Source organism: Macrosteles quadrilineatus, unplaced genomic scaffold (assembly GCF_028750875.1).
Source record: "Macrosteles quadrilineatus isolate MER2022 unplaced genomic scaffold, UCM_ALF_1.0 Scaffold_2__2_contigs__length_208266976, whole genome shotgun sequence".
Taxonomy (NCBI): Eukaryota; Metazoa; Arthropoda; class Insecta; order Hemiptera; family Cicadellidae; genus Macrosteles; species Macrosteles quadrilineatus.
Window position 1 is genome coordinate 25,861,797 of NW_026542595.1, and position 1,153,433 is coordinate 27,015,229.

General features: G+C 35.3%; 17 protein-coding genes and 1 long non-coding RNA gene across 21 annotated transcripts; 7 read left to right on the forward strand and 11 right to left on the reverse strand.

Annotated features, from left to right (window-relative positions):
• The first annotated feature begins 128,475 nt into the window (after positions 1-128,475).
• LOC128986677 (uncharacterized) lies at positions 128,476-140,874 on the forward strand. The gene is made up of 5 exons (XM_054407164.1): positions 128,476-128,675; positions 129,226-129,341; positions 131,757-131,895; positions 138,651-138,804; positions 139,676-140,874. The coding sequence occupies exons 1-5, from the start codon at positions 128,487-128,489 to the stop codon at positions 140,374-140,376; spliced, it is 1,299 nt and encodes a 432-aa protein (XP_054263139.1). The 5' UTR covers positions 128,476-128,486; the 3' UTR covers positions 140,377-140,874.
• A 100,014-nt stretch (positions 140,875-240,888) lies between these two features.
• LOC128984747 (cGMP-specific 3',5'-cyclic phosphodiesterase) lies at positions 240,889-507,015 on the reverse strand. The gene is made up of 25 exons (XM_054404093.1): positions 506,929-507,015; positions 395,387-395,436; positions 359,043-359,118; positions 313,174-313,310; positions 312,642-312,943; positions 309,945-310,180; positions 291,940-292,058; positions 286,423-286,581; positions 285,212-285,301; positions 284,229-284,372; positions 281,580-281,651; positions 281,114-281,164; positions 278,718-278,849; positions 277,454-277,594; positions 275,310-275,412; positions 274,986-275,112; positions 271,864-271,969; positions 268,285-268,428; positions 264,452-264,631; positions 263,837-263,990; positions 250,355-250,500; positions 248,928-249,011; positions 248,538-248,688; positions 247,723-247,790; positions 240,889-246,588 (listed from the first exon to the last, which is right to left on the reverse strand). Exons 4-25 carry the CDS (start codon positions 313,288-313,290, stop codon positions 246,313-246,315), a joined length of 3,102 nt encoding a protein of 1,033 aa, XP_054260068.1. The 5' UTR covers positions 313,291-313,310; positions 359,043-359,118; positions 395,387-395,436; positions 506,929-507,015; the 3' UTR covers positions 240,889-246,312.
• An 11,725-nt stretch (positions 507,016-518,740) lies between these two features.
• On the forward strand, positions 518,741-538,142 carry LOC128988044 (DNA-directed RNA polymerase III subunit RPC3). Its single transcript, XM_054409227.1, has 10 exons — positions 518,741-518,957; positions 520,355-520,479; positions 528,265-528,389; positions 528,961-529,077; positions 529,420-529,579; positions 532,078-532,289; positions 533,947-534,094; positions 535,816-536,008; positions 536,909-537,079; positions 537,910-538,142. Exons 1-10 carry the CDS (start codon positions 518,814-518,816, stop codon positions 538,069-538,071), a joined length of 1,557 nt encoding a protein of 518 aa, XP_054265202.1. The 5' UTR covers positions 518,741-518,813; the 3' UTR covers positions 538,072-538,142.
• A 2,916-nt stretch (positions 538,143-541,058) lies between these two features.
• On the forward strand, positions 541,059-542,459 carry LOC128987577 (uncharacterized). 2 transcript variants are annotated; one of them, XM_054408499.1, is made up of 2 exons: positions 541,059-541,212; positions 542,093-542,459. In XM_054408499.1, exons 1-2 carry the CDS (start codon positions 541,182-541,184, stop codon positions 542,440-542,442), a joined length of 381 nt encoding a protein of 126 aa, XP_054264474.1. In that variant the 5' UTR covers positions 541,059-541,181; the 3' UTR covers positions 542,443-542,459. The 2 variants fall into 2 exon arrangements, with proteins under 2 accessions (XP_054264474.1, XP_054264476.1); XM_054408501.1 differs by having other exon boundaries at positions 541,062-541,212; positions 541,677-542,459.
• Positions 542,460-548,881: 6,422 nt separating this feature from the next.
• LOC128986766 (muscle-specific protein 20-like) lies at positions 548,882-579,814 on the forward strand. The gene is made up of 6 exons (XM_054407281.1): positions 548,882-548,977; positions 570,509-570,590; positions 573,190-573,319; positions 576,923-577,043; positions 578,168-578,284; positions 579,491-579,814. Exons 1-6 carry the CDS (start codon positions 548,954-548,956, stop codon positions 579,563-579,565), a joined length of 549 nt encoding a protein of 182 aa, XP_054263256.1. The 5' UTR covers positions 548,882-548,953; the 3' UTR covers positions 579,566-579,814.
• LOC128986767 (myophilin) lies at positions 555,990-564,345 on the reverse strand. The gene is made up of 4 exons (XM_054407282.1): positions 564,276-564,345; positions 558,899-559,098; positions 558,177-558,297; positions 555,990-557,349 (listed from the first exon to the last, which is right to left on the reverse strand). The coding sequence occupies exons 1-4, from the start codon at positions 564,279-564,281 to the stop codon at positions 557,167-557,169; spliced, it is 510 nt and encodes a 169-aa protein (XP_054263257.1). The 5' UTR covers positions 564,282-564,345; the 3' UTR covers positions 555,990-557,166.
• A 4,104-nt stretch (positions 579,815-583,918) lies between the features above and the next one.
• On the reverse strand, positions 583,919-705,410 carry LOC128987789 (ankyrin-3-like). 2 transcript variants are annotated; one of them, XM_054408816.1, is made up of 38 exons: positions 704,961-705,407; positions 645,179-645,280; positions 637,870-638,002; positions 637,122-637,285; positions 632,119-632,274; positions 631,242-631,370; positions 630,251-630,448; positions 629,391-629,687; positions 628,522-628,866; positions 626,040-626,189; positions 625,277-625,417; positions 624,488-624,643; positions 623,845-623,943; positions 623,494-623,691; positions 622,366-622,549; positions 620,413-620,514; positions 617,002-617,136; positions 612,581-612,716; positions 609,807-609,878; positions 608,452-608,469; positions 606,852-607,076; positions 606,367-606,527; positions 605,768-605,810; positions 605,239-605,407; positions 600,309-600,513; positions 599,708-599,897; positions 598,210-598,345; positions 597,923-598,105; positions 597,218-597,362; positions 591,998-592,204; positions 591,182-591,408; positions 590,528-590,594; positions 589,564-589,656; positions 589,025-589,087; positions 588,058-588,180; positions 586,446-586,619; positions 585,135-585,189; positions 583,919-584,299 (listed from the first exon to the last, which is right to left on the reverse strand). In XM_054408816.1, exons 1-38 carry the CDS (start codon positions 705,060-705,062, stop codon positions 584,266-584,268), a joined length of 5,517 nt encoding a protein of 1,838 aa, XP_054264791.1. In that variant the 5' UTR covers positions 705,063-705,407; the 3' UTR covers positions 583,919-584,265. The 2 variants fall into 2 exon arrangements, with proteins under 2 accessions (XP_054264791.1, XP_054264790.1); XM_054408815.1 differs by lacking the exons at positions 583,919-584,299; positions 585,135-585,189; positions 586,446-586,619; ... (19 more) ...; positions 620,413-620,514; positions 622,366-622,549 and adding exons at positions 622,759-622,917; positions 627,100-627,135 and having other exon boundaries at positions 704,961-705,410.
• A 6,077-nt stretch (positions 705,411-711,487) lies between these two features.
• LOC128987455 (uncharacterized) lies at positions 711,488-719,080 on the reverse strand. Its single transcript, XM_054408302.1, has 6 exons — positions 718,976-719,080; positions 716,228-716,387; positions 714,788-714,997; positions 714,152-714,204; positions 712,378-712,525; positions 711,488-711,753 (listed from the first exon to the last, which is right to left on the reverse strand). Exons 1-6 carry the CDS (start codon positions 719,060-719,062, stop codon positions 711,614-711,616), a joined length of 798 nt encoding a protein of 265 aa, XP_054264277.1. The 5' UTR covers positions 719,063-719,080; the 3' UTR covers positions 711,488-711,613.
• Positions 719,081-722,945: 3,865 nt separating this feature from the next.
• Positions 722,946-743,050, reverse strand: LOC128986599 (40S ribosomal protein S24). Of its 2 annotated transcripts, XM_054407044.1 has the most exons (6): positions 742,943-743,050; positions 739,568-739,636; positions 730,075-730,284; positions 729,433-729,549; positions 723,777-723,827; positions 722,946-723,057 (listed from the first exon to the last, which is right to left on the reverse strand). In XM_054407044.1, the coding sequence occupies exons 1-5, from the start codon at positions 742,943-742,945 to the stop codon at positions 723,816-723,818; spliced, it is 411 nt and encodes a 136-aa protein (XP_054263019.1). In that variant the 5' UTR covers positions 742,946-743,050; the 3' UTR covers positions 722,946-723,057; positions 723,777-723,815. The 2 variants fall into 2 exon arrangements, with proteins under 2 accessions (XP_054263019.1, XP_054263020.1); XM_054407045.1 differs by lacking the exon at positions 723,777-723,827.
• Positions 743,051-751,433: 8,383 nt separating this feature from the next.
• On the forward strand, positions 751,434-776,247 carry LOC128986305 (NAD-dependent protein deacetylase sirtuin-1). Its single transcript, XM_054406600.1, has 13 exons — positions 751,434-751,582; positions 755,019-755,133; positions 755,918-756,015; positions 758,474-758,595; positions 759,038-759,160; positions 759,317-759,510; positions 759,660-759,766; positions 760,351-760,467; positions 767,742-767,897; positions 769,605-769,722; positions 772,099-772,179; positions 774,921-775,252; positions 776,023-776,247. Exons 1-13 carry the CDS (start codon positions 751,435-751,437, stop codon positions 776,163-776,165), a joined length of 1,854 nt encoding a protein of 617 aa, XP_054262575.1. The 5' UTR covers position 751,434; the 3' UTR covers positions 776,166-776,247.
• A 16,316-nt stretch (positions 776,248-792,563) lies between these two features.
• Positions 792,564-811,896, reverse strand: LOC128984013 (post-GPI attachment to proteins factor 3). The gene is made up of 9 exons (XM_054403294.1): positions 811,655-811,896; positions 809,302-809,453; positions 808,453-808,605; positions 802,761-802,885; positions 802,325-802,461; positions 797,332-797,500; positions 797,060-797,142; positions 796,759-796,963; positions 792,564-793,750 (listed from the first exon to the last, which is right to left on the reverse strand). Exons 1-9 carry the CDS (start codon positions 811,785-811,787, stop codon positions 793,699-793,701), a joined length of 1,209 nt encoding a protein of 402 aa, XP_054259269.1. The 5' UTR covers positions 811,788-811,896; the 3' UTR covers positions 792,564-793,698.
• A 4,949-nt stretch (positions 811,897-816,845) lies between these two features.
• Positions 816,846-823,796, reverse strand: LOC128986636 (uncharacterized). Its single transcript, XM_054407100.1, has 4 exons — positions 823,584-823,796; positions 819,495-819,697; positions 818,049-818,210; positions 816,846-817,500 (listed from the first exon to the last, which is right to left on the reverse strand). Exons 1-3 carry the CDS (start codon positions 823,780-823,782, stop codon positions 818,049-818,051), a joined length of 564 nt encoding a protein of 187 aa, XP_054263075.1. The 5' UTR covers positions 823,783-823,796; the 3' UTR covers positions 816,846-817,500.
• Positions 823,797-832,633: 8,837 nt separating this feature from the next.
• On the reverse strand, positions 832,634-840,568 carry LOC128986291 (uncharacterized). The gene is made up of 3 exons (XM_054406581.1): positions 840,097-840,568; positions 837,067-837,462; positions 832,634-833,652 (listed from the first exon to the last, which is right to left on the reverse strand). Exons 1-2 carry the CDS (start codon positions 840,542-840,544, stop codon positions 837,071-837,073), a joined length of 840 nt encoding a protein of 279 aa, XP_054262556.1. The 5' UTR covers positions 840,545-840,568; the 3' UTR covers positions 832,634-833,652; positions 837,067-837,070.
• A 48,261-nt stretch (positions 840,569-888,829) lies between these two features.
• On the forward strand, positions 888,830-895,113 carry LOC128984965 (uncharacterized). Its single transcript, XM_054404335.1, has 5 exons — positions 888,830-888,955; positions 890,633-890,820; positions 891,314-891,501; positions 892,903-893,104; positions 894,925-895,113. The coding sequence occupies exons 2-5, from the start codon at positions 890,637-890,639 to the stop codon at positions 895,020-895,022; spliced, it is 672 nt and encodes a 223-aa protein (XP_054260310.1). The 5' UTR covers positions 888,830-888,955; positions 890,633-890,636; the 3' UTR covers positions 895,023-895,113.
• Positions 895,114-899,295: 4,182 nt separating this feature from the next.
• Positions 899,296-917,625, forward strand: LOC128987431 (28S ribosomal protein S31, mitochondrial). Its single transcript, XM_054408271.1, has 7 exons — positions 899,296-899,490; positions 907,231-907,393; positions 907,930-908,014; positions 911,749-911,872; positions 913,231-913,365; positions 916,186-916,421; positions 917,210-917,625. Exons 1-7 carry the CDS (start codon positions 899,459-899,461, stop codon positions 917,479-917,481), a joined length of 1,047 nt encoding a protein of 348 aa, XP_054264246.1. The 5' UTR covers positions 899,296-899,458; the 3' UTR covers positions 917,482-917,625.
• A 1,653-nt stretch (positions 917,626-919,278) lies between these two features.
• LOC128987430 (TBC1 domain family member 19) lies at positions 919,279-940,910 on the reverse strand. The gene is made up of 13 exons (XM_054408269.1): positions 940,671-940,910; positions 938,281-938,469; positions 935,661-935,799; positions 934,604-934,691; positions 931,637-931,709; positions 931,434-931,554; positions 925,440-925,552; positions 924,255-924,329; positions 924,074-924,136; positions 923,786-923,948; positions 923,205-923,406; positions 922,571-922,757; positions 919,279-919,445 (listed from the first exon to the last, which is right to left on the reverse strand). Exons 1-13 carry the CDS (start codon positions 940,770-940,772, stop codon positions 919,359-919,361), a joined length of 1,602 nt encoding a protein of 533 aa, XP_054264244.1. The 5' UTR covers positions 940,773-940,910; the 3' UTR covers positions 919,279-919,358.
• Positions 940,911-943,614: 2,704 nt separating this feature from the next.
• On the reverse strand, positions 943,615-1,024,769 carry LOC128986350 (calcium-activated chloride channel regulator 1-like). Its single transcript, XM_054406679.1, has 12 exons — positions 1,024,491-1,024,769; positions 955,893-956,169; positions 955,416-955,572; positions 954,158-954,367; positions 953,562-953,670; positions 952,342-952,575; positions 949,137-949,472; positions 948,543-948,770; positions 947,979-948,134; positions 947,134-947,254; positions 946,716-946,877; positions 943,615-946,324 (listed from the first exon to the last, which is right to left on the reverse strand). Exons 1-12 carry the CDS (start codon positions 1,024,644-1,024,646, stop codon positions 944,973-944,975), a joined length of 3,498 nt encoding a protein of 1,165 aa, XP_054262654.1. The 5' UTR covers positions 1,024,647-1,024,769; the 3' UTR covers positions 943,615-944,972.
• Positions 1,024,770-1,033,598: 8,829 nt separating this feature from the next.
• Positions 1,033,599-1,035,928, reverse strand: LOC128986917 (uncharacterized). The gene is made up of 3 exons (XR_008490172.1): positions 1,035,606-1,035,928; positions 1,034,593-1,034,759; positions 1,033,599-1,033,688 (listed from the first exon to the last, which is right to left on the reverse strand). It is a non-coding gene; the product is annotated as an uncharacterized LOC128986917 (long non-coding RNA).
• Between the last annotated feature and the right edge of the window lie 117,505 nt (positions 1,035,929-1,153,433).

The following is a 1,153,433-nucleotide window of genomic DNA, read 5'->3' on the forward strand; positions in this document are numbered from 1 at the left end:
GACACCCTTTTATGCGGAGTAAAAACTTGAAAGCTTCAGCCCAACTCGAGTAATGAGTTTACGCGTGTAAAATGGGTTTTGAAAGTGGCGATGTAAAAGCATTTAGAGAGGGTCACATCGTACTAAACCGGAGTAGGCCTGCTGGTATGGATAAGCTAAAGTATGTATTGCAACTTGGATTTAGATCATGTTCAAATCTGTGTATCGCCTTAGCTGATGAATCAGAATTGAAACAGACATTAGAGCAAGGAGTTCGATTGATTTATCAATCAAATGTAGGGGAACTTGGCCAAACCTGTTGGTCGTATGTTTAGTAATCTACTCGTAGCTGTAGGTGGATCGCTATAAACCCGAGACTAAGCAGGAAAGTTACTTAAGGAAGCTTTGTATGCGATACTCATCAATGCAAATATCTCGAATAAGAACGTAGTGGACTTCTAGGGAGGGACATCTGTGGATGCTTAATGGACGACTCTCTCTGACTGGAGATGTCACCTCGCCCACTACACTCGGCGTGGACGTGGTGTTGGAATACGACATGAACCAATGTACCCGCCCAAGAAATACTTTTGAATTCCCACTGGTCAAAATCCTTATGTTGCATTCTGCACCTACCAATACCGAAGAAAATAGTCTATGTTCAATTTGAAGTTCAATGTTCAATTTCTTGCTTAATATTCACAGACAATTGTAATATACCCTACGGTACTTACTTTCAATCATTATTAGTCTTTTACATTATTAACAAGATGTTACTGTTAACATTTATTGATCAAAAAGCGATGTACCACTAAAAATAAACAAAATAGCTAGGCTTTACACGTGAGAAACAAACTACTTACGATCGTCCGTGACAGATCAGTGCACACATTGCATGTCAATTGCGAGGTAAACACATACAGAAGTCAAACAAAATCGAGAGGATTTCACTCAGAGTGATTTGCATATTTTATTACAACTCAGCAAATAAAATAGGACGATTCCGATTTGAAATAGCTGTAGAGGCAAATCCATTAGCAACAAATACACGGTACAATTAAATGTTTACAATGGAGATGGTGTTGAGCCAATGATTGGTTCATTAGAGGGATTATTCGCTGTTTAGAGACCAAACATGGTTGCCAATCGCTGCGTGTTGGGTGCCGAGCAGTCGCCGTGTTGTATCGCCCAGAAACCGGTCGGTGAGGTTGGCAACGCTAATACATGTCGATGAAACTGTAGTGTCTTGTATCTGTAATGCGATATTTCCTTACTTTACTGCTTTTGTTCTCTTGTTTATACTTTTGTTGTGGGGAGTAAAAGGATATTCAAATAACAACATGGGACTAATGCCAGTGCTGGCCTCGTAGGAGCGGCCCCGGCGCCTGACACTGATACTGTACAGGGAATTGCATAACTGTTTTTCCCCATAAAATCGTTAATGTATGTAATTTTATTTTGTTTAATAGAGGTCAAATTTGTATATTAACTTTACATGCGTTGTTGTTAATATAACTACTTTTACATTGTATTCCATCGTGAAAGTAGATAATCAAAGTAGGATACGTCGACTGGAAATAATGACAAAACATACCGTATTTAAGTAAAAAATGTATACATTTCCTTCCTTATTACATTAGAAGGTAAAAATTACTAGTTTCTAGTCAAAACCTTAACTGCCTACAGCATTATAGTGGCGTGTACTATGATCCGTGGCTACAGGAGACGGTCACCGGCTATTCCCTACTCTCCAGTATTTATACTGTACAGTGTACGGCTACAGCTACGGCATAGTGCCGGAGTCGTGGTAGACATAAGTAACGCTCGCTAAGCACAGATTTAAGGCGTTCACTGAAAGCTTTTCGGCACACGTTTCGCATTTTCCATCTTTGTCGGGGATTTGCAAAGAATGCTTCAATGCTTGTTTATATAATGTGAATCAAGCTTTTACTTCTCTATATTCGCCCCGGTGAAATGTGCTCTTATCCACCTCTTGCGTACCACAGTATTACTGCGTCTCAAGTGTGTTTATTGTTAAGATGTGAAGTAAAAGCTAACTGGGGTCACAAAGCTGTGTTGTTGTATTGTTAATAATGGATACAGACAATTCATAACTGAATGCAAATTAAAAACAATTAAGCTGATTAATGTAGAAAATATACACGTGCAATACACTAATCACGCTTCGTTTGTGTGTTATTGTAGTAGAGAGTAAAGAGTTTAATTATAAGCTATATAAACCGTACTTCTATAAAATAACTTCCTATTTACTTTATTATTAACATGAGCATTTCCCTATTGTATGGTACATGTAACCATGTAAAATAATTTCACAACATTAGGATATAGAACTGGATGTATGTACAATTCGTCATGAGAGTGATAAAAGGTATCTGTAAACTTGTAAAATAAATTTAAAGGAAAGAATATATTAAGTAAAACTGTTTAGTTTTGATCGAAATAAAACTAACTACAGTAGAAGCGTTCAGCTTGAATAATAATTTTACATTGTTTTATAGGTTTTACCACAAAAACCAATTCAAAAGAGCCAACTCGCTTGTATAGCGTATAAACACAAATGAAGTGGTGTAGTGGAATGTTAGGGCTGATGTATTGTTTCAGAGAGAATGAAAGAGACGTAAGCCAAAATTGCAGTGGGCATGTAATACATAAATATGAGCTCTACCGCTGTAGTTCTACCTCACGCGTGCCAGCCACTGTCCGTTACACATTCAGTTGGCCCATGTTGTAGTTTGTAGAGCATTGCAGTGGGCATGTAATACATAAATATGAGCTCACTACCTACCGCTGTAGTTCTACCTCACGCGTGCCGGCCACTGTCCGTTACACATTCAGTTGGCCCATGTTGTAGTTTGTAGAGCATTGCAGTGGGCATGTAATACATAAATATGAGCTCACTACCTACCGCTGTAGTTCTACCTCACGCGTGCCGGCCACTGTCAGTTACACATTCAGTTGGCCCATGTTGTAGTTTGTAGAGCATTGCAGTGGGCATGTAATACATAAATATGAGCTCACTACCTACCGCTGTAGTTCTACCTCACGCGTGCCGGCCACTGTCAGTTACACATTCAGTTGGCCCATGTTGTAGTTTGTAGAGCATTGCAGTGGGCATGTAATACATAAATATGAGCTCACTACCTACCGCTGTAGTTCTACCTCACGCGTGCCGGCCACTGTCAGTTACACATTCAGTTGGCCCATGTTGTAGTTTGTAGAGCATTGCAGTGGGCATGTAATACATAAATATGAGCTCACTACCTACCGCTGTAGTTCTACCTCACGCGTGCCGGCCACTGTCAGTTACACATTCAGTTGGCCCATGTTGTAGTTTGTAGAGCATTGCAGTGGGCATGTAATACATAAATATGAGCTCACTACCTACCGCTGTAGTTCTACCTCACGCGTGCCGGCCACTGTCCGTTACACATTCAGTTGGCCCATGTTGTAGTTTGTAGAGAATTGCAGTATGTAATACATAAATATGAGCTCACTACCTACCGCTGTAGTTCTACCTCACGCGTGCCGGCCACTGTCAGTTACACATTCAGTTGGCCCATGTTGTAGTTTGTAGAGCATTGCAGTGGGCATGCAATACATAAATATGAGCTCACTACCTACCGCTGTAGTTCTACCTCACGCGTGCCGGCCACTGTCCGTTACACATTCAGTTGGTCCATGTTATAGCCTATAAGTTAGTTATAGGACTATTTTCAAGCACCGAATCATTACATCTAAAATGATTGAAGAGTATTATGATTTTTGATTGACTTTTTATTAGCAGAAAAACATTAGGCATTTTAATTGTAATTTCAAACTGTTGTAAAAATACTATACTAAAATTTAATTTTGGCAAATACACTTATTCATATCTTTCGAGGAGATAACATTTAGGAACGAGGCGACAACTCGTTACACACTGATACAAAATTTAGGAAACAAAACGCTATCCGCCTCATCCTTTTACAAAGGTGGAACAATTTGTGAACTAGTACAAGGTAAAACCTTGTCGAGGGAGATAAAAGTTGTTTATGCTCAGGTTAATGTAATGTTAGGCAACAATGTGGTGCGATATTGAATACAGTTGAGAGTATAAACCAAAGTTTACCAACAGTCCCCCTCCCCCACCCCCGGCTTTGTTAAGGCAACTTGGCAATGAAGGTTACACCGACGGCAATACAGGCAACATTGTGCCTTCCTACCGCATTGGAAATGGAACATTGATACACTTATCAATACTTGGTTACGGGCCAATATCGATATTTTTACAATCCGTAATCAGGATTATCACAGCTTATACAGTACCACAACTTGATCACCATTATATTGTTTTCGTAGAAAACTTTGATTTTCTTAGTCCTTGATCCAAAAATATTGTAAAAATATAAAGGTAAAATAAAATAAAAACTTTTACTTTATTTTCAGTTGAACACAATTAGCCATTCTGTGATATTTATTGCTAGTGTATGCTGTGAACACGACACTTTTATATTATGCTATAGCCTTTGTAAAGGACAACACACTCAGCAAAGCCAGAAAACACCGTATCAGAGAGCACATCTCTTCGCTAAGCTCTTGAGCTTCTTTAGGGAAATAATATTTTATTCATTCCGGATTAAATGTTTATTCCGATGATGTTACCGAAGCAACAAAATATTTTCAGCGCGAATGTTCCAAAACAGAGCCGTGGAGTTTAAAACTCTTTGTCCTTTAAGCGGACAAAGTGTGGATGTAATGTATTTTCACGTTCGGGGAAGCTTTATGTTGACCGCGCCTACTAAAAGCGTCCGATCCGATGCCCGTTTTACAGCCTTTTTATTGTCCTTTTCAGCAACCTATAGATGGATATTGTACAATGGCTCTTTTGTACATGGTCCTTATACTGTAAATCATTACGTTAAAACCCAACAAAGAGGGATTTTACTTTAGGTACTTTAAACAAATTGCAGATGTATACACAGACAGTTAGTTAAATACATCTTGAAACCTACAAGGACTTCAATATAAAAAATACAGTTGAACCTCTATAAGACGAATTTCAAGGGGTACGGGAAAAATTCGTACTATAGAGGTATTCTTAATAAAGAGGGTCGTTTTATCGAGGTTTAATGCTGCTGTTATTCTTCTTATAGAGGTTTCTCCTCGCTCCAAGGTTTTTCCAAACGATGACTGAGGAAGGAGGAGGGATGGGTGGGGGTTTCATGTTGAGACAAGCTTCTGTTTGTTTTGAAAACTACGTACTATGGAGGTTAAGATTATGATAAATTCGTCTTATAGAGGTCACGTTCGTCTTGTAGAGGTTTTGTGCTAAGAATATTCGTTGTATAGAGGTTAATCAGTCCTAGCCCATGTCACAAACAAATTCGTCTTATGGAGGTTTTTAACTTAATTACTACGTTGTATAGAGGTGTTTTTAGCATTGACCTATATGAAAGTGTCAAGGGGATTAAAAAAAATTCGTCTTATCGAGGAATTCGTTTTATCGAGGTTCGTACAAACGAGGTTCAACTGTATAAAAACTTTAACATACGCCCTTAAGATAATAATGATAAGACAATAATGTAACTGCAGTATTAACATAGATGGATACAATTGACAATGAATGGCATACTTTTTATTAGATCCAGCAATGAGAATAAATACGCATAATATAAATATTGAGAATACATTCCCAAAGACTCACAAATCAATGATAAGATAATGATTTAGAATCTGTAGATAAAATACGTATTTTATATCACTAGAACCTGTTAAAAATTTACCATTTCCCGATTAGTTTCTTATCATCAAAGCTTGCTGCATTTTGTAGGCTTCATTTTACGTTACCAACCGTTCACCTAAGTGCTATAGTTTTATGTAGATGATTCTCAGAGCCTGACTCGAGTGGTGCGGAGAGAAACTAAGGGTGTCGGCAGATGTCATAACTGTACTATTTACAGCATGCTGCACAATAGCCGGGAATGACGCCATAAAGAACGTGTGATCACGTGATGTCTAAACAGGGATTGGGAGACAAAGGGTCGGGCCCCCTGGAGGCGTTTGGGGGGACAAAGCGCCCCCGGAATACGGAATTAGGAAGTGGCGAAATACACTCCCCGCTCACCCCGCTCTTCGGCTCCGATCCTTAATTCGTTTCGCTGCGAGTCTCAAGCTGTGAACCCATTTACCAAAAACCACTCCATTAAAAGGCTTTTCACATTTGAAATTGATTTCAGTAGCCGGTAGACGCCGCAATTGCCCCCATTGTCGGAGAGGTCCAATCGTCACAGTTTCTACGTGGGGGGTCAGTCGCAGGGACACTTCACACCAAACGCTGTGGTGGTGCTAGCGCCTAGCGCAGCATGCGGGAATGATGGAGAGTGGGACACTATAGTATTATTTGAGGACAGAGTCGTGAAATACATGAAGGTTCGCCTCAAACATTACCAATAATGATGCAATGTACATAATTGTATTTTTAGGATTAAATGGGGGAAATGGGTCAGAAAAAACAAACAAGGTATTATGATCATATGATAGCCAAACCCACATTGTGTAATGGATGTTGCTTTCCATGTTTGGTCTAAATTACATTAGTGAAGGAGAGTTTACAATAAATTAATTTTGTCTTCGGACACAAAACTAGGTAGGCTCAGTCCCGGACTTAATTATTGTCAGACCATAGTAATAGAACTTCCTTAAAGGGATTTTGCTATCAGTTCGTAAATATTTTGTTGTGAGAAAAGAACTGCATGCAAAGATTTCAAATTCTGCATTTGTAATAGCTGTAGAAACGTATAAAAAGCTTAAAATCTCATTATTTTTCAAGACATTTCGTTATTTTATAAAGGGAAAGCCGCCTACCATTAATCATGAGAAATATTATCTTCAACCTGCCAGTACAGGCGCGGTTGGCTTACCTTGCGAAATAACAGCTGTAGCGGCAAAGTGTTGCTTTACATTATACCACCGAACAATATAAGAAGCTTATTTACTTTTACAATCGTTAGAAATCGTAATATAATTTGCTTGGTTATTTTACGTCATAAAAATGTAGAGTTTTATATCACCGATGTTTGTTGACAAACGATATTTTAGGACAGTCTGTGATCTCTAGTACGAAGCGGAGTGATATTGGACTTTCCAACGACTGCGGTTTACTTCTCCAAATAAAGCCCTGAATGCGTTTCTGGCTCCGTAAATAAAGTTAACGTTGGAACTCCTTTTTACTTGATGAGTTATAGTTGTGTAAACATAAAATATTGACATCCTAAATATTCGGATAAACCTTTTATGTTATAGCCTAACATTTGGTATCTTCATGGACTTGGGTTGATGGTAAATGTTCATGTTGAGTGTAACAAAATTGTTAACAAATATTTTTGCTCTCAAACATGTTTGAACTAAATACATCTCGAAACAGTTTCAACGTTGACGTAATGTAGTAAGTTTGTAATTTAGTAAACTAAGACAACTAGGGCCTTTGTAAAGTTTCTTGCTCCATCAACAGTTTGAAAATAACGTCTTTTAGGTGACTAAATTAAAAATTTATAACACAGTCTACTTATATCTGTATCTTTAATATTTTTTTTTGTTAAGCGGTTAACAAACATTATTGTATTGTAACCCTAATAAGATTTACAATAATTATAATAAATTAATTATTTAACATTGTTATTTGGTTCGTCAATCATAATATACCTGATTTCTACCCTCTCATCATCTCCCCTTGTCTAGCAGGGTTATGTAAAGGGTGTTGGTGGGGGCAGGTGGGGGAGGGACGAGAGCCCCGCTCACCTGATAACACTCTCTCTTATCTGTGTCCCTGGTCTCGCGTTAAGGCAGGCGTAAACTGAAATTGCTGCCTAACTTTATTTTCCAGCTTCACTTTATTTCCTGTCGTGAACTTTTATCAGGAAAATGTGTCCTTTTATTTCAAAATTCATATAATGCAGTTCAGTGTTTACATTTTATTGATGTTGTTTGGGGGACAGCGGTTAGTTGCTGTGTTGAGAAAGAACGACTTTAATGTTATACAGTTAATTTATTTTACCTCACATAGTGCTTTACTATTGTAGCATTAAAGGTAGAGGCCTAATGATATTAATAACTGTATTTTCAAGGTTTTTGTAAGTAGAATACGTTGGAGTATAAGGTATTAAGTCAAATAAAAGTGATTCACATACACAGATGATTACACTTACAACAGCATATATACAGATAATATGATTCTAGAGACAGGAACTAGCCGACTATTGCTGTGTGGCGCGGTGGCCCAATCACCGAAATAACCCATAAATAAGTACAACAGAAGATTAAAAAGTTCTATTGCCTCTAATAATAAACACAGCACGAATATTCTTATCCCCATAAATAGTTCTGTGTCAACATTTATATCCTAATTCGATTGCACCGAAATAACAAATAGCACCATTAGAACGAGAAACCGTTCAAAAAAGTTGATTTATCGCTAGAAATATTAATACCGACAATAATCTTCCAAACAATTTTTACGGGACGATTCATTAAGTAGACTTTTAAATGAGATTCCCTATCGGGTTTTTGAATCGAGAGTGATTTATTCCCATGTAAATGAGGCTAGGCCGCTGGTTTTTGCGCTGCAGCAGACTCGAGAGATGCAGTGATGATTTGTGCAGTGGTCGGCTCATTTAAATGTGGAATTGGCGAGTGGGTATCCGGTATCAAGTATCGAGCCCCACATTAGTGAGGCCCACACACTCGCATCCATGGTTTAGTTGAGTTTCTTGTTTTATTGCCTGAAATCGTACTCCTAGGTTGCACTTGCACATTCCTCATTTCCCATTATACTAAGAACATTTATGTTTGATACATATAATTTTTTTTTTAAATACTATTTTAATCATATGTTGTGGAACATATAGCTGTGAAGATTGAATTGTAATTTATGTTTTAGTCAATTTTGGCATAGTGGGCTTTTTGGGGTTTTTTACACAAAAATCCGTTATCACATAATGTACATGTAATATAAATCCCTAATTAGGAAATTCTACAATAGTTATAGTTTGAGTACTGCACCTTCACCGCCACAGCCACGCGACAAAGGACATGTGAGGCACGCCGTGGTATGCCAGGCCCTTCGATTAGCCCCAGTATCAGTCATGGTCGCCGTAATGTCTTTATTAGCTCTCGGTACCATGACTGGCCAAGTCTTCCCCCCCCCCCAACACTCACCAACACTAGAGCAGCTATTAGAGCACATCTGTCGTCGCCGCGCCGCTCCTTGCGTTGTTAACTGTTAAATTTCCCTCAATCTCGCTGCAATGAAGGCCACTTGAGACGTACTCCTTCCCGGTACAGTCATTAAGGTAAAGTGTTCACTGAACATCTGCTAAACGAAAATCACATCGCATAAATGTTCTATCTCTCCCTAGTGCGTCAACTTTTATTTATTCGGATCGACAATAAAATGGTTGCTAAAATCCCAATAAAAAAATTAAAACATAATTTAACAGACAGCTTATACAGACCTTTTCCGATTCAGTTAACCTAATAGTTATGTAATAGTGTTCCAATGAGGTCGGGGTGTTTCTTTTGCACGATTGCCATTTTCCACAGGATCAGATCAAAAGGTGTCACAGCCGCTGGAGAATGATGACGATGGATATTGTTCGGCTGCGTTTACATTGGAGGCACGCTTGGGCAAGTAAAATGGTGGCGCACGCTTGGCCAAGCTTGCCCTTTGAAACAAAATTGTAGCAGATTACTGGAAACCGGTGGCGACTTCACCAGTGGTGGTTACAGTGCTCGCCACTAGCAAGCGCACGCTGGGACAAGCTTGCGCTTCTCAAATCACGAAACAAAAATATTTGTTTCTACAAGCAAGCGTGCCTCAGTTTGTTGTGGTTCACCGACACAGTAGCATCGGTTGTGTCTGTTGGTAAAGTGTTTATAGTTGTTCAGCATGGATACGGAGGTGTTGATTGATGCTTAGTAAAATGTTTCTGGCATCATTCTAAAATATTCATAAAACTTATCTGGCTGTTGCAGAAGATCAACAAAAATCCGGGCATACTCCCTTCCTTCTTCTTGATCCATAAAAAAATCATTCACCCATTCCCCCTTACTCGTTCAGAGTCTAATAATAAAAACTTTAAAACTCCATTCTCTAGCACAATATCCTCATCGTCTGACATGTCAATTTTGACTGTACTGTCCTGCTGAGACTAGTGGCACTTGCGCTTGGTTGCTCGTAGTATAACCACAACTTCGGGCACGGCACGCTTGCGCAAGCGTGCGCTACCATTTTACTTGCCCAAGCGTGCTTCCAATGTAAACGCAGTCAGCTCTCACGTTTGACCTGGAAAGTTCAATATGTATATAGTGAATTCTTAACCCAAAAATCTGAACACCTTCTGAACAGCATTTTCATTGCTATCCCACGTGAAATTCAGTAAAGATACAAAACAACAATGGATGAATCTTATCCAAGAATTCTCAGATTATACTTTAATCTTTGAGATAAGACTACCTTTTTTAATTTGAGGGTGCAATGATTTACTTTTTGTACTATACCAAGTCAAAGTCTTGAACCATAGATTGCCAGCTTATTTTCTTGGTATAATATCGGTTCGAAGTCATGTTCCCTCTGACGTTCATCGGTGAGAGCCACTCTGACAATTTCATGGCAATAACCGCTACGCCCTTCAATCACCTCTTAAAGAAGCCATTGACACTTATTTCTATATTTATATAAAGTATAGTACGATACAATATGGTGTGAAAACTGTCGATAATCTTGCAGCAATTTAAATTGGTATATATTGTAATATTTTCTTTCTGTTATAGGTTCGTTTGATGCAGACTTGTAACAACTAACTCGATTCGTAAGTACATTTTTCAACGATTCCCATTTAAAAATAAATTTTTAAGTTGGTTGTTGCACAAAAGAGTATTCCGTAACAAAACTTTATGATTTTAATAAACAAAGTTTCTACAGCACACTTGCAGTGTTGTGGTACATAGATGTAAGCAACTAAAGTATTGTAATCAGCCATGTTCTCTTCCTGTTTTCAACTTGTCCTCCAGTATAATATTCCCAAGGTAACCCCAAAATGGTATCCAAAAAGATCAAAGTAATACGTACAAAATATCATAACCTACTATAAATGTATCTAACTGTGATAGAGATTTAATCCTGACTGTCCTGATACAAAAAGCGCCCATAGAGTTGAATATAGCAATCGGCCTCACCGGAACTCTTCAGGAGGATGTCCATCATGGCAGCTTCGGCAACATCAAAGAGAGAAGCGTAAACGCTAATAATCTGGGAATTCGGAAAAGTGCAGGCAGGAGCGCGCCACGACCAGTGTTAGGGGGAGAGGGGGCCAGGACCAAGATAAACACTCTGGCCTATATAATTGTTTCCACACTTGGTTTATGAGCGGCGCGTCTCGTAAAATATGCCACGGGTGATATTGAAAAGGCATGTAAATAAAGGTATAATAATAGTGTTGCATGTTTTCGATTAGCCCGGTATTGACGCAAGTGGATTTGTGAGCACGCCGGACAGGTTTATACGGGATCATTATAAGCGGAGATCAGCCGCTAGTCGTAAATAAGAAAAACAGTGCTTACCACTACAGCTGTGCCTGGACCCGCGGCGCTTTGTGTGGTGTGCGGGTGGTGGAGATGTGCAGATCTGCTGATGGTATCTGTACTGTGTTGGTTATTACAACACTACTGGACTACCACTACAGCTCTGCCTGGACCCGCGGCGCTTTGTGTGGTGTGCGGGTGGTGGAGATGTGCAGATCTGCTGATGGTATCTGTACTGTGTTGGTTATTACAACACTACTGGACTACCACTACAGCTCTGCCTGGACCCGCGGCGCTTTGTGTGGTGTGCGGGTGGTGGAGATGTGCAGATCTGCTGATGGTATCTGTACTGTGTTGGTTATTACAACACTACTGGACTACCACTACAGCTCTGCCTGGACCCGCGGCGCTTTGTGTGGTGTGCGGGTGGTGGAGATGTGCAGATCTGCTGATGGTATCTGTGCTGTGTTGGTTATTACAACACTACTGGACTACCACTACAGCTCTGCCTAGACCCACGGCGCTTTGTGTGTTGGGTGCGGCTGGTGGAGATGTGCAGATCTGCTGATGGTATCTGTACTGTGTTGGTTATTACAACACTACTGGACTACCACTACAGCTCTGCCTGGACCCACGGCACGGCGCTTTGTGTGTTGAGTGTGGGTATGAAGATGTGCAGACATGCTGATGGACGTGTTTGTTATTTCAACATTACTTGATTGTTAAGTTGCAGTAGAGCTTGCTTTGAAAAGAAATGGTTGCCAATTTAATCTTAATATATTATATCGTTAGGCCTGAATATATTTATCTTGGCTAATCAACAGCTGATCGTAGGCTGTCACAAAACCCCTTAAGATCATGTCATCTCTTCGTAATAATTCCACACACTCACTCTGAATATTCAACTTTAGCGTTCGTCTTGCATTCAAAGAATTGAAATAAATTTATTGAATTTCATTACAGAACTACAACAATGGCCTACAACCACCACAAAGTTTTATATTCTCATTTTGACTCATTAAAAAAAATCTATAAATAGGCCTATTTCAAATATCATTATTTTATATTATTATATTATGCAAATTACATATAATACATGCCCTATGTCATCTCGGTATTTTTTCAGTATATGTTTTTAACAATATCAAATCAAATCAAATCAAATCAAAATCTGTTTTATTTCAAAAATTGTTTGTTTACAATAGATAGATACAAGATACGAAAAAATAGTCCCGCATAGGCCGTGCAAGACCTGTGCGCGGGACGAGTTCTATTTAAAATTTAAAATAATCAAAAAATTAAAGCTAAATTAATCAAAATATTATTTACAACTAAGCTATGAGACAGCTACAGGAACATTTAATTCTAAGTAACAAGTAGTCGAGTGAATGGAGTTGCATTTACTGATGTCTGTACGCTAAATATTGTTTGGTGTTCTTGTGTACTAATTATTGTTAGGTATTGTATACTGAGCTGATAGTATACAATAGAGACATGAGTAAATCTCTTGAGTAACGGTGGCGTCACTACGATACAGAGCCATTTACGCTGAGAACATTCCCAACTGATCCTCTGACCTGTTTGGTGCGATTGCTTCATCCAATCCGGATTAAGAAACCCAACTTTAGCACTTACATTAAATCACTTTTATTGTGTTTATTCCCATTGCCTCAGGGTTTATTCAGAATATCTTCTGTTCTCCTGAGTAAGTGACTTAAAAAACATTATTTTAGGTATGTAGTATACAGTTTACTAAATAAAAAGATCACTACTTAATTTAGGCTACAATCTCAAAATACTTTAAACTCGTAGAATATATCAAATTAGCCTATAGTAATTTTATTTGCAGAATTATTAACTAAATTTCCATAAAGAGTTTGTTTAAAGATACCCTTAGGTTGTTTGATTAAAACCAATATAATTACAGCTAGTTTTTCCTTTAATAAATCATGATTTATTTATTTATTTATTGCTCTTGAACATTTTTACATTGTGTAGCATATAATACTTATTCTAATATTTATAGTTACATAGAGGTTATTTTATAAAATTACACCCACAAATTAAATTATAAAATTTATTATAAAATTTATAAATTGTATTAATTAATTATAATTATTTTAATTATAATAATTTATTAAAATTAAGTTAAATTAGAGTTAACTTTAACTAGATAAATTAATACATTAAAGGAGGAAAACTAAAAAAACATTGTACATTTATCAAGAAAGCCATTTAATAACATTTACTGTTGATATTCTGTTGTTATTGTTTATCCATGTGAAAGATTTTAATCTGAAATAGGCCCATGTAGGCTACCATATAGAAAATAACAAGAGTTTCGATTCATAAAGGTAGTTAAATATTACCTCAATCCGAATTGATTTTAAACTTGTTAACACCACTTTATTCAAGTTTCCAGGGAGCCGATGTCAGAAAACTTGTTTTGATAGAGAAAAGTTATACGAGATGACGGAATGGTATTTAAATCAAAATTTTCCTCAAAGTTTGCTTTTATCACTCCCGTACAATTTTAACAAATCACTGTCAGTTATATTTGATGGGCGATTTTGTAATCGGTTTTTTTATAATACAGTACAGTAAAATTAAATGACTAATCGATTTAAAATTATTTAACGATTCAAAAAATTAATTATCCTACTACTGTATGAAAATGATAATTACGCCACACCTGTAAACAGTACGCAAAATAGCTCATATTCGATTTGTTCATTACCGCTCGCTAAATCACTGTATGATTTCACAAATGGCGTAAACAGTCATTGCCGCTCGAAAACTATAGATGGCTACATGAAGCTTTCGCTCCACTTTTCGTCCATACATTTCGAGAGCTACAATTACTGTTCGTGCTTTCAATACACAAATTGCTATTTCGCAACGTTTGTTGAATGTAATGTATTTACTTCCGAGTCAAATTGTTTACCAGATCGGAAGCGATCGACAATCCCCCAGCACACTCTTGGCTTTCACAGGCCACAGACCACCAAAGAAGGCTGTTCGTGTGAAAATGCTTCAACACGTAAACTATCTATAAAGTGTACCTGAGGAACATTGAAACCACAGAGTTCAATAAAAGCAGCAGTCACGACATGAATATAAACCGAGGGAATGAAGAGAGGTGTCATGAGTGATCCAGGCACATCGCTGTACTGTACTGTATATTATGATGGTAGGCCTGGGTCTGCTCTTCTAACCGCACGTACCTGTGTTTCCCACTTTTAAGGGGTTCTAAAACAATGTAAGTGAGGAACTAATTATCCTAGTTTAATTGTTAAGCCACTCACGGCCAACTTAAACACTCTCCAGGCCACCCAGGCACTCAGAATCAAAATGAAAATGGAAAAAATATTTAGCATATTTACCTCAGTTTTATGGTCCTAATAATTCTTCTTGTAAATTAACCTTATTTCCTAGTTATATATAGTATAGTGGTAATAATGTATGTAGGTAACAAAGCAACAAGTAAAAGGAGATGGCATTATAGTTAGACGTGTACAGGTTATTTTATATTTTCCATTTAAAGATCAATTTGTCTGACAAAGGAAAATGTTCCGACAAAAAAGGGTTTTAATAAGTTTTACCCAAAGAGCAAACTATTATACAGGAAATATTTTTTTGAAAGAACTAACGCGATTTTGGTTTAAAGTGATTTACTCGGCAAGGAAATTAAATTATCGTTTAAACAGTTGCAAAACTCACGTGTGCGTAAAAACGAATGAAAAATACATCTAATTATCGCAAACGTAATAAAGTAGTGAGCTTAAAGGAGGTTCTCTAATTAGGGTAACGAGCTAGCAGTGAGCTTGCAGGTCAATGGGACTGCATTGCTACGCTGTGTTGGCGCTCGTGGCAACCACAAAACTATACAACTATACAGTACTGTACAATAATACATCGTATACATACATATATCTATTGATCATACATACATCTATTGAACCAGACAAAACACTTGCTTTAACATGCTGGGATCGCAACTATACTATACCAATACTGTAGAGAGGCATAAATAGTATACATACAACAAATTGATTATACTGTACTGTACAAATAACTACTACTGTGAGTGAGCTTGCAGGTCAATTGGACTTTGGACTGCATTTCTGAGCTCTGTTGGCGCTCGTGGCAATCATACAACTATACAACACTATATACATACTATAAATACAACTATTGGTTATACAACTAACTACTATAACATGCTGGGAGTACGCTTACAGAACAACGTGACTGCATTACTACTTTGGTACAACACACTTCGAATCTATAATAAAACGTTGAGTCTTTTGACCTACAACTTGTGTCTGAACTCATCTATGTTAACTTGGAATGGTAAATTGTGATTCTAAAAATAAGTCTTCATTATACAATGGTATATAGGCCTATTCAATTACTGGTTATGGGCAAGAACAATAATTTGTCCTCTAGTTACCTGACAAAGCTGGCTTTCTTGCATTGATTATAGCACGCAAAGTAGCTAATTGCTGAACTTACGTACTTTTGCCGCACTCATTTCACTTTTCCGCACTCCAGTATTCCAACCAAACGACAAAAAAAAGTGTGCTTTTAAAAGACACGTAATACGTGTTTACTTGTACGCTTGAAAACAAGTTGGCACACTTCAAGATACTACGAATACGATCAGCTGGTGCAGCATTTCACAGCCTTTATGAGTATTGATACTACCACAGAAAACGGACTACTATAGTAGTACGTTTTCTGTGATACTACTTACGACCTAACCTGTTGTTTCGTGAAATTCTATTTTCGTTCAACGCTATGTAACCTTACCTAAAACGTGTTTTAGAATTTGCATTTCATTGCAGATAAACTATGCTTTTAAAATGTAATCGTACACTTTTAAAATTATATAAAATTCTATGCGGTCTATTAGAGTACAATGCGGGACTTGAGTCACCGGGCACGGATGTTTACCAGTAATTGAACATTTCGTCTAAAGGATCGACATAAAAGTGATTCTAAACCGGAATCTGCCATAACAAACGGGAGGGCAACAATAACTTCCAAATAAATGGACACTTAAAAGAAAGAATATGTCGCTAAATTGCGGTACGGCAAATTGGATGGGAAAAGTTGGACAAAAAGTCTATTCAAACAAACTCCCCCACGCATTAGCCCTCAGCGAAATTCATCGAGGGATGCAAAAGGTGAATTTGCGTCAGTAATACGTAAAGCAAGAAGGGACGCTAACAGCCCCCCACCAAACCTCTGTCATACTTCGGTGACTGTCCGACAGATGAACCCATGTGGCAGAATTAATCCAAACGAAATAAAACGTACAATCGATTTGGGGTTAGCTGGAGAGAAGAGAGCGGAGATGATCGGTGGAGATTGTGTCGTGTCCAGTTGCAAAGTCCAGTGGACATCACAGATGCCGCCCCTGTCGGTGAGCGTTTGTTCATCGTAGTCCACACGCCGCGTACTGCCCAGTGCCCCGCCACCGTCGCGGACCCTTGGTGTATCTATGAATCGGTTGTAGGATATGCAGTCCTAGGGTGTACTGGGCAAGTGGTCAGAGAATAGTTTAGCTGCGTTCGATAATTAGTCCCCACAACAATCAGAATCCGTCCCAGGGCGTGAGGCATCGGTACCAATCTGCACGATTCATAACATACACACTTTAATCACTGTTGGGATAACATGGTCTTTTTAAAGTTAATCGTCTTCTAATTAGAGTGAATTAAAACTCTGTTTGAGGCTAAGAGTGCGCCATATATCAATGTGTTAGGTGATTTTAATACATGACATTTTAAAATTTAGGTTTATTTGGTGAATTGAGACAAAATATTAATCTTACCAAGATTGTATCTGTACGGTATTTATTCAATTATATTCATTTGCTATGTAGTCAACTCAGTAGTTGTTACTTATTATAGCAGGTGGGGAGAACGGGAGTTTCAGTATCTGATATACGGTATGTTTGTGAAGATGACAATAATCATCGTCCGATAGAAATACTGACTATTATTAGATTATGTCATTATCCGTGGAATAACATTTAAATACATCAATTAAACAAAACATCAAATTAACAATGAACCCAAAATTATATAACTCGGCTATTCATTGTCAGTTTTATGTTGGTTTATTACAATCTGATCTAAGTTCGTAGTTTCGTCGTCAAGCAAAACCCTTCATGACACAGTTGAAAACAAATTACACTGTACTGTACCAAATAGCTTAGAAGAAGATTTGTGATCCATGTCTACTTGCTTAGCCTACATGGATAAATTAATCTATAGAGTGTACAGTTTACGAAATTGTTAATTCATAATGTTCACAATACACGTTTGTATTGCATGTGTATTCTCCAGAATACACTCCTCTGTCGCGTCGGTTCATGAATAACATTCGGTGATGGCAGACTTGGTTAGAGAATCCTCCTGATCTCATTCATGTTTATTTACGGTGTGAATCAGTGACAGGGATTGGTTTGTTTTGAGGATGTGATGGAAATGAGAGCTATTTCTCTCTCACAACACCTATGTGCTAATTAGATAACTATATGCATATATTACTAACTATAGTTAATAGATGTTTTTCAAATTACTTTTCTAATATTAAGGTCTATATTTTTTATTTTGTAATGCCTTTTTGCTTACTTGGGTTTGTTAGCGAGTCACTTGTTACTTGACAATTACTCGGTGTATTTGATTAGATACTAATATGTAAAACAATCATGTACATATATGTATTCGTCTTAATTAATTATAATTGTGAGATAAGTATTAAAGAGAATTGTAGATTTGAACAGTAAAGTTTACAGGTGGAGTATCACAAGCCACCGGGACCACCGACCGGGCACATGAAGTAAGCAATAACCGGGTAACGTTACATATTATGGGTATTGCATGGAATAAAGTATTCTATGAACATATGTTGTGGTCTCTATAAACAGCAGACTTTTTCATACGTCTATATACTTGTTCTTGGCTACAGCCATAAAGCTATAAAGCCAAACACAAATAGATGTTAGATAGGATGTTATAACTGATGATCAGACATCAATATTCTTTTACTTAAGAATTTTAAAGACGTCGGATCCTCAGTTCATTACGTTTTTGCTTGTTGCTACTGGTTAAGCTAAACTTCGAGCTATTTCTAAATTCTGTTGTTCTCAAGTTATATTTAGTAATTAGTATCATTACTAGTTGTTAATGTTAAAAATTTTTCACCCCGCGCAGGTATTTTTTCACGTTTTTAAAGATTATTTATCCGTTACCTTTTTAGTAGGAAGTCTAAAGATTTTAAAAATGGTAACAATATAGCTTAACGCAACGGGTTTTCTGGTCATTTGAATTAAACTTACCAGGGGCTAGTTGTTCAGTGCTTGAGAATTGACGAGTACACAATTTAATGAAACTAAAATACATAGGTAAAAAGGGTCGAAATACGTGTGATACATTACTTACAACCATTGACACTCTACATACATTGGCTGGGCATCCGATTGGTTATAGTGCTCGCCTTTAATTCTGAAGGTGGCTTTTTCGATTCCAAGCGAGATCATCCCAGATCCAGACACCATAATTCAAAATTCTTTTTAAAAACAGGTTGACGTTAGATAGTAACAAGACCAGGGTTCTGACCGCTCCTTTATAAAAACAAAAATGGTCAAAATCCGTTAATACTAGTTTGGAGTTATGGGCACGTAACAAATTTTGACCAAAAATATTTATAGATGACACAAGCGTTGAGTTAACAAACGACATCCTTTAATAAAAACGCTGAATAGTCACTGATGTACCAACTGTTTTCACAATAATGCTAACACTCCTTTTATTTTAAGCTTTAATATAAATTTGGACTCTCCGGTCCAAACTAAACGAATTCAATGCTAAATAAATTCCAGTGGAGGCTTATTTGCAAAACTATCTAGTGGTGAAGTGTGTAAGATTATAGTGACAAAGGATTTCCCCGGTTAGAGTAGAGTGGTAGTGTACCGCGTTGTATCGAGTATAGGGCCATATTTCTCTGAGGCCCAGCACATAAAACACGCTGATATTGTTGAGTTAACTGAGCAGGGGTGGGGTTGGGAGGGAAGTACACATTTTGACACGCTGATATTGTTGAGTTAACTGAGCAGGGGTGGGGTTGGGAGGGAAGTACACATTTTGACACGCTGATATTGTTGAGTTAACTGAGCAGGGGTGGGGTTGGGAGGGAAGTACACATAAAACACGCTGATATTGTTGAGTTAACTGAGCAGGGGCGGGGTTGGGAGGGAAGTACACATTTTGACACGCTCTGAAGGCCTACCTGCTAACAAACCTTTTGACACACATTTCCATTATGTCTTACAATGGCCTCCTCAGCTTTCTTTTCATCGATGTCAGTTCAAGTGCTAGTTTCTGTGTCTAATACACAATTACAAACAATAATCGTCGTGTAAAAAAGGTTTTGATTTGGCAAATTGAATCTCTATTATTAGTTTGAAACAAATTCCAATGTGTAAAAAACTATTAAGTGTATTATTTAGTATTATTAAGTGTGTACGATAAACATAACTCTATTGCATATTTTTAAACTTCTCAAATGTCGTCGAAGAGTTGTCATATTTATTGCATTTAATAAGAAGTTTTGACGCATAGTTCGATTACAAAATACTGTAATCTTCTAAAACATCGTCGAATATACATTTTTAAAATTATTATAAGGTGAAAACTACTTGTCCTAATAATATCTCACATCTGCAGTGTTTTACTGCTGCAATGTAAATTAATTAATACTTTTCGTACGACAGGTAAAAAATATTAAAACTATTAATTTGTGAACACACAAGTAGCCACTTCTATTTACATTTTCAATGACATCGGCAAATACGAGCGATACAAAGCTATTAACCAACAATAAAATATCCACCTGTGTGTACAGCCCGGACACTACTGGCTGTTTACACCTAGATACGTGTACTTTACTGCATTTACCTTTCATATTTTTAAGTGCTTTGGTAAACAAAAATTTACAAATATTTAGTAAATTTGATAGATGATGTAGGACCTTAACTTTTGCATTGACTATAGTATGGTATATATCAAACATCTACTTGTTGAAATGAGTTAGCGGATACGTTTGAATTTAGAAAATAAAGTTTGCAACACTGTTACATCCAGGAAAGTATTTCGGATGACAGTTGAGCAGACTACGGAGTCCTTATAGCACATTCTATACTCAGTAGACGTCCACAATTATCTGGTAAGATGATCACGTGTACAGATGACAGATGATTGACAGCAGCCATTACCACCATTAGCTCTCGTCTCTGTCGCCGAGACTGCAGTCTCCAGGCTCAAGTCTCTAGCCATGCAGTTCCGATACGCATGGCATGACAACTCGATTGCCTAGCGCGTCACCTTCCTGCATTTATACCTCTCTATTTCACACATTGTTACTTTTTACACCTGATGTTTCTTTTGAAGCCGGACAATTGTTTTCAAAGAACCGTTCCGCTTCAAGATATCGACTGTCATGCTCGACTACCGTTGACTACTGCGACAACCTGTGTTTACCGTCGCGTTTTTGAGACTTCATTTAATCGTAGCATTTTGGTAATGGTTATGATTGAAATAAAAACTTTTTAAAATATTTTAATACCTTAGGGTTACTATTTTAGTACTAAGTCAAAGGTGTAGCATATTGTTGAGATTTTATGCTGTGTTGTTTTATACTGTCCTCAAGGTACAAAACGACGAGGCTGTTTGTTAGAAGAAACACTTACTGTACAAATATTTTCAACACAAGTAAAATTATCAATCGTCGTGTGTCCGGTTATAGTTACTAGAAAAGATCGACGCGTCATTTAGCAAAGGAAGATTTTCGCACCTAGAGAACAACTATCGCGCATTGTAATCGCTATAAAGGGCGAGGGTGGTGTATTTTCGTAAAGTGAAGTGAGAGACAAAGCGGTAGAAACAATAAGCAGCGCTGCACAATGCGACTCCTCGGCCCAAAGACATTTATATTGTGCAATTAAAATCTCCAGAGTTGCCCGGCAGAAAATTAAAATGGCCAACTCTAACTCTCTCTAATAAAATATTAATGAGTTGCGTTCGGACGGGACGCGCTCCTTGGAAGCGCCTCGTTGTTCCTAACTTGCAGCGGAAGTTTCAGGACTAGCGGGATTATTATTATTTTATATGCCATTGTTATTTGCCTGAAAATAGATGTATAGGTTACAATTTTCAAATGTTAATAATTATATTTCTTTGTTACGCAATCAATATAGAATAATTTCATAAAACTATATATATAATTAGCTAAGAAGTTTGGATCTAAGCGTGGTACTCTATTCCTTAGGTTGCGACACTTTTTGCAACTAAATAAAAGACACTCAATTTTCCTACGTTTCTATTAACAACCAGCACCACTTACTGGCTTATAAATGTTTCGTAATAATTGTTATAACACTTTAGTTTTAAATATTTGTTGAGTTATTGAAGCCCTCAAATACACACCTACTATGTTTTTTTTTTATGTTTGGAAAAAAGTGGCATCTAATTCTTATAAATTGCAGCACGAATATTGTTATGAATATCTTCTAATTGATTGCATGTTTGCAGGTATGTGTTGCATGGGATCCCGAACCGTCCATGTATGTATAACTACTTTTAAATGCAATGTTTTATCTAGCCTAGGCCAGCTTTTAAAAGTTATATGAGCCCAAGGATTACAAACCAATATTCAGTTTGACATTTTTCAGCATTGTATAATATGCAACCTATTTTACGATTATGTTTATTATAATATTTGTTTAGTAAATAATTTATGAGCTTCAAATACTACTGGGCCTTTCGGTATATGTTTTGTAAACACTATTTTGACATATAATCTAATCTGAACTTAGAATAACATATGATGGAATTCTTTGTGGGATACCTAAGTTATAATACAACGATAAAAAACAGGTGTTTACAAAACAATCTACCGAATTTCGTCCTTCTTACATAGGTTTAATTATCAGTTATGTATTGTTTATTATCGACACACACAATCCTAATTTACATATTTGTTGTTTTTGTTTTATGAAAATTGCTGTTCAAAGACACAATCCCCTTTTTGCTTTGTTAATCAAACCTTTACAAATAACATAAAAAACATCCATTTTCATACTGAAAGAAGTACAATTTACAGAGCAATTGACGTTACAGAGTTATCGGTGGAGGCGGCTTCAGTCAAAGAACGATTTTCTCTGCGTATGGGTGATCTTGCTAAATGGAAGAACGTTTAATCTAAATTTCCAATGACACAGCCAAAGCGGCGGGCGACGCAGCGCACTCGATGGCATTTACACAGAGTACATGTGCACTCAGTCATTCAATTTGCAGCTTTTATACTCTGTGCTCGGACCTGCGGTTCGTGATCGTTATCATACTCCCATTACGTTTTCCTCCCTTAATAGTCGTTTCAGTTTATAAAGTAACTGCTTCGAACGAAAATTGATTCTGTTGTTTCGGCCTCTGCTATCTTTTGTTAACGCTACATTTACTTGAATTATTGGCTCCAGAGATCGGACGGTCGAGGCAATGACAATTTTGGCGAGGGGAGTGAAATAAAATACGAAAAGAATTTCGTAATTGAGTATTTCTGCAACAACGGCTGTCCATCGGTGATTTACTCGAGGGGAGGAAGGCAATATGACGTATAAAACACCAGTGGACCAAAGTTTGTTATAATTAGTGATTGTTTTTTAAACTCGTGCTTCGGATGTAATATTTAAACTAAACAGTCGTAAATATACAACAACGATGCAGTTGTTCTCGGTGCAGTTTCTAGAGAAACTATAAAAGTTTAGTGCAATCTGCCAAAGTTGTGCAGTTGTAAAGTTTATCTTGTCATTTCCTTCAGTAGATTTAAACATTCATTGTCTTCCATGGAATAAACATTCGTGTCTACCTTCCTCTCGCTGGAGGGCAATAAACTATTTATTACTTATGGAACTTTGATCGCTCGTCTGATGTTAGCTTTTAAAGTAGCTTCGCGGAAATTACTCCCTTCTGTTTCTAGCTGGTTTCGGAGACTGTTTCCGAGTCTATAACATCGTATATGTTTTAGAAGAATTGACACTTTGGACAGTTTAAGATAGGAAGCGTAATACTTAACACTCAGATAAAGTTTACTAGGAGTACGATGAAAAGTCTCATGGTTTGCCGACTTGGACTCGTTATCACCAAAATGTAAAGTCAGTTGTTTTCCACGATACTATTGACAAGTGACGCCGGGTCCAAGTGTCACGGCGTGTTTGTCCAATGATAAGCAGTCTACAGACAGACAGACACATTAGTTGACCAAACAGCCGCTCCTCTCGTCCTGTCTGTCACCTGTGTAGGCCCAGGACATTGTTATCTTGTGATAGCACGACCTAGACCCGCCTTATCACTCACCTGGAGCCTACATCCTTATCACTACTTTCCCTCCGTCACTGTCACTATCACTACCAGTCTGGACAGAGCTGTCGACGGACACTTGACATTCAGGTTAGCCACTTCAACCCTAGATGTTATCGTTAACCACTATAGTTGATGTCAAATCCATTATAAGAAGGATTGATGACAAAACTATTTATTGACAATGTTATTTTTTATATTAGATATTAGATTAGACTTTGTGTGCTTTTCCCTCTGCACACTCCATTTTTCTGCTGTAAAATGTTTTACTCCTTTCAATGTCCAAATAACCAAACGTAAGTAATTCTCTTTCTTAACAATATGTTACTTCTTTCTTATTTAGGATAACCTCCTTAATCAAGGCATGCTTGCCTGTGTAGTTGATGATTCATTTAGTCAATCAGTCGCTCCGTCTTGGAAGGAACCGGACCAGCTCTCCCGTAATTCCCTTGTTGCGGGGTTGTCGATGTGCGGCAGTTCAAAACGGATTATCCCTGTCCGGGCATTGAATATTGACGCCCGGGCATGACGTCGCTGCTCAAGCCGACTTTGTTGTCAAAGAATCAGATTAGCGTCTCCAAAACGCCTGTCTCGAATCTTAAATCTCATCTGCATTCACATCTACATTGGTAATATTTGAACGTTCTGCGGGTTTCTCTCTCATTGAAATACGGGAAATAAGCTGATTTCGTTCATCAGTTTGGATGTTATACATAGTCCAAGGATTCGTAGACGTGTATCGTACAGTATTGCATTTTAGTTTGGTATTGTTTCACGAATAAAAGTTATGTTAAATGGGTGTTAAACTCTGTTAACATACATTACGATTTCCCCCCCTGTTTCATATGTCATTGTTTCTTGCGTTGAGTTTCAAAATGAAACTATAATCTATTTATTATTTCCCATTTGTGAGTTTTATGCATCATATTGTAAATCACAGATATTTTATAATCTAATATTTTATAATCCCCCTACCCCCAAACTTAATTAATGTATAGTTTTTTTTATAAGATTTAAACAAAGGAAACCGAACATGTAAATTAGGTAATCAAAAAGTCCACTTTTTGAAGCCTTTATTCTCTGCATTCATTTGTAAAAATTACTTTCTTGTGGTTCTACCAAATTACCTCAGACAACTGAGTGTTCAATGAGTGTTTATCATTGGCGTGGTTTGAGCATACCGTCCAACAGTTGGAGTGTGACTAGAATGCACTAATTCCCACAGCGGACACGTGTGTTTGGGTTGTAATAACGCTCGTCCTCCGCAGTTAGTGCAGCCACATCCATCTCCACGACCACGACACAGGCTGTCTATTCCTGGCCGCCCCCCGCTCTGACGCGATGAGGCGATAATTAGTGACTTCGTGTCGAGGCGATATTTTACTTTGTTTTTTGAGTTCCGGCTCCGTCAATAAAAGAGCTGAAAGATTTGTTGGTAGACGTCGGATCAACGTTTAACTACTGTTTATCTTGCTGGCTGCTTTACTCGTGATTTAACACAGTTTAGTTGATCTTGGGTCGGGAGTTCATTGTTGTTTTTGGTTAGTGTATTATTTTCTTAACTAGTCCAACCCCGGACTTTTTGGTCGTAAATGTTATTTTACTTATTCTCGTGGTATTGTTTAGATATGTTAGAATCGTTTTCAATATTGTAATCGAAATGTTATGCACTATTTTCGCTGAAACACAAGAAATGTGTCAAGCGTGAGGATAAATGTTCATTTAATAAATAATAAATGTAATTAAACACATTGATGATGAACTTTGGCTTAGCTGTCAATTGAGTATTTTAAACTATGAGTATACAGGGTGATCAACTCAAGGAGGCCACCATTGGGATATCGGAAACGGTAAGAATTAGAGAAAACTTTAAATGGGGGACATTCCTTTATTTTTTGTGGCAGTTAAAAATATGATTTTAGTTTTTCAAAATTCAGCCGCCATTTTCCAAAATGGCGGCCAACTTTGAAATTTCTTATGGAACACCCTGTATTTTATCATGTTTTCGGATAGAACGTGCAATTTAAAAACTTTTTTATTCTTGACATTTTTTCGATAAACCCACTCGTTTAGGAGTTACAGCCTATGGAAAAATGACTTCCGGTGTACATTTTACATCATGTAGCTCCAAAAAAAGTAGGTTTATAGCGAAAATGCGAAGAGTAAATAAGTCAAATAAGTCTTAAAATTGCATCCACATTCCAAAAAGTCCATAAAATTCGTTAAAAATATTAATTCTATTATTTAAAAATGGTGGCCATTTTCCAAAATGGCGGCAAACTTGAAAAGTGGAAAACCGTGTATTTTATGGTCTTAATGGAATGTGGATGCAATTTTAAGACTTATTTGACTTATTTACTCTTCGCATTTTCGCTAAAACCTACTTTTTTTGGAGCTACATGATGTAAAATGTACACCGGAAGTCATTTTTCCATAGGCTGTAACTTCTAAACAAGTGGGTTTATCGAAAAAATGTCAAGAATAAAAAAGTTTTTAAATTGCACGTTAAAATTGCATCCACATTCCATTAAGACCATAAAATACACAGTTTTCCACTTTTCAAGTTTGCCGCCATTTTGGAAAATGGCCACCATTTTTAAATAATAGAATTAATATTTTTAACGAATTTTATGGACTTTTTGGAATGTGGATGCAATTTTAAGACTTATTTGACTTATTTACTCTTCGCATTTTCGCTATAAACCTACTTTTTTTGGAGCTACATGATGTAAAATGTACACCGGAAGTCATTTTTCCATAGGCTGTAACTCCTAAACGAGTGGGTTTATCGAAAAAATGTCAAGAATAAAAAGTTTTTAAATTGCACGTTCTATCCGAAAACATGATAAAATACAGGGTGTTCCATAAGAAATTTCAAAGTTGGCCGCCATTTTGGAAAATGGCGGCTGAATTTTGAAAAACTAAAATCATATTTTTAACTGCCACAAAAAATAAAGGAATGTCCCCCATTTAAAGTTTTCTCTAATTCTTACCGTTTCCGATATCCCAATGGTGGCCTCCTTGAGTTGATCACCCTGTATATTTAAAATATATGAACTGTATTGGTTGAGTACAAATTTATGCCAGGTCTGCAAATAGTTTGGATAGTACCTAACACGTTTAAAGCTAAAGATCAATACAATACACGTCGGCAGAACGTAAAACTTCGTACAATTGAGAGAATCATTACAAGAGTTATTGCACTTGCACATTCACGCTCCAATTCTCTACCACAAATGCATCCACTCTCGTCTAGACATTAACTTGTCAATGACTCTCCTGGCAAACGCGTTACCTTGTCACTCATCAGAGATTACGAGAGTTCCACTTGCTCCAGTTCTCGACCACAAATATATCAACTCTCGTCTAGACATTGACTTGTCAATAACCCTCCTGGCAAACACGTTACTTTGTCACTCATCAGAGATTACGAGAGTTCCACTTGCTCCAGTTCTCGACCACAAATATATCTACTCTCGTCTAGAACTTGTCAATAACCTTCCTGGCAAACACGTTACTTTGTCACTCATCAGAGATTACGAGAGATGCACTTGCTCCAGTTCTCGACCACAAATATATCTACTCTCGTCTAGAACTTGTCAATAACTCTCCTGGCAAACACGTTACTTTGTCACTCAACAGAGATTACGAGAGATGGACTTGCTCCAGTTCTCGACCACAAATATACTCTCGTCTAGAACTTGTCAATGACTCTCCTGGCAAACGCGTTACTCATCAGAGATTACGAGAGTTGCACTTGCTTCAGTTCTGGACCACAATTATATCTACTCTCGTCTATAACTTGTCAATAACCCTCCTGGCAAACACGTTACTTTCTTACTCATCGGAGAGTTGCACTTGCTCCAGTTCTCGACCACAAATATGTCTAATCCAGCCTGGACCCCTATTTATCGATAATTCCATCGACAGACGCGTTACTTTGTGACTCATCAGACTTCTCGAGCGGAAAAGTTTTGATTGCTCCAAGTTTGGGGTTTGCTAAACTTAACTCAGCTAATTACAGTGTTCAGACGTGTGTTCCTGATAAGTACCTAGATGAACCTTTCGTCTTCCTTTCAAACTTATATTTAGTTTTTCCTCTGTCATTGGATATTTTACAAGTTGTTTCTCCAACTTTTAATGATCCTTGAGAAGCTCTCTATGACCACTGGAGCCGAGTACATATGGACTTTATGCCTTGTAATTAAAATACTTTCTAAACTTGAGATTTCGTATTCAAGGATAAACAACTTAAGTAACTTTTAATTGGTTGGATTTTGATCAAGGCTCGTTGCACCCATCTCGGACTTACATATTTATTATTACTTTAGTATTAAATGGTTTCGATAAAAAGTAATATCAAACTTCGGTTTGTAAAATATTTGTTGAACAGTTAAAAATAACATGGTGTATTTAAAATAAATCTCATTTTTCGTATCAAACAAATCATGGTCAAAACTAAAAGATTTAATTTCGGTCATGTCTATGTTTTCCCTCAAAGCATTTATTGAACCATTTTTATTTTTAGATGACTATTGAAAACATATCCTGGGAGTACATGTCGTAGTAACCTTTATTGCAGCATTTTCAAAGCTATGTATATTCCAAGACAATCGAACATTAATTTGCATTTAAATAACATAAAGTAAATAACTTCTTGTGTCCCAGCTAGTAAATGTTAATCAGATAAAGGATAAGATTCTCTCCATACACGGACTATTGTCGACATAAACATTAGGGAAGTGCTGCGTGTCGTAGTAAGTTGTATTCATTTACATGAAGCCAAGTATTTCACGTCCGAGACAACTGTGGTTCCAGTTTTGTACCTGTTATCTGGGAACCGTAGTGTGTAGATTCAACTATGTTACCTCGCTGGAGTGTGTTTCATCTCTGTGTTTCTTGTGCAGGTAGCAGTTGTGTACCTGTTAACTAGGAAACAGTTACATGGAGCGAACTGTTACCGGTCGCCTTGCTAGAGCTTGTTTGTTCTCCAAGTCTCTTGTACAAGTAACAGTTGTGATCTGTTATTAACGAACTATGACGTGTAGAGCCAACTGTTACCGGTTGCACCGCAGAAGCGTGTTTGTTTGCCAAGTTTCTTGTGCAGGTAGCAGTTGTATCGCAATGTCAAATCCACGAGTGCAATTTAAATGGGACAAACGTTTAACCAAAATCCAACACTATTACTTGTAACAGGTGGTAGAATTTGCATTTCATAAAGGTTTTAGTTAATATAATTTTTCAAGCCGGAATTTTATCAGGTATTGGTTATTTTGTCTCTACTCTTTGATATTTCTTTCATGAAAAATTTCCATTATGTAATAATGGTAATAAGAGTTAAGCCCATCTTGATGGCTATTTAAAAAGTTTTTATAATCGTTAAGCGTTATAAACTATCTATTATTTTATCGATAATTTTAATTGAATAAATAATAGATTTTCAAACATGTGTGAATTTTGTAGGACCCTGCTCTTGTACTGAAAATGTAAACCTAGTAACTTATTGATACACAACTTTACAGCTCATACAACAGAAATGTGAATAATAATATTTTATAATATTACATTAGGCCTCTGAAGTAGCAGAGAAACGAAGATCAGGTTTACGGACGTCGCCATTAAGCAAATTAATGTGGCAGACAGTAACAATTACAACAATTAATGGACATTGACGGGAGCTCTGACCGACGCCGACGTCTGCAGCTGCAAAAATGTTGAGTCAAGAGAGGGGAAGTTACAAAATGCTATAACTAGGCTAAACTCTGTATCTATTACACTCTGTACCTGAAGTGTACTCTATGTAGTAGAGGAGTATTTAGTTGAACAAACATGCATACATGGGTAAAATCACTATTACCCTTTGTGGTCCATTACAATTAAATATTCCTCCTTTAAAGGAGTGTATTTGTAGACTACGTATTATTTGTAGCGAAACGTGTATGAATTATAATTATTGCAGATAACTTAATCATCTATATCCCCCCCCAAAGAAAAATATCGTTTTTACCTAAAAACAAATTTAAAACAAAAAACCGTATAAACTTGTAAGCTTTGAATTTTAGGTTGAGTTCTTTAAATCTTAAATCTAAAATCTTAAACGCAGCGACCTTCTCCATCGGGTTTGGGAATTATATTTACTAAGGATTCTTTAACGTTGTTCTTTTGGTCCTTATTTATACAGTTTGCTAGAAGCAATAAATTCTAGTATCTTTCAACATCATTCATGATAGCAAGAAAGTAGCCACAACCACAATATCGACGCTACGTGGTGAGGGGAAGTAGCACGTAGCTCGTACATTCGGACATCGCGTCACATGGAATTGCCTCCACTTCCGCCATTTTTACTGTTTCCGACATAGGAAGTGTGTGCTGCTATCTGCACGACATATATACACGGTATGTATGCAGTACTTGGGTACTTGGGCGGTCACTGACGGCACTACTGTGTCACAGCTTGCATTAGTTGTGGCATGACGGGGTTGGTATAGCACCTACTGCATATTTTAGGAAAGAACATCGATTGCGCTGGATTCCAAAGAAAGTTTTTTTTTTCACTCTCTGACATCAAATTTTATGCCGTCAATGGTTAAGAAAAATGGTGTTTACTGATTAGACTTTATAAAAATTATATTAAGAGTTCTTGCTTCGTTGAAATGATAAGTGGGCGGATGATCAAAGATTTCATGTTCCGGCCAAGTTGGTGAAGCCATATAAACAAAAATTCATCCGGTTCGTAAACATATAAAACTCGATTGTCTGATGTGGCGCAACACTGGTTGATGCTATTTTGATACATCATCAATCAGACACTCGCCGGTTATGCAGTTGCTGCTGTGATTACGTTTCTACCAAGTCGTTATGATCTTGAATGTCTCGGAATGCTTTAATTGAAAACTGTTTGATTTATAAATCTGTGAAATATAAATCTTTGGTTTTGGTTAACCGAAAAGGATTTGTACCTTTATTTAAGTTTAACTCGTCCTGCTTTATACAGTATTTATGTGCCAAAGCGACCTCAACAGAGATAACATCTCAACCGTTGATAGCGCCTCTTATCATCTGATCTCGGCTGACCTCCTCTCGCCACCTGCTTCTTTATTCATATTCATCAACGATGAAAGCTGCATATTCTTGCTATTTTTGTGTTTTGAATTAAGAAAAGGTTGGGATAAAACATGTATTTAAACTCGACTTTATGTTAAAAGTGTAAACAAAAAGGTATATAGCGGTGTTTGGTAGTTTTTGGTGTTTAATATTAAGAACTAATTTACAAGGATTCACCGACGTTACATATGCTTTTAATGTTATTTTTCAGTTGACTTAGTGCTACATAGTTTACTTTCTCGCCGTTTGAATACAAAATAGTCTGCCCAATCTATTCCAGATTCCAGTCAATGATGTGTTTTAGTATTCTTCCTCAGCATCCAATATAACCTATAAAACTCGCTCACAGGCTGAGAAGACAAACAATATTTCTCGAGATAAATTGTCAGTCCGCGTCGGCACGTAAAGCAGAATGTGATTGTTATAAGGCGGAAGAAGCAGCGGCAATATTCTGTCGCTGATTTCACGCCGCCCTGGCTGAGTGCTGAGCGAATATCAGCAAATCTCCAGCTTTGCCGTTCTAAACAACCTTTGGGGAACCTAATAAGTTGTAGGCCTATTACTAATAATATGACCATTTACTTAATGACAATAATTATTTCCTGTTATTACTGTCGCATTTCCCCAATTTATAAATATTCCAAACAATACATATTTGTGGCGTCCCTTCAGTTTAGTTCAAAATATCAAATTTATCACTATAGAATTTTCTATGTTATGGTAAGTTTAAGTACAAAGAAGAGTGCTTGCGAAAATCAGATGTTTCTTTGAATAAGTTTGGGTAATTTGCATAAGCTACTCTGTTAAAACTGTAGCGATTACGTTATTTACGAGTGCTCTTGTATACTTGATTCGCATTTTGCGGGATGACAAACAGGGTAATTGTTACTTCTGGTTCGACTGTGGTTGTCACGGTCGTGGTAGTCATGATCGTGGTAGTCATGATCGTGGCTGGTCGTGGAGGCAGATCGCTACCCCCCACTACCGGACTGGGCAGTGCACGGTAGCTGAGAGGGTCAGTGATGTCGAACGAAAGTTTCTCTGTTGCGGTTCCGAGCCTATTTAATGAAAAACCGCTGAACCAAAGCCAAAATGAACAAAGAGAACCCTCCTTGCAAGCCTGGTCGATAACATTCTTGTGGACTTGCTTGGAATATTCGCCGCTATTGCACTAAGTAAGTGCCCGCGGGCTTATCTCTTATTTTGCATTCAAATCTGAAGTTTGACGTTGCCACTGATATTTGTATTTTAGGAACTTTTGATACATGCAAAATTTTACTACCGATAGAATTTCATTGTTGTGGACAGCACAGAATGAAAAAGAACTGGTCAAGTCACTGAAGGAGTGCGTTGATGTCGTTTACTGATTTCTAACGATTTCAAGCCAAACTGACATAAAACACTTAGGCACTGTAAACCATAAATGTTTTATCTCACATATGATATCACATTGTCTATCCAAAAGTAAAAAAGGAATTTTGACTATATATGTGAGATGGTTTACTCTATCTAATAAATTTTATCAATTGCTTCAACTGGTTTAAACAGAAGGGAAGTCCTCAGTATCCAAAATAAATTACATTATATTATATCTGAACTAACAAATTAGAAGTTTCCCACGAATTTAACAGAATAAATTAACACTTCGTTGTGTAAGATTCTAACCAAGAAAACCCGCTAGGTATTTACGTAAATTCTAATTATTACGCTCGAATATTCGGATATGTTGAGCTTTAATAACACATGGTTTCAAATCAATGCAAGTAATTTCGCCGAAGAACCTCCACGTTTGCGTAAACATTTTCCCGGTTAACGCTAGTGAAGCTTCGGGCGATTTAAAAACAAACATTAATCAATCTAAACCCATAACAAGTTGTTAGGAGTTACACAAGATGTTCAACTTGATACGAGTCCTAAACACTTAAATAGTTTATGAAATGTGTGTTTAAATTTTGCTATTTCGGATTTAATTTTCATACAACTGGATAGTGGATATTGAGGATTTAAAATGTTAAATAATCTGTTTCCTGTTTAAGTGATAATAAACTGCTGTTAGAATATTTCTGCTGTAGTTTCAAGGTCGATGAAATGTTATGACCTCATGTCGCATTAACAGTGTTGTTTTTAAACTCTGTATCACCTTTCTGATTTAATGCTAGCCAAGTGTAAGTGGACCACCGATTGCATGAACTCTTCTTAATATTAAAAGTTAACGATACATTAATAATTTTATTTAATTTTTGTAAGCTTTTTGGAGTAAAATGTTGTAGAATAATTTCTGGACAAAAGAAGTGAATTAGGACATGCAAATTACGGATTTTAAAAGGGGAATTTTCAAGATCTACTAGCAACAATTAATTAATTTCTAAATCAATCAAACATTAATCATATTTAAAAAATCTAAAATTACAAACTGAAATCGGCTGAGTGAAAGTAGCACAGTGAGCTAAATACTCCTAATTGTTTGTATTGAAACGACGAATTCTGTCCCCTTCACCAGAATGTTGCTCTAACAAGAGTTAGGCTACATGAATTAATCAACATCTAACATTTATTAAATCTGAAATTTAATGCATTAATTACATTTGAGTGAATTCTAAAATAAATCGATATTGAAAACATAAAAAACACCGTGTTATAGGAGCGGTTAGGAGTACTTACTTGATGGATACAAAATGAAACCACTCAATAGAAGATTGTCTCCATCACTTTAATAAAAAAAAATTAATAATTCCAGGCTAGTTAACAACTAATAATTATACACAATGTATTCGTACCCATACAATTTTCTCACACGTACAACTCACACAACGTATTTGATCCTTTGTAAAATGAGAAACACTACTCATCACTGAAACATTATGCATGAATGTTATAATTTTCAGCCATTGGATATATCGAGTTAATTCTTGAACAGAGAACCAATTGTGGACTAAATTGAATTCGCTCTCAGCGTTGACATCGCAGCTGGATCGAGAGGCAAAACATTTAACAAATCCAGTTCAAACTGTCGTCCGGTCTTATTGCCATTGTCAAATGCAAAAGCAATTAATTCGGGCGTTCAAAGTTTTTACTATCGCTCCTCTGTAGTAGCGTGTCTGTAATCTTGTATTAGGATAAAATGACTTCTCAAATCCAAAGTTTAATGCATATATATGTGAAATACTTCTTTAGCAGTGCATAATTAGCATGTAAATGGTCCTAAAATAATGTCAAAAGACCAAAATATATACTTTTTTTAAGTAGAGCAATTCAGTCAAATTTCTAGACGCTGCTTTATTTTTTTACGAAGAAATTAAGTATTTTTTTATGATAGTAACTATGTATGCACTGAAATAACTATTATGTAATATTGTATCAAAACTTACGTTAAAATACAAGCGAGGATCTAAACTCAGTTGATTAAATAAACCAAATAAACAACAGTAGCAAAGCCAAAGACTACGAAATTCCACAATTAAGTAGACGAATGGGACAGGCAAACAACAATTAACAGAATGTCAGAACTTAACTAAATAACAGAGGGAATAGCCTGCTGACGCTGACAGGGAAAATACAATGGAAAACCAAACCATTTCACTGTCCCGCAATCCTCTACATTGGTGAAAATGTTACTATTGAATCATTATGTGAATTATTTAAATAGTGAACGATACAGTTGGTTTTCAATTATTGAATGCTAATATTAATATATGACAAGATTCAATTACAGAAACATTTATCCAAGGTTCTAGTAAAATTAAAATCCAGCATGTGTGGTTTCACTTATTTAAACTGTTTAGCCCCTGTAAATATATTGTGTAAAAACAGTAAAATATTTCGTGCAAGTCTTTTACCAGATTATCTTGTTTTTGATACGAAACCCTTACTGGCAAGAGTGTTTGGATTTTCTAATTGAAAGATTTTTGAAATTTTCTTGATTGTAAATAATAATAACGATTAGATTGATCTCGGTGATGTTGAATGTTGTTACTACTTGTTGTGGCCAGCATCACCAGCTATACATGATACGGCTAGAGTTCTATACTGTTGTTTGCAGTACCGCCGTGCCGCAACAGAGAGCCGAGTCCGGGTGTTATTCCCACTCCTAAATCACCGGTGTCCACAGTTGCCACAAGACATTAGCCCGTTGTACTCTGTATATGGCGCGACGGCTGGCAGTGGCAGGACTATCACAGTTAATTCGATATCGGAGCCAATAAATAACGGACGGAGATAATGACCCTTATCACATCGGTGCGGGGACATCCTCTGCTGGTCCTCACAGGTCGCCGCTGGTCACTCCGCCTACTGCCCACAGGTGTTGCAGCCCGGTTTTATTTAAATCTATTGAATTGGATTCCAACGTATCTCAAGTGTTTTTCTAGTCACGTATGCAAAAACATTGATCCACTTCTCGCTATAAGCTCGCCCTATATGTTATCGTAGTAGTGTATGTGTTTTACATCGAGATACTTCTTCGATCTCTGAAACTACCAACCACACCTCCACCTCTACTTCTAAATCCAACCCATCTCCAACCCACCTCTCACCCATCACATTTACCCCATCACTAAACGACTGTAAGATTTCTTTTTGCTCTGTAATTAACAATATTTGCATTTAACCACCCAAAATGCCATACGTAATGAACACGTTCCAATGAATACGATACATTAATTATCAAATATTTATATATAGTATTATGGACAATTGCTTGGGTTACGACTTAAGATTGAGATAAGTTAGTGCAGCTGCCGTTTCAGTATGTCGGTTCTACGGTGTTGTCGCCAATATACCCGCACTACTGCAGTATGCATGCATGTACAAAGGTGTCAGTATTTAGGAGGCTGTGGCGGAGAGAGGTTACGCCACAGGTGCACGGCTAATGAGCGAGATTCCTTGATAACGTCGACACTATCAGGTGAGATTTTATCTCTCTGTAGCGTATCATCCACTGCCTCTTACACGCTTCACTTATACGAGATGAAAAAATAATAACAATGACTAATGAAATTGACGTATATTGTATTTTAATGTTTACACGTTACTACACATAGTTGGTATCGTTATATATTACAATGCTACTAGGTAATGTGTTTAGAATTAACTGAAGTTTACATTATAATGTAATAATGTTGTTTTTTTATTCTATTTCCGTACCATTCTAATTTTTTTGTCCTTTCGTCACATAATTGAATTACACGAGAATAGCTCAACGTATATTACACTTGGTACAATTAGGTTTAATGAGATTCAACAATAATCCCCTGGGAAGCTCAGCGTTTTAAATGGATTACTTGATAGTGAAATGTTTGGCGAACTGTGTGCGAAGCTGGACTCTGGAGCAAATTTAATTTGCTCACCAACTGTTCTTTGTCCTGAAATTACCTCTGTATCGGACCCGGCGACCACTCTGCAACAATTCTATAATTGTTTCAAACCTCATCAGTCATGACTCAGTATGTCATGTCATACCTTGATGATTGACATACACGTAGGCCCACTTAGATATTATACAGAAAAACTGCTCTTTGTATTTCATAAATTAATAAGATCCATAATAGAGATATAATTTACAGTATGAAATATTCTCGGTGGAGGAAGACTGCTGACAATAGGAAAGCTATTAACTGAACAATATAAAAGCTGAATCCGACCGAGGTCATAAAACATGATTGACTGATGATTCCACTGAAATAGCCGCGAGCTGTGCTGTGACACATTAACAAGGGCAGGTTTATGTGTTTGGTCTACTGACACCACACTGCACTGCTCGTGTTGCACCACTCACCGATACTGCACATTGCAGAACATAAAACATGATTGACTGATGATTCCACTGAAATAGCCGCGAGCTGTGCTGTGACACATTAACAAGGGCAGGTTTATGTGTTTGGTCTACTGATACCACACTGCACTGCTCGTGTTGCGCCACTCACCGATACTGCACATTGCAGAACATAACACATGATTGACTGATGATTCCACTGAAATAGCCGCGAGCTTTGCTGTGACACATTAACAAGGGCAGGTTTATGTGTTTGGTCTACTGACACCACACTGCACTGCTCGTGGTGCACCACTCACCGATACTGCACATTGCAGAACATATAACATGATTGACTGATGATTCCACTGAAATAGCCGCGAGCTGTGCTGTGACACATTAACAAGGGCAGGTTTATGTGTTTGGTCTACTGGCACCACACTGCACTGCTCGTGTTGCGCCACTCACCGATACTGCACATTGCAGAACATAAAACATGATTGACTGATGATTCCACTGAAATAGCCGCGAGCTTGCTGTGACACATTAACAAGGGCAGGTTTATGTGTTTGGTCTACTGGCACCACACTGCACTGCTCGTGGTGCACCACTCACCGATACTGCACATTGCAGAACATACTGTGCATAGTTCTTGTCTAATAATTAAATTAAAAATAACTTAAAGCCCTATAACAAAATGTATACAATATCTTGATGGTAGAGGTTCACATCTCAGGAACCGCGTCGTCGATTGGCGAAGGTACAAACATTTATGGTGCGTTGAAGCAATCGATCTTTGAGACAAATCATAATTATATGAAACTAACTCTATCTCCACCAATTCAACGACACTGTCACCTTCCAAACACAAAGAATCGTGAAAATTGATTCGTAAAAAAATTATATTTTATTGAAATATATTAAATGGTTAGGTGTTTTATAGGATAATCTATCTTCACCATAAAATTAACAATTTAAAAACTATCATACCTTTATAAACATTTTTTCCTTCACTAATATAAAGTAGGTCATTGTAAACAATTATTTGACCTAATTTACCAAGTGCATTTCACATAAAGGGATCAAACACAAGATTACACCAGTTAATTGTCTAGAAGTACACTTTGAGGTATAAGAATCTCAATCTAATTAGACTCGAGATCTAATGAAGCTGTGTGTAATTGTTTGTATATCGGCGTGCAGGTCTACACAATGACAGTGAAAGTGTGAAGACTAGACAGTTTTAATTACCGCCTCTGGAGGACCAGGGGGTGGGGGAGGGAGCGTCTCGAGGGGTTGAAGGACTACTGGATCGTTAACCCCGGTCTTACATGTGCCCATTAATATACATGAGTCCAGACTTCTTACAATAGCTAGGTGTAAAAACTCTCTCCTTCAATCATCAAACATAAATGAGGCTGGACTCTTGTTGCCGACTTTCCTAAATTGCTAAAGTTTTGATTAAAATTTGTTGTTGCTCAAGAAATAACGTTTGCCGTTTTATAAATGATCTCGAATGGGCGGTTGGTTTAATTTGAGGAGCAACGGAAGTAAAATTAATATTTAAATAGATATTTTTTAATTCTCATTTATCATATTATTTTATTTGAATATTTTTTTATATTTATTTTAATCTTATCATAGTAAACGCATCGGTGTTTTTATTGAATTTACATGTACCTAGTTCATTTTTTTGCGTTCCGATGACTAAAGTCTTGAAATGAACTATGCGATTTATTTATTTTGTGGATATCTTTTATACCTTTTGGACTAGCCTAAAATGAGGGATATGCGATATGCATGTGTGTGTGCTTTTGGCTTGAATAGTATATTTTTATCACCTTTGAGAGATACAACAGAATTGAGCTTCAGAGTAACAATAATATACATGTAATCAAAACAACTGGATTGTCAAATTTGATTAACTCATTATCTATTGGGATTATTTTAATGGTTGTAAAATTTTCCCTCCGTCAATGCAGTTTAATAATTCACAAGACGTCTTGGGGCGAGGGAGCGGTTTTGGCGCTAAATAGCCCAGTTTTGGAGGGAAGCTCCCCCAGCTCTCCGCCACTGCCGAGCCTACAGCCCCAATTTGGCTTCTCTCGTTGTAGGTTTGGTGAGTGGTGAGTGCTGCTTGTTTTAAGTCACTCTTTGGCCGTGAGCACGACTTAAAATAAGAATAGGATTTCTGGTTATTTTTCTTGCATGAAACTATACTCAAATAAAGAATCGATGACAATTAAATATTGTTTAGATCTAAAGTAATTGCATATTATTATTATATTGTTATTATATTATTGTATATTATTTTCATGCCCCTAAAATTCCTTAAATACTCACGAGGTGGGTTTCGCGTTCATAAGGAACGTTTTATGTATCTTATTACTAATAGTGTTTTACGATTCATCCAATTTCGCTATCAGTAAATAATATTATTACTATAATACTGTATAATGTTTTTTATCGATTGATCGAGAATAAGCTATGCATTACTACCCTACTACACATGTTTTTTTTTTAAATTTCATGGATAAGTGAAATATAAATTAGCAAGTAAATGTCTTAACATTTATACCAGCACATATGTTGTTTATTTGTGTTCCAACAAGTTAGAATAAACATTTTTTTGTATCAATCAAAATTGTAACTTTGTAACGGTTGATATTTTATCTGTATTTTTCAATACGTTCTTAAATAAGCATTTGGTGATATCGTCATGTTTGGTGTTGGAATCGTTCCGACCCCTATATCGGTATGGATTTATTTCCTCAGTTGTTCACTCAGAAGTCTGGCAAAACGACTCCAACCCTCGCCACAAATCACTTGCAGCTCCTGGGAAGACCTCCCGCAGAACCACTAAGTGAAAGATATTGGCTCTAAAACAGTGAACAGGGCAGGAGATAGGACAACCCCGTGCGGCGGGCGAGGACCATGTGCGCCATGTCACCCTCGCTATTTGTAGAACAAACACTGACTAATTATTGGCCGCTTCTGTATCTCGCTCAGCTGTTCTCGGTTTTTGTCGCGTCATTTACAACAGCTGATAGGATCGAGTTACTGGATAAACTGTTCAGAGTCACACAAATTACTGCGTCATCATTGGTGTAAAAACAATGTAATTCCTGCTGAAAGGCGGTTGTGGGTAGTCTCAGGGGTTCAGATGACGTTGGGTAGTTAATCGTTCTGTTTTTTTATATTTCCTGTTGTTAGCATTTCCCACTTAGATTATGAGTTTTTAAAAGATCTTGGAGTATATGAGCATATTGTTTACGGGAAATGTGAATTAAAATTAGGAGTTTTATGATAAATTTGCAACATTCCCAAGTATTACATTGTATCAAACATCATCTCAATGTACAATATATTTACAATAATTTTGTAATACGAACGACGATAAATATACAGAATGTTGTCATTCACTTAGCGAAATCAAAGGTTTTAGATATCATATATCGGTTTTATAGTCTTAAAGCACCATCAAAAGTAAAAGGGTTTCCACAAATAAGGAAGCCGTCCGAGCGTGGGGAACTGAAGTTGTGTTTCTCGCTTTATACTTGACAAAGGACAGAGGCCACGAATTCTCGACATTTTTGGCGAGGTATTTGTTGCCTATAGATTCACTTCAGAAAATAACCTCCAGTAAAAACCACCAGGGTACAACAGACCTGCACGTGCTTCTCATTCTTCTTTCCGTAATATTGAATATTTTGTAAATTTTTAGCTGTGTAGCAAATACTCGGAGGTTCTTCAATTCCTCACTATTCAATCCTTCTTTATTCAGTTGTATCAACACAAGTTGAGAATGGCCCACATTGACGTAAAGCGGATAGAGGTGTCAGGCTATTGTTTACACATCTACCCAGTGCGCTATAGGTGACAATGCAGTGTAGGAATGTATCAATTAGTGATGATAATCTAACGAGTGATAAGTGGACTTTAATCCTGCCATAGATCGTACCCGTCGATGCGCAATCCCCAATTCGAGTTCCTCTCTCGTTTTTATTTCATTTCCCATCCCGATTGTTAAAAGGGCCCATTCAAACTGTTTGGGCTTTTTCAGGCTATCATTGCGTTTTCCTAAAAACATTTTACCCAGAATTATTCTCCTAATGACCACTTACTTACAAAATTGTTTAAAAGTTAACATTTTAAGTGATCACGTCTGTAAAAGGGGCTGATATTGAAGTTAATAATAGTTACTTACATAGTTCATCCATCGTTGACGAAGTTATTTTAAATCAAGGGCTGTAAATAAATTTTGCAATGGTTTTAGAAAAATAATTGTCTAAACATTGTATTCCAACGTTTACCGATTACCATTTTGGCTGAACCTTTTTGTAAAGGTTTTTGATATATGAGTGCGACTATTATTATTTATTATTTTTAACCACATTAGATTACTTAATGGTGTCTGAATAAATAAAAATATATTTTACAAACAATTTAGAGAAATACGAACTGAGCGGTCTAGATGTAAAGGGGAAGGAGAAGATCGTTAAAATGACTCGTTTCCGTTGAAGGAAAGTGGAAAGGACGAAGTAAGAGCCTTCATAAAATGTCTACTGCATACATTATACGAGAATATGCCTTCCGTGAAATAAAACTGCGAGATTGGAGCGAACAAGATGCGAGTGACTAGACGAGAGTTACTTGAGCATTCCGCACACATCTGTCGGCCGGACTAGACCGGACATGCTTTATGGCTTGTCGATGGCAAATAAAACTGAGGTGACACCTGACTTGCCTTAATGTGCCAGTTTGTATTGGACAAAGTGTGAGGAGGTTACAGACGCCCCGCCACTCCCTAAACTATGTTAGATATTAGGAGTTAACGAGGGAACAGCTACGTGTCTGTTTGTTACATTGTTATTTGTTACATCCTTGTATGTGTTTTTGAAGGAAGCATCACTTTCATTTCTGTATTATAGAATGAATGTGTGTAGGTTATACAATAGTTTTTTGATAGGTCAAAAAGGGGTTTATCAGTACCGAAGTGTGCAATTACATAGTGTTTAACAAGTTGTATTTTGTTGCAGGTAAAACTTTCTTGCTCCGTTCTTTTCATTCCGTAAGTTAGCTATTACATATTTCATGTAGTTATTACTTAGAGGTGAAATATTCAAACTGGTTGGCAGCTGCAAAAGCAGGATTCTCGTTTCTAGAGACAAGGGCTAGCGCCCCACAAATTCACATAGTCCATATATTGTCTGTGATGGTAGCTACAGAATCAGGATTCTCATTTCTAGAGACATGGGCCAGATTCCTCTGAGATATGCCCCACACAGTCACATAGTCTAATGGTAGCTACAGAACTAGGATTTGCTTTTATAGATAAATGGGCTAGAGGCAAGTGTTTGCTCTGAGCTGTGCCCTACACAGTCACATAGTCTATGGTAGACACAGAACTAGGATTTGCGTTTATAGATAAATGGGCTAGAGGCAAGTGTTTGCTCTGAGCTGTGCCCCACACAGTCACATAGTCTATGGTAGCTACAGAACTAGGATTTGCTTTTATAGATAAATGGGCTAGAGGCAAGTGTTTGCTCTGAGCTGTGCCCCACACAGTCACATAGTCTATGGTAGCTACAGAACTAGGATTTGCTTTTATAGATAAATGGGCTAGAGGCAAGTGTTTGCTCTGAGATGTGCCCCACACAGTCACATAGTCTATGGTAGACACAGAACTAGGATTTGCTTTTATAGATAAATGGGCTAGAGGCTAATGATTGATTTTTTTTTATCTTCACAGTCACATAGTCTATGGTAGCTGCAGAGCTGGACTATGGCATTTCTAGAGACCTATGCTATAGAGACCAACAGGCTAGACATTGCTCTGAGCTGTGCCCCACACAGTCACATGGTCTACACTGGCGGCGAACCTTCCATAAACATCTCAGACTTGACAACACTGTTGTTAAATCTTTGTCCAACATAAAAACAAGCCTGGCGAGATGGATTTGAGATAATAAAATCGGCGGCCGCGACGTTACCGAAGCCGATCCCACGACAGAGGTAAACGCGCCGGCCATCGTCTGCTTAGCATCGTATGTTTTATTTATAAAGACTACTGGGCTTGAGATTATAGGGTAGATGGCGGGCTAATCACACGTCAGCAAATATACTTTAATGGCTCAGGTCCGCGGCAACTAACAGCGGCCTCGTAAACATTGTTGCAGAAGATTAATGGCTGAAGTAGATGATGTAATAGTTATCTTCACGTTCAACTTTGTTTCATAATCGTTGTTTCTGTGTGGACCGAATTTACACTACTTCAACCTTTCTAGTGGAAAACGTAACAAAGCGACGTGATCTCGTAAGTTTTGTATAAAACGTTTCTCAACAACTCACGTTAAGTATGATTACCTCTACAAACAATTTGCAAGTTCAATAAAACGTCCAAACTAACGTCTTCTAAGTGTACACCTAAAACAGCATTTGCCGCCAAGGAGTGTAACACCCGTGTGATTATATATAGTTACAGGGGTGGTGGTGGTGGTCAGGTGTAGTTTGAACGGTTTGCAGCAAGGCACACAAATTATAGGCGAGCGCTACTTGTGCAGAAGTTGTTCCGGGGTAGGGTTGCCAAAGTCTGTCCACCGTGGGTAGCGGTCGCTTTACTGCGGTCAACGGGGCGGTTTCAGATTGTATTTCAAGTGCTTTGATTATACCTTTCAAGCAGGTGAAGTCGCGACCCTTTCACTAAAGCGTTTGAAAATGAAGGAAATCAATAAGCAATCGTGCAGTTAATACGGCTAAAGCGACTGTGCTTTGTTGATAATAGTCCCCAAACCATCGTTAGCTAATATAGGGCTGATTGTCCGCTTTAGTTTGCCTACTTATCACTGATTGCCTCTTTGATTCTAACTTTGTAATTAACATAGACTAATAGCAATGGTTTATTTATTCAACCCTTTCACTGTCATACACTATACAGGAGACCAATTTCTTTATTTTACGAGATCATAATACACAGTTTGTATATCGTTTGTTAGCAATGATTTGTGAAGATTTTAATCGAATTTTTGTGATAGTTTAAAGTTTTCTATTCATAGGTCCAAGAATAATAAAATATTATATTTTAACATTCCTCTATACTGACTTAAAAAGAATACAGTCGTATTAATGAATAACTTATGAGTCTTTTACTTCATCTCTATGTTCTAAAACCAAACAAAGTTGAAAATACTGTTGAAAGAACCGCTTCATAAAACAAAGCTTTGTGTCTTCTTATACGTCTATTTGAGTACGAATGTGAGCCAATGTAGTAAACCATGAAAAGAGACCGAGTTGATTTGAGGTCTTTGAAGCAGCAGAGACGTTACAAAGGCGGTCTACGATACTACTGAATGTAGTCTATGTATACAGAAGAGGCGGGTAATGTCACATCGCTCTGTGTGTCTCCTTTGTGAATTATGCAAGACTTTCCTTGACCATTTGAACGAGTTGACAGTTGAATACTGCACGTAAGTCCAGATATAAACGTGTGTATAATACTTCTAGTTCACTTACAAACGGATAAGTTTTGTATGAATAGTATTTAATCAGTACACTTACAAAATTAGCACATAAAAAATAGTCATTATCTTAATATTGTTTTTCATATTCACGAGAAAATTTTAACTGCTTTCTTGTAATCTTTTGTATTGAAATAAATATTACATCCGTACATAGGATACAGCATAGTCCAGTACCATCCTCGTCTATAGATGTGATGTAAAGACAGTGTAGTTTACAATATTCATTCATGTTTGAGATCAGTGATATAACGGTACGGGCCTATATTATTGACTGTGCCTAGTGTGACCAGCGATTGTGACATGTAGGTACTGTAGAGTGTAGAGTGTCTGTAGAGTGTAGAGTGTATAGCTGCTGTCATTGTGAGACGCACTCCCCTCACACAATCCCGGCATGAAAGGATTTCCTTCTCCAACACCTCTCATTGACACCTCGGTCACCTTGTTGGGACAACAGAACCCCGAGTGTACACCTCGTACTGCAGGTCTACACACATCACCCCGTCCACAGCTGTTCTGGTCAACCCTATACACTTACGTCGTGCTATCCAACCCGGGGGTCGGGATACGTAACAAACCTTTTCAAATGATTAAATAAATATTTTCGTTAGCCAAACTCTGGGGTCTAGTTTATTGTTGTTGCAAAAAAATGAGATACCACGCTTTGATTATTCTCATTTTAGTAGTCTCTTAGATGAGAATCAGAAAGGTATACTTTTAGTCAGATGGAATGAGTGCAAGTTGTGAGATGTCTGGTTATCATTGAAACGAAGAAATCGTTTGAATGTGCATTCGATCGTAGACTTTCTTTGAATTTAAAATATTGCCAAGTTATTGGAATTGTTCTTCCCTCCTTTTTCTACCACATGCAAATTTGTCGTTTGTCTTGTTACGTGTATTGCCATAAACGGAGCACATATGTTTGCACCTTTAGAAAACATCAATATAAAACATATAAAATATGGAAAACTTTACCACACGCGCGAAATTTATTTGTTAGTAATAAACATTTATTTGGTAAAATTATGTGTAATTGTAAAAAGGCGTTGTCCGTTGGAATGAATAAACGAATGACATTTAATATCCAGCACCTTTTTACAGAATCCTTTTTAAGTGTCCAAACTAAACATATGGACACATATTGATAATGGGAATAGTATATTAGGTGTACTATAGTAGACACATAAACAGGTCAAACACTCAGAAGCAAATCAATGTAAAAACCCGTGGTAAAACCAACAGTTGTAATAGTCAGCGGTTTTGTAATCAGTTAAATAAAACTTGTGGGGCGTTATCGAACCGCTATTTGGTGATTCTGAATATTCAGACGAATGAAAGCCTCAGCCAAAACACCAATTAGTTGATTAATTCCAACTAACGCATGTACGAATTTCATGTCTAGATTGGCGATAAACATTTTAAAATAAGTGTTTTTGATTACCTTTTAATCTATTACATTTTTGTAGTCCGGTAACTTCAACTTATGAAATATAACTCGTATTTCAGATTACATATAGATAATCGAGTAGCCCTCTAATGGTCTCGCACATCACTACAGTTGTTGACTGCGGTATTTTTCTATTTTGAAGGGTTGACGATTTATTTTGATGTTGTAGTGTTGTCCGCTCGATGGCGTAGGCTCCTCGCCAGGTCGATGTACTGGAAATGTTGACTAATGCCAGCGAGGGGTGGAACTGTAATAAGCCGCGTTTACCAGCTACAGCTACCCCTGCAGTAGTGAGGGACACACGACGTTGCTAAATGCTTTTACTCTCGAAACTAATAGACTGAGAAGTGTGAAGTGTGAAGTGCTAGTGTCGAGAGGTGTAATCGTGTTGATGGCGTGTCATTGAACTTGATGACGTGTGAAAACCCCTTACAGTGAGATTTTAAGTGTTACTAATTGCGGTTGTAGTGGACCACACATAGGCCATGTACCTAGTCGGGAACTAGTTATTTTATAATTAAAGATTAAATAACTCTGTTTCAATTATTTAAACACTTTGCTGTACTTAAAATGAATGATAGCCAATACTCCCCCAATACAGAAAAAAATAAAATTACCACAACTCAACAACTGCTTCAAGCCTAAGTCACTCTAGGCATACTTCTACTGTATAGATTTTGTACTAGATTATGGAGAACAGCCAATCTACTGTTTCATGTTGATAAAGGAAACGTGGACATTGATTTTAAAGACAAATTTAAATATGAGTTTCAACAACATAATGATGTAGAGAATATAGACTAATTTTATAAATTAGATGTTAAACGAAGATAAAACCTTTCTCTAAAAACACCTTAATTGACATGCAAGTGTGCGTAAAGTAATTAAGACAAACTACCCACGTTCTGAACTAGAAGACAAACTCTGCCAAGAACGTTTGATTTGTCGCGACTAAGAAAAATAAAATTTGTGTTGGTTTATATTTAGATATCGCATAAGATACGTGTGATTTGAGCGACTTGGGCGTGTTTACCAGAGTCAACCTTTCCACGCTTTGCACTACGGTCTGAAGAGGCCGAGCCACAATATAAACACTTCTAACCAGCAGCTCGTGGTCGTGGTCTGCTCGGCGTGTGATAGGTACTCTAGCACCAAACATCCCAGAGGAGTTTTAAACTCCTCCGAGATTTAAGTATTGGTATCCTACACTGTGTTGCATTTTATGTCTCACATTTTTTGTAGCAACGTCACAGCACACGTCCCTATGCATTATTTATTACAAATTGCAAATATACATACAAATCAATGAAAATGAAGAGTGTTATTCAGAGTATGCTTATAGATTGAAATTTTCTTACATTATCCAAGATGCCCCATTTCAAAATCGAGTGTGGAAAGTAATTTTAACAAGATGTAATCAGCGTGCCCTATGATTACTAATTAAATAGTGAATAAAAAAAAGTATACTTAACTCGTAACCTTGTTTTAAGACAACAAAGCGACATGCACGCGGGCCCAGTGCAATGTTGCTGATGAGTTGTCCACAGGCCTAGCCTAGCAATCACAGATGGACTTATCAGAGTCTCTTTGTGAGACATGATGTTAAGGTGTTCGATCCGATTGTAAAGTTTGCTGCGAGCTTTGGAGCTTTGTCGTTATTGAAATATCAATGAGCTTGCATCAACGACTGTTTCGTAAACTGAGCGGCTAGACCGCCCCCTCCCCCTCCCCCTACCAATACTTCAACAGACAACTTCTCTCGCTGACGATCTACTTTTATAAATTGTTCTGTTGGAGCGGATTAGAAACCGTCTACAAAGTTCTTTTACAGTAATTTTTATCGGTGAGTAAATAGCTTTAATTTTTTTGAAAATTCTCTACACTTTGAATTCACAATTTTTGAAGTTTTTATGTTCACTGTATTCAATAATTTCATAAAAATAAAATGCTAGATTTTAAAATGCTTTTTAGATCTATTCAGTCAATATTCATAAAGAGATATGTGTTTATATTAACGCAGTGCTATAAAAAAGAGTACAGTATAAATAATTTTCGTGTATTTAGTATCAATTATTATCCATATAATGGCTAAAGCATACGAGATACTAATGGAATGTGCACTGTAGTTGTGTTTAAATGCTTTTGTTCTATTCATCATATTATTGGTGGAAACATAAACAGTCATAACTATAACTCATGTGGGCCGCCGCGACAAGAGAAGGTAAACACAGAAATGTGTATACACAGTTAATAAAATCACAATATAAATTACCCTCGCATTTTATACATTTCAACACGAAGCGCTGGATATGACAGGGCTTCGCTGCTGTTTGCTGAATTGAATAATGCAATAGTGTATGGTTTGTTGTGACGCGTGGTAGACATTTTCATTTTAGAAACGCCTAATTATCAGCAATGTGTAGCATTTTACATGTCGATAAAGGCACTAGTTGTGTTTCTTAGATTTACATACATTTATTTTATGACAACCTAGTCGATCTGTATAGTAACATAAAATCAGTAATTTATTTAGCTACTTAAAAAAATTGCTACGGTCATACACTAACTTTGGTCCCAGTTTTTGTCATTATTTATACATAATGTAAAATTTAGGTCTATAATTTAGTTAAAATTGGCAACTCAAACGTTTTAAATCCAACAATAAGGTAAACGAGATAAACTCCTTTAAACTATTTTAATAATAGTGTTGTATACTACAGAAAGTTAATTCATGTCGAAATCGAAACATCGAGGTTTATGCATGTAAATGTATGCAGTTGGTTAGGAGTGTTTTCATGCAGATTATAGGATGTGAGCGAAAAACTAGTTGTTTCGAGATATGTATTTTGGCAACATCATCGTAGTAAAATAGTCACTTGTTAAATAATGGATCATGCTTTTTACACTTACTATTTAAAGGCTTACGTAAAACACATTCGTTGTTTATTTCTCGTGTTTTCTAAAATTTGCTTACTGATAAAGGAATATTCCATGCAAATAAGTACTGTACAAACTTCACTGGAAATACTCGAACCATGCCAGAACATACCGTTAAAACTCTCTGGCCGATTTAGTTTATAGAACCTATTGTAGTATCGACATCGTTAGATTAGATTCATTGTAACAAAACAGGTACATCAGTAAAACAACAACCTGAGCACCAGAGAATGTCTGTCTACGTATGCACACAGTGTTTCAATAGGGACCGAGTGTACAGTAGTAGGGCTGGACAATGATGAGCTCCTACAACATGGCAAGTTGTACATAACTGGGGTTGGTAGTTGGGACCCCTACACTTTGTACTACCACTTTCTGCGATACTACACTCTACTACATCACGTGACCGCTCTGCGTGCGTGAGTTGATGACGCAACACGCCACTCGGCACGCCAGTATCATCCTTCAACAACATGGCAAGTCTTTAAAAGTAAATTCAAGTGCATCGTACCAGATTTATGTTCATATCCTTACTTAAAGAATTGCACTTTGTCAATTGTACGATGTTTTATCAATTTTATATAATCTTTACCGACCGATATTACCACAGACAAGGGAAACAAATATAATTTCGTTACAAATAAAAACAAATATATTGACTTTTATGATATTACTCAACTCTCAATTTAAAAAACTCAATTCACAATGTATATTAATTCCTTTAGATCTGGGTCGTTGCGTCGCCCGTTTGTTAGTGTTAACAATTAACTCATTCAGACAGCACATTCAAAATTCAAAGTAAAGTTCTTTTTTCAAAGTGAAGTATGGAGTCTTTTAGAGAATTTTTGTCGTTTCGCACTACTCTTTCCGATAAAAACTGTTTTTATCACCCATCTTAAAAGACGACTCAAAGACGTAGAAAGCCGTATAAATGTATCTCAATACGACGGATGTAATTTAATCGGTATGCCCGGAAGAACTCATGTTTAAAATACCAAGAAATGTCAGAATTTAATATTCTCTCAGATGCAGCAAGGTGGGTGGTTGATGGTATTGCGATTACTTCTCTGTGAGGATGGTATGGGGAGTACACTGAGCTCCTGGCCTCTCGTCAAAGGACATTCAGGACAGGATTCTCTACATGGGCTTTCATATATTATCCCTCATTTAACGCAAAGATATTGCTTGCAGATTACTAGTGTCGTTATCAGGCAGATGCTAAATATAATATGGGGCAAACACGGAATTTCCCCTTGTTCAGGGAAATGTAGGTTTGTTAAGTCGTAAATGATTTGATAAACTATCGGTTTTCTCCTAAATGTACATGAAAACGAGAAGTGGCACTTGTAACGTTGTACTAATCCGTAAGTTTATTCATGTACGGCTGAAACATCTGCAAAATTGAGATAAATTTGACCCAAAGCTTTTAATTAATTGAGAAATTTGTTCTGAACATAAATAACAACCTTCGGGAAGTTCCACTTTCGCCGTATGTGTAGCACATTAATCACGCACAGGTGGTTGGGCCATAATTACGGGGGACGTTGCCGTAGTATGGGGGGGGGTCGTGATAAATGCTGGGGGGCTGAGCGTAGTTGGCCGCGGATCTGATAGATGGCGGGCAGTCGCTAATGAGATGCCCTGCATATTGTCTCGTCCATTGATACTTGCACTCTAACTAGAGCAATAGAGATCAAACTAGAGACCAGCATTCCCTCTCTATCGCTCCCCACCCCCCCTACTTTCTAATCACCCTGCTCCTCTGCCAACCACTACATTATTAACGAACGATTTACCGCTGATATATGTTCTCTTCCGTTGCTTTTCGAACGACCATTTCGGAGAAAGCGGTTTTAGCTACAGCACGTGTAAGTTTCCTTCCCAAGTTTATATCTCAATTAAAACGTTAAAAAGTATCATGATTAATCAGTACTTAATTTAATTTAATTTGTTAATTTGTTTAATTTGTTTTAATTTAACTTTTAATTTGTTAATTAGTTACACATAAAATATCATCATCCCCAAACTGTATTATGAATTTAGTTTAAAACTCTAAAGTTAATTTGAAACTGCTCAAAAACGTAAACAATGCAGTTAGGCTTCCTTTAGTAATAAGCCTATAAAGAGTATGAAATAGCTGGATAGGTACTATTCTATATAAATAAATCTAAGACTTGCAATACCTTAAAATTTCAATCAACTTTAAGGTTGTATGTTACCTGTGTCAAATGACAGATACGGAATATGTTTACACGTTATTGGCGTACTATAATAAAACAACACACTAAAAGTTAATGTTTTTCATCACAATATCGTACGTTATTTTTTCGTATAGTTGTGTCAAGTAATGTTTGTATCAAGTGTTACCCAAGTTTCTGTTTGAACGACAGGGATAGAACAGCAAACAGCAAACCAGTCAAGTGCGCTTCACTGTTCTTTGTAATATAAACACTGGGAATGGAATTATTGGAGAACTTTAGATATTACTGAGTGAAGATTGAAGAGCAGCTCCGGCATTTCAAGGCTTCTCCACTAATCTTCGCGTCTTAGGCCGACTCTTTGTGAAAACTTGTCGAATATAATTTGCAGCTCCATTTTAACTTCTCTGTCAAAGGTATCTTGATACGGCTCTTAGTGATGAGTGCTTTTAATTAACTTGGACTGTTCCAGTTGAAGATTTCTTAGATCTCTTTTAAATTTAACTGATTGTCTCGTTTGATCTTTCATCTTAGTGGGAGGATCTGTAAGTTTTATGACAATTCGTACAGTTCCAATAATTTTGTTTACGTTGATACCAACGTAAAAAAAATATTATTTTGGGGTTTCGATTTTATCATAAAAGCCAAACTGTTTCCTTTACAATATATTAAGCCGCGTTTACACCAAAGTTGACAACCAGGTTTTCGACTAGTTTCGGAAACTTGTTGCTTTTTCTACAAAATTCAGCAACTTTTTCTGTCGTCAACTAGTGGAGCAACAAGTTTTCCACTAAATTTTGGTTTCCCGCGGAGAGTCGGTAAGATCAAAGAAAGTTGACAACAAAAAGTTGAAGACTAGTTGCTACGCGCTTTGCGCAAGCAACTTGTTGAAAACTAGTGGAGAACTATTCCCCCTCCCATATTGTACACATATTGTAAATGTGTAATATTGAATTATTTTAATTATTATAATAGGGTAGATGTTAGCTATCTTTCTATTTAAATATCTTAATTATGCCTAATAACTCTGGATGTGTACAGAGCTACACACCACGCCCGTGGTCTGATTTTGATTAAAATTTGTATGTAGGTACTAATCCATAATATCTCCAGGTATTTTTGAATTTTTAGAAATTTTTATTTTTAATGGTGATTTTTCCAAAATACGGAAAATTTGATCTTGAAATGGCCGACGACATCCTTGACACACTGTACTTATTATTACGCGCCTATTCTTTGGCAACAAGTTTTCTACTAGTTGCTCTAAATTAGTGAGGAGCAACATTTAGTTGTAAACTTTTAGTTGTCAACTATTGGTTGTAAACTTTTGGTTGACAACTTTTGATTGTCAACTTTGGTGTAAACGCGGCTTTATAACGTACATTTCGCTTGACTTCGCTGTGCTCTCTGCGCTGTCCAGTGTCCCATGTATCTGCGATGTTTGCGTTTACACGTTCCAGCTGTTTTTAGCCCCGATTTACGACTTGTCGGTTGTCGGTTAGCGACGACAGCTCTTGTTTATGTCTACTAGAGCAGTCGATTGTCCACAACACGCTGTATGGTTTACGACCAGACCTGAGTGTATGCTTTGATGTTTATTTTGTTTATGCCGCGCCGCGGTCTGATATTAATGCCACGTTGTGCTCTATGGCGGCGCGCCGATACGTACCAGACTTCCTCTCAGGATTTGTTACTTCCGGTGAATCCTCGGCTTGATTAACTGCCTCTGGCTCCGGCTAAATTTGTGATGAGCTGGGATTGATTGTCCCGCCCTCCCCTGTGTAAACAAGCCTGCGGTTCGTTTGGATTGATAAATCCCACAACAGGTGTCACCGTCTGCAGCATTAACAAGGCTTTGTGGTTTAATGTAGCAGATCTTACTCTGACAGCGACTGGGCTGCTGTTCAACATAACGGAATCAGGCAAATCAGTTTTTGCGATTTGAATTTACGACTTAAAGTATTTCAATGCTATGGTCATATATTTTTACTGATAAAGACTGTCTTGCCAAAGGTTGCAAGAGCCTGCAACGTTGCTGTTGCCTTTGAGTTTAAGTTCTTTTGAATATCCTAAAAACCGAAATGTTCTAAAAGTGTGCGTATTTAAAAAGAAGAAAATTCAAAAACGCTATAGCACCATGCAACTACTGTTTCAATGTATTTCCTTTTATGTAATTGGTATTATATAGAATTATGTACTAGTACCTTTATGTAGTAATTGGTCTAATTTCAGTTACTTTAGAAAATAAGCATATATATGAGTTGGAAAATATTTTTCTGTGTTCAGATAGTTTAGATTGTTAATTAGTTCTTTTAAACACAATAAGGACTTTGCCTTAGACCATATTTGATAGTTACAGCAGATACAGCAACCCGCTCATGTTACAGATGCTAGCACATATTCTATAGTAAACGTATGATGCATCAAGGAAGGAGGTTATCGGTATTTCTTTCATGTGCGTGGCAATACTGCAGCTGGTTCAACCATACGTACCGAACGAACAGCTGAAACACATTTATTAATTTCTTTCACACACAGGTGATTAATAAAGATTTCAAAGTCGGCTTTGCGGATAAAAATTAATCAGAACGAATTGATACCTGGAGTTGTGGCCTGCGATTCATCAATGTCCGGCCGAAATTCAGTTAGGCCCAGAGTGGGGAGATGAAGAGATAACCGTGGTCCGACACAGATATATCTCAGATAGTTGTGTCAATACGGTCGTGGACGAGTTATGATGCTGTCTGAGTTATGTGAGTTTCTGGACCTGGTAATTGGCTTCTTTGTATGTCTTCCTCATCCTTACTCACACTGACACACACACACACACACTCGCGCAACAGGTTCGGCGATACAGTAGTTGATTATGCAACATTGTAACACTACGTAGAACTTGGCATACTTGTCGACTTGTGTTTTAAATGTTTAAGATTGTTCCTGTTTGACCTATTTGTTTTATTTGATAAAACACATTTCCATCTAAAGAAGAGAGATTAGTCCTATGCGTTTAAGCAACTTAAGAGTTAGTTGAATATTTATATTTCAAAACCTCTTAGGATTATTTTCAGTAGACTATTCGATTTTGTAAATGAAACTTTGTAGCAGCTTTAACCAATACATAGCACTAACCGTGTCAATGCAATACAATCACGTTCAACGTATCCCTAGCAATACAGACACATACGACGTATCGCAAGCAAAACAGTCACATTCAACGTATCCCAAGCAATAAAGTCACATTCAACGTATCCCTATCAATACAGTCACACTAAACGTATCCCTAGCAATACAGTCACATTCAACGTATCCCAAGCAATAAAGTCACATTCAACGTATCCCAAGCAATACAGTCACATTCAACGTTTCCCAAGCAATAAAGTCACATTCGACGTATACCTATCAATACAGCCACATTCAACGTATCTCAAGCAATACAGTCACATTCAACGTATCCCTAGCAATACAGTCACATTCAACGTATCCCAAGCAATAAAGTCACATTCAACGTATCCCAAGCAATACAGTCACATTCAACGTATCCCAAGCAATAAAGTCACATTCAACGTATCCCTATCAATACAGCCACATTCAACGTATCCCAAGCAATACAGTCACATTCAACGTATCCCTAGCAATACAGTCACATTCAACGTATCCCAAGCAATACAGTCACATTCAACGTATCCCAAGCAATAAAGTCACATTCAATGTATCCCTATCAATACAGTCACATTCAACGTATCCCTAGCAATACAGTAACATACAACGCATCCCAAGCAGTACGCCACTGAGAAGGGGGTTCCGTCCCTAAATGTCAGGACGAGTATTTAATCATCATCGTCGGCCGAGGTAAGGCCAAAGCAGTCGTTTTAACGCTCGGCCGGGTTTGTCTTCAGAACGACCTCTGCCTGATTGAACTTTAGTGTCCCTCCCCTCCCCGTGACTTTTCCTCTTCCTTTATGGCACCGATTGCAGAGGCTTCCTTCATTAATTAGTTCCGTTCATGTTTTCATTTCGACGAGGCAAGATCCATTTTTACGTTATTAAAGTTTGCACTCCCATCACCGCACCACCGCCATTTTATGATTACAAGTGTCAGAAATGCCAAAGCCAATAAGTTCTTTTTAATTTCCCTCGCTTTAATGTCAGGAGAACTTTTTTCAGGTTTATCATAAATATATTTTTGGCCAACGCTCGTATCTAATAAGATTACAACCTTTCCCGTGGGATCTCATGAAAGTAGAAGTGCCGACGTACGCCGTGCCGTAGCGTGTTTCGACTGTTTTCAACTTCAATAAATGGACTTAGTTTATTAAATTAACTCTTAACATACACAGTATTTCGAATATATTTTGATTTGAATCAAGGGTTTTTTGCATTTATCTTATTTAGTTAGTTTATACGTATAATCCCGATGTGTTGATATCACATTTAACTCTACACAATATAGTGTATGTTCAGGGTCCATAACTTTGTGTTTGTTTGCAGGTGAGCCAATGATCTACAGTAGTTATTCGCAGCAAACCCCGGTAATTATAACTATCCTAGTTCATATGCATACAAGTATTATTTTATATAAATATTCTGTAAAATAATGAAATTTTTAATCGCCATATGTTAATTGTTGTAACATAAAAAGCTTAGTACAGGCGTACAGGTTTTGAAAATAAATGACAATGATTCAACTGTACAGCTCGCTCTTTGCTGAACATATTATATTACGTAATGTAAGTTGTGACTGAGTGCTTTATCTCCTGTTCAAGAGTTCAAGGATGACTAACCTGGGCTACTTCTAAGCTTCTAAGCTGACGCAATGTCCTGACAAATATTGCAACACTAACAAAACAAATGAATAGATAACCATTACCGTATAGACTTATGATGTTGGTAAACATCTCAATGATTACAAAGTACAACAATCGGGATTTCAATACTACTTTATAACCATAAGACTTTGGCAATGAAAATTATTCAAATTACAAATTGAATAGGTACTGTAATTGTTTTGTTGAATCAAACACAGAATAGCACAGATATTAAGGATGAGAACTACAGTAGTATAAGAGGGAAACTACTGTTATAAAACAATTAATTTACCTCACCATGCTGCGGTGCGAGTTATTTGAGAAAATATGTATAGTTTTATAGAAATAGTTTCGCAGAGCCTCGTATCCAGCACATCTAGTGTACTGTTGACCTACACAGCTACACACAACACAGCACAGCTACATGGCTCAACCACAGCCTCGCTTGGCAGGCTTCACTCAGTGGTCAGTCATACGATACACTCGACGAACCCGACTTAACTCTTGGGCCTTGTCCGTGATGTATTGTTTTTGCGCAAACTCATCAGGCCAAAATTGTCAATATCAAACACATTAGGACACAAATCCATATTAAGTGGAATTTTCTACGTACGCCATTGCATGTTATGACTTATTAAATTAATTCTTACCATACATAATATTTCGAATATAATTTGTTTTTAATTAGATTTTCTTTTTGTTTATCTTATTTTGTTTGGGTTAATCATTAAATAACAGTTAAGCAAGTATAGCCATTGCTAATCAGGAAATTCTTGGATGACAATGATCTTACAAAGTGACTTGTACACTTAAAAATACAAAATATGTTTGTTAATAAAAATAAACATAGACACAGAGTCATATGATGCTAAATTATAAAATAAAAGTATCTTCTAGATAGTGACGATAAACATTAAATTAGGGACACTTAAAAGCATGCCAAGTCAATAAAATATATAAATACACCGTATCAATCTGCCTCGACTGCAACGTTTCAACTTGTTCCTAGTGACCGCGTGCTGCAAAAGCTATTATATCCTATACAAATGTGTTAACCAGAGTAGATAAAATATATATGTATTTCCTCGGTGCTGAGTATGATTAGTCCATAAAATAATGTGACTGAAAAGACCTAACACACGAATTGCCACTCAAATGTGGTACGAAAAGTTTACTTTTACATCCACAAAACACAATTTGTCCTCCCACATGAACTAGTAGTGCCAATTTGTCAATGGGACTTCGTGCAAGGCTGCGCCACTGTACAGGGAACCTGCACTACCCATCGGTTTGAGCCTGCACACAAGCGTTCATTTTTATTAATTTTTGTATCAACTTACCCCACTCTCCCCTACTGCCGCAGTGCAATAACAGCGTCATAGCGACCATCATCGCCGCATTCACACAGAGTGTCGTCTGCTATACGACCACGACCAGTCTCCAGATACAAGCCGCTGTCCGCTGTTGTAGTATACGACCCCTCGTACCTCCATCTCATAACGATCCACGTCATCCGGGAATGTCCGCATATTACGAGGGAACTCAGCAGTTATTGTGACATTTCTCAGTTGGCTTGCAAATCTCCCAGAGTTATCTTACTTTATGTTAATAATATCTCTCGGACCGCAGTTCTAATAAGATCCACAAACAATTACTTTGTAATAATTCGTTTATTTTGAAAATTCAATTATACCGAGATTACGCATTTTTTGAGTGCAGATATTTTTTCATCGGTTGCTACTAACAAATGGCACAGACTAAAGAAACATGAAACAGACGTTTTTCGGTCTGCAACCAAGGACAGGTCATTTCACTCTATATTACCTTGTTATTATTTAAAAAAGAATTTCACATCAAGGTAATGTAAATAGCATTATTTTCACACTATATTCAACTGCAGTGCTCAGGATGGTACAGTATATTGATCTACGAATATGTCCCTTGTCCCACAAGTATCTTCATGTATTTGCTCTGCTCTACAATATGCACTAGAGAGGTGATTAATATGTTTACTGGCAACGATCCTCCTCTCAATTACGTCGAATGACAAAAACACGTCCTATGGCTGTGGAATGGTATTTGTCAAGAGTTTATCTGATTGGGGTGGCACTGTGGCAGGCGTATTAATGTGCCACGTTTGCCAACATTGTCGACCGGCAGGTGTCAGCAATTTAAAGGAGATCTGTTACTCCGTTTATTATCTTGGCTGGAGTGCAGTTGGCAATATCTCTTTCTCTTTGCCCAGTTCATAGACAACATGAATATTTCAGTTCCACTCCCGAGCCAAAACAGCGACGCTCATTAACTTTTAAATTACAGCGTTATAACTCTCATCAAGAAGTCACCCCAGCATGTAGCATTGTCTTTATTTCATTCGTAGATCTTTTATATAGGAAATTAGTCGTCGTAATGGCAAGAGTTTGGATCTTAATCAAGTATTGTATATTGATTTTGCTATGCTTATCGGCTTATCCTAACGAATACGCTAACAAACATTTTAAGCCGGGTATCCACAGTGCGAGGCTGCTCGCTGCGAATGCCTCGTGCCATCTGCCTCAGGGTGAGCTCTTACTATTGTGCGTACGACTCCTGGATATATTCCATATATCTTTTAATAATGTTTTTCCACTTGTGTAGACTTGCAAGACCATTTACTAGGATATATACCAAGGGTATAAAATTTTCGAAGCTGGTCATACATTTCATTTATAATAATTTCTTACATTTCTGTGATTATACAAAATGTAATTGTTGTACAATCACAGTTTCTGTTAATCAAGCGAATAGTTGATTTGTTCGTATGTGTGTGTGAGGTTGTGGTTTAGGAGTGAGGAAAGTGAGGCCATAAGTCAGCCAGCTGCAAGTAGGAAGCGCTGGACGCATTAATCTCCTCGGAGAAGCACCTCTAGTTTATAGCCTCCGATCATACACGGCGTGTTACATTATTTTAATTGGTTGTCGGCCAGGTAGGTATATAATGGGGTATCGACATTGCGTCGCAAATGGGGGGGGGGGAGAATGCCGAGCACGCAAGCGACATCTATCTTCCCTTTAACATAACGTCGCGTTACTATTTTTAAATGGCGGTCTCAAACTTTGCCCCTGAATTCTTTCGGGGTCACTTGGAGACGTCTTAATTGCCTGAATAATTCGAAACCATTTAACAGTGGGTCGTCTAATGGGGATGAGCCGAGGAATGGGACGTCGTTTACCGTCTGTTGGGCTATTGATAGATATCAAACGTCACTTCGGCATCTGCTGTGGCTTACCTTCATTTATGGATTGGCCTTTGTTTAATTTACGACATGAGATTCATTTTTAGTCACTTCGTAGAAAAGTAGGTAATCTTGATGTTTTGATTAGTGATTTTCATGCATCGACTATTAACATGATTTTTAATTTATCTAGAAGTACTGTAGTAAAGAACTATTCGTAAAACACAGTATGTTAAGGTGTCATCGCCACAGTATTCGCCTAATAGAATCGGTACGCTGGTGTGTTGCACGTGTCACTTGTCACGGAGGTGTGTTGTGACACTTAGGTGCCAACATACACATCAGCGGTTCATTGTGATCCAACCTTATCTTTTCAACTGCTCTGTATCACAAGGCTACATTGTGTCACACAGTACGGGGTTTGTCACACAAGGTGTGTGGCACGTGTCACTTGTCACGGAGTGGTGTAGTGACACTCAGGTGCCAACATACACATCAGCGGTTCATTGTGATCCAACCTTATCTCGTCTAGAGCTCTGTATCACAAGGCTATGTTGTGTCACACAGTATGGGTTTGTCACACAAGGTGTGTGGCACGTGTCACTTGTCACGGAGGGGTGTAGTGACACTCAGGTGCCAACATACAGATCGATGGTTCATTAGTCGTGTGTGCTCAAAGATTTCCCCCGCCTACCTCCAATCTCTACGCTTTCCAAATTGGATTGAATCTTGTTCATTAGACTCAAGCAAAAAATTAGAGCTGAGATTTCTTTATCTTAATTATTTCTCGAGCAATTAAGACTCCCGCGTCGCGTTTCAGCCAAAAATACGCGCAAATGAACACAAATTCGCGCGCAGCATGAATTTGTTTAATCACTTCGTTTGGAGTTAATGGATTTGTAGCCTGTCGAAGAAGGGACTCTGTGAATAGAAACTGTGGAAGCAATTAAAAGATAATGGATCTAGAATACTTGGCGGAAAATAATTGTTTTGCGATCAGGTTGTAAACGTTTCAAAAGGGTTTTACAATATTTTTAATCCATCTAAACTGTTACCCTAGTATGGATTATAACTAGAAAGTGTTGTTACTTTATCGACCTTTGCAATTGATTTCTCATGTGTCGCAATTGATGACGAATGTTAATGATGATAGCCACTGGATTAGTTTAGCTCTCCGTGTTTGAATCACAAACGAAATCAGCCGATATTACCCAAAAGTTCAAAGTGAAGTACATATATTCAATTAATAGTAGGCCTATAATGAAATAAATAAATAACTTTGATACACTTACTGTATTTACGAATAAAAGAACCCCTTGTAAATATTTGTTTGTCGTTAATGTAACAAACATAACCCTTCTCAGTGAATGTAAAAGTTAGAAAACAATCGTTAAAAGCTTTTAGTCACATGTTTATACATACAACATAGTAAAATAGTAAATCTTCACATGACTATTTTAGCAACATTTTTATCCTGAAGTGACACTCGATTCGTTACTGTACTTGGTGAAAGCGTCAAATAAAAGTTTCCGTGGATTGTGACGGCCACGTGGGGGTTTTTATCGGTGATCGGAGAATGAAGGGGGTGGGTGAGGGTTGTCAGAACTTGTACTGAGTGACTGGTGATATTTGGCGCCGAGACGTAACTTTCGTGATATTTACCTGTCGCAAGTTTGCTGATATAACTTTGCCAGAGCAATAACCTTGGCACTGACAGCGACAGCCCCTTCTACTTTCCTCTTCATGCCTCCGCTGCAGACGAGCGCCTCTTATCTACCAGCAATAGTAAGTAGTTGATTGATTGGATGTTCACAACACTTCCAAGACACACTTCTTAGTCAGTTGACATAACTGAGGGTAGTAAAGAGAGCTCAGTGTTATGACATGGTCGTGAAATGAATGGGAGAGTGAAAATAAAATAAAGGTCGGTGTTGGTAAAATATAGAGGGTAAAGTGGCCGGAACCAGAGCGTATGATAAGTTTATCCCGTTCGATATTTATGACCTACTCGTTCATCCCCACAAACGCGGGGACAAAAGGAGAATTTGCACGTTTCTTCGAGGCCACAACCCGTTCTCAACACTTGTTAATACTTGGCGGGAATTTCGAGGTTCTGCCAAATAAACCCATCCAAGTCGGAAAAAATATCTGCAAATGGGGATCGGGATTTATTTAATTAATAAAGTCGATTTATAAAAGACGTCGTTAATATATCAAGTAAAGTTATTCACTCATTGGTTTTAACACAGAGTTTAGAGACTTTGTGAAAATATGATTTATATAAAAATTCAAATAATATAACTTACGTTTGTAAGGAAAGCTCTCCTGGTTTATAAGGAGGAATCTGTGATTATTTGGGACCAAGTAAATGAAGACATTCTACGAAACAAACCGGTGTTGATTTATGCAGCAGCGGCGGACACGGTGGAACGCATCGCCCGAGCAAGCACTAAATTTGACATTTTTATAACAGAGTAACGGACTTATAATTGGTGGAAATCGCTGTAAACTGAGGCAGCCGGCGGGCAGAGGACGAATATAAACCAGCAGCCCGTTTTATTGGCCTTGTTTATACGGCGTGGCGGGATTCCGTGGGCTTGTAATATACCGGGTCTTGGCTTAATAAAGAGTTTTCAGTAAATTAAGTCCTCGGTCTCGGATCCGGGTGGTGGGTGGATACCGGGGGAAGGGGCTACCGATCTTCGCTAACAACTGGAAATTAATTTCACGAATCTACATATTTAATTAGAAGAGTTAATTGATGAGGGTACACGAGTACACGAGCCAGGTAAAGAATGTATAACTTGATTAGGTGCCACGAGTCCTGATTGGAATTAAATTTCAACTAAATGGACCGTAGAAGTGTCGGCTCTGGGGTTGTAGATTACCACCCCTTGTACTGTTGCTAGCGGCGATTGTTGTGTGGTTGTCATATGACAAATCGTCCGTGGCTATTACTGCTACATTTATGTGGGTACAAGTAAATTTACTGATGGAACGAAAACTGACAGTCCACTAATGTAGGCTATATATTGTTTTTATTAAAATCATGCATTGTACTAAAGTTTAGCATGTTTTACAAGAACTTTTATTCGTTCATGATATTTCCGTATTAACATTGACTATACACCTCTAGAGAGGTGTATAGTCAATGGTATTAAGTTTCACAACACGTCTAACGTTGGTGGAGTGTGGCGTTATTATAGTGGTTGTCATACAAAACATAGTCCAGCCTTGGGTCAGACCTCAGACCGCATTGTCTAATGAGGCTTGGTCCAAATTCAATGAATATTAATCTCAAACCCTTGTTATTACCATACGCCCGCTATATAGACTGACTGGACGATTATAGCTAAGGCTGTTATGGGGTTGTGAAATTCATAAGCAAAATAATAGTTAGCTTAACAATCTAAAAGCACCTTCAAAGTGTTCAAAACTAGAAGGGTGAATGACATTTTAGGTTTTGTAAAACTCATAAAGTAATGATGACTTCAGAAGCAACACGTACGGAGAATCTGCAAAGTGATAAGCGAAATTAATAAATGACTTTAAATGACATTTTATGTTTCTTGAGAAAATTGTTTGTCGTTAACAACTTTTTATTCCCATTAAGCTCAATTCGTTGACGCAGTTCCTGCTTATCGATTCCTGACGAGAACACGGGAGCACCCCACCTTGATCCCATTCCCGATTTCCTGAGGGATTTACCTCTAAAATTATTCACACATCCTGGCCTGATGTGATTTAGAATCCCTCTGAATATAAATAGTCGATGCAGAAGGCGAATTGTGATTGACAGCTGAGTGTGCTGCTCTTCCTCGTCTTGGTAGGCCTACCCGACGTGACTTTGATATGACGTCTTGGTAGGGTAGGTAGGCTGTCTGTAGACCAATTAATCAATGGTTGGAACTTTGCTGACTCAGAAAACCATTTGTTTTGGCTACTCTCTTTTGCTTCCGCGTTTTCGATTCTATAATCAAATTGCTAATAATAATGAGGAACTGCCACATTGCTTTGTGAACTCGTTGACCAGACGGGAGGGCTGGAACTGCACTCACGGTCAGTCCCTGGTCCTAATCCAACTACGGAACTGCACTCACGGTCAGTCCCTGGTCCTAATCCAACTACGGAACTGCACTCACGGTCAGTCCCTGGTCCTAATCCAACTACGGAACTGCACTCACGGTCAGTTTTTAATTAGCCTATATCACATTGTGCAACACCATGATTGAATTGATTAAAACTTATTAAATTAGTTGAAATATATTGACAAGTTTTGATTAAATTAATCTAAACGTCAAAAAATAAACTTACTACTGACATTGTAAAAAATACACATGTGTACAGAAAATTCTTGCATAGTATTTACGATAACATGATATATATTCTTATTATAACGAAGCTTCTTTTGTAAAGGTTAGGTTAGGTTAGGTTAGGTTAGGTTAGGTTAGTTATTGTTGTATTTATTGTTGTATTTATTGGGACAGACACTAAAACGTGTATTAAATAAAGTATTGGATAAAGTAAGACAGAGGACGGAATAAACAGATGACTAAGGGGCTAGCGAAGCGTTCAGCCGTGAAAGACCGATTTTTGACCGTGAGTGCAGTTCCATATGGCTTAGGCGGGCTACCCTTCCAACCCTTGTAAATTCCTTTGACCGTGAGTGCAGTTCGTTGTCAGCCGACCAGACGCATCCATTAGTCTGTATAACCTTCTGTATCCAATAGTCAATGGTATAACTTATGAGAGATTTCCAATACATTATCATTATTGAGAAGAGTACAAACGAGACTAAGGGAGAAGCAATTGTTGTTGTAATGCTAGTAATGTAAGTCCTTTCAAAACTAATCTTCATTATTTGCCGTTTAGGCTATCTGTTTCTATTATTACATAGTTTCAATTTTCATTTACATTTTCAACAAGTTACTATTTGTACAGTAAAACAATATTTGTTATCTCTGCCTCCTGCGACATACTTCCAGCCACATATTTGCTGCTTGTATTGTACACCCTCCATTGTTTGGGTTGTATGTGTGTGAGTAACGAACCCTATAAGGCCTTCTGCAACAAGAATTGCGTAACACTGCGACTTTAATGTAAAAACAACTTTGAGCTGAAATATCCCTGGCAGGAACAATAAACTAATATAACAGAACAAAAGTTTGTTAAACCTCTTTACAAAAAGTACGTTACGGCAAAAATTATATAAAGGTGTAGAAACCGTGGAAGAATCCTTAAGTGTTGGTCTTCAGAAAGAAAAGAACCTTTAAGGCAGCAAAGTTTTAACTTTCTTACCGCGTTGGATTTACATAAATAGGCTTTCTTTCAGAGATGGGACGACAAAGTTAACTTTTCAAAAGTTATTTGCTTAACACCATCAGTTCTTATAAAACCAATGTTAAGTAGCTTTTTGGGATAGGTCATTACAAAAAAAATGTACCATAACCATTTTATACACGTATGCGACAATAATTATTTAAATAAATGACAACTAAGCAGTGATCATTCTATCGTTTTATCGTTAATTTGGATCAACATTGTTTAACCAGAAAGGCCAACAACCCTTCCCGCAGTTATTTCCAAATTTAATTACCAGTTGCAGCGGAGGCGGTCGCGATAGACTTAATATCCGATTAGTAAACGTCACCTTCATTGTGTGGCCCGGGGTCAAGCCGCATTGTTTAATGAAGCCTGGTGAGGTCCGAATTCGATGAATATTAATTTAAAAGCTAAACATTTCCATACGTCAGTCGTGTGTTGACCGTAGACCGTCAATGTTGCCACAGCCGCAGCCAGCAATTAGCAGAGTTTATTTGTGTGACACGTCGTCTTGCTTTGGTCCGGGTCAACTCTGTTTACTCGATAATTCACACATTTTCAACTTACAATATTGAATTTTTACGAATGTGTTATATACACTGTAATACTGAGGAAAAAATTTTCGTACCTGCAGGATTATTCATCCATCAAACCTTGTATTAACGTTCCTGATAAAGTTTACTTGTTTGGACTACACTATTATATAAATGCCCTTTTGTTAAAGACACGTGGATTAATTCGACTATTTTAGTAGTATAGGGTTGCCTTTCTAAGTCGAAGATAGTTAAAACGTCACAGGTGCAAGTCAAAGAAATCAACTTCAATGTCGAACAAATTAATGTAAATGTATCAAGTAAAATGTATGAGTTTTCGGAGACTAACCAACAATGAAGCAAACTAAAGAGTATAATACAATACAGTTTTGGAAGAGGCAACTGCTAATCCTAGCAAAACATATAAAGAATAAAAATACCTCCGCTGCAGCAAACCTGCAGACTAAGCGAATTGTTTACTATTGCCTGATTTGATTTTCAGTTAAAATAACATTAGGATTGACGAGGTTTACTGCTACAGGGAGGGAGAGAAATTCTTTATTAATTACAAAACAAAAATATAAAAAAAATAGTTCTAATAAACGTTCAGGTTTGTGCCAAATTTAATCAAAATTGGATGTTAATTGCTATATAAATATATGTACACATTTGAACGGATGGTTTTGTTGCCTGTATGGACATCAAAACGAAAAAGTAAATCGGTCCCGGGACCAGGTATTACCATGAGTCCTACGGTAATGGCTTATCCCCTGCATGGAAAATTCACTAAAAACAACAAAAATCTACCTTTCAAAACCTTTAAAATGCAAACCTACCTTATTTGTTGTAGGAAACAAATAAACACAACTACTGTACATTTAAAATTGGGTATGTCCTCTATGGCCAGGAACAATTTGATGACTTTAATATTGACTGATCACCTATCTGGCCATACACACTCTGTCATACCCAATACTGCTTGTCACTTGTATATCTGTTATTTTTTATATATGGGAGGGATACATATTGTGAATGTACAGTCAGTATGAACGAAGGAGCCTCTGTGGACCAGGTACAGTAGATGACTGTGTCAAACATATTGACTGATCACCTATCTGGCCATACACACTCTGTCATGATCAATCGTGTCATTCGTACTTCTTTAACCCTATTCATTTTGTGTTGGGTACCCTAACACTTGTTTTGCTAAATATTGAGTGTTAGTGGGTATTTAAATTATTTTGTCGACAACAATTAATTACAATATTTATACCCATGTCTAACTATCACAGCCTAAGTTAATGTTTATAATACAACACACATGAGATATTAAGCCCATCGTTTTGTGTACAGTCTCTGATAAAGCAACAATCATTTGCAGCCCTGCAATGTAATTAGAAGGGCCAACATACATTACCCGCCTCGCGTGTGCCGTTGATAAAACTTCCTAACCCTTGTTTAGTTGCACATTTTTTGCACACTCTTGGACCGTATATCAAAAGTATTTATGGCACGAACGTGTAGTTTGTCTTCCTTTATCCATCTGACTTTTCGTTTGTTTTCCATTTTTAATTACATTTCCGTATGTTTTGTTTGATAGTGCGTCTGTAAACACTTGAGTAATTTGTTCAGATTTTGATTAGGCCTAAATTTGACATAATTTTTTTTTACTATTAATGGATGTGGGTATTTAAAAAACTAGAGTATTAGTTTACATTAAGCTCATATTTTTCATATAGAGAAAAAGAAAAATGTTGTAGTTCGCTTGTTTATGGATATATTTTAACCAGTTTTGGCAATTTCATTTATTTCATGGCATACTATTAACATTTTATGAAAACGTGTTTTCACTTCTTCTTACCCAATCGCAACCCCCCTAAGTACTTAATAAATATAATGTTAAATGGCAATAAATATGGAAAAGTTTGAGTTAAAATCGAATCACATGATTACAGTTCGCTTAGTCTGCAGGTAAGCTGAGGCGGAGGTATTTTGATTGTAAAATGTTTGTCTTTAAAGAATTTGTTGACGAAAATTTGATTGAAAAGTGTGATGGCAAAGTTTTTATAAACAAATTTTAAAAGGAAAAGTACCAAAAATGTATGTACTGAGATGAAGTAACGTTTCTGATCAGTGCTTAGAAACGTAAGTACAGTAAGTGTGCTTGTAACAGTAAGTACGTATGAGTTTATATCGCATTGTCTTATGATGTACTATACGCAAACCCATCCAACAATCACCAACAATCACTGGTGACGATTCACATCAGAACGTCGACACGGGACGATCCAATTAAGCGGGTCGGCCAACCTTCTGGTTTTCTCCAAATGTCTCGCCTGTCATTTCCAGTTTTCTGAGGCCGCCGACATTTCCGCTATTACTTTCTCCTTCATTTTTTATCAGTCCAGAGAACTAGGGCCACTTATCATCTGTTTTTCTGTGTCCACAAAAGATTTCACTTTCAGGAACGATGTGTTACACTTGTTCTGTTATTCTGGTCCTAAGGAATGGAATTTGACTTCTTAGTTTGCAGTTTTTACTCTCAGCGCTCAAAAGTATGCAGAACGGGACGCTGGAAGGTCACATGTTGTTACTCTAGACCATCGAAGTATATAAAACAACCTCTAGACACACTGTATATGACGACACAGTTCGCAGATTTTACCCTCAACAGTATGCAGAACGGCAATCTCAAATAATCAAAGCTCATAGGCCACATGTTGTTACATGCTGTATGACGTCACAGTTCGTAGTTTTTCCCTTAACAGTATGCTGAACGGGAATCTCGGAGACCACATGTTGTTACATACTGTACACTATGACGTCACAGTTCGTAGTTTTTACCCTCAACAGTATGCAGAACGGTAATCTCGGAGGCGACATGTTGTTACATACTGTATGATGTCACAGTTCGTATTTTTTACCCTCAACAGTATGCAGAACGGAACCGCAGCGCGCCGGATCATTAGCGACGACAATCGGCTGCAAATCCTCGTCGGGAAATTAATAGTGGCACCTGAGAGTGATGGTGGCATTGAATTAAGACGATAATTAAACTGGATGACTCGGCCGCGGTCGGGGCTATTAGAGCTGCGGCTGGTGAATAAATCGCGGTAGACCCGGGCCTCCGCCACTACCGGGACTGGACGTTACATCACACGTATTGGTCTGGAAACATACACAATTCACGTGGTATTCTAAAACTGAATGTTAATCTAATGTGTAAAAATGTGCTGCCAATACATTTCTTAAGAGCGTAATTAGGTCAAGGGCGTTACATACGATTCCGGATGGTTTGTACATTAGATTGCATTACTCTGAATGAAGCTCGGCCACTAAATCTCAATGGGTATTGCTAATGAATACCTCTGTGATCTGAAATGTAATTCAAATACGAGTGTGAGCTGTAAGGGGTCTCCAAGTCGTTATCAGCGCTGAAAGCTGTCGTGCGTTATGAACAACGAGGCGATGTTATCAGCGGTGGCCGGGGAAGCCGTTTAAATCGCGAGTTGAATCCGTTCCAGCTGGGGGAGGCTTTATTAAAGAAAGATAACGCTCGGCGGATATTTCAATTAATTGCGGGGTTGGCGCTATCGCAGCCCCGGAACAATCGGCACATTGTACAAACTGAAATTAGATTATATCGTGACCACCCTCCCCGCCTCGCCCCGAAAAAGAGCAGCCGTATGCACGAAGGGTTGTGGATTTTAATTGGTGAACAGCTCACATTGTCGGCAATATGCAAAACTCTGCATTACGCATAATGAGTGTGGCAGACTGTGTCACTGACTCACAGTGGCCAGTATGACTCGTCAGTCCTCACACACCCTCCAGAGCACTCCAGCTGCCAAGGGTCATAGGTCACATCTGACGACCACAATTGCCCACTGACTGTAGTTGTGCGGTAATCGATGTAAGTAAAGTAGGTATCGATGATAACAAGAGTATATTAATTACAACATATTGGACGGATGTGTCGAGCTCAATCAAAATTGTCAAGTACAAACATTGCATAGGGTGTTATTATCGTCCAATAGTTCAAATCAAAGTTGAAATCATTCAATGGAATATTTCAGCAATAACTAAGAGAAGGCCGGGTCATGCTATTATATACTTTAGATATTAGATTTCAAAAAGCATTTGGAGATGTCACGTGGTGGGGTGATGGATTATTTGGTTGTCATCAGGGGTGGGGAGTGCGGAAGGATATTAAAAGTGTATTAGGAGGAAATTAAAATCAATATTACGTTTTTGGTTGCGGTCTCTTTGAAAGAATATATCTTCAAATCCCCTGAGCCAAAGTAAGATGGTCTATGTAGGCAACACGTAATATTTCTACTGCCGCGTGCTACAATAAAAAAATACTATTAATCGTTTTCCTTCCCTTCATTAAACATTTGTTTCATAATTATTGATTTACTCTGCATATTTAGTGAAAATAAATTGTTGACATATTCACCAAAAGGGAACATTTCTTATATTGTATGAAGAAGCAGTACTGAACGATAATAGCAACAAAACTAAGACGATTTTTTCTATCATTACAAAAAAATAATAATAAAAAAAATGATACACGGGTTAAAGTAAGTCACATAGTGCTTTTAGTAAAAGCACGTGAAATTGCTGTTCAAATCTCTATGACGTCTATGACTACTTCAATATCTATGTACACGAATTCTGATGTGACCACCTGAGCGGTGAACGCCAGAGACTGCATAATATTAGCCATAAAACATGGTGAAAGCAGGCTTTTATTTAAATGGCACAAGCGGTAGCTGGTTAGGAACGCTATAATGGCTCAATCAGCAGGGTATTGTAACGCAATCAAAGACATGCGACATGGTCAACTTTCACCGACACATAACAAGGGTCGGTGTCGTGCGAGAGGCGATAAGTCTTATCAAGTGTCAATAGAGGTTAGCTACAGCGAGCAGGCTGAGGTACGTAGCCGACACGCTAATGTAACCGACACGCAGCACTACACAGCACACTACAGCAGCTAATGGGTGTCTTACATGGTACACTACGTCATCAATGACTAGTAGTGTCAATAGAGGTTAGCTACAGCGAGCAGGCTGAGGTACGTAGCCGACACGCTAATGTAACCGACACGCAGCACTACACAGCACACTACAGGAGCTAATGGGTGTCTTACATGGTACACTACGTCATCAATGACTAGTAGTGTCAATAGAGGTTAGCTACAGCGAGCAGGCTGAGGTACGTAGCCGACACGCTAATGTAACCGACACGCAGCTCTACACAGCACACTACAGGAGCTAATGGGTGTCTTACATGGTACACTACGTCATCAATGACTAGTAGTGTCAATAGAGGTTAGCTACAGCGAGCAGGCTGAGGTACGTAGCCGACACGCTAATGTAACCGACACGCAGCTCTACACAGCACACTACAGGAGCTAATGGGTGTCTTACATGGTACACTTCGTCATCAATGACTAGTAGTGTCAATAGAGGTTAGCTACAGCGAGCAGGCTGAGGTACGTAGCCGACACGCTAATGTAACCGACACGCAGCTCTACACAGCACACTACAGAAGCTAATGGGTGTCTTACGTGGTACACTACGTCATCAATGACTAGTAGTGTCAATAGAGGTTAGCTACAGCGAGCAGGCTGAGGTACGTAGCCGACACGCTAATGTAACCGACACGCAGCTCTACACAGCACACTACAGGAGCTAATGGGTGTCTTACATGGTACACTACGTCATCAATGACTAGTAGTGTCAATAGAGGTTAGCTACAGCGAGCAGGCTGAGGTACGTAGCCGACACGCTAATGTAACCGACACGCAGCTCTACACAGCACACTACAGCAGCTAATGGGTGTCTTACATGGTACACTACGTCATCAATGACTAGTAGTGTCAATAGAGGTTAGCTACAGCGAGCAGGCTGAGGTACGTAGCCGACACGCTAATGTAACCGACAGGCAGCTCTACACAGCACACTACAGGAGCTAATGGGTGTCTTACATGGTACACTACGTCATCAATGACTAGTAGTGTCAATAGAGGTTAGCTACAGCGAGCAGGCTGAGGTACGTAGCCGACACGCTAATGTAACCGACACGCAGCTCTACACAGCACACTACAGAAGCTAATGGGTGTCTTACGTGGTACACTACGTCATCAATGACTAGTAGTGTCAATAGAGGTTAGCTACAGCGAGCAGGCTGAGGTGCGTAGCCGACACGCTAATGTAACCAACACGCAGCACTACACAACACACTACAGCAGCTAATGGGTGTCTTACATGGTATACTACGTCATCAATGACTAGTAGTGTCAATAGAGGTTAGCTACAGCGAGCAGGCTGAGGTACGTAGCCGACACGCTAATGTAACCGACACGCAGCACTACACAGCACACTACAGGAGCTAATGGGTGTCTTACATGGTACACTACGTCATCAATGACTAGTAGTGTCAATAGAGGTTAGCTACAGCGAGCAGGCTGAGGTACGTAGCCGACACGCTAATGTAACCGACACGCAGCACTACACAGCACACTACAGCAGCTAATGGGTGTCTTACATGGTACACTACGTCATCAATGACTAGTAGTGTCAATAGAGGTTAGCTACAGCGAGCAGGCTGAGGTACGTAGCCGACACGCTAATGTAACCGACACGCAGCACTACACAGCACACTACAGCAGCTAATGGGTGTCTTACATGGTACACTACGTCATCAATGACTAGTAGTGTCAATAGAGGTTAGCTACAGCGAGCAGGCTGAGGTACGTAGCCGACACGCTAATGTAACCGACACGCAGCACTACACAACACACTACAGCAGCTAATGGCTGTCTTACATGGTACACTACGTCATCAATGACTAGTAGTGTCAATAGAGGTTAGCTACAGTGAGCAGGCTGAGGTACGTAGCCGACACGCAGCACTACACAGCACACTACAGGAGCTAATGGGTGTATTTCATGGTACACTACGTCATCAATGACTAGTAGTGTCAATAGAGGTTAGCTACAGCGAGCAGGCTGAGGTACGTAGCCGACACGCTAATGTAACCAACACGCAGCACTACACAGCACACTACAGGAGCTAATGGGTGTCTTACTTGGTACACTACGTCATCAATGACTAGTAGTGTCAATAGAGGTTAGCTACAGCGAGCAGGCTGAGGTACGTAGCCGACACGCTAATGTAACCGACACGCAGCACTACACAGCACACTACATCAGCTAATGGGTGTCTTACATGGTACACTACGTCATAACTAGAAGTGTCTTTATCTTGTGTAGTATATCTTTATTCAGTTTGAATAATTTTTCACCGTTTGATGTACTTATAACAATTTTCTAGAGTGCCTTGTTGTATCGGATAGGTTTTATCTATATTAGTTACTAGTCACGTTATGTTGTCTTAACAGGAGCATTTTATGTTTCAGGTGCTGTAACGTGATGAACTCTTAATATCCGTAAGTAGGCCTTGCGATACGCAACTATTACATTACAGGCATTGTTAGTCTAACTGTAAGCCTAAGAATTTATCATAATCGCTGATCGCACGTTAGTACAAGGCATTTAAAAACTACCTTTTGAGAATTGAGCCATCTCAATAAAAACGTTCGTGCTAACTTACTTCCCGAGTTGAAGTTTTTATTCAATTTAAAAGTTGTTGATGGATGGAGAGATATCAAACAGGAATCAACAAGTGGCCTCGTATTTCTGAAAGTTTGGACAGCGCTCCTCCATTTGTTCAATTCGAACACTGATAAGAAATCACTTACGTTGTTATCGTGCAAGATGTGGGGGAGCGCTGGACTCGAGGACATCATCGGATCAGTTCTTTAACATCGGTCAAATTCAGTATGTTGGATTTACAATGTAGCACTCCATACAACTGACGTGGTTTTTGATTCATGTGCATATCGAACGAGGACCATCTTCGACCTGTCAGTCTCCTGCCTAGTTTGGTTGACAATTTTCAGTCTCGTGTAGCTTTCTCATTCCCAAGCTGCAAAGTGTTTTACTTTTTCAGTTATTCTTTATGCCTTGACATTTAGCATCACGAATATTCCACGAAGGAAATGAACTAACATGAAGGAGAAGGGAATTAATGATGACACAAAATCTTTAATAAATATTCTCAGCAAAAATAACCTCAAAATAAACAATGAGTACATAACATAAGGTTTTCACTTTGACTAACGTATGTGGACATAATGATTTTGATACATTTTATGTTATAAAACATTTATGGAATTTAACAAATAAAATCCAAAAGTGCTATCTGATTGTATAAAGAAAGAATGGTTTATGATTTAGTTGAACAGTCACGTCACTCTAGTAGCTCAGTGTCAGAGTATATCTAGCAATATCCTGACATCGATCACTTTATCTCATTACATTTAACTTTTGAAAATCCTTTATCTTAACTTTGAACATCAAACTTGTACTGATCCTTCTCTTAAACTTTGACGAGTCTCATATTGACTAAAATGAAATTCTATATCTTTTATGCGTGTCAGTTTTCTAATGTCAATTTCAAACTATACAATACAATATTAGATAGCTTAAAGAACTCCCCTTATATTACAATCATAGACGCTATCTACATTTTACTGTTCTTAAACGTGTGTGTTTTTTTTTAATATATGCCCTATTTAATGTTTGACATAGTATCATAATTAGTCATTGTGTGTTGGCTGATTGATTGATATTGACAGTCCAAAGGGGTTCTAGACCTTGCCTTAATGCTCAGTGGAGCAATTCATTTCAGAACAATGTAAATAATGTACATACTTTAATACGAGATAATGTGATGATTAATTTGTGTAAAATTTTACAAATTATTAATTACATCCCTCACTTTATGATATACAATATTATACACGGTTTAGTACTAAAACCGCACGTTTGTCACGAGTTGATGATTGAATCGATTTTTATAATATTTAAATTGACTACGTAAAGTGCTTGCTTACAACAAATTCAATTTGCCAGCTCAGTGATCTGTCTTCTATCTGCGAATCGTCGATGAGGTCGAGTTCACCAGGAGTTTAGAGATGATTGCGCTATATCCCTCAATATATCCGCTTCCATATGTAATACTCTATTAAGGGGCGAGATTGTGAGGCTGTCAGCACTTGCCGCGATTTAATTTCCGATATTTCATTTCAACAGATATAAAATTCAATTCGCGTTAGTCTGACGTGAGGAGAGTGTATACAGGACCAGTCTAGCGAAGGAAAGGGCGGGGGTGTAAGGCAGTTCACAGGATTATCACGGATTGTGGCGGCTTATCGCTCAGCTGATAATTAAACATTGCATTGCACTCTGATTACAGCACGCGCGACACTAGCGACACTAGCGGCGCAATTTGACAGTGTAAACCTCCCTCTGTACACTGAGGGAATTGTTACCTCCATGTAGACGATCAAAATCCGTCAAATATAGTTTACCGTTTTAAACATACTGTTAGAAAATTGAGATAAATAGAAACGTAATTCTCTTAGTTCTCAGTGCTATTTAACGGTCCATCAACGAATCACTCATTAAAATTATTCATTAATAATAATTTTGATACCATTAATACCACTAGTCCAGGCGCTAAACGGGTTGAGTATGCACTGAAAGTCTGACAAAATTTGACTTTTGATTATTGTTGGGGACATCTAGTAGATGAAAAAAATCGATGATGTCGCATTTCTAGGGTGGTCACAACTTGGGGGGGAGGGGGGGAAGTTGCGCGGGTCATCGGTTTACGTTTCCGCGTCTAACTCACAAACGGTTAATGATAGAAAGGTGAATTAAGCGTCTATCAACGCCTAAATATATTGTCTTTTAAAAAGGTTATTACAACTTTTCTTCTATCTCTTATACTTTAGGCGCTAATCAACATTTATTGCAAAAAATAAAATTTAAAAATACTTTAAAATGAAATATCGGAAATATTGCGCTTGTTTAGGGCATGTTACAAACTATTTATGGTTAGAAAAACTAACAAGTAGTACAACAACACCAAGTTTAAAGAAATCCGTGCAAAAACAACAGAGCTACGTTGATTTCAGTAAGAGTAAACGTGGAAAATTCGTAGTACTGTAGTACCGAGGCGCGCATGGACGGTACGTAGCCCACAGTCAATGTAGATTATATTAACGTTACGTAGCTCATCAGTATACAGACTGTAGTGGATACATATGAATGAATATCGTGCATTTGCTGCTGTACGCCAGAGCCTCATTTTATTATACAGGGTGTCCCACCTAAAGTGAACCAATAGATAACTTTTTTATTATGAGATATAGAGTTAAATTCTTATGGGACACTACCCTTTATTTTAAGATGTTTTTTTAGTGGTTTCGAATTTTAAAAATATGTTCGCCATTTTCCAATATGGCTGACAACTTTGTTAGTCCTATGGAATACCCTGTATTTTATGATTGTTTTAGAATGTAAACACACAATTTTTAAACCTTTTTATTCTTGACATTTTTCTCTAAAGCTACTTGTTTAGGATGGTACATCGAAAAAGAAATGGTTTGTGAGTACATCCTGCATCCTGTAGCTCATACACGAGTAAGTTTAAGAGCGAAAATACAAAGAATAAACAAGTTTTATAATCACATCTACATTAAAAAAAAACAAAATAAATTGTTCCAATATCAAAGTAAGCTAGCATTTTTGAAAATGGTGGCCATTTTTAAAACAACAAAATCAGTATTTTTTAACGTATTTTATATATTTTTTTTGAACGAGGACTTATATGTGACTTATTTATTCTTTGCACTCTCTCTCTCAACTTACTCGTTTATGCGCTACAGGATGCCGAATGTACACCACAAGCCTTTCTTTTAGATATAACACGCTGTAACTCCTAAAAGAAGGGTAGGTTTAGAAAAAAAATGTCACGAATAAAAAAATTGCTTTAAAATTCTAAAAGAATACTTAAATACAGCGTATTCCATAAGAAATAACAAAGTTGTTGGCCATATTGGAAAATGGTGGATATATATTTTTTATTCGTAACCATCCCTAAAAACATTTTTACAAATAAAAGGGGTCGTCTAATAAAAAGTTAACTCTATATGGAAAATAAAATTTATGTATGTTCACTATGTAATCTCAACCAGGATGAAACGTGTATCCTTTTATAGCAGAATGTCCAATTTAAAAAAAGATACGTCAATTTTGGTCTAAAAAGTTATATTTTAATAAATATGAGTTTTTTTGAATTTTTAAATGGCAAAAATTGGTGGGCACTTGGAAATTATCTTAAAGAGGCGTGGAGTAAAGGGTGGGAATTGATAATGGAGTATAATTATTAAATTTAAGAATTAAGATATCAATTCAAAAATTGGAAAAATCTATGTAATTTAAAAAATATAAAATATTGTTTGTTAAGTATTTATCAAAGTAAGTTATAAAAGTAACAGGTTTGTTTTATGAATTATTAACTGTTTGTAGGAAAAATTCAGATTCTCAGTAGGCTACATTTAAATTTTATTATTCATTCAATTGATATCTGATCTATTAGTATGTAGTGCTATTTGTGTATGTTCAGTAGTGGAAATCAGTTTATTTTATGAATAATTGTATGTGATTCATGGCATTTTTTTAAACTGTTTTAAAATATTTTAAAATCAGTGTGTCTAACACAAAACAGACGGTCTTTGACCATTGTTCTTTGCATTTAAATAAAAACATTGTATTGATATTTTATTACAACGAACACATTTTCTTCTTCTTCTTCTTCTTCTTCAGAAATCTATAATAATTCTTTTTAAATCTTTTTAAATATTTATTCATCTAATAATTCTTTTTGCAGATTATCGTAATGCAAAATGATTAATAAAATATTGCATTATTATCCTTACCCGTTTTAAAGTTATAGCTTAATTGCTAAGAGGCTGTAAATTTATCTAAAAAGGGGGGTTAGAGGAAAGCACAAGGGGGAGGAGTGTTGACTTTCGGGAAAATGATAATCTCAACATGGTCTAAAAGCATAGAAAAATTCAGCTTTCCCATAGTTACTTACAACATCAAACCTATATTGACTGTGGGCTACGTGTACCATCCTAAACAAGTAGCTTTAGAGAAAAATGTCAAGAATAAAAAGGTTTAAAAATTGTGTGTTTACATTCTAAAACAATCATAAAATACAGGGTATTCCATAGGACTAACAAAGTTGTCAGCCATATTGGAAAATGGCGAACATATTTTTAAAATTCGAAACCACTAAAAAAACATCTTAAAATAAAGGGTATTGTCCCATAAGAATTTAACTCTATATCTCATAATAAAAAAGTTATCTATTGGTTCACTTTAGGTGAGACACCCTGTATAATAAAATGAGGCTCTGGCGTACAGCAGCAAATGCACGATATTCATTCATATGTATCCACTACAGTCTGTATACTGATGAGCTACGTAACGTTAATATAATCTACATTGACTGTGGGCTACGTACCGTCCATGCGCGCCTCGGTACTACAGTACTACGAATTTTCCACGTTTACTCTTACTGAAATCAACGTAGCTCTGTTGTTTTTGCACGGATTTCTTTAAACTTGGTGTTGTTGTACTACTTGTTAGTTTTTCTAACCATAAATAGTTTGTAACATGCCCTAAACAAGCGTAATATTTCCGATATTTCATTTTAAAGTATTTTAAAAATTTTCTTTTGCAATAAATGTTTATTAGCGCCTAAAGTATAAGAGATAGAAGAAAAGTTGTAATAACCTTTTTAAAAGACAATATATTTAGGCGTTGATAGACGCTTAATTCATCTTTCTATCATTAACAGTTTGTGAGTTAGACGCGGAAACGTAAACCGATGACCCACGCAACTTCCCCCCCTCCCCCCCGAGTTGTGACCACCCTAGAAATGCGACATCATCGATTTTTTTCATCTACTAGATGTCCCCAACAATAATCAAAAGTCAAATTTTGTCAGACTTTCAGTGCATACTCAACCCGTTTAGCGCCTGGACTACACGGGTTAACCTCAATTAATACCGTTTTACAAGAGTGCACGTTTCAAACGCAACTGATCATTTAACCTGAATTGCTGGAGAATGGAATACATATCATGCATTAATATACATGTAAATATTACACAAACACACACTGTTGAGTGAGAATGTCGTATTCGCCTAGGCACTTAAAATACCAACAATGTGGCGAATACAAGTTTTGTGGCTTGTTTATTTACAGTATGACGAGTGTTACGAGCAAGTGGGTGAGCAGGATGCTGAGGAGAGGTGGGCACCCCGTGGCGCGCGACAAATGACCAGTGAACTTCGACCTCGACCTAGGAAACTGCCCAAGCTGACATTGTAATATCTAGAGAAACATCAAATATAATACCCATAATGACGATCAAAATAATGAGTTTGCTATGTAATATACAGATTTATTAGGGCGTGGATATTGGCATATTGGTGACTAGTAAGTTAACTCAACCGGTGCATGGCCCATTATTTGATTCTGGACTAGAAAGTGTATTTACGTAGCCGAATTTGAACTCGAAATAGTTTAACATTAGTATCATGGCTTTTATCCTACATTATTGTCTCAAGATTAATGTGTGATTAAAAGACAAACTATAAAAAACTTCTATAAATATTTTTTTCTTTTAATAAAAAAATATTTATTCTATAGCCAAGGTTTAATGTTAATTAATACAAACCCATCACATTGCCAAATATAGAGCGCAGCGTCTAAAATGTTTAGTATCCACAATGTAGGAATGAATGTAGTTTACAAAAGAAAAAAATCAACTTCCCTACATAAAGTAAAAGCCAGTTGTTCTGACTGGTTTCATATCGAAAGTAAACAAACATTTGTTCAGCAAATGAACTGCACACTTGCTGGTCGTGATTGGTTCGGTCAAAGCTGTGGTTAACCTAATTACTTGTTCGATTTTCCAAAAGAGTTGTTTGAAAATCTCTAATTTTGTTTAACATTTAGTTCACTTAAGAAGCAATTGTTAAATGTAAGATATTATCTCATATCAAAGTTCTGTGTGATTAAATATTTTCTGGTTTATCTTTAGCCTGCACCTTTGTTCAAACCCATTTCGACTACATTATGTACCGTCAAAATAAGCACAAACACAAGTAACAACGTCGCATCTCAGATGTGTAGATCCAGATACTAGTTATTTTATACGTAATAAACCTCCACACATTTATAAACCTCATAAATAAAACCTCCTGGACTTAATAGATGCTATAAATAACACTTAAATAATGAGGTCGATCTGACACACATATGCAGGGTGTCACGGTAGACAGGATTAAAGGATTGTTAGATCATGACTAGACGAGTAGAGCGCAGCACTGTACCTCAGCTACAGTATACTCCATGCATCATTTACATTGTAATAAAGTGCAATAGGAGTGCAGCGGTGCCGTACCGTCACATGGCTAGTGGCCGCACGGCACACAACCGGTTACTGATGGGCCACCTCATACACAATGCAACATACACGATACATTACAGTACAGTGCAGTAGAGTGCAGCGGTGCCGTACCGTCACACGGCTAGTGGCCGCACGGCACACAACCGGTTAATGATGGGCCACCTCATACACAATGCAACATACACGATACATTACAGTACAGTGCAATAGAGTGCAGCGGTGCCGTACCGTCACACGGCTAGTGGCCGCACGGCACACAACCGGTTAATGACGGGACACCTCATACGCAATGCATCATACATGTTACATTACAGTACAGTGCAGTAGAGTGCAGCGGGTGCCGTACCGTCACACGGCTAGTGGCCGCACGGCACACAACCGGTTAATGACGGGACACCTCATACGCAATGCATCATACATGTTACATTACAGTACAGTGCAGTAGAGTGCAGCGGTGCCGTACCGTCACACGGCTAGTGGCCGCACGGCACACAACCGGTTACTGATGGGCCACCTCATACACAATGCAACATACACGATACATTACAGTACAGTGCAATAGAGTGCAGCGGTGCCGTACCGTCACACGGCTAGTGGCCGCACGGCACACAACCGGTTAATGACGGGCCACCTCATACACAATGCAACATGCACGTTACATTACAGTACAGTGCAGTAGAGTGCAGCGGGTGCCGTACCGTCACACGGCTAGTGGCCGCACGGCACACAACCGGTTACTGATGGGCCACCTCATACACAATGCATCATACATGTTACATTACAGTACAGTGCAGTAGAGTGCAGCGGTGCCGTACCGTCACACGGCTAGTGGCCGCACGGCACACAACCGGTTAATGACGGGGCACCTCATACGCAATGCATCATACATGTTACATTACAGTACAGTGCAGTAGAGTGCAGCGGTGCCGTACCGTCACACGGCTAGTGGCCGCACGGCACACAACCGGTTAATGACGGGGCACCTCCACCTCGCGATCCGTACGTATGTTAATTAACATATCACAAACACGTGTTATTATCTACTTAGCCGCGTCACACGTTTATCGGACACAAAAAGTTAATGACTGGCTGCGATGGCCGACCAATTATAGGTTATAAACAAAGGCAGTGTCCAGCTACGGGCGGGGCCTCGCTCCTCCCGCCACGCCGCGCCACGCTGACACGCTGTCCGGCGTCTGTTGTTTACGGCCGCGGGTTTTAATTGAGACATGAACTAGAATTGAATCGACCCGCTCGTATTTTAATAAAAACTACAATAGGTAGTTCGCTCTGTCGAAAGTGTTCCTCGTTAATTGAAAACGACTTTATCCGACGTAAGATTAATACAGACGATTATCTCGATTGAATTACATCCCGCGCCCGCTAGTTTATTTTGGGCACAATTTACTGTCGTGTGAAAGAGAGGGTCCTGGTCTGAGGCAAAACGACCCTTTCTCATCATTCACTTTGTTACGGCTTCCGCCCGGTTAATTACCTAAACTCGATTACACACTTATAAAACCAGTCGTGTTCTAAACTTAGAATGCTGTGTTAATCTTAAAATACGAACATTTCACTCTCAGACTAAGTTTGTTTAAAATTCGAATTCAAATAGGGGAAAATTATATAATTTTTATGAATCATTCGAAAAAAAATGCAATCGATATTGATTACATTGATTGATTGGTTAAGGTTCTAACAGTCTACTGTTATCGTTTAAAATACATTTCATTACTGGAACGCATAAATGTTCGAATGCCCACTGGCATCCTTTACCTGTAGATCATCTTCTGACCGTCCAACCTAAACTATGGGATTTAAATATATTATCCATTAGCTCGCCTGTGAGTGGGTTATTTATGACTTCTTGATCTCGATCTGGTATTTTACAGAGTTGTATCCCCGCGGAACAAAACAAATTGAACGATATAACACAATATTCATTCTGGATTTTCCACGCTCACCCACGCCCCTATTCTCTTGCTGTTTGGGGCGTCTTCTTGTTAAGTGCCTCGTATATTCTCCCTTTTCCTCCTGTTCGAGGTTATAAGTTAGGATCTCGGATGTCGGCGTTTTATACTTCCTCTCTGAATAGAGTAATCATAAATCCTCCCTTTTAGACAAAGGAGCGGACTTTTACATGTAAGATTGTATATGATAATACAAGTAGAAGTACAAGTATGAAGTTCTACTTCATGGATGCAAGTTCTTCAGTAGTTCTTAAACTATGATAAATGTGATGATATATGTATTTAAACTCAGAAGCTATGCCTAATTACAAACATTGAAATAGTGTTTTGTTTAAATTTAAATGTATTCTTGTTCCAATAATTGCAATACATCAACGATAATTAATATTAAATGTATTTTATTTCGCTATTATTTATAGCACATTAGTTATGGTTCAAAAAACACATTATAAACCTAGTCGGCAAAGAGTTGTAAGAACGCTCGGATATTTGATCATTGAAATAGTGTTTTGTTTAAATTTAAATGTATTCTTGTTCCAATAATTGCAATACATCAACGATAATTAATATTAAATGTATTTTATTTCGTTATTATTTATAGCACATTAGTTATGGTTCAAAAAACACATTATAAACCTAGTCGGCAAAGAGTTGTAAGAACGCTCGGATATTTGATCATGTCTTACAATATACGCGTCGACACTCTTCAAATAAAGGAGATTTAATTCTTTGTACCTTGCAAATTGTTCGTCCCCGTTTGATGTCTCCGTCGCCGTAGTAGGTTCTTGTGGCTTGTTGTAGGATATTTCAATAATGGTGTTGACAGTTTTCTGCACCTTTGAGCCTTTTGCTTCTTTTATTTAATCTTCACGTTCGTCTTCAGTCATTGACACGTGATACAGACCACTCATAATGCGTTGTGATAATCATTGTGTAATCATTCAATACCCTATTACCAAAAGGACTTTTTGGTGTTTTAAATGTACATTATTTTATAAGTTCCTCAACATGTGTGAAGTCAAAACTTCCCTTTATTTTAATTTATTTATAAATTGGATACAGTCTTAGGTATAGGTTTTGTTAGTTTATCTTTTTTATGTAATGAAACTAATGAACGCCTTCTACGTGAACTATGTAAATAAAAAATCGAAATAACTGTTTTTAGGACTGGTTCACCGCAGAAAAGCAATAAATAATTCGAATTATTGATGTAAATATAGACATTGAAATGAATTAATAGTTTTTCCTTAACAATCGGACTCATTTTCTTGCAGTTCACAACCAACCCATCGCTTCTGCAGTGTAGATGTGAACCATACTGTATATAGATGTCTGACAGCCTGCACAATCCATTGCACATCTCAGCCTAGATCTGCGTTACGCCGCTCGTATCTATTTGTCTAGAAGCTCGCTCAATCGAGTGTCATAGTCATGAACGATGATAAACTTCATTCTCCTGCAGTCTGCTTTATACATTGCCACTACAGTCTATATCTGGTTTAGAAAACAACGTACAGTATATATTTTTTCAGTAGGTATACATAACCCATTTACAATGCAGCCTAGATCCAGCTACAGCCGTACCTCATTGTCTTGCGGCTTATCCGTGGAATATAATTATTAATCCCTACTGAACTACACTACATAACCCCGTCCACTCCGTTAAGCTGTTTGTTCGCGCCTAACCTCAAATCCGCCGCGGCTCACTTAGCCCATTCACTGGGTGTTACAATTTCATAACCAACTTTGATAAACGGGCTCCGCTTATCGCAACCTATGAAAATCGTTTTAAACCGCGGGGCCGCCCCGGTTTTATATTTGCCCACGAGGGGTAACTGTATATAGGTTATTGTGTTTTTTGACGGCCGCGGCGCAGCACACTTTGTTATACCATTAATCGGCTCTGACGCCTATTGTCCTTTCAAATTATTTATTGGCTTTGAAATATGTCTTGAGGGAAGGGAGGGAGCCAACTGTTGCAAGGGCTGAGGGCAGGTCATGTGCTTCACTGTCGCTAGACTGGCTACAGTATACGGTAGCTAAACTATTGTGAACCTAGTGTAACCATCGACTACATAAAACAACTGTAAAACCCTTATGACTTAACAACAAGAGTTTAATGTCTTATACAAATATATATAATATAAAACTGTAGTTGACAATAAATCTATATGGTTTTAGAATATAATTGGTGTCATCAATGCACGTAATCGTCAAAAATGTGAGAATAGTTCAACCATAGCAATTTGGTAAATCGAGTAACCACCAATACCATTAATAGCATCCCTTTCTCCCTTTACAACTAAGTAAGTACAACTATTCACTACAATAACTTATATTTAATGGTACAGCCAGAAGGAAGTGTTTTAATCTAAAATACAAAATTGTCTTCCAAAATCAATGTGGAGCCTAACTATATTGATGAGCGTTTGCACACAATCTGCCAAACTATTATTGTGTTAAGTCAATTATTTACAATATAAAATTTGCCACAGCTTCCAAAAGCAAAATGTGGTCATAGAATACGATAACTCAAAGTATATGCTATACTTGGCTGGTTAGTAGGATTGGTTGTCCAACAATAAAAAACTTTGCAAACAACCCGAGCTCGCAGGACTGCAGACCTTTCAACAATAAGCTCCAAAGAAGCCGTTATCTAAAATAATACTTGACTCTAATCTTTACTGTCCGATGATTGAATAAAGAACAGTGATAGGCCGGGTTGGCAACCATGGCTGGCACAGCCGATTATCACTGCAGGCTTGCCAACCTCGCACGTCTTTATTACTAGATCGTTATCTACGAGAAATATTAGTCATGTGCCTTCCCCGCTTCCCACTTTCCCTTGCTATCTCGCCCCGTAACTAATCCAGTCGCACGATACTGAGGTGTTCTGATCAGGCGTTGCGTTGCTTAGCTATAAAGGGTAGGCCACACGTATCTTATTATAATGGTGGGTACAGTATATAACATCTCAATTCTCTTCTACCGAAAGAGAGACTTATTTTATCGGAGACGAAGGGAATTATTATCTGTGGCTGGTTGGTCGACGATCGCGTCTTATCTCTCCACCGCAATGTAGCTTGGAGCGTATTTATTCCCAGGTTTACTACATCAGATTCCATATAGGAGGTAGATCAACTAAAGCCCCCCATACACTATCGAACATGCCACCCGACCTGACAACCTGACCTGACGACGGACCCATCATCCAACCTGACTTATGTCGGGTGTTTCCCACACACTATCGAGCATGTTACCCAACAAGTCAGGTGAAATATTAGTTCTGAGATGGATTTTGAGAATTAGCTGTTTCAGGGGGATTTTTAGCGATGATTTTAGGGATTTTTAGAGCCTATGGATCTAGGCTCTTAAATTTTCAATTTTATTTTTAACGAACTTTAAATCACACTCTGGATACAGTTCCTTGCACTTTTCCGTCAGGATATCGTGCCCCTATGTGCATGTTTGTTGCAATAGAGTTTACTCCCACAACGCCTTCTGGTCTCTGTAGAGTTCAATACATTCTGACCAGAACTGTTTATTATCATTAAATGACATTATGGAAAAATGGGACTGTTATCATGCACAACTCGCTAAATACAAGTCAACTGGAAACTGTGGCTATTCGGGCGAGCATGTCAGGCGGACAGCTCGAGTCGGGTGGTGCTACCGGACCGAGCATCCGACCTGACATATCCGTCGAGCATGTCGGGTCGGAACCCACACACTGTCCAATATGTTCGACAAGACGTTGGATCCCGACATGTCCGTCCAACATGTTGGATAGTGTATGGGGGGCTTAACAGTTAGGGATCGGAAATAAATATAAAACAATTTCTATTAAACACCATTAATGGTCGTGCGCTATTTATTTTAATATGATTGTACATACATTAGTGTTATTAGTTTTTAATACAAACTAAAAAATTAGACAGGTAATTTATAGATCCGAGTAAAAAAACTTTTACTTTACTATTTTTTTTATAATTCATAATACTCTGACCCCTGGATTAATACTTTTTAACAAAATATTTAAATCTCAATATTGATAGGGTAACGAGTTAAATGCACACGTTGTGGTTTCTGTGTCAATTAAGTTCAGTGTCAGTGTCAGCAGAGGAATGCTGGAGAAGACGTTAGACGCTGCGGGAGGGGTGGAGGGGGGGGGAGTTGTAATTGTTATGTAAATGTCACAACCCTTAAACCAGTTAAATAAAATTAAGCCCTTCGTGAAACACTAAATATGATAGTCGCGTTTAAACCCGGGGACTAAGTAAACCGTCTCAACTGGATTCCCGCAAATAATTCATTTATGTAAATGGTTGAGAATCATGTTTTATCCTGAGGTAATCCCAGTGCTGCTGCCACCGCGCATGTCTTCTGTCTTCTCTCATATTTAACTGAGTTTATCACCATTGTTTTTTTTATTTAACTCATTTTTTGCCCAAGTTTAAAGAAAACTGTACCCGTTATTCATACGTTTTTAAGGAGTTGTAAGCATACATATAGAAATTATCAGTGATATTCGTCACGTCTGAAGCGATTCGCCAATACTTATGCTGAATTGCGTATGATAACCATAAGTCACAATTTTTAATTTTTTTAGAAGTACATCTTAAAGTCGTGCAGATTTTATTTAGTAATCGGATAAAGCAATCCATTAGTCCTGAGATGGCGTCAAAGAGAGGAAAGCTTGTTTGCGCCAAGTAACGACGTTATTAAACATCGATCCTGCGACTGGACTTGTACAAACAACGGCTGTTCTATATTCAAATTACTTTCCGAACATTTATAAACCTCAAAAGTACACCTTCATGAATATTCCGCCGCGAGAGTGATTATAGGTTGGAAATTGTTAAGGATATTCGATCATGATCTTAATTCTTTACCGAGTGGTTATTTCCTCCTACATCTTATCATTTCAATTAAGCTTGAGTTTAAGCACGGGTTGTTCTCATAGGCAAGCGCAGTATACCGACACTGACTCAGGTACTATTGTGTGGTATTCGACTGCTGTTTGATGTGTGATGTTCATTGTTGAAAGTTGATACTGGTTAAAGCTGAATGAATCATCTGAATCATAATAACGCCTGGTCGACCGGAGCCACTGAAAATATAGTCAAGAATAATTCTACGTAGTTTAACCCTGACTACTAAACGAACAACGACTTTATTTAGCCAGCGTTCTTCAGGTAGAAAAGTGCTGTTTAACATTAAAACGATTTTCAAATACATGTAAGATAAAGCAAACTTGATATAGATTCGTAAATACTCTATAAACAACACTTGTATGACTTAATAAACAATGCTCAATCTATTTAAAATAGTTTCCTATACTTAACGGTCAGCTGGGTGGCATCGTCCACTTAACAGATTATTGTTGTCTACGTTGATTGTGCCACATTAGTACCAGACCCAGCCACAGGTAGTGTAGTGTCGCCAGGGACTTCATTACACTCATTATACGTCGGTCTATTGTAATTCATGCAAATGGTATTGTAATTAACCGCACAATTAAAAGTTCAACAGGAAATCTCGCTTAATTTATTCATCGGTTATTTTTTTAAATGCACGTTCGACAGTATAGCCTCTTTTGTTGTAGCGAGCTGTTTGATTTCCATATACATTTTACGTCCCTCATAGTCTGCGTGTGTGTGTGTATGGATGTGTTTGTGTGCGTGTGACGGTGTTGACGTGTATTCGCAGTTAATTAGATGTGGTTTAATGTAGCGAGCGTGCTGTGTTATTCCCATGGAGCTTTTGTTAGTGTAATAACTCTATAACCCTATGCTCTCATTGTGTATGAACTTTTATCTTTTGTAATGTCTCTCATTTCATTTGCTATTAATGAATGGAACTCAGATTAGAAAAATATTGTCGAGTAGCTTCTATCTACTCTTACACATAACGTGTGTCACAACAAGCCAAAGTATTCTATGAAATCCCATTTATCACTTACACCTTGTATTTTCATTTCACAATGTTAGCAAATTAAAAGTAGAAAAGTGTGTTTTGCTAGTTTAAACGTCAAATTGATACAAGAAACAGTATATGTCAGTGAGCAAACTTAGACTTATTGACGTGGTCCGAATTAAATTCTTTATTCGGCAAGTTCAATTGACCAGTGAACGTTGCACCTTGAGTTTCCATTTCCAAGGTCCCCAACAGCTGATCGCCCGCAGCTCTACGTCTACGTGATAGTGGAGTATAGCGGTAGCCGCCATGCCGCGCCGCCATTGTTGATCAAGGAGCTTTTCACACATTTCAAGATGGACGCCGGCCTCACGTCGGGTATTGTTTTGAGCTAGTGAGCCTCTCATTGCCCCCTCCCCCCCTCGTCCTTGTGTCGATATCATCACACATCGCACATCGCACGTAGCTCTTCCGGTGGCCATCTTTATCTCTCCATTATCGTATCGTCTCACGCGATGGGTTCGTGCTGACTTTACCTATTTTGGCCGAATCATTAATGCGCCCGTTTTCATAATTTGACTCGGCGTTTCGCAAATTGGCTTTGTTATTATTATTCTTGAGTGGTTGTAATGTTGGCATCAATGCTAATGTTGCTCTCACGCACACACCACGGCTGGGTGGCTTCGTGTTTCCTGTACAGAAGCTAGAGTGCTGACAGCTCTGGCTGCGAGGACATTCTTCTCTTACTGTACTATTGCTACGCAGTCCTTGTAGAGGCGTTACCTCATAGTTACCCTACATATTGACAGAGTAGTCAGCAGTTTCGGCAGCTAGCAACGATCACAACGCATGACCCACATGAATAGCAAGTAATACGTAAATACCTTAAACGTGTAAGGGTTGAACTGTTCATCATGTTCAATCATGTAAAGTTGTCCTTCAGCAATGGGATTGTTTTACGTAGGCCTATTTGTTATAGTAGTACTTATCAATACTGTACCACAACCGATGGCTATACTTTTGGTGTAGTATAGCCAATTTAGTATAATCAATGTCAAATTATTATATCATTATTGACAACATCAATAACAACCAATCCTGGACTTATGTAGTACCACTATTAACTTTTCCTACAGTTACCTAACAATGTACACGTTCTCTCACTGATTTGAGAAAGCAAAGTGGCCAATTCGCTCATCAGTGAGACAATGTTAACATTGTCTCACTCTAATTACTTTGTCTCACTCCAGATTTGCAACGTGAAGGCACGAAATAGTGAGCGCGTACCATGCAGGCAACGTCGTGTGCGCGCGAAATACGTTGGCAGCACTGGCTGTAAATCAGCTGGTCAGCTGTTGTACTGTTGTATTTGTCACTTCATGTTAAATGTTATATTAAAAGTTAACTTCTGTGTAAAAATAGGTTATGTTTCTTCATGTTTCTTCACAAATGTTTTTGTTTTATGGTAACTGTAGGAAAAGTATAATGTGCAACTCGAGTTCAAAGTACAATTGCCTCACTCGAGAAACCATTCCTCACTCGCCTACGGCTCGTGAGTAAAGATTTCTCTCGAGTGAGTCAATTGCTAACTTTTCTCACTAGTTGCACAAATAACTATTTTACAACCACTTTGAAATAATTAAATAAAAAAGTAATGTGTTAACTAATGTTAAATAGTTAACAAATGAACTAAGTAATGAAAGCAGTACTCTGTTGTATTCCCGACATAAAGAGTGATGAAACATATCGATGGAAGTCAGAGCAATCAGCTGGCACGATAAACCTACAGTGGGATGGATCAGCTGAATTATTATTGGGAATTTTACAACAAGATGAATATCCCGATACGAACGGCAGACGATCGCTCGTTGCTGGCTTTTATTAAACTACCATTTGATTAAATGTTGTGTCAGGGCTGATGATTAATATCTGCTATTGAGGGACTCATCTTATCATCGAGTATTGGTTTATTAACTTTGCTGCGCCGTCGTTGGTTTATTTGATTTTGTTAACGCGATGTAAGTAGTTGGCATTTAATTAGATGTATTTGTTCTTTTTCATAATTTCTTTTGCTTACCTAAGCTTTGCTGTACTTAGTATAGTGTCACGGCTAGTTTTGGGTGACCGGGCGCGTAATTGTGATCGTGTTTAATAATAAAAATACTTTGGTAAGAAAAACAAATTTTAATCATTATTGAAATAATTATTGTCTACGTTAATAAATTGAGTAACAAAATTAGTAATACAAAGAGTAATAAAATTAGTTATAAAATGGATAGTAAAATTATTACAGGCTCCTTTCACTAAGTAAGCAAATAAAATGTATTTAAAAAGCTACAATAATTATAATTCATCTTGATACGTTCTAATAACAAAACAGGAATTTAATAATAACTATTTTTATTTCATAAAATGACAAATGAAATGAATTATGATAAGAAATTATTAGGATTAATACCAATCAATCACTGACTTAAAATTTTTCTCTGGACAATCAACATTTTTAAAGTATGAATATTAATAAAGTAGTCGTCTTACCAAAAAACTGGCGACAGGCGAAGTGTCCCCTGAGACAATCTGGGGCCAAGTGAGTTCCTGTCGGTCAACTGAAACCTCAGTCTCTCCAAGGTACAGTTGCTGAGTCTACGGGTTCAATGGCTCGATCGATTGAGTAGGTAACATGTCATACTAAATGCCAATGTTCTGCACTGGTATAAGAATTGTGAAATCCATTTACCAAATATTTTACTTTTGAATTATAATCCCGAGATTTAGAAAATAGTTTTGGTGACCGACTACCCGTCACAATAGCGTTGTTCACACATATGTCGTTAATACATGCAGTATACAAGTATACAAGGTATACAAGTGCAGTATGCAGTATACAATTGGTTAGAGCAGATTTACTCACGAATTTTTTAATATACGCCATTAAAACAAAACAAGGTTTTTTGGATTTTAATATGATGGGATAGCTAGTAACTTATACAGTAGCTGAACAAAATTAAGTTTAGATCTGTATACAAAATTCAATTCCTATTCACTTTGGCTACCGCGATCACTTAATAGCGAGTGAACAAATTAAATTTATGATGTAAATATCGTAAAGACGCAATTATCTGCCGAGACACGTTGTTTGATTGTCAATCAGATAAATGTATCTCAGCCGGTGTCGCCGATCTCTCCGTTTCATTACCTCGCTCTGGAGGGAGGTGCAATGAGACGGAACTGCTCGGTGTTCAACCGCTGCTTTTTCACCGTCTGAGCACAGCTGGCGTCCCTAGGGGTAAATCTTGCGACTAAACAAATTTCCTGACACCAAACGGAACAAATCCCACCTCTGTTGACTTACACTAGCAGCCTGTCTACGTCACCTCCATGTCTTCAGATCATGCATTGTAAGAGATACTTGTCGATAAAATTGGAGGGTTATATTACCCAAATGTGTCAATGTCATTATAATTATATTAACTCAATATTAATCGATTAGAATAAGTTATTTTAATGGAGTTGGGGTGTTATAATGGAGTTTGCAAATTTTAGATATTGCTTCTTTAGAAAATTGGAGCCAAATATTTATTTTCAATTGACGTTAGTCTAACAACAAGCCCAAAACATAAATGTGTAACAACTAATTAAACTAAAATCGTAATAGCTGTATTAAACGCCGTATTTTCTGCAGCTTACGTCCCTATTTTAAGTATACATATTAAATTTTTGTCTTACTTCCCAATTCCCCTGAGAAGTTCCCAGCTCCAGACGACTACAATGGGCAGGTGATATCGTTGTAACCCATTTTTACAAAGAGATGCGAACGTTTCAACGGCCGTCGTGTCGCTTTGATGCAAATTAAGTCAGAGGACCTTTGTGAAGTAAATATCAAAGAAAGACACGATAATTCAATTCTGGAAAGAAATTCTAAGAGACAACGTAACATTAAAGAATTTAATTGAATTAAAAGAGGGACTTGGCAAATAGAATTGAGAGCCTATTATTATCATAGCAGGAAATCTCCCGACTGCGCGCCCTCCGGGATTATGTTATTCTATTTTACATTTGTTGCGAGGGAAAATCCATTTAGTACGTCGTCTCGTAGAATATTGTACAGCTTCGTTCTGTTTTTTAGGGTTGTTTTTTTTTCAAGGTTTGATTATTATATTCCGAGTTTGTCGTCATTTTACTCCAGCTTTATGAACTAGAATTTTTATATCAACTCGAAAACTGTTACATAAATTAGGAGTTTAATCTCAAAGATTATTTTTGGTACATAAATGTGATGGTTTACTATCAAAGTGTACAATGTACAAATCTTTGATCTAATTTATGGACAAGTTTGTTGTCAAAAGACAGGCTTTCAAAACCATAGAATGGTACAATTCTTTATAAGAGTTCAATAACTAAAAGTAGGTCAGCATTTGCATCAAACCTATATACAAACCAAGAGTGTATAATCATTGAATATTACCTCTTCCTACGTCACTGACATTATGTACGTTTACGTCACCACTACATTAGACCCAAGCACAGTCGGTCCACCATGTTTAGTAGGAGGTGTGGATCCTGAAGTAGGCGGAAGTGTTAGTAGAACTTCCAGCGGCGACCTTTACACCACATAATCACAATAATGACCCACGATGGCCCGTACTTTTCCAAATTCCATCTCAGCGATTCGTAACAGAGCTAGGCGGCGTCCACCTTGCTATGTAGTCCTGCCTTGCTATGGTCTGACCAACCACGGTCGAGAGGTCGCCTGCTGACAGATGTTCATGTTATATTGACTGACCTTGCAATTATACACTTGGTTTATACACAGAGTTACAGCTATTCGTATCGTATTCATACAACACTCGAAGGCCGGGGCCACACTTGTAATTTTCAACCAGCGAGACTGTTTTTTCCGTTTTCACGTGCGACGCACGTGAAACAGTTTGCCCGTGGCCACACTCGTCTTACGAGATAGGTTTTTCGGGCAAACCAGCGAGACTGATAGAGCATGCCACACTGGCAATAAAAATCGTCCGTGTCCGTGATACGCACTCCCCCCCTCCACGCTCACTGCACAGTGAATCATTTGTTGGTGCGCGGAGATGGATGTTAGACGAAGGAAAAAGTTGGCGGTGTTATAATATTATTTGTATAAAAAAAAAACAAGACGAGAAGGTTAAACGAAGACATTGGTTACACCCCATAGTTGAAAAGAGACCACTTCATGGTGCGTTTTATAAGTTGTTTATTGATTTAAGACAGGACGATGACAAGTTGTTTTAGTTATTTTCGCATGTCAATAGCGTCGTTTGATGAATTGCTAGTGAAGATCAAGAGCAACATCCAAGGCAATGATACAAGATTAAGAAACTGCATCAGTCCACAAGAAATGTTGGCAGTGACGATAAGATGAGTGACAAAAAGCTGATAGCATAGCTAACTATTACGCATTTATCTTTTAAAATTTGACCAACCAAACCCTTGATATTAGCCCCTACGACTTTATTTTAGTTTTAGGGTATGGATTAAGAAGAGTGCCTGATTTGATATTTTCCAAGGTTTATGTATTTCAAAGTGAATACAGTAATTAGCGGAAATAACGAAATTCCTACGAACGTTATCGCCCAGAATCACAGAAAACATACTACTCAGTAATATGTTTTCTGTGCCCAGAATGTCGGCCATGTACTTCCGGTTTCCGTTCTCATAACATCAGCGATACTTAAAACTACACTGATGTAAACGTTGTTTTAGACATTTACTTTATAGAGCAAATTGTATTGATATTCTGTAAAGGAAATTAATAAATCTGTGTCCACGTCGGCAGGAGTAGACATAGTAATTAATTATACAAATTATACACCTTTAATAAGAAAACAAAAACACTTAAACAAACTTGAAAACTAAATAACTGGAGACGAGTACAACCAATTGGTACAACATATCTCGACGATCGGTCGAAAACTCAGAACGAAACTGATGAATGGGGGAAGGACACTAGGGTTGTGATGCCAATTAGACAAAATGTTACCAACACTATCAACTTTAATTTCCTCAATGGGGAATTCTAAATCCCAGACAAAACTCATCATTTTTAGTTTCTATGTCTAATAAAAATGGTTTTTAACTACGTTTTGAAGACAATAGTAATAATAATTGATTAAAAATAATGTAATATAATTATATTAGGTTTTATGCTCACAATAACAAATGTGTGATAAAATGAACAGACTGATAATTACTTTCCAGGTAGCAAAACACTAAAAATGTGTTATCTCACAAAAAATTTAATACATTATAATCAAAGTAATATAAGTTTTAATTCTTTAAAATGCTGCCAAATCAAACAATATCACATTGATAAAACAATAATAGCACTTTCTGTATATAGTTTAACGCAATAATATTAAAAACAACTCTACACCAAAGGTTAAAACTAAAACGTCCGTGGAAAAAATTCAGCGAGATAGGATGAGTGTGTTCACTCCCATAAGCCGCAATGCCCCGCGACTAGTTTTACGTGCAACGCCCGTGGACTGTTAGTAGAGAATACACGTGCAATTCCGTTTGTCAGTCTCGCTGACAAAACCAGCGAGACTGACAAACGCGTTCACGGACGTTTTTACTCTAGTGTGGCCTGCCCCATATACCGTAATGTATCTCTCAAACCCACGGGTAACGCCCGTGGAAAAAATTCAGCGAGATAAGATGAGTGTGGCCCCGGCCTAAATAAGTAGGAAAATGTGTTTGCTTCAGTACAACAATAGTACAATAGTAAAGCGATACTTTTTTGAATTGACTTTTGTATAGTTTGTCCTACCAATATAGCTTAGTTTGTCAAATGTATAGTATATGTATACTGTATATCAGTTTTAACAACAATGTAGGGAAACTATATACATATATATAGCCATTGGTATAGCCTATACCTTAAATTATAATAGTTTGTATAGTTTTTTACATTATACTATTAATTATAAAATACATCGAATAATTTCCCAAAAACACCAGTATATAAAACCGATTGTTTTTAAGACAACAGATCAATACATCACCTTGTACAGAACGTTTATTGCACGTTGATAATATTCCAGACAGGAAAGTTTTCCATCCCCTACCTTTAAAGTTAATTTAATTTCGAGCCCGCGGTGTCGGAGCGCAGATGGCGCATGTTTCAAAATTTGACGTGACGTGGTTGACTGATGTTTGGTCGTAAACCGAAGTGGGGCAGCGCTTCTCCCCCAGCGCAATATCTGGGACCTAGAGCGCCACCGGGACACAGCGCTTCTCCCCCAGCGCAATATCTGGGACCTAGAGCGCTACCGGGACACAGCGCTTCTCCCCTAACGCAATATCTGGGACCTAGAACGCCACCGGGACACAGCGCTTCTCCTCCAGCGCAATATCTGGGACCTAGAGCGCTACCGGGACACAGCGCTTCTCCCCTAACGCAATATCTGGGACCTAGAGCGCCACCGGGACACAGTGCTTCTCCCCTAGCGCAATATCCGTGACCTAGAGCGCCACCGGGGCACAGTGCTTCTCCCCCAGCGCAATATCCGTGACCTAGAGCGCCACCGGGACACAGTGCTTCTCCCCCAGCGCAATATCTGGGACCTAGAGCGCCACCGGGACACAGTGCTTTTCCCCCAACGCAATATCCGTGACCTAGAGCGCCACCGGGACACAGTGCTTCTCCCCCAGCGCAATATCTGGGACCTAGAGCGCCACCGGGACACAGTGCTTCTCCCCCAGCGCAATATCCGTGACCTAGAGCGCCACCGGGACACAGTGCTTCTCCCCCAGCGCAATATCTGGGACCTAGAGCGCCACCGGGACACAGTGCTTCTCCCCCAGCGCAATATCCGTGACCTAGAGCGCCACCGGGACACAGTGCTTCTCCCCCAGCGCAATATCTGGGACCTAGAGCGCCACCGGGACACAGTGCTTCTCCCCCAGCGCAATATCTGGGACCTAGAGCGCCACCGGGACACAGTGCTTCTCCCCCAGCGCAATATCTGGGACCTAGAGCGCCACCGGGACACAGTGCTTCTCCCCCAGCGCAATATCCGTGACCTAGAGCGCCACCGGGACACAGTGCTACTCCCCCAGCGCAATATCTGGGACCTAGAGCGCCACCGGGACACAGTGCTTCTCCCCCAGCGCAATATCCGTGACCTAGAGCGCCACCGGGACACAGCGCTTCTCCCCCAGCGCAATATCTGGGACCTAGAGCGCCACCGGGACACAGCGCTTCTCCCCCAGCGCAATATCTGGGACCTAGAGCGCCACCGGGACACAGCGCTTCTCCCCCACTGCAATATCTGGGACCTAGAGCGCCACCGGGACACAGCGCGCTTCTCCTCCAGCGCAATATTTGATACCTAGAGCACCACCGGGACACAGGGTAGCTTATAACGGTTACTTAAGATATAGTTGTTAGTTGGTTTCATTTGGGTACTCTCGTATTAATACCGACCACACCGATAAATCGACTTCCAAATAAAATTTTAGTTAAAAAAACTAAATCTCCCAACCTAGCTTAACCTAACCTCAAATCAAATCAAATCAAATCAAAATCTCTTTATTCCTGAATTAAATTACATGTTTGTTAAAAATTGTGTGTACAGGAAAAATAATTCCCAAGTAGACTATCCGTCTGTGTTTGGGAATGAGTTGCTAATACAGCTATACACAGGTCCATAAACATTCAGGAGACCTAACCTAAAACATAGTCTACCCTTAGGTTAGGTAGGTTAAATTAGTTGTGGTCGGTATAATACGTAAGTACCTTCATTTGTTATAGTGAATTTCAAAGCCGCTATAGGCCATTTACAAAAAGTATACAGATTTACTTTTATATTTAGTTTGATTTCAATACCACATCTTAAGTATAAATCATTGTGAAAACATTGTAAAAAAGTAAATATTGTATGAAAGAAAAATAATGTTTGTTGCTCGGGAGTAACACATTGAAGTAACTTCAAAGCAAACAGTATAATCTGTCCTATATAACCAGTTCATATAAAGGACCTCTGTCGCAGGCCAATTCAAATTCAAGCGACGTTGGTATAATATACGAGCCGTCCCACAGTATCTTGGCTGGATCTCTACTTAGTAATCAGTCCTTTTATCTTCATCGGGATAATCAATGGTATTCAATCATTCAAGTGGCGTTCTATTCGCTTTTTTCGTCGCCGTGTAGTGTGTGGTGTGTGGTGTGTGGTGAGTCAGTGAGCCAGCTGTGTGACTGTGTGACTGTGTGTAATGCTGCCAGATGCCCAGATGCCCCGGGCCCTGGAGCCCCCATTGGCTGATGGTGGCCCAGATAGCATGACGAGTCACCGGGCATGACATTACGTCGTCTGCTGTTACTGGTCGAAAATCTAATTGGATCTGATCAAGTCAACTGCACATACCCAAAACGAACGCCATAGGATCCAGTACCTGGCTTGATTTGATCAAAACTTTCTCGATTTTGTCTTAGTCAATTTAATGAGGATATTGCATGCATTTTAAATATACAAATGTATATTTTCTTGTTACAATGTAGATTTGTCAACCACTGTGGAATTAATGCGTGCATCATTATTATAGCAAGTGGTAACATCTCGAAACACACTCGTTACTTCCTATACATTCAGGTGTTCAGTAAAATTATATTGTATAGAAATAATTAATTATCAGCGATATACATCTTGTAGCGTAGTCGTGACGTCACTGTCGGGTGTGTATGAGCCACGGTCTCGGTACAGATGCGTGTAGCCGAGCCCGGCGCGGTGTCCTTGTTCACTCTACTATCGAGTAAATAATATCTACTTTACGAGCCTATGTGCAGACTGGTTCCGTCCACTTATCTGTCTTATTTATTGTATGTATTTCTACTTTATGCGTCTGGGAACTATTAATCTATTTATATATAGTGGAATCGTTGAGGAGCATAAACTTATTTTTTCAATGGATCTATCTGATATTCCTCGGTCACGTTCTCCATGTCTATGTTCGTATCTGCGAGTCACGAGGTTTAATTATTCAGGAATAAGGAGAATAACTGCAATGACAGTTCTATACAGATTGAATTGAATAAATTGTCTTTGCCTCATGTGACACTTCTCTTTCCCAAGCTAGTAATCGAAACACAACAAACATTCGTTATTATTACTGTAGTTGAATTATTTTGTTCTCCGTAACACCAATGGTTATAAGGTAATCTCAATTCAACGAGACTGATAAAAACAAAACTAGCGCAAAGCAACCGAGACCGTGCATGTATTTAGACAAAGTTTCCACGACGAGTCGCAACAGTTTAATTTGACTGCAGTCGTAGAAGTGCGGAAACGTATTTATGTATCGATTCCGTTTATTGTTATTCGCAAAGTTAGGTTAGTAGCGGGCGCGCGGGCGGCGATGGAAAGGGTATTCAAATGAGGCGGTCAAAGAATGCCATTCGATACGAGCCGAACCGCACTTCAAGTTAATTAGCCAGATAAAGGGAACAACTCGCGGAGTAAGTTCTCTTAGACGAATGTTTTAATTAAACCGGACTGGGCTCCGATATCTCGAGTTATGGCAAAAACGGAGACTATTAGCATGCGGATAATTGAACGGTGCTGTGTAGCTGTCGGGTCACCCGCTCTACCACAGCCGCCGTTACATCACATTTTGATAATTTGACGGCTCCAGTCGTGTGACAAATTGCCTTTTACGGCAAAGTGTCCTTTATCGCCAATCCTGGCCGTGAATGGCCGATGATTGTAATTTATTTGCACTCCCCGATTTGCTCGATGCGGTCCTTTCAAACTTGCGGCTTTGACCATAAAAACTGTATAGCCTTTTGTAGTTTTCAAACTAAATGTCTATTGTAAATTCAAACGTATCTTACGAAAAGAAGCGTGAGATATTTCATTGCTACAATCTCATGACGAACTCAACACATGTAAATCAACCTTTTTTAGATGTCGCCTAATATATTGTTATTCATCGTTTTTGTTTCTAACATTTGATCGTGTCTAACGATCCCTAACAATTCGGCAACATACGAACACAAAGCATCTCACTGTATTACCACATCACACCTATATGTGTTGCTAAACATAATTTAGAAATCGCAAAAATAAAATCACGAGGGCGCTTTGTTCTGAGCAAAGCATGCCCTGGCTAATTCCCCCATATATTTATTTCGGTTAAGACTTAATAAATTTGTTATGACAATTTTCCGAAAATGCTAGAGTGAAGCGAGCCGAGCAGGAACTGGTAACATTGTGATGTTGACCACTTTTAGCTATTTGTCACCCCCGTTGTGTACACCTTCCCTACTATCCTATCCTCATGATATACTTACGACATTATCTCTCCCCTCCCATTTTTCTTAAGGAGGGATGGCCTTTCGATTTTACCGATCGTAAATCTGTCTCTTTGTTTTCTCAAAGTTTTGTTATTTTACACTACTTGTGGTTACGATTATCTGATTTTTTTAATGCAAAACTTCTTTTTATACACACTTTGTTGGTTATATAGTTTTCAAAAAGTAGATTCGTAAGATTACATTTTAAATCCAACTGTTTTATACATCAAACCTCATTGCTCACTCGTGTTTTTAAATTTGCATGGTTTTCTGTGTGCGATCACATCAATTTAACTCTCCAATTAATTTGTTTTTGTATTTAATTTAATGCCAGGACGCAATTTTTTACTGGCCCCTTTTCATTTTCTTACAAATGCCTTTTTATAAAATTGTTAACGTTGTGGTGATAACAACCCCCTGCGGTATAACACATAATTCTATTAATGTATGTAACTGAAACATAATAGGCGTTATGATTATTGTTATATTTTGAAATTTTACGCCAAAACCGATTGAGGCCCGAGATTAGCTACCGGTAGTTGAAAACCTTTTTTATCTTATACCTAGTAAATTAGTAATTGAAATAGCGATTTATACCGCGTAGTTACATCGCCATTCTATCGGTTACAAAGCTCAGTTCGAAGTCAGCATGTTAAAGTTAAGTGTTCGCTAAGAAGTTACAACAGATCTGGCCACAAACCCTGAGCTGATCCGACAAGAAGCGCTGCCGTCCCCACGAGGTATGAAGATCCCATTTGCAGGATAAACCTACACAAAAAGCATCCGACTTCACCTGTAACTGTGCCAAGTCATTATCGTCGGATCCTATTTGGAGAGACCAAATCCCCCGGGATCCATCCGCTGATCGGGATTTCCAGCCCAGCTTACCCACAACCTATCAATTACATCCCTGAGACGAGGCGGGCGATATTTCTGCGGATTGTACAAATTCACTAAAGTAAGCGTATAATTTGTTATCCCAAATTTGTAGATTGGGGTTGATCTTGTCTTTATTACATGTTCGTAATATCCTATATAAATGGTTTTCGAATTACGTTTATTGGTCTCTGCGTGTACTTTATACAGTATAACTTTTATACAGTACGGAATACCCTCACAACTATATGTCACTTTCAAATAAATATTTAAACACCGAAAACTGGGATCCGCTAAGAGCCAAATGTACTTGTTAAACTTTAATACTCTAATTATAAATTAAGTAAGATAAATGCATAGGTTGGATTTGTACATAGGCCTAATATAAAATCTTGTACCACTTCCCTCAGTAGATTGGCTGAGACTCGGCAGTAAAGCTATGAATACAGACAGTTTATGAAGCTAGTAGCTGGTAGCTGTAATATATAAATCTGTTAACAGTTAGTTATCTGAGTTATAATATAACTCAGAGTTAGATCTGTCGATTAGTTAATTCTATCATCAGTAGACTGTAAGCTGTGTTGAGCCAGTACAAGCAGCCAGACAGAGTATTCCTTAGTGACAGGACCGTCCGCCGCCGCCATACATAAGTAATGTCACCAGGTGGCAGACTACAGGTAAAAATGTAGTAAACCTTTTACAATGCATTCAACATGCCAACATGTCCGCTGTGACCGCCATAGTTGCTGACTCAGCTGTTGGATTCAAAAATGGCAGTAACATGACTATTATGGGAACCAATCCAAGGTAACGTATATTGGGAAACAATCCTTTTCGCACCCTTAAATAGCAATTCCTGTGTTAAGGTATTTACATTGTGAAGCGGTAAATATTTTGATGTCCATTTAGTAAAAATTTACTTGGGGTAATGCGATTCAAACTTTGTTAATTATAATGGAATATGAATATTAAATAACATTAAATTGGATGAACATGGACCATTTGAGGGGTCTATGATTACCCCCAAAGGTATCACAATGTTTTTCTACCCGTCGACGCGAGACGGTTTCGGTCGGTCGGCCAGAGTGATAGGATGGGTGATGCGGAAACATGGAGTATTGTTCACAAGAAATACACCATGAACGGTTTTTATCGACACGATCTGTGATTGGGCGACCGACGACACGGCTATTACACGCCCCGATAACACGGCAAAATGTCGATTCTGTTGATCATGCGACACGTACAGCATCATTTTCTGAGAGATTGAGTCGAGGAGGGAGGGACAATTGCTCGTCTCGGCCGCGCCGTGAGAAATGGGAGACACTCATACTCGCACCTCCAGTTTTTGTCAAGAACAATGACTTTTCCACCGCCGCCGCCTACACTTTTCTTCGTTTAACACTTATTTCCCATTTTCTCTAGGGGGAGATGTGTCACATGTCTTTTGTAGCGAAATGTTGAAATATAATATTTTCCGTCAGTTTCCTGACGTACCGGTAATGTACTGTTTGTCTTTATTCTTATACGAAATACTATTAACGTTTATCGTCTATCGTGTATTGTAATATGTCACTATTGTTTGTTAACTTACAATGTTTTATGTTTCAGGTAAAGCTGGAATCGAGATAAAAAGCCTTTACGAATTATGTAAGTTGAAGATATTAGTACCATAGAGACTCCATGTTTTGTAATATATTTTGTATTGCTGTATAGATATCATACAAAGTATCTATGAAAAGTCGTCTACGGTGTTATCTTATCGCCTAAGCCTATATTGGTCTGCACTTTATTCGTAGAGGTGCCTGCTCAATAAAATAAAATTATAAGGCAAACTATTTAGTAAATGCTTTGTTGGTAATGACTCCACTTAAATTTATTTCATATAAACTTCACTGGTTGCAGTTCTTACTGTAATAAACTAGCTTAGTTTTCATTGTTCAGTTAACTATTTGAAACGCATATAAGTAGTATGTTTGTTGTAGCTAAAGGAAGCAATTTCTCTAGTAACTTCCATTATTGCTTTGTACACGAGACAACAATATTCCCCTTGTAGGTGACCAGCTCGGCAACGACGCCTTGGCGAGCAACAAGACAACAAACGCTCCTCTCGCTTACGTTTGTTCTGATAACGTTGTTTAATTTCACCAGTTTTATTGTCGCTCTCCTGCTTATCTGGCGCTCGAGGAGAATAAACTTCGCTCGCTGCTATCTAATAAAATGTCTTGTCTTATCTATCTCCTTTCTCGAGGAACACATTTCGTTGTAACGAAGAATGTTGAATTTGTCAACAAACTGATGTTTTATGCTCAATCATTATCCCTCATAATACTTTGCAGACGTGCGAAATGACGATGAAGTGCTTAAAGGATAGCTCAATATATATTTTAAACACAATTAGTATGGACAATTGAACGTATAGATTTGTAGGCCTCCCGTGAATTGCATCTCTTTGACGTTTCATTACCCAACTAACTATATTTTATCCCTTTAAAAAATGATATACCCAATAACCAGGCAAAAGCTGGAAAGCCTACAGTAGTTGATGGCATCGAGCGATATTGGGAGCTTTTATATTGTAGAACCGCAATAATTTGAAAATAACTGGAAGCAAGATATAGAGTAGAGGGTGAACTATGGATCGTGCGGCGTGCGGCGTGCAGCGTGCGCCCTCTGCAATATTTATTTTTTACCTCGTCTTGGGGGATGGTGTTGGGTTACCTCCAAATCGCATTAGATGTCGTCCCAGGCGGCTTGGGTGGTCCACGGCGCGTGTGCGTGTGTCGGTACGTGTGTGTGTTTGTACGAGTATATCGATGCTGCGCCAGTACAAATGACAGAGATCCATCATTGCGTATATTCCAGTCCAGGCACGATCGCACTCCCCGGCCATGACATTGTATTTAATAACAACGCCAGCTCGGTAGCTCGCCCACTGGGCATTGCTTCATTCCTAATTCAGACGGTACAAATATTTTGTCCCTTCCATTCTTGTGACGCGACTCCTGGGACGTCTCCTCGCCTCGCACATCCTTAGCCCTTCCTTATCTCGTCGCATTTCCCGTCGACTTTCTCAAACCTATTTAGAACAAACTTATTAAAATACTGTACCACCATCGATAAAACTCATTAAATTGGTAGTTTCAGGTAAGGTGTTTTGAAACCAATTTAGGCAAAGGATAAATGCATCTTAATAGTTTAAACAAATATTATTTGTATATTACACTAAGAACATAATGTACTAAGAATTGAGAGATTGTACAATTTAGCTTTATTATTATTTGGTCATACAAGTATGCCAACTACCCAACCAAACTTATCTAACTAGTCAACGTTCTCAATGCACGCGGTGCGGTCTTCTATTTCATACTCTTTGTCGTAGACATGACACTAATTACACCGCCTCAGGATTGATCCTTGGCCAGAACTAATGATTAAGAGTTAGTTTTGAGAGTTAGCAGCTATTCATTACCACTAACGAAGGAGCGGCGGTGTGAGAATCAACTGTCCTCTCCGCTATTATACCATACTCTATAGGTAACGAACTCTTCCAAGACTTGACGATGATATCGCTTTATCACCACTCCACCACTGCTTGTTATCGTGCCGTAAACTTGTGTCACAATACAAGCCGATAAGCATCGATAAAATCACGCTTTATAGGACATCACCCAGACCCGACTAAAAATTTATACCAGCCCCAGGAAAATGCTAGTAACCTTTATTGGTGTCACCAGCCTTAAAATAATCCCCACTCAAAATAATGTATATACATTGGACAGTCCATAATCCTAATGCAGCTAATTTTCAATTGTTCTTATAAAGTATCGTGGATATTTGGTTTTTTTATTGTATTTAAGGAAAACAAATCTTTGTCTGTTATATAAAAAAAAAACACTTTTTTTGTGAAAAAACCAAGCCTTACAGGCCTGTAAATATTACTATGTTCCACCTCGTAGATTTTAAATATTTTACGTAGGCTTTATTGCATTCTACCATTCCTTTAGCTTCAATCAAGTTCGTACTAGGCGTTCCTACGATCATAGAATAAATAAACAGCAGTGCTATGATACAGTGCCTGCAGAAATGACAATGCAAAATGAATACTGTACATACATTGCGTCGTTTCCTGCAGGGATTTTATTGAAGACGATCGGTATACAGTACTTTAATTTAATATAAATATTCTAGACAAATAATTGAAGCAGAATTTGTGGCCATTAACAAAAATACAGTCCGCTGGAAAAGTAGTCGCTAATCCTTGTGCTTACTTACTTTGCTATGTCACGCAAGTAAATGAATTCACATTAGTTTTTGTAACTGATGTGTCGCAACACATCAATACACATCTCACATCAAATTATTTTACAATGTGAAGTTACATTATAACTTAATATTAAGAATTCTACAGGAAATAGTTTTTAACGAGCTAATTATTAGTTTTCAACATAATTTTTCGTACCATCAATTTAAAGTAGGGACATTCCATTTAAATAATTAACAATGTGACTTTCCCAGGATGTTTGACGGTGACATTGGTCAAGTTGTTTGTTTGTTTGCGGTGGACGAGCGTGGTCTGCGTAGGTGAGCGACTGAGCGCTACCGAGGAGGTGGCTGAGTCCAGTAACGAGACTGTGGGAGTATGAAGGGGACAATGAGGGTATATATCTCTCTGACAATGGCCAGATACTATCGACACTTGTCTCTAATTGCCACACCTAACTCCTAAATCTCCCGATCACATTAGACAGTGAAATGTCGCTGCCTACCGCGCGCCGCCGGCTCAGTCGCCTCAGTCGCCTCCAGCCAGCCGCGGGTGTTGGTAGATATCGATACTTGTAACCACTTTCAGATCTGATTAAAGATATTGAAACTTTTCCGTATAATGTTTAACAGATTAGGATTGATACCTTTCAGTATCATTCATATTAAAAGATAATGCACATTTCAGATCATTACACACCAGATATAAACATTGATAATTACAGTATCTTTCAGATCAGATAATAAATGATGATATCTATCGGTTTCGTTTTGGTTTAAGATGATCAAGATATTTCTCTTTAAATTTCTTTGAGTTGATATTTTAAAAATTATAACCTTGTTGTATCTGTCATGCCAAATTATCAAGAATGATCCTTTCGGTAAATGTTACATCATTATGACCAAGATTAGTACATCTACCACTTGTTTTTTTTACATCAGCTAATGACGATTAATACATATCAATATCATCCAAATCAAAATATAAATATATTGCCAAACACCAAATTTAAATTAAATGTTGATAACCTTCAAATCGTATCCATCAGATGATGAAGGTCTTAGAAGTTTTATTGCTTTTTGAATATAGGCCTACAGGGTGAAATAAAGTCCCGAGACGGTTAAATATTTGAAAAACTAATAAAGAAAGAGCTTCAAAACTTGTTGTCAAACTTGTTCAAACACAGTTACTAGGCATTAAAATCATTTTAACACATTATTAAGTGATACCCTACATCCTAAGGGGGACGGCCTGCTAGGAGTCAAAAGAATATCTTAAATTTAAGCATAGGTTGGTATAAACATCAATTTAAAGGTCTTTTATAGTAAAATGCACTGCCGCAAACCCGAACTCAAACGGACAACCGAGTTACAGTTATATATAAATCCTTGTATTATACACCGCAAACTCCTCTAACTATTACATAGGAATAAAATTTAACCTAGGACTACCTAAGAAATAATTTTAATATTACAAATAATTAAAATGTATTTGATATCTACTGTATAAAGCTAAGAAGGATTTGAACGTTTGAGAAAACCGCAATCCTCACACCTATCAACCGCAAATGTTTGTACACAATGTCTTTACTATGATTTTACAACATGAGACAACAAGTTACGCACAAATGAGAGTTGTGTACAATGGTAACAATGCGCTTTGTGGCGAGGGAAACTTTGGAAGTGTAGAGTAGAGAGCCCGACCCCGGGGATTGTTTACGTTGATGGTGTATCCACTACCACTACCCAACTGTCATGAGGAATGCTCTACGCTGAACGCGCCACTATACTGTACTGTGACGAGGGAAATTTTGGAAGTGTAGAGTGGAGAGCCCGACCCCGGGGATTGTTTACGTTGATGGTGTAGTCACTACCACTACCCAACTGTCATGAGGAATGCTCTACGCTGAACGCACCACTATACTGTACTGTGACGAGGGAAACTTTGGAAGTGTAGAGTAGAGAGCCCGACCCCGGGGATTGTTTACGTTGATGGTGTACCCACTACCACTACCCAACTGTCATGAGGAATGCTCTACGCTGAACGCACCACTATACTGTACTGTGACGAGGGAAACTTTGGAAGTGTAGAGTAGAGAGCCCGACCCCGGGGATTGTTTACGTTGATGGTGTACCCACTACCACTACCCAACTGTCATGAGGAATGCTCTACGCTGAACGCACCACTATACTGTACTGTGACGAGGGAAACTTTGGAAGTGTAGAGTAGAGAGCCCGACCCCGGGGATTGTTTACGTTGATGGTGTATCCACTACCACTACCCAACTGTCATGAGGAATGCTCTACGCTGAACGCGCCACTATACTGTACTGTGACGAGGGAAATTTTGGAAGTGTAGAGTAGAGAGCCCGACCCCGGGGATTGTTTACGTTGATGGTGTATCCACTACCACTACCCAACTGTCATGAGGAATGCTCTACGCTGAACGCACCACTATACTGTACTGTGACGAGGGAAACTTTGGAAGTGTAGAGTAGAGAGCCCGACCCCGGGGATTGTTTACGTTGATGGTGTACCCACTACCACTACCCAACTGTCATGAGGAATGCTCTACGCTGAACGCACCACTATACTGTACTGTGACGAGGGAAACTTTGGAAGTGTAGAGTAGAGAGCCCGACCCCGGGGATTGTTTACGTTGATGGTGTACCCACTACCACTACCCAACTGTCATGAGGAATGCTCTACGCTGAACGCACCACTATACTGTACTGTGACGAGGGAAACTTTGGAAGTGTAGAGTAGAGAGCCCGACCCCGGGGATTGTTTACGTTGATGGTGTACCCACTACCACTACCCAACTGTCATGAGGGATGCTCTACGCTGAACGCACCACTATACTGTACTGTGACGAGGGAAACTTTGGAAGTGTAGAGTAGAGAGCCCGACCCCGGGGATTGTTTACGTTGATGGTGTACCCACTACCACTACCCAACTGTCATGAGGAATGCTCTACGCTGAACGCACCACTATACTGTACTGTGACGAGGGAAACTTTGGAAGTGTAGAGTAGAGAGCCCGACCCCGGGGATTGTTTACGTTGATGGTGTACCCACTACCACTACCCAACTGTCATGAGGAATGCTCTACGCTGAACGCACCACTATACTGTACTGTGACGAGGGAAACTTTGGAAGTGTAGAGTAGAGAGCCCGACCCCGGGGATTGTTTACGTTGATGGTGTATCCACTACCACTACCCAACTGTCATGAGGAATGCTCTACGCTGAACGCGCCACTATACTGTACTGTGACGAGGGAAACTTTGGAAGTGTAGAGTGGAGAGCCCGACGCCGGGGATTGTTTACGTTGATGGTGTATCCACTACCACTACCCAACTGTCATGAGGAATGCTCTACGCTGAACGCGCCACTATACTGTACTGTGACGAGGGAAACTTTGGAAGTGTAGAGTAGAGAGCCCGACGCCGGGGATTGTTTACGTTGATGGTGTATCCACTACCACTACCCAACTGTCATGAGGAATGCTCTACGCTGAACGCGCCACTATACTGTACTGTGACGAGGGAAACTTTGGAAGTGTAGAGTAGAGAGCCCGACGCCGGGGATTGTTTACGTTGATGGTGTATCCACTACCACTACCCAACTGTCATGAGGAATGCTCTACGCTGAACGCGCCACTATACTGTACTGTGACGAGGGAAACTTTGGAAGTGTAGAGTAGAGAGCCCGACGCCGGGGATTGTTTACGTTGATGGTGTATCCACTACCACTACCCAACTGTCATGAGGGATGCTCTACGCTGAACGCGCCACTATACTGTACTGTGACGAGGGAAACTTTGGAAGTGTAGAGTGGAGAGCCCGACCCCGGGGATTGTTTACGTTGATGGTGTACCCACTACCACTACCCAACTGTCATGAGGAATGCTCTACGCTGAACGCACCACTATACTGTACTGTGACGAGGGAAACTTTGGAAGTGTAGAGTGGAGAGCCCGACCCCGTTGATTGTTTACGTTGATGGTGTACCCACTACCACTACCCAACTGTCATGAGGAATGCTCTACGCTGAACGCACCACTATACTGTACTGTGACGAGGGAAACTTTGGAAGTGTAGAGTGGAGAGCCCGACGCCGGGGATTGTTTACGTTGATGGTGTATCCACTACCACTACCCAACTGTCATGAGGAATGCTCTACGCTGAACGCGCCACTATACTGAACTGTCTTGTGATCATCAATCTCTATCACTACAACGCGGTTAATCGTCAATTTAACTATGAAAGCATTTAGAGAATTACTATTTGGTTTCGCCTCATCAAAGGAATATGGGACTAAGGGATACTAAGTTGAACTGAAAATCTCTTCAAACCCAGCATACAATTTAAGACTACTTTGATTAACGTATATCTTTTGCCCTATTTGAGGGTGAACATTTTCTACACCTTAGTAGAGTTTTGACAAAGGTAACAACGATTAAAGGAGGAAATTTAAGTTTCTAATTGAACCGATCTCGTCAAAAACGAGAGAATCGCCGTATTCAACATTATAAACTTAACACATTTAATCTACGAGTGTCTTTAACCATTAAAATTGGGGGATTGTAGCATAATGTACTCAAATTGATCAGTTTTGTTGGATCTGAAACCTATAAATTTACCTTTTGTTCTAGAGGGGATTCAATAAGCAGGTAATGTGAGTCAAATATGTGACGGTGCGGGTTACATCTAAACTCTTGAATAAACTCAACCACCTTCTCTATCCCACACCGCCATACCCTGGCAGCTATCAGGCTACGACGAACCTTCAAAACTGGAAGAACTGTATGAAATAATGTCGTTTATTGTATAATAATTGCTGAAACGTTATCTCATTTTGCTTGGTATGCATCCAAAAGAAATTATACATATGAACATTATAGGCTACTTCAACTTATATGTCACATATACTATCGTTTTTTAATACATAGTAGCCCATGACCCCATCTCATACAAAACGTTTACCATTGGATATCATGGGATTTAAAATACTGTACATTGTATATTATTATTACGTAACACTTTGTCCTTTTATTTTCGTCGTACAATACCAAAATACCAAATTAATAACTTTGACTAAATCTACAGGCTCAATTCTAAATTGTACTACAAGTATTTTGATTTTTTTTATTAGGAAATCATACTACAATCATTTATTAGGACAAAAGTTTTATTGCGAACCCTGGCGAGTTAATGTCATGTTTCAGCTAATATCCGTGATGTAAACATTTAAATTCAGCTGATTATGTTGGTTATAATTCACAGGCCCAATCGGCTTGTTTGGTCAGACTAAGCCCTGTAAACGACACGGGCCACCAATAATGCCGTTTTATTGGAACACCACATGTAGGATTGTAATCAACTGAGTTACATCAAACGTCAGCCTGCTAATTTTACTTTAAGAGATTGGCAGTTTAAAATTATACTTCGGAAATGTTTAGTGCTATAAATTGTCTTCATACATTCTCACTTTTAAAAGATTTTTTGTTAAAAAATATCCATTAGGCTTATTAAATGAATTAACAGCACAGAGGTACAGTAAAGGAACGGCGGCGCGGTGCGGCGTGCAGTTAAGAATGAGAGAGTGAGAGAGAGTGAGAGGGGGAGGGAGATTGATGGACCTCACGTCAGAATGGCTAATTATCGCACAATGTCTCATGACGAGCGTCTCAGCTCCAGCCGTCACAAATTGCTAGGATTGTGTACGGAATAACCGGCTCTCTCCCAAGAACTTCCCAAGCAAACCGTTTTATAGAAATAATCAAAGGCGAGGACGACTTGAAACAGCTCGGCTTGCGCTCGGATTTTACAGGAATTACTTTACCTCGGATATATTCCCCCCGCAAGCTATTCGCTGAGACAATTTTGTCATTGCTTTTACGGTTATTTTTATTGCATATTTTTATTTTGCCAATCTGTAGTCTATTTTAACACACGAATGTAGTTAATACTCTGGATCTCTTAAAAGGTGATGTTTATTTTGAAAAGCCTTTATAATATTACCAATTGACTGAATTTTGTATTTTTAGCTTTAAATAAATATGTTTTCAAATGTCAAGCGTATTTCAAACCATAGCACAATAAAAAATTTAAAAAAATAAGAGGGTCGTGAAGTGAGCTAAACCGTCAAAAGCTTGTCACGGTTTTTGTGTTTGTTGTTGTCATCCACTTAATGTTTGCAGTTATAATTTTTTCAATGAATAGTCTTTGCTTTCAGATTAAATTGTTATTTTTAGCACATGATTTGAATCTTCCACATCAACTTCCACATATAAATTTAGTGTATGATGTATACCGTAGATCTAGTATCCTTATTTAAAAATGGGATTTGAGCTGTTACTCTTAGCTGATTGATATTTAGACTGACATCGAGTTAATTGCTACCTTTATTTATACTATGGAGGTAATGCAATTAAGAAAATCTTGAAAAGCAAAAACCGTGCGAGCGCCACTGCGGCATTCGCGCGCTACACGTCGTCCTGCCTCGCATACCGCGTCCCGCGTCGCCACCAATAAATAGACGCCACCGTCACATATATAACCAGGCCGGGACAAAGACAAATGTATTCGGAATGTGTTAGCGGTATGATTCAGTTAGTCCGATGGCCATTGTGTGCGACAGGTGGAGACCCGGGGAATGCCGCTGGCCGCTCGCTCTTCGACGACACTAATTAATTTCGATGCGAGGAAGCGGCGCAACCTTTGTGCCTCCGATCTCGTAACCGGAGACGTAGGTGTAACTCTACCGTAGTTTATGGGCCCGGCGAGGCGTGTTGTCTAATGATCGGAATTACCCTAGATCGGCGACCGTCTACTTGGCCGCGGGCGGATATTAATAAGCCGGTATAACGGTGCGAGAATAGTAACAGTAACAACGTGTCACCGGAGCGCATTATAAATGGCGCCGGTTGTGACAACTCGATAATCCGCCGTAGAGAAGTGAAATACTAGAGCGACGTCTAACGAGGTATCGTGTCGGCGAGACAAATCGTCACCCCGAGCTGAGCGTACTTCAAACATATTAGCGAGGCTTGACACCAGACAGTTTATTAGGTGTTGCGACTCAATCAGTGTTAGAAATACGACTCGGCTGGTGCTGCAAAGGGAACCATAATAATGGAGTTGCCTCGGGTCGTCAGCTCGTCATCAATAATGAGAACAGAACTGCACATAAATCTTACAGGATCAATTTGGGGGTTTGTTAATTATTGTTAATTTAACAGACAATAGTCTTAATATTAGGTATAATGCAGATTTGAGTATGCTGAAGATACAAAATAAATGTAAACCGGAGATTTTATTGTGACAATCAGCCAAAATTATAGCAGGGATGTAAACGTTAGCAGCAGTGTGTGCCGTGTGCCGCGGGGTGGGTTGACCCAGACCTACTGTACTGTACTATCAGGATGGATGAGCCACTGTCAGCTTCCTAATGCAGTCACGACGGAAGCCTTCATTCCACTAATGAATTATGCAGAGAGGGTTATTTAGTAGCTCACAGTAGTGTTAGTTCCACTCCTCAAGAAACTTGCCCTTCTCTTGTACCGATGACAAAGAACACATTTATCAGTAATTGTCGTTGTGTGTCTACCAGTAGGAATGCCACTGATGTTTACAGTTATATATCCTTCATTTTTCCCATTCAATTAGTTGGATGTCTTTATGTCTCATATTTAAGTAGATTACTTAAGTTGAACATTATAATATATTAAAATAAATAAGTAACATTTCACATCTCTGATTTAATATCTTAATTCTTCAGTACCCTCCTGTCATTTTAAACAATCAGAGCGATTTAATATATTGTACAGGTACAAACGATTTTCTTGATTCATGTAGTAATTTAGTTACTTGAGGTTTTGCTTGGGTTTCCTGAAGCTATTAGGGTAGGTGAGGCACACAAAGTGTGTGAACTAGGTGGGGTAGTTAGGGAGAGTTACTTGTTGCACAGTGTTAAGTTTCGACAATGAGTGTCAGTTGGCTTCCGTAAACCCGGTTTCCTGTGCACCCCCGCAAGTGCTTCCCGCTCCTCGCCCAATCACGGCCAACTATACAATAGCGTCACAGTGCTCATGTTTATGTTCATGTTCATGTTCATGCTCATGTTTTATGTTCATGTTCCGCCCTCGCTAGTTGACAAGCTCGTGGGTTTCCCGGGTGTGTCGGATCGTCGCCCACCGACCACAATGCATCAGACTTATCCAGCAGACAGTCTGCAATCTAAATGAGAAGGATTGTTAAAAAACAATTTTTTATTTAGAAAATTTCTTATTGCAAGTATGAACATTATGCATTGGAATAAATCCTTGTGAAACAGTCGTTTTTAATTATCCTTAGAACGATATTAATTATAGGCCGTTTGATTGTTAACAAATTTAAAATATATATATACACAAAATCATATAAACGTTGACAGGACTCATGTAGATAATCTAACGCAAATGCATACCTGAGTGATCAAGAGAAGTGAAAGCAAAGTCTTGACAAATCGAGTTACACGTCGAGGTGACGAAGCGAGTCTGTCTGTATAGTGTTCTAATTGGCGAACCCAGAAGCTCGTGTGATGAAATGATGTTAACTCGTTTCCGTCTTTATACGTTACCGAGTTATTCATCTTTGCAGAGAGCGTTATCCAGATGACTGATCCGATAAATGCCGACTTGTGTCTTCACCGCGCCACGACAGTAACAGTATTTACATAAATAATGCCACCGACACTAGACTACAGATTTAATCTTGGAGACATCTTAAGTCACTTCAACGTCACTTTAGTCTAGCTATAGATTCAACAGGTAATACAAAGTAACGTAATCAGTTCTGCTTCTCCCAGACCCCCTTGTCTACTTCCCCCATCCAATTCCGTCATCAGGGAAACTTTTACGTGCAAAGTTGTCGACGTTCCTTCCGCATTTGTTTACTTTCGCTCAGATTTGCGCAATAATTTACAGTTTAGAATGAAGTTTACCCTCGGATAAGCTGTTATACCTCCTTCCCCGGTGTAATATTTTCCGGTGATAAATGTCTGTATTGCACAGCTTTATATAATTTTATTTGAGCATAACGAAATAGTGATTGTCTAATCAGTTATGTAAACACTATTTTGAATGTACACTGCTGTTCATCGCTTTACGATCTTAATCCCTTTCTAGATATACTAGGCATACTGTACGTGTAACGAGGTATGTCTTTGCTGGGTGCAGTATCGATATATCCTTTACTCTACTACTACCGTAATACCCAGGACTAGGTCTAGGACCATGACCACGACCACGACCACGACCACGACCACGGAGGGCGAGTGACGCGGTCGCACCACAGTCAGGGTCGTGCTCAATTGAATTTACGAAGTGGTAGCGAACGCAGACAGAACTTCGCCAAGCCCAGGGCCATAATTAACCTAGGTGGGACGCTAACAGGTATCTACTTACACCGATTCATTAGAAAAATGTCGGGCTATTAGACTGAGGGGGACGTCACGCTTTCGCTGTACCTCGGCTATCGTCGTCACGAACCGAGGGGGCGTCTCTGCCGAGGACAAGGTCGAAGGTAGTGCAATATATTTACCTGGGAATGTGATAAAGATTTGGGCCGATATCGTCCGCGACGAAAGGTGTCACTGTAGAAGTTCATGAGCCGCCTCGGAGGCCATTCTAACTCTTGTAAGAAATTTGACAACAGGCATCTATGTTGTGAGGAAGATATGGGAATTTTTGGCCTCGGCAGGTGCCATCAGATTGTATCCCGGAATGTTGATTAAAAATCGGTCTCGGTCTCAAAAATCGTAGGCGGCGTTTGTTGGTCCGAGATATTTATTTCATCGGTCACGTTGGTTTTTCAGAACCACATTCTTGAATTTAGACCATAGAATTTTTCACCATTTTAAAGTCGTACAATGATGTTATATATTCTTCTTATAGTATTTGCTTGCTAGATATACGTTTACTCGCCGATTGGTATTACGGTTGGCATCATATGCGATACTGACAACTACGCATTGCCCCCTGCTAGATAGTGCAGTATCACAGTAGTTGTACCTATTGATGTTGGTTATTCCTATCACGGATGTATGCCTACTGCAAGGACACAGCTCCACGTCATAAACCCGTGCACATGTCACTATATTATAGCGTCAGCCACGCCGCTCCTTATAGGCTACCACGCTGTTGCCAAATTATTCACTCTTGTCATTCTCCTAAATTGAATTTGACGAAGAGATAGACCCGTTATGACATTATTACAGGGTGTAAAGCAACGCGTACGCTCATTTGGCCGTTTAACTCATAGGCCTACTATTACATGACCTTCCGTCAACCCTCGACTGTCGTAGTTACGTTTTTCTTATGTTTTGACTTATAGTAACTCATTTGCTAAAAAAATTATGTTACTTTCTGATTGGAAGTTCGTACCTTTGTATTAACTTCTGACAAATTAAAAAAAGTCAAATAACGGAATGGTGTGTCAAATGGAAGTTTTAGTTCTAGATATAGAAAATCTAAGTATATGTTACGTCTTTAGTTCGACAACCCTTGATAAACTCTTACATGTTTAGTAGGATTAATAATTATCTCCGATGTAACGTCGAAGAAATCAAGGACGAAAATCACATCCGGGCCTGGAGCGGGGCGACAATGTCGGGCCGGTATTTAGCAGGCAGAGCAGGTAATGAGGGACATTAATTGAGAGCGATACGACGGCTTATCGTGGGGATCAATACCCGCCAGAGACGTGGCATTGTGCGTACACGGTGGTAGCGGGGGGGGGGGGGGTATGTAAATGTCGGGGAGGACCCGGGGGGCAACTGATTGAGGATCGGGACCACCTAATAGTCTACCGTATCACCACATAGCGCATAGCTCCACAACACATAATAGCGCACTGTGGAAACGCCGGGTCCAATTTGCTTAAGTGCTTTTCAGCGCGAGTTATTATTGCTGAAGTATTTTTATATCGCTCTCCGAGTAAACATTGTGCAACAGTACACTTGTGTATCAACATATTGCCTCCCCTTCAGCCGCTGGTATTCCCAATACGAGGATAAACTCATTCGTTTGGTAGAACAGAACGAGCGACTGATCCTATTGGAGTGGTCTTGTGCTGAAGTATAATCAAACCGTCGCAATTAATTACTGTTAAAACATCAAAAGCTGTGAACGTAAGTGCAGTACTGTAGCAGGAGCGCAAACACGGAGGACATTGACATCTGCGCCCCAATCCCAACTGGCCGTAATGAATGTTTAATCAAAGGTTATGCAAATGTCGGCCGGGTTTGATATCTAGTCTGGTGTTTGTACAGTGGTAATCTCAGACCCCCGGGAGTCCAGTCCCAGTACTGAACTGACCTGGGCCAGTCTTTGTTGTCGTCTTGATTGGACACTTGTTCGATACCGACAGAACTCTTTACCCAAACTTGTCTTAATTACTTAGGACTTTGCAATCAAAGTCCTTGAATAAATGAACCATTTGTACCGGTGGTATTGATTTTGGATCGGTAAAATTTTCAATTTGGTCTCTTGTAGTATCCTATAATTAAATTACTATTATAATAATCTTCTGTAAACGTTGTTGTGTGATGATATGACTAAAATTTTAGGATGTACAGTTTTGTAAGAAGAGAATAAAACAGGTTTTTATTTATAGTTACTCGTTAGAATATAGAATCTATTATAGAACCTTAAATTAGGGAATATTTATTATTTTTAACGGCATATTCCCTCAAGTTAGGTTCATCTCATATTAAAATATCGTTTCATGTACATATATTATTGATCCTGGAGGGCCAGTAGGTCATTAATGTATCCAAATCGGACCAATAGGTCTATGTTCTACATCATGAAACTTATATTAAATGACTCTGACGAAATAAAGCAGCCGATCTTATAGTCAAGCTAAGCAGGTTATCTGACCCTTCAACACACAATTTTCATTCATATTCAGATTCAATTACGTGAACGAAGTGCAACACTACCAGTAAAGTTTACACTGATTATTTGAGTAATTTCTTTTTACCAGCAGTTGTGGATTTGTGGAAATGTTTACTGACGTTATTTTACTAATCAGCTTGGGTTGGAATCAGCTTGGGTTGGTAATTTTAGCGAGCTCTGTTTTTAATACACATTGTTATTCGGCTTCCACTCAACAGGAAGCGGAAGCGTTCCATTTATTGAGTTGTCAGTTTATGTGGCGGTTAAAAATTAATATGAAAATCCAGTGATATAAATAGGTGTATTAAAGCCTGTAATGAGGATTAGCTGTGGCTGACAGCGGCACCGTAACCTCGCGGCTGTCTACCTCTCTCAACAAATGCGGCTCTGGCTTGTTTTGTAATTGACATATTCCTAATCTATAACATACACGTTTCTCCAATTTTCTCTAGTAAAGTTCTGAAATTTCGTTATGAAATTTGATGATTAGATACCACGAATTGTGGTTACTTCTTTCAACAATACAATGCAAAATTTGACTCTACTATATTGCTTCAAATCCTTGAACTATGGACTAACACGACTCTCCGTCAATTAATTAATCCCTGTCCGCCGTTGTATTAGTCCGACATCTGGTCCTCTACTCTCCACACTGCAGCCGTCAGTTCTAATCTCTCAATCCTCCACAGGTAGTCCGATAAAGATGTTTCCTGGAAGGCTCCCGACCGATAGCGAATTAACAGCTCGAAATTACTGCCTTCACAGACTCGACCTTCTTTGTGTGTAGTCAATTAGTTTAGCACCTGTCGACCCGCAGCCCCAAAAACAGTGCTCTATGTCCCTCCACCCTTCGAGCCGAGGGTAAAAAACTGACAGGGTGGACTGCTTTGTTTCGCCCAGTGGGTGGGGGATGAAGATCAGTTGTGCCAGGAGCCGGGGAAGAACAGCATGTAGCAGACTGGGATATTGCACTTCCACAGGTATGCAGCTAGGCCGGTACTGCGGGTAAGCGCGTATGTATTTCATGTGTTTGGTGTTTGATCTTTAGAATTTAGTGCGAGAAGAAAGGTCCGACTAAAACTAACAAATGTATAAAGTCTACGAGTGTTCGTTGTGTGCACGCGACATGCAACAAATTTGTTGGTACAGTCGTTTTAAACCTGTATTGGCCCACGGTCATCGTACAATAACAAGCTAGGAGTAAAGTAGTACTGTAAACATGCGTGTGAAATGGCAATGGAAACTCGTGTAGAGTACCGGTAATGTATTACTGCATTTACAACAATGTTATGTAGACTAACGACAGCTGCAACGCTTCAATACGTAGTAAACACGAGAGAGGAAGTAGTAAACGTGATTCCATCAACCGAGCAATTACAGTTTACTTTCTCGGGAATGAAGTTTACAGTCACATTAGGAGCTAATCAAGGATACGACGTGAACATTCCTGGCAAATCCCAATTTTGTATTGTTTAGTCGTCTCGCAACGTCGTTTATTTGCGCATTTAGCGCTCGTTAACAGTCCAACAGTTAACAGTCGAGCGGGAACAGTTTGAATGTGCTCAGTTTACCGCTCATAACCGACTGTTTAAGGCCACTTATCCAATCGTCGCTGCGGAGGTTAACGTAACAATAAAAACCGAGTTAAATTTAACGATTGCGAGCCATCAAGGGTCGATCAGTTGTATCAATCAACGGCTACAACTGTACACATTTGTATCGTCATCGCGTTGCAAAATCCGCCAGCTTCATACCTACAGTCCAAAACTTACTTGCAAGCCCCCTACTACAGTTTGAGCAGTACTTAATGAATATGATTTATTCTCGTCGCACGTACCGCTGTGAGGATCAGCAATCCACGCACACGACATGGTCCCTTTACCCACCTAAATTTAAACAATACCCACCTAAATTTAAACAATGGTACGTTACCATGAGCATTTATAATGTGCAATACAACTTTTAGCATGGGTTTGTATGATATAGGCCTACCAACAATCGGACGCCACCTAATAGTTAGGTAGCAGTGATATCAATCAGTTGACAAGAAACGGGAGCATTGATTAAGTTCCCTCTTAGCGAACAAGTGCAATTTACTCGTGTAGGCCTAAGTAACCATAAGTTTCTTAAACATGCATTGATTCCCAACATTGTTTTGCCACACAAATTCCCAACAACAATTTGTATTGTATTAACCAGCCCAGAGCTGCTGTTAGCTGTAGGTGGTACGCTGCTCAGTTGAGGTAAGTGAACGGAAGCACCGTTGCCATTATCACCGCCACAGGATCTGTGAGTAACACAGCGCCAGGCCGATAAGTTACTGCCGCTATCTGCAGGTATATATCGCGCGATAAGGCAGTTGAAATGTAACCGCGCTGGCTCGTTTGTTACCCGCCAAAATAAAGTACAATCGCCCAACGTACTGGGGGCGGCTCATGGGTCTGTATGTTTGTGGCTTACGTCTACCGAGAGTAGAAGCACAACCTAATTCGTCTAATGCAATTGATTAGTCCTTCGTTTGTTTGATTTGTATTCTACGAAATACGCTGCTAGTTATGGTTGAACCAACAGCACTATCCTTCACAAAGTTGTTTCAAACGTGCATCTGCTACAAATTAAATGTCTGTCTAGAGAAGCAAAGTAAATATGTTAGGATCCAGAGGTGAAGCGTCGTGTTCAGTCCGTCACAAATTTAAATACGTGTCAAGCGTGTTAATGTCGCGACGTCTTGTTCATGTGTTTCTCTTGACGTGTTCATATATCGTGGAGTTTCCGATACACGTGTTACAGTAATGATTATATGAATTTGTAAAGTAAGTTGAGTTCAATAAAAGTTACATTCGTCTGATCAAGTTAAATCGTCAAGAAGCAGTTCTTAGCGGTAGTGAATGCGGATCATTTTCTAGGATCTGCAGACGCAAGTTTTGCCGCTAAGACTTATCCTTGCGAATCAAAATTTAAAACTGTTTTATTTACCAGAGTAACCAGTTTTTTTTCACAAGGTCACAAAATATTGACAGGGTTTGGACCTTCAATCCACTGGCAGACAACACAAAACACGTGAAATCAGTTAATACGTTTTTAAAGATTTAGTCAATAAATACGAACATTTTAACAAATACAATTAAACAGCCGCAAACAACGTGGACCCTCGCACGTAGGCCACAGTGTTTTGTTGGTATCAGTATCAGGTGATACGTTGTGCGCCAAACGTCGAACCTATACTCACAAATTCATGAGCCGGGCCAGGTAACCGCCGCGCCGTTCCCGCGATTCTACTTTATTTGGTTGGGAAACATACGATGCCAGAGGGGTTACATTTCAGTCTCCTTATCGCACAATAAATACTTGCCAGATAAAGGAGGGCCACAATACGTTATCGGCTCGCCGGTTTTGCCTTCCGCAGATCCCCAGATAGCTCTACGTTGGGGGAACTCTGGCTCGGTATGTCTGCCATACCGTAGAGTATGTGTGGCATATGTCAACATTAAAGACGCTTTCTAGCTGACAAATTAATTATAGTATGCTTCTATAAGGAAAAATGTAAACTGTGAATCACGTTTAAAGGCAAAATAACTTTATAAGCAACCAACCTGCAGGTACAGTCTAAGATAGCTCGTTTAAAGTAATCGAAGCAGGCGTAAAAATTGAAGTAAAATATGGCTAACTTTGTATAGTAGTAAGCAATTTAAATTTATGGTGATTTTTTCGTTGATGTGTATGGCCTTTGACTATTAATACAACAACTTCTGTATCCAATAGTCAATGGTATGGCATACAACCTTATGTCGTTATACCTTATACCAGCGATCATAGAAATAAAATTTTGATTCTGTGTCCGCTGTCTTATACTGAAACACATATTTCGTAAACACAAATAAAATCATTCGTAAACTCGTATTAGTGTTCTGGTAAATGCTCATTTTAAATTAAGTACTCACCTTCCTGGGGTGGCTTAATTCACTCTTTACAAGAGTAAGTCATATGAAATAATTTAATAACAGTATGATACTATTTCAATGTTAATTGAGTTATAGAAACTAAATACACGTAGTTTAGCTTCATCTTCTCCAGACAAAAAACATTAACTTTTTTATATGATGAAGATACATTTTTAACATTAATGTTTTACACAACCGCACGTCACTCAATCCAAAGCATATACCCTAATAAAATAAATTGAATTCATGTTCCTGTTTACATTTAGACTATATCATTAATAGTACTGAGTTAAAGGCATATTTGTCATACATGAGGGTCCGTCTTGCGACTGGGGGTTGCTCTAATATACAAGATGGTAATTTAATTAAAACTCCGCAATAGCAGTAGCGGAGTAAGTTATGATTTATCACCGTGGCGGCTGACGTGTCTGTCGCACAGTCCATATACTCGGCATGACTTAATCCCACGGGCCATCAGACGTCAGATGGGGGCTCCGCCATACCTCCACCTCCATCTGGTGGTGTAATAAAGTGGAGTCAAGGTTGGTCGCCTCGCACCCTACCTTCTACACACGCCCTTGCGCACATACACACAAACACCGTTACCGTTACTAGACGTAGCCTGTATACGACATTTCAAATTACTAAATTGAATTAACTAAAATAAATTAAATTGTTTCATTTGGCTGGGAATAGGTTGAAGTTATTTGTTTACTTAGTTGTTTTAGACCATGTTATAAATGAATAAGATTTAATTTTGAATTCAAAATTCATTAGGGTATTTTGATGTAAACGTACAATTTGGTATATTTATCGATAAGTATAAAATACGTTTTTGTAGAAGTTATAATTAAAACATGCGTATTAATGACCTTAATTTCATGGTCACATTTTTTATATTCTTTAGTTTAGATACGTTCAATATTGCAATTGATGGTTTTCTTTCTAATGGAGTCGTGCGAAGTGTAAAAAAGGAAAATTTTAGCAAATCTTTATTACAGCTTACCTGGTCACGGTATTTTAACCACCTCTTTAAAGACTATTTATATTCGAATTTTTTATTTAAATTTGTAGGTCTTTTACTGTGTCTATGTTTAAATAATATAAACCGATATAACCTCGTTATAATGTAAGCCTACTACATATACGGTATTAACTCTGTAGGTGAGTTGAATGCTGTAACTCAATCGCCTGGACACCGAGTCCACGACAGTCAATGTTAAACACCAGTTGTTTCATTTAAACAGGGCTGTCTCGTCCAGCGAGCAATAATTTACTTCGGAATTTTATTCAGACAGTTAGCACGGACTTACAACCCCATAAAAACACAAATGAGCAGTAAACCTCTCTAATTACAATGGGGCGTAAATTAAAAAGATACACAATCCGTCGCGATACGATCCCTATTAATTGTTTAGAAGCCGAATCGAGCCTCGTTATCCGATCGTAATCGAATACATCGAGGACTTCCAAGTCCTTAACAGAGCGTCATCGCGATAGCATTAATTACGGCGAGGAAGAATTCCCGACAATTATTAACACGATAAATCCTAGTCCTCGGCGACGACATGACGTCCCTTGATATATCGGCCCATTAGGATGCGGACGAGCGTCGCGAGCGCGACAAAAATCGCCCGCTACATGCGATAAATCGCGGCCTGCTGTAATTAACCAATAAAACCGCGAGAGTATCGGGAGTGAGTGACTTATGCGGTGACCTGTGACCCGCACTATTAGGCTGCGGCTCGGGCGGCGATCCTAATTTATATGGGAGGCTCACCAAGAGGCTGCCCCCAGAAGCGATCTGGCAGTGAGTAAAATATACTGTTTACCTCACGACTGCACCTCTGCCCACAGTGCTGCGATAAGCGAAACAGTCGTTGGCTTTACTGTTAAATGTTTAAAGTATACTTTCCACTTAACTATTATTTATTAAGTGTCATCTACAGTTATTAGTCTTTCGTATAATTTATTCGATTGTAGGTTTACTGGAGTGTAATTTGTACGTGGATGACGGTATTTAACATTGTGATTTGAATGACTACTCCTCATTACGTCAACCATGTGGGCATTCGCATGAACAGGAAATTTAGTGCAGTATGGTATTCTGAATGTAGAAAGTGAGAGCAAACACAGCCGCTAGACCTGTGCATTTGCCATTTCAGACATCTATCTCATATGCATGTACATAACAGTAAGCCACACATCGCAAGGTACACATACAAGTGTGATCCCTCACGCACTAATGTCCACGGACTTACATCGTCAGATATATTAAAACTAAGTAGGCCTAACACATATACAAAAATAAATTAGCTTACAAAATATACTTGCTTTATCACAATCATTAGCTTATATTCAGAAAGAAATTATTGTCACAGATTTGAAGTATTTAAATTTTAAGTTAAAACTTACCTTGTGAATAAATTATACTAGTGATAAACATACTATTCTAAATCAATCCAAATTACAGTCAAATTAAGCAATCAAATGAAGTCCCAAATAATTAACATACACAAACTGGAAGTTTGCAAACGAGAAGGCACAAAATATGCAAAATGGAAGGGAGCTTCCCACAGAGTAATTTTGGTGAAAACACGAAATTGCCTAATAATGAATGCAACGTTTTGTGCAAAAATGCGAGTTTAATAAAGTGAAGAGAGGCGGTGCGGCGACAATAACGCGACAAATAAATATTCATAAAAAACTGCGATCGCATAAATTCCCGGTTTTCAGAGGGTAAATATATGCGAGGCAGGACGGGCAATAAAATAGTGAGTACTTTAACAAGCCCAACCCACTACAGGTCGATAAATCGAACTGCCTCATTGGTTAACATTAATTGATGCTGGCTGCAATCACTTACCACATCACTCCTCGACAAACAGCCTTCTCGCAACCACTCGTCCTCACTGTCGTAGTGTACAGGTCTACATGTACTGTGCTCATCTCATAGTTAGGTATGCGATTGATGCTAGCTGCAATCACTTACCGCATCACTCCTCGACAAATAGCCTTCCTTCTCACAACCACTCGTCCTCACTGTCGTAGTGTACAGGTCTACACGTACTGTGCTAATCTCATAGTGAGGTATGCGATTGATGCTGGCTGCAATCACTTACCACATCACTCCTCGACAAATAGCCTTCTCACAACCACTCGTCCTCACTGTCGTAGTGTACAGGTCTACATGTACTGTGCTCATCTCATAGTGAGGTATGCGATTGATGCTGGCTGCAATCACTTACCGCATCACTCCTCGACAAATAGCCTTCTCACAACCACTCGTCCTCACTGTCGTAGTGTACAGGTCTACACGTACTGTGCTCATCTCATAGTGAGGTATGCGATTGATGCTGGCTGCAATCACTTACCGCATCACTCCTCGACAAATAGCCTTCCTTCTCACAACCACTCGTCCTCACTGTCGTAGTGTACAGGTCTACATGTACTGTGCTCATCTCATAGTTAGGTATGCGATTGATGCTAGCTGCAATCACTTACCGCATCACTCCTCGACAAATAGCCTTCCTTCTCACAACCACTCGTCCTCACTGTCGTAGTGTACAGGTCTACACGTACTGTGCTAATCTCATAGTGAGGTATGCGATTGATGCTGGCTGCAATCACTTACCACATCACTCCTCGACAAACAGCCTTCTCGCAACCACTCGTCCTCACTGTCGTAGTGTACAGGTCTACATGTACTGTGCTCATCTCATAGTTAGGTATGCGATTGATGCTAGCTGCAATCACTTACCGCATCACTCCTCGACAAATAGCCTTCCTTCTCACAACCACTCGTCCTCACTGTCGTAGTGTACAGGTCTACACGTACTGTGCTAATCTCATAGTGAGGTATGCGATTGATGCTGGCTGCAATCACTTACCACATCACTCCTCGACAAATAGCCTTCTCACAACCACTCGTCCTCACTGTCGTAGTGTACAGGTCTACATGTACTGTGCTCATCTCATAGTGAGGTATGCGATTGATGCTGGCTGCAATCACTTACCGCATCACTCCTCGACAAATAGCCTTCTCACAACCACTCGTCCTCACTGTCGTAGTGTACAGGTCTACACGTACTGTGCTCATCTCATAGTGAGGTATGCGATTGATGCTGGCTGCAATCACTTACCGCATCACTCCTCGACAAATAGCCTTCCTTCTCACAACCACTCGTCCTCACTGTCGTAGTGTACAGGTCTACATGTACTGTGCTCATCTCATAGTTAGGTATGCGATTGATGCTAGCTGCAATCACTTACCGCATCACTCCTCGACAAATAGCCTTCCTTCTCACAACCACTCGTCCTCACTGTCGTAGTGTACAGGTCTACACGTACTGTGCTAATCTCATAGTGAGGTATGCGATTGATGCTGGCTGCAATCACTTACCACATCACTCCTCGACAAACAGCCTTCTCGCAACCACTCGTCCTCACTGTCGTAGTGTACAGGTCTACATGTACTGTGCTCATCTCATAGTTAGGTATGCGATTGATGCTAGCTGCAATCACTTACCGCATCACTCCTCGACAAATAGCCTTCCTTCTCACAACCACTCGTCCTCACTGTCGTAGTGTACAGGTCTACACGTACTGTGCTAATCTCATAGTGAGGTATGCGATTGATGCTGGCTGCAATCACTTACCACATCACTCCTCGACAAATAGCCTTCTCACAACCACTCGTCCTCACTGTCGTAGTGTACAGGTCTACATGTACTGTGCTCATCTCATAGTGAGGTATGCGATTGATGCTGGCTGCAATCACTTACCGCATCACTCCTCGACAAATAGCCTTCTCACAACCACTCGTCCTCACTGTCGTAGTGTACAGGTCTACACGTACTGTGCTCATCTCATAGTGAGGTATGCGATTGATGCTGGCTGCAATCACTTACCGCATCACTCCTCGACAAATAGCCTTCTCACAACCACTCGTTCTCACTGTCGTAGTGTACAGGTCTACAAGTACTGTGCTCATCTCATAGTGAGGTATGCGATTGATGCTGGCTGCAATCACTTACCGACCGCATCACTCCTCGACAAATAGCCTTCTCACAACCACTCGTCCTCACTGTCGTAGTGTACAGGTCTACACGTACTGTGCTCATCTCATAGTGAGGTATGCGATTGATGCTGGCTGCAATCACTTACCGCATCACTCCTCGACAAATAGCCTTCTCACAACCACTCGTTCTCACTGTCGTAGTGTACAGGTCTACAAGTACTGTGCTCATCTCATAGTGAGGTATGCGATTGATGCTGGCTGCAATCACTTACCGCATCACTCCTCGACAAATAGCCTTCTCACAACCACTCGTCCTCACTGTCGTAGTGTACAGGTCTACACGTACTGTGCTCATCTCATAGTGAGGTATGCGATTGATGCTGGCTGCAATCACTTACCGCATCACTCCTCGACAAATAGCCTTCTCACAACCACTCGTTCTCACTGTCGTAGTGTACAGGTCTACAAGTACTGTGCTCATCTCATAGTGAGGTATGCGATTGATGCTGGCTGCAATCACTTACCGACCGCATCACTCCTCGACAAATAGCCTTCTCACAACCACTCGTTCTCACTGTCGTAGTGTACAGGTCTACAAGTACTGTGCTCATCTCATAGTGAGGTATGCGATTGATGCTGGCTGCAATCACTTACCGACCGCATCACTCCTCGACAAATAGCCTTCTCACAACCACTCGTCCTCACTGTCGTAGTGTACAGGTCTACATGTACTGTGCTCATCTCACAGTGAGGTATGCGATTGATGCTTGCTGCAATCACTTACCGACCGCATCACTCCTCGACAAATAGCCTTCTCACAACCACTCGTTCTCACTGTCGTAGTGTACAGGTCTACAAGTACTGTGCTCATCGCATAGTGAGGTATGCGATTGATGCTGGCTGCAATCACTTACCGACCGCATCACTCCTCGACAAATAGCCTTCTCACAACCACTCGTCCTCACTGTCGTAGTGTACAGGTCTACACGTACTGTGCTCATCTCATAGTATGGTATGCGATTGATGCTGGCTGCAATCACTTACCGCATTACTCTTAGATAAATATCTTTCTTACTACCCGGATGGGGGAGCGAGCTGGTCTAGTGGTTAAGCTTGCGAGACTTCAGTACAAATCACCAATGGATTTTATCTACGTGATAATGCCGCAACCCCTAGATCTAGCCTGAAGTAATGTGAAAAACAATCCTGATCTTCTGCCTAGCGTAGGACAAAAAAAAATACACAAAAACTACATGGCATTTATTTAATTTATGATTCCATATTTGGTTTTCCTCTTATCAATATGTATACATATAATTTTATTATTCTTTGCGAACACGTTTTCATCATGTAAATTACGGTTTAGATCAATTCTATTATTTTTCTATAATTAAATTCTTAACTAGTACTAGACATTCCATCTCCATGTCAAATTTGTGGCCAGTTTTTTTAAACAAAATTGTTGTAGTTGATGTGAGCCACCGACAGATTGTGCTGATCTAAATTGCTTATTTCTGTCAAAAACACAACCTTTTTTACCATTCAAACTAATTGATAGACTTATTGTGATCTATAGCAGTTATTATGAACCATGAACTTGGCCAGCAACAAAACATTAGGTGGAAAATAGTTTTAGTCACTAGCGCATTCTGTGACTGGCTCACACAACTACGTTATTTTTTAACAATAAATTGGCTACAGCTGGTCCATATAGATGGGATGTCTACTTCAGTATCCAATAATAATGCTACTACGTAGTTCGATTAATTGTCAGCTCCGGTGAACGCTTCTTGTTCTACGCAGTCACTTGTTACAACTTGGCGTCACTTACGAATGCAACACGCGTGAAACTACTCCGTCTCCCGGACAAACACGTTAATAGGATCCTATGTATTTTAGCCGTATTGAAAGGAATATTCAGTAGGCCGAGAGTAAAAACGTCTATTTCGTCTTGAATAATGTATTTCTCTCCAGCTGAGACACTCACTCATTTCTGACCCGTGAATAATAAGGCTCGACTAAAACTTTATTTAAATAATGTGCCGTGGTGGTACGGGTCTAAATTGGTTTCAAGTGCTGGGCGTTATTAAGAATACATGATATGTGTTTGGTAAACACGGATAACCCCAGTTGATTACAATCGCCTAACGGTCTAGAGATTTAGTGACTACGATATGTTAAAGAAAGAATGTTTGTTTTGTTTTTACTTCAGGTGGGGTCCGTACCCTTATGGGTTTCGTTATTTTGTGATAAATTTGAATAGTGTATCTGAATTCCCATATTGCTACAAAGTGAACGGTTGTCTACTCACATTTCAAATCAATCTTCTTTTATCAAATCCCCCATTTAGGGAATAAGCTATTTTGTATACCAACGGGGTTTATATTTGTATGAAGTTGTACACAAATTTAAGTTCATAAAATCGGTCTTTCAGTGGACCAATCGAGCTAAACAGCTTTTCACATAAAACAATGAAGTCGGGGAAGGTAAAATTAAATCACAAGCATAAAAAATCTGATTCAGTCTTTTTGTAAAATGAAAACAAACACGTAAACAGAACAAGCGTTTTACCTTTTATTTCGCGTTTCGTCGTGCTAATTATGTCAGCAAACAAAACAAAAGTGAGGGACAAAAGGTTAAAGGATGAAAGTGCGCCAGACACAATGAGTGCATTACAGTTCTCACCGACAGTTCATCAACATGGACGCTACATTACCATTAGAGCCTTGGAGGCCGGATAACTTAAGTTTGGGCTCTTCAAAGAAATTGTTTAATAATTTTAAAACAGTTAAATATGCTCTGTATAAATTCCACATAAATTATTATTTAATTGAGGGAATCAAGTGGCAACCGTGTTTGATTTAATTAGTGAGAATTAGGAAACGGCGATGTGAAAGACTATTGGGGTGACGTTGTATTAATAAATCTGACCCAAACATTATGTATCCAATGTTCTTAAGCAGAGTTCCCGCGAAAGATATAGATGTGAATAGTAATTATTCGCTTCCTGCGGTGTTTAATAGGTCAATAAACTCCAAACATAATTAGTTCGGCTTCATTACTACCGGACCACTTAATTGCTTCATTTGTGTCTGAGCGAACAATTAAATTTTATACTACGATAAATAGTCCAAATGAAGCGGTTGTAGGCTGGTCCTGCGTCGTGAACCGCTCACTAGTCACTAGTCAGTCACTACCGCGCGGTCTCATCGTCCTCGTAAATCCGCCACAGTTCTCCCACCTCAATTGGACCTTTCCATAAATTTGTGTTAATTAGAAGGTAGGACGCCCCAGTGTGGTCCTACTTACTAACCTAAGTAGATAATTAGGCTATAAACTGACTGTGGTGCGCGCCATTCTACTGTAGAGCCGCGTAGAAGCTCACCTCCGTGCGTCGCGTCGTCGTTCCGCTGGTTAACCTTGCAAATTGGATGTAAGTTACCGGCTTCGTTTATAACCCTTACTTCCTCCCCCCTCCATCTTCAGAGCCCATTTTAATAATTATCCTCCATTATATGTCATTTATGATGCATTAAATTAGAAAAATGAACGGCGTCTGGCTGTGAGGAATGTGTTATTGGCACTGGTGGTAGTACCCTCCGAGTTGGTTTTGAGTACGTAAATAGTCGCGGGGGCAACATTACTGTCGTTTGTGGAGCGTTAAACTGCAAAACGTGCTGCACCTGCATTTCAATTCGCATTGACTTACCCTGTACTGAGCTAGGACCGACTTATCTCATCGATATCAAGAGTGTTCGATGTTACAAGGGTAGATTGCACGAGGTAGTGAAGTACAAGTGTCCTGGTCCTCCTTTATCTGGGTTACACTTGTGTCCATTTTACGTGTTGTATGTGTTACAGGAGGTGTCTGGGATGGGAGCAGACACTGACTCCTCGCTGTCCCCTCTCTGGGACATGGACAGCGCCGACTACGAGTGTGATTGTCCTGGTCCTCCTCCACCTGTGTTACACTTGTGTCTAACGTGGTGTATGTGTTACAGGAGGTGTCTGGGATGGGAGCAGACACTGACTCCTCGCTGTCCCCTCTCTGGGACATGGACAGCGCCGACTACGAGTGTGATTGTCCTGGTCCTCCTCCACCTGTGTTCCACTTGCCACCGCCGCCGAGGCCGCCTTTCCTCCACGAGGTCGCAGATTGTACCGAGACTCCTATGGAGATCGAGACCTGCGACGCAATGACTGTAAGTATCGCCCAAACCACTGAAAATCGCCCAAAATTCTTCTAATCATCACTTTTACGTAATTTCAACGTTTCGGGTACATAAAAACAACGACATTGATTGGTATTATACACATTAAAATAATAAAACAAAACCGAATAAACGGCTGAAGAGGGCGAAGTCCTAAAACAGCCTCAGTCCAGTAGGGTTTCAACTCACTGGATTGGAACGTTACGAAGTTCAGATCAACAGAATTAATATACTGTAAATTGGTTTTGATACACTGCACTTTTAAAACAGTCTAATACTACTCAATAAATAGAGAACACCTCCGTTTTGTTCAATCTACTATGATTTCATTCACTATGACCAATCTTTGACTAGTATCCAATAGTTAGTGCTGTATTACAAAATTGCAAAATAAAATGTAATTTTTACCATCGCCACAGCTGGAATTGGTAATGAATTGTGAAATTTCCTTTAGGTTTTTCTTAAAGAAATGTCTATCACATTTGAGTATTTAGGATGTGTGTTATTGCATTGTACAGCAGGCATATGTTGTATGTTGTAGGTGATAGACGCTAACGAGTACCACAGCAGCCCTGCCATGCCGCCCCTTGTTGTTATAGTGATATGTGCGCTCCTCATCATTTCCTTGCTGCTCGTAGCCACCGCTCTAGTCTGGAAGTAAGTATTCTAAATCAGCACATTACAGTATTATAATTACAATTAGTGATTAGTAGAGCTAGCAGGGTTATGCGGTCAGTCTTGATTGTGTCATATCTCCCAACAATTACTCCTGGATTGTAACATAATAGTCGCTCCGTTATACAGTAGTTCTCAAACTTGGGATGGAGATGAAGATAAATTAGCCGTGGATATAAAAATTGAATGATAATAAAATTCTAAATACAGTAAAATCAATATTGCAAAACGCATTCCTTAAAGAAATACTGTCATTTCTCACAACTTGGGAACTATTAGTCCTCAGTGGTCGAGTAGATGATGATAATCATGGAGATTGCACAAGATACATAAACGTACTGTACTCGTTACTGCATTAAGTAACTGATGGTACTTTGTTAAACAACCTAAAAGCTAAATATTGTGCATGTACCTCTGATACGTACACATAAATAAAACAATTGCCTACTTGTTTTAAAATGTATTTTGCATTACTTACTTATATTTAAAATATAAAACTTATTTATATTTAAGACAAATCAATCTCAATACAACCTGTTCACAAACTCTTTCCCTTGATTTTACTTTCGACAGGTAAGTCAGCTAATGTATCCGTCATGATGGATGGTTTTGTCCTTCGAGGATACAAAATCCTGGAAATATTTTGCGTGATAAATTGTCTCGAGTTTATTTTCACGAGATATACATACACATTTATAATGTCATACAACTCAGATGTTAATGGTATGGTTAATAATTTGACATAATGAACCCGTTTGTGCTTCCTCTTAATCACAACCGGTAATACGGTAATTGCGAATGAACAACAATCTACCGGTAATTAACAGCTAAATAAATTGAAATGTATTCCTCATTTAACTTTTCTGATCCCTACAAAGTACTCTGGGTCGGAAATTGGAGCGGCAATAATCGAAGCTCAGATAACATTCCGCCCATGTGCTGTTTGGAGCCTTTGATTCGCGTCGTGTAAACATCACCACTCAGTGGATGGGAGAGGCGAACATTTTCAATAAAAGCGAAAGAGAAATTAATTGATGCCCATTAGTTTGCAAAAGGGCATTTTGTCAGAACACCGGTCAAAGTCAAAAGCCAACCACTTTAGTCGGCGAAGATAAATAACAGCAAAACTAAAACTCCCTCTTACGTGTTTACAGCGGAATTACAAATCTAATCGAGATTTTAAAGGACGAGTCATAAGTAAACACTAATTAGAATCGAGTACGTGTTACGAATTTGAAAATCTATCAGTGAGAAATATTGAACTGTTTATGTTTAAAGGGTATTTGTATACTGAGAAAGTCTTTCTTATTCAGGATATCCGTACGAGATAATTAACTCCACCTTACAGACTCTTACAAACCTCTTATTGTTTGACTAAACCTGAAATGAAATGGAGTTGATATAGTGTTTAACTGGATTTAAATCCTAACAATTATTACAGTTATATTTTAACTTTGTGTTTTTAATCAACTGAACATTTCTTTATATCGCCATTCAATCGTGATTTGAAATGCTACTTCCTAACATAGTCATCCCCAACTGTTTTGCTCTTGTAGTTATTCTGTAGAATGATAAGAACCGCGAGTGTTGTTGTGTGCCGAGGCGGCTAACACCTTCACACATGGGGAGGGCTCCTGACTATGTTAATAACCACTTCAAAAACACGTTACATATGCAAACGCGCATTACCATATAACGCAGAAAGTTATCCCGTACTTACCCCGATAATTCTATCAGCCATTTACATTATTCATCCAGTAATTGTTCCTAATAGTTTCATATGGAAATAGCGACAGTTGACGTTTGCCTTAGCGGATAGACTCTGCATTAACGATATTTCAGTTCAACTCTCAAACTTTCAAAGCAGAGAGTTTACTTTAACTGATTGTGGAGCGCGGTAATCGGCTCGTCTTAAACCCACATTCCGTTTGGTTTTGGTTTACAGTTGGATAGTATAGGCTACCATAGAAGTGGTAATATGTCGTGTTTATAAGTTTATGATACTATAGCGTATACTACGTATGGTCGCGTAAAAGAAAAATAACTCCGTCACCTACAAAACATTTCGAAAACGAGGAAATAGTGGGATTATCTTTTGCATCGTACTAACAAAAATGCACAGTTGACCTATAACAACCTATAACATCATTTACAAATGTAAAGCTATTGAAATTAGGGCTTGTAAAAAAATGTGATAATTTATTCTTTAAAGTATTATTATTAATGTTGGATGCAGCCTTTACAATACACATACGTGTGTATTGGTGGCAATCTGACCAAATGACAAATCAGGTAATAAGATTTCATTATTGTTGCACACGGCAGCTATGCTGTTCTTAATCTAACTATTGTCTTTAAGTTGAGTTCACGGTTTTATTGATCCATCTGACATTTCAGGCACAAAAAGAAGATGCAGAACTTGTTGCCGTGCAAGAGTTCGCCACAGAACCGCTGTGACGTCACTCATGGTAATGGTGTCATATATGAGGATCTGACCAACATCAGGCCTCGCAATCTGCCTCAGCCCTCCATGGAGGTAACCATCAGCCGATTACTACTGTAGATACATATAGAGTGAGATAGGCTAAGCAAACGTATGTGACGTCACTCATGGTAATGGTGTCATATATGAGGATCTGACCAACATCAGGCCTCGCAATCTGCCTCAGCCCTCCATGGAGGTAACCATCAGCAGATTACTACTGTAGATACATATAGAGTGAGATAGGCTAAGCAAACGTATGTGACGTCACTCATGGTAATGGTGTCATATATGAGGATCTGACCAACATCAGGCCTCGCAATCTGCCTCAGCCTTCCATGGAGGTAACCATCAGCCGATTACTACTGTAGATACATATAGAGTGAGATAGGCTAAGCAAACGTATGTGACGTCACTCATGGTAATGGTGTCATATATGAGGATCTGACCAACATCAGGCCTCGCAATCTGCCTCAGCCTTCCATGGAGGTAACCATCAGCCGATTACTACTGTAGATACATATAGAGTGAGATAGGCTAAGCAAACGTATGTGACGTCACTCATGGTAATGGCGTCATATATGAGGATCTGACCAACATCAGGCCTCGCAATCTGCCTCAGCCCTCCATGGAGGTAACCATCAGCCGATTACTACTGTAGATACATATAGAGTGGGATAGGCTAAGCAAACGTATGTGACGTCACTCATGGTAATGGCGTCATATATGAGGATCTGACCAACATCAGGCCTCGCAATCTGCCTCAGCCCTCCATGGAGGTAACCATCAGCCGATTACTACTGTAGATACATATAGAGTGGGATAGGCTAAGCAAACGTATGTGACGTCACTCATGGTAATGGCGTCATATATGAGGATCTGACCAACATCAGGCCTCGCAATCTGCCTCAGCCTTCCATGGAGGTAACCATCAGCCGATTACTACTGTAGATACATATAGAGTGAGATAGGCTAAGCAAACGTATGTGACGTCACTCATGGTAATGGCGTCATCTATGAGGATCTGACCAACATCAGGCCTCGCAATCTGCCTCAGCCCTCCATGGAGGTAACCATCAGCAGATTACTACTGTAGATACATATAGAGTGAGATAGGCTAAGCAAACATATTTCACATTGATTCATCCCATTAACTTTTGGGTATTGAAGTAGACCTCCAATTTATATGATGTCACAAATTTTGTACTTTATAAGAATATAGTTTAATGAACCACTCATAGAGTATTGTCGAAATACTATTTCCTTTTTTTATTTTGCTGAGGTAGATATGTGCTACAGTTGCAATCTTCCGTGGTTCAATTTAACTACTTAATGGACAACTTTAACAATGGGATTAAGTGTCTAGTTACAATTCAGATATTAATGTCAGTCATCCACGTTTGACAAATGTATTTATGCTTTCTTTACATAATACAATATATTTGTGTAGTGTATACTTGCCTGTACTTTAAACATGTTAAGGATTAGTAGTTTACGCAACGATTGCGTTAAGTGAGTCTTTACGACACGAGTAGAAAATTTAAGGCACGAGCCTTGGCGAGTGCCTTAAAAACTTCTACGAGTGTCGTAAAGACTATTAACGCGAGTTGCGTACACTACTTTACCTACGACCGTTTTTTAATTACTATCAATCTGGATTTAATTACTAACAATCACTACTGATAACTTTTTAGAGAGGTTATGTTTTCGTGTATTGTCATTGCCACTGAAAGTGATGCAACGACTTGTTGTATAATCAGCTGATTTCCTGTAATTACGTGTTTGTTAAACTTCGTTAAATATTACATTGCTAGCAGCATTCTTACCATAAATTATATTGTATCAGGTACAATTCGGCAAATATTTCATTTATTTTTGGACTTCCACCATTTTAATTAAGAATACGCGAGTATCAACATGAACAACTCGGATCAACAATTAAATTGGTCAACTGATCAGCTGATCAGCTGATTAGTTGACGTTCGAAGCATTACAATTTTAATTCTTTTCTTTCAATACTTGAACCTCATTGGTCCATTACCTGTGTGGATATGAGAAAACTATGCGGATATGAAATGAAACTATACGGATATGAAATAGTGCGTGGAACAAGCAACATATTACCTAGTAATCTTTCACTTCCGGAGACCAGCACCATACTTTGGGAATCGACTAAATACATGTAAAAGAGTGAAAATCAGCCGGGAGGCAAGCTTTAAAATAATTAGATCACGGGCAATGACGTCATCAAAATGGCCGCTCAGCCAATAACAATAATGTCGCATATCTCGGGAACCACTTAACCGATTTTGACGTATGACATCTTATTTGATAGGTCTAATCATTATCTATAAAAAAGGTTATTACACCTATAGCGGTTAAACCAACGGTTTCTTTGTATTTTAGAAAATATTTATTTTTTACGCCCCACAAAATGGGGGTTTGCATTTATCATTCGGAAAAATTAAAATGATCAAAATTTACTTTCCACCGTTAAATCCAGCTTTAAAAGATGGACAATTTAGTATCTTGAATCATCAGTCTATGTATATTGGTTACCGAGATATTGAAAGTAGTAAACACAGAACACTCTGTCCCCCATGTTATCCTTATGGGAAAAATAACATTCTATATCTCAGTTATTTTTTAACGTATCTTAATACAACTTGGTATGTGGTTTCACCTAGTTAAGCTACTTAATAATGACTATAAAATATTTATATTTTACATTTACATGGCAGCAAACCTACATACTCATTTCCCATGTTATTCGTATCGCGAATTTGTATGCATGATTATTTATGAACGTATCTTAATACAACTTGGTATGTGGTTTCACCTAGTTGAGCTACTTGATAATGACTATAAAATATTTATATTTTACATATACATGGCAGCAAACCTACATACTCATTTCCCATGTTATTCGTATCGTGAATTTTTATGCATGATTATTTATGAACATATGTTGACAAAACTTGACGTTGAGCTTAATTTTAATTAATTATCTAAGCATTTGAAACTCACTGAGTATGCAGGTCTACTGCAACGGGGGTTTTATAAATATTAGTAATTTTATTTTGGGAAATATTTTTTTCCTGGGTTGGTCAGACTGATAACCGACAAGAGATCTGATGGCAATTTGTCACAATTGTTGAATAAGAAACGTGATAAAATCCTTAATAACGTGTTGTTTATGTTTCTTTTGAGTTTACATTTTTCTAGTAATTTTTATATAGGGTTTGACGTCTGTTGTGCTTCCTAAAACATAGTTATTGATCGTTTAGATTTTTAAAGTGATTACCTGAAGAATATAATATTCATAGTAATTTTATTTTTGGGGCAACATTTTTTGGGCTTTTCAAAACATAGTTTTGGATTGTTTTTTTGTGGCCACCATACCTGAAGAATAGTATGCATTTCAGGCTTTGGACAGTGGATTCCTCACTTAAACATATTATTACATATCATTAGGCTGTTTATTTAATCTTTGTATTTAACTGAAGAATAGTATGCGAAATACGGCTTGGCGTGTCTGTTATTTCCCTTTAAAAAATTAAAAAAAAAATATGATATATTTATTGTATATAAAACGTGAAGTCGTTTTTGTTAACACTACTCCTCCCTTATTTGTGGGCCAATTTCAACGTTTGAGGTGTCAAAAGATCCGTCTCAATTTCCAAGAAAAAAACCACGCCTTGGTATTATATGCTTGGATGAGAATCTCCCCCAGACAAATTCCGAAAATAATTCAGACGGGGGCACGAACTATTTCAAGACAAGATTAAGTTGCTCTCAATTTGATATAAAATCCACCTACAAAATACTAAAAACTTGCATACTCAGGAAATTTCAAATACTTCGATAATTAATTAAAATTACGCTTAACGTCAAGTTTTGACAGCATATGTTGTATTGAAGTGTTTAAGAAGGCTAAGGTTGGGTAATGTAATATGGGCTAAAACACCAAAGCACCGAGGAATGGTGCTCAGTGACTCGAGGGAAAAGTACTGAGGGAAAGTTATTAGGGAAAAGTGCCCAGGACTTTCGGCCGGGGGCGGATACTGGGTACTTACCCCCACTCTCCAAGCATCTTACGAGTTACGACCCTATAAGGAGCATTCTTGGGGGATTTCGACATGTTGGGCCTCCGGGCCCGACCCCGTCGGTAGGCGCCACTGGTGGGGTATGCACTAGAAGCGTGTTGAGCCCCGGCACCCCCGCACTAGAGGCGTGCTGAGCCCGGCACACCCCAGTACTAGAGGCGTGCTGAGCCCGGTACACCCTGAACTAGAGGCGTCTTGCGCCCCGGCATCCGTTTTATTTCAGTTTAAGTCCCCGGTGGCCAAAAAAACTGTCTCCCGGGACCATGGATCCGTCTGGAGGGGGATGAAGAGGCCCAACTCCACTATTTAAGAAGAGAAAGAGTTGTCTGGGAGAGACGGCAGTCTGCATCTGCCAACGGAACGGGCAACACCGACGGTAGCTGCTGCGTTTGGGATAGTAATCCGCTCAGCATTTTCCGAGACAGTGCCAGTTGGAGGACTGCAGGAGCCGTGTCGATAACACATCTGTGAGCCGCTACGACGGGACAGCGTCAGGAAGGAGAACCAACGTGGGGAACCCAGGACAGCAAAACGGGACAGAGGGGTCTCGAGCCGATCGACCAAGACGTCAAGGGACCGCCTAATAGATTGCCCCGGTCTGTGGGGTTTCGAAGTAGAAGTCATTTGTCAATATTTTTTTAATCAGTTCTGAGAGTAATAAATGTATCATAATTCCTACAAGTGTTCAGTCAATCTGAGTCCTGAAAACTCCCGAAAAGGTCTAAAGCTGTAAAGTAAGGAAAAGCTAAGAAAGTACAGTACAATGTTCATAAATAATCATGCATAAATATTCGCCATCTGAATAATATGGGAAATGAGTATGTAGGTTTGCTGCCATGTAAATTTAAAATATAAATATTTTATAGTCACTATCAAGTAGCTCAACTAGGTGAAACCACATACCAAGTTGTATTAAGATACGTTAAAAAATAACTGAGATATAGAATGTTATTTTTCCCATAAGGATAACATGGGGGACAGAGTGTTCTGTGTTTACTACTTTCAATATCTCGGTAACCAATATACATAGAGTGATGATTCAAAATACTAAATTGTTCATCTTTTAAAGCTGGATTCAACGGTGGAAAGTAAATTTAGATTATTTTAATTTTTCCAAATAATAAATCTAAAAACCCATTTTGTGGGGTGTAAAAAATTTATATTTTCTAAAATACAAAGAAACCGTTGGTTTAACCGCTAAAAGTGTAATAAAATTTTTTATAGAAATGATTAGACCTTTCAAATAAGATGTCATACATCAAAATCGGTTAAGTGGTTCCCGAGATATGCGACATTATTATTATTGGCTGAGCGGCCATTTTGATGACGTCACTGCCCGTGACCTAATTATTTTAAAGCTTGCCTCCCGGCTGATTTTCACTCTTTTACATGTATTTAGTCGATTCCCAAAGTTTGGTGCTGGTCTCCGGAAGTGAAAGATTTTTACACTTGTTCCACGCACTAAAAGTAAACAGCTGTAAAGTGAAACTTTTCAATTCTACGAACTGGACTGAAATGGCTACTTTAAAAAACGGTCGTAGGTAAAATTTATTTTCATACAAAATCATGAGTTATATTAACCATTGTAAAGGTTATGAGATATTAGCTTTAACTAAAACTCTCTATTTTAAAGTTTATGAACTAAGTATATTTGAGGCTTTCACAAATATTAATCAGTATTTTTTTTTACTAAAAATATAGTTTAAGGTGATCCTATAATGTTGCAGTTAGAATGGAATAGAAACGTGACAAAGTGTTTAATTAAAGCATTAAAGTCAAACAATATTAATAAAATAGATTTAGCAACGGTTTCAGGAGTTCTTTTGAAGACGATTAGTTAGGATAAATTATTGCATCAAGTATTGACACTTTGTTGATTTCCCTGTTGTACCAGTTAAAATAATTGAACTGGGAATATACAACAGAACAACTGGACGTTCATCATTGGAACAACAAATAGCAAAGCCCCGGCAATACAACGGGATTAGGATTACTAGGGTTATGTTGGAATATATATAATGCCGCTATTAGTGTTGAGATCCACTCTTTTAATGTTCCTAATTAAATTCTGAATCACCATGAATTTGTATAAACAGTAATAATCATTGTTTGTTCAATGTTTTGCAACATTAATCTTTAATCAAGCTGTATATTGTTGGACTCAAAGGACTCGTTGTATGCTACCCTGACTTTTTTATCCATTAATTCGTTATTCCTTGAATAAGACCAATTAATTTTTAACTCTTAAAAACTATAAAAATCAACTTCAATCTTGTAATTTAACACAAACAAAAATGTTTGTCTTACTAATTAATGTCAGAATGTTTATACAGCTACAGAAACAATTAGGGTTCATACAAGTGAGTCTAAACACCATTTTGAAAAAGCCCCCATCGGCGATTTTTCTCTGGTAAAAAAGTAGAATACATAGTGTGTATACAGTTTTACTTTTGGGAAATTACAACAAAATAAACACATACAGTATATAGTTAGCATTTCTGATACCATAGGTACAACTAGTTATTTTGAATATCCAAAACTCATTAAATCAAATAGTTTAAAAGTAAACCTTGTAATCATTTTAACTGTAAAAACAATTATTTTATGTTTATCATATAATATGAAAATGTATTCTCATTTTGTTTTTACGGTGGCATTTTGACAACAACCAGAAGTTTTACAGGATGTTATGTTGTGTTCCAGATGCTAGATGTCAAGTCCAGGGGCAACTTTGCCAACCACTGTGCATACCCTGTGATAAACCACTCTCACTCCCCTGTGTTCATCTGTCCCCCACGGCCAGACCAGTACACCTCACAGGATCTCTACAACCCTGTCTACGAAGAGCTTTCAAATGGTATGTACCAGTACCTATCTCAGACATGGTCATGGCCATACAAACAATGGACATTTGAATATTTACTTGAGAATTATTTTTTGTTACTTGGATGTTTCCATCCTTCCTAATTCTTTGCTTATTGACAGTATAAAATATTTAATATATTTTATTTTAGAAGGTTCAATTGGTCTGTGTTAAATATTTAATACACAATTTTGAGCAACAAACTTCCTACATGACAAGATACAAATTGAAAATCGTAACCTCTCAGATATGTTTTTAGTATAAAATTGTTCAGTAGGTACATACAGAGGAAAAGAATCTCAAGTGTTTGATTGGAGTTACATTACAAGTTTACCAGACAAAACGGTTCATCTGAATAATTTACCCTAAATTGTTCCCAATTAGAAGTGTAATTAATTAGAGACAAGGAGGAGAACATCGTGTTGAAGTTACATTGGCTAAACTTAGTGTGGCAACCACAAGTGTAATATACAACATCAGCCAGACACCGTTGTTGGTCAGTTAAACATTTATACTGCTCCGTGTGGGGATCAGTGCTCATTTCAGGTCCACGTGTGATTGCTCTCTTTATTAGCAACTGTTATTGTTTGCCATTACAAAACAATAGAATATGTAGACGTGTGAAATTTTAAAATTACAGCGAGTTTTCACTAATGCTACTCGTTAAAGAGTTTCTTATTGTGATATGTACACGGTTCAGTTGCTAAACTTTTTCATATAAAAAATAAATTATTCTTTCAAATCAAAAAAGTTAAGTGTTTAAGAAGCTAAATGATTTTTTAGATGGATATTAAACCATAGATATTTTCATTTTCTGCTGTAAAAATATGAACACATCTAATCTTCACAATAATGTGTTTGACAGGTTCAGGAGAGAGAGGGGAGTCTGAAGGAGACAGTGAGGGAGGTCCCCGTAGTGAGGACGAGTTTGCGGAGGATGAGCTGAGTGTCGGAGAAGGTGGTGGACGTCGCGGCGGACCTGTGTCCCCGACCAGCTCTCTACAAGGGTCCACCGGCAACGATCTGTGTCGCGACATAGACTCATCAGACGCTGACGACCGCAGTCGCTTTCTGTGTAGTAGAAACCTAAGTTTACCTCCGGGACATAGAAATAGAGTGCCTAGGTCTCATAGAGGTCAGAGCGGACACAGACCTAGGAGTTTGGACAGGAGACGGGGTGGCGGAAACTGGCGAAATAAAGGACCGGAGTGCGGTGAATTTCACGAAGGACTTTTACTGGACGCTCTGTTGCAGTTTTATCCAAATGTAGTGGGGGTGAACCAGGGGGGTATAAACCAGCCTCAACCGCACGATCCCCACAGACTGCCTTACATCCTTCCCGTCCCTAACCCAGGCCCGACTCACGTCAACCCGTACGAGAGTGTTCCTGTGCTAAGCCACCTCCACCAGCACCATCCCATGACGACGTTCCGGCCCAACAAGCCTACGAGTCACGACTCAGACTCCGGGTACAGCAACAACACTTCGGGTGGAGGGCAGGGCAGCACCCGCGGGCGCAAGGACCACAGACTGTCAACACACGCCTCAGACCTCGTACTCTCATAGTACACGACACACCCCAACATCCATCAACAGTTCTTCCTTCCATGCGATATAAGACTGCGATCTTTAGAAACTGTAGAAATATTCTCAAAAATATCATTTTTACCAATTTCTTAGAGTGTTTATTCAAATTATTGTATTGAATTTTATCTTGGTTATTGTTCTTCTTAATTATTGTTATATATTTTACACTTTACATTTAAAAAGCGCTACAAATAATAAAATATGTATTTAAAAGAATGATTCTCATTGTGAACAGGTATCTTTCCAAAGCAAATCTACTAAACTGTATTAGGTACTATCATATTGAGTGTGTAACATTTTAATTTGTGTATAGTGTACAGTTAAATGAATGTAAGTATATTTTTGTATAGTAGATTTGTTACTGAAGAAAAAACCTTTCTTTAAATTTTTATTTTATCACAGTTTAGTAGATTTGAAACTTAAGACAGTAGCCTACTGAATAAAAAATTATATTTTTTAGAACTCTACATTTAAGAGGCACAATTAACTGTACAACTCAATTTTTTTTTTAACTTAAAAGGCTTTAAGCTTAAGACTACTTTAAAAAATCAAATTGATTTTAAGTAGGCCTATTTTATCTTTTTAGCATAAAATGTTTCATGCCAGATGACATTCAAATTAATTAAGGTAAAAGCCTTCATAGTAAAATTTAAATTATGTTATACTTTTCAGTCCATCAACATCGAACTAACATAAGAACGTATTAGTCTTTAATGTGCAAGTCATCTGATTAATTTAAAAAAATGGACATTAGGAATACACATCATTATGAATTAAATATTTGATTGATAAAAGAAAAGTAATATTGGGGTCACACTACAACAGCACTAAGAGTGTGTGTAATTTTATAGCAGATGTTAAGTAATTCTAAATAGATTGTTGCTATTAATGTATTTTGGGAGGGTTTGTGTCAGGTACTTATACAATAAACTTCATGCTTTAAAGACAGTTTTTAGCTGTAGAGTATGATTTAAAAAGTCCCTAATGATTTCTTATATTCATTTTTTTAATGTTATTTTTATTTTATATTTTGATTATAAAAATCAAGTCTTGGGGGAAATTACACTTTTGAAATTATTTTGGTATTTAACTGTTCAGATAATAATTACTACAAAATTAAAACATAAATAAATTTTTTATTGAATAAGTGATCACTTTTAAACTTTACTTATCTAATAGGCTAGTATAGATAGATAGGCCTAAATCATTATTTTGATCATCCCATCTTTTGTTTTCATGTAGGCCTACATATTTAGAAGAATGTTTAGTTTTTATGAGAAGTTAATCTGGAAGAAATCTTCTAAACTTTAATAGATTCAGCAAATACAATGTTTGAAACTTTGAATTTTTAAACCTTAGTTTTGGTTTTAGTTGAGTTATAAAACTTGTTCAATTGTTATCAGTCCATTTAGTAATGACTAAACATTTTATAATATAGGTATAGTGCATGTAAGGAGGAATTGTAGGTGTTTAGTGTGATATTGTACATAGGGCCAGTGCAAGGGACTTGTAAATAAATCATCTAGTTTCATCTGGATCTAGAACTTTAGAGCTCGATAGTTTAGTGACTTCTCTTAAATATTCTCTTTCTATCTCTTCTCTTTCTCACACCTCCTCACCTATACATACACACAAGTTTTCGTACGAAAAAAAAACTTAGCATTAAGGTCGTTGAAATAGAAATGTATCAGAAACAGATTAGGTACAAAACTATTTTAGAACTGAAATAGGTTGTGTAACGGAGTCCTCATGGTGGGTTATGTAGTGTTAAATGAATATTTTTTTAACTTATAACTTGTTTGACCTGTACTTAGTTGTACCACTTGTGCATAACTAGTTCCCAGAGTAATTTCTACATACTGAAACCAGAATATTTTCTAGTGAGACGTATTTAAGCTAATAACAGGAAAGATTTTTATTGTTCAAGCTTGCAATTTATTCTTTTTAACTGACTTTAACAATAATCATGCATTACAATAAATTGTTGGACAAAGGAAAAATGAAGCCGGATAAAATTATATTGAGCAAATATTTTAACATGTTGATTTTATGAACAGCATATCCTCAAATGTTGATCTCGGTGAGGTATACTGTAATTTAAAAGTGCAGGTTTAGCTTTTTCATCAAGTATTTTGACTGTTTATTGTTTTTAAAGAAATATTTATTACATGCATTGTAGAAGAGGATAACATTCTCAAAGAAACACAATGTTTGTAGGATTATTTATTTACATTGTTTTACCAGTAAGCTTTAAATTTGATAAAATACTTATGGTAGTACATTATATAAATTAATTATAAAAAGAAAAGAAAATCTATGTTAAATCCATGCATTATATGTTACAGGAAGATATGTTTAAAGAAATAACCTGTTATCCTTTATATTGAATATTTTTTTTTAACCCCTTTTGTCCTTTGTATTGCCGATAATAAGGTAATCACTGTTTACCATATGTGATGCAATTATAGTATAAATAGCAGCCTTGTTTTGTAAATATTATTTAATGTAAAGTTTATTTATTTGTATATTTGTATTTTTTTGATAGGGGCTCTTGATAAATTGAAGCTGGTGCTCATAGTTAAGCTACATAGATGCACAACCCACTCATCTCAATTATATAGTATAAGCAGTTTGTATGCATATAGATTGTATATATAGCTCTCTATTTGTACATAGTATGAATATTGCAAAGATTTTGTGCTAGTCCTTTTGTTGTCAGTGTATATTTTCATGAAAAATTTTTATGATTTGTGGAAATGTGTTTTCTAGATAAATTATTCCAACACCATAATCAATAAAAACAATTTCTTATTGAACCTTGCTTATAATTTTTAAACCATGATCCCATCCATATTTTATATGAAGAAGTTTATTAATAATTTCAAGACATCATAGACATTGCCATATACAATATAGTAACCTGAATAGTGAGAAATATTGAAAAAATCATAGTTTTTTGTTAAGGTCTAATAGCGTTTATAGTATTTATAGTAAGATGGAAAGTCAGTCCAAAAATACAACTGTAACATAATAACTTATAAAGTTTGAAGTATTATCTATCAAAGTATTCAAAAATAGCAACCTCTTCGTGGGATGATTACAGTACCTACCTCCACCTTTACCAAGACCATCAGAGGCGTTGTTAATAGGTTGCATCTAATACTATAAGATCTTTTTAAAAATAAAAACTTTCATTGATTGAAAAAACTTTGAATTTTGTACTATGGCGGTGGAAGAATCTGCCGTACGATGACTATCATTTTGCATTGAATGATTCTTGTAGCCTGTAGTATGGCTTGTCTTTTAGCGTCTTCTTTACAGGGCCATTCTTATCAGGAAATTGCCCAGTACTTATTACTTATCGAGGAAGAATGATTTAATTGAAAACACTGGTAGGTCAATACTGTTATTTAGGAAGAAGCATTTCACAGATTTGCTGATACATCGACAATATGATGTCATTTTCGACTGCATGTGACAGTCGGCTTGAGGCGGTTGATCCCCAGGGTGTATCAGTATTGAGAAAGTTCTATTATGCAGAACAGAACAAGCTATCAGATAGATGGTGATCTGTATGTAGTGTGTTGGATAGATAATATCTGCTTGCCATATGGATTGATTACTGCCTCGAATCATTGATTAGATAGATGATTAAAGATCAATTCCTTCACATCTTGTATTAATAATGTAGTCTAACATTAACAAAATATATAGTATTTATAGTGTATTAGTGTTATAATTGAAGGTTATTAACTTGATGCCCAAGACTTTCCTTTTTAAATTAGTTGCTGTAGAAGATTCATCAGTTATAAATTTAAAAAAAGTGAAATTGTTCTGCGAAGCGATAATAGATCCTACATACAAATACATTTATATCACATATTTTGTAATACATTGCAGCAAATACTTAAAAATACACTCAACCTTTAGAATAAAAATAATTGTAATAAATTTCATTTTTGTAAGACCTAAGTTTTTTTTTTTTTTTTTTTTTTTTTTTTGCGTGATGTACTTATAGTCTACTGATACTATACAATATTCACTTAACATATTAAAAGGTATCAGCAATCTGACATATACTTTCTCCCATTAGCTTGTCCACAACCCTAACTAATCGTGATTAAAGCGGTGTTAGTAACTTCCCCATAATATTTTATGGGGGAAATCTCTAAAGTTGCAGGAACTGTTAAACCATAATTTTTACATCAATTGGGGTTTCACCATCTTGTTTGGAGGAAAAGGGCCAAACGTACTCAATTTAATCAACATCGGTCAAGCCATTTTTTGAATCAGATTCCGTTACTTTATGGGTTTCTATGATAAAATTGCATAAACTGCAAACACTTTTTGTAGCCTAATTTTAATTTAATGATGGTTGTAATATTTCTTTTAAAGTTACAATGCTATGTCATACTAAATTTTAACAAAAATCATTCGAGCCGTTATTCCTTTGATTTATGTCAAAATAACTATTAAAATAAAAACTTTTAACAATAAAAAAGGCTGGAGATATTACAGATTTTCATACCAAATTTGATCAAAATCAGACCACAGGTGTGATCCGTAGCTCTGCACACAACTATTACACACTCATCACTTCGAAAACCACTGTTTTAGGTTCAGAGGAACCCTAAACTGATATCTCTACCCAGAACTGAAACTCAAATCTAGACGAAAACAATAATTTCTACATACACATGTTACATGTTATGTACCATGTACCATGTTATGTACTATGTTTATGTTACATGGGGAGAAAGTAATAATGCATCTATTACATCTTTAGCACGATATCAATTTTATTCATTAACATGGTTTAAGTAGCCACAAGGGACTAAGATAGGGAAACGCTAGTTTTCGTTGGTTCCAACCACAAGTACTTAGTGAGACTTTATAACTAAATAAGTTATGTTATATTTCAATGTGTAAAGGCTTAATCCTTTTGTCAATGTGTTAATGAACTTCGTAATTACAATAATGAAACAGTCACATAATTTTCCCGGAAGGGTCTACTCATTAATTAAGACTATTCTTTACCCAGATTGAACGCCCTGGGGTGAATTGTAATCACTAAGGACTCTGTGATTATAAGGGGCGCAATATAAGCATGTAGTGACGTATTCAATAACAGCTGATATCTTGGAAGGGTGGGACAATAGAAGGACACCCGCGCAATCCACAGCTCATTCCCGCGCTTTTGTCCTCCCAATAGAAATATTATCACAACAAAAGTAGTGTGGTACCGTTTAGCTGTACAATGACATTTGCCGCCGACAGATTGGGGCTTTGTGCGGCCACCACTTTTATTGGACCACGTTAAACACATTTTGCGCGTGTATATTCATTTACTGGTGGAGCGTTCAGGAACTAACACACTAGCATACGGCAGTAAATGTCAACTTTAAATTTAAACTACCGACTATTAGTCAAATATTACTAACTAAATTCTTACATTATCTGATTCGGTTAATTTAATACCAAAATAAGCGATTTTTATTTAATTTATGTACCGGTAGGGTAAATTTTTTTCTCTGTTTTAGAAACAAAGTGAGTGACAATAAAAAAAATAATTTTTCCTACAGTTACCTAACAATGTACATGTTCTCTCACTGATTTGAGAAAGCAAAGTGTTCAATTCGCTCATCAGTGAGACAATGTTAACATTGTCTCACTCTAATTACTTTGTCTCACTCCAGATTTGCAACGTGAAGGCACGAAATAGTGAGCGCGAAACATGCAGGCAACGTCGTATGCGCGCGAGATACGTTGGCAGCACTGGCTGTAAATCAGCTGGTCAGCTGTTGTACTGTTGTATTTGTCACTTCACATTAAATGTTATATTAAAAGTTCACTTCTGTGTAAAAATAGGTTATGTTTCTTCACAAATTTATTTGTTTTATGGTAACTGTAGGAAAAGTATAATGTGCAACTCGAGTTCAAAGTACAATTGCCTCACTCGAGAAACCATTCCGTGAGTAAGGATTTCTCTCGAGTGAGTCAATTGCTCACTTTTCTCACTAGTTGCACAAATAACTATTTCCTTATTGTTGGTAAATTTATGGCTAAAAATAGGCCAGTAAAAATTACTTTTCTAAACTTTTTTAATAGATTGACTTTAAGTGCGGGCACATTTAATAAAGTAGCATAAAGTATATGCAACGGAGATAAATGTGGTATGTTAATATAGTTTATAAATTCTCTAAGTTTTATTTCATTGGATATTGGGACTGCTGCACATCAGAATTAATTTTAGATCTATGCTCTTTATGTATTCCTATCCCACAGGAAAAAAATAGTCGAAGTTAAGACAAATTTATTCCATACAATATGTAACGTGGTATTATGATCTGTTTTCATCCCAGTTACTCTTTAAAGGAAATTAAAGATAATAATTATTTCACCTACGACTGCTTTTTAAACTAGCCTTTTCAATTTAGTTCTTAAAATTGAAAAGATTCATTTAACAGAATTGTTTTGTTACTTTACATTGCAAAGTTTACTCCTCCTGAAAGGGCTCAAGCGATGCCCATGAAATTCAGCACAGTCATAGTAATAAACTATAGGAAGGTATAAATGTAAAATGATACTAAAGGGCTTTTCTCTAGGCGAATTTAAACTTTTAGAAAATTAACATGGGCCTTGTGGGTTTATTAATCGCCATGTCATTATTTACAAGATGACAATAAAAAGGTAAACAAAAGAGTCTTAATATAATGTGAGTCAACGTATAGCCTTACCTAAACTGGCACATTACAAATATAGATCAAAAGGGAAGAACAATCGGAATAATATCGTTGAGCGTAATTTAATACAAAATGATTAACTAGTTACGGTATGCGTGCTTAGGCCAATGACTTAAAATATTCCAAAATAGCCATTCAATTTATGTTAACCAAATAAATTACTGACTTTGAATACTGCAAGTAGACATTTCATGTACGTAAACCAGACGTACCATTGACTTTGGATACTGCAAATAAGCATTTCGTTTATACAAACCGAATACACAATAATTAACTTAAGATACTGCAAGTAGACATCGCAATGACGTGAATTAGAAGTACCACTGGCTTTAGATAGTGCAAATAGGCATTGCATTTATGTGATCCAAATGAACCATTGATTTTGGATACCACAAATAGACATTCCGTGTAAGAGAAACAGACGTACCATTGGCTTTGGAAACTGCAAAAAGGCATTCTATTTATTTATGTGATCCAAATATAACATTGACATTGGATACTGTAAGTAGTTAACTAATTATGAGAACCATTGTCTTTGGATACTGCAAGTAGGCATTCTATTTATGTGAACATTTATACTATTGACTTTGGAGTAAGGAAACATTTCATTTACCTGAACTAGATTTAGCACTGACTTATGATACTGCAGGTATACATCCCATTTACCTTAATCAGGTGTAGCATTGACTTTGGAAGAGTATTGGATTAATAAGCTAGCTCCGCTCAAAATTGCAAGCAGATAACTGCATTGTACATCTAGTTTAAATACCTATTGGTTTCATGGTTCGTATTTCAGACAAGACTTTCCGTTTGGAGATTGATTTCATTTGATTGAAACGTGTGATGTTTGACATTAGTTCGATATTGCACCAGTTTCATGTCCACCGTCGCCATCACTAGAGGAATTGAATTTTATCTGTTTCAAATTTTCAGAGGGAAAATTTAAAATAAAGTTTTAAATTTTTAGTAGTGAATTGTGTTGTTATTATATCGAATTCTATTATATCAAAATTATAACTGAAAGATAATTTAATTATTAATATTGGCAATAATGTTTAAAAACTAATCAGAAAACACTTAAACCATTTATACAACAATGAACTACTTGAACACATGTGTGACTGTCAAATAAATCAAATTTAAGACGAAAAAAAATTAAGATTCAGAAGACAGCCAATATTAAAAAAACTTGTTATATTCATTAATAAAAATTGAAATTACAAATTAATCAAGACAAAAAATGGATATATAAAATTCTAATCAAATTATTCCAAGACGATAACCACATGGACTGTAAGTGATTTCTTTCAATTTTTTAGAGGATTATCAGTACAGTAACTATCTATAATAGTTCAGTCAACTTGACATTTTCATGTAAAGTAAATTCATTCAGTAAAAGGTACAGTCCACTTCTTAAAAAACTGTTTTATCCTTATTATATATATATTATATATATATATATATATCTAATTTCTAAATCGCCATACAAAGTTTTACATTACAATAATAGCAAATGAAAAAAATTCTATTCCTATAGAATTGTTCTACATGTTCAAAGGTCTCATTGTTACCAGATCAAATATTAAATATGCAATATAAATTGAAGGTAAGGATGATTGGTTGACAGTATTAGCTTAGTAGAAACCCAAATCCTTTACTATGGTCCGAGAGACATGCCTAACTAAATTAGTGAGTGACATTGAAGCAGATTTTATATATAATATATATTCGTATAAAATGCTGACGTCTATCATTCTCTTTGGCACAATGTGCATGGAACCCTTTTATATTTTATACTTCTAAGGAGGAAAACAGCCCAATTATTTTAGAGCGTAACATTGAACATAAAACTTCGCTGAAACCCAGTTAATTGTACGCTTGGGTTGGTGCAATGAAGGGCCGAGGGTGTAAATCGGACAAATTCCCGAATGGTAATAATTAACTTAGCCATATCACAAGCGATATCCGTGTCGTAACAAGACCTCAAGGTATCAGCCCACAAATCTCGCACTACAACTGCCGGGTCGACATTCCTTAGATATCGCTCTGATGTAGCAACAGGTCAACAAGGAACCGCGCGGCGCTTATGACGCAACGTTGACGCCGATGGTGGAAGTGTGCGTTCAGCTATGTAAACAACAATTACTACAGTGGCGCAGGCGCATTTGTCAGAGTCGTGACTGAGGGCGCAGCGCAGGCGCGCAGTGGAGCGGGAAATAATGTCTCAATCTGACGAGACTTTCACTCTACAGTCTACAGCGAGCGGCGCGGCGGGGAAAGCGCGCCAATGATGGACGCGACGGCGGCGCTACGTGCACTTAGCTGCGTCACTGGTTAGATTTTTGTAATTGGTGCAATCCTTACAACATTCCGCTTGTTTATTTTGCAATACTATATGCTGTTTAGGTGTTTTGGCTCTAAGCAGTTTAGAGAGAATAGCAGTGACTGAGGAGGATGCAGGAGGGGAAGGTGGAGGGGAATGGTTGGTGCGGCTAAACTATTTAGGTATATACCTGTGAGTAAGTTACTTTTTGATTTGGATGGAATACAATTTTGACAGTAGGCCTAATGTTCTATCGTGCTTCAGCCACACAATTTCAAAGCTTTATACGGCCTCGCACCAACGACCGCCATCCTCTTTCCCGTGGCGTCGGGAACGGTCTAATGAGGAGTTTAACACTGAGATAATTGGAAATTGTGTAAAAATTCAAAATCGTCGAAGACCAATCAGCACTGTGTGAGAGTGAGAAGAATAAATAACAAGCCTCAGCCCGCATACCATTATAAATAATTAGACTGCAAGATGGTGGCAAAACTGGCTCTGGCAAAAGGTGGTAATGAGTAAATATAAACTGAATCTTAAACTTGTTGTATTACAAAGATGGATCAGAATAATTGATTACAAATACTGATATAAGTGAGTCACAGTAGGGTTTTATAAAAACGCAATACAAACACTCGATAGCCAAATTGTAGCATTTCTAATAAAACTGGAATTCTTAAAACTTATCTAGGACGTGTTATCCTAGGACGTGGAATCAAGATACTGAGTGGCAATAAAGTAGTGCACTCAACGTTCCAACAATTATTATTGTTTTCTAGCGACAGCCGTTCATGGTCATAATTCCCCATTTATTATACGAATAGGATTAGATTATTTACGTCAATATTACAGTATGATGCGGCACCCAATAATACAATCATTAAAACACGCTGCAGTTCAGATTTGACCTAGTGGACCATTGATTCAAGAAATTAATTAATTAAGTAATCGATTAATTGATTAAAAATTGAATTCGATACATCTATATACCATCCTTTGGAAATCTCGTACATCAGTGGAGGATACCGCAACATCAGTTTACTTATTGTACAAAGCGTCCAGAATCGTTTGATTTGTTTTCTTCAAACAACCGACAAAAAGACTCGCAAGAATAATGAAGCGAGGCGAGGTAGAGAAAAGGCTGAATAAGCGAAGCAACAAGAATATTTCTGTGACATGTGTTATTCATATACACTAATGGCAACAATCAGAAAGTGGCTTCCGAACTGAATAAAACATGTCTTTGTCTAACTTATGTTGCTGAATTCATGTTGAGGCATTTTAATTGAATTCTTCAGCTCATCAGGAATCGACTCCACCGTCTCACCTTTCACGCAGAATTCTCAGAATGCTCGATTATTAAGTTGATTCAGGTATCCCTATCAAGTTAATAGCACTTTTAAAGTTTCAACACAATCATTTAGCGTCATAACACACAAAAGCTGAGTTTTCAATACTTTATCATTATTATCCTTTTGGTAAGTCAAATCAATTCTCGTTGGATGTTAATGTTTACATAATTTATTGCAATCGTAAATATTCAGTATATTTAACAAATATAACTATAAAAAAATATGATAACTAAAATAAAATTAAGTCTGAACTCAAAATTACTTAGTAGGAACACACCTTTTAACAACCTATCGTGGTTAAAGACAATCCTCTAATTAAGAAGTTTAATACATCTCTGAATTTGTGTTTGAAACGGAAACTCAATGAAATATTTAAATAGTAAGTAACTAATGATAAAGTAACAACAACTAGTTAAAGTAACAATAAGTTTTTTTTATCGTGATACCTTTTGCAATATAACATAGCATAAATAAATAATATTATGTCCGTCCTTTTTCCCTAGGGCCATTAACTTGTGTGCAGTTTTATGCTATACAGATCGTCAAAACTAATTAAACAGGGTTAAGAATCGACAATTACGCGTTTACAATGTTAAACACCACAGAGGATGAATGCGTCCATACCTGTGTTGTAGCTTACCAGTTAGGGAAACACAATTCATCGCTGTAATGCATGAACGACACAGACACAGGTACTAAAGTTGAATTACTGAGCGTTGATTATCATAGCCATAGGAGGAGCAAACGACCGGCCATGCAGTTAGTCCCCACATTTTCTCTTAGTCCGTCGTTTTTCACAGGAATATATTTATCACCTCACTGCCGCCAACTTATTTGCTTCTGATTGTATTTTATCACCTAAAATAATTGCACGTCCTCACATCTCCATAGCTCGTATAACGCCTGTGGTTTTTATAAATGGCAACTTTGTAAATAACTTTCATGTGGCCAAAATTAGCGGTGTGTGATTCTAAAAAGAATAGTGTTATGTGTGAAATGAAATTAATCTAGGCATCATATTTCCAAGCATACTGATGCGCATAAGTTATTATTTTTTCATGATAATTTGTAATAACATAAACATGGCGAAACTTACTCATGAGTACACGAAATATAATTATAAACTAATTTCCCACCGAAAATATAATTCCTACCGTGCTTTACTTGAGGTATCTTTACGAGGGTTATTATAGACCCAAGTAATGAGGTCTAATAGCAGAGGTGGCATTTACTTCCAACATGGCGGCCCAAACTAAGCCAATCGTCTGCACCTGACTCATTATAGGGCGTAACTGGTAATGAGGTGGCCTGCAACAAGATGCGAACATTCAACGTCAGCAGGTCGCCATATTTAAATGTTTTCCTCATTAATTTGATACAACACAATATCGCATATATGTCAAAGTATAAACAGTAGGTTTTAGTGTCAATAACTTGTATGAACTCTAACGAGTGGTCACATGACAAAATGATCACACCATGATTTGTGTAAAATATGATATAGAATATGGTAAAACCCATTACTTAATTTCCACCATAATCCTTACACATATTCGATGAAAAAATGTAAACAACTATACTTCATGAATCAAACTACTGTAATAACGTTATTGGATTTTAAGTATTGCACCGTTTCTTCTTAAACACCTTTTAAAGTAAAAAAAATGCAAGATTACTTGTTTGCTTAGCCAAGTTTCCTACAAATCTAAATGTTAACAATTCATCAAACTAGCGCTTGTAACTTGGCAAATTAATTAAAATTGTGAATGAACTTTCCTCATAATCCACACGACCTATGGGAGTCCAATACTCGGTGATGTTCATGTTTTTATAAACAAACAAGTGCTTGTTTTATCGTTGGCTTTAGTTTATTAGACAATCTTAAGCTGAGGTAATAGTTAGGGACGTGATTAATATTAAATAAATAAATATAGATAGTATACATCTATAGTTTCATAATGTGATCAGTTGAATATACATTAATTAATTCAAAATAATGAAATAATTATTATTGGTTTGTAATGAAGCTATAGAATTAATCATTGAAGGGATTATTTTGCATCATCAAATATTATCACCAATTACGTAATTCTTTTTGTAGTTAACATTAATTGATTGACTATTGTATATTGAAGTTGTGTCTATAGTCAAAGATTAAATAAAGCCCTTTGTAATATACCCCTGCCGCAGAAAACCAGCCGACTAAATAATAAATTTAAAACTTTATTTATAGGCTAGTAGAGTAGTTTATGTTTAGCAACGCTAAAAAAGTAACAATAACAGCATATAAATTTCTACAATGACCATACAAAAGATTAATATTCATGGTTTGCAACTATAGCCTAAATAAATATATTGAATAGAAGCATAAACTCTTCAATCAACTAAGTTAATTCATAACTGAATTTCCATCTGCGTGAATTTATTTTCAATTAAACCTATTTAAATTACATTAGGTTAACAGAGTACCCAGGTTTGCTGCTACAGGGAAACTAATAAAGTGTGTTTTTAGAAACAATATCAATAGCTTAGTATAAAATTAATAGATTTTCCAAGTTTGATCAAAATATATCAGTAAACAAGCAAACTATAACATTTTACAATATTATCCATATTAATAACATGGACATTTTAAATTAATAAAAAAATATTGAATATTGGACTGTACTGACAAAATGTACCAGGGTGAACTGTAAGTACTGACAAAATGTACACGGGTTTAGGATCCGACCTCTCCATTATAAATTTAAAATCGTTTGCGCTACTGACTTTTCAAAGAAACGAATGAAAGAATCTAAAACATCTGCACTTATAAAAAATAATTTGAAAATATGCAAAACACATACCTACAAATCAAAAAGTACAGCATACAATACGTCGGATATATTTTTGGTTCAAAATTATAAAAAAGCGATTCCGACATTACATTTGAAATACGAACATCGTATAACTAACATCATGTTAAACCATGACGATTTTAACTGCTTAGTGTTAATCTAATGTATTGTCCTTTTTACTTAGATTAGTCGCAAAGTGAAGCGTCGAATATCCCTAGGGTATTTAAAGGATATTGCGCATTAAATTGATGATAAGAGGGCAATATTGTAATGTTACGGTTGCAAAAACGCATTATATACACCTGACTTAACTTAAGCCATTAAACGCAGTCTACTTCCAAGCTTTGAGTGCTATTAGCGATGAGCTCAAACCCTCTCATATACGATTTGAGCAATATTCAAATTAATCCCTTATCTTCAACTTCATGGCATACGGTTTTATTTATATTTCCTTCTTATGTAAATTAATTATGCTACAAATTAATATCCTTAAGTGGTGTTCTTCTCAGAACTTGTTAATTTAAGATCAAATTCACTTTAGTTATAATGAAAAGAAACCTTTACTATTCCTTGAGTACACACTAAACTTCTATGACTTCTTTTATACCTAAATTTAATTTTAAAATTTTCGTTTTCAATTTTTTTTTATTAATACATCAGTGTTATTACGAACATAAATTGTAATAATACGTTATCGTAATTTTTATAGTAAATTTAGTAACGTCATACCACTGTTTTAAATCGCTAGTCAATGGTGGATCCTTTGAAGAGTTTTATTTTATTTTTGTCCACTTTTGTGTCTTTAGTTCCAACGAACATTTAAGTATTTAGCTTGCCTGAAAATTAAGAGTTTTTATCAAAATTTATCCCCCTCTATTTATTTGTCTAATAAATTTGAAAAGCTATCTTTGAAGTAGATAGAAAGTTATCCTTACTGATTATACTGGTTTCCAAGCAAATTCTTTTACTTATTTAATGGATTATAATACTGAAAGTTATCACAACAGTTTCTATATATCCTCATACAGTTCGAAAGCTAATCTTGTTTCAACAGATCTAACGTGTAAAATATAAATTACTTGCTTATTTGTATATATTGCTTAGTACATATTTATTTTACAATAAAGGTTTATAGAGCATTTCTTACCATACCGAAGCCAGCCCAACATACAGTATAGTATTATTTGTTTTTCTGTAATTTATATTGACAAGTCTAGCATTGTACGATCACAACATTTTGTTATTATAAAGTTATATATTATTTTTTACAAAAGAAATTCCAAAGCTTTTCTTATACACAATATTACACGTTACATTACAGTATATTCAGTTGCAGTTGAACCTGCATGTGCAGGCATTGACGAAACTTTCTTGTACTGTATTCAATATTGTATTAAGGCTACTAAAATATGAACAAATACTTTTAATTATATATTGGTCAATATAATCTGTTACGGTTTATTATTGTGTGTAACCTTTTATTTTACTTCTCGATCACCAATCTAAGCTAGGCTATTCTCCCACAGTATAAACTATACAAATAACCTAATGAGTTGATTCACACGGAGATTTATACAGAGGAAACAAGCCGTTTACGCAACGACAGACAACAATCTAATTTTACTTTTATAGATGCGCGTCACGATGGCTTCTTTAATTGTCAATAAGTTAGTTTCATCCGGCCTCGGCCAATCACAGCCAAGCCACTCGTTAGTTCACTTCATTACGTTCGTTTCTGGTGTTTGAACGTCGTATCATGGCGTGGCGCTGTCAGCTGAGCTTTGGATCGATCATATAAAACCAACGAACGATCAACGATCTATACATGGTATGGTAAATTATCATTTTGGAATACGGTATAGTGCGTACATTTTTGTAGGGTTCAACTAAGGTCACTAATGGAACAAAATTGACAAGGGAAAAATTAATATTTAAAGTTGAGACTAGGAAAAGCTTCCATAGCTTCAACAAATATTTAATTGAAAATGCAAATACAAAATAATTATTTTTGAATAATTTTAAAATGTCCTTTTACCACAGTTTGCATTTACATAATTTCGTAATGTCAGATGAACAATTTTATAGGACAAAAATAAGAAGATAAAGACGTCAAGAGAAAAACGAGTTTTGCCGCGGGATGAGGAATGTCAATTAAATATCAAGAGACGGTGAAAAGTTATTTATGTCTGTTTTAATAAAATAAAATATTGCCATTACTGTTTTATTATTTTTACTAATGCGTGAAATTAGGACAATACGAAACATATTTAACTCAATGTAATTATACGCTCATTTTTGAGTGTTTAAATCGTTGTTGAAATAAATAATACGATTTCTTAAATTAATAAAGTTTCGGTATCCTCGTGTTGGGCTATTGTTGGAGTGATGAGTATTTTAGCTGTAAGGCATGTGTATCAGAGCATCAATAGTAAAATGTTGCTTACAATGATTACATACCTAAACAGACGAATAGCCGACACTGCATAGGCAAACTATGCCAAAGTATCAGCCATTTATAATTAAAAAGTGTTCAATTAGAATTAATTAATCAAGTTTGAGCAGAAATTTGTAATTCATATCAGAGAGCTCCACAACTCCTCTTACCAATTAATTAATGAGGTATATCAGTGCAAGGGAGAGGGAAACTGTGATACTTTAAACCTCTTCTGGATCCAAACTAAGCCAATCGCCGAGTAGCGACGGCGACGCTGCACCTTTGAGGCTCCTTAATAACTCCATGGAGCGCTTCCAATGGGAAATAACAGCTCGATACGTTTAATTATTGTAAAGCGTCACATTGATTGTATATTAGAGTTAAGATCAAAATATTTTCAGTGGTTCATGTTTAGGAACAAATTAAATTCTTGTTCGTCTGTTAGTTACTGTTGGTGTTGAACCGAATCCTATGGCTCCGAATATGAAATAAACCTTCTCTGTTAGTTACTAAACTCACTAATTAACTGAGTGGTGGTTATTATTTTACATCATTACACTGCATTATTTAATTTGATCATATAACCAAAATTGTAAAAGATAACATTTATAACATCATTTTACTACATTTTAAATAGCGATTTGAAACGCCTATTTTAAAATCGCATGGCAATGGTTAAAAGAACTGTGACTGACAACTATAGATAACGATAAATATTTTCTCTCTTTTCAATAAAAATAAAAAACAACTCTCACAGTCACTATTTTTTCATAAAAAAGAACATAGTTGCGTGAGCCAGTCACTAATCACAGAATGTGATGGTGTCTAAAATCCTATTTTCTACCTTATGTTTTGTTGCTGACAAAGTTTGACTCAATAAAAAGTTTGTGTATTCGACAGAAATTAGTAATTTAGATAAACACAATCTGTTTGTGTCTCACATAAACTTTGACGATTTTGTTTAAATAACCTGGCAACTGCTTTAACATGGGGATGGAATCCTTACCAAGGTCTTATAATATTATGTAATAATAAAACAAATTGTATAATTACGTTTATAAATGCCTTGTAATGTAAACCTACACAAAGTTAGTACTCAATTGACCCTTTTGAGCACTAAGGGGGATTTTGCGGTTCTTTTACAATTGTGGCTTTTCAATTTACATAGCTTAAGACATAATATTTAACTCATGAGGGAATAATCTATACATATCTTATATTTATAAAGCGTAAAGTGAGAGCATTGTATTGAGAATGACAATATACAACATTGTTAAAGTATTAATAAAGTATTGAAACCAATTATAAAAATAAGCTTCATACCTAGTTATAGACAGTTTAATATCAAATTTAACTTTATAAAACATTCAGAGGGGGTTTTGATCGGTTGCTGACGTGAGGAGGTTATCCTGATAGAAAGTTGACCCGCGCCGGCAACACACCAAACAAGTTTTCCCGAGTTGAAGAATGTCAATTAAGGGTTTCAGGATGACGAAACAAAGTTGACAATGAGTTTTTCTTTTTATTATTAAATTCCTCAAATCTCTCGGCAGTAGGACCTTTCGTGCTCTTTCGGTTCTCCCAATAATTCTGATTGTTTATAAATGCATGTCCGTACAGATGAACTGACTAGTAAGAATATATTATCATTGCTTTGGTATAAAAATAACTGAAGATAGACTACAGATATATTACGATTTATTGGGATCATATGCGTAGTTTGGTTATGAAAAAATATTAATTCTAAATTACTCATTCAGGCTCGACTATATCAGGACGACTATGAGCTCGACTAAGTTTCAGGGGATTTTGATACCTAAACCCATCTAAGTAATTGAGAATAATAATTAATTAGGTCCATGTTCTCCTTATTGCTTCAATCCCTCAAATCGTCTAAATTCACTCATTGCTCTTCAAAACTATTACCACACACAAACATTATTACATTATTTACTAGTTTCACAATGAAAATTTCTATATTATTGTTTTCCTAACATATAGGCTACATTAAGTGAATAACTGATAGCGACTGAGCCTACGTACATGCTTCCAGCTCTTGTATGATTATTTCCCAAATCTTCATAAAGAGGAACCTCAATAACAAGACCCTCGATAAAAATTGTCACGTCCAAATCCCTTTCAATTTATTTGACCTTTAATCCTATGTTATTGCAAACCTTGATAAGAAGTCAACCTTGATAACAAGTCCTATTTAACTATAAGAGTCTTGTTAATGATGTTCTACTGCATCTTTCTGCTTTCTGTGAAACCTAAAATTCTTTGGCATTTAATTCTAAGCCTTTATGTATTAATTTTGTGCTATAGTATGTAAGATTGTTTGTTTAAATGGAGGTGTATGTTAATGTTTTTATTGTATACATATTTTAAATAAAATTCATTTTGACTAGATTCGACTGAATATGTAATGTTTAAACCATGATATAAAAGAATGACAATATCTCTCAGTTTGAAACATTTAAGCCAATTAGTGTAAGATCATTAATTATTTGTTGGATTTTTAGTCCAGGATCTGAAGGGGGTTGAGCATGCATGAAAAGGGTGACGCAATTTTATTTCTGATTGTTGTTATAGGCACTATAGTGATCACGAAAACGCATGTCGTCGCCCCCCAGCGTGGTCGACAACCCGGTGGGGAGGGGGGCAAGATGGCGGGGGGCGCCGTTTACTAAAACGCCTATAAATCGAGAACTATTCTAGGTAGAACATTGCAATAAACGTCAATTTACTCAAAAAATTATGATCTTTAAAAATGCTAAAGTAGTGAAATTCGTATCTTTGATGGGTTTTTAGTTATTTTATATTGAAGCTAAAAATCAATATGGGGTTATGGGGTTAAAATAGGTTTTTCCCATTTTTGACCCTAATAACCAAACAAATTGCAATTTATTTCTTAACCCATTTTGTAGAGCTTAAAAAAAGAAATAATTTAGTATAGCAAAGGGCTGTTGTATGCCTAACGGTTATGGATATAGTTAAAAAAAAAAACTTAAATTCAAAATGCCCATGTTATTCTTACGGAGAATCAAAAAAACGGTTGTAGTTTGCTTATATATGGATATATTATAATCAAATTTGGCAATTTTGTTTATTTCATACAAAGCTATCAACATTTCAATATAAAACTCACCTCAATACCTTCCCTGTAGCAGCAAACCTAGGTACTCATTATAATTCATTAAAAAAAATAAATCTAGGAAATAAAGCTGACAGTTTTTAGGGAATATTTGAGTATAATATAATATTGAGTCTGCAGGTTTACTGCGGCAGGGGTACTTTTTAAAGCAACCGAAATTACAAGTACCAAAAGACACCTTTTAAGGATAAACATAGCTTTTATGTTTGTAGATCTATGAATAAAAAAAATTGATGAAAAATCAGGAAGAAATTATAGGAAAAACTGTTCTTTACTTAGGTTATTTTTACTTTACAATTAAATTTAAATATAAATGCTGGGACATTTCATAATAGTATCATGAGATATCAAAGTGTTGTATGTTATATTATTTCACATACCGTACCTTTAGTTTGACAATATGGGCTTCAATTTTGATAACAGTGACCGAAACTACAAAAGGAGTTTGAATGTTGTATAAAATAATTTCCTTTAGAATAACGAACAAAATATACTTTATATAAAAAAATTCTTTTTATTTTAACAAACTATATTTACAAGTATTGTAATGGTTATACACGTCATACAATTAAAAATATTGTAGATTAAAAATACTTCTTAACGGTACATTTGTCATCCTTGTAGATCATCTGGTACCAGAGGTGTGTTTTTATTAAATAAAATTTGTTTCTTGTTATTTCAGATATTTTTAAAACTTATGAAGCCAAATAAATCAATATACCATAAACAACAGCTCGTCCCTTTTTCATATCCGGAAAAAAAGCAGTCATCATAAAATCAACCGTAAAACAATAGAAATACAATTTTGTTGACACTAGCGCCCAGTGTCGCCAACATGAACTAGTTATGAACAAAGCTTTAGAATTAACAATGAGATGAGAAGTCTACTTGTGTTCGTTAGTCTATGATATTATTCACAATAAATTTCCATAACACTAAACCCTAATTATCCCTGTATTTACAATTTCGTGCGTACAACATAACATAACACAATGTTGTTTGAATTGAACAATCTATTTCATAACAAATACTTAACATAATAATATGGGGATAGTATTTTCGTTTCATCGAGGATTTAGTTTTATGTCTAAAAGTTCAAATTATATTTACTACATTTTTCATGAAAAACGTTTGGAAAAAATGTGTATTGAGTAAAAAAAAGATGAATTTACAATGAAAATATGTTCACAAATATGAATCATTTTCTTTAAGAGTTTGAGAAAAACTACTATATTCCACATAAACACTTATTTTAGGCCAATAAATAAGTAGTACCTGAATGCTGGGTGTATTGGTCAGCACACAAAATATCAAACGTATTTTACTAAAGAGGAACTAATCCCACCTTGCTCGTGTAAAAACTGCAAAAAAAGTCTTGTATATGCTTTGTAAACCATTCATATTGCTGCAGTTATTGCACTTGTAAGGACAATTGCAAAAACCCACTAACTAAAATGTATTCTGAAGAAGAAGAATAAGTGTAGTTAAATATATTGTGTAATGAACGAGAGAAAAAACTCAAGTTACAAACATACAACTTCATTAAAAAATGTCTTAATGGGAAATTATGTATTAAGACGTGTATCACTATTACAATAGGTACTTGTAAATATAGTTTGTTAAAATAAAAAGAATTTTTTTATATAAAGTATATTTTGTTCGTTATTCTAAAGGAAATTATTTTATACAACATTCAAACTCCTTTTGTAGTTTCGGTCACTGTTATCAACATTGCAGCCCATATTGTCAAACTAAAGGTACGGTATGTGAAATAATATAACCTAAAACACTTTGATATCTCATGATACTATTATGAAATGTCCCAGCATTTATATTTAAATTTAATTGTAAAGTAAAAATAACCTAATAGTCCAGGCGCTAAACGGGTTGAGTATGCACTGAAAGTCTGACAAACTTTGACTTTTGATTATTGTTGGGGACATCTAGTAGATGAAAAAAATCGATGATGTCGCATTCCTAGGGTGGTCACAACTCGGGGGGGGAGGGGGGGAAGTTGCGCGGGTCATCGGTTTACGTTTCCGCGTCTAACTCACAAATGGTTAATGATAGAAAGGTGAATTAAGCGTCTATCTACGCCTAAATATGTTGTCTTTTAAAAAGTTTATTACAACCTTTCTTCTATCTCTTATACTTTAGGCGCTAATCAACATTTATTGCAAAAAATAAAATTTAAAAATACTTAAAAATGAAATATCGGAAATATTGCGCTTGTTTAGGGCATGTTACAAACTATTTATGGTTAGAAAAACTAACAAGTAGTACAACAACACCAAGTTTAAAGAAATCCGTGCAAAAACAACAGAGCTACGTTGATTTCAGTAAGAGTAAACGTGGAAAATTCGTAGTAGTACCGAGGCGCGCATGAACGGTACGTAGCCCACAGTCGATATACAGACTGTCCCAAAAGTCCCGGACCGGTTTAATATTTTCTAAACGACAACAGATAAATCAATAAGATTTGGTACATCAACACCACACCTAAAAATCTACTTTTTTAAGGAAATATTAATTTTCCATCACATCATGGGGACGTCCCGCAAGGAGTCAGAAGGAAATCTTAAATAGAAGCATAGGTTGACATGTACATCAAATTAAAGGTCTTTACTAGCAGAATATAATGCCGCAAATCTGAACTCAAACGGACAACCAAGTCAAGAATGATAGTGGTTCAAAGATTCATCTAATTTGCATTTGGGGGCACAGCCCTAGGAATCGGAAAAAATTGTTAACGTAAGCATATGTCGATATGCACATCAAATTAAAGGTCTTCACTAGTAGATTACAATGCCGTAAATTCAAGCTTAAAAGAACGCCTGAGTAAAAAATGGCAGTCGTTCAAAGATTCAAAATGGCGGATTCAAGAAATCTTTGAACGGCTGCCATTTTTTACTCAGGCGTTCTTTTGAGCTTAAATTTACGGCATTGTAATCTACTAGTAAAGGTCTTTAATTTGATGTGCATATCAACCTATGCTTCTATTTAAGATTTCCTTCTGACTCCTTGCGGGACGTCCCCATGATATGACAGAAAATTTATAGTTCCTTAAAAAAGTAGATTTTTAAGTGTGGTGTTGATGTGCAAAATCTTATTGATTGATCTGTTGTCGTTTAGAAAATATTTAACCGGTCCGGGACTTTTGGGACAGTCTGTAGGTTTGATGTTGTAAGTAACTATGGGAAAGCTGAATTTTTCTATGCTATTAGACCATGTTGAGATGAGCATTTTCCCAAAAGTCCCCACTCCTACCCCTTTGTGCTTTCCTCTACCCCGGGCCCTTTTAGATAAATTTACAGTCTCTTAGAAATTAAGCTATAACTTTAAAACGGGTAAGGATAATAACGCAATCTTTTATTAATCATTTTGCGTTACGATATTCTGCAACAAGTGTTTACCATGGTATCCTAAATATTCATAGTTAAAAAATATCATAAACATAAAAAAATATTTTTTACGGATTAATTTATGAAACTTTTCTTTGTAGATTTTTTACACGAGGTCGCACAACAAAATGTTTGATACAAAATTTGGGGTGCATAGTTTACATTTGAAAATGATACATAGTTATTAACAGTTTGTTTGCATACAGTAGCTATAGATAGTACAGTATATTGATTTTACAGGATTCAGGCTTTTTTGTGCACCGCAACAATGAAAAATAAACGGTATCAGCATTCTGACACATACTTTCTCCCATAAGTTTGTCAAAAACCTTTATCATATGTATGTGGTGAGAGTAAATATACGCAAATGGGATTTGTACAATTTTGTTAAGAATTTAAAGGACTATAACATGCTAAATTTTTATCAAAATCGTTCGGGCCATTTTTGGGAAAATCCGATTTTTCTGTTATTTTATGGGGGTTTTATGGGAAAATGACATAATTTACAATAACCGTAATTTTTACAGAAATGGGATTTGTACCATTTTGTTCAGAATATAAAGGACTATAACATACTAAATGTTTATCAAAATCGTTCGGGCCATTTTTGGGAAAATCATATGTTTCCGATATTTTATGGGGTTTTATGGGAAAATCCCCATTAAAAATAAAAATTTCTAAAAAATAAAAAAAACTATAAAACTATAAGGACTATAACATACTATGTTAAATCAAAACCGGATTTTTTTCTAAAATCCTATTTTTCGTTAATTTATGGGGTTTTTATGGGAAAATAACATATTTGACTATAACTTTTGAACCGTAATTTTTACAGATATGGGATTTGTACCATTTTATTCAGAATTTAAAGGGCTACAACATACTAAATTTTTATCAAAATCGTTCGGGCCATTTTCGAGAAAATCCGATTTTTCCGGTTTTTTATGGGTTTTTATGGGAAAATTCCCATTAAAAATAAAAATTTCAAAAAAATGAAAAAAACGCCTGGAGATACCATGGATTAGAACCTACATACCAAATTTCATCGAAATCGGACTACAGGTGTGGTCTCTAGCTCTGTACACATCCAGACACACAGACACACACACACACACACACACACACACACACACACACACACAGACATCACTTCGAAAACCACTTTTTTGGGTCCAGGGGGACCCAAAACGAATATATCCACTCAAAACTCAAACTCGAAAATTTTGACGAAAACAATACTTTCTCCATATACTATGGTATAGGGGGAGAAAGTAAAAATTACGTATATTATGGTTTTTGTATTTGAATTTGCCGCTTTATATAGATTATCTTAACGTTATGTAGCTCATTCAGTACATATACAGACTGTAGTGGATACATATGAATGAATATCGTGCATTTGCTGCTGTACGCCAGAGCCTCATTTTATTATACAGGGTGTCTCACCAAAAGTGAACCAATAGATAACTTTTTTATTATGAGATATAGAGTTGGGACACTACCCTTTATTTTAAGATGTTTTTTTTTTAGTGGTTTCGAATTTTAAAAATATGTTCGCCAATTTCCAATATGGCTGACAACTTTGTTAGTCTTATGGAATACCCTGTATTTTATGATTATTTTAGAATGTAAACGCACAACTTTTAAACCTTTTTATTCTTGACATTTTTCTCTAAAGCTACTTGTTTAGGAGTTACATCGAAAAAGAAATGGTTTGTGAGTACATCCTGCATCCTCACAGCTCATAAACGTAAGTTTAAGAGCGGAAATACAAAGAATAAACAAGTTTTCAAATCACATCTACATTAAAAAAAACCATAAAATAAATTGTTCCAATATCAAAGTAAGCTAGCATTTTTGAAAATGGTGGTCATTTTTAAAACAACAAAATCAGTATTTTTTAACGTATTTTATATATTTTTTTTTGAACGAGGACTTATATGTGACTTATTTATTCTTTGCACTTTCTCTCTCAACTTACTCGTTTATGAGCTACAGGATGCCGAATGTACACCACAAGCCTTTCTTTTAGATATAACACGCTGTAACTCCTAAATGGGGTAGGTTTAGAGAAAAAATCTCACGAATAAGAAAAGAGCTTTTAAATTGTAAAAGAATACTAAAATACAGCGTATTCCATAAGAAATAACAAAGTTGTTGGCCATATTGGAAAATTGTGGATATATATTTTTTTATTCGTAACCATCCCTTAAAACATTTTTTACAATTAAAAGGGGTCGTCTAATAAAAAGTTAACTCTATATGGAAAATAAAATTGGTGTATGTTCACTATGTAACCGGGATGAAACGTGTACCCTTTTATAGCAGAATCTCCAATTTAAAAAAAGATACGTCAATTTTGGTCTAACAAGTTATATTTAAATGAATATGAGTTTTTTTGAATATTTAAATGACAAAGATTGGCGGGCACTTGAAAATTTTCTTAAAGAGGCGTGGAGTAAAGGGTGGGAATTGATAATGGAGTAATTATTAAATTTAAGAATTGAGATATCGATACAAAAATTGGAAAAATCTATGTAATTTAAAAAATTTATAAAATATTGTTTGTTAAGTATCTATCAAAGTAAATTATAAAAGTAACAGGTTTGTTTTATGAATTATTACCTGTTTGTAGAAAAAATTCAGATTCTCAGTAGGCTACATTTAACTTTTATTATTCATTCAATTGTTATCTGATCTTTATTAGTATGTAGTGCTATTTGTGTATGTTCTGTAGTGGAAATCAGTTTATTTTGTGAATAATTGTATGTGATTCATGGTATTTTTTTAAACGGTTTTAAAATATTTTAAAATCAGTGTGTCTAACACAAAACAGACGGTCTTTGACCATTGTTCTTTGCATTTAAATAAAAAACACTGTATTGATATTTTATTACAATGAACACATTTTCTTCTTCTTCATCATCTATCTTCTTCATCATTTATTCATCTAATAATTCTTTTTGTAGATTATCGTAACGCAAAATGATTAATAAAATATTGCATTATTATCCTTACCCGTTTTAAAGTTATAGCTTAATTGCTAAGAGGCTGTAAATTTATCTAAAAAGGGGGGTTAGAGGAAAGCACAAGGGGGGAGGAGTGTTGACTTTCGGGAAAATGATAATCGCAACATGGTCTAACAGCATAGAAAAATTCAGCTTTCCCATAGTTACTTACAACATCAAACCTATATCGACTGTGGGCTACGTACCGTCCATGCGCGCCTCTGTACTACTACGAATTTTCTACGTTTACTCTTACTGAAATCAACGTAGCTCTGTTGTTTTTGCACGGATTTCTTTAAACTTGGTGTTGTTGTACTACTTGTTAGTTTTCTAACCATAAATAGTTTGTAACATGCCCTAAACAAGCGCAATATTTCCGATATTTCATTTTTAAGTATTTTTAAATTTTATTTTTTGCAATAAATGTTGATTAGCGCCTAAAGTATAAGAGATAGAAGAAAGGTTGTAATAACCTTTTTAAAAGACAATATATTTAGGCGTAGATAGACGCTTAATTCACCTTTCTATCATTAACCGTTTGTGAGTTAGACGCGGAAACGTAAACCGATGACCCGCGCAACTTCCCCCCCTCCCCCCCGAGTTGTGACCACCCTAGAAATGCGACATCATCGATTTTTTTCATCTACTAGATGTCCCCAACAATAATCAAAAGTCAAATTTTGTCAGACTTTCAGTGCATACTCAACCCGTTTAGCGCCTGGACTATAAGTAAAGAACAGTTTTTCCTACAATTTCTTCCTGATTTTTCATCAACTTTTTTACTTTCTCCCCCTATACCATAGTATATGGAGAAAGTATTGTTTTCGTCAAAATTTTCGAGTTTGAGTTTTGAGTGGATATATTCGTTTTGGGTCCCCCTGGACCTAAAAAAGTGGTTTTCGAAGTGATGTCTGTGTGTGTGTGTGTGTGTGTGTGTGTGTGTGTGTCTGTGTGTCTGGATGTGTACAGAGCTAGAGACCACACCTGTGGTCCGATTTCGATGAAATTTGGTGTGTAGGTTCTAATCCATGGTATCTCCAGGCGTTTTTTTCATTTTTTTGAAATTTTGATTTTTAATGGGAATTTTCCCATAAAAACCCATAAAAAACCGGAAAAAACAGATTTTCTCGAAAACGGCCCGAACGATTTTGATAAAAATTTAGTATGTTGTAGCCCTTTAAATTCTGAATAAAATGGTACCAACCCCATATCTGTAAAAATTACGGTTCAAAAGTTATGGTCAAATATGTTATTTTCCCATAAAAACCCCATAAAATAACAAAAAATAGGATTTTAGAAAAACATCCGGTTTTGATTTAACATAGTATGTTATACTCCTTACAGTTTTGATAGTTTTATTTTTAATTTTTTGAAAATTTTTATTTTTAATGGGGATTTTCCCATAAAACCCCCATAAAATAACGAAAAAATATGATTTTCCCAAAAATGGCCCGAACGATTTTGAAAAAAATTTAGTATGTTATAGTCCTTTATATTCTGAACAAAATGGTACAAATCACATTTCTGTAAAAATTACGGTTCAAAAGTTATTGTAAATTATGTCATTTTACCATAAAACCCCCTTAAAATAACAGAAAAATCGGATTACCTCAAAAATGGCCCGAACGATTTTGAAAAAAAAATTAGCATGTTATAATCCTTTAAATTCTGAACAAAATTTTACAAATCTCATTTGCGTATACAGTTATTTACTCTCACCACTTACACATGATAAAGGTTTTTGACAATTTCATGATGTTTCATAAGTTTTTGACAAACTTATGGGAGAAAGTATGTGTCAGAATGCTGATACCGTTTATTTATTCATAGATCTACAAACATAAAAGCTATGTTTATCCTTAAAAGGTGTCTCTTGGTACTTGTAATTTCGGTTGCTTTAAAAAGTACCCCTGCCGCAGTAAACCTGCAGACTCAATATTATATTATCTATATCTATATACTTATTTAATACGCAAGCAGATTTTTTGTGACAATTACTCCTCCGAAACTACTTTAACCGATTGTCATGTTTTTGGTGTCATTGGAAAGAGCGTAACGTGAAGTTGTGCAGGAAACTTTCTTTTTAGGGAATTAATGAGACAGTGAGGCCCTGGAGCCCTTTTAAGTTTCGTATTTCTCCATAAGATTAACATTGGAAACAAAAATGGTTATGAAACTCCAGCTGTCATAAATCAAAAGTGAGAAGAATAGCATCTATATATTAATTTGAAACTGTTTTTCTTTGTCATAGCTATTTTGAGAGAACGGCTGGGTGTAGAAACTCGGTAGAGGTGTCTAAAGAAAGGTCTTGGTCTGTAGATGAGCCATCAAAAGAGAAACATGGTGAATTCCCTTGGGGCTCTGCCCCAGTGGCCTTTAAATTCCTATCCCATGTTATTCTTATGGAGGAAAACGGGGTTTTTGTCATAGCTAATTTGAGAGAACGGCTGGGCGTAGAAACTTTGTAGGGGTATCTAAAGAAAGGTCTTGGTCTGTAGATGAGCCATCAAAAGAGAAACATGGTGAATTCCCTTGGGGCTCTGCCCCAGAAGCCTTTAAAGTTGCCTCTTCAGATTTGTTTACATTACGACCATATGCATAATTCTACATTACTTTTTAATGAAACAGCTGTTAATATTTAAATTGTGATTTATTGAATTTGTCAAAATGAAGTACAGTAGCCTATTTGCAATGGGTTTTTCTGATTTTAAATTGGATTTTCTTCTGCATCGATTCATGTTTTGCAATATAATGTTCTATTACCAAATCAGTGGAAAATCCTAATATGACAGTAACTCTTAAAATTATTCCTTTTGGAGTTAACTTATATTTATTGTATGGGTTGGTTTCTGCCTTTTTTACCACTTCTTGGTGATTGTACGTAGGTGATATTCGTTGGCATATTGCATCTGTAGACGAAACTTGGGTTGGTGTAATTATTACAATGGAAAAGAGCGAGAAATCCTGGCCAATTTGATATAGGCTAAAAATAAAACTGAATTAACACTGTTCTACATTTCTTGAGCAATCATCAAAATAATCAATTTGCAAACAATGGAAACATAGAAAAAGTCATAGAACACAACCAAGAAGAAGAAATAGAAATAATTTTTTTTTCATTTATAATCGTTGTCATAGACAACCTAATGCGGCTATGAGAAAGGAAAATTTTTAGAAAACATTAAAAAACAAGATAAGCTTTTTGAAAAAAGATAAGATATTTACAAAAGATATTGATTATATCTAACTGTTGTGTAGATCGTGAGTATTTCCATAATCTTTGAGTCGCCTGTAATGCTTCGCAATTGCTCGAATTCGAGCAACAGGTACACTAGTATTATGTTAATTGTAAACAGTCAATAAGTTTGTTAATTTAACAGTTTGCTACAAATATTTGCTGACTTGGTTGATATTCGTTTTAAAATAACGCCTGTAATACTTAGCAATTGCTCGAATTCGAGCAACAGGGACACTAGTACTCAAATATTCCCTAAAAACTGTCAGCTTTATTTCCTAGCTTTATTTTTTTTTATGAATTATAATGAGTACCTAGGTTTGCTGCTACAGGGAAGGTATTGAGGTGAGTTTTATATTGAAATGTTGATAGCTTTGTATGAAATAAACAAAATTGCCAAATTTGATTATAATATATCCATATATAAGCAAACTACAACCGTTTTTTTGATTCTCCGTAAGAATAACATGGGCATTTTGAATTTAAGTTTTTTTAACTATATCCATAACCGTTAGGCATACAACAGCCCTTTGCTATACTAAATTATTTCTTTTTTTAAGCTCTACAAAATGGGTTAAGAAATAAATTGCAATTTGTTTGGTTATTAGGGTCAAAAATGGGAAAAACCTATTTTAACCCCATAACCCCATATTGATTTTTAGCTTCAATATAAAATAACTAAAAACCCATCAAAGATACGAATTTCACTACTTTAGCATTTTTAAAGATCATATTTTTTTGAGTAAATTGACGTTTATTGCAATGTTCTACCTAGAATAGTTCTCGAGTTATAGGCGTTTTAGTAAACGGCACCCCCCGCCATCTTGCCCCCCTCCCCCCCGGGTTGTCGAACACGCTGGGGGGCGACGACATGCGTTTTCGTGATCACTATAGTGCCTATAACAACAATCAGAAATAAAATTGCGTCACCCTTTTCATGCATGCTCAACCCCCTTCAGATCCTGGACTATTTTAGGTGTACTGATACATATCTTGGGGAGTGACCTGGTCCTAGGGGTCTCGGGTTCAAATCCCGGGAACGGTAATCATTAATGGTGTTCGTAATTCATGCGATAATACCGCGACCCTCTATAGCCTGATCTGTAAACTCTGGAAATCCGTAAAAAGGTTCCGGGCAAGAGTCTACATCCTTGAATGAGTTGGAAGTGATTATAAAAACTGACAAATGTCAATTTTTAGAGAAAGTAAGCACGTTGGAGCTAGTAACCATACTAAATGCTGCAAGTCCTGGTACTGAACACTCGCCAAGAATATATCACGCCATCATATTTCACTTACCCACTTGTACCGCCCTCTGTAAGACAAACTTTGCCCGTAACAGACGACCTTCTGCTCAACTTCAACAGTTGCTGTAATCTACGACTTTCAATTATGTATTCAATTCGTTTGTACCTGGATTAGCACGTAAAAGTTTATCCTTGTACGGATTTATAAATCGTCAAAAACAGTTGATCGTTAAAAATATATAATAGTTACACGGTCTTATAAAATAAAAAAATCATTGATAATATTTTAATTTTCTATACTTTGTAAATTAATTGACATATTTGATTTTAGTAAAAAAATGTATACTCAGTCCAACTAAGTCAGCATCTCGTGGTATTTTCTATTTTGAGATCTCATTCATGTAAACTACATTGATTATTGTTTCAAAAATAATTGTATCGGCTTTCCTTACCAATCATTAGATGAATTGCGATTTAGTTAGGAATGTAATTGCAAGATAGCATTAGCATGATTTTACTTGTTTAACTGATGATTTGGAAAGAGTAATTTTGCAAATGCGATGGCAGAGGTGATGAGGCAACTAAGCCGATGTGCCGCGGCGGCACCTGACTCATTGAACCCCTAACTGTTCATGAGTTGTTTCATTAGCGCAGGAAGTTCCTGATTTTGTTACATGATTCTCTCATTCTCATTTGACCTGTCTGTGCGATATAATGAAACTGCAATCTTATTCTAATATAGAGTTTTACTGTATAATTATATTATTTTATAGAAGGCTTAAGAAGTAATTTAAAAATAATACGTTTCCAATTATTGTCTCTTATAATATAGATTCAGCTCTAAAAGAAGGATGCACAATGTTGTTTTAGTAAATGTTTTAATTTACATTTTTTCAATACCCTTGTACAATAATTCTCATTAGAACATCACCAGTGCTGTGCTTTAATCACACATTTTAGGGGGTTATTAAAAGATTTACAGCAATCTCGGGAGGAATTTGAAATAAATACGGGTTTCAATATCAATATCAATATCAATTATTTAAGATGGGGACGCCACTATGTTCGTATTTTAACCCAAATGTGAGTGAAGGATGTATGTAGGATGAGTGGCGCGATCTTGTAGTCTTGTTAGTGACTAAGGCCGACATGTTCCTTAGACACAGCTGTTAATTAATAGCCCATCCAGCTAATGGCAACTAAGGGACCTACAGTTTATAGTTGAATCCGAACCACATTTTTCCTTGTAATTTACGAATTGGTCTAATTATTTGGATAGTACTGCGGATAGTCGTAGTACTCACTAGTGCGGACGTTAATCCACATCAGGGAGCATCGCATCCACAGTGCATCCCTATAAATATATAGGGTTTAACATCTATATAATTTTTAATAATAAAATAACATATTTTACTTGTGATACAAATATAGAATACAAGCTCAAAGGAGTTGATCAATCAACAGGTTGAGACGAAGTGTTGCACTGATCATGTTGCAATTAACGATGCAGCACTTGTCAAGTTTTGCATCTCATTACCAAAATAGAAACTATAACGAGTCTGTACCTAATGAGGACACGAGTCTTATACTGTATAATATAATGCCATGTTAATAACAACCTTCTTTGTATACAAACAAGGAAATATCTCAGATATTGTTGCAAAGGTCGTTATCTACTTTACTGAGAACAAATATTAGCGCGAATATCAAGAATAATAGTTTTTAGTGTGAGTTTTGTCGTAATTCTTTTTGACATTTTTTAGTGTTGAGCTGAAGTTTTGACGAAACTTTCCAAGAACTTCGGCCAAAATATACTTTGCTTCACATATCAGAAATTATGAACCAGCAAAGTGCTGTATTTCTTGCGGACCAAATATATTTATTTAAATTAATTACTGTAATTTTGATACTGTAAATACTGAAAAAGTACTGCAATATAAATTATTCGTCAATGTTTATGGTTTTAGATATTTCTGCCAAAGTTTAGTTTGTATTAATACTTTAATACTTTCTTATTAAATGGCGACCATACAAAGTAGGTATTTTAAGCCAAGTATGAATGGAGATGAGTGTAGGATGAGTGGCGCGATCTTGTAGTCTTGTTAGTGACTAAGGCCGACATTCCTTAGACACAGCTGTTAATTAATAGTCCATACAGCTAATGGCAACTAAGGGACCTACAGTTTATAGTGGAATCCGAACCACATTTTTGCCTTGGTATATACGAATTGGTCTAATTATCACTGCGGATAGTCGTAGTACTCACTCGTGCGGACGTTAATCCACACCAGGGAGTATCGCATCCACAGTGCATGCCTATAAATATCCACAATATTGTAGTGCGTATGCTATGTCTTTTTAATGCTCATTATTCTATTACATTTTTAAAACATACATGTTTTAATTAACAGTTAAAATCATACTAGATTGGAAATGTTCTAACATAATCTGTAGATAAGTCTATGAAGACCCGTTTGTATCACACTTTTAAAATAGTTTGTTTAGTTAATATATCACCCTACCAATTAAAAACCAAGTAGCTTAAAGATCAAAGAAATTGTAGTAAATGCTGTTAAAGTTAAATATTTAAAATTTAATCAAGTACGCCATTCCACCAATAACTCTTTTAAGTTGTCGTCTGATTAAGGGGAAGTTTAAAACAGAGAGTCACTTGATTTAAATCAAACGAAAGTGGTTTTGCGTTGACAGGAGGCTAATACAAAAACAAACATGGGCTGGTCCCGCCATGTGCGTTGGGTTTAATTAAAATGTGAGTCTTTCCATTTCAACTCGAGTTTCAGTCGTAATGAAAGGCGAGAAGGGTTGGTCGACAAGTGGTTTAACGGAATATTCTCTCAGTCAAGGTGTTCAAATTAATTTGTGTAACAGATAAATATTTTAAATTTGGTAAACAAATTTAGTAAAAAATCAAAATAAATCCTAGATATGGTGTAATCACTGTAGGTTACACCAGTAGTCAAATGTAAAAGCAATAAACAAGTAAAAGCGAGTGTTATATCAATGCATTGCAAAAAAAACACGAACATTTTACAGTGGTAAATAAATATAGCTAGTAACAATGAATAACAACCAACGCTAACAGATTAATTATTAGAAAATCATTCAATTGCCTTCTCATATTATTTAGCTACAAAATACATTTGTGAACCGCTGTCAATTTACACCCGTAATGACGAATATAGATTTGTTGTTAAATAAGTGAGAAATTCAAGTCACCCATGCTTAATATAGAAATGTTATTACTGCCGTAATTCAATATAGAAACCCTCTCAGAAAGCACGTGGACTTAATCGTCCGAATCGCCAAGTTATTTCTCGGTTATTTATCGACTATCTCACGTTATTGGTTTCAAGAGACAATCATTTTTCAACCCCGCGCCAGGTGAATACTGTGCACTCAACAATGGTAGTACAGAGTTGTACACCTCTCTCAGTGTTGACATTGATTGAAACTGAATGAACATTCCATCAAGTGTTACAAACTCTAAACCCATCACATATATTTCAACAGTGATGTTTTTTTCGGATTTACGAAAAAGAGATTATTGGAAATAATTCATACGAGGAATTTCAATGTGAAGCGGCTTTGCCAAGTTGTTCAATAGCTATGGCAAAATTGTTCTTTTAACTAAACAAATTTTAAATAATGAAATGTATAACTAAGTTTAAAAATTCAACAAGGCCAATATATAATAATTTATTATTTTTTTTTTATTCACTAAATTAATTATTAGTTATATAAATTTGAAATAATTTATTATATTTCACTTTAGCAGGTTTCTTTCACGTAATACCATGAAATGGCCATACTTAACGAGGTAAACTTTTCTGTTTTGCATCTTGACATACGAAAAGTAAAATTGTTCGATGGATGAAGTAATCTGGATTATTAGTTTGGGCTAGAACTGTTTGGTTTGAGCTTTCTAATTGTAAAAATTATAAAAACGATATTTTTAATGGAAGAAATTTAGAAATTTAGAGTGTTGTAATTTACACTATTTTTACACATTATTCATATTCAATTCTACCAAAATAATTTTACACGTCGGTTTTTTTATAATTTTTTATTTCTTAACTTATTTAAGAATACAGCTCTATCTTTAAAATAAAATAAAAGGTAAAATTCCCGCGTGGAACACTTTGAGCTATTGTCCAATTACAAAATAACAATTAAAACTCCGGAAACTGCAAAATTTAAACTGAGAGGATTTTGAAATAATTGTGTCCCGAAGGCCCGCGTATCCGCGTTGTTTAAAATATAAAATAACTTGACGAGAGTGTGTCGCTACAAGGGTAGCATCGACCTGGGGCGCGTCAATAATGTCCTGGGCTAGACGCTCGACCACCAGTCACTGCGACGCACCTTTTATGGCTTGATTGGAACTTGTCGACATCTTTGGTAATTTAATGTTACGACAACTCATGAAACGCAATAAAATGCTGCTTCTGCCCCTCGCTTTACAACCCTTCAGGAAATTGACACCCGCACCCTGGTGGTGGGTATGTGTAAAAACAACCCTTTCACCACCAATATCCTGTCCCCACGCACATGTGTTTTAATGTGTAAAAACTATTTTAAGGTGCATTCTCATGGCAATAAAATGTCTACAACTTTTTTTACTTACCTTCGTATAAAAACCACAAGTTGACTGACCTTTTAGAATTATTTTGAAGGAATAAAAATCAATTGTTTGCATTGTTTTACGGTCTGTTTTGTCTTTTATTATTGACATATATATACACATTTCAAACATATTTCAAAGGCAATCAATGTTTTATGAACTTGCTTTACCCAAGTAATGATATGTTGATATGAACACTACATCGTTACATTAGATACGTCAAATGTATCTTGTAGCATCGAGTCAGATTTGAAATGCAAACTCAACAAGTCAACTGTACAAAACATATAATATATTAGTACTAAACACCACTACATGTTATTGCTTATCTTCCCTGAAAAACGACTAAAAGAAAATACTGAAATACAAATTTAAATTCGATAATGGCTAATGCAGTAATTAAATAATAAATAAAGGCATAATATTAAACAAATTATATTTATGATAGAGTTAAAATACTTAAAGATTTGACCTAACATGTCAAGGCCACCCGAAAATGTCGGCCTAATCGAAGGGATATATCTGTCGTAAAAATGATTTTAAACTTAAAACCACACACAGCCAATTCTAGCAGGTATTGTAAAATTCATATAAATTAATTTTCATTTAGATATACATGTATGACGTTAAGTTTATTTACGTTATGCCACGACGAAATGCAGATCTACAACCCCAATGAGGCTTTACTAGTTAACTTTTTAATTCATAATGCTCGATTCAAGCTATGTAATAGCTTGTAATTTTCTTGTTTACAAGAAGAAATTTGGAACAGAAGTAAAAACTATAAAAGGTGTACGTAATACCAATTCTTTCTTCATAATATTTTTATTTTATTTAATCCAGATCCTCATTAATCCAGACCTACATTAATTCGGACAATTTGGATCCCCAATAAGTCTGTATAGCGGCCTCGAGACAACGCGGAAGGAAAGTGCGTAGTGGAAGAACAAACGGAATAAAGAAGCGATGAATAAACAGCAGATAAAGAAGAGCTGCAATTATTTATCGTCGGCATGAGTTACGCTGCAGACTTCTCAGAGGATAACCCATCCATTCGCGTGGTTTATTCCCCCCCCCCTCCCACAATGCAATGCGCGCCTTTTCATATACACAGCATTGTATTTAGCTTGTTAACATCTTCCATATAACTAGACTTGCTTTTAATAACGGGTTTATATAAGGTATTGTGTTTCGTCAGAACTAACTTCTCATAATGCCAACATTCACAATCTTTTAACGATAATACCAATACTTTACTCCTCGTTATTGGTTTTCTACACTAAAACTAAATGATCAATATAACAAGCCAATTTGATTTATATTGAAACCTGTATTGAAGATATTTTGCCAATTCCATTTAATTTAGTACATTGAACTTGATTAATTGACTCTCTGAGATTATACTATTTACTGGTTGGATGGTAGAAAATGTAAAAAATATTTATTAAGTTTTAGACATGTATTAATTAATTTATGATAGTTGTGAGTATTAGCATGTATGTTTAGCAATTGATTATTTTCTGAGTGTTTATGTGTTTTCAATATAATGTAAAATAGGAATTAGTCTAATGTAATGTTTCACTGACAGAGTGGTAATATTTTAAGTCATGAGTCAGTCACATCATATTATAAAAGAATTCTAGGCAACTGTCTTATGGTACTAAAATTATTATGAATTTGCCATTGAAATTGTATGCATGAAGTACAATATAGTGTTTGGAATGTGATAGTTGATTATATATACTCTAAATAATTGATAGATAGTATTTGTAGTCAATGTAGCTGCAGACACAACAGTAGGACGTTACCAAGCTGAGATAGTTCACCAACTTGTCCGCGGGGCGCAGCACCAGCCGTACTCACTTTTGACTCAATCAAACACGGAAGTGGAAGTGGACCTACTTAAAATTAGATAATAAGACCCTATTAGAAAGTTAGATTTGATTTTAGTTGTTTATCAACACCATAGTTTCTATTACCAATAAAATGTTACCATTACTAATGATGTTCATTTATTCTTTTTTAGGCCAAGTTATTTAAAGAACGGGTTTCTACCAGATAGTACCTAGAAATGTGCATAGATAAAACAAAATACAATAAGAACATTATTGCATCAATCATGCTAGAAAGGTTTATTCATATCTCTCAAAAACATATTAAGATTCTTAGATGGAATCATACTATGCGAATATGGTTCATAATCTATCGTATAATCGATCAAATTACTTAAACGGATTGTAATTGCAAAATAGTATAGTGTATAAAGACGGTTGACACTACTTAAGACACTACATTTAAAGTTTATCCCAGTTCAATGATTGCAAAAAGCTATGAAGTGAGTTAACAAATTAATCTGGTTCAATCATTTTACTAAATGTTCTCCATAAACATGTAATTTAACTAATAATATCAGCATTGACTATTGGATAATAAAGCATCCAAATTAATCAATAGTGTTAATTAATTAGTGTTAATAATCGATAGTATTAATTAATCAATCAAAAATTAAATTAATCAAGTTGTATCAACAATTAATCAAGTCAATGATAACAGCGTATATTGTTTTTTATTCAACAAAGCATGCCAATGTTGAGATTGGGTGAAGCAAACTACTGGCATGGTTGAAGTTACACACTATTGAACCAGCCTGGCCACTATTACTAGCACAGTAGTAACTGGATATCGACGCACCTGAATTGCTGTCATACATAAATAAATGTCAGATAGTTTGGATGATATTCAAGTAATGTAAATGTTTGTACTTGTAAAAAGGAATTCTACAGAAAATGTGTCACAGTAATATATTTTTACACGTGAGCTCTTACATAAAGTTGAGTTACATTAAAGTTGGCGCTTTGCAAAATCACGAGTTTTCTTACTTTTCTGTGAAATGTAGCCGTCAAGCCGCTTCATTTCCGGTCTGACACGGTTTACGGTCAACTGGGTTTTCCACCACCCGTTTACCCCCCCCCCCACACTTGCTACCCCCACCCCACCTACCACAGCCACAACACAACACGGTATAGCATGCTAAGCCCCTTCCTCGCACATATACTGTAAAACCAACTCTATAATCGTACGTAACCATAGTGTTTGCGGGTGAAACAGATACAAACACTGAAATTACATTTTCTTAGTTCCACACCAAATTATTATTATCCAATTAGCACATTTTTGTAAAAACTCAAATTAAGGTCAACTATAATATAAACATGTGTAAACGGATAAGGAAAAATTACAATAGTTAGTTAAAACTGTGGCTTTCAAATTAATCTAAAAACGCTTAAACCAGCAAATTAAAAATTATTAAATATTTATTAACTAACAGAAGAGTTCGTTCTCTAAAGAAGATAGATTTGATATCATAAACTCGCGAAGAAAAAGGAACCAGCAAAATATTATTCATACCCTACATCAGAGTTGCAAATGTTTCATATTAAGCACGGTTATATTAACTATAAGCACTTAACTTATGAAATAAGATACTACTTATAATTAACACTTACAATTTGTACAGTACTAATTTAGAATTATATTGTTCATTTTGAACGTAATAAATAATTAGCAATAACAAGTATTCAGTATTACACTGCTATTACGACAGTAATAACAATATAAATTTGCTGCAAAAACACCAAAGAACATAAAAGATTATTAAGTTTTCTCAGCTAATGTGCATTGAGTAATGTCACAAAGAAACGGAGTAATGTCTTTAATCAGCAAACAGACTCTTTGTTTCGCCGACAAGTCGTTCGTGTTTATACGAGGTAATTCCTTATCAAGCAAATAACAAGTTTATTGCAGTCATTATGCCGTGGTATTTGTTGACATTCAACGCTGCAGTCTTATAACTGCAGTCATGCTTAGTTTCAAACGGAACACTGGATAAAATCAATACAAATAATTTAGGTTGTACCCAGACAGCACACTTTATCCCAGGGACATCCCATAGTAGTCCCATATGTCCTGAGAATGTCTCGGGATATGTACGCTATCCTCAGGATATCCCGCAAAATCCCGGGACGAGTACGAAATCCACAGGATATCCTACAATATACAGTAATGTCCCGGGATTTGTAAGTTAACCTCAGGATATCCTGTAAAGTCCCGGGATATGTACGAATGCCATAGGATATCCCAGAATGTCCCATGACATCCCGGGACATGTACAAAATCCACTGGATATCCTGTAATGTCCCGTAATGTCCCGGTAACAAACTGAAGAAAAAAAATACTACCACTGATGAAATGTATATCTAAATTTAAATGTTCAACAAGGCCAATATATAATAATTTGTTTTTTTCACTCTTCAGGCTGTGTTTACACTAGTACAAAAAGTAAATATTTACTTAATAAATTAATTTTAAACAAAGTTAAAACAGATGATTTAAAGGATATTGGAAAAAAAAATAATATTAGAAAAATGTTATATTAAATATTAGCATGCTAAGGTGGATAAGGTTAAAATATTTGGTCATTGTATCCAGTACATAGCTAGGGAACTATTTCTAGACATGATAGTAGGGGGTACTGTCCGATAATTGTAGTTGGCGTGTGCTGCACGCTGCACCACGAGTCCAACTGGTCTAAGTACTGTACAGGGTGAGACTGTGCCACTCACTGAGTCCATCATTACATCAATGAGTCGTAGTTCTTTGTACATACTTGATAAGCAAAACAACTACAAAAGGCCTTTTCCAAGGGCAAGAAGAACATGGATAGGTGAAAATTCCTCAACGACAACCATTATCGGTTTCATTGGACGGTCTTGTGTCAAAGCCTTTGGAACATAAATGACAAAACACACTGTGTGTGTTTTGTTAGTTCATTAATGTAACTCCAGAGATTGCGTAAAACCTTCAAGCGCCCTGGTATCATTACTCAAATACACGTTTAATTAACAAAAATATAAAGTTGTAATATTTTAATTAGGAAAATTAAATATAAAAACTACCCAGACAGCACACTTTCTCCTCAGGACATCCCACGGATATTGCGACAGGATATGCAAGATATCCCATAGTGGTCCTATGGTCAACCTGGGATATCGCAGGATATCCACAGGAATGCGTAATGTCCCCGTCCGGGGATGTCCTACGGATAAGCTCACACGCATATCCGTGGGACATCCGAGGTCATCCCAGGGTAGTCCTCAGGACATTCTCAGGACATATGGGACTACTATGGGATGTCCCTGGGATAAAGTGTGGTCTGGGCCTGAACATAAAAAACACAAAATAATATAGATTTAGTATGAAAAGCTTAATTATACGTTTAGTAAATTGATTAAATAGTTAATAAACACAAATTTTGAAGAAAAAAAAACGAGAAAAAAGTTTTTGGCCCAGACGGGTCTCGAACCTGGTACCTTCGCCTTATGAGCCTCTTACTTTACCTCCTGAGCCATCTGCGTTTGATGATATGGGTGTTTTCAAGTGGTGAAAGAGTAGCCGACAGTTGCAATGGTCGCAATACTTAAAATATTTTTGATACTACAGTATAGGCTATATTTGATTCTGTTAATCTGTTTAGGCCTCAAGTAGTTGAATTGTATTTCTGGTAGTTGGGGAGGATACTGGTATTTGAATATAGATTATTTAATCCCCATTAGATTAGTACTGTTACAATTGATTGTTATATCATTAAAATTAGTTTTTGGTCGTTTTATTAATTTAAAATTAGAATTAAATTCACATTTCACACAACTATGATAGAACTCTAGTTTTCCTGAACTCAGTGGTAGTAATATGTCAGTAAAGTAAAGTCAACCTTTTGCTAGCCATAGTATTAACAAGACATATTTTCAATCTGGGAAACCTTAAACTTTTAAAATAAATTATAAAACCTCAACATCTTAATGCGTGGGAATCTTATTTTTAGGAAAAAAAACAGACCAAAATTATTTTATTTATTTATTATTTATTATTTATTATTTATTATTTATTATTTATTATTTATTATTTATTATTTATTATTTATTATTTATTATTTATTATTTATTATTTATTATTTATTATTTATTATTTATTATTTATTATTTATTATTTATTATTTATTATTTATTATTTATTATTTATTATTTATTATTTATTATTTATTATTTATTATTTATTATTTATTATTTATTATTTATTATTTATTATTTATTATTTATTATTTATTATTTATTATTTATTATTTATTATTTATTATTTATTATTTATTATTTATTATTTATTATTTATTATTTATTATTTATTATTTATTATTTATTATTTATTATTTATTATTTATTATTTATTATTTATTATTTATTATTTTTATTATTTATTATTTATTATTTATTATTTATTATTTATTATTTATTATTTATTATTTATTATTTATTATTTATTATTTATTATTTATTATTTATTATTTATTATTTATTATTTATTATTTATTATTTATTATTTATTATTTATTATTTATTATTTATTATTTATTATTTATTATTTATTATTTATTATTTATTATTTATTATTTATTATTTATTATTTATTATTTATTATTTATTATTTATTATTTATTATTTATTATTTATTATTTATTATTTATTATTTATTATTTATTATTTATTATTTATTATTTATTATTTATTATTTATTATTTATTATTTATTATTTATTATTTATTATTTATTATTTATTTATTATTTATTATTTATTTCGTTGCCCAGGTGAATTGAGGGACCTGGCAACACCTTGATGATCAAGTCTCTAAGGCTGTTACGTAAACATTTCAAATGCAATTACATTCCAGTAATTGATGAATTTTGTATATTGAAATTTCTTATTATCACAATCGCTGATTCTTTTTTGCATTAGTCAACGAAGTGGTAGTTAACGTAGACAACAGATAATACAAATAATGGTATAAATTGTATTTCTTTTCCTGCTAATCATCTGATATTTCATTAACACTTAAATCCACTATCTCAATTCCTGGGATCGTAGATACTACTGTACACCATTGTTCATTTTTAAGCAATCATTATTCCAATCCAACTAATTCTAATAAGTCCGTTTATAGTTGTTAGAAAATACTGAATTAAAGATATTTTTGTTGATTATTGTAGAATTAAAATCTACAGTTCTACTTGACAGATTTTATTAAATAATATGTCAATGGAAAAGCTTCATTCGTGTAGATGTGCTTTAAACTTTAATTATGAAACTTAAATTATAAAAAGTTTGATTTTGTTAAAGATGTATGGCAGTAATGGGTTTGCATAATCTATTTATGAAACATTTGTTGATAAAATTACGGCAGATTGTTGAATTGTTATTTCATTAATTTGTATTTGTTTTCGTGTTGGTGTTTACAATTAATTTATATTTGTGTTAAAGTGTGTTTCTTATGTTATGTGTGTGTTTCTAAAGTTATGTGCTTTATCTGTACCATTAATATTAGTGAGTAAAGTGGCGCATGGATTTAATAACTGTTATTTTCCTGAATGCCATTGTATTTAACCACAACGGGCTCTGTTTTATAAACAAGATCAATAATCTATGCCTAACCAATACTTCTATCCATGTATGTTCATTAGCATCCGTAAATGTGGGTTGCGTTTAAAAGAAAAATGTGTTCGGTACTATTTACAATGAATTGCCAATACTAAACCGTGTACACAATAATGCTTAAATTTAATATATATCAGAACTTAGGTAATGAAGTAGACGAAGAAGGAATTTAACTTTGTTTTGCTCAAATATGTATATTATAAATTAGCAATACGTAATTAATTTAACATAAATAAAATATTTAACATTTGGTCCAACAATTTGTATCATTTCAATGATTCATGAAGTTTTAAATTTTCTTTTCTATTAAAAACAAATACCAAATGAAAAACAAACAAATAAATACCCAGTGTTTGAATACCAGTGTTGGCAAATAAATGACAGATTTTGTTAACTACTCTTTCTCTGTAGTTATTTTTATGTCACCTCCACTTAATAATTTTGATAAACAACATTCTAGTATGATTTTGACGGATGGATTTTATATAAGTACACGATTTCTCCGTTATGTAGTTTTCCCAACCACAGTGTGTGTGTGGTATTTCTTCCATTATTAATATAATGTTCAATACAACCAGATAGGGTTACTGCGACAAGCCAACTTGGCCAGACAAAGTTAACTGTTTATACCCGTCTCCATGGATACATATTGTTGACAGTTGGTTTATTGCTCGTTTCTCAGGAGTGTCCTCTACAGTCAGTAGTCAGTTACTAGTTAGCCCAGGGTCAGTCTCCAGCGTGTGATCCCAACTTGTGTCACTCCCCATATACTACACTACGGAACCAGAAATTAGAACATAATACTCTGGCATACTCTTGTATGGTGGAGGTTAACAACTTATCTCAACTATATTGCTGTGAGGTGAAAAGGTCCTTGCTCAGAATCACAAATTATAGTTTCCCTTGTTTACCCTCAAAAACGCAAAGCGTTAGAAGTAAGAGTATTCCTAAACAACTTACATGAAAAATCAATAACGAAATGTCTAGTATTTTTCTATTTATTTTCTCTATTTTCAATATAACCATCGTGATTTCGCCGCAACCTAAAATGTTCACTAAGCTTTCATTCACCTTTATTTCAATCAACTGTAATGGAATTGTAAACAATCGTTTCAACTATTGAAGGCCAGTTAACTTTACGTTGTACAACATACTTCTCGTGGCCAATGGGACGGAGTGTTTACTACCATTATACCATCATCAGGTGACCGCCACAAGAAACTTTTCTCATCCAAATGAAAGTCATCGATTGATTGTGAAAACTTTGAACACAACAGAATGAAGTCACAAACATGTTCATTTGACATTAACCATGTTATAGCCATGTTAATAGAGACGTAGATAGTCAGGCAATATTAGAAGTACATTAGAACCAACCAATAACACTCAGTAGATTTAACGTGTATTTTTTTCGATTCGTGCGCACTGTGTCTTGAGGGGGAGAAGAGTGGTATGACGTGCACGATGGATAATAATTAATTGATCAGCATTGCACATGTTATTTATTTAAAGAAAATAAATAAAAATACAACAAATAACACTAAAAAAAATATGTACTGTTAACTCCCAAGACAGTAAATATAAATAAAAGATGGTAAGTGGTAAACGATTTCGATTGGACACTCCAATCATCATCAGACTCAATAGGCGAATCAAGACTTAAATCAAGTCAGATTTATATAAGTATTAGGCAGATTCACCTATCTGCAATATAGACGTAAATATTTTGTGGGTTTTACGATGCACTCAGCTTAAATTCACTGTCAAACTACTATTACCATTATCTTAATGCAAATTTTATGTTCAGTTGGCAATAATATATACTGTAAAATGACAAGGTTTTACTTTGGTAGAGTGTTTATAAAATGTTCGGATTTCTTTCTTGATGGTTTGTAATTTATCAATTGTTATTGATAACGCATTTTCAATGTATACAAGTCCTAAAGGTAGAATTTCAATTTTATTCTGTGATGAATGTCTAATTTATATGTGGAAAAAGCACTTCATTAATTTATTCCAACGAAGTTTGTTGAAATAATCTAATTTAACATATAATTTTTAACAAATTTAACATTTTAACATTTAACATTTTCTTTTTTAATTATTTGCCACAAAAGATGAAGGGGATTATTTATACTTAGACGGTATCAATTTCTGGTTCGTTTAAGAGTTTTTAATGGAGGAAACTTAAGAGATTCACTAATAACTTTGATTGGAACTTCAGTGCTTTGCTCAAAGTTTAAGGCAAACATCACTTTTCAAGTGATATTATGTTTGGCTGTTTTGGATTGCCTCTAGGCTCACATTTAAATCTTCCACGTCTCTGTCATGTGATGATAATTCGACCTGATAACCTGCAAGTATCCAGGACAAGGGAAAATTCTCCTGAACACCTCCAAAACCATTATGTAACTAGCTTACTTGTATTAGGTTTTGCACTCACTTTATTGCAAGTGTGTTCAATTTCAATGAAAAGCACTAGGCATATCTTGGCACAAAAAGTAAGTTAATAGTGCTGAAAGACTTTTAGCTCATAATGTGTACTTTTTGCTATTGATACCAAATAATTTGATTCCCTTGATAGGTTTATTTCCTAAGGTGAACTCCGCCAAATTGAGCTAAGCCATTTTCTAATTACAAATTGCTATCAGTGGTTGGTGAGATTATCCAATCCTTCAGGACTGACCTCCTGCGCTCTAGTCCCTCTACAACCCCGCATTATTGGTATTGTAGTGCAAAAAATAATTAGATTGCCCATGATAGGACGTTCATACATACCAACTGCATATTATCAATATAATAAAAAGTAATACCAAAAATACCCAGAGTAAATAACTAATGTCCATAAAAATGCGTAAAACACAATTTTGATTTTTTAAATCCATAATACTTGTTTGAAGGGAAAAAAGGTAAGAGGCATATAAATGGTTCCAGAGCAGACAAGCGGGAAATTGTAATTGAAATAACTGCCAAGAAACCATCTATCTTGGCTTCGACTGTAAAAGCGGGATACTACTAAGCTGCCAACTACAGAAACTTATAATATGCAAAACCTACTCGTGAGTACATTGACACTACAAACAGCTGTATTTCAGTGTGCTGTTGATGAGTAACTGATGTAGTTTAAAATAATTAATTTACGTTATAGAACTGCGAATGGGGGAATTTATAATTTGTTTGAACTGTGAAGAAATAAATCTACGTATGATGCGCAATATTTACACTTGATGCAAACAATGTAGCACCTACTGATTGGTTAATCATTTATTGTAGTACATTTACTCTCTATCCTTATGAATCTACAAAATACTTTGCTCATCACTATATTTACACTCATATAAATCTATTACCAACGACTAAAGCCGGGTTTACACTATGTAGCAAAACCTGCTATATAGCAGATTTGTGTAACATCTAGCAATGTTATATAACATTTGCTAGAAGTAGAAAAAGTCACTTTTCAAAAGTGCTATATAACACTGCTATATGTAGCAGATTCTGCTATATATAGCAAAAATTGTGCTATCCATCGGGAGTCGGTAAAGATCAAAAGAAATGCATGCTATATCTAACATTGCTATATATGTAGTAATGTTATACAAATATTTTTCGTCTAGCATCTGCTATTATATGTAGCATTTAGTGTCAACAGTTCACAAAAGTTCACAGTGTTAGCCTCATGTGTACGGACGTTTTTGCTCGGGGATCTTTGTTTGCAATGGAAGGACTATAAAGCGACAGTGCGTGGGATCGGGATGCTATTATAAACTTTAATTGAACTGTTCCGTGGACAACCGGCGTTGTGGTCATACGTAAAACATTTTTGAATCTACCATCGTCTTATTTCGCGTTTTAATTATGGATCGCTTCCGCTTCTGACTTCCGATCACCGTGATAGCTGCCTCGAACAATGTCTCTTCGGCTCGACATTTTCGATACAGAATGTAAATGAGGTTGTGCTACATATAACTTATAGCACGGGCACAGGAATCACAAAATTGTATGTAGCTTTTTTGTACCCAGTGCGTTGCTCATCATGAACGTTGGTGGGGCTGCCTTTAAATGCCCTTACCTACTTGCGTACCATTCCGTCACTGATAATGTTCTTGCCATACATTTCACTAATCTGTCGATGATTTCTAGTGGCTTTCACACCTTTAGCACTTAAAAATCTAATTACAGCACGCACTTCACTGTTGGCGGCAGTGTCAATTGGCGGCACAATTTTTAATGCTCGAAACCGGATGTAAACATGGCCGATTGTTCTTGAATTTTCGGCTAGGGCTTACCAATAGATGCCCATACATAGCGCAAATGTCGAAAATGCCAATCGCAGCGCTGGAACGGAGAAATTTAAAAACGGTACTTACTTAAAAAACATGCCTCGTACAATCTGTGTGATTGTCCTAAGCCATTTTTTTTCTTCTTGGCATACGTATATGTGATTACTGATTATTTCCTCTGTTAGTATATACAAGTACCAGTTCTAAACAGAGACTAAACTCATCGTTTGACTTGAACTGATCCTGAGTCAATAACACTATTATATTAGTCGTGTCTCTTGTATCATTTGAACATATAAATCAAAATATCATAAGTCGTATTATTAAGTAAATAAACTTGTAATTTCTTTGCTTAAAAAGTACTAATGGCTGTGCTAAATACTTCAAATCAATTTTATACAGGTTATCTATTCAGTTTAATCCAATAAGCAATGATTGCTATAGCGCAGAAGGAGAGTAATATAGACCCAGAAAATATAATATTCAATATATTCTAGAAAAATAAATATTTGCTTACTCCAAACCGACAAATTGCAAGTTACATGCTGTGTTTATGGAGGTGAACAATGTGTACCTAATTTGCTTATTTATCTAGTGTTAAGAATCAGATTGTAAGTAAATCGTTAAAACCAATGAAAATTTGTAGGATATAAGTTTACTATAAAGAAGGGAATACTTTATTTCCATGACATATTGTCTTTTTTGCCATAGTTTAATTATGAGTAAAATTACTATTTCCACTGTGGTTATACCAAACCAGTTTATTTAGTCTCTTAACCTTAAACATATAACTGACCCAAGTTTCATAAATTACAAATTCTTATGTGCATTGCCTACAGTAATACAGTAATAACAAAATAATCAAGTCGTCTTAACAATATGAAGTCAAATACTCGGGTCAAAGCTTCAGTAGGGCTCCACAGATATGAAGTTTTAAGTCTACTTTAAAGAAGGGATCTTTGGGAAACGGTGAAAAGTATTAAAATTCCTGGCAACATTCATTTCACCGGCAGCTAACATACACATTTAAACCTACTAAACCAAACCTTCTAACAGGTAGATTCGAATTTTTAATTACAGTTTTAGAATGGTTAATCTATTCTAAACATATTCAATACTCGTTGGGTAATAGTTTACGCAAAACTGAGTGTCTTGAAGGCCTATTACTCGAGCTGCGAACTTACTATCGTCGGGTTTCTTAACAATCACTGGTTACGATTTTTATTTGAAAAAGCTAGTTTAAAAAACTGTCTTACGTAGAAGGTCCTACCCACGAATATAATCGTTAGAGGGTTTTTATAAAGATTAAATACTGTTTAAGAAAATTAAGGATAACATAATTATATATGCTGCAGAAAACTCAATCTTGAATAAAATATTAATCTTGGACAAATAGCATGTACTAAATATTTAATGCACAATATAACAATGTATAGTCTTTACAAGACAAATGTACTTAAACACGTCCTGCAACGTCCTTAAACGTCCTTTAACGATTAAAAGGTAAAGTTAATTGAAGTTGATGTTTTGAACGTGTGAACTACTTGTCACTCACTAACGACACGATGGACTTGTCAATAGCTTTACTTTCCTGACACTTAACTTATTTGTTTACTTGCAGGGTACATACGTAAAATTGTTATGTTCATTTTGAATTAAATAGTTTTTGCAGTTAAGCAAAAAAATATTTAACTAGACTCGTAGCAATATTGTTTAAACTTCAGCAATATTAGGTGAATATTTCAGCTACTTGTAATATTCGTAGTATAATTAATTTGAGAGATTGTCGTTCCACCTAATTGCTGTAATCCTGTAAATAAGACATTTGACTTGCAAATGACAGAACAGTTAAAGGGGATGTGTGGTTCTGGTTAGCACTACAGAGGGGGATCTCTCTTGTTTAGACGTTAATTAAATGTACATTGATTGCGATAACACTGTCAAATGCATAATGTGTAGTAAGAGCTCTAGTTATATAACAGATCAAATTATAGCAGTTGATGTAGATAGCTTAATTTGATAGATTTTTCCGAATTCGTGACGTGAGGCGGAGGAAGACTGTTTCTAATATTGTTATTGTAACAAGGAGCACTTGATATAAGCGAGTGACGTAATTAATCCCTTTTAAACAAAACTAACACAGTAATTAATTATCATGCAAAACGTTACGGTGGCTTAAATCATGATTCATCTTACGATTTTGACATAAGAATATTATTTCGAAATAGATTACCACTTATTTATTCTTTGATGTTTAACATTGGGTAATACGACTGTTCAGGCAGTTTTTGTTTTATCATGCTGACACCATGTTTAAGTAATTACGTATTAAAGTATACGTATTAAAGTAGTATGTATTAAAGTATTAAAGTTTATACACATGTGTATAAGCACTAAAACTTTCACATTATCCTAAGACTTTGTTATAACTGTGTATTAGTAAAACTACCCTTATCTAGAACAAATGACAAAAAGAAGATAAGGAAGTATCATTTTCCTAATCCTTGGGCTTAAATGTTTGTTTAGATCTAACCCAAGTCAATGAAAAAGATCGGCGAACTTTGAAGGGGGAACCACGTGCGGAGAGGTAAGGGCTGTTAAAGAAGACGAGGGGCGAAGAACAATGTCTTACCCTTAGCGTGAAATTCTGGCTTACACATCCAAGTCTCAGACAACCCCCTCTCACCCCCCCCCCCCCCCACACCCAGATACTCGAAACACCTCTCTGGTGTCAAGTAATTACCGTTCACACTTTAGGAAACACAGACATAATACAAGTCTGACATGTGAACTGTTCAACTGTTGTTTGCCGTTAGGGTTGACACAAATGTATAGGTTTAAGGTTTATACATTCTGAGTGATTGAAAACTATTTATTTAATCGACATTGTTTTACATCCCAGACACGAGTCTATAATCATTTTCTTTAACCCAGCGTCAAGATTTGAAATGCCGAATGTGGAGCTGCCAATTTTTGAGGGATTCCAATATTAATAAAATTGTGTTTGGGATAAAGACAAATGTTATGTGATCCAAGCCAACTATTTATTTTACTTAATATCTCGTGTACAATTCTTTTTTCGATTTGGTAATTTATTTGTTTTGTACTGATAAGTGGGTACGTATAAATATTTTTCATAAAATTTCAGGCGAATAACCTATGTTAAGGCCAAAGCTGGAAGTGGAAAAATAGTACAAAGATAAGATGTATAGATTTTCAAACAAATATCATAAATTTGATGACTGTTATATTCATTCAGCCTTATTCATTCAGCATTATAGGTAACAATTTAGATTTAGCATTTATTCTAGTACCGTAATAGTCATCATGTTGAGTGTGAGGCCGATGTCTGCGCAAAAAAGGACGTGAAATTCGTTTTAAGTTGACTGATGAACGTAATTAGCATTCGTCAATCAGGCTTTTGGAGTAATTCTCTTTGAAAGAATGATTATACAGAGCGAGGGACAATTTGATTTGTTTGTTCATTAACACGATGTTTACGTTTCCCAAACTGGTTAATTATGAAGTAAACAATGAGAACTCTCCATAACACCACGTTCTTCAAAGGTTTGTTTTAATTAGTTTAAAAAATGGATTTCCATCTTTCTACATAGACTAGACATTTCATTGCTATATTACAATTGTAGCTAGCTAGAGAATACGTTGTCACATTGAGCTATAGACTGATTGCGCTGTTGTAGGTCTACTGTAAGTTACTTATTTCTGTCGAATCCTTGTATATTCCTAACCAAGCCTACTGAAAAGACGACGCATCGTAAGCTGTATCACATGTTAATCCATATAAACTATCAGATTACTAACACTAAGTTATAAAATGTGATTTTTGACTACATTGAATTTTATTACCACGCTATATTAAAGCTTATTCAACAAAGCTATTTTTTAAATAAAAAATAGTTTCATCAGGTCCAGATTTACAGAATTGGTCGTCTAGTGCTCCAAAGTCTACTCTTAAAACTTACCCCCTTAAGTTAGTTTTCTCTTACAAAGAAAATGAGATACATTCGACAAAGTTTGCAATCGTGTTTTGTATTTATAACTTATTTTAGAGTGAAGCATTTCATTTTCAGAGTACTGTAAGGTGTTTGAATAAACCGAGGAAGGGTTAGACCCATTACCATTCAAAGCCAGTGCTGTGAAGTAGACATCTTTTGGCGGGCTTGATGTTATTGAAAACTACCGGCGCGTGGCAGCCTCTTTCTTGCTCCGTTACTTGGCTGTGTTTTAATTTATATAATATTTATAATACTGTACCATGTACAAGGAAATATATGTACGACTAGTAATGTCACATTAAAAATACATTCGTAATAAGAAACACAATAAAAACATATTACTGATACATGAATTTAACATTGTATCCCATAATATATAAAACACATAATTAGTAGTTAAAGTATGTTATTATCAAAGCTCGAATGACTAGACGGCTAGGCAATACTTGATGTAATAACTACAAACTATACTAATGTTCAAATGAATATCAAACTTTTGTTGTTTGTGTGTTTGTGTCAACAGGAGTTTTAATTTTAAAAATCGTATAATACATTTTTCTTTACATCTTCTGTACCATGCGCAGTTTTGGTTATGACCGCAAAAAATAATACTTTCTTTAATATTTCATTAGGAAATAAAGAAAAACACGCTTAATTATTCACCGGAAAACATGTACAATACTAAATAAGAGCATAGTAGACAATGGCTATTAAAACAGCCCGTTGTGGTTGGCACAATTACAATACAATATCCTTTTAGTAACAATTACTTAATAGCCCTAAAAGTATAAAAATGAAAATGACAATTATTGCTCTGACATTAAACTAATTTACTGATGAAAATTATTTAGTTGGGCTCTAGAGCTATACATTGCTACTTTTATTTTTTTTCATCAGCTTTTGTTCTTATTACCTATGCAAAACTGAATAAAATTTCACTAAGGAAATGAATACTAATAAACACAAAGCACTCATAGAAATTACTATATATTTTTCACTTTAAATATTATCACTATTAACTCTAAACACTAGTGGTAGAGAGTATAGTAGAGTGTATATTAAAGGAGTGTATGTCTATTTTAAAATTTGGAGTAATAGTGAAGTTAGATATTTTTTTTAGTGACTTTTTTTGCTGTTGATGTAGTATTTCAACCCATTATTATTCTTGATAAGCAGTGTTGTAAGGACAACACAATTAATGTTATCTTAACTTAAACCTAAAATAACAAATCTAGTAAATTTTGAGTAGTTGAAAATGAGCAGTTTGTTATTAAGTCTATTTACTCGGTTTCAACGTTTGTTTTCCTTAGCCAAGTTTGAGTAAATGTTCTTAATTAGACATCCATTTGGTAGCTTTTCCGTGCTTGATGGGGAGATGATTACCTAAGAACCAGCATCATTGAGACTCAAGAAGCCAGCTTGACACCGTTTGAGGCAGGCAATACTATTGAGGTTGATCAGAGAGAGGAAACACTGCCTGCTTTGTCACTTGACCTTGCAGTTTAAAGTTTACCTGTTAATGCAGCCACTGCAGTAAATGTTGGACATTGGAGCTTAAAGCTGTTCTGCTACACCTGAATGAATTAACATTACATATATGATACATACGAGGCTTTATATTAATTTTTATTAACTTGATCAAGCCAAACTGAAAGGACCTATTATTGTAAATTACGACATGTTAACACATCCAACTTTCAAAGGAAAAGAAGCTAACGGGAAAATCAGAATGCCATCATTAACAACATTCGTTTTCATTTTATTTAAATTTGGGTTTTTAATGGAGGTTTACCCATAAACCTCCACAAAATAATAGAAAATATGATTTCCCCAAAAACTGCCTTATCGGTTTCAATTAATTAGTATATTACGTTACTAGCCCGGTATGTGGTAACGCCTCTCGCGGGACTGGGTGAGTAACGTACGATACTGTACATCATAATACACAGAATAATTAGTACATTATAAACACAAAACACAATTTCTTTAGTACATAACATAAATTATAATATTTTCATATTACAGAAAATAAATTAGGCCGTTGCAGTTACCTGTTTATTTCATCAGCTGACTAAGTGCATGGTAAAAGTACATAACGTTACTTTTCCGTGTTTAGGCACGGTAAAGGGCAACTTTCCAGCCTATCAATAAGGATGGAAAAGTACCTGTTTCTGTGTAGTATGATGTAAAATGTATATATTATGACCATTTTAACTCTATGCAAAATAGTGCAGACCCCATTGTGTACAAATTACGATTCAAAAGTGATTGCAATATTTGTGGTTTAACCCATAAAATAGCATAGTTACTCCCACCGCTTACCCATAAGGGTTGTTAACAAGCTAATGGGGTAAAATATGGGTCAGTTCACGAATTCCGTTTATTTAACTGACTAAAATCCTCCCATATGAATTGGTTGTCCATAAAACTTAATGAATTGTATATTTTATTGTTCAGCTAACGTAACCATCATAGTAAGGAGCCCTTATTTATTAGTTTACCTCGTTAAAGTGGTTGACGATCAAATCTGCTAGTAATCATATTATTCGGTTTAGTCCAAAGAGAACTTTATTGGATTAAGATAAAGGTTTCCAAAGCCATTAGGGCGATGCATTTTTACCCGTCAGATAGTAGTACCCGTCGAGTCTGGGCCTTTATTAAAAATTTGATGAACCCTCAGTATGAATATATTAGAAATCTTAATAAAAGACATACTACATTCATAGACATTCAATTACTAGTGTTATTAGGCGTATATATTTTTTTCAGGCAATTTAATAACACGTACGATGCTGATCAAAAAGTTATTCAATTTAATAATATAAGGATTTAATATATTATTCAAGAATAAAATTTTCGAAGAACTTTTAATGAATTTAAATAATTAATTTAAATACCATATGAAGTATTTTTAAAGTTTTGTTTGATTTTTCAACCGTAAAACAGTTTATTAGCAAATTTCCCTTATAGGAAATAAGCTATTACCGTAGTACTTATGGTAAGACCTAGACCCGGGACCGATTTACTTTTTCGTTTTGAGGTCCCTAGAGACCAAAAACGCCATCCGTTGAAATTCATATATATATATATATATTTATATGTGTCCGTTAGCGTGATAACTCGAGCAAAAATCATCCGATTTTGATGAAATTTGGTGCAAACGTGTAAACCTACATTTATTCGAACGAGTTCGCGAACCAGCATGATCGGACTATGGGAACAGGGGTTTATGGGGCGTTTTATGGGGTAAAAATTGGTTTTTCCCATTTTTGACCCTAAAAACTTAAAATTTTGCAATTTCTTTCCAAACCATTTTGTAGAGCTTAAAAACAAATTATTTAGTATATTGAAGCTTTATTACGCGCCTAATGGTTACGGAGAAAATTAAAAAAATCCGCAAATTTAAAATTCACATGTTATTCTTATGGAGAATAAGTAAACTGTTGTAGTTTGCTTGTTTATGAACATATTTTGATCAAATTTGGAAAATGCATTCATTTCATACTGAACTATTACATTTTACAAAAAAATACCTTTTTACCCTCCCTGTTGCAGCAAACCTAAGTACTCGTTAAACTAATGTTATTTAAACAGGGAATAAATGTGATATTTTTAAGGAGACATTTTAGTGTAGATCCAGTCAGGCAAATGGAAATTCGCTTAGTCTGCAGGTTTGCTGCGTAAGGGGTATTTTTTTATGAATTATTCTAACTACCCAAGCCTCACTAGAATTTTGTAAATACACTGTTATTTATTTGGTATTATGAAATATTCTTAATATTTAGTTGTATCACAATAATAAATATAGCTTACGTTCACTAAGACTGTGTCAGCCTTAGTGGTATATATGGCTTTTAGAAGTATTGAGTAACATACTATATTATTTATTTTTTTACAATAAAAACTCTGCAAAGCTTGTAGGGTGAATGTCTTATAATTTTACAAAATGTGCAGCGGGCTTACAAATCACGTATATACACCGCCGTAGGCTTCAGAGAGGCTGCAGCAAAGTACCAAGGACCAAGGCTAGATCAGTTTAACATTGGGATCACGCTCTCACACAATTATTGTTGCTCGTCTAATTGAATTAAGTAATAAATTGAATCTCTTCATTAACCTGCGTACTTCTCACGAGATGTCGATGGATTGGGTCCATCGTTTACCATTATATAGCATTCTTTATTGCAATAAATGCTATTTTATGGTTTCCTAAAACATGTAAGCATTACAATTAAAGAACAAAATGGTGCTCAGCATTGTTTTCAGATATATTTTTTTAAATATGGAGCTCCAAAAATAGCGATAACGTCATCTAAAAATCATCTACTATTTCCTATATACATCCTAAGTTTTTGAGATTATATACATAATACTAACTAACATAACTAAACATAATATTAATCTATAAGTATAAAAGAGGATGTTTGTATATATATATATATATATCCTACTAATATTATAAATGAGAAAGTTTGGATGTATGGATGTATGTTTGTGACAGGTGAACGCGAAAAATACTGGACGGATTGGGCTGAAATTTGGCATGATGATAGCTCACATTCCCGATTAACATATAGGCATATTCTTATTTCAAAAATCCTTTCGGGCTCCCACCCCAGTGGCTCTGGAGTTTCCCATGTTAACCTTATGAGAAATGGAATTATTGAATCTTAACAGCTGTTTCAATAAAACAAGTTGGTTCTGTTCTATTATGTTCAATAGCATTAAAGTTACAAGGATTAGCAACAGGGTGTAGCACTGTTATTTCTTTTACATTTATGACAACAGCTAATTTGCAACCAAAAGGTGAGTTAGCGTAGCGAACGAGCTAACCTGAAGGCAAGTGAGTGCAGCGAACGAGCTCCAACCTAAAGGTGAGTGAGCGTAGCGAACGAGCTCCAACCTAAAGGTGAGTGAGCGTAGCGAACAAACTTCAACCAGGACGTGATTGAGCCTATTGAACGAGATAATCTTGAAAATTAAGAAGTTAAACGGGGCAAAGCCCGCGGGTTACAGCTAGTATATATATATATATATATATATATATATATATATTTGTTTGGCAGTGATAAACTCAGACACCGCTGAACCGATTGCCACGAAACTTGGTACATACGTGTAGAAATTCATGGAATGGGTTTATACACCATCAATTTCGTGATCCGTCCAATCGGCTCCGCCCCAGTGGCTCTGGAGTTTACCATGTTAACCTTATGAGAAATGGAATTAATGAATCTTAACAGCTGTTTCAATTAAACAAGTTGGTTCTGTTCTATGATGTTCAATAGCATTAAAGTTACAAGGATTACCAACAGGGTGCAGCATTATTATTTCTTTTACATCTATGACAACAGCTAATTTGCAACCAAAAGGTGAGTGAGCGTAGCGAACGAACTTCAGCCTGGAGGTGAGTTAGCGTAGCGAACGAGCTAACCTGAAGGCAAGTGAGCGCAGCGAACTAGCTCCAACCTAAAGGTGAGTGAGCGTAGCGAACGACCTCCAACCTAACCTTAACCAGGACGTGATTGAGCCATGCGAACGAGATCATCTTCAAAATTAAGAAGTTAAACGGGGCAAAGCCCGCAGGTTACAGCTAGTTAGAGTATAAAATAAACTTAATAATCACGAAACTACTTTTGTATATGCAAATTGCTCACAACGTTTGTAGTTTGCTTGTTTGGGGAAATATATTAATCAAATTTGAAAAATTTGTTTATTCAATACTAAGCTACACTTATCGCTACACTATAAGCTACACTATCGTTTCAATTTCAAACATAATTTATGGACTTTCCTGTAGCAGCAGACCTAACTACTCATTTATATATACTAAATGTCGTCCAGTGGCCGAAAACTCGACCAAAAATATGTAATGTACAGACTTCACTTTTTCACCCCACCCTGTAAATAAAACATGTGATTAGAATTTCTCCCATTTGCTTTGATTTTCTGTTTATATTTCGTTGTTATTTTGTCACCAGCATGGCAACCATAAGGCCCATGTTATTTTTTTTTATTTTAAATTCATCGTTTGTGGTTATTTTTGAGCCTATTTTAATCTATAAAGTGGCAATGCACATCTACAGAAAAATAAGAAAATATTTTTCTAACAGTATGCATAGATTTTCCTGCGGTGCACACGAGCTGAGGAAAAAAGGTTGTCAATAAACATGCTTGCCTATTAATATATAGATGTTCTTAAAAATAAAATATATTTCACAATTTTAAAGGAATATTTTAGTGAAAATCCAACCAGGATCCTAAGATCCTAAGATCCAAAGCAGGTTTGTTGTGGTGGAAGTGTTATTATTTTATTGGTTCTAATCAATTAATTGTTTGATTATGCATAATTATTGTACATGACGCGTAGGTAACGACACCCTCCATAGCTGGTGGAGTAGTTATTGTTGTAGGCCTATGCGGTATACAATATACAGTAGTCGCTAATACAAGGCGGCCCAGCGTTTACATTGGCATCACGTTCAGACGCAATTATTGTTGCTCGTGTAATTGAATTTTGTTGTTAATACAAGCGAGCCGTTCTGCTTATTATCTAATAAGAAGATTACTTTAACCACGATAGATGGTAATGAAGAAGGTAAATGCAGAAAGAAAAATCCATTGCAACCGTAGACGACTAAAAATACACGTCATCTAAATAATTATAACTAACGAAACCTTCCTCTACATTATAATACCAAAATAAAAATGATATATATATATATATATATATTTAATAAGCTACGTGGTGGGGAGCGAGCCGGCGTAGTGGTTAGAGCCCGGGACTTCAGTCCCTGAGGTCCCGGGTTCGATCCCCGCCAAGTCACCAATGGATTTTATCCAAGTCATAATGCCGCAACCCCTAGTTCTAGCCTGAAGTAATGTGAAAAACAATCCCAAGCTCGTGCCTAGTGTCCTAGGACAAAAAAGCTACGTGGAAAGTTTGTAACATGTAAGCTTTTTTTCGTTTTCAGACTAACCCTACATATTATACTTTAAAACACGCGTTCGGGTAGTGATTTGGTAATGGTATAATTAAGTGTAACGTAGCTATTTAGGGGAAGCTCTCTATATTTCTAATTATATCTTCATTTTTTTTAAGAAAAATAAAGATTTCTTCAACTTAAAAATATTTGTGTTTAAATCGTTTAAAGTGCGTAGATTGCATTGTTGTCCTATGTTTTGAGTAATAAAAGCAATAGCGAGTAATATTCAAACACATTGAGGTAGTTTGCCTTATTTTATCTGTTAAAGGCAGCTGTCAAGTCGATTCATTTCCGGTATTACACGGGTTGCGGTAGAGTGGTCATTTCTCTTTTTAACACTCAATCATAAACCATTCATATTATATTTCGTAATTCGTTCAGACGGGAGTGGAAAGAAAAATATTATTCAGTGTTAATATTTTATTCAAAATAAATTATAAAATATATTTCATTACTATTTATTTGCAAAGAATATTTTATCTACTCAAAACCTTTTACATAAGTCGTTAATGGATGATAAAATAATGGGCATCCATGAACAAAAATGATATAATAATGTTTCATCGTCTACAAATTATTAGTCACGAGAATCATGAAAAGCGTTTCTTGAAAGAAGGGTAGTCAATAATTAATCACGTTATATTGGAGAATGTCTACATAAATATGATGGTACAATAGTAAATACATTATTTGTACACGGTAACAAACCAAACTGTATCTCTATTTATACAGATTCTTATAATGTGCATACTTGTGTCCTCCGTTCAGTATATTATACGCAGGTTCTTGACTAGCTACATCGGTAACAGTGGTGCCACTAGCAAGATGACAAGGCTTAAACTCGGATATATAGACAGCAAGGTATATTTAGCAACAGTTTGGGTGCTACAGTGGGAGAGTGCACTATGTAGGACCAACATCGCCCTCCTTTGATCATGTGACATGTGACACACAAGTCCCTGACCACTAACGCCACTAATAGTTGCACCACAAGGCTTATACGCACAGTCAAATACTGTAGCTCATTCCCTATATGGGAAATTCACCGAAAGGCTTTAGAAGTTTGAGTCTTAAATGTCAAATCTCTTTTTGACTCACAATTTAGTACGATAACTCTAGCAAAAATTGATACGATTTTGATGAAATTTGGTATGATCGTGTAAACCTACATATTCGAACGAGTTCGCGAACCAGCATAATCGAACTGTGGGAACGGGGTTTTATGGGAGGTTTTATGAGGGGTTTTATGGGGTAATAATAGGTTTTTCCTTTTTTTGACATTAAAAACACAAAATTTCACAATTTCATTCCAAACCATTTTGTGGAGCTTAAAAAAATAAATAATTAAGTATTTTGAAGCCTTATTGTACGCCTAACGGTTGCGGAGAAAAATCCAAAAAATTTATAATTTAAAATTACCAATGTTGTTCTTATGGAGTGTAATACTGTTGTAGTTTGCTTGTTTATGAACATATTTTGGTCGTATTTGGAAAATACATTCATTTCTTACTAAACTATTAACATTCAACAAAATATTATTCAAACACTTTTTACCCACCCTGTTGCAGCAAACCTAAGTACTCGTTAAACTAATGATATTTAAATACCCCCGCCGCAGCAAACCTGCCGACTGAGCGAATTTCCATTTGTCTGAATTGATTTTCAGTTAAATATATTTTAATAACATTAGGTTTAACGAGTACCTAGGTTTGCTGCTACAAGGAAACTAATAAAGTGTGTTTTTGAGTAAAATATTGATAGCTTAGTACAAAATAAATAAATTTGCCAAGTTTGATCAAAATATATCCATAAATAAGCAAACTACAACATTTGACAATATTCTCCATAAGAATAACATGGGAATTTTAAATTTACAATTTTTTAAATTTTCTTCGTTACTAATAACCGAACAAGATACTTTTATATACTAAATTATTTGTTTTTTAAGCTCTTTAAAAAGGTCTAAAGAGAAATTGGGAAATTTTGTGTTTTGAGGGTCAAAAGTGAGAAAAACCAATTTTTACCCCATAAAACCCCCCGTAAAGCCCCGTTCCCATGGTCCGATCATACTGGTTCGCGAACTCATTCAAGTTTATCCCGCTTTACACCTTTAAACCAAATTTCATCAAAATCGGACAAAAATTACTCAAGTCACGGACGTATATATATATATATATATATATATAAATCTATATATATATAAACTATCTATACATATATAAAAATTTGAACGAATGGTGTTTTTGGCCTCTGGGGATATCAAAATGAAAAAGTAAATTGGTCCCGGGTCTAGGTCTTACCGTGCCACCTACGGTAATAGCTACTTCCGTATAGAGAAATTCGCTAATAGAGAATAAAAGTGAAATTTTTAAGGAGGCATTTTAGTGTAAATCCAATCAGGCTAATGGAAATTTGCCTGGTCTGCAGGTTTGCTGCGGCGGGGGTATATAGGCTTTTGTACTGCAGTTGTTTTGTCCTCCTGATTTTTTATGCATGGTAATTCAAATCTATTTCTAAGAGGCATTTTGAAACCTTTATCCCTCTTATGTCTTTTTCCTCCAGTCTTTTTTGGAGCCTTCTAGGTTTTATCTATCGGGGAAGTCTTATCAGAGTCCTTTGATGCTAGTTAATAGATCAGTTTCGAGGGAACAGGGCGTGAGCTCTCTGTTTGTACCGAAATTGTTACCAAATTTACTTCCAGAATTTTTTTCAGGTAGTGGGGATGCGTTTAAAGCTATAGCCTTTTTGTTCTTAATATAACTTTTATTGCTAATAATGGGGGTATTATGAAATGTAGTCAGGGGGGAATTCCTTTCTTGTAAGCTTTCCCAAGTAAAGCTTTCTCTATTTCATTAAGAGATTTTTTGTAGCTTTCTTTGTGTTTATTTGCAATTAAATCCAAAGAATATTTTGTCCTACTCTCATAATAATTTCAAATATATTTTTTTCTTATCAAAGCTGTTTCATTGTTTGTTTAGAAAACTACTTCATATTTAGCTGAGTTTTGCACTCATCCTGATTTATATTAGTTATTTTTGCAGGCCAAAAAGAATAGCCTCTAACTCTAGTGAAAACTAGATAATTGGTATTCAAATTGGTAATTTCTTGAGGTTTTGCTATTTAAAAAATTGTATGATTAATGTATTAAAGATAGGAAATTCCTCTTCGCTTTTTAAGGAAACTATATGTCATGTTTGTGAATATTATCAATTGCAATTATATTTTAATGCAGTAATGAAAATGAAAATACAGCTTTTATTGCCTCAATGAAATCCAAGTATTTATAAGTTGATAACAAATTTAGGTAACCCGATTAGTCATGAAGGTGCAAGTTGCAAATTCAAGGTTCTGTAGATGTCAACAATCAGCTGATAGCAGGATTATTGTCCTAACTTATTAGGTTTAGATTATAGGTTACACTGGAACAAGTTAGAAGTGCAAATTATCTAGTGTCTTCTATAAAAAAAATACTGCAGCTTCATCATTTATCCTTCTTAAACAAAATTGAACTGATTGATTAAGGAAATTCTGGTGAATTACTTGTAAGCCAAAAATATTTTGTGGTATTAGTATTGTCCAAATTGGACTAACTTAAAACTATTCTTCCCTATTGTATGCTTACCTTCTTGCACTAATAAGTATTTGATGTATTTATTTTGAGAATTATAATAGGTAGTCAATTTAATAAAACAGGCTTGCAGTTACTTAATGTAAGTTGTCAAAAGTTGGTGAATTCGTACAATTACACAAATTGAATACTATCTCTAAAAATGTTTAACTCATCAATATTAAAGAATAAATATACATTTATTTGCCTGTCAGTTTTTCTCAATATAAATATATTAAGACAAAACTCTAGCATGCTTGAAGTGAGGTTATCTTTTGCAACAAACTTGAAAGGTGAAACACGAATGGTGATTTAAACTTTTAAGTTCATTAATATAATCAAAATAATCTTTGAACTTTGGAAATCACTATTGATTGTCCATGAAAAACGATAAAAAAACAATCAACTTAAATTCAATTTATTGGGGAGCAAATATCACAGTGTTAAGACTTCTTGTAGATTGTCCATCAGTCAAGGATATGAAGTAGTCGTCATCATTCAGGATATGAATTAGTCGTCATCATTGAGAATATGAAGTAGTCGTCGTCATCGAGGATATGAAGTAGTCGTCTTCATTGAGGATATGAAGTAGTAGTCGTCATTGAGGATATGAAGTAGTCGTCGTCATCGAGGATATGAAGTAGTCGTCATCATTGATGATATGAAGTAGTCGTCGTCATTGAGGATATGAAGTAGTCGTCGTCATTGAGGATATGAAGTAGTTGTCATCATTGAGGATATTAGGCTAAGTAGTCGTCGTCATTGAGGATATGGAGTAGTTATCATCATTGATGATATGAAGTAGTCGTCATCATTAAGGATATGAAGTAGTCGTCATCATTGAGGATATGAAGTGGTCGTCATCATTGAGGATAAGAAGTGGTCGTCATATTATGGAGGTTTCACATCCTTTCATGGAGGATATGAAGTAGTCGTCATCATTGGGGATATGCAGTAATCGTCATCATTGAAGATATGAATTGGTCGTTATTTGGAGGTTTTACATTCTTTCTTTAGGAATGTGAGGTGGCAGTCGTCAATTGAAGGTTTTTACGTCATTACCTTGATGGTTATGAAGTAGTAGCCTTTTAAAATGAAGGTTTAATCTTCTTTCCTTGTTGAAATGAAGTGGTAGTCGTCAAATGAAGGTTTTTCGCCACGTGGAGGCTCGTCTTCTGGATCGGCTTTGTAAGCTTTGTAGCATGAGTAAACTGTTCCAAAAACAATAAATCCAACGTATGATGACAACCAAAATTTCTGAAATATAGGAGTTTTTGGAGGTTTACAAGGCATTTTTCCAATTTAAGTTGAATATATTAATTTGAAAGTTATTTAAAGTAAGGTTTCCTAGGTGATTTTATCTTGCTAATTATAAACAACATAAAAAATAATAATTGACAGAATATGATATGATTTTTTTTGTAGGGATTAGTAATCTTTCATTATATAGAAAGATTTTCTCTTACTGAGAAATTTTTTAATCGGTACCTGCTATTATTAGCCAATTCATAAATTTGCAGAAGCAACTATTGTCTGCAACTCTACGGATTGCCTAATTGTAGGTATTGAAAAAGAAAAACTGTTAATATAATTTGGCAATCTGGAGGCTAACAACTACAAATCTACAATGAAGATGTTCTCTTACAATATATGTATCAAGTTTCGTATCAGTGAATAAGATTTGGAATTTATAACCTTGCAATATAGTTTAGCATAGCAAAATTGTCATTCAGTTCAATTTTAAAATTGCAAACCTTTGAACAAGTAGACCAAACTGGTTATAGTAGCTACAAGCCACCTTCCTTGCGTACTATACCCATTTTCATTTTAACCACACTATGCTATACAGATATACAGGCATATATTTAAACATAAATCAAAATGAACTACAGTATTATCATGTCAACCACGTGAGCGACTGTTTGCGTTTGCCGAAAAAATTAGTTTAACTTTGCTTTACTTAAACTTATAACAGAGATTATATTTCCGACAAAACCAAATTAGTTCACAGAAACATTTTTGGAATATGGTTTAAAATAATAATTTTCCTAAAAACAAAAATCATTTAGGTTTAGAAAAAAAACCTATAAATTTAGTATCATCGTAAAAGGTATGTAATATCAACAATCATTTTTTTTTACACTTCCAACGTAAAAGTTCTAGTGACAGTTTGCAGAAAGAATCGTTTTCTCTTTACGGCTAGTCATTCAAAGTATAAAGAATTAGTGAAAAGGTGATTTTAGACAGTATTGTACGCTTCGATGAGTGGCTCAATCAACTATAATATTTTAAATAAAAAAAAAAAAAAAAAAAAACTAGCTGTTAAACCAAATCATATTGGTCGGGAAAAACTCGAAATAATAGTCGGCTCCTAGACTTTTAAAAGTGTAAAATTATGTTTAAAAAATAAATAAATCCAAAGTTGAAATTTTGGCTTCGACATTCCTTTCAAAGGAACACACTGTGGTCTTTTACGTTTCCTCCAAAAGAATTGTGAAATCTGTTAGGCTAAATGATTGATTCAGAATCTTTAGGCATAAACCACCCTTCACATTTAAATATATAAGATAATGATGGAATCATTGAATACCACTTACTAGGTCCGTGTTTACAAATGATTTCAGTAAACAAAATCTTCTCCATTAGAAAACATCAGAACGAAAATATTCCAATTTGTAGTTTGTCTTTCAAGTTAATAACGTGTCTAGTGTTTCTTTTAAAAGTTGAAATTAAGAAAGAATTACAAATATCAAGGATTATTATGGTCGTAGCCTTGGTTGAGGACAATTGGGTTGGACATTTAGCCTAATTGTAGAGTCTTGATCACGTTATGATACTTTCTCGTTTTATTTGTGTTCATAAGTTTAGGATCCATTACTATAAATTACCTGAGACACCACCTCAAAAATTTCATAGTTAATATAATATAATTAATTATATGGCATAGTTCTTAGTGAACATAAAAAAATATGCCTAATGATTTTGACTAATGTACTTAGTAAATAAATAAAAAAAACACGAGTGTATTCTATTAAAAATATTATAATCAAAATCATGTTTATTTTAAAAGTATGATACAGCGTTACAATACTTTGTCAGTAAAATTTGTCGTTGCGTAAGAGATTTCCACTATCATGATACATAAGAAATTGAAAAATATTAGTTATTTATGAAACATGATTGACAGATAAGTGGTAATAAATTGGTTGAAAGTAAAATAAAAGAATAACTATAATAAAGTAAGACAACAAATTCTTATAAAATAAGATAAAAGCAGAACAAAATTCTTAAAAGAATTTAAAGAATATCCCTAATAATTAAAAATACATATGCTTTAAACAAACTATGTATTTAATTTCAAAATTGAATTATGCTACAAGCATAACAGGTATGTCCTAAAAAAATAATTAAAGACCATTTTTCACCGTAACCTTGTCAAAGGAAGGTCACCCGGGTTTTCTGATAATGTTATCAATAGCTTCATTTACTTTCATCTAGGCTCTGGAGTTATGCTGTATAGTATACTGTACTTACTGCCATTTTTGTGAGACAATTGGTTTATTCTAGGTAGTAATTATAACAAATTCGATTTCGTTGTAAATATTAGATTGCACAGTATTCAACACATTTTTTGATATTTTAAATGTTTTTAAATGATTTCGCTAGTTTTTAAACATAAATAGAATGCATTGAACATGCATTTTGTAAATGCAATTTTCCTTTTTAATTATTAAATCTTGATATGAGTTTCCATATTCTAAATACCCCCGCCTCAGCAAACCTGCTACTTAGTAATTTTCCATTTGCCTGATTGGATTTACACCAAAATGCCGCCTTTAATATCACATGTAATTTCATATGTCTCCTAAAATATCATCTTTATTCCCTATTTAATTATAATTAGTTTCAATAGGGAATTAACGAGTTCGAGCAGTTCGAATTTATTCATTTTGCTTCCATGAAAATATATCAATACAATTATCTTCATAACTTGGGCAATTAAAAAATGGAAAGTAGAGCCTGAGTTGGTACAGTGGTTATAGAATCTTTTTTTTATTTCTATAATCATTGACATAGTTTTAGATTAAATAATCTTATGATAAAGATTAAAGATTAAATAAGCCTACCATTAAAAAAATAAATATTTGTATTATATTTAATGTCTTTGGATCAGCTGTCTGAAATTGTAAAATATGCAATTCGGCAGTTCTTTTTGTTCACATTAAACTGTCAAAATAGGTAAATGTAAACATTGTGAGTGTTCTCATTGCAACCATGGAGACCAATCAATATTTACTTTTAAAATCCTCACCTCGGAACCTTTTAAGCCAAAGGGGCAAAGCCCACGGTCAGTATCGAATTGTGAATAGTCCTATTACCATTTATGGTAAGGTAGGTATATTATTGTAAAATTTAAGCCCAGTCGGTTTAGTAGTTTTTGTGCCTATTAGTAATACACATACAGACATACACCATTAGATTTTATATAATGGATATAGATAACTAGCTTGTAAAATTCTAAAGTTTAGTAAAATATCTTTTATAACAACACATTAAAGGAGTAAGTATACTAAGAATCAGAGAAGTGAAATGAAATGCATATCTTTTGATAAATTATTCATTGCTTCATTAAAGAGGGGAAAAGATGATTCAAAGTTAGATTGGATAGATTTCTGCTTCGTTTACGACTTTTAATTAGAAAGAGTGAAGAGATTTAGTAATAAGTTTGATTAGTCATACTACATCTAGTTACATCCTTGGCTGTGTTGTAGCTTGCTTTTGGGCTAACAATAGTCAGAAAAGTAATTAAGTAACCGAAAAAAGATTTATAGCAAACTTCCCTTGACCTATATTTAGTAATTTTCTGTCCCGTTGATAAACTGATGGACGCCGCCGCGCATGTGAAGTCCTAAGAAACTCGGTGGATTTTAAATTATTCTGGCTAAGATACAACTTTTAATAATAGTCATTAAAATTATTCTCTAATTATTTTAATCAAACAACATCCTTCCTTATTCTCGCATTAGAATAATCTTCATGATTAGGATATATTTATATAATAGATGTGTTTGTGTATCCCATTCAATAATATTCCATTCATTGTAATACTATGGTGCACTTTGTGTGATTCAATATCATACTTAGTATTAGTTTTTCAGTTTTCTTTACTTTACGGACCCTACGGTTTAAGGAATGAGAATACTATTAAATATATATATTTGAAAAGCTATATTTTAAGCTTTAGAAAAACAATTAAAACCCTAACGGAGGTATCCTTCCAGTGAAAAATTTATAGGGTGTCATCGTAGTATCTTGATATAGAAACTATGGATTTTTAGATTGATCTGAATCACCAAAATGAGTGTGAAGGATTATTATTTTGTTTTAGTACAGTACAAAAAATTATTTTAGGGAGTTTAAAGGAACCGGAGATAACAGTTCTAAAAGGCCTAAAAAATAACAGAAAATATCTTAATTCTTTACAGGAAACTCACCAAAAAATGTATGAATACGTAACATAAGTAAAAAATAATACAGGAGGACCCATTAATAAAACAACAAGATTAAGGTTGTGATGATATTATACAGACATGTTCGAGAGGTTTTCTGTTGCAATACACCCTGATTGCATCACTGGTAAGAGAATGTTGGTAATTTAATTAGTTTGCTTTCCGTTTTCTCTTGGTATGCATTTGGCTATTACCATATTAAAAATATTAATGGGTCAAGCCATTAGTGAAAATGTTTTGTCTGAATGAAATATGTGTAATGTACGGAACTGGAATGGCTCATGTTATTCAACTGAAGAAAATCAGTTAACCATGAAGATATAGAGATTTAAGAAATGATTTGTTCATATGAGTTTTTTAACAATAGAACTGAGGAAACATCCGCGGCAGTGTTCGCATGTTACAGTCAGCCACCTGCGCTCAGTAATACACATAAACAGCACATGTGTTCGGCTCCAGCATCTTGTATTTATGTCTCCAAGTGTTAACTTTATCTTTCAAACGCCATATTTTGAACACCATATTTATAATCTTGATAACATTTTCAAAATAATTTTATAATTATTGTTTGTTTTGGATTACCGAGAACGTAAACACGAAAACTAAAGCTGATTTACAACTAAGTGATAAATAATACAGTTTATTGTTTGTTCAAGTTATGTCAGTGCGTATCCACGATGTATTAGTCACTGCAGATTACATGCATTTATTTGCTTTTACTCACTCAGAGAATGAATATGATATTTTACAAGATGTAGATTTATTTGATAAAACTTGTAATCTAGATTTATAATAGAATAATAGCAATTTTGACACTAAAAGAGGTTAATAACCTGTAGAAAACAATGAAAATAAGTTATCTGATTCAAAACAAACATACATACTTTCTCTTTTGATCTTTTATAGCTATAGATTGCACATGTAAAGAAGAATTTTATATCAACAGAATTGTTAAACCTAAATAACTAAGACATAAAATACTATATCGACCTTGGAACCGGTCTCAAATCCTTACAATGCTTTAGACCTTTTTACGTGCAAAACGTAATAAATATTTTTCATTTTATTTTATATTACAATTTTTTTTTGTAATAAATGATAAGGCTAACGGTTATTTATCTTTATAATTCTTAGTTTTCCTCATTCATTAGTTCATATCATCAGACTAATATAAACAAAAGCTTAAAATGTACAAGTGTAAGTATACAATAACATAAACAGTTTGGAGTCTAATTAGTTTTGTTTACAAGCTAGTAACGTAATTTATTTTGATAGTTTCATAGAATAATCACATTTAAGCAATTGAAACTATATGCTAGTGTTTCGAAAGGCAAAACGTGATAATGGTTTTAGGTCCTTAGAGCGCGTCTTGTTCATATGGTTTCATATGGTAACTGTTTCATATGCTTCCTACTACATACGGTTTAATGGTAACTATTGATGTAATTTCTTCTTTACAATGATTAGATCAACCCTTTGGCATTGGTATAGGCTAGTACTAACATTAAATACACACACACAGTGAAGTAGTAAATATTCGATAGGCAGTCAACGAAATTTATATGTTGTATAAGATGTGTGGAACAAGTCAAGGTTTTAAATTTTAATTTTCCACCTGTCTACTCCTTACCATTTATTTAGAACAAAGTGTATTTTATAATATACTAATGTGTAACCTAGAGTTGAAGATTTATTTCCGATACCTTATAAAATGCCGGTATCTCAACACAAATCAACTAGCAATAGAAGTGTTGTAAAAGGCTGTATACCAACAGTTATTATATCTACCTTTTTTACATGATGTGCAAAATTTAAACGCTGTAGTGGTTAAACGTCTTGCACTGGTTCGCAATAAAAAATGTGTTCATGAAAATTACCTTAAACTTTTGGTAGACTTCGGGGGGATTTATTAAAATATTGAGAAGGTCAAGAGGACTAGAGAGTATAAAATGTTTAGAAGTATACATAATAATAATGTTGGACATAACTTCTACCTATTAAACCTATCAAAAGGGTACAATACAATACAATACAATACAAATCATCTTTATTCATCAGGTATTTTACAGCAAATACATTGCGCCCCAGAAAGGAAAAGAGAAGCAAAAAATTAGGTATACAAGTATCCTAAATAATAGATTACAAACATAAATTATAACATAACATATTTATAATTATTTAAATTCCAAAAACTCTTCTATTGAATATAATGATTTAGATTGCAAAGTTTTTCAGTAGTTTTTTAAAGCTATTGTAATTATGGTCATTGAAAATATTTTTGGGTAGGCTAAATAAAAATTTTTTGCCAATGAAACAGGTTTTTTTCTCAAATAACTTCAATCTGTCTTGTTCTACATGCCTGGTGTTTCGTAAATTGTAACTGTGGAAATTTTTAGGTTTGATAATCTAAACTTTTTACATGTAGAATAGTTTCAAAATGTATAAATCATAGATTGTCATTATACCCAATTTAGAAAAATATTTTTTAACTGATTCTCTGTTTTTTATACTAAAGATAATTCTAAGAGCTTTTTCCTGTTGACGTAGAATTTTGTCTAGGTTTTTTTGTGGTACCACCATATAAAGCTATTCCATAAGCTATATGTGAATTTATTAAAGCAAAATAAATAGTTTTAAGAGTTTCAATGTTTGAGACACGGGACATTTGTCGCAAAGCATAAATACCAGCTGTAGATTTTTTTACCACATGTTTCACATGCTCATCCCAGGTTAATTGCTGGTCTAATATTAGACCAAGGAATTTAGTGTGCTCCACTTGATTTAGTTTTGAACCATTAAGATATATATCTGGTTGTAATTTTAATCTTGGTTGCCTTGTGTAGAAAGATAAAATATTTGATTTATTTGAATTTATTAGTAGATTTTTGTTATTTGTGAACTCATTTACTGACAATAAATTTAAAAAAGACTTTAGTTTCACTTCTTCTTGAGATTTACCTGTAATTGTTATGTTTGTATCATCTGCATACAGACATACAGATCCTCCAGCATTTACAACTCCTGGAAACCCCCTTATGTAGCAAAGAAACAACAAGGGACCCAGTATAGATCCCTGTGGGACACCATATTTTACTGTTTTAAAGTTAGACAAGACATTTTTGGTGTATGCATATTTGCAATTTGGATAGTATGAGGTATGTCGAATTTGAACATATTGTTTCCGATTGTTTAAATATGATCTGAACCAATTATATTCTTTATTATTTATGTTTAGGCCATGAAGAATTTCAAGTAATTTATCATGTGAGACACTATCAAAAGCTTTAGAAAAATCCAAAAATATTCCAATAACTTTTTCATTGTTGTTTATTGAGTTGATAACTGATTCTATGAACTTAATGCTAGCAGTGGTTGTGGATCTTCTTGGTCGAAAACCATATTGCTCTTGATCCAGCAACTGGTTTGATCCAAAAAAATCCAACAACTGGTTGTATACAACTTTTTCAAGGATTTTTGAAAAAAACTGGTAGCAATGATATTGGTCTGTAGAAGGATCATTGGCATCCCCCTTTTTAAAGACCGAAAGACCGGTATTATTTTAGCAATTTTTAGTTTAGAAGGAAAGATACCGCTAATTAAAGATGAATTAATAATGTGTGTTAATGGTCTTGAACTAATTGGGAAAACACGCTTAACAAGGGTAATTGGAATATCATCTGCTCCTGTTGAAAATTTATTTTTGAGTAATTTAACTATCTTTTCAATATCTTTTTTATTGACTTCTTTAAATTTGAAACTACTTTTAGGCTTTTGTAAATTTATTAAGTTTGATTGTGAAGTTGTATTTATGTTAATATTAGGAAGAACTTGATCTTCCACAAGGTTTGTGAAGAAATCATTGAATATGTTTCCCATACATGTGGGGTCCGATTCGCACTTACCATTTAATACTACTTTAATGTTCTTTTCATGTTTTGTTATGTTGTTAATCTCAGAATTGATAATTTTCCATGTTGATTTAGACTTGTTGGTTGAATCAGATATTTTTCTGTCAAAATATTGCTTTTTCTCGTTTAATATTTGGAATTTCAGTTCTTTTTTTAACTGTTTGACTCTATGTTTTAAGGAATCCGTTTTTAGATTTCTGTATTGCTTTTCCAAATCCGCTATATATCCTTTTTTATGTTTTATATCATAGGAAATCCAAGCATTTTTATTGTGATTAATCTTTCAGTCCTTAATAATTTAGGAAAAGTTGTTTCAAATGCATAAGAAAACACAGAATGAAAGGCATCATTTTTAGCATCTACTGGGGCCATCGATCTCAATTATTTTATTAGTAATAATAGAGATCGATGACTGGGGCTTGGTACACCTCCAACCAGTTTTCATTGGCTGTTTTCAAGGACTAATCAGCTGTCACACTTACCTGTGTATCGATTTATTTATTTTTACTGTCTTATTTTATTTAAATCACACGACGTGAACACACTATACTAGGAGGGTACGTATTTTGGCGACAATTACTGGATGAGATGATCTCTTACAAAATGTTTTAGGTTGGCCGACCGGGAGGGTGAAATGATTATTCAATAATGTACTATCGTAGTTTTTGAGGTTTTGACCAATCTTACTGTTACACGTTATTTACGAAAATAAACAATTAAAACCAGAAATATTAGATATAATGTAAAAAAAAAACAGTTATTGCAGTATGTGCAAGCTATTTTGCATGTGCCATACGAACTCCGGTGCATTTTGCGAAACTTTTTCATAAAAGAATGTTTTCCACAGTTGTCATGCTACTGGTGCTGAACATGAAAATGCATTCCTAGCCTTAAATGGAACTGTTGCATGAATAACTAACTACTACTGACTAGTTCTGCGAACTGGTAATATTACTCACTTGACATGTGTGTCAACAATTAACTTTACCATGAGCGATTTCTGAAGTACTTTTAATTATTAAACACACATTTTCAGACCTGTTCATTCAATGAAAGTTGCCAAACGGAACGTACTTTCCAACAAAGCGGGAAATTTCAAACTACTTTAATAGATAAGATACAATGACGACATCTAGACCACTTTGATTTTACAGTGTCGAAACTAATTTCGTAAAACAATTTTCTGTAAACTATATGTATTTTGAGGAACAATGATCATATAACATAATTATTTAGTTTTATAGTAGGCATTGTTGTTAAAACCTTTCTTAGTTAGTGTATACATTTTATGACATTTTTAGGATACAATTATTTACTCCTTAAAGTTTTATAAACTTAAAATGAACAATAAGGAATCTGAAAAAAAAGTTTCCTCAATTAGTAGCTTATGTACTATCGAAAGATTATACTTAATTAGCAATTGTATAAGCTTCGCCTCTGTTACAATAATACACTATTAGGTACGAACAAATATTTAATGAACTATTGAGACTATCTATTACAAAAGATCCGCTGTGAATTCCGAATGCTGTGTCAGCTCATATATACAGTATATAGTAACATAGTAATTAGCTCATATATATAGTAGCGAAGAATGGCTCCAGGCGATCCAATATGTAGAGTGCTCTATCATAGGGAATGTGGTTCCCACTGTGAAAACACAGTGTTTGATAGAACTACACATGCATCTCGTCTTTCTACATTCATATAATTGCACGATTGTTCAAACAAACCTCTGGTACATAAGATGTACAGGTCAGACACTTTACATCAGACACCATAAAACAGATGGATTTTCTATCTTATTAAACGAGTCAAGTGAACTTCGAGATCACTGTAAAAGGCCATGGAAGCATGGGTTGGCCTTTATTTTGTTTACCTACACATATTCACACATTCAGCCATTAGCAATAGATTATAGTTAGATTGTCCTAAAGGCAACGATTAACCATTTTACTATTCCCAGAACGTGACACTCCCCTTTGACTAGTAAACGCAATTAACCTTCTCCGATCAGGTGTTAAGTGTAATTCTCTTTGAAGGAGAGTTTTACAAAGTTGTACAGAGTACATTTGTACGAGTACTTTCATTGTCATAATGTCGATGTCGTGTAACAGAGAATCGTCAAGTACCTGTACTGTTCATAACACAATAAATGTTTTGCGTGTTACGTAGGTTACGCTTCAACTCCTGGACTATCTGAGTTTTAGCTGTTGACATGGTACAAAGTTTCGTCATTGTCATTTTGTAAAGTCAAGCAGTCTACTTGGCTGCATGTTGAACCGAAGTGACACTGCGTGCAGCACTGCAGCGCTGGTCACCTGGCAGTAAATCCTGGTCTCCTCGGTTAATAATTGTTATTGTGTTTTCTTGGAAATAACGTATGAAGTCGTGCTATTGTTGATTTGCGTGTAGAACCCTAGTGTTCGTGCTGTACAGGCAGCTATACCGCATGTTTTACTAATTGTGGCGTGCTAGTATAGAACAAAAAGTGCTGATGTCTTATTTTATTGAATCTAATCCCATTGAAAGTCCATTTTCAAGTAGATTCCTTGTATCCTATTTTGTTTTTATTCTCAGTGCCCAAAAAACTAGGATGATTGCAGTTTTTTTATCAAATGAATTATTTCAAATTTAATCCATAAGTACAATTTACCTAAACGATCACCAGAAGAGAGTTTGACTATTTTGTGCTTGTATTCATAGTCTACATGTAATGTTTAATAGTCTATTTAAAATTACAGTATATAATCATAGATTTTACCTTTTTAATTTATTTTACTAACGTTAGTCCCTAGTAATTTATAAAATAAGTTAACTATACACCTAATAAATGAAGAATATTCAATGGCAATAGTTACAACTGTTTACTATATTATATTACCAATTGAGTGCGGACCCTAGGTACGTGTCTTTACACAAATATGAGTGTGAAATGAACTGACATACCTTGTGTAAATGCGTTACTAAAACTCATAAAAAATGAAAATATGGTTTCTGCATTCTGCAGAAAACAAACGTGAAATAGCTACCATTTAATTTAGGATACTTTAAAATATATTGACATATTCATATTCTCTGTTTACTAGTTGTTGCTTCATACTTGTTGTTGTATAACTCAACAATAAAATATACTGTTGTACAAAATCTAACAAGAGAAGTGGACGTACTTGTATAAATTCAAACATTCCATACTTCATTAGTTCTTTGTCCATGTAATAGTTTTGTTAGTAATTCGTTTGCGTTGTGTGAGTGTATTTTTAATATACACGTTTGTACAGAGAATAGTATGCATATCCCATAACTTAGAAATACTTGAAATGTAAATAGAGTATCAATAGTTGTGTGGTCTGCACACGCCACGCAGATTTGATATTCCAATTACCGGTTGTTTCGATTCATACCGAGCGTTGCATGTACAATAGTAGGTCAACCACAATAAGGCTTTTTAACACTATTTTCTTCAGTAAAACCAACCCATTGCAACTGAAATACAAGCTGCAACAAGAAAAATGCGCAATCATGTAATATCGTGTTTATACATGATTACTTAAGGCAGTAATGCAAAGGTAATACTTTATAAATAAACCAACTGGAACTTAAAACAATGTTTCATTACAAATTAGACGACTATACGTTAGAAATTTTTAATTGAGATGTAACATTAATGCATTATTTAAACCCTATTTAAATCCAACCAAAAATGTATAAGTTTTAGAAACATGACTGCACGATCCTTTGTTCTTTTCTTGGAAAAAGTGGAATTTAGAGAAAACTTCAAATTCAGGACTCCAACTATTTCTAAGAAAGTATAAAAGAAAATTTCATATTTTTTTAATAGCAATAATTTTCCAATATGGTAGACAATTTTGAAATGTATTAAATAACCCCATATATTTTATTAAGGATCAAGTTTCTATGTGCTGTTAAGGCTTATCGGATCTTTGCCATATATTTTAATACAAAACGATTGCAAAGATAATAACTAAATGAATCAATGGAGATATCCACATCAATTAGAAATGTGGGCAGGCAAGGTGTGTTATTTTTGAAAATGTTATTTGAAATTAAATGCGGTATGAAAAAAAATCTAAAAGAAAACTGTTAATACTTTTTGGGAATTAAAACAGATTTTCCAATAATTGTAAAATATTTATTAATACAGTTTGTTTAGAAAATACTGGATTTTTATCGTTATAAATCGAACAGTTTTCTACGTTCAGAAACAGATACATTGTTTTCTCCTTCTGCTGGTTTGAGATAACTTGTCGTGTCAAAAGAAGTTAAAACACGATAAAAAGCTGTCGATATATTACAAAAGGATAAGTTATTAAAAAATGTAAAAAATCATTTATGTTACTACATTTTTATGGAGGCATTTAAGTCTTCAGCCGGCCCTCACAAAATATTCTTATAACCACAGCAACTATGTTTTAATTCTAAATTGATGAAAACGTAGAGCACACGAGTAATAGATCTTAAATTGTTATGTTAATGTTTAAATTGTATTAATTTCATATTTTGAACTAATGTGCATTACAAACACTTAAAGAAACCCTGATGTTTTGTAAACAATTTACTATGTTACCCACAAGCTGAAAAGCTTATTGGAGGGCAGATATTAATGAGCAATACAATATAAATTAATAAACCAATCTCAAGCTTGAATTTAGATTTATAAAAAATATGCTTTATGATGATAACCAGTTGTTTTCCACCATTATAAATATAAAAGATACACACTCTTCAGATAGTAAGTATTAAAACTCTAATATTTTAATATTTATATGAAGAACCTTCCGTTCCATTTAATATTCCACTGCAGTAGTTCACAATATCTGCAAACTCTGCAACCTTATGTTATTACAACAGAGTAATGTTGGAGCTAATAATTGAAAATGTTGAAGCTAGTTAAGGGCCAGTCGCCGGTTATTACACTGGACCTCTAGCATAGCCCATAGCTTCGAGTTAGAACAGAATTTTAGTACCGCTACACGATTCAACATAGCTACCGCAGTATATATGCATGACACCACTGTGTTCCCCTAAAACTTAAAGGTAATTCACCTTCCCTCAAACACATACTGTACAAGAACACAATGTATGCGATGGAAACAAAAAAATTATCAGTAACATGTTTCTAAATATGTTTATAAAAACAGTTGCAAAAATTGTGTGCTAGCACTGTAATAGTAGTTTACAAAACGATTGCGTAAATACAGTGTTAACGACAAGGGTAGAACATTTTAGGTACGGGCCTTGGCGAGTGCCTTAAGAACTTCTACGAGTGTCGTTAACACTATTTACGCGAGTTGCTTACACTACATTAACTACTACAGTGTTTTACATACTAAATATCACTACTGATAACTTCTAAGCGAGGTTATGTTTTCGTTTATAACCTCTCATTGCCACTAACGGTGATGCAACGAAACATTGTACCAAACACTAATTGCACCACTCAACAATTAAATTGGCCTAAAGAGGTGATTAGTTGAAGTTCAAAAAATTACAATTAATTTTACTTCTTCTATCTCAATCCTTAAACCTAATAGGTCCATTACCTGTGTTGTTATGAGTAAAAATATGCTGTTATGAAAGTAAACAATGCTTTTATGAGCAACTTTTTAATTCTAAGAACTGAACTGAAACGGCTACTTTAAATACCTTTTTGTTTACTTGAGGCCATATTTTATGGATTATTCAGCCAGTTAAGTAACTTTAATTTCATGTTAATAAATATGAGCCATATTTGCATAATATAGTCATATTTTCAGTATAAGGTCTAATTAAAACTACAACTAAGACCTCTTCTTGACATCTTCAAATGTATACAACATTGTAAAAACCACCATTGGGATGTACCCAATAGTTTAATATACCTCTGGATTGTACACATTTGTGTCAAACCCATACAGTAATAATAATGGTTAGTTAACCTTGGGTTCATAACGTACAATACATTGTACGTTGTTCAATTCTAATATCAATAATCTTTTATTTGATGTTGTTTTATAATAAAATAAACGCAATCACATTAAATGCAAATTGTTAGTTACTATCCGAAGAACACTGTTTAAAACATTAAGTTAGAAATTTATTGGAAGGGACATTTGAAACTGGACTTCAGTTTTATTACTCTAATATACCCGAGCTAGTTAGGCTTAGACCAGTAACACGATTACAACGACTGTTAATTCAAGGCCTGGTCAAAGTTAACATTGGTTTCACGTGCTTCCGCCATTATTGATTCTCTTGTAATTGCATTTTGGAAATTAATAGAGTATTTAAGTTAATCTTTCCTTTGTTATTAAATAAATTTAGCACAGGATTGTCTCAAACAATACCAGTACACTACAAAATCAATTTTGTCTGATAATATTTTGTAAAGAAATTTGTTTAAGGGGCAGTGCAGTGGCTCAAAAGTGGAAATTCATTCATAAAGGGGAGGTTCGAATGATAGCACCATACATTTTAATTTCGAAATCCCCAAGAATATTTTTTTTAAGGAGAGGAGGGAAAATACTTTTACGCACACAGGTAGCCAGCCTGTAGTGTCAGACTCCTGAATCTATCAGACTAATCACTAAACACCCTATTCTACTCTGTTGGACACAGACCTGGAATTGTTTGTCACATTACTTCAATTCATGCCAAAATGTGATCTAAGCCCTCATAGTTCTCACCGTTTCTGGCTTTTAGATTCTTTATGACCGACACCGCATCCCAGTCAAGGTCGAGCTTCCTTGGCACGGAGAATACCATTGATGTAATGTGACACACAGGTCCAATTATTGTCCTAACCCTCCGTCATCATCGGTATGACCGTGTCCACCGACAGCAGTCTTTCTAACTGTTGATCCTCCAGGCGGGGCCTTGCCTTAAGAGAGATCTGATCCCGCCAGCTAAGCTTGCTGTCCACCACAACCCTTTAGGTACTTGGCAGTACGAATGGTTTGGACTTCGACGGCCCCCACCCTCAACGGCACGATGGTGTCAATCAGTTTTTTTGTTTATATCACGATCTCTGCTTTGCTCAAAGTGAGCGAGAGACCGTGGTCTACCATCCATGCGTTTGTGGTACGCATAACTCGGTTCAGCTTTAGCTGAGTCAGCTCAACGCTACGTGCAGCTATCAAAGCTGCAACGTTGTCTGCGTACCCAACCAAAACAGTTTCCTCAGGCATTTCAGACCTCAGAAGCTGTCAAAAGCAACATTAAAGAGGGCCGAGTATGGAACCTTGGGCAGCACCGGAAGTGATACTCATCGTCCGTGGGCCCTCTGTAGTGTCATACATGAGGAGGCGGAACCGGAGATAATCCTCTATGATGCGCATTATTTATGCCGGAACGTGGAAGGTGTTCTGCAGAGCATCCAGCATATCGCACCATACACAAAATTAGTAAGGCAAGAAGCAAGTACTTTACTAAATTTTACTTTCCATCCATCACGACTCATTCATTCTTCATTAATAACTCTTAAGTCTTTTAAATCATGGAAACATCTAGAGATAATACTACCTGATTACCCAAGGAGTTTGTAAACAAGGAAGAAAAACATTTGTTTATTGCATAAAAATTATTTTCTAAATATAGTTTTTTTCGGAGCCTTTCACTCGAAGTTATAGAAAATGTGGTATTAAGCCAATCCATTGTAACTAAAAGGACAAAAGGAAAGATGTGTGAAATGAAGTTGCACTATGTTGTAAATGTGTTAATACATATGAAAATAACAATAGAGATATGTAAAGTATCTGAGCAAGCATGTCAACCAGCGAACACATAACAAAATAGAAGCGCTACTCGGAGCGCAGGAGCGTGGCAGTCTGAATAGCCGACGAAACGGACAAAGATGGCGGCGCTAGCCTAGTCTCGGCGTCTGCAACGCGCTGGTCGTCTGCTATGCTTCGAGTCAGGGTTGTTTACATAGGCTTTATTTAAATGTAAAAATACTTTTGTATAAAAACTACTTAGGTTTTTCTGGAGTATTAGTATATTGTTGGAAATATCTTAAAGTAAATAAATTGTTTTACTTTATTGTTGCCGACATAAAATTTATCTAATGAAAAAGTTTACCCTTAAGTTCCTATAATGAATTATTCCTAACTGATTAGACAAGCACAAATTCGTTTAATCAGAGTTTACTTGGATATTTCCAAAGTAGTGGTTTAAGAATCGATAAGGTTGATGTTAGTTCCGGATTACCAATAAACACAAACATAATTACTCTATTTTATTGATAAATTAAAATAACAATAATCAGCATGTACTCTGGACGGATAAAAAAAGAGTAAACTATAATATACATTAAAACTGGTCTTAATTTAAGTAGTGTTACACGTTACGAATTAAATTATTTATAAAAAAATTATTGAATAATTTATGAAGAAAATGATAATAATTCTTTTGAGTCTAGAATCAAATAAGAGATTTATAAATCTTAAGTTATTGTCATTCTTTCTGTATTATAGCTTGAAATACATTAGAGGTAAGTAACCTGACTGCTCTACTGGTCTCACTTAAACGCGGCTTAAGGCTGTGTATTGATCACTCAGGGGTTGATTTTTAAAATATCGATTACACAGTAAAAATTTGTGATTTTTTCTTATTTGTATTAGAACAATAACACAATCTGCTTCATTGTTAATTGAGGAACAAACCATGAATTTATTACTGGCAAAGGTGAACGTACTACCTGTTGTAAATTGTAATCGTAGGCATATGGTACAAACTATTCGACCTATTGTTTGGTCCAAAACATAAAAAGTCTGGAAATTGTAAATGAATTAGGAGTGAACATTGTACAGGGATGTCCCGTTAATCCTTATGTTACTCCGAATGGATTTCATTTGCAATTTCTCAGATTTCCCTTTTACGACAGCCCATTCCAGTTTTTGGGGTGTCGGGTCACTCGGGTTAGTTACCTTCAATTTCAACTTAAAATTGTTTTGATTTTACGTGGCAATCGCAAAAGAGAAATTCTTTAACACACACAAAAGTAGGGTACTACTAATGACTATTTTCCGGAAATTACTAAGTGGTTGTAATTTATTTCACTTAGTTAGTCGTCAGTTTAGGCTTATTGAAATATTTTTATACAAGACAATCATAATACTAAACGTGTTGTTTAGTTTTAACAAATTAAAATATATTAAATGAATGAATTTATTTCCTATATTTCAGAACACTGTATACAATTATAATTGTTGAAATATTAAAACTGGTCTTTATTCAAGTAGTGTTTCCAGCTGTAAAATAAATTACTTATAATAAAAAATAAACTGACAATTCCAGAATCAAATAACAAATATAGTATCTGCCCGCTGTAAAATATGGGGCAAATTCAGTTTGAGCAAACACATAAACAAAAAATACTTGTACTTAAGGTAACGCTGTTATACTGGAGAGTTGGTGTGATGGTGATAACCTACATCTTGCTGAGAACTAGTCAAGTGATTGTTCTTTTACAAAAATAGTACACATTTCTCAGGATATGAAATAGACAACAATCATTTTTGTTTAGTAATTAAAATTATTGTTCAAATATATTACAATGTTAGAGTTCGCTACTATGTACTATAAAATAAGTAACGAAAGTCTTCACAAAAATAAAGTCAGGCAATATCTCAATAAAACTGTAATTTTTCTGGGACAATAAATTGAGTGTAATTTTACAAACATTTGGGAAGTTTTATTTAACTTACATAATTATCTTTAGTTTATCTTGGATGATATGGAAAGCAAATTAGTCCTTAAAAAGCTGTGCCAAACGGTTGAAAATTCTGCATAGACAATATATAGGGTGATTACCGAGAAACGCATGTTTTTCAAATAACGAGTATTCAGGTAATTCAGATAAAAAGTTATTTTTACGAGTGGAAAAACACTGTACACAATATGCAATTTTAGAATAAAATTATTTACAATTTAGTTTTTAAAAATTACATCTCTAAGATGGTCGCCTTCTGCTTAGTATGTAATTTCTTCTTCGAACATCCCCTACAAGAGTTATCACACGTTTTGGTGATGTCACTTGGCCTTCTCGCTCACCGGATCTTGCAGTTCCCGATTTCTTTCAATAGTTTTTTTTTTAAATCAAGAATTTACATAAACAAAACACAAACAATACAGGAACTTAAAGAAGCTATTCCCCAGGAAATCAACGCCATTCCTAGAGATATGTTAGCAAAATCAGTAGCAAGTTTTAAGGAACTCCTTCAACACTGTATCAAAGCAGCACTAAATTGTAAGTAATTTTATTCTGAAATTGCATATTGTGTACACTGTTTTTCCACTCATAAATATATTTTTTGCTTTGAATTGCTTGAATACTAGTTATTTGAAAAACATGCGTTTCTCAGTAATCACCCTATATTTGAAAATGTCTTTAATATATACAATATTACAGTACAACAGTATAAATAAAACATTAAAACACTGTACGCTAAATTTATAGACGACGGCCCGGCGGGGCAGCGGGCGTGGCGCGGAGCAGCGGCAACGGCCCTCTTGTACCTGATATTTTTAGAAAACCACGCACGATAAAAATTTTTGGCGAATCGGATAGTTAAATTTGGTTATTTATCCACAACTTTCCCGCTGACGAAATTACTCTGACCAAAAAATAAAAAATTTCCTCGCTATACAACTTTTTCATGTCTGAATGTGAAAAATTAAACTACATAAGTAAAACAAATATTTATAAATCAATTACTATCATAACTAATAATTTTATATTAACACCATCGTTATCATCAGTATCAGATCTACAAGTGTGCAACATTTCAGCAATTTTTGTCAACTATTAATGTTGTTTATGATCGTGTATTTGTCGCGGGGTTTTTAATGCGAACTGTGCTCGCGGGTCTTGGATTCAGGCTGTATGACGGACCAAGATGGCGGATTTGGCCACACTTTCAGTGCATTTGGTTAAACGCCGTGTCCTCTCTATTATTATTATTATTATGTGCTCGCTGATGTCAACAATATACGATTGAGCACACAGATGTAAAGTGCAATTTAAATTGTATGCATAGTGTATTTATTCCTTTACAAATATTCAAAGGACGTAAGATTCTCTTTAAAAGTTATACCGTTTGAGTTCTTTCATTTTAATTTTAGTTCTTGTAAAGAGTCTCTTATTGAATTTAAAGTGGAAGGGAAACAAAGTTTAAATAATACTGTCATTAGGAAAACACATCAAAGAGTTTTTCTAAGAAAGACATTCAAGTGGCGGAAACTTAAAGACGCCAAAAACCTTTGACATCTGTTCAAATTACGTCGTGATTTTGAGGAAAGACGTCATCCTTAGAATTGGATGTACTGTATATAACTAGACCCACAGTCTTGAAAAGTCTCATTCTTGTATTGTAATGATAATCGTAAATAAGGGTTTGTTTGCACCTATTAGTATGTATGATCTCTACTATAGCAAATACACAATATTACTTAATGTATTTACAATTCATAAAAATGTGTTATTTATTTATTGTAACAACGTTATTTTGAATAATTTGTTCACCAGCTTTGTGTGACAAGAATCAAAATCTTTTATTTTTCAGTAGATATCATTAGCACACAGAGAACTAAAAAAAAACGCTCTGATTTGAATTCTCAGTAGCTAAACAGTGGTGTAGTATAATAGTAAATATGCGAGGTAACCCATGTGTGATGTGGTAAGACATTACTTGTAAAGGTTGTAATTAAAACAACAACCGGGAAATAAATATTTTGACACCATATTGAAGTTGTTACCGGGTTTAAAACAAACAAGAACTTCATTCATTTGAGCAACAATAGAGTGTGCTGATATACAATACTATTTCCATCCTTATACACATATTTTTAATCGCACCAAACTGAAAGGGTGATTGTAAAGATAGTACATCTTTGGCCCTTTCCAACATCAACTACCCATACGTATTATGAAAAACTAAAAGAGAAAATAATTTACATTAAGCAAACCCAACCATAGGCGTATTCAACTCTGTTAACTTTAAATATAAAAAACCATCAGCTTAATCTGGTCCACATTAATAGAATACATACCTCAGTTCCTCGGTATTCTAAGTCAATGACAAAAGAAATACTATGCTACTAAAAATTAAAAGTAAAACTAATTAAAATGCTTACTTCTAGTTGGTTGTAAGAAACTCAATTATATCAAAATTATAGAAATATATGCCTAAAATTGTAATTAAAAATGTTAATGACAAAAACAAACAAGAACATTACTGTATTTCAATCATCTCAAAAATCATAATTGTTTACATCATAATAACACATCCTTATATATAATACGTGAAGGCGATTTCTACGAAACACTACTTTTCCGTTGATAATTTTTACAAATGATGTGTCAAAATGAAGTATTGTTTGTGTAGATGCCCCCTTTCACCAATTCCTGTAATAAAAGCCCTCGGGTTTTGCCCCACAGGCTATCGAAATACCAATGTATTTCTTATGGATAAAATATGTTGTTTACTTAAACGGACGAATAATTTTTATTAATTACAGCTGTTCATAGTAAACACATGATACACACAAGAGCGATCGTTTTCAGTTTCGATAACTGGAATGGAGGGATTGATTTCAATATCTTTGTGTTAACTCATTTAAGCCATCGGAAATTAGGACTGTTATTCATTTTGAAATAACGTCCGGATTACTCTTTGCAATTGTTCGAATTCGAGCAACAGGTGCACTAGTATTCTATAAAAAGTTGATATTATAAAAGGTAATAATGAATTAATCAACTCAATCAGCATGTCCAGACATCAAACATAAATTTATCAAACACACCCAATTAGTCAAATCGCCAACTTACAAGCATTGAGAGAGTATTTGAGAACATATTCTTTGGCAATTTGCAGATTGGTTCATATTGCAGTATTGTGTAGCTCTCAACACAAGGAGAAAGATCGCGGCTGCTACACTCTGGTGGCTCTCAATAATATTAACTCCGCCAAAGGATATCAGGTTCATGGCTGTTGGGCTTCAAAGCTGTTTATCTCGGCTACTTTCCCTTGCCTTTGCAGCAACAACAGTTCAACTGAACGATATAATAGTTTTACGTCTATCAAACGTAAAACAAAACATTAATCTATCAAATAAATTATAAAAATTAATACTTGATCAAAACGTGTAACGCACCTACCTATATTTGAACTATAAGACCTGTAATTTATGAATATATACTTAATTTGGAATTGTATTTAATCCAATCGCTATGCAACATAAGCATATATTTCAAACATCACTTATCTTCACTACGAAAAAAACCTTCATTTTATAAAAAAGCTTACGTGAAAATAAATTTTAGCAAGTAGTTGACATGTCTAGTGTCTACACTACATTACTTGCAATTTAAAGTATCAGTATTTTTACCCTTATCTGAGCGAAGAAAATCTACGGTTTGACAAACTAAACTTCAGGCCTTATAATGATAACATACATAATGGCGAGCATATCTAAAGTAACGATATACAAATAAATATGACTGTTTGTTAAAGGTTTCACTTTACAAAAAGTTCTCCATAAAAATCAGCTTCTTATTTGATTGAACCACAGTTTGTTTGATGACGACTATTATAAAATACTGTAATAGCCTAAAGTAGTTATTAGTACGTGTACAAACAAACGAGTACAGTAGTTGGTACCATTGTCAAAGCTTTACTAACAAGTACTTTAGTATAACCAGTAGTAGGCTTAGAAGGAAAGTGAATATGGTTTGGAAGATCGGTTCAGAACAAAATTGCGTTTGTATATGATAAACAAAAGCTTTGAATCTTTCATGAGGTTACGATAAATCTTTAAAAAGTAGGGCTGCATGAATAACAGTTCTATTGGGGCAATCAAAAAAGCTTCGCGGAACCTCAAAAATTTCAGACGTAATACTTTTGCCCAAGCTTACTTCAAATATACACAGGCCTGAATAAAAATGCCCCCGCCACAGCAAACCTGCATACTAAGCGAACTTCTATTTGACTGATCGGATTTCCACTAAAATATCTCCTATTTATGAAAATATGAGACTAAAATAATGTCATATTTATTCTCTATTTAAATAACATTAATTAGTTTAACGAGTTCATAGGTTTGATAATACAAGGAAATTAATAAAGTGTTTTTTGTGTGAAATGTTTAGTATTAAATAAATACATTACCCAAATTTGATCAAAATGAATATTGAATGTTTGAGAATAACAGTCCAATTATTCTATATGAGACTAGTATGTGCTTTTTAATTTAAATTTTTTTAAATGTTCTCCTTAAGTATAAGGGGCATAACAATGCTTCAATATTCTCAATTATTTGTGTTTTAAGTTATACAATATTTTTAATGGTTTAGAAAGATTTTACAAAATGTTATTTTTTAGGGCCAAATCTATAAACACCAATTTTCACCCCAACTACCCATAAGCCCCGTTCCCAAGGTCCGATCATGCTGGTTAGCGAACTCGTCCGAATAAATATAGGTTTACATGATTGTACAAAATTTCATCAAAATCGGATCATTTTTGCTTCAGTTATCATGCTAACGCACCATCGATCTCTATGCTGTAGTAATAATAGAGATCGATGTAACGGACACACAAGGCCTATGAATTTGAACTAATAGTGTTATTAGCCTCTAGCTAGGTGCCTAAAATGGAAAGGTAGATTGGTCCCGGGTCCAGGTCTAAGAATGAGACCCTCAGTTATTGCTTATTGTATACAAGGTATATTCCCTACAAGTTAAATAAATTGCAATTTTATAAATAAATTGGGTATGACAATTGTAACAGTCCATGCTGACCATGCTAGGGGGCTGTGTTCATCGCGACAGCCGGCGGAGTAACAGTTTACAGGTTGCAAGACCTAAATATAGTTGAATAGAGTTTCTCCTACAGGCACTTAAATTGGTTAGAAACATAAAAAAACGTATGTTTATAAAATTCCTTTAGTGTGTGTATGGCATTTAACTGTGTCCTTTTTAGTTGTTTCATCGACTTAACTTGAATCCATGACATAGCAATTTCTTAAACTAAGTAAATGCTAATTCAGATAAACCTTTATTTTACATAAAATGTTTAAAATAGATATGTTGTTCTTAGAAATGATTATTTACTAATCGTAAATAAACACCAGCAATAGTTCAAGTCTATAGTTATTTTTATTTAATATTATATTCTTAAATTTCCTGGAAATAAGACTGCATACCAACAGTTAAGTTTGAATATTTGAGCATCAGTAATTCCTACACCAGCACAGGGACATTAATTCCGATAGTGAAACATTTGTGGGTCATCAGCGGGTTGTAATGTGTGCGCACTTCAGGGACTTCCACTTGAATATTTGATAGAACCAGTCACCAGCAAGCTATAAGTAAGCCTTATAGCCACCATAGGGGGTAAAACATTTAAGGTGGCTTAATAATATAAGAGATAACCATCGAATGGTATAATTCGGTTTTTATCACGTTACAACAAACTTAACGCCATCTATCTCGTTGGGACTTAGGTAATTAGTTTTTATGAGTAAGTTGGTGTGATTTTTTAGATTCGATGCATCAAAATTCATTGTAGTAGCCCCGGAACTATACATTAACTAGCATATATATTAAATTGACAAATTGGTTTTATATGACCTATATTCAGTTTCAAATTTGGTACCATGTACAGTATTTGTACTTGATGTCCCTTACCGCCCTTACCCTTGTTGAATTAATGTAGAGAACAATATTGAATGTTAGACACTGACATTTCAATTACCCATGCTAATATGGTTGATCAATAAGTGCCATAATTATCGTATAGAATGACCCAATTCAAAATTCGTATGTAAGCATTTTTTTTTATATTTGAAAAAGCTAAATACGTGAGTTTTGACCTGCGCTTCAAAGTTTCTGATTTACTAACCAATCACGTATTTTAATTTCTAAAACATTTAGACACGATTTATTGCATCATTTAGCCGTTGGTACGTCCATTTCAGATAAGACTAAATATTATATATTACTAATACAACGGTTTCTAAAAGAGGTTAAACTAAAATAATTTTAGGGGAGGGTGCACATTATGTTAGCGTTATCGGGGGGCGTATTAGGGTTAACAAAAATATTTTGAATTTAAAAACTTTAAACTATCTTAAGTCTACAGTTAGAATCAAGATACTGTAGGTGTACCCAGACTAGGGAGGGTGGACGGGCTGCTAATACCCTTAACTGAAACACACGACCCCCCTCTGACGGTCATAATGACAATAACTGACCCATAACATAAATGATCTGACTGTCCATATAGCAGCATTGCATAACTAATTCGTACTGTAACTGCAGTAGACAAATCACTAGAGTAGAATAAAACAAGTTATGAGTTTGAAAACAATTACCTTAGAATTTAATCAAATTACTTATATTAAAGCCTGATTGAAATATGTCATTGACCCTGAACTATCCCGGGATTCGTCTATGCCCTGTCAGATAGATATTGGTTTATCCGCCCTAAATATGAAAACTAATCGATTTAATCCACATTTTCTATAACTATAAGATACTTTCCATTGTTGAAAAAGCGACGCATTTCATGTTTAGGTTATCTGCTGGTTACAAATTGTACAACAGAAACAAGAAAATAGGACATAGTATATGTGATATAAAAGCATATTTTGGCATCTTATTCAGCTTTTTTTTAGCTGTTATTTTAGTTTAATAGTTTTATGTGAAATAGTATATTATTACATCACTATGGCGGAAAGTGACTCTTTTCTAATTGGACCCGAGACATGACGTAGTGGATCAGTTTCGAAGCGTTACATAATTTTTATGATTAATCTGACACATTTTCAAATGAACCTGTGCCAGTAACAGCTAAGAGATTTTACATGAAATCAATCACCATGTTGAATTTACAAGCAAAATGTGGCTGGTGATTCTATTATCTGATAGTGTGTATTTGCAGAGTTCACATGACGTTAGGACGTGTCTCTATCAAGTGGTTTATCAAGGGCGAGATCCAACAATGCAGTATTGACAGCAGGTATAGGTAACATATTTATATATCTACATGTCCGCATGTCCACATATTTACATATCTACATATATTAGCATGAAAACGTGCGTAAAAACTATTACAGATTTTTGTTAAATTTTGTACAAACATATAAACCTACGTTTATTTGGACGAGTTCACGAACCAGCTTGATCGGATCATGGGAACGGGGTTTTTTTTTTGGGGGGGGGGGTTTATGGGGTGAAAATCAGTGTTTTCCATTGTTACCCTCAAAACATAGAACCTCCCAATTTCTCTGTAAACCATTTTGTAGACCTCAAAAAACTAACAATTTAGTATTCTAAAGAGTGTTTGTACGTCTAAAGTAGTTAAAACTGAACATTAAAATTAAAATTTTAATGATATTTTCCGGATAATAAATTAATTGTTGAGGTTTACTTGTTAATGGTCATACTTTTATAAAATTAGGCAAATTTATGTAATTCTTTCTAAGTTATTATCATCTCAATAACAACACACTTCATTGCCTTTCCTGTAGCAGCAAACCTAGTACTCATACAAATTGTGATATACTGTATAGGGAGTAAAAATTGCAACTTTAAGAAAATATTTTAGTAAAACTCCAACTAGGAAATTCGACAAATGGAAATTCGCTTGGTCAGCAGGTTAACTGTGGCGGGGGTATTTTGTTATTTATTTACTTAATCTATTATATTTTGTAAAAAAATGATGTTTTAATATAGTAATATAAGCTATTGTGCACAGGTTTAAAAGATCACACATGCGTTCAATAATTTAAACAATGCATGTTTACAGTATCATTGAATAAGTAATGTTAAAACAGTATTAAGTACTATGAATCATACTTTAAATCTATTCTTCTGGTCTATTCTCTGTGCTAATAATAATTGTGAATAGCTTATCATGGTTTTCTAATCTTTAGGTTAATATTTCTATAAAATATATCTACTTTTAAGAGTAAACCGGTGCTACTTGTTAATCTGCTCCTTTACAGCTTTAGTTAATACCTCTCTGATGTTTGTTTACCTTACAGAAAGTCAAGTGGCCCAATTAACATTTTATTTAGAGTCTTAGCTTTAGTCTTAATACTTACCGTACCTCCTTGTTCGTTTCCATTTATACATAATGCAAGGTTTATTGATTATGGATTAATGAAGATCAGAAAGAAGATTATCCTTTTGTGATAGTTCAAGGAGGCGTATAAGTTACAGCATTGGTTAAAAATCAGAGAACATGTCCATGTCCATCATTACTTATTATTTGCGACCTTCATCATACAGAAAAAATGCATTCCTTAGTTATTCTAGAAGGTTGTAATTATTTAAAATCAATCTTCAGTAAATACTTTTGAAATTCATATTTTAAATTAGCGTATAATGCACTGATATATATTTGACATAGTAAAAAATACAATGTTTAAATGCCTGAAACGCTTTGTAAGCAAAAAACATATAGTGAACATTTTGTATGTTTGGCTGAATAAACAAGGATTTGTTAGTGGCATTGCAGGATTAACAGTTTATCTCTAATCTGTGCCAAATGCAGGACACTTTTTATCCTGTAATTCCTAGCGTATAATAATTCCATGGGTAAATTAATTGTCAATTTAAATGCATTTCCTTATTGAATTTGTAAGAAGTTTTAGTCCAATTATGTTGTCTGAAAATGCATTGATCTTTGCCCAAGTTAGTCCTTCCTGTATCGCACATTGTCAGATTTAAAATGACATGTAAAAATGTTCTGTGGGTAACTTTGGTAGCATGATTAAAAAAGGCCAAGTGTGAATTCACAGTAAACTTAGATGGAACTAGTTAAACTAGAAAACCTTTGTGAATAGTAAAAAAATATATAGGGAATCTTAAGGTGTAAATATGACAATAGCAGGGATACAAAAGGCACCTAACTCCAATCTACTTTCATCCTTCACTCATATTTTGGTTCAAATACGATCAGTTAGTCCTCATCTCAATTGGTAATATAGTAAGCAATTAAGAGCGTATCCACAGACGTACAAAAATGTGATTAAGTGATACACTGTGTTACGAACGAATCGTGACAGTAAACTATTGATGATTTGCAAAGGTGATTCTAAGTTTTTGAAAAGTCCAACAAACACGAGGATAAAAATAAATAGAAAATCGGCCACGTGTCCGGCAAAGAGGTAGAGAGTGGAGGGAAGGGACGGGAGAGGGGTGAAGGATTTGTAAGGGTGAGTTGTAAAGAAAGTGTGAGAGAGGGCGAGTCGAGACAATGTACAGACTACGTTTTAGGGTCTTTTACCCAGGGGTGAGAATAAGTAATGTTTTATATAGAAGGTTCAGAACTACTTAGAACAACAATGCTGAAGTTGTGAGTTCAAAAGTCCAACAAAGTGTAAAAGAGCTAGAGGATATTACAAGCCTACATTCTGAGTGTTTGTGTATTACCATCTGTCATTAGGGTGCAGAAAGTTTAACTGTGAAGAAAATTACTACTTATTAACAACATTTTTTTGTACATTTGACCACACTTTAATCTTTTGAGTTTTATAACGTGACTTATTTTTACGGTGATTTTCCAACTTACTAGATTATTTTATTGTTTTCCTTTTGAAAACAAAAAACAAAAAATCCAAAATCTAAAAACATATGAAAAGACTAATTTAAAGACTTTAATTTATATAATGTTGCTACGATATTTATTTATGATTATGATTACTATGTAACGTTCTTTATGAATTGCGTTATTTAGTTCATTGTTTATGTATTAGATTCTTATCCCAGGGCAAATGGTTTAAGAAATATTATTATTATTATATTTTATTTAATGAACAGCATGTTATCACTTGTTCATATTTTTCCTGAGCACAGTGTTCAGTCGCATAAAACTCAAATCTCACGACACAGAAGTCTTTCACTTGTAACAAAAACCAAGTTAAAATTTTATTTGCCACTTATAAGAACACCCTTTTTACTTATTATGTTTTGAGAAGTAAAAGCTTATACGGTTTATTAAAATACGATAAGAAAATTTGGAAGTTAAAACAAAACAAATCAAAATTACCACCCATATGGCTAATGAGGTTATTATAGGTTACAGTGACTACGCTTGTAGAAACAGCGATTTGAGTTTTACAATGTTTTACCGAGATTAGGCAGCGTTCTTCCACTTGCTCAGCTAGTGGTGAGTCGAGATAGAAAAATTTTTGTTTCAAAATGTATTACACTAAAATCAGATTGACTCATGGTTCATAGATAGCTTTAAGAGTGGTTAACATGACAATTTCTAAATTCTGTCTGATAAAACTATCATACATTTAATAGCACAAATTATTGTTTCTGTCGAAATTATGTGATGTTTACTAACTAATGACATAAGTTTATCTTTTATAACTCTTTAATAATTATTTAGTAAAATAATCAAATTACGTCACCGGTCTAGTGTTTCGATTTGATTATATTTTCATTTGATTTAATCTCACGCCATAACCTTGAATACTCTACACATCATACTAATTATTTATTGCTATTAATTATAATCGTTATTATTAATCTACACATAAAATAAGGCGAGTTCAATGAACCTTAACAATAACCAAAACCGAGTTAGTTTGTAATTAGTTTGGAGATGTTGTTGGAAACTAAATGAATTACACTGACTTTTGTACATCTGCGGTATGTTAGCTGCGTTACAGGTAGGCCTACAATAGGCATGTTGTGTATTTACATACGAATTACAGTATCGGGTTGATATTGTTTTGAGTGTCAGGATGGTGACATTTGAGACGTATAGATTATCTGTGAATTAGTTTTTGTTAGAAATGGTTTAAATTACCTTTATAAACTAACTAGCTGTAACCCGCGGGCTTTGCCCCGTTTAACTTCTTAATTTTCAAGATTATCTCGTTCGCATGGCTCAATCACGTCCTGGTTGAAGTTTGTTCGCTACGCTCACTCACCTTTAGGTTGGAGCTCGTTCGCTACGCTCACTCACCTTTAGGTTGGAGCTCGTTCGCTACGCTCACTCACCTTTAGGTTGGAGCTCGTTCGCTGCGCTCACTTGCCTTCAGGTTAGCTCGTTCGCTACGCTAACTCGCCTCCAGGTTGAAGTTCGTTCGCTACGCTCACTCACCTTTTGGTTGCAAATTAGCTGTTGTCATAAATGTAAAAGAAATAATAGCGCTGCACCCTGTTGGTAATCCTTGTAACTTTAATGCTATTGAACATCATAGAACAGAACCAACTTGTTTAATTGAAACAGCTGTTAAGATTCAATAATTCCATTTCTCATAAGGTTAACATGGGAAACTCCAGAGCCACTGGGGCGGAGCCCGAAAGGATTTTTGAAATAAGAATATGCCTATATGTTAATCGGGAATGTGAGCTATCATCATGCCAAATTTCAGCCCAATCCGACCAGTATTTTTCGAGTTTACTTTTCCCATACACACATACACACATACAGCAACCACCTCTTTTTTATAATAGTATAGATAAAATCATGGTTGTACTGTGTTATGTTCTTTGATTAAATTACACACTTTTACAAGTACAGTATTTTTTCAACCCCATACTTCATCGTTTAGATTCTAAACAAAATAATTTCAGCAATACAGTTTTGTGATTCCTCCAACGCTTACGATTTTGCATTACGTAGGAAAGAAGTGAGTTTTCCGCGTGAGAAAGATTGTCAAGCAGAGCCGGAGCCAGAGACGGATCCCTGCCCGAGGTGTGGCATAATCTCATGAATCATGCATCAAGTTTATGTTTTGTTCTCGACGAAATGTAAGTTCTCGTCCGCATCTAACTTTACTATCTGCAAAGAGAGACGTGCACTTATGACCCTCTTACGCTTTATAAAATTTATTATTTCACTTATAAATTATGTAGTTTCTATGTTGATGATAAATCACGTAATGGTTATTTTAAAACACATATGAAAGATGATTGTAGATGTGAAATGATCTGTGTAGATTTGTTACTGAATAAGATCAGCTGTTTCATTAGCCAGACTTTTTCCTAACTTAAGCACCATTGAAGCTAAGAATTTAAATTACATTGGTCCTATGTAACTTGAAATGGAAACTAACAACAACAAAATATAATCAGACCAATGGAAATTCTCTTGCAGGTTTGCCGCGGTAGGGGTATTTAAAAACTTGTTTAATGAAGCCATACATATGGGCCTACCAAATGTAATAAAAATCGGACCACAGGTGTCATATATACTGTACTATGGATAGGGGGAGAAATTAAAATTACAATAAGTTTGGTTTACCTGATAATTATTGTAGAAGTAAACTAACGTGTGTTATGTGTAAATATAGTTTTTAGACAAAGCCACTCCTAACAACACCCTAAAATAATATGCATTAAAATCAGTTGTGAAGTATACATTTTTGTGATTTTTATTCATTTTAGTGTTAAAGTATATAACGTTTTCAGTATTAGTGTGACTTTTTTATAAGGAAGTAGACATCCCATCTATCTGGATCAGCTGCTGTTAACAATTTCTTTATTGAATAAACTTTATCAGCAATCTGACTCACACTTTCTCCCTTTTGCTTGTCAATAACATCTATCAGGGGTGGGATTGGCTATGATATTGTTGCGGGCTTAACGGGTTCTCTACAATAAAAACTTGGCGATTTTATAGTAACTATTTATTTACACTAATTATTCTATATTTACAGATATTAGAATTACCTAACACCTAACTAACCCTATCTAAACCTAGCTAAAGCCTATTCTAATTTACAATGTTTCTACTTACAGCTAGCCTCTACAGGATTTACCACTTCTGTTACAACACTGTCACTACACTGTCACTAGTGTCACTACACTGTCTCTACACCGTCACTGCACTGTCACTGCCACAAGCACTAGCACTGGTCACTAACACCGACACGCGCTTGCTGCGACGATTCTCGGAAGGCTCAACTCAACTCCGTGTGCCGGAAGACGGTCCCTTATATAAGTTTGCCGTGGAACATTCTAGAGTGGAGAGTTCGAGTATCCGTTGTTTACAAACCGGCGTAGAACTGTAGAAGGTTCTGGAGGGCCTATTCACGTAGTCCGTTGACATAGGTCTATTGTCTATCACTGGTGCGTTCGGAGAAATCCCGTTTTGACAAACAACCCTTTTGAGACGGCGCCTGGCTATTGTTGTGCGGGGCTCCTGACTTGTAACACTACCCCCTCCTTAAGACTGTTCTGCCCCAGAACAGATTTCTCTCGAAGCTTGAGTTCTTCTGGACCAATAATGTCTCCGGTCCCCCACGGGTTGTATACACAGACCACAATGTCGATGCCAGTGTCCTCGAAAAGTTCCTGCACCATATTCCTCACGATCCTCCACTCCAATCCGTCATAACCACATCCCAGCCTGGGAATAGCAAGCTTTTTGATTGCTAACCGAAGAAGTTTGTCTCGCAGGTCTTGCAGACTCTTCTTCAAGGATTCGTAGGAGGGCTTCCGGCTTGTCGTTTCTTTCGTAACGAGGTAGAACAGATGCCGTCCATTGCGCTTCAGGTGAAGGGTGGTGCCAATGGCGGGTCTCTGAAGCTCGAGATCTTCAGTCCCTCCAAACTTTTTCCTGAAGACTGTGGCTATACCTCGCGACGCTCTCAGGTCTTCTGCTACGCAGTGGGCCAAGGCATATTCCACTGGCAAAGTGAAGAGGTCCTTGTATAACAGCCTCGGTCCTTCATTTCCACGTCTCTCTGGCACGATGTCTCTTGGCTCAGTTGAGAGGTTCCGAACTTGTTGTTCCTCTTGTTTGCCGTGATCTCCGTTGTAGGGTGCAAGCCTGTTGAAATGGACTAATATGGGTTTGCCGTATGGTTGCCTCTTAATCCGGTAGATGACGTCATTTAGACGGGAAATAACTTCATAAGGTCCTTCCCACGAGTTCTGGAGTTTAGGTGAATATCCACGACGCCTTCGGGGATTATGTAGCCACACGAGATCACCAGGTGTGAACCCTCCTCTCTCGGCCTTTACGTCGTACCTCTCCTTCATCCTGTCGCTTGCTCCAGATATGTTGCGACGGACTTTCTCATGTATCTCGTCTATCATCTTCCCGTTCTTAGACAAGGGAGCTACATCCTGCCACGATGATCTTCCTTTATTGTCCATCTTCCATTGCTTGGTGTGTTTTAAGTCTGGGTCCCCCTTCTGGTCCTCTGAAAGCTTCTTCTTGTCCTCTTCGTCGTTAATGACGGTCACACGACGAACCGATGCACTATAGTCTTCCTTGCGCGCACAATGATTGCCGCTGTCTCCACATTGTATTCTGAAGAGTGCATCCGCCTTCTTATGGCTCGGCCCAGTTCGATGATTTGACTCGAAGTCATACTCCTGCTTCGATCCTGGAGGGGTTGAATGATGTTTACTCCGGGGACGCCCCATCTCTCCGCAGTTCCAACAGCGTGCCTGCCAGTGACGATTTTTGAGTGCCTTTAGAACTCTCTCCACCAGGTCCTCGATGTCCAGTGGAGTTGTAGGTTCTGCGTCTGCCACACGGACTCGAGCCTGACCTCTCACCGACTGCCGTACAGCCTCGAACTCCAGCGCCTGTGTCAGTGCGTCACTCCGTGTCTTTGGTCTGGCGAGCTTCACTGCCTGTTGAGTCTCGGGTTCACGTAGTCCGTCTAGGAAATTATCCACTGCCAAGCTCTCGTAGACATCATCCGTGACCGATGGATAGGCGTTTCTCACCAGGCGAGCAATGTCGGCTTCGAACTCCTGGAGTGACTCGCTGGGCTTCTGGATCCGGTTCCGCAGCTGTGATCGGTAGAGCTGGTCCATATGTCGATGTCCAAAGCGCATGTCCAATCTTCTTACTAATTCTGTGAAATTATTCCTCTCCGCCATTGGCATAGCATGCAGAACAGCTAACGCATCGCCCCGTAGTGCAAGACACAGTGCTGAAGCCTTTGTTTCCTCGGTCCACCCATGGACCATAGCCGCTGTCTCGAAGAGAAGCATGTAGTCCTCCCAGGGGGTTTTGCCATCGAAGTGAGGAACGATGTTCTGAGGGGCAACGGCAGCAATGGTGGACGCTGGCTTGGAGATCGTATCTATGGCGTTATTCTGCTGAAGTTCGCCAGTGCTAGCCGATGACGCAGGTGTGAAGCTTCGCGACGCAGCCATTTCCTGCCTAAGCTTAACTAACCTATCTTCTAGATTTTTTTCTATACAATTAAATTTCTCATCTATTTCATTCATCCTACTTTCTAAATCATCAACTTTGCTAGAATACTCATCTAACTTGTTTAGCATTTTTGATTCTACATTTGACATTTTTGTTTCAATATTAGCTTCAAGGTTTTCTAACGCTTTACTAGTTTCTGACATTTTTGACTCTAATGTTTTGCTATTTTCTAACATTTTTGACTCTAATGTTTTGCTATTTTCTGACATTTTTGACTCTAATGTTTTGCTATTTTCTAACATTTTTGACTCTAATGTTTTGCTACTTTCTGACATTTTTGCCTCAATATTAGCTTCTAGGGTTTCTAAAGTTTTACTAGTTTCTGACATTTTTGACTCTAATGTTTTACTATTTTCTGACATTTTTGACTCTAAGTTCTTAAGCATTTTATTCATATCAGATGTTTCGAATAAAACGTTTTCTGGGTCTTCACCCGCATCAATTAAAGCTTGTTTAAGGCGTGCCTGAAGGGCTGATTTAGTTCCACTCGTATCTAGATCTCGTTCTTCTAATTCCCTCCTAAGATCAGCTACTTTTAACTCATCAAGTTTAACACCTTTGAAAGCCATTTTTATGCAAAACAATTACAATAATTTTACAATAAATGATTTTATTCTTTGTAAACAAATTTACGACACAAATTACTAATATGTAACAAAGATCTTGAATCTTACTAATATCTAACAAAATCCTTAATTCTTTTTTTACAAATAAAATCGCCAAAATAATCCCACTTCTGACACCAATTGTTGCGGGCTTAACGGGTTCTCTACAATAAAAACTTGGCGATTTTATAGTAACTATTTATTTACACTAATTATTCTATATTTACAGATATTAGAATTACCTAACACCTAACTAACCCTATCTAAACCTAGCTAAAGCCTATTCTAATTTACAATGTTTCTACTTACAGCTAGCCTCTACAGGATTTACCACTTCTGTTACAACACTGTCACTACACTGTCACTAGTGTCACTACACTGTCTCTACACCGTCACTGCACTGTCACTGCCACAAGCACTAGCACTGGTCACTAACACCGACACGCGCTTGCTGCGACGATTCTCGGAAGGCTCAACTCAACTCCGTGTGCCGGAAGACGGTCCCTTATATAAGTTTGCCGTGGAACATTCTAGAGTGGAGAGTTCGAGTATCCGTTGTTTACAAACCGGCGTAGAACTGTAGAAGGTTCTGGAGGGCCTATTCACGTAGTCCGTTGACATAGGTCTATTGTCTATCACTGGTGCGTTCGGAGAAATCCCGTTTTGACAAACAACCCTTTTGAGACGGCGCCTGGCTATTGTTGTGCGGGGCTCCTGACTTGTAACAATATTTTATGGGGGGAATCACAGAAGTTGCAATAACTTTTAAACAGTAACTCTTACAGCAATGGGGGTGGTACCATTTTGTTAAGTATCATAATGACCACAATATACTTAATTTTAATTAAAATCTGCCTAGCCATTTAAACAAAATCCGATTTCCCGTTATTATATGTTTTTTTCATGGAAAATACGATTAATAATAAAAATATAAAAAAACACATGGATATTCTATTACTCTTTTGGGTTCAGGGGAACCTAAAACGGTTATATCACCCCAAAACTCAAACTCGAAAATGTTGACGAAAACAATACACTCTCCATACTATGTGTAGGTGGAGAAAGTAAAAAGAACATAGTTCTATGAGCAGGTCACAGGCAGCTCTAGTGTTGTAAAATTGTATTTCCTACCTTATTGTTTTTCTGAGTTGTTGATGTGACACAAAAGATGCTATGCTTACAATAAGTCGTCCTAGCAGTTTGGCTGGGCTAAACAGTCTGTGTATTATACAGAAATCTGTACTCTACATCAGTAAAATCTGTCGATCAATTTTAATGTTAAAACCGGGAACAACTTTAACATTAGCATGGAATGTCTAGTTCTATCAAAAGTCAAAGGTATTAGTTAGGGAATTTTTGTAAAATTGTAGTTTAGTAGCCCAATTAATTAGTTTAAGAATTTGGTAATTTTAAAAGGCTGAAGCCACAAATTTTCATATGTAAATAAATCAAACACATAAAAAATAATTTCTTCTAATACAATAAAGTGTGTCTCAATTGAAAGTGGGTTTCCAATGATTGAACACACACAGGATTTTAAAATAAAAGTCGAGATCTGATTATGCAGTAAAGCCTTCACATATGATAGGTTCAATGCATACGCAATACAACCATAAACTGGGAATGTGGAAAGTTGTAACATTGGTGGTTTCATCCAACTTTTATTATCTCATGAAATATGCATAGTCAATATTTTCCTCCCTGCCAATGCTACTAGGATGGGAAGGAGAAGGCATGAGTATCTCACCTTGTTCACTTCATAAAGTTTTGGAGGACATTCTCATGTATGGGACTGGCCATGTATGGATTTCATAATACAGTAATGGCTACATAATAAATATTCATAACGTACACATAGCTTATATGATTTACAGAGGCATGAAAAAGTGGGTATACAGACATTTAATTGTTAATAAAAAATGTTATTATAATTTATAAACAAAAATACTTGCAAACTAAAAAATATCAAAAGGATAAGATGCAGTGTTTTATGGCAGAATTATTCTTTTCATTTTGTGTTTTTGACATATTTTTTGTGTTTCAGTATGTTTATTATTTAACATGGCAACTTGTATGAATGCCAAAGCAAAGCCCTAAACACACATTGAGCTAGGAAGGGACACAACATTTCAGATTGATCTCTAAAATGACACCAAAAACATACACATTGGTTAAAAACTTCATGAAGAGTTATACTCACAAAATATTAACACTCCTAACAAATTAATTTTGTAGGTATGGATAAAAATGATGGATTACAATAAATAACACTCTTGGGTATAACTTACTACACTAGTACAGTATAGGACTGCTAATTGCCTTGCTGTATGTTGATCCAGTTTCAACTTAATTGTACACATAGTCTTGAAGAAAAGCTTGTGCTCAAATTGCCTTTGTAATTTACCATTTCCACTACCATCTTCCAAATGTTTATGGTCACTATCAAATTAAAATTGGTTGTGAATATTAGTATTCAGTTTGAATGTTTTTTCTGAGGGAACACACGCAAGTAGCGAAAATATTTGGCCCAACGTTTCTGTCTATGGTTGGCCATCGGCATGTTTTGGCAATAAGTCTTAGGTTGACCAACCAATTTTTAACGAAGGACCAACCATCCCATGGGAATAAACATAAAACACAAAATAATAAAGATTTAGTATGAAAAGCATAATTATTAGTTGAGTAAATTGATTAAATAGCTCATTAAAAAACTAGAACAACATTTTTTGACCGGAGCGGTCTCGAACCTGATACCTTTGCCTTATGAGTCTCTTAATTACCCTGCTGCTGAGCTATCTGTGATTGTTAATACGGACAGTTTTCAAGTGTTCTTCAAAAGTATGGTTTTCAAGAGTAGCTGACAGTTGCAATGATCGCAATATTTGAAATATTTTTGATAGGTACTACAGTATATAATATAATTCTGTTTAGGCATCAAGTAGTTGAATTGTTTTTCTGGGGGTTTGAGAAGATACTACTGGTATTTGAATATAGATTATTGTATGACCATTAGATTAGTAATGTTATTATAATTGATTTGTATATGATTAATTATTAGTCTTTCCCCTTAAAAAAGTTTTTGCATTATTATAATTTGATGTGTTAAGTAGTTTTTTCCCAATGTATCTAATAGTATCACAACTATAACAACATCATCTGACTACATTTAATAGATCTAATTTTCTCCAAAATCGTCTCATATTCTGCTGCCATAGTATTTATGTTTTTATAAATAAATCAATTTGTTAAAATGTGTTTTAGAATGTTTTATACTTAAATCCAACAAAGGCCCAATGTAACACTGCGAGTTGGCTGTATGTGATGACAGGCAGGACTACATATGCATACAACGAGTCTAAGAGTCTGTGCTGCAGCCCCCTGTTACACCCAACAGGTGCCATCATGTCATGAGGGACAACTTACCTTCGTCAATGACTCTTTGAAGGTGCCTTCCTCAGTGAAGTAAAACTGTCTAATATTACTCCAAGATACTCCACCAGATGGTTCTGTATCACTATTTCTGTACCCTTTAGCAGATATACCATCAAATTTCCAAAGAGAGGTCTACCGCGTGTGTATATTGTGATCACACAGCTAATGAATAGCTTTAAAGAAACTGAAAATAAACGGTATCAGTCAACAACATTTATCATGGGTAAGTGATGAGAGTAACTACGATATTTAATAGGTAAAATCACAAAATACTGTATTAACTTTTGAACCGTAATGTTTACACGAATGAGGGGTTGCAGTATTTTGTTTTGAGTTATAAGTACCATTACAGACAAATTTCAATCAGATAAAAAAAATCAATTTTTCCGTTTTTAATGGGTTTTTATGGGGAAATAACAAAAGTTACAATAATTGTTGATTCTTCATTTTTACAGGAATAGGGAGGTTGTACTATGTTGTTAAGAATTATACGGATTATCACATACTAATTTCAATCAAAACTGAATTTTTTTAAACAATTTTCCTTATTTTATGGTTTTTATAGGAAAATAAAATAATTTACAATGACTATTGAACCACAATTTTTACAGGAATTGAGTTATACCATTTCGTTTACAATTATTTAAAGGGCCACAACATACTAAATTTATATACACACCACAGACTGACCTGGCCATATGTGTCTCAAGCCAAGTGACCTTTACTCAGAAGTCTAAAGCTATTTCATTCATGCCCTTTCAAATAATTTAAAATATATATTGTTTGCCATTCAAACTAGCATGTAAAATCAAAACAAATCAAACACCTCACTAAATCAAATGTTTATGACATACCTCATTGTTAAGGTATTTAAATTGTTTACACAGTATCTCAAGTTATCCTTTTGGAGGGTAAAATGTTTAGAGAAGGTTGTGTTTCTGTGAATATATCCTAAAAATATTCACTATTTCTTCATAAAAGATGATAGGGTATAAAATAAGTAAAACATTGAAAAACCACTTCTTATGTCATTTATAAAAAGAGAACTCTGACTTAAAACAAATTTCCAACCTCTTTATCTACTAAATCTCTTATAAAATGACAAATTCTTTACACATAAAATCTGATTGTAAAATACAGGTAACAATGACCCAAGTAATCAAAATATTCCTCCATTCCAATATCCCATACAGAGATTGAGAAAAGTCTACTTAATATAGAGGTAAGATTAGAAAAGAAGTATTTGTAACCGTCTAATTCTAATGACATTTAACTGAGCCTAACTATATTTACAAGTTCGTTGTAAACCAACATTTACTAAATTGCACTAACAAAAAATATATTTTGTTATTTTTCCTCTCTTTGGAATAAATGCTGAGTAAAAATATATAATCATAATCTGAACAAACACATGTTAAATCTGGAGATACCAGTAATGGCATATAAATATGAACTTATTTTTCATATTGTCCTTACTTTAACATTGTGTAGGCCTGTGTACATCTCATTGAAACCTATTTTACAAAGTAAAGTTTATACATATAATATATAATTTTAATTTTTTGTAAGTAATGTCTTCTTATACCGGTACCTAGTTGTCATCTCATTCCTTTAGAGACAGCAATTTTCCTTAGGTGTGCCTACTGTGCCACATTTACTCTATTCCATCTGCAGGCATTTCCGTTCCATCATACACAACTAATGTTAACAAACATCAACTGCTAAGCCATTAACTAACAATTTACTTTGAAGATTTTACAGGTCAAGACAAAGTTATTACAGAAAATAAGCACCCTGAGCTTGTAAGTGGAAATGTGATGTACACTACAATGTTAACAAACAGCTGTAAGTTTCCATATTTTCAACAATCTTAATAATTATTGTGGCATACCATATGACTAGATCTATGAATCAAGGAATACCAGGATAAGTAATCAAATCATGAGCACAGTGTCTGTAAATAAATACCATTAAGTGTGACTCATATCACATTCTTATTTTATTATACCCATTATGTCTGCAGCTATCACCACAGCCAATTTTTAGACTAAGCGAATTTCCATTTGCTTGATTGGGTTTTCACAAAAATATTTCCTTAACATGTCAGATTTATTCCCTTCCCCCCTCCCATAAATTAAAAAATGCTGTATAGAGAACTCTTCAGTTTTTATACCTACAACTTATCAAAGTTGTTAAATTGAGTAACTTTGTGTCTATAAATCCTAAAAAATAACAAACAGTGGAGGAATTAGTAAAAGGGTGTTAGTTTGATCATAATTGATTAACTCAACGAGCCAAATCTTAGTTCCTTGCTCTAATATTAGGTATATAGGACCCATGCTGCTCCGCAGCATTAAAATAAATATGATATCCAAGAAATAATCAAATTTATGATCTTTGATTGAGTAATACAATATCTCGAACTCAACTGATTCAAATGAACAATACCGAGGCTCAAATTAAAGCCTATAATTTACTGATTAGTACCAGGACACCAACCTTTGCTCGGATTTGATTAAACATTAAATTTGTTAGATTAGCTATTAGATTAGATGACACAAAGAACACACACCTTTATAAATTCATAGATTGCAATAAAATTACCTGTATCAGCTGTTTTTATTAACTGCAGCTACAAAAAGGTATTGACGATAACATGGGCACTTTCAAGGGCTGTAGGGTGGAAACTGGATTTTTCCTAGCCTTGTGGACCAAGTCCAAATGTTTTCTCGTGGCCAAATACCCGACAATAAACAAAAATATCAAAAAATCCTCGGACAAAAATAAAAATTTGTCCGTACACACGCTTTTGTTTTAGACTATAGGATTTTGAGTTTAAAACATATAAAAAAACATAAACAATACTGGAGCTATTGATTTTTAATCATAGAAAAACCTTATGAAAAATAATTTTTATGTTTCTTGTTCACCTTGCGTTTGAGTGAAACTTGTCCAATTTGGTAACTGATAGCTTAAATGAAAGCTGGTTTTTCATTGAAGGTTCTTAGACTAAAATATATAGGATTATATATTATAACTGGTGAAATACATCTTAAATTGAAGTATGAATTCAAGAAAAGATCAAATTTAAGTTTTTTGCTCGAGTATACTGTAGATAAATATATGCTGATGCCTCTTTGCTTGAGTCTGTGCGTGCATACCTTCAATTTGAGATATGAGACTTCAATCATAAAATCGGTCGGGTAGAAGAGCTAAACGAACTCGGAAAAGCAAAACCAAATTTAATTCCCTTAAGAAATACATTGGGAGCAGGTTTTGTTTACATATAAGCTGAGTGGGTCTGTAGATAAATAAATGCCGATTCTTGATGTGAAATCTGTGTGTGCATACCTTCAATTTAAAACCTCAATCATGAAAATCGGTCAAATAGAAGAGCCAAACAAACTCGGAAAAGAAAAACCAAATTTAACTCTCACAAGAAAAACATTGGGAGCAAATTTCGTTTACGTATAATTCGAGTGGGACTGTAGATAAATACATGCTGATGCTTGATGTGAAATGTGCGTGCATACCTTCAATTTGATGACTGGCAATTTGAGACCTAAATCAAGAAAATCAGTCGGGTAGAAGAGCCGAACGAACTCGGAAAGAAAAACCAAATTCTTTTAATATAAGATAATATTATTACAATAATAGACCAAGTTAAATTTGGAAATGGTGGTTCTAAGTTTTTGTATGCAAACCCGATTTGTGTTCTTAGAGCTACCGATAGTTCAGCAAGTTTCCCTTAATACAGGCACTGTAATCATAAATCATTAAAACTTCCCTGGATCATTCAAACAATTGATGAGAGCAACCAAATTTTTCAAGAGTGCTAATTTTTTTCAGCTGAACATGGTATCTATCAAAGTACTCTAGGTCTTATTACATATGACATGATGAAATAAATACCTATCAAAAACAGTAGTTCTTCCCTAAGGCTAATTGCACACACACACCAATTTTGGACGGTTAATTTTCAAAAATCCACTACCGGTAGTGAATTACAGAATTGAATGGTTGAATGGTACAACCACTGATTGGCGCTGTTAAATGTAGACAAGCAGCCAGCCACTGCCAATGACACAGTAGCACATGTCACTAAATTCACTCTTGCACACACATAAATTATTATTATTGTTTATTGTTAATGACCATCCTCACCTGTTTTAGTTCAAACATCCATTCCAGCTGGTTGTCACAACAACAAAGGAACCGGAATTGATTATTTGACCAATGAAAATTCTGTATGTCTGCAAGTATCTCGATTTGTTGCCAACCCTCCAAAATCGGCATGTGTCCAAATAGCCTAAATCCTAAACTAAGTATACAGAAAAAGTTATGTTTACATGTAAATAGACCATATTTTAGTAACAAAGTTTTTTTTACATATTTTATGCAGGCACCACATTGGTAACTTGTAGGTAGTGTATTACTTATGTAAAAAAAATAGAGCGTAACAATATAGTAGCTAATTAAACTCAATGGTATCAATTGGTTATAAGTCTCACTGTTTGAGACTTATAACAGTGAAAGTATGTTTTCTGTCTAACCAATTCTTTATCTGTAATCAATTTTAAATTTGCGAATAAATATAGTCATATGAAGGATTGACAGAGTTAATTTGTTGAATAATTATTTCAGTTTTGAATTGAGATACAAATAAGATTTAAATGGGAATCTGTTAGAAAGAAAATACATTTATTTTCTGAACTAATCATGCATTTTCTTAGTAAAAAATCTGTGACACCGGTACCAATAAAGAAAAAGAATAATAATTGTGAGAAAATGTAGTGTATGTTAATCCTTCAATCTTTATTAAGGGTAAGGGTTATTTTTTCCTTGTCTCTTAGACATGCTATACTTTTTGCTTTATTTTATGAAATGATTAAATTTGGCATCCTCATTAATGGGTTGTAAAGTTCTACTTTATCTAGGTAAGTGATACCAATGAAAAGTGTGGCAATTATAGGAACACACGATCCTGTAAAAATTAAATGCAAGTTGAGTGCCTTCCTTTTGATTAGTTGAATCTATTTTAGAATGATTCCATACTGGTTACAGAGCTAAAAACCATTAGCTAATTTCTGCTTAAGGTACAGAGGAAACATTCAATGGTACACTTAAGTTGTGTCTAGTACTAGTTGATGGTGTCTAGGGCAAAGTCCAACACTGTCCCCTCGTCTTCATGTACTACAACGCTCACGATAGAGGAAGACCTGCCCTGTGCGATTGTAATATCTGCACAGTGCTAGCCATTCACGATTTTCTTTGCTCGTCAAGAGTAATTTCCGGCACAACATACTAGCGGTGAAAGATCACGGTCGTCCCAGAGCAAGTTTCCTTTGTACCTTATTTCTTTCTGGGTTACATAGTTCGTGTATGTAAACATTGAAAAGAATTAAAACTGCCCTGTTTAATTTAAAACACATTAAAATCACTGGATTCTAACAATATCTTATAATGCAATTTCCTACAACCTTTCCATTCAATTCCAACTTGTTATTGATGGAAGCCCTTTAGTTATTGCTTCTGATGAGACAAGCTGTGAAGCTATGGAATTGTTATGTTTTCTCTAGGAATCAAAAGTAAAAAAAGGGGACTATTTAAGGTTGTGGTCTATGATTTCCACTTCATTGTAGAATGAAAAAGAATTAGAAAAATCATTACTACCATTAGCATTTTAAGAAATCTGAATGTGATTATATAGTAAAATGTATTTTCTAATATACAAGGTCAAAATGGACTTTTAAAATTTTTTTATTTCCTCTAGTGATAAGTTATTAAGATTTGTAAAAATGTAATTAGTACCTAGTAGATGCTAGTAGGAAATTGATATTGTATTCCATATTTTTTTATAACTAATCCCCACATTATTTTACAGTTCAAGAAAAAAAGCTTGAACATGAACAAATTAATCAAAACAAAACCATCTATATATACTGATTTAACAAGTTTGAACTCTTCCTTAGCTCTCAAGCACGTTTTTTATTTGTTAAACAATACATTTTCCTAAAACCAACCCAAACAACAAATCAATATGTTTTTACAAATTTTAACCAATGATAATTTATACTATGTCTGTTTTTTTTTTGTTTTTTTTTATGTAGGAGACTGACAATTTTTTGTTGTATAATACGTCCAACAACATCTTACAGGTAGAGTACAAATTGCTCTTAAGTAGTAAAGTTCTACGAAATACTTACAACACATAATAGGTCTACGATCTACCAAAGAGTAGGAACAATAGAAAATTGATTTAAGATTTATAACTCTACAAAACATTACAAACAACTACACTTTATACAACTTGGTGAGATCACATGCACTTTGATTGCTTAAAAATCCATTTTGTCTTACAAAATAATTTTCAGCCTTATTAAATATTTACAAAATAAATACTCTAAAATCACAGATATAATAACTAAATGTTTTCTCTACAAGTTCAGACAAGTGCACAAAGTTTGTTCTTTGTCTTGTGGGTGGGCTGGGTGGTGGGAGGAGGTTTGGGTGGTTTCTGTTCTTTCGCAGGTTCTGTCCTGTCGGGTGGCTCGGGTGTCTTGTCATCCTCGGACCTAGACTGACTGGTGTTGTACATGGAGCGGCTCAGACGGCTGCGCACTGACTTGCCTACCTTCGACCTTCGGAAACTAGTAAATCTGTTGTACTTGCGGCCAGCAGACAGAGCTTGAGGGTCTACGTCTGATGACGCTATACTGGCCTGCACAGGAATCATTATTGATTATTCTAACCATAGAATTAACCTTAAATAATGATGTAGAGGGTGAATGTATCAATAACCGACCAGTTTAACGTTTTTAACTTTAAAACATGCAATAAATGAATCTTGCATAGATAAAGTCTACACCATGTTATATGAAATAATCGTCTATATACGACTCTATGGCATTTTTTTATGTAATACTATACTTTAATTTACTATTCAATTTTCATTTTTTTACGAAATCACCAATTACCGACCACTTGCTCCAATCACCAACTACCTTGGTATACAAAGTATTCAAGACCCGGTAAGCGACTAGCTGGTCGGATTCTGGTGAAAACATAACCTAAGTTATCCAATAACCAACCATTGAGCATTATTATTTTCTACTAATAATAAGTTTAAGTTGAAACCCAATATATATCTGAAATCCTTGTTCTTTTTCGGATATCGGTTTAACCGGACCACGCTCGTCGGAAATAACATCTCTTTAACCGGATAATTTTTATCAGCACATCGGTTTAACCGGACTAGATCGGCAGGAAGTGGGCGGTACTGAAACGACCGTTATCGTGGGAAAGATTTGAGACCAGCAGTGATCACTTGTCTAAATACAATGCTCTCCTAAATTTAAGTCAAATACGCATTTAAACGGTCCGTTTTAACAAGTTTTTGGGGACGTCGGAAGGTGACAGTCATTTTCTAATGGAAGTAGTGCTACAGGGTTTCTATGCTGTTTCAAATCTGATACAGATCTGACAAGCAATCAGAAAAGACAAATCAGATCTGATCAAGCTGATATGATGTACATATTGTGTATTTGTTTGTTTATTGATTTTAGTGTTTTATCTTTGACTTACAACTACAGTACCTATCCATAGCTAGCCAACGCTTTCAGCATAGTTACAGCTTTTCACCAAACCTTTATCATGAAATCAAGAAAAACAATTAAAATATTTACAGAATATTAATCAATATTGTAAGAGTACAAAAAGAAAATTTTCAAACCATATTAAAATTACTGTCAGTGTTCAAGGTGGTTTGAACTTTGAAGGCCTGTGGATGAGAGAGAAATAGGACAGCATTGAATTTAAATCATGCACATACCAAAAGATAAAATTTGGAACCTACCTTCTTGTCCGTGTGGGTGCAATTGAGTGTTGTAACTGTTAACTCTATGTCTCGTGTATCTTGATACGCTAGAGAAAAAAATCAAATTTAAATTCCTATCACATTTGTGTGTTAACCAAAATTTAAATTTTAAAGTTTAAATTGGCACAAGTTTGCATTTTAAATTTAAATATTCAAGTATTCTCTACCTCAAAAATACATGTCAGCTTCTAGTACTGTACTTAACAAGATGGTTTGTTTTATATGCCATTGTCTAGTCCAAAGTAGTTTACAATAAGCTTATGATTGTTTTATTTATTAGGTCAACAATATTCAACTTTCAATTTCTACAGTATGAAACTGCCCTACTAAGTAGGTGCTATTACAGTGCTACAATATTTATCCAATGCATGATGAGACAGCCTCGACAGAGATTCATCCCACCCTTCAAAAACTCTCCCAGCTTTCCAAAAGATTGTTCTTGTCACTTCCAAAAAAATCCTATTATTTCGCTCATTATGAAGATAACAGCACATTGATTATATAAAGGATATTATTTCTTTTAAAAATAAGTACTGACGGCCTTTACAGGTTTATGGTTTTAAACAACATTTTTTCAACATAGTAGGCTATCATAATAATTTAATCCACAGGCTAATGCTTATTTCATTGACTAAAACATTAAAAAATAACACTGATCAACTCCTAACCAAGGTCAGCAGATCAAAATATCCATTCAAAAGATTATAGGGATCTTGTCAAAAAACCAACTATATGCCTAAGATCTGCAGTATATAAACAGGTCTGAAAATTATAAAAAAGTCAACTTCACACACCATCAAATTCCTCAATAGGTTTTTCAATGGTATCATGATCTATCCATGTCAGGCCCATTTCAACTTTTTCTGCAAGATCCTGCCAGTGAAGTTTGTTTGTATAGCAACCATCATACAGTGGCTGAATCCAAGGAAAAGTGTCTGCCAAAACCTGCAAAATATGGAATATAAATGTTGAAGGTGTTATTTTATCTAGTAATAACTATGATAAAACTGAAGTTATCAACCAAATTAATCTGAAACAGTAGGAAATTTTAGTTTACTCGCATTCAACTTTACACATTTGAATTACAATATGTAAAAATGAGTAAAGTGGTTTAACTACCAATATAATTTCAAAACCCCTGTTTAAAAAATAGCTACAACTCATGAAAATTAAATATTTTGTACCTTGTACAGAGGTAGACAGATTACATCAATAAAGCCAACTTGCATTTGAGGAAGCTCATCTTTGCGCTCTCTGTCCATCATTGCCTGTCAACAAAACCTTAAATAATAAAAAAAAAAAAAAACACTTTTAAAATATAAGCCCTATTAAATAAAAAATGTTGGTTCTTATCTATTTATTTTAGTAGGTAATTTGTTACATGCTGATATCAACAGCTAACGGGCATTTCAAAAAAGTATTACAAATTTATTTCCAATGTTTAAAATATATGAGGTGTCCCAATAAGTAATGTGACCTACAGGATCAGACAACAACTTCTTCCAGAATTTGCGTAATCATTAGTAGCAGCTTGAATCAACGATAATTTGATCTAGTTTTACTTCTTTGTTTTTAGCCCTAGAAAAGGTATCGCCATACAGTATGACGCTAAGGGTATCAATAAGTAAATTTGACGTACATAGGAATAGCATACAGTAAGGTATAGTCATACAGTGTGAAGCTAAGGGTATCAATACGTAAATTTGACAAAATGCCGGCCATTTTACCATACACAAAGGGTACTGACACGTAAGTTTGACGTATGCGTTCCAAGAAACCAACTAGCAAGGACATAATGAAATACACTACTACCCAACCAAGGCAGCCATCACAAGGCAAATGACTGCTGAGAGCACTGCTGGAAGGAGGGTAGCATCATAGATAAAACATACGCCCTTAGTAGATTTTCCATCCTTATGGAACAGCTGCGGGAAGCCAATTTTATTGTTAGTTCTGGCCGGTGCACTGTATAGGTCGTGTTTTGTTTACAATTTGTTTCTTGTTATTTGAATAATTTAAAACCCTAATTTAGCCAAATAGAACGATATAATTATAAACTATAACTCACCCTCTAAACCAAACTAAAGCACAAAATTAACAAAAAAATAATAGAAAATAAATTTAGTCGACAATAGCCACCAATGTCACCGGACATGAACTAGACACAAAAAACGAGCTTCAAAATTTACAATTGGATGGGAAGTCAACTTGTGTTTGGTAGTCTATGGCAGCGTTGGTTGAGGGATTGGGACGCTAAAAATAACTTGCCCTACGTCAAATGTACGTGCGATACCCATTTAGGGTTCAATATAGGCCGATAGCAAAAGTGATCAGCAGACTCATTTCTGTATGATATACTAACTACAGATATTGTTGATGTGAGGTCAATTTCAATACTGATTCCATTAACACTCAAGTCCATCTATCAATTAATTGATCTTGTGACAGGCTTTAACAAACAACCTCTTTTATATGAGGGCTGTTTGTAAATCATGGTCTTCATCAAGCCCCAGTTGAGATGTATTTTTTTCAATAATTTCATAAAATATCTAGAGTCTGTGTTATCAGAAATAATAAGACATTTAGGTAATAATGCACATTATATGCATACCACAGGCTGCTGGTTAAGCTGTAATTTCTCCAGGTCTCCTTGATCAAAAAATTCATCAGCGACCAGTTTGGCTACCTTGTGCTGCACCTCCCATGGTTTAGCAATGGCACTCACATCACATGCCGTCATCATCATCCCACACAGCACTGCAAATAAATTCAGTTAGAACCAATACAGCTGTTATTGGTCATCCTGATTAATTTGAAGGAATACAATGTTTTATTTGTAAAATATTTACCACCAACTGTATCTAAAAAAAAATGTATATATTTATTTTATTTCATTGCCTGATGAGGACCATGGAGGTTGAATACAAATTAAATCATGTCCAACAGGGACATCGCATGGTTTATTGGTCCTCAGGGCAGGATGTTATCAGGCACCCCCATCCCCCCAATATACAATGAGCGGTGCTCATGGCGGACTGCATCGCTGCCTAAGACATCTGTAGCGGTCCTCCACAATGTCAGCAAATCCTGAACACCTCCTGTGGTCACAAAAATATCATGATAATCTTCTGTGATCGTGACTAAATCCTGAATATTTCTATTGGCCATGGAAATATAATCACCATTCAATTCGATTGCGGAATAATCAAGTCTATCTCACGGCTGTATGGACATCATTATCACGGCCGTGTGTGACATTATCGTCTTCCACAAACGCGGTAAAATCCTAACTATCTCCTGCCGTAATGAAAATTAAGACGTCAACCTCCATGATCATAGCCAAATCTTGATCAACCCCATGCAGGGGAGCCCAGAGGGGGGGAGGACAGTGGTGCAAGCGCGCCACAGGCATTTTTTGGTGGGAATTTAAAGAGATGGTTTTAGGGGGGAATTTTATTTAAAATGTTGAAATTTATAATTTACTAGCTGGCCCAACAGACTGTAAGGTGCCAAATTTTAAGGGGGGTAAAAACGTACTACGAATAAATGAACATCAGAACTTACCCAATTTTTAACCACAATAGCCTACTCCTAGGCCTATGTGTTGGCCATAGCTTGGGCTATGGGCCAAAGAACGTAGGCCTGTTTTTATTCACAGTGAAGTACACAAACACATCCACAACTACATATTCATTCATAATAGCACTTCGTTTCACATAATAAAGTTAAACCGGCCGATTTTACAGGTATTTAACGCCGACGACGACATAACCCCAAAATGGTGTTTGTTGACCAACGACAGACGACAACTAGACCGGCTCAACAGGTGAATTTCCGATCAGCTGTTGGCTAGTTCTCGAACTCACCACCAGAGCGATTAAGCCTCGACCGAGGAAATCATGATTTGAGCCGGACAAGATTATTCGCTGTTCAACCGTCGACTTGTTCACGAGAAGCTCTTGCGAAATTACGATCACGCCATACGATTCTACGTTATTGATTCAGGTTAGCTAACTTCGTTGTTAGACTTTCTAACGTTCATTTTATTATTCTTTTAATATACGTATACTCGTCTGCCACTCATTTTTACCCGTTTAAATTCGATTTAATTTTCTAAATTTTATTAACTTAGTTTTCGCCGACTTGCATAAAACCCGCCAGTTCCTGCCTGCCAGTGACTAGCGGTGGATATCTTTCGGTTCGTTCAAATTAATTTGCTACGAAATTACGTTTATTCTGTTCGTTTAACGATTAGTTATTACTTAAATTTATTCTAGTCGATTCGACGTTTTAATACCCCGAGACTTGTCGTCTAAGTTCTAAACCCCGTCTTTGGCGGGTGAAAGAACCAAGTCTTGGGAGCGGGCTGATTTGAACAATCAGCTACGTAAATTAATACTAAATTTGTTTTAAATCATTTCACGTCAAATTATCCGTCCAATTAAATTAATCAGGCCCCGACGTCTCTGTAGGGAGTGCTTTTACATTATATTCGATTTCATACTATTTACCTAGGCCTTTGGTTAAATATTTTAAAGTTCGTTACGAGTATTTATATCACATTGGCTTAAGATTGGATACTCGTAGGTCCTACAGAGTCATTCTAAAAGTTAGGCAAAATTCTCCAAAACACTTTTACGTTAGGCTGGGATGATATAGCTCCAACTGAGCGTCTGCAGGATTTCCTGAGCGCTTCTAGAGCACTGAGCCTTCGATTAAATTTTAAATAAATTGATCAGTCAAAGCCGTGACACCTTCGTATCGACCCCTGGATTTTTCTCGGCTCCTTCTGAGCACTCCGGGGAAGAAATTTGAGTGTGGCCGGTTCTAGGGGTAGGCCTAGCCTGACTTGGTGAATACTAGTTTATTCCCCCCCTAGAATTTTGCGTCACATCTCTGGCGCCCGAACAGGGACTCGAAAACACGGTTTTGACTTCGACATTTAAACGAAATTACGAGATAAACGAAATTTACGACGACTTCGACTACTACGACGACTTCGACTACTACGACGACCATTACTCGACCCGATACGTTATCGATTAGCCACGTAACGATAGACACGGTGGAAATTCAAACGTCGACGACCACAACTACGACGAAATCTCCGAAATAATGCCTTCGACGATGGAGAGCTTACCGAGATCGCCGATAGACGACCCGCGCGTCGGTTGGATCCACACTTTGAGCAGACAATAATAGCTGAGATGACGAAGTATCAGCTGGGAACTGGGAGTAGCGTCGCCGAGCTTCGCAAACGCTTTTGCGAGTCTTTGAGAAACCCGTTGGGAAGCATCGGTCAGCCGATGAACCCGACGGTGACTACGATATCGTGGACTACCGCTTATGCGGCCCATGATATCCGAATTCGACCGCAGTTGCTGGAACCTCCTTCCACGCAAAAGGAGACGGCCAGCGCGCGAGAGAAACTCGGGACTCCCACCGAACATCCTTCACCCGTTCGACGAACCCTCGAAGTGTTGGTAAAGCTGCCAGCCAACATCCCATCGCCCAGGCAAGATATTCCGTCGCGCATCACGATCTTCGGTCCAACGACGGAACACGATCATCGCGTAACGTTCGATAGACGCAACGATTTACCCGACGCCGTACGACCTCCGAGTGGAGCCGTTGGCTCCATTTAACAACGCAATTCACGGGAACCGTCAGCCGCGAACGCGACCCCCAGAGATGGCCGACCCTTCGTCGACGTGGTCATCTCAGGTGAGACGTTCAGCGCCCTCGTCGATACCGACTCGTCAGTCAGTCTGATTGGAGATCGTACGTCACTTTCGGACGTGCGGCGTCGTACCCGACCAGACTGACGTCAACCAACGAACGGACAACGCAGCGTGTGTTTCGGATCGATACCGAGTAGACGACGATTGCTGGCCAACCTTATTCGCGGGATATCCACGTCCCGGGCCTAAGTTTGGAGGTGGTACTCGGCATTCGGTGTACTGCTGACCTCGCTCTAGTCAGAGTACACACCGTAGTACGAAACCTCCACAACGACGATGTCTCCAGCCCTTTCCGGTCAAAAACATCAACCACGAAATCAAAATTTTCAAAATTACACGAAAAACAAACACGAAATTTGCAGAATTTCTGGAACGCGAAATACCGCTGTTTGACAACGATTAGGGGTAGTCGGCGTTGACTGAGCAGACGCAGTGGCTCAGGGCAATTGCAACCCCTGTCAAACAGAGGTATCCCAGAAATCCTGTAACGCAATTTATCGTAAAGGACGCTTTCCCGAGGCAACCCGTGGCAAACGAGGGCCAAACGGGCCTGGCCACGGTGAGTCACCTCACATCGGAGGTGGCCGACGTGCCTCGTGAACGTTCCAACGTACTAATTCGCCGAGACCGGAAAAGACGACGCATCGAGGCTAACCGCGACGAACGACGGCCAATCGGGCCTTGTCGTGGTGAGTCACCTCACATCGGAGGTGGCCGACGTGCCTCGTGGACGACGCCCGACACGACGTAGATTCTTCGAAACCGAAGAGCCGATCGAACAACGCAACGAACTCCGACGCACGCCCCGACGGAGCTGGTGATATCCCTCCCGTTGGTTGATACGATACGATCCGAACGATTACGACTAAACGACGACTTCTACAGGCATCCCTTCTTCGAGACCATTCCGACCCCGTCCGAACCCCTACGTTTAAGATCTTTTTTTTCTTTTTTTTGCTGAAGTTGGTAAGGGGTGTAAGGTGCCAAATTTTAAGGGGGGTAAAAACGTACTACGAATAAATGAACATCAGAACTTACCCAATTTTTAACCACAATAGCCTACTCCTAGGCCTATGTGTTGGCCATAGCTTGGGCTATGGGCCAAAGAACGTAGGCCTGTTTTTATTCACAGTGAAGTACACAAACACATCCACAACTACATATTCATTCATAATAGCACTTCGTTTCACATAATAAAGTTAAACCGGCCGATTTTACAGGTATTTAACGCCGACGACGACATAACCCCAAAATGGTGTTTGTTGACCAACGACAGACGACAACTAGACCGGCTCAACAGGTGAATTTCCGATCAGCTGTTGGCTAGTTCTCGAACTCACCACCAGAGCGATTAAGCCTCGACCGAGGAAATCATGATTTGAGCCGGACAAGATTATTCGCTGTTCAACCGTCGACTTGTTCACGAGAAGCTCTTGCGAAATTACGATCACGCCATACGATTCTACGTTATTGATTCAGGTTAGCTAACTTCGTTGTTAGACTTTCTAACGTTCATTTTATTATTCTTTTAATATACGTATACTCGTCTGCCACTCATTTTTACCCGTTTAAATTCGATTTAATTTTCTAAATTTTATTAACTTAGTTTTCGCCGACTTGCATAAAACCCGCCAGTTCCTGCCTGCCAGTGACTAGCGGTGGATATCTTTCGGTTCGTTCAAATTAATTTGCTACGAAATTACGTTTATTCTGTTCGTTTAACGATTAGTTATTACTTAAATTTATTCTAGTCGATTCGACGTTTTAATACCCCGAGACTTGTCGTCTAAGTTCTAAACCCCGTCTTTGGCGGGTGAAAGAACCAAGTCTTGGGAGCGGGCTGATTTGAACAATCAGCTACGTAAATTAATACTAAATTTGTTTTAAATCATTTCACGTCAAATTATCCGTCCAATTAAATTAATCAGGCCCCGACGTCTCTGTAGGGAGTGCTTTTACATTATATTCGATTTCATACTATTTACCTAGGCCTTTAGTTAAATATTTTAAAGTTCGTTACGAGTATTTATATCACATTGGCTTAAGATTGGATACTCGTAGGTCCTACAGAGTCATTCTAAAAGTTAGGCAAAATTCTCCAAAACACTTTTACGTTAGGCTGGGATGATATAGCTCCAACTGAGCGTCTGCAGGATTTCCTGAGCGCTTCTAGAGCACTGAGCCTTCGATTAAATTTTAAATAAATTGATCAGTCAAAGCCGTGACACCTTCGTATCGACCCCTGGATTTTTCTCGGCTCCTTCTGAGCACTCCGGGGAAGAAATTTGAGTGTGGCCGGTTCTAGGGGTAGGCCTAGCCTGACTTGGTGAATACTAGTTTATTCCCCCCCTAGAATTTTGCGTCACAAGACTTGCAACATAATTTTGGCTATTCATAACTAAAATTAGTTCCTGCGGAACATCCCTATGATTTCGCAACTGTGGGGGAAGATACTGGCGCAATAATGGGAGGCAGTGATGATATTTTTGCTACTGCGGAAGGATATCAAGATATTGCTGCAATCCCGAGAGACGATGGTGATGTCTTCGCGAATGTAGAGGGACGCAAAGATATTACCGCGATCAAGGGAGGATGTCAAACAAGGGATGTCTTTACAACCGTGGAGGAATATTAAGCTTTGCTGTGATCACAGGAAGCGGTGTTGATGTATTTTCGACCACCAAGGAATGTCAAGATATTGTCGTGATAACAGGAGGTAGTGATCAGAAGTGGTAATGTCAAGATCTTTCCGTTCTTGGGGGAACGCTGAGGTCCCAGGAAGCTTTGATGATGATGTCCCTGTCACTGTTTGGGACTGTCATTAGGTATTGGTATGGTTGAGATCACGGGAGTGGATGATGATGTCTTCCCAGCCACAAGCGAATGACAGGACATTTCTGCGGTCATTGATTATTGTCAAGAAGACATGATGATGCAGGTAGACAGAAAACCCGTATTCTCGGAAAGCTTCCTTAAATGTTCAAAAAATGTTGTTCTATTTTCTTCATTCCCGTAGCAGCGGGATCACATCATTTGTCCGAGTTTTCAACTGTCCGAGTTTGTTAAAAATTACAAAATATTTGAAAAATCATTTGTCCGAGTTTTCAACTGTCCGAGTTTGTTAAAAATTACAAAATATTTGAAAAATCATTTGTCCGAGTTTTCAACTGTCCGAGTTTTGATAAATAACTAATAATAATTAGATAAATCAACTGTCCGAGTTTTCATTTGTCCGAGTTTATTAAATTATTTTAAAAAATATCGAAATATCAAGTGTCTGAGTTTTCAACTGTCCGAGTATGGTTTAAATAATAATAATATTTCGTTAAATCAACTGTCCGAGTTTTCATTTGTCCGAGTTTTTAAATTATTTAAAAAAATATCAAAATATCATTTGTCCGAGTTTTCAACTGTCCGAGTAGGGGCAACATCAAAATGTGACACTGCGCGCCGAGACTAGCGTGTCTAAAGCGCCTGTTCAGAAGTCGATGTGAACCCCTTCTGTGAAGGAGTCAGGCATTGTGCGAGCCGCGAGAGGCCCTCACGTTGACTTAAGAAAAATTATATTATTTTTATTATAAGACTAATTTTACAATTTTTAATTATAAAATTAAAATGTCATCACCAAACACAACCAACCAAACTTGCTGATAATATAATAATGGCGAGGGTATTTTATATTATCAGCAAGTTTGGTTGGTTGTGTTAGGTGATGAGAGTTTAACTTTATAATTAATAATTGTAAAATTAGTCTTATATAAAAACTAGCAACAGAGCCCGTTGTAGTTAAATACAACGGTCCCTAGAAAGTACAGTAGTACATAATATATGTCCTTGTAAGTACCTGAACATTTTTTAAAGAATGAAATTGTTTAGAAAATAAACTGATGTTCTAAGATCGTTGTGCCTTCACCAACCGTTACAAAATAATCCAATTTCTCAGCATATATTTTGAATTGGCAGTCAAAAACTCTTGCTGCAGCTTCGATTTCGACATTACCGGCGTATTCCCCATCTTTGGTCATCAAATATCTGTATTCCGTCACGTTTTTTACTTCTTGTCTATATGTCTTATCCCCTAAAATAAAAGAACAATAGTAGTCCCAGTTGACGACTTCATCAACTACTGTGGATCGTATATCACTGTATCTGGATTGAGATTTATGGCATAAAAATGAGACACTTCAAAAGAAACATTTTCTATCACCAACCATGTAGTGAAGAGTAAAGTTATTCAGTTTTCAACTAATTTAAAATATTGAGTCTATAACGAACAGTTCAAAATAACAAATATTAAATACTATTTTAAACTGTGAATTATAAATTAAATTTGAATAATTTATAATTGACAGTTTAAAATAATAATTTTTGGTTATGAAATCCATACATCACTTAACTCACCAATACTTAAATGGTACAGATTAAAAACATTACTTTAGAAACACACACTTTACGGACCTCACTTTAACCACCAATTCAAATAGTAAACAACTAAATGTAAACAAAGAAAAATCAAGGAAATAACAATAAAAAAATCAGCTGTTAAACTATAGGTTGTGTTCCATATGATGCATACTGGCTAACCCATTATTACTACCATACATTTTTTTAGATTATTCATACCAGCAAACGTATTACTACCATAAATAAATAAAACTCAAACTTTACTAATTATTTGGAAATCTACACAGATTTTATTGACCTATTAATTAATAAAATCGGTCCAGTAGAACTGTAGATTTAGTTGTAGAAAGTTACCAAAAATCTCTCCAATTCAATATTTTCTCACCACAATAAATTAGGAGGTTGATAAGCTTTTTTGCAAATAACTCTTAAACGGTGAGGAAATCGACCAAAGTGGAAGGTGATATTCTGAAAGAGAATAAAATTTGCTACAAAGTACTCTTAGACGTTTTTTGAAAATATTCAAAAAAGGCAACCTAAAGTTAACTACAAATAGAAATTTTAAAATATAAACTATAAAAAAAATTGTTTTAATGTATTTTTGCTTTTTATTCTTTTTTCACCAAAAATAATTAATAAAATCAAACTTTCATAATTATTTGCAAATCTACACAAATTAGGCTTTCCAACGATACATTAGTTAACAAAATCGGTCCAGTAGAAGTCTAGATTTAGTTGTACAAAGTTTAACAAAAATATCCCTAATTCAGTATTTTTAACCACTAAAAATTTGGAGGTCACTTATCTAATTTGACAATAACTTTTAAATGGTGAGTAAATCGTAGAAAATGCACGTGATATTCTGAAAGAAGATAAAATTTCCTACAAATACCCTCTGTGTATTTCTTGAAATTATTTAATAAAGGCAGCTAAAAGCTGACTACAAATATAAACTTTAAAATAAAAACCTGAAAAAAACAGTTTTGAATGTATTTTTGTTATTTTTATTTTTCCGCCACAAAAATTAAATAAAATCAAACTTTCATAATTATTTGCAAATCTACATGAGTAAGGCTTTCCAATGACTCATTAATTAACAAAATCGGTCCGGTAGAAGTCTAGATTTAGTTGTACAAAGTTTAACAAAAATATCCCAAACTCAATATTTTCTCATTATTATAAATTCGGAGGTTGCTTAGCTTTTTTGCAAATAACTTTTAAATGGTGAGGAAATCGACCAAAGTGGAAGGTGATATTCTGAAAGAGAATAAAATTTCCTACAAATTGATACCATACACTTCTTGGAAACACTAAAAAAGGCAGCTAAAAGTCGCACCCAAATAAAAAGTGTGAAAAACACCGTTTTCAATGTATTTCTTATGGAAAACATGTTTTTTTGAAATTTTTCACCATAAATCATAATAAAAAAAAACTTTCATAATTATTTGCAAATCTACACGACCTAAGCTTTCCAACGACCCATTAATTAATAAAATCGGTACAGTAGAACTCTAGATTTAGTTGTACAAAGATTTTTAAAACTGAATTATATATAGAATAGATAAAATATTTTTTCTTAATTCGAAGTGAGGGGCTCTCGCGGCTCGCACAATGCCTGACTCCTTCACAGAAGGGGTTCACATCGACTTCTGAACAGGCGCTTTAGACACGCTAGTCTCGGCGCGCAGTGTCACATTTTGATGTTGCCCCTACTCGGACAGTTGAAAACTCGGACAAATGAAATTTTGATATTTTTTTAAATAATTTAAAAACTCGGACAAATGAAAACTCGGACAGTTGATTTAACGAAATATTATTATTATTTAAACCATACTCGGACAGTTGAAAACTCGGACACTTGATATTTCGATATTTTTTAAAATAATTTAATAAACTCGGACAAATGAAAACTCGGACAGTTGATTTATCTAATTATTATTAGTTATTTATCAAAACTCAGACAGTTGAAAACTCAGACAAATGATTTTTCAAATATTTTGTAATTTTTAACAAACTCGGACAGTTGAAAACTCGGACAAATGAACCTCACCCGTAGCAGCTACTTGGTTTTGCGTTTTGTACACTTGTGGATATTTTTGTTATTTTCTGGGTCATGTGAAGATACTGTCCTGAATTATCTATAATGTGCATGGCCATTTCATCATTTCAAAATCACCCAAATATCTATTGTAACTATTTCATCATATTCATAGTTTTTGTATTGGAAAACGAGTTCTGTATTGAGCATTCCGTATTGAATGTCACCTGATTTATATATATATATATTTTTTTCCTTTGAAAATCCTTAAAATTTTGGTTTTGGTGTAAGAAGGTGGCTTTTTTATTTGGGGGGGGGGGGGTGTAAAGAAAGGGGCAGTATGAAATGGGGAGGGATTTGCGCCCCTGACTTTCCAGGGATGGGCACCTCTGCCCCCACGGCCTCGGAAACATTATCATTGTCTGTGGATCACGAAAACGTTATTGCTGTAGATCGCGGAGAATGCGTGATCCTTGTAGACACGTTTTGTGATAGCTAAAACATTGTGATCGTAAAAGCTCGGCTCGAGGTCTATTTTCTGACTTGGTAAAAGTTTGTTTTTCCCATTATAAGGCTGTCATGGTTTTAAGGCAAAAAGAAATGTCTATTATAATGGGCTGATGTAAAATGCCCCTTTTAGTGGATTTACTTAACACTACAGATATACAAACTAGCCACTCCACCATCATAAACAGATCAGTTCATCTAGAACCGTTTTCATCTGCCAAAGATGGGGTCTCACTACTTGATTACATCATAAAGAGTGATGAAACAATATGGGTTGAAATGTGAACTGTGAGAGAAGATTGCACTTGATGTAAAGACTAATCCCCCATAAGCCCAAAAATGTTTGCAAACTAACTTATATATTGGCAAAAAAAGTTATAAACAATAGTGTATGTTTTTGTGACAGGAAATTTGTGATTCTTGTAGATTTGATGGAAAAAGGCAGAAAAACTAATCATAAAGGTAGAACCCCTCATATCCAACCTTGAGGGGACCAGGCCACGGTCGGAGTGGCCATAATGTCGGATATCGGGAGAAGCATTTCAATTGCGGTCTCCACAACTTCGGTAATCGTCTCCCACGACGGCAGTAACACCCGTTAACAGTCTGCCGCGATTACGGAAACATCCGCGTTCAGCCTTTTGGTTAACCGATCGCGCTCGGCGTTATCGGCCCAGACAGTAAATAAGTAGACGGTCAGGTCAGATACTAGGTCGGATATCCTGAGGAGTCGGATATTCCGAGGTCGGATATGAGGGGTTCTACTGTAGGTTAGTAGGTATTAATGAACATTGCACAACCTTAGAGCTAAAGAAAGAGCGATCCAAAACAAACAAAGAGGAAAGTTGATTCATTACTTGTTGTGGTATTTCCAGAACAATTAATTGACCAATAAAAAATATACAAATAAACAGTTGAGCCCGAAGATTGTGTTACTCACGACAACACACCTGACCCCGTGTGGCAAATTATATAATAGAAATGGTGTATCATTAAATTGGTATGTAGTTGTTTCCTCATCCATCCAATACCAGTGTAACCAATGGTGTAGACACCAAGAGTAACTACCAAAATTATTTCTATTAATGAAGAAATGAAAAAGAAGACAATCTGGACTTGTCAAGCTCATTTATCCCTTTGATAATTGCTTTAATCTTCAATTTAACTTAGTTAAAAAAGTACCGTTTATCAAGTTGAGTGCGGCCAACGATATTTAATATTAATGTAGTGCATCACTGGTTTGCGTGGCAGAATATGTTAAAATACGTAGCACTCCTTCTAGTGTTGATCCAAAAAGATTTTTTTTAAAAAAGGCCCTTTGCTGTTCATGGAAAATTTTTATGACAGCTACACATTGTCCTCAAAACTGTTGTGTAGGTTGTCACATACCACTGGTCAGTTCATGCAGTTGTCTGTGAGGTGAGACTTTGGACAATTACGCCAAGAGCATTATGATCAGGAAGTGGAAAGACAAAAGAACAGTAACCTAAATCTCTACGAAAACGAGATGGTCACTAAACGAAACAGAAGTAGCAAGTAAAGATGATGCCCAAGCCCCTGATGCAATATAATGTGGATATGAAAGGAGTTGATTGTACGGACCAGATGATGTCATATTACCCCTGCGAACGAAAGACACTGAGGTGGCACAAGAAGAAATTTTTCCATTACATGCAGGTGATAATGGTAAGTATGTGCCGGTATCACCTGCATAACATGCACAACCTAGACCAGATAATTAGTGTCTACAACTTCAGGGGAAGGTCCTTGAACATCTGCTGCCCCCCAAACCAATAAACATTTTTATTATTTTTATTATTATTATTATTTATTTTTTAAAAAGATAAAAAATAGGCCTCTTTTAACCTTGCATTTGCCCGTCCACATAGACTAAGCGCCCGTGCGTGGATCGTTTGCAGCAAAGCAAGGAGTGAGCCGGTACAGTACAAAGGTGAACTGTACTGATAAATGTTATTGGCAGTGACCAGGATCCAAACCCACGACGGCCACGACATCGCTATGCCTTGGGCCCAAAGTCTGCGACGGTACCGACTGAGCCACCGACTCACTAAACCAATAAAGGCCACCCATTCAAGGAACAGAAATGCTCCGGCATTCAATGTGATTGTGTTATGTGAGTGTATATGTAGTTTTAAAAACCATCCTAAACTTTTTATTTTCAAAAACATAATCTATTTTCTGAATGGCCGTCCAGCTATTTAAGATCATCCAAAGTTACAAATATGAAATTTAAATGTTTTCAAATGTTTAAAAAGTGGTAAAACATCCTTTTTATGAAATGGTCATTATCCCTGCAACACTCGCGCGGGTGACAGTTGTCACCCAGCGCTTTTGTTTAGGGCACAGCTCAGTCGCCGAATGGGGGAAAGAGGTGTGATCTTCAGTAGCTTTCTGTTATAAACAATAGATCCTCCTATGTGTGTTTTCGCACGTCGAACCGGTTGGTGGCCCGTGTTATATCGCTCAATAGTCGACTGGGTGACAAGTGTCCCCCGCGCGAGTGCAACCGTTATGAGTGTACCGAAGCGCCCGCGATTGTGTGATGACCCATAATTCTGGACATGTTGATGGTAGATAGTTCTGATAAAGATATAATTGAAAATGACAATGAAGAGGGCCAGATAGAGGCAAAAAACCACGTGTTGGACATTGAAGAATATTGTGGACAGACATTGTGGAGTAGACAATACCTCCTGTCATTTATATAGTTCTGCGTACATTTTGTTCTATTATTTATTTTGCTTTTTTATGCTTTTTATTTTTAAATGATATATGTCAGTAGAGGAATAAACGGCACATGTTTCAACACACTTGTAACTATGCATACCTTCAATACCATGTGATTAACAAAGATGCACACTTTCATTTGAAACTGCTATATCTACAGTAATTTCAGTTTTTACAAAATAAAAAACATATTTTGGCAAAGAAATATCTGTGTTTGTGTTCATCATTAAACTACTTTTTGAAATAAAAATTATTTTTACTATGTTACCTTGAAAAAAAATTACAAATGTTAAGGGTAAAAATCCGTAAAATTATTTTTGGTCAAAAAAGAATGATACCGTATTTTAAAATTTAACATTTTTAAGTTATACTGGACAGAAAAAAAACATGAATACTATTCATAAATAATCTCAAATAGTCACTTAATAGGTTTTGAGACATAATATTACTATAAAACAAATATTTTTACATATATATATACAAAAACGAAATGGGGGACAACTGTCACCCGCGCGAGTATCCATGTTATGAGATATGGCGCGAGTAGTGCAGGGTTAATGAAATTGTGTAAGTTTAGTAAAAGAAAGTTGAAATCAAACTTTAGATACAGTGATGACAGCACTAAATGCACGGAGTACTCTTATGTTGAACTTACATTCCTTCTTTTCTTCACTTTGCCAGTCAAACTCCCCATTGTCGATCAGTTCCAAAAATTTGTTCTTTTTCTTAAAGTACATTGCTAAGTCTGTTGATAAAATGGAGTTCTCCACAACCTTCATGACGTATCTATAATCTTGCATCGAAAGGGCCTGCAATGATGAAAAAACATGTACAGTAAAAACAATAACTAAACTATTGTATTGTACATAAACCTCAAATGATTGATTATGTAGGTATACTTAGGGGCTGTAGCTTACAAAATTGAATTATTAATGACAAAGTTTTTTACCACAGTCATTTGGTTAAAATAGTTTTGAAATGGATTGAGTAGCAAGAAATTAATGCCAAATGTCCATAAGGCAAATGTTCCAATAAGACCACTAGTCAATTTCACTCCTTTCCTAGCTTACAAATTAGCCAAAAACCCGAGACAATGGCCGACTATTTACTATAGTGGAAGATTACGGCACCACTGCCCACTCCACTAAAACACCAAAAGTCATCTCAAAGTCTGTGTTTTACAATCAAAGTCACTTGTGGAGGGTTGAACAGATTGTTTCTAAGCTATGTTTGTTGGTTTGATGTAACTTTGTGGGGAAATATACATTACCTGGAAGATATTGTTGTTTTCACTGTTGAGTATCATGACACATTGGTCAAAGTGGTGGTGTTCCATGGTACTGGTGCTGTACAGTATGGCGAGGGGTGACTCAGTCTTGGTCTGGAATGCATTGTTTGTTCCTCGGTGATCCAGATCATGACAGAGGCAGGCTACAAGCAGCCCTAGAATCTGCAATGACAGTCCCAATAAGCTGTCATAACTCATTCTCACTCTCAAAATACACACTCTGATTTGTCAGTGTAGTGGAAATCATATTCAATTTACTAAAATGGTGTAAAGGAGTACAGACTATTCCATTAATCTCTTCTTTATTCTCTAATAAACATTTATATATCAATCCGCGCCACAAACAGGTTTCCAGAGGTCTAACAATACGATTGAGTTTCAATCACTTAAATGTTAAACAGTGTGATAGGAAAAATTGTTAAATGAGACAGTTTAGTCATGAAGAGAGGGAGCGGTAGCAGTTGTTCTCCTGCAGCTGCAGCGGTTTCTAATTTGAGAGCTGTGTAGTTAAAATCGCAGCGGTTGATTGAGAGTGGCGGTTTTCAACTACATTGAATCAAAATGAGAATGTTTAACCTACCTACGCACATGTGCATTGCCTTCTGGATTCGGTCAGAGGTTATCCGTTTACTGTGAGCTCGTGTTTGTTTGATGGAGTGAAGGAGTCACTTCTCATTGCCTTCCCTCAATCTAATATATAAAATTCTCGTGTCACAGTGTTTGTCTGCAAACTCCTCCGGAACGACTTCACCGATCGTTATGAAATTTGGTGTGTAAATTCTGTAGGTATGCGAATCGGACGTAAACTATTTCCCGTTTCGAAATTCTTAAAAGGGCTCCGCCCCAGTGGCTCTGGAGTTTCCCATGTTAACCTTATGAGAAATGGAATTAATGAATCTTAACAGCTGTTTCAATTAAACAAGTTGGTTCTGTTCTATGATGTTCAATAGCATTAAAGTTACAAGGATTACCAACAGGGTGCAGCACTATTATTTCTTTTACATTTATGACAACAGCTAATTTGCAATCAAAAGGTGAGTGAGCGTAGCGAACGAACTTCAACCTGGAGGCGAGTTAGCGTAGCAAACGAGCTAACCTGAAGGCAAGTGAGCGCAGCGAACGAGCTCCAACCTAAAGGTGAGTGAGCGTAGCGAACGAACTTCAACCTGGAGGCGAGTTAGCGTAGCGAACGAGCTAACCTGAAGGCAAGTGAGCGCAGCGAACGAGCTCCAACCTAAAGGTGAGTGAGCGTAGCGAACGAGCTCCAACCCAAAGGTGAGTGAGCGTAGCGAACGAACTTCAACCAGGACGTGATTGAGCGATGCGAACGAGATCATCTTGAAAATTAAACGTAACGGTACTTAAATTACAAATAGTCAAAGGCAAGACAACGTCTGCCGGGTCGGTCTGTCTTAGGGGAAACCTATAACTTAGGCGATACGAAGTTCGCCGGGTCAGCTAGTAACCCATACAATTTCCTGAAGTGTCCCTCACTTACTGGCATTATTTTCCAAAATAAACTTATCACACACTTTTAAAAAAAGTTCTTAAAAATAATAATGAATTTTTTTTTAAAGTGTGTGATAAGTTTATTTTGGAAGATGATTTAGCCGTTTAACAATATTATGAAGTTACTGGCATTGTACTTGGAAGATATATGCACCAGGCTTTAGGCGTCAGCATTGGAATGTAGCTTTGATTTGTTTCTTCATTCATAGATTTAAAATATCACAAAGTTTGTCAACCCCTCACACCTAGACTTCCCTTGCTAACCTTTAGACCTCTGTGACATAACCTTAGACCTTAGACCCTTAGACCTTTAACCTTAGACTCATTGGACATATTGCTTAATCTTATTTATTCATCTTCTTTACTATTTTGGTAGTGGTGTTTTCACTTTGTTTAGTTCATAAATTTTGTTTATAGTGACTTTCAAAACAAATACTGTTAAGTGTATTGAAGTGTACTCAACAAGCCAACTTTGATGTTTTTTATTAGATTTACAAGGGCTATCCAGAAAGTAAGGAACATTTCATTCTGACACCACTATAGGAGCGTGCCAATCTCATACTTTTGGTACATGACCAATTGACAACTAAGTCGGCGTCCAGCCGTGATAACAGAAGAATCCTTGCGCTGCCCGTTTTTTGAAAATTTTTCAACATAACATGTGCGCTGCAATTGAAAATCCCACCAGTTGCGAGGTGGAGTCATTGACACAGTATTTTTTTTTTTTCAAAAACTTAAAACTGACAGACATTTATCGCCAAGTGTGTGAAGTTTAAGGAAACAACGTAATGAATTAAAGTCTGTGGAAAATGGTACAATCAGTCAAAAAATGGCCGAACTGAAGATCATGAGTCATGATGAAGCAAAGAACGGACGCCTGAGCATTGTGACTGATGGAACTGGTCTCTAAAGACCTTTGATTCATGATAACGAAGCTTTTGCTTTGTTGTGTGACAATTTCAAACAAGGTTCGTGAATCTTGAAGAAAACAAAGCGAAAGCTATGGTTCCACAGGATGCGGAATCTCCGCCATGCGGTGCGTAATTTTTCGCAGCGGAAAATTACGCAGCGAAAAATCAGAGGGGTGGTTCTACAGACTGCGAAAATAACGTTGCGGAGATTCAGTTCTGTCCAATCTAGCGACGAGTATGGATAGAAAGAGGAAAGCCCTTTTGACTTTGATGCTATATGATGACATTGATGATGATGTTGCCGATCTTTTATCTTTGTTAGTGTCAAGTCGCAGTGACCGAAGTGACATATTTAAGAATCGGGACAGTGAAGGGGCGTATAACATTCTGGTTCGTTATCATTTAGTTGACAACGAAACTAAGTTTAAGCGGTACTTCCGTGTGTCAAAAGACCAATTTTTCTTTATGGTTGATCTCATCAAAGATGACTTAAGTTACCCACCAACGCTACTAATCGAGACAAACAACCATTGAATGCCGAGATGAAACTAGCGGTAACACTAAGGTATGTACCAATATTTAGTATTTTTGCTATTTATATAACGAAACTTAAGGGGTTTCAATCACGATCAGATCCTGTTCAACACTTGATACCCAAACATCTGCACGGTCACAATATTTGATGGCTCTTCTCCGCTGGCGGAATCCGCACTGCTACTGCTCTCAGACCAGTATGATTTCTCCGCCATGCGGAACGGAAATTTCGGGATGCGGAATCGCAAGTCAGTGGAACCGCACACATGAGAACTCCATTAAACCAGTGTCATTTTAATTCCGCAGCGGAAAAAATCGCACCGCACGGCGGAGATTCCGCATCCTGTGGAACCAGGCCTGAAAGCTCTGGCGGTTTTCCCGAACCCTTTTCATCAACTTCAGCGACCAGTTCCATCAGTCACAATGCTCGGGCATTTATCATTCTTTTTGCCATAAATGACCACACAACTGGTGGGATTTTCAATCGCAGCGCACATCTTAAGTTAAAATTGTCAAAAAACAGGCAGCTCGAGGATGCTCCCTTTGTCAGGGCTGGATGCCGACTGAGTTGCCGAGTGTGCACACACCAAAATGTGAGAGATCGGCGTGCGCCTAGCGGCCCTGTTATCCAACCTACACTCTTATCCAACCAAGACACTGTCAGATAACCAGTTTTGTCAGATAACCAAGAATCTACCGTACGAAAAACTTTCTATAATGAAAAATGTTTCTACTTCAGAGGATTTGCATGGTTTACAATGTCAAACTATAAGTAAATAATGTTATGCACAGAGTACTTCTTAATGCTAACATTTTGTACTTATTTAACACAGAAATATATGCATACAAATAAGCAACTACCTCTAAATCAGTCATGAACCTCTCCATTTTGCCAGTTTTGAGCATTGCGAACATGGTCTGAGCAACATTGAGAGCATGGCGCCAGTTATGGTACTTGACTGGCCGATAGTTCTTCTTGACACTGAGCACCCATCTACACAGCACCTGTATTGATACCAACACAGTCATTATCATTGTTATCAAACTTATAAGAAATTAAATGAAATTTAAACCATATTTGCTTAACACGTTTGCTAAGTCCATTCCGTCACCACAGACTAATGTCAACTATGGTTGACGTAAGGATTTTTGCCATGGACCAGTGTCAACTACAATTAACACCTGGTCTGGACTCACTGGACCGATGTCAACTGTTGATGCCAACATGCATACACTTTACGGCTTGTTACATTATGTAGAGTTTATTTTAACGACTTGGTTGTTGGTTGTAGGTCTAATGGAATAGCCCTTATATAAGCTGTTGCTGTGGTTTCCATGAGGGTGATTTTTTACGTATAACAATCAGCATTTTTTTACACATAAATTTCAACAGGTCTCAATGCGTTAGTTGACCCAGTCCTCTTCTAGTGAGTCGATGTATGTTTATTATAACTTTTTTTTTATATCATGGATAAAGATCGACATACGACTAATGGATAAAGACATTGATACACAAGACAAAGTAAGCAATGTGGATGAACCAATGTCAACTATAATTCACGATTAAACATTTTTTTTCAAATACATGTTTGAATTTTTTAAATACAATTTTAAGTCCTATAATCTAAAACAAGCGCATGTACGGGCAAACTTTTTTTCTGTCCTATGATTTTTTTTTCATAGGGTATTTGATCACTCGATTGGAGTTGGTCACAAGGCTGGGAAAAATCCAGTTTCCGTCCTACTGCCCTTGAAAGTGCCAATGTTATTATCAATTACTTTTTGTAACTTAAGTTAACAAAAAAAGTCGATAAAGATTATTTTTACTGTCATCATTATGATTTAAATGTAAACAAAAACAACACTGTATATTGGTTAGTTTGGACTAAAAGTAAAGAATAGGTTTATTCAGTTTGGTTTACATACATGCTGTTAAATATTTTCAAGGTTAATTTACAGGATCAACCCTTCCAGGGCTAAATTAAATGAATGGCTGGAGCTTAATTATTTTTTCCCTTGTTTTATTTTTATCCATAAAAATTATCTAACATTCTGAAGTAAATCTAAACCTCTAAGTTCCGCTCCCATGTCCTCAATCCCATTCCTCGCCAAGACTTCCACTATGTAAAGACTGTTCTTCAAGTTCATCATATCTATCACATTCCATACTAATATTTTCACTGTCAAGTATAAAACCTCCTCAGACATCCTTTTATTAACAATAACATCACAATAACATCTTCAAATTTCAGATAGTTTGCATTAGTAACTTTAGCTCAACAACATAAAAATAGAGGACAAAACACAAAATGTAAGCATCACTCACTAACAACCACGTGTGAAGTGACAGCAATATTTACTTAGGCACACTCTATGGTGCAAAATAGCAGAAAAAGCTGCGGCAATTATTATTGCCAACCATAAAAACAAAATAACCCATTTATAATGCAGTGTAATGTTTATTGCCCTATTATAAACATTGTACCTATATCAATTCGATTTTATGGCCCAGAAAAGAAATTTCAGAAATTTCTCGGGACGGATGTATCCGTTTTCAGCCCGGAAAGTAAGCAAAGATTGACGGATACATCCGTCCATAGCCCTGGAAGTGTTAAGAATGAAACGCGGAAGACCTCCAAAGCATATATACATAATCTGAAAGGGAATGAAGCTACATTAGATCGTCAGGAAACAAATTTCACCTCTTTGTCTACAACCAACCCAGTTCAAACCATCAGCTCATACACCATCTCACCATACGTCTCAAAACCTCCGTCAAGTCCCGCATCGAAGAATAAATAATGTAAGATCTTATGGCCGTGTAACATAATGAACAACAGACCGATCATCTTGAACGAGAGTTTCGACGAATCGCTGCTCGACGTTTGAAAGAGCGTCAGCGCACTGCAATCCCTCAAACCTCCAAAGTCGCCATGTCAGGAGATTTTGTATATTTATGATTGGAACCGTTTGACATGGAATTAATGCACACGACGTGTGTCCGAACTGATCCGTGGCTGGATAGTTCTTCAACATCCAAACTGATCCAGAAATCTGGCAGGTAGAAAATAGGGTCGCTTGAAACATCCAGTTTGATCAGCTATGCGTGGGTGATGCCCTATCTACTTCCCGTAGGCTACAGGTAGCAACCCAATACTGTATTCCGTAGCATTTCATTTTTGCTGCCCATTATAAATTCAAAACCTCAAAAAACTATCAGCTTTCAGTTTATATAAGTGTACAGTTATGTCAGTAGTTAATATTAAGACACGGTACTGTAAATAATCTAAATGCTACAGTATGATCTATGAAACGGGTGTAATTAGACACACATTACACAGTTGTGATATTATTTCAGCGATTAAATGTTTTTGGTTTGTAATAAAACTATTTTTGTAAATGATAAAATGTGTCTGATCAAACCGAGCAAGGCTCGGTCCCCCAGTAGTATATATTCTTTAGACTGTAATTGATCAGACATATATAAGATTGGTCTGTGGGTATGTTTACTTTTAATTCAATAAGCTTGGTCCAAAAGGTAAATCTGGCCTGTGGGTTAGGGCAGTGATGTCTTTGGCAATAGTGGTCGGGCGGCTGATATATCCCCATATGGGTTGTTATGCTCTGGATGGGAAACAGATATATCCGCCTTATCTTCAGACAGCCTGGCTAGTGTTTTGCAGTACCCAGATGTCTTGAGCTACCACAGCGCTACTTCCCCCGCGTTCTTTGCAACCACTGCGACCTTGAAAGTGACTCACCGCCCTCTCCCGTGCTCCCCCCACCCTCGTGATTTTGCGTGTGCAACACCACATTGTTTTGTTGGTGCTAAAAGCTACAGATGTTGTCTGTCTAGCAGCATGAATTAGTAATAAGCACAATCACTTATAACGTAAATAGTCCTGGTTTTCAAAGACGGGCCATTTTTCTGCTCATCCGCGCACGGGGGGCGGATATTTCCGCAGCATATTTTATGTGTATAAAAATAAGTTAAGAAGTATTTAGATAGTATGAGCTGTTCCATTTTGTTTATTTGATGTATACAGGTATAAAAAACTCAAATAATGAAAATTAATTTTTTATTTGAATAATTTTTCCCCGTCCTAGGCCTTAAAAAGTCGCCTGTCTGGGAAGGGCACTTAAAGTCTGGCATCAACTATAGTTGAGGATTGGTAGCGAACAAGAATAAAAATTAGTTTGAACTCAAATATCAAACTAGACAAGTGAAACTTTTACATAATAGTTAATGTTAGCTTAAAAAACAAGTCTTTTTGAGTTACTTGAACTACAGAAGTCCAAGCAACAATGGTCAGACAGAACATATTACAGGTGGTAGTTATTTAGATTCAATTCAGTGGACATTTTGTGCCTTGACATGCATTTTTAAACTAAAATAAAGCTAGTCAGAAAAATAAATTAGGTTTAAATTATTGTACTTACGTCATAGGGTATGTGAAACTGGTCAACTAGGTTACATTCAAGGAACATTCTAATAGTTGCTTTACACGTGTCATCATCGGTTAAATCAAAATCTATGAATGTGAAGCTGAAAACAAATACATGAAACTTAAATTTTAGTTATTATAACAATCAACAAGATGCATATGTTAAAAAGTTATACTCAAATGCTATTAGGCTTTATGACATCACAATAGGTTTTAACACTAACAATGTTTGCATAATTGGTACAATCAAAGCCTAATGAGATATTGGTATACATGACCATGGATTTAACATATACTGCAATAGTAGATGTGACACCCTCATGAATGAAATGAAATGAAACGTTTATTTGTCCCATAGAATTTACATAATTGTGATACATCACCAGTAAACATCCCATGTAGCACAGATGGTTGGGCCAACGTTGGTAAATTGTGGAGCCACACAGTTGGCCAACGGTAGAAATGTCACCTCTTTAAACTGTTTTCCAGCCAACCATTGTCCAACCGTTTTATTTCACACAAAATAATAAAGATTTAGTACGAAAAGCATAATTATTAGTTGAGTAAATTGATTAAATAGTTCATAAAAACAAATTTTGAAAAAAACTAGAACAAAATTTTTTTGGCCCAGACGGGTCTCGAACCCGGGTCCTTCGACTTATGAGCCTCTTACTTTACCACTAAGCTATCTGTGATTGCTGATATAGAGAGTTTTCAAGTGGTGAAAGAGTAGCCGACAGTTGCAATGGTCGCAATACTTCAAACATTTTTGATACTACACAGTATAATATGATTCTGTTAATCTGTTCAGGCATCATAAGTAGTTTTTTTTTTTTTTTTTGGAGTTAGAGAGGATACTGGTATTTGAATGATTAATTAATTACCGTTAGATTGTTAATGCTATTATAATTGCCTGTTATATGATTAATTACTCTTTCCCCTTAAATTGTTGCAAATAAAAGAATATTAATTTAAAAAATATTTGCATTATTAAAATTATTACAATTCATTGTTGTAGCGCCGGAACTGTAATATATAAAATATCTGGTTTTACAATACCTTTATCAGTTCCAAAAACTTTTGGAAACTTTTGGAACTGATAAAGGTATTGTAAAACCATCAGATATTTTATTATAATTATGTTGTGAAAGCTAGACCCAGAGAATGAAAGTCGTGTAAACTCAACTATGGACCATTGTTGGTCCAACAAAAGTATCTTTTGTTGGTCCAACGGAGTGAAAAACGGTTGGACAACGGTTGGCTTGATGTATGATACCCAGCAATGCATATTAATGTATTTCATTAACAATGAACCAATGTTGGTCCACAGTTGTAAATATTGGTTGGCCCAACTACGAGATATACAGTTGGACAACGGTTGGTTGGTTGTGGAAGCTCCAACCAACCATCGACCAACTGTCCCACAGTTGGCCAACGTTGGCCCAACCATCTGTGCTACATGGGATATGACACATCAGTTTTTCACAATAAAATACATGATATTATATATTTTATTTCATTGTAGATTAAAAAATAAGGTCAGAAGATTAAATATAACAAAAAGAGTGAGGTTAGTTACAAAAAAAATTCATCAACTGAATAAGGATAAAGTAGTTCCAAATGTTCCCTAAGTAGTCTTTTTAAAATATCCATCTTTTCTGTTGATTTGATTTGGTTAGGGAGGTGGTTGAATAGCTTCCTACCAATATACAAAGGAGCTTTCTCATAAATAACTGTTCTATGGATAGGGAACTGAAGAGTGTTTCTATGTCGAGTGTTATATCATTGACTTTAAAGTCAATGGTTAATATATGGATGTTGGCGATTTTTTGATGAGAATGAGGTCAAGTGTATTTTAACAAATATACATAGTTGATATATTATATACACAGCATGAATTTTTTATAGTTTCAAATGTACAAACAGAAGACAACAAGAAGTACAAGGTGCAGTGTCAGTTAAAACTCTTATGGCCATTTTTTGAAGAATAAAAAACCCATCTATGATCGGAGAGCTGCCCCTAGAAATAATGCCATAGCTAGCCCTGGACATAAAATAGGAATGGTAAACAGTCAAAGCAGCATTTAGTCCCGTTGTTTTGAAGATGACCCTTAATCTAAACAAAGCTTTGGCTAACAATTTAGTCACCTGAAATTGATGTTCTGTCCATGCAAAGGGTTAAATGTTCATTCATATACAAACCCAGAAATTTTATGTTTTCTGAAGCCTTGATTTGTTCCCCAGAATCCAAGCTTATGGTTACCTTTTCTGTCAACTAAAGATAATTTTATTTGTTAGTTTATTTGTTTCGCCTGGTGCTGCTAGGATTGTGTTTTTGTTTACAATAATTAGTTTTTCTTGTTATTTCAGGTATTTAAAACCTCTTTTAGCCAAATAAACCAATATAATCATAAACCTTACCCCATATTTTAGTTATAACCAAACAGTAAAGCAAAAATCATAGAATTATCCCCAAAATCATTTTCAAAAACCAAATGTTGTGTAAACTAGCGCCCAGTGTTGCGAACATGAGCTTAGTCATAAAAAGCAAGCTTCAGATAATACAATGAGATGAGAAGTCTACTTAAATGTGTTGGTTACTCTATTCTATGATTTTATAATGCACATTATAAGAGTCTAAGACCACCCTAATGCTGTATTGAAAATGAACACACTGAACCCTAATCACACATGAACTAGTGTGTGTGTTAGATGGCTATAATTTTAACACTCTCTAAATTTAATCTGTACTAATTATTTGTGTGAATTAGATTTACAAATATATTTTAAGACACTCTCTACCGGTGGTGGTAACTGGTAAACCATACATACAGAGGAGTGTGGTGGCAGGGAGATTGTGTTGATCAATATGGTAAACTGTAATATATAAACCAACACATGGTTTATACAACCCATTAAACCACACACCACATGACACATGTAAAAATATTGATGTCTATCAGAGCATTGGAAGGTCTTGATTCATTTCCAAGAGTAGAAGAAGTGTGTTATGACAGTGACAGTGGTTCGGTTTTGTTATTAATGATGTGTGGTGTTTGAAGTTCAAGAAACCATTATCCACAATATGTGTTTATTAAATGATACTGTTTCTCTAACCTGTTCAGCTTGTAGGTTTGTGCCGAGGGTATGGTATCCTGTATCAGTCTTGCAGTGTCGTCTGATGATGCTGTGGCGTGGTATGAAAGACACTCCAGTGCTACTTTTTGTTTAGCCATCAATTTACCTAAAATGACATTTTTGTAATTCAAAGTACATTTATAACTAAAAACCAAGAATATCTCTTGGTCTCTCTCAGGCCTTCCTAAATCTAAAAATATACAAAAATGTGAATTGTTATGAGTTTTCAGGTCAAATATATTGTCTAGAATTTTATTCTATTAAATATTTCTATTTTACAATAAGCTTTCTTTATATACTTACAAGCATTTTCATACATCTGGGTATTGTGTATTCCTAATCCACAGAATATTGCAAAGGCCTCAAAAATAGAAACATCACAGTCCGTAAAGGGTTGACCCGTATCCTAAAACAAACATACAATGATTGCTGGAATCAGGTTACACAAGGAACTGTCCCTCCGTAAATATGTACCTGCTCCCACAGGGGGCGGGCATATATTTTCCAATAAGCGTTTCAGATAATTCAAAACCCAAAGATTATGGTAAAAAATTGTTTTAGTAAAAAGCTTAACTATAAGTAAACAATCTCATGTAAATTAATAGTTTATATACATTTACATATATTTACATACAAGACACTGTCAACTGCGATCGGAATAACACTGTCGTGGATGCATGACGTTTCTCTGTGCCATTACTCAAGGTCAAAAACACTGAATACCGCACTCCCTACCTCTCACGGAGTGCTGAGTTTATAGGGCCGTCACATGTGTTAAAGGCAATAACCAGGAGGCGCCACGGAAAAATTATATAATTTTAAAAAATAGTTTAAATATACATAATGTAAAGGTCTGTGTAAAGGTGCAAGAGGTTTGATTTTCAAGCCAAACCAAGGCTATCCTACAAGCTTGAGGGATCGAGCACTAAGTCAGAAAATCTAAGGTTGAGCCGAGCTTTTACGATCGCAATGTTCTGGTTATCGCAAAACGCATCTGCGACTGCGAAGATCACACTTTATCAGCAGGATCGACAACAATAACGTTTCCGTGATCGCGGAAGACGATGATCATGTTTCTGAGACTGTGGGGCATGATATTAAGATTAGGCCCCAATTGTGGTGGATGGTGATTATATTTTTTCTACCCCGGGACCAGATGTAGGCTTTTGCCACATTTGCGGAAGATGATGATGATATCTATACGACTGTCGGATAATTTTTATTTTGTTGCAGTTGTGGAGGACGATTACTATATTTCAGTTACCGATATTTAAGATTATGCTGCAATCACGGGAGACGACAATGATGTATATCGCAGGAGATCATCTCAATTTTTCCGCAATCGCTTCGCTGAGGACTATAATGATGTCTGTAATAATGATGTGTTACGTTAAAGCATCCTGCCCTTGGCACCTGAAGTTTAAGTTATGACAGTGTCAGGGCCGTAGCCTATTTCCCTAACCGCAGACAAGGCCAAAGACCCCAGCCTGGGAGGAGGCTTTACTTGGGGCCTCGAACATTCTTTACCCCTCAAAAATAATTTCACCTATTAACTGTTAGGAGGGGTTGCCCAAAGCGTCAGGTAGTATTAGGAAATTGAAAATCACCATTTTGCCGCAATCGGGGTTCAGACTGCAATGAATTTCTCGCAACACAAAATATGTTCATTATTTCACTGTGAAGGTAGGAGACAGTCACAAGAATTCCTCGACTATAGCGGAACATGTCTATAATTTCAAGGTAACCACAGGGAACGCTCATGATTTTGTTGTTTTAGAGGACAATTTAATTCATTTTTATTATTTGTATTTTGTTGAGGATTTCACCGTGATTGCAGTACCGGTACCTAGTCTTTTAAGATGATTACAGTCCAACATTTTTTTTAAATCCATACTTATCAAAGCAACTTGATTTAGTACCTACCTAAGTTTATTACGAGACCATAAGTAAAATGTTTTAACCCGACTCTAAGTAAGGTCTGTCATGTGGACCCTTATATTATTATTTAAAATGAAATTTGGATGATTGAAAAAAAAGGGTTGAGTTCATAGAAGGTGAAGTAATCAATCCCACCTATATATCTTAACCCCCTTAAGCTTCTGCCGCTAAAGAATGAGTAGAGAGGGCCTGGTGTGAGCCCCAGGGGCCTTATAGATTCTAAATACGACCCTGGACAGTGTTAAAATGTAACTGAACTATTAGTATAGTTACAGTAGTGACTTAAAACAGTTTTAAGCCTGGTTAACATAAAAAAATTTCCTTAATGTTTGGTGTATAAAATAGCAAGAAATGAGGTACCTCTTTCAGTATTTGTATGTATTACTAAAAATAATCTAACAGCAATTTTCCTTTACAGTAGGTAAATTAAATTAAAATAATTAAATGACATGCTATGTTTAAGATTTGTCTGTTTATAAAAAAACTATTAAAACAATACATAAAAGTACCTTATTTATTAACTGAGCTACTCCTATGACTGACTTCTGGCCGTTGACGATGGGCATACACAGCACACTACGGCTTATGAATCCATCCTCCTCTTTCACTTCATGGTTCATCCAAGATGACAAGTCACCTATGTTGAGAATCTGTAAAAGAGAAAATAAGAAAATTTCAATGAAATAACCCTCTAAACCTGTATATTTGTCATGTTTAGTATTTATCCTATACTCTAATACAATATTGGTTAATTTAAACCCCTTTTCTGATGTTATACTTAACAGATTTTACGATTGAGGTGTGATTTAAGATGTCTTATGATCAAGTGGAGTGATGAATGGTAACTAAATAAGAGGTGATTTCCTTTTGGCCAACACTCCTCCCCTAGCGTTTGATTTAAAAGAGTTATTTATTTAGAGTTTACTTTCAAAGGTTCAATGATGCTGACGAACTTTGCTTTATAACGTTATAAAACATGAATGATTTTAATTTAACAACTGACCTCTCAGTTGAAAATTGAATGTTTTACAACAGTTTGATTGTACACAAGATACAAACCAGTTTATGAAAATGGGATTTAGATAGGTAACTTTTTGATCATTGTAACCTGATTGAGATAGGTAACTCACTCTTCAAGGTGTAGGTGTAAAATTTTACAAATTTCTTTTACCGTTAGTATGGTATTCGCCTAATAAAAAGTTCTTGAGAAAACCTCAAATTTGAAAAGTAAAAGGATGATATTACATATTCGTTCAGCCTCGGAAAAAATCTTTGAACCCTATAAAATGCACAATTTGCTCACTTGTAGCAGCTTATTTCAAATAGAGTATCTATATGGAATAATGTCAAAGAAATGAGTATTTGTTTGTATCTTAATCCTTTTTTTCTGCCATATGCCTGGACTGTTCGGCTATTCAGTTTTGCATGTTCACATCAAATTCAGGAGCCGAATTGAATGTGTGTAGCAGCTTTGACTATTAACAGACTAAAGACCTACATGTTTAGAAGCACGTTAAGTTTAATATACAACTTTGGTAGATACCAGTACCTACATATAGTTCTTCTTATACGTAATTTTTTCTTATACCTACGGTATTAGCGGAAATAAACAGTTCTGAAAAACATTTTACTGATTCAGTTACAGTACGGTACTGTTAATTTTGGCACATACTGTATTCGACCTATTTTTTTTTTATTGTGAAAATTAAAATGGTTTGTGTGATAAGGTATGATCCCAAACCCTCATGTGTTTTCTATATCCCTAGCCTATACCTGTCCAGTCGCCGCCACATATCTGGCAATTTGCACAAGCCGAGACTGGTTCAGGTCTGACACTGTTGGTCTGTTGATCACAGCATCCTTGGAATCAGCCTTTAGCTCAAATACAGTCATGAACGCAATGTTCTGAAACAACATTTATGGATATCAATAATAATCAAAACTATAACCAGTGGCATAAATAACACCCCCGCAATCCCCACCGAGGTGTGCCAAGGTCCGGCTGTCACCGCTCACAGCAATCGTGGATTAAGGTGACGTTATTTCCGTGTCCGCGAGAGATGTCGATGATGTCTTCAAGACCGAATAAGATATTCATGATTTTGTTGCAATCACGGAAAAAAATACCGCCGTTTCTGTGTCCAAGGGAGACAATGATGATGTCTTAATGAATGCGGATGATGTACAAGATGTTGACGGAAAATGATGACGTTTTCCGTGACCGTGGGAGACGATGATCATGTCTACAAGAACGCAGGATATATTCATATCAAGATTTGGATGTGATCACGGAAAACGATGACAATGTTTCCATGCGACACAATAAAAAAACGTCCGCGAGAATTTTTGGATTTTCCTGCAATCACGGCTTATACTGAGATAAATGAATAAAACCTAGGCTAAGTGACGGATGTTTTGGGAGAAGGATGGTGGGCATCTACATGTACTGAGAGGGGGCGCTGCTCGATGTACTTACACCACTGGCTATAACAGACACATATCAATGGAGGTTTCTCATGAGCCACTCTGAGGCAAGCTATAAGGGTGATTAATTTTATTTTTAACAAATAATTTATCAATCCTTTAGTTTTTTAAACACTAAAACATTGCTGGTACCAAACGGTGTTCTCGCATGTTCAAAACACAATGTCTAAATACCACTAAAAGGTTTTAGTAGCAAGCAACATAAGAACATAATGTATTCCAGCATGTTTAATTAATGCTTACCAGAAATTACTAAGTAATTTTAAACTATAGTATATGGAGCAGTACAATTATAATGTAAAATGTGGAGAGCTATTGTACCCATTATATTTTTAAAGGGTCAATTAATTTTGTATAATCATAGTTAAGAAAATTAAACAAATAAAAATATGGGCATATAGTCCATCAAAATGAGGCTTAATCTGTAGATTTGCAAAAACATTGTTGGTCCCCAAAGGGCTTTACCCTATAGGTCAATTGCCGGAGGGCTCCCTCCATCTTACATGCTTTCACTGTTCACATTATTTAATTAATTAAATGATCAGCTGGTTGATACAATTATAACAGCTGTTGGCTTGTTTTCATTTTCGTTTACTTTTTTCTTTAGAGTACTTTCAGGCTTATGTAAGTCAACATGCAAGACAAACCAAAAATGTCCGTTGGTCGTCTAAGACATTGTCTCAGAATTTTGACAGGTCAACGGGAAATCTAAGATTTAATTTCATTTCATTTTTGGTGGACTTACACAGTTATAAGAGTAATTGATTTTTTATTACCCATGGTATGTTATTTGTTAGATTATTTTGGATTCAAATATAAAAGTCAGTAGGGCTATGCTTTTAAATAAGTTTATCTTCACAAATTAAATCATAGAGTTACAGTATTTTTAAACACGTCTGAACACTCAGGCATTGTAGGAAAAGAAGTCGAGGACAGACTGGCAAACATCTCAGTGGCAACTATGATTAATACAACCTTTCTGTGGTATATCATGACTGTAAAGTGTGCATGCACTTATCTATTGCGTTGGCCACTGAAACGCACCGAAAACAATGGCACCACTTAAGCAGTGTACAGTGTAATGGTATACTGGATAAAACTTAAACCATCTTGATTGAATTTAAAGAAAATAATTTAACTAGGGTATACTAAGTGGGAAAATGGTAGAAAAATAAGTTGAAGAATTTAACTATACTACATAAATTTAAGTTTTGTTTCTAAAAGGCCTATGAATAATAGATTTTGAACTACAGTAGACTATTTCTCATCCGGACACCTTTTAACCGGACATCGGTTTAACCGGACTACACTCGGCAGAAATTACATCTCTTAAACCGGACAATTTTTATCAGCATATTGGTTTAACCGGACTAAATCGGCAGGAAGTGGGCAGTACTGAAACGACTGTTCTTGTGGCAAAGATTTGAGATCACGTGTCTAAATACAATGCTCTCCTAAATTTAAGTCGAATATCACAGTAAACTGTCTGTCTTAACAAGTTTTTGGGGACGTCAGTTTAACCGGAAAACCCGTTATCCGGACTGGCCTCGGTCCCGAGGAGTCCGGATAAGAGGAAGTCTACTGTATTTCATACAGCAGATCTAAAGAACAGCATTATTCTCTTTAACGTCCTTTTCCTGGTGTGAAGAACAGCTATAGCAGCTAGGAAATAACTATAAACATACCTTGTCTTCTCCTTTCTGTGCGATTATGTCCTCCACATTGACATTATTGCTCTGAAATTAAGTAAATAAGATCATTATATTCAATCATATGATACCAAACAACTAAAGCACAATATACATGTGTGTAAGTTTTATTTTCAAAGAAACTATGTGCAGCTGCTATGTGATAGAAATCTAAGGTCTATAGATATCTTACAATTGTTCATCTGGGATAAAATTATTATATTTTTCATTTCATATAGTATTCATTTCCTAAAGCGGCTTTGCTTGTAAGACCTACATAGCTTGCAATTTAGAGATGCACTATGGTAAAAATCCAGACAATTTTTAATACGGATAACTTTATGTGATAACATTGACTATTGGATACTGAAGGTGATAGTTTGACTTACTTCTCTTTTTTAATACGGATAACTTTATGTGATAACATTGACTATTGGATACTGAAGGTGATAGTTTGACTTACTTCTCTTCTGCACAGGGGTTTTCTCTCAGCCACCACACGCCCTGGTCTTTCAACTATGTTCGCAAGATGACTCTGGAAATCAATTCAAAAAGATTAAAAAATCACAAATTCATGATAGTGATTTAGGTATATTATATTACAAATATAGACAATTATTTGGCCTTATTCACTTCCTACCCAATAGTCCAAATAGCAACTCTTCTAAGATCTAGTTAAGTTAGTTAAAGTTAGTTAAGATCTAGCTCAAATGCTGTGAAGGGAGTGTTGTCAGAAAACCACCACAACATGCAATCCAGTGTGGTGAGGTCGTAAATATTCCAGTGTGGAAACGCTCACTGACTGATGTTGCAGAAAAATACTGGGCTCCTATCTATATATATAATCTTTGGAAAAATCAGAGTGGGAACGCCGTACCCTCAAGTTCCCTCCTGCCCCAACCCCAATACACCATTGATGCAAGCATGCATGAAATTCGACCTACTGTTTTGTTTGTAGTTATAGTCTTCCTTGAGAAGTTACTGTATTGCCTGTATTATCAACCTTCAGAAGCTTGTTTTTACTTTTCATGAACCATTATTCGCAGGTACCCAACAGAGAGTGACAAAGTTTCTTCTAGGTGACACTGACAAAACAGTTCAAGATGTTCTCTGAGCTAGCTGACTGAGTGTGAAGAAGGCTGATTTGAGAGCTGGTGTGAGAGAGCTAGCTGATTTGTCCTGCTCTCATCATTTCAGTATCATGATTTAGTCTGTTAAATTTGCTTGGCTACAACAACTAGATTATTACTTTTTAACCCAGTAGAATTTTAATTCTAAGAGTATGCCTAAATACTAAAAACTGCATCCTCTTAAAAAAAGACAGTTATCCAACCCCTTACATTTTTGTGGATAAGACTAAAAATGTGTTGGACCTTTTTGTCTCTGGCACCAAAGTCTAGAATATGCATCACTAGCTAGCAGAGGTGCCCATCCCTCTAACAAAGTTTTTCAATTAAAAAATTATGAGGACAATTAAATAGTTGCGATGGATAGTTGAGTAATTTTGAAATTATGAAAAGGCCATTCTCATTATAGAGAATTCGGAATGGTCTTTTCACCCAACCCGGAAAAAAATTAGGTAGCTACAAACAAAAACCCCAAGACCAGGTGGCCGCTCGAGGAATGAAGAAAATAGGACTATTTTTCTCTCAGCGAATTGTACAAGAATGCTCTCTGACTGCATCATAAAGTCGTCATGACAATAATCCATGACTACGACATCATCTTGTCATTCGCAGGTGGTTGCAATGACATCATCATCCACTCCTGTGATCTCAGAAATATATAGATGGTCCCAAAGCTACCGCGAAGACATCATCATCGTTGCCTCCTGTTATCGTGGCTACATCTTGACATCCCCCGAGAACGTGAAGATCTTGACATCCCTCCCCTTTCTTCTAGGTTTACAAAAGACATCATCTCAGGCTCCTGAGAACGTGGCAATATCTTGACATCCCTCAGAGGTCGTAAAGACATCAACATTAACTCCTTTGATCTCGGCAATCTTGTCATTCCTCCACGTTTGCAAAGACATCATCATTGCCTCCTGTGATCGGAGCAATATTTTGACATCCCCGCTTTCATCCCTGGTCAAAAAGACATCATCACCATCTCCTGAGATTGTGGTAATATCTTGACATTCCTCAGCGGTTGCAAACACATTAACTTATCAATGCCTCCCAATATCTTGGCAATCTTTACATATCTCCGCGGTCGTGAAGATGTTATCATCACCTACTGTGATCTTGGCAATCTTGACATCCCCCCATGGCTGCGTAGCCACTAGCCAACATAACCACCTCCCATGATTGCAAAAATATCCTAACACCCCTCCACAGCTGCGAAGAAATCATAACTGCCTCCTGATAGCAGCTATAGTTTTACATCCCTCAGCGGTCTCCAATAGGTAAATATCATCACTTTCCATAATCTCATCAGTTTGTTAATATTTTTCTCCTGTGGCCACAAGGATATCATCTCCTCCTGTCATCTTGGCAATCTTCACATTCCCACCACTGCTGCAAAGACATCATCACCGCCTCCCGTTGTTGCGGCAATATCTTGATGCTACCCCGTCTTAATGCTAAGGTGGCGAAGACATTGAATTGTTGCAAGGAACAAATTTTAGTTATGAATAGCCAAAATTATGTTGCAGTGAAAGTGTTATTAAGGTGTATGGATTTAATAAAAACATTTTAGGGCTTCTCATAAAAAAACATGATAAATTATTAATGGCAATATGTAAAATAAATTTACTGAAAATCCCGTGGAGGCATTCATGCCACTGTCCCCCCTCTTGGCACCCCTGCTTACTAATCCTCCAACGCTGTCCAAGACGCTAATCCAGATAGAGCTGTCTGTGTTTTATTTATCTACATCGTTAGCGTGTTTTACATTATTTGTATGAGAACGGTTTTTACCCTGGTCTTGTTACTATATAAAATCAACCTTTTGCTAGATAGGATTATTAAAAGATAACACAACGAATGTACTATATAGGTTCAGAAGTGATGTTATTTGCACTATTTAGACTAGTAAAGCCTATTTTAAAGCCCTATTTGAGTAGTATTTACACAACGTGTTATTTCTCAGATATACTGTATTTTGTCACCTTTTCGCCACAGTCAGAGTCAAGCAAGAACACTGCACATCTCTCACACTTGAGTAGGTCTCGAGCCTCTGTCATGATCTTGGTCACCAGACACTCGAGGTTGTTCTGCTCCTCGAAGATACTCCGAGCCAAGTTCAACAGGATCTAACAGACATCAGTTGCTACTACACTATACAATACAACACTGCATACAATCTAAACGTAATATAATATAATTCATGGCCCCTGGACTATATTGTTAAGACAATACCATAGGTTTTTTTTTTTTTTTACATACCTCAGTCAAATAGTCCAACGAATACTATTGCACGCATCAGCTTACATGTTTCGTTGCGAAGACAAAATTTTCCAAAGAGCTTGCAACTCGTCAAAAACTAATTTAAAACACCAACGACACAAACACAAAAAAAAAATTAAAATGGTATGAATAAACAACAAACATTTTGTAGTGCGTGTTTTAATTGTTTTTTAGACGAGTTACAAGCTTTGGAAAATGTTGTCTTCCCAACGAAACATGAAAGCTGATGTGCAATAGTAATCATTGGGCTATTTGACTGAGTTATGTAAAAAACCCATTATTGTCGTAATATAATTGTAGTTTTACAATTTACACTTAAATTCGAGATGACTGAAACTGTTAGGAAATACTTTAAAAGAAACTAATGGGTAGTTTAATTAATTTTTAACTGCAGGCCTAATCGTTTTGATCAAAATTTTGATTGTGAAATCATATTTTTATTTGTTTCTAATATTGAATCTACTTCAAACAACACTTGAATCAATACATAGAGCACATAGTTTTACATGATTATGACATAGCTAGACGAACTGTGTAGTGAGGTTTGAAGTGCCCAGAGGAATTATATTTTTGTCTGACCTTTCCCAAAATGCACAAAGGTCATGTGTGTGATATTGCCAAGGCACTAATATAGTTGAATGTTTAGTAATATATACAATTAGTAGTAAATAAAAGAATGGATTACTTGATTTCTTCTGTATTCTTGAACTGACATTTCAAATAGCTGAGCATTTTGAATACTGATTCCACAAAAGGTAAGGTACCTTTGGAACACCTGGAAAACACAAGAGGTTATTATGATTTTTTTTTACAAGATGAGCGAAAAACATTAAACATAAGAAGTATATGTACGGTAGGAAGTTGAAAGGATGCCAAAATAGGAAGAGAGATGGTGGGAAAGGTCGGGTTGTTTTAGTTTATTTGTTTCTATTTTAATCAGTTACAACATACTAACCAAAATAAGTGCCAATTTAAGAACTATGGATAAAACTTAAAACTTATATTGATGAAAAAGTTTAATAATCAAAACCTAATCTTATAGTTTTAGTGTATCAGTGCATTTGCACAGGTTCCAATCAACAGATCCACCCACAACTGTTTGCTTTCCATGTGACGTTTGAACACATATTAATTGTTAATCCTACAAGTTAACTGACCAAACATGAGTTGAACATAACAATGCTTTGTTGATGAGTGAAAATTTAAAAACGTACGCTTTAAAAAAAGAACTTTATAAAAAAATGTTACAGTTTTTTATTTTTTTATTACATTGACATTTTTGATGTTTCATAAAATGTCCATGGTAACACAATATCTTTGGTGGTTTTGGTGGTTTTTTTTATTAATAAAGCATCTTTAGTGGAAAAACACGAAATTCTGTCACGACCATAGCAGACGTAAAAATGAATATTAAAATAGTTAAAGTTATTTTTATAAATATGTTTTGCTGGAAATACATTTAGTTTTAGGGCCATTTTACAATAAACAGCTCATTAAGCCTTTGGTAAATTTGGTCTTTCTAAAAAAGAAATCGTAAAACTAAAAAAATCTAAAAAAAGTTCAACAACATCTCTGTAAGTTTGTATAACTCCAAACAAACGAAAAATGAAACTTTAAAAATAAGAAAAAATGCCTAGAACCTATTGTTAACCAGATAAATGTTTGTGTCATGTTGCCCCCGTCCCAAAAAATATGAAAACCCATAATAATATACTGCAGAAACAGTATCTATGAAAGAAAAGGCCAGGGCCAGGGACATTAAAACGTACGTTTCAAAATTTTCACTTTGATTCTAACATTAGTTTTTTAATGTCACATCAAAGACACTGAACTTTGTGATTTCATAGTTATTTGAACGACAATGTATGTAAAAATCCGAATCAATCGACAACAGACCTCAACGTCCCTGTCAGTGAACTCATTGCATGAGTCAGTCTTGTTGATGATCTGGGCCACTCCTATGACGTCCCCCTCGTAGTTACATATAGGTACACACAGAATGAGCTTGGTCTTGTAGCCAGTCCTCATGTCTATCTCACTGTTGAACCGAGGGTCCTGCAACACATATATCACCCTTGAAGTTTTTTAAAGTTTAGGGAAGTGAAGAAGCAGCAGACACAAAAGGAACAGCATTATCTTAGTTACTGTAATGATTTAAGGTTATCAGTCTTGTTTCCATTCGTGGATTAAAGGTCAAATGCATTATATTGCCTTTAAGGACAACAAAATGAAGAACATCCTCTTGTAATTGTGTTTCTCCTTCTCTATCCTTATCTCACGTAATACAAAAGTTACAAAATATTTTTTTTTAACAAGTTTGGAATTTACTTAAAATTAAAGTATAGTTTTTAATGTTTGGTTCATAAGTCCATTTTAGATATAATATCCAAACAAGGTAAGGGTTGTTGACTCTTGAGGTGTCCAATGTTTTTCTCCATCCTACGGTGATTTATTGTGAGGAGGCAGAGTGATAAGTGAACATGAGGTCAGAGAAAGTAAACTTTATTGTCGTCGTAGATCAAATGTTCTTTAACAAATCTTTGATACAAGATTTATATTCATGATCTGGTTATTATTAGAGTGCCATCTGATTGAATGATAGAAATTTAAAATTAAGTTTTAAAAATGAATAATTAATATCTAGCACGGACATAAGAAAAAAAAATTTTATGGATCATAATCATACAGAAACCATGTCACTAGGCCCGAAGGTAGGCCTATAGGCCTACATGATTTCATTAATATTCAAATGGAACTGTCAAATATAGTCCAAACCACCTTTCATGGTTCCAAGTATAGACATTCTACAATATACATTCTCGCCAATGACGTCATTTGTTTATGTTTATGGTCCTTACCGTTTCTGTTCTAATATTCGTGGTAACTATAGCTTGAACTTTAGGGCTCTTTTGTTGGTGTGGATAGATGCAGCATGAAAATAATAGTTTTTGGCCCCTAGGGAGTAAAAACCAGCTGTTGTAAACAGCTGTAAATTTCGATTGTGGCAATCATATCGATCAAATTATTTATCGATTGTTTTATTAGGTAAGTTTTTAGCCTATCGTTGTTGATCGCTCGACATATCGATGGTATCCCAATCGTAATAGACGAAATAATTGAATCACTTATTAAACAGCTGCTTATAAGGATTAGCAGAATTGAAAACAAGCTGGAAGTTGTTTTGAGAGGTCCAAACAATTTACATGCAAATTATTTCGTTTTCTATCTTAGTTCGTTTATCAACGATGCGATATGACGAAAACCACACGGCCAAAAAGTGTCTCTTTAACCCTCGGCTTCGCCTCGATCGTAAAACTTGACTCCGGGTCAAAAAGAGTCACTTCAGGCCTTAGTGATAAATTATACTATTACTAGCTGACCCGTCGAACTTCGTATCGCCTAAGTTATAGGTTTCCCCTAAGACAGACCGATGGAAAGAAAGTACCGTTACGTTTAATTTTCAAGATGATCTCGTTCGCATGGCTCAATCACGTCCTGGTTGAAGTTCGTTCGCTACGCTCACTCACCTTTGGGTTGGAGCTCGTTCGCTACGCTCACTCACCTTTAGGTTTGGAGCTCGTTCGCTGCGCTCACTTGCCTTCAGGTTAGCTCGTTCGCTACGCTCACTCGCCTCCAGGTTGAAGTTCTACGCTCACTCACCTTTAGGTTTGGAGCCCGTTCGCTGCGCTCACTTGCCTTCAGGTTAGCTCGTTCGCTACGCTCACTCGCCTCCAGGTTGAAGTTCGTTCGCTACGCTCACTCACCTTTTGGTTGCAAATTAGCTGTTGTCATAAATGTAAAAGAAATAATAGTGCTGCACCCTGTTGGTAATCCTTGTAACTTTAATGCTATTGAACATCATAGAACAGAACCAACTTGTTTAATTGAAACAGCTGTTATGATTCATTAATTCCATTTAAATATGAGTACTCATTAGGTTAACATGGGAAACACCAGAGCCACTGGGGCGGAGCCCGAGAGTCCGATCAGAATAAAAACCACTTCAATGCCTAAAGAATCAGTGTACCAAATTTCAGCCTCCTAGGTAAATGAGAAGTGGGAGAATTAGTGATGAGTGAGTGAGTGAGTGTGTCAGTGAGGGCTTTGCCTTTTATATATATAGATTTTACATAAATGGGTTTCGTCATAGGTTGGCAAGTTTATTTTTTTAATTTCTGACACATCAGAAGATGGGACTTGACTTAAACGTTTATGTTCCAAATTATTGTACTATGTAATAAAAGAAAGATAAGTTAAGAAATCACAAACAAGTTCTTTTAATGTTTACTTTTTTAGGATGGATACTAACTTTTATTCAGCAGGAATTTCTTCGGTTGAAATGAGATAAACTGAACAGTCTCTGAAGTAGATGAAGTATACACTTTACAACTCAATTCAATGTGATTGCTGAATTAAAGTAAAAAAAAAAAAAAACAGTAATTAAAAGTCTAAATACCGGTACATCATTAATTTTTTTACACAGTTTATTTTCATTTTAACCTACCTTAAATTTATTTGAACTTTTATATGGATATCATTCTGTATGTAACAATTTGTATCATATTTTTTAGGACAGTAGAATGGTATTTAATAAAATTGTTTTACAAATATTTGAATTAAAATAAACAATATAAGGATATTTATATAGCACACTATGAGAAGAATTAGAAATATCTTAAAACCCAAAACACGTTTATAAGTTCTATTATTTTACCTGATTTTCAGTTACGACAGTGTGTTTTTCCATTTAAAACTTATAGTGATTAGGTAGTCTGGATTGTGTTTTCAACAGTGTTGGGGAAGCTACTTTTAAAATGTAGCTAGCTACAACTACTGCTACATTTCCTAAAAAGTAGCTTAGCTACAGCTACAGCTACAGTTCCGAAAGAAGTAGCTAGCTACAACTACAGCTACAATGAAATGTAGCTACAGCTACAATTTTAGCTACTTTTCCAAAGACGTTACTTTTTATTCCACGCACATTAGGTAAATGTAAAATTAATTTCAACTTCATTTTTATTGAACAAACATTTAAACAAAAAATGTCACATTAACTAACATTACTTGGAAAACAAATTATTCCTAGAGTGTATTTAATTTGTTGGCATTATAAACCAAACATTACAACAACAGAAACAAATAGTTGGGTGTCCCATCATATGAAGTACCTACTTATTTTTAAATAACTTATTGCATTATTTTGAAGCAACTTATGTAAATTTCATTAAGTTCAAAGGACACACAACCAAACTATATTTTAAAAGCTCATTTTATTTCTTAAATATAGATTCATTTATAGATGTCTTATATCAACAATTAAGACCAATAAAACTGTAAAACGATTATTTAAAAATATTTTTTGTGTTACAGAGCCTAGCCTACTGAAATTGGAGTTTATTGCCTTTCTTTTCTTTTAATGTTAAAAACGACATTGCTATAACTTTTAAACATAGTGATAAGTTACTTGTTCTATGAATAACACTTTTCAATGTCAAGAAATCGTCCTTTATTGTCATTATGCATAGGGCAAATTGTGCTTCAACCTAGTTGGTACAGAAAACAGTATTCAACAACTCATACTGAAATCGGCTTTTAATTTAAACATGTTGAAATTTGTAAAGTAACAAATTTGAAAATAACATGTAGGCCTACTTGGCTATGTAACAAGTTGGCTATAGTAGGCTTGTTCTTGCAAGGACTAAACAGATATATTAATAATAATTGAACTTGGAACTTGGTCTTAAACCATAGCATAGCCTAGGAATAGTCCTATACAAGAGCTGTTAGCAGGAGCAAACTATGCTATTTTTTCAATGTAAGTTTCATGTTATATGGGGATTTTTTCGTTACAATTATCATGTAGTCTAGGCATATCTTAAATCTCAAGTAATTTCCTCTCTGTTAATTTAGTAAACCTTTGAACAATCTTCGTAATCTAACCAAGGAAGGGCTTGTGATGATGAACCAATATCAACAGCTGAAGCAAAGGTTGATAGACCAGCTTTCTCATTATTTTAAGGTTTAGTGTTGGTTTTTGGTTTCCATTAAAACCCAAGTTGAAACACTATCGATGTAATAAAGAAACTAAATTGACTACTAATTTCCCTGTCAATCACTTGCAAGCATTCAATAGCTTCTCTTGTCACCGGTAACGTTTAAACGTCGTCTGCATCTAGTGATTTTATTTTATCTGAGTAATCATAGAGTAGTAAATTAAGGAAATTAGAGCCAAAAATGTGGATAACACTCATTTAATGGCCTCCATGTCCACACAACGTTGTAATAGGGAATGAAACGGCTGCAACCAGCTGTATGAAGCCAAGAAAGTAGGCCTTTTTTTTGAAAATCTCAGTTTGAAAGAGGTTGTTTCACGTAAGGTTGAGGTTATGATAAAAATCACTATCTCAAACAATGTTAATGTAGCGAGAAAAGTAGCTAAAATTCCGCTACAACTACTTTAAAAATGTAGCTAGCTACAGCTAAAGCTACAAAATCTTAAAAGTAGTGTAGCTACAGCTAACGCTACAAAAAAAGTAGCGCGCTACTGTAGCGTCGCTACTTGTAGCGCGCTACTTCCCAACACTGGTTTTCAAGCACCTCATGAACTTTGCCCTTTAACACCAGAGAAACAATAATACTTTGCTTTGCAAATAACACCTCAACATTCAACAAAACACTAACATTTAAGTTCTACCCTTTATCAACTGACAAATTAAAAGAAAAATAATTTAACTTGATAAAGGTAGAATGGTTACATTTTGTATGTTTTGTTATTTTACATAATTATTACTTCTGTAAATTATTTAAATATTTTTATCATTATGAGGTAAAATATATGTCTTATAATCTTTGTATCACTGTTTGATTAAATTAATAATATAATTCAATAATTACATTTAATCTTATCGCCGAAGTTTTACTCTATAAACATTGTCTGTATTTAGCAGCAGCCATTAGAGAGTGCTTATCAGGCACCCAGTACATTTTATAATTTTCAAAATAGAACAAGCCCATGGCAAGTTTTTATATTTGAGTTTATATTTGACATACTAGTATTTCTCTACCTAAAACAAACCAATTTGGTAGTTTCTTACGCAATTGGTGTATGTGTAGTTTTGGTTTTCCAAAACCTCAAATTGGACTTAAATGGAATAAATTTAGTAAAGCATGGCAGATTTCATCGTGCCACTATATATAAAGGTTTTCTTCTATAATTTTTAGCATTTAAGCAATTGATTGTGCAATTTATGCAAATATAATACCATGTACCTACGATTACAAAAGCTGAACAAGTGAATGGAAACAAAAATATTATGAAACTAGGTCAGGACATTTTGGATTCACTTTCTTCATCAATACTTAATGATACATATAACAAGATTCAATCACTTCTATAGTGGTAAGGAATGTTACCTCATAAGCATTCTTTATGTTGACAGGCTGCTTGGTCTGAGCCACGGCTCCTGCTACACCTACGCCGAACGGTATCCTGATCTCCTCAGCCTTGGCTTTCTGCACCGCCTCGTCCAACTCTGAAACACAAAACACAACAAATAACTTATCAAACACCTTGAGTAACAGATTATGTGCGTTATACCATTGACTATTGGATACAGAAGAATAAATTGATGTATGCCGCTAATGCATTGCATGGTTACAGTAGTCATGTTAACCAACCTACCTACTGTGAAAAAGCTATCAACTGGAGTTGATGACATCAGCTGTCCATTTTGCTAACTTTTAAACCAGCTGATTTTATAAAGAAAAACAGCACTGCTTAGTAATATCATAGATTAAACATACTCCTAAGTATATTTGTCATCCTTATGGTATGGATCAGCTGAAAACGAGTTTATTGTTATTTCTGTCCGGTGCAGCTAGTATCGTCTATTCGTTTGCAATTTGTTTCTTGTTATTTCAGTTATTTAAAACCTCGTTTAGCCAAATACAACGATCTGAACATAAACAACAACTCGTCCTCTAGTTATCTAGAATTTATGTGGTATTCCCATATTCAAGAACAAATGATTAATTATGTTGTTTACCGTTTGCCTGGCTCTTGATGAATTTAGAAGTTTACGCTCTATGTACAGTAAATTTCGCCACAAGTGTGGCCATAGAGCGCAAACTTCTAAATTTCTCAAGAACCTGGCAAACATAAGGTAAACAACCTTTCTCTTTTGATGGCTCATCTACAGACCAAGACCTTTCTTTAGACACCTCTACCGAGTTTCTACGCCCAGCCGTTCTCTCAATTTAGCTATGACAAAGAAAAACAGTTTCAAATCAATATATAGATACTTGTTGCATATAAATAGCGTTAACAGCTGTAGTAGGTATACAATAAAAAAGGCGAACACATTTTTGAGGAGTAATTTACAAAAGTAACAAACGCTCGAAGTTTAAATGTTTTTTTTTTTTTTTTGCTTAAAATGGTGCTATTAAATGAAAAAAAATTCATCATACGGGCTTGCATGCCTTCTCCCCCATCTACCGATCTAGATTTTGTTGGGTCAATAATAGTCACTTTAGGACATATAAATCATTTGTAGAAAAACAAATGTTAATGCAGATCTCTTTTTTTCATGCATGTTTCAATACAATTAATTTTGAATGTTAGCTCAGCTATCAGTGCAGATATATTGTTCTTCTACCGGTATTCTATGTTTATATTTATTTTTGAAATATTTATTGAATTATTTAGTGCATGTTAATATTTATCTATTTATTAATTTTCCTAGTTATTAGTAAAACTAATTTACCAACCTTTGTTTTTTCATGTACTTGTATTTTGGAAATGTATTTATTTTATCTACCCCTTGAGGGAAAAATTCATAAAAGAATGATGATGATGATGATCATGATGATGATGAATAATTTGTACAATTGAATTCAAATTGCTAAGAAATATCTCAAAACAGTGTTTAAGTGGTACTAGTTTGACTCCTGTTTACGCTGTATTAAAATATTAATATTGAAATCTAAATTTTCAAAGCTGAATATTATCTGAATAGGGTTGACACGTTATTCATATACTGTATAATGCTATTGCCAACGTTGTTTAATTACTTATTGCCAGTGATGAAAAATATAGTCTTGCTAATTAAGTGTAAGTTGGTATCCGAACTGGAGACAGTTGCCTCGTCAGAAAAAACATAATTTTGTTTTTATTATCTTTATGGTTTATAATATTATTCGCATTTAAATTTTTAAGTTTATAAACGAGTTAATATTTGTTGAGTTAAGTTTGTTAATATTGTTTATCCCTTGCATTCAAATTACATGACATCTATATAAGAGAACGAGCTTATGGAATAATAGTACATGGCATTTGACGATCACCTGTTCGACAGAATTACAGGGTTACACAAAGGATTTTAAATGCTACTAGCTGTTGTACCCATGCTTCGCAACGGAGAGGACACTGAAGCGAAAAAAAATGATCTTCAATTCTGTATTCTGTTGTATAAAATAGTTACCCATTCCCCTTTGGTTTCAGAAACATAACTCAATTGAAACTCTTAGTTTGAAAAAACTATCTTTCTTTAAGGCTAGGCTAACTTATAAGGCTACTTAGTACCAATTATATGAGACGCTGATGCATTTATGGAAATAATGTACCCACACGATTAAATTATCAAATGATAAGTAAATAAGGAAAAATAATCGCACAACATAAAGCACTGTAGTAAAGCAAAAAAAAAAAAAAAAAGTTTATATTGATTTCACTTAAAATTAATGTATTTTACCGTTAGTAGCTAATGAGCTTTTTTCCAAGTTCAATCTTTACCTGCAGATCAAAAGTGTGTATATATCACTAATAAGCAAAAATAAACTAATGGAATGCGTGTATTACCTTTTGTTAGAAAGCCAACCAATATTATTGTTAATCAGGGCACAAATTTCATCAATTTAAATGTAAATCAACAACATAATACATAACAGTTATTATTTTATCTCATTCCATAGTTCAAAACGTGTATGTATTTGTATTAATTTAAATCATTATTTAAAACATTGAGTAAAGAAACATAGTTACATTACAGATATTTAATAGATTTTAGAAACAAAAGTGAATTGCGTGCAGCTTAGTTTTGTGATATTCTCCATAGTCAAATTAAAGCAGATAAAAAAACCGAATGTGAAGTAGATGATATAAGAAAATAAGTAGTAGCTACCTCTGGACAGAATAAAAGTAGGTGTAATTGAAATTTAGTTTGTAAATTGAATTAAAACACAAATAAAAGTGTAAACATTGAGTCAGTTAAATTTTTAAAGCTGTACCAGTATCTCTTAGTTTTTAAAACCTATTAAAATCCTGATCCAGAAATTTTTTATCAGTTCAAATTTGTAAACAAAAAGCTACCATATCAAAAAGAATATACATTGTGATGATCCTTCTGTTTCCATGAAAATAAGTATATTTTCATAAATAATTTAATCAAACTATTCTCATAATCATAAAACCTTAGAATCTTGGGAGCAGAACCTGTACCTCTTAACCTGCTGTTTGAACTGTCAAATTATAGTATTTACAGCTGACTTCAATTAATACTTTTTACTATTTACATTCTTCCAAAATGTAAACATTGAAACTTTGGAAGCCCATGGCGTAGCCCAAGGGAAATACAATAACAGGAATAGGCCTGTCATTATATTTCCCTTGGGCTACGCCATGGGCTTCCAAAGTTTCAATGTTTACATTTTGGAAGAATGTAAATAGTAAAAAGTATTAATTATATGTTAACCAGGTATATAAGCTACCTTCATACAACATTTTATTTCAATCGGTTCAGTGGTTCTAGCGTTATTAAGTAACAGACAGACACACACACACACACAAACACACACACCATCTCATTTTAGCGAATTTCCCACATAGGGAATAAGCTATTACCGTAGTACTCATGGTAAGACCTGGACCCGGGACCGATTTTTTTTCGTTTTGAGGTCCCTAGAGGCCAAAAATAGCATCCGTTCAAATTCATATATATATATATATATATATATATATATATATATATATATATATATGTCCGTTAGCGCGATAACTCGAGCAAAAATGATCCGATTTTGATGAAATTTGGTACAAACGTGTAAACCTACGTTTATTCGAACGAGTTCGCGAACCAGCATGATCGGACCATGGGAACGGGGGTTTTTTTGGGGGCTTTTATGGGGTAAAAATGGGTTTTTCCCATTTTTGACCCAAAAAACTTAAATTTTTGCAATTTCTTTCCAAACTATTTTGTAGAGCTTAAAAAAAAATAATTTAGTATATTGAAGCGTTATAATGCGCCTAATGGTTACGGAGAAAATTCAAAAAAAAATTTTAATTTAAAATTCCCATGTTATTCTTATGGAGGATAAGTAAACTGTTGTAGTTTGCTTATTTATCAACATATTTTGCCCAAATTTGGAAAATGTTTTTATTTTCTTACTAACCATTAACATTTTACATAAAAAAACACTTTAACCCTCCCTGTTGCAGCAAACCTAAGTATGTGTTAAACTGATTCGATTTAAATAGGGAATAAATGTGATATTTTTAAGGAGAAATTTTAGTGTAAATCCAATCAGGCAAATGGAAATTTGCTTAGTCTGCTGGTTTGCTGCGGCGGGGTTATTTATATATTAGTATAGATTGTACGGTTAAAAACTTGTTTCATGCTACCAATTTTCTTAAAAAAATTTCTAGTTTTATAAATTTTTAGGTACATTTTGTTTATCCAATATTTAAACTAAAATAATTAATTAAGGTAAGTAAATACTTCTTGCCGAACACCATGTAGAATGGAAAATGAGCTAATTAGAGTCTAGGATAAACCAAGTTTATCATCAACTGCAATTTACAGTAATTGGACTTTGAATGTGTTGAGTCGGTGGAGTTAATGTTCAAGTTGCCCTACAATGCTACAATTCAGCAAACCCCCGCGGATGATTCTCTCAGATGCAAGACCTAATACATTTCAAACATTATAAAATATAGTAGATACTACTATGTCTTTAGACGTAGTAGTAGCTACAGTATTTATATTACAAGTGTAGTAAGAGCGTTGTTACATCACGCAAAAACGCATTGTTAAAAACGCTCTTACTACATTTGTAAGGTAAATAGCTATTAATATTTTTTTACTTAGTAAAGTTTTAATGAGTACAAGAACCAGCATGATCGGACCAGGGGAACGGGGGGGGGGGGGGGGGGTCTTGTGGGGTAAAAATTTGTTTTTCTCATTTTTGACCATTAAAACAAAAAAATCTCAATTTCTCTCCTAACCTTTTTAAGAGCTTAAAAAACAAATAATGTAATATATCAACGAGTTTTTGTGGAGTTTTTGGTAACGTTGAAATAAAAAAAAAATTAATTCCAATGCATGTAATTCTTATGGATAACATTGTAAAATGTTTTAGTTTGCTTGTTTATGGATATTTTTTAATCAAACTTGGCAAATTTATTTATTTTATACTAAGCTATACATATTTTACTAAAAAACACACTTTTTTGTTTCCCTGTAGCAGCAAACCTAGGTACTCGCATTAGGTATATAATGTTATTGAAATAGATTTAATTAAAAATCAATTCGGGCAGATGAAAATTCACTTAGTCGGCAGGATGCCGCGGCGGGGGTATTTATTTGTCCAAGTTGTAAGTGTAATAAAAATTGCCTGTTTAACAAATTCGACCAAAAAAACTTGATCAACGGCAATCCAATAGCGTTTTCTAATACTTATAATCAATGGGTAATGAGATATGAATTGTTTACACCCATCGCCGGAAATAAAATGTTGAAAACTCATGTAGCCTATAGAATGGTGACGATCAATTGTGCATAATGGCATTTATTTATTTATTAAGAAATAACTCATCCATGAAATTGACAGCACATTCTTTTAAATCTCTAGTCTTTGTGGTTGTAAAAGAAGGACAATAAGCTACATAGTAAACAGTAATAATAGGCTAAAGATAAAACATTGTTGACAAGATGTAATTGAGCTTGTGGTTGGAGTAAACAAACACCCACACTCCCTGACATGCCCTATCCCATCCAATGTTGGTCAACACTGTCTGAAGTACAATCGGCTCTGATAAAACTTGCTCACAAACTTGTGATTAAGCTCTGGGATTGAAGTAAAATACCCATGCCGCAGCAAACCTGCTGAATATAAGCGAATTTCCATTTTTCTGATGGGATTTCCACTGAAATATTCCCTAAAAAATGTTCTATTTATCTCCGACAAAAACAATTGGTTTAGTGAGTACGTAGGTTTTCTGCCATAAGAAATGTCATAAAATTAATGTGTTTTTTTATGTTAACAGGTTTATATGTAATTAATATATTTGCCAAATTTAATTAAAACATATCTACTGTATGAACAAGTGAACTACAACAGTTGTCACTGTTTCTCCATAAGATTAACATGGACATTTTGAATGTATTATTTTTTAGGTCCCTTTGTAACTATAATAGATTGACAACAACGCTCAACATGCTAAATTATTTTTTAGCTCTACAATATAGTTTGGAAAGAAACTGCTAAAATTTGAACTTTGAGGATTGAAAATGGGAAAAACCGAATTCTATCCTATAAAACCCCGTTCCCATGGTCTAAAGATGCTGGTTCGCGATATTGTTCGAATAAAGGTAGGTGTAAACGTTTGTCTCGAATTTATTGAAAATTGCATAACCTTTACCCACTCAAGTATCATGCTAACGGACATACAGGATGGCTGAAAGTTAACTTGCATCCCCCCCCCTTAACTTGTCAACAATCTGAGATATTTGAAATCGGTTCGCGGCAACCTTCTTAGAAATGAGGGGCTACAATAATGATGGTTAATTTTGAAAAGGGGTATTTTGGTGGGGGGTAGCTCAATTTTGTCAAATAGGAAATATGGTCGAGTTTGGTATCATTTTACAGATCTTGACAAAAATAAACAATAATTATAAAGAAAATAGAAATCGGATAACTAATCAAATGGCAGCTAAGAATTATTAATATAATGGTTACCTATTAAAAGTAATTTTTAACAGTCATTTTGTTAATAGTGGTCCGATTTTCTTTATGTCAATTGTATAGTTTTGTCAAGACCTGTGAAACGATACAAAACTCGGCCATATTTCATATTTGAACATTTTGAGCTACACCCCACTACCCCTAAGGACAAACTTTTCAAAACAGACCATCATTATTGTAGCCCCTCATATCCAAACAGGTTGCCGCAAACCGATTTCAAATACCTATCTCAAATAGTTAAAAAGTTAAGGGGGGTGCAAGTTACTTTTTAAGCACCCTGTATATTATTGTACAAAAAAATTTAAAACTTAAAACAATATACATATGAATTTGAACGGATTGTGCTTTTGGCCTCTGGGGACATCAAAATAAAAAAGTAAGGTGATCCCGGGCCTAAGTCTTCCCATGAGACCTACGGTAATAGCTCATATCCTACATGGGAATTCGTTAAAACACGCGTGATTATACGCAGTATGAGTAGTAGGAGCAGTAGAAGAACAAACAATTACAGAGAGAATTGTGGAACAAAACCTCAACCTGGCATACATTCAGAGTTTGACAAAACTAATATTGAAGCATAGATCCGCTGGGGTTGTAAACCTACAAATCTTTAAATTATTAATGTTTGGCGTTTGAATGAACAATAGAAAAAACTAATTACTAATAGATGACATTTCTCTCATATAGGTGATAATGAGACTGTAAGTGAGCTTTGCTTGCCATCAGTGCAGATTATTAGCACAACCTTGAGCCTACGTTTATAATGACTAACAAACAAATAATCTAATTGTTGAATGCAATGATTATTACAGTACATTTACCTATATTATAGCATAAATGAGTTTCACTGGTATACTATGTGAGTTATAAAATCCTATGCCTCTTATGATGGAAACATTAGTAATCTGAAATATCTTTATGTGTACATATTTCGAGAACATAATAAAACTTAATTTAATTTAAATTAATTGTCAACAGTGTATTTTGTAACAGATTAAATTTCAAACCTTATTTATTGTGTGATGCAACGATGGTAAAATCAAGTAAAACTAATTAAGAAAGTTGTTAAAAGTTGGCAGGCCGGCCATTAGGGTGATTAGTTGGCAGTTGTGGGTTGGCCAGATAAGGGTTAAGTGTTAGCGTTAGCGGTTACATTTCATGACTCCCACAATATACAAACATTAATGCCGCATTCAAACATTGAGCCATTTCATGGATTAGACTTAGGATTACTATAATATAATCTGTTTAGGTCATTACAATTCATGACAAATTCAAATCATCTTTTGATGTTTGTAAAATATTACGTAACATTACGATTAGATAAATGGAACAGCCACATAGAATATACCGCAACCTAAAACCGTCTTATTATAATCTGCCGCATTTCTTTAACTAAATATAACACAGTATACTAAATATTACAGTATTATAGTTTTCACTTCATCCGTATTTAACAAATAAAGAAGAGCCTTTCTACAGCTCTCGCCCGTCAACGAGTAAAATTTAATTGACAATCAAATATTACTAGGTTGCCTACTAAGGTTGCCCATGGCGGCAGGAAGGCCTTTTTTACTAATTATCTGAATAAAATAGAAATATTTATGACAATAAATTCCTCCTCTCTAACAAACCAAATTTTATCTACACTCCAAATCTTCTTATGAAATTTACAAAATCTTTGCAAATTTGCTATTAATAATAAAAAATATCATTTTGTCATATTCTTAAACAAATGTTTTCTTTACCCATACAAAAACCATTAAACTTATAACACCTCATGGGTTTATTATTTTACATAAATGGTGAATCCATAAAATATGTCATGTGTTTGAACATAAACATGTTAAATCGTGATAACAAACATCTGGCCTATTCAAATGCTCTTAAACCTTCGCCTGTTGGCAGAAATAGGGGTTTCGTTTCCGTGTTAAAGATGTAGCCAGTATTAGAATAGAAATTTACGTTGTTGAACAGTACCTAAATGAAAGAGAGAAATTTAATTTGGACAGCAGTGGACTCTCTGAGTCTCTCATGAACTAAGCTCCATTTAAATAAATACTTGGGCACACCTAGTCAATGTAAATGTAATGTCTACTACAGCATCTAAAAGTCAATAATAAAACGTATAGTGATTGGATAATTCAGAGAAATTAAGAAAGTTATGCTGTGAAGGCTGTGTGATTTTGCTCATAAAATCTATGTTTGGCTTATCAAAACATGAATTTATTAAATAAAAGTTCGAAACGCAGATGCCACAGATAACTGACAAACATGCAGGAAACTATGCCAGACTAGTGGAGTTTTATCGTAACGAACCCCAGAAGTATAAGGTATTCTACCCGACCAATGTCATTACGCTTTAATGTATTATCTTTTCACTCAGAATAGTGGATTTAAAATAAATCCAAGTAAACAAGAGATACTTGAGTGATTTTATTTGCAATTTAAGAATCATTGATGCTAAGTTAAGATTTTGTTTTTAAATACCGGTACTCGTTTTGAATAAAACATGGAATGGATCGTACAGTTCTAAGTTGCAAGGGAATTGTTTTTGTTTTGATTGTGCACTGCATCCAACTCAACAAACTTTTATCGATGTTTTAACTAAAACAGAACAAAACAAAGCTACCCTCCTCACTCATGCCGCCTTTGTTTCTGTTTATAGGAATTGTGGGGACGGAATTTAAATTACAGGATACTTTTAAAAAACAAAAACAACAACAAAGCAAAAAAATACCCCCGCCACAGCAAACCTGCAGACTAAGTAAAACTAATTAAACATGAACATAACTGTAAACAATCCTATTTTGACAGTTCTCTTTGTATATTACAGCTTTTTGTTGCTGCTAGTTCAAATTAGCTGTTGAACTAGTTTGTGAACCAGCATGATCGGGTGCATGGGAACGGGGTTTTATGGGGTAAAAATTGGTTTTTTCTAATTTTTGATCCTCAAAACACAACATTTCCCAAGTTTTCTCTAGACCTTTTTAGATCTTAAAAAACTAATAATTTAGTGTATCAAAGTGTGTTTGTACGGTTATTAGTACGGGAGAAAATTCAAAAAATTGTAAATTTAAAATCCCCATGTTATTCTTATGGAGAATATTGTCAAATATTGTAGTTTTGCTTGTTTATATTTCGATCAAACTTGGCAAATCTATTTATTTTTGTCTAAGCTATTAATATTTTACTAAAAACCACACTTTTTTCCTTGTAGCAGCAAACCTAGGAAGTTGTTAAACCTAATGTTATTGAAATAGATTTAAATGAAAATAAATTCAGATAAAAGTAAATTCGCTTAGTCGGCAGGTTTGCTGCGGCGGGGTTATTTTATTTATCAGCTGATTAACTGTGTGTCAGCTGTATGGGAATGGAATCACCTCCCCTTAAACCACCGAAATGTCGTGTATGGTATATAGTTAGGGATTATCCTAGGTCAGAGCATAACTCACTAATACGATTATCGCTAGATGCAATTCACTCGCTGACTGTTTTTTAACCACCAAATAGTTGGCGAGTAAAAGCTTTTCTCAATCCAGTTTGGCAGAACTTCATTTATGCAATTTACATTAATGTATATGGTAATGTTTGGTTTTAAAGTAAGCAAGATAGTTTAAATATCTTGTATGAATGGCCTGATTTTAAAAGATTTTATAAAGACAAGTTACATTCACTCCAGTAACAATGAAATGCATGAAAAGAGAAAACTATGATAACTAACTTCATGAGGCCACTCAGAGTAATTCAACGAGACTGTCAATGCCAAGGCTGCGAGCGCTGATGGAAGCAGCTTTGACGTGCAGCTCCAATATGAGTTGCATCAGTCCCTCATTACGCCACTCTGAGTGCTCTTACTCCGCGGATACACTTTCTGCCAGATCTAGTATCATCTAGTCACATTGGAGGATTTCTTCACCAAATAGAAAACCGCAGTAAATACCATTCAAATTTGTTAATTAGTTTTTGGAATTGACTCGGTAATCAGTCACGTACAAGGTAAATTGCATTCGTTGTACCACGTTAATAAAACACATGTAATGCTGTAACATTAACAGAATTCAATCTGGTTAAAAAGATTTTCTTGTTCAAACATATTTGTATTCAAATTGTTATTGCTGAATTACGATAAATTGATTGTCTTAACATTTTAATCATTACAAAGACTGACACTAATAAACGAACTAGATTTTTATAAGCTTTCATTTTATAACAAACTAGGGGAAACCCGTCGAAATCGACGGTTAATATTGAGGTTTTATGTAACTTCAGCTAACTGCGGTGATAGAGTGAAAATCTTATTTAAATTAAGGGAGGATTAGCATAATAATGAATATGAGATTGCGTAACTACCTTCAAAAACGTGGTTGGCTTTAGGTTGCCCAAAAGGTTTTTTAGGAGTCTTATAATAATTGTTTCTTGTTCATAAGTTTTGTTCATGTTAAAGCCACTTTCACTATCGGAAAAGGAGTTCATATAATTGGTCTGTCATCTTACGGAAACAGTCTATATTACTAATAACTGGTTACATCTGCTTTAGGAAAATCATTCAGACCGTATTTGGATTGCATAAGTAAATCACCATCTTTGGCCATAAAAAAAAACAGAATTTCATCAGCATATTAAATCAGTTTATTTGTATTGATAAAAATATCTGATTCACCAGAAGGCAGGAACATTCTTACTTCGATCCACGCAATTTTGATTCATTCTCTTGCCACATCGACCAATGTATTGAATTATCCTGTACTTATTTGCCAATTGATTAACTTCTGGTGTAGTTTTGCCTTGGCCGTATCGATCACATAAAGTTGTGCAGGTATTTTGTGGATGGGACCATATTTTTAGTGAATTTGACTACAAATCTTGAACATTTGCTGAACCACATCCATAACCTAGTCCGGATTGGTTGGCAACAAACTATGCAAATGAGATGAGATGTGATGGCACTGTTGCATTTCCGAATGTTTTGTATGTAGTGAGGTTTAGATGCATTGTTCGACCTAGCCATATTATATACATATTATATTATATGTAGCATTATAATATGTACATCAAATTAAAAACCCTTTTCCCCTTTTTTAATACCTGAACTGCCATTAATTCACCTACTGCACCACACCCTGACCAAACCATAGATTAAACATACTCCGTGCTTAGTCTATTCCAAAACTTTGAATACAGCTCAAATCCTCGTACTCATCTACAAATGATTATTGAAAGTAGACCGAAAAAGGCAAGTGCAAACCCTTACAATAAATATAAGCTATTACGATAAGGAATAGTTAGCTGTTCCTTTGAAAAAAAATCTTAGGACAAAAATACACTGTACATTGAAGTCTATCTGTCTCCAAATAATATATAGGATCGACATATAACAATTGGCTACTAATAACAATTTTATAGTAATCTAATGACATACTTTTTTGCGCTGTCTCAATGTAATGACTAAGGCATCCTCCTGAATCTTCAAGTCTAATTCCGCTCAAATCAAATCATATACGTAAAAATAAACCTTGATGTTGACTTGCAAAACGAAAAATTCCGACAAAACTATTACATTAACATTTGTAGTAATACTATGCTTTATCCAAGAAAAAGTAACTTAACAATAAATAAAAAACAAATTAAAAAATAACAACATGACGAAATATGCTCTAAAAGTAATTGATAATTGCTCAAGAAGGGGGTTGGCTAACTTAACGAATATTATTGGATCTGGAAGGCAGTGTTTAACGGAGCGTCAACTGTGAACTGCTCAGGGCATTGGTGTGTGGAGGAGAGGTCAATTGAATTCATCAACTATGGACAAGTGTTTCTTGGTGAAATTGTTATAAATAGAAAGCCTCATTTAGTAAGAATTTTGAATAAACTTCTTCTGTTACCAACGACGCATTCATGAAACAGTTTGGATTAGGATTCGTCTTAGATCATCATTGTGGAGGGATCTGTGTAAATGTTTTATTCTAGTCACCTCATTGGATGGATTTCAATAATTTTAATATCATTGAAAGACAAAATTAAGGTAAATAATACACTAAAAATATATGATTACTATTACACCCAAAACATAATTTCCTCTAAACAATTTAAAACGTTAGTTAAATTTTGTTGTATTGTTTAAAAGACTAATCATGAAAATTAATTCAAAAAAATATCCTAATTTGCAACCTTGACGGAATCTGTTGATTTTGACCCTTGGAAGTGGAATAGACTTGTCTGGACAAACAATATCACAAAATCAGGGTTGCGTTATTTGGCGAAGAAATGAAATTTAAGTTTTTATTTTGTTTGTTTTTGTAATTTATTGTATTTATTGCGATTAATGTTACTTAATCGTTAATCATCTAAATTTAAGGCAAAGAGAATTAATTACCTTAAATTTCATTTGGAAAACTTATAACTGACAGCCTAATTGAAGTAAAAGCACAATATGTAACCTACTCTGTCTTACTTATAACTATAAGTATATCTTGTATACTGATATATGAAGTATATCTTACTTATACCACGGTGTGAAGGCCTCGTAAAAACATTAGAGTTTAAACTGAGGCAGTTTATTGTGTATTTAGTTGCTGGAAGCGAATTGCTTGTAAAAGAAACTGATGCAGAGCTGTTAAACGCCTTGCTCTTAATAGCTTTCCTTCATAATTACCTTATGTAATAGAAATTTTCTTACTTGGATTTTACACGGCTTAGTGTGAGATTAGGTGAATAAAAACGGCGTAATTAACGTTTAGTCGTGGTTAAATGAAATGGAATGGGTGTGTTTTTGCCGCGGGGATTTTATGCCCAGTGCCGCATTCAAACAAACCATCTCGCTTTATGTTATTATGGCCGCTTGTAAATTATATTTGAAAGCTTCTTCATATATATATATATATATATATATATATATATATATATTTAAAATCAATATTAATTCTGAAAGTGGATTATAGATATCTTTATTCTCGTTAACTAAGTTTAAAGTTAACTGTTTTTAACATAAGTATTTCAATAAGATTATGATTATGTAATGTATAATGTTTTAACGTATATTGGTTTTAGTAATAGTACATGTGATTACCAAGTAAACTATTGATTTCAGCTATTAATGTGCTAATGCCTTAAAACGACATAAAAATAATGAATGTATTTAAAAAAACCAAACGATAATTTTTGAGTAATTGTAATATTGACATAATATTTTATACTTAGTTAATTGTCCGCAACTATCGAAGCACTGCAATGATCTGTGCACAAGTGTATTTTAAATAAATAAAAGTCAGTTAAATAAAGATAATTCTAATGATAAAGTAGAGATAATAGATTATAAAGTCTTAACGTTTCAACGTTGCCACGGGTGATTTGCTAAAATAGAAATCTGTAAAGTTTTGGGAGTTAATGCCGAAGTTAGAACTGAACTAAACTTACGTAATTGGACTTTACCTTTTTGTTTCATTCCAAATAGGATATTGGTTTGAAAAGAAACTAATAAGGGTAATTGCTCGATAGGTATACCTTGTTTATATGTTAATGCTATATGTAAAATATTATCTTACTAGATCAATTTAGGCGTCGAGACAAAAGAGTGAGATTATACTACTCAAAAAGCGTAATTTATCAAATTAGCAATGTTTAGCCAAAGTACGACCTTAGTTTGATAGGGAATTTTTAGCTTTATTCGAAACAAACTGACTAACTTTGGCCGTAATTATTGGTTAGTTCATAGGGGATGACTGATTAATTGTGGACTTGTAGATAATATCTTATAATCATAAATAAATCTCAACTTTTCAATTTGGCTATTTTAATTGCTAACTTTTAAGTTATATTTCAATATTCAAACCTAGCTAAATATCAAAATGTGGAAATTCCATGAACTAAATTAAAGTCCAAACACTTTAAACTAAGTAAGCACTAAAGTAATGTCAACAATAAATAACTTGATACATTATTTTACCAGTTTTAAAATACCATGTTTTAGAATTTAATTAAACTTGGTAAATTTATGTTTAATTTTGTTACAGTATATACTGGAATAGTTCAATATTGTGTTGGAAAAATAGGGACGGTTATTAGTCATATTCAATTAATTAGTCATAAACTGTTAACTAAGCGACAACGGTGAACACCTTGGAGGCATGTGGGTCAGCTGGGGCGTTATTGGACCTAATTATGGACCACCTCTGGGGTCCTATATCACAATACAGTAGTGTTTATTGTGGTGTGATGCAATGCCTACTTTGAAAAATTAATCTAAAACTATTCTCAGCACATTTTTGATTATTTAACTGTATAATACTATGCGTAGTATACGTTTTGACAGTTTCTCTTTCCTGCATGTTAAAACCACTGGACAAATTAAACAGTAATCTCTTTCTAAGATTAGCTTCTTTACTGAGAAAAGTCGTAGGATACTGCACTTTGATACACTTAAAATTTCTGCAGTGGGAAATTGAGAAATGAATATCAATTAGTCTTTGTAACAGACATCAAATTGAAATCGATAAACTAAAATAGTTGTCAAACAAAGCTAGTAAATGTATTATATTTTTTAAGTCATTACGTCTTCAACATAGTTACAATTATTTATCCACCGTTGATGAACAAATATGTTTCACATCTTAGTTTTTCTCTGTAGTTAAATTAAAATAGCTGTATGGCAGACTAAAACCAATTTTATTTAGGTTTTACCATTGCAAATGTTGACTTTATACGTTTCATTTGGTTTAGGCGGAGATTCATTAACAGTTAACTTGAAAAGTCTACCTCAGACCTTTTAATGCCTGTGAGGCGATCAGACCCATGGATCGAACGTATCTATACATGGGTCCGTGCCCTTTCGAGGTAGATTATCATTGTGCAAAATATCAGCTAATGAAGTTCTTGTTTTCGAAATGTATACTTTTGTTTGTCTGCAGCTGCCTGCATATTCCTATCATCGCATTTCAACTTTCGCAAATTAATTTTCATCGACTTTTCTATTACATTCTACAGTCACATGAGTGCCATATTGGTTAGTGTAAATTAACGGTTATTACAGTCTCAAAAGTTTGGACACAAATTAAAATATAAAAACTGACGCTCAGAAGTGAAGAGAGGTAGAGAATTAAACGAAGTACTCTTCCTTAGCATGATAATTAAATTACAAGACAAATTTGAAGGCGTTCTTATAAACGGAACCGAGGAGGTGGGACGGAGTTTATCGCGTACTTAGCTGCTGAGAACGAATTGCTTGGAAACATTGTGGTGCCGTTACATCGTGCTCCTGATAGCTTCTAGGTTCACTAAATATTTCTCTTTATCTCTTTCCTAATGGCGTTAAATAACCTATTCGTTTCGTAAGGCACCTTATCTTACAAACGAGTTTAATCCTATGTTAAAGAGTTATTTCTGGATCTTCTAAACAACTTTAGATGGTAACTAATGTAGTATATATACACATACACACGATTTTGGATTCTATTATTATAATACTGTACTAACTATATTTTGAGGCTGTACATTTATCCAAAGAATGTTTACTGCCCTAACAACTATGTCTGCATCTATTTGATTTACATCAGTGGTTATTACCAAGCATGTTTGGTTATTAATAGAATGTATTCTAAGTCGAGACGGTCGAGACCCATCATAACCTCAGAAATTAGTGGAAGACAGAACTAACTCGTAACTTAATCGGTCTAATGGGATATTACTGAATTGCATTCATAGCTTATATTGCTGCGGTTCTCATCACATCTTGTTTGTGGTTCAATGCCATCTTCATCGCATGTAACATTTAGATATTAATAGTTAATTTCTAATACTATAATGGATGGAACAAGACAACTGGTATAAAGGGACATACAGTATTAAGTGAATTCATGATAATTCTTTTGATAACTTTCTACTTAAAAACGTTAGCAAGTACGTTAAAACAATGGTCTAAAACACAACAACTAACAGATTTTCTAATATGTAGCTCTAGATATTACGGCAGTAAAAATCTATATCGTTTCTTAATAACACTGTATATAAAATTAAAAGCTCAACATTTTGAAAGGTTTAAAGGTTTAACTAGATATATATCATGTATTGATTAAACGAAACGCAATGTTCGTTGTTATGTATATGGCTGACACATAACAGTTGATTATTTTGTCTCATGCTAGGTGAGAGGGTGAGACCGTGAACCGAACATTCATATACAGGGTGTTTCGAAACTCTCTCCCGAAACTCCATGGGCATGTCCCTTAGGTCAAAAAAAGCCAAAAATATAATGCAAACTATCTCGCTTTGTCTTGTCAGTTTGTATCAACTTCAAACTTGGTAGGTGTATGATGACTAATAGGATCTATTTTTTCGTAAAGCATCAAAGTTTTAATTTGTATAGTTTTAAAATGGCGGTCTTTTTAACTTTTCAAAGCTTAATAACTCAAAAACCATAGGATTTATAAAAAAGTTACAAATGTCCAAAATGATATAAATTTAATTTCCTTTACAGAATGTACTCTTTGTATAGGATCATAACGCAAATAACGGAGAAAATTTCATTTTTATAAAGGTAATATCTTATTATATATTGAATGTGCCCAATTTTTTTGTTTGAACTTCAGAAAACTTAATTTTTCTCCCTTATTTGTGTTATGCCTCTATACAAATTGTACATTTCTGTAATTGAATTGAATTTCCAATCTTTCTTCTCATTTGTAACCTTTTCATATATCCTATGATTTTTAAGTTATTAAGCTTTTAAAAATTAAAACGGCCACAATTTTGAATTTGTACAAAGTAGAAACTTGATGCTTGACAAAAGAATGGTTCCTATTAGTCATCCTATACACGTACCAAGGTTAAAGTTGGTACCTCAAGTGGTTCCAAAGTTATGGGAAGTTATGTAAAAAATACATCACACCGACATACGGAAAACGAAGTGAGATGTCGTTTATATAATATGTTTTGCTTGTGTTTACCTAAGGACCCTAGTTTCGGAAGAGATTTTCCAAACACAATGTATACCTATATTGTAATTTTGTACCTCTAATGTTTAGACAACAAAAACAAATATTATAATGTTGCATGGAGAATTCAGTACCAGCCTACAAGAACTTCCTTAATTTATAACGATGCAATACAAGTAATTTAAGTCTTTAAAGCGATGTACCTGAAATGAGTCAAGTTATTGTATATTTTAGCTCGTATAATTGAACGTAAATATCATTAATATATTTCTGGTATATGTATATGAAAAATTATTACAGTTCAATATGTTAATAGTAACTGCAGTCAAAATATTACTTCTGCCGAGCTGCAACAAGGAATAAGGAACCTCCTCCATCATACATTATGTAGAATTGGTGATTATAACTGTAAGTGTTCAGATAATTTCTCAATTTTTTTTACAAACAAGTTGATAACAGACACAATTGACTGACCTGTGTCCACTGTGACGTCAAACAGCTTAGCCACCAAGAAGCGGTTCTCCGGGGGACCCCGGGCCAGGAACAGAGAGCCTCTGTCTGCGTGTGTCAGAAGACCTACGTTGACTAGGATTTTGTGACAAAGAACGTCAATGTCCAATTCATTCGAAACATCTCTAATGAGCTCCATGAACAGTTCTCCCTCGTCTAGCAGTCCTAGGTGTTGTCGCCATTCTCCACTAGCCCTGGGCCTGTAATGAGACATCTCTAATGAGCTCCATGTACAGTCCCCCCTCGTCTATCAGTCCTAGGTGTTGTCGCCATTCTCCACTAGCCCTGGGTCTGTAATGAGACATCTTTGATAAGCTCCATGAACAGTTCTCCCTCGTCTAGCAGTCCTAGGTGCTGTCGCCATTCTCCACTAGCCCTGGGCCTGTAATGAGACATCTCTGATGAGCTCCATGTACAGTTCCCCCTCGTCTATCAGTCCTAGGTGTTGTCGCCATTCTCCACTAGCCCTAGGTCTGTAATGAGACATCTCTGATGAACTCCATGAACAGTTCTCCCTCGTCCCCACTAGCCTTGGGCCTGTAATGAGACATCTCTGATGAGCTCCATGTACAGTTCTCCCTCGTCCAGCAGTCCTAGGTGTTGCCGCTATTCTCCACTAGCCCTGGGCCTGTAATGAGACATCTCTGATGAGCTCCATGAACGGTTCTCCCTCGTCCAGCAGTCCTATGTGTTGCCGCCGTTATCCACTAGCCCTGGGCCTGTAATGAGACATCTCTGATGAGCTCCAGGAATGGATCTCCCTCATCCAGCAGTCCTAGGTGTTGCCGCCACTAGCCCTGGGACTGTAATGAGACATCTCTGATGAGCTCCATGAACGGTTCTCCCTCGTCCAGCAGTCCTAGGTGTTGTTGCCATTCTCCCCTAGCCCTGGGCTTGTAATGAGACATCTCTGATGAGCTCCATGAACAGTTCTCCCTCGTCCAGCAGTCCTAGGTGTTGTCGCCATTCTCCACTAGCCCTGGGCCTGTAATAAGACATCTCTGATTAGGTCCATGAACAGTTCTCCCTCGTCTAGCAGTCCTAGGTGTTGCCGCCATTCTCTACTAGCCCTGAGCCTGTAATGAGACATCTCTGATGAGCTCCATGGACAGTTCACCCTCGTCCAACAGTCCTAGATGTTGCCGACATTCTCCTCTAGCCCTGGGCCTGTAATGAGACATCTCTGATGAGCTCCTTGAACAGTTTACCCTCGTTCGTTGTGGTGTTGCCGCCATTCTCTACAAGCCCTGGGCCTGCAACGAGAAAAATGTCTCCTTCATGTAACCTGATAGCCGTAGTCCCCGTAGTGAGATATATCTTATGAACATTGTGACTAGGATCTCTAACATTCGCTATCTCTATTCCTATAACAGTTATATTCTTAAAGACATTTCTGTCTCTTACTTTAAAATTAGCCTATAATACAATTAAATTTATTCCTGTCACAAAATAATTGATATATATATATATATATATTATTTATTTAGGGTAATACTCGTTAACTTAATGCAATGTTGTTGTATTCCTTTTTTAGGTTAGGCGTCTTTGAAATTATATAAAAAGGAAAAATTACCTAAAGAACCGTATTTAGTTGTTATAATACATTTGCATGAATTTAAAATCGGAATTGTTATCCTTGCTGAGAAAATGCCAAATATTTAAAACCAACCATCATGCGGTCATAAACGAAGAACGAAGACGTTGTTATTGCCCACTTGATGTTACTTTTACAAAGACAACAGTAATAAACTTATTACGACCGTTGTTCTTGTCATAAAAATGTAATACGACTCGAAACATTAAAGTCAATATTCCCCTAAAGTAGAATATTATACTCGAAAGAAAATTTCATTCAAAGCCAAACAGATTTACTCTTATGATACATCGAATATAACTTTTCTTTTATTAAAGTTATTACTTTATCTTTTACAGGGACGAAACTGGAATAACTACAAACTACAAATGGTGAACTAAATCATGGTCACAACAAACTTATGACTTTAGTTAAAATGACGATATTTACAGTGTGTACTATAATCCCGCACATATGTAAAATGTTACTGGAAATAAGGATGAAAGATATGTCTGACTGATTTTGTAGGAATTCAGTAATTATAAAATATTATAGACATAAAACTACACAGTAAAAAAAATGGTTTAGAACCTGAAAACCTTTGTTTATTACGTACTAACTTATTTTTTAAGGTCAATCAAATTTGGATATATCATCGATAATAGTTATAATAGGCCTACTCAATTTCTGTCAGTAATTATTGATAAGCAGAATTTCTTACTCTACAGTTTTTCGTCCAATGTACTAATAAAATGATCTTTTCACATAAAACCATAACGAACAATTCCTCTTAAGTGCCTAACAAAGCAGAAGTGCGTAGTAAGGTCTACCATGGATTAAAAGAAACGTGGCTCGAGATTTAGTTACACAGTGAGAGGGTAAACATGTTTAAACCTCAACATATATGAAACATGATTCTTTAGAGTCCAAACAAACTCTTTACAGGCACTTCACACACTTCAAACATACCCCACTTGGTGGGACTTTGATACATCGTTTTAGTTCTCGGAGGAATATATAACGTCTATTGTTGCAAATGTGATTATTTTTCAAATGCAGCACACTGTACCTGGCTACATGTATTGTACCTGTTGGGGGACTTAGCTCGCTTGATAGGCGAGGAGTTGAGCCAGGTATGAAACAGCTCGGAGGTGACTGATGTCCGCTTGTGGGGCTCCACCTCGGCGACGGTGAGGGACGCGCGGCTGCCGGTGCGGGTGTAGGCGGGCGGCTGCGGCTCTGGTGACCGCGGGATCACCGAGAGGTCCGTCCTCAGCCGCTCCTGGTACCTCCGCACCAGACGCGATATCAGCTCCGGACTGGCGTGCTCCTCCAGATACTTCTCTAGCAGGTCCGGGTGTCGGTCTAACAGACTGCATAGTGCCGTCTCCTGCAACCCAAATAGTCAATTGTTGGGGGAGATATCAATAACTACAATTAATCGTCCATACAACTAAAATAAAAGCCACGCTTGAGATTGTGCTGAGGATTGATCCAAGACGCCTCAGCTTCCAAGCTGTATATTTGGCTGAACGGCAAACTAAAGCTGTACTCAATTGAGCCAAATTTTGCGGTAGTTAGTAACAGACGTACAATATATATACTAAGGGTGTAACATACCTTGAGTCCTATGGTTTGCACGATTCTGCCGAGCAGTTCGGGGTTGGAGTCTAGCACACGTTCCAACATGTCGGGGCGCTGGAGCAACGTCGTGGCCAGCTCCTCTTCACTCGTCATCCGCGCTGCATCAATTAGACCTGCAACACATACATCAGATGTGACGAAACTTGCAACTATAAAAATAGTTTAAATATCTTGTGTTTGATGGAGAAACGAGATACTTTAAAATGTATCCATTCGTCTAAATTTATTATATTAAAAATCCCGATGTCGAAGTACCGGTACTATAATATTATAAACTAGATAGATTTTTTTAAAGCGCTAAATACTTTACTTTACTTTATACTTTTATACTATACACTTTATATATAAATGGTAGCTAGCCCCTAAAATCGAATAAATAGTTGTATTTAGTCCGAATAGTATATAAATCTAAAAAAAAACTGCAAAAGAGTCTTTTCACCTGAAATATCAACGTCAGGTATAAAAGAACGAACTCTTGTTTTGTTCAGTCTTAAAATGTGATTTTCGTCATACTACGCGGAAACATGACTTTCAATACTTAAGTGCGACTGGAAACTTGCTGTTTTCGTTTGAAACAACATGTTTCCATGTTGTCTTTTCCGATCACAAAAATTAGCTACATGTTAATTAAATATTATGGTGAAAGCCAATTTTCGCCCACAGCTTTGCGACGCAACAGCTGACTTTCATTGTGGTAAAATCATTGGCCACAATTAACCTCTCATTGATGTTTTTTGAGTAAAATAAACCTATACATTCTAGAATAAAATTTGATTCTTGGATTGTAGTTATATGACTTGTTTGTAGTATGATGACGAAAAGTATCGTTCAATACTCGTCCGAAAAGCTCTTTGCCAGTGCTTGATCTACATTCCGATCCGTTAACACGACCTCGCACTGGCAAAGAGCGCTTTTCCGGACTAGTAACGAAATATACTATTACGCGCTTGTAGATGGATACATTATTGTAAAGAACTACTGTTGCAATATAAAATACTCACTTATAAAAACACTGTTTTTATTTTGTGCGATTTTTTACTAAGGAGCACTTTCCGTTAAACTATACACCTGATTCGTTAATATTAATGTCCAGCTACGACGTATAATTTGCATCATAACGTAAAGAGTTAACTAAAAAAAAGCTCATACTTATTGGATAATGTTAAATAAATCCTTTTTTCTGTAACCCAAACAGATCTAAGACGCATGTAAGCATTTAACAAACAAATAAACTCCTGATGTTATTTATAGCGTTGTTCATGTGTAAACTGTTTCTATTTACAGAACATTCCTCATACAAGAATATCGCTCTGATAGGGCTAGATCAGAAGGTGGAGTGAAGAATCAAAGAGACAGGTAGTTAAAATGAGCTCTCAAAATGATGTATGAAGTGAGGATAAATTCGAAGAGGTGACTAAGCCGGATACTCGATGTAATCCACTTACTGAAGCTTTTCCGTGGCTCTACTCTATCTGGCCCAGGGTGAGGCGCAGCTCTCGGATCCAAAGAATCAATTTGTAGTTGATACTATGACTCAACCACTTTTTAAATTTGATCTAAATGAAAACTTAAAGTGGAATTCACCTTAACGGATATTTAATGTAATTTTCTGGGTAATAAATATTAGATATAGTTATACTTGTTATATAGTTATACTATTATACATTATACTGTTTCTATGTGAAAACTCACAATATTATTACATTCGTCGGCGTTATCGTGGTTAACATTGAGCTAATATTATCGTGGAACCTATGAAACTAATTAAATAAAAGGGGTTTAATTTAGGGGTTTAGGGGTTAAATTATAAAGGATTTTACAAATATTATTAACTTATGGTTTATAAATTAAGGCTTAATAGCTTAATATAAAAATTCTTCTTAAATTATTTGATTAATAGCATCATTTGATTATACCCTTTCTATTATTTTATTGGCTACCTATATAAGAATTTTTCAAAAAGAGGTTAAAAAGAATTATTTCTACAGTGTTGTAAAAACGATTATTTCCACTTGTATGGTAGTTTGTAAATAATAATGTAAGCTTATCTATACTATTATATAAAAATTTAAAGTGTCTGTCTGTATGTGTGTTACTAATAGGTGCAAAAACTACTGAACCAACTGGGCCTTAATTTTACAAAAATATAGCTAACATACCAAGGACCATTATAGAACTATTAACATTTCGATACTGACCATAGGCTTTTCCCCTTTGGCTTTAAAAGTTCTGAGGTGAACATTTAAAAAATAAATATTGATTGGTCTCCATGGATGCGATTAGAACACTAATAATGTTTGTTTACATTTGCTTTGACATTTCAATGTAAACAAGAAGAACTGCTAAATTGCATATTTCACAATTTCAGACAGCTGATACAAAGAAGTTAAATATAATATTTTCCATAACTATGAGGTAGATTTATTTTAATCTAGCGTTTTATCTTGGATTAATCAATCTAAAACTGTCAATGATTATAGAAAAAAAAGATTCTATAACCGTTGCTGTAAAAACCCCGGCTCTGCTTTGGATTTTTTAAAGCTTGTCAGTTATGAAAATAATGTTATTGATACGTTTTCATGGAAACAGTGTAAAAATTACAATGTATAGGTGTTTTGTATGAATTTGGAGGCTACTTTAAATAAATTCGAACTGCTTAACATGTGTTAGATTAACTTAACATAACTTGCACATGACATTGTTTTTCATTCGTATATTTAGGTAAATTTAGTTATTGTGTGTTGCTAAACCTATGCTTAAATTAAACTAAAGAATATCATCAATAACTAAATTGTACGTCATTGATTTTTGTGTTCTAAAATCTGTTGCATAAGTGTAACTATATTTAATTATCAAATGGTAATACAAAATACTCTTATTTTACATAACATAGCTTTCAGTTCACATTTACTTTATTTGATAAATTTATTATTTGTGTTTTGCCACACCACTGATTAAATTAAACCAAGGAAAATATCATAAAACTAAGCAGTACACAGTGTTCTTTTGTTTCTAAAATCAATGAAATATCTGTTACTATATTTACTTAATGGTAGGTGTGAAAATTTAAAGGCAGTGGACGATGGAACTGATTAAAAGAACTGGTTTGTATATTAAGTTGTTTGTTGATATTTTTGTAGAGTAGAATCAGAGATGCAATGAAACATATATTACTGCATTTGCTATTAAATTTTTTAGTCCTCGACTAAACATTTGTCTGCTGTCTTAATGCTAAATTATTTGTTTAAAATTTTTCATAGTAGCCTATAGATATAGTTTCTTTAATATTTCAAAAGACTGTATTGATAAGGCACAAAAATACTTCTAAAGTTTATAACAGCTGACTTGTTTTGCTAATGATTTATTGTGAGTGAAGAAACTGAAGATGGAAGGATTTGTTATTTAATATTAAGAAGAGTGAAATAAAAAAAAAATCCATTTAAATTCAATAATTAGTATTTTTGCAACTTCAAAATTTAAATTTAAAATGTCAATTATAAATAAAAAGATATGTAATTAAGGGAGATGAACGTAAATCGTATGTGAAAGTTTTATTCGAAGATTTTGTCAGTTTTTCTCATATCAGCCTAGACAAGATTTAAAATTAATCAAAACCAAAATGGTGATATCCACTACTTGCCAGATTTAAAAGTCATAACTTAAACGTTTCTATTAAGGCCATAAGAGTTGAATTTTGTTTCTAAAAGCGTTGGCGGATGTGTAACTATTATATGCAACAGATGTAAAGATTAAAATGTTTCTATTTTGAGTCCTCTTCCCGTTGCAAAGCACGGGTACAACAGCTAGTAAGTAAATAAATAATATACGCTGGATAATGTTTCTACTAGTAGTCTCTTAAAAAGATGCTGTGTGTAATGATTTTTCATACCGATACAAGGAAAGAACGCTGGTTAAAAACCGCTGAAAGTATATTAAATATAATTAGGTTTTATAAGATTTTTTTTAATTGTCTGACCAGTGGTCCAAATAACTGAAGATTTACCATCACGTAAGCAGATATTCAGCCAGTAAAAGTGAAGCTGTGGTTTGGCAAAGTTTATAGAAAGTTAACGGAATTGTTAACACAAGCAACTTCAGACAGGACGTGAGTCAAACTTTCGTCAAGATAAATAAACAAGTTGTGTTACATGTGCCAAATGATGTTTTAAACCAAAAATAATTAAATAGCCAGAGAAAAGATAATGTATAGAAATAATTACGAAACATTTCATTACTTGATAAGAATTGATATAATTGTTTTTAAGTGCTTCAAATTATTCACATATTGGGATAGGAAATAAAATTAATGTTTTGTAGTTTTGTTGTGAATTATGTCAAATCTGTCCTCGACCAAACAGATTTAAACCAGTTTTAGTTTCTATCACTAACAAATACTAATATTTGCATTATTGTATTTATTTTAGAGGTAATAGTAAACCTTATGTTTCTATGGTTCAATATTGATCAAGTCGTACCTTGTGATCTTACATGAGTTTACATGCAAAAATGTGTTTCACAACATGAAATTAGCCAATTGGATGGGAAATGTTATGTGTTACAGTATTATTTATACAATGTAAGCGACAATAATTAATGACAATATGTTCCAGATTGAAATCCATTCGAAGAATGAATAAATCAAAATAAACACATAACTGTTATGTGTCAAATAAAGCATCAGTATTATCTGCAGTATAAATATCTAAATTGTACTTTGAAACGCACTCTTTGAGCGGATGATGACGCAAGCCATATAGGGGTTATATAGTGGCATTGAAAGCAGGATTATAGCAGTAAAACGTTTACTATTCCCCAATCTCTTATCATAAACTGTGGTATTCTTATTCGTATCACGAGGGACTAATACCATGAAAGCTACATGTTTTCGTCTTTTCTAATATTCTAAGTGCTTTGTTGCTTTATATGTTTATCATACGGCCTTTATTTACCATAAGAAAGACCCGATAGCAAACGTGATAGAGAATATTTAAAATCCCTTTTATATAAAGGCTAACTGAATTAAAACAATCGTAGATGAGATTTTATGAACCTTGATTTCAAGTTTTAACTAAGTGATTTTTTATTGAGAGCCTAACATTAACGCATAATGTCATGTTGCTCCAACTATTTACACTATTCAAATTAGATTACAAATTGGAGTTACTTACCAAAGGGAATTTTTATGTGTTAATGTCTTTCTCCATTCACGTATTGCGTGAAGGACATGGATGGGAAGGAGCTAATAAAACTACCAAAATGATAATGATGATTAGCAATTCACATCACATTGGGTAAATTCAGAAACTTAGAACATAATCCCATTTAATAAATGGTATTCATTGAATACTTTGCATTGGGAAAAACTCCACGTATAATTTCGCCTGTAACATTTGCCCAATATTTATGCAACCGGTTTGGTGCAAGGCTTCACACAAGTGTCTGTGAATTGTAATCAAGAAAAAAAACTATGTCGGTATGGATAGTTTGTAAACACAAACTTATAATTTAATGTTAAAAACGTCTATAAAACGCCATCAGCGTTACCGTAGCCCCTTGAGAGAAGCTTAATGCCAGTTGAAAGCTTTGGCTAAACAAGTCATTGTAAATCACAACCAGGAATGTTGCCAAGTCCACGTATAAATCACTAGAATCGATTTGCACCAGGGACTTTTCCGGGGAGGGCCATTTCGTCGCTAGTAAAAGTCACAATGCTACAATTGTCCAAAAGAAACGCTATATCAGAGATACATTCGCTTTTTATATATGAAAAATTACTTTCATAAAAAACCTATTTCAAATTTTTATCGTCTATGAGTTTGATTCATAAGATTGCATATCTATAATATTAAAACGAAACAGTGTTTTTTTATTTCAAGATTCTGAATCAACCACTCGACGGACTTTCATGATTTTTGTGTTGATAATTTTGAGAACTAGGGAATGTCGAAGCCATAATTTTAGTTTAGGTTCCCAGTTTTTTAGAAATTAAGTTTTAATTTTTAAAAAGTCTAGCAGCCGACGCTAAGATTCTAAACTAGCTTTTGGCATAGAATAATTTGTTAACATAACAGCTGTAAACATTCAGCTTTTGTGTCACAAATTCAGCATTTGGATAAAAATGTAAAGACATACTTAGGGTTGACTTATTCATACTATGTGTAATGCTAATCATTGATACGTTCAATTCTTCTTTAAGAGGATGACAGATTAATTAAATATACATAGTAAAATACTAGGTTCAAATTATTTTTAAAGCAATCTTTGTAATATTCGATTTGTTTTAGAGCAATATAATTTGTTTTAACTAACAGCTGGTTAAATATAAACTATGGAACTATGAGGTTATTAGCGAATTTCCCATATAGGGAATAAGCTAATACCGTAGTACTCATGGTAAGACCTGGACGCGGGACCGCTTTTTTTTCGTTCTGAGGTCCCTAGAGGCTAAAAACACCATTCGTTCAAATTCATATATATATTTATATATTTATATATTTATATATTTATATATTTATATATTTATATATTTATATATTTGTATATTTATATATTTATATATTTATATATTTATATATTTATATATTTATATATTTATATATTTATATATTTATATATATATGTGTGTGTCCGTTAGCACGATAACTCGAGCAAAAATGATCCGATTTTGATGAAATTTGGTACAAACGTGTAAACCTACGTTTATTCGAACGAGTTCGCGATCCAGCATGATCGGACCATGGGAACGGGGTTTATGGGGGGTTTCATGGGGTAAAAATAGGTTTTTCCCATTTTTGACTCAAAAAACATAAAATTTTGCAATTTCTTTCTAAACCATTTTGTAGAGCTTAAAAAAACAAATAATTTAGTATATTGAAGCGTTATTATGCGCCTAATGGTTACGGAGAAAATTTCAAAAAATTGTAAATTTAAAATACCCATGTTATTCTTATGGAGAATAAGTAAACTGTTGTAGTTTGTTTTTATGAACATATTTTGATCAAATTTGGAAAATTTTTTATTTCTTACTAACTATTAACATTTTACAAAAAAAAAACAGTTTTACCCTCCCTGATGCAGCAAACCTAAGTACTTTTTAAACTAATTCTATTTAAATCTGGAATAAATGTTATATTTAAGTAGACATTTCAGTGTAAATCCAATCAGTCAAATGGAAATTCGCTTAGTCTGCAGGTTTGCTGTGGCGGGGGTATTTTATTTTTGTCATTGGTTATAGGAAATAAGTAAGATTAGTAGAGATAATTAGACCACAGTTTAAACCACAGTTTTAACCAAAATTAATTAAACCACAGTACAAATCGAGGCTCTGTACAAGAGTCTTAATAAAAAAGGATAAATGCAAATTATTTTACTGCTCCACTTTTCAAGGAAAGATTAGAAAAAAAAACAAAGTTTACATTTTTTAATTCTTCATCGTAGCTTTTTGTTTAAATAAATGTTTGTCTGCTTTAACTTTGTTTGGATTAGGCCCGGAAATATTGATGTCATAAAAAGAAGATCAAGAATAATCAGGAATCACGATTTTAAATTACCACCACAACCTCAGCCGGGTTTTATACAAAGATAAACAGATGGATGTCATAGATTGAACACAACGTCAACATTGACCTAGGATACTGCAATTAGACAAACCATCCTTTTATGAAATCGTGTTCAGTTGTGGTTAAGTTTGGGGGCGCCTATATCAGCGCCCCAAAACGTGAAAATATCACTTTTATTTCAACTATGAATATATTGTAGTTTAAATAAACTAATATGGGAAATTACGATGTACATTTATTCAATGGGGGTGGGTAATTATATAGAATTAGATAGAACTGATAACTGTATGGATAATAAACATTGACAATTACGTCATTAGCTTTACTAGCGTAGCGTGTTTACTTTTTATATTCCTGCTACATGTGACCAGTTCTTTTTTTTTTCAAATGAATGTTATTTGAACCAAACAGCTGTTTCAAAACAAACTGTTATTGTTTATACTTTTCTTTGTTTACGCTTATTTATTTAGCAATTAATGCTGTGAAACTCATATAAAGGATAGGTGTGACGATTAGTTTTGATGTTAGGACACCAAAGTTAAATTATGTGTACTGCGAATTTTATTGGATACTATAGTTTTATTTTAGGTCGTTTCTATTCAGACCTACTGCAAATTGTGTATAGTAGTTGTATTGTGGTGATAATAATTATGGAAAAGGGAGGTATGCTATGGAAGGTGGTATCGTTGACTAGGTCTATACACTTCTCAATTGACTATTACTCTCTCTACTGTAGGCTACTTATAATCAGTGTGCGTCTGTGCGAATCGGCTGTAAATCTCACTTCAACGCTTTTCACATCGTAAAAATTGCAGAATTGCTGTTTTATTGTAAAATTATCGGATTTAAAATGCATATCGTATAGGCCTATGATGGAATAAAAATATATTTGGTCACACAACATTTGTTTACAAGATGATTTTTCACATTAAAACTGCAAGAAACTTTGTCTTTATATGTGTAAACTAGCTGATCTGAATTGTACACGGTTTTAACTGACTACTGAATTCCCGTACGTAGGACGGGCTAACACCTCGTTATATTTATTATTATTTTATGTTATTTTACAATAAATTAAGGGAGTAACTAAAATTGAAGTAATAAACATAAAAATCCCCGCCCCAGCAACCTGCTTACTAAGCAAATTTCTACCTGACTGATTGGCCGATTGATAAAAAAAGATATTGCCGATCAGTAAAAATTTAATTTACTTGCCAAGGTTGGTCAAAAGATAGTCATAAACGAAAAAAACTACAATTCCGGTACTTTATTTATTCCCCATAAGAAAAACATGGACATTTATTAATTTACGATTTTTACACAATTATTTTGTTTTTAAGCTATACAAAATAGTTTGGAAAGAAATAAGGAAATTCCATGTTTTAAGAATCAAAATTGAGAAACCCTATTTTACTCCATATACAAACCAATATAACCCCACTCCCATGGCCCAATCATGATGGTTCACAAACTCGTTGGAATAAACGTAGGTGTTTAAGTTTTTACCATATTTAATGAAAATCTGACGATTTTTGCTTACACATGCATTTGAACGGGTGGTGTTTTTGGCCTCTGGAGGACATAGAAACGAAAACGTAAATTGGTCCCAGGTCTAGGTTTTACAACATGAGCCCTACGGTAATAGCTTAACCCTATTTGGGAAGTTTGCTAAAATATGCTGTTTCATTTTGAAACACCCTGTATAAAATAATGATCTTAGTACCATAGTCATGGTTATTTACGAAGTAAAACATAAAAAAATAAAAACTATTTGGCCAAATATTCATACCGAATTTTATAGAATTTTTCACAACTACGGTTGTACCTACCACTACAGCCATTGAATATTCATCTGATGCATGTCACAGTTGAATTGGCGACTTTAAAAGCAGCCTATCAGAAAGTTTGATGAGACTAGTATAAATTATTCTCCAAAGATTCGTATTTAATATACTAGTTCTAGGTTCATCGTTTGTTATCTAGAAATCAAATCACGACATAGAAAATATCCTGCAGCTCAAAGCCGTTTGAAATTACAACCAGATATTGAGTAATATCACTGACTCTTGTATATTGTAAGTGATATATATTTTGGACTTGATACGCCGATTTGTCACTAAGCAATAAACATGAACATTGGTCCTCGCAGATTTACCAAGACAAGTTTGACTTGTACAAAGCGGTTCACGAGATGAAACTGTCTGTCCGGGATCGAACGATTTGCCACAGGATTACCTCTTATCTCTCTCTCCCACCTGGACCGATTTATAGGCAAAAGTCACGGATCACGCGCTATCTTGTCACTCCGAGACTATCAGGAAGCTGTGAGTTTGAATCACCTGATCATTAAATTTGCTAATACCTACTAATGGTGCAGCACCAAAGAGTATTCATACAGCTTAAAATATAATCAAATGGAAATAACCTCTACAATATTACAATTATGATGAGAACATGTGTAGTTTACTTTTTCGTGAGATATGTTAGCAGGCCAGAATATAGAGATTATAATGGAGCTGATGTAACCGATTCAAGCTGTATACTAAAATGAAATTGGTAAGGCCTTATGCCACAGGTATTTTTTAAATCAATGTTATAATTCAAATAAATTCCTAGGACGAGGGAACGAGAAAGTGAAATTTATATGTATTTCAATATTTTTAAACAATTTAAGCCAACTGATAGAAAATATTTATTTCAATATAGATAAATATTCATTTGACTAGTCTAGATAACGGTGTAAAGTTTCCGAGCTCACAAAACAAAAGTTGAATAAAAAGTAATAAAACATAAAGACAAACTGCATATTCCAATTGAGAGAGAAAAACTATCAAAGGAACATTAAAGAGAGCAGTGACGGGGTGTAAAGAGTGTGATGTGCTGGTGGTAGTGATGCAGGGTGGTGGGGTAGTGTTTGGTGAGGTAGGGGGGCGACAGATCGCCGATGGCTTGTTTGGGGAAGAAGTGTTTGTAGTGCAGATCATTCCTCAGACCGACAACTGGTTAAATTACCTTTTCCTACAGTCACCCGACAAAGTTGGCTTCCCTGTACTGTTTATAGTACAGAAAGCTGCTAATTGCTGCATATTTATACTTTGCCGTACGGTTTATACTTTGCCGCACGGTTTATACTTTGCCGCACATCAGGATTCCAACCAAACAACACAAAACAGCGTGGTTTTATTATGCACGTAATCCGTGTACGCTTGGAAATAGGTTGGCAACACTTAAAGATAATAATACTATGAACAGCTGATTGACTATTATAACTACGATTTAACCTGTCATTTCGTGTTTATAGTTTTGGTATTTCTGAACTTTCTGGACTTTTCTTTTAAACGTTTTTAAAACATTCCTACGGTCTTAATAAACAAGAAAATACCTTTAAAGCATTTTTTTTAGGCGCGGAAACCACTTCAAATTACAAAAACATACGGAACTATATTCTCAAAAGACGGAGCACATTTCTTGCCGAGGAAAAATAGCGGAGTGATACGGACCACGGGTACTACTTTCTCCAGGGCACCATTTGTGTAATTGTGTTGCTAGCTGAACCTAAAAACGTGTTGTATAGTGTTTGAAAGACTAATTATTTATGTTTTATAGTGACTGTAGGAAAAATATAATGTGTAACACGAGTGAAAAAGGCCTTTGCTGCACTCGAGATCATTCCGCACTCGCCTGCGGCTCGTGCGTAAACATTGCTCTCGTGTGCAGCAAAGTGCCACTTTCACCACTAGTTACACAAATAACTATTGGCTCAAAGTTACAAACATTTGTCAAGTCCTACTCCAACATTACCTGTAGATAGTTTGAGCTTGTACTATCTCGAACAAAAAATTCGACTGTAATATATTTTCTTTTGTAAATCCTAACCATACAAAACATATATTTTCTTGAACAAGTCTTTTTTTATAAAATACAGTTCCACCGAAAAAAAGTCATTTTGGTTGTTTTTAAGAGAATGCCTCACCTCAGTATCATCGCATGTGTTTAAAAAGTACAACAGAAATATAGGGACTAAAACATTCGTTATAGATTGTCATTGTATTCGTTAGTGTCTGTTGTAGAATGCGCCTGAACTCAGAGGTATCTTGTTGTTTTGCATCGATGTATGCAATTCAGAGTATGAATGTGAATATAAAATTCATTGTGGAAATTGTAATAAAAAATACAAGCAAACAAAAATTAGTAAACAAAAAGCACCCTTTTAAAAACTGATTGATCAAACACATTTCTTGGGAGATCATCTATATTTACTAGGCTGTAATATAAATATCTTTAGCCGACAATAAAATGGTATTTAAATATTCATTTTAGTAATATAGTGCAAATCAGTCTAGTTTTCAAGGCTTATTTGCAGGAGGTTAACATTACAAACATAAAATTAAGATATTGTGATAGTAGGATCGGTTATGTATTGGTGTATGCCTGAAGGCGTTTGGGAACAAGGGATGAGTGAACGTGAGGTCGACATATCCCTTGTGTTACGTGGATGTTTTGATTACATAGGCTTATCTTCTGTGGTACAGGAGTGATACTTTACAAATCTAAAAGATAACGTAAATATGTACATACATAACATTCATCTCAATCAGACTAGTAATAAGTTAAACAAAGGAAAGACATTTAATTAGCTAAAGCACTCTGACGGTTACTAGCATGGAGGTCAGTCACATGTAACTAATGCCACTCTCACACGAACCTTTACCAAAACATCCTAGAAACATCCGCCCACTCACAAGATACCAGGTAAAACAGATCCCCATTACTTTTGTCACCTTTATTTTGAATAATGGATGGTCTTAATTCACAGGGTCTAGTGTGTTTGAATGTAAGTTTAGTTTTCTACTATAATTCCCGTCGTTAAGATTTCAATTAGTCATAGTACTTAGTTCGTAAATAAGTGTAAATATTTAAAATATAATTGGTTCTTTTGGAGGGGTTTTTGTCTGTAATAGTACATGTGACACGGTATGTAGGCCTACAAAAAATATTAAAGTACACGATTCCTAGACAAATAGCGGTATGGTTCATAAACATAAACAAATGACGTTTTTGGCCCGAAAATAAACATTATTTAACATTGCTTAAATGGAACTGCCAAAACATATGTTCAAATGATATTAGTATAGGATTCGGGCCAACAACGTCATTTGTTTATGTTTATTTAAAGTACAATAAGATTCCTTTCCGTACAACATATAGGCCCTAGGATAAAACTGAACGATTCTTTTACATTTTTAGTCTAAGAGAAAAACGATTGTATTCGATATTTCTTACGATCATCAGTGAAGTCCATGGAAATGTTTATGTTTCCTATTCTCATATAAACCTCTATATCGAATGCCGGAAAAATGTATCCCACTTAAACACAATTCGTTTAGGTACTTCAATCCAACACAACACATGGCTCTGCCCAAAACATCGTAGAGCATTTTATAACGCAGAGAAACTAAATGTTTTAGTCACAACTTGTACTTCAGCTAGTAGGTAATGGTTTACAACAAGTGAAAAACGTTCTATAGGATTTAAAACGTTTAAGTTTACTTAGGTTTATCAGTAATTTTGATAAGCTTTTCACGTGCGCAAAGAGGATTAGAATGGGCTTAACCAGAACCGCACTTTGGCTTAATGGGAACCCAGGCAAACTAGGAAAAGAGGAAGATACTGTACAGGTTCACAAAACGTGTATAACCATGTATGGAGTGTTGACAGTCAAGTACAGTAGTTAATTCAACACTAGGAGCAAACACACGATTCAGTGAACACGATATGAGCACTGAGCAGTCGTTGAATAAACCATAACCGCGAGTAATTAATATCATGAAGAGGCATTGAGTTGTGCTAATTGAGCTTTACATGTGATTGTAAAGTATTATATTCAATCTTATGAAATACATACTTCACCGGTTGATACATTTTGAATAACCCTTACTTTAAGCAGCCAATTGGAAGTCTACTTGATGGATTGAATTGAACTAAGATTTTTTAATTCAATAACAAATTTAACTCAAATAAATGATTAAGATGTGAGTTCATAAAGCTAGTGCAACGTTAGTCCGTATTTTAACATAAACCCTATTCCAATCAAGGAACACATCAAATTCACCCAACTCAAAAATAATAAAATTAGTAATAAGCAATCCTACTGTAAGTAAGTATATAAGTTTTAAGTTTGCTAATTTGATTCCAAGTTTAAATATTTTTTGACATATTTCCATTTCAAGTCTTGGTCAATCTAGCTTGTAACACCCAAAGTGAAAGCTAACTTTTGAATCCAAACTGCTGAATTTAGCCCCCTTAATGTATGGTAAAAAGCTATATGTACCATTTTGAGCATCAGTTTTGGGGGGGAAGGCCGTTTAAGTTGAAAAGACTGTTTTTTTAATGTTTTTAAAGTATACTGTTTAGAGCAAAATACTTTCAGTACAGAAAAATCTACGATAAATTTAAAAGAAGAGTTTTGTTCTACACGATGTTGTTAAAAGTGGACGGTTACAGAGCTGCAAAAGGTTAAAAATGGTATGTCTCGAAGATGTATATATATATATATATATCTTCACGTAATATGTAATAATGTTATAATGTATATGTGTATATATATAATGTTATAAAATATTGTGACTGCATTACTACGGAAATATTTGTTATACATGATAATGTTTTTTGTGAAGGTGAATTGTGGCTTTAGTGCCCTGTGAATGTTAGTGATAAGCACTTGAAGGAACGACAACATTGCCAGGCTTCATCCTCTTATCAATGGTTGCCTTTTTTAATTAAAAAAGATCACTCCAAAGACTTAAGCAGACTACTTTTCCGTTTTCCTAGCGAGCTCCGAAGGATTTTGACCCTCACACTATCACTTAATATCATGCATAATCAGACTTTGTAGATCTTGCCGGTTTTGTGTACGTTATTGATCAAATTTTCGGAACACTTCATTCATGTTAGATGTTAATAGTGAAAACAAAAATATTCTTCATCCTAGTCCGGTATTTAGATTTACCATGAAAACCAATTTATTTTCTTAAAAACCGTCGGATAATTCAAAAGAACATTTAAAATTATTCAGAGGGTTGGGGACTATGTTATTTTTACAACATTTAACAACTTAAAACTCAATAAAACAACCGAGACGAAATTTTATTATTTTACAAACAAATTAAATACATAAGATATATAGTTTATGTATAAGCTAGAGTTGTAGAGATCAGTTGAGAGACGGCACACATTGTGGTAGACCTCAGACCGTAGTCATTAAACATTAACCCGTTGTGTACATAACAAATACACTCGCACACATACAGAGATCATTTATTAGCATTGTTAAGAGGCGAGAGAATGGGGGACGAAAATTCATATCATCCTACTACACTGAAGATTTTAAATACATATTATAAAATTCGCTATAGGGTTTTTGTTTCGTGAAATACATCATACATAAATTGATGTGTAGGTACATAAAGACCCGAAAGTACATTTTTCAGTTTAACAAAATTACTTTTTAAACATTAAAAGACAGCAAATACACAATTTTTCAATTAAACTATTTGTTGATTCAAACTATCGATGCGTTTTACCTGTTTGATCGTCAAAAGCCGTTAGGAGCCACTTTGAGCAAACAGAGTTTGCGAGGTTTATATTTACAGAATAGGCCTTTGATTCCCGTCTATTTACTAAAGTGCAACCTGATGCCAGAATAAACTGTTTTTTTTTGGTTTGGAATCATCTAAAATTTAACAGAAACCCAAAAATATATATGATTAGTAATAAACCTTTATAACATTTTATATAAAGGGGTTAGCGGCGTCTTGATTTATTATCATTTATGGGAGTGCCATCTGCTGTTATTGCATGTCCTCCTCAGATGTCCATGGTCACTAATTTACTAAACTTGTTTGAATATTTACTCCGGCTTTCGCAGAACTTAGCTGTCTTATATCGATATTCGATATTCCATATATTAATAGTTTTTTATGAATATTCATAAACACACTACCCTTGATACTGAATAGTCAAAGATACTACTCAGTATGCGGCTTATGAGAGCAAGCATTTTATTTTTGCAGATCATCTTATCTCTGTTCCATTTTACGTCAAACTGACTTGATATAATGAGATTGGTCAACGCTTAACTCGTTGATCAGCCATTATTAAGTATTTTAAGGTTTTCAAATCAACGATATAAGGATAAGAAAGTATGGACCTAATGTAATGTAATTCCAGCCTGCGAATTATGAAATTCAGCATTTACAAATATTTCATAACATATTAATAATTTATAAATAACAAATCGATTATCAAATAACACGTTATTCAATTAAAATTTGTTGTTATGATTTTGGTGACTATGCATGTACTTTGTAGATAAATTAACTGTAGGACGATATTAAATTGTAAAATGTGTTTGTATTTGTATTTTTTCGAACAATAGTCATAACCTGTATTCGTTTTCAGTTGTATCTTTCATCTTAATATTTAGCGATTAAATGATTCTAATTCAAAATAAAGCCGCAAATAGGCTACACAATATACACGAAAATTTATCGTTTTTCAGCAATGAGGTACCGAATAAAACGTTGAATATTTGCTTAAAACTAACTATCACTTTATAGTTTTAACTTATATACCTAGTTAAAGAATAAATCATCAATGACAAAATTTTAGAATAAATAAACCTACCACATAGTTGTGTAAAATACTATATTATCAAGTTACTGAAATAAAATCATAATGATGTGTAAGACCATAATGATATGTATTTTGTCAAAAGGTTTCAGTAGTTCAATGATTGTATCGGAGCCGGAGCTATTTGACAGGATATATTACTGAATTGGTTATTTAACAAACTCGATTGCACGTGCATACATTATTGCCAAAGTGGCTTTAGAATTGATTTGTATAAAAGCTGTGTGATCGTGTTGTTTTAATAACTCTGTAATATCAAAGTTTATTTTATTAGTGATGAAGGGTGTTTCAAAATGTGTATCTGGTGTTTAATGCTTTATAGTGGGCTTCAAATAATCATCACAGTTGTATTGAATATACTGTATGTATATAAAATATTATTATTACTTGAATAATTTATTGCATTAAAATACATGACGATTTTAATCATTTTAACTAAAAGCCAACAAATGTGTCTTGTATTTAATTTCCTTCTGTTACTAATTATAGGAATCAAATAAATACTATAAACAAATTGTCATTAAATGTCGATAAATGTTTCTAAAATAATATTTGGACCAGCAAAATAATTATTTCCCAATAATTCAGAAATTAAAGATGAGTTAACACACATAAGGTTACTTATCCACTATCTGGTAATGAATCATAATGGCGTCAGATCAGGTAACCATAAAGACCGTGATTATTTATTTTGCCAATAGACTGTCAAGTTCAGTGAGAAGCGAATGAGGTGCAACCACAACTGATATGATCATGTAATGGATATAATGAAGAACCCACTATTCATTTGAATACCCTATATAATGTATGAAACCACAGGTCCTTTAAGTAAATCACTATGCCAGATTAGTAAATAAGAGCATTATTATTCTCAGCATCCTATAACGCTTATTTTGTTACAGATTACAATATGCTTGTAACAATTTAAGAAGGTTGAATTTTCGTTATAAAATAGTGAGATTGTGTATAATTAGTAGCTGTACATATAAAATACTTTAGAAAATATTATTTTACTCCAAGTATAAAATTCTAGCTACTATACCCGTGCTACACAACAAGGGGAAAACGTAAAAGAGAATCGAGCTTTTCTTCAGATCTGCTGTATAAAATAGTTACTCATCTATTATTTACGTGAAAAAATTTATTTTACCTCTTGGTGTAATAAAACCATTTTCTTTTAACTCAGATAAGGAATTTATATTATCTACTCTAGCCTACCAAGTACAGTACATAAGTGGAGCTGATGCGTGTTTAAAACTACTTTAACTAGTGCTAATACTACAGTACTACTGCATTAATTGTAGTTATTATTTTTATTATGTCCTTGCTGTTACCACTGTTGAACTGTGGTATGAATATTTAGCCACCTTGTTTACATTGTATCCATTTTGTAAGCTGATGTAAACCGTTGCGAAATAAAAACAATTAATTTAATGATTTTATTTGAAAAACACTTTTATTTAAACTAAAATGTGCATAAAAACAACAGATTATTTATGATTCACCACTAGCATGTTGATTGTTTAGGAGATGAAATTCACTATTAGATACAGTAGGGATATTAATACACTAGACACTAGATCAACGACCTGAGGACAATACGTGTAGTTGCCGCAGGTTTGGCACCTGTCGCGGGCCCGAGCCACAACCCACACTTCCATATTGTTAAACCTACACAGTTGTGCAACTGTTTTGCTATTCATTTCTTCATTTCTAAAAAAAAAAAAAAAAAAAAAAAAAAAAACTATGAAAGCAAAAATCTCTGATGATCTTTTACTTACATGTTCTTCTTTCTGGCTGGTCTATGTAACTTATAGAATGCTATAATTTGGATTGATTTAGTTTCATACTTGAGCCATTCTTGTTTTTATTGTGATAATAACGTTTTATATCACAACAAAAATTAATTTTCCTACAGTTACCTGACAAAGTGGACTTCCTTGCACAGATTACACGTAGTACAGAAAGCCTTACTTTGCCGCACCGTTGTTACTTTGGCGCACACCAGTATTAAAACCAAACACACAAAACAGCATGCTTTTATTATGTAAGATTTGATGTAGATAACTTCAATTAAAACATATCCTCGGTGTGGATAGACATCTTAACATATCCTAAAATAAGTGAATACATAATGTGATAAAATACATTTTAAACATTTCTCAAGTATATACTTTTAACTTAGTAATGTTAAAACTATATTTTATGATGTATGATGCTTACATTGTACGACATTAGCCAACTATAAACTCTACAGTAGTAGAGTTTATAGTTAGCCAATGACCATCAGTAATGCATATAATAGTACTTATTTAATAAGATTAAACTATAAAAAAATACGGGATTGTATTTTAGATACTTTTTTTATAAACTTAAAATTGTAATTACGAAAATTACACTGGAATTTAGATAATTGTATTGCAAACTATTGAAATGTGAAGAACCGCTTTGGACCTTCGGTAACTTTGACTGTTACAAAAGCATAGGTATAGAACAATTTTACAATAGACCATAAAATAGTTTAATGACAATAAAATTCAGCCTCGAAAAAATGTAAACAAAAAATATTTCATGGTACAAATCCAATCTTAAAACATACCTCGCAACAATTAATAGGCAACGCCTCTAATCCACTTAGCACTGGTAGCTGAAGGTGCAAACAACAATGTTGGACTGACCAAAAAGTTGATGTTGGCAGCCAAAACTCGATCACTCGCCACTCGACACTAGCTAGGTTATAAATACTAGGCTCATGACACTAGAATACAGTCTATAAATATGTAATAAGCACAACATCACTATTGTGTTCGCATTGTTCTAATGTTCAATTTTGGTATTAACTAGTGTAGCAAGAATAATTAGTTTTTGTATCAAAAACTTGGAGAGCTGAATTAAAAAAGACAATAGATCTTTAATGGTTTGAAACTATATTCTATATTCTATAACTATATTCTATTTTCTATAACTATATTCTGTATTATATAACTATGTTCTATATTACCTGTCAACTGTATTATAAGCTAGTTTTGGCCCAGAAAACAGCTGGTCCTAATCAGTAACAAAGTTATACCAATTAACTGGAGGGGATGTGTTCATACGATCTGTGGTCATACGATGTATTTTGCTCAGTTCTACGTTCTATACTCTTCCTTCATTAAAATTTGTGTTGAAATCCCCAATCTCAATTAGATTTTGGGAATTATGAGACATCATACCAAGTTTACCAAAGTTACAAGTCATTTCAAGTTAATTTGACTATTGCCTTAAAAAGATGTTACTCGTAAAAAAAAAAAAAAAAAAAAAAAAAAAACTAAGAAAAAGGAAAATCTGATTGTATTAAAGTGTAGTAACTGCAGTGGACTTAGTAGTAACAATGTTGAAGTTTTGAAACATGTTTGTCAATTAATCATACAATCGGAAATACTCGTATTAACAAATGGCAGAATGTACCAATTCGCGCTTATATTAGTTATTAGTAAAAACTCAAATTCAAAACCGTGGCTACTAAATACCTTTATGAGTGGTGGTTATCAAAATAGCTCGATCAATACGTGGTGTTGTGTAAACCACATATATGACCATTACAAATAATTTGTTCCCATCGAACCCGAATAAATATTACTACTACTAAATATATTAAACACGAGTGAAAGTGGGTCATTACATATTCTCCACCATATTTAAAGTGCGACAATTATCAAGTACTTCAAACATTAGGGGTTCAAAAGTGTAATGACTCCCTTTCTACTATTGTTATAAAGTATAAAATTTTGAACTATGGTTTTAACTAAGGAGAGAACAGAGCGTATAGCCACTACATCTCAACTACAAGCTTGCCTGTCTGTGACAAGGGTAAGGAAGGGGAAGTATAACTCCAACAATATTGGGATAAATATTTAATTGTAACGTTTGGTGATACATCCTTCAGCTACATTAAAATATTAAATTCCATACATCTAAACTTAAATCAAATTAATAAAAATGTGTAATGTATTCGTAGGGTAATTGATTGCAATTTTTAAATTAGGAAAAAATAGTCTAATTTTATTTTTGCTCTAAGTTTAAATCCGAAAGGCATTATTGTATTAGTGCAGATTATATTATTTACCAACCTACACCACTAAAACTTGCTATTGATTGCTTATTGCTTTAACTATAGACACAGGTGATACACCCCCTACATTCTGATCTGAGTACATTGCCCGATGTTTCGCTCCGATCTATTTCTGAGAGACAAAAGGAGCTCTGTGACGTCACAGGAAGGACGAAGGGATGACGCCACCCTTGCTTTATCCGCTCTGTTTCTCTTTAACACTAGATTACACTTCAACGACGATGAGACTTCCATTTCGATTTAGGCTCGATTTTCATCTTTGCCATTTTAAGGTTCAACCTTGTATATTCCAAACTTTGTCAAAGATTGTATACCGTGACAAGGAATTAAATGTGTTTTGCCATAGTTTAGGCGTTTTACTTTGTACTGAATATATCTCTACTTTCGACCCGTAATTGAAAAAGAAAAAAATGTAAGAATCAAAGTGTAAAGTTAGGCAATCATTAAACAAATATTTGGAAAAGGGTCCTGATAGGTATTTTGTAAATTGTATATCTTGCATTAAATCTTTTATACGATAAAAATAGCAAAGGATGTAAAAAAGTACTACAAGTTATGACGAAGAATTGCAATTATTTCTGAAAATCTGGCACAGTATGTTATTCTCTTCATCCAGCCCCGACGACGTGGTTTCACTAGTATATTACAAGGGTTCTCTTTCATTCCTAATATTGTCTTAAACATAAAATATTTACTCTGACTACACATCTGTATGGTAAATAGCCCGATAATAGTGATATACTAAACTGTACCCATGACGTGAAATGAAATGACAAATTAGTGTTTAAAGGAATAATGTTCTAAAGATGAAAAGTTACGTAACGACATTCTAAGATCTACGCTCATAATATATTTGTCAATATTTTTTTACAAGTAACTATTCCGTCTATTATAATAACTATTCCGTCACTACTTTTAACTATGTACAAAGACCCTCGTTGCTTGAGTCTCATATTCAGTCAGCTGGGTCCAGATTGCGTCCCGTGTTTAACGGAAGCTAGATATTCCCGAACTGACAGATGTCCACATACCACTCCTCGTTATTCGTGTTTATGACAGCTGTGCCTAATCACCAGCTTGTTACTGTCAAGTTGTCCCACCTGTGTCCAGCGACTTGCCAAATAAATCATCACTCGTCAACGCTACGACGCGCAACGTAACGATGTTACGTACACATGCTGACGATACATTCTCTTGCAAAAATGGACAATTTACCATAAGTGTAGGCCTACTTTACTTATCATTAATCCAGTCAATGGCCATTTTCCCGTGTATTTATCCCATACACCTCCAATTTTCATAAAATTGGTAAGTAAGTTCTACTTGTCCTCTATTTCAAAGTCCACCCTGTGCTGGGGGCTGCCTTTTTTCTGGGGGAGGATGATGTTTTTTTCTGATATTTATTACTTTGCGTCTTATTTAAGAGTGAAATGAAAACGGTTTTCAGAGGGGTATACTTTTTCTGACGGATTTTGCGAATAACTGGATAAATATGCATTTAATCTAAGAACTTGTAAAAAGCAAGACTTATGGCTTATAAAAACACAAAAACCTATACATTTATGATGTATGCAGACCCAATACATACGGAGTAGTTGCTTGATGAAAGTTGTTTTAATCTTTAATCGCAGAAATGGAAAGTTTGTACATAAAATTGCCACCAACAAGTGCATTTATCTAGGAAAACCTCCAGGATATTAAATTTCTTTGAAAAACCTTGGTTTCTATTGCTTATAAAATTCTTTTAGCAAAAAAACTAAGTAAGTTAAGAAGAAAATAATGTCGAGTCCTATTTTTCGTTAAAATTAATGGTAAAAATCCTACCCTCTCTTCCATTTCTTTAAAAAAAAAATCGTTACCACTTTATAATTCACTTTAATTTATGTTCTTATAATCCTTACTGAGTGTTTGATCTAACTGAACTGTCAAATTACAGTTAGATGATTGGTGAGGAGTAAAAGTACGACGGATAAATGTTATATGTTTAAAGTACAATGTGAGGTGAAAAATTGTTTCACATACAGTCTGGACTGGAGCTATGATTGTAGACTTGATTTATACACAGCTCCGCTCAACACTGCGCTATTAAATATCTCTGGACATAGTTATATATATTCTTCCTTTCAAAATATGGAGCTGCGGTTGTTAACTAGATTAGTTGCTCTTACAGTACAGCAGGTCTTCAATCAATAGAATGTGAAACATTTATGGAATGGGATTTGCTGCTGTATTTGCATCACACTTTAAATGTGGGACTGCAGTTGAACGCTAAATGAGTTGCATTTCAAGTACAAAAGGTCCTTTAGAATAAATACAGTTTGATGGCAAAAAAATATTACGTCCTTTTTTGGAATGATGCAGATCCATAGTTTTACCCTTCTTTACGAATTGACTTTCTACAGTAGAACCCATTGTATCTAGATTTGACGAAGTTACTATTTACTGTCATGGTCAAACATATTCTACCTCGGGGAAATATGGAGCAGTGGTTGTTTACTAGATTAGTTGGATTTCCAGTACAAAGGGTCTCTAAGGTCTACGTTGTTTACTGTTTACTGTCATGGTCAAATACATGCTGCTTTAGGGAAATATGGAGCTGTGGCTGTACACTGGATGTATAAAGTCATTCTAGTTAACTATATTCTGTCATGGTTAAACACATTCAGCCATAGGGAAATATGCAGCTGTCGCTGTACACCCCTTCTAGTAAAAGTGTTAAAAAATATGTGTTTCTTTGAAGGATAGAAACCTTCTGGATTATAGAAAGGCTGTACAATTTAAAGCGTTTTGGATATTATATGTACAAATACTTACTGCCGATGTTAAATAAGATAATCCTGCAATGTGCAATTGCGGATTGGGAGTGAAATTCAGAAGAAGTTGACTTTTCATCGAATGAATTTAAGTGTTTACTGTTAGGGGTAAATACATTCCACCTTGGGGAAATCTAAAGCTGTGGTTATCCACTAGACAAGTTGCCATTCCGGTACACAGCGTCTCCAGCGTCTGCAAAGCTATAGCTGTACTTACGATAGTGCAGTCTGTTTAAGTTATTTTATTCAATAAAACAAAAAGTATTACTGAGCATCAAGAATATACCATGTTTGTACAAATATGCTCCACACCCGTTTTTATTGGGAATATTGAGTCGTGGTATTGAACTAAATTACCCTCGAGTACTATATGTTTGTGAGTATGTGGTTACTGTTGTACCAAGAGATATTCTGCTCTGGGGAATATCAAGCTATGGTCGTAAACTGCGTGTGCTGTCTACTCTAGCCCAGTCACGTCTCTTGTGACCAGACTGTCAAGTATTTACTGTCGTCAGAAACCTTATGCTCTGGCAAATTTGATACCAAGGCAGTGAAGGTAACGTCACATTAAGGACGTGCTTGCTTCATTTAATACGAATTGGTGTTGTTTACATTAGTAAGCCTATGTCTGGCTTAGTAAGCGCCCATAAACCAGGTTTAAAAAAATATATAAACATAGTCGTATCTATAATAGCTTTGTTTAGTACATAATTACCTTTATAGATTACTAATTATGTCGTTCTAATTTAATTCACAAATACCTAATGTATTTGCTAACGTACAGAAAATGTAGAGAACTAACGTCGTTGATAAGTAGGTATCGATTTGTAAAACCCCCTTTGACAGATAATCGTTCATTGGGTGCAAAAGCTACCTGAATTATGTTTATCGTGATATGTATATTTAATTGAATGATACTTGGGATACATAAATCGATAAACACAAGTCATACTTTTAAACGGGACAGCGAGACGAGATAGAAGGCTAGGGTCGCTTGGGATTAGTTAATCAAGTCCTTCCAATCGCGGGTCTTGTTGTCTCTAGATTGGTGCAGAGAAACTGTCAGCCTCTACAAGATAGAGTTTAGATACTTATCCAGGGATATATTTAGACAAATCACTTTTAAGATAACAAACTACAGTGAATAATATGAGATAGTAGTATTTTTATTGCCTATTTATAGCAACAGAAAGTTTTTAAATTATGTTATTTCACAAGTAATTGGTATGTACTGTATAATAAAATTATGCATACAAAAATTAGTAAAGTATTGGGAAAACGATACAAAGAATAATTTCGATATGTAATACATATTTTTAAAAAAATCATCAATAGTGTAAACTAAATGACCTGAGTTTTCATAATCAACGGTCTTGAAAATTGTATCTCTCTTATCAAAATTGTTGAGATAAAAAATAATTTACCCAGTCAGTTACAGCTGTATATGAAATCTATATATTAATAGGCAAGCATGTTTCTTTAAAACCTTTTTTCTCAGCTCGTGTGCATCGCAGGGAAAATCTACGCATACTGTTGGAAAGATATTTACCTGTAGATGTGCAGAATCCCTTTATAAATTGAAATAAGCTCATAAATAAGCACAAAAATTAATTCAAAATTTTGAAAAAATTAACATGGATCTAATTGGTTGCCATGCTGGTGACCAAATAACAACGAAATATAAACAGAAAATCAAAACAAATGGAAGAAACTCCAATCACATGTTTTATTCACAGTATGGGATGAAAATAAAGAAGTCTGTATCTATATAAATAAAATTAGAGTTTTGTCTGTACATTGCTCAGAATTATATACTTTTAGGTTATTTTTACGTTTTATACATTAAAGAAGCAGAAACGAGCCTTATCTCAATTTCTGTCTGTCTGTCTGTCTGTCTGTCCCTTTGTCTGTAACACTCAAGATGGCATTTTACGCAATCTTCTCCGTGAAAACCAGAGTACATATCAAGATCCAAGTCATTTTAATGTATTCACTGGATTGGCGAGAGTGTCTTTAGTGATTTAAATATAGCCTCACTACTTTGTAAATAAAATTACGGACGTTCAAAAATGCAGTTTTGTGCGATTTTTGTCAAAATTTCGTTCAATTTTTTATCACATAATCGTCTATGAAATAACTAACAGCTGTTCGGATCAAGATTATTTTTTCTAGCTGTCAATGACATGTTTACAAATGTTATTTACAAATACCGCAACTATTTCGAATCACGTTTTGAAAGCAAATCCCAACCAAGTGAGATTAAAAACGTTTTTCTTACATAACGGATTTAATTAATCGCAAGTGCAATAATATAGTCTAATAGTGTAACCGTAAATGAAATTAAATAACTAGACATCGTCCAAATCGGAACCAGAAATTCTTTGAGTGTAAAATGTTTCTTGAGTTTTGACAACCAGAAAAAAGAAGACCTTGAATCAGTGTTGTATAGGGCTGTGACACTGAAATGATCGTCGCCAATAGCTTACAAAAAAGGTTTCCACTCATTGACGGCGCTTCAATGGCGGTTGTGTTAAGTGTAAAGTAAAAAATCACAACTGTAGTGGGTGATTGTAACAGAGGTTTAACAGAGGAAGTACTAAACTCGCTTTTCCTATGTGTCACTTTCTGTTTCTACTCACCGTGTGATGCAATCGCTGGACCATACAGCCAATAGGCCCATAGCTCATATCTTGGGTACGTAAGCCTACATATTTATTCATAACAACCTTTTTGACGACAATCCTTGATACCGGTACTTTTCCATAGAATACATGGCCTACCTACTTAAAAAATAAAATTACAAATGACCAAAACCCCAACATTGTGTGATTTTCGTCACATTTCCTTCTAATGTTAATAGATATACTAATCATTGTTTAGAGAATGCGTAATCTATTAAATAACAAAAAGTTGTTTGGGTAAGGTTGCTTTTTTTTCAAACTGACACCGATAAGTTTACGCTATAACTTTTTACGAGAAAATCCAAAAGCAAGCGATCAATAACCTCGGGACTAGATATTAATGTATTTAATTGGTCCGATTTACTATAGTTCTTAGGTAGGTTCTTACGTAGGTACTGGTTCTTTTCCCTAGAACCGGTAGTTTACAAATTTGATATCGTTGGTGTTGCACCTTATTTATTAGAGCCGCCCGTATTCAATTTAAGTGATTTCTTAACTCTGTATAGTTTTGCTTTTTCTGTCTGGATTCCAAATCTTAGCTTACCTGGTATGCTAAGAAAATGATAACCTATTTGAGTAAAACATTTGTTGGGCAAACCATCATGAATTGTTTACGCCTTTATATTGTTTATGTATCAATAGTTCGTGACCTTTGTTGGATTGTTGTATTGTGTTGTTTTGTTGTATGTTGGTAACGCATTAATGTCCTTATTTCTCAGTGTTTCACGGAATGGACAAGAGCATCTTTGATACTGAAAATGTCAACTGGAATAAAGTGTTAATTGGTGAGGTCGAGGTAGTACTTTAAATACGTTTAAGTTAACCGATGTGGAAATCAACTTTCAATTATAGGCCTACTATAGGGCTACGCTTCATGGATCTATAAAACATTTTTTAGTTTAATCATTGGACATATGGACCAACACGATCCGGGTGACATTTAATTGCGAAGCATTTATTTTGGCTTGAACTGTCAGATACTGTATTTGCGGAGGTTTATATATAATAGTTTTGCCAGCATATCTGCAAATATGCAAACTAATTGCTGTTCTTAATCTTAATATAAGAAGGTTTCAACTGACTACTATAAGATCCCCGTGCGTAGAACGGGCACACAGCTAGTATTAAAATATTTTTGGTCGAGTTTCGACCACTGGACGACCTCTAGTTATTATTATTGTAATGTTTGTTATGTTTAAGTTGTTATGAAAACAAACTACTAGTCTTTTAAATGGTTCTCTAACAGTTCTTACATTTCTTTAATCCTACTAATAAAATCAGTTTATTACAACAGGTTATGGGCCCAGACTCGCAAATAACTGTGTTTATGGATTTGTTAGTAGGATATATGTGAAAGATCCTGTGATTGTTATTTGTCTTGAAAAATCTTGTCCAGTTGTCTTCAAGTGTTTTGTCTACCATGGAAATTTCTAAAGTTTATGTAGTTGATAAACTAGAGGGTCAATCCAATTGGATAGATTGGAAATTTCAAGTAGTCATACAGTTTCGAGTTCATGGTATAATGGAAGCTGTTGAAGGAAAGCTTGTATACCCTGAGAAACCAGGTGAAGATGAAGACGCTTCAAAGATGGACAAATATCAGAAACAGGTTGCTGTACTTGAAAAGAAAGAATTTTCGGCAGAGAATATCATTGTTTCATCTGTTAGCAGTCAAGTAAGACAGCTTATAAATATGTGTTCAACTGCACAGGAAATGTGGGGAAAACTTTTGAATATTTTTGAACAGAGAACTTAACAGAGACAAGACCGTCTGTTTAATGAATTCTTTGGAATTAAGGAAAAGGACTCACATGAAAGTGTAGCGAAACACATAGCAAAGCTGGAAAAACTTTGGGTTGAGCTACAGGACGAAATTTGGAAAGAAGATAAAGTTAAGCTTCCTGATTCATTATTCATAAATAGGGTGTTGAATACGTTGCTCTGTGAATATAGTGAATTCATTAACCCTTGGGAGTCTGTACCGAAAAATCTGAGGACACTGTCATTATTGAGAGAGAGACTGTGTACGGTTGAAATGAGAATGAAGGAGCGAGAAGTTGGAGGTGTAAAGGAGTCTAATGCTGCATTTGACACTGGTTCAAAACATAAAACTTTCTCACAACCTAACTCTAACCGTGTGAAATCAACATCAAGTATAATTACCGTCACTGATTTTGGAGCTGAAAATAAGAAAAAGAAATGGAGACATAAATGCTTTTCATGTAACCAGCTTGGTCACATGAAGAGGGATTGTCCTAATGTCAAACAGTCACTAAAACCTGGAAGTGCTTTTGTTGGATATTGTGGTCGCTCACAAGTATGTATCGAAGAATCTAATTGGATTGTAGATTCTAGAGCTACGCAGCACATGACAATGAACAGATCATGGTTTGTGACGTACGAGGCATTTTCAACAGTTAAGCATGTTGGAGTTGGAAATGGTCAAACCATGGAAGCACTCGGCAAGGGAAACATAATTATAGGGGAGATGATTGTGGGAGGGAAATGCCAGAGAAACCATTTGGAAGATGTTTGGTACGTTCTTTAATTGAGCAAGAACTTATTTTCAATTTCCTCTACGTTGGACAAATGTATAATTTCTACTTTCAGCAAGGACAAATGTAATTTTTTCAAGAATGGTGTTTTGGTTGCTCAATCACATAGAAAGAATGGACTTTTCATTATGAATATGAAAGTTATTCCTATTAAAGAAGCTAAAGCTCAAGTTGCTTTGAAAGATGATTTACAACTGTGGCATGAGAGATTAGGGCATCGAAATAAGCGTTATGTTTTGAGTTTTGACATACCTTAAGAAAAATGGTATTGAATTCTCAAATTCAGGTACTAAGTCTGAGATATGTGACGCTTGTATTGTTGGAAAAATGCATCGGTTGAGTTTTGGTACTCGCAAAATACTTGTTAATCAACCTGGTGATCGCATAAATGCTGATGTTTGTGGCCCAATGCCTGTGTTATCAGTTGGTGGCAATCGATATTTTGTTGACTTCAAGGAGCCTGTGGAACAAAACAAAAGGTTTCCTACAACTGAAACCAACTCTTCAACAACTGCAAGTTTACGAAGAAGGACAGAGGTAGGCCTATAGTTTCAGAAACAGATCAAAATTGAGGCCTCCTGTGAAACTTGCTGATTGTGCCCTTTTGACATGTGTTGCAGAACCTACTAAGTGCAAGGAAGCGGTGACATGCAAGGATTCTCATCATTGGGTCAAAGCGATGGATGAGGAAATAAAGGTGCTTAGTCCAGTGTTCTGGTGTAGTAAACGTCAGAAATGTGTAGCTTTGTCAACTACAGAATTTGATTTGATTGCTGCAGATTGCTGCAAGCTTGGTTGTAGGGGAAGCAGTGTGGCTCAAGAGAATACTTCAAGATGTAAGGATGCATGAGCAGCAGTTTTCTTGTCCGAGTAAAGTGTCATTTTTTAGGGAAGTATTGAGATAAAAAATTATTTACTCAGTCAGTTACAGCTGTATATGAAATTCTTATTATTGTAATGTTTGTTATGTTTAAGTTGTTATGAAAACAAACTACTAGTCTTTTAAATGGTTCTCTAACAGTTCTTACATTTCTTTTATCCTACTAATAAAATCAGTTTATTACAACAAAAATTTACAGGGGTATGTCTCCTGATTTTAGATAAATTTCTTTATGATCTAACCAAATTAAAATCTAGTTTAGATGCTGAGAAATTTGGTTTTGTGCCAATAGAATAAAATGCTATTTAGGTAGTTGAGATTTTACAAGACGAATTTGAAACGGCTAGGCTTTTTTAACCCTTCCATTTTTGACCATGTTTAACCTCTATTTGACAAGTTTCTTCCTTTATGACAGCCGATGAGTTTGATTGATATGCAAAGAACCTCTTTCTTCCTACTCCATTGCCCTCCCCCTACACGGGTAACCCATTAAAATCCAGACTCATGTTTAAGAACTCATAATGTCCTTAGATTAGACTAGACAAAAGTGTTGATTCACAAAAAATATATGATTTTTCTTTTTGTGAATGGCCAATATGGGAGAGGTTCTTTTGTTTTAATACTATACTGTTTCATTAAATCCGGTTGATTTTAAAAGCCTGGTCTTAACCTATTGAATACTACTCATCTGTGTACATTTATACAATTTATTGATAATACTCCAATAGTGGTTCGTAAAATCTTATCATCCTTGTGTACATGGAAGGATGGATGGTAAACACTACAGATTATGTTAAACACGGAGCCTTGTCGTTCAGTTCTCGGTAAGTATCAAAGCGGCTTATCTATTGCCGCTTATAGTATACAGCGGGACGCAGTCTTGCGGGGTAAGGTAAGCTGCCTTATTACTTGTTATTTTGTAGTTTCACAGATTTAGTGATAGCAGTAGAACATTACATATATTTAGTGTACATACATTGCAAATAGTATATTTCGTACCAAGGGCCGAAAATGAGGTTTTGCCGGCTCGAGATAGTTTTTAAGTTCGAGACGAAGTCGAGAACTTAAATCGATCGAGAGCTGCAAAACCATTTCGGTCCGTGGTACGAACGCTATTTTTCACCACACTATACCCTATTACCACTATTTACCACTATAACAATGCACACTGATAGTCAACACAACTACAACTTTAAGGTTATGTGAAGAAATAATTTGAGGAATCAGCAAAAATAAAAATAAATAGTTGCTAGGCAACGGTGACAATAACACAATTCTATTGCAATGCTATGGATTTTGATTGTGTATTTAAAATGCATTCATGTTTTAAGTATGTAAGCGGACAGCTGATTTTGCGGCCCCGGCCTGTAAAAACCTGCTCGGTCCCCAAATTACGATGACAGCTGGCATGGCCAGCAAAACATAGCTTTCAGCCACCAATTAACGTATGTAATACAGCCAAAAACATCATAGTGTGGTGAAAAAACTATTACCATCTAACAAAAGAGTACCACTCAATATGTCAAAGTTAAAAAAAATAATAATAGTCCCATTAGAGTTTTATTATTTCATTTAGAACTAATTATAGTATTTATAAGTCGGTGCATTTATTATTGATTCATGGGCTCTAAACCCATAGAAAAGAAGTTATTTATTCATCAGTACGTATTTTTCAGTGCCGGTTTTAGCTGCTAAACAATGAAGTATATTACTTTGGAATGAGTGAATTTTCTCTCAAACGCAATCTACCAAACACGCCACGAAACCAATCATGGCCCTAAACAGATGGTGACAGTTGTACATTGGACATTGGACCACACAAGCCAATCAGGAGCCTCGGACCCAATCACTCTCATAAGCCTGTTATCGCTGGCCAAAATATATCACATGAGAGTAAGGTGTAAAAATATATTGACGAAGAAAAGGGTCTATACTTTTAAAATAGGGAGGTCAGAGTAGGCTATTAAACAGTATGTATCGGACATTTAGGGTAGAGAGTTTGTATGGAATACTAAGGCAGTACATGTATACCGTGGCACCACAATACGTTGACATCATTAATATTCAAAATTAATATTTGATGGTGAGATAGTAAAATGTCAAACGGTTAAACAACGAATCAACAAACCTCTACTGTGAACTCTTGACATTGACTTTTATAATGACGCTACTCACGATTGTTTAAAGTAAATTATTCGTTGTTTGATGGACCTGATCTTGTAAGTTTTACGATTCTCATGTTTCGACAATACAGTAAGTGTTCCTACAATAAAGCAATATATTGAGCCCTTAAGCAATATTGTGTGTCCTAACGTTGTTATCAAGTTTTGATTGCTTTGACCGTCGGTGTCCCTGGTGGAGTTAACGGTGTTATAATTTTGTTTATATCCTCATAACATTTCATTGCGTCTGAAAAATTCCTTATTTTTTATTCATCTGGTTTCAACCGTTATATTTATTATACTAGCAGAGTACCCGTCCTTCGTACGGGTTTGGCGTATAAGTATAACATGTGTATTGCAGTTATACTCGTGCTTTTCGTTTGCAATGGGAGAAGACATGGTTTAAGAAAAAATTATTCTTTTAATTTATGGCATGTTATAGTATAATATATATATATATAGTATAGCACATCTACCATAGCCATAATGCTCTACCACTACACCTAAACAATAAAAAAGTGAAATTGACATTTTTCACAAATTATTTTTGTTCAAATTAGATGTTGTCATAAAATATGCATACAAGAATTAATAGTGCTGCATCAATTGGTAATCCTTATAACTTTTTAGGGCTATTTTATATCATAGAACCAACTTGTGTAGTTGAAACTGCTGACAAAACTTTTGTATTCTTTTAAATATAAATACTTATGAGGTTAACATTGTAAACTCCAGAGCCACTAGGACTGAGCCTGAAAGGGTTTTTGAGATAAAAAATGCGTCTTTATGTTAATCGGGAATGTGAGTTATCATCACACCAAATTTCAGCCCAATCCGACCGGTAATTTTCGTGTTTACTTGTCACAAACATCAATGCTTGGATCCATACATCCATACATCCAAACCTTCTCACTTGTAAATTATTAGGATTACTAGTGTTACAGTGCAGTTCGCAGATAGATTTGTAAAATTACTTTGCTTTTTTCCTTTTTTATGTTTAAATAAAAGTGAAACCAACTTTGAACATCGAGAACCGAATTAATTATTAGATAAACTCTAGCATACAGTTGATAACTGATTCAACTTAATATATTTTTTAAGAGATTGAATATGGACCTGTTTACTGCCAGGTGAGATGGCGTATAAAAGCTTGAAGATGATTTTACTGCCTCGTACTGGGGCGTTCAATACACCGTGCATTAGCAGTGGCTCTCGCCCTTAGCTGGGCTGGTTTACGAGGGCGTTAACAAATACTGCTTTGTAAAACACGCAAAGCCCGTGTAAGATCATAACCTTATACATACTCAATTGAAAACCTTTAAATACTACATTGCTACGTAGAATAGTTTATACGTACCAATGTGACCAAATATGTTCAAATAGATTTAAAATGTGGATAAAAACAGTAAATATTAAGGTGCTAAAAACCAAATGGAGATATACAGTTATCTAACTGAATGGTGTTTTTTTACAATAGTAAATTACCAGTTCACCTGAAGTACACCTAAGGCCTCTTTTATGCACGGCGTTTTCCGTCGGGCGGAATCTATCAGAATCTATCGGGCTTTCCGTCGGTGAGTGTTTTAACATGGGATCAAATGGGACCCTTTTATGCACGACGGAATCTCCGTCGCGTTTCAGAATTCCGTTGGAGGCCGACGGAGGACTTAGACTCCGCCGAGTTTCGGCGTTTCGTGGAGCGTGTTTTTACATAGGTTCAAATGGAACCCTTTTATGCAACTGCGTTTTCCGTCGGGCGGAATGTAGTGCTGCCAACCTACCCCACGCTCTGTCATCCACAGTATTGAAATCACCTACGGTAATCATTGTAAATAGAATATCATTATTCATTGTAATTGATTGAAGAGTACAAATAAAGTGATGTAATTAGGAAAAAAATTACTGCATGAGAATTCATTACATTTTTGTTTAAATCCGCGGAATAATACAAACTTACTGTTTCGTAGGAACTTCTCAAACTTTTCCCCATCATTTTGCAGCAACCCATATAGGTTTGTGAAAGCCCCATCCACCCTACGACTTTCATTAACCGGGTGTACAGCCCACCTCCTTCGCAGTCGTCTATTTCTCTTCATGTACAAATAAGTATACACCAATACACAAGGATCCATCTTGGGTCACTGACGATGGCAAAATGAACGAAGTTGGTAGCACTGACCACCCCCACCACGGGCATCAGCGGATTCCGCTCGGCGGAGAAACTGCAAAAAAGGGACATCGATTCCGCCCGACGATTTCGCCCGACCGAAAACGCCGTGCATAAAAGAGGCCTAAGGCCTCTTTTATGCACGGCGTTTTCCGTCGGGCGGAATCTATCAGAATCTATCGGGCTTTCCGTCGGTGAGTGTTTTAACATGGGATCAAATGGGACCCTTTTATGCACGACGGAATCTCCGTCGCGTTTCAGAATTCCGTCGGAGGCCGACGAAGGACTTAGACTCCGCCGAGTTTCGGCGTTTCGTGGAGCGTGTTTTTACATAGGTTCAAATGGAACCCTTTTATGCAACTGCGTTTTCCGTCGGGAGGAATGTAGTGCTGCCAACCTACCCCACGCTCTGTCCACAGTATTGAAATCACCTACGGTATTCATTGTAATTGATTGAAGAGTATTAATAAAGTGGTGTAATTAGGGAAAAAATTACTGCATGAGAATTAATTACATTTTTGTTTAAATCCGCGGAATAATACAAACTTACTGTTTCGTAGGAACTTCTCAAACTTTTCCCCATCATTTTGCAGCAACCCATATAGGTTTGTGAAAGCCCCATCCACCCTACGACTTTGATTAACCGGGTGTATAGCCCATCTCCTTCGCCGCCGTCTATTTCTCTTAATGTACAAATAAGTATACACCAATACACAAGGATCCATCTGGGGTCACTGACGATGGCAAAATGAACGAAGTTGGTAGTACTGACCACCCCCACGACGGGCATCAGCGGATTCCGCTTGGCGGAGAAACTGCATAAAAGGGACATCGATTCCGCCTGACGATTTCGCCCGACCGAAAACGCCGTGCATAAAAGAGGCCTTTTTATGCACGGCGTTTTCGGTCGGGCGGAATCTATCAGAATCTATCGAGCTTTCCGTCGGTGAGTGTTTTAACATTGGTTCAAATGGGACCCTTTTATGCACGACGGAATCTCCGTCGCGTTTCAGCGTTCAGAAATGGCTTTGTATATGGTATCCCAAATATTTTAAAGTATTTTTTTTATTATCAATTATTATCATACCCGTTTAACGCTGATTTTAGACTATTGGATATTTAAAAAGTCAGAATCAGATATAAAGAGTCAGTATAAAGAGGAAATCATGTACTTAAGCAAATTAATATAAATTTACGTTATTTATTTTGAACTGGTCTATAAATAAACCTTTTGACCCCATGTCGAGCTTATGTGATACTGCACTGAGAGATCCAATGTGATACAATATCTCTTTTAAATGAAGGAAATAAAATATGAACACAGAAACTAATTGGTATTTTTAATTTGCGTCATTCAATTTGATAACATTCTGCAAGTTGTTTTCTGATTGTATACCAGCTGTTACCCGTTGCAGCTTCGCCCGCCATTAGGATTTCTTCAAGTAGATTGAAAAAGGTTATTTCTTATATGGAAAATTCACCAAAACTATTAAGTATTTTCTTTATTTCTAATTTGGTAGCATTTCTTAATATTGTCACATAAAAAATTTGAAATTTTGTAAAGAAATAGTATACAATAAATCTAAGAATTGTATTTATTTTAATGACTTTCGATAAACAATATTTTTTCAATAGTTATTTCAGTCAAGACGTATAATAGTTCACATGGATAAAGCATAGACCTTCATTAAGTATGAATATCGCGACCTCTGATCATATAATGAGTGTAAGACAACCTAGAATATGTCTAACTACTTCACTAGTTTATTTATCCATAAAATGTGTAACACAGAAATGTTTTATTTAACATTTCAATGTGTATAATATGATTTAATTACAGTGGAACATAATCATACATTTCTAGTTTAGTCTAAATCAATGTTTTAGGTAAAGTAAAAATGATGTAATGACGCTTAAAACCTTTGATAAGTAAAACTAGAGCAATCTAAACTTAGTTACATTGTTGGGATATTGGAAACGCCAACTCGCCCGGAGCTTAACGGTGTATTACGTGAGGGAATAAGGGATGAAATAATCAGAAAACTAACTCGAATCCAATCATGTTTAGATAAATATCTAGTATGCAGAATGTAGAATATAAAAAAATAAACTGCCGATCGTGATGAGTTTGGTGAAGTAAATCAGTGAGAACTAGAAATGGATGTAGGTAAATGTTTATGACTTTTAAAATTAAGAGGATGACTATTATCCATCTGAACCAGAGCAATTTAATCCTTATCAATTAAATGAAAAGGTAAATCATAAAACTTATTTTCTGCACCAAGCATAGAAACAAGTCTAAGTCTTTGATAAAATTTTAAAAAGAAGAATCATAAATAGCCTACGAGAATTTGCCTTTATCTGGTCATACAATTCAACTGTTAATCTGATGACCTCTTACCTAATTTTACATTTTACTTGAAATATATTTTTTATATTTGAGTTAAAAAGTCTGAAAACGAACAACCCACAAATTTAAAACGTTTTTTGACATTTAATACAAATTTGTAAAGGATTTACTATTTAGAAACACCAAGAGAACTGTTCATAATCTGCAAATTCTCACCCAATGTTTTAAAGTAGACATTAGATGCAACCAACCTTTACTATACGTTTTAGACAACTTCAGAAATGAGGTTGGGACAATATCTTCAATTTGATACTAACGATGTCCAATTTTTTTTTTAATACTTTAGAGGAACTTCAGGTTAATTAAATCCAAAACTTTAATGACATGTTAAATTGCCTTTGAAAACTTTAATTTGCAGTTAATAAATTTTTAAAATATATCAACTACAAAAGCAATGCAAATATAGGTGAAAAAGCTTTGGCTACATGATTATATCCATTAGCTAGGGAAAAGCCTCATTTAACTTGTACAAAGTAAATGTTTATGTTCCCTATCATACTATTTTTTTATCTTTATTACACATTAAATTGCTCCTATTTATCTCAAAATTCAGTTGAACATCATTGGTCTCTATTGGCATGTGCTTCATCGAGGAACGTTTTTTATTTAGGTAAAAATGAACCAATACTGTACTTTAAATACCACTGTTCATAAGTGGTTTTCCTACAAGTTAAGAATACACCCATAACACTTAAAATAGTTATATCCATATTAGTGTGGTGGCTTAGAGACAATATCGGCAAGGATCGTGACCTGATGGATTAAAGCTGCAGCTTTTGCACATTTCTTCCATACCCTAAATACAAACAATTTATGGGGGGGTGCCCGATTTTTAGGTCCGCCATCTTGAAATACGACACCATCTTTGTTTTCATCAGAGGAATTGAACTATTCATTGATAATGGCCTAAAATCGCCCAAAAGGACACATTTAGGCCATTTTGTATATAACATGTTTTGTTAACAATTAAATTTGCTATAAAACGAGATAAAAACCACTTCGATAACTTAAATAGTCTTGAAGATATAAACTGTTAAAGTTGAAAATTTGATATATTCCTCTACGCTACATGTAGTTTTTGCTATATATCACCCAAACGGTCAACGGTACGTATCTGTTATTATGACATATTTTATTTGTAATTAAATTTGCTACAAAATGAGATGAAAATCTCTAAATTAACTTAAATAGTTCGGAAGATATAAACCGTTAAAGTTATAAGCTTCTTTAATTTCTGTATGCAATAGGTTGGTGTTTCTTAAAAGTCCCCGCTATTCGTTTTTTCTGCACGTATTGCGTCAGAAGACTGCAGATTCACACATCAATACTGGACCTAAAATAGTACTTTTTAAAGTACTTCTTGACTTTTTTCACCCAAGAGGGGTCGGCCCACAAGGAGTAAGTTGAAAATCTTAAATAAAAGCATAGGCCATGATGCATATCAAATTAAAGTGATTTACCTGTAGAACGCGTTACCACAAATTACACTTTAAAAGGACAAGTGGGTCAAAAGTTATAAAATTTTATAGTTTTGCTTATTTATTTATTAATGGTCAACACCATTTCATCTCATCTTGATGAAGCTTGGAAAGTTCCCTAGGGGTCTTAAAAATGGTAATGTGCTACCAATTTTCAAGGAAGGTGACCCGTCCGTCAAAAGTTATCGTCCAGTGGTGGTACAACCTACATCGGCTAATATATTTCCAGCAATTCTACTTCATGGACTCTCTTTTTCTTTTAACAATGTCATCGTGTCCTATCAACATTCAACATGGCTTCAATAAAGGGCGAACTACCTTGACCAATTTGGTTCCGTACCAGGAAGACATAATGCAAGCCTTTTCTTGTAACCTTAAGGTCGATTCTGTCAATTTGGACCTATCCAAGGCTTTCGACCGTGTAAGTCACACTTATCTCGTGGCAAAGCTTGGTGGATTGGGATCACTGAATCATACTTGTATGATTTGAGGACTATTTGTGGAATCACTTATTAACAATGAAATTTGCTGGAGCGAAGTCTTGTAACATCGAAGCTTCTTCTGGTGTACCTCAAGGATCTATCTCTACTGGGACCAATTTTATATTCAATATTCATTAATATATGGCTGACGTTGTCAAAGATTCTTGACAACTGGGTTCATTCACTCCTATTCCTCTGATAAGACCACCATTTTGAGAGAGGTGCCTCAGGGCTCTGTTTTAGGCCCTATCCTATTCCTGCTCTTCATTAACACCCTTCCATCTTGCATATCAACCGCCAAACCAACACTATTTTCTGATGACACCCCACTCTCCATTTCCAGCCTCACCATCGAAAGCTTGGGGCTCACTACCTTTCGGGAAGCAAGTAGCTTAATCGAGTGGTTTGATTCCAACTTTCTCTCCGTCAACGCCGAAAAAACCAAACTTTTGCACTTTTCTATTTCAAAGAGCCTCTCTAATGGATTCAGCCTACTTCTGGATGACACAACAGTTCATCCAACTAACTGTGTTAGGTTTCTGGGACTGACACTATATAAACATTTTGATTTCTCAGATCACATTAAGCAGGTTTCAACAAAAGTCAGTTCTGAAATTTTTGTTCTACGTAGTTTAAAGAACACATCTACCTTCGAAGTTCTAATATCCGTATATTACGGACTAATATATCCTCATTTAGCGTATGATATAGCCTATTCCTATAGCGTATGCTATACCTATATGGGACTATGAAATTTTAAAAAATAAATTTCTATTTAAATTCCAAAAATGGGCTGTGTGAACAATTTTATCTCTGCCCAAACGCAAATCATGTAAAAAGTTTTCTCAGTATCAAAATGCCTCCAGCAGGATACAACATCAATGGAATCTCAATGTGGTTTATGCAAATAAGCAAAATGGAATGCTTTTGAATGAATTCAAGTGGATGATAGTTCCATTCAACAGGACCTCAACAACCTCTCTTTTTAACTATTCAATAAATGGGAATGCACTTGTTAGATCCACCTCTGTCAACGACCTTGGAGTATCATTTACATCATATCTCAACCCTGATGATCAAGATAACAGGTTAACAAGGAAAGCAAACTCAGCCCTTGGTTTCATTCTGAGATTATCCAGAAATGGGTCGTTCACAGGACATCGAAAGAGTGCAGCTCTTGTTTTAGAATCGTAGGACTTCGTCTGGGATACCCATTCAGGGTTTTACCCATTTGAGGATCTTCGACAGCATCTTCGGCTAAACCACTTGAGTTCTCGAAGGCGTATTTGCTGACCTGGTTTTCCTGAGGAAGAATCTCATTGCAGAACTTGACTCTCCTGATCTGCTGAGCAGGGTAAATTATCGCTGCTCCAGACCATCCTGATCTCAGGACCTATTTGAAAGGGGATATCATTCTACAGCATACGCCTACAACAGCACGCTACCAAGACTACATCGTTTGGGAAGCAGTATTTCTAAAAATATCGAATTTTTCTCCTCAAGTTTTATTACTTGTAGGAAATAGCTGCTTGCTTGTTTCTCATAATCCTTGGTGGCCCATAATACAGTAGAGTGGTCCTATGATCCAGTTTGTTATTGCATTTCTTGTTTGCTTTCATATTTATTAAAATGTTGATGCATGTTGATAGAATTTTTAAATATCATCACTTTAAACCGATCAATTTATGGAATTCCAGGTTTATTGACATCTTTTTTATTCAATTCTTGATAAGTTTGTTATACATTTATTCTTGTTGAGCATTGTTTTGCTTGTTAATACTATTGTTTGATATGTATGATCCTTGTTGTTAAGTTCCGTTACGTATGTTATAGTGTTATGCAATGAGATGAAATGGTGTAGACCGTTAATTAATAAATAAATAAGCAAAACTATAAAATTGTATAACTTTTGACCCACATGTCCTTTTACAGCGCAGTTTGTGGTAACGCGTTCTACAGGTAAATCTCTTTAATTTGATATGCATCATGGCCTATGCTTTTATTTAAGATTTTCAACTTACTCCTTGTGGGCCGGCCCCTCTTGGGTGAAAAAAGTCAAGAAGTACTTTAAAAAGTACTATTTTAGGTCCAGTATTGATGTGTGAATCTGCAGTCTTCTGACGCAATACGTGCAGAAAAAACGAATCGCGGGGACTTTTAAGAAACACCAACCTATTGCATACAGAAATTAAAGAAGCTTATAACTTTAACGGTTTATATCTTCCGAACTATTTAAGTTAATTTAGAGATTTTCATCTCATTTTGTAGCAAATTTAATTACGAATAAAATATATCATAATAACAGATACGTACCGTTGACCGTTTGGGTGATATATAGCAAAACCTACATGTAGCGTAGAGGAATATATCAAATTTTCAACTTTAACAGTTTATATCTTCAAGACTATTTAAGTTATCGAAGTGGTTTTTATCTCGTTTTATAGCAAATTGAATTGTGAACAAAACATGTTATATACAAAATGGCGTAAATGTGTCCTTTTGGGTGATTTTAGGCCATTTTCAATGAACAGTTCAATTCCTCTGAAGAAAACAAAGATGGCGTCGTATTTCAAGATGGCGGACCTAAAAATCGGGCACCCCCCCATAAATTGTTTGTATTTAGGGTATGGAAGAAATGTGCAAAAGCTGCAGCTTTAATCCATCAGGTCACTATCATTTTGCTAAGCCACCACACTATATAACAATGATATAACAACAATAATAACAATGTATTCCATAAGTACAACACGGAGGACAACGTACTGCATTTAGTGCTACCAACGTCAGCAGTAATGTAAACAGTTATAATCAAGTTGGTTGCAGCGTGGTTCGCTTAACATGACCAATATTCAATCAGGGAGTTTACGTTTGTAGGCAAACAATTAAGCTACAACTGTTATATGGGGCCACTGTATGGTAAAATGGAGTATTCCTCTTATAGATAAAACACAAATATTTCTTTTTCAGAAAGCTGTATCACAATTGGAGGCAAAGCTTGTCTTTGAGTATTCCACATAAAAGTAAAATATTTAGAGCTTTTTTACCGACGATTGATTATGAAACTTTATTTTAGCTTTATACAGGCTAAACACATACTTGACCTGGTTTTGGGCTAAATTCAAATGGTAGGTAAACTCTGCCTTATCTAGATTTAAAATTTAAATATATAAATTAAAGTACATTGCTACATTGCTTTTAGTTAAATAGGATGATAGTTCATATTAATGTGCAGCCATTTATTACTATAATTTTATGTTTTTATTGCAACTTGTAAGCTAAAGGCTTCATTTCCAACTCAAATCAATGTAATGATATAATAATTTATGATTAAATTTACCTAATGTTACACTGCAGTTTCCATCGCAAGCAAATAATACAACTGATTATTTCAATTTCAACTGGTTCTCATTATCTCTTCTTACACCATACACGTACTGCATTGAACAACCTCCGAACAACCTCCAAACATTAACAACTACATAACAACAATAATGTTCAGGTGTTCGGTGTGCCGGTCGGCAATTTAAATTTAAATTTGTATTTGTATTTTCCTATCTCATATTTTTATCTTGTATTTGTATACAGACAGTTTGTAAAATGGTTGTTGATGACGAAATTATACCAGTAGTACATTGTACTGAAATTCCTAGCTCTGAACTTTTCAACTTTGATAATTTGAATGAAAACAGTTTAAATTCACTTTCTAGCTTTAAGATCCTACACCAAAATATTAGAAGTTACAAGAAAAACTTCGATGAATTGTTGGTAGTTTTACAAGGTATTAAGTGCAAATTCAATTGTATCGTGTTAACTGAGGCATGGCTGAACCATGACAGCGATCTTATGACCATAGACGGCTATAAGACTTTTAGAAGTTACAACAACCTAAATCAAAGCGACGGACTAGTTATCTACATTGATAATTCGTTATCAGTGTCTTGCAGCCAGCTATTGCTCGGTGGCGTGGCTACGACCCTGTCCTTGACCTTCAACTGTGGCGGTACAATGTGTAACCTGCTTTGTGTTTACCGTAGCCCCAATTCATCGTTACAAATATTTAATGACAATTTGAAAGAATATTTAGAAAATTACGCAAATAAATCAGACATCAGTATTTTAGTAGGCGATTTTAACTGCGATATCATTCAACCTATTCTTAATTCACAAGAAGAGCGATATCTAGATATATTATATGACTTAGGTTTTGTAGCTTGCATTGACAAAATAACACGTCCTGTTAGTCATATTGATCATTTCTTCATACGGTTGCCGCCTTCCATCACGGCTAACTCCGCAGTTTTACAAACAGAAATTACAGATCATTTTAGCATCTCATTAGAAGTATGTAAAAAAACGTCCTGTAAAATGTCCACTAAAAACCGTATATCGAAAATAGTTGAGTGGCATAGCATTAGCAACGATTTAATCTCTTGTAATTGGGACTCAATTTTGAAATCAGAAAGTGTTGACGACGCATCAGAAATGTTAAATAATAAACTTCAGTCAATCTTAAATTCAAATACAGTTATTGAAAATAAACCTGCTAAAGTTTCCAAAATAAAACCTTGGATAACAGTTGGACTCCTAAAATCAATACGCTTCCGAGATAAACTAAGCAAACAAGTTCAAAACCGTCCTTTCAACGTTCAGTTGCGTACGCGATTTTTAAGATATAGGAATATCCTCAAGTCATTAATTAAGCAAGCCAAATACAGTTTTTACAAAAATAAAATCGAAGATGCAGACGGAGACTCCAGAAAATTCTGGTACATCGTAAATGAGGTCGCAGGACGTCCAAGTAGGAAGGAAAAATTCCCAATAGAAGCATTCTGTGCGCACGATGGCACTGCCACCACTGACCAGATAAAAATTGTATGCAATGATTTAAATAATTATTTTGCCTCCGTGGGGTCACAATTAGCAAGCGCGATAAAGTGCGATGGGCCCCCAGAAATCGACGATGCCGCACATGCCACGGACAAAGTATTTTCCCTGAGGCCGGTCACCCGGGCTGAACTTCTCGAAGTTGTGAAGACAATTAAAGGGAATTCGGCTCCTGGGTGGGATGGCATCCCAACAAAACTTGTAAAATCAAACATTGAAATATTAGTTCAGCCTATCTTGCACGTAATAAACTTAAGTATACTGTCCGGCAAATTTCCAAAATGTTTTAAAACTGCCAAAGTCACCCCAATTTACAAATCTGGCCAAAAAAACATTGCATCAAACTTCAGACCAATCTCGTTGCTTGGTGCAATATCTAAAATTCTTGAAAAATGTGTTAAGAAACAATTAGCTTTTTACCTTGAAAACGAAAACATTATCAGTGATTCACAATTTGGTTTCAGAGCATGTAAGAGCACAAGTCATGCATTGTTCGACATTAATAAATTTATATCAAATAAATTAAATTCAAAACAACGTGTAATGGTGACCTTTTTAGATTTAGCAAAAGCCTTTGACTCTATTGACAGACATAAACTTATCAACAAATTGGAATATTGTGGACTAGACAAGCTCTCCCTTGACTGGTTTAGAAGTTATTTAGAAGACCGAGTGCAAGTTGTTACAATCGATGGTGTCACAAGTAATAAAAGAAACATTGAATTCGGTGTGGTCCAGGGAAGCAATCTTGGGCCTTTGCTCTTCCTGGTTTATATAAATAATATATCAAAACTAGAAACAAGAAGCAAATTATTCTTGTTTGCAGATGATACGGCAATGGTGACTACAGGCTGCACGTGGGATGAGGTGTATGAGCGGGCATCGTCCGACTTACTTAAGTTGAAAAATTGGTTGGATCATAATTCTTTAACTTTAAACGTATTAAAAACTAAATGTCTTCCAATTTTTTTAAAGAAGGAAAGTGATCCGAGCCCGCGTCATTTACGTTTGCACTCCTGTGGTGATCCGTCGTCACGTGACTGTGATTGTAACGTCATCGAACGTGTGTCACAATAAAAATATTTGGGCATAATTATGGACGAAAAATTAAGCTGGGTTCCTCACGTGTGGTATGTCAAGCAGAGGCTTAGAAAATTAGTATATGCATTCGATCAGCTGGGCCAGGTGCTGACGGTGGATCACTGCAGGATGGTGTATTACGCCTATGTGCAGTCGGTGTTACAATACGGTGTCCTGGCATGGGGTGGCGTCTCGTCAGCTGTGTTAGAGCCCTTATTCATCTCACAAAAATCATTGATTAAAAAAATTCTTAAAAAACCTTTCCGTTATTCAACAGACCAGCTTTTCCTTGACTTTCCAGTACTAAACGTCAGACAGCTTTTCATAAGAACATTATTATTATTCATTAAATCCAATAAAGAACAAATATTTTCTGAGATTCACCATAGGTACCCTACAAGAAATCGTTTAAACTTTGGCTTCAGTTGCCCAAAATCTATTCTTACGACCACTAACAAAAATTCATTTTATATTGCTCACGTCCTGTACCGTAATCTTCCAACACACATTATTGAGGCTGAGAGTTGCAGTGTTGCTGTTTATAAGCGGATGATCGGCGAGTGGCTCGCGCACATCGGGCGGGCTGCTGCAGAGGCTTTGATCCAGTCGGTCTATATTCCAAACGTCTGATATTGTCATGATTCAGTCATCGATCACATTTTTTATATTTATATATATATTTTTTATATTTTACTTGTAAAACATTGTAATCCATATTGTTTCTGTATGGGATTCAGCCCATTGTGTTGGAATAAATACAATGGGCTGAATCTTGTACAGGGTAGTGCGACGTTGTGTTTAATGTTAAAAAGTAATTCACCTCATTTTAGAATTAAAATTTTGTTAGCATTTAAAATACAGTTATTTAGTTTAGAGCTTAGATTTATTTAGTTTATGTGTTTAAAATAAAAAAGTGCAGTGACTCGAACAATTTTACAATACCCATAGACTGATGATATTGTTAACTCTTCCCCCAATCACGGATCAATAGTCTATTCGGGGGAATAATTCCTTTTACTTACTACAATGTATTGTAATATTGTTTTATTTTATGGAATAAATAATTTTGACTTTGACTTTGACTTTGACTTTTAAATAGCTTGTTACCGGTCAACACCGGGTCACTGGATCGACCAAGTCACTCACTGTAGCGGTTCTTTACTTCACTGTCTTTAGATTAACGCACAACCCATTAGTAGGCCTATATACTCTAGCAGTTAATATTTTTTAAATGAAATAAAACATATATTTGAAAATAAATACACAAATTAGTTTTTCACTGAACTTTACTAAAGAAACACAATTATTATGCATGTGCAACCATTTTATGCAGTGGATTTAAAGTCTTCCGTTGCTATGCTCGGATATAACAAAGATTTCATCGTATGTTAAAACCATGCTATTTTGGCTCAATTCAACTCGTGTCCCGTAATGAAAGTAGCGTGGGCTGCAATGATTTAGAAAAGGCTAATTTCGTAAAATTGTTTAGACTTTTACATGTTTGTCCCCCAGTAAAATATACACAATGATTATAGCAAAGTTATTCTTTGCGAAACATGCCTTAGAGGACTGTGATGGGGCAAAGCAGCATTGTCTAACGAGTTCTCTGTCAATTGGGTAATTGACACAAGAGAAAACAACACAAGATTGATTTTCTTAACTGTTAATCTGTTGTAGTTACACATTAATAAAGATTCTATGTTTGGAGTAAGATTTTTTCCTTAAAACCGATGCGACAACTATACTACTTTTTATACTAGAGGACAGGAACTACAAATGCTTTTATATGTGATTTCTAAAAGTTATAAGCATTTTAATGGCGGGAAGTTTAAAATACGAGAGAAAATGTGTGCATTAGATGTAGGAATGTAGATTTATAATTTACTCACCAAAAACTTTCAATGACAAGGTGTTGTGTCGTCCCTGGATTTAAAACTCTGCCGATGACCATCAGGACGCAAATGTCTGGAACACGGAATGGTTCGTATTGTAAAACTCAAAACAACCCAATTGTACAACAATCACGATAAATATTTTACCTACGACCGTTTTTTAAAGTAGCCATTTCAGTCCAGTTCTTAGAATTGAAAAGTTTCACTTTACAGCTGTTTACTTTCATATCCGCATAGTTTCATTTCATATCCGCATAGTTTTCTCATATCCACACAGGTAACGGACCAATGAGGTTCAAGTATTGAGAGAAAAGAATTAAAATTGTAATGCTTCGAACGTCAACTAATCAGCTGATCAGCTGATCAGTTGACCAATTTAATTGTTGATCCGACTTGTTCATGTTGATACTCGCGTATTCTTAATTAAGTTGGTGGAAGTCCAAAAATAAATGAAATATTTGCCGAATTGTACCTGATACAATATTATTTATGGTAAGAATGCTGCTAGCAATGTAATATTTGACGAAGTTTAACAAACACGTAATTACAGGAAATCAGCTGATTATACAACAAGTCGTTGCATCACTTTCAGTGGCAATGACAATACACGAAAACATAACCTCTTTAAAAAGTTATCATTAGTGATTGTTAGTAATTAAATCCAGATTGATAGTAATTAAAAAACGGTCGTAGGTAAAGTAGTGTACGCAACTCGCGTTAATAGTCTTTACGACACTCGTAGAAGTTTTTAAGGCACTCGCCAAGGCTCGTGCCTTAAATTTTCTACTCGTGTCGTAAAGACTCACTTAACGCAATCGTTGCGTAAACTACTATTACCTATGATCGTTTTTATAGCCTTTTCAATTTAGTTATTAGAATTGAAAAGACCTACTTTACAGTATGGTTTACTTACTTTATAGTATTCTTTTGTTACTTTTCAGTACAAGTTTTGACCAATGAAGTTTAAGAATTGAGAGAAAAGCAGTTTTAGTATAATTGTAATATATTTCGAACAACAACTTATCAGCTGTTGAATTTGACTGAAATAAGTCGTTGCATTACAATCAGTGACAATCGGTCCCCAGGTACTAAGAATAAAAATAAGAAAGTTTATTGCCATTTACCAAGTTGTACATAGGAATAGGCATTGTCAAATTACATTGAATAAAATATTACTAAATATATTCATATCTATAGGTAACAAGAATTGAGAATTCTTAATTTACAGTATGAAAGATTCTGCTTTAATTTTATGTTTCATGAAGTCCTTAACTGAGTAGAATGGGTTTGCTACAAGCCAGTTATAAATTTTTGACTTAAAAAGAGGAAGAGAAAGGCTGTCTGCCTGAAGAGGCTCAGGCAGCTTATTAAAAAAAATCACACAGCTAAGTTTGGAAGTATTACCTGTGAATAAGGGCCTAAGGGTCATAAACGAAAAGAATCCTCTCTTAGTATTTATGAATGGTGATTATTAGTAATTAAAAAAGCTAGTAAGTAAAGTAGAGTACGCAACTCGCGTAATTAGCCTTTACGACACTCGTAGAAGTTTTAAAGCCACTTGCCCAAACTCGTACTTTAAACTTTCTACTCTTGTCAAAAAAAACTAACCCTACGCGATCGTTTTGTAAACTACAATATTAATATCAGCCGCAATAAAAGTCCTTTGCGGTACTTTAAGAGAAATTAATAAATAATTTTTGTTACAATTGTATTTCAAAATCTATAAACCACTTGTAATTGAAGATTGAAACTGAATACAGTTGAATACTCAATACACATCGGACCTACATTCAATGAAATTCTTTTTCAGTGGCAATCCGTTGAATGTTTTATTAATCAAAAATATAACCAACCGTATCAAACTATTGCCAGTTTTGTTATGCCTTGATTTGCATGGTGATAATTAAATATGAATATTTAATATGGTATTGAGTTTTATAATTAAGTTAAAGTAATAGCTGAATATCAACACTTTTTTTAAGATATACATTACTAAGATACATTTTTAACATGATTCAATGCTGAGAGTTAATAGAATGATTAACCACTGTATAACCACAGCATAGAATGGCACCATATTTGCTATCTTGCATTTGATGAAACAATTTAGATCTGAATACTAATGCAAGGATGTAGAAGGATTTGCATGTTGATACATTTACACCGCAGTTATGTCCAGAGCCGCATACAAAGTCAGGGAGATGACTTATGCAATATGCATATTAATTTATTAATATCCTTCTTCCATTGTTATATAAAAATCTAGATCTCCTTTAGAAAAAACTCTTTATTCAATAGTAGTCTGGACAAATTCGTGTCAATTGGCTTCTTGGATCCAATCTTTAATTAACAGTTTAAGAATTTTAAAACAGAAACATGCCACTAAAATTTAACTAGACACCTAACAGATGTTGTTTGTCTAGATCGATAACAAACCCAACTTTATAGTTCCCATCTCAATAGTTATTATAAAATAAATAATATCGGTTGTGTGAAAATGTATTTTATATTGAATAATCATTAATAAAGTTGAGTATTTACCAATGAATGTGCATGTTTTTGTTAAATTACTATGCAAAATTTTGGTTAAATATGGGTTATTTAAATATTTGGTTCATTTTTTAGTTATCAAAAGGTGTTTATTAGAAGTACGGAACTGTGAATAAATTGAAATAAATAAATGTGACTGTTCTAAATTATGTTTGTGGTTTTCGTTGTGGCGGTTATTTCAACGGTGTATGGGGAGGCCACCAGTTATAACTTGGGCTTATAAACGAAGCCTACATTTAAAAATGGAAACTTAACTCAAAATGAGTGTTAAAAATCAAGTACAAGCAAACCAGTGCGATAATCTTACACTGACGAGTTTACATGTAGTGATAATCTAGACGTTATTCATAGGAAATTACTTAACACTGTGAGACACGTTGGCCTGGTGATGTTTAATTAATTCTATGGGATAAGCACGAGGGGTTTACCTAGGGGGTTGTTGAAGCTATCCAATTAACTAGTTCACTTAACCTTCGTCACGTAACCAAGGTTAAAACAACGACTCATGATACAAGAGACACTATACAGCCCATATCACATGTTTATCAGCATAATACTTGGGTGGTTATTTGTATATGAGCAATTTAGTATTACATTTATTAGACATCACATGAGAAATCCCGCTTCGTTTATTTTATCTTAAATTATCTTATTTCATAATTTCTCAAACATTCGTACTGTCAAAGGTTGGTACACTATAAATTATTATGACATATTTTCATGCCTTTGCAGAATAGTGTTTAATAATGTTGGCGAACTAGCAAAAAGTTATATGTAATTTTACAGTAAAATTAACATAAATAGAGAGGAAGATTTAAATTGGTATAACACTTTACATACCCGGGAAGATATATTATGAAAACGCATTTATTTACACCTTATGAAGAAAGGGTTACTAACAATAAACAGTCTACTCAAAGCTAGGCGTGAATGGTTAAACTATTTAGTAAAAGCACAATCGAAATTACAACTGTGATGTCGAGGTTCACGAACTAAGATTTTGCAAAACTTTTAGCAACAAATATATTTGTATGGATTGAAAGTGGAGTATCAACGTAACATTCCACTTACTTCTATTTTATATGTTAATTTCTTCAAAACATACCTTTTGTACTCCACAATGTAGGTTTTTATGCGTCACTCACAGAAAATTAATCTGTAATCTCTGAAGTGTCAAGGGATTATCATCGTCTTATTTATTCAATATAACACAATTAGGCTGTAACTTAAAATTTTAACATAGAACCTTTGAACCTACAACGTTGCGAAAAGGTGCAACTAGATTTGTAAAAAGTAAAATCGTGGATATTCTTTAAAATATAAGTTATTACTTATTACGTGTTATAGTAAAATAATGGTGGCAGTATAATTGTATTTTTAATATGTTTGTTTTTTAGTTTTTTTTCTTTTCATTAATTGAGTATCCATTTTAAATATTGTCACACTGTTAAGATACGTACAAAGGTACGAACGGTAGTCAAAGAAAACATCTAGCATGGACTGCTTTCTTATACAAAAAGAGAAGTATCAAAGTAAGCAGAAAGGTATCAGTACTAATTAAATGTGTGTCATAGTTGTTATCAATATAAAATAAACATTTACTATGCTACTTTAAATCAAGATGTTCTAAAAGAGTATTACTTGCTACTGGCAGCTTCAGATGTGATCTACTTGAGGTAACATTATAAGTATTTTATTGCGACGGTAGATCCGATCTCTGATAACATTTTGTGGCGAAGATGAAAGGTCGACTATTGAATAACAAGGTTCAGCGATACTCAATGAGATAGTGCCGAGGACCCTTGAAAATATCTACCAACCACAACGCTTATTGAGAGCTTAACAACCCAAGTTGTTTTTATCTAATATTACACTCTTTATGTAAAGTTACTATATACCAATTTATAGTTACCAATATTTTTATTGCTGTACTGTATTAAAATTCATGTGACGGCGATTTTCATTGCAAGTTGTATCGTATATTGTAAGGTTAAAAATGCACATCACCTAGTTCTGTCCGAGAATCTTCTAGTGATAAACTAATAATATTACATTAATAATATGCTATGTAGCATATCACTGTTTTACTAATTAGTATTATTTTTATACTGCATTTATACCTGACTGGAATATAAAGGAATCCGAAAAGACTCTCATGAAATGCTAAAACGTTTTTTTAAATACAATATTTTCCGAAAGTCCTAGAAGTATTCGAGCAGGTGGAAGGAGGAAGAGGTATTTGGGAAGATTTATATGTTTTCGCCATTTTCCAGGGACGTGATCAGAAAGATTGGTCGATCGTATTCTGGATGAAAAGGAATATGCTGATTCGCAGTGACGCTGCGCGATTAAGTTCATTTAATGTGTTAAAAATGTTATTCATAACTAATACCTCTAATCGTATGAGAAGATTTTGGATGAACTATACTCGACTATCCTATACTCTAATACGAGCAATGTTTGTATGTATGTATGCTTGCTTGCTTGCTTGCTTGTACCAAGATCTCGAAAACGGCTCCGACGATTTTCTTCAAATATTGTAAATAGTTTATTTCTGGCCTAAAAACGAGTTTACTGCAGTTAGAACTGCCAACAAAAATCTAAATACGTAGAAAAATGAAACTGAAAATCACATTTTTTTAACATTAGTCTTAACATTATTTAATTTACATTTTAATTTAGACATTTTAACATTATGTCTTTTAACATGGGTTGCTAGGAAACCATGTTGGCTGAATTAAATAACAAGGAAAAAGTAAACAAAAGACTTGTAATTTGTCTATCCACAGTACACTAGCAAAACAAAATACAGTACAAAAGGAAAAACATCAGTTGTTCCTATTGAGCAAAGATTATACTGAAGATTACTAGATTCTATAGTCAAGGGTAGCAGTGTGGAGTGTGGGATCTGTTTATGACAATTAGATTACGGTATCTGCAATCCTTAAATGCTATGGAAAGGGAGGAAAACAGGTCCACGAAATAGGAAGTGGTGAAGGAAGTAGTAAAGGCGAGCAGTCTGGAGTGTGGGAACTGTTTATGACGATTAAATTAAGGTATCTGCAATCCTAAAATGTAATAGTAGAGAGGAAAACAGGTCCATGACGTAGGAAATGGGGAAGGAAGTTGTAAGGCTAGCAGTGCAGAGTGTGGGGACCGCCTGTGGCATTTATGTATATGCAATTCTAAAATAGTATAAAGAAGGAGAGCAAACAGGTCTACGACATAGGGAGTGGTGAAGGAAGTAGTAAGGGTGAGCAGTCCGGAGTGTGAAAACTGTCTATGACGTTTAGATCAAGTTATCTACAATCCTAAAATGCTATGGGAAGGGCGTAAAATCCTAAAAATCAGGTCCGCGACGTAGGAAGTGGTAAAGGAAGTAGTAAAGGCGAGCAGTCTGGAGTGTGAAAACTGTTCATGACGATAAGATTAAGGAATCTAGAATCCTAAAATGTTACGGGAATGGAGGGAAACAGGTCCGCGACGTAGGAAGTGGTAAAGGAAGTAGTAAAGGCGAGCAGTCTGGAGTGTGAAAACTGTTTATGACGATTAGATTATGGAATCTAGAATCCTAAAATGCTATGGGAATGGAGGGAAACAGGTCCGCGACGTAGGAAGTGATGAAGGAAGTAGTAAAGGCGAGCAGTCTGGAGTGTGAAAACTGTTTATGAGATTAAGGAATCTGCAATCCTAAAATGCTATGGGAAGGGAGGGAATCAGGTCCGCGACGTAGGAAGTGGTAAAGGAAGTAGTAAAGGCGAGCAGTCTGGAACGTGAAAACTGTTTATGACGATTAGATTAATGAATCTGCAATCCTAAAATGCTATGGGAATGGAGGGAAACAGGTCCGCGACGTAGGAAGTGATGTAGGAAGTAGTAAAGGCGAGCAGTCTGGAGTGTGAAAACTGTTTATGACGATTAGATTAAGGAATCTGCAATCCTAAAGTGCTATGGGAATGGAGGGAAACAGGTCCGCGACGTAGGAAGTGATGAAGGAAGTGGCAAAGGCGAGAAGTCTGGAGTGTGAAAACTGTTTATGACGATTAGATTAAGGAATCTGCAATCCTAAAATGCTATGGGAATGGAGGGAAACAGGTCCGCGACGTAGGAAATGGTAAAGGAAGTAGTAAAGGCGAGCAGTCTGGAGTGTGAAAACTATTTATGACGATTAGATTAAGGAATCTGCAATTCTAAAATGCTATGGTAAAGGGAGGGAAACAGATTCACGACGTAGGAAGTGGTGAAGGAAGTAGTAAAGGTGAGCAGTCCGGAGTGTGGGAACTGTTAATAACGATTAATCAAGTTATCTACAATCCTAAAATGCTATAGGAAGGGAGGAAAACATGTCCATGACGTAGGAAATGGTGTAGGAAGTAGTAATGCTAGCAATGCAGAGTGTGGGAACTGTCTGTGGCATTTATGTATCTGCAATTCTAGCAGTCCGGAGTGTGGGAAATGTTTATGACGATTAGATTAAGGTATCTACAATCCTAAAATGCTATGGGAATGGGGGGAAACAGGTCTGCGACATAGGAAGAGGTGAAGGAAGTAGTAAAGGCAAGCAGCCCGGAGTGTTGGAACTGTTAATGACGATTAGATTAGGGTATCTGCAATCCTAAAATGCCATTGGAAGGGAGAGAAATAGGTCCGCGACGTAGGAAGTGGTGAAGGAAGTAGTAAAGGTGAGCAGTCTGGGGTCTGGGAACTGTTTATGGGAATTACATTAAGGTATCTACAATCCTAAAATGCTACGAGAAGGGAGGAAAACATGTCCATGACGTAGGAAATGGTGTAGGAAGTAGTAATGCTAGCAATGCAGAGTGTGGGAACTGTCTGTGGCATTTATGTATCTGCAATTCTAAAATGGTAGAGGGAAGGAGGGCAAACAGGTCCACGACGTAGGGAGTGGTGAAGTAAGTAGTGAAGGTTAGCAGTTTGGAGATTGGGAGTCGATTAATGTATCTGCAATACTTTTCAGAGTAAACTAATAATTTCCCCCGAGCAAAGCTCGGTCCCCAGGTACTTAATATTTTATTAAAGTAAACTATTAAAATTATGGACAAGTCTACATCATAATTTACTATATAAAATTTGCCATTACTTCCCTTTGATTATTCGTTATTTGGTTATACTGCTGACTTCCCCCAAACATTGTGGGTAATAATGTACATTGCGATGTTAAGTTTTCAGTTGCCATTTTGTATTCACTGATCAGCCCTTTGTATTGAGATTTATAATGGTTCATTATAGTTCTCGTATCTCTATCACTTTCTTTACACTTTTCGGAATATGGTAAAGTATGATAGTGAATGACCAATTGCTGTATAAAAAGGACACTTACAGTATGGTAGAAAGACTTAGATCAGGAAGTGAGTTGGATTTTGATCAAGCAGTTCAATATTGCAAGGGTAGGAAATAGAGCCAGGTATAATCTGTGATATAAATGCAAGAGTAATTGTTGTTGTCATACTGCAGCATAATGGTACAACATAACGAAGAAAATAGTTCATCATACAAAACAGAAGAGTCACTTTACGCCCTAGTGATGAAACATATACTATTTAAAACCCAGAGAGACTCCAATTGCATTTATTATAACTAATCCAATGCAGCTTTTTAAACATGCATTAAAAATTAAAAACTAAGTTTGTCTTGGGTATTTCTTGACAATCTTTCTAAACTACTACCACTACGTCTTTTTAGTTTAAATGTTATCGTTGTAACAAATCCTTCTTAGGGTTGGATTAGGTTGGGTTACAGAGACATAACCTGAAAAATAAATTCTGGATTGTTACATTGGCCACAATTTATACATTGTGGTAGTCGTATATTGGAAAAGGTTCTACTTTTTCTTTGCAAAAACAGTAGACTACTTAGCCCTGCTACTTAATAATATATAACAATGTTTATGAGAAGTTTGGCGAATGTATTTTTGCTAACCTCACTACTATTTTAGTTCCAGAAAACGTCAGAAGGATACGATTCAAATGCAAGCATGTACTAAGAAAACATTTGTAAATTTTTAAATTTATACCCAGCATATTTTTATGGCCGAGATTATTGTTAACAGTTTAAGAGTAACTAATGTAAAACAACTTACTACAATGTTTATTAATGATTTGATGACAATAAATCAAACTCATTAGGTTCTAAAGACCATAGTCACTGTGGTTCCTCAGTTTGGAGGAGTTCTTGTCAGGCTTCGATTGTAATAGCCGGTAATCTTCTTACGAGATCAGAATAGACCAGTTTCTGTCAAACCTTCACTGATGGCTTAGCGTAACATTTTAAAAATAAAGAAAAAATAATAATGAGTGTGTGTTCCTAAATTTAAAATTTAAAAAACACCTTTCGTACTAGTAAAATGTACGTATATAAATTTAATTTAGATACATGTAATAATAATAAGTGAGTCCTCTTAGAAGGTGAGAATATAGAAAAGTCTAATTATATAAATTTATTAGTTAGATATGCAAGAATATCAACAATTTGGTTAACAATTTCTACTACAAACGGTAATTAAATTTCCGAAAAATTTTACTAAAACAAAAATATCTTCTGTAAATACATTTCTTAGCTAATTTTTTTTTACATTTTACCGATATTTAGGAATCCGATTTCTACCTTTTTCAATACAGAACAACGGACACCTTGTCATTGATATTTTCAATAATATTAATGTGCTATAAAACTTACTGAAAGCGTCATAATGGGTATATATAAAAATATAATAGCTAGAAGATTTTAACGATTGTAACTACTACATAAATTTAATATATCTTTTCTAGTAGTATTTTTGATTAACAAATTCATATACAAATTTAAGTTAGCTACAGTATTTAGTTATAATTAAGAAGATAAAAAGTTTAAAAATGTATATATTTCTTGTAAGAATAGTTTTAAGTAGTCCTACATTGTTTAAAGATAAAAACTTTATGATTTGAGGAGGTAAAATATCCACATAAAAATATTGTTTTGCAACGATATCACTTTTCTTTTTAATTGACTTATAAACTTTACTACTATATTTTTATGTTTGTATAATACATTAACATTTTTATCCAACAAAATGTAGCCAATGCGAGGCTTGGTCTGGCCAGGTGGTGTGACAGGCGATCCGCGGCGGTCCCTGGGAATCGATATTGCAATTCCTAGTCTTTTGTCTGGATAATCCCCGTAACCTGTGACGCGCTACGCTCGGCTGACGTTCAATTCTGTCTAATGGTAAATTGAATGCTGAATTTTAAGTCTTTGTCTAAATGGCCTTCTTAATTTTTTTTATATTTATATTATAGGGTTGTATTTTCTTACATTTTCCATCAACTAGTTTTATTTTTGTTACGCCGTTTTCATTAGTTTCTTTACAAAGTTTAACCACTAGTATCCATAGCCAGGGCCGACAATATTTAAAAATAGTGTATTAAATTCAAACCAAACAGTCAAACTCAATTCTATGAAACTACTATATGAATTGCAATGATATTTTGAATCACTCTTTTTACCAACAGTAGGAGGGTGTTAACTGTATATTTTTGTATATTTTTTTAGTATATTTTTCCAGAGATTTGGCCTGTGCTCTACTCACGGGTGTTATGGAAATACTCAAAATTCGAAGTTCCAATGTCCTCCTATCATTTACAATCAGCTTATTAGTCTATGTAGAAGCAAAAAAATAATTTTTAGAGTTACTTGTTGTACTACACCAAAACATTATAACTTCTTGGTTCATGTATTTATTTAAAGAGCACTTACAACCAAAACAAAACCAGTAATTAGTAGCTAGGTAAATTTTTGTATTTTGTTGTTTTGCCACCTATGTTCGGACCAATACACTCAACTTTAGCTGGGTACATTACAAACAAAATCAGCTGATTACTTAATGTTCACATTTGGTTTATAAAGTGACGATCTTGAACAGAGATTGACTGTAATGGACGAATTGTCAGTCAGGATGACACAATTTCTCTGAAGGTATTTGGTATTTACACAATTTCTGTGAAGGTATTTGGTATTTACACAATTTTCAATGGCAATAACTGTATTGTAAAACATTATTTTTCGTCATACTGCAGCAAAAACAGCCGTTTTTAATGCATGCGGTGCGGGTCTAAAGTAGAATTTTTACTCTCTAGGGAGTAAAAATCATTTTTAGTCTCTAGGGAGTAAAAATCAGCTATTGTAAACAGTTTTAAATTTCGATTGTTGCAATCTTATCGATCGAAATTATTTATCGATTGATTTATTAGGTAAGGCCTATTGTTGTCGATTGCTCGACATATCGATGGTATAGTAACACAATCGTAATAGACGAAATAATTTAATTACTTACCAAACAGCTGCTTAGAAAACAAGCTGGGAGTCGTTTTGAGAGGTTGTCTTTACATAAAAATTATTTCGTTTTCTAGATTTTTTTTCATTAATGGTACAATATGACGGATAATATCGTTCACCACACGGGCAAAAAATGACTTTTTAACCCTCATTTTTCGACCTCGGCTTCGCCTCTATCGTAAGACTTGACCTCGTGTCAAAAAGAGTAACTTTAGACCCTAGTGATGAAATGTACTGTTAATCTAGAAACTTCTCCTTTGTATGTGTTTTCGTTGCAGTTTAAAATTAGTTTTAAATATTTGCTTTTATAAGTATATTACACAGTTAACTTCTTTATAAAAAATTAGTTTAAACTTGCCAAATGTAATTATGAAACTTATTTGAAAGTTTCTGTTAAAAGAAAGTTGTTTTATGCCGTGTTAACGTTGGTTTAAATGGTTCGGTGCATCTTAGAGCGTCTAGAGGGCTTTATACTTAAATTGGCTCTTAAGAGCGCAACCATCCATGGATAGCTTTCAAAAAGCCCTTTGAGCTTGTACATATAGATGCAAATGAAGTTACCAAAGGATCATGGTTCCAAGAGTGTTGAAATGTTCTTTCCTATGGGACTCTGATTCTTTTTTGCTAAAAGCAATCTTTGTATGATCATGAATTTGGCCTTTGATAGGCCTATACATTTATTGAAGACATAATATACTAATACCATAAGCAAAACATCCTAATCCGAAAAATGAAGTTGGGATATCAATTGCTTAGAGTATGGATTCTATGACATACTATAACAATACTTTTATTACAGGTCACTAGAATTACCGTATTTATAAATAAGCAATACATTGCATCAATAACTAAATAAATTAATTAATTAATTGCCATCGTCAACCAGCCCCAAAAAGGTGTGATAAATGTTACGGTCATTTCAGCATCACTGTGCCTTCTACAGACAGTAGTTTTTTAACAAACACATCAAGTATGGGAATATCCGTTACTCAAGAGGCCTGTTTTTAAACCCATTTGTATCATGTATGTGCTCCACGTGACATTTATATGTGTTTAGTGTTTTAATGACGCCTTAATGGCTGAACTCAAATGTCTGATGATGGCACAGTGATGTTAAACGGCAGTGACATTTGTTACACCTTTATGGAGCTGGTTGACGAAGAGATTTTAATTTGATGTAGTTACAGGAACAGCTCAGAAGATAGTAAAAATATGAATATTAGTTGCAAACCACAATTTTACCACTTGTAATTATGATCCAACATCCGAATAACTAGAATATATTTAACAGCTGTTGCTAGCCACCATTCAAAATTTGTTAGGTATAGATTCTATTTTTAGTGGATTATGTTTGTACCTAATTTGTTAGTAAAATATATAAATATCCACATATTTATATATATCCTTTTACGAAAACAGTATTTATACTATAGCGTCCAGCTACAGTATTTAGCTATAGAATTTATTATATTTTTACTGTAGTAAAATCAAAATACATTAAGTCGTAAAACAAAAAAAAATTGAAGAGTTTTCTGTTTATAAAAGTTACTTGATTATTAGTTAAATCATTACATTCATAACAGTCATTACAGTCATAAGCATGTACGCATGCATTATTAAACAAAGTACAGATACCAAACAAAAAAGAAAAGATGTTTTGTAACACAGGTGCGCAATATAACTTCTATCAAGAGTTTCAATGGACAAGTGGTTGGACGTAATAAACCAATATGTTATTACTCAATATGTATACCCTAATATTAGGTAGTAATGTTTTGACACATAAGAATTATCCTGTAAAATATCGCTTTACGGACAGATTCTATGATTAGAAGTTGGTCATATAAATTCTACCTCAAGCTTACTGTCAACTTGTTGGAGAGTTGGACCATTCAATCACCTAGGTCGATTAATCTTAGTTCAATTAATGCTGCAATCATGAGCATGTCACTTAGTAGATCCAATCAAATCTACGAAAATTTCATTACTGACCAGTAGATTATATTATGTAATTTCCGACTCAAATGGCCTTTATTAGTGTGAACCTCCAACTCTTTTAAAGAAAAATTAGTTCATTCTAAAATTAGTTTTGACTTGTTGTGGATAGAGCCTGTCCTTACCGTTCTGATAACTGGCACATTAGCAACACAAACACCACAGAATGTTTTCTAAATAATTCCTAAGTCAGCTATTTCCATGCCCATGATTAAACTGGAAAATATAGGTTAAAATGCTGCGTAACAAAATTCAAGCAAATTAATTTAGGGGTTGGTGTTAACCACTGCTCATTGCTTAAAGTTCCTGTGGGAAATACGTCTGTTGTATCTGGTTTAGTCGGTAAAGGTTTTTGCGTTGGCAGCGTACTTCTCTTTTTAATTCTCTCTAGTGAGAATGTATTTAGTGAGAATGTAATTTAGTGAGAATGTATTTATTATTAATAAATTAAACATGTTTATTATGTGTTTTCGTAGCAAAATTTAATGACTGACATATGATAACTTTATCTCAAAAACAGCAAACCGTAAGAACTCATGGGTTAAGCATTGAGGTTCCATTTAAGCTCTAGATGTGCTATAAGAGGCGTATTCAAGAAATTCCATCAGTCCTGTGTCATAATGGCCTTCAATGTCCCCATGTTATCCTTAAGGAGAAAAAGTTTCTTTACATTTGAACAAATAAATACTTTTAAATTTCATTATAGATTATATCCCCCGGATTGTCAAAAATATTTAAAAAAGGTTCAAATACCTGCTATTGAACCACCTGATGATGACTCCACATAGGAGTCGAAACTAGCTGCGACTGAAATTTAATGGATTGCTTAATAACAGGTATTTGAACTTTTTAAATTTTAAATTTCGACTAATATTTGAAACTGCAGAAAATAAAATAAAGTTAGATGTATCCCAGCATACGGGTTGCGAACGAAGGCCAGCCTAAGCGTATTTTGAACTAAGTTTTACAAAGACATAAACTTTGATTGACTTTTCGTTCTCTCTTACGAAAATAAACTTGATATCAAGGAATTGGAAAAGGCGCTCTTGGAAAGTATGAGTCAATCAAAAGTTTTATCTACCTAGGGAATCCAGGTTTTCATTCATATGTCGTTTCATTTTATCATTAACATTTTACCAATATTGTTGATTTTTGTTGTTGTTGGGTTCAACGAGCAATATAGTATCCATCCCAAAACTCTACCTTTGTGTAAATGTTAGCAATTAGATACAATAATTTTAAATCATTCAAAATTATCCATCTCAGTTCAGTAAAACTACAAACGGACTAATCTTGAACCGACTATAGTGATTTTTTTATGATTCATCGTGTGAATGTCTCTTGTAAATATGTTAGTCTGTAACTATTTATTTTTCTTGTTCATGCATGTATTATTTTGCATTTATTATTATATTATTTTACCTAAACTGTGCCTTCGTGGTTAGTTTATCTACTATATATTACAACAATACACGACCTTTTATCCATCCAGTCTAATAATATTTACAAGCGTTGAGTGTTACAACTGTGCAGTTACCACTGCTGCGGTGAGTAAATGGCTCTCCAAGTTGTCATTTACAATTCACAGCTGATTATATATTAACAACCTCTGAGTATACGGCAACGGATCAACAGCTGTTGCTTTAGAGGCCACCTGTATTGCTGTGATGAGTAAATAGTAGTAGTAGACGTTAGTATTTACTGTGTTTAGTTCCTTCAAAAACGTTCAAAATTAATTTTATTTCAGCATTAAGAAAGTACCTATTAATTTATGCTTTTAGCCCATGATGATTTTATAAAAACTTAATTTTTAATAAGATATTTTTTTTGAAAACAACGATCTATCCTCTTAAAATCACAATATTAGAGGGAGGAGTGCTGCAATAACCAGTTAATGTTATATGTTATGTCAAAGCCTTCTATAATTTTAGTCAGATTTCAATAACATTTCATGAGAAATTGTAATATTCTTTTCAACTGTATTTTACATTTTTATCTAAATTTTAACTGTAAGCTATATCACTGAAATTGATCAGAGATTGAAGTAAATAGTATTTCCACAACATGTGCAATCTTTTTTGGACAGATTGCTTTAATACATAAAATAGGTACTTCCAGTTTTCAATGTGAAATAAGATTGACGTGAACCATTATAATATCAGCCTTGTAATGCATTATACAGAACTGAATTTCAATTTTCATTGACTTAATACTCTACTGATGACTGCGACAGACAAGATTTGTCACTGCAGCTATTACTGTCAGAAGAGTAGGTCGTTAAGGAAATCCATAAACACTATCTGAATAGACTCTGTGATGACATTTGCTGTTTTAGCGACGGACAGAGTTGATATATTATGTTTTGACAACTTGATAGTCATTTTATCTAAATGAAAAAGGAACACATTCACCTTTTGTATCTGAGTTTAATATTGAATACGGTACACTTTATGATAAAAGAGCAGTAAAATGATGGTTTCATGTGTGATATATTATAAATAATTTGTATACAGTACAGTTTTCTAAATTTAATACACAAAGGGAAGAGACCCATTCTATAACCTATTAATGAATGAATTAATTATTAATGCTGTTAATTATTCATAGCTATGTATATAATTAAAGGACACTACCCATGGTACTAAGTAAGTTCGATTAAAACTTAGATACAGTAGATCAATCAGCGACCGTAGTCCAACAGTTTTGCGTCCAAAGGTTAGCTGGCTATAATTTATATACGGTCTAAATGTAACTTTGACGTGTTTCTGTCTTGCAAAACGTTATCATAAATTAAACATAGCTTGTGTACACTGAAACTAGGAAAAACTAAGAGTTGGTTTAGATAGTAGGTGGGTAGTAAAATTACGACTCAAAAATATGATATATAACTGAGCATAGGCAGAGAAGAAGATGGCTTGATGAAGTGGAGGATGACCTGAGGACGTTGAGAGTGAGAAATTGGAGAGAGATGGTGCAAGATAGAGCCGATTTGAGGCGAACTGTAGCGGAAGCCAAAGGCCACCAAGGCCTGTAGAGCTGCGGAAGTCAGTAAGTAACTGAGAACGTATTTAGGGAAACAATTAATAGCCAGGACTCACGCATAATGTTTTAAAAGAACCAATAAAATTGAATTGAACAAACTGACTGTACAACTCACGTACATGCAGAGATATTGTAATTAATATAAAACACATATCTGACTACAGCAAGGTTTTGTATCCTACCTACTATATGTAACATGGTTATTTAATTATAAATACGGTGCCTTGATCCATCGGGAGTTGGCTTATGAATAATATAACTAAGCAGTTCTTGTCGAGTCACAAGTTTAAATACAAAGTGTTAAACTGCAACTTTCAAAGCAAACTTATATTCTAATCTTGTTGGAGTTTGTTTTATGGTGGCAGAAAGTGACTTAATATTAATTTTTCTTTTTTCCAAATAAATTACAACGACTTTATATTTTGTCTTTTCATCTCTCTTCAATATGAGAAATTTATTTTATTGGGATAGAGAATTGAAACGCAGATTAACAATGTTTTTAAGCAGTTATTCAGTTACATATTCATAGATAAACATGCACAAAAGGTAAAGTAAACATTTCCAAACTGGCAAGTGATCATAAAGGCCGCCTGGCTAACTATCGATGCATGAGGCGGCCCATGTAGTACGTCGCTGATGTATTCATTACTTTTGCTAATGTCCATACACATTTAAAACACTAAGTTTAAATTCTTTTCCACATTTAGTTTCTATTTTTGCTATAACTAAACGGGTTTGCGATTATACTTATGACACTATAGACTTTCGTACAAGGGGGACCAGTTAACAAATACAGATTTTCAGTTAAAGTCTAACGGGGAAGTTTTGAAATGTATTTTGAGAAAGAAAGCACTGTGAAGGGAATGGATCGCTGGGTAAAAACGCAATAACCCTGAGTTATATGTTTGTTTACTTAGCAAAGTCCTTCGGATCTCTTACCAGGCACCTTCTGCTTTGGATTGAATGCACATACATATTTATTCTAAGGATATTGATTTAAAGATGAATATACTTTTTATTTGAGAATAAATATATACTTCGATTGTTATTTTATTTGGATTAATCTGTTATATTACAACTATCCCACTAATATTTTCTATACTACTACATGAAGTATTAAAATACCCATGACGAAATACACTGCGAATCCGATACTATAATACTTAAGTGTTAATCCAACATGTTAAGCCTTTGATATTCTGTTGAATACTGTTTAATCATTTAATTGACGTGGTCACATAATATTTATATGCCTTGTTCTCTTATTCAGTAGGATATACAGGATTTACACCAACATTAATTATTTATAACACTATCCTACCTCGATCTTGTACAGCACAAAACACCTATTTTTAAAATCCTGAAATGAAGGATGTTGAATGTTGAGTGTTACAGGTTTTATGTTTTCTCTGTAATAATTTATGCTTAGGTGAACAATCAAAGTGAGAAAGTTCCCTTCTCCTTAATGAAAACTTACCTTCAAACTTTAAAACTTTTCTACCACCAAAATTATTATTAATAGCCTTGAACAAAATTAGTTCTAAAACATGGTTGCATATATATATTTTTATTAAGTCATTATTATTTTTAATAAAAAAATTATTGTTTTCAGAAAGGTTGCACTTGTATCTAAAGTATGAGTTCTCCCGTCAAAGGCGAAATATATTTACATTTATATATACAGACACAGATTAAATAAAAACTAAGTGATACTGCTTACAATGATTGATGTTAATATAACACGAGACTAAGTTTATTGAATACATTATATTTTTACAACGTTGTAACTTTGATTAGCTATAATTAATTGATTAATTTTCTCTTTTGAAAATGTGAAGTTATTACATTTTCAGTGCGTTATATATTTATTATTGTTTAATTGATGAATTCTCCCTTTTGAAAACGTTCACAAATATAATGTAAATATTTAACAGAAATAAGATCGTCAATTTAGTCTGTTTATTTAACAACAAATACAGCACGTAATTTATATAATTAAAATCTGATTCCAAGGTGTAATATATATCACCAAGCAAACCAAAATGTTAAAGGATGTAAAATTAATAAAAAAATGTTTAGTAAGTTATTTTAGTTTATGTCCAACATTATCAGTATGAATTGGATATAGCTTTAACATGTATTAATTATCATTGTCTAGGTAGTAACATCAATATAGTCTATAGGGACATATTTACTATAGACTCTTGTTGAACATCAAAAGATACATAATTACAATACAACGCACAGATGATAGTAACTGAATAATGGTGATTGGTTGTTATGTTTGTGGTTTGACAGTTCATGTGATAAACCTCATCATACATGTTAATTATCAACAAAAATGTGGTATTTATTCGTATAAGTTAGAATACCTAAATTCATTATTTTACATCAAATACTTACTTTATAAACTCTAAAATACAATAATTAATGTTCTCCTAACTTGAGTATAGGGAAATACTAACTTGTATTTAACACGTATATTGAAAACATTGTTTTATGCTATTTACTCTTAAGTTATGAAAAACACAAGTAAAGTTCTTAAGTTAAAATCCTTGTTTTATGAAGTGTATGATTACATAAAAAACTTAAGCTATTTACTCTTAAGTTCTATTAAAAAAACAACTAAACCGATTTGTATCTTTTGTCATGTATTGATAAACATCAGATTGATTTGCAAATGTGTAAATTTAAGAACATGAAACATCTAGGAATATATTCACCGAGCATAATTCGGTAAGACAAAATACATGTAGGGATTAATATATCTATCAAATTAAAGCGTAACTTGTAAACCCGTATCAACTCAGAGTACATAAGACGACTCTCTGCATGTTTCAAATATGAGGTAAGAAAAAAACATATAAAATTGTATTGAAAAATATGGGTTTAATTGAATCAAAACTGCTTTTATAAGTATTTTTTTTTATTAAAGATAAAATTACACGATTTTAAAATACTTGATTGTGATATTAATTAATGTCCAGATCTTATAGAATTAAAACTTATGTAACCTGGACTTTTTTGATCTAATATGACAACATTCTGGGGATTTGAACATGAAAAACTTTTGCATTTAATTTTGTTAAACCAAAATAATTATTAATTTCAGAGAACTGTGAAATAGCCTAGCACATGGGTGTAATGCACTACTATTGAAACTGTTTAGAACTTGAAAGTATGAAAGTAAAAGTTATGGTGGAAATACTGAAAATGAAAAAGTAAGTTGTGAAAAAAGAGAATAAAACTCATTAGGCTGCCGTGGAAGTAAACCCTTTGTGATCGTTCAGTTTCACCGAGTTTTTGACGAGATTCAATATCAATAAACCTGTAATCTTCTTTGAGGATCAGAGCCTTCCCAGGAGTGAAAATAAAATCTTTTTGATAATTTCTGATACTAAACCACTTTTTAATAAATATCTATTAACAAAAATACTCTTGTCGATATTAGTGAAGGGTTTTAATGACTGTTATACCCTTTCGACTAAAATACCTTCACCTACGCAAGGTTGTTTGGTACTGTATTACATTCAACCTATCAAAGCTTTGATGTACCATTAGCATGTTATAAATAGCCACTCTCTGGGTTTTAACCTATTATCCTTTTGACTTTGAAAATTACCACCTCAAACCATGTGCAGTTAATTATTTTTATATTGCATTTGATAATTATTTTTGATAATACTATGTTGTCATCCCTAATCGACGTTGATTCAATTCAATGTAGCAAACAAAAATATAAATCATTATTATATGTACCATATTGTATAAAGAACCAAATTTACTAGCTAAGGAGAAGTAGCATAATCCGTCAGTTGTGAACTACAGATTACTATGTGTTTTTTAAACGAAAGGTAATAATTAGTTAACTGTTAATCTAAGCAAAAAAATCCCTGCGATTCGAAGCTATAAATATTAGTCAGCCAATGATGTTTCTAGTATTGAAAAAAGAACAGATTGAGGTTGCTTATTCATATCAGATTACTTTACGTTCTATTTCGTTAACACATACTACATTAGATTATGCCTACTGCATGACACTAAAATGTCTGTTAAGTGCAAAATAGACACAAATTACTTTTCTGGTACTACACCAATGCGTGAAATGTAATTAGGTATAAGTAAATCATTAGGGTTATTAACTCGTTCATTTCTTCATTTCACCCACAACCACAGCATCGTCAATTTACTGATTTCAGATAATTATAAATAGTAGTTGTAATACTTTTGCGAAATTTCAAGCATTTTGTACTCCGCATAATTTATCAATATCATTGATAAATCATGTATCATAGTTAATTATGATATATGATAGTTAGATTATCATATATCATAATAATGTATCAAGATCATTGAGGCCCCACTACGGCACACCTCCAGACTAAGGGAATGTCCGATTGCCTAGTTGGATTTTCACTAAGATATATATATCCTTAAAATTCTTATATTTATTCCATATTTCAATAACATTAAGTTTACCGAGTACTTAGGATTGCCAGCTGAGAATATGCAAGGTTTTAACGACAGAGACAGCAGGGAAGGGACATCATCTCTTTATCTCCTTCCTTCTATGTAATCACTTCCATTCATAAAGGTGGTTCATTATACAGCTTATGTTGCGCGCAATATTCTCAATAGTATTTTAGTAAACTGATATTATGAACTTTACAATCCTTTGATGTATACAGTGTGTACAATTGTATTCACGTGCTGCAACATATATTGACTTATGAAACCAAGGTATTTAGATATAACAGTCAATGTGAGGGGTTTCTTTAACCTCTTCAGTTGATTGGTTGTTATGGGTAAATATATGTAAAAATAATGTAAATTTGTCGTCAGATATTGTATACAATTAACTATATTGATATCGCTAAGTTTTCCTTCATTATACTTTTTGTAATGAATGGGGGTTTGCATTCATTTTTTGTCAATTTAGGTGTCGATCGTTCAGCATACGATCGTTGATGGATTGCAAGCAAGCGACATATTATATGTAAAATAGTTCAGTAGTAAGTAATTAGTTAATTACTATATAATTACCGAGATCAAGAGTTCATGAAAGTGGGCTGCCGTATACACTTCATTACTGCGTGATTCCAAAAAGGTGTACCAGGTAAAACGCTCTGAAAATATTCTAACAAAAACAGCTCGGTAGACTTCTATACACAGTTCTGTATTCAGTGTTCTATATGTTAACTTACGAAAAAACATCTGTTCTGTTCTGCCATGTTCAGGTTAATCATCTCAGTCTTGAGAAAAAAATTAACTCATCAAGTTCTTTAAATCATCTTATTTATTAAAACGTAAAATGTTTTTTTATTTCATGATTCTTATCCAACCACTTGACGGATATTCATGCTTTTTTTGTTAAAAGAAAGATTTTTTGAAAAGAAGGGAATCTCGAAGCCATCATTTTAGTTTAGGGTTTTGGTTTTAAAAAAATTGAGTATAATTTTTAAGAAGTGTAATAGCAGACGCTAACAATTAAATAGTATATTTCATCACTAGGGCCTAAAGTGACTCTTTACTTCTAACTTGTTCTAACTTCTAACTTGTTTTTTATTTAATTTGCTGGAAATATGCAGCTGTTAAGAAAGTAATTCAATCGTTTCGTCTATTACTATTGTGGTAGTGTACATTATACTATCGGTATGTCAAACTATTTACAATAAGGCAACAATAAGCTACAATGGATTAAACAATCGAAACATAATTTGGAGACTTTACTCCCTATAGAGTAAAAATACGACTTAAGACCAGCCAACATACGAGAACTATCCCAGGAGTGGTGTATGGTTCAGAAACTTGGGCACTGATCAAAGAACCGAAAAACCTTATTGCTTATAAGAATAGAGTAGAGAGGAAATAAACGGACCAGTTAAAGATATCGGAATTGAGATACAAAAGAACAGAGAGCTTAGAGAAATGTAAAAACATCCAGATGTAGGGGTACTTTCCAAAAGTAAAAGGCTCGGATGGGCAGGATAACTGTTAAAAGTGTATTCCAAGGAGTGTAGACATGGTACAAGGCCACTTGGAAGACCAAGTAGAAAGGCCAGGTAATTAAAGACATCTCTGGAATAGGATCAACAGTAGAAGAGGAAAGGGATAAAAGAGAATTTGAGCACAACTATGGGACTGACGTGCGATGGTAGTAGACAGTGTCAGTGGATGATAGATGATGACTTTGTTTGTAAAGCTGACAATGTCACCAATATACTCGGCCACCACTTGTAGTCATATACATGCACAACTATGGAACTGACGTGCGATGGCAGTAGACAGTGTCTGTGGATGACAGATGATGACTTTGTTTGTGAAGCTGCCAATGTCAACACTATACTCGGCCACCACTTGTAGTCATATACATGCACAACTATGGGGAACTGACGTGCGATGGTAGTAGACAGTGTCTGTGGATGACAGATGATGACTTTGTTTGCGAAGCTGCCAATGTAAACACTATACTCGGCCACCACTTGTAGTCATATACATGCACAACTATGGGACTGACGTGCGATGGTAGTAGACAGTGTCTGTGGATGACAGATGATGACTTTGTGTAGCTGCCAATGTCAACATTATACTTGGACACCACTTGTAGTCATATACATGCACAACTATGATACTGACGTGCGATGGTAGTAGACAGTGTCTGTGGATGATAGATGATAACTTTGTTTGTGAAGCTGCCAATGTCAACACTATACTCGGCCACCATTTGTAGTCATATACATGCACAACTATGGGACTGACGTGCGATGGTAGTAGACAGTGTCTTTGGATGACAGATGATGACTTTGTTTGTAAAGCTGCCGATGTCAACACTATACTCGGCCACCACTTGTAGTCATATACATGCACAACTATGGAACTGACGTGCGATGGCAGTAGACAGTGTCTGTGGATGACAGATGATGACTTTGTTTGTGAAGCTGCCAATGTCAACACTATACTCGGCCACCACTTGTAGTCATATACATGCACAACTATGGGGAACTGACGTGCGATGGTAGTAGACAGTGTCTGTGGATGACAGATGATGACTTTGTTTTTGAAGCTGCCAATGTCAACACTATACTCGGCCACCACTTGTAGTCATATACATGCACAACTATGGGACTGACGTGCGATGGTAGTAGACAGTGTCTGTGGATGACAGATGATGACTTTGTGAAGCTGCCAATGTCAACATTATACTTGGACACCACTTGTAGTCATATACATGCACAACTATGATACTGACGTGCGATGGTAGTAGACAGTGTCTGTGGATGATAGATGATGACTTTGTTTGTGAAGCTGCCAATGTCAACATTATACTTGGACACCACTTGTAGTCATATACATGCACAACTATGATACTGACGTGCGATGGTAGTAGACAGTGTCTGTGGATGATAGATGATGACTTTGTTTGTGAAGCTGCCAATGTCAACACTATACTCGGCCACCACTTGTAGTCATATACATGCACAACTATGGGACTGACGTGCGATGGTAGTAGACAGTGTCTGTGGATGATAGATGATGACTTTGTTTGTGAAGCTGCCAATGTCAACACTATACTCGGCCACCACTTGTAGTCATATACATGCACAACTATGGGACGGACGTGCGATGGTAGTAGACAGTGTCTGTGGATGATAGATGATGACTTTGTTTGTGAAGCTGCCAATGTCAACACTATACTCGGCCACCACTTGTAGTCATATACATGCAGAACTATGGGACTGACGTGCGATGGTAGTAGACAGTGTCTGTGGATGACAGATGATGACTTTGTTTGTGAAGCTGACAGTGTCAACACTATACTCGGCCACCACTTGTAGTCATATACATGCACAACTATGGAACTGACCTGCGAATGTAGAAGACAGTGCCTGTGGATGACAGATGATGACTTTGTTTGTGAAACTGACAATGTCAACACTATACTCGGCCACCACTTGTAGTCATATACATGCACAACTATGGGACTGACGTGCGATGGTAGTAGACAGTGTCTGTGGATGACAGATGATGACTTTGTTTGTGAAGCTGACAGTGTCAACACTATACTCGGCCACCATTTGTAGTCATATACATGCACAACTATGGGACTGACGTGCGATGGTAGTAGACAGTGTCTTTGGATGACAGATGATGACTTTGTTTGTAAAGCTGCCGATGTCAACACTATACTCGGCCACCACTTGTAGTCATATACATGCACAACTATGGAACTGACGTGCGATGGCAGTAGACAGTGTCTGTGGATGACAGATGATGACTTTGTTTGTGAAGCTGCCAATGTCAACACTATACTCGGCCACCACTTGTAGTCATATACATGCACAACTATGGGGAACTGACGTGCGATGGTAGTAGACAGTGTCTGTGGATGACAGATGATGACTTTGTTTTTGAAGCTGCCAATGTCAACACTATACTCGGCCACCACTTGTAGTCATATACATGCACAACTATGGGACTGACGTGCGATGGTAGTAGACAGTGTCTGTGGATGACAGATGATGACTTTGTGAAGCTGCCAATGTCAACATTATACTTGGACACCACTTGTAGTCATATACATGCACAACTATGATACTGACGTGCGATGGTAGTAGACAGTGTCTGTGGATGATAGATGATGACTTTGTTTGTGAAGCTGCCAATGTCAACATTATACTTGGACACCACTTGTAGTCATATACATGCACAACTATGATACTGACGTGCGATGGTAGTAGACAGTGTCTGTGGATGATAGATGATGACTTTGTTTGTGAAGCTGCCAATGTCAACACTATACTCGGCCACCACTTGTAGTCATATACATGCACAACTATGGGACTGACGTGCGATGGTAGTAGACAGTGTCTGTGGATGATAGATGATGACTTTGTTTGTGAAGCTGCCAATGTCAACACTATACTCGGCCACCACTTGTAGTCATATACATGCACAACTATGGGACGGACGTGCGATGGTAGTAGACAGTGTCTGTGGATGATAGATGATGACTTTGTTTGTGAAGCTGCCAATGTCAACACTATACTCGGCCACCACTTGTAGTCATATACATGCAGAACTATGGGACTGACGTGCGATGGTAGTAGACAGTGTCTGTGGATGACAGATGATGACTTTGTTTGTGAAGCTGACAGTGTCAACACTATACTCGGCCACCACTTGTAGTCATATACATGCACAACTATGGAACTGACCTGCGAATGTAGAAGACAGTGCCTGTGGATGACAGATGATGACTTTGTTTGTGAAACTGACAATGTCAACACTATACTCGGCCACCACTTGTAGTCATATACATGCACAACTATGGGACTGACGTGCGATGGTAGTAGACAGTGTCTGTGGATGACAGATGATGACTTTGTTTGTGAAGCTGACAGTGTCAACACTATACTCGGCCACCACTTGTAGTCATATACATGCACAACTATGGAACTGACCTGCGAATGTAGAAGACAGTGCCTGTGGATGACAGATGATGACTTTGTTTGCGAAACTGACAATGTCAACACTATACTCGGCCACCACTTGTAGTCATATACATGCACAACTATAGGGGAACTGACCTGCGAATGTAGAAGACAGTGCCTGTGGATGATAGATGATGACTTTGTTTGTGAAACTGACAATGTCAACACTATACTCGGCCACCACTTGTAGTCATATACATGCACAACTATGGGACTGACGTGCGATGGTAGTAGACAGTGTCCGTGGATGACAGATGATGACTTTGTTTGTGAAGCTGACAGTGTCAACACTATACTCGGCCACCACTTGTAGTCATATACATGCACAACTATGGAACTGACGTGCGATGGCAGTAGACAGTGTCAGTGGATGACAGATGATGACTTTGTTTGCGAAGCTGCCAATGTCAACACTATACTCGGCCACCACTTGTAGTAATATACATGCACAACTATGGGACTGACACGGGATGGTAGTAGACATTGTCTGTGGATGACAGATGATGACTTTGTTTGTGAAGCTGACAGTGTCAGCACTATACTCGGCCACCACTTGTAGTCATATACATGCACAACTATGGAACTGACGTGCGATGGTAGTAGACAGTGTCAGTGGATGACAGATGTTGACTTTGTTTGCGAAGCTGCCAATGTCAACACTATACTCGGCCACCACTTGTAGTAATATACATGCACAACTATGGGACTGACACGGGATGGTAGTAGACATTGTCTGTGGATGACAGATGATGACTTTGTTTGTGAAGCTGACAGTGTCAACACTATACTCGGCCACCACTTGTAGTCATATACGTGCAGAACTATGGAACTGACGTGCGATGGTAGTAGACAGTGTCTGTGGATGACAGATGATGACTTTGTTTGTGAAGCTGACAGTGTCAACACTATACTCGGACACCACTTGTAGTCATATACATGCACAACTATGGAACTGACCTGCGAATGTAGAAGACAGTGCCTGTGGATGATAGATGATGACTTTGTTTGTGAAACTGACAATGTCAACACTATACTCGGCCACCACTTGTAGTCATATACATGCACAACTATGGAACTGACCTGCGATGGTAGTAGACAGTGTCTGTGGATGATAGATGATGACTTTGTTTGTGAAGCTGCCAATGTCAACACTATACTCGGCCACCACTTGTAGTCATATACATGCAGAACTATGGGACTGACGTGCGATGGTAGTAGACAGTGTCTGTGGATGACAGATGATGACTTTGTTTGTGAAGCTGACAGTGTCAACACTATACTCGGCCACCACTTGTAGTCATATACATGCACAACTATGGAACTGACCTGCGAATGTAGAAGACAGTGCCTGTGGATGATAGATGATGACTTTGTTTGTGAAACTGACAATGTCAACACTATACCCGGCCACCACTTGTAGTCATATACATGCACAACTATGGAACTGACCTGCGAATGTAGAAGACAGTGCCTGTGGATGATAGATGATGACTTTGTTTGTGAAGCTGACAGTGTCAACACTATACTCGGCCACCACTTGTAGTCATATACATGCACAACTATGGAACTGACCTGCGAATGTAGAAGACAGTGCCTGTGGATGATAGATGATGACTTTTTTTGTGAAGCTGGCAATGTCAACACTATACTCGGCCACCACTTGTAGTCATATACATGCACAACTATGGGGAACTGACCTGCGAATGTAGAAGACAGTGCCTGTGGATGACAGATGATGACTTTGTATGCGAAGCTGCCAATGTCAACACTATCCTCGGCCACCACTTGTAGTCATATACATGCACAACTATGGGACTGACGTGCGATGGTAGTAGACAGTGTCTGTGGATGACAGATGATGACTTTGTTTGTGAAGCTGCCAATGTCAACACTATACTCGGCCACCACTTGTAGTCATATACATGCACAACTATGGGGAACTGACCTGCGAATGTAGAAGACAGTGCCTGTGGATGATAGATGATGACTTTGTTTGTGAAGCTGACAATGTCAACACTATACTCGGCCACCACTTGTAGTCATATACATGCACAACTATGGGGAACTGACTTGCGAATGTAGAAGACAGTGCCTGTGGATGACAGATGATGACTTTGTTTGTGAAGCTGACAATGTCAACACTATACTCGGCCACCACTTGTAGTCATATACATGCACAACTATGGAACTGACGTGCGATGGCAGTAGACAGTGTCTGTGGACGATAGATGATGACTTTGTTTGCGAAGCTGCCAATGTCAACACTATACTCGGCCACCACTTGTAGTCATATACATGCACAACTATGGAACTGACCTGCGAATGTAGAAGACAGTGCCTGTGGATGATAGATGATGACTTTGTTTGTGAAGCTGGCAATGTCAACACTATACTCGGCCACCACTTGTAGTCATATACATGCACAACTATGGAACTGACCTGCGAATGTAGAAGACAGTGCCTGTGGATGATAGATGATGACTTTGTTTGTGAAACTGACAATGTCAACACTATACTCGGCCACCACTTGTAGTCATATACATGCACAACTATGGGGAACTGACCTGCGAATGTAGAAGACAGTGCCTGTGGATGATAGATGATGACTTTGTTTGTGAAGCTGACAATGTCAACACTATACTCGGCCACCACTTGTAGTCATATACATGCACAACTATGGAACTGACCTGCGAATGTAGAAGACAGTGCCTGTGGATGACAGATGATGACTTTGTTTGTGAAACTGACAGCGTCAACACTATACTCGGCCACCACTTGAAGTCATCTTTGCAATAGCTTAGGCTCAATACAGCGATTGATCTCATTAAATTGTATACTTAACTATAACTCTGTTGTAGGAGGTTATTTGGAATTATTGATAAATAGTATGGGTTGTGTCAACATAACATTTTTTTATGTATAATTTGGCGTAAATCCTATAATCTAGATGAATTATACTCATGTTAAATAATTTTAAGAAGATTCCTTGCATATTGACACTTGTTCTTATTTTTTAAATTTAATTAATGTTTTACAGTTTTGTTGTTCCTTCAAATTTAAATTGTTTGTAATCATGTAAAATGGTTATAAGCCAAATTTGTTACTGTTTAAGAAGAAGGGAATGTATTTGTGTGCAGTTAAAAGTTCACGCTGACTCAAGATCAAGATAAAGATGGAAAAGACAATTAGTATTATAAGAGACTCTCGCGGAAAAGCCTTTTTATAAGGCTTATGCCATTTGTATTGTAAATTCATTGTATATATACGCTGTACCAAGTAATAAATAAATAAAAAATAAATAACTAGTTTTTGAATTCTCATTTTACTATCGTAGTAGAACATTACTTGACAAAATTTCAGTCAGGCTTTGTCAGAAATTGTACATTTAGGAAATGCATAGAAATACGTATCAAATACGGGACGACAAAACTTAATGATTTTATTTTTTATTCAGTAAAAATACTTAAATTTATTTTATTTTTGCTTCGTCAAACCCGCCTGCTTGTAACAATGAAGATAAATCAAAGAACGAGAGAGTGTCTTTTGATTGATTTTGGGAGTTGCATTCAAATCTAATATTCTTCCAGTAGCTACAACAACATCCCTGGATCACTATTTATGTTTTTAGATTGTAACCTTAGCTAACAACGGCATTATAGCGGTTAACCTACAACTGTACTTTCCTTTCTTCTCTTTATTGGATGACATACAATATCAATAAATTATTTAATCACTATAAATTATAATATAATACCGATTACTGAATACTGAAATTATAATACTGAAAATGTAATATATGTGGATTATTGGGGACACAAACTACTGCGAGTGTAAACCCATAAATACAACGACGCTGAAAATATTACCCTTTTATTACTTTCAGCCATGTTTCAGTATTCATTTTCCTCTCAGAAATTTACACCATAGTCTCTTGCTAGAGATTACTGTTGTCATTTCATAATAACAAAATTTACAGTGAATGAATGTCTCTGCTGAGAATACCGTAGCTTTTACCGTAATTTTTGCAGTAACATTTAGGTTCAGGATGGTTTTGTTTTAGGATTTTAAGAAACACCTATTTCTTACTATCTTAATTGTTAAAAATTAAATATTTCTATAAAAAACGTTATTAGGTTTAGTTTTCAAGAAATAAGGACTTTTTCGTATTTTTTTGTGGATTATAGGTATAGATAAGTCTTATTTACGAGGCATGTTTTTTAAGTAAGTACCGTTTTTAAACTTCTCCGTTCCAGCGCTGAGATTGGCATTTTGGACATTTGCTCTGTATATGTGCATCTATTGGCAAGCTCTAGCCGGAAATTCGACAACAATCGGCCGTGTTTACATCCGGTATCGATCATTCTAAATTGTGCCGCCAATTGAGACTGCCGCCGTCTGTGAAGTGCGCGCTGTAATTAGATTTTTATGTTCTAAAGGTGTGAAAGCCATTGGAATTTGTCAACAGATTAGTGAGGTGTATGGCGAGAACATTTATGAGTGATGGAATGGTACACAAGTGGGTAAGGGCATCTAAAGACGGCCCCACCAACGTACATCATGAGCAACGCACTGGGTACTGGGGACAGTGACGCTGCCCAGTGCGTTGCTCATGATGGACGTTGGTGGGGCTGTCTTCATGCCCTTCTGTGTTCGCTGGCCCTTACCCACCTGCGTACCATTTCGTCACTCATAAATGTTATTGACATACACCTCACTGATCTGTCGATAAGTTTCAATGGCTTTCACACCTTTAGCACCTAAAACTCTAATTACAGCGCGCACTTCACAGTCGGCGGCAGTCTCAATTGGCGGAACCATTTTGAATGCTCGATACCGGATGTAAACACGGCCGATTGTTGTCGAATTTCCGGCTAGGGCTTGCCAATAGATGCACATATACAGCGAAAATGTCTAAAATGCCATTCCAAGCACTGCAACGGAGAAATTTAAAAACGGTACTTACTTAAAAAACATGCCTCGTATCTTGTTATTAAGGTTGTATTTCTACGTAAAATTAGATCATATTGCAAAAGAATAAAATAATAATATAATTTAGGAGTTGACTGATTTTACACATCCCTTAAACTATTCAACGCTCAAATATTTATCATAATTCCGATCAATATATATTAGTTTTGAATAATTACACATTTGAACAAATATAACATTTTACCAATTTTTTTGTAAACAAATACAAAAAAGGGCTCTTATAGAAAACTATTTTACATTAAATGTTCTTTAAGAAGTTTATACTTGTGTAATTCAATACAGTAGGTATCAAGATCATTGTATAATTTTTAAAAACTAAAACAATATAAATCTGTAATAACACTGTATAGAGATCTTCAGGGATTACAACTGAAGTAAGCGTGTTTACGAATCGTCATTAGACTAAATTTTAATAAATATCCTCATCCTTGCAAACAAGAAACAGTGCCAGCAAACAAACAAAATATGGGATCGATGACAACTTAAATATAGATGACTCTTTTAAAAAAGTAATTTACCCAATTTCTTGGGTTCGTATATTACTGTACGGTACTTCTTTTCACATAATTTTGTACCGAAATAGAAAAATCATGGCCCGTGATCTAAAATTATGTTTTTGTTTTTACGTTAAATAATATTAAGCTAAATAGTTGAAAGTGTGATACTTAACTAATACACATTATTTCACACACAGACCTATTGCAGCCCTCGAAACACGTTCTGTTAAGTTAGTTAGAGTATGTAGGTTAATGTTTACTGAATGTCCTCATTCAAAACATTTCGAACATTCTGTTCCCAGTATATTCTGCACTGAATAAAATTATTTCTAGGTTATGCAGCTACATATCTTACAGTACCTATTCTATTTAATCAAATTGTGTACAGTTTTAAATCATTGAATATATATAAAAGATTTGTTAATTTTCATAAAAATAAGCTGTTCAATAGTTTAAATTGGATAGCGATGGTATTACCAAACTGTTCTGTTCTATCTTAGTGTATTCGAAAAATAGACTAACTGTCTATATAGGATGTGTAAATTCTGGTAAAAGATCAATCAGTTGGAGAAATCAATTGGATCGAAAATACATACTATATATAGCCTACATAAACGTGTCTATTATAAATAAACTATTGTTCCACATTTAGCCAACGTGTAGGTGTGGAGCAGTAGCCAGCGTGGCTGAGAAATCAATATTGCAAATCCCAGTCTAGTGAGACTGTTAGATCTATTCATAGACTCTACCAAGGAAACCAGTGCAACCGTGTGTATCATGTTAGAACTTTTAATTTATACCTCTTAACTAAAGAATAATTCTCTGTTCTAATCCATTAATAAAACGCTGAATGAAGGTGTATAATCACCATTTTGAATTTTAGTGTGTTACCATAAGCATCGGAAAAAAGATCATCTTGACTTATCAACTAAAATAACGAGGTTCATTTTATCCGATACATCTAGTACCAATTTATTGATTCGAAGCAAAAAAAAACTCATCATCTACTCCAACATAAAATATTATTTTCTAACTAAACTATATCAAAAAAATTTAAGTGACAAAATTCCAGAATCTTTGTATTCTCCTACGTTTTTCTTACAGAAAGTTTAATTTTTCCATCTTAAGAGCATCTTTTATGAACAATGACATAACTTTACGATCCACGAATGTGTTCACAGTCCCTGGTTGTTGAGGTTGTACCAGGCCAGCTCGTACAACAGGCTACGCTAATGGCTGAGGCGGAGAGACCCACATCCCCGTTAATCTGCCTTGGTTACGTGATGACTTTTATTCATCAACATCAACACTGTCATAACGGATAAATTATTTTAAATCCACTCAGAACCATTTGTCAAATTCATTAAACGCTTTAGTTACAATTTCTCGATGCTATTTTTTTATCGTTTTACATGGAATACGTTTTCTGTCCTACTGTCTTTGATATTAAAGCCTATTATAATTCGCTTGTATACTCAAGAACTGGATATATCAACAAGGAGAATAAAACATTTAATATATATTTATAATTAGTTTTGACTTTTTCTAGGGCAACTAATTAGAACCCCAATGATTAACATGGGCGTCAATAAGATAATGTTTTATTCACAACCTTTTACAATCTTGTTCCAGATTCATGATTCACAACAAATGTATACCAGGTGTTCCTCATGTAAGTACAAATATTTTAGTACCAGGAGTGGTGAGTTCAAATTAAACGAAAATTAAGAAAAAATTTTTTTACAAAAACGTCTCGTTAGGGTAGAATCCGTGATTTTGATATTTTTATTTATCCTCCAATACAGTATATGGAGTATATAGGGAAAGTACCACTTCTGTTTTCGTACAACTTTTTAAGTTTATGGTTTTGGGTGGATATATTCATTTTGCCCCCCACAACTCAAAATAGTGGTTTCGTTAGTGATGCCTGTGCGTGCGTACTTATATATGTGAATGTGTATACAGAGCTAAGACCACATATTATGTGGTCAGATTTTGACGACATTTGGTATGTGGTTACTAATACAAATAGTATCTCCTGATGATGTTATTATTTTTAATTCTAGTTTATGGTAATTTTCATATAAAACGACCAGAATGATTTTCAATAAATTTTAGTACCGAATAACATAGTTCATTTAGCTTTTACAAAGCGGTATGGTGAACCAATTATTGTACAGTATATGTTTAGATTTTTATCCACAGGTTAAGTGTAAGAGAGAAACGTTGGCGCTATCTTTGTCTGTATACATAAACAATTTTCCTCCATTCATTCATACATATAACTCGCAATGCTGTAAAAAATATGGTTCAAAAGGTTGTGCAAGGTTTGTGATTTCCCCCCTGAAATGTCAACTACCCCCGCCTCTTACCTATTTTAAGGATTGCGGACAAGCTAATGGAAGTAAGTGCGCGCCAGTTTGCTGATACCGTTCATCCATTTATACATTTCAAATCGTACATAAATATTTATGAAATTTAGTATCTGATTAAAATCAGCAATAAACTATGATTAAAAAAAAAAACTATTATAAAATTATTTTTTATTTGAAAGGGCGGTCATTTTAATTTGTATACCTTATCTTAAGAATTGGGAATTTCACGTTCAATTTTTTTTATATTTAAAATCGGCCATTCTTAAGTTAATTTAAGTTGTAAGAAATAAGACGGCTGACATTTTTAAACCAAAATAATTTATTTGTTTATTTTTTTTTTTGATTATTTATATTTTAAATTGTTTACAAAGTTTCCCAAGGATATATTTGATATTTTAAAGGATATAAATTATAAAAAAAATAAAAATAAATAAAAAAATAAATAAAAAAACAAGAGACGTATATCTGGCTAATGAGGTAGTTTAGGACAAAAATATTCTTTATTTTAATTTAGTTTTGACCTATAAAAACTAGTCCTAAATTATTTGTATTTACCTACGTGACACCCTGTATAATAATGCTCAACAGGAATTGTTCTTCTGTACAATGTAAATAGTAAACACGGTATTAAAATATTGATGGTTAAAAAATACAAGTTTTAACATATTTGAAAGCAGTATAATCCAATTTAATATCTCAAAGCGAAAACGTAACAGTAACCAACTTAAAAATAAAATATTAAAATTATACAAACTAAAATAACTTACGCAACAGATAAAACTATTCAAAATTTCAAATTGGTTGTAATTTTTGCTAACCGTGAAAATATCTAACAATTAAATCAACACTAATAAAGAGTAATTTAATAAGCTATGATTGACCCGTACAATTATTATGGAACTTTTATAAATGAGGTCTGTAGAACGCCCAATCTGTTATCTTCGTTTAAGTAAGGAATTATAAAATTGTATTTACAATTTTTTTTTGCATACAAGCAGTTTAAAGTTTAGGGGCCAACGTAAAAGCAATAAGCCAAGCTAATGGGTTTGTTTACTTTGTTAATAGGTTTCTCGAGCCTGTCTACACTCTGATCCATAGTACATTTTACTGCTCTTGATACTTCAGCATTCTAATGTGTGTCAAACAGGGCAAAAACATAGGACTTGACAAAGAATTGTCATACTTGTATTAGAACAATAACCATACAAATAACTCATAAAAGGCATATTACTAGCAAAATAATAAAACTTTTCCACTGAATTGAGAAAATAATCGTACGGTAAATTATTTGTATTCTGGGAATAATTGCTACAATATGCTGCATTTTGTTGAATGCGGAATGGTAATAATTAAACACATGTGATTACTGATGTTTACATTTGTACTAATAATGCCGGGATTACTCTCGAAAAGCTGATTAGTGAGTAATGCTATGTTAAGCTCTTGAACAGAGATAAAATTAATATGTTATCAAATTTATTCAGTGTTGTACAACGGTTGACAGTTATTAATCAAAACTGTAAAGACAGAAATTAAGGTAAATTTTTACTTCTCAAAATAACGATTAGTTTTTTAGGAATAGAAAAAGATTAAGCTGTAAAATTTAAATGTTTATATAAATGAATAAACGCATACGTTTGTCTTTATTTATATAAAAAATAAATAAAGGTTATTTCCAAATAACAGTTAGAATTAAAAAATATATATCAAGTTGTATTTTTCATAAAACCAATTGATTGTTAAGGTTGAAGGAGCTCTTTATTGGCTATGAACAGCTCACTTCACAGCTACGAGCTGTTGGAGATGGCGAAATTGCTCAGCGTAGACAACAAATAGGTCCGCTATTTCAATTACCTGAATCATTTCCCCCAGTGTCATTAGAGTATAATGGACATTCCAATTTAACTTATTTATTGCAACTTTGTTAAACATACATAACAACTGTAAGGTCAGGCCAAATATATTTTAACTATGCACGAGTACGAGTAGGTAAATCAATTAACAAATAAACAGATAAACTTTAGTCAAAAGATCACTGAGAAGAAACCGCATATGTTTTCTACCAAAGTATTTGATACTTTGTTACAGTATCACTCAAAAGAAATAACAGTGTTACATAAAAATAATAACACTTTGCTATTTGTTGACGTATTTAGTTTAGTTTTATCTACTTAAGATCATCTACCACAGAAACATTCGGGCAATATGATTGTGTCGAGTCAAGTTTTTAGGTTTATAATTTTGTAGTAACTCTTTCTTTTTACCTACTTATTTTTTATCTGTTCTGTAATCTATACAAACTTACCCTTTTATTTTTGTAGTAGATGTCAAAAATTCGTGGAATTCATAAGCATTTTTAAAGGTTTAATACTATCATCACCCCATGGTTATTACCATAGCTGGTTATTGGTTTATTACTATAGTTCTAAAGTTAAAACATGTTTTGTAGCAGTAGAGATTTAAATTAAATTTGCATCCTACCATAATATTTTAAAGCCATAGTTATCTTGAGCTTTAATTTTCAATTAATTACAGTATTTTGTAGGAGTAATACCATTGACTATATGACACTGTGTTATATAGTCAATGGTAATACGCTCTAATATATTTCTATTCACCTCCAACTTATGATCTTTGAAATACTACAATAGATATTTATTAATACGAAAAGCTTATTGGCGATATAATGAAACATATTGCTAATATGTAATCAGATTTGCTTTGTTCCATCAACTCGTTGGAGTGGATTTTACATTAGTGGTATAATGTTATTATCAGAAAATTAATAATTTTATTGGATTTTCTGACAACGTCATAATAGTCCATCTATTAAATTGTAATGTCAACTTCTCCACTGTGAAATTAGTTATTTAGATCAAAGTAAATACCTATACTTCTATAGTAATGGTTTTTTGAACAATTTCGATTCGTAATTTTTTCTCAGCGGTTTTGAATAGTCCAAAGGAGATAATTTCATTTTGATATAAACCCTTCCCATTCCCACTTCGATAAATGCAACTTACCCATTTTATATTAGTAGTTTAATGGGTTCCGAACGGTTTAAACCTTACCTGGAAGACTCATCCTCCTGAATATATCAGCATTTTGTAACAGCACTATTCTGTAACAAAAAAGAATATATGTATGACTCAATCGGTAATATGTCCAGTACAAACATCTAGTAAGCATCACTCACAAGAACAGATTCTGTCTGAAAATCATTTATAATCCATCATGAAGTTTATAAGAGTCCATCATGATGCTTATTGTTTAATAATTTACCCTTTCTTTATTATGGACTGTTAAACATTTACTATGAGACCAAACAGTTCGACAGCTAACCAATCTTTAATGTTTATCTTAATCGCAAAGCACTTCTATAGTTTTAGTTATTTTAATAAAAGGTAACAAAGTAGTATAGAGTTGGTTGCTCAAAACATAATCATTTCTATCCTGATGGTTTTAATTAACCTTTCCTTGCGAGCCCGGAATGGGTTTAATATCTAGCACAGTATGAGCACTTCTTTCTTTCCTGTTATGTCAAAACCATCTAAACCACTACAATCACTGATACCTTTTTAAGATACAAATAGCATGAAACTCTTCATTTTTATCCTCTTTCGATTAATAATTTTTCGAAAGTTTGCAATAAAATTATTTAACACAAAAACTGTGTTTTATTTTTTTTAAATAAAGTTGTATATGATTCTAAAGTATTAGGTTTAGAACTGCAAGACATAAATGATATGTCTAGTAAAAGTTAGTTCTTCCATATTTTGTGAGATGTAGCTCCTCTGGGACGGTTTCGGAAGCAAGAAGTAACTTTGGATATTTACCTGGTAAAGATAACGAAAATTTATTGCACACCTGTATAGTGCATTTTTAAACGTAGTTTTCCTGTTATGTTACGTAGCTGCATGATACTAATAACAAACCTTCTTACAGTATCATCTTTTAATATTCTGCGTTTAAAGGTTTGTATGGATTGATGTGAGGTAACTACTCAAAAATAATGGCGTGAATTAGCTTAAATGTTACATTAATATACATTACTTGTCATATCTTATAGGTTTGGCTTAACCATGATTTTAACTCAGGGCTCTGCCTTAAGTCTTCTAGGTCAGCATGTTAAGATTAAGAGAAGTTTATTTGCCGTCTCTAGTGCCAGTATGAATGTTAAAAACAACTTTTATAATACAAGTAAGCTTGATATTGTGAGTTTATTTATTGTGGTAAAATGATTGTCATTGTAGTCCACGACAGTTTCTGGACGCCCAAAGAGCTGGTTGAAATTAACATGGAGTTAACGGACTTTTGGTTAAAAGACAAAAAGTAACGTATATAATACTTTTTGTTTATTTTACACTCAGGCAGTGTATGTTAAAACATAAATAGGTAATTTGAATTACCTAAAAAAATATATATTTAGTTTTAAGTTTTATTTAGTTTTATACAAATAAAATTATTTCTAACTGCACTTTTTAAAGTACTTGAACAAGACTACACTGATGTTAAACATAAATGGTTATTTATGGATAAAATGTACCTAATGAGAATACGATACGTTTTAAAAAAGAAATCAGTAGAGTTTTTGCTTCTTTGAAATCTACTCTCAGGTTTAAAATACCCTTTTAGGTCCCAGTTCATTTGCTTCTGCTCTCCTTGTTTTGAATGGAACCTTTTGTTCAAATGAATTGTATAAAAAACATAGCATAAAAATATGTCTTTGAAAGCTATAATTCCGATGATTCTTTTTCTTGGACGTCTAGTGCTGTTTTATTTCTTTAGATGTCAATTGTATTTGAATATAATTGTTGGAAAAATCTTAACTGTACAGATGAGAATAAACTAAAAGAAATGGAAGAGAGCAAAATTATTCTTTAAATTAGGGAACATAACTACTTTGAATTTTTTCAAACTGCCATAAATATAAGGATAAATATAATATAATTTTATGATTTCACAGACATACAAACTTCTAGTAGGGGTCTCCAAATACTAAGCATGATTAACAATCATACTTAAAACCCACTAATTTTAATTGAACTTAACATACTAATACTAACTAAGTGAAGGTTTTTTTATATTTAAATTACATTCAAATACACGATTAACTAATAGTTTAGTGTATTTGTACGTTTGATACATATTTAAATCACGTGATTTTATATTAGATTCGACATTGTTTTAACAGCTTGGTACCTATTTTTTGCAGTTGAACATAATAACAGAAATAATTAATCTCAATGTTCGTTTTATTTTATCTACTTTCTCAATACCGGTAGTAGTGTTATTGTCCATACGATAAGTAATTTTATATCATTTAACATGATATTTTATTTTTTGTTTTTTACCTTCTTTAATAATCATCGCATATGGGCGAATGTCTGAAGATGATACACCAGTTAGCCAAAATATAAAACTTCCTACGAAATATGTATTTTATAACAAATAATATGTTGTTTGGCAGAACATTTTCTGTTTATTTTGCTTGATGATAACGGCCATCGAAAGTATGGTAACTGATACAAAGTGTGATATACTGTAGATGTTGAAATGTCGCCTCCCCGGCAAAGCTGGCCCCAGGGACGCCGCAACTGTTGATGCTTACACAAACACTCTCCTTTAGCCCCCTTCTCTCCGCACCAAATACATTTTTGAGTCATACATGGCACATAGGCTATAAACCATGTAGGCCTCATCTGATGTGCCCATGTTGAAATATTGTTTCAAAAGACTACTGTCTTTACGAATCCATCCACCACTATAATAATATAACCACAATATATATCAATCTATCTACCTATCTACTATAATCATCTCAACGATTATCTGTCCATTATTAATTCTCATCTACTTGTTAAGTACTAAATTGCTGTACTGTATGAAATAAAAGGAACCAAGCCGATCGTCATTGAAGGGACCAATCTAAATTGATGTTACAGAAAACTATCAAAGACTTAATCGTACTTGATAACATATTTCTGCTAGCCTAAAAATGACTTACTCCTTTAGACTATGATTAAAAAGTCGACATTCTGTTTCCATGCTTAAGTTGTAAGTTTGTTTGAAAAAAATAAAAATAGTTGATTTGAGCCGTTAACAGAGTGGTCTAATGAAGATTACTTAGTGGTGCTCATTTAACTGTACTTAATTTCTGAATACAAAATCATCCACAGATGGGCCTTATAGATGGGATATATACAAGGGGGCACTGTACCCAAAATATATATAGCCTATTTTTATTTATGTATGAAACCTTTGAGTTTTTACACATAAGTTTTAAGCTATAAAAATACAAATGAAATATGGGGTTGCACCCTTTTACCCCCCCCCCTTCTATAAGGAGCGATGATTTCACTTAAAAAATTATGTTTATCTTAAGGTAGGTATGAGATATCTTGATTTTATAAATTTCATATTGTAGAGTACATTGTGTGCACAAACTGTTTTGTAAAAAATAACACCGCATACAGATATTATTATTATGTATCATATGTCAAAATGTTCAGAAAGAGTAGAACATTTTTGGTAAATAACTAAAATTCTATACATTTTTTTAAATTCCTAGTTTTTTTTGTGAAGCCCACTTAATTCTCCAAAAGTCAATGCTTACAACCCAAGTACAAAAAATAATATACAGAATATTCCATGTAAAAAATCTAATAAAATATGTATTCTCACATCAGTACTAAAGCGTAAATTGACGTTCAAGACTTTATATGCGATTTGTCTCAAGTTTTGTGTGATGTTCTAAGGTTAGATCGGTGGCAGTATGAGCGCGACTGAATGATAAATAGACTGATCCTGGAACTGTCGTGCTACTTGACGCTATTCAAAGTTAATTAGGTAACCTCAACATAGGTAAGTTTCAGCTTCCAAATCAACGACCATTACAGGTCAGTTGTACGGTGTATATCACTTAGTGCTTATTATCAAGGTACTTAACATTCCACTGTTTCACATTACACAAAATGTGCATAATAAACATTTTGTATTCTCTTTTAAACTGTAAGATGTTTAAATGTTTAGAGTAATGCAATAAATCAATGTCTGTGTCATGAGATGCGTATCTGTAAATGGTCTGGGTGGATTATGGATAACAGTTATTGCAAGGGCTTGAAAGGCAAAATAATAGCATATTTTTTACGATTTCTAAACACGCACTTGCCATTAATCCAAAAAATATCGAAAAAAAAAACAATTAAATGGCAATCGCATAAAACACAAACTCCATTAGCACCAACTATAACATAACTCCAGTCCAACTGAGCCAATATTAAATTATTAGTTAATTATTCATTGTAATGAATCATATATTGCATTAGGAGATATCGAAATGTTTCATTTCATCAGATTTGCCAATATGTATAATGGAATATAAATGAGTAGGAGTACTGTAAGTATACACACTAAGAGATTTAGCTTTTCTCTATTTTCAAAATTGTTTTAATTTTGTGAAATTCAAAGCAGAACAATAGAGAGAATTTATTTTTTAATCTGCCTTAATGGAAACATTTGCTGCATAAAACTAAGTAACCTGTGTTACTCTACATTTGGAAATATTTTGGCCACAGTTTATCAAATTTTACCAGATATATCTTAGAAGATAAGAATATAATAGAAAAAGTGCTTTATTGATTACATATTATGTACATGAAATAAATACAGTAGTTTTGTTCCATAGCGCACTGGTCATACGACCGTCTGCTGGGTTGGTATGATGTCCATTCAGTATTAATTGTCCCATATAATCAACATACGGAGCACTAAAACAAAATAAAATCACCCTTCTTTGGGCAACATATATACATAAATAAACATACACACGCATGCAAACATGCACATGTATATGCTTTAAACACACAAACAAATTTTGAATCTTAGAAGACAAGATTGTGAACCCGTTTCCAAATAAAGTGAAAAAGAACATTGCTTGGTTTGTGGCATAATTGTTACTTTTTTTATTGGTCTTTACCATTCTAAACTGCTTCAAAAATAAATTCACCAATTCGAAGATTAAAAAAGTGTTATTACTATTAGACTCGAAGCTAGAAATCTTTAACTCGGAAGGAAGGATTTTCAATTTTAATCAGAATTCACAAACCGAGAGATGTTATGTGCGATTGCTTACTTTCAGCTTGATAGTCATTTAAAAAATAACACACCTTTGAAAGTTCTTGCATACGAAATAAACTCTTGATTTAGAATCATAACGTTTTTAAGTGTAATTTTAAATAATAATCGGCATAAGATGTGTAAAGCCGTTTCTGGCTAGGTATCCCAAATGTTTTCCTTTCTATGTTCCTAAATTTGCATTTGATTTGCATTTGTTAAACAATATTCTTTGTGTGGGAAGTAGCACCCTTAAAATGTAATTTTTACATTGTTTCTCAAAATAAACTCCAAGGAATGCTCGCGTATTTTGTGAATACCCGTTTCAATTTGATTAAAGAGGAGAACTGCGAGCCAGATATTACATTTGCCGTCAGGAAGGTGAAACATTTCCCTACGACTAAGCCGTCCTGATCCCGTCTGACAGTGATTCAACTACAAAGCTTAGATCTACATTGGGGTCGGACACGACGTTAATCTCGTTATGGCTTACTTTGACTTGTCATAATGAAATTTAGCCAATTATTCAATTCAACATCCTATCTTTGACAAACAAATCCAAAAATGTAATTTATTAGCATCTACATAGGCCCATATTGGCCTTACAGCAAGTACACACATTACATTTCTTGATTTTGACACTGTATTACGACTATACACGATTCATTTAAGTGAGTAAACAGACTATATTACAACAAGAACTCACACTGCATTATATCAACTATACGCACTGTATTTAAACGTGTATACACACTATATTACAGCTGACAAGATAAGGCGACAATCCATCAAACATGTGCGACTCACAACATGACGTGTGACTTGTTGAGTGATTCCCCGTTCAACATTGTGAGCTTCGGGAGTTATTATGATGTTATGTATATTTTTGGTAGACTTATCATGTAGTCAACAAACATAGTAGTCTACATTGCATGAGGATTTTATTTTAAATAATCAGAGAGAAAAAACGTAAAATAAAATATTGAAATTACATGTTAAATCAGAAAACAGTTTTCATATTTGTTTATGTATACAAAAAATCTGATTTTAATATTAATAGCTTGTTTTATTTCAAAAACATATACCACGAATAATCGATATCAAGCGGTATCGATAAGCTTTAGCACGCTTTGATGATGTCTGTTTCACCATTAACTAGGGGTTGGATCACTCAATGGATCAGCGTTTAAAATACTGCATTACCTAAATATGGGATATTCGCCAGTAACCTGTTGTCAATCAAACATTATCATCATTAGTTGATTGGTCAACAGGACAAACACTACAACACCTTAACGTGGCAATATACGAATCTAGTGGCAAATGTTGCTAGTCTCATGATGAACACGCATACACTACTTGATAAATGTTTTTACGTAATGATTATTGGTAGCGTAGAAACGTTTAACGTTTAAGTTTCTAGTGCGAATAGTTAATTGGATATAAAAAAAAAATTGTAAATTTAAATAAACACAATAATGCTCTGTTTTAATCATCCAATATACCAATTGACGTTCTGGTTACAGTTTAATAACCACCAGTGATAAAAACTTGCGGCATAAACAGAGGCAACCTATGTTATTTTGCTCAGGTAAAATGCAACTGACATACAAGGCATTCATTTGCCGTGAGGAGGGTGAAACATTTCCCTACAACTAAGCTGCTCTGATCCCGTCTGACACTGATTCCACAACAAAGCTCGGAGGTATCTACATTGGGTTTGGGTGAACGTAATGATATTAGAAATAAAAAGCAAACACGGTAAATGAAAAACGTTTGGTTTATTATTGTAATTCTGACACACAAGAATTGAATGTACGTATTTACGTAACCAGATTGTTTTAACATAAATATCCCTTTATCAAAATGTCTCTAAGCTGAATAGTGAGTTAGAATCTCGAGATAGTTGGTAAGTTGGAATCGTCTACAGTTTCCGCCTCCCTACTTACGATTTTTGTTGCCATCGTGGAATTCAGTTTAGTTCAGTTGAACAAGCAGTTTAGAGCAGGTTGAAAAAGTGTAAGTGAATATCCATTTATGATTCCATTAAACTAAACTATCCTAGAGATCACTGATTCAGTCGTCCTATGCAGTTTACTCTGTGAAAATGAGTTAATCAATTATTTTATTGAAGCTAATAGACATAGAACAAGTAGTAACTAGAACAGGTAGATTTCCATCAGGATTTTTCCTGATATTTCATCAAAATATGTTTATATTTTGATAAATAGCTAGAAGGCGCATAGCATTAAATATTATACCAAAATTATTTTGTAAGTCTTCTGTTTTTTAGTTAAAATTTACAGAGTGTACCGTAAGTAAGTAGAAAGTATTTAGGTATAGGAAGCGGAAATAATAGAAAAGAATAGTCCCAATATATTGGAAAAAAAAGGTATCATTTTTTTTTCAAAAATGTCTTCTTAGCGAGATATCTACCATTTGTTAATACAATTTATTAAAAATCTATTTTAGATATCGTTATAAACATTGGTATAAAATTGTATCAAGTTATAATGTATTTACAAAATAATCGATTACAAAATAGTTTTATTTCAAAACGGTGGCCAACTTAAATATTAAAGCTTAAATTGCTAAAAAAAACTGCTGATTCTATGAAAATATGCCAACAATACTGTAATTTACCGTTTAGAATTTCCTATCACTTGGGGCATGGTCAGGGTTCGCCTCATTTTGAGCTAAAAGTTGATTTTAAATTTTAAATTTAAAATGCAAAAAACAAAATAGCCGATATCTTGCTAAGGAAGTATTTTTCGACAAATGTTATTCCTGATTTTCTTTTCATTTTGACACAATAAACGTATTTTTGAAATGTTTATACCTACGGCATACCATGTATTTTCCTCACATCATTAGTTACAGTTTAGAAAGGTTTATTTTCTGAACTGAGCATAATTTTATTTACAATCAATACGGACAGTTTTACACCTCTAGGTTGAAGCGAAGGTTGTGAAAACCCTTGTATTTATGCGCCAAAGCAATTGAAATGCAACAAGAAACAAACAATGGAGCACAAAGCAGCATCCAGGACATTAAGTCCTCCCAAATGTGATCACGACCAGTGTATGTTTGTGCGGTCATTACAGTGATGTTAACAAAGTGTTCAAATCCACCATAACTCCATAACATTGATATTCTAATGGATTACTTTACCAAATTTAAATTTCCCATACCCACACACTTGAATTAGAAAATATGTAAATACAATATTGTTGGTGTAGCGTAAGTGAAAACCTGAACTAATATTCATCAAGATTTATTTTGACAATATGAGGCCATTGATTACCTATATGACGTCAATGAAGATCGATGGTCATTATATAGTCGAGTCAATATAGGCACATGAGATAGAACAAATTCCAACAAATGGTTTTTCGACGGTTTTTGGTAGTAATAGGTGTAGAAAGTACCAGGAAAAAAGTCTACCAAAATCGGACAACCGGAAGTCGGGTTTTTCCAAGATGGCCGCCGTGAGGTCCTCAAATCGACAAGATGACTGCAAATTCGTCGATTCATAGTTCCAGGATTAGCCGATTTCCACGAAAATTGGCAAACACATGTAGAACTATATTTCCAACCTTAAATATGAAAACTAGGCAGACAAAGTAACCCAAAGATGAATTTTCAGGGTATTATGTGCTAAAAAATAAGATTTTTTACCTCAAATATATGTTTTTCTAATATTTTGTACAAAGTTTGTTATAATTTCAAATTTATTTTTTCACCATTAGATTCAACACAAAAAAACTAACAATTTAGTATGTTGAATCTTTGTTCTGCTTCAATTTGTTACAGAGATATTGAAAGTAATAACTTTAGTATGTTTTCTTGCCGAGATAACTCAATGTTAATCTTATGGAGAATAAGCATAAATATTAATATTATTTTTCATGAAACCTATATAGATAAGACTTTTTGTTCTGCTTCATATTATCTGTTTTAATATTTGTTTTACTAAAAATTCCTTTTTTGGCAGTTACCATTGCAGCAAACCTACGTATTCGGTTCCTTAGTCTTAATCATAAAGAGAATAAGCAAAAATCATTTTTTTTATTAGTCCGAGAAATATAGAATATTACCTTAAAAAAATGCAAGAAAACGTTTTATGGTTTTATGTTGTAGTGGGGTATGCAGAGTAACATAGTAAAAATTGGCAAAAATCGGTCTACTGGAAAATCCCTAGAATCAAGATTTAATATGACGGATTTTCTCAACATTGGACAAATTTAAAAAAATCCACATGCATTTTCATTGATATTGACTTCAGACCACCACCGATATTTATTGGGTGGTCATTTCTTCATTTCGATAGGGAACGTGTTTTCGGCCGTCATTTTGGATCCCCCTATTGGGTATAAATATTTTTTTAAATGTAATTTATTTATTTATTTATTTATTCCAACGGTTTCTCCATTAATACAATTTTGTCAGACTATGAACTATACATAAGTAGCAAATAATAAGTTAATAACAGTGGTTACAAAAATCGTGCAATAATAATAAATAAGGAAGCTGGCAATAAATACATGAGTGAGACCTAAAAACTACAATAAATAACAACAAGAAGACTATGCCTAGTAATAATGGTAACAAGTAACAAGCAGTAATGACGGTGACTTTACAACAGGCAATAACAACAACGATTAAATAAGACCAACAAAATAGACTATGGCAACAAAGATAACAAATTATAAACTGTGATGATAGTGTCATTTCCATAGGGAACGTGTTTTTGGCCGTCATCTTGGATCGGCCATATTGGATATAAATAATTATTTTAATGTAATGGCAATGTTGTGACACATTATTTTAAACTAGATTTTCACGCCCATTCCATTGCCAAAATGGGTTTTTAAATATCTTTTTTTCGTTTTAAAGATATATTCAAACAAAAATTCTCTTGCATACATTTCTTAAGGACATTTCGTATTTTGAAAATTTTTTAAGATTATTTTTTCTTATATCTCCAGTACATATTAACGCTTGCAGTTCGTTCTAGCCTTAAACATTTAGTGATGTAAGGGCTTTCATTTGAGCTATTGATCATTAAAATCTTACGAGTTAGAGACTAGTTACCAACCCCAACAAAATATTAAATTTCACTTTTTAGAAATACATTTTTACTAAAATATTTATATCTCGGGTTCTTAATACGCCACCAAGTTCTTTCTGGTTTCATATTACTCAGTAAATGTTTGGGTTAATTTTTTTAATCACTTAATAAAATGTGACAAATTTAATATGGGTCTGTCTTATTAAAAAAATTTTTTTTTTCGAGATTTGTCTTTAGTTTAAGACATATACCCCCAAATCGAAAAATAACTCCCAATGCTCTTTATAATCTTAAAAGATTCGTCAAAGTATTGACTTTTACTGTAATTATGGATTATTTATTGGGAGTTATTAGAATTGGGGATATATGTACTTAACTAAAGATAAATTTCAAATGCAAATAATTTAATATTAAATTAAGGTGCATGACTCATTTTTTATTAATTAGTCAGATATTATTTAGTGACTAATAAAATAAAAAAACCTAAATCTCTACTGAGTAATTTGCGACCAGAAAGAACTTGGTGACGTATTAAGAACCCGAGATATAAATCATTTAATAAAAACTGATTTATAAAAAGTTAAATTTAATATTTTGTTGGGATTGGTAGCTTGTCTCTAACTCGTCCAATTTTAATGACCAATAGCTCAAATGAAAGCCCTTATATCATTAATTATTTAAGAATGAACTACTAACTGAAGATAAGGAAAATAATCTTAAAAAATTTTCAAAGTACAAAACGTTCAAAACAAAAAAATGTATTTAAAAACGGATTTCGGCAATGGAATATGCGTGAAAATCTAGTATATATAGTAGTAATATGTCACAACACTGTCGTTACAACAACAACAAATTATATCAAATAAGGTGGATCTAAAATAGCGGCCAAAATACGTTTCTAATCGAAATGAAGTACTGACCACCCAATAAATATCGATGTTGGTCCCAAGTCAATATTTAGAAAATTGTGCATAGAAAATGCTTATGGTATCTTTTTTTCAAAATTTGTCCAATGTTGGGAAATTCCGACTCTGCACACCCAAAACTACAACATAAAACCATAAAACGTTTTCTTGTATTGTTTTTAAGGTTATATTCTATACTTCTCGGACTAATAAGAAATAGATTTTTGCTTATTCTCTTTATGATTAAAACTGAGGAACCGAATACGTAGGTTTGCTGCAATGGTAACTGCCAAAAAAGGAATTTTTAGTAAAAAAATATTAAAACAGATAATATGAAGCAGAACAAAAAGTCTTATCTATATAGGTTTCATGAAAAATAATATTAATATTTATGCTTATTCTCCATAAGATTAACATTGAGTTATCTCGGCAAGAAAACATACTAAAGTTATTACTTTCAATATCTCTCTAACAAATTGAAGCAGAACAAAGATTCAATATACTAAATTGTTAGTTTTTTTGTGTTGAATCTAATGGTGAAAAAATAAATTTGAAATTATAACAAACTTTGTACAAAATATTAGAAAAACATATATTTGAGGTAAAAAATCTTATTTTTTAGCACATAATACCCTGAAAATTCATCTTTGGGTTACTTTGTCTGCCTAGTTTTCATATTTAAGGTTGGAAATATAGTTCTACATGTGTTTGCCAATTTTCGTGGAAATCGGCTAATCCTGGAACTATGAATCGACGAATTTGCAGTCATCTTGTCGATTTGAGGGCCTCACGGCGGCCATCTTGGAAAAACCCGACTTCCGGTTGTCTGATTTTGGTAGACTTTTTTCCTAGTACTTTCTACACCTATTACTACCAAAAACCGTCGAAAAACCATTTGTTGGAATTTGTTCTATCTTAGAGGTTTTTTTGGGCTAAATCGACTCGTCTAATAAGGACTTGACGTTGCCAAACAGCTTCCAATTAAACCTTGATTGCTTAAGGGCTATAGTGACTTCTTATGGACGAAAATATTATATAGAATATTCATGGATATACAGCTTGAGTGCAATTTGGTTGTGTTTGTTTGAATTTAATCTTTTTTATACTGTACTGTGTTTTTTTAATTATAAACATGAGTAGGTTAACTTATATGCGGAGGTTCTACCTTTAAGGTTTTACTATACCCACATGTACTTTGTTAGCAATAGAAATTCACCAATTATCCTATTTGTAGTTTTGAATGTTCAAGTAATGAATTTTTACGTAAGATGTATCGGCAAAGTTATAAGCGTGCGGAACAGCTAATGGAATGATGAGTTACAGCTATAAGTTTATTTGAGCCTAAACTAAAACACTACAAAATCAATAAATCTCATTGTATTAATCAATCTTTTATGGGATGTTATTCTTTTTGGTTCCTTATTGGAGATAATTTCTTTTACAAAGTCAATCGGTAATACCGATAACCTAATTTGTAATATGCATCCAATTTTTATGATGTAGGGTGAGAGATATAACTTAACATGTTAATCTATCCTCACTTTCCTGCAATTCGTAGTCTTGTCTCCAAAATTTACCGACTGTTGAAAATAGCTAAGAAGATTATGCTAATTAAAAATGGCATTCTTAACGTGCAGGCGAACGTGTTGTTTTCGATAGAAAGGGAATTTAAAGAGCAAACAATAGTTATTTGTGTAACTAGTGGTGAAAGTGGCACTTTGCTGCACACGAGAGCAATGTTTACGCACGAGCCGCAGGCGAGTGTGGAATGATCTTACTTGTCTTCTTTACCCAACAATTCTGTGTGTCTTTGTTCAACTGGTTACCAATGCTCCATAATAAATTATGAAATGGTCAATAGAATAAGTGGTCCTGTCGTTAACTTGGTTGCAAAAGACTCAGTTGACTGTCTACCTCGTCAACAAAACAAAGTTAAAAAGATACTGTCCTCTTACAACTCTGACTGCAGCAGAACGGCTGGTATGGAGAAAATTATTCCTATTAAGGTTGGTGCTAAAGTTATGTTGCTTAGAAACATTGACGTCACTGTGGGGCTAGTTAACTCCGCCATTGGAACAGTAACGGGGTTGAGGTTTAATACAGACAATTCTGATGACGTAGACTCAGTGACAATTAACTTTGATTGTGGCATTACCCATCACCTACAGCGAGTAAACGTCAAGTTTCAAGTTATGGATAACGCATTTGTGTATCGAGAGCAATTCCCGATATCGATGTCCTACGCGGTTACAATTCACAAATGCCAGGGCCTCAGCTTAAATAGCGTAATAATTGATATTGGGGAGTCCATATTTACATGTGGCCAATCATATGTTGCCTTGTCACGAGTGACTTCATTAGAAGGGCTTCATCTTATTAACTTTAACCCAAGAGATGTGAAGCCTCAGAAATCCGCCATTCTCGAATACAACAGACTAAGGCAGAAGTACAGGTCTGACCTTCCACTTTACAACACAAGTTGTGACTCCTCTTCGGCTCCTTATGTGAGAGACAGGAAGTGGTGCCAGACCAAAAATGTCGAAAAAGTGCAGGATGAGAGTACAAAACCGGTACCCTCTGCAAAGACTACCGGAAGATCGAGAGTTCAGTCAACTTTAGCATTAAAATTTTTTTTTTTTTTTTTCAGAGAAAAGAGTATTTTTATTTGAACGGTTAATTTTCTACAAAAATAAATAAAATCTAACAAAAAACCACTAAGTGGTAACACTTTCCCCGCCAAGTCAGCAATCCAAAAAAGATAATAAATCATTACTTTTTCCGCCAAGAAAAACAATGTAATGTATGTAAGTTTGGCAACTTGGCGGCAGACTTTTGCTTGGTTTTTTTTTCATTTAAGTTACGTTCGTGGATAATTTCACAAATCAACTTCTCTAATTAATTAGTCCAACTAAGTATAATAGTTTCGAGGTAATCAGTAAATATAAAACCATCACTATTATGATTTTATGAAATGTGGCACAAATAAGGTCAAGTTTTGTAAAATAAGCTCTCACCTAGCAATGTACTAATGGGAGAGATACTTGCTCAATGAAACTAGTTTTATGGTATTTTTAAAGTGATCGAGCAAAAGTCTGCCGCCAAGTTGCCAAACTTACATACATTACATTGTTTTTCTTGGCGGAAAAAGTAATGATTTATTATCTTTTTTGGATTGCTGACTTGGCGGGGAAAGTGTTACCACTTAGTGGTTTTTTGTTAGATTTTTATGATGTAGGGTGAGAGATATAACTTAACATGTTCACGAAAAAGTTGAACATTTTCAAGGATCCCTACCAACTTCAGAAGAGCCTATTAATTATGCATCTCTCCACTAAGAACCTCCCTTAACACTGAAACTCGTAGCTTTGAACGACTCTAATCTGCTTGTTCATCAATAACTATTTTTTTGTTAGCCATTTATAACCTTAACAAATTTTCGATCCGAATCATATTTCATTACCTTCTTTCATTATTTATGGTTTTAACTTATCTCCTCTAATTGATGCTGATTTATTCCTATCTAATAAGTTGTTATGCACTTAAAATATAGATCCGTATATTTATATAACGTTGACTGTGTAAGGTATATAATTAGCAGTGGTTTGGGACCTTTATGGGAACTTCAACAACAAAATTCGAATCTAGGGGTTTAATTATTTCATACAAGATATAAAGGATTGCATTGGGTTTCGATATAAAGATTTTAAGCCACATGCTGGCTGGCTTCTTGCGAATTATTTCACCTTTGTGTTTGAAAGATTATAAAGGCTCCGTTTTATATCTAAAGAAATAAAAGTGTCGTATATACAAACAACAAAACGTGTTTAATACCTGGAATCATGACAAAATCCCAACCGCGGCGATTCCTACCATAAACAGCTTTATCCCTGTGTTTTATTAGATTTGCTGGTTGTGGTTTATATTTCATCCCTCCCGTAATGCTAAATGAGTTTCATTCAAACTGCTGTAGTTGACAGCGTCTAAACCAGTGCTAAGGAATATACTCGGTTTTTTCAGTTTCATTCCAAATGATTAAACATATAAAATCAACATTACAATTTGGGAAAAATGACTTCATTATTGCATTAATTAGTAATTGAGAAGCGTTTGAAAACATATAATATAGTCCAATTCGGCTTTTCTCATAAATATGTTACATCAATTGTTTACAATTACACGTAGTTAAGTAAATATCTTATTTTTATTCATTTGTAGCCCCAGGATTAAAAGACTAATACATACCTGGTCAAATATTACTTTTATTTGCATTGTTATTAAGAACTCCACCAGCGTCAGGCTGCGAACTGATCCTTCTTAGGATGTCGTCAGAATAAATTGAACACGAATACAGTTTATACATAAAACTAAACTATCACTGGACGTGGGTTGCCGTGGGCAGAACTGGAATCAAACTGAGCTAGGCCTATAGTTCTATGGGCCAGACGTGCTGACGTGGTCATGGTATTTTCATCCGTGTTATCATCAGCTGATATTAGTCTATTGCAGTGGTAAAGAGAGTGTTGCGTCATAAGGTGATTCGTCATAAAAAATTGGATTCGAAATTCGTGCAACAAGCAACAAACAATGGAGCACAAAGCAGCATCCAGGACATTAAGTCCTCCCAAATGTGATCACGACCAGTGTATGTTTGTGCGGTCATTACAGTGATGTTAACAAAGTGTTCAAATCCACCATAACTCCATAACATTGATATTCTAATGGATTACTTTACCAAATTTAAATTTCCCATACCCACACACTTGAATTAGAAAATATGTAAATACAATATTGTTGGTGTAGCGTAAGTGAAAACCTGAACTAATATTCATCAAGATTTATTTTGACAATATGAGGCCATTGATTACCTATATGACGTCAATGAAGATCGATGGTCATTATAAGGACTTGACGTTGCCAAACAGCTTCCAATTAAACCTTGATTGCTTAAGGGCTTTAGTGACTTCTTATGGACGAAAATATTATATAGAATATTCACGGATATACAGCTTGAGTGCAATTTGGTTGTGTTTGTTTGAATTTAATCTTTTTTATACTGTGTTTTTTTAATTATAAACATGAGTAGGTTAACTTATATGCGGAGGTTCTACCTTTAAGGTTTTACTATACCCACATGTACTTTGTTAGCAATAGAAATTCACCAATTATCCTATTTGTAGTTTTGAATGTTCAAGTAATGAACTTTTACGTAAGATGTATCGGCAAAGTTATAAGCGTGCGGAACAGCTAATGGAATGATGAGTTACAGCTATAAGTTTATTTGAGCCTAAACTAAAACACTACAAAATCAATAAATCTCATTGTATTAATCAATCTTTTATGGGATGTTATTCTTTTTGGTTCCTTATTGGAGATAATTTCTTTTACAAAGTCAATCGGTAATACCGATAACCTAATTTGTAATATGCATCCAATTTTTATGATGTAGGGTGAGAGATATAACTAAACATGTTGGCGAAAAAGTTGAACATTTTCAAGGATCCCTACCAACTTCAGAAGAGCCTATTAATTATGCATCTCTCCACTAAGAACCTCCCTTAACACTGAAACTCGTAGCTTTGAACGACTCTAATCTGCTTGTAAGTTAGTTATACAGTAACAACAAGATTTCTTAAATCATTCTTTAAACAGTTTTCTATTCGGTGATTCTATTAAATTCATCAATACATTGATTGTTCAATACCAATGTTGGATTATGTTGTGTGTTTGCTGGTCTGTAACATCGTGCATTCTTTTTATTTGAATTATTTTAGTCTTGTCTAAAATTTCGCATTTACATCCTTTGTCCACGGCAATGGGTCAAAACAAAATGTAATAATTATTACTTGAGCAATGAACTTACTACTTTCAGCCGCAAGTAACAATAAAATGTATTTGATAATTAAAACTATGCAGGAAAACAAAATTAAATGTTGTTAAGCTAGTGTGAAAATAACCACAGTTGAAAGATCTAGCATTTTAGTTCTAAGGATTATAAAAGGCAGACCACCATAATAAGATATCCTGGGACACCGGAGACATCCTGTCTAAGGCCCGCCTTCAATGCCATTTCTTTTTGCTAAAATCAGGGGTTGATTTAAAATTAAATTCAGCAATCCTTTGATTTAGTTTTCTTGCTACCTTTCTATGCCTGACTCTCTGCAGGAATATTGATAACGAGGGGATCCGTGAACAAATTTTGCATTTTAATAGGACTCGAAATTCTTATTCAATACACATTGAATAATGTAATATGTTTTTACCTTTCAAAGAGTACTAAGTTGCTGTACAAACTTAACATCAAAGGATACATCATATTAGTAAAAAATAGTTTATTTATTTATACTTAGTTTTTTGTCGGTTTGTGTTTGAAAGACGTCTGATAACTGTAACCAATAATTTTGATAAAGTCAAAACCAAGAATAATTGTTCTTTTTAACGTCAATAGGAATTTGTAAAATTTATTGTATAAGCATCTAAATATTCAACTTTCCTATTTCAAGAGGGTTAAGTTCATCTTACAATCTTACTTAATTCATAAGGGGCTCATTACAGCAGGTGAGTGCAGATACGAACAAATAAATATTTGGCAAACATGAAAAGGGTTTATTCGTATACATGATAATTTGAAACGTGCTTGCTTTGAAACTTGTAAAGAAACTTTTCAAAGGTGTGAAAGCGTATGTTCTTCAACAAATTGGGGAAATCCAGGTGCATTTAAGAAAAAGGAAATGTGTAATTGAGTAGTTCGTTTATTTGGTTTAATCCAAACTATTTCAGTCTTGCCTATCATATCTGGAATGTCCCTAAATTCTTCCTAGTGTTGTTTGCACCATATTTTTCTGATACAAATAAAAACAGCTAAGAGACAAGGCGGCTTTGTGAGAGAAATTCTCTCTAGAGACTTTCTATTTTGGACTTAAGTTACCTCGTGTCGTTTGCAGCTCTTAGTGCCAACTACCACACTTTTACTTTCACGAATCTATGTTTGGACTTAGGGAGAACATTATTCTATTAGTAAGAGCCACGGGTATAATACTTTACTAGTTTCTACTTACTACTTTACTCATTTAAGTTAAAAAAAACTTCATAATGCAGATATTTCCTCCTTATAAAGTTTGTTCAATGAATCTTTCAAAACTTATTAGTAGAAGCAAAATTGAGTAACCTAACTTTAATATTTTATAGGTTTATTTTTTTAGAAATCACTGTATTATTATATCGATACAATATGTACTTATATATTTTATGTTAACTCTTTAACGCTTAAAGATATATTTTAAAACGTATTTAATCTACTGGGTTTGAAGGTGTGACCAGGGATGTTACAGTTTAAAATATTAATGTGACTGTAAAATGATGTTATCCACATAATATTTATACAGGGTGTTTTTTTAAAAACTTGCATCTTTATTTATGTAAAAACCGCAATAGATAGAAATATGCAGTTTGCGGAAATCATCTATTGACGTAGGGGGACCAATTGTTTTGAATTTAACGTTACATTCACATTACCCCCTTTCCCCCCCTGCCCCCAACTTAATTTTTTTAAATAGCAAGGTACCCCTTGTGACATATCAAATAAAAGAGCATGAAAAAAGAAAATTTTTGATGAAAAAAATTGAAAATCAGTTCATAAATTTGTGAGATATTTCCCCCCTCACCCCCCCGGAACTTAATTTTTTTTTAATAGCAAAGTACCCCTTGTGACATATCAAATGAAAGAGCATGAAAAAAGAAAAATTTTGGCGAAATTTATTTTTCATTTGATATGTCACAAGGGCGGGTACCTTGCTATTAAAAAACTAGTTATGGGTAGGGGAAAAGGGGGGTGATTATCTCACAAATTCATGAGCCGATTTTAAATTTTTTTTCACCAAAAATTTTCTTTTTTCATGCTCTTTCATTTGATATGTCACAAGGGGTACTTTGCTATTAAAAAAAATTAAGTTCCGGGGGGGTGAGGGGGGGAATATCTCACAAATTTATGAACCGATTTTCAATTTTTTTTCATCAAACATTTTCTTTTTTTATGCTCTTTTATTTGATATGTCACAAGGGGTACCTTGCTATTTAAAAAAAATAAGTTTGTGGCAGGGGGGGAAAGGGGGGGAATGTGAATGTAACGTTGAATTCAAAACAATTGGTCCCCCTACGTCAATAGATGATTCCCGCAAACTGCATATTTCTATCTATTGCGGTTTTTACATAAATAAAGATGCAAGTTTTTAAAAAAAACACCCTGTATATTGTGATTGATATACATGTGTAAATTAAGTATTGAAACAAATCTGTATTTTTAAAACCGAAATAGATAGAAATATTCCGTTTGTGGCAATAATTGTTAACAAAGGTTCCGCATTTTTTTACAGAAAAAATATTTGTTTACCCCCCTAACATGGTAGGGGGTAGAGGGTGAATCATTTTTTTCAAATAGCAACCATTATTGAGTGACCCTAACTTTTAAGGGTTTGTCAAAAGAAACACAATGACGCAAATCCGAGGTGAATATCTCACCCCTAGCCAAAATGGCAGGTATTCCAAAATTTTATTTACTGTATGTGAAAAACCACCAATTTCACAAATAATGGAAAGAAATCTGTATTTTAAAAACCGAAATAGATAGAAATATTCTTTTTGTGGCAATAATTGTTAGCAAAGGTTCCGCAATTTTTACATCAAAAATATTTTTCAACAGCCCTAACAGGGTAGGGGGTAGGGGGTGACTTATTTTTTTCAAATGGCAACCCCTATTGAGTGACCCCTCATTTTTAAGTGTTTGTTAAAAGAAAAACAATGGTGCAAACCCGAGGTAGATATCTCACCCCTAGCCTAAATGGCGGGTATTCCAAAATTTAATTTTTGTAAAAAAGCACCAATTTTGGAATATCCGCCATTTTGGCTAGGGGTAAGATATTCAACCCGGATTTGCGTCATTGTGTTTCTTTTGACAAACCCTTCAAAAAGAGGGGTCACGCAATAGGGTTTGCTATTTTAAAAAAATAAGTCACCCCTTACCCCCTACCCTGTTAGGGGGGTAAAAAAATAGTTTTGATGTAAAAAATTGCGGAACCTTTGTTACCAATTATTGCCACAAACAGAATATTTCTATCTATTCCGGTTTTAAAAATACAGATTTGTTTCAATACTTAATTTGCACACTGTATATCACTGTATTCCTAAAATATGTCATGCAATAACCGTATATTAATAAGTTGTATTTCTATGAAACAAGAAATAAATGTTAAAATAAAAATATCTTCTGGCATTTTTCAACCAAGACCAAACTAAATAAAAAAGGTCATTTTCTGTAAACGAGCCAATCATTGTTCCACTGCGAACATTGAAAAAAGTCTTAAATCAATCTGCAAACGTTTAAAATGTTCTTTGAAATGAGTAAAATACGCTTGAATTCAAAGTATTGCATTCCTTTTTCAACGGTAAAAACGATGAATTATTATTTTTCTTTTTGGATAGAAGATCATTCACATTGATGTATGGGCACTGAGTAATGAATGTAGTAAGAAGTTTGACTTATTTTTAATTATTTATTTTACTTAACCATGAGCACTGAGTAAACAAACCATATGGCTAAAATATAAACACTCCCTCAATATTTACCATCCTCATGTTTTTGGTTATTCTATGGTTTTATCTGCCGACAGTTTTAGGAAACGTTTCTGTTTGGTATAAGACGTTATACATTTAAATAACCTGTAATAAGATAAACATCTATCGCCATCAACAAATCTAGGTTTAGGGGATTTTGACTTATTTAAAGCAACTATCGTAATAACTATTTAAATATTTTAAAAACGTTTGTGTTATTTCAATTAACGAGTAAAACAAGAAACACTTGTTGCAAAAAGCAAAACATGTATTCACAAATATATCCCAAGATCAATTATGATATCATTATATTACACAATTTTCTTTTATGGCATACACAGCAAGCTACAGTATCCGTTTGCTCATAAAGGTGAATACCATTTGATCCCACTCCTATACTATTTATTGCCTCTAAAACCAACATCATAAGAGAAGGAAAGGTGGTCAATGCTTATTGTTTGTTCATCAACGAGTAAGGACTAGCAATCAGTAATAGTGTACATTTGATCCAACGATATAAACAACTTCTTTACATCGTTGATTTGACCCTGAACATGGTGCAGAAATGAAGGGTATACAGTTGGAAATCGAGTTATTTTGATATAGTACAGATTCAAGATTGACCAACATCAAATATAATTATTTGTTAGGCTTTGTTTTCAATTAACATATGTTTCATTTTAATTGATTTAAACAATAGAGAACAGTTGTAGTAATAATTTAAAGTGATGAAGAACAGAACAATACAGAGAAAATGCTTTAAATATTGTTATTTATCAGAATAAAATCAGTTCTTCATTATTTAATAATTGTAAAAGTTCTTTATTTTACACGAGTTCTAACATAGTGGCGACCGTGTCAGGACATTTATAGTTAAAATTCAGAGTAGGACCAAGCTTATATTTTACTTACAATGTTATATTACTATTAGACTCGAAGCTAGAAATCTTTAACTCGGAAGATAGGATTTTCAATTTTAATGTTATGTGCGATTGCTTACTTTCAGCATGATAGTAATTTCAAAAATATCATACCATTAAAAGTTCTTGCATATGAAATAAACTCTTGATTTAGAATCATTACGCTTTAAAATGTAATTTTAAATAATAATCCGCATAAGATGTATAAAGCCGTTTCTGGTTAAGTATCCCAAATGTTTTCCTATCTATATTCCTAAATTTGCATTTGTTAATTAATATTCTTTGTGTGGAAAGTAGCACCCTTAAAATGTAATTTTTACATTGTTTCTCAAAATAAACTCCAAGGAATGCTCGCGTATTTTGTGAATACCCGTTTCAATTTGATTAAAGAGGAGAACTGCGAGCCAGATATTACATTTGCCGTCAGGAAGGTGAAACATTTCCCTACGACTAAGCCGTCCTGATCCCGTCTGACAGTGATTCAACTACAAAGCTTAGATCTACATTGGGGTCGGACACGACGTTAATCTCGTTATGGCTTACTTTGACTTGTCATAATGAAATTTAGCCAATTATTCAATTCAAAATCCTACCTATGACAAACAAATCCAAAATGTAATTTATTAGCATCTACATAGGCCCATATTGGCCTTACAGCAAGTACACACATTACATTTCTTGATGTTGACACTGTATTACAACGACTATACACGATTCATTTAAGTAAGTATACAGACTATATTACAACAAGAACTCACACTGCATTATATCAACTATACGCACTGTATTTAAACGTGTATACACACTATATTACAGCTGACAAGATAAGGCGACAATCCATCAAACATGTGCGACTCACAACATGACGTGTGACTTGTTGAGTGATTCCCCGTTCAACATTGTGAGGTTTGAGATTTATAATGTTATGTATATTTTTGGTAGACTTATCATGCAATAACAAACATAGTTGTCTACATTAGTCTATTGTATGAGGATGTTATTTCAAATAACCAGGGAAAAACGTAAAATAAAATATAAAATTACATGATAAATCGGAAAATATTTTTTCCTACCGTCACCCGACAAAGTTGGCTTCCTTGTACTGTTTATAGTACAGAAAGCTGCTAATTGCTGCATATTTATACTTTGCCGTACGGTTTATACTTTGCCGTACGGTTTATACTTTGCCGCACATCAGGATTCCAACGAAACAACACAAAACAGCGTGGTTCTATTATGCACGTAATCCGTGTACGCTTGGAAATAGGTTGGCAACACTTAAAGATAATAATACTATGAGCAGCTGATTGATTATTATAACTACGATTTAACCTGTCATTTCGTGTTTATAGTTTCGGTATTTCTGAACTTTCTGGACTTTTCTTTTAAACGTTTTTAAAACATTCCTACGATCTTAATAAACAAGAAAATACCTTTAAAGCATTTTTTTAGGCGCGGAAACCACTTCAAATTACAAAAATATTACGGAACTATATTCTCAAAACTCGGAGCACATTTCTAGCCGAGGAAAATAGCGGAGTGATACGGACCGCGGGTACTACTTTCTCCTTTATAGTGACTGTTGGATATTTAATTACAATATGTAAGGTTTAAAAAGGTTTTTATTTGCACATTGCAGGGTATTTTATTTTATATTTCTGTAACCAAACAAATGATAGATTTTTTAGTTTTTACTAGAGTTATTAGAATCAAGGTAAAGATTTTATTTTATTGTAAGCAATCCAATCCTTTGAGTTTTCATTTTCAATACGCTCACCTGTAGAATTGAACTTTGATCGGGATGTTCCCCTCCCCCGACCGGCTAGATAGTGAGCAGCGTCGGGTAGATGTGCCTTGGACATGGTAGTGACCACGTCATTCTCTCAACGCTCTAATATTCTCCTTTTAACTCTTTTACTCTTTTATAGTTTATTCCTCTAAATTCAGTGTAATTATTGTGATCATCTCAACACCTCGTCCGCCACACCATGAAGACTACCAGACTGATTGAGGGCCCTCACTTCGCAGCAACGTCTCAGCATGGAACTCTCTACTCACAATATAATTGTACAGGTATTTTTAAATGGTCCTTCGGTTGCTAAAAATTACTCAAAAACATTTAACATTAGTAGTGGAGAACTACCGGTTTTACCTCACTTTAGACACGTTTTTCCCATGTTATTCTTATGGGGATCATTTTTTGGCCACCAAATCTAAAATCCTGATCTTTGCCTAAATATCCCTATAAAATTGTCAAACCTTATTTCTTAGTTATTCCCCATAAATATATTCGATATTAAGCAAAAAAAAAAAAAAAACTAATTATTTTATTTATTGACCCATGCATGTGTATATGTATAGTAGTGTAAAAACGCTATTCACTGCATGAGGTGCAGGAGCAACCCCCAATTGTACCATAGCACCCCATCATGTGTACAGTTTATTGTGTATCTGTTTTGGTTTAAATTTATATATATACACACTATTCAATGAACCAGGAGCACGTGCACCCCTCCAACTGTCCCATAGTATAGTAGTGTAAAAACGCTATTCACTGGAGGATGCGGTGCAACCCCCAATTGTACCATAGCACCCCATCATATGTGTACACGATATTTTACTCAAATGTTTTGGTTTTAATATATATATTTGATGGAGCAGGAGCAACACCGTGTTGAATTTCAATAATCAGATTGTCGCTGCCGTTTTATTTGAGGCGTGGGGTTTTTGGGCTAACTCCCCCCCTCCTTCCCCCTCCCCTCTCACCGCTCCCCTCTGCCCCATGCACAATTGCTAGTACATCTACCATTCCCCTTTCCAGTTGATATATTATATTTCTATTTCAAAATCATGTATGTGCGTGGTTTGCACGCGAACTCGGCTCATGGCGTGGGCATGCTCCCGGCTCATGGTTGTTTCTTGCCTCTAGTGGTGACGTGGTGAAAACGTCACTCACTTGGGCTTGCTCCATGCTAGTCTTGGATCTGTTGAAGTAATTTTTACAAATTATTAATTTCTAGCTGAAAATTTTTAAAATTTCCAAAATTTTGAAATTTTCGAAAAGTCTATAAATAGAAGTGACACAAATTTTTTTTGTTATATATAAAAATGAGGCCCACCTGTCAACACTGCTCCGTGTCGCTCTCCACCAAAAGTAATATGATTCGTCACTATAAGGTAATTCATCAAATGAAGGTGAAACTGTGCAAAGTTTGTAATTTAATCTGTGATAGTAACATTGCTCTAAAATCACATATATTACAAAGTCACAAGAGTTGTAATTTCTGTAAAACGAATATTGTTGGACATTTCAAAAGACATGTTAATTCTTGCATGAAATGTCCATACACAATGATTAAATTTGTTGGTGAATCAATTAGAACTGACCTTGAAAATACTCTGAAGTCTTGTCCTCTACCAATAAAATGGACTTTAGTTAGGAGAATCAAATTTATAAAATATTCAATGGATCAAAATGGAAAATTAGTTAATGAGAAAGAATGTATTGCGGATTTTAGAAGCCTTACTACCTTAACTATTGAGAAGAGAGATTTAAAGCCTCAAATTGAAAATGCACTTTTAAAGATTGATGCTTCCATACACAAATATCAAGCCCAAGGCAGTGGATGGATATATGATCATACTAAATATTGGCAGTTGCATGTTTACAAGTATAAACCCCTAACTCCAAAGTCATATATCCCCACACCAAAAAGTATTCAATCAAAACATGCTGTTTTAAATATAAAGAATTCTGACAATAGATGCTTTCTTTGGTCGATTTTAGCAGCTTTACATCCAAGGAATGCAAACAATGCTGAAAGGGTTTCCAATTATGTACCCTATGAAAGTCAGTTGAATATGACAAACATAAAGTATCCTGTGAAAATATCTGATATAGATAAATTTGAACACAGAATGATATAAGTATTAATGTATTTGGGGTTGAATATGATAAATTTATATATCCATTAAGAACAACCAAACTAAATAGTAATATTCATGTAGATCTATTGTTATTACAAGAAGGTCGTAAATCACATTACTGTTTAATTCGTGATTTTGATAAGTTAATGTTCCACTCTACAAAAGATGACCATAAGAAGCATTTTTGTAAGTTGTGCTTGCAACATTTTTACACTAATGATATATTAGAACGTCATGCAACATATTGTAAAAACTTTGATGCCCAACGAGTGGAAATGTCTAAACAAGAAACATTACAATTTAAAAACTATAAATATCAACTTAAAGCCCCATTTGTGATTTATGCAGATTTTGAATGCTTTATAAACTCTAATATACATATTCCATCGGGATTTGCATTTGTCGTAGTAAAAGATTCAAAAATTATTTCTGAAGAGTTGTACAGTGGTACAAATGTTATGGATGTGTTTTTTGAAAGATTATTTCAGACTTATGATTATATTAAAAATCAAATGGCAATATATATTCCTCTTCAAATGACCCCTGAGCAAGAGGTATCTTTCCAAAACTCAACACATTGTCATATTTGTGAAAAGCCCCTATATTTTGATCGGGTGAGAGATCATTGCCATTCCTCTGGCCAATACCGTGGAGCTGCCCACAATGATTGTAATTTAAATTATAAAGTAACAAAGAAAATACCAGTATTCTTCCATAACTTGAAAAATTATGATGGTCACATAATAATGCAACATTTGGGAAAATTTAATAATCGTAAAATTAATTGTATAGCTAAAGATATGGAAAAATATATATCATTCTCTGTTGATGATTTAGTATTTTTAGATTCATACAACTTTCTGTCCCTTCCATTATATAAATTGGCTTCCAATTTGAACACATTTAGATTCATACAAAATCCACTACTACAACGTAAAGGTGTATATCCCTATGAATATATGACGGGACCAGATAAGTTCGCAGAGTCTCTACCCCCAATTGATACATTTTACAGTTCTATAACTAAAGAACATATCTCTCCCAATGAATATGAACATGCAAATAATTTACAAGAATATCATGATTTATATCTTAAAACAGATGTATTGCTACTGGCTGATGTGTTTGAGACATTTAGAGACCTGTGTTTAAAAGATTACAAACTTGACCCTGTACATATGTATTCACTTCCTGGACTTACATGGGAGGCCTGTCTTAGAATGACAGGAATAAAATTACAATTATTCAAAGATATTGATATGCATTTGTTCATAGAAAGTGCGATTCGAGGAGGAGTCAGTATGATTTCTACACGTTACGCTAAAGCAAATAATAGATATATGGGTGAACACTATGATCCCAATCAAGAGAGTGTCTATTTAATATATTTAGATTGTAACTCGCTATACTCAACAGCGATGTGCGAGCCGCTACCTATGGATGGATTTTGTTGGTCGAATGAGATAGACTACAAATATAATCAAAATGATGAGTTTGGATACATTTTAGAAGTTGATTTAAAATATGATAAAAGCTTACATGATTTACATAATGACTATCCATTAGCACCAGAGAAAATGAATGGCAAATTAATGCCAAATTTAAATGACAAAACTAAATATATTTTACATTATAAAGCATTACAAAAATATGAGGAATTGGGTTTGATTGTTACAAAATACCATAGAATTTTAAAATTTAGACAGTCTAAATGGCTTGCACCCTACATTAATTTTAATATTGAAAAACGAAAATGGGCTAAAAATGATTTCGAAAAAGACTTTTATAAATTGTTAAATAATAGTCTCTTTGGTCGAACAATTATGAATCAACGAAAGTTTCGTGATATATATCTCAAGGATGAGTCACTATTAACAAAATATGTCACTAATCCAAGATTTGATTGTAGTAAAAAGTTTGATAACAATTTACATGCTATACATTTAAATAAATTAGTTGTAAAGTTTAATAAACCAATATATTTAGGAATGACCATTTTAGATATTAGTAAAGTAATAATGTATGATTTCCACTATAATTATATGTCAAAATTTAAGAATAAAAGATTTCTAATGACAGATACAGATTCATTAATGTATGCTATAGTTACATAGGACTTTTACAAGGAAATAGAATGTGACTTACACTATTTTGATACCTCTGGATATAGTAAAGACCATTTCTTATACTCTGATAAAAATAAAAAAGTCACTGGAAAGTTTAAAGATGAATTAGGTGGTCATATTATGTATGAATATTGTGGTTTAAGACCAAAGTTATATTCTTACATTCCTCTAAAATGGTTATATGAAGAAGACAAGCAAGCTTTAGAGGTGAAGAAAGCTAAAGGAGCTGATGGTGCCACTGTTAAACATCTCCTCAGACATCAACATTATTTGAACTGCCTTGCAACTGGGCAAGATTACTATGAGAATGTGACAAGAATTAAATCTATAAATCATCATCTTCAAACCTTAACCATGAATAAAAAAGTACTATCCTTTGACGATGACAAGAGGTTTATTCTGGAAGATGGGATCAACACTCTTGCATTTGGTCATTATAAAATTGATGTTCAAAATGTGTAGATATATAATAAATACAAATGTTAAAAAACTCCAATCTTTCATTTATTTACCCTTACCATCCTCTTGATAGAATTGGTCAAACATAAATCTATATTTGCCATTATTCTTTGGCCTTTCTTTGTCTATTACAAGAAAGCCGTATTTAGTTTTATCCCAACATTGATGACAGAGATTTTTAAATTGGTCAAATGAAAAGTCATTACCAACATGATTGTGATATACATGTTTTAAATTTAAATCATCTTTTTTAAATAATATTAGGAAATTTACATTATCACGTAAATGTTTGTGTACTTTGCTGTAAGATTGACACAAGTAAAAACAGTTAATATTTTTATGTCGACCCATTGAGAAAAATTGTGTAATATTTGGACTATTTATGTCATCAAATACAACAACTGACTGTGATTTTACATCATTTGGTGTGATTTCACAGTCAGTAAACGTGTGTAATTTCACTTCATCACACAAACTAAATATTTCAATTATTTTTTTATATTTTTCTTGTTCCAAAGATTTAGATATTAAATATAAGTTTGTAAATTTTAATCCTTCCTTTCTTACAATTAAGTTATAAATTACAACCGTCTTCCCACTTCCACTTGGACCGCAAATAACACATCGAATATTGGTAGGAAATAGACCCAACTTCTTTGGTATATACTCCTTAGTATGTGATATTTTAAATTTTTGTTTTTGTTGAATAAAAGACATTTTTTATATAATAAAAATGGTAAAAAATGTTAATAAGAAAACATGTAAAAAGGGCAAAGGTTTATTCCTAAAGCCTTACAGGGGTCGAGGGTTATTGAATACTCTTATAAATAACCTTCCATTCCCACTTCACATACCATCATATCGGTACTGTGGACCTGGAACGAATATACGTGAGAATATAGCTAAAAATGTACCTCCAAAAAATAAACTAGACTCTTATTGTAAAGAGCATGACATATTCTACATGAATAATCCCGATACTGCTGCTCGGAACAAAGCAGACATGAGATTAGCAGACTTAGCTTGGACTAGAGTAACGGCGAATGATGCAAGTCTTGCTGAAAGAGCTGCTGCTTATGCCGTGACAAATTTGATGAAGGCAAAAGCAAAGATGGGAATGGGATTAAAATTTAATAAAAAAGATGGACAACTACCAGCTGTTAGAGGCCGCAAAAGACGTGCCTCACTTCAGAGGGGTGTACCTAAAAAACGAGCTAAAAAATCTAACACCAAGAGTAAAAGAGTGCGGAATAGTTAATTTAGACAGTTCATCTGGCACACATTGGACAGCTTATCGTAAAAATAAAGATATTGTAATTTATTTTGACCCATTTGGAATCCAACCTCCAAAAGAAGTAATTAAATATTTTGAGGGATATAAAATCTACTATACAACCGATCAAATACAAGATTTAAATAGTTCTATTTGTGGAATTTTATGTTTATCATTCATAAAAAATATTTCTTTATAAAAATGGATTCATTTACTATAACATTTTCGGGTACAGAGCCAGAGCTAAAGTCAGTGTTCTTTCCTCCCATTGAATTAAATGATGATTATGTAATTGGATTGGTAGATTTTCAAAGTTATAATTCTATATTTAATGTTAAAAAACCACTAAATACTTTAACATATTACAAAGTAGAGAAAATGACATTACCAAAAGGAGATATCTCAGTTGATGATTTAAACCGGTTATTAAATGGAAAACTTAAAGTTATAATAGATAAAAATGGAGAAGCATTAATTAATACTAAATCCAAACTTTTATTCAAAGGGCTTATTCCAAAATTAAATCAACTTAAAGGAAAAAAATTAACCATTAGTGAAGGTGATGATGTTTTCTATTATGACCACAATGCTCCAGTTACAATAGAAATTTCTGAAGGAACATATGAGGTGGTTGAGCTTGCAAAGGAAATTCAAAAGCAAGTCCCAGACTTTTTCCTTACAGCTAATAATAAAACTATGAAAGCTACATTACTTTCTAGCCACGTGTTTGATTTTACAAAACCATGTTTAGGGTCTATTTTATTAGGATTTAAAGGTGTTTCTACTCCTGGTGTTCAGTTTGAATCTACAAATAAAATAAACATTAATAATGTAAATGTGATTAGAGTAAAATGTAATATTGCAAACGGGTCCTATTTAAATGGCAACAAATCACACACCATACATAGCTTTTATCCAGAAGCTCCTCCTGGCTACAAAATTATTGAAGTTCCAAGAAATATTATATATTTTCCTGTAAATAAGAGAAGTTTAGATGTTGTCAGTATTACATTTGCCGATCAACATGACAAGGCAATTGACTTTAACGGAGAAGAAACTACAATTACTTGTCATATAAAAAAGATATGAGAATTTATAAGAATTTATCTATAAGTATACAAAATGCTAGGTTCCTAAAGTCAATAGGACTAAAGTAAAAATTTTCTATTAATAAAAATGGAAGATTTTCTAGACGTTACAGGGAAATCCCAATTCGACGATAGTGTGGTTAAAATTACAAATCACTCCTATGTTCCCCACAATACTTTAGCAATAAATAATTCTGATGAAATTCGAATATGTATTAATAATCAAGATTTGCTAACTCTCCCATGTAGGAGTTATCTGTATATTAAGGGAGAAATTGAAAATCATGATAAAGGTCATTTTATAAATAATGCATTTGCGTTCTTATTTGATGAAATTAGATACGAAGTTGCAGGTAAAGAAATAGACATTGTAAGAAACCCAGGAATTTCTAGTCTTATGAAAATATTGAGCTCTTATAATAAAACAACTAAATTGACAAATGTAGCATTTGATTCTGACACGAATTTAAAAGAGTTCCATAAAGGTGGCAAGTTTAGTACATGTTTACCATTAGAGCTGTTAATGGGTGTATTTGAGGATTTTAATAAGGTATTAGTGAATGTCAAACAAGAATTGGTGTTGAAAAGATCAAAAAATGATTTGAATTGTATATTAACAACCGCTAGTGTTCCAGCCAGTGGCACTGCTGATTTGATTCCTAAAATTACACTTAACTCAATTCAATGGGTGATGCCACATGTGATACCATCAGATGGAGAGAAGTTACAATTACAAAAGATGTTATTGCAAAATAAAAATTTGCAAATTGCATTTAGAAGCTTAGAGCTGCATGAACTTCCATCATATCCCAATACTACAAGACATACATGGTCAGTAAAGACGTCTTCAAGTTTGGAGAAGCCTAGGTATATTATATTTGGTTTCCAAACAGCTAGGGATAATAGTGCACGAAAAAGAACTGATGAATTTGATCACTGTAAATTAAAAAATCTCAAAGTATTTCTAAACTCTGAATATTATCCTTATAGTGATTTAAATCTCGACTTTGAAAATGGAGATGTCTCTAAAGCTTATGAGATGTTTATGAGGTTTAGAGAGACTTACTATAATACTATCCCAGATCCTATGATTAGTAGGGCTGAGTTTATGAAGAAATATCCACTAATTGTAATAGACTGTTCTAGACAGAATGAAACAGTGAAGGAAGGAATTGTTGATATTAAATTAGAGATTGAAACTGCAGAAAATGTACCAGCAAATACATCTGCATATTGTTTGATAATACATGATAAAGTGTTTGAGTACAATCCTTTGTCAAATGAGATAAATAAAATGTAAATAAAAGATGAAAAACATTCAACAAGAATTGGTTGACTCTGCAAATCAAATACGAGAGAAATATAGAGCTTTAAAACGTGGCAAGTTTCTAGAGGCTGAAGAGAGGTTCCAAACATTCCAACCTTTACTAGAGCCATTACAAGAATTAAAAAAAAATCACATCAGAGAGGCCTCGAATGGAGATTCTCCCAATGACACCATCTAGAATATCAATGATACCAAGATTACAACCATTACAACCATCCACCCCACAGAAATTAGATTTCGGTCTTTTAGCATCAGACTATTTAGGAAATTACCTCAGTAAAAGTAGTATGACAGACACTACATATGGTATTAGACGAGAAGCAAATAAATTTTTTATTGGAAATAAGGAAGTTGATATTGCCAATGATGATGTTACAGTTGCAAATAAAACCTACAAGGGGACAAAAGGTTTATGGGAATTGTTAACGTTAAAAGAACCTGAGAACTATACTCAGGCTGATTTGCAAAATTATAAAGAGATTTTGGAAGCTACAAATGGACATTTAAAGAGTTACAAAGATGGTGCACCAATTTCAAGTAATAGACATACTAAATATCTTAATATAATTAAACCTCTATTTAAATCTGTTGGTGAAGGTTTGAGACAAGTGACTGGTAATAAAATAGACTATATTTATTGGGATGATCCTAATGAGCTTGTAGATAGGTTAAGACTTCTTTGGCTAAGTCGCCAAGCTGGTAACTCAGGAGTGGATAATGAAATAGATTCCATTATTGAGGAATTGAGAGAAAGTGGAATTATTTATTAAATAAAAATATGTTTATAGATAAATTTTATCGTTTATATAATCCATATAATAAGCCTGCAGAACCCAGGGCTAGTAGTGAACCTACTTTAAATTTACAAGATGATAGTTGGAATTGTTTAAACCGTAAAATTGGTAATGTTAAAGATGGGGAGTTTGTAGATGATGTATCAACTTTGGGACAGACATTAACTAGAAAAGGTGATGCCTTTTTACAAGGTAAAACTAAATATGAGTTTTTAGAATCTAAGAATAAAAAGTGGAATGCTAAAAAACAGAAAATTACTAATGTGGAAAAGGGTGTAAGTTTAGATGATGTGCCCACTTTACAACAGACTTTAATACGAACAGATGGTGGTACATTTGTACAAGACAATAAAAATTATGAATTTTTAGAATCAGAGAATGGTGTTTGGAATGCTAAGAAACGGAAAATTACTAATGTGGAAAAGGGTGAAAGTTTAGATGATGTGCCCACTTTACAACAGACTTTAATACGAAAAGAAGATGGTAAATTTGTACAAGATGATAATAATTATGAATTTTTAGAATCAGATAATGGTGTTTGGAATGCTAAGAAACAGAAACTTAGCAATTTGATAGATGGTACAGATAGTAAAGATGCTGTGAATGTTTCACAAGTTCCAAAAATGGAAGTAGGCTATTGGAATTTTAATAATAAAAGGTTAGTACGTGTTAAACCTGCTATTGATGACACTGACTGTGTTACAAAAGAACAGACTATAACTTATAATAAAAAACTACATTGTTGGGATGCCAAAAATCAATTCATAAGAAATCTACCAGAAGGGGAACATTCGGATGATATTTGTCTAATGTCACAAGCCATGCATTATGATGGATCGAAATTTGTATATGGAGAAAAAAATTTTAATTTGATGGAATATAATCCTGATTTATTAGTTGCTGACCCCACATCTTTGAGTGGATTTAAGTATATAGATAATAGACCATATATACCAGAAAACTATGTATTTAAAAGAATGGAAGATAATCTATTAATTGGGGCTAATGGTGATGTATTTAGAGTTACAGGAAAGGATGATGTTATAAAAAATGAATGAAATTGCATACGAACTTCATAAGCCTGCAAGAAAGAATTTCATTAGAAGGTCTTTTAAAGTATTGGGTATAAACGAAACCATACAAATAGATTTAATTGATATGCAAAACTATGCTAGAGAGAATTCTGGCGATAAATATATTTTAACTTTAATAGATACATTTTCTAAAAAAGCTTATGCTGCTCCACTAAAGAATAAGACAGGGTTAGTGGTTACAGAAGCCATTAAAACCATTCTACCAAAGGGGGTTAAAAATATTCAATCTGACAATGGAAAAGAATTTTTTAATCAATATTTTAGCAAACTAATGAAACAATTAAATATTAATCACTATCACACTTTTTCTACAACTAAGGCTGCAATTGTGGAGAGGTTTCAGAGAACTTTAAAGAATTGGTTATACAGGGAATTTAGTGCTCAGGGGAGTTATAAATGGTTGGATTTACTTCCAAAGTTAATTCGAAAATATAATAATAAAGTGCATAGATCTATAGGAATGAAGCCTAACCAAGTGAGTATTAAGAATAGTAAATATGTGCATGAGAGGTTGCATGAAAGGACTTCTAAAGTAGTGCAAGTTAAAAAGCCAAGATATAAGGTAGGTGATAGCGTAAGGATTTCCAAGTATAAACATGTTTTTAGTAAAGGTTATACTCCAAATTGGACAGGGGAGTTATTTACAATAGCAGAAGTAAAGAATACAAAGCCTGTGACTTATATCTTGAAAGATGAAAATGGTAATATAATCAGAGGAGGATTCTATACAGAGGAGTTGTTAAAGACCAAGTATAAAGACATGTATTTAGTAGAAAAGGTAATTAGGAGAAAGGGTAATTTATTGTATGTCAAATGGCTTGGGTTCCCAAGTAGCCAGAACTCATGGATTTCCACTAAGGATGTCCAAGGGAGCATGCCCACGCCATGAGCCGAGTTCGCGTGCAAACCACGCACATACATGATTTTGAAATAGAAATATAATATATCAACTGGAAAGGGGAATGGTAGATGTACTAGCAATTGTGCATGGGGCAGAGGGGAGCGGTGAGAGGGGAGGGGGAGGGAGGGGGGGGAGTTAGCCCAAAAACCCCACGCCTCAAATAAAACAGCAGCGACAATCTGATTATTGAAATTCAACACGGTGTTGCTCCTGCTCCATCAAATATATATATTAAAACCAAAACATTCGAGTAAAATATCGTGTACACATATGATGGGGTGCTATGGTACAATTGGGGGTTGCACCGCATCCTCCAGTGAATAGCGTTTTTACACTACTATACTATGGGACAGTTGGAGGGGTGCACGTGCTCCTGGTTCATTGAATAGTGTGTATATATATAAATTTAAACCAAAACAGATACACAATAAACTGTACACATGATGGGGTGCTATGGTACAATTGGGGGTTGCTGCTCCTCATCCTCATGCAGTGAATAGCGTTTTTACACTACTATACATATACACATGCATGGGTCAATAAATAAAATAATTAGTTTTTTTTTTATTTTTGCTTAATATCGAATATATTTATGGGGAATAACTAAGAAATAAGGTTTGACAATTTTATAGGGATATTTAGGCAAAGATCAGGATTTTAGATTTGGTGGCCAAAAAATGATCCCCATAAGAATAACATGGGAAAAACGTGTCTAAAGTGAGGTAAAACCGGTAGTTCTCCACTACTAACATTTGGTCCTACGTGCCGGAAGATATTTTATTTTGAACCAACGCTTGGAAAAATAGACATTTTTATTTTGCTATCGTGTGTAAAATACGTTCAATAAGTTTTTATTACAGTGAACAGTAATTATTTTACTTCTCAAACTTTGCCGAGAAAGTTGTTTGTCAGCCATTTTAGTGTGATCGTTAAAAAAGATCATTTTTATTTCAATCGTTAGAAGTGAAAATTACTACTCTAGAATATTCACGAATCATTCAGGACTGTACAAGTTGCTGATAAGCGGGGAAATTCCCAGACTGTATTGTTCTTGTTCATGTTGGAGCGGAAACCAGCTGTCTTCCCTCTCACTCACTCAAGTACAAACATTTTTCGCCGTTGGGAGCGCTGGTGTAGTCTGCAATCTAAGATGGCTGCAACTGTGCAATTTTGACTCTGTCACTCTGTCAGTTTGTCAATGTCAATGAGTTATAAACAATAACAGTGACTGTAGGAAAAATTTAATGTGTAACACGAGTGAAAAAGGCCTTTGCTGCACTCTTGATCATTCCGCACTCGCCTGCGGCTCGTGCGTTAACATTGCTCTCGTGTGCAGCAAAGTGCCACTTTCACCACTAGTTACACAAATAACTATTCATATTAGTTTATTTATACAGAAAATCAGATTATACCAGCTTGTTTTATTTAAAAGCATATACCACGAACAATCGATATCAAGCGATATCGATAAGCTTTTAGTACGCTTTGGTGATGTCTGTTTCACCATTAACTAGGGGTTGGATCAGTCAATGGTCAGTGTTTAAAATACTGCATTACCTCAATATGGGATATTCGCCAGTAACCTGTTGTCAATCAAACATTAACTACATTAGTTGATTGGTCAACAGTACAAACACTACAACACCTTAATGTGGCAATATACGAATCTAGTGGCAAATGTAGCTAGTCTCATGATGAACACACATAGACTACTTGATAGAAGTTGTTACGTAATGATTATTGGTAGCGTAGAAACGTTTAACGTTTAAGTTTCTATTGCTTAATTGGATATCCAAAAAAAGATTTGTAATTTGTTAAATAAACACAATGATGCTGTGTTTTAATCATCCAATATACCAATTGACGTTCAGGTTACAGTTTAATAACCACCAGTGATAAAAACTTACGGCATAAACAGAGGCAACCTATGTTATTTTGCTCAGGTAAAATGCAACTGACATACAAGGCATTCATTTGCCGTCAGGAGGGTGAAACATTTCCCTACAACTAAGCTGCTCTGATCCCGTCTGACACTGATTCCACAACAAAGCTCGGGGGTATCTCTACATTGGGTTTGGGTGAACGTAATGATATTAGAAATAAAATTAAGAGCAAACACGGTGAATGAAAAACATTTGGTATATTGTTGTAACTCGGAGACACAAGAATCGAATGTACGTATTTATATCACGCAAACAGATTGTTTTGACATAAATATCCCATTATCAAAATGTCTCTAAGCTGGATAGTGAGTTAGAATCTCGAGATAGTTAGTAAGTTGGAATCGTCTACAATTTCCGCCTTCCTACTTACGATTTTTGTTGCCATCGTGGAGTTCAGTTAGGAGGACAGGCAGATTTTAAATTAGGAAACACAGTTAGGTTGAAAAAGTGTACGTGAATATCCATTTATGATTCCATTAAACTAAACTATCATAGAGATCACTGATTCAGTCGTTCTATGCAATATTACTCTGTGAAAATGAGTTAATGAATTATTTTATTGAAGCTACTGTATTGAAACAATTAGATTTCCATCAGGAGTTTTCCTAATATTTCATCAAAAAACGTTTATATAGAAGGCGCATAGCATTAAATATTATACAAAAATTATTTTGTAAGTCTTTTGTTTTTTAGTTAAAATTTACAGAGTTTACCGTAAGTAAGTACAAAGAATGTAGGTATAGAAAGCGAAGATAAAAGAAAAGAATATACCCAATATATTGGGTAAAAAAACTAAAACCAAGTATAACATTTTTTTTTCAAAAATGCTTTCTCAGCGAGATATTTACCATTTTTTAAAGATATTGATTACAAATGTATTTTAGATATTGTTATGAACATTGGTATACAAATGTATCAAAATATAATGTATTTACAAAATAAATCATTACAAAATAGCTTTATTTCAAAACGGTGGCCATATTAAATATTACTAGTGGTCGTCCAGTGGTCGAAAGCTGATATTGAAGTACTGATCATTAGTTGGATACTGAAGTACACATCTTATATCTATGGACTAGCTGTCGCATTTTTTTTTATAATAAAAACATGTAGTTGTGTAAGTCAGTCACCAAATTGGTGTCTTAAATTCTACTTTCTACCTTATTTTTTGTTGCTGACTTAGTTGATGGGTCATAAAGGTTTCTTTAGCTCATAATCAGTCATTCCATAAGTTTTACTTGGTAAAAACAACATCGTGTATTCGACAGAAATTAGTCATTTAGATCAGCGCAATCTGTTGGTGGCTCACATCAACTACGACAAAATTAATTAAAAAACTGTTGACAACTTTAACATGGGGTGGGGATGGAATGTAAAGGTAGGTTTCTCTATTTTTTCACCACACGCTGTAAATAAAACACGTGATTGTAATTTCTTCCATTTGTTTTCATTTTCTGTTTATATTTCGTTGTTATTTCGTCAGCAGCATGGCACTCATAAGACCCATGTTTTTTATTTATTTTAAATTAATTTGTTGTGCTTATTTTTGAGCCTATTTTAATTTATAAAGGGATTCTGCACATCTACAGGCAAATATATTTCTAACAGTATATACATAGATTTACCCTGCGATGCACACGAGCTGAGAAAAAAGGTTTTAAAGAAACATGCTTGTAATAGATAACTTAATTTGCTAAAACAACAGCTGATTTTATGAAAAGGTGCCAAAAACACTGTCATTTTATTTACCGATCAAAATTTCCTATCACTTGGGGCATGGCCAGGGTTCAACTCATTTTGAGCTAACATTTTGTTTTACATTTAAACCCAAAAAACAAAATGGTGGATATCTTGCTAAGGAAGCATTTTTGGACAAATGTTATACCTGATTTTCTTTTAATTTTGACCCAATAAACATATTTCTGAGATGTTTGTACGTACGGGATACCCAGTATTTTTCTCACATCAATCAATACGGACAGTAAAATAAATTATAATCTTGTTTTACACCTGTAGGTCGAAGCGAAGGTTGTGAAAACCCTTGTATTTATGCGCCAAAGCAGTTGAAGCTCGCAACAAGCAACAACAAACAATGGAACACAAAGCAGCATCCAGGACATTAGGTCCTCACTTTAATGTGATCACAACCAGTGTATGTTTGTGCGGTCATTACAGTGATGTTAACAAAGTGTTCAAATCCACCATAACTCCATATCATTAATATTCACCCATAGCAACTTAAGTTGTCCTTACCAACGGATTACTTTACCAAATTTAAATTTCCGATACCCACACACTTGAATTGGAAAAATTTCTAAACACAATATTGTTAGTGTAGCGTAAGTGAAAACCTGAACGAATATTCATCAAGATTTATTTTGACAATATGAGGGCATTGATTACCTATATGACGTCAATGAAGATCGATAGTCATTATAAGGACTTGACGTTGCCAAACAGCTTCCAATTAAACCTTGATTGCTTAAGGGCTTTAATAACTGCTTATGGACGAAAATATTATATCGAACATTCATGGATATACAGCTTGAGTGCAATTTGGTTGTGTTTGTTTGAATTTATTCTTTTTTATATTGTGTTTTTTAATTATACACATGAGTAGGTTAACTTATACGCGAAAGTTCTACCTTTGAGGTGTTACTTTACTTAAATGTACTTTGATAGCAATAGAAATTCACTAATTATCCTATTTGTAGTTTTAAATGTTCAAGCTATGAAAGATGTATCGGCGAGGTTTTAAGCGTGCAGTACAGCTAATGGAATGATGGCTTACAGCTATAAGTTTATTTGAGCCTAAACTAAAACATTATAAAAACAATAAATCTCACTGTATGGGTCCTTAATTTAAGATAATTTTTTTCAAAGTCAATCGGTAATACCGATAACCTAATTTGTAATATGCATCTAATTTTTATGATGTAGGGTGAGAGATATAACTAAACATGTTGGCGAAAAAGTTGAACATTTTCAAGGATCCCTACCAACTTCAGAAGAGCCTATTAATTATGCATCTCTCCACTAAGAACCTCCCTTAACACTGAAACTCGTAGCTTTGAACGACTCTAATCTGCTTGTTAATCAATAACTATTTTTTTGTTAGCCATTTATAACCTTAACCAATTTTCGATCCGAATCATATTTCATTACCTTCTTTCAAGGTTTATGGTTTTAACTTAGCTCCTCCAATTGATGTTAATTTATTCATCATCGTATAAGTTGTTATGCACTTTAACTATAGATCTATAGATCTATATATTTATATAACATCGTATGTGTAAGGTATATAATTAGCTGTGGTTTGGGACCTTTAAGAAAACTTCAACCTCAAAATTTGAATCTAGGAGTTAAATTATTTTATACAAGATATAAAGGATTGCATTGGGTTTAGATATGAAGATTTGAAGCCACATGCTTGACTTTCTGCGAATTATTTCACCTTTGTGTTTGAAAGATTATAAAGGTGCCGTTTTATATCTAAAGAAATAAAAGTGTCGTATATACAAACAACAGAACGTGTTTAATACCTGGAATCAGGACAAAATCCCAACCGCGGCGATTCCTACCATAAACAGCTTTATCCCTGTGTTTTATTAGATTTGCTGGTTGTGGTTTATATTTCATCCCTCCCGTAATGCTAAATGAGTTTCATTCAAACTGCTGTAGTTGACAGCGTCTAAACCAGTGCTAAGGAATATACACGGTTTTATACAAAACTTATCTTTGAACCTATGTTTTTCAGTTCAATTACATTGTATTCAAAATTATCAAACAGATAAAATCAACATTAATATTTGGGGAAAATAAATCACGTCGCTAACACCTTTTTGGTCGGTTTCAGCTTGGTGAGCTGCTCACCAATGGATGACTTCATTAATGCATTAATTAGTAATTCAGAAGCGTTTGAAAAAATATAAAATAGTCCAATTCGGCTTTTCTCTTAAATATGTTACATCAATTGTTTACAATTACACGTAGTTAGGTACTTATTGTTATTCATTTGTAGACACAGGATTAAAAGGACCAGGATACATACCTGGTCAAACATTACTTTCCATAGTTATTAAGAACTCCACCATCGTCAGGCTGCAAACTGATCCTTCTTAGGGTGTCGTCAGAATAAATTAAACACAAATACAGTTTATACATAAAACTAAACTATGACTGGACGTAGGTTACCGCGGGCAGGACTGGGATCAAACTGAGCTAGGCCAGACGTGCTGACGTGGTCATGGTATTTTCATCCGTGTTATTATCAGCTGATATTGGTCTATTGCAGTGGTAAAGAGAGTGTTGCGTCATAAGGCGATTCGTCATAAAAGTTTGTATTCGAAATTCGTGCGTTGTTAAATCTTAATACTTAAGTTCTCCTCCTGTAGCTCCTGTTTAGGAGGTGGTCAGTACTCTTTGTATAAAATATAAGTATCCAACTTTTAAAGGTCTGACGATTCGCCCTATGTAAATTCTCAAACGATTGGCACATAACTCATAAATGGTTTACACGTGTATTTTAACTTTATATCTTCTCTTATCACTTTGTGAATCTTTCCGTAAGCAATTATAATTTTCCAAAGTATACAGTAACAACAAGATTTCTCAAATCATTCTTTAAACAGTTTTTTATTCGGTGATTCTATTCAATTCATCAATACATTGATTGTTCAATACAAATATTGGATTATTATAAATAATATTTGCTCGTTTGTAACATTGTGCATTCTTTGTATTTTAATTATATTTATTTTGTCTAAAATTTCGCATTTAAATCCGTTGGCCAATGCAATGGGTCAAAACGAAATGTAATAATTATTACTTGATCGATTAACTTGCTACTTTCAGCCGCAAGTAACAATAAAATGTATTGGAAAATCTAAACTATGCAGGAAAACAAAATTAAATTTTGTTAAGCTCGTCTGAAACTAGCCTCAGTTGAAAGACCTAGCTTTTTAGTTCTAAGGATTGTAAAAGACAGCTTACACCAGCTTTTACCATAATAAGATATCCTGGGACACCGGAGACATCCTGTCTAAGGCCCGCCTTCAATGCCATTTATTTTTGCTACAATCAGGGCTTGATTTAAACTTAAATTCAGCAATCCTTTGATTTAGTTTTCTTGCTACCTTTCTATGCCTGACTCTCTGCAGGAATATTGATAACGAGGGGATCCGTGAACAAATTTTGCATATTAATAGGACTCGAAATTCTTATTCAATACACATTTATTAATGTAATATGCTTTCACCTTTTAAAGAGTACTTTGTTGCTGTACAAACTTAACATCAAAGGATACATCATACTAGTAAAAAATAGTTTATTTATTTATACTTAGTTTTTTGTCGGTTTGTGTTTGAAAGACGTCTAATAACTGTAACCAATAATTTTGATAAAGTCAAAACCAAGAATAATTGTTCTTTTTAACGTCAATAGGAGTTGTAAAATTATATTGTATAAGGATCTAAATATTCAACTTTCCTATTTCAAGAGGGTTAAGTTCAACTTACAATCTTACTTAATTCATAAGGGGCACCCCACCCCATTACAGTAGGCGAGTGCAAATACGAACAAATAAATATTTTGCAAATATTAAAAGGGTTTACTCGTATACATTTGAACGTGTTTGCTTTGAAACTTGTAAAGAAACTTTTCAAAATTGTGAAAGCGTATGTTCTTCAACAAATTGGGGAAATACAGGTGCATTTAAAAAAAAGAAATGTGTAATTGAGTAGTTAGTTTATTTGGTTTAATCCAAACAAATTCAGTCTTGCCTATCATATCTGGAATGTCCCTAAATTCTTCGTAGTGCTATTTGTACCATATTTCTCCTGATACAAATAAAATCAGCTAAGAGACAAGGCGGCTTTGTGAGAGAAATTCTCTCTAGAGACTTTCTATTTTGGACTTAAGTTACCTCGTGTCGTTTGCAGCATCTCTTAGTGCCAACTACCACACTTTTACTGTCACAAATCTATGTTTAGACTAGGGAGAACATTATTCTATTAGTAAGAGCCACGGGCTTAATACTTAACTACTTTCTACTTACCACTTTACTCATTAAAAAAAAACTTCATAATGCCGATATTTCCCCCCTATAAAGTTTGTTATATGAATCTATCAAAACTTATTCGTAGAAGGTAAATTGAGTAACCTTGCTTGAATGTGTTATCAGTTCATTTTCATCAATCTGTAAACGTTTAAAAGGTTCCATGAAATGAGTAAAATAAGCTTGAATTCCAAGTTTTGCATTCCTTTTTCAACGATAAAAACTATAATTTTGTTTTATTTTAATTTTTTTCCTTTTTGGATGGAAAAACATTCACGTTGATGTATGTTCTCTGAGTAATGAATATACGTAAGAAGTTTGACTTATTTTGAATTATTTATTTTATTTAACCATGAGCACTGAGTAAACAAACCAAATGGCTAAAGTATAAACTCTCCCTCAATACTTACCATCCTAATGTTTTTGGTTATTCTATGGTTTTATCTGCCGACAGTTTTAGGAAACGTTTCTGTTCGGTATAAGACGTTATACATTTAAATAACCTGTAATAAGATAAACATCTATCGCCATAAACAAATCTAGGTTTAGAGGATTTTGACTTGTTGGTAGCAACTATCGTAATAACTATTTAAATATTTTAAAAACGTTTATGTTATTTCAATTAACGAGTAAAAACAAGAAACACTTGTTGCAAAAAGTAAAACATGCATTCACAAATATATCCCAAGATCAATTATGATATCATTATATTACACAATTTTCTTTTATGGCATATTCAGCAAGCCTACAGTATCCGTTTCCTCATAAAGGTGAATACCATTTGATCCCACTCCTATACTATTCATTGTCTCTAAACCCAACATCATAAGAGAAAGACAGGTGGTCAATGCTTATTGTTTGTTCATCAACGAGTAGGGACTAGCAATCAGTAATAGTGAACATTTGATCCAACGATATAAACAACTTCTTTACATCGTTCATCGTTGATTTGACCCTGAACATGATGCAGAAATGAAGGGTATACAGTTATCATAAAAATTGACATTGTGTATTTAGAAATTAGTTTGAAAAACAGATGGTTTCTCATCATTTTACTTTGCTCATTACTTTGCTCTTGTATGTTAGACAACTGAGCAAACCAAATATAGGCCCATCATAATTAAAAGTAAACTAATTTCAATATAATCTGAATCATAATCAACAGGGAATATCAGTATTAGTTTAAGTAATAATTAATTATAGTCCTCGCCACCCTAACTTGAGGCAGCCCAAGCCCGCACTAGATATACTGCGTGCGGCCTTAGGCTGCCTCAAGTTAGGGTGGCGAGGACTATAATCATTAATTTGTTTTGTTGAGGGTTGTTAGTTGTCGCATACAAAAAACTGTAGACAAAAGATAACGTTCAGTTCGTGTCCAAGGATACTCTCGTTTGAAAAATGCCACTTTAATATTATTTCACAAATTAAAAATATTAAAAATAACATCCACCAATAGAATAGCTGCCGTATACGTAATGTTTACTAGTGGGGCTCCAGACGGTAATATGATAACGCTTCAAATTATTGGTAAAAAAGACAAAAACAAAATGTTTTAGTATTTACTCTAAAAAAAGAAACGTCGACCAATCCTACTAGCCAACTTTGTTCGGATAAAACTAAATCCCTTAAACGTTGTACATTTCATTCATAATCAATCCGTAAACGCATCCGTGTAACGTATTATAAAACAAAGTTAGACTTATTAAATATTGGAGAGGCTTACTGTTAAAAGATGATATTCCTAGTTTATATGCCAAGTTAAAAGTCATTCATCAAAATAATTTACATAAGATTAAGACAACTTAACTATTATAAGATCTTTAATAAAACGTTTTTTTTACTACAAAGACGATAATCATATAAAAGATATTAATTCATATAATAAATTATTAGGTATAACAAAAACGAAATATTACAATTTTATACTTAGGTATTGGATGAGGTAAATAAGTCCATGAGAATTTGACTCATGAGTTCAAATACATTGTATATTCGGTATCGTTTTCAAACGAAATATGGGTGATCTTATCATTAAAGTGAAACCTCTAAGATTCAACACAAAAGAAGCAGATTCAAACGTCTGTTGAACAACAAAAGAGACGTGTTTTACCTTGAGGTGGATGTAAAGACCACAGAATGCGGGAAGGTTTAATTTTTCAAGACCCTTTTGTCCCCACGTTTCATTTAGCTTCTCTCAAGTCAGAAAGAAACAGGTCTGTAACACATTTCTCGTCATGTGCGAAGTTAGTTAAGCATATGAATTCAAGTAAAGAATTTTTTTAATACAGCAAAATATGTTAGTCTGATAACAAATAGTTAATTGTATAAATTTCAATAAATAAACGTCCGTAACATATAATGTCAGGGGTATTTATAGAAATTTTTTTACTGCGACATTGTTTTAACTTGGCGATAACACTTTGTATTTTATATAGGTAGTAAAACTTACTTTGTACATTTTATAGTATAAAAATAAGATGTAACAGATCAAATCATTCATATTATCATGACATCCCAACGATTATCATTATTTACAGACTACTGTAGGTCTGAAATATGTGATGTATATTCACAGGAATTAAATCATTAGTAATTAATTAGTAATGTCTTTTCTCCTACTATTTCTATGGTGTTAATATTAACAAACGTTAGTTTGTATAGTATGTTTATTGATATTAAAAGAATATAAATTTTGTTTTTAACACTTCTAAATTGGACCACGATTATATATATTTGTTTTTGTTAATCCCAATATTTGATACGGAAAGTAAATAAAAAAAACGTCTTATAACACTGAAAACATATTTACACTTATACCGTTACTCACAAGACATTATTTATTTATTTATTATTTACTCAAAAGACGGTAAATATACAAAACAGATGGTGAGTGGTGATCGATTTAGATTTTTCTTTTAACACAAAAACGTAAGGACAGTTTAAATCCAATTGGATTTGTTATTTGCATTGTTTGCAAATTAAGGAATGAGGTAAAGCTTAACAAGAAAACCCTTTTTTATCAGTTGGGAATTTATCGTTTTTTGCGATCTGGGTGAATTCTTAATAGTTTTTAGTTTTTATAACAATTTATAATTAAATACGTCTATCTTAAGAACCGATATAGTTTTACCTAAATCATTAGTAAAATACTATTAGGTAAATTTTCTACATTTGAATATTATACCTCTAATAATTTTGAACTTAAGTTTTATTTTTGTGAAATCCATATATGAAGCCCAAAGTGACCATTAACATTTGAGAAAACTACAAGTCACACCCCTATAAACCATACACTTAAAATGTTCGACATGACGAGAAACCTTGCGCAAAACTATCTATTATTTCATGAATTGCTCTTTAAGGTCGTTATTCCTTTCTAAAGGGAACTTTCCATACACCTACTGTTAAAATACTTCAGCTGTAATTATTTATTGGTTATTCTTTCAATATATTACCTTATTAAAATTAGGTGTGATTATTTGTTTGTATTACTATATTTTGTTTAGTTTATTTCAGCGTAACTTAACCAATCAATAGTTTTATTAATACTTATGAAATCAAAAGGGGTGAAGCCCGTGGTTACCAGCTAGTTGTGATCAATGTTTCTGTTCACAAGAGAAATACTATTAGAGTTAGAGGATGCTAGGCACGAGCCCGTGATTGTTTTTCACATTACTTCAGGCTGGGCCTAAGGGTTGCGGCATTATCACTTAGATAAAATCCATTTGTGATATGGCGGGATTTGAACCTGGGACCTCAAGGACTGAAGTCCCGCGCTCTACCACTACACCAGCTCGCTCCCCCTAAGTTAGTTTAAGAATAAAATACATTAATGTGATACAAGATTTTAAATATTAAACATTACATTTTATATATTTTATTAAGTAGGCTATAATTTTGTTGAACCCAAAAATACATTTATACCGATAAATTTTACATAATAACTATTGAACTATAACACATGAGTGCTATTAAGCTTAAAGTATTTGTGAAATCAGAAGCTCAAATTGAGACGCAAAGGAGCTTTATATAAACAGTGTAAGGAATGAATGGAATGTAATATCAGAAGCCGGCTTATGAAGCAGTCCAACATACAAGGTTCTATTGTCTGACAGAACCATTTTGGGTACAACCCATTGAAGTCTCGGCAAAGCGGATTCCACAGTGTCAATCCAGCGTCCAATCCCAGTGATCAGTGTCTGAGAATGGCTCATAGTTTGGCGACTCGGCCACAGAACCACTTCTCACAGCAACTCTTGGAATCCATCTCGTGATTAGATTTAGTTTGTCGTACAAATAACAAACCTGTTACAATAGTTTTACAGTATTTTGCACTTTACTATTTGATGTGTACATCATTTCTTCCCTTGAATTCATACCCCTTTAAAAACCAAAGGGCAAGGGATAAAAACTAAGAACCACTGATTAAGATTACTTTAGTTTGCTTAGGAAAGTATCTAACATATGAAATGAAAATCCAATAGGGACTCTAACATATTATCAACATACAACATGCATGTTTCATGAAGAAATTTTTAGTTCTTGGGCAATGAACTAGAATTTATTTTTTATTGATTTAATATTCGCAAAATGGCAATAAGCTGTTGACGAAACTCAGGAGGAAGGTCTAACAGGTTACATAGATAAGAAGGGATAGAATAACATTTACATTTTGTGACATCATTATTTGTGTAATGGTTTGACTTATACGTTGATTCGATGTGTACTGATTTAGATTTGGATGTCCAATACATTATAATAATATATCATAATTATTATACTTCACTGATAAATAATTAGTGCACCAAACCAAAATAAGTGTAAGCATATACTGCATGCTGATGCCAATTGTATGCAACGTATGCATACTATAGTATGTCATTGTGGATGTTTATTTTAACTATTCGGACCAAAGCTTTCATTCAGTTCATTTTTTAGAGACATGACATTTATAGGTCTGTTGACGTCAGAGGACACAGATGTTATGAATGTCCATCAGCTGGTATTGGCAGACAAGTGATATAAGCCCACCTGCTGTCACTGAAATGTGACAACACTCAACACACTGCATCACTCGAGTCTTGTCACCACATAACAGCTACGGTGAAGGGTGGATTTCAAATTTCAAAGTTAAATTGGAATTTGATACCCAGGATATCCAATCCCATCCTAACCTCAGTGGTGCAGTGAGACTTATTCCATCTAAAAACTTTAGACACAACAAACAGAATTTATTTGTGAACACGTCGAATTCACCAAATCACAGAAATAACTTCTATGTGCCAAATTGTTTAGAATATTAAGCGACAAACTATAATATATTCATTGGTTAAAGTTTAATTTAACCTCAAATGTCAAGTATTCAGTAGCCAAGTGACATTATTAGTTCAAAAGACGAAGGAAGGAGATCTCATTTATTTCTGTCAGAAACACAAGCTAATGCTGATTACCACTTAACACTTAAACGTAGTCTTCTGTAAATTCCCGGCTTAGGTAGGAAACTGAACACCACTTTTTTACCGGAGGGCATTCAACTTTTTCACTTACTCTAGTTAACGGTGCTACACTACATTTCCATTGAGATATTAGAATATTGGCGATGCACGATTGAGTAAACGTGAGCAATTCCAAATAATTATTTTTTCCTACAGTTACCTAACAATGTACATGTTCCTCACTGATTTGAGGAAGCAAAGGCGCCAATTCGCTCATCAGTGAGACAATGTTAACATTGTCTCACTCTAATTACTTTGTCTCACTCCAGATTTGCAACGCGAAGGCACGAAATAGTGAGCGCGTAAAATGCAGGCAACGTCGTATGCGCGCGAAATACGTTGGCAGCACTGGCTGTAAATCAGCTGGTCAGCTGTTGTACTGTTGTATTTGTCACTTCACATTTAAATATTATATTAAAAGTTCACTTCTGTGTAAAAATAGGTTATGTTTCTTCACCAATTTATTTGTTTTATGGTAACTGTAGGAAAAGTATAATGTGCAACTCGACTTCAAAGTACAATTGCCTCACTCGAGAAACCATTCCTCACTCGCCTACGGCTCGTGAGTAAGGATTTCTCTCGAGTGAGTCAATTGCTCACTTTTCTCACTAGTTGCACAAATAACTATTTCACTCATGACAAAACCACAAATCACTAAGTAAGTTGTCAAACAAGCAGGAAACATAACCTACATCGTTTATTTTTTCATGTTATAGCTGCTCCTAGTGATAAGAGCATGCAAGTAGAATGCACAATAAGCAGATATCAAAAATATTTAATTACCGTATATTCCAAGCCTGTAATCCTAAATCTTAATGTGCTACTGTACATTTACGGTGTTAAACAAAAAGACTATTTTCAGTAGGAAATTCTTCACATTAGGTAATGATTTCTTTTTTATGATGGTCAATAATTTAGTCTAACGTACGTAGTTTAAGCAATCCAACTACAATGAACAAGACATAGACCGTGTTTCACACAATGCTGTTACCTATTTTTATTTGTCTACGTGACTCTGTTTAGAAATAGGTTCTGTATTATAAATTACGTTTTAGAACTTAGTTTCGAACTAAAGCAAAACGCTAAGATTAAATTTAAGTCTTATCATATTAAATCCCGTCCCAACAAAATACAAAATTAAAATAATGTTATCCCGCCTTAAATATCAAATATATTTTTCTTCTGCCGTCGAGCAGATACTGCGGTTTGTTGTTTTGGTTGTTTTTGTAATAGTGCTAAGAAAATAGACCAAGCACTTAAACCGGTCGACTACAAATGAGGGACTTGATAGTATGAGCGTTGATAAAATTGTATATGATTTTATTATTTTGTGCACATAAATTACTGCACTATACTGTACTATATGTTTGGAAATTTAAAGCATTTACTAGTTCCCAGCATATAAACAGTAATTAAGGAATGGTAATTAATCTTTTAGAAATCAATCAGTTATTGTGCAAGCAAAATTTTTCTGCAAAAGTAATTATTTCTTTAAATGGCCTTCAGCGACTACCTAAAATGTAAAAAAATAAAAATTGTCACGGGGTGTAACTAAACAAACAGTTTTGGTGATTATAATTAAGAGAACTACAGATGATTGATGAGTGTAAAAGTGTTCTACTATACGTATTTACTACTTTTATATTTACCAGTCAAAGAAAAATGTCACCAACAGCCAATAAACCTCCATCCTACAATGTACGTCTAAAGCTAAAATGTTTACCAAAATAATATTTTAAAACAAGTTCATCTTCATCACAGCCAAGGATAAGCATTGAATAATACATGAGAAAGAAAATCACCTTTGTCCCATCAACTCGTACACCAATAACACTACTCGTCTTTGTAGGGTTGGATAGCTTATCTTGCGGATTACACTGGCCTTATGGAACAACATCGATGTCTTATATTATATCATAATAGGATTCCTTAAAGGGAAACTATATAATCTTAGTTCTCAAAATAAAATTAAGATTTGTAATTTACTTTGCAAAATCTTTAATTTAATACCTACAGACAACTTTATGCAAGATACATTTAGGCCAAACTATTAGCTCCCCGTTTGACGCTGTTGTTAAAGAACATATCTATAAGAATAAGAATAAGAATATATTTATTTCCAAAATTACAAATGACAAAAATTACAATCGTGGCTGTAAAGCAAAGTACAAAGGAAAAAAATCCCCACAAAGACTGTACATCTGCGTGTGGGGAGAGTCTTCTCCGTCGCTCACCACTTCACAGACAAGATAACAAAATAAACAAATAATTACTTAAATAAAAAGAAGTATTTTTTTGCCATATTGTTGGCAAAAAAAAAGACTGAACATGAACAATATTTGAAGTACTTGAATGAGGGTGCCAGTACTGAAGTAGTTTGGTATTATTAGCCTAATTTAGTTTTAGAATTGTCATCAACTTTCATTATGCCCTGTACTGGGATCTGATGAGCTCTTCGGCAGCATCATCGCTCAGACCGAGAAGCCAGCGCCCGATCTTTCTGCTGAAAACCGTGACACTGTCTCCCTCCCATTCTCTTATCTGTATGGGGAGATTAGTGTATATAATGTGGGCTAGATAGTGAGGGGTAAGAAGCTGTGCTTTATTGTTCAATTTGGGAACGGAGATGCCTATGTGTGTTCTAGATCTAGTGTCATAAGAATGTAGCGAATCGGAGAAAATTTTGCTTTTATTATTTTTTGAAAAGGTTATAACTGTTTTTAGGAATAGTTTCCTGATGTTAAGGACTGGAAAATTTTGAAAAAGTAGGTAGGTGGGGTATCTTTGGTCTTTTTTTAGTATGTGTTTAATTATGGATTTCTGGGTAACAGCAAGAGGAGCCAAGACAGAGGCAGACGCAGCCCCCCACGCAAGTATCCCGTACTGTAACAATGACTGGACATACGCAAAGTATACACACCTGCAATGGTCCACAGACAGCACACAACCAAGCTGTGAAAAAGCGAAGATCATTTTTCTTAATCTATTGTTGACGTAATCAACATGTGGAGCCCAGCTAAGTTTGTAGTCAATTATGACCCCAAGGTATTTGTAATTTTCGACTTGCTCAATGATTTCACAATGGCACGGCGCTGTCCATGGACCCCCGCAGCCGTGCAACCTGAGTACTCTATGGCCCGGACCACTGTCGCATCTAAAGTAAATGGGCAGACATTTGGTCTTGGACACATTTAAGGATAGTATGTTGTGGTCAAACCATAGTTTGAGCTTGCCCAAGTCGGAGGACGCCCTGTCATATACGGCGTCCCAATTTGGCCCGGAGGAGACTAGAGCCGTATCGTCTGCAAATAGGAACACCTTACCTTTAATTGACAGATTTGAGATATTGTTAATGTATATTAAAAATAAAAGAGGGCCAAGCGTGCTTCCTTGGATGACTCCATAGTTAATGTCTGTGTTGTCACCGTTGACTCCACGTATTGCTACAAACTGTTTTCGACTGTAAAAATAGTTTTCAAACCAAGTTAAGGAAGTATCTTTGACACCTAGTAAGTTTAGCTTTCTGAGTAATAAATTTCTATCGATAGAATCAAACGCTTTAGCAAGATCCAGGAATGTTATCATAACTTTATTTTTTTTACTGATTTCTTGGGTAATAAATGTTGTGAGATCAAAGAGTGCATCCGATGTGTTTAATCCTTTTCGGAAGCCGTATTGATTTTCTGTAATAATATTCTCTTTCTCCAGATAGTCTAAGAGCTGAATTTTTACCCATTTCTCTAGAATTTTACTTATCACAGGTAACAATGAAATGGGTCTGTAGTTATTAATAACAGATTTTTGCCCAGATTTGTGTATCGGGATAACCTTAGCTAATTTGAAAATATCAGGAAAGTTCCCCGTGCGTATACTTGTGTTTATTAAGTGCCGAATTGGAATATGAAGGCTTGCATTTTCTTTAATAATTCTGACTGGAATGTCGTCCCAGCCTGGAGCTGAACCTCCCTTGATACTATTTATTAAATTGGAAAGCTGGTGCTCATTGACAGGCACCATCTCAAACACAGAATCAACCGCGTGGTCGGCGTCATCCACCTCCGGACGTCCCGAAGCCGTGATACCCATTGCCAACTCAGATCCCACAGAAGAGAAAAAATTATTAAATGTGTTACAAATGTGTTTTGTTTCTGGGGGGGTGGCAGTGTCAGAGTTAACAACAAACGCCTCAACCGGAAACGGCGCTTTGGCACTTGGTCGGCCAGCCACCTCGTTTACAACTGACCAAAATTTACGAGCGTCACCCGCGGATTCGTCAATTTTGGTTTTGTAATAATTAAACTTTATATGCTTGATTAGGGAATGTAATCTATTGCGATACTGGGTGAATTTATTTCGAAGATACAGGTTGAATGGTTCTTTTTTTAATTGTTTAAAAAGGAGATCCCGCTTTCTTATTGAAGTAATAAGACCACTAGTTATCCAAGGTTTAATTTTTGTATTTTTAGCGTTAATTTTAATATTTGATGATGCGTTTTCAATCACCCTGCCAATTTTTGTTGTAATTTGCTCGGCACAAAAATTCACGTCTTCACTTGCTAGTACTTCTTGCCAGTTTTCAGTTGTTAAAAGGTTATTGACAATTTTCCAGTCGGTCTTTTTGTAAAAAGAAGCTTCCATTTTATCATTATTGTAGTGTCGCTGCTTAAATATTTGTAGTGCTATGGGGTAATGATCAGTTAAACTTGACTGAAGGATTGCTGATTTAGTAAGGATTTGATTAGCAATTTTGACGAAAAAATGGTCAATGCAGGTATTACTAGCAGGTCGTGTTATTGAGTTGATGCACGGTATAAATCCATATCCATACATTTCGTCTAAGAAGCGCTCTTCTAGACTATTTTGCCCAGGTGCCAAAATGTTGCAATTTGTATCACCAACTAAAACACGAATGCCTCGGAAATCTCGGCTTAAGTAATAATGCTCAGAAACGCCATTGATGAAGTGCTCAAGACTAGAGCTCGGACTCCGATATACGGCTAATATGTCACATGGATTGCCGGCCCAGTCGAAGGTCACTGATAAGGCGGTGGCGACTCCTCCGAGCGACAACTGACTACAGGATGCTGTAATATTACTATCTAAGTAAATAACAATTCCGTCATTTTGGTTTATACTATTGTACGATCGATAACAATTGTATCCATCAACGCTACAAAGATCACTATCATCACCTAGCCATGCTTCAGATAGAACAAGACAATTAAATTTAATATCTAACCCTTGGACGAATACTAAGAACTCATCAAAGTTTTTACGATAGCTGCGGATGTTAATGTGAATGATTTTGAATTTTGAATGTCCCACTTCAGTACTGAAGTACCCCCTCACATCTTTCAAGTCTTCAATTACCTTAAAGTTATTATTAATTGAGGCTTCATCAAATAAATCTTTGTTGAGGTTTACCATTTCCTCAAAATAAAAATAAAAAATATAATGTAATAATGAATTAAGGAGCAAGTACTTTAAAACAATAAAGAGAAAAAAAAATATATATATATAATCAGGTGGTAGGCAACAGCCAGTGCTAGTCTGCCATCTAGCTAGGCATAAAAAATATGGATTTAAGTATTAATAAACAGACAAGTTGCATATATTATTGTATCAGAGTAAACCTAAAAAATATTTTTTGGAAGTAGTATAAATGAATTTAATTAATTAACTATAATTTTGATTGTAAATGGTATATGAATAAATTTGGTTGGCAAGAGTAAAAATTGCAGGTGTGGAGTAAGACACCATTCTAATAATATCATAACAAAAGGCATTAACATGAGAGTAAGGTAATTAAGAACATAAAATAACACTTTTGAAGTTAAAGAAAATCACTGATCACGATAATGATGCGTAGATTACACACTCTTGTCTCTTAAATAAAATTCACATATTCAGTCACATATACTAATTAAATTAAATGCTTCACAAACTAACTTTACTGGGAAACAATGTAAATAAAAATGTATATTAGTTTAAAGATAGAATAATTTATCAAGTATTAATGTACAAAAATACAAACGTCACTGTGAAATGACGTGTAGTGATTATTTATTTAGAATAGTCTACAAATACAAACAAAAAAACTGAATTTAGTGACCATTCACAATTTGTGTATGGTTATCATTACAAAGATAATGCACTCGCAATCATCAGATAAGAAAAGCAGAGATGGGGCTTACCATCAATGCAAATGTTGATAATGAGCAATGTTGGTTAACACGTATTATTAATATTGTTATTTTTTAGGATTATTATTATATTTTATTTGAATTATTTAGTTATTGACAATTGAGATGGATAGTGCTTTAGTGTTACGATTAGTTATTTTTAATTAAGGATTATTAGGTTTTAGAGTCAAGTTATAAACAATAGCTTGAGTTTAACTGAAATATTGTGGTAGAAGTATTAATATTTACATTGAGATCTCATAATGGATCTGGAATGTTATGATTGTATAGAAAAAATATTGATTTTAAGTTAAACTATATTACCGTATGAAGAATAATTATGGTTATTTACTGCATTTCATTGTCTTGTTTGGCTGGCTACTCTGTTGGCTGCGAGGGTGGGAGTGGAGGCTGTGGAGTCACATCAGGAGAGGTACTGGCAGCGGCGGGGGCGGAGTCGGAGTCCATGTTGTCACCTGTTGAGGAGGCTGGGGAGCGATATGGTCCACAGATTCTGTTCAGATCGCCTAATTCACGCACTCTAGCAATCCTTCCGTTGGGTGTTTTCCTCACTAGAACACGTCCATCCGCTACCCAGACCGATGCGAGTCTTTGATCCTTCACGAGGTCCCTACCTTTGTTGAACACTTCCCTCGTATGTACAGTTAAGTGTTCATTGAAGTAAATCGGAGTATTTGGGAACCTGTCGTTGAGCTCGTTTGCATGTAACACCCGTTTAGATTTCCTTGCAATCATCCAGTCGTTCTTGTAGACTCGGGAAACAAATTTTACCACGATAGGGGGATGACGTTGACCTTCTCCTGCAGGGAGGCGATGGGCTGCTGAAATTTGATATGGATAGTAAGACATGCGCAGAAGGTGAGAAAGTCTCGCGAGTACCGCGTTAATGTCCTCTCCTTTAGTAACCGGTACACCGGTGATGATGATGTTGTCTACACGTGAGTGCTGCTGGATGTCATTCATTTCTCTACGTAGTAGTTTCACTTCTCTTAGTAAATCGATATATGATTCTTCAAAAATTTCTATCCTACCTTTCATTTCTTCGTTTTCGCTTTTAATATTACTGACCTGAGTTTTTGCCTCGTCAACATCTTGGACAATATTTGCAATATTATTTTTAACTTCATCGATTTTAAAGTTAGTTTGTTCCCACTTACTGTTTATCTCACTTCGCAAGGCGGCAAAAGTTTCACAGTTTTCTTTCCTAAATGCTGCAATGGCTTCCAAAACGGTGGCTTGTCCAACATCTCTATCCTGTCCCACATTTCTGCAGTTGGGCGAATTATCGGGAGCACAACTCTCACACTTCCACGGCGTAGATCTTGTGAATTTCTTCAATCCGTCAGAGGCATTCCTTGTAGCACATTTAGAGTGATAACTAGACACACAGTCCACGCACTTAACACTATCTCTGACGTTAATAACGTCTTGATGGCACTTACCGCACTTATCTGCCATACCTTAAAATATAAGGACGATTAATAAATCGAAGTTTAACGATTCAATAGTTATAAATAACGGTTTAACAGAATAATTGCTTAAAACGACCAAAAAAGGCAACTTTAAACAGGATTTATCCACTAGAGGCAGACCCGCACGACGCTACTGACCTATGTACTAAGCACTGATAAGGACGTCCGTACGCATCGAGCGACAAGGTCCAACTATGATAATAATTATTTTATTAAATTTAATATGAATTTAATCAAAAATAGGTATAAGTAAAATATAGTATAGATTTAACCTGCTAAACGTTTTTCTTAGTAAATTATTATAATATGATGTTCATAGGTAATCTGCAGAGCTAATTACTATCTTTACGTTAATACCAGTCCATGGCACCGAATTACAGCTAGAATCAGTTGTACTATGCCTGATTAAATATAAATAACATTACACTTCAATAACGACAGCTTATTTATCACACTCGCTTTGTCTATTTTTTCAAGTGACTTACTTTTGTTATTGAAACGCCAGCCTTTTAATACCTGCAACATAAAACATATGATTACTATTCAGGTTAAACCGATGAGCAAAACATAGATCTCATATAGCTAATGATCTATCAATCATTAATTACCTGGAGATTGATTGATTATCTCAATCACATAGTCAGATGGACAGTAATTACCGACTGTGTGGTCAATAACGCTTAGGCTCCCACTATACAATAACAATTAGCCTCCACGCCATAGCATATGCATTTGTGTTGTGCCATTCAAAGCAACAACAGTACACAATTTATGTTACTGAATATTTACAATAACATATCGACAACAACATGAAGTTTGAGGTTGGTTGAAAGTGTTTGTAAAACATTACTTTGCGTAACTTGAACCTTCAGAAAAAATACACTATTAAAAACTGAATTTAATATCTAAAAAAAATTTTTAACAAACCTGTCCCGTACTAATGTTAATCATATTACTAGTACACTTAAAATTTGTTAAAAATGAAGTCATAAATCGGTTGTGGTGTTTCGGGACCAGATATTCCAAAAATAAAAATGTTAAATTACTTGTTGTCACCTTGTGGCTCAAATTATCGTCCTGACGGATTGTGCGCATTTTGATTCTTCTTCAGCCATCATCAGATCGTCATATAAGAACTTATCTTGCCTGAAAAGGTGTGTCAAAAGCTCTAAATACAACACGCAAACACATAGTACGCTACATAAAATACTGACTAACTGTTAGGACTATTCTCTCGCGGCCATCTCGCAACGAGTGCACGGGCAGGACGGTATGGATGGATACCTGATTTCGACATGACTTTGAGTTAATGACGAAACTTTGACCACAAGGCGATTACAGGTAATTTCACCTTTTTATTTACCCTTACCGTAGTATATAAATACTCATACGCGACTATTAATTACGATTATTAATGGAGAGATCGGTTGATTACGTGAGCTTCTGAAACAAAGATAGTACATTTAACAGGAAACAATTAAAATAGTTATTCTGTCCCTTTGGTTCTATTTAATTCATTCTAATTTTAAATACCAAACTGTAAAATAGAATTAGGTTGAGTCATATTTTTAAACAGGAACATAAAAAGTATACGCTGGAAGCAGAAAAAAATGTAGACGGATACGATCCGTCCCTCTAAAGGAAGTTTGTAACTAGGTTTATAACCTAACTTTAAACCCCCGGAATTCTCAACTCGCTACTAATAGAGTCATACTTTCCTCTAGCTAAAAGGTTTGGCTAAAACTAACTTCTTATGAGTAAATATTTGATGGACTATTTTCAGCAAACTTATTTATCAAAGGAACTCCATCATGTATATCTTAATTTTTTAAATATATGTTTCGTAACGGCCAAACCAATTTTTATATCACTCATTTTTAATCCACAGTCCTAAATTAAAACCTAACATTCGTTTCCAAAATAATATACAAACATTCAATCGTTTTAATTTGTATTGAAGGATTTTGTTTGTCCAATTAAATGATAAAAATCATCTTATAGAGCCTTAGGCAACCACAGGGCTACAGATATACACAGGCAATCACAATTCTTAAAAAACTTAAATCATATAACAAATCTTCGGGAAAAATCTGCGACAAAACCTTCACCCTTGGTTTTAATTGGATTTTATTGTAGCGCAGTAATTATTGTTCTTGAAAATCTCATCTGAAGTAAAAGAAATAATCAGACTCTCTGCCTTGGGAGAGCTGACGCTACAGGGACCTGCTATCTCAAGTTAAACTCCTTCTGGTTCAGTTACATTTGTACACAATACAGAAATTAACGGAATTATAAAAGTTATCCTACTTTGTTTATTGAGTTTTAGCTATGTTTACAAACTTCTCATGTAGAAACTATTTGTCATGAACGTTTGTGTATAGTATTGTAGATCTTTATGTTTAATTAATCTTATTTCCTTAAATAAAACATATAACTGTTTTTATTTTTATTTTAAGCCTATGGCTGTCCTTTAATGTCACATTCGAGTACGGCTTACAATCAGCTCGAAGACCACGAATTTACTGTATGTGACCCTAAATGCATATCTATGATGTTTATAATATTGTTTGCGATCTGGTAACCTTGACGTATTGGAGTTCAGCTAGGGGTAGTGATCGGCTTCCAAGATTATCATGAATACTGCGGCTACAACACATGAATGATTCAGAGCCTATGTCGTGTTGTTGCAGCTTCACTGGGGTAGGCAAACGCTGTGATCGTCATCAAAAATTCCTGCATTAGGTATTAGTGAATTATTCTATTGGTTTTAACTTAACTTAAACTTTGTTCGCTTATGTTGAAAAATTATTGCCTTATTAATTAGGTTAATATAATGTACCAAACAAATGTCAGGATTATATTTTGTGGAAATATTTGCACATCATGCTATAGGAAAATGAGATAAAATAGATGCTTTCCATTGATAATTTAAACGGGATTGATCTTTTTAGAAAGTTATTCTTAAACACCATTGTTGTTATTTATTGCTTTGGCTAAATAGTGGTAAAGTGTAATTTATTTTGAAACATAGTGATGATTTTAGTGTTTTTTATGTATATTTAGCTGGATTGAATGGATAGAATACTTCAACATGTAATAATGGCAAACGTGACTCTAATCTCGATATACCATACAATCTGTGAACCGGGAACCAATAACGTAAAAATTGCAATACTGTATATTGGCCTTCGGTATCAAAGCATGCCAAAAGTGATAAATCCCTATGTTACAAAATGTTTACAACGATGCCATCGTCTTCATGGCGAATATATCTCCTTTTGAGATGCATCACGATTTGCTGTTAGAAAGCCAATAACATTAACGAAATTAACTGTTCCTAACCTAAACTGTGTTTTTTCAGTTTGGATAGTGGCGGCCCCCTAATCTAAAGACCCAGTTTTTACATTCCATTGAGCAAGATTTGGCTTTTAGGTAAAATGCAGTATTAACGAATCTTCCATAACTAGCTACGGTAAGTAGTGGGAAATTGTAAAAACTAAATATTACTAAGCCGCCCATTTAGTACAGGTGAACAATGTAACAACTTAGAGATTTCGTTATGAAATATCTCTTTGCAAACATTCTTATTCGCCAAGTGGTTTGTTTACTGAGTAATGAGGTTGTTGAAGTTCGAGAACTATTACAGTTTCTATATGTCAAACAAACTGCCCTACAGTATAAAAGGTTGATTTAACATGATTGAGCACCATAATACGTGTCCAATTGTACCCAGAGAATTAAAGTTTCGGTTTGTATTAGTAGGCTATGACTAATATTTATGCAGTCATTTAATCGTACTAGGTAACAATAAGAATCACCAAATATTTAGTTGCATCCTTTCGTAGCAAGACTGGAGAGGACTTTGAGATGGACCTTTTACGAGAGCTGGCATACAAGTTGCGGGTAAAAGCATGAAAGTTTGATAACTCATCTCGCCGTTGTTTGATCTCAGAAATATTCAGATTGTCACTCTCTCGACAGCGCAACAGTGACACATGGTTCTTTGGTCAAAATCAAAAGTTATTCGATAACACCTAAGTATTCAGCTCTGGAGAATACGTTCAAACTCACCCATCATTTAATTCTGAAATGTAAATAAAAATAATAATAAAAACTATTTTGCGTGTACTATATTGTAATACAAATTAAGTTATCCATCATTACAAGAAAACATCTTTCAATAAATTGCAAAACCTGGTGAAAATTAAATGTCATATTAAGCTACAAACTCATCTCATCTGAATACTCAGTGTACGTACTTGACAAAAGGGAAGGGAATTTTTTGTTGAAAATGCCTGCCTTTTGTTATTTGTAATAGTCATACTACAGATGATGTGAATGTTTATTTACTATCAGCTGTCTGTTTTGTTGTCCAATATTGTTCCTTGTCATGAAAACATTAATGAGAAATACATTTGATTATTTTATAGTTTAAATTCGTTTTTCGTCGTAGTTTGGTTAGATTATCCCGAAACACCTCCACTTGGGAGAATAATTCAAGAGGTTATGGTCGCCAGCATCGTTTTATGTACATAACAGTGTTGGGAAATCTAGTCTCCTACGTACACGGCAAGAACAATTTATACTGACGTATTTTTCTGTCTCAAGAGTATTATTTCTTTGGTATATCTTTCGATCGAGTTCGTCCAGCTCTACAAATGGAATACGTGAAAGGTATAAAACCATTGAAAGGAGCAGAAGATTGGCCGACGTGGAAAGATCGAGTGTTGGACGTTCTAGAGTTGTTCGACGCGGTTGATATCGTCGAGGGAAAAAGAGAAAAGCCTACCCTCTCTGAGCCTCCGACTAAAGCCGAAAAGGAAGAACTTCAGAAATTCAACAAATCCACGACTCAGGCAAAAATAGTCATTTCTCAGTGCGTTAGTGATGATCTACATCAACGTATTTCCGGAAGATTATCAGCTAAGGAAGCGTGGGACATTTTGATCGAGCAGTTCGATAACAAGGCAGAAGATCAGTTGTTTCGTCAGTGTTTGGATTTCTTCAGTATGGAATGGGATGATACCGAGGATGCCCCGACCGTGCTTTCAAGATTGAAGAATCAAAACCGCGAATTTGCAGCTGGCCTCAAAACGCGTAACATCCAAACAGTCGAAGATTTTCTTGAGCTCCTGTTTGTGTCAAAAGTGTTACACATTTTGCCGAAGCGTTTTGAATCGTTCAAGTCTAGCTACTTACTTATGAAGGCAAACGAGAGCAAGAAACTTGAAGATGTTTCATCTGCATTGATCCTTCATGAGCGTAATGTTGCTCCTACTTTAAAAGCTGGTGACATTCTTAGTGCCACAAACAGCGGTGGTCAGAAGAATAGGAAACCAAAAGGTGACACTTCATGCAAATACTGTTCGGGGAAAGGTCATTGGATTCGCCAATGTTCTAAATGGAAAGCTGACGGCAAGCCTGCGTATCCAGCTCAAGCTAACGGCATTAGCACTAGCTCAAAAACGAGTGACACTGATCAGAAGAGAACGAAGGGCTCGCAAGTTAACGTGACCGACAACCGAAGTGCGCTGATTTCCATCAGCAGTGACATGAATATCGTGACCACGAACGACCAGTGGTGGATCGACAATGGCGCTACGCGGCACATTACGTCAAATCTGAGTTGGTTCACGGAGTACAAACCTTTTCCTGCAAACTCGAACGCAACAGTAAAGGCGGCGGGAAAGGAAGTTATAAAAGCTCTTGGCAGTGGAGTCGTTGAAGTAGCGAACTATGAAAATGGAAAACTGGAAACGTTCACACTCAACGATGTCTGGTATGTTCCTGGCGTTTCTCGGAACTTAGTGTCCATTCTCGCAGCTCATGATCGAAACCCTAATAGCAGGTTTGAATCGACTAATACCGAGTGTCGGTTCACTATTAACGAACAAACTGTATTCAAAGGTACTCGAAACTGTGGTGGAACTTTGTATCGTGCCTCATTTCACACAGTTCAACCATCTGAGGTTTGCGCTAATGCAGCAGAAGACAATCGCATTCTGCAGTTATATCATGAGCGCTGGGGTCACATGGATAAACGCTACGTCCGATCGAAGCTCGAATCCGAAATGGGTATCAAAGTGCCAGCCAACTACGAGATCTGCGAACCGTGTCAGTTCGGAAAGGCACACCGGCTACCATTTGGAACACGAGAACGCCCCTCAGCCCCCGGTGAGTTGTTATCCGGTGATGTTTGCGGCCCGTTTGACCCATCCTTCGGAGGTCGCCGATACTTGATCGTCATAAAAGACCACTTTTCAAGGTACCGATACTGTTTTGTAGCAAGGGAAAAATCTGCTGTGAAGGAAGCGTTGCGTGAAGTGTTGGCTAAAGCACGTACAATTGGTCATCACGTCAAAGAGTTTCTCAGCGACAACGGTGGTGAGTTTGACAACGCTGAAGTTCATCAAATCCTCAGAGAATATGGTGTTAACCAACGTCTGACAGCGCCGTATACACCCGAGCAAAATGGTGCTGTAGAGAGAGAGAACAGAAACAATCGTCGAAATGGCCCGGACCTTCAAGTACGCCAATCCAAATGTAACATTTCCTGCAGCGATCTGGGGGGAACTTGTCATCACTGCTGGCTACGTTTTGAACCGAGTGGGGAAGTCAGCAGTTGGCAACAAATCACCTTTTGAGCTCTGGTTTGGTCAAAAGCCGAGGATCAAACATCTCCGAGTGGTCAGCTCAAAGTGCTACGTCCATGTTCCTGTTCAGAGGAGGCGAAAAATGGACAAGAAAGCTGTGGTTGGTTACCTGGTCGGATACGATGGCGATGAACGATATCGAATCTACGTCCCAGAGAGAAGAGATATCGTAGTCTCTCGTGACGTCATTTTTCACGAAATCGTCGGAGACTGTGACAAGAAGGTTGAGTGGCCCATTAAGATTGAGAAAACCAATGACGTCGAAGAAGATTGGCAAGAAGTTAAAGAGACTATTGACGAGCCTAGTTCTCCAGTGAAGGGTAATGATGAGCCTATACCGACTGAGGACCCGTCAAGTAGCAGTGGTAGTGAAGATGCAGAGTTATCCAACGATCCTGCAACTCGGCACTCGACTCGGGAAAGAAGGCAACCCGAGTGGCTATACGATTACGTCTCGTCTAACTTTGCCGAAGTTACTCTTGTTTACGATGAAACGAACCCTATACCTCAACCAAGACTTCAAGTCCTGCAAGAAAATCTTGTACTCTCGGCATGACTATGCAAATAAGGGAAAGTGTTGAAAATGCCTGCCTTTTGTTATTTGTAATAGTCATACTACAGATGATGTGAATGTTTATTTACTATCAGCTGTCTGTTTTGTTGTCCAATATTGTTCCTTGTCATGAAAACATTAATGAGAAATACATTTGATTATTTTATAGTTTAAATTCGTTTTTCGTCGTAGTTTTGCTTAGATTATCCCTAAACACCTCCACTTGGGAGAATAATTCAAGATTTTTTACTAAAAGAATCCATGTGTGAGAAAAACTATCAGGACTGATTTTTAAATGTTAGTGCACTTGCTGGAATGTGCATTTCTCAAATTAAATTGAAATCATAGCTTTCTAATTGTAAAATATAAAATGAACAGAATCTTAAAATCATTGTTGACATTAAAATGATTTTCTACCGTCATTGAAACAAAAATAAGCAAAGAATATACTTTTAGCTAAGTTTTGAGTTTAAAAGCGTTTTTATGACCTTCTGATTTTTCATACTGTAGTAATAATGGCGAACAGATTGATATGCTACATACCAGATTATTGTGAAATTAAGTCACTCTTATATGTTCTTTGCATGTATCTCAATTGTTTTACAATTTACCTGTTAAAATATGTATTTATTCAAACGAACATTAAAGTCTGTAACACTTGTCAAGGTTCAAAACCAGTGTGTTTTTGCAAAGGTAAATTGTTTGGTCAAACATAATTATCATTTGTTACTTGTTTGACAACTGATAATTAGTGCTTGTACATAACGATTTCCTCATTGAATTATCATTACCAATCATATGGTCGCAAATCAGGATTAGAGTTATCATCAATTGTAAACTTGCGTTTTGTGATCTCTGTAAAATGTTATTATTTAATTAATGTAATAAAAGTAAATTATTTAATTGATAATCTCTTAAAAATGATGATTCATAAGGTGGTTATTACTTTTTTATTTTATGTGAATTATATGTTCATTTACAGGGCTAAACTCAGGTAGAATGTTTCATAAAGTTTAAAGTTGTAAAAACATCACTTTTTTGTCGTAGCATTAAAGATTTAAGAGGGTTAGGGAAATGTGAACAACAAAGCTTTTGAAACTAGAAAATAACTAAATAATGAAACTATTGAAGGTTACAGTATTAGTAAGTTATAGATTCAATTTCATAAAATACCAGATATAATTATTTATCATGAGACTCATGCCACAATAAACATTCACTGTATGTATGGTATCTTGAGACAGGCACAACTTACTACAAAATGTGAAGGGGGACCTACAAAACTACAACCAGTACAATTCAAATCAGAATATTATCATTGGTTAGCAAACATAAATGGATCAATTTTACTATTTTGTATTTGGCAATAAGTTTTAAATGCCATTTAAAAATGAATACAGTGTTTTGGAAAGTCAGATTACTAAGGTAGCTAATTAAAAATCTTTGTATGGTCATCAGCCCTCCTGCGTAGGCTGGAATAGCCTGCTAGCAAACAGAAGATTTAGAGGAATTGCTATGGTACAGTCAGCTGGACTTTAGGCTAACCCAGTTAAGTTGTGTTCCACCCTTGTCAAGCTCTCTCTAACTAGTCAATGTAAAATTCTATAGGTCTTCTTAATTTACAAGACGTTTCTTGTGTTATCGTACGTTCTTATAACCGTGTTATTAGAGGAATGTCTCAAACATTGACATCCGTATTGTACGTCCCCAGTGAAGGGTTTGTCGTATCTCGACTTCTCAGATCAAAGGAGAGAATGTCAGACGTCATAGTCCCTTGGTTTGTTCACATTTTTGCTTTGTAATACGCAACAAGGAACTCAACATCGTGATCCCAACGCGATTGTTGTGTTCAATATCTCAGATCCGCTGCTGATCATTTCATGTACCGTTTGTGCCTTACAATCATAAAATTTCAATTAAATAAACTAATAATATATTCCGTCGATGCTTTTTACGGTTTCCATAAAAGCTTTTTAATTAACAATTTTACCAACCAAGATGTCCTCTCATTAAGTTTAATGCCACCTTTAATTAATTTTAAAAACTGATAAAAAGAGGAATTGTAGGTATTGCCAACTACTATGCTGTAGATATAAACTTTTAAAGATAGATTTTATATGCAAAAATATAAATAACGAATTATTTCTTGAACTACTTCACAGGTTCAGAAACCAACGGCGCTGAAAAAAACCTGAAATCAAGATAAATATTACGGGTGGAATGGTATCATCGTGGTCAGAGATCGCTAATCAATAGCTATTACTTGTTTGTGATACTAATATACTTTTGATAGTGATTATTGTAATCAAAATTGTAATTTAACTCTGATCTATTATTTATTACAAAACCAATATGATTTTTTGTTTAATTTCTCTTCATTACTTTTCTGTAGACAAGTAACGACAATATAAATCAATAACAACTACTTTAATGATTAATCATGGTAGTTTTCATAAAACGTTTTTCAGTTTAAAGTTTCATTTGAATGTTTAAAGTGCTTTGATAAGTTCTGTTTCGTTCTCATGAACTCAAGTTTGTAACCAGGTTATAACGTAACTTTGAACGTACACATTAGAGACTTTATCTAATCAAATTACGCTATTAGCTGAGCGAAATGTCGTACAAGGTGTTCCTTAAAAGTAGAAATTTTATGCAAATTACTTATATTGTGTGAATCATATTAAGTAAAATTTGCACATTGGTTAATGATGACTTTTTGGTGCAAACTATAGTTTATCTTTCTCAAAAACTCGAATTTGGTGTACAATAATAACCGTTAAAGAAAATTTTACATCTCAGTGTATGATAAAATCCTCCAACGGTCTTTATTTGAATACAATAAAATATGGAAGCATTCTAAAAAAAGCGTTAAAATTATGGACAAGTAGGAATTATTATAAGTCTTATTTATGTATGTATATGTAATCAGATTAAAGATACAAAAAGCTATGAAAGGAACTTACAACAATACAACTTACAACATAGTTATTAAGAACTCCACCAGCGTCAGGCTGCGGACTGATCCTTCTTAGGGTGTCGTCAGAATAAGTTAAACAATACAGTTTATACATAAAACTAAACTACAACTGGACGTGGGTTACCGTGGGCAGGACTGTGCTGACGTGGTCATGGTATTTTCATCCATGTTATCAATATCATCAGCTGAAATTGGTCTATTGCAGTGGTAAAGAGAGTGATGCGTCATAAGGTGATTTGTCATAAAAAATATGTGATCGAAATTCCAGCGTTGTTAAATATTAATAATACTTAAGTTCCCCTCCTGTATTTTTAGTTTAGGAGGTGGTCAGACTCTTTGTATCTAAGTATATAACTTTTAATGGTCTGACGATTCGCCCTATGTAATTTCTCAAACGATTGGCACATAACTCATATGGTTTACACGTGTATTTTTACTTTATATCTTCTCTTATTATCTTATCTTATATCTTATTATCAAGTTAGTTATACAGTAACAACTTCTCAAATCAATCTTTAAACAGTTTTCTATTCGGTGATTCTATTCAATTCATCAATACATTGATTGTTCAATACCAATGTTGGATTATGTTCAATAATACTGTATTTGCTTGTCTGTAACATTGTGCTTTCTTTTTATTTGAATTATTTTAGTCTTGTCTAAAATTTTACATTTACATCCTTTGTCAACGGCAATGGGTCAAAACGAAATTTAATAATTATTACTTGAACAATGAACTTGCTACTTTCAGCCGCAAGTAACAATAAAATGTATTGGATAATTAAACTATGCAGGAAAACAAAATTAAATGTTGTTAAGCTCGTGTGAAAATAACCACAGTTGAAAGATCTAGCTTTTTAGTTCTAAGGATTGTAAAAGACAGACCACCATAATAAGATATCCTGGGACACCGGAGACATCCTGTCTAAGGCCCGCCTTCAATGCCATTTCTTTTTGCTTCAATCAGGGGTTGATTTAAATTTAAATTCAGCAATCCTTTGATTTAGTTTTTTTGCTACTTTCTATGCCTGACTTTCTGCAGGAATATTGATAACGAGGGGATCCGTTAACAAATTTTGCATTTTAATAGGACTCGAAATTCTTATTCAATACACATTGATTAATGTAATATGCTTTCACCTTTTAAAGAGTACTTTGTTGCTGTACAAACTTAACATCAAAGGATACATCATACTAGTAAAAAATAGTTTATTTATTTATACTTAGTTTTTTGTCGGTTTGTGTTTTGGTAGACGTCTAATAACTGTAACCAATAATTTTGATAAAGTCAAAACCAAGAATAATTTTTCTTTTTAAGGTCAATAGGAATTGTAAAATTATATTGTATAAGTATCTAAATATTCAACTTTCCTATTTCAAGAGGGTTAAGTTCAACTTACAATCTTAATTCATAAGGGACTCATTACAGCAGGCGAGTGCAAATACGAACAAATAAATATTTGACAAACATTAAAAGGGTTTACTCGTATACATGATAATATGAAACGCGTTTGCTTTGAAACTAGTAAAGAAACTTTTCAAAGGTGTGAAAGCGTATGTTCTTCAACAAATTGGGGAAATACAGGTGCATTTAAGAAAAAAATATGTAATTGAGTAGTTCGTTTATTTGGTTTAATCCAACCAAATTCAGTCTTACCTATCATATCTGGAATGTCCCTAAATTCTTCGTAGTGCTATTTGCACCACATTTTTTCTGATACAAATAAAAACAGCTAAGAGACAAGGCGGCTTTGTGAGAGAAATTCTCTCTAGAGACTTTCTATTTTGGACTTAAGTTACCTCGTGTCGTTTGCAGCATTTCTTAGTGCCAGCTACTACTCTTTTACTGTCACAAATCTATGTTTAGACCTAGGGAGAACATTATGCTATTAGTAAGAGCCACGGGTTTAATACTTTACTACTTTCTACTTACTATTTTACTCATTTCAGTTAAAAAAAAACTTCATAATGCAGATATTTCCTACTTATAAAGTTTGTTCAATGAATCTTTCAAAACTTATACGTAGAAGCAAAATTGAGTAACCTAACTTTAATATTTTATAGGTTTATTTTTTTTAGAAATCACTGTATTATTATATCGATACAATTTGTACTTATATATTTGATGTTAGCTCTTTAAAGCTTAAAGATATATTTTAAAAGGTATTTAATCTACTGGGTTTGAAAGCGTGACCAGGGATGTTACAGTTTAAAATATTAATGTGACTGTAAAATTATGTTATCCACATGGGATATTTATTCATATTTATATATTGTGATTGATATATATCGCTGTATTCCTAAAATATGTCATGCAATAACCTTATATTAATAAGTTGTATTTCTATGAAACAAGAAATAAATGTTAAAATAAAAATATCTTCTAGCATTTTTCAACCAAGACCAAACTAAATCAAAAAGGTCATTTTCTGTAAACGAGCCAATCATTGTTCCACTGCGAACATTGAAAATAGTGTTAAATCAATCTGCAAACGTTTAAAATGTTCTTTAAAATGAGTAAAATTCGCTTGAATTCCAAGTTTTGCATTCCTTTTTCAACTATGAAAAAGGATTAATTATTATTTTTCTTTTTGGATAGAAGATGATTTACGTTGATGTATGGGCTCTGAGTAATGAATGTACGTAAAAAGTTTGACTTATTTTGAATTATTTATTTTACTTAACCATGAGCACTGAGTAAACAAACCAGATGGCTAAAATATAAAATCTCCCTCAATATTTACCATCCTAATGTTTTTTTTTTTTTTATTCTATGGTTTTATCTGCCGACAGTTTTAGGAAACGTTTCTGTTCGGTGTAAGACGTTGTACATTTAAATAACCTGTAATAAGATAAACATCTATCGCCATCAACAAACCTAGGTTTAGAGGATTTTGACTTGTTGGTAGCAACTATCGTAATAACTATTTAAATAATATTTAAAAAATATTTGTGTTAATTCAATAAACGAATAAAAACAAGCAAGACTTGATGCAAAAAGCAAAACAAGTATTCACAAATATACCTATCCCAAGATTAAATATGATATCATTATATTACACGCTTTTATGGCATACACAGCAAGCCTACAGTATCCGTTTGTTCAAAAAGGTGATACAATACCATTTGATCCCACTCCTATGCTATTTATTGCCTCTAAAACCAACATCATAAGAGAAATACAGGAGGTCCATGCTTATTGTTTGTTCATCAACGAGTAGGGACTAGCAACCAGTAATAGTGATCATTTGATCCAACGATATAAACAACTTCTTTACATCGTTCATCGTTGATTTGACCCTGAACATGATGCAGAAATGAAGGGTATACAGTTATCATACAAAGTGACATTGTGTTTTTAGAAATTAGTTTGAAAAACAGATGATTTCTCATCATTTTACTTTGCTCATTACTTTGCTCTTATATGTTAGACAACTGAGCAAACCAAATATAGGCCCATCATAATTAATAGTAAACTAATTTCAATATAATCTGAATCATAATCAACAGGGAATATCAGTATTAGTTTAAGTAATAATTAATTATAGTTCTCGCCACCCTAACTTGAGGCAGCCCAAGGCTGCACTAGATATACGGCGTGCTGCCTCAAGTTAGGGTGGCGAGGACTATAATCATTAATTTGTGAATATGATTAAAAACAATCGTCGTCGTCGTCGTTTTTGTTAGACTGTATGTAAAGGGTGAGTATTTTTTGTTTGTCAAGTTTTGAAGTTGGCAATGATATTGTTTATCCCGTCGCCTCAATAATGCGGCTCTGTCACAAAACCCATACTATCCTTAATTTTTTAACAACAATGTGTTGAGCACATAAGGTTGTTAGTTGTCGCATACAAAAAAACTGTAGACAAAAGATAACGTTCAGTTCGTGTCCAAGGATACTCTCGTTTGAAAAATGCCACTTTAATATTGTTTCACAAATAAAACATATTAAAAATAACATCCACCAATAGAATAGCTGCCGTATACGTAATGTTTACTAGTGGGTTTTAGACGGTAATATGAAAACGCTTCAAATTATTGGTAAAAAAGACAACGACAAAATGTTTTAGTATTTACTCTAAAAAAAGAAACGTCGACCAATATACTAGCCAACTTTGTTCGGATAAAACTCAATCCCTTAAACGTTGTACATTTCATTCATAATCAATCCGTAAACGCATCCGTGTAACGTATTAATGACAACAAAGTTAGACTTAATGAAATGGATGATTAAATTTACAAGTTCAACAAGGTCAATATGTAATAATTTTATTTTATTCGCTAGTGCTTTCAGAAACTAGGTCTATACACTGGTGCAAAAAGTAAATATTTACTTTGTAAATATAATTTTTGTGCCAGTGTACTGGTGCCTGAAGATGGAAACCTAGTTTCTGAAAGCGCTAGTGAATAAAATAAAATTATTATATATTGGCCTTGTTGAACTTGTAAATTTAATTATACATTTCATTATTAATTGAAAATATCTCCAATATAAGTTATAAAGTTAGACTTATTAAATATTGAAGAGGCGGCTTACTGTTGAAAGATGATATTCCTAGTTTATATGCCAAGTTATTCATCAAAACAATTTACATAAGATTAAGACAACTTAACTACCTATTATAAGATCTTTAATAAAACGTTTTTTTTTTCTACAAAGACGATAATCATATAAAAGAAATTAATTCATATAATAAATTATTAGGTATAACAAAAACGAAATATTACAATTTAATACTCAAGTATTGGATGAGGTAAATAAGTACATGAGAATTGATTGACTCAAATCAAATACATTGTGTATTCGGTATCGTTTTCAAACGAAATATGGGTGATCTTATCATTAAAGTGAAACCTCTAAGATTCAACACAAAAGAAGCAGATTCAAACGTCTGTTGAACAACAAAAGAGACGTGTTTTACCTTGAGGTGGATGTAAAGACCCACAGAATGCGGGAAGGTTTAATTTTTCAAGACCCTTTTGTCCCCGCGTTTCATTTAGCTTCTCTCAAGTCAGAAAGAACACAGGTCTGTTACACAATTCTCGTCATGTGCGAAGTTGGATTAAGCATATGAATTCAAGTAAAGAATTTTTTATCCAGCAAAATATGTTAGCCTGATAACAAATAGTTAGATATACATATTTCAATAAATAAACGTCCGTAACATAATGTCAGGGGTATTGATAGTGCATTTTGTACTGGGACATTGTTTTAACATGGCGGTATCACGTTGTATTTTATATAGTAAAACTTATTTTGTACATTTTATAGTATAAAAATAAAATGTTACAGATCAAATCATTCATATTATTATGACATCCCAACGATTATCATTATTTACAGACAACTCTATGTCTGAAGTATGTGATGTATACTCACAGGAATTTAATCATTAGTAATTAATTAGTAATGTCATAGTAATGTCTTTTCTCCTACTATTTCTATGGTGTTAATATTAACAAACATTAATTTGTATAGTATGTTTATTGATATTAAAAGAATATAAATTTTGTTTTTAACACTTCTAAATTGGACCACGATTATATTTTTTTCTTTTGTAAATCCCCATTTTTTTACGGAAAGTAAATAAAAGAAACGTCTTATAACACTGAAAACATATATTTACACTTATACTGTTACTCACAAGACATTATTTATTTATTATTTACTCAAAAGACGGTAAATATACATAACAGATGGTAAGTGGTGATCGATTTCGATTATTTTTTTACACAAAAAAGTAAGGACAATTTAAATCCAATTGGATTTGTCATTTGCATTGTTTGCAAATTAAGGAATGAGGTAAAGCTTAACAAGGAAACACTTTTTTATCAGTTGCGAATTTATCGTTTTTTGTGATCTGGGTGAATTCTTAATAGTTTTTATAACAATTTATAATTAAATACGTATATCTTAAGAACCCATATAGTTTTACCTATATCACTAGTAAAATAATATTAGGTAGATTATCTACATTTGAATATTATACCTCTAATAATTTTGAACTTAAGTTTTATTTTTGTGAAATCCATATATGAAGCCCAAAGTGACCATGAACTTTTGAGAAAACTACAAGCCAAACCCCTATAAACCATACACTTAAAATGTTCGACATGACGAGAAACCTTGCGCAAAACTATCTATTATTTCATGAATTGCTCTTTAAGGTCGTAAATCCTTTCTAAGGGGAACTTTCCATACACCTAATGTTAAAATACTTCAGCTGTACTTATTTATTTGTTATTCTTTCAATATATTACCTTATTAAAATGTTTATTATTTGTGTGATTATTTGTTTTTATTACTATATTTTGTTTAGTTTATTTCAGCGTAACTTAACCAATCAATAGTTTTATTAATACTTATGAAATCAAACGGGGTGAAGCCCGTGGTTACCAGCTAGTTGTGATCAATGTTTCTGTTCACAAGAGAAATGCTGTTAGAATTTGTTTTTTTTCCTAGGACGCTAGGCACGTGCCCGGGATTTTATTTTCACATTACTTCAGGCTAGACCTATTTTATTATATGTCGCAGACATCATGCCCGCGACATCAGAAATATCGGTGATATTATATCTGCGATTCCGGTGTGTAACCCGCCTTAAGGGTTGCGGCATTATCACTTAGATAAAATCCATTGGTGATATGGCGGGATTTGAACCCAGGACTACAGGGACTAAAGTCCCGCGCCCTACCACTACACCAGCTCGGTCCCCCTAAGTTAGTTGAAGAATAAAATGCATTAATGTGATACAAGATATTAAATATTACATTTTATATATTTTATTAAGTGGGCTATAATTTTGTTGAACCCAAAAATACATTTATACCGATAAATTTAACATAATAACTATTGAACTCTAACACATGAGTGCTATTAAGCTTAAAGTATTTGTGAAATCAGAAGCTCAAATTGAGACGCAAAGGAGCTTTATATAAACAGTGTAAGGAATGAATGGAATGTAATATCAGAAGCCGGCTTATGAAGCAGTCCAACATACAAGGTTCTATTGTCTGACAGAACCATTTTGGGTACAACCCATTGAAGTCTCGGCAAAGCGGATTCCACAGTGTCAATCCAGCGTCCAATCCCAGTGATCAGTGTCTGAGAATGGCTCATAGTTTGGCGACTCGGCCACAGAACCACTTCTCACAGCAACTCTTGGAATCCATCTCGTGATTAGATTTAGTTTGTCGTACAAATAACAAACCTGTTACAATAGTTTTACAGTATTTTGCACTTTACTATTTGATGTGTACATCATTTCTTCCCTTGAATTCATACCCCTTTAAAAACCAAAGGGCAAGGGATAAAAACTAAGAACCACTGATTAAGATTACTTTAGTTTGCTTAGGAAAGTATCTAACATATGAAATGAAAATCCAATAGGGACTCTAACATATTATCAACATACAACATGCATGTTTCATGAAGAAATTTTTAGTTCTTGGGCAATGAACTAGAATTTATTTTTTATTGATTTAATATTCGCAAAATGGCAATAAGCTGTTGACGAAACTCAGGAGGAAGGTCTAACAGGTTACATAGATAAGAAGGGATAGAATAACATTTACATTTTGTGACATCATTATTTGTGTAATGGTTTGACTTATACGTTGATTCGATGTGTACTGATTTAGATTTGGATGTCCAATACATTATAATAATATATCATAATTATTATACTTCACTGATAAATAATTAGTGCACCAAACCAAAATAAGTGTAAGCATATACTGCATGCTGATGCCAATTGTATGCAGCATATGCATACTATAGTATGTCATTGTGGATGTTTATTTTAACTATTCGGACCAAAGCTTTCATTCAGTTCATTTTTTAGGGATATGACATTTATAGGTCTGTTGACGTCAGAGAACACAGATGTTATGAATGTCCATCAACTGGTATTGGCAGACAAGTGATATAAGCCCACCTGCTGTCACTGAAATGTGACAACACTCAACACACTGCATCACTCGAGTCGTGTCACCACATAACAGCTACGGCGAAGGGTGGATTTGAAATTTCAAAGTTAAATTGGAATTTGATACCCAGGATATCCAATCCCATCCTAACCTCAGTGGTGCAGTGAGACTTATTCCATCTAAAATTACCTTAACTTTAGACACAACAAACGGAATTTATTTGTGAACAGGTCGAATTCACCAAATCACAGAAATAACTTCTATGTGCCAAATTGTTTAGAATATTAAGCGACAAACTATAATATATTCATTGGTTAAAGTTTAATTTAACCTCAAATGTCAAGTATTCAGTAGCCAAGTGACATTATTAGTTCAAAAGACGAAGGAAGGAGATCTCATTTATTTCTGTCAGAAACACAAGCTAATGCTGATTACCACTTAACACTTAAAAGTAGTCTTCTGTAAATTCCCGGCTTAGGTAGGAAACTGAACACCACTTTTTTACCGGAGGGCATTCAACTTTTTCACTTAATCTAGTTAACGGTGCTACACTACATTTCCATTGAGATATTAGAATATTGACGATGCACGATTGAGTAAACGTGAGCAATTCCAAATAATTATTTTTTCCTACAGTTACCTAACAATGTACATGTTCCTCACTGATTTGAGGAAGCAAAGTGGCCAATTCGCTCATCAGTGAGACAATGTTAACATTGTCTCACTCTAATTACTTTGTCTCACTCCAGATTTGCAACGCGAAGGCACGAAATAGTAAGCGCGTAAAATGCAGGCAACGTCGTATGCGCGCGAAATACGTTGGCAGCACTGGCTGTAAATCAGCTGGTCAGCTGTTGTACTGTTGTATTTGTCACTTCACATTTAAATGTTATATTAAAAGTTCACTTCTGTGTAAAAATAGGTTATGTTTCTTCACCAATTTATTTGTTTTATGGTAACTGTAGGAAAAGTATAATGTGCAACTCGACTTCAAAGTACAATTGCCTCACTCGAGAAACCATTCCTCACTCGCCTACGGCTCGTGAGTAAGGATTTCTCTCGAGTGAGTCAATTGCTCACTTTTCTCACTAGTTGCACAAATAACTATTTCACTCATGACAAAACCACAAATCACTAAGTAAGTTGTCAAACAAGCAGGAAAAATAACCTACATCGTTTATTTTTTCATGTTATAGCTGCTCCTAGTGGTAAGAGCATGCAAGTAGAATGCACAATAAGCAGATATCAAAAATATTTAATTACCGTATATTCCAAGCCTGTAATCCTAAATCTTAATGTGCTACTGTACATTTACGGTGTTAAACAAAAAGACTATTTTCAGTAGGAATTTCTTCACATTAGGTAATGATTTCTTTTTTATGATGGTCAATAATTTAGTCTAACGTACGTAGTTTAAGCAATCCAACTACAATGAACAAGACATAGACCGTGTTTCACACAATGCTGTTACCTATTTTTATTTGTCTACGTGACTCTGTTTAGAAATAGGTTCTGTATTATAAATTACGTTTTAGAACTTAGTTTCGAACTAAAGCAAAACGCTAAGATTAAATTTAAGTCTTATCATATTAAATCCCGTCCCAACAAAATACAAAATTAAAATAATGTTATCCCGCCTTAAATATCAAATATATTTTTCTTCTGCCGTCGAGCAGATACTGCGGTTTGTTGTTTTGGTTGTTTTTGTAATAGTGCTAAGAAAATAGACCAAGCACTTAAACCGGTCGACTACAAATGAGGGACTTGATAGTATGAGTGTTGATAAAATTGTATATGATTTTATTATTTTGTGCACTTAAATTACTGCACTATACTGTACTATATGTTTGGAAATTTAAAGCATTTACTAGTTCCCAGCATATAAACAGTAATTAAGGAATGGTAATTAATCTTTTAGAAATCAATCAGTTATTGTGCAAGCAAAATTTTTCTGCAAAAGTAATTATTTCTTTAAATGTCCTTCAGCGACTACCTAAAATGTAAAAAAATAAAAATTGTCACGGGGTGTAACTAAACAAACAGTTTTAGTGATTATAATTAAGAGAACTACAGATGATTGATGAGTGTAAAAGAGTTCTACTATACGTATTTACTACTTTTATATTTACCAGTCAAAGAAAAATGTCACCAACAGCCAATAAACCTCCATCCTACAATGTAAGTCTAAAGCTAAAATGTTTACCAAAATAATATTTTAAAACAAATTCATCTTCATCACAGCCAAGGATAAGCATTGAATAATACATGAGAAAGAAAATCACCTTTGTCCCATCAACTCGTACACCAATAACACTCGCGTCTTTGTAGGGTTGGATAGCTTATCTCGTGGATTACACTGGCCTTATGGAACAACATCGATGTCTTATATTATATCATAATAGGATTCCTTAAAGGGAAACTATATAATCTTAGTTCTCAAAATAAAATTAAGATTTGTAATTTACTTTGCAAAATCTTTAATTTAATACCTACAGACAACTTTCTGCAAGATACATTTAGGCCAAACTATTAGCTCCCCGTTTGACGCTGTTGTTAAAGAACATATCTATGATAATAATTATTTTATTAAATTTAGTATGAATTTAATCAAAAATAGGTATAGGTAAAATATAGTATAGATTTAACCTGCTAAACGTTTTTCTTAGTAAATTATTATAATATGATGTTCATAGGTAATCTGCAGAGCTAATTACTATCTTTAGGTTAATATCAGTCCATGACACCGAATTACAGCTGGAATCAGTTGTACTATGCCAGATTAAATATAAATAACATTACACTTCAATTACGTCAGCTTATTTATCACACTCGCTTTGAATATCTTTTCAAGTGACTTACTTTTGTTATTGAAACGCCAGCCTTTTAATACCTGCAACATAAAACATATGATTACTATTCAGGTTAAACCGATGAGCAAAACATAGATCTCATATAGCTAATGATCTATCAATCATTAATTACCTGGAGATTGATTGATTATCTCAATCACATAGTCAGATGGACAGTAATTACCGACTGTGTGGTCAATAACGCTTAGGCTCCCACTATAAAATAACAATTAGCCTACACGCAATAGCATATGTATTTGTGTTGTGCCATTCAAAGCAACAACAGTACACAATTTATGTTACTGAATATTTACAATAACATATCGACAACAACATGAAGTTTGAGGTTGGTTGAAAGTGTTTGTAAAACATTACTTTGCGTAACTTGAACCTTCAGAAAAAATACACTATTAAAAACTGAATTTAATATCTAAAAAAATTTTTAACAAACCTGTCCCGTACTAATGTTAATCATATTACTAGTACACTTAAAATTTGTTAAAAATGAAGTCATAAATCGGTTGTGGTGTTTCGGGACCAGATATTCCAAAAATAAAAATGTTAAATTACTTGTTGTCACCTTGTGGCTCAAATTATCGTCCTGACGGATTGTGCGCATTTTGATTCTTCTTCAGCCATCATCAGGTCGTCATATAACTTATCTTACCTGAAAAGGTGTGTCAAAAGCTCTAAATACAACACCCAAACACATAGTACGCTACTTAAAACACTAACTAACTGTTAGGACTATTCTCTCGCGACCATCTCGCAACGAGTGCACGGGCAGGACGGTATGGATGGATACCTGATTTCGACATGACTTTGAGTTAATGACGAAACTTTTACCACAAGGCGATTACAGGTAATTTCACCTTTTTATTTACCCTTACCGTAGTACAGTATATAAATACTAATACGCGACTATTAATTGCGATTATTAATGGAGAGATCGGTTGATTACGTGAGCTTCTGAAACAAAGATTGTACATTTAACAGGAAACAATTAAAATAGTTATTCTGTCCCTTTGGTTCTATTTAATTCATTCTAATTTTAAATACCAAACTGTAAAATAGAATTAGGTTGAGTCATATTTTAAACAGGAACATAAAAAGTATACGCTGGAAGCAGAAAAAAATGTAGACGGATACGATCCGTCCTTCTAAAGGAAGTTTGTAACTAGGTTTATAACCTAACTTTAAACCCCCGGCATTCTCAACTCGCTACTAATAGAGTCATACTTTCTTCTAACTAAAAAGTTTGGCTAAAACTAACTTCTTATGAGTAAATATTTGATGGACTGTTTTCAGCAAACTTATTTATTAAAGGAACTCCAAACACGTATATCTTAATTTTTTAAATATGTAGCAATCTCTAAAAAGGCGATTTCGGATTAAAATGTTTCATAACGGCCAAACCAATTTTTATATCATAAATTAGGTTCATGTTTAATCCACAGTTCTAAATTGAAACCTAACATTCGTTTCCAAAATAATATACAAACATTGTATCGTTTTAATTTGTATTGAAGGATTTTGTTTGTCCAATTAAATGATACAAATCATCTTATAGAGCCTTAGGCAATCACAGGGCTAAAGATATACACAGGCAATCACAATTCTTCAAAAAATTAAATCATATAACAAATCTTCGGAAAAATCTGCAACAAAACCTTCACCCTTGGTTTTAATTGGATTTTATTGTAGCGCAGTAATTATTGTTCTTGAAAATCTCATCTGAAGTAAAAGAAATAATCAGACTCTCTGCCTTGGGAGAGCTGACGCTACAGGGACCTGCTATCTCAAGTTAAACTCCTTCTGCTTCAGTTACATTTGTACACAATACAGACATTAACGGAATTATAAAAGTTATCCTATTTTATTTATTGAGTTTTAACTATGTTTACAAACTTCTCATGTAGAAACTATTTGCCATGAACGTTTGTGTACAGTATTGTAGATCTCTATGTTTAATTAATGATTAATCTTATTTCCTTAAATAAAACATATAACTGTTTTTATTTTTATTTTAAAGCTATGGCTGTACTTGAATGTCACATTCGAGTATGGCTTACAATCAGCTCAAAGACCACGAACTTACGGTATGTGGCCCTAAATGCCTATCTATGAAGTTTGCGATCTTGTAACCTTGACGTATTGGAGTTCAGCTAGGGGTAGTGATCGGCTTCCAAGATTATCATGAATACTGCGGCTACAAACACATGAATGATTCAGAGCCTATGTCGTGTTGTTGCAGCTTTACTGGGGTAGGCAAACGCTGTGGTCGTCATCATAAATCCTGCACACTCTTATATTGGAGAATTATTCTATTGGTTTTTAACCTTACTTAAACTTTGTTCGCTTATTTTAAAAGATAATTGTATTCTTTATTAGGTTAAAATAATGTACCAAACAAATGTTTAGATTATGTGTTGTGGAAATATTTGCACATCATACTGTAGGAAAATAAGATAAAATATTTGTTTTCCATTGATAATTTAAACGGGCTTGATCTTTTTAAAAAGTTATTCTGAAACACCATTGTTGTTATTTATTGCTTTGGCTAAATAGTGGTGTAGTGTAATTTATTTTGAAGCATAGTGATGCTTTTAGTGATTTTTAATGTATATTGCGCTGGATTGAATGGATAGAATACTTCAACGTGTAATAATGGCAAACGTGACTCTAATCTCGATATACCATACAATCTGTGAACCGGGAAGCTTTTTGATGGTTCGAAACTGGACCCAGCTGTTCCTGATCATTGGGCTTTAAATAAATGATCCTGACTAATGAACCCGCTGATCTTAGTCAGTAACAAAGCTACACAGATCATCTCACACCATCTACACTCATCCTTCACTCATATTTGGGTTAAAATACGCACCTAAGTGGCGTCCCCATCTTAATGATTGATAATTGATAATTGAAACCAATAAAGTAAAAATTGCAATATATTGGCCTTCGGTATCAAAGCATGCCAGAAGTGATAAATCCCTATATTACAAAATGTTTACAACGATGCCATCGTCTTCACGGCGAAAATATCTCCTTTTGAGGTGCATCACGATTTGTTGTAAGAAAACCAATAACATTAACGAAATTGACTGTTTCTGCTAAACGGTCTAATAGTTTTTGGGGTCTTTTTTTGCGGTTACAAACGGTTTTGCGGGTCTTTTTTAGAGAAAGTTAGTAAAAAAAAACGCGTGAGTAAAGCTGTAAACTATAACTTTAATAAACTGTGTTTTTTTCAGTTTGGATGGTGGCGACCCTCTTCTAAAGACCCAGTTTTTACAGTCCAATGACTAAGATTTAGCTGTTAGGTAAAATGCAGTATTAGCGAATCTTCCATAACTAGCTAGGTAATGAATGGGAAATTGTAAAAACAAAATATTACTAAGCCGCCCATTCAGTTGTACAAGTAAATGACTTTAGAATGGTTTTACTTGTAATTAATAGCATCTCTGCATAGTCTGATCAATTAGAAAATGTCTAAAAAAGGAAAAATGAGTTACATAACATGAGACATTCGACATATAATCACCAATATGAATGCAAATAGCGATTGGATTCCACGGATGTCAACCATCATCAATACATTGTTGCATTACATACAGTATTACTAATTTACCTGATCCCAAAATCTTACTCAATTATCAGTTTGAAATCTAATAGTCTAAAAATAAGTTTTTTAGCGAATTTCCCTATAGGGAAGTAGCTATTACCGTAGGTCTCATGGTAAGACTTAGGCCCGGGACCGATTTACTTTTTCATTTTGGTGTCCCCAGAGGACAAAAACACCATTCGTTGAAATGTTTATATATGTATATATATATAGATATATATATATATAGATTTATATATATATGTGTCCGTGAACACGATAACTTGAGTAATTTTTATCCGATTTTGATGAAATTTGGTTTGAAGGTGTAAGGCGGGATAAACTTGAATGAGTTCGCGATCCAGCATGATCGGACCATGGGAACAGGGTTTTATGGGGGGTTTTATGGGGTGAAAATTGGTTTTTCTCACTTTTGACCCTCAAAACACAAAATTTCCCAATTTTTCTCTAAACCTCCTTAAAGAGCTTAAAAAAACAAACAATTCAGTATATCAAAGTGTTTTTGTATGGTTATTAGTTACGGAGAAAACTAAAAAAGTTGTAAATTTAAAATTCCCATGTTATTCTTATGGAGAATATTGTAAAATGTTGTAGTTTGCTTGTTTATGGATATCTTTTGATCAAACTTGGCAAATATATTCATTTTCTACTAAGCAATAATTATGTTACTTAAAACACACACTTTATTAGTTTCCTTGTAGCAGCAAACCTAGGTACTCGTTAAACCTAATGTTATTTAAATAGATTGATTGAAAATTAATTCAGCCAAATGGAAATTCGCTTAAACGGCAGGTTTGCTGCGGCGGGGGTATTTTTAATTTTTAAAGCGCTCTCATGTAACAACTTAGAGATTCCGTTATGAAATATCTCTTTGTAGAATTCTTATTCACCAAGTGGGTTGTTTACTGAGTAATGAGGTTGTTGAAGTTCTAGAACTATTACAGTTTCTAGATGTAATTGCTGTCCTACAGTAAAAAAGGTTGGTTTAACATGATTGAGCACCATAATACGCGCTGGTTACACAGTCCAATTGTACACAGAGAAATAACGTTTCGGTTTGTATTAGTAGGCTATGACTAATATTTATGCAGTCATTTAATCGTACTAGGTAACAATAAGAATCACCAAATATTTAGTTGCATCCTTTCGTAGCAAGACTGGAGAGGACTTTGAGATGGACCTTTTACGAGAGCTGGCATACAAGTTGCGGGTAAAAGCATGAAAGTTTGATAACTCATCTCGCCGTTGTTTGATCTCAGAAATATTCAGATTGTCACTCTCTCGACAGCGCAACAGTGACACATGGTTCTTTGGTCAAAATCAAAAGTTATTCGATAACACCTAAGTATTCAGCTCTGGAGAATACGTTCAAACTCATCCATCAATTTAATTCCGAATTGTAAATAAAAATAAAAATAAACCATTTCCCATGTGCCATATTGTTATACAAATTAAGTTATCCATCATTACAAAAGAAAACATCTTTCAATAAATTGCAAAACCTGTTGAAAATTAAATGTCATGTTAGGCTTGAAACTCATCTGAATACTCAGTGTACATACTTGACACCAGGGAAGGGAATTTTTTACTAAAAGAATCCATGTGTGAGAAAAACTGTCAGGACTGATTTTTTAAATGTTAGTGCACTTGCTGGAATGTGCATTTCTCAAACTAAATGGTAGTCGTAGCTTTATAATTGCAAAATGTAAAATACAGAATCTTAAAATCATTGTTGAAATTAAAATGATTTTCTACCGTCATTGAAACAAAGATATTTAAAGATTAATATATTTTTAGCTAAGTTTTGAGTTTAATATAAGCGTTTTTATGACCTTCTGATTTTTCATACTGTAGTAATAATGGCGAACAGATTGATATGCTACATACCAGATTCGTTAAATTAGGACAGTCTTATATGTTCTTTGCATGTATTTCAATAGTTTTACAATTTGCCTGTTAAAATATGTATTTATTCGAATGAACATCAAAGTCTGTAACACTTGTCACGGTTCAAAATCATTGTGTTTTTGCAAAGGTAAATTGTTTGGTCAAACATAATTATCAATTGTTACTTGTTTGACAACTGATAATTAGTGCTTGTACATAACGATTTCCTCATTGAATTATCATTACCAATCATACATATGCGTATGGTCGCAAATCAGGATTAGAGTTATCATCAATTAATTGATGATGGTTATTGTAAACTTGCGTTTTGTGCTCTCTGTAAAATGTTTATTTAATTGATAATCTCTTAAATAATGAATATTCATAACGTAGTTATTACTTTTTATTTTATGCTAATTATATATATTTATTTTCAGGGCTTAACTCAGGTAGGATGTTTCACAAAGTTTAAAGTGGTATGAGCATTAAAGATTAAAGAGGGTCAGTGAAATGTGAACAACAAATGCTTTTTAAATTATAAAAATAACCTAATAATGAAACTATTGAAGGTTACAGTATTAGTAAGTGATAGATTTAATTACATAATATACCAGATATAATTATTTATAATGAGACTCATGCCACAATAAACATTCACTGTATGTATGGTATCTTGAGACAGACACAACTACCTACAAAAAGTGAAGGGGAGCCTACAAAACTACAACCAGTACAATTCAAATCGGAATATTATCATTAGTTAGCAAACATAAATGAATCAATTTTACTATATTTTATTTGGCAATGAGTTTTAAATGTAATTTAAAAATGAATATAGTGTTTTGGAGAGTCAGATTACTTAGGTAGCTAATTAAAAAGCTTTGTATGGTTATCAGCCCTCCAGCGTAGGCTGGAATAGGCTGCTAGCAAACAGAAAATTTAGAGGAATTGCTATGGTACAGTCAGTTGGGCCTTAGGCTAACCCAGTTGTTATACGTTTCATTGATGGATTACAACGTTAAGTTGTGTTTCACCCCTGTCAAGCTCTCTCTTACTAGTCAATGTAAAATGCTCAAGGTCATCTTGATTTACAAGACGTTTCTTATGTTTTTGTATTTTACACGTTCTTATAACAGTGTTGTTATTAGATGAATGTCTCAAACATTGACATCCGTATTGTACGTCCCCAGTGAAGGGTTTGTCGTATCTCGACTTCTCAGATCAAAGGAGAGAATGTCAGACGTCATAGTCCCTTGGTTTGTTCACATTTTTGCTTTGTAATACGCAACAAGGAACTCAACATCGTGATCCCAACGCGATTGTTGTGTTCAATATCTCAGATCCGCTGCTGATCATTTCATCACCGTTTGTGCCTTACAATCATAAAATTTCAATTAAATCTATATAATTAATACGCTACATGAAACTTTGTCGGTTGAACTCCTCCGCCATTTCTTAACCGATTTTATCCATTGACGTCACATTGGAAAGAGCGTGTCGCGTAGATTTACAAACTGGCCTTACATTTTTTTAAGTCCCTTGGGCTCTGCCCCAGTGGCTTTGAAAGTTCCCATGTTATCCTTATGAAGAACATGATTGTTTACATTTTGATCAGCTATATATTTTAACTGCTGGTATTTATGTTTCAATTCAACGAAACGCATTGGGTACATTTACTTTTAAATTATTACAATATAAAAAATCGAGAAAGCCTGGGAAATTTGATATATTTTACCTCCTATATAATGAAAAACACCTACAATATGAAGATTCCCACAAACAATGAACAAGGATCTTAGCCGATGTTACTATTTTGTAGGAAACACGGGCTTAACTTATGATGATTGGCAAAGGAAATCCCTCTTAAGGCCGAATTAAACTGGTACGGCAAGGGCATTAAATATGTTTTCATAAAAGTCAAGTGATTTTAAAATAATATGACTACACCCAAGAAACCTTAATAAAAACTTTCATTGAAGGATTTGCATTACAGTATTCTCATTATTATTCACATTCATGGGGAACAAAAAACCATCTGAACAACATTTGGCCTTTCAATTCTGCATTTTTTTCAGGCAAATAACTTACGTTATAACAGTAACTAGTCAAATTAATGCCAATTGAAGCAAATAAACCTGTGACAGAGAGGTTATGCAGAAAATCAGGCAGTTCTTAAGTAATGAAAACAAAATGTTATCGCTGTAAAAAATTACTGAAATTTGTAAACGTTCGGGCGACAATGGGTACTACCATGCTGACTACATTATCATTGACGAAGATCAACATGGGCAACCTAATGTGGCTATAAGTGAACACACATTTGTACATTTGTAGAATACACCAAAAACCAGATCAGCTTTAGAAAAATGATAAAATATTTACAAGAAATGTTTATTATAAGGAACTGTTAGGTACGTATCTATGAGTTGAGTTCTTTAAACTCATAGGAAATTGTGACTTTTATTCGTTTTTAAATAACTACTTTACTTATTTGCAATTGCTCGATTTCGAGCAACATGTACACTAGTAAACTAATAATATATTCCGTCGATGCTTTTTACGGTTTCTATAAAAGCTTTTTAATTAACAATTTTACCAACCAAGATGTCCTCTCATTAAGTTTAATGCCACCTTTAATTAATTTTAAAAACTGATAAAAAGAGGAATTGTTGGTATTGCCAACTACTATGCTGTAGATATAAACTTTTAAAGATGGATTTTATATGCAAAAATAGAAATAACGAATTATTTCTTGAACTACTTCACTGGTTCATAAACCCACGGCGCTAATTGAGTAAAACCCTGAAATCAAGATAAATATTACGGGTGGAATGGTATCATTATGGTCAGAGATCGCTAATCAATAGCTATTACTTGTTTGTGATACTAATATACTTTTGATATTTTTGTTTAACTCTGATCTATTATTTATTACAAAACCAATATGATTGATTGTTTAATTTCTCTTCATTACTTTTCTGTAGATAAGTAACGACAATAGAAATCAATAACAACTATTTTTATGATTAATCATGGTAGTTTTCAAAAAACGTTTCGCAGTTTCAAGTTTCATTTGAATGTTTAAAGTGCTTTGATAAGTTCTGTTTCGTTCTCATGAACTCAAGTTTGTAACCAGGTTCTAACGTAACTTTGAACGTACACATTAGAGACTTTATCTAATCAAATTGCGCTATTAACTGAGCGAAATGTCGTACGAGGTGTTCCTTAAAAGTGGAAATTTTATGCAAATTACTTATATTATGTGAATCAGATTTAGTAAATTTTGCACATTGGTTAACGATGTCTTTTTGGTGCAAACAATAGTTTATCTTTCTCAAAAACTGGGATTTGTTGTACAATAATAACCGTTAAAGAAAATTTTACATCTCAGTGTATAGTTAAAGCCTCCAACGGTCTTTATCTGAATACAATAAAATATAGAAGCTTTCTAAAGAGGCGTTAAAATTATAGACAAGTAGGAATTAAAGTCTCATTTATGTATGTATATGTAATCAGGTTACAGACACAAAAAGCTAAGAAAGGAACTTACAACAACACATGTAAACCGATTAGAAAACAAAAGTACCTCTGGTGTATGTATTGAATTATTAAATTGCGATTAAATATTTCACAAGGAGTATTTTACAAATCGCTAAAAAATACAGTTGCTTTTCTAAATTCTCAAATGACAAAACGATATTTAGGAGTAAAACTATTGCAAGTTAGGAACTTCTGTTGTAACTAACATGTTTTTCTTTAACCTGGAGGAAGATGAAATTGGCTTGTATAAAAAGCAGCTTTAACAAGCAGAGTAAAAAGTGTTGCGGGTAGCGAGCATGAATGATTGACGACCCATCTCGTGGCTGCTTGGTCTCGGAAATATTCAGATTGGGCTCAGAATATATCATTGTGACACGAGTCACATCACAAGCTGACAACTCATACAAGCATTCTTGTCAATTACTGGGAAAGAAGTTTGGAAACTACTTAATAACAAGAAGAGTTCCTCAATAATATTATAATAATAGTAGGCAAGATACCATGGACTAATGACTGTAATCAGGCTTTGTACCCCAATAATGGTTTTAAATATTAAAATATACCTTGTAAATATTAAAAATTTCTATTAAAATTAACTTTGATATTGACCCTTTTTACAAGATCCGAAGAGCAGTTTCCGAATTAAATGCACTAATTAATTACAGTACAATCGGGTAACCCTATAAGGGGAACCTAACTAAATTAATATTCGTGAGAGATTGTATGGTTAATTTTAGTCAATTATCTTCGTAACAGTAACGTGGCCCTTTGATTAACCATGCATTATGCATTAATTATGCATTTTTATGCATTAATTAAATGATTAACCATGCATTAATTATGCATGGTTTAAGATGTTGTGATTGTTACAAATTAAACTGTTTAAGATATTGCTGGATAATTTTAGAAAAGACCAACGAAATTTTTCAGGGCATATACTTTGGCATGTGTAGTAATTTGGACTAGTTGTTCAACGAGTGATTTTATAAATCAGTAACATCTTGCTTGGTAAGGTGGATTTGCCTTTGATTGAGACGAGTGTTTCGATTAGAATTGTAATTAGAATTATTTAGTTTGGAAATAGAAAACTTAGTTTAACTTCTGAGAGGCTAAATGAGATGGACCGTCGTCGATAAAGGAAATAGAGTCACAATTCAATATCCTTGTCTCTCTAAAACGTCGTCGTCGAGAGACCTACAACGACCAAACACTCTAAACTCACCGGTTGCGATAACTAAAAGAAAATAACATTTACTGTGAGGACTCAACCCTACACAATATATTTCTGATTCGCGATACGTTTTAAATGAGGTAGCAAATTTAATGCGATAAAAATATGTAATATAATTCTTATGTAAAAATAATAAATATCAGGGGTGAGAATTCCACGTTGGTGTCGACTCAACCCAAATTTACTTACATCAAGCTTTTATTGCATGGTTTAAGACACTACATATTTACAAAAGTGTTATCGGTCAGTAAAGGTTATATGTTCATTATGTCCCTGGTAAAAAAGAAACGACAAGAAAATACAGAATTTCAGTAAAATTAAACATCGCATTTTCACGACAAGAATTAACATCTGAATAGTACCTATAATAAAGAGGTAAATGTGAGCTGAACTTTGAGCAGAAATCATTCGATAAAATTAATATTCTTGTAAAAGGTTTTGCGAGTTTTATTCCCAAGGGTTTAGTTAATTTGTTTGATTATTCCCAAGGAAACAGTCCCGTCAATTGTAAACCTTGTTTTGAAAACGTTACAAATTTAAGTTGATCAAACCTTTAAACGGCTAGGATTAAAATGTGTCCTTATTTTAGAATGAAAGTTACCTTATGATTACTCAATATTAAAAAAATTATATTGCTATGTTTTAAATACACATACTGTTTATTAAAATAATAACAAATTATTGCTAGACGGATTTGATAAACCAATTAGAATAAAACATCAACATACATGTGTTTACTTAATTAATTACTTAATGGTTAATTTATATTTATTTAATGTATGTTATTTAATGTAAATGTATATATTAATTCATTAGTAATTATTTACTCAACAATTAATAACTTGTTTAATTAGGTGATTAAACAATACAAAAATATATATTTTCTATTCCTTATTTAAAGGCCACGATGTTAGTTTAGGATAGTAAGAGATTGTGAACTTGAACAGATGTTACCAACTATTAGTTACTATAATTATTTTCAACTTACTAATCATACTTCATACTAATATAATAAATGTGAAAGTTTTTTGTGTGTTTGTTTGTTCGAAGTTCAATCAGGCATTAACTAATGGTCGAATTGAGCTGAAATTTGGCATGATGATAAGCGTTCACGATTTACATACTCTTATCTCAAAGATCCTTTCGGGCTCCACCCCAGTCAATCTGGAGATTCCCATTTTAACGTTATAGCCTACATATTTAAAAGCACATATCATAGTTTGTATTCTACAATATAACACAAGAGTTAATTCAGTATTTTACAACGGTTAGTTGTGATTTATATGTATATATTAGATAAAATTAATTAACTTCATTAATTGAGAGGGTGGTTGTCAATCAAAAGATATTGTACAGGACAACAATTGCATTAGAAACAAACTTCATCTAAGTGGTTCAAAGAGAGAGAATTATCAACAAGAAGTGCTCAGAGACGGTGAACTCTCTCGGGAGTTTTTGTTTCTGATCAAATTTAGAATTCTTATTTAGCTTCTCACTAGCAAAAACAATATGAACGGCAAATTTACAATGAACTCACTGTACCGTAGTTTGCTGGTTCCTTTCCAAACAAAAACTAATCTTTGTTCGTTTACGTCGGCAAAATCCAAAAAAGATAGTAAAGATTACTTTGGCCGTAGTAAACAATGTAAAGATGAATTTTCGCAGGTGATAAACATGTAATGAAAACAGTTCATTTTACAGTAGTGTAGAGAGAATACATTTTATGCGTCCTCTAACTGATCAAACAAACTTTTTCATTTCATTATATATTCATTAAAATCGTTGAATATGTTTTGTTCTATAAATATAACATAAACTTCGCGAAGGACCAAGAGTTTTCAGCATCTAAAAATGCTGTCAGCATCACTGACATTTGGGTTGACGTGTCAAAGTTTACTGTCACATCCACCATATCCAGCTCATTCCAGCCAGCTCTGAATATATAAATGCACTGCACTGTGTCAGAAGTATATTGAACATTGGACAAATATCACACCATGATGTATTATTTATTGTGAGAACGTTATATCTTTAGTTGACATTTTGTATATGTGAAAAACACTCGGGGTCTATATTATTTTCACAAAACTGAGTGGGCAAATTGCTATGTTTAAAATTTGTTGTTAATGTTAGTCAGTAAAATTCAGATCAGAATTGGTCTTTTCTACTATACAATTTTTATGTAAAAGCAGCGTTTTAAGGTGATCAAATTCTTTATGAAATTTTTGTATTTTCAAACTTTGTGGAATAGGAACTTTGCTTCATATTGTGAGTAAGGGATAAAATTAGAATATGACTTACAACATAGTCATTACACTGAGACGCAATCACCACCTATGTTTTTAAAATATAACTTTAATATTTTTATACGATAACTGTAATGAAGTGGGTTGAGATAGATTGTTTTATTATGACAAGCATGTTTTATAAGGGTTTGTAAGCATAATGATATATAAAAATAAATCATTAAAATGCTGATTTGCCATGCAAATTATTAGTTTATTGTATAAAAAAGAAATGTTAAGATAAGCAAGTAGGATCATGTTTACTGATAGAAGTATATGACATGACATTTAGCTGTTGATGCGGATATAAATGAGAAGCCCTTTTCTCCAAGAAGACCCATCTCAGTGGCTCGTATCATAGATGATGGAGTCAGGAATAAACTGCAGAGAGCTCCTGCTTTGCGCCAAGATAGTTGAAATGATTCCTTTCTTAACACAATTTTTATAAAATATACAATACGTATTTGTCCAACAGAGGTTAAATACAAATATTATTTTTTTACAGGACTGCGATAGATAGTTTCAATCTACGTAAACTATTAGATAATACAACCAAAATCTATCGTATCGTCAGTTACAATTTTGATGCGGTGCGATTTTAACGGAAAAATCATATAATGACCAAGACAAATAAATACATTATTTTAAAATAACTACGACCCTCACAAAAAAGGATTATTTAACAATTTATAATTGCTTAGTAATAACGAAAACTGTATTCATATTTAGTATGTATTCAGGAGAAGCTATCCTGATCACGTTTCACCATAACATAAATCCCACAGAATTGGGTAGTATTGGAAATAAAGATTTCAAACGTGCACAAAATTACAAAAGTTGTATCACCCAAAATAAATTTAACTATTTTTTTGCATTGAACGTGCATTACCTAAGCAATGATATTGACGGACAAGAAGCAAATTTATATCAATACATATATAACAGAGTGTATACTAATATACCTCTTATTGGATATAAAGGCCATTAATTAAAATGTATATTCATTTAAATTTGCTAATAATCAATATAAATATATCAAAAAAATAACAATTGAACCCTTCTCATTTTGACCTTTAGAAACTCTACTAAAACAAGGACGGGAGAACCAATATTATGAACAAATAATGTGTAAAAAATGTATGATTCAAACATACAATTTTTAACATTCTAAAAGTAATATTTGTTAGAGGAAAACTACTAGGTTGATAACTATCAACCATCTGGAAAATTAAAAATGTTACCACGAAATATACATTTTTGCCAGACTTCTTTGGTAATGCGAACCTCACTGTCTTCAAACTAGAGACTGGTAGAGTCGAAAACGGGCCTCACCATCACCTTACATTACATTGCATAAATTAAATCATCGATATCGAGCCAAAGCTCACAAACTTGAATGGTGATTAAAGTCATACATCTACATTGCATAGTATAATATACCTCAATCAAACAAAATCTTCATTTAAAAATCAATTGTTTATGCGTCGGATTGCATTGCAAGTATTTTAAAACTTGTTTTTTGGACGATTTTTTGTTTATGGTAAACAACATTTCCTTATTTTCCTCCTTGATGAAGAAGATGGATTCAGCTATTTATAAACACTAACGACATTGCTGTGCCAGCATTACGATAAGCCGTTACGACGAGAGACTTTTATTCTTCATCCATTATTCAACACTTTGCATCTGTCTCTCCACTGACTGTGTGGCATTTTTATACTTAAGTTCATGACAATGTTGCATATAAGTAAACGATTTAGTTATTCTTTTGCTCCTGAATCAATATCAAAAAACATATACTGCGATTAGGATATGCTTTATGGTTAAGATAGTTATATTTTTCAATTATTTTATGGAAGGTTAGAAAAGTGATTATTTTCATGTCCATGCAAAGAAGACATAAATGTTTAACCACAGCGCATCCCTGTGTAGACTTTATGACTAACTAAGTGATTTTTGTGTATAGTTTTTGTAACGGATTTGTGTGTCGTTTTGTTTAATATAATGTAACTAATAAGTATAAGGTACCTACTGCTGTTTTTCAACACCAAATTCCTTCCAAGATATATTTTCTCATTCCTTATAAAAAGGTCTTAATATTTTGAATTTTTGTTTAGTACTTCTTTAAAAACTCCTAGCAATTAATTAAAAGCGGAAATTACACAATGAATAAAACTGTAAATTATTGAACTCATAAACAAAACTCAACGATTAAGTTTAAAATATTTTATTTAAAATATATTATAATTTCACATGGCCATCTCAAAAATAAAATATTTTCTTTAGTTTTTTTATTAGTTTTTAATATCATGCATGTTCAACTAAAATTCAACGTCAAGTCGGAGAGATTGTCCGGGACGGGTTGAGGTAAGTTTGCTGAATGATTGATACCTTATGACGAGGCTTTATTCTGGGCAATATTCAGATTGAAGGCAAATCTGTGACAGTTCGGTTGTCACAAAATTTGCGGTTGGAAAATAACTCTGGAAAGGCTGGAAATTTTAAATAATAAAATATATCCATAGAAATTGTCTAATAAGATCTTATTTGGCTTCCAAAACGTCTATGGTTTTTTAGTGACTTCCCTTAGTATTTTTCATAACTGTATCAATATAAAATATATTCTCTACACCGTGAAAGATTGGTATTCGATCGAAAGGGAAACGACATTTAAAAATTTTACAAATAACTGGTAACACTAGAGGCGAATAAAACTAAACCAAACCAAAACCCATAAATGATATTATTATTCCTTGCAACAGTAATGGCATAATCACAATATATTGTGAAGGTAATCAAATACAAACTTCCAGGTAGTCACGGTCAAGGTCCAGGTTGTATATACCTTACACCAGTTTGTGTTTATATTACAATGATATTACTTTGTAGAACAGTGTATCACAACGCAAGTAACTAGTGGTTTTGGTTGAAGTAAGGAATCCACAACCTCTCCACTCCAGTTTACGTTGAGAGGTCCTCGGAGTTCCCTGCCTTGTAATGACTAACTATCTAGTAGGCTACATTCTGTTTATCTTGGTATCTATTGCAATGAGTCGTGTATAACTCGTCTTAGCTCTGTAATCTTTAAAAACCTTTAGTGTAAATAATGGCTTCATTAGTTGTTTGAATTTTTTTGTTTGTTTAAATAGTGTTGGGGTTTTTTCTTTATGGATCTAAAGAAGTTACATTTTTCGCCTTGAAAGAGGTAAAATAATAACTAAAGGTAGAATCATTCGTGGAAGATTAAAAAAATAATAATGAATACCTGGTAATTATTGCGGGCAAGAAATTTATTATGAGTCCTCAAAATGTAACACACAGACTTTCTACATAATACACTAATTAATGTAATAATAATCAAATACTATGATAAATCAATATTTTCTGGCAGATGTTTTTGTTTCAAAAAGCGTAAACTACCTTTGGACGAGTGGTAAGAACTCTGAACCAGTTGAGAATGTTTATATGTTTACACCTATTCCGGTCCTTTATTGAATAATTGTTATTTGACGTAAAACAATTATTTTTTACGAACGTAGCTTAAAACATTTTTATTTTTTGTTAACCATAAACATTTAAATTGTATTATGAATCTACTGTAAAAGAATCAGATTTTAAAATATTGAAAATGCACTAGAAAAACGTGGCCTCACGAGGAATCACAGAGCTGTTATAACACATACCATGGTCATATGAAGAAGCTGAGAGCTTTCCTATAGTGTAGGGACATCAAAGAGAACTGAACATTGTTGAGATTGCATCTACCTTTCCCACCTACATGTCTATACCTTGCGAGCATCAAGTACGCTATGTTGGGGGCGTAATTTAGCAGACTAAGCTGGCACACGTACATGTACTTAAGGTACCGAATTAGCAATTTTGCGGGATAAAACATCCACTGTATCAATTTATAGTAGAACTATGGTTTACAACAGGTGAGTTTTATTACATTGCACAAGGTTTTATTGTACAATATTTATATTTTATACGCCTATCTTTGTTCTTTAACGGTTTTTACTCTGTATAGAGAGAATTTTATATATTGTAAAATCTAGCTACAGTGTGTTACCCCTGAGAAAAGGTCGCTTGCTGTGCACGTTCTGCTTTGTGTAGCTCATAGAGGAATAAGTTTGGTGGAAGTGCCAAGAGTAAATAAATCTTAAAATTGCATGCACATTAAAAAAATACCATAAAATACATTTAATAATAATTCCTATTTTTTTTATGATGACCTTAAACATTTCGTTATGAAACACACGAGGATGCAGAATGCATACAATAATTCTCACACAAGACAAACCAAATTGGTCTTATGCAACGTTTGGTTGCCACTTATTACCAAGTTGTAACACGCGGAAGCTCCTAACTGGCTTTAAAGAAAAAAAATATCTTCTATATATTAATACGCTAGCAGTTTTCTTTTCACAGTCATAACTCAAGAACGGCTTGATGGATTTTAACGTTTGAGGTGTCAAATTAAAGGTATTCCCACGTAGATGTGCAAATACGTAGAATATTAAGAAAGGGCATCACTTAAGTACACTAAAGGGCTAAAGTTTGGAAGGTGGCGCTCTCTGTTGACATTTGATCAAACTCATTTCCCTTTGTTTACAAATAACATATGGACGTAGTTTGAAATAGTTTTTAAGGTTAACCACAGACTGCAGGACTTAAGACTTCCAGAGCAAAGCTGAAATTTATATTTTGTTTTAATCTGTTAACTAAGTCTGGACAAAGTGTTTAAGAATAAATATTTAATTCTTTTTGTCTATGGTTGAATTGAGTACCTTACATCGTATTTGACTGATTATCATGTAGTTACAGTTCGATGTGATGAAGTGAATGTTTAAAAGTGATTATTCACAGGGCAGTTATCCGTTACATTACCATATTATCATGTAATTTACAATGTGTATCAAAATTCCAATTCCTTTATAGTGTTCTCTGTTGTTTGGTTAACGTTCCTCTTTCATTTCAATTTAAAATCAAATGCCGCCAGTACGACGAAAAACTGTGAGTGGCTGGAGGGAACGCGAACGCGACCGCTTGTATCAATCTCTCAATTGAAAATTTGATGGGTACATAGTGGTAGTACCACAGTTGTGATAGTTCAATCTCGGTCAAATAAACGTTAAATGTTTACATTGTAGTGGCTAACATATTTTTAAGCAAGAAAAGTCTGGCCGAGACAGTTAAGTTTGTAGGCTACTCTTTGTTGCCATAAATGAAAGGTTCGTTTACCTCATTTGTGCAATTCACCACAATAAACTTCGGGTTCTTAATGGAAACTCCCAATCTGAAAATAGGACTGTGAGACTTATATCCAGAAATTATTTGGATAAAGTTCGTCAATTCAGTTCTGCCTTTACCATGGTCAGATCCAAATCTTATTAAGATGAGAAAGTTCCACAGGGGATCTACAATTTTAAGATCCGTGACACGTTTTACCACCGAGTGGGTCCTCTAATTCCTCAAGAAGGTGATGATCCTGAATACGCACAGATATTTAAGTAAGTACGACAATGTCACTAGAACCCAAAGGAGAACTAAGCACAACAACAAAAAAATGCAATGAAAAAATATGCGGGAAATAGGGTCACAATGCCAACCCATTTGCATATCTTTGAAGACTGTGGCAGACATTATGTAGGGACAAGAGCTCCGAGGAGTCAAGTGAGATTCTTATGTACATAATAAGAGACAGAAGAAGTGTCTTCCCTAGCTACAATGGTTCTACCTGTGTAGATTTCACAGCAATTTCTAAAGCTGAAAACAAAGCACACCTGGCCAAATAAATCGTATAGTTTTTTCCAACACTAATAATATTAAGCGCGTATCCATTATAGATCTGTCGTTAGATCCACTTGCTTACCCTCTTATGTTTCCAACCGGAGACTTGGGTTGGGGCCCCTTATTTAAATACGCCTAAAACAGAACACATCAAAGAAATAATTTAACAATGCTAAAATAAGAGTAGCGATGGTTGGCGTCAAGAGAGGAATTGAGCTACATTAGGTCAAAAGCTCACTTTACAGTGTGTGGTTGACATCTACGTGCTCATAGAGTGCGGGCCTACTATACATAAGAGATAACCAAAACAGTATGAGAGTGAATGTAAATTTAAATATTGTAGATTGCTTTTATATTTTTTACATCATAATATTTTTATATTTCTATAATCGGTCATATAAATTATCTTAGAGTGACTCTTTAATTAAGGTCTTGCTGTTTATGTTTTTTTGTAAAAAATTTTATAAAGTTTCAGTTTTGCTCGATTTCGAGCAACAGGTTATCTAGTAAAGAATAAAACGTGTTTAAATTGTATTTACTATCTAAAGCTATAACAAAATACGAAATGTTCCATAAAGAATTTTAAAATTGATTAGTCCGAATAAAGTTAGAATATTTTTGAAAAACGGAATCCAGATTTATTACATCATAAAAAAACCATAAGTTGTTTATTTGAGGTTTTCTGTAAATTAAGGGTGCGGCAAAAAAAACTTTTTATTTTATTCAGCGCACTGTTCAGCAACAGGTCATCTGAGAGTGGTGGGGTTAGGCTCGTTGGAAAGCCTACACACACGATGCCATTAGCTGGGGCATAGATCAGTGGTCACCTGAGCATCATGCGTGTCTTATCGAGTCGAATTAAAAAAGTAATGATTCAGTCGCTCGCAGACCGCGTCTCACCACGAGCTAGCTTAGGGTTTTGGCTAACGAAATCAATCAACTTGCTTTAACTTGTTTGGGTGGTTATTCTTGAATTAGTTAACATTGAAGATTGAGTTTAAAAGGTGTTAAACCTGGTATAACTACGCAAACAAAGCAATGGTGAAATACCTTGCCAATGCCACAGCAAACCTGCAGACTAAGCGAATTCCCATTTGCATGATTCTATCTCCTCTAAAATATCTCCTTAAAATGGCAGTAGGTTTAATTAGTACTAAACCTACCTTATTACTTTTTACCTTAACTTTAACTTAACTTACCTTTTTATGCTGTAGGTTTGCTACTACAGCAAAAGAAAAAAAATATTTTTAGTGAAATGTGAATTTTTTTTTTTAGGGTGAGGAGGGAAAATGCTTTTACGCACACAGGTAGCCAGCCTGTAGTGTGAGACTCCTGAGTTTATCACAGACTACTCACTAAAAAACCCCCTCTACTCTGTCGGACACAGACCTGGAATTGTTTGTCACATTACTTCAAGTCAGGCCAACATGTGACCTAAGCCCACAGGGCTCGCACCGTTTCTGGCATTATTTATTTTTTTGACCTACACCGCATCCCGGTCGAGGTCAAGCTTCTTCGCGCGGAGAACACCCTGGATGTAAAGTGACACACAGGTCCAATTGTCCTCACCCTCCATCATCATCGGTATGACCGTGTCCACCGACAGCAGTCCTACGAACTGTTGAGCCTCTAGGCGGGGCCTTTCCCAATGCTGGCAGTGGAAGAAAGTGTGTTCCACGTCATCGGGAATGCCTGGGCAGTATATGCAATCGGGTGACACGGCTTTGCCCATCCTGAACAGGTACGACCGGAAAAAGCCGTGACCCGTCAGAAATTGGGTGAGGTAGAAGTTCACCTCTCCGCACCGCCGATTAACCCAAGGTTGGACCTGTTGTATCAGTCGCCTGGTCCAGAGCCCCCTTGTCTCCTGTTCCCAGCTCTCCTGCCACAGCTGGAAGGTCCGGGTGCGTTCCTCAATTCTTGCCTGGTCCTCCCCACGGCGCTGATAAATTGCCTTCCTCTCCGCCGCCAAAAGTTTGACGGGGATGACTCCAGCAACCACCAGGGCGGCGGGTTCGGACACTGTTCGATAGGCAGATGCTACTCTTAGTGCTGCCTGACGCTGCACTCGGGCGAGCCGCATCCTATATATCTCCTTATTGAGAGCGTCTGCTCAGACTTCCGCACCGTACAGGAGCACGGACTGGACCGCAGACATCAACAGCCTTCTGCGGCTAGACCGCGGACCTCCGACGTTGGCCATTAACCGACTAAGGGAAGAAACCATTTTAGCGGCCTTGTCCGCCGTACGGGTGATCTGGTCTCGCCAGCTGAGCTTGCTGTCCACCATGACCCCGAGGTACTTTGCGGCACGAGTGGTTTGGACTTCAACGTTCCCCACCATCAAAGGCACGATGGTGTCAATCCTCTTTTTAGTCAGAATCACAATCTCAGTTTTGCTCAGAGCGAGCGAGAGACCATGTTCTGCCATCCATGCGTTAATGGTTCGCATGACTCGATTTAGTTTCAGCTGGGCAAGCTCAATGCTACGTGCAGCTATTAAAGCCGCAACGTCATCTGCATACCCAACTAGGACAGTTTCCTCAGGCATCTCGGATCTCAAGAGGCTGTCGTAGGCGACGTTCCAGAGGTCCGGGCCCAGTATGGATCCTTGAGCAGCACCAGAAGTTACATTCATCGTCCTGGAGCCTTCTCTAGTGTCGTAAATGATGAGGCGGTACCGGAGGTAGTCCTCTATCATGCGCATGAGGTATGCCGGGACGTGGAAAGTGTTCTCCAGTGCGTCCAGCATATCGCACCACCTCGCGGAATTAAATGCGTTTCGCACATCAAGTGTTACAAGCAGCACAACCCGACGAGAATAGTTGTTAAACTCCTCAGCTCTCATTACGGCTCGCTTTACCTCCTCAATAGCGTCAACCGTTGACCGTCCCTTCCTGAAGCCGTACTGACGAGGGGATAGATTTCCTGCAGCAACCACGGCTGAATTCAGTCGGAAACGGATCAACTTTTCCAAGACTTTCCCAGCAGTGTCCAACATACAGAGAGGTCTGTAAGAGGAGGGTAGGTCTGGGTTTCCTTTTCCCTTCCCCACGAGCACAAGCCTAGCTGTTTTCCAGCAGAAGGGAAACTTCCCCTCGGCCAGACAGGCATTGTACGTGCTCAAAAGGATTTGTGGATTTATTGAAAAGACTTTCTTCAGGGCCTCACCAGGTACCCCATCCGGTCCAGGAGCCTTGTTGTTCTTCAGGGATAGAACGGCCACCTCCAACTCCTCGAGACTGAAAAGCGGTACGTCGTCCACCCTTCCGAACTCCCGCAATGGGCGCAGTGTGTGAGTCGGGAAAAGGGACTTTACGATCCTCTCCATAGAGGCCCCGTCCATAACGGAAGGTGGAGAGCGGGTGCCAAGCTTCTTGGTTACTATCTTGTAACCCAGGCCCCACGGATCGGAATCGACATCGTCCCTTAATTTCTCCCAGCAACTGCGTTTGCTCCGGTTAATGGCCCGGCGAAGAGACTTCCTAGCCACCTTGTGAAATGTGAATAGCTTCGTATAAAACATAAACGGTAAATTTTCCAAATTTTATCAAAATATATCTATGATATGTCTATGTAGCAAGCAAGTTACAACAGTTAACTTATAATTTATAAGAATAACGTTTGAATTTTTAATGTACAGTTTTTTATAACTTTCTCCGTAACTACTAAGCACGCAATTACTAACAGGAGTGTCGGCCTTAGTCACTAACAAGACTACAAGATCGCGCCACTCATCCTACACTCATCTCCACTCATACTTGGCTTAAAATACCTACTTTGTATGGTCGCCATTTCATTGAACAATATCTTCAATACACTAAATAATTTGATTTTAAACTCTACAAAACAGTTTAGAAACAAATTGAAATATTTCATGTTTAGAGAATCAAAAGTTGTAATCCCCATAAAGGGTTCCTATAATCAAATTATACTGGTTTGCAAACTCGTTTGAATAAACGCACGTTTTCACTAAAATTCCATTAAAACTGTATAGTTTGTGATCGATTTGTTGTTTTCACGGACTCATGTTTATGTATACTGTACATACATATTTTATCGGATTGCGTTTTTGGCCTCTGGAGACATAAAACTAAAAACTAAATCTGCCCTGGGTCCAGAGCTTACCATGAGGCCTATGCTGATAGCTTATTCCATATATGTACTGTAATTTACTAAAACTACACCAGCTAATGGTTTACCCGAAATTAAAGTTCTTTCACAGAGTAATTTGTTGACTTTATTGGATCAGTTATTAGACAAAATATAATAGATGTTTACCACGCCTACACACCACAGTGCATATTTTAAGGTGATAATTACAGCTTAATTACTTACTAAATCATCAGTTTTTTCAAGGATCATTTATTAAAAACTTAATGACCACAGACATCCGGTTCCAATTTCTAAACACTAAACAGATTTGATATTTTTAGAATCGATAAAATTTGGTATAGAAACCTACAGACAATTACTAAAATATTAATCTTGATGTATTTGTTTGAGTTATCAAGATAATATGGGTTTTTAATGAATTCATGAATTAATTATTGACGCGGACGATGCCCTAAACCTTTGGTAATCTCAAACAAACACATAATGTATTCACATATGAAAGCGATTCTCCCTCATTAGGCTTATCCCTTCCACAATTAATTACTGATTCACATTCATTGCGAACATCCAGAATAACAATATAAATTACTGAGAGAAGGATCTGATATACATTTATCTGGTTTGATTTATCATGGACCTGCTGAAGAGTCCGTAAATTGTCATACGACATCTAAAGTTTTTAGCTTCTTAAATATTTGTATCGAAAAAGTAATATTTTACACAACATTTTGTAGAATCTAAAGAATAAAGCTTAAAATATTTAACTTATAATACCAAATAAAAACAAGCGTTGTCATATTGCAAACACTTGCGGAACTGTACCGGTAGTTAAAGTTTACTGAGTACAGTACAGTAGTTTACTATCCCAATAAAGATTTAATGTACACTCTACCCCATGTAATTACCGTTGACGTTGACTAGACACGTGCCTTATCGCTGGCCAGATATCGGTTAGATGTGGATATTAAACCACATACACTACATCCTCTCAGCTATTAATAGTGAGGCCGCGTCATGTAATCTTGTCGAGGGCCGTGCGTCCGTCATTTTGTTATCACGTCTAAACGTCATCAAGTTCGTGAATAAACTGCGTCAATGGAAACTTATTTTTGTTCAATTCATCTCCAAAATTTGATAATAATCTTAGTTGATAAAACAATATTGATATTTACTGGCAATATAACGTCAAAGATTTTCTTCTGGATCATAATTAAAAAAAAATAATTTTTCGTGAGAAAATTTCATTTTGGGTTAATACTGTCAAGTATTACAAGAAAACCATATCAATATTAACTGCTTAAAAGCCATTTATGATGGTCAACACTGTAATGTGAAATAGAACCAATAAAGACCAGATAAATTGCATATTAGGTTATGATTCCTGGATTATTATCCTTAGCAAAAAGGACATCCTAAAGGAGATTAGTGACAATACTCAGTCGAGTTGAATCACCTCCCCTCTGGACAATGTTATATTGGATTGCAAAAATCTACTGACAAAATGTCTGCTGAGGGATTGGATAACACGGAGCTCCTCCATTGGCATGAATAAACTTCATGTTCTTGGATTTTATGGTGTTATGTTTCTTTATTACCAAAACCGAAAACAATGCTTGCCATAGTTGTGATCCCGCAAAAAAAATGATTTTAGAGCTGTATTTTATTTGAACTAAGGTTTACATGATGCTTGGTAAGTCCCATCGTAGGTTTTCTGGGTTACTCTACTGATTATCGAGTATAATTTGCTTGTACAACTACGTTTTTCTCCAAATCGAGAAAAAATTTCCATTTCTCACTTCATCTTTGGTTTGACATAGCAACTAGTTTTACTAACCTTTCTTCAATGAATAGTTCAAGTGGGTGTACGTGGCGTCATCGTGAAGTGTCAGTAGAAGAAGAATACACTGTGATGTGGCTATTTAAAAGCTCCCTATTCAGCGTCCCCATATAGTAATGATAATGATAATAGCCTGCTGGGTATAAACTAAACTCGCGCATGCAATGTGATGTGGGTGTTGTTATTGGTTTTCAAATTACTTCGCGCATGGTTCTGTAAGTGGTTTTAACTCTCTGTATTATCAAGTGGTCTTCTTGGACTTAGGACTTTACCGAGAATATTTAAGGTAAGCGCATTTTAAATTGTGAGCGTTCCAACATTTTAATATGGCTTGGAACACAATATAAGGTAGAGCAATACGATTGCTACACGTCACCAAATGAGGCAGGCCCGCTGGCACAGTTCGACCACCACTCCAATGACAGGTATAGAGAGGACGCAATGGCCACTGGGAAATGTGAGATTTGGCAACAGATTTCCTCCGGGAAATATTCGAGAGTAACTGATTGACTTCAATGCCCTTAAAACGTGTATACATTTTGCTTTTCATTACTATAACAATTATTACTACGGTGCTATAGGACTTACATTGTTGTGAACCCGGTGAACATAAAATAAACCAATATTGTTTGGGTAAATGACATTTAACATGTTACTAAATATTAAAAGTTATTGTTTAGATGATTTATTCCGTTTTCATTGTCATTTCAAGTGTTTGCACATTTACTGAATTCTTTGTATCATTAAACCCGTTTTAACTTCTAGTAGCTCATAATACTTTACCTTTTAGATAGTATTTTATTGCTCAAAATATCGTAACAGTTAGCGATCGGCTGGCTCAACATTCAGCGTTGTATTTTGGAATGTCCCTCATTGTGCTACTTTAGGGTTATACTGAGTAATCAAATGGTCCTGGTGAGTCAATGGATGGTCTAAGAGTGCAGCTGTTGGTGGTACCCCAGCCTCCCCATTACATACTACATACACCCACCACAGTAAACCTGCAGACCAAGCAAATTTCCATTTGCCTAATTGGATTTTCGCAAAGATTTGTCCTTAAACATGTCAGATTTATTCCATAACATTAGGTGCAACAAGTACCTGTGTTTGCTACTACAGGGAGGGTAATTTAGTATTTATTTTAGTAAAATGTTATTAGCTTTCTATAAAATAAATAATTTGACAAATTTTATAAGTAGCTTATATATCCTAAAACAAGCAGACTACAACACTATAATTATTCTCCATAAAAATAACTTCGAAATTTTTAATTTCCTCCGTAACCATAACTAAGCAAAACACCTCAAAAGATTAAATTATTAGTTTTTTTTTTTAGCTCAACGAAATGATTCATACAGAAAATGGGGAATTGTATGTTTTTAGGGTGATAATGAGAAAAGCCAATACCACCATAAAACATTAAGGTAAATGCACCAGTAGCTGACAGTGCTCCAGAAGCTGACAGTTTGAGTTTCTTAACATTATAATGTGGCCTCTTAAAAATATTTACACATGATTGCATTGTTAGAAGAACATATGTTTATTCTTGATTTGTTTACAAAAAAATCATTTAAATTTAGCCCATACTTGCGGAATGGTGGTGGTTTGAAAGCGACCCTGTCCGTACACATCACATTTAGTCGATTCCCTTAATGAAATTGTTAAGAAAGTTAGTTTGGTTTTTTGTCATTTTGCTAAATTTTTTAAATAGTATTAATGATTAGGCTCATTATTTTTATCAATTATACCTTTGTTGACAATTTCATGAAAAAATTGGGGCGTTAGGGGTTTTGGATTTAAAATTATATCAATGTCAGGCTTTGGTACACAAAAGCCATACAAGTTCCACTAGCTGACAGGGGATATTTGCTACTTGCACAATATTAAATTGGTTTCACCCATCGAAATTTGCATGCTATTTATAATTTATGTGATCTCACATTTTTATAAAATGATTTTAATTTTTCAATTTATAAGCCAAATTATCTTAACAAATGTATATTTTTTTTAAATATATATAAAATATATACAGGGTGACAAACAAGTCTGGAAACGGTTTAATATCTTTTTAAATAAATCCGTTAGAAAATTCAAACCTTTCACATCAACTTACATGTATGAAAACTACTTTTTCCAAGCATTATCATTTTTTTACCTCTACCAGGGGACGGCCCACGAGGAGTAGGTACATAATCTTTAATGTAAGCATATGTTGATATGCACATCATTTTAAAGGTCTGGTCAAGTGGAGTTCATTGCCGGAAACTGCGTCAAAAAAGGTTCATCCGTTACAAAATGGCGGCTGTCCAAAGTTCTTGTGGAATATACCCGCACAGGCCTTAGTATTGGTAAATACTCGTATTAAACATTAGCTTGAGAGCTGAAACTGTATTTTAAAGTCAACTAGCTCATAGATTAATATTATAAAATCTTCAAAACAAATTTAACCGAGTTTCAGATTTCCCGGCTAATGTTGAATATGAGTATTTACCAATACTAAGGCCTCTGCAGGTATATTCCGCAAGAACTTTGGACAGCCGCCATTTTGTAACGGATGAACCTTTTTTGACGCGGTTTCCGGCAATGAACTCCACTGGACCAGACCTTTAAAATTATGTGCATATCAACCTATGCTTAAATTAAAGATTATGTACCTACTCCTCATGGGCCGTCCCCTGGTAGAGGTCAAAAAATGGTAATGCTTGGAAAAAGTAGTTATCATACATATAAGTTGATGTGAAAAGTTTGAATTTTCAAACGAATTTAGTTAAAAAGATATCAAGCCGTTTCCAGACTTTTTTGTCACCCTGTATATTAATATATTTTAATGTAAATATCATTTATTTTAAAATATGTAAAATAAATTTTCTTAATAACGTTTTATGTGATTTTATAATTTAATTATTAAGTTAGATTTTATTCGTCTTATAAATTATAAAACCTTTAGGTTTAGCAGCTAGTACATTTAAGTTCCAGTGTCAGCTACTGGGACAACTGACAGTCAGCTACTGGTACAAGCACTTTTTTCACTGTCAGCCACTGGAACACGTACAAAGGTTGAATTAAGTTTAAAAATGTTATAAAATATATTTAAAAAACCCTTTTTGTATGACAAATTTGAAAACTACACTAAATTTAGAATCACATAAAATCCGTAATATCTCTTTAGTTCCTATTTATTCAAAACCACGGATTATTAAGTGCGTATAGTTTCTTATACTGTCAGCTACTGGTGCGTTTACCTTATATAAAAGGAAATATTATATATATAATATGAGTTTGATCGGATGGTGTTTTTAGCCTCTGTGGACATCAAAATGAAAAGTACATCGGTCCCAAGTCCTGAGCATTCGTTAAAACGATGATAGATACAGTTCGTCTATGTAATGATGTGTTCATGAATATTGAAAATTGTATTTAAGCTAACAATATTATCCACACCAATAATTAGTGCAACATTTAAATATCGGCGCATATTATAAGATATGCTTTTATATTACTGTGGCACTATATTAAATACTGTTGTATCACATAATGATCTCAATAAAACTATATATGGGATTTTAATTATAATAGTATTTACCTGTGTTTTGGATTACTGTAAAATTTCTATGAAAGTAAGTGACAGATAAAACTTTCAAATCAATTAAGGTATAATCCGTTTAAGCCGGCGATCAGTAGGTCTAAGCCCATAAGAAGGAGTATCATCGCGCCATTTTGCTGGATCCTTTCTTCTTAGACTGTAATTAAGTTAAAGCGCCGGATCGCGAGTAACCAGATAAAAGATTAGCCCGGTGATACATGAATGGCAGAGACAGATTCCCGTTGGTTAAACTGACGTTCATCACACCTTCTTCACTTACTTCCATTCGTTTCTTGCAACACAGATCCTACCGTTGTTGTTGATGTAAAGCTTACAGGCAGCTTATCTATTTAATGGCTTAACATGTTATTTGCACAAATTGGGGTTGGTTAAGTTTCCTCGTAAGTGTTAACTACAGTAAAATGTTGTTAGAAAATAAAATAAATTTTGAAGAGGCCCCTGAAGATTTGTGGTTATTAGGAAGACATCGAAATTCCAGACGCTAATGACCATGCTAAAACAAACAAACCTATGGATAAAATTGCTAAAAATCTCTATGACAAAAATGTGAGTAGCAAACAATCTATTTGTTAGAAAAATGCTACTTATTGAGGTCGAGCAATCACCTAGTTTATGACACCTTATCTCTTCTGTAAATACACAGTTTATTGACTCTCTCGCAGGGATTGGACCATGAATATATAGAAACAAACGACTAATAAACCCTACGCTGTACTTTGGTGTTGGTAAAATCATCGATGTATAGGGGAGTATTATACATCGATGGGTTAAAGTACTGTGCGTTCAGCAGAGACAGTTGTACAGTAATGGTATCTACGACCTGTGTTGTTATGACGTGTACACAACCTCTTTGCCTTACGAGCTAAATATTTTGTGTAGATGGAACAAATCCTGGATTGCGGCATAGTAAAATCAATTTCGAGATGAAATAGTGCAAAAATATCTTATTATTAGGTAGTGATTCGTTAAGACCTAGACCCGGGATCAATTGCTTTTTCATATTTATGTCCCCAGAGGCAAAAAACACAATCCGTTCAAAGAGTAAAAAAATCATCCTATTTAGATGCAGTTGGTAAACATGTGAATAAAACCGATATTTATTTAAATTAGTTCGCGAACCAGCTTGGTCGGCTTAAATTTCCAAGGTCGTAGGAACTGGGTTTTATAGAATAAAAATTGTTTTTTCCCCAATTTTGCCCATAAAAACATACACATTTAAATTTCTTTCAACCCTGTTTTGTAGAGCTTGAAAAAAAACACAAATAATTTAGTACATGGAAGCGTTTTTGTACATTTAATGGTTATGGAGAAAATTACAAAATAACCGTAAATTGAAAATTTGTATTCTTCAAACTGTATTTTTAAAGGGAATTAAGGCAATTTTTTTAGTTTGTTTATTTGAATTAATACAACACCGAAATGTATTCATTCGTGCAAATGTATTAATTTTATATCTAGCTATAAGCTTTACTAAAAATAATCTATATAGGTTCCCTGTAGCAGGAAACCTAAATACTTATTAAAACTTAATGTTTTTTTTATAATTTGAATTTTTTTTTTTACCTATGAAAATTATGAAAACCGTCAGGCAAAACGAAATGCTCTTAGTCTGTAGGTTTGCTACGGTGGGGGTATTTTATTTAATTATAATAATTTTAAAATTATGTAACAGTAGGAACAAGAACAGAATGTGATTGTACAACTCAATTAACGAACCATAGTGTGTCCGACGTGTTTGTACCAAAAGCAGCTGTCTTTAGGTGTGTGTTTGTTGATGTGATATTTACAGTGATCTGGACGAGGTGTGGAAGGGAGGGAGGTTCCTTTCACAACTTTGCAGGACAACATCGTAAACAGAGAGTCTACATTAGTTCCGCACAAATAAGATTAAGCCTTATTTATCTCCAATCGTCAACACCTTCCGCATTTCTATGTAATGGCCACATTGATAATTTATTCCCAAAAATTAGTTTTCGTTCTCTTAAGATCAACGGCGAGATGGTAACAATCGGGTTGATGTTTAACTTGGTGAAATAGTCACATATTCTTGATATACACTTTGTTACATGTGTAAAAAATTGCGGTTATAAGACAAGGTATAAATGCATAATTAATAATTAAAAGTTTTTTAGTCCAAAATATATTTGAGATGTCAAAATTCTTGTAGCTACAACCAATGACTATAGGTAGCTACAGCCATTGACTATAGGTAGCTATAACCATAGACTATAGGTAGCTACAACCACTACAGGTAGCTACAGCCATTGACTATAATATAGTTAATGCTACATCGTGCGTAGGTGTTTTCTTCACCTTTTGTATTTAATCTCAACATGGATTGACTATGGTATTTTGTATGTTGATTATTTCCCATAGTACGTCACGTACGCGGCTCGCCGTGTGGAGATCGATCTATTTTGTTGGCGTCTTTCCATGAGTGGGTTTTACATCAGAACGTGTATATAAATCTTGAATGCATCGCTGAATATCCTACACAAGTAATATAACATATGACATAAGTAGGGTCTAATCGTCAAGGTCTCTATCATAAAATCATATTTAGTTAGCATAATTACTGATTTTAGCAAATTTTCCATGTAGGGCATGAGCTATTGCCGTAGATTTCATAGAAAGACCTAGATCCAGGATAGATTTACTTCTTTATTTTTTTTTTGTTCCCAGAGACAAAAAACACCGTCCGTTACAATGTATGTCATTTTGTGTTGTATACAGGCTGTCTCATAAGTAAACAGCTAACTGAGCTAACGTCCGTAAAAATTGTTTTATGGATCAAAATTAAAATTAAATTGAAAAATAATTATATTTCCAAAATCACATGGTTAACCAGGTATCCACCATTTTGTGTTGTTGACATATACATTATTGTATTTTTAAATTGTTTCAGCCAATCTTATGAAACATGGTATGTATGTAGAAGAAAATACGTATGGTAGAAAAGAAAAAATCTACTTTGTCCAATGAAACAAAATTTTTAATGGTGGCTATTTGAATTTTGTCGATTTTAAAATCACTAAAAATCGCTGATTATATGAAAAATTTAAAAAAAAACACTTTTATTTACCATATTTAATGCTGTACCAAGTTGTTGTATACACCAAGTTCAAAATATCTAATAAGAAATGGCTGAAAATATCTGTTTTCTTGTTAAATGAGTCTTTTTTTAACTGTTTTGTCCGTAGGAATTTTAAATGCTGAATAAAAGGGCTCTTAAAATGTTGTCATCAAGCTGGCTACTTTTTAGTTGGTAATTTAAATACTGTGGTGTCATGGTTAAATGTTGAATTGAACCAAGTAAACTTTTTTATCTAACATAGGTCTAATCTACCTATACATACCGAGTTGAATAAAGATCGTTTGGAAAGATCCGAGGATAAAAATGTTTATATATAAAAAATGGCCTAAATGGTTTTCAAAGCTTTTTTTGAAAATATGCACGATTTTCTCCTTATTTTGACCCATAAAACCATTTCCCGGAGTTTTGCTGTTTATTCACGGATCACCCTGTTTATTTATATGACGATATACAGAGTGTCCCGTAAGTAAATAACCAAACTCGGGGGTGTTCTTATGTATTTTTATATGCTCAATAGTACGTATATTTATTTATTACTACATTATCAGTCCTTGGAACGCTTAGTTGTGGAATGTTATTTTTTTAATATTAGGCTTCATCAGGAAAGGATATCATAGGTGCGCCAACTTAGCACCGGTGCATGATGACGCACACTGCGTATATGAAAATTAAGGTTAGTTCAAATGTTTTTCTGTGATTTAAGTCAGCCATCTTAATTTCAATATATTTCAACCAAACATAGAAAATATAGTTTTTAGATTCATTAAAGCAGTTAAATTATGGTAAGCCTTTACCTATTGTGTGTATTACCTGAAATTAAAGTACGATGGTTAATTTACTACACTTTAAGACCTTATTTTGAAATGGCAACCATACAAATGTAGATATTTTAAGCCAAGTATGAACGGAGATGAGTGGCACACAACACCATGTTAACTTTTATAATGTCTGTGGGCATAATGGGATTATGTAAAGTAGGGAAGATATATTGTAGAGTTCTCACGTTCTCAGATGTTACTACGCGTTACATAAAGCATAGTGTCTAGTGATGTGGGCCGGGTAAATACCCAGTGGGTAGGTAAATATAAATTGGGTATTTACCTGGGTATTTACCCCAGGCCCGGGTAAATACCCAAAAACTGGGTATTTATAATTTGTATTAAAGTTAGAGAAGATTGAGATGTTTTTTTGCAATTATTACCTTGTAAGGATAGCAAAATGATAATAAAATGTGTAAAACAAAATTTCTTATGGTCACTACTAGCATTTTACTTCTCCGTATGATCGCCATAAATACCCAGGTCTGAGCATAAAGCATAATCGGCATAAATACCCTGGTCGCATGGTTGCACTGGTCCTGACTACTTATGATTTTTTAATTTCTATGATAGATTAGATAGATGAATTTATTTTATTAAAAGTGAAGAAAAATAATTTGTAAAGTAATAATTATTATTTAGAAAGACAGGAAAATTTAACCTAGTAGTGGCCTATGTGTAAACAACTTAAGAAAATAATTAAAATTCAATCTGTAGGATGGCAGGATTTAATAATATTTTTGTTCTAGATCTTTTGTTGGTAAACTTAAAAAAAAAAACTAATTTCATAAACTTGTGATACAAAAAATTTGAATCTATAGCACAATAAATCTTTCAAAATTATATTATAGGCCCTAAGTTAGACCAAAAAACTGGAGATACATTTGTTCCCATCCAAGCGGTAACACAGAAAAGTTTAATGTAGACTCCCTCTTATCCGGACACCTTTTAACCGGACAATTTTTATCAGCCCATTGGTTTAACCTGACTAGATTGGCAAGAAGTGAGCGGTACTGAAACGACTGTTCTCGTGGGAAAGATTTGAGACCAGTGATCACGTATATAAATACAATGCTCTCCTAAATTAAAGTCGAATATGACAGTACCAGTACACGATTTCTGTTTTAACAAGTTTTTGGGGACGTCGGTTTAACCAGAAAACCCGTTATCTGGACTAGCCTCGGTCCCGAGGAACCCGAATAAGAGGGAGTCTACTGTACATTCAGTATTCTGCCATTTTGCCTATATCAATCAAGCCTTGGGTCTGTCTAGCCTTCCAAGCACACAATACAATACAAATTTTAACTATCATAATTTAATAACAGTAGAAGTAGATTTAGGTTCACTATTTCTTTGATGAGGTGTTGTCTTGATTTCATAAAAAAAGTGCTAAATCATTAAATAAAAGGTACTAGCAATTCTGCAAAGCTTCAAGTTACTGTAAAAGGTTAAATAGACTATCCTAATTTATCAGGTAATGATAACAATAACATATTTAGGGGTAGATAAAAATGAATTTCAATTGATTTCATAAATACCCAAAATACCCGGGTATTTATGGATTTTGGGTATTTACCTGGGTAAATACCCAGGGTATTTACCCCGAGTTTTAAATACCCAGGTATTTTACATCACTAATAGTGTCAAATATCATTTTAATTTATTCACATGCTACACTACGTTTTTACATTGTTAGATGTACTTATATTAACCTAAGAGCAGAGTACCCGTCTCTCGTACGGGTTTGTCGTACAAGTATAAAATGCTTATTGCAGTTATACCCGTGCTTTGCCTTTGCAATGGGAGAGGACACGTTTCCTATAATTTAGGTATATCACATCTACCATAGCCATAATGTTCTACCACTGTACCCAAACAATTAAAAAAATAAAGTTCTCACAGCTTTTTGTTACTACTTGGCTCGAATTAGTTGTTGTCATAAATGCAAAAAGGAATTAATAGTGCTGTACCCTGTTGGTAAACCTTATAACCTTTTAATTCTATTGAATATCATAGAACCAACTTGTGTGGTTGAAACAGCTGACAAAATTATTTCTTTTAAATATGAATACTCATAAGGTAAACATGGGAAACTCTAGAGCCACTGGAGCGGAGCCCGAAGGGATTTTTGAGATAAGAATATGTCTATATGTTAATCGGGATTGTGAGCTATCATCATACCAAATTTAATCAAATCCGACCCGTAGTTAATGGGTGATTGAACTTTAAACAAACAAACCAACTTTTACATTTAAAATAATAGTATGATAATCACCTGTGAAATGATAAAAAATAGGTTACAACGTTGAAAGATGTTCAATTTTCTATTGTTGCCATGAGCGATTGTCAATATAGTAATATAGCACATTCAGGCAATCCTATTTACTTCAGAGTATGCATTTTTTGTTAACTTACAAGCCTAACACAAAAAGAAACGTTGATATTCATAAAGGCGACATGTACTGCATATAAGCAAGCTGATTGGATCAACAGTATATTACATCCTGCAATCAACTACAAGAGATACGTACTATTCAGCTAGAATCAAAGGTGCAATCCATCAAAATCTCAATTACTAAGATTGACAACTTGACATCAACAAAATACAACCTATTTTACATCAAAATAAATAGATAAAATTTGACTGTTAATTTATTAAAAACCTTATTAAAATTATTAAAAAAACTGTTAATGAAATCATTTCTTTGAACATTCTTGTGATTTAAATATTTATGTGAATTTTTGACATGGGAACCGAATGAAAAATTACTTCAGGATTGCAGAGTAGATAAAACCCAGTAACTCGTTTGCATAAAACATCCTTTCTCTAGCAACTGTCAGCTGATGAATAGTAAATAATGTTTGGTTCACTACATCACTACATATCTAAATTTCAAATAACGGTAGTTGACATACACTTCACATTCTAAAACATCTAAATCCAGCCAATAAAAGTACAATACATAAACTAGATTGACGCAGGTCCCAATTTACCAGATGACGACGTGGTACACAGGGTTACATCTACATGCCAGACTGTCTGTTGCAGCTTACCTGTTATCAGTGAAAGGTGAATGTGTGTGTGAGTGAGCTACTATGCTGATGTCTGTTATCAGTGGAGGACCGAGCACCCCGCACTCCAGTACACTGAGCCACCTTCGGGCTCGGGGGCCGTTGCTAAGCGACAGAGCATGCGCCCTCCCCCCTACCTCCCCCTTGCCATCCCATAGCATCCTCCGTACTCTACAACGTTCCATTCTATAATTGATTTCATCATTGGTAAATTAGTTCAGTTTGCAATTGGCCCGACGAGACGCACTAATCCCCTTCGTCCTTTTGTCTCAACCGGTTCATCTGAATCTCAGTTGTATCATGAGTATTTTCAATTGAGGAACTCATTTAGGCTTTCTTGCAGAAAACAAATGTTACTTCAGATTCAGAATAATATTTTAATAGTTGTACAAAAATTAAAGTCGCTGTTCTTTCCGTTCTCATAGTCGGTATTCGTCAATGTAACCGGGTTCGTAACCGGGTCGATTGATTGTCCTGCCTTGCTGTCTGAAGTAGACATTCGTGTTCCATCTGGTACAAGATCCCAGGACCTATTCGGAAGGAAGCACTATTTACGTGGATACATGTACCATGGACCCTTTGCAAGGATGCTTCGAAATGGGAATGTCTTCTGTGCCACTTTCGACATCTTCACAGACAGCCAAATAACAATCCGGAAAAGGGTACTGGCTGTCTTCCACCGCTCATCATAGTTACCACCCAAAATTACTGTTATTATATTTCTGTTTCAAACCAATGAATGTTTCTCTCTTTTTACGAATCTTGTTTTCTTGTTATTGTTGAAATTATATTTACTGTTATTGTTGAAATTCATATATTATTGTTATTGTTAAAACTCATATATTTATTGTTATTGTTGAAACTCGTATATTTATTGTTTGTCGTTCATTTATATTTTCACTTACTATTCTTGTTTGTTGTTCTTGTTCATTGGTTGTTATTTAAAGTTCTGCTTTGTGTACGTCTATTTTGATACTGCTCAAATTGTATTTACTTACTGCATGTCATTGTCAAAAATTACTTTTGTATGTATATGTTTAGGCCTAAGTTAGATTAAGTCATCTATACAACATATTGTAAATTGGTTCTTGACCGTTGGAAGGTAAAATAAGTAAATAAATAAATGTTATTAATTTTTTATAGTGAATAGGACGAGTCCTTTAGTGGTGACTCGTAGAGCGTTTAAACTACAGTACGGTCTCTAAAGTTTGGACACAAGCTTTTTGTACAAAACCTAACCAGAAAACTCAACATTCACTTTGATTCTTCCATTAGAAATCTCTTGTGATTCTTGTTTGTCTCCTTATATGATAACACTATTATACTTTTAAGACTCGAGATAAACGTAGAAGCAACTAACTTGTAATAACTAAAGCAGAAGTTATTTAAATTAATAATAGGCCTATTCCTCAAGAAACTCCATCTCACTTTCATTTCGCATTACCAGAAAACTCGATAACTACAGAATAATGCCAAGTATTGGGTTGATAACGTGAAATTGTTTCATTTAGCTTCTTGCACTAGGAGACGTAAAAGACATCTTGTTGTAAGCTTATTAATTAGCGGTAAATTATATCCTCTGTTAATATATAATTTCTGTACATTATATCTTACTTTCAAGAAATGTAAAAAAAGTAATTTGTAGGTAAATGTTATTCCCTTCCAGAATATTATAACCTTTGGTCAATTTCCATACCATTTAAAAGTTACTAGTGTACCTGTTGCTCGAATTCGAGGAATTGAACAGTATTACAGGCGTTATTTGAAAACGAATAACAGTCATGATTTCTGATGACTTAAAAGAGTCAAATCAAAGATGTAATCAATCACTCCACTCCAGTTATCGAAACTGGGAACGAATTCACTCTGAAAACGAACGCTCATGTGTGTATCATGTGTTTACTATGAACAGCTGTTTTAGTATGGAATAAAAACAAATTATTCGTCTGTTTAATTAAAAATATCTTTTCTTCATAAGAAATACATAGGGGATTGATGGCCTGTGGAGCAAAGCCTGAGGACTTTAATTACAAGTGAAAAGGAGCCGTATACACACAAATAATTAATTTTGACACATCGTTTGTAAAAATCCGTCTATTATTAACGGAGGAGTAGTGTTTCATAGAAATCGCCTTCACGTATTATATATAAGGATTCGCAAAAAAGCTAAGCAAGCTCCAAATTTATAGTGATGAGAAAAATCTGAGTAAGAGATATTTTTGTTAAAATCTTTACAACTAAATCTACAGTTCTAGAGGGCCAATTGTATTAATTAATAAAAAAGGTCAATGGAAAGCGTCATCTGTGTAGATTTGCAAATAATTATGAAAGTATTTTTACTTTCTCCCCCTATACCATAGTATATGGAGAAAGTATTTTTTTCGTCAAAATTTTCGAGTTTGAGTTTTGAGTGGATATATTCGTTTTGGGTCCCCCTGGACCCAAAAAAGTGGTTTTCGAAGTGATGTCTGTGTGTGTGTGTGTCTGTGTGTGCGTGTGTCTGGATGTGTACAGAGCTAGAGACTACACCTGTGGTCCGATTTCGATGAAATTTGGTATGTAGGCTCTAATCCATGGTATCTCCAGGCGTTTTTTCATTCTTTTAAAATTTTGATTTTTAATGGGGATTTTACTCAATAAATGCAGCCTAAAGTTGGCTAAGGCAGCCTAAACTTTGCTACAGAATATAAACTTCAAAAATCCATTCCTAATGTATTCTTGTGTTTTTACTTTTTCACCACAAATCTTTATAAAATAAAACTATTATTCCTATTTGCAAATCGACACTTAAGCTCTCCAACAACAAATTAATTAACAAAATCGATCCGGTTTAACTATAGATTTAGTTGTACAAAGTTAAACAAATCCTCGAACTCAGTATTTTCTCACCACAATAAATTCGGAGGCTGTTCAGCTTTTTTGCGAATAAATTTTAAAATGTGATGAAATTTACCAAAGTGGAAGATGATATTCTGAAAGTGAATATCATTTGCTATAAATTACTACTGTATTATGCATTTTTTTTAAATACTCAATAAAGGACGCTAAAAGTTGCCTCCAAATAAAAAAATTGAAAACCTCCTTTTCAATGTTTTTCTAATGGCAAACATGTTTTTTTTTTATTTCACAATAAGTACTATCAAAACAAACTTTCATAATTAATTATGCAAATCTACAGGGGGTGACCTTTCCAACGACCCATTAATAAATAAAATTGGTCCAGTAGAGCTGTAGATTTAGTTTGATAAAGATTTCTAAAACTGTATGATTTCAAAGAGTACGTTATGGGGACGTAAATATACGCCCGTGGGGTCATTAAAACGAAAAAGTAAATCGGTCCTAAAAAATATTAATGTAATTACATAGCCTAGTATATCAGGTAATGAATCAGTAACTGGTAAGTAAAATGTTATGAAATGGCTCACCTATCAAGAAGAATAGGACATTTAAAATTGTATTTTTTACGGTTCACTTAAAAATCCGTATTGTCATTCTTGCAACAATAAATTGTTGATTTTCATTGTCGATCGTCGTATTCCGCAATTGTTGGACCCGTTAATTTTTACTAATATAATGAATCGTGATACCTTACCTGAACAAGTAAGCTGTTACAGTAGCAAGCTTTATGAACACAAGGCCACTAATGTAGTCACTAACTTAGCAATCAGACCACTAATAATCACTTATTATTCGTCACTTAAGAGATGTCCAAAATAAAATTCCGATTTTACAATATCTAACTACACTGTGAAACGCACTAATTGTGGATATATCACACAATAATATTGCAGTGCGCGGAGTGGCGTGGCGCGGCGCGATAGGTTGTACAATGTACACACGGTGATATTGATAACGACGTAAGTGGGCCTAGTGTACAGCCTTCGTGATTAGGACCGATTGTCACTGACGATGACGGCCTTGTCCTGTCTGCTACCTCTGCCTCTGACACCGACATAACCTAAATATCACCTGCTCTGACACATAGACACTATTATTAACTTTTTTTAGTGAAATTCTAAGAACTATTGTAAGTTCATAGTGCCCGACTAGCTTAATTTTAAACTCTTAGTACCAATTAGAATTTGCGACCCCTTTGGCATATCTATGATTTTGTATATGTTCAAATACTTTCTATTAGACAATCCAATCTTGTTGCAAACGCAACTAGTTCCGGCTTCTAAATACGCGGGTTTTACACTGACGTTTGTACTAAATTAAAATATGAGGATTTTTGCTCGAGTTATCTTGCTTGGACACACAAACTCATAAATGGGGACCTAAAAAGTTTAAATTAGTTAAACGAGGAGACAGTGAGAAATTTGCGCATTTTATGAGATATTTTGAAGAATTTGGATGGTAAAGCATTTAAATGAAATACAATCATACTTCTTACTTAATATTATAAATGTGAAAGTTTGTGTGTTTGTTTGGTTGTTTGTTTGTTTAAAGTTCAATCACGCATTAACTACTGGTCGGATTGAGCTGAAATTTGGTATGATGATAGCTTACGTTGGGAGCGTTTCATAAACTCCAAATTTCACAAACTCCAACGCTTAAAATATTAAATGAACAGAGCGTTTCATAATGTCCAAATTTCACAAGCTCCAAAACTATAAAATTAAAATAATCACTGTTTCACAATGTCCAAATTTCATAAACTCCAACGATGATTTTACAAAGTCCAACGTTAATATATTAAATAAACAGAGCGTTTCATGATCTCAAAATTTCACAAGCTCCAAAACTATAAAATTCAAATAATCACTGTTTCACAATGTCCAAATTTCACAAACTCCAACGATGATTTCACAAAGTCCAACGTTAATATATTAAATAAACAGAGTGGTTCATAATCTCCAAATTTCATAAGCTCCAACGGTACAGTCTGGGCCAGAAGTCTCTTCAATGGTTGGCACGGTCAGATAGCAGGCACCGTCCGCCGGCGCTCAACTACTGATTATACGTGCATTTTAATGATTGAAGAACACTTACCTGTGTGACTGAAATATGTGTTAACACATAATGTGCATATTAAATATACATTTTTATATTTTTAATATCTTTAGTTCAAGCTTTCAGCTGAGTTTCTTAACTGTTCCATCTCTCAATTAAAAAGCCATTACAAATATCGTTAGAGATTTTTTACCGATGAAAATTTTTATACGGTATAAATATGTTTTAAAAGTATATTTTCTAATAGCTGTTAAAATTGCATGATGATTACATCAGTAGTTTTTTTTTTTTTTTTTTTTTTTTTTTTTTTAATAGCCCGTTGTTAGAAAAGTGTCGAAAACCTTGTACTTTATTCATTCTATCCACTAAAAGGATGAGTTAAAACTACATAAAAAGGTAGAAACTAACATACATAAACGCAGAAATAAATTTTTATAAATAGGATTTAACTTATACATCATATTGTAAGTATACTTGTCACGTTTCAATAAAAGCTCAAACTCGAGTATTACACTTTTTTACTCGACAGCAAAAAATTCACATCAATTAACATCAATAAAACCAATCAACGAAACTGTTTTTTAAACAAAAGGTACACGAAAGGTGGTGTTCAGGAATATCTATCTTGACACATACATAATTTGATTACGAGTTCCTTTATATATTACAATAATTTGTTTAACATTTTAGCTTTTATGGACTTATGTTATTGGACTTCAAACAGACAAAAAAACACACAAACTTTCATATTTATAATATAAGTTAGGAAGTACGATTATATTAACGATTATCCATGTTACAATATAAACTAATAACTTCATTGATACGTAGCTTCATTGATAGTGTAAATCAAATAAGGAATATGGAAATTAGATTAGTGCAGGTTTGCTGCAGAAGGGGTATTAATACCCAGGGCTAGAGATATACTTATGTATATCTCTAGCCCTGATTAATACCAATACTTTACACTCTTAACAAAGCAACTACAGACCAACAATGATGTTTCGTGACGCGCCGCTACAACACTAGTGTAGCGCCTACATACCGAACCACGGCAACCTCTGCAGCGACTTCTGGCAGAGACTGTACCGTTGGAGCTTATGAAATTTGGAGATTATGAACCGCTGTGTTTATTTAATATTCTAGTTGTTGGAGTTTGTGAAATTTGGAGGTTGTGAAACGGTAAGTATTTGAAAGTTATTTTTTTGGAGTTTATGAAATTTGGACATTATGAACCACTCTGTTTATTTGATATATTAACGTTGGACTTTGTGAAACTTGGACATTGTGAAACGGTGCTTATTTGAAAGTTATAGTTTTGGAGTTTATAAAATTTTGAGATTATGAAACGCACTGTTTATTTAATATTTTAGACGTTGGAGTTTGTGAAATTTGGACATTATGAACCTCACCCCTTACGTTTCCGATAGCTACCTCAGCGATAGGCGAAAAATCGTATTCATGAATGGAGTCAATAACGATGAGTTACCTGTTGATTATGGGGTGAGTCAGGGGAGTTCCCTTGGGCCTACTTTATAAATAATAAATAATATTTCTAAATTAAAAATTTTCGGAAAATGTTTTTTTTTGCAGACGACACATTGATTTATGTTAAATATAAGATATGGAAAGACACGAAAGGTAAAGCTCCATCAGATATCACGTTAGTAAAAATTGGACCGAACAAAATGTACTATCTCTTAGTGTTTTCAAACAAAATTTATGCCTGTATCTCTTGCGTCAACAGCTGACTATAACTTAACAAATTTGCTTTTGCACAGCTGCCACGACCAATTTCAATAACAGTTGTTCTTGCGAGACTTTATAGAAAGTGAACTCATACAATTACTTAGGAATAATTTTTACTCACATATGAAATGGATAGGGCGTATTAATTTCTTGCATAATAAAACTAGAAAACTTATATTTGCATTTAGACAGTTAAAAGATGTTCTCAGTTTTAAAGAAATTAAATCAACATATTTTGCAACAGTCGGTTTTTTTCATATGGAATACTGTATTAGCTTGGGGGGCGTTCAGTTCACATCTTACGGGTTCTGATTCTGGTTTAAAAGTCTATCCTAAAAGCTGGTTTCAAAAAGTGTACTCAGATTTCCAATTTCATGAAAGTGTAATATTCCCCATCGCAAAACTGGATGTCAAAGATCTTCTAATTTATATATTTTAAAAATTAAATTCAATTTTTACCTCTATAACCCACTCTCATAATACAAGATATGCAAATAGAATAGGAATTTCCACTATTCATCGGCACAAATCCTTTTAAAAAACAAATTGTTTTTACATTGCACATATTTTGTCTAAATGACAGGTGAGTGCCTGGTCCTCCCTGTAAATTAGACAGGTGAGTGCTAGCTAGGTCCTTCCTGGAAATAGCCCGACACCAACCCTAACAGCACCAGATATTAATTAGATATGCATAGTGGTTGAAATATGTCTAAAGATATCTACATGTACCTAATTAAATATATTTTTAAAATCTCTGTTTAGATATTCTTTAGATTTTTAATGGATATTAAAAGTTTCACAGTAGATATTTTTATAATGTATGGATGCACGAAAACAATACTTTCTCCATATACTATGGTATAGGGGGAGAAAGTAAAAAACTGAAACCCTAAACTAAAATTATGGCTTCGACATTCCCTAGTTCTCAAAATTATCTTTCTTTCAACACAAAAATCATAAAAATCCGTCAAGTGGTTCATTCAGAATCGTGAAATAAAAAACCCGGTTTCGTTTTAATATATAGGATACTACCTATTAATAACTTTTTTAAATTTATTTTTAGCTTAATTTATCATAAATAATTTATGTAATGCTTCTAGACTACTATCTTTGTATTTTATTTTTTTTTATGTTATTTTGTTTGTATACTTGTTGTGGAAATAAAACTGATTTGATTTGAAGTGTTTACTATTGTTGGTTACGGAGATAATAAAAAAAACAATTAAAACTATTATTGATATTAAATCTTTAGGGAGAATAATTAAATAGTAGCTATAATTTGCTCGTACTCATATATTTGTAATCGAAATTGGAATTTTTTTTATTTTATACTTAGATGATGTTGTAGTTTTTGTTGGACTTGGTTTAACGGCTTAAATTGGTTTATTTCTGAATAATGATCGCTTGGAATAGGGATTTTCTTTTCTTTCTATCACTCGGAGTATATTTACCCGGAAATAAAAGTATTTGGAAAAAAAATCACTCGAAATCATTAGATGATCCCAACCATATCAAAATGTCCACATTGTAAATTCACCCTCTCACTCCCTGTCTAAGATGCATGTTGGAGGGTCGCTTGTAGGACTGAGTTCAGAGGATATACCAAGCCCCATATCGTGTTGGGCAGACCCACGGCAACCTGTAACTACAGGCCGCGGCCTGGTAGAATTGGTAACGTCGCAAGTGGTGTTTTTTAGCGACATACGTCCCATAAGATAACATGGCAGACAGGTGACATCAGGTCATTAATTTGCACTTTATTGATTTAAATTTATGAACATAAATTTATTAAAAATTGAAAATAAAACATTCAGAATCGAAAACCGAAACAATATGAATTAAAAATCTTTATCTGTACATTTTAAGTGGAGTCAATATTGTCATAGTCCAGTAACAAATCTTTCGTAAATACACAATAGTGTTATTTGTGTAACTAGTGAGCAAAGTGGCACTTTGCTGCACACGAGAGCAACGTTTACTCGGAATGATCTCGAGTGCAGCAAAGGCCTTTTGCACTCGTGTTACACATTATATTTTTCCTACAGTCACTATAAAGCATATAAATAATTAGTCTTTCAAACACTATACAACGCGTTATTAGGTTCAGCTGGCAACACAAATATGTGCCCTAGAGAAAGTAGTTCCGTATATTTTTGTAATTTGCAGTGGTTTCCGAGCCTAAACAAATGCTTTAAAGGTATTTTCTTGTTTATTAAGATCGTAGGAATGTTTTGAACACGTTTAAAAGAAAAGTCCAGAAAGTTTAGAAATACCGAAAAGAGAACATAAACTATAAAACACGAAATGACAGGTTAAATAGTAGTTATAATAGTTAAGTCATCAGCTGCTCATAGTATTATTATCTTTAAGTGTTGCCAACCTATTTCCAAGCGTACACTGATTACGTGTATAATAGAACCACGTTGTTTTGTGTTGTTTCGTTGGAATTCTGATGTGCGCCAAAGTATATAACATTCTTTTATAACTTATAATAGTTATTTAAATATTTTAAATTTCAATACATTTTATTTTAAGTTGCTTACGTTTTTTTTTTATTGTGTATGGCTGGTTTTTATGTACGTTTGTTCTTAGTGACTAGTGGATTAGGCAATAAAATTTCATCAACTTACAAAAGTTAGGTACCTATTTCAATTCAATTTCAAATTATGCATTTGATGGCGGCGAAACCCCAAGTATTATACGTAGTTTGAAGGCCGTGTTTTACATTTTAAACCATATGTATTCGTAATAATTTTTTTTTCTTATAATAAAATGCATCTAGTTAATATTTAGCCTAGTAATTAAGTAATTACACAATTTTTTATCAACAATTCATATGATTTTTGAAGAAAATAGCTGTATAATGTAGATTTTGTTAAACTTATTATTGATATAACTTTTTTATTAGTTAAGATACAACTTTTTACCCAATAACCTTTTCTATTGGCCATATTTTTCGGATTAAAACTACGTTTTAACCGATGTCCTATCTTGTACCGTTATCGAGCTACAGTCGTTTCAATGCATAGCGCGTTCCGCCATCTTTGCCCCCCTCCCCACAAGTTCTCGACCACCTGAAAAGTAGGCGACATGCGTATTTTTTATCACCACAGTCCATATTACAACTATCAGCAAAGATATTTGATATTTCTTCTTTGCGACACTCACAAACTAATTCTACTTTCGGTAGAAAAAACTACACGAAAAGTCCATTTTTACATATTTTATACAATAACTTGTTTATTTATAGAGATACTACCTCGGACTCAATCACCGTTATTAGAGTCCACATTTTTAGAATTACAACGACGTGTTAACCGATGTTCTATCTTTTACCGTTTTCGAAATATCAACGTTTTAACGCATAGAGCAAACCGCCATGTTTGCCCCCTCCCCCCCACCTTATCGACCACTTTTGAAATAGGCGACATACGTAATTTTGATCACCAAAGTCCATATTACAATAATCAGCAATAACATTGCGTACTACTTTCATGCATGCTCAACCCCCCTCAGCTCCTGGACTACAAGGAAGCCAACTTTGTCGGGTGACTGTAGGAAAAATATCATTAGCTGCTTCCAAACAAAACAGCTGTTACAACACCATTTGCGAAGTTGCCACTTCGAAGGCCGCGGTCTGTAGTTAATGGTGGCTGTGACAGACCTGACCGTTGACCCTACACTTCACTACACAATCACTGATACACCACCTTCACTGACTGACCAATACCCCACACTCCACCTCATCTTCAATCTTCACCAGAATTTTATAAATTACCTCAGTTTGCACAACGAGTTTTTTTATCGTCAATTTAATTCCAGAACACTGTAAATTCAGTTTCAAGCAAGACAAATTTAAAAAACTTGTTTTCCTATACATGTTTATACCTCCCATTAACTTTTTCGCAAACTCAAGTCTACACACATGATCCTGCCGAACTAGACTTTTTCCTTTGTCAAAGGCCTAGAATGTATTTTTTTTACACTTTTGTTCGCTTTATTTCTACAGTATATAATTTTAGCGAATTTCCCATATAGGGAATAAGCTATTACCGTAGTACTCATGGTAAGACCTGGATGCGGAACCGATTTTTTTTTCGTTTTGAGGTCCCTAGAGGCCAAAAATACCATTCGTTCAAATTCATATATATATATATATATATATATATATATATTTATATATATATATATTTATATATATATATATGTGTCCGTTAGCACGATAACTCGAGCAAAAATGATCCGATTTTGATGAAATTTGGTACAAACGTGTAAACCTACGTTTATTCGAACGAGTTCGCGATCCAGCATGATCGGACCATGGGAACGGGGGTTTATGAGGGGTTTTATGGGGTAAAAATAGGTTTTTCCCATTTTTGACTCAAAAAACATAAAATTTTGCAATTTCTTTCCATTTTGTAGAGCTTAAAAAAACAAATAATTTAGTATATTGAAGCGTTCTTATGCGCCTAATGGTTACGGAGAAAATTTAAAAAAATTATAAATTTAAAATTCCCATGTTATTCTTATGGAGAATAAGTAAACTGTTGTAGTTTGCTTGTTTATGAACATATTTTGATCAAATTTGGAAAATGTTTTTATTTCTTACTAACTATTAACATTAAAAAAAAAAACAGTTTTACCCTCCCTGATGCAGCAAACCTTAGTACTTTTTAAACTAATTCTATTTAAATCGGGAATAAATGTTATATTTTTAAGTAGACATTTCAGTGTAAATCCAATCAGTCAAATGGAAATTCGCTTAGTCTGCAGGTTTGCTGCGGCGGGGTATTTGTTTTGTTATCGAGATAGCAATGTTTGCTGTATTATTTTTAAGTAAACAAAAAATACAATGTACTTATCTACCAGTATGTAATAAATGGGAAATAAAATATTATTTCATTTCATATTTAATTGAATTAAGAAAGCTCGCTACAGAACCAAATCTAAAATCTCATCTCATAGTACTGAACAAATTTAATAGTCTCACTGCATGGCTGCATACAGGTGGCAGGCGCTAAGCTTCCCAACGCCAACTACGAAGAAAGGAATAAGAACATGAAAGTAAACATAACCCCTATCCTAACCTGGGTAAGGGTAAGTTTAAATAAGTTATAGGTTATGGTTAGTTGTTGAAATATCACTAAATTGATTTTGGAATAAAAATGGCATCAGAACAAGGCAGACTGTGTTCGCTTTTAATTAGAGAACATTTTGGGGAAGTTGTTGAAAAAGTGAGCAATACTCTGCATTGGGGTCCCAAAACATTGCCGTTGATAGTTTCTTCCTCTCAACTTCCATTATCAAAGGTAAGTTATTCTAAGCCTAAGGTAGCTTAAAAATTTAGGTTTCTCAAGCAATAGGTTACAAAATACGCAGAGGATACGCGTCCGGTAACAGGACGTGGATTAGGCGTCCGGCAGTTAGGTACTGTCATAACCTAACCTAACCAACCAAACTTGCTGATAATGAAAAAAATCTAATGAAGGTTCAATTCTCTTCATAACTTAAAATTATAAATGCAAAAAATTCTAACAAAAGATGTACAGTTAAGAAGAAATTACATTCAAAGCAAAATCTATGACAAAAAGTTAAAGATACCGATTAGTTTCGAACCAGGGACCTCTTGGATATCAGCCGAGCACTCTATCCACTACACCACGAACAACGCTGGCCGAACATCGTATCGTTGTGGTAATGGCGTTCCGGGACCCCACAACCCGGTGACGTCACTACCGGACGCCTAATCCACGTCTGGTTACCGATGCGTATCCTCTGTGTACAAAATAGGCCTAAACCTACTTATCCTTAAACCGTGTTTACACAAGGCCAGTAGGCAGGCAGTTTAGTGACAAGCTGATGATCGATAAGTTAGTCGGATGTTTAGAGGCTGCACTTTAGCCTACTTTAGGTCCTGTACACTCATTCAAATGAAAATATCGATTAGTCGATTGTTTCCCTACCTAACTAACCAAATGATATATCGAATGAAAAACTCGATTAATCAATATATCGATCGATATTTTCATTCCAATGAGTGTAGGACCTAAAGTAAAGTGCAGCCGTTTTTGAAACATTGATATGTTTTTGTTGCATCAATATTTGGGCCAAGTAACTTAAGTCATTGAAATATCGATGAGTTCCATAACTGAATAGGCCTAAGATAGTAGGTATTAGTTTTTATGAAAATGTAGAAGTTGGTCTATACAGTATGTAACTATTCTACTGAAAGGCTGATAAAAAATCGAATCCAAAAACATTGTAAACATGAATAAACTTAGACAAGTGTAGAGTGAGTGAGATAAGTAGCTATCCAAGTAAGTTGTAAGTTGTAACCTACGGGTAGACTTTCATTAGCAAGACTCCAAAAAACCGAAAGAAAATATTGTGATATATTAAATTAAATAATCCATATAGGCTATCAAAAATATAGGCCTAGCTAAATGCAGGGGGGATTTAGGGCGACTTGAAAACAAGTGCAGTTTCCTTACCTCCAAAAAGTCATGAAGTTTAAAACACTAGCTAAGAAAAAAATTATCTATTTGGCCTTGAAATAAAAAAAATGGTATTTAATTATTCAACAGCTACAATACAGACTTGCGTCTAATTAAATTGCAGCATTTTTGACACTATTGCATTATGTTCAGTAGCAAACAAGGTTTTAAGTTACGATAATAACAGTTTTTTTTATATATTTTTACTACAGGTAAAACAAGCTTTGGCAGTGTTGATAAAGTATGGATTTGTTACTTATGAAAGAGGAAAATTACCCACAGTAGCTGAGTACACTCTGAAACTAACCAAGGTTACACTCATGGTAAGGTACCCAAGGTAAGTTGTAGTCTAATTCAGCTGTTTTCTGGCTTTAAGTTTAATGTTTACATGAGAAGGTGGTTGTGATGTGTTAGGTGGAAGGTTTGGAAACATTCGGCAAAGGAAAAGGGTTTAGGGGTTGTGGAATACTTAAAGCCTTGTCCTCACCCAGCAGCTTTGTTACCAAACAGTTTAGGAACCTCTGGACCATCGCTTACAACACCTTCCTGAGGTCTGAGAAGGTAAACAGGAGCAGTGGTCAACCAATTACTTCCGCGTCCCTTATTTTTTAGAAGGAGAGGCAACTCTGTCACAATAGATAGATGAATAGATCCCAAGTATTCCACCTGTGTAACAATCATTAGCTGTATTTAAGATATATGTATAGAAGAAGATGAAATATATATAAGAGATCTTATATCTCTTTAAATAAATGTGAAATTCCAATCAACGCACAGGCCAAACCATAGCACCTAGAAGCATGATATTTTGCATAGCCTCCATATTCCTCTCATAGCATAGGCAGGCAATAAGAAGCGATTTTACAAAATTCCCAATCGGCCCCGCCCCACAAAAGGTCAAAGTTAGCATGGAGTTCGTATAGGAAGAATAATATGTTGTGGCATTTTAGTTTTATCAACTTCTTATACATGTGATTATGTTCAGTAAAAGGCCAGCTGACCATATGAGCATATTAAAATAATCCCCACATGTCAACAACAATACAATAATAAAAATTTGAAAATGTAAACATTCCAAGAAAAACATTCTGGTTCAAGAAGTGCAACTTTTCTCTCTTGTAATATCGTTTCTTTGTGTAACATAATTCATTTCTCTCTCCTTTTATTTTGACTTATTTCATTTACCTTTTCCTTTTGTGTTCATTAAATAAACCCTTTTTAATTTCACTCTAAATTCTGTGTACCTACTGTGAGAACATTTGGACATTAATGAAACATATTATCTTCTCAACTAGAGCCAACATTCGACCAGATCTTCTTTCAAGACCTTAACGTCATGAAGTGGTAACATAACTATAGTTCAGAATTAAAAATTATACCAAAAGTCCAATATTTTCTGTTGTCAAAATTAAATTAATAACCCATATACAGTCCACTTTATTATTTCTACAATAACCTTTTGATTACGCTACATCTTTGGTCCGTTCACGTCAGATTGTTGATTAACCAATTGATTGAACTAATTATTTGGACTTTTGGTGAAGATTAAAGACGAACATAACCTCATAAACTCTCAATATTGTCGTTCACGCATATTTTGTACTCCCCCTCTACCTCTATCTCTCTCACTCTCTCGATCACATTAGCCTAATAGGCATACTCTAATGTCTGAAAGACTCTGTGACATTATAGTCATTTTGTAAACATTATACCAATCCTTCAGTGTTTATATTTTTTGTTGATTGGTTCCGAGTTAAGGCCCACAAACTGTTTAATTGAACTAGCCTAATTCATTTTGTTTTATGTAACGAAGTGAAATAACTTTTGTGTCTTGTGTATTTTGACTGTATTTGTGTTCAATGATGGCTCCTGTGAACCTAGCCCCGATTAAGGTTTGTACTTATAAAAGACTAACCAAACAATTCAAAGTTAGGCTTGGAAAAATTCAAGAAAATATAGATTCTATTAATGAAAGTGCTAAAGCAAACAACCTATCCTCTGTGCAAATAAAATCACTTCATAACTATTTAGATGAAATCAGGAAAAAGCGAGACGACTTTGAACTAAATTTCAGGCGCGTTTTAGAACATTGTTCTGACGAAGAACTCGATGGCATTATTCTAAATGATGATGAAAACACTATTGGCGAATTATGTATACATCTTTGTAGTACTATAGAGTCACTAATCCCTATTGACGAACCTCAATCTCCCCCTCAAGAAATGGTGAATGATTCCAACTGTACTGCTTTCATGCAACCTGTTCGCCTACCGCAACTTGACTTGAAAACCTTCTCGGGAAACTCAGCCGAGTGGATTAATTTCATCAATCTTTTTGATAGCGCTGTACACCTCAACACATCTCTGTCTCCAGTATCAAAATTTCAATACCTACTAAGCTGTCTAATTGAAGAACCTCTAAATTTAATTAAAAACTTAAACATCAGTGCATCTAACTACCAAATCGCATACAATTTGTTGCGCGATCGATACCACAATCACAGACGCTTAACTTCTTTACATTTAAATGCCATATTGGATCTTCCCATTGCTACATCTGAAAATACAAAATAAATACGTGAATTTCTAAATCATTTCCTGGAACATACACAATCACTTATTGCTTTAGAAAGTGACATCACTACCAATGACAATCCTTTGCTGTCAGCTCATTTGCTCCGTAGACTTGATAGAAATTTACGGCAAAAACTTGAACATTACCGCTCATTTAAATCATGTGAAACTCATTCGTTACCATCTGTGGACGAAATCATTAAATTTCTCAATGAAGAATGCTCAAACAGTGAAGATGCCAACCTACACTCTTCAACTTTTTGTCACAAGGCTGATTCAAAGCCTGCCCTCACATCTAGTAAAAATTACTCCAAACCAAGCACCCGCTATACTGCACTTGTAAGCTCAGATGATCACTCCACTTCTGTAAAGACATTTCCATCATGCTTTGCCTGTCAACAAACCAATCACAAAATCTACATGTGTAAGGTTTTTGCTAAGAAATCTCCAAACGAGCGTTACAAACTTGTTAAGGAGCAAAATAAATGTATTTCATGTCTTGGCAATCACACACTCAAAGATTGTCGCTCAACAGGCACATGTCTTAAGTGTAAACAAAAACACCACACCTTGTACATTTCGAAAATGTTGTAAAGTCGGTGCAGCCTCCTCCTATAGCCAAACCCTCAAAACCTTCAACTGCTACACCTTCTGTAGTCGCTTCTGCTCAACCAGAAATGTCGCTCTCGATTTCTCAGCCTGCAACTACGGTTCTGCTAGGCACCGCTCTCATTAAAATTACTGCTACTAATGGAATCTCTCATGTCTTTCGATGTCTGCTCGACAGTGGAAGTCAACTCAACTTCATGACAGAGAGGGCAGCACAGCTATTAAACGTCTCTCGTCACCGCTCTACTCACACAATCGTGGGAATATCTGCATCGCAATCCTCGACAAAGGGACATGCACTCCTAGAACTATCCACACTAGGCAGTGAAGTAATTGCTTCAAATCAACCTTTCCATATTCTAGATAGAATTTCCGCTCCTTTGCCTCGTACTCAACTCGCTTTTGAAGTTTACGAACTGGTAAAACCTTTTGTCCTCGCAGATCCGACCTTTCATATTCCTCAGAATATTGACATTCTCATAGGAGGTGCTTTGTTTCCAGAACTTCTTACTCATCAATCCTACCCATTGGGCTCAAACCTTCCATTTGTTATTGGAACACAATTGGGATTTGTGTTAATGGGCAATGCACCAACTTTTTCTAATTCTTCTCCCACCTCATGCCATTCGTCTCTACTATCCACTACAGACGAGCTACATAATACTCTACTTCGCTTTTGGCAACAAGAAGAGGTACCGCAGTGCAATCTTATCTCTGAAGATGATCGTCTCGCTGAAGATCACTTCAAATCAACTCACTCCCGCTCTCCAGATGGAACATATGTTGTTCAACTCCCTTTCAAGGACCAACATCAACCTCTGGGCACTTCAAAATCTGCTGCTGAACATAGACTTCAATCAATTGAACGAAAGTTTGAATCCAACTCTAATTTCAAAGAATTGATCCCCTCTCACTCCTGGCGCTACGTTCCCTCAACGGACAACCCCACTGATTGTGCGTCACGTGGTTTGCTTCCCGCTCAACTCATTGATCATCCTCTAAGGTGGAATGGCCCTCCATGGTTAATTCTTTCAGATGATCATTGGCCATCTAATCGCTTCGTTCCCATAAACTTGCAAGACACTCAAGAACGTAAAACTACTCCTCTAAATGTCCTAGTTTCAACCCAACCTCCAGAATGGGATCTTCTCTCCAAGTACTCATCGTGGTCCAAACTACTTAGAGTAACAAGCTATGTCTTGCGGTTTATCCACAATACACGTAGTTCTGACCGAAGACATGGGCATCTCACCGTCTCTGAACTTAAGAACTCAGAGCGTACGATCATCAAGTGTGTACAAGCTACATGTTTTACGAACGAATTGACTCTACTTCACAAAAACAAACCCAGTACCTCTAATCTTCAACGTTTAGACCCTTTTCTGGATGCTTCCGGCATAATTCGTGTGGGAGGCCGGCTTAAGAAGCTATCGCTGAAATTCAACGTCAAACACCCAATAGTACTTCCAAAGAAGCACCATATCGTTGATCTTCTCATAGATTTTGTCCACACTACTCACTTACATTCCGGACCACAACTGACCCAAGCAATCCTTTGCCAAAACTATTGGATTCTTTCGGCTCGTCGAGTCATACGGACACGTATTCATAAATGTGTAAAATGTTTCAAAGTGAAACCAAAGAACAAGAACATCACTCCACTCATGGGAGATCTTCATACCGCAAGAGTAACTCCAGCTCGACCATTCTCTACCAGTGGCGTTGACTATTGTGCCCCTTTTGACATGAAAGTTGTCAATCTTCGCGGAATGCGTCATATCAAAACCTACATCTGTGTTTTTGTTTGTTTTGTGACAAAGGCAGTGCACTTAGAAGTTGTAGAAGATTTAAAAACTGAGGGATTCATCGCTGCACTCACACGATTCATCTCCCGAAGAGGATTCTGTAAAGATATCTATTCCGACTGTGGCACGAACTTCGTAGGCGCTGATTCTGCACTGCGTCGAACAATCAAAAACACCCTGAGCACCAAAGAATCTGAAGAACACCTGTTGCATTTCACTTCATCCAGGAAAATAAATTTCCACTTCAATCCTCCTGCTTCGCCCCATCAAGGTGGTCTGTGGGAAGCAGCAGTGAAAAGTGTCAAATACCATCTGCGCCGTGTCATGGGTGAACACATTCTTACTCTCCTAGAATTCATGACTCTGACTACACAAATAGAGGCAATCCTCAATTCCCGTCCTTTGACACCATTATCTAACGACCCTAATGACTGTTCAGCACTCACTCCAGGACATTTCCTCATAGGATCTCCGCTGGCATCAATTCCAGAAGAAGACCATGCTGATATTCCACTAACTCGGCTCAAAAGATGGCATCTAGTACAAGCTCTCCACCAAAGGATTTGGAAGCGCTGGCAATTTGAGTACCTTCATACACTCCAGCAACGATCCAAGTGGACTCATAAGACAGAGAACATAAAAGTTGGAGATTTAGTCTTGATCCACTCTTCATCGCCTACTTTGTCCTGGCCCCTTGCCCGTGTCACACAGTTGCATCCTGGCACAGATGGACAAGTCAGGGTTGTTGATCTGAAGACTCAACACGGTTACCTTACTAGACCAGTTGTTAAAGTGTTCCCTCTCCCTCAAAACTAAGCCATACAACTTAGAAAGACCTGTAAATAGCTGTAAATAATATTCAGAATATTATTCAGTGCTCCATTTTTTACACAATTTGGTGTTCATTGTTATAAAACTATCGTTTTATGGAGGTCGGTATGTTCAGTAAAAGGCCAGCTGACCATATGAGCATATTAAAATAATCCCCACATGTCAACAACAATACAATAATAAAAATTTGAAAATGTAAACATTCCAAGAAAAACATTCTGGTTCAAGAAGTGCAACTTTTCTCTCTTGTAATATCGTTTCTTTGTGTAACATAATTCATTTCTCTCTCCTTTTATTTTGACTTATTTCATTTACCTTTTCCTTTTGTGTTCATTAAATAAACCCTTTTTAATTTCACTCTAAATTCTGTGTACCTACTGTGAGAACATTTGGACATTAATGAAACATATTATCTTCTCAACTAGAGCCAACATTCGACCAGATCTTCTTTCAAGACCTTAACGTCATGAAGTGGTAACATAACTATAGTTCAGAATTAAAAATTATACCAAAAGTCCAATATTTTCTGTTGTCAAAATTAAATTAATAACCCATATACAGTCCACTTTATTATTTCTACAATAACCTTTTGATTACGCTACAGATTATCTAAGTGATAGGTAATACCGCAACCCCTAGGTGAAGTAATGTGAAAAACAATTCCAGACTCGTGCCTAGCACCCTAGGACAAAAAAAAAATACATGTGATTTAGTGTTGAAGAAAGTAGAGTAGAACTTAGATTTTTATTGCATTTTAATTTTTAAGAGCTTATTATATAGTTCTGTTAATATTTTTGTAGTTGTTTAAACTGCTTCATAGTATGGACACTGAGGTTTTAAATGTTAATGGCGAGTTGGTTCCACACAATATCATTCACATCAGAGGAGATGGTGAAATCTATTTACTTCGCTCTCATTCATATTTCACCTTACACACAATACCCACACTAACTGTGCACGAAGCAATTCTTGAACATGTTGTGAGGAACTGGGACTGCTTCTCAATCTTATACGACAATGACAGGAATAATTATCTTAATTCCCGAGAATACTTCTATAAAATGTCTAAGCCGTTTACCTTTGGTGGGTTGTGTGAGCTGGTTGCGGCTTTACAACTATTCAGTATTCACATATGTTTTTGAGGTTTATCGGAATTGTGAATTATATGTCAAGTTTGGTGATGAACGTAATCCCGTGGAAAGACTCAGATTTAGACAATCCCTGTCTAGCTGGCACTTCGACGTTTTAGAGCCACAAAAAGAGCCTGTTTCTCTCAATTGTCAGCCGATCCCGGAGTCTCAACAAAATACATCAAGGCGTAAACTGTGTAGCAGGTGCACAGACAAACAAAGGATAAAGCAGGTGAAGAATGCAAGCAAAAAGTATGAGCAAACTCATCCTGAAAGTCATTCGTCAAAGATTTAATGGATGGTGAAAAATCTATCAGCAATCACATATAATCCGAAAATAGACTCTGAAGGATATAGCTCGGTGGTGATAGGTACCAATGAATACACAAACTATAAAGAAGAACAGGTCCTATGGAAAATATTCTAACAGTATTTTTAAATTTGGCGCGCGAAATATCTGTAGTTCTGCACTGAACCACCATTCAGCGCTGATGTCAGGTTTAGCACGCGGTGAAGTGCGAGAGAGAGCGACATACACTGTTTTCGTCCCCTCCCTCTCTCTCTCTCTCGTGGCCTGGCCCATAGGGGACGAAAACAGTGTATGTCGATCTCTCTCGCACTTCACCGCGTGCTAAACCTGACATCAGCGCTGAATGGTGGTTCAGTGCAGAACTACAGATATTTCGCGCGCCAAATTTAAAAATACTGTTAGAATATTTTCCATAGGACCTGTTCTTCTTTATAGTTTGTGTATTCATTGTAGGTACCATGACGTTCAAATGTAAGGCCTTAAAATGGAAAGAAGAAACACCGGGCATGTGCTGCAACTGCAACGGTGGTTAAGTGCAGCTACTACCTTTGCAACACCTACCTGAACCTTTATGCAGTCTGGTCATGAGCAACCACCCTGAGCGTGTACACACTTTATGGACCGAGTGAGACATTATAATAGCTGCTTTAATATGACATCGTTTGGAGCAAAACAGGTTGTAGCTGAATTGTTGACTGAAGGTTGTTGGCACTTAAACACTAATTTATTAAAAAATTCGACTAATTTGAGTGTTTCCGTAGCGAAGCACGGGTATTCTGCTAGTGAGATATTAATGAGGTGTTCCTTGAAAGAGTGATAAATAAATGGAGTATTATAGAGTCTTGTTATTTTTATTTTTTTCAGGTATATTCTTCTCATTAAGGAACATGTGGATGAAGAATCCAGTTTCTTATTGGAAGAATTGTTACAATGTGGATTTGATACAGCAACAAATGTTATTCTTAGAGTGTCAAAAAGAGTCACTGAAGGTAAGTCTTCAAGTATACTCTTTAACCACATCCTGAATCAATAAATCCTGTAAGGATGTGATAAATCCCCTTAAGCTGGGTTTTCCTAGACGCGGAGTCGGCCAGCGGAGAGCGGACAACGGAGAGCGGACTCAGCTTGTCTTAGGTAATTTAATGTTACTGTTTTCCTAGCAGCGGAGCGGAATGCCATGTTAATTTCAATTCCGCTCTCCGTTGTCCGCTCTCCGCTGGCCGACTCCGCGTCTAGGAAAACCCAGCTTTAGGCTTTCATAACTCAGGCTATTTAACCAAACAACAACTTACAGTGGTAAATCAGTGATTCAGTTGCTAGCACAACACACTGAAAATCCATGGCAGCAAAAAAGTGATGTTCTGAGCTTGTATCCTTGTGTCTGTCTCTATGTTTCATCACCATAACAGTTCACCTCTTGTTTTGCTGAATACAGTACACACACTGGTCAAAAGGACAGGGAGTTTAAAAGAGGCTGCCAACATCTTATTAATGGGATTAAATGTAATCAATGTGTTTGAAATAAATTTCAATGTAAACTGTGTGTTTGTTTGATTACAGAGGGTCGTCAGATGGAGTTTGATTTGCCTCATTTGACAGACAAGTTCCACATGCTGGTTCAGATGCAGTACCTTATGCGCTGTCCTCACCCTACTGATCCTGATGCAGCCGCTATTGGTAGGCCTATACTCGCCTTTGTAAAATCCACAGTTGTAAAAGCTAAAATCCACTCATTCACAGAATAATCAGTTATTTTCTTGAACTAATAAGCCTGGTGTTGAGAAGATTGGAACATAATTCTGTTTTCAAAAAAGTTTTCTAATTTTAAATAGGTGTATATCTCTATTCAATAAATTGATTAATGAACACAGTAGGCCTACTGGTCAATAATTTAGCTCAGACTTGCTTTGAAAATTAAATGTTACCCTCTAAAACAAAAATCTTCACTTTTCATAAGCTGTACAATGTTATTTTATGTTGGTAGTAACAATAACCTTTGTTGGATGTTATTTGTGACAGAGGTGCCAGTGCTGGGGGTTACAGAAGCTGAACTGTTCCTTCCTCCAGACCTCAACATCAAATATCTCTCTCTACGAAACCAAGGCATGGTTGCTGATGACCCTGGAGACCTGGGTATCTACTGGCGTATCAACTATGACAGGTTTCATCAAGACATCAGGTAAAATAAATACTATAAAAATTACTTCTACTTCTACTGTTAATATAAAATAATTTACGATTTTATTATAGGCTGATTGTAAAATTGAGTGTGTATATTCAATCATTCAGAATAAATGTGAGAATTAGAGAATTTGTGTGATGGTAAATGGAAAGCAGCCTACCTTGGAGCTAGAAGTCACTATTCCAAAAGGCAAGGGGTAAGATGCTTATTTCTGGGTCTCAATTTCAGGAACCTGGGCTACATAGTCTAAAGTTTAGCATTGTTTAAAAACATAATCCAGAAGCCCTAGGCCTTATGTATAAACATGAGATGAATCAATACATCTATCTATAACAAAGTTTTATTGTACAACATTTAGCAATGAATACAGATAGTTACAAGACAAATAAATCTAAATTTACAGATATTACAAATAGGCAAGCATGTTTCTTTAAAACCTTTTTTCTCAGCTCGTGTGCATCGCAGCATACTGAAAATCTACGCATACTGTTGGAAAGATATTTTCCTGTAGATGTGCAGAATACCTTTATAAATTAAAATAGGCTCAAAAATAAGCACAAAAAATGAATTTGAAAACTTAAATAAATAACATGGGAGTTATTGGTTGCCATGATGGTGACGAAATAATAACAAAATATAAACAGAAAATCAAAACAAATTCCTATCACATGTTTTATTTACAGTGTGGGGTTAATACTGTACATTACATAGTGTAAGAAACGACCATGTGGCCCTAACTTTGCCTGAATAAATAAAGAATTTTTCATTTAATTTATTTTTTTTTTCATTTCATTTAAATATTTTTGGTTGAGTTTTCGACCACTGGACGACCTCTAGTTATTATTTAATCAATACCTACGTTACATGGAAAGTTTGTCCCCCATAAGGCTTTTTTGTTTAAAATCCACCCGCACATATTATACATCAAAACATGTGTCTTGGTGTGCTGATTTATAAACTAGCTTTAGATTTTCGATTCAAGCCATTAAACCCGAATGGCAAAAAGCGCATGTTTTCATTTGTTTGTTTACATTTCAAATTTAAAGGTCAGAACAGTGTTTTAACAAACAAAGTTAGAAAACAAAAATATATTTCATGTAAAGATAATTTCTCAAAACGCCTTTAACACGTTCGCTGCGCGCCATCAAATGGCAGACGTAGCCCCAGTGCGGCGCAGCCCGCAGCATCGAACAAACCCGATTGCCGGGTGATTGGCTCTCATATTTCGGTATGACGAATAGCAAATAACGTGCGGTGATGTCCTGCTTTATAACAAGAGTCGAAGTAGTTCGCTAAACACTCACAGACAGCAGCACTGCTTGGAACGTAGCCGGTCCCATTGTATTGCCAATTGGAGGGAGAAAGACAGGACAACAAGTTGATTTTTAAGTTTGCCAGACGGGGATTTTATGGGGAAATTTTACTACCAAGCTACAACACAACATAATGCTGGGTTTTCCTAGGCGTGTAGTCGGCCAGCGGAGAGAGGAACGCGGAGAGCGGACTCAGCTTGTCTTAGGCAATTTAATGTTACTGTTTTCCTAGAAGCGGAGCGGAATGCCATGTTAATTTCAATTCCGCTCTCCGCTGTCCGCTCTCCGCTGGCCGACTCCGCGCCTAGGAAAACCCAGCTTAAAGCAAGTCACACGCTAACGTGGTATAGGTCCGCCTTCGACCGACGCCAGAGCAAAAACGAAGATATACGAAAGGCTTTGCCGAGCGTATCCGATCGGTTACGACAGCACCTGAACAACGCTCGGCCCGTATCCGATCGGATACGTCCGCAGTGAACGTGTTAACTTGTTTTTAATTTTTCATTTAGGCCGTTTCCTACCTTTGTGCCATATGCAATGGACAAAAAAATCACGGAAAAAATTTACGAAAATAACAATAGAACATCCAAAGCCTCCATCCCCCATGGACTAACCATCTAAATGCATCGGTACCGCAGGGATCTTAAATTTGTTATGTAAGATAAAGATTGTAAACAATGTAAATGTAATCCTAACTAACTTAGTACTGTATTCAAAAAGAATTTATAAACAGGGAATTTTGGCTAAGATTTGTAATTTTTGTTATAACTTACTTTATATTTATCACCTTACTAACTGAATGGATTCATTTAGCCATATTATAAGAAGAAAGTTCAATGTTATTTTCATGTGAAATCGCACAGGTAGATATCTACCCATTACATTACCCAACTTGGGGGCAAGTGCAAGTATTATTTAAAAAGCAACAAATATCAGACACAAAAACCATGAAACGCTAGATTGTACTCTCTATTTTCTATATTACAATAAAAAATGGATAACCAATCATGGACAAACCCAAACATTTCCAAGTAATACGTGGTGGGTGTAAAATAAACGTACAACATGTATTTTTTAATGTCATTGATTCCTAATTAAATAACTTTTAACCCTTAGTCTTCTAATTTAAATCTGGTTAAAAAACTGTTCAGTCTATTTACAATTTTTAATTCTTTTGTCCAGGGATGACTTGATTGTGGCAGCCGTTGAGAGGAGGTTTGATGCCAACGCAGCACAACTGATGAATGAGTTGCTGAGACTCACCTACCTCCGTACAGATGCCTGGGCACCGCAGTCTAATGCTGTACCAGTCGTTGAAGTGAAAGACTCCATCTCCAAACTCACCAAAAATGCATATCTGGCTCAATACCTGGACCAGTACTTAAAAATACTCGGTAAGCTTTCACACAAGTAACTGTAAACTGGCGAATCAGTGAAGCAAAACTTTCTGTTTAATGTTGGTAGGTATATATTTTACCAAGTTTTTTGTTACTATTGGTTTTTAGTTTCATACATAATCATCAGCTATTTTTTTTTTAGAATCAACTCTAACTTACTTGTAAAAAAGTTAGTTGGAGTTGACTCAGGGTTGCCACCAGCTATGAAAACCTTGAAAAGCTTGAATTATGCATGAATTCTTGTGACCTTGAAAAAAGGCATGGATTATGCATGGATTTCTCTAATGGACCATGAATTTTCAAAATCAGGAACAATTATTCAACCAGTACCATTACATTTTCCAAATAACAAATATTTCATATTTAAAAACAGTTCATAGAAGCGAACACCATGAAAATACTGTGTGGAGATGATTATTTAACATGTTCCACGATCAGAAACAATTGCTTTAGCTTAGTTCGTTCCAAGTCATCCAAAGCTGCTGAAGTCAGCTGAGACTTCCTGAGGACTGTATATGGTTCGAAAAATCATTAGTAGGCCAACCCCTGCGTATGAAAAAGGGGAATGGGGACTTAAATCACAAAAACATAAGTTTTAGACCATGCACGGAATTGGAGCGGGGAGCGGAATAGAACCAAATTTCCAACTCTGACGCCTGATTTTTTTAGCTTTTTGGATAAAATCATCATATCTTATTACGTTGTGGAATAAGATAAACCAGAATGCACATTTTATGACAATTATGTAGGGGGATAAAACAGGACTTTTTTGGTTGGGTGAGTGGGATTTTTGTTCTATTCCGGTGGAAAGACTGAATTAGACCTAGACTTAATATATTTTACAATTCTTCTCCAATATCTCATATAGAATAGCTAGACCTGTATTGTTTTCAACTTGTTTTCAATGTTTATAAATCACTCTAAAAAAGTTGTGTCTTCTACATTACATTAAGTAGCCTATGAAAGGTTATTGAAAAGTAACACACAAAGAATCTGCCTCTTTAATGTCAGTTTATGAAATCAGCAAAACTAAATTGTGTTGAAATTGTATAAGCGCATCAACCATGAATTTGTTTAAATCTACCAATGAAAACAATGAATTCTGCATGAATTTGATCATCCGACTATGGTGGCAACCCTGTGACTGTATTCGAACTGTATTCGACTTGGAATCGACAGAGTTGACAGATTTGGTGAGTTATTTACTCTTTAAAAAATAATAGCTGTGTATAAATATATAAAAAAATCTTTAAATTGGTCTTCATAAACTATGAAATTTAAATTAGCCTACATATTTAAGTCACATTTTGATTGAAGCTGAACACTTTTCCTGGTTTGCCTATTGATTATTTAGATCCCTCTCTGGCAATGGATTTGCCACCACTACTTTTGGGTGGATTAGGTTAGATTAGTTTATACGAGTATATTTTGGTCCCCTAATCTATGCGGGCTGGACTAAATTATTTACTCCTGATATCTCTACCAAGCTGCCAACCATAATTTCATCATTTAATTAATTCAAAAAGGTTTTTATTTGGTCTGATTAAGGGAAAAAAACTTACTTTACGCTATAAAGCCCTTGAGTTATTTACTAGACTTTTCAGTACAGTAACCATTTAAAACTAGCTTTTACAAACAGTTTGCGTTGTTGCAGAAGAATCAACTGGGTTTGTTACCAAAGTGGAGAGCAGCAGTGGCATGATGGAAGTAAACATGTCAAAGGCTATAGAGATTCTAACATGCAATGCTATTGACAACAATGTTGACCAGAGGTTTGGGGCGAAAGCTGCTAGAATCTTTAGGTAATACCATTACTAGTAATGAGTTATGTTAGAATTTAACTAAGATTAAAAAGGTTTGGATTACCTGTTGCGTCAATTGATCCTGTTGACAATTAGCAACATGATCAATTTTGACGCAACGGGTAATCTAAACGTTTTTTAATCTTGCTATATCTTGATCCAGAGGCTTCCATCATGGAATTTTATTACAGTTGAGGATGAGTTTTTATTTAATTAGTAAATAGAAATAGATTATACTGTAAATATAACTTTATTGTCACAATAAATATATTACATTACCAGTGTTCCAGCACAGATAGGTAAATAGGTGAAATAGATTATTATTCTTATAACTGAATAAATAAATCAAATAGGTCCAGACATAATAAAAATATTCACTTTAACACATTGTTTGTTTACTTTACCGTTACGCGTTGCTTTACTTTACAGCACAGTAACGGATCAATGAAGTTCAAGGATTGAGAGAAAAGAAGTAAAATTGTAATACTTCAATCACCAGTTTATCAGCTGATAACGACCAATTCAATAGGTGATCCCTTGTCTTCCGCTGGAGACACACACATTCTTCCCTTAACGTAGAAATTGAACTAAACGTTTGCTAACCAACAGTTGCAGAAAGGTTTTTTGAAAATGTCAGATAGTTAGTTCTAGTGAAATTGACGACACAGAAGTAAGGGCTTTATTACAGTCTTTTACTAACTCGACAGTGAACAGCTGAGAGGTCTAGCCTGTCTTTGTCTTACTAGTGTGTTCGACTGATCTAGAAATTTCTTCATAACATTTATTTTTTACTAGTTGCTCTACCCGTGCTTCGCTACGGGGTGAGAATACAGAAAAGAATAATTCGGTTTTACTTTAAGATACTATAATATACTATAAGAAACAGTTACAACACACTTACCAGGAAACATATAGGCAAAGGCTCAATCATGCTTATTGATTATTCAAATGAAGATCTCTCAATGTATTACAATACTATCATTTTATATAGTGTATAGCATTTAAAATATATATGCTAAAGTATAATTCATTAACCACATGGCACCGAAACAATTCTCCTTGTAAACAAATTAAATTAAATAGCAGAACAGCATTTCTGACAACAGCTGGAGTTTCATAACAATGTTTGTTTCCCATGTTAATCTTATGGAGAAATATGAAACTGTAAAGGGCCCCAGGGCCTCATTCTTTAATTATTTAGCTAAAAATAAAGTTTCCTGCACAACTTCACGTTACGCTCTTTCCAATGACACCAAAATCATGTCAATCGGTTCAGTAGTTTCGGAGGAGTAATTGTCACAAAAAACTTGCTTGCGTATTAAATAAGTATAGATTGTTGATTAGGGGACATTCTTTTAATATTGTTTATTCAATACTAGCTGTACCCGCGGGCTTCGCCCCGTTTAACTTCATAAATATTCGCATGGCTCATTCACGTCCTGGTTGAAGTTCAATATGTAAAAATACTCATGTAAGTAAGTAGGCCTAATAAATTCATATGTGAAAATGAGTCTGTTATGTATTTATTAATTAAAATCCATTAAAAATTGCACTGTTCTGGGTAACTTGACAACCTCAGGGTCCTCGGTGTCGAGTTAGTGAGGTTTTACTGTTATCAGTTTCTCTCGTCTCAAGGTCACATTAAGCCAACCTATAACCTTCTCAGAACTAATGTATTAGCCTATTGACCAATATGCCTGAATGGTGTATTGCTGTTTTAGACTAGTGAGAGCCAAGAAGTACATGGAGCAAGACCAGATCCAACAACTTGCCATGATCCCTGACAAGGAGGCCAAGCAACTTACATACAAACTGCTGCAGGAGAACTTCCTTCAGATGCAGGAGTTGAGGAAGCCCACAGTCAGTACTGGACCTAACAAGACCTACTTTCTCTTCCATGTTGACCTGCCCCAGGTAACTTTTTTCATTTTTACTTCACGGTTAACATATGTCATTGCCCTGTTTTTTTGTTTTTTTTTTATTTTATATAGTTTGACTATCTATTTATTTTTCAAGGGAAACTCATTTCAATTAATCAAATATTTGTCATTTTTAAGTTAAATTCTTTGCTATTGGCTTTTATAGCAGTGTTCCATAGATAAGTTAAGCGTCACAAACATTGTTTATGGCGAAGGCTCTGGGACTGACCAAATCGGATTGTACTGGATCGAGATTGGTAACATTGTTTTTGGCAGATTCTAAGATTTCTCCTGATGTCTGTTTCTAGACGCTTTTCATTTTAGTTCCGATCATATTGTAGCAGACAGTTGACGTGCGTATTTGTAAGCAAATTGGTTAACACATTGATGACTGATGTGCTTTATTACGTTTATTGTTGTTTTTAGTGATAAAATAAAAAGTAGTGAAATACGTGGTGCATTATTTGAAGATTTAAGTGATGTTGAAGGGCTGGTTGATAATCCTGAAGAAGTATGTAGTGACATTGATGTAAATTATTCTTCGGATTCCTAGTTACGGTTAGGCTATGCATTATTAGCTATAGCTAAATGTGCAAAATCTGTTTTTCACCCAAAACTTACTTATTTGCCATTTTACTTCCTTGTATGATTATATTTTTGGATCCTCATAAAATTTTAAAAAGTGGCTATTTTAAAATATTTGTAGACCTATAAAATTATATAATTGTTTTTTTACAGCGTTTTTATTTTTATGAAATTATACTGCATTTTTTGAAAATTCAAATATTTTGGCGATCCTAAAGGTTCTGATCCCTAGAAATTCTGATTAATGGGATCTGTGGGGGGTGTGTATAAAATAGAACGATTTTTGGCTAAACAAGTATTATTATTTTAGGTTGCCAGAATGGTTCTTGATACTTGTTACAAAGCAATGGCTAACAGTTTGACTCGTCGTAGTCATGAGAAGAATGAAAATATCAGATTAATAGAAAAAAAGGAACGTATTGAAGCAATAGCAGATTCTATGCGGGAGCAGGGTACAGATGAGCAACAGATTCAAGAATTGGTGAGTTTTATCTTTTGATTACTTAGTTTGCCTTATGTTCTAAGGACACATAACAACCATTACCTAAATACTACATTCAAATGTAAAGGATCAGTGTAGGCCCACGACTAAGTGGCAGCTTTTAATTTTAAGGTCTGTCAGCTATTTGTAATGTTTAAACAACCTTAGTCCTCCAAATTTTCTGTAATTTTTATTAGGGAAGCCTCAAACCCTCTAGTAATCAGAGTATTCAGTACCCCACAGACGGACTACAGTAACTGTGCTCTCCTAGAAACCTTTCTGGCTCCATTCTGTGAGGCAACAGTCAATTACAAACATTCTGCGGATACAGGATCATATTTTGGGTGTTTTAAATCTCTGTTGCTAAAGCATGCCTGAGGGAATTGTATTTGGTTAATTTTGGCTAAATGTATTACTTATGACCTTTGTCATTGTCTTTCACTTGGCCAATTGCCATAATGTGTTTTACAGCTGGATAAATTATTTTGATTTTTTAAATTATAACTCTCTTATTTTTAGTTATTTATTAAATACCTCATGTAGCATTACCAATGTAGGCCTATCAAAATTTAAAAATAAAATAAAATTTACTTTATTTTACACTGAAATGTGCATAATAGTGTCCAAAATTCTGAACCTAACCTAATAAAACTTTTAAAATATCATAATGGCTGAAAGGGGTTACAAAAAACACAACCTCTCAGAGAAGTTTTGAATAGTGGCTTTTAAGTCCATAGGCCTTGGGAACATAACTGATTTTGGTTCTTGTCCTGTAAACACTTATTTTCCACACTAGTAACATAACATACTATTGTTTACAATGTTTACAGGTTGATGACTGGCTCACTCCTCCTGAACGCTCTCTATTGGAGTCTGTAGAAGCAATGATCAGGAAGATGAACCTTGCTGAGCTGCAGATAGATGACACTGTCTTCCTTCTGCAACTCTTCACCTACTATCAGAGTGCAATCATCCGCATAAAGGCCAAGTAGCCTTATCCTATAGTCTGCTGTGCAAACAAATACTGTACTGTATTCTCTGTGATTATGTAAATATAATTATTTTGTTAATTTATAAATGTTCTGTATTTATTTGCCTTGTTGGTTGGAGATGTTGCTTAAAGTTAAATTGGACCTAATGCTCCTTAATTCCTTTTCTTAAGGACTAAAACCAAACCAGTATGCTTGCTTTGTTGTGTGATTTAAAACTCCCTTTTAGAGATTTTCTAAAATTGTAAGTTATCTGGTTAACTCAATTGTAGTAAGTGAGCTACCAATAAAAAATATACCTTACATTTAAACAAAATTTACCTATTGGAACCCCATTGAATTTAAACATATCACATACTCTCTGAACAAGTGTTTAAAGATTATATGTCTGTAAACAATAAATATTCTTTAACTTAATTTTGAGCTTAAATTTTTATGGTTTTGTTTTATTTTGAAAACTGAGTTTATTATAATAAACTTTGCTGATTAGACACATTAACAATAAACTTAAATTTATGATCTAAATAATAAGTAACTTAGATTAATAAAGTTGTCCATACAAATGATTTTACATGATCCTTTTAACACTTTGATGACTATTTCATTTTATAATTTTGATGGAAGATTTTTTTTCTAATTCGACCAAAAATTTGTAATAGTCCCTCTTGCACTGATCATTGTGCCGATTACTGATATAGAATTTAGATTAAATTTACTAAAGCTCACTTTAGTAGAAATAATTAAAACTTGGGAAATGAGTGGATATTCTACTATACATGAAGAGGTTATTTTTTTACAAACTATAGATTTTCTTAATGGATTGAATTAAATTCCTAGACACCCATATAAAAGAAGTTATTAAAAAATAAAATACAAAAATTGTAATTGCAGGTTAGTAAAATTGTAAGTTTTATGCTAAGAACAGAAATGGCGTTTTGTGATATTTACTATAAATGTTGACAATATTAATTGCATTTAGTATTTGTGAAATTATGTTTTGATTTTAAACTTAAAACTTTGAAAACCCCTATGTTCATAGAGTCGTGTACTTGTTTCCATTTTAAGTGTGTTAAGGCAGTATGGCATAGTTCTTTTTTTGAACTTTTACCCTTTAATGTTTTTATTGTCCATAATAGATGGTTGTATCTATCAACAGTCGTTTATATCAATTTCACAGACAGATGATTAGTCTCGCAAGGGTGCCAAGGTCTGCTATATATAACTGATGAAATGACCCACTCTCCACACTCTTTGTTGATCCAGGTTTATTTCCAAACTCCAGACTTATTCTCAGCTTCTCAGAATTTGGTGTAAACAACTCCTGTATGCATCTTGATAAGCTACAATTGCCGGCTAAAACTACATTTATGATGGATGTGTTATCATTTTAATTGTAATCCTTTTTTAATTTTTATCCAAGATATAGATTTGGTTAACATCAGTTTAAATAAATGTGCAAGAAGTTTTAATGTTTTACTAATTGGTCACCAAGCAGAATGTCAAACAGTGATTTTTTTAATATTTTAGACACAAAATTAAATAGCTTAAATCTAAATGTGTTATTTTGCTTTCCAGAACATACACATTCTTTAGGTGTATTAACACAGTTAAATTTAATGTCAATGCATGAAGTATGGTACTTTTTATATGAACATTAAAATATTAAAGCTATGAACAATTTTATTTATGTTATTTTTTAACATTTCACGATGTTTTATTAGATAGATTAATAGGATTTTGATTGCTAGTACATTTTTTATTCTGTTACAGTGTTTATTGATTTTGGTGGTCATTGTACTGTACATTGCTTGGCTGGATCTACTAGTCAGTAGTCTCGTAGCAATATTTGTGGGTGGCAAGTACACTGTACAGATATAACTGGTTGTATATCAGCCAGCCTGAGAGCTGTAGGTTGTCCGGTTGCTATGTCTGCCAGAAGCTATTCCTAGACCCCTGAACCAGTACTCTTATGGTTCTGGTAACCGGATCACTTGTGTATTTTTGGCCAACTGGTTGGGCTCACTACACACTTTTGGCAGCCTGTGCGCTTTGGTTCTGTTTGCTTTGAAACATGTTTCTCAACCTGTTTCACTTAGCTATTAATATAAAATATTACAGTTATAGTTTTTGTACGTAAAAGACTAGTCTAAGACAAATTTTATAGTTTATGTGTAATTAATCTCTTAATTACCTCATCAACCATTATACGAAAGTACCGGGAGACCGAGCTTTATTTGTTGTTAATTGGGTTCACTCGTTAAAACAATATTGTAAACAGGCATTTTATAATTCACGAAAAACATTTTTATTACAAACCATGGACATTTGATTGCTGAAACAACAACTCTGTATACAGATACACTTTTATGACCTTCCTTAAGTTTAAGTGCTATTTGCACAGAATTTTTCTCCTCTCTAGTCATTGAAACCCGCTGACATTCACTCTCACCAATTACACAAATACTTCTCGCAACAATATAGACTGTATGGGTTGTATTCTCCACACATTTTCCATGCAATGTTTCCCTGAGATGTTTTGACAAATAGACAATAGGTTTGTCAACCTAAAAGCGAAAGGTTTGAGCCTACAAAAATTATGTGTTGGGATTAATGCTTATGAAAAACTTACAACCATATAATAAAAATCTATACTTGTTTTATTTCACTTTTACATTTATTTTATTTTACAATCTGTACAGAATTATGAACAATTAGTAAATGGCATGATATAAAAATGACTTGAGCAAGAATCTCTCAAGTATCTTGCAAAAATAATCATGTAAGGTAACTAAAATAAAACTAAACAAATCTGTATGCCAGTTTAAGCACTTTCAAAACGTTATTATTTTCATAAATTGAGAGGAACAATTGAATAGCTTATATCATTCAAATTAAATTGTTTCATCTTCAGCTAAAAAATAGTCCAAATCCAAAACATATCAAACTACACAACATATATTAAGATGTCAGTTATCAGTTATACCCCCTCTATCACATTACTGATAAGAAATTAAACATTCTGTAATGTTTAGTATAGGTATTCGTGAAAAATAGATAGTGTACAGTAACTACTTGATTTGTTTTAAACTTATTCATAATATTTTTCTACAAAGATGCCTCTTGGTGAAGATGACAAGGAACAAAGTGAGTAAATTGTATGTAGTTGTATAAAATATTTAACAAAAATTACTGAATGCTTTATTTTATATGCCTTGTTGAGTTAATGTGTTTATTTAAACGCTTTGTTGGTTTCTTGAAGTTTTGGACAAGACAAGAATATTATTTATGATTGCTTGAATAACTTTCTCATTTTTGCAAAATGAGTTACCGTACAGGTAATCAGGTATAACAAATTTATAAGGATAATTTACTTCATGAAGAATTTATTTTCAGTAAGGTCTGTGACAAACAAATAATAATTTTTAAGTGTTTAAAAATTACATTAAAAGGTTGCAATACTCTATTGTGTAATTGGATATAAAAAAAAATGTAAATCACTCTTTCGGTCATTACAATGAGAAATCATTTTAGTTCATAAGACTTTGATTTTTAACATGTGATTAAGTTACATACTTTAATACATTTAATATTTTTCTTTTAATATCCAGGCCAGAAGGATTCCCTGAAGGCCTTTATTGATTCCAAAATCAAGAGTGACGATGTTGTTATATTTTCAAGAACGGTGTGTCCTTATTGTGACATGGTTAAAAACATATTTAAGGAGTTAGACCAGAAGTGTACAGTTATTGAACTAGATGACCGACCAGACTACAAGGCCTTAATGGATGTGTTCATGGAGATGACGGGGGAAAGGACTGTACCTCGGGTATTTATCAAAGGAAAGTGTATAGGAGGAGCTAACAAGACCAACATGATGTATCATAATGGACTATTACACCAAAAACTTAAAATTAAAGAGACAAAAACTGACAACTGAGTCAATGTCTTTTGATCATCATCTACTGTTTTGTAATAGTAAAATCACTTTTGATTTGTCATTTACACAATGTTTCTTTTACTCTAGGTAATAAAGATTCTCTGAGAGATTTTGTCAATACTCATGTCAACAGCGAGGATGTTGTCATTTTTTCCATAAAAACTTGCAGATTTTGTGCAATGGTAAAAAATATATTTGTAAAGATGAACTACAAGTACAAAGCCGTTGAACTGGACGACAGGCCGGATTTTAAGGAGCTAATGGATGTCTTCAATGAAATGACAGGGGAAAACTCTTTACCTCGAGTGTTTGTGAAAGGAGAATGTGTTGGAGGAGCTTATAAAACAAACAGTATCTTTGTTAATGGAGATTTACACAGAAAACTTGGTATGGAAGAACCTCTAAACAGGCATATGGAAGGTTTCATTGATTTCTAGCTTTCTTACCTCAATATTAGGGTTGTATAATTTTGTATCAGCAATAAATACTCAAAATAGTAAATGTTTTGTTTTTACAAAGAAAATACAACTTCACACTATGTAATATTGTCAACTGTGTGACATGCAAAAAGGGTATCTGACCAAGGCCAAGGCCCCACTAGAAAAACAGGCCATGCTGCAGCTCGGGCAGCGCAACACTACGTCACAGTGGTGGATAGTTGTACTAAAATCTTACCATTAAAATCTTACAAACAGCCAGCTTGTTTATTTACCTAAATCATATGGGAATGGTGATGGCAATGAAATCTATCTACTACTAGTGTGACATCATGGATCCTGCAACATGGCCTGTTTTTCTAGGGGGACCACTGTGACGTAGTGTTGCGCTGCCCGAGCTGCAGCATGGCCTGTTTTTTCTAGTGGGGCCTTGATCTGACAGGCTAACAGTTAATTAAATATATTGTTTTATTTGTTTTACTGAAATAATAATATATATCCAAGTCTTATTCTGATGATGATACGATAGCTAATCAATGCATAATTTTATATGCAGCTGTTGATTAGGGGTGTGTATTTAAAATAAGTACCTAATTGGTCATATTATAGTTACCGGGAACTAAATCCACTTCATATTATTTTATTGGACACAAAAGTGTGGATTGTCACTTTGTTATCTTATTTTTAGTTTGCTCTATTTTTGTATTTCAATCCCCCTACAAACAAACCATTTGCAATGCAATATTTTCTTAATTTTTACTTTCTTATATTGAAAGTAGATTTTTTTTTATGGAAAGGGTTTTTACTACTTGTTGTATTTAATTACTAGTAAGAATACCTATAGCATTTCTTAGAAAGAGAGATACGGTAAAGATAGAAGTCCTGGACACTGTTCCATTTTGCTCTTCCTCACATCAAGCCCTATAAAAACATATTTCAAAACCATTAATGTTATGGATTTTCTTGCACTTCCAAAGTGCCTTAAAAGAGGATCAAATACGAGTACATCTGCTAGAGCTAGATATGACGATAAGTCACCGTGTATGTAACATTATTCTGACTTGTAGAACCGTTTTGCTTACATCTCCTATTACCACACATTATCCATCCTGTCCAGTATTTTGGAAAATGTCCCAGAACTAGTTGAGTAGGGGAAGGTCAAAGCTATATTGGAGACTCACTGTTGTGGACTGGTTCTCATCTCAGTGTTGTACAAGTGTTTTTACTGGGTCGCATTACAACTCAAACTATTATCAAAATGGCAGCCTGGATAGTAAGTACACTGAATATATGTTAAATTTTCTTTATTGGTACTGATAAAATTAGAGATGATTTTTTAATAACCTTCTAACCTCAGGATGGTTAATATTTATTTTAAAATAATTTTAAGCCTAAAAATAGTTATCAAAAGTTGTAAACAAATAGACGCTCTCAATACTTTAAGAGATGGTGTTAGGCTAGATTATAGTTTCAAAGGCTAGATTTCAGGTTTTCTAGACAAAAATATCATAGCCTTTATTTTATTCTCTGTATGCTATGTAATGAGGGACGTGTCCTTTACTTGTGAACTGTTTTTTGTGATTTAATAGTATATACTTAGATAGTTTATTATGATTATTTTTATTTTATAACTATTTTGTTTAAAATATTACATTTGGATCAAAATTGGCAAACGTATCTATTTCGTTAAGCTAAACTACTAACGGATCGCTAAAAACTCACCTAATTACCTACCCTGTTGATTTATTTATTCATTTATTCCAACGGGCAACCCATTACATTGCTTTATGATACAATATTCAATTGCAAAATGTGCTAATTAAGTAATTAACTAATAAATATATCAAGATGCAAATGGATACAACACACACAACAACATACTACATACTACAACATACTACATACAACATACTATACGATACAAATTTTATTACAGTGTGATATTAATACAAATACAAACTACAATAAAAATACTATACAGGGTGTTTTTTTTTAAACTTGCATCTTTATTTATGTAAAAACCGCAATAGATAGAAATATTCAGTTTGCGGGAATCATCTATTGACGTAGGGGGCACATTTTTTTTAATTCAACGTTACATTCACATTCCCCCCTTCCCCCCTGCCACCAACTTATTTTTTTTTAAATAGCAAGGTACCCCTTGTGACATATCAAATGAAAGAGCATGAAAAAAGAAAATGTTTGGTGAAAAAAAATTGAAAATCGGCTCATGAATTTGTGATATAATCCCCTCCTTTTCCCCTACCCATAACTTTTTTTGAATAGCAATGAAAAACAATGTGTCGGTTATTTTTTAATTCTTCCCCCCTTGTGACATATCAAATGAAAAATAAATTTCACCAAACATTTTCTTTTTTCATGCTCTTTCATTTGATATGTCATTAGGGGTACCTTGCGATTAAAAAAATTGAGTTCCGGGGATGGGGGGGGGGAAATATCTCGCAAATTTATGAACCGATTTTACATTTTTTTTCATCAAACATTTTCTTTTTTCATGCTCTTTTATTTGATATGTCACAAGGGGTACCTTGCTATTTAAAAAAATTAAGTTGGGGGAAGGGGGGGAATGTGAATGTAACACGTTGAGTTCAAAACAATTGGGCCCCCTACGTCAATAGATGATTTCCGCAAACTGCATATTTCTATCTATTGCGGTTTTTACATAAATAAAGATTTAAAAAAAAAAAACACCCTGTATAATAATTCTGTAACGGCGAAATATAGTGTGTAATATAACAACAATTAACATTTAACATATAACAACAAGTTACATTGATGTTGCAGCAAACGTATTTAAACCAAATGTTATTTAAATATTGGGGATACGTGACACGTTTAAAGAGATGTTTAGTGAAAACATCACGTAAATGGAGATTCGCTCAGTATGCAGGTTTCTGCGACGGGGGTATTTTATTGTTAGTTTCACTTTTGCAAGTCGCAGCTGAGTTTTATTGGCCACTTATTGATACATAATAACAGCAACAACTCGCTAGGCAGATAAGCCGGTAGATGGCGGGTGGCTGGTGGCGGCCAACGCTATATAAGGTGCGAGGTTTGCTGTTACTGGGTCCTTGGACTTCCAGACAAGGTCCTGCTCCGCCGCTGCCGCTGACTCATCCGTACTGCGGATGCTTGGGCGACCAACGAATCTGCACTATTTTACTAGTATTACCAGTATTACCATAATAGTAGTGTGCTATAAATTAGTTATAAATAAGTTACAATACAACTGAAGCAATAAAACTAGACACACATTGCGTTACCAAAATGACGAAAATATATTATTTTAGAATTTACTCGAGGAAATCAGGCTGTTTCAGCAATGTTCCTAAAGTGTTTCACCGTTTAATTATAGTAAAGCAACATACAGCCGATTAAAATCACAACTCTAGAAACATAATATTTTTCCAAACCACGGTAAGGTATACTAAACAGTTATTAACAAAGAATCGTGGCCAAAAATATTCTTATTCGTAACTTCCAATGTTTCTAAATGTTCCAGCTTACTCCATTTTTTACTCTTACACTTAAAACTTTTATTTTATTTATTCCATCATTTTTATTCGGCAGAATTATACATACAGCTAACAAGGAAACTTTGAGTTAAAAGAAAATATTTTATGATTTACCCAAGCCTCGATAAAACTCGTATTGGTTTTATTGGATAATATTATGGTTTCTCTTTCATTCTCAAATATATTTTCTGTATTTACGTTACAATAAAGATACTGATTTTGCTTCTGCCATACAGTTTATTAAAAAAACATAAGAGGTTTACATTAAAATAAGCAATAAGCAAAGTACGATCAAGTTTTGCCTCTATGATCCATGGTAAGTGAGACACTTTTTACAGTAGATTAAGAGACCCACATTATTACCCTCTGTATTCCCATCCCATTGCGAAGAACTTGCATAGCAACTAGTTAAAATAATTCCTTAATATTTATCATACATGATTCGCTTGTGAAATGATAACTATTACCTATGTGTAGGCTAACCAATATAGCTCCATTCACAATAATTGCAGATGTTTTTACCGCTGGTAAAAAACTCTCTCTTTTTACTCTGACATTGTGTAACGTGTGGTATGCGACCACATTCAGCGGTCACATAAGACCAATCATTGACCACATTGCTCGCATATGTACACGGCTAATTACTTTACTTTGAGATGCGATCAGCTGATTACAACGTCATTATTGTGCAGAGTGAACAGTTTAGGTTATATTTATTTGTAAACATTGTAGATCAAAAAGTCTGACATTGGACCCCTTAAAACCCTCTGGGGCGGAGCCTTTTTGACGGATCTGCACCAAACTTCACACAAATCATCCTTAAATAATGATTAATAATTCCTGAAAGTTTCATTACAATCTGTCAATCGGTTTCGGAGTCCATAAGTTACATACATACATATAGTTCCTCTTTTATAGATATAGATTAGCCTATTGGTTTAATTTGTTATTAAAAGACTAACAGCCAGCGTCACTTAATAATTTAAAAATCCACTATATATTTGAATTAATTTTAAATTTTATTTTGCTCTGAGTTAAGTTGAAAAAATTTTTTTTACGTAATAATCTTGAACTTATCACTGACTCGTATTTTTTACGCAAACCATGATCATAATTTTATAGATAATTAGGCCTAGTTGTTCCAATACAATATGAAATGATGATAAAAAAGTGAAATGAACTTTGATTTTAAAAACTCTTCATTAGATAAGTAAATTTAAAACATTTTACTTCCATTCACTAACGTCACCAACGATAGTCCTATTTTCGTATGGATGTAAACAAAATTGTATAATAGCCATTTGTTTTGATGTACTGTAAACAAAATGTAAAGTTAAAAAGTTCAGATGATTGAGAAAATAATTTATTACAAACTCTGAAATTTTAAAAGCCTTTATGACGAAGGGCTTATCCAAACCCGCAAAATGCACAATTTAGAGGATAAGAGCTTTAAGCTAAATATTTATGGGTCAATTTACTGAATACAAAAATCCAACAAATTCTTTAATAACATAGATTTAGTATTATTGTGTATTGTATTATTGTGGAGTATTATATTAACTTAGACTGTATATAAAACCTAAAACCCGAAACTTTTTATCAAAACCAGCAAAAACAGCATTGTAGTCTCGCTTTAGGTACTGTGCAATGAAACCTCTCAGTAGGCCTACCACCGTATACGTAATCGTGGTTGATACGTATTTTGTAATTTTTTTTTTATTTGGAGCCTCATTATTGCCAAAGATTGCAAAAATTGAAACTCCTAATTCTTCTTGACAATCGAAGTTCAGACATGTAATTATTTTGACAAATTTGCCTTTTTTAAATGAATTACTTGCTTAAAAAGGTGTTTGGCCGCAAGAGAGTGTCACATACATGAGACGTGTCAAATAATAAAGACTAATTATGAAAAAGAGTTGTAATTCACAAATGCATTTACATTGTGATATTACAGACTGACTGAGCGATAAGAACACTTAATATAGGTTAAACTAGTTGGAGGGAAAAAATGCAAAGTAGAGCAAGAAAAAATCTGAAAAATTTCAGAATGGACAAAGATATTGCAGTGCACATTGCATGACGCAGAATGATATGTATTATAAATACGTACTAAACACGGAACACTTAAATTGAAAAATCTAAAAATCGTGTATTAAAACCGTCCTTCATATTCACTCATTGTCATCAGGTACAATACTGGTGCAATTTATTTACCATGCACTTTTAAGGTTTTGTTAGCTACGAGTGCATCTGTTTACATCTTAGTTGGTGCCAAATATTATTTGCTTTAGTCAATAATACAAAAAATAGTCAATTGTACAACAAATGATTTCATTATTAGATAGTTATGATACAGATCAAATCAAAATAAATAGGACGAGGACGCACGTTTTAGCGAACCTCTATCTTATGCGATTATTCATGATGTTGTATTATATCGATAAAAAATTATTAAGAGGAGATAATACATTACCCAATCCTTCCAGGGGTAAAAGATTAAATCGATCATAATGGTTGGTTTTTAAACTGCACTTTTGAAATATTTTTCAGACAATTTTTTACCATCTATGTACTTAACTTGGTTAAGATAGTCTTCGATTGTTTTAAAAATAATTATCACCTGGTCCAAATGACCAAGCCTTGATTTTTTGCACCTATATCTTGGAAGTTGGGGTTTTATATCCGTACATGGAAGTTGGGTGGTCTCCAAAGCTTCGTACCGTAAAATGCGTTTGGTCACCGGTTTACCCTCTCGACCATAATCCTTATGAGGAGCGTGGCCTCCATTTTGGAAAAAGACCAAGTCCATCTTGCGTGGGGCGAGCTATATTGAAACGGTGATTCTTCAAGGGACAGAGTATATATAAGTTGCCTACGACCCTGGTCCCCCTCCAACCATCTGAACCTTTCTGCAGTTTCCATCCAGTTTATCTCAAACCACCAACCAACCAACCAACCAACCTCCTACCACAGACATGGCAGCCCCTACAGCTTGGAAGGTACGTCTTTCGAATTTTATTTAAACTTTGTATTTTATTTTTATTTTTGTCTCATATTAATTGTTGTTATTTTAATATTATTTAATTCGCTCTGTAATATTTATTTCAAACGAAAAAATAATACGATAATATAATGTCTAGTGTTTATTTGATTTAATATATCAGATTTAATTCTCTGTGTACTCTATGGTGAGACCTGAGCGCTGCCATCTAAATATCTTCGCCGCTTCTCAGACCCACAATGCATTTGACAGATTTATCTCGGCGCACACGCGTTCTTGTCAAACGTTTGTTTTGAATTTATTATGAAACTTTTGTATGCAACAATGAATATTTTAAGAAATCAAGTCAACTTAATGCTGAATATAATAAGAATTTCGTTAAAAACTTCTATTGGCTCACACTTCAGCTGTAAAGCACTTGGACTACTATTATTTTCAACATTTTCAAATGCTATGATTTTTTAAATTTTTAGTTGATCCTAAAAATCAATAGGGAATCTTGAAAATACAAAGCAAATTACTAACAAGCCACAATGATTTATTTTCCAACCTACGATCGTCTAGTAATGTTGTCGCCTTCACTATTTGAAATGTATTTCAGTGCCCGTACAGTACCATATTATACAAATTAAATACCTATTTACAAGAGATCGGATAATTTAAGAATTAAGGAGTAACGATTAACAGTACATGATGAAAACTGTAGAAAAGTAATTAATTTTGTTTACACGTTATGAATATCAAATTATTAAGTAATCTCCTTTTTTCTCTTTACAGAGTTAGGTTTTTCTCTTAAGTTAGCTTTGTACAGGTAGTAAGCTAGATGTGTAAGGTAAGTTAGGAAAAGTCCAATACGCCATAACTTTTATTTGTGTTTTAATTAATCAATATTTTATTATATTTCTTTTTCGGTCACATATAGATTTTTCGCAATTGAATCAATACCAATACCAAATATATTTCTATTGGTAACTGGTGAAACTGAGTCTTACTTCTGAGGATTAAGTTACACCGAAAACAACATGGCCTTCTTGGTTCTTGTTGGGTTACAAACATGGATGAAGCATACTGGACTCGTGGTTTCTATGTTGCTGTGTCATTCGCAGTTTTGGAGTCTATTTTAGAACGGCGGGGCGATTCCAGTTTGTTTGTAGCAATTTGGATATTTATAGGTTAACTGTGGGACAAGTTGACATTTGTAGAGTGAGTCACAGTGATCTGACCACCCTCACGACACACACACGAGCATCAAGCGTCACACTCACACAACTACACAGCAACATCGTCAACTATTCAACATCAAATCCAAATCAAGACAAACAATTAATTGTAACATTCCGTCATGCCGTGTTCGTAAAACAAGTTTACATGGATTTGTTTGCGTCGAACATAAGCCTGTGCAGCGTTTAAAATCTTACCTCTAACTGCAATGCTGGATACAATTTATGTGCTACCTAAGGTAGCCACTAGATAGCGTAAATAACAAGTTTTTTTAATTATCAAAAAAGATAGTTATTTGTGCAACTAGTGAGCAATTGCCTCACTCGATAATAATTGAGCGAATTGGCCACTTTGCTTGTTAGGTAACTGTAGGAAAAACCATTTGTTTACAAAAGTTGTTGGTATTTTCGGTCCTTTCAAAGGAGTACTTTCATTTGCATAGAAATGTAAAAAGTAAAACGTTGAAAAAGTTTATTTTATGTCCAAGAATATTTAGTTTTTTGTGGCTTCTAGTTAGGTTATGAAAAATGACATTGGTAAATACTGCGGTTCCGGAGTTATTGATATTTAAGTTTGGAAATTTACATTTTCAATACTCTCTGCGAGCAATATCATCATTGATTCTTATGTCAGTTTTCTGTTGTTTAGAAGAATTTGGTTTCATAGTCAGTATTTTAATTCCCAGAAGCATAAGACAGTTAAGGAAAGACTTCAGCATAATATGCTGAAAGAATAACTGATGGATCTGTAAAAGCTGTTAAATATAGTCATCGAAGAATAAATATTTAATGATATAACTAAGTCTTGTATAATTAGCCTGACCAATGTAAATGTACATCTTTCATAACCGTATGTTCATTTAATTTATGGAGATTTTTTAAGTTGGTAACACTCGTCGAACGTACATTGAACAAGTTTTTAAAACTAAAGATTATTTTGTGTAGGTTTAATCAAGAAAGGCTTGTTCTACTACTCAATACAAATAAATCAAGAAGTTCGGTTTTTAATTTCTCTCAGATAACAATTATTTATGAGTCAGTTAATATTTGTAGTTTTTGTGAAATTATCGTAAAAGTGAAGGTGACCGAGAGCGCCTTCTAGCAGTCAAGTTATTTTCGGCACATGAGTGGTGCGCGTATTGCGGCTTGTTATGTACAGGCGCTTGTGGTCATCTTTAAATTTAGCAATGGAACGTATTGGTCAGACATTATGTATGGAGAATTTGCTTACATTACTCCATGAGTATGTTTCCATGTCATCATACATTTCCTTTATAATTAATTATTCAGTAAATTGGTAATTTATTGGCTTTGCTTACTAGTCATCGTTTGAACATGTATTTAGTATTACGCTCTCTTGGTCGTCGTAATAATCAACCGACCAAATTTGGTCATGTTAGTTGGAATTCGGTAAATGTGATTTCCTTTAGTTTCAAATTCGTAAAAGAATTTCAAAAGAGTTCTCATGCTGACGTGTTATACGGGCAGTGTTATAGGCGTGCAATTTCAAACATCCGCAAAAACCTAGTAATTAAATGGGTGAATATACATGATGGATGTCAAACCTGTGTCAATACAGGAAAGTGAATAAATATGTTTAAACGTACACGAATTAAGAAATACTTTAATGTGTGTATATTCTTGCATTATGTCTATATAATGCACCTATTTGCACTATGAGTTTAATCTAGAGGTTAAAATACCTTTAATCCGTCAAAGTGATCAAACGTCACCGATGATAAAATGTGGTCAAATGTTGTCTGGACTAGCAACTTGTACGCGTACCGTCCGCCGCGCAGTTAATTTGTGGCCACACGTGTGTTTGTAAATAATGTATCTATGTGTTGTTTCTCGTGACGTATTTATGGACTGTATGACGACCTCCTCGGAGTGATATTTATGTTCCTTCATCGCCTGAAGATGGCCCCACAGCTGGGCTGAAACCGGTCGCCGCTCATCGGTGACGTTTGATCACTTTGACGGATTAAAGGTATTTTAACCTCTAGATTAATTTAAATTTGTGATCAGGAGGAAAAAAACAACAGAAATGAAACTATGAGTTTGTTTGAATTTTGTTATCTATTACTTATTTAATACGCAAGCATGTTTTTTGTGACAATTACTCCTCCTAAACTACTGAACCGATTGACATGTTTTTGGTGTCATTGGAAAGAGCGTAACGTGAAGTTGTGCAGGAAACTTTCTTTTTAGGGAAATAATCAGAGAGTGAGGCCCTGAGGCCCTTTAAAGTTTCTTCTTTCTCCATAAGATTAACATGGGAAACATAATAATTTTATTATGCAACTTGGAAACATAATAATTATTATGCAAATTCTGTTATGCAACTCCAGCTGTTGTCAGAAATTAAAAGTGAGAAGAAGAACATATGTTAATTTTAAACAGTCAATAAGTTTACTAATTTTACAGTTTGCTACAAACATTTACTGACTTGGTTGAAATGAAATATTTACTATTTGAATTCGGGTTGGCGTAAATATTACAATGGAAAAAAATGAGAGAGCCTGGATAAATTTATATATTCTGTTATGTACATCTGGAATATTTCCATAATCTTTGGGTCGAATCTTTTAAAGTCATCAGAAATTATGAATGTTATTCCTTTTAAAATAACACCTCTAATACTTAGAAATTGCTCGAATTCGAGCAACAGGGACACTAGTAACTTTAAATAACCATACTAGAGAAGCTATCTAGTAAGGTGGCTATTGTGGCTGTAGTGTTTGTTTACATGTTACGTTGATAAACAGTTTAAAACTTTTATTTTTTGCTATTTAACGTGTAGTACAATATTTTGAATAACTAATTTCGATTTGGAAGAATATAAAAATAGGTTTTAAAGTGGAACGTTGCGAACTTACTAGGGTTAGGCAAAAGCTTAGATAAACCTTCTTAGCCTCTAAAATGGTTACATTAAGAAAAATACACTCCGCACACCTTTATAAGACAGACAATATAACAATTTTGTTCAGCGCCCTAAAATAGGGTATTTGGGGACAGCTCAAATGTTAAATGTAAAGCCCCATCAAGTGATACCTAATTTTATTAAAGACTTTATTAAAGAATAACATCAGGGGACACCAGAGATCTCCATCTCAACTTAGTACGAAATGCCATCATTTTAACATTTTCAATTCAAAATTTTTGCATGATTAATATTTTTCTTAAAAATATATAAATACTTTTTTCGAATGTGTCAACTGCAGCAAAAAGTATTATTCTGTCACTTGTAGCTGTTTTATACACACAAACGTTCTTTACGACCAAACTTTATCTCCAAGTACACAATAGATTGTTAGTTTGTTTGTTTGTTTTGTCGGCCTACTGACCGGATCTGCCCAAGGCAACTAACACAATACAACACTACTACCACAAACCACAGTTTAACTATACACATTTGTCACAGTCACATCCTATGTTCCTCTTTATACGAGTTGTGGATTTAGTAATGCAAACTCGACTAAACTTAGCAGTTAGCAACTTAGCACCAATTCACCGGTCAACAGTTTTTAACAAATCTTTCTAGGTCAATTCAATTCAATTCGAATGTGGAATTTTCGCCTACATTTCTTCCTAACACATTACACATCACAACTCACTTGGAAAATACATGTTACCTGATATATTTAACTTTAGCTAACAAAGGTTACACAAATGCAGCTATTGATTCAACCAGATTCCAGAAAAAATTATCATTCCCACCAGAAGATATTATAACCTCATTGCTAGTACATCTAAGCTATGTTGCTCTGCGCATTAAATAAACCTCCAATTCATGCTTTGGACAATATATAGTTATTTGTGCAACTAGTGAGAAAAGTTAGCAATTGACTCACTCGAGAGAAATCCTTACTCACGAGCCGTAGGCGAGTGAGGAATGGTTTCTCGAGTGAGGCAATTGTACTTTGAACTCGAGTTGCACATTATACTTTTCCTACAGTTACAAAAACACAGTTATAAAACAAATAAATTGGTGAAGAAACATAACCTATTTTTACACAGAAGTGAACTTTTAATATAACATTTAATGTGAAGTGACAAATACAACAACAACAGCTGACCAGCTGATTTACAGCCAGTGCTGCCAACGTATTTCGCGCGCATACGACGTTGCCTGCATGTTACATGCTCACTATTTCGTGCCTTTACGTTGCAAATCTGGAGTGAGACAAAGTAATTAGAGTGAGACAATGTTAACATTGTCTCACTGATGAGTGAATTGGCCACTTTGCTTTCTCAAATCAGTGAGAGAACATGTACATTGTTAGGTAACTGTAGGAAAAATATTTTTTCAAACAGATTTCATCATCTATTATTTTTATTGAAAAATAAAAGTCAACGTGAGATTGTAGTAACAAATCAAGTGATAAGTAACTTTGTCAACGATGTATGTTACCTTGTTACCCAACATTTGTAAGAGAGATTTCTAAAAAAGGTTTCTAACCGATGTGTATTGAATTACATTTATTACTTCAGTTTTGGCAGAAAGATTTACTCTCTTGGTGTTGATAGGGTTCTATTCCACAAGTTTACCATAACTGGAGTTCAATGCTACCAACATCATGACTTAACATTGACCCTCATTTACCGTACAAGGAGTGAAACTGTCTACACCGTCTACCGTCTGTTACCGAGGTCGCGATTATCGGATATAGACTAGACCTAGGAGATACTTCCGGGGTGATCACTGCCTATCCTATATGCAATTAAGCTTCAAACGGTCTATCTCGGTAAAAAATAGTTTTTAACTCATCATGCAAATCAAAGGCCCGGTGTCTAAGCATTAGATTGGAGGTCTGCTATTCTGTTTGATACTCAGTTTCAAATTTGGCTAATCTTCACCTGTTTTAGCTATGTGGTAGTGCCAATACCTAATGTCCAGGAGCCCCTCTTAAACCATAGGTTGAATCTTAAGCGAAAAGAAATGATTTCGTATTTGAAATATCCCTTATCCAAAAGTCACTAGATAAAATTCTCTCACTGTACCTTGTAATTACATGAGTCAACGCATAGACATCTACATAATTCATAAACAAACACACACGTTTTAAGAGGTCTCAATCGCAACCCCGAATTTGCCAATATCTTTATAAGCGCAATTGCCAAGTTAAGCAACCTACTCAAGGTTATTAAAGCATAACTTGGATGATATTGTAATAGTAAACTCTTTAACTTCATTAACGTGTATATACACTATACAGGGTGAGTTTTAATTGTCCCCCCCCCCCAACTTTTTTCTACATTTTTTCAAATATCAATCCCAGACCACTTCCAAACATTGTTGGGTAGTAAGTACTTCATTTTGACAAGGTGGTAATTTCTGGCCACCATCTTGGATCCGCCATATTGGATGCAAAAAATTTTTTTTTTTCAAATGTAAAGGTGGGATCCAAGATGGCGGCCGGAAACGAGCACCTTGTCAAAATGAAGTACTTACTACCCAACAATGTTTGGAAGTGGTCTGGGATTGACATTTTAAAAAATGTAGAAAAAAGTTGGGGGGGGGGACAATTAAAACTCACCCAGTATATCTGTATAACAACAATGTTGTAGTTCTATAGTTAGCGTTTAGGATTTATTAGACTAACAATCCAAAAAAGGTAAAAATTGAAAGTAACATCTTCCTTTCAACAAAATTGGCCAAAATTAAAATATTCATTTCTACCCGTTCCGAGAAGTTATAATATAAACTAGCTTGGGCACACTTAAACGAGTGTTCGAACAAGTATGCTTCAAGATTAGGAAGGAAACACTGTATTAAAACCACCAAAAGAACAAACATAATTTTAATATCCAACCAAAGTAGCAGTATAAAAAGCAAATAAAGTAACAACAGATGATTTTATATCAGACAAACTAATCTATGAGACTAGAACTATTGTATAAACTAAGTATGTATAATACTTACTTATAAACGATACATACATAAAAACCACAAGAAGAAATATACATCAATATAGAAACAATGCCACAACGTTTCTATTGTTGTTTTAATAATGCTAAACAACAATACAATTTTCAATGATAATTTCCTGCTAATGTTATTCATTTCAAATAATGCAAACAAATTGTGTACAAGTTAATGATTGATGGCAGACAATGTCTGTGCGTTTAGATTTACGAGTGTTTATGTTTACAATTAGAAACATAAAATGCAAATTAGCCTGATATAGTCGTTAATAGACAAATTTAAAGTACATTTGATAGTATAAGATAATTTTTACACCCCCGATTAGTACACTTATTTTCCTATAGTACAGCATTGTACACACATAATAACTCTATTTTAACAAAGTTATAACGTTATTTAACAATGCCAAACACAATTCTAAGCTCCAAAATGGCACATTCTACCTACGATTATCTTGTTTATTTTGTCAGGAAATAATGTATTTTTTTTACCAATGTATAGTTTTTATAAAGGCAAAACAGCCTTTTTTAAACGTCATTGATTCAACATTTCATTACACAACAAATTAACAAAGCGTTAGTAGAAATATGGAAGAGCATGAAGATCCACCAAAAATCGTTCTTCTAGAAAAATGTTAGGTAAATAAGGCACTGGACGTTTTAGGAGCACTTGCAACGTACGTGCTAATACTTTGCACAAGATACTGATTCCCGAATACTGTTTTGTTGCAAGCAGTAGCCACTTTGTATAATGATGTAGCCATCTCATCTATGTAAACCATCCTTACAATCGAACATAGTTTAATGAGCCATTTTCTCTATATTTTTATACTTTGATTATTGATGAGAAATGATAGATTCTATATAGTAAACAGTAATGTACTTAGCTTAAAGGTCTTTGTATAAGACATAAACCAGTAGTTGATGGCTCAGTTCAACCAGGTTAATTTCACTTCTTAAACTGGCTGCAACTTAAAATGTTGATGAGATGGCTACGTCTCCCGACAGTCAAAGCAGTAGACTAGCTAGACCAGACACACTACATATGTCGGGTGTTGCCGAAGGAGCCCAGGCCGGACTGAGATGCTCCCTTGTTGAAGCCCATCTGCAGGTTGAGATGTCCCTCGGATGCTCTGAGCTGTTCCTCTGTGAAGTGACGCTCTTGCTTCTCAGCCATCTTGGGTCCCAGGCGAGGTCCCGTGTACTCGGGGTGTAGCTGGGTCTACCGGACAGACACAAATGATTTGAATATCCCATTTAATTGTCAATGACTGAATGAAGATAATTTTTCCAACCCCTCCATGCGAAGATGACCATTTATGTTTCGTTAACTTATAACATTCCAAAGAATAAATTATCTTGCTAAATTATCTATTCAATTTACAAAATCATATCCATTAAGTAAATGGTACAATAAAGTAGTTTGTTTTTACTAGAGGCCTAAAATAACATGGATTGCAAATAACAACAAGTACAACTTTGAAACGTAATGTAGAACTACTTCAACTTAACTTGTATTTTGTTTGCTTTTTAATCAAGTTGCTTTGTGTACCTTTTTATGAGCATACAGATACAACTTTAAAACTACACGAAGTTAAGACATTTTAATAACCACATCTGTATTGTTAGATAGCCACAAATAATAAAAAAAAATTCTAAGTACATAAAATGTCACCATTCGAGTTTTTTGATATCTTTGTTTAGGTTTAGGTTGATATGTTGGTCATACTTTAAACTACCGGATTTGCCATACTAAAAAATAACACATCATCATCATAATCATGCATATTTTATCTTACTGAATATTTAAAATAAACGAAGATTTAATCTAAAACTACCTAAAGGAGTTTATTTTCGTGCTAAAACATTATCATTGCCTAAAACTGTATAAAACTGTCAACGATTTTTTAAGCACTCTGTGGCATATCCATTAATCTGTTTTTACCCATAAAAAGTTATGTAAAGACTATTGCAGTATATCTAGGTAGACTATAGTATTTGTATATATAGGCCTATATAAAATAAAAACATATCCTTGAGATAACTTACGATTCTTCCCAGAGAGTAAAGACATAAGGTCACTTGAGGGATGTTTCTTCTTTCAAACAAATCTGCTGTTTGGAAGATTTCTTCCTCCGGCACACCATACTTCTTAACGGCAGCTTGGAATCTTAAAACATAAAATGTTTATATTAGCGTTTAGAGTTTTTGGAAAGTATATGTTAGACAAAATAAAAACCGCATTATCATATTTTACATATAAAAAATTGGAAAATGATGAGACTGATTGTATTGTTTCACTTTAATATAAATGTAGAATTGGGGTTGTTATTTAAAATATTGATATATTCATATTAAAATCTATTATCTAGACTCTGTAAATTTATAGGAGTATTTCCGTACTAAAAGAGATCTGTAACACAAACTATGACAAAACAACTGCTAGACATTAGACAATAACAATTTATTTATACAACATAATATTGTTGCGGTGTCTTCACTACTCTCCACTACTATCACTATACAACTCATAAGATCATCATCACACTTGTAGTTTGTTTCTATTTATATTTATTTTTGGGTTTATCTACGCCATTGGGGTAAATAGTATCTGGCTTCAGTAGCGATCTCACTTGGAATCGAACCAGCGACCTTCAGATTTGAAGGCGAGCTCTATAACCACTCAGACAATAGTAATGACGACATAATCAGTTTAATGACAGTATACTTTGTTACTAATAATCAAATATTGATCAGTCCAATGTTTTTACCTTTGAATGTTTTCCATGAGTTGGAAGTTAGTGCCCTTGGTCTGTATCTTCTTGACACTCCCTGGTGCTATCTTGTTGATGAGGTTACACAGGACCACGCCATCCCTCAACACATCCTCGTACGGTTGGCTCGGTAGTTTCTCCCCCAGGACATCCTCGATCCAGTGGAGAACCTCCTCCTCTTGTTCCTTGTTTCTAGCCTGGAACACACGTGTTGCTGATAATTGATAAAGCCGTTTAAAATAAATTGTTCCAAGAAGTAACTTTGTTTAAAGTTGCAGGATCGATTTGGACTACAACCATTAGTGAAACTTAATTTACGACTACTGTACTGTACTTAAATTTATTCATGGAAATTGATAGTCTTCAGGCTAAAAAGTTGTTGAACATTTTTTTGCATGAGTACTCGGATACAAGGTTTAAAGCTATAATCCGTTTGTCCTTGAAGGTACTACCAGCTACCAGTACTTGCAACAACCGGTAAATAATCACTTAATTTAAGTTGATGAAATGTCAACATTTAATTTAAGAGTTTTTTTTAACTTTTGTTTTGACTTAATGATTACATGACGGGTTGCGGGTGTACCGCAGTTTAAACTACGAGTTCTAAATCACACTACTAGTTATTAGTTAACACACATATAATATGGATCGCATTTTAGACTGCCTAAACTAAATGGTCAATGAAATTAGTAGTTTAATGAAAATGCAAAAGTAAAATGTTTAAAGACAACATGCGTCTGAGGGTGTTAAACAATCTCGTTATAGTTTACTATAGATTTGGAATCGTATAATTAAGTTTCGTTTAAACTACGAGATTGGTCGCCATCTACGAGTATATTCTATTTGAAGGACGTGTCACGTCAAAAGGTCAATGAAGGCTCCGAGACCACACCCTTTTATTGCCTTTTTGCTTTTAATGTTTAAGGGGCATGGCTGACATTTCTACCCCTATTCTGTAAAGGTCAATCGTGTTAAAAATTATGATTTATTTGTTGTTTTAAATTTTACTTTTTAAATTGGCCTTATAAGATATATGTAAACTCATAAGTAGTTATACTGTTATATTGGCCATTTGCTAGCAAAATAATATTTTTGCGTAATAGTTCCTCATACAAATGATAAATTATATTTTTTAAATTGTCCAATGATAGCCAATATATTAGTCCAGAGTCTTAATATGTTTTTTTGTGTCTTTTTTCAAAACTCAGAGATTCAGAGAGCACATCTCACCAGTACTAATTACGTTATTTTACAATTTGTCGGGGGAAATCTTCACCAACAATGTAGGCGTGGCCTTAAGCCGTCGTCGGTTTGCTACTTCTCACAAAATTAGATTCATCCGATCAAAAATAGACATCCACTGAAACGTTGAGACTTGAAACCAAAACATATTGAATGACACTAGATGTCATATATGTTCTGTCCTAATAATAAACGAATGATACAATGATACCGGCAGAGGCTTATGGCCGAGATATTGTCAACTAGTTGAGGATTTATTTTAACTGTCTTTGCCAGCACGTCAAGCTCTATCGCCTCTTCATTAGCTTCTTATTTTAGAGATCTTTGACAGGCCAACTGCGTTAAATGCTTCCACACATCACTAAACTATTATTAGACTTGGTTTTCTGCCTTTCAGCAAATATAATGTTTGTTGTTCGTGTAAAACTGCTAATGTCTTACTACCAGAGTCTGAGAGAGGTTATTACAGTAATTAATTGCTAAATTTCAAAACAGGATTAAGAATTGTAATTAATTAGTTTAGAAACAAGGGAGGTTCCAGATAATATCAAAATTGTTTTTACAATGTGGATTTTTTGTTATTATATCCGACACTAACTGAATCAGAAGAAATCTGTTGCAGCGCATCAAATACATTTGAAATCAAATAGTGATCACAAACTTCAACACATTTTATAGAACTCTTTTCTGTTTTTAATAACAATTCTCAATCTTACATATTACTCTCATCTTACATAACTAACTATCTTTATGTTATAAGAAGTACACTGAGGAATTGTGTATCCATTAAAATCGTATTGGGTAGGTGAAACGGTTCTATTTCGTATATTTTCATCAATACAAACTTTTTAATTTGCGTGTTATGTTTCTCGTGGTATTCCGAGTCAAAATATTGGATACTAATTTAATAATGTTCAATGTAAAAGTCAATTCCTTATTTTTACTTTTGTATCTATGTTAACATTTACAAATCACTAACCAAAAACTGGTTCTCGTCCGATGGAAGGTTTATCATATCAATTGTTAGTCTACTAAAGTGGTGTTTTACCACTGATATTAAGGGTATGTATTAACAGGTGTTTGAGGTTTTCAGCGTTTTCTTTATAATATCATGCCGTACTTATGTGATAAGAATGAACTTTATGGTGTTTAGATACGGTATGTAAAAATATAATGTAGTATCATTACGGTTTGGGTTGAAGAAATATATCTTCAAATGCTTATATGCACGTTTTTGTTATAAATGAATCAAACTTATCGTAACTTAAAAGATTTGTTTCCAGACTTCTATTGAATGTTAAAGTATGTTTTGCAAGATAGTAAACAAAGTCTATAAATTTAAGTAAACCATCAATACGTAGATGAGCGGGTTAATGTGATTGTTGGACCGGAGCCAGTGTGAATGTGATCAATGGTGGTGACTTAAGATTCACAATGGAACAGTTAGTCTAATGTGTAAACAATAATACTCCACTGACCACTGTCATCTGCGTGCCATGCTGCAGTGTCGAGGTCGACCATTACCTACTTAGTTGGACTAATTCCAGTGAATTGTTCCAGTTTCCGCAAAAATAATTGCAATGCAATTAGAAGTGAAATCTTGCCAAATTTTACAGTTCTAGAATAAAGCAGCCGCAAGAGTTATTAGCTGCTTCACCTGTTGTTGCGTTGTATCAGGAACTGTCGACTGAGCTTATTGCAGTCGGGTTATTTGTGGATTATCTACGAAACTATTTTTAAGAAACCCTCTAAATTGAATGAATTTTAGTTTGAGTTTTATGTTATTTTATTGAGATGTATTTTTGTCAGTTATTCTTTTAACTACGCATAATAGAAGACATTAATATCCCGTGTTGAATTTATTGCTAGCATTGGGAAAAAGTTTGATTGAGTAGATAGAGTAAGTTAAGGAAAATGCAATTTTATTTTTTAACCGCCAACCTTTATTTGTAACAACGCTTACCTTATTTTATGTTAAAGTACATTTTTTGTGTGATTTTTCCTTTTATATGTATACATTTATCAATATTTGACATAATGTCTTAACTATCAAAATATGAAAGCTATAATATGAGAGGTCCAATAGTTTCATTCTCTGTGAGTACCAACGATCACATAATACCAATGTGATCGTTGGTGAGTAGCCTACCTGGCTACATCTACAGCACACGTCAATGCTTTGACGACATTTCTTGGTGACTGCAGTAAAATATTTTAGTATATTGTAGACTACCACAGCTTTAGTCTAAAGTTTTCATGCGTTAAAAGAACACAATAACATGTGTATGTGGTAACATTGTATAACAAACAATGTTGTTATTAGTTGATTTACCTGGATTGTTACAATCTAAATCAAGTATTAATTCCTTAGTAGCATATTATCATTGTATTGTTTATGTCACTGTGTTATTAGAAAGCATAGTGAAGTGTTATCAGAAAAAAACCATGTATTATTCTCCTAAAAAGTTCATAGTGGGTATTAAACATTTAGTGTATAGGCTACTTTACAATGTGTAATGTAATTTTCATGAAATAACTGCATGTGATAAAATACTCGGTGAACGGTTGGGATTGGACAGCAATAGCGATGTTGTGTTAGTGTTAGTGACGTCATAGGACCGTATATAGCCGGAAACAGCTGTTTGTTGTTGAGATTGAAGTCTGACGCCAGCTGTGATAGTCTCGTGTTAAACTGTATTGTTGATGCTGGATTTAGAATCAGCATATGCACGCGCCTGTTAGCTTGGTAGCGGCTGGAGAATGTTACAATATAAACTTTTCTTTACCCCCAAACTTTGGACTGAATTACACATTAAATAATGTATTTAATTCACTGGGATAAACTGTATATATATTTTTTTTTCTAAGAGGAAATTTTAAACTTTTTTTCAAATCAGCCAATAGCTAACTAGTTTTTACCATAACCTTTCTTCATAAATAAGTAAAGATATCATGTTGTGGACAGTGTACAGCTAAAATGAAACTTTAATTATACTTCACTGTTTGCATCGATAAACTTCATGTTTTTTATGTACATAAAAGGGATCCAGGCCCTTGTCAGAGAGTGAACAATTGGCCAAAATATTATAATTTTTATTGCTTTATATGTTCTTTGGCAATTTCTAGATGATAAAATATAAGTTTTGTACCAATCTTATAATGTTCTCATATTTAATTAGCCTCTACTGCAAGCCCACGGGTGGTGGGAGGATGTGGTGTGTAGTGTTTTGTAACATAAATGTTTTTATATATCAGCCAAATATTTGACTTTCAAGTTAACATTGATAAGATTTTCTTCATTATATTTACAAACCTTTTGATTATAACTATTAACATCGGTTAAATAGTTGTTTTCTTTCAATTTTTTAACTTTATAAGAACTAAAATTATTTTTTGTTAATTTTTAAGCTTTATACTATGCACACAAAATTATCCTAGTTAAACCAAATTGATTAATTACTTTAGGAATTATATTAAACTTACAAATGTGTTACATAATTACATTTTACTGTATAAAGATACATAAAATAGTATATAGTACATGGAGTGGCTATTATGATGAAAACTATTCTTTTTAAGCCCATTCAATGTAATAAAATATTTAAAAAAATGTAATTATAAATTATAAAATGTATGTCTAAAGGCTGGAACCCATTAAGCTAAGTACTTATGTTAATGAAGTCCTTAAACTGGTCAATACTATCATGTTATACAGTATCTATTTAGTGTGTTTGCATCAAACTCTAAATAATTTATATGTTTGCTCTTAGTTTCATCGCGATTTGAAAAAATGTGCTCTCCTTTATTTAAATACTAAGACATGGATATAATAATGTAAAAGCATGATTCAAAAATTTTTTTCTGTAATCAAAGTTAATAGATTTTTGTTTTATTTATGTTCTAAATAAACGATAGTATTTTTTAATACACTAAACAACTATTTTTAAGTGATAGCCTACCATTTAATTGTGATATCTAATATAATACAAAAGCTAATCCATCCATTAATGTAGTGTGTCCATGATCCTAAATCATCAATAGCCACCGAGTCTTACATTAGTGCTAGTATTATTAAGAGTAATATTAGTGTTGTGGTTGTGAGTACGCAGGTTGCAGCAGTGAGGTGACTTACAGGCATGGCTGTGTGTGGTGTGGGCAGGCTGCGGGACTGGAGCAAACTGTAATATTCTCAGTCCTCCCTGCCTCGCACCACCCTCCGCCACCCCCGCCACCCCTCGCCGCCTCCACTCAAACGTCACTCACTTGGGCTGTAAACATTCAACATTTGTTTATTGTTACAAGAAATAATGTGAATGACGTTTTCATTAACAGACAAAAAAAATTGATTTATGTTTTTAGATGAAAATGTAATAAATGTTGACAATTCTTTCAAAAATATACATTTTCTAGTAGTCCGTTAACTATGGTTGCTGATATTTAACTTTTTTATTAGTTTATGTTTTTGTCTTTTCAATTTCAACACCATTTTGTTTATTGAATCAGTATATACACTAGTTGTTATGCTAGTAGAGTACCCGGCCTTGGTGCTGGGTTGGTAGATAAACACGTGTATAGTGTGATTATTGCAGTTATTATTTTGCTTGAAGTTAAAAAAAAACGCGAAAGGTGAACATTTGACTCTTTAAATTAACTGTATAAAATAATATTACTTTACCTACGACCGTTTTTTAAAGTAGCCATTTCAGTCCAGTTCTTAGAATTGAAAAGTTTCACTTTACAGCTGTTTACTTTCATATCCGCATAGTTTCATTTCATATCCGCATAGTTTTCTCATATCCACACAGGTAACGGACCAATGAGGTTAAAGTATTGAGAGAAAAGAATTAAAATTGTAATGCTTCGAACGTCAACTAATCAGCTGATCAGTTGACCAATTTAATTGTTGATCCGACTTGTTCATGTTGATACTCGCGTATTCTTATTTAAGTTGGTGGAAGTCCAAAAATAAATGAAATATTTGCCGAATTGTACCTGATACAATATTATTTATGGTAAGAATGCTGCTAGCAATGTAATATTTAACGAAGTTTAACAAACACGTAATTACAGGAAATCAGCTGATTATACAACAAGTCGTTGCATCACTTTCAGTGGCAATGACAATACACGAAAACATAACCTCTCTAAAAAGTTATCATTAGTGATTGTTAGTAATTAAATCCAGATTGATAATAATTAAAAAACGGTCGTAGGTAAAGTAGTGTACGCAACTCGCGTTAATAGTCTTTACGACACTCGTAGAAATTTTCTACTCGTGTCGTAAAGACTCACTTAACGCAATCGTTGCGTAAACTACTATATCGCCATTGGTTTTAGAAACGAAATCCAATTCCAAATCTTATTTTCCTTTATAAGTCTCTTTCTTATGAAGTATGAAGTCTTTCTTCTCCCACTTATAAGTAAGTGGTGATAACTTATGAAAACTTGACTTAGGTTATTTAGTAGAGTACGTATACATGCTACGCTGTTGCACATATCAACATAATTTAATTGTGTGGATTATTTTCAAAAGATAATTATTTTAAAGCTGTCTAGTTATTTAAAAAACATTCATAGATTTGAAGGGGAAAAGGTAAAACAATCTTTCGACGCAAGGGACTAGCGCAAGGCAGAGGGAAATTATACAAATCCTTCCCTACCGGTGTCTGACATTAACGAAACATACCCCTATGATTATTAACGAAAACACGAAATTCATTAATGTAAGCAGAGTTACTCTTAAGTACACTCTATTTCCAATGTGGTGTAAAGCCAACAAGTTGGAGTAATAAAGTTGTAATAGAGTTACTTTATGCTCTTGCGTCTAGCTTTGATTTAACAAAATGTGAAAGTATGATCCCTGAGCATTAACTTATCTGTGTTTAAATTTAATAAATAAGGAAAAAGCTGTGTGTAGTAGTTTATAAATGTTTAACAAACATATATTTGAATTTAAAATATTTGTAGATCATCAGTGTGTATTTATCCATTTATACAATCTTGAAAATATAATCAAAGTAATTTTTCAGCTAACACAGGTTAAAAATCATGTTTTTTGCAGTGACTAATAATCTACTCAATTGATGTTCATTTTTATGAATTTCCTACTTCAGTAAGAGATGTACTTGCAGATTTGAAACTGTGAGTTGAATGAAGCTCTACTCAAGTGCATAAATTACAGAGCCGTCCGTGTGCGTGTGTGAGGTTTACGAACCATAACAGCACGTCTATTTCAAGCCCGGCTCGGGATTCCCGCCACTAGTTCCTGCTAAACTCAACTCCCACACCGGACATATTTTACACCAAACTGACACGAGACACATGATATTTTGACTTTTACTTGAAGGAAACTTCCAAACAAAATGTACTTGGCGATGGCGATATCTTACTCTGGAATCTCTCTTACTTTGCAGTTGCAGTTTAGCGTGTAATTTACACGAAGTTACTATCTAAACAGAGCTTAGTTGGCTTAGCTAAAAAATTACAAGTTGAACAAGTTTCAAGTTATTGTCGATTACAATTCTTCATTGTATTTCATGAGTTCTTACTGTTCAGTTCTTAGTTTTAAGGTTTACAGACTCTGGACTAGTTTGAAAACGCTTACGTATTGCATTCGCCTAAACATAGTTTCCCAAGCAAATTTCATAATGTTGTGAAGCGTTTCTGCTCTATATTTTAACAATCAATAATGTAAAGTGCGCAATTAACTTTTTTCCGTAATGCATGCCGACCAAAACTTTAAAGATAATTTAGATCTGCCACCAAAAAGTACTTGTTAAATGAGAAAGAATATAATATTACGATTCAGTTTATGTAGAAGGACGTTTATTTAAAATAAAAACTTAATGAAATGACGTAAAAAAACTCTTGACGATGTATTTTTGGGTTTGGTCTGTTAATATCCCTTATGTCGGTTACTAAACTTGGTTGGTTTTACAAAACTCACTTGTACAATATTTTGCGAATATAAGTTTTTCTAGTCGATAAGGGTACATTTTTGTGTTTGGTTTAAAATACTTTATTTATTATTGCATAGTTTTTAACTACAGAAATGCATCCAATTTTCCGAAGCTGAAGATGCGTCAAATCTCAACTCAGTCCATCCCCAAGAGGTTAATCTTTATAAAAAGATGAAAAACAGCAAAAACAACATAATTGTCAGACTGTTTTCAAATACATTTACAAAAAAGATCATTATGTAGCGAACGCAAGTAGGAAATGACTAACTGAGTGGAGCCGCTTCCACAAGTCAAGGTGGCAACAACAACAATTAATGTAAACTAGAGAAACAAGAGGTATGTGCTGGTGGCTGATGGGTATGCAACGCTGCTAATATGTGGCCGCAAGACTTGGTCTGGCAGATCTCCATGAGGTATGTGCTGGTGGCTGATGGGTATGCAACGCTGCTAATATGTGGCCGCAAGACTTGGTCTGGCAGATCTCCATGAGGTATGTGCTGGTGGCTGATGGGTATGCAACGCTGCTAATATGTGGCCGCAAGACTTGGTCTGGCAGATCTCCATGAGGTATGTGCTGGTGGCTGATGGGTATGCAACGCTGCTAATATGTGGCCGCAAGACTTGGTCTGGCAGATCTCCATGAGGTATGTGCTGGTGGCTGATGGGTATGCAACGCTGCTAATATGTGGCCGCAAGACTTGGTCTGGCAGATCTCCATGAGGTATGTGCTGGTGGCTGATGGGTATGCAACGCTGCTAATATGTGGCCGCAAGACTTGGTCTGGCAGATCTCCATGAGGTATGTGCTGGTGGCTGATGGGTATGCAACGCTGCTAATATGTGGCCGCAAGACTTGGTCTGGCAGATCTCCATGAGGTATGTGCTGGTGGCTGATGGGTATGCAACGCTGCTAATATGTGGCCGCAAGACTTGGTCTGGCAGATCTCCACGAGGATGACACGCGCTGGCTGTTGTACTCTCATATTGTCCTTTGTTGAAACAGGGATGTTCAACATCTTGACAAGTTGATGGAGTTACTTATTCAACCACCATGAACGCCGTCATTTGGCGGTGTATAATCTCCAGAACATAGGAGCGACTTCTTTGATGGTCATATTATGCAAGTTTTGGACCAGAGACAAGTAGGGATCATTATATCCTTGTGACATATAGTTCAACTGAAATAACTAAACGGGATCCAAATTACTCTCATTATATTAGGAACAAAATCACTATACTATTTATTTCCCGCATTGTTTCAGATATGCAATTACCGTTCCTTTGTCTTATGTAAAAGGGTATTTAAATATAACGTCCCTAAAATGTCATCCTTATTTCCATCACGGTAATTTCTTCTCTAGAAAGTGTCATATTCACGTTTTAACAACGATAATACAAATATGTAATTAAATTTTACGTCTACTATAATAGTACTGTGCTCAAAACCAAGGGGTTTGTTCAAAAGATCATTTCTATAAATGGTTGTAAATTATAGTAGGTAATGATTTATAGCACTCAAAAATCCAAACCTTAATGTTAACAAAACTGCGGAATAACTCGTCTATGATACCATCAAGGTGTCGGTGTTGATGGTTTAAAATGCTGTGGTTATTGAAAGTAGAATCTTTTTTTCAACACTGGATCCACCATTGGTGGATGACTACTAATTAAATTAGCAGTAGAGCCATACCCCTGCAAGGGCCAGAAATATCTCCCCCCATATCTACAAAAAGATTGTCCCTCCCTTCGTTACTGTCGCTCAGTCGGGTGATTTGTCTACGTCACTGTCTGTGTACGAGTATAACCTAGTCAATTTGGCTATTGAAAAATAGAATGATAATTTAAAAAACGTGATTTCTTAGTTATGATGAAACCAATGACGATAATTATGTTGGTATTCTAGTTGTGCTTGACAGCATTGTACGTGCTTAGTAGTGTATTTTTTTTATTTAGCGGGACAACAAAATAGTTTGTAAAAATTAATCATACTTAAAATTAGATTATAAAACATAACCTTTTGTCAGTGCTCAAATTTCTAGCAACCTATATACAGGAACTAATTTATTTATATAGCTAACTATAATTCAATCTAATTAATACAGTTTCAGTAATCATAAAGTAATATAAAGACAGTTTTTGTGTTTCAAATTCACACGTCAGAGCCATTTGCCAAGAGAAATTATTCGCAACATCACATAAAAATTGGTTTAAATTTGTTAAACCAGATAAACCGACGCCAGGAGCAGCGGCAGCGGTGATGACATACGAGGTTGTCGGAACGAACGTTTACTTGTACAAGCAGAGTCTAAATATAGGTCAGAATATCTTAAGTTGCTAAAACCAGGTGTGATGAAGAAATGGAAATGGCGACATTAATCATACGGTAGTGCCAAATACGGTTCCGGTACAGCAGCGATGGCGGGAACACAGAGGCAACATTGCGCGGGAACCAAATGTGTCGAACAAGAGTGCTTCTGTGATGCATTGTCCTTCATTATTGTATCGCCTTTGGTGTGAATAGGCTAGTGAGCGCGTTTGTGTTACAAGAGAAGAACATCTCTTTTATTCTTAATTCCAAACTTAGTTTTATACTCAAAATGAATGGTTTGAACAAGTGGTCGTTGATGATTCAGTCGAAAGACCAGGTTCAGTAAAGAATGCTCGTCGGCGTAGACAATTACTTCATTCATTTAAAAAATAGTTGATTTGTTTTACGTGTATGAAGTATTGGTTTCAGAATATTGTGAGATATCATTGAAACAGTCCATCCCACATTACGTTATGAAAACGCCCATTATATTAAAATCAAGTTTTTATACCTACTCGGAAATATTTCTTCTAGTTACAACTTCTATATATAACATATACACTTTATACCGTAGTTCATTCCGCTATTATTCTTTTACCTCTTGGATTGAGTTTATTCTGTTTTATGTTAGAAACTAACTACAGCATGGTTGAATTATAAAATGATGAAACCCTAACACTTCAGTACCAAGGTGTTTCATACCACAAAATTTCTCACAACATTCACACGAGTTCAGGAAGCCATCAAGTTTGGGTATTTTAAACTTTTTCAACCCCACATACCATAATTTTATCAGCTGTAATGGTTTGGTTAATGTTGGAAATCAGCAATTACTGTAATATTTCAACCTGCAATATTTTATGACACAACGTTATGTGTTGGTGTAATCGTGCCTGTGCTTGTGCGTGTGAGTGGTCAAGTTCTGTAGGCCCTACTGTATATACAGTTCACATTGTTATTTACACATTTACACATTGAGTCACATTGATATATTATGTGATCGTGTTATCAGTTTGCTGGTAACTATTGTAGAGCGCAGTTTATTTTTTGTGTTGGAATTACTGTAGCTGCAATGACATATGATTGGTCATATTTGCAGCCCTCAGGTCGCAGAGACCCCGAGACCGAGGCCGAGGCTCAGGCCTGGATTGAGGCCGTCATCGGTCAGAGGTTCCCTCCTGGTAGGTTATACACCGCAAGTGTCACAGTGAGGCATGTCGTAGAAATAACGTCAGTGACGTAATTTTGTGTTTTTGTGTGTTTTGGCCTGCATCTGGTTAATGTGTCTGCTTTCGCTTATACTCCTGAATGTGTTTAGTCCTAAAGCACATTTCTGTTTAGTATATCTTATGTAAAGATCATATGGAAATACGAGTATGAGTAAAACCGTAGACACTTCGCCTATCTGTTCTGTGTAAAAGTTGTTCCCAGTTGAAAGTTATTCGTAAAACAAGTGTCCAGAGCATAAAATACGCAAATTGTATAACACTGGGTGTACACCAGACCACAAAGTTTGTTTGGGTAATTTCCTGTTAAATGGGACATGCTGTGATGTTGTGTGTTGTTCTATTTCGGGTGTGCTGTGTGTATGTGTATGCATGATGCAACTACATGAGTACTGTGTCACAGGCTAGTGTTGCAACATTGAAATGCAATGTAGTCATGAGCGCAAACGCTTTAACATGCATTTTCGCTGTGTTTTCGTTTGATACTGTGTGTGTTAACTGCAATTGTATTGGTATTAAATTGTCCTTTTTGTGAGTTTCCTATGCAGCGTTGACTACGTCATCGTCGTTGTTGTTTTATTGCTGTTGTTATTGTTGTGTGCGTGTGCGCTTACTGCTACTGTAACGCTTATTGTTGCTTTCAGAACGTCAAGGCCGACCCCGAGTGGGAGGAGCCGGCTCAGAGATGGATCGAGGAAATTATCGGAGAAAGATTCCCCGAAGGTTTGTTACACTGACTAAAAGTTGTAAAGGTGTTGGGGGTTTATATTCACGTCTATCTAAACAGGTTTATAGTATTGATAGTCATTTTAAACTAACATTTGTACTGTATCCGTACCAGTTTGTTTTCTTATTTTTATACATTTTGCAAACTATACTCGAGTTAATATTCAAATTTGACTTTTAATTGTTAAAAATAAGATTTAATTTGTCAAAACTTTAATAATGGATTGCTGTTATATTCTATATTTTAGATATCTAACAACTTAAATTCAAAAATAAACTACACATCATCGCTGTACAGTGTACATAGTGATATAAATAGCTGTCAACACTTAAACCAATTGCTTTTCCTACAGTTACCTAACAATGTACATGTTCTCTCACTGATTTGAGAAAGCAAAGTGGCCAATTCGCTCATCAGTGAGACAATGTTAACATTGTCTCACTCTAATTACTTTGTCTCATCCCAGATTTGCAACGAGAAGGCACGAAATAGCGAGCGCGTAACATGCAGGCAACGTCGTATGCGCGCGAAATACGTTGGCAGCACTGGCTGTAAATCAGCTGGTCAGCTGTTGCACTGTTGTATTTGTCATTTCACATTAAATGTTATATCAAAAGTTCACTTCTGTGTAAAAATAGGTTATGTTTCTTCACCAATTTATTTGTTTTATGGTAACTGTAGGAAAAGTATAATGTGCAACTCGAGTTCAAAGTACAATTTCCTCACTCGAGAAACCATTCCTCACTCGCCTACGGCTCGTGAGTAAGGATTTCTCTCGAGTGAGTCAATTGCTCACTTTTCTCACTAGTTGCACAAATAACTATTGATGCTAGAAAAATAATAAAATCCAATCAACTCCCAAACCTAAAATAAAATTCAGTAGGCTATTTTGTTGGTTGGATCTACTGTAGTTGATTGTGAACAGTGTATGCAGGGTATGTCTTTGATCGGGCATGGTTCATTTTGAACCGCATTACTAAACAATATCCATACACCCCAAAATGATCTATGTGGGTTTATGAAAAGTCTAAGTTTTGCCATTGGACACTGCACGCAGTGTAGTATAGAGTAGACGTACACGTATAAACTCGTGATACAATATTTAAGGCGTTAGACGCAATAATGACACAGCACCTATATTGCATTCTTCCAACTGAAGGCACACTGGCGCGACCTGCAGCTTGGTGCTCATCTTCTGCATGGCTCTTTATAACTAACTATTGTTATGATTAGCGACACACATTATGCCACAACTAACACTCATTTCATAAATGCTATAATGATGTTTTAGGACTAACTTTTAAAAATAATTACTGTAGCTTGACTATAGTAAAAAAACATGAATACCCCCGTCGCAGCAAAACTGCAAGACTAAGCGAATTTCCAAAATAAATGGATCAATTTTCACTAGAATATTCCCTTCAAATTCATATTTATCTCCTAAATAAATATAATTATTTTTAATGAGTACTTAAGTTTGCTGATAGAGGGAAGGTATGGGAAGTGTGTCCTTTTTAATGAAATCTTAATTGGTCATTATTAAATAATTAAATTTGTCAAATTTGTTTAAAATGTATCCCTATAAATTATGACGGTGACTAAATTTTAATTTCTTTAGAAAGTTCAATGAATTTGAATTTAACATTAAAGTTAATTCCTTAAAAACATAACAACTACAGTAAGTTATTGCCAATTTTATTTTTACTCGGTTAATGGACGTATTTTTTCTTAAAGGTTTCTAAATAATTTTTCTGGAAAATTTTTACTAGAAAAATGATTTACGGTCGGGTTCAAGGAGATGAGTACAAGACGCGTATGGTGTTACAGGTGTGCCCTACGCTCACGCGCTGAGGGACGGCATCATCTTGTGTAAGCTGATGAGCTGTCTACAGCCTGGTCTCATCACAAGGATCAACACCCAGGGCGGAGACTACAAGATGATGGACAACATCAACCAGTACGTACACATACACTACATACATTGCAATCAGTTATATAAATAAGTTCGTTACAGATTAAACTCCTCACTTTGTTGTTTCTTTGTTTGGGGGGGGGGGCGCATGGTAAAAAACAATAAACCAAAACCCTTACCATTTAAAGTTTGGAAACGTTATTTTACTGTAATGTGATGTAGCCTACACTGTGCTGGTAAGGAATGTTTGGTAAAACCCCGAAAACATAAATAAATGTGCTCCACAAAATATGTTTTTATGCAACATTAAATTTATATAAAAAGATGACAGTGTAGGGGGCTACACTGCAACCCTGATACCCCCGCAGTGAGCCTCCCCGGCGGCGCCCCCACCACGAGTGTAGCTCTTGATGCTCTCTGTTCTCCTGATACTTCGGGCTCCTCTGTGACCTCGTGACTGACAGCGTTGCTACAGACCGAGCCGCGACTACACATTTCCCGCAATCCAGGGAAACTGTATCAGGAGATCAGAGACAAATCGGGAATTTTACGGAAAAGTGTACAGAAAAAGAGGGAAATCTCAAAACAATCGAACCATATGATGTTTGGGTGATATACCCAGACTCAGAGGGGGCCAGTTGGGTGTTTATGTAATGTGATACGTAAATTAACCAATACTGTAGTTACCAAATTTAAATAAAATTATGCTTTTGATTGGTTTGGACGATCTTCCTTGATTCCTGTGTTCAATATAGTGTAAAGCGAGCTTTTAACAAATAATTGATTGTACAGTATTAAAAGGAATATTAGTTTAACTTTTTACATGGTTAATTACTAAACGCCCAGCAAATGCCACAAGAAAATAATTGTGAGAGGAATGTGTAAGAAGAAATGTTCACTATTATGCAATAATAAAAATTCTTGGTTTTCCTTGAATGTGACAAAATATGATTTAATTGAATCAAACTTGTTTACTATGTATGTTTAACCACGCTGTTATACTTACACTCAAAATTCTTTGTATGTTTTTTTAGTTCTCTAGGTAATTTCTTGTACTTGGGTCCCAATTACCTGTCAAACGTAGATGTGCTCTGCAAGGCCAGATGTGCAGTTATAAATGTTGACGTGACGTGCCGCCCTCACCACTCTACGACGGCCAAGCGTTTATTTGTGACACTGACGTTCTTCTGACTTAGATTCTGATTTACGCTTGGCACTCTGGCAGGCTAAAATACTACATGACGTGTATGAGAAGCCATTATATTTCTCTGCGATCTATTTCAATGCTAATGCTGTAGGTGAACAAGTCAATTTGCATGATTTCGTTTACGTTTTTTCAATGCCAGTAGTGACCATTAGTGGAATATTTTTGATTTTTGGTAAGGAAACTTTTTGGTCTATGCGTAGAGCTTTTGTTGTAATGATAAGAGCACCTGATGAAAAAAAATTAGTTATAAAGGTTTTTAAAAAACAGTTTATTTTTTGGTAGGTTTTATTATTGAAAATATGTTTAGTTAGTACCACTATTAATTGCTGAGATTATGTTAGTTGTTGGCTTAATACTTTTTCTTGATTTTATTCTTTGCCAAAGTTACCGTCAAAAGGGGTTTACTTTAAAAATTAGCTGAATTAGCTACGCTTATACACAATTTATACACTGATTGAGCTTAAACAGCATTTACCAATCATCCATGGATGTTGAATTGAAAGATTGCAGTGATATTTTTGATAGTGTAGTTTACTATAAAAACCTGGTATTAAGTAAATGAATTGGATATTATATTGGCACATTCACAATATCTACAAGGGCCGGTATATAAAACTTCCTATTTACTAATTCAAACATTTTGAAAAATTTCAACTCAAGCTGTACCAGATTCAGTACCTAGTTTTTTTTTTTCGAAGCTATAGATCGAACTGCAGTATTTTGTGTATTCCTGCAGTTATAATATTACGAATTGATATTAATAGTCGTATAGTCTACTAACTATCTTACACAAGCTATGTTGCCTTTTAATGTAGATTTGTTCGAAATATTAATAAAATAATAGTTGTATATTACACTAATAAAACTCAACAATATATCTCAGTTTCAATAGTTTTATTCATATTTATAACCATCTAATGTGTTCACTGTAGAATTATTTTAACAAACCAATACCTATTCCACCTTTGAAAATCATATTTTCATTTGTCGGTTATCTTTTTTTTATTTGAACATATTGTTAGGTAAAAATAACAAAGACTTACTAAACAATTGTCGCCAAAACCCTGGTATCGGGGTATAAGTTAGGGAGGTCACTGTGTTATAAATATCAACATTGCAAGGAAATTAATTCGTGTTTTAAGACAGATTTTTAAATTCTACCTTTATATTGGTCAATTTAATTATTTATTCAATCAGATAATGAAGCATATCATTAGTGACTGTAGTGTTGGTGTAGGGGTGACTGGCGAGCGTAGTAGTGTATGTGTGCGTGTGTGTGCGTGTGTATGTGGGTGGGTGGCGTCGCGGCGCTGTTGCCAAGTATAGCACAACCCGGCGTTGCCACATGACGCCCGGCCTCCACAGTATCAGGGTGTCAGGAGCAACCAGCAGCTGCTGGGGGGAGGAAGACAATATTGATTACAACCACCACCCTTCACCCCACTAACCAAGCATTGTTTAATGCAATAATAAATAAAATATTGAAACTAATCCTCAGTGCAAATACACATTTACACATTGAGGTGGATACTAGGTTTAAAAATCAAGTAAAATCACTAGGCCAACTAAAAAGGTAATTAATTACACGAAGAAATGTAAAAGGGGTTTTTTTAATATATGATTTTAGCGAATTTCCCTATAGAGAAGTAGCTATTACCGGTAAGACCTAGGCCCCCGGGACCGATTTTCTTTTTCATTTTGATGTCCCCAGAGGCCAAAACCACCATTCGTTCACATTTTTTTATATATATTTATGTGTGTGTCCGTGAACTTGAGTAATTTTGTCTGATTTTAATTAAATTTGGTTTAAAGGTGTAAGGTGAGGTAAACTTGAATGAACCAGAATGATCGGACCATGGGATTATGGGGTAAAAAATTGTTTTTCTAATTTTTGACCCTCAAAACAAAAAAAATCTCAATTTCTTTCTAAACCTTTTTAAAGAGCTTAAAACACAAATAATTCAGCATATCAAAGTGTTTCTATACGGTTATTGGTTACGGAGAAAATTCAAAAACTTTATGGAGAATATTGTAAAATGTTGTAGTTTGATTGTTTATGGATATATTTTGATAAAACTTGGCAAATTTAATTATTTCATACTAAGCTATTAAATTTTATTAAAAACACAATTTATTAGTTTCCCTGTAGCAGAAAACCTAGGTACTCGTTTAACCTAAGTAATTTAAATAGAATTTAATTGAAAATATGTTCAGGCAAATGGAAATTTGCTTGGACGGCAGGTTTGCTGCGGCTGGGGTATTATACTAAACGTCTATAGATAAAATGTACAAATGATACTACAAAATAATTATATTTTTGAGTGAACCACTAAGCTAATGTTATTATAACTTTCAATTAAAAACAAGTTCAATTAGCCTAAGTATACATAAGTCCAATGTAAATAACGTTTATAAAACTATAATAACTCGTGCAAATGCAGGTTCCACAAGGCATGTGCCAAGTTTGGTGTCCAAGATGTGGACATGTTCCAAACAGTAGACTTGTGGGAGTTCAAGAACATCAACAACGTCACCAAGACGATCTACGCCATCGGCAGAACCGTAAGTAGTTCAGAGAATGTAGGCTACACACTAAATGTCAAGAATAGAATAAATAATCTTACATACATGGACAATCTTGTAGACTAAAGAAGTTATTTTGGATAAGAAGAAGGCAGCCTAACAGGTAACATTGTTATCAAAACTATAATTAAATTATAATGTATCTGGCCCCTGAACTATTTTGTCAAGACAGGTTTATTAGGTATCTCAGGACAAAATAGTCCAACGATTTTGGAAACGAAATGTGTAAGCTGAGTAACCTCGTTGGTCTGTTTGGCGGAGGCATGTAAAAAAGTAACCTGTTACCTAACTTTAGGCAAAGAGTTTCAGACCTTACTCAGAGCAATGTCAGAACGCCTAACAGAAAAATGGAAGACACCTTACAGTTAAGTGATAAACTGGATAAGGTTAAAAACCATCTGTGCGACATTAAGGGCCAGCAGCATGTGTCTGAGGAGGACAAGAAAGAAGTGGAGGACCCTTAGAGAGTTTGAAGATGGGGCTGGAGTACCAGCTTTTTATTAATTTAAATAGCAAACGTTTATTGTTTTTCCATGTACAAATTGTACTATTACTTGTTACCTAACTGCTTTGTTTCTAACCCACTACTAAGACTTCGCTATAAAGGACTAAAGGTTTATGAATGTGTGGACAAATTATTGCTGCTTGTTAGTAGTTATTTGGCACTGAGTACCAGAGTCCATTTCGCTGCTGTTCCAATTGACATTTTTTGCATAACTGTGGAAATAATACCATTATTGATATTGATATTGATTGCAACAATTTATGGTTACCGTACATCTGAATACGACAAATGCATGTCCATGATTTTCCCAACTCACCAAGTTCCTTTCATCTGGAAGAAAAATCTTCCTATGTCTTTGGAAAAAAACTCAGTAAAATTGTGACAAATCTGAATATTGGAAAACTATACTTTTCAAAAAGCTTACTACTTGTGAAATCCCATTTGGTATTTATCTACCGATAGGAATAGGATAATATTATATTATGAAATGTAAACCTGAAATCTCCTCCCCTTGAACTATTATCATAGGCTAGATATTGTAGCATAAAGTTGTGCTAATTACATGGTCAGCTTGAATTGACTGAGAAACTGTTTGCAGTGCTACAAACACCCGGAGTTCCGTGGACCATTCCTGGGACCTCGGCCTGCTGAGGAGAACAAGAGGGAATGGACAGAGGAACAGCTCAGGGCTGGAGAGGCTATCATCGGACTGCAGGTAATACCACTACAGTATAGTGAAGTGAAGTATATCCAACACCAAGGGTTAAAACTACACGGTCTAGTCCAATGTGAAAACACTATTCTCATAACACACTAAATACTATGTTAAAAAATAAGAATGTTAAGATATTCTTCATCCACTAAAACATATAACCAAAAAACAAATCAAAGATTAATAGCAAATTTTTGCCCCCATATTTAAAAACTGGAGGTTTTGCCCCAGCCCCCAAAATAGCTTTCAGTAATCAAAATGTATATAAAATGTTTAATGTTGGCTGAAATCAATGTTGCCTAGTAAAGAGTTATTTTCTCATTCTTAATAATCATAATTTCTTTAAAATTCCAACTTAAGTTTAGAATTTAAAACTAAATGTGTAAGTCAAAATTGTCTATTGACTGAAATCCTGCTTATACTATTATTTTGTTTACATACACCAAAACTATTTACTCAAATTAAAAATTAATAACGGTTAAAAGAAAATTGTAATTTAATCTCAGTCTTGGCTCATTATTTATTTAGCAAACTATTACAATTTATTTAGCGTATATCCTTCTGGGTATCTTCATTTTCACTCTCTGTTTCCTTTTCCTCTTCTGACGACCAGGATCCTATGACTACAAAGGCTGATGTAAGGATAGCTCTGTTGTAGTCAGTTAGTCTCTCCATCATCCAAACTTGTAAACTGTGCAACAACGTAATCATATTACAACAGATTTCAGGCCCTTGAAAAAAATTTAAAAGAATAAATTTATTTAATTCTTAAGTTTCCTTAGTAACGTTCAGTTTGCAAAATATTAGATTATAAGACACTTTATCACATTTTGTACCAATGCATACAAGTACCAGGGCTTTGTTTATGATAAATAAATAATAAGTTTTTATTATTTTCCTTAAATGAGTGAAATAAAGTTCATTGTGACCAACTCCAATCGATTTTTCATGGCTAAAGGCCCCACTTAAAAGAAAAAAATCAAATATCCTCTAATGAAAATAAATTTTTGCCTATGTACGCACTTGTAATGTGATGCATAGATGGATGAAAATTACAGTATGTTGCTCAGACATTCCCACATTCCCATATACTGTAACAGTTTATTGTTATAGACAATCTGCATCATCAACAAAAAATTACCCCTGTGCATACTATGGATATAAGTGCTCTAACGATAGAATTAATTGTAATAATCAACAATGTTTCAGGCGGGCACCAACAAAATGGCTTCCCAGTCCGGACAAAACTTTGGAGCTACTCGCAAGATCCTTCTGGGAAAATGAAGAATTAATTCCAAATCTTAACAACAAATCACTCAAAGATGTCCATTTGAAAAATTGCATCCTAAGTGTCTGTAAAAATCTGGGCAATGTAACCATAAACAAAAATGTATTTATTTTTAGTCTAGGTTAGTGAGAGACTTATTTATTTTTGTATATAATGCACCATGTAAAACTAAAGAACATTTTAAACATTATATTTATCACTCATTTTGCTAAATGATCATTCTAATAAAATATCAATATTATAAATTGTATGTCTTTTTTATCCTTCCCTAAAACAAAAGCATAAAAAAGTGGTATAAATGTAAAGAAAACTTCTCACAAAGTCATTTTACCTTTAAGCTATGATGTTTATTACGTTACCTATTTTGTCATAGTTTATTTCAACAAAGCTTTATTACATTCAAGATCAGGTTTTTTTTTTTTGTTGAAGAGTACGCTAGCAAAGTTTTTGTATGTAGCTTTGTAATCACATATTTGCAGCGTCTACATCTTTAGGAAGTTATAAAAATAAAGTTAAACACCTGGGGCCAATTTCATAATAAAGTACAAACTAATATTATTAGTAAATCAGCTGATCGCCCAATGCAAATCTAATGGAAATTACAAGTTACAAGTTGTAGCTTGTAACTTGTAGTTCATTATGAAATGGGCCCCTGGTCGTATTTGAGACCATATGTTTAAAGTGTTAGATTTATCAAGCACTTTAAATATAGTCGAGAATATATAATAACCCACTTTCACTCGTGTTTTGATCATTACTTTTGGCTAGACAATAATAGTTATTTGTGTAACTAGTGGTGAAAGTGGCACTTTGCTGCACACGAGAGCAATGTTTAGGAATGATCTCGAGTGCAGCCAAGGCCTTTTTCACTCGTGTTACACATTATATTTTTCCTACAGTCACTATAAAGCATATAAATAATTAGTCTTTCAAACACTATACAACACGTTTTTATTTTCAGCTGGCAACACAAATGGTGCCCTAGAGAAAGTAGTACCCGCGGTCCGCGGTCCGTATCACTCCGCTATTTTTCCTCGGCAAGAAACGTGCTCCGCGTTTTGAGAATATAGTTCCGTATGTTTTTGTAATTTGAAGTGGTTTCCACGCCTTAAAAGAATGCTTTAAAGGTATTTTCTTGTTTATTAAGATCGTAGGAATGTTTTAAAAACGTTTAAAAGAAAAGTCCAAAAAGTTCAGAAATACCGAAACTATAAACACGAAATGACAGGTTAAATCGTAGTTATAATAGTCAATCAGCTGCTCATAGTATTATTATCTTTAAGTGTTGCCAACCTATTTTCAAGCATACACGGATTACGTGCATAGTAGAACCACGCTGTTTTATGTTGTTTCGTTGGAATCCTGATGTGCGGCAAAGTATAAACCGTACGGCAAAAACCGTACGGCAAAGTATAAATATGCAGCAACTAGCAGCTTTCTGTACTATAAACAGTACAAGGAAGCCAACTTTGTCGGGTGACTGTAGGAAAAGACTATTTATTGTTTATTAAAAATAGACAATGGAATATTTCCTTATTATAGTTAGGAACATTTCAAAACTAATAGCATTTTTTTAGGTTAGGCCTCTAAAAGTTCAAATCTTTACATTGATTGTTGTTGGTTGTAGCAAATTGAAATAATTATTGATGAAACAATAACAAATGTTTGTTTGTTTGTGTCGGCGAAATATACAAATAGGATTGTAAACATTACTTTTAAAGGTGGTACACATATAAAAAAAACAGGTGATTTCACAGTAGAATTGGGAAATAGCATATTTCATAACAAGATTAGAAAGTGAGTCATTGTCATTAATGGTCGAGAATATGTATAGACCCACTTTCACTAGTGTTTTGAGCGTTATTTTTCGCTACACTACAAAGACTAATTATTTTCTTAACTAAAACAGAGATTGGATATTTCTTTATTACAGGAACATTTCAAAACCCAAAGCATTTTTAGGTTATGCTTTCAATTAAAAGTTAATATTTACTTTGTACAGTTTTAATTGTTTAAAATTGAAACATGTGATGAAAAGATAACAAACCTTGATTTGTTTACGTCAGCAAAATCCAAAAAAGATAGTCAACATTACTTTTTCTGTAGTAAACAATGTAATGGACTTTCCCGATGATAAAAATGCAACAAAAACAGGTCATTTCACAGTAGTTGTATATATTCTATATATATATTCTACGCCACATTACATTATTTTGACAAACTTCTCACGCAAGGATTTAGTCCAGAAAACAGCTGTTTGCCGCCAGCTTATTCAAATGGGGTTTCATTGCATACTACTGTACTGTAATGGGTTTTAATGGACACCAATCACTAATCAGCTGATTATACTGTATTTAGGTGGCAATGAATGGTTATAAACAAAAACATAACCTCTTATGACTAGTGATTTTTAGTCCTTTATTTGGTGGAAATATATAAGGATTTGTACAGATTTAGTAGTATGGCGTAAACTATCGTACGTAACTCATCCAAAATGTGTGTACTGGACTTGTATGGTAATCCCGTACTCGATTTCGTCTCGCACGGGAATGACCACACTCGCCCGGTAAACACTTATTTTCATGACTAGTAACGTAATATACTATTTCAAAGCACTGCACTATTTTTTTTTTAATGCCTGGCTTTTTATCAGCAGTTATTTTTAAAAGTCATACTACAGATGATATGAATGTTCATTTTTATTATCAGCTGTCTGTTTTGTTGTCCAACTTAGTTCCATGTCTTGTAAATATTAATGAGAAATACAGTCACTTTGTTTTATAGTTTAAACTAGCAGAGTACCCGTCCTTCGTACGGGGTTGGCGTATAAGTATAAAATGCTTATTGCAGTTATACTCGTGCTCTGCGTTTGCAATGGGAGAGGTCACGTACGTTTTAAGAATATTTGTTTCACTATGATTTACTGTATAGTAGCACATCTACCATAGCCGTAATGTACTACCACTGCACCTAAACAATAGAAAAAAGTAAAGTTTTCACAGCTTTTTGTTGCTGCTTGGTACAAATTAGCTGTTGTCATAAATGCAAAAAGAATTATTAATAGTGCTGCACCCAGTTGGTAAACCTTACAACTTGTTAGTTAATGCTATTGAATTCATAGAACCAACTTGTTTAGTTGAAACAGCAGGCAAAATTCTTTAATTCCTTTTAAATATGAATGAAAGCGGAAAACTCAAAACGTTCAACAATGCCTGGTATGTTCCTGACGTTTCTCGGGACTTTGTGTCCATTTTCGCAGCTCATGAACAAACCCCTTAATAGCAGGTTTGAATTGACTAATACTTGAGTGTCAGTTCACCATTAGCAAACAAACTGTATTCAAAGGTACTCGCAACTGTGGTGGAACTTTGTATCGTGCCTCATTTCGCACAGTTCAACCGTCTGAGGTTTGCGCTAATGCAGCAGAAGACAATCGCATTCTGCAGTTATATCATGAGCGCTGGGGTCACATGGATAAACGCTACGTCCGATTGAAGCTCAAATCCGAATTGGGTATCAAAGTGCCAGGCAACTACAAGATCTGCGAACCGTGTCAGTTCGGAAAGGCACACCGTCTACCATTCAGAACCAGAGAACGCCTGTTTTGTTGTCCAATTTTGTTCCATGTCTTGTAAATGAGAAATACTGTCACTTGTTTTATAGTTAAAATTAGTTTTTCATCGTGGTTAAACTTAGATTTTCCCTAAACACCTCCACTTGGGAGAATAATTACAAATTTTTTAGCTAAGAAATTCACAAAACCACGATTTTATGTCCCTTTACAAGGCTAGATCCTAAATTTATTCCTAATCGTTTAACTATTATTGTTAACAATTGTTACCAAAGCATTCAAATATTTGGTCTGTACTGTAGATTTTAGGTCTAGTAGAGTTGACTGACTTACCACAGAGAAAACCTGAATCTAGATCAATTTCATTGATCTGTGCTATTTACTATTAACTATAAGCCAGTTGATGCTATAACTTAAATAAGATCATGGAAACAACTTGAGCGTTTTTATCACTGAATAGCATAGTTACACAAAGTAATAAATATGATTAGTTGAAGGTTGGATATAATTAGCATTTTTTTAGTTTAATTTTTAACTAGCATTAGTTCAATAAGAAATTCACAAGTTTTGTACAATTCAATTCTAAATATAACAAAGGAGTTAAACTAATAAACTATGTAAAAATGCAAAATATGAAGTCATCAAATTCTAATGGATTTTATTTTATGCAAACAAAAATGTTATCCTATAGCCTCCTTTTATAGTTTAGACCACACTTTTTGAATCCACCATACCCCCTAGTGAAGATATGTTGAGGGTTTACATAAATCAAATAAACTTTGTACCTAACTATAGCAGCAGTATTTATTAAATATTTTACATAGTTCAATATTAAACAAGTTTTAATACAACCTAGTTGCGTCTATATTTAAAAATGTAAATGATATAAATATACTTTTAAAATTATTCGTGCATCTCATAGTAACAAGAAGAGTGCTTTGTAACAAGGCGAGATAATACTGACAGCGACAGCACGCTCTAAGCTGAAAACAACTTATAAAGTTTCATATGATTTAAAATCTGATCTTTCAACATACATTAAAATCTCTTGGCCTCTAGCAATAAATATAGATTTGTCAATAAATAATTTAGTTGGAGTAATTAAGGATTGTCCGTCCTTGGGTGTTATGGGGAGAGACCAGCTACTCCAGGAATGAACCTATAAACAAAGAGAACATCCATGAGATTCCACAACTCAACATCTCGTCAGCTTTAAGAACATCTGAACCTATACCTAGGTATTATACAAACTGTGTTAGACTAAAATACTATAAAACTTTGCTATACAGGCTGATCAACTCAAGGAGGCCACCATTGGGATATTGAAAACGGTAAGAATTATAGACAACTTAAACTTTACATGCCCCCAAAACTTTAACTGCTACAAATAAAAGAATGTCCCTACATTCCTTTTTTTGTGGCAGTTAAAAATACAAATTTTATTCATTATGCTTGGACACTGATCAAAGATAATGAAAATCAAAAGTGACGATAGTGAAAATCAGGACATTGACACTCCTGTGTCTGTCTCTTGCCAGGTCTGTTGTGTGACTTGGAGTTTACAAATATATTCTGTGCTCTCTCTGAGAGACACTTCTATAATATTTTAAATTAACAAAATAATAATAGTAAATGTTAACCCTTTGCGCTCGGAGAGGTCATTTAACGTCTGTCCTACGCAGTCGGATGTCCACATATAGTGGCCATCGCCATTATCGTGTCAGCTCAGAATTAATACGGCAACGTTGTGTCTCACAGCTCGGAAGGCCACACATAGTGCCCATAACAAAATCTGAATTCCGCTCGGATGGCCTGTGCCAGTGCCCACAACACATTTTTTATATTTGTTTAATAATAGGTATAGTAGGATGTCTGATGAGTGCTGCAATCTATCGAGTAACTCTTAAACTAGAATATTAGAATTAATTAACATTTAAATTGTTACTAAATTATCTAGGTTAGTAGAAATGAAAAAGTGCCTACTTTGGAGTTACCTGCGAATGTCAACATCACTGCCAACATTTGTCAATTCATGCGCCAAATCTGAACCTGTGAAGGAAAAACCAATTATCTTTTAACCAATCTGAATAAAAAGGTTTATCTAACCATTAAAATTACATTTGATTATGACCGTTTGACCATGATCATTTGAAAATTACCGTTTAAAGCCAAGTTTAAGTGAAATATAAGTGCGAGTAGGATGATTTATAGACCTGTTAATAACTACTGTCAGGGACGTATATAACTATCTGCCGCCTCTAGGCAGCAGATGCAGCTGCCCCCTCCCCCCACCCCTACTAGTCAGAACGATTCCCAACCTCACTAAGTTTATCCCAATACATGCCCTGTCAGCTGATTTTGTAGAAAAATAATCGGCAATTGCATGCTGCATCAACAAATCTAATAATATTTTGAGCCCTTGTTTTGCCGTTTTCTTTCAAAATGAAAATGGGATTCTATTTGGATACATGTTTTGGATGGGGGAGGTAGGCCTACATTACGCGTACCTAGCGGCCGGCAGACCACGCCCGCGAGCCTCGACAAGTCCGCCAGACCAGCAGCGCAGCACAGAAAACGCGGCACAGCCGTAATGATAAAAAATGATCTACTTTGACTTAAATGTGTCTGAAATCATTTTATACTCAATCAAAGTATTTAAAATAGCATTTTTGCAGTTCTCAAAATTAATTGCTTAGCATTATTTTTTTAGATTAAAACCTCCTTTTTGATTATTTTTTTCCAAAATTTTGCCGCCTGCTAAAATTTGCCGCCCTAGGCACGTGTCTTATCTGCCTATTCGGAAATATGGCCCTGACTACCGTATGATACCTTTTTCAGGATTATTGAAAGCCAAATGATCAAAGGCGATGGAACCAGTTATTTAACATTGTGAGTGCTTCTAATAAGGTAGTTAAAGTAAAACTTGTGGTTGGATAGCTAAGAGGTTATAATAGTGTTTGTTGGATAATCAAAAAAAGATCACAGTTTTGATCCTGAGAAAGGTTTGTAGCTTTTTAATCATAGAGTTTTAAAACATGATCCTGCCAAAAGAAACAACTGATCTTAGTGATTACAATGCTACCCATGTCCTTTTACTTCAATGCTACACTCACCTTAGATTCATATCCAGAAAATTGCTCAAACAAAATATATCACTTTCTGAATAAAGTCCACTTTCATGTTTCATGCAATTGAATCGGCAATGTATATTAAAATACTAGAAATTGATGAGTTTTAGTTTTGCTTCGCTACATTTCAATAGACGATACTTTTATATTAAATTAATTATATAAGCTGTAGGTTACCTGTGTGGTCGTCGTCGGAGAGTTCGTTACCCTCGTGCATGGCCACATCGGAGCCACTAGAGCTGCCTAGAGTTTTGCGCTTGACTCTGCCTGGACCTCCACGGTTGGTGCCTCTCACATCAGACACCACACCGTCTATGCAGTCACTGTCAGAATCACTGCTCACACACTGACCTGACCAACAGATAGGAACAACATTTTATCAACTTTTGTTTGACATAACATTGTAAAATGTAATAGTAATAGTCTATTGTCTATAGTCTAATGTCTATTGACCTCCATGATTTTTGGGTTGTTTGGGCCAACAGTTGGCTTGAGGGTTCTGTTCAAGCTGGAAGTAGTTTTCGGGCCAAAGTTAGGTCAGGTCCAGCCGAGCCGAGCTTTTATTTTTGCGATTGCAGAAAGTTTCTGTGAAGATGTGCGATCCACACTTAACAGTCTCGCCATGATCACAGGAGACAATGATGATCGCCCTTAACAGCAGATAATGTTTACAATTTCACTGTGATTATGCGGTGATTGAGGAAGATGATTCTGCAGTGATTGCAGAACATTTTCACGATTTTGCAGGGATTGCAGAACATTTTCACGACTCTGCAGGGATTGCAGAAGAAGTCTACAAAATCACTGAGGCTTTAGAAGATGCTCAAAATTTCACTGTATTATGAGGAGATAATGTAAAGTATTCTGTACAAACAGATTCTATTATTACAGATAATATTCTGAAAAATTAACACTTTCCAAAACAGCCGATACTAAACCGACCTGAAGTAAAAAAATGTCTGGCTTGCAGACCTCTGGCACAAGGTGCAAAAATAACCAAATAAAATTATATATTTGAGACCTGTTAAAACAGGACCCTTGTCAAAACTGACGTTGGTCGTAAACATTTGAGTAAAGTGAATGAAATGTTGTTTAAATATGTTATTTCATACAACTAAAATTAATGTTCCTTTAACTGGGCTGATACCTTTGCTTTGTCAAACTTTATTCTCAAGTACCTACTACCTAGTACAGAGCTGATGATTGGATATTTCACTCCGTAATTTGGATTACGAACGTCTACAAAGTTATAGAAAGCCAATTATTTTAGGCTTTTACAAGATTATTTTCAATTAATTTGCATAAAGATAAAGCTTTTGTATACGCTTTCTGAATAACTTAGACTTTTTATTAATTAACATTAATAGTTTTTTTACAATTTATATGATGCTGCAAAAGTCTTTGTACTCAATAAGAAGTTCATAATGACTTTATCAAGATTGTGTAATGTAAATTTGTATTTATTTCAGGTTGTATGGATCATCCTGTGAATGAATGAAAGAATAAAGTGTTTTATTTGATAAATAAACATTCTTCTCATAACATTCATAACTGTTAATCCTATAATAAGATTAATAAGTAGTCTATTTGAGTCAGGAATTAATTGTGTCATGTCCCTTTCAATCAGGATTTCATCAACAATCGTTCAATTGTTGACTATTATGTTACTAGGTATAAGCCCTGAGCCCTAACGACCAGCTAGCAGTGTGTACAGTTGCCCTCTACACACTACTGCACCTACAACCTAGCAGTGTAGACAGACCTGCCCTCTACACGCAACTGCACCTACCATCATTGTCTTTGTCAGAAGGTGTCGTCTGAAGTCTCTGCTCTGAGTGAATGATCTGTGTTGTCTCCCACTTTCCATTGTCAAGTCCATTTCCTGTCACAAGACCACCATTTTTCTGCCATTCTGTGGAATTGAAATTGTAATTTTAAAAATGCTGAACTATCTTCTATAAACATTTTACTATGTGAACCTTAAACTGCTGCTTCAACTGTCAAGAATTAAGTGTTGTAGTGTTTTTGCAATGGCACTTTTATGTTTTGAAAGGGAACTGTCAAATTGTTAGCCTACTATCTAATGTCAACCTTTTTGATGAATCCATCATTATAACATCATTTTTGTTAAATAGCATCATTAATTCATAGCCCAATGACAAGTGGCATCTGGGTCGGGAAACGATCTCGCTTGGAATCAAACCAGCGACCTTCAGTTTGAAGCCGAGCACTGTAACCACTCGGCTACATTGTTATGTATTTATTTATGACAGTACTTTATTAACTGTAGCCAAAATAATAAATTGCATTGATAAGTAAACTAATCTGAGACCTCTTAAAAATCTTGTCTTGAAAATATAAGGTAAATGTATGTATAAATATTTACAGTAGACTCCCTCTTAGCCGGACACCTTTAAACCGGACATCGGTTTAACCGGACTATACTCAGCGGAAATGACATCTCATTAACCGGACAATTTTTATCAGCACATCGGTTTAACCGGACTAGATCGGCAGGAAGTGGGCGGTACTGAAACTACACTGTTCTCGTGGGAAAGATTTGAGACCAGTGATCACGTGTCTAAATACAATGCTCTCCTAAATTTATGTCAAATACTGTATACAGTATGCATTGAAACGGTCTTTTTTAAGGAGTTTTGGGGATGTCGGTTTAACCGGAAAAACCATTATTCCGACTGGCCTCGGTCCCAAGGAGTCCGGATAAGGGGGGAGTCTACTGTATTTGAGTTAGTTACCTAATTCAGATTGGAACTCTGCAGGACTTGGAGGTGGTGTTTTTGAGGTTTTTCTTTTAACACCTAAAAATTAAAGAAAATAATTAAAATAATGAAAAACTTCAACTGACCTAAGGGAAGGAAGGCTATGTCCTACTTAAAATGTATAGAAATAATCTTGTACCTGAAAGTACAAAAATACGTCAAATAACACTTCTAATTTACACTTATACTGTTTACTCACAAGACGGTAAATACAGAATCTTAAGCAAAAAAAATTTAATTTGTATTTTACTGTGTCTTAAAAGACACAACATCACAGGTATAATAAATGAATAACAAAACTAATGCTGAATGGCTCTGCCTTTATTATGCTTTTACATGGTAGAGATTACGATATTTTGGCAAGTTTTACCCCAAGTGGGCTGGTTTTATGTTTATGAAACTACTTTCTCATCTTGAGTTTGTAACTAAACTTTCCACATTATTATTAGAGAAACTTTATATTGAATAAATAAATTATATGGCTAGTATGAAAAAATATGTAGGCTTACAACCACCTTTATTTATGTCAAGTGCAGTAACTTCATGGTTTAAAAAGTCGGCAGTGATCTTCTTTTCTTCTGCTTCGTATTTGGAATTATCTACAACATCTGTAAAACATGGTAGATATTAAAATTTATCAGGATAAAAATTGTTACCGTATTGACAATGGGAACATTTATTTATTCTTAAGTACATTTTATGAATATCGTAAAAAAAACATTTCTCTTAGAATTAAGCTATTTAACAAAATCAGTGCAGTAAACTTTGTTTATCTTACCATAGTATGAAAGTAGAGGGGGTAATGTTTCAAGCTCAAAAAAATTTTTAGGATCAAGGGATTGGGGAAAAAGACTTTTTTAATCCATACTAAGATAAGAATACACTTAAAATCAATAATGGATGAATCAATAATGGATAACATTGACTATTGGATATGGATAGTCAACGAGTCTAATAAATGGCTATTTGAAAAATAAGATCTAGTCATAGAATATTCAAAATTTTGGGTCAATGTTGAGGTCAAAATTTGTGAATATTACCCATTCAAATTTCAAGTTTAGAGTTTAGGCCTACATTTAAACAACAAGTGGACAAGGCAAGGAATATTTTACTCTGGTTCTGCTATCAGAGGAAATATTTCCCAAAGTATTCTCGAGTCCAAAAGCTTGCTGAGTTCAGTAATAAATTCTTGGAAAAGAATAAAATGATGGATAAAGATTTAATTAATGTAGATATAAACAATATTTTTAAAAAAATCATTGTCGGGGATTTCTCCAAAAGAAACACCTTAAAAATTGTCATGTTTTCAATTAGTTTCATAATTTATTTTCCAGGATAATTATTACTTTGTTGACTATATTTTGAAACAATACGTGTTCTTTACAATGCTGTAATAGTACCATTACACTAATTATTTTATAATTAGTTAAAAACTAAAAGCAACATAATGTAGGCCTCATTAAATAAAAATTCAATTACCTCTTCCTTCTGAGCTAAAATCTTTTTCTTTTTTAGGAGTGCTACATGCTTCTAATGAGTCTGGGCCCTGGAAATAAAAACTAATTTTACATTTGAATACCTAACAAAAGTAAGATTAATAGTTCAGCACACATAATTTATTCACCAATCCTATAGTTTAAAACAAGAATATTTAATAAAATTTCAGGTAAAAAAATAATTACCTATAACCAATCATGGTAGGCCTACTAACAATATCTTTCCTTAAGAAATATGACAAAACACACTCCAAAGAGAAAGGAATTTAAACACTCTTCAGAGGGACTAAAGGGGAGGGAGAGAAACAAAGATTAAAATACTTTTTTTAAGATAGCAAATGATGCTAGTCCTAAAATTTACTAATGGTTTGAAATTAAGTTTCTCCAAGTAACTTTGGTGACTGTAATAAAAGCCAAAGAGCAATCCTACCAATAATCATTAGGGCAACAAGATAAACAGAGAGATAAACCTATAGCTTCCACTGTTTTTGGGACTTAGAAATTAAATTGCGACTAGTAGAAATCATACTTCAATGGTCAATTCACCTTTGAGAAATCCTTTACTATCCTCACCTATATAAATTTTTAACACATACTGAAAACAAACAAACACACAGCCATAACCTGCCATAGCTACCTTGGAGTCATCAAAGTTGTAGCTCTGGTCCATGGAAGCGTTGCGCCGCAGTGATGTGTCTCTGCTCGGGCCTAGCTCCTCCTTAAGGGTGTCGAAGCCTGATTGGTCGAGATGCACCTTGGCCACAGCTCTCTCTACATCATCTGTCACCAGCTCTACATTGGTGATGCACTGAGTCACAATGTCCTCTCTACCGATTGCCCTCAGCCCCTTCTCTAAACTATTCCCTGCAAAAAAGGTAAATTTATTTCCTTATGTTAACTTTTTTGAGTTTAACATCATTAGTATTTTTTACATTTTTTTACAGAACAGTCATAACCGTGGTCTTGCTGCTATCTAACATATAAGAAAATCTTCAATTTGTTGTGCTTCTGTTAGATGGCATCTGGATCCAGAATCTACCTGATTGGAGTCAACCCTTCAGTTTTAAAGGCGAGCTTCATAACCACTTGGATACCAAGACATTTAACTTAGGGGTTTGAGTTTTAGGTTAGCCTTGTAACTAAAACAGTTTTTGTTGATATAAAAAATTGATTTTTATGATTGAAATTGAAAAATCTCTTAATTACGTTCACAAACTAAAATATACTTGATGTTCATACAATAATTTTTTTGAGCTTCATAACCGCCGTTTATCCCTACAATATATTTGGTAGGAATCCTTTTTTGTTAGTTGACATCTATAAAATAATTTTTGAAAAGTATTTCAAACAAAACAAAATCCAAAAACACAACATTAGGCAGAGTGTGCTTTCTGCTTTTAAGAAAAATTAACAAAAAAAACTTATTATATTTATTTCAATAAATCACCCATACCAGAAGCCTGATTGCCTTTGCTTGTCATCCATAGACGCAGCATGATCATGGCTTGCTGTCGCACATTGTTCCGATACTCCGAGCGTATCAGATCAACATCTGACTGAGTCAGTCCAAGCTCTAAAGCCAAAGGTTCCCAGTCCATTGACAGTAGATTGCAAATATCTGACAGCCTGATGTCCGCTCTATGAATTGTCTCTGTGTTCCCTAAAGAAAAATGAATATTTTGAATATTTTTATACAAGAGCATTGATAACAAATTTGGTATGGGTAAAGAAAAATATTCAAAAAAACTTAAAGTAAATTCCGGATGTTAGTTGGTACAATCAAGACATGCACTGATTGAAAAATGTTATTTCTTGCACAACAATGAAAAAAGTAGTTGTGCATTGATTCCATGCCAACTAGGTGTGTGCCAAAAAACTTGCTGCAATATAAACAAAACTGTGCCATAAGGATTTTCTCAAGCACTTATCTCTCATTAAACTTTTGGATTATGCATATGGTTCTTATACAAATACACTTCTTCTTAGTCTCAAGTACTTTACAGCAAATGTTTTGAAATCAATCATAGAAAAACTACTGGAACCAGTTGGTAGAAAATTAACCTGTTGAATCCCATCGACGCACCCGCGCCCGTGCACTAGCCCCGTTACCGGCCCAGCGACGCGCCGCCGCGTCCGTGGCACAGTTTATATTTGCCGCGCTTTCTACATCGATGTAAGAAGAAGAAGTATATTGTGTTTGATACCGTTCTGTTCGGGGAAATCTGGCCTTTCGAGTGGTATATTTTGTTTTGCGCTAGCTGTACCGGCATCCCTGCAGCGATCGATAAACAGCAGCTGTGTTTGTAGTACTCGCATTTTACCGATCACCTGTTGCGTTGCGTAGTATTGTATGTTTGTTTATTTACAATGGCGAGTGGTTCGGGTACATCGCGATCACTTCGTGAAAACGAAATAAGTGAATATTTAGACAATGAAAATCTTAGTGATGTGTCGGGAGTGGATTTTGACATTGGTGAAGATGACTTGAGGTTGAGTGACGATGAAGTTTTAGTGTTACAAGACGTTTTTGATGAAACACGAGCAGATTCGCCACAAGATATTTTTGACGAAACACGAGCAGATTCTCCGGAGAGTATTACTGCTGAAACCACCATTACCGATCTTACAGACAATATACAAACCCCAATTGTTGTAATTCCTGGGCCTAGTGGTGATGCTTCAAATACAGGTAGGCCTATTGTTGTTGATACAAGTAATGACCCAAGACCTAGGCCTACGAAAAGGAGGAGGGTTCAAAAACCAAAAGTAACCTTTCCTTGGCTTCATGACACGGATTTACCCCTCAAATATTTGATTTTGACGACTCCAACAGTGGAATAAATCCTAATGTGGATTTGACTGAAACTTCAAGTAATTTGGAATTTTTCCTCGAAATGTTTCCACTCGATCTGGTTTCCCACATTGTAGAACAAACGAATCTGTATTTCAATGAAGTGGTTTCTCACCTAGAAAACGTTTCTCTAAATGAACTAAATACATGGAAACCAGTCGATGAACATGAAATGCTATGTTTTTTGGCATTGTGTATTCTAATGTCACATGTCAGGAAAAATGAAATTAGGGACTATTGGTCCACTGATAAATTAATTGAAACCAAAATCTTCAGGGAAGTTATGAGCAGGAATAGATTTCAAGCCATACTTCGAATGCTACATTTCAACAATTCGGTTGTCCCCAACCCTCGACTTCTTGGCAGATTACATAAGATAAACCCAATTCTGTGCTCCCTGAACAAACAAATGACTGATAAAATCACACCGTTTGAAAAACTTGCCATTGACGAGACTTTGTTTTTATACAAAGGTAAACTATCTTTCAGACAATATATACCCAAAAAAAGGGCAAGGTTTGGCATAAAACTATTCGTTCTATCGGACTGTGACACGAGCCTAGTGCTTCACATTTTGCCATATGTTGGAGCAGAGACAAATCTAGGTTTCTCCGGATTAGAGGGCATAGGCATCACGGGACAAGTGGTCCTAACCCTTTTAGAACCCTTCTTTGGTTTAGGCCACAAAGTTTACCTAGACAATTGGTATGTAAGTCCGTGTCTAGCAATGGAGCTATTTAAACATAATGTAAACATGTGTGGTACCGTGCTGCCAGACAGGCAGGGCTTGCCCAAAAAGCTACCGCGGATACCACAAGTAGGTGATGTCGATGTTCACCATACAGACATAATGATGTATGAGAGATGGCAGGATAAGAGGGAGGTCAGGATGTTGACAACCATGCACCAGTCTGAAATTGCGGAAAGTGGTAAAACTAACTGGGAAACCGGACAGAAAATTAAAAAACCGAAGAGCATTTTAGACTATAATGCTAATATGGGAGCAGTTGACATAGGTGATATGGAGTTATCGTTCAATGTGACAGCCAGGAAAACCATCAAATGGTATAAGAAGCTATTTTTCCATCTTCTCGACGTAGCCATTAGGAATTCCCATATTCTTAAGAAAATGAAGACTGGAAGGAATCCCCACCTGTCAGATTTCAGAAAAGAATTGGTAAGGGACATATTGGAGATCTACTGCCCTGCGAGAACCCACCCACTTGGCGGTTGACCTTCTCCCGGTGAAACACCTCTGCGCCTGACTCAGCGACATTTTCTAGAGCCAATTCCTGCCATCCCTAGCAACCCACGGCCCCGGAGGAAATGTCATGTGTGTCGCTACACAAAGAGGAAACCTTCAAAGAGGACAGACACATATTACATGTGCGTTCCATGCGGCGATGTCCCACTCTGCATCAGCCCCTGCATGAAAGACTTTCATACTCTTCGACAATTCTGAATTGTAAATAGGCTACCCTAGATTGTTTTGACTATTAGGATCTGTTTTGAATGTCATAATCTTTGTGCATTTTGACATGTAAATATATTTGATATTTTTATTTTTGACTAGCCTATTTGTAGTAGGCCTATCTGGTTGTAGACTTTCATAATCTTTGTCAGTTTTGTATTGTAAATATATTTTCATTTTTCATTTTGATAACTTGTAGGATATGTTTTAAATTTTTATAATCTTTGTGAATTTTGACTTGTAAATAGATTTGTTTTTTTTATTTTGACTGTTTTGACCATCTGATTGGAATTTCATAATCTGTGTAAATTCTGATTTGAAAATATATTTATTTTTGACTAGCCTAATTTATAGTAGACCTATCTGGTTTTAGAATTTCATAATCTTTGTCAGTTTTGTATTGTAAATACCTATATTTTTATTTTTCATTTTGATAACTTGTGGGATATGTTTTAAATTTTTATAATCTTTGTGAATTTTGACTTGTAAATGGATTAGATTTTTTTATTTTGACTGTTTTGACCATCTGATTGGAATTTCATAATCTGTGTAAATTCTGACTTGAAAATATATTTTCACCACACTATCATGTTTTTGGCTGTATTACATACGTTAATTGGTGGCCGAAAGTTAGGTTTTGCTGGCGATGCCAGCTGTCCATAATTTGGGGACCGAGCAGGTTTTTACAGGCCGGGGCCGCAAAATCAGCTGTCCGCTTACTTACTTAAAACATGAATGCATTTTAAATACATAATCAAAATCCATAGCATTTCAATAGAATTGTGTTATTGTCACCGTTGCCTAGCAACTATATATTTTTATTTTTGCTGATTCCTCAAATTATTTCTTCACATAACCTTAAAGTTGTAGTTGTGTTGACTATCAGTGTGCATTATTATTGTGGTGAATAGTGGTAATAGGGTATAGTGTGGTGAAAAATAGCGTTCGTACCACGGACCGAAATGGTTTTGCGGCTCTCGATCGATTTAAGTTCTCGACTTCGTCTCGAACTTAAAAACTATCTCGAGCCGGCAAAACCTCATTTTCGGCCCTAGGTACGAAATATACTATTATTTTTGACTAGCCTAATTTATAGTAGGCCTATCTGGTTTTACAATTTCATAATATTTTGTCAGTTTGTCTAGTAATATATTTTCATTTTTCATTTTGACAAGTTGTATGATACGTTAGACTTTCATAATCTTTTTCAATTCTGGCTTGTAAATAGAATTTATCTTTTTATTTTGACCAATAAATTGTAATGTTTTTTACTCAATTGCCTAAATAAATTTGTATTTTGGTACAGTAAAATGTAATTATTTACCTGTTATTACTATAAAGGTACAAAGATTTATTTTCCATATTTTCTGACTTGCCTTATACATGTAGTATATACACATACATATGTATATACACACACACACATATATATATATATATATATATATATATATATATATATATATATATATATATATATATAATTATATATACTCATATAAAACATGTTACAGTATACATACATTGATAAATTTTAAAGTTGCACTCAAAAATAACATTACATTGTAAATCTCATAAATGTTACAGAACGGCGCAAAAATCTGCAATTTCAAATTTTACGTCATACTACATTTTTTGACATAATTCATGTATATGTTATAGATTGTTTTTTTTTTTTTAATATTTCCATGTAGGGAATTGAATTTCCTACAATGAGTATATATTGGATTTAGAGGAAAATTGTTTTTAAAATTTTACCGTAACTCTGCTTTTGAAATTTCTAGGAAAAAATTTACATTTTTTTATGTTATCTTACATTTAAAAAAATTAAAATAATTTTTTTTACTTTTTATACTATTTTCAGCTTCTCCTGTTCTTTCTGAACAAAATAAATCCATATATGACTATGTTTACTTCATAATTAGATTGTATACAATTTTTTTTCTAAATGTCTGCAAATTCGCAAAAAAAACCCGGGCTGGGGGGAAGTCCTGGCTATGCCAATACTTGGGATTCAAGAGGTTAAAATGTAGACCTATGGACATGGTCTTAACTTAATGCTGAGGAGCAGGGCTTTAAGAGAAAAATCTTTAATCTTGGGAAATGTATATATTTCCCGAATCCTCATGAACCGATTAAAGAAACGTTCCTACACTGGTAGTTTAAAAATTCATCGGTGGTTTAATAAGTCAGTTAGGCCTACCCTTGTTGGTTTATGCATTCATGGTACATCCATCCTAACCTCTTATTTAGGTTTAAAATATAGTATTTGGTAGCTAAGGTTAAAAAGTAGGCTAATACCAGAAAGGTAGCTAAAAAGAAAACAATGATTTAGTTAATTTCTGTGGTACCTAAGCCATGGTCCCGCAGGAAGCTGTAGTTCTTGTCTACGAGGTAGAGGTCTGACTCGGAGGGTGTAGGTTCCCTGACAATATCCTCAGGTAGAGTAATGTTGAGGGTACAGACAGGCATCTGACTAGGTTCCCCTCTTGCCACCTGCAACAACATACTGTATACTGTGTTGTCTGTAATGCCCATCAAAACCCAAATCACTTCCTGGCACATTCAAACGTTTTCATGGAAGTAGCTTTATTTACGTTTTTTTTCTATCAGTGAACTGGTATGTCTACTGCCATAATTATAACCAATTTTGATGGAGTCAAGATTTTAACTACAGTTTCATAAACTCTGTAAAAATTTGGTAAGATAAAAAAATATTTAAGGAGTCCTGCTTATGTAAGTTACTATCAGGATTTTTTACTAACCTTTGTAGCCAATTTACTAGTTTCAGGATCCGGCCAATCACTATGGTGCTCATTTGTGATTAAGTTGGGATTCACCAACTTTTTTACCTCTTTAACTGTTAACCTCTTTTTTTTTTGTTACATAATTGTTCATCATGGAATCTCTCACGTTCAACTTGATAGGCCTATTTATTAATAAAGAAATTTGATTCTTATAAAATACATCTATCATAGAATTAAATACTTTTGAAGTTTTCATACATAAGCTTTTGCTATCTCAATATTTATTAGTAAATTTCCACAATTTCTCACCTTAGGGTCGGACATAAAGAGGATACGAGCCATAGCCTTCTCGTCCGGATCTCTAACTCTCACAGTGAAAGGTAACCGGTTCTCTTTGAAGGCTTTGAAGCTGAGCTCTAGTTGATCTCCAGATTTTGTGACTGGAACGAGATTACCAGCAAACTCTACATATAGCAGTTTTCCTTCTAGAACCTGGAAAAAATTCACACACACTTTAAGGATCAGTATGATGAGAAAAATATAAAATGGAAAAATATACTGTCTTTTAGATGGTTGTAAAAAAAGAATTCACAAACCTCAACATCTCTGCTCTTAGCGACTTCCGTGAAGTGTTCTTGGTGTTCCAAAGTCTTGTCTTCTTTGTCATCTGTCATGCAGAACACCCTTAGTCTAGCCTCTAGAGGGTCTATCCTCTTAGCAAACACCACAAACCTGCAACAGAAAACTCATAAGTACAATATTGATTTCACACTAAATAATCATGTTATGATTAAATAACATTTATTATAAAAGTTAAGAATATCCTGGTAATCATTCCTATTAAGTTTTACAAACGTTAAATTGAGTTGTACTTCCTATGTTAAACAGTGAACCTTGAATACTGGTCTAAAGAAACAAGATTATGTCTTAGAAGCCAAGCGAAACCAATTAGTAAAAAATGTCCATTTAATCACAATAGGAAATTTTAAGTCTACAACAACTTCTTCTTTTACACATAACCCCTTCAGTCACCTACCTGACCATTATTAAAATGTGCTGACTAGGCAAAGGAACACTATACAATCAAATAGTCTCCCATATTGGATAGAACAGTATCGGATGCTGATAACTTATTGCACTTCGTACATCGTTATCTTAACCACTAACTAGTCACTAAATTTTTTAAATCGTAATCTACTAATTTGCGACTCAAAGTTTGTTGCCCTCCACCTCTCTCTGTTTGGCTGCATTGATAAATTAATCATTAAGTTATAAATAGGTTTTATTACAATAAGATTACCAGTTTCAACTAACTAAGCTGTTGTTACTTATACAAAAAAATTCATAAAATTTTAGGACCTAATCGGCAATATTCTTGGTTTTTTTACCAATATTTTATTGGTCAGTTACAAATATTTAAATAATGACCAGTAGTTAACAACTAAAATTGAGTGATAAAAACCATGACTTGAAAATGTAAAAGTCTACAAATGTTTCACATATGGTGTCATTAGTTGAAGCTCTTTCTTAAGAGGGTTCCCTACCCCCACCAAAAAACGTCAGAAAACCGCTTTAACTGTAAAGTTCACTAACTTTGACAAGTCGTTGCCCTTGATTACGTATGCATAGACATTTTTTAAAAAGCAAACTTAGTAGAACCACTCTTTATGTACAAAATGGTGTTTGGTTCACAATTTAAATGTTAAAACTAGAATCGCTATTAGATACCGCGCGAAGCAGTTTTCTGACGTTTTTTGGTGGGGGTAGGGAACCCTCTTAACCGTGCATGGCTGTTGGCTGTGTTCATTTTTGAGCTTGACCGCCTCGTAATATTAATATTAATGTTAATTAATATAAATTTTTAATAAATTAATTAATATTAATGATATTGTATTAATATTAATGTGGTGGGTTCTGCCTAGGAGGTGAAAAAGGGAATGACCAAGACACAATCTGTGCCTGGAGAGAAGATGCCAGGGAGATGAGGTGGTTTCATGGTGACAAGTAGGGTGATAGAAATGTATGGAAACTGGAGACAACTAGACAGCACAATCTGTAGAACACCAGAACGTTAGTATGAGTACAACAACCTACTTGGCCATGAAAGGAACGTGAGTGATTTCTCTGTATAGTTCAGACGCCATGTTGGAAGCATTGCTGACATGCCGACAGTCCATGAGCCAGAACCTGGCTGACACTGTGGTGGTGAAGGAGACACAGTCCTTGACAAACGTGAGAGGTGTCGAGCCAGTCACGTCCTCCCACTGCGCTCTTGAGTTTCCTCCTGCCCAATATACAAAGTTTGTCATTTTGACTATTAACAATTAAATTAATAACTCCAAAACTCAAAACTACCTCACTAAACAAGTATGGAAAAACATTAAGAACTTAAAAGCTTGTCTTGTCAAGTAATCAGTAAATTCTCTTCCCTAACAACAAATTAAAACTCAGAACTCTTTATTTCCCAAAACTTTATTTACCTAATAACATATTAATATTTCAGTAATTATATCATTTACGATTATTTAACTGTTCCATTTTCATGTAATTGACTTAAACTGAAAATTCCTTATTTCATTTTAACTGGTCTATAAGTTTACTTCAGACTCCAGATTAATTTTTTAACTAGACACAACTCTTGTCAGTTTTAGTAAATTGCACAACCAATGGTAACTTATCTAATGTTGTTCCTTACCTGTGATACTGCAGAGTAGCCTGAGGGTGGGAGCGTCTCCACTGTATTGGTTGATCATCCCCTTGTTGGCTGCCGTGGGACAGGGTATGGTCAGAGTGATGGGTTTGTGGAACTTCCGTCTCCTCGGTTCTACGGTAACAATAGGAGACACGGCCACTCGGTTACCCAACAACTTGGACACCACCTCTGGTGCTATGGGCTGTGCCTGGTAACAATATTATCATCTGAAGTGTTCGTGCTTTTGGTCTGTATAGAGTTCACATTATTTATTACCATATGTTACATACAAATAACAAGATTGTTTACTTTTTGTTGTCAGTTAGTTTTTACATGATTAAAGTCAAGTTTCGTTTTACTAAGTTGTACTTTTTAATTGTATAAGTGAATACACGTTATTGGCGACGAGGAATTAGAACTCACACAATGCCGACATCAGGTAGACATAGACGACATCAAGACGATCCAGGTACCGATCAAGTTCGTAATGAAAAAAGTATTTGTAATTTTAAATGTGACTTGTTCGACCCGGACACAGTAGAGATTGATGTGTGGCACATTAAGTTTACTACAGGTCTTAAACTCAATGGAATTAACGATGATGAAACCAAACGCTTGCTATTCATAAACGCTTTGGGTACAAATGTGTTAAGCACACTGGTTAACCTTTGTAGACCTAATGATTTAAATGACTTTAAGTATGAAGAACTTTTTAAACTATTGTTGGACAATTTTAAAACTAAAAAAATCGCCATTGCAGGAAGAGTCAAGTTTTTTTCACTGCGTCAGGGCTGCGAGAGTCTGACGGAGTTTGCCAATGTTTTGAGGAATAAAGTAAATGATTGTCAATTTCCCATTCAATTTTTCCAACAAGCACTTGTTACCGCTTTTGTAATGGGGATATGTGATAACAATATAAGATCCAAACTCATGGAGAAGGATTATGAAACGTTCTCAGAAGTCATTAACGTAGCTAATTCTCTTTTCTCAGTAAAAGATGCTTCATTAAATAGTTTTTCTCAGAGGGAAGATTGTAATGTTTTATCTCTAGGACCATGCTTTATATGTGGTGGTAAACATCTGAAAAGGAATTGTAACATTAAAAATCCAAGATGTTACAAATGCGGGAGTAGGAATCACATAACTAGAATATGTAAAACGGGACAGGTGGAGAAACGACACCTTAAAAGCAACATTGTTGAGAATGGTCCAAAGTCAAAGGAATCCGGTAGTAACGTTGTTGATAGGCCTAATGGTGTAACTAGCTATAATAATACGAACTCTTTGGGAGGAATACAGGACGTTCTTTCAATCGGAAAGCAGGCAACCTTTTACCCGATACTTATTCTTAATATCTTACTCAATAACCAGATCGTAAGGATGCAGTTTGATACAGGTAGCTGCGCTTCAATTATCTCAGATCATACTTGGAAACAGATAGGAAAACCCGACCTTTTGTTAAGTAAACAGAATTTTACTTCATTTACAGGTCATTGTGTTAAACTTCTTGGTGAGATGGATGTAGAAGTTGTTTTTGCAAACGTTAAAACCAAACTCAGAGCTTTTGTCGCATCGGGTGTCAAACAAAATATTTTGGGAAGAGATTGGATTACACCTTTATTTCTCCACAAAATATCACTTTCCGATTTGCAAAGGATATGTTCAGAACCGTATAAACAAACCTTACAAGTAGAAAATACGGATCAACAACTTGCCAAACTTGTGGATGAGTTTTCTGACGTCTTTCAACCCAATGAAAATAAATGTTCAAAGACAACTGCTCATTTGTACCTAAAAGAGGGTGCTACACCAGTGTTTAAAAAGGCAAGGCCTGTTCCTTTAGCTTTAAGGGACAAGGTTAAAGAAGAACTTGACCGGTTAAAAAGAAATGGTATCCTTGAAGAAATAGACCATTCAGAATGGGCTGCGCCATGCGTGATTGTAAGAAAACCGAATGGAGCTATTAGAATATGCGCAGATTTTTCAACGGGACTCAACCAAGCATTAAAGGTGCAGCAGTTTCCATTACCAACTCAAGATGATTTATTGACCAAGATAGGTTCTGGACAGAAATTTACTACCCTTGACCTCTCTGATGCTTACCTTTCTATTCCCATGGACACAGAATCTAAAAAACTCCTTGTCATTAATACTATTTTTGGTCTTATGCGATACAATAGACTGTGTTTTGGCTTAGCTCCTGCTACGGCAATTTTTCAAAAAAAGATGCATTCTATGCTTTCTGGATTAGATGGAGTCGCTTTCCTACTGGATGATGTCATTATAACAGGAATAAATGACACTGAACATCTAAACACGTTAAAAGAGGTTTTGAAATGCATTGAGGACAATGGTTTTTGTTTAAACAGAGCTAAGTGTCACTTCATGAAGGAAAAAGTCAACTATTTTGGTCTATGTATTTCCAAAGATGGAATTTCGACGAATCAAGACAAGATAAAGCCCATAGTAGATATGCCTGAACCCCAAAACATTAAACAGTTGGAATCATTTATAGGAATGGCAAACTTTTACTCAAAGTTCATCCCAAACTTTTCTGAGATCTGTGCACCATTAAACAAACTAAGGCAGAAAAATGTTCAATGGACATGGACAGAACAATGCTCTCAGTCAATTAACCGTATTAAAGATGCTTTAGTTTCCACTCCTATTCTAGTGCCATTTAATAGTGAATTACCTATAGTGGTTGCAGCCGATGCTTCATCAGTGGGGATTGGTTGCGCAATTTTTCATCGATATCCTAACGGAGAAGAGAAGCCGATCGCGTATCCTTCTAAAACACTGAACAAGGCAGAGCAAAATTATTCGCAAATTGAACGAGAAGCTTTAGATTTGATTTATGCTATTAAAAAGTTCCGCATCTACCTTTGGGGCACACATTTTCTGATCCAAACAGACCACAGACCTCTATTGTCTCTATTCGGATCCAGCAAAGGAGTGCCAGTAACCACGTCTTGCAGAATACAAAGGTGGGCTTTGTTTTTAACAAATTTCCGTTTTGACATAGAATACGTTTCTACTAAACTATTTGGGAAAGTTGACTGTTTAAGTCGTTTGCCTTTCGAGGAAGATGTCGATTTTGACCAAGCCGATGAGAGTTATAGCACCGTAGTTGGATTAATATTCTCAGGTAACATAGATTGTCTACCAGTTACGGCTAAAGAAATCAGTGAAGAAACGTCGAATGATGTCACTCTTAATCGGGTCAAAGAGTTTGTATTAAGTGGATGGCCAAACAAGACAAACAATCTGGAGTTAAAACCCTATGAGTCAAGGAAGAACGAAATATCCATACATGAGGGCTGCCTAATGTGGGGGGTTAGAGCAATTATCCCAGAAAAGTTCAAGCAGAAATTACTTATGACACTCATTTAGGAATGGTAAAGATGAAGGCGTTGGCCCGAGATCGTTTTTGGTGGCCATCGATGGACAGTGACATCGAACACGTGGCAAGAACTTGTGCACTATGCAACTTGTATGCTGCAAGAGAACCACAGAGAAAGTTCCTCAGTAATTGGCCGAGATGCACTGACCCTTGGACCTGTATACACTTGGACTTTGCTGGACCTTTCCTTAATAGTGTTTTTCTTTTGGTCGTAGATGCATACTCCGGTTGGCGAGAAATTATCAAGTTGAACTCTATGACTACTTCAGTAACAATCAAACAAATTAAGCTGTTAATATGCCGATATGGAATCCCTAAAACCATAGTGACAGACAACGGACCCTGTTTTACGTCCGTAGAATTTGCACAGTTTTGTAAAGCATTTGGAATCGACCACGTAACCACTCCACCTTACCATCCGTGTTCCAACGGACAAGTTGAAAAATACGTCGGTACCATGAAACAGGCGTTGAGAAAACTTTGCCAAGAACAATCCCCTAAAGGTTTGGAAGCTGACCTAAACAACTTTTTATTTAAGTACAGGTTAACACCACACATAACTTCTGGAATGTCACCTTCTGAGTTGTTTTTAGGACGTCAGCTAAGATGTATCTTAGATTTAGTTCAACCCCAAAAAGGAAGTCAGATTAAAACAGAAGAGGAAGAGAATAAAGAAGATAAAACAAAAGAGAAAGAGAATAAAGAAGGAGCCACTACTAGCCTAAAAAACTTCAAAATAAATGAACCTGTGTTTTGGGTAGAAACCAGAAACGGAAATGTTGTGTGGAAACCCGGCGTAATCTTGAAGAGACTAGGGCGAAACGTGTGGAAAGTTGAAGGTAACGATAGAAGAATCTTTAAAAAACACGCTGACCAACTAAAGCATAAAAACCTTCTTGAAGACAAGGACAGTAGTTCAATCTCGGCGAGAAGGTGAAGTGTTCGTGCTTTTGGTCTGTATAGAGTTCACATTATTTATTACCATATGTTACATACAAATAACAAGATTGTTTACTTTTTGTTGTCAGTTAGTTTTTACATGATTAAAGTCAAGTTTCGTTTTACTAAGTTGTACTTTTTAATTGTATAAGTGAATACACGTTATCATCTAATTTAGCTAGTGTGTATATTTATAGAATGGTCTGAAGTCTCATCCTCATACCTCCATCAATGGAGTAAAAAAGTTAACACTTGTATAATAATTTTATACTAAACCAATACACTTAATTAGTTTATTATATCTATTCTTTGTTTGAAGTTCATTTTTTTGTGATGGTAGGTATATTTTAACCAAGGGGTTATTGTAAACATGTTTTACACAGTTGGTAAAACAAAGGTTTAACGTTTCTGAATCCCAATAGTTGTATAAACTTGTTTTTTAATCTACCTCACAACAGTATCTAGGGGTACTAGCACGGGGAACTGTGAGGCCTAGCCATTGCCATTAGTTGGGTGGTTGGGAGGGGGGAGGTGGTTTAGCTATTAGTGAAGGAGAGAAATGTGTCCATCCCTCCTGTACAGCACACCTACCTGTAGGCCAACTCTGATCTTCTTGGTGAGGGCATTGGGAGGGAAGAGAGCCTGCACCTGAGGCACAGCTGTGGAGGAGACTACGCCACCCTCTGGTCCGATGGCGTGGAGCTCCTGTCTGATACGAGACACTACAGCCAAGTACTGGGGGAACTCCACCGTCACTATCCTGTACAATCACACACATGAAGAACAGTAAGTTCAACTTCAATAAATAATTGATTATTTTCCTATTAGTTGTGGAGACTATGACCTTCAGTGGTACTATAGTATCTTACCAATGTCTTCTTGTCTTTATGCTCTTCGATGCAAGTTTATCTTTAATTTTTTTAACATATCTTACCCATTACAACAGATAAAGATTCAGTGAAAAAAAAAACTGATGTGAAATAATAACTAATAAAATAGTACCTGAAATACAGTTGAAGTATCCAGACCTCTTTTTAAACATTTTGAAACATTATTAGATTTTGAGTTATTTGAGTTCTTAATTGAAAACAATTCTTAATCAAAGTCAGTAGTTATTTACCTGGTGATGCGGTTAGTTTGTAAATCCTCCAACTGCCTTAATTCTGCAAGAAATTACAAATGGATTACTTAATATAGTCGCTGATTTAGTGATTTGCGCAAAATCCTTCAGTACAGCGACAGGCTGTTGGAATGTCTTTAATTAACATTAACTACATAAAAACACATACAATTAAGTAAACAGAGTATTTTGTTTATGTTTAAAGGTAAACTGGGAGAAATTACTCTACTTTTGTAAGTTCAAACAAACTCTTCATACCAACTGTAAAACTTTACTATCAAGGTTTCAAAGCTGGATACCCCGTGGAGTAGTAAATATGAAGGAGTAGATCTAATGATTAGAGCCAGGAGTAGAAGAAGTGCTAAGATACACTAAGCTCATTCACATGATTGTGAACGTCAAAGACGGAACCAAATAAATTTATCTCTATTTCTCTAATCACTACATTTGATTTTTTTGACATCTTATAACAGCCTGAACTCATAATATTAAGAGGAAATTAGTATCAAACTGTGTTAAACACTCAAAACACCTAAAAAAAACTGTGTTGTAAGCCAAAAATAGTTTTACTGTGGGTAATTTATGATAGTTGTGCTCACCTTCTCCTTCGAAGCTCTCGTTAAGAACGTCCTGTACAGCCTCCTCACTAGCATCGAGTGTGTGTTCCCTCCAGTTGGTGCCGTTGTCACATCTCAGCACCACCAACTCTCGCTCTCTACCTCGTAGCGACGCAAAGTGTGGCACTTCGATTATCACAGGTCTACAGAGGCAAGAACAAACAGTCAAACATGTAACTAAATATACAGGAAAAATATATGAATGAGTAAGGAAAATATATAATCCTTTTTGATCCAGACCAAAATACTTAAATAATTGTAGGGCTAAAATTTACGACATAAAATATTTTTTTTTAAGTATGGATGGTTATTTATTTTATTTAGTTTGTATTTTTTAAGTTGAAGTACTAATAAATAGTAGTAATAAAGAAGAAGAATTGATCAAACCAATTTGTCAGGTTTTTAAATTTAAGAAAAGTTAAACCACGACTACATAGTCAACAAAACATAAGCTACAAGAAACATACCCAAGAAATTTAGCACCGGCCGGCCCAAGCTCCAGTATACGGCTGGCCAGGGCCTCGCCTTCACCCAGGGGTGGTGGGTGGGCGAGTTTGTCCCGCCTGAGGTAGCGGCAAGTCACCCGCATGGGACTGGGAGCCTTGCGAGGGGGAACAATCACCCGAACACCCGAGTGACGACACCCTCGCATCGCTCCACCTCGGGCATCCACCAAGAAACTCACCAGGAAACTGTGGCAAATCAACCAAACATGTGTAAATAATAATTTACAATACACATCAAAAGTAATTTGGTAACAAGGATTAGGAATCACACAAAATCCATCAGCTAATTATGATATTAGGAGTGTTATAGTATAGGTGGAACCCAATATTAAAACGCTAGCGAGGAGAAAATATTTAGCCTCTACATTTTTTTTTATACTCCATTTGTTTTTTTTTACTGGTTAGTGGTTAGGTTACCTGTGGTATTATTGTGACAAAAAACATTTTTGGATCTCAATAATATTGTATGCTGACTTGTATAAAATAATAAATGTTCAGGCAATTTTTTTAAACAGTTTTGACTTTTTGTTTCGTTTTCTAATTTAGTTTTTTAATTTCAATTCAACATCAAACGTAATACCATAATACTTATTTTTATAATAAATTTTAGTTGTCAAAGTTATTCAGTTGAATAAAATGCTGTGGCAATACCAAATTAATAAGATACCAAATTTCCATAACAAAGATTATCTTCTCTATCAATAATAAGCTAGATTGTTTAAAAGATCAGTTGAAATTCCTTTTGCTATTGAGTTGTTATAGTAATTTTCATCTAAAGAACTAACATTTATAGTTAGTGTGACAACTCATCTATATAATTAATAAGTAACTATTTTATTCTAAGCTTGAATCTATAAAATAAATTGCCATTTAGCTTATATACTGCTTAAAAATACAAGCAATGAAATTAAGTATGCAAGACAGACTTAATCATTTTTAAATTATTTATTGATAATGAGGTGACCATTCTTTCAACAAAAGTTTGAGTGAAATATCACATAATCTTTGGAAAAGTTAAATTCATTTTTAATTAACAGTGTACTGCTTTTATAGTTTTAAACTCTTTTTGCAAAAGTGTTAAAATTTAGGAAAAAACAAATAATCATAAATTTTTATGACAAGTTATTTCTAAAGAATAATTTGGAGTATGTTACTCCAGTTACGAAACGTAATAAAATGTGAGTGTTTCAGCGTTACTCTAATGGTACTGGATAGAGTAAACCTAAAGTTTGTGATCTACAAACTGAGTAATAGTTGTGTTCATTGTCCAAAACAACTAATTCAATATTATCTTGCTTGTACATAATAAAAAAGTTTGTTGCGCTGGAATTAAAATGTTAAAACAAATATATTTCCAAACATAAATGAAAAAGCATCATGAAGTGCTATCTGAGATAAATGATGAATGGTAAAATATGCTATTAGGATATGAATGTTTGAAGAAGTGTTATCCAAAGGCTGAATAGAAAATGAATGCTTGTAAACTGATAATGTGCTTTGCAATCCTACAAGAAGCACTACGTGGCACAAATCACACCAGAACCGAGACACAGAGACTTACTTCTTCCATTGGTGCTTGCTGACCATTCATCAACCGAAAAACAAAACAACTAATCAAACATCACAAATCAACTGAAAGACTAAAACAATGCATCTGTTAAGACTAACTACAACAGATTCACAAGTAAAATGTAAAAGAAATCTGAAATGGAGAGGCTCATACAGAGTGAAAAACGAACTAGTATCACAAGTGCATTTACAAGTCAAAGTACAACAGTAAATAGTAGGAAAAATAAAAAAATCTGTGATGATTTTTGTACGGTTTGGGACTGATTATAGAAACCGTTGTGTCATATACTATTTACATTTTCTATAATGCTGAGGGAGTTAACCTTTATCAGCCTTATTAAATACATTGGATACATATACATTATTGGGACTAACTAAAAAATAGTCTGTTTACACTAATTCCTAAGAATGTACAATTCCTGTTAGAAATGTGGAATATTGATTAGCACACTTTGTACTCCCATCACATATATAAAAATATATCTATCGTTGTGGCTCTTATTGCTGGGAAATATTAAGCTGGTGTTGGATAGGTTGGCTAAGTAGTTTAGCCAACATGGCCAAGATTTATTCAACGATTCAGAGATCACATTGTAACACTGATGTATTAACATTGAGATTTATTTTTACAGTAGTGTGACTAACGGGCAACAGCTAAGGGGATATTGAGGACCAGACAGTAAAAGTAGCCTACTAATGGAATTACTATGGTTAACTATGGTGATATCCTAACATCCACAACATGCTGTATAAATAGGTAGGCCTACTTTGACTAACCATTAAGTAACCCTAATGTAAGTATGAACAGTATAAAAACTAAATCTTAAGTCTACATACATTTTTAAAATAAGCAATAAATCATACACAAGAAAAAGATGGTCAGTTATGTATTTTTTTCTTTTGATAAAAAAAATATTGGTGAAGTAGAGTTTGTAGTTCCAATGTCACTTGCTTTTGTAACAATAACAATTATTTTCTGCTTTATCTTTGATTCAAGATTCAAGGCATTACCCCAAAAATTTAATTACCTAGAGTTGACAAGCAATTACAGCAATCTACGTGATAAACTCAATCTACCAAAAATGCACAAAACAAAATACATTTATCACAAAACTATCTTTTTAAAACCTTTTATTTACCAAAAACTTGTATAACTGTCCCTAATTGTTAGGAATTTAATGATTGTTTTTACTATTCACCATATTTATACACTCACTATACGTTGTCTTGTCAATGGCCTGGTCAAATGTAGGAATAACCAAGGTGATACCCACTTTCACAATAACTGACCACCTTAAATGTACACTAGTTAGATAAATGTTTATAAAGCACCGTCGCAGTCTATACCTGTCCCTCCACATCCCGCAACTGCTGCTGCAGTCTCCGAGACGACTCAGCGATCGTTCTAACCTCACCAGTCTGCCGCAACACACAACCAAACATGACAACTAACTGTCAACTGTGTGACACTGACACTAAACATTGCTGTTAGTCCACGCCAAACGCCACATGCTGCATGCCTCCTCGGACCAACTACAGTCGACAGCATATAAGGAAAGTACCTACTCCCAAACTGGCCTAACATGGCCTTCTCAACTGACAATGGTCGTTTCAATTTAGAGTAATATAGTAGAGTCTCACAATTCCAAACTAACTGGGCCCGAACCCATAAAGATTAGCAGAAATTTGGAATAAGCAGATTTCTTTATTAACTGATAGCAGTCCCGTAATCACAGATAATGTTCACGGTTTTGCCACGTGTGTCTGCAGCCATGGAAGATGATGATGACAATTTTTACATGATGTAATACCGTGCCAACCTTTATTTTCACTATCATCAAAGCATCTGAAGAGATGCGCGATCAAAGGTTTTTCCACGATCGCAAGTGTTGTTTACGGATTTATTGCAATCATGGGAGACGATTATAATGTATCTGCAACTAAGGAAGATGTTCTTGATTTTATCATGACCACAGAAGATGATCTTGATTCTGCCGTGACTGTAGAAGTTCTCAATTTAATGTTAGCTTCGTAGTGACGTCTTAAACAAATTTAAACAATTTCAGAACTTAAGTTTGGAATAGGCAGATTTCTTGAATACCCAAGTTTGGAATAGTGAGACTACTGTATTTTGTCTGTATCCATACACATATTCAACAGAAACAAAGTTATACTACTCATATTATATCTGTAAAATTTGGTTTAAAAGTTTCTTGGACTGCAAACTGTTAGTGAGTTACAAAACATACTATAAACAATTTATGAACAGTTAGTTGTCATGTCACAGTGAGAAATCATATTTAATTTTGTTAGGTAATTTTGACAAGAGTTCAGATAATAAAAATTTAACAAGCCTAAAAAATAATAAGGTTTAAAATTTTTTTTTATAATAGAGTTTTAGCTCTATTAAACACTTAGGTAAGTAGAAGATAGAACGTGTAAAATTTCTTACATGTTTTTTTTTTACTACAATTAATCGTTTATAACTCTCTTGTTTAGTATACCAAAATGTTTGTCTTTAATATGTTTCAAGTTTCAACAAATCAAAGCAGGACCTGTGATACATAATGCTTAAGATAGGAAGATAGGATGTCCATTTTTTTAAACTGATAAAGCTTTAAGTGAATTCCTAAACACATCAGAATCTACAGTTTTTGACGCCAAATGTAAAACAAACTGATATAAAATCCATCTCCTGACAGTGATGCTGTACCCATAATCCTCTGCCACTAAATACAGATCCTGAAGATATGACCTGGCGTAACATGGAGGTGCATTAGACATGCGACGGTGCAACTTTTATTACAGTTAAGGTTTAGTTTTAAACATGCTTAAACTACTGTAGTTACAATATTGAAACAATCAAGAGTTATATTACAATCAAGTTTGATTTTTTAAACGATGACACCAATAAAAAACAACAATATATTTACAGAGAAATGTTCATTTATTGTAAGTAAAATTAAGAGTAAACATACCTGTGCTTAGATATACTGGTAAGCAAGAAAATATGGATATGAATTAAATTGTGTACAACTACGAACCATAATGGATTTGTTCTTAGATGGAATTGAATACCTAAATGTGTTCCAAAAGCAAGAAAGGTTGTAAAAGAAGTTAATATTTTTTTGTATTTTTTATTATTAAGTCACATAGAGTAAAGAAATTGTAAGGAGTTAAATAGATTGTGCTGAATTTAGAAGTGGTATAATAATATCAGTGCAGATATATTTCAGTGTGCAGATGAGTCATTCTTTGAATAATACGGTAGTAGAGCAAATATTTTAATTCTTCAGACAATAGGATTTTACAGGAAAAGGCTTTCAAAATTTTAAACTAATTAAAATGAAACCAGTTGTTAATAATATAACACATATTGAATTCAAATAAGTTTAGGGTATAAAGTTTCATTTATGTGTAGATTTTACAAAGCAACTACAACTGCAACCAATAAAAGCAACAACTCAGTACCATTAACTACTTCAATTATAACTTGATCATACTAAGCAGTACAAAAATGTTATGAATTCATACTGTGTGTACATCTACTGCATTATGAGTTAGTAAAGTTGCCGATTTAAAACATAAATATTGCAATTCTTAGTCAGCAATATAAACATTAATATGAATATTTTTTTTCAGCAATATAAACATTAATATGAATATTTTTTTAACTTTGGGAGATCAGTTAAATGCAGTTAAATTGAAACACCAAAAACATAACACTTTTTAAGTTATTTTTTTACAGCAAATATAAAAATACTTCATATAATGTAATAACAAAAGTAATTAAAATAGTTCATGTAATTCAATGTACTTCATCTAGTTGGGTCACTTCTTAGACGTTGATAAACAATTTTTAATAAAAGTTTAAAATACTTTTGAAATGTGTTTTACTTGTATTACACTTGAAATAAAATAATATTTCCAAAGATAACTGTTAGCAATTGCTTAGCATTTATTAAATAAAAGATTCCCCAATTTTAATGCTAGCACGACAAAGAATTTAATCAGCATCTAACAATACCGTGATACATCTAACCAACACAAGTTTAAAGCGATATGACCATTTACTGTACAAGAGCTGAGATTACTAAGTGTACTGTTGGTGGTATACATACCCGACATGTATGGGCGTGCGAGCAATGTCAACATTGTCAGGAATGCTGGTAGTCGACTGATTTGCTTGGCTTGCTTGGTTCACCTGGTATTGCTCCTTCAAGTAGTGAGGACTGATAATCAGCTCATTTCCTGGGGCTAAACAAATTCAACAACTTAATCTTAATTTAGCCACGTGGAAATGGAATACATCAATAAGCTTAATTTGGTTCCCATTTGGTGTACAAGAAAAATTAGGTTTTATCTACTTTTAACTTTAACACCAACGATGTTTTAGTAAGCCTGCAGTTTAGCTTTTCTACAATAGATGTGGATCTCTTTTAATTTTAGAAAATAATATTTGAATGGCATGTGTTTCTAATGTAGTCTTACACTTTCCCTACTGAGAAATCCCTTGCTGAATTCCAAAATCTAGGGCAAAGCCCTACTCACTACTCAATCAATAATTTGGTTGGGGTTTTAAAAACCGATTATCAAATTTTGATGTTTTTCCCACATTTATCTGATAGTTGAAGTTAATTATAGACACTATTTTAAAAAATTATTACTTTTTTTAGTTTTATGACTATGACTGTTGCGGCGTATATATACATCGAAAGCTCGCTAAGGAATACATTGATGTATATATACGTCTAATGCTGGTAAATTTGGTATAAAAAAACATTTATTTTGAATAAACTGTGAAAAAGGTTAATAAAATACAAAAATCGTGATAAGAACAATATGACTTCTTTATTATTGCCAAAAGACAAAACATAGTTGTTAGAAAGCTGAACAGCGCCGTCTCTTTCAGAAATACTCAGATTCAGTAATTCTATTGGGTATGTCTGCTTCAAAATTAGGATCATTCAATCCAAACATAATTTTCAATAAACAACACAACACATTCTAATGCACTGAATATATTCCATTTAACTTATCTCACTAGATTTACTTCACTCAAGAACACGTAAACAGACTGCCCGTGCGAAACACTAACATGACGATGACTCAACATGCCGGTATTGTAAACGACAGATGTTATGAGATCAGTGATGCGAACCCAACAATCAGAAATTTACCTACTTACTTACTTACTTACTGCCGTGGCCCCACAAATCTCAGTTGATTCTTCGCCTCGTGTACCAGCCTCTTCCACCCTTCTCTGTCCTCTGCCAAGTTGACACTTGCACCCATTGTCCTGATGTCGTTCAATACTTGGTCAGTCCATCTCAATTTCGGCCTTCCCAATGGACGTTTACCTCCAGGTGTGGCTCTCCAAACTTCATACAGTCTTGTTCCTTTCTCTCTTCTTAGCACATGCCCTATCCAACTTAAACTTCTTCCTTTAACTATTGCAACAATATCTGGGTCGGTGTATAGTGATCTTAACTCTCTATTTTTCCTTATTCTCCACATTTGTCCCTCCTGTACTGGACCAAATATTCTTCTCAGTACTTTATTTTCAAAAACTATGAGTCGGTTTTCATTTTTCTTGGACAATACCCATGTTTCACTACCATATAACAGAATAGGTTGAATTATTGTTTTATATAACTGTATTTTGGTTCTGTGAGATAATACTTTAGATGAGATCAACTTCTTGCAGGCTCCCCAACACTTATTGGCATTTGATAACTTAGTTAGTATGTCTTCGTCTTCTGAGTTTCTACTATTTACAGTTACTCCTAAATATTTGAAACTTTCTGTACAATTTATAGTTAAGTTCTTTATCTGTATGTTTCTGTTTCTATTGTTTGCTTGTCTTCCAAAGTTAATGATTTTAGTTTTTTCTACATTTACTTGCAATCCTATTTTGTTAGCTTCTGTGATAAGTACTTCTGCCAAACTTACCAAGTTTTCAACTGTTTCTGACAAAATGACTACATCATCAGCAAATGCTAAAATGTTTAGGTCTACTCCAAGCTTAACACCCAATCCTAGTTCTTTTGTTTTCTGCAGGGCTTCTTCCAGTGCTAAGTTGAATAGTATGGGAGATATGCCATCTCCTTGTCTTACACCCGTGTTGATGGAAAACTCCTCAGATAGATCTCCTTCCACTCTCACTTTGGCTTTTGAGTCTTTCATACACATTTCTGTTAGTTTAATTAATTTGTCTGGCAAACCATGCTTTTTTAAACTTTTCCACAAGCTGATTCTGTCTATGCTGTCGTATGCTTTTTTGAAATCTATAAATATTGCGCTAACATTCTTGTTGAACTCCCAATATTTTGAAATTGCCTGCTTTAGAATAAAAATCTGCTCTATCGTGGACCTCCCTTTCATAAATCCAGTTTGTTGTTCTTCAATTAGCGTTTCTACATAGGGGTTTAGTCTTGCGACAAGGATTTTTGAAAGTATTTTATATGTATTATTTAATAAAGAAATTCCTCTGTAGTTCTTGCAGTTTTGTTTGTCCCCCTTCTTGTGTATAGGAATGATTGTTGCCGTTTTCCATTCAGTAGGTATCTTTTCTTTTTGCCATATAGTTGTGATTAGGTTGTGGATTTCATTTTCCAATATGCTTCCTCCGCTCTTGATTACTTCTGCTGTGATCCCATCTTCGCCTGGAGCTTTGTTGCATTTTAATTCTTTGATTGCCATTTTCACCTCTTCTAACGATGGTGGGTCTATATGAGGCTGTACATGATAGAATGTTGTATCTTCATCGGGAGTATTAACGACAGTATTCTCGCAGTTTAGCAGGTCATCAAAATAGTCTTTCCATATTCTTAGTGTTTTCTCCTTTTCTGTGGTAACTTTTCCTTCTTCATCCATTATGCCAAATGTTCTCGCTTTAAATCCTCCTTTGAAGAATCTTATAGTTCTATAAAAGTCTCTAGTATTATTGGCTGTTCTATCTTCTTCTGCTTTTCTGAGTTTTTCAATTAAGTAATCTCTTTTACATCTTCTAAGCGTTTGTTTGGTGATTCTGTTTGCTTCCTGATATTTTTGTCTTAGCTCTTCAAAATTCCTTACCCTTAGTTCGTCTTCTTCCCCATTTCTGGTTTGAAGCCAAAATTTTTTTAGTTTCTTCCTCTCGGTTATCATTTTCTGACACTCTTCTGTAAACCATGGATTTCTCACTTTCTTTACTCTTTTTCCACACACTTCTTTCACTACTTCTTTCACACTATCTTGAATCTTCTTCCATTTTGATTCTATTATTTCTTGTTCTTGTACCTGTTCTGCGACATCTTGTACTTTTCTTCTCTCTTCTTCTCTATCTAGAGCTTCAAATCTATTTTCTAGTTTAATTTTGAACTCTTCTTTAATTTCCTTCAGTTTTAGTTTTTCTGTTGCTAATATTTCTTTTCTTACAACTCCCCTTCTTTTAGTGTCTATTCTTTGCCTTACTTTTATAAGTACCATGTAATGGTCTGTTCCATATTCGGCTCCCCTGACACTTCTTATATTTGTAACACTGCTGATGTGTCTGCTGTCCACCAGGACATGATCGATCTGATTTTCGGTTTTTCCGTCTGGTGACATCCAGGTTGCTTTATGAATGTCCTTTCTTTGAAACATTGTGCTACAAACCTTCATGTCCACTGCGCTTGCAAACGTGACCAGTCTTAGTCCATTTTCATTTGTCTCTTCATGTAAACTATTACTTCCTGCAACTTCTTTCCAAATATCTTCTTTTCCCACTTTTGCATTTGCATCCCCAATAACTAACTTGACATCATAGTTTGGTAACTTATTGTATTCCTCTTCTAAATTTTCATAAAAGAAATCTTTCTCTTCATCATCAGAGTCTTCTGTTGGTGCATATATACTTAACAGTGAAATATTCTTGAATCTTCCTCTCAATCTAATATTGCATATTCTTTCATTCTTTGGTGTAAAGCTTATCACACTTTCAGCTATTCTTCTATTTACAGCAAAACCCACTCCTCCATAATGCCTTCCATCCTCAGTCCCACTATAGTATATTACAGTATATTTCTATAGTACACTATAGTATATTATTGTGGTAAATCAGAAATTTACCACAAAAAAAATGTATCAAAACAATAATATTGATTTATGGCCTAAGCTAAGTGTTGGCGGCCAAGAAACAACTTTAAAATACCTAAATGACGTTCACATGTTTTGACGTGTATATGCGTCGTACGTTTGTGACCTTCAGATTGAGTTGCGTTTGTTTGATATTACGCCAACACTCAGGAAGGGTTAATAATGCAGGAAGGATAAATACTTATTTTCTGTTAAGCTTTTTTAAATAATAAGACACTAAAACATCTCACGATTATCAGTAAAACTTGTAATTTGATTTGTGTAATTAGGTTTGCTGTAGAAAATAGTAGTTTCAATATTATTTCCTTTTCAATTATAGCCAAAAGCTTTGACACAACCACTTAACCACACTATTTACAACATAGGAGGAGTTTTAACCACTCGGAGATATCTGTGATGATGGAAACACTATAAAGTGACTCACCGATGGAGTCTCGTAAGTGGTCGCCTCTCTCGTCTCGGGTGACGTCGATCTTACAAGAGTCGTCTCCTAGAGACTTCATGTCATCTACAGTCATGTACCTGTACTGTTGCTGGTCACTCAACATGGGGTCTTCACCTGCACAACCACCAACAATACAACAACCCCTTCAACTAAGTATGGATAGAACCATTTAGCGTGAGTGATCATTCACATTCCGATTTAGAACCCTTCCCACCACCATAGCTTTGTAGCCATTAAATCTAATTTAATATTTTCAGAGTAGGAGGAGAGTGGTGGGGGAAATTACTGTCACTCTCACACTAACGGCCATCCTCATTGACATGATCATAAATAATTTTAAGACAATACAAAAATTAAAATGACCATTTTTACTGAGCTTTTTTACGATAGTTAACCAATCTTGAATATTAAATCTTCCATTCATGATTAATTAATAGGTTATCAAAATGTTGCTTCCTAAGATAGAAAAATAAACCCTGCAATTTTGTAAAGTGAAATTCTCAAAATTTAACTTTTGTCAAAGAACAGCTTTATGAAATAGATTTTCTAGGAATTTATTTTTATTCACACTTTGTAAATCTATGATCTAGAAATAAATATTTAAGCTTATATATTAGCTTTTATATCTAGCTTCAATTAAACAGTTTAGGTTATGAATATTTGAATATTTTCTATTATGCTTCTACTTGATTACAATTAGTGATAATAATACAAGCAAAACTTGATCATTTTTGTGGGAACCATTTGTTTTCAGCCTGATCTATTATTAGTCATGACACATCAATCAAACTTATCTTGTAAGCTGTCTGATATAACTACAATGAGATAATACTACCTTTAGATTTTGTAACTTTGTCATGTTGAATCTTCTTGTTCTTTTTACTTTTACGTTTTTTACCGCACAACATGACAGACCTACAATTCAGAAAACTCACGGAACTAACACTGACTGTCTGCCTTATCACTAACTGAGTTAAAGTTTTATGGATCTTGGCAAATCTCCTTCACACTGATAAAGAGTTCACCTCTTATCAAGAGATGACTCAAACGTCACTTGAGCTGATTGGACACAAACTGTCAATCGTCAATCGATGAAATAACCTTGAGTTTTTATAGTTAAATTTACTACCACATCTACTTCAGATTAAACTTTTACAACATAGATTGAATAATATATGTCATGAGATAAAATGATTGTTGTGGATTACATCATTGAGTGTGTATTGATAATTAAATATTAAACATTATGATTGCAAGTGTGTTAATTAAATTCCTTGCAAACCATAAAATTATGTTCTTAAGCTTATATGTCAAAGTGATGTTTATGTTAGGCTCTTTAAACTGCCTATTAGATTTTGAGGACGTTACCAAAAACATTTAAATTTAAAGGTAATTGTATCAATTCTATATTAAAATAATGTCAATTCGTGCAAAATGTTGGCTAATCTAATATTAGTACTTAGTTAACAAAATACAAAGCTAGCACGGTATATCACTCTAGTCTTGTGGCAAATAGCTTTACAACATTGCTGTGATACAAAACCAAACAAAAGGTTTAGTCTTAAAGCGTTTAAACAGCTCATGCATAAAAATAATGGATACGTTAAGTAAAATTAAATATTAGACTGGATGGTAAATTTCATCTAGCTCTAGAGAAATAATGAGTATAAAATAAACATTAATATCCATATTCCATACATTCAATAGTTGTATGAACTGGACTAGTGGTTGCACTACAATTATAAACATACTTTACAGCCCAGTAAACCTTGTAGTGCTTAAAATAAATATGTTAACTCATTAACTGTATTGAATGTAACTACGAGATATCAGGGCAGTATCCACAACATCAGATAAATACTGGATATTATTAATGTAAAGGAGGTAAATAAATACTTGTTGATGAGTTGTGTACGGCAATGTTAATTGATACACAACTATTTTTATTTTAAAAGTTGGGTGTGGTTTATTTGGTTGTGGAAAAAGTCTCAACAAATTAAACATTAACAAACCATGCACTGGCTATTAATTACTATATTCTAGTACAATAAATTGTCATGTTGATTGTGTTAGGCTATTCTTACATTTCTCTGTTTGGAGAGGCATATACCTTCATGGTGTACAGGTGCTAGCACAGTAGAATATTTTAAGAAAAAAGTTATATATAATACCTTAGACAGAAAGTTATTAAGTGAAGACAAGTACTAAAATTAAAATACATACCAGAATAAAGCAAAGATAAGAGTTAAGACTCCAGAAGCAGAAAAACAAACAAAGAGAAATATTGAGTGAAACAATTCAAGGAAACATCAGTAAGTAAATAATGGTACAAAGAAAATGATCTGTCCCATTTAACCTTGACTTATTTGATAACCTCCAAAAAATCAAAATCTAACTTGTACAATGTCATTGATATAACAGACTACACAAACAAACTACAGGACCTTGATACAATACTACTGATAACTGAGCAACATTCCGACATTAGTGGAGCAGGTGAAGTGACATTGACTGAGCAAGACAGACATGGGACCAACCTTGTGGATTTATGTAAAAGATTATACATAATACAACGTAAGCCTAGATAAGCATCATGGTAAGTCTATTATAATACTACTAGCGGAATAAAGCTCTTTTGTCTACCAGTTTATTCGAGGCAAGGATATTTTTCAATAAAAATTATAGCTAAGCTTTAGGTGAACAAAGCATGGCAAAGCAAGGTATCCGCAGCCAGTTTGTGAGAGGCTGTTTAGCACTACATGAACTAAAATTAAGCTTAGTGCTTCAGTGCCAACATATCGAATTCTGAAACTAAAGCATTTTTTCTAAAACCGAGATTAAATTAGTGTTTTGGGCATTGTTCACAGTCATCTTATTAGCAGCATTTATTAAAATTACATTTCTAAAGCTTAGATAAAGCAACTTTATACTGCAATAAAATCTTTCATTGAATAAGAAAACTCTCTGAAATACGCTTATGCTCAAACAATGTTTGTGAAATGTTAAATAGCAGTTAGTATTGAGATATTTAATAAAACAAAATTCTATAATCAGTCAAAATCAATGTTTATAATGTAGTCATTGCAACAATACTAAACAATTTCTTTATCAATGTTTAAAATAAATTTTAAGTGTGCTTCAAACTTATAATTAAACCTTATAGAAAACAACAAGGCTGAGATTAATCCAGACATAACTAGTAATGACTGTGATTAAAACAAACTTTACTCTTGATAGAAAGCTCTTGAAAAGGCATAACTCAAAGCACCTGTACAACCGGAAAAATAAATTGAAATGGGATTTTTCTATGCTAAATTTGACTGTGAACAATCCTATGAGTTCTCTGAAAAGCTGTGCGTAAGTGTGAGTGTAATATGAAGGGAGACTTACGAGTGTAGAGCATCTGGCCCTGGTAGTATGGCAGGTAGACATGTTGAGCATGGGTGGGCTTCCCATAGACATTCATCGCCATAGCCAACATTTCATCCCCACCTAGCAACATGCTCAGTTAGCCCCTCTACACCCCGCCGCGACCCACAACCCTCACCAATACATAGAGCAAGAAGAACAATGAGATGAAAGTTGAGAGAGAAATAAGAAAAGAAACAGCAGATAACAAAACAAGATATGAAGATGAACCAAATTGAAAGGAAACACTTGAGAAGAACAAGTTAAGAAGAAAAACGAACACAAAAAGGTATTATCATGACATAAAATGAAATAAGAACAATAAGAGTGGTAAAAACTAAGTGATATTGAATATAGTTAAATGTGCATGTTGTAAAAACTAATCAACATAAAATGAAAATACTAGGGATGGACGGGATTGAATTTTTAGTTCGGGACGGGACGGGACGGGATTTTTATTTCCTTCCCAATTTTTGGGACGGGACGGGACGGGATTTTTTTCTGTGCATAAAAAGAAAGTACTGTATTGCAGTTACCAAAAAAAGACATACGAAATCAATTTTTACCATTTGTGGCACTGATCTATAAAAACCAAAAAATGGGTAACAATTTACAGGTACCTATAGTAACTTGTGACTCGCGGGTCACGGGGTGATCGTCTGTATGACTCACGGTCACGGCGAGATCGTCGTCATGACTCGCGATCACGGCGCGATCGTCGGTATGACTCGCGGTCACGACGCGATCGTCGTCATGACTCGCGGTCACGGCGCGATCGTCGGTAGGACTCCGCGGTCACGGCGCGATCGTCGGTATGACTCCGCGGTCACGGGGTTATCGTCGGTATGACTCGCGGTCACGGCATGATCGTCGGTATGACTCGCGAACACGGCTCGATCGTCAGCATGACTCCGCGGTCACGGCGCTTTCGTCGCCATGACTCGCGGTCACGGCGCGATCGTCGGTATGACTCGCGGTCACAGCGCTATCGTCGGTATGACTCGCGGTCACGGCGCGAACGTCGGTACGACTCCGCGGTCACGGGGTTATCGTCGGTATGACTCGCGGTCACGGCGCGATCGTCGGTATGACTCGCGATCACGGCTCGATCGTCAGTATGACTCCGCGGTCACGGCGCGATCGTCGTCATGACTCGCGGTCACGGCATGATCGTCGGTATGACTTGCGGTCACGGCGCGATCGTCGGTATGACTCGCGATCACGGCTCGATCGTCAGCATGACTCCGCGGTCACGGCGTGATCTCATGACTCGCGGTCACGGCGCGATCGTCGGTATGACTCGCGGTCACGGCGCGATCGTCGGTAGGACTCCGCGGTCACGGCGCGATCGTCGGTATGACTTCGTCTCCTGCGTTCGCGGACCTATCGCTCGCAATAACGGCGTTATCGGCACTCGCGAAGCAAAAAATCGCCGACGATCGGACCAAATCCCGTCCCGAAAAATTCCCGAGTCAAATGTAATCCCGTCCCGATAATCGGGAATATTTTTTTCCCGAAAAATTCCCGAAATTTCGGGACCCGTCCATCCCTAGAAAATACCCATACTTTTGTTACTGAAATAAGACACAAACAATTTTACAATTAAGCTGCAGTCATTTTGCATTATCATTAATGTTATGGAAAAATGAATATAAGTTACGTAATATTGTAAACAAATTACTATCATATTTTCCAAAACAGCAAACTAATTTTAAATCCCAAAACATACAATCAATATTGTAAGTAGTAAAACCGGAAATCAGAGGTTAAACATACAACAAGTAAAAATATATTTCATGATCACCAAATTCTCTTTAAGCGTAAAACCTTCAAAATTCTAATGTAATGATTAACACTTTTTTATAGATAAGATGATAAGATAGATAATGAAACCCCAAAACAACATTCAGATACAACACATCACAATCAACGCACCTCCATCATCCTCAGAGTCAGACATGAATGTCTCCTGCATTGCCTCTGGAGCCACCACTCTGTACTTCTCCTCCACAGTGACTGTAGTAGTGGTGGTTATGGTGGTCTCTGTCACCACCTTGAGTGTCTCCACCACACTGATGTAGCCTAGTTTGTGAGCAATGGAGAGAGCTGTCTGTCCGTTCTACAACATCAAACACAACCACATGAATGTCTCCTGCATTGCCTCTGGAGCCACCACTCTGTACTTCTCCTCCACAGTGACTGTAGTAGTGGTGGTTATGGTGGTCTCTGTCACCACCTTGAGTGTCTCCACCACACTGATGTAGCCTAGTTTGTGAGCAATGGAGAGAGCTGTCTGTCCGTTCTACAACATCAAATACAACCACATGAATGTCTCCTGCATTGCCTCTGGAGCCACCACTCTGTACTTCTCCTCCACAGTGACTGTAGTAGTGGTGGTTATGGTGGTCTCTGTCACCACCTTGAGTGTCTCCACCACACTGATGTCTAGCCCAGCTTGTGAGCAATGGAGAGAGCTGTCTGTCCGTTTTACAACATCAAATACAACCACATGAATGTCTCCTGCATTGCCTCTGGAGCCACCACTCTGTACTTCTCCTCGACAGTGAAAGTAGTGGTGGTTATGGAGGTCTCTGTCACCAACTTGAGTGTCTCCACCACACTGATGTAGCCCAGTTTGTTGTCTATAGAGAGAGCCGTCTAGAAAAATATTAAATATTTTCCACTTCTTATTGTTACTTTTGAAAAACATGACATTACAAACATCCATGGTGTGAAAATAAATGGATATCATTTACAATAATGTACGTATTTCAATAGTAGGGTCACAACAGAACCAAAATTAATTGACCAAATTTGGAACAACCAAATGTCTTACATTAGTATTTCAAATATGTAGCATATCTCTGTATTCCTCTCCCATCATGTTTGAATGTAACAAAAAACTTGTAATATGGTGGGTGTAACATATTGGTTACCAAACATGGTAACTCAGTGGCAATGCCTTGGGCTGACACGCCAGACACTGCTTGATTGAGACCGGTGGTCACCACTTGTTAAGGTAGTGGGTGGTATAGGTTTAACATTAAAGTATGGTGTACTGACGTTGGTAACAGCGTCGGGGTTGGCCCGGTGTTTCAACAGCAGCGTGATGATGAGGGAGTGGCCCTGCTGCGCCGCCTGGTGTAGTGGTGTGTAACCCAGGCTAGTGCCGGCGTCTACACTGGCGCCATTCTCCAACAGGAACCTCACCATGTTCACTTGGCCAAAGTGACTGGCTACGTGTAGAGGGGTGTAGCCCGCCTGTAATACAGTGTCAAACTTGTAACCTTTCCTTCTACTGTGGTAACAAACATTCAAATTCATTGGTTTATATTTTTTTTACTAAGCTTTTCACTTACAATTTGTTTTCTTACCTTCATATGCTATATTATCAAAACATAGGGATAAGCTTACCTTTGTGGTAGAATTGACGTTTGCACCATTTTTGACTAGAATTGCTGCAACATTGACTTTATCTTCCTGTGCGCAAAGATGTAGTGGTGTTAGACCGTTCTGAAATCATAAAAATGAAAAGATATTGTATAATATTTGTGTATTCTTGATAGAGAAAACTTTTATAACAAGTTCATTAAACTTAGTGTTTTACGTTAACAAATTGATAAATACGCATAGCATTTAATTTTATGAAGTGTGTATGAAAGCACTGAAGAACCCCCAACATAAATAACAATTACATTTGACTGCTCCTCCTATATTTGCTTGTGAAGCTATATGTAATCAACTTTGAGTTTATTTATTTCACTCAGTAAGCTTTCAGACTTATTTCATGTAAGAAATTGTATTTAACCGTTATAGTGTTACAAAAATGAACACATGGCTTTTGCTTGTGTGTAAAAAAAATATAGATTGAATATTTCAAACATAAAATTTTCAATTACTCATAGGTTTACTCTCAGGTTGACTGGTTATTGTTTTTCTATTTGGTTACACTCAAACAAAAGTAGAATAGGTAAAAGCCTAACATTTGTATCTTGTGTCTAGTTTAAAAATACATTACAATGTACCGTAGATGTTTTGTTTTCCAATGGTGGTGTACCTTGGCCTGATGGTCTACATTGGCTTGGAAGTCAATGAGGAGGCTGGACATGTCAGTGTGTCCCTCCTGTGCTGCCAGGTGTAGTGGGGTGAAGCCAGCCTTGGACTCTGCATTGGCCTTGGCTCCATACTCCAGCAGGGTTGTGGCTATGTCCATCTGAGACAAGCATTAGATCAACATCAGGTCTATCGGATTTTATAAACACACCAGAGCAATGTGCAAAGAAAAAATTTGGATTGAGAGGATTTAAAAAAAAACTAGTTGTTTTATCCACAAGATCAGTTGTGCAGAGGTAACTTACTTCTTAAGGCAAACCTGAACTTTGTTTAAATTAGGGATGGACGGGATTGAATTTTTAGTTTGGGACGGGACGGGACGGGATTTTTTTCTGTGCATAAAAAGAAAGTCTTGAGTATTGCAGTTACCAAAAAGACAAACAAAATCAATTTTTACCGTTTGTAGCACTGAACTAAAAAATGGGTATCAATTTACAGGTACCTATAAAAACTTGTGACTCGGGGTCACGGCGCTATCGTCAAAATGACTTCGTCTACTACGTTTGCGGACCTATCATGAACATCTCTCGCAATAGGGGGTCATCGTCACTCACAAAGCGGCAAAATCGCCGACGATTGGACCAAATCCCGTCCCGAAAAATTCCCGAATCAAATGTAATCCCGTCCCGATAATCGGGAATATTTTCATCCCAAAAAATTCTCGAAATTTCGGGACCCGTCCATCCCTAGTTTAAATTACAATAACATATTTATAGATTCACGGAGGACTAACCTGATTCTTGCGAGCAGCGATGTGCAGAGGTGTGTGTCCGTTCTTGGCAGTGGCATGAGGCGAGGCTCCTTTGTCCAGCAACAGCAATGCTACATTCTGGTGGTCATAGTGAGAAGCTACATGCAGCGGAGTCACTCCGTTCTGTCAAATAAAATGTCAAGGTTAGTGAACAATTACTGTAGTAAAACTAAGAAATAGGAATAGAACTGTCCACGATAGGAAATTGTAATGGAGTGAAAAACATCTTGAGATAAATTCCAATAGTGATTCCTTTAACAAAAATCATAAACTCGCACATTAAATAAACTTCATTTAAAGAATTTTAAACACAATTATTTTCTTATTCGATTCCCAACTTGTATTTAAAAAAATTATTAGTCTTGGCTATTGAATGTGATAGGACTGTTTAAGAAAGCGGGGACTATTTAAATCATCAAATTAATAGGATGATATTAGATTATTGATCCCTTTGTAGTGATAAGTTAGGATTGAACCTAAAGCTTTTGAATGTTGCTTTTGTTGTAGAAAAAGTTAAAACATAGGGAGTTCAAGGGTAGGTTAACATTTAAACAGAAATAACTCATGGGATCTGAGCTGGGGACGTTTGCCTCCACAGTTGTGTGACACAGCTGTGGGATATGTGTCGAGTCATTAAAGATATGCCTGGGATTATTTGCAGGATTTTTGTAGGCACATATCCCGGAATTGTTGCCTGCGATGTGTTTCAATTTAAATATACTTTTAGTGTAATGTTTCAGTCTACCTTCCCCTGAGCATCTACAGGAGCGTCTCTCTGCAGCAGCTGCCTGGCCACCTTCATGTTGCCATACTTGGCCGCCAGGTGGAGGGGGGTGAACCCTTTCTTTGTTGTAGCCGACAGTGAAGCACCATTCTCCAGCAACACGGATGCTACCTGCAATAAAAATCTTCTAAATCAACCATCCTTGTAGAATCTGTGATAGTACTTGTATCTTTCAATCTGCAATATTTCCGATGTTTTTAAATTAGGTTTCTATGCCGGTAGTATTTTGTTTTTGTGAATCACAAACACTTTTTAAGGGAATGCCGTTAAAACCCTCACATCTTTCTAGATATGCCAGTGATTGGACCCGCTCTTAACGGAAAGCTAACCACTAGGCAAGCAACACACTCTATTCAGATTTTATGAGCCTGTGATACGTATGGGTACGTTATGTTTTGAAAACAAAAGTACTTTAACGTATTTACTTTTATTTCTTCTGGTACAAACAGTTTATATTATTTTCATCTACGTAAATAACAAGTACTATTGTTCAACCCTTCAAAACTTACAAAGCATTTTTGTTAACCATTGCATTAACTTTTTGCAGATTTTTAGTATAAGTAAAATTATGATTTTATTTTATTTAAAACAACAGAAATACATGTGTCTTTTTCTTGGAAGTTAGTGTTGAATCAATTATAAATATATATAGTTTGAAGTCAAGTGAAAAAGATTAAATTAGTTGGCTGGCCTAGAATTTAAAAAGCATATTACAGCAGCAAATCAAAAGAGTAGGAGAATAGAAGAGGAAAATACATTTGGATATTACGACAAGATAATAAAGTAGATTTAAATGAATCATTCCTGACAAAAGACACAACAAAATCAGTAAAATATATTTCAAAACTTAAGTGTTACTGCTGCATAGAGGAAAGGAATGAACGAAACATTGGATAACATGACAAAACTAAATGTAGGTAACAATACACATTATAATATAGAGAGAGTGACCAATTGAGTTAAAAATGAATTAAGTTCAAACTAATAAACAATGATCTCAGGCAGTCCATTAGCAACTGACCTGTTTCTTTGAAGTTACTGTTCCATAAACAGCTGACTGTTTGGCAGAATGTAAACTAGTCAGTACATACAACTATTGCCTAAACAATCTTGCACAGACAGATACATTTGCTATTCAACTCTACTGATGTATGCATTCCAGTTTTAACCAAATAAAATTATTTTTGTCCACCTCCAACGAGCAAATAAGTTACCACTTCTAATAACTTACACAGAGAATTTTTAATGATTAAAAAGCTGTGTATAAAATATGTAGCTGTAAAAGCTATGAAACGTTAAAACAAAGTTTCATGATGTTTAAGTAGAAAATACATATTTTAAAAATCTAGAGGAGGGGATGGTTGGGAAAAGTCCTCCTTATTCGTCACCAAGGGGTACAAAAAGTGTTTTTTAAGATTTATTTTTTAAACCATTCAAATTTTGTATTAAATAATATTGTGATTGCAGAAAGTGTCAACATAGATTGACAAAAATACGATCATGACTTCTTAGTCGCTGGAAATGATCACAATATGCTGCCGAAATCACAAGTGATGATCATGATAAATCCTGATTTTACATGCCTATGTTTTTCTCGCCATTCTGATTCCGGTAAGCTTAACCCATTGGATACTTTGAGACTTGGTTTTGAGCTCAATAGCATAGCCTTTAGAATCCAATAAAAAATGGCTAATTTGTAGTGTTTCAGTAAAAAAAATCATTAAATTTGGCGTTTTTACTTAAATAGATAAAAGTTGTATGTATATTAATCTAAATTAAATTCCCTATTGTAATAAACGTATTTCAAGAAGAAAAAAAAAATAATAATTATAAAAATATCTTTTAAAAAGAAAATAATAAAATTAATATATTTTTAAAAGCAATGTCAAAAAATGTCGTATGAGTCATTTTTTTTAACTATTTCTTGCTTTTATTACCTTACTTTATTCAAATCCCTACATAAAAATTTGTAATTTATAATTATATCCACAATTGTCTATGTTTTACAGCTAAAACACTGTCTAACCTCTGATCACCACTGTCGTTGTCTGATAGACCTAAGCCGCCCAATTCGACGTTACTTTCACTGTCATTTTTGCACAACAGTCTGTCAATCTCACTCGATAACATGCGATAAATAGTAAATATCATGAAATGTATACTTTTTTTAAACATTAGTGCACCTGTATAAATTTATCTCATTGCCTCACCCTATATTTTACAACCATTCGTTACGAGTAGATAACTTTGTTAGTTAATAGCCTGATAACAAATGGCATTTGGGTGCAGAATCGGTCTCCCTATCCTATTCAAAGGCGAGCAATATAACCAATGGCTACCCAAACAATTATAATCAACTCCTGAATAGATGTTAACATGTTGTAATATATTTTTGACTTGTTAAGAAAATACCCTACTGGATATAAGCTCTGGAGTGTGTTACCTCATCCTGGCCCTCCTTGGCCGCTATGTGCAGGGGTGTGTAGAGGTCCTTGGTGGTGGCGTCTACTGAAGCTCCATGTTGAAGCAGCAGCAGCACAATGTCGCTGTTGCCGAGCCTTGACGCTACGTGGAGAGGTGTTTGGTCCTCCCTGGCCCGAGCGTCCACACTCGCGTTGTTACGCAGTAGTATGCGCACAATGTCCGCCTGACTGGCACGTGCCGCCAAGTGAAGGGGTGTCTCTCCTCGCACAGTCGCCACATCTGGACTTGCGTCGTGTTGCAGCAGGTAGATGGCAATGTTCATGCAGCCCATGAAACTGGCAACGTGGAGTGGAGTCAAGCCGCTCTGTAAAATTATTAATGAATTACCTACTTTTATTTATACTTAAACATAGTTTGACGTTTCATCAGTTTATAGATATGTCATTTGAAGCACTCGTATATTTATATCACAACTTAATACAAAAGTCTAACCATAAATATTGAAGAAAGGATTAATGTTAAGATCTGCATTTTTTTTGTTTCATCTGCATGAATGAAACATTACAACAAAGCTGTTTTATTAGAGAGTATATTTTAATTTCCTGTTGAGTTGAAATTGAATTGGAGCTAATTTAAAATCCACCCAAAGTGTAGGATGTTTATGTAGGAGGGTTTTTTATGCACTCATGTTAAAAATTACAGGTGTGTTGGAGGTATAAACTGATAATAAGTTTATATATTCAAATATTTTAATCAACCTTTAAACTTAAATTTGTATTTTGACAAACTTGTATTTATAGACCTACACATAATGGGGTACATAGCTATGCTTATTTATTTACTTACTTTATTAAAAACATCAAAATTACAACCTTAAGTAATAGATACCTCAGTAGTGGCTTCAATGGAAGCTCCATATTTGAGTAACAGTTCAACTACTTTTATGCGATTCTTCTTGCAAGCAATGTGGAGTGGAGTGAAGCCGTTGAGTGCTCTAGCATTAGGGTCCGCCTTGCGGTCAAGCAGTAGCTTAGCGACCCTGGCATGGCCGCAGTGCGCTGCTACGTGGAGAGCTGTCAGGTAGTCTACTGTCACCTCGTCCACCGGGGCGCCATGGTACAGCAAGATACGAGCTGCATCCACGTGGTCACCTTGCGAGGCCATGTGCAGGGGCGACAACCCATTCTGTGACACACGGCAACTAGTCTTTAGTCATTATGGAGTAACAGATTTAACAATTAAGTACATTGATATTCTTAATGTTTTGTACTTTGGCCTCTAACTGGTGGTCTATTAATGTTGTTTTAGGTTATGTTTTAAGCAGGACAAAACTTTGTTGTGAGACAGCTTGAATCATTAACTGTTGATAAGAATAAATAATTATAATCAAACATTTAGCAAAGGTCTTGAATAAACATATTCCACTAAGACATGTTTGGTAATCACTAAGTGTAATGTAATGTCTTACAATTTCAGAATACAAAAATGCATTGGTTTACAAATTACAACCATAGTTAGATGATACAATGTGAGATTAATAAGCAAGTATTTTTTAACTACTGGTCGTAAATTAATGTTCGAGAGCAAGCTTGTCTCCTTCCTAATCGCTAAAATAGTGAAGAGCGCAGGACTTTGGTCCTCGAGGTCCGGGGTTTTATATTCTGCCAATCACCAATGGATTTAGGGCCTTGCCCACTAGAATGTGGAGGTAAGACATAAATAACAACCAAAAATAGTTCTGATGTTACCTTGGTTTTGGAGCAGAGGGGAGCCTTGTTCTCCACCAGCAGGTCCACCACCTGGTCGTGTCCAGAACGTGCAGCACAGTGTAGGGGTGTGAGGCCGTCCCTAGTCTTGCTCTCAATCGCTGCTCCCTTCTCTAACAGGAACTGAACCATCGGCTGTTTGCCCCACTTGGACGCAACATGTAGTGGAGTGATGTTGTGCTGTAAACATCAGGGTTGAGTCAAGTATGCATTTTATATAGTGTGATGATGTTAAAGGAAGGAGCCTCACTTTGTGGCATGAGTATTGTAGCATAAAATAGCTAGATTATTTTATTTGTCTTTTACCAATAGGTGTGACTAGAGCCACATACCAGGAAATCTGAGGGTAACAGGTGAGTGTGGGGTCCAAGGACAACCTGAAGGTAAATGTGTACATCTCTTTGTAGAGATGTTAGTTTTCTTTCAGATTTCTCCCATTTCCCTCTATTGCTAGGGAGAGTTTAAAACCTCAAACTCCCCCCCCCCCTGTTTACGCGTGCTGTTTTATCTAATTTACTGTGATTATGTCATTCTAACCATACGTCACCTGAGTAAGGGGAGAAAGTAAACGGCTCCTTTTGCCGTATTGCCATAAAGTGTGTTGAATATTAACTTATCTGAAAGACATTTTGTGAACCCAATAAAATTTTAAAATTCAAGTAACTTATTCCTTATTAGATGGATTATGTTTTTTATTAATGGATTTTTATTAGATGGATTATTTCAATTACTGGTCACGTTACTTTAATTTTAAGATTGAATGCAAAGTTCTATTAAAACAGTTTTGTTTGAGGAATAATATACCTGCTGTCTTACACCTCAAACTTCAAGCATATTGTAATCTTGTTTGGAACTCTAATGAACTTTTAAACAATAGAAACTTAATCTCATTAGTGGTTTCAGGCACATTCACATTATCAAACAGGTTCCCAAAGAGTGTATTATAGTTTTATCCAATGTGGGATAACTTTACCTTTGCTGCATAGTTGATGTTGGCTCCCTTCTGATGAAGAAGGCTGGCTATGTTGACGTTGCCATAATGAGCAGCAATGTGAAGAGGCGTAAACCCACTCTTAGATGTTACATCAGGATTGTGCTCATTCTGCAATCAGTTCCTATTAATGAAACTCCAGGAGGATAGTGACTTGGTTAGGACCATACATGCTACTAATAGTACTAATCAATATTTGACAATGCTTTGAAATGCACCTATTTTTCACTAAAGAGCTTATGACAATGAATAAATAACCTAAAAGAAGCACAATGTCTTTGATAAAAATTCAGCCTGGGAGTATTTGAATTTCAGATAGTTTCCGTGGCGGCCGCTGGGTAGACTATCGCGAGCGTGCTTCAAAGTCAGCTGATTGAGTGAGAGAGAGTTAGACAAAGTATTGATTTAAAAGAGAGAGAGAGTGTAGCAGCCGCACAAGCGATCCTAGGGGCAGCCGTACGAAGCTCATTTCGGCGGCAAAACTCCAGTCTGACTATTCTCCATAAGCATTTTGCTTCTTATTGGGTTAGTATTCATGCTTATGATGAGCTTTCATATGATAAAAAAATATTTATTTATTTTACCTTACAGAATATTCTACATGTTTGTACCTTTCCACCAACGTAATGTTTGATGAAAGTGTTTGTTAAATTATGTTTTATTTCAGCATGTTTATGCTATTTAGATTACCAAGAAACAGATATCAATGTGTAATATATATACAAATATTTCCTGTCCAATGAAAAATTCAGACTATGTCTAAAACTCTTTATACTCTCCTCGTGATTAACTATCCTATATTTGTGGAAACAAAGTGATCATTCTGACCATTGTTCTATTGGGTAGTCACAATGCCTACCTGTAGAAGGAGAGCAGCAGCTTTGCAGTCGTCTTTCTTGGCAGCAATGTGTAGAGCAGGCAGTCGTACCTTCCCTCTGGTGTCATTCTCCAGCAGCACGGCCACCACCTTGTCATGGCCCTGCTGCATGGCCACAGCCAGCGGAGTGAAGCCATCCTGTAACATGGCCATAGCTTCCTCAACATTTCAAAATGACAGACATCTTAAACGCCCATACACTCTTTTTCTACAAGCCCTAGCAATCCATTTTTTCTCTTTTAGCGAATTTACTATATAGGGAATAAGCTATTACCAAAGGTCTCATGGTAAGACCTAGACCCGGGACCGATTTTCTTTTTTGTTTTGAGGCCTTCAGAGGGCAAAAACACCCTCCGATCACATTCATATATATATCTCGATTTCAAATATCTCAAATAGCTTAGTAGTTAAAAGGGGTGCAAACTAATTTTCAGCCACCCTCATTGTTATTTGGATTTGAAACCTTTTAGGGCGCCATTTTTTTATTAGTGGTCCGATTTTAGTTTTCTTTATGTCAATTATTTAGTTTTGTCAAGACCTGTAAAATTATACCAAATTCAACTATACTTGCCATTTAAAAACTTTTAGCTACCCCCTACCCCCGCTACCCCTAAGGGCAAAATTTTCAAAATTAGCCATCATTATTGTAGCCCCTCATAACTAAGAAGGTTGTCACAAACCGTTTTCAAATATCTCAAATAGGGGCCAAAAGTTACTTTTCAGGCAACCTGTATATTGTACCTGCCTTGTAAATCTTCATGCGATAATCCATTTCTTAACCGTTGGAAAGATTTTTGGTAATATGACACAACCGTGACTGAGGCATTAGTTTCTTGTTGAAATTGTAATAAATTGGACACAAAATGACTCAAATTGACATTATCTCTGACACATCCAATGGGAGAGCATATTATGAGGTGTTTCAAGCCTGTTTTTTGTTTTTTTTTGTTTTGTGTTTTTTTTTGTAACGTATTGAAAAGCAGCATCGTAATCTTGTTGAGTTATTTTGCCAAAGTATCTTTCCTTGGTGATCAAACTGTATACTGAAGCACCATTTTCCTTGTTCTGTATTGCCAGGTGGTTCGGTGGTTGGTAATGCGTTGTGAAACTATAGGTTTACCAAACTATGATTAAAATACCGTTAAATATTATCATCTTTTAAAAAATATAAATCTTATACAGTCTTTTTGATTGTATCATTTTTTTACCAGTTAAAATAACGATTTTAGTCATTTGTGTGGTAAAACAATGGGCACACTCTCATGTATTAACATGATCATATTTCAAATTTTTAGCTTTTAACCGACTTCCCCACTACCAACAAAAGGAGGAGGTTCTCAATTTGTTTGTGGCGATGTTTTTTTTTTCTATGTATGTTCACCAATTTCTCTGTGATTCTTTTACCGATCAGTGTGGTTCCACCACCAAAATAACCAGGAGAGTTTCTATTTGGTACCTTATATATTATGTTTAAGTATAATATTTGTTTCGGTGAAAAATTCTGAAAACCTTAAATATTCAACATTTATTTTGTTTACATTTGTGCAGATTGTTTACATTTGTGCAGAGAAGGCAATAAATAATAATAACATTCCTACAGCTGTTAGTTGAAACCATTTAAATGAAGCTACAGACAATTCTTCATGAAACAGTTGTTTCATATTGATCAATAAACTATTTCTTGCCATGGAGCCTAAATGAATTACATTGAGAAAAATGAATTTTGTTTTGGTTACTATAAAAAATGTATTTTAACGTTTGACCTGATTTGTGTATACAGTAATTCTGTTTTTATTAGTATTGAATATTCTGACTTACAAAAACATATATGTTTTAGTGAATAGCTGTATGATATTGACAAATAAAGATGTATTGTGAAAACCAAAGCATTCGTAAAACAGGTCTAAATATAAATTAAATGAAATTATTCCTTACACGACCTAAGAAGTGTGACAGTGCATAATCGTCAATTGTCTTAAAAGTGTTAAATATTTTAATTACTAAACAAGCATTTGCAGATATGGAATGTTTATTGATATTATCTACCCAGTTACTATATCATATCAATGCCTGCTTCGGAAAGTCCTAGAGGAAGATGATTTGCAATTTCAACTAGGCTATATCTTGATCAAACAAAACTACATGGCTTGCACCACTTTTAGCTGAACCAATCTTTCATATACATATTTCATTTGCAGATGTGGAATGTTTATTAATATTCTCTACCCAGTTACTATAACATATCAATACTATTATGCCTGCTTCGGAAAGTCCTAGAGGAAGATGATTTGCAATTTCGACTAGGCTATATCTTGAGCAAACAAAACCCCCTACATGACTTACACCACTTTTAGCTGAACCAAATCTTTCATATAATATTTTTCAAAGGTACTATACGTGTTAACAACCAATTTTCCACTTTTGAGAGATTTTTTAGTGCTGGTGGTTGAGGAATAACTTTCATATTGTTCCAAAAGGCTTGAGACGTTACTGTATTTCTTTTTATAATGTAGAAGTACACCGATTGCAGGAAACGATGATGTCTGACATTTCAATGTATCTAGAAAAGACAATTAGTTTTTCATTAGGCCTAATGTAATGGACAACTCCTTCTTTCTTAAGGAATATCTAAAAATGTTTATTTTCATACCCATTGATTATGTAACCTGAACAGGTGACTCAAGCAGTTTTAAAATAATGATTGTTCTGTGGAACTTTTGATTGTTTCAAACAGTTTTGCTTATCAAAAAACCTCAAATAATTAATACATAAAAAATTATACAGTCACTAAAAATCATGAAATAATTTATTTTTGTAAAAAAATACAACCGACTCCAAACGCTCTAAAAAGAATGAAATAATTTCAATAAAGTAAACTTTTGTATTAGGCAAGCTCACGTATTTCAAGTTGGCGCGGCTCAAACTGCAAATATGATTGAAATTAAATATTGTGTGTGTATTTTGAAAATCAATAAATTGTAGCTGGATAACATAAATATATAAAAAAAACATACTGAACTGTTTTGTTTATATATTAAAAGAAATATTTTCTTGTATTTTATGTTTACTTCAGAATAAATGCATTATGAAAATAACACACACAAATGTTCTATATGAATAGGAAAATAATTTAGTTTGATATTATGACAGGGAAAAGAAGCTAGTTTAGTATTAAAACATTACTTTTCCAAGTTAGAAACATTTAAATGCGTTATAATCTTTTTAAAGATACTCGTTAATACCACTATAATGCCGATCTCTGATTACGGTAATAAAATAACACTTAATGCATAACTATGAAAAAGACATGCAGATTAACACCTTTAGTTATAGATAGTCACCTGCAATATGGACACCCTCTTTCAATTTTGTATCAAAAATCATCATAGAGCCGCGCCGACTTAAAATACGTGAGCTTGCCTAATACAAAAGTTTACTTTATTGAAATTATTTCATTCTTTTTAGAGCGTTTGGAGTCGGTTGTATTTTTTTACAAAAATAAATTATTAATTAATTTTTTTAAAATGTTAGCCCTACTTTGTAACTAACCTCTTTAATTTACGTATAGTTATTTTTTAGCTTTAGATAACTGCAATTAGCTTGTTATTAAACCTGGTCAAAGTTTTATTGTATAAAGCTTTATACTGTAGTTGCAAGGAAACTACTTCTGAACTTTCAGCGCAAAGGATTACTTTTGCTATTGTCTTTGTCTGACAAACAACAAATGAATGTTTTATGTCCCAACTCTGGGAAAGGATGGGGTGAGCAAAGGTAACGATTTTTGAGCGAATTAACTTTCAGTTTTACCAACAAGTAAGTTATAGAGGTTACACTTGTAACAAAAATATAAGTTTTAAAATATGTTTAAAAAAAAAATTGCAAGCTAAACTGTGCATAGACTAACTAAACTAAGACATTAAATTGTTATCAACCCCTACTTAATTGGCTAGATTATTGTTAACACTCCCACAAAGTGTGTTATTACTATTGCCACTTGTCAGCACTTATGTTTCCAAACAACATTAACCAGATAGACAACAAGTAATTAAGAAACATTAGGCGGATGAGTAACCAAGCGCTCAGTGAGGTGTGACTCTTCTACAACAGCTGACAATTGCGCTTGGTAATGCAAATTACTGCCTGTTAGAGTTACGACTGTGGGAGGCAATTGACTCAAGGCCTTATCACAACAGCAGTGACATCATGACTCGGTCTATATCTGTACCTTTTAACCATACAAATATGTTTTATTCATGACAATTTATTTTGCATCCTTCATACAAAGTTGCCTAGTGGGTTTCAAATGTGTTTGTTTACATTAGTTTGGACTTGTAAGTACGATTTTGGTGTAATATAAAACTGGATTTCATTTTTTTAGTTTAATTTAATGGTAACTCCAAGATACTGTATAAGTACCAGTACTTTACATAGTTGTTACTATGTTGTAAAGACAATAAATTACTTCTTTAGTGACTATTGTAGTTCTTAAAGCCATAGCATAGCTAAGTTTCAAGATAATGTCAAGTATTATTATTTGTTTCTCATTCTATTTCAACAGTTCGGTAACTTGATTCCCATGTGAAGTGAAGCAGGAAACAGAGGCCTCAATAGGACAACAATGGCTTCAGTCGTATCAAAGTGAATTGAGTGACAACATAGCTATTTGAATCATATCTCAGAGACACCTTACCACAAAGAGGGTCTGACTGTGTTTCACATTCATCATTCAATATAGTTATCAAAAGTAAATATTGTAAATGGTACGAGTAAATACACCGAGAAACACTATAGTAGATCTCTTCTTGCTTTTGGCTGACCAAACTTGTTTAATTGTTGTAGTGCTCAATTGCATTAGGAAGACCCTCCCGTGAACTATAATCATTGACTTTATATCCCTACACTCTTTCTTGTGTAGAGATATAAAGTCAATGATTATAGTTCACGGGAGGGTCTTCCTAATGCATATGGTGGAAAGCACAACTCACCTCAGTGGCCAGAGCCTGGTTGGCTCCTTTGCCGAGGAGGAACTTGACCACTCCATCATGGTTCTCTTGCGCTGCCATGTAGAGAGGGGTGAAGCCGTTGAGGCTCTGCACGTTGACTTGTGCGCCATTCTGCACCAACACTCGAGCAACCTCCTCCTGCCCAGCTATGGACAGTAGAGTACAACATGGTGAGAAACAAATAGAGTGGATGTGTTAACAAAGTAAGCAAATAAATAACTATGGATAAAAATGTCATGGAGTTACTTTAGGTCTTGCAGGGTAAGAAACCATAGTAGTGTCAAAGTGTAGAAATTCTACATTTTTATAACATGTAAGAGTGAGGAACCATAGAATGACACTATGATTTACCTTAAACCAAGATACAGTTATCAGTATATCAATTTCATGAAATTAAATGCGCTAGTGTATAGACATTTTTTACGAGGAATTTCTCTCCTGAGGCTCATCTACAGACGGAAATGATACACCCAATATTTTGAGTTCCCCAAATACAACCTTCCTCTCTTTTTCATGTGAGATCCCATATAAATAAAAGCTAATCATCTCAATTTTATTATAATGTTATAGTGTAGTAATTAATTGCTGTTTTAATATAAAACTAAAATACTGTACTTTTAACTTTTGTATTTTAATGGAATTTGAGCAAAAAATATTTTTATAACAAGAAAAAATATCCCCGAGAGTTTCAAATTAATCTTGGTAGAAGAGTAATGGCAGATGTGTATACCCAAAGCAGCGATGTGCAGTGCAGTGTTTCCCTTCTTGGTAGCAGCATCTACATGACACCCTTGCTTCAGCAACTCTGTAACTATGTTGACATGACCGTCCTTCGCAGCTAGGTGAAGGGCATTCAGTCCATTCTGTCAACACACAGAAAGGTTGCTAAAACTATATGAAATCAGCAAACCCATATTGATGAACAACTTTCAAAATATAATAGATTTATTTCAGTGGATGCCATACTACTACTGCCTTAGGCAAAAAAATAAATAAAATAAAATAAAAATAGGTTTTTATCCTAGTATTTGAAGCAATGGCAGAAACTGTAAAATAATCATCTAGCTAGAAGCAAAGACCTTTTGCCTTACAAAGTAAGTTTAGAAAACCAAGACTGATTGTCTAAGTGATCCGTGTAAGAATAGTACACTGACTTATTTTGATTTTGTATGATCGAGTTAATGATAAAAAATATTTCAAAAACCATTTCTAAACTCTACCTTGATGTCCAAAAAAGCAATTTCTTGGAAAAGGAGACCAGAATAACTTACTAGGCCCTATGTATTTTGTATATAATTGCACACTCAATACAACTTCTTATGGATTAAGAAATAAATTGGCCCAAAGAAAACTGTTAAAAAATATTCTCAAGCATGAGTGTGATACCAGAACTGGGTTACATATGTTGCAAATTTAATTAAATCAAGATTTAGAATTCTCTAAAAGGAGAATTAATTAGCATTGAAAGGAGATTGACATGAATTAGATTCTTAAGGAGAAACTCGGACAATAAACTAGAGTCTGGTTGTGACCCCGTTGAAAGGTTTGCCATACAGTATTAGTACAAGATGTCATAGTTATGTATAAGGCTTCTTGGCTTACATAACTCCAAGGTATTTGCTCTTTGATACAATCACTTTCTCCGTCTTTCCAGGCAGGTTGCTATTCGACTACACCCAATGTTACAAACAAACATGACTTCATGTATTGTATCTCTTTTAAACCAACATTAAATTAATAATTTAAAATGTTTTTAAAAATACCCCTGCCACAGCAAACCTGCAGATATAATATATTCCGATCAAAACAGGTAAAATATTTTCCCTTTCCCCTATTTAAATAACATTGGATTTAACAAGCAACTAGGTTTGCTGCTACAGGGAATAGAAAAAGTGTTTTTTGATCAAATGTTAATAGTATAGGACGAGAGCTCGCCCTGTTGTGGAAAACTTGACCAAAAGTATGTATTCTGCCGTACTAAGCACAAAGGGGGTATCTGCACCTGAGCTGATTTTGAGAAAAAGAGGTTCCAAGTCTAAACCTCTTAATTTCGGTAACCATGGGCCTAGGATCAATATTGCCATATTTACTGAATTTGTAATTTTTTCCTTTGTCTAAAAATACTAAATTTATTTCAAAATGCCTATTTAACACATTTTTATGGCAGATACGGCTAACTGGAACAACTAACTAATCCTAAAATACTAAGTTATATAGCCGTAATGTACAACTTACTAAGCTGATTAAGTAGTATCTGCGGCAGTTACGGCTAAATTACATTAGTAGCACACACTTACAACTAGGAATGCTTAGTAATGTATGTAGAACTATCTACTCATAAAATTATAATTTGCCAAGTCCTGATCATAATACTAAAATTAAAATGTTTTTTGAACCCAGTGACAAGACCTGTATTTACCTATTTTGCCTGAAGGTCTTGTAGTTAACACTCGATTAACACTCGATGCGCATTTCGCCGCTCAGTGCGGCATCTTCATGGAGTATCTTCTTAAACACTACTGTTACTATGTAACATAGTACATAGTACATAGTAACATAGTAACAGTAGTGTTTAAGAAGATACTCCATGAAGATGCCGCACTGAGCGGCGAAATGCGCATCGAGTGTTAATCGAGTGTTAACTACAAGACCTTCAGGCAAAATAGGTAAATAATTACTGTAAAATTAAAAGTGTCTAGATAATTTGACCAAATCATTAGAATTATTTCGGGAACAATTAATAGCCTAGGAAAAGTAAAACAGCTGATAAAAACCAGAATTTATTTACAGATAATAGTAAACATTTTTGCACAAAAAACTTCTATTAGGCTAAATTATTCTGCAAACAAGGAAAGTTCCCTCTTAAAAACACTTATTTATTATAAAGCTTAGAAGTAAAAAACAGTCATAAATCAAATCAACTTATTAACAAATTGATGACCGGCTTAAAAATGAAACAAATGTAATTAATACCGGTAATTGTCATGGTTTTTCATTGCACTAAAAAAAACCTCAAAAGCAAATATTGTCTGTATTAATTATCAGATTTATCTGAGATCACTGGGATATTTTCCCAAAATGAGAAACGGCTTTGCGGAACAATATCCTCAATTTATTTACAGATAATAGTAAACATTTTTGCACAAAAAACTTCTATTAGGCTAAATTATTCTGCAAACAAGGAAAGTTTCCTCTTAAAAACACTTATTATAAAGCTTTGAAGTAAAAAACAGTCATAAATCAAATCAACTTATTAACAAATTGATGACCGGCTGAAAAATGAAACAAATGTAATTAATACCGGTAATTGTCATGGTTTTTAAAAAACCTCAAAAGCAAATATTGTCTGTATTAATTATCAGATTTATCTGAGATCACTGGGATATTTTCCCAAAATGAGAAACGGCTTAGCGGAACAATACCCTTTTTGGAATGTAATAGATTCTTCAATACCGTATTGCATTTTTTCACTTTTTAGTCATATAGTTATGTACTTAAAACTTATATTTAAGAGACTGATCGTAACCTGTGTTAGCTTTATTGTTGGATAAAGACTAACTAATGTGTTTAAATTTTATCATATTTGCTTATTGTTCTATTTTTGTTGAAAAAAAAACTAACAACAACAAAGTTTTTAGGTTAATCAGTAACTTAAAGATGTAGCGTATTCAAAAGGTTTTTTTATAAAATAATAAAAGTGGACTGTATATAGGTTATTAATTTAATTTTGACAACAGAAAATAATTATGGACTTTTGGTTTAATTTTTAACACTGAATTACCACTTTGACGTTATTAAGGTCTTGAAAGAAGATCTGGTCGAATGTTGTCTAGTCCAGAAGATATGTTTAATGAATGTCCAAATGTTCTCACAGTACACAGAATTTAGAGTCAAATTAAAAAGGGTTTATTAAATGCACACAAAAGGAAAAGGTAAATGAAACAAGTCAAAATAAAAGGAGAGAGAAATGAACGATGTTACACAAAGAAACGATATTACAAGAAAGAAAAATTGCACTTTTTTAACCAGAATGTTTACATTTTCAAATTTTTATTATTGTATTGTTGTTGACATGTGGGGATCATTTTAATATGCTCTCTCTCTCTCACACATATGGTCAGCTGGCCTTTTAAATACTGAACAAAAGCTACCTAACTAACAAACAATTCTTGCAAACATGTGAGAATGTTGCCAACATACTAAAGCAAAAAGGTGGCAACTGCTACTTTACTAAGATATAAAAGTGGTATGTACGTATTAATAAGGGAATAAGTCGTATCTACAGCAGATGCGACTTTTATTGCTTAGTGAATGTCACTTACAGCTAAAATAACCTAGTAAAACATGTCATTCGTGCAGATACGACTAACTAAAAAGTACTTTTTTAAAGGAAATTATTTGTTGTTACGGCTAAAATACCTTAGTAACTGATAGGTAAAATCAAGCTATTTTAGTAGGTATCAATATCTCAATATAGCCAAAAATTGCAGATACCCCGTTTGTGCTTAGCACGGCAGTATTGTGCAAATTTCTCTATTTTCACCCCACGCTGTAAATTAAACATGTGATTGGAGTTTCTTCCATTTGTTTTGATTTTCTGTTTAAATTTTATTTTTGTGTTGTTACCAACGTGGCAACCCATAAGACCCATATTAATTATTTTTTAATTTTAAAATCATTTTTTGTGTATATTTTTAAGCTTATTTTAATTTATAAAGGGATTCTGCACATCTACAAGAAAATATCTTTCAATTTGGTACCAACCGCGTGTAATTCGGTCCAGTATAGTATGGTCAGGCTAGCTGTCATAAGTTTTGCAAAAGATTTTTAGTATATAAGATAGAATAAATGAATAATGAATTACTGTAGCCACATTTCATTAAACAAAATAATTTTAAATTAACAGTTTTTTTGAATTTCTCTGCAACCTTTGATTGTACAACAATATGCTTCAAAACACAAAATTGTTTGTTTTAGCCCCTACACATGCACTGTAATAAAAGTTGGGCAGTTCGGTGTTTTAAGGTTAAACATTTTTTTAAACTTATTTAAAAAAATTCAAATCTCCATAACATCTTTGCCTACAATGGTATAGTAGTAACTTTTCGAGTGTGGATACACTTGTCAATATAGGCCTGATATTTAAGCAATGTGGTTTAAGCAATGGTTGTTTATTAATTAGATTTTAACTGATATTTATTCATTTATTAGTTCTATACCTCCTTATGTCCTGTTTTAAAGCACAATCATGAAAGAATATGCAGTTGATTAATGCAAATTAACAGTAGTACTCCTGGGATATTAAATTTTAGAGCTGCATTTTTCTTTCATTAAGATTGTAAGTTCTTAAGAGTAATCCGATTTCAAACCAGGTAAGTTTTAACTGGTGTGTTGCTCATACTTTAGTTTAATAACAACAGAAACACTTTATTGTTTTCTTTTACTTTTTTAACATTTATGATACTTCTAATGGAAGTTTCAACATGGCAGAGTTCTCGGAATTTATGAAACATTATAGAGTAGTTGAAAGCGGAGCAGAGTGAGGCAGTTAGGCAAAGTTTGGCCATGTAGGGGTTGCTAATTGGATAACAGCAGCACAGCAACAGCCTGGCTTAACATCTGGGTCATCACTGCGACTTTACATCTTCCTGTGGCCAATTCATGCAGGATACTGTTTCAAACCGATTACGTTAATTTAAAATACGTGAACGCTTTAATAATGAGCTCTGGTACATCGTAACAGAAACAAAACAACACATTTTAACAATAAGCCATCAGCTGTTGCAAAATAAATATCAAAATTAAATAAGAAATATACTGCTGCTAAAGTCAAAAATGCTGTCATTGACAGTGAAATATTCTAATGTTTTGTGTACACATAGTGTTGTGTCTTTGTGACAGTTTGAACTCTTATACTTTCAACTAAGCCTACTATCCTAACCGAAATCCTAAAACTACAACCTTGTGATTTATGTTACATACTTAACTTAGTGTTTTATTAAATTGTATGATTGCAATGAAAGAGCTTGATGATTAAACAATGCTAGACATGTAGGTTTTCAGTTTCCTGAGGGAATTCCCTGACAATGCACAATGTTGGGATGTAGAACAACTCTCCATGCTAACTAAACCTTGATATTTACCACCAACTAATGACCTAGCCACAACAATGTACAGTATAGCTATGTTCTCAGGCATTAGTGTACTTGCACTTTAACTTTCTAATCATGCCATGCTAAATGGTTGACTATAATATGTTTACTAGTTTCTAGATTACTTATACTTTAATCTACAGCTTAATCATTCTTATTCATTTTACATGGTACCAACAGTTTATTTGTATGCTTATAATTCATCTCATACTATAAATAATGTATTTATTGCCACACTTCACTGTTTTAATAGACTTTCCACACATGAAATTAGTTTGGAAAACAGCTGTTTGCGGCTGGCTTAATCAAATATGGTTTAATTACGTACTGCCATTTACCCACCAGATACCAGCTGATTATAATTGGCAATAAGTCAACGAATCAATAAACAATAGTATATTACGTTACTAGTCCTGAAAATAGGTGTTTACCGGACGAGAGTGGGTAACATTCGAGTCCGGTAAACACATTTTGGCCGATTGACGTACGATATTTTACGCCATACTAATAAATCTGTACAAAACCTTATATATTACCACCGACTAAAGGACTAACAATCACTATAACCTCATAATAATAACCTCTAAGAGAGGTTATGTTTTTGTTTAGTAACACTCATTGCCAAATGGAATGGGCACACGGAAGGGACTAAGGCTAAAGGTGTAGTGACGTCATATCTCTAGTGGGTAATGTCTTCTCTTGAGGCGACACGATTACCGTTACGAAACGATGTGATTTCAGCGGCGTTCGTGGCATAGTTGGTAGCGTTTCGGATTGGTGTTCAGGAAGTTCCGGGTTCGAATCCCGCTGGTAGCACTGACTTTTTGTCAACAAATTTTTCATATCAGCAAGTTTGGTTGTTTAGGTTAGGTTATGACAGTTTAATTTTATAATACTACATTTTAAAATTAATTAAAAATTATAAGTAATTATTAATTAGATTTTTATCTTATATAGTTTTTATATTATCAGCAAGTCTGGTTGGTTAGGTTATGTTATGACAGTTTAATTTTAAAAATTAAAAATTTATTTTATAATTTTAAAACAATATTTTATAATTAAAAAGTTAATTTTATAACTAAAAAAAAATTAATTTAAATTATTTCAACTTAGCAGTTCTAGCGGCGAACGCTGACACTACAAGATATGTTAGCCTTAGTCCCTCCCGTGTGCCCCACCGATTGCCAAATGCAGTATAATCAACAGTTTAGTGTCTGGTAAAACTCATTACAGTTACGCAATGAAACCCCATTTGATTAGGCTGGCGGCAAACAGCTGTTTTCTGGACTAAATCTTTGCATGGGAAGCTCGTCAAAATAGTGTAGTGTGGCGTAAAAACATAACCCCATAGAAGTTATCCCTAGTCGGTGATACTTTTTACAGATTTGGAACTTTTTTTTATTGTTAGGTTAGTGTTTAGATGTTGAAAAATGTTGTATGTCACTTGTCCAAAATGTGTATACCGTATCTTACTTTTAGGGTAATCCACTCGTCCAGTAAACAACTATTTTCCGAACTAGTAAATGCAATACTATTTCATGTTTATTTCATGCGAGCATAATTAATATATTATGCTTAAAAGTTACAAGTCAAATTAGTACCGGTAATCTACTGCACTTGTTGAACTGTCCAGCTCTGTTTTTAATTTTATTTTTAAAAGCGACCATGAGGCCTAAAGGAATAAAAGAAGTTTGAGTTTTGTTAGGAGTTTCCAAAAGCTTAGGAAAAACTGAGGATATTACCGATGGACTGATGGACTACTCGAAGGGCGTTACTAAAGGCCCAAAGGTATAACCCTAAAACAGTTAGATAACGTCTTTCATTTTGGAGGAACAGGTAATGGTGAATCAATATGTTTGACACACAAGTAATGTAAGTTTAGCTTACAGCGTTGCAGGAGTTGATGTCAACGCCGGAGTCCAGTAGCTCGAGGACCTTGTCCAGGTGACCAGCACGGGCAGCACGCAGGAACGCTGTGCTGGGGTCAGTCTGGAACAGAAAAACTTCATGTAAGAGCGATCTGGTACAACTATAAAACTAAAATGTACGACGGCAAAACTAAAAGAATGATAAGTCTCAGAAATGCATGTGCGTAGTTGCCTATACAACTGTTCCCTAATGTGGAGACCTGAATCAGCATTGAGTAATCAGAGTAAGCAGAACTGCACATGTGTTATGGCTCAGCAGTTGGCGTCAGCATATGTCATGCCCGCACGCACTCACACTCTGTATACAGATTGTAGACCAAATGTGTGGTGAATGGCCTCACGCATCGTTTTACCCTAACCCCCGCTAAAATTAGAATGTTTGTACATCTAGTAGTAGCTGTTAGTGTTCTTTTGTTTGGAGTTACAGAAGTTTGCTGAGTCAGTAGACTGATTAGGAAGGTCATAGAAGATCGTATTTTGAAACGTGAAATAAATGCAAACACACGCAAAGTCGTTAACATTTATACAGGTATAAATACAGGTATAACCAACCTTGTATACACCTCTCACCAAACTACATAGTATTTCAAGTTAAATGTTACTTTGGCATCGTCACGTTCCAGATTCCAATGGTAAGTAAGCAAGCATAAAGGATGTTGTAACTAACCATGTGACAACATACAATTTTTTATTTAAAATCTATCTAAACCTGAAAATATATATAAACGTGCAAGAAAGGGACATTTAACGTGCAACAGTTGGCATCGGTCGCGTGACAAAGAGACATTACTTGACGGGTCTCTGGCAGACATGCGTGCCACGAGCTAGGCGTCGGGCGTCACTGTCCAGCGGGAAAAGACGCCCCAAACAAACCAGATAGGCTGGGTTGGGTATAAGCCATCAGAGGAATATAAGAAGGGGAGATGGAAAATAAATTGTTTAATTTTAACACTTCAGAAGGGTGGTGTTAAATATTCTTTTATACGTTTATATTTATAGAAAAAATGGAAAGGTCACTTAGGTTTTTTTTGGAAGATCGTGCGGTTACACACGTATCTGTGAATCGACCTGTCTTTTTTTAGCGAATTTCCCATATACCGTAGTACACCACCGTTTCACATTTACCGTAGTACTCATGATAAGACCTGGACGCGGGACCAATTTTTTTTTCATTTTGAGGTCCCTAGAGGCCAAAAACACCATCCGTTCAAATTCATATATATATATATATATTTATTTATTTATATATATATTTATATATATATATATATATATATATGTGTTTGTGTCCGTCAGCGCGATAACTCGAGCAAAAATGGTCCGATTTTGATGAAATTTGGTACAAACGTGTAAACCTACGTTTATTCGAACGAGTTCGCGATCCAGCATAATCGGACCATGGGAACAGGGGTTTATGGGGTAAAAATGTGGTTTTTCCCATTTTTTACCCTAAAAACAAAAAAATTTGCAATTTCTTTCCAAACCGTTTTGTAGAGCTTAAAAAAAGAAATAATTTAGTATATTGAAGCGCTGTTTTATGCCTAACGGTCACGGAGAAAATTCAAAAATAGTTTACTTTAAAATTCCCAAGTTATTCTTATGGAGAAAATAAAAATTGTTGTAGTTTACTTGTTAATGGATATATATATTGATAAAATTTGGCAAATTTATTTATTTCATCCCATACTATTCACGTATGGTCAAAAAACACTTTTTACCTTCCCCGTAGCAGCAAACCTAAGCACTTGTTAAATCTAATGTTATTTAAATAGGGAATAAATATGTCTTATTTATGGAAATATTTGAGTAAAAATGTAATCAGACAAGTTGAAATTCGCTTAGTCTGCAGGTTTGCTGCGGCGGGGGTATTTCTAACATCTGACCCTATCCTGATGAAAGAAATCTACAACTAAAAACACATAACGACAACCCTAATGAAGTAAACTATAGCTGTCTCACTCGGTCAGTAAACTACCATAGATTAAGCACACTCCCTATACTTAATCTATGAAAAACTACTCATCGATGCAATATTGATAACTTTAAAACCCTAAAAACCTAACTCGCTGCCCTTAACAGAATTAAAGGATGAGCCCCTCATGAGGTAAGTGTTAGTTCGCCATGCTGATTCATTCTACGGCCACATTTACTGTAGGTCTCATCGTAGAACCTAGACCCAGGACCGATTTTCTTTTTGCTTTTTGATGTCTCCAAAGGCCTCAAAAAGCAACGTATATATATGTATTCGTTTTTTAAGTACCTATTGATATTTTTTTATATATTGTATATATAGTTTTATTTTATATAAGTTTGTGACGTAATCTATCGGATTAGATCTGGCAAAGATGTAGAATTCCAGTAGGCCTATACAAGTATTCAGTATACAGGTAACCTGTAAAACGTCAAATTTTAGATTTTGGGCTAATTATCTCACATCTAAATATGATGACATCTTCACAGTAAGGGAATGTTACGCAAAATAATTACATTCTAGAGAGAAGATAATGGAATGTAATTTTCTCTAGCATTACAGCATATCTTTGTTTGTTTATATTACTTAGATGACTTTAAAGCTGGGTTTTCCTAGGCGCGGAGTCGGCGAGCGGAGAGAGGAACGCGGAGAGCGGAATTGAAATTAACATGGCATTCCGCTCTGCTTCTAGGAAAACAGTAACATTAAATTGCCTAACGCAAGTGGAGTCCGCTCTCCGCGTTCCTCTCTCCGCTGGCCGACTCCGCGCCTAGGAAACCCCGGCTTAATTCAGAAATGTATTTACCAAATAACAACAACGTTAGATTTGTTTTTGTGGTGTGATATCTATTTGTTGAGGCAGTTTCTATTAATCTGCGATAGAAAATACCTATTGCAAATAAATAAATACTGCATATTTAAATCCCCCTAAGGTAACTAAAATAATTTAATTGCTAATGAATAACGCCCCTTGAGCGTTCGGTATTTTTTTCTCACATATACAGGGTGGGGCAATGAAAGCGCCCCAATTTATAAGCAGTACAAACTCAATAATATTCACCCTATGGATATAAATAGCACATCAAAACATAGCTTATCTTTTGCCATTTTAACTTAAAAAAGTAATTTTTCCATTTCTTGAGAACGAAATCCTGGAAGTGACGTCCTTATCCTACTTGACATTAGGCACTTGAAAACTCCATCAAATACTCCTTCAGCATTTCTTCAGGAATCAGTTTAGTTTTTGGACAATTCTTAGCTTCGGTTTAAGCAAATCTGTGGAGTGACTTTGAAAAACCTCGAACTTCAAGTAACTTATTAGAAACCACCCCCCCTTCCAAAAAAAGGAGCCAACGTAATGCTTTCAACAACAACAGCTTCCTGGGAAATCTCTTTGGACTTTGAGTTACTGCGACTTCAACATTTGCTGGTGTACAAAGAGTTTTGCGGCACCCACCGATTATTTTTAAGGTTTAAGCGTTTTTCCTAAATAATTTTACCCAGTTCACCATTGTTTTCCAATCTGGAACAGCGCCATGTTGACCAAGGATGGAATGTGGTCCAAACAATCTCTGGGGTTTTGCACAGGAACCACTATTTTAAAAATAGGTTTGCACATCAAAATCTTAGTGTTAATAGCCTCGGGCATAATATTTACTAAAATTGCATAGTTTAATTGATGTTTTAAGCACAGCTGGTCATTCGTTGTTGCAACAATCAACATGTGACAGCTAAAACAAATTGTGGCGTTCTCATTGCCCCACCCTGTATTTGCCATCATCTTGACTTGAGCCGACAAACAATCGTAGAAGCCATTGTCCAGAGTAGAAGTGGCAGTAACCAGTGAGCAGGTGGCATTGTTGTGGATATAAGGTACACGCATGTTTTATATCTAAGACAAACAATCGTAGATGCCATTGTCCAGAGTAGAAGTGACAGTAACCAGTGAGCAGGTGGCATTGTTATGGATATAAGGTACACGCATGTTTTATATCTAAGACAAACAATCGTAGATGCCATTGTCCAGAGTAGAAGTGACAGTAACCAGTGAGCAGGTGGCATTGTTATGGATATAAGATACACGCATGTTTTATATCTAAGACAAACAATCGTAGATGCCATTGTCCAGAGTAGAAGTGGCAGTAACCAGTGAGCAGGTGGCATTGTTGTGGATATAAGGTACACGCATGTTTTATATCTAAGACAAACAATCGTAGATGCCATTGTCCAGAGTAGAAGTGACAGTAACCAGTGAGCAGGTGGCATTGTTATGGATATAAGATACACGCATGTTTTATATCTACATGACAAAGACAAACGTTTCTGCTACTACCAGTGTAGTCTATTAACCGCTTGTAGGTCGGTGAAGAGAGTTACTGTAGTCAGGAAGAAAGTGATTTTGTCTCGGAAGAACGAACCCACAACCGTCTCCCTAGCCCTACCAACTAAAAATTGCCTACTTTACAACATTGTTTAGGTGACAGCAAATTTCGTTTATCTCCTCAGGAACACATGATAAAAAGTATATCAGAGTATGCATATTATATGCGGCGAAAAAAATGAGTGTAAAGCAAAAAGTCTATTTTGGTTCAGCCAAAGAGTCACTTCCCACCCTGTAGTGGATTGCCTTTGACATCTTTGAGTGTATTCGATGTTAAAATAATCACCCTGTGATTCTAAAGCAAGGAGGAGGCGTTGACATTTGCATGTTATAACTAGATTTTAAACCAACCACAAAGTCTATAGAAAGGCGCAGCTAACGAAGTAATTCTGTTTTTATATTTTACATTTCACGTCAAATTTAAACCTCGCCGGAGATCAGATTAGTAAGCAATCATAGCAAGGACTTTACAATTTAAACATTTTCCCCCTGAATAGATTTTGTTACCCTATGACAAACAATTAATGGGTATGATAAACTTAATCATTTTAAAACGTACAACAGCAAAGCAGCATATTTATCGTGTTGACAAATAACAGGGTATGAGACGAGGCATGCCTTCACATGCAAACATTTGTCGCGGCTTGCAGTTAATTAAAACACAATTTATAGAGCAATTACTCGACTAAGAGCTTTGTCCGGAGGGTTTATACCTACACAATACAAAATACCTAGGTTGGCGTAATGTTGTACTACATTACGTTGACTCTGCTATTCATTTACACTAACTTGATGTTGCACTTATCTTGTTATTGTAATTATCTTGTATAATAGTACATTAGTACAACTTTAAATCACTATAATCTAAGATGATTTTGTTTCCAATAGGGATTGACAGGGTTGATTACAAACAAAACTCGTGTGACCCTTCTGATGATGAGATGCTGTGATCACACGCTAGACCGCGTCACTGAGCCTCAGGCCACCTTCCTCCACCTGAACTCCGATATACGCCACGGCCACACACACCGCCACACGCATATGTTGATGGAAACCAATAATGCAGGGTGTAATGCGGATTTGTTCATGTTTTGTGGCGGCGCTGTTGGTTGAATAGAAGAAGAGAGGCCATGGTTTATAGGTGACAAATATAACATGGTGAGGTTTATTCATGATCCGATGTCCACTTTCACTTGCCATAATGGCTATGCAGTAGACATGTGACGAGTGCTAATTTTGTGGTAACGTAAATGTTTCAATTCCTCACATGATTATTGCTTTTACTTTGCGATTCGCAGACAACTTGGTAGGGAGATAGGGAGATTCACCGCTGATTCGAAACTAATCACAATTCAGTAGCATAAGTATAATAGTATCAATATTGTACAGGAGTCAATGTGAGGTGTATTTTTTTCTAAATGATCGGAGAATTAGAGAATTTTAAACAGATTTTTTTTATCAGCATAAGTTAGAAAGGTGCGTGGAAAATTTCATCAGAAGCATCGTTAACGTGTAACAATATACATTTATGTACACCATATCTGTAGAATCCACCACGGTGAGTTTTACCATGGTTTTACCAATTTAACACCACTATGCAATGAGGTGGCCGAGGTGGGATAGATGAATGAGCGAAGTTTTAATGAGTGACGTCACGTTGTTGTGTTGTGACATCGCGAGATCAATGGAGCCCCTCTCACGCTCACAACAAACATCCTCATACACACACATTTTACCTAGAATACCTTCAAACAAAAATATACCAACATAGCTCCTGTGCTCCTGTGTTGCGAGTGGTGATGTTGACTGAGTGAGTAAGGAACGTTACCTATCGTCAATTATTACATTTAAAGTTTCAAATACAATTAATGCCCATTTATAACTATTTCAAGCTGCATTATTTAATGTACGATTTCATCCCCTTGTACACTCCAGCCCATGTTCGATTTAAAATTCACTGCAGCTTCTGAGGAAGGCTCGAGGGATATTAGGGCGCGGTAAATAGGTCAGTGGTGAAAGAGAGGGAAGCGGGAGGATCGGAGGCCTTTTTAATCCGCACAAGACTTTCAGCGCGCTGTTTACCATTCTTGCCAACCCTCCCTCATCCATCACCCACAACGCACTGTAGCCCTCACACACACACACACACACAAAACGCTGATCCATTATATGATTGTAGCGCAACAACAACCCTACTTTGTTTGGCGAAATTTGCACTTGTCTTCCACTCTAATATCCATTATGGCACATCCGCAATGAAATATTGCTGCAACACCAACTCCCCTGAGACAAAATGTTAGTGTCATGTCATTGCAAGTAGATTTCTGCCACTTTAAGCTAATGTTTTATTTCACTTTACTAACTATAATAACTATAATTTTATTTATAGACACTCAAGAAAGGTAGCCTAATTGTGTTACGTTTAATCACAGACAATTCTATCTGTATTTTGAATATCTATCTATCTATATATTAATAGGCAAGCATGTTTCTTTAAAACCTTTTTTCTCAGCTCGCGTGCATCGTAGGAAAAATCTACGCATACCGTTAGAAAGCTATTTTCCTGTAGGTGTGCAGAATCCCTTTATAAATTAAAATAGGCTCAAAAATAAGCACAAAAAATGAATTTGAAATTTAAAAAAATTAACATGGGTATTATGGGTTGCTATGGTGATGACGAAATAACAACACAATATAAACAGAAAATCAAAACAAATTGAAGACATTCCAATCACATGTTTTATTTACAGTGTGGGGTGAAAATAGAGAAGGTTGTACAAAACATGCTTTTGGTCGATTTTTCGACCACGGGGCGTGCTCTCGTACTTATTTAATACGCAAGCAGGAATTTTGTGACAATTACTCCTCCGAAACTACTGAACCGATTGACATGTTTTTGGTGTCATTGGAAAGAGCGTAACGTGAAGTTGTGCAGGAAACTTTCTTTTTAGGGAAACAATTAGAGAGTGAGGCCCTGGGGTCCTTTAAAGTTTCGTATTTCTCCATAAGATTAACATGGGAAACAGAAACTGTTTTGAAACTCCAGCTGTTGTCAGAAATTAAATATTAATATTTGGTCTCCATGGTAGCATGAGAAAATTCACAATGTTTACATTTGCTTTGACATTTAAATGTAAACAACCAGAACTGTCAAATGCCTATTTCACAATTTTAGACAGCTGATAGAAAAAATAAAAGTAAAAAAAAAAAATAAAAATAAAAACTATGTGGTAGGTTTATTTAATCTTAAACTGTATGATAGATTATTATAAATCTATTTCAATAATTATGAAACAAATCGTTCCCGTTGCAAAGCAAAAATTAATAGTGAGAAGAAAAAGATATGTTGTAAACAGTCAATGTGTAAATTATCGAAAAGTTGTATTAAAAATGTGTATAGTTTTGGATGTTGGTTTGTGTTTAATGATATAAGTTAGTTATTAAATTTTTATTTTAAGGATTTGGTATATGACTAAGCCTATGATAAATAACAGCACTTCAGATTTCTGCCAGTTTTTGCCTAACTCTGTCCTGTAGAGTAGCATACACCTTATTGTCTACAAATTGGCTAAATAACTTAGGTACGGTACTTAATAAAAGCTGACAGCCTTTTTACGTTGACCTTAAATTGTAAGCTTACCTTTTCACGTCCATGGGTAGTTTGATTGTTAAAAATTCACCCTTTAAAATGGAAAAGGACTGTTATGTAAATTGTAATTATTTCCGTTGGTTGATAATCTTTTAGTTGGCTATTTTGCTCTTTTAAAATCATTGGAAATTATGACTGTTATAAGTGTTAAACCAAGTAATTTGTTTGTAAATAACTCCTGTGCTTCTTTGCAATTGCTCGATTTCGAGCAACATGTACACTAGTAATACTAAAACAAGGTACCTATTTTGAACACATATGACAATATGTATTCAAAATGCCTTGTTTTAGTTTAGATATACTGTATAGTGTGGCACTGGCAGCCCTCCATAATGCACATATCCCATGGGCTGTGGGGAGGGGAAAGGAGAGGGGAGCTGAATGACATAAACCCTGTGTACAGTACATGACTTGGGCTTTGATCAACTTGTTTCACCTCTGCCGCATTCTTAACCGACATTCTTGAAACTCTCCAGGACCGTGTGGCTTTAGTAAAGTATTTAGGTAGCCTTTTACTGAAACTCATATCGAGATAGCCATTCTGAATAGCGAAGTTTTACTTACTTTACAACCCTCGGACGATTAAAAGTAACAATTTCGTTGCAAACAACATGTAGACCTTTTACAGCAGTTTTATTACATTATTGTATTTTACTTATAAATTAGTCTATCTATTAGTCTAACGGAGTTTTCTGTTTCTATTACGTTTTAATGGATTATTAGGCTACCAAAAGTGAGTGGTGAATACTGGATTTATAATAGCAATCTTCTTAAAAGGTATATGAAGCAATCGAATCAGGGTAAAGTATAAACACGTTGGATGTTTCATTATATCTACAATCAGAGTTTACTGAGTGGAACCATAGATTAAACATACGTATGTTTAATCTATGGTGGAACTCTCTGGTGAAATAGAGAATACCGGCACTTGGTGTAGTATGGGTTAATTTTACATCACGGATATTGTATCAAACTAACAAAGTCATTAGTACAGTACAGTACACTGTATTGCAGTACCTATTAGCGAATTTCCCATATAGGGAATAAGCTATTACCGTAGTACTCATGGTAAGACCTGGACGCGGGACCGATTTTTTTTTCGTTTTGAGGTCCCTAGATGCCAAAAACACCATCCGTTCAAATTCATATATATATATATATATATTTATTTATATATATATATATGTCCGTTAGCACGATAACTCGAGCAAAAATGATCCGATTTTGATGAAATTTGGTACAAACGTGTAAACCTACGTTTATTCGAACGAGTTCGCGATCCAACATGATCGGACCATGGGAACGGGGGTTTACGGGGGGTTTTATGGGGTAAAAATAGGTTTTTCCCATTTTTGACAAAAAAAAACATAAAATTTAGCAATTTCTTTCCAAACCATTTTGTAGAGCTTAAAAAAACAAATAATTTAGTATATTGAAGCGTTATTATGCACCTAATGGTTACGGAGAAAATTCAAAAAAATTGTAAATTTAAAATTCCCATGTTATTCTTATGGAGAATAAGTAAACTGTTGTAGTTTGCTTGTTTATGAACATATTTTGATCAAGTTTGGAAAACGTTTTTATTTCTTACTAACTATTAACATTTTACAAAAAAACAGTTTTACCCTCCCTGATGCAGCAAACCTAAGTACTTGTTAAACTAATTCTATTTAAATTGGGAATAAATGTTATATTTTTAAGTAGACATTTCAGTGTAAATCAAATCAGTCAAATGGAAATTCGCTTAGTCTGCAGGTTTGCTGCGGCGGGGGTATATAATATACTCTAGCGTCAGTGTACCACATTTTAGGCGATAGCCTTTAGTCAATGATCCAGAAAGGCTAAGGGGCGATGCCCAAAAAGTCTTAACATTCACCATGAGTTTAAATAAAATAGCAAGACTATAATCGTAAAAATATTTAACAAAACTAAAAAAAAGTTAAAATATAAAACGCGTTATTCAACTTACTGGGTAAAAAAGGTTGAAATGTTTGCATTCAAATACGAGGGTTGTCCGAGATGGATGTACTCTGCACATAATTTCCTATCTGTCATGGAGCTAACTGTGGCCATTGTCTTTCAACACGTTGACGTTACATTCAAAACAAAACTGGGTTTGCTCCGTTCCCTGACGAAAACGTAACTATACTAGGTGGCTTAGACTTTAATAAATACAGAAACAACATAAAATATAGCCCGATATGCAAAATGGTATTTTTATAAAGGCAATCATAGTGGTCAATGTAGGAGTGTTGTTTACGTGATGACTGATGTGCGAATGATGATTGTTTCCTTGGGTTGAGAGATAAAGTGGTTTCTGCACACAAGGATCGTCCTGCGGTTTACGATTACGAGCCCAAACCAGGCCAGGGAAGTAGTAAAACTCTTGTCATCTACACTCCACACTCTGACATCATCTAGCCTTGGACATCACCAAGGTGTACCACTGTATTGGCCAATCATACATCACAGAAAACATCATAAGAGACTGCTCAAAGAAACTGGGTAAACAAAAGATAATTTGGTTTTACGGTATTTAGACACTTGCCTAAGGGTATTTTATGTCATAAGTGGATAGGGTTTGTTTATATTCAGTAAGCGTTGTGATTGTTAATGGGATAATGTAATACAGAGTTGTCAATTCCTATATGATTTTAAAAATTGAGTAATGTAATTAATGAACAAGAAGTAATTTTAAAACTTTAAATCTATTGATCTTTTAGTGTTTTAAGGAGTGTTTAAATACCTGTCACGACCTCATAAAGACGTATTACCTCATCGACATATTTTTTTGTTGAATTATCAATTGTCTTGTTAATGTATCGCGGTTTATTATTTAATTAACCTGAGAGTATCCTTAGGAAAAGGCTTATTTCATTTCCATATAAGCATATATTTTTTAATGCGACATATAACAACCACACTGAACCTCTTCAACATAAATACAAAACTGTTTACCTCAAAATACTTCCTCTCACACAAGATTTATACCCAGCAAAGTAAATAGTATTTCATTATTTCGCAACGGGTGAATCCATCTTCATTACTCGCTGGTTATACCTAAAGATTTAGTGTGTTGAGTTGGCTTAGATCCACCTGAGTCATCTCTTGAATAACATCTCCAGAAACGTTTTATTTGAACATTAAGCTTCAGCTTTATTACCGATAACGTGAGGAATTACTTCAATTGGCTAAAACCGTTCAGCAGTACAGTATCAATAACACAGTTTTCTAGTTTGTATGAAGACGTTAGGGCAATAATTTTGGGCTATATAATTAAGAAAGTAATAAAGGCCGTACAAATAAAACCTTTTATATAAATGTAAAAAATGTCTTTGCACTAGAAACGAATAGAATGCCTCGAGTCAGTTAAGATTAAAACTAAAGAATTGCATTGGGAATAAACTTGAATGATAAGCCAAGGTCAGGGTAGAGGCGTGGTGTAAGGGTGGGACGTCAAGGTCACCTAATTGTTACTACAATAGCTACAATAAGGGATGAAACTCGTGCCTGATCCCCATTATATAGCCTACTTGTTGCTCACAATTTGCCACATTTCCTTAATAGTGGACATTATACACAGATACTTTTCCCTTTATAATTCTATATTAGTATATTAGATTTAGAGTTTGCCCTCGATTTTGAAGGTTACTGGTTCGATTCCAGGTAGAGTCGATTCCAAAAAGGACAAAATACACAAATGCAATCTCTCACCATTGGGCAATCAATTAATGATTCTACATAACAAAAGGTTAAAAGGTTAACCTTAGATGGTAACAAGGCCAGCGTTTAAGCCTTACAAACAAATCCAATGAGCGTTAGAGACCACAAACTAAATCATCATGAATTTTCAAAAAGTTTATAAAACGGAATTACATTTTGTCCAAAGAGGATTACACTGCATTTGTGTGCACTTGAGAATACAGTGTACAGTATATCAATTACAGGGTATTATATAACAGTAAGACATGTATTCATGTATGCAATCACGAAGCGACCAAGGAAAATAGGTTTTTGTAAAACTGGCCTTCGAATTATATCACATCGTCAATACTCAGTCAGTAGTGGATTGCGCTCTCAGTAGCACTGCGGGCGCTGTTTTCGGTCTAGCTCCCCCCACCACCTACTGGCAGTAGCCGACGCAGCCCATACACTCACCATTGTAAAACGCACCTTTTTAAGTTGCTGCTCTGTTTAAAAATATAGATATAAAATATTGCTAATGCATGCCAAACACTTTTTACTATTCTAAACTTTATGTCTTCTTCTTTTCTTGCAGAAAATAACACATTTGAACTCTTAAAAACCCTACTACATTTGTCCAGTTTTTACCGCAAATCTATGCTTGACATTAACGTGATAAGCATACTTTTTATGACCTATTTTGTAAGATACATTGTCATTAAGCATTGAAAGAAAAAAATATCGCGTTTACGTCAAACATAACGTTACCACTGTGGCAAAAACTTAGCAAAATTATTCTAAAAGTTTATGTACTATTATTTTGATTAATAACGTAGAATTTCAATTACAAATATTGTACTTTCTATTTCTCTTTTGTAATCACTTATTATTTTACCATGTACAGGGTGGCGCAGATGGATCGGGTGGTTTTAAAATACTTGTCAAACTGTCAATTTTAAAGGTATTGGGTTGAAATAAAGTGCATAACGTGTAGTTACAGTGGAAGTTTATTGACAAAAAATTTGTTAAGTTAGCTTTTAAAATTACATCCATCAAATGCCTTCCTTCTCGAGCGACGCATTCTTGGAGTCGGTCCTTGAGGTTCCGCATTGCTCGCTCAAGCACATCACCAGGAATTGATGTGATTTCGTTGTGAATTGCAGCCTTCAACTCCTGAATGGCCCGGGGTTTGTTCATGTAGACCCTTGCTTCAGGAGTTGAAGGCTGCAATTCACAACGAAATCACATCAATTCCTGGTGATGTGCTTGAGCGAGCAATGCGGAACCTCAAGGACCGACTCCAAGAATGCGTCGCTCGAGAAGGAAGGCATTTGATGGATGTAATTTTTAAAAACTAACTTAACAAATTTTTTGTTAATAAACTTCCATTGTAACTACACGTTTTGCACTTTATTTCAATCCAATACCTTTAAAATTGACAGTTTGACAAGTATTTTAAAACCACCCGATCCATCTGCGCCACCCTGTACAATTTGGAACTAGCAATATCAGTTGCCTAAAACATCTACAAAACGGGTTTAGTGAATTTGTAGTTTTAAAGAATTCAGATGGGCTATTTTCTGCAAGAAGCAAAACAGACATAAAAGGTTTAACTAGTAAAAAGAGTTTGACAAGCGTTAGCAATATTTTATCCCTATAAATTTAAACAGAGCAGCAAATAAAAAGTGTGTTTTATAATGGTGAATGTATGGGCTGCGTCGGCTTCTGCCAGTCGATGGTGGGGGAAGCTCGACCGCGCGGCCAACACTGAGCCAGCGATCCATGAGTTGTTTATATCGTTGGTCAGTAGTTGCAGGATGGTAGTATTATCGCGGGGGGAGATAAATAAATATAATCATTGACTGTATACCATATAATCTGATATCGAACAATAAAAAGCGGAGTTGCGTGCGAAAGATAATTGCATATGAATAAACAAATAGAGCCGATGGAGGCTCTGGCTCATGTGGCAACAGTGGCACGGAGTTGTCACCTTGGAGACCAATACGATGTATATATTTTGTACACTGTACAGTACACTAGAAGAGGAGTTGTAAGGCCTGGGATACTGGTACAATGTAAATAGTGTAATGTACTGTACCTCTCTCTACATGCGACTCACAGCAGACTATGTGTCGCTTGAGAGTCGACTATGATCATCTTGTGTACATAAATACAAACTAGCAAAGGAAAGGATTTACATCACATGGACACGAGAAAATTGAACATGAGTAGTTCTACATGCATTTTAAAATAGTTATTTAGCCTTACAAATGTATGAAATAATACAACAAATGTTCATCTATGTGAATAGGCCTAATAGCGCAAGAGCCTTATTGTATGGAACACAAATGCTTGTGCAAAATTTGGGTAGGAGTAAGAAGGGGTTAAATGTACATAGCATGTCCATATGTCGCTTAGAAGACGTTTGTAATATGACAATGTGTAATTGGCTCGGCTATTGCTGCTCAGTGCCTACTGACATGGTGCTATTATTCAAATATTACTTCGAATTATATACTTATATATCTCATGGTTTTATTGATTTGAACTGAAAGTCAGAGAATATATTGGTGTGTCGTGAGGGAGGCGGAGGCGGAGACAATGATGAGTCAGGCGTATATTGTGAGAATCGCGACAATTCCTGGGAAGATCAACGCTGCACTTCAGCTGTGACAGAGTGATCAATACACCACTCTGCAACTACGGATACCTACTTAAATGTTTTATTTTACGAAATTGGTTACTTTTGTATGTATTTGTATTAAAATGAGCCAGTTAAAATGTTGCAAAGGGCTTTGTTTTTAGACATAAGAGTACTCGTTCTCCCTTTTAAATATGCTTTCCGCTTTCTTTGCCTTATAACATAGCTACAAGATCAGGGTTGTGAGAGTTCCCTCACACAAGTTTATAATAATTCCAATGGCGGAGGTAAAACCCAGCTTAACAAGAAATCAGCATAGTTCTATTAGTTATTTACCTCATTGCAAAGGTAACTTCAAAAGTTAACTGAAATACCGTAAGATATACCGATAAACTATTTGCTCGCACCAATAGGGTTTAAGTGCTATGGTTAGAAGACAACACATATTACTTACACGTTACCACGGCTCATCACAGAATCGAAGATCACAAGACACGACGCAAGTAATTCGCTGATATTCTAGCAGTAATACCAGTTGTTTTGATAATGAAACTGAGATTGTTGCCAAACCCGTATCACCCAGCAATCCGTCGGTATAACAATGCGTACTCTTTCATTGAGCGGAGCCGACAAATAGAATACATTATCATAATACTGAACGTTAAATTCACCCCGCTTTCATAGAACAACATATTATAAGTAATGTCTATAAAAATACTTACAAGCGGTGGACGGGCCATTTGTGTTACGGAATCGGTTGTTTTTTCAGTATCGTTGGTGCCATAAGCTACCGTAAAATCAATAAACGCAGAGAAGGTTAGAACTGCTCATTTTTGTTCATTACTATTCTCTTGCCTATCCCAAATGCAAACAAAATGACGGTAGAGAAAATCTCAGTGCAGTGTAACAGTATTACGAAAACAAATAAATACATACTAATAATAAATTAAAACTCTCTACTTAGCAAAGCGAGCAAGTAAAATAGAAACTGGCAAGCAAACTCAACTTTAAGTTTCGAAGGATTCTGTTGTAAAATCTTTTTAACATTTATCCTCACTTTTCTTCCTAATTACCTACTGTAATTGCATTACAAAACTAAAAATGTAATAAACACTTACATCAGCTTTTGCTCTCTCACATCATGCCTACCATGAAAAACGAAATTTAAAGTCCCATAGATTTTTCACAGTACATTCTCAAGTTATAAATGAAAAGTAAACTTTACAGAATATAACGAGGTATAAATGTGTTGATATGTATTCTACCATAATATCATTTTGATGACCCAAGATTTGTTTTCAAGTCTGAATCTTTATCCCTGTCAATATCGTCACGTGAATCAATCTACAATCTGTCACTGGAGTATATTATAAGGGACTAGCTGGCCCGACAGACGTCGTCCTGTCCTATGCTTTTATGTCAAATGCTTGTTCATTTTCAAGATCCTGGTTGAAGTTCGTTCGCTACGCTCACTCACCTTTTGGTTGCAAATTAGCTGTTGTCATAAATTTAAAAAATATAATTGTGCTGCACCCTGTTGGTAAACTTATTAACTTTTTATGCTATTGAACATCACAGAATCAAATTGCTTTACTCTATTGTCTATGGTTAAACCAGCTGTTAATTTTCTTTAATTCCATTTAAATATGAGTACTTAAAAGGTTAACTCCAGAGCCACTGGGGCGGAGCCCTTTTGACGGATCTGCACCAAACTTTACACAAACCATCATTGAATAATGCTTAATAATGCCTGAAAGTTTCATTACAATCTGTCGAGCGGTTTCGGAGTCCATAAAGGACAAACATACAAACAAACATACATTGGATTTTATATACAGTGTGTAAATTAAGTATGGAAACAAATCTGTATTTTTAAAACCGAAATAGATAGAAATATTCTATTTGTGGCAATAATAGTTAACAAAGATTCCGCAATTTTTCACATGAAAAATATTTTTTTACCCCCCTAACAGGGTAGGTGGTAGGGGGTGACTTATTTTTTTCAAATAGCAACCCCTATTGAGTGACCCCTCATTTTGAAGGGTTTGTCAAAAGAAACACAATGACGCAAATCCGAGGTGAATATCTCACTCCTAGCTAACATGGCGGATATTCCAAAATGGGCTTTTTTACAAAAATTAAATTTTTCATTACCCACCATTTAGGCTAGGGGTGAAATATCTACCTCGGGTTTGCGTCATTCTTTTTCTTTTAACAAACCCTTCAAAATGAGGGGTCACTCAATAGGGGTTGTTGTTGAAAAAATAAGTCACTCCCACCCCCTACCCTGTTAAAGGGGTTGAAAAAATATTGTTGATTAAAAAAATTGCGGAACCTATGTCAACAATCAATTCCACAAACAGAATATTTCTATCTATTTCGGTTTTAAAAATACAGATTTCTTTCCATTATTTGTGAAATTGGTGCTTTTCACGTACAATAAATCAAATTTTGGAATATCCGCCATTTGGGCTAGGAGTGAGATATTCACCTCGGATTTGCATCATTGTGTTTCTTTTGACAAACTCTTCAAAATGAGGGGCCACTCAATAGGGGTTGCTATTTGAAAAAAATAAGTCACCCCCTACCACCTACCCTGTTAGGGGGGTAAAAAAATATTTTTCATGTGAAAAATTGCGGAATCTTTGTTAACTATTATTGCCACAAATAGAATATTTCTATCTATTTCGGTTTTAAAAATACAGATTTGTTTCCATACTTAATTTACACACTGTATATAGATGATCGGTGGATTTATCTGCCCATCCAATCCATCTTCATTCATCAACTGTAAAGTATAAACCTCCACTTGCCTATTACAAGTATGTCAATAATCAGCAGTATAAATTATACATTGATGACATCCGTTCTATCATTGCAAAGTAGTAAACAGTCAATGATTTATATTCAAATATCTGTATATCGTTCAGTCAGGGGATATCTACGATGCATTGTAAATTAATTGTAAGTTCTCCTCGTATAAATGCCTTGCACAGATGATTTCTAACAAATCCCTAAAAAATGCTAGGCCTATAGAAAAAATTAATCTAGATGGAACTTCCTCGTCCAGAATCCTCATGATAAAGTGGGATGGTTCGAATACTGTTTTTTTATTTGTACATGTTGTTGTACAAACATATAGACCAATCTTTATATTTCTGCACTCCTCATTACGACTTCGCATTGCTACACATTATGCGTAGGACAACACAGTACCTGACACTCTCACGGGACTGTTGTATGGATATCGAGCATACCTGAAACCAACGAAATCTATAAGTAACTTCAATGATTATATCAACACAGACTTAAGGAATAAAATCAATGTAATAATATATATAGTACAGTACAGAAGTGTAAATAGTGTATATAAAAACGCGGGTTTTGTGGGAAGTACACGCCACGTTCTAATGCGGCAGTGGATGCGTCTAGCGCAGTCATGTTGGCGTCAAGTGTTTCTCTCTCAACTCAATACGCGTCCATCTGTGATCTGTAGTAGTCTAGTAGCAATTGTACTTTACCAGCTGTGAACGTGGTATACTAGTGTCCGTAAAATGAACGCCAAATGTGAAAATCCCGCCAATTTTGAAGTGAGTTCGTGGTATGGGTTTTATCCACACGAGATTACAACCAAATGAAATTCATCGCCAGGAATAATTTATAGCACAAAAAATCTGAACTTTAAGATAAGTAGATAAGTTTTAAAATTAGTTTAAACAGTTTTGTTTCCGATGAGGAGCCGCAGTCGTAGAGCGACTGACTATCTGTCTTTAAAATAATAAAGAAACACATACATTTGGATTTGACAATCAAGGAATTCGTTGTACATTTCTTCCGAATGCCATTCATTTCGTTAGAATTTCAATTTAAAGATAACAAGCTATAACATTTGTGGAAACCTTTCCGCATTTTTTCACAACCTATGAAAGATCCTATCTGTCCGATTTCTATGCAAAGCTTAATAAAACGCTTTACGACAGGTTGGAGGCCTTAGTAATTATATTTTTTTCTAGACAGGTCGACAGCTGTCAAATAAAGTGTATGTAGACAATCACAATTCATGAGCAAGCCACGTTTAACAGTAGTTTAGCGTTGAATTTCGAAGAGAAAAAATAAATAACTTCGTTTATTTAAAGATCAAAAAGTAAAGTTAAGGGTTAAGCAAAACAATAAAGTGCAGTTAGTATTGATAAAGTAAGTTAAATTGCTTCATGGAACTTTGTGTTCCCAGAGGTTCCTTCCAGCTCCTCCTCTACCCACTACCCCACCATAACTGCTTCTACTACTTTGTCACCTCATTTTTATTCTTTACTGTAACGGTTAACAATTTACAGTTAACAGTTATCCAAAATCAAAACTAGGTTTCCTATCGATACTGTTGAAACAAGCATACAATCTATCAATATTTAAAACACAATAGAAAGGTCAATATTATCTTGGACTATGTATGTAAATAGGCAACCCGTTTCTATGTGAAAGTTGTGGCTAGTTTCAAAATAAACATGAACTCAGTTGAATTTAGCAACTGAACGATAGTACTGACGTAATTGATGAAAGAATATTGCATTAGAGCACAAAGCAAAGCTCAACCTCTTCCAGTGCGGAACATTAGGCAAAGCAAGAGTGAGCCGTTTCATGATTTCATCCATGGGTTTAGTAGAGGGTTAAAACACTAACTCAAAACTCTTCAGGTCAGTTGATCAGATCCCTCGCCTAGACTACTTCAAATCACCGACTCAGCTATCAAATATGCAATAGTGAAGGAGAAATGAAATGTTCTTTAGTAGTTTCTGGACACAAGGCTACAGTACATAGGTGCCCGACGTAACTCAATATCATGCTAGGTGATGAGAAAGGTGTTATCTTGTAGTGTCAGGTTGCCCTTTACGAGGCATGGACGGAGAGAGATGGTACATGACGAGCCGCCAGCACCGGTCCTCATACTCACGTGGTTCACTTTCTTCAAGGAGTGAAGCGTTAAGAGTTTGTAATGTGTAACTTTCGTGATATCGTTTTAACAGAAACCTTACTTTTGTTTGGGAAATGTGAAGTGAAGATTACTGCTGTAAGTTTAATTGAGTTCTTGTTCATTTCACTGTTCACATGGTTAAACAGCTTATTAGCGTGTCAATATTTCACTTGGTACGAAATAAGGTTTAACCAATGCCAACAGACCTAATAAATGAGTACGATTCACATTTATGTGTATACACCAGCTCCTAAAACTGTACTAATACTTAATACTTTCATTATCTCCAAGAATACAATCAAGCCGTATTTTAATTACAATATTTTAAGGACAAACAACTAGATGCAGTTCGCCAATGAATTTCCATATTCAAATTAGAACATATACACAAGTCCATTTAACATGCAACACTATTCAATTTGAAATTCTCTAAAGCTAGATCAGTGTTCAGTTTGCATTCTGCACTCACCCAGATTGCACGATCTTTATTCAGATAAAGTGCAATCACATCTCTTCAGAGATGTTCTATGTAATTTAACTGGGATTATTAATAAAAATCTCAATTGCCAATGACGACTGGGACGAGTTTAGAGTGTCAAAATCTTGTAGCTTTGATTTGCATGATCTGCATCGACTCTGCAATCGCTAGTAAGCGAGCGTATTCAGTAATGAACAGATTATATTGAGAGTTCCGGACTATTTAAATCGTTGATATGGTTGATCACTTTAACTAAAAAGTCTTTAGACGACACCATAATTGAATTATATTATTTATCGAGAAGAGCTTGGTATAAGCATAGATAAAACATGGTATAGCAATAAAGACGCGGTACTGCCATTGAGGCGTTAACTCGACGCTTCAGAAATATTATTACAGTATTGCGTGAGCGTCTCCGAGCATTTCACTTCAGTCTTCGCCATTCTTCGTCTCTCACTCTGCCGAGTACTAAAAGTCGGGGAATTCATTGGGAATTTATCATTGTGAAATTCATATTATATTTTGTAACTAAAAAATAATTTATTATAATTGATACATTCAGAAATTTACAACCTGCGAACGACATGAAAAGATCAAGTTAACTTTCAAAAAGTGATGATACCTACCTTGCGATTTCTTAGTTAACTATTGATATAAATAAAATGTCTAGTTTTATAATTAAGTTTGAATGATATACGTATTTTAGACGTATACTACCTATACAAAATAAGTACATTAGAAAACTAGATCCTAAAAATAAGTAAATTAGAAAACGAGACCCTCAAAGGATTACTATAATGTTTCAATTCTATTATGCGACAGAGGAAATCTTTTTAGTTGAAATAAAAGAATGAAAATTGTTGGAGTGTAGCAATGGAATGTTCAATTAACTTTAGGTTTTCTGTTTACTGTTCAGCAAGAGGATCGCTGATTGTTGCTGGGGACATTTGCAGAATCTCATTCGCTGTGTCGCCAAATGAAATGAAAATAAATAAATCTAAAGAATACAACCAAAGTTATCGTTTATTATATGTAACAATTTGTCCAAAGTATTGCAATAATTCGAATATTTGTGGTTTTATCCTGTAAAAAAAACAATACACTGTAATTAGTTTATAAGTTTTCTGTTTTCCTAAACCTTTTGTGACCGAAATAAAATGTTCTAACACTATGATCATTTCCGGAAGCGATTGTGATTTAAACATCACTGAATGATATTTAACAAGCTGCGTCACACAAGCCTCTTGGTTGTGTTTGTTTTACATAGAGTAATATGGAACTCCATATCAAGTTAGGTAACAGTATATAAGTTCATGTGATGACAGATCATTAACTGATCACCAATGTTTGTCATTCGCGTCAAACGCTAAACGTTCCGAATACTGTTTTGTCGATGTCATCAATTTTCACCCATAAGTTATATCACTGTGAAAGGTCACTGGCCTCTAAAGTTCTGTGAGTAGAGAATGAGATCGAGGCAGCACCTTTGACTTGTACATACACAAATAAGGGTATATTCAGGCCAGTCTACATCTGTGACATCATCTGCAAGGTCGTTTAAATGTCCACAGACACAAAACCGGCAGTTTTATATCTTCTGTTCACAACTGAGGGTCAGCCACTACTAGTAATACCCTTCACTCCACAATCTGACGCCGATGATAGTCAACTTCGTCCCATTTGTATATGGTCAAAAGTATCTACAGAGTACGCAAATCTTAACAATTATATTTGCGACAATTTTTGATTTAGGTATAAACTCTTAACTTACATTATTTTATCATTCACTATATTTCATTCAGAATGGGACGACGAACCACAAACTACATAACGCCTCAAAATATGTAGTGTATTAATGTTTCGTCCTATCTCACTGCATTGCGACCACTTGGATGGTCTTGACACATTGTTGTGTGTGTGTTGTTCTTCGCTAAATTACTAAGTAACTGAATACCGGAGTAATTGCACATTTTAATGTTAAATTATTCAAATTGAAAACTAAAATGATCTATATTATGTTGTAAAACGAAAAAACTTACGGATCTGAACATAAAACAACGACAAATTAATTAGGGTTGATTTTTATGTTCACCACGTTTTTTTTATAGCTTTTCGGCTATCCATTGTACCATCCATGGTAATATCATAGTTACACGCATCCTTAAGAAATGAAATAGTCCGGGCGAGTAGTTTAATTTTGATGTATCACACCAACCAAGAACCAAGACGATAACAACAAGATGACGTAATTTGCTGCAAATGATGACTCGTTTCTGTCATCACAGCATTAGGCGGGAATTGCTTCTTGGAACTGTATGAACTGGACCATTGACGACGCTCGTGTGACAAGACTGACCAATTTCTTAGAAGATGTACAAGCAACTGGGAACGAAGATGTTATACTGTATCTTCCGCCTGTTATATAAACTAATTCAATTGTACGACATTAACAATGAAGTTATATTCGCCCTTACTCAAACTCTTAAGTTGTATGGTACCTATCACGAGTCAACCTATTGTTAACTTGGATACAATATACGATTTACTCGTTAATTAATGTTGCTAATAATGATTAGTTAAATGAAATCCACTCAAGTAAAAAGAAATAACTTGTTTATTAGGTTGCAACTACGCATTCAATTTAACACCAAAATTAAATCAAACTCAGCTAATTTAATCACCGTAACTTTAAAAGGTGTATTTTAACTTATTTTGAGGTTTTGTAGGCGATATAAAACTGATAATAATTTTGACAGCTGGACTGTAGTCTAAGATAAGAGGTGGTGTAAGTATATACAGACGTCACATATACCCTCCAGGACCAATCAGGTAAGTTAATTACAGTTCTTGCGCAACTTTAGCATTATGCTAATCCGAAACTAATACAGACAGCGTAATCAGTAATGCGACCAGCTCAGATCACTTGTTAGCGGTCACTGGATAATGTCCATTCGCTTATCTCGAGCTTACTTCAAAATCTGGGTTGCCTTTACAGACGAAACGTACAGAAAACATACATAAACAATATATAAAAAATCAGACTTTTTAGTAAGTTGTTCCTTCTGGCTTCATATTGTTTCTAATTGAGCGGAGCGAGCGAAGCTCTTATACTGTACTACACACCTGCTTTTGTTTTACAAATATCTGAACAGCTGAAGCGATATCTACATGAAATTATAAGCACAGTCATAGTAACTAAAGAGTAAACGTGATAGAATTGGACTAAATGATATATAAAATACATAACAAACAACCATTTTGTTTACTTTCAAACACCAAGGTAAACTGAATGTTTAATAACCAACGTAAGATAACAATAAAAAGGTAAACGAAAGAGTCGTAACGTATGTTAGTCAACGAAGCATCTAAACTAGCACATTACAAATACAGAACATAAGGGAAGAAGAATCGGATTAATATCATTGAGCATAATTTACTACAAAATTAATACCCAATAAGGGTTGCCAAAATTAGGCTGATGCACCATTGACTTAGATACTACTACTTAGATACTCAAAATAGTCATTACATTATGTGAACAAGATATACCATTGGCTTTGGATACTGCAAGTAGACATCCCATTTACGTGAAGTAAAACAAGTACCGGCAGGAAGTTAAAGTAAAAATATAACTATAGTAAATTAAAGTAAAACATATGTAGAATTGACTTTGAAAGATTATTAGACGAATATGCTTGCTCCGCTCAATATTGCAAGCACATAGCATTGTACACATAGTTATCTGTTTGTTTTTTGTAATGTTTAGCTAAATTTGATCTCGGGATTTTCTGCTGGGCTATATTTAATCTTACATTACCTCCAGTCTACAGTTTATATACTATAGTGTGTTCGACAGGCGATGGCAAATCGATAAACCTTCGTTATCCGCAATTTCCACCATGTCGCTCACTCTGCGTCAATATATGCCATGTTTGTACAATGTAAACTACATTCTGTGTCCCAGTCCCCCGATGCTGGATTGCAATAATATCGAAATAACGGTTATACCAAAAGACATATGATTATAAATGAGTTCAATATTATTCATCACAACCTTTTACTTTTGGTGGTATTTTATTAGCTGATAGAATTTCTAATTGAGGGCCAAATATAGCTGGAAGGAAAACATGTTTAGGTTGTTTAGTTTTATCATTATTTTGTTTAATCCTATTGAGGGTAGCAGCTTTACCTGTGTTAATCATTACCAACAACTACAATGTAGTGCTGTATGTGTATTGTGTAGTGTCACCTGTAGTAGGTGTGTGATCAGCTGATGTGTAGGTCAATGATATAGCATATCTTTAGTTGTAGTCGGTTAGGTGCTTGAATACCATTATTGTTCCCCTTATACGGTGACTAATCACTCAGTCGGGCCCGTGACACCATTTACTTAGGCCATGTTCCATGTTAGACGAAATCACATCATTTATACGCATTGTCACCATTGGGGATGTCTTTGGAGAGCCACGAATTGATCGTCACTTATGACGGCTATCTCACAACATTTAAATGTATAATTTACTATATAGTTTAATAGTTAAATGTTTAACTATACATTTGACACGACTAATACACGATCACGCTCTGAACCAACCCTGCCCCCCCCCTCAAAGAAGCCAGCGATTCAAAAGTAAATACGATTTTAAACATTTTATTGTTGTTTTAAAATCAAATGTCACATTTAACTTCGTACAAATAGTATCTATAATATTTGACATTTCAATTACCAACCATCCCATCTGACTTGACGTATTTGTTCTGGAGTTTGGCCCTTACCGTGTTCTTTTAGTACTTATATTATATATTTTATAATAGTAAAGTAGTTTTATAGCAATTTTATATATTTTATAATATGCATTTTTATCATTAATCGATTGAGATCAATACGAAAACTCTAATCCAATCTTATATAGAGCTAAAAATGTATAATTATTCAACGGTGACAATGGATGTTCCAGATATTAGCCACAAGAGACTGTCACAATGGAGGATCGGTATCGATTGACAGCTGAATAAGCTTGTATCGAGTAACTCCGGTATGTTACGGTCGTTTGTCCAAGGTCAGATACCAACTACGATCACAGTGTCTGAATTTCCGTGGAATAAGTATTATTTTATATATCATTACTGACTAATACACAAAGTTTCTATAATTACGAGAGGTATTTCCATAACATTACAACAGGATGTATTCCATATCCATCTTTCATTTTGACAGAATTTCTTTCCAGAAAAGAACAAGTATTAATTAAACGGTACAGTTGACGTTTGTAAGCAACGTTTATATGACAATTTTAAGTAATATAAACAACTCAGTTTCCCATCGGAGCCTCAGGTAAGCGGTCTCAATGGACAGCGGGCAGCCGCCCATAGCAATGTCTGGCCTTGATCTCCGTGTAGGCTATATCTCGTCTGTTGATGAATGTTCTCTGAATGGATACATGATATAACAAACAGAGCTCAACAGCATCCGAATACATCTCGGAATATTTACATTACGTCGTATATTTGTAACAAAAAGTTAGTACTAATATTTTGTTGTGTTAAGTAAAGAGCCGTGGATGAAACCCGTAAACTCAATATGATTTAGTTCGATAAAATAACTGCAAACAAGTTAATTTTTTTTTAAAGGTAATTCCGATGATTCTTATAGAATAGAACGTCAAAAGGATAAAACACATATCCATCCACTACACCACTTCATAAAATGTCATCCCTAATTAATTGCACAAGCTGCAAGCTTCTATGCCGGTTATAACTATTAAGGTGAACACACGTATTATACATGTTTAGTATTGTCGTATTTTGTAAAGGCACTCATGCTGCGTCAACGGACGAAGTTTCGACACAGTGAAGTTCAACCATGACACAATCGATTTGGAATAGACCTTGATACAAACTGTAAAATGGGATTTCTCTGTTTTAACCTTTATCAAATTGAAGTCTCCATCGGTATTACAAAATACATCTTAAACGTTCTCAATATGTCCAACTGAATTAATTCAAATCGGAGTTGCGAGGGGTCAGCAGCGAAGGGTGGCTTATTGATCTCAAGTAGGCCCTGAGTTCATTCAAGCTGATCATCCAAACAGCTGTAACTAGCTAGTCCACATAGTAGCGAGTTTCTACTGGCTGTGCATATGAACAGATTGAGTCGTAATTTCAACACGAAAAAGTTAAAAAAATCAAACTGATTACGGTCTTATTTACAGTTCAATTGTCCAATTGATTACTTGGACTTGAGTCTCCGCAATTTTCTCAGAAGGTATTTAAATAAAGGGTATCAGCAATCTGACACATACTTTCTCCCGTTAGCTTGTCAACAACCTTTATCATTTTATAGGAATGATCACAAAAGTTGCAATAACTTATGAACCGTAATTTTTACAGCAATGAGAGTTATACGTTTTCGTTATACAAAGAGCTAAAACATATTAAACTTTTATCAAAATCATTCGGGCTATTTTCGAGAAAATTAAATTTTATATAAATTTTTACATCACTTCGAAAACCACTTTTATTGGTCCAGGGCCAAGAACGGATATCCACTCACAACTCAAACTCGAAAATTTTTACGAAAACAAAACTTTCTCCATATACAATGGTATAGGGGGAGAAAGTAAAAAGAGTCTCATTTAGGTTAACATTCCGATACTGCATTACGCTTCTGTAAAAATTGTCCAAGCAAATTGCATATTATGGCGATTTAATCTTTTTTCAGCGGAAAGACAAAGTACTGTTCTACAGTCTATTACTATATTGTCTGAGCGGCGACGGTATGAACGGTATAGGTTCTAAAATAGAACTTAGAAAACGGTGACGTCAGAAGAGCCATCGAGTTTCTGAACCATGACATCACCGATGCCCGAAGGTCCGCCGGTCCGTTTATTAAACGGTTATAACGACGGAGAGGCGGTCAAGGATTGTTTAGAGCCGTAGCCTTCAGCAACAAACATACACACACACACACCTAAACTGTTGGGATCAACGTGGAGAGAGTTGCACCGGGTCGAGTGTTACGACATTACATCACCAATGATTCAACATTCAGTACTGAACTGTGACATCATGTACAACCCGAGGCTGGTGATGTAAGACATGGAAATGCTAGACTGATGCAGGATCGTCGTAGTTTTGGAGTCATAAACAAAATTCTAAATTTATTGTTAAAATTGCCTGCAACATAATTTGGGCAAAAGTAACGTAGTTGGTGTTGCGAGAGTAGATAATTCTTAGCCGAGTTCAATGTGAGAGCAATAAATATTCACTGCAAGATTAAGAGTTTGCTAGTCATTGGTGAGGTGAGAGTAAAGCTACTGATTACACCCTTGAGTGAGGTCAATATATTCAGATTCACTTTTGGGGCTAAAAGAGTCCTACAACACAGCCCCAGCTGGTTCTTCACACACTAGACACAGCATGTCACGCTATATAAATCACGTCACGGAACAAATTTATTTTACTCTGGTTTAACTAAGATTTTAATACCTATTTAAACTAAAAATGCATAAAAAACGTAAGTTCAGATCGTTAAAACCATTTCTACAACATCTTTGCAATCACAATCAAACAGAATGACTATCAAAAGTAAATGGAGTTGGCGTTGGATGTGATTACTAGTGGCGTGGTAACGAGAAGTTTCCTTGTCTTCGGCCGACAAAGTGAAACAAGATGTAATCCTCTGAAACGCAGACAAGATGAATTATGAATGTTGTCGTAGGCGAGCATAGTCGACGTCACCTTCACCTCCCACTCCCACTACACGACCACGACTACACAAATGTGGTAGTCAGTCAATAGTCACACACTGACGATGCAGAGTTCTGTCGTGGCACACCTCGGGCACAGGTTTGCGGGAGAACACTCGCACTGATGAGGAAGTGGCAGGCCTTCTGGAGCAAATTGACCCGTGATTGTCTTCACTACAGGAAGCCGCCATTTTGTGTTTCCAGCAAAACCCAAGGAGCGTGTGTCCTGCAGCGCCCGCATTGTTTGTGAGATCTGACCGTAGAGAATTGATTACCGTGAAATATTGCTCTATTAAAGCGGTTCGTCAGTGGAAACAGCAATATCCTCATTCCGTTACACCAATAAACCAGTCTGTAACCATCAGTCGTCTTGCGGTAGTCAAGTATAGACATCAATCTGGGAAACGATTTTAAGAAGAGTATACTATGAATCTATTAAACCTCTCCGCCCAAGAATTCGCGAGGGCGGACCAAAACGAGCTTTATTTTCGTAAAGCTGCCATATAATTTAATATTTTGAGATTAGAGCTATTTATAATTTGTATAATTGATTCAATCTAATCAAAGTTTGAGATTCCAAAAATGCCTACATCGATAATAAGCACAACATCAAATAAGAGCTCGAAATATGAAAATATAACAAGACGTACCTCATAAATCCTCTGCAAAAACATTGGCTGCCCCACAAACTTTAACTTGCACAGTGAACTACTAAACTCTCTAGACACATAACACCCAAGACAATGCCTATTGAGGAAATGGTGACAGCTTGGAAATGGTCGAACTGAAACATGATAATAACTTATCGTGTGACGAATACAGAGAGGCTAGTGTATGTTTACATTGTGTCAACTACATTCTGGGATATCTGGGAATGAATGTGGAGTTGTGAAATCCTCAGCAATGAAGGCACAAATGATGACTCAAGTGTGATGGGCAGATTGTGATGCGTGGGCGATGGTCAACTACTTTACTGCACTGCACATTCCTGCACGAACTGTCCACTTCCGTACGTAGAGGTGACATTGTATCAATCAAAACTAGTGTGAAGAACCGTAATTTCCGTAATGTTTTGGTCTACAATAAGCTGAGCCTGACATCATAAGCAGTCCTGGCACTGAACGCTTAACCGGATTAAAAGGGTTTCCCCGTTCCCGGTGTCTTGGTGTTACCACTGACTAAACATCGGGCCCAACGACCACAGAATTAAAATTTTAATTCTGTGGTCGCTGATCGGGTCCCCGGGACTGCGCCAGAGGGTCCAGATGCACCAGTCCTAAATCTACCACCCGAAACCCTACCGGAACTGCGCCAGAGCGGCTTTTTCTTTGTAATAATTCTGATAAACTACTCCATTAATGAATGATAGCTTACTTAGCCCAATAAACACTCATTGGCTGTAACGTTTTACTACAACAACACTCAATCCTCATTATAAAATAAAAAACTCGTGTTACAAAAGCTGATCTTAACATTAACTTAACACGCAAGCGAGCAATTATATTTATCCTTAGCTAAGCCACTAAAACTGTTAACCCTCAACCTCAGCTCGCATTGCATAACATATAGTTGTGTTGGATAAAACACAACAGTGCTGTATGTAGTATTCACACAATTAAAATAAACAAAAGCGTTACCAGTGGGAAATTAGCCCTGCAATCATTGTCGTTGGATAACATAATTGTATACAGAGGGAATATCTCTATAACTGAAACAATTCCAAATAAAAACATGATTAAATGGAATGCTGGCAATATCTCCAGGGAGATCCAAATACTGCATGCAGCTCATACAAACATGTACACCGTACAGCTTTGTAGAATAGTGAGATACAAACAACATTTAAACTAAACAAATTGTAAAATTTTATTGGTACTGTAAAGCAGGATTTTTAAAATATACAAATATTTAGAGACTATACTGCGCTGTTTGCTGGTTTAGAAGCTGCAGGTTGGAGATTTGATTACACCTGTTTCTGAACCCTTAAATACTTTAAACTTGCCCTACTTCTACATCTCTTGCAGTCTTACCTATATAAAATACCGGTAAAACGTGTATACGACATATTGCTTCGTTTTATCATTTCTTTTCGTGAGTTCCATTATAAAATTTAATAACAGTAAAAACCGATACAATTTCAACCTAAAGTAGGTACAAAGATCAACATTATTATTGTCACACATTGATCAACTGATATTGTAGAACTAGGTTGTATTAACATTTAGTAAGTTACTTCGGTCTCCAGAAATTTGGAATACTTTAGGTTTAGATTATTATCAATTTACCAAGGATGTATCAGTATGGTCAACGTATAAAACCATTGACTATATAACACCTAATTGTAAACTGGTTTTTAATAAATACCTTGTTTCAATTGGTAAATAACCAGCATTACTCCCACAGTAACCTACCTGAAAAACAAAATCAACATTAGCTCTCCACTAAACTTTGTAGCCCTACTGTAGTATGTAGTATTGCAGTGTACTCGTACTGCCGTGTGTATTGCAGTCATCAATTGTACTTACATTAACAACAGTGTTACATTACCGTGTCTGTACTGCTTATCGTCTTAAGTCTTGGGTTGCTATGACTCTTGAGTGTTCAGTTCAATTACAGTCACTAACGACATCTAAAGACTCAAAATTGCATGCACGAGTGTCCGGTACATCGTACAGTAGATACTGCACTACACTTACAGCAGTACTCTCACAAAGGTGTGCATGTTTAACACTAAAGTTAGACAACATATTGCTTCCCTGACTACACTGTTTACACGACTTGTGTTGTAGATTTTTTCCCTGGTCAGGAAACAGTAATAATCTCGTAACGTCAGCATCACAGATTGACTCGGTTGGACTAACACGCGCTTCAATCATTTTGTACAGGAAATTAATAGTAGGCTATTTAATTATAAAGAAGTGATTAAGAAACGAATCCATTTGTTAAATCAGTTTTGCGACAAATCTTCAGTAGTCAGTCTCGGTCGCGGATGAGTGTTGTTGTCATGACGACCGCGACGAGAGGAGAGAGTACAGCCAGGAGCAGAGAGCGTTCACCTCCAGACTGCTACCAGACCAGGACATCGGGGGGCGATTCGCACTGATAGGAGGTACACTCCGAACAACAAGTTGACAGTAAAGTGTGTGGACTAGGGAAAGAGCTATACACATATTTTATATATATGGGCCTGTTAAAAGATATTTAGGTTCTAGAGGTTAAGTACAGTATCACACATACACGACAAAAAATAAGTCGTCCAAATGAGTAATTTTCAAAAATTTAGTAATTGAGTAATTGAATCAGGATAACAACAATTGTCTAGCTGGATAGAGAACACTTGAGCGTCTAGCCTGGACTAGCCCAGGTGAAGTAAGTATTGTGAGCTAAGGGTGGGTTGAAGTACGACAACACTAGAGGGTACTTCACAAGCTGTTAATTAGTTATTCCAATGCCAGCTTGTTTATTCATTTAAACTGAGACCATTTCAGTTAGAGGAAACACATCTATGCTAAACTGCAATATGCGCCCTTGATTCACAAATTGCATCTAATTGTATGTTAAACTGCTTCAAGAATGGAAGCATAGACTTAACGTTACTTACGATGGTGTTAAAGTGTATTGTTGGCGGATTATTTCGTCAGATCTGCCATGTCGTAAATCACACTTAGCGACTGTCATGAATACCTTTTTTACGCATATCCTAAGTCATATCACTATAAAATATCGATACATTCAAGGCACTTTTCTAAAGATTATAATCTGATTATTCAGTTCTAAATAAATAAATCTATGAGGGAAAACTTTGTAAATATAAAATAGCTCTAAATATAATAATCAACCACAAACCTTCAAAAAGCACCAGAACCGCATGGTACCCAGGCGCGTGACGCGTGGCACGACCCCAACACTGGTACAACGGCAGGCCTACTACAGGGACAGGGGTGCGAGGGTGCGTGTTTTGGTAGTGTTTAATCGATATCATAGAACACCAATGTACCTTGGGTGACTCAGGCCCACGTGCCACACCATGTGTCTTATCTGATAACACACCCTCAAGGTCAGGTTACACGGGGGTGGGACACGTAGTACGTGCAGAAGTGGTACGAGTTAAAAAAAAATCAGGCATGGGCTATCTAAAGAAATGGGAATATATCAATGTTCATATTACGGGAACTCTTGAAAGTGTTTATCAGGTAGATCAGACTAGCGAGTCAATGGCAAACTCAAACTACATTCTATATTCGACACGATACACATTGGTTAAGTTTACAAATCCAAAACCCTCAACTTTGAATTAGTGTGATTCACCTTAGGTGTTGGAAGAAATTAAACAAATAACATTTCATAAGCATATTGAAAATGTTGTTCCTTATCACATACAGTAGTAGGCCTACTCGTCTAAAAGCTCATCAGTAGTGTTAATGGGTTTGAGACTCGGCACTTGTCTGACGTCTGCATTGTTGACCAGATAAGCCCAGACACTAGACACATCCTCTGCTGCTGCTGATGGTGTTGCTATCCTGGTTATTTATGTCCCAAGCCACAGATTCAACAACACCGCCGCAAACACTGTACAGTACTGAGTCTGATGCTGATCTCAACTGTATGCTCCTCAATGCTACGTACCATGCTTCTTGCTACCATGGGAAGGATAAGAACCGTTCATATGAGGTATATCCGCGAATTAGATGCTCAGGGATTCCGGTCAAGCACTGATATTAGAACAGATATATTTCTGTTCTATTTATATTTATTTTTTGTATCTTATAACGTGTAATAGTATAACGTATGAAGTTTTTCAGTGAAGTAAACCTTGTATTATCAATATGTTTATTCTACCAAACTTTCGCTAAATCCATCTCATGGACACACGGCAATTTTTATTGCAATTGACTAATGATACTACTGTACTAGGATACTAGGATCGAATCCTGATACCCGAATCTCAAAATTAAAATTAAAAACCTGTTCGATTAGTTAATGTTACAAATAAAATAAGATAGGCTACTTAATAAAAAAATGTTTACTATTAAATTAAAACGAAATGAAGATAATTAATCATTCTCGCTAATTTATATATCTGGCCAGGGGGTAAAAATCCGGGGGGTAAAATTTCAGAGGTAAAATCCGGGAGTTAAAATCCGGGGGGTAAAATTCCGGGGGTAAAAATCCGGGCCGTAGGCTACATTCTAGGTTTTTATAATTTGATGTGTTCTGATTAAATTCAGAACCGTGAAAATATATGTTTAACTAGCTGTAACCCGCGGGCTTTGCCCCGTTTAACTTCTTAATTTTCAAGATTATCTCGTTCGCATGGCTCAATCAGGTCCTGGTTGAAGTTTGTTCGCTACGCTCACTCACCTTTAGGTTGGAGCTCGTTCGCTGCGCTCACTTGCCTTCAGGTTAGCTCGTTCGCTACGCTACTCGCCTCCAGGTTGAAGTTCGTTCGCTACGCTCACTCACCTTTTGTTTGCAAATTAGCTGTTGTCTTAAAGAAATAATAGTGCTGCACCCTGTTGGTAATCCTTGTAACTTTAATGCTATTGAACATCATAGAACAGAACCAGCTTGTTTAATTGAAACAGCTGTTAAGATTCAATAATTCCATTTCTCATAAGGTTAACATGGGAAAGTCCAGAGCCACTGGGGTGGAGCCCGAAAGGATTTTTGAAATAAGAATATGCCTATATGTTAATCGGGAATGTGAGCTATCATCATGCCAAATTTCAGCCCAATCCGACCAGTATTTTTCGCGTTCACTTGTCACAAACATACATCCATACATCCAAACTTTATCATTTATAATATTAGTAGGATTCCGTGTTTAATCCATCGAGCTGATGTCACGAAACTCAAAAGTTCGCGGCCGAAATTTTACCCCCTGGTTTGTGACGTCACGTTTGCCCAGGGGGTAAAATTCCAGGGGGATAAAAAACCGCTACCCCCTTCTTTTGTATCCAGAACCTCAGTCATTCGAACTTATTTACTCTATCTACACCATATACTAATTTGTTTACTACACACTTCATTTACATATTTTATTTTACTTACATCCCCCATGCATCTACGGTAAATGTTTTAAGAGCAGCCCATTTAACATGGAGGTTAAGGGTTGTAAATTACTTGTCTGTGGTATTATGTTGCAGTATATTTGTCAAGAAAATGTGATTTCGTAACGGTAGCCAGTGTGGTATAGGATTCTCATATTAGTCCCATCCCAAGTAGTCAACACAACCAAGAACGTAACGGAACGTGATGTTACTAATGGTTGAGATCCAATCATGAAATGCTGTCATTGTCGGGAACTCCTCGTGGTAATCAAAAAGGATTAAAAAAACTGAAAGAGAAATGCTAATATAAAATAAACTGTCTCCAATTGTTTGCTACAATATCCATGAGAGCGTCCGACGGATGTCTAGACCAGAGAGAGGTATCCAGCTTCCCAGGAGCATTATAGATCCCGATGTGATCTCTATGGGTCCGCGTTCCACACTAATTGAATCAAATCAGCCGGAACCGGAAGCCTGGATTACCGGAAGTGTAGAGATGAGCGAGACGCTGCGACCTGCTGCCCTCTGTCGGTAAGCGGCGCAATTGTAAGCTGTTATTGCTCCATTGTCGGCTAATTTCTCTAGGTGGGAGATGAGGACGTTTACGGCAGCTGCGGAGTTTACTGCCGCGCTTCCTGTGGTTATTACAACATCATTGCCTGCAGCACGTCACGTACTGTACCTGGGATGATTATGATTATGATGAGACAGCGAGGATGCTGCTGGTCCACGCTAAATACACTTCGCCGTGATTGTCTCATAAATTAGGAAACTAACGTATACGAAATCAAAACAACAAAGCCAGGAATGGTCCATAATTAATTATCAAGATCGCTTATTAAAACATGACACTAAGGTAATGTAAGAAATATGCGGTAAAACATGCATTTCATAAATCAAGAGAGTTTACTCTGTTTATGATTTGCTGAATGTTCTTTGATATAAAGTCCGAGGTTTACGAGACTCATACTGACAAGCGTGCGAAGGATTATTAAATATGAAATGATGTTATGATGTCCGGATAACGTTAAAAGTTAAAATTTATGTGGTCGTGCTAAACAGTCTGGCGTTTACTGTCTTCTGTAATGACTTATGTAAGCTGTCCACGTAAACAGATCACCGCAACCAGGACAACAACGACGGCGCATTGCAGGTACTGTACAAAGTACATGATAGCACAGGTATCCGGCCACGAACTCAATCCCTTCAATGGAACTTTTTGTAATACTAACAACCATAATTGTGTCGTTAGCTGAAAGAACTGACTGACATTAAATGGAAGAAATAGGTCAATGACAATAAGAAAGAGGATGGAACTATAACAATAACTATAACGTCAAAGGAATGGCCGAAAAGATGTATAACAGGCTTACGAAGAATACTCTGTTAGTACAGTGACAGTAAGCTCCGTTATATTTTCTAGGGTTCCATCAAGAGGTTAAATCATTTGGCCAAGTGTTCTTTGTTTCAATTTATCGTTTACTTATGGTTATTTATATCATTTCACAATTTTATTAAACATCTTTAAAATAAAATGATGTATTAGGTGGCTAATAAATTAATCGCATCCACAGTAAATGTGCGATTTTCATAGCGCATGTCGTAAAATATTTTTTTAACTTGAACAAAAAATTATTTAAAGGTCTACTACATGTTTACTTAAATGGCCAGCCAGTAGCCAGACATGTTGGAGGGGTGGAAAGCCGATATGCTCCGTTTGTTTCCGCCGGAAGTACAGTAACAGTACAAGCGTCGTGAGCGTGTGCGCGTGTGGAGCGTGCGTGCAAGCTTGCAATTAGCCTAATTCTGCGCTCGACCGTGCATCGACAAGGTATCTTTACATTCAATTTACCTGATTAACTTTGCAACTTGACACCAAGTACAATAGACTTGTCACAGAAGGCTGCATTGACAATGCTACCGCTCCGAGCGGGATGCTATTGTTCCCTCATGATTTGTCTTGTAGTGGGGATCCAAGGCAATTATACTTTTGTAACTTCAGTACAAAGTAATAAATTTTGTCTTGACAAGGAAGTATTTATTCTGTAGTAGTACGTAAAACGGAATATTTTACTTTCAGTCAATCAAGAATGTTAAGTTGATCTAACATCTCGTGCAATTGTATTTATTGTTAAGAAATAGTGCTGTGCTGTCAACCTATTTTAGCCTTAGCCTACATCTACTCTTTGGCCTGTACGAAGAACGTATCAAGCAAAGCAATAGGATGAGCCAATACAGTACAGAAACCAACATTTACTGATAATAGTAGTGGTGGCACCGAAACGCGAACCGCCGGCACCACTGCCTTGGGTTCGTAGTCCATTGGCGCGCGTACAGATTGGCCAATGGTTTAAGGGTCGTTTCTAACATACAGATTGACCAAAGGTCCTAATGAGCAGGGGCAAAAAATGAGGGCGGAGCTAACAGCAGTGATGTCCCGTGGGTGAGTAGCTAGTCTATTCAAGTAAACTGTTTGTTAACGTTTTCTAATCTTACCAGATACAGAGGTGGTCTCATAAGGTTAACATGGGAAACTATGGAGTCATTGGGGTAGATCCCGAAATAATTTTTGGGATAACAATATGTCTAGATATGTTAATTGGGAATGTGAGCTATCTTCATACCAAATTTCAACCCGATCCGACCAGTAGTTAATGCGTGATTGGATATCAAACAAACGAACAAACTCACAAAATTTCACAATATTAGTACTACGATACATTGTAGTTTTTAAGGGTGAAAACATGATGTCTCATCATATATCTATTATTTTCATTGCGTGCGCCATCTCTTCAACGAAACTTCAGAAATATTAATAACTAGCTGTACCCGCGGGCTTCGCCCCGTTTAACTTCATAAGTATTCGCATGGCTCATTCACGCCCTGGTTGAAGTTCGTTCGCTACGCTCACTCACCTTTAGGTTGGAGCTCGTTCGCTGCGCTCACTTGCCTTCAGGTTAGCTCGTTCGCTACGCTTACTCGCCTCCAGGTTGAAGTTCGTTCGCTACGCTCACTCACCTTTTGGTTGGAAATTAGCTGTTGTCATATATTAAAAAAGTAGTGCTGCACCCTGTTGGTAATCCTTTTAACTTTTATTCTATTGAACATCATAGAACAGAACCAACTTGTTTAATTGAAACAGCTGTTAAGATTCAATTATTCCTTTTAAATATGAAAAATCATAAGATTAACATGGGGAACTACAGAGCCACTGGGGCGGAGCCCGAAAGGGTTTTTGAGATAAGAATATGCTTTAATGTTAATCGGGATTGTGAGCTATCATCATGCCAAATTTCAGCCCAATCCGTCCAGTAGTTTATGCGTGATTGAGCAACACACACACAAACACACACACAAACACACACACAAACATACACACAAACTCACAAACTTTCAGATTTATAATATTAGTAAGATACTAATGACACATACTATGAAAACAAAAAAGCTAACGTAAACCATTTTCTTCTTTACATTTTATAGAAAACTAGCTGTTGTACCCGTGCTTCGCAACGGGAAGAGGACACAAAATAGAAACATTTTAATCTTTACATCTGTTGTATATAATAGTTACACATCCGCAAAAGCTTTTAGAAACAAAATTCAACTTTTATGGCCTTAATAGAAAAGTTAAAGTTATAACTTTTAAATCTGGTAAGTAGCGGATAGCACCATTTTGGTTTTGATTAATTTTAAATCTTGTGTAGGCTGATAAGAGAAAACCTGACAAAATCTTCGAATACAACTTTGACATATATGATTTACCTTCATCTCCCTTAATTAAATATCTTTTAATTTACTATTGACATTTTAAATATCAGTTTTGAAGTTGCAAAAATACTAATTATCCTATACTCTAATACGAGCAATGTTTGCTTGTATGCTTGCTTGCTTGCTTGCATGCTTGCTTGCTTGCAGAAAGATCTCGAAAACGGCTCCGACGATTTTCTTCAAATCTGATAAATAGTTTATTTTTGGCCTAAAAACGAGCTTCATGCAGTTAGACCTCCCAACAAAAATCTAATTACGTAGAAAAACGAAACTGAAAGTCACATTTTTTTAACATAAGTCTTATGGGTTGCTAAGTAACCATGTTGGTTAAATTAAATAACAAGGAAAAAGTAAACAAAAGACTTGAAGTTGTAGCACGTGTTGATAATAAACCAACTACCCACAGTATACTAGCAAATTACAAATATAGTACAAAAGGGAAAGCATCACTTGCTACTTTTGAGCAAAGATTATACTGAAGATTGTTCGATACATTGTAGGCCTAGTAAAGGCAAGCAGTACGAAGGGTGGGATCTGTTTATAACAATTAGATTAAGGTATTTGCAATCAAAAAATGCTATGGGAAGGGAGGAAAACAGGTCCGTGACGTAGGAAGTGATAAAGGAAGTAGTCAAAGCGAGCAGTCCGGAGTGTGGGAACTGTTTATGACGATAAGATTAGGGTAACTGCAATCCTAAAATGCTATGGGAAGGGAGGGAAAAAGGTCCGCGATGTAGGAAGTGGTGAAGGAAGTAGTCAAGGCGAGTAATCCGGAGTGTGGGAACTGTTTATGACGATTAGATAAGGATATTGGCAATACTAAAATGTTATGGGAAGGGAGGGAAACAGGTCCGCGACGTAGGAAGTGGTGAAGAAAGTAGTCAAGGCAAGCTGTCTGGAGTGTGGGAACTGTTTATGACGATTAGATAAGGATATTGGCAATACTAAAATGCTATGGGAAGGGAGGAAAACAGTTCCGCGACGTGGGAAGTGGTGAAGGAAGTAGTCAAGGCGAGCTGTCTGGAGTGTGGGAACTGATTATGACGATTATATAAGGATATTGGCAATACTAAAATGCTATGGGAAGGGAGGAAAACAGTTCCGCGACGTGGGAAGTGGTGAAGGAAGTAGTCAAGGCGAGCTGTCTGGAGTGTGGGAACTGTTTATGACGATTAGATAAGGATATTGGCAATACTAAAATGCTATGGGAAGGGAGGAAAACAGGTCCGCGACGTTGGAAGTGGTGAAGGAAGTAGTCAAGGCGAGCTGTCTGGAGTGTGGGAACTGATTATGACAATTATATAAGGATATTGGCAATACTAAAATGCTATGGGAATGGAGGGAAACAGTTCCGCGACGTGGGAAGTGGTGAAGGAAGTAGTCAAGGCGAGCTGTCTGGAGTGTGGGAACTGTTTATGACGATTAGATAAGGATATTGGCAATACTAAAAAGCTATGGGAAGGGAGGAAAACAGGTCCGCGACGTAGGAAGTGGTGAAGGAAGTAGTCAAGGCGAGTAGTCTGGAGTGTGGGAACTGTTTATGACGATTAGATAAGGATATTGGCAATACTAAAATACTATGGGAAGGGAGGAAAACAGGTCCGCGACGTAGGAAGTGGTGAAGGAAGTAGTCAAGGCGATTAGTCCGGAGTGTAGGAACTGTTTATGACGATAAGATAAGGATATTGGCAATACTAAAATGCTATGGGAAGGGAGGAAAACAGGTCCGCGACGTAGGAAGTGGTGAAGGAAGTAGTCAAGGCGAGTAGTCCGGAGTGTAGGAACTGTTTATGACGATTATATAAGGATATTGGCAATACTAAAATGCTATGGGAAGGGAGGAAAACAGGTCCGCGACGTAGGAAGTGGTGAAGGAAGTAGTCAAGGCGAGCTGTCTGGAGTGTGGGAACTGTTTATGACGATTAGATAAGGATATTGGCAATACTAAAATGCTATGGGAAGGGAGGAAAACAGGTCCGTGACGTAGGAAGTGGTGAAGGAAGTAGTAAGGCTAGCAGTGCTGAGCGTGGGAACTGTCTGTGGCAATTCCATTAATGTGTCTTCAATCCTAACATTCAATAGGAAGGGAGGGAAACAGGTCCACGACGTAGGGAGTGCTGAAGGAAGTAGTAAAGGCAAGCAGTGTTTGGGAATGGATTTATGTATCTGCAATACTAAGACTGCTTTCAGAGCAAACTAATGATTTTCCCGAGCGAAGCTCGGTCCCCAGGTACTTAAATTTAAATGAACAGTTTTTTTTTAATCACTCTTCTTTATATTAAATCACAAATCCATCTTCAGTTTCTACTGCACTAATATTTGCTAAATCATTAGCAAAACTAAGTCAGCTGTTATAAACTTTAGAAATATTGCTGTGCCTTATCAATACAGTCTTTTGAAATATTAAAGAAACTATATCTATAGGTACTATAAAGATTTTTAAACAAATAATTCAGCATTAAAGACAGCAGACAAAACTAATATGATTATCAAAGCATCAAGGACTAAAAAATATAATAGCAAATACAGTATATGTTTCATTGCATCTCTGATTCTACTCTATGAAAAATATCAACAAACAACTTAATATACAGTACAAACCAGTTCTTTTAATCAGTTCCATCGGTCATTGCCTTTACATTTTCACACTTTCCATTAAGTAAACATAGTAACAGATATTTCATTGATTTTAGAAACAAAAGAACACTGTGTAATGCTTAGTTTTATGATATTTTCCTTGGTTTAATTTAATCATTGGTGTGGCAAAACACAAATAATAAATGTATCAAATAGACTAAATGTGAACTGAAAGCTATGTTAAGATAAAAAAGAGTATTTTGTATTACCATTTGATAATTAAATATAGTTACACATATACAACAGATTTTAGAAAACTCAACTCAAAAAATCAACGACGTACAATTTAGTTATTGATGACATTCTTTAGTTTAATTTAAGCATAGGTATAGCAAAACACAATAACTTAATTTACCTAAATATACATATAAAAAAACAATGTGATGTGCAAGTTATGTTAAGTTAATCTAACACAAGTTAAGCAGTTTGAATTTATTTAAAGTAGCCTCCAAAATCATACAAAACATCTATACATTGTAATTTTCATACTGTTTCCATGAGAACATATCGATAACATTATTTTCATAACTTGAGACGCTTTAAAAAATCCAAAGCAGAGCCGGAGTTGATACAGCAACGGTTATAGAATCTTTTTTTTCTATAATCATTAACATAGTTTTAAAATAAATAATCCATTATAAAAGGTTAAATTAAAAATAAACCTACCTCATAGTTATGGAAACTATTATATTTAATTTCTATGTATCAGCTGTCTGAAATTGTGAAATATGCAGTTTAGCAGTTCTTCTTGTTTACATTAAAATGTCAAAGCAAATGTAAACAAACATTGTTAGTGTTCTCATTGCAGCCATGGAGACCAATCAATATTTACTTTTAAAATGTTCACCTCAGAACTTTTAAAGCCAAAGGGGCAATGCCTACGGTCAGTATAGAAATGTGAATAGTCCTATAATGGTCCTTGTTGTGGTAGCTATAATTTTGTAAAATTTAAGCCCAGTTGGTTCAGTAGTTTTTGCACCTATTAGCAACACACATACAGACAGACACCATTAGATTTTTATATAATACTGTAGTATAGATAATACAACATTTTCTTAATTTAACTTAAACATCACCGACTTACAGATAACCCAATTTTCGTATGGATGTAAACAAAATTGTACTATTGACATATGTTTTGATGTAAACAAAATGTCATTGTAAACTTAAACAAGTTCAGACGATTGACAACAGAATTCAGCACAAACTATGCAATTTGAAAAGCTAATATGACGAGGTTATATTATGCTTTCATGGGATATCATCCAAACGGAATAATACCTCCAATTTTGAGTTATTATTTTCTTTTAGCGGCAACTGAAAATGTAGCTGACTGAATATTATTAACAAATTATTATTTATTTCAGGATTTTAAGGCAAAATGTTAAAAATTATTTGAAGTTTAGAATTTTAATTTTTGGTTTACGTAAATGTTGAATACGGTAAAAGAGTAGATTTTTATACTCTGTTGTAGAACATTTTATTCAGGTTATTTCACTTCCAATGGAATATCTTTTTCTTTTTTTAACTTTTGTTAAAATGCTACTCCTATAATGAATATTGCTAGATTGGTTTTGTGAACTTAAAAATGAACATCGTGTGCGAAATACTAAGACAAATATTCAAGGTAATTTTCAAACAACGGGTATACACATAAAAACGAGAATGCTTATGCTTTGAATTTTGAAAGAATACTTCAGGGCTTTTAAATGGTAACATTATCCCTATTGCTATAACTAGGGCAAACAAACTAACAATTTCGTAACCAACTCGACCTCCCAAAAAATGTACTTTGTGTACTTAAAAAAAATGATAGTGAGTTAATAAGCAATTAGTTAGATTTTATAGCCTATTATTTGTATTAGAATACCGCACTGTTAAGCTACAGTTGAGTTTAAAAACCTTATTTGTTTACTTAACAGTTTACATAAAACTTAGTGTTTTAAAAAGTAAAATTCGTCTCTTGAGCTTGGCCTCCTCTGTGACAGGATAGATTAGAAAAAGTTAACAAATACTTGACTTGAATAGACAAGCTCCTCCCCCACGGGACATTAATGCTGTAAGCTCCGCCCCCATTTTTTGCCCCTGCTCATTAGGACCTTTGGTCAATCTGTATGTTAGAAACGACCCTTAAACCATTGGCCAATCTGTATGTGGCCGTCCATTGCGCTACCCAACTTCGATTCACTCATAGCTCATTAACTATGGCTGTTCACAGGACTAATATCATTACAGCAAAAACAGCCTTTCAAACACGATCTTTACAGCTTGAACAACCTTTATAGCCTTCTGAAGAATCGACAATCAACCGCACCACAGCCTCAGAACAGACAGACTCTGCCGATGAGGTTCTCAGGCAATGTATATGGATGAATCAGCAGAACAAGGATGTCAATGGCGGTTACATCAAACATCAGACATCCTCGCCTCACCGACACGGGCGACGTACCGGCAGCCGGCATTCGTATAGGACTTACTGGAAGTAGTCCAACCAAACTGCAGTTTTTTAGTTTATAAAGTAAATCAGTACATTTTTAAAAACAAGGAAAATTTTCGTGGTGTAATGTTGGATAATATCGAAAAAAAAACAGTGGTATTTTTAAACGCTTTGCCAGCGACATGCTGTCTGTGTTTCTCTGCCTTAACCAACAACAACAAAACACGTATGAATAACAGCATGTAGAAACAGACGAGGAAGTACGTAAAATGTAGTTTTTCCTCAAATAGTGTCAGAAGTTATAAATATGCCAGGATAGCACAATATTTGCTCAAGTCATGATTAGAACAGCACATTGTTGGGAGATGCAAGTTGAGCAAATACATACCGTTGGTGTCACGTTGTGACACAGGTAGGGTCTACATCAACCCCGGTGTATCGATGCAACCAGTACTACCGATAACTTGTTAGCCAGTATAGCATCAATTAAAGAGTAAAAATGTTTGATTAACGGATGTCGAGGATGAATGAATTAAAATATAGTTTGTTACTGATGATAAACAGTAATTCTGTGGTACTTACTGTTGGTATCTGTACACAATACATTTCTTTGGTTCTAATATTGTCATCGGGCAAAAATATTATTACTAATTGACACAAAAACGAAAAAAGAGTATTTACAACCCGGATGGAATGTTCAAATTACAGTGGGAGAAATAAAGGCAGAAAGAAAAGAAGGTGTCATCTTCAGTTTAGAGCGAGGTCACATGACGCAACGCCGCAATGTCTTTGAGCTGTAATTTCCTCTAATAAAGCTGCCATCTATTACCATTACTCTGCGATAATGGTCCTTTTGACAGTTGCAGTACGGTTCACAATGGCGTACGACACTATGTGCAATGTTCACATCAATTGTCAGCTGATTGTGCAATGTGACGCCGACAGCGGAAACGGAAACTGTTCCACCGCAACACGGACACATCCCCATTCATTTTTAAATAGGTTGGCAATGTAATTAGTTTACCGAATGACGTAATTGTCAGATATAGAAGCTGTACAATCAGATATCGCTTTTAACATATACGCAAGAATTAGGCGCTCAAATTAAATACAGTATACAGGGTGTCCCGTGAGTAAAAAAAGCAAAGTAAAGAGAAAATCGTATCAGAAATCGTAGTTATAGCAAGCAATGTTGATGTCGATCTTTTAACGCCGTTTTTTTCAAATAAATGATTTAGGTGTCGTCTAAAATGAGAATTCAATCACAGATACAGTAACACAATTCTGGAAGTGTGGTTCTGCAGTAGTCCCCGTGGCCCTGGCAGGACGCCGGCCGGTGGCGAGTGTATAGTGTGTAGTTTGGACTGTGGAGTGGAGTATGCAGTGTGAAAGTGCGACTCAAGGCCACATAGGCAATTACACCACAGTGACGCAACAGCACCACCACAATGTGCACATGTGCGCCATCTGCCCGCCAGACATGGGAACTGTCACCAACCATACCAACAATGATAAACACCTCCGATTGTTGTTATTTGGCGACAAGTGAAGAGAGTGGCGGGATACTGGCGAGGATACGTAAACTAGTGTTATTGGTAGAAATTATAGTACAATATTGTCATTTGGTTTAGGTTGTAATTTTGGAAACGAGCGAGAGGAAAGCTCATTCAGACAAAGATTAGCTACCATAAAAGCGGCAAGGAATGGAAAAATAAATGTAGGCCTAACCAAAGACTGTGACTAAGCCGCCTATAGAGGAACTACTTGTTGGCAAACTTCATCTTGGCCGGCATTAACATTGATAACAATTTTGTGATAAAAAAATTGCAAAACTGAAACTGAATTTGCTAAGTTCTTAGCAACAGAATAGTGCTAAATATTTTATAATCTGTATACGCTTATTTAAAACATACATAGTGGTGGGTTTATTGAACAAAACAAAATATATGCAAAACACCACATTACATTCTAAAATAAGCTGTTTCTATTTAAATGGCATTTAAGGTGCATGAAAGAGCTACGGCCCAGTCCAGAGATCAAGTATTTATTTGACGGGGATGCGTCCAATTGACAGTTGACCTGTCAAATGGCAGGGAACCAATTGACAGGCAGATTGACATTAGGGTACAGCTGTGACGGATCCAATACCTGATAACAACAGAATCGGGGTTTTTGCGTATTTCAAAGAACACTAAACAAACTAAACTGATTTGATACAATTTAAATTCTAACATTTAAAGATTTAACTTAAGAAGACTGGAATCGACAGTTAAACAAACTCTTATTTTTGACCATCGATATTTTTTGACACAATTTAGAACAACGCTCATCTACTAGTAGTAGTGACAATTGGTTCTTCTTATGTTCATAGGGCTATATAAATCAAATAACTTTTAATTGTGAGATTTTTTTTCATTGTGAGCTACCGTCATAACGCGGCATCATCACCGTTGATTATATGTTATTAAAGAAAAAAAAACATGTTAGGTGTCATTAAATTATAGGATATACTTTTTCGGTTTAACATTTTAACTTGCCTTGAAAAAAAAATTGTGTAAAAACTATGCTAGATCTTCTATATACAATGTTGCGTTGCAGTAACGATCACTGCTTATTAACTATGACAGGACAAGACGCAAGTGCCTTGTCAACAGAGCTGTCTAATCTTATCAGATATAATCAAGTGATAAGAGCTATATTTCTTGATAAGCGGCACAGCTGGGCACAATTTGACATTTATTGACTTATTGCTAACGTTCGACAGCACAACCACATGGGTCTGAGCCTGAGACTAATTAGCATTGTAAAACAAGCTGTCGCCACTTACGAAATGTTGATTAACTGATGTAAAAAAGTTTGGTGGTCGAAATACCGTATATTAGATTCAATTTATAGTGTGTGATTTAAAGGCGAAAGATAAAATAACGACGAAAGTTTACTAGTAAACTAGAGGCATGTAGACATAAGTCATTTTTATTAGCCACATTTATGGTTTTAGGGTTCCATTTCCACGTTGCAAAGCCAATACTGTATTAACAGTTGACACGAAAATCTTTGGTTTGGTTTTTGGTTTTAAAAAAGTCTCAATATTATAGATAACATTATCCCTGGTTTTAATATAGTGTACAGTGCATTGTAGCTGGCTAAGAAGTAAACAAATTTGCGTGTATTGAATACTGGCTTGGAATATAGCGCGAAGTAAACACAAACCAGCTGTGTATGGCTCCCAATGCTATTTATTCTAATGGAGAACATTTTACGTTAATCTAAATTTCGGTAAAAATTTTGGGACTTCCACTATTTTTCACGCCGTCGCGAGATAAAGACCATTAATTTGAGCCCTCTCTCATCGATCTACGACTTCCCAGTCACCCACAATTTTGACGCCAAGAATCTCCTTACAAAATTAATATACAGGGTGTTTGGTACGTAGTGTGAAAATTTTCAACCGGTAAAACTACATGGAAAATGCAGAAAAATTATGTAAATTAAATGTCTATTATGTAATTCCTCTCAGAATGGGAGCCATTTTACGTTTTTTTTTCAGAAAAACATGTTTTTAGCTTTGTTTTTTGGCAAAATATCTACAAAAAATTAAAATTTCTCCAAATATAACACCATTTTCAAAATCTATGTAACATTTTAAATAAGATATAATATGTTTTGTTTTTCTGGCTGTTAAATAACTTGTAATGCAGCTCGAATGAATTTAAATATTTTGATTCACAAGAAAATAGTAAAAACAAAAAGCTGCCTAGATCTAAAACACGGTATGACCTAGAGAGTGTCAAATGTTACAAAAACTTGCCCATTTAATGAGGATTCCAACGATACCAAACAACCTTGGAAATGCATAGGGAAAGTCTGGATAGTCAAATGAATAATGTTGAAAAACACGATTGACCTAAAATGCTTTCTCTGGTATTTTTGGTAACAGTTACTGACTTTTCTCAGAATCGATCCGACGACCCATCGGATATTTAAATGGTTACAGGACAGAACTATAAACACTCGTCTATGATCTATCCTCTGTATATACATAGGTAAATTGTTACTATCTATAAAGGTGTTTACACTTTCTCTTCTTGATGAGCAAAGATCCATGGTAAAATTGAATTTCGTGAAAGCCCGACAATGCTAATGGATTGAGGGACCAGGGGAAAATATGCGAAGTAATTTCGTGGTCATGTAACAACCGAAATCCTACAAAGGGATATCCTTGGAGCCTGGATACGACTTTCACTTGCCTGCCTCTGACATGGCAGTTCTCTGTGGAGTAGAACCTTGGGCAAACCCAGTGGAAATGATTTGGATAATCACATTCTACTGTAAATACCAACTGTGACTACCTTCCACCACCCAGCGAGTACAGGAGTACTGTACCAGACTACTTATCTGTACCCCCCAGTTCTGGTTAAGTGACTCCCAGGCGTTCCGCTAGTGATACTGATACGGTATCCGTCCTCTGTCATGGCCTGATACCGTCGATGTTACTTACTGTGTGGCTCCCGAGCAAAAACTGGCTGAAATACTATACTGTTACAAGTCAGGAGCCCCGCGCAACAATAGCCAGGCGCCGTCACAAAAGGGTTGTTTGTTTACACGGGTTTCTCAGAACGCACCACTGATAGACAAAAGACCTATGTCAACGGACTACCTCAATAGGGGCCCTAGAACCTTCTACTTCTACGCCGGTTTGTAAACAACGGATGCTCGAACTCTCCACTCTAGAATGTTCCACGAAAAACTTATATAAGGGACCGTCCTCCAGCACACGGCAGTTGAGTTGAGTTGAGCCTTCCGAGAATCGTCGCAGCAAGCGCGTGTCGGTGTTAAGCCCCGTGTACACGAGGCTAGTACTAGCAGCTAGTTGATTAGCGCTAGTAAATTCGCTTCGTGTAAACGGTCTACTAGCGTATAAATTTACTAGCGCGCTAGCATTTTACTCGCTGCTAGTCGTTTTGAACATGTTTGATATTACTAGCGCTAATAAGTGGTGGGGGTGGTCACGTGACCACTAGCGCTAGCGAACTAGCTCGGTACTAGCGGAGCATTTGCACTTCTGCTAGTGCTAATTGCCACTCGCCATACGCCAGTGATCACAGTATCATTTTTCTTAATCAGTGGAGTGATTAGTTCCAACAGTTCTTCAAACTTTAAAGCATTCATTCTCAAAAACTTAAAGTACTCTGGTCTCCCAACGCCAGTTCTCTTAAAAGAGTATTGGACGCACCAAGAAATTCTCGCCTCATAATCCACTTTCGAACCCACACAGATTAAGTTCATGTTAACACAACTCTTGTACACCAATTCTTAAAATTTAAAGGGAACAGAAGACATTTTGTGCTAAACTGAAATGACTATTGCGACCAATGAACACTTCACTTCTACATGACTAGCGCTAATAATAAGCGCTAATAACTAGCCACGTGTAGATGGGAATTTTCGCGCTAGTGTGCCCAGCTAGTGCTAGCTGCGAATACTAGCTGCTAGTAAACTAGCTACGTGTACACGGGGCTTTAGTGACCAGTGCTAGTGCTTGTGGCAGTGACAGTGCAGTGACGGTGTAGAGACAGTGTAGTGACACTAGTGACAGTGTAGTGACAGTGTTGTAACAGAAGTGATAAATCCTGTAGAGGCTAGCTGTAAGTAGAAACATTGTAAATTAGAATAGGCTTTAGCTAGGTTTAGATAGGGTTAGTTAGGTGTTAGGTAATTCTAATATCTGTAAATATAGAATAATTAGTGTAAATAAATAGTTACTATAAAATCGCCAAGTTTTTATTGTAGAGAACCCGTTAAGCCCGCAACAATACTACTACCTAACTGGTCGCGTTGCCTGCTCACTCACCACCAGGTCTACAATACTAATATGTTTGCATGTAAATAGTAACAAATGTTTTAGAAAATGTTGTAAGGGTGTGGTATTCAATATTGCGGTCAAATGTTATTTTTTGTACTATTTAGCCTTTATGTGTATCCGATCCATTGATGTTTCCTCCCGATGGATCGAAAGCGTAGCTCCTCGAAGATGTTGGTCTCTGGCGCATGTAGACGTACACTGGACGAGTTAGGCCTATAGTAGATCGAATGATCACCTTATACGTCGACCCACGACCAGTCCTCCGCCATATAAGGTCTGCCGTGCCCCTCCCCCTCCTATACTGACAATATCTCGACCTTCATTTGTACTGTCTGACAGAAACGTTGAAGTAGCTTCACCTGTCATACACAATCATCAATAGGCCTATCGTAATAATTAATTACATTTTTGGAGGCTTCTACACCTTCGATCGGGTGAAGAAACCGACCCTTATAATTTTTGTTTTGTTTACGAGTGTTACTTAAGTAACGGAGTAAAAGCAGACATTCAATAGAGCACATAAATGATTGATAAGCACCATTTACTCCTGCTCTGTGATACAGCACAGAACGTGTTTCGCCATCTTCATAATACGAGGCGATTGCGTCGAAATGTGTGACGAGAAGCACCTTGTAGCCTATAACGGCTGATGAGATGCGACAATTTCATTACTTCGGTCATGTCATACATTACGAGACACGACAGTTGCTGAGTGACCCAGATGTGTGAAATGTCAACATGTTACCAGCTCCGCCTTGACATCCGACCCTCGTAACCTCCCTACATAGTGGACCGTCGCAATGGGCATATCCGAAGTGCGCCACTCCCCAGGTCATTTGTGAGGGGGTCTTAAACGGTCACATAATCCCACTCCACTAGTGCGCCATCTCCAGTCAGGCGTGATTATTGTGTAATCAGGCAAACAAAATAGGCTTACTGGTCCCTCAATATTTAGCTGCTGTAACCAAGCTTCGCAACGGGGATACAGTATTGCACAAGAACATTTTTGTTCTTTAAATGTCATGAATTAATCACGCATTCCCCATTGGTTAAATAGAACCCAAATTCAACCATACCACTTCATTTGAGTTTTTTCTTATTCGGGTTATCAGTGGAAACTTTTAGGTTACACGGAACAAAATATAAAGAGGCGCTGATGAACTTATGAACATACTATAACTACCTATTTAATTTAAGGTTTAAAAGATACACTTATTAGATCAAAAACCTGCATACACTTAATAATTATAATACCCCGGCTGCAGAAAACCTACAAACTAAGCGAATTTCAATTTACCTAGATAGATTTTCACAAAAATATCCCCATGAAATTGTTCAATTTATTTCATATTTAAATAACATTAATTTTAGCGAATTTCCCTATAGGGAAGTATCTATTACCGTAGGTCTCATGGTAAGACCCAAGCCCGGGACCGATTTACTTTTTCATTTTGATGTCCCCAGAGGCCAAAAACACCATTCGTTCAAATTTGTATATATCTATATCTATATCTATATATATATATATATATGTGTGTATATATATGTGTCCATCCGCACGATAACTTGAGTAATTTTTGTCCGATTTTGATAAAATTTTGTTTGAAGGTGTAAGGCGGGTTAAACTTGAATGAGTTCGTGAACCAGTATGATCGGACTATGGGAACGGGGGTTTATGGGGGGTTTTATGGGGTAAAAATAGGGTTTTCCCATTTTTGACCCTAAAAACACAAAATTTCACAATTTCTTTTTAAACCATTTTGTAGAGCTTAAAAAACAAATAACTTAGTATATTGAAGCGTTATTATGCGCTTAATTGTTACGGAGAAAATTCAAAAAATTTTAATTTTAAAATTCCCATGTTATTCTTGTGGAGAATAAGTCAACTGTTGTAGTTTGCTTGTTTATGAACATATTTTGATCAAATTTGGAAAATACATTAATTTCTTACTAAACCACAGTACCTTTTAACATTTTACATAAAAAAAAACTTTTTTACCCTCCCTGTTGCAGCGAACCTAAGTACTCATTAAACTAGTTCTGTTTAAATAGGGAATAAATGTGATATTTTTAAGAAGACATTTTAGTTTAAAAAATCCAATCAGGCAAATGGAAATTCGCTAAGTCTGCAGGTTTGCTGCGGCGGGGGTATTTTCTATTATTGAGTATTCTGGGTTTGCTGTACAGGGAAGTTGTTGATAGCTTAATATGAAATAATCAAAATTGATTAAAATATATCCACAAACAAGCAAACTATTACACTTTATTTATTCCCAATAAGAATGACATGGGACTTTTTAATTCACACTTTATTGGACAAAGTTTCGTTCATTAAAAATAAGATTGAACAGCGTAGACGCAACGAAATCAGTGTTCTAAAATTTTTTAAGTGCGTTGGTCTAAAAGTTTCTGTTTGACGATGAACTGGTAACTGAATCTGAACTGTTCAGTGATAAAATGTTTTTGATTGCTTTTGGTATTTAGAAATTCCCATAGTTAAAATTAACCGTTTAAAAATTATTATAAAATGTCCCATGTTATGTTTTTGTTTGCTTTTGACATATTTTTCAGCATTACCATAAACCATTTATGAATGATTGTAAAATGTCCCATGTTACGTTTTTGTTTGCTTTTGACATATTTTTCAGCATTACCATAAACCATTTATGAATGATTGTAAAATGTTCCATGTTAAGTTTTTGATTGCTTCTGGCATATTGTTTAGTATTTACTGTTTAAATTAACAGTTTATAAATTATTGTAAATTGTCCCATGCTATGTTTTTGATTGCTTTTGATGTATTGTTTAGGATTTTCCGCTTTCAGTTAGTTTAAATTAACCATTTGTAAATTATTGTACAGTAAGATGTTCCATGTTATGTATTTGTTTGTTTTAGGCATATTGAATAGCAGTTTACAATTTCATTTAAATAGTTTCAGTTTAATTAAAGCTCCAAATTGTAATTTGTATTTGCATATATTGTTTTATTTTAAATTGTAAATATTTAATTTAATTTGAATCAACAGTTCTAACGAATAAAAAATGCTCCATAGTGTATTTTTGGGTTCTTACAATTTTTTAATAAACAGAAATGTGGTATAATTTTCTCATTAGGTTCCTTTCAAAAACAGTTGACAGTACAGTAATTATAAATGAAGGAGCATGTAATTCTACGAAATTTTTTTTATTTTCATGTTTTTGGTCCTCTTTCTCAACAAACTAGGCCTATTAGTCGAACACGATACTTAAAGTACAAATGTATGCTAGGGACTACGGTATGCTGGTGTGTAATTAATAACAAAAATAGCCTATGTAGTGTTAAAGTGATTGTCTACTTTTGGATTTACATGTTCTAGTAAGTGTAGAAAATTTCTGCCTGAGTGGTTTCAAGAGTTGAATAGGTGGCGCAAGTGTGGAGGGTGATTAAGGGGTGGATCTAAGCTTTTGGCGCACTAGTGGAGTGTTTGGATCGCGACCCAGGTAGAATGGCGCAAGTGTGGAGAGCCCGTCGCGGGCACTACGGTATGCTGGTGTGTAATTAATAACAAAAATAGCCTATGTAGTGTTAAAGTGATTGTCTACTTTTGGATTTACATGTTCTAGTAAGTGTAGAAAATTTCTGCCTGAGTGGTTTCAAGAGTTGAATAGGTGGCGCAAGTGTGGAGGGTGATTAAGGGGTGGATCTAAGCTTTTGGCGCACTAGTGGAGTGTTTGGATCGCGACCCAGGTAGAATGGCGCAAGTGTGGAGAGCCCGTCGCAATATCAACAGTGGCAATTTCATCAACAGTATATTAATTCGTATACACGACTACCTGTAAGGTGAACGTGATTCGTGATTTCAAATAACAAGAAGAATAAACACTGATGACAGCTGTGTTCATGCGATTTCAGGTGTGCTACCGTAGATAAAACAGTCTATGGTGCTACTAGGACCAAAATAATATAGGTAAGAAGAAATCTTAGTAAAGAAACTTACGTAGAACAGTGCTAGGGTTTCGAACTGCAGCAACTCAATGGGTTTTTACTACTGTAGAGTAGTCATTAGTACTATAGAGTCTAGATAGTGAGGAAATACTTGGCCCACGATTGGTTGCTAAAACGAATAAAAAAGTTCAAATTGATTCCATCAATAACAGAAAATAATTGGAAAGTTAAACTTTTTTCTGTAAACACTATTAGATTTCTGTATATTTTTTTCTTTTAAAATGTTTTCAACATCCACACCACACACGACTGATTTGAATTGAATTTTTTAAGGGGTTTAAAATTACAGGAGTTTATGAGCGCAAATAATTCTGAAGCGCTGATCTAAATCTGAATTTGATTATAGTGCGACCAATTTTAAAAATCAACCCTGAATACTAGCAATTATAATTTAATAAAGGATCTAACCCTAGGCTATTGAAATAATATCTATGACCTCTTGTAGCAATCCCAATCTACCCCCTCCACTCAACACGACCCTTAAAAGTTCTCACGGGTTTTTGCCTCTCTCACCTTATTTACCCATCGAAACCCTTTCCTTCAAGTTAATCGAGCGTATTTGTGCCATAGAGAGAGTTTTAACATTAATCAAAAGTGAGCCGTCTGTAATAACGAAATAACCTAATTTTGTGGGGTTTTGGGCTGACTAAATTTTAAAATCGCGCGTATTCCAGATGCAGATTTTACAGCGCACAACATTAAAACGGGTTTTCGTAACTAAGGAAAAAGGCAGGTTTAAAGATTGCCATTACAACGTGGACTTGACGCGGAGATAACTGTATATCACTTGCCCTTAATCAGTCATTTCTTGAGCCGGCGTCTGGACAACGTCCTCCACTCCAGTCTCCAGTACAGAGTGTAGTCTGGACAGAAATACTCTCTCACCTGCTGTCTCGCTGTCACCGCCTCTCTGAGCCAAAACAAACAAAGGACTTCACACGCCTCGCGATCAAACGTTGTTTCACTTCAACGCATTGTTTGTTTCCACCTCTAATATCGTTAACTTCCTCTTCATTGAAACGCACGACGATATTGTTAGCATGTTAACACCCCTTCTGTGCTTATAACCTTTGACTGTGGTCATCATTATAATGTGAAGAATAGGCGGAATGTCACGATTTTGATCATTACAGCGTTTTGGATATTTCCATGGATTGTACAGTGGACCTCAGGACGACCTAAGTTTGAGATTCGATTTTCGTTTTGTGGAACAACCCCCGCCCCCCACCAGGAAATCATTTCTTCGCTAAAGGTCTATTCAACAACAAAGAGAATGCAAAACAATTAAAATGTTTAGCCATAGATTTCACTCGTTGTGCCGAGTGAAGTGGTTCACCCGTAGACGTTCAGTGGTGTAATTTAAAGATTAGCTCTGAGTGCTAGACCGTGTAGTAGTGTACTGCACGGCTACAGTTGAGCAGTTGGCAGTCAGCACGAGGCACGCTTGCACACTCAAGCTCAGTCTCAGGTCTTACACCAAGACAAAACCGGTCCAGGCGGTAACCTGTTGATGATCTCATCCCGACCTCAACCTCACTCTCTCTCTCAAACCCTTCGCCCCTAGACTAGACCCTACCTGGTCCCTTGCCTTGCCTACTGGGTTGTTCACTGCTATTTTGAAATGGGCAAGTAAGTTATTGGGGTTAAGGGTAGATCTGTACCGTAATGAATGGTGTTTGAATCTTCTGTATTTATCACCAAGACAAGACCAACGAGGGAAGCTTTGCAATTTGATAAGGATTCGCAATGGGTAAATCGGTTGAACCAAACTAAACTTGGATTAAATGAATTAATAAAAAAAGCTTAGTAAGCTTAGTGTGGTATAATTCCAGATTCAAGACCAACACCATCACCCAAGGTGCTGGATAATCGAATCTATATTAGCAGTAAAACAATTAATTAAATATAAATTACATTTAAAATCACTAATACTATAACAAAATATAATGGGAAATTTTAGGTGTCTGGGATTTGAATATTTAAAATAAAGTATTGGGTAAATCCCAGACAGCAAAAATTAAACGTAAACAAAACTGCAAAGCAACAAGCAGTTATGGCTAACTATAAACATAATTTATCACTAAATTAGCCTCTTTTGATAACAAGGTCGGTCTTGAGTGGAGGAAGGAAGTTCGTAGAGTTATCAGCGAAGCGGTTGCATGATAAGAAACCTACAGTAGTGGCGGCCTCTGTGCTATGACTCATAGGTATCTAGACGGAATTCGTATTTCAATTGCTGTCCTTTCTTTAATCAATGAAGGAGTAGGATCTCGTGTAATTCATGGGCCGGAGAGACGAAAAAATGTTATAGATTAGAATGTAGAACAGGAAGGAGTCAGCCAGAAACGCACGTTCATTGTACTTCCCATTACTAATTTACTGTTTCCCAGTTGTAAGCTTAACACCCACAATGTAACCTCTTCACAGGTCACTCCCCTGTCGAGCATTCACCTCGCACCATCACTGGAGGGATGTTTGGCCAACGATCAACGCGTCTCTTGTCTTGGAGTCCTTTGATGCGAGTTGTCTAATAAATTATGTAACCCCAAATGACAAGGGTGCTCTCGACGCCCTCCCCTGCTTAAATAACTGCTCCTGGCGACTTAGGAACGTTGGTTGAGCGTCAAGGGCTTTGCATTGCTTTAGTCGGCTGTATACATATCATACTTTAGCATTCCAAGTGATGTGCTGAAATCTTTGCCAAGTAAATTAGTTTTATGGTAGAGATAAATTCGGTTTGTTAGTTATACTATTATAGTATTGACTATTACAGTATTAGAGCTTAATATTTATTTTTTTCTGTTCTTTATTTGCTTTCTTAGACATATCGTGTGATAGCATCTTTAAGTTACCTACTGTTCGGTGCCTACAAGAAGAACGAATCTACATGTTGCTATTCATAGTATTTTTATTCAACAACTCAAAACTAAGGTACGGCATCCAAAAAGCTTGCCCGAGAGTAATAATAACAAATATGCGACATAAGCTGCCTCAAACGTAGAACATGAAATGCACATCAAAACAAGCTTTCAAAGTTGACAATAAGTTAAGTCTACTTGCAGTATCCAAGGTAAATGGGTTTACTTGTATACGGTAATAAATTACGCATGTCAGCCTTTTAAAACTCATGTAAAATCAAACGCTAAATTATCAACGAATGTAGGAATTTTTCTTAGTATTCATTATCCAAAGGATACAATGGGAAGAGCATGTGCTGCGAACAAATAGGTAGCTACGATTATTGTAGATAATTTCTCAGCCAACAAATGTGTAGGTCCAACATTGAACAGTACGCGGTGAGGTCGGTGAACCTTCACTCGCGGTCTCCATGGGAATATCACACCACACACACGCACAGTACTGAAGGTAATCGTTTTATTATCCAACATTCGACTCGCCGCAGTAATGACCACTGACAATGACAGTGAGACGGAGACGCGGTGCTGCAATCTTCGATTCTCCTCTCCCTCGGCCTTTCTTCCTTCGATACTATATCCTGTCTCCTTAGGCCAGGGACACACTTACCGGCGAAACCGCCGGACGCCGGATCCGGCGGCGCCGGAGCAAGTTGAGATACACAGGAAGGCATGGGGCAGGCCACACTTCTCCGGTTCGGCGAATCTGCCGATCCGGCGGGAAAATGCTCCGGCGAAACCGCCGGATATTCTCTACCTCGCAGGACCGCCGGATCGGCAGTTTCGCCGGAGCAGTGGGTAGCGGGGCATTGTGCCTTATGGAGATGAACACACTTACCGGCGAAACAGCCGGACTGCCACTGCCCCCACTCCTCAGTCGTGGTTCAACCCTCGAGGGTGCTGGTTGTTTATGATTTTAATGCAGTGTCCAAGTGGTGTATTTAGTTTTTATTTTTAGTCTGTTTAGTTTTCTATATCATCATGGTAGATGTTGGTATGGATTTACTTATTAGTTTGGTTCATGAGAAACCAGAACTTTGTGATAGGTCTTTGGAAGTTTACAAAGACAAAAACAAAACGAGGGACAGCAGCAGCTGGCGACAAATTTGTGCCGCACTGAATCCAGCCTTTCCAGTGTCTCATGTATGTGTTTTGTCCTTGTATTTGCACTGTAATCTTCGATAGTAGCTCGTCGAATGAGGGGACAGACATTCGAAAATAATTAAAAAACTTATTTTCTTCATTTCTCAACTGTAAAAATAGAGTGTAAAAAGCTCCATGTAGCTGTCTGATCTCCAGAATAGGATGCACCCAAACAGTTCGGTGGTGTTTTCTCTTCCTTCTGTGGTGGATCAAACACAGCAAGGCCAACTTTTGAGGTCTTGACAGCTCCATTTCTAAGACTAAACTGTACTAGAACTGTACTAGTGTAAGACAAAACTGATTCAGAGTTCATTGCACTCTATTTATTGTCACCGGCTCCGGCAAAATAGTTTTTGCCGGAACAAGTGTGTTCTGACCCTCAACCTCCGGCGGATCCGGCGGCGCCGGAGCAAGTTGAGATACACAGGAAGGCATGGGGCAGGCCACACTTCTCCGGTTCGGCGAATCTGCCGATCCGGCGGGAAAATGCTCCGGCGAAAGGTTTGGGCGTTTGAGAGCGGAGAGCGGACTCAGGCCGTTTTATTGTCAGCGCCCAGCGCCCCTCTTGATACTGTATCAAGAGGGGCACTGGGAGCTGACAATAAACGTTATGTGGACCGTGGTGTCTACGCTAATTTACGTTAGTAGTCCTTGCCTTCAAACAGGGTACATGTACCAACTGAGAACTAGTTGTGTCAACAGATAACATTTTAATAGCTAGGTTAAATTTTTTTTTTTAACCGGTAGGCATTTAATTTTAAAATACGTCAGTGACCTATATCAGGGTGCATTGCATGCAGATTTTTAAGATAGCTAAGGCTGACCATAAGATAACAATATATATTGTAACTTTTTTCAGGGGGAAAAGAATTTTTTGTAAGACTAGCAGTTATAATAGCCTATAGATTAATTAAATTCACAAACTGAAAAAAATACAGATATTGATAAACATTTAAAATACCTGATTGGCCTAACTAACGTTTCTCGAAGGAAACCCAACGAAAATAAGCTCACAAAAATCATAAAAATGATGAATCTGAATGTCAAACTCGTTCAATAGTATGACGTCAAGTTTTGGACAGGACAATCTTCTAAGAATGCACTCTTGTTCACAGGAATGGCAAGTTAAAAAACGTTCTCAGTGTGTAATGGGAGCAGATAAGGATAAATACTGTAACACAAATTGTACGATTAGCACCAATTACGTCATTGACAATTAGTGTAGCAGCCAATTAACAACCCGCATCTTTAATTGTTACCAGGACCAATGTTATAGGCATTGCATTTCCATCCAAAACATTACACGTAATTGTAACTAGACATAGGCTAAATATATTTTTTTCGTTAAACAATAATTTTAATGTTTATTTAGAACAATTCCAAATATACTTTTTTGCTCAGTAACAAATAAAAGGTTTTTTTGAAATAGGCTCTAAGCTTCTGCGAACTTCTCCGCCAGATTTAAACCGCGAACGTGACAAATGACCGAATAATTTCGGTCGTTTTGTTTACACCAGGGAAGGGAGACTTTGCAGCTGGCCGCAGTCACAGCTGTCCCTAGAGCTATCCAAATCCAACATGAACTTCAAGTGTAAAAATTAGTGATGTGGTATGTACATAGGCTAGTTGTCATGAAGGTGACGTACTAGTGCAGGAATTAAAGGCACAACGCACAAATGCAATAATATGCAAATCCCCTTCAGTATATTAATATTCATGACTTGTGAAACGCGAAGACTTCTGTCCGGACCTCATAGAAAGGAGACTTGAATAATAACCAGGTCTTATAAAACGACCTCGCATTCGTAATACCGGTTGAGGTGGGCTTAAATTTGGACTGAGGGATTGATTGCTCCTATTGATATGTAAAATGCGTTCTGAGTTCTGAGCAGCTATTTCCGATCGGTGACTAATAAAACTTGCTCAAATCAAAAATTGTCTGTAGCCACTATTAGTAGTTTGTAATCATTGGTACGTACAGACTACTTTCAGTACCTACAAATAAGACTCGATAAGAGGCTAGTTTCTTTTTAGTGCGTATAACGAATAAATATTGGTGTGCACATTTCAATTTTGTAACAAATAGTTATTCGAGTAACTAATATTGCTGCAAATGAGAGAAATGTTTACGCACGAGCGGTAGGCGAGTGTGAAAAGTTTATTGAGTGCAGAAACAGGCACTTTGCACTCTCGCTCGTTTTTTCCTAAAGTTCTTATTACTATATAGCCTAGCATTGAAATAATTAGTCTTTCAAACAACGTTTTTGTTTAGGTTAATTATTTATTGTTAGACTGTGGTTATAAATCATAAGCGTTGAACGAAAAAACGGGAAACACTGCACCAGCTAATCGAAGTCTAGTATCTTCAAGTTTGCCAACTTAAAGCGTACACGTATTACGTCACGTGCATAAAGCAAAACTGTTTTGTATTGTTTGGTTGGAATACTGGAGTGCGACAAAAGTAATTAAATGCAGCTATTATTGTAACTACAGTACTTTGCGTGCAAGAATGCCCGATTTGTCCAGGGTAATTGTGAAGGAAAAATCAATTGTTGGTAACAACGCTAGCTGAGTGATCACTTTAATACGTAATAATATAAAATTTTGGTACACAGCAATAACTTGGTCTGGTAAAAAACATAAAAGTGTGAAGTAGTTTTAGGCCTTCCACAAACGTTGTACCACAATTAAGGACATTTTTTTCTCCTAGTAGACATTTGTATTTTAAAATTTGTAAGGATTTGTTGGTTTTTTAGCATATAGGCATGCACTTTGAAATCCAGTATTTGAGTATACTATTATACAGTTAGCCTATGTGTAAAAACACGTAGGCCTAAATTAATCGTGCCGTATATGCACCATTTTAGTTGTAATTTACATAGGGATCTATAGTTTAGTTTAGTTTAGAGAGTTTTAGACACAGAAAACATAGGTCCTACTTAGTATGTTTTCTGTGGTTTAGACCACTTTAATAAATGACAACAACTAGTTTAATTTATAATTGACTTATTCACGGCAAAATCGTCATTTTTGCAATCAATTACATACATGCACAACAATTTGTGGATTATTAATACTATATATACATGCAGTAAATTTTACATTGTGCTATAGAGCCGTAGCATGTAAAATGCTTTATGTAAAATTACTTTTAAGTTAGTAGACGCGTCCTTACATTTTAACTCTATCAGTCTTTAATGGCAACATTGGTATTTTCCCATGTAAGCATTAAATTACATAAGTGAGGATTTGGTGAATAGTTGGAAGGCCTAAGCTTAACTAAAGGATGAAAATCTAAAATGTAGGTCACAATAGGCAGATAAATCGATCGACCACCCTTTGAAGGTCACTGGCCTTGATTGGGGAGAAGAAGAAAAATAGAACATGAAAACAATTTGTTTAGGCCTAAGGCCTACCTGTTTGCCAGTTTGTCGGGGAAGAGTCTCGGTTCCATTGACCACGGGTGCCTTATCAGGTTCCTTCTCATCTGTAGTCATCGTCATGTCAGCAGCCGGCATAATATAAACAATCAGACACTAACTTCAAGAAACTGAATTAAAACTAAATCCTTCCAAGCAAATACAACTGGAGGAACCAGTCATATCAAAAAACTAAACTGAATATTCTGTCAGACGTTAACACACAACACTGGAGTGCATCTAAATCCAAACAACTTTCAAATCCATTCGGGAAACTCGCTTGACGTAGCACGAGTAAAACAATGCGCATCTGAAGACAACAGTACAAACTGCAAGCAGAAGCAACGCCACCTGAACAAGTCCACGAACAGTTGAAGTCGGACAGACAACAGACCGGAGCCGCACAAACCCAAGCTGTCAAATACTCAAACGCAAACGACAACAAACTGGCGTTGGAGTTGGTTGGTTGGTGTGGTGTTTCAGCTTCGGCTCGCTTGAGTTCGGGCCTGTCGCGCGGCGGTGGGCCGGGGGTCCCCTCCTGCAAAGTTCTGGAGAAACGATTGTTGTATTATTATTGTATCGGGAAAACTAAATTAGTACAAGTAAATTTCGATAACCTCACTGCATTATCAACGTTTTTAAATACCATTACAGAGACGATCAATTGATACTAAAGAGCAAAATTGTTATTATAGGTTTGTGTTAAAAATCGTTCTCTTGTATTATTGAACGCACCCGCACCGCTACCACCGCCTTCCATCTAGCGTCGATGAGATGAACTAACAGAGGGCTTCACAGCAGCAAAAATGCCAGAACATTGTCTTGAGTTTGCGGGTCGCGGTCACGGGAGAAGGAGCGCATTGCAGACGCAGTGCCCTGTATGTTGAAGTTGGATATTCCAATAATCTACGATTAATAATTAGAAAACAAAAAAATGTATCCATCAAAAACCTGAATGATGCTGTTTGTTCAAATTAATCTTCAACACCATCCAAACCATCTCATCTGTTATCAAATCCATCCCAAAGTACCCATGAACTTTTGAAAAAACTAAAAGTCATACCCCCATATAAACCATATACTTAAAATGTTTGTCTTGACGAGAAACCTTGCGCACCACTACCCATTATTTCATAAATTGCCCTTTATCAATTCCAAAGGTCCCCATTCAATTGGTCGTAATTCCTTTCTAAAGGGACTTTCCATACTATCTAAAATGTTAAAAAATACCCCAGCTGAGCTAAACAGCTTTAGCACTAAAAAAAAAAAAACAAAGAAAATAAATTTCAGAGATGCTGTATAAATCGAGTCGGAAGGTCTAAAACATTTTCTCTTTTTAGTCTGTAGACATGTTGACTGTTAGTTGTCTATAGGAGGTTGAGGGCCAAATGGTTCGTATGATACTCAAGCTTTGAGATGTATTTTTTACTGCAGCTCGTAACTTCTTCAGTAACAAATGGAATTTTGCAATGTTTGTTTATTTCAGCTTAACTTAACTAGTCAATATTTTTTTTTATACTTATGAAGTCAAACGCCCGAGGGGTAACAGCTAGAGTATATCCATCCATATACAGGGCGACTAAAAAGTCAAGCCCCCCCTCTAATATTTTTCCAAGTAAAGATACAGAGATATCCTTTTGGTGGTCGGGCAATCTTAGTAGGAATTAAGTTTCATTTTATGATTTTGAAATTTTTAGTGTCTCCCAAAAAGGGGGGATTCAGGGGGCAACACAAATACCTATTTTAAATGTAAACCCCATTCAAGTGATACCTCATTTTGAAGTTTTAACAAAAACAAAGAATGGTGAAACTAGAGGTCGCTATCTCTTCTCTATCCAAAATGGTAGCCCATCAAATGTTGTGTAAAATCAATGGTAAAATTGGTCCGTAATGGTAATATTGGCTACCAGCTACCATTTTGGATAGAGAAGAGATAGCGAACTCTGGTTTTCACCATTCTTTAAGTTTTTGTAAACACTTCAAAACGAAGTGTCACTAAATGGGGGTTTACATTTAAAATTTTCGAGTCTCCCCCCAAAAGGGGGGATTTGGGGGACAACACAAATTTTTCAATGTAAGCCCCCATCAAGTGCCACCTTATTTTGAAGTGTTCAAGTGTTTACAAAAACTTAAAGAATGGTGAAAACCAGAGTTCGCTATCTCTTCTCTATCCAAAATGGTAGCCAATATTACAATTACGAACCAATTTTACCATTGATTTTACACAACATTTGACGGGCTACCATTTTGGATAGAGAAGAGATAGCGACCTCTAGTTTTTACAATTCTTTAAGTTTTTGTAAACACTTCAAAATGAGGTGTCACTTGAAGGGGGTTTACATTTAAAATATTTGAGTTGCCCCCAAAATCCCCCCTTTTGGGGGGAGACTCAAAAATTTCAAAATCATAAAATGAAACTTCCTGCTAAGATTGCACGACCACCAAAAGGATATCTCTGTATATTTACTTGGTAAAATATTAGATGGGGGGGGGGTCTTGACTTTTTATTCACCCTGTATATAAATCCCAAAGTACCCATCAACTTTTGAGAAAACTACAAGTCACACCCCCATAAACCATATACTTAAAATGTTCGTCATGACGAGAAACCTTGCTCAAACTATCCATTATTTCATAAATTGCCCTATAAGGTCGTAATTGCTTTCCTAAGGAAACTTTCCATAAACCTAGTGTTAAAAATACCTCAGCTGCACTAATTTGTTTATTATTCCTTCAATTATTTATTATACCTTATTAAAGTCAGGTGAAATTATTTTTTTGTATTACTGTATTTGTTTATTTCAGCCTAACTTAACCAATCAATATTTTTATTAATATACTTATGAAGTCAAATGGGGTGAAGCCCTTGGGTAACAGCTAGTATAATAATTAAGTACCTGGGGACCGAGCTTTTCTCTGGGAAAACCATTAGTTTACTCTGAAAGCAGTCTTAGTATTGCAGATACATTAATTCAATCCCAAACTCCACACTACTCGCCTTTATTACTTCCTTCACCACTCCCTACGTCGTGGACCTGTTTCCCTCCCTTCCCATAGCATTTTGGGATTGCAGATAGATTAATGTAATTGCCAGACAGTTCCCACACTTCACACTGCTCGCATTTACTACTTCCTTCACCTCTTCCAACTTCCAACGTCCTGTTCCTGTTCCCTCCCTTGCCATAGCATTTTAAGATTACAGATACCTTTAATCTAGTCGTAATAAATAGTTCCCACACTCCGGAGTGCTTGCCTTTTTCTTCTTCCTTCACCACTTCCTACGTCGAGGACCTGTTTCCTTCCATTTTAATAGCATTCAAGTATTACAGATACATTAATCCAACTGCCACAAAAGGTTCCCCCACTCTGCGATGCCAGCCTTTACTAATTCCTTCACCACTTCCTACGTCTTGGACCTGTTCCCCTCCCTTCCCATAGCATTTTAGGATTGCAGATACCTTAATCTAATCGTCATTAACAGTTCCCACACTCCGGACTGCTTGCCTTTACTGCTTCCTTCACCACTTCCTACGTCACGGACCTGTTTCCCTCCCTTCCTATAGCATTTTAGGATTGCAGATACCTTAATCTAATCGTCAGAAATAGTTCCTACACTCCGGAGTGCTCGCCTTTACTACTTCCTTCACTACTTCCTACGTCGCGGACCTGTTTCCCTCCCTTCCCATTGCATTTTAGGATTGCACATACCTTAATCTAAATCGTCATAAACAGTTCCCACAGTCCTGACTACTCGCCTTTACTACTTCCTTCACCACTTTCTTCGTCACGGGCCTGTTTACCTCCCTTCCCATAGCATTTTAGGATTGAGATACCTTAATCTAATTGTCATAAACAGATCCCACACTCCACACTGCTAGCCTTTACAACAATGTATCGAGTAATCTTCAGTATAATCTTTGCTCAAGTGTTGATGTTTTTCCTTTTGTACTGTATTTTGTAAATTTGCTAGTATACTGTGGGTAGGTGGCAAGCCCACAGAGTATGAACATAAAAGTATGAACACATCTAACAACTTACCAGTATTTTGTTTACTTTTTCCTTGTTATTTAATTCAACCAACATCGTTACCATATCGTTACTTAGCAACCCATAAGATTAATGTTAAAAAAATTTCACTTTCAGTTTAATTTTTCTACGTAATTAGATTTTTGTTGGCAGTTCTAACTGCAGTAAACTTGTTTATAAGATAGAAATTCACTACTTACAACATTTGAGGAAAATCGTCGAAGCCGTTTTTGAGATCTTTGAGCAAACATATACATACATACAAGCAAACATTGCTCATATTAGAGTATAGGATAGGATATTTAAGACAGACTGTTGGAAACATGACCAGATATATTTAGCTTTACCTTTACCGGTTCTTCATCGTTGCCCAGCCATAGCTGGTTAGATTGTGTTATAAAAACTTGTTTATTATTAATCTCAACACTTTCCCTAATGTTTATAACAGTTTCAATAAAGCGTATTTCAATTTTCCTTTTCTTGAGATTGTATTGCTTCATAGTAGTTTTGCGATCCATCTATATCACTCATTGCAAACATTACATTGTCTCTTGGGAGCTTTGATCTCTTCACGCTTTCGCAACTCAAATATCGGACTTTCTTCTATTTATGATTCTTCTTTCAGAATCCAGTCCAACGATATTTTCCTCAGTTCCTACTTCTGATAGGGACATAGGGACCTCCATGCTGGAATAAACGGTTTGATGAGTTCATGAAAGGCTTAGGATTTCAAAAGAGCCGTGAAGATCCCTGCATGTACATATTTTGTCCTACCCCTGCCAGAAAAATCATTATTCACACAGGTCCCAATGACTAGTCAGACTGAAATGGACTTATTTATCGGGCAACTTCATTCCCAATTTGAAATCGTTGCTAAAGAAGTATCATACATTCTCAGACTCTAAATCTCTCAAAGTGGTGGTGATATCTCTTGGTCTGTCAATCAGCGTATATCTAGAAAATCATTTCCCGATTTAACATGGAAGGATGCAAGCCAGTACTTACATAGAGAAGCTCACTGCTCAAACAGTAGGGAAAGCCTCCGATTGTTCATACCAAACGGCAGTTGGAGCTCTACTTTTGTTGCCCACTGTACTCGTTTTGACATTGCATTTAGTGTAACTGTTCTGTCACGTCACTTAGAAACTCAAGATGATGCCACATGAGCAAAGCGTGTTATACGCTATTTGGCCGGCACTGTGGACCAGAAGCTAGTGTACCAATCTAAACCTAAAACACGTCTATTGGAGTGCTTTTTATAGTAACGCGGACTTTGCTGGTTGTCCTACTCCTACTACAATGCATTCAACAAGTAGAGTTACAGTATTATTAAATATGCGGGTGGAAGCCTTTGCCTCGACCAAGACCAAGACCTCCAAGAGAAAATCTTAGACTCTCAGCATGACTATGCAAATAAGGGAATGTATTGAAAATGCCTGCCTTTTGTTATTTGTAATTTTTTCCCTAGGACGCTATAGGCACGAGCTCGGAATCATTTTTCACATTACTTCAGGGGTATTATCACTTGGATAAAATCAATTGTTGGTTTTTGGCGGGATTTGAACCCGGGACCTCAGGAACCAAAGTCCTGCGCTCTAATTACTAGACCAGCTCGCTCTAGTTATTTGTAATAAGGTAACAGTCATACTACAGATGATATGAAAGTTTATTTATTATCAGGTGTCTGTTTTGTAAACCCAATTTATTTTCACGTTTTGTAAATAGTAATGAGAATAGTTTAGTTATTTGTGTAACTAGTGTGTGAAGTGGCACTTTGCTGCATACAAGAGAAATGTTCACGCACGAGCCGCAGGTGAGTGTGGAAAGTTTCTCGAGTGCAGCAAGGGCAATTTGCACTTGTGTTACACATTATATTTGTCCTACAGTTATTATAAAACCTAGAAATAATTAGTCTTTCAAACACTAAACAAAATGTATTAGGTTAGGTTAAATCCAAGCATTGAACGAAATGGGAAACACTGCAACAGCTGATTGTAGTCGTATAGTATATCTTTAAGTGGTGCCAACTTATTTTCAAGCGTACATGTATTACGTGCCTAATAAAAGCACACTATGTTGTGTTGTTTGGTTGGAATACTGGAGTGCGGCAAAAGTAAGTAAGTTCAGCATTTAGCAACCGGTACTATAATCAGTGCAAGGACGCCCACTTTTTCAAGTGTCTGTATGTATTCTGTTCTATTGTTTAAATTTGTTTTTACATTGTAACTATAACTAGATTTTCCCTACGCACCTCCACTCTACGAATAATTCAAGACTTACTTATCTATAGCGTGGAACCTCCATTCGATTCCTGAGTTCTTTTGTTTTTCAGTTTTAGTGATATAGTGATCAGAGAGTGAATGGTATATGTCTTTTATAAGTAGGTGGATAAATATAAGAAAACATCCTGGGGAAATAAGAGATTTCTTTAATAAACAGAGCAATAACTGAAAAGGATAGGAATCTTCACTATTAAATTTATTGAATTTATTAATTTTATTAAATTTATTCGAGAGAAATGTATAAGATGTCGCTAATGTTGTCATAAAACTTTACAAACATGAATGGTTTTCTTGATCAGTTGAAGTTTGCTGGTATGTTCTCTGGAGTCCAGCCACTGTCTGTTAAGAGTTGCTTGTCAGAGGCAACACTTCAGAGTTAGGGTTGATGGGGATGTTAGAGGGTGACCTTTGTTGAGCAGATGCAAAGATAAACTTGAACAGTGTCTCCGTCAATTCCCAGATCCAACTTCGAGCTCTGCCCCCTGTAACATTGTTTATCTATAACCACTGCATAGTTTTCAAGCATACAAGAGCATTAACTGTTATAAAAAAATAGATACAATTTATATGTAGATAAGCCTGTCTTAGTGGTAGAATTTGTAGACTATGTGTCGTGTCTACTAATAAATTGGTTATGCTTCAGATCATAAATAAATCAATATTTCTTTCTATGAAAGAATTAGTGAAAATAAATGTTGTTAAGGTTACAATTTATTTTAAGTCTTATAAATGTGTTCAACAACAGAGAATGTGAAATGAAGTTAAAAGTTCATGCTGATAGTAATGTATCCTATCTGATAAGCAAACCTATGAGGTCAGTGATAGCATAGACAAAAAGAAATAAATATAGACCGTCAGCTGTGCTACGGTTACCATAGGTTCTGGCGCACACCGCTGGGATCGCCACGGTAGTTACAGCGTACGCGCTACGTAAACTACAGTGGTGTGGGCCCGAACTTAAGGTAACCATGGTAACCGCAGCACGGCTGACAGTCTATATTTAATTCTTTTTGTCTATGGTGATAGGGAGAAGTGTAGGATTTGTAAGAGCTAGTATACTGGATTAAACAATAAGCAGAACAACCAAATGTTTGATTGGTACAGACCATCGTTTGAGAAGCCTATAGAGTCAAGGAACCTGCGCCACCAGTTGCGTGGGGTGGTGGGGTTGGTGGGGGGTGGAAAGGGGAGAGTCTCCGCATCAGGCTCTGCGGGGAACTCTGCTTGTCTTCTTCTACGACTGGGCAACTCCTCCTGTCATCATGCCATCAAGGTTGTTAGGCTACCTATTTAACTAATTCAAAGTTTACCTAACAGAGTTATTACTATCTATTCGTAATAACAAAAATATAATACATTTACAAGATACGTTGGCTACTAATAAAAGAAGCAGTACAGTCTGTACTAAATTTAATATTCAAAAGTAATTCTTTGAACTGCCTATCAATTCTGTGATGTGAAGACACCGTTAACTTTTAGTGAGTAGATAGATAGTCTACTGAGGCTGCTCTAGTACATTGACAATCGTCAGCCTCATTCAGGGAGGATAACATGTGAAGATTGTCTCCAGTAGCCTAGATAAAATTGATCATTTAAATGTATTACTCTTTTCACTTGCAAAATCGAATGTTTTTTTTTAATTTTAATTTTTATAAGCAGTAAGCTATCTAGCTAAATTATCATGAAATTTGCTACCAAACCAATAAAACATTTTAGCCAATAAAAGATTTTGATTGAATTATTCATGTCAATAAGTATAATGTACTAGGGTGTTGCTCGAAATCGAGCAATTGTCAGGAGTTTCAAAACTAATAACAGTCATAATTTTTTACTAGTTTAGACTCAACTAAATGCTTATATATCTAATTGATATAGGTACTCACGCTGTTAATAACAGTTTAATATAAAACACTTCTTGTAAATAATTTATCATTTTTCACAATCTATCTAGCCTTTTTTAGTGTTTTCTTTCCTCCGACTTACCCATAGCTGTCACTAGTTAACATTTCTTGCATGCATTCATTTGATCTGACATTAGACAAGTTTACTTTACCAATGTGACAACACGATGTGTAGGCCTATATTCTTCATTAATTTTTCTCACTTCCAAAGTAAGTTGCACAGCAGAACTGGCAAATATTATTCATCTCTCCAAGTGAGTGTGTTACCGATGAATACAAACCTTTTAAGAAGCGAAATGCTTATAGAGAATACTCAGACTGGAATTTTGCCGCCAAAATGAGCTTCGTATGGCCGCCGATACGATCGCTCGCGCGGCAGCCACTGTTACTCTATCTTTCTCTCTCTAAGCTAATTCTTTGTAATTTTGTCAGAGTCAGTTTGCGCGCTCCTGATAGTCTACCTAGCGGCCGTCGTGGGAACTGTCCAAAATTCAAATATTTCCAGACTGAATTTTTAACAAAGCCATTGCGCTTCTTAAATAAGGGTTTGTATTCATTGATGTGTATTTGGATTCCTTACTGTTAGACCAGACCTCTCTTCTTCTACTCTTCTTATTCGCATAAGGCATCTTATTAATTGTCTCCACCTCCTGTTAGCGAATTTTTCATATATTAGCGAATTTCCCATATAGGGAATAAGCTATTACCGTAGGTCTCATGGTAAGACCCGGGACCAATTTTCTTTTTTGTTTTGAGGTCCCCAGAGGCCAAAACACCTTCCGTTCAAAATCATATATATATATATATGTGTGTGTGTCTGTTAGCGGGATAACTCGAGCAAAAATGATCCGAATTTGATGAAATTTGGTACAAACGTGTAAACCAACCTTTATTTGAACGAGTTCGCGAACCAGCATAATCGGACTGTGGGAACGGGGGTTTATGGGAGGTTTTATGGGGTAACACAATAAAAGCTTACCACATCACCTGCAGACCAACTTTCATCCAGACTTCTAGTTTCATTCACACTACCTGGAATGAAGAAAAATTAATTATACAGGTTAGTGCAGAGAAAACAAATGTTTTTCAAAATTGAATTACTGGGCCACATTGGGTTGAAAATAATAAAAACAAGTATTAAATGATAGGGATTTTAATGCGGTTTTTGAAATTACATACCATATTTAAGTTTGGAAAATAATGTCTTTGAAATTATGTCCTTTTTGCTGGATACCATTAGTATTTACAATTTTTCTAAGAGGCCTCGAAAAGATCATGCACGCAATGAAAATAATAGAGCACCAAATTATTATGATAAGGAAATTAAGGATGCCTGAAATAAGGACTTTTCTAAAGAAGTTTTTAAAAATTAAAGTTTGTTTCACTTTTTTATGTATGATTTCATACTGTATTGGAAAAATTAATTACAAAGTTATGTTCAGGGTTTGCTTGGTAAAATTACAAGTCAGTGAAGTCAGTTTGAAGTCACAAAGTTACTCTGGCTGCTAGTCTGATAATTATATGACAATGTCCAAGAGTATCTATTGAAACGAGTTTGATAATATCAAAAATATTTCAGATGGGGAAACATTTCAAAGCAGTATGGTTGTATTACCATGAGAGAGATGTATCTCGTTATCAGCTGTGATGCCCCATGTGAATTGTTGGTCGCACACAGTGATGTGCCAGGCTGGGTAGGAGGCCAACTCATTCTGTTGGCCATGAGTGGTGACAGCCAGTGTGCCATTCACCAGAGTCCACACAACACTGGCTGGCAGACGGAACAGGGACTTGGGCTGGACCACAAACCCACCATCGAACTTGCCTAACACAGAACAAGGTCATATTGGTGTTGTCAAAAATGTTCTAGAGTAGGAATGCTGACCATCGTCTTGCAAAGAAAACACAATTTACCTCTTAATATGCACATTTTTGTGGAAATAACAAAGTGGGAACACCATTCCCAAACATTCCAGCACCACTACCCCATTGCTTAGGGTATTAAAAGCCCTGGTATTTTTGGCACATTACTATGGACTTAACTTGGCAATAACAAAGTCATAGGTTAATGGAAGCTTTTAATCTCATGTGACCATCTAACTTCTAAACACTTACTACTACTGTCTGCAGCACCTGCAATAAAAAAATCAGGGGATTTTCAAGGACTCTCTGGGTTCTTACAAAGCATTTTTCACAGGGACTCAATAATGTGCAAACAATAAGTAAGTTATGTAACTACTCCTCAGGGGTAGTTGTCTGTCAACTACGCGGGAGGCCTCTTGTGGGTATGGCCATTGACTATATATACCTATAGTCAATGGTATGGTGATCTGGAGGTACCCTAGCCAACCCCCAGATCCCTCTTCTCTTCTTTGTTCTGGGTTCTATGGCCAGCATACTTCTTCTTTTGTTTGCTCTTCATTCTTCTTTGCTTTCCTATTGAAGAATTCTTCTTCTATCCCTCCCTTCCCTTCTTTCAGCCGAAAGTGGTGTTAAGGGATCCGTGCCAAAGAGGTGAATGCCACCGGGGTCCCGAGCTGTGATTTGTACAGGAGCCTCTAGGATACCAGGCCACTTCCTAGAGTAACAGCCTTACCCGGGCATGCGGGGCTCTGCCTGAGCTCGACCTTTATCCTCACAGCAGATTAACTCGAGACTGGATAAAACTTGGACTGGTGGGAATGTTATGGTTTCTAGAAAACCTAAACCCTGCCAGAATCAAACATCGATGCGACTCCAGAAGCTACATCACCAACACTTAATGGGTTAGCTCATCTAGAGCAAGACCCATATCTCGATGAAGCCCCAAAGACCAGAGGAACACCAGGCCCAACTGTGGGTCCGGATGTTGAGACGAGTGTGGCCAAGGCCCTAGAGGTTCAACCGTCACTCCAATCTTGGTAGAAGGACCTTCAAAGAATGTGGTACAAAGGTGATCATGCTTACCTCCGTTACGATGCTGTGAGACCCATATAGTGCCAGAGGCCTTATCTGGGTCCAGCCATTACCACACTACATGGGTGAACAGTTCAGGTGCAAAGGTGGTGATGCTTACCTCTGTGACGATGCTGTGAGACCCATATAGTTCCAGAGACCTTATCCATGTCTCGCCATTGCCACACTAGATGGGTGAACAGTTCAGGTACATAGGTGCTGGAATGGTGAATTGTCAACTTTGATTCTTCAACTCCCTCAACATTGAGTTTCCACTGGCCCTGAGTAACATGTTAAGGATCAGTTTTATTTTTTATTGTCAATGATATTTTTTTGCAGACCTACCTATAGATCTGACAATTTCTGTTATTCAACGCTAAAATAGTCCTTATAAATGTTGTTGTGCATTCCCTCCCCATATGTGTTTTGTATTATACCTCTCAGGAAAGGTAGCTTAGTGCTGACAAAATATAGCTTATAAAATTGTTTTCATAACTTTCTTGGTACTGTGCTTTATACCATAGTTATTATGCTGTTATGCACAACGATTGCGTAAAGAACGACAGGAGTAGAAAATTTAAGGTACGAGCTTTGGCTGGTACAACTCGCTCATATTTATGCTGTCTCTTTTAGCTATACATGCTATATCAAAAGTAAAAGCTTCAAAAACTGTTAAAATATTTAGATTTTTAATGTGAGATTTAACTCGTTTATCTTTTTAAGGTGTAACATAGTTCTAATGGCTTTTTCTTGCATGATTAGAATTTTATTTAAATTTTTATTTGTAGTTGCCCCATACAGTCCAATGCCATGAATAATGGTTTTTGAGTTTTCTGTGACTTGAGTAAGACAATTGACATGGTGGGTGCTGTATTTTAAAACATGAGAGGCATGAAAGTAGGTATCATGTTCCACAGAGTAGTAAATAACAGAGGATACATTCCATGGTACACATAAGTAGTGTCTAGCACTAGTGCTGGTGTATAGGGCAAAGTCCCGCACCACCCTCCTCGTCATCATATACTACCATGCTCATGGTGGAGGAAGACCCTGTGAATGGGAATTTAAGCACAGTGCTCGCCGTTCGGGCTCTTCCTTGCCTGTTTCAATTATATTTCCGCCCAAACAATCCATAGCTGAAACCGCACAGTTGTACCATAAGCTTGTTTCCTCTGTGCCATCTTCTCTGTGAATGATCTAAGCCTTGTCAGGTAGTTATTACTTTAGGATAGTGTTAGTAATTGATTTACATACACTATCTTAACACATCAAACCAACTATAAGAAGATGAGTGAAATGGACAATGAAAAATATTGTACGTAACCCCCTGTATAGTGTCGGGTCAGGTAAAATCTTGTACGTTACACGTTACGCAAGAGCGTGTTTACATCACTTAGGTAAATTATGCAACTCGCTTCCGCTCGTTGCACAACATTCACCTGCGTGATGTAAAAACACTATTACTACACTTGTAAGGTAAATAGTTATTATTCAACTTTTTTGGATCAGCTGTCTGAAATTGTGAAATAACATTTGGCAGGTCTGATTGTTTACATTGAAATGTCAACGCAAAGGTAAGCATTGTGAATTTTCTCATGCTTCCATGGAGACCAATTATTTTATTTTATTTACTTTTGAAAACCCCACCTCAAATCTTTGGACATTTAAGGGGCGTAGCCCGGGAGGAACTCAGGGAAGTTATTAGACCTATGACATTCCTAGATATGTGGACCGTCTTTGGGCTTAATTTTGGGTGTATCGGTTTAGTATTTTAGTAGTGACAGCCGCTCAGACATACATACAGACAGACACCACCTCAATATTTTTTTTAAATATTTATTATCATCATGTTACATCAATGATTGACAGGTGATTTGTCATTAAAATAAAATCTATAGCAACAAAACAACAATCATAATATTGAATACTTAAAAATAATTATACATTTGTTAGGAAATCTTCCAGTGAAAAAATGCCTTCTCCAGAAGCCATATTAAGTATTTATTTAAATTTCAATATGCAATCAATTTCTTTTACTGTTGAAGGCAGCTTATTATAAATTTTGGGTCCCATATATTGTGGGGATAAATGAAATAATTTTAGTCTATGTTGCAATGATTTTATTAAGTTTTTGTATCTTGTATCATGGTTGTGAGAGGGCTGACTCTCACATAAGAGAAATATCATAAATATAAAACCTGAATAAAGTGAGAATTTTGAATTGACTGAAATATTCATGGCAATGTGTATCTGGAGGATTTTGAATCTTTTTGATACATTTTAATGCGAGTTTGCCAATTTAAATGTGAGTCTATTTTTATTCCTAAATAATCAACTGAATCTTGAGAAACTATGAAATTTGAGTTTGAATTTAGGGTGATCTCGTCTTTTATTTTGGAGGCAGAGAATTGTATCATTGTATATATTATATGGTGATCGTTGTATATGGTATATTTGTTGTGTTGTGTGTTTTGGATTCTTTCATGGAGAGGCCGTTGACAATAAACCAGTCCTCAAGAGAATGGAGCTCTCTGGTGATTGTGTGAATAATGTCGACACCTTTTTGCTCTTTGAAAATTATTGCTGTCATCTGCGTACTAAAATATTGGAATTTTTTATACACTACCTAGGTTGTTTACAAATAAAATGAATAGACATGGTCCAAGAATTGATCCTTGAGGCACTCCAAATGGAACATCCTCCCAATCTGGCATGTAATTGTTTTGAAATTTGTTTATTAGTATCCTTTGTTTATGGTTTTTCAGATAGTATAGATTAATTTTTTTTTTTTATTCAACTGCAAATTAAATACTAGTTAATCAGGTTTAACTTATCAATAAATTTTAATTTTAAAATCTATCCATCTTACTATACAAAGATCCCCAGTCGCATTGCCAACACCAATGAAGATGACAGCGAGCACACAGGAGCAGAGACAGGAAGCCAGGGCAGCCATGGTCGTAATGACACGATACACTCGATGACATTGAGATCATCAGCGTGACCAACATGATTTGATGAGGTCCATCAGATAGCCATTCAACTCCACCATTATACCTAGTTCCCGGTAAACCAGAACAGTCCACCCATGTAATGTGTATGGGAAAATATTGCTCAGTTATTTTTGTTCAGTAAAAACCCTGAAAGTAAAATCACCAAGAGGAATAGATGTTGTTAAACGAGACCATACCTGATAGTACTGAATAACTTCTTAAGACTTTCAATGGATTGTTTGATTTAAATTAAAATAACCTATAAGTAAAATGCAGGTGAATAAGTTAAGGCAACTTGTAAGAGGGAGACTGAGAAAGCACAAGAAAAGCTTTGCATGAGTTCAAAAATTTCTATTAAATAATCTTAATTTTAAATCTTGTTTTTTAATACCTTATGGGAAGGCCTCTAGGCTTAGTATTTAAGCCAATTCTCCAAGAATCAGATCAGGCTCGATATGAAATAGGCATGCTTTAACTGAACTAGGAATGTCACAATATACAACTTTCAACACAAAACACTATTACAGTAGGGTCCCAATTCCAAACTGTGACCGATTCATGTTCGGATTTAGCAGAAATTCAGAATAAGCCTATTTCTGTAAAAATTTGGTATTTGGACCACACAACATCTTGACAGTTCCCTTTACCTGACTGTGAAATATGTGAACGAATATATTCAAAGTTAATGTTTTCAAAGTTTTGACATCACAGTATCAAGACATTTTTGAAAGGGCAAAAATTCCAGAGTTGATTTTAGCGAATTTCCCTATAAGGAAGTAGCTATTACCGTAGGTGGCACGGTAAGACCTAGACCCTGGACCTACTTAGTTTTTAATTTTGATGTCCCCAGAGGTCAAAAACAATATTCGTTCAAATTTTAGCGAATTTCCCATATAGGGAATAAGCTATTACCGTAGTACTCATGGTAAGACCTGGACCCGGGACCGATTTTTTTTTCGTTTTGAGGTCCCTAGAGGCCAAAAACACCATCCGTTCAAATTCATATAAATATATATATTTATATATATATATATATATATATTTATATATATATATATTTATATATATATATATATTTATATATATATATATTTATATATATATATATATTTATATATATATATATGTATGTGTCCGTTAGCGCGATAACTCGAGCAAAAATGATCCGATTTTGATGAAATTTGGTACAAACGTGTAAACCTACGTTTATTCGAACGAGTTCGCGAACCAGCATGATCGGACCATGGGAACGGGGGTTTATGGGGTAAAAATGGGGTTTTCCAATTTTTGCCCCAAAAAACATAAAATTTTGCAATTTCTTTCCAAACTATTTTGTAGAGCTTAAAAAAACAAATAATTTAGTATATTGAAGCGTTATAATGCGCCTAATGGTTACGGAGAAAATTCCAAAAAATTGTTAATTTAAAATTCCCATGTTATTCTTATGGAGAATAAGTAAACTGTTGTGGTTTGCTTGTTTATTAACATATTTTTTCCAAATTTGGAAAATGTTTTTATTTCTTAGTAACTATTAACATTTTACATAAAAAAACACTTTTACCCTCCCTGTTGCAGCAAACCTAAGTACCTATGTGTTAAACTGATTCTATTTAAATAGGGAATGAATGTGATATTTTTAAGGAGACATTTTAGTGTAAATCCAATCAGGCAAATGGAAATTCGCTTAGTCTGCAGGTTTGCTGCGGCGGGGGTATTTATATATGTAAATATTACGTCCGTGAACGTATGTAAAGATTACGTCCGTGAATGCGATAGCTTAAGTAATTAATGTGCGATTTTGATGAAATTTGGTTTAAAGGTGTAAGGCGGTATAAAGTTTGCGAACCAGTATTATTGGACCATGGGAACGGGGTTTTACGGTTTTATCATGGGGTAAAAAATGGTTTTTCTCATTTTTGACCCTCAAATCAAAACACAAAATTTCCCAATTTCTCTCTAGAACTTTTTAAAGAGCTTAAAAACACATATAATTTAGTATATCAAAGTGTTTTTGTACCTTCCAGGTTTACTACTAGAGTACTCAACTGCTTATGTCCTTTAAATTTAGGTAGCTCAGAAATAGCAATGGCCCTATAATAGACTCTCTGTATTTTATTGTTTTAATTTCGGAGGCTGTTTATGTAATTTTGAGTTGTAAAATAGGGTTGAATAAGGCTAGAAGCTAGTCAGGTTCCCCCAATTTTATAACTTAAATTCATGATATTTCAGCTAGTTTTTTAATCTTCAAAAGTTATTGCAACTTTTGTGATTCATCCCTTACTCCCACTCCCACCGCTTACCAATGATAAAAGGTTGGTTTCAAGCTTATGGGAGAAAGTATGTGTCAGTTTGTTGATACAGTTTATTAAATTTATAAAGGTATTCTGCACATCTATAGGAAAATATATTTCTAACAGTATGCGTATATTTTCCCTGCGATGCTCACGAGCGGAGAAAAAGTTTTTAAAATAACATGCTTGCCTATTAATATATAGATTATTCTGTATTAGGTGAGTTTTCAAATGTGTCCTTTTTCTTATATTTCTTCAAATATTGAATCCAGACTGCCCCACTACTGCTTGCCTCAAATTCATTAATATAAGTTAGTTTTCACTTTCAGCTTCAGCTGCCTTCTTTGATAGGTTTTTGGCAGAAGTGATCCAAGGTCAGTCAAGTTTCAAGTCATCGCATGAGTGTTGCCCACGTCATGACCATGTCTAATTGTGTAGATGTGTAAAAAGTGAAGAATGCATTGTGTTCAAAATATTCTACTCTCCACCATAAAAACATTCAGTTTAAATACACATTCAGTGGGGTCACATATCCATTTTAATTTGCCAGGAAGCTGACTGAACTTAGACATACAGATATTCCTTTCTATTACCACCCCTCCACAGTTTCTTTTCACCACCAATCAATATTCAACATATTTCACCATTCAATAGGAAATTGCACCTAATTCTTTGTGAAATAAATCAAATTTTGGGTTTAGGTGTCAGACCCTTGTTATTGGCCAAGTTTAGAACTCATTTTAGAGATTGTTATTGAATTTTAGAGAACGGTCTAGATATTTTACTTTATGGTTCAGTTAAGGGTAGTTTGAATATGGAGTTGTAATAAGGAGTTGTGTTTATATTCAATCTACAGTAGAGTCTCGCAAACTCGGCACTCGATAACCCGGCAGTCTGGATAACTCGGCCATTACCTGGCTCAGAAAATTACTGATTTTTGAGTACGAGTTAAACATGGGCTCAAGTTAAATAATTCCCAACTTGTACCAAGGATTTATTGTACTATATCTGATGACCTAATACTGACTTCTAATATAAATATAAATAAATAAGGCAGCTAAAAGGATTACAAATTGTATTGTTCATATTTATAACCCTAGTTCCCAATAACCCGACATTTCACAAACTCGACACCCTTCCAGTCCACATTACGCCGAGTTTTTGGGACTCTACTGTACTTGTAAACTTTTTATATCAGAATTTGGCCAAGAGAAAATTGGGTTAAATTTGGCCCCAATAGCAGATTTATTATCGAAGAAAATATAAAATTATGTTGCATTTCCCACTTAAGATAGTGGAAAATGTCCTAAAAAGTTTCAACCCAAACTTTGACATGACAAATCTCAGAAAATAACCAAGATATCAGACAAATGTTGTGTGGTTTGAATCAAATCACTAAATTTCATAAAATTCTTATAACCTTGAGTGTCAAAGTGTCCTTGGGCAGGATATTAGAAATAGAATGACCGTAAAGCTACCTAAGTATTTTGTTAAGATGTTTTAGCTCCGAATGTGAAAGGTAAAATGGTTACAGTAGTAAATAAAATTACTGAAGTTGATAAAAGAAAACTGTTTATTCCATTATACTTACATTTAAAATTAACAAAATATAAAATGAAGTTGAAGTAACATGGATTTCACAGTTATCTCCCACCAAAGCTTGGTTACTGAAACAGAAAATAAAGACATAAAACTTTGTTCAAGAAATCAAGAAAGATCTAAACTAGATTGTTCAAGACAGTAAGAAAGATCTTAAATTCAGATTTTACGTTCTTTGAAAACATCCAAAATTCCCAGTTGATATCAGTGGTGATCTAATAGGCTCAAAGGCTTGATTAAGGTAGTAAAACTATTTGAAACGACAAGTTGAGTGTGCTGGTGGCTGCTGTAGGATAGTTTTATTTATATCCCATATACTTGAAATACTATTTAGCCCTTTCATTACCAAGCAATAATGTTAGTCCAAAATGATCAAATCCATGACCGTTTAGAGATGAAGTTTCATCTGGTAAAAGCAGCGAACAATGAAATTACGGTCAGCTGATAAAGCTACTAAATAATAAAATTAGTTGTTAATGAAACTAAGGAAATAAATGCAATGTTATCTATCAAACTTAGTCATGGTTGTTTGTTAAGCATTCATTTCACACACATTATGCTAAGGGTTGACTTCACACAGGAGCATCGACTATTCAATTGGAATTGTTCAAATCGCATGCAATTAAAGCAAGTCTATATGAACAAAACAACATCCTCTATTGAACTATTTGAACATAACACATCCTACTAATCCAAAATGCTTTAAATGAGGTTTGTTAATAAAAATAAAAATAAAACACTCGGTTAATAATTGTTTATCATGTCTTCAATCATCACTCTGATTTACCATGGTTGTTTAATCAGATGGTCTGAATAAAAATTATGTTCATTTCTTGCCCTGTAACATGAAAATACGTTGGTGAATTTGTTGTTTGTACTTTCCTATATCGCAAACCCAACAAACATCACAAATTGTCTTGTGGTTAAGTTCATTGGCAGACAGTTGAAGTTTTTCTCATACAATCTCGCTTATATTTAACTTTCCAGGGGAAGCAACTTTATTTTTTAAATTAACCTCAACATTGGTGGTCAGGGCCTATGTCCACCAGGCTAAGCTTCTCTATGCACCACATTCATAACCAATTTATACCAAGACATACAACACATGTTTAAAGTAAGTTTCCATTCATAAATTCATGGTAAGATACAAAGGTTTTCCCTGCAAGCGACGCTTATGTTACCTAGTTTTGTGCATAATTCTTCACAGGTAATTTAAAATCGTAACAGACGACGCTCAGTTTTGTTAACAGTACAACTCCGGTTAAACGAAACCCGGGAAAATTTTTAAATGTTAAGGTAGAAGCGATACCTCATTTTAAAGGGTAATTTGTACCTTGATTGGTTTGGCCGCTTTACATTGTGTACACATGGTTTGCCTCACCCTCTACATGTGTCTATAAGCACAATAATGTAAAAATGATCTGATTGCAATGAAATTTGGTATAAATGTGTAAACCTGTTTATTCAAATAAGTTTGCAAAATGATCAGACTTAGAGAAACGGGGTTTTATGGGGTACAAAATTGGGTTTTTTCTCATTTTTGACCCTCAAAACATTGAATTTCTCAATTACTCTCAAAGCCATTAAGAATTGCTTGGAAAACAAATAATTTAGCCTATCAAAGCGTGTTTGTAGCCTACAGCTAATAGTTCCAAGAAAATTAAAAAAAAATTGTAGATTTAAAATTTTCTATGTTATTCTTATGGAGAAGTAAACTGTTGTAGCCTAAGTTTGCTTGTTTAATATTTTTATTAAACTTGGCAAATTTATTTATTTAATGTTAAGCTATTAACATTGTAATAAAAAAATACCCCCGCCGCAGCAAACCTGCAGACTAAGTAAATTTTCATCTGCCTGGCTGGAATTCCATTAAATTATTGCCTTAAAATTGACAGATTTATATTCTATTTAAATATCATTAATTCTAATGAGTACTTAGGTTTGCTGCTACAGGGAAGAAATGGGTTTTTTATTGAAATATTGATAGCTTAGTATAAATACTGTGAACAAAATTTCAAAATTACATTAAAATATGTCTATAGGCAAGAAAGCTACAACAGTTTATTTATTCTCCATAAGAATAACATTGTAATTTAAAATTTACACTTTTAGAGAATTTCCTTATAGGGAAGTAGCTATTACCATAGGTCTCATAATAATACTTGAGCCCGGAACTGATTTACTTTTTCATTTTGATGTCCCCAGAGGCCAAAAACACTATTCGTTCAGATTTTTATATAAAGTGTGTGTCCGTGAACACGATAACTTGAGTAAATTTTGTTTGATTTGGATGAAATTTGGTTTGAAGGTGTAAGGCGCGATAAACTTGAATGAGTTTCTTAACCAGCATGATTGGACCATGGGAACGTTGCTTTACGGGGTAAAAATTGGGTTTCCTCATTTTGACCATCAAAAAACACAAAATTTCCCAATTAAAGAGTTTTAAAAGACAAATAATTTAATATACTAAAGTGTTTTTGTGTGGTTATTGGTCACGCACAAAATAAAAATGTTATAAATTTATTGTTATTTTTATGGAGAATATTGTAGAATGTTGTAGTTTTCTTGTTTATATAATTTAATCAATCTTGGCAAATTTATTTATACTAAGCTATTGAAATATTTTACTAAAAACACACTTTATTAGTCTCTCTGTAGCAGCAAACCTAGGTACTCATTTAACCTAATGTTAATTCAATAGATTTAATTTTATATCGATTCAGGGAAATGGAAATTTGCATAGTCTGCAGGTTTGCTGCCGTGGGGGTATTTTGGGATTTTTCCCGTAACCGTTAGGCATACAACAATGCTTCAATATACTAAATTTTTTTTTTAGCTCTAAATTTTATGTTTTCAGGGTGAAAATGGGAAACAACCATTTTTAGCCCATAAAACCCCCTATAAACCCCTGTTCCTATAATCCGATCATGCTGGTTTGCAAACTGGTTCGAATAAATGTAGGTTTACACAATTATACCAAATTGCATCAAAATCGGATAATTTTTGCTCGAGTTATCGTGCTAACGGACACATATATTAATATAAATCGGTATCAAGAATCGTGAGTAATATTTCAGAACTGGTATAGAATCGAGAAATTCTATTATCGGCCTAACCCTATTTAAAATAGGCTACAATTAATGTTCAACTAGGACGTAAATCAAGCCATGACCTTTGAGACCTTTGTTCCAGCTATGCATGGATCGACACTGCTGCTACCCTGCTAAACGTTATTATGGAGCTGGCAGCGAGTCGGCGTATTCTGTCGGCGGACCTGAGATTTGATTCTCGAATCTGGTTAATTTATATTCTAAATCTTCCGTAAATATACATTCACTATACAATTTTTCGTATATATTGGTTAAAAATTGTTAGAACTATAAAATTCCTTGAAAATAAACGAACATTATGATTAGAGATGGGCCGATACCAAAAATTGTCGATACCGATACCACCAAAGTACTCTCGATTCCTATCGATACCGATACTTCCGATACCTATCTTTTTTGCACAGTGTCTTCCACTAAAAACTGTTATACCATAAAAAAACACAATATGTATGTGTATCAAACTTGTATTTTGGTGTTAAAGGTTTATTATTAATTGCAAAAAACAATTGCAAAAATATGGAACTAAGTGTTTATTTTAAAATAGGCCTACTGTAAATGTTTGAATTTGACTAAATTATGAGATTTAATAAAGTTTCGCCTAATTTATAAATAGGCTTATAGAAACAGTTATATATCTTCAAAATTTGTTTAACTATGAAAAAGTCACCAAGTCTAGCTGAAAACACGTTCATAAAAAAGGATATTTTTGAAATACAGAATAACTAATCAAACAAACTTTTTATTTTTAACACTTTTATTTCTTAACTTTTCTTCTTGAAAATGTCAACAGTTTTTCACTTATTTTTAATCAAGATTATCACTTGGCCTATAATTTCTCGAAAGAAATCTACGTGTGAGCTATGAAGAGCAGACAAGAGACAAACGTCACTGCCACAAAAACTATTCTCTACTGTGAATGAATGAACTGAGTGTTTATTTAGTGTGAAGCCCCGCCCACCGTCTAACGGGACATGGGGTAGGAAAAGAGAAAGTTTGCTCTAAAGCCTGGTTCACATGCCCTCCCTTACCCTCGGCGTCAGTCGCTTGCAGATTTCCATTACACAAACGTTTCTAAGTGTTAATTATTATAAAACACTGTAAATGTTTGAATTTGACTGTGATGAGATCTAATAAAGTTTCCTCTAATTTATAAATAGGTTTTGGCAGAGTGGATTCACTGTGAACCGGCCTGCCTGGCCCTTATGCTCGACGTCACTATAACTTCCGTGTAGGGGTGTCAAAAATGGATCGGAACAATCGATGTTTTGAACCTGTCTGTAACTAACCTAGTTTTTTGTATACTTTAATACTCATTATGCATAAACGAACACGTACTACATAATCGGATCTCGAATCATGATAAATTATCGATACCCTTCCCACCCACAATAAGCAAAGCACATAAAACGATGTCTAAGCAATCGTCATTTGCTCCATTGAAACACGAAAGTCGATTGGCTGACATGGTAGTGCGTTGTCGCCTCCTGACCAATGAGAACTGTCGTTACATACTTTTATTGTCAACATTCATCATTCGTTATAACATTACAAAATCTACATGGACTAAGGCTTATGATATTTTTCAATAAATGCATTGTGTCATAGTAGCACTTAAAACTTCACTAAACTCTTTAATCAAGTAGATAGTACAGATAAATATGGACCTACTTTTTGGCACAATATAAAGCAAGCCTAACCATACGACGATGACGATGTTAAAGTTTAATGGTTGAATATTGCAGGGAGGAAACTGAACATTTCAACGTGTTTAGGTTATTTATTTTGTACTAAAAATAAAATAATACATCTAAATGTCTGACTTATTGATACAGACATTGTATAATTAATTTCGTGTTGGCAGGACATTCGCGCGCCGGTTGTCTCATGAGTTGAGTCTGACATCTTGAAATGTAGATTGTGTTGTGCAATGAGCTGAAGCTAAACAATGTCACCGGCACAGTAGCTGTTTTGAACTAGATAGTTTCTAAGTTGGCTATGAAAATTGTTAACCGTGATTACAAAACTAATCGTGATTACAAAACTAATCGTGATTACAAAACTAATACTGTAGCTATAAAGTTAATAAATGTTAAAATAAAATATTTATCCCTGTCGGGTGTCGGTGTCATCGGAATCGACTTTTGACAATCGAGTCTTGGTACCGAACCGATACCAATGTGCAAGTGGTAACCAATGGATGGTGGTATCGATGACGATAATCGACACATCCCTTTTTAGAATCGAATTGAAATTTCAATACATCGCACTCGCTGCACACCACTACCTATCACTATCACCATCACCCAGTGTCAGCTCTCACTGTCAGTGAAATGGATGACGCAAGCGATGTCTAGGTTGCCAATTATTATTAGGCCTAGTATGTCAATATTGAATGGGGTTAAGGGATTAAATAAAACTCAAACATTTTCCTTTCTTATTATTTACTTGTCAAATATCAACGAAATCGGCTTAACCTCTACTACTCGACTCGAGTATATTTAACTAAGTAGGCAAACAGCTAGGATTCGTAACGGCAACGGCAATTTACCCGCTCGGCGCTCTGACTGAACTGACTTAATCCGCAACGCACCGATTCGTAGCATTCAGTGGTTCAGTGTCAGTATCGGTATCGAACCCAAAACAGGCAAGTATCGAGTATCGACGATACCTCTGGTATCGAGAGTATTTTGGTATCGAGTATCGGTATCGGCCCACCTCTAATTATGATAATAGTTTAAATTAAAGGATAGCCTAATGCCCAAATATAACATTTTGACGGATATTTCACGGTTTATTCACGGCAGTTAAAATTTTCGATTTTCCTGTAATTCCTGGTCGCTGACAACCCTGATTAAAGACATACCTCAATAAAAATACTAAGTAAACAAAAAATAAGAAACTAAACAAAAAATAAGAAACTGCCAAGCATCCATATGAGCCACCTCTTTTGGTTTATACTATAATACTCTGTTTATTTCTTATGCTGCTTGATATAAGTTATACCATCGCAGGTGAAGCCGCGGGTACAAGCTAGTATTAGGAATAGGATAAATGAAACACACTAAATCGAATTGGGATTGTTTTGTTTTAATATCTTAACCTATAACTGTGCAGTAAACCAAAAACCATATAATAGGCGGTCAAGACAGGTTTAAGGTGTACGTGAAGATGAATAGGAATTGAAATCTGAAATAAAACACACTAGCCCTAGTCTTCAAAAATATTTAAACTAGACGTTATCTGAATCCTGTAATAAAAATGTATGGAAAGTCCTCATAATGTGAAGTATAAATCTTTTTATTAGGCTACTTTGAACTAACTACTCTAACTTACCTTCTTGCCAGCAGCCGCACCAACTTTAGACTTCTTTGTACCTCTGACTTTCTTCATTCTGTTCTTGCGTTCCTTGCGCTGTTTCCTGGTTTGTGTTTTCTTCTCAAACAGGCCATGCTGTAAAAAAGATAAATGTATTGTAAGCTTGCGAAACAAGGCTTACTGAGATATACTTTTATCATTCATTATGAAGAGAAAGAAATTCTGATCAATTTGGCTTGATTCTGAAAGCACTGCTCGAAAGACCAAAACAATAACAAATATTGTTATTTTATAGGTTTTTCCAAGGGAAAAGCTCAGGATTATATCCCGAGATATTAAGTACCGTACCCAAACCTATAAAAGGTTTTTAATGGATGGCAAATTTAATCCGCAAAAACTTCCACCAGGCTCAACTACAAAACCTTCATATTCAATAATTTTAATGGATTTTTAAAATTGAAATGTTGATACATGTTTACTTGTAACCACAAAGATTTATGGACTCAACACAATAAAATAATAAAATAACTTTTTTGAGACCAGATGCTCTAAAGAAATTAATATTCATTTTTAGCAAGCAGATGAAATTGCATAATATAAGCTTAATATAAGCATAATAAGCTTGCACTACTTAAACAATACTATGAGATAACTACATACCCTTGCTAATCTGTGTTTGGGCTCAAACTTCTTAGCATAGTCCATGGTATCATAGACAAGAGCAAAACCTGTTGATTTACCACCACCAAAGGCGGTTCTGAATCCAAAACAAAAGACGACATCGGGAGTAACTTTGTACATTTTTGCGAGCTTTTCCCTGATTTCAGTCTTCTTTACTGAGGGTTGACCTGGGTGAAGAACATCAACCACCTAAAAATAACACATATATGATTACAAAACTGAAAAATATCAGCTTACTTTGACCAAAAAGAAGTAAAGATGTGAGCCCCCTGAAATTGTCAGGGCGATAACAAATGATATTATGAATACAATAAAGGACATGAAAAACAATAAAGCGCCGGGAGAAGATGGAATAGCAGCAGAGATGTTAAAAGCAGGAAAGAAATACGTAGCAGAACAAATTCACAAACTGATCACAAAAATATGGGAATCAGAAAACACACCAGATGAATGGAAAGAAGCGTTAGTAGTCCCCATACACAAAAAAGGCAGTAAACAGGAGTGTAACAATTACAGAGGTATATCACTTTTAAATGTAACTTACAAAGTATTGTCAAAAATTACACAGAGAAGATTAGAAGAATACACATCAACCATCATTGGAGAACATCAAGCTGGCTTTACCAAAGGAAAATCTACCATAGATCAAATTTTCATTTTAAAAGAATCAATAGCAAAATACTATGAATTTAAACAATCTTTCTACTGCATTTTCATAGACTTTACAAAAGCTTACGACAGTTTAGACAGAAAAAGAATATGGAAAGTAATGGAAAAACAGGGAATTCCAAAAAAACTTATAAAAATGGCCTCATTAAGTGTCCAAGACTCAAAATGTAAAGTAAAAGTGGAAGGACAAGTGTCAGAGGCTTTCTCAGTAGACACTGGAGTGAGACAGGGAGATGGAATATCCCCAATACTTTTCAACATTGCTCTAGAAGAAGCACTACAGAAAGTTAAAAGTTCAGAGGTAGGGATAAAGATAGGAAAGAAAATAAATATTTTAGCCTTTGCGGATGATGTTGCGATATTAGCACATACAAAACAAGACTTAGAAGATCTAGTCAGAATATTGATTGAGGAAACGAAAAAGGCTGGCCTTGAAATAAATGATAGAAAAACTAAATATATGCAATGTGGTAGACGAGATGACCAAGAAGAGGACAATGAAGTCCTGCAGATAGAAAACCATGTTTTCCAAAAAGTGAACAATTTCACCTACCTGGGAGTCTTATTAACAAATGATAATAATGAAGAACTGGAAATAACTAACAGACTCAATGCTGCAAACAGAAGCCTCCATGCATGTAACAAAATTTTGAGCTCAAAGCTGTTATCCCGCAATACTAAAGTAAGAGTTTATAAAACTATAATTAGACCGACACTAATGTATGGATCTGAGTGTTGGGTAATGAGCAAAAAATCAGAAAAACGGTTAGTAACTTTTGAAAACAAAATTCTTAGGAAAATATATGGCCCAACTAAAGAAGATGGATTCTGGAGAATTAGACATAATTTCAAAATAAGAGAGCTATATAAAGACCCAGATATAACAGCTGAGGTAAAAAGCAGACGCATTAGGTGGGCGGGTCATGTCCTCAGAAGAGAACATGGCACAACCTTAAGCAGTGTATTAAGGAACGACCCAGAAGGCAGAAGGCCACCAGGCAGGCCTAAACTGAGATGGAAGGACCAGGTGCGACGGGACTTGAGGAAGCTGGGTAGAAATGAAGACCAGGCGCAGGACAGAGAAGGCTGGAGGCAATGTGTAGGCGAGGCCAAGTACCACTTGGGGTACCTATGGCCACTGCAGTAAGTAAGTAAGTAAATATTGTAAATATGTGGTTTCCCTGGACACTAAATTAAAATACCTAGCTCAATAAAATAAAAGGGCAAACTGAATTATTAAACTCAACACTTTTTAATTGAACCAACTAAAGAAGACATACATTAAAACTATTATTGTTTTTAACAACACATTTAACAATTTAACCATCTGGTATTCATCATTGAAGTATAACATTAAAAACAGACATGTGGCAAATATTAAATTGCACTCAACACCCCTCCTCAATTTAATAATTTTACATTTGACACAATTAACAAACAAACAATCCTAACATCTTTCTCAAATTGCCAAACCGAGGTGCAGGCAGACTTTTTGTAAAAATGTCTGCAATCTGATTTTCCGAACATATATATTCTGCAGACATGATTCTCCGCTGGTGAAGTTCCCGCACAAAATTGTATTTAACATTCACATGTCTCAATCGGCGATGCTCCCACTTCTGTAGAAGTCGTATGCAAGATTGATTATCTTCCAGGATGCGGATTGGTAACTTAAGCAAAATTTGAAAATCTTCTATCAGATACTTCATCCAGAGTAATTCGGCTGCTGCTGTTGCCAAAGCTACATATTCCGCCTCTGTAGATGATAACGCAACACTAGATTGCTTCTTTGTTGCCCAACTTACAGTACTTCCAAACACTTGTATGAGATAACCTGAGGTCGATCTTGAATCTCCACTTTTATTCCAGTTTGCATCAGCGTAAGCCAGAATAATGTCATCTTGTTTGCTCTTTTGATAACATAATTTTAAGTCGATTGTTCCTTTTATATATCTTAGGACTCTCTTCAAACATTTCCAGAGTTCTTCTGTTGGGTCACTTTGATGCCTGCTTAGGAAATTTACTACAGCACTCAAATCTGGCCTTGTACCTAGCATTGCATACATTAAGCATCCGATTACTTCTCTGCACGGCTTATCAGTCCTTTTTCCGCCTTTGATTTCTAGTTTTACTTCCATTGGCGTTTTGACTGGGCAACAATCTTGCATGTTAAATCGTTTAAGAAGACTCTTTAGGTAGGCAGTCTGACTTAAGTACATTTCCCCCTCACTCCTGGAGATTTCGATTCCCAAAAATGTTTTTGGTTCTCCCAATTCCTTGATTTTAAACTTCTCATTCAACTTTACTTTAATTTCCTTGATTTTCTCCCTATTATTTCCTGCCATGAGAATATCATCAACATAGAGCACAAGATACACGACAATATCATTTTGTATCATAACGTAAAGACATTTGTCGGATTCTGATTGGGTGAAACCAACTGAAATGAGAAATGAATGAATAGCTTGATTCCATGCTAATGGTGCCTGTTTCAAGCCATATAGCGCCTTTTGCAATTTGCAAACGGAGCCGGGTGTTCCTTCAACTCCTTCAGGAATGGACATATATATTTCCTCCTTCAGTTCACCATGAAGAAAAGCATTGTTGACGTCTAATTGTTCAAGAATTAATCCACATTCGTTTGCTACAGCCAGCAACACCCTAACTGTTGCAAGACGAACCACTGGAGCATATGTTTCTTCATAGTCAAAACCCTTTCTCTGTGAACATCCTTTGATAACAAGTCTTGCCTTGTATCGTTCAATATTTCCGTCCATGTCTTTCTTCAATTTGAAAACCCATTTACTGGAGATAGCTTTCCTTCCAGGTGGTAGTTCAGTGTAAGTCCAAGTTTTGTTTTCCTTTATAGAGTTAAGTTCTTCCTTAACAGCTTGATACCAATGATCCTTATCATCACGTGCTGCAATATCCTTGTAACTTTGCGGTACATCATCGACAAAAGATTCAGCATTCAGAGCAAGAACTGCATAATCCTGTAAGTATCTTGGCACATTCCTCTTTCTGGTAGAGTGTCTTATTGTTTCTTCTTCACTTACATGATCTTCAATTTCTTCTTCCTCTTCTTCAAGATCTGGTATAGAAATTCTTTGATTTTCATCAGACAATGATCTGGGTTCTTCTTTGTTCTTGTCTTCCTTTTTACTCGATCTGGATTCATGTACATGATCGGGAATCCAGTCTTCAATTGGTGTGCTCTCAAAGTTAAATTTTTCCTCATAAAACACAACATTTCTTCCAGTGATTATTTTTCCTTCTTCAGGACACCACAGTCGATAACCATTAGGACAATATCCAGTAAAGTAACACTTCAAGCACTTGCTGTCAAATTTACTCGATATTAATTCCTTAGGTAACAGCAAATATGCTGCACAGCCAAAAACTCTTAACTTACTAAGATTAGGCTTCTCATTGTACCATAAAGCAGCAGGGATCTTTCCTCCTAAAGCTGATGTCGGACTTCGGTTGATTAGATATACAGCAGTTCGAACAGCTTCTGACCAAAATGTCTTACCTAATTCACAATTAAGTATTAAACAACGAGCCCTTTCAACAATAGTCCTGTTCATTCGTTCTGAGACACCGTTCTGTTGAGGAGTATATCCGATTGTGAACACATACTGAATTCCTTGCTCCTCAAAAAACTGCTTCAACTCATTTGACTTGTATTCACGACCATTGTCACAACGAAATCTGCTAATCTTTAGATTGAAATGAGATGTAGCCAAAGCATGATACATCTTGACGTATCGTGTGACTTCCGCCTTCGATTCTAGACCATAGGCCACCGTGAAATGAGTAAAGTCGTCAATAAAAGTGATGATATATTTCTTACCGTCAAATGAAACTGGTGAGATTGGACCACACAAATCACTGTGAATCAACTCAAGAGGTCTGGTGGCACGTCTCCTGTTCTGATTGTAAGGAAATTGTGATTGTTTCCCTTCAACACACTTTGAACACTTTTCTAAGGGTAATGTTGAAGCATTTAACTCCATCCCATCTACCTGCGACCTGAGACTTTTAATACAACCATAGCTCAAATGACCAAGCCTGTCATGCCACAGCTTCATTTCTGTTTCAGTTGAAGACACTGACAAAGCTTTGTGTTGCAAAAAATTTAACATATATAACTGAGAATTGTTTCTTTTTGCAACCGCAACAGTTTGATTATCTTTCTTAATCAAGCCACATGAATTTTGAAAGATAACACAAAAACCATTCATTTCCAATTTTTTTACTGAAAGTAAATTGTAACTAATTCCAGGTACAGATAAAACATCTTTGATTGTTATTTTAACTTCCTTCCCTTCCACAACACTAGTGACATACAATTCCCCTTTACTTTTTGCTTCAAGATATGTTCCAGACTTGGCTACTTCGATTTTAATAGGTTGTTCTAATTTCTTAAAGTTAGAGAGACATACCTCATTACTGTTAACCAGATGTTCTGTTGCTCCAGAATCTAATATCCAATTTATGGTATCTGCTGAACAGTCTTCACTTGATGTTCCAAAACAAAATGCATCTTCCTGTTTGGTGTCGACCACGTTCGCAGAATTATTTTTCTTTGATGGGTTCTGTGGTAATTTGACTCTGCAGTTAGCTCGTTTGTGTCCAAGCTTTCCGCATCTGTGACAAGTGAAATTGAACGAGTTGCCAGAAGTTCCTTGATTTCCTGGAAAATTTTTCTTTTTCCCTGGTTGAGACTGGAAGGCAGTAGGAGGTGATGTACAATCAAATTCAATTTTTCCAACGCCCCTCCTCTTTGTCTCCTCTTCCAGCAGTCTGACCTTCACAAAGCTTAGAGATAAGTCCTTCATTGATAGAGTCTCTATGGCCGTGACAACGACGTCATATTCTTTGGGCATGGTCAGTAGTAGATGACAAACAATGTCAGATTCCTCGACAGTTGCTCCTGTAGAACGTAACTCTCTTATGACTTTGTAAAATTTCAGAAAGTGACGATTTAAAACATCATTCTTCGCATCAAACTTCATTGTTAGTAACTGCTTCCTTAGTAGAAGTTGGCTAGCTATTCCTTTCCTTTCAAAAGTGTTGCAGAGAGATTGCCATAGTTCAAAAGCAGTTGCCTTGTCTTTTGCATATTCCAAATGGCTGTCGGCAATACGCTGTATAATCTGCGACTTGCACTTTCGATCTTGTTTCGCTAATTCCAACAACCTTGCTTCCTTCCTCTCTCGTTGTTCATCTGTGTCTTTATCCAGAAATTCAACTTTGGTAACATAAGATTCCTTTACAAAAGATAATAATTCTAATTCCTCCAGCAGAGTTTCAATTCTAAATTTCCAATTGCTGAAATTGGTTCCATCCAACAATGGTATTCGATACTTTTCATGTTCAGTTGCCATATTAATTCAATTTCATTAGCCAGGTAAAAAAAAATATTAACAAATTCCGTATTTAAACAGCCCTGGGCCCATAACCTGTAAATATGTGGTTTCCCTGGACACTAAATTAAAATACCTAGCTCAATAAAATAAAAGGGCAAACTGAATTATTAAACTCAACACTTTTTAATTGAACCAACTAAAGAAGACATACATTAAAACTATTATTGTTTTTAACAACACATTTAACAATTTAACCATCTGGTATTCATCATTGAAGTATAACATTAAAAACAGACATGTGGCAAATATTAAATTGCACTCAACAAATATGATCAATTGCCTTTAACAAATATTTAATTTTGCATTTAAAATGTTTATTGTGAGAGGCATAATTGATACAGGTTTATAATAATATAGTTATACTAGCTGACCCGGCGAACTTCGTATCGCTTAAGTTATAGGTTTCCCCTAAGACAGACCGATGGAAAGAAAGTACCGTTACGTTTAATTTTCAAGATGATCTCGTTCGCATCGCTCAATCACGTCCTGGTTGAAGTTCGTTCGCTACGCTCACTCACCTTTGGGTTGGAGCTCGTTCGCTACGCTCACTCACCTTTAGGTTGGAGCTCGTTCGCTGCGCTCACTTGCCTTCAGGTTAGCTCGTTCGCTACGCTAATTCGCCTCCAGGTTGAAGTTCGTTCGCTACGCTCACTCACCTTTTGGTTGCAAATTAGCTGTTGTCATAAATGTAAAAGAAATAATAGTGCTGCACCCTGTTGGTAATCCTTGTAACTTTAATGCTATTGAACATCATAGAACAGAACCAACTTGTTTAATTGAAACAGCTGTTAAGATTCATTAATTCCATTTCTCATAAGGTTAACATGGGAAACTCCAGAGCCACTGGGGCGGAGCCCTTTTAAGAATTTCGAAACGGGAAATAGTTTACGTCCGATTCGCATACCTACAGAATTTACACACCAAATTTCATAACGATCGGTGAAGTCGTTCCGGAGGAGTTTGCAGACAAACACTGTGACACGAGAATTTTATATATTAGATGATATAATTTACACTTTAGTACAGTAATAACTGTTTTATAGACCCTATGAGATGAAAAAGAAAACATTATGGACCAATATATTTATTACCTTCCTTTTCTAAGATCTTTGAAAAAGCTATGTGTATAAAATTAAAACATAATTTCTGGAAACCAACAACTTAATTGATGAAGGTCTTTCAATCCGGCAAGTCTGTAATTAATGCTAGTGTTCAGTTCATTAAACCAGCAGGCCCAATAGATTCGGTGGATACCAGAAATTAAAAGTTACTAGGGGTCTTTTTTGGACCTCAAGGCTTTTGTTATTGTGTCACATCACAAGTTGGTAAATATCTTCTTTTTTTTGGGTATCAAAGAGAGAGCTTTAGCTTGGTTTAAATTGTATTTAAATAACAGACAACAATATGTAGAAATCACTAATGGGTCATAATCAAATTACGGGCAAATTTGATGTAAAATAAGTTACAATAAAAAGTAATATGTTAAAAAATAACCCGCCGCATAAAACCTGCAGACTAAGCTAATTTCCAATTTCCTAACTGGATTTCTACTAAAATATTCCCTTAAAATGTTCAGATTTATTGTCTACTAGCTGTTGTACCCATGCTTCGCAACAGAGACGACATTGAAGCGAAAAATTTGATCTTGAATTCTGTTGTATGAAATAGTTAAACACATTCCCCTTTGTTTTCTGGAACATAACTGGTATAAAATAAATACATTTACCGTACCAAGTTTGATCAAAATATATCCATAAACAAGCAAACTACAACTTTTTAAAACATTCTCCATCAGAATAACATGGAAATTTGAAAAAAATTTTTTTTTGAATTTTCTCCGTAACCAATAAATTGGTCAAAAACACTGGGATATATTAAATTATTAGTTTTTTTAAGTTCTTTAAAATTGTCAAGAGAGAAATTGGGAAATTTTGTTTAGAGGGGCAAATAATTAGAAAAACCTATTTTTACCCCATCCGATCATGCTGGTTCTCGAACTCATTCGAGATTATCCTGCCTTACACTTCCAAACCAAATTTCATCAAAATCAGACAAAAATTACACAAGTAATTGTGTTCACGGACCCATATTATATTATATATAAATCTGTTATAAATATTTTATATATAGGCCTATACATAGGCTAAATAAAAATTTGAACGAATGGTGTTTTTGGCCTCTGGGGACATCAAAATGAAAAAGTAAATCGGTCCCGGGCCTAGGTCTTACCATGCCACCTACGGTAATACAGTACCTACTTCCCTATAGGGAAATTCGCTAAAAGTAAATCGGTCCCGGGTCTAGGTCTTACCATGAGACCTACGGTAGCTTATTCTCTATATGGGAAATTCGCTAAAATCATGTGTGAAAAAAATTTATTTATAAGCTTAATTTTCCCCCTTGCTCAGTGTCTCCATGTCTTAGTGACTAAGTTAAGGACAAGAGTTGTTTTGAAAAGCAGAATATTGTATATGAAAAACGCTCGCTAAATAAAGACCATTCAAACCGTTAAGTAAAGAAAGTTTAAAGTTAAAAATATTCAAGACATAATGTCAAAAAATAATTTTATCATTCTACATAGCAACGAAATTATGCCATTTGTTAATCAGATAAGGATAGATGTTTATTATCATCACGTTTTTAATTATTTATGAAGAATTACATGTCTACATGTCACAATGAATTTGCTGTGATATTTTAAATTTGCCACCAAATCAGCTGCAAATCAATGTATTCCGGCATGCACCAGGAGTTTGTGTGAGTTAAGGGTAATGGCTTGGAAATCGGGTGAAACTACCTCGCAAATCTAATATTTCTTGATTAAAGACATTTCAGGTAAGAAATAGTGCGTAGGTACCTTAATATTCACCTCGCTCTTTATCTCTCAACTCAATACATATAAATTACTATTTAAACAATGGTATCATTTGAAAGAACTGAGATAGCAGATAAACGTCATTTCAGTAAGCACAATACTGCAGTTACAGTCACATCAAGAGTAATAGACTAGACAGCTCCAAGATTTTCACTTCACTTACAATCACCTCCCTCACGTGATTGGAGTGAAGTACGTTCAAGCGGAGTGAACAATTTGCTGATAAATAACTTGTTTTATGAGCTTTATTCTTATTGTTTACTAACCATGATCAAATGTTTATAGGCTATATTTTTGTTGTATAAAATATATTTTGTTAAAATTTAACCTCTGTACATTCTATTAAAAGACAATTTTTTAAGAGGTTTTATTGAGCTGATTGGGCGATTTACTTTAGACTATAAGTTACAAAGTCGTTCGAAATATATAGATCTCATACAATTATGAATAAAATCTCGGTTTACCTGGACACTAAACTTAACATGTTGCAACTTACCATTTGTTTCCTGCATAGCAGTCTGTTTGTCATAAACTTCCTAGTACGGATGGTAGCTGTACCCTCACTCTGTAAAATTATAACTCTCATTAAGCTCGATAGCTTAAATACATCAAGTCAACATTAAAACTGGATTGAACTAAGTTACATCTGAAGGCCTAATGTAAATTAGCATGTGATAAATTAGCAATGTTGACATCGCTCAATACGTCACAAAGATGGTAACTTGATGACTTAACTTAACATTAATGTTTGATAATATCATAGACAAAAAGAATTAAATATAGACCGTCAGCTGTGCTGCGGTTACCATAGGTTCTGGCGCACACCGCTTGGAGCACCACGGTAGTTACGGCGTACGCGCTACGTAAACTACAGTGGTGTGCGCCGGAACCTATGGTAACCATGGCAACCACAGTACGGCTGACGGTCTATATTTCATTCTTTTTGTCTATGATAATATGAAAATTGTTAGTAATAGGCCTATGCTGGAGAATTTTTAACAGGGCTAAGATTTATTATACATTAAACTAAGTTTAGCCCCTCCACAAATATCTTGTCCAAACCAATAAAAGTTAAAATACCATAACAAATTCTTTGCAAGTTTAACCTTCCAGAGGTTGCATCACAGAGGTAACCTCCATGGATGTTTTATTTTTGCAATTATATAATTTTGAGTGGTGTCGGCAGTGTGAGTGTCACTGTACCTCGAAGGTCAAAACTCACCCCTACTTAGATGTGTTCAGTTTTGTAAGAGGCTGGAAGTAGCTTCCAAGTGCGCTCTACCAATTCTTGTACAGCCTGGGGGCAACTTCCGTGTGTGACCTATAGTTTTTAGTGTGTGCTTTGATTATTGCATGTAAATAATTATATTTTTACGATTCATGACATTATTTAGTAAATATATAGTTTTTACAAGATAAGTGAAGAAGTTAAATTTTGAATTGCAACACTCTTAGCCAGTGCTGAAAGGGAGATTCACGAACGATGTACCTATGTACAGAGTCATTTAGTACCGGTAGGCCTATTAAGATACCCATTATGTTAACTTAAATGACTTAAAACATCAGGTATTGTGAGTGTTATCATGTAGAACCACTTAGGACATTGTGGTAAAATTTATTACGGTATCTTCTTGAATCATAAGTTAATATTTTTGTAAAATATTTCTTGATATAGGCCTAGCCTACTTTTATGTTAGAACATTTTATAGAATAATAGTTTAATTTCATAGCCTATTTATAAAATCTAATTAGGCCTAAGTTATTTTATAATTAAGAGTTCACAAAAACACATTCTTGATGTCCCTATAAAATTTAAAAAGAAATAATTTGCACACTAAAATACAAATTTTACTTAAATAAATGTTTGTTTTATTGACCTGGAAGTAACCTCCTGGTTGCCCCTCTTCCGTTTTCAAAACCAATGCGCCCTCTGTAAGGTTAATAAAACTTTTGCCACAGCGTCGCTCATAGCATCGTAATGTATTAAAACATAAATAAATTGCCGAGCGTTGCTGACGGCAACTCTGTATTTCGTATAGGTCTATTACTCAAACAACAAAACTTACAGGCTTTAATAACACATGGTTTTGATCAAAAATGTATAGCGTGTGATCAAAAACCTATTCTAAATATATAGAAGTAAGTTTAGGCCAAAAAGTTTACAACCATAAAGACCACAAATTGATGGTTGCGTACAAGGAAAAGGCCTCACAAAAGAACCCAGTGCTTCTTCTGTAACTAACTTAGGCCTAAGTGTGTTGTAAAATCAGTAACTTGGTAAGAAAAAATTAGGTAAAGCTTAAATTGTAAGTAAAAGAAAACCAGGGATGATAGATTCGTACAACTCCTTCATGGAAGGTATTGACTGTTCAGACCGGATGTTAAATAGGCCGCTGGCTAACCCTCCAAGTGTCTCTAGTTTTGGTCTTAATAATCGCCCATTTATTGTGCAATCGCAGGGTTTTATTAAAATGTATCTTAGAAACTTAAAAACAATGTAAAGTATACTGTTTTATATATCATTTTGTTTGGAAAATTATGGGCTTCAATGTAACATATAAAACATTAGGCTACAAAAAAATGTTCAACAATTTTTGTGGGGTTAACATTTCTCAAAAATAAAATAAATGAAAAAAAACTTATGTTTGCACTCAATAAATTGTTATAATTTATAGATCTACAAATATTTTAAAATAGCCACTTTGTTCAAAATTTTATGAGGATTCCAAAAATATAATAATATAAGGAAGTAGATTTGAAAATAAATAAGTTATGGGCAAAAAACAGATTTCGGTACATAGCGTTTAGCTAAGAATGCATAGCCTAACCATAGCTAGGAATCTGGCTGATAATTTACAACATTATCACTGAGTTTACCTACTTCTTCAGGATCATCAAACAAGCCCTTCAAAAACACTTAAATCATCTTATAATGCACCACGTATATCACTACTTTTGATTTTAAACAATAAAACAATGATAAACGCAATAAAACACATCAGTCATCGGTGCGAAGTTAACCAAGCTGTTTACAAATACGCACGTCAGCTGTCTGCTACAATTATGATCGGCTCGAGAAAAAAAGCGCTTAGAGACAGACCTCGGGAGAAAGCTTAGAATCTGCCAAATAAAACGATACCTAACTCGATCCAGTTCAATCCGATTTTGTCAGTCATAGAGCCTTCGCCTGACACAAATCACTACACAAAGTGTGTTATGTGTCGATTTTACGACACAACACTCGGAGGGCTAAACTTGCGCCTACGTCGATGAGTGATGGACTGTTCAGTATAAGAAAAAGGTTGTAGGCCTATTTAACATTTATTAGAATGATTTTGCTAACCTAACTAACCCAACGATACCGGTATATCGAATGAATCAATCGATAAATCGATATTTTCATTCAAATGAGTGTAGGCCTACGACGTAAAGTAAAGTGCAGCCGATAAAAATACTAGGCCTAGGCTAGGCTAGCTAAGTCCAAAGCTGATAGGACTTAGTGGAATTGGATTATAAATAGGCCTAGGCTACCATTTGGTTGTCATTTCAGTTTTGACAACCCAATAATAAGATACTATAGAAACTGGTTTAACTTTTAACAAGAGCACTGAGAAAATGTTAACGAAGTATGGAATTATATAACCACCACTAGGCCTACATAACATAGGCCAGGATTCTAACCTTTGTCTTAAATCAAGGCAGACCTAACCTCTAATTAATTTAAATAAAGAGGGTAAATATTGGTGGAGAGGTTAGTATTCCATATCTATTTTTCATCAATTTATTAGTTAATTAAGAAAGTAAGAGGTTGTATACATATTCGGCACAAATTACAGATTCAATAATTATAAGTGGATTAATTTAACCATACCATTGTGTTGTTTTCTCGCTGATCTAGCACGTAGAAGAGCCGAAACCATAAAGGAAGTACTTTTTTCAAGCTGCCGCTGCAGTTGAGCAGTTCTTCAACTTCCTTTTATTCAACTTTGGTATCAGGCTCAACCAGTTGCTATTTAGCATACTTAAATTCATTTTTACATGTAGGGCTTTATGTATGATATCTACAAGTTATTCCAAAATTATAAATATATTATTAGGAATTCGTAGAGGTCTCAGTGAACTAACTTCTTGAAAATTTCATATAAACATGTGAGTGTCTGCAACTCCAGGATATTCAATAAATGTATCGTACTACCACAAATTTCAACTATATAAGAGTCCAAACAGGGCCTCTAGTATGATCAGTTCTCTTTAGAACCAAACCAAAAGAATCCAGTATATCTATGGAGGACGCACGTTTCGACCTTTAGGTCATCTTCTGCTCCGCTGTTGCACTAGGTTATTCATACTTAGTTGCATTGTTGGTGTAGCAACCGAACTACGTCAAATATTTTACATTGAAAAACATAGTCTGAAGTAAACATAAAAACACAAAAACACGTCACTGACGAAAACATTTAGTAAAACTATCACCGTGCGCACGGCTGAACGAGCTCGGGACTGTGTGGCGGCACTCGAGATGACTGTGCCACCGCAGTCCCGAGCCCGTTCAGCCGTGCGCACGGTGATAGTTTTACTAAATATTTTCGTCAGTGTCGTGTTTTTGTGTTTTTATGTTTACTTCAGACTATGTTTCTCAATGTAAAATTTAAATATTTGACGCGGTTGCTACACCAACAATGCAACTAAGTATGGAATAACCTAGAGCAACAGTGGAGCAAAAGATGACCTAAAGGTCGAAACGTGCGGCCTCCATAGATAAACTGGATTGATTGACGTAAGTTATAATTATTAATTTAAACATCAAACCGTTTGCTACAAATCATTCATGACAAAACCAAAAGACCTTAGAACATCAGTAAATTGTTTAGCTCTTGAATCGGATGGAAGAATGATACAATGATACAATGATTTTATTCTACCAATCAACAATATATTGTCACAGGGCTATGTCAGTGTACAAGCATAATGTACAAGCATAAATAAAATTAAAAAAGAGTTAATATTATTGTCCAAACGAATAATAATGGCTTTATTAAACTGAGTTAGAAAATTTAGACATTTCTCTAGCTGGTCCAAGGAATTCTGATTGTTACTATTGCACTGGGTGAACGATGCTGTCAAAGTCATTGATAGGTCAGTTAATAATAAAACTGCAGTAAATTCACGGTGGGCAGATTTGGTGTGTAAAAGTATGACTCATCTGGTATCGTTTGATTCATAACGAAACGAAGAAAGTCCTACAAAAATATATATGATAACCCAACCTAACATAACCGCCACAGCGTGCTGTATAAGAGGGTGGCTTCCGGATAATACCAAATGTGCCCATTTAATTTGAGAACCAGATGAAACATGAACTTTTGGTTCCTGCAAGTACACAATTCATTTATGTGAACACCAGACTTTTAATTGACTTTGGATGCTACAAATAAATAGACATTCCATTTACGTGAACCAAATATACCATTGACATTGGATACTGCCATAGATAAAACGAGTATATCTATGATACTGCTATCCCTCTCCATTAACGAGAAACAGATACAGCATTGACTTTAGAAAAGTATATTGGATTATGATAGCTCCGCTCAATATTGCAATCGCCTTCCTTATTTTAGCAATGTAACAATATATCAGTTTCAAACTTAACATGTAATAAATCTACCGTAAACTCTAGCAATCGTACTCTGACAACATGTTCATTTACTTCACCAAAATGTACGTACAGCACCTATATAATCCAGGTACATCTTAAAAGTAAATCTTACAGAAATCCAACCTACTGTTTTGGACATATCTTAACACAAAATGATTGAATCAGAAATGTCAGTTTTTAGTATTCCAAATTAAAAAGTATGTTCATATTATGTTAGATCTATAAAAGTGGGAGGTGGAGTAATGATCATGACAAAAGATAACATTAAGAGTAAAAAAATCCCTCATACCTGCTGTTGAATCTCACTGTAGCAGAGAAAGATTTTTAGTGCTGTCTTGCTGAGGTCTCTTTTGCTGATTTAAATTGTGTTAAAATTCATTTCCATTCTAGCTCCTGAGCTGTAATATTGAATATATGATGAATAGGTTACATATCTTTTAAAATCCGACAAACAGCTCATTTTTTATTGAAGGTCGTCTATACATGTTTCGGCTTGTATCGGCCATTGTCAAAACAGTTTACGACCTTCAATAAAAAATGAGCTGTTTGTCGGATTTATAAGGTAGGTATGTAATCTATTCAACATATTAAATTGTGTAATAGCATGCATATATAGATCTCCCAAAAAATGTTTGATATGAAATTGTCTGTATAAATTTGAAATTTTGTGTAGTAATATTTTAAGTAAACGTTTTTCAAATATAATTTTAGCGGGGGATTTTAACATAAAACGTAAAAGTTAAAACATAGAACGTACAAAGATTTTGTTAATATTTTAAAAATATACAATTTGTTATACTGGGTACATTTTCCAACAAGGATCGATTTGAATTCACAGAGTGCTATTGATAACATTATAAGTAATATACAGGGTGACAAAAAAGTCTGGAAACGGCTTATATCTTTTTAACTAAATCCGTTAGAAAATTCAAACCTTTCACATAAACTTACGTATGAAAACTACTTTTTGCAAGCATTACGATTTTTTATAAGCTAAGAAATCCTTTTATAAAAAGTGAAATGCGAAGTTATTGGACACAGTTCTGAACGTTAAACATGAATTTAGAAAGTCACCAAGACAAGAAGGAGTTTTGTAAAAGGAGTTTTTGTCTAGGTTACTTTCTAAATCCATGTTTAACGTCTAGAACTTTATACAAAAACCTCGCATTTCCCCTTGTATTTGTCATGAACAAGTGGACATTTTAAAACTAAACTATAACCCAAACTATAACCATTGTATTCATAAATTTCAAAACATACTGTAGGCTAAGGCATTAATTTTCACTACTAAATTTAGAGATTTCGGGGGGGGGGGGGGGTTGACCCCCTTACACAACCCTGGTTCTAATTCAGCTTATGGAGTCAGTATATATGGAGCAACTACATCACAAAACTTAAAAAGGAAAGGATTATATCACAGCAGAAAAGGACCATTAGGACAATGTTTAATTTGAAAAGAGAAGATTCGGTAAAAAAATCCTTTTACCGATCTTGGAATATTGACTGTTCGTGGACTATATATCTTTGAAACTATTATTTATGCAAAAATATTACAAAAAGTCAGGTATCAAACATAATTAGTCATAATGATATATAACATTCGTTTTTAAACTCAAATTGATAGACACAATCTAGAATTTTAAAAAAGTAGACAAAATTCACAGGAAATAAATTTATTCCCATCTACCAATGACACTTCTAACTGAAAATGATACAAAAAAGTTTAAAAATTGTCTGAAACAGTAAGTATTAGATAAAATCATAGATAAAACAAAACATATGCTCCCATATGTTTTATCTATGATAAAACTTGCCAATTAATTATTAACTAGTGTACATGTTGCTCGAATTCGAGCAATTGCAAAGTATTACAGGAGTTATTTCAAAACGAATAACAGTCATATTTACAATAAGTTTAAAAGAGTCAACTCAAAGATTACCGGTGTGTAACTCATGGAGATACGATGTATATAACAGTAATCAACATTTCCTGTAAATATTGTATCATATTATATTGCTTTTTAATGTTTTCTACAAACATTTCCTGACTTATATCCATATAAGGTTGTCCATGTTTATCTTCGTTATTGATAAACCTAAGGCGTTCCGGCCGGTTTTCTCCTTCTCAAAATGCCTCGCTGTACAGGCAACACAGGTCTTTGCTAGAGGGCCAATTGAAAATGAAAATTCGTTTTGGGATAGTGTTAGGGCGCATTTGTAATCTAATAGTTGAGGTTGCCCAGGGTCAGGTACTGACTGTGGATGAGTTCAGCCTGCGCCACTTATGGCCTTAGTAACCTTAGTATGGCCTTAGTATAACCTTAGTATGGTTGTATCTTAAATTTGTGTATTTATCGCTCCGTCTTGGGGGTTATGTTGACACAAACTCAAATTGTAAATAAATGTACTCAATGCGTTTCATTGAATTGAAAAATAAATATCAGCAATTAAATTATACAGCTGATCAAAATGTAAACAATGATGTTCTCCATAAGGATAACATGGGAACTTTCAAAGCCACTGGGGCAGAGCCCAAGGGACTTTTAAAAAAATGTAAGGCCAGTTTGCAAATCTACGCGACACGCTCTTTCCAATGAGACGTCAATGGATAAAATCGGTTAAGAAATGGCGGAGGAGTTCAACCGACAAAGTTTCATGTAGCGTATTAATTATATAGATTTAATTATTCATTTTAGCGAATTTCCCATATAGGGAATAAGCTATTACCATAGTACTCATGGTAAGACCTGGACGTGGGACCGATTTTTTGTTTGTTTTGAGGTCCCTAGAGGCAAAAACACCATCTGTTCAAATTCATATATATAATATGTGTGTGTGTGTGTGTCCGTTAGCACTATAACTCGAGCAAAAAAAAATTGGTATAAACGTGTAAACCTACATTTATTCTAACGAGTTTGCGACCAGCATGATCGGACTATGGGAACGGGGGTTTACGGGGGTTTTATGGGGTAAAAATAGGTTTTTCCCATTTTTTACCCAAAAAACACTAAATTTTGCAATTTCTTTCTAAACCATTTTGTAGAGCTTAAAAAACAAATAATTTAGTATATTGAAGCGTTATTATGCGCCTAAAGGTTACAGAGAAAATTAAAAAAAATGTAAATTTTAATTCCCATGTTATTCTTATGGAGAACAAGTAAACTGTTGTAGTTTGCTTGTTTATAAACATATTTTGATCAAATTTGGAAAATGTTTTTATTTCTTACTAACTATTAACATTTTACAAATAAACAGTCTTACCCTCCCTGATGCAGCAAACCTAGGTACTTGTTAAACTAATTATATTTAAATGGGAAATAAATGTTATATTTTTAAGTAGGTAGACATTTTAGTGTAAATCCAATCAGGCAAATGAAAATTCGCTTAGTCTGCAGGTTTGCTACCACGGGGGTATTAATATAATAAACCTTTTAATTATAAATGAATACTTTTTATTCTAAATGAACTAAAGAGTTTTGGGAGGACAAATAAACACTCTGTTTTAGTTTCATGTAAAACCCTTTATTTCGTAAGATTTGACTCTATTCCTGTACAATTAATTATTAGCGAATTTCCCTATAGGGAAGTAGCTATTACCGTAGGTCTCATGGTCTTACCATTACTTTGGACCGATTTACTTTTTCATTTTGATGTCCCCAGAGGCCAAAAAAACCATTCGTTCAAATGTATATATATATATATATATATATATATATGTGTGTGTGGGTGTGTGTGTGTGTGTGTGTGTGTGTGTGTGTGTTCATCCGCACGATAACTTGAGTAATTTTTGTCCGATTTTGATAAAATTTGGTTTGAATGTGTAAGGCGGGATAAACTTGAATGAGTTCGCGAACCAGCATGATCAGACTATGGGAACGGGGGTTTATGGGGGGTTTTATGGTGTAAAAACAGGTTTTTCCCATTTTTGACCCTTTTATTTTTTTTGACCCTTCAATTTCTTTTAAAACCATTTTGTAGAGCTTAAAAAAAACAAATCATTTAGTATATTGAAGCGTTACTATGCGCCTAATCGTTACGGAGAAAATTAAAAAAAAATTTAATTTTAAAATTCCCATGTTATTCTTATGGAGAATAAGTAAACTGTTGTAGTTTGCTTGTTTATGAACATATTTTGATCAAATTTGGAAAATACATTAATTTCTTACTAAATTAATTTCTTTACCACAGCACCTTTTAACATTTTTTATTAAAAAAACCCCTGTTTACCCTCCCTGTTGCAGCAAACCTAAGTACTCATTAAACTAATTCTGTTTAAATAGGGAATAGATGTGATATTTTAAAGGAGACATTTTAGTTTAAATCCAACCAGGCAAATGGAAATTCGCTAAGTCTGCAGGTTTGCTGCGGCGGGGGTATATATATATAGGTATTACTGTAATACGCAAGCAGTTTTCTTTTCACAGTCATAACTCGATAACGGCTTGACGGATTTTAACGTTTGAGGTGTCAAATTAAAGGTATTGTCACGTATATGTTCAAATACGTCTCAGAATATTAAGAAAGTGCATCACTTAAGTACAGTTAAGGACCATATCATGGTTAAGGACTAAAGTTTGGGAACGGCGGTGCTATCTGTTGAGATTAGATTAAACCATCAAATTCAATTCCCTTTGTTTACGACTAAACATATGGACGTAGTTTGAAATAGTGTATAAGCATAGACTAACCAACACAAGGAGTATGTTTTATCTATGGTATAAGTTTAAACACAGACTGCAAGTAAGACTTAGTACTTCCAGAGCAAAGCCGGAATTTTATATTTTTAAACATCTGTTAACAACTAAGTCGCTCATAAATAAAGAGTTTATAGCAAGACCTGACAACAAATTGTTTGTAATTAGTTAAATTTATTTACCTTACATCGAATTTTACTGAATTATCATGTAGTTTTGGTTACAGTTTGGTGTGATTAAGTGAATTTTGAAAGTGATTATTCCCAGTGCAGTTACCCGTTACATTACCATATTATCAAGTAATTTACAATGTGTATCAACATTCCATTGTAGTGTTTTCTGTTGATTGGTTAACTTTCGTATTTTATCTTAATTTAAAATTAAATGCCACCATTAAGACGAAGAACTGTGAGTGGCTGGAAGGAACGCAAATGTGACCACTTGCATCCGCTTGCATCAACCTGCCAATTTGACGGATACAGAGTGCAGTACCGTGCCGCCGCGCCGTGGTCTAAGACAAATGAACGTTACATTTTTACATTGTGGCGGCTTACGTTTTAAGCAAGAAACTGGCAAGAACTGGCCGAGACAGTTAAATTTTTACTCTTTGTTGCCATAAATGAAAGGTTCGTTTACCTCATTTGCGGAATTCACCATACTTTCAGGAACTTATTTTTTTTCCTAAGGACTCTAGGCACGAGCCTGGGATTGTTTTTCACATTACTTCAGGCTAGACCTAGGGGTTGCGGCATTATCACTTAGATAAAATCCATTGGTGACTTGGCGGGGATCGAACCCGGGACCTCAGGGGCTGAAGTCCCGTGCTCTAACCACTACGCCAGCTCGATCCCCACTTTCAGGAACTTATTGGAAACTCCCAATCTGAAAACAGGACTGTGAGGCTTGGATCCAGAAATTATCTGGATAAAATTCGTCAATTCAATCCCGCCTTTGCCATGATCAGCTATGAAGCTCATTTTGACGAGAGGGTCACACAGGGGTTCTACAATTTCAAGATCCATGACAAGTTTTACCACCGTGTAGGTAATCTAATTCCTCAAGAATATCATGATCCTGAATACGCATAGATCTAAGTACGACGTTGGCACTGGGACCCAACAGTGCATGTTAAACAATTCAAACAAAAAATGCAATGAAAAAATATGCCGGAAATAGGGTCACAATGCCAACTCATTTGCCCGATCTTTTAACACTGTGACAGAAATTTGTAGGGACGAGAGCTTCGAGGAGTCAAGTTAGATTCTTATGTGCATAGTAAGATACAAAATAAGTGACTTCCCTCGCTACAATAATGCTACCTGTATAGATGTCACAGCTATTTTAAGGCTGAAAACAGAAGCACCACTTGGCCAAATAAATCTTAGATTTTTGTTTTTTCTTTATTTTCAAAAAGTTAAACGTGAATCCGTTCTAGATGTCGTTAAATCCACTCTTATGTTCCCAACCGGAGACTTTGTTTGAGGGACCTAATTTAAACACGCCTAAAAAAGACCAATCACGTCTGAAAAGCTCACTTTACAATCTGTGGTTGCATCTACGTTCTCATAGAGGGCACCCGCCTACAGCACATCAGAGATAACCAAAGCAGTATGAGAATAGATCTATATTTAAACATTGTATTGTAAATTATTTTTATAATTTTTTACAACACAATATTTTTCACATTTCTATAATCAGTCATAGAAATTAATTTTGAGTGACTCTATGATTGAGGTTTTGCTGTTTATGTTTTTGTTCTTCATTATTTTACTACAAGTTGCAGTTTTGCTCGATTTCGAGCAACAGGTTATCTAGTTGTACTTATATGAATAAAGGATATTTTGAATTTCAATTTGATAGGGACAACTGCATTGTGCGTGATTGTACACCTAGTTTTATAGTACAACCAAAGATTACATAGTACAACCTATATGTGCCATATTCATTGGTTCCTCTTTGTAAGCCCCATATTTTGTCATATCCGCCAACGTCATGTCACTGTGGTGGAAAATGGCGTCGGACATTCAAGAGCCTAGCTATTCGTCTCCACCGAAACGTTTTAAATTAGATAATTCCGATGTTTTGTGCAGTAGATCAAGTGGTATGGATGATGTGTCCTTCAGTGCAAGTTTTAAAGTACCAGAGCAGTCACAAAATTGTAAGTATTTCTAAATATTTAGAGAAACTTGTTAGCTGTTCTCGTGTTCAAGATGGCGTAAGTCCTTATTATTGATTTTTCTAGTAGCTTCTGCTTCTAGGAGGCGGGGTCAATTTCAAAGAGGAAGTTGATTTTTTTGTAGAAGGTTTGCCAACTCAAAAACAGAACTTGACGTTTATTAACTTAACTTTTCCAAGAGCTATGAAGCATAACTCAGGTTCTACCCCTTAGATAAGGGAGTATGTTTTATCTATGATATAACCAAAGATGAAACAATAGCTTTATAACTTACTCCGGGTACAGTTTCTTAACTGGGCTATGCTAATATTGATTGAAACTATCGAATTGAAAAAATTGATTAATAGGCCTAATTGATATTTTAAAATATATCTAGGCTATTATAAAATATCTGCTAATCGAATCTATAGTTTCAATCAATATTAGCGTAGCCCAATTATAATAAGAAATAATAAGAATATAGCCTAATAAGAAACTGTACCCTAACAAAGTCTTATGTTTCTACCCAAGTTTTTCAAATAATTTAATTAAATTCATAATTAGGCCTAAGTTAGGCTGTAAAATTTTATGAAATTGGGAAAGTTCATCAACTTAACTTAAGGTGTCAATAATATTTTGCCAGGGCCATTTTAGCACCCCTAGGCCCATTAATAATTTGGCCCTTGTTTAGGCTAGTTAGTTGACCAAACGGGGATGCGGAATACTATCCCCCGGAAAACTAAGTTACCCCCCCAGGTGAAACGTGACGTCACAAAATCTTCTAACTAACCAATATGGAAGCCGTGTCCGCGACTGGAATACACCCCCCCTAGACAAATCATGCTATGTAATTTGGAAATTGTTCTTGGAAATATACTATAGAACGCTTGGTCACCCTCATCTAAATAATTACCTGTAATTTTAATTTTAATTCGACTAATTCCGTTTGATAATAGAAAATGCATGTGGTGAATATAAAACATTTTTGGTTTTCAAAATGTTACAGGAAGTTTGGTTGGTTAGGTTAGGTTAGATTAGGACTGTTTGACAACTAAATTTGAGTGTCCGTGACTGGAAAACTGCCCCCCCCCCCCCCCGGTCTCTCAATATGATGTAGGAACCTAGAAACGTAGAATAGGAATGTCTGAGCTTAAGTGGTCGGGGGATTTTATTTATTCCAAAACTATGCATGCTTGTGTGACTTCTTCAAAGAAGTAGGAACGTCAACGAAGCAGCTTACAGTGAGTTGTTGCAAAACCTCACAGCTGTTCTTTCTCACACATCCAAATCACCTATTGTCGGGACCACATAAGTTTGCAGTTGAGGGAGGAGCCTATTTACCATATGGTTTTCAACGAACCAATGAGAACGGTGTGGTGTTGCCAAATCTAACAATACCAACTGATTTGAAAATATAGCTTTGTATATTTTATTAGTGTTGTCAATGGGTGATGTGGCATCGTTGCACTAGCCTCGTCTTGTGATTTTCTGCCACCAACTGCAAACTTACATGGTCCCGACAATAGTATTCATTAGGTACTAGCAGAGTACCCGTCCTTCGTACGGGGTTCGAATAAGTATTAAATGCTTATTGCAGTTATACTCAAGCTTTGCGTTTACAATAAGGGAGGACACAGTTTGATAAAATTTGCTTTTTTAAATTTACAGTATTCTATAGTAGGCTAATTACACATCTACCATAGCCATAATGTTCTACCACTTCACCTAAACAATAGAGAAAAATAAATTATCAACAATTCGCAAAATATCACAAATTATTCATTAAATGAAAAACATAAACATAACTGTAAACAATCCTACTTTGACAGTTCTAATTGTGAATCACAGTTCTTTGTTGCTGCTTAGTTCAAATTAGCTGTTTTCGTAAATGAAAAAAAATATAGTGCTGCACCCTGTTGGTAAATCTTGTAACTTTTTAATGCTTTTCCATATCATAGAACCAACCTTTTTAGTTGAAACAGCTGACTAAATTCTTTAATTCCCTTTAAATATGAATACTCATAAGGTTAACATGGGGAATTACAGAGCCACTGGGGCGGAGCCCGAAAGGATTTTTGAGATAAGAATATGCCTATATGTTAGTCGGGAATGTAAGCTATCATCATGCCAAATTTCAGCCCAATCCGTCCAGTGGTTTTTGCGTGATTGAACTTCAAACACACAAACAAACAAACAAACAAACACACAAACTTTCACATTTATAATATTAGTAAGATTCGTAGTGTGACCTGTGCTTAAAACAGTCATTTAATTTCCAGGCCTAATCCAATCGCAATGCCATTACAAAATTGATACAGGTACCTAATAATTTATTACAATCTTAAATATTTTATATTCATTAATCTCAGAAAAAGACGTGATTGCAGTAAAATCAAAAAATTTGTGGTAGTTTTTTCATTGTCTCCCTCAGTCATAGAAACATCGTAATTATTTTTCATGACTGCAGCCAAATATTGAATAAATCCTGCATTCATGTTGTAAACTTGACCATCCTCTCTTGTGGGAAACGTCACCTTTATCGACAATGGTGCAAAAATCTTGAATATCTTCTTCGGTCTTGTAAACATCATGTTCGTCTCCCGCAGTCATGGAAAAGACGTAATTTTTTTTATGCAATTACGGCAAAATTATGAATTTCTTCTTCGGCCTCGAAGTCATCATCTTCGTCTCCCGCGGTCACGGAAACCTCATCTTTTTCTGCGATTGTGGCAAAATTAAGTTATGAATATCTTCTTCCATCTTGAAGATATCATCTTCGTCTCCTGCGGTCACGAAAACAAGTTCACCTTTTTCCGCCATTACGGTGAGCGGTGACAGTCGGACCTCGGCGCCACCTGGACTTTGGCGCCCCCCGCACTGCGGGTGTTGCGGGTGTTACATTTACGCCACTGATTAAATATAAGTTCCTGGATAATTCCAGGAATTAACCAAAACCTCCGTGAATCTGAAGCCCCGGCCATAACCTAAAAGCCGATCACAAGTTTTTCCATGACTACGGGAGACGATTATCGGGGTCTCTAAGACCACATGATATGCCTCACAGGTTTTGTGGATGGTGGCCATTTTTGGACTCTTTACAATCACAGATTCTACTGTACATGTTCTGTGTTTGTTTTGTTAAGACTCATTATTTATGAAACTTGTTTGTGACAAGAAGCAGTAGCGAGCTGCCAGTTATATTCAGTTTATTTTTTAGTTCTATGAGCAATTTCCATGTACGGTAGCCTACGTTTTAAGAGTAGGCCTACCCCTGGCCTCGATCTTAGAGAATTCTGTGGCTCTATAGACTGTTTTCGTTGTTATATTTTGTATTCTACCTCTTCTTCAGGAAAGGTTGTAGTTTTCCTTAGGTAGGCCTACCTATGTTTTTTATTTATAGCCCCAATTTGCACATAAAATTATTTGAAAAATATTTCAGGCGATGCTGGCTTTAGCTCTGAACTAAAGAGGAAGACACCACATCAAGAGGAACTAAACACTGATACAAATTTTGATCCGACGCTTAATAACCACCATCAGTCACAAGATGCTGGGTTAGTAAGCTTAAGCTTGGTTAGGGTAAAATTGAACTTTTATCTTTAAAAGGTACTGATAGCTTTGCAAAAAATGTGATGAAGTTAAAATAAATTTAAGAATGGGGTTTAAAGGACACGTTTCCAAGTAATCAGTAGTGCTGTACTACAATACTACTACTGATTATATTAAGCCCATCAATGTTAGTCTTTAGTTACTATTAAAATATTATTGTTTTTCATTGTAATACATAAACTACTGTAAAGTAAATTCATTACCTACATCATGCATAATTAAATCAACCATAGGCTATTATTAATAAAATTTGAATTATTCCTGTAGATAGCCTACTTGTTTGACAATAATTAAGATACCGATAAACTATTCTTACAAATATGACATCAAATGCAGTGGCAGCGATTGGGGTGAGTCGCTGCTTCCCCTTAACTTAAAGAGATTTTTAATTAAATTAATATTAAGTTTATGGGCTATTCATAATGTAACCCCATGTCTTTCAGGTGGTTTTCACCACTGCTAGTTATGGTCAGTGAGCAAATATCAGCTCTTGCTCTATAAATGTGCTTAGGCCTATTCTGGGTTGAAAATTTTTTTATCTGCCAACAAAAAATGTTTTTGCCTTATGAAAAGTTCATGGAAAAGCTCTTGGTATATAAGCTCACTGCAAGTAGATTTTTCTGTCAAATTTGACAAGCAAGAAACTATCAACAGGAAGGATAAGATTTTTCTTACAAGTTTTAAGTTGTTGGAGGACAAGTGCGCAAATTGAAATATGTGTATTTGTAGCATTGAAGATGACGATGACGTTTCTTCTACTGTCAGCAACTTGTCAGATCTTAGTGGACTCTCAGATATAAGTGGACAAGAATGGAAACCTATTGCTGGTGAGTCAACAAAGACTTGTAATTTTTGCCTCATGTTCATCGGTTAATAAGTATTTGTGACAATATTATTGTAATTTTAAACAGACACTACACACAAAAACAAGCATTTCATTGCTTTCAGTTGAAGTCCTTTCCCTACCATGTGTATTTCAATGCATTTACAGCATCAACAACAGACCTAGATTACTGTAAACGTTAAACTTGGAACCTAAAACATCTGTAAGAAACCACTTTTCACAACTAGATAATAGATATACCAACTCTATGACCAGTATATATTAGAATGCATTATCTCTGTCAAAAATAATATTCATAAGTATGGGTTGCAAAGATATACACACATATAATACAAGAAATAAGAGATCAAATAGACATATCCCGGCATAACCTCTCTTTTTTTTCTCAAAGAAAGCGACACAAATCGGATGTAAATTTCTTAACAAATTACCATCAAATCTGAAAACTAATATACACACAAAGGGATTTAAGAAATTAGTAAGAAAATATCTCCAAGATAAAACTTGTTATTCTATAGAAGATTTCTTTTTATTGCTCTATTAATTAGGGATGGACGGGATTGAATTTTTAGTTTGGGACGGGACGTAACGGGATTATTATTTCCTTCCTGATTTTCGGGACGGGACGAGATTTTTTCCTGTGCATAAAAAGAACATCTTGAGTATTACAGTTACCAAAAAAGACAAACAAAATAAATTTTTACCATTTGTGGCACTGATCTATAAAAAAAAAAAATGAGTAAAGATTTACATGTATAGAAACTTGTGACTCACGATCACGGTGTGATTGTCAGTATGACTCCGCGGTGACGTCACGATCGTCGGTTTGACTCCGCGGTCACGGCGTGATAGTCGGTATGACTCCGCGGTCACGGCGGGATCACCGGTATTATGACTCTGCAGTCACGGCGTGATAGTTGGTATGACTCGCGGTCACGGCGTGATAATCTGTATGACTCCGCGGTCACGACGCGATGGTCAGTATGACTCGCGGTCATGAAGTGATCATCAGTATGACTCCGTGGTCACGGCGTGATCGTCGGTATGACTCCGCGGTCACGGCGTGATGGTCAGTATGACTCGCGGTCACGGTGTGATCGTCGGTATGACCTGCGGTCACGGAGTGATCGTCGGTATGACTCCGTGGTCACGGCGGGATCACCGGTATTATTACTCCGCGGTCACGGCGTGATCGTTGGTATGATTCGTGGTCACGGCGTGATAATGGGTATGACTCCGCGGTCACGGCGCGATGCTCAGTATGACTCGCGGTCATGGAGTGATGTAAATAGAATCCCGTCCCGAGAAATTCCCGAATCAAATCTAATTCCGTCCCAAAAATCTGGAATAGCCTATTTTTTTCCTGAAAATTTCCCAAAATTTCTGGACTGTCCATCCCTACTATTAATCCATCCAATAATCAAGTTATTTGCTACCAGCACTAAAGTCAGTTGTAGGTATTTATCAGTATCTACAAAAACTAAAGAACAAAAATTATAAATTGCAAGATCTGGTGACTGGTGAGGGAATTTAATAAACTTGTCTTTAGCCCTTTTGTTATGTAATCAAACAAAAGTGTAAAAAAATATTAAAAACTAAATTCATATTAAATACACACCATTAACAAAGAATTGTATTGAAGAGATTTAGCAATGTATGTAAATGAAATCATGTAAATAAGAAACATAATGTACTTGTTAGTATTTTTGTTTCTGTGACTCTATTCATCTATGTATGTACAGCTTGAATAAAGATTACTGTATTTTATTTTATTTGATCCTTGCTCATAGTTTTTTTACAATGTACACTGATGCACATTGGGATCTGTTAAAATTACAAAAACAATTCTGAATAACAGCCACCTAAAAGTAGCAGCCGCTATTGCAAGAATAGTGGGATTGCCGTTAAAATAGAGTGTTCATTATAGGGTCTGTTAAGAGATACAGTTTAAAAATGAAGCCATTCCCAAGTAGGCTATAACTTGTCTCAACCAACCTCTGAATTCTGTTGCTTGTAACTTTATCATTGGAATTTGTGTACAACAAAGTGTCCGTCCCAATAGGGAATCCAGGGATCATAAGTGACTCTTGATGGCCGGGTATAAGTCTGTGTATTGTATGTGAGGTTTAAATAGGACCAGGACGGTTTTGAACAATTGCCTATGTAGGACATGCTGTACTTGTGTGCTAGTCTAAATAGATATTCTTTGTTGGTTTATTTTCATGTTTGTACTTTGTTATCAATTTTTCTTTAAATTTCTGATGGTTCTTTTAACACTTTTTAAGCGACGAGTAGTACTTATTAGATATATATGTTTTTATCCATTGGCTTGCTGGACACCCTGGGTTCAGTGGTAATGCTATTTATTGGATTCATAAATATCATTCATTGTAGTCCTTGTATATGTAATTTCTGGCAAAGTAAGCTTCTACCTGTTTCAGGTCCCATAAGCTGGGTACAAAAGCAGATGCTGAATGGAGTGAACCCCAGAACTCTCCTCAACCAGATGATGGGAGACCCGTCACATGTGCCAACACAGGTTGATGATCTCACATTGTGGAAGGTCAGAATCCCATCCCAGTAGGCCTACATCACTATTTAGTTTACTTTTTACTGTTCAATCCATCGGTCTGAAAAAATGTTAGGTCTCTGATTTGTTCATAATCTAATAAATAAATAATTTCCAACTAAAAATCAATTAATTGGTTTGATATAGCTCTTATAATGCAAATATCCATTGCTTTGCTTCCATACAAATTTATTCTGACAACATTGGCACACCATACAATAATTAAGACATAATATAACAGCTTTAGATAGCTGTGTCAGTTCTGATGGTGTAACAGCTATGGCGCCAAACAGACTTAAGTTAGTTAGTAGTTCTAGTATTTGAATTACATTTCCAAACAAAAAGGTAATTTGATATAAGTTTCAACAAATCTAAACTCGAATAACACTTAATGTCCAGGGAATTTTTTAAAGGTTTGTGTGTGGTTTGTTGACAGATCATTATTGGCATGTTGAGTGAGCCACCTCGCAGACAGAGACTGAGGCATATCAACTCTCTCAATGATGTCATTCATCTGCTCAACACCTGTTCTAGGATAATTGTGCTTACTGGTGCTGGGGTGAGTAAAAAATATCCATAGTTAATTGGGTGAAATTATATAAATTTATTTAACAAAAGAATGTTTTTAACAAAAGAATGTTTTTTTTTGTCAATCAAACCTTGATAACATTGGTATTCTAGAGGAGTTGATGTAATTAGATTGTATCTCTTGCAGGTGTCAGTATCGTGTGGCATTCCAGACTTTCGTAGTCGTGATGGTATTTACTCTCGTTTGGCTGTTGATTTCCCCAACCTACCAGACCCACAAGCCATGTTTGACATCAACTTCTTCAGACAAGATCCAAGGCCCTTCTTCAAATTTGCCCGAGAGATCTATCCAGGACAGTTCAAACCTTCCCCTTGTCACCGGTAAGTAATCTCAACAAATAAATTGTTACATTGTTTAATGGTTTCTGCTGCATTGTAATTTATAGATCCTAATTTTAACCATCAATGTTAGGTTTAATTGTACGGAATGTATTTATCTTTGTTGGTTACAAGTGTTTGTTTGTCGACAGATTCATCAAAATGCTGGAGCGACACAAGAAATTATTGAGAAATTATACTCAGAATATCGACACACTGGAGCAAGTTGCTGGCATAAACAACGTTGTGGAGTGTCACGGTAAGAAATCACGTTTTAATAAGTTGTTTTAGCAAATAAGCTACTAAGATCATGATTATAGACTTTTGACAAAAGTATCAAACACTCAATTTGCAGATTTCATTACCATTTTCAGAACTTAAATATCTAGATTTTGTTGGCACAATACAAATTTAAAGTCAAGTGTGCAAAGCAGGAAATTGCCCCTCTCCTCACATTAATAACATGTATTACTCACTAGCTATTAGCCAGGTGTCGAGCTGGTCAAATGGTAGAGTGTAGGTTTCTGTCCCTGCCAAACATTAATGGCTTCAGCTACTTGATAATGCTGCAAGTGGGCAAGTGTGTAAAATAGTTCCAAGCTAAGAGCATAATATACTAGAATATGTAGGCCTATTGTGCAAAATTAAAAAATACACAATAACCAATCTGTATTGAAATCTGTTGTTTATTCCACAGTGTATTTACAAACCCAGAACAAGGCCCTTACAGCACTACATTTTTTTATAACAATTTTTTGACAATTTGTAGTCTTTAGCAAAATTATCTAAAAATTAGAAAATTATCTAAAAATAAAAAAGTGCTATTTTTTGTCATTGTTCCAGGATCATTTGCCACAGCCTCCTGTACAGTATGTGGACACAAAGTGACAGCCGATTACATACGCAAAGATGTTTTTCAACAGAAAATACCTCAATGCCCCGTGTGTCCTGCCAACTCAGGTAACTCATCAAAGAGATTCAAAATATAGAGCTAACTTTAATGTTATAAAATTGATATATGGAGTTAGGGCTGCCTAGTAGACCCCTGGCACTCAAGCAATAACGCAAAGTTCCAACCTGGATATTTTTGAATCTGTTGGGGTTTTTAGTGGATAGTAATTGCCACTTTGAAGTCCCAAAATCTCCTTATGCTCAATTGTAAAAGCATTCCGCCTGTATTGCTGAAATATATGTGGTTAAACATAAATTATTTTAAAGAATATGTGCGTCACCTCAAATATACAGGGTGGCCGAAAGGATCCGGATGTTCTTTAAACGGATAGTATACACGTCAGAGTTAATGTCCCGAGGAGGGGGGGGTGGGGGGGGGTGTCTGTCATGGAGTATCAGACGGTACAATATGGTGTGTTCGCTATAATTCGTATAAATATGTGAAATTACAAGCGTATCATCAAGGCCACACTGAAAAAACAGGCCGTAATGCTAGTTAAGCATGACGTCACGATAGAAGACGGCTATGACGCAATGTTTGCCGTTTGGGATCAGCTGCTTGTTTTAATATTTTCATGGAAAACAAAAATATAACCTTAATCAGACGAGACAACAGGCCAAAAATGTCAATAAGCTAGTAATGTATATGCTTATTTTAGTTATTTGTATTTTATTTCATTTTTATTTGAGTAGTTATGCCTTCTACATGTTGTGTTCCTGGGTGTTTTAGTAATTATTCCAACCGAACATCTTTACATGTATCAACATTAAAATTTCCAAAAGACAAGAATCTTAAACAGAAGTGGTTGGACGCAATTCCCCGAACAGACTTCACTCCATCTAAGAGCTCCTCAGTGTGTATATTACATTTCGACGACAAGTTTGTTGAGCGAGAAGTTACCTTTACTCGACCCGACGGTTCCATTTGTAATGTCAAATGCGATCGGGTAAAATTGACACAAGATGCCTATCCTAGTCGTTTCCAGAATGTGACTTCTAGTTCAGCCACAGAACTACCTATTCCACGAAATGATCCACAAGCGATTGCAATCCAAAATGAGAATGAGATAATCACCAAAGAAGCGGAAGATACTATTAATAACTTCAACGAACTCAAAGCTAATTGGAATTATAAATTTAAAATTACTAACGAAAATGTGTTTACGACTTTTAATAAAGAAAGCGTACATATTTTTCAAGTGATATCAACGGAAGATGACACACCCAAAATTGAATCTTGTGTGGTAATAGATAACAAATTGAAAATAAGATCGTTCAAAAATGGGATTATTATTAATGACAACCAATCGCTAAAAAATATAGTGTGGAATGGGAATATCAACAATTGGTCCCAACTACTTAGTGTGGTTACATTTATTTTTGAATTGGCGCCTGATTTTAAAGTAAGCATTGAAAGCAACTTAAATGAGATCAATCGCTTAATTGACGACATTGCAGACAGATTTGAGGACAATAAAATCACGGACAAATTAATGTTTTGCAAACAACAACTAAAATTAGCTGTGAGCAGGAAAATATCCGACGGCTCAACGTTACTCGCGTGGTTTGCATCTATATTTTTCTCATTTCCTGGTGCTTACAAGAAAATTAGGCAATCAAATTTTTTAACGATGCCTCATCCTGTCTACCTAAAAACATTCACTTCTAAGCTTGGCATGGGGACATCTGGGATAGACAGTTCCCATTGGAAGTATCTGAGAAAAAAAGTTGATTTGTTAAGTGATGATGAACGGCTGTGTAATCTTTTATTAGACGAAGTTTATGTCAAACCGGAGTTGAGTTACCGAGGAGGTAAACTGGAAGGCCTCGCTTTAAATTCCAACCCAGATGAAAGTAATGTGACTCTTGCTACTACTGTTCAAACATTTATGATCTCCAGTATTCTTAAGAAAAGTAAGGAAATCGTAGGCTTATTTCCCTGTAAAAACTTGTCAACTCCCTATTTACATAAGACAGTGTTGGAAATTTTAAAAATGTTAACTGAAATAGGATATAAAGTATTTAGCATTATTTCAGACAATAACAGTGTAAATAGATCAATGTTTCAGTTGTTGTGTGGAGGTAGTTTGAAGACATGTTTTAAGAACCCATATGACGAACATCAAACAATATTTGTTCTCTTCGATACTGTACACATATTTAAATGTATAAGAAATAATTGGATTAACCAAACTGACTCTAATCAGACCTTTATCGTTCCTGAATTGGATGATTTATCATCAGACAATAAACTGTTTGCGTGTGTATCCCATCTAAAACTATTATACAGAGAAGAGGAAGGTAATGTTATTAAACTTGCTCCTGCGTTGAGCAAAAAGGTGTTGTTTCCTACTTCTTTAGAACGTCAGAATGTTAACCTTTGTTGTAGGCTTTTTGACGAAAAAAATATTGCTGCTCTTCAGGAAAAAAGTAGGGAAAAACAAACAGATGAATACAACGGGACAATAATGTTTTTACAGACTATTTTAAAATGGTGGAAAATAGTAAACGTTAAACACGTTTTCAAAGGGGATAGGTTTAGGGACCCAAATCAAGACGCTATTTTCAATATAAATGATGACACCATTTCATACTTAAAAGTTTTTCTCAATTGGGTGAACAAATGGAAAGACATGTCTTTTCAGGGGATTCAATATTTGTCAAAGGCAAATTCTAAGAACTACGGCAAACTAACCGATCAGACACAACTTGCTCTAAGTCATACATTACAAGCTTTGATTGATATTGTAATATACTTAAAAAATGAATTACAATATCACTATATATTATTAGGGAAATTTCAAACCGATGATTTGGAAGAACGGTTTGGACAATATAGATTAATGAGTGGAGCTTGCTATAATATAAGTGTTCAACAAATTCTTGAATCTGAAAAGAAGCTAAAAGCTATTAGCATGATAAAGGCTTATTCCTCTCTGTACAATTGTGTACCTCTTAGTGAAATGTTTAACTTTGAGATGCCAGACACGGACATTGATTACATCTCTCTAAGCAGAGTTGAAGACATTAAGCTGTTTGAAAATGTGTTAATAGAGGCTAATGAAATTAGTGTTTGTGATCAAACTTTGTTAGGATTAGCATACATTGGTGGTTATATATGTAAAACTGTTGGTAAATATGTTACATGTGAAACGTGTAGGAATAAGCTTGTTTCAAGTAACAGCATTTCATCTCATGTAATTCCCCAAGAGCGAAATCACTATTTCAATATAATAGACAGGGGAGGACTGAAGTACCCGTCAGATACTATCATTAACATATTACAGTAGAGTCCCGCAAACTCGGCGTAATGTGGACTGGAAGGGTGCTGAGTTTGTGAAATGCCAGGTTATCGGGAACTAGGGTTAAAAATAAGGACAATACAATTTTTAAGCTTTTTAACCTCCTTTTTTTGTATTACAAGTCAGTATTAAGTAATCAGATATAGTACAAAAAATCCTTTGGTACGAGTTGTGAGTGATTTGATTTGAGCTGGCTTGAGTCCATGTTTAACTCGGACTCAAAATATCACTAATTTTCTGAGCCAGGTGATGGCCGAGTTATCCAGACTGCCGGGTTATCGAGTGCCGAGTTCGCGGGACTCTACTGTAGTAAGAACATTCAAGGTGTTTTGCACTCTTATTGGAGAGAGATACGAACAAGATTTTTTAAATTGTAATTTCCACAGGGGTTTAATAATAAATGTTATGGTAAATGCACTAGACATTTTTCAAAATGAAAAATGCACTGAATGTGATACAGTTTTCGGCCTACTTATAAATAAATGTGTTTTTCATTTCAGTAATATCTTACTCAATAATTATCGTAAAAAAGTTACAGAGGAAAACTCTAAGAACACAGATAAACGATCTGTCATGAGAAGAAATGATAAAACTAAGTCAAAAAACAAAAGAAGGAAAATTGAAAAACTTAGCTCATAAGCAGTGTTCGTAAACATTTAATTAATTCTATTGTCATCAATAAATCATATATTTTAACATTTTTATGTTGTTAATTTCTTTAAATATAGCCTACTATTTTAGATGTTTATTAAAAGTATGTGTATAAACATTAGTAGATGTTTATACACAGGTAATAAATAGCATTTTTAGTTTTTAAAACAAAGGAGGTTTATTGGTAATACTGGAGACAACACTGCTTAAACATTTTTGTCGAAAAAGCGTACTGGCGTCGCTGGCGATTTTGTCAGGTTGGTAGGTACACTGGTGAGGTAAATTTATCGTTCTTTGAAACTGTTCTAGATAAACTAAGAGCTAATAAAAAAAACAATGTTATGCATTTTCAAATCAAGAATAATAAACAATTTGAACAACCAAATTTCTGCTCCGAAGACAACAAACTACATTTTACGACGTTTCCTGCTTTTGATATTTTTGTGACGGGGGGATTCATTTATTTATTTTCCAAGGAAAGGTTAAAACAAGCAGCTGATCCCAAACGGCAAACATTGTGTCATAGCCGTCTTCTATCGTGACGTCATGCTTAACTAGCATTACGGCCTGTTTTTTCAGTGTGGCCTTGGTATCATGCAGCGCAGCAATTTTTCTTAATTGACTTTTATTTTGGACGCCATATCATTTCCAGCCAAAATGCAATTAATTAACAGGTGGTTTGACAAATTTAACAAATTTGAAGACGAATTAATCCATCCAAAAAAAAGTACCTGAGGCTTGTCCAAAAAAAACTTTTAGGATGCCAAATTCCTGTGTTGATATGCTCCCACACTTTTTTTTTTAAGGCTCAGGTGAGACAGCAACGTTTTATAAACTATACTTATGTTTATTTTCAACAAGATCCATCAGGTTCACTTCACAGTACTCAATAGCCGGGGTGTGTGCTATGTTTCTAAGAAGAGTTAATTCAAGTTTTTGATATTCTGTGGCCCTAAGGTCACCAAATTTGAGCCTGTGTGCATTTTTTCTTCGGGTAATTCACAAATTTCGGGTCCGCACTCACAAACCCAGATCACTGGTGGATCTTATGGACACGATTTACCAGGGAGTAGCCCATGTAGCACAGATGGTTGGGCCAACGTTGGTAAATTGTGGAGCCACACAGTTGGCCATCGGTATAAATGTCACCTCTTTTAACTGTTTTCCAATCAACCATTGTCCACAATGGTCCAACCATCCAAAAATACTGATGGCCAACTAACCATAACACAACTGATATCCAACCAACCGTTTTATTTCACACAAAATAATAAAGAAAATAAGTATAGATTTAGTATGAAAAGCATAATTATTAGTTGAGTAAATTGATTAAATAGTTCATAAAAACAAATTTTGAAAAAAGCTAGAACAAAATTTTTTTGGCCCAGGCAGGTCTTGAACCTGACACCTTCGTCTTATGAGCTTCATACCTTACCACTGAGCTATCTGTGATTGTTGATCTAGAGAGTTTTCAAGTGGTGAAAGAGTATAGCCGACAGTTTCAATGGTCGCAATACTTAAAACATTTTTGATACTATGGTATATAATATCATTCTGTTAATCTGTTTAGGCATCAAGTAGTTGAATTGTTTTTAGCGAATTTCCCATATAGGGAATAAGCTATTACCGTAGTACTCATGGTAAGACCTGGACCCGGGACCGATTTTTTTTTTTTTCGTTTTGAGGTCCCTAGAGGCCAAAAACACCATCCGTTCAAATTCATATATATATATATATTTATATATGTGTCCGTTAGCGCGATAACTCGAGCAAAAATGATCCGATTTTGATGAAATTTGGTACAAACGTGTAAACCTACGTTTATTCGAACGAGTTCGCGAACCAGCATGATCGGACCATGGGAACGGGGGTTTTTGGGGGCTTTTATGGGGTAAAAATGGGTTTTTCCAATTTTTGACCCAAAAAACATAAAATTTTGCAATTTCTTTCCAAACTATTTTGTAGAGCTTAAAAAAACAAATAATTTAGTATATTGAGGCGTTATAATGCGCCTAATGGTTACGGAGAAAATTCCAAAAAATTGTTAATTTAAAATTCCAATGTTATTCTTATGGAGAATAAGTAAACTGTTGTGGTTTGCTTGTTTATTAACACATTTTGTCCAAATTTGGAAAATGTTTTTATTTCTTAGTAACTATTAACATTTTACATAAAAAACACTTTTACCCTCCCTGTTGCAGCAAACCTAAGTACCTATGTGTTAAACTGATTCTATTTAAATAGGGAATGAATGTGATTTAAGGAGACATTTTAGTGTAAATCCAATCAGGCAAATGGAAATTCGCTTAGTCTGCAGGTTTGCTGCGGCGGGGGTATTTTGGGAGTTAGAGAGGACTGGTATTTGAATATAGATTATTTAATTACCGTTGGATTATTTATGTTATTATAATTGACTGTTATATGATTAATTAATCTTTCCCCTTAAATTGTTGCAAATAAGTTAAAGAATATTAGTTAAATAATACATCCATTATTAATGTTATTATTATTATTATGTTGTGAAAGCTAGATCCAGAGAATGAAAGTCGTGTAAACTCAACTATGGACCATCGTTTTAACAAAAGTATCTTTTGTTGGTCCAACGGAGGGAAAAACGGTTGGAAACGGTTGGCTTGATGTATGATACCCAGCAATGCATATTAATATATTTAATTAACAATGAACCAATGTTGGTCCACAGTTGTAAAATATTGGTTGGCCTAACTACGAGATATACAGTTGGACAACGGTTGGTTGGTTGTGGAAACTCCAACCAACCATCGACCAACTGTCCCACAATTTACCAACGTTGGCCCAACCATCTGTGCTACATGGGAGTGGTGACAATTAATGGTGATCATGAAATGCTAGTGTGTAATATGGAAGAATTTAAGAAAAATTTTGAACCCTGCATAAATGAAAGCGGACACCACCTGACTTGCATTGTTTTCCATAAGTAAAGAGCATCTGACAAGTGTATCCAACTATTTTTAGTAAATAGTGTATTTCTTGGATGGCAAGAGTTTACGAACATTTTAATGTAACAAAAGTTATAATCTACACAAAAACGAATATTTAAAAACATCTGGCTTTTTTCGGTCACCCTTTTACCAAAATATCTTCAGAACTCGCATCATTAAGAGTTAAAAATCATTTTATACTAGTATTTTACATATTAGGCATATATTAGCCATGAATCACATAATATATATTAGCCTATATTAGCTAATATTAGGCTATATTAGCCTCAGTAACAATCACATAAATATGTATCTGGGAAAAGTGTAACTTGTATACCGTAGTTATCATTTGTTGTTTATGATGATTCAGATATATCTCGAGGAGTTATGAAGCCAGACATTGTGTTCTTTGGTGAAGGATTACCAGAGAGCTTCCACACTGCAATGGCTAAGGACAAAGATCTGTGTGACTTGCTCATTGTGATCGGGTCCTCGTTGAAAGTAAGGCCGGTCGCCCTCATACCAAGTGAGTACACACTTTATCATCAGCAAAACTAAGTTCATTCATAACTAGAGGACCCATGCTGCTCCGCAGCGTTAAAATAATTGTAATATCCAAGAAATAATCAAATTTATGATTTTGGATTGTGTAATACAGTATCTTGAGCTTAACTAATTCAAACGATCAATAGCTCAAATTAAAGCCTATAATTTACTGAATATTTTGAGTCTAAAACATATAAAAAACATGAAAAATACTGGAGCTATTGATTTTTAATCATAGAAAAGCCTTACCAAAATAATTTGTATGTTGGTTGTTCACCTTGCGTTTGCTTTAAATTGTCCGATTTGAATAACTAATAGCTTAAATTAAAGCTGGTATTTCTCTGAAGGTTCTTAGACCTAAATATATAGGTTTATATAGTTATAACTGGTGAAATACATCTTAAATTTAAGTAAGAATTTGAAAATGAATCAAATTATGTTTTTTGGTAGAGTAATACAGTAGGTAATGCCGATGCTTGATGTTAAATCTTTTCTTGCATGCCTTCAATTTGAGACCTCAATCATGAAAATGGCGGCAAAATCATTAAACATCGCCTGCGGCCATGTAGACGTCATCATCATCTCCCGCGGTCACGGAAACGTCATAATTGTCTTCCGTAATCTCAGAATGAACATCTTCCGCGCAGGAAGGTCATTTTCCGTGATAGCGGCAAAATAATGAATATCTTCCGCAGCCAGGTTGACATCATCACCATCTCCCGCCGTAACGATAAAGTCATCGTCATCATGCACAATCACCGCATTAGCGGTAATATTCAAATCACGCTAATTTACTCGGATCAATTCCCGATACTAATACCAACGTCCAGTATTGGGAATTGAGACATCCTTTTAGCGAATTTCCCATATAGGGATTAAGCTATTACCATAGGTCTCGTGGTAAGCTCTGGACCCGGGACCAATTGGTCCCCAGAGGCCAAAAACACCATCCGTTCAAATTCTTCTTCAATGTATATATAATGTATGTGTGTCCGTTAGCACGATAACTCGAGCAAAAATGATCCGATTTCGATGAAATTTGGTACGAACAAGTAAACCAACGTTTATTCAAACGAGTTTGCGAACCAGCATGATTGGACCTTGGGAACACGGTTTTACGGGGGGTTTAATGGTAAAAATAGGGTTTTCTAATTTTTTACCTTCAAAACAACATTTCCCAATTTCTCTCTAGACCATTTTGAAGAGCTTAAAAAAAATTAGTAAATTGAAGTGTTTTTGTATGGTTTAGAAAATAAAAAAAATTGTAATTTTAAAATTCCCATGTTATTTTTTTATGGTATTTAAGTAAACTGTTGTAGTTTGCTTGTTTATGGATATATTTTGATTTTGATGAAACTTGGCAAATCTATTTATTTTATACTCAGCTATTAATGTTTTCCTAAAAAAACACATTTTATTAGTTTCCTTGTAGCACCAAACCTAGGTACCCTACTCGTTAAACCTAATATTATTGAAAATCAAATAAGGAAAATGGGAATTCGTTTGGTCTGCAGGTTTGCTGCGGCGGGGTATTTTAAAAATAAGGAGTTTTTTTGTAGTTTAGATTATCTTTCTGCAGCATATCAAGTTAATGCCGTTAAGAGTGCAGTGTTAATTTCATCATCAAGAATACTGTGTAATGATTATTAGGTATGATGAAGTTTACTTAAAGCAATGTTTGTTTTAGGTTCTATTCCAAGCAACGTTCCACAGATCTTAATTAATCGAGAACGCCTGCCTCACCTCAACTTTGATGTAGAACTTTATGGAGATAGTGACATTATCATAGATGAGATTTGCCGTATGTAAGTATTGTTGAGAGATGAACCAACTCAGTTGTGTGAATGCTTTCATTGACTTTTGGATACTGAAGTAAGACATTCCATGTGTGTGACCCACTGTAGCCTAGTTGAATGAGTAAATCTCTGAGTGCTCGACTTAATTCTCCCTTAGTTTCTGTTACTGAGATAATAGATGTAACAGTTAGATCAGGGCCGCTTTAATGAATGAGCCTGTTTGGCCCGGTTGCAGGGGCGTAAAAGGTTAACAGGTTCAAATCAAATCAAATCAAATCATCTTTATTCAAACTGTATTTACATACATGAATAGAGTCACAGAAATAAGAACTAACAAGTACATTATGTTTCTTATTTTAACATTATTTTATTTACATACATTGCTAAATCTATGCAATACAATCCTTTATTAATGCTGTGTATTTATGAATGTAGTTAAAACATTTTTTACTCTTTTGGTTAGTTAGTCCTACATAACAAAAGGCTAAAGACAAATTTATTAAATTCGCTCACCAGTCACTAGATCTTGCAATTTGTATTTTTTTCTTCTTTATCATTGAAATCGTTTTTGTAAATATATACCTACAACCAGCTCTAGTTTGCTGGTAGCAAATAAGCTTGATTATAGGATGGATTAATAGAGCTATAAAAAGAAATCTTCTATAGAATAACAAGTTTTATCTTGGAGATATTTTCTTACTAATTTCCTAAATCCCTTTGTGTGTATATTAGTTTTCAGATTTGATGGTAATTTATTAAGAAATTTACATCCGATTTGTGTTGCTTTCTTTGAGAAAAAAGTGAGGTTATGCCGGGGTATATCTATTTGATCTCTGTTTCTTGTGTTATATACGTGTATATCTTTGCGAAACACATAATTATGAATGTTATTTTTGGCAGAGATAATGCATTCTAAAATATACTGGTCATAGACAGTTAGTATATCTAATTGTGAAAAGTAGTTTCTTACAGATGTTTTAGGTTCCAGGTTTAACATTATTCGCAAAGCCTTTTTTTGAAGTTTAAGTATTTTATCTAGGTTTTGTGCACTAGTGCCCCCATAGATTGCTAGACCATATGACAGATGTGAGTGTATATGAGCAAAATAAATACATTTTAGTGTTTATAGATTACATAAGGTTTATTGGTAGTTAAGGTTTAGCAAGAGGAACCCCCCAGAGTGAATGAGTGGAGGCGGGTACAATTATCTCTCAGGCCCATAGCGTATCTCATGCAAACTGTGGGCCTGAGTAAGATGCAATATCTTATATTATATGCTACTCTGGAACGTATAATGGAACGTGTCTCCTGACCCACTATCCATCTACCTGGGCACTGACAACCCATTGGGGTAGGAATTAATGCGCTACCTGCAGTATCCTCGGTCAGCAATTAATTTTACCGAATTTGTAGACTTACTTTAATTATTATAGAAATATAAAATCAAGTGATAAATAAATAATTCATTCGCTATTTTATTCAGGATAAAAGTGTCTGAAAATAAAAGTGCTAATTAGATGATAAAAGTGTAAAATAAAAAAAATATAAAAAGTATAAATTTAAAAACAATTTTTTTTAAAAGTAAACTTTATTTATAAATTCCAAGATTAATCCAGACACCAAACGATTATTATCACACAGTTCAATTGATTCCCCACATAGAAATATCACATTTTAACACACATTAATAACAAAGAAAACAAATTTTGTCTTACCTTACTACATCTCATTTTGGGTGATAGCTAAGGTAGTAGAGTAGGCCTACAATTTTCCTCATTGTTTGAATATAAACAAACATCTTCAATCCAATCATCACTGATTTGAAAATCAAAATTTGCTTCATCACCACTACTTTCATCGTCATTGTAACCAACGGTATTAAATTGGTGTACTGATATTGTAATGATTTTGTCTTCCTCACTGACATCTTTATCACAACCAAGTTCATCATCACTGTTCAGGAAACGATCAATTTCAGAAGTACGCAAATTAGTGAAATCAGGTTAGTCAGCTGGCGAGCAAAACAATCACAAATCTAAGGCTGACAACATAGCCAAATCTTGGATACAATCAGGTTCGCCAACATCTACAACTGAAAAAATGTGGTTGTGTCGTAAAATTAAGACCCAAGAAGATACACCAACACTATCTTTTGGATTTTTTCGGTACTAAGTGAACAGCTCAATTCAAGTACGTCCATTTTGGTTCTAAATCTGGTGACATGGATGACTAGTTCTATAAATAGTTGAAGATATTATTTTACTACTGTATTTATCAATTAATCATGGGAACTCAAGAGAGGTTGTTTAATAGCCACAAGTCATACAAGTTTTAAATTCCATGTTTATGATTGTATTGTCTGATGTATGACTATATGTTGTTTAGGCTGGGAGGAGACTGGACCGAGGTGTGTTGGATGGAAACTCCCCTGTCGGAGGCACCTCAGTTGCTCCCACCACCATCTAGGTAAACAATCACAGTTGTATACCTAACACATTTACATAAAAATAATGTAAGCAAATCAATCTAACTTTTTACATTTCCTTATATATAGTAATGGCTTCTGTCATAATTTGATTTACCTTATCATAACCTCAATCTTAAGAGAATTTCCCTAGGGAATAAGATATTACCTTAGAATATTAAAATTGTATAAGATTACCTGTTTCTGTCGGTGATCCTACAATTGTTGTATTAAGCAACCGTTTTCAAGGTTTTAACCTCATCATCAGGCTCTTTTTGTCACTCTTGCGGGATCGGCGAGTTTTATAAACACACAAAAACACTAACATTTAAATAAATAAAACACGAGACATTGACAGACGAAGACGATAAACATAAATTCGGGAACTAGTTCCACACACGACACGGCACGGGCAGATGTTTTGTCATGACTCACATAAACTAGACTCACGTATCATAGACTCACAAAATTTCTGATTTCATCGAAGATTTAGGGTTTGAAGTGTAGTCCAGCAGGAAACTTTTTACACCTTTGAAGCAATGTGGGTTTTTGGCCTTCCCAATCACTAGTGGTTTGAGTTTAACGGATCCAGTTTGGTTTGCACCAAGTACCTAGCACTGTAACTCTCTCCTTACTATTTTTGCCTCCATGGCATGAGTCTCCTTTGAACGCTAATGTTTTATCCGGTAAGCACTGATAATAAAGTCCAGTTTCGTTCGCATTGAATATGTCGTCTGGTTTGTAGCCCTTTGTTAGATCGGGTATTTTTTCCGTCCATGCCATACACAAATGATCGTCCACACTAGCACTCTCGTTATTCTTTTAAAAACAATCTCAGTTTTTAAAAATGGTAAAAAAGTGTTGGCCGGTATACCAAACTGTATAGAGATTTCAAATCTTTTCTTGTCACCTTTTTCTACTGCTTCGATAACTTTTAACTTATCCTTGTAGGTAGGGTCTTGCACAAACGTTTTGCCATATTGGCTAAAAATACTCACTAGCACTAAACACTCTAAAACAAAGGAGACAATGTATCTAAACTACTCGAGTACACGCACTTTCAGAACTCGCCCATGACTGAGTGAGATAGATTGCATCAGGAGCGGAAGTTGGATTTCCTGTCGAAACACGAAATACGGCGCAGTAAAGTACAGTATCGATGTTTTTAACCATAACGAATTCCATACAACTTTGATTAATAGAGCATTTCTTGCTAATACTTCGACTTGTAGAGGTGCGGCAGTTGCACGATTTTGAATCATAGAGGTTTTTGGACTAAAACTTTGATTTATAGAGGTACTTTTACGACAAAAAATACCATAAAACTTTGAATTATAAAGGTGTTTCTCGTGAAATATTTGAATTGTAGAGGTAAAATTAACATTTGCAATAGATAGAGAAGTTCAAGGGGAATTTTAAAAATTTGATTTATCAAGGACTTTGAATCACTGAGGTTTGATTTATTAAGGTTCCACTGTATAACAACTTTTGTATATAAATTGTATACTTCTGATTATATTTTTATGTTTAAAATGTTCAGCATAAATTTGTTGATCTTCCCCAATTTCCGTATTTCCCCCTGTAATTCTGGTACAAAAATTTGCATTTTTTTATATTTTTTTACATTTTGCAAAAAAACTACCAACAGGGATTCCTGATATTTTGTTTTATTAAAAATCTCCAAGGTTTCTTTTCTGGACAAAACAAGTATGAATATGGTTATCAATAGTACTTTGGGCACTGCAAACTGTTAAAAAAAAACCTCTGCAAAATGGCCAAAATTGCCAGGGCACCGAGCAATTTGCATTTAACAGGCCAGGGCAGTCCTAGGGTTAATGAGAATAATAGTTTTCATCCTTATCAACTATATATAAAATATATCACGGATTTTAAAGTCACAAAGAGTCGCTCACTGCTGGTTATAGGTACAGTAGACTCTCGCTCATCCGGACTAATGTGGTGGACGTCCGGTCTGGATTACGAAAAATCCGGACTATCGAGAGTCGAGCAAATACACAGTACTGTATATAGCAATTTTTTTCAATTTAGTTCCAGGTCCACAGTAATGATAGCCGGTCATATGCACTTCCACCGGTAATAATCTTTACGGGTGAATTTTGTTCCAGGTCCACAGTAATGATAGCCCGGGGGATATGCACTTCCACCGGTAATAATCTTTACAGCCAAATTTTGTTCCAGGTCCACAGTAATGATAGCCCGGGGGATATTCACTTCCATCAGTAATAATCTTTTCGGCCGAATTTTGTTCCAGGTCCACAGTAATGATAGCCCGGGCATATGCACTTCCACCGGTAATAATTTTGTTTCGGCCGAATTTTGTTCCAGGTCCACAGTAATGATAGCCCGGGCATATGCACTTCCACCGGTAATAATTGTTTCGGCCGAATTTTGTTCCAGGTCCACAGTAATGATAGCCCGGGCATATGCACTTTCACCGGTAATAATTTTTACCGCCGTGTTATCCGATTTTTTTTCTTATTCAAGGTAGTCCCTGTCCCGTTTCGCTTGGATAATCGGACTTCTACTGTACTGTGCCGCTAAAAAAATCACGATTGCTGATCCGGACTACCGGGAGTCCGGACAAGGCCGATCCGGATGAGCGAGAGTCTATTGTACTTAAATAATTGTTCTAACATCAAAGATACTATATTTGAAAGGAAACCCAAGTGGCTAGAGGGATAGAGTTTAGGTAGCTTACCCTTTCAATGTGTTACTGTTGTAGGTGTGGCTACTATTGTGAAGGTGAGGAGGCAGAGATGTCAGTAGACAGACATGAGACCATGGACCATGAAATGGACCTGCCAGATACTGCGGACTTGTGCAGGTCGGAGGGACAAGCCAAGTCAGAGGGAGAGGTGATGGCAGTGGAGGGGGAGGTAGACACAGATGAGGGGGTGGGGGAGGGAGAGCGCTGCCTGGTGACTAGACGTCATCTAAGTATGGACTCTACACGAGACAGTGGGATAGGAGACGGTAGCAACAGCAGTCACTCGGCTGAGCGACACATGAGTGTAGAGAGTGATGGAAACATCTCACTGGCTCAGCGGCTGCCTGGTAAGTAGCATTAGACAGTGTGAAATCAATTGTAAAGCCTCGGTCACACTGGGCTGTTTAGCAGCCAACTAACCAGCCGCTTGTAAATATCGCCAGCAGCCAGCGGATCTGCAGGGTTCACATTATAACCACTAGCCACCAGTAAATAGCCGCTAGTTTTAAGCTACGTCACCTGCTCCATCACCACTCTTTTGGGACTTCTTTACGTTGTAATCTTTCTATATAAATCTTGTAGACTTTTTTCTCTTTCATAAGACCAAAGCTGATTTTATTCTTCGTTATTCAAGTCTTTGCCTTTATGATTAATTATAAGCTGCGTCTTTGGTATTCCTGTCAATGTAATTGCCAGACGAAGCATTCCCTCAGGCAAGGATAGTTTTGAAATAAATCCACTGTTTTATGACGTTCCTGTTCTTCGTGTAAGATAAGCTAGCTTCTATCCCTTCATTCTATAAATCAAAATCCCGGCCTAGAGCCTTTCCTTTAATAAAAGTAAACTAAGTTTATTCTTAGTTAATTATATGTTGACTTAACATTTTCTCATCTCAACATAAAATTTGTTGTGTTTTAGATTACAAAATGAATAAGTACTTTGGTTCTATGTTTTTCAGCATGATCCAAACTTAAGGAGATTGTGTGAAAATTTTGTTATAGAAATAGTTAAGTTACAGCTCTTATGTTCCACACAATTCTGGCATTACTATTGTTAAAACATTCTGGTGGGAATAACTTTAATAACTATCTTTATGTAATTTTATCCTTTTTTTCAGAAAACTCGTTCTTTTATCTGCAGCCAAACCGTTACATCTTCCCCGGGGCGGAGGTGGTGGATGAGTCGGATGAGGATGATGATCGCTCTAGTGTCGGTGACCTGAGTGATGTGGAGTCAGACACATGGGCTACTCATTCCTAGACAACCACAACCACTCACTGTTGTTACTCACACTGTATCAGCCTTTGACGCTCTGAAGCATCACCACTAACACTGCACTGTAGCATAAACACAAACCTTTAAAAAATACAATATAGATGGGAACTTAACATTTGTTTACCAGAATAGTGTTTGTTTTTATTTAGCTAGGAATAGTCATTATACCAAACCAAGTCTACTGTTGTATTTGTAGCAGATTTTCTGATAGGGTGTTTCAAAATCTAAACAAAGTTTTAAGGTACAAGTTGACAGTGACTTGCAAGTTTTGGAGTAGTCAACTGCTGATACAGTATATTGTTGTGCTATGTAGTAAATACAGCTCTGTTAAATCTTGTAATCATACACATATTTTAATATAATTTACTAAGAACTAGTAGTTTTTTTTTAAATATAAGTTTAAATTGTTTGGACTTTGACATTTTTCTTCAAAGTTTCAAGTTTGAAATTGTGAACTTTTGTTTAAAGTTTGTCTTAACATTTCCCCCTTTTTCCCTAGCTGATATTGGAGTTATGTGCTGTTGTTAAATGGGAGTACTTAGATGATTTAAGTTTATTTATTGTTAATATTGAGTTGAATATTTCTAGATCTTTCTTCTTTAATTTTATATGTTTATATTATTGGCTGTACATTGGGATAAAATGTACAATAGTAACTTGATTTTATTATGTTTCTATGTGCAAATTTTGACGGAGTATATCAAGTTTTCCATAACTTGATGGTACAAACATTGAGATGTTTAAATTATTTTTTTTGTTAGTTGATGTGTTGTTCCACCAAAGAATATAAGATTGTTTAAGTATTTTTGCTTAGTGGTAAGAGAAATTGTAAGATTATATTTTATATCATGTGCTTCTTTTTATGTGTGACTACTATGGCAAAAGCTGATTAGCCTAATTTTTGACAAATCTTGTCAGTTAATTTTGTTGTTGGTTGGATCTATAGTGGATTATAGATTAGATACTTGTCTTTATTTTTAAAATTTTAATTCCAGCCTTTTTGGTAAATCGTTAAGCTTTAGGCTTAATCAGCAACTGTCTCTTTCCCCCACTGTCAAACATACACATCCTTACAATTAGTAATACACTGTTGCAAACTTGAGTAGTCTTCGTGCTACAGCTTGTACTACATAATGTGTAACCTTTGATGGTTTTCCTTCTTTACTACTTTAAGAAACTGCTTGACCTATTGTAAATATCTGCTTCCCTATTATTTGTACTGGCATATTTTTCACTAAGGACAGTCATTCCTTGCAATAGTACATTGAAATGGTGCCACCTCTCATTCTAGACTGGCCATGCAATATTATGATAGTCACATTTTTGTCTGTTGTTGCTATCCGATATAATATATTGTAAACTTGAGAATTTTGTGATAAATGATATTTTTCTAAATAAAAGTTGTTTTATTGTTTGATGTGTTTAAAATTATCCGCAACTATTCCCTTTTATTGGCAGGATTAAAACTAGTATATTCTGGTCACAGTGATATAGCCAAGTGACAGAAAGGAATACGCCAAAACACTGGCAGGAGGTCCTCCAACTTGAAAGAGAAAAAAAAACCCATCATAGAGGCATCTCACTAATATCAAAGATAGTTTAAATTGTATTGAAAATTATTGTGTATAGAGTATATGTTAGGCTAAAGACAGGCCCACAACTAATTAAAATATTTAAACATACAAGTATCATCTAAATAGGTACTGGAAGTAAGAATGATTTGCCGTACTTGTCATCAGTGGCATAACAGAAGGGCCCACAATGTGGGGGGAGGGGGGGGCGGGAGCCGAGAGGGCCCGCAAACCGGGAAACGGCGAGCGGAAACCGGCAAGAACAGAGGCCTGTGAGACGAGTGGAGCCAAAATATTGGAGTTTATTCTTATTGCAATTTATTATTAACCATTTAATATTTGTATTAAACAAGTATTAATGTTATTAATATGTTGTCATCGTTTAATTTTGTTACGCATAAGTTATTCAGTGATAATGAACCAAGATAACAAATTTAACATTTAAGGTCAACAAAATTTAAAAACACTTTTGATTAACTAGCCTGGGATGAATGTCTATCGGATCCTGAACTTTATTTTAAAACAGCTGTGTATCTTGGAACTTTAGATACTGTAGGCTTATTAAATCAAATCACTTAAATACTTGAGGGGATGAACAATGTAAGTAGTATTAGTATGTTTAGTTGTTTTCTGTTCTCAATCTCACACCGAAGTTTTTATCGTCGTCTACAGATGAACAGATCAACAGAACTAGCAGCTGCTGAATATAACGAGGATTTCACTTCAGATTTTCCTCACAGAGCTAATAATAACTATTGATAAAAACTAACCGAATAAATAATTTACTAGTGTACATGTTGCTCGAAGTCGAGAAATTGCAAAGTAATACAGAAGTTATTTTAAAACGATTAACAGTCATTATTTACAATGAGTTTAAAAGAGTCAACTCAAAGATTATCGTTGTGTAACTCATGGAGATACTCACGGTATTTAACAGTTAATCAACATTTCCTGTAAATGTTTTATCATATTTCATAACCTGGTATTGCTTTTTAATGTTTTCTACTAACATTTCCTGACTTATAGCCACATAAGGTTGTCCATGTTTATCTTTGTTATTGATAAACCTATGCATGGTACCACCTTTGTCGCCAGCAGTAAGTTTACAAATTTTAGTCATTCTTTATAAAATCTTTTTCATCACCTTAAGGACTTCCTGTTGTCTGACACAATTTTATTTGTTCAATTAGCATATTTTTGTTTAGTTGCAATAATGTTAATTATAATTACCTGAGAAAATGCAGAGTTAAAGACCTGGGGCCCATTTCATAATAAACTACAAGTTACAAGTTACAACTTGTAACTTGTAATTTCCATTAGATTTGCATTGGGCGATCAGCTGATTTACTAATAATATTGGTTTGTACTTTATTATGAAATGGGCCCCTGATGTTGTTCAGTTGGTTTTTGTTTCCCTAAAGCTATATATGAATCTATATCTATCTATCTATATATTAATAGGCAAGCATGTTTCTTTAAAACCTTTTTTCTCAGCTCGTGTGCATCGTAGGGAAAATCTACGCATACCGTTAGAAAGCTATTTTCCTGTAGGTGTGCAGAATCCCTTTATAAATTTAAATAGGCTCAAAGATAAGCACAAAAAATGAGTTTAAAGATTTGAACAAATTAACATGGATCTTATGCGTTGCCATGCTGGTGACGAAATAACAACGAAATATAAACAGGAAATCAAAACAAATGGAAGAAACTCCAATCACATGTTTTATTTACAGTGTGGGGTGAAAATAGAGAAGTGAGTACATTACATATTTTTGGTCGAGTTTCGACCACTGGACGACCTCTCGTACTTATTTAATACGCAAGCAGGTTTTTTGTGACAATTACTCCTCCGAAACTACTGAAACGATTGACATGTTTTTGGTGTCATTGGAAAGAACGTAACGTGAAGTTGTGCAGGAAACTTTCTTTTTAGGGAAATGATTAGAGAGTGAGGCCCTGGCACCCTTTAAAGTTTCATATTTCTCCATAAGGATAACATGGGAAACAAATATTGTTATGAAACTCCAGCTGTTGTCAGAAATTAGAAGTGAGAAGAAGAACATATGTTAATTGTAAACAGTCAATAAGTTTGCTAATTTAACAGTTAGTTTGCCACAAACGTTGAAATGAAATAGTTACTATTTGAATTTGGCTATTTGGGTTGACGTAATTATTACAATGGGAAAAATCGAGAGAGCCTGGATAAATTGATATACTAAAAAGAAAACTGAATTAACACTGTGCTGCATTTCTTAGTAATCATTGAAAGAGACGATCTGCTAACTATGGAAACATAGGAAAGTCATAGAACACCACCAAGGGGAAGAAATAGAAATAATGTGTGTTATAAACACTAAAAACAAAATCAGCTTTTGAAAAATGATAAGATATTTACAAGAAATGTTGATTATATCGATCTGTTATGTACATCTTGAGTGTTCCATAATCTTTGAGTCGAATCTTTTATAGTCATAAAAAATATGACTGTTATTCGTTTTAAAATAACGCCTGTAATACTTAGCAATTGCTCGATTTCGAGCAACAGGGACACTAGTAATAATTAAATGCCTTAAATAAAAATGTTAGTAAGGGTTTCTTGGATATTTTCATAGGCTATTATTCTAAAATCACTTGACTTTTATGGAAACATAGATTAATGGCATTGACGTACCAGATTTATTTGGCCTTAGAGGTCTCTCCTCTGCAATGATCGTAAAGATAAGTCCATGTTTCCTACTAAAAATTGTAGCACTTCGGCTAACATCCTCGTTCATCGTTTGTTCCTCGTTGAATCTGAATCTTGTAGGAGTTCTTCATGATATAGGCTAATAACGATAATACTATCTCTATTTCTTCAACTCGGTGGCGTTCTATGACTTTTTATGTTTCCATAATTTACAAATGGGTTCTTTCAATGATTCAATTTTTAAAGATTTAATTTTTGTAGGAAACATTTCCTTGAATTGCAGCTTAAATATTAACAGCAATTAAATATACAGCTAACAGATAGCTATAATGTAAACAAATATCAAATATGTTCTTCATAAGGATAACATGGGAAATTTAAAAGCCACTGGGGCAGAGCCTGAGGGACTTTTTCAAAAATGTAAGGTCAGTTTGCAAATCTACGCGACACGCTCTTTCCAATGAGACGTCAATGGTTAAATTCGGTTAAGAAATGGTGGAGGAGTTCAACCAACAAATTTTGTGTTGGCGTATTAATTATATAGATACAATGTGTTATAAATTAAATATCATTCCTCCTTTATGTAAAACATTCTGATACGGATAAAAAATGAGGTATTTTTATTTATTTTAAAACTATTTATTTAAGCCTATCAACAACCACTGGTATTGTTATAATGATGTAACTTTATCATCAAACCATAACTGAAATACTCAACACTTTTCCTTTTATGAATCATTACCCATAATTTATTTACTACTCAATTTATGATAAAACAACTGTTTGATCATTGTATCGGTGGTCCAAAAAAACGTAGGGGGAGGGTGTTAGATTATGTTGTATTGGTGGTCTAAAAATAAGTCATGGGAAGGGGCCCAAAAAAAGTTTGCAGGGGGCCCGATAAAATCTGTTACGCCACTGCTTGTCATATTCAGTGAACACTGTGCAAGTGCATACAAATGAGGGAAACTGTGGAAAAGCTAGACAAGTGAGTTCCAGAAAAGCTGATAAATCCTTATATTCAGGGTGTTTTTTTTAAACTTGCATCTTTATTTATGTAAAAACCGCAATAGATAGAAATATGCAGTTTGCGGGAATCATCTATTGACGTAGGGGGCCCAATTGTTTTGAATTCAACGTTACATTCACATTCCCCCCCTGCCACCAACTTAATTTTTTAAATAGCAAGGTACCCCTTGTGACATATCAAATGAAAGAGCATGAAAAAAGAAAATGTTTGGTGAAAAAAATTGAAAATCGGCTCATAAATTTGTGAGATATTTCACCCCCTTTCTCTCCCTACCCTTAACATAAAATTTTTAAATTGCGAGATATCCCTTGGGACATATCAAATAAAAGAGAATGAAGAAAGAAAATGTTTGGTGAAAAAATATTTGTATTTAGCTAATAAACTAGTTGTTTCCAGTTAATAATATTAACTACATTTCAATGTAATTTTAATAATATTATTTTAATACCATTTTACCTTGTCACTCTACATAATAAATCAAAAGTCAATGCTCAATACTGTTTTAATAAAGGTTTTAACAGAGTTCAGAATACTGCTCTACAGAACAGTTAATATATTACTTTTGAAATGGTGAAACTCTTTCCATACGATCTCTTTGTGCAAATAATAACGCCTTGAACCGGATGACCTTGGTTTCGTTGTTCTTTAACCACTATTTTTAGTTAATCAAAAGCGCGGTACGTACAATGCCCCATGCTGAAAGCATGGCAGATAAGACAAACTTTTTCAAGTGTATTTTTTTGATGGTCATGGCTAAATTTTGGCATTGGAACTGCCGACGATGAATTTCAGGAGAAAATTTCCTACTGACGATTCTAAACTTAATTGTAATAATTAAACTCGTTTTCCAGCCGAACTTCCAGTAATCATTTCCAGATTTAAGATAATTAACCTCTTTCACCATTAATCTGGTTCCACTAACCAGTCCTTTTTATGAGTTTAAATTTCTTAGTAAAATTACTATTACATCTTTTTTAAAGCATATGTGAGACATAACCACTTGGTGCTAAAGTGTGGATGTAACTGTTCTCCTTCTTGAATCAAAGTATCTACTGAGACTGTCATTATTTAGTTGCTTGGCTATTTTATTATTTAATGTTCATTCTTTGGTGAAATTATTGCATGATTTTTGTCTTTTTTAAGCATCTTGAGAGAATCCTTCACTGAAGATTTTGTCAATGATATTTTGATATCTTATATTCACAAAACATTGTGGAGGAAGACTTTTCAATGTCTCACAAAGATCATTATGGCCATTCCCTTTTCGTAAAAGATATTCAGCAAATATTGATTCACTTGGTGAAATATTTTTAAACATTGGCCATAAAGGTGATATAATTAGTTATTGAATTTTCTACCATTGCACAGCGACTCGCACCAGAGGCTATGGTAGCTCATTGCCGGAAATTACCTTCAAAAACCGCTCCACCAAAAGGCTTGTCTTGGCCTTCTCTTCTGGCAATATCTCGCAGTAATAATTCTACAGAAGATAAAGAATAATTATTGGACATAAAAGCTTCATCCCATAGGCTAATATTATTTTACTAATATTTAACTTCTTTACTTTTGGATTTTATTCAGAAAACTGAAACTGACTCATTTCATTGTATTGGCAATTTAAATCTGTTTTGTACTGTACGCTAAGATCTCCTAAGTCAAAATAGTCTGTTGTGAAAGCATCTGTCTGAGCAATATTTAAAAAATAATCAAGCGTTCGCATAACATTTCTTTGAATTTCAAAAACCAATATAGGTAACTTTTCAAAGCTTTATTATCATACGATCTCTGTTAATACTTCGCCGAATCGCAAACACGGAATTGATTCTTCTAGGTGGCATTTTATGATAGTCAAAATTAAAAATTGGAAAACACAACACATAAAAATATCTATGAAAACATTAAAATACACCTTATCTGAAAAAATACAATCACATAGTGAAATAGATTGATTTGTACTCCCCATGAATGAAACTGCATAAATAAACTACTAACTATAACTATCCCATCTCATAAGTTATCATTGTATTTGAAAGTAAACTGATAGGTAAACAGAAAAAGTACAGTAAACATTAAAATGACAGTAGGGAAAAAGGCTACTTTTATGAAGACAGATGATTTTTTAAAGCAAATGAATCATATGTTTAATAAAATTAACTAAATATTCACTTATATTTAAAAATACATGGAAACTTTAAAGTCCAATGGGGCAAAGCACATTGAACTGAGCGTGACAAAAATTTTCCATGACTTCTGCAGATAATTCCCTTTAATTTGACACATCAATCATAAAAATCGGTTAATAAATAAAAGAGTTTTGCTGTGCACAAGAAATTCCTTACGGAATTAGAATAATAATAATATATACATTTGTGAGATATTTCACCCCCTTTCCTTAACTTAAAATTTTGTAATTGCAAGTTATCCCTTGTGACATATCAATTGAAAGGGCATGTAAAAAGAAAATGTTTGGTGAAAGAATCTTTGTAATCGGCTTATACATTTTTTATATTTCACCCCCCTTTCTCTCCCTACCCTTAACTTAAAATGTTGAAATGTCAATCCCTTGTGACATTTCAAACGAAAGGGTATGAAAAAATCATTTCTGGTGAAATTATTTTTGAAATCAGATGATATATTTGTGAAATATTGCAATCCCTATCTCCCCCTTCCCTATTATTTTAAAATTTACCGTATCATAATTTTCATACCTCACTACGTGTTAAAGGAAGTTTTCAAAATGTCCACCATTTTATATCTACAATTTATATCCACAATTTATATCTAATTGGTATCTTGCAATTCCAAAATTTTAAGTTAAGGGAAGGGAGAGAAAGGGGGTGAAATATCTTACAAATTCATTAGCTAAATACAAATATTTTTTCACTAAACATTTTCTTTTTTCATGCTCTTTTATTTGATATGTCACAAGGGGTACCGTGCTGTTTAAAAAAATTAAGTTCCGGGGAGGGGGGGGGATATCTCACAAATTTATGAGCCAATTTAAAAATGTTTTTCACTAAACATTTTCTTTTATCGTGCTCTTTCATTTGATATGTCACAAGTGATATCTCGCAATTTCAAAATTTTATGTTAAGGGTAGGGAGAGAAAGGGGGTGAAATATCTCACAAATTTATAAGCCGATTTTCAATTTTTTTTCACCAAATATTTTCTTTTTTCATGCTCTTTCATTTGATATGTCACAAGGGGTACCTTGATATTTAAAAATTTAAGTTGGGGCAGGGGGGGAATGTGAATGTAACCTTGAATTCAAAACAATTGGGCCCCCTACGTCAATAGATGATTGCCACAAACTGCATGTTTCTATCTATTGTGGTTTTTACACAAATAAAGATGCAAGTTTTAAAAAAAAACGCCCTGTATAATACGTGAAGGCGATTTCTACGAAACACTACTCCTCCATTAATAAGGGACGGATTTTTACAAACGATGTGTCAAAATTAAGTATTTTTTGTGTAGACGCCTAGACGCCCCCTTTCACTAATTTCTGCAAAAAAGTCCTCGGGCTTTGCCCCACAGGCCATCAAAATCCCAATGTATTTCTTATGAAGAAAAGATTTTAGCCGAATAATTTGTAATAATAACAACTGTTCGTAGTAAATACATGATACAAACAAGAGCGTTTGTTTTCAGTTTGGATAACTGGAGTGGAGTGAGCGTTCGTTATCAGAATGAGTTCAGTTTGTTTATAGTTTCGATAACTGGTGTGTAGTAATTGATTATTTATCTTTGAGTTTACTCTTTTAAGTCATCGAAAATTATGACTGTTATTCGTTTTGAAATAACGTCTGTAACATTTTGCAATTGCTCTAATTCGAGCAACAGGTGCACTAGTCTTTCTTAATAGCTGATTCCACACGTGAGTAGATTTTTATGAGTAGAATATGGATTCTCAGGAGCCCTTCAAAATTAATTTAGCAGTCGGACAGAATACTGTAGTGGGCTCTCTGATATTAGCTTGTGAATCTAAATGTTGGAAGGTTTAGATATGGCTTGTATTTGAAAAAGAGATAATTACAGTATAAATAAATGGTATCAGCAAACTGTATATCCAGGACGCAAATTCACACTGTCACTGTGCTACCGACTCCTTAAATCCTTAGGTTAAATTGAAATAAGCTACATATTGTTTTTTTTTTTCACTAACTAATAGCGATAAAAAAACTTGCGTGTTTCTGAGCTCAAATAAAATATGGTTTGTTTTGTTTTTTTTTAGAAATGTATGACTACAGTATTAGCATGCTGCAGCTTTCTGCTGCTAGGCCAAGAACAATTTTCTCTTTAATTTTGTGTACTAATTCCATCCATTGTATGCCTTAAGAATAAAAATGACAAATTAAATGACATACCGCTCTCACGATAATTATTGATTTTAAATCTGTTTGATGCATTTCTTGTCTTGAATCTAGATTCTGAGCATTAAAAGGTTTTTTAATATTTTTAACCATGACTATTATATGTTGATTTAAAACTGAAAATATAAACATACATTCCATGGGTAATAACGATTTAAATAGACTTTGTGAGCTGTTTTTAGACTACACAGTGGCTATAATCTTAGGTTGAATTGGGGAAAATATTTACACGATTTTTCTCAGTTCATAGTTTTATATTTCATTACAAAAACAGGTTATAGATTTCTGAAGATCAAGTAACATTTATTATTTACATAGTATTAAACGTATATAATTTATTGGTCTTCACACTCAACAGTACTTAACAATATTATGGAATCACAATAATTCTAGCTCAGTTTTGAGAATAAATGGAAGTATAGTAACTATACATTTACTTATAATTAAACAAATATGTACATGGAAGCAATTACAAATCACTGTAGGTAAATATTAAAACTAAACTTATTGATATGGAGACTGCCGAAAATAATGACAGAATTTAGAACAATTAGTAAAGTGTCACTTTCTATGTACGTTAAACATAAGGAAATATAATTAGGCTTGGTTATTTTCAATTAATTTTAGACACATATATCTCAAAGCCAAATTTCAGTTTAATTTACACAGAGTAGTTGACCTTACTTGTCATTTTGCTAGAAAAACAGGACCCTATACAAAGATTTGGTAGGAACATTACTTAAAAACTACAAGTTAAAGAAAACATTTGTATACTGTATTATGAAATACGGAGTCAATAATAGTTTTATGATGCCTATAAGAAGATTATTAAACCAGAACACTCACACTGGATAAAAAACAAACAAAATAAAAACACTTATGTAACCTAGAGCATCACAGCCTCTTATTGTTCTTTTTTTAAAGTTCACTAAAACTTGCGTGAGGAGGAATAACCAGTGGTAAAAAATTATTGCATGTAATTCAAAATAGATAGAAGCTAAAATAAAACAGGCTGTCCACAAACGTTAGGTGAGACGGTGGCTCAGTCGAGCACCCTTGTACTGTAACAGTTCACCCCTAGCCTTTCTGGATACATTCCATGCTCGCTCAGGCCTCTGTGGGCCATGTGGACGTGCAAATGCAAGGTAAAAGCCAATCTCTTTTTTTAAAAATCATCCGGTTTTAAAAATTTCTTTCAACTTATTTGTCTCACGATACTGTGATAGATGGTTTGGTTAACAAGATATGTTGTTTCTATCAAGTTTGACATGAATATTTTTGTTCCAGTAAAATTGTTATTACTGGGAGGAAAATAAAGGAGTAATGTTAATTTTTGGCAGAGCTTCAAATACCATAAACATTTCTTATATTGAATGGAAAAACACTGAAAATGTGATTGAAAACAGTATTGTACCAGCAAGATCTAATGATCTAACATTTTAATAAATGTTCTAAAATCCTTATGACAAAAATTTTAGTTGACAAGTCACTCTATGTATAAAAAGGCCAATATTTCAATCATATTTACATTTTCTAAATGCCAAAAATTGACTATTAGATGTTTTGTCTTGGATCCTTCACTCATAATTCTTCGGGGATTTCCAGCTGTTAGTGGATTCAGGTAGTAAAAAATAAGGTAAATATTTATATTTATAAAATTATTAATCACTAACTTCAATACAAAGAAGTTAATGTTAATTAACTTAACTATTATGGATTTATTTTATTTTATTCCCTGCGTAACTGTTTACTGTTGTTAGCACTCCTATTTTCATAAATAATATTAAAAAATTTGATTCAGTTGTAATCGTATAGGGGAAACAGATAAACTTTACTTTAATATCAGGTACCAGTAAGTTAAAACTGCAAGGATTCAGTTAAGAAAAGAAATAAAATGTTAACAGCAGTCTTATAATGTATACTCTACAAAGTGTACTCAAACTCATTGATCAAAATAAGTATATTCATTGCATAGCTAAGGACATAAATTCTTACTACTACTGGGTCCTGGTCCCGCTCATATTTGAAATTAAATCCACAGTAATATTTACTTATTCATTCTGATTTTGGTAGAGGTAAGTGGCTTAGGTTGGGTACAGGCAGAACCATAGTGTGCCGTGGCAGACTTTAGAGATAAATGGAGCAGTACCCATAAGGGTGTAATAATATCTCAAGTAAATGACATAGTATTTAATTTGGGAAATTATCTTTTTGTGGCAAGTTTTCTATAAATTGAGATTTTTAGACAGAAACCTCGAGATATTACGAAAGTTGTCTACAAAGTTTGAGTGATCTCAGGTGGTGACCATGATGTTGCCATGACCGCAACGGGAATAATCATGATATTACCACAATCACACGATGTTCTGGAGTTAGTATTGAATCTAAAATCAACAAGTACAAGTGAACAGATTTAGCATGACCGGTGAGAAGCGGTAAAGGATCAAAAGTGGGGCAGCTGCTTGCCAGAGGGGAGGAGACACTGCACTACTAGCCTTACTGAATATCTATGGCCTGCTCGTGCCTCGCATCACTGTAGATGTGATTCGCGGGCTCCCCCCCCCACCTCTGTTATCAACTCTGTAGCTCTTGCACTTCTCCAGCTCACCGGTCATGCTAAACCTGCTCAGAATCTACACCAGTAACTTTGAATTGGCACGTCATCACTTAAGTTTAACTGCAAAATTTACTGCTCTATCCAGGTTATTTTAAAGTTTAATTATGATTTCAGATTTTTTTAATTGAGCAGATACCCTTGCTAAAAAGATCTAATTACCAGATCCATGTTTCTAATTAACTTTCAGATAGAATAATTAAATTTTATTTCTTAAACTAAAAAAATACAAAATTTGAAAAACTTGGTTTGTTAAAATATGTGAGAAATAACAATGTTTTTGTGAGTTTGTATACACTTTGTTTGAGGGAATATTTTTACAACTAATGTTCTCTTTTTTATTATGATTTTGAGCTTAAAATTATAGATTTGTTCAGACAATATGTTTTAAAGTTACAAAAGTAGACTAATTAATTACCAATCAATGAGGGCCGCTTTCCCCAAATCAAGTTTAACTTAATCTCGGTTAACTTTAATCGGTGGGTTAAACTTAGGATGGCTATCCCCACTATTTTGTCATGAAAGTTTAGTTTAACCTAGCTTTTCTTTGCAAGCAACAATGTTGGCAACAGTGTTATGCAATTTTGTCTGAAATATTAGCTGTTAAACTCCCCACTATGACATATCTGTGGTTTAATTTATTTTCTCGTGTTTTGGTTATTTGTATTAAGTTTCGTGTCATTGTCTCCAATTGATGACATTAAAAAGAAACATTTTTATTTGCAGACTGATAAATTGTACTGATGCTAATTTATAAGCATTTCATTTCTTGTGTTTATTTAAGCTCAAACTTAATTAAACAGTAGGCCTACTGTACGCATCAAATAAAAGCATTAATTACAATAATGGGAAAATAAAATGTTGGGAAAGACGCAAAATTAATGTTTGTGGATTAAAAACTAGAGCCTATCCTTTGTAATGGCAGGCCTAGCCTACTCAGCATTAGACACGTTCGATCAATGTTTCTAAACTAAATTTTAATTTTAGGCCTACTACAGTAGTTGTTAATTTACACATGATAATAGGCTAGTGGTTAGGCCCGAATGTTAACTAATATTTACTTTTGTGTAATGTAAGACTCGTGTTAAAATAAAATCAACCCAAAAGGCTTCTTATGAGCAAACTTTCCAACCACTGTTGCGTTGCTGTGGACAAGGTAACCTATCTATTGTACACAACTAACGATACTACCTAGGCTACCGAAAATATAATAATTTAGGCCTACTCTACGCATTTAAAAACCTTAAAACCATTACTGTATATCTGTAGCCTTATATCTTTAAATTTGAAATAGTCATGAATTGTCTACATAGGTTCTGGTTTGCTATTTCTTAATTTATTTCCAGTTCAATTTATTTTAGGTTATGTTTAACAAACGTCGAACAAGGATATTTGCCATTGCTGTCTGCCGAACGTAACAAGTCAGCCAAGAGCCAATCAAAATCAAGCTATTATTCTTCTCTCCTGGTTTAACCCATGGATAGCCAGTTAACAGCCTCACCCGGAGGGTTAACTTAAACCTAGTTTAAACGGAGAAATTATTTTGGGGAAAGCGGCCCTGAATATTATTTACACATTAAAAAAATACATTTTACAGTCCCTTATGAGTAATTTGTTCTGATATTGTTCTCAATTAATTTTATATAACAATAACATATATGTAAGATCATACAACTAATAGCGGCACAAATAGTGGATGGAGGATAGCAGATCTGATCATCATTTAATAAACCATTTAAGCGTTTAACAAATCACATAATTGATAACTATATACCATTTTGTTTGAATGTAACTTATTTCCTCCTTGAAGCTGTTCAGGGTGTTAAAGGACATAGCCCAAAAACCAAAATAAATATTTAGAAAGTTAGCCAAAACTGAAAGTTTTCTGTGTGGTTATGGTCCAATCACCAAAACTAATTATTGATAGTTATTTATTAAATTATGCCGTAGCAGAACTACAAAATAAACGCTGCAGTCAAAGTTATTCATATGAAAATAGCATTTTTATCTCACTTCCCGGAAAACAGCCATTTTTAGTTCTCTAAATCGTCCGTAAAATCGTCGTTTTAAGGTTACTTCAAATAGGGAACAGAATAAACAATAAACATATGGTAAATTTTTCGGTTTGCTAAACCTCAAAATTTTATTAGTGAATTATGAAAATGCTACTAATCACCATAGAGATGAATGGATTATAGCGATATTTAAAGTTATGTTTGTAAACAACAGAAATGTAAACATTACTGACGACTTAGTATAACCCCAAATTAAAGGTTATTTCCACATTATGATGAAAACTAGGCTACTGTTTCCTACAGTCACCCGACAAAGTGGGCTTCCTTGCACTGATTAGTACAGAAAGTTGCTAATTAATGCATTCACTTACTTTTTTTTTGCCGCACACCAGTATTCCAACCAACTAACACAAAACGGTGAGCTTTTATTAAAAATGTAATCTGTGTACGCTTGGAAATAGGTTGGAAACACTTAAAGATATTAGGACTACGATCAGCTGGTGCAGCGTTTCCTTTCGTTCAATGTTTGGATTTAACCTAACCTAAAATTGTGTTGTACAGTGTTTGAAAGAATTTACCTATATGATTTAAAGTAACTGTAGGAAACATATAATGTGTAACACGCCTTTGCTGCACTCAAGAAACATTCCACACTTGCCTACGGGTTGTGCGTTAACATTTCTCTCGTATGCAGCAAAATGCCACTTCGACCACTAGTTACACAAATAACTATTCTAACTGGTTAATAAGCAGCTGATTACATTGTGGTTCCTCAGCAGTTAGTATTTATTTACTCCATCCAATGATTTGTGCCTTTTAACAACAATGTAAAATTCTACACTGAACTTAGTACTACTATACATGAATAAACTATAAATATAAATTTATACATATTTTTATACTGCATTCATCTTTTGGGTACATAGTTCTTTCCCTCAAACACCAATGATTTAAGTAGAACGTAGTTTTGTTTAAATTATTAACATATATTTTGTGGCTGAAATGGAGCGGTTGTACTAGTGCTAAAATCAGTAAAAAAAATATCATATTCCACTTAAGGGAATAAATGGAAATAGAAATATTGTTTTCAAGCAGATTTTCAACGTAACTTTTTTTACTTTTTATTTTACCAAGAGACAAAATAATCAATGTAAAATGATTTTTAAGGGCTTACCTAATAATGTTAGGTAGGTACTTATCTAGTGTTTGAAAGGAATAATGTATAACGACTTAGTCACTAGCAATAAAAGTATTAGGAACAAACAACAATAGGTTTTATTCTGTCTTAAAAAAGGAAGTGTGATACAATAATAATATTAGCTTCTCATTGTATACATAGAGTTGAGCCTGAAGAATAAAATAGTCAAACCAGTTTAACAAGAATTGTGAAACTTCTTTAGCAATAGACTTTGTTTTGAATAATTGTATATCAATTTAATACTGGATGCAATATTGTCATCAACCATACTTGGATATTAAATCAATTCAAATGCAAGCTAAATAACTTAATAACTAGTTTACCTTGTGGTTGCCAGATTCTTGAAATGTGTAGATATCTTGCTCGATGTACATTTCGCTACATGTGTAGCATCGTCAGGAGCACAGTTTGTCACATTAGGCTATTTAACACAAACACTATTTACAAATATTTACATTTTCGGTCGGATGACGATTTACGGTAAAATAGTGTTTCTGTTAAATAGCCTAATGTGACAAACTGTGCTCCTGACGATGCTACACATGTAGCGAAATGTACATCGAGCAAGATATCTACACATTTCAAGAATCTGGCAACCACAAGGTAAACTAGTTATTAATAATTCGTTCTTGAAGCTCGAATAATACACAACTTCTAAATAACTTCTTGATCATTATTGTGTGTGTTATTAAATTTACGGAAAGTAAATAAAAGAAACGTCTTATAACACTTAAAACATATATTTACGCTTATACTATTACTCACAAGACAGTAAATATACATAAACGATGGTTGATATATAAGTGGTGATCAATTTCGATTGGAGTGTCCAATCGTAATCGATCACCACTTACCATTGTTTATGTATATTTACCGTCTTGTGAGTAACAGTATAAGCGTAACTATATGTTTAACTGTTTTAAGTGTTATAAGACAATTCTTTTATTTACTTTCCGTTATGGCAAGTGGAAAATATACCACCGCCGACGCAAACCTGCAGACTAAACAAATTTCCATTTGCCTGAATTGATTTGAAGTTAAATCTATTTAAATAACATTAGGTTTAACGTGTAGGCTACCTAGGTTTGTTGCTACAGGGACGGTAATAAAATGTGTTTTTTTAGTAAAATATTAGTAGCTTAGTATATCAAAATATTTAAAATATATCAAGATTGATCAAAATATTTCCATAAACAAGCAACTACAACATTTTACAATATTCTCCGTAAGATTAACATAGCAATTTTAAATTTGCAATTTTTTAAATTTTCTCCGTAACCAATAACCGTACAAAAACATTTCAAGATACTAATTTATTTGTTTTTTTAAGCCCTTTAAAATGGTCTAGATAGAAATTAGGAAGTATTGTGTTTTGAGGGCCAAAAATTAGAAAAACCAATTTTTACCCCATAAAACCCCCATTTATTTGTATTTTCTATGTAATTATGATGGAATAAAATCATTATTTAATTATTTCATATATATATATAACAATTTGAACGCGGATTGTGTTTTTGGCCTCTAGGGACGTCAAAATGAAAAAGTATACCGGTCCCGGCTACATGTCTTACCGCACCACCTACAGTAATAGCTACTTACCAATATTCGCTAAAACGTTGATGTAAAAATTAAATAGCCTATTACAAGACAATTATAGAGATTATGTAAAATATTTCCTGTTAAACATCAAATAGGTGTGATGTATTATAAGCATAATAAGCAGCTAATGGCAGTCAGAGTAAATAACTTAAATGTTAAATACAACACATACCAGTTACAGTATACAAAACCAACAAGTTTTGTACCATAGCCGGAGACTATCGACCTGTAGGAACATAGATTTCCATATTATTTGATTTAAATACTTACCACATGACACTTACAGAACATACACAACATTCTATAACTATTGATACTACCGGATGTCTACTCTACTAGGAGGGGTTCTCTTGACACCGCAGCAGTTTCAGATAGTTGCTCGGCAGACTACTTCGACGTACCCACTTCTTGAGAATGCAGTTCAAGTTTTGTCATCTCTCCTTCAGTGTTTTCCTCAAATGCTTGCAGTCCTCTATCACAAATCTGTACAGTGGTCCATGAAATAATAATTAGTAATAGTAAACAATGTATAATTTTGTATTCAATTGTAGTGGTGGGGGGGGGGGGGGCAGAATGAACAATAAACATGAACTGGAAGTAAATCATTTTTGCTCACAATAAAATGAGTAAGGCCATGAGAGTTAGTCTTATAAAATATCAGAATTTGATTGCCAAGGAGTTTTAAAAGGCAAAATAGCTACAAAAGGACTTTGACAAAGTCTTGGTGAGTGTTTTTACTGCAGCCCAATTCTAGGATATTGGTCATCCTATAGGACTTGGAACTAAAGGGTGTCCAAGTAAGAATGCCGGATTTCAGGAGCGTCTTATCCTTATCTGTATTTCAATAGGAATTCCCTAACTACCAGCGATGTTATCAGTTAGGTCCCATTTGTAGTCATGAATCGCTACATGACGGATCAACGCGTGGTTATGGTTAAAGTGCACTACAAGTACGGGGAATGTTTCGCTGAAACGGTGCAGAAGGGTGTAAATGGTGAACGTTACAGGGAAATGATACGAGAGTTTCTCTGGCCCGAGCTTGAGGAGATGACCCTGAAAAAAACATGTGATTTCAACAGGACGGCACAACATGCCATACTGCTCGAGATTCAATTAATTTGTTGCACGAACGATTCCCAGGACGTGTGATTTCGAAACATGGTGATCGGAACTGGCCAGCAAGATCGTGCGATTTAACACCGTGTGACTACTTTCTTTGGGGATATTTAAAGTCGCTTGTTTTCGCCAATAATCCGGTTCGGAGGAAATTATTCGTGCCATTAATGGAATTCAACAGGAAGTGTGTGAAAAAGTGATGGAAAACTTTGTCAAGAGATGTCGGGCTTGTCAGCAGGCAGCAGGTGGGCACTTACAAGACATAATATTCCATTACTAATCTGAGATACTATACTTTAAGATTCATGTATCATATTGTAAATTTAGCGTGAAAATATATGGTTTGTTAACGTTTCAAATCCGGCGTTCTTATTGGGACGCCCTTTATGTTAACATTACTATCTTGATTTTTGACAAGACTGTATCTAGTGGCCAGTCAGATAACAGTCACTATTGATGGTTTTTACTGATTTTGTCTTTCCCACTCAAATTACTATTATTCCAGTGTGGTTGTGGTTGTTGTTGGACATTGAGAGCCAATTTTAAGGAGAGATGTCACCTTCCAATAGCCCCATTTGCAAAAGGATGGTAAGCTGTAGTTTTTATGTGATTTATGCCAAGTATTGCTGTAAATGAGTAAGGGTTCATAAAATTTGTTAATATTTATAATCAAACTAGACCCTTACTAGCAGAAATACCTCGCCGATTTGCCGAAGTTAAGTCCCGAAATGTAAACATAACATATTAGCAGATGACACAAGTTCAGAAACAAGCTGATCTTGTGGTTCACCGCCGCCCCACTGGACCGCGCATCAATCGCCCGCGCCTGCGCAGGGACCCTTGGTCACAGCGCTGAGTGTGCGTGGTGGTCTCCGAGTCGGCAGTTGCCTGAGCAATTGGGCAGAAGAAGGACGCACATCGCTACGCTCTCGCTCACGCCAAGTAAGTGGCCGACATTCACCGCTGTTGTACCCACTACCCAGGACGCCTGGGATAACTCGACCTCACTCGCTATCGCATTTATTACGCCTACCGATTATTCACTGTTAATCAATTACGCTATTTAAGTTAAACGTCCGCAGGAAGTTTAGTCTTAAATTTAATTGAATAATTAACAGAGATTGATTTGATGAAATCTATAACTAATTTTAAAAGTTCAAAAAGGCCAATATATAATAAATTGTTTTAATCACAAGCGCTTTCGGAAACTATGTTTCCATCGTCAGGCTGTGTTCAAACTGGAACAAAAAGTAAATATTTTGACCAGTTTGAATACAGCCTGAAGATGGAAACATAGTTTCCGAAAGCGCTTGTGATTAAAACAATTTGTTATATATTGGCCTTTTTGAACTTTTAAAATTAGTTATACATTTCATCATTCATTGCCAATATCTCCAAATATAAGTTAGAGATTGATTTATTTAAACTTGAGATTATTCTTAAATATTGTTCTATTGTAAAATAGGGTGTGATCTGTTTTGTTCAAATAGCTTAGCAAATATATAATGACCAGCTTTGATTTGTGGAATATCTGAATTTCGTCCGATACATATTTTATAGACCGTGAGCTTGAAGAAGTAACGGCCCAAACGAGATCCGCCCGTTTATAAATCCTTCTGTTTTATTTGTGTTGTTTGATTTCTTTGTTTAAATCTATTCAAGTTCAATTGGTTCTGGTCACGCAAGGTGGCTTTTCATATTCGTGTGTTTTGTTTGTTTTCGCGTAGGTCCGTGAGAAGACGGTATTTACCTAAATATAAAGTGTGGTGTTTAGTTGGTAGTCAATGTTTATCTTAATTACTGTAGCAGCAATTTAGCTGTGAGATCTTTGATTTATGGGAGTAAGGGTGAACAGTGGATTTATTTGAGTGATTTTAATATTTTGTTGGCCTCTTTACTAACTAACACGCTTTCATTTGTTTGTATTTCAGAACTTTACTAACCATTGTAGCTATTCATTGTCTTTTATAATAGAACCAGTGAACAGCAGTTATGTTCTATGTAGTTGCTTAGTTGCCATTAATTGTTAATGTTCTATGTAGTTGCTTTAGCCTGCTACTAATTATTGATGTGTTGAACAATGTACGTAGTTAAATATCCTAACTTACGATTCGATTCCGCTACTAACACATTAACCATCGAAATTGCTTCAAATCTTAGAATAACGCTTAACTAAGGCTTTGGGGAAACGGATTGGCTTTGGGAATTTTTATTAGCCGTGACGTTAGCCAGTTAAGCCCCAACTCCTATTCTCATTCTTCACCATTTCCTTGATTCCTGGACTGTTGCTAATTGAGTGATCTGTGTGTTGTATGTGTTGTGTGTGTTTCTCCATTGTAACAATTAACTCTAGATACTGAAATTTATTTACTTACTTCCAAAAGAAATATGGGATTGGAACAGTCGAAAGATGCCAGAGAGCATGAGCATCAAATATCCAGAGATATGGTGGAAAGTCAGAGACTTCTAACAGTGTGGTGAGCAGACCTAGGACTACAACAGTAGCCAAGTACTTGGAGTGATTGAGCTGCCTCCAGGATGCCAAGCTCCATACAGCTGATACTCCCGCACTCAAGATACCTGCAATGACATAGATAGGGCATGAGCATCAAATATCCAGTGAAATAGTGGAAAGTCAGAGACTTCTAACAGTGTGGTGAGCAGACCTAGGACTACCACAGTAGCCAAGTACTTTGAGTGATTGAGCTGCCTCCAGGATGCCAAGCTCCATACAGCTGATACTCCCGCACTCAAGATACCTGCAATGACATAGATAGGGCATGAGCATCAAATATCCAGTGAAATAGTGGAAAGTCAGAGACTTCTAACAGTGTGGTGAGCAGACCTAGGACTACAACAGTAGCCAAGTACTTGGAGTGATTGAGCTGCCTCCAGGATGCCAAGCTCCATACAGCTGATACTCCCGCACTCAAGATACCTGCAATGACATAGATAGGGCATGAGCATCAAATATCCAGTGAAATAGTGGAAAGTCAGAGACTTCTAACAGTGTGGTGAGCAGACCTAGGACTACCACAGTAGCCAAGTACTTTGAGTGATTGAGCTGCCTCCAGGATGCCAAGCTCCATACAGCTGATACTCCCGCACTCAAGATACCTGCAATGACATAGATAGGGCATGAGCATAAAATATCCAATGAAATAGTGGAATGTCAGAGACTTATAACAGTGTGGTGAGCAGACCAAAGACTACTTTGGTGATTCTTTGTCTCACTCTCTCTCAATTAGTCAGCTGACTTGACCGCACGCTCGCGATAGTCTACCTAGTGGCCGCCGCGGGAACTATACAAAATTCAAATATTTCCAGACTGAATTTTTAACAAAGGCATTGCGCTTCTTAAAAGGTTTGTATTCATTGGTACTAGTACCATGTTGTACAAATACATACACAAACACTATTGCATATGTGCATACATACAAGAACAAGTAGACATTAACCCAAAAACACTTTTAAAAACTCATTGGGCACCAAAACAAATATTTCCTCAAACATTTTAAAACCTAAAATGTTTACAAACAAATCTTTTTCTATAAACTAATTTACAGGGAAGAAAAGAAAACAATGCTGATAAGTCTGAAGAGAATAATGACAAAACACTGATTTGACAATTAATATCGTAGATACTCCCAATATATGAGCCGTGACATGTCCACAAGCCTCACACGATGTAACATCTTAGTTTTGTTATGGTCCTACACTGTGTTGTCGCCGTAATTGGGTTGTTTCGCAGCAGAGCCCCGGTGTTTCAATGTCTGCTGTTCTGTCACGTGTTTTGATCATAAGGCCCATGACTGTCAGTGTGTCCATGTTAAGACTTTGTGTGTCACGTTGTTAGTTAAAATATATCCTTCTTCATCATTTGTGAATTTGTTTATGGTTCAAACCTTTTTGTCATTATTGAAGACATGGATTAGTTAGTTGGTTAGCCAAAAGCTTCAGATGAGGTCCCAAATGGGAGCCTTCAACTTGTTGCTGTCCTGGGAGCCACTCCAACTACTCCCTCTGCAGGCTACTAACTGCCCTGCTCTCCGGACACTTTTAAGCCGCCCAACAAAGCCTATTACAAGTGTGGATCACTGCCTACCACAAGTTTATTTTAGTTTTTTTTTTAGCAAATTTCCCTGTGGGTAGTAGCTATTACCGTAGGTGGCACGGTAAGACCTAGGCCCGGAACCGATTTACTTTTTTCATTTTGATGTCCCCAGAGGCCAAAAACACCATTTGTTCAAATTTATATCCTTATATATAATTCTGTAAGACAAAATTTTTACCAGAAAATTGTGGACGTCTGATAAGTCGCAGTAAAGTGGGAGAGGTCTTAAATTAAAGGTCTTGACCCCAGGGACTCGGGAAAAATAGCTGAATTCCCATAAAGTTACAAACCAGAAAACGAGATATAATGTAAAATATCCACCATAAGAAAAGCATGGGGACTGAAAAGCGTCTGAACAGCGATTCTAATCAGCTGTTACTTACTTATTTGCAATGTTTACATTTATTCCAAAAGTCAATGTTGTTAAATAATGTTTCAAAATGAAATGTATTTGTTTAATTTTTTGTTTTCTGTTTTTATAATAAGTGAAGTAACTAAACAGGGTATGGGAAGACCTGCAAGACGTGGAAGAGTATCCAGGAATTCAACTGACACAAGAAATTCTGAAAGAGAACGTCATGTAAGGCCCAACTATGAAAGAAATCCACAAGCTGGTTTACAACCTGCCTTTAGAACAACCTTCAGAAGAACGTTGGAAAATGAGTTGAGTGTTGTTTCTCACAGTATAGGTCCTCAAAACATTACTTGCATGCATTGTGGCGCATTAGGCCACAAATGGACATGTCAACGCATGTTGCCTCAATGGACTCATTAACATGCCACAACCACAATTAAAAATGTACTTCGAGGAAAAACTAGATGTTACAGGCTGACGTGTTTCTTTTGGAATTAAAGTTGGCACTTCACACTCATTGCCTGTCAATGCATAAGTTGCTGACCTTTTTAGGACTAGACTGTCATCCCATAAGTTGTTTATGATCTCTGTATTCATCTTGAGATATACGACTGTCATCCCAAAAGTGGTTGATGTTCTGTGTATTGACGAACTAAAAGAAATGTTTTTACATGATTCTAACTTCATAAAAAGCATAAGGTAATACAAAAGTGCAATGGCTTTTGCGTCGCTTTCCGTTACACAAAAAGATATTCCGAGAAATGGGCCTTACTGTTTTAAAATTCATGGACAAATTCATAGATATATTTCTGACTTACTACCGCCAAATGGGGAGTTGCCTACAAATGGACAATAATTGTGTCTAAATTAGGGGCTATAGCCCCTACAGGCCACTAGTATATACATATAAATGGATCCGTCGATGGGAACAAGGTTTCACTGGGGGTTTTATGGGCTAAAAATGGGTTTTTCTCATTTTTGACCCTCAAAACACCAAATTTCCCAATTTCTCTCTAGACATTTTTCAAGAGCTTAAAAAAAAAATAATTCAGTATATCAAAGTGTTTCTGTACCGTTATTAGTTACGGATAAAATTTAAAAATGTGATTTTAAAATTCCCATGTTATTCTTATGGAGAATATTGTAAAATGTTGTAGATTGCTTGTTTATGGACATATTTTGATCAAACTAGGCAAATTTATTTATTTTATACTAAGCTATTAAAACTTAACTAAAACACAATTTATTAGTTTAATAGTAGCAGCAAACCTATGTACTCCTTAAACCTAATGTTATTAAAATAGATGTAATTGAAAATCAATTCAGGCAAATGGAAATTTGCTTGGACTAACTTAAAAATAATACAATTCAGTCATGAAAAACATTGATATTTCAATACTTTGGAAAAAACATCGGTAATCTATCATAGATGTAAATACCCCCGCCGCAGCATACCTGCAGTCTAAGCAAATTTCCATTTGCCTGAATTTATTTTCAATTCAATCTATTTAAATAACATTAGGTTTAACGAGTACCTAGGTTTGGTGCTACAAGAAAACTAATAAAGTGTGTTTTTTAGTAAAATATAATTAGCTTAGTATAAAATAAATAAATTTGCCAAGTTTGATCAAAATATATCCATTAACAACCAAACAATTTTACAAAATTCTCCATAAGAATAACATGGGAATTTTAAAATTACAATTTTTTTTAATTTTCTCTGTGACTAATAATAGCCTAAACACTTTGATATAAAAGAATTATTTGTTTTTTAAGCTCTTTAAAAAGGTCTAGAGTGAAATTGGGAAATTTTGTATCTTAAGGGACAATGAGAAAAACCAGAAATTTTTACCCTATAAAACCCCGTTCCTATGGTCCGATCAGCCTGGTTCGCGAACTCATTCAAGTTTATCCCGCATTACACCTTCAAACCAAATTTCGTCTTTATTCATCATTTTTAGAGTCAGTTATTGAATCGGTTGATAGAGGTGAAACAATTGGCATATCCATGGACCCTATCTAAAGCTTTTGATAGTGTAAAACATCCAATATTGTTGAATAAATTGAAATTTCTTGGAATAAAGAAAACTGCATTGCAAAGGTTTGATTCCTATCTAAGTAGTAGAACACAATACTGTATGTTGAAATTACTCAATTAAAAAAATAATAAAATCATTCAAACAGACTCAGAAATTAAAACAATAAAATATGGAGTACCTCAAGGGTCTATTCTAGGGTCATTGCTATTTTTGTGCTATTTAAAGGACATAAGCAGTGCCCTTGTAGACCTAGAAGTGAATTGTGCCTGTATGCTGACGATGCGAATTTAATGTTTCCTCTCCTACACTGGGACAAACAGAAATGTCTGCTTTCCTAGAACTTGGAAATTTGGGCAGTTATCTGGTGTGCCAGAACCTAAAATTAAATTACAAAAAAACAAATTTTATCACATTTAAATTACAACAAAATAAACATTCTAATCCCCCAATAATAATGTAAAACTCACAAATTGAGAAAAAGGCCAGCACAAACTTTTTGGGTCCAACAATAGATCAGAATTTGAACTGGAATGTGCATATAAAAAATAGTTTCAAAAATCAACTCTGGAATTTTTGCCCTTTCAAAAATGTCTCTGTACTGTGATGTCAAAAATTTTAAAAACATTAATTCCCTATCAAACGGTACCAAGTTCAAAAAGATTAAATAAGAAATTCCTGAAATATTACAATTTTTAGTTGTAAAATGGGGCAAACCTTCTTAGCCTCATTGTACCCCATTTTACAAAATAAAGATCGTAATATTTCAGCTATTTCCTATACAATCTTTTTGAACTTGGTACCGTGTGATAGGGAATTAAAAATACTAAATAAAAGGGTTCTTGACATTTTTTCATAAAATACGCTGTTTTTGTGTAATTTAAGTTTAAAAAATTAAAATGGCCGCCATTTTTAAATTCTAAGTTGAATCAAGATGATATTTTTTCTAACATTGGTCTCTTTTACCTTCACCTACATACCAGGTTTTATAAAGATTGGTTGAAAAATTCCAAAAATAAAAATGTTTATGTAAAAAATACAAAATGGCGGATATCTGGTTAACGAAGCGATTTTGGAAAAAATGTTATTCTTGTTTTTCTCTTTATTTTGATCCAAGGAATCACTACGTAAATTATTTGAATGAATGGTGTTTTTGATCTTTGGGAACGTCAAAATGAAAAAGCAAATCGGTCCCGGGCCTAGGTCTTACTGTGCCACCTATGGTAATAGCTACTTCCATAAAGGGAAATTCGCTAGAAACATCAAACATCAATAGAAAAACATCGAAGTTTCAAAAACATCGACTATTGACGCTCATCCATAGTTGGATATCGTGAGGTCATGCCGAGGTCGGATACAAGGGGTTCTACTTTACATTGAGTTCCAGTGGTAGAAAATGAACTTGAATTGTTTAAAGACTAGATTTTAAAACTTACCAATAGCAATATTAGCAGTCATGTTGTAGTCATAATCAAACTGGCCTAATATCAGGTATCCTGCGTGGTTGATGAAAAATGATATAGAGACCAAAGTAAACAGTACAGATATAGCACCACGTACTCCAATCAGCAATCTGTAATCAAAAGAAAGCTATGACATACATTTCACATTTAGTAGTTTGTAGTCTTACCTGGTAATCAATCAGTTATAGATTCAATCTTCGAAAAGTTGGTGGCTTTTGGAAGGTTTGAGATATGGCCAAGCTTATTTTTCAATCAGCATACACTTGATTTCTAGATTCTTTATAGATTCAATTTCTACTCCCAACAGGGAAGTCATGCTTCTTATCTTTTTTACATCAATCATGCGACAATCCAAAAAGAGTACACGCTGTGTAAAATTAACTTACAGCATGATTACAAAATGACTGACCTCATGATCATCCCATAGAAAGAGTAGAAGACCATGCCAAATGCTGAGAGATAGTCCATGAGCTCAGTGAGAGGCAAGTCTCTAGCATGGAAGATGGCTGACCAGACCCAACAGTTGATACAAACCTGGCACAAGACCAATCAGTCAGGACAACTCATCTGAGGAGGATGGTTCTGACACACAAGCTAGACTAGTAAAGATGGGGGATAAAAGAAAAGATAATTTTAAATCATTGAAATTCCATAAAAAATAGGCTAGTGAATGTGGTTGGTTGATCTGACAATCTTTGGTGGCAAGTAAGGAGTTGTCTACAGGCATTGAAGAACAACCTAATTTTATGTTGGAGGAGGTCTCTGAAGCCACTGTCTAAGACCTAATCGCCTTGACGTCTGGATTTGTTTTATAAATCTCTAACTTTAACTTAGCCTATATCAATTTGTTTATTTAATTTATTTACACACCCAATATTAAGATTGTATTATTTATTCCCTTAATATCAATATTGTTTTTGTATAAAACTCAAAATCACTTGTAAATTAACCAGGTAGTTTTATGGTTTTAGCTTATTAAATAATCTGACGGCAATGTAATAACCAGTCCTGCAGTATTATATGATAGGGAAGCCGGGGTAATAAGAGACATGAGGGGTAATAAGAGATAAAAAAAATTATACTAAAGGTATAAAGGGTATGATTAATTTAAAATAATTATATGTTGTTGTACTAAATAAACGGAAAATTCTGATAATATATTCAATAATATTAACCGTCATTTTTATGTAAAAAAAATATTGAATTTTTTGCTTACCCCACTGTCTTTTATTACCCCGGTCGGGGTATTAAGAGACAAGGCTTTTGCTACCCATATGCAACCAATGAAAAATATGAGGGGGTAATAAGAAACAAGTCCAGAAAATTCTAAAAATTTTAATCTTTGTTTCATTTAAATACATAAATTGGTTCCCAAGATATAAACGTTTGAAAAACAAAACCTAAAAGGTGATCGGTAAAATTTGTTTTGATTAATATTAAATAAAAGTAAAGCACTAGAACCATGGGGTTGGAGTTTTTAAAATCTACATATAGTATACGTTTAAAAAAATACATCAAAATAAAAAATAATATTTCCATTACTTGTTGGAGGACATTTTGTAAATTCGTTAAAAAATGTGTCAAAGTCTACGACTAAGAAAAAATGCCCTATGACTAAATACATCTGGGCCAACTGAATGGATACTTAGTGAGTTATAAATGATGGTAATAGTAGAAAGGACTTATAAAAAGATGTTTAAAGCCTTAAAAAGATGAAATTTATCTAAAAAATATATAAAAATGAATATTTAAATTTGTGTGTTAGCAACGCTAAATTAATAACATTAAAACAACTCATTAGTCCCAGGCGAATGATAAAATGATAGTATTTTACCTAGGCCTATAGCATTTAGTCATGAGGTAAGTTTCCTTATTAAACCTTTCTAGTCCCTAGTTGTAAAGTCCTTTCTTCACTTTTTTGTAGACCAGTCTAATTTTATTTTGTTGTCCTCTCGAAATGGTAAACGGCCCATTTCCATGTAATTGAATTGGACCGTAGAACACAAACTTGTTTGATACAGTTTGAATGTCATCATGTACTGGCCACTTGAAGTTGTGTAGCACCTTCTGGAGGAATTTTACTTTGGACAGTCCTTTGTCTGGGAAGTCAATTACTCTTCCGACATGCCAGTCAAGATCGTAGTATACCGCATAATACATTTCAAGGAGGGGGTCAATGTTGGTTGGCTCAATTTCCTCAGGAAGACTTTCATCAGATGATGACAGTATGGGAGAAATGCCTCCTTCATCAGAATCCAAGCAAAGATTTGTATTGGCATCCGTATCCGAGGAATCACTCTCTTTAGGTTTGGCTATTTTGCCGTCTCTTATTACCCCTCAATATTTTCAAAAAGGGGTAATAAGAGACATGGTCAAAATTCACCTTAAATTACATCTTGCAACAATTTAAAAAATTGATCAATATTCTCCATCATCTTGGCCACAAAATAACACATAACTGATGTCTCAATCTCTATCTCAAATTTTACAAGAAAATTTAATTTGGAAAAAGTCACAAATTTACGCAGTAAGTTCATTGAACCGCAGGGGGCTCACGCTTGCGTGGGTTCGTGGCCTGGGCGACCACGCGGACCCTAGCTCTCCCAGAGGGGAGGTAACTGCCCGGTGTCAGACCCGGCACTTCAGGTAGACCACAGTTATGGACGACTGGTAAGCGCCAGCCCCTTAGGGGGAGCCTCCAGTGACATTCCCTCCATTCAGGGTGGGGGGGGTGTTTAGCTCTCAGTGACGCCGTTAATTCCGCCTCTCCTCAACTACCTGTAACTGTGGTTGTGACTGAGTCCTACCTGTTGTGTTCGACTGACATTTTGTGAGGCATATCCTCGACTTTGGAAGTAGCCTCGTCCTGGGAGGTGAAATACCTAGCCCCCAGAGGGGAGGTAAATGCTCCGTGTTGGTATCGGCATTTCAAGTTGGCCACAGACATGGTCGACTGGGCATCGGGTCCCAGTGACATTCCTTTATCCAGGATGGAGGGGTGTTTAGCTCTAGGAGAGATGGAAGTACATCATAATCTCTAACCTACCTGTGTCTGTGGTACTTTGGGCTTCGGCCTGCTTGTGGTGTGCGACCAGCATTCAGTGGGCAAATCCTCGACTTTGGAAGTAACCTTTCCTGGAGGTGAAAACGGGCAAGTACCCGCAGCTCACGGGGACACTCAAGGGCAACGTAACTTTCCGCAGTGTGAGGGCAACGGTTTGTAGGTACTTATGCAAACCTATCCCTGTCTCTGAGCACGGACGGTATGGTTATCTTGAGTGTGGGGGGTTCTTCCCGGAACCTCAATTGAGTCAAGGGTGTCGCCACCTCTGGTGGATAGGTTCATCCGGGTGGGTCCCACTTCTATACCTGCCTCCTTTTGGGAAACCCTGATGGCCTGGCAGTGATGTTGGGTCTGACGGGCAAACGAAGTAGATCGGGTGCTGGGTCCGAGCCCGCCAGGGGTATCTGGGGATCTATCGCTCTGGATATCTCTGGTTCCCAGCAATGGGTCAGGCCTCGATCGGGCAGCGGTGTAAATGGGAGGTTGGGGTTCCCCCCGTCAGCGTGCTGATGGTCCCCTTCCTCCTGGCTATTGATGGCGGGTTCTGCCTGTCAGGGATGAGATAGGTCCCGAGTGTTGCTTGCACTAAATGCGTCGGGGCGCTCTACTATGGACCTCTAGGTTCCGACCTAGTGGAACCCAGGTGGAGTGACGCTTAAACAAGCAGCCGGAATCCCTGGTTAGGATTGAGGGGCAACCCTCTTTCCGAAGGGTCTGCTTCGGCAGCCGGCGAGCCTGATGACCTTAAGTCATCCGCCCATGATGTGCTAAAGGTTGATGCGTAAGCTTCGGCCTACATCATGGGGCCCGGGTATGTCCTGTAGGATAGGTACCGGGTAAGCAGTCAGGGGGCTTCGGCTCTCATGACAACAAATCTAAATCTAAATCTAAAATCTAAAAGTAAGTTCATTGGTAAGGCATTTTCCAAAGGTTCGGAAAAAATTTTTTAACAGTAATATTAGATACGTAAGTGTGTGGTAAGGAAGATAAAATGTTTAAAATGTCTATGGGTATTTTCTGATAATTTTAACATAATGTTTAAGTGGTTTTTTGCACTGTCTATTATAACCCCTGTCTCTTATTACCCCGGCTTCCACTACTACTAATACTACATAATAATTACTGGTCATATAATGTACACAGTTGATAGTTAGAAAGCCCCCCCCCCCCCCAAACCAAAAGACAGGATGCGCCCCTAAAACATAAAAACATCCCGGGTAAATCCATAGGCTACTTATATACTTATGTACAGTAAAAACTTAAATACAGGGTGTTGATTAGCTTAGACCTACAAACATTTGGGGAATTTTCAACTATTTTGTTGACTAAAATTGTTATAGTTTGTCCATTTGGCTATGATACCCAGCGGATTAGGAACCTTCTCGAAACTCAACTCACCATCTCGCACCATCACAGCTCACCAGTGACAAAAAATGAATCACCTACTGTCACAGTCCCACAGATCTGCTATTTTTTTTTATTTTAAGTTAAAATAAATTGTTCTGTATAAATTTGAGTTATACATAAAATTAAAAAAATAATAAGTCTAAACACGATGTGTATACTTAATATCTACGATCTGTAAGGCGGACAAAGCTGGTGACAATACAGAGTAATGTTTTGGACATTGGTACGGTCGTTGTACATATACTCTGGCTGTTTTTAAATATTTGTAGTAAGGGAACATTAAAAATCAAAAGTCTCTTTAAAACGGAATTTGGGGGTAAATTATATAGTAATGTTATTAAATAATATTATTAATATTATTAAGTTACCATTTGAAATGATAGTTGTTAACACAACAACTGATTATATTATAAGCAATGTAGCTTGATGTATTTCGTTGTATTATGTAAAAACAGTGTACCTTCTATATAATGTGGTATATTATTGTCTTCGTATAATCAAACAATAACGATTTAATGATACGTAACTCAAATTAGTAGGGATTTCAATTCCTCGAAAAGTTATAAAAATCAGATTAATTTTCTTGTTTTAAGTTACTATGAAAAGTTGAGTCACAGAAAATATAAATCAAATATATAATAAAAAAGTAGCAGATCTGTAGAATAGTGACAGTAGGCCTAGGTGATTCATTGTTTGTCACCGGCCAGCCCGGCGAGCGGGTCGAGAGGGTGAGTTGAGTTCCGAGAAGGTTCCTAATCTGCTGGGTATCATAGCCAAACAGACTATAAACAGACGGACTATAACCTCAGACGGAGTAACCTCAGAGTTTACAGGTGTTATTTTATACTAGGAGGGAACTCATCTTGGGCTTTTTAAGTTTATTTACTACCGCTGTTTTTTCAGGTAGGTAGGAAATAGTTTTGCTAATTTGTGTTTACAGATTGGCTGTTTTGGGTTGTGTTGGGTCCCTCACCTTAAATACCTACTTGAAAATCAATTTAATAATAAAAACAATAGGCCTATATCTGAATTTCCAGATATGACATTTACAGAGAATGACCAGCTAGTCACAAATCATACACAGTGTAATTCTGATTCAATATTTTCCCAAAAATGTGGGGATATAGTAACCATAACAGTATTGTGATTTGTGAGTACCGTAGCCTACATACAAGCATTTTTTAAGAAGCTGTCCTCTTTTGATTTTGCATTTGCCCGCCCACAATAAGCCTGTGCATTATAACCTGTGCCTGGAATGAGTCAAACAAAGCAAGGGGTTTGCTGGCACAGTGCAAAAGTAAACTGTACTGTTAAATACCAGTAGTGGCAACAACAAGACGTGAAACCACCATTGCTGCCTGGGATTCGTAGTCCATCACGCAACCAACTGAGCCACTAACTCACCAATAGGCCTACATAATAGACATGTCAATACTACTTACAAATTATATTCCATTTTTCATTGGGCTACCAGTTAATAATGTTAGGCTTTCTAACAAAAGGTCAACATTAGATAGTGAAAAGATAACAGAGTGTGGACTGTTACCTTATAAAAAAACAGCCAAAAATTACAATGGAATGGAAAAAAAATAAAAAAACAAATTGAACATTAGAAATCAATGCTACTCACCCCTGCATAGAGAAACCAGACTTTATACATCGGACTTGAAGGTCTGACTTCACTGCGGAACTTGCGGAACATGAATATGTGTGCAGCCAGATTAAGCAGAGAAAAAACCACCGACGCTGGCTCCTGGAGACCCATCCATCGGACAAATGGCCACTGAGAATAACACATACAGACTTCTCATTAAAATAAAAATAATATTGTTACCACAGTGAGAAAATTCCAGTGAAATTGTGTATTTCAGGCCAAGATGCTTTTACATTATAGGTTCAAATTAGCCAATAAATGGGAAGTAGGGCATATTTTTTACTAGTAAAAATAATAGGGCAAAAAATTGATGATTGGTCAAAAACATACTTGTCGCTAAGTGAAAGTTGGGCTTAATGACTGTAGGCTGTAGGCCTAAAAAGTTGATAATCACCAATTGAATTTACTAGACTGGGACGGGTGGCGTCGTCTTGTAATTCAGCTACTAGGAGGTCACGAATTGTGGATATTTATAGGCATGCGTGGATTAACGTCCGCACGGGTGATTACTACGACTATCCGCAGTACTATCCTGATAATTAGACCAATTCGTATATACCAAGGAAAAAAGTGGTTCGGATTCCACCATAAACTGTAGGTCCCTTAGTCGCCATTAGCTGTATGGGCTATTAATTAACAGCTGTGTCTAAGGAATATGTCGGCCTTAGTCACTAACAAGACTACAAGACCGTGCCACTCATCATACACTCATCTCCATTCATACTTGGCTTAAAATACCTACTTTGTATGGTCACCATTTCAAAGAAAAAGTATTAAAAAAAAAGTATTTTGTATCCTTAAAAAAATGTCCCTCCTTCATTTTACCTTTCCATGAAACTGTGGAGGAGGCCATCCTTTTCTTTCAAAGTTATCAACAATTGACCACATGCACCTGTACTTGCAATCATCAGCACAACGCCAATCCAAAAATCCAGTCCAAACAAATCCTTTCTCCGGTTGTTTGAAAAAATACCCATCTATAACACAATACCAAAACACTTTTACTGTAAGCCACTGAACCTCAAAAAACCTCAAAATTATTTTCAGTAGCCTAATTTAAGTTTTTTAAATATTTTAATATTCCATGTAATTAAGTTAAAAAGTCTTACTTTTCAAACAACACATTTCAAGGCTTGCACAAGGCTTTTTTTAAATACACAGATATGTAGCAATAACATAATTAGACACTGTGTCCTATCAATAACAATAATCGGTACATTCCTGTTAAAGGGAACATTCATTATTATCGATGATTTTCTTCTCGATATATCGATATTAACAAATTGAAACATATCAGCTGACAACTACGATAAATATTGTTCAGTGTCAACAAACAATAATGAAATGAAACTTTTTTTAAAAAATAACCTAACATAACTAACCAAACCTGCTGTAACATTTAAAAATTCTTTGTTTAACTTGCCTTTTCTATTATCAAACCCAAACGTAGTTTTTAAATGGTACAGCAAGTTTGGTTGGTTATGTTGTTAGCTTAGAACAGTTTCATTTCTCAATCCATATAAGGTAATAGACTATTTTAGCCTAAACAAGATCAGTTAGTTGTTATCAATTTGTAATGGATCGGAAAACAAAAATATTGATCTATCAAAAAAATCATTGATAATAATGAATGTTCCTTTTAACAGGAAAGTACCCAATAAGTTAATCTTACTAGGCCTGTTGGTCAAAATCCGTTATGTGCCCACAACTCCAAAACTTGTTAATATCAACATTAATGTGTACAAAACGTAGTTTTTCAATGGCAGAGCACTTTAGAATGGAATCATTTCCAGGTAAGTATTTACAACAACATTGTTGTCGGTCTTATCTAATCTGTCTGGGCTGGGAGATATGAAGGTTCGCTGTAGTGTCACCAGCAGCAGTCCGAGGTAATGAATCACTGTTGACTTTGTCGCAACAATGAGATAGGCTACTTAGCCTAATTTTAGTTCAGATACTCAAAAACTTATTTTAAACTGTTCGAGGAGTTAGGTTGGGGGTTATTTTTTTAGTTTTAACAACTTTAAGGATTCTTTTGAGATTCAATGAAAACTATACTGTACCTAGTTAAGTTAACTAAACTTATCAAACCAATTAACTAGGTTCATGGTACTGTAAGTTACCTGCATTAAAAGATGTTAGGTAACTGACTATTCTAGTTGGTATTTACAACAGTAAAATATATAAAAAAAACCATCCACAATGTAGTAAAACCCCACTGCTCCAGCAATGGTTTAAGTATTTTCTACATTAAGTTAAATGAACAGAGTTTGTGTGCAATCAGCAGAATTCACAGGCAACTTAGCAGAGGTTGGGTGTAAGACAAAAAATTGCCTGATAGCTTTCCTTTCAGCCTTACGACTTTATATATTTATGTTTTCCACTACCCTCGCAATTACGGCTAGGCTATCTATAAGACGGTACATTTTACGTAGCCTACCTAACTTAAACACCACAGCCAAAGACCCAAAAATGCCAGATTAGCAAGTCTTTATTTATTTATTTCATATGGAAACACCATTATACAATAATATACATTGGCAGATTGCACTGTTTTGCATAAAAATATAATAACAATAATGAAATGATTGGAAAAAATGCACTAGGCCTATACAATAATAACAAGAATAGCAATAACAAACGTACAAGAATCAACAAGAACAATGAGGTGAAAGTTTAACCAGGTACTTATGCAAATACAAGAAGTGATTTGGAAACAGATTAATTTAAAATGGTAGGCCTAATATGTAACAACAATGGATGGAGTATCAAAATATAAATAACAGCATATAAATAACGTCTTAGCTCATCATAGCTCAGTAAACTTATATTAGTTTACGTTACTTTTATTAAAATGCTTCAAAAAATAGCACTGGTCTAACGAAGCTGAAAAAGCCTACCGGTAAGTTACTGCTAAATTAGGCCTATTAGGCAACATGACATGATGTTGGCTGCCACATTCAGATAAAAGCTTGGCCTAAGCTACAGAGAGGAGAATCACTCTCATTAGCCTTAAGTTTCTAATTGTAGAATGTTCATTTAGACTTAAGCTACATAGGGCCTAGGTCGGTAGATTTAAAGTTTTAAGCCTAGCCTCGAAGAAGATAGCATAACTTATTGTAACTATTGTACAATTAAATGAGTCACTAATAGATCTTATATAAAGTAGTCGAGTTACCTTTTTCGCAGTATTCTAATCTGCAAGTGTCTACACAGGATTTATAAGAAGGAAAACTATCCCCTAGAGAAGCTTTAACTTTACCACCCTGGTTTATTATAATAATAAATGCCAATGACACTATTCTGTTCATTTTGCATATTTATTGCAGACTAATATATCACTTCATTTTGTTGAAACTATTGTGATACTCTGGAACATGATTCATTATTATAAATAATAAGAGTATTTTTTATAGTGAATTAACTTGAAATAGGCAGGAAATAAAGCTCAATTTGCTCAAAAAACTAAACTTATGATTACGAACTGTATTGTATTGTGTATTGGCAATTGAATCAGCTGATAAGCCAAACAAAACAAAGCTAAAGCAGACGGCATCAAACCTCAAAGAGTGTGTAAATGCAGGCTGACCACATTTATATCATTTAAACAGTTTATAACTTACTCGACCTGCAACATATATAATAAAATAGTCAAAGTATTATATTTGGTCTTTGTTGGAAATTATATTCACAAAAATCACATAATTGCCTTCAGAGATTTGATGTGTTTCATTCCGGTAACGCTTAGTAATAACGTAATAATAACGCTAACGACGGCTTTTCTCCACAGAAAAGTAAAGGCCAAGTCACACCGAGCTCGCTCCCGCGGCGGGAGCGAATTTTGAAAAATCGCTCACCATGTTATCAAATGTGCCAAGTCACACCGCACTACCGCGCGCCCGCGGGCGTGCGGTAGTGTCCGCCACGTCCGCCTCCTGAGCGATTTATTGAGACTACCGCGGCGGGAGTTTTGTCTAGCACATGCGCAAAGGGGCATTTCGAATGCCCAAGCTATTTAATGTTTAAAATTAATACAGTTTAATACAGTTTTAAATTAAATTTAACATGTTTTTTTTTGTTTGATGATGTAGTCTATGTTGTTTTGTATTATCTTCGTAATTATGATTATCGCCAGAAAAAAATCATTTTTGTTTACCATTCAAAAACAATGTTTACGGTGAAAATAATAATGTTTCCCATAAACATTTTGATATTGCCGACGTTAAAAATTTTTTTTATTGGTTCATCAACTTTTTCGATTTGCAACAACAAAAACCTTTACAATCAATGTTAACTTGAACTTTCAATAGAAACGCTTAGCAAAAAATAACATTTGTTTTAAAATGGTCATATGTTTTATTTACAAAGTAAAAAGTCTTTGTAGTGTAGCGAAAAAAAAACGTTCAAAAGCTGAAAGTGGATAATTTATCCACAACCATATTTAAAATGCTTCGAACACAAGGTCTAAATTAAATAAAAAAAAAATAGTTATTCACTTTTTAAAGTAGCCCTACACTAACAAATTAATAAAGATTCAATTGCTTCTTAAACACTTTACTTAAAACCTGCAAATTCACATGGCATACTAAACAGATAAGATGAGTTTCTTATGTAAAACGATTGTAATGAACTCATCTCAAAACTCCCGCCGCGGACGCGAACTTTTGGTGTGACATGGCTCGAGGAAAAACATCCGCGCGCGGTACTCCCGCGGCGGGAGCGGCAGATGTCGGTGTGTCATGGACTTAAGGTGCGGAAGAAACACGTTTATGGGACAACCGTGCGCAATTCAGCTCTGACATGTTGGGGTGGAAATATACTGTCTTGTGAAAAGCAGAAGCAAGGAAGAGCCTGACTGCAGGTGGTACCTACCGTGCGGAAATTCCTATCGTACATGGTACAGAATCTTCCTCAATTGTAAAAGTTCCTCCACCGTGAGCATAGCACCGTGTTCTCTCCCAAATCAACAGTAGTATCATCCCTGAACAACATGCGGTCGCTCATCCTCTACAAACCTTTTAGAGTTTTAAGATTACATTATGTCAGCATTTAATAAGTCTTCCCAAGTGGACTGCATATATACTTTGACTTCAGTAAAGACTTTGATAAGGTTAACCATCGCTTACTTTTGGCAAAATCGGAGGCCTACGGTATCTGTGGATCATCACTGTTGTGGCTAAAAAGTTAAAAAAGTTAAGTGACCGAGAACTCATCGTCAAGTGTAATGGAGGCTTTTCTTACCCGTTTCATGTTCCATCTGGGGTGCCCCAGGGATCACTCTTGGACCCTTTGTTGTTTGATATTTTTATAAATGACATAAGCAAGACATTATTATCTGATTATCTTCTTTTAGCTGATGATATCAAGGTATTTGCAGAGATGACATGCTCACAATACCCAGGACAAACTCCAATCATTTCTAGACAAGATTAGTAAATGGTGCGATGAAATCGCTGGAGCTGAATGTTGCTAAGTGTCTCGTCATTTCTTTCAGTCGCAGTACCATAGATAAAACAGCTCATGTTTTATCTATGATAGTACAGCCTTACAACTACAGCATAAACGGTGTCAGACTAAAAGTGGTTGATAGGGCCAGAGATTTGGGTGTCATAACTACCCCTATACCCTCAGTCCCTATGAGCATATTAGCCAAATATCTACAACGGCTTACTTCTTGGCTTCGTATTTCGTAACAAAGGACCTCAAGAACCCTTTAACACTTATTCCCCTCTACAAGACTTTTGGTGCGTCCCGTGATGGAATACTGATGCTGTATTGACTGTTCTCCATATCAGTCATCTTGGCACATTAACTGCTTGATAACATTTCAGGGAAGATTTATTAGACTGTCAGGACTTAGACTGGGGTACTGCTTTCAGGATGTCCCTATTACCACACTGGAGAAATATTACGATTAGCAACCACTCAGTGTGAGAAGGAGATACTGTATTACGATCTGCAGTTCCTCTTCAAACTTGTGAATCGCCTCATCGACTGTACATCTTTGCTGAATAATGTGGATTTTCCGTCCCTAGAGGAACGAGATCCAAAACCTTATTCGCAAGAGAGTTTTAAGCAAGAAACTACTCCTACCATCGTGGGATATCCAGGTTTGCTGAGGGCTGGTGGAGAGGCTTCGACTTCCATCAACTTCTTTGGACTCTCTTCTTCCTCGTTCAAGATAGACACCTTCAAATACTTACTCGAGGGAACACCTTAACAGCATCTTCCTGCCTTCCTGTGGAAACAAGTCTAGTGATGTGCAGTGCTTAAGTGCCTAAGTGGTGCTTTTTAAGTGCCACTTCTGTTCTTTATTGTATGGGTGTCTGGTGTTACCTCAAAGGAATGCAGTGCAGGCTAAAGCTAGGTGGTGCCTTTAAGGGCCACACATGAAAGTTAGTGTTCCAGCATGGTGTACCTGCGGTGTTGATACAGCGTCTTGCCCAAGTCATATTATATGCACACATACCCACACACAAAATGTCATGCTAGTCATCGCTAGTCATCCTTTGCATCGCTAACTTTAAGTAATCTCTGTCATCTTGTTAATTTAGTTTAGTACCAAACTGTATTAAATGGAGAAACCGTTGGGATCGATAGATAAATAAATAAATAAATTAGTACGTGTCGGCGAGGGGGGATGTGCCATATTTCTGGACATTTAATCAGTGTTGACTAAACTAAAATGCATAAATATTGAGGGATAGCATTAATACACACATTACATACATTGTACACCCTGAAACAAAGCTACTTAATAATCAATTAGGCCTGTATGCTATGTATAAGCTGAAACGCGGTCGTCCACCGAAAATACTTTAGAATAATTTTAGAAAAAATTAAAACCCCATTTATTTTGATACTTCTTTTTCTTCATGTTTTACTTCTTATTTTGAGTGTTTAGTCTTCACGTACAGTAAAGCTAAAGGCTGTTAATTAATATTTTAATACTTTTAAATGAAATGGTGAATGGCGACCATACGAAGAACGAAGGTAGGATTGATTAACTTCATATCAAGTAATCAAGTAATACATCTTGGGTTGAGCCAGTAGTCTACCTGCATGAAGATGAGTTTAGGATGGGTGGCACGAGCTTGTAGATTTGTTACTGACTAATGTCAATATGTTCCTTAGACAGGACTGTTAATTAACTCATAGTCCATACAGCCAATAGCAACTAAAAGATACCTGCAGTTTATATTGGCATCCGAACCATATTATTTGCCTTGTAATTTTACGAATTGGTCTAATTATCAGGATACCGTAGTACTGCGGATGGTCGTAGTGCTCGTTACTAGTGCGGACGTTAATCCTCACCAGGGAGTATCGCATCCACAGATATGCCTATGAATATCCACAATTCGTGACCTCCAAGAAGATGGGTTACAGGACGACGCCACGGTCCCAGTATTGAGGCCAAACAGTGGTTATGTGGTTAACAGTATACGTTTTTTCTTACTTTGTACTTTTCATGAAAATATAGACCTACGTCGATTCAATTTTAAATTATTAACTAAAAACTTATTAGTTGCAGAAACGAATAAAAGCATGATTAAATATACAAAATAAATTCTGATCATAAGATAAAATCGATACCCCCACCACAGCAAGCGTGCAGGCTAAGCGAATTTTCATTTACCAGGCTGAATTTCTACTAAATTTTCCCTAAAAATTGTCAGATTTATTTCCTATTCCATAAGGATAACATGGTAGTTTTATGTTTACAGTCTTTTAATTATCTCAGTAAACGTTGGGCATACAACAATGGTTCAATACCACCAAATTATTTCTTTTTAAGCTCTACAAAGTTGTTTGAATCAAAATTATAAAACTTTGTGTTTTTAGGGCCAAATGTGGAAAAAACATATTTTTAACCATATAAAATTCCCAATAAACCCCTGTTCCCGTAGTCAAATTATGCCGGGTATATGGAAAATTCGTTAAAACACCTTAAATTCCAACTTTAGTTGTAAAATAAAATTTAAATTCTTCACCATTTGACTTCTACACACTAAAACTTATAACAAAAAAAATGCTTTAACTTTACTTCATACATTATGAATTACGAATTGGTTTGCAAGAGTATTTGTGGCCTGTTACATATCATTGTGTTTATTAAATGTAGTATAGTTTTAAAGGTTTAGATTATAGTTTGTGTGTTTGTTTCAAAATGTATACAGGACCAAAGAATCATAACTTCTGTTTACATAAACAAAGTCAACTATATTACTATTTGAATAGATTACAAAAGAGTCTGCAAATAAATTACATTGACCAAAAAGTCCTGTCAGAGTATACTAATGAGTTACCATGAACAAAGCTCGGCCCCCAGAGACTAATACAAAAGGAAGAAATAAAATCAATACAACAGGTAGTTGAAATTTAATTTTTGTTAAATGCTTTCTAACTCATTGACTTGAATAGTATTAAACTAAATGTTGTAGGCACTTTGTTGAGGAAAAGGGGAAAATCACGTGGAAGTAAAACAAAACTTAACACTGTACACCGTACAGTAAAGTTATTCACAGGTCTAGGAATGCAGTTTTAATTAAATTCTATTCATTATACATATAGATTTCTTACGCTTGTTATCTATTACGGTATAAGTGTGATAAAGCCATCAACGCTAAAATAAAATATTGCGTAAAACATACACTTATAAAAAACACTTTTACTTTACACATCATATAACAGAATTGCGATTAGGTTTATATATTTTATTTATGTGAGTGTGTTGGATAGCACAATATTTTTCACAGAATTTACTTTTGGTTATTTACCGCTATATTCCACATGTAGACTACAATGAGTATTATAGATTGTTTAAAATTTAAACTAGGTATAGACTGGATCAAAAGTTATGCCTCTTAAGTTTAAATGTTAGTCAAGTTAAATGCTACAAATAAATAAACTACTGTTTCCAACTAAATACTTCGAAAATAAATAACATAACCGTATCAACTATACAATTTTATAATACATATAATTTATAGTAATTTAATATCTTCGGTATTCAGGAACAATCTGAAACAAATACAACATGTTACAATTAATTATTTATTAAAATAAATAACTCTCTATATGTTTTACACTAATGCTATTTAGCTATCCATAATTATCTTCTTTTCGTTACTAGCCTACCAGCAGACCCTTGATCTGCTGTACGGCACGCGGCCGGGCGGCGCGGCAGTGGTGAATTGTCAATGTAATCTGTTCGAGGAGTATCGTTCTTTACGTGTATCGTTGTATGTGGCCCTGCCTTCTGAAAGACTGAGGGACGTTGCCTTCATTTCGATCTTATCTGGTTTGGAATAAAAATATATAAAGTTATCATTAGCTTCCTAGATTATAATTTATATGTAGAATTAAAGGTTCGAATTTCAAACTAGTTTTATTTTGAGGTAACGTTGAATATTTTAACTGAATTTATTATCTCTATTCGTTTTACCAATAGGACTACGATAAGGAACTAAGATAAGAACTAATAACATTTAAGTCGAATCCTTCCACGCGTTTTTAGTTAGCTTGGTAAAGTTCGTACATGTTCTAGACTTTGCCACTACTTTACTTGCCTATCGGCCCATAGGCTTCTGTCCTCTATAGGCTGCCGAGTGCTGGTCGACGGCCGCACCATAGCTGTTCCATCCTCCACTCTCATAGCCACCTTGGTAACCATGGTTAACGCCACCACCACCGACGTGTGTCTTCGTGAGGCTGTTTTCATGGAGTTTCACCTATGCACAAACACTCACAATTACAAATACCAAGTAGCGGGTATCGAAATATATTTTAAATATTTTTTATATAATTTGTGGGAGGAGGGACACCAAACAACCATGAGGTAACAAGTCTTGTTAGATAGGGCAATCTTTCAGTATCCAGTAGAAAAGTTCCCAAAAAAGAGAGCAAAAATATAAATACTTTTACATTGTTTTAAATGCGGTAGGTTTAATTTGCTAAAAGCTGTGTGGTTTAGATTCATTGGCTTTAATGGTATACAGTTATTTATGTATTGTACCGTTAAAAATAAATTTATCAATAATTATCTCCTTATATTATAATAAAACATGACAGGGTTTTTATCAACGATTCTGAATCAATCACTTGTCTGATTTTTATGACTTTGCGTCGAAAGAAAGGTAATTTTAAAAGGAAGGGAATGTCGAAGCCATAATGTTAGTTTAGGGTTTCCGTTTTTTAGGAATTAGGCTTGTAATTTGTTTAAGGCTAGTAGCTGACGCACAATTTCAGTGTTGGTTTAACCATGGGTTTAACCTTTGACTATTAATACAATAGTATTATGTAGTAGATTGCATGATACAATAGTATTAGTATGACTTCAGTATCCAATAGTCAATGGTTTAACTAACAGCTGGTTCCAAGCCGTCATTGAAATGTTTTTAGGGGTGTTTTCCAAAATTAAAAGGTAAAAATGGACAGGCTATGCGTGGTGGAGAGAAGATCGATCAACTTTTAAAAGTGTACCACAAGGTAGACGACGTCTTGGAAGACCAAGAATTAAGTGGAAAGACCAAGTAATGAAAGACATCTTCAGACTGGAATCAAAATTACAAGAGGCAGGGGATATAAGAGAATGTGAGGCAAAAATCCCCTGATGGATTTAGTGACCACGGAGGTAAGATAAGGTACGGTAAGTGATAGTTAGTCCTGAAAACCAGTGTGTATGAATCGAACACCAATCATACTTCAAGGCTTTTAAAATCGACACAATTCCTTTTTTTATTGTAAAATTATTGGATTCAAACTGCACTTCTCATAGGCCTATAATCGGTTTAAAGTAATGGGTGAATGGGTGGTCACGTGAAATTTTGTATACAAGATGATTTTCTATATCAAAACTGCCAGAATTTGTCTTTATGCTTGTAGACTAGGTGTTCTGGACTATATTCAGTGTTAACTGACAACTCGATTACTGTACGTAGGATGGGCCAACAGCTCGTACTTATTTACATACAAATTTATATCCTGTATAAGTTGACCATGGCTTGTGGCCTTACCTCAGTCCGCGAAATGACGTGTTGTGATGTCAGCAACTTCCACAGCAGCAATACCCCACTCAGCACTAGTGCTAACGAACTCTTCAGCAGCGCCAATTTTGCTATCAGCGCTATCACGAAGTATACCAGGACGGACACTTCGTACTGCATCTTCAGCAGCATCAGCAGGAACGGCAGCAGCTTCTTCAACTTCTTGCCCCTGCCTGTAACAAGACTGACTTCAACATCACACCCTCTATCAGCAGCTGCTTCACCTCGGCTCTCAAGTGACTAGACCATCAGATAGAACTATCATTTTATTAACACCCGACTTCATGCTGGAATCTCCCAAAGATCCACCATCAGCCCCCTTCTTTACATTTTGTACGTCCGGGACCTTCCGTCCCCAGTCCCAATAGACCCCACTGAAACATCCTGTGGTCTTACTTAGTTCGCTGACGACACCGCCTTCTGGACCTCCCACCGACGCAATGTCACCCTCATCTTACTGACAAAACCCACTCTCCTAAACTACCTTTCCTATCGTCTACTTTCACGTATCACCATCAACGCCACCAAAACTTAATTCTGTGTTTTTTACAACTTCATCGTCTGACGATTTTGCCGAATCAAGTCTGCCCCCATCCACGTTAACAACGCCAGCCGGACTCTGAAGAAGTCCTTCACGTTTGGAGCCAAGCTTGACGTTAAACCCTTTGTTTCACACCTCTGAGACTAAGGTACGTCGAGAGTGCACGCCAATTCAGATTCAGAATCAGATTAAGATTTTCGGCGAACGGTGTGTGGTTAAATCGTTGGGTTAACCTGAGTCAGATATGCTGTTAGTGGCCACAGTGGAATTGGGAATATGCCGGTGGTACTGACTCGGTGGGACAAGTCAAAACAAAAAGACCAATTTACTTTTTCTTTTGTCCCTTTTGGTTAATTGGATAGCACTGTGGTGATAACTAATGCACTAACTACGCGTTAAATAGTATATTCCTATTTGATAATCATATGTTTTTACGCCCTTGCAATTTTTTCATTGGTGACTAAAATACAATCACCTGGTTTTGAATAAAGGCATTGAAATTAAATTAAATGAAATCCTACTAAAATTATAAATGAGAAAGTTATGATGTATGTATGGATATTTGTAACAAGTAAACGGGGAAAAACTGGTTGGATTGGGCTGAAATTTGGGTTGATGATAGCTCCTCACATTCCCGATTAACATATAGGCATATTATTATCTCAAGACTCCTTTCAGGTTCCGCCCCAGTGGCTCTGGAGTTTCCCATGTTAACCTTATTGATATTCACATTTAAAAGGAATGAAATAATTTTTCCTACAGTTACCTAACAATGTACATGTTCTCTCACTGATTTGAGAAAGCAAAGTGGCCAATTCGCTCATCAGTGAGACAATGTTGTCTCTCTCTAATTACTTTGTCTCACTGCAGATTTGCAACGTGAAGGCACGAAATAGTGAGCGCGTACCATGCAGGCAACGTCGTATGCGCGCGAAATACGTTGGCAGCACTGGCTGTAAATCAGCTGGTCAGCTGTTGTACTGTTGTATTTGTCACTTCACGTTAAATGTTATATTAAAAGTTCACTTCTGTGTAAAAATAGGTTATGTTTCTTCACCAATTTATTTGTTTTGTGGTAACTCTAGGAAAAGTATAATGTGCAACTCGAGTTCAAAGTACAATTGCCTCACTCGAAAACCATTCCTCACTCGCCTACGGATCGTGAGTAAGGATTTCTCTCGAGTGAGTCAATTGCTCACTTTTCTCACTAGTTGCACAAATAACTATTTCCTACAGTTACCTAACAATGTCCATGTTCTCTCACTGATTTGAGAAAGCAAAGTGACCAATTCGCTCATCAGTGAGACAATGTTAACATTGTTTCAGTCTAATTACTTTGTCTCACTCACTCCAGATTTGCAACGTGAAGGCACGAAATAGTGAGCGCGTAACATGCAACATGTAACATGGACAAGGTCGTATGCGCGCGAAATACGTTGGCAGCACTGGCTGTAAATCAGCTGGTCAGCTGTTGTACTGTTGTATCATTAAAAATGTAATATTAAAAGTTCACTTGTGTGTAAAAATATGTCACGTTTCTTTACAAATTTATTTGTTTTATGGTAACTGTAGGGAAAAAATGTGCAACTCGAGTGTCAAGTGCAATAGCCTCACTCGAGAAACCATTCCTCACTCGCCTTTCTCTCGAGTGAGTCAATTGATCCATTTGCTCACTAGTTGCACAAATAACTATTGTCAGCTGATTCGACCAAACAAGTTGGTTCTATGATATTCAATAGCATTAAAAAGTTATAAGAAGTTTTACCAAAAGGGAGCAGTGCTATTATATTTTTTTGCAATTTATGATAAAGCAGCATCAAAAAGCTGTGATACACAATCAGAACTGTCAAAGTAGGATTGTTTACAGTAATTCTTATGTTTTTAATTTAATACATAATTTGTAATATTGTGTGAATGTTTCATTTACTTTTTTATATTGTTTAGGGGCTGTAGTAGAACAGAATGGCTATGGTAGATGTGTAATGCTATACTGTATATACTATACTATATCTGTAATACTATAGGCCTAGCATATGAAATATAAAGAACGAAATTCTCTCAAGCCTTATCCTCCCCTATTGAAAACGCAAAGCTAAGAGTATAACTGCAATAAGCATTTTATTCTTAGTAATTTATGAATACAAAACTTTTTTAATAACTTACCACGTTATTAATTACACTAAAAAATTAAAAATAATTTATAAATATGTGTAGAGAATAAAAACTTGTAAGGTTTAAAACTAAAAACGTTGGGCGCATGAATTAGCTTATTTACGAATATCCCTCTTTATTATTATATATTGCTTGCGCTCAACGTTTTTCGTTTTAAATCTCTCAAGTATTTATTCCCTCCACATATTTATAAATTATTTTCTTCTTTTTAGTGCGTTTAAAAACGTGGTATTTAAAAAGTTTTTTTATTTATGAATTATTTTAATTTACATTAAGCGTCACAAACCTCTTATTCGAGTAAATAAAAAAACGCCAGTTCATTGTACTGACCAGCTATTTCATAATTAAAATTAAATTAAATCATGTAAACATTGGAAGTATGCCAGGCGTAGCCCTTTAGAAATCAGCCTGTGGGGCAGAGCCCTGAGGAAATCCGTCCATATCAATACTTTGCGGCAAATCTACACACTGACACAATGACGTTTACATAAAATTTGACTATTTCACTTTAATAATATAATAGATGGCCTGTTTACATAACCAAAACATTTTTGATCTGTAATCAGATGTTTTACCTTTACTTTTAAATGTTTGTTTATATTTTTAGAATCTCTTGGGAGCAGAACCTGTACCTCTTACCTGTTCTCTTTGAATGAACTGAAATTTGGAAGCCCATGGGGCGTAGCCCAAGGGAACTACGCAAATAACATGATTTAATATTGCATCGTCATCCATATGTGAGCTCTCTAGCCCATCGGGATGTTGGTTTAACATATTTTTTTACCGAACAGACATGAAAGCGAGCTAATAAAAACGTTTTAATTTAAAATTCTTAATTTATCCAGGCAATATGTTAGGGCTACATGGCCCTGACTTGACCTGACAACTGACCTGGCGTTTATGAGTACTGTATTATATTTTTATTGGAATAGAAAGTATCAGTTATCAAACAACTTTTTGATACTTAAAAAAAACTATTAATTGAGCGTAGCGAGCAAAGCTCTTATACTTATAGGCACAAGGCTGTTCGTCCAATTATAAAAAGTTTTAAACTAGTTTGTCATTTCAATGTAAATTATTAAATGATTTATAACTGTTTCTGAGTGTTTTAAATGATTTTATATCAAAGTGAAAAATCCTAACTAAGATAAATAATCTTAGAAAGAAAGCTACAAGAGTTGACTCACTCATCCTACACTTATCTACCATTTAGACTTCTGTGTATCGGCAATGGTTAAACCGATCTGTCATAATATTTGCCCTCCAATGGTATCTCAGTCCTATGAGGTTGGTTCCCCATATGCTCTATAGTCTGCAACATCAACCCTTATCACATCAGCTCGTACCTTCCTCCACACCGGTAGTCTTGTCATGGTGGTCCCGGTCGTCTGTGTCTCCAGCGGCCTCCTGCAGAGATCCTCGTTCATCCTCGCGCACTCCCCTCACGACACATCCCTCAGCCTCCTCACAGTCACTCCCTCGCACAATCCCGGACTCCGCCCTCATTAACACAATCACCACAACCAACAACACCGCCGTCTTCATCACGTCCTCGTCCACGGTCCCCGCCGGTATGAACTTTGCCAAACATCCAGTTTCTTTTCAAGGTGGCGTCAATCGGTGGTGGGATGAGAATCACTTTTTTCACTCGAATCTCATTGGGTACCGGTACTGAGTAAAGCTTTTTTGGCAACCGAGGGAATGCGACCCACATTTGAGAATGCAAGCAGCGCAAAAAATTTCGCGTTTCTTGTTCGTCTCAGCTCGTTATGTAAATTACGAATAATCGTGAAAGGGGTTTGAGATCCCTATAAAACACCAATGGGTTTGGGTCCAATTTACTTGACGTGCAAATCCGGCAACTCCGGTTATGGTCAAAGCGCCGCATATTGAATATCTGAATATGTGACGACAGTCGGCTGCTAATGATAGTTTATTCCAAAAGACAATAAGGTATTTAGGCTACGACACATGACCAGTCTATTGATAAAGTGGATATTATGGTTCTTGCAAGCTTGCAATGATGATTCCGTATCCTATACTTATATAAACAGTGTTTGCTTGTATCATTTATGTAATGTATGCTTAGACAAAGATCTCGAAAACTGCTTCGACAATCCTTTCAAATGCTTTAAATAGTTTATATTTGGCCTCAAAACGTGATTGACGGCATTCACTGCCTCAGGAAAGTTCTTATTTCGCTACTGAGCTCATTTGAAATTTTAAAATTAAACATTAGCCTTATGGGCTACCAAGTAATTAATTATGTTGGTTGAGCGAAATAGCAAGGAAAAAGTACATTATAACATCATACGACACAACAATATTAAGTTCATCAGAAGACTAAGGTATAATCGGTTTAAATTGGTTTAACCGTGGGAAATAAATGAAATGAAATGAAAGACTGTTGATGCGAGTAAAACTCTTCAAAATCACATAAATGCGAGTGCTTAGACAACAGGAGGGTAAAAATGAACGCTGCAAAATCTTGTCATGTAACATTTACATTGAGGCGAGGCTTTTGTCCTTCAAAGTACATAAGCAACTTAAGCATTCCTCAAAGTGATAGTACTCGTTATATTATTTCTCGTGTGCAGCAAAGTGCCACTCCGCCCACTAGTTACACAAATAACTATTGTTTATCCGCTGGCATTAAAGTAAAATAAATCTTCTACTTTTGTTTTTCGTATACATTGTTTACTATTTATCGCAAACAACAAATTTCCATTAAAATAATAGCTGTTTAGCGCAGCAACGCGCACCCTGGGTAACATCTACTTACTTATCAAATCAAAATTATTGATTTACAAAACTCATATAAATCAATGAGGACTTAGAATTTCAATTCTTGGCACGGTAAAAATTTGCCACATGAAGAAAATCTCAATATTCCAGTAAAAACCCTTCGTTTTAGCGAATTTCCCATATAGGGAATAAGCTATTACCGTAGTACTCATGGTAAGACCTGGACGCGGGACCGATTTTTTTTTCGTTTTGAGGTCCCTAGAGGCCAAAAACACCATCCGTTCAAATTCATATATATATATATATATATATATATATATATATATATATATATATATATATGTGTGTGTCCGTCAGCACGATAACTCAAGCAAAAATGATCCGATTTTGATGAAATTTGGTACAAACGTGTAAACGTACGTTTATTTGAACGAGTTCGCGATCCAGCATGATCGGACCATGGGAACGGGGGTTTACGGGGGGTTTTATGGGGTAAAAATAGGTTTTTCCCATTTTTGACCCAAAAAACATAAAATTTAGCAATTTCTTTCCAAACCATTTTGTAGAGCTTAAAAAAACAAATAACTTAGTATATTGAAGCGTTATTATGCGCCTAATTGTTACGGAGAAAATTCCAAAAAATTGTAAATTTAAAATTCCCATGTTATTCTTATGGAGAATAAGTAAACTGTTATAGTTTGCTTGTTTGTGAACATATTTTGATCAAATTTGGAAAATGTTTTTATTTCTTACGAAACTATTCACATTTAAAAAAAAAAACAGTTTTACCCTCCCTGATGCAGCAAACCTAAGTACTTGTTAAACTAATTCTATTTAAATAAAGAATAAATGTTATATTTTTAAGTAGACATTTCAGTGTAAATCCAATCAGTCAAATGGAAATTCGCTTAGTCTGCAGGTTTGCTGCGGCGGGGGTATTATTATGTAAGCAACGGGACTGCCCACCATGATTTTGTCTTGATATTCGTCCATGAGGAATCGAGAAAATACCACTTACAGTTTGCCATCAAACTTGATGAACATTCAAACCAATTGGAACAAGACCTCCTCACATTGTGGCTGCTAGGTGTAATCCGCTGGCGTCTGCGAAGACACTGGGTCAGGGATGTGAGCCTTGACGATCAAGAAAGCAGCTGAAGAGGGACGGCTGCTGAGCCTAACCTCATTGTTATTGTTGTTAACTCGTCAGTGCATTTGCTCTTTGTTTTTAGTGAATTTCCCAAGTAGGGAATGACCTATTACCGTAGGTCTCAGAACGATGATCGCTGAGCGATATCGCTGGGCGTCGATCGCTTAAGGCCCGTTGTCCAAGAACGCGTCTATTCAGTTCAACAGTTGGTTGCTGACTGTGTTAAAATTTATTTTGCTCTCACTATTCGTGTTAAGAGCAAAGTGTTGAAGATCCTATTCATCGAAGAGATAGAAAACGAGGACATTGTGGGCCTTTAGTGAACCTCGATTGTGTACCCACAATGTTTTCAAAAAGAGAAGTGAGTAAGGATATTTTAAAATACTAATCAAAAACCACTTCAATGCAGACAAGAGGCTGTTAAGTGATTTTTTTTTTACTTTTAAAGGAAACAGTTTAAGTTCTTTTAAAGTTTAAGTTGTAATAATTTGATTTAACATTAAATTATTATTTTCTTTAGTTAAAGACACATATCCCCTATTCTAAATAACTCCCAATATGTAATCCATAGCTAAAATAAAAGTTAATACTAAAGTGAATTATTTAAGACTATAAAGAATATTGGGAGTTGAAATTGGGGATATTGTCTTTAACTAAACTAAAGACAAATTTCGAAATAAATATAGGCTATGTTAAATTAAGGCCATGACACATTTTAAATATGTAAGATTTTATTTAGTGGTTAATCAAATTAAAGCCAAACATTTACCGAGTAATTTAAGACCAGAAATAACTTGGCGGTGTATTAACAACCCGAGATATAAATCTCTTAATAAAACCTAATTTATAAAAAAGTTAAATTTAATTTAGCGTTTTTGTTCGTAGCTGGTCTCTAACTAGTCGTATTTTAATGACCAATAGCTCAAATGGAAGCTCTTACATTACTGAATAATTTAAGGCTAAAACGAACTGCAAGCGTTAATACGAACTGGAGATATTAAAAAAATAATTTTAAAAAATGATAAAAGTACGAAACGTCTATAAGAAATGTATGGGGGAGAGTTTTCGTTTGAATATATCTTAAAAAAAATATATTTTTTAAACGGATTTTGGCATTGAAATCAACATGAAAATCTAGTTTATAATGATGTGTCACAACACTACCATTACATTAAAAAATAATATGTATATCCAATATTGCATATCCAAGGTGGTGGCCATAAACGAGTTTCCTATCGTAATGAAGTACTAACCACTCAATAAATACTTACAGATTGATCTTAAATCAATATCTCGAAAAATGTGCATAAAATATGCATGTGGAATCATTTTTTTATTTGTCCAATGTTGGGAAAATCCGCCATTTTTAATCATGATTTTAGGAAGTTTCCAAAGGACCGATTTATGGCAACTTTTAGTACGTCATTCAGCAGACCCAATACTACAAAATAAAACCATAAGACATTTTCTTGCATTTTTTAAATGTCATATCCTATATTTCTTGGACTATAGCCATTCAAGATACTGTATAGTGTGGAGTGTATGGGAGAACACAGACACAGCACTTGCAATAGACCGTCTATTGCAATAGACGCAATAGACGCTGGCCATCATGTTGACGACTTCGTAGAGACCTACGAGCCGGACTCCGACGACGAGGACATCCCCCACGTGACCGTCAGCGAGGTGAAGGGCCACATCGCTCGACTCCGTCCGAAGAAGGCCCCTGGACCGGACTCCCTCGGGACTCCAGCACTGAAGAACCTGCCGGCTTGGGTGATTGTTGTGATCACCTGTCTCTTCAACTCCTGCGTGAGGCTGGCCCACTTCCCTGACACCTGGAAGTTGGCGAACGTCATCCTCATCCCCAAGCCCGGCAAGGACCACATCTTCCCCGAGAACCACAGGCCGATCTCCCTCCTGCCTGTGCTCTCCAAGATGCTGGAGCGAATCATCCTGGCGAGATTCCCCGAGGAGTTCTTCTCTTCGATCAGGACTGAGCAGTACGGCTTCAGGCGGGGCCACTCCACCACCCTCCAGCTGCGGCGGGTCCTCAACACCATCGCTGGAGCGATGGAACGGAAGCACCAGTCGACCTCAGTCCTGATCGACGTGAGCAAAGCCTTCGACCGGGTCTGGCACGAGGGGCTTCTCTACAAGCTGGCGTCCTCCCCTCTACCCGGCTCGATCTACAGGCTCGTCAAGAGCTACCTGACCGCTCGCCGCTTCAAGGTCTCCGTTGGACGGGCGACTTCCACACCACGGCCAGTCTCTTCGGGTGTGCCACAGGGGTCGGTTCTCGGGCCGATACTCTACCTGTGGTACACCAACGACATGCCCCTGGCGCCGAGAGTGCAACTCTCGCTCTATGCAGATGATGCGCTCTTCACTGCCACCTCCGCCAACCTGAGGATGTCCAGGGTGTATGTCCAGCGACAGCTGGACCTGTTGCTGCCGTGGCTGACGAAGTGGCGAGTCAAAGTCAACGCTGACAAGAGTGAGGCCATCTCCTTCACGAGGTCGAGGAGGCAGGACGATGGTCAACACCTCCACCTAGACGGGGCCGACATCCCATGGAAGCGCCGGGCGAAGTACCTCGGCGTCCTGCTGGATCAGCGACTCACCCTGACTCCCCACGTCGAGAGGGTCTGCGACCTCGCCAGAAGAGGTCTTGGCGCCATCCGCCCGCTGCTCGGGTCACGGAAGTTGTCGACGGCTGCAAGAGTCCGACTCTACACGGCCCTGCTTCGGCCTGTCCTCACGTACGCAGCCCCTGCATGGTACCACCTCACCTGCAGAACCGCTAGACGGAGGCTGCTCGTCGTCCAGAGCAAGGCTCTTCGGCAGGCGACAGATTCACCCTGGTACGTGAGGAACTCCGTCATCAGGGACTCCACAGCAGTGACAACTCTCCGAGACTTCGTCGACGGCCTTCGAGCGAGACTTGAAGAGACGGCGGATGACTCTCCGTGGGAACACATCAGGGACCTGGTCGCTGAGGATGTTCCCCAGCTTCGCCCCCGGATCGACGACTAACTCCCAGAATGACGTTGACGTCTACAGGTAGCTGAGCTACCAGGGCTTGGACCCACAGCAGACCGGAAGTATATGCTCCCAGCGAGCAGGCACTTCCCCCAGACGTGGCGCTAGTCGCCACAATCATATACACTTGGACTTGGCTGGCCATCAGCGATCCCGTCTGCTCCCGGAGCAGTGCCCCGCGTCAGACGCTTGAGACGCTCTCATTGACAACTGGCCCATAGACGCAATAGACGCTGGCCGTCAGCGATCCCGTCTGCTCCCGGAGCAGTGCCCCGCGTCAGACGCTCAGCGTCTCAAGCGTCAGACGCTAGAGACGCTCCCTTGGACAACGGGTCCATTGAAATCAATGCTTAGCAGTCACTGAGCGTCCATCGCTAGCGTCTATTAAGCTCATCGCACACTACAGCCAGACGCGCCGCCCCGCGCCGCGCCGAACCGCCGTGTAATTCCGGCCGAATAGTTTTCATGGGAATCAATGAGAGTGCGCACACTTGAGCGCGCCGCGCCGCGCAGCCGTGTCCGCCTCGGAATAATTCCGTTGCCAGAACTCTCGGGAGAAGTCGCGTGGAATTGTTCTGCTGAAGGCGGCGCGGCGCGCTGTAGTGTGCGATAGGCAACGGAACCAATTTCTGACCGTGCCACCTTCATGTGTCTTCGTACTACCTCGGTCTAGTAATTGTGTCAAAGTTGTGTCTTGTTTTTCAATTAAATATTTGAGCATGTTAAGTAGGCTAGTTCATAACACTTTTCGGGGGACATTGTGAAATATTGGAAACATCTTCGTTTGACTTTCAGTAAATCGGGGAAAAGGTGGTGAAATTCCCCATATATTTACCTCTTCTCGTTTATGGGATGAACCCACGTGTAGTTTTTTGCCTCTTCTTCTCTTCTGATTCCAGTAAACAAAATAAAAACGTATCTTCGTCCTCAGAACTGCTCATCTTGAAAAATGACAAAAAAAGTTTCACTTGACAATACATAAACGAGATACACGAAGGCACAGAACTACAGACACTGCCCCACTGCCGGTGAGGAACGGCGGTGACGGCGGCCAGTATGTGCGACCTCACAGCGGAAGTTTCCATATGGCGGTGCGGCGCGGCGCGGCGCGTTTGGCTGTAGTGTGCGATGAGCTTTACTCAGCGTCAGACGCAACAGACGCGTTCTTGGACAACGGGCCTGTAGATGTGTTATACTATATCATACCGTAAGTTTTTGAACAAAATTTTATAAAACAGTGTCCTCCCCCATTGCAAACGCAAAGTTTGAATATAGCTGTAATAAGCATTTTATACTTATATGCCAACCCCGTGCGAATGACGGGCGCTCTGCTAATGTTAAATACAATCATGATGATATAATCACGAAAAAAGTTCTAAGACTTTTGACAGATGAAACTTATTTAATAAGGGAGAATCAAAAAGAGGTTTCAGTTTATTAAATTCTAATAATGTGTATAATTAAACATTTTAATTTTATATGAGTTTAGCTAATTTAAAAACATTTAGTAAATACCCTTTAAAAATGATGTAAATGGGGATAAATACAAATTACAAATGTTTCCACTAAAATACTCAGGACTGAAATACCTTTAAAATGAGGTAAAACACGACCCCCCTTTACAATTGAAAATTTCCCAAAAACCACCCACACCCCCTAAAATCTGCCATTTGGGGTGCCACGCTGCATGGTAGCATCTTACTAAATACTGATGGTATTGTTGCTTAGCTTTTTCAGATAGCCTGTTCGGTCGTTTACGGAACTTTGGTAAACAAATCTTTGAGATTTTTTTCTTTTTAATGATGTAAAGTTTATGTCTCCCAATTTATACTTTTTGAGATACAAAATCATGAAGTTGGGTCCATATTTCTGAGTAGCCCTGTATAATAATGTTTACTTACTATGCTTCTATTATACTTTTACTATTATACATTTAATGTTTAATAATGTTTATAATTGTTGTGTGTGCACCAGCCGATACAGTCAATGTAGCGTGTTAAAGTCATACCTTATGATTTATGTTAATTTATGGTGTTATACACAAAAACATTTTCCCCAGATATCATTTTTAAAAAGTATTTACTAAATGTTTTTAAATTAGCTTAACTCATATAAAATTAAAGTGTTTAATTATACACATTATTAGAATTTAATAAACTGGAACCTCTTTTTGATTCTCCCTTATTAAATAAGTTACTTTTGTCAAAAGTCTTAGAAACTTTTTTTCGTGATTATATCATCATGAATGTATTTAACACTAGCAGAGCACCCGTCCTTCGTACGGGGTTGGCATATAAGTATAAAATGCTTATTATAGTTATACTCAAACTTTGCGTTTGCAATGGGGGAGGATACAGTTTTATGACATTTTGGTTAAAAAAATTTACGGTATGATATAGGGAACACATCTACCATTGCCATAATGTTCTACCACTGCACCTAAACAATAGAAAAAAATAAATTGTCAAACATTCGGACAATATCACAAATTATTCATTAAATAAAAAACTCAAACCTAACTGTAAACAATCCTACTTTGACAGTTCTCATCGTGTATCACAGCTTTTTGTTGCTGCTTGGTTCAAATTAGCTGTTGTCATAAAATATGCAAATGGAACTACAGAGCCACTGGGGTGGAGCCCGAAAGGTTTTTTGAGATAAGAATTTGCCTAAATGTTAATCGGGAATGTAAGCTATCATCATGGCAAATTTCAGCCCAATCCGTCCAGTAGTTTATGCTAGATTGAGCAACACTCAAACACACACACACAAACGCACCAACTCACAAACTTTCAGTAAGATAGTAAGATAGGGCGCCTGAAAAGGCTGTGCCTAATTTTAAATGTTCATCACTAAAACCAAATGTGGTTTTCGAATTTCATATTGTCTTTTGATTGTAGCTAATTTGATGCCTTTGATGGTAGTTCATATGGTAAACTGTTTGATGCTTTTAAGATTGCTATTATGGATATTATGCAAGAATAATAAAAATAGCCATAATGAACTGTTTGAAAGTGGCAGTGTGAATAATGAAAATATTGTTCGCGATTGGCTCAATGTAACATCCCTCGATAAATGGATTTGACGAGGTAGCCCACATCACTGGCCTGTACGTGATTTCTTTTTGTTGGGATGGGCAAAAGAAGAGCTTTAGCGAAGAAATCTAAAGACTCTACATGAATTGGAAGTTTTCATTTTAGTTGTTCTTGGTAATATTACACAAGACTTTATTCGAAACCCTGTTCAAAATATATCTGTTGGATTAGGAGAATGTGTATTCCATAATAAATGGCATTAATCAATGTTCAAATATACATGTTTATTTGTTCTTTAGCACCATAAACAGTCATGACAATTATTAATTAAAACAGGTAATGACTTTTCAGAGACCACAGCGTACAGACATAACACACATGTTTATTTCAAAGTAACGTGTGAAGGTAAATAAAACAGCATAAACATTGTATGAAACATTATTTATTATAGAAAAGGCTGGATTTCTTTGGTAAATAAATACAATGTTCTGTTTAGCAATAAAAACACACATAACTCAGTACAGACGTATCAAATGCAAACAATCAAATAAATACTGAAACACCACTAAGAATACATGTTCTTAATAACTGACGAATACGCACTAGAAACTACAAAAGAACTAAAAGATGACGAATAGTTAAATGATTAAAGAAACTACTATCAGTCAGCGTAAAAGTGGTTAAATTGTAACTTATATACAAACAAAATGAAAATAAAGCTTAAATAAGCAGAACTAAATCATAGATATCACAGAGAGTCAAGGAAAATAAAATAAGGAATAAAGCTACAAAGTAAGTTACGGTATGAAAAACAAGATGCTACAAAACAAATAGATCATCAAAACACAACAATGAGAATAGTTAAACTACAAACAAAAGAGAGATAGACGAATAATAAATGAAATGAACATCATGTGCAGCACTATTTAATAGTGGATGACGAAGAGAAGGGAGCAAGCAGTAGGCTTATTCAAAAGACTGGCGAAGAAAATGAGGATTGTAGTATTCGAGCCGTGCAAAACTGTGTTTATAGGTAACAATAAAAGTAAAAGTAGTGCAAGTTAGTGGGAAGTCAGTTACGATATAGTTGTAGTAAGATAAGGTATAACAACATCACTTACGATTACTATGTTCATGAGAAGTCCCATGAGCTAAGTTGTACTTGAACAGCTGTTAGAACACTGAGGGTGTAAAATGAACATTTTGCTCCTACAGTTCTTGGATGTTACTCTGAACTATATATTTAACTTGTAGCACCAAAGTGTTATCTAGAGGTAAGTAACCAGAGAGCCAAGGTGGCCTGACTATTTACACTAATAACCATGTTTTGTAAACGGTTCTATAACGGGTGATACATCACGTATAAAATAAATTAATATTAAATAGCTTGGGTATGAACACTATGTACAGTCTCTTCTCTTTGTGAATTCCTCTTCGTCGTATCTGAAACAAATGATAGCAATATTAGACTAAATAGTAAACTATGAAACATAATGTTATGCTTTATTGGTAAGGTATTCACATGGAGGACGGTGGTATAGATAGATTGGCATGTTCACAAAAGTGCAAAGTCGATAACGAGATCCTATTTATTGCCCAAAAGAAGTATTTTACACTATATAAAACCTTGTAACTCACATTAACCAAACTTGATGAATTAAAATAATTTAAAACCACGAGGCACATACTGCGTACCACAAAAGTACAGCATGAAAGTATGAAATCCAGAATACAGTAATTGTTTTCCTTAAAGATGATTTCTGGTCGTGGTGAGTTCATGTTGTTTGAGAAAATATTAAGGTGATTTTCATTGCTATAAATCACTAAACAGTAAACTATAAAATCTGATTAATTGTTGTAGGATACATTTTTAAATATTAATACGATGGCCCTTTGTTAGAACGAGTGTCAAAAACACAATAGTAAAGTTCATAAGTGTCTGAGAGTACATGTAAAATGTATTTTGGGTTATGTAGAATGTTGAGAGTACAATGTAACCCGGATCTGGCGGTGGCGGCTGGGGGCAATTAAACAATTCATGAGAGAGAGTGGGAGAAGAGAAGAGATGAGATCAAGTTCAGGTGTCCATCGACCTACATACGTAGTGCCGCGTTTCCAAAAATGACCAAGACCCAATTAACCGGTCCAGGCCCTTCATTACCCCCACCCCCTCCCAACAACTTTCGACCGAATCAAATGGAACTGGTGTCTACTTTCATCTGGAATGTCAGCTCTCGGACGTGTAATAGATATGGTGGCGCATAATTGACATTGAACTGGTCTCTTGAACCTGTGATGGAGAAAGCAAACGAGTCCGATCATACGATGCTGAGATGATTGGAAAACTCAAACACTGTAATATTGGTATAGCGCTTCGAGTACTTGGGGAATTTAAAATTATGTTACTTGGGGGTTTGTATCGGCTTCAAACGAAACCTCCGGGTAATTGTGGCAGCAGATGTTTGCAAGTAAGTTTCAACGATAAATATTCTACGTTTATTGCAGACATGATTGAAAGTGAAGCTAAAAAATTATCTGTCTCGCAGCGTAAGAAACACCACCGATCTGCAGATTGCCATACTCGTAGCAATAGGCTTGTTTGACATTTTAGTAATCCAAAGTTAAAGTCCTTAAAAGGGGATGTTTCAAATGCGGTAATTAAATTACCAAGTATTTCAAGGAATGTAGATAAATCTACAAAGATATTTATTGAATGATAAAAACCATAAGTTATAACAGACATGGTACCCGCGTACTGTTGTCATTTTAAATCAAAGGCCCAATTGATATGTTTGATATTTTTCATTTGGATGTCCCTTTAAAAATATTTAATTTTGTATATGTTTTCTAAATAATCTTTGTTAAATTCTCAATTATCTTAAGGTTTACGCATTATTTGCACTCTAGGGGCCTACCTGTGTATACACAACCCGACCGTAATAACAGCGTAGATTAATAGAGTACTAAGAAAAAAAAAATGATTGTCTTTGTAGGAGCCGTTAAATCAATCTGTCCATTATGTTCCACCGGACAACAAAAGAAATCGGGGTCGGAGTAATAATTAATAATGATAAAGAGGCTTTCTTCCAGACAACTTTCTCTACCCTTTGAGATGGCGCTCAGCCTTGAGGCCGGCCAACCTTGAGCCGGATAATAAGCGTTCCTTAGATGAAAGCTGGGGACAAAGAGGTCCAGCGGACAAGGCCGAGGTCATCAACTTCCGGGACATCTCGGGCTCGGGTGATCCAGCTTCGATCGGGGTCAATAACGGGTTGACTGGGAGTAGAGGTCGAGTCAAGGCCTCAAGGACCGCCCAGACGCCCACCTGTTACAACCAGGAGCCAACAGTCGCCTGGTGTTAGGCGCGTTGTACGAGAAACTATACCGCAAGTTGGGGGAGAAGCTTTTGACCATAACAAACCCCGTGTAGATTATCTGTAAGCTGGTCCTGTGGAGAAAAAAAGTAACTCGAACCTTGAAACGATCCGTGAAATCAGCCATCAAGTAACAAAGAGCGCGAAATGATAGAGCGGTCAGGACAATAACCAAGTGTAGGTTGAGCGACGCGCGCCGACAGCTCACGTTTCTGCTGTCAGTTCTTCCTCGGCATCAGGTGGCAGTGTGGCATCTTTCACTGTGTAGAATCTTGTGTTTTTCTTTCAATTTCCATTACAATAATAAATTAAATAAAGGACAAACTTTCATGTCAAGGGACAAATAAAATAAAGTTAAATAAAAATATCCACAATGTGACTAATTTGAAGGCTACCAACAAATTTGACCACTAAACTATTTAGGATATGCAACGATACGATGCAAGATACGTGGTAATGAGAGGTCCACGAATTGGTATTGACCACGTTTTTGACCACACCCTGTTGGTCCGTGGTCACTGGTCAGTTTCTCCGGTCTAGATCTGAGCTTTCCCGCTATTACATTATACACGACCACGGTCTAACGGGTTTATCAGATCGCTGGGATCGCTAGAAAGTGGCTTTAGTCTTTACAACTTACAACTTACAGCTGTGTCCTCGGCCGACAGCTCGTCTTGACCATATGTTGTTTGGGAAGTTTCTCTTAGTTTATTATTCAAGATGAGTAGTGGACAAAATTATGAGTAGTGTGATAAAAACAACTCTTCTGGTTAACATATTTTACCGCCTGTCAAGCGTTTAACCGTTGGCAAGCATCTTTAAGATATATGTTGTAAATTATGGCAAGTTTAACCTAAAACTATTTTATCTATAAAAAGATGCCAGTTTTTACTACGTTAATTGGAAAAATATATCGCAAGGATTTGACTGGAGTTAAGAGAGACATCAACGACTGGAGTGACAGACGGCGTAGGTATGCTTAGTTATGAAGAGAACACAATTATTGTTTAAGATTGATTGTATCGACATTCGTATATATTAAAAATACTTTACAGCTATTATAAAATAGCATTTAATTTTTTATCAGTTTGGGGTTTTATATTATTACTGCCAGGGATTTAAAATGGGTGTATATTTTTGTTAAAAGTTTCCGTATCTATTTTCTGTTTTATTTTATTGTATAAACTGATTCTGTTAAAATATTTATATCATATTTTAAAGTACAGGTTAAGAAAGGGCCATGTGGCCCTAACTTTGCCTGTGTAAATAAATTATTTTTCATTTCATTTAATTTTTATTTCATACTGAGCTGTAATAAAAACAAAACATTGGTTTGGCAGCAGTATTACCAATGTTTAGATATAGCGTAGTGTTTCCATCTCGGAGTGAATCTGTGTAATATGGGATTACATATTAGCATAAGACAAGGCAGTTATGTAAACCAGTGAATCTCCTTCTATGTGTAATAAGTAAATCTGCTTACCAGTTTATCTCCTGCGGACGGGCTTCTGGGCGGAGTAGGCGATGGAGTGAGCCACGTTGTTGCTGTATGAGCCGTGGGCGTCTCCATGGCCGCTGTAGCTATCCCAGCCACCGCCGCCGCCGCCACCGCCACCGCTCCAGCCGCCACCGTGGCTGCTGTACTCCACCGGGTGGGCCACCACCTCGTGGTGAGCCGGCGCATGGTGGTGCTGAGACAACAGCTTCCTGATGGCGATGAAGCCGGAGATGGCCAGGGAGATGAGAGACGCCAGCAGAGCCTTCTTGGCGATCAGCGCGATCACGATGTACGCCAGACCGGCGAACGCTGCGAGCTTCACCTTCAATCCGATCAGCAGAGGGAACAGAGCCTTCAGCAGCTTCTTCTTCTTTCCTCGTCCTGGAAAAATGGATGTGATTATTATACTCGTACATCAATATAGTGTTCTGGCCATGACTGAGCGAGGTGCACCGTTGCATGTAATGAATGTCAATGTGAGTGTGACTGATGGGCTTGACCCTACCTCAGGTTTCACATCATCCGTCTGGATGTAGGGTTTATGGACTCGCCGTTAGTTTTAATTGTCGGCAATAACAGACCATGACTGGGAGTGAGTGATAAAACAATACGATCTATTACACGAGGGAAGTGGGACTGGCTATAATGGAGGAAGCGTTTTGCATGATTCGAAAGTTCGATAGTCTGAAATGGGTTTTACAATTGTCCAATTAACTCGATGAATTCTGGATTTTATATCAAATCGAAGCTGTCTAGAAAGCTATAAGAACCCATTTACAGGAGAGTGAATGTAAATAAGATAAATGATTGTAATCTCAGTAATATAAATTACATGTTGATACAGCCCAGATGAGTGACGATGTCACGTCACTTGGTGCCCGGTGAGCCAAGACGGTCACAGTCACGGTCAGCTGTTATCTCGTTAGCTGATCTTATCATCAGCTGGAGCCGATAAGGATAACGTGACCACTTCAGTGTCCAGTCACTACCCGGACGTGGCCCTCGTTAGCTTCGTCCTGTATTTATCAAACATGCTTCTGTACTGGTAATTGCCTTGTGAACTTGCAATAACTGTCCTGTTCCTGCTGGTTAATGAACCTCTACGTTATCACGCATTTCTGAACACCCCACATACTGCCTACTGATATCTTTTTGTCCTTATCATATCATGTGTCATTATACACTATTCTTAATTTTACCTTAGAATAAACGCATGCTAATTTGAATAGTGTAAACTTACGAATCTAAAAATATTTGATAAATTCTTAAAGTTATTAGGATTTTTTAAATACTGTATGTGATAAGTCCACAGGTATGATTGTTAAGCAGTAAGTAATAACAATGTTCACATATGGCCTACTGGAAGTGGGAATCCATGAAAATGAAACAAATTTAACAATTGACCCAGAGTAAATAGAGCAGTGAATGTACAGCAATCTGCTGAGTAATGATAAGGAACGATTACCCGGCGAGAAACGTGTGAGAAGAGGATGTATGAGAGAGATGGAGATATGTCCGGTACTTTCCCACAATTAATGCATCCTAGGAGTGGACAGGACCTGTGTAGCCGGTACCTAGATCCTGGGTCACCAGGGCAACCGACCTGTCTGCGTGGGGGGCTCCTACGCTTAACACAGTCCAAATTACTTGTTGTTTGCCTCCATACAAATCTTGGCTTATATTTTACAGGGGACGTTTTAATAAAAGCATCATAAAAAGCATTGATTTGTATTATAACATATGTGTTGGCATGATTTCCAGTTTTTTTTTTGCAAAATATGGGTTTCATTTAAAAATCTAAAGACTTGAATAAAAAAATGGTATCAATGTATTTTGTTATGGCTTACATAAATATCAAAGCTACATACTCTTTCTTAAAAATTAGATTGTTATGGACAATCAACCGATAACTGCCCGTAAAACCATTAATTTCCTTGTTAAATCCAAGTTTAACGTTATTGTAAAATTCGCTGAAATTGTGAAATCGAATCTCAAGTAATGGTAATATAACGTTTTTTGTCTCATTGCTAAGTTAGTAGATAAATACAATACAGGTGAAATTGTTATTGGTAAGGAAGCGTTTACTAACGTAACTAATTAATTTTGCATTTTCCTTTCAGGACAGTAAACCTATTTTATCATATTATAACATTACCATTTATAAAAGTTTTAAAGCAAATGACTTTAAACTTGAAATTAAACCGGTTAAAAAATATTGTTATTAGTTAATAGGGTATGGATTCAATTGTTTTAATCGTTAGAAAAACAAAATAATCATAGTACGTTTCGATTTAATTAAGATAATATCAATTGAAGATTAGTTTTCGAATAAATACAATGAATAGAAGTAAATATAACTTTTACGGTGATTTATACAACACAGTGTCAGTAACCTGTACTTATGTCTACAAGGATCACGGAGACTTTAACGAATGGTTGGTCCAATTTGGTTATCGTTACATATTTTTCATTATGCAGTTATAACAAATAAGATAGGAAGACAAATACCAAAACTATACCTGGTGTGATCATTAAGTTTCTAACTTTTTCAAGCACAAGGTAAGCTGATGTATCAACAGGGTGTTACTGTAGATGAATCACTTACTACAGTAATATCATACATCATTCCAACTGCTAATTGCATCTCATAGTAATTTGCAAAGTACAAGTGTGATATACATCCTATCAATAACTCCTACTCCACATATCGCTGACAGTTAACACGGCTTGTGGGCTGTGGGGCATGCAGTAATTAGAATGGTTTTACTTTCAAGCTCGTTCATCATTCTATATACAGGAGTGATTAGCAAAGAAAGACTTTCTAGTGCTGTAGGAAGAACCCGCATTTGTAGAACTTTTGATAGCTACAGTACATGCCTTATTATAAAATGTATAAAAATATCAACCCATTATTTAATATATAATTTTGTTATCGAGTTTTAAAAACGTAAGTGTTTGTGTGATTTTGGCGATCTGTAACAATTTATCGAGGTATGGAGTAGTACATGTACTCACCCTCAACATACTCGGAGATGTTTTCCTTGACGTCAGCAGGAACACTGTTGACGAGACTACGAGCGGTGGAAGCGACAGTGTCTACTACGGGTGACAAGTTCCAGCTCAGGCTTCGCTCCTGGAAGAACGATCCTAGCTTCTTGATGGCGAAGGCTTCCAGCAGCTCCTCGCGCTGACCAGCATCCTTGGCAGTCAAAACCTGGTTCTCGCTGGAGTCCTCGAGAGCACGAGCGCTCTTGTCCTTGGTACCGGGGTTCTTGACGAGGGACAATCCTCCGAACAAATCCACGCTCTCTTGGTCGAAGAAAGATCGGGCGTTACGGAACAGTTGGATCTGGACACAGGAGATGGAGTCCTTCTTGAAACAGTCCTCCAACCCGCTCTCAGGGATGGGGTCGGCCCAACAGGCGACTAGGAGACCGAGGAACAGAAGACCTCGGGGAATCATGTTTACCACTGCGGGGTTACTCGGGGTTTGAAGAGGATTCATATTCCAATCTCTTTTTAAAGCGGCATCTTCCACGCACGGAGCTGGTGGGGGCTGCGGGTCCTTCCTCCCGCCTCCGTTCCCCGCCGAGCGTTTCATTCTTGATTTCTAAATCACTGCTTGTGGCGCGCCCCTCCACGCTTAGCTCGCGCGCGCGGGATTCCGGGACAACTAGTTATGTATTTAGACTAGGAGGGTAATATTCACTAGTGCGGCCTTGGGACAATCGTCACGTGTGATCACTCACGCCACACGCGACATTTGACTGACAGACCACACTGTCCACACTGTCCACACTGCCACTCAGCCCACCTGCGTAGTCAAACACGACAGACGTGTCACTGCGGTGAGGCGATGTATCGAATATGAATCTATGCATTTTTGTGGGTCTGCCGGAATTTTATCCATCTGGAATTTTACCCGCTGGGAAAAGCTGACGTCACTATGATGTAGTTACCTGAGTGCTCTAAAGTTTGTTCGCGGGCGGAATTTTACCCCTGCGGATTTGGAAGACTAATGAAAATAGACAGAGCGGGATAAATTAGATTAGCAATAATACCAGAATTTTACCCCCTGACCATATAACTAGCGTTTAGACAACTGTAGATGTACGGCCCGGATTTTTACCCCCGGATTTTTAACCCCGGATTTTTACCCCCCGGAATTTACCCCCGAATTTTCACCCCCTGGAATTTAACCGCCTGGCCAGATATATAAATTATTGAGCATAATTAATTGTCTTCTTTCAATTTTAATTGAATAGTGAACATTTTATTATTAAGTAGTCTATCTTCATTTATTTGTAATCTCATCGTCTCATCAAAAGTAAACAGGTTTCTCTGTTTTACTTTGATATTTGGTATTTGGGTGTGGGGCCAAATGTTGATTAATATGTAATTATGTATAATAAACTGAGTAACTTATCTCACTTAAATAATAATTATGATTTCCTTAACAATTTATAATACCACCGTGGAAAAAATTTATTTCGTTTCTGTTGTATGCCTAGACTAACACAAAATACATTTTTGTTTCTTCAGGCACAAACCATGAGCTATTTATGGTTTATACTGAGAAAGGTCATCGACATACCTGTTGTAAAATGCAGTTTTAGGCATCCGGGAAAAGTATTGGACCAATTGTTGTGTTGACTACTGCAAGAAAACCCAAATGTTTGAATACATATTAACCAGCAGTTGGCCCAAAAAATCGAATCCCAAAATTCGAATATTAAATTTAAAATTCAAAGGTTGTTTGATTAGTTAAGGTTACAAATAAATTTAGATAAGCTACTTGGTAATAAAATGTTAACTATGAAATTAAAACTGAAAGAATAAACTTAACCATTCTCTCTTATTTCTACATCTAGCCAGGGTGTAAAATTCCGGGAGTAAAAATCTGGGCCATGCATTTTGAGCTGACTTCATGAAGCGGGTAAAAGTGCAGGGGTAAAATTCTGGCCATGTACACTCTAGGTTTTAATAATTTGATGTGTTTTAATTAAATTCACAACCGTAAAACAATACGTTTAATTCTATCTTAAATCCATCGAACTGATGCTGTGCAATTCAAAAGTTCGCGGCCGGAATTTTGCGTCCTGGTTTGTGACAGTTTTGACTAGGGGGTAAAATTCCAGGGGGATAAAAATCCGCTACCCCATTTTGGGACCCACGATGGCAAACTTTGTTGGATTTACACGTTAGTTTTTAAGTGGCATATTCCAGAAGTATAGCCCCAGTTCAGACACTATATTGCTTTAAAAATACCCCAGTTCGTCAAGCCTACTCTTGAGTATCGAATAACAAAATAATGTGATATCTAAGAAATTAAATTAATCGCCAAACGTAGATCAACGCTTATATCAGTCTTGGCTCGAGAGGCCCAACCAATATTTAGAAAAAGTACACATATACCTATTCGGGTAATGCCCTCTTGAAGGATAATGTTTGTTACGTAAGTCCAATTCAGTTATTTGCGTGCAATGTACTTATTTTGTGTTATCACTATGTATTATTTATATTTATACTAAGGGATGCACAACGTTGGAAAATATGTTGCTCAGCAACATAGTTTTTACCAATTGAAAGTGTATCTGGAATTGAATCAATCACGCACTCTTAATGTAAATTAATTTAAAACGGAGTTTTCTGACATTAACATATTGCTATTTTGTAAAGCTCTGTTTTTTTTGTTTGTAGTTTGTTTCACTGTATATTCTTCATTATATTTATATATGAAGGAGGTGTCAGCAATCCTGAAAAGTCCGCAGCTTTTTAACCCTTCCAAAAATTCCATTTGTGATTCTTCTACTGTATTCCCAATGAGCTAAATTTTTATTGCTTTTTCATAAAATACAGCCTTAATTGGCAGTTGAAACACTTTGATTAGTTATAGTGGGCCCTTCGGTCTTTGCAAACCTACTCTCTCACGATGAAGATCTTTCTTCTCTATTGGTACATTCAAAATATTGGTTTGTCAAAATATTGAGAATAGTGAAAATATTATTTAGCAAAAATATCAAGTTGCTATCAGAAAAAAATAAACTACTTTTGTAATCCATTATATTACTAAGGCTATAAGGTAAAATTCTTGGTCATCGTTTAAGGTCGTTAACCAAACAAAAATATAGGCATATGCCAGTTTAAAATAAAGCGTAGAGTGTGGAAATTTGTCGAAAATTATTGGTGTGAATGATTTCTCTAAGGGCTCTGCCCCTCAGGCCATTTTCCTAAGGGCCCCGTTTTTACATGCTTTCAAGGTTTTCATTCTTTAACACACTAATAAAATGCTGGTCAATGTAATTAATAGTTTATTATTTACCGTTTATAATTTAATTAATAGTTTATTATTATTATTTAGTTTATGTTTAGTTTTTCAGTTTATTATTATGTTATTGCTATTTATTACGTTGTTTATTATTATTTATTATTACGTGTCCTTTATGACACTGCTCCCTACAACAGTCAAGGACTTACCCTCGACACTGCTAGATGACTGCTAGATACTGCTAGGTCAGTGACTGTACAAGTGTACAGTGTGCACCACACACCCAGTCACTAGTCACGACAACAGTAACAGTTTTCCTACGTGTCCTTGACACTGCTCCCTACAACAGTCAAGGACTTACCCTCGACACTGCTAGATGACTGCTAGATACTGCTAGGTCAGTGACTGTACAAGTGTACAGTGTGCACCACACACCCAGTCACTAGTCACGACAACAGTAACAGTTTTCCTACGTGTCCTTGACACTGCTCCCTACAACAGTCAAGGACTTATACTCGACACTGCTAGACGACTGCTAGGTCAGTGACTGTACAGTGTACAGTGTGCACCACACCCAGTCACTAGTCACGACAACAGTAAGAGATCTCCTACTTGTCCTTGACACTGCTCCTACAACAGTCAAGGACTTATACTCGACACTGCTAGACGACTGCTAGGTAAGTGACTGTACAGTGTACAGTGTGCACCACACCCAGTCACTAGTCACGACAACAGTAAGAGATCTCCTACTTGTCCTTGACACTGCTCCTACAACAGTCAAGGACTTATACTCGACACTGCTAGACGACTGCTAGGTAAGTGACTGTACAGTGTACAGTGTGCACCACACCCAGTCACTAGTCACGACAACAGTAAGAGATCTGCTACTTGTCCTTGACACTGCTCCTACAACAGTCAAGGACTTATACTCGACACTGCTAGACGACTGCTAGGTAAGTGACTGTACAAGTGTACAGTGTGCACCACACCCAGTCACTAGTCACGACAACAGTAAGAGATCTGCTACTTGTCCTTGACACTGCTCCTACAACAGTCAAGGACTTATACTCGACACTGCTAGACGACTGCTAGGTCAGTGACTGTACAGTGTACAGTGTGCACCACACCCAGTCACTAGTCACGACAACAGTAAGAGATCTCCTACTTGTCCTTGACACTGCTCCTACAACAGTCAAGGACTTATACTCGACACTGCTAGACGACTGCTAGGTCAGTGACTGTACAGTGTACAGTGTGCACCACACCCAGTCACTAGTCACGACAACAGTAAGAGATCTCCTACTTGTCCTTGACACTGCTCCTACAACAGTCAAGGACTTATACTCGACACTGCTAGACGACTGCTAGATACTGCTAGGTCAGTGACTGTACAAGTGTACAGTGTGCACCACACCCAGTCACTAGTCACGACAACAGTAAGAGATCTGCTACTTGTCCTTGACACTGCTCCTACAACAGTCAAGGACTTATACTCGACACTGCTAGACGACTGCTAGGTCAGTGACTGTACAGTGTACAGTGTGCACCACACCCAGTCACTAGTCACGACAACAGTAAGAGATCTCCTACTTGTCCTTGACACTGCTCCTACAACAGTCAAGGACTTATACTCGACACTGCTAGATGACTGCTAGATACTGCTAGGTCAGTGACTGTACAAGTGTACAGTGTGCACCACACCCAGTCACTAGTCACGACAACAGTAAGAGATCTGCTACTTGTCCTTGACACTGCTCCTACAACAGTCAAGGACTTATACTCGACACTGCTAGACGACTGCTAGGTCAGTGACTGTACAGTGTACAGTGTGCACCACACCCAGTCACTAGTCACGACAACAGTAAGAGATCTCCTACTTGTCCTTGACACTGCTCCTACAACAGTCAAGGACTTATACTCGACACTGCTAGACGACTGCTAGGTCAGTGACTGTACAGTGTACAGTGTGCACCACACCCAGTCACTAGTCACGACAACAGTAAGAGATCTCCTACTTGTCCTTGACACTGCTCCTACAACAGTCAAGGACTTATACTCGACACTGCTAGACGACTGCTAGGTCAGTGACTGTACAGTGTACAGTGTGCACCACACCCAGTCACTAGTCACGACAACAGTAACAGTTTTCCTACGTGTCCTTGACACTGCTCCTACAACAGTCAAGGACTTATACTCGACACTGCTAGATGACTGCTAGGTCAGTGACTGTACAAGTGTACAGTGTGCACCACACACCCAGTCACTAGTCACGACAACAGTAACAGTTTTCCTACGTGTCCTTGACACTGCTCCTACAACAGTCAAGGACTTATACTCGACACTGCTAGATGACTGCTAGGTCAGTGACTGTACAAGTGTACAGTGTGCACCACACCCAGTCACTAGTCACGACAACAGTAAGAGATCTCCTACTTGTCCTTGACACTGCTCCTACAACAGTCAAGGACTTATACTCGACACTGCTAGACGACTGCTAGGTAAGTGACTGTACAGTGTACAGTGTGCACCACACCCAGTCACTAGTCACGACAACAGTAAGAGATCTGCTACTTGTCCTTGACACTGCTCCCTACATAAGTCAAGGACTTATACTCGACACTGCTAGACGACTGCTAGGTCAGTGACTGTACAGTGTACAGTGTGCACCACACCCAGTCACTAGTCACGACAACAGTAAGAGATCTCCTACTTGTCCTTGACACTGCTCCTACAACAGTCAAGGACTTATACTCGACACTGCTAGACGACTGCTAGGTAAGTGACTGTACAAGTGTACAGTGTGCACCACACCCAGTCACTAGTCACGACAACAGTAACAGTTTTCCTACGTGTCCTTGACACTGCTCCCTACAACAGTCAAGGACTTATCCGCCGTAGCGCTCCTGCTTTCTTCTAGCACCCTGGCGTTAAATACACGGTGTCAATTTTCAATAATAAATTGAAGCTTTTAGATGCCCATATTAAATTTTAAATATTGAGTTAATTGTTCACTTTTATTGAGTTAATTATTTTATGATAAACTATGAACTACTAGAGGGAATCCTGTAAAGCTTACAGAATATGGAAGATTAGATAGCGGTAAATCAACTGCAAGTAACTAAAACTTATTTAGGTTTTCAAGTGATTAGCACTATTATTATTTTCGGTTTTATTCCAACCAATGAAAATATTATAGCAATGATAAAAACCAAATACAAATAACTAGGTAGTAGTAAATACCACCAGAAATATACAGCACGATTGATATGACTCTTTTTGACTGGACAAAAATGTTTTAAAGAGGGAGAACTGAACCGCATGATTTAAGCCTCAATGAGAATGTTGATTGGGTGATTTAGAGAGTTTGAGACGGATTTTGAGGTGCAAATAATATGATTTCATCCAAATTACCCTTTGAATTCAAGCGACTATAATTTCCTTTGCGTCTTGCTTTCGCACTCGCCATTATAAGGCGCAAGAGCAGTCCCTGACTATAGCCGGTTTAAATTTAAAATGCATGCTTTTCACACTGACAGCAGTGACAGCTGTATGTTGTGTGATCACGTGTTGGTAGGTACGTTAAAAAACTTATATATTACACACCACTACATATGATACACCTAATGAAAAAACAAAAAACATTGTTTATCCACTGGCAATTGAGTAAAATAAATATTCAATTTTTGATTTTGGTATACACTTTTATTATTTATCGTTAAGAAAAGAAAACCATTTAAAATAATAGTTTGTTAGAGCAGCCGGGTAACTGCTGGTATAATATAAAACATATTTTGATTGGATCTTAAAAAACTGCATCTAAACTTTTAACAGATTGTAAAAAATGTTTCTGATAATTATCCTGTAAAGTTGCAATAACTATTTTACCCAGCCCTATATACCAACAAGCAGAAAATATAATTAAAAAACATGCCAAAGAAAGATAATCATTACCCATGTTTTCATGTCTGTTCAGGAACTGTTTTATTCCTGTAGATCTATGAACCCCTACAGCTTCTAAACTGTTTTAAACTTTCTATTCTCTCTCCGGCTCGTATCAGGAACAAGATAGACAATGCAGAACTTGAACCACGTCAGACCAGAAACACCCATTATTTATTTTCATATTAGAAAATTACTAATATGTCAAAATAATTTTAAGATTTTTAATACTTAAACGCAAGGTTGTTAAGCAGTAAGTTTCAACTTTAGTTGATACTGGTTATTACTTGTATCGGGCAGAAGGCTAGTTCTCTACGAGATTTTTAAAGATTGCCTCTTCAAGATTGAACGACACGAATGATCAACACAATAGGACCAATAAGTAAACAGTAGGAACCAGCAAAACTTTACCTTGCGGTACTTATATTAATTGCTTGCGTGTGAAAGTTGGTTTTATAAATTCTCTTCGCTCCATCACTGCCCATATGACTAACGATACCACATACCAGTCGTATTAAGGCAGCCATTGCTTGGATAAACGTCTTCATTAAACTCATAGGATGTTCTACAAACACGATATTAACAATGGCTTAGTGCCGTTGATAAAAACTCTCTCTGTAGACAAAGGTTTTACTTTAAGTATTTCTGAAAACCAATTTTTTTTTTTTATTGAACCTGATAATTTTGCAATTATGATAAAATGGTCGCACTACAGACAACGATGTTAAACATGCAAACAACAACCCAGATGCTTTGACGGGTGTCAAAGATAGTCCACCCCTAACCGGTTCTTATTTAAAAAAATCTAACTGTATGAGTAAATCTAAAAGGTACTATGTTTGAATGAATGTAGTATGAAGGTAGTAATGAGTAAATAGTAAGGGTAGTTGAATTAATGAAGGTGGTATGTGTATTTATTGCACACGAAACATGATTGTTCAGAACTTTGTGAATCTGCTCAGAACTTTCGTAATTTGAGCACGAACAGAATCGCCTAGCGAAAATACATTATACAAAATTCGTATAGGCATTATCTCAGGCATGGGGTGGCGGAATTGTACCCCCTGCTGGTTTGTGACGTCACGATGACGTCTCATTTTCTCGACCAAAACGGCGTGTACGGGCTGGAATTGTACCCCCCTCATAAAACTTTGATATTTTTATGCACGAGTGGTTTGATTAAATCCACTGGCATCTAAAAACTGTACGGACCGGAATTGTACCCCCCTGGAATTGTACCTGTTTAGATATTTAATATTCTATGCTTTTAAAATAACATATGATTCTTCATGTTTATCTTACATCTGTTTACAAATAAGTTGTTGTTATGTTTTTGAGAATAGAAACTTGTCAAATGATTCTCCTTCAGATTGTCTGCATGTGACAAATTTAAAAACATCCATAATTTCATTCTTTTTTGGCAAACAATAATTTCCCAGAACATTCATGATGGATTCTATACTTTCATCAGTGACATTTGTAACTAAAGAATTGTACAGCTGTAAAGCTTCTTTACCCATCAAATTCTTCAATCGTGCCACTTTTACAGGATTGGGTTTCTTCATTGTCTCTGTGGCTATAAAGTAGTTTTCAACGTCTTCCTTGAATTGCTTGAAATTTTCTGGCATATTGCCTATTAAAGATAACTTATATGGCTTATTGAATTCTCTAGCTAACTTAAGGCATCGTGCAAAGATTTGTGATTTCAAAGATCAAGAGTCTAAACTAATGAAAGCACAGATAGCACTTGGAATTTTTTTCGAGAAACCCAGGAACGTTTGTTAAGGGATGATGCATCAATAGACAAAATTATTGAATATTGCAAGAGTATTGAGCTTGCTGAAAATAATCTGAAGATTATAAACAAAGAAAACGACCGGGTTCCTTTTTTCAGTACTGACCAGATAAAGCCAAAATCATATAACATTTCCGAACACCAATGTAGGAAATGTGGAAGGAATCACGACTATAACCAGACCTGTCCTGCATTAGGCAAATTTTGTAATTGGTGCAAGAAGCCAAACCATTTCAGCAACGTCTGTTTGAAGAAACGTGCTCCAGCAACAAGGCAGAAGAAAGACAAACCTCAACCTTTGTATAATATTGATGAAAAACAACAAGAGGCTGAAGAAAACAAGGCTGAATTGATTGACTCTGTACACTTGGTAAACGCCGTCAAACAAAAGGTATGGTTCAAAAACTTACTGATAGACAATACCTTACGTGTCAATTTCAAACTTGATACGGGTGCTGAGGTGAATGTAATACCTTATGATATCATTAAGAACTCTAGCTTATCATATAAACTAAGAAAAAGTAAGGTACGACTAGAAGCATATGGTGGCTTTAAGATAATACCTTTGGGAGAGATTACTGTTCAAGTAGAAACGAATGAGAAATTAGATATAATGGATTGTATTGTAGTAAAAGGCATGTTGTCAGCTATCATAATCTGTGGAATCCCAAATCTTCCAAATATTTGGACTAAAGCATTCTTCACGAATAAACTGTTTTTACTATTCATTTTGGAGACCCATAATTATCAACCGACTGCATGAGACCCATCTTGGGGAAAGGAAAATGAATTCAATTGTCTCAAATTTCTATTACTGGCCCGGAGTAAGAGCAGTTTTGAAGAACATTGTTGACAGATGTAATATTTGTCAGAAATATAGAAGATCAAACATCAAAGATCCACTCATTTGCCACGAGATACCTAATGTTCCTTTCTTGAAAGTTTCTGCAGACATTGCTGAATGTGCTGGGAAGGTATACTTGATACTTGTTGACTTCTACTCTAGATGGTTAGAGGTGGTCAAAATGAATAGTAAAAACAGTTTATCCGTGAAGAATGCTTTAGTCCAAATATTTGGAAGATTTGGGATTCCACAGATTATGATAGCTGACAACATGCCTTTTGATTCTTACGAACTAAGAGAATTCGCAAAGGAGTGGAATTTTAAAATACAAACTACAAGTCCTAACTATCCTCAAGCCAATGGCTTAGCAGAAAAAGCTGTAGGTATTGCTAAAAAACTTATAAAAACGTCCTCAGAATCAGGATCAGATCTAAATTTGAGCCTACTTAACTACAGAAACAGTGTTGTTGCAGGACTTGATTATTCTCCAGCTCAGTTACTAATGGGGAGGGTATTAAGATCAAAATTACCTCTTCCAAATCACAGATTAGAGCCAAAGATAATTCATCAAGATATAGCAGATCAAATGCAGACAAAAAGAATCAATCAAAAATCTTATTATGATAAGACGACAAAACAAGAAACAGTATATAATGAAAAGGATCCCATTTATGTACAAGATGTTCGGACCAAGAACTGGGAACCAGTTATCATAGTAAAAGTTGGTGAAACTCCAAGATCATACGTAGTGCAATATAAAAATGGAAAACAATTCAGAAGAAACTCATTTTTCATAAGAAAAAGAAAAATTGAATTTGTCAAAGGGGAAGATGTTTAGATATTTAATATTCTATGCTTTTAAAATAACATATGATTCTTCATGTTTATCTTACATCTGTTTACAAATAAGTTGTTGTTATGTTTTTGAGAATAGAAACTTTTACTGTTACTAAAAAATGTCTCCTTTATTTAAAACTAATTAATAAAAACTAAACAGTACCCCCTCAGTTAGAACTCACTTTTATTTGACCAGTGTACGGGGTGGAATTGTACCCCCCTGAAATTGTACCCCCCGTCAGTCTAGCCCTTCTTATAGGACCGGAATTGTACCCCCCCCCATTTAACCGACCTGCTTGTCTATTATGATTACCAACAAAAATCAAAACAATAGTTATGTTGGATATTAGAGGGGAATCACACGAATGTGAACTGAAGCACTGTTATCCGACACCTAATGAATTGCTTGTATATATATGCCTATTGTATATATATTGCTTGTAGGATATTCTAAGAAACTGCAAATTAAGGCCATTCAGAGAAACGTGCGAGAGGCCTAACAGACTTCTTTGTACGTTATTCATTAATATTTTCTTAACCTTCCCAAGTACTAACTGTTCATGGGTTAGCTTAAATTCACAAAGGTCAAAACTTTGACAAACTGTGAACTACTTTGTACCAGATACCTACATTCGGGACCACGTAAGTTTGTAGTTGAGGGAGAAGCCTATTTACCATATGGTTTTGAATGGACCAATGAGAACCATGCGGTGTTGCCAAATCTAATGTTGTAAATAACTGCTTTAAGATAATCATTGAATATTACAATAATTAAGGTTTATTATAAAACCATTGTGTAATGAGTACGCAGTGCGGGAATTCAGTGCATTTTTGAGACCAAATCGGTTCTGAGATGACCGGAAACACTGTCACTCACTTACTTGTGAGCGATTTGTTGGTTTACGAAGAATCATTACCGAAGGTCATGGCTCTTACAATAATCCCTATATCTTCGGGCCTGCATTGTTGTTTGATTAATAGCCTCTTAAAAAAAGCGTTGACCTATGATGTGTACTGTGATTGTGGCTTCGTCTTGTGTATTTACAAAAATTGAAGGAGATTAAAAGTTAAGTTTTATGATCAGGTTTTATGTTATTATATAATAGTGTATAAAAAGTATTACAGTAAAAACAAACTAGGCAATAATGCATTCAAGTTGTTTAAAGAAAATTTATAAAATATGCATACAGCCCGAGGCGAAGTAAAGTGGCGAAGCCAGATTTTTGGATAATCTCTTCGCAATTATAGTTCCTTGGTACAATCACTATATTCTGTACAGGTTTGAAAATCCAACATATGTCATTGTAGAAGGCATTCTCTACTACTTCATTTTCATAATACCAATTAAGTTTATCGAGTGGGTGGGGGGTACAATTTCAGCCCGTACACAAGCCAAGCTAGCTGTCCAAGAGGGGGGGTACAATTCCGGGGGGTACAATTCCACCCCGTACACATTTGGCTTTCTGATGTGGGGTACAATTCCAGGGGGGTACAATTCCACCCCGTACGTAAATATTTTTATGTTGGCAGGGGGTACAATTCCGGGGGATACAATTCCAGGGGGGTACAATTCCGGGCCGTACATCTCCTGCTCTTTTTAATATCTAATATAATTATCCGGTCCACTGATCACTTGCCCACATTAAATAGATTAGATTTCGTTAAAATCAAAGTGTACGGGGTGGAATTGTACCCCCTGTGGGCGTGACGTCAAAATGACGTCAACGATCGCCGGGGGTACAATTCCAGGGGGGTACAATTCCGGCGACCCTCAGGCATTGCCTTAATTTCATACATGGAGTGTGACAGACATTTTGTATGATTTAAGTCTCCTCTGTAGGAAGGGGGAATCAGAAACTTACTGTTCGCAGAAGTTGAATATAATAAACTACATTAATTTGAAAATGTGATTGCGATCGGAAAACGAGACACCTACAACAGTTTTGGATTAAATGAAGAGGTAAATTAGGTACATTATATGGACAAACAAGAATCTACATATTTCATTAATAATGTGATGTCCTGGCCACAGAGTGAAAAAGGCAAGAGTCTGAGCGTAGATTACACGTTTACGCTATAATTTAGATGCATTTTTGATCTTCTAAAATTGTATGTAGGATCTCAAGAAAAACATTCAAAACCAGGGCCACTTGATTGAAATAAACACAGATCCAGTGTAGAAAAGCATCGAGTAGATGAGTCGAACACTAGTCAACTAATACTTATATGCAATATTTTAACGAAAATCAGCAACTGATCCGCACTTAGCAATGGCAATACTGTTGTATGAATGTTCTGATCCACTGGTACTGTGGGCTGGGGCGACCGAGTGTCGAGTAATGACAGAGAACAACCACAGATCGTACGATAGTCGCCGATCCACCGTGACAAGTGGAATGCGTTCGTAATTATATGTAGGAATGCGGCCGTAACACTAATCCAGGTCCTCCATATGGACTTCCCGGACTCACTTTCTGGACTCAGCTGATCCATTTGGGACTCTGCCAGATATTTAGTGGGGAGTATCGGGTTGTGACCAGTGGAACACTATCCGGACTGCCGGGAATTAATGGTGTGGGGCAAGCTTTCGGAAGTGAATCATTTACAGGTCAAGAAATACGGTTAATATCTCTACCTAAACCTGCGTTGATAGTTCATTACACGATGCAAGAAACCCTGTTGCTAGCAATGATCTTTGATGCCTGCACAAAGGCTATTTCACCCTATTTCTATTTCTAATTTTGTAGGCTGTAGCAGCGAGAATGTAGATTTGGGTGTAAACTTTGATCACGATTACATTTATCCAATTGGCATCCATCTAAAGTTAATAAAGTTAATATGTTAATAAGAAAAGTTAGTTTATTTTTCCTTCTTATTCAAAACACTATTTTATCTAGTTGTTGTTCTCAATTTTCTTTGCACCTTAGTCTCGCAAATACTCGTGTCTTATTCTCTACTCTATGTGTGCCGAATTCGGTATACTCGATTTAGAACAAAAGATCAAACCAAAATCTCAAATGCAACTTTCTTTTTAATGCTTACGGCAAAGGTAGGTTTCACTGTGCCTTTGTGATGATACGATACATCAATACACTGAGGTCAGTGCCGCCCCAGCACCCCGAGCTAACCCGGTTGTCTGGTCGCCCTCGCTGTACCGACGATGGTATCTAGGGAGTTGCCCCGCGGTCACCACTCAGCAGTGCGATCACTGTGTTTACAGTAGATGTGGTGACTCACCAGGCGTGTGTTATGGTCTACCTCAGCACACTTTATAGTAGGTAATGACACTGTTGATCTTGGACGGGTGGGTCTGGGACTTTCTTAAAAGTGTTTTGGTCCTAAATACACAACAACCGTTGTACTCTCTCTTCTGCCGAGGCACATCTCCACTCTCTAGTTCAAGGCTTGGAACTTTATTGGACAAACCCCTCAAGAAAATTTCCCAAATTGGGTGATAAACAGAGAATGTATGGGTTCTGTGTAAAACACACAAGTCTACTTGACCAGGGCAGCTCAGCAGTAGTAGCATTTACTAGTCATTGGTGGTGCAGTAGTGTCTTAGCCTGATAGCCAGATACTGCTGGTTTGGGACTGGGACCATCCCCATGTGCTGTCTTATTACTGCAGTTGCAAATGTCTTGAATATTTACTATTCTATTAGTTATACTTCAACTATACCTACTTCACTTGTTTAGATTATTAAGTTGATAGTGATAGTCAGTTAAAATTAAAAAGGAAGATTATAATCGATCAGAACCAAACGTGATGCATTGGAAGCTTTCCGCATACGCCAACTTAGTATTTCTAGTGTCTACACCAGAGGTATTTTGGATGCAAATAACGTAAAGGCTTTTCAGATATTTATGAAGGTTTTTTTATAGCTAAGACAGTGATCAAACCCGTCCCTCCCGTGCCGTAGTCCTTGATGCTAACACACCCCTGCACTCAGGCAACACTACGAAGTTTTATCATAGCTTCGTTTGTTTCGTGATGTTTCAATCCAGGGAGCTGAAACCCCACCGGACTGAGGCTGTACTAGGGAAATGTCCTCTTCAGCCTGCAAAACACAAACTTTCAACTATAGCTTAGCTGTACGTTCCTACGCTATGACGATTTGTCATGAAACTATCTCGACGTACCGGTATCACAAGTGAAGATAGTTCTCGGCAGAAGCTGAGAGCCATTGTTCTAGTATCCTGTGGTGTAATGTGTTGAGCTCAACTGATCAGTAACCACAGCCACGCCTCTCCAGAAGAAAGTGAATCCTTGACCCTGTCTGTGGTCTGCGTCTGGGGGACATCCTCTATCATTCACTATCACAGGACATGGTCGCAGGATGTCTCCAAGGATCGGCCTACTTGTCTCTGCTCCTGCTCTCCAATTGTTCTTTCACTTTCCTTATTAGACGGTTGCATTAATGAACATGCCTTCATCAAATGATAGACCAGTCCCGGCACTGCGGTCCGACGAGAGAGCAGAAAGTGGTCTACTCGCCACTTCCATACTGGTTACGGCCGAAAGCGATAGTTGGAGTTTTTATCATATTTGAAAAAGCACAGTTTCTTAAAAGGATAACGGTCCTCTAAACCTCTCAACTTTTGTGAATGATTCGGTGATCTTGAATGCGCCCTCTCGCACCAAAGTCCGAGACGGCTAACAGTTTCCTTCGACCGGTACAGTACAGCTTAGACCGATACAGTCTTTACTGCAATATTATTGACAGGCTTTTAAATGCATATTATTTTTAAGCGAAACTCGATTCGTGGTTACTTTCTCAAAAGTATTTATTTAAAAGCCTGCTCCACTCATATTGCAAGCAGACAACTACATTGTATACCTAGTAGGTGTATGATAGTGTTTTATTACGATAGCACGTTTATTTGTTTTATTTGAGTAGGTAAGTGTGTGTTTACAGTATCAAGCTATCTTTGCACGTACTTTGTAGGGTAAAATATTGTAATTGGGCGATATCAGAATATGATATTTTAGCAGATTTTGAGTCGTCTGTTAGAATTCCATAATGATGAGTGAACATAACCGAGTCAAGGCACAGTTTGAAAACGGCATCGACACATCCGTAGGTCAATTTGAGTCCGTTACCAATCAGGAGGTAGCAAAACCGAGAAAACATTCCAATTGGTAATGGCGACCACCAAAACTTGTTGATGACACGCTTGCAGTTAGGCTGGGCGGGTCCGTGTCGCCTACTTCCACCTTCCACCTTCCATCCGAGTCCCAAAACTTCCACCTCCGTCTCTGTCCAGAACAGGATCGGCCGGTCCATCGCGTTTCAGTTATAATTAATGTTTATTTCTTCATTTTCATGGTCGCAGATCCTGTCCGTTCTCTACATTTGAGTCCCTGTACCTAATACTAAGCAGTAAAACGTTAGTACTCTATTTCAAAACCAAAGTAATAGATACTGTATGTATATACAAGAAATCATACTTCAGCTTAGTGTTCCCAAATAACTAACTTTTCATATTTGATGTATAATAGTAACACTCTATTGAAGAGGTATGTGGTAAGTTTATTTTTGTAAGTATTTGAATAAAATAGAAACTTTATTATAAGATTGATCCATTATTATAATTTTAGTGCGTCATTAGATTAGCTAAATCTAAACTATTATCAATGGTCACTTGAAAGTAAGTTAGCACATCCTTTTAAAGTTTGTTGCAAAATTTTACTTTAAAATATACTAATGCAGGCAGAGGTATAATAGGCAAAGTATATTTTCGAATATGGCAATGCAAACCTAGCAGACTTAAAAGAGTCCAAATTTATTCATCTTCTAAACGTTAACAAGATTAATGACACATGAATTACTTCTTGTTCTTGTTACATATGAATCGATGTTACAAGTCAAGGTAAAGTCTCAAAATACAAAATTTCTCATTTTATACGTAACCTTCATTACGTGTGTAACAAACAGATTTCCCCTTTCGATGGAAATTAATATTCGCAAGTGCAGTGTGGAAGGGTAGACCATTCCATATATATTCACATGTTCCATTCAGGCTAAATATGATTTTGTTCAATATTAAATGAGAATTAGTCAAACATACAAAGGCACAACATTTCTTTATAATTTAAAGTACGTAGTTTGAGTCTACAGTTTACACCGGACTACCGTAGGCCTACTTGTGGTAGTATGTAGTCTGCGCGTGTCTGAGTCAGTACAATTATGACTCTCTACACAACGCTCTACTCCAGTAGTCTGTAGTCCTCTGCACGCTACTCCTAGGGTAATGATGCCCGCCAGCTACCTGACACTTAACACAACATAACTGTATTGGCCGGACCTTAGTCACAGTTAGAAATTGTTGATTTCAAACATTACATGAGTTGATAGCTTGGATTTTAGTCAGTACTAGCTTTTGTACTCGTGCTTTGCAACGGGAAGAGGATATGAAATAGAAACATTTTGATCTTTTCGTCTGTTGCATAACATACAGTACAACAATAATATACAGTACACATCCGCCAACGCTTCTGCAAACAAAATTCAACCCTAATGGTCTTTGTGCTCAATGCGGAAAGGGACCAGGTTTCTGCACTGTACATAACAACAGGCCTAATGAGAGTTTTGTATAGCTTCATCTTTGTCTTGGGGGTCATCAGATTGGATTTGATGTTAGCATAATATGCTCTGTTACCAGCCATGATTCAGTTTGTGATTTCTTGCACAACAGTGTTTTTGCTATTCAGCTCTGCCCCAAAGTAAACAAACCTATCCACACCCTTAACACATTTGTTTTATATCTTCAGTACATATTATTTCATTTACAAACGAAATTGAGCATTTAAGATGGCAGACAAAACTAATTATTATCAAAACATCGAAGGAAATAAAAATTAATAGTAATAGGCTACGGTATAGGCCTATGTTTCATTTCATCTATGATTTTACACTACAAAAATTTCAACGAACAACATAATATAGAAACCAGTACTTTTATTTAGTTCCATAGTCCATTGCCTTTACATTTCACACTTACCATTAAGTAAACATAATAACAAATATTTCATTGATTTTAGAAACAAAAGAACACCGTGTAGAACTAAGTTTTATTATATTTTCCTTAGTGTGATTTAATCAGTGGTGTAGTAAAACACAATTACTAAATTTAACCTAAATATAAAAAAAATCTATGTGAAGTGCAAGATGTTTATCCAACACATGTTAAGCAGTTGGAATTTATAAAATAAATCCTCAAAATTCATACAAACCATCTTTACATTGTAATTTTCATACTGTTTCCATGAAAACAAATAAATAACATTATTTTCATAGCTTAGACGCTTTAAAAATCCAAAGCAGAGCTGGAGTTGATACAGCAACGGTTATAGAATCTTTTTTTTATAATCATTGACAATCCATGATAAAACTTAAGATTAAAATAAACCTACCTCATAGTTATGGAAAATATTATATTTAATTTCTTTGTATCAGCTGTCTGAAAGTATATGCAATTTAGCAGTTCTTCTTGTTTACATTGAAATGTCAAAGCAATTGTAAACAAACAATATTAGTGTTCTCATCACAGCCATGGGGACAAATCAATATTTACTTTTAAAATCCTCACCTCAGAACTTTTAAAGCCAAAGGGGCAAAGCCCACGGTCAGTATCAAAGTGTGAATAATACTATAATGTTCCTTGGTATGGTAGCTATATTATTGTAAAATTTAAGCCCAGTCGGTTCAGTAGTTTTTGAGCCTATTAGTAATACACATACAGACAGACACCATTAGATTTTTATATAATAGTGTAGATAAAACAAAATTAAAATATAAAACTAACTTTATATAATATGTTTTGTTGATCCAAGATAGTAAATAAGATAACCAATTATGAGTGACTCCAGCTAATTTATTTCTTTGGGAGTGTTGAGTAGTAGCGCCACCCCTGTAGTTGTAACGCACTGGTGTAGCGCAATAATTATTTTGCTAGCGTGATACCGTTGTAGTACAGGAGCTACTTGTTTTAAAGAAGTAGTTAGCTGTGTATCGAGTTACATTTTGCCAATCATTTGTGGTGGGATTCGGCCACACTTCTCTCTCCCGTTGCTTTTTCTGTCATTTTAACGGATTCGATATGTTTTGAGAAAGAAATTCTGTTAATTCTTTTTAGCCAACATTAAAACCTGTGTTTTTTTTGCAATTTTGATTGAAGAATTACACTAAATCAGCAAATAGGTATGTACATACTTAAAGAAGAGAAAACTACTAGCCTATTTCAAGTTGACACTTTTTTGAGGTTTTGACTACTTTTTGAGCCAACCTGCAGCAATGTCAATGTAGTTGAATCTATTTAAATGATTAATCTAATTTATTGTGCATAAACTTTAACTTGATTAATCTAAATCATATTAAAAGTGTAGGTATCCGTGCATTGTTTCTTATTAAAAGTCCAAATACAATATCGAGTATTCGAATACAATATCGACGGACGGAACTCTCATGAAAAAAACAAGTATTTTAAATCAATAAAACATTAGAAATCGAAGTATATACTAGGCATACCTGTATGTGATCAAAGTTTCTAAATATTATATACTTGCATCTTTCAATTAATTAGCTTAAAATTTTTTCCACCGAATACAGGTTTGTTCCCGAGCATTTGTATGTTATTGGCTGTACACACTAGTAAGTTTGGTATATGAACAAATATTTTGTCATTTCTGCCTGCAACAGACAACAGTTGCTGTTTGATTTGTTTAAGTCGTCTCAGGTGTGCGTGTACATTACCAACTCGAACATTCTACAGTTGAATTATCTTTATTGCATATCTAGTTTTTTTTTTATATTTATTCATTATTTGGGCCACCGAAAATAGGGGATTTTACTTTTGTCCCAAATCTTTAGAACTTTCACAGTTCACGTCAGCTTTGCAATACAAACAATATAGTTTATTAAGTGTTTGTCTGTGGTATACTTATTTACTACACAGATACACGGTAAGAAAGTTGGCAAATTAACAAAAATATAGTTTCAAGTCTACATAAATAATTGTTTCCTCTGTTGCATTACATGTAGTTGACAAGAAAGTGAGGAAGTATTGCAACAGATCCCACATTAAAAGTAAAAGTAGTTGTGTAATCTAAATTTGATGAACCCCTATGTTGAACCTAATTTAGTGCGGAGAGTCACTACAAATAATACTAGACGAAAAAATATAAATGTAAACAATCATTCTTGTGAAAGAATATGGTTTTGATTTTCATACATAATGTAAATAACTGTGATTTATAAAATAGGTAAATAAAAGTAAGATAAAAATATCAATTAGTTGGCGTTATATACCAAATTAATATAGTACTAACAGAATTTAAAATATGTCTAACTACAATACTGTACTAGTTTCGAAGTGTTACTTAATGTAATAAAACATCATTACTTAATGCAACCGTATTCAAATCAGAAGCAGCTATAGAGGCTAGCAATCTGTTGAGAACTAATTAATTGAATGGACTTGTAATTTGTCAAAGTATGTATTAAAATGTAAAGTAACTGAGTCACATGCATTATTCATGTAGTCTATTAATGTTCCCCTGACCTATCAATACCAGACAATTTATTTATTTCGCACTCTCCTTCCTACTATATTCTATGATTAATTATCATATTGGATGTTGTAAAAGGGATATTTCAATGTTTAGAGGTTTATGTCAAGTAAATAATGCATTTTGTCTTATGTTTAAATAAATATTTTAATATTTCATCATTTTAATCAGTTCAAACAAACCGTATTGTAATGTTATTGGTATTTTCGTACTATAGAAATCTATATTTACCAATTTATTGAAGTTCTAAAGTCAGTACGTATATATACTTAAATATCCCATTTTATGTGAATGGAAAGTATTTGATTTCTTTAAATAGTTTGTTTATACACTACACAATCAAATTATCTTATACCTTGTAAAAAATCAAACCTTGTATAAAATGAAAGCCGATTTTATCCATGCCATTCGAAGATTTAAAAAATTTAAATTATAAAACTGTCCAAATTATAAATTTGCTTAGCCTGTAGGTTTGCTTCCTTCGACGGGAAATGTTGTAACGGCGTGAACTTTGGATACGGAAAAACGTATTTCTCGTTTAAATGTAACTTTCATTTCGTATATTTTCAAGGCTGTCCAAGAGATTGTTTAAGAGTATACCTAACCGATGAATCCAAGCAAATGCATTGCGCTGAATCGATTTTGATTGAACCCGTTGAACCCGATTTAACTATTGACTATAGTATGTTCACTTCACTAACCAGTTATTTTGAAATTTTGTAGGAAACCCCTTTCCTGTCAAACTTTATACAAACACGTTAAAAGGTTTAAAATTTTGAAATGAAATGAAATGAAAATCCTTTATTTCAACAAGCAAAGTTAGGGCCACATGGCCCGTTCTTACACTTAACCTGCATAATTAAAACCTTAACCTGCATAATTTTAATGTTGAGTGCCTGACTGAATAGGATAATACTAAGGTTAGGGAAATACTTTTACCCTAGGCGTATTAGGTAGTAATGCATTTTCCAAAATTAAGACACCACAGACCCATCTGCAGGACCGTGACTTAAAAACGCGAACATTGAGATTCGGGAATAGCGTTTTGTCTTTGAATGAGTTTAGAAAATGTGAACGTTATTAATAAAAAAAAACATTTTGATCTGAAAACTATTAATGCAGCATTAATATGTTGATATTATGTACTCAAGGTTACACGAAGTCACAGATTAGTTACATATTCCCTACATTTTGCTGACAAAAGTTTTGTTATTGTTGTTTCACATTTTTTAGTAGCCCTACCTACTAAGACGATCTTGTGTTTGTTTCAATATCCGATTGGTTGGTGATAGCAATATGAACGTGGAATTATTTGGAACCAATATCAGCAAACTAAGATTACTTATCAACAAGACTGAAGTGGATTGACCGTTAGGACTAACCTGCGTGTTTAAGATAAATCGAATCTACCTCACTCTCTGCTCCCACCATTCGCCTGTAAGGATTTAAAATAACTTGATTTACGGGTAATCATATAAATATCTCATATATTACAAAGTTTCAAAGATTGTGTGTTTTACTAATTAATGGAAGGACTTTAAAATATGTATATATATATATATATCGAATTGTGAGTACAAAGCAAATAGTCGCTGATAAAAAATGTCAGTCGAACTGCAAAACCATTTTAAAACCAGCAAATTTCTCAATATTGTTAATGTTCTAAACATGGGCCTTTGATAAAATTTTATGAGAATTAGTAGTCATACTTTAAATATGACATTTAAGTAGTACGTGAGTAAATAAGTGGATGGTGACCAACAATCGGGTCGATAAGATTTTAGGAATCTAGTATTACAGTATTTTTCGAATAATATTTGCTATGTCAAGTTGATTATGTTAAAGCATTTTTATTGAGGTGATATTTTGGAAAGAAGACCTTTTGTATCTTTTCCCACGGAGATGAAAGATTTTAATATACAAAATAAGAAATTGCAACTGTATCACATTTTTGCACGGTCCAGGGATTTTATGTGTATCACTTCCAATCATTTCTCCGCTCAATCTACAATTGCAGTCATCCAGAAAGGATTGCCGACCTTGAGGTTAGAAAGTAGATCTGAAGGCAGTAGTCATCACACCATCAGCACGACTATCGGCACATTAACACATGGCTGACCGGGCCATGGTCCTCTTTAGCCCACCGAGCAGTAGTCAGCACATCATCAGCACGACTATCAGCACGTTAGCACTGAGCTCTGACAGGGCCAAGGTCTACTCTCCTACTTCTCTCTACTTACCTACCAAGCAGTAGTCAACACATCATCAGCACGACTATCTGCACGTTAGCACTGAGTTCTGGCAGGGTCAAGGTCCTCTAATTACCTACCAAGCAGTAGTCAACACATCATCAGCACGACTATCAGCACATCAGCACTGGGCTGGCGGGGTCATGGTCCTCTTAAGCCCACCGAGCAGTAGTCAGCACATCATCAGCGCGACTACCAGTACATTAGCACTGAGCTCTGGCAGGGTCAAGGTCCTCTACTTACCTACCAAGCAGTAGTCAGCACATCATCAGCACATCAGCACTGGGCTTGCGGGGTCATGGTCCTCTTTAGCCCACCGAGCAGTAGTCAGAACATCATCAGCACGACTATCAGCACGACTATCAGCACGTTAGCACTGAGCTCTGGCAGGGTCAAGGTCCTCTACTGACCCACCCAGTACTCAGTAGTAGGAAGCGGACATGACGGTCAATGATGTATGTGACCACTACAACCACCTGTTACATACTAAGACTAGGTCAGTTCTTCCTTTCCTGTTCTATTGTGCGCTGATTTTACATAAAAATAACTGACGAAAATTCTGTTGTCTGGCCGTTTGCACCCACTTATCGGGAGAGCTATTCTGTGTAAATAACAGACCTGCAGAGTTCCATTTTTTTAGAGTTAAAAGCCAATTTATTAATCTCATAATTACTTACAGGTTAAAAAATTCATATATTTCTATTGTTTGTATACTGCTTACAAATGCAGTTTTTTAACTTTTGTGTAGGTGGTATCAGTGATGTTTGTTTATTAACAAATAATTTTAATGACTTACAGAAATTATGCTTATCACTACCAAGCAATGCTTAGGTTGTGATTTATCTGCTTACGTGGTCCTATTTATCTAAACTAGAGGACGTCCAGTGGTCTAAAACTCGACCAAAAATATGCAATGTACAGACTTCTCCATTTTCACCCCACACTGTAAATAAAACATGCAAATGAAATTTCTTCAATTAGTTTAGATTTTCTTTGATTTGTTTATATTTCGTTGTTATTTTGTCACCATCATGGCAACCCATAAGGCCCATGTTATTTTTTTTTTAATTTCAAACTAATTTTTCGTGCTTATTTTTGAGCCTATATTAGGTTATAAAGGGATTCTGCACATCTACAGAAAAATATCTTTCTAACAGTATGCGTAGATTTTCCCTGCGATGCACACGGGCTGAGGAAAAAGGTTTTAAAGAAACATGCTTGCCAATTAATATATAGATAACGGTTTCATTATTGAATTCTTATCGTAAAATTTGAACCCTGTTCAATAAAAACATGAAACACGATCGCTCCTGCTTTGGCTTTCGCTGCTTTGGAAACAATCCTAGCGTAATACTGTACCTGCTTTGCATGTGGTCGTTTCTAATTGAACGCGATCCTTATGACAAATCACAGGCAACAGCTGTTAGAACTGTCTGCTTCAAGTCAATCGAGTCGCCGATTAACCCGAGCCGCTGGTATATTGTAAATGCAAATTGACAATGTCTTCGCAAATACAGCTTCCTGCTCAAGATCTACTTTCAAAGGCATAAAATAAGTATAAGTAAGTCAAGTTCGCGGACGGGTACGCCCACGGTGCGCTTCTGACCCACATTCGCTTGCCAGAAATACTGATTGTGATACATAGGTAACTGCATCGGATGAGTCAGAGTTGAAACCTCAGCTCAGGTGACCTTCGTAACCTCGTCACATTCCTGTCTTCAGCTGTCGTTGTCCTCACTCATTACCTCAGCTGCTACGCTCCTTCTACAGCCTCCTCCGCCATCTCCGCAGTTGAAGAGAAAGCACTGAACGGTCTACGCATGTTTATCAACCTACGGTGTCAAAGATCACCTTGGGATTAGGAACAGATTTAAGTCCGATATACTGAACGGTCTTTATCGCCGGGATTCCTAGGTTTGGAGTTCTCAGTGTGGAGAGAAGGGAGATAATAGAAATCAGTATTTGTCATGGAGCATGTTGTAGATGACTGTTGATATCACAAAGTGACACCAGGCCAGTAGGATTACCACGCGTACAAGAGAGCAATGAATTGTGGTCAACCATACAATTGGTGATAGGGTTGGTTTCAAGGAGAGTTTGGTTTAGAGATGTTTGCATCATTGCGAGGTCGAGTACGCAACAAAGTGAATGAGGACTTGTCTTAAAGTTCTGCAAATACAAAGTGTCAGTGACAAATAAATACTGACTTGATAAGTTTACCATACCACACAAGTATATGCATTGATTAGCCTATTTACAATATTTGTATTTTGCAATTTCTAAGTATACAGATACAGTATAATACAAACCTTTTGCATGCATAACCTTAACTTCCGAAATCCAAACAATAATTGAAATAATTAAAAAGTAAATGTCTTCGTGAGCCACATACTTGCTCTAAATTAGTGAAGCTCAAACCGAAATTCGTTAAGAAATTATCATATAGCTTAGAAAACCATTGTTGATTGGTGATTCGTACTCTTTACGTAAGAGGTACAGTACAGTTTAAATAGTTCAAATGATGTAGCATTTATGTACTCAAGCTTATGAGAGACGACAGTAAACTTTACTATGAACTAAGCTTAAAAATAAATGTATACAGGGTGACCGTTAAGTCTTAGGACGACTTTATAACTTTTAAACGACAAACGATATCACAACCACATTTGGTTACTGGAAATTGCAAGCTACTTTTCTGTGTACATGGTGGCCGAATATCACCTTTGGGGGACGGCCCGTCGGGGGTCAGAAGAAACCCTTTAATGACAGCCTATCTTTAATGACAGCCTATGTTGAGTCGTACATCATTTTAAAGGTCTACTTCAACTGGAAACAATGCTGCAAACCACACTTCAAAAGGTTGATCCTGCGCAAAATGGCAGATGTTCAAAGATTTTCAAAATCAGCCAATTTTTTTAAATTAAAACACTTTTTTAAATCTTTAAACAACTGTCATTTTTTACCAGATGGTCCTTTTGAAGTACGGTTTGCGGCATTGTATTCTACTAATAAATACCTTAAATGTGATGTGCATATCAACCTATGCTTCCATTCAAGATTTACTTCCGACTCCTTGTGGGCCGTCGTCCTGAAGAGTTATTTGGATCACTGAATGTGAAGTTATAGGGATCATTTTAAAGGGAATTTTAAGCAAAGAAGAATGCCGCAAACCGTACTTCAAAAGGACCATCCTTTAAAAAATGACAGTTGTTTAAAGATTGAAAAAAGTGTTTTAATTTAAAGAAATTGTTAATTTTGAAAATCTTTGAACATCTGCCATTTTGCGCAGGATCAACCTTTTGAAGTGCGGTTTGCGGCATTGTTTTCAGTTGAAGTAGACCTTTAAAATGATGTACAACTCAACATAGGCTGTCATTAAAGATTTTCTTCTGACCCCCAACGGGCCGTCCCCAAAAGGTGTTATCCGGCCACCATGTACACAGAAAAGTAGCTTACAATTTCCAGTAACGGTATACCAAATGTGGTTGTGATATCGTTTGTCGTTTAAAAGTTATAAAGTCGTCCTAAGACTTAACGGTCACCCTGTATAATAATTGTCCTGTATTGCGACTTGAATGAACAGCCTTGTTCAGCCTCAGTGCGATCTCCAGTGCCTGGCGTCGGCCAGTTAGATCATCTCCAGACTTGTTAGTGGCCACGGTCCATCAAGTGTAAGTAGCAGTCATTATCTCCTGGAAGTCTTATTCATTACAGCTGGTCGCCCCAATATCGATGGGAACTGTGCCTTCCTACTGCACTAACTCCCACGGCAATTCGTCCACAATCAAAACTCGTTTTAGGCAGTCACATTTCATCCTCCCATTCACACATCAAGTCTAATGTCCCTTCAGTTTTCACAGCTTCCATCAGTCACTTCGCACAATTATTAAAAAAAATTATCCGGTTGAGTAGTATTTGCGCCGAGTAGTATTTGCGCCGCGTAGCACCAGCGCCGCACCAGCTAATTAAATGAGGGTTAGCAGTTTTGACAGGTTAACAAAGGCGGAACCAATCAACTGCACTAATATGATTATTGATGACGTAGTTCCTACCACATTTTACTTTCAGCGTAAAGTGGTTGCATGCAGTCACCTCGTGATCCGTGCTAATGGTTACACATACATAATTTTAAATCTAATAACTGCAAAATTTATGCCACCACAAATATCTGCAAATATTGTTCACTGGTTGACAACAATACACAGTATACTCCGCCGTTTCAGTATAAAGGCTACCTAAAACCAATTAATTACCAATAACTCAAAAGAGAGGAAATGACGAAAAAAAATAGTTTGTTTCTGTACCAGTTTTGGCAGTTCTGTATACATCGCGGTTCGTGAAGCCTGGGAGTTGAGACAGGCCTTATATCAATTTAAGTTTATCTTAAGTCTAGAAATACTGTACAAAATAACTCTCTAAAACGTGTAGTGGCAATTACCACAAATATACCTCACTTTAGGCGTATTTCCCCATAAGAATAACATGGAGATAATTTTTTTTGCCACTAATTCCAAAAATCCTGATATTTGTCTACATATCCCTACATATAATCCTCATATACTATATTCGGAATCAAGCTAAAAAGCTAATTCTTTCATTTACTGACCCATTAAATATAAAGTACAGTAGGTATAATATAACCTCAATTTAGGCACTTTTTCTCCTTAAGAATAACATGGGTGAGTTTTTTTAGCCATTTTCTAATGACCCTGCTTTCGGCCTATACAAGCCCATGCAAATGTTCAATACTATTATACAACTCAATAAACATTACAAATCCCCATCCATTTCCCACGAATATTTTAAAAATCATCAACTTGACAGTGCGAGATTTGCACGTGAACTCGGGCGTGCTCCCGGCCTATGCTTATCGCTTCTCGTACGATTTTGATTAAATTTGGCATGAATGTGTAAGGTTGAATCACCTGGATTAAGTTTACGAACCACCGATATTGGAATGAAACCTGTTGCTATTTGCCTACACATATAGGTATAATATAAATAAATTAACTATACTAACGTCTTCTGTACCATAATGTTAAATTCGCAAAAAATTGATGTTATTACCGTAGGTGGCACCGTAAGACCTAGGCCCGTGACCAATTTACTTTTTCATTTTGTATAGATTTATATACGTCCGTGAACGCGATAACTTGAGTAATTTTAGTTTGCTTGTTTATGGATATATTTTGATCAAACTTTGCAAATTTATTTATTTTATACTAAGCTATTCATGTTTTACTAAAACTCCACTTTAATAGTTTCCTTGTAGCAGCTAACCTAGGTACTCGTTAAACCTAATTTTATTTACATACATTCAATTGAAAATCAATTCAGACAAATAGAAATTCACTTAGTCGGCAGGTTTGCTGTGGCGGGGGTATTGTCTGTTTAGTTAAGTGTTATCACACAATGAAACTGTGAACCTGATACCATAAGGTTTTTTTTGTGAAATAACTTTTAACCCGTTTTGATTAACCAATGTTTTCGATGTAGGTGTCCTTGTACATCTTATGATATAGCAGACGGACGAATGGTAGCTAAAAGTGTCAATTTGGGCTTGCCCCCCCCTCAAAGTTATTGATTTATTTACATGGTTAACTTTTTTAGAACCTGTAATTATGACAAACCTTTTTATAATGGGGTTTTATGTATGAACCCGTGATCCTTCACTTCGATGTATAACCTTTAGATAGCAAACAAAAGACGAAACCATATGGGTCTAAACTATATAACGTTTATAATCACCAGTTGTAAAAAGCCTTTTTAGTCCCTAGGGAGTACAAGTCAACTGTTGTGAACAGTTGTAAATGTCGATTGTAAGTAATTGCATGGTTCGACATTATTTATCGATTCATTTATTCGGTTAGAGGTTTCAGAAAGGTTTTATTGTAGCTTATTGTTGCATTCTTATCAATTGTGCGACATATCGATGATATAATGTAGGCTACAGAATTGTAGTAGACGAAATGATTGAAAACTGAGCCCTTCTTTGTGGATTCTACGATGTTCATTTTGCTAAATTCTACTCAAAACTGACAATGACAACACCATTGAGTGACCAAAGGTAACATTAGGGAGTGGGTTACTACGAAAGGTATGGGGATATATACCCCTAGCAAATCCCCCTAATACCAATATGACGAGCTGTTTGCATTCCACATAGCACCGCAGACTATCCTGGTGCAACTATTTTCAAAAAATTTCATAGGAAAACAAAAGTCCCCCTTTCTCCTAAATTAGTAATGTGATAAGTAGAAAATATCTACTGGTCATAATAATTATAGCTCAGGAAAAATATCTATACTAACTCAATACTGCATGTGGTGGTATACAAGTGTTTCATCATTTTTTTTGTGCAACAGTGCACTACTAGTACAAGTTAATTAGGAGTATGGAAAACGACACTATTTACAAGCAACTCAGTCAAGTAATGTGTAAGTAATTATGACCCTCGTCACTTCTGCATCATTGAACTAATCAAACTCCGCGGCGCTGGAAGCACGGTTTAATCCGCGGCGCAAATGCTACTCGGCGCAACTGCTACTACACGAAATTATCCTTCCACATTGTTCGTGTAACAAAGGTAGTTTGACCCTAATGTTGATGGGTGGATACTAGATTAGTGCTTAAGAGTTCTTTTCGTTGTTTTTGAAGCTTTAAAGCTAGTAAATTCCTCAGCTACTTCTTCACACATTTTATATCACATTTAGTAAGCGTAATTGAAATTCAAAAATAAAAAGATTAGTCCTATGCAAAATGGCAAAGAAAACTTTTTAAATAGCAAATTAAAATAAGGTCATCATTAAGATTTTTTGTTGGATTACCAGGGGTTTTAATATTTTTTCAATTACGTGACATGTCAAACATTATAGCCATTGCAAAACGCTTTCCTCCCCAAGCTATTCTTTATTGTTACGTTTTGGCAGTGTACTACAGTACTTTAGAACTAACATTTAACATATTTTACCGAACTAACACATTCATTCACGAGTCGTATCTCTGTGATATGAGGTTGACAAATCAAACTGTCACTGTACCATTTTTATCGTAGCACATCAGGTAAAGAGTCGTACAACTCCTTGAACTTAATTGACTACACAATTTCGAGCCTGGAAGTGACCACTTACGTACATTGTTGCAAAACTGTAATTTTAGTGACATTCAACAGTAAAAGTAAGATAGCAAAATATATAAATGTTGATGGAAATTAACAACATAAAAACTGAAATTGAAACAAATCTACTAAACTGGAAATAAGCCTGTAAAACTTGAAAGATAGAAAAGATACGTATACTTAAAATTTTCACGTTATTAGCACCAATCATGTTTTGCCTTAGCCACTAAATATTTAATCTTGATTATAGACTGTGTTGTATGAAGATTAATCTTAATGCCACCTGCCAAGCGATCCTGCCTCCTTGAACAAGTTTAATATATACTCTCAAAAGTTTAATCCGGTTGTAATTAGATCAAGTTTGGCGGCGAAACCGTGGACCATAACCATTAGGTTTATTGGTGGCCAACACTGAACTAAACCGCTTTCCAAATTGATCCCACACCACGAGAGAGCGGTATGGTGACCACGACCTTTTAAATTTCGCGAAAAGTGGAATAACATCCCACTCAAACATCTCATACTCAAATGTTGTACAAACAACAGAACCAGTTTATGTTTTGTTTGCTGAAATCGGCCTGAGAAATTATGTTTGGAAGTGAAACAACATTAGGTTACCTCTGTACTGTAGATTTGTTAGAACTGTCACTAGTCGAAGCGGGGGTAATGCAGAGAGTCCATAATACATGCATCTAACGCCAGCTCAACGTTCAAAGGCAGCTAGATCCAGATAGGAACCATCTAAAAGATACTAATTACTATATATCTTTTCCCAGGATCGATCCGACGACATTTTTATTAACGGGTGATCACTAAGTACACAAACGAGGTTGCACAGCCAAAGATATAATTATTAATAAAATTTGACGTTATATTACTCGATGTTAAAGTCAACCAGAGTATGCATATTTTAATTGATTAGCGGCTGCTGGAAAATATACAAATGGACTAACTACTGCAGTATCTAAATGGTCGGAGGCTATGTGTTCTGAAAATACTGGTAGCTGAAATTATGTTTGGATGTAAATCGACAGTATGGTACTATTATAGTTTCTTAAAACTATCGCTCATAAATACCAAGTCACTTAACGATCCACTCAACAATTCTGTCGGATTGTTTCCAGTAAACGCAGAGAATGTATCCAACCACTTTGTCAGTTCAACCAGTTTACAACAGACCTAATCTGCTACTTGATGTTTTAATCCAGGCCACGAATGTAATTGACTTATATTAGTTCACTTTTACTTCGGAGTATAAACGGAAACACCGAAAGTAATTATGAAGATTCTTGTGATAGCTCGCGTAGAGTATCACGAAAGCAATAAACACACACATACGAACACCAGAACACGAACTAAGAGTGCTTTCTCATTCCACCGCACGTACTAACAGATGTACTTTCTCAAAAGTAACGTTTTCTTTAATTTTATGTGAGTTAACCACTGGGAACTATTAACTGAATTCCTTGCTATCATTAAAGAAATAATTTTCACATTTATAATCTAGAAAACTGTTTATAAGACTTTTCACACTATAACTAGGAACAACTTTTAAATGGTTTTTAATGTTGCAAATTTTGTGTATCTAAAAATAGCTAATTTAAAAGGATCTAACTAGTATTGCACTTAAAATAAAATCGTACTTCTAATTTATGCGTTACTTTAACTGCGATACGATGTAATAAATGATTAGTCATGACTCTTTCAAATGCATATGAATATTTTATTTTGGAAGAATATAAAAAGTGGTTTTATTTTATTGCATTATTCATAACAAAGATTTGCGATAAGCCCTCGTTTGAGGTTGGCGTACATTTATTTGGTGGTTCGAGAACATTATCTAGCGATGTAGTTGCGGGTAAATTCCCGTCCCGTGCCCAGTACAGAGCAAGCCTGACTTCAGGTTGTACGTGGAATGCCAGATACGTAAATCATTGAGTATCGACCACGTGTGGACCCACTACATCATAGTTTCTCTCTACCACTAATAGTCTCAATTAATTATAAACCATGTTTATGCAGTTTAGACGTCACATTCAAAGTCAATTCTTTAGGCACTGTGTACAGTCAACACTCACTTTATTCGAATCTAGACTCAAACTTCAGATATTGAATTTTAGCTCTGGAAGCAGATTATGAATAAACATAGCTTTTCTACATCGTGATATTTTTGTCTCCATACAATTAAACACAAGTATCATACAATTAGCCAATAAGGTTAAATCTTTATTAGGTCCCCTAAATATTCTTAAATATTTATGTGTATACCTTACAAAGTGGAATATGATACATCATAATGCGCTGTGAGTTCACTAAGTTTAGAATATGGACACGCATTAAACACACTATTCCATATTGTCATTGAATGTATAATACTAGTGTTATACATTCAATGATATTGTCCATAAAAGTTTTGTTATTTGATTATGATCACAGCAGTATATTCCATGTAAATACAGGTATGAAATTGTGTTGATGACTCGAGAGCTGTCAACATTTAAAAACGAAAATACATACGGAGCGCACTTGGAAAACGGTCAAACATTACAGTAGAAACTGTACTGGGTGGCAAAAAAGTCCCAGGATGGATACACATTAAAAAATAATAAGTGATACGCTACTTCCTCAGGGACGTAGCCCCCTAGGAAGTCAGAACAAAATCTTTAAATAAAGCATAGGTTGATATGAACATAAAAGTCTTTATTACTAGAAAACAATGCTACGAACCTAAACTCATTAAACGAAAGCATAGGTTGATATGTACATAAAAGTCTTTATTACTAGAAAACAATGCTATGAACCTAAACTCATTAAACGAAAGCATAGGTTGATATGCACATAAAAGTCTTTATTACTAGAAAACAATGCTATGAACCTAAACTCATTAAACGAAAGCATAGGTTGATATGCACATAAAAGTCTTTATTACTAGAAAACAATGCTATGAACCTAAACTCATTAAACGAAAGCATAGGTTGATATGCACATAAAAGTCTTTATTACTAGAATACAATGACACAAACCTAAACTAAAACGGAAACCCGAGTCTAAAATTCCGGCCTCCGTTCAAACGAATTTTATAAAATTATACCGATATCAACGTGGTGTAATAACTGCAAATTCGAGAAATTTTTGAACAGCTGTGTGTATTAACCTAATATGAAATACCTCTAATATGTAGTTTAAACTGATTGAATACTACTTGTATACTGTAACTGTAGTTGTAAGGTATCAGTATTGAATGTATCGTGTTTTCCGAGTTGTTTAATTTTATATTTCCAATTCAATATTTTCAATTTAATTTTATATTAACATTAACTGAATAATTTATTATCAAATGTTCAGCTCTATAGCCAAAAGTATTGGGACTCAGGCATGTTCATCCTTTCCTAACTTTACTCCTTCTTTATCGAAATGGTGTTCATAAAACGGTTGATAAGATCATGTAATGAAATAGTTAATTTCACGCCGAGATTAGAATCGAGGTTTGCTGACTGGATCGTGTTTCAAGTTCAAGACGTCCTAGTTACTAACACGAACCTTGGATTTGTAATTTAACGTATTTTCTCTTGTGTTAGTTGTTTACATTCGCATTTATTACCCTGGTTAGTAATCCTCGATGCTTTGCAAACATTTAAGTAAAAAACCTGTTCAGGTATTTAAATTTGTTTTAAGCAAATTAAAATTGTTTTGGCAAAATCGATTACTGTACTGTGTTTTCAATTATCAATTATCAATTATTTAAGATGGGGACGCCACTATGTTCGTATTTTAACCCAAATATGAGTGAAGGATGAGTAAACCACATTTTCCCTCGTAATTAACGAATTGGTCTAATTATTAAGATAGTACTGCGGATAGTCGTAGTACTCACTAGTGCGGACGTTAATCCACACCAGGGAGCATCGCATCCACAGTGCATCCATATAAATATCCACAATTCGTGACCTCCTAGTAGCTGGATTACAGGACGACGCCACCCGTCCTTATATAGGATCATTATATAGAAACTGAACTAATATGAAACTAATTGGGAAAACGTATGGATATATAATTAAAATGTTTCAACAATAAAAGCAAAACTTATACCACATCACAAGAAACACGTCAAGCCACTTTCCATGTTGTTATATGGGGAAAATAATTAAAATACTGACTAGTAAAAATGTGATCAAACCATGATAAATGAAAACAAATTAAGCACCTATTCAATATTTTAAACGTGACCCCAAACCAACCCTTTCATTGAGGTTCCCTAAGGACTTAAGAGTCGTTTTATCGAAAAACTAATATTTTCCGAAAAATGTCTCTTCATGTACTTTTCGCACGAACGCTTGATAGTGCGCGACTTTTCGGGGTTTTTAAAAGTTCATGTTCCTTATAACCGTTATATTTAGAAAAATTTTAAAGAGCTAACAGCATAATAAATAAATGGTTGTATAAATTTAACCAAAGATCGAATGTTAACTCTGGTGACATAATATGATATGGCTGTGTTAAACTGGAAAAATAATAAACCATTTTACAAAGTAGACTAAGCTTACTGTAGCTTCTTGAGAAGAAAACCCATCTTTCTATAATACTCAATCTAAAAAGTGTTTCTCTGTAACATCCCTTTTCCAGCCGTCTTGCTTATCCGATTCTTGCGATTGAGATGTAATTTTTAAGCTTATAATCTAGCGGATGGACGAACGGTAACTAAAAAGTAATATTCTTTAAGGCATCGCCCCCTAACGTTTGACTTATTTCTAGAGCCTACACTATCAAAGATTCCATGATGCTGACCAACTTTCTTTATAACGGTTAAAATGTGAATTGTATTTTCACTGCTGGTCGCTCAGTTGAATGTTTAACCACAGTAGATTGTTAACAAGAGACAAACCAAATTACGAAAATGGATTTTAAACAGGCTACTTTTTTATCATTGTAACCTGACTGAGGTAGGTAAATCACTCTTTATTTTGCATGTGTACAATTTAACAATATTATTCCGTCATAAACTAGTAGTTAAATTAGTACCTAATAATTGTCTTAAACTAACAGAACATTTAAAAAGGAAAAGTAAATTGCATTATAAGTTTTACCTTGGAATTAAATTTTGAACCCTATAAAAAGTGCTTTAATAAATAGTTTTACAAAAAGAGGGTCCAGTTGTAGCTCTTGCCCAGTGGTGTATATTACATAAGCGAGCCTGCAAACATGTCCTAGTTATATATACTTTATGTTAAATCAAGATTCTATACTTATAGAATGTTTCAATGAATACGAATAAAGGAAGAAACAAATTCTATAGTGACGTATTCTGTTTATCAATATTGAACTTGATTATCGTTAGACTTAGCAAGACGTAGACGACCGATCCTGTAGACAATTGCAGTAATGAGTTATTATAGTCGACACCTGTAGATGGAATTGTTAACAAGTTGAATATGCAAGTTGTGCACAATACGGTTCAAATAGAGCCATACAAATAGCTGGTGTGTCGGAGGTCAGAGTGCGGAGGTAGCTGATGTACCTACATCTCCAGTCACCGCTACGCCCGAGGAGCGAGGCGGGGGTCTTACACAGGCGTCATACTAGGGTCAACAATACCTGAAAATAACAATAGCTCAACAATAACAATAAATATTGCTGGAAAGTGACGCCAGATGTGACCTAAAAAGTGCAGGATGTGAAAGTGAGACGCACTCATACACGCACACCGCGGTCCGCGACAGTTGGAATGGTTTTGCCCGTTTATCGACTAATTGTCACCGCTCCCGCTCCCGTCGAAAGAAAGCAAGACGAAATCCGTTCGATCGGATCCGAGGTGGTATAGTGGTTGATTGGTATAGTGGTATATACCGCACGGTACACGGTACACGGAGGAGCCGTAATGAAATGTTCTGGATAATATCGGCGTGCCGCACTCGTGTTGTGGCAGTAGTACTGATGTGATTGTATGTTGTACGTGACGGAATGTCGACCGAGATCATCTATCTGTATTTATACCACAGTATTAATGGTGTTATTGCTCTCCGTGATAAATAAAACTAGCTAGTGGTAGCATCCTGTTTTATAAAACTGGTACTATATTCTAATAATTATGAATCCACCAATAATGAGAGTTATTAAGTCATTTCCGATATTTCAACCTTATCTTTTATGTATCGTAGTGAAATCATAAGAATGGAAGATGCAGCTAAATCGGTTTTTTTGACAACATAAGTTTCGCTGCCAATAGTGACGAAAATTTGATACTAACTTTTAAGCAAAATAGAGTTGTTTTAATACTATAACAACCACTGCACAGTCAGTGATGTTCTGAACGTTTAGTTCCTTACAAGTAAATGTTCGACTGAAAATGCGGCTCTGCAATACATGTTTCTGCAATTAAATTATTTGTTCTACTATAAATCTATAAAGCCTAAAGCTACATTTGACTTATTATGGTCAAGTACCTGGGGACCGAGCTTTGCTCGGGGAAAATCATTAGTTTACTCTGAAAGCAGTCTTAGTATTGCAGATACATAAATCAGACTGTACAAGACGACTGAAAATGATTTTTTAAATAGAAAAACATGTAGAATTTCCTTTGATGAAAGCTTTGACAATTATGATGTCACCCCATTGCTACAGAATACCAGAAAACAGAATAGTTTACCAGAAAACAGGGTGTCTTTAACATTTAAAACATAGAAAGCCGGCATGTATTAAGCAAAAGTTGTATTTTTGTTTCAGCTTGAACAGTAAAAACAGTAAAAAAGTTCCCTGTTTTCTGGTATTCAAACCACTAAAACAAACCTCAATAGTGTAGCATATGGTTGGAAAGCTTATTAAATGGCGCAGTTTTTAACATATTCGGACACTTTCTCGTGTACAGGGTGTGAACAAATACAATAGACCAATGTTTTTTTTAAATTTTTATCAAACATCTTAATTTTTATCTTTGAATCTATTTACAATGGAGTTTTTACAACTGATCCTCCATCATTTTCTATTATTCTTATTCAAAATTTAATGTAGAACACGAAAATGACATTGTCTACTCAAATCCATTTACAGGTAATTGAGAAATAGCTGTATTAAGTTTGGAAACATAGTTATTTTTGAAAAACATAAAATAATTCTTTGGGAAATTAATTTTTGGACTTGGAACCTTTTATATGCATCATTACACTACATTTACTTTGTACTTACGCCAAAAAATTTTTGTAACACTGATGACCAGCCACCTTGTATATGATATGTACAAAGAAATTTAAAAGAAATTCTCTTTGACCTTTATATCACTATTCTGTCAGTTATGTTAAGTTGGATTTTGATTGCCGGCTCGGCTCACAATCCACTACTGTATTACTGTAATGAGCTTTTACTGTTACAAGCACTGTATTATATTTAAATCACTACGTTATGGCGGGAAATTCAGTGATAAACGGGTTTCTCCAACAACTTTCCTCAATCATAAATAGTAGCAAATTGTCATTATAAATAATACCGTTTATAAGCGGTGGCGAACAAATTATGGTCGATATTTTACTAGCTAATGCCGCCGTTAGGTAAACTGTGCGTATGAGAAATACGGACGCTGCACTTTAAATTTATTGTTGTAATGAGGGGCCTACAATTTATTTGTTCCTATTTTAATTCCACCGTGCCTACTAAGTAATTTTCTATAAATACCTATTTAGCTAACATATTATAAGTAGGTAATGTAAAAGTCGATAAACATTTTTAGTAAAAATACAAATTAAGGACATAACAAAATGCTCTATTTGTAAAAAAAAAGAAAAATGATTGCTGTTGTTTTAGCTCATTTTCATATTGCGATAAATTAACTAACCAAACATACGCTATTAATTATGTTGAGTTTCTTGTAAAATAAAAACATTTGAATTCCAATTAACTTATATTACAACACCATTGACTCAAATAATCCATATGGGCTCATTCTATCAATATTTCATTGTTAGCGAATTTCCCATATAGGGAATAAGCTATTACCGTAGTACTCATGGTAAGACCTGGACGCGGGACCGATTTTTTTTTTCGTTTTGAGGTCCCTAGAGGCCAAAAACACCATCCGTTCAAATTCATATATATATATATATTTATATATTTATATATATATATATATATGTGTCCGTCAGCACGATAACTCGAGCAAAAAAGATCCGATTTTGATGAAATTTGGTACGAACGTGTAAACGTACGTTTATTCGAACGAGTTCGCGATCCAGCATGATCGGACCATGGGAACGGGGGTTTACGGCGGGTTTTATGGGGTAAAAATAGGTTTTTCCCATTTTTGACCCAAAAAACATAAAATTTAGCAATTTCTTTCCAAACCATTTTGTAGAGCTTAAAAAAACAAATAATTAAGTATATTGAAGCGTTGTTATGCGCCTAATGGTTACGGAGAAAATTCCAAAAAATTGTAAATTTAAAATTCCCATGTTATTCTTATGGAGAATAAGTAAACTGTTGTAGTTTGCTTGTTTGTGAACATATTTTGATCAAATTTGGAAAATGTTTTTATTTCTTACTAACTATTCACATTTTACAAAAAAAAAAACAGTTTTACCCTCCCTGATGCAGCAAACCTAAGTACTTGTTAAACTAATTATATTTAAATCAAGAATAAATGTTATATTTTTAAGTAGACATTTCAGTGTAAATCCAATCAGTCAAATGGAAATTCGCTTAGTCTGCAGGTTTGCTGCGGCGGGGGTATTATAACCTTCTGGTATAAAAGGGGGTGACTTATCTAAATCTTACATATTTTAAAATAAAATTTGCCTTTCAATTTTTAGTGCGTAGTTCATGTCGGGACATTTAAATTTGCATTTTCTCTCTTATTTTATGTTTGAAATATTCATAATATTTCCCTAGGGTTGGTTAACAGATTAAGGGAGGAAACATTTTACAAATGGATTCAGATTTGGCGAATACGCAAAAAATATCATTTCGTTGTTATGTGTCACAGATCATAAACGGTTCTTGCCATAGACGTTTAATTAAACGCAATATTATTAATGGAATAGAAAGCTACTTTCTCTTAATTTGTCTAGAATCCAGGTTTACCGTTTGTATATAAATAGTTTAACCGCTTTACTAATCCTTTACTAAGTGCTTCAGTCAGTAAGCCAACAAAAAGATAATAGGTAAAAGATAATAGCGATAGCTGCAAATCGTAGTTTGTCACTGTGGTGTGGGCGCATTTAAATACCGTGAGCCAGAAAAACGGGAGTCATATTGCAACGTTGCAACGGTTACAGAACATATTGTTGAACACGCGACGATGGATAGGATCATCTGTTGTTGCAGTTGTTGGTTACGGATGCATAATATTATACCGTTGTGCTGATTTTGGCTCGATGCTAGGTAACAGAAGAATGATAAGTAGTTGTAGACGAGTATTGGTTGTTGTTGTTGTAGTGACGGAAGCACACTAATATACAGTTCCGTTGTTGTGTTGATCTTGACTTGATGTTTAGATGGAGTAGTTGTAGACGAATAGTGGTTGTTGTTGTTGTAGTGACGAAAGCATACTAATATACAGTTCCGTTGTTGTGTTGCTCTTGATTTAATAATAGGTGAAACAGTTGTACACGAGTAGTGGTTGATGTTGTTGTTGTTGTTGTTGTTGTTGAACTGTGACGGAAGCATGCTAATATACAGTTCCGTTGTTGTGTTGATCTTGACTTGATGTTAGGTGGAATAGTTGTAGACGAGTAGTGGTTGTCGTTGTTGGGCCGCGATAGAAAGGTCAGTAGGTCGAATACGACAACTTAGCTCATCCAAAAGACACCACCTGCGCCTAATTCATGCTTCTAGGCCAACTACTTTTTTATCTTTTCCGGAATTCAACAGGATGCTACAGGATGTGGGGGTCACGTAATACGAAATTAAGTAATTTGTGAGGTAGACTATACATGTCTACCTTTTGAAAAGGAGATGGAACAGTATATTAAAAAAAAGATTCAAACTTGTTTAATGGATAGTAAATGTTCCAAAAGTCAATTATTTTTTGTAGGAATTAGTACCATACTTGACAATACGCTGTTGAAAGTTTAAACTCATTATGATAGTAGATATACCCTGAAATAATATTTAACACAAACTTTTAGTTTTTGTAATACTTTAGGAAACCTATTGTAATCCTCTTCAACTTTTTTCATATTTTGAAGGTGTATGATTGTTATAAAAAATATTGCATTACAGAGACTTGATCCTACCAACAAATCTATAAAAGTGTAACTTTTATATACAGAGTTGTTACTATTGGTAATGGCCAAAACCAGCAATTTCGAATTTCGAAACCATTACAACTTACATATACATCCGTTGATCCACCTCAGACTCTAATTAATCTTCATAGCCATTGCCATATTCATAACTAAATAACACATTCTTATAATGCCCATGAGAAACCCAAAGCAATTTATGAGAGCATGATGTACTGAAAATGTTTATTAACTAAAAGATTTGTTCTGTGCTCATATTGTACAAAAGGCTTTAAACAAGTCAAGTAAAGAAAAGAAAAGAAAATAATTCTTTACTCGTAAATAGTGTGTTACTTAAGTAGCGCCGAGTGCTAAATCTGTTGATAAAATCCTATAAATTGTAAATAACCAACCTTTATAGGTAAATATGTATGATAAGCCAAACATCCTATGGACAAACATCAAATTTATAATTTATTTGTGATAGCTTACTGCATGCACATCTATGAGACAGTGATTACTAATCAAGTACAAGTAACGTTTGTAGCGAGGCACGCACTGATACAACTACATTCTGTGCACCGTAAGTTGAAGTCAGGATGTGATAATTAACTGTACTAATTTTGTTAACACTTTAAAAACCAATATTCGTATAAATAAATAAAAGGTTCGCTTGGTTAGGTACTAAGGAATAAGTCCCTTAGGTTGTACATAATTCTATTTTTGTACCATGAATCCACTCCTTCGAAGTAACAAAGCAGCCCGAACACAGGCCTGCTCTCTGCCGGCATCAGTTAGACTCAGGCGTTGCCAAGTAATATTTGTTAGGGAGTAGGGCGAATTATGCTTTTATTTTCTATTTCCTTTCATTTTTTTAATAGGCCTAATCCACCTAATCCCACTCTCAATCTTACGAAAGGCGTTAGTTGTTTACTATATCTGTAAGTTGTTGGGTTTTAATCCCTTTTACGATACTGGTCTCACTGATTCTGTAAAATATTAAAAATACAATGTTATTATCTTATCCATAATTTTAGTGTCCACATTAAAATGCTGTAACTCTGGCTTTGATAAAATGTATGCCTATTGATGTTTTCCAAATAAACCTTAATCAAACCACAGTTCATGTCAAAATCTTTTTTTCCATTTCCAATTGAAAACTCAATTCAAAATATATTCCTAATTATTTGTTAACGCTAGGGATATTTTGTAGCTGCTAGCAAAGCTTGTAGTAATTTCTATATTTGAAACCCGACTTCGTGGTTTTCTAAAATAGTGTTTAACTTATGTAAGATCGTGTTCGATTTTAGGCGACACCGTAGCGCATCTTTAGTTGGTAAGTGAGGTAGACTAAATCTACCAGGTTTGAACTACCGGTATTTCTGTAAAAAGAAAAATTGTTGGAATTATGTTGGTTTCCTGACATAGAAACATGTTTTGACCCCCAATTTTGTTGTTGTTTTTATAATGTAATACCGTTCTCAAGTGAGAAGCAACATAAAAAGACTATCATTTTACAATTGAGCGGAAAATATTTGAAAACTACTCAGTAAGACAATTAATAGTAAGACGCTTTAGATGACGGTTAGTTTTACTACATACAGTAAAATATATATGAATTTAAAATTGCAAATCTAGCCTTGTAAGTTTTTGACATTTTGTCCATATTAAGGGTAAGCACATGTTATGTAGGTACAATATTACTTCATCACACACTATGAATCGGATCTCTTATTTATTAATTTCCTCTGTTGCTCATAGTTCTTTTTAAAATGGGATTGTTATGTGGTTCTTACTGCTTTCAGTTGACTCTGTACTAATTTACTTTATACCTGATCTATTGACATGTCCAAAAGGCAAAACATTACATCCATTGTAGATTGTTAAGTTAGGTGATATTCATTTTTTGTATCGCGGCAATGATTAAAGTTGAACTAAGTGATGCTAATTTCTTTTGCCATTCGTTTCTGAAATATCTGCAGTGTTCATGGAAAGAAATGGTCAATCGGGACTACTTCCCCATTACAACCCATGGACAAGTGTATTAATTTCAAAAATGTAGGTAATCATAAACTAAGAAGAAAAGTCAAAATGCAAACGTTTAATTGTTATAAATGGTTTTAAAATGTATAACTCCGTCTAGAACAATCTTGATAGATTATATATAATCTAACCTGTAGTTTAGTTTTGCGAGAAGCTCTCTAGATCATTCCACAATCATAATCTTTCTCAATTCACCCTAAGTTTACAGAGGTTCCTCGCACTCCGTTTCGAAGAACCCGTAATATCTCCCACCCGGAACAACTCGGTTGCAGTTACCTGTTGTAGACGCTACCATATCAAAGTGTGAAATTTGCCGCAACAGACAGAGATACTGATCATCATGAATTACCATCCGAAAATTGTAATACAACTACCTACAATAATTAGTAATTTCAATACACGCACAAATACTGTATTGTATTGCTTTTAGAATCATGACAATACTGCAGAAATGTATTTATCAGTATCGTATCCGTAAACATTATTTTTCCAACTGGAACATAATTAAACTCATATTGGCGTCGGACAAAAAACGTAAAAATGGCAACCTACTAGGTCATAACTATAGACAGATAAAATATGCCATTAATAAGGCCTCATCCCAGTTTGTATCTATTAAATTACAATGTCTATTGTAATATTTTACGAAAGGCCACTACATTACAAGAGTGGTGTCAACTGACTTGTAATTGAATGTAATTACTTAATTAATGTACTTATTTAAAAAAAAATACTTCAATGAGCGAGTTAATCTCTGTCCCTGAGGGAGTCTGTGCGATTTCGTACCAAAAACTATTGAGCGGTCTTCTATATGAATGTTTCAGTTATAGTAATCAATATAAGGTAAGTAATACAAATGTATACAGGGTTTCCCGTAACTCATCTATATAGCGTTATTGCTATTGCTTAGGCCAATACAAATACATTTCGCCATAGGAACATGGGTCTGTGGTGCCTAGTTTTCCGTCAATCTGTATTTATGTATTTTTTACAACAAAATAATAACTCCTAAACGTTTCGAGATACAGCATTAAGATTTTGCAAAAATGTTTATCTTATTAAGACCTATGTTTTTTTTATAATTATTATACTAAAAAAGCATCAACCGTTTCAAAATGGCGGTCATTTAAAATGTTTGAAGCCAAATTTCACGAAAACCGTTAGCTTTACAAAAAAATTGCAAGTGACAAAAACAGTAAGTAAATTTTATGTAGTTTTTTTATGATACCTTATTTGTTAAGAGTGCTTAAATAATAACAGAGAAATGTCTTCTTTTCCAAATGCATGACCATTTTTCTCCATTCAAACAATGCTAATACTCCTATTACATTGTCTAAATATCTTTAGAATCATCTGTTATACGTCAATCAGGTGTTTTAAAACATAACAGCTGATTGAATCATTTGCTTTTGTTATTTATAAGTATTAGTTGTTGCAAAGTCTGCAGGTTTGCTGTGGCGGGGGCATTTTTTTTTTAGTTATATTGCTACAATCAAAAATCTAAAGCCAGTTTGCAAATTTGCACACCCAGACGCGTGTTTAACAATATTATAATAAGTTTAGGAATAATATGTGGAGGTAAGTATAAAAACAAAACACCTTATCAGGAACAAACTTTCAACCGTAGGGTACTCGTATTAAATATATTCATCTTACTAATCTATATATTTAATACACAGTTGTAACACTGTTTTCTCAGTAATTACTGGACCGATCCACAAGATCTATGTGTCAAATTAAAGGGGATAATGCATAGATTTGCCGAACTTCATTAGAATTCACGTTTTTTCTAAGGGTTAAGACCTACAGCCCTTCAAAGGTCGAGTCAATACAATTCTTATTGAAGAATATAAAACACAGTTAATAAATTATTCGTCAGCTGTTTAATGTTTGTCAGACATTTGTTATTATTTTCATAACCTCACTTTCAGTGTGTCATTATTAATCTAGGAGTTCCTGTTTATAAACACACGATTTTGATCAAGAAAAGTGTATGTGTTAACTTTTAATACCACAATGTATTATTTATAAATGTATTTGAACATTATTTGTATGTTTTGGTGTAAATTTTGTATTTTTGCAATGTTTTAGTTTTCCTGCGAAGTGATCTGAAGGAAAGTGGTAATTGAGTTTAAGTTTGAGTATGGAATGTAAAATAACTAGAGGTCGTCCAGTGGTCGAAACTCGACCAAAAATATGTAATGTACTCACTTATGTTAAATGTTTCACCCACATTGTAAATAAAACATGTGATTGGAGTATCTTCCATTTGTTTTGATTTTCTGTTTATATTTCGTTGTTATTTCGTCACCAGCATGGCAACGCATAAGATCCATGTTAATTTTTTCAAATTTTTAAACTCATTTTTTGCGCTTATCTTTGAGCCTATTTAAATTTATAAAGGGATTCTGCACACCTACAGGAAAATAGCTTTCTAACGGTATGCGTAGATTTTCCCTACGATGCACACGAGCTGAGAAAAAAGGTTTAAAAGAAACATGCTTGCCTATTTATATATAGATAGATACCTATAGTAGGGGACGGAAACTTATTGTTTTGATCAATATAATTTATTCTCTATAGCCACCAGAACAATCATAGGGAAATCCGCTTGCAATTTGTACAGATATAATTGCTAATGAGTGGGAAACATACAAACATTTTATCTTAAGTGATTGATCTTACTCAAGATCAACGTTCAGCAGTACCAAACTTTACCTTTTTGAGATGGGGAGTACGCTGGGATACGTGGAACTACAATTTATCAGTGAACTATAGCCTAAATATTTTTTACGATTTTGGTTCTGGCGAAGAAGTATGTGACTTGATGTTAATGGCAATGTTGACTCGGGTCATTACAGCGTTATAAAACTGTATCATTAACCCCAGGGTGTGAAATGTACAAAAAGAAAAAGAAAAGGTAATCCTTAACCGGGCGTAAAGAGACATTTAGAACGAAAAAAACACGTAGAGAACCATCGAACTAAAAAAGTAAAGAGTAGTGATGTTGTTTGTTATTTAATAAGTCCCTAAAAAAAAACACCAACTCTTTTGAATTGGGGTCGTTAAATTGGATTTGTCACTACTGCAAATCTATGAATTTTGAGTCAGAACAGACTAACAGGGACACTCTCCTTATGTTGTCACAAGGGGAAGGTAAAATGAGCTCCTTATCAACATTTTGAGTTTATGGAAAATATTATCAACGGGGCTACAGCGACTTTAAATAAAGTATTAAGGGTCAAAAGAAACAACAACAAAACTTTTTGAATAATATAATATCATACAACTCTGCATTTGAAATGGCGAGTTCTAAGTCTCACTTGCATCAACATCTTTCTGGTAGAGGTAGTCTTTATAATCTTAAGATCCGGAACTCCTTTTACCATCGGATTGGAATGTCAATACCCTCTAATATTGAACCCAAGTATGTCCAACTTTAAATATACGACGTAAACACAGATCTTTTACTCACAGAATGAATCAAAGATTCGTGAAATGTGACCAACTGCTGATGCGTGATTTACATGTAAGTGACTATCTTTATTCGATACAACAAATGTAATGAACAAAAAAACAACGAATATAGGAATCTACATGAATAAATTATCTCCATAGTATAAGTTGCTGCTTATTAAGGTTCCGGTCCAAGTTCTTGCAGTAACTAATACTTCAAAGGAAGGAAGGTGAGAAGATTTTCTTACTGCTGATAGCCTTTTTCGAATTCAGCGTGAAAAATACTGTATTATCTATAGTTTTGGGCGTTTATGAGGAACCAAACAAATTGTTAAAAACTCTACTATCTCATCATTTCAGTAAACTATGATATCATTATTTTAATAGAAGTTAAATTGATGTCATGAAACAATTTACCGCAAATTAATATTTTTGGGATAGATTTACATTGACCAAAGAATACTCTCAAAGTATAGTGTAGTGATAAGGTTTCCCGAGCAAAGCTCGGTCCCCAGGTACTAAAACATTTATTTGGTTAAACTAATATATCGGTTTGTTTAACATAAAATAGTTTATACAGGCCAACTACCAGTTCTGTTTCATGTAAAAAATTAAGCAGCCCCTAAATAAAATACAAAAATAAACAGTATTAAATCGAATTAAATATTAAACCATCGAATTAAATATTAATTTTCAGGGGGAAATTATTAATGAAACATCATCTACAAAATTTTTAGGTATTCAGGTACAAAACACTTTAAATAAATTGGGATAAATACACATCAATTTTAGCTAATAAACTAAATACAGTCTGTTTCCAGATGTCTGTCCTGCAGCATGTTACTGACCTCAGAACAAGGATGATTGTTTATTATGCTTTGTTTGTGTCAAACATGTTGTATGGAATAGAGTTCTGGGGCAGCTGCTCAAATGCCGAAACCATTTTCAAAATTCAAAAAGAGATCCTTAGAATTATGACATTTTCAAAGCCTAGGCAATCCTGTAAATTATTATTTAGAGAATTGAAAATATTAACACTTCCGTCTGTTTATATCCTGCAAACTTTAATATTTATTTAAAAAAATCTTCAATATTTTATGAATGAAAACCATAACCACAATTATTTAACACGACATCGAAATGATTTACAACTGCCCATTCATAGACTTGCCTCACTAGAAACTCTTCCACAATACCTAGGGAAAAACTGTATAATAAACTGCCTGATAATATTAAATCATTAGAATCTTTTGAAAAATACAAAAAAGAAGTTACCAAATTGCTGCTTAATAAAGGGTATTACAAATTTGATGATTTTTTAAATGATGTATATATTTGATTTGTTAGCATATTGTATAGTTATTATAGTTTTATGTATTTTAATTGTCCATGACCATTTCACCTGTTTCCCAGCTATGCTGGATCTGTAAAACGTTATGTGAAAATAAATTATTGACTTGACTATTTGTTAATTATTATGTCTTTTATTGCTGACAATATTCCCGTGGCGGAGCACGGGCGGTTAACTAGTATTATAATTGTGAAAGTTTGTGTGTTTGTTTGTTTGAAGTTCAATCACGCATAAACCACTGGACGGATTGGGCTGAAATTTGGCATGATGATAGCTTACATTCCCGATTAACATTATAGGCATATTCTTATCTCAAAAATCCTTTCGGGCTTCGCCCCAGTGGCTCTGTAACTCTCCATGTTAACCTTATGAGTATTCATATTTAAAGGGAATTAAAGAATTTATAAAAAAAAAATAGTCAGCTGTTTCAACTAAAAAAGTTGGTTCTATGATATGGAAAAGCATTAAAAAAGTTATAAGATTTACCAACAGTGTGCAGCACTAAATTTTTTTTATGCATTTATGATAATAGCTAATTTAAACTAAGCAGCAACAAAAAACTGTGATTCGCAATGAGAACTGTCAAAGTAGGATTATTTATAGTTATGTTTATGTTTTTCATTTCATGAATAATTTGTGTTATTGTGCGAATTGTTGATAGTTTATTTTTCTCTATTGTTTAGGTGAAGTGGTAGAACATTATGGCTATGGTAGTTGTGTAATGCTATAGAATACTGTAAATTTAAAAAAGCAAATTCATCAAACTGTGTCCTCCCTTATTGCAAACACAAAGCTTAAGTATAACTGCAATAAGCATTTTATACTTATATTCCAACCCCGTACGAAGGACGGGTACTCTGCTAGTTAATTTATAATGAGAAATATTTACTCAGCAGTTAGCTAATAAAAAGAGGTCCGCAAGAGAACTGGTCCACGCAAGGTACTGGCGCGGGGTTGTAGAGTTACTAGAGCGTGAACTCCCAGGCTAGGTACAAGGCTTTGTCACTAGCGAGACAGACAATTAATTATTAAAATGCAGTCAACGAACCTTCCCGCAGTGCATACTGCATCACATATCCGCAATGTCTGCTACTGCACGGAAACCACGAATAAAGTACCTACGTGAACATCGACATTTAGTGGATTTCGGAATGCCACTGCAAACACAAAATTTATTTTTGCAATGGCATGAAACAATGAGATAAAATATATATTAAAGTATACGAATCTAGCGTCATTGAATAAACACAACCCCTAAATATGTAGTTTCAGTGTACAACTTATAACAATTTTATAAGCTTGCTTCAGCTTATAAAATTGTTATCAATAGATTTGTTAGTCAAAATGGATGTAAAAAAGCCGATACGACATTTTCTACATATGTATGCAGTTATGATTTACACGTCAGGAATGTATGTTTGTAAGCAATCCCATGCTCTAGCAGACACAACGTTTGGGCTGTTTTATACTGAGTCGTGTATCATAATAGGTTTTTGAATTATTAAAACCAAAACCATTATCTATTACGAGTATATTCAATGATTTGAATAGATTCAGTATACACAATGGAACACTAGTACCTAATACCATTGACTATTGGATGCTGAAGTCTATCTATATGGACCAGCTGTAGCCAATTGCATTTTTTGTTATTCGTTAACTCCACAAGTAAATAATATCTTGTTAAAAAATCAAGCTCAGAATTTTGTAAAGGCTGCATCCTAACCCTAACCCTAAATCCTAACCCCGCTAAACAATCCAAACGCATCTAATGGACAAGATTAAAATGTACATGAACTTTTAAAGGTGTAGTTCATAATGTTGAACTGACTCCCTGACGCCTCTAGTGAATGAAGAAATGTTATAGAACAGTACGGTAATAAGATTTATGCAAATTCACCCTCTCTCACCAAATCTGAGGAATAATTACATCGCGATAGTGGTAATTGTTGATGAGAGGTTGAGTAAATAATTGTAGGTATATTTCAAAGTGTGTTATCAACCATCGGGCATTAATTCAGCGACTACCAACAAGACGGGAGCCAGGGAGTGTAAATGGGAGCAGAACGTGTGGAGATAAGACTACGCGTGAGTATAGAACCTACAGTGCGTGAGTGCGAGTGGTGCTGGTGAGCGGCGTACGTCTTCGTAGTACGTAGGTGTGACGTCTGCATCACATGTGATACTTCCTGTCAACCTAAAGGTGTTTAAATTGCAAGAGGACGAACTTTAATGGACCGCTCACAATTTTGACATGCAAGTTGTTCTGGTTAAGCTAAAATGTTTTGTTTTATGGGTACACATTTTTGGGTTTGTATGAACCTATTTTCTGTGCATACTATCAAATATGTACAAACATACTCCAAAGAAGAAAGTACTATTATTAGAAATAAACTTACTATGCTATTTTTTTGAATTTAATAGGTTGGCGGCCTCTTTTAACCTTGCATTTGCTCGTTCACATAGACTACAGATCTGTGCGTGGAACGTATCAGATCTGTAAGTCTATGTGAACGGGCTTCCTAAACTAAAATACCGATGTGGAAACCAAATATGGATCAAAAATTAGGCATACTGTACTATTTTCAATACATTTTTTATATATTGGGATGTGAACAGAATTCATTTTTAAGAATAAAACTTCATATTTTTACTATATGTACTTAAACCACAACAATACTACTGTACTTATTTTTTATGATGCTAATATTTTATGATATGGATAAAAAAAACATGTAACATGGTTAATCATAAAAAGAAATATTTCACCCTATGTGACTTCCTTGTTGTCCAATATTAAGCTACAGGGTTACAATTTTAGATATAAAGGCTACACCTTTGGGTGTTAATCTATTATCCATTGACATCCAACAAATCTGTTAATATTTTACTAAAAATAAACTTTATTAGGTTTCAAAGTAGCAAACTTAACTCATTAATCCAAGTATTATTCAAATAAGGAATAAATTTGATATTTTTAAGAATTGATTTCTGTACCTAATTAAAATTTAGGCAAATAGAAATTCGCTTAGTCTGCAGGTTTGCTGCAGCAAGGAGTATTTTCATTTAATCTCAAAACATTTCTTAAAAGAGCCTTTTAATATTCAAACATACATTTTGTTAAATGTCATAATTTATTTTCTCATTAGTACCAAAGGGGCAAAGTCCCATTTTACAGCTTATTTTTTAAAAGTAAATAAAAATGTTGGTTAACATCAGTTGCCTATTATTCACAGCTGAACGAAAAATCTGCATTTGATCAGTTTAAAAGGCAAATTGTAGATTCCATATTAATGGTGTTCATAGTGCATCCCTGAAGGTAGTTTTTGGCAGAACCCATAATAGTTGTTACTGCTATAATCCTAGATGGATTTGAAAAACAATTTTAAATGAAAATCCATACAATCAGATGAACTAATAAATCAAATATATCCATCAGAGTATAGCATAGCATTTGAACATACTAGGAAAAATTTAAGGCGAGGCCATATTGGAATAAAAAACAAATGTTAATATTAAGTTAAGTTACACAAAATTATGCGTTTGTAGGAACTATTAGATGTATTGACTCTTCTTTCACCCGTGTAGCTAAAGTGTGTACAGCATAGCCTCACTATTATTAAAGGGTTTCTTACATATTTGTTGTCTTTTACATAGTTTTAATCTTAATTTTATGAGTTTAAACCCTCACCCCCGAACAATGGTTTGGTGACAACAAACTAGCTAAATCAAGCAAAAAATGAAATCCTTTAAATAGGATTTTCTCTCTTGATGACCTAAAAGTATTATACCATAAAAATATTGTGTAACTATTGTCCAGATTATGAATTAGGTTAAAGACACATCATTAACTAATTGCAACAAACTACACATATTCTAGGGAGATGAACGTGAAAGTGGCCATAGCATTGATAGCATGTGCTGTTGTCACTGAAGGACATCCCACAACTAAGCAGCAGAAGCCAGATACTAATATCACCACCCTCAGTACTAACAATGACTACGATGGTACTAACTACACAACTAAGCCATTAGCCGATGTGTTGAACACGAGTGCTGTAGAGACAGGTATTTATTAAGACGCAAATGCACTTAGTTTTACTGTATCTTAAACTGACAAACTCAGGTTCACTTCAGCAAGCCAGTCATATTCCTTAACAAGGCTTCTCCATCGAACCTGTAACACTCCTCTAAACATATTTAGATCGTAATGTTAAGTTTAGGCCTATATCAGAGCAGGAGGTCTGTTTTGTGAAATTTAGCTCCGGGCCAGTGAATTATAGAACTTGATATTTAAACAAAATCATATAAATATTTTACCTGATGCAATGTTTGATTCGACAGTAGAAATTATTTGGATAGTCCTATCTAAGATAGTTGTTTTTTTAATGATTTCAGCTCCCAAAATTATCTATATAAAAAATTATTAACGTCTGTTAGTGCAATTGTTTAAAATACAAGATGGGAAGGAACATTTACTCACTGGAGAGAATTGTATCAACAAAGAGGAAGTTGTTTTATTTTGATAGAATATTCCTATCAGTAGTTGGTTCTTTTTCAGATAGAAGTAAAAAAGTAGAGAAGTACCTGATTCCTGTTCTGATGGGTTTCAAGCTTACAAGTTTTGCAGCTGCTGTATTTACTGCTCTCAAGATATTCGTGGTCCAATCATTCATTGTCAGCAAAGTAGCGTTGCTTGGAGCTACGTTGTTGGCTATGAAAGTCATTTATGAGCACATGCGACACAAGGTATGATTTTTTATATGTAAATAGCGAGTAATCCTGGAAAAGGAATTTGTTGAGAAAGGGTGCTTGTCAGTTATTTGAAGAATTTTAGAAAATATTTGCGCTACCAAGTCTTATTTGCTGCAAAAAGTTGGTACTTATTAACTGTCTTATTGTTATTGAATAAAGGCATTTAATTTAACAGCACCTACTTGATACAACATAATGACGTAGGCAAGTTTCTTCAAATGTCTATACTTTGATTTGTCTCATCTCATCGGGAACAACACTTTGTGTAAATTAAAGCATCTTATACAGGGTGCCCAGCTTCAAGTAGGACCATCGGGGAACTAAAATAACGAGAAAATCAAAAATTACTTTTTCGGAAATCGCATCATTAACCAAATATCCACCACTTTATATTTTTCACATAACCATTTTTATCTTTGTATTCTTCCAACTGATCATTATAAATATTGATATTTATGTTACAATAGTATTGATCCATGGTAGACGAAAAGTTATCAAATTCAAAATTTTGAAATTGCGGTAATTTTAATTTTAAAATTTAAATTGCGAAAAAAATCTCTGGTTTTATGAAAAAATGCCAAGAACACTTTTATTTGGCATTAAACATTTATTTGGCATTTAATTGTTTCACACATTGTGTCATTCATAATCGTACAATTATATATAGTTTTGAAACAATAAAGATTTTCTAAAAATAAATTACCATCGAACGACACCAGACCCAAAATGATCGAATATGATAACTTTATTAATATACAGTATCGCGATATTTTGTTCTACAATTAAGCAAACCTGACTTAGCTGAGCCTTGTTCTATATCATTTTACAATTAAAAATCGTGATATTTCAGTTACCTTTTATTTAATCTTTTGTAGTTCGATAGCCAATTGTAAATGCTAAATAAAAGTGTTCTTTATTTTTGTTCATAAAATCAGTCACGTTTTACAAATTGATTAGTGTTCATCTATGAGACAGAAATAAAAATCCCATTATTGTACATTATATTTGTACCCGGTCAAAGTCGGGTATTGCTGGTAGCAGACTATAATACAAGCTCATAACTTTAAAAAAGCTCATAGCTTCAGAAAATAAATATTCTGCTGTGTTACAGAGATTCTTGGGGATTTTTTGTTTCACAAATTAAATTTCCACTATCGTAACTAGTACAAATTAATGTAAAATATTGATCTGTAGATGCTAAGTTGTATTTTTTTAACCTTGTACCTAGAGCAACTCAAACATTTAATTAAATACATAATTAATTAGGAACAAAATCTAAACATGAGATTGATTAGAAATTTTTGGCTAGTCAAACATGATGATTCGGTTAGGATAAATAAACACACAAACGGTTGTAGATTGATTATTAAATTGCTTGTTTGTTTCCATGAACAGATTTCCCACAAGGGTTGGGATGAGCATTACCACTACAAGCATATGTGGCCTCAGTGGTCCCCCTATCCCTATTCAGAGGACTGGAGTGCAGCTTTTGATTCCTACCCTTCTCCAGCCATGGATAACTACAGTCTAGCCAGTGAGCCTGACAGGACTACCTTGCCCCATGTACATGGCAACAAGACATTTTCCATGCGCTCAGGTAAAGTTTAATAAACTTACATACCGGTAGCAAATATTAAACAGAAAAAACTGTATCAGCAATCTGACACATACTTTCTTCTATTAGCTTGTTAATAATGGTAATAACCAGTATTATGGGTAAGCGGTGGGAGTAATTCTTTGTATGATAAACAATCTATATATCTAATTTCGTAAGCCCAAAATTTTACAATGAAATTGTGAGCGAACAGGAGGCCGTAGAAAGCTGGGAGGGGTCTCATTTTAAAGGTCTGGGCATGAAGTTTTGGGGAAAATTATTCATTTTTCTTGATTATGCACCAAAAGGTTGTTATGGAATAAAATAATTCACATTTAAATAACATGGGAATCTAGGTCATGTCTGCTTTGTTTACTTTAAAACATGGGTTTAACTTCATTTAAAGCATAATGGTAATATTTAATATGCACTGTAATATGTATACTAACCCTGAAGAGAGGTTGAACATACCAATGGACTATATAAATTCAATTGCACGATCTGGAATGCAACCATACGAATTAGTTTTAAAAGTTGGTTCAATAGTGATGATGCTCATTAGAAATATGAAGCTAGGGTCTGGATTAGTTAATGGAGTACGATTGGTTGTGTTAGTAACGTCTGAAAAAAGTGTAAAGTTAGTAAGTAATTACTGGAGTAGGCAAAGGGGACACATTTTTCATGCCAAAAATAAAACTAATATCTACAGATCCTAATATGCCTTTTAAGTTTACAAGGAAAGTTTTCACAAAAATTGGCATTTATTTGAACAATTTATCTCCATGTGTTTTATCTAAGTGAATTTGTCTGTATTCAAAGAAATTTGTATATTTTTAATTAATAGTCATGAAGATTATTATTGAAAGTTTTCCTTAGTTGTATTATGATTAGAAAATTTATATTATAAACACGCCACCTGAAAAGTCCTTTGGTAATTTTTATTTTAAATTGAGCAGACATCAACATGCATTATGCAGGTATGTAATAACTATTATACATATTATAATATACAAAAATGTTAAACGACAATCAAGGTAGGGTAACCCATGAGACTAATAATTGTACAAGGAATATATATTTATAGGGGCTATTGCCCCTACAAGCCACTAGTTTGTTATGAAATTATAGGACTATTAATTGGTTTAGTCATAACCACACATATTATCCTTGATTTGTACTGTCCATAAGCTCACATGTCCCACAAGTCCAGGCATAACCTCGCCCGATATTAAACTTTATTTTTTAGATACGCAATTAAGTTGTGTATTACCGATGGTAAATTGATTTCTGAGCCCGATTAATTAATAATCCAATTGCATAATGTTTTATTTACAGTATCAGCTGTAAAATTACTTGAAATAATTAATTCTGCGATACTCAACATTTTGATTTGTGGACCTGTGAGTTTTTGCTTGCCACAACCTCAACTATAATATTTTCTGGGGAAACCACTAAAGTTGCAATAACTTTTGGACCATAGTTTTTACAGCGATTGGGGTATGTGTAATTTAATTAAAAACGTTCAAGTTTTTTTATCTAATAAGCGGTATTTTATGGAAAAATCTGCATTAAAAATTTAAATTTTAGTTCAGGGTGACCCTCGGAACCAAAAGGGATATTTCCACAAAAAAGTGAAATTCGTACATGTTGACAAAAACTATACCTACCTATAAACTTTGGATTGAATACAATGAGAAAGTAAAAATTGCAACTGCTTGGGCCAGGGAAGAATAGTTTCCAGAAAGTAGTGTTTGCTGTTTTTTTAGTTAATTATGATTTGCCAGTTGGCTCTTTTTTAACGTGTTAATATGTTTTTTTCACAGACAAATTAAGAGGAGGGCTGGTGTCAAAGTCTCCGAATACTAAAATAGACTATGGAACATTAATCACGAGGATTACAGAAAGAACGTCCGATGACTGATCTAGAGAATTTCAACAACTGTAGGAACATTAGTGATGACATATGAAGTTAGCTGCAGTAGTTTTGCGATTAATAGTGTATTAGTACAAGAGAAACAACACTTAAGTCAAGTAAAAACTGTACCAATAATAACGATATTACAATAATACAGGAGTACCGTATTTTTTAAAACCTCAACACTATAATATTCCTCAAACTTTTCTCATTCCTTTAGCATAAATCATAATTAGAATTACTTTATAATATCCAAATACTGTCCCAAGTAGCACACATCGTTGGCCCAACGTTGGGAAAAGGTCGGCACGGTTATTGGGAAATGGTTGGCGGAAATTTTAACGATTTGTCAACGTTATGGCCCAACGGAAAATTGTATTCGTTGCCCTACAAAGGAAAGAATCGTTGGGCCTTTGTTGGGTTTATGTATAAAACATTCTAAAGCACGTTTCAAAGAATTTATTTATTTAAAAGAACTTAAATGTCATGGCAGCAGAATATTGGAGAAAATTGGATCCATAATAAATGTGGTCAGATGATGTTGTGATATTTGTGAAACTAGATACAGTGGGGAACACCTGCTTAATTATAATAATGCAAATAAAAAAAATATTTAACTTATTTGAGCATATTTTTAATAGTTTATGGGGGAAGATTAATTAATCACATAACAATAAATTATAACAGTAGGCCTACTAATATAATGGTAGTTATATAATCTATATTCAAATACCAGTATCCTCTCCAACTACCAGAAAAACGATTCAACTACTTGAGGCCTAAACAGATTAACAGAATCATATTATATACTGTAGTATCAAAAATATTTTAAGTATTGCAACCATTGCAACACAATAGTTAGGATGTTGTATTAAAAAGAAATTCGATATGGAAATAGCTACAGTGGAAATAACTATTAAACATAATGATAATATGTTTTTTTTTTTTAATAACAATAATATTTTTAAATGAGAAGTGGTATAAATTATAGTATTTAGAAGATCTTCCCCTTCTTTCACCCAAGGTTTCTTTCATTGGCAAAGAGTCAATGTGACAATGACAATGTGTTTGGTTTATCTGAGTGCCTCCTCATACACTACTTTAGTCTGGCCGCCCGGAGCATGAATGAAGTGGCTTTTGCTGGATCTCACACTGGAATACGCAACGTACAACTGTCCGTGAGAGAAACATGCTGATCCGCTGTCCGCTCAGTTCGGTTGTGGGCAACGTCTGGTCTTGTGATTTATTAATCGTCATGGCGAAGCAAACTGTGACGCGGAAATGTAGCCGCTTGATTTCTAACGGTAGTTGCTCGGAATTTGTGGAATAATTGGGATAAATAGCAATTTCCCAGCTCCAATCGTTAATATGTCTTACAGTGCCTAATTCGAATTTTGTCCTATATAGTGCATAAATGTATTGCTTGTTATGCGAATTTCACGAATTTCCCTACAGGGAAGTAGTTATTACCGTAGGTGGCACGGTAAGACCTGGAACTGGGACCGATTTATCTCCCAATTTATCTCTAGGCAATTTTAAAGGGCTTAAAAAATAATGTAGTATACCAAAGTGTTTTGTACGGTTATTGGTTACGGAAAACAATTTAAAAAAATGCAAATCTAAAATTCCTATGTTATTGTTATTGAGAATAGTGTAAATTGTTGTAGTTTGTTTGTTTATGAAAATGTTTTGATCAAACTTGGCAAATTTATTTATTTTATAGTAAGCTACTAATATTTTACTAAAATCCACACTTTATTAGCCTCCACGTCTAGGTACTCATTCAATTCGGGCAAATAGAAATTCGCTTAGTCTGCAGGTTTGCTGTGGCGGGGGTATTATTCTGTTACAGTATGTTGAATATATGTATACAACATATATAAATTTTCATGAAAGGAATACAAGCCTTTGCTGGCAATACTTAAATTTTGCACGATAATTTTAAGCTAGCTGCTAGAGGTTCAATACTATAAGTCACTGTCACTTTTCTGTTTCACTAAGCGGAACCATAGTATGTTTTATCTATGGCAGAACCCTCTCCTTTCCGTTATGCACTATTGGGATTTTGCCTATTAGGCATTGTAAAACGAAATTAGGCACTATAACACAGTTACACGATGATATTATGCACTGTGAGACAGTTTCGCTATAGGACTTATGCACTATAGCACTATGCAATAAAATAGGTTTTAGGCACTGTGATGTGAGATGGTCCCACTTTGAAATTATGCAGTATAAGACGTTTACGCTTTTAGGCACTGTTAGAAAACGTTTAATTAGGCTGTGAGATTATGCACTTTGACTTGCCACTGTGTTTCGGTCTTCTATTTCGGGTCGTCATAAAGCAAAAGTCACTATGACTTGCCACCATTGTGGTTGCTATTGACGACGACCCGAAATAGAAGACCGAAACACCTCAAGAAGACAGCGATATGAATTACGGCAACTTTTATGTTGTGATTTGTAAAACACAAGCCTTATCTCAGTTCTCGTTCTTACTCAAAAATTTGAATTCACATGGTAAGAAACAATATTTTTAGTGCAGACAAACTATTGTGTGGTGTTTGCACTTTTGTAACCTACGTATTTGTAATTATTGTGAAAATACATTTCTTGATTGATTGATTGACAAATGAATCTTGAAGTAAACAAATATCTTTATGGAGATAAAACAAAACCACATACAAAACCAATTAACATTATTCTTTTTTCCTGGTCTTTTGATTATTCATTCCGAGATGATGGATCGGATAAATAGCTTATAAGAGTCTTCATCAGTGGTAGCCATATTGGATTTTAGTCCCATAAGAGCAATGTTAAATTTGACAGAACATAGCCATAATTTGAAGCAGCATGCCGGCGTGTTATTAATAAATATAAGCTTATAGTTTTGAAAATTTACAATTAGGTTTATAACATAGAGTACTAGCGTACTAGGGAATAAGGGAATTATATTTCAAATATTTGTTTTTGTCTTTTCTTAATAAATTATTTAATTAAAGCAAAGGCTTAATTAATGATCATTAACTTATTAAGTGGATGGAAACTGGTAAAACTAAAATCTTTTCTCTCTAGAGGACCACTAAACCTTAATTTTAACTTCCCAATCAATATTCACTACAGGTTTTTAGAAATTCAGTTACAAATTTAAAATTGCTCTTAAGGAACTAAAATCCAATATGGCTACAACTGATGAAGATACTTGAACGGCAGCCTTTAACTCCAGGCAAGGCCCCACTATACCTAGTGGCAATGAATACACAAACTATAGTTTGTGTATTCATTGCTAGTGGGGCCTTGCTCCAGGCCGTGGCCATCGAACTGGCAACGACGCAAGTGGTGTTGTAACAGCTGTTTTTGTTCGGAAGCAGCTAATGGTATTTTTGTATTTACGAAAGATTGGTTACAATACTATGACAATATTGACTCCGCTTAAAAATGTACAGATATAGATTTTAATTGATATTGTTTCGGTTTTCAATTCTGTATGTTTTATTTTCAATATTTTAATAAATTTAAGTTCGTAAATTTAAATTTAAATCAATAATGTGTGAATTAATGAGATGATGTCACCTGTCTGCCATGTTATCTTATGGGACGCCTGTCAGTGAACAACACACCACTTGCGACGTTGCCAATTCTACCAGGCCGTGGCCTGTAGTAGCACGGCCGCCTGTAACTCCAGGCCGCGGCCTTCGAAGCAAGTAGTGTTGTAACAGCTGTTTTGTTTGGAAGCAGCTAATGGTATTTGTGTATTTACGAAAGATTGTTGATTTACTGGACTATGACAATATTGACTCCGCCTATAATGTACAGATATACAGTTTTCATTCATATTGTTTCGGTTTTCAATTCTGTATGTTTTATTTTCAATATTTTAATAAATTTAAATTTAATTCAATAAAGTGCGAATTAATGAGCTGATGTCACCTGGCTGCCATGTTATCTTATGGGACGTCTGACAGTTAACAACACAACTTGCAACGTTGCCAATTCTACCAGGCCGTGGCCTGTAGTTAAAGGCGGCCGTGCCCGTGACACTTGACAGTCCCTGAAAACTTACCATTGATTAAACTTAATTAGTTCATAATCAATGATATCAAAATTAAGTATAACGTTTGCTTCATGGCTTGTCGCTGAAATCAAAGCCTGCCAAGAGCCAGTTAAAAAGACAATTTATAAAAAAAGTCAATTTTCTAACTAGAAACTAAACATTAACATAACATAAAAAAAAAACATAACATAACCTACAAACAAACAAACCTTCTTGAAACCTTTAGCATTAGCTAGCATCTAGCTAGCTTTTGAATTTACTCAATTTAGTATGAAATCTGTGCGTTTTCTCATTGATTTTAGAGATTTATAAGATTTAAGAGTTGAAGTTACTTTGAAATATATGTTAATATTTGTGAAGCAATAAATCAAATATCGTTGTTGTCAAAATGTTAACATTTCCAAGAAATTTGGCTAGAAAGTAAGTACCTAGGCATAGCACTCATTAAGACTAGGTTACTGTAGTTATCGTTTAAAAAGCCTTAGGTCGGTAAGTATAAGACTTGGAGTTGGAGTTGGAACCTTTCTGACTCCGTTAGATCGTGAGATCAATCAACATAAACAATCACCCCAGAAGTCTCAAAGTTTTTATGGGTAAGTACAGTTTCTTAACTGGGCTATGGTAATATCGATTAAAACTATCGAATTGAAAATATCGATTAATAATCAATTTTTTAACTATATCAGTTATAAAATGAAACTGTGTCATAACCTAAACTAACTAACCAAACTTGCTGTTAATGAAAAAATTGAATTAAGGTTTACTAATCGATAGTTTCATTCGATATTAGCATAGCCTAGTTAAGAAACTGCACCCGTCCTTACTTCATAGATTAATATGCTGGATGACACAACACTTGAAAGTTAACAATTGGAAGAAGTCCAAACGTAGCGATAGAAGAATCTGAGCATTTGTTTGCAGATGCTAGAGAATGGTTTAACTGTAATATGTGTAAACTTACAACTTGGCGATAAAACACAGAAACTGATATGCTCTCTAACGTCATCACTTCAACAAGTGTCGAGAAATATGTCACTGAATAGGTTTTACCATGGATTAAAATTACTCCCATAGTAGATTTGTCATCCTTATGTAACAGCTGAAGCCAATTTTATTGTTACTCAGTTCTGTACGTCCAACTGTAGAATGTAGACTGCGTTTTGTTTATAATTTGTTTCTTAATATTTCAGTTGTTTAACATGTTCAGTGCGAGGGGCGGGAAATCATGTCCTTCACCGATGCCAACAACTTTGCTTCAATGTTAGCTCAGCCATTGCCGGGGAACGTTGTAATTGTTGCCAGCCTGTAGCGTAGAATGCAAGCTTTATTTTGGTGTAGGTTGGTACTAAACATTCCCGTAAAATCCCATCTGGCAATGCTTTTGTCCCGTTTTCGGGGATTTTCTTTATTCGAGCCATATTACAAAGACTCTGGTTATTGATCCAGACAGTGATGCTACCTTTGGGTGGTTTAGAGAACTACGTAACTACGTTTCGGGGTAACGCAGAACAATCACCACTGCTCTTTTGTGATTCGTCTTATTGAGATATTTCAATGCCAATAGCAATCGCTGATTCAGTTAGCGTACCAGGGCTCCGCCCGGGCCTCGCCGCAGTTAAGGAGCGCCTGTGTAAAGGTTTTCGGCAGTGAACGTCTTAAAACCTCATTTAACCAAATAAAACGATATAATCATAAACAATAACTGGTCTCCTAGTTAGGCTATATATCCAAATAGTAAGTTTAAAGCACAAATTATGAAAACAACCGTAAAATAATAGAAACAACATTTCTTCCACCCCAGCGATCAGTGTGGACGTACATGAACTAACCACAAAATACAAGCTTCAATGCACAACAAGCTTCAATTTACAATGGGATGAGGAGTCCACTTGTATTGCTTAGTCTATGGTTTTACTTTTTATCCCAAATTAACCTGGGGAGACCATATTGACAACATTTGTAAGAGGTTAGCGAGGGTAAACTTTCTGCTCCGTAAACTCACGAAACTTGTCCCCAAATCCTATTTGATAGTTTGGTATAATTTACAATTCGTTGTTCCACAGCCATAACTTATCTCATACGGTCTTAAACCATGCACCTGACTGCCTCAAGGTCCTACAACGGCAAAAGAAGGCTCTGCTTATCACAACTTATATCACTTATCACAAGGAAACTTTTTATTAAAACTTATCACAGGGAGTGGTAGAAGGGATAAAAAAATAAAAAAATTATAAAAAATAGGGAGGGTGGTAGGCCTCTATTTGTACGGACGGGCATTTTGACAGTTTACAGTAACTACCGGTAGGCTACATCCTTTTATCTGTAAACTATGTCCATGATAACTTGCATAAATTCACCACAAGGTTAAGTTAAAAGTGAGTTTTTTGATGATGATTCGGCATCCCAAAACCATTGTCCATGCGAGTAGCGGGAATCGTATAACTTAACTCCATCTTGGAAGTCTGAAAATAGTTTGTAAATATTGTAAATATGTAACTTGGGTGAAGTGGGGTAAGTGGAACAATGTTTTAGCATAGTTCAATTTTGACCTTACATTACTCAGGTAATATTATACTTGTATGCCTAATTGTGATATTTTTACAATAACTACAACTAATAAGCTTTTTAAAGACAATAACTTAAAAAGAAGAAAAAATTTTCTTAAAAAAAGTTAAAAATTTGCCCCCTGGTTCCACTTACCCCACTTCACCCTTATAATTATTCTTTTGATGCTGCTTATCCAATACATTTGGTCTCAAGCAAAGGAGGAGGTCATAAATAGTCATAGCCAAGTGTACTCACACGATATTTGCTTTTGAATAAAGCTCTGGATCAATTTTTCCATAATATGCAGGATTATTATCCCGAAAACGGGATTTTTAAACCCTGAGCGGGATTGAAACGAGATGCAGGATAAAACGATTTTGGACGGATTTTGGGTGGACCAGATCGTTAAACAGCGATTCAAAGTTTAGGTACTTTCCTGTTAAGGGGAACATTCATTATTATCGATGATTTTTTTCTCGATATATCGATATTTTTGTTTTCCTTTACGATCCATATCCATCTATTTTAATATCTTCAAACACATTTACATTACAGACAGACAAACAGACATAGCAAATATGTTTAAGTTATACCGGTACTCAGTTCCATAACCGAGTTATTGAGATATAGCTGGTTTTAGAGAATAGGATTAAGAACTAATTTGTTTAGACAAAAATATTAGCCTATATATATTGAAGAAATGAAACTATTCTAACCTAACCTAACATAACTAACCAAACTTGCTGTAGGCTAAGTTACCATTTCAAAATTTTGTTTGATAACAGAAAAAAGGCATATGGGGAAAACTATCAAACAGAATTTTGAAATGTTACAGCAAAGTTTGGTTAGTTAAGAACCGTTTCATTTCAATATATTTTTTACTAGCTGTAACCCGCGGGCTTTGCCCCGTTTAACTTCTTATTTTTCAAGATTATCTCGTTCGCATGGCTCAATCACGTCCTGGTTGAAGTTTGTTCGCTACGCTCACTCACCTTTAGGTTGGAGCTCGTTCGCTGCGCTCACTTGCCTTCAGGTTAGCTCGTTCGCTACGCTAACTCGCCTCCAGGTTGAAGTTCGTTCACTACGCTCACTCACCTTTTTGTTGCAAATTAGCTGTTGTCATAAATGTAAAAGAAATAATAGTGCTGCACCCTGTTGGTAATCCTTGGAACTTTAATGCTGTTGAACATCATAGAACAGAACCAACTTGTTTAACTGAAACAGCTGTTAAGATTCAATAATTCCATTTCTCATAAGGTTAACATGGGAAACTCAAGAGCCACTGGGGCGGAGCCCGAAAGGATTTTTGAAATAAGAATATGCCTATATGTTAATCGGGAATGTGAGCTATCATCATGCCAAATTTCAGCCCAATCCGACCAGTATTTTTCACGTTCACTTGTCACAAACATACATCCATACATCCAAACTTTCTCATTTATAATATTAGTAGGATTGTTTGTTGCTACTGAAAAATATTTATTTATCGTATAGTTGTCAGCTGATAAGTTTCAATTCGTAAATATCAATATATCGAATAAAAATATCGATATATGGAAAAGAAATCATCGATTATAATATACAGGGTGAGTTTTAATTGTCCCCCCCCCCAACTTTTTTCTACATTTTTTCAAATATCAATCCCAGACCACTTCCAAACATTGTTGGGTAGTAAGTACTTCATTTTGACAAGGTGGTCATTTCCGGCCGCCATCTTGGATCCGCCATATTGGATGCAACATTTTTTTTTCAAATGTAAAGGTGGGGTTGTGACCCATTATTTCGAACTACATTTTTACCCTGATTACAATGCCGCAAACCGTTTTTAAAAATCTTGATTCATTCTAAAGTTACGAGGGCTTTTTAAAGCTTTATTTTTAGCCCATTTTAACATTGTGCATTTACAAACTAAGACCATAATCCCAAATAGTGCTAGATAATGATAAGTATACACTACCAGTAATTGTCCACCTATTTTCACTTGATTATGACTGATGTATTTTTTTCGGCCGCCATCTTGGATCCGCCATTTTGAAATGTGATATATTATTTTAAATATGAAGGGGGTGTTGTGACCCATCATTTCGAACTACTTTTTTAAGCTAAACTTAATTCCATAATCCGTTTTTTATTTTCATTTTTTGATTTTGAAATATTGACATTTTTAACAAAAAAATTTCAATATTTCATAAATAAAACTTGATAACAAAAAATGGATTGCGGCATTGAGTTTAGCTTAAAAAAGTAGTTCAAAATGATGGGTCACAACACCCCCTTCATATTTAAAATAATTTATCACATTTCAAAATGGCGGATCCAAGATGGCGGCCGAAAAAAATACATCAGTCATAATCAAGTGAAAATAGGTGGACAATTACTGGTAGTGTATACTTATCATTATCTAGCACTATTTTGGGATTATGGTCTTAGTTTGTAAATGCACAATGTTAAAATGGGCTAAAAATAAAGCTTTAAAAAGCCCTCGTAACTTTAGAATGAATCAAGATTTTTAAAAACGGTTTGCGGCATTGTAATCAGGGTAAAAATGTAGTTCGAAATAATGGGTCACAACCCCACCTTTACATTTGAAAAAAAAATGTTGCATCCAATATGGCGGATCCAAGATGGCGGCCGGAAATGACCACCTTGTCAAAATGAAGTACTTACTACCCAACAATGTTTGGAAGTGGTCTGGGATTGATATTTGAAAAAATGTAGAAAAAAGTTGGGGGGGGGGACAATTAAAACTCACCCTGTATGTTCCATTTAACAGGAAAGTACCAAAGTTTAAGATTCTTTCACCGAGTAACATTTAGGCTACTTTTATGTCTTGCGGTTTTATAACACTGAATTGAAAAAAAGCAATAAGTTTTTGTTGAAAGAGTCTTAAGTGTCCAAAAAAAAAATTAAATATAACAAATTTAAGGTCTGTTAAAAGCAATTTGGATGATGGTTTTGGCGGGACCAAGTTCTTGCTGTGAAGGTATTTAAAAGGGAGGAAGATTTGTGGAGTGCAATCAGCTGTTAAGGGTTTGCTCCACCTCAGCTCGGATTTCTCAATACAAAGTTGCCGAACGCCGATGTCCCTATACCATTGCATTGAACAGCGCCATGAAGAACGCTTGCAAGCCTTTCGAATATGGGTGATTACATCGTTATTCTTAAAGTTTTTAATAAACTAACTGCATATTCTTGTTTTTAAGAATCTAATGCACTTTCCCCGTTTGTTATTTTTTCTCTAAAAATTATTTGTATGTGTTAAAACTTAAGATAAAAAAAAACATATTTTAACATTTTTACTAACCTTTGAGCCCAACATTTTTTGAACTATCAAAATAAAAAAAAAACCGGCCGGAAGACTGCCCCCCGGAAAACTACCCCCCAAGCAGGTTCCTACGTCATATTGACGTCAGAGACCGGGGGGGCAGTTTTCCAGTCACGGACACTCAAATTTAGTTGTCAAACAGTTCTAATCTAACCTAACCTAACCAACCAAACTTGCTGTAACATTTCGAAAATCTGTTTTATATTCACCACATGCCTTTTCTATTATCCAACGGAATTACTTGAATTAAAATTAAAATTACATACCATGATTTGTCTAGGGGGGGTAGTATTCCAGTCGCGGACACGGCTTCCATATTGGTTAGTTAGCAGATATTGTGACGTCACGTTACACCTGGGGGGGTAGTTTTCCAGGGGATAAAATTCCGCATCCCCAAAAAACCGCAAAACTACAACAATATTTAACGAAAAATATGATACCAAGACCTTTTAAATCGGTTCACAATTGGGTCTATAATCAGTAAGAACTAAACCCCTTGCATTTGTGCGCGCCAGACGGGTAGAGCGCAGCCTTAAGCCTAGCTGTTTAAATGTGATGCAAAGCAAACAAAACCAGTAGCCTAGTTAGCCTACACATTGACATGAAAACAAAAACTTTGTACTGGTTTACAATGTTACGGTGAATATGACCTAACCAACCCTAACCTAATCTAAGTTAACTTCTTTAAAATAGTTGAAAACACTCGAAATAGCATAAGGCTTACTTTGAAATATTGTGCGAAAGACAATAAAATAGGCTAACTATTACAAACTCTGCCAAAACCGAATGGAAGTACAGTAACATAAATTAGAAAGTAATTAAACCACAACAATTATTCATTAAAACCTAAACTTTAACTTAACCTAACACCTAACTTCAAAGGACCTAATACAGGCACGAACCTGCATGAAGCCTGACCTAGCTTCCTCACATCTATATATAAAATCCAATGTATGTTTGTTTGTTTGTTTGTTCTAAATGGACTCCGAAACCGCTCGACAGATTGTAATGAAACTTTCAGGCATTATTAAGCATTATTCAAGGATGGTTTGTGTGAAGTTTGGTGTAGATCTGTCAAAAGGGCTCCGCCCCAGTGGCTCTGGAGTTTCCCATGTTAACCTTATGAGTACTCATATTTAAATGGAATTAAAGAATCTTAACAGCTGGTTCAACTAAACAATTTGATTCTGTGATGTTCAATAGCATTAAAAAGTTAATAGGTTTAACAATAGGATGCAGCACTATTATTTTTTTTTATTTGTAAAAACAGCTAATTTGCAACAAAAAGGTGAGTGAGCGTAGCGAACGAACTACAACCTGAAAGCAAGTTAGCGTAGCGAACGAGCTCCAACCCAAAGGTGAGTGAGCGTAGCGAACGAACTTCAACCAGGACATGATTGAGCCATGCGAACGAGCTCATCTTGAAAATGAACGAGCATTGACATAAAACCGCACATTAGGACAGGACGACGTCTGTCGGGCCAGCTAGTGCATAAATACGAACTGATTAGCTTGCAACGATCAACCAAGTTATAAGCATTTCTCAATGCCTTTTGACGTTTAGCAATCTTTACATTTCAAACACCTTTAACTTATACTATTGATTTAATTAATCTTCTCATCGTCATAATTTCATTGCCTCTCCTAACCTCTATAGCTCTTTTCCAAACCTGTACCGGTATAGTATTGGAATGATTTGTTCAAAACAATTCGTTCAGATTTTAAAACAATTTGTTCAAAAAATTGGTTTTATTTCAGAAAATTTATCGTAGGCAAATGAGACAAATGTGAATCTGAAGCTTAATAGGTGCTATGCATCTAAATTGAAGTCCAAAAACTTGAAGCTCGGGGTATTTTTCACATACAGAGGATTATTACATTTGATATTTTATAAATATCAATAAAGGTATATTTATCGCAGAAATGATATCGGAAATAATATCATACAAATGTGACACGTTGATAAACAAAAAAAGGAAATGTCCTGCATTAGGATACTTCAGGATCGACCGGCAAACACCAGCTGATTCTTTTTTGCCCTAGGGGTATTTATACTAAATACTATAGACCTGAGACCATTGACTTTATATCTACACTATATACTATACAGTATATACCATAACTTATTTTAGCCCCACAACGCATGTATCAATTTAGCCGTTTCCATTGTCGTGTAAAGAAACATGTTTTATGCATAAAGTGTAATTATTAGCCATTCATTCAACGATCTCGCAAATACAAATATTTGCAAGATAAAAGATGAAGGCTAACATGCTATTATTTTTCAGCATCAAACATATCCGATGCTTCTCAAGCTCAAACCTTTTGTTATCAAATGATGATAAAACAAATGAATTGAATGAAAAGAAAAGTGAAGAAAAAGTTAAAAGTCAAACTACCAAAGAAGAAGCCAACACAAAACTAAACAATCTTCTACAGATGATGGTTAAGGTAAGCCCAATATTACATTTTACCCTGGTTCTTGATATTTCTACCCTGATCTTTTTTGAGGCAACACAAATTAGTAGTTGTACCCTATAACATTGGCAACAAAGTGTCCTATTTTTGTATATTTGTTATGTTAAAATCAACTATAGACAATAGTCTACTCCCTGGCCAATTTAGGTTGTTACAATAAGTTAAAGAATGCTATTGTATGTAGCCTTCGTAACACATTTTTGCCACTCTTGTTTTTTTTTTTATTCTGTAGGCCTTCGCTCGACAAATTTGTCATAGTTTCTAAAATTGTATAGGCTAATGATGGGTTCGCAATACAGGTCTATCATTACCGTTCTCAGAGACCTATTAAATTAATTTAAACAGGGATTTGTACAATACCGTCAATAAGCTTTAAGCAGCAATGTGAGTCTGGAAAATCCTAGCAGCTACGTTGCAGGTCCAATGTCCACCCTTCACATGTCTGCCATAGACAAAGGAATAAGCTTTGACTCTATAAATTGGCTAAACTTTAACCTTCTATTTTTCAGAAAGATGAGGAACCTTCAAGAAAAGTGAAAGTACCTCAGGCAGTTAAACGAGAAAAAGTCAAAGCTGAAAAAGAAAAACCCTTAGGTAATTTATTTTGTCTTATTTAATTTAACCTGATTACACAATGTTAAGGATTGAACCTTACACCCAACCACAATTGAGGAGCCAACTAAGCTATGGTGACATTGTATCATTTCATCATTAGACCAGCCTATTGTAAGGGTAGGTCTTGATTGATCGATTCTCTAGGGGCGGACCTTGTCCGGTTGCACGCCAACCACTGATGGGCTTTTTGTGCTCCCCACTTCAGAGTCCGTCAAACCTGAGCTGTTTAATGAACTTCATCATCATATCTATGAGCTCCTCCTGAGGAAGGTGTCTGCCCCTTGTCATTGCTCCAAGAGTACTATCCCTTACCTCGTTCAGAGCTGTGCAGTCATAGAGTAGATGGTCTGCAGTCTCCTCTGACTGCCCACATTTCCTACATGCAGTGTTTCCATTGTGGGTCCTTAAACGATGCAGGTGCAATTTCAGGGAGCCATGGCTAGTGACCATACCTGTGATCTGTCTAAGTTGCCTCCTGTCTAAATGTAGAGCATTGGAGGTGACCATCTGGGAAGGGGAGAAGAGGGTGAGCTTACTTACCAAAATTAAAATTAAAACCCTACATGGTGTTTGAAGCCTAACCCATCTTTTCCTGTGTTCCTTCTGAGCCCATGACATGACTGAGGTAGGCCGGCCGCACACCTAATACAGCACGGCACGGCGAAACATCTTTGTCTTGCCATATCCGATAGAGAAGAGCTGCATACAGCACGGCACGGCAAGACGTACACAACATAGAAGTACCCATGGCTTTCGACAGGTGCTGTCCACTGCACTCCATGTGGTGTCAATCTTCGCGCATGCGCACATCGTTTTGCCTCAAACCTTTTGCCCGAAAGACGAGAATTGAAAAGGCAGTACAAAGCGCCGTGCGGCGCTGCTTTGCCTTGCCTTGCCTTGCCGTACCTGATGTGTGCGGCATCTCCATTTGAAATAATATAAACCTGGTCACATGAGGCGCCATAAGGCAAAACGTCGCAGGAGTCGAGCGCTTAGAGCGCAGCATGGCTGTATGTAAAAATGGAAATGTTGTCCCTAGGGTTGCGGCGCCCGGAGCAAACGAGGTCGTGGCGCCCCCTCCTCCCCCCAGTACTAGTCGCATTCGCATATTTGTAATACTATGTTAATACTAATAGCCACGGCGAGGAGCCCCCTCAGCCGCTGCGTCCGGGGCAGCTTGTCCCGGTTGCCCCCCCTTCGGACATTGTTGATGTCCCTGAAGCCCAGCCTCATGTTCTCTCTCGTACATTCCATTATCACAGTTATTTCGGCCTGGAACACAGTTGGTGTGTGTAACCATGGGAAAGGTCTACCCTATTCTGCACTCCATGAATTCCAGCTCCTGTCTCACTTCTTACTTTTGAACCGTCAGTATACCATTCAAGGCCGCCCTGTGAAGAGGATTCCCACCCGAAATCCACTCATCCCTGGATGGAAGGAGGATGGTAATTGTCCTGACGAAGAAAAATCGAATTGGAATGTGGTCCGAGGGCATGTCCAGTATCTCCCCTCTTACCATTTGAGTGGTTCGAGCCAGAGTGATCTCGGGATCCTCCAACATCCAACCAAAGGTTTTCGCACTGGAGTCTGTAGGCAGTCCTCATTGCAGTGACCTTAGAAATGGAGGTCAATTGGAGTGAGGTTGAGAAGGCAGTCCAGTGAGGCTACTGGACAGCTACTCATTGCGCCTGTGATGATAAGACAGGCAGGTCTTTGGACAGCAGCCATATCTCTCACCACCGACACAGAGTCCATCTTGGGCCACCACACGAGTAAACCGTATGTCATGGCAGGCCTTACCACGGAGACAAACAGCCAGTGCATAAGCCCCGGCTTGAGCCCCCAGGTTCCTCCCACCATTCGCCTGCATCCCATGAGTGACCACTTACCTGAATCAATGACCTTTTGGAGTTGTGGTCCCCATTGCAGTTTTCTGTCCAATACTACACCTAGGTACTTTACCTGATTCTGCAGATCAAGAGAGAAAAATATATAATTTTTACAGTTACCTTTTTACATAGGGGTTTTAATCTTGTTAGCGCATAAAGGAAAGATAAAATTTTAGAAAGTAACTGATCAATATAATGGTTCCACTTCAAATTTTCATAAGTTTCTAATCCTAAGAATTTTATGTGGTCTTTATTTTGAATTGTGTTGTTATTTTCTACAATTTTTGGCAGATTTAGCAGTTTAGTTTTTCCTGCTTGGAAACACATAAAATTAGTTTTATCTATGTTCAAACCCAAATTATTTGAATAAAAAAAACTGTTCAGTAATAATATATCCAAATTAGCCTTGGCTTCAAGTTCAGCATACATTTCTGCGGCTATTTTTAAATTTGCATCATCAGCATATAAGCAAAGCTTGCTAAAATCACTGAGTTGCGGAAAATTTCTCAAACAAAAGATGATTAAAAGAGGGCCTAAGATCAATCCTTGGTGCACCCCATATTTTACTTCCTGAGTACAAGAATTGTAAGAAATTTTATAATTTTAATTATTACAGTGACTCAGTTTATACGTATTGATTTCTCTCAAAAAGTTATGACTTGAACCAGTTCAATGCAGTACTATTTACTCCACTACTACTGAGCTTTGAAAGTAACAACTCATGAGAAATGGAATCAAAAGCTTCAGAATCATCATCATTCACGATCGCTGCAAAATCCTGGATATCTCCCGCAGTTGTTTTGTCATCATCATTGTCTCCTGCGGTCAAGTAATTGTTATCATCGTCATCCGCCATCACGGCAAAATCCTGAATATCTCCCACTGTTTGTATAAATTATCATTATCTCCCGCAGTCATTGAAACGTCATCATATTCTTCCGCTATCACTTCAAAATCCTGGACATATCTTGCGATCACGGAAACAATATAAAAATCCGCGATCTGTCATCCGCGATCGTGGCAAAAATCTTGAGCAACTCCCGCGGTCATGGAAACATGCTATTAATTCCAAAATACCTAACAAATATAACCTGTAACCTTTTATAACCTTTTTTAGTATTAGCGATTAGCGATTTAGCGATTATTTTACGTATTTTTTTTCCTAGGACGCTAGGCACGAGCCTGGGATTGTTTTTCACATTACTTCAGGCTAGACCTAGGGGTTGCGGCATTATCACTTAGCCTAGATAAAATCCATTGGTGACTTGGCAGGGATCGAACCCGGGACCTCAGGGACTGAAGTCCCGCGCTCTAACCACTACGCCAGCTCGATCCCCAGCGATTAGTATTAGTGATAGTTATCATTGATACAGTACAGGGATAAAATTAATAGGCTAACCTGCGTACTCAGCCAATTCCCAATAGTTTATGGCTAAGATAAGATCATAACAGTTAATTAGATGTTTTATTTAAAGTTTTGCTCATGTCAAAACAAACTATTCTATTTATTTATCTTCGCAATGATGTGTTGATTCCTTTCCTACATGTTTGAAAAAAAAAACTTCTAGTAATGTAAATTAATCTAAATTCATAGTAGTAGTAATAAAACACATAGCTACGTCAGGCAAAGCCGACGGGTAGTAGTTAGTACATTTTATAAAATTTCCACTAGTATGTGTAGATATTTTTGATACATTCTTAACTACTGCAATGAAATGAAACGTAGGTGTACTCACCTATATTTTATTGTCTAGACCTAGGCCTACCAATTTGGTTCTTTTTGATAATTTGTTGGCCATGTAGGTGATGATAATGATGTTTTAGGTGTTAAAATAGCAGATGCAGCCAAAGATGTTGCCACAAGCCTAGGTGGAGATGTACAAAAAACTGAATCTGAACTCCTTAACATTTTGTTGAAACGGTCAGAACCCGAAACCCACATATTGAAGTAAGTATTAAATCATTATACAGTAAAATTGACTTCCATTCCATGAATGGTCCAGGACAGACACGTAGTATAACAAAGTTATATAAACATAAATTCACTTAATCACTTCAGTTTTGACTTGATTTTTCACTTTAAAAAAATTAACAATCTATAGAAGTGAACCTAAGAACTCAATAAACCTGATGTTATTTATTAATAAGGCAATAAATATGACATGTTTTAGAAAATATTTTACTAAAAATCCGGTCAGGAAAACTTTCTTTGTTTGTAGGTTTACTGCAGTGAGGGATTGATACTTGGACACACACAACATTGATACTTTTACTTAGCCTAACCTACATTTCAGTAAAAAAAAATATAATAATACTTTTATGCAACAAAAGAGTTTTAAGTTAAGTTAGATTAACAATGCTTGTTGGGTATCTGAGTTGATACTGTGCATATTATTACCAGTTCATTCAAACTGAGCTAGATCTCATATTATGGCTTTTAGACAATACAGTAGAACTCCATCCATCCGAACTGCTCCAACAATCTGAATTGCTTATAGAAAGAATTTTAAAAAGTTGAACCACAATTATAAGGTTACATTATTAAAGAAGGCAGAAGCTGCGATCGCCGCAAAATCCAAAACCTCTCTCTCGCAGTCGTGTAGCCATCATCATCGTCTTCCACAGAAATATCATCATCGCTTTTCAAAATCGTGACAAAAACTTGCACATCATTCACGGTCTTGTAGACATCATCATTGTTTGCCATTATCGCGTCAAAATGTTCAACGTTTCCCATGGTTGTGTAGATATCATCATCGCCTCCCCCCAGGACATCTTCATGGTTTTTGCGTGATCACGGCAAAATCTTGAATATCTCCCGCGTCTTGTGGACATGAACATTGTCCTTTGCAGTCATAGAAACTCTTTATCGTTTTCTCTGTGATCTCAAAAAAATCTTGAACATCTTTTGCAGTCTTGTAGACATCAACTTCACCTCACGCGTCATGGAAAATTATAATCATCCTTCGCAATTGTGGCTAAAGCGTGAATTTTTAGATCGTGATATCTTTGCAGACGCATTCTGCGATCGCATTAGTAAAAGCTCGGATCGACTTGGCCTATTTTCTGTAAAATACTCCAAATTTCAATCAAAAACCTAATTATCTGAATTTTTGGTTATCCGAATAGTGAATGTGGTACAGTCCCAATTAATTTGGTTAGTTGGAGTTCTTAGTTTTCAAATCTCCTGCAATGCAGTGCTGCATTCTATAAACAACTAAGTTAGGTAACAATTGAGTTGAAAACTAATATGATCACTCTTTAGGCCTTTGCCTAGTGTCAGTGTCTATATATTGTCTGTGTCAGGGATGTTCTATCAGGGATGAAGGTGGAGCAGACATCTACAGACAAAGAAGAAAGCAGAGCCAAGCAAGTCAGAGACACACTAGCCAGACAGTCGGTGTCTTCAACCATGCTTGAAGAGAGATACAAGAGCAAAAGGTACTAGTATTTGTGCTAAATTGACTATCAGCAAGTAAAAAACTATCACTTTGTGAAACAAACATTAGCAGCTAGTAAGTTAGCACTGCTAGCACTTGCTAGTTACTTTTTGAACATTTTAAGTAAGTGTTGATCGTGGTGCTAGTTGTCACGTAACGCATGATTAGCCTGTGTGAACCCAAGAAAATAATACTATCTGCGAGTTGTTATCATAATATCATTGACTTTCAACAGTGCATGTACACTCTTGGCCTTTACCACATTATCTCATTTGAACACTTTTGGTAACTTATTTCATGTGGGTAGCGATTAGAATGCACTAATTTTGAATAAATATATATTTTTTTAAAGACAGAATTTAAAAACGCAAAACTGTTACAAATAATACCTTAAGTACCATAGCTTATAATTTTTAATTTTTATATATTTTTTTAATTTTTATAGGTTTATAATTTTGGCTTAAATATGTTATAAGTAAGATACATACCTAACAGAAAGTATCAAAATGAACACCACATAAACTGGGCAGGACTAACCTTTGATTGTCTTTAGCTGATTGTCAGGTTGATAAATCTATAAGGAATGAGACAGCCAACTCATTTATAAGTAAGCTCTTGTAAGAAATTCTGTGGTATCCGGAGAAGTTCCTTTTAAATTGATTGTTTTAGTTCCTCACCATTATTGAAGATATGGTTATAAGATTGTTCCTTCAAGAAACCCCATAAAAAGAAGTCACACACAGTTAAATCTGGAGATCGGAGTTGCCAATCTAAAAAAAATTACATCCTCGACCAATCCAATGGCCATGAAGGTTGTCATTTAGCAATTGCTTGACGGTTCATTTATTAAGCACTGTTATCAGTGTGTTGCTATGGATGGATCACAGTTTGAATAATTTTGGTCTCATTTTTAGGGTTTTCACTAGGCTATGTTCTAGTTTTCTGATTTAAAAAGTCTTTATTTGCCTAGAATATGACAATTAAAATATTTTAAGAAACCAAAAACACAACTTTTTTATGTTTTTAATGTATAATTTTTCAATATACCACCATTTAGTTCTACAAGAATGAGAGAGCTGAAGTTGAAATTTTTCCAGAATATTTTAAAAACAGACTTCCTAAATTGTGTAAAGTTTCATAATGTTCGGTGCGTAAATGGGCAAGTAATATAAAATCAAACGTTTAAACGTCTTCGTGGGACACCCTGTAGCTTTGTTGGACACCGTGTTCCACCCTAAGTTCACTTGAGTGGGCCCCATCCACTGCAACCAACTGCCTTTGATGGCTAAGGTATGAGGCAAAAATATAGCAAGAAAGAACAGTTCTTCCTAATCCGTAGGTTTCTAGTTCGGCCAGAAGAAGTTCATGCGACACCACATAGAACGCTCTGTTCAGTTCCAGTAGGACTTGGCCTAAGAGCTCCTCACGTTCAAAGGCGTTTGTGACCCTCTCAATCAGTCACATCACTGCTGTGGTAGTAGAATGGCCCTTTCTAAAGCCCTGTTGGGAATCAGAGAACAGGCTACTAGCATTAATGTGTGCAAAAAACTGGTCGTACATCATTTTTTTTTACGATTTAGAGAAGGCTGCAACAATTGCATTAGGTCTATAACTGCTGGCATGTTCACAGTTTCCTTTCTTACACAGGGACAACCCTGGCAACCTTCAGCCTATCCAAAAACCAACTCTGATCAAGACAGGAATTAAATAATTAATAACATAATTCAGAGTCCTTGATCATACTTTTACTTAGTGTAAGTTACTAAACATAAGTGGCTGGTAAATCAGTGTCGTCCAATCGAGCCTCTATATAACTCTATACTAATGGAGTAAATCATTTTACAGGTACAATTGTTGTTCCTTACAATGACTGAATGTTGTTAAGTCGGCTCGTGACCATCATCATCAAAAATTGGAAAAGCAGTGCTAGGCCTATATTATACTTCTTTTACTGAAATTCTTATTTTTTTGCTTGTTTTACAGTTGTGTTTGATTTTTATAGGCATGACATTTGAGAATGTTATGCTAGGACTAAAAAGCCCAAAATATTTTGTAGGATGGTCCATGACAAATACGCAGTAATCTAGTATTTTGTTAAAAAACAACATACTACTTGCGTTTAAAAAAATTGCTTCTGTTTATTTTATAACTTGTCATTCAGTTATATGCAGCACAAGAAAACAAATTACCGATAAGATTCTACAAAGTAAACAAAAAACAACACATAGGCATGACATTTGAGAATGTTATGCTAGGACTAAAAAGCCCAAAATATTTTGTAGCATGGTCCATGACAAATACGCAGTAATCTAGTATTTTGTTAAAAAACAACATACTACTTGCGTTTAAAAAAATTGCTTCTGCTTATTTTATAACTTGTCATTCAGTTATATGCAGCACAAGAAAACAAATTACCGATAAGATTCTACAAAGTAAACAAAAAACAACACAAAAACAAGACGAGGTGAACACTTATAAATGACTGACGCTGACTGTTTTAAAGACAAGCTAGATGTCTGATCTTCTTCCAAAATTTCTTACTTTTTAATTTTTTATTGGTATTATGAATCAGTTTTGATTTGACACAAAATAGAAGTCCTTAAAAAAATAAGACATCTCCTGTGAATGCGTTATGTTTCCTCGGCATTCTCTTTATTTACCATCATTAGTAGGCACCTATACAAATTATTTACCATCACTAGTATACAACCATAATTTGTATATAATTTAACTTCCTCTTCCTACTGCCGACTTCATACAATCATTTGGGAAAAAATAATACTGACACTTAATCCACTGAAAAACTCAATTTGTTGATAAGGAGGTTTGGAGAGAAGAAAGCAGGAGCACCAGTCGACATCTTGGGAGCGCAGCCGTCATCGTATTTTGCTGGTCTAGAGGCAGCGCCTGCGTCTTGTGAGCTGAGCACCTGGGACTCCTGTGTACAGAGAGACCTGCGCCTGGCGTGTACACATCCTCCAGCCAACATATACGAGCAGATGATTCAGTGGACTGATCGAGGTGTGCTGTGGCACTTTCCCATCGACAATGAGCAAGGTAAATGAAGCCAACAAGTTGTGTATTTTAGTTTACTCTTTTACATCAAATAACTCATTATCTGTCCTAAAAGTATAGTCAAATGTCAATGATCCAGTACAACCGGCAGGTTATTCAAATACTAGAGGTATCCAGCAAATAATAAAAAAAAATTCATAGTAACAATAAGTTTGGATATTTGTTGTAACATTTGTATTGAAGTGTTCATCTTGCATCTTGATAAACTGTTTCAAACCCAAAATTTCTATAGCTGGAATATTATCTAGTCTAAAAAAGGAATGTCCCAATCCAATAAACAAGTGCAAAGTGTAAACTCTAAAGTTGTGTTATTCATAGTCAGCTTTTGAAAACATTGTTCACCTTAAGAGATAGATAATGATAAGATAATGTTTGAGATTAGGCCTAATGTCTAGTATTAATTTTATGAACTAACTAAAAAAACATCTTTTTTGTTTTTTAACACACCCTGTACATTGATTATAAAATATTCTTTCACCCTTTGAACACTATTGGCTTGATATAATAGTGCTTTTAAGTTTTAAAGATAAAGATGAAGTAAGTTTGAATAAAAGTGGACCTGTGATATAGAAGATTAAATATTTGGTAAATTTACTTACCTCTCTGGTTACTAATTGGTTGATCTTAATTATCTTGACAAATACCTCGACGATAATGATATGTCTCTTTAGTTATATCAAATTTTATCCATTCAGGAAGGAAGTGAATTTTTGTAAGTTAGTTGTAGAATAAGCTTTTGTTACTCAAAGTGCCTTTTGTATTATTTGTAGGGCTTGATGATGAAAAGCAAGTGCCATTTGAAGATCATATATTCCTGGAGGTTCACCTGGAAGGCTGGTGCCCTGAGAAGGGTCCAGTAAGACATTTCATGGAGCTAGTGTGTGTTGGACTGTCTAAAAACCATTGGCTAACAGCTGAAGAGAAAAAGAATCACATCTACTGGTTCCGTGACTACTTTGAAGACAAAAAGGAGCTTCTCAAGGAACTTGGAGCAGGAACGGTCTCAATTGAAGCCAGTGAGCAGAAAGAGGTATCTCAGTAGTTGTGATTGTGCAGTAATAGAAAGTTGTAAATACATTAAGTTTTTAATGCTATTCTAAATAAATGAGGAATAGCTTAATTTGTGAGTGGTTATTGCTAAACACAAATGTTATCCTTACCAATATAACAGCATCTATGATAATGTTGTGCTAGTCACTTTATTGACCTTAATAGATTTAATTGGATTTAGACTGAAAACAACGTAGAAACCATTGATTGGGTGAAAACGTAACAAGAGTAAAATTATTTCATAAAGCAATAAAAAAATAGTATTTACCATTACTCTTTTGCTGGTAATTCTGATGTAAATTTGCAGCAAAACCAAGCATCTAAAAATTCTCACCACAATCTTCCTCAATGTGATTTAATCTCATGTGAGTAATCACACATTCGGCCTTGTTTCTAAAGTTTCCATTATTTTTTTGCTGTGGATAATTACGTACCAGTCTAGCCTTGTGTAAGAAAGGCAATTCTTGTTTGGTTAATTGTGTGATTATTAAATGCAGTCACTGTAGTTTCTGGGTCTGACTTAGGGGAGGTACAAATGAGGCATTTAGTTCAAAATTCCTCCGTGAACAGCGCTGTAGTAGAGAGCACTTTGGCAATGAAGGTTTACTAATCGCAAAAATAGTTCTGTTCATAAAATAAAATTATAAATGCCTAAAATTCTATTTTATTAATTTTTAATTATAAAATTAAACTATCATAACCTAACCGAACTAACCAAACTTGCTGATAAAGAAATAATATAACAAAAGTTTATAGTAATCGGAAAAATAATTCTGTTTATAAAATAAAACTAGAAATTGCTCAATTAAAACTTTATAATGACTTAATAATAAAATTAAACTGTAATAACCAAACCAAACCAACCAAACTTGCTGAAAATGAAAAAATCTTGGACAAAAAGTTAATGTCACCGGCGGGATTCGAACCCGGAACCTACAGTATATCAGCCCGGCACGCTAACCATTAGACCACCGAAGCCGATGGCTATCAACCGTTTTGTTACGGTAATGGCGTTCCCTCAGCTAATAAGAAGCCCACAGCTGTCATCGTAGCCTCTTCTATACCTCCCCTGAGTAAATACCGTAGTTTCTTTGATTTTATTTTATTTTATGGATAATTTAGCTACAGTAGAACTTAAACTATCCAAATCATCTGGAACTGAACCACATTCCAATAGTCAAAATGTTTGGATATTAACTGAAACTTTGGGTACTTTTTTACCCGTGCAAAGATGTTGCCATTGAAAAATTCAAGCATTAGCTGTGATTGGGGAGGGCGATGAAGGTGTCTTGACATCTGCAAAGGACGACAAGGAAATCTTAAATTGTTGGCGTTTTTTACCAGCCGCTGGGAGGAGGAAAGTTCCAGTGAACTTGAGCACCAGTTGACCTCTTGGGAGCACAGCCATAGTCTCAATTTACTGATCTGGAGGCTGTGCACTTTTCTAGTAGTGTTTACATCTATGAGGTTTGTGATAAGGAGAGCTGTGTGCATATAACCAAGCACAGCACAGTTTATTCTTGCCAAAATTATTTGATTTGTAATTAAAATTGTAGATGCCAATGTTTTTCTATGAAATATTGCATTATCTTTTCAAGTTTGTGACTTAACTATCCATGTGACTTTCCACTACCCTAGGTAATGGAGGATTCTCCACATTTGAAGGGATACTATTTTCACAGTTTTGTTTTTCACACAAACAACAGCAATCAATACATTAGTACCTATTAAATAAGCCTCAATACAAAAAAAGCAAATTAAACCCATTCCAATGCAAAGTGTATATAATTGAACATATATTATGTAAATTAAAGTAACAAATACACTTATTATTGTATATAAACAATCATACTTTGGCAATAGTAAAAACTACTCTGAATGCCAGTGGCTGTCTTTCATGAGGGCAATCTGTAATAGAGGCATGACCTGAAGAGAAGATAAGTCTGCAAGTACTGCCTGAAACAATATGCACAAGCTATAGGCCTACTGTACATTGTGATAGAAACTGTTATTAAAGCAATGAACAATAGAGTGTTAACAGCTGAGTCTCTTAGCTATGTTTACAAGTGTTGTCTGGATATTTGGGTCTCTATATGAGCTTCTGTCGTAGCCAAGCGAACTATTTCAAATATCAAACATGATACCAGCACTTTCATGTAAACTTCATTCACTTCTATTCTAGAACTGGTTACCATCCCTTTGCAAAAATTAGTTTCATAGTAGATAGATAGCTGATAATGATGTGAGGGAAAGTTGACGCACTTGCCAAACCACGCATCACATTCTACAATAAGATTTCTTTAGTCTAAGGTGTTAACCCCTGTCAAAATAATCGCCAGTACAGTAGGTCTATAAGAATGGACAAAATGTATCTATATAGTAGGGATGGTCAAGTCTCGAAATTTCGGGAAATTTTAAATCTCGTTACACAAGACGAGATTTCTTTTTTGGCCGAGATTTTTATCGAGACGAGAAAAAAAAAAAAAAAAAAAAAAAAAAAACGCCTGCAGAAAGTCACTGCAATACCCGCAATACAGGAGCGTGTTGTAGTTGCGTTTCCTTTGCGAAGGCGTTCTTATTTAATTAATTATTTAAATGTAAATATTACTTTAATTATTTTAATAATATTACCTTAATGACATTTGAGAAGTTTTGTTAAGTGTAAGCAGTATGAGGATTGTTTTATTACTATAAAAAGTCAAAACAAGTAACTATTTTATAAAAATTAATATTGCTTTTATTTTATGATTTATTTTATTTTAGGATAAGTTGAACTCTATCCTAACTGATATCACTATGTTTCTTAATCGTAGGCATTTTTAATAAGTTAGGCGTGATTAATTAAAAAAATGCTATGCTGATGTTTTTTAATAACAGATTGTAAATATTCTTGCCTATTATCATTATTTTTGTATTTAAACAGTCATCAAACAATGTTACAAAATTAGGTAAAAATTTTGAACGTGCATTTCCCGTTGTGTATGAGAAGGGAAATCCCGTCTCAAATTTTATGAGAAATAAAAAATCTCGTCTCGTCTCGTCTCAAACTAAAAATCCAATCTCGTCCATCCCTACTATATAGGATATCTATATAGGACTACCGAGTAAAACGGTAAGCCTCAGTAGTCTTTAACACTCCCATCAGCACACACAACTTTCCTAAACTCCAATCACAGTTTCAATAGAAACTTATCAACTCCCGTTGCCAGCCTCTGGTGCACATCGTACAGCATTCTACAAACTCCCTAGCCACCATGAAATTTTGTACAATTTAACCCTTTTTAGCGAATTTCCCTATAGGGAAGTAGCTATTACCGTAGGTGGCATAGTAAGACCTAGGCCCGGGACCGATTTACTTTTTCATTTTGTTGTCCCCAGAGGCCAAAAACACCATTCGTTCAAATTTTTATATATGTATATAGATTTATATATATATGTGTCCGTGAACGCGATAACTTGAGTTATTTTTGTCCGATTTTGATGAAATTTGGTTTAAAGGTTTAAAGCAGGATAAACTTGAATGAGTTCGCGAACCAGCATGATTGGACTATGAGAACGGGGGTTTTATAGGGTAAAAATAGGTTTTTCCCATTTTTGACCCTAAAAACAAGGAATTTCACAATTTCTTCCTAAACCATTTTGTAGAGCTTAAAAAAACAAATAATTTAGTATATTGAAGTGTTATTATCGCCTAATGGTTACGGAGAAAATTCAAAAAAATTGTAATTTTAAAATTCCCATGTTATTCTTATGGAGAATAAGTCAACTGTTGTAGTTTGCTTGTTTATGAACATATTTTGATCAAATTTGGAAAATACATTCATTTCTTACTAAACTACAGTACCTAAAACACTTTCTTACCCTCCCTGTTGCATCAAACCTAAGTACTCGTTAAATTAATTCTATTTAAATAGGGAATAAATGTGATATTTTAAAGGAGACATTTTAGTGTAAATCCAATCAGGTAAATGGAAATTCGCTAAGTCTGCAGGTTTGCTGTGGCGGCGGTATTCTGTATACACTCTAAAAATCTGACATGTTGCAACCCGTTTCACTTGGGGTTGACCCCTTTCCACAGAATCCTAATCCTAGAAAAGGATTCATACTTTGCGGGAGCATAGCTTTTCACTTCCATTGTTATCAGCAACTATGACGAGACTAATCGTCCCAAATGATTGGGAACTTAAAAGGTTTAAATAACTGCTGTTAAGCAAAATCTTGGTGGCCGTAGTAGTTAGTAGTTTGCAACTGCGAGTTATTTCGTCGCTTACTGCTTATGTCGTCATCAGGTATGTTACTTTTTATACCAACGGCATTAAAAACTTAAATACAAAGTGGTTCAATTTAAAGAATCCAGTGTTTAGAGTGGAGACCAGACTCGTTCGGATTTGGGAAGCCAGCGTTCGAAGTTGGGACGTACGCCGTTCGGTATTGGGCTATTCATGGTTTAAACGTTCGGTACTTGTATTGAGTTATTTTACAATATTTGCAAAGAGATACTTGTTGTTTGAGACATAAAATTGAATATTCGTTCATAATGAATTCTTGTAAAACAATTAATCAAGCCTGGATCTAACCAAATAGGATAAAAATACAATAGAATGACCTAACCTCCTCTAACTGTTCGGAGTTTGGGCTGTTTACCTTACCTGCTGAGTCTGTTCCCGCTCGTGTGCCGCAATGTTGCTAACTGGTGATAGGCCTATCAAACTAAAAGTATTTATTTATATGTTGTGTGTTAAACGTGTTTGTCAGGTATTGATAACAAACACAAAACTATTTAAGCAGAATTAATGTATATTACTGGAATGACGTGTTTAACAATGGCAGCTCGCTGAAACATGTAATACTTTAATGAATGTTATACTTTTTGGAACTGATAAAAGGTAATGTAAAACAAATTAATATATATTACAGTTTCGGGGCTACAACAATGAATTTTAATCCACAATGAAGATTTGCAACTAGTTATAATAGTTATGAGTAAAGTCAAAAACTCAGAGTTTATGGATAAAACCAAAACTTGTTGAAGACCTTAATTTAGAGACAACCCATGTATACAGCACTATAGCTGAGTTTACCTCGACATTCTGCAGTGTGTCAACCTGCAGCAAGTTCTCCCTCCTGAAGCTGAGGATGCAGACAGCTAGTAGAGGGATGACCTGTAGTGAGTCGTAGGCTATGATGGTGTCCCACAGGTACAGTAGCTGTTCAGGGGGTAGATGACCACTGAACGCTCTCATTAGCCACTTAAACACCACTCGGATACTAGACAACACCGAATATAACAAAAACTTATGCCACTCACATTTCACCTAAATCAAGAACTAGTCACTTAACTCTAGTAATATTAAGACTGTTTTAATTTTACATATTTTTTAAATTTAAACGACTAAGAAGTCTGAGGAATACAAATGACACTGTTGGTTGTATTATATTCATACAAAGTAATGTATGTGCAAATTTATTAATCATGAATCTTAAGCTGTTAGAAAATTAAACTTGTAAAATTATCTGTTTACCTTTCAACTGAAGGTGGTGGTGACGACTCAACGTTTACTATGGTAGCTTATGTATATGAAGCTGATAAAGACGGTATAAGGTCACTAACAACAACTCCAAATTGACAGCTATAGTCTGTTCACAAAATAGTCTTTACCATGAAATACTATTCTATATTAAGTCAGAGATTTTCAAATTCAAATGTATACTGACGGTTGGACATTGATGAGCTTGAAATGAACCCAGAGCTGAGTCTCATGACGCTGCAAGAGTCTCTCAAACAAGAGACATAGCGAGAGGATTCCTTGTTCATGGGAGCTGACCTCATGCAGGCGAAACCAGTAGCGCAAATAGAACGCTCTAAATGTGAAGTACAATGCACACGGGTCGTCATATAGGTAGCAAAATGCAGTTGCTGAAATCAAACACAAATTGGATTACCATTAAACAATGATTAATTGAAATTAAGAGGGCAAGGCCGTTTCAGATTACCAATTTTTTTCTTGAAGTTGAAAGGCTATTTAGACTTGGGCTGAAATTGGTTTTTACGTTATGTAAATTTCTGTTATCTATGATCAAAAATTGTAAAAATTAAACTTATTTCTTAAAATAGTTAACAATTATTTTTAAGGTCAGTGGTTGCCACACAATGACTCAGGCCAAGCTGGTCCATCTACCTGTGCCGTGACGGACAATTCATGATGCCTCGCTAATTACAGTGATAAAATACATTACTCCAATTTGATTTTCAAAGTCTGCCTTTCCTATGTTGCTGTTTCCTATGCTTAGCTTACCATACATAGTGAAGCCATGGAAGGGGATGACACCGCTGGGAGGGTAGACGACGGTGTTATCAATAGTCGCAGGCTTAGACTTGAGGATGCCATGGATCGGACTGCTGGAACTGTGGTTGAACACCGACAAGATCTCTGTATCTCGCGAGAAACACAGCAACACCTGTCGTTAACATCTTGTTTGTATAAGCAAACGATGTAAGAAAGATTTCACTTAATTTTTTTTAAGGCTGAAAGCTAGTATTTAGACATAAATGTCTGTAGCATTTGGATGCTAATGTTACTTACCTGATAAAGCATGTCTTCAAACACAAAGTACTGATCATCATTGGAGGCTGTCAGCTGAACATCCTAAGAACAAACAACAATTATATAACCTCAAACCTCCTTAGCCATGAAATGTTTGAAGAGTAATATGTTTGTAGAATTTATAAACCTACCTACTAGTTTAAACTAAGTGTTTACTTACTTTGATTATGAGCTTGTCAATCATGAGATCGTATTGTAATACTGACTGTTTCAACTCAGCAAAATATTCTCTGTGCTGAAAAGCAATAAAGAAGACACAAATAAATATGTCAATATTATTGGCTAGACGGCTAGAAATCTCTAGAAATGTGAATACTCGCACAGCAAAGTGATAATAAAATAATAAAAGAATACTGGTACATAGTGCTCCTGTTGAGTTAAACAGACACATTATTAGTTTGGGGCAGGAAAAGTAATGTTTAACGCAGGTAAAATGTATATTTTGACAATTTTATTAAAGCTCATCTGTACAGAAATGAACTATTTTTATGTATAGAGGGAAGATAGCTATTGTGTATGAGCCCAAATTCCGTCATTGCCACATGAAAACTGTAAGCTATCATAACACATAGATTAACTTTTTAGCTGCATATAAAATGTCATTTAGGCTGTTTTTTTTAGGTATGTTATTTTTCTTAAGAAAGTTTTTTTTAGAACCGACAAAGGTGAAATAACTGATTTAGCGAATGGGAATAGTAATCTCCGCTCTAGAGCAGAAATGAGCTATTTTGTGTACTGTTTACAGGTGTGACAAAGTGATAATTTCCAAGCAGTGGCAGGGAAAATAATTTTTGCCAACTACCCAAAAAAACAGTTGGTTTCTTGTCTCTTTGTAGGCCAAAAAGTCCTTGTTCACAGAAAGGGATTGATTCAATAAAATCAGCTAAACTTCAAATTTACCAAACTATTTTTATAAAAGGGATAACAAAAGTTTCTTCAGTAAGCCTCAAATTAAGATACACATAATAATATTAGACATATTTGGATAGGTATTGCATTTTCACAGTAAATATTAAAAAGGCTAATAAAAACCAGCACCTCACTAAAAAAATTACAATATTTTTTGGAAATAGTGTACAGTACATTTAGAAAATGTGATTGTGTGTGGGTAGTGTTGTACTTATCCTGTACATTTGTTACTAGTAGTGCAGCAAAAAGTATGTGACTCGTCTGACAAAGTGTTTGAAGAACTCACACAAATACTATCATACTCGTACCGTAAATATCTAGGTCTACTTCAAGGCCTTGTGGCGTAATATAGTAATCTATAAAAATGCTTCTAACCTAAGGCTTTGTTGATGTTGATAAAACTGTCCTGTGCACATATTCCCATCCAGTGACTTACCACAGGTTTAATGTCAGAGCCCATGACCTGAGCCCAGAGTCGCCCCCGTAGGCAGCGTGGCGCCCCTCTCTTTAGGAACTCTTGTGCCACTGGTGCATGGTTACTGGCCAGCACTGTACTCAACACAACAAACATACATTAGCATCTGGTAGCCTAAGTAACAGAATCCCCTAAGGCAGTGTCACGCATCTCTCTTCGGGGTCCCTTATGCCCCCTTGTGCATAGTTACTGGCCAGCATTGTACTCAACACAACAAACATACATTAGCTTAGCATCTGGTAAGTAACACGAGTAATCCCCTGAGGCAGCGTCCCACATCTCTCTTCGGGATCTCTTGTGCCCCCTTGTGCATGGTTACTGGCAGGCCCGTTTTTGACCCTGTCAGCGCCCTTGCACGTCTAATAGTAGCGCCCCTTTGCAATATATACAGGGTGGCTGAAAAGTAACTTGCACCCCCACTTAACTTTTCAACCATTTGAGATATTTGAAATCGGTTTGCGGCAACTTTCTTAGATATGAGGGGCTACAATAATTATGGTCAATTTTGAAAATTTTGCCCTTAGGGGTAGCGGGGGTAAGAGGCAGCTCAAAATTTTCAAATGACAAGTATAGTCAAGTTTGGTATCATTTTACAGGTCTTGACGAAACATGAACATCAACATAAAGAAAACCAAAATCGGCTCACTAATAACAAAATGGCGCCCTAAAATGTTTCAAATCCAAATAACCATGAGGGTGGCAAACAAATTAACTTGCACCCTCCCTAACTTTTTAACTATTTGAGATATTTGAAATCGGTTTGCGGCAACTTGTTTGGAAATGAAGGGCTACAATAATCACGGTCAGTTTTGAAAATTTTGCCCTTAGGGGTAGCGGAGGTAGGGAGTAGCTCAAAATTTTCAAATAGCAAGTATAGTCGAGTTTGGTATCATTTTGTAGGTCTTGATGAAACATAACAATTAACATAAAGAAAATAGAAATCGGACCATTAATAACAAAATGGCAGCGCAAAATTACTTTGAATAACCATTGCCTCAATCATTTTTAGCTGCCATTTTGTTCTTAATGGTCTGATTTCTATTTTCTTTATGTTAATTGTTATGTTTCATCAAGACCTACAAAATGATACCAAACTCGACTATACTTGCTATTTGAAAATTTTTAGCTATCCCCTACCCCCGCTACCCCTAAGGGCAAAATTTTCAAAATTGACATAATTATTGTAGCCCGTCATATCTAAGAAGGTTGCCGCAAACCGATTTCAAATATCTCAAATGGTTGAAAAGTTAAGTGTGGGTGCAAGTTACTTTTCAGCCACCCTGTATATAACAGGGTGTATATCGACCGGGAAATCCGGGAATCATGCGGGAGATCTTTGAACCGTGAATTTTGTATTCCTACCTGGAGTTTTCAATTTACCGTGATCGCTCATGACAACAGTGACGTTTCCGTGATCGCGCATGACAACAGTGACGTTTCCGTGACCGCGGGAGACAATAATAAATGTCTACACACGGCCGCGAGGGATGATCAGAATTTTCCGCGATCGCAGAAGACGATGATGGTATCTACTATCTACAGATGAGCCGCAACGGATGATCAGAATATTACCACAATCACGGAAGACGATTGATGTTTACACGACCGCGGGAAACCTCAAGAACTTTGCCGCGATCGTGGAAGACGATGATGATCTCCACAAAACTGCAGGACATGATTAAAATTTTGCCGCAATCGCTGGAGACGATTACCATGGATTCATGACTGCGGGATACGTACGATATCTACAGGACCGCGGGAGATATAATAACTATTTCTACACGGCCACGAGGGATGATCAGAATATTGCCGCGATCACGGAAGACGATGATAATGTCCTCACGACCGCGGGAAAATATCACAATTTTGCCTCATTTGCGGTAGATGATAATAATCTCCTCACGACTGCGGGATACGTTCTTATATTGCCTCGATCATGGAAGACGATAATTTTATGTCCAAACGACCTGGACTGCAGAAAATAGTAAGAATCTTGCTGCAAACGCGGGAGACGATTACGATGCCTACACGGCCGCGAGTGGTTATCTGAAGTTTACCGCGATATCATGCAAATACTACCACGAATTTTTTTTTTTAATTTCCAAATTTTTGGCGCCCTCCCAAAAAAGCCAATTGCCTCGCGCCCTAGGCACGTGCCTACCGTGCCTATTCGGTAAATCGGCCCTGGTTACTGGCCAGCATTGTACTCAACACAACAAACAAACATTAACGTGTGGTAAATAATAAGCTAAAGTGTAGCCCTCCTGAGGCAGGTTGGTACCCCTTTCAAGTGCCACTGGGGTACGGTTACTGGGGAGGACTGTACTCAAAACACAAATTTTTTTTTTTTTTTTTAGGGAGAGGAGGGAAAATGCTTTTACGCACACAGGTAGCCAGCCTGTAGTGTGAGACTCCTGAAATTATCAGACTACTCACTAAAAAACCCCCTCTACTCTGTTGGACACAGACCTGGAATTGTTTGTCACATTACTTCAAGTCAGGCCAACATGTGACCTAAGCCCTCAGGGCTCGCACCATTTCTGGCATTTTGATTCTTTATGACCTACACCGCATCCCGGTCAAGGTCGATCTTCTTGGCGCGGAGGATACCCTGGATATAATGTGACACACAGGTCCAATTGTCCTCACCCTCCGTCATAATCGGTATGACCGTGTCCACCGACAGCAGTCCTATTAACTGTTGAGCCTCCAGGCGGGGCCTTTCCCAGCGCTGGCAGTGGAAAAATGTATGTTCCACGTCATCGAGAATGCCTGGGCAGTATATGCAGTTGGGAGACACGGCTTTGCCCATCCTGAACAGGTACGACCGGAAAAAGCCGTGTCCCGTCAGAAATTGGGTGAGGTAAAAGTCCACCTCTCCGTACCGCCGATCAACCCAAGGTTGGACTTGCTGTATCAGTCGCCTGGTCCAGAGTCCCCGTGTCTCCTGTTCCCAGCCCTCCTGCCACAGCTGGTAGGTGCGGGTGCGTTCCTCTGTTCGTGCCTCGTCCTCCCCACGGCGCCGGTAAATTGCCTTTCTCTCCGCCGCCAAAAGTTTGACGGGGATGACTCCAGCAATCACGACGACGGCGGGCTCGGACACTGTTCGGTAGGCAGATGCTACCCTCAGTGCTGCCTGACGCTGCACTCGGGCGAGCCGCATCCTGTATGCCTCCTTATTTAGTGCGTCTGCCCACACCTCCGCACCGTACAAGAGTACGGACTGGACCGAAGACATTAACAGCCTTCTACGACTGGACCGAGGCCCTCCGACATTGGCCATCAACCGGCTAAGAGAAGAAACCACCCTAGCGGCCTTGTCCGCTGTTTGGAAGATCTGATCCCGCCAGCTAAGCTTGCTGTCTACCATGACCCCAAGATACTTGGCAGAACGAACAGTTTGAACCTCGACGGCTCCCACCCTCAACGGCACGATGGTGTCAATCCGTTTTTTTGTCAAAATCACGATCTCGGTTTTGCTCAGAGCAAGTGAGAGACCGTGGTCTGCCATCCATGCGTTTATGGTACGCATAACTCGGTTTAGCTTTAGCTGAGCCAGCTCAACGCTACGTGCAGCTATCAAAGCTGCAACGTCGTCTGCGTACCCAACCAAGACCGTTTCCTCAGGCATTTCAGACCTCAGAAGGCTGTCATAAGCGACGTTCCAGAGGTCTGGGCCGAGTATGGAACCTTGGGCAGCACCAGAAGTGACACTCATCGTCCGCGGGCCCTCCGCAGTGTCATACGTTAGGAGGCGAAACCGGAGATAATCCTCTATGATGCGCATGAGGTATGCCGGCACGTGGAAGGTGTTCTCCAGAGCGTCCAGCATATCGCACCACCTCGCCGAATTGAATGCATTTCGCACATCGAGCGTTACGAGCAGCACAACCCTGCGAGAGTAGTGGACTCAAAACACAAATTAACCTCTTGTAACACGCTAGAGTAGCCCTCTGAGGCAGAGTGACACCTTTCTTAAGGAACTCTTGTGCCACTGGGGCATGGTTACTGGCCAGCACTGTACTTAACACAACAAACACACATTGACAATTGATAAATTACTTGCTAGAGTAGCTTCCTGAAGCAGCATGGTGCCCCCTCTTGAGGAACTCTTTGTATCACTGGCCAGTAATGATGCCCAAGTAACACAAAGAGTTACTCTCCAGGACTGTACTCAACACAACAAACACACAATGGAGTGAAAATTTAAAAACATACGTTTTCAGGAAAAGCACTTTGCAAATTTTTTTCCCTTTTTTCAAAACTTTTATTATTTTTTTTATTTCATTAACATTTGAAGTTTCATAAAATGTCCATGGTAACGCAATATCTTTGGTAGTTTCTTTTTAAAAGAGCATCTTTAGTGGAAAAACACAAAATCCTGTCACGACCATAACGGACGTTTAAATGAATATTAAAAATAGTTAATATTATTTTTATAACTATGTTTTGCTATAAACTAATTTACTTTTATGACCATTATACAATAAAAAGGTCACTGAGCTTTTGGTATATTTGGTCTTTCTAGAAAAAAATTGAAAAAAAGCCAATAAAATCTTTTTAAGTTTGTATAACTCCGAAAAAACTTACCTGAGACCCGAAAAATCGTTATGTTTGTATACAGGTGTGCTTTTTTTGTGTATAAAACATTGAAATACGACGATATTTTAATTTTTGAAATTTTTATGATAGAGATCATAAACGTAATGGTCAGGGACAAGCGGTACGGTCGTGAATTGTCTGGAATAATCTAAATCTTTCTAAACAATCCTTCAATTATCCTGTTAGTTATAATAAAAATATGTCTTTCAATTGAACTAAACTGTTCAATTTACAATTATATTAAAGTTATTGTCACGAACAAACACACTATAATCCATAAGGCTGGATTGGTCGTGAAAAACCCCGCGATGGTCGTGAAACTTTGGTCGTGAAATTACGTGTTATTTGGCTCTGTTCTGGCGGTAGCCCTGCACCTCATGTTCGAGGATACAAAGTGGACTTCTAGGTTAATCTAGCAATTGAAATATCTTATAAACAAAAATTAACACCATGTCTACTTCATTGAATCACTACGTACGGTCATGGACACACCAAAATTACAAAAAACACAATCTTTCCTTAATTAATCTTGTAATTCCTCCTTTCAACTCGAAACGACCGGCACTACAATCCTGACGTACACCCCGAACTAGTCTCTAAAACCAACTGACTCCATCGACGCCAGGCTTGCCACTGTCGTGCTCCAAAGTTGTAAATTTTTCCCAAATGGTCGTGACGCCAAATCGAGGGACAGACTTATTTTGTCATGGTAGTCAGTTTAATGACAATAAAATTATAATATGCTCCTTTTTTGTAAGTTTAATAACCATTGATGACATAAAAATATGGCTTTATATATTTCGGCATGAATAATTAGTCTAAACACAGCGTGAAAGTTGGAAAATGTACCCTAGGGACACGCCATGGTCGTGAATTTCGAGACTTTAAAAATACAAAAAAAATACCTAGAACCTATTTAAAACCAAATAAATGTGTGTAACATGTTGCCCCTGTCCCAAAAAATATTAAAACACGTAATAATAAACTACAAATCCAGTATCTACGAAGTAAAAGGCCAGGGACATAAAAACGTATGTTTTTAAATTTTCACTCAATGACATTTGATAAATTACATGCTAGAATAGCTTCCTGAAGCAGCTTGGTGCCCCCCTCTTGAGGAACTCTTTGTGTTACTGGCCAGTAACCATGCCCAAGTAACACAAAGAGTTACTCTCCAGGACTGTACTCAACACAGCAAACACACAATGACATTTGATAAATTACATGCTAGAGTTATCCTCCTGAAGCAGCAGCCAGTAACCATGCCTGATGTCCGGTTAAGTATGCAATTAAGAAAGTATCCAATAATCGCTTTTCACAAATAACAGAGTTTAGAGATACCATATGACTGACCTTTTTCTCCAAGAGCAGTCCGTTCTGCATCTAATGTCAGGTAATGACTGCTTGAAGAGCACATATTAGGGTTGACTCCCAGCAATGGCTCCCCTCTTGATATCTGCTGATATAACTGTCTCTGTGGACCATTTTTTTAATTTAAAAATTTTGCACATTTTAACTACCTAACCATCATAACAATACAGTACAAAAAAACTTACCAATTCTGCTAGAGTTTTCACTTTCAAGGGAATTTGAGTAAAGTCCCAGTTTCCTTCTCCGCCATAACATGCACTGAAAGAAGTGATAATCAAATTTAGGAAACTAATGTGACAATGTGATTACAAAACTGGATTCTTTTCCATATTGCATAGAATATATCCAAGGAAACTGCATTGGGGCCACAGGGGCAGACCTGATAGGTTTCCCAAGAGAAAGCACTAAGTTTAAAAAAGTTGAGCTTTGATATGGGTTCTAGACAGCTAAATGTTTCCAAAATAAATCTGTTTCGTTTAATACCTAATAATCGTAATTTTTTTGAAGCATGTAACGTAATACTCTAAAAATACAAAAATGGGGAATGGTTTTTTTCTTGGCCCCTGGAAAGAGATACCATTTTGCCCTCCCTGAGAAAATTTTTTCGGGAGCCCTTGAAGTACAGTTTTTGCAATGTTGCTTCTGGTCTATAAAAATGTGTTGTAGCACTTCCTATGAAAACTGAATAAAAATGTATGATCTTACTATAGTAAATAAATAATAATCAATGTATAAGTTTACTGAAAAAATTCAAACCCTGAAATTTGGCTGTGTCATCTCTTACCATCAGGCACAGAGCAGGGGGGTGGATGCTAGATAAAATTTCTCAATGGAGGGAAAAGGTAGGCCTTTTCCTCCTGCAATTTCTTAGACAGCTGTGATTTGCATTTTGTTTTGTTTATTTGGTTACGAAGAAAATATGGAACGATTGTAAACTTTGAAAGAAAAAAAATTAATACAAAACTTAACTTAAACTCTCATTTATTTAAGTTATCAACTTAAAACTTTTGCAACATTTGCAGACGACACTGCTTTTTTATCTCAAATCAGGATCCTATTCTGGCTTCATCAAACCTTCAGGCTGCATTAGACGATTTGTCTCAGTGGCTACAGAATTGGAAAATTAAAGTAAATGAAACAAAATCCGTTCAAGTTACATTCACTATGTCTACAAGAACTTGCCCCCCAGTAACATTGAATAATGTCATGCTTCCACAATCCAACGAAGTTAAGTACCTTGGTATGCATCTCGACAGACGGCTTACATGGCATTCACACATTTGGATTAAACAACTCCATTTAAATTAAAAAACCAACAAACTAAATTGGCTTATTGGTCGAATCGAAATTCAAAATTATCTGTTGAAAATAAATTACTTTTATACAAAATTATATTGAAACCTATTTGGACCTACGGTATCCAACTCTGGGGAACCACTTCAAACTCGAACATAGAAATAGTTCAACGATTTCAATCTAAAACACTAAGAAAAATTTTACAAGCACCTTGGTTTGTCACAAATAAAGTTATTCATCAAGATACAAAATTACCCTATGTTAGAGAAGAAATAAAAAAAACGAAGTGAAAAATATCAAAGAAAATTAGAAATCCATCCAAATTTCCTGGCAGTTAACCTCCTCGACAATGTGAAGCTACATATAGGCTCAAAAGAGTTAATCCAATAGACCTTCCAAATCGTTTTTAGTTAATCTTTTTAAAAGTTTTTGTATGTTAGTGCACTTGATGGAGTGTATCTAACCCATGTTTAAATGGTCATAAATTTTATTTATTGTTCTAGTATAGAATAGATTGTAAATAAATATTTGTAAAAAAAAACTTAAAACTTAAATTAAAGCAGGTTTTTTAACAACTTTAACTAATCCACTTATTTCACGACATGGTAGCAGAGCGTGGTTACCTGCTTTAACTTTTTTCTTTCTTTCAACTAGATACCAGAGTTGACAAAGAGGAACAATCTAAAATACCTAACAATGACCTAGTTGAAGCCCAGTCGCTATGAATTGCTGAAGGGGATTAGTCGTTATCTCCTGACGGTTCCAATTCTATACTTAAAAGAATTGCTAGATAACATTGAGAAAGAGATCTTACAGATAAGTTCTGCCGAAGGTGTGTGACCTTTCTTCCAGTCGGAGGAAGTAAAATAGACAGAGTACCAGAAATCATCCCTTCTAAATGGTTCAAACTGAAACATCTCCCAGGGCCTGTATATACACGCCACAGCACTAGTCAACTCTGTCAATGGCCCGTGGTTTTTTATCGACTTACCACAGGAAGTGTTTCCACTACAGAACCAAGGCTGAATATCACAAGATTGTGGACATCCAATTTGAATCTGCCAAGGCTATGTCCTCTTCTCCTCAGTGTCGGCCTAGAGACGACAGACGAAGAGCCTCTCACAACAAGATGGAGCGCCGGAGAAGAGACAATATCAACTTGTGAATCATGAAACTCAGAGAATTCATCCCAGCGTGTTACCAAGACTCAGGGACATCATCCAGTAAAGAGAAAGAACGGGCCCAACACAACACTTATGTAGCAGGAGTGTTGCTACTGCAATGTCTTTAGACAGTTGTGATGTGCTCAGTGCCAGATTTGTCACTAGGCCATGGCCTAGGGCCACAAGCAAAAGGGGGCCGCAATGGTTTGACAATAATCTTTCTTTTTTTCAGGAAAAATATTTATTTAGTTATCAATTTGCCCCGATTGTGGGTGACAATGATGATGTTGTCATGATTGCGGCCCACGGGAGATATTCACAATTTTGCTGTGGTCGCGGGTGACGCTGATGATGTCGTCATCATTGCAGCCCACGGAAGATTTTTTTTACAACTTTAACTAATCCTCGGATTTCCTGACAGTCCTAGTAGAAATAACATAACCACCTGACTACATGAGTACCAGGCTACACACAACACTATAATATATGTAGTCTGCTAATACTCTCTCATATCAGGAAGTTTACGATGGCATATTAAAATTAACATGACCTATACTTTCAACTGCTACAGTGCAATAGGGACGGCAGTGAAAACTTGCAATATACTGCCCTACTTGCTGCAACATGTTGGAAGACTGTGAAGAACAATAGTAATAATTAACACAATTTAATAAATTGGTTTCTATGACTTACTCAATTGGCCTGTAATTTGGGCTTCTGATCCAAAGCAAAACTTCAAGGAAATCTTTTGGTGCATACACTGGTCTGTATGGAGTCAAGTCTGCAACAAAAATAGGGGATTTTGCTGAAAAATCTGAGTTATTTCCACAAGAATTTGGAACCTTTATATTTTAAGCAACCTAAGAAAATTGTCTATAAATTTTAATATCCCCCATATCAGTATTTGCGCTGACGGATAACTAAATTATCATGTGAATAAGAAAACGGTAGTAGTTTTTTTTTGTATATATGTTGATTAAATTTGGCTAATTTATTTACTTAATCCAATTTTATTAATATTTTACCAAAAACATTATGTACCCTGAGGCCAAAAACTACCTATTTGATCAAATAAATATACACAAATCATATATTTTGTTTTTTCTCCATACCAATGACATTTTAAACGTTTTAAAAGGGAAAGGCCCAAACTCTGGTCTTGTTACTAGGCTATCTAACATTGGCCTTTTTGTTATAGCATCATTAATTCATAGCCAAATGACAAATGGCATCCGGGCCTGGAAACGATCTTGCTTGGAATTGAACCAGCGACCTTCAGATTTGAAGACGAGCACTATAACCACTTGGCTATACAATGTGTCCGTGAACACGATTACTCGAACAATTTTAACCAGATTCTGATAAAGTTCGGCATGAGTGTGTAGAGCTAGACAAACTTGATTGGGTTGGGAGGATCAGCAATACACAAAACTGAGTAATACAGGTAATACACACAGCTGGGTTGTATTGGGTAACAAAAACAAGAACGTTGTTTTATAAAGTAAAAAAAATAAATAACATGGAAATTTTCAATTTTTATTATTTACATCAATTATTTAAGATGGGGACGCCACTATGTGCGTATTGAAGCATTTGTAGGATTAAAGGTTACGGAGTAAATAAAAAAAAAAAACAAACAAACAACAAATTGTTTATGGAAATATTTGAGTAAAAATATAATCAGATAAAAATTCAAATTTGCTGGTAAAAAGTTTGAGGTATTTTTTATGGAATCAATTTCATGACTTACCTATATCATAAATGCTTAGCTCATTCCATTTTTCATCAAGTTCATCTCTATCAGAAGCTGATCGAAACCTAGCTAGAGAAACTCCTATTTCAGTACACATAGAGTTTAATGACTTGTGAATTCTTTTCTCCCATTGCATCTGAAAGTACACTGCTGTTAATTTATTTACATAGAAATAGTAAATGATTGATTATTGCAATCTTTACAAGAACAAATTTCAGTTTCTATTCATCATTGCCTCATTGGCGGATCTAGAACAGTCACGAGGGGGGGACCCGGGGGTATGGGGGTCCCCCCCCCCTGAAAAATGTGTGTAAACTAAGTCTCCAAAATGGCAGTTTTATACCATTTGTTTGTCCACAGTTAGTGTGACAAATTATGTTACGCAATGTGTATGCACTACTGTATTTCATGCAGTAAAAATCTATATACAGTATATAAGTATGGCCGAGGGGGGGGCGGTCACCCTCTTCGCCCCCCCTCAGGATCCGCCACTGCATTGCCTCCAGAGGATTGATTATTGACAATATAAATAGGTTAACATACCTTCGTCGATCCTAAAATTAGTCTATGGCGACTAGTTTCAAAACATCAGTGGTTTCATTGTCGAGCCTCTTGCCTCTTAAAAATATTGGGACATCTTGTCGTCCTTAATACACAATAGTACATTTAACATTATATAAACACAAAAACGGACACAGACTATTTAAATAAATGAATGCGCGGCCGGCCATAAGTACCGCGTTGACGAATACGATGCAACTGAGTTTTTTAACACCAATATTTTAAGAGGCAAGAGGCTCGACAATGAAACCACTGATGTTTTGAAACTAGTCCCCATAGACTTATTTTAGGATTGACGACGTAAGGTAGGTATGTTAACCTATTTATATTGTTCAGTTTCTAACTTTAAATTATTTAAAATAGTATTTTGTTCTAAATCATACATTAAATGATCAAAATCTTATATGTGGACACACTATTGAGAAAGTAGGCCTGTATCACAGTTCTACTCCCTACTATAAAATGAATTTTACTACTCCTTATTTAACTTTTCACCATGGGTCTAGCGCACTGCACAAACATTCGGTGAAAATATTTGCCCGAACAGTTTGAGGAAGTTTTTCCGAACATTGTGCGCCATCCTGCAGTGTGGATGGGCCTTTGAACAAAAAGGTCAGGGGTTAGAGACCCAGTCTTCCCCATCTTTGTTTGGAGAAGATGTTCACTCTCAGGGTTAACTTCTGTGCCTGTTTGTGCTTGTTTTGAGCTAGTAGTGACTGGAAAGTGCCAATATTCATAAAGGCCCACTTTATTTGATATTCGTGAATGTCCGGTGTGCTGTGTGTATTCTGGTTGTTCTCTTGTGTGGAAGATTATTACACATTTTTGGACTCAGACAGTGTCATTGTCATCATTTTGATTAAAATCACACAAACACACTGTTTGGGATATCTCTGACAGATAAAAAAAATAATAAATCAATAAAAAAACAAGGCGGACAAAAGTACTTACAACATTGGTACAGAAATAAGGTTAAACGACACAGACGATGTGAAGAAGAAAACAGACAGCATCCTAGCAAAGACAGCATCCTAGCAAAAGAGAATGGACAACAGCAATAATATTAAATACCCCCGCCGCAGCAAACCTGCCGACTAAGCGAATTTCCATTTGTCTGAATTGATTTTCAGTTAAATATATTTTAATAACATTAGGTTTAACGAGTACCTAGGTTTGCTGCTACAAGGAAACTAATAAAGTGTGTTTTTGAGTAAAATATTGATAGCTTAGTACAAAATAAATAAATTTGCCAAGTTTGATCAAAATATATTCATAAACAAGCAAACTACAACATTTGACAATATTCTCCATAAGAATAACATGGGAATTTAAAATTTAAAATTTTTTTAATTTTCTCCGTTACTAATAATTGAACAAAAATACTTTTATATACTAAATTATTTGTTTTTTTAAGCTCTTTAAAAAGGCCTAAAGAGAAATTGGGAAATTTTGTGTTTTGAGGGTCAAAAGTGAGAAAAACCAATTTTTACCCCATAAAACCCCCCGTAAAGCCCCCTTCCCATGGTCCGATCGTGCTGGTTCGCGAACTCATTCAAGTTTATCCCGCTTTACACCTTTAAACCAAATTTCATCAAAATCGGACAAAAATTACTCAAGTTATCGCGTTCACGGACGTATATATATATATGTCTATATATATATATATACATATATAAAAATTTGAACGAATTGTGTTTTTGGCCTCTGGGGACATCAAAATGAAAAAGTAAATCGGTCCCGGGTCTAGGTCTTACCGTGCCACCTACGGTAATAGCTACTTCCCTATAGGGAAATTCGCTAAAACAGGGCCAGGAAAGCAGAACACTCATTTCATTAAGGCAAACACAATACTCGCAGTCCCTTAACACACTTGGGCGATAAATTGAACATATCTCAATAAAGAAGTAAGCTAATGAATGAATTCCCTGACCAGGCGGTAAGCTAGCTTAAATGCAGAGGTTGGTTTTGGAAACAGTTGGCTTTACGGTATATGGTAAGAAGTACTTCACTGAAGAAGTGATACGAGACATCTTACTGTATTTAAATGTTCAATCACCTGGGATTTCCTTAGGTATGCCAGAGGTTCTTTGAAGGAGTTGGCAGTTACTTGCATCTGATTGTTGTGGGATCTCATCCAATGAAACACGGTGTTCCTCAACTCTGTCTCCATCCCAGACTCCTTCATGGCCTCCAAAAGAGTGTCTTTGAAGTTATCCTCTTTGACTGCTGGAGATGCTGCTAACTTCTGTTTTATTTATGTAACAAAGTAGAAACAATCACTCATTCATAACTATTCAAGATAAAGCAATCTTTTAATCAAATAAATCAAGCTGGACTAGCTTTTTATAGATGGAAAAAATTAAGAGTTTAACCATAACCATTGTCCTTCCAGGATCTTTTAGTTATTTCCCTTCAACATCTCCCCAAAGAAGCCCTCAATACTTGTAGTATACAGTCAGAAAACTGGTCTGGATTTTTAGTGGGTGAGTTTTTTGACTTTAGTCGTTGGTGAATAATAAGGTGTTAATGATTTAGGAAGGGAATCATTTACAAGTGGAAACGACTTAAGTTTTGTATATAACATTGTTATTAAAAACTGTAAACATAAAAGTTCTATCAAACATTAACACAACTTAGAAGTAAACAAACTTACTAATAACTTAATAAGACATATTTAGTGCTATTAAAGCTTAATTTTATCATATTGATATTGCAACTTTAGAACATTGCACTTTCAGCATCCCATAGTGATGGATTAGATTATTTTCTTCATGATTTTATTTTCCCTCCCTTATGGAGAAAGTATTGTTTTGTCAACATTTTTGAGGTTGAGAGTTTTGCCGGGTGAAAAGATCGCGGTCACCTAAACGGACATGTCTCGTTGCCATCTCCGTCTAATGCAGAGCTAACTACACTCTGCTATAATGATCTGTAACACCTTGCCAAAAAGAGTCAGAGACCTAGATCTAACAGCACTGTGCAACCCTTTTTTGCAAAGACTCTAGAATGTACAGGAGCTAAGAGGAACCTTTCATGCTAGGTTGAGAGGGAAATGTAAAATTTCTGCCACAAAGCCTTAGTTAGTTTTTTTTTATGTGTAAATGTTGGTTTTGTTGTTTTATGAATGTACATAATTTAGATGCTATCCATCCGAATTCTCGGTCAAAGATAAAGAAGACAAGTATCCAAGTTTCTGTTTTGGTCTCCCTAAACCACAAGTGTAGTCTGTAGCTCAGTGCACATCCACACACGTACACACCAACACACACACAAGACATCAGTTTGAAAACTACTCTTTTGGGTTCAGGTGGACCCAAAACGGATATATCCATCAAAAACTCAAACTCAAAAAATTTGACAAAAACAATTCTTTCTTTCATAGACTATGTAGCCTATGGAGGGAGAAAGTATAGCTAGGTAGGGCTATGCTCTCTCTTATCCAGACACTTTTTAATCGGACTGGAAGTAGTCGGTTGGGAGATTTTTTCTCATGGGAAAGATTTGAGACCAGTGATCACATGTCTAAATACAATGGTCTCCCAAGATTAAGTCAAACATTTGGGTTAGCTTACGAAAGATACCATGGCATGTAGTGGTTGCCCGTCTCGTACTGTATGAACGAACTCTGAATCGAGGTTGTTGTTAAGATTTGTACCAAAGGGGGACGTCGGTTTAACCGGAAAAACTGTTATCCGGACTGCCCTCGTCCTGAGGAGTCCGGATAAGGAGTTTACTATACACTATAAAATACATTTCTAATCAATTAAGAGAAATTGTAAGCAGGGCACTCCTGTGAAGTAAAACACACACTCTTGCATACACTTAATAAAACAGATAAGCAAAAGCGTCACAGAAGCACACTCAATATTCTATCACAAACGTTTAAACTGGAATTGGGAGCTAGTTATCAATCCAACAAAGTTAATGAGAATTTTACTTAAACACTAGGATGGTTCTTGTTTTAAATAAGCCTATTGATTATACAATGTACTTGAGTACTAAAATACCTCTTACAATACTATATAGTTGTTGAGAATAATGAAATCTATAATAACAAAATAAGGTCACAAAGTGAAATAGGTAGGCTACCAAAGTTATATCCACTTTCCTCAGTTTACCAATATTTATTAGGGTGGTATTAGGCCAACTACACCAGCAGAAGGCTTGTATTAAAGTGGCATATAGACATTTTTCTTAACTTGTGTATTAGTTTCCTTAAATTAATTACAAAATTTAATTTGGATCAACGTTTCAGCTAAAACTAACTAAAATATTGACTGTGTATGTCAGGGATACTACAGTATATGAGATAATGTGTTTTGGAAAACACCACTCTAGTCCACTAATATTTAAAAGCCATACACCAAGTGTTGTATATGTATCCTACCAAATAATAGTACAGAATATTTAAAACAGTCCAAGTTGGTTTCACTAAAAGGTACCTACCTGTAAATCGGTATAAAAGTCCTTGTATATTTTCATGTTTTGAATCTCCTCAGAAAGTTTTTCCACTGTTAGATGGATACTTTTATCTTTTAAATCATCCATTATTTTACCAGCTCACACTACCTGCAACTATTTAATGCTTTGAAACCAAATTGGTTATGTTAAGTTCTTACACTTTCAATAATTCACTTTGTCCTATAATTTATAAATGTTAAGAAGTGATGTATTTGTTTTCCTCCATCATGATCACAGTAGGTCGAGTTTGACAACCATGTGTTTATCCGTTTCTATGGCAGCAATGAGGAGGTACAGTGTAGTAACACCTGGTACAGTGATTGTTTTTTCAATTCAAAGGCTACTAAAATGTTGACAATTATTATCTATAGTAACATTTTATGAGGTTTCCAAAAATAAGTTTTATTAAACTTAGTTTTTCATTAGAAACTTATTATTGGTGATTGCAAGTTTTTGTACCTAATCTAATCAATTATTGCAGACATTTTTAATCACATTTACCAGAAATTATCATAATTTCATTGGCCCTTTGGTTTATGGGATCTGATCCTCAAGTGAGATAGTATCAATAACATACAGCTTTACACAAACCAGTAGAAGTTGGGTAGCCTAAATCACCTAGAAATATACGATGAATTTTATAGTAGTCTAAACATAATATCATAGATAAAAGGAGTATAGACAGTATAGAGAGTCTATACTCCTTTTATCTATGATAATATGTACAAAATACACAAGTATAATCAAGAAAAAAAAAACAAGAAAAAAACAAAATGCAAAGCAAAACATAAAAAAAAACATGATAAATTACTTATCGAGAGGTTGCTCCAATGAGGCTGGGTAACGTTTTATATACATAGTTTTTAAAGAATAAAATCTTTAGTATTAATAAATAACAAAAGAAAAGTAAATTTTATGGTACAGTATTTACAATTAATTGTGTTTAACTTTGGGTTCATCAATTTGACTCAAAAACCCTATTTAAATGTTTCAATGCGAGTATAAATCAATATATCTTATATTAAATGTTTAAACGTTTAGATCAACTAAAAGAAAAAAAATATAAATTGTCCAGGAAAGGGATTGATAATTTTCTGGAGGATGGATCTGCATTGAAAGAAGCAGACTTATTCATACGTGTGCCAAAACACAATATGAAGTACATAAAAAATGTATGGCCCATTGAGCAGTTTCAAAGCGAGAAGCTCTAGTTTATTATTTAGACAGGGAAGAGCCGCTCTGTTTTCTTTATGAAATATTTATAAAGTTCTTTCAACACAGCTTTAAACACTTCAAATTGCAGCTACCAGACATTTCTCTAAATAAAAAAATCCTATTCAAACAGACGTTTAAAAAGCTTTGATAGTAATTAGATAATTGTTGCTTAGTTTGATTGGTTTTTTTTATCTCTTGATAGGGAATTATGTTAAGACCTAGGTGCAAAATACTATTTAACTGTCTACTTCTATGGATAGATACACTCGAGGTTACTTGTACTGCATCCTGCAAACTCAACTATATTTCAATGGAAGTTTCATTAATTTAAGTGATATTCTGGAGGGAGAATGATGGCTGTTGAAATTCTTTATTCATAATGCATACTGTGACTAAAATTGTAACCATTGACTATTGGATACTGAAGTAGACATCCCATCTATATGGACCAGCTGTCGAGTCACCAATTTTTTATTAAAAAAGAACCTAGTTGTGTGAGCCAGTCACAGAATGCGCTAGTGTCTAACATTCTGTTTTCTACCTTATTTTTTGTTGCTGACCAAGTTGGTGGGACATAACAGTTGCTATAGATCACAATAAGTGATTTCATTTGTTTGACTTGGTAAAAAAAATCTTGTATTCGACAGAAACTAGTAATTTAGATCAGCGCAATCTGTCTGTGGCTCACATCAACGACAATTTTGATTAAAAATCTGGCGACTGGCCTTCAGTTGGGACCATTTATCAGCTAAGAAGGGCCAATGTGTATGTTCCAATGTGTAGCTGGGTTAGTTAGACCAACAAAAAGTTACTGACAAAGTCTTTTGAAACAGCAACCTTCAATGGTGAGTACGGTACTCTGACTGCATAGCAATCTGCACTACTTATCAGTTGGTCCTCGAATAGCTTTGGAAATCAGACTAGGATAGATATTGAGTACCTGTTATTTAATATCATACTTAATCGTGGAAACAACCACCGTATGTAATATTACCTTCCAATTAGTTTGTGTTTTGACATGTTTATCATTGATGCAGTTTTTAATTCAACGTGACAGAGTTAATAACAACACTGTTTTCATCCCATGAAAATAAACTTATAACACAGAATTGAAAAGTATTAATTGAAGTTGATTTGGAATTGTAAATTATCTGCAACTCCAAAGAGCCAGAGATAGGCTACCTTGCTTACTTTTCATCTTTAGTGAATGAATATTAACTTACTTCAACTTATTTGATTGTTTTAGTGAGTAAGACAAGACTAGCTGGTAGCAGATTCCATAAATCTTTGAATTTGGTTTCTAATGGAAGGGATAAATTGTATTATAGAATTATAAGAAGTTCATTATTTAAATTGCTAGCAATTAGCAATGTGTAATAATAATCATTTTCAGTTTATCAGAGGGGTTTTACACATCTTACAAAAGACAAATTCAAACCCTGGTCTTTTGACCATCCAATGTCAACCTTTGTCAAATAGTATCATTGATACAATGAGGAATTGTATCTGGCTCCAGAATCGATATTGCATGGAATAGAACCAACGATCTTTAGATTTGAAGGCAGCTCTTTACTAACTAAACTATACTTAGATAACCAGACAATTCTGTAAGCATTTAGTATTAAGTAACTTTGTCTCGCTATTACAGTATTATCATAATTAGGTAAACCTTAATCAAAAACATTCAGCAATAGGTTTAAAATGACCACAGCAGTTCAAGATAATTAAAATATATTTACACACATTATTCACATGATACGTTCAAGTACATAAGTATATATACATTATCTACATGCAAAAAAAAAATACCAAATGTAAAACCATTTGACGAAACATGGCAAAATAAAAGACACAATCGATTGTCTAACTTAACGCCATATTGCTATAATGTACAAGTACAATGGTGGAGATGCTACAATACACCGAGAGGACACCTGAATTTACACTTAAAATACTTTATAATAACGGTAATGGTCAATACATCGTATAACAAGTAAATGGCTCTTCAGGGCTCTCCTGGACTAACTTACAAGGTAGATTCAACAAGAGATCAATTTTATTTCTTATGTTAAAAAAATATTTACACTGATGTACAGAATATCAGTTAGGTATTTCTTCCAAAAACCGATCATGCATTTTGGCTTCCCTTTTGCTCCTTGATTAACATATAGCACAACTGTATTTAGAACAAAATAATTTAAATAAAAAGAATATTTAGTACAACCAAGTGTATTCATTTCAATTCACTTCAATACATATTATAATTTCATAAAACTAAAAGTCATATTTGTATTTCTCTTTCATAAAAAATAATTTGTGGAAAATATATTTATGTTTTAAGGCAAATAACCCAACCACTACCGTGAATTAATTTCTGAGCTCTTTTAGAGGTTTCATTTAGGGAAAAATAATTAGGGGACAAAAATTTTCATATCGGGAATATTATCTACTAGGTCAGGCAGGGTTGTTAACTTCAGTGAAGTGCACGGAAGTTTTGCTCTTTTTTATCACAGATTTTTTTTCTTTTAGTGTCCACAATGCATGCATCAATGACTAGAACAGCTTCGACCATCTGCACCTATCAGTATCAAAATTAATTGAATTAAATGCCCATGTGAGGAATGATGAGCAGTTAAATACTATCAATTCTTGTAATCAGTCTTTATGGGTAAATAAAGTCTTAGATGCCAAGCCAAAAGTATGGCTTAGATAAATTTATTCTAATACATTGCTTAAATAAATCAAATACAGTAACACTTTTGCATTTTCTTACTAACAAAGTATTTATACTGATAGAAATTCATTTCTATGTATATTTATTTTCCAACCACTAATGTAATATTGAGTAGTTTACAAAATAACTTTAAAGCCCTAAAAAGGCATTCATGTAAAAATAAAATGGACAAAATTAATTAAAGCATCATTCTTTTAGAAATATTTTCACTGGAAAGCAAACATTGAAAAATATTTACAAGTATATTACACAGGTAAAAACATTTACAAAGCACAACCAATATTTGGTTTCCAGAAAAAATATTAACTATTGGCATCTAAGACAGTTTGAGCTTGGCTCTAGACCATGGTGACATTGCGTTTCTTGCGGTCACCACTGCTGACAGAGCTCAGGGACCCTTGTAGACTGGGGTTGAACAACATCAGGTTGCCGTTTCTGTGGTAGCCGTTGATGAACTGGCCGGGGGGTGGCACCTGCTGCTGTTGCTGATGGTGGGGGTTGTTGCCGTAGATCTCTTGTTGGTTGTACGAGGGCAAGGGAGGGACTGGAGGAGCGTATTGCTGGTCTTGCTGTAAGTATTCTTCTCCGACTTGTCCGTACGGACTGTGTCGTCTTTCGTGTTCGTGCAGCAGTTGTGAAGCAGTCCAGGATTGGTAAGGACTAAGAGTACGGCCTCGTACCAGAGTTCCATTTCCGTTCTGGTGGTGGTTTGCGTGGTTAGCGCTAATGACACTTAAGTGTCCGTTAGAGTTGGGAATGATTCCTTCTCTACTCATCATATGACTGTCGTTGTATTGTGCCACGCTGTATCTCTTTTTGGCTTCATCTTGATCGATCAAGCAAGGTTCGAACTGAGGAGACATAGTTCGTGTGTCGGGTTCTGATCTTGTAGGAGAACCCATTATTGGAGAAGAAATAGAAATGTTTGCATTGCTCGTCGGTGTTGTTGGAACAATAGATACGTTAAGGGGTTTTTCTGGATGTTGTGAGTTGGCTTGAGCTGATTTTTCTGGTTTTTTACGCCTAATAATGCAGAAGTAACAATAAATTGTGAGGAATAGGGCGAGAAGAATAACTCCAATGAACACAGGTAAGATTAACTCGAGGTTGAATTCAAGACGGTCGGCTATTTTCGGAATAACACTTTCATCAGGTTGAGGCCAGAAATCTTCTGTGGGAGACGAAGGAAACGTAGGGGCTGGAGGAGGGGGTGGAGGGGGAGAGGGGACTAAAACTCTCACCCAGTTGGAAACAGGCCCAGGAATGGCATCTGGGGATTGATCTTTGAAACCTCTCACGGCAACAAACAGAGTTTGGTCGAGTAATGAAGGATTCCGAGTCAGATCAATTGTGAAGGATGTTTCGGATCCTGGTGCGAGAGGGAAAGGTGTGGCATGAGTCCACGATGTTGCACTGTCAAAACTGTCGAGGATTTCACCAATGGTCAGTGCGTATTTGACTTCATATCGAGTGACTGATGTGCCTCCCATGTCAGGAGCTGTCCAGATAAGTCGTGCCTTTAGTTCTGAAGGAAGAATCTCCGCTCTGAGGTCTCCAACTCTTCCAACAACAGCTGGGTTCATAACCACATCCTTGCTAAACTCCACAGTGAACGGAGGCAGAAGTCTCTGGAATGGAGAGAGGGGCTCAACTGACGGTGATGGCATGAAGCTTCCACAGCAGTTTGGTGCTGTAAACAAAAGTTTGTTTATTAGATTATACTATATACAATTTTATAACAATACATTATGCTCATATACTGTAAACAGAAACAAAATGTCGAAACGTTTATCCAAAAACAACTTGAGTTATTACAATCCATATTAGTTGCATTACACAACAATCCTTATAAATAAACTTGTGTTAACGGTTATACAAATTTGGAACCTATCCCCATTTATGGATTTTAATTTAGTTTCAAATAAATTGTATCATTTTTACAAGAAATAATACTTTTTTTTTAAAGATTTGAAAAAAAACTAACTGAATTGTTATTTAAATTTAGTGGGACAGTGATGTAATTCATTATGGGATAAAAAAAATATAGAAGGAAATAGTACAAAGTTTTACTGATAACTTACAAAGTTCAAGGTGATGGCCGTGATGCCTCATCTCGTGTTGCCAGGAGTATGCAGTGTTGCCATTGTCAGTGACAGTAACTTCGAAAGTGTAGACCCCCGGACCACCAACACTGGGACTGAAGTAGCGGGAATAGATGCCATCTCCCTTCATCAAGTCTGGATCTGGAGATAACCACATTCGTTACTACTTTGTAACAGCTTTATTTTACAATTTTAATTGTTAATTTCTAGATACAGTGCCATGAAAAGATACTTTAGGGAACGGAAGAAGGATAATGATTAATAAACCATATAACATAATTTCTTCGATTTACATTTTTAAGATTCAGCATACAAAATATTGTAGGGTTTATTCATAGGTATTGATTTTTGGATGAAACTAATGGGCTTAAGTTAGAAGAGTAGGTGAAATACTAACCTCCACTGCCAGTGTCAAGCAATTCAAACTTCTCTCGGTGAATGCCAGAACCGTTTGTCTCTGGCCGAGTGACAGTCACCTCTACTCGGGCACCCAGCACTGGCCAGTCCCCTCGCTTTACCTGCAATTACAGATAACTATTATTTTATACATTCAAAAAGTAAATCACTCATTTAGGTATAGCTCAACATTAAAGTCAAAGCAAAGATAAACATGCAATATTTTTTTTCTATTTTCTACAGTTTGAATCAATATTAATATAATGTTTAGTCTTAGTAAATAGTTGGTCACTCAAAAACAATTACGGTTTTTTTTTATTTTCTGATAATTGTGGTTGTAGAGATTATATATTGTTCGTGATTTTATCATACCAGTCAAAATCATACTCATGAACTTTCTTTATAATGGTAAGACGGGATGTGCCGATTTCAAAGCTGTAAAATGAAAATAATTGTGGTGTCCAGGGGATCCAAACCATCTCTGATCCTAATTAGTTAAGAATCTACTTCACTGTATTCCGTCAATGATGTAACATACGGCAAAAGCACATTTAGGTTTTAAGAATTTTTGTTGGGATTGCAAGCTTATTTTCCAAAAAAGAGTTTATTCTGTAACAAAATCTACATAATTGGTAAAAAACATGGTGTCAGGTTTTTATTGTGTCAGCAATATTTCCCATTCAGGTAACACAACAGAAATCTACACTGTTTTACAAATAATCTGAGTTAAGGGAGAGTATTAAATACCGTTTAGTGGTACTAAAGCCTCTAAAATGAATGTAATTTAAAACTATTAATTTATACACAATTTGTTAACTACACAATCTGAGTGTTTGTACAACTGACCTCGGTGTACAATACGAAGGGGTTGTTGGTCTGACTGGTCCACATCCTGGCCCTGACTACAGCTGCTGTCCTGCTCCACGGGGTGGCCATCACTTGGACATAGTGAGGCTGAGGCGAGCCTGGGAACCTCTCTATGGTGTATGTCCACGTGCCCGTCTGTAAACACATCAGTCAACCATGTAGTCAAATCTTTCTATTCAAACTTAGATGTTACAACATAAATATTATAGAGGCTTTATTACGACGTTCAGCAGTTCACATTTGGTAAAATTAAGGACGTTTGCTTGTTGTCTTTTGGGTCAAACAGTGTTCTTGAGCTGGGTTTTGTAATTACATTTAAAAATGACAGCTTGAAGCTCAACAACTCGGTTCAAACCAGTAGATAACGAGCTTAACACTTGAGAGAACTATCTTGGAAGTCTTCATTCTTCTTTAAAATTGAAGATTTGTTAGTTTGTAAGGTCAATTGAAAGAATGACACATAGAAATTTAAGATCAAATAGTATTTTGCCAACGTGATTCCCTCCAACTCCTTAATTTACTTTGATAGTTACTTTGACTAACCTCATTGATGTTGGCAGGCAGAGAGAGCAGTTTGAGAGACAGTAGAGAATCAGACCGAGTGTTGTACACTCTGTGTGATGGACTGGTCAATGTGATTCCTCTGATCAGAGGGTTCTCAGTGTTGTGAGTGTAGATGAAGAACTTGGCAGGCTCTCCTAGCCACTCCTCCAACACGAAGCTGCCAGTGACACTGTTGCGGCCATCATCCAACAGCTCTCTGCGGTGGATCTGCAATGGAGACGGTTTACAAGTCAAAACAATGAAATACCAGCACTTGTTTTTTTTTAAATTGTCAAACAAGTTTGTTTGAGACATAAAATAAGTTTTGTTAATAGTTCAAATTCCCTCTTGTAATTATAACAGAAGAAAATGTTATTTATCTCATCAGCTAATATAGGTACTGAAAATGTGAGGAGAAGCAATTGTTTAGTAAAAGGTAGTTAAACTGGAAAGAGGTCTTTGTCACAATTAGCTCATAATTTATTAGCTTTGTAATAAAGAAATCAAGCTTTATAGTACGGTAATTCAAGAGATTATAGATTAACTTCTTCATGATAACATATAGAAGATGTTCAAAAATATCATAAAACTTACCTCGATGGGCAAGTCAGCTGAGTCTCCCTGGTAGTACGTCTCCATGAGGTTCCACATGACGGTGGTCAGTCTGAAGTATGTGGAGAGGAATGAAGTAGCCATGTTGTATCTGCTCTCATTGACTGTGTAAGCTACTCCGTCAGTGGCATTAGCTAGCCAGTCCAAGGGTCGGGACCGCAGCTGTGCAGGGTATGTGATTGTAGCGATGCGTATGTTGGCAGCGTTGGCGTCGTCGACGGCCATCTCCAGTTCAGGGGTGTGTTCTGATGTCCCAGGAGCGATGACGACAATCACTGAGGCTGCTGGACCTCCCAGTCTTTCTCTATCTTGTAGCATCTGGAAGTGAGAGTATTTTGTCAATAAGTAAACTAAAAGCTCACTTGTAAGTTGAATGTTTTAACAACTAATATCCCCAAATTCCTTTGAATGATTAGAGGTTAAAAGAGAATATGTAAACGTTACTTCAGAAAAGGAACAACATATTGAAGGAGTCAACATATTGAGTTTGAGGAGGTGAAGTTTCTTTTTAATAAATAAAAATAAAAAATACGAATCAAATTCAAAATACAGTACCCCGTTTTAACACTAGTGGCTTGTATTGCATTACAAGTATACTTTACTCAAATAGCTGTAACATTACTAACATAAAAATGTCGTTTTTTAAAGAGGTTGGCACCTAATTTAACCTTGCATTTGGCCATCCACATGAGACTTGGGACTGGGAATAGGACATATCCCAAAAAGCAAGAGGTATGACTGTACCTATAGTACAAGAGTAAACTGTACTCATAAAATTTAGTGGTGAGCACCAGGATGTACCATGTTGCTGATGCTATATTCCGTCATGCTACCGAGTGAACCACCAACTTATCAAACTCACATGTTTTCAGTGTTGGGGAAGCTACTTTTAAAATGTAGCTAGCTACAACTACTGCTACATTTCCAAAAAAGTAGCTTAGCTACAGCTACAGCTACAGTTCCAAAAAAGTAGCTAGCTACAACTACAGCTACAATGAAAAGTAGCTACAGCTACAATTTTAGCTACTTTTCCAAAGACGTTACTTTTTATTCCACGCACGTTAGGTAAATGTAAAATTAATTGCAACTACATTTTTATTGAACAAAAAAAATGTCAGTATTGTATCTAACATTACTCGGAAAACAAATTATTCCTAGATTGTATTTAATTTGTTGGCATTATAAACCTAACATTATAACAAAAGAACCAAATAGTTGGGTGCCCCATCATATTTAGTACTTATTTTTAAATATTGCATTACTGTATTTTTAAGCATCTTAAATGTAAATTTCATTAAGTTCAAAGGACATACAACCAAACTATATTTTAAAAGCTCATTTTATTTCTTTATTATAGATTCATTTATAGATGTCTTATATCAACAATTAAGACCAATAAAACTGTAAAACGATTATTTAAACATACTTTTTTGTGTTACAGAGCCTTGCCTACTGAAATTGGAGTTTATTGCTTTTACTTTTAATGTTAAAAACGACATTGCTACAACTTTTAACCATAGTGATGAGTTACTTGTTCTATGAGTAACACTTTTCAATGCCAATAAATCGTCCTTTATTGTCATTATGCTTAGGGCAAATTGTGCTTCAACCTAGTTGGTACAGAAAACAGTATTCAGCAACCTATACTGAAATCGGCTTTTAATTTAAACATGTTGAAATTTGTAAAGTAAAAATAACATGTAGGCCTACTTGGCCATGTAACAAGTTGGCTATAGTAGGCTTGTTCTTGCTAAGACTAAACTAAACAGATATTATATTATTCCTAATAATTGAACTTGGAACTTGGTATTCGTCTTAAACCATAGCTAGCCTAGGAATAGTCCTATACAAGAGCTGTAAGCAGGAGCAAACTACGCTATTTTTTCAATGTAAGTTTCATGGATATGGAGATTTTTTCGTTACAGTTATCATGTAGGCCTAGCCTAGGCATATATTAAATCTCATCAGGTAAATTTCCTCTTTGTTAATTTAGTAAACCTTTAAAACATTCGTAATCTAACCAAGGAAGGGCTTGTGATGATAAACCACAATCAACAGCTGAAACAAAGGTTGATGGACCAGCTTTCTCATTATTGTTGGTTTCAATTAAAACCCAAGTTGAAACACCATCAATATAATAAAGAAACTAAGTTGATTACTAATTTCCCTGTCAATCACTTGCAATCAGTCAATAGCTTCTCTTGTCACCGGTAACGTTTAAACGTCGTCTGCATCTAGCGATTTTATTTTATCTGACAGTAATCATAGAGTATTAAATTAAGGAAATGAGAGCAAAAAATGTGGATAACACTCATTTAATGGCCTCCATGTCCACACAACGTTTTAATAGGGAATGAAACAGCTGCAACCAGCTGTATGAAGCCAAGAAAGTAGGCCTAATTTTTTTTTAAAATCTCAGTTTAGCCCCGTTCACACGGGGCGAGTTTACAAGCTACACGCCGGCTTTTTTACACGCAGCTAGTAAAATAGCTCAGTGTGAACGACGTACTCGCTCAAAAGCTGCTTGTAAAAAAGCTCTGGAAAAAGTTGACGCTGCCGCTACTTTACACGCCAACTCGCCAGCTTTTGAGCGAGTAGGCGTGTAAAGTAGCCCAGTGTGAACACAGTTGCTTGTGCTTGTGCGCGTTCAAAGATGGTGGAGGATTTGGTTCAAGCCAGCTACTGAGCGAGTGGAAAAAGCATCGTGTGAACGACTACAAGCGCACTCGCCGACTCGCCGGCGTCTTTCTACACGCCGGCGAGTTGGCTAGTGGACAAGCTCCGTGTGAACGAATACAAGCACACTCGCCAAATCGCCGGCTTCTTACACGCCGGCGAGTAGCGTGTAAACTCGCCCCGTGTGAACGAGGCTTTTGAAAGAGTTTGTTTCACGTAAGGTTGAGGTTATGATAAAAATCACTATCTCAAACAATGTTAATGTAGCGAGAAAAGTAGCTAAAATTCCGCTACAACTACTTTAAAAATGTAGCTAGCTACAGCTAAAGTTACAAAATCTTTAAAGTAGCGTAGCTACAGCTAACGCTACAAAAAAAGTAGCGCGCTACTGTAGCGTCGCTACTTGTAGCGCGCTACTTCCCAACACTGCATGTTTTTACACATAACAATGAGAAACTATGGCTCAACATCAAGCATTAAGAGATATATCGTGTCAGAGGAGATTTGTTACCTGCACAGCCTCCTTGATACCACAGCTGAGGCAGGCAGGGGCCCGTGTGTCTCCGGGGGTGTAGGGGATGTTAGAGGCCACCAGGTCCCTGGCCCCCGTCGTCTGTAGAGGGTTGAGTCCCCGTAGGCGGTGGAATGTACTCTCATTGGCTGACACCAGCCCCACCTCAGTGTTGGCGTGTAGATCATGGACAACCCACTTCCTCAGTGCAAGACGGAGGAAACTCCATGATTCCTGCAACACAATATTAGATATTTAGTTTCATTTGTACATAGTATTTTTAGGATATTGTATACTTTGATTCGATTTTAACTAATTTAATCTGTGTCTATACTAGGCCAGCAGGCAGGCAAGAACTACAGTGTTTGTAGGTCATTCATACAGTTTCTTGTACTCAATTGTCAACTCTTAGTTCAAACTTCAAACTTATTGTTGCTTTGGCTAAAGTTTGGCATAAATCTATTGCACAAATTATATGAATTACAAACCAATAAAACCAATAAACATAGTAATGTTTATTGGTTTTATTTAACTAATGGTAAACAATTAATTAATCAAGAACATAATAGTATATTTCGTACCTAGGGCCGAAAATGGGGTTTTGCCGGCTCGAGATAGTTTTTAAGTTCGAGACGAAGTCGAGAACTTAAATCGATCGAGAGCTGCAAAACCATTTCGGTCCGTGGTACGAACGCTATTTTTCACCACACTATAGGATAATAATGCACACTGATCGTCAACACAACTACAACTTTAAGGTTATGTGAAGAAATAATTTGAGGAATCAGCAAAAATCAAAATAAATAGTTGCTAGGCAACGGTGACAATAACACAATTCTATTGCAATGCTATGGATTTTGATTGTGTATTTAAAACGCATTCATGTTTTAAGTAAGTAAGCGGACAGCTGATTTTGCGGCCCCGGCCTGTAAAAACCTGCTCGGTCCCCAAATTGGCGACAGCTGGCATGGCCAGCAAAACGTAACTTTCAGCCACCAATTAACGTATGTAATACAGCCAAAAACATCATAGTGTGGTGAAAATATTATTTAACAACTTTGCAAGAAACCAAAACAAATATTTCACAAACAAACATCATGACAAATTATTATTGATTTGCTATACTAGTACAGTAGGGTAATTATATTAGGTATTCAATTACTAGTCTAATGACAAACATGTAGAGTAGTAGTTGCACAATGTATGGGGGATGTACTCACTCTGATCAACATATCCTTGGTATCCTCGATGACAACAACATATCTTGTCAGAGTGGCTCGTTTGTACATTATGTTCGGAGTCGTGTTCACTGAGATGTCGCTGACAATACTAAAACACAAAACATAATATGTAGTTAAAATTCTACCAAACACATTGCATCCTTAATATGATTACAATGCAGTATTGGTGTTAAGGGGAATGATTTTTCATGTTTTTAGCGAATTTCCCATACAGGGAATAAGCTATTTGAACTACATGGATTTGCAATTGCTTCAAATATAAGTACTTTACTTTATTTGTATTTATTAGAAAAAGAGTAGTGTGTATGAAAATGACTTTTTGTAATTTTTGTACATCCACATAGGTTATATTAGAGGGGTATGACTTTTGCCCCTTAAGCGTTAGAGATTCTTCAATAAAAATGACAATGGTGCAAACAGGCCCTTCACATAAAGTAAGTGCTTGAGATATTCACATTCCTTAGCATACTTTTCTTTAAATTCCTGCTAATAAAAGCAAGTAGAAACTATTTTAATGGTGAAAGTCTCCAGTGTAGAGATGTGTAATGGTAATGCTTTGCCTGACATTTGCTCACCTGTCTTGGAAATCCCGATGGCTCTGGATGATTTCCGAGATGCTGCGATGGCCGCATAGGGAGTTGTGTTTGGTCGGGGCAAAGCGGTCGTGAGTGATGGAGTCACAGAAGCGGTTTACGTGTTCAGGCTCCGAGGTAAACATAAGCGACGTCCTGGCCTCTGGGTGGATTGTGTGTGAAACGTTCAAAGCCATCCCCGAGTGACACTCTCTGTAACAAAGTAAACAATCAGTATCACCTTACACTCTGTCAAACAAATAAATATCATTAGTTCGTCAAACCGTGGTCTAAACACGTGGTACACAAGAAAACAGTTTCTGAGTGTTTATTAATAACCAAATATGGATATAAAACTCATGCTGTAGGCTCATAAATTAATTGAGAAAGTAATTTAACTCAATAAAAAAATAACCTCAAAACAGCAGGTTGAAGTATACTTATGTATACTTTTTTTTGTGATGAGGTACCAGCAATATAAACTAGCCTATTGATTGTCAATAATTGGACATAATTTAAATTTGAATTTACATAATTTAACCAACAGCAGCTTCTTGTAGTGAAATGCTGTACTAAATTGTTCAACTACATTATACATTGTTTTAATGCACAATGTATATATATATATATATATATATATATATATATATATATATATATATTGTGTATTACACAGTGATTACAGTTTTGTTAACGAGATCAAAGCCGAAATTCAGTTAGTTTGACAAGCTTTATTTCATTTCATTTCAATTTCAGCTTGATGGTGTCATTGGATAATCCAATTACAGCATAGTAAATATGTTTTGATTAGCTTTTGTTTAAAAACAAAAGCTAATTAAACAAATACATTTCAGCTAAATAATTTATATTGTGCAAATCAAAGGGGCGCTAATGATCTTGTTAGTATTTGTGTGAAATAAAAACAAAATTTAATGTTAAATTAATACAAGGAAATCTATTGTATTTCATAATTGCTGTTCAGTTGTTTATAATTGGTTTAGCGAGTATCAATATCTAGGTTTCCTGTACGTTTCCTTATTCTCAGCAGTTATTCCTGGTTTGAATATGTTTTGTTTATAAACAACATATTCTAGTTTGTTATACCCGCAGAGAAGTAAGATAGCGGTATACCTAAATAAAGAATGAATTACCTATTGAGTACTTGTATTAGGTAGATGTCTTCTGGTATAGTAGTTATAAAATTATTCTGCACCTGTAACACACCACCTGCACCTGCACCTGTATACACTGTGGTACTCACCCAGCATGTTGCAGAGGTTTGTCAGAGCACCCGTTGATCTGTATCTCCTGATGTAGGTCTCCATGGTAGCAAGCAGGATATACTGGATCTCCCATGTATCCGACCTCATCAAACACTCCGTAGCGATACTTGGCCCACTCTCTCAGCAGCATGCGTCCTGTTAACACAACACTTTTGTGAAATTTATCAAAAAATGTACATTTAATATGTGCAATATGTTTAAAATGTTTGTGTCAAATGACTCCCCTTGTAGTTTCAGAGTAATCTTTTCAAATAAGTCTGAAATCTTCTTAATTAAGAAAGTTGTACAAGGTTATCTTGTAATAAATACTTAAAAATAAAAACTGTTTGAGACACAATTGTTTTGGAAATGCTCAATATTAGAAGAGATATTTCCTCCCCTTGGTTCAAAGTAGTTAAGAGTTTGGATTGGCCATTCCGGGATAGATTATAAACACTGTGTAACAGTATACATACCGAGATCCTTGGGTTCCAGCAGCAGACGATGACTGAGGTAGATGAAGTCTCCCTGCTGGCCACAACCCCGGGACTGCTGGGTCCATGCGGTGTCGCCATACACGGGGTGAGTGGCGCCGATGCGGATGTCCGGGGCCTCGCCCTGGGACGGCACGGGGATGTGTGCGGGGACACAGGAGTCTGGCCAGTGGGAGGGCAGCATCACTGTGAGAGAGGACCAGTGAGCTCTGCCGTCCAGAGCGTGGTGTAGAGCCTGGGACGTCGCCGCGGCCGCCACCTGTGTGGACACACCATAGCAGGGTTAGACAACTAGTACGGGAACCATTGGCGCAGTTGACAAATGATTTCTGAAGCCAAAGTGCAACTCAGCATGAGCTCAAAGAGTTAGTTATGTATTTAGTAATGCATTGCACTATCTAAACCGCCTCGCTGTGAGAAGCCATTCATTATTCATGGTTATTCCCTATATTGTCGTGACGGATATGACGAAGGAGTTATCTGAAATTGTTATCCGACCCGACACCTTAACCCTTATTGGCCTTATTCCTCAGAAAAGCCCGGACGAAGTAATCAGGACGAGATCTAAACCTTTTGAGTCGCGGAGCTCCCCAGATAACAGCTATATTGAAACGAAAAGAGTTTCTTTCATAGCCACGTCGTACCCATGAAAAATACGGATAAAAAGCCCTTTGTCCGGCACGGGCACGTGAATGGCCGACTTATCCTTTCAGCTTGTTTTAATTACTATTTACAATGCCTTTTTACTCATCCCGTCAGGTTATATATATCCAAATCAGGCCGAAATATACAAAAGTGTTGTCTCTCTTATCTAACATACAAGAAATTGTGGGCAGTAATTTATAAGTGGGGTCTCTTTATACTTTATATACAGTATATAAAATAATTTTGTTGAAGCGTGATGGAAAATCATTTAAATCCAGGCGTCAAATACAAGATTAATCAATAGCTAGTCTATAGGAATCAACATGCCTTAGTAACTATCAGCTAGGTCTCAAATAAGTTTGTCAAAGTAGGCCTAAGTTATGAGTTTAAAAAATCTTCTAATAAGTATTATTACAGTATAAAAAATAAAGCAACGCAATTACTTACATTAAAAAAAAAATTGTAAGAGAATCAATTTAATTCTACAAATAATCAGTCATAGTTTTGAAAGAGTAGAAGGTGTGTACCGTAGATACATAATTACAGTAATGTAATGATCGGCCTCATTAGACGTTGGTAAAACGTATAAAACGTCAGATTATCGTGATATTGGAGTTTTACAGAAGAAAGGTCGTTACCAATTTATTGTGTTATCATGCAGTCAAAGTGTTTGCAATATGCATTATGCAATCGCAATGAAGATAGTTAAACTGATTTAGTGAAACGCCAGGTTATGAAACCACCCCAACACCCCGCGAGGTAACAGACGTTGGTTTACAGCTTACAGCTTCCTACAGTGATAAGCTTTTATGGACTCTATGAATAACAGTATTAACCGAGTTTTACTTTTATGGTAAATTAGTTGTGGAATAGTTTGGTTCGGTTGGATCTACATGTACTTATTTTTAGCTAAGGCAATCTATTTCAAACCTTTGCGGTGTTAGAGGCTCGGTCATGAGGTCATGATGAGAATGTCGGTTATATTGGGAGATCAAGGAGCAATCCCTCGATATATCATCTCCATTGAGCCTTTCTGAGCTATAAATTCACCCCGCATATCGGAATCAAAGCTCATAGATTGCATTAACATTAGCAGGTAGTAACGCCGCCACCCTGATCCGACTACTGTAGGCTATACTGTGCATGTTCTCTCTACACACATTCTCTCTCTCCTTTCCTGACGTAGCTTGATGTGTGACGGTTTATTAAGCTAGCAAGGATTGATATTTGTCAATTTATTTCTGAAAATGAAGATTCTTAAAACACAAAACGACAGGTTTTACAGAAATATTGTATGTATACTAATTTTCAGAATGTATTAGTTTCTTTATATATCCTTCACTATGTGATATACAAAAATATTAATCCACTGAAGTCACAGGAAGGTTTGAAAGTGTTTTAATGTTAAAAAGTTAATTAAAATGAATTGATTTAATTTCCATTATCGGCTTAACGTGGAGACTAGTTTATTTAGCCATGCTGCGAGAGAGTTGTTCAAACAATATCTTAAAATGAGAAGCTGAAATTAGAAAATTAAATAAACCATCAATTTAAAGATTTCAATTACCGCGAAGGGCGCGCTCCAGAATGTCTAAACAGGTTGAGAAGCAGATTGCGTAACCCGGGGGTGTTAACCTACATTAGGCAAAATCTGATGAGGCTTCCCTTCTTGTATGCAAACGCTAAGCTTGCACTCTTGAGAGACAATAATATACGAGAATCTGTCTCCGACTAAAACGTCAACGGACTACGTTGTAAATAGCATTATTTCAATTAAAAACTTAATATGTGTGTATAAGTGAATTTCGTTTGTATAAAAAATGTCCTGAATATTTTTAGTTTGTACTAATATAAACTTGCACCATTAATTGCATTAATAACACTAGTTAAAACAAGTTAATCACTTTGCAGTTAAAATATTTTAGTCAAATAAAAACAAGCGCACGTTGTTGTATCAGGTCAAGATAAACACGAACAAAGGTGAACGCTGGCGATCACTCATATGATTAAAATGTCCTTTGCTCTTAATCCTTCATTTTATTCTTTGTTTGAAACGATAAAAGTTAAATGTACAATATAAATGAAATTAATTATTTTTGGTCGATTAATTTGAGCAACATAAAGGAAAGTAGTAAGTAAAAAACAGGTGTTACACCACACTAATATAGAAGTTTTTACCGATACAGTGATATCGGTAAACCAACGAAATGGTGAATATTTTGCAAGTCAAACACAATTTATGTGTTTTATCCACGATATAACAATTTTGGACGCACTCAACCAATAAATCCGCGTGTTTCACATCTATTGGCTTTCAAACCGCCAGATATCACGATGTGTTAATACTATGATAATAACACACGTGTCATCCAACGATTGTGGGATTGTATTATAAATGTTCATTATACTAAGCATATCATACAGTAGTGTTGGTAACGATATATGGTTTTTTACACTGCGTCAAGGGTTGGTAGACGTGGGGGAGGAACAGTTCCCAGGGATGTGTGAGTGGGACAACAGGTGGACATATCCCACAAATCAGTCCCCAGCCCTACACTCTAGACATCATCAGATTAGTGGTGGCTTAGTCGGGACGCGCCTCAGTTCACATCCTCAAAGAACTGCACAGCCCAAACTCCTTAAGGCGATTTACTTCTGCGATCTACTTAGATGCAAAAAAATGCTCGAGTAGCTTCTCAAGGGAAGGAATCTTAAAAAGATGTAATCTTCCTAAATCCCACCTTTCACGAAAACCATACTATGGTTTAAGAGCTATACTATGGTTTGTGTTCTTGAGATGCTGTATAACTGATATCGGGTCGTGAAATGCAAGGATTGTTCCGTACCCATTGCCAAGGTCAAGTGCGCAGCCAATACATCAGGTTGTTTGACAGTCAGATCGATCAGATATAATCGCTGGAGGTCGCAGTCAAATTCCATCACCTCCGCTGCTCCATTGTGATGTGCCCTGAACACCCCGGGATGCCGCCACGGGGCCAATCTACTTTACACGTGATCTATCTGCGACCGTGGCGAGGTAATTTCGGATCGGATTCACTCGCTCCGTTTTTATGCAGATCGATAACAAGAAGCGGCCCGTGCCTCTAACAATGAGGCAATGTAGCGGTAATCGGCGATCGTGCTGTGCTCGCTGCGATAGATCGCTCGTCGCTCGACATCGCTAGGTAAGGTTCCTCCAATTATTGCCAACTATCTGGAGTAGATCGGTTTGATTCCCTTCAGCGAGTCGAACTTGTTCTGTGAGCGATTTGACCGATTTAATAACTTGTTTACTTGCCAATTATGCAGTATCACAATATCGGGGTTGGCCATCAGTTCTCTAACAAGCGGGGATTGAAGGGCATCAACTACCGAAGCTTGTGAAACCAATAACATTCCAATACGACTAGTTCGTAACAAAAAGTCTGATTAATTAGCTAGATATCGATATCCGGTTATAATAAACAAACATATAACATTGAAGCTCAAGAAAACAAGTTGTTGGAAGAGATCTTGATGCATTATTACTGCTGTGAACATAATATAAAGAGAGCACCCTACACTTGTACAGCATGGACGAGGTAGGGTTGCGCTGGGTCTCACCCCAGCCAACACGGGGGTAGGTTGGTTCCGCATTTGCTACCTACACTAATCCGGGTCCCGTAGGGTGGGTTATAATCTGGTAGGTCAGTTCCGCATTTGACGGCTTCAACAATAGATCTCTTGAAATTGTAAAGATCAGTGAAGCGTACGAAAATGCCAGTCAACCGAAATAATCCATAAAAATAAGCAAGTTCTGAATGAGTTAAAGTTGAAGTAGCATGTTCCAGTTGTAACGATTTCTCTGGTTTTTTACCATAGCTGATGCAGATATTTCTTTCACCGATCCCAATCTTAAAGGGCGAAGATTATTATTGATTATTATTATATTGAAGATTATTATCCCAATCATTATTGCGAGGCCGCAATCTTAAAACTAAAAAAATCACATTACACCAGCTGCTGCTTAAATACGCTTATGTTACAAAATGCTAATAGCTCAGTTGGTAAACTAAACCTGTCACAGGAAAACTTTAAACTTTGTAACTTAGCATATTATAACAAATTAAAAATATAAATCAAAACTAGTGTACCTGTTGCTCGAAATAAAGCAGTTGTCTAGTACCGGCACTACAGAATCTATATTAAAACTAATAGTCATAATTTTCTATGAGTTTAAAAGACCCTATTAAAAGCGTATGCAACTAATGGAAATACATACGCATAGATACGCACAGATACGCGTATCTTTCACTCTCTCTTTCACTTGAGATATTCATAGTTTTAAACAGTTAATCTAAAGATATACTGTATCGCTCAATCAATGCCTTTGCTTGGAGAATTCAAGCATCTAGACCGCGTGCTATTCTGTGTGTTCATAGATTTTTTCATAACTATTATCACAACTAATCATATTGTGTACGGTAAATAGTCAAATCAGTATTATTACTAAGATCAATTTTGTTAACAGTTATGAAACAGGTGATTTTCTTACATCCTAAACCTAAAATATATAGAGTTTGTATCATTAATATTCCGAATTTCGAATCGGATACAAGCGTATCCAATCTTTGGATATTTAACTTAAATTTGTTCAATATTCATTCTAAGTCGGCTTTTAGTGAGGCTAATTACCCTTGTCTAATGGAGTGTAACCCACCTTTGTCAATATAAATGCGGAAATAACCTACCTACTTAAGGGGCCCACCAGATTCAAATGCGGAACGAACCTACCCATTTATGGCCCTAGGGTAATTATCTGCGGAACTAACCTACCACCGCCAACACACACCGGGACGCAGCAGTGCGTGCTGTCTACTGGCCTAGAACGTCCCGCGCCATCTACTTATGTTTATTACAATATTATTCACATTTATGGTGCAAAAACGTTCGATATCGACGTAGAAGTGACTGTAGTTAATTAGCATGGTTTATGAGAGTTGGTCCGCAGTCCGCACCCCACGTCATGTCACGGTCCGTGGCGTCCGCTAACAGCCTTCTGGTTCTGCCGTGGCCGTCCAACCGCTTTTGTTTTAAACTGGCTGCTGACCTCTAGTCACATCTGCAGCTCGAATTCCAGCAAGCTAACATTAGATACAAATATTTATAATTCCTAAGAATCCATTTATAATATCCAAACTGCTACTTTTTTAAAGTTGGTCCAACTCATTTGACGTAGCATGAACACTCCCTAATAACAAACTTCCAAAGAACTCCACAATAAAATGTAATCAATATACGAGAACATTATTATGCTGCAACACGTTATGTGACTAGATTACTTTTTAAAAAGTTATGAGTTTAAGATTTTTATCAACGTAGAAATAACATGAAATGTTGAAAAGACAGAGAATTACTTGGAAAAGAGAACAAGGTGTCTTAGATCGTATAATTGCTTCTTTCAGTCTTACCTCGCACAGCTTTAGGTCGAGAGGATATTATTCGGCGTGTACAGTGTACAAAGCATGACATTCAAAGCGTTACACTAATTGCTTAAATGTTGTAAATGTTGAAAAACCATTAGATTTTATAATATGTAATTAGACCATTATAGCCTGTTATTTTTTATATTTTATTCGTCTGACAGATTAAGTATACAGATGAATTCAAAAAGGAATAGTACAATTTTAAAACAGTTTCTAGAACCTTTAAATTTGCATTGATAATAAACTGTAGCGAGTAATAGAAATAATCAAAACACATCTCCTGTATGGGTTAGGGACAATAGTCATGGGTATAAGATTGAAATTCATGTCCTAACTCACAATGGGCGACCAATTCAAATACACTAGGAAAATACGGCGATAACTCTACCAGGGGATCGTAGCCCGTATAAAAACACGGAGAAAAACGAGCGTAAAAATAATTACATTTCCATACCTGCCGAGAACTCACTTTTAAACTCAGAGCGAGTGTTTGACAAACAATAATATAAACAATCATAACGCACCTGGCTATTTTCATTAATCACACAGTTTCTCGAAGCAGCCCATGGGTAATGGAACGGGCCTGGTGATATTTTACGACGAGCGGCAGGGGGCGCAGTGTGTCCCGCCGGGTCTGCCACCAAAACATTCAATTTCTGTCCCCGTTAAATTATCGAACCCCGGCTCCATTCTGCGAGGTGTTGGCCTCAAGGTGCTGTGGAGTACACCTACACCTTACCTCTGAGATGGGTTGGGGAAGAGTTCTGTTATGTGTGTATATGCAAAACTTTATAGTTTCAAAGTTCGACACACTTGGTACTTGACGACTATTGCTCTCGCCTAGAGTCTCTAGAACATCGTGGGAACGCCCGCCAGCCACGACCTCCCATCGCGCGTGCTTCCTCCACGACGGATCAAAGAAAAGACCAGTGGAATTGTTCTGCGGTGAATCGGATCCAGATATAATAGCCGAGATGAGATCTGCCACCGAACCCTCTCTCTGTGTACTGTGAGTGAGTAGACGACTCGTATTTCTCGTTCTTGTTGTAATGTCTTCATTTGTCTGCCCATCACCATACACACACAACACAATACGGCCCCTACCTGCATATTGCTGATCTTATCTCAGTAAACAATCCCCCATTATTGCGCCACAGGTGATATGAGCCAGTAAACTGGCTTATACCGGCTTTATTAAAACCTCGCCCGTATCCTTAAGCAAGCGATGAAGACTGATTGGTGATAAACATCTATCAATAATAATGAGTTTAGCTGTTATAACATTGTACTTCGTATTAACTTATCGGTGTCTTAGACTGCAAATTAGGAATGACAGGAATAAACAATTCAGATCTCCTAAACGTCTAATTATAACTTATTATCCCATTTATATTAGTTTTTATTTAAATTTACTATTACAATTTACACGATGAATTTGATATGACTAGCACAGACGTAGAGGTATTACGGAAGTAAAATAGACCTTTCTTCCAATTTAAGCTCGTCTGAAATATTAGGCTACAGCGAACGGGGACATGTTTATAGAGATTAAAAATTAATCCACTTAATGCAAGCGCCTGCCGATGTCAACTTCGATCGAACATTTTATAAAGAGAAAATATTGAGATAAACAAAAGACTAAATTATCTCCGGACCGCTCGAAAAATACAAGTGAAAAAGTAATTTTCTTTGTATTAATCCGAGTGCAATCCTGCTCGGGAGGGGGTTCTCCCCACATTCTGTTTTAATTAAGGATAGCACACCGGGGAGCAACTTATCATTTTAAGCAGGTCCCAAATTATCACTTCATAGAGCCACAGTCGCACCGAGGACATAAATTAGAAACCGCATTCTGCCCTGTTAAAACGCCATCGCTTCCGCCTCGGGTAAAAAACATGAGGTTCCTACGTTACTTTGGGAGACGAATTGGTACGAAAATAGCGCAAACTGGGAACAGCTTTGTAGAAATAAACCAGACTGAAGAGTTATCGGGGGCTTTGAGAAAACAATAATTATGATGCGTTAGCTATACGCAGTAATAGTATCGCGTTACATACGATCTCGTATCAACAAGAATAGCTGTACGTTAAAATATATGATACAATAAATTGAATAAAAACTGTTTAGTTTGGAACTGCAGAAATTAGATTTCATGTTGATTATCCCATGTGAACTATGTTATGATTTATTTGCCATAGAACATTTCCATTGTGTACTTATGTGATACATTGTTAATTGAAGACTAATCGCAGTCTCTCCCATTGAACAGTTTTTGGAATGAAACGATTACATTAATTATACATAGTACACAATGGTAACTGTGCATATACATAGCTATACATAGCACAGTACGATTGACTAAATTATGTTATGAGATGTGTCGACACAGTCATTAATGAGACTTGTATACAATGATATAACATGTCTTCTATATCAAACATAGCTTAATACTCTGTGTATTTCAGACATTTATCACGATACTGTAGTGGCTCTATACAGTATGTTGTACAATGAGACATCTCAAACCATTCTGCCCAGTTTAATGAGACTCTGCATTCTACATGAGATGTCTCCAGCAGACGTGTCTTAGACACTGACACTTCGTCATAATGTGTATCATGTTTTCATTTACTTGGAATCTCAATACTTCTTATGGGTTCATCAACATTAAGTTCTATGTGCTTAGAATTATTTAAAGTTTGTAATGTTTGAGGCAGAGAATGTGGCAGGGAGTAAAATAACGAGTATGTGTTTAAAAAAAGTTTAAATCAAGAGAAATGATATAATTAACAACCTAAGTGTTTAAAAACTGTTAGGCACAATGTTAATACACGAGCTTAAAAGGACACCAAGACTGTTTGGAGTACATATGTTTAATGAACTCGTAGCATATGTAGGGTTTGTTTGGTTTTTTCTGTGTTTGTGTCCACAGTTGGTGGACCTGCCGTGGACACTCCCTCGCGCTGTGGCGGGAAGTGAGACATCCATGTTCCACGGAGTAATGACTCGTGAAACAGAGCTCTCGTTTTTCCTGCTCTATGCCTCAGTTTCACTCTCCCGCCCAGTGATCTAGTCGTCAATGTCGTCTCTCATCTTCGATTCTGTCCGACGTCTTGTCCGGTCGTGGCCCGATTCCCCCCACATAATTGTTGTTTCTCTTTCAGTGAAAGGCGCAAAATTGTAATTTACTTTCTCAAGACACACCGACGGCCCTAATGACTGCATAACGTCTTCAGTTTCGGTAGTTATTAATCTTTGGAAGCTAGGCCTACAGTGTTTGAAAATAACACGGCTAATAATTAACTACATCTTTGTGAATTTTATCTGAAAAGCAGAGTTGTTTAACACGTTGGGTGCTGATGTCGGGAATTCCCGCAATTGCTTAACATTGAAATAAATGCAACTTTTATGTTCAAACATGTCGACAGCACAAATAGTGTTAAAGGCTAAATGGTTACAATAATTATTGTAACCAATTCAACCGTTATAAGGCAGACTAGTAATATTGTAGTATCAATAATCCTCTGCGTGTATGTCTTCTACTGATTTTCCTCTATATACAACACCTGAGGAAGCGAACCGACGCTTCGACGACCAAATGCGTCTTGTGGTATTGTCAGATATCGCTATCACCTCAGCTTACGTCTGGCAGAACATGATTACGTCACGTCTCGTATAGTGTAGAAGTTGTCGCTGGAGCAGCCCTCTACAGTAATACTGTACTGTAGATGACATTGCGACCAAAGTGGTGACGGTTTTGCAGCACATGCGATGTCGAAGCTTTTAGTTTGATTGCTTTGAATAAAGAGAACATGTGTATTTGAGTTGATTTCAGGTGGGAGTGCATTGTAGTCTATAATGCAGTACGAGTTTAGATCGCCAAATGTTTCGAGTTGATTCGTGGACAAGATTTGTAGAATTTTTAAGAATTGGAAAACTGTAGAATTCTTCTACAAAATACGTATTGAAAGTTTTCTATCACTAACTAATTGTTTCACTGTAGCAATACAGCTCGAAGAAGAACAATATTTATGAAAAAATTGGAGTCATAAAGAAAATATATCGTGCGGATATAATCCTAACTAATGTCTCCCTGGACAACAGTTCGAACTGAAGTAACAAATAAAAGGATGGAATAGACGTTTGTATCAATACATTAAACATAAACCGATGTATAGGAAACGACGTTAGCGCTATGTCCACATCGTAATTGTCTAGAATGGCTCGCGGGTATAACAAACCGGTGCTAACTCGCTAGTGGTTTTATTTAACAATAAACTGATGAAATATGTTGGTTTCCGAGTGAAATACGCGCAATACCGAGGGAGTATTGTTGCCGGGAGAGGGGGGAGGGGGTTGTGGTCTGGGGGTGGAACTGGGAGAGGGAGTTATAAAATAACATATTGGGCCCGCGGGATCGGGTAGCGACCATTGTACATTGAATCGCAGACAATACAAATATCTGTCCGCAATACTGCTAGCAGATTAGTGCTTCTGTCAACTAACATTTGTCCGGTCGGGAAATACGGGGTCAATAGTAATGAAGCTGTGTGTCCAAGTATTAGTGGAACATTGTTCAACTCCAATAGAGGTCGGGCCAAGATAATTCTTTAGTTAAGTACACAAACAACCATATTTATTGGCTTTTAGTAAGACTCATTAAAACAGTGAGAAACTTTAAATTACATCTTCGTTGCTCTACCCATTCAGCTAATCTATATTTCCAACGTAAGAGAAGGAAATTCAAGTCATCCCGCTAACAACCTATTGAAACCACAACTCCACGTCTGTCACGGGACAAAGTGACAATATTGGTGACATAATCTGCCGAGTCACAAATCCATGCGAGGAAGCACCAGGGAGGAAGGAAGGAAGCCGTGGTGTCCGGTGACATGGACAGGATATACAGTAGAGGGTAGGTGAAGAGTGTTGTCCGTAGCGTACGTTCCTGCGGTGACCGGCGAAGGGTAATTAGGTGTTATAAACACCCGGCTAAAGTTACCTGACCTGCACTATATTGCCACTTGAGTGGTAAACGCTTCTCCGAACAATGACGCCGCCGTAATTAATGTGATCAAACAAATTGGATTGTCAATTAAAAAGAACACTACATACACAATCTATCGGAACAACCCATATAATAGTTTGGGTTTAATACCTCAAATAAATCGCGCTCGTTTATTTCATACAAGTGAATTTCAACACCTCGTAATACCAAGGAACCACTGAGAGCGAATGCAACATTTTATTCCGCCCTAGAACGAGGCGCGAAGACTGGTGATCTAACGAGACTGTTTAATATGTAAATGGCACTTTTATACCTGCTACGATGGACGCAGCCTTTAGTGCCTGTAAATTAAACAGGTAATTGTGCTATTGCCATTGTAGAGCTCCCATTAACCTGAGCCTGTGTCGACCGGTCTAAGCCGCGGTTAAAATATTCTGCGAGACCTCGTGTTGGTTGTAACATTCTCACCAGGTTTATTTGTAAAATATGTGGCGTGTCTATAACATTTTACTAGATCAAATGTACAGAAATCAAAGTTTTGGCTGTGATGCGGTTCATCAAACAAAGTGGATAAAAATCAATTAATATAAACAACTTAAATATTCTTGGAGGAAAACAACACGAGATTGTAGATCTAGCCTCTGCACTTTAAAGGGACGCGTATCCCTCCCTCCTGTCGTAATCGAGCTTTGTTTTGCCAGTTAAGAGCAAAGTTGGACGAGAAAAAGCAAATTAATCTGCACCAGCACGGACATTGTTTGTACGGGAGAGGAAGGAGCGCTTTGGGGCGTTGTACGTCGTACTTGTGTCTTAATGGAGTCATTTTGTTGTTTGTAATATCACTATACCGTGTTTGTAAGATTTAATCTCGGAACCTGTAAGGTGCCAGAATAATATTGTTATTGATCAGATTATGCGTCTGTAATAGATGATGTTTACTTATTTTAATACCAACATCGAATTTGAGATATTAGTCGAATGGTACTTAAAAATTAAACATTGACAAACGAATGATACCAGTCGGGAATGTTCCCACTGATTCGATCAACGCTCGACCTATTTATTCCATGTCCAATAACTCACCGATCGCCTACAGCACTCTTCTTCGCTGAAAAATAACCACCTGTTTATCTTGAAGCGCTCAGGGCGAGGCGTTATAAATTAAATTTCCAATCAGCTGGTCGGGATGAGAAAGTTTCCGTGGCGGTGGATCGCGTCGAACACTAAACTGGATTTTTCACGGAGCCGATGTTATTAGAAACAACAATAACAATTACAACTGAAAATGACACGGCGCGGGCGCGCAGCGTAATTGAAATTTTATTATTTTTTCTCAAGACGCTGCGGTTTATCGTCAGTTCGGATCTCGGGAGGACAACGAGTCGCCATCTTGACGCCGCTCCTCCTCTACAACGAGTTGTTTGTACTAAACTAACATACTTTTGTTTCTAGCTATAGAACCGTCTTTGTTGGGCAAAATCTTCAAGGCGATGATAAATAAATTGTAATCAATCATAAGTAGGCTTAATCACATCCGTAGGGTTCATAAGAAGTTGTATTGGAAAAAAGGCTATTTGTACGAATCCAATAATGGGCAATCCAAAAGAATTCAAGTGGGAGGAAAATTCGTTTCTAAAAGGAGCGTAGAAGAAGGGAGATTCCAATATTGTAGCTGCAGCTGGAGCGAGAGGAAGATATGTGGTCAGCTGCTCTGCTGTATGTTAGTGATATTGGAAACCAAAAGTCCGGGAACAATATCTTTTCTTTGTGCGAAGTATTTAATTAATTAATTAATTGGTTCTATATTGGGTTTGTTAGTTTAACCTTTATTGCAACAATTATAATATGAAATTGGATATGCCTGATTCAAATCATATCATACATCCTACAAGTTATTGGAACAAAACGTACAAACATATATACACTTATATAAGGGATTTTAAAGTAGTAATAAACATAAATACAGCATCTTTGACCAATATTTAATTTCAAGTTATTCGAACTAATATATATTCCAATCACAACATTGCTAATCGTTTACGTAAGCAAAATTAAAGCTAGTTGAAGTTTGTTCACGGCGATAAAAGACCTACGTGATTTGAGTTTAAACTGGGTCGTCGAGATTCTTAAGGTGGATTGGGCGCAGGCAACGACTCTTTGAGATAGAAGATATTTCCTAACTTTAAAGATCATTCCATTTATTTTTATAACTAAGGTTCTTAAATTACAAAGGAGTTTAGATTAAAATCTTGTAAAATGTGATCGGTTGGTGATTTACGTGCCGCTGTATGTAATTACTGGCTAGGTTTAGTACTAATTCCACGTTTTCCCATGGAAAGGTGATGGCCGTTTAGCAAGAACGGAAGAAGTAAGCCGAGCCTAGACCAGGTGTGTGAAGACTGAAGACCTCCATCGCCCAGTGACCAGTGGCCAGCTGACGGTAACCCGAGCGTCGCCTCCGGTAGACCACAGGACGCGCGCCCAGTCGCTCGATTAAGCGGCCAAAGTCACCGCCCATGGCAGAGGGCACCGCAGGGAATGGAGATACTGTAATAGCGACAGCAATCTTGTAAGGTATTGAAAATGGTCTAGCACAGTGCCATGATTTTATCAACAATCTTATGTCAGACAACCCGCATTGTGCGAATAGAGCTCAATAATAAATCAATGTGACTAGGTATTTTAGTAAATACGCATGAGAAGGTTCATAAACTGTTAGAGCCAATTAAAAGTCTCCTGGGCTAAATAAATAATTGAAACGTCAGATAGCTAATAAAAGCTATTAAAAGTTTAAAAACTCATTTACAAAACGAATCCAAACCAAAGTTTTTACCTCCAGGGCCAAAATTAATCCTTCAACAGTCGAGGGCCAATTTGACGCGATGAATGCACAGTGAGTGGAGATCACGTAGAGTTGCGATCGATAGCTAAACTAGAGCGGTCAACCGAACTAAGCGGAGGGTTTATCTATCCAACTCGAGACAATCCACTTTAGCTGGCACTTCTTATGACGAGTAACAATATTGTGTTGTTGTTAGCGACTCTCGACTCCCTACTTCAAACAAGGAAACGCAGTCCCTGTTATAAATCCACTGTTGTATTATATATATCTAGCAGCGAGGTTATTGGCACATCATTATCCGGCTTCCGAATGTATTTGTGTTGTAATAATGATGCAAAACAAAACTCGTCGTCAAATCCAAAATTATCTTCTGTATTTCTGCGACTGAATCCCTCAAACAAAAAAGATTCGCTATTTTCCTTTTAATTGTTTTCATAGAAACTGCATTCTTCTTTAAAATCGCTGGTCGGTTCCTGAGTGAGCATTTAAGTTTAACACCGACACTCTCAATATACGAGTCATTAGTTTTGGGCTCCAATCTGAGCGTCAAACCCATTGGGTCGTCTAGACGCGATGATCTTTGTCTCTCACGTCATAAAGCGTGATATTGGAAGTGGCCGTACAGCGGGGATATGTTAAAAGGTTTCGAAGAGGCTGATAAGCCTCATCATAACCCCGTCACTAATGGTGGCCTCTGATACCACTACGCCAGTTTCCAGGAAAGCTTTTAACCGATGAGGAGTGAGATGGAGGCTGGCTGTTGGCTGCTAATTACGGGACCAGTTCTGAGGCTAATGGGCCACATAAGACACTGCTTCGTGACTTACTGTAGATCTACAGTCAGATCTGGTAGGTTTACTGGATTACCAGTCACTGTTCAAATGTTAATAATATTCTCCAAATACTTACACTTTAGATCAGTGCAAAACATAGAAACTCTAAAGTCATAGGTAGAATAAAATATACACAATCTCTCGCTGTGTTATTGCTGTAGGATTTAAATACATGTCAAGCACGTATATTTCCTTTAGAGTCCTTTTTTGTAAATTTATAAGAATTATGACACGTTTATTTTTGTATAACTGACCTTACAATAAGATGATAATTTATTGATTTATTGAAGCGATAATCATGTTTGTGAATGTGCACTAAGTTCGCTATACAGTATTCAATTAGCTCGACACTGATCATTGGGTGGGACTGAACAGAAAAGAGAGTAAAGTACTGTTTCTAGTCAAACAAAAAGTTAAAGGTTTTGTTATAATACCACATTATTAACCAACACTGAATCAGTTAACAGCTTACAGCCTTTTATTGTATAGCCAATGATACATAATAATCACTATTATGAAAAATAAGCTCTAACCCGAAAAGCAGAAGCAAATAGCACTTCAACTTAAAATACTGGAACAGAGAGTCTGATCTCATATATTAGAGGGGTTCAGCAGCAATGTTTTGATGAACCTTTTATGTGGTTCGCCAGTGGAGTAAGTAGAACAGCTGATTTCATGTTCTGATTCATTGTTGACTCTTCATCTCTGATATCCCACCCCTTACCAACCCAAGATCATTACACCACGCACGTTCTCGTCGTACTTTTCACACTTTATGTCTCGCTTTACAAACATTAGGTAAACCCTAGCGCACTTCGGCAAGCAGTAACACATTTTGTACAGTTTCGTTCCAGATAAAACACAACGCTCTTTTCCCAGGTGGGATTTTATGTTTTGTTTCATGTCACTCAGGCCGAGGATGGGGTTTGTGAATCAGAGAGAAATGTGGGGATGCACGCAACTGCGGCGATTGCAGATTGTTTATTTTATACTTTTTAATTTTGAAAAACTAATACTTTTGTGTAAAAATAATTGGAAATAATCATTCTAAAATATTAAATTTAACTTGAAGTCAGGATCCATTACGACCAAGCCAAAATTGAGATTTGGATTGTAAAAATTATATAAACTAAAAAATTAACTAATATTATCAGTATTGACAATATTACAGTATTTTCAGCACTTATCTGTAGTTGATCAATCCATTAGAATTAAGACATTCATCCGACATACCTGCAAAAAGAAAAAATTTTGTAAGATGTAAAAATCAATGTTATTGTAAACGAATGGATTCACTTCCTACTTAATGTACCTCCTAACTATTGGTGACATTTACAAATTAGCAGCTCATTGAGGACGGTGTTTAGCGGGCCACACGATAAAAACACGGTGGCGGCTTACAACAAGGGTAAAGGTCACAGACAACTGCTACAATAAGCGAGGTCTTGTACCGGTGCCGTCTAACCTTTGCGGCGACCTTTGGTTGCGCAAGGCTCCGAGGATGGGACGGCGTGGTTGCGTCACGAGGAGGCGACGATTGCGCTGCGTAGCTTCCGGGTAAAGAAAATGCCGCGACTCGCAATCTCGCAGACTCTTGAATTATTGATAGTAGAGAGACCTTCGACAAGGAATGCATCCTGCGAAGCCAGGTGTCGATACCTCGATGTGCGCACCAACCAGGGTCAGAGAGGAAATCGAGAAGTTAAATTCAAAACAACATTTAATATTGTTGCCGTCCTAGAGGATTCATTTTCTTGCAAGCGCTCGAGGCTATAATAATTACCATTTTACAACGTTGTAATTTATTCAATTAGCCATTCGGGAAAAATGTTGGCGTGAATCAGCTGTTAAAGCGTCCGAGTTGTAAAATGGCCCGTCAGGTGGAATGGGACAGTTTATGGTACCAATCAAATCCTGAGTGATTTATAAATCTGGCTCTCCGCTGTCCCTACAACCGTAGCCGCCTACCTAAGGCTGTGGTTTCCTAGACGCGTAATAGATGCGCTGCGTGTGCGCATCTAAGACGCAGCACACTTGTCTTATGGAGTTTCGTGTAAGCGGTTTCCAAGGCTGCGTATCTAATGCGCGCGCATCTAATACGCGCGCACCAATAGCTGCGTATTTGACCGACTGCTCCCAGAGCAGTCGAATCTGAGTTACGCTGCGTTTTAGACATGTCTTGTGCAATGGATTCGGAAGTAAATGTTGTACAGAAGGCAAAATTCACCAACAACGACGAAAAATTGATTGAATTTGTCTCTTCTAATGACATATTATGGAAATACTTTGTTCATACAATTAAAATTGTATAGTATTATATTTCATATAATTCGTTATGTAGGCCTAGTGTTTATTTCCCCATAATGTGTGATTTTAATATTTAATCCCCTTGTTACATCATCTATCAATTAATTTGTCCTCACATATTTTCTTATCGTTGTTTACTGTATTAATAAATAAATCTAACATTGACAAATATTCTTTTCAAGTCAGCACAACCAACTCCCAAATATAAGTGCCCCCATAATTATTTTAAGAACTCCTGAACATCTTAGTAATAACTCTATATTAATTACTAGCATAGTACCTAACCTCTTACGGGGTTGGCGTATAAGTATAAAATGATTATTACAGTTATACTTGTAAAAGGTATTTTCATCGATTCGGTAAATCCCGAATAGGTAAATATAATAACAGTAAAAGCAAAGTTTGACAGGGTGAATTAAGATTTATTGTTTTCATTTTAAATTTACATATTTGCTTTAACACTACAGTTAAAAGATGAGTGAGGGCCACGTACAGTTCCTAACATGTACTTTTCACTGCTTACGCTTCTTCAAAGCTTTTAATGCCAAAATATCGATTTCATTATCTAAATCATCGTATAACATCATAGTAGCCACTAGTAATCTCTCCCGTGAACTTATGTTACGCACCAACCTTATGTATTGTACGCAGTCTAGGAAACCACTCACGGCAGCTGCGTTTTGGGACCTGGATAAAAGACGCTGCGCATCTAAACCGCTGCGCATCTATCACGCGTCTAGGAAACCACAGCCTAACATGAAATAACCTTTATAGTTACATAGTTGTCACATAGAATAGAACCACTGTGTCTTCACTTCACGTCCCTACGTACTGTACCTTATACATCTCTACCGCGTCATCGAGTTAGAAGTTGGATTTCAACAAAACAGTAACTTACATAATTTAGCCGCATAGTGCTCAATACGAAGGCATTTTAACACAGACATATCAATGACAAAATAATGTTGTACGATAACGATAGCGTAACGGTATTAATCAAAACTCTACAACGGCAACGACACGTTATTTGGTTCACAAAACAGACTTAAACGCAATAAAGTAGTTTCATTGACAATAGCATTCTCAATATTGTCTATTGATATCACAAGGATGTCTTAATGTGAATCGATTCAAGTCCGCGAAATACCGTAACAGACTCAGCAGCGAGCCAGAGCCAATTTTCAATTTCCTCGGCAAAATCTCATTAGGCTCTATTGAGCCGATCCGTCTTGGTGTGAAAGTGCATTCGGCTCATGTACGGAGTGCGAAGTGCGGACGGACTTTCTCGACGTTTCTTATCCGCCGCGAATCACTTTCTTCCACGCGGATCATCTTTGTTTGCGGTCAACCCTTGGCTAAAGTAATTTCCTGCTTTTCGTTATTAACCGCCAGATTGTCGCACGCTCCGACACGACACGAAACAGATGACGAACGTTATGTCAATGAAATTAGTAAACTATTCTTCCGGATTTCACATAATTAAAAGGCAAGCCACTAAAACACTAAGAGTTACCAAGAAGTTATAATTTTACTAATTTAAAAAAATCATTTAATGGCGTTTTACCAAATTAGGATTATCCATTTTGTTTAACATACTACATTCACAGTCGCAAATTCGTAAGTAAAATGTACTGCATATTCAGTGACAGTAAATTCATATTCATTTCTACAATTTAGTGAAACACGTAAATCAGTATGCGTGCATAGAACAGAGTCGTATAAATAACAGAAACACAAGCGGCCCCGTGCCATACCTCGCATGACACCGAGTTATGACGTATTACCACGTAATATAATGTAATGATACATCGCGTAGTAAATGAACACTCTGGATATCAGGTATTTCTACAGTGGAAATAGGCTGAAACAATGCTAAGCACGGGGTGTTTACACACTGTGTGGGTGTGTAGCGTGTGTGGAGTATGTGTTACACACATTGTGAGCGTGTAGCGTGTACGAGTGTGGAGTGTATGTGTTACGTGTGGACAAAACACATCCCGTAGAGGTACAAAGAGCGGAAACAGCCGACCGAGTCGCTTGGCAAACATTCAACAGCTTTATCTTTATGTGCTTATGCCTTCATCGTCAACATGTGTCTCCTTCGCTGGTGAAGATGTTGTGTTATCTGTAGAGTGTGGGGCGTGGTGTGAAGAAAAGAGTAGCTACTCGGTGACCTGTAGAGTGTCAAGTAGCTACTCGAAGGCGCTCTGTGGTGCATGTATGTTAGATATGCTGTTGCTACTCTACACTATACTGTACATCACGACATTGTAAACTTGTCACCCCTGAGATCACGTAAGTTCGGTATCAAGGAACACGTGTATGATGTTGTGGTGTGGTCGTGAGTGTGGGGCGTGTTATAGAGTAGCTACTCGAGGGCGCTCTGTGGTGGATGCACGTAAGTTCGGTACCAAGGAAGGAACACGTGTATGATGTTGTGGTGTGGTCGTGAGTGTGGGGCGTGGTATAGAGTAGCTACTCGAGGGCGCTCTGTGGTGCATGCACGTAAGTTCGGTACCAAGGAACACGTGTATGATGTTGTGGTGTGGTCGTGAGTGTGGGGCGTGGTATAGAGTAGCTACTCGAGGGCGCTTTGTGGTGGATGCTCGTAAGTTCGGTACCAAGGAACACGTGTATGATGTGGTGTGGTCGTGAGTGTGGGGCGTGTTATAGAGTAGCTACTCGAGGGCGCTCTGTGGTGGATGCACGTAAGTTCGGTACCAAGGAACACGTGTATGATGTTGTGGTGTGGTCGTGAGTGTGGGGCGTGTTATAGAGTAGCTACTCGAGGGCGCTCTGTGGTGGATGCACGTAAGTTCGGTACCAAGGAAGGAACACGTGTATGATGTTGTGGTGTGGTCGTGAGTGTGGGGCGTGGTATAGAGTAGCTACTCGAGGGCGCTCTGTGGTGGATGCACGTAAGTTCGGTACCAAGGAAGGAACACGTGTATGATGTTGTGGTGTGGTCGTGAGTGTGGGGCGTGGTATAGAGTAGCTACTCGAGGGCGCTTTGTCTTTACACCTACTTCACTTACTTTGAGGGTCGGCTTACATTGTTACTCTTTTTCTCCTTTATCGTAACGAACACAAAGTCAGTTGGCTAACCTGCTATTAAGTCATATTGGTTCTAATGTGGCATTTAAATTACCATTGATTTTAAATTCATTATTAGCTAGTTAAGTTTGCGTTGATCTCGACCAATTGCATATCAGTCAGTGTCTTTTACTTAACTTTAAGTGGCTTCTGTAGGGATTACAGTCTAGCGAAAATACTTAACAAGGCGTTTATATAGATTTATATTTGAGGCTTGTGTATCAACTTCCTATGTACTCTAATTAATCCAATTTCGTGGTATGAGTTTTTAATGCAAGTCCTTTTTTGCATCGTATATCTAACCAAACAAACATACTGCATGGTTTTAGCATAACACTAACTGACAAATTCATAAAACAAAATGAAACACTGAAGTCTCCGTGATTTACGGAAAAATGAATTGACACTTTTGTAAACAGTTAAATTAGAAAATTGGCTACGAGGCAGTGTTAATTAGAGAAAAGTCCTTGTTAATGTCACAAGGCTTGACGAGGGCAAACACACGACTCCCGTGATATTTACTTGTTGTCGACCAAATAATATTACTCATTGGTCAATGATAACTCATGCAGTATTGAAGTTAGGTTGGTTAGATGCGTCATTAGGGTCAGTCCTGTGAACTACTATTTGTTTTCTTCGATTCATTTTTTATCATGTGACCAGAGTAGCACATATTGACTACGTAGTCACTTGGTGTTTGAAACACCAATTTCAAACATCACTGCTTTAATTATTACATCCAGCAGTTAGATTTCTTATATTATGTTTTAGAGCTTGTTTTATACCAGTTACGAAATATATTTAGATTTGCTTATACAAAACCATCGCTGATATTGCAAAGCATGAGGTAAACCGATTGTTCGGCTAAATAGGTTTGCGAACAAAGGAGTGGACAACAATTAGGTTATGTCACAAGCGGAAGTGTGACAAATGGCTGACAAGTGACAACACCAACACTCCCTAGGGCTAGTGTGACGTGTGACGTGTGAGGTGTATGTGGACTACATACACTACATACACTACACACACTACAGATCAGACAGTAGATCCGGCACAGTTCGCACATTCGTCAGAACTCAGCGTCTGGTTGGCTGTCAGCGAATTAGAATGTTAAATAGCAGAGGAAGAGGAAGAAGTGGGGTTCACGCATGTAGAGAGGAGGAGTCAGATAGTTAGCTGCGGGAACTGCTTGTAAACAAAGAGAAATTAGATAACATCACTTGTAGTTGAGGGTAATGTAGGGCTACGTTGGTATCAGATGCGACAATGTCCTGTGTTGGAATACACCCCTCCGAGTTGGTCTACATGCGATTTTAAATTAATATTCGATAGCTGGTGTACACGTGATAAAGTTAAGAATGTTTCAATAATATACATAGGGAATTTCGAAACACAATATATATCTGAAAAGGTAGAACAGTTTGGTCGTAGTAACTTTCTAATACATTAGGAAACCATAAGTACAGATTAGTGAAAGATTTAGCAAACATGGACAACAAATCGCAACACATTACGGAGCTATATCAAGAAGTCCATTAACTTGAAAGTTTTCGTTCTTACTCATGTGATTACCTGTGTCGATGTGGTACATGCAAGGGAATGTGTGACTGAGATTTTAATAGGAAATTTGACATAGATTCAATACTTTGCGGGAAAATCGTAAAACCTTGGACTTATCTGAGTACGATTTAATTTAATAATCAATTAATACAAAGATACAAGAGAAGATTATCTTGCACAGCTCCTGTAACTTGTCACGATAATTTTTTGTAAAATTCTGAAGTTTAGAACTTATCCTATTGTATTGAGTATTTTTGTTACAGTTAGTTGTTGTTGGACTGCAAAAAAATGTGTGCACGCAAAAATTCAAAATTGAAGGTAGCCTAATTATTTTTATGCTAAAACTACAATCATTTTATTTGTAGGGTATGGAATCAATAAAAATCTCACACGATGATTTCGTGGCAGAAGTTTCTTAACCGAGTATTTACTTTAATTAGACTCTTAAGAGTTTCCCGTAAATAAATATCGCCTTTATCCTTAGAGTGATCTTAAGCGATCTTTAATTGGCCAAGATATTACGAGGTTACGAGAAAACTTTTCCGCTTGACGATGATTTAAAAGTCCCAGTTTCGTCGCGTAAGTGCACTTACAGAGAATTGAAGCGACGAATGGCTAAGTTTTAAATGTGCTTGCTTTGAATCGACTTTAATCTCATTCCACCGCACGACAACGCTTCACTAGAACTGCTCTTTCTCCACGCGAATATTAAAAACTATTCTTCGCTACTCGTTATGTCTCGCTTCAATTTTATTGTGATCAGGGTAAAAGGTTATTAGATGGCTTCAATGACGAACGATACAGCTGACTAGGTTTCTATTAACAGTGCAAACTAACCGCACAAGGATGGCGCGATACATTCATTGTTACTTCGCCGATTTAATTAGATCTCTTCGAGCATCATTAATTTTTCAATTCCCGCCGCCGCGCCGTAGACACGTTTATCGCCTGAGTCGTGTAGTTGCGGGCGCGACGTTTTATTGGCAACGAGAGCAACCTATAACTCGGATTAAAGTAGGAAAATAAAGAAGAGCAAGAGCAAGAACAATGGGCGATGTGAGGTGCTATATACTAGGTGCGGTCGTGCCGCGTGCGAGAGAGAGGTACTGAGAGGGGGGAGTGCTCTTGTTACGCGTGATCTTCCCCAGCACGATTTCGTGCCCGACGTTTTTATAAAGGATAAAAAGAAAAACAACGACATCCGATAATTTACCGCTCTCCTTCTGCCACATTCCCAGATAGAGACGTCCGTCTTCGTCAGACATGGGATGTCCCATTGTCCTCCTCATCAAGATGTGCATTGGTTTTGCGATTAATAGATTAATTCATTCCTTCGTTACGTATTCTGCACCTTGGCATTATGTATCCTTTGTCCAGGAATCATGTCCAAGTACTTTGTGATTCTATTTCAAAGAGAGTATTCTTATTTTACAAACGTGTTCTGTTGTTCCAAGTTTCCTTTGGACACATTCAAAACTATTCACCGTGGGTAGGGTCTATCGATGTTAAGCCTAAATTTACTCTGAGAATACTTGCTCTATGGCTAAAAATCAAAAGTGCACACGCATAAAATCGTAGTAACATTTAAACGCAAGCTGAAAATAGAAAAATCACAGTTGATTTTCTAATAACAGTTATTAAATTATTCTATTCTACGACCCACGTTTTATGGAATCAGCGAACAGTGAAATGTTGCGAATAACATATCGTTCGGCCCGACCTGATTATATTTGTTAGATTTACTGTTCCAATAAAGAAAGTGCTTTATGCGGTTCGCTTCCTCCGGCGCTTAAGTACGGTTCAGCGAATTTACCTTTCAATAAACAAACCGGACCAGTTTTACACAATAATGTAATGTAATGAGTTTACGCATCAAGTAATATTCTGCTATAGTATCTATAACAATGCACAATGAAAACATGAATTAAACGTTTAATGTACGCAAGAGTGATTCCTATGTACTTTCTACGTCTCAATTATAATGAAGTTGATTAATAATTTTCGTGCTTCTTTGAAGATTATTAAAATAATAATCAAAACTGTAAGAACTTTCGAATTTTGACATAAAATGTTGTTAAGAGTTTATTCATAGTGTGATTATTAACCAAAACATGTTTCAATTTTTTACAAAGTCTAAATAAGATATAAGAATAAAAAAGTATTTTACATTCAAATTAAAGCATTAAGAATAATAAAACTCAGTAATAATATTTAGTGATTTGATCTATCCTAGCCAACACACACACTTAGCCCCTAGCACAGAGAAACAAACTTCGAGTCATAAAACGCTAACAATTATTTTCTTACATTGGTAAGGTCCGTTATAACGTCCTTCACGGCAACATTTTGTTGATAATATTTATAAACTGGCGCAGTGTTTAACCCGTGTGTTTATTGCGGTACGGGAGAGATGGCTGATAAGGGCCCCGAATTTGTCCGACTCGCACCTGCAGCGAGAGCAGATCTGATAAGAAGGTTCTCAGCCCGACCGGTCACGCATCCCTCCAACACCTAATAACACTAATCCGTCCCAGAACGAGTTCCTACCTCCCGGCCACGGCCTGAGCTGTGCACTGACTGGGTAAATAGGGTGTCAACGACTGTCTATTATCGAGACATTCTAGTGATAAAACACGTTCATCATCAGCAGACTAAATACATTAAAAATGACCGTTGAGAACAAGACGTTTTCTAAGAAAGTGATATTTGGCAACACGAATGAGATATTCCTCTCCCATAGGTCCATTGGGATAATGGGTTACGGATGCAGGAAATGTACGTCTGCCTACAAAACTCGGTTGAATTATCACTGAGAAATCGTACATAATTAATTGAGATAACGCGCCCGAATATCAAAGATCAAAGTGGCACACCCAGGCTAATGGCGGCAATTAAAGGTCGGGATTGCCGCTGGTAATGAAGGCTATTGCCGTGAGTTATCGGCTAACGGAACTCGGGCTGATGCGATGGCCTTCTTTCGGAGAAAGCCAATCCGTCAGAGCCGCGCATTCCATAATGTTCGGTCGACAACGATTATGATTGGGCCATTGTTTCGGCTAGGTGTGACGCGACGACCACTCATCCTTTTGTTTATGCATGCGTTGTTGTCTTGGTCGAAAACACGCGTATTAAATCTGGAGATGTAGGGCGAGGCGTGAAATGTTGAACAGATTGGGATCGGGGATCGGCGCGTCGGATCAGGCTACACAGTCTCGGGATTGAAACTCGGATTCAATAATTTGTTTCTTAAACACAGATAAAATAAGATGAAATTATTGTTACTTAAATGCCCCAGAATAACGACAGTATTAAATATACATGATGTTTTACAAGTAATTACTACACAAACACAAATTAATGGGCCTTCACGATGTTATAGTTCCAACGGTTTGCAAACAAGTACGTGCATTTGATTGTTTGGGATCTGGCAGAATCTCGGCCCCTTCTATTTGTTGAGAAACCCGCGTGCGGCTATAACTGCATTTACTCTACGTACCCGAGATCTCGAGCTTACTCAGCGAGGGAGAATGTATCTAACGAGAAAAGAATTCTTTTAAGTTTCAAATCTTCTTGCGGAACAGCGTAGGACAATAATGAAGTTTCCATCTGCTCCACATTTCGTACCACTGAAGGGGAAATCTTATCTGGGTTTCTCCCTAACAATGAAAATATTTGAGTGAAGTACACAGTTGCATCGTAGGATCGACCAATATTGAGCAATTGATAGAATAAATATTTAATATAAAGGTGGTTATTAGGATAAAAACAAAAATATTAAATATATTGATTTCCTTTGACTAACAACTACTTACATTATAAATAGCACAGCTAAATATAATCAAAGATATTTAAGAGTTTAACAATTATAGATCGATGTAGTTGGCTCCAGCATCACTTCCGCCTCACAGATAATTCCGTCACAGCCCAGAATTGTGAGACTGATCCTAACCAACAGCTGGGCGGAACTATTTTTGTTTGGACTTTTTTAATCCCGGATTGAAACGCGGAAGGATTGTTCTGTTTTTACCGCTGCGTTACTGTGTCAGTAAATGATTCGCTTTACGATCCACAGATAGCAGTGCAGCTGGGTCGTCAATACACCTCGTCATCCTGAGAGTAGTAAACCGCGGATTTATATATTTTGTGTGGCGGATTGGATCTGCGGAGGGTAGTAAAACGATATTAAACATGCATGATTCCTTTACTGCTGCTTGCTACTGTGTGATGAAGTAATAACTTCTTAATATACTCACACGTATTATTCGCCGCTTTGGTCGTAACACGATTAAAATATTACGCTGTAGAAAAAATTCAGAACGCGATTGCATTGAACAAAACAATCGACTCGTGTAAAGTATTTTTAATTAAACAAAATTAAACTTTTGCAGAAGTACTGTAAGCGTTTTTATGTTGGTATTATACATTTTTTAACCAAAGTTAAACTGTACTAAGTCAACTTATTAAGAACTTCAAAAATGAAAGGTAACAAGCTATGAGTAAAACCCACTTTGTATGTAATTATACTCGTAAAACGCGCATTTTAATCCGTGCGATGATGATGGGAGATCGATGTGAAGGAATTAATGTAACCTGACAGATGACTTGCAGGATCTGAAGACAATCAGGACTCGTTGTTATCAGTACAGCTGAACAGCTGATGTTAGATAAGTCAGGACACAGCTGACCGATGATGGATGATAGTGTTACTCGATCAGCTGGTAAGGGACAGTGACAGTGGATGTGAGACACTCAGGCGCAGTACAGATGATATGGATCAAATCCACACGGGACAACAAACTACAAGAAGAATACCATTCAATAGGGTGGATATTTGGTTTACTTTGATGGGAGCGCCAAGAGTCAAACCACTTGCTACTCGCGAGTATAACAATTAGCATCGAGACGGAGATTGTTGCTAATTGGGCCGCAACACAAAGAACTGGATGACTTATGCAAACCGACCAATTAAACAGACCCAGTGAAGATACAATAATTACAGTCAGGCCTAATGGCATTATCATACATTACCGCGATCCTATCACCGCTAAGTGCTTCATCTGCCGCCTCATTTGCATCTTCGGGATAATTGTAAGTCTGTTTAAAACGCGAATTTAGAGCGCTATTAGTCGCAATAAAGCCACGTGTCGTTAACTAGTTTTCGCCAATAATAAACGTTTTACATTTCGCCGTTTAAGATCTTATCTTTCTCCTGTTTTCGGAAGTAATGGGACACGAATGGAGATCCCCTGCGTTGTCGCCTTTCTTTTGTCGGCCGTAATGAGATTTCGTGAATTGCGAGCTTCTTTCTTCTATTTCAAGCTATTTAATGTTAATTAATTACTGTTATTAAATATTTTGTTATCCACAAAACTTTAAAAAACTTTGCAATATTATTTTAATACTTAACAAGTACTAATAAAATATGGTACTGCATATAACAATATTGCAATGGAGACTGCCTTCTTAACCGCTGAGCGTAAACTGGTCGAATAGATTATCTCATCTTAACTCAACAAAGTATTTATTCATTTTGTTCACAAAGCTTCGTACACACTATTTATATAATGAATAAAATATAATAAAATGAGTATAGCCTATATGTGTGATAATCCACGGAGAGAACGTGGACAGAGTCTTTGGCGACTCGAGGATAATAACAATACTTATCGAGCCAACGTTCATGAGGCCAGGGATCATTTGGACGAAGTAAACCCAACAAGCCGAGTATTATCTTACGAGTGCCGTTACTTTTTCGTAGAAACATTCGACCGTTTCCACATCGCCGAAATTGCCTTTCACGGTGGAGCCTGAAACAATGACAATTTCAGTGTTTCTCACTCAAGTTTCGTAACGTATCGGACATTGGCTGGAAACAATATCACGCCTCGTGTATCTACATCTCAATGTCCTACATTCGCTGGACGGATTGATCTCAGACCCGTAGTAATATTCAGACCATTTGTAATGTCTACACAACGGTAGATCACGGAAGTGGCATTGCATCTCAGCACTGTGAGACACTAGACCTAGCACTGGCTGTGACGTCTCCATTCCAGTCGTGAGAACGAAGGGGTCCTCTGGCAAAAACTCGCTCGCTGCGCTCCACAGCGGCGCAATTAGACCATTCCTCGCATGTCTTATCATTAACAGACGAAAGAAATGTTCAGTCGGCAACGCAGGGCTCAGCCTTTAACCTTTCCGATCTGACCTTCCTTTGTGAGGATGCTAACTTTCTTATGAACAATCGAACAAATCGTAAGAACTTTCACCTTTTGTTTCGCCCCGACTCGTGATCTTCGATAACAACTTATCCTCAGTAGTCTCTACGGCTGCAGACAATGAACTCACATCTCAATAGTGGCTAGGTGAGAGTTAATTAAAAGTTGATCTTGGCAGACTGAGGGCTTTCTATCGCTCAAAGGTTATTTATTTGAGAGGGGTGGTTATCATGATTGAAATGAGGTTCAGTTTTTATCTACAAAGTCAATTTACAGGAATTTGGAGACAGAAGTGGACACATGAAGACCAGAAAAATACTGGAGGGGTAACCAATCTTAAGAGTTGCTTTTGACGTTCCCCTTGGATACGAGAAGGAACTTCTTGATACAATTATAACCAGTGTAGTACGAGTATCCTTTGAGTGGAACAAAGACTACCCAAACTGGAGTAAAGATTTTAAAAACACCATACTATCCTTTCTTGTCTTGATGATTATACAATATAGGTGTAGATGAACAAAAACTCTTTGAATAAAAATGGAAGAATTTGAATGGTAGGTTGACAGTAGAGATTACAGCACGCTGCAGTATGGAATGTAGCTAAGTTTCCCAGCGACTGGGATGCAAAGTGAAGGTGGGTAATGCAACCCGAGGCCTTGGAGTGAATCACCGCTGACGTGGGACAAATCCCGGCTGAGGCTGGGAGAGTTCGTCAGCAAATACTCTGCAAGACTTCCTGTGTACCAGGAACTCGACACGACCATGGAGACTACCTAGAATAATGGGGTAAGCAGACGACACGGAGGGATTGTGTTACATAGGCTACAAGATACTGGACCTCCTCGGTCAAACAAGACCTGTTAATATACAGTACAACTATGCTATACAGTATATTTTCGAAGACGTCTTATGCACAGGTAGAGTTCAATAATATCATAACAGTATATTGAGTTTAATTGTATTTTACGGTTATTTTTGTTGTATTGTAAAACGAAAAACGTCTAACTACTCTTAAGTAAAAGATTCCGTTGCTTTGTTAGTAAAAATGTTACATATCCTAAGTTTAGCAAACGAAATGTGAATTTATTGATTTTTTTTATAATTAATCGTTATAAAATATATTTTGATTGTTTGTCAAATTATTGTTTGTAGTTCATGCACAACATTCTATTAGTCGGAAAGATAGATAGTTTAATCTACATTACATCTAATTAAATCTACATTACATCTAGTTAAATTTGTGTAGCTCGCAAACTAATTGCTGTAAGCTACTGATTTGATATAGCTATAACGCTGTTTTTGGTGTGTTATAAGACTAAATTTTAAATAAAAGCTCAAGAATTTCAAATTACAAGTTAATTTAAACCCAGCAGCTTCTTACTTGAATATTGCGTCAAATAAAATGTCCCATCACGGCTGCTGCTCGTGAAAAACAGGACTCGTAAAAAAGGCTAATCTCACCTGTTGTGCTTTTTATTATCTGCCCTCTTTATCACTGCTAGTTTGAATGAAATACTTCAACGTGTTTTGGTGAAGTAAAATGTGAAGTAAATTTACAGATTCTATGTAATACACTGATGTCTTTTATAAAATTTTGATTTTTATTTTTACTACAAAAACCTTAATAAGAACGCCCTTCCTTAGTAATTAAGAAGTATGCCTACAAAAGTAGCGTTGAACGGGAAACGTATTTAATTACATCCTACATAAGATTATAAAGTAATCATGAAGGAATAATAAAACAAATTATATGAGTTGACTAATGGTATGCGATAAATAATTGTATTACCAAAGAAACCATTACGGTTAAATATATACCTTAAGAATCATGAGATAAGTAAAAATTGGCCTTTTACAATTCCTTTCAAGTAAACCAGGAGTACAAACATTGGTTGTAATTTAGACCAATGACATGGGCAGTGAGGTCTTGCCTTTTGACAACGATCGCTTACCTGAGTTTAATGTCATCTGTCGCTCGACTTTTCAGAAGCGACGTCTCCAGAAGTTTTTCCCCTCGCGCCGCGCCGTATGGCTATATGCCGCAGCCTCTAATTATACCGGTCGCCATTTAATTTTTTGTCACGTACCAAATTGTGTTCGTGGACAGAGGACGTGCCTACTTACAACCGGGTCATCCTCGTTTCTTTGTAATCCCGGAAACCAATCAATTTCGGATGAGCGTACCGTTTCATGGGTCGAGATGAAAGATGAAATCTATGTCGATTGGGGTGACTCGAAATTGGCAACCATCGGGAACGCGTTTCGAAATCGGCTACAAAACAGCAAGCCGAACTACCGAATTGGAGAGGTTAAATGAAATTTGAAAATGACAGTTTTGAAGCAAAAATGATTTATTCTGAAACTAGAAATGAAGAAAAAGCTACGTAATAAACCGGCCCATGTTTTGTTTCGGAGATTAATACTGGCGATTGTGTCCTGTGCTTATAGCCCCGCAACGTCTGAATGATTTAGTAAGGTAATGTTTTACTTGGTTGAGTAGTATTTGCGCCGAGTAGTATTTGCGCCGCGTAGCACCAGCGCCGCGCCAGCTAATTAAATGAGGGTTAGCAGTTTTGACAGGTTAACAAAGGCGGAACCAATCAACTGCACTAATATGATTATTGATGACGTAGTTCCTACCACATTTTACTTTCAGCGTAAAGTGGTTGCATGCAGTCACCTCGTGACCCGTGCTAATGGTTACACATACATAATTTTAAATCTAATAACTGCAAAATTTATGCCACCACAAATATCTGCAAATATTGTTCACTGGTTGACAACAATACACAGTATACTCCGCCGGTTCAGTATAAAGGCTACCTAAAACCAATTAATTACCAATAACTCAAAAGAGAGGAAATTACGAAAAAAATTAGTTTGTTTCTGTACCAGGTTTGGCAGTTCTGTATACATCGCGGTTCGTGAAGCCTGGGAGTTGAGACAGGCCTTATATCAATTTAAGTTTATCTTAAGTCTAGAAATACTGTACAAAATAACTCTCTAAAACGTGTAGTGGCAATTACCACAAATATACCTCACTTTAGGCGTATTTCCCCATAAGAATAACATGGAGATAATTTTTTTGCCACTAATTCCAAAAATCCTGATATTTGCCTACATATCCCTACATATAATCCTCATATACTATATTCGGAATCAAGCTAAAAAGCTAATTCTTTCATTTACTGACCCATTAAATATAAAGTATAGTAGGTATAATATAACCTCACTTTAGGCACTTTTTCTCCATAAGAATAACATGGGTGAGTTTTTTTTAGCCATTTTCTAATGACCCTGCTTTCGGCCTATACAAGCCCATGCAAATGTTCAATACTATTATACAACTCAATAAACATTACAAATCCCCATCCATTTCCCACGAATATTTTAAAAATCATCAACTTGACAGTGCGAGGTTTGCACGTGAACTCGGGCGTGCTCCCGGCCTATGCTTATCGCTTCTCGTACGATTTTGATTAAATTTGGCATGAATGTGTAAGGTTGAATCACCTGGATTAAGTTTACGAACCACCGATATTGGAATGAAACCTGTTGCTATTTGCCTACACATATAGGTATAATATAAATAAATTAACGATACTAACGTCTTCTGTACCATAATGTTAAATTCGCAAAAAAATTGATGTTATTACCGTAGGTGGCACCGTAAGACCTAGGCCCGTGACCAATTTACTTTTTCATTTTATATAGATTTATATACGTCCGTGAACGCGATAACTTGAGTAATTTTAGTTTGCTTGTTTATGGATATATTTTGATCAAACTTTGCAAATTTATTTATTTTATACTAAGCTATTCATGTTTTACTAAAACTCCACTTTAATAGTTTCCTTGTAGCAGCTAACCTAGGTACTCGTTAAACCTAATTTTATTTACATACATTCAATTGAAAATCAATTCAGACAAATGGAAATTCACTTAGTCGGCAGGTTTGCTGTGGCGGGGGTATTGTCTGTTTAGTTAAGTGTTATCACACAATGAAACTGTGAACCTGATACCATAAGGTTTTTTTTGTGAAATAACTTTTAACCCGTTTTGATTAACCAATGTTTTCGATGTAGGTGTCCTTGTACATCTTATGATATAGCAGAGGGACGAATGGTAGCTAAAAGTGTCAATTTGGGCTTGCCCCCCCCCCCTCAAAGTTATTGATTTATTTACATGGTTAACTTTTTTAGAACCTGTAATTATGACAAACCTTTTTATAATGGGGTTTTATGTATGAACCCGTGATCCTTCACTTCGATGTATAACCTTTAGATAGCAAACAAAAGACGAAACCATATGGGTCTAAACTATATAACGTTTTTAATCACCAGTTGTAAAAAGCCTTTTTAGTCCCTAGGGAGTACAAGTCAACTGTTGTGAACAGTTGTAAATGTCGATTGTAAGTAATTGCATGGTTCGACATTATTTATCGATTCATTTATTCGGTTAGAGGTTTCAGAAAGGTTTTATTGTAGCTTATTGTTGCATTCTTATCAATTGTGCGACATATCGAAGATATAATGTACAGTAGGTCAATTGTAGTAGACGAAATGATTGAAAACTGAGCCCTTCTTTGTGGATTCTACGATGTTCATTTTGCTAAATTCTACTCAAAACTGACAATGACAACACCATTGAGTGACCAAAGGTAACATTAGGGAGTGGGTTACTACGAAAGGTATGGGGATATATACCCCTAGCAAATCCCCCTAATACCAATATGACGAGCTGTTTGCATTCCACATAGCACCGCAAACTATCCTGGTGCAACTATTTTCTAAAAATTTCATAGGAAAACAAAAGTCCCCCTTTCTCCTAAATTAGTAATGTGATAAGTAGAAAATATCTACTGGTCATAATAATTATAGCTCAGGAAAAATATCTATACTAACTCAATACTGCATGTGGTGGTATACAAGTGTTTCATCATTTTTTTTTGTGCAACAGTGCACTACTAGTACAAGTTAATTAGGAGTATTGAAAACGACACTATTTACAAGCAACTCAGTCAAGTAATGTGTAAGTAATTATGACCCTCGTCACTTCTGCATCATTGAACTAATCAAACTCCGCGGCGCTGGAAGCACGGTTTAATCCGCGGCGCAAATGCTACTCGGCGCAACTGCTACTACACGGTTTTACTTCGCTCCGGTGGGATTAAGAAACACATTACTGAAATTCATTTCATAAATTTATGAGGGTTCTTATGTTTATTATGACACTGTACAAGTACAATATAGTTTCGTGCTGTTTCATATTTATTTACATATTAACTTAATACTACCAATATACCTATTTTGATGCAATTGAATGATGAGAAGGTGAGATTCAGCGGCAAGAGTGTGTATGGCTATGTGTATTATCATTGTTGACTGTGAGGTTTGCATACTTAGTCTGCAGTATACCGTATCACTAGTTTAGGTGTACCGTATGGTGGTTCCTGCTGGCCACCCACCATCAGTAGGCTAACGACATAGTGAGTGATCCTCGTTATCTCGTCACTACAGTGTACTATACACTATACACTGTACACTGTACAATGCAAGGTGTACTGTTACACCGACAGCTGGCAGGTCCCGCCACGGAGCGACGGGGGTCCGTCATGCAAATCACATGTCAGATGTGTCGCATCTCCGCAACACAATTGCGTAACCGATTTACCCCCTTGGACACACGCGCCCGGCACAATGGCCTAGTTTATCATCCCCTTGTTATGAGGCTATAAATTGTTTTTGTAATGTCCCCATTCGCTCTCTCGCCTGTGCCTGACAGGCGACGAATGTTTTGGCGCAGCTTGCATCCCAGATATATTACCTTTTTTTGGAAATATGTTAGACTGAATTAATTGATGGAAAGTTTAGTTGTAGCGAAAACCTTACGCCCTATATTTCCTTGGAAATTAAATCCTAGCTATATCTGTGATGTGTTATGTAACTGGACTGAATTTAACAAGCAGATTACGACAACACACGGACATCTTTCTGTCGATCATGTTAGCCAAATTTCTCAAAATCTCGCTACACTTCGGTATCTGGAGACCATCAAAACGCTTAACCCCCCTAATATTCTGTAATTAGTACTGGTGGTGGGGAAGGGGGAATGACAGTTGACCGTCGCGGCATTGAGTAAGCAAAAGAGAAGGAGAGGTCCGCTATAGAGCCTCATGCAAGTTTAATGTACACTTTTACGTGCTTTCTTTGACACGGTATCATCGCACTTCCATTTTTACTCAAATCCAAAAATTATTTCCAAAGGAATTTGGTCACCATGAAGATTTTAAAATACCCTAAACCTTTGACTAAGGAAACGAGTCGGATGATTTTTGGATAATGAAAAAATACTAATTATTAATTAAAAGCAGAAGCTATATACAAAATTGAAGTCAATATTGTTTAATATTGATAATAAAAACAAAACAATGAAAAATGTAAAATAAGCTACCTACGAATCACAAAATATCGTTCTTTTAAATCCACCTTTGGTAGTCAGTATGTTTTATCTTGAGAGCGCATGAGACATTTATGGCACGAATTTTCAATGTGACTCTATAAGGCATTTGGTAAAATACAGAGATGAACTGTTAGTTAAATATACAGTAGATGAATAATGTACTATGTCGACTACAAAGCCGTCAAAAGTGTAGAATGGAAAAGAAACTCGGTGAGCTCAGCGGAGAGAAAATCGATTGAGGTGCGTGAGGGATTTAGTCCGAGTCCGAAACGCGATGATAGATGAACACAGCTTTCGACGAAGTGTAAAAATATCTACTCGGGAATATTGACGGGACCTCACACATGAAACATTTGAGGCGTTGCGTGTGGAGGGAAATAACAAAACAAAACGGCGCCTTGCGGTACAGTGGCGGACTGGCGCAGTAATTAACACGGGGAACCTAGGGTCGCTCCTCGCTCCATGTCCCGGCTCTGGTATGTTCAATTTGTGTCCAATCTAGTAAAGCACGGGGAGCGTCAGAGGCGGTGGTTACCTCCAAGGTCGGTGAACCACAAAGGTGAACAATTTAGAGCGACTCTCTCACTCTCTGTCTCTCTTGCACTAAATCCTTTAGTGATGGTCTCTGATGGAGCTGTCTGCCGCGCCCAGGAATGGGACAATCACACATGCGGAGAGAGAGTAGACTAGAGATTTTATATCAATGACTTGTAGCATAAGCGCGGGTTAACACGAGCGAGGGGGTGATAAGTGTTTGATCTCTCGACCAGAACGTCGCAAATTGTAAATAAAGGGTCGGTGTTAATCTCGGGCAAGCTGTAACAGCGAGAGTTTCCAATCAAACTGTTCCCAACTGCTCTCAACCGCTTCTGCTTCGGCTCAATTATTTCAACAACAGGTCTCATCAGATAAGTCCAACTATAATAACGACGTTGTCTCGGGAGTGGGCGCTACAACTAATTATAAAGTTAGAGAATAGTATGAATATAGATTTGTGCTCAGATATAGAACAGACAGGGTTAAGTGATGGATGAATCGTTTATGTAAATTGACAAACCACTCTGATTTACCTCAGTTACTTTGAGGTCCCCTCTATCTAGTATTGTAGTGTTGTTTGCTTACTTCCAACACAATGTTAACCTTATAATCACAGAATGAGACAACCGTTTAGCAGGCGAGAGGTCGGTGTCCGCAGCAGCGCCTAGAGCCATCCAGTTGACCACGGAGAAGCCCCGGACTGCCCTGACTATCGTACATCGCCAGTAAAAATTGATGAGCCGCGAACCACGGACACTCTGACAGCCCGCTGTATCACGTGTTTATCTCTGCACCGAATTTGTTTAGTTGGACGTCCAGGATCGTTAATTCGCCGGAGTTATCAGTGGCGGTGGTAGTGTAGATGTGTGATTGGGTCGCTTGGCAGTGGTAGTGTAGATGTGTGATTGGGTCGCTTCGATACGGTTCAATGTTCTCGCTTGTTTTGTTGTCAACGATAAGCTCAGAGTTTGTAAACGACATGCTTTGATTGTAGTCTATTGACGTGTGTGCTTTATTGAAATTAAGTTATTGTCCGAAATGAAAATAAAGTGCTTTTTTGAAGTGTTTTCGCCCGGATACTATTTAAATAGCTACTTCCTAGAGTTAAATTCACTAAAACCATCGGAAACTATACGAATTGAGAAAATAATTGATTGTAATGATGGTGCTTCATAAGAGATAAAGAATTTAACTATCAAAATTGCACGACAAAAAAGAATTTTTTTTGTAAATACCATACACAGTTAATAGTAATATTATTTATTCGTAATGGCTTGTATTAAGTAAATTTACCAGGAAAACAGAGGCATGCCATACACTAAGGTGTAGTATAAACACAAGCTGCACCTGTGCCTATGCTGAGCATCTCTTTATGTCTCAACTTTGTCAATTTTAATTCCAACTTAAGTTTAATTTATTTAGATACACCATTGGGTATTAAGCTCGTATTCGCTTCTTCCGATCTTTGATGTGCACTCAGTTGCAGTTTGCATATCCAAAAGAAAGATGAAAGAGGAATTTATGTATTATAAAATATGCACGGGTCCTTCCTCGGCGTTTTAAGCGCTACGATCAAACGTCCCTCCTTTTGACTTGCAAAACCAATAACGTATAGCTTTTGTTGCTTATGTTATGTTAATACCGACCTAATTCAAGCAAAAACGTATACTTTTGGAAGTTATAAAGATACAAACGATTATTATTAACGATAATTTCTTATGACAGTATAGTATTATCTTAAAACTTTTATAGCTTATTAAACTCAAAAGTTAATCGATAATTTGAGGACTTGAATACAGCGAGGATCCTCAACAGGCATAATTGACAAGTCTCGCTTGTGCAATAGTTATGATTGTACAACGAGGATGTAATAGCAGTGATTATGATTGGCGAGGAACTGCATGATCGGTGACGGTGATCAGCTGTAGCGTTGCAACACTGCAACTGCAAGGTGAGATGAGACGATCCAGTGACGTAACAGTCACGTGACCGTGTCGCAACCTTTAGTCGTGCTTTCCCGCCAAGTAACACGCGTGTCGCAACACATGGGAGCCGTGTATTGTATATACTGTGGTAGGACGTGGCTTTGTGTGGGCGACAGAGTTTTGCGACACCGCTGCGGATCGGCTTATGAATAATCTACTGGAGAAAGTTGGCAGTTGATAAGCTTGCTGCCTAATTACAGTCTCCAAGTTTATGTATCTTAATACACTGTCTCATTAGGCGACGAATAATCAGAGGATTTCGCTCTCTCTGGCGACATTAAATGTACATATATAAATTGAAAATGAACGTAATCGTTCATAGAGATAGAAACTCATTAGAGAGTGGCCGAGGAAATAGTGATTACTTTTATAATAGGATTAACCTTGAGCATTAATTGTACGTAATAAGTGGATTTCTTGACGTTAATATAATATATGGTTTAGTACTTACTAAAGCGATTACCTTGTCAGTAATCTCAGTAGGCATATTAGTTGTGTACATACCTGCAACAGAAATAAACTGTTTAGGAATAAAGTTAACATTAGTTAACATTACATTTACTTACACTGATAGAGTAAAACCTATCAATGAACGGTTGTCACTTATAATAGCATGAACATAAAATAGTTTCCTTAATCTTAATTAACAACAAATGCAATAACCCGGAATTTGTCATTCAATAATTTACCTTGCCTGACGGTACAGCACCGCAAATGTTTGCAGAGATTTGACAAATTTAGACCGACCAACATTCATTTGCATTTAAATTAAAAGTAAGCAGAAAGAAAGTCTTAAGAAGTCTGACTGTTAAATTCATATTACAGTCAACATCATTTATATCGCTTCCATTTTTGCCACTGATCGTGTTTTATAAAAATACACAACGGAACTGAGTGCTGGAATACGAAATGGGTTGCAGGAAGTTTTATACCCTCTCTTTTATACAAACGTTTTAGGGGAAATTTATATCCTTCACGATGTCAATTTACGGTTGTACTTTACATATAGACGGTATTAGTGATTATCAGGTGCAACAAAAAACGCGTATTATTACAGGCAAGAGATTATCACCTTGCGAAATATGGAGGTACAGTTTTGTGAGCAAGTATTGTCGATTATACGTAGAAATAAGACAACATTCTGAGGAATGTTTCAATAATATGCACAAATAGAGTGTCCTCTAACCACAAGTCTAAAATCGTTCCATTATCCACCACAACCAGACATACATGTGTCTCGCGTAACTGTTGATCACTGCTTGTCAAGTTTTCTCATTATTCGTCACCAAGTATTCATTGACAGGTTCGATTCCTAGTATCCGTCGCTAGATGCCGCCATTACGATGCTGAGGCTTGTATACATCGCGCTTGTAGTTGGAGCACGTCCTAGAGTCGCTGGCTTGAATCGAGTTATTCGATGAATGAAAAACAGCAGCGAATCGTAACAAGCACGAGATTGAAAAACAACATCAGTTATGCGGCTGTACGCCACACAGACTGACTGTAGAAGACGTGGGTTCTATGTGGAGACAATGTAAGCTAACATTCATCAAGGGCTAAAACTCGTCATCGAGACGTACCTTTTGAAGAATAAATTGGCGTAATACAGAAATTATACCGGAAATATTACAAAAAGGGCGTATGTACAATTAATTAACTTAGTAAAATTTTCGAAAACCCATTCGATGCAAAAAAGTCTAAAAATATTATTGAAGTAGATGATTTTCATAACGGAAAATTGTTAAAGGGAAAATGAGAGCAAACCAGGTATGCGATATTAAAGATGGGTAGAGTTGTAACAAAAAGGTTGATGAGGTAAAGTTTGATACATCAAAGGAAGGTGGCCTGAAGGTACCTTGGAGCCCGTTATATGCTTCATCCTCTACAGCTGTACACACACACTTAAAGCACACACAATTATACGGTACTATGCGACGCAGTGCTAGTTGGTGTAGGCTATGGACCTCAAACGTGCCGATCAAATGTCATTTTAATTTAAAATAGCAATATTACTGTAACTAATTGACACCCAAATCGTGTAAAAAAAACTACAATAAGTGTTATGTGCTAATTGGTATACAGTGGTGATAATAGAGATAATATTATAAATATAATGAGACTTAAGTTGAGTAAAAGTCAATAGAGAGGCGGCATGTTGACAACGATATAAAACGTATAAGGCAAGGGTATGGCGCTGGCGATGGCGTATAGAACGTGAGGTGTAAACGCTGCACTTGATGACCGCTGCGACCCTACCTGTGCTCTCTGGGGACGAGCTACGCTTGTAGCTTGTGTCGTCTTTCTTAATTGAACACGGATAGAAACAAGTCATACACTAACCGATTTTATCACTCCATTCCATAAGAGTTGAAGAGGAACGAATCGACAATCGTATAACGACTCTCTCATCTCCTGTCTCTGCTACGTCGAAGTTGCATCCTGTGGAGAACTCTGCTCAGAGCTGGGCAGAACACGGATCATCGGGCATGTTTATGGAGCTGCCTTCGTCGAAACATAACTCATTCCTGACGCTGTGCTTTTAGCCCGTCAACGTTTATGGATTACATCATAACTCTATAACGTTGTATTGCCGGCGCACTTCCTATTGTATCGAATATTGCAGTTTATAACCAGTTCGAACGTCAAGCTGCTCAACCGTATCCAACAAGGAAGATTTGTTCTATGAAATAAGTTAACTGGTGTACGGATTTCTTTCAATTACAGTTTTTAGGATAATAACATCAGTTTCATAAATTGCATGTTTTCAGAATCCTATTAGGTTTTTAATGAGAATGTGTAATGAGTTATTGGTTGGTTTTGAATAATGGTAATAATTTTCGATTTTTCACGACATTGCAGGAAACCCTATTCATTCACGCTAACCAGAGCTTCATTTATTGGTCGATCTATTTATTGAAACGCAGAATACGGCAATTGTAGAAGCCAAAATGTATTCTTAATTATGTTAATTATGTATTCTTAAACAGTAAAACACTTTACGGGTGTACTGTTTCATGTAGGCTACAAATATTATACCACATATTTGTTGCAGCAGTTAAACAAGTCGTGAACGAGTGAAACATTTTAAATGTGTTAAAGAGGATTGCTAAATAAATGGGAGACTCGACGGTAAATCTTATTCCCGAAACCTCCGAGCTTCGATAATATGGAACAAATTACATTTAGCGGAGGTAAACTGTATTTAGCGGGAGAGCGTCGCCTAAAGAGCGGAAAGTGTGTACAGTCACCTTAATATACATACATATGGAATGTACAGTCAAAGCAAACACTGACGTCACTATGTACATTACGTTATATACCTACATTGTCGGTGTGTGCTGTGGCTGGGTACATACCCGCATATCACCTTCTACTGCATGTCTAGTAGATAGTACTAGCATTTACAGAACATTATTATAGTTAACTTAAATTTATAAAAACCTGTATAAATACTGGGAGTAAAGTAATTGCGTGTTACATAGTATGTTTATTCTATGTAAGTTAGAAGAAATCACGAAAACTAGACGTTGACGTATTGAATATCTAGATGTATTTATTTCTAAGAGCCTCTAAAAGGCGAGATAAGATTGAAAATGTTCACCTTCCTATAAAACACGAACAGAAGGGTGTTAAAATGGACGAAACAAGCTTTCTAGAATTGAATTAAAGCTTCCAATCCGCCATCACGTTTATTCGTCTCAGCGTCAGAGCCACCTTTGGGCGAATCTTAAAATTGCTTTTGTCTAATTATCGTCCTTTCTCTTTTCGTAAAGAGGAATTAATTACATTATTGACCGGTATTGAACGGGTTTTATTGCCTTAGCTCTCACTCTATGAGAGATTGTTACAAGTAGCTCTTTGAGTGGTTGACATTCGTAACATGTTCATCGCTGGAAATAGCTTTTCTTCAACCAAAGACAAATACCTGGAATCATGTTCTGGAGACACCCATAAAGGCATTCATGTCTCTAAATCCAAAATGACACTGACATTGATACTGTACAAAACGCTGCTAGACGGTCTACTCAACATACGATATTTAGATGTTTAGGTGTATATTGCACTGATCTTTAAAAAGGGTATTCAAAATTAAAATATATGCACCTTGCTCTTATGGGGTGTTATTTAAAATATAATTTGTTACGATCAGAAATGATATGGTAAAGAGTTCTTACCTTTATCGGGAAATTCAATATTTGTTTTTATATTTATATAATTCAAATCTAAATAACTTTATTGGAATTTTAGAAACTACATATAAAACAAACAAGTAAACACATAGGGAAGGCTCAGTACCCTACGATAATTTTCAGATGCGATGATGGTAGATCCCTGTATGTTCTTAAATGATGCGGATATTTATAAGGCATTCCTCCACTATGTCAACTTACGGGGTATGAATAGCGCTAGACCATTCAGCCATTCTGTTTTATTTATTGTGCTTTTGGATACAGATGGATAAGTTTTTAGTGCCAAACTTTTTTCTTATTACAATCGAAAATATTTCTGTGTTTGCGTTGATATAAAAATGTTACATAGCCTACTTTTACTACAAATATTTTTCCTTGTAAAATTATTTTGTTCAAAGAGTTAGTAAATACAAGAAACTTTCAACAATTCTAAATTTTTAAATACTCGCATACATCTCTGTAAATATTTGTATAATTGTAAGTATATTTCTATAAGTATACCATTAATGTACGAAGTGTGAAAGGACAATCTTTATATAAAATATACCAAAACAAGTTTATTTGTATCGTGAATTATATTAAATAAATGTTATTCCAACGAATTACTGAATTTCCACACGAGTTATTGCAAAATTGAAACGCTCCAAAACACGAGAGGACCTAGCTAGCCGTTGCTCCTGGATGGTACGCTGGATTAGGTTTTGTTGTTCCTCGTTCACAATCCTTTGCTGCCCTCTTTCACATTCAAGCTGAAGCTCTCGTTTAATTGTTCTCTCTTTTATTCGTTAATACTTTCACATTATCCAAACACAATAAACATAGTTAAATAAATTTACATTAAGGGTAACCTATGCTATGCTATCAGGGGTAATCTATGTAAAACATTAATTCAGTTTCTCTTCTTTTATCGACGGTTTGTACTAAGACAATATTTTCATATAATCTCTGCCCAAATGTTGTTTATGATTTAGCTTTATTTATTGCAGGATAATAACACCTTCATGTTGCTTTTTACCAAACGATTATTTATGTTTTATAACATTTTACTTGGGCTTAATCGCAGATTAATCTTTCATCGTAAAGATCCTAATAACGCCATAACTCGAGGTTCGGCCTGAACGCGCCGCGCCACGCCGAGCACATATCGCTCTATAGATCTAATTAGAAATGGAATTGGCAGCCAGTCCGCCTCTTGTTGGCTCTTATTTATAAGTATCGCATCCAAACTGACCTAATCTAATTACTGATAATGAATTATAAACCGCGTCTGCCCGCAGCCCTCACGCATGGAGCGATCGACATGTTATGGGCTCGTCACGAGTTCTATGATAACACTGATTTGTTTGTAGCTGTTTATAGAGATTACGCTTTAATATATACCGTTCGGTATAGTAACGATCTCTTATTTTTTTGATATACCACTATGGGAAATCATTTAAAAGCTTCCTGCACAATCAAATATTTGTTAAAATGAAAGATATTCACATTAAAATCCTCCATTTATCACGAGGCTACGCGTTTATCCAACAAGTGACGAGACTAAAGACAAACGTTCCGTCAGAACACGATCAGCTGATCAGCGTGACGCGGGAAAGTGAAGCGGAGAAAATCTCTTCAATATCTGACGAAACTGAGAGTTTCCACCGCGGACAGAAGCGCGGGAAACCCGGACAGAGTGAACGCTCCAGTTAGAGACCAAAACGTACGTGACTCCATAGCAGAGAAAATCGCGCGAAAGTTATCACATTTGTCACCAGTGAAAAAAATCAAGTATTACTTTCAGAGGAGAGAGGTCTGTAATATTGAGACATTTTTTCTCGTTCAATAGACACAGTTAGAAGTAAGCTCCAAGTCAAGGGCGCGTAGATAAAGGCCTTTAACGATGGGTTTCAACCCTAGGTCCTTGTGTAGCATTCCGCTTTCTATCGTCCAGGCTAACCTCATCCCATGTATAAAGTATTTCTTTTTTAATTACAAGTGACACTTTAGGAATCACATATCACATGCATTTTCAAAATAACAACAATTTTCCAGTATTAGATCAGAGTTTTTTCCTACAAGCTGAGGCAGTACATTGCAGTATTCTAGTGATGTACAACGGTAGGAGCGTAGTACACAGCAATGTTGAAGAGCCTCCGTTGCGCACGTGCGATACCCAGCCACTAGACACTAGACAGTCCCGTTTGTTCCGGGATCCACTTGCGAACCCGCATTCCCGGTTTTACCCGTTCAGCTAGGATAGGCCACGTGCACAATGACATACTACCTGGCTACAAATGCCAATGCTACATCTTGGAACTCTAGCTTTATCATCGTCGTCGTAATGTATTGGGTAATACATGAATCATCTATTTTACTACTTTCTCAGCGAGATGTATTACCTCACGGTCGTAAATGAGTTACCAAGAACGTTTGACTCAGAGGTCGTGAATGGTGGATCCGGCTAGGAAGGACCACTTTGTATGCTCACTCCCCCACCCTCACACCCGGCGACAGGTGCCTGTGTAGAGCCTGGGAACAGGAGCAGGGGTTGTCGGTCGAACAAACATCGAAATTTGATGTCTTTTGAGCAAACATCGAGATATCCCTTTATACATCTCGGATCTTCGTGGGAAACCGGTGGGGATTCAGAAAATCGTATCTTATATCTCCGAACATTATGATAAAGGTACACGCATAAAGAGTTTAAACAAATTTATTAGAAATACACACATACTATACGATATCACGAATCACCCATATAATTACAATAACATTTATGAATGTGCATTTTTAAATACACTTAATCGTTAACTAAAATAGTGACGTACGAGACAGTTTTTACCACAAACGACTTTAGTGCAACGTCCTGGTTAAGATCAAACAAAGTTTTGCTGTAGTAGTTTCATGCGTTTCATTACGTTTTTCATTACAGTCGCTTACAGTAACTGAGGCTAACACTTGTTTTATATACAATGTTCCGGAAAATAGCTTTGAACAAAGAGTTTTGCCAAGGAACACTGTAACAAAGGTTTTATTTTGAACCCTTTATTCTTTTAAATGACAGCATTATACTAACGGGTTTAACTATTTTTATCACTTAAAGAATTATGTCCGGAGGCCGGCGTGTGGCTTGGTCTGTAGGCATGTTTGATGTCCAAATTACAGCTCTCGAGAAAGGAAGGCCCGGTACGCATTAGATGGACAAGAAAGACACCTCAAAATCTCATTAGGCGTGTTTGCGCTCGTGTCCGTCGTGACCTCGACCTCACATTGTTTGTTCGGGAGTCAAATTTGGTGACGGTGACCGCAAGACTCCCGTCCTGGCGCGGACAGCAACGCCTGTACATGTGTCACACAATTCAACCTGTTATCCAGAAACGACTTAAAACTAGGCTACATTACATATTCATACAAACAAATGTACACGTCTAGTTCTTTTCTTTAATTTGGTCTCTGTATAATCAAAACAAGCACTGAGTATAAAGCCATTGAAGATGCAAAACGGGTTGTGGTGTCTCGAGCAAACGGGTCTAATTAGATACAACATTTACATTTTAAGTGGGGATCGCCCAAGTTTTACTGTGCAAAACAAGGGTTTGCATAAAGTACCCTAAAGATTATGTGGTTTATACGTCAGTTGGTATAAAGAGTCAGTGAAGTGTGATCAGTAAAATATTACAAATACTACGACATTGACAAATTGTAATGTGAAAAAGACAAGAATGTTTTACATTCGTTTGAAGCTAAGTTATACATTTTAAAATGTGAGCTATTTCGTAATCAAGATTTCATAACTTTACGAAGATTTTTTTTAAATTTTAATGGTACATTCGGCAAATCTTTAATTACAGTACAATTAAAAGTAAATCGAAAGTTAAGACATTTTTGAGTAGCTAATAATTTGAAGGTACGCGTTGAAACACAAGCCGAAGTTGAAAGTTGGTGTGACAACCCGTCGTGACTTGTAGCCAGGTTTTGTATTACAAGCCCTCCAGGATATTAACATTAACACAGAAAGTTTGCGACGTGCCGCATAAGTCATCCAACTGTCGTGTATTTCAACCCGTCATTGCTTAATTTACAAGTGTACAACGACTAACAGGTGGGATGGGTGTATCTATTGCGGGAACCAAGAGGCAAATTAAGTTGGTATTAAATTAGGTATCCGAAACCTATGGACTTTATGAAATGATATCTAAGCTTACAAAACTAAAGAAAGGTGGATTGGATCGTTCTCTGTTATGAAAATCAAATTTGCCTATTTTGAGGACACATGGGTTGAGACATTTACTATTTCAACAAACCTTTTAGTTTGTAAACTCATAAATGTAGGCTATACGGAATTGTGGCCATTAAAGATAGAAGAAATTGCAATATTTTGATGATTCGCTGTAATACAAAAACTAAACAAAAGGTAAATTAAGATTAGCAATTACAGTAATTGGACGTTTTCGAAGTAAATACACCAAATAGTTATGCACACTGACCTAAATACTAAAAGGTATTTGAGACATGGCGATATACTGTGTACAATATAACATTGTAGTCTGTAGAAACTCGGCTACCAAGAAACCTGTCTTAGGTTGGCAATAATGTGAGCCTAAATTAGGTTTACCACAGTAAGATAGTTGAGAAACAGTGTACGGTAATTTGCATTCTTCAGGAAGGCTAGAACTAGAGGACGGCTGTGTCCCTGTGTCACTGGTGAGAAACTATTGCAAACCTCGCTGTTAGATCGTAGTTGCAACTTGTCGAGATATTAGTAGTAGATGAGTACGAAAACGTTTTTTTATATATTTTTAAATAAAAATAAAATATTGAATTAAACTTGAATTGATAAATATTTATAAAAAGACTTATCTTTCAAAGGTGTATAAATCCATAACTAACGCATCCAAATTGTGTGTGAACAAGAAAACTGAGTACTAATTAAACATAAAGCACTTTAAATAAGACGAAGATTAAATAGAGACAAGCAAGATGAAACAAGAAAGAAATTGAGAAAAGAGTTAACGTAGCAAAAATAAAACCGCGGCGTTGGAAGTCGTTGGCCTAATGAATGCATTGTGCCGTAACGTCGGACCAACGCTTTGCATCCTGTCGTATACGACGCTGTAGATACGATGCATCGTTTACGACAAACATTTGACATATAAATGACTCTTGAGCTAATGTACACTGACCGTAGACTGTTTATCTGAAAAAGGTGGTACCTTTACGTTGGACTTTCTCTGATAAACAAAAGAGGCGGATAGATTATGAAGACTCTAAAAGCTAATGCGAAGAGAGACTGAAAGCGATACTCTATCTCGGACAAGACTTTCTTGTTGAAAATAGAGTTTCATTTTAGTAGATTATTTTATAATTTATTCTACTCGCGTTTTAGATGAACATCATCTTTGATTACACGCGTCGTACAATCAAGTGAGGTTTAAAACTGTACTACATAGCTGCTTCGTAAACACCAACGATAACCAATCATTGCATAATCAATAATGTGAACAGCACGAAAATTACAGTAAAGACATGGAGTATGTGGCTGCTACAATATTATTCATTAACTCTTAGCGCAGTACATCCATACACTTTTACTGGATTTATTATGAATTTAGTTTTCACAAATGAATTCGAGCACCTCTTTTTTGTTGATAATTTGTAATTTGTTCCTTTAAGATGATGTATTTATTCAACTGTAGGTAATAAAGGGATTGTTTAAAGCCAACAATTGTAGTTTAATTTAATGAAATACCGTGGATAATTTAATTTAAGTGAATGTTTTGAAAACATCAGAGATGCGATAACATGCGTCAACAGAATATATATACAACTAAAACCTTGGCATGGCATTGGTAATATACAATTAATATTCTCCATAACTGAGCTTATTTCAAGTCATCCGTAGTACTGTAATACTATTCTGTGTATAATGTAAATGACAAACTGAAAATTAAGGAAGAATGGCAGCTATACCTTCGCTAATTTAAGATCAAAAGATGCAACGAATTAATAAGATGAATTTTAATTAAACAAGGACAAACTGTAGAGTTTGATCACACAGGTTCCTGTTCTTTGGTATAAATTATTGATATAGGCTAGCAGTACAACAGTGATTCTTGGAACTAATATAATTTGTTAGAGGATTTATTCTTTAACTATAGTGATTTCAGATGTGTTGCGAGTTAAAATAACATAATGACAGACAACACGTTTTCTTAAGAGTCTTCCATAGTGGAAGCCATGTTGGATTTCTTCCCCATAAGAACAATGTTAACTTTGGGTCCAAATATCTCATCAGCAAATTGTCATATAATTATGGATAAGGAGTTAAATTTAAGGAATTGCGGTCCTCTAGAGATTGACGTTTTTTATTTCACAATTTTTAATTTTTATAATGAATAATTGGTTATTAATTAGCTTAAAATTAAGCTAATTATTGAAAGAAAATGAAAATGGATTTTCGAAATTCAAAAACCTCAGTCACGAGTCTATTATGTTAAAAATACAAATTATAAATTTCAAAGCTATATCTTAACAAATAACGCCGTTACGTGTCCACAAATGATGTAATGTTTAACATTGTTCTTATGGGGAAGAAATCCAACATGGCTTCCACTAAGGAAGACTCTTAACACACAGCACTTAACCCATAAAATACTTACATGTTAGTTATTCATAGGCAAATGTAGATGTCTTACCTGTAAAGAAAAAAAAAACATGATTAGGTAAAATTCTTAGAGAGTAAACACATAATTATGTTGGTTACTGTATGTTTGTATAACTAATATATGATGAGCCAGCTCAAGAACCATTTACAAAATGATTGATACAAACGCGAGCTGGACAATAATCAGAAATAATGATTAAAGGGCTAGAATCCTTACAAATGGCCGGAGCATATTACACTAGCAAACAATCTCATTCATCACGGTCAAAGATAAAAAATGAAAACAAACATAACCGGAACCCAGAGAATGGGATTGGGAACATAAGCCACGACTCTGACAGAAAAACAAGCACAGTCAGACAGTCGGACAGACATGAGACGCAAACAAGAGAACGAGAACCATCTGGTCTACTTGCCGGACGTGAAAATTATCGCCCAGACCAACAATTACGGAAGACCCTGTAAATGGTTCCCGCGGTCCGTGTGCTATTAGACCATGGACGTGATCGAAATACCCTCCCAGGCCCAAATCTTATTGGGATAATAGGTCTCAGGCTCGATAAGGAGAAAAACTGGACTTTTTATACCTGTGGTAAGTAGATCAATCTTCGTATTTTGATTTATTGGTACTGTAGAGGCTTTGGTATTGAATTAGAAAACATCCACCGCGTATATCTGAGTAGTTACAGTACGTTGTTGATTAACAATCAAAAGGTTGCCCGTTCAATGCTGAAAAAATTCGGAAAATGTTTAATGATTCAAAACTGGACCCAGCTGTTATTGTTCATTGGGCTTTTAATAAATGATCCTGCCTAAAGAAACAGCTGGTCAGTCAGCAACAATGCGACTCATATGTGTGTTGAAAAACGCCCAGGGGTGTTCCATTGACATTCGCAATGTACAATATCGTATCGAGGAATATGTATAAGCAATATGCCGAATCAACAAAGGGCATTTTTACATAGCAAAATGGTCGTGGTTCCTTTACCAATATGTATGCATTAATTACGTTTTTGGATCGTTATAATACATCGTGTGATGTTTTATTCAATAACTGTATAAATAAACAGAGAATTTAATATTAGAACAGTAACTTGGCAGAAGGTTGAATATCTTGAAACTAATCATACAAAATACAAATCTGATCATGAACGAGGCAAAAAGAAAGCTTGTTATCAACCGTGAACAGTCTAAAGATGAACGTGATCGGAATGTTTAGTAGGGTTGGAAGATGGGCGATGGTTGATGGTACAGTGTACAGTGTACAGGGCGACGGGGCGATGGGTGATAGGGAAATGAGGCAGGTGAACACAGCAGAACCCCTAATTGAAAATAATTTCGGGGTTTATATTAAAACTAATAACAACCTATTAAATGCTATACACGAAGGGTTGACGTTAAATTGATTACAATATTATAATAGCTTACATGAAGGGATGAAAATTAATAGATGAGGTATGATTTTAATCTCAAGAGACCGTTTTTATTTAGCCTATGCCAATTAACCAGCCAATATAAATGGCTTAATTGGTAAAATAATTGAACACGGGTTTTTTTTACATACCTCAGACCTCTTCTGAACAAAACCACGTAAATGAAAACTTAGTTTTAATCGCATATTACGCTCCATTAAAACTTACCTTGTCTGACGAAGTTTACATAATTTCCAGCGAAAACTCGTTGTAAAGTTTTAGTTTAATCTTTTTGTTCTGTTTTAAAATCGAACATTTTCTCCTTTTGTGCACTACTATGAATACACCTTACTCAAAATACACATACATAAACAGTGCAAATTATTATAGTACACGTAAATAAAAAACAAATAGGTACTGTAATAACAACTACTGTGATGCAAAAAAATGCTTCCTAAGTTAACATTTGTGTAAATGACTCCAAACTTATAACTTATAACTTATACACGTATACTCAATGCTAAGATGTTTCCGAACCAAAGTTTCGCATTATTTGACTGCCTATCCCCGTTCCGAATCCGATGCTTGCCGCTCGTTACATCTACATAGCCACCATTTTCCTTTGTACATGCCCATCTCATACATATAACATAGCGGATGCACATACAGCCTATATAGACAATTCACTCACCTGATTTCAGAATGTCTCATTATTATTTAAATTTTGATCTAAAAGTCCTTGTATGAGTAGTAAATGTGGCATTTATTGCCATAAACATACAAATTGGTTAAGAAATTCTCACGATTGTGAGTGGAGGGGGAATTTGATAAGAAGTGCCTTCCTTTGTAACACCACCTACACCGGAAGTACTTGCCTTCAAAATGGCCGCCAAATGTCCACCTTGTACTCGTACATATATTATAAGGGCAGTGGCAGGTGCCGGGCGGGGGAGGGACAACTCCCAAAACAAACCGAACCCACTGCGAACGCATTAATGGCGGTAAAGAGGTGAGGACGTTTAAAAATGCATTAAATTTACGATTTCCGCCGGCAATCAGGTGTAACAGGTGGAGGGTGAGGTGTATTCACGAAGCAACTATTAGATTTATTCGTCCGTTGAACTGAAATAATGGAGAATTAAGACAACGTCGGCACCAAGTCATGATGAATGATTCCTTATGCAGAACTGACCCAACAAACCTAAATAGCAACCTCGTTATGGAAAAGTGCGCTCACAGACTTTCCACCATGACATTACGTCAAATACGAGGAAAGAATCAAATGATTTAATGTCAAAGACATGACATGCCAGAGTGCAATACGCCTCTAGAAGGACGAATTAGCACTAATTAAACCCCCAAGTTGTTATGACATGTGCTAGCGAGATATGTGATATGTGACATGTTTGTTTACAGTAGCAAAGCAACACTAGATTCCCAACAGTTGTTGATGTTGTTACTAGTATTGAGTGACCTTCCCCATCGACCACGATATTTGCTACGTCTGCGGTCCTCGGCCCATTCATGGACCTTCAGTGACGCGTCAGCGCTATTTTGTATATAAACGATCTAGCTGATTCAGTAAACTTCAGTGTAGTATTTCTATATTAATTAAAATTTATTATGAAGTTAGAAGTTCTAGCTACAACATGAATATAAACACTGAGCTCGAATAAAAAAGTTAATCATATTTTAAATGCTAATATTAGTATATATTATTATTATTGAATGTATCATTGGGTAATAGTTAACATTCAACCAACCCTGCCCAACAACTTTCAAGTTGTAACAGAAACTAACTGAATTAGTAGGCTAATAAACCGAACTAACTGAATGTCGTTGGCGTTTGTGTTTACAAGTTTAATTAACCTATTATTTGTAAAGAGGAAATTGGCCCACGCGATATTGAATATGAAAAACACTTCCTGTGGTTTAGAGAAAATAACAGTAAAACAATATGTGCGTTTTATTGCACTATTTCTCGGTGTTTGGGATACGAATGGCCACTTGGCTGGCGGAAGGAGGCAGTTCAAACCAATGTTGGGCTTCACACATGACTCTGTTATGGCTGAAACTGTGTCTTGCAAACTACTCGTATAATGTACCACTGTACCCACTAACCTACATCGTAGACACGTGATTGTAGAACAAAATTGAGATCTATAATTTTGTATATTATTACTGTGGGATTTATTTTACAAATATCCATATAATAGAACTCAGAATCAAAATATCAACAATTATCTGTAATTTCTAGACCAAATCGTAATTGAAGGTTAAGTAAGCTTATTTGTATCTCATAAAAGATATACATGCACTATGGATTTTCACTATGAACACTTTTGTGTGTTAAAGAACCGGAGGTCTCTTGTAAAACATATTTACTCCTTGTTTAACTTAAAGAGACTTTGCAATAAAAGTACGGAGAAAATTGTCACGAATAAACTGTAGATCCCTTAAGGACACTAAAGAGACGAGAAACGGTTCTTGGAATGATAAACAATCTGATACCGAAGGCGAAACTATAGTGTTGCTACGTTATAACTGCAGAATAATAACAATAATAGCCCCACTAGACCGACGCGGGGTGGTAAAGTGTTGGTGGTGGGCGGGGGGGGGGGGGGTGACTCTCAAAGGATTATTGCAAAGCCGGCGCAACTTGGTCGAAACCAAAGAGGTTCGTACATTAGAGAGTTAGTGTTTTATCACTCATTAATGCAGGTGCAGATACTGACGAGTTTCTTTGTAACTCCGATTGTTTGGATCCTCCCAACTCTTTGATGACAATTATTGTTATTGATGAGGCTTAAAACTGCCTCATTGGTTAACCGATTTCATTGCCCTCTGAGATTATCACAATAAAAGATCCAGCTCTTCGGGTAAATAACTACATTTCAATATTTCTACACTTTGAACTCATAATCATGCAATCTCAACAAATGCCAATCAAACTGATCCTACAGTTGCAAGATTATCCCGCTAGCAGCATGCCACCCAAGAGCGACAAATCGCATTATCAGCGATAAACCCGGGCGCAAGAAGCGTAAAGGTGGTTTTTGTCGAACAAATTTGAGGCGTGGGATCCGGGGCTTTTACGACATCGTTATATAGCTTTGATTCATAGTTATAGTGCCGCCATCAAACGTTCCTGACACGACATAAATCATCAGCTGACTCGTCGTCGTCAGTAAATCAGCTGTTGGAATGGCCGCGGTAGCCGGTAGCAGGGGGCGTGGCGATATAATTGGACGTTACGTTTAATATGACCGGTGGGCGAGAAGACAAAAACCGAGGGGGGGACCTGCAAATGAGGCCCCCAGCACCAGTCGATGACATAGCCCTCCAGCGATGGACTTTAAATGATCTGCTTTAGCTGTCATTAACTCGTTCTACCCATATCTGATGCTGGGCATGCGATAAAAAGAGTTGTTCATTTGAATGTTCAATCGCAAGACATATTTACGACTGGGCAAAGATCGATTCTCCTCTTAATTAAGTTCTCAACTGAGGACTTGACTCCGGGCCCTGGCTTGTCACAACACTTTGGACATACGCTGGTCCTCACTGGATCTGCTCCTCGTACGTGTTTGTTGGTAGTTCAGACGTCTTCCAATTTAGGAAATATCGTGTTTTAACTTGAAGTTACCTCAACCTTCATTAAAGTAAATTTAACAAGCTGTTGGACAAGTTGTGGCTTTTTGAGAGGGTTTATAAACTGTAATCTGTAAGACACTTAAGGCATCCAAAGTTCAGTCTTCGCCCAGTCAAAACTCGTCTTAAAGTGTTTAAAACTGACTAACCTCGTTGCGGAACTATTAGGGGATGTTGTTTTAGCGTTGAACGCTCGCGTGTTTAAATATTATGCAAACTCACGTCATGGCGGCGATTGTTTAAACGATCTGTTAAACTATACAAATTACAGAGCGGAGGCTCGCGTCGTGCTGAGCTACACTTTCAATATTTCATGTAACGCGCTCACCTTTCTTGATAAAAGATTGAAATTAAGATTTCAACATTTTTACCTGAGAGTTGAAAAATCCTAAAACAGTAGATGCCATTAGTTCTGAAACTGGCCCCCTAGTTCAACAGTAGTTCCGAGAATTACAAGAAATGTTTTTAATTGGCCTAAGTGACATCTTGAGCGATTTCGGATTCACCGTCTTTGGTTAGAATATAATTAAAGAAGGATGTGGAAGTAAAAACGAGATATTCTATAGGCAATTCCGACCCCAGAATAGAGAAGTGTTCTGTTTTCATATTAAATCATCCCATTATGTGTATTATGTGCGATTCAACATAAATATCAGTGGAATAGAGACTAGAGTTCGGAATTCCATACCTTAAGTTCCTTAAAAGCCAACTCAGCCAGAGTGGATCCCTTTAGTTGTAGAACAAGTAATGCAGTTATAAGCTGTTGTTCACACTCATTGTCTATGCATATTCATTACTAAAGCTCCACGTGTCAACTTGCGTTGTGACAAGTGGGACATATCGGAATATGAGTCTCCGCGGCTCATACGACGTTGAATGTATCTACTCTACATGCTGATGGCACTAATGTATCGTTAAATTAACATAGTTATACTGATACATCAGTTGCTTGTATGTATGAATGTTTATGAAAAATTGCATTTACAGTATTATGAATCCAACACATACGATGCAGCAATGTACTTGTACCATAGATAAAACATGTTTTATCTATGGTACAAGCACATTAAAGGTTATATTGAGGGATGAGGAAGAGATCACGTTCTTGATGGAAAGCTTCAGGAAAATATGGAATAAGCTTAACTTGTGATAGTTTATATTAACAACGGATGCGAATACCGTGTCGTACTAAGTAATTATTAATAGGAAGGATAACTTGTAAAATTATTTTAGCAACATGTATTAATCTACAATAGCTATTAACATCACAGCCTTAAATTAGAACTGTTTATTTCCGAACAATTTTTGCAATTAGAAAGAAAGTTCTCAAGAAATGATTTAAAAGAGCTAACTAGAGAACAGATTTAACCAATTGTCCAATATCAACCAATTGTTGAGATTTAATAAGTAAACAAATCAAATTGTATATTTGTTCTAGATTCAACCTCAAGAGCTTACAATATGTACAATAAGTAAAACCATCTAGGTATAACATCAGCATGACATCCTCTACATGACATCTGACATGCAGACGTGGTTAGTTGTCTCATTTTAAATCATTGTTTTAATGTTTTACAAAACTTGCTGGCAAACTTAATAAAAAAAAGCATCTGCATAACAGAACAACAATTAACTATAAGAGGGAAATACGCAAAGAAATTTGTGAGAATGGTAATATTTTCTCATTAAGTGAGTTCAACAAAGGAGGACGTACAGTTATTTTTCCTCAGTAACAAGAAGTAAGCTGGTATTTCAATTTGCATAATGTAGTCTGAGCGGCGATCGTGCGATGTTGCGCGTTCCTCCTTTATTAGTTTACACTCTAATTAAATCCTGTACGAGTAATTTAAACGTACCGCAAAGAGAAAAGCCTATAGCCATATTCAAGGAATCTTAACATGTTGAACCATGGTTATGATCAAACGTATCCAGGGAAGAACAAAAATTATACAGTTAAACTGCAAAAAAAAACGGGCAAAATTATAAAAATGTTAAATAAATAAAAGTTAATCAAACCTCTAACATTGAACTTTCAAGTTAACTTAACCTCTTAAATTACTGAGAATCAAACACATCATTTGCTGTGGAAAAGTGTATGCAAACCAATCTCGCTTAGGCTTGAAATACAATAATGGTTAACAAACAGCAAAGTCTTCACGGCGTACAAGGCAAGTGATTCGGTAGTTTGGGTGCAGCAGTCATCATGCTTATAAAAATATGCAATATTGTAGAATAACAGGCATACGATGACAAATACTTCTCGTGAACATACATCATCAGGGCATATAGTGAATTTAGTGCTAGACATCTGTTATATGATAGTGTTCACTATATTGTACAATTGTACTGTAGTATAGTATCTCGAGTTCAAAGGCTTAAAAAGAATGGAGAAAGGAAACCTCGTAATTACAGCAGAACATTAACAGAACTTAAGTCGGATTTATTGCTGATGAGAAACTCAGTTTGTAGTTTCTCTATGGGACGAGTTTCATCAAGGAGTGTTGCCTTGCTGCACAAGAAACATATGGGTCCAATGTCGCAAAACATGAATGAAGAATTGCATCTAGAAGGGGACATAGTAATAAACTAAATCAAATTGTAGGTTAGAGTAATTCTGCCACATAATTGCAATACTATCTTCACAAACAGTTCATTGTTCAATAAAGCATATTCAAGCAGGTTGTGATAGATAGTTGACAGGTTAAAAATAGAGTGGTGTCCTATACAATAGAGCAAACTAGCAAAATTTCAGGATTACCCGTCGTAAAATGCAATAGGACGTTGAGCTGCTTGTTCACTTGTCACTGCAACATCGCTAAACACATGTAATGTCGACAATAACCCAAACATCCACTCCAAACATTCCACACTGTAGCCTCTCCACACAATGTGAATTATTGTACTCAAACAGGTCTTTCTAATTAACAACAAAATAATACGCCTAAATAATACAGTGCCTACATGGATTTCACAATACATGACATAAGAACATAATATGACTCTAGCACATTAATGCATAACTTATTCTTAAATAAAATTAATCAAATGAATTGCCAAGGAAAAGATAAATTTTATATCCAACCCTTCACAAGCCCGTCGGGAAATTCCAACATCAAAAGAACGCGAACAAGGGCTCAAATATCATGCAAATCAGTAAAGAGAAAAGGTTTGTGAGGACTTCATTGAAATTGCGGACAAAGAACTCTGCGAACGACCTTGCTTGCGAAACAGCAGCGAAGAGAACTCGCGTTGTTACTAGCAGTAATCGGAGATACGGTTATAACGTATAACGATGGCGATGACACGAGAATAACAATCCTGTGTGGAGAAATGAGAACAACCGTGTTCAGCTTAACTGAAAAATACGCGTTTTGCGAGAGTGAATGGCAGACAAGCTCAGTATATTTTTATAGACGAACCTTTTAATTGTTCGGTTTGCACAATTTGGATTAACCTTGTATGTGGAGAAAAATATAGGAGATTAAAATGTGCGCCATACAGGAATAATACTTTGAACAATCTATCATATCATATCCAATTAAAGTAAAAATGTAGTCTACTTTAACCAATTTTTAACAAAATTGAACCGCACTTTTTTAATTTGTATGTGTGACACTTACAATAAACCGTACTCAGATTGTTATATAAATAATTATTGTTAACAGTTTCGTGGAAATCCTACTGAACTTGGGTATTTAGTGTTGGGACGTGGAGTTTGTCTATTCATTCACCTACTAAATGAAGTAAATCACACGTTTAATGCACGTTAATGTGTGGGTTTCACAGACGGTTACACAACTGTTGTTGAATTTAGGCCTATTGTTGGACAGAAAAGACACCAACTGCAATTAGAAGCACCTATACCGAGTATCAAATCGGCCGCAAAAACAAAGTTCTAATAAGTACTGTATATCTTCTTTCCTAAGGTGTTTTGCATTGCTCATTTGCCAAACCTTGAAATATTAAGCAAAATTGTTCCACTACTAAATTAAAATTGTTCAAAGATAGAAGTAAAATAGTTGGATATCAACGAGGGAAATTATAGGTTCATTGTTTTTTAACGACCACATGGGTGTGTTTGTCAGTTGTCAAAACGGAAGGGCGAGCGACCAGACCGTAGCGGTGGTGGAGAGGGGGGAGGGGGAAATACTTTCCATATGTCACAGTTTGACCCACCGACTAGCTCCACAAGATAAATCAAAACTTTTGACGGCAAATCGATGTTTTGTATTCTGAATGCACTCTTTAAGGTTAACTTGTTTGGATTGTATAAAAAATGTCGTTTAGTAGGTACATTAAATCGGATATATTAGCTTCGAGTTTAACCGACAAAAATAAACGTTTTAACTGACTTGCAGAACAAATGTTTTAGCTTTTTTAATTGAATTCGATAGATTATCAACCATGCAAATAACTTAACTGAAGTGCAAGTCCACATCATGCAGTAGTTGCACAAATAACACATTCATCTACGTTGCATTGTATGTAACAAATCACACTTCAATCCCCAACCAAGTGATGAGTGCAGCTGGTCTAGAAGTACTCTAGATTATGGCAACTGAGAAGTTGCATTACTACCCCTAGATCTGACCAACAATGACCAACATGCACAACACCTGACTATGAACGAAATCTACCATCATAATTAATAATAATGCATTCCTATTATTAATCATGCTATATTATTATTATAAATCATTGCTATATTGTAGATTGTAGTCTATAAGCAAAAAAGCATAATGGGAGGGGGGCCTGATTATATTTAACTGTATACAGTTTTGGTAAAAAAATCAATCCCTGCAATAGAATAATTCTATAGTTTAAATGAACAATGAACACGATTGAAATGTAAACAACGTGACTGTAATCGGCGGATATTACGAATTGTTTTCATAAATTGATCGAGTTTGATTAAGTGTACGAGGGAATAATCGAATAACGCGAAGATCACAATGCATTTAATTTAATAATATGCTACTGGTTAGGGGATTGAACGTTGTTTTACTACAGTATAGCATTTGTGTTAAACAATCCGTAGCAATTTCATCAATAAAGTATTACAACATTCAAGAGGATATTTTATTGGAGTATTGATCTATGTAAAATACGTTGGCTATATACAGTAGAAATTGAATTTTAAAATCAATTTAAGCCAATATAAGATTTCAACTAGATAACCTGTTGCTCAAAATCGAGCAAAACTGAAACTTGTATAAAAAAAAATAAAAAAATAAACAGCAGGACCTTAATAAAAGAGTCGCTCTAAAATAATTTATTTGACTGATTATAAAAATATTATGATGTAAAAAAATATAAAAGCAATCTACAATGTTTAAATTTGGCCAGGTGGTGCTTTGTTTTCAGCTTTAAAAATTGCTGCAAAATCTACACAGGCAGCACCATTGTAGCGAGGGAAGACACTTCTTCTGTCTCTTATGTACATAAGAATCTCACTTGACTCTTCGGAGTTCTCGTCCCTACATAATGTCTGCCACAGTCTTCAAAGATTTGCAAATGGGTTGGCATTGTGACCCTATTTCCTGCATATTTTTTCATTGCATTTTTTATTTTTTATTGTGCTTAGTTCTCCTTTGGGTTCTGGTGACATTGTCGTACTTACTTATATATCTGTGCGTATTCAGGATCATCACCATCTTGAGGAATTAGAGGACCCACTCGGTGGTAAAACATGTCATAGATCTTAAAATTGTAGATCCCCTGTGAAACTTTCTCATCATAATGAGCTTTGGAGCTGACCATGGTAAAGGCAAAACTGAATTGACGAACTTTATCCAAATAATTTCTGGATATAAGCCTCATAGTCCTATTTTCAGATTGGAAGTTACCCGAAGTTAATTGTGGTGAATTGCACAAATGAGGTAAACGAACCTTTCATTTATGGCAACAAAGAGTACAAACTTAACTGTCTCGGCCAGTCTTTTCTTGCTTAAAAATACGTAAGCCACTACAATGTAAACATTTTACGTTCATTTGTCCGAGATTGGACTATCACAACGGTGGTATTACCACGATGTACCCATCAAATGTTCAATTGAGAGGTTGATGCAAGCGGTCATGTTCGCGTTCCCTCCAGCCACTCACAGTTCTTCGTCGTACTGGCGGCATTTGATAAAAGGAATTGGAATTTTGATACACATTGTAAATTACATGATAATATGGTAATGTAACGGATAACTGGCCTGTGAATAGAATAATCACTTCATCACATCAAACTGTAATTACATGATAATCAGTAAAATACGATTTAAGGTAAATCAATTTACGATAGACAAAAAGAATTAAATATTTATTCTTAAACACTTTGTTGTCTAGTATTGATAGGAAACTCTTCATTATGAACCAGAATAAGTTAACAGATTGAAACAAATTATAAATTCCAGCTTTGCTCTGGAAGTTTTAAGTCCTGCAGTCTGTGGTTAACCTTAAAAACTACCGTATTTCAAACTATGTCCATATGTTATTTGTAAACAAAGGGAAATTAGTTTGATCAAATGTCAAACAGATAGCGCCGCCTTCCAAAATTTAGCCCTTAAGTGTACTTAAGTGGTGCCCTTTCTAAATATTTTGAGACGTATTTGCACATCTACGTGAAAATACCTTTAATTTGACACCTCAAACTTAAAAATCCATCAAAGCCGTTATTGAGTTATGACTGTGAAAAGAAAACTGCTTGCGTATTAATATATAGATACTGTAATAAGCTTTGTCCTGGCGTATTTCCTTTGAATATTCTACTTCGTACTGAGGCTGGGTAAGACGCTATGGGTCGCGATTGCGATGGCAGTGGCAAATGGTTTGTCTCATAGTAGTTGTCTTTGCATATTCTACGTCTAGGCTAGACGCTATGGGTCGCGATTGCGATGGCAGTGGCAGGTGGTTTGCGTCACGGCCTCGCTTTGTAGGCCAACCCGTTCACTCATCACCGTTCCCAGCACGAAAACGTTCATTGAAACCCGCTTACCTTACCGGCTCTTCTCCACTCTCTTCAGCCTCGATTCTCTCGGTATTCATACTGCACTAACAATATGGCGTGACTCTTGTAACTTTTAACGGATCTTTGGTTGGTCTCATATTGGTCCAGTACCGTTATAAATGCTACTAAGGAACATTACGGCACATAAGCTCTGGGTCTGGAGTGTCCCCCTCCAAAAAGTATCAAAGATAACGTGCGCCATTTCACCTCTGTCATTGTTTACATCACTATGATTAATTCTGAATGTTGGTGATTCCGCCCGTATGCAAGAATACAGATGTGTAAATATACTATTGAATGTGTGCACCACTATTGCAGTTTACTGTTCAGTTTAACTGATGCGGGTTTCCACCTGGGGTCGTGTGACTGGCCGAGCTGAATTTCTAAACACAAAGATTGAATTGATGTAAAGAAGTAATTGTCTTCAATATGCGTATGAATAAACCTTAATTGAATTTATGTTCCCGGTCCGAGAAAGTTATATTTCGAGCGAAATAATAAAACAATAGAAAGAAAAGATTACTTGTGCGATGTAAGCGTGATTGTTTAAATTTGCCATAAACAGTGATTTGAACCACCTCTCTCTAATGCAATTTAATTGTTATGCCAACACGAAAGTGTCCCCAAACTTAAATGAGATATAGTTAACCTAAATGATGTGGAGTACCAGAGAGTCTGAAATATGGCGAGTTACACAAAGAGTAAGTGAATGAAATATTCATAAAGGGATCGTGCGACAGAAGTCGGGATAGAGCTTTGATGTTGTAACTGGGTTAGCTCGACACATGGTATTGTGATTTCAGGTCGAAGAGCAGTCTGCATTAGCGATAACTAATTATTGGAGGCCTATTGCAACTACTAATGTACATGTATTAATAGCTAATTTTCTTTCATAGGTTTTAACGTTTGATACTATTGATACAACTAAAATATGAACCGTGCTACTTAATTAAAAGAAATAATTATCATCAGATACTGAGTCTCCAAATTGATTGCATTATTGTCAGCCGATGACAGGAGATAGCAGATCCACCCATCCCTTTTGATTAGTCGAGGATGATCACAGTGTCTAACTAAATTACAACGGCTACTGCTGTTATTAATGTATGGATGCCGGCCAACAATGCCCAAGTAAAGGCTCGTGTGCCCGGCGGCTATTCAACCATGTGGGTCAAAAGGTTATTAATGCCTAATTGGCCCTAAAACGCCGTCATTAAGCCATCGACATAACGCGTTTACGCCTAAATGAAGTTCAGCGGCTCAATTACTACAGCTAAGCGGACGATTATACGTGGTATTATCTAGGTGTAAAGTCGAGGGGTTAGGAAACAGGAAGTACTCGGCATCGTTTACGCAAAGACCGGAAACAATAGATAAGACACAGCGGAACCAGTGATAACAGGGTCGCGGGTCAATACTCGTGTGGTAATTAACTGTTTGTGGTAATGTTTGGCGTAAGTACAGTAGTGTACTGGTGGTCCTGACATATCAGTGGCCTGTGTACCCTCATGTTCAGGTTAATGAAAGAAGCTTCACGCCATAAATTCTTAGTCTGACGCTGTACGTGCAAGGACGAGGCTTCTTAAATTAAATGACATCAATCATGATCCAGTTGTCCGGGTTTAATAAGCCTGGCTTGTTAATTTAGAAAACATGAGTATCTCGGACGGAGGTAGCAATTTAAGCGCCTCGTTAGCGTTCGAGGTTCGAGCCATCGATGTTGCGAAATCGGCTCGCACTGAGCACTGAGCTGCACGTTAATTTATGTGCACCGCGAAAATGTAAATTTCCCACTTACGAACAATGTAATAGGCGCCCGTGTGGCTACTTCTGAATGTGAAATTATAGTCGAGATAAGATACTGTTGTTATAATAAATGAGTCTAATACATTAGGCGTCATTTTGCCACTTTCGTAAGTGGTCGGAAACTCTTTGTTTGTACCGATTCAAATTAAACAGCCGTGGGTTAATAGGGGAGAATTGTGGTCAAGCGTTGTTCGGAGTGCTCGTTGTGAATAAAATTGTTTTACTTCCCTGCAATAATTAAAATAAAATACAAATCATTAGTCATAAGGGTTGAATTTAATTACAACCGATTTAACAAAAATCTTCCGTTATGTTATATTATATTGAAATTCGAGTACCATATTATCAAAGGTGTATTGAATAGATACTGTAAATTGAAACAAATAAGAAAATCATAAAACTACGAGTAACAAGTAAAAAACATTAATAAACTAAAACATAATAAATAAACCATATAGGCCTGCAGTACTTTAAAAATAAGTATAGAATCGAACCATTTCAATAAAAAAAACTCGGCTTATCACAGCCAAGATTGAAAATCCGATCAGTAATTACTAAGGCTGGGCACAAAAATCAGATCATTAGCAGCGCGTCTTGGAGAAATGGTTTTGTTTAAACGCCGCGCGTCTCTCTAGAGGTTGATTAGCCTGAGAGAAGGTTTGTTATCAACACAGGGTCGTGATAAGGAGATAAGCGGCTGTCAGCTGCTCGGCGCTAGCGTCAAACACACTAATTAAGCGACGTGCTTTACCGGATTATCCTCTAACACCCGACGAGGACGAGCTATAAGCCTAGTGAGGGATCACAGGCCTTGCCCTGAATACCGCGTCATCTCCATCTCTACCACACACTCTCTCTCCTGGCTGGAGAGTGGGTCGTGGAGATGTCTACATCGCTTAGCGCAATAGATTCAACTGTGCATGGTCATGTGGTGATTGGTACTAGATCAAGGTGAAATTTAACATAGTTTTGGGCGTAAGAGTCCACATACCAGAGTAACTAGAATTTTAAAATACAAAAGGTTTCGACTTGTGTTCATATAATGTAATTTAATAATTTTGCAGCCAACTTCAGTGCGTGAGTGTGTATTCTAAAATGTATTTACTGATGCATTTGTATGATTTAAAATAATTGTATATGTTGTTTATATATTCAACAGTGCCCTTTCCTTGAGGAATAGAACAAATAAATTATATAGTTCCACATTTTTTAACTAGGCTATTCGATTTAGTAACACAGTAAATCTACGTAATAATAATTTAGAAATGATTTTGAACACCAATGGAAACAAGAGAATTACTGTGTGGATAAAAAAAGGAAACCTTATAGAGTAAACTAAAATCGGCCAAAGTTAAAAGTAAAAGGGCTGTCGAGTCAGGTGCCTGCTTAAACATTCTGACCCACGTAAAACACATGACTGCGGCTCAGACCGTTCTTTATCCCGGTCAAGGGCTGATGTAGTAGTGGCCAGTCTCCGAGCTATCCATCTGCCACTTATCCGGCTTTTTATGCAGCAAACTTATTTGTAAACTCTTAATTTAGACAAATATTTTAAAACGTGAGCAGAATATGTAATAAACCGATTATTGTGCAATTTTCCAAAACGACAAAGGTAATTTAACTGTAATCATTCAAGAAATAGCTTACGGAAGTACAGAATACAAATCTGAGAAACAAGAAGTCATTGCAAGTGTTGTGGTGTTACGTTATAAGTTTAATTAATGCTTGTTATAACAAGTTCTCAGCTCTCAGAGCCGGTATTGCGATGAGGCGGAAGGGAATATTACCAGCAATTATGAGGATCGCGGAGTAAAGTGAAGGTAAAAACCAGAAAACAGTTGGACAATGGCGTGGGAAAAGCGCTCTCACTTTCGTGAAGAAGAGGCGACGGCATCACAGGCACGGCTGGTAGTTAAACATCGATAGCACAGCATCTCCTTGATAACAACATATCCTTGAACTACGGTACCTTTTAAAGTCTACTGAAGTTATATTGTGGCAAAATATGGTAGGGCCCAGGTGAATTTATTGACATATTGAAATAAATTTATAATTGAAAAAAAAAAAAAAAAAAAAAAAAAAAAACACGAATGTTTTTCCAAACTAGCGTTATAAAGCAATGTGACTAGGAACACGTTTTCCTGTTGTACTCAACAGTCATAAAAGCCACTGAAGGTAACCAGAACAACAAGAGCAGAAACTAAAGCAATACTGAAGTAATGTATTCATGACGTTTTGCCCAAGTTTGACACAATTCACGTAAACTCAATTCGCCAACAGCTATGGAGGTTTGTACTCAACTTGTTTGAACAACTCCGGCCCAGCTAGCCCTGTGCCTTGTCCGTCAGCCATCCAAAGTTACGACATCTCAACCGATTTGTTCGTCAACTTACGGTAAACAATCTCGTAACTTCAACTACTGATGGACATTCCAAACCTAACTTTATTACTAATCTACTTTTGTTTTTGTATAATTAATTGTATACTATATATTTTAAACCATAGGAGACACGTCTAAATTAAAAACTAGCCATGCCTAGATATTTTACAAAACTAATCAAAACAAATTTAGTGTTCGTAAATACCATCAACACTTATTCCACTTAACAAACGTAGGTACAGTGTTTGGAACGAAGCTCCGTGAAAATAATTGGTGTCGAACGACTTTATTGGGCGTTGAACTGCAGATTTAACAAGTTAACTGGCAGTGAATAATTTAAAAAAGTTAAATTAAACCAGATAAAGCGATGCGGGCGTTTACAAATGAGAGCAATCTGTAATTTTTGCTTCAATAAATGTGAAATACAGGCGAGAATCTCTAATTAAAGATGGTGCTATGATTAAGCGCAGAGCCGAGGAATTAAATGGCCTTAAATGGACCTGAAAGAATATTTATTGAGTCCGAAGCGAGTTGGTAACTTTTAATGTGGTTATTAGTTATAACCGAGAGATCTTTTGTACTCGACTATCATCGCAAGTTTACTACGGTTGAAATCAGCTGTTGAAATTGACTTCGTATTATTGAAACGAATTGAGATGTTCAAAAATACATTTTCCACAGAGAATTCTTAACCAGTGTAAATTACACATCATTATTTCAGATTAAAATTGTTATTTATCCACAAAATCTAATTTTAATGTAATGCAATTTAATGAAACGCTGATAGCCTTCTAAAGTAGACATTTCATCTATACGTCCAGCTGTAGCTAATCATTTAAAATATGAAGTATATATCTAGTGCGGCCTTGAAGCCATTTTCAGGGCTAAAATTGTATTTTGGCTCTTATAGTTTGTTGCTGAGATGGTTTATGTGACATAAAATGTTGTTTAAAACTGTACGATGTTCTTTCAGCTTAGCTCAGCTAAAAATATTCAACATAATTCGATAATTAATATCAGTAAACTCTGCAGGTGACTAAAATCAATTACGTGCATCTTTTTTGAAACTGGCTACAAATTTGAAATGGGAAAATACTGCCTAGTTCTAGTTTTATGAAATAGTCAGGCTTTACGACTCAAAATCTGAACAACAACCAATTAAGCATTTAACATTAATTTATTTGCCTACAATAAGTTTATAGAACTGTCAAATTAATTTAGCATCTACAGCCATCGATTAACTCCAGTAATGCTCATGGCATGAAATACTGCTTGATTAGTATGCATAAGGTATACATACATTCATACAATCTAATTAAGTCTGATATATACGCCAAGGTTTCAGACATTCGACGATGGGCTACTCTACCAGACACATTCGTTTAATGTAAGTCTTTAAGCATTCATTCTCCTATTTTATTTTAATAAATTATCATCATCCACACGTTTATTTCTCGATATGCTTCATTTGCCTGATTTTAATACAAATTTCAAAATACAAGTAGGTAGCTTTGTTTTCGTCAGTCGCTATGCCCTAGTCTGGAGTGTCTAGTACAACACAGACAGATTATACAGTTGTGTAAACACAAACACAGTACAGCAGTTCAGGTGTGCCACTACACCGGCCTACATACAACACCCACAAGTCACAATCAGCTCGCATTGACATCGTTGAGAATACAGTATATCCATCAACAACTCTACAAGGTTTTGACAATCTCAAAATATGTGTACATTTAACGAGTTCCTTAGTGGAGGGGGGCCAAGTAGTTTTGTGTTTGTCTGATCCAAATATACACCCTTGAAACAAGACTGAAGTAAATATTTACGAAAATTGCGAATACGACTTTTGGAATATTTTGACAGAAAAAGTATTGTGACGGTGTCTAAAATGTGTTGTCAAGCAGTATCAGTATAATGTAGGCTGTTATAATGGTTGTGATGACTCCTACTGTTATTAATTTTATATTCTCCAGCTTTCCTGGTTTCAATTTATTTTAACTGTCTTACAGTAAGTTGTTGTTATTCTGGTATCTAATGTTGGTTTTACTTGGATTTGAAAAGGCTTACATTCACTATACCAACGATAATGTACCTGAACTTTATTGCATAGCAGTGTACAAGAGTATAGTCATGTATCTAGTAGTTATCACTTAACTACAATAGACAATGTAAATGCACTTACAGTGATATACATATGTACAATACGAGAAGTATGATTATTTACGCATGGATAAGCTTTGTTTCATGTTTTTTGTGCATGGTTTTATTTGTAAATGACTCAGCCTATATACCTATTGTTGTTATTGACGTTGACGGTGTAGCAGCAGTGTATAGTGTATAGTGTACCTGAATGTTATCGCGTAGCAGTATAGTGTGTATAGCAGTTATCACGTACCCAGAGCGACGTTCCCACACCCACGGGTACCTGCTAACTTGCTAATTGACAAATGAATGCCTAGTCTGTCTCAATGTGCCTCTTGTTTCTCTTCCTAGGCAAATAGGTCTACTCGGTCCTATTTTTAATACAACAGTTACTATAATCACGGTACACGCATAATTATCTATCTATTTGATACAAAATGTACAACATTGAAATATGGGCGTTTAAGCTATTATTGTATTTTTTTAACGATCAATACATATTGATACTTGATTCGATTAACTCAGAACTCAGATGAGGCTAAACTGCAAAACATATAATTTTGTAATATAGTACAGCTAGATAAAAATATGAGTCTGATAATGCTTTAGCACGATCATAGACTTATTAAAAATGTAATGCTTGGTTATGATTTATTGAACAAAATAACGAGTTTCCTGCAATTCATTATTTGATTGAAAATAATGAAGAGATAATCAATGGCTCCAAATGCATTTCCATTTTTGCTGGGAAGTAATTATATTTGTGATGGATTTAGCTGAATGAAAATGAGTTTAATGTTCTCCAGCCTAACGGAAATTATTTACATTTACACCTACGGTCTACAGAACAGAACAAGTTAGTATTTTGGGGTGAACTAAATTAAAATTAAGAGTGACTAAATAATACAATAAATATTATAAATTTGATATTGAAAAATTTACCTGTGGGATTAATTTTTTTAATATACGTACTGTATATTCTAACACATAAGTATAAAAAACTTTTTTTGCAAAATATGCCTACTTCGGAAGCAAGATATAGTGCTATCAAACTTAAAAAAACATAAAAACAGTCTCTCCTAGATATCATATCACCATAGATATGCCAATTTCCTTGCATGCAGCAAATGACATGAGCAAAATATTTGTTTAAGAAAATTACGCCGGCAATATTCTATCTATTAGGCGTATATTGAGTTATTAGGCTTGGATTAAAAACAAAACCATGTTATTAATAGAATGTGCACGCATATTATTTTTAATCATCACTGTATTTTTAACACAATCGATTATATATGTGTAGCAAAGAAATACGATAAAATAAATAGACAAAAAGGTATAAAACGCAACATTGATTTAATGAAATTGTTATATTGAATGCAGTGTTATAATTGAATAATAATATAATTTGTTGCAAAAACTAAAATAATTTTAATACGGCATTTAAAAATGTAGTCACAATTTGTAAAATAAATATTAGTGAAGAGTTTGGGGAAATTGAAAAACAGCTACAATATCATAACAGGCGAATGAAATCCTATAACCTGAGAAAATACATCGCTAGAAAAGGACCTCGTGTATACGATGAGAAAATTTCGTTCGACGTGTATATTCTGTCATTTGACATTCATATTTTTTATTTATACGATACTATACATACGACGATTATTGTCCCAAGTATTTTTTCAATGTTATATATGGTTTCAAACAATTTATCAATATTTTTAAATCATGTTCCTGGCAATAATTAAAATAAATCGCAGCAATATTAAGTAAATATTATGTAACATTTGAGCACTTGTCCTGGAACTTAACATCTCCATGTAAGCAAACGCGATACGTTATCAATGTAGTGAAACATGAACAAGCTTCCGCTGAATACATGATTTATACATTATGCATGGAACGATAATTTTACAATAACTAAGGAATCAGAGAAATTATTTAGCTATTGGCATCTCACAAGAAAGTAAAGATCGTCGAGCGAAGGTGAAGGTAATCATCGGTCTGTAATTTTGACGAAGTCAAGACCTTTCGCCCCGAGAAGAGAAAACGTGCGATCTCGCCGAGGGAAATAAATACCTGATCGCAGATCGAACTGTAATCTGCCTGCGAAGTGCGGACCAACCAACGACCGATATGTGTTGGAGATCTACAATTGATCCGAGGCTTAGAGACAAACGTTATAAGAAAAATGTATTGGCTTTGGGTTGATTTTAAAACTTATTTTTGTGTGTTTGAATTTGATAAAAATAAACGTTTTAACAAAAAAACTGCATAAAATTGTTTTCGAAAAATATATTTAAAAAAAATTAAGATATTTTTAAATTGAAATGATCACTAGCCTGTATACAATAAAAATATAAAAAAATGTTATGTGACGGATAGTTGTATGACATACCTCAAAGTTAGCCAATATTATCCCGCAGTTGACCGCCGGTACCGTGGGGTCTATGGTGACAGTGATCCCTTCATAGCCGGTGCCTACCATGGATATAGGACTGGCGGAGACACTGTACATAAGCACGAGAAACACACAAAACACAGATAAAGCCATGGTCACAACAACACCACTACTCGTACTGGTCTATATCGAACCGCACATACTTGTCGCTAAGCAACGGACAAACAAACTCGCGACTGTCCAAGACTAGCAGACACACAACAGCGCGGCTCGACTATCGCAGCAAAACTGACGAAGCGGCGAGGAGCGCGCTCTGATCGCCGCGCCGCGCACACTCGCCGCACCGCGCGCCACCGTCGCAACGTCGTGCCTCATCCCTAGCTATGGGCCATTTCCCATGGACTACTCTCCCTTTTATTTTTAATGCCAAGAAATAAACGGATCACATATAGCCTCTAGCACCTACTCACTACACACGTTGTACTACTCACACTTATCTTTCTTGTAATTCGTGTTTACTACAAATTATCTTGATTGCCTTTAAGTAACGAGGAACGACAGCCGAGGGCGATGAGCTCAAATAACAGATGTAAGGAAAATGTAATAGCATTAGGAACCGATACGTGACGTAACTATTTTTGTTTTCTCAAAATAGTAAATAACATATTTAGTAGATTCCAAAAATAAGTTACCGGGCAAAAATGTCAAGACTTTAAAACTGGTCGTGACTGATCGGGTGTACCTACCACATAATGTTGATAATTAAATCAATATAGCTTTTTATTTTCTCAAATTAGTTTGACACTTAATAGCCTAATATAGCAAACTCTCGAACAGGGGCGTGTCATGAAAAACATATTTGAGGGGGGGGGGAGATACTTGAATTTCCCAACTATTTTACACGGATTTCCTAATTATATTATTCGAATTTCCCAACTATATTACTCAGATTTCCCAACTAGATACAGTAATGAGTTCTTTAATATCTCTAGCTGACATAAATATGCTGTATAACAAGAAATGAAGGCTCCCTTTACATTATATTGATTTGACTGCCAATCTTCATTTTTGATTGTGTCTGAAGTGTCTCCAGAAATGTTTACACTGTAGGTCTACTTATCAATAAATTTACAGCCCCTTAAAATCAATTTTTCAAAAACACTCAGTGGGGCTATCAGCTATCCACGCGCTGCTCAGAAAGAAATTCCTCTAAAAAGCATTGAATACTTTCTGTGTATTCCTACTATATATATGTTACGTAACGTACTATAGTTACTCAACAAATGAAATTTCTAACACTTTTTACTTAAATAATTAATTGAATGAACGAAGTGAATTCTCATACTGGTGTGAAATGCATCTTTATGTTGATCGAAATCTCGAGAATGCCTAAAGTTATCAACTTGATGTGTTGCACAAAGATTCTATACCACTTTATCTTGCGACCATTAGTTGTTGAAAAATATTTGTTCCGTAATTATTATAAAATCTTAAAAAAACATTTTTAATTTTGTCCCATAAGATTAACATTATGAGCTACCTTCTTCTTCTTTTTATTTGTTTACATTTTACGACCTACAATTTTGTCGTTTACTCGAGACAAAGAGAACGACTACTCTTTCATCCATAGAGTAACAGTCAAACCGTATTCACATTATAACTCTACAATTTCTAGGATAATAATGTATTTACGAAAATACTGGCAGGAGTTAACAAATTATCTACTAAAATGTATCGCAATTGATTGAAAAATAAATATTTACATGTTTATTCTACAAGCTACGTTTCTTCAGTAGGCAATGCTATATAATAAGTACGACGCGACGGTAAACGATGCCGTGGGTGAAAGTCTACTAACTTATTGTTTCCTAACTTGCTAAAAGTTAAGTGTTATCTTTGACTAATTAATATTAGATAAGATTTCACTATCTAATAATCAATGGTTTTAGTTATTTTCGTTCTGGTTGTTCTAAATTAAATTTCCGTAAGGCCTCGCGTCGGTGGCTTTATCTATTCAGTCAGTCATTCAAATGTTGCCCCAAAATATTTAGATAAGTTACTGTACTTTCATATTACTGTATAATGATATAACATAAGTACTAAGACTTTTTTTATCAAATAAGGTTTTTTTTCATTTAATATATCTTTTTTTCATCGGTCGTCTGCAGTTCACTCGCTAACTAAGACAGAATCAGTAATGCTGCCTTACGTTAAGTTTACTAAGTTTAGTCTTAGAACATACTCCTCAAGGTTTAGTGCATTCTGCTATTGATAATAAGACGGCAACCTAAGTAGGTTTTAACAGTTTGTGAATAAAATCGTATCCATTTAAATTACGTAGGTAAGTAATGCAATCAAACTGCATTTTAGATTCAACTCAAACCTCATTCATTAAGTTAAGGTTAACCTAGAACAAGTAGACTCAGTTCTGATGAAGAGCGGATGAAACTCCGCCAATGGACACAAGAATAGGCAATAGGAAGGAGCTTTCCCGACTTTGGTCTGAATAAGTGACCAATTTGGTAATTATATCGACCTCCGGACCTCACGCGAAATTAAAAATTTCTTTTTTCAAAATGGTCGAAATTTCACGCTGATTTCAAAAATGATTGTCGTTTTTTTCGGAAACGTCCCGTTTTCCCGGAAATGGGAAAAACGGGAAAAATATTTTTTTTGCTCAAAACCTATGGTGTGGGTACTCAAATTATGCGGAATTTCCTCCTGAACAAGAATATGTAAATTTTATTACGATCGGACCACTATTAAGTAAAATATCACCGAAAAACGGGAAAACGGGGAATTTTTTTTTGCTCAAAACCCATATTGTGGGTACTCAAATTGTGCGGAATTTAATCCTGAACAAGAATATGTAGTTTTTATTACGATCGCCCTTAAGTAAAACATCACCGGACAGGTTAATTAACCTAACATAAGTTAACCTAACTTAGGTTTAGATTAGGTTAGGTTAGGTTAGGATAGGTTAATTTAGGTTAGGTTAGGTTAAGTTAGGTTAGGCTAAGTTAGGTTAGGTTAGGTTGGTTTAGGTTAGGTTGAGTTTTGTTAGGTTAGGTTAAGTTTGGTTAGGTTAGGTTTGGTTGGGTTAGGTTAGTTTACTAGGATAGGTTAGCTTAGGTTAGGTTAGGTTAGGTTAGGTTAGTTTAGGTTAGGTTGAGTTTTGTTAGGTTAGGTTAGGTTAAGTTTGGTTAGGTTAGGTTAGGTTTAGTTGGGTAGGTTAGTTTACTTACAATACTCATGTTATTTGATAAACTAACCCAACCTAACCTAACTTACGAACTTAGGTTAAGAGACCATTAGTATTGTAAGTAAACTACCCTAACCAAACTTAACCTAAGCTAACCTAACCTATCCTAACCTAACCTAAGTTCGTAAGTTAGGTTAGGTGGGGTTAGTTTATCAATAACATGAGTATTGTAAGTAAACTAACCTAACCCAACCAAACCTAACCTAACCAAACTCAACCTAACCTAACAAAACTCAACCTAACCTAAACCAACCTAACTTAACCTAACTTAACCTAACCTAAACCAACCTAACTTAACCTAACTTAACCTAACCTAACCTAAACTTACCTATCCTAGTAAACTAACCTAACCCAACTAAGCCTAACCTAAACTAACCTAACTTAACCTAACCTAACAAAACTCAACCTAACCTAACCTAACCTAACTTAACCTAACCTAACCTAAACTAACCTATCCTAACCTAACCTAACCTAATTTAAACCTAAGTTAGGTTATGTTAGGTTAGTTAACCTATCCGGTGATGTTTTACTTAAAAGCGATCGTAATAAAAACTACATATTCTTGTTCAGGATGAAATTCCGCACAATTTGAGTACCCACAACATGGGTTTTGAGCAAAAAAAAAATTCCCCGTTTTCCCGTTTTTTGGTGATATTTTACTTAATAGTGGTCCGATCGTAATAAAATTTAAATATTCTTGTTCAGGAGGAAATTTCGCATAATTTGAGTACCCACACCATGGGTTTTGAGAAAAAAAATATTTTTCCCGTTTTTCCCATTTTCCGGGAAAACGGGACGTTTCCGAAAAAAACGACAATCATTTTTGAAATCAGCGTGAAATTTCGGCTATTTTGAAAAAAGAAATTTTTAATTTCGCGTGAGGTCCGGAGGTCGATATAATTACCACAAAGGTAAGTGAGTTTAATATTGAACTCTCAGTCGACTATATTGTGTCAACTGAGCTTATGGACCCTTCATCAAGTATTGAACACTAAATACTGTAGGTCAATAAGAGGGGACCTACTGCTTCAAATAGCTAACTTAGCCCACTTATAATAATGCTGCTAAGGGCCCATAACAAAAGGACTATGCAGATAACCAAGAAGTGAAGATCAAGACGTACGGTACGAGCAGACATAAAATTGGGCTCACAGGTCTTCATCGATTGTACCAAGGCAGTGGAAGAATGGTGAGACAGACAATCAGAATGCTGAGGTAGATAATCTTAACTTCAAAATATAGCCTAAACAGTATAAACTTTTGAAGGAAGGCGGTGAAGCGAGGAAGTGCTGTGTCATGTAAAGTTGTTTTGTGTTTAAAGTGTGTCTGTTACATTAATTGCCTAGACGGCCGTGTTGCCTAGCCTAGGTATGGCCTGTCAAGTGTTTTGTTAAAAATCTGTGTCTAATGATGTCACAGTACTATGTTTATTTGTTCATACAACAATCTGTGTTTAATGTGTTTTTCACCGTCAAAGAATGTAGGCCTACGGTAGAAAGTTTAAACTAAGAAAGGTAGGCCTTAATATAACCCTAACTTACCTAAATAGACCTAAAAAAGTAATGTATCCTATAACTTTCTTTTAGCTACTATATCTGTGTCCTTATAGTAGGCCTACTTAGATTAAGTTACCCATATTCAGGGGAACAGTTTCGCAGAGAACCTAGCCTACGATAATTTATCAGATGAAATATTTTTGTTTAACTTAATATACCCTATGCGATAACTTACCTATCGTAATCGGTTCACTTTTAGGCGATACAACTTACCGTACATATTTATCATGTAGGCCAAGGCCTATTTCAATATTGAACAATTTATGCCTAAGATCTTTTTTTAAGGAGACTCTTTACACTGTGTAGCCTACTTTTTAGTTTATAATAGGCCTAATAACAAAGGTAACATTTCTAAAAATCAACATGAATCTTTTGTGTATGATTTGTTAAAGAGATAAATTTTTAAATAGCCTACATAAGTTAGGCTACGGTAAGTTAACTTTGATCTTTTTCATGAGTTTATAAAAATTTAGGCTATTTTTCTTACCTATGTTACCTACTGGGTAAGTTACAGTTCCGCAGAGAACCAACAATAACTTAATTATTTTATCAGATGAAACTTATCGGTTTGATTTTAACTTAACTTAATATCGTAGGCCTAGGCCTATTGAATTTAAGTTCATCATACATTTACCATATGATATAAAAAAAATAACGTTTAAAAAATCCCACTTCCCAGAGCCATAGGTACACCTACCGAGGTAACCAAACATTAAAGAAGCATTTTATTGTTTTATCCTTGGTTGTTTTGCTATTAGGTAGGCCTAGGCCTATTTGTTTTGTTTCTTTTGGGTACACTTCCATATCTGTTGGCACAAACAACCGAATGAGTAATATCAACCGATATATCGAATTAAACAATCGAATAATTAATATTACTCATTCGGTTGTTTGAGCCAAAGATATGAAACTGTACCCTTTCTTTTTAATAGGCCTAACTTATTATTTATTTTTGGTCAATTGTAAATTAGTCCTAGACAGTAGTTTAGCCTAATTTCTTAAATAGGTATGAACAAAAACCGTACCAACCATAAATCAATTTTATGTTTAGCGACATACATTGGAAAAAAAGAATTTTTTTAAATTGAAAAATTGAATCGGATAAATATTGATATGCATTGTTAAGATGAAATGTATTTAACTTACTCATCCGATAAAATATTTGGCAATTATATAGTATGTCTACATTAAGAAATGATGCAATTTTTAGATGTTTCCTTACAGTATTTTTCACGCTGATTCCAAAAATGCAATCCGTTTTTGTCGGAAAGATTCCTAAGTGGATGTAAAACGAAGGCTAAAATTACGAATCTAAGGTTCATTTCGCGGTTCGGATGGTAATATGGCGTGGTCTGGACGGGTTCGAATGTGGGCTGAGGACTGTGTGAGCAAAGCAAACAGCTGTTTATACTTGACTCAATGCGGAATTAAATCAATTTGTTTTGAAACTAAATAATCAGCTCTTAGTTAAGTAGGCATGTGGGGAAGGTAGGATGGGTTTTATGTGAATTTGTGACTGTATTAAGTGTTTTGAAGTTAGGTTCGATTAGGAAGGTAACGTTTAGGTTATAACGAACCGGCTCATTAATTTATGCTACCTCCAGACTGTCTTTGCACAATTGAAATAGTGGTTGAAACACAATGAAATAACAATATAAAAAATGCTTGCAAACAAAACAAATTGAAATATTTATCTTGTTATTTTTACCTTAAATTCAATTTCCATAGGTAGGCCTACAGTACTTTATTTGTTTCTATATACAGGCTTCTATTCTTCTGGTAACATGGTCCTACAGGTTAAAATACTTAAATAATAACATTCCCACATAGCACCGAATATTTATTTGATATCAAATAGCTATCAAATTTTTGACATTTGAATATCAAATTGATATTCACGAACATTCGTTTGATATCAAATAAACGTTCAATTTAGGTTCAAACGTCACTCAATTTTACATCAAATAAATATTCAAATTGAATATAAAATAAATATCAAATTTGACATTCATAAATTTATTGGTAAAATATAATAAAGAGAATATGATTGAATTTACATTCACATTTTAAATATCATGGTGATAAATATTGAAATAACATTTTTGACATTCGAATATTAAATTAATATTCGCGAACATTCATTTGATATCAAATAAATGGTCAATTTAGGTTCAACCTCACTTAATTTGACATTAAATAAATATTAAATTGAATATCAAATAAATGTCTCATACATTTATTGGTAAAATATGTTTAGAAGAATTAGGTTGCATTTTTTCACATTTCAAATTTCATGGCGATTAAAATAATATCAGTTCAGACTTCTTTACTGTTCTTACCTTGATTTGACTTATTATTCTGAAGTTATAGGTAGTTTGTTAAAGTTCTTGGGTGACCCAAAAATGTAAATATATATATATATTTCTTATTTGACAAAACATTAACAAAAGTATCACAAAACATATTTGTTTAAAACAAAATTGCATTCAAGGAAAACATTTTAAAGAAAAAAGTTTGTTTGTATGATAAAATAAGTTTAATTAAAAATTATTTAAACACAAATATAAAAAAGATATGTACAATTTACAAAAAAAATAATTCTGGTCTTCTTCATCTCCCAAATGGCCTTCTTGAGTTTTCTATTGTTCCTGTAAAAGAGGTTCAACAGAGTTATTTTCTAAGACAGCTATAGATAAAATATAATATGTTAGACAAGGGGTCTCCAACCCTTTTTCCTCGGTGAGCACTTTTTTTGTCTAAAAACGCCACTGATTTAGCGACTAACGTTAATTGTTCGCTACTCTATCGAATCACAACATCATCTACTATCGATGCGATTGTAGTTGTCATTTGTCACAAGGTAAAGGCTTTTTGTGATACGGACAAAATGAGAGCATTCTATTATAAAATTAAAATGTCGTAACCTAACCAAATTAACCAAACTTGCTGATTGTGAAAAAATTGAATTAAGGTTTACTACGGACAAAATGAGAGCATTCTATTATAAAATTAAACTGTCATAAGCTAACCTAACTTGCTGATAATATAAAAAAATATACAAGATAAAAATTGAATGAAGATTAGATTTAACAAGGTTAGGTTTGCAGCCATGGAGAAGGTAAAAAGTTTTTTTGAGCATACGTCAATAGTATAGGATAAAGAAAATAAGTTTGCCAAATTTTATCAAAATCTATCCATAAACAAATAAACTACATAGTTTCCTTTTTTAATAATCTAAAATATAGTTCTGTTCATAAAATAAAATTATAAATGCCTCTAATTCTAACGAAAGATGTGCAATTAAGAAGTAATCACATTCTAAGCTAAATCTTTGACAAAAAGTTCAATGATTTTTTTAGTGAGAATAGGCTATAAAATTTGACACTTAAAATGTCAGCTAGTTTAAGATTTCAGTTTGTAGTTCTGCCAATTAGGATCAATTAAAAATATATATATTTAAATTAATCTGCCGCTACTTGACTACTACTAATATTCCCCTAGGCCTATTGAGAAAAAATTAGCAAGTGAGAGACATTTACTATGTTCCTATTTAAATACGTTAACCTGCCAACTTGGAGACAGGGTATTGTACACAAATTTTGTTGAATGGGGAAGAGACAGTTAATTGCTCTTAATTATGGTATGAGCCTCGAGGTAAATAAATATCCCATGGCTGAGCCTGCATTCATTGACAAAGTTCTCTTTTTACACCTCAAGGAAATCACGGTCAACAATGAAGGGTGTTGCTGGGATTGCAAAAGACAATCACGGCACCGTTGAGACTGCAGTATAATATGCTCGTGAGTCTTGGCGAGATCACGGGAGATGATCACGATATAGCTGAGACCACCTGACCACACGTGTTTACGCAATCGTGGGAGAATATAATTGGTGTTTGCTATAAAAAACAATAATTATCAAAAACGTATGCTGGCTTTCTGCTGGCTGGAATAAAACTGCACGAGGGCCGGATGTAGCCCACAGGCTGTAGGTTGGGGACCCCTTCGTTAGGCATTTTTAAGACCTATTTTTTTACTATACCTGTACTTTATAATTAAATTTGTCGATAAGGCATTGAGTTCTTGACAATAAAGAAAAAAGAGATGGATAAAACCGCAGATTAAGTTTTGCTCATTTGCATAGCCTGTCACTGAAAATTCACAATTTGAAAAGAAAACATCACAGTAGTTAGATAAGTTCTATATTAGGTAATTAGATAAGCAATCTTTTCTTTAACCTAAATTATAAATAACACAATAAATTTACCTTGCATCAATACTAAACTTTGCTGGGCGAAGCCAATTCTTGATTATAGTAGCAACAACATATATTTCCATTACACCACGATCCTAGTGTTCTTGCGTACCGGTTCTGCCTCTGTATAAAAGAGATTAGTATTAGCACTAGAATTTGTATATATTTTAATTTTCCTGATCAACACCCAGGATAGCCTACAACTAGGTACACATATTAAATTGTTAGTGAAATCTATTTTATATTTTGATGGCATTTGCTTCTTTTGAGTAGCCTTGTTAAAGCTAAATCTAAATTTGAAAATTGAAAATTTTGACCTAGGTAGTGGCAAAAGTAATCCTCAGTCACTTGAACGGACAAATATTGGGGTGAGCACTGACTGAAATGAGTGCAACGGTCGGATGTAGTTTGGTGTGTGTATAGGCCTATGTGTGCGTTTAAAAAAATTCAACTAATACAGTTTTCTTTTGCACAAGTTAGCACTGCCGGAATATTTATATAGTGTAAATCAAAGACTTCCTGTATAAGTGGGTCACAAAAAAGAGAAACTCTCTTAACTGTGTGATGAACCTTAGGCTACGTTATTACCCAATAGGTACCTATCATGAATTAGGTTGTGTTTTGGTGGTAGAGCCTAACTTATCTACAGTTACTAAGAGAACCTGCGATATATTATCGGACAGTATATATATCTGATTTGATATTAATATTGCAAAACCAATTCACCAAATCTGCAAATCATAACTCAATTTGATGTTTACATAGTGAAAAAACATAGGGAACGATGTATTGAATCGGATAATTATTGATATATAATGTTATTCATCCGATAATATATTGCAGGTTCTCTGCGGAACTGTACCCGTTATGGCAAAAAAGACATACACAGTCATGGCGTATCAAACAGAAAAATTGAAATAAAAACACCTAAGTTTGAAACTTTATTTTAACTTTGAGAAAACCTAATTGAAATATATGTATGTCTACCTATTATTAATGTCTGATTGTAAATAAAAAAAAAACTTACGCAAGATAGCTGGCTTCAGATGCAGATTGCAAAAGAAAAAATTTATTCCTCCTTCCCAGCCTACAGGCTGCTAAACAGCCACTTTGTCACTCGGGAGAATTGGTACCGTAGGCAAATTATTCACTGCTACCAAATAATAACTTCCACCAAAGCTGCAGAGTTATCAACTGAAACAATGGAGAGAAAACTACTTTTAGTTAAATTCATGCATACCTTTCTCTGGCCTAAATATGTATCAAGATTAGTTAGGCCTAATCATTGGTTGGTAAAGGAAGCAGACAACAACTAAAATACAAAAGACTAAGAGACAATACAGGGGTAGACTTTCGTATCTGTTGTCAAAAACAACCGAATGAAAATATCGATCGTTATAGCCTATGTTCATTCAGTTGTTTTTGACAACAGATACGGAAGTGTACCCCAATTCAGTTTAAAAGGAAAATGGATTTCAAATAGGCTAGGCTATTTCTTTTATAATACCGGTAAATTGTAACCTGGTTGAGGTAGAATATGTTAGGCCTAGGCTAGCCTAAATTAAGTTAACTTATTCTTGATGGTGAATTTACATAAACTTAAGTTAGTGACTGACGTAAAATATGACCCACATAACTTAGTAATATTTCAAAATTAGCCTAACAAGGTATTACAACACAGTATGGTATTCCATTTGCCTTGTAAACCAGTAAGTTAGTCCTACTTACTAGCCTATATATTGAACACTATTTTCATCCGGAAGTTGCCCTTTGAAGCTAAATAAACTACTGGTTCAGTAAGAACTAAGCAAGCCGCCTAACTTAGTAGCTTACGCCTAGGCCTAATTAGTATGCAGAAAAATACTTCCTCTAAAACAGATTGCCTATTTTGAGGTTTCAGATTTATCTATTTATACTTAAGTTAAGGCATTAGGAATGATAAGTTGGCCAATTTAATTTCTACAGTAGCTTAACTTAGGTCTAGGTAAGGCCAAGGCCTAAAATACGTCTATTTTACTAGGTATAGTGACTTATACTTACATACTCCAAGGATCAAAACGTGAAAAGATGTTCGGTGTAGGTTATGCCAATACCCAGTCACAAAAATAACAACTCTAAACTAACAGTGACACACACTAAACAAAATATCAGCACACTTAAGTTAACTGATTTGAGGTTATGTCTTGTTCTTGAATCTTGATACTCTTGTTGCTTCCATAGTATTTTCACTACTTGTGTAGCCTACTCAACAAGTTAGTTGTCATAGGTACATTTTACATAAATCGTGTACTTTCCCTCAAAATGGGCAATTTGTTGGTTAATAAATAAATAAATCCACACCGTGAGTAAACTGGCCACCACTGGTCGCGCGGATTTTGTAATTTGTTTTGTTTTGTTTTGTTTGCTGAGTTAGGTTAGAATTAAGTTGGTGTTTTGTCTTCAGTCTTCCTCTCTTCCTTTCATACGAATGGGCCAAGTCAAGCTCAAACTAGATACTTAACATATTTTTAGAGTTATATTACACTTAAAAAAATTTAAATTTACGTTTGGTTTAATTTACTAGTAAAAATAAAATGATAAGGCCAATCGTTAAGAGTTTGACTTTTTTATTAATAAACAAAACTTTTAAAAAAGCTGTGTTTCCTATTCACTCTTCTTGAAATGTGTAGTAAGCCTAGATTCAGAAAAATATCAGATGTTCCAACAACTCCCCCCCGCCCCCGAAAAGTCAAAATCCATCATCAATTAATTAAAAATTACAGTGTTCAGTGTTCCTTCCTATTATTAATTATTTTGAGATAATTGACCTCCGACCTCCATGTTACAAACTGGGGCCCATTTCATAATAAAGTACAAACTAATATTATTAGTAAATCAGCTGATTGCCCAATGCAAATCTAATGGAAATAACAAGTTACAAGTTGTAACTTGTAACTTGTAGTTTATTATGAAATGGGCCCCTGTAGGCTGGGGACTAATTCTTTACTCTAAAAAATTTAAAAAGTTAAATCTAAAAATTTTTAAAACTAGTATATTTGGAAATTTTCAAAGAGAAAATCAAATTTTTAACATTAAGAATATTTAGATAATATTCTAAATTTGATGTTATTTGACTTTGATATTTTGAAGATACAATAAATATTCAAAGTTTGACATTGTTTGACTTTGACATTTTGAACATTAAATGAATATCAAATAAATATCAAATTTTTGATTTGACATAGTTTGATATATTGAACGTTTATTTGATATCAAATAAATATTCTGTGCTATGTGGGTTGTTATGCATTTTAAATAGTAACATTGTTTTGCATCTTCCCTTAAGAAGGAGTTCCAGATTACTTATAAAGAAAATGATTTTAATAAAATAAAAAAGTATATAAGATGTTTTAACATTAAAACCTAATGAACTATGCATTAAAAATTCAATAAAAATTAAAAAGTGAAAAAATTGTTAGTAAAAGTTTTGAACATGCCCGACCGGGATTTGAACTAGGGACTCTAGCATTGAACTCCGATCAGTTAGCCACTACACCACGGCCACTTCTAATCAAGTAAGGTAACGAAAGCCATTACGAATACGAGAAACGAGAATCTAGGTCTCGTAATTGTAAGATAACATTTCCCAAAAATTGTCTTGCTCGGTAGAACTTTTACCAAACGAAATTCGACTGACTACAACAGTTCCTACAGATTTAATCATTTATTGATCTCATAGGCCTATCTATCAATGAAGTAAAAAATTGGAATATTTTAAAGAAAATGTCAAGAGGGGTTCACCAGTTAATTAATAATAAAAAAAGTAAGCCATAGATAAGTTAGGCCTACACACAATGTTATCGTAGGCTAACTTAAGTACTTTATTACTTTTTTTTAATGGTCCTTTACTTATGCTAAAACAAATGGTTGGCAACCATATGACACAAAAACAACATTGATTGTGAAAGGCCTACAATAAACAACACTCTACAAACTAAACAAATAAAAACAATTTTTTTACTCATGCGTTAATTTAGTTAAAGTTTTTTTCATTTTCTCTGTCAATGGTTACTATCTTTTTTAGGCTTCGATTTTATGAGAATAAAGTGTGGATAACATAAAATGTTAGTTTGTCTCTTAAAACACAAATTTTACCAATTTCATATTCCATATCTGGTCAGATCTGGATGCCAGATACGATCAGATCTGTGATGCCAGATCTGAACTAATTCCATACCTGGTTATATATGGGTGCCAGATCTGGAATATGTCCAGATATGTCATCCCAGATCTGGGACCAGTCCACTTTCCCGGCTGTGATAATATTCAATAGTTTGATGCCATAAAATGGTGTTAGTCAAATTAACCCTGTTCTCATAAGGGTTACTAACACCATTTTATGGCATCAAACTATTGAATATTATCACAGCCACCTACATCATGTATTAGAGGTGGCTGTGTGATATTATTCATAAGAATTCTGAATTAACCACAGTACTCAAATTGCCATTCGCGATAGACCTAGGGTACTCTTGCATTACTTGCTCTAGCTTTTATAATTAACATTATTAATTCAATTTATGATAGGGCCAGGGGCCATCACATAAGGTTTAAAATCTTGTAAATTTTATGTTTTTTTTAACTTTTATGGTTGATATAGGGGATAGAGTCTTACTGTTATTCAGTGCTCGATTTGGGGGGAATGCAGTGGAACGGAGTTCCGGTACCTCTCTTTCAGAAAGATAAAAATATTTGCATAAATAGTTACCTACATAAATAGATATTTCATTACATTTCATTTGGCTTCAGTTAAAAAAGGTAGCCTTAAAAAAACTTGAAATGAATGATGAACGGTTTGCTGAATATAAGAAAGAATAGTATAAATATTAATAATTCTCTCAATTCACCGTAGCAACGTGGTTACAACGAGGTTTTTACCAAAAAGTTTGCCGAAACCTTTAAAATTTGAATTCAGGGGATTTTGTGGGTAATCAAGACTTGGTTCCGGCTAATTCCAGGGATTACCACCGGATTTTGCGGGTAAAATGAGCAAGTTGTGTTAGCAACGCTGGTCATCACTGCAACTGTCGCCGCACGAACTTGCGGCGGGCCGCAGAGGCAGGGTTAAGGGGCACCAAAGACTAAAGACAGATTATATATTAAGGTAGCCTATATAGAATTGTCTTCGTTCATTCTCATACGCGACTTCGGAGCGTACTCCTAGTTATTTAATACATAAGGTTGCTTAGTTTTAAAATAAACCTTCAAATCGACAGTTAAACGACAGTTTTAATCCTCCCGAATTCCCAACTCATACCTTCAAATACCCAAAAATTCCTAACTTTTACACTTTTCAAAGATGAACCGCCTAAACATCCTAAAGAACTTTTACCTTTTCCAACAATGGAAACTGTTCCTTGGACCATCATTGGGCCTTGTCTTGTAAGGTCTTGGTGGTGAGGACTTATGTTACTAATATCTTACAAACTTAAACATGAGAGTTTCGATGGTTAAAATTACAAACAAAAAACAGATAAAATGAAAATGAATTCGTGTTATTGATTTTGAGCGTGTTCAATTTGATTTAAAAGCTTCATTAATTTGTTAAAGTGAGGGGAGATGAGGGACAGACTCATTCAAATTTATGACGTTTCATTATTTGTATTACTCAAGGGATATGTGCGTGATCATAAACAGTGATCCACGTAAATTGCAAAACAGATATAGATGATAAATACAAAAACCTTTCAAGATATGGAATGCCAGTTTTCTGTGTGTTTATTGATTACTTAAGTTGTACACACCTATAGTTGAATAGATACAACTTCCGTATCGGAGAGGTGTGGAGGGGTAGCGAGCAGTGGGGAGACTGTCGTTGCGATGTTGCCGCGTTGTTATAGTCTGTCTAAAATAATTGTGCGGTTGGAATTCAACATATGATTTCCCTATCATGGTAAATCCCCCACTCATTTACCCTTTTCTACACTGAAATCCCCCGTAAAAATCATCTGTTTTATATTGCAGACAGGGTTTTTAGGAAGCATTTGTTTATTATGATTGAACTACACACATAATAAAACAATAAGATTTATTTTAACAATAAATAATCTACGTATCAATTTTAATTTCACTAAAAGTTTTGTTATAATGTAATATACATAATCCTGGACTAAAATTTTTGCTTTTGATGGATTGTTTTAAATACAATTTCAGTCCTGGTAATGTAACTATAGGCTACATTATTAAATTAGTTAATATCGTGGTGAACTGGTTTCAAAATTCTAAAGCGATTCTTCACTTCTTTATTTAGTTATTATTTTAATACCGTCGGTAATAGGAACATTGTTAATGTCTCTAGCGGAGCCCTAAGGTCAGATCAGGATGAAAACCATTGGGTCATCCTGTTTATGCCTGAATAATCAGTGTACAACATTAAACTCGCTAGGTAAATGACAAGTAGGAGCATTCAATTTTATTTTACTGAGGATAAACTAACATAACAAATTGATACAAATTGATAACAAATTTTATAGTCGCAGTGAGCGGGAACTGCAACTTCCTCAATCCTCACAGACACAGAATGTGCGCGCCAGCGCCAGTTTACAACGCACGCAGCGTTACACTGTGTGCTGTACTGTAATTTCGTGTTATCTGTTGATAGTTAGAGAACATCTGCTGATAGGGAAGTGTTGTAAACAGAACAGCTTAGAAGTACAGAAACATTTGTTCCAAAATAAATGATTCCCTATGTTTGGAACACTCTTTGATATATTTACTGACTTCTAGTGGGAAACGACATTTCTGTTGTAAACCCAAAATATACTGTGAAATACACATGTGATGACTATTCCAACATCAAAAAGATTTTTTTCTAGCTAAGGGGACTTCTAAACTCTCGCGGACAGTATACTGTACTCGAAGTAGTCACTGTCATAACACTGGAGGAACTGCACATGTGCGTGCGGGCGTGGAGATGCAGTGCGATATGGCAACAGCGCCTGTTGCTATGGAAACCGCGTCAGGATCTCCTTGCTCTTATTGGTCAGGTAGTCAACCTGGCAGTTCTCCCTCTTACTCGAACGTCAGATCGCCCCACCACGCCGATACGGAAGTTGTATCTATTCAAGTATAATACTTAATTATATTTATCAAGAAATTTATTTTAATGGATAAAACTAGATAGGAATAATTTAAGTCACACACAATACCTATTTTGAAGACCGTTTTTTTATATCTGTATAAGTAAATTAGTTTACATATAAATTTAACAATAAAATAAACTGTTATTTGAACTAGAATCGTTGTGGGATTATCGTATAGCTTATAGCTATTTATTAACTCTAGGAAAAGTAAAAATTACATCAAACTGTAAGTACAACGTAGAAGTGTTAATTTGTTTTAGAGTTGTATTACTAAAGCAATAAACATATTTGTTTTGTTTAGTTCAAAGTTGAACTTTTCCTCCTCAAATAAACGTGTCGAAATTTAAATAGCATATACGCCAGCTCGTCGCGAAGCCATACATACAACGACATTCGACATTGGTTACTGACAAAACGTGTTGTAAATCTGCGATGTCGAACTGTCGTAAAGCAGTGAGGACTCGGGTCGCCGGAAATGAAAGGTTTTATGGGAAATTAGAAAGCAGCAGCGAGGGGAGCGAGAGAGATGGAAGTGTCTAAACTGCGTAGTCAATGTGTAGTCATGTCTGGTGATCAATGCAAAGCCACGTCCCTGTGTTTGGTGAACCTCAGCCCTCAGTGATGGTCTCTAGAACTACCTATGTGACCTTGGATCTACCCAGCCCCAGCGACAATGGACACCTCGGTGTAGCAAACTGTAACAAGGGATTTATGTTGCCAGGAGTTTAAAGTGTTCGAGGAAAATTCATATATAATTTATAAAATAACTTATAAGGAGGCACGACTTAAAACAACTAGCACTACTTCTAAGATGAACTTGATGTCTATTTACACAACACTTCATCGTTCATCTTACTAATGCGAAGTGCACATCGAAATTTGAATGTTTAAGGAAAGTTCATTTAATTCCCGAGAAAACTTATAATATTCCATAGATAACACTAACTAGATGCAACGAGTACGTTTTTGATACATTTACAGCACTTCTAAGAAGTATACACTACCTCATGGTTCACTATACTTTAGTAGACTCATAAAGAACTACACATGGAGTAAATAGCGATAAATTTAATCTCGGTAGATAGAATGTGTCTCATAAAATCACTCAGCTATATGAGATGCTCATTACTCGAGTTAGTTGTTTGGAAGCGATTAATCAAAATTAGCATGACGCTCTCGGCGCTTCCTCTAGCAAAACGAACCGGAGCTATTTATGTCTATGAGACATTAGTTACGTTTTTGTAATTGAATACAACTATTGCAATTAACGATTCAACAAATGTAATATTTTTTACTATACAGTACTGTACTAATATAACAATATTCATCCGTATGCTTAGTGAAAGCAAGGTCAAGAAAGAAAAATACCCCAACAGTCAAAGAAGATTTGAAAAATATAAATGTAGCCAGCCTATTGAATGGGCGATCGCGCTCGGGTTGCTTCCATAACACACGGGTGGTCAGTGTTTGATGCTGCGTGGCGAAGTGCATATGCACCGAGTGGACTAATTAACACCTATTATAGCTGGTAGAGTGCAGTGAGACAGCTGCTCTGGCGAGTGGCGACAACATGGGGACGCTACCTGCCGAGTGCCGCTACCCCCGCACTGTGTATGCACGGGCAGGTACGGGAATGTGGCAATATGTGCCCAGCCTTCCTTTCATTGTCCTCCCTCACCCCCTCACAGGGCGTTTCCTGGAAACATTCAATCGGTCACTGTCTCTTTGTTTTTCGAAAAAAATACCTCGGATTTCAAATCCCTTCAATGGGAATATGAATAATCTCATTTACCTGTTCTCAGAATCAAATGAACGGCAAAGTCAAATGTAATTAGTAAAAAATAGCACCTAACCGAAATTGGTACTAAGAATCATTAACTAACTTTTAATTTGAGCTCTAAGGGTTTGTTTTAAGAGCAATTCAAGGTTCGACTTGGAAGGAGTTTTGAGACAGAAGTTGGACTTAAACTTGTTAGTTAATGAAGGAAGGTCACTTAAGGTAAGTCCTGAATTCATTGTCCAAGCTGAGTACCTAATGCAGTTTCGTCCCAACAATGCCAGTGCCACCCCTCCATCTCACGTCCCACTTTACCCTCCCACCCCTAGAGAACCTTGTGGTTTTGGTGTGTTTTCGTATACTTGTGTTATGATGAAGAGTACAAACCGGTAATACGATGTGTTGTGATGTAAACTAAGCTAGACATAAAACTTATTATTTCTCTTCCTAATTGTTTATCTTCGTCGTGACATTTGTTGTAAACATACTCAACTCGGGTTAAACTACGAAAGGTATCTTCACGCCACATAATTTGATTAAACATGGTCGAAAAACAAGTAAGTTGAACAAGTTAGTTGATAGTTGAAAGGACAAACTATTCCGGTAAGTGTTAGAACTATCTAATGAAGGGGGAATGCCAAGAAATATTGTCGTAAATATAAAGACGATCGTTTGTCGTGCCCAACCACATTGTTTACTAGCTCTAGGAGGGAATTGGTCGGTCAAGTGTAGTGTTTCTCTTTATTTTTCTCCATTACGGTTTTTATTTACACGGTGTTTTAAAATTAGTTTTCGGGTTTTAATGTTATTTAGAAGGCTTTAAATTAAACACCAGTTTTTAAAATATCAAAATATAAGAGTAACAAGAGTAAACTGTGTTTTATACTATTAGCTTACATATGTTTAATATGAACATCCACTGCCATAGGGTAAAAATCCAAAATAAAAATTGATTCATTCTTAAATGTTGACAAAAATCACTTGAAAAATTGCCGGAACAGCCGTATCAATATTGTTTTATCAGTAGAGAAAGTTTATAAAAGAAGATCGATTCTCTGTAAATCGTCATCAGAAGATAATGTTATCAGATCGGTGGATTGTCAATCACATGTTTTAAACTGTTGGGTACTTACAATCGCGTACCTCCTTTGGTAAGTCATCCTTGGCCACATGATGGTGCTAACAAACAATACTGTCTTTCATGTTATGTTACTATGAACTATGTAAGTTTGATGTAACCAACGTAAAACATATCATTACATTTTTATTCCCATTCCTAGTGTTTGTAAATTAACATAAACAAGTACGAAACAAGGGATGCTAACAGACCTAACCTATGTGGATCATTCATTCAAATATATAAGTTGTAAAGTATTTATATAAGCACAAATCAGTACTCAATTTATTAAATCGAAAATACAACATGGAATGAGAGAATGTCAACACGCACTAAGTAGTTAAACACGAGAAAACAAGTTTGTACGTATTTAATATACAAGTCAGCATTGTAGATATACAACCAAGTTGTAGAAAGGGGAGGGGATTGCGGAGACTAATATTATCGCTAAGTTTAATTAGGAGTCCTTTGTAAGCACTCAACTTACACACTTAGACCTTTTGTAGCTCCAAGGCCCGCTGGCTAGAGGATTTAGAAATTGCTATACGGTTTCCTGTATACACTTAAAGTAAACACATTTATTCAATTGTGTCCAGACTACTTATGTGGTTAACCAAACATGACATAGGCATATGTTATGCAGTAACAGAAAATGTGAAACTCGTTAAAATAATTTGAAAGTAAAAGGTGCTTTAACTGAGTAACATACAAGTGCCGATATGAAACTCCAGGAATTCGCAATCTCTGTAACTGTGTGTTTGCATCTCATTATTTTGCAAAGAGCTTCTTTGGAGAAACATGTGTAAGTCAAATAAGTAGAAATTGTATGAATTGTATGAAGAAATTGTAACTATTTTTGGCAAAATTCGTAAATCACGAAAGTAGAGTTAGAAAGTTAAACTGTTTGTTTCATTTTTATACTAAAACTAAATGTATTGTACACAAACATTTTACTTACATAATTTATTTAATGTAATCCTTTAATAAGACAGTGTTTTGAGTTAAACGCAATACAGTATTTGCTTCAAAATAGTTATGCAGTAAGATTCACTTTTTCAATCACAACCACAAAAGTAAAGTTTCTAATAAAGGGAAAATACATGTTGGATATTGATAATTATAGTTACGGAATACCTATCACAGGGGTAGCGGATTTCTACCCCCGGATATTTACCCCCATGAAAAAACGCCTACGTCATTTTGACGTCACGAGGGGCGGGGCTTATACACGGTCGAGAAACAGCCCGCGACTGGAAATTTACCCCCAATATATTATTAAATAATCAACATGTAATTGTTTGATTATAAAGTGATTTGCCATAGCACGGAAATCTACCCCCGGACATCTACCCCCGGACATTTACCCCCGGATATCTACCCCAGACATTTACTCCCGGATATCTACCCCCGGATATCTACCCCCGGACATCTACCCCCAGACATCTACCCCCGGACATCTACCCCCGGACATCTACCCCCGGAAATCAACGGCTCTTCGGTTAAGCATTGTCTTGTAATATCCAGTATTAAGCATGCGATATGTCATTGTCTTGTTTAACATTATCTATCTTCTTAATTCAATAAGCTGTAACAGTCCTTTTTTCACCCGACCTACTTCGCCGATTGTTACGATCGAGGTGTCATTTTAAAGCTTAAGATCTTGCGCAGAGCAAAATGGTAATTAAAAAGGATATTTCGATTAGGGCTTCAAAAGGTTGACCCCTAAGCCTTTGATTTATTCCTAGAAGGTGCTTCCAATGGTTGACCAACTTTCACACTATACAGTAACAGTTAAAAAGGTGAAATGTGAGCAGATTACTAATCAGTTCCATTTTTAAGTCAGGTTTAAAACCAGAATAGATCGTCTGCAACTGTAAACAAAAGATGGAACACTACTCCAAAACGACTTTTCGTTCTCAATTGGCCTTCTATCAATAACCTGTGTCGCCTGTACAGCGAGGCATTTTGAGAAGGAGAAAACCAGCCGGATGAATGCTTTAGGTTTATCAATAACGAAGATAAACATGGTTTTAGTTACACACCGGTAATCTTTGAGTTGACTCATTTAAACTCATTGTAAATAGTCATTGTTATTCATTTTGAAATAACTCCTTTAATAATTTGCAATTGCTCGAATTCGAGCAACATGTAGGCCTACACTAGTTACATATTATTGCACTTACGATTTATTTTATCCGTTTATTTACGTGAGTAACAATGTTTTTAATCTTACTTGGTTTTGGATTTTATTACAAAACATGATCGGAAATGGTTGCAGTATTTGTAAACTAAATGTAATAACAAATTTCCAGTGACAGCTAGAAAAAATCATCTTTATCCAGCTTTTCATCTTTCACAGCTTTTCGTTATTTCATTGATGTCGTATTCTCCAAACAAATTATTAGTATTTCATTAATTACTGGTAAACATTAGGAGTAGCCTAAACTTGACAAAAATGCAAAAAATTGGGGGTTTGAACCAAATTTATTTTAATTCAAAAGTAGTGAGGCCATATTTTAATGGCTTAAGTTACTCGTGTCAATCCACCGAATCCAAAAAGACTATTTAAATCGAATCACGATCGATGCTCTAGTTTTTGAGAAGAAGGCCACGTAAAATGCCTTCTGGGCCTTGACAGACAAGACAGAAATTGAGATTGTAACAATTCAATATTTTCACTAATTTTTTTTTAAGAGAATAATTTAATTTCCACCATATGTTTTTCATTTTATCTAAATGTCAATCCCTTTTCAAACCATATATAGTAATCAATTGTCCATGCAGACCAATAGGTAATCAATTTAATACAATATAATATAGAAATTTTCAAATAACATAATTTCATGTAAATATATAATAGCCTATAATTTTTGTAACAAAATTGCTTCAAATTCAATATAATTTTATTTAAACAACTTTTCAAAATTATAATATAGCTCTCTAGCAAATGAAATTTGTTATAATATATACAGGGTGAGTTTTAATTGTCCCCCCCCCAACTTTTTTCTACATTTTTTCAAATATAAATCCCAGACCACTTCCAAACATTGTTGGGTAGTAAGTACTTCATTTTGACAAGGTGGTCATTTCCGGCCGCCATCTTTGATCCGCCATATTGGATGCAAAATATTTTTTTCAAACGTAAAGGTGGGGTTGTGACCCATTATTGCAAACTAGATTTTTACCCTGATTACAATGCCGCAAACCCTTTAATAAAAATCTAGATCCATTCAAAAGTTATGAGGACTTTTTAAAACTGTATTTTTAGCCCATTTTAACATTGTGCATGTACAAACTAAGACCATAATCTCAAAATAGTGCTAGATAAAGATAAGTATACACTACCAGTCATTGTTGACCTATTTTCACTTAGTTATGACTGATGTATTTTTTTCGGCCGCCATCTTGGATCCGCCATTTTGAAATATGATAAATTATTTTAAATATGAAGGGGGTGTTGTGACCCATCATTTCGAACTACTTTTTTAAGCTAAACTCAACGCCACAATCCGTTTTTCATTTTCATATTTTGATTTGGAAATATTGACATTTTTTAACAGAAAAGCTGCAATATTAAAAAAAAAACTTGATAACAAAAAACTGATTGCGGCATTAGGTTTAGCTTAAAAAAGTAGTTCGAAATGATGGGTCACAACATCCCCTTCATATTTAAAATAATTTATCATATTTCAAAATGGCGGATCCAAGATGGCGGCCGAAAAAATACATCAGTCATAACCAAGTGAAAATAGGTCAACAATGACTGGTAGTGTATACTTATCTTTATCTAGCACTATTTTGAGATTATGGTCTTAGTTTGTACATGCACAATGTTAAAATGGGCTAAAAATACAGTTTTAAAAAGTCCTCATAACTTTTGAATGGATCAAGATTTTTTTGAAGGGTTTGCGATTTTTTTAAAGGGTTTGCGGCATTGTAATCAGGGTAAAAATCTAGTTCGCAATAATGGGTCACAACCCCAACTTTACATTTGAAAAAAATATTTTGCATCCAATATGGCGGATCCAAGTTGGCGGCCGGAAATGACCACCTTGTCAAAATAAAGTACTTACTACCCAACAATGTTTGGAAGTGGTCTGGGATTGATATTTGAAAAAATGTAGAAAAAAGTTGGGGGGGACAATTAAAACTCACCCTGTATGTGTAAACAGTGGCCTACAATGTTATGTGATTAAGTCAGCATTGATATATGTGAGTGCAACAATGCATCAGACCTTCATCACTTCCAATAGAGCCAAGATAGTATGAAGATGTAAATTGGATACTACATATTTAATATCAAAATTTTTAAAAAAAAAGTACATTATTCGGACAAAATTAGTGGAATTTGTTGAAAGAAGACCTATCCTTGTTACGAACATTAATCAGTTATAACATCAAGAATTTTACTGCAAAGAAGACATCAATTTTGGTGAGATCACTCCAATAGACATTTTTCCTTTTGGAAGCCATTAAAACTTTTTTTTGCCTAACCTTTGGACATTTGTACTCAAATTCAAAGTCAAGAACTAATAGAAGCTTAACTTATTCAGAACTATTATTAATTCAACCAATCTATAATTCGAACATACTTTATATTTTAAAACAAAATTTAATTAGGCTTATATCACAAGATTAAATTCAAATGCCACTCGATCACCCCACCTGAGATAAAGATCCTTGCAGTAAGTTATAACACTTGAACCTAAATTAAAACCATTGTAATAGGCCTAGCCTAAAGATTTTAAAGTAAATTCATTTCCCACTGTTTGTACAATTTATTGTGAACCCTTTTCTTTTCTTTTACTATCAGTTTTGTATTATAATTAATAAATTTCAGTTTCAATACTGTACATGGAGTTTCCATTGTAGACCTAAGTAAAAGGATGATTACAAGATAAAGACTTGTTTTGGCTACTTTAATGTATGAAACGTAAAAATGACCAAAAAATATATAATTTTAAGCAATGTTCATACTAAACTCTAATTTAATTAAAATAAATTCGTAAAACCAAAAGAACCATGAGGTAAAAATACCTTCCCTATCCCGTAATATCCAATTTTATTCTTTTACATTATTCTCCGTTATTTCACAACCAGCATTGACAACCAGAACCAATCAAAAAATATGTTTATGTTTTATTTTTTACGATTAATTATTTGTGTAAACAACTAAACTTTTTAGCCAATGTAAAACTCTGGATAGTGTCTACGACATAGGGATTATGCTATTTCGTATTACTAGGAGGTAATTGATAGTGAAAAAATTATTAATTCATTAATCAACCTGTGGCAGGCTTTTTATCAACATTTAATTGCATTTTTACCACTAGTAATCAGAAAATAACCTCCTTCAGTGATATGTTTTAAATTTCACAATCTGCGCTCGTGCATGTGCTGTTAGCTATGAGTGTATGTGAAAATTGGTTAACAATTTAAATCACTGTCTGAAAATAAATCAAATGCTTATGGGTTAAACTTTTGGAGCCCTTTATCAAAACATCCTTTTTAATTACCATTTGCGTTGCACTGAATCTTAAGCTTAAAAATAACACCTAAATCAGTAACAGCTTAATGAATTGGGAAGATAGATGACATTAAACAAGACAACGACATATCACATGCTTAATACTAGATATTAGAGGGTAATTATTAAACGAAGAGCCATTGATTATTTTTATAAACAAATTACTAAAATCAATTACAACAATGAATATTGACCGACACGTAGTGTAGCACGGGGGGTAGATTTCCGGGGGTCGGAAATAAATAATTCCGGGGTCGGATATTTATGATTTGACCACTGGGGGTACATTTCTGGGGGTAGATTTCCGGGGGTAGATATCTGGGGGTAGATGTCTGGGGGTAAATGTCCGGGGGTAGATGTCCGGGGGTAGATGTCCGGGGGTAGATGTCCGGGGGTAGATGTCTGGGGGTAGATTTCCGGGGGTAGATGTCTGGGGGTAAATGTCCGGGGGTAGATGTCCGGGGGTGGATATCTGGGGGTAGATGTCTGGGGGTAGATTTCCGGGGGTAAAGTTCCGGTGTCAGGTTTATTAGCATTTTAATTAATTACAACTGTTAAGTAAACCGTGAAATGCGAGTTGATTAAATATACAATAATTTATCCATCCTAAGTTCGCGGCCGGAAATCTACCCCCAGACATGTGACGTCAAAGTGACGTAGGCGTTTTTTCATGGGGGTAAATATCCGGGGGTAGAAATCCGGCGACCCCTATCACACACACATCTTACGAAAACCAGTTTGAAAGTTGGCATGCATGTTTCATCACATCCTTGCTATCAATGCTGTACACCTTGACCGTCGCTCGACACCGATAGTGTGAGAATATATCTGTGGGTTGACATAGTACTATATGAAACCATCCATTGCTGCTTCAGCACGTCCATAGTGTGTTCACCAGCACACTAGGATACACGAGTTGGCATGAATGTTCCATCACATCCTTGCTATCAATGCGGTACACCTTGACCGTCGCTCGACACCGATAGTGTGAGAATACGTCTGTGGGTTGACATAGTACTATATGAAACCATCCATTGCTGCTTCAGCACGTCCATAGTGTGTTCACCAGCACACTAGGATACACGAGTTGGCATGAATGTTCCATCACATCCTTGCTATCAATGCGGTACACCTTGACCGTCGCTCGACACCGATAGTGTAAGAATGCGTCTGTGGGTTGTCATAGTATGATATAGAACCATCCATTTCTGCTTCAGCTAGTGTGTGTTCACAAGTAGTAGTGCTACTTCACCACTTATATAGTGTGTGTTAACCACCACACTAGGCTACACAATTTGGCATGAATGTTTCATTTTATCCCCGATATAAACATATTACATCTTGGCCGTTGCTTGACCTGTACACAATGTGAGTCTTGATGTCTTTGAGGTTATGTCACCTACTTTGAGGTGACATAGCACTGGGGTCATTCTCTGCTACTTCAGCACTTGTGTTTTGGTCAGCATATGGTTACACACGCCACCTCAGCACACAAGAAACTACATATTCACTACAGCTCAACTCAGTTACGTCTTTACACAATCTGTTGTGTGAGCGTCAGCACAGCCCTTGCTGCATCAGCACTGCTGCATCTGTGTTGTTTGTCCTCAGCAGGAGCTCTATCGTGAGAGCTGAGTCGCGTGATGGCGTGCAACTAACAAACAGATATTTCTCTTAATTACCATCGCCCCACACAGACAAACACCGACCGAGATAGACCACTATCTCCTTGTAAACAACATTTTAATTTAACACTGTAATATTTTACAACATTTATTTGACTATTTATATAAATAAATAAAAATTTACAAACTCATAAAATTTAGCTACACACGCCATTAAAGGCTTGTCTGAAGCGATTATTCCTATTTTTTTTTATTAAATCAGTCTTTGTTTTCGTGGTTTTTCTGTAACTAATAAATAAAATATAATCTATAAGAATTTTGTCGATTTCGTTCTTTTTCGAACAAGTGTTATTGGTGCCTTATTTTGGAAATTCTTTTACAATCTCCGAAGATGGTGCAACGAAAAAGGACAATACAACCAAGTACTCTTGTACATTAAAGGTACAACATCAAACTAACATTATCACAATTTCCAAACTTTGTTGAACTATTTTTGTCTAACAAAAAATGTTCAGTTTTTGTCGTTTAGGATCTCAAGTCCATTTCTTCGGAGGAGACAATGAGGTATTTGCGAAAAAGAGGTTGACCAGACAAGACCCTTAACACTTACAATAGAGAACGGAAAGAGATTGAAACAAAGCGGCAGACAGCAGTCGTCTTGTTAGGGCTGATGGCACTGCGAGGGCGACAATGGCTTGTGTGGCTTCATGGGATTATCTACCAGCTTAGCGCTTAGTAGACCTGCAGTACAAATACAACGCCGGTTGAGTAGTATTTGCGCCGAGTAGTATTTGCGCCGCGTAGCACCAGCGCCGCGCCAGCTAATTAAATGAGGGTTAGCAGTTTTGACAGGTTAACAATGGCGGAACCAATCAACTGCACTAATAGGATTATTGAGGACTTATGTTCCTACAAAATTTTACTTTCAGCGTAAAGTGGTTGCATGCAGTCACCTCGTGACCCATGCTAATGGTTACACATAATTTTAAATCTAATAGGCCTAACTGCAAAATCGATGCCACCAAAAATATCTGCACATATCGTTCACTGGTTGACAACAATACACAGTACACTCCGCCGTTTCAGTATAAGGGCTACCTAAAACAAATTAATTGCCAATAACTCAAAAGAGAGGAAATTACGAAAAAAAGTTTGTTTTTGTACCAGGTTTGGTAGTAATACATCGCGCTTCGGGAAGCCTGGGAGTTGAGACAGGCCTTATATCAATTTAAGTTTATCTTAAGTCTAGAAATACAAGTACATATTAAGTTTACAGAATAACTCTCTAAAACGTGTAGTGGCAATACCACAAAGATACCCCACTTTAGGCGTTTTTCACCATAAAAATAAAATGGGGATCATTTTTTTGCCACTAATTCCAAAAATCCTGATCTTTGCCTACATATCCCCTACATATAATCCTCATGTACTATATTCGAAATCAAGCTAAAAAAGCTAATTCTTTCATTTACTGACCCATTAAATGTAAAGTACAGTAGGTATAATATAGTAATATGACCTCACTTTAGGCACTTTTTCTCCATAAGAATAACATGGGTGAGTTTTTTAGCCATTTTCTAATGACCCTGCTTTCAGCCTATACAAGAACATGCAAATGTTCAATACTATTGTACAACTAAATAAACATTACAAATCCCCATCCATTCCCACGAATATTTTAAAAATCATCAACTTGACAGTGCGAGGTTTGCACGTGAACTCGGGCGTGCTCCCGGCCTGTGCTTATCGCTTCTCGTGCGATTTTGATTAAATTTGGCATGAATGTGTAAGGTTGAATCACCTTGATTAAGTTTACGAACCACCAATATCGGAATGAAACCTGTTGTTATTTACCTACACATATAGGTATAATATAAATAAATTAACGATAGACCAAATTTAATTCTTACATTAATTTTACAAATAAAATATTGATGAAAGGTCGTCGTCTGTGGGTGTGGAACCAATTATGCTGGCGGCATTTCCTTTCTGTATGGCCATGGCAATTCGTTGTACAGTATTAAGTGTCTCCTTGCTTTATGGTCGCCTGTTTTTTCTATTAGCTTGCGGCCTATTTGATTTACCCAGTTCTTGCCTTCCTTGCACCATGGCCCAGCAGTTTCCACACCCAGGACAATTAATTGGTATCCTTTTGACGTAATATTAGAGTATTTTGTATGTTTTCTCTGGGTGGCCATTTCAGCTGCTGCTCCAGATTGCTTTTTTGTTTGATTTATATAACTTACTGCGTAAGTATCAGAGCAAGTGAAATCCCAGATTAGACATTGGCCCTTGCTCCAGGGGATGATTGTGGCTCCATCTGGCCGCTTCCCATCATTTCGGTCAAGACCTGTGGGTTCCAGTTGGGCTGGGATGTCAGCACACACCAAAGCTTTTTTTATCAGATTGTTAACTTCAGCGTGTCGGAAAAATCTTCCAGAACTGTTGATACAGGATAACGGGTGTAAACCTCTCTTATCTACGATTTCACCACAGACACACTGAAATTCTCGGCAGAGATTACAACCTAATGTAAGTCCAATACTAATTTGGAAGCTTTTGTCATCCATAAACATACCAATGTTTTTTGATGGAAAGGCATGTAACCATGCTCCAGACTCTTTTTCTTTGATGGCATTCATTCTTGCTAAATCTTGAACGTTTTCGAATTTTAAATTTTCTTCTTTCTTCTTCATTACTATGTTATCCCATTTATGCTGTAAGATTGGGTTTGAAGGCAGTTCATTGTAATTTTTTAAAAACTCTTCGATTCCATTAGTACAGAAAGATAACGCCAATTCGTCAACTGGTATATCAAGTATGTTGGAGACGAGTGGTGTTACTCCTGCACATGATGAAAGAAAAGTGGGTAAACTTAAATCAATGAGACTTCGTATACCAATGCCACCACGGCTTATAGGGAGACTTGCTTGTTCCATTTGCTTGGGTGTAATATTTAGGTTTAAAATATCCTTCAGGGATGAAATGATTGTATCGTCCAGAGTACTTAAAGCTTGTTGAAATAGAAATGTTGGTACACTTCTAAGTGTGTAAAGCATTTTGGGTATACCGAGGCAATTTTTCAACAAAAAATAGGCAATGTGTTTGGGTAGTGATTTAAGCCTTTCGACCATGATCTTCAAAGATTCTAAATGTTTATTCAATGGATTTTGAAATCCTTCAAAACACAAAGGAGAACCTAAAAGATATAATTCTGAGGAATGTACTGTTTGAATGCCGGAAGAACAGTTCTGAAATGTGTTTCTATGTCAGGGTCAATGATGTTTGATGTGAAAAATAACTCACACTTTTTAGGATTAATTGTTAATCCTATTTTTCTTGATTCACTTATCAGTATGTTGATGTCCTCCCATACAGTTTTCGGATCACAAGCCAATGTACCATCGTCTAAATAAAACAGTTTTAGTTTCAAATTTGAGCTTGAGCAAAATTGGATGAATGGCTAGACTAAAGTTGAGTGAGCTTGTTGGATCGCCTTGTTGACAACCAACACGTGATTCAATAATTTTGTTTCCGAAAAATACTGTAGATGACGAACTGTAACATTGCCACAAAAATGGGTATAGTTCGGGAACATTTTCTTTAATCTCTTTTAGTAAAATGTCTCTTTCAACAGAATTGAATGCATTTTTATAGTCAATTTTAACCAAAACCTTGTTGGACTCTTTTTCATTCTCAAGAAATGTTCCTGTTGCATGAATAATAGTCTCACAACCTTGCTTAGTTGCAAAACCTAATTGATAAGGTTGAAAATAGTTTTTACACTTTTCTTGAACAGCTTGACAGCATATTTTAGCTGTGAGTCTTCTAAATACACATCCAACAGCAATTGGTCTTAATCCACCATCTTTCTTGTTCAATGCACAAAGATTAGCACCATAAATATATTTTAAAATTGAACTGTTGACCTTTCCTTCAAGCATAAAATTAACAAGATCTGTAATGCTTTTCAGCAGTTTCCCCCCCTGGTCATTTGCAGATTTAGATGTTAAGTCTTTCAAATGTTGAGGTGAAATACCATCAAAACCAGAAGAAGAACCATTAGGAAAAGAGGAGATTGAACTTTTTACTTGGGATTCTTTTGTTTTTAAGAAAATAGATGTTTCCTTTGGAGGATCAGGTATTTGGAGGTCTCGAGACGGAGTAGGATGCATGGAAAGCAATTTGTCGTGATTTTGAGCCGTTACATCAGCAACTGTGTCATTAGAAGAAATTATTCTTACTGCTCCTTTCGTGTCGAAATCCTCAATCTTTTTCATAACTTTGTGTTCTATTGTACTTTTCTTGAATTTATTTTCTTTTATTATTGGTAGTTTTTCGTGTGATATATTTTCTTTTACTAGAAGTGTTAATGATTTTGTGTTTTGTTTTTCTGGTATTCTTAAACACTCGTATGAAAATAACATAAGGCTTAACCAAGCAGATTGTGAGTTAGTTTTGATGCACGTTGTAATACGACGTGATAATTTGTCTGCTGCGATTGGTCTTGCTCCTTTCGGGATGCGCTTCAATATGGGAACGTTTTTCTTCAGATTTGTAACTAGATTTGAAAATGCATTAAGGTCCAAATTTTCAACTATACCAGGAGTTAACCGTTCTGTTTGACTACATAGAAGGTTGGAATTTGTATTTGATGATTCATTGTTAGGGGGCAAATTAGTTATTGGTGTTAATTTGGTGGCCTCTGTTATTCTTAAACAGTGGATTTTGTGAAGCTTTAAACCTTTCTCTGTTTTTAGGGCCTTTACACAGATATTACAGATAAATACTTTTTGACTTTCACATGAAGAATGAGTATTGTATAGATTTTTGGTTTGCGTAAGTACAGAGTCTGTCGATGAGTCATGAGATGTGTATGTGGGTCTGAAATATCTGGGATCTCTGTTTGTGGGGATGGAATTTGATACACCTGATGAGGTCGATTGCGACATTTTATAAAAGATTTCCCATTCAAAGAAAAGAAAAATTGAGGTTATTATAAGGTAAACATGAGCTCTGGTCTTTGCATGAAGAAGGCTGGTTCAGCTGATACAATAATTTTAAATAAAAATAAACCAATAATATTATTTTGAAAACAAATAAAATGAATATTTGGGGTTAGAGGTTAGATGAGTTTAAGTTGTGAGAATTATTAATGACATAGAGGTATAATGTATAAAATACTTATTGGTATAAAAACTGTCTTCTTAAAGATCTTTTTGAAACACTGTTTAAAAGCTAATTTAAAAATTATTCACTAATAATCACTGAAACTTGAAGAGCAAAATGTTTATCATAATTAAAGATACTTACGTCTTCTGTACCATAATGTTAAATTCGCAAAAAATGGATGTTTTTAGCGAATTCCCTATAGGGAAGTAGCTATTACCGTAGGTGGCACCGTAAGACCTAGGCCCGTGACCAATTTACTTTTTCATTTTGTATAGATTTATATACGTCCGTGAACGCGATAACTTGAGTAATTTTAGTTGGCTTGTTTATGGATATATTTTTATCAAACTTGGCAAATCTATTTATTTTCTACTAAGCTTTCCACATTTTACTAAAACTCCACTTTAATAGTTTCCTCGTAGCAGCTAACCTAGGTACTCGTTCAGACAAATGGAAATTCGCTTAGTCGGCAGGTTTGCTGCGGTGGGGGTATTGTCTGTTTAGTTTAGCTAAGTGTTAACACACAATGAAACTGTGTACCTGATTCCATAAGGTATTTTGTGAAATAACTTTTCACCCGTTTTGATTAACCAATGTTTTCGATGTAGGTGTCCTTGTACATCTTATGATATAGCAAAGGTGTCATTTTGGGCTTGCCCCCCCCCCCCCCCTCAAGTTATTGATTTATTTACATGGTTAACTTTTTTAGAACCTGTAATTATGAAAAACCATTTTATAATGGGGTTTTATGTATGAACCCGTGATCCTTCACTTCGATAACCTTTACATAGCAAACAAAAGACGAAACCATATGGATCTAAACTATACTGGATAACGTTTTTAATCACCAGTGGTAAAAAGCCTTTTTAGTCCCTAGGGAGTACAAGTCAACTGTTGTGAACAGTTGTAAATGTCGATTGTAAGCAATTACATGGTTCGAAATTATTTATCGATTCATTTATTCGGTTAGAGGTTTCAGAAAGGTTTTATTGTAGCTTATTGTTGCATTCTTATCAATTGTGCGACATATCGATGATATAATGTACAGTAGGTCAATTGTAGTAGACGAAATGATTGAAAATTGAGCCCTTCTTTTGTGGATTCTACGATGTTCATTCTGCTAAATTCTACTCGAAACTGACAATGACAACACCATTGAGTGACCAAAGGTAACATAAGGGGGAGCGAGCTGGCGTAGTGGTAAGAGCGCGGGACTTCAGTCCCTGAGGTCCCGGGTTCGATCCCCGCCAAGTCACCAATGGATTTTATCTAAGTGATAGTGCCGCAACCCCTAGGTCTAGCCTGAAGTAATGTGAAAAACAATCCCAGGCTCGTGCCTAGCGTCCTAGGACAAAAAAAAAAAGGTAACATAAGGGAGTGGGTTACTAGGAAGGTATGGGGATATATACCCCTAGCAAATCCCCTTAATACCAATATGCCGAGCTGTTTGCATTCCACATAGCACCGCAGACTATCCTGGTGCAACTATTCTCTAAAAACTTCATAGGAAAACAAAAGCCCCCCTTTCTCCTAAATTAGTAATTTGATAAGTAGAAAATGTCTACTGGTTATAATAATTATAGTTCAGGAAAAATATCTATACTAACTCAATACTGCATGTGGGGGTATACAAGTGTTTAATCATTTTTTATGTGCAATAGTGCACTACTAGTACAAGTTAATTAGGAGTATGCAAAACGACACTATTTACAAGCAACTCAGTCAAGTAATGTGTAAGTAATTATGACCCTCGTCACTTCTGCATCATTGAACTAATCAAACTCCGCGGCGCTGGAAGCACGATTTAATCCGCGGCGCAAATGCTACTCGGCGCAACTGCTACTACACGTACAACGCCAACGCCTCGCGTTTTATAATCAAATACGAATAAAGTAAAACTAGTTCAGGAAAGTTCCGGCCAAAGAAAGTAACAGTTACAATATAAACAATGTTAAAATTATAATTTTTGTTACTTAGGTAGCAAGTAACAGCACAGTTCATCGAATAACATTGTTCGCCGTCACACGGTCAGAGGTGTCTTTTCGACCCTTGCTAATTCCCCAACCTCGGCTAAACGTTAGTAGAAGTGTCTACTCCTTTATGGTTAAACTTAAGCTCGTATCGAAAAAGAGGCACTTGAGGCCCTATAATATAGTGATGGAATACACTATTTATTAGCACACAGTACCAGTTCGTGTTTCTACTCAATGTCCAGACACAACTCTATGTCCAGACAATTGGAACTCAACGGAACAACAAAATTCAACCATTTCCCCTGAACCCTGGCTCGGAGCCAGCGCCAACCATGTCACAACGTTACTTACAGTTACAGCGGGTGTTTACGAGATGGCTCCTCGATTTATCTCAATCCAATAGTTTAACTTATTGTGTACACTGGACAGTGTTACTTAGGTAGCGCTTTCATTAACTGTTAAATCATTAGTTGAGGCACGTTCTTGATTATCCTTATACGAGTTGGTGTTAATATATAGATAAAACAAATCGTCTAGATATATTTTCACTTTTACTGTAATAATATTTATAGAGTCACTAGTTGTACGTATATCAAGAGTAGTGCTAGAAGACGTATTTTAATCTGTCAGGATGATTTTACGACCAATAAAAGTTATTAATTTTTCCCCTCCCATTAATTGACCATACAAGTTTCAAATTTCTTATACCTTATATAATAAAAGGCAAATATTGACTGACAGAAGATCATTATATCAGTACGACCTAGAGTTATCAAATTTGGATCCCTGTATGTTGTATGTGTGCAATAAGACGGGGTTTTAAATAAAATTCTAAATTTTAGCAGGTTTTAGGGGTGGTTATTTCTTATAAACAAAAAAAAACATAAAGATGCTTGGACATTGCTTTTGCTGTATTTTTATGCAGGTATTGAAATCCATTTAGGTTTCCTTTGAATAAGATTTAAAAAGACAAATAAATGTTTAAGAAAGGTCGTAGAGAAAGGCCCTTTCATTATTCTGTAAACATATTAATGTTGTCATAAAAATAACCAACAACTTTTATGAATTTTTGCGATAACTAATGAAATCAAACCGACGAGCAAAATAATCCGGACATTTTGTATTTACTGACATGATTACACTGAAAAAATATCTAAGCTTTTGAAACGTTTAAATCTGAAACAGGGCGTTTTAAAGTTATAAACATAAAACATATCGTTACTCTACAACTACAAGTAATAAAGATTTTGATTTCAAATTGATGTTGACATTGATTGGGGAACACGCTATTTTACACAGTAGACCTTTAATATTTTAATTTCACATTTTTCACATAACTAGTGTATTCATACCCGAAGCCTGCGATGAGCCTAAGAGGTCAAATCAGATCCCTGAATAGCTGTTTTCGATTAACCTCGTGGTTTGTTTGGAACTACTTAAAAGTAAATGTTGAATGAAATGAGAACGGATGTTCTTTGTAGTCACAGGTTGTGTGTTCTCAGTTGTTTAGGATATAAATGGACCAACAGCTGCTACACATATATAGTGTAATATATTTAAACATTTATCACACGAATTGCAAAGGTCGAGTGAATTATTTTGTAACATTCCTATTTATATTAACCGGTTAAATAGTAAGATGTTTTAAAACTACAATATTACCCATGTACATCATAACATTGCATTATAAATAACCGTACGAAACACCATTTATTTATTTTTCAAGTAGGCAATCGCATTAAGATGTTAACTAATTATTTTAATAAAAAAATGCGATACTTGAGGGCATAGTCTAAATATGAGAACATAAATTATAAACAATTCTTTCATTGCTCATTCTAATCAGCAATAAAATCCCATTGAGTTGAAACTGCTCTATTATAATATTTGTCTTAATAAGCTGGCAAAACAATCCCTGGATCTAAACGAATAGACTGATGTAATTCAATTCCCAGCGCTCTTTGATCAAAAGTTGATGAGTTTATTCAGCTTAATGAATGTGAATATTACTGAAGTTCAATCGAAACAGAGAAATGTTTTTGCTGCTAATTAATGTTTTAGCAATTTAAATTAAGCGTATTCATAAAGAATGCATAGCCCTTGTGGCCTTCATTTCATGTAAAAACGGATGTTTTCCCTAATGTCCTAGGTTCTAAAATAAAGATTTTCCCGAAAATTAATGGGGTTTTAATAAATTATACGGTGTTGGTGTAAAAATTTCTGTTATTATTGATGTGGAAATTAAAATCGATGAAGTAGACCTGTCTTCTAAACGTATTATATACTACCTATATACATAATATAATAAGGGTCTTCTCTATAACTCCCTTTTCACCCGTCCTCCTTTCCCAATTTTAAAGATGTGGGTGTCATTTCAAAGCTAATGATCTAGCGAAGGCACAAATGGTAACTGGTAGGTATTTTAAGTAAAAAGGAAATTTTCTATAATACTTTGCCATCCTTCTTTATAATGATTTAAAATGTGAATTGCAATTTTACAGCTGCCTACCGTCAGTTGAATATTTAGCTATCGTCATATTGTAAACAAGAGACCAAATAGTTTCCGAAATTGGAATTGAAGTAGTTTATTTTTATTGGTAATTTCAACCTGATTGAGGTACCTAGTGTAAGTTACCCTTTAAGGTTGTTTTTGTTATGTTTCAGTAATGAAAGTTTTTGTTACATATTCCAATGAAAGCTTGAACTGAGAGTACTACACTTAGGCCTACTCATTGCTTCATTATGCCATTGTATTGAAGCCAGCCTCTTTTCCTAAGGTCAAAACACTTTTACTTCTTCTTTTCACTTCCATCCTCAAGGAGAATATTAATTGGGCCTTAACATTAGTATATTATCTGCCATCAACATATTTGAAATATTGTAAATTAGTTGTTTGATTCACTAAATAACTTTGAATTTAGTTACAAAAACATGTTACCTTTACACGATGGTGTTTTTATAGAATGTTAATTAGTTTTTCAGCTACTGAGTTATCTCTGATAGGTAAACGGGTATTGTATTATTCGTTAGGAAGACTAGTTTCGAGCCCTATTAATATGTACAGTTTCTGTTTAGGCCCATCGTGCTGCTAAATATTATTCTTGTACTACATAGTATTAATAATAGTAAGTAATAGTAATAGTTATAGTTATAGTAATAGTAATAGTAGTAGTAGTTAGTAATAGTTAGTATTATTAATATTTGATTGATATCAACAATATATCTTAGTCAAACCCACATTGAAAGTGTGAGTAAAGTCAGCCTAAAGCAGTTCCTGATGCGTCAGTGTTTGGTGTTTGGAGCCCACTCCATATTCGTAGACATATCTGCCTGAAACACTCTAACGCTCTAATGGATGTATCTCCGAGGTGAGAAAATATTCACTGACGTGTTCCACTAAAACACTCAAGATGAGGAAAATAAAGCATAAAATGCCACGATCCTCTGTGTATCGCGGTCTAGGCTGGCGCGGGCAAACTTATCATCTGATGGCGACAGCCGGTGAATTACTCGGTCTGGTCTAGTTTCAATTCCATTACCTTAGACCGGTTTCCCGCGCTCGTTGCACTGGATTATTCCGTCATTTCCATGCGATCACGAGATGATGGTGGTGACTGTACCAGCGTACCTCGGACTGTACTCCAGATCGTGCTCTGGAAGACTCTCCTGGTCACGACGTTGATCCTCCATTTACACAGCTTCAGCTCTCAGCTCCCAGCCCAGCGCCCAGCACAGACCGTGAGGTATACCCTCACAGAGCTACGTTACACACATAGGTTCGTGTATATGCAAAACATTTAACAGTAACAACCAACAACAGTAATGCAATTCATTGTAATTACTGGGGCTGTTAAAATGCATTTTAAAACACAAAAACTCTTATCTAAAAAGTTATTATGGTGGTTCAGTGTTGAAGGTTAATAAGATTGAAGAGTCCATTGATTTTCCCAATGTACCTTAAAATCTAGGATAGTTTACAAAACAATAATGCATAAACTAATGTAGATTGTTTACTTCTCGTCCGTGTAAAAAAGTCGTAAAGTTGTTATACAAATTAATTGAAAGCTGTCTGCAACATTGATATGCGTAATACAATAGTGACCTGGGTTCTTACAAGCATTTCTATAACATTTAACTTCCAAATCCTCGTGAAAAAGGTAAAGCAGCAAAACAGTTCTGGTAAGCAATAGGAGTATTTGCTTTCACTTTACCATCAACGTAAATTTGTTTTAATTGCTCAGTCTACAGCGAGAAGGGAGAAACCGACATTCGCCATAAAATTGATTGTACGAGATCGAATACCAGTATAAAATATTCCCTCAGAGTTTAAATTCAACATTTACTTGTAATTGAATATTGCCATTTGCAAATCTAGCATTGCAAAACTAGGTCTAACTATACATTAAACTGTTTTAACGATATTCTAGCCGTTATCTATTCATAAGCACAAACAGTGTGAATTGTGTTCAGCTAAGCTTTCAAATGTGTTTAGGCGATTAGAATAATAACATAATATTACAATGATAGTTGATGTCTCTAGAACAGTCAGTATTCATAATGTAAAAAATAGGATTTTAGACATTCCTTTGACCAGACCATTGAAGGTTACCAAGACAAAATGGTGTATAACTACAAATAAATAAACAAATCGTATATTGGTATCCAATGAGATGACATTGTTGTATTTCATTTTATGAATCAAACTTATGTTATATGTGTAATACATACACTATCTTTCAATAAAATGATTTTTAATTGACATTATCTTACACAGATTGCGTGAACGTATACTTACATATATAAATAAAATGTAGGCAACTTCCTTGAGGCTTTCTTTTTCCAAAAATCGTTAGTATTATCAATTTATAATTAAAAATTAATATAAAAATTATTTTAATCCGCGAAACCAAAACGCACCACTCTACATGGCTTTATCTTACTAGGCGTCAGGTAAAACTTTCAAACTTGTTGCGCATAAAACTTGATAAAGTTTGTTTCAAGTTGTTTGAGACGGGTTTGAATGATTTATTACGGTCGAGGTAATATGGACTTACATCTCCGCTTATTAATTATATCGCAACGGTTACAAATTTTAATCAAAGTTTGCTTCTAACACGAGACAAAGTTGGTCTTTTGGTTTAGGTTACTCCTTTTGTTAAATAAGGTAAGAGTTGTGAGCATCATTTTCACGTTTTAACATAAGTAAGGAAACAACTAGTCTAGTAATACTATTGTAGTAGGATTTAGAATACTCCTCCACAATTCCTTTATGTTTGAACTGAGTGTTAAAAAATCCAGAATATATCCGAATACCCCCGCCGCAGCAAACCTGCAGACTAAGCGAATTTCCATTTCCCTGAATGGATTTACACTAAAATGTCTCCTTAAAAATATCACATTTATTCCCTATTTAAATATAATAAGTTTAAAACATACTTAGGTTTGCTGCAACAGGGAGGGTAAAAGTGTTTTTTTATGTAAAATGTTAATAGTTAGTAAGAAATAAAAACATTTTCCAAATTTAGGCAAAATATGTTTATAAACAAGCAAACTACAACAGTTTACTTATTCTCCATAAGAATAACATGGGAATTTTAAATTTACAATTTTTTGGAATTTTCTCCGTAACCATTAGGCGCATTATAACGCTTCAATATACTAAATTATTTGTTTTTTTTTAGCTCTACAAAATAGTTTCGAAATAAATTGCAAAATTTTATGTTTTTTGGGTCAAAAATGGGGAAAACCCATTTTTACCCCATAAAAGCCCCCATAAACCCCCGTTCCTATGGTCCGATCATGCTGGATCGCGAACGCGTTCGAATAAACGTTTGTATCAAATTTCATCAAAATGGTCCAATTAGTCGCTGTGGCTTATGTGGATATTGTTACTGACTAGTCACTGCTATTCGTGTGACTTGTTAGTGACTACTCAATGTGGTTTAGGTGACTTGATAGTTACTGACTAGTCGCTGTGGTTTATGTGGATATTGTTACTGACTAGTCACTGCTATTCGTGTGACTTGTTAGTGACTACTCAATGTGGTTTAGGTGACTTGATAGTTACTGACTAGTCGCTGTGGCTTATGTGGATATTGTTACTGACTAGTCACTGCTATTCGTGTGACTTGTTAGTGACTACTCAATGAGGTTTAGGTGACTTGATAGTTACTGACTAGTCGCTGTGGTTTATGTGACTACATAGTTACCGACTAGTCACTGCGATTCGTGTGACTATGTTGTTAGTGACTATTCATTTGGGTGGTATTTGACTAAAGTATAGTATATGGTTACTGCGGTTCGTGTGAGTAGTTGCTGTGGGTTATGTTCACTGTAGGATTGCAGTGATATATAGCCGCCAGAGTTTCAAACTTTTACAAGTCAAACTGAGTTATTCTACAAACGCAGAGGCTGCATGGTTTATTCAACAGGCAGATGGATATGAACTCATTCCGAGGACTACTGTTGTATTTTTATGTCTGTGCGAATTTTCCATGCACCAAAACAGCTGGTGGGGTCCAAATAATAAAAATGGAAAATTAGCGAGGCTGCATCGATATTCCTCGTGCTATTTTTAATTTTGGTTAAATGATAGATTTCTTCAGACAAAGAATGAAAGTACAATAAATTTAAGTTTCTAGTAAATTGTAAAAGGATTATATACAGCTATAAAAAAAATTTTGATTTGCAATGAATGGTATGGCAGGTAAAAGAGAACTAACTAAAAGTACTCATGTTAGAACCTCAAAAAGTTACATAAGAGTTTTCATAAAAATGTTTATAAGAAAAGGTCTTTTTCTAAAATAATACGCAATTCGTTAACCATTGTTATATTCTACAGTTGAAAACATAGAAGCGCTTTCCACTGATCCTTCGCACTTCCCTGTTCCTGATTCACGTCTAGGGTAGACGACCGACGGGATGACACAGACAGTTCCTACACGTCCCGGTCCCGGTCCCGAGTCCCGTGTCTCATTGTGCCTAGACACAGGCGCGTGATTCTATCCCATGATTTAACGGGAAGATTGCCTCCAGTCCAGGTTCACTGGGCATTCCCATAGCCGCGCCGGGACCGCACTCCGCAGCAATGCTCTAATCAAGGATAATCACTCCAGTTCGATTTAACCGCAGTTGGCGGCCTAGATCTTCGACCGATAACACATCCTTGACCCAAGCAAACGTTTCTCTTCTCTTCTCCAAATGTGGTGATTTTCCTGCTTGCGTTTCGTTGGAAGATCTATTAACTTGGTTCATTCAGATCTATTTACCTCATTATGCTTATTTTATCATTATCACAGTATTACTGTTTCTGTTTCATAACGTTTTGGGGGACATTTACCCAGAGGGTTAGAAGGACGTGGGAATTGGTTGACGTAGTACTTACCACTCTCACAAATTTCATATTGCTGATTTTTAGACTGAATAACGCTTATATCTAACTAGAATATCTAACAATTTTCATAGTTACTGTTAACATAGTAGAGTTAACACACAGTGTGAGTTTTACCAAATACAAACTCCATCGTGCACTGGTTCACTTAATAGTTTTACTAACATACAGGTAGTCTAGCATTATCAATCAAAAGCACAACAGTGGAACGTTAAAACAATTTTCAAATGTATTGTTTGATTTGTTGAACAATTTACTTTCGATTACAACTTCAATTAAACACATAAAACCTGAAGTTATGTCATACGAAGTCACAAATCGTTCGTGAGACTATGTGTAAAGAAATGTAATATAAAATGTAACGCAGCAACCACCGCATACATTAGGCCCAGCAGCAAAGGCGCAACATTCTGTTTATTTACTGTAATTAACACTATAAGTTACTTGGGGAAACTAAGTTCACTTAGTCCGCATTAATGGCTTGCATTTTATCTTTCTGTATTTTACTCTCCTCCATTTTATTCTGTCACAGTTTTTTACATTATTGTACGTTTGTTTGCTTTCTCGCCTTTAGGTACGGTAGTTTGAAATAAAATTAATACGTGTTTCTGCAACTCTTTTAATTGCATTTTTACATTTTAAATTCAGCAGTTGCAAATTAATCAGAAAAATATAGATTTTGGGAGTTTTAAATTAAATAACGAATCATCAAGACGAAATAATTAGCTGAACTATTGGTCTTATTAAGTGAAAATGTTTTACCTGATAAAAAGTAAATATAATAACATATATATAAATTATATAGTCGAAAATCATTATTTCGATTTAATTCGTGATAAATGAACAACATTAGTGTTGCTACAAGTTGAAATATTACTGAATAAATATTTAAAGCTATTTAATCCTCTATGCTTTGTAAAAATGTATTTCAGACGAAAACAATTAAAACCACGCTTTTCAATGAAAGTCTTAGACTGCAAGAGCAGCATATCTTGGAAAGAGCGGAATTAATATTTATTGACAACTGTTGAATAAAGCATGAGGTATTCTTTGCGGAGAGTAACAACTGATATTTACCTTTCGTGCGCAAGTAATGTAGATCCCGTGATGCAGTTTACGTGTGTATGGTTAGTTGTGATTGACTGTGCAGAGGTTCATTTCTGCGTAATTGTGTTAAAATGCTACAATCTGCGCAATTGATGGAGACACGACTTTAATTTTAATGCGTGGTCTTGGTTCTTTTAAAACTATTAGAATATGTGTTATTCGTACTAATTGATAATTATATTGATGTCTATCATGGCAGTAAAGCTCTGTTACCATGACTTCATTTACAAACATTATAATTTATTATTTTATGATCATCATAATAAAATAAAGAGTAAATACGTAATCGCCAAAAGTACGATGCCTCTATGCCTCCTATCTTATTTTGTTCGTGAAAGAGGGTAAATCCCTCTTTAACTGAAAATATGTTGCGGAGATTGTTTTCAAATCCAAATCAAATTATTTTAAGATATATCATAAGACTGGTTGTGCCTATCAGGTGTGTGATTTGATTTAAGATATCTTAGTTGAAAAAGTTCTGTACTAATTATTGAAATTCCATATTCATTTAATGAAATATTTTTTTGTCCAATAATAAAAATCTTATGCATAATTGCATGCTGTCCAAGTTCTGTATAAAGTTTGTAGAATTCAACGTGACAAAAAAATTCCCTGCAAAGAATTGTTGTTTGATGACAAAATGCTTAACATTTAAGAATCATGCATAAACATAGTCCTAATGAAAAACGTGGAAAACGCACTATGGTAAAACGGTTCATCTTGGAGACATTGAAGCACACATCTCGACTAGTTCCACACCTTAAATCTATGGCACCACACAGCACTACAACTTCCTCTGTCTTTATTCCTTGCCAGTTCTATAACATAGCAAGAGATTGTCGCCATCACGTATCAAGGCCAGACTGTGCGGACGCCACTGGCAATGTTACCTGATGGTACAGTTCACGGCAAACTTGTATGTAAAGTACAATAAGCGCTTCCTTCATAGTTCCTGGAATGTGCTTTGTCACATTTGCATTGAAACCACTCTTCATTGAGTACTTACTCAAGAAAAAACACAAATTGAAATAGAAAATGTCTGTGAGAACACGTAAAATATTGCTACTACATGCATGTAAAACGAAAAAAAAACATTTCAATCCATACTATTATAAAATGAGATTTATATCTGTATTTTTGTACAATAATCAGTATGCGTATACTATTATTTGCCTCCATTTAACCAATAAACTCGACAATATCGCGAAAATCAGCAATTTCAATACGATGGTGATGAATGACGATTATAGGAATTAGGTCTGGTTCTATTTAATGAGCCCTTCGTAAAAATGCGTTAAAATATTCAATAATGATTTTCTCTCAGTTTTGTTTCATCGGTTCACGAAACAGTACTATCTTGTTTACATTCTGTACTATTACATTAAATCCACAGCTAATCTATCTGTTAAAATAACCTAAATCACATTGTTCTATGCTGCAGTACATTTAAATAGATGCTAAACATAAATAAATCCAACCATTATGCACACAATAAACGTTTGGTTGTGTTCATTTACATCTCACACACCCAGTAACAAAACTGGGCTTTTGTTTGGCCAAAAGGTGGGTCAGATTTGCGGGTGTAAATTTGCAAACATGGAGCACATTTTACAGAGAAAAATTAAATCCGGCAGTAACAATAACAGCTGGAGTAGCGGAGTCATCGCTGTGGATTGTGTTAATATCTGGCAATGTATTGCGACCACACGTTCACATTCTCAACTCTCGCTAACTTTTACACAACCACATTGATTTACCACAGATATATGTACCTTCGAGAGGTTTCCGTATTTGAATCCCGACAAGATACTTATATGCGCATTAGGACACCGATAGTGCCATAAGGTAAATGAGTAAATTAGGAATTGCTACTAGTATAGCAATATGTATTCATATCATATAAAAAAATATTAATACTATCCTGACTTTTTGTTGTAAATATATATATACAAATTAAAATCAACGATTTAACTTAAAAAGTGTATAAAAAAATAAATCATAATTATTTATGAAAGTACACAAATAAGAAAAGGTTAATATAGATCTTCTGTTATCCTCGTAACTTCCAAATCCGTTAAGCAAGGAAGTTTGTGACACAGAAATTATTCTTTTCGACGTGCACTAATTGGCAAGTTTGACATGCTTTGTTACATGAAACTGCTTCTTTCTCGACTATCTTGTGTTTAACAAGTCTGCTTTTAGAAATAGTACGTTTTAAGTGTGTTCTTTTCAATGCAAATTTTACATTGTGTATTTAGATTTGATTTCTCTGTCATACGTTTGAGGTTTGATAAGTTATTTCTCTTTCATCGCTTCTTTATCCGAATGCTTGGATGCTTATAAGAACCGTAGTGAAGTGAACGAAGAGCAAGTCGACCCAACACAATGCAGTAGGAAGGGCAAGTGCCCAAGTTAGACGATATATCCAGCACTGCCAATGGCACGGCCACTCCTCCATTGTGTTCACCATTGTCACTTCTGTATTAATTATTGCCAAAATCAAGCTGCATTGTCACTCTTAGCATAAAAACTGTCATGTCTACAATGGTGACACAAGACACAAGGCACTGTAGACACTAGGCTATGTAGACACAGACAGACATTGTCTAAACTCGTCAGACCGTGGCTACATGGTAAATGTGTATTGTGTAGTTAGCATTCGATAAACACTACAACACTCTATAAAACACTCCACACTACTTGGTCTGCATACCTATAATATCCGAGTTAACTTTGGCTGACATTGAACTTGTATTGTGGAAAATATATACTTAAAAAATTAAAAATTATCGTGTTAATAATGAAATCACACATTTAAAATGTTATTCTACGAATGTACGACTAAGACACTATACTATACTTTTGTGAGGTATAAAATGTAAATTAATGCGAAAAATCTAGGTATAACAAATACAGTTTTCTCGGTCACCAGAATGACATTTTTTAGACAGGGAATAAGCTTTAATATGTGTTTATATGCTCGTATTATAAAATTCTTCTTCCTGAAGATGTAAAGTGACTCCACAGACAAAATCTAAATAGGTCATCTGTAATGTGTAGTTTCATTTATACACAAAACTCATAAAAACTAGTCTCATTTTTGAATCTAACTTGGTGGTCGATGATAAAGAATTTGAAAACCGTCAGTTATTTTATGTTTTTATTTTGTGTATCATATCACTTTTGTTATCCGATATTAACCACCTATCCAAACAAAATTGAGGTAATTGTGAACAATATAATCTACCCACAATCTTGAGCCGGTGAACCAAATTGAATTTACGCTTGATATTAAATGCCTTACCATAGTTAAAGACTACATTGGCTATTTAACTCGTGATTAGTCTACGTAGTCAGACGTCGACCAATGGCAGCGCGCCGTCTGATAGAGTGGCCGAGACCACGTATAATGTAGGTATCTGAATGCAAGACTGCGGCCTGTGGTGGTTTGTATGCAGGGGGTTGTCGCCCAAACATTAACCTCTATCACTATGTATATTCACCTCACTTACCCCTCTTATTAATACCTTAGTTGTTTGAGATTTCAGTTAGTTTAAATCCTGCTCACCTCCTGATCTTTTATGCAAATTAGGGCTCCACAGAAGCGGTGAGTTTAATTAAATTGTGTTAGCCTGGTAGTCCTAACGTAACTTGTTTTTACTTTCACTATTTCTTTTGAAACGTGAAATGTTTTATAGATGATTAATTATAACTATAAAAGAATGTTGAGTACTGGTTTAAGAAAATGGTAAGATAGAAAGAGTTTTTAATCCTAGCGTAGGTATTAAGTAGAATGCAATATAAATATGACATCCCTTAGGGGTTGGGAGTAGCTTCCCGTTTGTTCAACATTTATATGTAAAGGAATAAATATGACCTATTTATTTATACATTGTTATAAATATTCCTAAGGCTTTGCTATCTTTTTATTTTAAATATACACCTTTTCCACGTTTTTTATATTTTAATATGTATTTAATTTATATTAACTTTTCTTGACTAGGCTAGGTACCATTTGTTGGTTATCTTAAAATCCTTAAACGTTTAAGGCTTTTGTGAAAAATCACAAATTATATTAGATTATTAGTTGTAATCGTAATTATACGATCTTGTACATATATTTATCGTGACACAAACACTTGTACATTCAATCTACCGTACCATACCGTACCGTACCGGACCAGCGTCTACTGTAGTACACTGAGGACAAGAACAGATTAAACTAAGGCGAAAATAAAAAAAAAAAACACATATTTAATTACTGGACAAAAGCATTGAACTATGGATAGTGAAGCGGACTTCCAATAATTATTAATATGGACCACAAGTAGCCAATTTTAAATTCATATATAGCCTACAATTGTTTAATGAGCCACTGACCCTGTGCACTGATGTAACAATCAGATATTCTTCTTATAGTACTGTGATGTTTGGTGTAGAATAAATTATGCTGTTATAGTTTACAATAAGCTGCTTTTTCAATCTAGCTTGATTAACAAATTTGCGAAGGTATAAATCCTTATCTGACATCATCGTACTCTGTAGGAGGCCTAATACCTTCACAGAACTTAGGTGTCTCCTATGGATAGCCAAAGCCACAAGCAGGAGTAACAAGTGAAGTGTGTCAGTGTGTGTAGTGGTTGCAGGCTGCAGGTTCCATATGGTCCACGGTCCATGATGGTCCACGCTGTCACATGTGGCGCACGTGTCTGCTCAGGTTACATCCCTGGTCACTGCCATCTGCAGGAACAGGAAATCACATGTGCTTCCTCCCCGTCACTCGAGGGACAAGGTTTTTACTATGTTTTGGCTATAATTTGGAACAGACCTGACCTAGGCTGACGAACTGCACTTGTGACATGTTTGAGGAAGTTGTGTTTCCGGGTCAGATTAAAAACTATTAAATCCGGTGTTTTATTAGGAATAGTAAAATTTATTTACTCAATTGACTGGGCAACCAAGTGCTCAACTTCAAACGGGAACGCCGATGGTTCGTTAGTTAATGATGGTATCTAGTTGGATAGGAACAAGACAGACAAAATTATATAGAAAGGGTGTGGGCTGTTTCAGCTTCGTAGATACACACTTGCAACGTGAGTGCATAAAATCGCAGTAAAGAGAGGGTCACCGACTACTCCTTTCGTGAAAACATCCATAAAAATGATCATCAATTATTTTACCTTTGTCCCACTTAAGATGGCCATTTTTACTTCCAGGAGGAGAGTAAGCAATTTAATACAAATAGGCGGACACTAAAATAAAAATTTAAAATAACTTTAAAAAGAAATTAAAAACAATTCAATTGCCACTATTTACGTATAATACTCTCAATAATGTATTTAAAGTTAATTTAATGATTTGTACGTATCACATTTTCTATGTAAAACAAACAGGAGTTCTCTGAATACAACACGCAAAAGATTACTTCAAACAGTACATTGGAGAGGAAGGTAAAAGGGTCGGTAAAGGTTGATTAAATGTAAACGTCACCGAGGACGCGCCTTTGCCTTGTTTATGTGACTAGACACACGTCTGTCGTCTGGTCACTCACGGGCTTGTCAGATATCATGTTAACCAACTTACTGCAGGGTCATACAAACGTTTGTGACATTATAACAAAGACACAAAATACATAAAATTATAAAATATTAATCCTCTCATGGACTATGCATAAAACTTTGATTTTCTAAGTTACCAAGTTTTATCAAGTGTTGACTTCCAGAAAGCCATTATCGGTAAACCCGTATGTTTCTCAACACAGATAGTTTAAAGAAGTTGCTGCAAACTTCGCTCCGTCGGGAACCATTATCTCAACTTTGTAATATACCAACTTTGTATATTTTCAACAATTAATCGTCTCAAGATTACAGAGCTAATAATGGTAATGCCCTCATTAATAATGCTGGTGCAGTCGACATTACATTGTTACTCTAATAGTTACTCTAACCAGTACATTCATCCAATAGAACCCTCGTCGTTAGGACGACGCGTTAGAGGTAAGGTTGACATTTGTTTTACAAACCCTTATCTATTAATACACATTATTTGTACTTAATTCAGTTTTTTTATGGCAGAACGTTTGTTTGAACGCATTGTTGATAAAAAGATATTTGAGTTTCCACTAGTGAATTCCACTAATTGGTGAAAAGAATATTTAACTTGAGAAGTTCACACTTATGTTTCTCCTACTAACTTATGAAGTTGCACTTGTCGAACTCTTTCCCTAATATCATTGGTGTCGGGATTTGAACTCGAGTCTCCAAGGCCGAAGTCCCTCACTCTCATTACTTTGAATACATGGCCTATCATAGTATCTTTCGTGAAGAGTTTGCCCCAATCACAACAGCGAGGATCGACTAACCCCATTGCCACATTTTGCTGCAAGTTGTCAGTCGACTGTTGCATTATTTATAGGCTTCCATTACGTGATTCACCTGCTCTTAAATTAAATGGAAAAACTGTCAAATATTCAAATACTTTTTGTAGCTTCGGAAAACCGTTCCATCACTTTATTTAAACTGTTATTAACTGTTTAAAATCCATCGTTTTATTCAATTGGCACGTTTATATTATTGTACTGACTGGCTAGAAAAAAAAACGGAATAGTCAAGTATGTAAATTACTGTAGGCCTACTTAAAAAGTTAAATAAATGTTCAATATTAAATAAGTGCAAAACTTTTATATTAAATTTAGTTTCTGACGCACTGAATCTTTCTAGCCAAGCTAGATATTATATTACCTCTTTTTAATGTACAGCACGTTTCACAATAACATCAATATTGAAATTTGTTTGAATTCATTATTGAGGGATTAAATATTTACTATGAAACAATTTGCACTAAAATTCTTTCCTAAAACGAACTGAAAAACTACTTTTTATATTTTTTAATGAAATATGGACGTTCATTGTATTAGTTTATATTAAATTCAACAAGCTCTAGAGCACACTTTCCAATAGTTTCAATATGATTCATTCTTCACATTAGTACATAAACAAGTTAATCAAATTTTTGCATTAGAAGAACAATTGTTTTTTATCTTTTTTTTACACAAATAACTCAATTTTAATAATTTTAACCACCGAAATATTTTATAATAAATTAGTAGACTAGTTCTGTAAAATGTTTGGTCCAATTTTCGATATTCATCATCTCCAAAGCAAATACAACATATATATGCAGTTTAAGCTATTCTCTATGGCAAGACACAAACTTCAGCGTGTATAAAATAAGTTTTACAAACTGGATATACATGGTTACCAATCATTTTGATGTTAATTTCATATTTATATTTATTATTGTACATTTCTTCGTGAACTCGAAACACCATGAAACATTAACTGTGGACCGTTCTAGAGGTAACACTCGCAAACAAGTTCACCGAACAAAACCCCTGGTGAAATAAACAACAATTCGATAAAAATACATATGATGGTGGGTTTTAATTTAGTCAAAACACGATTGAGCCCGGGGGTTGGTGACTGGATATGACGGGGCGAGGAGGGTCAGGGATTAAACCTGGATGTAATACTAGAATCAAAATCACTGGGAAAATATTACTTTTATTTACCATTCATGCATGTAACGTAAAAAATACATCACTCATTCAGTTACAGTAGTAAATGATATAATATTGGTGAAATCAGTAACTTTTTAAAAAATGTAATAGGCCTACAACACGATGCGATACAAACATTAATGTATGGTTCTGCAAGATAAATTATTTGTACTTTATGTAAGGATGAACAATATTTACTACTAGAACTGCAACTCATGTTAGTAATTTCACTTCGCATTAATGTCATTCAGTACAGTATTAAGTATTCTAATACATTAGTTTCGTATAAAAGAGTAAATATGTTAAATAAACAGTGGTAAAAGTAGTAAGACTGTATTTTATACTGATCACCAACAAAAAGACTGTATCAAAATTCCTTAATAAATGTTTAATTGACGTAAGGATGTTATAAAAAAAGTTTGGAATAAATTATATGTTTAAATAGCCTAATTTTTACTTTTCCTAATACAAAATAAATTGATGTGTCGTGGAAATTTTATTTTTGCAGGCAGTACTATGTGTATTATTTATAGACGCGTAGGCCTAATTATTTCCATTCTAGGAGAATTTCAATACACGATGATGGAAAGGAGTAACATGTCTAAAAATAGCATGAGGAATGTACTAAGAAATCGACAATCGTGAGGAAGAAAGTATAACCACGAAATAGTTACATACATAGCAGTTTCTCAGTTGTAGTTTATAAATCTATTTTAGAAGCATATCCTTTGTGTATCTTGAAGTGATATTTGGAGTAAACATATTCTGCAGCGATGTGTAGGCGAGCCAGTGAAGAGTGCATAGTTGGTTGAGTGCAGCTTCGCATAACTCTTTCCTCTCAACTATTTTCACCCCAAACAACATTTACATTTCTGACACCAGGTAATTCTCTTTGATCAACACTGGAACCCTCTTTGTTTTAAGTATCCAGAAGCATTAAGTTTTGTAGCACATCGTGAAACTGTATTCCAGTTTCAGTCGTTATAATGAAACTAAACCTTTTTAGAAGCAACGTAAAAGTGACGCTTCATTCGTGTGATTTTAAACCAGTCATAAATTATAAATTTTTACATTGAAAATGGCATATGTAAAAACTTTTGTTTGATTGACTAAATATTGTAAAGAACAATAAGGATAATTGTTGAAAAACATAAAACATGGTCGTAAACAGAAAGTTAAATTTTGAATTTGAAAATGCGATAAAAATTCATTTAACCTTTTAACAACAAAATTGAAAAGGAAAAAAGATTAAAATTTAGTTAAATAGATTATATGAAGTACTAACTGTACAGAACAAATTTTGAATATTGAAAATACAAACATTATATTCTGTAGGACCCCGGGGAGGAAGACTTGGGCCATGTTTGTTCCCAGTTGCGTGACGTCACGCCATCAAGGGGAAGAAAGTTTAATTTACCTTTGATTGATGGAGAATAAGTTTGTTATCCAGCATGATCATTGGTGAACGCCTCCCATGTCGCTAGACGCTACTGATGTTGCATGTCTTTGCGATGCATTCCATCATAACCAGCTATATCAGTGCACCTCGGAATTGGAATATCAGTTGTACTTAGTGTATTCTTAGCTGTATATTGTGAACGCCTCCCATGTCGCTAGACGCTACTGATGTTGCATGTCTTTGCGATGCATTCCATCATAGCCAGCTATATCAGTGCACCTCGGAATTAGAATATCAGTTGTACTTAGTGTATTCTTAGCTGTATATTGTGAACGCCTCCCATGTCGCTAGACGCTACTGATGTTGCATGTCTTTGCGATGCATTCCATCATAACCAGCTATATCAGTGCACCTCGGAATTGGAATATCAGTTGTACTTAGTGTATTCTTAGCTGTACAGTATATGGGTTTACTTTTTTTTTACATTTTTTCATTTATTTTTTTTACATTTATTGGCGTGGTTTGTTTGCGAATAGCTAAAATAAACATTGTTTAACGTTTAGTTACCCCATTGACTATTGGATACGGTAATAATATTGGTTACATAGTATATAATAAAAGCAGGGTCATCTACAATAGATTTGAAACACAAATCCTTTTCCGAAAAGAATATTTTATAAATGTATTTTGGATCACTTGTAGGATTAAAATATTTACGATTTATACATACAAATTAATTTTCGAATAAAAATATAGAAATGTGATTTCCTGTTATTGGGGAATGTTAATGAAGTTTAATTATTTAGTCATTACAATGCCTGGTTACATGACGGCGTCACTGCTTGGTGATGGTTCTGATATAGAGCACAGGTGTTTTAGGATTGTTCTCATGTTATTGGTTGATCTGAATAACATACTGGCTTTTGTTATCAATTCCACATTTTCGTGTTTTGATATTACAGTTTGATGCAACCTATTTGAAACCTCGTGCTAACCTGTTCAGTCAATTAGAATCACCCAATACACAACTATGATATTTTTGTCAGCACTGATATAGATAACCTGATTATGTATCTCAAGTTTTTGGTAAACAATCATATAAAATAAACATTAATCATAATGCCATATCGTATAAAACATTATAAAATGACTGCAAGAGCAGTAAAGGTTTGTTAATTAGTAATCCTCTACCAATAGACAACTCTACATAATTTCTTACTCTGTTGTATTGTATCAATAAATACTGTATACAGTATCACAAAAGAGGTACATATTAAAGATATGTCTGAAACATCCTATATTAAAATACCCCCGCCGCAGCAAACCTGCAGACTTAGCGAATTTCCATTTGCCTGATTGGATTTAAACTAAAATGTCTCCTTAAACATATCACATATATTCCCTATTTAAACAGAATTAGTTTAATGAGTACTTAGGTTTGCTGCAACAGGGAGGGTAAAAAAGGTTTTTTTTTATGTAAAATGTTAAAAGGTACTGTGGTTTAGTAAGAAATTAATGTATTTTCCAAATTTGATCAAAATATGTTCATAAACAAGCAAACTACAACAGTTGACTTATCCTCCATAAGAATAACATGGGAATTTTAAAATTACAATCTTTTTGAATTTTTTTCGTGACACTTAGGCGCATAATAACGCTTCAATATACTAAATTATTTGTTTTTTTAAGCTCTACAAAATGGTTTAAAAATAAATTGTGAAATTTGGTGTTTTTAGGGTCAAAAATGGGAAAAACCTATTTTTACCCCATAAAACCCCCCATAATCCCCCTTTCCCATAGTCCGATTATGCTGGTTCGCGAACTCATTCAAGTTTATCCCGCCTTACACCTTCAAACCAAATTTTATCAAAATCGGACAAAAATTACTCAAGTTATCGTGCGGATGGACACACACACATATATATATATATATATATCTATATATAGATATATAAAAATTTGAACGAATGGTGTTTTTGGCCTCTGGGGACATCAAAATGAAAAAGTAAATCGGTCCCGGGCTTAGGTCTTACCATGAGACCTACGGTAATAGCTACTTCCCTATAGGGAAATTCGCTAATATATATTTTGAGCGTCTTAGTTTAGCTGATTTCTTTGTGTAAAATTGTATGATTGCAAAGTAATTATTATTATTGTATAATATGTAAATTATATACTTTTTTAATAACTAGTTTATATTTAAAGTAAACCCAAATTAATTTTTTACAATTAAAAATGTATGTTTATTCTATTGATGAGTACAAGTGGATTGTTTTGGAGACACGTCGACTCATCCTAGAGCCTACCCTACAACATTAGAGGAACCTCAACAGTTGTTTATGCAGACAGAGAGGTCCGCACTGGCAATATTATTTATCTCTCCGCCCTCGCCGCTATAAATAATATATTATGAATGCATCTGCAGTTACAGCAATTTGTCATTCCTGTCTCGCGAACTTTAGTTTGTTTTAAAAGTAACTAGGAAATGCTGTTTCCGACTTATTGACACTTTGAAGAATAGGTCAAAATAGGAATAACACTTTTAGACACAAGTTGTCTGAAATTCTATTAATACTAAGTCTGAATTGGTTAAGTAATTACGAAAACTAAACTTACGGTTTGTACCATATGTACAATAAGATGCCAATTTTTCCTGTTAGTTTAGCTTCAGTCATTCATGTAAAAGACAAAGCAACGCTCAACAACCAATCAGATGTCTAGTTAGTTTCTTGCACAGATTTGTTTAAACCAAGGTTATATAAGGCCCTCTGCCACGTGCTGCTGTCTCTTTTACAGTCAGCCTCTCATAAGTAAAGTTTGTTTTAAATTCAGTGTTTAACCCCATTTTGGGGTTTTTGATAATGTTCACTAAAACATAAATGATAATTGAAGAATGATAAATTTTGTTAGAACAATGTCAAGTAAAATATAATTATTTAATACACAAGATCGAAGCAAGATGTTGATTTATTTGTTTATTCCTTAAAGCTAAATTGTGCCTATTTATGAACTTTAAAATTAAAGGGTACAATAAATGCGCCACTCTGCTTACTATACTAAAAATAATGAAGAGGATTAATAGCCAATTAATTAATGTATGGAACAAGAAGGAAATTTTTATTTTTATTATGAAGAGGATTAATTAATTATTTTATTTTGCAAACAAGTTTAATTTAAAATGGCTTTGAAAGTAGATTTTTTGTTAAGAGATGAACTGGAATATGAACTAACAGTAAGGGGAATTGGTGTTAATAAAAGTGATACTGTTCTTGCATTGCGTAAAAAACTAAGAGAAGTTTTAAAAGTAGGCCTAGAAAGAAATCATCTAAATTTATGTGAAAAATTAGATTCCGATATAAATTTGGAACTCATCAAAGCCGGATTGGAAAATTTAGAAATTAAAGTAGCTAGCCTAACTGAAACCGAGACTCATAATCTAAGTGAAATTTCTCGCATTGAAACAAGATTAGATCACTATGATTATAGAACAAAAGCTACAGGTAAATTTAAACTTCCAGATAAAGACAAAGAGTTGTTGGGTAAATTAACTAAACAGTTAGATAAAATCCAAAAGGATTTTAACAATGTCCAGTATGATAAAGCAAAAAAGGAAATAATCGAAAGGAAGATAAGTGAGTCAAATCTAGAGGATGAAAATGATGTGTTTGAAACTAAAAGTATAGATTTAGTAACCCCTGTAGAAGCATCAAATGTAACAATGTCAAACATGTTTTCCAAATTGCCTAATCCAGCTGAAAGACATTTTAAAAATCTCAAAGTCACTGATGGATTACACGCAAGGGAACTTTTGAATTTTATCAATACAATCCTTAAGGTCAAGGATGAAACAAAATTTAGTGATACTCAGATTTTAGATATTAGCTTGAGTTATGCTTCAGGACCATTGTATGCAAAAATCATAGAAAGCAAAAATAGTAGCTTAAGTATTGATGAAGTGCATACTAAATTGATTGATTATTTTATACCAATTGGTTTAAGAGAAAATCTCAAAAGGGACCTTGTAACTCGTCCTCAAAGGATGGGTGAACCACTGAATATCTATATTTTAGAAGTAAAGGAAAATGCAAAGCTTCTAAAATCTGCATTTTCAGAAAGAGATCTTGTCGAGTTGATAAAAATTGGCCTAAACCAAGAAACTAGAAGTAGGCTAGTTTTTGTGAGCGACCCTAAGTCATTTGATGAATTGAGTCAATTGTGTATTCATGATCAAAACGTCCGCTTTGAAGATTTTAGGCGTAAATCAAATAGGCCCCCACCATTTCACACAAAACATGTAAATTTTGTACCAGCACCTAGGAAGTGTTTTGCATGTGGTAAATTGGGTCACATAGCTAAGTATTGCTACAGCCAAAATGTAAAACCAAGACCCTATGTTCCCCATGGTAATAGTCATGCCCCAAATCAGTCATCAAGGTCCTTTACAAAAAACGAGGCTCAGGGGAGAGCTTCGGATTCGCAAAAGTAAAACAAGAGCTCTCCCAGAATAAAACTAGAGTATTTTTTAATTCTAAAAGGAAGAAAAGGTATCTAAATGTCCAAGAAAAGAAACAATTTAAGTGCAAGTTTAAGAATGAATTAATTTCTATTACAAAAAAGGAAAATGGAGGAATTTATAGTACTCTACCAACCGTTAAAGTATGTTTTAAGCCAAATCTATTTGAAAATGCTTTAATTGACACAGGTAGCTCAGTAAACATAATAAGTGAACGATTGTTTAACAAGTTAAGTAAGTACCATGTTATCAGTAACGTATGCCAACCTGAAATCTTGTGTAAAACTGCAGCTAATACTAAAATGCAACTAATAGGCAAGTGTGAAATCAAAATCAAGATAAATAAGTTTTCTTGGAATTTAGAGTTTATCATTGCTAAAGATCTAGCTTGCAACATTATATTAGGAGCGGAATTCATCAAGAGGAGTAAAATGTTACTTAACTTAAGTCAAGATCAATGTTATTTTGCATTTGAACCTAATTATAAAGTAGAGTTTGTGTCAAATGTTTCTGTAATAGTAGCTAACGAGAACTGTAAAATTAAAATTGGATGCAATAAAGCTACTACAGACATTACAAAACTAATCTCAGATTTTCCAAAAGTTTTTACTAATCAAATAGGTGAAGCTATAAATTTTGAATATGAAATCAAGCTTAAAGACAAGGAGCCTGTTAACCTTAGACCATATCAACTCAATCCCCATAAAATGCAAATTATGAAGGATTTAATCGATGATTTAGTTCAACAGGGAATTGTAGAACCTTCCTTATCAAGCTATGCCAGTCCAACATTCCTAGTGAAAAAACCTAATAGTGATAAATATAGACTTGTGGTGAACTACTCTGAATTAAATAAAAAGATAGAGAGAGTAAATTATCCTATCGGGGATATGAATGACATTTATCATTATTTGCAAGGAAGCGAGTATTTCAGTGTAATTGATTTATGTAATAGTTTCCACCAAATCAAACTTAGTGAAAACTGTAGAGACTATACTGCTTTTGTAACACCTTTTTCACAAATGAGATTTTGTAGAATTCCGTATGGTTTGCACTTAGGATCTTCATTGCTTAGCAGTTATCTTAACGAAGTTTTGAAAGACATAAAGTTTAAATTTGTGATTAACTTTGTAGACGATTTGATTATCTATTCCAAAACATATGAAGAACATCTAGTACATTTAAATGAAGTTATCACCAGATTAAACAATCACAATCTAACAGTCAACCCGGAGAAAGCTAACTTTGTGTTTAAAGAGATAAAATTCCTAGGATACTTAGTGAGTAAAGATCAAATCAAAATCGACCCAGACAGAGTGACTGCTATCAAGGAGTTTAAACCCCCGAAAGATATAAAGGGTCTAAGTAGATTTTTAGGAATGACTAGCTATTGGTCTATGTTTATCCCTAAGTATGCCGACATCGCTTGCCCACTCAATGATTTGAAAAAGAAAAATAAAAGGTTTATTTGGGATGAAAGTTGTCAAAATAGTTTCGACAAGCTCAAACAATGCATTATTGAACCACCTATCTTAGCTATTCCAAATTATAATCAACCTTTTGTATTGCATTGCGATGCCAGTGACAGAGCTTGCGGCGCTTGTCTCTTACAAAACCAAGATGGTGTAAACAAACCAGTTGCTTTTTATTCAAGAAAATTTTCCGATAGTGAACAGTGTTTGTCTGTCTATGAAAAGGAAGCCTTGTCTATGGTTTGTGCTATTTCTAAATTTAGAAAAATGCTTGAGATAAGGGAATTTACTTTGATCACAGATAATAGCGCCCTAGCTTTTGTTTTAACTCACTTCAAGAAATTGGGTAAACTCGGACGTTGGGTTGGAACTATATTATCTTTACCATTCAAAATAGTTTTGGTTAAAAGTCAAGATAATGTAATAGCTGATTTCTTATCAAGAGTTTTCGATAAGCAAGACATGGATCCAGATGTCTCTGTAAATAATGTAAATATTGTCCCTAGTCTAAATGTAAATATGTTTAAACTGAACCAAAACAAAATGCCAAATAATGAAGACTTAAATAGTTCACATGAAAAGCAAGAAATCAACTTTTGTAATAACATTAAAGATTTCCCTTTAAGTTTTCTTGAGTTAAAAGAGTACCAGAAGCAGGACTTAGAAATATCAAGTATAGTGTCTAGTCTAAAAGAAGGTAAAGGTAAAGAAAATTTTTCTATGAATAAAGGAGTGTTAATGTATAAAAAATCTAACAAAGAAGCTCCAAGGATTTACCTACCCAAAATCCTTCTAGACATGGTGTATAAGTATTTCCATGACTCACATGTAGGCGGTCATTTTGGAGTGTTTAAAACCGTGAAGAAAATTAGTCAATATTTTTATATGCCCGGATTGATTCCTGAAGTTGCTAATAGGGTTAAAAACTGTCAACTTTGTTCTCAAGGCAAACCCCCTAAGAGAATCTACAATGGCCCTTTAGTTACATCTCCTTCAAGAAACGCCATGGATAAGATTTATATAGATACGTATGGACCTTTGTTCAGAACAAAGAACTTTAGTACCTATTTATTAATAGTAGTGGATGACTACAGCAAGTATACATGGCTTTGTCCCTTAAAAGATTGTACTAGCAAGTGTATAATCAGAGCTCTTGAAAATAATGTGTTTAAACATTTTTCTGTTTGTAAAGAACTCGTAAGCGATAACGCCAAGTATTTTACAAGTAATGAATTTAAAAACTTTCTATTTAACAAAAGTATTTTGCATAGATTAACTATACCCATGGTTCCAAGACAAAATAAAAGTGAACGTTATCTGAGAAATCTTAAAGCTATGTTTCAAATTTACTACCATAAAAATATCAGTGGGATTCAAACTTAAGTGAACTCCAATTAGCTATGAACAGTGCAGTAAATGAAACAGTTAAAGCTACTCCCTTTGAATTAGTGTTTTGTTACAAGCCTAATAATCCATTAACCAATGCATGGTCAATAAATGAGCTCATGGACTCCAATGTAAATAAACAAGAGTTAGATTTAAAATTAACTAAAGCTTTTGAAAATGCAAAGGAAGCAATACTAAATAATAAGAAGAGGAAGTTGTATTCTGAAGATAATAGTAAACACCCTTTTAAGAAAGGATCAATTGTTTATATCAAGACCTATCCTATCAGTAGCAAGGAAAAAAGTATACAGAGTAAACATGTTTTAAGATATGATGGACCCTACAAGATATTGTTGTTTATCTCTGATGTAAGCTGTGTAGTACAAAAAATCGAAGATTCTGATGTTGTAAAAAGAGTACACATTTCACAGCTTAAACTGTAAAAGAAGGTAATAATTTTATTTCAATTATTCTAAAGAAATATGGTCATATTTTTAATTTTGATTTTGAGAATTGTTTAAAGTTTTGATTTTTATCTTGGTAATATTATAAAGAAGCTGAGATTATTTTATTTTATAAAAGAAATAAAAAAAAAAATTAATAAAAATTGTTTAGTAAATCATGAGTAAGAAAATGTTTTGTTGATGTATGAAAAGAAAATGTCATGAATAGTGAATTTTAAATCAATTTTAATCAACTCATAACTTTGGATTTTGTTTCAGTAAATTTTGTTATGTAATACATTTTTGTTCAGTAAAGTTTTATATCAATAAGAAACAATAAGGGTTAGTTTAGAAAATGAAAGAGATTTACAGAGAGGTACTAGATATATAATGATGAACTTGTATCTGTATAATAATGTTATGATTGTTTTAGCAATTTTCAGGTAATAAAAAAAAAGGAAAATATATGTATATTTGCAAATGGTTTATCTAATGGGCTTACAAATGCATTTCCAGAAGATTTAACAAACTGAATTGTAAATAAGAGTATGGTAAATGAGGTATTTTAGAATAAGTCATCTATATAATTGATCAATCAACAAGGTGAATAAAAAATGTCATTGAGAGATTTAAAGTAAACTATGCACTAGTTTTATCACTAACTATACTACGCTTACCTTGTGAAAACTTACATACTATGCACTAACACAAACACATAACTTACAGCTCATTCACTTACTGCACTTCACAACTTGATACACTTTCACTTGGGGGGACTTTTTACACTTTGCATGCATGCACCTTTACTAAACAAACACTTTACACTGAATCACTCACATTGAAATACACTTCTCACTTCACTTCAATTGGACACCTTTTCACTTGGGATAATACAGTGTATGGTACAGGTTGAATTTCTTGACTACACAGGATGTTAAAGTTGTATTGTAGTAAAATATTGCAGCGATGACATTCCAAAGATTGTGTTCATATTTCTTGGTCGAATGGTTAATGATGTGTTCTTCTCATGCTAAAACAAGTCACAAAGATAATTGCCCTTATTGATAACAAAATAGTCATGTTTTAAATGGAATTGTGTTGTTAACAATTAATGTAAATGTTTATAGAGATTGAAATAAAACTGTTTTAAAATGACAAATGTTGAACGGAATTGATGTTAAATTTAATAATGTTGATTTTATAAGATGAATTTTTGGTTTCATGTTTTATGTTCATTGTATTTTCTATGAAACACATTTTCTATGAGTCACAAATGTTTTATTTTAATAACTCAAAACTTGATAGTGAAAAATGTTTATTTGATTTTATCCAAAAACTTGTATTGAATAATTTGAATACTGTTACATTATTTGAATGTTGTTACATATCTGATAATGCTGAGATGCTGTGGAGAGGTTGGAGCCTTGTTGTCTTTGTCTTGCCCGGTCTGTCATGCTGTCCACCTGTTGTTTCATTGTTGGGAGAGGTACATCCAAGCAACTAGACAACTGTTATCAGCCCTGCCCGACCTACCTCAACCCATGATAAGGACTAGCCAACCTGAGGGACAACTATGTTGCCAAACTTCTTACAGAGTTGCCAAGTCTACTGCTGGACAAATTTATCTTCTTAACTTAACTTTCTTAATTTAACTTCAAACATGATAAATATCAAAAATGCTTAACTTATGAAATTGTATTTTAATGATTTTGAACTCAGTAAATTTAATTGTTTGCAAAGAAATTTTTAAATGGATCGTTTATAAATATAAAATATGTACTTACTGTTTAAATTCAGGGGGAGAGAATTGTACCATATGTACAATAAGATGCCAATTTTTCCTGTTAGTTTAGCTTCAGTCATTCATGTAAAAGACAAAGCAACGCTCAACAACCAATCAGATGTCTAGTTAGTTTCTTGCACAGATTTGTTTAAACCAAGGTTATATAAGGCCCTCTGCCACGTGCTGCTGTCGCTTTTACAGTCAGCCTCTCATAAGTAAAGTTTGTTTTAAATTCAGTGTTTAACCCCATTTTGGGGTTTTTGATAATGTTCACTAAAACATAAATGATAATTGAAGAATGATAAATTTTGTTAGAACAATGTCAAGTAAAATATAATTATTTAATACACAAGATCGAAGCAAGATGTTGATTTATTTGTTTATTCCTTAAAGCTAAATTGTGCCTATTTATGAACTTTAAAATTAAAGGGTACAGGTTGTATAAAATAAAATATGCCAAATTCACATATTGACCAAATAATTTTATATATAGAATTGTTTTTAACATAGTACAAGTTTAAGTTACAGGTTAAGTGTAAGAAAGGGCCATGTGGCCCTAACATTGCCTGTGTAAATAAGTGATTTTTCATTTCATTTCATTTTTTTCATTTCATTTCATTTAAAATTTGACCATATTCAGACAGAAAAATTATTAGATAAACTATCATCCATTGATACCCAAGTCCAGACTTAAAAGAGACTTAAAACAATATCAGGTGGGAAAACAGTAGTTTCCCTTGTTTTTGAATGGAATGAAAACCATGACAGTCTATAAGTGGTAAATTCAAAGACCTGTCTAATTTACACGTGTATAGATAAGTTATGGGTGAATTATATTCAAGTCTCACAAGTAAGCTTATTAGATAACGAAATATTATTCAGTATAAAGTAAAAATAATGATAATACCAATGAGATTAAACAAAGATAAACATCCTTATTAAAAAAAAAAAAATTAAATTAAGTAGTAACATTTTTGTTCTTTACAGTACAGTAGTTGTTAGGTTGTGCGTAGATCAGGATAAAATGTTTATGTAAGGGGATTTTGGTTTACACCAAAATTAATTTAAGCCTTTGTACTTCAACCAAATAAGGCCATGAACGTTGAAACAATTCAATAATGTTAAAACTATTGTGTATTCAGCAAAATAATTCCATTCCATTTATTACACAAGCTTTATTCTTTTGTCCACAATTAAGCCTTTACAAATTATTACTATTCAAACAAAACTAGTTTAGTTTAGCTATAGGCAAATGCAACTACAGTGAATTGGTAACAGAAAATACAGAAGAGTATTTCATGAGTGGGCTACCAACATATTAAATCATTGTACTAGATTCAATGGTACCTATACGTACGGTGTACTTATTATTAGTATAGGATTCAATAATGAAATGCATTGTAAATGCTATGAAAGGCTTCAAAGTACCTACCCTTACAGAGGCACTATGGACGCATTTAGATTATTACGATGTTAAGACAAAAGGGAGTTTCAATATAAGGAATTAATACAATCTAGTTCAGAGGTCACAATATTAGCTCTATTATACTGATGGCGATGGTCTTTGTAGAGGCCGTACTCACTAGTCATTATTGAGATTGGCTTCTATTGTACGGCGAGTTTGAGATTTGCCGAGATACTGAGTGACCCGTTATGTCGATGATTCGTCATCAAGGAAATGTGGGTGAAAGATGTTAGCATGATATTGCAATTAGTCCAGGATCAGAGGTTGTGCTCTATACGCGGCATTTAGGCCTACTATCTAGGCGGCTACATCTAGGCTGAGCCTATCAACAAACACTGAATCTTCTACAAGTCTTAATACAGTTGGTACGTTTTTTTTTAATTTTTGGTGAAAAATCACTTTTGTAATTCTTACAATTTATCATCAGTTAGGTCAATTATCTAGATAATTCGTTACATCCAAACTTACGGTTATTTATTTTAATTTATTCTCAACAATATAACTTTTATTTCGAAACTGTTTATGTAATTCTCTTAATGATATTTAAAATTCAAGTAGTGCTGTTAAGGCTTATGAGTAGGACTAAAAACAAATATTAAACCTTAATTACATACACTAGACTACATACAACTTACCCTAGATTTTACTACCGACAGTACCTTCTATTTAACAAGGTACCCATAATAATACGCAATCTTACTGTAAGATAAACGTAATAAGTGGTCTAAAACATCCTACAGGGGGGACAGAATAATTTGAACGGCTGTATTAAATCGAGTTGTAAATTAGGCTACGTTATAAATGCTTCAATTGATAATAGTTTTTTTAGTTAAATCGCATTTAAAATCTGCTGCAAATTAAAATTCAATGTCCAACTGTTTAAAATAGCTTTAGATTTATCAAAGTATATCCTACATCTGAATTGGTAAATAATATAAATTTTGCCTTCAAATAGCTCATAGTTTCTTTTAAATTTATCTCATATTAAATATTTCAGCATTGACAATGCTTCAATGTGGCAAATTTCAGTTATTGAAATAAAATATAGGAAGATCTTTGTTTTATTTTATTTGTTTCAAGACAATTTAGTAAATAAAGGTTTTATTGTTTCTATACATCATTTGATTCTAACGTTTTGGAAGTTATTACATTACGCACTAAATGGCCTAAAGTAGGTTATGTTTTCTTTACCAACAATACCAATATGCGATTAAAAAACACCACCTTGAATGCTTAGATTCTTGAAACTTATTAATACTACCATAGATTAAAAGAGTAGACATACTACGTAGCTTCACGAAGCTTATTGCGGTTACAATTATTCCAGGCACAACATTTGTTAGAAATAACAAACACATTTGTCGTATCGATATATTTTAAGGTATATAAACAGATATAATAATAAATACAACAAATACTTTAGTTTACAAGGGACAAAATACATGTGATTACGTTGATAATTATTTTCAGTTCCAAATGCCAATTTACTGTTTAATTTAGTTAAAGGAGGTCAAATAATGGCAACGAATACGCCAATTAATGTTCGATTGTCATTTACCGAATTAAGGAACATTTGGGCTCGTTAGTTGGCTGCATTTCCCTAATATGTAACGATATTTCAGCCAATGGGATGTTAATAAAATTACACAACAAAAAGGTCGAACGAATACTAAATGAATGTCTAGCATTCGCAGATTTGATTTTAAAATATATTTCACCAATAAATATACCATATAGTTATTTACCAGTTTCAGTATGATAAAAACTAAATAATTTATACATGACCTTCAAAGAGATAGCCATGATAAATAGTTAATGCTATTGACACATTTTACGATTGAAATCCTTCTATATTTGATGCACCAGTGCATTAACCATAACTATTGATTATGGAAATTACATAATCCATGTTCTGGATATTTGTGCGTTATAAACAATTTAATGTGTCCACCATTACCTCTAATGTAATACCTGTTATTGAGTCATGCTTTTTATTTTACGACTAATTTATTAAATTAATGTAAGTAATATTTGCCTTATTTTAGGAGAGGACTAATGACATTATTAAACCCAAAGATAAAAAGCTGACATAATTATTTTCCGAAAGATTATAGTGAAATATTATTATTCGTGAGATATTTAAGAGCTACGCATGCGAATATAACGTTGAACTTAAATTTTAAACCATTAAAAAACTACTTTGTAGAACCTGTTTCAGACAAAATTAATAAAAACTATTTAAAACACAGTATTGCCTACGAACACCTAACCAAATAATTATTTTAAACGTCTATTTACTTAGTACGTAGTAAAGGTAGTAAAAAACACATCATTGTGTAGGCTCTGTTCTAGTAGAAATGTTTACAAAGGTACAGCTGCAAACATTATTACACATGAGCTGCAATACAACTCCTAATTGGGGCTAATGAGGTGTATTTGTTTGGAAATTCCTAATTATTCGAGGGACATGATCAAAACAAGGGGGAATCGCTACATACAGATGATTTATTTTGAAAAGCTGAAGACCGTTGATATGACCTAAATGTAAAATTACATGCAAACATAACATTGAATTGTTCATATTACTTTCCACAAAATAATCAACAACCAACTATTTCATAATAAATTAAAAAATGTTGTAAACTTTTTACTACGAGCATTTCACTAGGATAGACAGTTTACACACTCCTCCTGGATTGTATGAGTCAATATTGAAATTCCATGTTGTAATAAACTCGTTTAAATCAAATAGGTCCGTCACATTCACTTTACAATTTATATTAGATATTTTACATTGCACATAAATATTTTCGGAACATTTTACTGTGTAACATTTTTTTTACTAATTTCGACGTACAGTATTTGAGAATCGTAAAAATTTTCAATACAGTACAAGGAAGGAAAAGGGTTGTGGGACCCTATGTTATCAAAGTTTTTTCAAACAGATTAAAGAAATATCATATACCAAAAAGTGGTTAGAACTCAAGAACGTGATTTCTCAAGTTAAACCTCACGTACGGTTTATGATTAATAAAATGGTTTAGAGAATGATTGGATATAAATCATAATCAACATTCTAAGTCCTAAACAAATTTGATATGATATTCAACAATTCATAGTAAATTATTTGTTACATACGAATTAATAGAGGTTTACGTTTTTAATTTAGTTTTAATAGACAATTAAACATAATACCAAGTGGAACTGGTAAATATAAAAATAAATATTGATATTTGTTAACCTACGTGCACAAAGCAATAGACTGAGCTTACCGCGTAATCTTCATGTTATGCCTCTGATGGGCTGGATACTCAGGCATTTCTAACTACTAATGCCTATTTGATGGCATGGCAACGGCAATAGAGGACGTTATGGTAAAATATGTTCCGATAAAAATATTAATGTTTAATGTTTTGCAATTATTTATTAACATTACATGCTACTAGCTGTTCTACCCGTGCTTTGTAATGGGAAAAGGAGTTGTATCTAAAATATTAGACATCCGCCAACACTTTTGGAAACAAAATCCAACCATCACTTCATTTGATACACGTTTTTGGCTTTTAAATCAGATAAGTAGTGGAAACCACAATTTTGGTTTGTATTAATTTTGTATGCCTACTTTTCCAAAAAACATTTTCATATACTTGATTCACCTTTGTCTCCCTTTTTACTTATCTATATTCTTTATTTTTTACATTTTAAATTTCAATCTTAAAGTTTCAAAACCACTAAATGCTTAATAAAACTATTTGTATTAAGTACATCAAACTACTTCAAACCAAATCACTTCAATTACTCACAAGTAAGTTTAGAAATTTCCTCATAAATAATGTTAACTATGATAGTAGTGTAGAAAACCCTCAAGCAAGGCTTGAATTTGTGAATTTGTGTTGTTTTTAGCGAATTTCCCTATAGGGAAGTAGCTATTACCGTAGGTCTCATGGTAAGACTTAGGCCCGGGACCGATTTACTTTTTCATTATGATGTCCCCAGAGGCCAAAAACACCATTCGTTAAAATTTTTATATATGTATATATATATATATATATATATATATATATATATATATATATATATAGATTTATATATATATGTGTCCGTGAACACGATAACTTGAGTAATTTTTATCCGATTTTGATGAAATTTGGTTTGAAGGTGTAAGGCGGGATAAACTTGAATGAGTTCGCGATCCAGCATGATCGGACCATGGGAACAGGTTTTTATGGGGGGTTTTATGGGGTAAAAATTGGTTTTTCTCACTTTTGACCCTCAAAACACAAAATTTCCCATTTTTTCTCTAAACCTCCTTAAAAAGCTTAAAAAAACAAACAATTCAGTATATCAAAGTGTTTTTGTACGGTTATTGGTTACGGAGAAGACTAAAAAATTGTAAATTTAAAATTCCCATGTTATTCTTATGGAGAATATTGTAAAATGTTGTAGTTTGCTTGTTTATGGATATCTTTTGATCAAACTTGGCAAATATATTCATTTTCTACTAAGCAATAATTATTTTACTTAAAACACACACTTTATTAGTTTCCTTGTAGCAGCAAACCTAGGTACTCGTTAAACCTAATGTCATTTAAATAGATCGATTGAAAGTCAATTCAGCCAAATGGAAATTCGCTTAGACGGCAGGTTTGCTGCGGCGGGGGTATTTATAGGTATACAGAACTCTAATTGATGCAGCAAAAATACTGTCAACTATTCATGTTGGAATTGCAGGAAAATATAATAGTATTTTTTTTAGCGTGTGTGCTACGTGTCGACTATTTATTTATTGACGACGACTTTGTGCTCCAATAATTTAATGAAGCAACATGCTTGACGATGAAACCGTGGTTTCGAAACTAGTCGTCCAGACTAAAAGTTTTGGATTGATGACGTAATTAAGGTATACAGTGTTTACAGGTATATAAGGTATATAAGGTTTAAATACAGGTAATGTAAGGTAACAGTGTAAACCTATTTTATATTGATAATGATATTGTAAAGAATGAATTTAAGAGCCAAAAAATATATTTTTTTGCACAAATTACCTTTACCTTGTCTACTGCTTACTCTGTATCTGACCCACGTAATCATTTAACTACAATATTACACATTCAGCTGGCACATTTGAGATATTATAGCGTTACATTGGTTAATCAGTTTTCTACAACAGCGAACCTGACTCCTCGTTCCGTAACATTACTACCCCGTTACAGCGCAGTGATAACATTAGTGATATATGCCAGTAAAGCGGCACAGAAGCTCTGTTGATTGATATTATTTACCGAGTGACGTCATCACTGTAACTGATGCTGCAGTTAGACTGTTATTTGAAACTAATGAACAGCGATGTGTGCGCAATCATTCACAAGCTGTATTCTGAAACAAAGACTATTTTACTGGTAAATGTTCTATCGAAATGCCTGTTCTGGTCGTGCTATTTAAATGCAGTGTTAAAATAACGTACAAATTTAGCAATTTTACATAGATTGTTATAAAATAATTCTGCTTTACAGTTGCGATTATGCGGTGAGTTTAAACGACTCTACAATGTCAGTATTAATGATTTATAACTTAAACACTATATTATTTTATTCACTTGATAGACACACTGTAACAATGTACATACACTATATAATATTATGGGTACATAATATGGGAAAAATAATGTCAGTGTAAATTTTGGTTAGAATATTGTGGTATGGTCTAATCATGGCTGGACAGATCACATAGTGATTAGCATAACAGTGTGTCATACCGACTGGTGATATTTGGTAAACCGTTATCAATCAATCTATGTGATCCGAGTACGCGGCCCAAAGCCGACAAGTAGTATGGTCATCACGTGTTTTACTTTCTATAGCTAACTTATGTAAATGATATATGTTTTCAAGAATAAAAGTTCCCCACAAAGTTTTTTGTCCCAACTAACTGTAAAAATGTTATTAGACTCCAAAGTGGGAGAATAGAGCTGCAGAGGCCAAAATACTTGATGCCACTAGTTAACCAATTAATTATTTTATGTTTAAATACATAAAATAAAAGTTAAACAAAAAATAATTGCTTTTAATAATCATACACAAAGCTAAAAAACAATATAGAGTCCATATAAACTGTAAATTATAAATTCCATTTATATAAAAAGGAATTTTAGGTGTATGTTTCGGTGTTTTGTGACTTACATAAATGCGCTACAAAAATAACACTCTGTAAGAGTGAGATAGCATAGCTCCGTATAAAGTTTCTTTTTGTGAGATTGGCCCAAAGTAGGGTCTGGATTCAGCCAGCTTATTCAAAATAAGGTCTTTAGCTAGATAGCTGTATTATTTTAAATTTTTTGGATTAAATTTAGTTTTAGTATTTTTTAAAGTCATATAGAGTAAGTTTAATTAGTAAAGGGTTTCTGACACAAAGATGAGAGAATGGTATTCGTATGGTAACTTTGTTAATAAATGAAATATTCTAATTTAAAATGTTAAATCTACCAACCAATGCTTAAATCTATGGACAAACCTCTATTAAATCTTCTTGTCACATGAAGTATTAACTTGTGCAACATTTTGTAAATGCCATCCTGTGTTGTTTTGTCGTCATATACAACATTTAACGAATCAAACAACACTAAGTAATGATGAATGATGTAAGGTAGACGGTGGAGTAAGTAGTTTTTATTACTTTAATTTATACAATTTTATCTATAAAAATAAAATTACATTGCATGATTACTGATCTAAAATTACAATGCAGTTTAATAAAAACTAGTCTGGCAACGGTTTGAAGAGACACTTATCATGTACACAATAAAACAATTCCAAACAATCGTTTTCACTCTGAGAAACAAGTACTTTACCATTAATGTAATGGATGTAAAAGGCCTGAGGATACTCCACAATATTACAAAGCGTTTTATCCAAAGCTACAAGTACATTATGCGTACGGTTGTAAAATACAATGTAAAGATCGTTATGTGTGATTCATTTTTATTATTGAGGCTTTACCGTGATAAATACATTAAAGTTGTACAATTATTTAAAAAAAACCTTATTTTTAAATTTTTACGCAATTTAATGTATTTGGAAAATATTAATTATATAAGAGGATGCTATATAAAATAAGCAGACCCAAACTAGGTTTCTTCATATATCTTTGATACCATTTCGTGGTCTATTTTACCACCAGATCCCCGGTGATGTACGTCCCCACACACCTGGTATGGCCTAGTAGCCCTAGAACTAATGGGCTCACCATAACTCACACTCACAGTCGTGACTGGTGGACTCCTGGTGAGATAAGCCCCCGTCCCACAAAGCCACCCTTTACTGACTCCGTTTTTTAACCCCCAGACACCTTGGAGCGTCTCACGTTTCCGTATTCAGTCTCCGTAACGAAATTGCTTAATCCTCTAAGCCCATCCGTCGGGTTAGCGTTTAATTTTTTATTTACACACATTTTGTTATTCGATATCATGGCGATTTTTGTAAGACGGAAAGGTGTTATTTTACAAAAGTCGTGGGAAGGTATTGTCGTATGTGTAAAAAAAGGCAACCGTGAAGGAATTTGATGATATAAATCTCTGACATTTTTACTGGCTTTAGATTTTTTTTTATTTGTCGAATCAAAAAGTTTGCGAGATACGATTCAGATTTTAAAGTTATAATTGAATTTGTCCAATTCATACTGAGAATTTCTAAAAACAAATGTGGTCTCGTAATTTGTTACTAAAATAATCAATGCCATTACAAATTAATTCATAATAACGGGACACCCCTTGTATTTATAAAACAAGTTTTACTTCCGATTTCCCTTGAAAATCCGATATTGAACCAATTAGTTCCATAATTGCCCATTTTCTTTAAAACTAACCTACTTTGCTTACATCTTCACGAAGGAAATTTGAAGTGGGCTGCACTCCACACGCTCAGGTATTAATTATTTGGATTTAAAAGTATAGGCTTTTGTATAGGTATCGTTAGTTTTTAAATAATTGTTTTTATTCCAAGAAATAATAGGTAAATCATGTTAAAAAAATCTTCTCAATGGTAAATTTAATTGAATTTAATCAATTTGTGTAAGGAATGGAGTGCATAAACACATAACCACCATATAAATATAAGGACGTTTAGTTTGAATTTACGTTAAAAATATACCGTCTTTACAAAACCACCACTAATTTACCCCATGTACACATAAGTAACTGTAAAGGTTAGGTCCAAAATAGGGTTTTTATACTTTTTAAATTATCCAGACTGCTAAAATAATTTTAAAAGTTATATATATATATATATATTCTATTATATTCTATATATATATATATATATATATATATATATATATATATAGGATATATATATAACTTATTGATTCTATTTATTGATTTGATATTATATATTTTAATTATTGAAGTATATATTTTCTTGCGAGAAATAAATTATTATTACCTTGGTAAATAAGCAAAACCTCAAAAAATCACAGCTCCACTACGTTTATTTAAACATTTATAGCGTAACTGTGTTTGACGCTGCGGGATGAGATTTAATTTCTTTATTTACCCTTTCAAAAGGTCGGAGCTGGTCATTTGGGGTGTACGTCACTCATGCAGAACATTCAGTGGGCTTTGATAATGAAACTGGCCAATGAAAAGTGTGCTCTTTGAGCCCGCATTGACGTACTGTTGATCCTGCTTCAGGCCTACCTTGTGACGCCACATGATACTTCCAGCATCATTAAAACATAATGACAGAAAAGAAGAATAAAAATAAACTAAATTTGAAGATGCTAGTGAAATTACTGTGGAAATTGTAACATGTAAGAATCAGGCGAATAATGCAAAATTTGCTATAATTTATAGTATGGATTTTCAGACAAGTAGTTCTGAATGATACTATTCAGTCCAAAGAAATATAGATTCATTTACTTTTAAATTCTTCTACTTTACTACTTAACTAAAATATGCTGTATACCCACCACAATTCCTGAAGTGAACGAGATCTTTTGTTGAAAACTTTCCTATTAATGCTTATAAGATCAAACTATAAATTTGCAACTGGAATAAATACTGCATCCTGACCTAGTTGAGAGCAGTAGCAAGTAGTTATATATCAGGTACATTAATACGGATTAAACCATCTCTTTTAGAGTCTTATCTTGGTTATGCATTGGCTGAAGACAATTTCAAGAAACTTTGGTGTTAGAGACGCTTGAATGTTTTAATATAATTCTGTTTATTTTTTACTAATATTAAATCTATTACAACCCACTAGAACAATTTAATTGAATATAGTAATCCTATTTCACTAGTACCAAAGAGTGCAATACTGTATACCCAGTGTTAGAGGTAAACATAGGCTATGGTTAGCAAGTAAACACTCAATAGATATCACCATCGTAGGGCTCATATTGTACAACTGGATATGACGTCTAGTGCAGCATCCAAAGTCATTGTTTATATTTTTTATTGTACGTATTTGAGCATCATCACATAATTCTCATTGTTAAACGGCCTTTATAATCAGCTAAATTGCAATCTTCCTTTGACGGTCATTTGCCATTACGTTCAATATGTTCCATTCTGTATTCTGCATGTACCATTTGCTACACTCAGGTTCAATATGTTCAAGACCTTTGTAGAATGCCCTGTCTTTGTTTGACTTAACATTGTGCTCAATTGAACTGCTAGCTATGTCCACCTAATAACTAGAATTTGCATTACCTTATTCGTCCCTATAAGGTAAGAAACATCAACAAAATATATTCCAATAATAAATGAGAAAACAACTGTATTTTGTTCCATTTTAGTAATGATGAAATACTAGGTATGTATACCATAGAGAATACTAATTGCGATTATGATATAGGGGAAATTTAAATTTTGTAACGAAAATTATGTACCCTTTTTAAATTCTGTTAATCGTATAAGTTTGAATTTTAATCATGTTCGAACTGTCTCCAGTACTAAATATTCAATTCAATGTTTATATAATTGCGTCGTGTGTAAAACTTAGAGCTCCTACATGTATAACTCGTATAACTGGGTGGCTAGAGGACAATTTACAAATGTATACTACATTTTTAATTTCTACAAATCTTCAATTTAACTTCAAATGGGAGTTTCCTATGCGTTTTATATCAATGACACTTCACTTGGTAAGAAATAATACATACTTTAAATATAATTTTGTATAGGGTTTTGCAACTTTTGCATTACAGGAGTGTCTTATATCCTCGAAGATACACAGAGAAGTGTTTTTATATTCCAAGAGGACACACCTTAGATATGTTCCTAGACACCTACCTAGAGGTCCGAAACATCTTGGCCTCAGTTATCATGATCAGCTGTGTAGAAGGGCCACGCTCTCGCTGCTGATGACATGATGTGGCGCCATTTCCTCTTCCGTCGTTGGACAAGCATTCCCACCCTTGAACATTGTCACTGTCACTGAGTTACAAAATATACAATATCCGACCTGACGCAACCATATGTATTTCTCACAATTGTTTTTTTTCTGCATCACAAAAAATATTGTAGTAGTAGTGTAGATCGAATAAAGAATAATAATTATGCGGTCCTATTTTAAGTTTATTCGACAAGAAAATGCAATAAATAATGTCACATTTATCTAAAAGGGTATGCTATTTGAAGAACGCTCAACTATTTTTATACCTCCGTAGTAAAAAGAAAATGCCAAATAGTCAGGAGGAAGGATCAGATTTCATATTAGAGTTGGAATGTTTTTCTGCCAATATGAATTGTTTACTCCGAGACACAGACATAGGAAATGAGTTTTTATCGTCAACGGGAGGACAACAAATGTGATATGTATCATGTGTCGAGCCGCGCCACTGACGGACAACTGTGGAATTTCCACTCGCCGAGGAATTTCTTTATGACAAAATGGCGACTAAGAGTATCTTGAGGCGGTTTAGTACTGAGTGGTGTGATAACACAGCATCATCCATCCCGAGGTTTACGGCGCTACAGCTTTCACTTCTCTTTTTGGTTACAATATAATTCTCTAACTGCTCCTAAACCGTGTATTTAGAACATTTTCTAAAACACTTTGACACTGATAACCGACCCGTAGTAAATAGAGTCATACAAGTAAGGCTTATTAGAACAGATAAAATAACCTTGTTTTATGTTGATGAATTCGACTTGGTACAGTTTGAAAATCGACTAAGTCAGTAGCAAGATCGAACATCGGAAATAACTTAGCTCATACAGTTCGCTTTCATTTGACTTGCATTTCTCATTCTACTTGCGTTTGTTGACAAAAATTTGAAGAACAAACGCGTACACAAAAAAAATAAACAGTTCGTAGTAGAAGTATAACGTTTACGTGATATTTTACAGCCTTAATTGATATTAATGTTTGCAATCTTTTTCTTTCTCAGAGAAACAATGTTAAGCATGTAACTAATGGTGAGATAGAGCTAACCCCAGTGTATGTATAAAGGTAAAGCGCATTCCCGAGACTTAATGGTCGCCAGTGCATTGCGCGCGAGCTATGCATGTAACTGTAGTTAGTGCAGTTGTGTGCATTCGAGCGACTGAGCGCTGAGTGGGCCTACACTCTCGCTAGCCAGGACACAGCTATACGTCCTTTACAATGTAGGCTACGTTATGTATAATATTGTACCAACTCTCTTTACGTTGACATACTGTAAAAACAAGTCAATGTGAGGCTAACGTGTTAAAATGCATTAAAAACTTACTTATGTGAGAAAGTATAGAATTTTAAACATTGTTATGTTTTTGGCCATTATCAAATTGAATTCATTAGATTTCCCCATTAAATTATCGTCGGGAAGTTGCAAGACGCTCGAGGTGTTATTGCAGCACTAGAGCATCAATGGATGCAGATTGACTATGTTTGAGCTTACTCATGCTTGATTACCTCCTTCATACAACCAAACAGTAATTGATATTCATGCTGTATAGTTATCCCGGCGTATACACAGAACTGCCCTTGCACGTTTTATACCTTCGTGTGTTCATAACAATTAACTATTTGACAACAATGTAATATAAACACCACTCACATTAGTTGTAGAAAAATATTTATAGCGTAATTTACAATCTAACACTGTATGAACGGTTGTTATAAGTATTTTCACCAATTCTTTTTTTAATTTTTTTTGGGTGTTTTTGTTTTAGCTAACAGGAATAGTTTACGTTTTGTATTAACACGATTCAATGTAAGAGCAAGCAGTTGTGTAAGGGGTTTGTACTTGGGGCAATTATGTGCGTGCAGTTGAACAGTATAGTTATGTAGCCAGTGTTTAACTAACTCAGACGTTAGTTTCAGTTGTAAAAGTAATGAAAATAATTTCTATTCACTTTACGGCGGTGGAGCAGCTTGAAATGACGAGGGAATGTGAGTACAAACTCACAAAAGTGATATTTTTGCAATATTCATTTTTGATGAAAGAGTTATGTGATGCATGCCTCTTCTCAATTCTTTTGAATGCATAGAGAATATTGCAATTTGAATTCTAGGGTTCATTTTTCACTATAACTATGGGAATATTTAAAAATATTATGTGCACTTTTCATACAGTTCTTAGTACCCATAACTGTTATTTATCCAAAAACTAAGTTATGCTAAAATGATAAAAAAATAAACGGTATCAGCAATCTGACACATATTAGCTTGTCCACAACCCTTACAATGAGTAAAGCGGTAGGAGTAACTACGATATTTTACGGGGAAATCACAAATATTGTAATAATTTATGAACCGTAATATTTATTACATTGGGAGTTGTACAGTTTTGTTTGGTGTAAATAGACTTTAAACAGCAACAAAAATGATCAAAACCGTTCGAACGAATAAAACAAATATATTTCGTTGTTTTAGGGGGTTTTATGAGAAAAATCATTATTAAAATATCTAAATAAAAATTAAACAATGTATAGGAGGGAAAAGATAAATTGGTTTTTTATGACTGCTTTGCAACCTTTAACAGGTAATATAGAGTTGCTTTTAAAGCGTTCGTGACGAGAGATATTAAACGATAATCCACACTCTATAGCACACTTTCTAATCACTGACCAGTACTAGAAGTGTAATACTCCACTCTACCATAAAATATTACTATTATTACTTCACAAGAAAAAGCAACTTTTATTGCTTTGGCTAAACAATCGTGCTATGGTGTCCGTGACCGACCAGCCGTAGTGTTGAACAGACGACGTTATCAACACATTGCAGGTGTACCAACTATACTGTATCGCTTCTGAGATTGACTGCAATATTGATCAGTATTAGAAAACAGTCTCTTGCTGTCCACCAGGCTTTTGATTGCTAATGTATCTTGGTCAACAGAAAACCATCAACAACTTTGAGAACTTTTATTACTTCAACTAGACGTGTCAGACATTGTAAAACCAGTTTTTGAACTTAATAACTGATGTTCCTAATGCATTTCCTAAATGAGGATGGGCAAACCCCTGAGGCCAAAAAACAGCTTTATAAATTTTATGGTTGTTAGTACAATATCTAGAATAAGATCCATTCAATTTAGTATGTTTAGTATGTTGAACCATTGTTGTAAATTTTACAGGGAACGTTCCATAAAACCTGTAAATTTAAAATTTTTATATCATGCTTATGTAGAATAAAAAAAAAATAAAAAAAACTGTTGTCATTAGCTTGCTCAGTGATACATTTTTATTAAATATTGCAAATTTGTTTATTTTATACTAAGCTATTACACTATAATAAAAACAAGAAAAAATAAATAAACTTTAACCATCTTTAAAAAGGAAATATATCTGAAAAGTAGTTTGAGGAAAGAGTTTAGTGAAAAATCAACAAGGTGATTCATATTTGCCTGCTTCCCAGGTTTGCTGTGGCGGGGGTATCTATCTTATTTTAGGACTAGCCTGAACCGTTGTGTTCTACTTTTGAATATTCAAACATAAAAAAATTGAGTTTGTAAATCGTGAAATAATTTTATTTTGTCTATAAAATGTCTCAAAGTTGTGAAATATCACGAAGTAAACATGGAACGTCAATATGTAATTTATTCATAAACATGATAAATCATGTTTATGTTGTGTGAAAATTCTTAACTTAGGTAAGAACAGATGGATCACAACGTGGTGTTGTATTAAAACCCAGTTACAATAGTGACAAATGAATGGAACTCTTAAAGTTGCTGCTCAATGAATCAAAATCTATTGATAAAACCTATTGAGTAAAAAAAAGATTTGCATTGTGTTAAAATTGTTATGACAATCAGATACATATGCAGTATGAAACGCAAATAAATAAACAAGCTTTAGCCTGAGAGAGCTGAGAGTGAGTGACGCCTGCCAACAGTAAATTACAGGTAAATGTCAGCTGTTAAACCCTTGACCCTGTATGTGTGTGACAAGTGTACACTGTACAGTATATGATGACATGTGATACATAATAAACTTACAAGACGATTTTCTAAATAAAAAAAACTAAACATTAGCGTATACACATTTATTGTATCATATCAACATTTTATACAACTTGTTATAGTCATATTTACTGTGAAAATTAATCTTATTTGATTTTGAACCAACAAATTGTTTTAACATTATGAAATCTTTAGTACATATACTGTATCGGCAACGTGTCGTTGTTTTACATGAATTTGTTGATTTAAGTTTAATTAAGACGTAACGTGCTTAAAAAAAGTAATTTATGGTAATAAATGTATTTAAAAAACCATTTCACCTACGCTTAGTAATATGATTACAGAATTTGAATAATTTATTGTATCGATATAGTAAAACTATGTGTGGATATCACCAACGTAAAGTGGGCATTTAATGGTGAGATTGAATTTAGTTTTTCTTAGAATTAAAGACAAGATAGATGAGTAAAACTATTTCATATTAAATAATTTAATCGGTCTCGACCCAAACTCTAATAAAATTCTAAGTCTGCCAAACAGTTCGTTTCCTTAGTTTCTTTCATAAAAACATGTCTTAATTTTATCTCAAATTCAAGGATAAGCATAATGTTGCATGTCTTTGACTTTTTATCCTATGAAGCAAAGTATTTTCATTTCAGACAACATTAAGTCCGCCAAACAATTCCTTTTCTTATATAAAACATGTCTTGCCCAGCCACACATCTTAAACTTACTGAATCAATTTATTTTAAGAATAACCGTCTATCTCTGATCCAGGAACTTGAATCTAAATTGTCTCCAATTCAAGGATTAACATAATGCTGCAGGTATCCGTTGAATCTTTTTATCCTATAAAGCAATTTTAAGTATTTTAAGACAACATTACATTAACTTTCGGGTTTAGTCCCAAAACGATTTTGAAATATATAAGTCTAATAAGTACACTTGATAGAGGCGGATAATGTACAATAAAAGTTACGTGTCATAAGTTACAAGCCTGAAGTTACATTTGATACATGCCACATATATTGCTGTTGAGTTGAGCCTAGCGGCGTTACACATACTAATTAAGCCCCAGATCTCTCCGACGCCGATCTTGCGGTCTGTGAGCGTCTCTTGTTTATTGCTATCAATTTGCTTTACCAACTTGGCTTGGATTCTCCTGCGATTTGCAGCCAGTAATTATACATTCATACATACATAATAGTTTAATTGAATTAAGAGGAGTTGATGGTATCATAATTGAAATTCAGTAGAAAACAAAAATTAGAGAAAGAACTAATAGCAAAATTTCCTGCCGGGATTATGCTGTGATCGAAGTTTACATTGTAAGTCATTGTTCAGGACCATCGTACAACATTGAACAACATTGTTCATACTCGTACAACATTGTACTTATATTGTTCATAATCGAAAACAACATTCTTCCAACCATTCCTTAAATATTTCTATGCATGTGCATAGATTTAGGTATTTGCGTAGTATAAAAGATCCCTGACTTTCGTGTTATTTGTACAAATATTCGGAAATGTCTAAACTATGCTTTAACTTTATTTAGTTTAATAATACATCCCTGTATATGTTTTACCTTTTTTTACCGCTTATTGGTCACCAAATTAGGAAGCTCTAAACGTAGAGTGCTTTCTAGATTATTATCTATGGAAAATCGAAAATAATGGCTGTAGGTTGTTTGTGAATATATAGTAATACATTTTAGTATACATTTATGTTTCATTTTGGTCCTGGTAACTAAACAAGACTATCTGGATTCCGGCAGTAAACCAATATAATTAATTGGGCTAATTTTGTAGATGTGGCGTAAGCTATTAGTAAATTTCCAATTAGGCCTACCTATTTAATGAAAATTTAATACAAGTAAAACTAAAAATTATTATGCAGATTTACTACTACCATCGTATTTTACAGACCAGTTTTAAAGTACAAAAGTTAAATGTAGAAATATTTAGTGTGAACTTTAAAAATGCATCTAGTACAAAAAATAACATTTTATCCATCTAAAAGATTTTCATTTCGATTTCACGGAAAGAGCTTGAAAAATAAATACAAAGTATTACTTCTGAGATGACAAAATACAATCGCGTAGTACAGCTCTTAGTAGATTGTAAAAGGTGCTATGCTGGCTCCATGCAGGGAGCAACAGTAAGATCTGTAGACTCTGCGTTTATTGAAATGCATCTAAGTGCATACTGAGTTCCTATCCATATAATCAGTGACATTTACTCGTAATACATGACGTATGTGAATGAATTTGAACGAATGGTGTTTTTGGCCATTGATGATATCAAAACCATAAGACCAAAGTATTTTACACGTACTATGGCATGTAAAAATCACAGCATATCGAGCTTTGGTCGATAAATCTTAATTTGGTCTTGATCGACGTTAAGAGATTCATTGGCATTAATTAATTTGATAATTATTCATTTAATCAAAGCCAGTTTGGTTTGGAACCGAGTGATTCATATTTGCTAGCACTATTGGTCTTTGTTACATAATGTTTTCAATAAATTATATTGGACCTAAGTTACATCATCAGTTTATTTTCACTATATTTACACTATAGTTTACTTACATTATATTTATCTGTTTGAATTGCAATATTTCAAATGCTGCTAGATTTGTTTGAACTAGATAAATATTATTTACGAATTCAATATTGCAAATAGTCCAAAAAGTGGATGATCATTTAATTATATTAGTGTATGTTACTAGTTTTTAAATAGGTTTCATATTGTGATTTGTATTATTAATTTGTGATTTATACATTCAATATTGCAAACTACCTTAAGTCTAGTATTTTTTCAACAACGAAAAAACTAGTCATTAGTTCATCGACATAAAAAATTCTTTTAAAGAAAGTCCTAACTTTAACTATTGTATAGCTCTGTTTTTGTAATTGAATTAGTAGACCTTTTACAGTAGTTTGCAGATTAAACCATGTTAAATTAATCAATGTGATTTAAGTTTTGAAGTAAATGTCCCTGCATTTTCTAAACCTCTTTGCAAACCCACGTTGAGTGCGTCAGGTCGAAAGTGCTGAAGTCACTTACTTCATCATCTGTCTCATTCATTCGCCAGCGCCACCTGGAGATTTGTCGACAGAATACAAATCTAGTTATTTATTTAGTATAAAGTAGAGGTAACGCTGTCTGTGTTAAGTATGTGAACAAAGATTGATTAATTTTATTTAACCAATATTTTTCTTTGAGAACGAAAACATATATTTTTTACCATAACGAAAAAAAAGCGTTGTATGGATTTATGACTTGTCTACATCGGAAGACTTTCGACCCAACATGAAAACAACGGTAAGGCCGTTATGTCCCTTAAATAAAGAAAGCTATAATATGAGGAGATAGAAAAAGCGTAAGTTTGACGAGTGTTAACAAGTGGAAATGACAGTGACTCGGCGGCAATCAGAGGTAGTTTCGCGCCATCAGGGGTCACGTGACTGTCGTGACTACGTTGCCAAGGCGGGAAAGTGTGCATCATCCGTGGCTTGCATGACACCGAGTATACAGGGTTAATACCAGCCGCGGTGTAGAAAGCTAAATAACTCGTTTGGTGAGGAACCACCTCTCACGAGATGGATAGAAAGTATGTTTATAAAACTATTTAAATTGTGGAATGGCTGAAATAATTTAGTGAAACTTGTCGATGTTTGCTTGTAAATATAAATCTTGAGCTACTGTAAAAAGTTAAAATTGATTCTGAAACAATAACACAAAATAAACTGAGTAGCCGATTGCTTGTATAGGTTATAGAAATATTTGCCGTGAAATACGAAGTAACACGAAGCTTCTATTATAATAATCAGAACAGTCGATTTAAAACCTAGGTAGAATCTAACATATATTAATCATATTATACGTTCTTTTAAACAATACATTTTTGACTTAGCTAGGAGACCAAAGTTTGGACAACCCCTTATAAAGAAAGAAAAACATTCGTCTAGGGCAGAAACAAAAGATACAATTTATCAGCATTAGATACGCGTTGCAGTTTTTCAATTTCAGCGCGAAATATTGAAAATGCTCATCTTGGAAAGTAAGGTATATTCTGTTTAGCGGTTATTATGTTACCTTAGAATATCTGACACTACAAGCTTAGCAAGAGTTTTAAAAAGGATAAATGACGCTAATTTATATTATTCTATATATTAATTTGAAACTGTTTTTCTTTGTCATAGCTATTTTGAGAGAACGGCTGGGTGTAGAAACTCGGTAGAGGTGTCTAAAGAAAGGTCTTGGTCTGTAGATGAGCCATCAAAAGAGAAACATGGTGAATTCCCTTGGGGCTCTGCCCCAGTGGCCTTTCAATTCCCATCCCATGTTATTCTTATGGAGGAAAACGGGGTTTTGTCACAGCTAATTTGAGAGAACGGCTGGGCGTAGAAACTTGGTAGGGGTCTCTAAAGAAAGGTCTTGGTCTGTAGATGAGCCATCAAAAGGTAATTTCCCTTGGGGCTCTGCCCCAGAAGCCTTTAAAGTTGCCTCTTCAGATTTGTTTACATTACTACCATATGCATAATTCTACACTACTTTTTAATGAAACAGCTGTTAATATTTAAATTGTGATTTATTGAATTTGTCAAAATGAAGTACAGTATTTGCAATGGGTTTTTCTGATTTTAAATTGGATTTTCTTCTGCACCGTGTCATGTTTTGCAATATAATGTTCTATTACCAAATCAGTGGAAAATCCTAATATCACAGTAACTCTTAAAATTATTTCTTTTGGAGTTAACTTATATCTATTGTATGGGTTGGTTTCTGCCTTTTTTACCACTTCTTGGAGATTGTACGTAGGTGATATTCGTTGGCATATTGCATCTGTAGACGAAACTTGGGTTGGTGTAATTATTACAATGGAAAAGAGTGAGAAATCCTGGACAATTTGATATAGGCTAAAAATAAAACTAAATTAACACTGTTCTACATTTCTTGAGCAATCATTGAAATAATCAATTTGCAAACAATGGAAACAGAAAAAGTCATAGAACACAACAAAGTAGAAGAAATATAAATATTTTTTCATTCATAATCGTTGTCATACACAACCTAATGCGGCTATGAGAGGAAAACATGTGTAGAAAACACAAAAAAAAACAAGATAAGCTTTTTGAAAAAAGATACGATATTTACAAAAGATTTTGATTATATCTAACTGTTGTGTAGATCGTGAGTATTTCCATAATCTTCGTGAGTCGCCTGTAATGCTTCGCAATTGCTCGAATTCGAGCAACAGGTACACTAGTTCTTATTAAATTTGAAAACATTTAGTCACAATTGAGTTAGAAACTGTCCTATAATACAATATTTTAACAAATGAATGTGTTTTTAATAAATACCATAGTCAAAAACCTAAATATAATTGTAAACTAATGTAAAATATGTATAAATAGCCGAATCTATATAACAAACAATGCAGTAATATGAATGTTTGGAATTCTGTTTGGATTACAGATTTTTAATACCAAACCAATCCGTACGTGGTAGGTCTTTACAAGGGCTGAATCAAGTTCTCCCCAGAGCGATCTAGATTGACCAATAGAGCGAGATTTTTAATCTCAGTGCAATTCCAGAGCTAATGGAGAGAGCAGAGCGGAGAGCGGCCAAAGGCGGCGGCTGATAACGAATCTCCTCCGTGGAGCTGCGCTGTACAACTACAACCGCGGGCTCTACTTATCTGGTGAAAATGTGTTTACTTAAGTTGGATTTCATAACAAGTTAAATTTAAATCAATGTAACTTGAGTTTGTTTACAAAGATATATATTTGTCTGTTACTGTATTTGGGTTTTTAGATCCGTTCGAGGCCCGGGTCTAAGTCCCGTCAACCATCGACGTTCTCTAGCCAGTTAAAATGTGAACTATTATACAGTTTACTGCTACACAAGGTAATATCGTAAAATGTCAATCCTTTACAATAAGGTAAATTGTAGGCCTACAGGTATTAATCTATTTTTCCATGTTGTCTGTTTTAATAATCTCTTGTTTGCCAATTGTGTCCCAATACCAATTCAGTCATCAGACAGCTTCACATGTCTTAGAGGAGTGCAGAACACGTGTGTGTCACGATGAAGCCTGTTGATCAGAGTCCATCAGAAGCTAAAGGTGTACCTATCAAATATCAAGTTATAGATTCCTAAAAACTGTCTATGAATTGACAATTTTCATCCAGAAAAAACTGTAATTATTTGTATGATATTATTATAACACTAATAGTTTGACGTTCTACATTGATAGTTCCTAAAAGTGAGTTTGAATATATTCCACAACAATGTGATGCCGTCATAGGGGAAATGACTACTAGTTTAAGCGCGAGACGTGTCGTACAGTACCACCATTGACTGTACCACTCTCGCTAGCAGCTCTCTAGCAACTTGCCTTTTGATACTGAACAGGAAACTATGTTACTCATTTATACCTAACACCCGGTTTTTATTATTTTATTTGTATGTCCATATATCTTAACACTAAAACATAGCAATACTTAAAAGCGACAATTGTAAACTATAGAACCTAAGTCTCTAGAAATAACTTGTAAATGTTAAGTATAATATATAGATAAACTTGCGTGTGAAATTATTCAGAAATTTACTGTGATAGAAAACATAGTAAATATAAAAAAAAAACTTTATGTTACTAAGTGTTTAGCAGTATATCTTATACAGGGTGTCCATAAAAAACGTTTCAGGACTTTGGGAAATGGATCCCCATACTAGAAGGAAGAAAAAAGTTTATGGGAAGGTATGTCCGAAAATGCATATTTACCCAGATATCCGCCATTTTGTTTTTTATACAAAAATATTTTTATCTGTGAAGTTTTTTATTCGATGATTATGAAACTTGGTAAACATGTTACCATACACAAGACCTATTATAGAAAAAATAATAAAGTTGTTCCGATTGTAAATTTCAAAATGGCGGCCGTTTGAATTTTTCTAACTTAAATAACTCGAAAACGGCTAATTCTATGAAAAAATTTTAAGAATACTTTTTTTTTAGCATTTTCAATTGCCTATCAAACAATACCAAGATCAAAAAGATCGGACAAAAGATAACTGAAATATTACGTTTTTTCTGTAAAAATAAGGCAAAAGTTAGGGGTTCCCCGACTAACTTTGCCTTATTTTTACAGAAAAACGTAATATTTCAGTTATCTTTTGTCCGATCTTTTTGATCTTGGTATTGTTTGATAGGCAATTAAAAATGCTAAAAAAAGTATGATTGACATTTTTTCATAGAATTAGCCGTTTTCGAGTTATTTAAGTTAGAAAAATTCAAACGGCCGCCATTTTGAAATTTACAATCGGAACAACTTTATTATTTTTTCTGTAATAGGTCTTGTGTATGGTAACATGTTTACCAAGTTTCATAATCATCGAATAAAAAACTTCACAGATAAAAATATTTTTGTATAAAAAACAAAATGGCGGATATCTGGGTAAATATGCATTTTCGGACATACCCTCCCATAAACTTTTTTCTTCCTTCTAGTATGGGGATCCATTTCCCAAAGTCCTGAAACGTTTTTTATGGACACCCTGTATATGTAGGCATCAGTAATATATACAGAATTTAATATATTTATTCAATAACATTGCTTAACCAACCCAGCATAAATGCGATTTAATTTAAAACTAACATAGTAAAAATCATCAAGATAAAATCATTTCATGTTTATCAATGTATCTATTTCATTTTTATTAGTTTGATTTGAATAGTTTTTTTTGACAATGGAGTGCATTTTAAGTGTGGGGAGTGACGAATTTACTTAGTTCATATGTAACAATATCTCACGTTGCTGCAGTACAAATTATGTTCTTCAACTTACATGTTCAATTGTCACCTCGGTTGCCAAAAACACAAGGCTCCAAGTACAGCCACACGGCGCCAGGTAAGGCCTACTGATACTGCGTGTGTGTGTGTGTGTGTGTGTGTGTGTGTGTGTGTGTGTGTGGCCGCTGTAACAATGTTACATTGCTACAATATCGTGTCACACGCAGCACGGGTAGAGTTACTTTTTATTCGTACGTTGATAAAGTTGAGCAAACATTTTAGTGGATAAACGTTTTATAAATTAATGACGGAACAACAGAAAATCAGGTCGAGTGCAAACATAATGAATATTTAAATTTCCACCTTAACAAGGAATCACATTCAAAGCTTGATGCAAACAAATTAGGAAACGCCTTGATGTGCAGAGTGAACCTCTCCTCCTCAAGGGATTTATTAATTTTAACCTGCCGCTTCCGAAATAAAAGGTACTTTATATTAGGACCAATGAATAAGTATGCAGAATCAACCGAGTTTTTAGTATAGTCTCAAAATATTTTTGGACGGAGCTGTATAATATTTTATTTAATTTGATCAAGTTACCTATTGTTTTAAATATCGTATGCAGCGTGATTTGCATGATTAACCATATTAAAATTATTTTAGTTGAAATATATTAATTCTTGGAATTACTTTAAGAAACATAATTAAAACCATAAGAATTTAGAGTTGTTTCTTAATCTTAAATTTGCAGCATTTGCGGGCAAAATAGCAACACGTTATACACTAAATCCGTCTATTAAAAGTATACTTATAGTACAAATCATGCTATGTACAACATCGCATGCACATAATGCAGCTCATATGAATCGTGATGTACTTTACAGTTTTCAAATGAGCCTGTTACCCAGCATGCGTCTGGAACTTATCACCTACTTAGACTCCAAGAAACCGTAAAGCGAAATTATAGGTGAAGACACCATCAAATGGAAAAGAGAGGAGATGTGTGAGTTTTATGAGCTTTAACAAGTCGAAATGTGCCTCTCTGCAAATGAGGGTACGAGGGGAAACAGCTGCAACTCACAGAGAGCAAATGCAACGATAAAAGTAGTGTCATGGACTATGCAACAAATACACCACTTAGGTACACCGGTACACAAATATCAATACATATGAACGTTATGCACATATACATAATATATACATGATATACATGATTTGTTATGCATAAAGTACGCCAAATAAAAATAGGTCGTTGTATAAACTAAATAACAAACAGTCTTGCATTCCGTATCACTTTCTTTACCGACGTAGTTGGGGGAAATAAAAGTATTCATCATATTTAAACACTTGTAACTTACTTTAACACAACTAATTATTAAAAATTCCTAATATAATATTTATCTAGTTTTAACAAAACTAGCAGCTTTTGAAACTGCAATTTAAGTAAACAAATAAACTTAATGTGACAACGACAATGATGTGACACTGCTGTCAGGTTCCTCTTACGTTAGAGAAATGTTTTAAAACACACCAGTCAAGTTCTCCACTGGTCCGCCTGTTTCGGGCAGGTCTGTTTTTTTACTATGTACAATGATACAACAAATTATTATTTAACTCAATAATATTTACGTCATAAAATGTTTAAACGTTTTTAGTGAGTTTATTATGCATATTTCCTTTTTTTAGAAGGCAAGAAAATAATTTTAAATTCACGAAAATATCAAAAGTTAAACTTGATGAGATAAACAACGGTTAAGAAAGATGTTATCATTATTGTTATTAGTGTTGGTGCACACATTATACTTTGTGGTGGTATTTAATATTAATATGTACATTGTAAAAACGTTTTAGAGGTATACAATGTACCTAAACTTGGCAATACAAACTACATATTGTATTTAGAAATTGATGCTACCATAATCTTTAGGTATCATTAGTATACATAATATTTGGACAGCGGGGTTGTAACGGTTGAAATATGCAAACGCGTTAAATAACAAATACTGTTACTTACTAGTACAACATGTTACAATCATTTTTATAAAATATTATCACAATCAATATTTTTTTTTATTTCTATGGTATGGAAATTGCAATATAGTTTTGAGTAAACTTAACCCTATATTTATCAGTGATATCACATTACGGTGGAAATAACGAAGCTAGCAGTCTAGCAGTACTTCAGACCTTTATACTGGAACGCTGCCAAGACTCCTTGCACCGCAGAAAAGAACTTACTTCTCCTCTAACATTGTTATTTATTGTTTATTAAGTTATTGCGACCCTTTTCAAAACTTATATACTACCCTAATATCTTTAGTCCAATCACAGATATATTTAATGTTTAATACCTTAAAAAGTTGGTTCAAGTTCTTTTATATTTTTTATTTGTTAAGCATAGTCACACTAATTTAAATGTACTAATGCAAAACCAAGCGGTGGTTTGGTTTGTTACCATTGAAAGCATAATGTTGGTTGTTCATCAAAGAGAGTTGTCAGTGTACAAAACGTCTGATGACCTTATTGAGTTTGTCACTTATAATAAAATAACTGTTAGTTCAACAAACTTCAGTAACTATAATACACTCACTTTTGCAGATTTTGCCTAGAGAAATTCCATAATATTATTTAAAAAAATCTATATTGCCATTTAATTATTTAATAACTATTCCCCAATACCCATAAAAACTTTGGGTGTTGTACCTATGTAATAAATTCTAAACCATATTAGCAAATATAATTGATTGTTCCTGTTATAGAGACGTAAAAGAGGTTAATATCACAATGGCGTGGGAGCTGCATTGCCTGCTCTTGATGTTTACTGTTCACTGATAAATCTGTCATTATTAGTATATCAAGCCATTTCTACCAATCGTATGACATTTAACTTTCTTGAATGCAACATTGACATGACAAAACCTATTACCAAATGATTCACCTACAACACTATTAGTATGTGAATAGATTCCCGTGTTTAATTGTTGATTTATCTTAGCTTAGTTCTCAATGATTATACGAGTCATTTAAATAACGTATAATGTTAAACCATGTTTACAGTATCAATGTCTAAAGCAATGAAGAATATTCATAAAAAATAGTCATATACTGTATATTAATAATAAGGGACGATTACAACAGTTTTATTTATAGTCAGTCATATATACCTAGTTTCACCAACTTGCATATTGGCTTGGGCATCATTTTCAATCATTTGTTATTTTAATGGCAATCTAATTAATAAAACTAGTTTGGCAGTTTGCTTTTAATCTAAGTCACAATTGATATTCCAAACAAAGAAAGTTTAGTATTTATCAGCCAATCCCTCTCAACTGCCAAGAACGAGCCTCGCAACTTTTTTAATTCCAGGTGCAATCCAAAACTCCCGCCAAGCTCAGACAATCTCAGCAGTGATACTGGACAAACACTTTAACTCTTCTTTTATCCTTCGTTTGAGGAGGAACAAAGTTGGCGAAACATGTTTGAATTTCTTCTAAAATTCCTTCCTTGTAAAAATAAGATGGAAAAATATGCGCGTAGTAGGCTACTAAAGCTACTATGGTAGTATTGCTTATCTTCCATTATACTAAGTTTTATTAAGATATTACGGTATTTTTGCTTCTACAAGGTATACAGGTAATAGCTGTACTCTCTACTTTCAACAATGAAATATGACAATTAACAACAACAAAAATATCCGTTGTAATCTTTTGACTTTTCCTTCATAACTGTCAATATACGTTCATGCCATATATTACCAAATTTATCCCTAAATACATGACATCTTTAGCAATTTAATATAGTTAGTGTAGTAAGGATGCAAACGTGTGATCATTTTGTGGAATCAGAATCAACAACTACTTTTGTGGTTGTTCTGATACCTAAGCTTGACAAAAATTACTACGGTGCCTAGTTGTGTAACTTATGTTATGCTATGAATATATACTGTACTAGAGTATACAATGTAATCTATGTTGCTTATTCTTGTTATTTCAGGTAGTTAGTAGAATGGAAGGTGTATACAATATTTCTGCACAATTATCTATCTACTTATGTACTTTTATAACTTATCATATCAAAGACATTGAATGATTCTATTGAAATGTGCATCCCATGTCATTTATTTTCACGCAACTTATTATTATTGTCACACTTGGTACAATGCTATAGTTAAAGTGGTATTTTCACAGCACAGTTGCAGCTTGGAGGTGGTGTGGAGGTGTAGAGTCGCCGGGCGGAGGATGACGGAGCGTTATCACTAGATGTGTCGGACGTGACGTGACATACCGTGTTGTTGTAGATGTTGATGTTGTTGTTGGTGCAGTCTGAGTCAACACAGCCGAGGTGTTCAGTGTTTGCAAACCCCCCAGTCAACAATCAACATCCTCGGCGACCGACGACAGTTCACCGCGTCACTGTCACTCTACACCATTTATTCTTATTATTACTGTTACATAATTTTTCGTAAAACATTAGTCTCATACACACATTTTTTAATTAAACGATCATTACTTGTTTTCCCCTGAATATTTCACAGGATAAAGATGGGAAGGCTGCACAAAGACAATGTTATTCAATGAAGCTTCGCCGTAAATTTTAGCCACTTCCTCTCGAAAGACTTTTGTCCCATAATGAAACGACAACACCTAAAGCCACTGAAGGGAATTTAGTTTGGCTGCAAAACGTAATTAATGCATAGCAAATTTCCACTTCCTGACTTATAAATGTACATTTAACGTCTTGCCAGTAAAATGTTTACAAATTATGAAAGAAGTGTTTAGTCTTTTAACTGACTTCGAAGTAATTGTTTTGCATAAAGAAACAGTGTATTAAAATAGTTGAATAAAACCAAAAGTATAAAATATAAATGATGATAAGAGAATATTAATTAGTCGATCTTAATTTGAAAGTAACAAATTACAGTTTATGATAACTGTGCAAGGAGGATAACCGTTACAAACTACTGTGTAATGTGTCACGGAGCCTCGCATGTTTAACGTCTGCTGGAGACAATCGTCCTAATCACCGAAGGATATCACTGTGTCCCGTGTCGTGCTTTCTGCACTCGCAGTCATAATCAGCTGTTGGCGGGAAAGTGGCCCGCTCATGTGCTGTCACGCGCCAAGCCGCGTAACGCGAAAATAATGGTGGGAAATTGGGAGTGCCACCGCGTACTGGGGCAGCCGAGAAAATCAGCTGTTGTTTTGTGCTGCCGTGTCGTGGTAATGAGTAAAAAGAGGAAGTGTTATTGCTGCGTACCGAGAACAATACCGGCGCCTTGGGTAGAAACTTCGCCCCATTTTTGTAATTACGAAAATCTGTATTGTGTAAAAACCTCTTTCATCGCGGGTGTGGGGAAAGAGACATGACAAGAGGTTTTGAGAGCTTATCATCAGAACATTTATTTTATTCTTGTCGATAAAAAATTGTATTATATTTATGTTGAACAATGGCGTAAAAGTACTATCGCCATTATGTTTGCCTATAAAGTAGACCTTCTGTTAAAAACATACTATTTAAGGCATAAATGCTAGCACCCCCTCTAGCAATTTTGTAAATAACCTAAAATGACCTATTATCCACAATAGACATACTAATCTGGTGAACTTATTGCATTAAATATAAACATATCTTTGATTAAGAAGTGCCGTAAAACATAATCTGATATGTATTTGAGTTTCATCAGACGATGTGAGTTTATTTTTAATCACAGAATGTAAAAATGGATTGTTCTTAGTTTATCTGACAGTTAAAATATATTTTCTGTGTTATTGAGAGTTACAACATTTTAAAATTCAGACATGTATACTTAACCCATAGCAATAGCATATAGAGGAAATACTATAAGGGAGCCTAAAACAAATTTTTTAGAGAAAAAAAAGTTTTAGAGATGGAGTAGTTGTCTTGACCAACGCTTTGTAAAGTTGTAAGCGCTTTCTATATCGGTAATCACCTCAGGGTGATATCAAATGTAGGAGAGCAAATAAATGTACCAAAACGTCTAAGACACCCCACAACCCTCTCCCGTGTGTGACTGTGGGAGGGAGACGTCTAGTCAATGTGGTACTTCGTCACGACACCACTAGAGGAGATGAGAGCTAAACAAAGGAAGGGTGGGAAGAGGTGAAGGATTGAAATGAGTTTGTACTAATTGTTAAAACCACAATCCAGAAACAGACCATCTTTGTTAAATCAGTAACTTTTCATGGTATACGACTTCATATCACCTTAAGACTCAAAATAAGATTTAATCTGATGAAATCGTTAAATCTCGTACATCTATACACCTTTTTAAGTGGATGCAATAACTGTTAACACTGGCGTAGAAATAACTATAAATAGCTTTTGCATTTATAACTTATAATAATAGGTAATTTAGTTCACACTATATTTTATGAATTAAATTGAAGGGGATGAATCAGAAAATTGTAGGAACAGGACAGTTGAGTGGGCACCGGCAATGGCTCCGGGGAAATACATGAAGGTGACAAATGAGACCGACGACAAATGGTACCGTATATTCTTGAACAGTTTCCATATCAGCAAGTCTTTTCAACTTTGAACTCTGATACAAACTTTACTACTTCTATTAACTCGTGGAACTGAACGAGTATATTGTGTGTAATTTATTGCTAAGGGAATCTAGTGTTTTGCAACTAAACAACGTAGTTTTATCAACTATATATTGAGTTAGCTTCTATGGTGTTACCCTCCTACAAAACAGTATACAACTATGTTTACTGTTCATATTTTGAAAACTGGACTAGAGTGTATAGTAGTCATCTAGCTATACAAGACACAGTCACACTCGAACAAGAAGTCCTTCAATTCTTACCTCTATTTTGCGTAATATATTCATCGAGTAGGCCCTACATACATATTTTGAAAATGCTTACGTATAAATCTAAGGTATTGACATAAACTAACTTTCACAACTCATGAGCCTTTTATAACGTGTTTTTTTTTTTTTTTTTTGGGGGGGGGGGGAGAGGGACGTAATAGACTCAGGGTAAGAATATATATTGTTAACAATAATGTGTTTTCAGTATCTCTTGTTATTTAAAAGAATGCAACTAGTGAAACTTCCATAAGACTTACGACCAAACTTACAAAATACAGATGTCAGTAATTTCGTGACATACAAGTTTATCAAGTATCACTATTTAGAAGAACCGTCAGATTTTAGAACAGTTAAAAAATAATTGACAACATGAAGGTACTCGGGGGAAATTTCGCCTTCAGCTGTGAGAAGATTTATGAAGCGTTTGTAAATGGAGGGCAGCAAGGGAGTTGGTCATTATCAAACCCCAGTTGCGACTAAGAGACATAATATCTACCTGGACTCGTTCTCCCTTCATCTTTACTATGTTTCTCTTAGTTCCAGAACATAAACGATGAACAGTGTAAATAATCATATAAAATATACACAAACCCTTATTAATTATAGCTCACTTTGAATCTTTAATTAGTTATAATTATCATCCCAGTTTTTATTTACTAATTGATTATGAAATTTCATTTGCTTGAGTAAAGACATAAAATTTGCGAATAGAGAGTGAAGAAATTGAATTCGTGTGGTTAAAATGAAGGTCTGGTAAACATTATACTTGGTTCTAATTTCTAAATACAAATATATTGGCGATACCAAATTGAATTTTATGTTACTAATTGTAATAAATTGAGCAATTTTATACTTAGTTACACAAGAGACGATTCAGATTTGAAACTTAAGTCCCATTTTCGCTTAATATCCTTATTGTCGTCAAGTTCTTACAACAAGTAAGTTCTACCACAATGGTCGGCTTTTGATTGAATAGTTAACTTTCCATTGCGATTGCAATGAATTATGTAATATCTGAATGATCGTCCAAGTATAATAGTTAATGTTTTACAATATTAGTTAGCATTTTATTTACTATACTAATGTGAGTTTATGACACGAGATATACCTCACCACTGACCTGCGTTCTGTGTTACTGATGAGGGCTTGGCGTGACCCTAGCGCGTGTATCATAACGCTATTCGGACTGTTGTGGATATGTTGAAAACAATAGGTCGGCTGTCAACCAACCATCAGTAACATTTATAATAGTATACGTTTAATCATTAAAATATATTGTACTCCTCTCTCTTATAAAGCCATGGGTTTTGTTAAAAATGGCGAATAAGTCAATGTATATTGTTTATATTGGGGTATTCACGGTACATAAATAGTATTACAATCACTATGTATGCCAAAGCGAGCTGATCTAGTGATAGAGCCCGGGACTTCGGTCCGTGAGGTCCCAGGTTCAAATACAGCCAAATCACCAAAGGATTTTATCCAAGTGATAATGCCGCAACCCCTCGGGGTAGTCCGAAGTAATTTGAAAAACAATCCCTAGCTTGTGCATAGCGTCCTTGGACCAAAAATTACAATCATTATCAACTACTCTGAATAGGTATGCAGGATATATAGCCTCTATATGAAGATTGTAACAATGTGCATGTATAACCCCCATGTTGTAAATATAAGTGTAGATATGTTGAGTATGTTCGTGAATATAACACCGACACATATAATGTTAATAAAGAAGTTATTTTTAGTTGAGGAAAAGCTGTGGACATTTTAGTTAAGAGATACGACCAAAGCTTAGCTTATCACTGTGTGGCCTCATTGGTTCTGAGTTGTGAGAAGCTATCTCTGAGGTCTTGTCGGGGTTCACATCTTAAACACGGTCACCAGGGATATTGTTTAGAGGATAGCATCTTTTAGCTCTGTACAGCGGGTAGTTATATTATTCATTAGTTTAATGTTACGTGTAAATCTACTCGTATAAACATATCGTATGCAAAAATAAAGGTTTTCCCATTAAGGGATGAAAAATAAGCACATATTTTTTATGTCAACAACATCATTTGTGTTTTTTGTAAGGGTACGGTCCACAACCTTATGTCTTCGAATTATTTAACTTCGTTCTGTTGATTGTGAAGTTATTTTAACAAACATGTGATTAGAAAGTCCGTACTGAGTGCAAGAAGATCTTTCTTAGTGGCCTGTTAACTCAGTATGAGTAAACCAGTGAGATTTGAATGTGAAGGTTATTTTATGTAGGCCTATACTGTTAACAGGAATCCATCGAAAGGCAATGCCTATTGTATTGGAATTAGATATGGGACCTACCTATAACATTTCTTTCAAAGATCACAAAATCGGATGTAAATAATCTTTGAATATTGGTTACCAGTTTAACAATAAATATTATTGTTTATGCTACTGTTGTCATAATCATTTATTTACACTAAATTTATTTATTGATGTATTAAAATGTGTTAAGCTTGGTCGAAAAAAGAGACCAAATAATGCGGAAACCATAAACAGTGTCAGAGGACAGTAGTGCCCCATGGGAAATCGTCGACGTCACTTGTCACACTGGTCTGTAGTTTCATTCCACTGTGCCATGTCCATACTGAACACTGCTACCCGGGGACCGAGCTTTGCTTGGGACATTAATGTAACTCGCTGCACCCACACATGTTGCAACAACACCCATATTATGGTATCTAATTATGCTGTATATATTGCTTCACATATATTAATGGGAGAAATCTAAATAATTTATCTTTGATTAATAGTAGAATTAATTGCTCACAACTCACATTCAGTAAGTCAAACTTCAAACCCCTTCATTAATCTGATGGTAGACTACATATTGTTTTAGTAATCTATTTACTTTTAACCGAATCAATTATATACTAACACTTTCAACAGAATTCATAATACATAATGTTAACACGATACAGTTAAACGCAATTGTCCGTAGGGTAATGTGTTTTAATAACCAGTTCAATTTAAAATCACTAGTTTTATATGAGGACCGAGCTTGAAGCGATGAAGGTGGAGGTGGTAGGCTGAGGCAAGATTTGGTCGGCTGTATTTCCAGTTGTACATTCCAGAAGGGCATAATAGATGCCCTGCTCAAGTATTGACAGTTTGCGGTGGACGATGGATGGGCTCAGTTCAGTTGAATTTATCCATGTCAAGTCAATCCATGTCTACCCGTTGAATGGAAACCATTACTTAAACTTGCATCTCAAATATGTAAACAAGTTTTTGTCAGTCAATACTAATGTTTGTTTGAATTTATAAGACAAAATATAAAAAAATATAACAAATGTTATAAATGTAGGAGGTTTGATTGCGTTGTATACATTTGCATATTATATCATGCAATTTGTTGGAGAGGAAGGTGCTAGATTTTATGCATTATTAAATTGGAAATGTAATAAATAATAAAAGTAATTACATGCCCTTAAAATCTATTATTCTAAACTTAATACTTAAGGTTCATTGACACATTCTATGTAAAACTGTATAACACATGGTTCCTTAGTACAGTTCCCTGAATAAACAGTGCTGTATCTGTTTCAGTCATCTTTGATATAACAACACCAGTAGACAGTAGTAGCCTCACGTTGTGTGAGTGGCATGCTGAGTTGCTTGATCACTACCATAGCTGATGATAAGCTTTGTTGTTGCAATAACAACCACTTGCGTTAACTTACTATTAGTAGTGTATTATAGGCTATAGTTAATAGGTTTAACTATGGAAATCCAATCCATTACTTTTTATTTATTTTAAACTAATTATTCAGCCAACTATACAAATGTACTGTTATGATTGAGTAGGCATTGTTGAGCTAATTTAAGGCCCAGTGATCCAGTGGTGTAGGGCAGTGACCCGGGGGAAATTCATGAAGATTACAAATGCGGGTGACGACAACCAGAGCCGTATATACTTGAGCCTTCTAACTCTCAACTACAACCCTGATAAGGCATTCCCCAGCTGGACTCTTATCTTTGTTAAATGCTTAATTAATACACTCCAAAATTAATGTATCATATTTATAATATTTTAATTGAATTTTGTTTGAATCTGTATTTCTAGTGCATGTATATATCTGACATTTCACAACCTGATTTCAGATATAGGTTTTGCATTTAAAATTGTGAGTTAACTTTTAACAACAATTATGTATATATTGCGTTGCCCGAGTGTTATTACAACTTTCATAATATATTCAGGGATGCAAAATATATTGCTTGGCGATGAGCGAGTATGAATCAATATTATGTATCATCTATTGCTTTCCCATTTTTGCCAAAATCTTGTATTTAATGTTTGATTAAACCGATATTAAATTTATTCTAAATTGACTTACTGTACTCAATATTCCAATTAACATGTTGTTCATACAATATTAATAAATAATTTCCTTTGTACAATTATCAGGACTGTTAACAACAATATTAAGTTTCAAAGGTCCATTAGTGCTATTATTGTATGGATTTAAACTGAATTAGCTCGGTATAAAAACATACGTGCTAATTATACAGGATGTATAAAGTAATTAAAACGTCGATGCGGAAAATAAATTTGTACTCTAATTTAATTTATTATATAATAAAATTTCTGTTGGCTTATTGACTAAACAAATGGTTCTTGCACTATTAAATAACTTATTTCTGATGGATTAAACAATATCATATCCAATAGCAATGAGAGAATGAGAAAATATTATTACAAAAAAAAATATTTCAGTAGTTAGTTGTTTTCAAAACATAAACCTTTGATTGTTAAGCCAAAGTCAGAGATGGGTTCCCACAATTCTGATTTAATAACGGAGTGTCCCTCTATTTACAAAATACTGCATTAATCTCCACAGCATGGCGAGCCAATTTCCCCAGACTCCCTCTCCATCAATCATTAAATCTGTTACTCTTCGGTCAGCTCTCTCTCTAAATAACTAAATAGGAAACTGGACTTATCGATAGGTATGTCATAATGTGATTGAATCATTACTGTTTTTCTTTACCTTCTTGGCTTCCTTGAAAATTTTACACGATTGAACACTTTTACGTTGTTTTTAATGTCAGAAGCAACGTGAATCAAGGAAAGTTTAAAACAACATTTCTAATGTTAAATTAGGCCTATTTGATAAAATATGTTGTCAGCTCGAAAATTATACAGTAATACAACATGCTTTTAAAATTTTTCATACCTTTATAAAAAAAAAAAAAATACGTAAATATACCATATTTATATACGATTACTACTGTACTTTGATAAAATACTGTAGAATGTGGACTGCTTTAACAGTAGAAAAATCTTATACAAGCAATATTTTTTTATTTATGTTATATTTTCTTCTTAATGAAAAGTAATTTAACCATTTAAAGATTCAGATATGACTTTATCAGAGGATATTTTAATATTAAAGTTTCAATCAATATCTTTGCTCCAAAAATTATAGCTGGTTTGGGTAAAAATTAACCACAAGCCTATATAGTAGTGTTATACAATTGTACATTGTATATAACTTTAATTTGACCGATAGAATGTTGGTTTTATTCGATAAACCAACAACAAAAATATTATTTAAATAAAAAAACTATTTGAAACTAGAACATCTCTCTGGTGGTGAACTGTGAGTTCCCGAGGGAAATTCCTGACGTGGCAAGTGTGTCCAACATGGATATCTGTCGGGTGCTCACTTGCTGTTTCATACTGCATTTGGCATTTCAACACTTGTTTTCACGTTTTTATCACTGGCTACAAACTACGAAGGAAAAATAGGAAACAGTGACTTTGCATTTAATAATTTTCTAAGGCTTCGAATGATTCAATCGGTGTCTTGATGTTTTCTTTGTTAGTCCTTCGTATCTTTTGTCCCTATATATTTTCCTTATTTCGTAAATAAGTAACATATAATAAATATACTAAATTCTATTCTATGCTCCTACTTTTTATTTTTATAAAAATGCGTTTGCACGGAAGATTTGGAATCTGGAAAAATAAATTTCGTTTCCTAATTGTTATTTGAAACATAATAAAATGGAAAATAAGTCATAGAAGTTTTCTTGAATAACGTAAGAATAACGTAAGAATTTAAACAATGTTTAGTAGTCAAAACAAGAGAAGGTGTGTAAGATACTAAACCCTTTTAACACCACGTGGCTCGCAGGTAGAGAGTGGCCAGACAAGGGTCAGAACGGGGCGATGTCTACTTGTACCGGCGTCTAGTTGTACCTGCTGCATTTTGGTGACAGGCGTCTAGTTGTACCCCGTCCAAAGCTGTAGAGACAACTTGACGATGGTGCGGACGTCTAGTTGTCTCTACGTCTAGTTGTACCTCTTAAAAATCTACAGGTACAACTAGTCGGGAACGTCACCGTCTACTTGTACCTCATACGTCTGCGTCTACTTGTACCTACGACTACTTGTACCTACGACTACTTGTACCTAAGACTACTTGTACCTACGACTACTTGTACCTACGACTAGTTGTACCTACGCCCACTTGTACCTACGTCTAGTTGTACCTGCGGCTAGTTGTATCTCCCCTTCAACTTGTCACCGGTTTAAGAGATTTATTTTATTTCTTTAAAAATCATACAATCTTACAACAATTTATTATAAACAACTTGCTACAAAAGCCAGGAAAATTTGGCTTGTCTGCAGCTCATTGAGAAACAGTTTGTTATTAGTCTTTCTTTGCTTTTGTTGACGTTATTTTTAATAAATAATTTATATCACTCCAGAGGTTTAACTCTACTACTAAAGGCAGCAAACATGTTTGTGAATAAATATTGGTTTACTAAGGTAGCTTTGGTCTTGTGTTTGATGATAATGATAATAAAAAGGCTTCCCTGATTGAAAGATTGGAAATCGTCTTCGTCAAAAATGAAAAGGCAAATAAAGGTGTGTTGATATAAGCTTAGTTCTTGGTCAAAACCGCTAAATTAGCATCCCTACGAAGTTATTATTTCTACGTTTATGCTCCTTTTGGAAAGGTTTAACAAAATTAGTGTAAAGTAAAAGCATCCCATTGACCAAACGTATCGCTAGATTTGTTTCTGATCAACATAAAAACTACTATTAGCCTAGTGTAAGATTATGTGGTGGTATTCCTCCTAAAGGTGCGATTGATTTTAAATATTCTATCAAAAAGGGGTCTATTCAACGGCTGATTCCTAACTATTTTGCGACTGGTTAGGTTTCCATTACCCAGTTAAAAACAATTAATTACTTTTCATCAGAATCTTCGACATGCATATTTTTGGTTGGTTTTAAGAAACGGAAACTACCTCTAGGTTTTACTGTTATATATGGATGCTTCCTTTAAAACCGTACATGCTGGGCTATATTATTTGAACCTTTTTTGGAGTACCTGGTTAAAATCTCCTCTAAAAAATTATGTGTTTCCGCCCATTGGAACTTGTCATAGTACTTACTTGATGATTAATGAACAAATATATTGCCTTTCCTGAACGAACCTATTTCATCTTTATTCCCAGGTTGATTTCCAAGAGTGGCCGTTGAGGTTTATCCCTTTATACAATAATTGATTAAACACCACAATAAATTAATCTAAAATTAAAATTGGTAAAATAAAATATAAAAAAATTGAATAAATCTTGAACATATGTTTTGAAATTAAAACAAAGCAAAAGTTTTCCATTAAATCCTGAATCATTTATTTTTTAATTATAATTATCAATACATTTTCAAAGGAGAAACAAACGTCCGATTATTTCTAGGCAGCCACAACAGATGCCACAATCGTTCTACGATTTCCCAGTCTCTCACCACAATTTTGACGCAAAGAATCGGCTTACGTAATTAATATATAGATAGAATAGATAGAGTGTAGATGTAACAGTCGCTCATACATTACTAGACAAATTTTACTTTAGCCAAATTCAAGTCTGGAAATGTATGAAGCAGCCTTTTGGTCTTTTCAGTTGTATTCCTATATGCTGTTCTTACCATGTACATTCTTAGCGGCCACTATTTACATCAACGTTATTAGTAATGTACAATATTTACAGTTTCTTAATTACAATTAATTATTTATCGCTCAGTTCTGTTAGGGTTGAAGGTTTAACTAACCTGTTTTACATGGCTAAATGTAGTAACCATCCAACGCGGAATACAACGTCGCAATCCCTTGTTAAATATCTTTAACTGTAAAAGTTATAGTAACATATAAATACTATTTTTAACATACACAAATCTGGGTTTCAATCAATGTTGCTTCAGATAATAACGTTGAGCTACCATTAAACATTATTAGTTTTAGGAGACACTTTATTTTGGCTACGTTATGATTTCTGGTCGCTATCTTATGCTGGACCAAAGGATCGAAAGAATACGCAAACAATACCGGTATCATTACAATAGAGACATAGCTCCGTGTTTAAAGCGATATTATACCTCCACAAACTTGGGTAGTAACTATATTTAACTATATATAAGTTTGTTAAGACCAAAAGAACTGACTAATGTAAATAGTTTTAATTTAGAAACTGTACTATTGTAGATTACTAATAACGTTAATTGTTATAGTAGCCGCTAAGTATTTACATAATCAGAACTGTAAATATGAATAAAACCGTCAAGGCCGAAAGACCGCTTATACATTTCCATACGTGACAATTCTGTCTAGTGTATGAGTGGCTGTTACATCCAACAATCACATAAGACCAAGTTACATATACATTTATTTATCTAGATAGTAATTTAAAAGCGGTATATTTTTATTACTACTTAATATAGTTAGTAAGTTTTATTTGATCAGTGAGAACTGATTGGTTGCTTTAGTCAAATAGTCAACACCTAGCCGTGGTTCTTGGTGGTGTACGCAAACTTCGCTTGTCAAATTCCACTGACACAAAGGCCAGGCCTTGTAGTCCAGGAGCTGAGGGGGTTTGAGCATGCATAAAGGAGTACGCAATGTTATTGCTGATTATTGTAATATGGACTGTGGTGATCAAAATTACGTATGTCACCTATTTAAGAAACTGACATCCCCCATGTCAAGAAATTCCAGCTTCAACAGTAACCTCAAAATAAATTTCTCAAAAGTAAGCTAGAGGGTGCATTCGTTGGCACAGAAGTAAGATATGAACTGACGCGACGTGACGAAGGAAAAATCAAACTTACACTGTAACGGATATACCTCCCTTTAAATATGTCTTCCCAAAAAAAGTTTTCTTTTCAAATAAAATCATATTACACTGATGAAATCACGGAAGTGTTTAACTACAAAAGATCCACCAATACGATTTTAATACTATTTAAAGGTTCTTCCAAAGGAAGAGATACCAGATAACATACTAATAATAACTCCGATGACGTATGGTAAGGGGAATATTTTATTCATTGAATGATCAACCGAATTTGGCGACTAACGCAATTAATATCAATATTGTTTTTACACTTATTATTCTTTAAACAATGCTAAATGCTCAAAATATGTAGCCTATATTTCATCCAATTTATCGCAGTTAGGTGAATTAACGTAATCCTTGAAAGTAACCGTCGATTTCAACAGGTTTCACCTAGTTACTATTAAATAGTATTAGTTAATATATCGATGTTCACATGACCGGATGTGTCATCAGCTCTATCCCTAGTCCGTCGGTCATTACCCCTCGAGGCACCGGCCGATGGACCAGGGAACAGCTATGATTTACACTATCACCCTCTACTACGACATTTTTTTTAGGTAAACATTCCAACGCTCATGATGACATCGAACACTCATGCATATTTGTATATAGGCCTAGCCAGTCCAAAACCTGAATACACTGTAGGTATGAATCAGACCGCTTATATCATAAACAACTAAATATTAAGGCTAGTTTCCTAACCAGAGAACACACAAGAATGGCACTTTACAAGACTTTTTATACCAAGCCTTCATAAACTAAGAGTATTTCATAAGTTACGTTGCCTGTGTAGATTTAGACTTAAAATCAGTATAAAATCAGTAATGGATTGAAAATCTAAGTGTTATTTACGTTTTGTTTGCACTATAATGTAGTGTACCTGTTTCTCGAAATCGACTAATTTTTAAGCTATGTGTATTACCAGGAATTATTTCAAAACTAGTAAATAAATAACGTCTTTGTTGGGCAGCGTACATCAGATTATAGATCTGTTTTGCATTAAAACTTTTGTCATTCAAGGAGTTTAAAATACTCAACTAAAAGCTTATGTTATTAATAAAAAAATCACACTGTTCATAACAGTTTGATATAATCAACATTTTTTTGAAAATGTTTAATACTGTGAGTAAAAGAGTTTTTTTTTAGCAACTACCACAGTACTACGTAAAATCAAAACAATATTTAGGTTGATTGGAGGTCAATCACTTTCTCGCAACTACGCGATAGAGGGCTGACCCAACACCCCAATAACTGGAATGGATTGTTGTGAAAGGAAACTCTAAGAATTTGCAAATGAAGTCCATTCTGAGTAACGTGTGGGGATTAACGGGACATTCTGTACGCTGTTTACAAAATATTTCCTTTGCCTTTCCAAGTACTGAATCTATATGGTTTTGCTTATATTAAACAATAAGTCAAATACGTTGTAGCAGATTTCTTTGGCTGCATTTTACAACAGGTATTTCGTTCTCCTTTCTCAGAAATAGCTGTTCATGGCGTGTTCCTGAATCAACAATAAGGTATATTGTGTTATTGTCCTAATAAACACGAGAGACATTCGCCTATCTTTATGGTCGTATTATATAAATAACATTGAACTGATTAATTTAACAAATGATCATTGTTAATTTATTGTAACACTTAGGATATTCATGTACTGTACATTTATGTTTTATGTTTTACATTTATGTTTGTTTTGTACTGTATTTATGTTTTAGTATATATACTGTTTAAATATTTATTTATTCAATCAATGTCCTGACTAATCAATACACAACCTAAACGATATTAAATAGAGATTTGATCATATTGTCATAGCATCTCTTTATAAGAAATCTGTCCGGAGTATGTGCAATTTTGGTTTATTAAACTTATTGGTAAATTGGTGTAAGATTGTTTTAGGTTTATTCGTAATCCGGACGCATACGAAGTTGAAGCTTTTGCTTTGGTATTAACAGTCAAGTAAAATAAATAAATAATTAAAATAAATAAATAATTAAATAATCTTATAAATTTAAGAAAATGGGTTATTCGTTTGGCTCTGCTACCCGACCATTTTTATTATTGAGGTCTCAAATTAAAGGTATGCACGCACAGATTTGCCATCAAGCATCGGCGTATATTTTTCTATTATCTCACTCGGCTTATACGTAAACGAAATTGCTCCCCATGTTTTTCTTATGGGAGTTAAATTTGGTTTTCATGATTTTCTTCGTTAGGCTAAACAAATCATGTTAACAATTTAATTTTTGAGTTGTTCTAATTCTTATAACGTAGTTTTCTAAAGTTATCTGTTGTGGCTGCCTAGAAATAATCGGACGTTTGTTTCTCCTTTGAAAATGTATTGATAATTATAGTAGTGGTAGTTAGTTATGTTACAAGACTATGACAAATTGCCAATTATTGAGTCAACTTGGTCCCCACGCACAGGCTTCGCATATGTGGGCCCTGTCGATTTTCAGAAATTACGTTCATTCTGTATCTATTATTCTTTTGTTATGAATTGCTTTTGATTTTATTTATTTGATTTAATTTTACTATGGTATTTTTCCGGACAAACTCCATTAAACATATAGCACGGGTCGAGGTTAATTTAACAACTTAAAACTAATTCATTCAACAATAGTTTACCTGAAAACTATTTTACTAATATTTGTTTAAAGTTTTACAGAATACACTTACACATGATGCTATTGTATGTTTTTATTTATACATGATATAGGTACTTACAACAAAACTTGTGAATTTTTGTGTTTATTTATACATTTATTGTATGGCAACAACGTAAACTTAAAGATAGGAGCGAGTGTATGCAATTCCAAGATAGAGTTTAGTATTCACCGATCCTACGATAGTTTAAGAGTATATTTCGTACCTAGGGCCGAAAATGACTTTTTTTCAGCTCGGGATCATTTTTAAGTTCGAGACGAAGATGAAATCGGTCCGTGGTACGATTGCTGTTTTTCACCAAACTATACAAAACTGAGAAAATATATCAATAATGTAGGCAAGCATGTTTCTTTACAACCTTTTTATCAGCTCGTGAACATCACAGAGAAAATATCCGCATATCGGTGGAAATGTATTTTCCTGTCGATCTACAGAATGCCTTTATAAATTAAAATAGGCTAAAAAGACATAAAAAAAAGAATTACAAATGTTTAAAACTAACATGGGTTTAACGGGTTGCTATGCTGGTGACGAAATAACAACTAATTATGAAAATAAAATCAAAACAAATGGAACATATTCCAATCACATTTATTATTTACATTGTATGTTAATACCCCCGCCGCAGCAAACCTGCAGACTTAGCGAATTTCCATTTGCCTGATTGGATTTAAACTAAAATGTCTCCTTAAAAATATCACATTTATTCCCTATTTAAACAGAATTAGTTTAATGAGTACTTAGGTTTGCTGCAACAGGGAGGGTAAACAAGTTTTTTTATGTAAAATGTTAAAAGGTACTGTGGTTTAGTAAGAAGTTAATGTATTTTCCAAATTTGATTAAAATATTTTCATAAACAAGCAAACTACAACAGTTGACTTCTGCTCCATAAGAATAACATGGGAATTTTAAAATTACAATTTTTTTGAATTTTCTCCGTAACAATTAGGCGCATAATAACGCTTCAATATACTAAATTATTTGTTTTTTTAAGCTCTACAAAATGGTTTGAAAAGAAATTTAGAAATTTGGTGTTTTTAGAGTCAAAAATGGGAAAAACCTATTTTTACCCCATAAAACCCCCCATAAACCCCCGTTCCCATAGTCCGATCATGCTGGTTCGCGAACTCATTCAAGTTTATCCCGCCTTACACCTTCAAACCAAATTTCATCAAAATCGGACAAAAATTACTCAAGTTATCGTGCGGATGGACACACATATATATATATATATATATATATATATATAAATTTGAACGAATGGTGTTTTTGGCCTCTGGGGACATCAAAATGAAAAAGTAAATCGGTCCCGGGCTTAGGTCTTACCATGAGACCTACGGTAATAGCTACTTCCCTATAGGGAAATTCGCTAAAAGGAGAAGTATGTGTAGTACATTGCATAGTTTTTGTCGAGTTTTCAACCGCTGGACCTCAACTTCATTGTACACTTCATTGTTCATTGATCACTGGGAAATCCATTGTAAACTATAAGATATGCACACTAAACAATGCAAATACTTTAAGGTTATGTGAAAAAATATTTAAAGGAATCAGCAAAAATAGTAATACATAATTGCTGGGCAGCGGTCTATTGCAATTCATTAGGGATATACTGCTTGTATATTTAATGATATATATATAAATGTTTTAATTAAATAAGCGATTTTCGGTACTAGGGCTGGAAAATTTTAATCACAACTATAGCTGCCATTTCGACCCTGGACAGCAATGCGTAGCTTTCAGCCTCCAATTAACGTCTGTAAAACTACTAAAACATCGTATTGCGGTGAAAAATATTTGCCAATCATACTCAATCGACTGCAGTTCCTGATTTAATTAAGGGTATTATTAAAAAGTACTCGTGCAGTAATCAATTAAACAGGGTAACGAATTGAAGGATGGATACAACTAGACATCGGGTCGCCGGAATGGTCGCCCCCGGAAACATCACCCCCCAGGCTAAACGTGACGTCACGAAACCAGACAACCAGCTGGTATAAAATCTATGTCCGCGACCGGAATCGTTCCCCCCCCAAGGCTTGACAAGTAATCTATCAAAATCTAGTTGATATGAACTAATTATGTTATTAATTATAATTCAAACAAGTAGAAACGGAAAGGTCTTCCCCGGCAAGGCATCCCCTATGTACACCCCGGAATCGTCCCCCCCTGAAACGCTACCCCTAGTAGGGCTGTGCTGCTCGGCAGCCTACCTGCTGCCCGTCCTCCTCAGTCCATTGTTCTCAGGCTGCGGCTCCACTTGCCGTAAATTGTCGCGCTGCAAATTGTAGCGCGCTACACGCGACAGTTGGTGGCTCCACTAGCAGCAGAGTACGAACTACAATCTGCAGCGTCCTCATAAGCACCGTGGCTCCACTAGCAGTTTAGTGTAGCGCGGAGGTCAACTTGGCCCAGTATAAAGCCGCAAATTAACATTCGTAGTGTTGTTGTTGTTATCAGTGTACTTCACGATTACTAGTTTCTAGTAATCGTGGTGTACTTTATCAAGATGACGCCGATCACAGCAGGAAAATGGTGGATCCATCCAATATTAAGCAACGGAAAGTCCGAAGGGATGTTCCACACATTGCATACTAAACTACAAAAGTATTCAGACAAGTTTTTTGAATATTATCGAATGTCCCAAAACTAGTTTGATTACTTAATAGAATCAGTATCAACACGTTTTAAGAAGGATACCAAACTAAAAGAAGCAATTGGAGTATAGGAAAGGCTTTCAAAGAAATTAAGGTAATTTTAGTGTAGGTACTGAATTTTAACTAATTAATTTTATACAGTGAACCCTCGCTTCAACAATCCTTGGTGTGTCGAATTACTCTACTATAATGGCCATTTTATCTCTATTTCTATTCTATTTTAATTTTATTACACTCATTCACCCTCAGAAGTAATATTTCTAAGTAACCAATGTAAGGCGAATATCAATGAGTTTCGTGAGTTTTTGTTGTACCTATTACTGTAATAATAATCTAAAACAGCCATTATTAGCTTTTTATTATAGGGCTAATAATTATAACAATTGTACGACTGCTGCACTTAAAAACATTGAATGTTTTCACGTATTTGTGTCTCCAATCACTACTGTTTTACTTTATAATATAAAGTAGGAAACCCCTACACAACCTCTATAAAACAAGATTCCCACACTCCCGATGTAATAATTTAATAATTTCTAATGTAATAACTTCACAGTCCAGTTCAGGCTTCATTGATTACAAATCAATCCACAAAAATAAAAAAGTAAGGACACTTTAAAAAGTCTAAACTGATTGTAGCGTGTGTGTCTTGTCCATGTATGCCTGTCGGTTGTACGTGACTTGACGCGGCACTACAATCTACAGCTAGTGGAGCCACCTGTTGGCTGCAAAATGTAGCGCGAAAATGGTCCGAGTTCCATTCCCGCGCGACGCTACATTCTACGGCGCGCCGTAAAATGTAGCGCGCTGCAGACTGTCGCTAGTGGAGCCGCCTTCGTTTGATCGCTGCCTTCCCATTTCTTCAACTGACCGGCTACAATTTGCAGCGCTGCAATCTACGGCAAGTGGAGCCGCGGCCTCAGGGTCGGCCGCTCGTTCATTATTATTGTCGCTTGGACAACAGCTTTTCCACAGAAGAAAATTGCAGACGCTGTGGTGGAATATCAATCAGTAGATTTAGATGTGTATGAACTTCTAAGACAACTAAATAATGCGAGCAAAGATTGACTTTAAAAAATGATTCTTTTATACTTAATTCATAACCAACGATAATGCGTAAAGTATACATTTTTTCTGTTGCATTAAATGGTAGTTATACTTATCAACATCAGTAAACTTACCTTACACCCTATGGTAATTGTTAAGCAACACATTTGTTAAAAATAGAATAATTTCTAAATGTATTAAAAATGAATCGCATTGCTTTAGGTTAGGCCCCGATTTAATTAATAATTTGAAAATTAAAAACAGATTATTAAATAAGAATAAACATAATATCTTTTAGGGGATTAATCCCTTAAACTTATCGAAATAATTCATTGTTAGTAATTACAACAATGTAAATGATACTATTCTAAAGGTTATGCCAAAAAGTACCTTTATTCAGAAACAGCCTAGGCTAGTTTCATATCACTGGAATAGAGTCAAAATATAATGAAAGTATAATCAAAATATCAGAATCACTTTAAATCGAGAAGAGGACTTGCAATCAGTGTTGATATACCAATTAATTAGTTTTGTTATAAGAAGAATAAGAATAAGAATAATGTTTATTTTCCCAAATAGTTACAAATGTGATATTTTGATGTGAAATTGTGATATAAGATGTATATGTTTAGAAAACCTTTTTGCTACTGAAGTTTGCAAAATTATGTTTCATAATTACTAAGGGGAAAATATACTTGAGTTCAAATTTTTAATATGTTATCAAAATTTGAAATGTTGAGCTGTAAACGTATATACTCCAATTAATGTATCACAAAGTGCCAATTATAATTAAAAATACCCCCGACAAAGCAAACCTGCAGACTAAGCGAATTTCCACTTGCCTGATTGGATTTACGCTAAAACGTCTCTGTAAAAATATCACATGTATTCCCTATTTAAATAATATTTCAATATATCAATATCAATTGATATGGGGACGCCACCTAGGTGCGTATTTTAACCCAAATATGAGTGTAGAATGGTGTGAGATGATCTGTGTAGCTTTGTTACTGTACTGACTAAGATCAGCTGTTTTATTAGCCAGGATCATTTATTTAAAGCCCAATGATCAGGAACAGATGGGTCCAGTTTTGAACCATCAAAGTTTAACGAGTACTTAGGTTTGCTGCAACAGGGAGGGAAAAAATGTGTTTTTTTTTGTAAAATGATACTAGTTTAGTATGAAATTAATGCATTTTCCAAATTTGATTAAAATATGTATATAAACAAGCAAACTACAACAGTTTACTTATTCTAAGTATAACATGGACATTTTAAATTTACAGATTTTTGGAATTTTCTCCGTAACCATTAGGCGCATAATTAACGCTTCAATATACTAAATTATTTGTTTTTTAAGCTCTACAAAATGGTTTATAAAGAAATTGCTAAATTTTAAGTTTTTAGTGTCAAAAATGGGAAAACCCAATTTTTACCCCATAAAATCCCCCATAAACCCCCGTTACCTTGGTTCGATCAAGCTGGTTCGCGAACTCGTTCGAATTCGAACTCAAAACGAAAAAGTAAATCGGTCCCGGGTCCAGGTCTTACCATGAGTACTACGGTAATAGCTTATTCCCTATAGGGGAAATTCGCTAACACAAATTTAGGATTTTGTAACAAAGTTTGGAAGACAGGTACTTAAATTGAGAAATAAATACACACAATGAGTACTAAATCGTCTATTAGGCCTATACATTTTAATTATGGAAAGAAAATACAAAAATATAACTGAATAACAATTTAATATTCTACAAAGTGTCAAGGAATTTATACAGTACCGGTACAAACTTCATTTACAATATAATTTAAAACAATAAAATATATCAAAACCAAAATCAAGAGCACAAAAAGAAGAAAAAAACATAAAGATAAATTGTTTGTGCTACGCACTTTAAATTTGTGTGTTTCGTTTCTTATTCTTATTTTTATTTCTTTATATAAATACACATTTTGCTACTGTAGTACCTTTACCTATTTGGTAGTGTTTGGTAAACACCTTCTTAAATGGGAAAAGGTTGAAAAATATGTTGATAATATTTCAAATTATCAAATCAAATATTTAGTCATTTTAACTACGTAAAAAATAATGTAAATAAATAATTAAATATATTTTCTTAATTGTTTTTGGCAACAAATAAATCATTAAAAACCTGGTAAACATTAAAGACCAGGAGCACAACAAATAAAGAAAGCAAAAAAAATTATTTGTGTCCTAAATGAAAAATGGCTGTAATACAAAAAATAACGTTTTATTAAGTTGTAGAATATGCCTACGGTTATCTGTAAATATAAACCTATGCTCTTATTTAAGATTTCCTTCTGACTCCTTGCGGGATGTCCCCATTATGACAGAAAACTGACAGTCTTTAAAACGTTGTTTTTAGGTGTGGTGTATATGTACCAAATCTTATTGATTTATCTATTGCCGTTTTAAAAATATTAAGCCCATGCGGGACTTAATAAATACACCCTGTATATGTGACCGTGAGCGCGGTAACTCGGGCAACAACGCTGAGAGTTTGATGAGATATGTTACAAACGTGTAAGCCTAAGTTTATTAGAACGAGTTCGTGAACCAGCATAATCGGACTATGGGAACGGGTGTGTCTGAATTGCGAACACCTCCAAAATGCTGGAGACTGAACATAAGTCGCCAAGATTGCGCACAAATATTCGGAATCGGGGAAAATGGATGAGTCACTGTTTCTTGTAATTTATGGAAGATTTAATACAATTGTTTTAAATGTAATGTTTTAAGACTTGACTTGGCATGTACAAAAACGCAAAGAGTGGAAAAGTAAACGGATAAGCAAGAATTCATATGGGTGGGTTTCATCGATTTCCACTAGAGCGTGCAATTAATTGTGATATATTATATTTTTAAACGTGACAGAGTTTTTTTTCATTTCAGGATTCTGAATCAACCACTTTCGCGATTTCGTGATTTTTGTGTTGAAATATATATAATTTTCTAAGGAAGGGAATGTCAATGCCATGATTTCATTTTTTTAAGTTTAATTTTTTTTAGTCTAGCAGCCGACGCTAATAATTTAAAGTAGTTTCAGTGCTGTTTTAACTAACAGCTGGTTTCAAACTGTCATTGACGTTTTTATGTTACAAGTAGTTTACTTAAATATTGATCGTCGGTGTTTGCCCGCATACTGTTTCAATTTTAAATGTTGTTTTTTCCTACCGTAACGGATCTTTGTATTCAGGAAATCTGTAGATTTGAACTATACTTCTACCCTTGGGTAAAATCAAGATTTGTCTTAAATCAAATCTGTGTAAGTAGGCCTATAAGTTTATGCCATGAAAGTTATGTCATGTTTGTAGAATGTGTGTAGTCTATATCGATATACCAAAATTTCGAGGGTTATAAAAAAGTAAACCGGTGTAGCAGGTCTCTAGAAAACACTGGGGAAAATCCCCTACCATATTTTGAGCTGGTTTTATTGTTAGTGCAACTTCAGAGTATACTTTTTACAAATTACATTAACATTTTCAAAATCTGTTTAAAACTCAATGAGGGGTTCTGTTCACAAATTAACCCCTTCCAAATTAATTAAGTACATAGGCTAGATAACACTGATAATTATGAATTATGTTAATGTGCGAATTATGGTAAAAAGATGAAACTGACTTTAGTAAATAACTAACTAAACTTTTCCTTGACTATGTTAAACAAACGTATTTGGCTCAGGTATTCTTGGGAGGGATACCTGAAGTGGGGAAATCTAAGCTATTTTACAAAAAATACTTCCCGCTATAAATACAGTTGTACTCTACGAATTAATAGTCTGCAAATTACAGACGAATTCCATAAATCAATACTCTGAGAGTAGTGGATACTATACTTAGGATTATGTTCTTTTGCAAACTTTTAAGTTATACGTATTAATATTCTGCGAACTACAGGTAGATTTAAATGTGTAACTTTCAAAACAATGGGCGACCGTTCATGGAATAACTGTACTACTTCAATGTCAATTTAGTTATTTAATATCAGCTGTGTGAAATAATGAAATAAAGTGAATGTGACACTGTTGCTTGTTTCTCTGTCAACGCAAACGTAAACAGTGTGAGATTTTTCCTGTTTATTGCCGAAGAAACTAACCAATATTTACTTTCTAAATTCTTTTTACGGGAAAGAGTCCTTCACCAATATCAAATCAGGAATATTCTCAATGCATTTATTTTACCATAAAATCCAGACAATTATTTAAATGTATAAAAATTAGCATTTATTGCTCAATGTTTACAATTTAAGAATTAGGAAATGTGAAAATATGTTTGTCAAGTGTGCACTGACTGTATTATGATGTTGAGTGGTTGAAGCATGCTCATAGTAATACGAGTTGATTTCTTACCTAATTGTCACTATTACTATAAACATTTTATTTCATTTCCACGTTTTTCAAATACATTTTATACGTTGACGGAAAAAAACTATTATGTAATTTATACATCATTTGATGTATAAAATTAAGGGGAAATGTTTAGAGAAAGCACAATATCAAAGTGTTAATTTGTATTTATCTTAATATCCACAACATTTGCGTAATAATACCAAATCCTTCCCATTCTTGCGAGTTCAGTCGAGCGGTGGTAATATGGGACAGTCTCTACCCTTGTGAACAATAGCTGGCTCGAGTCACGAGCCCAAGCCCTACAGCAGGTATACCGGGGGAGATCATGGCAGGGGGGGGCCTTTCCGGGGTGTGCATATTGAAAACGATCGGGGTTAACGTATCCGGTTAGCATCAATTCTAATTAGAAAATCTGGTAATTGTATATGATAAGTGAATATCATATACGCATTAGTGAATTATCTAATTAATACGCAAACTCAAAAATAACTCGTCATATCGACGAGTGCATGCTGCAACTGAAATTAAGTGTCCGCGGCCGGAAACATCACCCCCCGGTCTCTGACGTCAATATGACGTAGGGGGGTGATGTTTCCGGGGGCGACCTTTCCGCGTCCCCAACTAGACTATAAGGACGCAAAATACGCGTAGGTACAACTAGACGTAGGGACTACTAGACGGAGGGACCACTAGTCGTAGAGACTACTAGTCGTAGAGACTACTAGTCGTAGGGACAACTGGTCGCATCCGTACAAGCTAGGTGATACTACTTGTCGGTGGGATACACGTCTAGTTGTACCTACGTCTACTTGTACCTACGTCTAGTTGTACCTCCTAAAAATCTGCAGGTACAACTAGTCGGGTGAGCCACCGTCTACTTGTACCTACGTCTAGTTGTACCTACGACTAGTTGTCCCTAGGCCTCGAGGTACAAGTAGACGGAGGGACAACGAGACGCGGTCCCGTCAGAACATCCTGTTTGTGTCGAGGGGTTCTATAATGTACCACGTAACATCCACGTAGGGCTTCTTTATAAGTACGGTAGTAATAAAAATATCTATATCCATATGCAAAGGTAACATTAAAACCACAATCTATAATATTAAAACGAAACATGTTTTTTTTATTTCACGATTCTGAATCAACCACTTGACGGATTTTCATGATTTTTGTGTTGAAAGAAAGATAATTTTGAGAACTAGGGAATGTCGAAGCCATAATTTTAATTTAGGGTCCCAGTTTTTTAGAAATTAAGTTTTAATTTTCAAAAAGTCTAGCAGCCGACGGACGAGTTAAAGTCGTTTTAGTGGTGGTTTAACTAACAGCTGGTTTCTAACTGTCATTGAAATGTTTATGTTACAAGTTGTTTGTATACAAAAATATTGATCCAGAGTTTGCCTACACACTATTTCACTTTAAAATGCAGTTTATTACCTACCGTAAAAGATCTATGTTATCAGAAGATTGTGTAATTTAGAACTAAACATTTTAAACGTATAATCAAGTTTTGTCATACATGCAATCCGTCTAAGTATAAGTGCTTAATCCTTTAAGATATAAGTGGTTTACGTGTTGATACATCTTTTTCTAGATGTTTGAATATAAGTATGACCGCATACAGTACACATGAAAATGTCAACCGTTGTAGTAGGTCTCCAGAAAACTGACCAGTAAGCTGCAGAGTGTCAGTAGAAACCAAAATTGATTCACACCATATCATAACTATCCCAGTAGTACTGTATGATTCAGAAACTTGAAAAAGGGGTACATTCCAAAAGGCTCAGATCTCGGATGGGCTGGGCAGGCTTTGCATGGCGGAGAGAAGATGCTTCAACTTTTAAAAGTGTATTCCAATGAGTACTACAAGGTAGACGACCACTTGGAAGACCAAGTAATGAAAGAAATCTTCAGACCGGTAGGCCTATCTTCCTTAGAAATGGCAGGGGATAGAAGATAACGGGAGGCCAGGATCATTTTAGAGGTTTCAGTGACCAAGGTGGTAAAATAAGGTACGGTAAGTGATAGTAGGCCTATGCAGTGGAAGGTGGTATGTAGCTACTGTACTCAAAGCCAGTGTGTGTGAATCGGCCACCAAGTTGTAAACTAGCTGTTCTGAATAATATACAGTTTTAATGTACTACTCGATTCCCGTACGTAGGACGGGCCAAAAAGCTCGTATAATATTATTGTATAAGCTATTTAAGTTATTCTATTGCACATGCTATGTATGTAATTGTTTTTGTACGATAGGCCTATGTCCATCCGAGCACATGGATTCTTACCTAAGACACACACATAGGTTTACACATAATGTTTTACATAACAGTATTTGATAAACGCGTAAACATAGATTTTACGTGCATTAACTGATTTTATGAAACTGTGCATATTATTGTATTAAAATGTAATAGGAATGAGATCAAAAACATGGATTGCAACTGAGGTGTCATATGGACAGAGTGCATTGTAATTCATTTGTCTGTACTGTGATATTTATTGCAAAGAAGTAAAAAGAACTAACGATTTTTGGACGTAAAATCTTTTATTCCATGTGTAGAAGGTTTATTCTAAGTTTACTTAGAAATGAACCGACATTGCCTTCACGAAATTCCCATTTCACTACAGATTACTAGGTGTCTTTGAAGTTTGTGGTTAATTAAGATAAGTAAAAATGTTATTTCGTATTAAAATTTACTCTTTCACAAGCTTATAGAAAACACTTCTTTACACTGTTTGATATAAATCTATTGGTGTGGAGGCACGATTGGAACTAAACGAAAAACAAATGTTTGTGATATGGCGAGGCACTTCCACACGACCTGACGCTTCCAGTTCAATTACCATCAATTCTGGTTCGTCTATATATTGTATTTGTTTATTTTTATAATTAAATATTTGCAGGATTAAAATTATTAAAAACCTACACTATAACATCAAATTAAAGGAAAATATTACCATTTTATCTTTATTTACTAGTTTTGTGAGTTTTTTTTTATTTGTAGCGACTGGTTACATTAACAATACCTGTTAAAAAAATTGAATTTATTATTTCTGAAAAAAGGGATTCAACTGAATTTAATAAGAAAATTTTAAGTTTGCTAGTACCTAGGAACGTTTAACAGATCATGCTTGAATATTTTAATAACACAGAATTCGAACGAAATATTACGTCGATTCAAAGAACGTATTATCACAATCATTTGCTATGGCAATGTTTACTGCATACAACTGTGGTTTCGAATACAATCCCTACGCTTTCTTACATATGATAGTAAATAATGTGTGTAGGGTAAATTGGTTAGGAAAATGCCCGTTAACAAAATCAACACAAATCGCTCAGGGAAGGATCGAAAATAATTTTACCACGAGATAGCTTAGAGTATAACCCTGGGTTTCCTATACAATACTCGTTCTTCGACTCCTCAGTCACATTACACCACAAACTGAGAGTAATAGAGATACAGAAGTAGCAATTATTTTGGCAATTTATGTCGCAAAGAGACCTTGGGAAATACCACCTCCGGCAGTGCCAGAGATTAATGCAGTGTTTTGTAAATGGAAGCAGTCTAGGGACCAGCAAGTACAACCCAGCCTTCGCATCATAATTGTTACTGTTGTTTATCATATTTAATTTTGTAGTATTGCATGTACATAAATCTAAATTCTCTACACAGTAAATTCTCAAAAAATATTAAACAAAATATTCAAAATGGAAGTGTTCGTGTTGTACACAAAACGGAGGTGTTATTAGTTAGTAGTTTGTGGTACTACAACCCTCAAACTGTTTAATCAAAAGCTTTTATTGAGAACAAATATGGTAAATCTATTGTAGAATTGAAAACCCCAGTTTTACCGCACCTTTGAGTGGTTTATCAAGTATCAGAATGAAATGTTATCGTTCAGCTACGGGCAGATCTTTCAGCTATGAAAATAACATTCAATCTATTTGTATTTCTCTTTTCTAGGGAAATACCATAAACATAAACAAATGCTTTGAAATAATAAAAAATATTGTAAGTGTTTCTATTATTATAAATACAAGTTTGTTATATAAATAATCTATTAAGATCGGATTATTTAGACACAATCAAGGAAAATCTGTTCAAGCTTCTTAAAATTTCAGTCTTACAATTAAAATACCCGCTTAAAAAATCTAGTATAATATGCATTCCGGATCCATTTTAGCAATGTTATGAAATAAATGTGAGGGACAAAGTTTAAACCCTAGAGCCAATAAAATCCTACTAATATTAGAAATGAGACTGTTTGGATTAATGTATGGATGGATATATGTTTGTGACAAGTAAACGCAAAAGTACTGTACTGGATTAGGCTGAAATTTTTGTGATGATAGCTTACGTTCCCAATTAACATATAGACGCCTTCTTATCTCAAAAATCGTTTCGGTTTCTGCCCCAGTGGCTCTGGAGTTTACTCACGTTAACCTTATGAGTTCATATTTAAAAGGAATAAAAGAATTTGGTCAGCTGTTTCAACTACAATAGTTGGTTCTATGATATTAAATAGCATAAAAAATATTAGGTATACCAACAGGGTGCAGCACTATTAAATTTTTCCCCATTTATGACAACATCTAATTTGAACCAACTAGCAACAAAAAGCTGTGAAAATGAGAATTTTACTTTTTTTATTGTTTAGGGGCAGTGGTAGAGCATTATGGCTATGTTAGATGTGCTATACAATAGCATACTGTAAATTGAAAGAACCAAATTTTCTTAAACCGTGCCCTCTCCCTTTGAAAACTCAAAGGACGAGTATAACTGCAATGATCAATAAGCATTTTATACTTATACGCCAACCCCGTACGAAGGACGGGTACTCTGCTAGTAATTTATAATGTAACAAAAATAAAAATTTGTTTTTGTAATTATTTTTAAAATAAATGATCGTCACAGCTGTTTGACACAGTAAGCACTCCATCGCCTCTCTATTGTTCTGTCTCACCCCGAGTGTCATCCAAGCCCCGGGTCAGAGTAAATCTCTCGGAAGTAAAGGAGGAACCTGAAACCTTCCTCACGACATCAATTATGAAAACTTCGCCCGTTAACGCAATTTTGCGGCTTAAATCTGGCTGTTAAAAGCAGGGAACGTCCTTAATTCTAGATTGGCCCGTTAATTATGCACGTATTCGCTAGGTTGGAGCCATAACTGCCTCTGAGAAGGGCGAAATGTCTCTGAGCTTCCTCAAGGAGCTCGACATCTCATAAATAACGCGCACAGTCAACTGTGAAAGAGACAATCCACTATAGATATCATAAGTTAATGCCGTGCCGTGTGATGTTAATGCAATATCCAGCAGTAAAATGGATTCTACAACGAGATTTAAGCTCAATTTTCTAGGTTAATGCAGGACTTGACATGCATTGTCTTCTAGACGCAAATAATGTTTTTACAGTTAAAATCCCTTTATTTGAAAAGCATCGAAGACAAGTAAAAACTACTAGATTAGATCATCATAATTTTAAATCATAAAAGTTAATATTATTTGTTACAAATAAGATTGCTCGAATCAATAATTTGTACTTATATCTAGGCCTACTTCATTAAACCATTTAATAATAAACGTTATTTTTGATTAATAAATACATTGACAGCACAATCACTATCCGTTTGGAAGACTACCTTATTTATTGTACCTTAAATATCTAAATTGAATATGGTTTTAAGATATAAAGCTCTATTGGCTAAGAGTAAAAAATAGTTTTGACATTTTTATGTTGTAGTACTTTATTATAAATGGTGCTATAATAAATATAGAGCACCAGTATCGTCCTGGGGAGTTGGTACAAATGGACAATATTGGCTAAACCTCTCCACTTAGCCGGGACCGTTCTAATGGCCATGTGGTCATTGTGCCCCGGCTCCGACCATGCTCACTTCCCGTCGTGTAGTCACAGTTAAATGATAATAAACGTTTGGAACAATATGATATGGATTTATAAAATCATAATCATACCTTAAAATACCGATTTATTAGAATATTTAGTTAAAATGATCCGAATGCTTATGTTGTCAGAGCTGTCAAGTTTTTTCGTTTTTAAAGGAGGGTAACGATTGAAAACTAATAAATTTAAAAGCTAAGTTGTTGTAAACATCGAATAGATAATTTAAATACTATAACGTAATGGTTTTTCCTGTTACGAACCATTTTGTAACGGTGATGAGAACCAAACTATTCAGTTTTAAAATTCCCGATGTGTGTGAAATAATCTGTAATTACTTATGTTTAGCATAAGGCTAGTTGACAGCCGGTCTGAGAATATCATGTAACGACCAGATTAACCACTTCAATAATTTTGTATGATACCCATGTTTAGTTTATACAAAAAATTTTATGCCTAGAAGAGAAAACCAGTTTTTCTAGTCTGTAGAAGTTAATTTAGAGCAAATATTTGTCTATGTGTATTAAAAGTGAAGCATTGGACACTTTGGTATGGAGGGTAATGCAGTATTTTGTAATCAAAGGACGTGAGGGGTTTGCTGTTATTAAATCACAACGAGACAAATTTGGCTTTGTCCGTTTCTATTTAATAAAGCTCGTGTCATGTTACTTACACAACATTATCACTTTGCGCACAGAGTGATGTTTTGGATAACACTGAATATTGGTTAACTCTTTTATAATTTTGTGATTCTAATAACAATAACACCTAAAATACAAATACAAGTATAATATGTATATGGATATGGTTGCACCCTTTAACTGTATTGAACTTATTTCCCTTTCTAAACAATTAAACACATTTAGAAATTTTTAAAGTTAATATATAGATGGTTGGTATGAGCCCTTTTTGTAGTATTTAAAGAATGTTTTATTAAATACATAGATTCTTGAAAAGTTATATTTTGTTGTATATTTAAGAAATAAACTAATCTATAGTGTACACCATTAAACAAATCTATGTATTTTACGGGATATTACTAACTGTTCTATGTGAAATAATTTTATGTTACCCGTTGAATGCAACGTATGCATTGTAGCATACACATTTATAAAAAAGTGATATTTAAAAAAAGAAGTTTTTCAACAATGTAAGAGACAGCTAGTTTTTTTTACTCTGTGTTACTAAAATTACCAATGACAGCTTTAATTGGAAATACATTGAAATAAAAGTAGTAATTATAAAATGTTATAATTTGTAACCACGATTTTCTTATTTGTTTGATACAAATATGAAAACAAAGACAATCCTCTGAACACAGCTATGTATGAGATATTTGCTTACAACCATGGAAAATGCTTACGAGATGTCTAGGCTCAAAAACACATATTGAGAGTTCCATTAATAAATGAGTTAACGCTGAATAGACAGTAGAAATATCAATTTCCTTTAACATTCTTACAAAAATAACATAAGACAGCCCTATTAAGATTACATTTATCAAAGTTCGTCTGATTAACAGTTGGATTAAGTTCTAATTTATTTTAAATTTAATACAGTAAGATGGTTGTGATAATAAAGATGCATACGAATTTTCAAATTGCCAAAGCACAGGCTTTAGGATTAAAGTGTCAAACATTTTGAAAATAAACTAATCTTATATGAATTATTATAGATACACATATTCTACAAGAATATAAAACATTATCCCAAAACGAGGGTATAATATCATTTACTGCAGTCAACATTGTTCTAACATACGGTTCCCGTAAAAACTGGTCCATCCGTTTCACTTTAGGAAGTCATTAACTTTTCAAATATACCCCGAGGAAATTATTATTTTAGGGCTCTTGAAAGTTTTATATTCAAACCAGAACTTAGCGAGGGACGGCTAAGTTTAAATAATGTATGGTGTGGATAGACCGAGGAGGGATGGGCCCTTATACCACGGGATGTGGGGATTAGGGCAATGTTTAGTAAAGGGAGGGAAATTTTGAGGACAGGGGGAGAGTTGATGGAGACTGATATCTCTGACGAGATCTGTGTTTAGGAGTAAAAGAATGTCTTATGTGTTATGTATAAATATACAGGGTGTTGAAAATGTCTGGAACCAACATTATATCTGGTGAGTGGTTAAAGAAAAACAACTGATATTTTGTGTACGGATATACTATGGTTTTACCTATCTTTTGGTGCCTTATGAAATTTTTTACCACTTATAGGGAACGTCCTGTGGAGGGTGCAGTAAAAAGTTTTAATGGAAGCCTATGGTAAATGATACATCATTTTAAAGGCCATTTTTTTCTGAGTAAGGAGCCGCAAGTTTCATCTCAAAAGGACCACCCTAGCAAAAATGGCGACTGTTTGAAATTTAAAAACCCACTTATAGGGAACGTCCTGTGGAGGATGCAGTAAAAAGTTTTAATAGAAGCCTATGGTAAATGATACATCATTTTAAAGGCCATTTTTTTCTGAGTAAGGAGCCGCAAGTTTCATCTCAAAAGGACCACCCTAGCAAAAATGGCGACTGTTTGAAATTTAAAAACCCACTTATAGGGAACGTCCTGTGGAGGATGCAGTAAAAAGTTTTAATGGAAGCCTATGGTAAATGATACATCATTTTAAAGGCCATTTTTTTCTGAGTAAGGAGCCGCAAGTTTCATCTCAAAAGGACCACCCTAGCGAAAATGGCGACTGTTTGATGTTTTTGAAAATAATTGAAAGCTTAATTGGTATTTCTGTTAAAAATAAGTTTAGTAAAACAACACATACAATTTAGTTAAATGTTTTTTTTTTCAGTCATTTTTCAGTTCACCACGTGATAAACTACTGTACTTCGTAACTGGCTTGTAATAGCATTTAAAGGAAACAAATACGGACCATTTAAATAGCAATGTTTTTAAATTTCGAACAGTCGCCATTTTTGCTAGGGTGGTCCTTTTGAGATGAAACTTGCGGCTCCTTACTCAGAAAAAAATGGCCTTTAAAATGATGTATCATTTACCATAGGCTTCCATTAAAACTTTTTACTGCACCCTCCACAGGACGTTCCCTATAAGTGGTAAAAAAATTCATAAGGCACCAAAAGATAGGTGAAACCATAGTATATCCGTACACAAAATATCAGTTGTTTTTCTTTAACCACTCACCAGATATAATGTTGGTTCCAGACATTTTCAACACCCTGTATATACGACGATATACACTATTTTAGACTGTCTGCAATAAAGATATTTCTTTTATTTGTTTTAATATGATAGAAAAATATGATAGTAACCGAATATAACGATAATCAATGTTATAAATATTAGGTTAATAAACCGCCATTAACAAAATACTAAAATAAACATATTAGTTACGCAAAGAAAGAATTTTCATTGATTTTCTGATTACATCAAGCCCACAACATCGTAGCGTGGATGAAGTAATATATAAAATGGTGTTTATTTATTCTATGCCTAAAGGTTATGAAATAAATACTCTCTTAAACCAAGAAATTGTTCTATTGATTGTTAGATATTGCTATTTTTTTAAATTAGGTAATATTTTTATCCACAACTTTAAATAGATAACGGAATACAAAGTATAACGAAACACAATAACCAGTTTAAGAAGAGTAGAAGAAACTATACATACAGTACTTCGTTTAATAGTCATTCATGCAATATGTCCAGTATAAAAAACGTCCAGCTTTGCCTAGGTTATTCCTATATTTATGGTAACAGGACCGGAGGTAAATAAATCCATTAGGTTAAACTTTAAAAACTTGGTTATAAAATTTACACGATTGACCATTCCCGTGTTAATATATTATTCAATACAGCACAAAGAAGCCATGTAATTAACATTTGCTAATTTCGCCATGATAGCGGTAATATCAGTAGCCTAAACTTGTTTTATATTAGGTATAACGACATGAAGTTTTATATAGAATATTTGTCATGTGATTTAAATCAATCTTTATACTTTTAAACGGACCATTCTGTTTATATCAAGGTAATGCTCTTGTTACCAAGGACAAGGCACAATAATTGGGGCCGGACCGGTAAAAGCATTTACGGCTATAAATTGTGCAAAACAGTATTAATGCAAGTTGGGCGGTCAAAGTAGCTTTGGAACAGGACTGGCTGTCGTGGAGAATGGCTCACTCTGTAGACTCGTTTGTAACCTTTTCGTTACAAGTTTAAAGTAGGTGCTGAAAACTAACCAAGGAATAAGCAAATATTAATGCTATATATTTTGTCCGTGTTTTGTAAGATTATTATGATAAATTTTTATTTTATATGTTACGGGAACTTGAAAAATAACTGTGCTTTCATGCGTTCAATAGTTTAAACCCTTGAAATGATTTTTAACGTATTTATCCATGTAATAAGCTTGTCTAGTACAAATATTTCTCGGAAACTAGTTTAACTTGTGTTTCAACAACACCACTATTATGCCTCGCAACACTGGATAAACATTATATTACTGTCTCCGTAATCAATTACTCAGAAATAGCGCGGTTACTGTATTAGTTAGCTTCACTATGAGATGATTTTCAAATTAGATTATGTATCAGTTACATAGTTATTAGATTAGACAGAGATACTCACAGGAACAACTCAAACTCGATAATATAGATAAGGTATTCTTATTGCTTAGATAACTTCTTGAGATGTGTTCAAGCACAACTCTACGTCAAACTCGATAATAGAGATAAAGTATTCATTATTGCTTAGATTACTACTTGAGATGATCTACAAACTCTATAGAGAAGATTACAAATTTGATAATAGAGATAAGGTATTCATTATTGTTTATATAACTTCTATGGATGTGTTCAGGCACAACTCTACGTCAAAATAGATAATATAGATGAGGTATTCATTATTGCTTAGATTACTTCTTGAGATGTGTTCAGGCACAACTCTACGTCAAAATAGATAATATAGATGAGGTATTCATTATTGCTTTGATTACTTCTTGAGATGTGTTCAAGTACAACTCTACGTCAAACTCGATAATAGAGATAAGGTATTCATTATTGTTTATATAACTTCTAGGGATGTGTTCAGGCACAACACTACGTCAAAATAGATAATATAGATGAGGTATTCATTATTGCTTAGATTACTTCTTGAGATGTGGTCTTCTTGAGATGTGGTCAGTACAACTCTACATCAAATTCAGTAACAGTGATGAGGTAACCATTAATGCTTAGATTACAACTTGAGATGGTTACAGGAAGAGCCCACCATCTCAATAGATGTAAGACACTAGGTGTAACAGATGTAAGATGTCCATCATTATTGTGGTTTCAGTTATTAAGATTACCATTTGAGATGTTTGGTACAACTTGGTGTAGGCCAATAAATGGGGTTTGTACTTTATACTGTCACCCCTCTACGGTTCAAGGTAACTAATCTCTTGTATAAAGTATTGTCAAGGTGAACTATTTTCATCATCTGCCCAGTGGTCAGTGCGCCACAGAAGCGGCACAGCCCCGGTCCGACAGGCCGATCACCGCTTCCACTTCACGCATGCCCGGCGCCGACCTGTGACGGGTACATGGTCAGTGCCCGGCGCTCGGTAACCCGACCCTCGGACCCGACTACCGACCAGTGTTGAGTTTCTATCAAGATGCCATCGCCGCTTCGGCTAGTTTGACTTTTGAGATCAAACGGTCCAGAAACTCAATTAACCGCGACGACTCGACGGAACCTTGGTCTGTCGCTCTACCACGAGTCTCGCCTCTCCCGTAGCCACTTTACAATCTTTTTCCTTATTATTTTTTTCTTTTTCCTAAAATTCCTCTATAAATTCGTAAAATAACAGAGAATTTTACAAAAAGCTTATAGTGTTTCCTTGCAATCAAAAGTAATGCGAGAATGCATATGTTGGCTATAACCGTTGACTGTACAATACACTACAGTAGTTTGAATATCAGTTACCATTTTAATCCGCCAGTTTTGGAATATTAAATAACTTAGCTCGATTGAACCACCGATAAAGTGTGTTGCTATAAAATCCCATATTAGGACAATATACCAATGCTTTATACATACAGAACGGAAAGGTATCATATGTCAACTACTACAATAGGAAAACCTAAAGGATGGGATATAATTTGAATAGTACTTTAGTGTGGGTTTCTCGTGAAACACTCGATAGAGCTGATTCATATATCCTAGATGGGCCTTAATAATTTTCGGATCCAAACTCAAAATAGTATGTTGAACATCCTATAGTAATAAATTGATAATAGATAAAAGCATTTGCGCAATGAGGATATCCGGTCGATAGGGTTCCTGTGATTGTTGAATAATAAATTATATCACAATTCGTGATATCAAGCATTGAACTCCATTACAGTACTGTAACTGATTTAACATTTTTGTAAACAGTGAATTTATGGAAAAATTATTGTTAACAGTTGTAAAAAGTGATTGTTTATGTTATTTATTTAAACTATGGTATACTGTATTGTGAATTGTGGCTTTGTATGACGTGTCACACTGATACACAAACACCAAACCTGCTTTATAACTCAATGTACATCCATGGTGGCCTACAGTCTACAGTCAAGCTGGAACAATTGTGGTGCCTAAACAGTTGGTAAAAATTATTTATTTTGTTTCACGTAACAGAGAAATGTGGGCTAACCAGAGGTACTAGTATTTGTGATTTGTCCTTAGTTAAATATATAACGACATATTGAAAATTATAATTTAATAAAGTAAGGAGCTGTTACGTTCTATTGTTTCCCAAAAACATAAATTCCCTTTGTGAGGAGGGAAAGTAAATAATATCCACAGTTGAGTTTCGTGTATGTGTGGTAAACTCTAAGTAAATAACTTTGAACTAAACTATGAAAATTGTGTTTTTTCTCAAATTAAATCCAAGCTTAATGTACCAATATAAAACCGCTCAATTCACCCTCACAAAGAACATTTATAGTCATATAAATGATCCATTTTTATCCATTAGCAGATATTTCTACACCGATATAACGTCCAGGTTGTCGTGATCATTCTCATTATGGGGCAACAGTGATGGTAGTGAATAATATATACTCTTTTGTAGAGCGGAATAACACGCAGGGATTGCAGATTTATCAAGAACAACGAGGCCGTTAATTACTTTGATTACTTTTAAAACTTAAAACTATACATAGGTGTAAATATACTCTAAATATAATTATTGGCATTTGCCTGATCAAGCATGCATTATTTCCCAAATCAACCAACCAAATTCCCGATAGTGTAGCACAATGTAGGCTAGTATGTTTGACCAGTAATTGATTAACTAACATGATTATGTAACTAACAATATTCCAGCAACGAAAATTAATAAAAATCTCTAAGAAAATTATACAATTTAGTTAATTCATTCCGGTAAGTTTTTTTTCGTGATGGAATTATTAATGTTATTCTGAGGTTGTCGGATACTCATCACTAAAATAAATTAATCACAATTTACTAAAAAATGTGGAGGTATATTTCAAGTTTACATCAAAACTCATCTTCAGCCTCTCGTAACAACATATCAAGTAAATAAACTATGATTTATAATTTTTATTTAGGCGTGCAATGCAGTTGTCTGCTTGCAATATTGAGCGGAGCTAGCATAGCATCCTGCAATAAGCTTAATTGTCTACTTGAAGTATCCAAACTCCATGGTATCTTTGGTTCACATTAATGGAATTCCTATTTGTAGTACCTATTCAAAGTATGCATTAACTGGTACGTCTAGTTACTTAAATGTAAAGTCTACTTGCAGTATCCTATTATCCGAGCTCATATGGCAGGCATTTATTTGGTTCTCATAAATGGAATGGCTATTTTGAGTATGTATTTAAAGTCAATGGTGCATCAGCCCAATTCCGGTTAACCTAATTATTAGTTATTAATTTTGTAGTAAATTATTCTCAATAATATTAATCCGATTGTTCGCATTTTTTTCTATGTACAGTTTTTGTAATGTGGTATTTTAGATGATTCGTTGAGTAACATCTGTTGCGACTCTTGTTTGCCTTTTTATTGTTATCTCGCAAATAATGTCATGGCAACCATAAGGCCTATAAGGTCCATGTTAAATGTCTAAAAGTTTAAATTCACGTAGGGAAAAGTCCTGTTGTCCAATTTGTACAATTTCAGACTTACCTTCCCATGGCTGGTTACTATGACCGTGCGAAGTTCGTGCAGATTGCTTCAGCCGTTCAAGCAAAGCAGGAGTGTACTATATAAGAGCTTCGCTCCGCTCCGCTCAGTAACGATTATTATTATATTATTATTACCTCTTGTATGTAGAATCTGCTTTACTCTATTTTTCTTCAATGTCTTCTTTCTTCATTATTAAAAAAATAATAATTTGTTCAGAAGACTTATTTGCATTGAACATTTATAAAACTCACCCATTCAATTACCTCAATAACTGTTTACCAGTATTATTGTTGTGAGGTGTTGTGAGGGGTTGGGGTTATTCACTGGGATCGTGGAAATAGTTTTAACATTGTTATGTTTAGAATCATTGTTGGTTGCCGCGCCAGTTACTGGGATTGGGGAACAGAAATATCAAGTCGACGCCGTTAATTAATATGCTTTGGTGGCGTAGTGGTTAGTGCCCCAGACTTATGATCATGAGATCCCTGATTCGAATCTCCTCGGCGGCATAAACTTTATGCTTCTGATTTTGTTAGAATATGATTTTCTCTTAACTTGTTTATGTTTATACCTCTTAACTTGTTATGTTTATACCTTTAACTCGAGAAGAGGTTGAGAACAAAATTAAAATTGGAAAAACAATAATAAATTAACTGTAACAATAATAAATTAATCTGCATAATATATACATATACATTTTTTTCCTACTAACTTAATTTTAAAATAATTCAAACGTTTATGTTAATTAGTTTATAAACAAACATTATAAATCATAGTTTATTTACTTGATATGTTGTTACCAGAGGCTGAAGATGAGTTTTCATGTAAACTTGAAATATACCTCCACATTTTTTAGTAAATTGTGATTAATTTATTTTAGTGATGAGTATCCGACGACCTAAGAATAACATTATACAATAGTTATTAAATGACACTCTAATTTTAATTTAATTCTAACGACATAGCTATAAAATTTAAGTGAATTTACGAACATCACAAGGGATGGATAGAAATAATCGGCTTACCTATTACATACATACGAACATACTATTACTATTACATCCATACGATACTGAATTTACAAATTTATTTGAAGATGTAGTGGAAGCGATATGGAGCTCCTCATGGACCAAGATTATCTATTATGCACTTAACATAGTGGCTTACTACTAGTCCACCATGATCAATACAACTGTGTTGAAATGACATTGCGAATGGTGAATAATGAATACTCTGGAAAAATCAACATCACGCACATATCATAACTTAGTCATAGAATGTTTAGTGTAGCAATGACAAATATATCAATATTCTCACTTATAAAACAGTTAATCGAATGGTTTTGTGACTTTTCACTGAATATGTGCTTGCAATTTATAACTAAGGCTTGATTTTCTCCAATGTTCACAATTTCTTAACTTACATCTAGAGACAGACAAAGGGAATGGATTACTATACTGGATTACTATGTTATTCTCTTCATAATTCACATGCATAGTTAAGTATTTGACAAAGAGTATCCCACCGGACGGGAGGTCAAACCACAGTCGAGCTGCGGCAGTTTTGGTATCCCTTCATGCGGCCTTGTGTAGTATTAGCTTTCTGTGAACCATTCCTTTATGTATCAACTCTTTTCACAACCTTCGCAACACTCGCAATTCAGTCTGAGCAAAACCCATTTAGCTGATTTTATAACATATATTTTATGAACAAAGTAATATATGTTAAACCATTAAATGTACAATAGTAACTGAGATTTTCTTTGACATTTTGATACGAAACTAATTGATCGATTATATGGTAGTTGTGTAACCTATAAATATTATATTACCTCTACTAGTACAAGGCCGTTAATTTTTCGCTGTATTTTTACACACAAATGTATTTAAATCTTTCCCTTGTACCTTACATAAAACGTCACATAAATCATTCTCCGCCCCGTACAGTACAGTGTACAGTGTATATGTATATAGCGGTTTACGACCGACCTCCAGAGAATGTCCCACTGATAGAGTGCTCTGATAACAGGCCTGAGAGCCGCGCACTCACATGTCTTTTCAGTTGTAAAACCAACACAGCTTCTTGTGTTTATGTTTAAAATATTCATGAGAAAAATTCAAAAGACATATAAACTTAATAATTTTTGCGAAGAAAGAGTATATTTAAATTTTGATCATTATATACCCTAAATGTTATGAGAGGTTGTTGCGGTTATTTTGTATCAAGATTAATAAAAATCAAATTTTCAAGACCTTTCGGGATAAAGAATCTAATACCGTCCTCAGTTGAGAAAGTGCCAACAACCTTAAATAGGCCTACTGTACTATAATTTAATTTAGCACACTAACTCATACACGCTAAAAATCATTTAAGATGACCCATGCAGAGATCTAACTTATATGGAAAACAAAATATGCCTATAAAGACTGAAAACAATATTTTTTCCCAGACATTGAAACATCCAGAATGCCTTTGTTACTTCGTCTCCTCATACATAAAAAATATTGTTTTATTAAAAATTGTCGAGTTTGAGTTTCGGGTGAAAATGTCCGTTTTTGGCCCCCCAAAACCCTTTAAAAAAGGGAAATCGGATTTTCACAAAAACTGCTAGAAACTATCATTGTTGAGTGTGTTCCTAGCCTAGTGTGCTCGTTGTTAGTGTCTCGGACTGCGGTGCGAGAGGGACGACGGGTTCAATTCCCGGTACATCAACAAAACTATAAAGGGTTTGGAAAGATTTTCCTTAAAAGCTTTTTCATGTTGACTTAAATTAAAATGCCACTGGCTTGGAAAACCCCTATTTTTATTAACATCTAGTAGGCCTATATCATAGTACTTTTAAATCTAAACAGAATTGTACAACCCCCAATACTATAAAGATTACGGGGAAAAATTGTATTTTTTTATTTTTCCTATAAATATCAAATGTCAGTAGTTACTCCCACTGCTCCACCAATGGGGGTTGTTGACAAGCTAATAGAGAAAGTATGTATATGTCAGATTGCTGATGCCGTTTATTACTAATCGTGAGAGAAAGTGTCTGCAATAATTGTTCAAATTATATAACTTACCATATTGAAACATTAACTTAAAACAACGTCGTAATAAAATACTTATTATCTTTTTGAATGAATCGACAAAACTCGATTACAAATTGTACAGCAGTATTTTGTCTGGATACACGTTTGTCAGATCCATTTAATGAATAATTGTTTGAATATTATATTCATTACGAAATATAATATTTACATGAACGTACTGGATGAACCAAGTGGTCATTGAATACACTGAATACAGTTTTGTGATTCTATTGTATATTTGAACCAGCTTATCTGGTCGGCAGAGTAGACTGTTGTCCGACCACAGCACACAGCAACTGCGGTCGACGGTCTATGTTGATAAACATTCCACGAATCAATCAAATTCTGAAACAACGCGAGCAACCTCCCGTGAAGGATTTAGCCAATGAAATAGGCAAGTGATGACAGTGATATAGTATAACCTACAACTAGACTTTCCATCTCTATGTTTAAGTTTTCTCCAGTAAAAAAATCAAAATCGTCATAATTGATGTGAGCTACTTGATTGTGCGTATATAAATTACTAGTAGGCCATACGAACTGTTTTACCGAGTCATTGTAATGGAATTAATTATTGTGGGCTATAGCGAACGTTATGACCCATCAACTTAGTCAGCAAAAAAAATTAGGTAGGAATGGAATTTTGACTCTCATTTTGTGACAGGCTCACAGAATATATTGGTTACAACTTGTCCATAGATATGACGTATATTTCGCTACTTCAGTATAGTCACTGGTATTAACTTATTTGGTATAATATAGATTAGATTATACATCAATAACGCCAACACACCAGGATTATTATTTTAAGACGGAGAATAGAGACGGACGAGTATTGAGTAAATGAAAGGACAGATTTGCTAGTGAATAAAAACAAGGTACAGTACTTAGTTAGGACAATTTATATCCCAATATCCAAGAACAGTTAGGTTCAGTTTTAAACCACCTTCTGTCTTTTAGCAGGATCCAACTGCTGATCTTCTACGT

Bases quoted from the DNA above. Each gene is read 5' to 3' on its own strand.
- LOC128986677 (XM_054407164.1), top strand. From the start codon at position 128,487: ATGGGAGCAGACACTGACTCCTCGCTGTCCCCTCTCTGGGACATGGAC. The intron at 128,676-129,225 runs GTAAGTATCGCC...TGTATGTTGTAG, and splicing joins AGACCTGCGACGCAATGACT to GTGATAGACGCTAACGAGTA. The intron at 129,342-131,756 runs GTAAGTATTCTA...CTGACATTTCAG, and splicing joins GCCACCGCTCTAGTCTGGAA to GCACAAAAAGAAGATGCAGA.
- LOC128984747 (XM_054404093.1), bottom strand. From the start codon at position 313,290: ATGACGAGTGAAGAGGAGCTGGCCACGACGTTGCTCCAGCGCCCCGAC. The intron at 312,944-313,173 runs GTATGTTACACC...TTTGGGTTGCAG, and splicing joins TGCAAACCATAGGACTCAAG to GAGACGGCACTATGCAGTCT. The intron at 285,302-286,422 runs GTCTGTTGTCGA...TGTGTTTTCCAG, and splicing joins TCACTGACAGGGACGTTGAG to GTGTTCCAAAGGTACCTTAC.
- LOC128988044 (XM_054409227.1), top strand. From the start codon at position 518,814: ATGGCATCAGAACAAGGCAGACTGTGTTCGCTTTTAATTAGAGAACAT. The intron at 529,580-532,077 runs GTAAAATAAATA...TCTTTTGTCCAG, and splicing joins AGGTTTCATCAAGACATCAG to GGATGACTTGATTGTGGCAG. The intron at 534,095-535,815 runs GTAATACCATTA...TTGCTGTTTTAG, and splicing joins AAAGCTGCTAGAATCTTTAG to ACTAGTGAGAGCCAAGAAGT.
- LOC128987577 (XM_054408499.1), top strand. From the start codon at position 541,182: ATGCCTCTTGGTGAAGATGACAAGGAACAAA. The intron at 541,213-542,092 runs GTGAGTAAATTG...CTTTTACTCTAG, and splicing joins TGAAGATGACAAGGAACAAA to GTAATAAAGATTCTCTGAGA.
- LOC128986766 (XM_054407281.1), top strand. From the start codon at position 548,954: ATGGCAGCCCCTACAGCTTGGAAG. The intron at 548,978-570,508 runs GTACGTCTTTCG...TCATATTTGCAG, and splicing joins CAGCCCCTACAGCTTGGAAG to CCCTCAGGTCGCAGAGACCC. The intron at 573,320-576,922 runs GTACGTACACAT...GTGCAAATGCAG, and splicing joins ATGATGGACAACATCAACCA to GTTCCACAAGGCATGTGCCA.
- LOC128986767 (XM_054407282.1), bottom strand. The intron at 558,298-558,898 runs GTAAAAACATTG...TTATGTTTTAAG, and splicing joins CTCATGGAAAACATTCAAAG to ATTCCAAGCTGCCGTTAAGA. The intron at 557,350-558,176 runs GTAAGTTATCTC...TCTGTCCGGTAG, and splicing joins TTTACTCTCTGGGAAGAATC to ACCCAGCTACACCCCGAGTA.
- LOC128987789 (XM_054408816.1), bottom strand. From the start codon at position 705,062: ATGCCGGCTGCTGACATGACGATGACTACAGATGAGAAGGAACCTGAT. The intron at 592,205-597,217 runs GTACCACAGAAA...ATTTTTCTTTAG, and splicing joins CCTGCGGGACCATGGCTTAG to GGAACACAGAGACAATTCAT. The intron at 586,620-588,057 runs GTAGGTGCAGTT...TCTGTTGGTCAG, and splicing joins TTCTGACAAAGACAATGATG to GTCAGTGTGTGAGCAGTGAT.
- LOC128987455 (XM_054408302.1), bottom strand. From the start codon at position 719,062: ATGGCTGCCCTGGCTTCCTGTCTCTGCTCCTGTGTGCTCGCTGTCATC. The intron at 716,388-718,975 runs GTAAGATGGATA...CATGTTACTCAG, and splicing joins CGACTGGGGATCTTTGTATA to GGCCAGTGGAAACTCAATGT. The intron at 711,754-712,377 runs GTCTGTACCAAT...ACAATGTTACAG, and splicing joins TATAGGCTTCTCAAACGATG to GGGGCAGAGCTCGAAGTTGG.
- LOC128986599 (XM_054407044.1), bottom strand. The intron at 730,285-739,567 runs GTAAGTTGCAAC...TGTTATTTTTAG, and splicing joins TGCTATGCAGGAAACAAATG to GTGGTTGATGTTCTTCACCC. The intron at 729,550-730,074 runs GTATGTAGTTAT...TCTTTTTTACAG, and splicing joins CCAAACACAGATTAGCAAGG to CATGGCCTGTTTGAGAAGAA.
- LOC128986305 (XM_054406600.1), top strand. From the start codon at position 751,435: ATGGCGTCGGACATTCAAGAGCCTAGCTATTCGTCTCCACCGAAACGT. The intron at 759,767-760,350 runs GTAAGAAATCAC...TCATTGTTCCAG, and splicing joins CAACGTTGTGGAGTGTCACG to GATCATTTGCCACAGCCTCC. The intron at 760,468-767,741 runs GTAACTCATCAA...ATGATGATTCAG, and splicing joins CGTGTGTCCTGCCAACTCAG to ATATATCTCGAGGAGTTATG.
- LOC128984013 (XM_054403294.1), bottom strand. From the start codon at position 811,787: ATGAACAGAATAGTGTCATTGGCATTTATTATTATAATAAACCAGGGT. The intron at 802,462-802,760 runs GTCAGTCATTTT...TTTTGATTACAG, and splicing joins TTCTATGGGATGATCATGAG to ATTGCTGATTGGAGTACGTG. The intron at 797,143-797,331 runs GTCATTGCAGGT...ATGTCATTGCAG, and splicing joins GATGCTCATGCCCTATCTAT to GTATCTTGAGTGCGGGAGTA.
- LOC128986636 (XM_054407100.1), bottom strand. From the start codon at position 823,782: ATGAAGACGGCGGTGTTGTTGGTTGTGGTGATTGTGTTAATGAGGGCG. The intron at 819,698-823,583 runs GTACGAGCTGAT...GTCTTGTTACAG, and splicing joins GACTACCGGTGTGGAGGAAG to GCAGGGGCAAGAAGTTGAAG. The intron at 818,211-819,494 runs GTAAGGCCACAA...GTTTGTGCATAG, and splicing joins ACGTCATTTCGCGGACTGAG to GTGAAACTCCATGAAAACAG.
- LOC128986291 (XM_054406581.1), bottom strand. From the start codon at position 840,544: ATGATTCCCCGAGGTCTTCTGTTCCTCGGTCTCCTAGTCGCCTGTTGG. The intron at 837,463-840,096 runs GTGAGTACATGT...CCATTTTTCCAG, and splicing joins CATCTCCGAGTATGTTGAGG to GACGAGGAAAGAAGAAGAAG.
- LOC128984965 (XM_054404335.1), top strand. From the start codon at position 890,637: ATGAACGTGAAAGTGGCCATAGCATTGATAGCATGTGCTGTTGTCACT. The intron at 890,821-891,313 runs GTATTTATTAAG...GTTCTTTTTCAG, and splicing joins CACGAGTGCTGTAGAGACAG to ATAGAAGTAAAAAAGTAGAG. The intron at 893,105-894,924 runs GTAAAGTTTAAT...TTTTTTTCACAG, and splicing joins GACATTTTCCATGCGCTCAG to ACAAATTAAGAGGAGGGCTG.
- LOC128987431 (XM_054408271.1), top strand. From the start codon at position 899,459: ATGTTAACATTTCCAAGAAATTTGGCTAGAAA. The intron at 899,491-907,230 runs GTAAGTACCTAG...ATTATTTTTCAG, and splicing joins CCAAGAAATTTGGCTAGAAA to CATCAAACATATCCGATGCT. The intron at 913,366-916,185 runs GTACTAGTATTT...TTTGTTGATAAG, and splicing joins GAGAGATACAAGAGCAAAAG to GAGGTTTGGAGAGAAGAAAG.
- LOC128987430 (XM_054408269.1), bottom strand. From the start codon at position 940,772: ATGGATGATTTAAAAGATAAAAGTATCCATCTAACAGTGGAAAAACTT. The intron at 924,137-924,254 runs GTAAGTAAACAC...GTTTGTTCTTAG, and splicing joins TTGACAAGCTCATAATCAAA to GATGTTCAGCTGACAGCCTC. The intron at 922,758-923,204 runs GTCAGTATACAT...GGTGTTGTCTAG, and splicing joins AAGCTCATCAATGTCCAACC to TATCCGAGTGGTGTTTAAGT.
- LOC128986350 (XM_054406679.1), bottom strand. From the start codon at position 1,024,646: ATGGCTTTATCTGTGTTTTGTGTGTTTCTCGTGCTTATGTACAGTGTC. The intron at 952,576-953,561 runs GTGAGTACATCC...ATTGTGTTGCAG, and splicing joins CCAAGGATATGTTGATCAGA to GAATCATGGAGTTTCCTCCG. The intron at 948,135-948,542 runs GTTAGTCAAAGT...ATGTGTTTACAG, and splicing joins TGCCTGCCAACATCAATGAG to ACGGGCACGTGGACATACAC.